Raw genomic sequence first — 1038605 nt, forward strand, 5'->3', positions numbered from 1 at the left:
GTTTAGGTCTTTGTCCTTCAGCTCCTCCTCTTCCCCCTCTCTACCTAGTGTCCCAGCTCCCCCACAGCAGTGCTGTATATGCTGAGCAGCTGATTGTGGAACAGGGAAGTTCTGCCTTGTCCTCTCCAACCGGTTTCACTTCCAAAGACCACCTACTTATCGTGAGGACTTCTGCTTCTTTTTCAAATTTGGTTGAAATTTGGATATCTGTTTCAGAAGTTTCTGTGGGGAGCAGGAAGGGAGTTTGTCTGACTGGGAGCTTGTCCTGCTTAGGAAACGGGGCTAAATGTTACAGCAGCCACACAGTCCCCTGTAGTAAACTGCAGTTATTTGAAGATGCCATTTTGACAATTGTGAAAGTACTTATTTACAATAATAATTACAGAAGGAAGGTGCTAAATTTTCTCAAAAGCTCTTAGTAGACTTCAATTCTTAGGCATTTCCATTCAAAATGTTTGGGTTTTTGTTTTTTTTTTTTTTCTGTCTAAACTAACTTCATGTTGATGAGAGAGAGTTGGATACATATTTGGAAGGAGCAGAGCAAGAGGCCTATTCTCAGATACCAATGTCAGTGAAAAGATTATTTCTGGACTGCTTAGGTGCTGATAAGTTACATCAGCAGTTGATAGCTTACAGGGTGATGATGGTGTACCATGGTTAGGAGTGCAAACTAGAGTATTTGCACTCTCAGCTTCTTCTGGGGCATCACCTCTGGCCTTCACGTGCAAGGTCTTAGAAGGGGCACAGCAAGATCAAGCCTACATCAGGGGAGTTCTTCCATGGCCAGGTATTACCTATTAATGCTCCTGCATGCTTAGATAGCCTTTTCTCGTTGCTTCTGTATCTTGATCTTCATATTAAATACGATTCTTAGAAACTTTCCTACATAAAGCAGGAATTGCTCCTAAAGCATGCTAAATGGTGCTGATCCAAGGGAGTAATGCCCAATCTGTTGCTGATTCCCCAAAGAGTAGAATTCCACTAGTTAGTTATTTCCCAGAAATACTTTCTACATATGAAATAAGATTTTGAAAACATTTCTTTCATCTAAATATGGAGACATATATAAATTGTTTGCTTACAAAAATGTGAATATTACTTTTAAAGTGCTATATATTTTCTCAAAGTCCATTCATGATCTTAAAGTAATTAAACTGTGTGCAATAGCAGCACTGGAATAGTTGTATAAGTAGGGGATTTGGTCCAGTGAAAAAAACAACCAACCAAAATGCAATCAAATTTTACTGCTTTCCCTATCTGTTGGAGTAGCAATTTTATTGTTAATGGCAGCTACAAAGATTGGTACCATTTCCATTTTATGTACTTCTTGAAGGTGTGGACCTTATGATACTACAGCTGAAATATCTTCTTGTTCTAAGAATTGAAAGCCGACCAGGCTGCGCTAGCCTTGTAGGTTGCCTGATGAAAAGCTCAGTTTCATAAAAGATATTTAAACCTATGGTTTCTACCAGAGGACTTTCTTCTGTCCAGATCTGTTCCTTACAAGCACATGCCGAATGGTAGATAAATCTGTCTGAGGCTGGAATATCAGTTTCATCGGGAAAATCAGGGAGTTTCACATTTCATCCTGCTCCTGCTGTCCTTGCATTTGGGCACAGCGGATCACCCCTGCAGAGTTCACCGCAGGACTGCCGACTATCTTTAGATCATTTAAAACATTCTTGATAGGGCATAGTCAAGGATGATCTACTGCACGATTTGCCTTCCCTCAACACCCCGGATTTAGTGGCATCCTACACATCCTATGCACTTAGAATCAGTATTGGGTCAGAAAATTATGCTATAAAGCAAAGCAGTAGTCGCTATTTATTTAATACTTAAAGAGTTAAATACATTTGAAGAAAATGCAGCTTCATCAAAAGCAGTTTTGCCTGAACTGCTGAATATATGACCGTTGGAACAGTAACAAGTGGCATACGTTTCTTATTCCTATAAGTAATTACTGGTGTTATTAACTAGTAAAATACACAATATAATAGTAAGCCTTGCCATTCTTTTTAAAACAGCACTGGTCAGGAAGCACACTGGATTACATTTTTAAGATTATTCTAATGTTAAGATATTAATTAAAAAAGTGGGGGCATTCCTTATAGATCTTTGTATGACAAAACCTGCTGTAAAAACTGCAGAAGTTTCTTTTAATACGGATCCATGGATGACAAAACCTGTTCTAATGGTTCCTAAATTGGTTGGTTGTTGGAAACCAAACAACATTGAAAAAAACCCCACGCATGTGCTTAGGGTTTGATTCTGCCAGATGACCACAGGATGCTATGGCAGTGTCCTTACACTACTCTCCGTAAAGCTGAGAGTGGACCCAGAATGAGAACCTTAGAAATGTTAACTTTCTGAAGATACTTTTCTCCACAGCACCCTCATTTGCTAAGTTACATTGCAAAAAAAATGCTCAGAGTTTATTCATTAGGCGCAGTTTTTCAGCAAGACGCATTCCATTGTTTATAAACACATTTTTTATTTCTCTTTATGCCATTATTCAGAGTTTGTGCATTACGAGGAACACTACTAGCATGTGAAGACATGCCCAAAATAAAAGCCCAAAGTCAATAGCTGATGACTGAAGAAATAACCATAATAAGGCGCTTTAGAAGCAAACTAGTCAGTATGAGAAACTGGGTTTTAAAGGTGATAAATACTCTGTGGACATCAGTTTGCTGGTCCTTAGAACTTTAAAGGGAACTTATATTCAGAGGTGTTTGAACATGCCTCATTCTCAAGGATCTTGGGTTGGTCACCCACAGCTGAGACCTCCCATATTACTTGCAAATCACAGACTAATCCTATTTTGTTTCAAGGAACAATTTGGTGAAGAGCATAGGCTTGGAAGTTGCATGCCAAAAAATATTTTAGTCCTTCTGACTCAAGTCAAACACGTAAGTTTCCAATGTATGCTCGCGTGCTTACTTTTTGGCTTACTGCTATCGGGCTACACTGCTGTAACTCTCCTGTACTGTTGCATTTTTGACACTGTGTAGTACATATGCTAAGAGAGTAAAAATGAACAGGAAATGAAAGTTCTTTGGGCCATCATTCATATAATTGTCCCCATGTTTCACCAAAGCAATGTCACAGGCGTTTGCGTAAATAAATACAAACATAAATAAATATACATAAACACATTTGCACAAACACACAATTTTTTTAAAGCAAGTTATATTTGTAAAACCTGATCCAGCTATTTTTTTCCAGCTACTTTTTAGAGGAGGTCTGAACTGGACTTCAGAAAGACTGTCTTTCAAGGCAGAATTTGGACTTAGGCAAACAAAATCTATTCACTTGTGCATTATTAATCTATAAGCAATAACAGAGTTCTGTCCTGTACTGTTCTGAATCTCACAGAAACTGGAGCTAGGCTTATACAGGCTTTTGTTAGATACATTTATGTGTTATTTTATGCCCCTTCCTTTGGCTTTAATTCATGCTTTTAAATTCTAGAGCCTCATTTTGCTGCAAACAGAGTGCTAAAAGAAGCCTTCCCGGCACTGGATAAAAAAAATCTGCTAACTCTAAATATATAGACCAGTTCTTTTTCTAAAAGAAAGTCTTAAATAGTTCTTTGGACTATTTTTACCCTTTCTTCAAGTTTCTTTATGGCCTACTACAATTTGTTGCTTCAATTTTTGATATTTAAAAACTTGAGTAAAAGAATAGATTAAATACAGGTGCACTTCCACTCCTAGGATCAGTGTTGCTTCCTTCACTTCTGTTTCTGTAATTGGATCAATGCACTTTGTCTCATTCTGCTTTCCAGGAGAATAAGGCTTATTTCTAAAAACACATCTGAGTATTAGAAAAATATTTTTACTTCTTGTTGCCAAACTTGATAATCTCGCCAAGCTATGTTTAAAATGTTGGGATTTAGAAAAACTCAAGTAGTTAAACTGGGATTTAATAGTAACGGCTTTTCAATGCAAATTTGTCGTATTATTATTATAAACATTTCAAGTAATGATTGCTGTTATTAGGCTGCATTTAACTGCTTGCACACAGTTAAAGCTTCACACGTTTGGGGAAAGGATGACAATTTCCTGTTGATATCTGTGCAGTGAGATTTTGTATTTACTCTAAAGTGAAAGATAATTTTCAGGGCCATAACACGACCGGCTGAAGCTTGAAACACTTTTAATGAGAGGGAATGATTATGCCAATAAAATGCCAAGAAGTTACAAGCACTTAGCGCACAGCCATGCACACCCCCCTGAGGAGCAACAGCCAGCATGGATTTGTGAAAAAGCAATATCAAACCAATTGAACTTATTTTGAATCAGAGCAGGAAGGCTTATGAATATGGGGAAAACAGCAAATACTATATATGTTGACTTCATTAAGGCTTTTTTGCAGTGTGTCATTGTGACGCATCCATAACTTGGGGTATCCTATAGCATACCCATAAGCTGTAGAAACACGATCCAGATTAAACTCCAGAATTGGTTAATGGCCCAGTAGTGAATGGTCAGCGAAGAAGAATGTATCAAAATGGGAGTGTTGACATGGCTTCTGTCCAATCCTTGTATTCACAACCCAGGTCAAGGGATACACACAGCACACACCAGATCTGAAGAGGACACCAAACTGAGAAGGGACTGTAAGCGCGCTGGGGGTCAAGATTAAAATTCAAAGTGAGCTTGCAAATTAAATTGTTCGAAAAAAACAGCATGTTACACAATAGCAAAAGCACAGTTTTCACACAGGACAAAAAAAGATTTGCACAAATACAGCTGAGGGGAAAAAAAGCCAACATAACCATTCTGCAGAAGCAGATCTGGGAGTTGTAACAAGTCACGCCACTATGAAACACGGAAACACCGCGCCTGGTTGTAGGAAAACAAGTACAACCCCAAGACTGCTCTTTTCCTTGAATAGAACTGTTATGCCCAGTGCCCAGTAAGGCAAAAGCACAGTGTCCAGTTTGGGGAATAGTTTGGGACATACAACTTTTTTTGTTGTGGCTGAACTGGAGACAGTTCAGAAAAGACCTTTGTTTATTCTCATTTCTCCAGAACACATCCTTTAAAGAAAGATTATATAAACGGGATGTGCTGAATATAAAGCAGAAAATACCAAGGAGAACACGTCTGCAAGTACACAGGAAGATACTGCAAAAGGTAGAGAAACACCTGCCCCTATTTTCATGAAGAGCACAAGTAGTGATTGCATTAGGCTTAAGAAATTCTTTCAAAGCATGGAGATAATTAAACATTGGGGTATAACATCTGGTGAGGTTGTGAATTCGTCATCATTAGAAACTTTTAAGAACCAGTTAGGCAAACATCTGTCAAAGCTGACACAGGTATAGTTGATCCTGCCTTCAGGCAGAGAAAGGACTGGATGATCTCCTGCAGCCCCTTCCAGCTATACTTTTTAAATATTTCTTTCTCTCTCTTCCTCTGTTTCATTAGTACACTTTCCCCAGCTTCTTAGTCTGCCTTCTTGCGCCTAATTTTAACAAGAATAACACAGGATGATTTTCAGAATGTCATGTAGACCTCATGGAAGCTTTCCTTAGTTTAGCCTCCTAATTAATTTTTACCGTGTAAGACAACAATATCACATGGACAAGTCTGTGCAGTTGATTTTAATGCATTACAGTTTTTCTTTGGTCAATATACGTATAATTCAAATGAGAAAAAAACCATTTGAGTCTATTTATAATATGGGTTGTAATTAGATTATTAAGGATGTAACAAACCCCCAAATTCCCAGGTCCTGCTTTTGAGGTATGAAAAAAGAGAGGGAAAAGGCAATTACTGGTTAAGTACTCTGGTTCTCAAGCTACGATGAACCGAACTAAAGCTCCTCGAGATAGATACTACTGCCTGTAGCTACCTGCCTCTTTTTTCCTCCAGGGTCTCTGCCTCTTTGTAACGTAGGGACAAAAGGAAAGACAGGTCATGGCTTTGTGGGCAGAGCTCACAGCCCCTTAGAGTCATGGCAGCTGTTGCTCAGGTCAGATATTCACGGCTCTGCTGAGGGCTGGGGCTGACAAGAGTTCTCTTATCCCTGCTGCCAACCACACTCTGTGACGAACATGAGAAAGACAACAGAAAACCACGGCCACCACTGAAACAGGACAACTTTTCTTCTTCTCCCACGATCCCAGCAAAGCCAAGAGCTGGAGCACAGAGGTCATCCAGCTAATGCATCTCCAGCCCCAAAGGTGGGGAAATGAAGCTGATACAGCAGTCCATAAAGCAGCTGTCGACTAATGGACATGACCCCATATAAATGCAATGTTCTCCCTGGTTTGTTCCTGTACCGCGTGTTTGTAAAAGGTCTCTTTTTCACTGTGAGAACCAGCACAAAAGGAGCTTGGTACCAAGCAGAATTCATCTCCAGAGTTTTTAAATTTCTGAATTTTTATATTCACTTCTTTTTGAAGGGCAGAGCAAGGGGAATATATAGTAAGTGTTTCTGAAGACATGCTTCACATTTTAAGGCTTTGGTGAGATTTTCAATTAGAACAGAATAAACCTTTTGGGATGAAAACAAATGTGCTTCTTAATTGGAATGGCACACTAAACACAAATAAACACATTGTATTGCCTACACTGCAAAAGTCAAGAGGATATTTACTAAGTATTCCCTAGCAAGTACTGTGCTGCCTTATTTTCTAACTCACTGCTATGCTGACAGCTCAGTTTTCAAATACTCATGAAGTGAGGTCATTAACATTTCTGTCACTTCTGTCTTAGTTTTATAAACCAATGAAGTTCAAATACATTCTCTCCTTTAAAAAAACTGAGAAAAAATAAAATACATATTCTTAGGTCTTTGTCTTTTCTATGGCTATTTGGTCAAACAATCTAATCATGGCAGAATTTTCTGCCAGAGCAAGTCGAGCTCCGTCACCTGAATGTCGAGAATTCCATTACTGCTCCGTTAATGCCTTGAGTGCCAGTCTGGAGTAATCTCTCGCCACTCCTGCCTATAGCAAAGAACGGCTTCTCTGCTAAATTTTGGCCCACTAGCAGTTTTCATTTCTGGCAGAAATCTGGTCGCCAAGCACCTAGGGAAGGAGAGTGGGCTCAGGGACCCTACGGACCTGGAAAACGAAGCGAGCTCGTCCCCACGGCCACCAGAGGGAGAACGCTGCCCCTGGGATTTGTAAAGCCATCAACATCAGTTTTGAAGACGCGCCGCCTTCTACTGCTAAGATTTTTCAGAGGCTTAGGTCCGTCAATTGTGACAGTAGTCATACTGAATTAGTTTTGAGAAAATGATGCATTTAAGTTTTTAGTTTCTAAAGTTCTGTAGAACGCCCATGTAATAAAATTTTACTTAATTCACACATATAAAATAATTTCATAATTACATGGATCATGCTGTCTCCTGCTCTTAATATTGCATATTACCTTATTTCAAAATTAATCCTACTATTTTCAATAGGACTAAATGCATAGTAAAATATAATTTAACACGAGTAAGTACAGAAAAATATTGCTTTAAGTGAAAGGAACTATTCAAAGCAACTATACAGCATAACATACTTACACCTTAGCCTCTAATAAACTCTGAGTAAGAATATGAAAGAAAAGAAAAAGAAACATAAATTACTTAAATGCTGATACTCAAAGAGAGGTACTCTGCGCTTCCATTATATTTAGAATGTAAGGAGAGAAGAAATTTAGCAGGGTTTGCATCTTGTTGGAAAAACTAATAAAAATATATTTGATATTTAATGACAATAATATGAGTTCTTGCCATAGTACCTTTTATGGATGTTGTATCTTGTATCTCTCATTCTGACCAAGTATTCAGGATGATTTCCTCATAAATCTTCTGACATTGTTTCTTTCTGCAGGTTTATATTCATTGTGAGGGGAAGAACCACAGAAAACAGGATGTATGGCGCAGAAGCAAGTTCCGTGGAGGAGCTATTTAAAACACAACTCAACTGCACCTTTTTAAGTGGCCGGTCAGATTTTAAGAGTCAGCATGAATTTTTAACCACAATTAGGACTAAAGCTCACTACACTTGCAGTCAGGCACATGAACTTAAGGCCAGGACCGGTTCGGGGGGGTTGCGTAGGTAGCCATCAGCTCTACTAGCCAAAAAGGTAGAAGAGATGCAACAGCTAAATGTCCACTAGATGCCAGGCTTCCTTTGCGGAGCGGAGCAGTCGTGCCGGCTTTCCGCAGGCTTTAGACAGATGGCCTCTGTGTTCACTCTCTCACTGATGAGGTGGACACAAGCTCTAGTGTTTAGCACCAGATCCTGCTCCCACGCAGGCTCAATGGCAAACCCTCCGGATTTATCCCTGGTATCTCCCAGAAATTTCTGAGAGAGGGAAAAACACTTTTCAGAAGGATTAAAAATAGGAGTTATCAGTGAGAAGAATTGGGGGGGGTTGTGTCCCTCTTTTCTGTATCAGCAGAAAGATCCTAGTGAAGAGAAGGGGATGAGTTTTTTGATTGACATAATCAGCAAACAAACCTAGTTGAACAGTGGCAAGGAAGATTGCTGACTCTGCCTCCTGTGCTACTGGTGCCATCATCGACAGGTAGGTGACCTCCAACCTCTGGCTGTCATCAAATAGGCCAGGCAGCAGCTCAAAATATTGACTTAAAACTGCATTGGGGCAATATTTGCTTTCTGATTATCTTGCTTCTGTAGTTGAGAGAGGCTTCCAGAATGCAAGCATCCCTCTGCGCGGCGGGGGGGAGCAGGGGATGATGGGCCAGTAGCTCTCCCACCACCCGCGGTGCCTGGGACAGGGCACGCTCCATCTCATGTGATGGACCAGTCAGAGCACTGGTGTGGGGCACACCGTACTCCAGCAAGACCAAGCACCTCTCCAGGAGGTCACATCCACTTGTGGTGCTAACTGCCTCACGCTGGCACAAATTCAAGCTTTTCTGTTGGGATTTGGGTTACCTCTAAGAAAACAGAATGGCGATCAGAAGCCACATTGGCTCCAATGTCTGAAGAGACCAGAGTGTTTGTTGTCTTATTAAGTGGAGGGTCCAGTGGTCTGATTACCTCATCACTAGTTCAGCTCAGTAATTGTTGGTGTGAGCAGGCACCTTAATTTCAAAGGGCTGCTTGCAGGAGAACTACCCAATTTGAGCAAGGGCCTCTGGCAACTTAGATGCTATAGTCGTTAAATTATCTGTTGCTAAACTAGAGCATTAACTACTCAAAAATGCCTACCTATATTATTCAGAAAGCCCTTTTTTGAATTCATAATAGGGTAACGGATATGAAATCTTTCTGGAAAGCAAAACAGACCAGTTACTTTGAGAAACATCACTACTGGAAAATAGTAACAACTGCTTTCTTCTTTCTAGGGTAACATAATACAAATTGCCATTCTGTAGCAAACACATTTTCTTTAGCTTAATTAAAAAAAAACCAAACAAACCTTCTTTAATTCCTTCATTCATTAAAATGCAGTTTGGCACTTTGGAGAGCGGACTGGTTTACCAGTATTTAGTATTTGTATCTGTGTTTCTCCCCTTGTCTCTCAGATTTTGCCTTTGGCTTTGCAGGCCCTGCACAGCTTTATGGCTTGATTTGCAGAGAGCATCCTGTGCAGCTCCTGCAAACTCCAAGCACAGATCCAGGTCCTCGAGGATTTTGAGAAAAATCACTCAGAGCAGAGCACTTCTCTGCTCACCTACCGGCTCTTCCCAATAATCCTGCCATACACTACACACTGGAAACAATCAGGGGGGACAGAATAGGGCTCTCTACCACTTTGCCTGTCATCAGCTTCCCTGTTGAGATCAAGTTGCATAAATGCTAATGGTCCGGCTCATCTCCTGCTCCTCATTGTCACATCCCTAAACCCAGCAAAACTCGGCAGGATTGAGTCAGAGTAATTAGCGTACGTGAAAGGGTTGCTGTGGTATTAAACTTTGTCAGCACCGTGAGCTGGAGATATATTTTAGAACTCGATTTTCCTTGTGAGTAAAAAGGAAAAATGATAAAATTGGCTACTAGTATCACATACTGGAGAAAATATTATTCTCTAAACACATTAGAGGTACCAGCCATTTTACACTGGGCAGATCCTCGTAGATAGAGACATTTCTTTATTCATGTATCTCAGTGAGTGGTAAATGAGGCATGCTCACAGAAGTTATTTGGGATGGAAATGAGTCTAATTAGTCTATCCAACTTAGGAATAGCACCGTGAGGCAAGTCTGGGGAAGACAGGAGTTAGCAACAGAAACAGCAGTGGAGAAACGGAGCTATGTGCTTTCCGCAGTTAAGTAGAATATTTATTTGAGGTTTCATTTGACAGAATAAACAATAGATAAGGGAACAGTTGAAGGAGGCAAACATTTCTAAGAAACTAGTTTAAAAACATTCTTATTTTAATTGCAGGGTCTGTAAGTAGCCTCCTACATATTCCTACATTAGTTTTCAACTTCATAAGTAGTTGTACAGTAAACAGTAAAAAGCTGCTCAGTTACTTCAGAGCTTTCTGAAGGGGGCAGGGGCAGATGTGCTCCAAACTTAAACGATACTAATAAAAATTAGTGTCTTTTAAGGTTAGCAAGGGTGTAACAATGATTTTAAAATAAGCTGCTAGAATATTGTACATGTATTTTATATACTGACAAATCTTTTAATCTGCGAGAATCACATCTAGTAATGAATCACATTCTTGGAGTGAATAATTCAGCCCTTGACGCCAACCTCTGAGGGAGAATATTGTGGTCATGGTGTCTGAACAGTGTGGTAGCTATGGCTACCTATATAATTCTTAGCAATGGAAAAAAAAGTGACAATGACATTAAATTTAATCAGGTTCCCCTTTTCTGTGGTTCCCACTGGGATGAGCCACTAGTGTCTTGCCTTAAATATTCAAAGCCTTCAAAGTTTGCATGTGTTCATATACTGGGACAATATCCTGCTAATACAGAACAATGGATCTGTCATGTATTTCTCCTGTGAGTAGCCGTAAGTCTGAATTTAGTTAGTATAGGGTATTATGATTGCTGCTTCTTTAGTGATTGTCTTTACATTAGTCTTCACTTAGAAGGAAGAAGAGCAGTAATGAAATGTAGGCAAAAATACAATGAACTTAGCTATTTTGGTTTGGAAATATGGAGCAAAGGACTGTGTCTTCTTAAAAAGATCCAGCTTTATTTCCAGTCACACTTCATCTGATATGAATGAGCTGGTACTACATATCACATGGCTGAATACATTTGGGAAACATGACCTAACATATATTTAGGGAAGAGAGCTTAGAATCAAACTAGAGCATGAACTATTTGAATTTGCATTTGGTAAAGTTCATAAATACTTTTTGTGGTTTGTTTACAGAGTGGTGAGAATGTAAATTTTATTAATAGTTACTAGTGCAGGAACTTTCATTTGGTTTTCCTTAATCTGCAGTAAAAGTCAGTATTGAAAAGGTTGAGACAGACTGTAAATATTTGTGAGTATTGATTTGAAGTACTTAAAACATAGTCCTTAAAAACCATTTGTTTTGCTTATTTTTAAGTGGGAAAGGAAAAAAAGAAAGGTATCTTTTGCTATGGATTTGGAGGTAAAAGTTTCACAGCAGGTAAACATGGCTTAGTGAAAAACTGGTGCCTGTAACTCTTACAGTTAAGCACATTTACCAGAAAATTTTTCTCTCAGTTTCTGATTAGAAAATGATTGGATTTGTGATGATTTTATATTCCTACTCTGACTTTTTGGTAGCTTAATGGTGCTTATCTCTGTTTGTCTGGCATAGTAAACAGCAGTCTGTTCTTAATACTTTCTCAGAGAATCAAAGCCACAATTTTAAAGTTTCCCTAGTAACGTGTACCTTCTCTCACACACATACTCACAAATGAATTCAAGCAAGAGAACACATAAGCACCTGCCACTATGGCCACATGCAAACCAAAGCACTTAAGAAGAGGTGACTACCTCTGCATGCCACGTTCTTACAATCTGTATCTCATTAAATGATGTGCAAATAGGATACCTATTTGCCCTATTGGAACTCAAACTGAAGAAAATGCCGCTGTCTCCTACAATACAGTACATTGTAAATTAAACAGGATGTTATCCACCTTTATTTATTTTTCCAGGTTATTATATGGTCATATATGCTACTCATGATCTTACTGCCTGAATGCTTTTCATAGTTATGATGTGCTCATGTGAAAAAAAATGTTTCTTTCTCTTGCCCTTTCTTTCCTCCGTTCAGAACAGATCAAGGGCTCAGTTTATTTTGTTTAGGTAATTTGACATTAGAAAGTTAGGTATGTATTGATTATGTAGCAAAGGCCACATGTCCTTCCTTTTATTTCTACATCTTGAAATCCATTCTCTAGGGAAAATAATTTCCAAAAAGCTTGTTTGAGCCAGTGCAGTTTCCAACCTAGCTAGAAAACCAAGCTCCATGCTATGATCAGGGACATCAGTCTCATCAGCTTCTGTCCCCAAAGCTGCAGCACCCTGGGCATAGTCTAATAGTATAAGCAGACGTTTAAGTTTAATTGAAAATAACAGCATCTTTTTAGGCACAGTCTATCCCTGTGGATAGGGCCACAGAAATGCTTGCCCAAACAGTAGCGAGGGTAGGACCGTCCGCATTTCCCAGACACACTTGCTTTCCCCACGTGGAGATTTTCTCCAGGTGGGATGCAAAGACTTTGGCCTTTTGTCTAGGTTTTTACAGGCTGCCCCACTTAGCGCGAGCCTCTTATTCTGAATGCAAATTTCACACCAGTGGCTTTTACACATGCACAGACTGATGACACAGCATGCGTGCAGTAGTTACAGTTCTTCGTCAATTTAACACACATATGAAGGTCGGATGTCTGGGGCTCCCTATGGATGTGTGCTGCACGGCACATGCTTCTATCCAAGAGATGCCAGATAAAAATGGCAAACCTGCTCAAGATTTCTGGTTACCTTTAAGGATGAAGAAAGGAATGAAATCAGCCTGCTCCTCTGTTCCTCCTTGCTCATTACCCAGATGTTCTTGATGAAGACTGCCCAGCCCTGCTGCATGTAGCACAGATTCTGGGTTGAGAGCCATCTACATTTTAATCCCATGTTTGGTGCTGTCGTATGGACACCAATTCAGATTTTGAACAGGACTAGATAAATTTATGTTTTCAAACATCTGTAGGACTAGTAATCAACTTATTTTAACATACATTTTACTTACAATTTGCCTTCAAACCCTGCCTTCCCCCCCAAAAAAGCCCACCAACCTACCGCTCTTACTGCCACTTCAAAAGCTTTACTTTGCAGGTTGTGTCACTGATATGATAATGCCAGAAAAAAGCCTTAGAGGAATAATCACCCCAAACCTGTTGACACCACAGAGTGATGGCTGGTCTAATTAAGACCGAATAATGAGCTATATCTTAAGATGCAGAACAATATGAAGCAAGTCAGGAAAACTGAAAGAGAGCTTTACCACTTGCCAAGTTAGAGCTGTTAACTGGCCAGTCAAGTGTAAGAGAGGACATCTGCTTTGACAAAACAGCTTTTACATCTCCAAAAATGTGACATCCAAATTTAATCTATTTAAAGGAATGCCAGATCTTTCTCTCAAACAGAGCAGTAGCAAATACCTGACTAGTAGCAGCAAGCTGAACAGATCAGAAGCAAATAAAGGGCTGGGCCAGTTGGTTAAAAATTACTGTGCCCCCAAAACTGGCCACACACTTCCTACCTCTCTGGTGGCACCTGGGTGTCCCTAGGAGCTCAGAGGTGTAAGGTGAGTCAGCTCAGTTTTACTGATCTAACTGAGACCAAAAATGGATGTGAGGGAGAAAACAGTCCCTTTTCAGATTTAATCTTAATGCAAGTATATGGTGTGGTTTCCTTCATCTGTATCTTTTATGAGTATTTGGAAATGTATCAGCTGTCATGGTGCTTTAGACAAATATTTTTATTAGTGTTTACCCCTGGAATAAGTAAAAGGTGAGTTTAAAGTATAGCAAATCTGTAAACTGGGATTCCTAGATATGATAACTCCTGCTAGCCAGTATGCTCTTAGATGAACCCAAACAATAAAAAGGTGTTTCCCCACAGAAATTGTATAAATTGGTTTTAGAGCAGATATCACAGATGTTGAGAGGAACAAGAGTCTTCCAAGGCAGTAGTGACAACAAAAGGGTTCACCAACAGCCAGCAAGGTGTGGGCACCACACCTGAACCACAGAAATGCATAATCATGAAAATATCTCATTAGAAAAAACACTGTTCTGTCTTTCCTGGACAGATCACATCACTGATGGCCAAAGCACCACTCCTAATTGCCTGATGATCACTACTTGGTTGGTACCTAGTTGACACAACTATACATCTTACAATGAATTTCTCATAAGAATTTTTTAGTAGGGTTTTTTTTTTCCTGCAGTAATGTATACTGATGTTATAATACAGGCGGATAGGCTTAGCTCTCATTTGAAATTGAAGGATATACCACTGAGACAAGGAAAACGGCAAACTGCAGAAAGAACAAATTTACTGTAAGAGAGAGTAGAAAAGCAGATTATGACAAAATGTTGTGCTCGATACAGAGAGATATAAATTCAAATATTGGGATATCAGTTTGAATTTTATCAAAGATTCCTACAGCTATGGTTACAAGAAAGCATAAGTTACCATTATCAGTTGTTTCTAAAAATTAGTAGTGGGCCAAAAGAGAAATGTTTTTTCTTCCTTCATGCTCAGTCCATGTCAGGATCTTAGCATTAGTACAGAAATTACTTCACAGCTAAAATTCCTTTGTGAAACAGTGGGAAACAATGATGTTACCATCATTTATTTTCCTTCCGGTTACACAGTCTGATCTTAGCGCAGGGCTGTTTAAAAAATGGCATGGTTAAATGAAACTTTTACAAGAATACAGATGTGAAAATGTTTAAATCATCCTTTAAAAAGTATGGATGCTGGGATTCATTCTGCTGTAGCATGATATCTAAACTCATGTTTGATGCACGTTCTATTTCCAGTGACTACAAAGAATACTGCACAGGGTTCACTTTTCCTCATTTGACTCTTAAGATTACTTCACCGCCCGTTTCATTTTCATCATTTTTAACGTCAAAGTCCTAATATGGGCCCAAGCCTGAAATGAACATAATTGACATACACGAACATACATATATTTGCACTGTGGCATCTGTGCATGTCTGCATAAGTATTCAGTCCCAGTATATCGGCTTCCCCCCCTGCATTTTCACAAGAGAGGCACAAAATGTTTTAGATAAAATAGCCAAAGTGCTAAACCAGCAAATGTGATCCCTGAAGAGGTAAAAGCAATTGAGATACACCCACAGGGACCAGTTCCAAAGCATAGTAACAGTCTTTAAAATAGTCACATCTTCAATAAACCCATTTAAACCAGAGGGAAGTCTGATCATCTCAAGATTTGTAGAAGAGCTGTGTTACTAAAATAACATTACCACTGGATTAAAACAAAATGCAAACAGGAAGAGCCTTTTGAATCAGGGCAGCTAATGAGTCAAGGGATTTCATCTTGACCTAATGGTCAGAGAAGATGTAGACTCAGGCAGAAATGAGGGGCTGGATCCCCCCCATCCCACAGCAGCAGAGACAAAGTATAATCTTATATTATGTATAATACAGATTTCAGACTATATGGTTAATGGGCCATAAATTAACACTTTTGCCTTCAACTGCTAGGTCCTCCAGCCCTGTTGTAAAAAGCATGTGTACCCCAGCTATCTTTTTGTATTTTAGACATATTCCTTTTTTCATGCAAACTCAGAAGTATGGTTAAATAGTGGTTGGCCAAAATTAAAAGCTCTTCCTTCGACTTTCTACATTAACCATGGGGAAACCACCTGACTCACTTTCTGGGGTATAAAAACACTAACCAAAAATGATGCTGCTACAAGCTGAGACTATGCAGGCTTAACAAAGTTGTGGGGGTTTTATTGCTCGATTCCCTGGATCCCTGTGATAGCTGTCCGGGGGGGAGCAATGTAATAAAAAGGGTAGAATAACAATCTTCTTAATTGCTTTACGCATCTCTTCTGTGGACTCGCCTCAGGGAGCACACCCTGTTGGCAAACAGCAGGTTCTGTAGTACAGGTATTAAACAGTGGTTCCAAAGTGCACCAACTTGCATGTGCCCAGCTGATCCTTTATCAGGGTGACAAGGTTATTTGTCAGCTTGTGGGCACAGCAAGGTTAGTTGTAGCTAATTCCAAAACATGTTCTTGCAAATCAGTGTAAGATTGAGTGTTAGGACCGTGTTAAGACTGGGGCACGAGCTACATGTCTGCAGCTCTGAGCGTTCTTCTGAGCTAACAAAACTTCTGACCTAGTGCCAAATGTGCCCCTATTTAATATCTCAAATCCCGTCAAAATGGGGAATAGCTTTCCTGGGATGCTGGGGACCACAGGGATACTATTGTTATCGCAAACTGAAATGTACAGCGTGACATCTTTGGTGCCCTCTTTTTGGGTAGGATTTGGTGACAAGCAAATATTATACCTTTGTCATTATGACAAAGACTCACTGTTCTTCCCATTGCACTAAAATAAACCAGGGAAGTCGGCACAGTTGGGTTTCAGGTTCCAGGGGACAGTGAGTCTCACTGGGGAGAAACTGTTTGTTATTTCACAGACTGACCGACATGGACAGTATCAGTTGGCCACATTGATTCTGCCTTGGTTTTTTTGGTGTTTGTGACCTGGCTTGTAAACTCTGCTTGCTTCAGAGGCCAGTCACTCCAGAGCTTGTGAGGGACATACCTTCCTCAGTCTCAGAAAGTGTCAAAGCCCCAAGCTCGCCATTATGATATTAGGAATTTTTAGCTGCAGTGTTTAAATTATGAGAATCTGCGAGAAATTCAAGAATACCTGAACCGTTTATGAACGATTAACACCATCAGATTAATCAAGGGTCAAAAGGGAGAGGTAACTATGATCTATAGCGATTAGAAGCAGTATTACAAACTAAGGATAAATTGATACAGTTGAAATGCTGGTTTATACAGTTTGCACAGATGCCGCAAACACAACAATTAACAAAAACCATCCTGTCAAATACAAATGTCACTGTCCTTCAGGAGAGTAACCACAAGAGTAAGGTCCTTTTGAAATAGGACACCGGCAAATTAAGAGTCTCACACATACTTTTTCCCAGTGTGACACTATGCTAAAAGCCAGGAAGTAAAACTCATAACTTCTCTTCTGGACTCAGCATAATAACTGACTGGATGACTAATGGCTGGAATACATTTGCACTGCTCACTCCTCCCTGTGACCCCGAGGGACTAAGGCAGCTCTGACAGGAGGAGCGGGGTCTGCACCGCGCCGGTGGGCAGCTGGCTGCAATCTCCAACTTCCTCCACCTTGCACCAAACGTGTTTTAAAGGGAAGGAGAAAACAGTCTTCCCTTCTCACGGTGGATCCCTTGTGGGGCTGAAGACAGCATTGCTTTTTTTTGCTTTGAGACTCAGAAAATATTTCATGGGTGCTTCTCTCAGGCTTTGGGAGAAAGTCTACTCAGCATGGCAGCTTACGATGACCTAATTGCGATCTGTGTCTGCATGGGTAGCAGGAAAAGCTATGCACACTGCTCTTAGAAGCCAGAAATAACCTGATAAACATTTTCACTTTCCAGTGAAGTGAGAGGGCAGAGCTGTGACTGAGTAGTGAAAGAATCCCTCCTTAATTCTTGCAAACAGACATTTTATGCCCCAGTGCGTACACCAGTTGAATTCTGAAGGATTCTTTCAGCTTTCAGAATTTGCTTCCTTGCACCATAGTTCAGTATCAAATGTTATGTACACTCTTTGCTCCTAAAAGTATTTTCCCTTTTTTTCATACCTAATATACTTACAAGAGCAAATTTAGTTGAGGAACAGGGAAAAATTCTCTCAGTAGGATAAATAGAGAAAAATAGCTTGCTAAGCGAGGTAGGCTGCCCTCACCAAGGGCTCACCAAACAACATAAGGATATTTTTTTCTTAACTTGTAATAGCTTGCTGGTTTGCAATTACATTCATCTTGGTTCCTTTATGTCACTATGCATTACCTAAAATATATGTTCGTATTTCCTATATGCAGAGTTAATATGAGCTGATCAAAATTTGTCCCATCAGGAATCTTTGGTCTGTTTCTGTATGGTGTTGATACTGTGATAGAGGAGACACCCATAGACAAACAGTGTGCCATCTCTCGTATTGTACTGATTACAGCCTTTGAACCTGCGACTTGGAAAAAGAGTGGCGTGTGGCAATGTGGGAGTACAGTGAATCTGGGTCAGTCAGGCAAAATTACCGGTCCGAAGGGTTTTGTTGTTTGTTAAAACACACTGACTCTCTCTGACCCAGCTCAGTGCTCTTTGCTTTTGTGCGATGTCAAGGAGATTCTTCGTGGTAAATAATAAATATTTAGTGAGCTTCCCAGAGTTTAGATATGTCAGCTTCTACGTGATTGAACATTTTGAAATGGAATACGCAAGAAGGGGTTTGGTTGTTCCCTTAATAAAGTTATGTGTTTTAGAAGACAGCTTGGATCACCAAAATCATAGAATCATAGAATCATAGAATGGCTAGAGTTGGAAAGGACCTTAAAGATCATCTGGTTCCAACCCCCCTGCCATGGGCAGGGACACCTCTCACTATAGCAGGTTGCTCAAAGCCGCATCCAGCCTGGCCTTGAACAAAAAAAAAAAAGAAAAAGCCTGTAACTGTTGCCTGAGCCATGGCAACACAGAGCCTGTAACTTCCTTGAAGTTTCTTCTGGTGACTTTCAACCTTTTTACCTCTGAAAGAGTCTCCCAAATTGTGCAGATTAATGTGAGAAATCCTGCAGCTGAGTTGCCCTGTTTGCGCAAACCCCGGAGAATCAGGGGCACCTGACTCCTGCCCGCCGCAGACATTGATGGATGTCCCCAACCAGCGCCGGGTTCAAGTGCTGGGATTCCTGGCGCACAGACCCTGCACCGCTCTTCTCTCAGATGCCGTATCAAGAGCTAATGTGGCGACAAGGCGCGCCAATCCCTAAGGTTCAGTGTCTGGTAGTTAGACTCATTACAATTAGTCAACTTGATATATTGTTTACAATTTACACCAAACAAGCTTGGGGCTAATTATGACTTAGCTAGTTTGTCTCTTTGATGTCAAGATCCTCTGCAGGAGGCCCAGCTAGTGAACAGCAACTGCGTTCAGTCTCAAGCTCAGGTACAGAGCTTAAGAATCAACAGAGCCTTCAAACAGAGAATCAACGTGGCCTTCAAATTCAATTGTAGCTATGCAAAGAATTATATTAGCGCAGCTGATAAACTTCCTTCAAATAGATTTCTACATCCTCTTAAAACAGCCATTCTCCAGGAAAGCAGTGATTAAGGAAAAAAAACCCACAGCTGTGACTTTCAGCCATTGCTTAGTACTTTCAGACACAGCAAGACTTCACGCACACAAAATGCAATGAGAGAGTCTCAAATACTGCTCCATTGCACTGAAATTTATGGATTACATTTCCGGTTACAGTTGCATTATTGTGAAAGCTATAGCATAAAAGGTAGATGATTTGATCCTTTCATGTAGAATTCTGGGTTTGTTCTACCATTGTGTTGCTAAAATAATATTGTATTAATGAAAGCTACAAGATCAGACATACCGATGTATTAATTCTACGGTTTTAAATCACAGAAATGATTAGTAAAGTTTTTTAAGGAAGAAGCTAGATCTAGTCAGAGGTGAAATAAGAAGGTAAAGTATTTCCAGCAAAAAGCAGTGCTCTTTTCCTCGATGAGAACAGTGAGTCACAAAAATCCCCTTTGCTGTGGACAGCACTGTCAGATCATTGACCTTGACTCTCACTCTCACCTTTGGCACTGGCTGCATAACTCACGCTAAAACCGATTATCCCATCGGCATGCCCACAGTGGCAAGAAAAGTTGCAGTGAGAAAAGTGTAGCATCATATATAAAACTCCTAGATTGAATTTGTATGCTTTGTAGCTACAAGGTTGGGGGTTTTACCCTTCATTTTTGCAGCTTGGCATAGGAAAAAAGTTTCATACTTCTTTTGACTTCGCAGCGGTAATAGAGAACCTGTGGCTAGGTTTTAGCCGACAACTATAGTGGTGAATCACAAGACAAAATAACGTTCCCTTTGTTCTTGCACACTCGGATGGAGCCTGCCCTGCCTCTCGCAGAAGTCAAAATGAACGTCTATTCCCACAGTAAGGCAACATGCTGGAGTGTGAGTTTATTTGCTCATTTGTGGGTCTCAGCAAAGCAGTTTTTAAGACTTGATGGAAATTCTGAGTTTCTCAGTCACTCTACAGGTTGGAGCACTTTTATTTTCATACCTAACTTTACAGAGTCAGTTTTGAACAAACCCAGAGAAGATCCCAGTGTTGGCCTAAAAGATTGTTACCGTTGGGCGACAACTTTCAGCAGCTGGTGGGGTGCAGGGAGGGAATTCAGTGGAAAAAGTCTCATATCTCTCCCCAAAAAGTTAAGTAAAAGCCAACAATAACTTAGGATTTCCCAGTAAACTCTACCCTCTTTCAGGACAGTAATTTTATCAATTAGTACATAAGTATTTTAAAAAATTGAAAGACAGGTGAAAACAGGTGTTAGAACCAAAACTCTGAATAATTTGAGCTTTACAGTAAATTCCTAGCCACTTTATATTCTTTCACCTCTCTGTATTTTTCTCTAATTACAGCAAAATTTGTTTAACTACTGAGGCAAAATGAGGTTATGGATGGGATAAAAACTATGGTCATGAAAACATAAAAATAATTAAATAATATGTTATTTTTAAAATAATAAAATTATTAAAATAAGTCAGACAAAATGATGCCTGTAAATGCCACTTTCCTCATTTGCCTCACCACTTGTGAATAGCACTGATGAGGGAGAATCCCAGGTAAAGTCCCTGGAAAAAATACCATGCCTAAAGTGAAATTAACCCAATTTTGCAAACCTTATTTTTAAAAGCTATTGCAGTTCCAGATTTATCCCTTCAAATATTAAAAGAAGAGATATGCCCCAAACTTGCAGTCCGAAATTGGATGAAAACTTTCACCAGCATTTTAGATAGCCAGTTTGCTTATCCACAGTGATGGGGATTAACTGTGACTTTCAGACCCACAGTTTGCATTAACCCACCCCTACTACACAGAGAAACCTGCAAATCAAAATACCAGTATCTCAGAAAGTCCTAACCAGCTTCCTCATGAGACTTTTGCATAAAAAAGGAGCTTTCAGCTGGATTCCTTTGGAGGATACCACACCATGCCAAATTCTTCACAGGGACCGAACTGAAGTCCTCCTGAAACCTCACATGCATATGTGCGAAGATAACTGCAATCACAGGAGTTATTTTCGATATTCAGTGAAATCTAATGGAAAGTTTACTGGTTACAGATGGGATTTTCTGTTTCTTTTGAAGCTGAGGGACCATTGTTTAGCAGCTATGGCTGCTGTTATCTGCTATGTTTATTCCACTTGAAAATCTCTGACCTCTGCATTCCCTGTGTCATAAAAAGAACAAAGCAGTGAAAATTGATTAATAAAAGTCTTCGACTCTACTGGCAAAGCAGTTACAAGCATCGGGAACTTGTATGAGTTGAAGGGTATGTCCTCTGAGACTAACCACCTCTTATTTCTAGTCTTTTTTGAACCACAGGAGCCTGCTCCTCTCTCCCTCCACTGAGTAAATTCACCTGGCCAGCTGGTAGCAAAATTGGATTTTCCATCCCTCCTGAGATAGAAGGATAAAGTTAAGGGAATGCTATAATGCCTTTATAACATGAAAACCAGTGGTGAATCTGAACCACCTGAGTTCTGTCTCTGCAGGACAATGATAAATGTCCGCTTGAAGTGCAAAGATCAAGTGCTGGGAGAGCAAGGTCAGATGCTTTACATGACATCTAATGTGACTGTGATTTCTCAGGCTCGGTAGCCGATGGAAATGCGGCGACAGGATGAACCAATCACTAAGGTACCATGTCTGGCATTTAAATAGAGTGCAGTAATTCCAGCAGTGCCAAATGATTAGAGATCTAATTGCCATTGTCTAATGAATTCCTTTCTGGAATTGTGTGTATGTTCAAAAAAGCGTTAAGCTGAGTCTGGCAAGGTACTGTCACTAAAAATACATTTTTAAAAGATTAAATTCTGGTTTTCTACTCCTAAATAGTCTCATGAATTAATATAAGGTTCCATACAGGCATATCTATAAATAATGGATGACTGTTTTGCTGTTTTATTGGGAATTACCTTTCTATACGTTCTGTTGTTTGGCTCTAGGGAAATACTGTCGTCTGTATTAAATGCCCCTGCGAGATCATGAGAATTATACAATTCAATTTTTTGTTTTAAAAATCATTATCAATTTCTTTTCTTTGAAGAGTGTATCACCTTATGATTGTTTCAATGTACTAGTGACAGACACAAGATATAAAGCTTTGATTAAAAGAGTAGAAAATATACTTTATTGGGAGACTGAAGACCTCTGCGTATGCCAGTTAAGGTGTCTTTATCTCTCTCTTGATCACCTCTGGGTGAACAGAAATTTGGTAATGGATTGCTCTTCAGTTGATTTAACTCAAGCCATTACACCATCCACAAAATTGGATGTCCCTTTTTAAAATGGGATAATAGTTAACCAGTCACACAGTTCCCAAAGAGTGTCATGACCTTTCTGTTCATGGCAATGTCTAAATACAGAGGGAGTTTTTACTTTTTTTTCTAGAAGTATGTTTTGTTTCAAAGAAATAAAAAGTCAGGCAGTCCAATGGCCTGTGTAACACCAAGTAATCCTGCAGGCTGCAGCACTGTGATTCCCATCTGCTTGTGTAACCTAAACGTTTCCACTTGGATTCAGATTTTGACACTCACCTGCGCCACCTCCCCTTACAAAAAAAAAAATATCCTTCTCTCTAGAATCCTGATTTTGATTCATTCCAATTCCTGAAAACTTTACAAATCATGCAGATAAATGAAAGTCTCATCAGCTGAACATCCACTGACGTGGGGTTTTATCTGCCACTGAACTCTGCCTCCTTCATAAATGGGAAGGTCTTCTAAATGCCTCTCCACTTTCTGATCTCCTCCTAAAGGTCAGATCAAAGTGAACAACTGTAGGCAGATAAAGTTGAATGCAAAAGGGTCTGAGCTTTTTTCAGATCTGGTGATTGACAGCTAAGGCCTTGCACAGTGACAGTGTCACTTGAGAGACCCTACACTTTTTTTCCCAGGTTTTCTGCAGTCTCTGGTGTCACGGGGGGACAGCCCCCTGTGGTAATGCCAGGCTCCTCACTGTCAGGGGGCTAAGACCTGGACTAATTCATTGCGGTGCAGTTTAATTAAACTGCACCGGAGTTGTTTCCCTGGTAAAATAAGTGTGGGAAGAGAATGTGTGTCAAAAGAGACATGCCTCTTACTGTGTGTGCTTTATTGTTACACCACAGCTAATATATTGTGGGAATTCCCATGGAGTCAATGATAAACTATATTATCAAGCTCCATAAAATAGGCATTCTACTGGTGAGGGTTACTGTAGCCCACAATTCCATTAATCCTCCTAATTTATTATATTATAGCTGTATGTGAGGTCTCATAAATTTATTATACCCCTTTCATCTTGATAAAAATGCTTGTTTCTCCTCTCAAATAAAAACCCTTATTATTTGTTGTGTCTGTCTCTAAAAAATAAATGTATCGGCCACTTGCAAGAAAATATGATTATTGGCTGAGAAATGTAAACTGCACTTGACATGTCTTCTGCCATAAAATTAAAGAATTTTATTAAACGTTGCTTTCTGAGTACAAATACCAGTATATGAAGGCCCATTGAATTTTTATTTGCTTTTGTTTTAGAGCATTGTATTCTCTTTTATTTATATATATAACTTTACAAGGTTTTTTAATTTAAAGCCATGAAACCTACATCTGTCAGCTTTGCCTTTTATGAAGAAGGCAATTTTTGAGACTCTACATTACATGTCTCTTGGAAATTGATCTTGGTGGCAAATAAAATCATTCCCTCTTTAGGGCATTTCACATCAGTAAAATATTTGATGATAGGTTACGTTGCAGTAATCTATACTAAAACATTTTATGTATGCTAATATATGTGCTATGTTAGGTAAGTCTATGTGATGAAAAGAGCAAACTTCCCTGGAGCTTGCATCCCTGAAGGGGATGCAAAGTGGCCTCTATCCTTCACTGGGACTTAATGGGTGGGATAGAATGCTTGCTTTGGGCACCGTCTAGGTTCAAATCAAAATATGAAGATGATTCCGATTTAGTGGAGTCTCACAACGAGCTATGTCAAAACACAGTAAAGGCCATGCTGATTCAGCCCAAGGGCCCCTCTGTAGCCCAGCATCTCTGATGGTGGCCAGGAGTAGGTGCCCAACTGAGAAAAAGGACAAAGTATATGACACTTTCCCCAGCTACTATCTCAGCCTCAGACTGCTCTCAGCTCAGAAGACTTCTTGGGAATTATGTGGTTTATCATATTTACTAATCCTCCATGGATCTGTCTTTCAAACATTTCTCTGTTCTCCCTTTGAATCCATGTAAACTTTTTAAATCCACAACATACTTTAGGAAGGAGTTCCATGCAGCTCCTTCATGCTGGGGGAAAGATATCATCTCCTTGCATTCATTTTGACCCTGATTCCTCCTTGTGAGAAACTGTGAATCATTGCAAACCCCTCCCGGACCAATTGGACCAGGACCTGACACTCCTCACATCGTCTGACAGCCCTAGATTTTGTATTAGATTAAACAAAAACCAGCACATCCCTGTCCATTCTCTCCATGCTGCTCCTTATTTTGTTGATCCCTACTGTCCTTTCACTAAGTTCCCTCCCTGTTGCAAGCTGAAGTTCCTTGTACAGAAACCGCTACTTGGACACTTAACATTTTAAGAATGTTATCCTTCTGTATCTTTCTTCTTTCTTGGATTCTACTCCCAATTATCAAGGTATATTATAAGCTTTGCTATGTGATGACCACCTACTAATCCAGCTCTCCTTGTGAGCGAGTGCAAGAAAATTGGTTATCTCGAGCAGCCAGAAATATGTCAGCTTTATCAGGGGATAAACCTCCTCTTGCTCCTTGCAATAAATAAGGCTACCAGGTTGGTCAATATTTGCGGACATATTACTGCAACGGTGTTTTTTCCCCTGCATATTCAATGCTTTGCACTGTCTTTGTTCTAAGACATTCACTGCGGTGGTTGAAGACTTTTGTCAATAGTTTACTAAAGGAATCTCTCTATTTGTCCTCACCAGACATTAGATTTACATTAAAATACAAATGAGGGACAATTAATAAGCCCACTTACTGCCTGTTAAAAGCTAAGAAACACTGCAGAAATGGGGTCACCTGTATCACGGAAGAGGTACTCAAAGCTGGAAGGTCTTTGTGAGGAGCTTGCAGGATCAGTGCATTAAACTGGCTCAGACTGCTCCAACAGGTCCCAGCCTTTCTGCCATAGTGGTCAGGAATAAACAGAAGCTCACATCACCTGAAACACGGGGAGTCAGTGGTCTTAATACCTCTTAACACTGGAAATGCCTACCACCCAACATGCAGCCCACAGCATTTACTGTCAGAAACATAGTACCAATGCCTGTTTCCAAACCCAGATGTATCAGGTTTGAAGCACAAGGAAATGATACTGAGGTCCTACTGAACAGAAGACTTCCAGTCTTCAAGACTGGATGGTCTAGATGAATCAACCAAATATAAGTCATCCTTAAGCCACATTAAGACAAACATCGAAAGTAGCATGTCACATGGATCTATAAATTGTAAAAAGTTGCTAGACCTAAAGATTAACTTTAAACATAAACAAAAAGGCTGACGGAAAAACTTTGAAATGTTGTGATATGGTCTTAAAAGAGGAATAGGGAGGAAGGGTAAGAAGGCTAAGAAATGCTCCAGGCAGGAACTCTAATGTGAAGGAGGATATGGTGTTACCTCAAAAGCCCCCCAGCTTTCTCTATTTCAACACAGTTTCCTGCTCCAAGCTAGAAAAAAATCACTTTTTGAAAGACTATTATCTCAAGAAAAGTGAAGCTGTTAGAAGTGTCTGACTTGGTGTAATTAACTGCACTTCAAGAAATGAACTTAAAGCAAACTATTTCATTGGGAACCTGGGAGGAAAAAAGTATTGTTTTCCTAGCAGCCTCAAAAATAACAGCTGGCAGGTATTTTCTATGCGTGCCTTTGCTGAGATCCTTGGGGAAGCGAAGGACATTTAAAACTGCATTGAGAGTGTAGCATCACAAGCCTGGGTAATTAGTAAAAACAGAAACAATGCTAAGAGAACAGTACCAAGCATCCATGCTGGCACTTACCCGGGATGTGTGTAAGGGGGGTAGGAGGTGAAAAAAGCTCCTATTCTCCAAAACAGTTGATATGCTTTTTCACTACCGGGGAAAAAAACCCAACACTTTTCTTCTCAAGCTCTTTAGAATAACCTGATGAGAGTTGCTTTCTATAAATCTTCATGAAAACCCGCAACATGCAACATGTGAGTCCAAGAGACAACTTGCTCATTTCTGTGCTGATCTGCATTACAGTGTGTGTTCGGACAATGCTACTAAAACTAACAGAATGACAGGATTTTCTTGGGAGTGACAGAGATAAGAATCTGCTCCATATCGTAAAATCTGCCTCTCTCCACAGCAACCTCTTAACTGGACCAGGATGGGATACTGGACTCTTAGCTGCTTTGAAATAACATCTTGTTTGATAGGGAATGGGCTCCCACTCCTGTTGCCTCCTGGTGTGGCCACTTTAAGACTGTTTTGTGTCTAAAACCTTTGAATCTCATAATAGAAGAAAGAAATTTCACATATTAAACCAAGTATGTGCCCTGAAAACCAAGAACAGGTTCAACAAACTCTTTGACCACATTTCTGTGACTACTTTTGAAACTACAGTGAGACATACCTTCCACAGCTGCATTAGGCACCACAAGATAGAGAAATAGTTGTGGAAACCATAGGCTGGCTGTACCATGAAATGTGATATTACTTTGGCTGTCTATCAACTGTGTTGTTTAAATTTCAACAAAAATTGTATAGGCTAAGTAAAAGTGAGGTCTTAACCACAGAGCTGGTATATCCTGGGACACCGCTTCTTAGAGACATTCATCATTCAAATGGCAACATTTCACACACTCTTCCCCCTCTTGACCATTTCCTTTTTGTCAGAATGAGGTCTTCATTCTTGAAATAAATACATTGCTTGTGATGACTTTATTGTGCATCACAACCCTGTGCTAATTTGTTTTCTCAGTTAAGAACATCCTCCTCCAATGTTAGGTGTGCGTTTCCACTGGTCAGCAGATTGTTTCCTGCCTAAAGATGACTTTTTTGAAAATACACGTATGCAAATCCTGTGTGTAATGACAAAAAAAAAAAAAAAAAACACTATGAGCTGCCATTGTTAGACAGCTTCTCATTCTGGATTGCAAAAATTGCTCTTTTATCACTGAACAGTGTTCAGTAGCTGTTCCTTAGGTTGCAATCTTAAATTTACAATCCTATTGTCAGTATTTCTCTTAGTCATATTTAGCTGTCAGGTTATGAAAACAGCTGAAGTTTTTAAACCTCTGTACAATTGGTAACCTCAAACAGGAACAGATTTGTTCCATGCTATATTAAAATGATCCATTTTCACATAGAAAATTGATCCATCAGCATTACCAACCTATAAAAAATATGCTTCAAAATCAGTTTTGTGCAATACCCGTTAAATACAACTATAGTTTATGACTATCACCTTAACTTTTAGCACAGAAGGATCTTTAAGCAGTAGATATTCAGCATCCAGTTGGAGGACACATCACTGCTCTCACAGAGGACATTTACTGACTGTCTTTTTTTCTTTTTTTTTTCTTTTTTTTTTTTTTAACTATGTGAAATTTAATTGTAGATTTTGGTTAGCCAAAATTCAGTATTTGAGACAGAAGTAACATGGTTCTGAATATGAGATTTTATCCATTTTATCCTTTTAGCATGATGCTAATAAGTTTGAGTAACACTCCCTGTTATTAATAGACATTGGTGGATTTGAGTGTAATTTGCATTGGTCAAATGTTTTGGGATACTTATATGACTCCTGCCATCACTGTCTAGGGGCAGAGGAAATGATCTTCACATAAACTGTAGAAAATACTTGGCTTTTAAAGACAAGCTGCCCAGATTGGAGGAGAGTATAAATACACTCACCGACTTGCAGGACAGTTTTATAGAGTTCTAACTGAGATGTATAGACTAGAGCGAGATTAGGACCAGGTGGAGATGAGAGCTTTATTTTTTCAAGAAGAAGGAAAGAAAATTCAGTAGAATTTATTGCGCACAGCTACAAAAGCACAGCTAGTGATTTTCACACAAGTCAGCAAGAGAAGGCAAACCCTGAATTTTTCACCAGTGTTTAACTCAACTCGCTGAAACTTGTAAATTCTTTTGCCTATTAGAACAAATCCTATTACTAGTTCATTAACTTGGGAAAATGCACGCTTAGGAAAAACGTTGCCATTTACATTTCGTAAGCACTCCTAACTGTGTAGGCTCATAGGATCCAGACTTAACTTGGGAAGAGAGATTTATGTAGCTCTAAAGATAAATAAGATATTCATAGAATTAATCCATTTTTATTTGTAGGATGATTTGATATATTTGATTAAGATTGGAATTAACCTGTCATACAAGACTATTTTCCTTAAACTCTAGCGGACAACTTTGAATCCATCACATACACTACACATCCTACCTTACTAACACATTGAGAAACTACATCTGCCCATCTTGTTCAAGATTAGAAATGCGCCAACATACTAATGGAGTTACCTCCAACCTGGACAACAATAAATCATCCGAATCTCAAAGCTCACCTCATATACAAAAGTATGGAAGAACTGATTTGAATCATGCCCAGAAGGTTGACACTGGAAGGCACTGTGAGAAAAGTGAATGCTAGCAAAAAGGACACTTCGCTGAAACAGGCACACCACAAGGTCCCTTGCTCTGGAAATCGAGAGGCTTCTGCTTCAAGTCTATAACTTGGCTGAACTCATTTGTGACACGAAGGACTGAGAAGGGGTGATGCAGGCTAACGGTACAACTTTTATGTTGCTTTCTATTTTGATCTGGAAATTTAGATCAGAGGCTTACATGACTTGGCAAGGAAATGGAGATTCATGGCAAAGAGGTGCGCAGGCAGGGAAAGGGTCCAAACGTGAATTACTCTAATAAAGTTGAGAAATATTCAGTTTGTACAAAGTTCTTCCATGTTTAGTGGCAGCAGTCCTGAATTGACAGCACATGGAGAGGCTTGAATTTAAATAGCCTCCAATGACAGCCGTTTTAAGAGGTTGTTCAGTCTTAAAACAAAAATAAAGCCATTACACACTTTGTCTGCAGGAAAGTTCAGGGGAAAGAAAAAATAGGAAGAAAAAGCTGTGTAGTTGGTCAAGGTCAGGGAGATGACCTAATAGAAATATATGACACAGTTTCTCACCATGGAGAATTTTCTTCAATATCTTTGCTTCTGTGAAGACTTTGTTGGACTTGGTTTTTTCGCAGTACTGCTGTAACTTGCAAGTGCTTCGTCATGACTAGTACCTAGTGAATAGATGACGTGAATGCAGTTTTGCCCCTGCCTTCCAAATCTGTATATTACTGTAGTGGCTTGACCTTGGATGGCTTCCAGCTGCCTACCCAGCTGCTCTCTAACTCACCCTCCTCAACAGGACAGGGTGAAAATCAGACGGAAAAATTCATGGGTCAAGGTAAAGACAGGGGGATCACTTACCAATTGCCCTCGTGGCCAAAACAGTTGACCTGGGGAAAATTAATTTAACTTACTGCCAATTAAAATAGACTTGAATGGTGAGAAACAAAGACAACGTTAAAACAACACGCTCTATCCCCTCCATTTTCCCTGGCTCAACTTCACTTCTTAATTCCCAGCTCCCCTCCCCGCTAAGCAGCACAGGGGGGATTGGATTTGAGGGACTGTGGTGAGTTGATAACAGCCCCTCTCTGCCACTCCTTCCTCCTCACACTTTTCCCCTGCTCTGGCGTGGGTCCTTCCCATGGGCTGCAGTCCTGCAGGATAAACCTGCTCCACCATGGGCCCTCCACGAGCTGCAGCAAGATCTCAGCCCCAGCGCCTAGAGCACCTGCTCCTCCTCCTCCTTTCACCTTGATACCTGCAGGGCTGTTTCTCACACTTTTTCTCCTCACTCCTCACTGCTGGGCAGCCTTTTGCCCTTCCTTAAATACATTTCTTAAGAAGCACAGCTGTACCTTGCAGTAGTTCCATAGGAGCCAGCTGGCACCACATGTCCAGCCCCTGACCTCTCCCCACAGAGATGCTGCCAGCACCTGGGCCCCTGCACCCAATACTGTTACTCATGAAATTTTAGTGATAAGGCCATAATTATTTTTTTTTTAAAAAAACAAAACAAAACAAAGCGCCAACAGTTAGAGAGAGCGAGGGTGAGCGTATGCCAAGGGACGGAAAACCAGATATGCATGTGATCTCCCTTCAGCATCTCCTACTTTTTGTATGCTTGACTGCTTACACCCTAAATTCCTCTTAATACGCTAAAACAGATATGTTAGCACGTTTGCCATTGATAACCAACTGAGGGAAAGCAACTACAAATTATACTGCAGGTGACAATCCTGCCTCTCGGCATTCCAGGAAACTTCTCCCAAAGACTTTTCACATCTCCCAGTGAACTGCAGTCTCAGTGGGAGAAGGAAGAACTCGCCACGAGCCGTTTCTGTGCTTGCCCTCAGGCAGGCTCGTTTCCCATACTCGGTGCAGGCACAGCCTGCCTTGCAATAACCCCAAATTCAAATATGCCCAATGAAAACCAAGTCCCACTAGACATAAATTTTACTTTCACATCTCCAGCCTGCCGCCGGGGCTGGTAGGAGCCTGGGTCTACACTGAAGATGTGATTCCAGGGGGTGGTGACAGCTCTCAGAAGAAAGCAGTGAGTGAAAGGGGAACATGACAGGGGGCTCTGTCTGACATGGACCTTAGCAGCATGGGAGAGGTTGCAGGGACGGCGGAGGGAGTCAGCGCAGCCTGGCAGGGGACAGGGCGGTCGGCATTAATTCTCACCCTCAGACAGAGCCTTCTACCAGCAGCTCAAATCAAAAAGAGAAGTTTGCTTTTAAATCAGAAGGAAAGTTTCAGGGTGTTAAAAAAAAAAAATAGTCCACCATAAATAATGTAAATTACAATAAGGCAACATTTAAAATAGACTAAGAGCAATATATATTTCTGATCAAAACAAAGACCGTTTACCTTAAACTACTCGCACACAAACAAGTATTCTTTGGTAACTAGATAACCTTCTGCCTTGACTGTTTATGTATTTTATTTATTTGTTTGAAACTCCTGTTGGGGACAATTAAGAATTTGGTGTAAAGCAGCATGTTGCAGAGACCAGAAATAACATGTGTGTATGAGTAACTGAGTGTGCCTTTTAAAACCTCGGGAACAGCTTAAGAAATAATGTGAACATTTTCAAATGTAAGATTTACATCAGTGGAATGGAGAGATGAAAATTAAAGTCAGGGATCATAGCAGATAGTTAAAAGCTGAAGTTCAGCGTTTATGCGTGGATTAATTTCAGCAGCTGTGATTGATTACCCGAGTCAGAGAGCAGTTTTGCTTCCACTCTAAGCTGGCTTTATCACTTACAGAATTCATCTCTGTTTAAGTGGGAAAAATGCCTGTTCACAGGTAATGATTTAGCCACCCCATACACATGCTGGAGAGAAAAGAGGCACTGAGTGTAAAGGGCAACTGCAGCCTTTGGACAGAAGGACTCAGATTCCCTGGATTTTGCATTCCTCTGCCTGGTCTCAGAGATGGAGAGGGGTGGTGGAGCAGAGGCTACAAAAGATACACGCTCCTGCATTTGTACCACAGACACACTTGCTTACAGAAGAGCAGCCAGCTTTATCAATCCAGCCTTGAATCGAGAAATCTGAACACTGTCCCTTTACTCTTCTTTTGCTGCTTTTTTTTTTTTTGAGGCTGGAAAAACACCAATGCAGATCTAACATTCTTAGATAAAAACTGTAGTACAAAACAGTAAGTAAGGGCTGTTGGTTTTCTCTGCTTTGGCCTGAGATGAAGGGGAGCTGGCAGTCATTTGAAGAATAATATCTTTCAAAGACGCCCTTGAAGAATACTATTATGAATTGTCCTCTGATGACTAGTGAAGTATTTTAAACACATGTTTGAATCTGCTTTAAAGAGAGTTGTCTAATCATAATTGCACAAAATTCACTAAGTTTTAAGGTCAGAGTAAGCTAGAAATATGCACTTATTCTATTACAAAGTTCAATCAGAAAAAAAATAATGGTCTGTCATGGAGCAAAATCACCAGTATTTTAACACAAATTCTTGGAAAACTAATTAAAAAATAACTTCCAAAAAACATTCACTTTCCTCATGTAAGCAAACAGTGAACATCTCTGTAAAGCGCAGAACACGTTCTTAATAGGGGGGCACTCTTAGTGCTACTGAATAAAAAAAAACACATTAAAACATATTTCAGAGACATACTGGAAACATCTATCAGCAGTAGATTGCCTTGACACACTCAGAAAGCCAAACTGAGTCCCAGCATTACCAGGCTGGTAAGATCTGTCAACAGTGCCAAGATAACGTCTTGAGTTTGTTAAGGAAAAAAGCACGTCACCTATCAGCTATCATCTTTGCCCAGCACCTGGAATAAAACAAAATAGCTCTGCAAGGGGTCTTCATGCAAATCTCCTCTGCCACAACGGTGCGAACACATGAGGAGTGGTGGCAGGAGAAGTGGTACAACGGTCTGGAAACCCATCTGGAAAATGAGCGACTAAGAATAAGCAGCAGCTGTCAGCGGCTGGCCATGCCATCAGTCCCTTTCTGAGCATGCTGTTCGGGCTGTGCGCTTCAGGTCTAATATTCCCAAGTCTTTTGCTTGGATAGAGTCTTTTAGGGGCAGAAATTCAGCTAGGACTCCCAGAAAGTCAGGGTCCACCCAATGAATGAGCAGAAATATTGTGTCACGGTGGCCATGCTCAGAGATTGGAACACGTGAATTCACATAAACATGATGCTTCACTGGAGAGGAACTAAAACACTTGCCAGCACAGATTGTCTCGAGAAGGGAAGGGTTAAGAGGAAAAAGTTCTTCCAAAAAAGAGACTTGACTTAGTCAAAAATCAACCCAGATTCACCAGCCTGGCCACTTACTAAGCATTTCCTAACGCAAGCCCAAACCAAAGGGAATTTTTAAAAAAGTTACCAGAAAAATTACAAGAGTGGTAATTCTGAGTGTTTGTCCTCCAAGAACATCTGGGGAGTAGGGAAAGGGCTAACTTGGTGCTCTGAGTAAGTAACTCCATGCTGACTACTGAATTTCTCCACATAATGTCAGCTGGACCCCAGTGACGAGACCACAATCCCTTTCCCAGGGAGCTCTGGGAAAGAAAGATCTGCCTGAATTAGTCTCGTGGGCAGAGTTTGTGAAACTCTATGAGCTCTTCCAGGTTCTCTAGCACATAAATTGCAATATAAGTACAAAATGGAGGACAAATGCTTATTTAGCAGTGAGTTGAAGACAAAAGAACAAGTAATTGCTTGTTTTCTTTATAGATTACTTAGACTATAAAATGGAACTTTAGGCAAAAAGTATCATTCACCATTAATTTCTAGCTCAGTAGATGCAAAATATTTGTAATACAAAGTGAATGTGGACCCCTGTTAAAGTGCAATATTTTCTCCTGAGAGAAGGAAAGTGCAAAGGAGAAATGCCCTTAGGAAAACTCAGCTAAATTCTGCTCGCCGTGAAAGAGCTGGGAATATAACGCGGTAGCAGCTCTCCAAACCCATCTTTGTGCGAGGAAGTAAATGTTAAGGCTTGAAATGGGAAACTGAAGGAGGTCACTCGGCTTTTATTGAGCTTTTCCTTCTTGTCAAACCAGCGGGTTGTGTGTTGTACTCCTTATGGGTCACTGATAGCCTATCACAAAGCCCCCTCTGTTTGGATACCGTCCTCGAAACCCCACCAGCCAGCAGAGCAGAAACACTGAGGTGGAGCAACCGTCCAAAAAGCTTCCCGGCACAATAGCTGCTGCTGTCAAGGTAGGACAATAAAGTGGATTTTATGCTGGTATATTTTTCTCATCATATGCATGACAGAAAGTCTAATGGGCCTTGCTAGTTTCTTAGTGGCTTTCAAGGCCATATAAAGTAGCCTACTATCAGTTTGATCTGTGTTCTCAAGATGTCTGCCTGAACATCAGAGAGCTCCAATGGGAGCTATGTTTTCATTCCCCCAACCTGCATGGAAGAGATAAGCTAATTAGCTGAGAAATTAGAGAGGGAAACTATTAGCATCACAGAAGTGAAAACGAAGGCACTATGAGAATTTATAGATGGAGAACACCTACCCATCTACTGCTCTCTAAGGTCTGGAGGGGTTTTGTTAACACACCTCTTATTTTCCAGGGAAAACTGCTTTCCCTGCCAACAGTCCAGATCTGTTGGCAGGGAATGTTTAATGTTGGTGGAGAAACACTTTATCCTTCAATAGTTTCCTTGCAGTTGAATCTCTGACTTTATGGAGTTTAAAAAGGAGCCTATTTCTAGAGGACAATAAGATTGGACTTCAAAATGCCTGATGACAGGAGCTACAGACAGAGTAAACAAGTAGAAGGGGAGATGCTCCTCTTCTGATCGGTACTACATGTCCAGCCACTGAAGTCACACCCCTCTCCCTCTCGGCAGACCTATGTCAATTCACTCGGTGCCAGCTCCTTTTGTGGGACTGGTACGCCCTCATCATTGCGCCATATCCATCACTATCCTCAATTCAGGAGAAAGCGCATAATTTTCTACTTTTCATTTCTCCCTGTCTTGGTTATACTGGGCTGGCCTATTGCAGCTGGGTCCACAGAGGCTGTACTCCAAGAATAAAAGACAGACAGAGCGCATAATATTTTTGCTGCATAACTTAACAGAAGAAAGAAAACAAAGAGAGAGACATTGATTCTGTTTTACATTTTACATGGATTCAGATTCTCTGTCTTGCTCCTACAATCACACCTGATAACTTACGAATGAAAAGGTGCGAGTCTGAATATACCTATTGCACAAACACATGCTGGTTTTGACCCAGATTCTGCCAGGCTCCCTCACAGTTAGGAATACCTACCTTTGAAACAAGTTCCCGCATTTAGCAAAGCTTTCAATGCACTAAGACTCATACAATTTGAACATCTTCAGCAGAGTCAGAATGGTGATCTGAGCAGTGCTGAAGTTGCACAGAGAACAGTTAAAACTTGTCTCTGAAAAAGCTCACATGCTACTTCAGAGTTTGAAAACTCTCAGGTTCAGGTTAATTTCCAGAGATTATTTCCATAACTGACATTCATTCTATCTGAAATGAAGGCTGCAGAAAATGTTACACTGGAACGACATTTATCTTGCAGCAACTTATATTTGGACGTAACAGACTGGTGGCAAAATATAACTCTATCGTGCAAGCAAGTGCATCTAGATGCTAAAGTTCTGCAGAGAAAATACAGTTACACGGGTTTTGATGATACAAAGCAGAGACAAATTGGAACCATGAAGATTTTGTCTTCTCTTAAAATATATTTTAAGTTATGTAGCCACCACATGAAAAAATAGGCAAAGCAAAAGCATACAATCAGGGGAAGTCCAACAGATACTTCACACATACTAATCATACATAGAGCAAGTCAGCTGCAAAATACTTCATTTTTTATTCCTTCACTAGGAGATATGAAAATAGATTTGTCTCTGCCAAATGCTGCAGAAATCAAGGTTGGTGGTAAAAAGGAACAGAGAGACAGGTGCAGACCTCATTCACATAAACTCATTTCTCTCAGAAGTTTTGTTCCTAGCTCTGGCCACTGTTGACTCTTCTTTCTGACTGACGAGGAGATCCCCTTTCCTGTCACATCTCCTACCACATCGATTTCCTGAGTTCCTTTCCAGGAGGCTCCAGACCCCTAACAGAGGAAGTGCTACCAGACCTGCTCCAGACTGCCCTAGCAGCACTTCTTCATGATCATTCCCATGTTCTCTTCTTGCTGCAGGAGCAGTTCTCTTTGTTCCTCTACCCTGTCTCACCGCAGATGCATTCCCATAAATAGATAATAAGGCTCAAACTCATTCGCTTAAAGGAATTTAAGGGAACTACACTTCTGAAAAACTCCTCTTTTTTTTTTTTTTTTTTACTTGGTTCCTTCTCAGAAAACTCCCCTACGCAGCAGCAAAATGAGTGCAACAATGAATGTAGTGCCCCTTTCCTCTTAACATTCCTTTAAATGCTCAAAATGCCTTCCTTCAAATACACCAAGCTTTCTCAGTGCCAGTTCCTGGAATTCCTGTTACCTTCATGTGATCCCACAAATGCAAAAGACCATCTAGGGAGGAACATGCTCCAAGAGCCAGCTCACAGAGGGAAACATGCTGCTTCGCTGCAATGGTAAATTTGACTGCAGGGCACCCAGACCACTTCTGCTTCAGTCTGGATGGGTGTACCACTGCACTAGCTTTCTCACTGTGCATGGGACTACACAGCTCAGGGATGTAATTACAAGTTAATTTTGCAGCAACACGCCCAGTACTTCCCATATTATTGTATGCAAAGATCCCTTGCAGCAGCTACCAGTGTGCTCTCAGGAGCGTCAGGAAATAAGGCACAGGAGAGACACCCCCACCTGTGGAAGTGGAGAGGCATCTCAGTTTCCCCGGAGTACACAGGTTTGAAGAGATGAGTTTGCACCACAGCCTGTTTTCCTGGTGTGACCAGGCCATTTTCAGGACAGAAAACACTTGTTGTATCACCTAAACATATGTATTACAGTGGTACCCAGCTCTTTCACAGACATCTGGGAACAACCTGGCTTCTTGCACTCCCCACTCCTCTCCTATGCATCACAGTGTAAAGACATGGGATTATGTGGCGCAGTGTCCTACAATAGTCCCTTTGAAGAGCATGGAAAAAAGCAGAAGTTAATAAATCTCTCTCAATACACTCTTGAAAGCGTGTATTTCAAGAATACACACTTGAAAAGGCAGGAAGTTTTTCATCAACTGTTGAGGTGTTTCTTCTCTTGACTAGTACTTGACAAACATATATATTTACATAAACATTTTGTATATTTACTGTTGGTTTTGAGAGACATGATACACATGTCACCGAGGTCAATAACATTTTAATTGCTAAAGATTTTTTTTTTTTTTTTTTCAAAGCCACCTGGGAATGGTTAAAACAGGATACGGGGCTTTTATTCCAGTGCCTTCACGAAGTGAGCTCTATTCTCTGCTGTACACACGATAGTTGCTATGCATACAGATAGAGCCTTAACAATACTATTCTGACATTTAAGTATTTCACCCTCTGGGCAGGACAGCCTGTTTGTATTTTTAAGCTTGGTTCTTGGGCCAAATGCAAAGAGACCACTGTGTGACTCTGAGCTTATCTTCTGTACTCCCATCTAACAAGTTAATGCTTGGGTGTGTCAGGTATCACCTGGGGATTTAAGCAGGAGGCTTTTGCAGTTAACCCAATCCTGTGACCTGCTCTGAATTACCTTTGATTTTAAGGCAGTTTAGGTAACTACCAAACTGCCCCTTCCATTAATTGGAGTCAAATTCTCCTGAAATGTGGGTGCACAATAATTCCTATTTTGCCTTCTTAATGGCTCTATACATACTCTGTTACACCTTAGAGCAAATGTACCGACGAGACACAGGTGAAGAAGGTTGATTTGTTGTGATCACCTTCTCAAATCTGGTTTTCTTTGCTGAACGTTTTCAAAGTAACAGAATCTAGTTGTCCTGGCAGTTGTCTATACAGAGGTTAGTACCTCCTTGGTAAAAGTGCTTTCTGGTCATTAAGAGAAATAGTTTATTCATCACCAGTTTCTGTCTCATACTATGACCAAGCTCACTTTTTTCCAGCTTTCAGCACCTGGAAAAGCAGAACAGGCGTGAGCTCTGTCTCATTTCCCCTCATTACTGATTGCAAGGTTTGTATTTGTGCCCTATGTGCAAAGGGTGGTGGTCCTGGTCACTAGATGAGCACTCTTCTTGTTTGTGGGCTAAATAAAACCCTATATATGCCCCTAGTCAAGAGCTGTAATAGGATTTTGTATTGATGCCACAAGGGAACTGAGCAGGTAATATGTCATAGGCAGGGGCTAAGTTGTCAGCTGGATTTTAGACTCAGGCAAGGAGCTCTCGAGAATTTTTCCAAAAGGATTATTGCTCTAGTGTCCCTGTGAGCCAGGCTCGTCATCCCACCCTGGGGGACTCCATGCTGTTGCTGTGTTAGCCCACAGATTATCAGAGACGTATAGCGCTTATCCCATCTCCTTCTACAGGCTGACTTGCCCACTTAAGGGACAGTGTATATGATAGATATTCCGTGTCTTACTTCCACAACTGATGCAGATACAGAGGCTTTACAACAGAATCACTTATGTAGAGCTAGGGGACACACGGACATGCTTGTACACAGCAGCTGTTATAATTTTGCTACCCTAATCATTCCTTGAGGACTGGTGCCTTTTGCTTACTGCCCTCCAGGTTTTTAGAAGAAGCCAGATTACCGATTATATTTAAGATATACATTAAATATAACTTTCGGTAAATGAACAACACCTCTTGAAAATCCTGCTAGGAATTGTCCCCAGGGTATTTCCTTTGGGAGAACCTAACTCAATTGTGGTGATTTAAAGGTTCTGTCTAGTTCTTTTAAATATTCCTTTGACGTTGTATTGCTCTGCTTGTAATAGATTGTTATTGCCTTATATTGAGTTTGCAGAGTGAAGGTAAATCTTTTGTGATGTGATTGTGCTACCCCAAACTCAATATTGTTCAGAGGTCCTTTATAACTCTCCAGTTTCTCTGCAACAAGCAGGACAAATTTTCATTTTTACTCTTTTAGATTTTTATTCTCTGTTCTGAAACTCTAAGGGACTATATTTACAGGCAATGTCTAGTGCACGTCTCACGAACTGAGAACTCAAATGCCATAATGGGACCACCGTTACAGCCTTTCCCCCAACCACTGACTTACAATACATACAGCAAGAGAGGAGAGAGAGCACATGTGCGTCCTGGCATCCTATAGTAGTATTCCTAATGCTATAGAAAATCAAAAAAGCTTCCAGTTCTGATATCAGGTATAGCATGGCAATTCTTGCTTTAGAAATATGTAATATATACATTTTGATATAATATTACCAGCCTAATTCCTTATATTGGCACTATAGGTATGGTAACTAGTTGCATACTACAAAAGATTTGTTGACATAGGTAATGAGCAAATGGTAATCAATATACTATATAATATATAGCTATACTGTTTATATACTGTATCTATACATGCAAATACATGCATAAACACACATACAGTGCAAAATTTGCCTATTTTTACCTCTGCCTAAAAGCGTGGTTTTTTGAGAACCCTTCCTAGATGGACGAGTGGAATTTCACAAGTGTGGTGTCAGGTACAAGCACACAACACTGACATCTACAGGTCAGGAAACCTTTCCTTTTTGATGTTATGGGCCCAAAATGTCCTGAAAGCATTTGCATCTGCAGTGCACAGGGTTCTGGCATAGGTCTTGAGTTTCTTCCCAGGTTGCATGCACAGAGCCAGTGAAAGTACCCACTTGGCTCCACAGCTCCTGTCTCAGATTGCCAAGAACCCTATGGGTCCAGGCAGGTAGCCCTAAACCCATTTTTGAAGTAGGCTTTGCAATTGCAGTTCAGTAAATGCACACGACAGTCCCCACTCAAGGGCAGCATCCCTACACTCACTCTCGTTCATCACACACCTTGTGTCCAAAAGGCTCTCCTGCTGCCTGATTTCCTAATAGAGTTTTAAATAATAAAAAACAAGCAAAATTTTAGAGGCAGATCACATTTCTTAAATGAGGCGATCCACATATTAAATTTCCTGTCCCCTCTTTTTAGAATATTTGGTAAGGAATATTTGGTAATATTTGTCAGGGAATTAGTGTATTTTTGTACAAGGATATTTTCATTTTGCATTCTGCCAAGTAACTTACTGGACAGAAAAAAAAGAATTAAAACCTCTCAGCTTATGGAGGGATCTCTTTAAACGGCAACTCTCCCCAAAGTCTTTGTGTTTCCCTAAATGCTTTGACCCCTTTTAATGTTCAGGTTTAACTTGGAAAGCCACACAGACTGCAAAGGCAGTGTTTCTTCTGAGGAAAAAAGGAGCATTCTTTTTTTCTCATCTTTGTATTAGCACAAAATATCTGTACTGCCTAAGGCTATTTAGGAAAGAGACTCAACATTTATGCAGGTTAATAAAGCAAAGAAAGAAAATAGTTTGTCACTATTGTGTAGATCTTGTTTCATTTCGGTTTTCAGTTGGGGTCTCTTTTTTTTTTTTTTTTTTTTTTTTTATGTGTGCACATACTTCTGGGGAGGTAGGATTTCATTAGAAATGCTAAAGAAAACCAACCTTAATTAGTCTGAAACACATCAGTAAACTCAAGCTTGCTGGCGCAGAGTCATGTAGTGTGAAAGGCAGATACACTGGGGTCAGTCATGGCGAGTTAGTGGTTTAGTAAGACTCCCATGAGTCTACCTCTCAAAACTACAAGCGGTCAGCAAGACAAAATAGCCTTGATCAGCATTCAAAGTCAGCCTTTCTGGACAGGATGGTTAGCTACAGTTTTCTGCCTACTAATGTTGCAATTATTCCTGGTGCCCTTTGTATTCTGGGTCTCTTATTCTAAAATGTTTGGCTCAAACCCTTTTCCCAGGTGAGTGTGCTTTGACTTTCTGTAAGTTAAAGGTCCTTTGTGAGATGTGGCTTTGAGTCAGAGAACACAATCTGTGAACATTTCATAAGGCATTTTGGGCTAAAATGTGCTTTGACACTCAGGCAGACACCCCTTGCAGTACAGACAGTGCTGGCCAGGCCAACAGACGTACCTGCAGTATAATAAAGACCTTGGGGTAAACTAGGTTGAATTTTTATAGCAACTCTCAAAACATTTAGAATTCAACAAAGAACTATATATTCTTTTTTAAACATGCCCAGCTGAAAAACCGAGACTTTAGACTTGTTGGACTTAGACTTGTTGCTTGTAGGAGAGTGGTGACTGACACTCATCAAAGCCCCGTGTTGGATGCAGTGACGGTGTCTGTGTTTGGTATTGGGCCACAGATGCTACAGAAGAGACCAGTAACTTGGCTAGATTCAGTCCATTTCAAATACTGGGCCTCCATTCCAACAAGAAAAAGGGATTTAAAAACAAAAGTCTCTTGAAGGTATAATTTCTTATTTGGTAGCTTTCCTCTGGTCACAAAGAAGCTATCTTAGGAGGGAGGATGAGAAGGTGTAGAGCAGAGGTTGTTGGGCATTCACAAGAATTTTGGAGCAGAGGCTTGGCAAAATGAATGGGGGAAAAAAAGAAAAAAAGGTTTCAATACTACTCTCAGAACTTTGGTTTCTCCAATAATGTGAATTGACGGAAATGCCTGGTATCAAATTGAAAAAATATTGACACTGGGAGGCTGTTCCTGTTGCATGGATCAGCACTGCAAAGTGTTGGCAGCTGGTACCTAAACAGACCCAACTAAGATAAGCATCCACAAACCCCCAAATGTGTTTCAATCTTACTTATGTATTTCCTGAACATAAAGCAATAGACTCACCAGAAACACCCCAAACATTCTTGCATCCTCAAAGCTTCTGCTTCCCCTAAGAAAACAGAGGAAAAAAAGGCATGTTCCAGCGTTCCCACTGATGTGACCAAGGAAACCACAGAAGTGATGCTGGAAAGACTTCAGAGGGAGGTTTATTGGATAATAAGAAACTGCCCCCAGCTGCAAGGGACATGGTAAAAGTGCAAGATGCTGTTGGTGACAACCCCCAGCATAGCCCAGTGGAGTCAGGCTCCTAGGGAGGCAGGGAGAAAAAGGGGCCCCAAGGCCAGTTTTGCCTATTTTGTTGGGTTTTTTTACATCCATATCTATGTAGAAATCTCTCTGGCTGATGTTTAGCTTTCTTTGTAGCGATTTTATCGCTGCTACATAACACACCCCAATGCATTAACAAAAGACTAAAGCTGCTGGGACAACCCAGCTGATCACCAGGTTCTGATACACCGAGCTGCCATCATCTGTCTTTTCACCGAGTGCCTTGACTGAAAGGGAGCTGGAAATAAGAGGCGAGGAGCCAGTGCCTAGTGACACTGCAGGGACCAAAAGAGGAAGATCACCTAACGCATTTTGCTTTCTTATTGTTAGCTTTGTCTGATCCTGAAGTACAGGTGCTGGTAGGTGAGTTTTCCTAGGGTCACTGCCCCTCTTCACACTCTGCATTAACTCATTCGCTGCCCCATGGTGACAGCTGTCACACACTCCACATATAGCATTTTGAGAAGTTATGTGGAAAATTGACAAAGAATTTACAAAAATCTTCCAATAGTGAAGGATTTGGGCTGGCAGAAGTACACTGAAAACAGGAAGGATTATACTTTCGGTCTTCCTGGAGCCTGCCTCCTTTGGGTCCCATACATGCAATAGAGCTTAATAATTTTTTTTCCTTAAGGAAAATTGTAGCTCAGTTTACACAAACTGGAATTTCTGAATTGTGAAATGATTTTTTCTGCAATGAGTAGCAGAGAAATAAAATCAAGCATCGCCTTTCCCTCCGTTACAAGTCCTTTCCTCCTCTTCCCCAGCCTTTGTGGGATCTGTTTTTCCAAAGAGTTAAATCCCTGAGAACCACCAGGTTTACAAGAGGCATAACTATTCCTGAAAAACAATCTGATACATTCAACTTAGCAAGGCCCTGCTCTTTCCCTCTAATCTTTCAGCAGGACCCAAGGGAGGCTAAAGCTGAGATCAGCCTATTCTCCCCTCGAACTTTGATTCACTATTAAATTCCGCCTAATGACGATGACTTTGCCATCTCACGTTCATCAGTGGGCTATGTGCAGAACAATGCAGGCCCAGCGGCGTATAGAGGGACATTGTTCCTGCCTCCCAGTTGCTCTGTTCGAGCAGCATCACGTGAAAATCCTCATACACGAGAGACATGTAAAACCAACAAGCAGTATTACTCTCCAGGGTGCTACGGTAACTCAAGTCATACCTTGTGCGTGGGCGTTTGTATTTATGTGATCTCCTGTTGAGTTTAGAAAACAAAAACAAAACCTACAACAGAATAATGTATAAAGAAATACCAGAGAACTTGGTGGAAAATGAAACACAACACTGTGATGGAGTCTCGTGCCCATCCACTGCCCAAGTGACTTAGTTATCTGTGCTAGAATACTGTATCTCAATTGGTATATCTATGCATGGCAGAAAACAATTTTTATAGCTTTTAAAATACCCAATTCCTTACTAGCTTATAAACAGCACAACCATTAGCAAGTCAGCATGTTCCACATCACTACTAACCACTGCACTAAGAATGCAGATTTCTATGCCATTTTACAGAAGTGCCCTAGCCAGGAGCAGCAACTTGTTACTCCAAAGAATAACTCAGTTTTCTTTACTCTTCTAAGAGTTCATCCATTTCTGCCTGACATTTCCCAAGCAGACATGTGTGTGTGTGCGTCTCGTGATGTCCACAGGGTGCTACAACCCAAGCTGCACAGACCGTGCTGTGGGACACTGTGCACCGGAGGTCGGCACGCACACAGCAGCGCTATCCCTGGGACTGCGGAACAGTCACAAGGTCAGGCAGGTGGCCAAAATCCTTTTCTCCACCTGCATTGTTCCACCAGGTAGCAGCCCTACCAAACTGTAATAAGGACCACAGTTCTCAGTATTTGTCCATTTGATTTCTACATCCTTATTCTGCACTTCCAAGATTATGGGTGCACATCGTGAGCAGCAAGAGCTGAATCTTCCATGTTACTTTAGTAGACACAAGGCAAGAAAACAACAAAAGCCTTACATTTGCTAGCCCCACTTCTCTCTTCACACCCTGTGTAACTCTTTCACTGCCCTGCTCCAACAAATGCTCAGAGCAAGGGCGTTTGTAAATTCTGGGGAAAATTGACAAAGACTGGAAAGCAGCAGTCCAGGCATGAAGTATTTCAATTCTAGCAATTTCTTGGAAACTACAAGGATTCTGCATCTTACCATCATTCCCTCAGCTCTGTCTCTGAAAGAAATCCCCTACCTTTAACAACAAATTCATTTTCATTATTTCAAATATTTTTCTAAACTACTTTTTCAACTTAACTAACTAGTTTAGCTTTCCATTCACCAAAGTGTATACAACAACTCAAACTAGGTGCTTTTTTGAGCTGGAGCCTGAATCTGTTAGCTCAACTGTTACCAATCCAGCTCAAAGTATCCACTGCAAACAGGAGTTGTGTGCCCTTTATTTCTCTTTCTGCTGTTTATATAGTAGTGAAGACATTTTTAAACATTTCATAAGATGTTCACCCTAAAGAAGTAACTCATTACCCAAAGGCAGCAGCAAAATGAAGTAGAAGGAAAGTAAAAGAAAAACCCTAATGCCACGTATCGAGACGTATTAGACATTTTTAAGTTGCTCTGCATGCACACACATCAGCTTGACTCAGGAACACAATGTGTAAAATCATGCTAGCATCAACATTGCTTAGGGACAAAGAAATCAATTCCCCCAAGCACAAAGCTTAATCTGATTTTTCTCACAAAGGCTATTATGAGGTTTTCACTTGAGTCACTAGAACAAACTGATGCGGACACCAAATCAGGTACTAGACCCAAATTTACTGAAAATCAAATTTTAACAGGTTTGTGGAAGTTTAATATACAGCAATTAATATCCCGCATAACTGATCAGAAATAACTGTTGAAAATAGAATTTTATCCACAGGAATACCAACATCACTAAAACAATCAAGGTTGAAGCTACTTATTCATTTATGAAACAACGTAACGTAGGCTCACGTTCAATGCCGGGACTGAAATTTGTCATGAAATACTGTAATGATATTACTTCACAAGTGAAGAGAAACTGAACTTCAGAAGCTGGCTTTTTTTTTTATTTTATTTTTTTATTTTATTTTTTTATTTTATTTTATTTTTATTATTGGCTAAAAGGTCTCTTAGTCCTTTTTCTGATTATACCAACAAAAGAACAAAGAAAGATCTAAGTACTGGCAAAGAATGTTTTAACCCGTGTTCCCATCAAAGGGAAACAAATTACTCTGCCCTTATCTCTGAAAGGAGATCCAGTCTCAGAGTAGCTTGGCCTCCTGCGAGGATGTGCCCACTACCCATAAAAGAAGAACTCCAGAGTAAAAAGGAAACCTTTTGGCTTTGTGATTATTTTTATTACGTGCTACATCCTTTTTCACGTCAGGCATTCACGTGTTAGCATTTATTGACCTAACTGGTTACAATTTCTCTCCCTTTTTAAGACGGTGACAGATAAACCTCAGCTCTCTTTGCGTGCATCTCCCAGCCATTTTGAAAGATAAGGCACGGCCGCTCCTGGGGGATTATGGCTCAGGTGTTTGTCAACCAAATGCCAGAAGAGAGAGAGCATGGGCTGGAGAGCAGGAGGAGGAGCAGTGAGAGCGGTGCCTCATCACGACCTGCCTTCAGAAGGAAAGTGCAGCGCCCCCGTGAAACTCCTCAGCGTCTGCGGTTGCCATTTCAGTCTTCTGTTGGCTTCTCTCAGTATTTTGTCCTGTCCCGTTTCTCAGCTGCTCGCTCTGCAAGCCTGTTTCGTACTTTGGAAAGTGACTGCAGTACATTGAGCAATCCAGCAGACCTGAAGTCTTCCAATTACAGCAATTCAAGCTGGGTAGCAGGCAGCTCTGACAAAGCAATGGTAGATGGATCCCTGCTTGTGACACGGGAAGATTCTACCCTACCTTCCCTGAGACAAACCTCGTTCCTGAAACACCCCAGGTTCAATCCCACACACATTACTCCCAGCAACCTTACTGGGTGGCCCCTAATGGATTTCAAAATGAAAACTAAATTCCAGTTTATCTTGCATTGAAACAGCACCCCTATTACCGCTTCTGCTCAGCTCAGACCATCTCATACCATGCTAACATCTTCACTCGTCATTGTGACAGGGGCAGAAAGTGGCATCTCTTTACTACATACAAATATATAGGCAAGAGCCACTTATAACAACTAAACAGACAGATGATTCCTCAGCATCTAAAGCCAGCCCACACTGCCAGTTACATTCATGCAATTGCACAGAAGCCAGGGTAAGCAACAGAAACGTGAAGCCACGTTGTGGGCTTTTAGGAAACAACGTACCTTTTAAATACAGGTCACTTATTTTAAAATGGTCTTCGAACAAAATATGACTGCTTGGATCAAGAGTATTTCAACTTTTTTTTTTTTCTTTTCATTTTCCTTGTTCGTTTTTTTGGCAGAAGTGTTTGTAATCAATAAGTATTTCATAAAGCAAAAGTTATTTCAGATAGGAGGGAAATTCCAAATCTCCAGCTGGCCTATTAATCATAAAAATCTGAAAAGCCTAAACTTTGGATCAATTGTTCACTGTGCAGGAGAAGCAAAAAGATTGCTGTAATATCATGTTTTCTTCCATCTTTCACTCATCTTTCAAAACTCGGATGTGAATGGATTTTTCTCCTCTCAAAGCCTCTCCCCTTTAAATGCTTGTTGTCTCTACCACTGATCAAGTTTCTGAGAAATGACTTTATGTAAGAGATTGAGCAAGATAAAGTTGCCACATTTCGTTTTATCTTTTTTGCTTGAATTATTAGGACTTAAAGTTGTGGTGACAAGACTGCTACCGTCTAATAGGCCTTGTTGCCATGGGAGTGGGCTTTTTGAAAGGAACAAGGCCCATGGCCACCAAGACCTTTTTTGCTATTATTTCCATCCTCGGCCAACACAGAAATCCTTAGTCACAGACAGGAAAATGCAGTGTAATATACACGGTAACACTTGCTGACAGTGAAAAACAAAAGGAGTGGAAGCTAATACTGCAGAAAGCTGAATTGCATCACAGCCTACGAGCAAAAGCATTTCTCTTCTGTAAAAGAAATGCTTTGTGAATCCAAACAATTCCCTTGCTCTGGGTCGCTTTGGAGATAAAAAGGAAAGAGGGCTGTCATCGTACAAAGTAGGCATTTTGGAACCAACAGGAATTTATTTTCCTCTGGGAAAAGAAAACACCATGTGGCAAAAACAGGCAAACGAGCAAAAGCATCTGCCAGTGATCCACCAGCTCTGGTGCCTGGCCACCACCTACACCTGGAGGAGGATTAGCCACCCAGAGAGGATTAATGGGGAAGGATTGCTGTTGGTATGGACAGGGAGACCTGCTTCTGCCCCCCCCCCCCCCCCCATACTGAGAAATGCCTTCAGTCAAATAAAGAGTGTTTAAAGCCCATCTGGTCGACTCCATCCAGAATCACCCACGGGAATGCAAAGATCAGGAGACAGGTTGGGAAAGTCTGGTGCATTTCTGTAGGCAAATGTTTCACGGGCTTAATGCCTGCATTCAGCTAGACCTTAACTGAAGAGGTCTACCAGATACAACTCTGCAAACTGATTTTTGCGACGTAACATGTTCTGCATGGGTGCAGACTGGGATTTGTCTGTAGTTCAGCAAAGGACATTACATCTCTCTTACCAGAAGCCCGCAAATATAGTGTGGTGGCTGATGAAATCTCTAAACAGTTTACCTGCATGACAGACGTTCACTACTATTTTCTACTCACAGCAATTAAAAAAAAAAACAGCTTTATTAATACCTAGAAATTCTTCTATTTGAGGAAGATATTTATTTAGCTATAGTCTAAGACAAAAAAAAAAAATAATCAGAAAGCTAGAAAGTGAGATCTCATTCAATCACACTGAAGACAGTTATCTGTGCATTCTATCCAGCTTTTTATGCTCCTCAGGAATTTCCCATATTAAAAATGGGCTTATAAAATCACAAAAATATTTTTGAAAGAATGCATCAGTAGCAAATTTCAACACACACACTGACATAAACATGCACATACTTTCCTAAGAAGCTATCTTTCCAGACAAAGGAGGGAACAAAAATACACAAGCAAATCAGCATGAAAGAGTACCTTAAATTATAAAACACATATCATTTGGAAATGCCAGGTTGCTATCAAAAAATATTCTACTTGTTTTATCCAGGCAAGTTTTAAATGATGGTGCACTTATTTTTCCTGTGTATTCTCAGTACAGCTCTGAATACAGCATTTTTATTTGAAATCAGGTATCATAGCAAGAAAAGACCTAATTTTGATTCCCCAGAGCTATAAGTTAAAATCAAAAAGTTTCCCAAAGAAACCATCATATTGCACACCTTTTGTAATTTTCAAACTCTTTTCAGCAAACTCCCAGGACAAGGGATTGGACACTACCTCCCCCGTAGTGCTCTCCTGAGCAAAATGAGCTTTGCTGTATTGGGGCCATTTAAAGCCCAGTGTTGAAGCAAAGGGTAGCAAATCACCTCTGTCTCCTGTGTCTTCAAGCAGGATTGCCTTGTTTGAAATTCAAGCCCCATACTTGTGACACAGACTACTCTGATTCTGCAGTGCATCTCCTGCGAGTAGCTCAGAGGGGTAAAGGCTCCACGAGGCAGTAACACACACGCTTTAGCTGGGCCTTACGGGTGGAAGGCAGGAAAGCTGCTAACTATTCAAAATTGACCAAAATATAAAGAAATTATTTTTTTTTCCCCCAATTCTGGTCCTCAGCCCTCACCTTTAAAGCTACAGCACCAAGAAGAAAACTTAACCAACATCCTCTACTTTATTATAGCTTTTTGGATGATGAAAATTGTTTCCCCTAGCTCAGATAATAATCTACCTGAAATTTGAAAATATCTTTTAAAATAACAAATAGCTCAAATAACATATTAGCTCAGTTAGGTTTATCCAGGTTTATCCAAAGAAGAAAGCTTGATTAGTATAAAAGAAAGAAGATACTCAGTATATGCCACCTATTTATTGCAGTGTGGCTCCTTAATTCATAGCTTTTCCCATTTTTCTGGTTAGCAATGCTGCTGCTCATCAATAGAATGGGATTATTTTTTTTTTCCTTCTGATGCCTACTACTAAAATTTACTACTACCAAGTCCTCTGAAGTTAAATCATATACAATGGCATTACTGCAGTGTGCACTGGAAGAAATTGTTTAGGAAGTCACCAAAGGGCGTAATCCTGGAGAACAGTTTAATCAGGCAAAATTACTGCTTACTGGTAGTTTTTTATAAGAACTGCAAGAATGTGTAAATCCATAGGTAAATGAAACTGTTCCCTTGATGCATCTGCAGATCTTTTTTAGTTGGATAAAACCTTAATACTCTGTCTTGAGCAGCATTTTATTTATGAACAAAAAGTTGCATTGAAATAAGAGTCCATTTTAAGTTGGAGAAGTGGCAGCTGATACTACAGGTCAAGCTGGATGGGTCAAGGCACCTCAGCAGCTCTGGAAAATGGGCCAGAGCAAGCCTGTTGGAGCAGAGTCAGGAGTTGGATGGGGGTGCTCCAGGGAAGGGTCCCTGGGATTGCAGGGTTCTGTAGACAAGGAGGTTTCTTTTCCTTTCTCTCTCCACCTCCCACTACTAATATATTCTGCTCCTGCAACTAGACCTTCCTCTTTCTCCTCTTATGTATGGGACACCCATCTTCAGTCAACACCTTTTGCTCAGAGGTGCCCGTATTTGCATTTACACCCCTACAAAATGCTCTCTTGATTCTCAGCCTCCACTGCATGCCCCGGTCACTTTCAGGCATCTGCCAAGATTTTGGGAAAAGGGTTATAAAAGGGATTGGGGCTAAGAGGAAAGGACCAGGTGTACTGTTAAGAGAAGGGTCAGAACCGTCAGAACCACAGGGCTTTCTACTGCAACCATCGGAAAGGACACCTGATAGCTGTCCGTGCTTGGGATAAAACAGGAAGTACTGGTATTACTATCAGCTACTATATATGTGACTAATTCATGCTTCGAGTGTAAATGGGTACTCCATAATGAAACAATAAGCTGTCTCTGAACCCCTGCTTACTGTTAAATGAAAGCAATGTTTAGTCAAAAAGCGTAAACAGAAAGAATAGGTGTTACAAGGTAAAATAATTCTGATGATTGTCATAATCTATTTTGAGAATATTTTAAAAATATTCAAGCAGAATAAAGTTTCTAAGTAACGACAAAGCAAATCAAATCAATGAGACTTGTCACACATAGATAAGTCACTCAAAACATACTAAAGAAGGATGCATATTTAAGGATTAAAAGATTGTATAGGGAATTGAGGGCTGGAAAGTACTCATAAGATATTCACTAGCTAAGGAACACCACAGTTCTCTGCTTACTTTTCTTCTAACTACAAAGAAAAACATTAATTGATTCCTAGAACATCTGTGCATACAATATTATTCCTCATATACACAATGTTGTTCTTCACACTAAAGGATGTATTTCATATTAGAAATACTTGCTAATATCAACAAAGTGATAGCAGTTTTCTTGAGAGGCTCTGGGAGGTGCCTCTAATTCTCTAATCCTAAATTACACAGACATCACTTCAATTTAATTTATGTAGGAGAAATGTCAAGTATCCATGAGAGTGGACCTCCTGGGAAGCATTCAGAAATGTAGATGTAAGGCCCACGCCTGTTCCTATTTAATCACATACATCCTTAGAAACGGAGACTTGAAACCAAGTAGGGATATTCTCTTGATCCTCACCTTTTTCCAGGCATTTATTTCAGAATTGCCTTCATTTTTAGTGCTCACATTTATTATCAGTCTTCTAAGGCAGTTTCATAGGGATCTGGATATAGCACTTTGTAAAGAAAATTGTCAGGCAGACATCTTTATAAATGTCAGTATAATAAGTTCCACTGATATTTCCAGCTATGCTCAGGTGGCTGAATGTTTATACCAGCCTCTTCCTCATGGACCCTGAGTGCCTCCCATGCAAGTAAACAGCTAAACAGATCCACATTTCCATCTTACCTCCTGCCTCCACACCCCTACAAGCACGTGTTTTTACACCGACTTTCTTCTTTTCTCTGAGGGGATGGTGTACTGGGGGGAAGCACAAATAAAAAGCCATGGTCTTTAAATTTGATTTGAAGGTGGCAAGTTTTGTGGTGGTTTTGATCTCCTCCAGGCATTCCATAATCGTGGGCCAAGTTGCCTAGAGATCTTTGTCTCCCTCACTTCCAAGTCTCTCTGTTGTGGCTGACAGATCCATTGTTTTGGAAGCATGTAGCTGTCATGGGAGGTCACGATCTCCCAGGCGTGAGGCAGTCCCTTCCCTACTTTGGGTTGGGCTTTGAAGATAAAAATGGTAAATTTGAACTTGGGTGCGAGTGTGTTTGATAGAAAGCCTGCACTTTTGCTCCTTGGAAGCTTGTGCCAGTGGGCAGTGGGTATCGCAACAGCAAACCACAGATTAGGATGATTATTATTAACATTATGGTTTAATAGCCAAATTCAGCTGGGTCAGAGCCCATAGTGCCTGGGATAGTGCAAGCATATAGTAAGGGGCAATTGCTTAGCCAAAGCACTTATATTTGACCTTTATATTTGTTCCGTTGCATCCCCTCACTTGTCACCAAAAATGCCTGCAGTGACATCAGTGTAATGTCAATATAGTGTCGCCTTGCAAATTTAATCTGAGGATGAAAACTCAAAATTCCTGAAAGTGAACCCTGTGCAAATCACTTAGAAATACAGATGTGAGGCTCATGCCTGCTTCTATATGGTAAAGTTGAATTTAAAAAAAAAAACAAACACCATACCAAATATTACAAGGATGGTGTGGACTCTGTGTCTTCCTATATTCTATCTGTAACGTGCCCTGAAATGGTATATATTACCTCCCTCTTCAAAGGGGAGATAAATATAAATATGGGCAACATTTGCTAGCACTAAACTAACAGGCACATGCTCAGTTGATGCTGATGGAGCCCTTCCTTATGATTTTCTCAGGAACCAACCCTGCTGCTTGTCGTGCAATTTCAAGTTTTTTATCTATTTTTTTTTTTTCTCCTTCCTGCACTGATGCTCTGTCATCTCTGGGTACCAGCAGAGTGGATTAGAGCTGCCTGTCAGCTTTCTCTGCCTGTGCGAGCTCACAGAATAGCCTGGACTCACGGCGTGCTGGCCCTGCTCCGGCTCCTCTTGGCAGAGAAATAAGCTCTGGTTTCTGGCACTGCACCCCCCTGGCACACGACAGATGTGGGGCTGCCCTTGCCCTGGTGCAGCTGGGTAGCCTAACAACGGGACCGGCCAAGTGCTCACCCAGCTTTTTCTGCTGTTACACTGGAAGAGGAATAAAGCATCTTTATAGCGGTATATCAGCACACGTACGAAGGGACCGAACCGGTGCAACCACACTGGAGTTAAACAAAGTAAAACAAATACAAAGAAATTCTACAAGGTTAAAAACAAACAAACCAACCCACCCCAAAAACAAAACCTAAAAAAATCCTAAAAGCCACCTTTAAAAGCAACAAAGTTATGTTGGCTCAAAAACTGGTTAATGCTGCCTGCACCCAGCATCACATGCCCGCCTGCTCCACAGCCCGCATCAGCAGCTCAGGCTTCACTGAATGCCGACCCTCAGTCAGACAAGGGGAGAGCCAGGACTGGAAAAAAAAGCAAGCTGCAAGCTGTGCTCCAGCCTGCTCTGAGCCACCCGAAGGGCGCTGCAAGATAATTCCTCTTCTGGCCACTGTCACACCTGAAAGCTGCTGCATCTCTGCTTTCAAAATAGACTCGCCCAATATGCATCCTCCTGTCTATACACACTAATCAACCAACGTTGCCTAAACATAGACACTGCTGGAGAGGCAACCTGTTGCTGGCCTGTTATCCCAACAGGCACATCTCATCCTTCAGGGAGAGCAGGGGTGCCACGCTCGGGCTGGGCAGGGGGCTGGCAGCCTCCTGGCACAGGACATTGCTGCCTGTTACTGCACTAGAAGGGGCTTTGGGAAGGAGCTGGACACTAAAAACCCTCTGTGTCCTCAACTGTGCCCTGAACTACAGGGTACAAAGGTCAAAATCTCCCTCAGCCAGGTAGCACTGCTGCATTATGAAGCCACATCATCTGCTCTTGCACCAGGCAGATGCAAACATTTAATTATGGTAGGTAAATGCAGTCATCTCAAGGGGCAGTTTGGGTGAATCAGGAGGAACGGAACCTTATTGGCATTCATCCCTTGTCCACCTGTAAAAAGTTATATTTAGCTAAGCTGCCAGCCACTACTTATTCACATAGTTTACAAAATCCATAGATAAGTTGTCATTTAGAGAGGGAAGTGTTGTTAATCATATTAAAACCGGAACAAGCAAGGCACTGTATCATTCAACCTCGCCAAGAAGATGTACATGGCAGACGCTGCAGATAGAGGTATTTCAAAGTGCTGAAGGAAGCCTTACCAAGTCAACTAAAGCCTCCAGGGAGGAGTACTTGCTAAGCTTTTTGAGGATGCACACTGGTTCTTGACAAGGGGGTACGTTTTGTGGTGCTTCCCCTTCCTCAAATGCATTTCTGCATAGAGGGAGTTACTCCCACCAAAGTCTGGAGCAGTGTTTTTCCCTCACCAGGCAGTGTTTGAAGGTCAGCCTGCTTGAGATGAGGCAGCAGCACCACAAGTGAAATTTAAAATGTGAAATTACTACAGAAGGTATGAATGAAAATATGAAACCTTAAAAAACAAACAAACAAAACAAAAAACAAAAGCAAAACCAAAACCAACCCAACCCACTGGGTTTTCTTCTCAAGAGAAGGGGAATAACATAGCTTGTGCCCAGCTTTGCCTGCATCATTGTCTCCCAGGCATAAATGGCACAATTTTTCTGCTTTTTCCTTCTGTCATTTTCTGCTTGTACAGAACAGAAATATTACTACCTACAAGTACAGTAAGAAAGAAATAAATGTTGGTGAAAAAATAATAGCTTACAAAGCTGAATTATATAGTGTAAAAGCTGTCATTCTTGCTATCAATTTTTATTTCAACCAGATCAGGTGATTTTTTTTTTTTTTTTTAGGTTAAAAAAGGGATTAGCACAGAGTTTTATATTTTAAAAATTAAAATTCATCCATTATTCAAGTGACTAATTACCTGATCAGTAACACTCCTTGGAAGCTACTTCATTGCATTATCATAGTTTCTATTTTGTAATCGTGTCTTCTCCTGCTCTTTCATTGTATGGGATCCTCTGAAAAGCTTTGGGTAGCCTGGGGTTCAGAGTTTTCCAGATACGGGAGAAGACAGGAATTATCACCCAGTAATGAACAGGACCCTGAACACCAGGGAAAGAGTCCACATATCAGTGGTTGAAGGGCATGGGCTAACTGTGGTGGAGAAGTGAGGAAAAGAAACCTTACACAGAGGAGATGACGCCTTTTGTGATATCCTCATGTGCAAACAAAGGGACCGGGGCAGCGGGGAGAGCTCTCAGCTACGGCTTCCAGTCACCCACTTGCTCTGGCAGGGCCTGAATTTGTTGACCTTCAGCATCTAATTCAAATGTTAACTAAACGCTTAGTCTGTGCACAAGGAGGATGTTTGGAGAACTTTGTCTTCTGAATTTTTATTTTGCCATTTTATTCAGTTCAGTCTCTTTGGGTTTATAGCGTGAGAACTTGCGAAGACCAAAACTGACTGGCTGCAGTGCAAAAATAGAACACGAAAAAGTAACTTCTTCAGAGCAGAGACAGGGAAAGGAGTCTTGAGTGCTCTGGGACAGGAAAATGAAGAAAAAGAGTAGCTCAAATCTGAACCACGATAGCTCGATTGTTACAGGAATAACTAACTCAGTCCCTGCCTTAGTTTAATTACATTAAATGCAAAAATAATTTTCATAGGTAAAGTCAAGCGATGCCAATTCTTTGAGAAGTAGGCTGGGATGAGAGGAAATGAGCTCACCTGACAAAGTACGGTGGAGAGAGTCAAAATAAGAAATGAAAGAGGGGAACCCTCCCAGTGGAGAGGGATCGGGAGACATCTGCCAGAAAGACCGATATTCTGAACATTTGGTTTTTCAGTTGTTGATATCTTTTCTGTATCTTTTTTTTTAAAAAAAAAAAAACTATTGCTTTTATAGCCAAGAGTACTTAAGGAGTTTTTCATCCCTAAAACTCAAGACAGACAAAATGCTTTCTCCCTTTTAAATGGAGGGGAAAGGGATGCACAGGTGCAGTCATTTGTTCAAGGTCCCCCAAGGAAGTCACTGACAAAGTCAATTAATGTCTTGTCCATTCAACCACAGTGCCCTGCAGAGAAGGTGCTTCTATGTGATGTGGGTTAAATTCAGTGCGTGAGCCATACCCACAGATATTTTAAGTATATTCCTCAAAAAGATGGGTAAAGCACAGATAACTATTTCCAAGTATTCCAAAACTTCACCCTAGCTCAGAGCTTCATCGTGTGTCAGTGTTTCATGATCATATGTTACATTTATGTAGACGTATATATCTCCCCATAAAATATACTGATGATGCGATATTTCCATTGTTAAGCTGTCAGCAAAACATTGACCTTTGCTCCTTCCAAGACAAACTTTGCTGTCAATCAAAATCTTGTTATACACAGATATGACATTAGACCTACGAATAACAATCTTGTTGATGGACAGCTCGTCTGCAATGACTCTCTTTTTAAACTGCCCAGAGTTTGAAGCCTTGAACAGCCAACTAACCACACTCCTCTATAACCTGAGAGCTACACTTGAAAAAATACAATTAATAGTCATATGGCCTGTAAGCTTCCCAAAGCAAAGAAGCAAGCTGGAGAGCTGTAAGCATCTGGGACTACACCTGAAAAGCGGGGGAAGCAGAGAAACAGTGCAAGAAAACAGCTGAAGGTTTGAGAGCACTTCCCCCAACACCTCGCCTAAGAGAGCTGAGACTTAAACTGGGAAATTTTCAGCACATTACTTTTAGCAACTATGAGTTTAGGAAAGAAAAAAAAAACCAAACCACAAACCACAACACCAAAATATAAAAGAAACAGTAAAATAATTTAGATCACAAAAAATAGTTTATTTCCAAACCAAGAGAGTCAGTGACAAAAATTAAAGTCATGTTGGGACTACTACACTTGTCTCCTGCTGTACCATTCATATGCTTTTACCCTTCTTATAACCAGAAGGGCTTCAGTTAACTTGCCAGCAGTCGTTCAGGCATCTTACTTTCAAAGCTCCAGTGAAGCGCAGCCACGTGGGAGTGCAGAACCACAGAGGTCCATGCAGCAGAATCCGTTCAGTTTTGGTCATGTCCTGGCCAACAGGACTCCTCTAAGGAGAGTAGTTCTCAAAAGACACAGTGTGGCAGAAAAAGCCCGACTTCTACACCTGTGGGGTGCCAAATGATGCAGGAGCACCATGTTTATCAAGGAGCCTCTCAGAGGCTCACACCAATGTCATTTACATGTGCCAAGACCATTTAGTCTCATGGTCTCCTTTGGAGAGCTGAGGATTTCCTTAGGGTGCACTGGGATTCGGAAGTGGATTATTTCTCAAGAGTCCACAGTGTAGCTTTCTCTACTCTTTTTTCTTTTTCTCACATATACCCTCTTAGCTCTAACTGTAGTCCAAGCCCCAAAGCTATGGGAAAGGGAAACCTTTAGAAAACAGAACACAGCTTGCTGATTTGCTTTTCTCCCACTTCTGCCAGCTTTGCAAAGGTAACCATTTTTTTCTGTGCTAATGAGACTTCTCTAAGTGCAGGGTAAAGACAACACTCCTTGGATTTACATAGGAAGAATGAGTGTTTTCGGGGTCTCCAGAGAATAAAGGATTTGGGTTTGGGGGAAGACTGTGAAGCTAAACCATCTCCTTGCACTGCAGGAGCTTCGTCATTGTACCAGGACACCACCACCCTTGGTCAAAATCTGGAGTGCAATGACTGGGGATTCTCTCAAGTTGCTCAGGTTTTAACTCGACACTCACTTTGCAAAGACTTTATGGAACTGCTAAGAAACTGGATTTGGGAACAGTCATTGTTATGTTAGTGCAGTTTTTGTTGTATAAAGTACTAGAAGTGGAAAAGTGCTGGGTGCTCTTTGACATTACGAGACCCATCCCTGCTTCTGTGCAAGGCAACAAAAAACACGTTTGATCATCTACAACAGGAACAGACTCAGGTAGGGCCAGGTGGCTTGCAGGACAGATTTCCACAAACCCACCCCAGATGCTTAGCCACAGGGCTCCTCCATTCACACTCCTTTCTGCAAACCTCTTCTCAAAAAAAAAAAATTTAAAAAAAAATCAAAGAAAATAGAGTCTACATTATTCATCAGGGCCACACCATAGGTCTGTATGATTTACAGATACCGTAATTTAGGAGAAGACAAGAGAGGGGGTATTGAAAATGGAATTAAGAAAGAAAGTAGTATTATGTTATTCTACATTTAGCAACCATAATACTATAGAAACACATTGTAAGCAACAGTGTTTCGGTGTAACACTGGAGAAGATTCCCTTTTACTAAACAAAATGTTTTGAATTAATGGAAGTTTCTGATAAGAATTAAGAATTATACCCACAAGGAATCAAAAAACAAAAAAAAAAGTTGAACCCACAGAACGCTGAACCTGAAATATTAGAGTCAGAGTCAAAGTGTTGTTGTTTTTATGGGTGTCGCTTTCAGATTTGGGAAATTACAGGCACCGTGATAAATATTTCAGGCAGTTGATTACAATGAAAAGTAATTAACCCAGCTACAACAACAGGTGTTGTATGGGGAAATGCTGGCTTTTATCATGAAGTTGTGGGTGCATGTGCTAAGTGCGTTCCTCATTTTCTCCTTTCTTTTATTCAGAGAATGCCCTGGGGAAAGTATTCCAGTGCCAGCATTTATAGGGTATAATGAAACCCCATTAAATATGTATCTGACTGCTAACAACTGCGTAGAGAAAGAATAACCTAACTATGGTTATGTAAGGCTGCCCATTCAGCTGGCTTTGGTGGTAGTAGTAGTCCCATCTGATCTCGTTTACCCTGTGCTTAACTGCTGGGTTTGAGTTGAGGGAGAGAACTCTTATTTTTTGTGTCACTCTATTTCATTTTCTAATTAACAGATGCACACAATAGGATTCAAAGAACTTTAACAGAAATAGTCCAAAATAGCCCTAAGTATGAACATGGCTGTCCGTAAATAATTAGGGAAAAATGTTAAAAGTGCAAAATAATAGATGTTCAGAGAGCTAGCGCATAGCGCACATGTGGGTTTGAATGTTGTTACACTTGTTCACTCGGAGCCCACTGCTGACAGCCACGCTCAGGCACAGACTCAAGCACCTGGAAGGGGAGGATGCTAGAGTCACTGTCAGAATCGGACTCAGGGTTTTTTCAATTCTCTTTTCCTGCAAAAAATAGAAAATGCCAAAGGGCTAATTGCAACCTTCCCTCCACCCCCTCCCCCAAAATAATGCAAAATACATGCAGAAGCTTCACTCTCCCCCTCCTATCTGTATTTGGAAGGAGGTGGAGGAGCTGCATGTCTGCTTTTCCTGGCTTCCTCTAACCTGATATAACCTTCTCCCGACTCTGAGGGTCTTGAACAGAAGATGAAGATCAGGTAAAAAACAGAGCAGACAAGGCAGGTAAGCTGCTCCTGCACAACAACAGGGGGAAGCGGGAAAACAACACTGGTTTTACTGATCTAAGCTTTCTTTTCTCTTCCAGATAACGAGACTCCCATCCTTTTTTTTTTTTTCAAGAAATGTCTTGAACTGCCTCAACTGGTGTGTGATAAGCAATGGGTCAGGCTCAGCAGTTTAGTATAGAGCATCATCTGTGCGTACAGACTCCTCACAGCCCACGGGAAGAGGCAAGGTCCCAACTCTTCAGGGAGGGGATGGAGGAGAGAAACACATATATTCAGCATTGGTGAGCTGCAAACTCTTTGAACTTGTAAACTTTGCATTTTCTTTCCCCTTCACAGGTTATTTCTCATTAGGACTACACAGCAACATGGAAAAAAAAAAACCCAAACATTGGTATAGATTTCTGTGGTTTTCTTCACCAATAATAAACTCAGCTGCATACGTTCTGTAAGGAAAGTGGCAAAGAAAATAACATTTATGACTGCACTTGTTATTTTTCTCCAGTAGGAATAGATATAGGGGATGTGTTTGCAAGGCGGGTTTGTTTGTCTAAAGATAAACAGAGTTGTCTCTCTTAAGCCAATTACATGATTTACGAGGGAAGACTTTTCAGCCTCTAAACAGCTTTAACAGCCTCTAAACATGCTCATAAAGTGTAATGTTCCTCCCATCTGAGGCTGCATGAGTTCAAAAGTCATCTCCCACTTGTGCAGAGATCACTGCTGCCTCATAAACTGTGAATTTACGGGGAATAGGTTACATCCACTGACCCTCAGAGACAAAAGCTGAACCTGACATTAATTATTTAATATCTTACTGACAAATGCAGCTCAGAACAAAAAAAAAATATTTTGCTCCAAGCATTTTTAAGTCTGAGCTTTCAGGTTTGGGTTGGACTTTTAAGATTGCAGGGAAATTTTTTTTTTGTGGTGCCTGCCATGTTACTTCCCATGATCAAATACTGACACAAGCATCTTACTGAAAGGAGAGAGACATTTTCCTTAGCACAGAAGTAAAGCAGTTTAAAAAAGCATCCAATCGCATGAGAAGAAAATGACTGCTTATATTGCAGAGCACTCTTAGGCAGGTTGAAAAAGAAAGGGCAGACAACGTAAGGCAGGTAGAAAAGATATTTCAAGGTAAAAAGCCCATTGCCACTAGCAGATTTGGGTTTCAGCATTAAGCACCTCTGCTAAACCTGCTACCTCGGCAGCGACAAACAGCTTGCAATCCAATTACAAACACATTTATCTGTCAGAAAAAGCCTTCTCGGGAAGACCGTGCCTCAACATCTCAAGATTGACTGATAATTTTAATAGAGTCTGTTATCTGGCAGAGGGTTGTTTACCCCGATATTCAGTAACGCCACATTGGTGTGTACGTGCACACGCACACCACACATGTGCCGAAAACACAGTCTTTTTCTGGCACCGGGAGTCTTTCCCTCACTGAAATATTGCTGCACTGACAGAGGCAGAATGACTCTGCCTGGGCGGCTCTGCCCTTCCCCAGCCCGTCAGTGCAGGTCCCACCAGCCCCATGTTCAGCACGTACCACCACCACGTCATTGGTGTCCCGGCGTGCCCGGGGCTGCCCCTGCTCGCCCGGCTCTCCGGGAAGCTGCTATCCCACAGGGAGCAGCAAGAAACTCAGCTGCAGGAAAGCAGCTCTCTTTGTTCAACCACATTCAAACGATCCCACTGGAAGGAAAGGATGGATGCTCCCTAGAAAGGACCCACCTGCCCAGCATCTCCCACAATTGAGACTGGTTTGTGCCACGAGAAGTATGGTCTCGTGGACGTTTCTGCCCAGAGGTTTCTGTGAGTGTGCAAGGGGAGCCTACTCATCCCCACATAATAACCGGTCGGGCTGGTGAATATACTTGCCATTTCTCTTTCAAAAAGACATACATAAAAATTAAACATCATCAAGAAAACTAATTTCACTTGGAAAGCAAAGTAGCTGGATCAATTGGCAAGTGCCAAGTAGCTGTTGAAGAAATTCCATGTTCTGAAGCTAGTAAAATCCAAACAAATTAATATCTTTGGGGAGATTTTTCTCCCCATTTCATAAAAGAAAAAGTTACAAAGATTTCACCTAGTGTCTGTTTTAGTATTATGCATTGCATAATTCTGTTTGTTTTTCCCAATTATCTTTGGAAAATCCACAGCCCTAAGTGTGGTATCTGGCAACAGCTTGAGAAATAACAAGGCTAAGCAACTTCAGTTGTAGCTTCTCCTGCCATACATACAGAAGTTCACCTGACTTGACCCAAGTTATAAGCCACTGAAAAACTCTGCTTGCAAAAATTCAAGTTGTTGACAGATGCACTCTCTGAGCTACTGAAAGGATGTTGCACCCCACGGCTCTAGGGACTAAATAATCCCGAAGAGGTTCCCCTGCAGCTGCAGACCCTGGGCAGAGGAGCTGAGGGCAAGGAGACCATGCTTGCTTACGCTGCTGCCTCTCAAAAAGCAGGGAGGATGGCAACGAAAATAGTTGGAGCCGCAATGGGATGGGAGAGGGGAAGCTGGTCAAGCACAGGAGGAGCTGGGCTGCTGCAAGGGTGAACAGCAGGTGTATGAAGTCCTGGCAGACAGCTTCACACCCATGAGTCTTAACACTTCCCTGGGGGCCACAATGACTTCTGAACCCTGAGAGCAGTATGGACTTTTAACCATCAGTAACAACAGTTTCCTTCCAGCTTGAGACCTAACTACTGTTGCCCATAACCCATTAGCTCAAGTCACAGAAGGATGGCCAACATCCTAGTGATGGCCAACACAAGTGTTAAAACGAAGACACACAACAGAAACTGTAGTTTACTTTACTAACAACTTAGAAAAACGAAATGCAGAAGTCACAATAAAGGCATTTGGGGGTACCACATCACAGCTTAAAAATTTAGGAAATACTAGAATAGAAATTGCTGTTACAAAACATACTGCAATACCTCCTTTAGTTATGTTAGCAAAGACATTTTTTTTTTTTCTCTCTCCAGGATAATTGCTTCACTCAATTAATTCAGGGAACAAATCATGACTGTGTATTGAGAAAGGAGGTTGCCTGTCTCAAGGGTTACAGAAGTTGCAGGTGGTCTAGAGAGCAGTCAAGGGGTGGCAGAGGGGCCTTGCACTTCAGAACAAGCACCGGAGAGAGTCCTTCCCAGACTATAGAAGAATCTTCTGCTATAAGCGTGCTTGACACTGGTGGGCAAGGAACATAGCCAGATTCTTCACAGGTGGGATGTGATTTCTGTTCCTCTTGGAGAACCCTGCTTCCGAAAAGCTGAGTAGTAACAGCTGGAGCTGAAGAGACAATAGCTGTGGTGGCTGCTACAGGACTACAAGCATCTTGGACTCACCACCCCGAGTTAGTCCAGACTTTAGGCATAGTCTCATTATTTTTCTTCCTGCCTCCACCTCCCCAAAAACCCCCAAACACCCCACCCTACTGCCTTATCCTAAAGAGTAATCCTGGAGCTAAACTGGTATCTCTAAAGCACTCAATATACTGAAAAAAAAAAACCCACAACCTTGCAGAAAAAAAAATAAATGGCAAATAAAATGCCTGGTGTACAGAGTAGGATATAAAGTGTGTACAATAAGTAAAGTAAGGGGCCAACTGGACCAAATATTCATATTCATTACAAACTCTCACAACAGTAATCACCCAGCAAATTAACTGATATTGGCATCTTGTTCAGAAGAATAATACTCCACGATAAAGTAGTTGACAAAAAATCATTAAAAAATCTGATGAGCATGTAAAGACACTAAAACCAGCCTTAGGAAGTGAGTTTTCATGGCAAAAATTAGTCTATCACCCTGCAACTTCTGAAATCTTTGTCTTTCCAACTTTTACATTGTTTATAAAATACTTTTGTTATGCACAAAAAGTAACCATCTATGAGTGTGCAGAACAACCTTCAGAGCGATGCATCTGCTCAGCTCCCGTACACAGGGAGGGTTATATTTCTTCTGGGAACCAACTGCTACAAGACTGCAGAACACAGTTCTGTTTTCAGAGTGGTTTTAGACATTGATTTATTTCTAAAGAGATCCCTTTTGGGTTGCCTTTAACTAATTGAATTTAAAAAAATTAAAATCAGATCACTTCCTTTTGCCCAGGCTTTATTTTTTATTATTTAGAAAAAATCAAAATCAATAAGCTGACAAGCAATTCTTTTGTGATATGGACTCTAAACCACAGTTCAGCCAGGCAGCCGGCACAGAATTTGTGGTACAAGCTGTCAAGAGATGCTGAAAGTGCAGCCTTGGCAAAATAAAGGTTTGAGGGAATCTATCGGTAGTATTATTTACAGACAGGACAGCTGTGCTGGTGACTGAAGTAAAACACCCTGACTAAATATAATCTGAAGCCAGAGATAAGTAAGTGTTTCAAAGCTACGTCCTTACAAGAGGCACATGTTTAGCTTTTTATGCATCACAATGGATGTCCCACATGAACTTTTTTCTTCTTCAGGTTTCCTTCAGCCCCCGACTGTCCCTGTCACCCTGTGCCAGATGGGAAGTGAGAGCTAAGCCGATCCACCTCTTTGTGGTGGAAACCCCCCGAGCTTCGGCTACAGGTTACTGAAGCCTTCATGAAAAATTCAGAGCTGGTATAACAAGCTTGCTGAAAGTAAAATGCGTGTCACATTATCCACCCTCTCTTTTTGCTAGTGCTGAACTACCATCGCTGAGAGATAGAAAACATGCCTGTAACAAACTCGTACAGAGATATAGACACAAAAACAAGCATCCTGCTTCCACCTTTTTATTTTAGTGGTAACATTGATATCAAGTAAAAACTAAGGAGCAATAAAGGAACAGAGAAAATTGATTTATAGAAATGCATAGGGGAAGGGGACACTGAAAACTGCTAAGCTGCTGGAAAGATTGGGATGTGGAAGTAAGTTGTCCTTTTTTCAGTAGCTAAGCCTTTAAGGTTGTTATACATCAGGAGTCATTTAAAAGTGGTAATATACCACCTAGTTTCAAAAACTTATTTCAGATGCTCGATTCAGTGCCTTTTAAAGGTGTGATTTGCTGAAAGAGGAAGAGACGAAGCAAAACGGTGGAAGGCAGAATGGCCCAAGTAGAAAACAGCTTTGCAATTTGGCCCAACCTTCCCACTTGTGCTTTCGCCCTACAAGTATGAAGGGACACAACACTCCCAGTGCTTACTGGCGGCAAGCAGGGCACGCAAAATACTTGAGGTGGGCTACGGAAGTAATATAAATACAACATGTGGCTCTGTTCATTAAAGACTGCAGGCTCAGGGAGGTGGGGAGCAGCATGCCCCTTTCAGCTGACTGCCTCCCACCTCACCCCTCTGAGGAGTCTGCTTCTCACTACATACTCTGTATTTGAGTATTTGTAAGGAAAAACACAAATGAGAGATGGATAAAGCAAAGAGGTTCTATAGAAATATACCCTGTTTGGGATAAACAAGGACTGTGTAGAACATTGCTTCTTTCCTTCACAAGGTTCCAACTTCCAAGACTTTGTCCCATATCCATTTGTCACTCAATGATATTTTTTCCCGAATTAAAATGGAGTCAAGCATGTCTCTAGGTGTCATCTCATACAGTGGAGAAGAAATCCAAAAATGTAACGGGAGCCTCATGTGCCGCCTCCAACTCTGCCAGCCAGGAGAGCCCCACAACAGGCAGGCACCCAGCTCGCTGTGGGGGAAGCAGAGTCCCAGCTCTGGTCCTCTGAAGAAAACACAGTTCCTTAAAGATGCAGTTTGTCCTTCACATGTGAAAATCCCATGCAAATGATGTGTGAGCAGGGAGATCTCCATGGTCATCTTAACACTCAACTAAAATCAGTGCTTCTTTCACCCCTGGTGCCAACAGGCATGGTTCCTTTGGGGTCATGTAGACTTATTCATAGGGCTCAGGCATATCTCGGAGCCCTTGGAGTGATCACAGGCTCCGTTCAGCTGTTGCAGAAGGATTATCAATCTAGCAAGTTTACAGGCAAAACAAAAACCTTACAGCAACTACATAATTTCAAAATTGACTCCTAGAAAGTAGCATTAGTAACAACTGATCATTTATTCTCTACTGTAATAATGTGACTTCTGTTTAATCTCAGTGGATCCTCAATGCTGGGCAGAGCTTGACCCAAGTATGTTGAAGATACAGGGAAAATTTAGCGTCAACACACAAGCAAACTCTGCAACTTCTTACAGCACCAGTGCTCTCTTCCCAAGTAAAGGGAAGCCTGTGCTGCATCCACAACCTACACAACTCACTACTACATATATGGGTGAGCATTGTTCTTTTTTCCCCTTTTGGCTTTTTAACATGCAAGTCTCCGTGACAGTGTGTCAATGCCTTCATTTTAATTTAGAAGTGCATTTACCTCAACAGTTTCAGCTCCGAGGAGTAAAGTTACCTTTATCTAAAGACAAAATTTAACAATAAAATTATTTCTTGCTATGCATATAAATTGTATTTCTAAACATTCAGTAAGCATCAAAAGTCTTCCCTATCCAGAGAAATAAATATGGGGATTCAAGGTAAATATTCATGCAAAAGCTTTAATGATCTTGGAGGGTCTATTGATAGAACTAATTAAAAAAAAATAAAGTAATTAAAGATCTATGCAGGGATCTTGTTATTTGCCACAGAAGGGCAGCTGTCTCTAAGGTGAAACAGCAATTGCCAGTGCTGCACTGCAGCCTTGCACAGCAGCTTGGGTCATGACTTACAGATGTTGTATTGATCTGAAATAGCATGAGTAATCAAAGAGGTTAAAAAAAAAAAAAAAAGATGGAAACATAACTGCAATACAGCAAGACCTTAGCATTGTTAAAAATACCAGGAGACCATTAAGTGTTTGATATAACCTGAACTCCAAGTCTAAACATTAGCTCCCACAACAGAGTCCTCTGGTGGCAGAAGGTGCATGATGAAGTTCAGGAGCAGGCTTCAACTCCTGAAGCCCTCTCCTTATGAAAGCATTATAGAAATCATCTCGCATCCCCCTACTATGAACTACCCCCCCACACTATGATGTTTTGTGCTTTTCTGCTCATCAGGTTAAAATATTATTACCTGCAGTCATAATGCAGACCAAATTAATGGAGACAAGAGTGTCACTAAGTCACCTAACGTAGCTTTTACAGCTCTTACGTGGTAGCACATACTATACTAAACTCCAGGGCTATCAGTGGATCCTAAAATTCCCATTTTATATTTCATTTGCAGTTTAGAAAAGTAAGAAAAGCCAAATCCTCTTGGGAGAACAGAGCAAATCTTCAAGGTATTTTATGTGCTGTTCTCAGCTGTGTCAAAATCTTCTGCCGGGTCGGGGCAGGACAAATGTTGTGCAGAGCCTTCTCTTGGGCATTTGGGGATGGTGGGAGCCAGGGTGGAGGAGACCCTTCTCCCACACCATCCCCATTAATTCTCTCCAGGGGCCAGCACAGCAGAGGGGAGGCACCCAGGAGGAAGCAGTTGCAGCTGCATGATGCCCCCAGCTTGTGCTGCCTGGGGAAGCAGAGTTCAGTAGGAAGGGGTCTCAGGGGCAGCTGGGCACACAGTGGCCAGTGGATTTCAGTAGCTCTATATAAAACATAGGACCTAAGCACTCTAAACGCTTCATATCCCAGGCTCCGCAGCAGGATAAACAGGATCCACCTCCCTTGCCCCAACCCCATTCTCCTGGTAAGAAAACATGGGTACAGGGGTGAGAAGGGCACATGATGCTCCCCAACCAGCTGGTCAGTTGGGGCCCAGGGCAGCAGGTCATGCCACAGAGCTCTTCTGCCTCCTGGGAGGGCAGCTGCACTGCCAGGCTGGGCAACCCTTCGCCCTGCCAGCTTGCCATAGCCAAGCCAGGACCCCATTATACAGCAGTAGCCCTGACAGACACTCTAAATATAAACTCCCTAATAGCTAAACTTGGCATGAGAAAACAGATTCCTGAAAGGCATCTCGCTTCTTGTGCATACAGGCAACAACTAGTGTCACTCCATGTCATTTATAGCAATTACTTTCTCCTGGAAAACCAGACCTTTGCCTTTATTAAACAGCATTTGGATTAAGGCATAATTACCTGCCAGAATTACACGCGTGCTTGGAGGGTTTAGATAAGATGTCTCAGACTAAAGAGTAGCTTGTGCAGATGATATGTTATTTCTACACGTGTTTCTTGCTTTTCTAGTTCCTTTTTGCCAAGAAAACTTCAACATAATCATTTTTGCATGAATACTTGCTGATAGGACATCACATGAGACTGATATGTACACAAGCTACTGAGAGCATGTATGTAGTCTCAGACACACTGGAGAGAATACCAGAAAGACTTAAAAAAAGTATAATAAAATAAAATCATACGACTATGTCTTTCTTTCTACTCACTACTCCTTCCTCTTGCCAAACTCAGAATTTAAAAAAAAAGGGGGGGGGGGGGGGGGAAGGTAAGTAAAAACCTAAGCATTTTTTGTCCTAATCGACTCAGATTTGTGACATGGTTTTACTCACAAACACCTCAAAATTTGAGGTAAAAATACTTGCAACTTCTTCCACAGATTACATCATTTCTTTTGACGTTTTGTAAAATTCTGGCTTTTGAAGTCATATCCATCATATCCAATGCTGTCATGAAATACTGGTGCAATTACCTTAATGAAAATGATTAATAATTCACTGATGTTTTCTTTTATGGTATAAGGAGGCTTGTGACAGTTATGAATAACATTCAGTTTTGTTTGCTAAGGATTTTTTCCTTATTTTCCCCTATCTCTATTATCTTACAACCTAATCCTCTGCCTACCTGCCCTGGCTGCTTTTACACTCCCTCATTGTTTACAAAATGAATAATTAATGGCTGATAACCTGTAGCCAAATGCCTCCCACCCTATTTCTCCCGCTTGGTCTATGCCATTTTCTAGTTTATTCCAGCAGCTTGGTTTACAGGCCTTGATATCACTTACATGTTTGAAAGAAAGAAATGGGAGCAAATAAAAGTGTACAAGGTGAAAGTTCACATTAACATGAGCTGTAATACTTATCTATTTGTAGGTTGGTTTTGCAGTGTGCATTACAGAGCAAAATTAAATGCATTTATTTATATTAAATCTTTATAAATTAATATGAAAAAATGCAAAGAACATCCAGATCAGCAAGAAAAATCACCGCAAATGCCTTGACCAGTTTCTAAAATGTTTCTTCTGTCTTCCACCACCAACCTGTCATCCCTGTCCATCAGGGCATCTCCCCAGCATCCACAAATGCTAATTGAGTCCTCCACCCCTTGTGGCTCAGCAAAACACCGGTGTCCACTTACCACTCGTATTATAGTATTTCGTCAGTCAATGCACAATCATCAAAAAATTATCTCCTCCCCAACAGGCAAGTGACAGCTTACAAAAGTCTATGAAGCAGAGCCATCTCACGGGCACGCATGGTGCTCCATGCAAGGGGGGCACTTTCCTGTGATGGCCCTAACTTCTGGAGACACATTTTTAGTTTAGTTTTTCAGCTCAGCATCTAAACTAAGACCTGGCCCTCTTCTTTCTTCCATTACTTTGCATTAGCAGCAGTTATGTTTGAATTGCTTGTGGGCATTGGAGACCAGGTGCTGGCTCTCAGTGTGTCCTAGGTGTGTTCCTCAACACCTGCACACGGAAGTTCAAGTTGTCCAAACTGCAGGTGAACAATAAAAAAAAAAATAGTATGTGTGATGCAGAGTAAGCATGCCGTGAATTCAAATATTGGGCATCCATTTTTCTTTTACAAACTGAAGTTGCATACGTTTCTTTTGGCATCAAAGAGGCTCCCAAACTTTGGCTACAGCTGTAACCAGGAGTGTTCAGATATCGCACTAGCAATGAATACACTTCAGCTTACTTTAAAACAACTGACACTAGCTTTTGTGTACAGAGTAGTGCTGATGAACTTCATATTGTTCACACGATATCCATTAGTTTGGGATTTTATGAACCAAAACAGTAAAGTATGTGTTCTTGGTGTTGCTGGTGGTTCAAAAAGCTAAGACAATGCACCTCTACAGTTGTCCCACTGATATAAATCACATAAACAACTACAAAGCCCATTCAAATTGTTAATCTATATATAATTAAATGCATCACATACTATAATCTTACCAACAAAGAGAACGTGATAAAACAAACAAGTAAAATGCAAAAAGGAAAGCCAAGAATTATTAAAATGCATGTAAAATTGTAAGAACTGGTAACTTTTCATGGGAAACCCAACCGCATGCCTGCTGACAAATAACAAAAAAAGAAGGCTCTCTTACTTAAAATTATTTTGCAGCCTGAACCTCTGTGATGCTCTTAGCAGAGGGCAGAATCAGATTTCTGAGTATTAATGGCATTTTCACCACCACAATGAGCTGGTGGTAAATCCTTTGCCTTTCAAGAGAAGGAAATTAGTCAAACTGGCTGGAACATCAATGCTTTGAGGCTTGATTTTGTTCTAGTGCCCATTCACTGGAAATTCAGAAGATGATGTGATTTTTAACATGCCACCTCAAAGTTTCTGAAGTGAAATCTATTTTACACGATGCCTGTGCAATGACAGAAATGGCAGTTTCTGGCAGTAGCTGCCCTGCACAGTTCCAGGCTCTGGGCAGATCATGCTAGGGCCAGAGATCACCACTGCTTCAGATCACTTTTCTTTCAGGATCATTCAAGTTAATTCAAGACCCCAAACCCATTCCTGTGGGATTTGAGGGACTTTTGCTGCTCCAGGTTAATTATGGCCCTGGCATTGGGGGCTTCCCCTGGAGCCATACACATTGGGAGGCCTGAGTCTCTCTCCATCACAGCTAAGTTCTGAAGGGCAGAAGACCTTCAAGGCTCAGTACCTTTGACAGAACTACAGATTTCCAGCAGCCTGCAAAACGTGCCTATATCTCAAGAAACATTACTTAAAACTGAGATATTTTCTAACGAACAGTTTGCAAAACACAGTACAAAGGAAGATCTTTTTCCCCCACAAAGTTATTTAATTAGAAAATCCCAACAAGTTTAATTGTTTAAAGTTAGAAATTAAACAGATGGGCACTTGAGAAGGTTACCAGGGCAAGAGGGTTGAAGAGATGAAAAGTGGCCAGTGGGACATGAACGCTTAACACTACATTTTGGATACCACCAGCCAAAATACCATTGCTGGGAGGCATCATCTAACTTCTGATCATTTCTGTTTTCACACACTAGCACAAAGTGGTAAGGATGTTCAACTGTGAGTCAGGAGCTGGTGGCTCATTCCTGACTGTATCACAGGGCTTAGACAAGCAGCTTTGAATTGGGTCCTCCACATCGAAAAAGGAGATATTAATTCCAAACATAATTCAGCATGATACTTAGGCTTACTTCATCCAAGCGCACTATAGGACTTAGGTTTGGATTGCAAATGCTATAAAATACAATAAAAGTTTAAAGAAAATAGAACAGGGCTCTGTGGTTGACTACGTCTAGTCCAAATCCCAGATGATAAGAAAAAAATTGAGAAGATGGAGAGAGAAATACACTTAGGAATGAGAAAGGAGTAACAAAGAATAAATCGATAAGTCATATCTTTCCTAACCTAGCAAACAGTCAAAGCACCTTTGTAGGAAAATCTTGTACTAAGAAAATACATAGTTGCTTAATTTCAAATTACATCCAACATCTAAACCTTTATATTCTTTGCATTAAAAAATTCAATACCGGCAACACAACTTCTGAGAAATTTAATATTCTAATCCTCTCAAGAGATTTTTATGAAAGGTTTTTTGGTTTTTGTTTTCTTTTTGAAAGACTCAGGAGTTAAGCAATTTCCACTAATAAGATCAGAAACATACAAAGACGTTTTGAAAAGTTATATCCACCTGCGTGTCACATTCAGGGTTTGGGGCTTTTTTTGCATTCACTCTATTGCCAAAATACCTGAGAAATAAAAGTAACCTACTTAGAAACTAAAAATTTTTTTCTTCTCTTTCTGTGACGCAAGTTTTACGCAAAGCTTCAAAAGGAAATTCTGTGTGTTTTATTTCAGCCATAAAATATATACTGAAATGCTACAAGACACGTTTATGCTGCGCTCGTATGGCCTTATGCCACCTGGCCAAGAGACGTTGGTAAGGCAGTCGGGCACACACCCTGTCGTGTGTGCTCAGTTTTTATTGCCCATTCAAAAAAACTAACATCATTTTGAAAAGGAACAGAACTAACACCAAGAAAACCCCAACCTGGATAAAATTAGAGCCAGCTAAATTTGCAGCCAAAATGCAAAGAAATCTGAATACCAGCCTTCTACACTGGAAAAAATATTTAGCTGACTTTTCCTTTTTCCATTGACTTTTAGGTGACTTTTTCACTGACTTTTCCGTTGTCGCACTGTACTTCCCTGTTACAAGTGAGACAATCTTTCAGTGCTATCAGTTTCAAATGATTTCAAGGGAAGCTACTCTTCAGTTGTCCGACTTAGCACCTCATTTCAGACTTAAAAAGGAGCATGCACACACACGTGCAGCTATTTGAATTTTCAAAACAGGCCCAGCAGCAGGCTGGGCTCAGCACTGCACGCCGGGCTCTGCCTGCCCTCCTGAATCCCCATCTGCTAACTGAATAGGTATTCATTCGTGCAGGGGGCTTTTGAAACACCCCTTATGGCTGCGTAGCAAAGGGCAGACACCCACTATAAACATCATTGTTTTGGAGCCCTCTAGTAGAAGATTCACACAGAGTTGTAGTAGCAGCTCTTTCAATGGGCAGTTCCCGTGCCAGAAGAAATTGCTGTGCTGGCAAATTAACAGTTGTGTCTGCTACAGAAATGGGAAGGAAGTAAATTTCTAAGCAAAGAAGACGAACTTTCCTATTTTGCTTTCTTCTTTTTTTAAGCAGGGATGTGTTCCACATGACCCAACCTACAGAAAAGCCCCTGGAAATAAGTACATTGATACTTAAATAAAAGTATGAATCCAGTAAGGGATCTATATCTTTTGTAAGGAGATAGATGTGTTTTATAACTTAGAAGATCATCCAGTTTTCAGCAACCTAAATGGCAAAAATTAACTTTTATGAGGTTCTCTCAAAACGCACCACAAGTTGGCATTTGTGTAGTGAGAGGGACCCTCAAGGCACTGATCTTCTCAGTTCATCTGCTCTAATTGTTTTCGGATACACACGTTCATTAAGCGCATAAACAATTACGAGGCATTGAAAGCCAGGACTTACCATCCTTCTCTGAGTGATCACATTAGAGCCCTAAGAGAGACACCCCTATGACTCCAGCTAAGACACACATATGTACATTTTTGCGAGTAGGACTTTGCACACCCACATAAAATCACCAAAGCTAAAAATATATAGTGAAACTTCAAGCACCAACATCAATATGAAACATGCTATGATTGTTTTAGTAATGTTTTATAACATCATCAACAAGGGATCCTTGTTTTAATTACGTTGGATAGATTGGTTTAGTTCAGTTTATGGACACATCTTGTGCACTCTCGCACAGTTGAGTAATCCCATTCAATTCCAAAGGCTTATTTATGAGCATAAAGATGACTTACAGCAATAAAGAGCTACACCCTTGCTGTTCCAGTGCTCACCTGCTTACAGAGAATGTTATCGTAATACAAACAATGAAAAAAAAATAATCTGGTTCCGTTTTCAGCTATGCCTGAGCAAAGCAAAACTACGCAGAGAAGGATAAACAAGGATCCTCTCACAGCCTCCAATTCCTGCACTGTTTCAAGGTGAGAGAAGGAAATTAGAACTACAGTTCTTAGAAGGGTGAAAAGTTCTTGTTTCTCTGAGGATCCAAGAAACACACTTCTGCCATTTTTTCTTTCATAGGAATGAAATACCTACTTTTAAATGCCATACTTACGGTTTTGGCAGGGTTGTTTTTTTTTTATGCTATGACCATTTATTTCTTTCTGATTTTATATAAAAACTAAGTTATTATGCAAAACAACCAAATTTTATCAACATGCTGCTTTGTAATATAATTGCAAATTTGAACGGAACTGGGCTTTTGTTACATTTTGGTTTACCTTTTTGACCTACTTATGTCAGAGGTTTTATTTCAACCAACAGTAAGCCTCCATGTCTCTGTCTTACTTTCTACCTGTTCGCCCCCCCCCCCCCCCCCAAAAAAAAAATACCCCTCTCCTACACAGTTTTTCATCTGTTTGCTTCTTGCCCCTCTCAGATGGAGACCCTGCTCCAGGAGAGGATGTGTTAGCATCCCAGGGGTAGAGCCAGCTCACAAGGAAACGAATCTTTCCTGGCAAGCCACAAACTATTGGGATTCTCCCTACACAGAGGCAATTCAGGAAAAGGCTCCTGCCAATATAAATCCATTTGGGCTGTGTAAACAGAGAGAAGGACCAGAGACTATGAGCTTCAGAAAGATATAGCTTCCTTGTGATAAACTAAGCTAATAATTAAGTTTTAAAAAGACCAAGACCTCAAATGTTGAGAGCTTCAAAGAAGGATCAGGTTACGCAAAAGTTGTGGGTGATATTTTGGGCAAAAACGTTACTTTGCATCAGCAAACTGCATCCAAACTGCATTTAGGCTTCAGAGACTGATGAGAAGGAAATCCAGTTAACGAAAGAAGGAAGAGAGCAAAGTCCTTGCCTAGAATTCCACAGCTTACCCCTGCCAGCACAACATGCTATGCTGGCATGCCAGAGCCAGACAGGGAGACACTGAAAGAGTCTGTCCCCTGATTTGTGCCACATACTAATGTCTCCTAACTGATGTTAGCTTACAGCAGAAAGCTGCTGTTTCATATCAGCTAGCAGGCTGAGGCACCCAGCAGAGCAAGGAGAGACTTTCAGTGATTTCAAACACCTGAGCTTCTTTTTTTCTCTGGGGTGTGTGTGTGCTGAATTTTATCTTGATGCTTTGGGTCTATCAGCTCTGTACTCTGAATATACGATCATACCACACACAAATAATTAATTACTCCAGTTACCAGTCCTGTCCAGTCCTTGTATCTCTCCCTCATGTATATGTCAAAAGTCACCCACTCGGCAGCCCAAAGGATTTACTTTGACATGGTACTTTTTTTTTTTTTTTGGATGAGAAATATTGCTAAATCAAATCACTAAACCATAGATCTCTCAATGGACAGCATTCCTGAAGATTCAACAGTCAAAAGATTGATTCTTAGCACAGTTATTGTAAGAACTTTATATCTTCATATTTCATTCAGGGCATTTGTTTTTCTTCAATATTTTGTTTTGTATTAAAGCTCAAAAATTGAAATACAAACTGGATCAATATCGTCTGTTTTCAGTTATAGCATAATGAAAATCATTGTGCACAGTTTATACAAAAGGCAACCTGTAGACCCCAAAGAAATAACTAGTGTCACCTGTGTAAAGAGCCAAGCGTCTACATTTCACATATTACTCGGGTCTTACTTGGGCTATAGATGCTATATAGACTAAAAATACACACTGCATGAAAACCTTTTCACCCTGCCTTGTTTAAATGTGGGATTTTTTTTTAATTTTTTTTTTCTTTTTTTTTTTAGGAGTCGGTATTAGCAGGAAGGGACTAAAGTGAGGAAACAAAACTGGAGCAAATCAGCGGGGATAAATAAATTAATATATATATATATATTAAAAAATAAAGGCAAAAGACACCACAGCCCCGCAAAGAGTCCCCAGAGCCCGCAGCAGGGCCGGTGGCCGCCCGGTGGCTACCATGGACAGAGCCCGCCGCCCCGCCCGGCCCCGGGGGGAGGCGACGGGAACGGGAACCGAGACGGAGCCGCCGGGAGCCGCCCCCGCGGTGACAAGGTACCGGCCCCGGGCAGAGCAATCCCTACAGGGAAATATTTCTTCCTGCAAAAGTTTTAGACTCGCCGCCACCAGCTCCGGTGCCGGAGAGCAGCGGCGGGAGCGGGCGGGGATCCCGGCGCTGCTGCGGAGTTGTTGCTTTTTTTTTTCATGGCGATTTCTGAATCAGGTCAGACTTCACTCTGTTGATTCAGGGCATCCTTCGGAACACCTGCCTCCGAGCAGTTACCGCGTTATTATTAGGCGAGCACAAAAGCCATGAAGTTCAGTTGCAATAAAATGCTAATAAAAAGAGTTTATTGCACGGTGTGTAAACCTAAAATTTTAAATTAATCAAGAGAGTAGCTTATAGGCAACTTCAAAGGTCGTTTTGTTAAACATAACTGCGTCCTGCTATTTACAACACAAAAGCTTTGTTAAATATATTTCGTTTGGGGCAAACTATTCTTCCTGCAGGTTGATCCTGTAGAAGGGGCAATCATGGATTTGCATTTTGGGTATACGGTACACTCGACACAGGAATTTCCTATTACCTATTTTGTAGCTTATTACTTCTGAAGGATGGTTGCCATTACCACCTATTTTTACGAGATCGTGTGATACTAAAGAGAAATCTGAAACTGCAAGAGAAAAGCTGAAATGGATCTGCTGACACTGCACTTCAAATATTTTTTCAAAAGTAGAGATGAGATCTTTAAACAGTTATGGAGTCAGATGCTGACACTGTTATTCAAACCAATATAGTATCATCAAAATCTGAAACCGAACTCAGAGGTAGAAATGAAAAAATATAAAATTGATATACATTGAAAAGATATAAAACTATCTAATGTTGCTTATTAGTAAAATAAGATGTTTCTGGCTCCGATTGAAAATTTTTCTGAGTGTATCAATTTGCTGTCCAAAAGATTAACACTCAAATAACCTCACCAGGAAGGCAGTGATCTTAAAAACAAATTAACAAAGATGCAAAAATGCATTTAATTATCAGAACCATTTTGCTTCATCTTACCATTGAGATTTGCAGGAAATATAAACTGAGACTTATATGCAAGTGGACCACAATTTTTGGTGGAGCATGGCATTGCTCAGAACTGCCTCTGTAATTTTCCCTTTCAGTCAAATAGACACCTTGATTTGATATTTTTCACTTACATTTCTCAAATTTTAGTTTATGAAAAACAAGAGGATCCATCAAAATTGATGCTTTTCATCAATTGAAAATATGAAATATGTTCTCAACTTTGATAGTCTGGTGGGTCTTCATTTGAATAAACAAATTAGAGGTCTGCCAAAGGAAGACAGCAAGCTATTTGTTCCAAATATTTACTGCAAACTTTGAAGAGTCTTATTCAGTCTCGCCTGCCGATCCTCTGCATAGACCCTGATCCTGCACCACCATATACTTCAGGAATCTGAGGGTCAGGTCCCTGCATCATCTCCACCAATGTTGCCAAGGCGTGCAAGTATAATACATACGACTGCAGAACACACCCACAGATATCACTTCAGTATTTAAGTAAGAGGCTGAATTTTCCTGCTCTGCTAATTGCCCAGCTGCCACAGAAACAACCAAACCCCTCCAAACATTCAGCAGCTTTGGAAACCCAGAAGCCTGGCTTTAGATGTTCATCTTTCATGTTTCTTACTTCTACTTTGGGGAATAACTTTTCTTGCTCCCTGTTTTAAGAATACTTGAAATTATGACCACAGAGACTCAGTGGTAAGTTTTGACCCACTGCTTTCAGTTGGGCCAGGATGATGCTCTTCTTTGATTACTTGGAAAACAAAAAGAAACCAAAGATAGAAGCATTCTTTCCAGCTGTCACCTCCCCCTAGGGTGGGAATGCTAGTGGAAAAACTATGAATCACTTTTTGAACTCTTGTTTAACCAGGCATATACAGAGGTTAGTGTCCCCTCCACACACCTCTACAGTTGAATAGCCAAACACACATGCACAGCCAGGGACCCTCCAGCACTAGAGATCATCAGAGGGATTGTCCTCTGGGGCTGCCGTCACAAGCTCCAGCTGTGGAAGTGCTGCAGGTGCAGGCCTAGGAATACCTGCCATGGGAGTGTCACCCAAGCATCACAGCAACCCCAGGTGGGTGCACGGCAGTACTAGGAACTTCCTAGCACACTGCCAGGCCCTCACAGCTGCTTAAATCACACTGAACCGTGTCCCAGCCTCTGCAGCAGCCCAAACCTGCAGGCCAAGTTTGTGAAATTAAAAACACTGCACAGGATCTTCACACCCACAAATCCTAAAGGAGCTGGGCTGAGAAATGGATTCATTGCAATGATACCTAGGAGCCTTTGCAGGACTAGGTAATGAAACCAATTAAAACTGCCTTTCCTCAAAACCCACATGGTTCCTGCAACCTCAGCTTTGAATACTACTCACTCTGGGTTCCCCTGGGGGGTGTCAGGGATGGCATCAGCAATCTCAGTACTTGCTAACGCCAAAGTTACAGCAAGCAATCCTTCCGAACTCTCATTATCTTTCTCAACAGGCAAACCCTGGGAACCTAATGGCAATTCAGAACCTTTCTGCCCTGGTTACCACCCTCACAGCACCAGACTTCAGTTTTTCAAGGCCTTTTAAACAAAAAACTTTCAGGATACAAGAAAAAGTCACCAAACTGCAGGGTAGGGAAGAAGATTATTTGGATGCTTTGCTAGCCGAGTAATAAAAGTATAGTTGATTTCATCCAGAAATCTTTCCATGACCAGAGAAGACCACGACAATTTGCCATAAGATTATTTTTGCAAGGCATTTTAGTAAGTGGGGCAACATAACAGGGTTAAGTCTGGCTGTATTTATCACAGCTTCACTACAAACATTGCAGCACTAGTAATTCCAGAAAAATACAGATATTCTTCCTACCTGAGAGGTGATCGAGGCTGGTGTGTGCTGCATGTTCTACACACCCGACCATGCCTTAACTTCTCATGTGCTCTGGAAAAATACCTCAGGCCCATACACTCACCCACACCAAAGAGGAAGCTCCATCAGGAGCAATTTATGCAGGCTGGTTTTGGCTCCCTCACCTCCAGGTACTCCTCATCAAACTTGACAAGGGAACAATCTATGCACCAAGGGAATGATTTCGCTCACAAAAGCCTGCATCCAGTTGCCATCCTTCCCAAGGTGTTGCTCAGCTTCACCCTGCAACAGAAAATCCCACCTCTCCCTCCCTCTCAACCCACCCTAAATAACAGGCTACAGCTAGGGCAAGGTATCTGCTCTGCAACCTGCTTCCCATGGGCTTTGGGAAAGGATGACCCTAGGAAGAGGTATGGTGAACTACCTCTCTGCTGGTGAAAAGCCAGCCTCGGACTGAATATCTTTTGCTTCGAACAAAGTCTTGTAACTCTTTTGAAATGACTGGAAGAAGAAAGTATGTGCTATGAGAAGAAGGGGGCGTGCAGCCTGCACTACCCTGGCTTTGGTCCTAGGCTCCTGTGGTCTACAGCAGGTCACTTAATATTGCTGGGCATCAGGTCCTTCTCCAACGACAGGACAATACCTCCCCAGGACATTGAGGAGCATCTATAGTACTGAGAACTATATAAGTAGCCCCTATATAGGCTTTAGCCAAGCTCTCAACTGTACTATTTCTCTAGGGTTTAGTACATAGTCATGAAAGTTATCCAAGAGTCAACATTTTGTAGCATCTTCATATAACACTGTCCCTTAGTTCAGCATTAGTTGAACAGGAAAAATACTTGCACAGGAAAAATAAAATAATAATGGTTTGTTTTTTTTTAAAAAAAGTACGTGGGTAAATACAAAACAAATACTAAAATGATACTTTTGACCACAGCAACTGAAATCCAAAGAAAACCAGCTGTACAGAAGTATTTAGCGCACTTTCCATTGTTTTTTAAAAAATGGAGTACAAGAGAGCCCAGTGCCCGCTCTGACGAGTCCCTGCTCCCCCTGGCTCCCAGCTTTGCTTTAACCCTGTGACAGCCTAATCCCCCACTCGCAGTAACCAGCAGCAAGCCTTCTCCCAGCCTCACCACCGGCAGTAACTCTCCCTGCAAAACACTTAGACAAAAGGACTAGCCTTTCTGTGTTTTAAAAAAATAAAATAATATAAAAAATGCACGCACGCATACCCTTTTTAAAAGGGGACTTTAGAGAAAAGATGTTGTAGGGGACGTTATTGTACACGGCTCTTTCAGAAGCCGGGCTGGTGTATTAATAAATAAGTAAAGAAAAAAGCCGAACCCCTCGCCGTGCTCCCAGGGAGAAGGGGGAGGTGGCCATGGGGGCCCGGTGCCCGCCCGGTGCCGGGGGAGCGGCGGGAGGCCGGGGCGTAGCTGCCGGTGGCGGATGCCACCCCGGAGCCGGAGGCGAGCAGGATTCCTCCTCGGGCACGATAAAAATATTGACTGTAGATAAGCGAGGTGCAGGTGGGGACTGAGAGCACGTCAGCCGCTCCGAGCGAGCGTTAGCAGCGCTTGCCCCTGCCCGCATCCCCGAGGATTGCTTTTGGGTTTTTATGGGAAGCAGGTGATGCCGCGAAACGGTCTCGGGCTTATTTTCAAAGTGCCCCGTGAACCAGAACACTTTACACCTGGGAGGAGGGGCGCGGAGTAGCCGTGCGCTTCGCCGGCGCATCTGTCTGCGAAGCCCTGGAGGAAGGAAGCAGAAAAAATAACGAAAAGTTCAGAAACTTGCGGAGTCAAACTCTTTCCCCCGGCGCGCCGCCGGAGCCCCGACAGCCCCGCTGGGTCCTTGACGGGACGCGGCCGATAGGCCCCAACACCGGGCGGGGGAGCCGGACTGGCCACCCCCCCACACCCCCTCGGCGTGTCCCGCCCCGGTGCCCTACCGGCACAGCTATCACCGCCAGCTGCGACGGGGTCCTGCCCTGCCCGGGCTCCCCCCACGCGTGCCGAGGTCCCGCACACCGGAGGGCCGATGTGCCCCCCGCACCTGCCGGGCAAGGGCTCGGTTACTCTCTTAGAAACAGGATTTCGTAGCCCAGTTTTGCACCACAACCCGTAGGTGATGTGCTGCTCGCTGCCCACCCTACGCACCTCTTGCTTCTCCCTCTGGATAAAACTGCGTGGCGAGGCGTTGGATGGGAACATAAAACCCCGAACCAAACATAAAAATGTAAATGGGCGGTTGGAGATTAAACGGTACGCGCTGACCCGGGGGGGTCGAGGGAATTGCTTGTCCCAAACAGGTCTTTTAACACCAATCCGACAAGAAGAGGGCCTTGCCGTGCCGGTGGGCTGGGTGTCCTGTTTCGGCAAGTCACGTACCGTTAAAAAGGCACTTCTACCGGTTTGCGGTGAAGGCGACGAGACGTTAAAACCGTCTCGCTCGGAAGGAAAATCCGCGGCGGCAGCGCTTGGGGAAAGGGTTAACCCGCTGGCCGCCCTGCCTATGAAATGATGGTAAATTACCCAGCGCGTTCTCCCGGGGAAGAAATTAGACTTCAAAAGGGCTGGAGCCCTCCTGAATATATATCAGGCAGATGGGCTGATGCGCTGTCTCGCTGATGTACAGTTGATTAACCGCCCCATAAAAGTGCAGCAGCCCCGGCTCGCCCGCGGCGGGTGCGCGCCGCCGCCCGCCGCTCTCCCGGGCACCCCGGGGGCGGCAGCGCGCCTCTGCCGGGGCTGCTGCCTCGGTATAGAGCAAGAGAGAGGGGAGAAGGGCTGTCCGCCGCGAAGGACCGGGAAACGGGGAGAAAAAGGGAGCAGAGGGGAAATAACGAGAGGGAAGAGCCGGAGGAAGGGGGGGTGGAGAAAAAGAGAGAACGGGAAAACAAATTGGGGTGAAATGCAAAAAAGAAATCTCTTCATTAGCGGAGGGGATTTTCTCTCCCACTCCCGAATCCCGCTTTCTCTGGCAGCGTTACAGAGAGCCCATTCCCCGCCACGGCACAAGCGCCCACCGCAAGTCCCGGCTACCCGCCGTGACGAAGCGGTTGAGGCGGGTCAGGACCCGCACACCGAGCATCCTCGGTTAAACCGAGCCGGGGGCAGAAAGCTGCAGGGAGCGGCGGAGGAGCTGCGCTCTCCCCGCTGGCGGCTGCAGGATGGGGCCGGTGGCGGCAGCGGGTTGGGGGGCCGGGGGATGTCGCAGCCATCCCTGCAGCAGCTCGGGGAAAACCGGCGTCTCCCTCCTCCCGGTCCTATGCGGGGAGGGAGAGAAGCACACGCCAGAAAGCCACCCATTGTAGCGTTTAAATGCCTCGCCGCTCAAACCGCCTTTGACACGCCTTGGCTGGGCTCCCAAAGGCATCCTTGTGCCATTTGATAGCGCTTCAGAAGAGGCCTCTCTGTCTTCCCCGCTCCGGGGCAGCCTGGAAATGGCTAAAGCCGAAGGAGGCAGGGCGTTCGCCCCACAAGAGAAGCGCGGTCAGCGGAGCCGCGCTCCCGCCGAGCTCTCCGCGGGAGTCAGCCTGAAGTTAAAGGCGGGGACGGCGGCAGGGCAGCATGTGGCTTTCCGGGGCCAGACCCCAGCTCCGGGAGGGCTGCCGGGTGCTCGCCCCGGCCCAGGCGGACGCTCAGCCCCGGGCAAAGCCCCTCGCGGCGTCGCAAGGACTTGGCCAGGTCAACACAACTTGTCCCCTTTGCCACCGGGGTGGGTGCGCCGGCGGCTTCTCGCCCCAGCCTGGGCGCTGCGGGTCTTCCCGCGGATGGTCCCCGCCTCACCCACACACAAGCCGCCCCCTCGCCCCCTTTCCCCTCTACACGTCCCGGGCAGATGCGACGGCGGGTAGCCGGACCCACGGTTGGCTCCCGCCGGGTGCCGGGGGGACGGTGCCCGGGTGTGGCAGTGTCGGGGACGCACGGCAGAGCCCAAGCCGGGAGGTGCCACACGCGGGGACGGGGCTGTGGGGGGGAGAGGGCCAGGGAGCTTCCCCTTGCTCCCGCACGGCAGGAAGGGAAGGGGAGGGGGGTGTGACTGTCTGTCTCCATCCCCGCTGCAGCGGCTCGGACCCCTGTTAGCGTGTGCACACGTGTGAGTGCCTCCACGCGTGTGCACGCCCGTGTGTACCGGCCTCCGCGCGGGCTCGCCCGTCCCTCTGTGGGCGCCTGCCTCTCCGTGCTGTCGGAGCAGCCACGCTGCGTATCCTTTTCTCCTCCTTTGTCTCCCTTTCTTTGGCTTTGACTCTTTCAGGTGCCCCGGCGGTGCCCTCGCGTGTTGCTGGTTGCTGGGAGGTGGCGTGGCTGCCACTGCGCTGCTGTTGTGCGAGGGGAGGGAGGAAAGGGGGGCTTGAATGCTGGCTGTTGTGCTCGGCTGGGGTTGGGGGGGCCGCCGGCGAGGAGGAGGCCGATGATGATGATGATGGAGGGGAGGGGGTGACGATGGAGCTCACCGCGGGCGCGCAGCTCCCTGGGGAGCCGCCTGAAAGGCCGCTGCGCTCACCAGCTGACAACGCGTGCTCCGCTCCAGACACGGCGCACCGCGGCCGGGAGCAGGGCCAGACCCCCCCCCCCTCCCGTCCCCCCTCCGTCCCCCAACCCCCTTGTCCCCCCCATTGTCCGCCCCATCGCATTGTCCGCCCCGCTCTAATTAAGAAACACTGGCCCCACGGCCAGCTCCCCCCCCCCCCGCCATCCCCCCATGGTCCTTGCGCTTTTCTGGTCTCCCCTCGCCGGGTTTAACCCTTTCCCCCCCCTTTCCCTCCCTCCCCCCTCCCCGGGGCCAGAGGTTGAGCAAACAGCAGCCGGGGAGCTGCAAGACAGCGATGCGCTCCGGCCGCCGCGCTGCAAGCTCGTTCCCCCCACCACCACCCGGCCACCGCCACCGCCTCGCCCCGCTCCAGCCCCCCGAAATCCCCGCGCCGAAACGGGCGGGCAGAGCCCCGCATCGGAGCCCGCGGCTGCGGTTCATCCGGCGACCCGGGCTCAAAAGGCAACGGAGCCACCGTGCGCCTCGCACAAAGGCGACCACCTCTTCCAAGCCTCCTCCTTTCTCCCCTCCCCCCCCCCCCCCCCGGGTCGTTTTGCACACCCCGGAGGATATTTAGCGTTCAGCCAAAATTTAACGCTCGGATAATGCGCTTCTGACTCGCCCTTTTCAAATAAAAACCCGTTTAAGATGATAAAACCCCACGAAGCAGCAAACGGGGCGACAATGCTTCCAGGGGCTGGTGCCCGTCCCGGCTCTTGTTAAAAAAACTTTGCGTTAGTCTACACAAAACAAACACTGTCGCAAGCTCAATAAAGCGATTTATCCATCTTCATTACTTAAAGAAATGTTGTCTCTTTGTTTGTTTGGGAGATATTAAGCATGCTTAGCTTGCAACACATAGTTGATTCCTTTGCTAGTATCTTGGATACTTGGATCTGACTTTGGAAGGTAGGAGCTAATTGCTAATAATGGAGAGAAAGGAACCAGCCAGCATAGCGGGAGTGGCCTGGCATATGGGGAATGAGCAGTCTGAAATACTCAATATTCAAGTTTCCAAAATATTAATGAGATTATAGCAACCTGCAGCTATACGTTACAGCTTGTTAACGGAGTGTAAGAGAGGGGGGGGCTGCCAAGCGGTTGTTATGCAAACTCTATAGCTGAACCTTAAAATGGAAATGCGGCTGGGTATCTCTTTCAAAGAAGTGTTAAAAAAAAAAAAAAAAAAAAAAAAGAAGAAGAAGAAAAAGCCCCTCAGACGGCGAGTGCTGCGCTGTAGCTGCGAGCACCAACTGCGCCCTGCGGTGCGCTCATCTGTCGGGGGATGGAAGGGACCCCCGTCCCAGGGAGCGAGAGCATTTTCATCCGCGCTTTTCAACCCTTCGCCTGTCCGCAGCCGCGGAGGCAGCGGACGGGGACAGCGGGGCCGGAGGAGGGTGCTCGCAGCCCCGCAACCCTACGGCCGCCCCGCAGGCACCCCCGGGACCCTCTCCGCAAATAAACAAAACAAATAAACAAAACACCACCCACCCCACCCTCCTAAATTGGTGATATTTTGCTCCCCCGCATCACTCCCGTGCTGGGAGCCCACGCGTGCTCACCAAGAAGCGAGACCGGCTCCTAGAGCCCAGAAATAAATGCCGTAAACCAAAGGTGACCCACCCCGGAAAAGCTGGCATTTTTTAGGAAGGGAAATGACCCTACCGATGAACTTTTCACCCTGCGGGACCGTACCCCGCCTCGGCAGGTACGGGGCGGCGGCCGCGGGTGTTCGCGGCGGGCAGGGCAGGGCACGGCGGCCGCCCGGGGTTACCGGGGGGGGCAGGTGCCCTGTTTCTGCCGGGAAAGCGACGCTCTCACGGGCCCCGCCGCCGCCGGGGATACTCGCTCCCGGCCGCGCCTGGTGAGCTGATGGCCCCTCGGACCCCCCCCGGGAGTCACCTGCTGAACCCGGCGGGACCCCGGCACCGGCACGGCTCCGGTTTAGCCCGGGTCTGGTGCCGCGGGCAGGCTGGGCAAAGCCTCAGCCCCCGCACACCTCCCGGGATTTAACCCGAGCCCAGGGGACACAAGCGCTCCTCGCTTGTCCCCAGACCCCCGCCGGCTTTCCCCGCTCGCTCCCAGCCCTTTTCACTTACATCTTCTTCCCCTCCTCCCCCCGAGACAGACGGGGCTCTGTGGGGGGACCCGCTCGTGTCCCCGACCAGGAGTACGTGGGGGGGTGGAGGGGAAGGGGGAAAGAAGGGGACCATGTCCCCTGCCGGGACAAGCCCCTCACCCTGCACTTGTTGCAGTTGCCCCGACTCACGGACGGCGATGGGTCCCGATCCCGGCGGCGCAGGCAGCGGGGGCAGCCCCACTCCGCGCGGGGCACAGAGCTCTCCCGCCCCCGGGCTCTGCGCCGTCCCGACCTTCTGCGGGGACCCCTGCACCGCCGCCGGGGGCTGCCCCGCTCACCCGCCGGTGCCGGGTTTTAACACCACCCCCGCCCCGGGCCAGCAAGGAGAAAAGCTAAACCCGACCGCGCTTTCAGGCTGATTTTGGATTTTTTTTTTTTCCCCACGTTTATTTGATCTCAAATTTGTTGTTTTTTTTTTTTTTTTTTTAAATTAAAATACATATAACAATGGCAGCTGGCTTTGCTAAAATTAAAATAAACGATTCTCGTCGTAGAAAAGTGTTTTTGTTTTTGTTTTTTTCTTAAAAAAAAAAAGAGAAGCAGAAATAGTAGCAAACACTCCATAATAAATACGTTTCCTATTACCACAAAAGCAAAATAAAACGGACATAAAAGTTTGACACAACAAAACTGTTTTCGTTTTTAAGAGAGCGTTAGGATTAAGTGGCTTAATTAAATATTGGTCTCCAATTGGCAGTTAGTTCGTAGTTTTCCTCTTGAAACCGCGTCTCCAGCCGCTGATAAAGTGCTTGCGCCAAGTTTCCCCCCAAAAGACGCCGACACGTTGCGCTGAGGGAAATCCACCTTTTCTCCGCTATTTACAGGACAAGACGGTGCGCTATTTAAGTATCTTTTTTTTTTTTTTCTTTCTGTATGTGTGTCTGTGTGTGTGTGTGTTTCCACAGCAATACGACCCAGGGCAGGATCGGTGTCTCGGAAGACGCGGGTGTCAGCGCGGGTGCGTGCCCGGGTGGGGAGGGCGCCGGAGGTCTCCCCCCCCCGCCCGCCCGCCGGGTAGCGGCAGCGGGGCCGGGTTTTCTCCCCCTTGTCCATCATCTGCAAGCCGGGCCCCGCGCTGCAAGGTGGCGTGTTGGCAGGAGGGAACGACAACGACTTCTAGGCAAAAGAAACTTTAAAAGTGGTAACTAAAAGTTAAAAAAAAACCAAAACAAAACAAAAAAAAACCAACCACAACCAACCCTGACAGATAGGGCGGGTACAGTCACTCGCTAACAGCCATCCCCCCGGCCAAACGGAGGAGCTGCCCGGGGGTGGGGGAAGAGGGGGGCGGATTTCAAAGCCACGCCGAGGAGCCCATGCCGTCGGAGGCGGCACCGCGGCCGGCTGCGCTCCCGGCGGCGGAGTCCGTGCTCCGAGGGGCGGCCGCGGCCCCGCTGGGGGATGTGCTGGGGACGGCGCCCCCGCCCTAGCTGGCCTCGTCCGAGTCGCTGTAGTGGGAGCGGGGCGAGAACTCCCCGTCGCTCCTGTGGGACCGGGGCGACGTTTTGCTCCTTTCCTGCGGCGGCGGCCCGGGCTGCGGCATGAGGAGGGCGGGGGAAGGGGCTCTCTGTCCCATCAGGGCGCCCTCCGCAAAGGAGGGGAAGTGCAGCGGGTCGAGCTGCACCGAGTAACCCCCCGCGGCCGCCGGCGGCGGGGGGAAGCGAGTCCTGCCGTGCCCGGGGGGGGAGGCTCTCGGCGGCGCCGGCGGCCCCGGCGGCGGCGGCCCCGGCGGCGGCCCGGCCCCGGCGGCGCAGGGAGTCTCGAAGGGAGCCCCGCGGTGCTCGGCCTTGCCGGGGCCGTCGGGGGTCGCGGCGGGGCTGTGGAGCAGCTCGGCCAGGGCGCTGATGTAGATCTGCGCCATCTGCAGCGTCTCGTACTTGGAGAGCTTCTTGTCGTTGTTGAAGGAGGGGATGACGTTCCGCAGCTGGTCGAAGGCGTGGTTCAGCCCGTGCATCCGCCGCCGCTCCCGCGCGTTGGCCGCCAGCCGCCGCTGCTTCTGCACGCCGCTCACCTGCGACCGCAGCCCGGGACCCCCGGAACCGCCGCCCCGCGGCCGCCCGCCGCCCGCTCCCGCGCCCCGCGCCCCGCTCCCCGCTCCGCCCTCCGCCGCCGCCTCCTCCTCCTCGGTGGGCAGCAGGTAGCGGGGCGAGGCGGCGGGCAGGCGGCCGGCGCAGCACACCCCGAGCCAGCCCGGACCGAACCCGCACCCGCCGCCGGACTCCGCGCCCGCCGCCGGCTCCCGCGCGCCCTCCGCCCAGCCGGCGCGCGACAGGCTCATGGCTCTCGCGGCGGGCGCCGCGCGCCCATGGGGCGGGAGGGGTAAGGGCAGGGCCCGGCTCGCGGCGCGCCCGCCCGCCTCGCGCGTGGCGGCCCGACGTCTCCGGTGTCGGCTGGGCGCCGCGCCCCCCTTTAAGGAGCGGCACGCGCCGGGGTCCCCCCCGACTCCCCCTCCCTTCCCCTCCCTCGCGCCCCACCCCTCCCACCCCCCGCCCTCCACTCGCGCCGGTCGCGTGTCGGCGCGGCCAATGGCGCGCGGGCGCAGGGGCCCGGCGCGTGCGGGGAGCCAATGGCGCGCGGGGCGCGGCCCGCCCGGCGCGCGGCGCGGGGGAGCGGAGGCTGGGGATGGCGGGGGTGAGGGGGGAGCCGGCGGCACGCGCGGTCTCGGCCCGCCCGGGGAGGCGCGCGCCTGGCGGCCGCCCCGGGCGCGGCGGTGCGGGGCGGTGCGGGGGGGGGAGGGAAGGAGGAGCGCCCTGAGAGCGCGACGGCCCGCACCGGGCAGCGGCCCCGCCGGCAGCGGGTACCGGCACTCGGCCCTCCCCGCTCTGCCACCGCTGTGCACGCTCCGTCCCGCCCGCCCAGGGAAACATCCCCGGCCGAACCCCGCCGGGCCAACCCCTCCGGCTTCGGTAAATGCCCGCCTCGGCGGTCACGGCGCACTGCCTCCCCGCGGCGGGCGGCCGTCGGTCCGGCCGGCCCTCGTTCCGGCCGCGACGACGCTGCTCGAGGCCGCGGTCGGGAGCGCTACCGGCCCCGGGACGCTGCCGCCGGGCGCCCCCGCGGGCGGGCCGTAAGCGCGGCGCTGCGCGGCCCGGCGGGGGTTTGGCTGCGGAGCTGCGCGCGACTGCAGGCCGTTACCCCGGGGGACAGGCGGGGAAACTCGGGCGGGGGTCCGGTGGGTGCGGAACGGCGACGCCCGCAGCCGGGACGGCCCATGTGCATCGCACAAGGGGCTGCCGCTTTTTTTTTTTTTTTTTTTTTTTCCGGCGGGGTCCCGGTTCCCAGCGAGGCAGGGCTTTTGTGGAGCCCACAATGGCTCCCCGAAGGTGGCGGCGGCCGAGGTAACTCCGCGCAGGCAGCTCCGCTCTCCTTCCGAGCGGCCTCCCTTCCCCTCCCGCCGCTGCCGCCCGCCCCGGGAGGAAAAGCGGAGGTTTACTCGTGTGAATAGGCGTGTTGAGAACAAAGTGATGGGCACAGTATGAGGTAGATATGTTTTTTCAGACGTGAATAACTCGCAAGCCAAGGAGGGAGCGAGGGAGCGCAGCGGCTCAAAGCCATGCGGCGGTGACATAAAATGAGCAACCTTATTAGTTTATTAGGCGCCTGGGGCCCACCTTCCACAAACAACTGGAGGGTTTTGAGCAAACGGGACGCTGATGGTTTACCTTTTTTGAAAAGAAACCGAGGCAAGATTTGGCTGATTTTTTTTCTGCTTGCAATTATGTTTCAAAGGCAAAGGTGCTGGATTTTTTTTTCAATTTTATTTTTTTCCCCACTAAACAAGTCGTCAATTTCTGATCAAAATGAAAATGTCTACTTGGTAAAAAGGAGCAGAAGTTTATTCCTTGTTTCTGGATATTATCCGTGAAGTTGGCAGGCCATCTGTTTGTATCGGGCGGCAACTTTTACAGGCTCCTATTGTATTACTGCACACACATAGATGCTTTTATCAGTTAAAAAAATAAAAAATCCTCTCTCCACCGTGCTGAACGGCACTGTTTGCCAGCTGAATACCCAACCCTCCTGCTTTTCGCTGCCTGTTCCCTCACTGGCTGCCGGTGGTACGAGCTTGCCCTGTGAGGAACCCCACTGTACTCTCCTCCCCGGGGTTAAAGACTGCGAATCTCCATTCCGAGCGCCGCGGCTGCGAGCTGCTCTGTGTGAAGACCATGGGCCAAGGCTGGGAGGTGAGTGGGAGCTTTGCCAAGCAGGAGCCGCTGACACGCATTTCCAGAAGCCAAGCAAGCTCCTGGGCACGGGGAGAGCAGTGGCAGTGCGGTATTGAAGCCTGAAACACCTCGTTCCCTGCCACTGGGCCATGGGGCTTCCCTATTGCTCCCTGACAGCAGGCCCAATCCTCCAGCCCACGGACCACCTGCTTTTCAAGGCCATCAGCCCAAGCCCCTGGGGAGCTGCATCCTATCAGCATCCTGTGAGGATATGGGGTGACTGGTGGCCAGGAGGGGCTCTGGGTACCCCATGCTTCCAGAAGGGCCAGGGCTGGGTGGCTTCCCCTAGCAGGACCACAGTGAAGTTATGGAGCACAGGGGAGGCCAGCCTAACACCCTGCCACGTTCCTCAGACCCTCAGCTAGGATGAGAAACACTACCAGCAGCTTATTTTTCAAGCCTGTGTTTTGTGAGCGCGTTTTGAAACTGGAGGCATTTGAGACTCACTCAATAGTTTGCCTTTGAAAGGGCACACACAAAAAGCCATTTTCCCCACCAATACCACCACTCAGAGGGGGAAAAATATTTCATTGAAAGCCATTGCTCTGGGTATGCCCATATCCGCTGTGCGCGCACATGCACTCAAAGTCAAAGGCAAAGGGTGGTTTATGTCAGTGCTGGGTTTAGCTCTGCTCTCCCAGAATAAGATAAATGTAAGTGATGAAGAACTCCTGGGGCTGGCTGAACTCATTTTGTATTCAACACTGCCCAGCCCTTTTCTCTTCCCTTTCTCCCTCTCTTTGTATGTTCAAGCCTACTTGAGTTTCTTTTTTTCTTTTGTAGAAGTTGGTTCTTTTGAAGCGGTTCGAGGCACGCCCTGCCGCAAAGGGAACTTCACGGGAGTCGGAAACACAGGCACACCGGTCTGAAACACTTACTGTACAATAGCAGGAATGTAGGAAGCCTTGAAAATGAATCTGTTCTCTCTAAGAAAGTGTCAAAGCTTTCAGAGGAAAACAAACTGAACTTATCCCCGTATCTTTATGCAGATTTCCCCCCGCTCCTCCATCCCCCCCAAGTCTGGTTAAGGGCCAAGGCAGCAACTCGGGGTCAGGCACATATTAGTGTTACAGGAAAATGAGTTACAAAAGGCAGGGGGGAGAACAGACTTGCAAAAAGCCTCCTCTGTCATTACAGCCAGACACATTTTTAAAGCGCACAAAGCACATGGGTTAGCCCTCAGCTTAATTCTACTCAATAGTCTAATTGCTCATTCAATACCATTTCAAGATCAGCCGGCTGCTCTTCCACCCTTTAGGAAGTATTTGATTCCTTCTCTTCCCTTGACCCACTTTCTCCACAAATTCTCCTGCTTCCTCCCTTCCTTTCGAAAAGCAGGGGGGAACCCTCTCCATGCCTCCCCTGGCTTGTGATCTGGTCTTCAGGCAGTTAAACGCACGAGTGGATAGAGACAAAGTTGTGAGTGTTGCTTACTGAGGTCAGGTAATCCCCACTGAATCCCACCCGCAACCTGCCCAGGCCTCCAGCGTGGGGAGGGAAGGGGGATTCCTGCCCACCTGGTGACCGACCTGTGCCCTGGAGTGGCAAACCACATCTAGAAGCTACTACAGTGAGCTACAACGAACACATGAAGATGATGCATAGCCTTGATAATTTTCAGTCTCATCTACTGCATCATCAGAATATTCACCCAAACAAAATGTTCATATTTACATTATTCAGAGCAAGTGAGCAGAGGAGGGTCCAGCAACAAGTCTTTCTTAGACTTCTCCTATGATCAGTGCCTGATGCTTTACTGTCCAATGTGTTTTAAATACACATTAGAAGTGATGACCACGAGGATCACAAAAGCCCAGGTACCTGGGGCATCACTACGGACCCCATCACTTGTGACACCTGCTTCTCTTTCCGCTCGTGAATGAATCATCAGGACCACGTTGCCGCTAAAGCAGATGTGCCCTCATTTCTGCAGAGCAGTATTCCTGGCCAGATCATTATAATCACCTGATGTCATTCGCTTTGACTCTTTGAAGGTCTATAAAACTAATTCTCTTTTCTTGGTGACATTTACTTCTGTAAAGATCTAGTGCAGACCTGTGCTTTGTGCCTAACTCTGCAGACACTTTCTGTTGTGTACAGTTAATTCTAGCGCAAGTACTCCCACTGCCTCCAAGAGAAATGCAAAGCATGGCTATAACAATACTTGCCTACCTCCTGGGGTCATTATAAAGCATAATGAATTCAGCTTTGTAATATATTTGGAAATCTTACATATAGAATTTATATCTACATACACTTTGCCCCCTTATTAAAATGGCTGTAGCTTTTACTGAGAATTTAATTTATGCTCATATTTTAAAAATAAAAAACTTCATATTCAAGGAAACATCACTAATAATAACAATTTTCCTTTGGTCACTTTGTTGTAAACACTTTCTTCCTTTTACAAGGAATTTCCACTAAAATTGCTTCAGTCCCACCAAAGTCTCTGAGAGTTGAGACACTTCTCAGCTGTGTGACACTTTCAACAACAGACCTCTAGAAAAACAAAACAAAATCCAAACCATTGAGAACCATCACGCAAGGGTTTGCAGGGCTGTTGCTGTGGTCTGATAAGTACTGCTGCCACCCTAGATGATCAGAGGATCTGGTTTAGAAGGCGGCAAGCAGTTTCCTCCTGCCCTAAGCTGGGGAAGTCTGACCTCAAAGACCTGCATTTGCTTGGTTACTGCTCGCAAATGTAACTGTTACCCAGAGAGCTGCAATAGCTCAGGCAGGCAGCTCTTCAATTAGCATCTGCGTTACCAAGTATATCCCAGAGCTAAGCCCTCAGAAGAAGGAGAGTTAATGACTTCAAAATAATTATACCCTGCACAGAACTGGAAGCTTTTCCTTGCAGTGCAAGACTGCTTTAACGCAATGGAAACACCAGTATCAGACCCAAGGCACCTGTTTGTGTCAGAGGTTTTATACCTTCCCCATCCTTGATCTCCTCATCTCTTTCATAGCGGTGTTATTCCAGGTGTAGTTTGTTTGCCCTTTGCAGCAGGAACAATACTGCTTGGCCTGTATATGCTCACACTCACCACCCACAGGTCCATCATTTTAGTTGCTCTTGAAATCAGCAGCAACAGAATGCTAATAACTGTCTCCTGCTTAAGACATTGTATGTTAGGAAGTGCTTTAAAAGCAAGTGTTGTCTAGCATGCTTTCATTAGGCTGTTACTTAATACATTTTACTGATATAAATCACTTAACCAAGAAAATGACCAGTGCCATCAAGAGTTTTACAGCATAAGAACAACACTTCATCTGCTTTAAGATTGGAGAATTAACATCCATCCATCCACAGAGACAATATATTCCCTTCAAATCACGTCTGGTCACCTCCACTTGCTCTCAATGGCTCTTGCACAAGAGCCCAGGGAGTCTAAGTACTCCAGATTTCTAGGCACGTAGAATTGCTGGTACTAGATTACTATTTTTTTTTTTAACTGATCGCTACATCATTACATCTTTCACTGTCGCTTCAGCCATTGCACAGAGTATAGTAACACAGGTTTGCTCTGGGAAAAGGTTCTAATCATAGGCTTGAAGTATAAACTAAAAATTTAGCTTGCAGACTCTCTGTGGCACAGTAGTAACATATCTCAGTGGACAAGTGGGAAAAAACAACAGTTGAAATGTAAGCATGAGGAAAAAAGGAAAAATCTGACATCTTAAACAGCCTGTGTTGCCTCTCAACCACAGTGTTACTAGAGCAGTAACCTGGGAGCATGAGTTTGCTTCAATCGTACTGGGCCTTTGATACAGCGTTCTCACATCCATCACCCACAAAGCTCTTGGCAATTAGGCAGCCGTGTGCCTGAAGGAGGTTTCTTAGTAGTGGAAATGCCAGCCTGGAATTTGAACCTTTGCAGGTCACCCGAGGAGAAAAGGTCTCCAAAATGCAAAGAGTAAATATTTACAACCACAGAAGCCAAAATAATGCAGAGAACAGAGGTCCCTCTAAGAGGAGAAAAGCAAGTGAATGCACCCAGGCTCGTGCTGATCAGCACCTCACATCAAGTCCCCAGAACAGAGAGTATTTCCTCACCAAAGAAACACTTGTCAGCCAAGAAAATACTACCTTGTCATCCATAGGAAATCCTCCTGTTTAATCCCTGAGAGCAAAGAGCATGGGGGCTTCTAGGAACAAACAATTTGAAACACAACACAGCACCAATGCAACTTTCAGGAACTACCCCTGTGAGAGGCTGTGAAAACAAACCCCTCTGAAGGCATCTTGATCTGGTCTCCTGCCTCGTAAATTAGGTTGTCTTAAGAATTTTCAAATACTTGTTAAAGAAGTAGAACAAGAACAACTCTCTTTTTTTTTTTTTTTTTTCCCCCAGGGGGTTAAGACACACATACATCCCCCAGCACAGGAAGATTTTAAACAAATCCTATGTATGACCAAAATGTAAACAATTTAAGAGGCTTAAGCTTTAGAGGCATCTCACAATGCCAAGCCATGCAGAAAACTCTTTCCAGTCTATAGGACAACGGACAGCTTCAGCAGAGCATTGTTTGCACTGCTTGTGACTTGTGTCCTCATCAGCTGTGCTCAGAGACAGCGATGCTCATCTGCACTTCTGTAGCTCATGGGAAGCGGTTCTCCTCTGGCAGCAGGCTTGCAAAATCCTGCCTGTGGCAAGATCCGTACCTCTGGCATACCCCTAAGCAGTAGATCTGATTGCTCCAGAGCTGGAGGGAGACTTGGTATAGTTTGTAAGAACTTCTATTTTCTAGGCAAGTAGGACCTTTTGAACTCTATAGAAGTTTTAGGAATTCCCACAGGGTCAAGCCTAATGTTCATCTGCAACGTGCAAGAGCTATGTTGAGACAGAAGACGAGGCTAGACACAGCTGAGGGCCTGCTGAGGCCAGGCACTTCAGAGCTTTCATCAGGAGCCCCCAGTTTTCACGAGCCTGGGTGCATAGCTCTCTCAGTCCATGTGATGTGCCCTGTGTGGGTGACACAAGAGTTCATTGTGAGAACCCCAGTGGCTTGGCTTTGACGGGAGGGATGGCAGGAGTAACGACCATCCCACTCTCCTCGTTTGTGAGCGCACACACCTCTTGCTTCAGTGGGACTGTTGCACCCCTGCCGCTAGAAATAATTTTTGCTGCAGTCCTGCGTCCATTTGCATCCCGGTGAGAGCGCAAGGAGATAACGTCTTGCCGGGAAGGCAGCACATAAGGAACATGCAGCAAGAGTTGCTTTGCTAAACAAAAGCCAGGTATCTCCATGGGTTCCCTTGTGCCCTGCCACAGCCTGTTGGGATGGGCACGGGGGCATTTCTCTCCTACCTCTCCCAGCAAAACGGGTCCCCCCGGCTCGGGGGAACCTGCTTTGGTGGAACTGCTGCTTGCTGGGCACTATTTGCCACTTGGGCTCGCAGAGCCCAGGCCACGCAACAAAAGAAGCGCCCCCCCCCACAAAGCCTCACCCTCATGAGACGGTGGCGAAACCCACCGACCCGTCCCCCCCCCGTCCTCCCTCCCGAGCCCCTCGGGTGGGGAGTGCGCCCCGGGGCTGCCCCTCTGCCGGCAACAGGTTGAATATTGTAGGTGTGGGCGATTAAAGTGTCGCCGGCACAATGGCGGTCTGTGTCCCATTCGCCACGCCCGGGCTCCTCTTTGCAAAGCGCACACAAGAGGTGACACGCCGCTGGCCCCCGCCATTATCCCGGCGGCATAGCGGCGCGGACGGCCCCGTCTCCCGGGAAATGGGGCTCCCCCGGCCGCCGCGGGACCACCGCGGCTGCGCTGGGCTCCGCGCTCCCCGCCCCAACGGCTTCTTCTCCCTCCTCAACGGCACCTCCCAACGGCTGTCCCCCCCCCCCCCCCCCGCAACAGCACACCCCAACGTCCCTCCTCATCGGTTGCCCCCCCCTCACCCCCAACGGCTGCTCCCCTCAACGGCCGCCCCCAACATCTCTCCCCTTCAACGGCTCCCCCCTGGGGAAAGGACGGGGGGGACGACGAGCGCCTGCCCGGGCGGTGAGGGAGGGGAGCCGAAAAGCCTACGGCGGCGCCCCCGAAACATTTCGCGGAGAGAAGGAGCCCCCGGGCCGCCCCCGCCTCCGCGGCCCCGGGGAGCCGGAGCGTTCCCCGACCGGCGCCGCCGCTGCGCGGGAGCCGGAGGCGGTGCCGCAGCGCCACCAGCCGGGCAGGGCCGGGCAGGGCGGCCGGTCCCCGCCGCAAAAATCCTCCCCCGTGCCTTCGCCGCTGCTTTCCCCCTCCTGGGTTCCCCACCTTCCCCCCTCCCCCGAGACGAGGGTAAAGGCTGAAGTGCCCCGGCTCCCCCACCACGGGGAGCGCAGCTCACCGCTGCGAGGCGGCGGGTAAAGCCATCCACCGGTAAACGCAACGGTTAGAGGAGCTAAAAGATGTACCCAAAATAGCTAGGTAACGGTAAATTCAAGCCAGGTGAAGAGACAAGGACAAATCGAGCCCCTTCAGCCTGTTTGTCATTAACAGAAGTGCTGCACCAAACACTTAAGCGAAACTCTCCATAAGGGAAAAAAAATCCAGCTAGGTGGTGTACCGAGGAAACAGTTTGCTGGGTTTGGGGGCTTCCCACGCTGGTAGGAGAGTAACCAGTGCTAACATTGGAGGGCGGCAGGGGGGGGGTTGCCATTTTTTCTCCCTTTTTTGGCCGTGCTTTTGGAAGTGGCCACCATTCACCCAGAAAGATGAAGCGTGGGCCAACAAATGAAGATGTATGCAAAATGTAGACTATGCAAAAGTACCGCACCTGCTAGTTCCTTATGTGGTTTCAGCCTATGAAACAGAAATTCGTGTTTGTATTTCAGGTTAACTTCTGTTTCTACTCCATGTTAACTTCAGCAAATGACTATATACCATGAATAATAACACAGGGGCTGTAAGTTTTAGAAAGACAGCTTGGATGTGTCAATATTTACGGAGTGTCTAGAACTATTTATGGAAATAAGTTTTCCTTTCTCAAGCAACTGATATAACAGGCCTAATATACATATGAATATGCCTACGTTTGTCAAATGCTACAGCAAGCCTTTAAAACTGAAAATCACGGTGGTATTTATTGAACACAATAAATATGTTTTTCAAAAGTCAGATTTCCAGGTGTATCAGTTCTACTTCTACCTATATCTCCTCTTGATGTAGGAGGAACAAAGCTCCCTGTGTCTCATATTAACTATACGTTCTGTATTGTATAGATAGTCTGACAGGATTTTATTTTTTTTTAATCATATAAAGTGTTTTAGGGAATTCTGTTTTGCTGGGGGGTGGTGGTGGAAGAAAACTTCATCTGCAGGCTCCCAAATCTGCCGAGATACAAAACTGACCCAATCAACAGCAGACATTATTCAGAACAGACTGTAAAAGTTAGAGCAAGACAAACCATTCCAGTGTTGCCTGAGCACTATATCGGAAAGCAACATGCTTTTCTGTTACACTAGATCAATTTCTTGCTGTGTTCGCTGTCATGCCGCAGAGACTATTCTTTAAAAATGTGTCAGATAGTAGGAGTAGCAAGTAACCGCATTATTAGCTTTGTTCACAGTATTTGCTTTCTTTCTCCCGTTCCCCCGTGTGTAAGCAAAAGAATTAATTAGTAACAACATGGGTCAGCTGTGATTACTCTTACTGTGGTCCACAGTGAATATTCATATACAGAGAATATTCAAAACCAAACAAGACCTCCCCACTGTGTGTGTGAAGAAGCATGTCCCTGGCCAGTGGGGGAGAAAGGCAAGCTTACCAGCGGTGGCAGGGCTACAATGCACTCACAGAGCTGCCCACTCCCCCCTTTTTATTTTTCCTGGCACTTGACAGGGACACGAGCTAGACTGGCAGAGCAAGGCAAATGTAACACAAACAACCCATGAGAAGGGTTGTTTCTTTTTTTTTTTTTTTTCCCCAGCTGTGCTTTTTTAATTTCTAGCAGTCATCTAACTTTTATCGCCTTCGTACCAGGCTGCCAGGCGAAATGCTTGCTACAGCATCTTCTGGCTACCTCTGGCTGTGCCGAGTGGGAAAGGAGGGTCCCTCTGCAGTCAAGTAAAGCACCCTTGCCCTTACAAGCGGCATCTCTGAGCCTTTCTTTGAGTGGTGACAGAAGCTAGATTCGGTTGGGGAAATTTCCTGTATGTAGAAGGATTTTTCCATTCATGAAGCTGGTTCCCCTGGATGTTTGCAGACAGGGCTTTGATCCAGCTGACAATAAATCCAGTACTTAGGGAGCTAGCGGGAAAGCCTGTGTAGTCAGAAGGGGCTGCTTTCTACCTTCCTGGCTTCCTACATTTTTTTCCAGTGATGTCCCATCTACAATCATGTGCCAGCACAGGGGACTGGGATTCTGTACCCTGTGTAGCAATGATGCTGGCACAGCCCCACAAGGAGGGCAAAGGCAGACAAAGCTTAGCTGTCCTGATGGGCAGCCAGGTGGGAACACTCCAGTTAGGGTGGGGGACATCTTTGCCCTCAAATAAACACTCCCTTTCTCCTCCTGCTTTCTGTAGCCTCCCCTGACTCCAGTGCTGGGGGGTCAAATGAAGGGGGCGGGGGGAGCGGAGCAAGCAAGTAGCTGAAACAGCTTGGGCGCTGGGGGAACCCAGCTGCAGAGCACTCACCCGGTGGGCTGTAATGCGAGGCACTCACGGGGCTGTGAAAACAAACCTGCGCGCTACCTCGGCAGAGGCTGTACCTGAGCTGCCAGCTTCCACGCCCTGTGAGGCCAAGTGATGATGCTGCCAGCTGCGGGGCCAGGATAGAAAATTAGGGAAGCACCTGCAGCTGTGTGGTTACTCAAGGAGCTCAACAGCTGTGTCAAGCAGATATGCATGTAACATCCCCCCACCCCCCTTTTATTAATTGATGGGTTTGCCTTAAACTCCTTATTTTGTTTAGGGGTGTGGCAGTCTTATAGAATCATAGAATTGTCTAGGTTGGAAGGGGCCTTTAAGGTCATCTAGTCCAACCATCAACCTAACTCTGATTTAAAAAAACCATTATAATGGATGACAGCTATATTTGCAAGTAAAGCCATTGATAAAATTTGTTTTGGCAGTCCATGGCAGTCCCTTATCCCACGCTGTGCTGGTGCATCACCTGCTTGGAAAAAGGAACGGGACATAAGCATTTTGGGTTATTTTTAGAAGAGGGAAAACAATATCCTGTATTGAAAGAAAGGTTGGCCTTACTAGTGCTGGTAGGAATAATTAGCTACAGGAGCACTGAGCTGTCATGTCATGGTGGAGGGATGTCCTGTGCTTGCTGGGCTGCAGGTAGCTTTCTTTTTCTACTGGTATGGCAATTATTGATCCCATGCATTTGTATTGGGACTCATATGGCTGCTGTGCCTGTTCACGTATGCCTTGCTTTGGGCAGCATGACCGGCGCCTCTGGGGAAAGCTCCCTGTTGTGGGATGCTAACCGGGTGTGCAAAGGCCTCCTGCCCTGATATGTGGCACTCTCCGGCTGCTGGTGGGCTCACCCACTACTTCTGGCCTGAGCTAGGGAGAAATGCGTGACCTACACAGCTGTCTGTAGCCCTGCTTATCAGCCTCAGCTCCTGCTGTTTTTAAAGGGCCAGAACGGCTTTGAAATGGCTGCTGGGGCTGAAGCAGTGGTGAATTTGTGGTTCTGGCCTGTGGCTGGGACAGCCACTGCTTTTTCTGAGTGCCAACCCACCTGGGTGGTACAAGCCACTCCTTGGCTCCCTGCTTTCCTCCAGTAGCCTCAGCTAAAAGTCCTTCTCTGAGCATTCAGGGAGGAAAGATTTATTTTTCCCCTTACAGCAGTGAACTGGTTCTGAGATGCTGAATTCTTGCTTCTGTCTCACATTTCCTGTGTGACCTGGAGCACAGTAGTTAATAACTTGATAGTTCAGTTTTCCGGCTGTAATATTTTCTTTCCTTCTGACAAATATTACAGAAATAAATTCTGTAGTACATGCAAAGCGTCATGCTACTGTGATGAATGGGGATGGGAGGCAGATTTTTTAAGTCTTGACAGATAATAAATTTATTTTTATAACTATACCTCTTGAAAGGTAATTTTTTTCCATGAAATTCATGGTTCCTGCAATTTTGGGGCATTGGTATAGATTTTTGGTTAGGAATTCATTAGGCCATGTATCCTTTTGCCTGCACCGACCTTCCTTTGGAGGCTTCTATTTCTGACCTCAGGAACGATGCCTTGTGTGAGACATGACAAGCTAATAGGTTGTGATGAGTTTGCAGTTGCCCACTGGTCTTGATGTGATGTGTGGATGAGCGTGTTCATGCCCCAGTGTTTATCAAAACCTTTGTCTATGACATACTTAGGAGCAGATACTTGATTTTGACATTTATTTCAAAACTGCTGCTCATAATGAAGAGGAAACATGGATAGTTGGACTGAGAGAAAAATAGGTAAAGCAGGGCTGTGTTTGTACAATGTCTTTGTTGGTTTTGAGACTATTTTTTTCATTAGCTACACCCACGAGCATGCACATGGAAAGCTGGTTTACTTTTTATGTCATCACCTTTGTGAAGATTTGAGATATTAAACTTATCTGGGGTATTAATCTCCGGTATGCTATATTGACCCAGCCATAGCGAGTGTTCAAGCTCGGAATGGCAGCTTTACATTCTCATCATGTCGTAGCATCTCACATGAGCGTGGAAGAAAGAGAAAAAGATAATTTTAAAATTCTGATCTATTTAGGGAAATGACAGTAGCACTTTGTGAAGACAGGAGGGAAACCCGGGAGACTTCGGCTCTGGTCATGCTGCGGCTGAATCAGTGACAGCTATAATCATTCGATTGACACACCAGAACTACTTTTTATCTGCAGGTATTTCACCATTGGTCAATAGAAACATCTCACTAAGTGATTCTTTAAAATTGGATAAATATATTCTCTTCCACTGCTAGCTTTTTGTTTGTAGCTTGTACATCAAAATGGTTCTATGACTGGAATCACCATGCAAACAACTCATCTTTATATGCAGCAGACACTTGACAGTCTTTAACACTATTACTTCATTGGCTTTTTATTTAAAGAAAGGGAGGAGAAGTTTCACATGCCTTAATTTAGCCTGTTATAAAGAGTACGTAGGTAGTACCTGTAAAAGTACCTAGCTCTAGAGACGTATGTTTGTGATCATCAGTGACAGGGACAATGCCTATATTAAAGTGAATGACTTATGATGCCAGCAGGATGGCACTTTCCAAGAGGTTATGATTAAGTTAGAGATCAGGAATAGCCTAAAACTAGGACCCTGATCATGCAAGCATCTTTGTGGCTAAGAGAACCCCTACTAGACACACTGTAATGTGCATAAGGGCTTGTAGGGTCTGTGCCTCAGTTTCCCTCAGTGATAATATGTAGAGTTTGTCTCTTGGCTCATTTTTATGAAATAATAAAAGCAGCCAGATTATAAAAGATTCTAGCATCCTGTTGCTAGGCATTTAGTGCCCACTGATGTACCGTATGCATTAGTGCATAGGTACCTTTAAATTTTAACCTCAAGTCACTTTCAATAATCTAACCTTCTTTAGACTTTTTTCTCTTATCTGGATTCATTTTATTTTAATGTAGCAATGAATTGAGGACTCCTTCCAATGTATTTTTGAAACCACAAAACGAAATCTCCTGAATGCCTAAGATTAATAGAAAATTGTAGGAGGTCAAAAATACTATTCAGTGAAAGAAATATACTGAATGTAAAAAGCCAGTAGGAAAAATTTGGATGCTGCAAGTTAAAGCATCATGACTGATATTCTTGCAGCACATCCTGCATGACTTACTAATGACTAGGCCATTAAGTTTAACATGTTAATGAAACTTGGGGATTGAGAAGGCCATAATGAAATACAGGCGAAATTCTCTCACACTAATACTTCTGTCAAATCTAAAGGTAGTATACGTCCAATACCAGAGCAACCTAACTTTTGTGCAAATAAAGATGGCAGAATGTGATTCTATAAAAATAATGACCATGTTCCAAGAAAATTCCTAGATGATACTAAAAATCATGGAAGTGGGATGCATGCAGTATTTCTACAAATCATATCCCTTAGACGTCAGTGCCAATGAACTCTAAAAATCATTCTCCAAAATTCTGTCTAGATATGTGTCATGGTTTTGCTTCAAACCAGGACAATATGTTTTCTGAAATCTAAGTCTGACACTGATAAACATAGTGAACCTTGGTGGTTTCCACGGATGCTCTACACTCAGCTGACTCACGGCAGCGTGATGAGCTCATCCCATCCGTGGGCTAAATCCCCTTCAGTAGTGGCGTGGCAAAAATGTTCACAAGTGGACACTTCGCTGCAGACCGAAAATCCCACAGCACTCACTCAGCAGTTAAACAAGAGGAAACGCAAGTTTAGAAAACAATTTTATTAGACAAATTATTTAGACAAATTATACACAGAAAGCTCTGCCACTTGTAACTGAGGCCTTCAAAAAGTGTTTTGTATATCTGTATAATAGGCAACACATCAAAATAGGCCTATTTTAAATATTGTACATGGTTAACAGGTTTTTTTAATAGCTAAAATCACTGCAACATCTGGTATGTCCCTACATAGCTTGTTTGAAAGAAATTTTCTTTTTTTTTTTTTTTTATTTTACTCAGAAGTGTGGATGAGCTCATGAATGTTACAAGGAGGCAGCAAGTTGTGCATGCTTTTAGACACTTGCTACCCTGGAAACAAAATGGCCTTTTGCACGATAAGAATTTGTTCTGCCTTACACAGTAGACAATATTTGAAGATTTAGTACAAAAAACAGTGACAGTACAAGATGCTCCCCCAGAACAGAATTAGCATCAAAATAGAATAGATCTGAAGAATATACCTTTTAATTTATCCTAAAGCAAATCACATAGGCTGATTCCTATTAATTCTAGCCAAAGAATGAGTTAGGTTAAAATAAGTGTATGGTTGCATTAAAAACAAAACCAAACCAAAAACCTCACAAGATAAACTGCTTGCTTTCTACTTAACCGCATTTTTAGTTTTAAGGATTACAAATTGAAAGCTCTTCCTACGTTTCTAATAGGTAACAGTGTTACTTTAAAAAGCTGGTGCCAAAGTGGGCACTGGTTTTGCTCTCACTGCTGTTCTTTCTCTTGTTCTATACAGTTGGCACTAATGTAAAAAATGCATAGCTCCTCTAAATCTAACTTAACATATAAAGGGTTAAAATGAGTGTCTGTTCATTTTTTTTTTTCCTTAGAATAACACATGATCATAATTAAGGCCACATCCGTATTTCTCGAGGGCTTTTTTTTCCTCTACTAACACCATTATTGTATTGATCAACTGTACTGATTTGGAAAATAATTTATTGACCTTTGATCTACGTTTAAACTTCTCTAGAGCTATATTAGTTGTTCATGAATGTGGTATACCTACGAGAGAGTTCCATTTGTCTAATTAATTAAAAGTAAAATTATCAAGGTTAGCCTTATAGAATGCTCAATAGCCAATGCAAAACCTAACCAAAGGAGTTACATCTAGGTACAAACATTAAATTGCCCTGGATGTTCTAATAAAAAAGTATAAAATATGCTCTGTTGGCAAACGATGCAAGTCAGAATAACATTAAAGCAACCTGTCTTTTCTAAATGAAAAGACCCCCTGCACTGTACATCTTTCCTGTATACAACACATTTTTACTAAAGCTTTATTAAATGGATTGCAATAGCAACGGCTGCCATTTTATAGCTATATATACATGTATATATATATACATACGTGTGTGTATATATGTATATATATATGTATGAGATACTAATTTATTTAACACAACAGAGGCTTCTGCCATATGATACAGTTTACTGTACATAAGAAAAACTTTTAACACTGTACAATCACATAAAGGTCATATGCACTGTTGCAGTGCAAAAGTAGATTTAACTGTAGTCTTTACTGGCATAGTAATGGCTTTTTGTAATCTTACAAAATTGCATTCTTGTATTACGGGGCCTGAATGATCTTTAAACTTCACTTGTTTTGCTTTCATTTTTTTCAGTTTTTTTTAATTTTTGCCTTTTTTTTTAATTTTTCAGTTTTTTAAACTGCAGGGTTTGCCTTTGGTCCACAGTTAAAAGGACACAGCAGTGGAGCACTGACTGGATGCAGCAGAATACATGAAAAGGACTTAAGTTATTGCAATTATAGTAAAAAAAGGCGGTGTGCGAGGAGGAGCAAATGCCCTTCTGTAAAGTAATCCTCAGGGTTTTTCTATGCATGAATTGCTGCACGTTTCCTATATTTAAAGTATATGAAAAGCCTCAAGTAACCAAAACCTAACATGGTGATAAACGAAGAATAAGTGATTCAAGTAGTAAAGAGAATAAGGGGAGACAGAGGAGACCAGACTGAGAAAGCAGAGAAGAGAAGGAGGAAGAGTTGTTACTAATAATCCTGATTCTTAAATAAAATTTAAAAAAAGGAAAAAAAATCCGAACAGAAAATAACTCCCAAACAAACTAAAACAAACCTCAGAACCAAAAGATACGGAAAAGAAAAGAGGTTACATCCATGTTAGTCCCACAATATTACAGCTGCTCCTTGCAAAGGGAGTCCTAAAAAAGAAACAGTGAAGAAACTTGGTCTGATGCTCAGATAGAGGTGCCTCGGTCTGGGTCGCTACCGATATTCAGCCCCAGAGTAGGAGTTGGTTGGTAAGGGATAGATGACATGGTTTTGATGGGGCTTCTGAAAAAGCCACCGTTGGGTGCCCTGTGCCTGAAAGGGCCAGTTCGGTGCTCGGGCACACTGCCGAAGGAGAAACCTGAAGCGGCTTTAGCAGACAGCGTGCGGCTCAGAGTCTGGATCTGTTCTGGTATGAAGGTGGTTGTGGTGATGTGAGTGTTTCTGAAGTCACTGATTTGCTCCAGTGCCTGACGTGTGGGTAAAGTGTCAATGTCCAGCGGGGTCAAGTCAATCGAAGAGGTGGAGAACTGTTTATGGGGACTGTCGTCGTCTGTGCAGAGGCTATTCACGCGCCTGTGGAGGTGCTCCAGGTCGATCTCCTTGTCATCCTGGGAAATGAGAAAAACAAGAGGCACTGCTCACCATCGCTGTTTGTGCTGTGTTGAAGCTTCACAGTGCGATCAGAACTGCTTGGGAAGCACAACGTGCAATTAACTACATCTGGCTGTTGGCTGATGGCATTTCTGAGTGTCACCACCAAACACCTCCCTCGCCTGAAGCTCGGTGGGGCAAGCCAAATGGAGGCAGATCCTTACACCACAGCTACCCTCAAACCCTGAATCCCAACAACAAATCTCCAAGTGCTACCGGTTGGTTTTTGTCAGGAAAAGCCAGGCTCGGAGCTAGGTGTGTTGGACTAGGAACAGCTGAATAGCAGTAAATTTTGTGCCATGAAAGCAAAGTGTAATCTCAAATGCCTGGGATGTTGCCAGTTCTTCAACTCTGCAATGAGGACTGAGTTTGAATGTCAACATGGGAGGCTCTGAGGGATCAGGCTGCCGTCTTTGTCATCCTCTCAGGGCTTAAGGAAGGGCTAAAAACACCTCAGGTAGCCTTTTGCTTTTATAATATAAATTCCGGCACAGAAAAGCTGAACTTCCAGACAAAAATCCAAGCACTGGTGACTCGCTGACATCACACAGAAAGGAGTGCACTGGGCAATTTCAAATTACGATGCCAAAAGAGGGATTCATCCTCCCCTTACCTACAAAGAAGCAATTCCATTGATTCTGATGGAATTACACTCTTGTGGGTGAGAACAGACAGGTGACCTGGGGTATTTATTATAATATATCATCCCTCCTCTTACCTCTGTCCCTTTTCCTTCTTAAATCTCTCCTCCCAAAGAACTCAGTTAAACAGGTTTGTTTGTTATAATCAAGAATTTAAATGCATGGAAGTTAAAAAAAGAGGAGAAAGTCCTGGGTGACACAATAAATCACCTGTATTGTACATAGATATTTCTACTGAACTGCAAAGCTTAATTCAAAGCAACATTAAATATACACGTACAGGGGTATTCCCTCAGTCTAGGTAGTGCAGCTCATTCAGAACAAAAATTGATTTCAACTAACCTTAAAATTTACCTTAATCTCTGTGAAATCTACTGGCTCTTCCAGGCCACTAGAAATATCTCACACTCTAGGACCTCACAGAGGATAATTAGGCAGCCGATAGATGTGCACTGATGACTTCCAGCCTTGATTACTGCAATTCAATGACTGGCTTGATCCAGAGCTCCCTGAATCAATGGCAAAACTCCTAGTATACCGAATGGGCTTGAGATCCCTCCTTTGTCTAGGAATGAAGTCAAGCACTCTGAAAAAGTCCACACCTAGAACAAACTGTAGGAGTTCATCTACTTAGCAAAACGGATCACTGAATATTTGCACTGGTACCACGCCGAACACAGAGCCTGACTGGAAGGAGGCTGAGACTAGCTCCCCTCCAGGATTTTACCCTCCGAGGGCAGGGACAGGGGGACGAACCGGGGGAAAAGGGGCAGGGAACAGGGCATCAGGGATCTCCCAGGGACTGGACGATCGCTGACCTCAGAGGCTTTGGTTCGGGCTCATCACGGGAGGGAAAAAATGCAGTGCTCATTTTTCGGACTTAGCTTTCTGTCTATAGTTTATTCACATGTGGACATAGACATGGATGCACATAACAACCACACAGGTGACACCAAAACCAAACGCATTCACCAAACGCTCTCTCCTAAAAACTTTGGAGCTGCATATGGATGCAGGAGAACTGGGGCCACATCAGAAGCTAAAGAAATATACAGAGGCTCTATTAGCGTGTGCAAGTCATGACTATGTCTCTGAGGGACAGTCCTAAACATTTTTCCTTTTTTTTTTGTTTGTTTTTTTTGTTTGTTTGTTTTGGGGGTTTTGTTTGTTTGTTTTTAATTTTGAAAAAAAAAACATACAAACACCTTTTAATTTAAAGTGCCAATCAAGAAAGGATTGGAATTTCATCACTTCTGAGCCTCTATAAGTTACTCAAAATACTCCTCTTTCTTCTCTTACAGAGATGCATTTGGGGCTAGGGTCAGACCAGTGAAAATATAGAAGTGGTGATATTGTCCCATGCTTAGCCCACAACCCAATCTCCACCCAATCGATACACCAAAATGAGACCCACTCACAGTAAGATTGTGCATATCTCCATAATATGATCTTTCCTCTTCTCTCTTGTGTGATCAGTAGTGAAATATTCAGCAGTTTTCACATTTAAATTATCATCAGGCTTCAGAGTCAACATCCCATTGAGATTACTGGGGCGGTTCATACTTCTCTCAGAGCTACCGTTTAAGGCTGTCTGCAGACTCAGGCAGACATCATTGAATGGATAACTTCTGGTACGCAACTGAAATGTTATCTTCGCAACCATAAGACAATTTTTTTTCAGTATAAATGCTTGCATTCTGGAGCACAAGATGGCAGCCACCAGGAAAAAGGGTTGGCTTGCTGACCACAAACTGGCCCAATCTGACCCCCGACTCTGGACTAGTGGCCTGGAAGAGCCAATGGATTTCATGGAAGCTAAAATGAATTTTAAGAAAGTTAGTTAAGATGTATTTCTTTGCTGAATGACCCCCACATCCAGAATAGTGGGGACATTCAGCACATACGTCCACGATAAACTCAATTTTGAGCCAAGCTTTTCAATTTAGTGTTGAGATGCAATTTTAAATGCTAAGCTAATGACCACGTAACAAAGATCAAGGAGGCCAAATTATACCATTTGTGGAAAGTATACACATGAATTTCTCTGCATTTGAAAATTGAAATTGGAAATTTTGTAGTTATACAAAAAAATCCATGTTATTTTTTTCTTTTCATTTGTTATTTATTTTTATGTTTTGCACCAGATAAATATGAAGTATGAAGTTCTGAAAGTTTGGGTAAACAACAATCAAGTAAATTTTAGTTTTTTAAAATAATTTACCCATTGAAACTATACAGTTTCCATTCCTGAGAAACCCAATTTAAAGACTAGAGATTCTTTTTTTTCTTTTAATAATGGTCCGGTCCAGATCTTGAACAAAAAAAAAAAGCTTGGGAATTAAAACAGGCAAGAAAAGATTAAACGTATTCTAACATCAGTGCCAATGCTGTCTAATTAGGTAGTGTAATAAATCCTGCCTGATTACACAGCATTAGATTAGCAGAAATAAACACAATGGAGAAACTGCAGAGAAGGTGAGACCACTGCACACAAATTAACAGCAATACCCCACAAGCTACACAGATGTGTCTAAGCTACACAGACAGAAAAGCTATAATTGATAGTGCTACATTAAAGCTCACATTTAGGTTCAGCTTTGGGCATCGTTGCCAAGTACATTTTAATAAATTCTTTTTTTTTTTTTTCCCTAATGTTTTTCTAGTATTTTGTAGAGCTAAAGAATTAATTATGAAGGCAAGAAATTTGTTATAGGACCGCATAAGGCTCAGATGGCTGGTAGAGGGACAGGTGGATTGCCACGGAAAAAAAAGCATTACACATGCGGGTGTAGAAGCAAACACCTGCTTCTGAAACAAGTCTGTAGTAGATTTCGGAAATAAGTCTGGCCTGAATCTGAAAGATCTAATGTAATTCCCTGGACTTTAGATTAAACAAGAACCAAAGTTCATGGATGTCTCAAGAGGTCAATGTTTCTGAAAACGGGAACAAGCTTATTTAAGAAGCTAACCGTTGATTAAGGGTCTAAAGTTTGCAAATCTATTTTGAAAGACTCAGCCACTGAGCTTAGGGGATATATTTTTCAAGAAGAAGCCAAGAAACCTTTGAACTTACTGGTGAGAATTAGCTCTCACCAGTGTGAATAATGAACTAAATATTGATGTATTAATAATGTACTATTCTACAAGTAACAGTTGTATTTTACTCAGAATAATCGCATATTTATACATCATCAATATATTGTTTTTTGTTTCATTCAAGCTTTCCTAGAAATAATAGATAAAGAGATTTTTTGAGGAACAACATTTACCTTAAAAAAATCAGCAAGATAAGGAAATTTTTCTGAATTTGATTCCCCACCCTCTCTAATCCTATAAGGTCAAGGCAGCAATCTTTAGGGTGCTTGAAAATTCCCCAGGAGAAATGGAGGGTCTAATACCTCTTTTGATGGAACCCGGGAGCCTTTCCTTTTATTCCACCACGTTTCCAACATTGCAATGAAACAGGATAGGACAATCCCAGCAGCGAGGATGCAGAAAACACCTGCAAAACTTTTTATGTCCAGGGCACCTCCTTTCTGTTTGGTATCCACAGATGAGTATAGATCACATTGACCATTCTTCGGCCACCACTTATGCTTCAGTATGTCCATGTCGCCATTCTGTTGCAGCTCCAAAATCCTTGAGGAGAAAGCAGAGAGTAAGGGGTTACAGTGGGGCAGCGGAGGTGGCACCTGAAAGCATGGGGCTGTAATCCGACTGTTTGCAATCTTCCCATGTATCTCGGAAAGCCAAGCAGCTGATGAGTCCAGACAGACTGATTTAGCTGGAAAAGACAAGCCAGAATAGGGGGTTGCCTGTAAGACTAAGCATATCCTCAGTCTATGCTGCACTCTAGATACAGGAAAGCACATACAAGTCTCTCTTTCCTTCTTTTAAGACCCTTAATGAAAATGCTTTACTTTTACATATTTTTTTAAAGGTGTATTAGGTATACAGTAAATACGGTATTTTCTTAACTGCTTTTACTACAGACTATGTCCATTGACTTTTGTAGTGCATTAGGTATTTGACAATATATATTTTGCATTTTAATAAAAAAAAAAAACCAAAACCACCAGCTCAGATGTACCACAGGATACACGTTACCTTACTGTAAACTGATCTTTATCAGTTTGCCTGGTCGCTGCTGTGGAGAGAGAGCAGAACTGTAGCAGTTACAGTCAGTAAAGACCTAAACTGGTCTTGCTCAACGGGAGTGTGTGACCAGCTGGTAAACGTTTTCCACAGGAAGGTTCTTTGCTGCAGAATTCACTTGTCCATGAACTTATGTACCCAGATCACTGCTAAAGATCTACCGGGCAGCTTGCAAGGCCAGCATATTTAGCTAGACTTCCTATGGGATAAACAGTTTGAGAAATGAGAATTTTGTTTGGAAGAAGATTTTCATATATAGTTAATTTATTTCTGAGGAGAGTGTTTTGTTTTTTCTGTTGTTGTTTTTTTTTTTTTTTTTTTTTTAGAAATATCCAGAAGTGACTAGAGTAGCAGCCGGGTGCATCTGGTTACCCAAAATAAAAAATTCAACGATTACACTTAAAAAGAATAAATGTTTTCCTTCATGTAATAAATTTGTTTTTCATTTCAGCACTGGAAGGCAAACAATTACTTGTGCAATCATTTGACACAGCATGCAAAAAAATCCAAGTGCACACAAACCCGTAGAGGTCTGGGATGTTGCTATCAGAGACTGTACTGCATTGAAGGGGGAAGAAAAGCTGTCCCACTGACTCAGGGCTACCATAACAACTACATGCAGTGGTCTACCGCAACCTCGGGAAAAATACAGTATTATGAAGGGAAATTTGAATGTACCTCAGAAGCATAGGGGAACTGCTCTATACAGCTGAAGGAGCTGGGGTTGTTCAGCCTGGAGAAAAGGAGGCTGAGGGGAGACCTTATCGCTCTCTGCAACTACCTGAGAGTGTAGCGAGGTGGGGGTCAGTTTCTTCTTCCCAGTCGCAAGTGATAGGACAAGAGAAAACGGCATCAAGTTGCACCAGGGGAGGTTTAGATTGGATTAGAAAAAATTTCTTCACCGAAAGGATTATCAAACAGGCTGCCCAGGGAAGTGGTGGAATCACCATCCCTGGATATATTTAAAAGATGGGTAGATGTGATGCTTAGGGACATGGTTTAGTGGTGGTTTTGACAGTGTTAGGTTAGTGGTTGGACTCGATGACCTTGAAGGTCCCTTCCAACCTAGACAATTCTATGATCTCTAATGCCACTTGAACACATAGCCATGTCAATGAAGCCACTAAATTTTCTATGACACATCCAAACAACCCTATACTTATGTTGCGGTCCTACCAGGAATAGGAGACTTCATGCAGCCATCAGTGGCTTAAACCCCAGCACAGTTCTGGAGTGAGTTTCTACTTCCTACCTGGTAGTACATCCCATGGCTGAGATCCTGACCTGTTCAGAAGGTAACTGCTTGTCCACCTCTGTGCTGTACCAAGGGAACAGCACCCTTGAGGAACAGATTGCAGGTGATACATGTACATTTGGAGATCCCAGAATCACCTTGTTTACATAGCTTTGTGTTTATAAGAAGTGGGACAAATTCTGTGCAATGCCTGCTGACAGTGCATCACTGAAGGTCTAGCCCTGGAGAATGGTGAACAAGGTGAGAGTTGCCTGGGTCATATTTTGAATTTTCCCAAACCGAATGCCACCTTAGAGAAGCTCCATCCCAAAGCTTCCTGAGGAGGCAGGGATAAGTCAAATATGGGAGTAGTCTCTGTTCTATTGCAAGAGACAGAATAGCTGTTATCAGATATCCCTGTTCAGAGGAGCTTTGGAGGCACAAGGATCACATGCACAATTGCTGTCATTGCTGCCTGCAGCTGCCTATTGGGAACACGTAGAGAAGCTGGAGCCAGACCCAGTGACAGGAAGAGATGCAGCTAGGACAAACTGGAACATGGGCAATTCCGACTAGGGAATTGCTAGAAGGAAAATGGGAGTGGTCAAACACTAGAACAAAGAATTTGCGTCATCTTCATCCCTGGCAATACTCAAAGGCCCACTGGGCAAGGCCCAGAGCAACTTGACCTAACTGAACCTGCTTTGAGGCTCCTCCTGCTGGGCTGGAGACCTCCGCAGGTCCTTTCCCACCATAATTACAGCTTTGATACTGCAAACACAGTCCATATGCTACTCTCTATCACGGCATACAGTGCTTACAGATATAACTCACCCTAATTCTGGCTCTTGCCAGCCTAGGATCCTGCATTAGGCCTTATGTGAGTCTTTTGGCCCAAATATTCCAGTCTGTCAGGTTAGCAGGAGCAGCAGATAGCCTAAACAGAACCCTTTTGTATAAGTTCTTGTGGAGTAATAGAAGATTAATTTTCAATGCCCCACCCAAACATTTGGCATATGTGTTTTTATATTTAGGAATTACCGTACAATCTACACAAGGCAGTAGCAGAACAGCATTGCAGGGCTTATTTCTTCTAGCAGCAGCTCTAATCCCTGAGTAGGGCTGTTTTCTCTCTTTTATTCAGTCAGTAATAGAATGAACCATCCAAATGATTGCTCTATCCTCATTAATTAAATGATTCTTCACTTGTCAGTGTAATTCCTGATTATACAAGACATCTTTTCAACAATAGGCATTTGCATAAAGGCACTCTGTTCCTTAACAGAGATTTATTCCTAATTGTACTACTGCTAATTATTGGCAATTTTCTTTATGGATGTAACATATAAGTTCAATTATTTAAAGGAAAACATAAGAAAGAAGCAGAAACCCGGGATAGTAATTGCATCATTACATGAAAAAGCTTGAGAAATGGAAAGCTTATAACGAAGCCTTGTAAAACTGTAGCTGAAAACAGCTGTTGAGAGATAAAATACGTATCAAGAGAAATTATAAGAGCATGAATATCTATCTATGTTAACTTCATACAGAGAAAAAGGGAGATGCCACTTCTATTAGACTTAGTAAACGCTTCATTTCTGAATTCACCTGTTTGTGGAATCAAAGTACTAGTTAGCATATGGAGAAGATTTAACACTACCAACCTGTCCCTAGCTATGAAAATTCCTATTTTTGTAGCACATTTTCAGAAATGAAAATTGTACTTTTATTGAAATTCCATGAGAAACATCATGAGGAAGGAAGGTTTCCTGCAAGCGTGCACGGCATGTAGGCACTGCGATACTTGTGTGCCGCAGGAGCTTCCCACACGATGGCACTCTTTCCATAAAAATATGTGCTTTTGCTGCAGTTCCTGCTGGGTGCCCTTATCCAATCTAATCATACCTGTTGGGTGGCAGATACTACAATCAGTTTTATATTTGATTTTCAAATTTAATAAATTACTAAAGTAATAATGCATTAACTAAATGCTCGGAATGGTAATGATGCACTAACTGCTATAATTCCAGCAAGTGCCTTTTCTCACAAGTCCCAGATTTTTACAACTGAACTTTTCCTCAACAGTCTCGGCTCCTTTGAGCCTGCTGTATTGGCATGGAGCAGTATTACAACACGTAAGCCAGTAGTAAGAGTGGTGGCAAGTAGGCTGCATGAGCTCCTACTGTTTTGAAATACCATAGTCTTAAAAAGCTTACAAAATATTGAAACATATAGTGAAATAATCTGATTTGTTTGAAAAACATGACCTTTAAAACTTGCTTATGGATAGAGCGTGGGTCTTAATAAATTCTTCTCTAGCAGGCAAACTGTTACAGTACCATTTTTCAAGGCAATGACCTGAAGTTAAGCTGCACAAAAGCAGATGTCTGCATGTACTTTAACTAATTTGGCCCTGAATTCACAGTGCCTAGTGATTTCTAGTGGATAAAAACACAGAAAACTAAACTGCCTGTGGTTTCCAAATCTGACAGTGATGTGAACAAATCCTGCTGGATCAATAGGAATAGGGCTGGATTCAACTCGGTAACTACATACTTTGCTGCTGGCTGTGAAATGTAATTACTCCTGCAAAATGCCCACAGATAAAACACCCCAATTTATTATGATAGCAAGGTGTCACAAATGTTACAAAATTGAGGCATCTGTGACAACACTGTTTTTATGGTATCAGTAGCAAGCAAGAGACATGACAGGGGGTTTACAATGAGACCAGAAGTGCCAATGCATGGTCCGAGATGTCAAAGGTTACTGACTATCAGCTTCCTGCGCCAGGAACAGGTTATCCAGAGGGATCATTTCACCACTGGCATTGACAAGGAAGAGGAGATGAGGTGCCAATCTGACTCTAAGTCTCCAGGGTCAGGCTGCTGCAGAGAGGAGGTGCTCACAGCCGTGCAGTGAGTGCTCACTATCAAAAGTGGGAGAAAAAAGTAATTTTTTTTTTTTTTTTAAAAAAAGCTATTTGTGTACCTCAGCAGGCTGTGCCTTGGGGGTCTTCAACCAAGGTCCCAGCCCTTGCACTGGCTCCTGGGAAGCTCTCAGAGGTTGTGTTTGGGAGTGCTCGGTGCCTGCAGACAGGGCAAAGTGGTTAAAAGAGCTCAAGAAGCTTCTCCAGTGGCTAACCAAGAGTCAAACTCCTTGGGCAAAAGCTCCACACGGGAGCTTTTCTAACAAAAATCTGGTGCCAAGTCTTCACAGAGTTCGGTTCCCCTCTTGTAAAACAAGGTATAAAACTAAGCTGATTTGTGACCATCCTTCAGTTATCAAAACAGGTAGGAAGGAACCCACAAAGACTTTTTATGTTTGAGTGAAGTGACTGCCTAAGTCTTTCTTATTCACGGCAATAACTGCAGTGATGCCAACTCCTGTGGCATCTCCCTGAGCAGGTTTTAGGTTTTGGCAAAGCAGGCCCACCTCTCAGCAGCAGAGCAGCTTTCACAGGTGCCACCTGTGAGGCTGACTCTGGGCTTTGGTCCCAAAGAGGGATGGCCGCTGCCTGGCCTGGCTCGCTGCCTCCTGCCTGGGGAAGAGACAGGCCACTCATGGGGAGGGAAACAAGGAATAAGGATGGAGACAGGCAAGTAGAAGGTTCTTAGGGGTCCTTTTCACCTTCTGCCCTGCCAGCAGCACCTCATTTTCTCACTGAGACTTGATGAGTTTTCATTATTTTGACCTTATCCTTGGAGCCTTGTGATAGATGCACGTTGATGCTCAAAGCCTTGACTTGGATGCTATTCCCAGTGCCAACAAATATTGTCATTCCCCAGCTGCCCAACAAATAGCATTTGCATCATACTACAGCCATGGGCCATTACAGAGCTGCTGATGAGAGTGATGGATTTATCTGTATTCACCTCCAGGAGGGAAATATCCTGTCTTGCCCAAATGCACAGAATATAGAGATAAGGAATGGTCAGAAATAAAACTTGGAAGTGTTTATAGAGCTGGTGGGAAGGTGTTCATCCAGAAATGGCTGCTTGCCCGGCACCAGCTGCACTACCCAGCTAGCCATCCCTAGACCTAAGCCTAGAATTAAAAGGGGCACCGGATCATTCAAAAATACAGCCCAGAGATGGAGGAGGCATGGGAAGGTGTAGGGCGGAAGCACCTGCCCCGACACGAAAGAAAGAGGGGAGCAGTGCCAGTGCCTGCCCGCGAGTGGACAGAGGCGATGCTGGGAGAGCTTGCAAGATGAGCAAAGCACCTGGAGGTAGAAAGATCATTGCTATTCCAGTCCTTCCTTCAGCTACAGGTCTTGATATCTGTAAATAAAAATGCTGGTTTTGAAGAGCCTATTTTCTGTTTTTCCGTGTGTGTGGTTTTCTGTGGTTTTTGTTGTTGTTGTGGTTTTTTTCTTTTTCCTTAAGCCAGCATTTTAATGAGCTGCCAATCACAAGCTCCACAAGAGGAAATTTTTCACACCAGCCAAATGCAGCTTGGGCTGCCAGATTAGGCGAAGCTGCGCTCCCTCTCCACCCTTTCCTACCACTTAACCCAGCAAAAGAGTGCCCTTGGGTCCAGCTGAGAAGCCTGTTTTCTGGCAGGGACTCCAAACAGATTTAAATCCAACTAACTTGTGCCCCATGAGGATGGGCAGGTGGTTGCCTTCCGATCTGCCCTTCAGCAGCGCTCGGCATCACGCTGCTGTCGCTAGGAAGTCAGTGTGCGGAAACAAGGATAAATATCTCACTTCCTAGATATGATAGAAGCGGCAATAGTAAACCAGACCTGCTGTTCAGCATTAAGGATCTGCATATCAAACAATATTAAAAAAGAGAAAGCAGCTGACCTTCTCTTTTGCACAGCAATAAACCATTAGTTTTAGAAGATGCAGCACTCATGACTTGGATCCCATAAATTAGTATCACTTCATTCAAATTAGTGAACTTTTTACTTAAAACTGTTAAACTTAATGGACATTCCCTCTCAAATACTGATGGCTAAGCTTAAATGAAACAGCATCTGCGGTAACAAGAAATGAGACATTAATTATATTTATTACACAATTGTGGTGGAATTTATAAGGATGGCTCTATAATAGTTTTATTCCAGCTGCAGAGGTTTATCGAACAGTGACAATTCAGAAACCTACATAAAGAAAAATAATAAAATTATTCAAGCTCTTCTGCTCATTTTTAATATAGAAAAAAGTTGAAGTGAGCTTAACTGGCCTCTTATCACTCAGATCTCTCCTGCTCAGGAGAAAGCAGTGATAGAAGTATTAGTACCTATTATACTTATTTATAGGTACCTATAGGTACCTATTTATTAGTACCTATTTATGAATCCTAAATGACAAGAGAACATCTACAGAGAGTTGCGTAAGTATCAAGGACACTTATTTGGGTCAATTACTATTTAACCCAGGTTCAGTCTCAGATTTTTTTTTTGAAGAAAGTGACAAATTAAACAACAAAAGTTTTCATTAAGAATACACCAAAATGAAATACTAAAATGTTTGTCCTTTAAGGAAAAATATTTTTTTAAAAAAATAGATCATAAGGATAGCTGTAACTAATCTATTTAGACCATCTGCTGGCGTCCTATGAGAAGGAAAAATAAACAAACAAGGAGTTCACTGAACCTGACCTAGCACTGAATGAATATGCAAGCCTCATCTTCAGCTAAGAAGCAATTACATGAGAAATCAAATTACTAACATGATTAATCTTAAGAGTTGTGGTGACTAGTGAACTTTAAGTTTTATATATTGTATATGTTTATGCTACCTTTAAAAGTCAAGCACTCATTACAGCTATGACAACATGGTTTTTGCTAATATCAAAATTGGGCTCCAAAAAATTGATAACAGGCAATATGAAAAGAAGCTAAAAAGATGCAAGAGAGCTGGAAAGGAAGAGACAGTAAGTCCCACAGAGACCCAGAGCATATCTGCAGTCAGAAAAGGAAAACCTTGGGTGGTCTTTGAAAATGTCAGCATCATCCTTAAGCACACTGTGGTATTTGGGTTACTGGGTGAAGGAAAAGCTCTTTCATTTCCAGTGTAAGAATCTGGAAATGGTCATCTTTGCTTGGAGTCATGCTTCAGTTAGTGCAAAGACTCATTCTTATACAAAGTACCTACATCCACATGTTGAAAAACAGAAGACAAATCAGTTGCATTGTCCTGTTAACTGACAGCCTAGAACAGCTCATTTTTAAAGTAAGAGATCTAGGTGGCACTTGCATATTTGACATTTATTTGCTATTTACATAAGCAAAGATGATAAAATACATAGCTGATGACTATTTGTTTGTTTGTTTTTTTTAACTGTTTGTCCAGTGCTTTTTTTTAAGCCTTTAAAAATGAAAACCAAAGCCTTCAGAACTTTCTTTTAGATGGTGTTTAAATGAATGATTTATATAGTTTGATTTAAATATTATAATTTGGAATGTAAAGAACCCAAATCAATAGTTTTAAACTATCTCCAAGGTAAGCAGAGTTGCTGATAGAATAGGAGAAGCTAGACGGATAAATACATAGTCTGAAGATCAAATCACAGTAATATGCTTTGTGTCTGAAATTTGACATTTAAAAATATCTCAAAGGTTCTTATCTCCTAGGTACTTGGTTACAGTAGTGAAAGCTTCCCAGATCCATTCCTATCCAAGGTTTTAAACATATTGGGGTTTGAAACTGGTACTTCTGAACATGAACACTGCACTAACCAACCTTATAGGTTAATGTTATACTGAGGAGAGCCCTCTCCAAACAATCCTTTGGATATTGAAAGTGAAAAAGTTTAAGTTATTCCATATGATAAATTAGTGCTTCAAAATTTAATTCATTACTTTGACTTGTTCTCCCAGGCAAAAGGGTTTCATAGAAGAACCATTTCTAGAGACACCTCCAAAATACAGTCTTTCTTTAAAGCCTTTCTCAAACCCGACTAATGAATACTCTTCAAATAGCCACTATACCGCTGTGTGTGTATCCGGGGAAGCCTAAGGAACTGCCACAATTCTGCCTAGGAAATTACAAGAGTACCTGCCAAATTTACAGGAGGCACTAAAGAGTGAATGCCACCATCCTTAAAAAAAAATAATTAAAATTTCTTAAACTAAATTTTGCAGTTTGAGAAATGCTACTCCTGCTGTTCAGGCTAAACATGTGCCAAATCACACTTTTGACACAAGCTTGGCCCAAGTTACAAATAGATCTGCCCGAGATGGGTGCCCCTGGAAATATTGCCTAGGGCACCCCAGCTGGTCCGGAGCCAGCTCTGCTTACTTTCCCTTCCAAAGTACATCAGGTAAGCCTCCCTCAAAGACATGGGAGATCATAAATTTCTCTACCTTTATAAGCATTCAGATCTTTTGACCTCCCCTGGGTGTAGAAGGAAATGATGAAGGGTGAAGTAGTACAACTTTGCAAAAAAAACAGCTGCCTGACTGCTGTGCTATGCTCAATCTGTGCACAGCCCTAACCGACACGTTACTGTTGCCTTCAGAACTGTGTTGCTTTTATGTATGGGGAGATAAACTAGGAATTGCTCTAGTCCCTCTTCTTCACCAGACTTAGCAATTACCTTTAATAACACACCAGTGTGCCAGAATGCCGACCCCATCTCCATAGGTTTCTGGCAACCACAGAGCTTACTGACAGATTTTGAAGACAGACCATCTTTCAGTGCCCTCGCAGGACTACCAGTGATACAAAGAGGTGAAGAAACCTGGCACAGAAACCCTGCTAGCTACTGGAGGTTATGAAAGTTAATAATTGATGTTTTATTGCCCTCCTTCCACTGCGTGTGTGTCCTGAGGGGCTGCAGTTACTTTGCATGATAGGAATCAGGGCTTTAAGCAGCACGGTGTTTACTCGAGGGGGTCACGCTACGGGAGATTTCCATATTATGGAGAAGTGCCTTGATAAGAACTGAGTGCCATTCAATCTGGATAACAATCTGTGGGAGGATTGAGTGTTTATTCTGTTAATAAAGGCATCTCCCTGGTAATGCTGCAGTTTTTCAAGAGCCGCAGCCAGCTAGCTTGCCTGTATTCTTGTCTCCCAAGCTTTGCCTAATCAGGTCCTCTGGTCCCTTCTGCATTGCAGTAAGTAAGTTCTGAACCTGTTCGCATGCATAATGTTTGTTGGTTTTTTTTTGGCCTCTGGGTTTTAGTGCTTTGGAACAAGGCAGCGCAATCCAGACCTACCATTGCTTCCACGGCTAGAGGAAGCAGAGCAGAAGGCAGATTGCAGGAGGATCTGAAGCTTTGCATTCCACCTGATACCTTTTTTCCCCCCTCAAATCTAAGCCCATATGATTCACACAAACTTGAGGGATGTCTGTTTCGTGCAAAACATAAATGCAGCAAAGTCACTACCATACCCAAGTCTTCTGTCAGAGATTTCCACTCAGGCAGAAGCAGGAGGAAATAACTGCTTTTCCTTGCAAATCACCCATCCAGCTCAGAACTGAGACTTTTCCATAGAGTAAGAAGAGTAAATAAGAGAGTAAGAGTAAGTACAGTAAGAGTAAGTTCTTGCCACCTGCAAGAACGTACCCCTCTTATGCCCTATATTTCTAATATCTCATATTGGAGTGTCCAATGGGTACATTCAACAGCAAACATACAGAACTGTAAGTTAGAAACAACATAAACAGAAAAAGTTTCAAGGAGTAATCTCAAGATTAATTTTTAAATTGAATGTTTAAAAACCCCATAAAATCAACTTCCTTTGAGCAACAGTACAATCTGAATTTTTTTTTTTTAAACTCCAGAATGATTTCAAAGCATTTGAAATTGTGATAAAATTTAGCAATTTTCATGAGGAATTCTGCATATCTTGATTATCAAAATCCACATGGTTAAACCAAGTAGTTATCTTACATTCTGTTCTTAAAAGTAAGCAATGGAATTTCAGTATTTAGTTTTTCAGTCTTAGAGCCCTTAATTGTTTCTCAGTGTTTGGGGGTTTCCTATTTTATTAGAGGAGTGGGGTTTCTCCCCCCGCCCTCACCAATCTATTGATCACTGACCTGAAGATTATATTCCATTCATCTCAGGGGAATAGGACACATACGAAACATTAGCTGGCATAGCAATGACAGCACACATCATTTGTATCCTAAAAGTGTTTTACAGTTTGACCAACCAAATCTGCAATTACAGGAGGTGCCTTGAAGCAAAAATCTTTCATAGTCGGCCAGACTGGATAATGCGCACACTTACCCTCCGTTATTGTACCTACTGACTTCTTTTGTAAAATGATTAATCCCACTTGCAATTATGCAATTTCTGCCATCCAAATCTCAGAGGAGGAAGGTTGGGAGCAAATAAGCAAACCTTACCCTCCTCCCTCTCCAGTAGACGAGGCCCACGGAGCAGCTTCCCACAGGGGCTGCTGGGCTGGGCTTGCTCATGCTGTCGTGACATGGTGCCGCAGCAGACTGGTGTCGTTCGCTGCTCCTGACAGAATGCAATGCCAAGGTTTGCCATGTAACATTACAAAATGTATCCCATCATTTTCCTGTGCTTTGTGCCTGATAAACTGTGGCCAAAAGAAATAACCCCAGAAATAAAATACAAGGCGCTCCCAGGTGCTATTCTATCAACTCCCCTCTGCAGAATGCCAATGGCTTTGTAGGGAATTTAACAATTTCATAGCATAGGTCAAAACCAAGCGACTTGGCACTGAGATTCAATTTGGATAAGCCGGTGAGCCCGCTCAAACGATCTGTGCATATCTTCTTCAAGATCAAGGGCATGCGGTCAAATTCTGCAGCCTCTTTTTGATAGCACAGGGAAGCGAGCTCCTTCTATCTGCCAGCAGAGGTAGATCTGAGAACTGGGCAAGGGGTTCTGTTGCTGTCCCACTGCATGTTGCTCAGCTCAGAGAACAGGGCAGGTGTGGTCACAACCAGGCCCCATCAGAGAGTCTTCCTAGCAAGATCTGCTGCAGTCAAAAGTAGAGTTTTTGGGAGGAAAAGTACAAGAGACAGGGAGCCATATAAAAAAATAGTCTCCCAAGTTTAGAGGATGAATCAGGATTACCATGACTTCTCTTGAAAAGTTATCTGGCAGGAGAAGAGATGGGAGCGTGAATGGTGGGATATTCCCAACCCTAATTTCCCTATTTCAGAAGTAAAAGTTTATTTGTGGGAAGGCAAAGGAGGATATTAACAGGTTCTAATTTTTACTCAGCCAGTTCACCTTTCTCTACCTCTGTGTCAGACTGAAAATTAGGATTCCACCAAACGTCCCTGTTGCCATGCTGCAAATTCACAGCTGCAGAAGATGACGCACAGTAAATCACTGTCCTCTCACTGAGAGCTGCCATAAATAATGCCACAGGAGTTCTCCCCCTGCAACTGGCAGCTGCCTGCAACTGCTGGGAACAGAGCTGTAATGCAGTCCCCAGGTAGGGAATGGAGAAAAGGTAAAACAGAACAGTCTGAAAAATAAGATCCTGGCATTTATCATCCCATTAACTTGTAAGCCTTTCAAAATATTTGTCTCTTCTCTCCCACAGGAGAATTTCTATAAGCAAGTTGTCATAACTTCACACAAATTTCAGGAACACGCTATGTTAATTTTCTAAAAGTACCTAATCTTAGAAGTATTTTCATTAACAGCAAGTATTATCACTCTGCTTTTACAGAGGAGAAAGCTGAGGTGAAGACTGTGAAGTAGGCATGGCAAGATCAGACCTCAGGTGAGCAGTGGAAGCAGTGGTTGAACCCGGTCCCTACTCTCTCCATTCCCTCCTGCACTGGGTATATTTATTTGTTTTCCTAAGAGAAGGGGAAAAAAAAGAGAAGGCAAGGAAAAAGAGCAGTTTGGCAGGCTACGTGACAGGTGGAAAAGGCCAAAGTCGTGAAAGTGTATTAGCCACGACTTCCCGCGCAAGCAGTTGGCTGGCTCTACCGCTCAGCCTCTACATCAACGACAGCTTTTGAAGGCTTGTGCTGCAGCACAGCCTCTCTCTTGCTGGTCAAGACGCTAGGCATTTCCCAGGCTTGGGCACGGCCCCGGGGTTACAGCTCAGCAGGGCTGAGCTCCAGGGCAGGCTCAGCCCAGAGGGGGACTCCCAAGGCGATGGTCTGTAGTGGGGCTGGAAGCAGCACAGCCCCCAGGCAGCACTGCAGCCTCTCTCCAGCTCTAGAGAGATTAGAGCGACACTGGTGACCACAGACAAAAGGAGGTGATGGAAGATCCTTTTTGACATTCCCAGTCCTTTCCAGCCCCACCTGGCACTAACCCTCCCCTGAAACCCTGCACCATTTAGGTCTTGCGTAATGTACTATCCTTAACTACAATTTTTTCACCTAATTCGATCCAGGCCTCACAAATACCTGCAGACAACCTCCAGGGGGTACTTCTCTTTCAGGGAGTGCTTGACTGAAGGGAGAGACCAAGCATACATATTGCAGTACATCTCAGGGGCACTGCCTGCAGCTGGGGGTAAAGAGCAAAAAACCAAAGGTAATTTCAGATTCATTCCTCTCATACTTGGCAAAAAGTAGGAGCAGAGGCTTTTTGCTGTGCTCTAAAATTGTACTGCTCTAAAATTCATGTAACTATGATCAACTATATAAAAAAGTTTTAATTAGAATTTTGCTAATCACCAAGCACCTGGCTAAAGTTTCCCTTGTATATTTTTCTAGCCAGCATGGAGGGAAAGTAGATTTATAGAATCCTAGAATAGTTTGGATTTGCCAGATCTGTAAATATCTTTTTAAAATACAGATGAACTCAACTGCTGAGAATTGGTTAAAAAAAAAAAAAAAGTCTTCAGGAACATTCAGATTGTGATTGACTGTGGAGATAGTGATGCTAGAGGGAGCTTTCCATGGAGACTGCTGTATAGATATTTAGAGCTGAGAAGATTCCAATGAGGGGTGGTTTTTTGTTTGTTTAGACTAGATTCTAATTCTGATTTCAATTATAAACTAAGAAGACTTTTTTTTCCTTCCAATCCGCCCTCTTTGGTTGGGCTCCAGGTCAAATGGGATATTCTGGCCAAATTTCTCAGAACGAAAGGTATACATGTGGAACGCAGGCAAACTGGGTTCATACCCTGTTTGCCCAATTCAAAGCAAGAACTGCAAACTAGATGTTCTTAATAACAGAGATTATCAGGTGGAGAAGTCACGCCAGAGACAGTGATAAGAGACTTGCCCCTATAAATAAATCTCTAGTTTAGGAAGCTACTGCAGGGTGCAGGAAAATCAGATATAGGAACCTGCCTGCATTAAGGAGAGCTGTAAGCCTCTGGAAAAAAAAAGATACCAAAGCTCAGATTTTTTTCTTATCCCGCCCCCCCCCCGAAATAGAATTTTGTTTTCCAGCCAGCTCTTCCAAAAACTGGGATTAAATAGCTAGCACAGCAATTCTCTGTTGGAAAGGGCTGCCCTCAGCTGTATTGCTGTTGGACCAGAGCCTGCACTAGCCACTCATCACCCTCCGGCACAGGGAGGTCATGGATGCAAAAAGGCAAAGCTCACCCACACTGCCTGCTCAAGAAAAGCTCTTTTTACCGCTTAGAAAGATTACTGAGGGCTGGCAGCAGCACTGACTACTTTTCAGAAGTCAGAGCAAACCCTGTGCCTCCTGACACCTACCTTCTCTCCATTCCCATCTCTTTGGATAAGCAGAGCTCTGCAGCCAGAGATCCCAACCAGCCACATGTTAAGCACAAGACCATGCCTGCACTGTGGGAATGAACCAGCACCCGTCACCCAAGGAGCCTATAATCATCGTCTGTGTCTTTTTATTGCGTAATTCCAATTACAGGTGAATGGGATCAAAGAAAATGGAACCAGCTGTAGAAGAGTGCAGCAGAGATTGTCCCCTGGCTGGAAACAGAAGCCAGCACAGCAAGGCAGCAACCAGCTTAACAGGGGTGGGAGGCACATTTTGTTTTAATGTCACTGTTGGCGGAGAGGAAAGGTAGGCCAGGCAGCCCAGCACAGAAAACTTTTGCAGGCAAAAAGGTACTTATACTGGCTAATTCTCTTCTTACACCCGTTTTTCTTTAGAGCAGTAATACTGACAAAACAGTTGGCTCCTGTTTACATCTACAAGAGAAGTCAGGTTTCAACTTCTTTTCCTGATAGATGAACTCTTTAAGACTACGCACATATTTGCAAATTAAATTAATATTTAACATAATACACTATAGATTTTTTTTAAACTTATTTTTACTGCAAGCTTTGAGTTTAACCAGATTTCAAGTAAAACCCTCTAAGAGTTAAGAATGAAGTTCAGAGTTACTGCTTGCTTTTTGTTTCTTTTCCTTAAATAAATAAAGCAAAGAATAAATTCCGTGTGAAACACCAGCTGATGGAGGGTTTCAGTAGCAAAAGAGATTTGCATTTCATTTTAAAATAATTTTTGGGATGCACTGTATTTTCAGGTTTCTCTTTTTTGTTCAGAGGACATGAATCTGATTTGCATTTTGTACTATTACAGAAGCACAGAATGGTAGCAGTTGGAAGGGACCTCTGGAGATCACCTAGTCCAACCCCTCTGCCAAAGCAGGTTCACCTAGAGCAGGTTGATCAGGAATGCATCCAGGCAGGTTTTGAATATCTCCAGAGAAGAAGACTACACAACATCTCTGGGCAGCCTGTTCCAGTGCTCTGTCACCTCAAAGTAAAGAAGTTTTTCCTCACTTCAGGTGAGGAAATTCAGATGCAATTTCCTGTGTTCTTGTTTGTGCCCATTGCTCCTTGTCCTGTCGCCGGGCACCACTGGAAACAGTCTGGCCTCATCCTCTTGACACCTGCCTTTTAGATATTGATAAGCATTGATGAGATAGATCCTCTCTCTGTCTTCTCTTCTCCAGGCTAAACAGACGCAGGCCTCTCCTCGTAAGACAGATGCTCCAGTCCACTGATGGTCTTCACAGCCCTCCACTGGGCTCTCCAGTAGTTCCTTGTCTTTCTTGAACTGGGGAGGCTGAAACTGGACACAGTACTGAAGATTACCTGTCTTCCCAGTCCTGCGCATGGCCATGGGGCTAGGAAGAGGCTTTACTGGATAAGTGGCCACATTACAGTGGCTTCTGGGATGCTTTGGCCCTGCTTACCTACTTAGATTTTGGAGTCCGGGGAAGGAAGTCTCTGCTTGCAAGGGAAAGATTTAAGTTCACAGGGTTGCTTGAAATCTAATGTCCAGAAAATGCATGGAGAAATTTCCATGCTCCTTGCACATGCTGATCCTTTGCATTGGCAGCATTTCTAGCTCTTGTAATGGAGCCTTTTCCCTAAAGTGCATACCTAGAAAGTCCAGTGAAAATTTCAAGTTTGCATTTTGTTAGCTGTTCATTGCTTGCAATCTGCCTTGCTACAGGGGAGAACTGCCACAGTGTCACTCTAAGATGCTTAAAAAAACAGAGAGGAAAGTGGAAGATGTATTTCCTTTTCTTTAAATGTATCCCTTTTGAAAAGCTAACGTCTGGTTTTGGGGGCTCTGATTCACAACTTCGGAGTGTGCAGTCCTTTAGACCTTCACTATTTCTCTTCAGCCTGCAAACAAGGGGATACTATACACTCCCATTTACCTCATAATTGTACTTGACTTCTGCATTATAGATCACAGATTAAAAAGGAGGCAAAATAGGTCACACGCAAAGCCAACAAAGATTAGAGGATAAAGGGCTATGAGCTACGGCTGAGAAAAGCAATTGTACATTTAGGAAAGAGAGGTGGAGATGGGATGTGAAGGGAGGCTGTAAATACCTGAGAGGTAGCAGCACAGCCAACGGGAGATGATTAGGCTGGTAAAAATAATTTTTACTGGTCGCTAAAACAGAGACAGGACATTTAACCAAGGCCACCTGCAACAGGGGAAGGAAATCCCGGTGGGGGACAGGGACCTGCAGCACTAACCCCAGCGAAGTCACCCTTAGCTGCAGGGATATGTCCCCAGGCTGGGAGGGCCAGCGCACTAAGGAGGCATGGTGCTGGCAGAGTCAATGGAAAATCTCTCCCTAACGAAGGCCCAAAGTCCCCTCGGCAATTAGTGCCTAATTCTCTGCCAAGGAGATTTTGACCTTCCATGCCTTGTTGGAGCTGCTCTCTGTAACTGAAGGCTTAGTGGAGGGAATGGGGTCATCAAGCTGATTGACCTCATTCGGCTGGAGAGGGGCAGGTGACAACATGGGTAAGTAGCCAAGGAAAGCAAACTGGCTGATTTTATAGTCTCCCTGCCTTTTATCTCAGTAAATCACATATGAGGGCTTTTATGACAGTCTGATAAAAAACAGAGTTACCTGGTAAGTGGCACTGGAGAGACAGATGCTTGTGTGCTCTGCAGAGACACGTGAAAATGGCACAAAGCTTATTAGTCATGGGGCCTTAAAATGTAATCAATTTAATTTCTTTTCGTACTGACACACAGTTTATAACATCAGTACATTATCTCCCAAGCTGAGAATTTCAGGCAACGTTTTCCAAAGCAGTTAAATAATATCAACATCTCAGGATTTTGCAAAAATAGACCATATGTTTGGGCAATATTACCTTTCTTCCCACATTATAAACAGTGGTGGTAAAGGTCCACCCAGTCCATCTCTAGCCACCAGGACAAGCCCTGCCCATGACTGAATTCCTATTGAATTTTCCCTTATATGACTGTGTCTTAGACATGACTACATTCATGACATATCTGACTCTATCTTGTTTGTCACTATATTGCAGCAATATCCCTGCGGAGTGCCAACAGGTTTGGGGAATGCTGGCACCTCAAAATGGGTGCAACTAGATCACAAGGAGCACATGAGGCAACATTTGCTCATGTGCAGATGCCGTTCAAAGAGTGATGAACATTTCTCTCGCTAGTGCTTTTTGCTTTGGTATGATACGAGATCTCGGTGCAGGCATTAAGATCACCAGACACATGCATGTGACAGTATTAGAGCACGGTAGCAAGCAAGTTCCATCATCTTTATGGGGCATGCAATACTGCGCATGGCAGTTAAGCAGCAAAGGTATTTTTCCACTTGTAATTACTTACAACAGCATTTCTTAATCTGTACAGCACTGCCCCCCTCCCCATCCTGCCCTGTTGAAATGCTATAGACAGCAAATGAGGTGTGAAGCCCCCACCTCACCTCAGGAGCCATCAAGTATGATAAGGTATAAAGAGCTCTTAATTAGGCTACCATGGTTTAGAGGAGCAATATATAGGAAGCACTCACCAAGCTTTTGAGAGGTGCTGGGAGAGGTCCCTGTCTCATAGTGCTCGTACAACATGAGCTCCAGGTCATTACTGACCTTGACAGAAAATACATGACGACTCCCCAGCTCCCTCTGGGTTACAAGGGGCAGGTGGGAAGAGCAGCCATATGAAGCTGTACTTACAGTGTCAGATTTTCCTCCAACATACAGTACCTGCTGTACAGAGATGAAAGTGATGCAGCCATAGCTCTGTTGCTTAGCTCGATGCTTTTGTGGTTTGCTTCTGATAAGACGCTGGTTCAGAAAAGGTCTCCAGCACTGCCGCTTCATTAAGAATGGAGACCACAGCCTTTAAAATGTGGAGTCTTTCCTATTCATTAGATTATTATCTGTACCCACTGGGCTAAGTTAAGCAAAAACACCTCTCAGTTGACTCATTTTGGCAGCCAGCAGTTGCTCAGGTTTTTTCATTAGCACCTTGTAAAAGATTTCTCAACATGTTTAATTTCAAAAACTTAATAGTTGAAAAGAAAAAAACTAGCTAGAAAAATAAGATAAAAGACAACTGTAGAGAAAATCATTATCTTAATTACAGAGCAGCTTTGTCCTCTAATGGGAACGTAATTCTTTCACAAGACAGCATTGCTCTAATAGAGGATCCACTTTAAATAGGACCGCAGTTCTGTGCACACTGCACGGAACTTGTATTTACTTGTATTTACTGCATTTCAGAATTGTACTAGTGGATGAAAAACACCCATTTTTTTTCCCCCCAAGATTGCAGATTTGTTTTGTAGAGCTCCCCTGCTATGGAACTAAATATCCCATGATATTCAAAAAAGTAAATCAATAGCAATGGGCATTTTGCTCAGTGGGTTTTTGATTGGTTGGATTTTTTTGGGTTTGTTTGTTTGTTTGTTTGTTTGCCATGGCAGGCATTGCTCTCTCTTCTCTCCAAATACAACAGACAAACTTGCAGAGGTGGAAAACATGTTCCTCTGTCTTCTGCCCCCAACGTGGCTGTCAGTCTGCTAAGTGATTCTAGAAAACTGTAGCTGAGCCAAAAATAGGTTGTTCATTCCCAAGGAAGTATTAGCTGCACCCACTCATCCTTCTGAGATTGGGTGTCTCAGCTGCAAGCTGAGGGAGTGCCCTGGAGCCCAAGCTCCTTCTTTGCACTTGAAAATGATGCCATTGCTCTGCCCTGCGGTGGCAGGATGTGCATTACTGGCTGCTCCTGCCCCCTATAGTCCTATTAATTTGTCTCACCAAACGTGGTGGAGTACCATGGATGCCTGCTCCCCAAGAGACTGCTGAAAAGGAGTTGTTGGCAAATAAGCTTTTTGTTCTGTGACTGCTATTCTGTCTTCTTGCCTCCAGCAAAACAGAAAAAAAAAAAGAAAGAAAGTAAAACCCCAAAACACTGCTTGATGTAGGCAGTACTGGCTATTGCACTGAACTATCCAGTTGGGAACCCGATCGTCTGAAATTCACAGCAGCTGAAACAACACAACTTAGAACAAAGTCATCACTTTGCATGTTTGGAAATTCATTAAGGGCATCCTAACATGCTGGATGCTCAAGTGGCTCTGGCCAAGGATCTCTGTAGCAGATTCCGAAGATATAGCACTATTTTACACAGCTCATATCCTAATTGAAACATCATTAAAAGCACTTCTCTGCTACATTTTCCCCTGCAATGTTGTAAATAGTTAAATTCTCTAATAAGGTTACCCTTTTAGAGGGGACTATAGAACCTGTCCTTTTCAGATTTTGCACAAAAGCATGCTTCTCCTGGGTGGGAGTAAAGACTCGGAGAGCATCAGGTTAACTGAGACTTAAGGCCATGTATCTGGGATGAGATCTCATGAGACTTACAGAGGACATACAGAGTGGAAGATTCATGCAAGCCTTAAGCTGAAGTCTTTACATGGAAGGTCCTTCTGATTGACAGTTGCTCCTGAAAAGTTCAAGGACAATTTATAAGAGGTATATTCTTTTATAAAGACTGAAATGCACAACCATAGCTTTGGGGAGCTCATTGTCAGTGGGGTAAGAAAACTCATATTCATGATTACAATGAGAAGATGTAACAGCTATAAGGATTCCTGAAGAACACTGAAGTGACTTAAAAATGGGAAGCTACTTGAAGATTCATAGCACTTCATATGTTGGAAAAGCTGGGTTTTGCCACTAGGTCATTCTGGTAATCAACATCACCACAGAGTTGTTTCAGAAGTCCTTTAGCTGGCAGAAAACACATGCTGTCTGCTTGGCTGGATGTAGGTGGGACAGAAAAGAACACCAATGCTAAAGGGCAGAGCCACAACTTCCCAGTAGTACCTGTAACACCTGTAATATCCCAAATAGGAAGTTGGAGCTGTTGTATGACATGACTCTTCCTTGCAGCTGGAAATTATTTCTTATTTGCCCAAATAGCTCCTGAAAACTGTCTGTCAAAGTGAAGACAGGGATGAAGCACAGATCTAATCTTCTAGGGGTATGCCAGTGGGAGGATGCTGGGTGGATGGTCCCAAGACTGATGCCAGAAGTGTTCTTGAAGCTTTCAAAAGTGTCATTGTAGAGTGCCACAGGAGCAACTGAAGGAGGCCAAAAATATATTTTCCAGCAGGCTTGTAGTCAGGTTTAGTAATCCAGACTACCATAACTTTCTTAAATATCCAAGGAACTAGGCTGAAGTATACCCCCTGGTGCACCACTAGAAGAAGAAAGGATTATTGGATTTGGTCACGAAGGTGACAAAAGCTATCATCAAAAAGGCTGCCCAAAGAACAGCGGGCCTCATGGAGACAACCTGGTAGCTTCCAGACCTGTGGAAAATCTGAAGTACGGTCTCCTAGCTCACAAAAGTGTTTCCCACCTGGCATGTGTGAGAGACACCACCACAGCACTGTCACAGGCAGAGATCCCATACCAGAATCTCAAGCCACTCACCTCTGGCAGACCCTCAGAGATAACAGAAACAGTATTTTCACCTTCATCAGGGATAGACACAATCTCAGGTGCGGCGCACTGTGTGGAGAAAGTGCACCTCCTGGACCTAACAAGAAGAGTTAGGCACAAAGGTCTTTTTCCACTCAATTTTCTTGAATTAGGTTTTTCTCTCAGTGGCCCACTTTGAGCTCACATGATGTGTTATGACAAAAGTATTTCCTTTTCTGTCAAGATGTGTCACCCACCAGGGACCAATTCTTGATATGGAAAAACCATAATGAGTTTTAGTTCTGATTCTAAGCACCACTTGGGAAAGTAGTTGCAATTCTCTTAATTTATCTATGTAAAAACCCCCAAATTCATTTACCTGCTCAACATCTATTCAACATTCTTTTTGGTAAAAGCTATATATAGCGCAACATAAATAGGAAATCTAAATATTCCGTGCAAATGTCAAGACACACTCTAAATATTATGATCCTATACAATGCACAGTGTCAAATGTGACAATGAAGGCAGGATTTACTGCTCACAGTCCAAATACATAAGCCACTATTAATTCAAGTGCTGCCAGTAGCTGATCTACTTTGTGTAGAAAAAATTACACTCAAATGTGAATCAAAATTTGAGCTATGTAATATAAGCTTTCAAAAAAATACTTGAAAATATAGTGCTGCAATGGTAAAACAAAACCTACAAATTGTATTTTCAGCATCCACATTGGCATATATAATTACTCACTTCCGAGAAGGCAGTTTGGCTCAATTTTTGATCATTTTAACTCAATATTTTATTCATCATGGTGGCTTGTGGAATATGAGTTAAAATGGGAATGCTCATGCTTGCAATTCCTCTTTTTGTTCAAATAGAACTGCTTGTACTTGTGATTCCTGTTTTTGTTCATGCACTTGCAGTCGTGGCTTTCTCGCAACATTTTTTCCTAGGGATAGGTGTAATATTTCTGAACATTATCATCTGTAAGAGAAGAGCCGTCTCTCTGTTAAAGATTCAGAAGTAATAGCCAAGCAATACAGATCCAGTTCTTTACCAGGGAACAGCCACCCTGTGCTCTCATATAGGAAAGTCTGATTTGCAACTTCTTTGAAGAGGAGGCAAAATAATGTACAAGTACAATTCGATCTTTTATTCTGAGCTGCCAGGGAAAAATACATTTCCTCTACAAAAATGTAATTCCTTTCAGAGTTTCTACACCCTCATTCAAATACAATGAATAACCAATAGGCTAGATCTACTCTCCTGTCGTGATCCATAAATATCATTATGGAAAGTGTTTCTGCAAAAGAACTTAGTCCAAGGGATGCTGCAAAGCTTGACTCTAAATTCTAGAAATCTGGGTTCAAACCTTGGAAATTAAAATTAGGTCTGTATAATGTTGACATAAATTACTTCCTTTCTTTCTGTACTAGAAAAACTTAAAAACACGTATCTCCCAAATTGAGAAGACAGTCTCTTAAATCATGAATCTAGCTTGGACATTCTTCCTTTAGGCAAAAATCTAAGTTTTGACGATAAGTAATGCTGATTGTAGAAAGTCAAATATGCCATCAAACTTTAAGGCTATTGAGGCTAGAAAGGATCATCATCACAGCGTGGTCTCCTGCAGAAGAGAGAGAGGGAGAGAGAGACAATTCTGCCCACAGCTCCCACCGCAAGCCCAGCTGGTACTACAGCAAAGACACATCTTTCTGAAAGATAATATTTAAAATCCCTAACTAATAGAAAATCTTTCATGCCTCCCTTCCCTGCCCTTGGAATTGTTCCAAAACTTAATTACCATTGTTCAAAAGAAAAACACAAACCAAAAAACACCAAACCCCAAGCTTTAACTCATTACTGAGTTCAATTTCCAACCTTTATACTTACTGTGCTTTTCTCTTCTATGGTAGAGCACTCTGTTATCAAAGTTTTCTTCCCACATAATCACACTACAATCACACCACAACTGATCACCTTTTCTCTCTCATTTTGATAAGCTGAATAGCTTGAGCTTCTAAAATCTTTCATAAGTCATGTTTCTCAGATCCCAGACTGCTTTTATAGCTCTGAATTTTTATGATATATCTGTACCAGAAATGAACTTAGTGTTAATGACCAATAAAAATCTCACCAATGTTGCACACAGAAACAAGAAGTCCTTTTTGCCTGCTCAGTAGCGTACAACTTGTGCATTCAGTTCCCATTATTTCTCCTTAGGACTCTCCCAACAACTAATTTTAGAGGCTGTTTGTAATGGAAAAAGATAATTTTATTTCTAACAAGATACTTCACCTGGCCTAGGGTAAAATGCTTCATTTCAGACTTAAGAGTCAAAGAACTTTCATTTTTTAAAGTGAAATGAAAGACAACTAGACATAAAATTATTTTTTAATAGAAAAAATCTTGTTAACATTTTTATGCCAATATTTTACATTCATTTTTGGGCCCAGTTTCTGAAAGAGGAAGAAATTTATGTCACCATCCCAACATATTTTGTCTCCTCTTGCATTTTTTTCCCTCCTGAAATCATATCAACAATTTCTGTGAGGGCTAATTTGGGTTAAGGCAGACTGCAAAACCGAGACACAGTGACTACAAAGGTCTCATTTCCATGCAGTTTATTCCACTTCAGAGTGAACCAAGTTAAGTAAGAACATAGTACTCATCTTTCTGAGAAATAATCTTTACATGCATTTACTTAGAATGAAGGTGGATTGTAAGAACCTGAATGCAGGGCCCCAATACTTGCCAAAAGAAAAGGAGAGTGCACTGAGTCACTCAATGCAAAATGCAGAGCTTGGAGAAACTTTATTAACTGTAATGCTAAGTTAACACTGAGCTGGCACAGCTGGCAGCTAGGGAAGCAAAGAAATATTCCTGTTTGAAACGTGAATACCACTGATTTGAAAATTTTTGAAACTATAAACACTGGACCCAGCGATGTCATTTTAAAGTCAATTTTCAGAGAGCTAATACAAGAGCAGTCAATGCTGGAAAAAACAGCACACCTCACTGAACTGTTTATTGTCAGAACAATAGCTATGATACACACCGCCACTGTTCTGGAAAACAGCCTTAGTATTACTTTTTAAAAAGGAAACGAATGCAATAAAAGGTTCTCAGCCACTGCAAGAGAAATAACAATATTAATGTCATTTGAAAAGATGGTCAAAGCACTTTGCTAATGCTCATGAATTATCAGCTTTTTTTGCAATGTAACTGCTGTGTTTGGAAATTGCATTTCCCCACTCATTCATATTATTCTAACCATTCTTGCAGGATGCCTGGTTTTTAAAGAGTCACCACATGCCCAAGGAGAAGTAAACATGAGCCTTGGATGTGCTTTTCTCCTGCTTTCATTACAGAAAGGGAAAATATGGTTGCAGGTGCCCCCTCTGAGCAAGAAGAGCTGTCCTTCCCGACAAGCAGCTCCACAATGTGACCACGAGCTGCCGATGGAGTTGCTATGGTTATAAAGAGGTCCTCTGTGGGAGACATCTTCACTTGTGATTAGGTTTTGACAGAGGCAGAGGGACGCTTGTTGTGGAAAGGAGGGAAGGATGAAAAGAGCTTCAGCCATTTTATCCACATGAAAGTGGAGTTACGCTACATCTGAAGTGGGTTTGGAGCAAGCCCTGTTTCTGCAGGAGCAGTGCACTAGGACAAATGTTGTTTCTGACATACAGGGGATTTCTGTACAGTTCAGAATTGATGACCATACACAGAAATAAAACAGTAGGGCTGGTCTTGATCTGTGGATTTTCCTGCAATCTTATGCAAGAGATCATTACACATTCCGAAGGGCAATGAGACTAGAAAAAAATAATACATGAATGAAGACCTGGATGTGACAGGTACTAAGTGAGGTTTTGTGCCCCTGCACCGGAAGCAGTAAAGAAAAACAGCATTTGGGCTTTTCATCCTAGCTGCTTCTACTTTTGTTCCTGAAACCGTGCCTCCTCGCTAACAAGAGAGGAAAGGCTGAGAGGAGCCGGGGAAGATGGAGGTGGCCTGCCCCAACCTGGGCAGAATTTAAAGGAATAAAATGTTGAGCATGGGACTGCAGCACTTACAGACTGCTGAGGAGATTGCTTAAATCATCAAACAATAAAAAAGCCCTCTGCCTTTATCTGCCTCTGCCTTTTCTCTGTTTTCAGGATTTAGCCCCTTGCACAACTGTCCTCCTCTCTTCCTGCACATTTCCTTCCATCCAACCTGCCAGCCCCAGTTGAGAGGGATGACCATCCGAGATAGAGCCGGACAGGAAGCTATGCTCCACTTTACTGTTTATTAAACTATTTGCCTCATCATATCAAATATGTGGGTTTTGTTCCCTCTCCCACATCCACACCTTAGATCTTCAGAGAAGTCTTTTCCACAGGAGGATGAAGTGGGAGAGCTACATCTGCTATAAGAGAGATCTACCCTCGTAAAAGGAAAATGAACTGAAATCTTTATTTCAAAATACCAGGAGAGCTCAAATACAGGCACGCAAAAACCCTTCCAAATGAAGTTTTAGTGAAATAAAGAAGGCTGACCAGAACGTTTCAGAGCGTGAAAAGCTGTGAATAATAAACAATATAAGTTCTGTTTTACTAGAAAATCTCATCACATAAAAAAAATCAGTCCTGTGAATCATCCTTGATGCTGGCTAGCAGACTCTGTGTTCAGAGCACAACGTCTGCACTGTCTATAAATATTACTACGGCCAGTAAACTCAAGGCAATGGCAAGGGAGCTGTAAAACTATTGAGGGTACCATACACTGCAGTGGTTATAAAAAATGCCATAAAAGAAAAATGATCTTTTATTAGATCTTTTGTTTGGGAGGAACTTTGCATTTTAACAGGGCATTTAGCAATCAGGATAGCTTTTCAAAAGCAGCAGTCTCACTGCCCACAGATCGGATTTGGAGCCCTGTGAAGTCCTAAAATTACTTCAGCCAAGAGATGAGGGCCCATCCCCATCTGAAGAAGTAGGATGTTCAGTTCAGCTCAGCTTGCCATCCCCTCTTCCCTGGTCTTTTATGGCTTTTATCACACAATGTAAGAGGGATGGCGAGATGCAGCAAAGAGCCTAAAGCAGCCTTTTCTGTTACAGTTTTGCTTTCAGCAAATGGAAACCCCAGTTTACAAACTTGCTCTCTACCCAGGTGATGCCCAGAGTCAGCGTGAAGTTTCACTGCAGGCGCAGAAGCAGGATCTGTCCCCATGGCATGGAGCACAGCGTGAAAAGCCACTGTTGCTTGTGAAGGAGCTACTTCTGAGCTGCTGCTACTTCTGAGCTGCTGCTCGCTCTCAGGACACATTTGACATCTCGGGCCTGTGGATGGCTGATGGGTCACATCTATATGCTGATACCAATCCATCCACGGTTAGTATGGCAGGGCAGCGTGTACCTTTCACTTGCCATGAATTCAAGTGAGAGTGTAGACTGCTAAGCCTGCCTGTAGTTTTGTATGTTCTCAGCTGAGACCAAACCTCTGTCATCTTACCCAAATATTCTGAATTTAAATATGCAGAGGTTCAGGAAAAAATATATTTTCTTCTAAATGCTCCATACACAACTGCAAAAGCTCAGCGTGGAATTACAAAGACTGATATCTAAATAGCTACACACAAGCCAGCTAGTACCAAACCCCATCCATTCTATCTCTCCCATGCAGCTAAAGACAGTGACGGCATAAGAAAGTTTCATGGGGCCTGATGGCCAACTGTTGTGCTGTGGCTTAGTACCACAGCTGATAACCAGGCTTTTATTATTCCTTTCCTGCAATGGGATATGTCTGAAAGCACTCTGGGGTATCCATAAAAACCAGAATGGTGGGGGTTTCTGAAGTGCATCTGTCTTATAAGAGAAAAAGTTGGTCTTGACCTCTAGACTATTTCCTGTAGACTGTTAAGACAAATACTAAAGGACCTTCAATGCCCTGGCCAGGGTGGAGACAGGTCACATGAAGACAAAGATATAAAACTCAGTCGAGCTGCCTTCAATTCAGGTGTCAGGACTGACAGGATTATGACCGAATTGAGGGAACTTTAATATTAGAAAGCCAGACACAGCATACTCTCAGACTAGATAGGCAAGTGTTGATTATTTCAATGGAATAAAAATGAATATATTGCTTACAAAGTAAACTAATATTTTAGAGGTTTGATAGCTTTTGTCAACATGTGCAATCATAACAAAATATGATGCACTCTAAAGATTAAGTAGGACTCTCGTGTAATGCCAAATGAGTACTTTGGGAGTTGTTTTTACATATCAGAGGTTTAGAACTTGGCCCTAAGAGCATTAGTATTTCCTTTAGGAATAGCACATTAACAGCAACTCCAGCAAAACCCTTCACAGTACACTATAAAATACTTCTAAAACAAACTCTGCCTCACCCACAGAGAGGTTCAGTCTTTGGATAATTCAACACTTCTCATCCCTATTAAAAAAAATCCTTCAGATTGACATAAATTCAATCTGTATCAACTTTTCTATTACAACACAGTCTCTCTATATATTAGGACATGCAGAGCCTAATTAAACACAAATGTTTACTTAAACTAGTCAAGCTCTGTGTATTTTGTACTAAAGCCAGCATATCATATCAAATTAACCCTTCTGCTTTTCTGGCCATGTTGCTTGGATTGCCTCTGACTGAATACTAAACCTGTTACAAAGGAATTTAAGTAAAGAGCTCGTGAGGGGAAACTTGCACTCTGTTCACCTTAGCCTTTTGTCGCATCAGCTAGTAATATTTTCAATATGGCCTGTATTCTACCAAAATGCATCCCACAAATACTTCTGCAACTGCGCTGAGGGGAAGAGGGCAGCACTGCTTCCATCCAAACAAGATTTGCAGAATTATAGTATAGGATATAAGAGCAGTATCTGCTCCTGCAGGCACAGTAACTGAATTTCCAGGCTATAATTGGATGATGTAGTTTGCAGCATCTCCAGAACCCCTTGATGGAATTACATCTGCCTGATAAATTATATAGGTTTCAGAACTGTATTTCACACAATGTGTGGAGCCCTGTGTCCTAAAGTCTCGATTGGTATCATCTACTTCTGCTCCTGACATACCAAGAGAGGCTTAAAATACAACGATCCACCCTTTGCTCAGACATGAGGCAGAAAGGGAATGCCCACGAGCTAATGGGAGCCTACTCCTTGCCTAAAGGACCTTTCCCTCCTCGGACTAATGAAGGAGACAGGAGGCAATGGGAAAATGGAACGTCTGCTGCTATCTACAATGTCCTTACTTCCCACAGAAAAGCAGTACAAACCCACAGAGCATCAGGCATCAGGTTTTCATACACTTGGTAATCTGCAAGCATGACCAGCATTGGGGACAGACTGCTAGATTTGGTTTGACCCTATACATCTTATTGTAAAGAATCCCAGCATTCTTTTATAGCTGAAATTTTAATATGCTGAAACAAAGTGGAAATGAAGCAGGATTAAATTTTGGGTTCCTCTGCCGCCTTTAAGTAGAGGACAGTATATGTCAAGGGAGTGGATTTCAACCTGAGAATGTACGAGGAATTGAAAAATAACTCATATATGACTGTAGTAGTTCTAATGGCAGCCTCAGCCCCTGAGAACCGATGAAAGAAGCAGGTCTGCCTTCCTCTATCTATCCCCTGATTAAAAGAGAATACACAATGAGGTTGGACAGAGAATAAACGAATGGGAAAATAGTCATTTAATACAGTTATTTAATTAGTTCTTTCTGCTCCTCATGGTAATGTGGCAGAATACGAGGCTGAACAGAACAAGGTAGCTGCCTATGGCATAATTAGGCCTTTTAAGGAGGGGGAGAAAGGCATCAGTCTGCACAGGCTGGCAGAGAAGGGAACTCCAGTGAGCACCCAATTTCCATAGCTGGAAACACACAGCTTCTTTAATTAATGCAGCTGATAAAGCATTTAGTTATCTTTTTTAAAAAATATTTTTTAAAAATAAAATATAATTATTATTTGTCACTTGAAAAGTACTTACTGCGTGTTCTCTACATTAGATGATAATGGAGTCCCCAGACAAACAGATACTCCCTGCCCCCGAATATGTAAAAGGCTACCTTAAGTTTTAACACCTGAAAGCTTTTTAAATGAGAGTGAGTGGGAATTGGACACGAGGAAAGGAGGCCACCAGCAGGGAGGACTCTCCCAAACCTCCCCTCCTCTTCCTCCTCTTTAGAGACAAAATGAATCACTCTGGATGCTGATTGAGTGTCCTGGAGCTGGGTGTGCTCACTTTTCTAACATACATAGCATGGGGCATCGTAACACACATTGTAACACACACACACTGCCACCCCTTGCCGTGAGGGAAAGCTGGGGAGAATGGACGTTTCATAAAATCACAGAATTGTCTGGGTTGGAAGGAAGTCCAACCATTAACCTAACACTGCCAAAACCACCACTAAACCATGTTCCTACATTTACCCGTCTCTTAAATACCTCCAGGGATGGTGATTCCATCCCTGGGCAGACTGTTCCAATGTTTTGATAACCCTTTCGGTGAAGAAAGTTTTTCTAATGTCCATCCTAAACCTCTCCTGGTGCAACTTGAGGCCATTTGAGAGGCTATTCAGCCTGCTCAAGACACTACTGCAAACACTCAGATAATTTGGTTACCAGCAGCTTGTAAAACAAAAGTAGAGTAGGATAAAAAGCTGACCTTGTAAAAGAGCTCTCATAGATCTGCACAACATGTTCGACACATGCACCCAGGAGCAAAGACGCTGTCAAAAATTCCAATTACAATAAAGAAGTAGCCTTAACTAAAAGTACCATTTCGGGGAAAACATCATAATTTTCATTGGGCCAAAATGCATATGCATACGTACATATACTCATCCCGAAGTGAAGTGTAACCCTATTATAACCCTACATCTGTAATATTAAAATCAAGAGACTCACATAAATTGATTTTTAATGAATGTTTGATCTCTTCAAAGAATCCTGCCCCAAATGTCTCTCTCTGCTGAGACTTCTAATGTGACAAACCTCCAAACAGTGTCCATCTGCAACATACATCGCAGCTTGGCAGAACTCTTTCCCTTAAAGTAATCAAAGTTTTGCTCCTGTGAGGTGTAGGACAAACATTATCTTAAGTGCATCTCTGCTCGTTTAACAGCCTAATTTAGAAAACAATAAATACACACAAGGACTGATCAGGATCATGTCTGGTAAGAAGCTGCTCTGACTGAAATTGATAAATGCCTAACCACTGATTTTAGTTGGAATTGGATTGAACCACGCAGTAGGTCAGTAAAATTAATATATATCTAAAAATTACTATAAGTACTCCAACTTGTCTCACAGAATTACATAAAAATAACACACAGGACCAAATGAGGAATTCATGCCAGGATACTGAAAGCAGCCTACAAAGTAGCATTGAACAAATGTGGTCTGATATTGATGACAATACTCTATTTATTCCTAATCCAGTGACATTAATTTTTATGTCTTTCTTGGTATTGATAAACTTGCATTTCCCTGCAACACACAGAGAGACACTTTACAGATCCTTTAGACTTATTTATCAGGTAGATAAGCATTTCATCTTTTTTTTTTTTTTTTGCTTAGCCATGCTTTGCACGGCATTGCCCTTTTATCTCTTGCAACAGTCTAATTACACAATTAGAAGGTTTTTTCCCACTTTTAAAATTCAACTCAGCCTGGTATTTCAGCACATTATCTTTATCTGGGGAGATGAGCAACACCTCTACTTAACTTTTACGGTTAAATTTTCAAGGTCTGGTGCTGCTGAGGCCATTCCTGGCACACGTTTGGCATCAGGTTGCTCCTGTAGAGCAGGCACCTGGGTTTATCAGCCCGCAGGATTGCAGCCAGCCTTCCCAGCTGCTCATGAAGCACTGTATCGGGTACCTCCACACTACTCTGCCCTTTTGTCCCACCACCCAGGACTTGGACTTGACATTTTCAGTCCAGTCCGTACAGAGGTGCGAACTGCTGTGACCACACGGTGTGTTACTTCCACCTCCCTGCAGACACAATAGGTGTTGGTTAGACACCTGGGGGTCTGACCGCACCCCAAAAATCACTCTCTCTGGGCATCATGATGATGTCTGCTGTGTCTCCACAGGAGTCAAGAGCCAGAATCGCACTGGTGGTAGTTTTCATTTTGGAAAGCACAAGGGAAAGTGGGGTCAGCCTGCGGCAGGCAGCTGGCAGGTATGCTGCCCTCACAAGCGGGTAGCAGTGCTTGTGGCAACAGACCGCTTCATTTTCAAGAACTCACCTTCATTTTTCTCTTGAAGGGAAAGAAAAAAATCAGCAAACAAGCTGATAGGTGATGGGGGACTAAGCCAATGTCTACCAAATTCCTGGGAGGGAATAATTGACTTTGGTGTGTTTTGGATCTCTCCCTCATTTTGCAGGATTATTATTTTATCTCATGTATGCATTGCTTTCTATAAGATTTGGTGCCACTTCTGCAAATACCCTGCTACACTTGATTTTGAAAATCCAGAGCAAAGTATAATATCTTTGAAGAAGAGAGAGTTGATAACAGCACTACAAAACAGACTGTGTATCTGGCAAAAAAATACTAGTATCTGAAGTCACTGCAACTCCTTTAGTCATACTAGTTAGGCTGGAATAGAGATTTTGCAATTTTCTGAGCAAGATCTGCTCACTGCTAGGAGCAAAAAGTGAGCACAGTTAACACTAGACTGGGCAGTGCACCTTCTGGTCATGTTTGTAAGCTTCTTACTGGAAGAAAACAGTCACATGCTTTTCCAATCGTGCTCCTTGGACAAGGAACAGCTCTTTCCCCTTTCAGATGGGTTTTACTTACAACAACATATTTACTGTTATATGTACCAAAGGGAACAAAATAATAAGTAGTTGGGGTTTTTTTGTTATTGGGTTTGGTTTTTTTTTGTCAGGCCCAAAGTATCAATTTAAAATTGCTGCACCCAGTATCACTTTAAAAAACAGAACAGGTGAACATAGCATTATTGTTTCCAGACCCCTATGCATTTATTTTGAAAATCAGAATTTTTTTTTTTTTTTTAATAAGCTGAATTTTAGCATGTCACTGTTCTATTAAAACTGGGATTTGCTAGATGAATTAATCATAGAATCATAGCATGGTTAGAGTTGGAAGGGACCTTAAAGATCATCGAGTTCCAACCCCCCTGCCATGGACAGGGACACCTCCCACTACAGCATGTTGCTCAAAGCCCCATCCAGCCTGGCCTTGGACACTTCCACGGATGGGGCATCCACAGCTTCCCTGGGCAACCTGTTCTAGTGTCACCACTCTCACAGTAAAGAATTTCTTCCTAATATCTAGTCTAAATCTCCCCTCTTTCAGTTTAAAACCATTACCCCTCGTCCTATCACTTTACTCCCTCATAAAGAGTCCCTCCCCATCTCTCCCGTAGGTCCCCTTTATGTACTGGATTTAGGTAATGGATTTTTGTTTACATTTTCAATTCCGTTTATTTATTCTAAATAAATCCTTAGGTGAGAATGACACAATATTAGCAAATTAAAGTGATTCATTTCATAGTCAGTGGTCATCATGTTACTTCTTTTTTACTTTTTACTTTATAAAAATTATATGTACTATATAGAACAACTGAATTTAATATATAACATGTAAATATTTTCTTAAATTTACATAACAATTATTATTTATTACCAGCAGAAATGGCTGCTTTCAGGGTTGGATTCATGGAAGTCAGTACAGAGCCCTGATCTAACCTGAATCTATAAGCCCAGATAAGTGGCAGCAGTTTTCTGAATATGAGTCACTGATACCAACCCAGTGTGATGGTACAGGAAGCCTAAAACTATTTTTCTTTGAAAGGAGTTTGGCCCATAGGTTTCACACAGAGTGTCTCCATTTTTTCTGTCCTTCCTTCCATTTCCTGCTCTTGCTGCCTGCTAGAGCCTGGCAGTGCGTGTGATGTGGCTGTTCAATAGACCAAAGTATGAAAAATACTTAATAATGACTTTTTTCTCACCACAGTTAGCATGCATGAAATGAATGAGGCTTCCTGCACAAGGGATAAATCTATAACTAAATGTCAAAAACTATAACTCTCTCTGAAGGTAGCTTATTAAGAATTTGCTATGGTTCATTTTACACTGACACTTCCATATTCAGGAGTGTCAGAGTACAGAGGAGCAGCCTGGGATCAATTCATTCTGACATAAAAAAAGAGGAGATTAAAAAAAAGGGAAAGGAGGGAGAACAGAACTGGTATCTAACAAAGCATCTGGACTCATTCAAAGATAAAGCAGATTCAAGATTCATTATTGAGCCCCCCAGTCCCAATCAGACAGGCCCAGCGACACAGTCGGGGTGATTATAGCTCACCAGAGGAACGCGTGGCAGTCCTAAAGCCCCATTTGCTTAAATAGCATGATATAGTTCTTCCTCCCAAATCACGTATTAAAGCTCTATAGAAAAATAGCATAAGAGTGAAATATGCAGTATGCCTATGTCAAAAAAGACCAACACCAAGGCTGTTGGGAGGAAAGTAAATTAATGACTATAGTAAACTCAGATTTCTGGTACAATCCATTTTTAAAAGCAATACTGGAAGCAATGCAAGGTTTTGCTTAAAGGCAATAGCAAAACACAGCTCTAATTCTGAAAACTGAGAGAGAGCAAGAACATAGGTTTGGGGTTAAGAATTTAAAAAAAAAAAAAAAAGCCAACAAAGTTCTAGGGGTTGGCTAAAAAACTGCAAGTAAGAACTTCTCTAGAAAATGACATCTCTATGGCAGTGTGCTACCTCACCAGAATACTCATGGGAAAAGCTTCAACAGCAGTGGAAAGGGAAATGTGTCTCCATATTGCCTCCCCCAACACACAAACTTAATTACTGTTTGTCATCATCCTCTAGTTGGAAAATGAAGAATAGGCGTTTTCCACCTTAGAGGAACTTTTAGACCCCTCTAAAACAGAAAAATTGCAATAGAAGTCATGTGCTGCTCAAGGAAGCATCGCTCAGCTCGTTTGCCACCTCCAAACTGCTGCAGAGGAAAAAGGTGAAAATCAAGAAGTATGAAAGGCCATAATGTGTCCCTGCCGGCTCAGCGAGACCCCCCCCCCCAGCAACACGTGTCAACAAATGCATGGTCCCAAAGGTATTTATTTATGAATTTACTTTCACAATAGTTGTCTGATAGCTGAGATGGGACAGTTACCAAACTGTCTGGGTGGTTATTGGCGAAGTACTCAATAAAAGCGATTAAGACATGTTCTAGCAGCTCTGTGATACAGCAGTATTCCCGAGAACTACCACCTCTTACTGCCAGAAGTTTGATACCACCTTGCTCACATTTAAGTGTAAACTCCTGGAGCAAGCCTGAACCAGAGACGTTTGCAATGTATTGGGGCCAGTTCTGTTTAATATCTTTATCAGTGATCTGGATGAGGGGATCGAGTGCACCCTCAGTCAGTTTGCAGACAACATGAAGTTGGGCGTGAGCGTTGATCTGCTTGAGGGTCGGAAGGCTCTACAGAGGAGTCTGGACAGGCTGGATCAATGGGCCAAGGCCAGTGGTGTGAGGTTCAGCAGGGACAAGTGCCAGCTCCTGCACTTGGGTCACAACAATGCCATGCAGCCCTACAGGCTTGGGGAAGAGTGGCTGGAGAGCTGCCTGGAGGAAAAGGACCTGGGGGTGTTGGTGGACAGCCGGCTTAGCATGAGCCAGCAGTGTGCCCAGGTGGCCAAGAAGGCCAACAGCATCCTGGCCTGTAAAAGGAATAGTGTGGCCAGCAGGACTAGGGAAGCAATCGTCCCCCTGTACTCGGCACTGGTGAGGCCTCACCTCAAACACTGTGTTCAGTTTTGGGAGAAAAAATTGGGATGTTCTTAAAAGTTCATAAGAGCAATGGTAATTGTAAACCACCCAGCATACCTTTATGGTCTTGGGTGGGGATAATGTTGTCAGTAAAAATGCACAGGTATCTCTAAGAAGCTAGCAATTTTCTCTTGAGGCCTCCCATCCCATATTGGCAGCGTGTCACCTCCACAGCTCTGGCTTTGGGCATCAGGGAGGCTGGACATGGCCTGGAAAGGAGAGAGAGTGCAGGGCTGTGGGAAGGCCTCAAAGAAACAAGTGTGGAAGGACAGTTAACACTGAGGCTTTCTTCTCGACTCCTTTTAAAAAGCTGCAAACAAAGCTGTAAATGCAAGGAAAGGCCCTTGACTTTCCAGAATATAAAGTCTGGTCAAGGCCGTGAGAAATTACTTGTGATTTCTGACAAGTGGCTTTTCACTCTGTCTATTGGAGAAGATGGCTCAAACTGATCACAGCAGCATTACCCGGGCAAGAACAGCTCAAATGTCACTTCTGCTGATTTTTCCCTCCTCATGAAAATGAACAAAAGCTGATGTTAACGAGTGACCTGACATTGCTGAGGCACTGCTGCTGCATCCAGCGCCAGTTTCTTGGATGCTTTATACTGTTTATTAAGGGAGAGAGAAAGTTAAACAGGCTTGACTATTTTAAACAATGCACAAGTCAACAACTCTCCGTTGCAAAACACAGAGATCAAGTGAAAACAAAAGGTAAAAAATTAAAAAAATCATTATTTTAAAAAGGATGTTTAAACGTGTTGCTAAGGAATCTCCTGATTCCCGGGGCGACTCCGCCTGCTCTCATGGAGGATGCTGGCAGCTCTAGCACCCGAGTACCTTGCTGCCTAGAGACTGTTGCTATGAGGACCATACTTAAATGCTCCCCATGTTTATTCTCGCGGGTGTAAGTACGTTAACCCTGGCTTCCCTTTCGGTGGCGCGCTGCCCTGCTTATTTGCTCTGTGCTCCTCGGCAGCTGGAGCTGAATAACGGGCCACAAAAAGCAATGTGAAGGGCAGTGCTGGTTAGGAGATTGCCTCAAGCCCTACGTTTCCTGCAAAACTCTTCCCAAGCACATCCCGGCACGGCAGCGGCTGTACCCACACTTGGGTCCCGAGCCTGATGTAAATGAAATGCTTGGAGAAGGACCACCATGGTTTAAACTGATGGGAGTGTGAGCACTTCTAATGTCCTAATGCGGGATGAAAGGCTGCTTTAGTAACTCCATTGGAGTTAAAGGATGATTCACATCAGCAAAGTTAATTACATGAGCACATGTTTCAGGACAAAGCTGAAAAGGATTAGACAAATACTTCATTACAAAACCCTTTCCACTCGTGTTTTTTAAGTTGCTATTGTCTATTATAGCAGTTTTGTGCATTTTTAATCAAGCAATTTTTCAGTAGAGAAACAGGATATATAAGTAGTATATCCCTAATGCAATAGAGGGTCTGTTCTATTCCCAAGAGGCAAGGCAGGAGGTTTCTCCTGGAAACTTCTGATCAGGAGACAGTCACATTTGCAAAGGAACAAACGGAGAAGCTCCCTTCTCCTCTCACCTGACATTTTCTGCCTGCTTTCTTCTGGCTGTTTTAGAAGAGCTACTTTCTCCCTCACATAGAAAAGAGATAATACCTCTTATCCAAAAAAGCTCCCATTTTAATCACATTAGCATTAATTAGCAGAAAAAAATTTATATTCTAATGATGATACTAATTACTTGCAGAGATTTCAATACCTTCAAAGCATTGCATGAGAATGAGTACAGTAATGCATAACTGTGCATGTCTTTTATCAACTCCAATATTATTTGATGCTCATTAAATATTTCTGGAATTAAAACACATGGTACTTTATAACTGAAAGCCTAATTGTTTAAAAGAAGAATAAAAGCCATAGAAGCAGTTTTCTCTGGTGGAAGAAAGTTTAATTTTCTCATCAGAAGAACAAAACATGTTTAGCTTAGCACGTTTACTGTTTATCTTATTATTCCAGGGAGCACTGTACATTGTAGTTGTGTGTCTGTTTTTCGGAGAGGCTGTGGATAAGTACAGTTTATTAAACCCTGCTGAGACAATCTGTTGTGTCTGTCTGTTTTAATGTTGTTATAAGTCAGTTAAGCATGTACCATACTTGTTAGCTGCATATATACTAATTTAATGTATTGATGGGCTGTCAGTACTAATACCTAATGAATATTAAAATACAAACTCAGATACAGAAATGCAAAGCAGAGCCAGCATGTGGTCAACATTTTGAGGGACAGGCAGAGAAAGAAAAAGACCAGAGTTCAGAGTAAATGACAGTAAACACTCATGAAATGAACCTGAAAACAAATCACTAGCAGCTTCCCAGGAAAGATGGAGGAAAATAATAATTAACGGTCTCAAAAACATGGGCTCTAAATATATACTGCGAGCTTTGTCTTCTGCCAACTGATTTTAATATAAATGAAACAAAGGACGGTTAGAAGACCAGTATGCTGGTAAGACAAAGAGAACTAGAGAAAACAGAATAAAGACACTGTACCAGGGGAGAGAGGGGAGGAGAGAAGGAGAAATCTCCCACTGTCTCTTCCGCGATGCTAATTTTCTGTTTAACAATGGCTCTAAAAATGGACAGCAGTCGATACTTTGCATGCTCCGCATAATATAGTCTTTCAGCAAAAGCATGTACGTACAAATCTCTCCTGCTTCAAGTGAATGTGGCAGGAGTTTGTTGGTCATGTTTTTCCCTATTAGATCATATTCAGAGCTGCAGCCAGCTGCTTGTTAGAGATTCAAAGCCTTGTGCACCATTCAGTCCGAGCTCAGAGGCATGCTGTCTCCTTCACGAGGTTTGAAGTGAAAAGCGAATTACAAAGAGAAAGCCCCTGGGCCAGAGGAGAAAATATCAAACCACTGTGAGTGGGGAGGCAGCAGGATAGAGACACGTGAGCAGCTGCAGGTCTAGTGAAACCAGGAGAATCAGCCCAAGTCGTGTGGGATCTGCCTGGAGTTCAGTCGTTGTTTCCTTCTCCCTTTCCCATCTCTTTGAAATCATAAAAGTGTCTCGAGGGTGATGGGGAACTGGTACATCTACCAGTTGCAGAAAAGGGGAAAAGAAAAGAGCAGTTAAATAGCAGGGAACTCATGGTGGGCTCCCACCTAGAAACATCCTGCCAGCTCAGACGGGACCCCAAAAAGGGCCCAGTCTAAAAAGCTACCCCCGGAGCTGGTGGCTCCTTCATGGGTGGAAAGCCTGCGTGGACTTCCTGCTCCCGCCCTGTGGGGTGGTGACTCACCACTGCCCATCCAGCAGGGACTGCAGGGATGTGCAGTGTCCCAGGGATGAAGGGACTGCAATGCAGATGCTGTGCGCTCATCAGCATGTGAGAACACATGGAGGTGTTGGGAAATTTTTGCCTCTGCAGGTGACAAAGGAGATGCAAAGCTGAAGTGGGCTCCATCTGCGGTCGTTCGGGAGAGTGGTCAGTTTTGATTTAGAGGTGAGTGATGTTTCTCAGTGGAAACCTTCATGCAGGAGATAACAGGGGAAAAACCTGCAGATTTTTCTATGGCAAAGCCTTCCTAGTTTGCAGCCAACAGCTGTGTTTGCTGATGGGGAAGAGAATATGTCTTCATGGATCAAACGCGCAAGGGCTTGTCAAAATTTCAAGCATTACATAAACACCCAGTGGAAAGACAGAACAGCAAGCCTTTGAAATGAAAGGGAAAATCAGTGAAATTGCAAAATTATGTTAAGAATCAGAATCCCACATTACATTAAATATATGCCTCCCTGGTCACAAAAAAGATTTATAAATAATATTATGATTTAAATACAACGTAATATGATCAAATACCTCACCTTATTGTTTGAGCTAGAAGAGAACATACAGTTTTCTTTAACATCTCTCTGCCCTTTTTGCTGCTCCTCTTCCCCAATTCCTCTTCAAATGACTTCAAATGGCCTCCTATAAAGCTGTGAGGTGTGAAAAGCTCTCTGCTTCCCCAATCATTTGGGCTCTTGCTGTTCCTTCTCAGCCTGGGAGAGCAGCTGCAGTGGTGGCCACCAGAAACCTGCTTGAGGAACTGCAGCTGGGTGGCAGGCTGGGATAGTAAAGCAAGGAGGAAAGACTAACCATAGCTTGGTACAAGGTATTTCATCACCTTGACTTTACAGGTAAGCAATCTCCCCAGGTGAAGCAGTATGGGCAGGGACATTCCTGGTAGAAGAGAAGAAGAACCTGCTGTGAAATTTCAGGAAGAAAGGAATTTTTGGTCCAATGGCAGAAATTGAGCAGATGATGGAAAACCCAGCTACAGAGACCAGATGAGGAGAAAGAGCACGGGTTTTGAATCCAAGGGGACCTACAGTTTTGGGATAGTGAAGAGCTGAAGTTTGCAGCCATCAAAGCTTTCTTATTCAAACCAAAATGTGTGCTGCAGAGAGCTCAGTGCAAAGCCACCACCAGACTTTTAGCAAAGCAAAGCAGGATCTGGACAAGCAATACCGCCTAGGTCCAACCAATTTGTAAGTCAGTGCTCTTCTCCTAATTTCCTGGGTTTTTTTATTTGCCTTCTGCCATCAGAATAAGGCCTGGTACACAAAGGTAGATGTCAAGCAAACATTCAGTTCAGTTTAATATGATAGAGTGTAAATAACGCAGACTCTCCATTTGACGCTCACTAAATAAGACTGCATTATTCCTGTCTCTTGTGGCTTTTTTCATTGTTTCTGGCAGGAAAACATAGAAAGAAAACCACTTACTCTGAGGTAGAGGCTTTGCTTCTGTAATAACTCACTAAAGGCTTAATCCTGTTGGGTTTGAAAAACTTCGATGGGACAAAGGATGTTTCATTTAATCAAGTATTAAGGTCATGCGCAAAACACAAAACTGAGGAAAATAAAGATGAAATAAAACAGAGCCCTTCCACCAAGAGGCTGAAGGCAAGAAAAGAAATAGTCTAACCAATGGCTTCATGGATGAATGGCTAGAAATATTTACTATGCCCAGGAAATAACTGAAACATCTGAAATCACCTTTTAAAACTGAAAACAGCTCCTATTCCTGACAACGGACAGGCCCGTAAAATGCTTCACTGCGCAGCAGCAGCAGCGCTGAACTGAGCAGTGGCACAACTGTGAAAACAAGGTTGCAGACACTAATTTCCCTGAAACTAGGGAGGACAGGAGGAACGCAGGCTCAGTGCCACGTACCTTCATCCGGGGAGGGATAGTGGCTGCAGGCAGCTAGCCCGGCTCCCAGAGAGTGGGGCAAGAGGGAGGGGAGGACAGGGTACCGCGAGGATGTGCTGAATCAGGCAGAATAAATCCCCGCTCAGCCGAAGCTGACCTGGTGAGCACGGGGAGGTGTAAGTGTGCCCACTGGGGCGAAACATTTCCAAACTCAAGCAGCCATCCATGCATCCATCATCCAGGCACCGGGGCAAGCAAAGCGACCTTGTAACGACTCATCCATTTCCCTTGCTCAGTCATCTTAACAGCAGCAACAACAAGAAGACACCACCTTGAAAGCCTGGCTTAGCTAATATATGCAACCTCAGGCTCCCATCAGCGTCACTCCTGCCTGCTGCCTTCTTCAGCCTGGACATGTCCCAGGCCCACGTGTCTTGCCTTGCTGTTACCTGGATGCTTGGTGTGCGGGTTAGCTACAGTACAACCCTGCTTCTTGAGCTGCAGACTCAAGCATCCTCTGCTAAGAGTGTTCAAAATACCTCTTTTTGCATTGCTCTGGTCTCTCAATTTCTTTGTTGTTAAAGGTCCAGAAAATAAACTGATCTCTGTCATTGTCTTTGGAGGCGTTTGAGGAAATGGAAATGTATCACAGCTAGATTTCACATCTGAAGCTATGTAAAGTTAGTTCCAATCAAGCCATCACTTGTCAAAAATTAAGAGAAGGCCATCATTAGGCCTCATTTCAGCTGGTTCGAAATCAGTAATTAACTTCTCAGAGAAAACAGATATTTTGCAGAGAATCAGAGATGATATTTTTGTGTGATGTATTTTTTGAGCCAAAGGAGGCTGCACATTGACAGTAAACATTATGCCAACAAACCTTGTTGTTGTAGGTTGGAAGAGTCGTCTTCTCCCCTAATTGGGCATGGTTTTCAACAGTGGGGAGATTAAAACTGAAGTAAGGCAACACATTTAAACTGCAGTAAGCAAAGCATTAGCAATGCGAGGTGGTCCTACTAACTGCTGGCAGAAACAACAGAGGAATAAACGCAGCAGTGATCAGCCATGTCCTGCTCTGCTGCTGGCTGAGGAGCCTCAATCCAAGAAGAAGAAAACTGGGAAGGAGGCAAAGTGACATTAGATCATCATGAACCCTAGATTACGGGGCCTCCAGCGTAGGAACACGGGTGCTTTGCTCTTGCTGGGACCTCACACTGACCAGACCGAGGAGGAGTTGCAGGCTACAAAACTGCTGGCAGACCTTGCTGGGCGAGTTGCACCAGTCACAGACGTGGACAGGCTGGGTTTGCCTGTAACCACAGTGCCCAGCTGCTTTTGCATCGGTTGGTTAGCTGTTCCTCGTTGGCTTTTAAAAAAAAAGCTGGGAATTTGGGAAATGATAGAAAGGCTTGTCTTATCTCACACCGGAAAACGCTGATACAGGCTAAAATCAGCAAGCTCTGTAAAATGTTGCAGCTCATTTAAACAAACACATGCGCACACACAAGCATCAGTGTTAAGAATACAGCTGACAATCACAAATCATGCCAACCCTCTGTGCATACAGGAAGAGAAAAGAAAGCTGTCACTTTGGTGCTCAGACACCACGATGATGGGCACCACAAAAGCAGATAGTGCTCATCTAATATAAATTAGATAGTGGTTGCTTAAAAGGCTACCATTAGGGAGTACAAAGCACTGAAACCTGGGTACACCAGTAATATAATATTTCCTGTAGCAAGAAAGACAGGAGTGCCACAGGAGAGTGAGTTTTTTCTTATTAAAGACTAGATAAAATACTTGATTCATTCCACTGAAAAAACCCAAGACAGCAGAAGCACAGGGAAATGCAGAGGATGGATGAAGCAACGGGAAAGGCAGAGGACAGATCTGCTTTGTCAGGGAAATGAACTGAGCGATCTAACAAGACTTTTCCATCTCCAGCTCCTGCTCCTGTGTTAAAGGCATGGTTTTCTCCAATTTGCAGAACTGTTTCTGCCTCAGTCAGGGCAGCATGGAGAAAGCATGCAAAGGGAAATTTCCTGGGCTCTTTCTTGCAGGGGTAAAAGCACGCAAACCTGCTAACCCACGCCCCCACCTCATCTCAGAGGGTCTCAGCTGCCCCGGCTCTAACCCAAGCACCAGTGCAGCTTTTGCTGCTCCCACTAAGAATCAAACCAGTAGCTTTTATGTCATAAAATAAATTTAATACAACCAGGAAAATCAATTTTATTTTGTTTTCTTCTAAACTGGGATCTACTTGGTGACACGGATCGTTAAGTAAAGTAGAACGAAAAGGACTGGGAATGAATGAAAGCCTATTTAACAGAGCAGGAGCAGTACTACCTGTAAGGAATAACAACAAAAACACAATGTAGAGCATTTAAAGTGGTGAATAACATTTCCTGTTCATCTCATCATGCCAGCATAGTCCAGCTACTCTGAAATTTGTTTATGGAAATCAAAAAGACAGACAACATACTGCAGCAATATGCAATTGGATGAGAGAAAATTAAATTCTGTACAATAGCGACACCCGCCACTGTTATGGATTTCAACCCTTGAAACATTTTTATTACAATCTCTGTTATGCAAGGCTTTGAAATATGGCCATAAAAAATTTGCTTCATAATAAGACTTGGCACACAGCACAAGAAGATCTTAGCCCAGAAAAGAGTTGTTGATTTCCTTTCTTCTCCCTGCACAGACCAAATCCTAAATGCACTTACAAAATGAAAACAAATAAATACATTTTCATTAAAGAGGAATTAGCGCATGACAGTTTTGCCTGTCTTACCCTTTTCAAACATAAAAGAGAGAAAAGAAGGTTGTTCCTCATTTGGAAATATATTGCCTTCAAGGGCCCCAATGGCAGCTGGGACCTAAACAACGAAACCGGGCAACTCCGTAGAGTGATATAATTTCTCATGGTATTTCAACAAGTTCCATTGCAAACAAGACAGCGATCATTAAAAACACAGTTTGCTTTCCTAAAGCTCCCTATTATGCTTCATCTAAATACCTTATCAGAACTGGCCTAAAGCTATTGAAGCCCATAAGCCACGAGTTTTGTATTTCCACTGGGTCATGTGGGCAACTCAGCTCAAACAGACCTTGCAAAAACAGGGTGAAGGAAGGAAGATCCAAGATGTTGCCAAGATAGAAGAGCTCCAGAGATCCCTTGAGATGGTACAGCCCTTGTTTGGTCTCCAATAATTTCCCAACAGGGACTTTTTGCAGAATCTGACTCTTTTCTCCCCACAGAGAGGATGCTTGGCATGCTGGAGCAGATCTGTACCAAATGCCAAGAAATCTTGAAGGAACAAACAAACCAGGGAACACTGTTTTTTTCAAACACCCTCTGTGCAGGCTGACATACACAAAAGTTCTTCTAGTTTTAAGGTGACCAAACCCTGCACACCACTAACTAAAAGAGAAATTTGAACATATTTATACTCACTAAGGAAGCAGTAATCAAAGGGGAGCATCAACTTCAGCAAATACTTAGTTGCTTCAGTAACAAATTGCACAAACAAAAAAGCCCAAAGTTTGCTGCAATGAGTTGATCCTCAGAGATCTAGTCAATGATTAAGAATAGGTGAGAAAATTATCTGAACTATCCTTGCTTTCATCCAGCCAGTCTGGAAGGTAATGCTTTAATGAATTATTTTTTAAAAAGGAACAGAAATTAAAGCTGATTTTGCAGGACATACAGAAAACTGTGAATTCTGAAAAATTAAAATAGAGCTCTAATTTTTACAAATGTGACAATGCACAAAGTTAAATTATTTCCATAGTTACTCATGCATGATTAAAAAAGATTTAAATAGCAACTTTATGAGTTTTAATGAAGGCAGAAGGCATCCAGCCTGTGAGTCTGCTGTGTTAACAATATCGGCAGGGACTGTACAAAAGCGAGCATTTTCTAGAAGGACTGGATTGCTCAGTATATGTAGCTCAGATTTTTGAAAAACAAGCTCTCCCCCCCTCCCCCTTCCTTTTGGTGAATTTGATTCCTAGCTATTGTCTCCCAACTTTGCCAATGGCTATTATATACAGGTATCCTTTATGTAAGAGATCCCTCTATTACATTTTATTTCCTTGGCTCCCACCAACAGTTTCTAGAAAGAATGCATTGTTATTCACTTAAATTGGACAATTCAACAATAGTGGAGGGAATAATGGAGAGGAACCACAATCCCTCAAAGTGATAATAACCTGCAGAGATATTTCACTGCTCATTTTTTAACCAAAACCTGACATTTCTCATTATTTCTGAGTGCAGACTGCCTAATCCAGAAGTATATCTATCACAAATAATTCAGGTACAGAACTGACATTGCAATTATTTTTACTAGTACTAGACAAAAATGAACTATGTCTCAATGACCACAGATCAAATCTCTCCTACAGATATAGCAGTATACCTGCCCTGAAAGCTTCCAATTATTGGAATGAAAACATGCAGTTGTTGATCCAAAGAAAATGTTTAGGGAAGAAAGTGCCTCTGTTTGACTCCATTTATTACTTTCCAATAGCCCATCCCTGTCAAATAGGAACAGTATTTTATATATTATTTAACATGTAAAAATCTATCAGAAAGCATAATGAATTTGTCTCTCAAGCAGAGATAACAGCAGTTCTACTGCAAAATGCTCACAGCAGAATTTCAATCCATGGGAAACACACTGGAGTCTGGCTTTTGCTTAGGACTCAAAAGCAAGCCTGGTTTTGCTAAAAGGTTCAGGACCCAGGTGAAGAGCACGGAGGTAATTTATGTTTTTCATCTTACAGCTCTTATATGAAACCAGGCTTTTGGTGGCAGTCACAAATACTACCTCTGCCTATAAGAAAAAAAGAAAAATAGACTTTGTTCTACTTTCACCAAGGCGGTTTTTTGCAGTGAAGTATAGTAAATCTCAATGGCACCATAGAAAAACTCAAGATTCCTGTAATTGTCCTACTACAATGAATAATCACAGACCAAACGTTGTGTTATTATCATCAGATACATCTCTGATGCAATCTGCATTTATTATTCTCCAGGTCTGCAAAGAATAGAGGCTTGCTTGGAAGAACTGCAAGCTTTAGTTTACAACAATGGCATTTTCTTCTCTGCTACCATTTCTTTATCACGAAGGAGTGTGGGTGAGAGAAAAGTGAATGGAATTGAGCTCTCAAAAAAAAATTTGAATAGCCAAATAAACTTTTTTTTTGGTGAACTACAGTAACACATTCACATCAGGCCCTTTTCTACACAAATGAAAAAACTGCTATTACTACATCGCTACTAAATGGCATGATTTTTCTACCAAAGGCCATTTTCAGTTTGAGAGTAAAATAAAATAATAATAAAAAAAAGTCTGTCATCCACACACTTCCCCCCCAAAAAAAAAGAAAAAAAAACCAACCAAGAAAGTCATCCCAAAAAGTCTATGTGGCCTGGCTGTAGTAATTACTTCTATGAATTTTACAGATACTGAAGTCACTTTACCATGGAGTGATACCTCCACCTGAAAATTACTGCCTTATTTATCATTCAAACTTAAAACTTGACAGGAGGTTTTTTTTTTCTTTCTTTCTTTGAAATACAACTTATAAATACATAAATAAAAATAACACACATTTCTTTCCTGATTAAAGGTCTGTTGTCTTTTGTCTTGTGGCTACTTCCTGTATTTATCACTTTTACTGAGGTTTCAGTAAAAATCATTTACCACATTGAGGGTTGGAGTGCAGAGCTGATGAAGAACACTAGCTATAGTGTTCTTCACTATATACTACACTAGCTGGGAATTCACCACTTGGACATGAATGAGGACAACAAAGATTGGGGTGTAATAGTGACTAACAACCACCAGCATGATGAAGTTGTGAATGAGGAGAATGCTGTACCAGAATACAGTAAGCAAGGTATTTCTGAATCAAATTGTGGAAGGTACAGGTGTGATCTCATCTGACACAGCCTGCACAACTGCCCTTGCCCTGCTTCAAGAAACCAGAACCGGTACAAATATGAGATGTAGGGATGAACAGGAGAACAGAGACCTTTTCTTAGGAGAATAAAAGCCCTTCTGATGTGCATGAAAAAGCGGAGAACTGAAAGTGAGTGAAGGCAGAAACAGTGACAGAAAAAAAACCATAGGAAGGAAAAGCCTATGTTAACAAAAGCAAACAGTTACACCCTGACTATGAAGAAATCTGGACTGTGAAGAGTGCCCTGGGAGCAACACGAAGGAGGAAAAGCTTCCCAACAGGAACAGCACCAGAAAAACAACAGACTTCCCAGGGGAAAACACTCAAGTGAACAAAAATCCCCCAGACTGGTATTGAGATGACGCTTGATGAAGTTATGAAAGGACTCATATGGTGTGCTTGCCTATCATAGCAGGATAATGGATTCGGTGACCCAGCAGATCCCTTTGATTCCTACAGTCATATAACAGCAATAAAAGAAATTGCCTGTAGCTTTGCCACTTGGGTCTTCTGTTTTATCAGAGAAATTAAGATCTTGGACTGCAGATCTAAAACAAGCACCACAGTGCAACAGTAATGGGTTTTGGCATGCCCCATTGGTGTTCCCCCAATGGCAAGGGGGACACATGGTGAATGAAGGACACCAGACTTCTCATCTCATCACTCCACTCCTTCTCTGCTCTGTCCTCCCACTGGCCAGTGCCTCTTGGTGTTCCCCCTCTGTGGGCCTGCCTGGGGAACCTGGTGTGGGGTACCCAGTTTGCCCAGCTGCAAACCCCAAACCTAGCTCCCTAGATAGCCAAAACGTGAGAGGCATCTCTGCCCAAAGACCACATTAGAGGCAGTGCAAAGAACCTAAGGTAAAGTAACCTCTGGAGACCCTTGTGCAGTGCGCAGCTTCCGATAGCTGGCTTTTGAAAACAGTTTAGCTTTCAATGGCCTACAGTAAGTGGTCTTTCTAAATAAAATCGGCTATATAATAGTAATGAACCATTAACTTTATTAATGCCAACCAAGCTTACTAAAAATATTATTATAAGTGAGCACATAAATAGCTAAGTAAATGCAAAGTTATTTCAGAGCTCCGCAGGGGATATTAATAATGATAACTTCACTCCGGTGAGATCCTGAAGACTCAAAGGCTAACAAAAGTTAAGGTTTCCTTATTAAAAATACACATAAGGCTTCCCAGTCCAGCAGAGATTTATTTACAGCACCCTACTTTGAGTACTGAGGGCTTATAACACTATTACTCTGGCTTTATTATTAGTGGGTAAAACACATATACTAGTGAGCTGAAGGTCAAATCCAAATGTTCGATGGATGGATGGTTCAGGGACCACCCCTCCTTTTCGTGAGGATTCTAGTCTTTACTCTGTGCTAACGTGTGATACTGAGGAGTACTTTCTTTTCTTTCACTCATTATGTGTCCACAAAGGAATATAAGACTAACTCTCACTTCACCAGCCCTCTAAATATCTGTAATCTCAAATCACTGTCTCTAGTGCCTTTTGCTGATAATAATCCTCGACATACAATGTCAGCACAACTATGAAATTAAAGCATGTTAAGGCAAAATACCTTCCAACACTGTTAAAAGTTTTAGCCTCCCACATGAAATGAATCATTACAGCATTAGTTTCCTTTTGGTTTTGCTGTCAAGTTCTCTGTAGCAAAAAACTATCAAGGGTTTTATAATGGCTTCTGTCACCTTGTGTCTGACTGCCTCAGAAACACATACAGTTGACTTCAGCCATCGTTTTATCCATAATTTCATCCTAAACAACCCCAAGACCATAAAAGCCACAGAAGAAAAATTCCCACTTTATTATCATATCGAACATGTCGTGTTCTTGAAATAAACCAGCATCATGAGGCTTTAATCCTCTTTCAACTTCCCCTAAATGCCATCAATCAGAGAACTGTCAGCTCAAGTGTGACAAGAAACCTGCTTCCATTCCCCTGAGACCCTGGTGAAATGAGTATTATTAGACCATTTTTTCCTTCAAAGGGGTTCATTACAAAAGAGTGGAGCATCGAGAAATGCAGTCTCCAGCAAAAGATCAATATTGATACATCCCTGTTGAGAGGTTTTAAAATGCTACCCAACGTGTGGCAAAAACCTTTGTTGTTTTCCGAGGTGTGTGGTTAAGAAAGGCGCTGGAAAACTGACTGTGTGCCTTCATTTGGCATGTGACAGAGCCTCCCTGCAGCAAAGCTGAAACACGCATGTGACAACCTGTGTGCAAAGACTCCTCTTTTCCCTCCATTATGAAAGCCAGACTCTCAGTAGAGAAGTAGATGACTCTTGCCCAGGCTTTTGCCAATCAATAAGCTCCTTCTTCTCCTCTTTGTCTAAACGTAAACTGACCATGGAGCAATATGGGAAATTTCAAAACATCTCTGTTTGTGTCAAGTTGTTCAGCAAAATAACAAATTCATACCAAGGTGTGCCAGAGACATAATTTTGTCCTAATAGGTGCATCTGACTTAAAGGCCCGTGAAGCATTTTCTCCAAATTTTGACAGAAATGAATTTGATCCTGTCCATGTAGCTATGGACTGAACAAATGTAATATGTGCTTCTCCTCCTTCCCAGACTTCTTTTGTGTGGAAAGAGTTGTTTCATTTTAAGAAAAGAAAATCCTGGAGGAGCATATTTGAATAGGTATATATTGTAATACTGCTTCAAGGTCCCAGTCTACAAATTTTCCATGTCATTGTCTTAGCAAAAAGAGCATTGATAGTTTACTCTTATGAGCATCAGACATGTTTACATAATTTTCTTTCTCTTGCATTTTGTCTATCAATTTATGTCTATTTACAAGGATTTCCTCAGTCAATACAGACAAAATTCCAGTGGGGGAAATTCAGTGGGTTGAGAGGTTTAGTAGCTGAGGGTATGAAGCCTTCTATTTTGTGTTTATCATCTGGTAAAAATAATCCATATTTCAGTTAGCGGTAATGGCATGCTGTTATCACTCACAAACCTTCTTCAAGCTTATGTGAAGTTTCCAGCCTTAGTTCTGCCTCTGCTTCAAAAAAAAATAACCAACCAAACCCACCCATGTTATAAGTGTCAATAAGGTTCAAAAGCACTGAGGTGGAAACACCAGCCCGTGGGCCCCCATCCACAACGTAACACAGCCTGATGACAGGAGACGTGGTTAGCTTCCACTTCTGCAGTCTTTCTTCCCTGGAGCATCAGGGAAGCTTGGGCTAAGCATCGTGGAGAGGCTAAGTGACATTAACAAGAGTCCATGTTTTTTCAGACATGTCTTGGAGTTCCTTTGTAAACTATTTCCTAGTATAAAATTGCCAAATCACATGCAGGATGAGCAGAGGTATGACTGCTATAGCAACTTGAAGAACTACTTCCTATAGAATTACCCATTTCTTTCATCAACCATTTCAAATGTCATCATGATTATTAAAAACCAAACCATTAATATTAATCTAGGAGCTAATGTAACACAGCTATTGATTGAAGTCAACTATCTACTAACCACTACAGCTCCAAACATTTCAGTCACCAAGCAGTATTAGTAACTGATATTTTATGCTTCTTTGAACTACTACTTTTTCTGACCACCAGCTTTCTTACCCTCCTCCAAGCATATAAGTTGCAACCATCTGACAGTAATTGCCATGACAACTGGTGCTGGTCCCAAGAGTACGAAAGACAATACCGCCAGCAAAATTCAATAAGCAGTGTAATGAAGTAGAACAGATCACGGGAAGTTAGTTGTGGGTTCGTGGTATGGACAGTGAGCAATCTGGATGATCCCCCGGGTGTCCTGGGGCTATCCACGTCCCAGGCTGGAGCATTCATATATGCTGCTGAGGCACCCTGAATAGGATGGAGAGATGCTGCAAAGGAGCAAACTATAACCTTGGAGGAGAAAGGCAGCAGGCTGACAGCAGGGAAAGAGCGATTTAAAATGAAGTGAACAGATTTGCAGATGGTAAGGCTGGAAAGGCCACCTAGCCCAGCATCCTGGTCCATAAAGGATCACCCAGTGATGCAGGAAAAGCTAGAGGAAAATTTTCAGAGCACAAATCAGGATTAGGCACCCTCCTCCCATGCATTTTCAACTTCCTAAGCTTTCAGTTTACTGGCCTTCCCATCTCCACCACAAAGTAAACATCTGAAGACAAAAATCTAACATGTTCTTACAAAACTAAAAAGAAAAGAAATAAGTACACAAGTTTTTATCTACTCAAATTCTAATAGCTAAGGAAATGCCTTAATTATAAGCATAGGTTAACTGCATGGCATCATTATAGAGCTGATTTGGAGTTGGCTAACTGAATTAATTGCATCCCTTACCTTCAAGTTTCTTTGATGTGGAACCTTAATTCAGACTTTACTCATTTTATGATGACTGATCCTGGAATTATTATAAGCATTCTTTTCTATTTCTTTCTATCAAATAATGGGTTTCTACTTTCAACTTTAACAAAGATTTCAGTTTAAGAGTTTCTAATGACATTAAAGTGACATATCTAGCTAATATTAGCTAATTTAGCTAACTACAGTGTTATCATGGAGTAGACATGATAACGCAGGAGAAATGACGTGCTAAGAGCAGCAGCAGTTCTGATTGACAAGGCCTTGAGCAATCGCCTTATAATTTTGTAATTTGTTCTCCATTTTGAGTTAAAAAATAATCCCTGAATCTCATACTATTCCCTTCTTCAACCACAAATTACTCCATTTCATTAAAACCGAGTCCAAAAATGTAGCTGAAATTTCTCTGAAAGAAAGCCTTTCAGTGGCTCAAGTTCAGAGTGGGTAATGAACCTCCAGCCAGGAAACAATTCTGTAGAAAAGCAAATGTTGCCAAGAAAGCTTCCTGCAACCCTGCTGTCAAAGCACTACGCCTCAAGGCAAGCACCACTATTGCCCCAAATGAGAGTGATATAGACTGCTGAAAAGAATAGCAGACAGAAATAAGGACCTTTCTCACCCAGATGCAATGTTTACATTAACATTGGCAGTATAGCAAGAGGCTCATGAAGTCCAGCATCAGGCCTACGGAGAAAAAGGCTTTGGTTTGTAGGCAGCACACCATATTGCCTGTCCAGGAAGAGCAAATCATCAGTTTTACCTGCAAGCATCACAAACTGAACTTTAAGAAGGCAGCTCCAGATAGGAATAAACTATTCTGTTTATCCAGATCAATATATCAGTTGAGACCTGCAGCATTTCTCCTGCTGCATAAAGATACCATGCTATTTACACAGAGATAACCTGCGCCATTACTATTAAGATTCAGCCTTGTGATAATTCCAGCTGTGAAGGATCGGCTAGATGTATATTAGTGATCTAAAGGGCTGTAACATTCAAAAATTTTAGCAAGGAGCTTATCTTTGCCTAGCCAAGATGAAGGGCCGACATCTCTGCTTTTTCCTCATTTTGAAAAAAGATACTGGTGTGTATGCAAGTGCCTGTGGGCGATGAGAAAACTTCTCTGTGAGCAAGCACATCTTCAGGATTGAATCTGAAATGCAGCACTGTGGGAATCATCTTCAATTGCAATAGGCTGTAAGGAGCACAGCATGGTCTGCTCCCAGTCCTGCCAGCCTGGGACAGAAGTCTCCTGGTGAGAGTTGGGTACTCAGGCTTTATTCCAAATACAAAAAAAAAAAAGAGATGACAACAGGTCAGCCCAATGAACAGACAAACCACTCACACTTCCTAGAAACTGGGGAAAAAAAATAAAGGAAAAAATCATCTCTCCTTCACAATGAGCAACAGTACTGATGCCAAACACCAGTTTTGTTTTTGAGGCTTCACCCCACAGGGCCCCACCATGTACCACTGTCCCTCTTTGGCAGCGCAAGGGACAACAGGTTTCTCTACAAGACACCAAAACAGCTAAAAGGGTCTATGTTAACCGAAGCAGCAGCAGGAAAGCGCTTTGTGCAGAAAAAAGGGAAACAGTCAGTGGTGCCAAAGCACCAGGTAATTTGCAATAAAGCTGGCAGTAGGGAGGGGAAGGATGCTGTGCCCGCGTGCAGCCCATGGCACCTTCCCTTCATCTCAACTATTGCAGCTCTTGGTGGAAGCAGAGAGGCCGTTCCTAACTTCAGCCCTTAAAAATACCCCCCAACGCCAAACCCAGCCCTGGATTTCTTCCACAAAAAAAAGGCCTCAGAGCAAGTAAACAGTTAAGCCCTGTGGCCTGCACTAGGAATAAAGAAGGAAAAGCTGGGAAAATGGGCAGAGAAGGGGTGGTGGGAGAAGCAATGGCTTTGCTAGCTGGGCGAGTGATTTGCAGAGTTACTTTGGATGTGTCGCTCATCCCCCCGGAACTGAGTTTCCCACTGCAAGTTGGAGAGACAACCCCTTTGCTTGTAAAGCAGAAGGAGAGGGTATTGCTACATGCTATTCCTTTGCTCTCTGCTGCCCGCCCAGCTACACACACAAATATTTCACTTTGGGGGTAAGAATAAAATATGAACGCTGCTGCCACCACAGCGACCTAGTTACCTATACAGCCATGGAGATATTTGTTCTTGGGTTAAACACTTGTCAGTGGTTCTTTCTAAAACCCCTTATTTTCAGGAGGAATTATATACTTAAACTTGAAGCAAGATTGCTACTCTTAAAAAAATTAAAAATGAGCACTGTAGGTGTTTCTAATTTAAGAGGGACACGAAGATCAACAAACTTTCACTTCCCCTTTCACTTCATTTTCAATTGCTTTTCTTCTACGCATTTTATGATTTTTTCCAGATTTATATAAAATAGAGGAAGAACACAGGAAAATTTGATGCTGTGGGTGAACTCCGGCGGCTGCACAAGCGTGACTCTCAGAGCTGACATGTTTCTGCAGCTTTGCATAGTGTTTCACAGGCAAAAAAAGATATGAACATAAATGTCCTGTTTCATGTGGATGTTAATCTTGAGCCTTACAGCTAAATTATGCAAAAGACATATTTATAGGCTTAAATTCTCCCATCAGCTAAACCAGTATAAATCTGGCATAATTCCATGATCTGAAGATCCATTGCTAATTAACTGAAGTCCCTACAAACCCAGGGAAATTAATACAACCAAACAATATTAAAAATAGGGTAGACACTTCTCAGCTAACTCAAGGCTCAGTTCTGCATGCTTCCTCTCACATGCTGCTCTAGCAAAGCACACCCCAAGCAAAGCCAAAAAATTCTGTCCTTGATCTAATCCCTGCTCTCGATGCTGCAAATCCATGTGTACTACTCTGCTGCTTTTCTCTTCCGATATGACTGGAATGGAGGTTGGTTTTTTTTTTTAATTAAAAAAAAATTGAATTTCTAATAAAAACACCAAAATCAAACCAACAGCTTATCTGTTTTATGGGCTTTCTGTAGGAATCTGATGTCTTTGTAGATACCAATGATGTCTTTGGTGATGTTTAGGCATCCCGCCAATTAAACTACATCCAGTAAAGTTATTTTGCCCTTTGCCCTTCTGTGCCTATTACTAGTTGAAACCTTTCTGCTTTGGTGGAAGATGCTTTAGTATGTAGTTATCTACAAAGCAAGGTAATTAAGTGGCAGCTTCTCTTTACTGTTTTGGAAATTCACTTACTCTTATACTATTCTTTCAGCTGAAGACAACAGTAGCAAATATAAGGGAAAAAAATGTTTTAATTACAGTAAGTATAAAAGGATTATTACCTTTCCAAACAAGTGTGCTTCTCCCCAGGTTTAGTCCTAAACTGGGCTTTTAGAATGAACTAGCAAAGCCCCTGCATGCTATTAAGCACACGTAAGAGAGAGACTTGCTCATGTGCCATGATAAATTACTACCACTAGGACTTAATCAGGAATGTAAGCACCCTCCCTGGCTAGGGCAACCCCTCGTTATATTGCCCTGTGACTATAATGGACTGATTATTAAAACCCTTCTATTGAGAGTGATCATTAGAAGAATATGATAAAGTATTTGATTAAGAGGAAGTCCAAGTAAGACATACTTTACTGACTCACTACCAGGCAGCAGCAAAGAGCAATTTTCAATACTTTGCATATGAACTTAAAAAAATTGATTTTTCCAGCTTTATTTTGTTGTGTGGGATTACAAAATCCTGCCTTGCCCTCCTGTCCTACTTTTTTTTTTTTTTTCCTGGCCATTTAAAACATCTATTTCTGTTCATTCAGTCTAATTTTATTCTGGTTTATCTATTTTTATTTTTTTGAGCAATTTCAATATTCTGGTTCTATATAAGACTTTTCCCTTAGTCAGGAACTGCAGTCTGTAATAACAGCAATCAAGGCAGTTCATTCTGACAAATGTATGTCAGAAAAAGACTGCTGTGACTTTGAAATATTGAAAGTGACTGATAACATAATGTGTGAAGCAGAATAAATGCATACAAATGGAAGTTTTAGCTGAGCAGTCCAAGTATGAACTAAATACAGTGTCAGAGCTCTGCACTGAAAGCTCTACGTGCAGGTGGTTACGATGGCAAATTACTATGCACTTTGCAAAATTTTTTTATGAATAAAGTGGCAAGCACAGTTTTTCCTCGGCCATATCATCCTTTTTTTCCACTTGCACTTAGTTATAAAGCAGAATGAAGCCATGTTTAAGTACAAAACCTGGGTCTGGAAAGCCACTTGGTTTTTATAAAAGATATCAGAGCTATGACAGCTGGGATCAGGGCCCTGCTTTGTTTTTGGGCTAACCTAACTCGATTGGCACTAACGCAGCAAATAAAATACATTGTGCAAATAAGGGACCCAAAGATATCCAACTGATTCATGTTAGTAAATGCTTCTATCTGTTTTGTCCCCTCAAAAAACTACAGAGCCAAAGTGAGCTTTTTTGGGGAGCCTGTTCTGAACCAGGGCAATGCTAGGGACTAGGTCTGTGAAATATTTAAAGGGAAATTTGGATCCGCCTGGCACAGCCTAGTTAAGCACACCCGCTGGCCCTGCCTGGGTTTTGATGTGCTGCAATCTCATGCTCCTGCCAGGACAAGCCACAGCTGTGGTACTTCTCTACCTGGCTTGGGCAGAGGCTTTGTAACTCGTGCAGCAGCAGGACAGCTGGATGTGCGCTCCAGGTGCCTACCTGCCCGCTTCCCATCACTCAGATCTTCGGGGGCTCCAGAATGCAGTGTAGCCCAGCTGGACTATATGCTAACTGAAACATACAGCACAGAAATTTTCCAAACACACTTACTGTTTACACCATGCCAAACAAAAATCTTGACACAAGCCTCTCTGCATCTTACTGCCTTGATTTCCTTGCCACCACCAATTCTTCTTTGGGATTAGGACAGAGGTCCTTTAAGACCTTGTGATACCTCATCTGTAGAGCATTTTTTCCTTGAGGCTGCTGAGGCCCCATGCATTCAGAGAGTAAGGGCTCCCCCCCTCCCCCCACCTTCTAACTAATCCAATCCTCTCTAACCACTGCACTCAGACGTACTAGTGACCCTGCTGGAGACACTATCCAATTCCTCCTCCCAGTTTCCACCTGATCGCTCTGGGGAGCAACCTACCTCTCAGGCTTGCTCTGAGACAGAGAAGAAAGCTTCTCTGGGTAGTTTTGTTAGATTTCTCACTTTTCTAATCTCCACCCTGCATCAAGCTGAGCAATAAGGAAGGCTCCATTTATTCAACCGCCATAATCATTCACAAGAACCCAGATCCTCCCTCTTCTCAGTGCCTCTCCTCTCACTCCCTCTGTCCCTGCAACCAGCTTTCTTCTTCCTCACATGTTGTTTCAGTGAGGGAAGACACCTCTGCAACAAACCCTTCCTTGGCTCTATGTTCTGGAGACTTTCCACAGACTCTTTTTTCCTATTCCTACCTCCGAACTTGACTTGACTCCACAAAGTCATCAAGCAAGGCTAGCACCTTCCTTTGCTACTACAGTTCAAGGATGGGTGACAAATAGCAGGTGGTTTATTGCAGGGGAAATCTCTGTGGACTGAGGCAGCCACTGATGCAACAGTTGCATGGACAGGAGCAAAATTCTTAGCTCGAGTATGGATAAATGCCCTCAGCTCTCACACCACTAAGTTCACTATTTACCAGAGCATATCTCAGCTTTGAAAACAAGCTTCATTTTCAGGGAAAAGCCTTTCACTTTTTATCTGGAAAACAGGACCAGCTGAAGACTAGCTTTATGGTCAAGCTAAAGGTTAATTACCTTTTAAGCCAACAGAATGGGTTAGGAAAGATCTATTATTCTCTACTGTTTTGCTACTCTTGCTCATTTTAACTGAAATAGGATGACCAGTGTTTTGAGCAACTTAGGTCAAGAGGCAGGAACCTTGGGCAGGTAGTGATGGTATGGGGTAGGTGAGCTAAACCCTTATTTGTGGTTATTACAGTTCTGTTGTCAAGAGAGCTGCATGGCTGGATCCTTCTTATTTGCAGGGAAAACTTTGCACTTGCTTTCCCCCCAGCTTTAAAAGTGAGGCTGCTGCCCAGCTGAGTTGCAGTGAGTACTTAAACGTGCTCCTCTTGAGACTGACGCACACAAACGTAAGAGAAGCTAACCAGAAAACAAAAAAATGTACTACAGGAAAGTGTGTATTAACTGTAAACCTGATCTCTTCTCTAGGAATTCATAAAAAGGCAAGTTCTTGGAGGGAAGCTACTCACTGAGACTTCTTTTAGCTTTACTATCACCAGATTTATAACCAGGCAGTTTCAAATTCTGCAGCCATGCACTTACTCACTCTATAAAACTTTAAAACACATGAACAACTCAGCTTACAAGAAGCATTCCTTCCACATAGTTGGATGAGCAACACTGCTTCCATGGACTGTACTGCACACATGTTGCTGGCTAATATCTGGTCATTTTACATGCCAGGTCTGTGGTGCCTAGGGCTATAGAAGTGGATTGAAAGTAGCAAGAAATAGCTTGCAAAGTGATATGTGCTGACAATTTAACACATTACAATTAGACTGTTTTCTTTGGGGTGGTTCATGGGTAACGATGGGGAATTAATACGCATAAAGAGCTTACCTGGCTTGCCTTTCTGAAACTTTGAATGCAGTGCCCTTTCTGAAAGTGAGCATTGATTAGGAAAAAGAGAAGGCATGAAGCTGTCTTTTTCATGGCACTTCTTTTCCACTGTGCAGCAATTCTTTCACCCCAGCATCGTTTGGATGCAGAGGAACCTTCCCATGATGAAGCCAGCAGGCAGTTCTCCGATTCTCATAGTTCTGTGTTTAAAGGCAAGAAGATCTAATGCCATTCCCTTATGATTTTCTTTCTTATGTTTCATTGTAGTGCTGCTACTTCACGATCCTTTAACTTACCCCATCAATTATTATTATGGTATATTTAAAAAGCCCACTAATCTGCTCACTGCCTTTATATGTTTTCATTAATTAATTTTCCATTATGTACATGTTACAAACTTTAGACCTGCTGCAGAATCTTTTAACCCACCTTATCAGTTAATATTACAGCATATTAAAAAGTTGCTAAAGTCTTTGTTTCTCTAGGCATCTCCAACTCTTTCAACTTCTGATCATGAGTCTACTGTGAGACCTGCAGGCATCAGAGGCACACCATCAGGAATCAATAAAACCATTTTTCCTGCTCTCACAACGTGATGTGTGGGAGCCACAGCTTCTCTGCAGTCCTACAGCCAACAGCCCCAGCTACCAAGTGAGATGCAAGTGGATAATAAAGCCAAGAAACACTTCTGATGACAGTGCAGGAATCTTCAAAACCTGCAGCTCTGCATTAGGCGGTTAGTGGAGTAGAATGCAAAGGGACAATGTCAGATCATCTGGTCCTTGGGAAAAGCTATTAGCAATGTGCTCATATGGGATTACAGAATGCTGTAAGCTTGGATCAGACAGTCGTTGCCTTGGTAGAAAGAAGAAGAGAGAATAGTGGTGGGACAAAAGCTGTCTGTTAGGGCTTTATATGAAGTAATGGATGGCTTTTTTAAAAACAGAATGAAGCTACATGTTTTCTTATAATCTATTTGAGGTTACAGGTCTTCAGCCTGGATTTGGAGGTCTGGGAGTGAGCTGTGCAGAATGCAACCACCCTGCAGGTCCGTTGAGGCAGGTGGCTGGCTGGCTGAGCAGCACTTCCAACAAGGTGAGTTTCCTGGCAAGAAGGCCAATTGCAGTTTATCTTGGAGGACTTGGGTCAGGAAAAAGGAAGGTGGAAATGTTTTAAGACCTAGGGCCTGATGCAATTCCCTGTTTCACTCCTACAAGTCTTATGTAGACAGCAAAAAATAAGGATAGACTGTTGTTTTGGATGGTCAAGAAATATTACATTGGTGTGTCACTAGAGGCGTCTTTTTATTTAGTATCCTTGCTATCTGAGAAACTGTCTTGTTATTATGTGCAACTCTGAAGTTAGGGCTTTTCTTAACAGTGACTATATCTGAATTGATTAAGACCGGAATCTCATGTCAGATAGCTCAGAAATCTGGAATTAATTTTTATTTTTTTTTCCTCTCACTAATGTAATTTCAGTTATATGAACTGGTGACATGATCTAAGGGCAAGCTCTAAGAATTAAAGTTTCTTATTTAAATTCAGGAGTTTGCTTCAAGTCAAATAATTCTCCCAATTTGCAAAGTTTTCTAATTTTCTTGTATAATTAGAAAAATGTTCTTTGGAGGGGGATTTTACTAGTTTCTCTGCTGTATTATTCAGAATTTTATGTATACAGCTCAGAACAGTATTTCAATTCTAAGCAAATAACAGAGGCAAAACAAAGTTCTTACTAAGGCATCCACTGTTCTTCAGATGATCACTGTATTTAATCATGAAAAATCCAATTAGATCATTATGGTCAGTCCTCTGCAGGGTTAGGATGTAATCCAAAACTCTTATTTTTCCCATAGGTGGTAAAAGATAAATCAGAGACTTAGGGACACTCAAGGGTTTTCATTAAAAAAACCCAACACCTAAACAAATGAAGCGGGGAATCTCCTCAAAGAAAGGGGTACATAGTCCCAAGGACTCAGAAAAAGAAATCAAGGTAGTTAGGAAGGAAGTAATTTTTCTTGTGCTGGAGACTGGACATCAGTGACCTCCAAGACACAGAATGAAAATCAGAGAGAGAATTAATAGCGAGGAGGCAGGAAGAAAACATATTTATGACTCAGGGCAGAAACTTTCTAACAATCAGGGTTTTGCTGACAAATAAAAAGAGAACAAGAGAAAGTCCATATCATTTATTTAAAACATAACCCTAATAATTTACTAAGGGGGAGTCTGAAATGCTACATGATGGCTCTCCTCCTCACCTCCAAAGTTTTGGACGTCTGAAAGTGCATCGCTTGCTGCTAGTGGGGTGTCTTTATGTTTGCCATGGGGAAATCATTATAAGTCTCCATTTCTTTTTTCCTCGGGACAGAAAGAAGTGACTGTTTTTTTCTAGCTGCAACACAAATTCTTTGAGACTTCTTGTGATTTATGCCAAATTCTGTCTGAGGTTTCTGCAGAAGCTATATGGTAGTTGCACCTTTCATACGATATGCTATCACACGCCCCACCTCTCACAGATGACCACCAGCAGGTTTGTGACTCCTGCTGCTTCTTTCAGCACACAGGCAACATTAAGTGTCCATAAACTTGTGCTCGTTCAGGGTGCGTGTTGTCGGGGGAAACACAGCTGATGAATAACAAGGAAGAGGCCCACACTAGAATTCTGAGGACAGCCTTGCCTCTTTTTCTTTTTTTTTTTTTTTATTGTCACTTTTTCCTTTTATTTAAAAGAGAAGTCTTTGGGGCAGAATGTACATGGATGCTCTTGGAATATGAGGAATAAAAAATCTATAGCTTGATTTTTTAGTGTACTGGGTGTGGGCAGCTTCTAGTTAAGTGAAAAGCTGGCTGCTAGCCTCTGATGAGTATGAAATTAATGTTTCCTCTGCCTCTAGTGAGCTGCATAGCCAGGACTGTAGCACAGAAGAAAAGAGTTAGCCAGCAGAGGAAGCGGGGACGTGAGTGGGATCCAAGCACTTTGCTGTCATGCTGTCACCCCCTCCTTGACCCTCACCAGAAACCAGCCACCAGCACAGCACCTGAGCCATTGCTGCTGAGCTTTAGGAAGCACAGACATCCTATGAAATACTCTGGGAAGAGTTTGCAATTATATTTATACCTCCCAGGGGTGCAATGGAAGTTTTAAAGTTTAGGGCTGAAAAGACTCCTTAACAGGTGTCAAATTTAGTGTCAGCATACAGTTCCTCATGAACCAAACGACACATTCTCTTCAAACTCTCCTAGGAAATTTGGCAGTTCCCATTATTAAAGACCCTGTCATTACTTTGAAAGAAAAAGAGAGAGAGAGAAAACCGACATGCTGCCTGGAGACTGCTGGTGCTCAGAAGTTTAAGTGTTAGTGGCAAAGAAAAGGGGTCAGCGATCTACCTGAGCACACCAATTGGCTGCCTAATGGCATGGCCAGACGAGACATTAAGATCTGCAACTCGTGAATGAAGTCATCAGGACGCTGCAACAGGTCCATCATTCAAATGTTACCCAGGTTATTTTCTATGTTATTCACGCTAAAGCTACACACCTATTTTCAGGATGGACTTGAAGCACCTGTTTTCAGAGAGAGCAGAGCGGTCACAGGTGCTGCGGAGACCCCAGCTGGCCACTTTGCCATCCCAATACAGCAGAAAGCCTATCTCATTCTGCAGTCAGACCACTCACTGCTGCTCATGCCCTTGTTTTGGCCTAGAAGAGATTTTCTGCATGTAGAAAAGAGAGGTCTCAAAGAGCAGTTTCTTTACAGTGCCTTCACTTGGTTACCCTTCTCCTCCACTAAACTGTACCTGCACAAAATGCTTTTTTTGAAGGCATATCGGTGTTGCACTTTAAATGGTATAACTTTTCTCATCAAAACCATTTTGTTCATCCCAAAAATGTCAGATTTCCTTGAGTCTGGAAAGAATAATCCTGAACAGGGTTTCATCTTCTGTGGTGTGGCTGGAATTAATTTTTTAAAAGCCCAGCTCAGCAAATGTGCATGGAGTTTCTAAGTGATGTGCATTTTGCCATACGCTCCACTAATATATCACTATACCCAAACTCGCATTTGTAAGAATAATTCTGATTTTAAACTGCATCAGTTCAAATATGTGGGAGCACTCACTCTTCTCTCTAAAGAGTATAGGCATCGCTTACACTTGTAGATTTATAAACGCAATATGAATCAACACAAGCAAGTGTAGCTCAATGGCAGTCCATTCCCATACAATACTTACTTAATTGCATCAACTTAAAATCAAGTATATAGTGAACATTTTGTGTTAATTTAGCCATAGCTGTATCCGTAACCATCTTCACCTTCTGATTCCTTTGTAACTAGAGGCTCATTCCACACTGGCAGGACCACGTCCTATGAAAACACAGGGGCACTAACTGGTAGCAGCAGCCGGAGGCTGGGAGCAGCGTGGCTGTCAGCACCAGCCCCACACTGTGCTTGGGGCACTGCAGCGTGTCTGCCTCATCAGTAAGGTGGGTACCGGATAACCAGGTGGTCATCAGCTGTGGTTCCACATTCCAAACACAGGTACACGACCACTAGGACTGTCACCATGGCTTTGGTTCTCACAAGGTTCCTGGTTGTTTCAGGCTTCCTTTTAGCACCTCACAAACTACCCATGGTATAAAGGGACACTCCATCATGATCACTTACGGGAGGAAATGACGTCAGGGGATTTAAGTTTTACAAGGCCCCAGCTGTGTTTTGCTGGCACCTCAGCATTTCAAACTGATTGCAGGTTTAATGCCTTTCTTAAGTAGCCTAATGGGTAAACTCCCGTAGAGACTGGAATACTTCACAGAGCAGGTGAATATCGTTGCAGTCCCCAAAGGCCACAGTATTTTGCATGTGTTAATCCCTTGGAGAACAACATAACAGACATCCCAGAGTGGTTTTGGAAATCCCAAATGCCTAAAATTTACCACAGTGTTATCTTGACTGCAATTCATGCCGTGTAGCATTGGAGAGAAGGGGTGGATGTTTACACCTCTCTATCTCTTTTCCTGTTTCTCTGGAAATAGCTTGAATGTTCAGAAAAGGTAATGAAAGCCTTAAACTCGTGCCCATGATTCCTGTACTGAGACCAAAATCTCCTGTAAGCTTGCCAGACCTTTTACAGCTGCACCCTAGGGATTTAACGCTGTGCAGCTTATGGGTTTGTATGAAATTTCATAAAAGAGAAGCTCTGCATTTTCACATAAATATATTTATTTGGGGAAAGATCAAGAAATGCCAATATATTTCAAACCAGTTCCCTACTGCATTAAAGAATGTGAAATATTCATGTGAAAATTTGCTAATCCTATCCAGTGAAATCTATTTCTCTCTCTATTTAGCATGCAGACTACAGCAGCTGAAGGTTGTTCAGCCTTTTCATTAGGAAGAAAAGTAAGGATGATTTGTGAAAACCACATGGAAGTAATCATAAAAAACAGTACTGAAGGGTTTCAGAACAAAACCTTGTAAGCTACCTTATAAGCATGCTTTCTCTTTCATGTATTTGTTTCTTATATGGTGTTTCACAGCTTCAAACTGTAAATTTATATTTATGGACATAATCAGAAGTGCAATATAATATATTTTCATAAGGAAGAAATAAAAATTTAAGGGGCAGCACACACATTTTAGAATATATATCTCAGGCTCTCTAAATTCTCCAGTAGGTAGCATCACTCCCAGCAAATTCTAATTTCTCTGTTCAACCATTACTCTTGATAGTGTAATGAGTTACTTTTTCATCAGGGCTAAGTTCTACATATCCATCCAGACCCTCCTGTGGCCCAATATCTCACAAATAATCCCTTTCTTCATCCACCTGAACTCTATTAACTATAGTAGGAAATGGAAAATGAGGAAATCTGAGTGGCTATGATCCCCGATTCCACCAGGGAAAAACATCTGACATTAGGAATTCATTTAAGTCTCCTTATGCTATGGATTCCCTAAGCATTAAATGTAAATAGCATTTACTTTCCACTGAGAGATGCAAATATTTATATATTACTTTGAAGATCTTCAGACAAAAAGAGCTATGTGCGTGCACATTTTTATGCTTCTTTCTGCTTTCCTACACCTTCAAGATCTAATAATACACTGAAATGCTGAAATTTTGTTATGAAATAAAATTGTACTTGGAAACGTCAGGCCTGCACAGACCAATGACCCAGAAGCTGCTAAAGGCAATGTATCAGAAGAAGATGTAACCTAGCCTCTCCAGGTACTGAATATTGTGACAAAGAATATAATCGCTTACCAGAACCAGCTGTGGCCATTTCCCCCATGTACTGAGAACTATAACAAGTATATAAATAATGTCAGAAACAGTCCTTAAGGAGCAGTTTGGATACATCCACCTTGATTTGGAGAGTGGTGGCGGTGGGGATGAAGAATGCTCAGCTGTGCAGGCATGAGCCAATGCCATGCCACTGGGCAGATTCACTGTATTTAGTACTAAAGACACAGACCATGAAGCTCCCCTATGCCTTCAAATTTTTGTACTTAACCCTCCTGGGTAACGCTCTGAAGAGGATGACTTAACACCTTGACTAGCACCTGAGATGTCTAGCACCTGAGATCTCTAACACATGGAAGCACTTCTTAGAAAGATTACAGGAAGAAGTTTTACTCTTTTGTTTTGCATGGAGAGCCCGAACATTACAGAGTCAGAGATTTTTAGCAGAGCCAGCCTGGTCATGGCTGAAATATTAAAGTATTAAAATATTCAGTGAATAATTGCCTATAATGCTAATTGTGATATATAAAGCAAATGCATACTTCATTGAAATTAAATTTTTCATTGGCCCTGTGAACTTTTGTATTATGTTACTGCTATGTCAGCACAAATTCAGCTCCCAACATAGAACAGATTCAAAGAATTCAAGCCTCCTCTGTTCATGTAGTATGTGTGAGCAGACAGTGATTCCTCTGACTCTGCATGTTGCTACTTACTACTTTTTACCTCTACCTCATTCTATGGGCTGAAGACAAAGGCAATAGCCTGAACGAAGCATATTTGTATAACATAATTGCTCGTGTTCACTAAAGCAACCACACAAAAGAAATTCCATCACAGCAACTGTAAAATTTTGTTACATACATCTAACACAAACCATTAGAAACTCAGTTGAGAGAATAGGTTCAGAATGGAAAAGGATCATGAGATTAGCCCACATCTTCTCCTAAGAGCCAGACCGTAGATATTACACCTTTTAAATCTTTGGTTGTTTTTCACATTTCACAGACATCCTGATTTAGGAATCAGTACTAGAGTGAAGCACAAATACTGCAAAGGCACAATACATACAATTAATTGAGTAGTTCTGATCCTAGTAGAAACACAGTACCAGAAGCATCTCTAGACATCTCACTTTTGTAACCCAAGAGATCAATTAGTATTGGGATAAGCATCTAAGCTTTTGGGTACAAATAGGCATCTTTTCACTGAAACATCAAATGTTCTTTTTCATCCCCTTCAGTTTTCCCATCAGTGTCCAAGTTTACCTTTTCATAGAATCATAGAATCATAGAATGGCTAGAGTTGGAAAGGACCTTAAAGATCATCTAGTTCCAACCCCCCTGCCATGGGCAGGGACACCTCTCACTAGAGCAGGTTGCTTAAAGCCCCATCCAGCCTGGCCTTGAACACTTCCAGGGATGGGGCATCCACAACTTCCCTGGGCAACCTGTTCCAGTGCCTCACCACCCTCACTGTAAAGAATTTCTTCCTTATATCTAATCTAAATCTCTTCTCTTCCAATTTAAAACCATTGTCCCTTTTCCTCTTTAAGAAAAGGCTCCTGTAACAGGAAGGGTTGTGTTATGCTGTCCCTCTATAACAAATGAATCAACTCTTTCCCCATTTTCCTGCTAATGATGTTCAGCCTATCTCATTAATGTTTTCCAAAAGAAACAAGAACAATTCAAATTAGAGCAACATGAAGTATTTTTAATGCAGTTTCTAGAAAAGTGAATAATCCTATGTCTCCGAGGAAATGAATGCCTATGTAAGAAATGAAGTGGATTGCAAGCACAAGATGTTTTCCCTTCGCAGAAAATTAACTTAAAAGAAGGGTCCAGAGCCGAGAGGGACACCTTTCCTTAGGAGCTGTTCTGCCTTCTCCAAACACTTACCTTTGTGAGAATACGTCTCTGTAGGGGCTGCCGTGCTGCAGTGCAATCCCATATCCTCTGTCTGCAACAGTGTTTCCGATGGTGTAAAAAGAGCAGTCTGCGTCGTTGATGGCCACATACTCCAGTACTGCTGCGTCCCATACAAAGGCGTAGTTCCCGTGTTTCACCTGCGATAAACACAGCAAGAGCTCAGACTACGGACTTGTCAAGTCCGAAAGGAGGACAGTGCACCTAAACACATGGCAGTTTCAGCAGAGTCTTCTTTAAAGAAAGTTTGGGTGCCCAACAGCTCTCGGCAAAGACAGCACACTGTGACCGGTGCCATGCGGTGTTTTGGCTGAGCACCTCAGCAGAAACAGAAGAAACGTGGTCTGAGAACAACATGCTGTCAGGCAAACGGCCCCATGCAGGAAACCTGTTCCTCTTCAGGGAACAAAGGAAACATCAGGCTCCCTCCATCATTACTAAATTCCACCCCAAGTCCCCCCCTTATTTTTTTTCTTTAAGCTGAAAAAAGAACCCTTTAAAGGGAAGGTAGGAATTCACATTGGGAGAAGCGTGGAAGGGCATGCATGGCTATCCAGATGGAAGACCACTGTTCAAGATGGTCCACATTTTAGTCATGCTTCAGGTTGCCCTAGAAGTCATGAACACTCATTTGTCTTTTGGGCTCTGTGCATGTTTGTAGGCAAGATTGCACCAACTAGATTTTTTGGGATTATTTTTCTCAGCATGAAGCGTTTCCACATATCTTCAAAGACTTTTGAACAGCATGATCATATAAGCCATTTTAACTGTTTGACTAAGATAAATCCAGAACAACTCATTATCTTGAAAACCTTTTAAAGTAACATTTTACTATCCATTTATATCTGAAACAAATTCAGATTTTTCTTTTCATTTAAATATATAGGATGTATATAAAATTTCAGCATTTATTCAGAAGCAAGCTTTTAAAAACAGAAATTCAGTCAAGCAAATCCTTCCTTATTTCAGTTAATTTCCACTTTCCAGTCAAAAAATGTTTTTTCTGGGAAAAAAAAATATAAAAAAGTCGCTAACTGCTCTACCAGATCTTTTACCAGTTTTCTGTTTCATTGGTCTCTATGTCAGACCTGAAGAATCACGTTGCTTTTTCCTGACCCTCTGCTTAGCTTCACTCAGCACTTTTCCTATGTCGTATTAGCCAACTAAGCTGTAAAACTACGCTGAACCCATTGACTTTGTACATCTAATGGGAATAAATACGTGACAGCTAAGTGAAAAGTAAACAAAATACAAAAAGGCCATCTGGGGCCAGGCAATCCAGAGAGAATTGAAAACCAAGTCAGCATATCAAAATACGCAATGTCAGTACATCATTTAGATTAGGCTTTGACAATGTAGATTATGTTTTTAAAGACTGTTTACATATAAAAGTTACTGAAGCAAGCCACACCGGCTGCTTGCTCACAAGATGTAGTGCACAAGGAACATTTGCATTTGGGACACATTCTTTTTCATGCATAATCAATCTGAATTAGGCACCGCAGGCCTGGAAAGGGAATACTTCCTATTTCCATTTGCAGGCACAGTACAGGGAGGATTTGTGAAGATTTTGGAGCAGAAAGGGAGCCATGTTGTCTGCGGACTCAGAATGACTGGCAGGAGAAAAAAAAAAAACTATTTTCAAAATTCACACACGCACAAACGCAGGACTGGATCAGTTTTAATCTTCAGGTTCTGAAAAGGGTCAAGAACAGAATTTTTTTGACTTCCAGTGGAGGTTTAGGTTTATCTACATGGCCAGGGAATAAGGGATAGAAATGACCTCACTGCTAACAAACAATACAACTTGTACGCTTGTCTTACAGGCACTGCAATTCACAGAGCTCTTCCTAGCTTGGGTTTGCACCAGGATACTCATTCTGATCTTCCTACAGGTACGACTTGGCTAAGAAATGGATAGAATGACTGAGAAATAAGCCCTTCCTAGGAGCATTTAAAAGGATTTAAAACTCAGCCTGAAAAAGAATCATGATGTGCAGGCAGCAAGGGAGGGAAATAGGAGACAAAAGCAGAAGATCAGAAGGGGGGAAACAAATCCTGAAAAGGATCAGATAGACTTTCCAAACAAAGGAATTAAGGAAAACTGGGGTTCAAAAAGACAAGTAATTTTACATGCAGGGAGATAACCTTCGAGGTGGTGGCAAGAGCAGAGGGTTATGTTTTGACACCCTCTTTTGTCCTAACCCACCCTTTTAACATCCTAGTGCATTGAATTCACTGAAGTGCTTGTAAAGAGACTTATCAGTTGGTCAGGAAAAATTCTCTTGATTTGGCTGCCTTGCTGTAAAACAACTCGCAGTGAGAATATATAAAAGTGGTAAAAGCACTTACTGTCAATAATATCTGTGATGAAGTGGTATATATAAGATCCTTAGAGCAGACTTGATAATATCACAGTTCAGGTTCCCACAAAGATATTACTTTTCATAGATAAGATCACAGTGAGCCTCAGTTAAAACGCACAGGGCAGGAAAGAGATTGAAGAGCCAGAAGGGATCATCCCAGCCATCTACCTTCAACACATGATTGCTCCATGCAATAAAATACATCCTTTTTAGCATTTTTGCCCTATCCATTTACAAATCTAGGGAATTCAAATCTATGGAGCAAACCTAAGTTGCAATTGTCATGCTTGCAATCACACTCTTCATGGAACTACTCCTCAGTCTAACAGTTTTCACTGCTATTCTACATATTTATTTTTACTACTTTTTTTTTTTAAATAATTTTCTTATGTCATTCCTAGTTATTTTTCCTTTTGCAGTTCTAAATACTCTCACTTTGGGGCTGACACCTTTCAACTATTGATGAACCTTTCCATTACTTAGCTGAGATAGATATAGATTTCTTTAATGTTTCCTTGCAAATCCAGCAGTTCAGTCCTCCCATTAGCAGTGACAATACTTTTGAACTGTCTCCAATTCTTTATTTTTATATATGAGAAAAACACCTGACTCGCTAAGAGACAATCAGTTATCTGGCAGCTCAGTAGGCACATGATTCCCTTTTTAGCATAACCTTCTTCTGAGATTCATAGTCTCAACAGTCTGCCCGTGGATCTTTCACACAGCTTAAGATTGGCTTTAACCTAAAGATCTAAGAATAAAATTTTCCTAGAGCACAGCACATCAGGAACGTTGCTGATATTTTGCAGATTTGCACCTACAAATAAGGGGCAGCTATAGTATGAAAAGGGGGGATGATGCTCTTTTGTGAAAGAAGCGAATTTCAGAACAAAATGTCAATTAAAAAACCTATATCCTTCTCTTCCTCCTACTATGAGAAGCACATATTTTGTAGCTTTCTAGTAGCTATGCTGAAGACTTCCACTTTGTGCCTCAAAACGAACAGCGAAAATTCCAGCTCTGCGTTATGAGAAAAAGTTAAGGAGCTTAGAGTTAGTCAATTATGAGGTCTAAATGAAAGCAAAATTTCCTTGGAAAAATAAACAGTTCTTTGTAATATATATGTTTCTACTCACAGAAGACCAGCATCCCTGATTCTACATTTCCACATCATTATATTGGCATTTTGTGTCGAGATAATAACATTTCAGGATGATGTCAAATCCGAATGCTGTTCATGCACGACCGCGCAGCCCAGGACTGCCAGGGAAGCGTTCGTAGGAGGGCAGCCTATTATCATTCAGCAGCAACCCCAGCTTTCCAGTCCGCCAGGGCATGCAGAACTGACACTTCAGTCTCCTTCCCCGTGACATTCCGTCTGTCAGTATGGCAGAGGCTAAAAAGAATTTTGGACTATCTGATGAGTATTGCCATGGGACAAAAAAAAAATTTCAGGCAAAATTGAATCTGTTAGTTGTTCATCAGGATGTTTTGAACTCCTGCGCTACACTGGTCATTAAGTGGAACTGGGAGGTACGGTACCAGACAGAAATGCTTGACTTGACTTCATGGTTTTGTGAGCAATCCCAAAGGAGTTACTGTAAAAAGAGTTGTTACAGAGAATAGGGGCCATCAGCACATAGATGGTGAAACTATTTCTATAAGGCTGTTATATTTCTATTTTCTATCACTGCAGATTTATGAGATTTTTATTTGCTGAAGCCTTGCTTGTAGATATTAATTAAAATTTATCTTTGATGACTCCACCAAAACCCAGTCGAGTTATCCGAGGAAAGCATTTAAAGCCATTACATTGTTGCATATCTACATATTTTACGACAACAAGGATGTGGATAGTATCTCTTCTTACAGCTAACCTGTTCATGCCGAGTAGGCTGAATAATGTATTTATGTACAACTCCAGCATTCTAAAACCACATTTCTAGGTCTAGAAAATTATAAATTTCAGAAGTAAACAACAACCAACTACTGCATTTTTTTCATACTTGAGTTCTTAGACAATATACAATATCATTTCTGTATTTTAAATTCCTCTTTAAAAGAAATACAAAGAATCCTCACAAAACAAAAAATATACACAATAAGGCACAGATTAAGCAGAACTGGTAGTTATTTTTCCTGCAGTTCTCTTTTAAATATTTCATCATACATAAAATATGTTGTCTGTTATAAAAACAACATAACTTTTAAGGCCAGGGAAATCATAAGTTAAGTTTGAACTGATTAAAATGATACTAATTCTTCAGAAGAAAATTGGAAAATTATTCAATAATGCCAATGAAGCACATTTTCTGAATGTCCTGGTCCTACACCCTGGTGACACAGTGGTGATGCTTTTTCTAATAATTTCCATTATGAGTCAGGCACCATCCTTTCCCTTTGACTGCTGTGCACCTTTCCCTGCCTATGAAGTTGTCAGTTGTATTTTAGCCAAGAACACATGAACAGAAGCAGACTCTTCCACAGCGCAGCAGCAGCAACTCCAGCTCTCATCGAAAAACAATCAAGGACACTGATCAAATCGTTTGCTCCGTACGGTGTTTTGAGTGTCACATTCTCCAATATGGACCATTCCACTGCACTGAGTACATAGGAAAGAAACACTATTCGATTCTGCCAGCCCTATGCTGATCAGTGGACCTGAGACTTTAGCATATATAAATATAGAAATGAAATTTTTGACATAATCTTTGCATATTCAGCAAGCATGCAGTAGCTGCAGATTGCAGAGGGCTCTACAAAACAGCCTCACCAAACTTACATGAGGAATGAAGAAGAGGGAATAAAAATGAATGAACATTTGCAAATACATGAGTAAGAGCTAATATACATAACGTGGATATTGTGCTCCAAAATGGGAAAAGGCAAAAATAAAATTTGTGGTAAAAGTTTAAAGCTAGATTTCTTGTTGTCAGATGTTGCAAAACAGCTTGATTCACAACGCTAAATCGAACAGCTTGATTTACAATGGAGTATTTTTTCAGCAGAAGAGATTGGAGACACATTGATCTCCATAATCCTCTTGCAATGAAGTTGCTGTTTATCAGACTGATGCAGAAGTCAGGTCTTCTGTCTTCAGAAAAAATCCCATTTGCTAATTTGTTTTCCTCTAGGGACAAAGGTTTCAAGTCTTGGTTTTACTCACAAAGGGCACAATTCTGGCTAACTTCTCTTTGGATCTCAGTGAAATAAAATCCCGCATTTCAGCTTTGTTGAATAAAACTAAACTCACTCATTTAGAATTCTCTCAAAACTAAACTTTCTGTAGTTCCGAAGTACAATTTTGGAGGTTCTTGCCCCACACTCCCTTGCAGGCCAGCTTGTGTGACTCATCTGCATCACTTAAGAGTGAAATGCAGGCATGAAACTGGGGAGGCAGAATACAAATCTGTCCGACAGCTCTCTGTGGTGCATGGTGGGAGTTGGATTCCCATGGTAGTATGAGAGCACAGAATAAAAATACCTATATACATAAAACCTTATTCAGTCATCAAGGCAAGCAACTAATTAAATAATAATAATAATAATGCTCTAAGATGTAATTTTTCAGGGTCTGTAGAAAGCTATTTAAATTCATGGGGCACTATTTGACAAACACCGAAACTTATTATTCCTACTTATTCAAACAGAAAAGTGCAGAATCATTTCTAAAAGCATTATTGAGCCGGTGTGCAGGAGTGAACAGCAGCAGGAAATGAAACACCAGGGAGCTTAGGGGAAGAAAGAAGAGGTTAGAAATCCCAGCCTCATCTCCTCTTCAGTATGAAGCTTATCTTTCTTTACATTGTCATATCAGCTTCAATGGCTCCAGATAAAACTTCATCAGGAAACGCATTAATTCCTCATATGCAACCTGCCACCAACTTCTTAAGAAAAGCCTCATGATCATCCATTTGCTTGTTATGCTGGGCAGACCTTGAATAATTCATCTGGAATTAGAAGAATTACTCAGGTATGAGAGCTCTGTAATGAGAGGGCGCTTTTGTGTTAGAATTTTTCCAGTGTTCAGCGCATTCATTGCCATTGTAATTAAACGCAACTTGTAAGTTACAAGAAAGAAAATATCAAGCAGAGCAAAGCAGAGCAGAGGTCAAACAAAGGAGCAATTTCTGGGGGCAGTGGGAGAACAGAGCCTGCTGCTTCTCCAGGTAGTCACAGCAAAGCACTAAAAAGGCAGCAGATCACGCTGGTCACTGACATGCAGCGGAACCACAGGTTCATTAAAGTTAAAATTAATTTCAGGTGGAAGAGAAAAGGAGAAAAAAACAACAGAAAAAAATTAAATTTCAGCAAAGCAGATCTTTGAGGTAAGGAACCAATTTTTTTTATGTCAGCTTTTCATTCATTTTATGACAAGGTAGTGCTGCAGATACTAATGAAGACTATTTTCGGGGTATCACCAGTGAAGGTCATATACAGAAATGATATGAAAGCACTTCAGGTTCCTCAAAAACTTAGATCTGTGGTAGCCAAGTGGTAGTCTCAATAATGAGGCAAATTTAAACCAAATGTCACTAACATGACTCCCCCAATTCTGATATATTTGTATTTCAGTGGCAACTAATTCCCAGTAAAAGAACATTTAAATGAGGAAAAGTACACAGACCAATTATCTTAATTTGGGTGAAAAAGTAAAATTCTGTAGATTGAAGTATCATGTAGAAGATGAGACCAGGTGAATATAGAGAAGCAGCATCCCTCTTTAAATTAAATCAGTGCAGCATGATCTAACTAAAGGGTTCCTGTCCCCATTCTTAGAATAGAAGCAGAGTCAATCTAACTGTAATCTTGGGCAGCATTCCATATTCAAAGAAATACTTATTGAATACCAACTGCAAGGACAGAAAAATCATCAAAAGTAAAAAGCTACTCATCCCAAACCACCCATCATCTGAAAAAGAACTTTCACCACGAGAAAATTCTTTGCAAAACTACTAATGTTGCAGAAAAATCCTCCAGTAAAAGCTCATTTGAAACAATACAGTTTCATTTTAGAAACTTATTGTAAAGAAACTGACTTAACTTTCAGCTTTTATATTCCTTGTATAAGAGTTCTGACCACTTTCATAGTGGTAATAGGATTCAAGATATCCCACTACTCATGCAAAGGAAGTTAACTATCTTTTGAACCATTTTATCGTTCTCTCTTTGACAAGCATCTCCTGCCCAGATTTGGATGAAGCCATCTTGGCACTGCAAATCCAGACATACTATCTTGAATCTCCAAAACAAATGCCGCCCAGCCCCTCTTTTTCCCCCTCTCTGAAATTACACTGCCCAACAATTTAGCATGTTTCCCCTCATTTTAGTACCCTGCAGGAGAAAAGAAGGACTAACTGCTGGCAGCCTGCCAGTTTTCTCTTGAAAATCTCCAGAGAAGGGAACTCCACAACCTCCCTGGGCAGCCTGTTCCAGTGCTCTCTCACCCTCACCGTAAAGATTTTTCTCATATTTGAATGGAACTTCCTATGTTCCAGCTTGTGCCCGTTGCTCCTCGTCCTGTCACTGGGAACCACTGAAGAGTCCGGCTCCATCCTCCATCAACCCACCCTTCAGATACTTGTAAACATAGATAAGGTCTCCCCTCAGCCTTCTCTTCTCCAGGCTAAAGAGTCCCAGCTCTCTCAGCCTTTCCTCATAAGGGAGATGCTCCAATCCCTTAATCATCTTTGTTGCCTTTCGCTGGACTCTCTCCAGTAGTTCCCTGTCTCTCTTGAACTGGGGAGCCCAGAACTGGATGCAGTATTCCAGTTGTGGCCTCACCAGTGCAGAGCAGAGGGGGAGAATGACCTCCCTCGACCTACTGGCCACACTCTTCCTTATGCAGCCCAGGATTCCATTGGCCCTCTTGGCGACAAGGGAACATTGCTGAATCATGGATAGTTTACTATCCACCAGGACTCCCAGATCCTTCTCTTCAGAACTGCTTTCCAGCAGGTCAACCCCTAACCTATATTGGTGTCTGGCATTCTTCCTCCCCAGGTGCAGTACCCTACACTTGCCCTTGTTGAACCTCATTAGGTTCTTCTCTGCCCATCTCTCCAGCCTGTCCAGGTCATGCTGGATGGTGGCACAGCCCTCTGGAGTGTCAGCCACCCCTCCCAGTTTGGTATCATCAGCGAACTTGCTGAGGGTACACTCTGTCCCCTCGTCCAGGTCATTGATGAATATGTAGAACAGGACTGGGCCGAGTATTGGCCCCTGGGGGACACCACTGGTTACAGGCCTCCAACTTGACCCTGTTCCATTAATCACAACCCTCTGAGGTCTGTCACACAGCCAACTCCCAATCCACCTCACTGTCCCCTCATCTAGCCCACACTTCCTTAGTTTCCTAATGAGGATGTTTTGGGAGACAGTGTCAAAAGCCTTGCTGAAGTCAAGGTAGATGACGAATGGTGCTCTCCCCTCATCCAACCAACCAGTTATAACATCATTGAAGGCTATCAGATTGGTGAAGCATGATTTAGCATGATTTACCCTTGATAAATCCATGTTGACCACTTCCAATAACTTCCTGTTCTTCAACGTGTTTGGAGATGACATCCAGAACAAGTTTCTCCATTATTTTCCCAGGGACAGAGGTGAGACTAATCGGCCTGTAGTTCCCTGGGTCCTCCTTCTTGCCCTTTTTGGAGACTGGAGTGATATTAGCCTTCCTCCAGTCCCCAGGCACCTCTCCTGTTCTCCATGACCTTTTAAAGATGATGGAGGGTGGCCCAGCAATAACATCTGCCAGTTCTCTCAGCACTCGTGGGTGCATCCCATCAGGGCCCATGGGCTTATGGATGTCCAGTTTGGCCAAGTGGTCTCTAACCCAGTCTTCCTCTACTGAGGGGAAATATTCCTCTCTCCAGACCTTCCCCCTTGTCCCCAGGGTCTGGGATTCATGACGGACAGCTTTAGCAGTGAAGACCAAAGCAAAGAAGGCATTCAGTAACTCCGCCTTCTCTGTGTCTTCCACCACTAGGGCGCCCACCTCATTCATCAGTGAGCCTAAATTTTCCCTAGTCTTCCTTTTTCTATTGATATACTGAAAGAATCTCTTCTTGTTATCTTTAACTATAGTGGCCAAGTTGAGTTCTGCTTGAGCTTTGGCCCTTAAAATTTTCCCCCTGCATAGCTTCACTACATCTTGGTATTCCTCATAAGTTGCCAACCACCTTTTCCAAAGACCATAAACTTTCCTTTTGTTCCTGAGGTCCAGCCAAAGCTCTCTATTTAGCCAGGCTGGTCTTCTTCCCCGTCGGCTCGTTTTTTGGGACCTGAGGATGGCCTTCTCCTGTGCTTTTAAGAGTTCCTCCTTGAAGTATAACCAGCCTTCCTGGCACCTTTGCCCTTCAGGACTGTCTCCCAAGGGACACTCTCAACCATGCTCCTAAACAGGCCAAAGTCTGCCCTTCTGAAGTCCAAGGTGGCAGTTCTGCTGGCTCCCCACCTTGCTTCTCCAAGAATTGAAAGCTCTATCATTTCATGATCACTCTGCCCAAGACAACCTCCAGCCTTTACATTCCCCACAAGACCTTCTCTGCTAACAAGCAGCAGGTCCAGTAGGGTGTTTTCCCTAGTTGGCTCCCTCACCAGCTGTGTTAGGAAGTTGTCTTCCACACACTCCAGAAACTTCTGGGACTGTTCTCTCTCTGCTGTGTTATATTTCCAGCAAACATCTGGGAAGTTGAACTCCCCCATGAGAACAAGGGCGAGTGATCGTGAGACCTCTGCCAGCTGCTTGTAGAATATTTCATCAGCCTTTACATCCTGGTTGGAGGGTCTATAACAAACTCCCACCATGATGTCCACCTTATTGGCCTTCTCTTTGATTCTTACCCATAAACACTCAACACTGCCATTCACATTGTTAAGTTCTAGGCATTCAAATCTGCCCCTAACATAGAGGGCCACCCCACCATCTCTCCTTCCTTGCCTATCCGTTCTGAAAAGTTGGTAGCCATCAATTGCAGCACCCCAGTTGTGCAAGTCTTCCCACCACGTTTCTGTGATGGCAACCATACCATAGTTTTCCTGCTGTACAATGGCCTCCAGCTCCTCCTGTTTGTTGCCCATGCTGCATGCATTTGTGTAGATGCGCTTCAGCTGGGCTAATTGTCCTGTCACTTTTTCAGGGGGACAAGTCCTAATTCCCACCTAACCATGCTCAGACACTTCTGTAGTCACCAACCTATCACTACCCCTCATGTCTTCGCTACCGCATGGATCACCATCCCCTACCGCCACTGAGACAACAGAACGCAAGACCTTGCTAGCACTTTTACCCACAAGCACTGGCATGCTGCTCCCAGTCTCCACTTTAGTAATCCTCGTTTCATCCCCACCCCTGTTCAAACCTAGTTTAAAGCCCTTCCAATGAGCCCTGCTAACTTGTCCCAGGATCCTTCTTCCCCTTTAGGTTGGGCTTTCCCCACCTGTTGCCAGCATGCCTGGAGTCCTGTAGATCATTCTATGGTCAAAGAAAACCAGAGTCCTGCCGGTTGCACCGGTCTCGGAGCCAGGAGTTAATCTGCTGGCTCTTCCTGTTTATCCCCTCATCAATCCCTGCAACTGGTGGGATAGAGGAGAACACTACTTGTGCTCCTGATCCCTTAACCAGCCGTCCCAGGGCCCTGAAGTCTCTCTTCATTGCCCTTAGACTTTTCATGTTCATGTGGCTGCAGAAAGAAGCAGACTGAAATTTGTTCCATCTTCTTAAGGTTTCTACCTTTCAGCGATACCTGGCCATCCCCCTTCCCTGAGAGTTCAATAAAGGCTACTATGGGGGGTCTCTAAGTAAGTATTTCTTTCAGGCTGCAAGCTCAGGCTGCTGCACAGACTGGCACCACAGGGGCCTTCTGGCAAAGCACTCCAGAAAAGCTCCACAGAGGAACTTCTGCCCTGTGGTATTTCCAGCTAAAGCTACCGTTTTACGGCCGGTCAGGTCTCCTGGAGGTGGGTCAGTCTCCTCTCATCATGCGGCCCAGACAGCAGATGCTGCACAAATAAATGTTCCTGTATCCCCAGGTCAGTGTGTTGTTAAGAGCTGTTATTCCTCCAATGTGTGGGTTCCTAATGTCACCACACCACCCCTCGTCACCAGCTGGTCATGTCTTTGGAGAACCTGATGCTGAATCCATTTTAATTCTCACAAGAGGGTAGTTTGAACCCACAGGAAAGGAAAACTGTACAGATGTGAGCTAAGAAGGTTTTCTCTTTCTTTTGCAGTTTAGGACCCATGGAAAACATTGGGAGCTGCAGGAGGAGGAAGAGCAGTGCAGCAGTGTTTTTTACTCAGACTGCCTGGCTTGCTATCACCATGCAGACAACTGAGAAAATGACACAACCTAACAAGTTGACAAATATTGTCCCCATAGTTGTCTTGAAAGCTAGCTCCTCTCTGTTGCTGCCCACCGTGCAGCAAGCTGTTAGGGAGAGCAGGGTGTCACGATAAAAAATACAGATAGCACGCCTGCAATCCAAAACACTCAGCATTTTGTGGTCACCAACTAGGAAGTCACATCCCTTGTACAAAACACCTACAAACCAGAATACAGTTACAGTCACTTAAAACGCACAACTGAGCCTCTGCCAGGCAAAGCAAGTCAAGGGAAAGGAGCAGGAACCCAGGTTCTTTAGGTACAAAGGTAAAGAAAGATGTAAGTGGTGTCCAAAAGGAGTTTCAAGCTTTTTCTTGATCAAAGAGAGAAATTGGGCAGGACAGAAACTACTTACCTTTCTGCACAAGGAGTTTCAAGATTTTCATTTAGAGAAAAGTATTGCAAATTTTGGGACCAAAACCAAACAAATCCGATCTGGAGAATATTTTATTCCAAAAAGTTGACTTCAACCTGAATTATTTTCCCTGCAATGGATTAACATTTCAAAATGAAAAACCATTTTGATCAATACTTAGTAGTTCAATATAGAAATATCCCATAATGACATGTTGATAGTTTTAGAGCTTTTAAAGATGAGCAATGCTTTATGAAAATACCTCCTTCCTTACACAGTTTCAGTTTTAATTACTGTAATATTCCAGGGGATAAATCCCTAAAGACAACTCATTCTGTTTTACTTGATCTATGTTTGTAGGCATCTTTAAAAAAATCTAAACACATTATAAATAGAATCATTAATACAATAAGCAATTGTGTTTCCTCTTTCACTCCAGATTTCCTATAAGTCTGGGAAATCATGGAAACTTATGTCTCCTTATGTTTTGCCCGAGCTGCTCAGATTCAAACTTAGACAATATATGCTGTGAAATCTTATCATATCATAAACAAGAAGAATAGTTCTTTGGTAAATATACAATACAATTAGTCATCCAGTCTTATTTATTTTCTGAATTTGAGTTTAGAATGTATACCTTGTGTCATTGGCGTTCTTTTGAAAAATAGAATACAATTTGCTTAAATTCAAGTACTTGTTCTAGTCCTACCACATTAATAAAAATGCCAAGGCATCTTTGAGATGAGTAATGAGTAAAGTGGAGTTACAATATTTATGAAATAGAAAAAATGATGGCACAGGGTTTTTTCAATTTTGATCATGATAATACAATCCAATCCCTTCTTAAAATGGAGTAGCATTTCACCTAGAATTAGGAATGTCAGTTCAGATTTTCTAAGTTACACAGTGCACTTGCAAATCAGGTATTTGCGCATGCAACATGGACAGCTAAGTGCTCAGCTAATCATGTACACTAGTAAATATCTCACTTGAATGAATGAAATAATTTCATTAGTTAGCACCAAACAACAGGAAAGGAAAGTGGAAAACACAAGTAATATCATCATGAAATCCTCAACTTGACATTCTACCACTTCATCCAATGTGTGGCAGGTACCACCAAGCATCTGTGTGGGGATGGCTTGAAAAACGCCACTACTTTGTTAGGAAATGTAACTCAGTGCCGTCTTACTTATTTTACTGAAAAAAAAATTGGACCTTGACTATAAGAAGACTATATAAGAAGAATGAATATCTAAACTGGTGGTTAATTGTTAGTTACATTTATATAAAAACTTAACTTAAAAATAACATTTTACAAAACTATGCCATGAGAGGGATAGTACACTGGACACATATATACTAAATGCACTAAAGAACTGCAGTTTTTCTCTGGCTTTGAAAGAGCTAGAGAGAAGCCACAGTACTTCACTGTACCTGGGAACATACGAGCTGCCAGCACAGTGGTGAGGGTGGAGAAAAGGCCTTAAATGACTGCCAAAGCAAAAAAAAAAAAAATAATTTACTTGCCCAGGTCTATTGCATTGGCATGCTCCTTGTTCCTTCAGTATGGATTCTTAAATGTGTTGTGGTTTTGGCCAGACTGGCCGATGACGGATGACAGATGTTCTCCCTCACCTCTCACTCCAAGGAGAGGAGGAGGAGGGATAAAGAGATTTACAAGTTTAGAAGGAACTGAACTACTTTAATGAAATATTAATAATAAAATAAAAAGGAAATAATGAAAATAGATACAATATATACAAAACCCTATCAAGCTCCCAGGATGATGTCACCGGCAGGCACTGGGGAAGTCCCAGACTGGACTCAGTGATGGGTGGGAACTGAATTCCAGATCTGCAGTCAGGAACCCATGGGTCGGGATCAAAGGCAGATGAACAGACAGGGTCCTCCTCGGACATTGGCCATTGAAGAAAGAGATACCCTTTGATACCTCAGCTTTTATACTGAGCATCGAGCCGATGGGATGAAATACCCTGCTGGTCAGTTTTGGGTCACCTGTCCTGTCTGCTCCTCCCTGCAAGTGTGACCCCTCTACGCTTTTCCATTTCCAACCTTCCAGTGGGGCAACTAACGAAGCTAGTTGACCTTGGTCTTTATAGCAATAAGAGCTTCTCTGCATACCATTCTTTGGCATGAACTATAAACATAGGTCTTATCACGCTGAGAACAGTTTTCTGCACAATATGCTGCTAATTCCAGAGAGTTAGAAGACGCTTATCTAAGAAGTAAAATTACTGAGTAGGAAGTTGGTTCTGTTTTACCTCAAATCAGGACAAAATGTAAAACAATGAACACGTTTTTCTTCTTCACTTGTTTAGGGAGATATTAAAGGATTCTACACAGCTTCTTACAATCCTTTTGGTGAAGAAATTTCACTAATATCCAACCTAAACCTCCCCTGGCACAACTTGTGGCCATTTCCTCTTTTCCTATTGCCTGTTATTTAAGAGACCGAGTGCTACTTCACTATAATCTCCTCTCAGGTAGTCATAGAGAGTGATAAGGTCTTCTCTCAGTATTCTTTTCTCCAGGCTAAACAATCCCAGTTCCCTCAGCTGCTCCTCACGAGACTTGGGCTCTAGACCCTTCACCAGCTCTGTTGCCTTCCTCTGAACGCACTTCAGTACCTCAATGTCCCTTCCATAGTGAGGGGGCCAAAACTGAACACAGTACTCGAGGTGCAGCCTCACCAGTGCCGAGTACAGAGGTACAATTTCCCTAGTCCTGCTCACTGCACTATTTCTAATACAAGCCATTTTATTGTAGCTGAAGAAGATAAACCCACAATAATATTTCCTCTTGTCTCTTTTGACTTTGTTTTAGCTGTATTTATTCTTTTTGTCATACTTCAAATTATTTAGAGCCCAATAATGTAAGTTCAACAGGAATCTAAGGCCCAGTACAGAGATCTACATTTGACAGCTACTGAATAAATAACAGTCAGTTCAATGGACTTTGTACCTACACGGAGCACACACTCAGAGCAGAACCTAGGCTGAACTTGATCTGAATGAACCAGGAGATAAAACACAGACCTGTAAGGGCATAAAATACGGACAGAGCATAATAAAAATAGAAGAATCTACAGATTGAGTATAATATGATAAAGATTAAATCAAAACTGCAGTCACATAAATGTACATAAAACTTGTCATAGCTTACAAATTTTATAGAATAGTAATAACTAAAACATACTGAAAGCCATATAGAATGTGTGCAATATAAATCATGAAAGGATACAATACAATTTGACACAATATCTGTCAAAAACGTACCATGTAAAACTCTATGGGGATTGAAGAAACTCCACCAGGCCTAGGACTACTATTAGAAAGGAGTTCATAACAAATGTTCTGCAAGTTTCTCTGTTATTTGAATGTAATTTGTCTTCATTCAGCTGAGAATGGATCTGGATGTTATATAATGTTATGTAAAGTAATTCTTACTCTTATGAGATTTTCCCTCCACATTACTCAGTTCATGAGGTCTGGAACAGTCAAACCAGCTTCCAAATTAGTGGATGCAAACACAAACTGAGCTAAGGTCTACCACTGACTGTTTTCAATGGATGCCAAATTTAAGCTAATCATTTCTCATGTTGGATGTAGGGAGCAATTAACTCTGAAGATATGCAAAAGGGTGTTAGAGAAAGATAGGGTAAACCTTTGATGGGATGTTCTAGGAAGTTGGAGAAATGAGTGGAGAAGCCTGTTGAAGAGAAGCTGAATTGGGCGATTCAAGATTTTGAAAAGTGGGACAATAACAGCAAGAAAGGTAGTAAATTTGAACAGATGCAAAGAATTTATGTGATCTTGGGTTACATGCTTGGCTGATATTTCCACTCCTTTCCACTAAACATTTTAATTTTGCAAAACTGCTGTCATGTCTGATAATGTGGGGAGACTCTCAACATCACAGCATGAAAGGACATATTCAGAAGTACAATGCTCTAAATCAAGATCGTTATTGGTATCCATGGAAGAACAAAATAATACCCTATTTTCCACACCTGTTGTCATACCCAAACATATGTTATATGTCATTATTTTAGCCAGAATTTTGGTATGAGCTCTTTTGATTTACTTTTGGGTTTATCTACTTTGATTCTCTTACTTGATCTCATATCATGATGTGTTCTTGTTGTTCCGCTTTGTTGTGTTCCATCTGCCACTCACTTCGTTAAATCGAAAAGGACTTGATCAAGCTAATAAAGAATAAGACACCCTTTAAAGAAAACCATCTCCTTTACTTAGTTTTCAGCACAACTATAGCATAAGCAAAGATGTTAAATTTAATAACAGCATCATCTGAAGGACTGAAAGTGTTTTGCAAACAGTCATTAACTGATGCTCAAATTTTCCTTCTGCAAGAAATAGTTCCTGCCTTTGCTGTTTACACCTGCCCGATCTGCACCTATGTTATTGTTTGTTATCTCCAGATTATACTGTAAACTGCAACATTTGGGACTCCAAGAGAGATTCATATAACAACTTGTGTGAAAAGACAAGACTTGAACAAAATTTTCGCACTTGAGACGAAGATTTTGATTCTGAGGATACTGCTGCTTATAAGCACCTAATTGTTTTCACGCTGAATTCTGCTTTTCAGCAAACAGTAGCTGTGTGACTCTCCTCTACAAGGAATGAGCAGACTGGTGTCCTCTCTCACACCAACGCTCAGTGAAGACCCGTGAATGAGGTGACAGGGTACCAGCGCCCATTGAGAGACCCACTCCATCAGCCTCCCAGTGCATACCTGAACTGTCATATAAAACACAACCATGCTCAGAACTCTTGCTATATGTGAAACAAAATTTAGAGGTTTTCAAATTTGGATTTGTCATCTTCTTCTGACCACCTGCAGTGTAGGAAGCTAGCTCACTATTTCTCCATGCTGCAGGATACAGGTTATTTTTTTCAGTGTCTCCCAGAGGTGACAAATTCAGGCTGTTTTGGACCAAGGTATGTTGCAGTACCTTGGATCAACCACAAGAAAGATGTCCTGGCCATCCATCTCTTATACAAAGGAATACAAAGGAAGATTCATGAGAAATTTTGAGGATGCCTGGGAATTTGTATCCCTGCTATGCACAAGACTCAATAATGAGAAGGTGCCATGTCATAGATTTGTTTACTCACAGGTTGAGAATTCTTGCTGGAAAGGTATTACAAGGAAATCCCATCCTGAGGTCAGAACAATAAAACCACCAAAGCTTCTGCTCTTTGATTGATGTTATGACCAGAACCCCTTGGTATTTACAGACTTTTATAATACAGCTGCTTATCTACTGGTTTTTTTCATTACAGATGCATTGCATTTTTCCACCCATCTTGATACAGCCCCTGGTATTTATATCGTTTCCTCTGCTATATTCAGCAGAGAATGGGGTCTGTTTTATTTGATTAACTAGCCATTCTGCAAACAGCCACAAACACCAATCAACCCTCGTGCAGTGGGAAAGCTTTAGAGTCGGGAATGGTAAACAACCCTCTCCTGCCATTGCAAGGGAGAGTGCAGCGAGGGAGTTGTGCAGTCTATCTAGATTGGGTATTTTATGCAAACTGGCAGAAGAATGAAATGTGATTACAGCCTGGTTAAAATGCTTCTTAAAATACTACATGTGACACTTTAATCCTCTCCTCCCATAGGTTGGCTATGAAAAAGAAACTGATTTATTGTAGTCACATTTTCAAACCAGAGAACTCTGCCAACTAACTCAAATTCAAAGAGACATAAACGGTTTGCTGGCAATTTAAGTAAAGAGAATAAAATGTTGGAAAACCCACAATTATCATTACTCTTCAGCCTAAGGAAATATTCTGCTTATTTGACAGAAGAATTTTAGCTTTATTTTGAGTTGACACACTTTAAGAAAGCCAGCTTACCTACCTGGCATACTTTCCTCAATGCCGTGCTGTTACTTCTAAATTTTTAACTTGATGGCTGGAAAGTTCACTCCATCTACACTTATTTCCAAGAAAAGCACTCAGAAAACATCTCAGTTGCTTGATTCAGGTCAGAAAAAGACAGTAGCAGGAGGCATTGTAGTATATAGTATGAAAAAAAAAAAGCAGTATTTTGCTCATATTCCTAAGGATTTTGTTGCATATGAAAGGTGCCAGACTAATGCCAGAGAATGAAAGGTCTTTTATCATTTTCATTTGTCGCTGCCTATGCAAGTACACCACTAACACATTCCAGTCTTGCAGGTTTGAGTAACGGGAGAGAGAGAGAAAACTCTTTTTCTACATCCATCTGATCCTCTACTCAGCTGGGACTGCCACGCTGGTAACTCTAACTATGCAAAACCTGCAGGACCTGAAAATGCCGTTTAGGTGATGTTTAGAAAAGCTCCTCTGCACACCCACAAAGGAGCTCAGGGAGACTATGTCAGGAGGGAGAGCCCAAATAATGCCCTGCTGGGCTACTCCCTGGTCCATCATCCCAGAAGCTGTCCACAACACATATGCACAGCCACGATGCACATGCAGAGTCCCATTTTAGTTCAAAGCACTCCTCTCCTACATTTCAGAGCCCTGCACAAATGTTAGGAAGCAAGCTGTGTGAAACTTTGGCTGAATGGGGTTTGAAACCCCCTGAAATACTTAGTGGGAGTTAGAGAGGAGTGTTTTCTTTTCACATTGCTCCAGAGGAGGCAGGTGAATAAGGCTACAGAGCAAAGCATCCACAAGAGCTGCTGATCATGTCCTGGCACCAGACTTTAGTGCAGCCTGACAGCCTCTGCACTGGAGACTTCTTACTATAATTGCCCTTTAAAAAAATAACTCCCTACATCCCAGCCTCAGGATTTTGCTGTCATGAGACAACAGATCTCACCAGATCTGGTGCTTCAAACCGTCTTCCTCCTCTCTCACTCCTTAAACACAGCATAAACATTATTTTTTTCTCCAAATGCTTGAGGTTCAATAAATTGATATATTCCAACAAAATGCAGTTTTACTAGAATGTTTCCTTGAGGATAATCTCAAAAAGCAGCCAGCAGCAGAAGTCTGCTCGGTTTCCAGTCTCCCAGTTCAGATGTTTTAAGATCAGACCTTAGAGGTCTCTCTGGCTCTACAACCTGTGCTTGCATTTGAATGCATGTAGGTATTTAGAAGCACAGACCTGGAGTCTGGAAACATAAAAGACCATTCTGGGCATGCATAGGTAAAATTTTGGGTTCCTCTTTTGTATTAGAAAAATTAGCCTTTTCTGTGTTTTATTTCTCTAGATGATATCTTAATCTCAGTGGTCAGTCCAGCCCAAAACATGACCACCACACTGGACTTTCTTCTCCCTCTTGTTTTGAGACTAGGATGACTTTAAGGGAAATCATCTGTTTTAATTAAAGATTCTGATACTTACATATTTGCTACTTACATATTTTAGAGACTAGAAAGGTTGATTTTCCTAAGTATCCTGCCAGTGCCTTTTAATTTACAATTTAATTTTCCTGTACCATCCTTATTACTTCACTATCATTTCATTGCCTACCTATATGCTTATTAATGTATTCATTATTTAAGGATTATAGTCTAAAAATTTGCTATCAGAATAGCTTGAGGTTTTGGGTTTTTTTTGCTTTTCTATTACTTACAGCTGTAAGATTATTAGAACTGAAAAATTATAAATAATTTCATGAGGAACGATTAAATGTCTTACAGTGGAGGCTTGCTACAGATCTACTCACTGCAATTGCATTTGCTGGTCTCTGGAATAGACTTTTGTTTGTTTGTTTGTTCAGTAACAAGTTATTTAATGGAGTTTATTTAAATCTGTCAAACTGTTTTATACACAATTGGTATAACAGCTCCAAAAATACAAAACAAGATCTCTTACCTCTTATACCTCTCTCACCATTTTAGACTTGCAGCCCCATAATCCAAGCCATGGTTTAGAGCTGGAATTTACAGCACATTTTACACATCCCTTTCTCATTAGTTCCGTTCATGTCTTTTTTCTGTCACATATATCTTTTAAACAACCTTACATTCGATCCCATTTGCATTTGTTAATGCATCACAATGTATTTGGGTATTATTAAAATATGTTAATACACAAAAATGATAGCTGGAAACATTTAAGCAGGAAAGTGAATACATTACTAAGTTTTGTGCCTCAAGCAAGAGCATGCTCTCCTGTCTCCATCTATTGATCATTAGACGGAGCCTGCATTTCCCCTGATCTGTGTGTGATACGTTCCCAGTGCAGCCCACCACACTGTGAGCCTGCAACTGGGCTTCAAAGTGACAGCCAGAGTTTTGGAAAACTTTATCTGATTGTGAATTAAAAGTCACAGAATTCATTGCATGGATAAACAGTGAGGCAATGTAAGCTGATGGAGACAGCAAAGGGGATGCATAGACGTAGAGAGGTAAAGGGTGGAAAGAAGAAAGGCTCAGAAAATGGAAAAAAGTTGGAGTAGTTGGTATCCAAATAGAAGGGACAGAGGGTTCAAAAAGCAGAAAAATCAAAAAGTTAGAGGGAGGGAACAAAGTGAAGTGAGAATTCAGAAGGAAAATAATGAGCTGAGGTTGCTGGAGCTGCGCGAGAGTGTGTAGTCCACAGACACCCTCGGTATGGTGGTGTTATTCATCTTCATGAACCTGGAAATGTTACAGAACCTCTGTAGGAAAAGCATGAAGTTAATGGAGATAAAATGGAGAAATAAGAGCTCACAGGACCAGAATAATAGTTGCCTAATACTTTTTGTGTGCCCTGTAGCCAAATGACAGTGCTCCAAATGCCAAACTACTCTTCTCTGTCAGGCGCTTTATAGAGATTTTCTTTCTTAGGATAATGAGAATCCAAAACGGCGAATCAAAGCACAGACACATCTCTCTGCCACGGAAAGGGACGTGAGCCACACAGACGGTTTGACAAGGGAGCTGTGGGCTTTACTACTGCTTTTGCATGAGCGAGTTAAAAAAAACAGGGGAAGGATAGAAGGAATCAAAAAAGGAGGAGATAACCCAAATTTCTATTTCTCCCTGAGGAAGCAACTTTTGACAGACTTTTCCCACTGATGGTTTTGAAAAAGGCATATGGAACTAGATCTGGGCACAAAAGAAAATGTGTGGTTGTTAAACTGGACAAATTAAAATCTTTTCATCAACCTCCCACAGGAAAATGGCGATAAGTAGTGACCTGAAGATGTAACAAAAAATGCCTCAAAGTATTTTACTCATCCCAAGCTTCGCTTCCCCATAGGTTGTACAGAAATGGTACACATCTTATGCGACCAGACTAGGAAACCATATTCACAGGAGTTTGTAATTTCCATCAGGAGTGTCTCTTGTTTAATAAAGAGTAATCTCAGAGTCCTAAAGGATTACAGGACTCATTATGTCATATTTGTTCCAATTCCTGCTAAATCAAAATAAATGACCACTTACTGAAGTGGAATGACATGCAAGCAGCACACCCAGTTTCTGAAGGTGCTAATAGGGCATATCAGAGAGTGCTGAGCTCAGAATTACCCCGCAGTAATAAAATCTGAGAAAACATACATGTTACTTAAAAATCCAAAGAACTGTAGGTCCCCTCCACAAGCTGCTGACAAACACAGGGAAGTTCACTGCTCTGCTAGCATCCCAGCACAGTTTGCTCATTCCTCTACAGTTTTTGGTCATTTAAAGCTGTTGCTCGTACTCTTTATTGGAGAGACGCCACAGATGGAAGAGCCTAGGAAGGTAGTACATACAATTTTAGCAACTGCATTAGAAGTAGATTTGTGGGTTGGAAAAAGTAGCAAAAGTTTATTTTCTAGCAAAAGTTTCCCTGTATTGCTCTTTCATCATGTATACCCAACACGCTTTCACTGTCAGATGCCACATCAGGACCAACATCACTCTGGCAGCAGTGCCCAAATGACAACTGCAAAACTGCCCCCCTCAGTACCTTTCCGCCCCAACGAGTCTTCCTCTCCCAAAACTCTTCCTGGCTTCTGCAGCTGATATACAGGAAGGAGAACATAATCTTGTTTTGTTTTAATTGAGAGAGAAGCATGCAGCAGAGCTTCCATTCTGCTGTGAATGTATCTGTAAAGACATCTCCTGTTTTGCACTCTTTCCTAAAGCCTGTATTTTACTCATGAGATGGTTTTGTAACAGCACCCATGAGAGCTGTTTCTCTTTCAAACCTCTCCTGTGCTAATGCATAATAAATGTACTCATCACATAGTAAAGACTCAGAAACTTCTTTTTATGGAATATGGCAGTAGCATTGCTATGTTAGACCGAAATACGCACAATTTAAGCTACTTGTTTGTAGGGGTGGGTTCAGCATCCTTTTCTGTTTATGCCACCCTTTCTAACAGGTGTCTCCCTAATACTGAGTGTGGCCAACTGAGAAAACTTCAGCAACAAATAATGCTAACAAAAAGATTCCCTTGGAGCATTGTCCTGACATACTCATGCTCAGCTTTTACACTCTTTTTCTTAAATTATTTCGTAATTGTCAGTTTTCTTACTCCCTGCTCCCTTCCAAAATTTCCTATTCCCTGATAATCCCAGCTTCAGGAAGAGAGCTCGGAATTTCTAGAATTAATCTCTTGCCAGTGCAAATGAAAGCAGCGTTCATGCTGCTAAGTTATTCAGAAATTTAAAGTCTCTCATATATAAAGCTCAGGATTATGGTATTCGGATGTGATATGGCCACAGAAACAAATGGGGACACATACTACTCTGGCAGCAATTCCCAGAGTTGCACAGTATCAGAAAAAGGCACAAAGAGATGTAAGAGGGATAAACTAAGCATTGCCAGCTACAAACTCCTCATACAGGTAGCTACAAGGAGTTACTCTGCATGTTGTGGTATAGCTACACTCACCTTCAGAGCGTGGTGATGTGGTCCTACCTCCCCCACCTATCAGAAGTACCCAAAGTTCTCCAGAAATAAATTAAAAAAAGGAAACTCCTATTTGTTATCTCTACAGGTAGAGACTGAAGGCTATTTAACACAAAATTAATTCTACTTTTTTTGTGTTCATGAGGGTTGTTTTAGACCAAATACCTGGCAATGCACCACGTACCTAAAGTGGCAGCTACCTGATACTCCTACAGAGCTGGTCTTCTGCCATCAGGACAGGTATGCACTCCAGGTGTTTCTCTCATGATGCCATCCTAATTAGTCCACTTCTACACAAGAGAAACCCCAAGTGAAACCTCCACCTACAAAGGAATCAGTTTTCCTCTCTGGACTGTTTTGCCATGTAAAAAGACAACCACAGGGTTAGAAACAGGCTAAGGCATGAAGTACTTAGCTTTGTATTTGGCCATCAGGATGAAGGGTGGGGACCTCCCTCGTTCCATGTTCACTCCTGAAAGGGCTGTCAGCCTTCCTTTCTCCAGATGAAAAACCTGAACTCAGCTCTCTGCAGAATACAATTCCACAGGATTCAAGCAAGTTTAGTTCCTCTGTCTATATTTTGCTATTTCTTATTTTTATTGCCATTTCTTGTCACATAATATGATCTTATTTTGATAGGTACTGTACAAAATAAGCCAGCAAGAAAAATAGATTCCCAGCTTAGGCACTCCCAATCACTCTCTAGAGAAGGAAATTGTCTGTCTACAATAGCTAGGAAAGAAACTTGGGCACTTAAATTAGGCACCTGAAGTTACACATCATGAGATCATAGTTGTAGCCATGGCAGTTTAAGGATCTAAGCGAAGCAAGATTTTCAGAGAGAAATACCTTTAAACAGAAGAAGGGATATAACTGTAGGAGGACCCCTAAATAACCAAGCTTTCAGGCAAAGAAACCTTCTCTGAAAACAAGCAGAAAACTTCAAGATTAGAAAAATATCTCTGTGACTAATGCAATTATGTTAATCAATGAGACAATTCATGAAAAATATGTAGCTGGCACCACTGAAGATGGAGGAAATGAGGGATAATAAGGACCAATTGCTCGATAAAATGTTATTTCCTTCCCTTTTTATGTTGTATCAGACTTTTACAAAGTGTAGCTCCCATGTTCATCTTTTGAAGTTAGGCTGTAGCTCTCCCTTGAGGATGAAGGCTGAAAGGTCAGACACGGAGAGATTGTTTTCTGAGAAATACTCTTCCTCTACTAACGGTCATCTTGATTAACTTAGTTCATTCTGGGGCATAGTAGTTCTTTGGTTTCACCCACATCACATCTGTGATGATATTTAGATGACTATAGCGGAAGTTCCTCTCTCCCCTCTTATTTCGTAGTTATAAAATAAGCCAAATGAAGGGAAAAAGCATAAAGCAACAACAAAACTGTGCTGCTCGGTTGATGGGTAGCGATAGTGGTACACCAGAGACCTACTTGTCAAGGTTTTTGTTAGTGTAATAACAAAGGAGAGTGTTAAGGAGTTTGAAGAAAAGACAAGACTACTGTCTTCAGGGAAAACTTCATACCTTACAAAGGAGTCCTTGGAGAAAGCATAAAGATACTTGCTTGAAAAAGGAGTTGCACTGGAAGCTCACACAAGTAATTTCCAATTCAGAAATGAGAAAGCTACAGGGAGACTCAGAATCGACCATGAAAGGCCTCAAAACTCAAGACAATGTTTTTTTTTCCTTTTTTTTAAAAATTTTTTTTTCTTTTTCCAGGAACATTTTCAATAGAACTAAATGCAGAAAAAAAGTGCTTTGTAAAGGCCAGAGAAAATAACACTGAAATGTACTGAAGTGATGGACTAGAAGTTGTATGGGAAAATCATAGACAAGTTATGGAAGGTAAACTGGCAAAACTTAAACAGACACAGGAGCTTAAGCAACAGAAAGCCACAGGAAAGAAAATGAAGACTATGAGGTCAGCTACGGTAGGTTTTAGGTTGAACTAAGTTAGTGGTCAGACAATCATGAAAAGAGAGTAGAGGAAAGCACGAATTTTATTTCAGGTGAAAGGAGATCAGTTCAGTGTAAGAGAAGTAGAACTGCAAGTTGTGTCCCTGGAGCCACTAGCTGAATTTCTTTGGACTCCAGAATATTCAGGGATGAATTACAGACAGAAAAGACTTTGGTTTTGCATGTAGGAAGGCCCGCAAAACTGGAAAACAGATCTGGAAAATTCTCCAAAATAATAGCAAGAAGAGAGGAAGAAAGCAAAGACAGTCATGGAAGGTAGAATGGCATGGCACCACAGCAGGACATCAGTCAGGGACATCCGAGCCTGTTGAAGTGACTGGCAGGCATATGCAGACTGACCTTTGAACAGAAGTCATGAGCAACTTGGATGGCATTTCAGTGAGAGCAAAAGGAGGAAGGTACATTTCGGAGCACGTAAGATGAAACAGGAGAAGATGAACTCAGAAAAAATTTTCAGGACACTTTGGAGACAAAAGGAATATGGCAGCAGCTGGCTTGCTTAGTTGTCAGATTATCTGTGTAGACCCATTTCTTGATATGTAGGCTGACTCAAATTTTGCCTTACATTTTCAACTGAATAAAATCAAACTCTGCAGAAAATAACTTTTACAGGTGTTCTACTCAAGATAAAACCTGTGAAAACTCTCTAGAAAGCCAAAGTTAGATCAAACTTTGGTATATGCTTAGGAGTGTTCATGAGGGAGAGCAAGCCTTTTGTAGAGCCTGCCTCGAATTCTGAGAAAATAAGGCAGCAGGAAAACAGTTTTACATTTCATTTTTAAAGCTATGCACATAATCTTCTTCACACTTTGTTAACTGTCACAGATCAGTTATTATACATCCAAAACACATTGACCCCCTAAGCTAATCCAGATAACTATTAGCCTTTTGATAATGCCTGAAAGTAACACCACACTGCGTTGTTAGTGCTTTCTGGTCAGCATTCTAAATTTTTTGCACTGCTGCAAGTTTGTTTAAACCCTAGGTATGGAAACAAAGACACACAGGACTATAGGGGTAAAAAAATAAATCTTTCTCCAGGCTGATTATTCTTTTGGCTCATGCAAACTGAAGCCAATTTGTGATAACACTATGAGAAATATGCTTTCCAATGAAATATACCCCAGTCTTCCACCCCCGTAAACTGACATGTTGACAAGCTATGAGACATTAAACACGGTAGTGTCAGTGGACCAGGCATTCCTCCTGTCATTATTAACAGCATTATTAACTGGTAAATCTGGCTCAGGTTTTATGTTGAGGCTTGCTTTCCAAGAAAAGGATGCTATATGACAAATAAGATGGAACCAGACCACCCGTGATAAAACAAAGTGAGGAGGGCAGGTGCATTTGGTACCCCCAGGCACCTGTCAGCTCCAAGTCGTGGACTGTGCAGGAGAGGGTAATTGCAAAATAGATAAATTGCACCTTCAGCTGTGGGCCTGAACACATCAAGGTCTTAAGGGTACTCCTGAACCTTAGTACTTATAGAACAACAACAGAACATCTCATCTGCCCAAGAAGCATCACCTCCAGAGGCATAGGGGAATCAGTGTCTGCGTTGATAATTAGTTTGCTAACTAACAGCTGCATAGTGTTGCTGATCCCCTTGTAGTGAATTAAGATATACGGGGGACTGGAGTACAGTCTCAGCATTTTTATATGCTCTTGCCTTTTTTGCTTCCTATCCCTTTCTTAGCCACCATCAAGCTGCTGAATCACAGTACAGAGCCAATACCCCAAAAGTTTGTCTCAGTTATCTCTTGTGTCTTTTTATTCAGTGTCTTTTTATTGGCCAACTCCATGGTCAGAAATGTTCACAACAAAGACATATGGACTGGCATATATTAACTAGATCTTTTTGTGGTATTATCAGTTTATCTGCCACCAGAATAGAAATTCTAATAGCAATTTTGTGAATAAATCAGGATAATTGGATAACTAGTTAATTCTGGAGTTTTTTGGCCCATCAATAGAAATCTTCATGCTATTGCTAATGCTGAAACCAAATTAAGAATAACCATGTCCAGTTATTAACAATTTGTTCTAGCACAGAGTCACAAAACATTATTACCCCTTTCTTCCCCAAGCAAATCATCTTAGCAAAGCTTTCTAATGGCCTGTTCAGAGATAGTTTAAACAATATTATTACTATTACATTTTTCCTAAGAAGGTAAAGGTGCAATCTGCAGTGTCGAGGGAAAACCAAAGGGCTCAGCAGTTGCTGGAATGTTTCCACTGGTAATGCAAATAGGATCATAAGAAAATAAAAAATCTCAAGATCAAATTCCTTTTGATACTGTGAGCAAGTTGAAGAGGAAATATTATAAGAGCCTAAGAAGAGTTTCTTTTACTGCGCCATCCAGAAGCATTATTTCACCTGACAGTCATTCACAAGTTTCCTACCGGCTAAATATTTTGCAGATAGAGTTAAATAGACAGAGGTCTCAAATGCATTCAGATTCTGCTTATGCAGCCTGGGAAAGGAATTTTCCACTTTGTACTGCTGAGAAAAACGTAGACGCTGCAGGCTATGGTATCATGTTCAGAGGAACAAGGTGGGTAGGATAGGGCATTAGGCACTATTATACTCTAGGGAAGAAAGAGCAGACAGGGGCACAATGGAAGTGCTTCATTATATTTTAAATGGGAATAGTTCCAAGGATAGGAAAGCCTGTGGTGCTTGTAAAGGATTAAGCAGGGTAATGTGCTTTTTAAGAAGACATAAAGAGGTATGTAATGTGATATGTTTAAGCCTAAATGATTTTTCTTGGAGTCCTCAATGAATGTTTAAGCAGGCATGACTTAGGCTGCTGTAAATCCTCTCCGAATAAATAGCTTCCATGAAAATAGAGATTCCTTTAACAGAATGAGATGTATATTTCATAACCTATGCAAAAAAAAGGAAAATCAATTTGAGATACCGAAACATTTAGGAGTAATAAAGAAAAAAAAAGAAGATAAAAGTGAATATTCTCCAGAACAATCCAAGCATATACAGGAATACAGCTACCTTCCCATCCATTTTAATTTGACAGAGCAGGAAGACAAACAACTGCATGCTTCCCTGCTTTCAATTCAGATCTTCAACTGCTTTTTGTTGCCTTTTGAGAAAGGAAGAGACAATATGTGGCAGAAAATATCTAAAGTGCCTGCACTTTTCAGGCTGTCTCCTGTTTGAGGTATTTAAAACTCTTTTCTCTCTTCAGAGCAAATTTGCCCAGCTGCTCTCTAACCAGACCTGATGGTGTATATAGCTTTTCACCATGGATGGAATAGGAGCACACACAGTGATACATATGCACCTGATTTATGAGAAGAACAGGACCAATAAATATCAAAACCTGAAAACTTACAACAGCGTGATCTTCCCATCTTGTTTCTCTTGCCTGCCCTGCCCTCCTGCCAGGAAAAGCAGGTCAAGGCGGTAGATTGCCTGATGCAAAATGGGACTATGCAATCATTGTCATTTGGCTGTATTATATTTTCACTCACACTGGTGCCATTCCCCGTGAAGTCTCTGGTACAGCAAGTGTGCAGTCCTGCTGAGCGAGCGGGATGATGCGATGAATAAACCAATGGTTGATTCCCCTCCCCTTCCCCCTGTTTATATATAGATTTGTATTAAACTGCTGCTTTCCTCAAAATAAAAAGAGTACCAGCTCCACTGTAATTTGCAGAATAAAAGCAAGACAAAACTAAAGGACTGCAAAGATGTAACAAAAAACGTTTGGCAACATCTTTTACACTGTGCCTACTTGGAAACACCGTTTAATCTCAGGGAGGGTGCAGCAGGGAGCCTTGTTAAAGAAAAGCATGTCCATTGCCTCCCATAACATCCTTCCTGCACACCTCTCTCCCATGGTGGTGCCTCCTATCACAGTACCATCATGGTCATTAGGCAGCCTAGTGGAAATCCCTTTCCCCATACCTATTTGGAAGCACTCTTTAAGTCTCAGCCCTCACTTGGCACTCCAGGAACATGTGCCAAGGTAATGGCCTAAAAGAGCTTGGACAAACTGCTCTTCAGTCGTCAGCTTTAGTGCTGATTAATGGTAGAAACAAAATGAAACACAGAGGGAGACCTGTTGGTTTAGCTTGTCCAGGGTTATAATCTGGTTAATAGCTCTGATGTTCAAGAACCCGAAGAACATTACAAAGTACATAAATAGGCCAAGGGGAACCACAAATTCTTTATTCTGAAATGTTTTCATTTTTTTCAAGTATTTTACAGTGATTATAATCTCTGTCTCTTATCAGTTACCTTTTTACATATTAATTTTTTTTACCTAAGACTAGCTTTTAACATCACATTCTTCATCTAGCTTTTTTCCTGAGCAGGCCCAATATAATCTCTCCAAAGATTCTGTGTGAACAGGAACTGGCAAATAATCTTTTTCTGTGTCATTTCTTCCTGTAAAGTGAAAGGAGGGAAACTGCACACACCTAGGTGGATATGTACGTTCATTAGAATCGGACCTGAGCCCTTTGATAATTTAAAATGGGAAGGTGGTTGGCTTGCTCACACGCTGCACCTTGGTTTTTCAACACTACCATTTGCAAGTGCTTGTTCCTGGGAAGCCGAGGCATGGGAAATTAAAGAACCCAGATATTTCTGGTTTTGTACATTTTCAGATAGCAACTGCCATGTTTCCAGGAATGAGAAATCAAAGACAGTAATCTGGAATTACCTGCCACCATGATACACTAGTTGTTTTTTTCAGCTAAACGTCATTAGTCAACATAGCTGTGTTTGACGTGCTCTGGTTTTTGATTCTTCTGAAACCTTTAGTGAAACTCAGGAAGGCAAACCAGAAGGAGGGCAGCTCGTGTTTTATACAAAAGGCAAAACCCAACTTTATCAGCCCCTTACAAACTGAGCTAAAATATGTTTTTTCAAAAAAAGCAATTTCCTTTAGCCAATAAATCTTCAGACTGTCTTTTTTTTCTTGCTTTTTTCAGCTTATGACTTTTTCTAAAGGGGTTTCAAAAGTGCAGGTCCCCAGGGCCTCTCTTGCCTCTTCTTTCATGCTGTTCAGTCCTTCAGAAGAGAAAATATGATCTCACTTATACAGAAATTAGTGATTTTTAAAACTCCAAAGAATCTTTGTTATTTGTGGTTCTTTTATTGTTAAGAGTTCATCAGTGATTTCATCATTCTTTTCAGTATACTCTTTTCTCTTACATATTTGTATCCAGTGTGAAAACTGGGTGAAACAGAAATTATGGGTTTTCCTGGCAAATCAATTTTGGTGGAGACAAAAGGCAGAGTTTGTCCAAGTCCTCAGAAGTCTCTAAACCAAGTTTAAAACAAGTGAACACGCAACTTAATAGATATTTTCTCCAATTAATATTCACATTTTGAAGTTTAAAATAAAAATCTACAAAACAGGATGTTTCTCAGATTTGATTTAAAACTGTGAATATGAAGATACAATGATAGGGATAAGGTTTATGTACAGTCATTCATTAACCCATATTCACTCTCATACTGAATCCTTTCACGTACTACTGTTATTATAAAAGCTGTAGCTGTCAACCAAAAACATGGGAGAGAACTATTGCATTCACAAATGTACCTACAAAAATTGATTCCTGCTCCCAAAGTATTTTCTCACTGCTAAACTCACTACAGAAGCTGGCTGAGAGATGCTTCTTTAAAGCCAAATCATCTTTTTCTGTCTGCCTCTCTCAAAACATATATGATTCAGAATTACAGCTGAAAGCCAAGGTTTTCAGTGTCAGGAGTCTACAAAAATAAGTTAATCAATGTCTTGTATTCAAAGTGCTTTAAGCTTTGTACAGTACATTGCTATGTCTTCTGGGGTTATAAATCCAATGATCCTATTCCCATTTTGAATCCTGACAAATACATTCATTTCTCATACCTATAAATCCTCTTCAGAGCAAACACTCTAGGTACTTACATTTTAAAAAGTGAATGAAAACAAGCTACATAGCTGAGAAATCCTAATCCTCCATGCTGATGCAATGGGCGTGCAGAAATAGGTACCAGGCATGATCATTATCTGGGTGCAAATGCATCCCTTATAGTTAAAAGCAACAACTAAGCAAATGTGGTGTTACAGCAGAGCATTTCCAATGGGAAGTGAAAAATAAGCCATACCAGTACCTTTTGAATGCCTGCGGTCGACTCCATGACATTGTTCTCCGAGCCGTTACTTCTGTTAATCATCCGCCACATTTGGGAATACATGCTGTCCCTCTCGAAAGGATTCATCCCTTTCACTCGGACGTGCTCATAGACTGCGGAGTCCAAGACAGTGCCATAAGGAATATCCGTCTGCCTTGAGAGATCCTGGAGAGACCTTAATTGTTGGTGAAGAAAAGAGACACAGGAGACTTGAAGCCACATTTTCAAGAGAAAGGAGATGCAGGCAAGCAAAGGGCAACACATAGGAAGATGGCTGTCAAGCCAGTTTCTTTTTTGGTTGTTTTCTTTTTTTTTCTTTTTTTCTTAAAAGACAAAGTGAGACTGAAAATTTGTTTTTATGGTTTAAGACACAAGGAGGAATATGAAGCGAGAGGAAGGGGTAGAAAAAACGAAAATGGAAGAAAAAAGAGCAACAAAAGGAGTAAGAGGATCCTGTCAAATACTGAGAGCTCTTTTGAGCAGAGGCAAGGGAGAGAAGGGAGTGTTGCAGTCCCTCCAGCCATACACAGCAAGTTTAACAGAAGTAACCACCTACAACAGTACAGTGCCACCGCACACCATGCTACTGGAGAGCTGGAGTGTTAGCACTAGAACTCACTGAATCTAGCCCAAAGCATCTGGGCTGAGTGCTTCTATGTGCTACTGGGTCACATGGTGAAGAGCAGCTTTTCCGTGGTACTTCTGCGCTGAACTGTGCACCCATGACACAAAGCAGGTCATATCCTACATTATTTTCAGCAAAAGGAAGAATTCTGTTGTGGTTTCATGAACTGTGTTTTTATTACGTTTCATGTCATTTAGTCCAATAAATTTGCTCTACCTTACATATTAGCTATTCTTATCCATTCCCTATAAGAAGGACAAATTAACCCATTTAGAAGTTTCTAAAGCATCCAAAATATGGCTTTGTCAACTCTACCCTTTAAAGTCTCCTTACCTCTTGTCCTTTATTTTCCTATCCTATAGAATTGCTCTCCCATACCTTTGTTTCTTTAATGGCATTCATTAAAGTTTCAAAATAACTACTGCAATATGTCTGGTGCCTAAAACCCATTACTGCTTTCCTGGCACAAATTAACTGTGTATAAACTGCACAAACCTAGCGGATGACATCTAAGGACAAATCAAGGCTGCAAGTGCTGTCCTAAAGTAGACAATAGCAATTTGTAAAAGCTCATCTCAGCCACAGAAAATGCAAACGCTAATGTAGGAAACTCATCAAATTCCAAGTTGTGTTTCTGAAACATGTACAGTGAAAATGGCCCTACAGGGAAAAAAAAAAAAAAAAAGAATACTTAGGTGTTCCAGGGATGGCACTGAAGAAAACACTAATCAGATCTCAAAGGATATGTGTGCCTCTGAACACAAAAGAAAGCAGGAAAAGACAAAATCAATAGAGCCCAATGGCAAGGGTTTAGAGGTTAGTTGAGTAAAAAAGAAAACCCTTTGAAATTCAGACATATAAGCTTAGAACGACATTGAACAAGAGCTAAATTCTAAGCAGATAATATATAGCAAATATAAGGAAGGGATAAATTTAATTTTGAAGAGTAAATAACTAATGGTATTAAAACCCCCACAATCCTCTCCTCTTTCTCCAACAAGATAGCATTCCCCTTCAAGAACATAAGCAGCAGGGAACCTGCAAAGAATCAGTACACATATGGGATCATCAAGGGTGAGCTGCTAGATGAAGCTTTTCCTGAAACCAAATATATTGGTCTCCTATGAAAGGGCTAAGCGAGACCTGCCCTTTTCTAGGAAGAAAAATGTGACGCTCTAGTAGACTAAGGTATCAGGAGAAAAAGTACTGCAGCTAATTTGGAATTGAAAAGTAAAAAAAAAGGGGGGGAAATATGAAAGCAAACAACTAAGACATTACACTTAGGTTTAATAAATAAGCTGAAATAAGAATTGATAAAATTTTAAAGATCAGTCCTGAAGATAGGACATAGCCACCAAGTGGGTTTCTCCAGGGAAAGCAATTCAATCATCTATTACACTTTGAAATTATTAAAAAACCCCAAGACTTTCAAAAGGCCTTTATCACATCAGACAATATACAGAAGGTGGAAGTATGGACAGGTTACAAAGGAGGAGTTTAGAAATATTTTCTGGTAACTCCAGATAGCATTAGGAAAGTCAACACTCAGCTTGAGTGGATGCTCTCAAGGGACCTCAAGGGTAATAAGAACAGCTTTTGCAGAACCAAAAGGTTGAACAAGGAAAGTGCGGACCTGTTGAGAGGGACAGCAGACACAGCTAAAGCTGAGGTGTTCTGTGCCTTCTTTGCTTCACTCTTCTCCAACAAGGTCTCCCAGGCCTCAGCAACTAGGAGCAGGGTTCAAAGAGGCAATGAACAACCAGCAGTAGGTGGTCAGGTAAATCCCAACCAGAAAGGCAGGGATTGATTGAGAGCACTAGACCCATATGAGTCTATGGGACCTGGCAGGCTGCATCAAAGTGTGCTGAGAGAGTTGGCCAATGTCCTTGCAAGGCTGCTTGCTTTAATTCTTGAAAGATGGAGGAGATTAGAGGAGATCCCTGATCACTGCAAAAAGAAAATGTCCAAACTATATTCAAAAAGATAAAAAAGATGATTCACGGAATTAGGTCTAGTCATCCAACATCATGGAGTGTGTCCTCTCAGAGCCAATTTCTGAGCACATGAAGGAGAAGCTGACTAGGAACAGTCAACATCAATTTACCAAAGGTAAGTCATGCCTGATCAATCTGGTTGCCTTCTACAGTAAAATGACTTGGTTTGTGGATGGACCAGAAAAATGGGTGCAGTTTACGTTTACTTTATCAAGGCTTTCAATACCATCTCCCACAATATTCTTGTATCCAAATCAGGTCTGGCTGGGTGGGAATACAGATGGATAAATCGTGAAGCTCGACGAGGCCCTGGGCAACCTGGTCTAGTAGGGGGTGTCCCTGCTGACTGCGGGGAGGTCGGACTAGATGACCTTTGGAGGTCCCTTCCGGCCTGGACCAATCTATGAATCTATGAATAAATTCCTGGTTGGATAATCAGACTCACCTGGAGTAAGCACCCTCTTGTCAAGTTTGCAGATGACATGACGTTGGGGAACCAGCCAATTGCTTAACGACAGACTGCCGTTCAAGCAGACCGAGAAAGGCTGGAGGAATGGGCTGACCAGAGTGGTGTGGGATTCAGCAAGGAAAAATCCCAAGACCTGCACCTGGGGAGGAATTGCCCCCTGCAACAACCCATTCTGGGGTGCAGCTCTGCAGAAAGCCACTCTGGTAGACACCGGTGAGCCTTGGTGGGAATTTCTCTCACCATTAGGCAAAGCATTGCGTAGAAGTAGGTGTGTGACTGTTTAATTGACAGTCCATCTGTCTGTCAAAAACATCACTGATAAAAGGCACTGGAGAAATACAAGATACTATACTCATCCATTCTGTGTTACTGCCTCTGCTGCTGTTGCCAATACACTTCTACATCTCCTGGCAATGCTCAGAAGTGTAACAAACTGTCACAGGATGCATATTGTAATGTCCTGTAATTGCTGTGTTATTTGTCATACATATTGCTAGATAAGTATACAAAAAGTATTTACTGAGTCTCCAATTTCTAGTGACAACACCTAGCAAAATTGCAATTGTTACTTTACAAGACCCTGTATAGCCATATAATTTCTAATATAACAAGCAACAAAGCATTTTTCTGAAATATCATTGCTAACTGGTATATAAATGATACGTGTAGCTGCTGCTACAAAACAGTACAGTTAGAAACAGCACAAAAGAAAAACAGCTCCTCTGTATTTCTTGTGGCTACAAAAGCAATCTTACTATTTTCAGAAAGGCAAACCAAAACAAGACATGAGCTGCTAGTCCAGAAGTGTACTACAGTCAGGTATGGGAAGCGTACTACAAACAGTCTGAGAAGCAAGCGAGAGTGCCATCACACACAAAGGCATCGCCAGCAGGGAAATAACAAGGAGGAGAATTATGTCGATGCCTCCAGGAAGGCATGTTGTAGCTGCCAATTCCGGCATTAACTACAGTCTGCAGTTCTCTGCTCTTTGGTGTGCTACCCTAAAACACAGGATGCCTCTCAGCTGCCCAGCTCTGTAACTTTGCACAGTTGTAGGTGCCGCTTTATGCTGAGAAAATGATGGCAGGAGGACAAGAGCAAGCCAAGTATGAGTGTAAACTCTATGGATGCGCTGAACACTGTTGTCAGCAGCAAAACCCCAAGCTTTGGTTTGCCTGACCCTATGCTGAGGAGCAAGAAAGTCTTGCAGCCTCTGAGGTGTCCACATGTATACGTTGCTGCATAGGCAAGCTGCAAAAATGGAAAAGACCTATCACATCAGTGACTTCATCCCCCCACACAAACATGCCAAATGGGATCATAATATATATGACCTCCTTCAGAAACTGTTTTTTATAACCTGGAACTCTGCAGACTACTGGCATGACATTCACAACCTGGCAGCCAAGGTACAGCAAAACAAGGAGAAACGACAAACCTTGTCAGAACTAATAGAATTATTAAACCGTTGAGGTTCCTTTCCAGAAGAAAGAATTTTTATAACTACTTTGCCTCCAGTCTGATTTGTAGGTTACATATTGCTCGATGCACCTTTATTTCTGGATTAAACAACTCATTCTCTGTTCAGACAAATACATTTAGTGGAGACATAAATCCCCAGCCTCACTATGTCACTCAGTCTCACCATACATCTGCCATACCAGATCTCAAAATAAGGAAAAAAGTATGTCAAACTGATTAATTCCTATGGGTTATACTCTGATGCCCAAATTCTGATACTGTTATCCACACTGGATGGGAATTTTGCAACTGTTTTACTGATCTCAGTAAAGCAAAGCACACAAAGAACATGAATAAAGGAATTACAATCTCACATTTTAAAACATTTATCTCTGTGAATTTCTAATTTTGAAGCAATAAGACAATGAATGCTAAAAGTCTTTTAAAATAAAAAAGCATATGTAGTTGAAATAATTGTTATAAAATAAAAACCTTTAACTGAGCTTGCATATGGAAAAAATCTGCTCATAGGGAAGTGACCATGCAGTACGGTCACAGTTCAGCTTATTTTTGGTTATCACTTATGAAGCATTGTGGGGAAAAATGTTATGTGTGTTCTTTATGGGAAATTTTTTTCTCATTGCAATTACTGGGATAATACGACTATTATCCCATACAAATTAACTACAATATAAGGCTATTCTGAGGATGAACTGAGTCATTTGAGGATGAATTATTAACCACTACATGTATTTTTCATCACTTGTTGATTTTGTTTAGTATTCTGCAGCTTAATCAGGCAGAAGTTGTCAGGTCACTTTGTAATTTAAAAAATTGTCTCTGATTTCAACTCAAAGAAAAAAAAAATTAGAATTTATATATGTTTCTTTCCCCAAAGCATACTCTCTTCTATAGCTTCAAATCCTTGACTTAGAATTGGTAACAAGTTGTTCGTATAAGTCAGTCAAAAGTGTTTAAAAGGTACACAGAAAATGTAGAAAAACAAAAGCTCAACTCCATAAAGGAATAACCAAATTTCTTTTTAGGTGATTAAATACCACTGGGGTCAGAGGCTTGGGCATCAAACTGTCTTTGTAACTCTGGGTTATACATGGATTTAGGCTAGCTGTGTTAGACTTGACTGTTGCACAAAACTGTCTGCAAGCTGTAATCACTAAATTTTAGGAGAAAACAACTGATTTCATGGCTTATGCTGAAGTCTTTATGACTAATTCAAATAAAGCTTTCCAGTGCCCTCTTTTTTTTTCTTTTTTCTTTTTTTTTTTTCCTAGGACATTAAGGATTAATTCACTGGCAGGTTTAGGGAACAGGGCACGGTAAGCCAAGAGATTTGACTGTTGGCAGTGACAACTGTGTCAGAAATTAGTAATACTGCGTGTTAGCCAGTTTGAAGATCTGGGTGAAACATGTTAAAGGAGAAGTTAAAGAACATTCTGGTTTTCAGCATAAGGAAATATCTACTTCAATTACTGCATTCTCCTGTAACTCCTCTTGCGGAAAACTTGTAGGCAGTTGTATTGAGCTGTTTAAAGCCTTGGGGATATCTTAGCTTCAAGTGACTCACGGTTTAGGAAAAATGTTGTGAAAAGAGTGACTAGGCAAAACAAGGATGACAAAGGCGTGCTTTAATGCTGTGCCTCTGTTATTCAGAGGCAAAGGTCTTTTACCTATCAAAGCAGACATACTACTGAGAACGTAAAGAGAACTTCTTATTTTACGGAAGACTGCAAGACGCAGGCTCTTCCCTATAATGCGTACAATGTAAAATCTTAATCAAGCTTCCACACTTTTAGAAGTGGATTAGATTTAAACTTGAAACCCCCTAACACCGGCCTTTCGTATGACAAATCCTTTGACTTTCCCTCTGCTCACCCCACCCCCTCAACTTTCCAGCAAAATTTCAGCGCCCGTGAGAAAGAGGTGACACCCTCCCCTTTACCCAGGAAAACAGTGCAGTGAAGTAGTCTGAGTAAAATCAGTGCCTCTACCAATGGACTCTAATTCTGTCCTAAAGGAATCATAAAACACAGTAATGGCAATACTGACTCAGTGATGAAATTCACAGTATCAGCACCTGTGAGAAATAGCTCGAGACTTCCAAATTTATTTGGCATTTACCAAGAAAAGCCACTCTTAATTACTATTCATTCACATTGCATTTGAGACAGTGATCTAAAGATTTAAGGAACATAGAAATTATGCTTTGCTGCCACAATGTTTTGGCATTTGAAATGCTGACTGTCTTGATTTAAATGTCATCTGCAATGTGGGTCAAGTGTGAATACAAGATATATCTAGGAACTACTTCCTGACTTGCGTGCCTCTACTCCTGATATTGCCAATTGGCAGAAGATGAAAAGCTGAGCTTCCAAAAGTATAAAGAGTAGCTGTTTGTTTGGGAAAGGAGATTAACATCCACTTGTATTCTTGTTCCTCTACATTCATTTAAATATTGTAACAATTTGATCCAAATTAATCAGTGGACCAGAGAACAAATGACATCAAATTGAAATGAAGATATATAGCAAAGATATACTTTGAGACTCTCTAGGGAAAGGGAACATTGCATGAGTCCTCCCTAGTGCATTGCCTAACAAAATTTTGTTATGTGTTTCTTCTCAAAACAGACTTCTGGAGACCATGAGGCACTGACTAGGAAGAGTGTCCCAACCTTCGTACCAGCTGAGAAAGGGAAGCTGCTAGAGCTCTGAACACACTGGCTACACACCCAGAAACTGAAATGCAGTAACTACCAAAATGTTTCTTGGAAATGAAATGTGCCGTGGGCTGCTTGAATCCTCCTATCTTTCGTAAAAGATATCATAAGTACCATGCCTTCAACAACACACTGTAATGTCTGATGCTAGCTGGAAATCTGAAATAAAAACCTATTAACTACTTGTTACATCTGTGCAAACCTACTGACTTAAATGTCTTTCATTTTTCTGACTTCTCTGAAGCTGGCTGGCTAGCACTACAACCAGAATCTGGTTTATTTTCTTTAAATACTTAAACTCATTTCCATTCTGGCCTTCAAAGCTCCCCGAGGTACAATTTGATATGTTAAAAAAAAAAAAAAAAAAAGAGCATCAGCTTTTTTCTTTATTGCTTATTCATGTTTCCCACTTTGCAGTAATTCAGCATGGTAAACAAACAGCCTCTCTCTTATGTGCTGGTTAAGTTCCAATTTTGGCAGTTTTGTAAACTAAAGTTTTACACTCCCACTGTAGTTAGGATAACTTCATTCCCTAATGGATACTTAACACATCTAATTACTCTATTTTTGAGCTGAAAGCGCTGTTGAAAAACGTCTCGGTTCTTTCATTCCAGGAGCTTCCAGCTGCAACATTTTCTACTGAATAAAACATTTTCAGTGACTTTGCCCATAAATAATACAGCACAAAGACCAATGTAGTCCCAACTGTACATAATAACCTCAGAATTCCACTGAGGGTTTTCTAGTGACATCATAATAAACTGCAAGAAAATGCTGAAGATGTATTAAACTATAGTTTGGGTATATTTTATTCTTTTTTACACATTATAAGAAAACTCAGACATTTGTCACAGTAATTTGAACATTTTTCTGGGCTGCTTCAAAACTAGAAAGGACATAATTTCAAAGCAGGATGCAGAGTCACATTTCATATTTGTAAGGGCAAACTGAATGATTGAATGTCATTATTATTTACTTTGCATGTACCAATTCCCATGCTGTTTCTTCACACTCCTAAGTCAAATGTAAGGCATTTAAAAAAAAATAAATAAACCAACCTCCCTTAAAACCTTAAGATCAATGTTGACAAACATTGATGCTGAATATAATTTTACTCCCCTATCAATTGTGAAGGGATTATAATTGCGACTACTGAGTCAAACAGTTGGGTTGTGTCAAAATAGCCCTGCAGCACCCCTGCAGTCATCTCACAGTCTGTTATTCAGATCTCAAAAAAAAAAAAAGATAACTCAATTTAACTGGTAATACAACTGTGACAGAGGAATGATTTACTCAGGTGATTTTAGTCTGTTTTACATGTCTCTGTCTTAGCCCTCTTATAGATGAAAGTGTTGAGGTTGTTAGCCCAGAAAGGAAGGATAACAACACTTCATTTCAAATTGGGAACAAATAAGGACTGTTAGTGCCCTGGGCATTTCAGGCCACAGGACATCAACTCCTCCTCCCCTCACCCAAGAAGCAGGGAGAAAAAGGAAGGGTTTATAAAGTGCAAGAGGATGCTCCTAAGGGAAACAGCCAGGGGATAACCACGCACTCAAAGTGAGGGGCTGCTTCTACTCTTGGGTCTGGGCTTTGGCTTCCAAAGGCAAATAAAACTTGGCTGCTATTGCAGACGCTTACTTGTCCATGTGGTGTAAAAGCCTGCATTGATTTAGTATGCAGAAAATCCTCACCTAGAGGATAAGTGCCTTAGTGAGAGCACAGTGATTGCCTGGCATGCAGTGACGCTTGAACCTAAGCTGTGGATTCACAGGAGGGCAGGGCTCCCCCTGCCTAGTCTACACTAGTGGCTTACTGTTTTAGGGACCTTTTCAAAGAGGTTTTGAAAGCAGCTGAACCAGAGGCAGCAAGATCTTAGGTGATGATACGCAGAAGACAGGGACTTGAATCAACAACTGGAGTGAGAAAACGGAATTTTCCCTAAGGTCAGCATTGAATCTGACTTGAAGGTTGGGTTCTTGCCTTTCTGGAGGAAGAAATACACCAGAACATGCCTCTTTTCTTTAAAACCACTCTATCATTCTTGCAAAGAAGGATTTATGGGAATGGCTAACTTCATCACTCTCACATACTTTCATGGACTTGTAGCCTCAAGATTAAAAACCTGCTATGGAAAAATAGCCAGCTGTCCCTTGGAGTGCTTGGCTAGATAATGCTTCACTGTATTTTCTAGTCTCTGCTTTGATCCAAGAGGAAGGGTTTGGGGGGTGGGGGAGGTCACTAGAGCAGTGCAAGCGAGAATAACTCAGCATGCAGCTTCCTAAAGGAGAGGAGACTGGAGAACAAAAGGGCAGAGTGAAAGAGTAGGAGACCTAGAAAGGTTCCTGTGGTATGGAGAGATGAGATGATCTGGAAAAAAGTACTTGAAGGTGTGACAGAAAAACAGTTCACCAAAAAAGGAACAGGAGGAGACAAGGACATTCACATTAGGGAGGCATGAAGCAAAAGAACCCATGGACGTTAAAATGAGAACAATGTAATCTGTTAAAGTATTAAGAGAACACTTGGGAGCAAAAGGAGCAAAGATGACCAGGAAGTGAATTTTTATTGTTTGTTGCTATTAACATATCTTTGCCTTGGCAAGAAAAGATGATTGCAGCTTTGAGCTCCCCGTACATTGAAGAAGCATTGGGCTCCTCCTGATCCAAGTGTTAGAGCATAAGTACCGTGGGATGCATTTGAATAGAAAGCATAGCCTGAAAACACACAGCAACAATTTACACTCCCATTTCAAACACTGATACACTGGTTATCTTAAACTCAATTACTTCTTTCAAAATATGTATGTGTGTATGCAAATGTATGTATATGTGCCACAGAAGAGTATGTGCCAGAGGCCAACGATTCTGATCCTGAAGACAAAGTATCTCCAGGGAGACTGGAAGTCTATGGTATATTGTTATTTTTTTAGCTTCCAAACTACTTCTCAGGATGATAAAAATTTATCCTTTTTCTCACATTTAACATACATAGAACATTCATACCCCCCTACACGTATGTATATGTTCACCCTCCTTTCCCTGAATTCATTCTTTATCAACTTACTGGATGGAGTTCTCAATGCGTGTGATGGTGAGGAAAGCTGCTAGGTTTGCTGTGTAGGAGGAGATTACAATCAAAGCAAAAAGCCACCAAGCCCCCATCATCAGTCGGGTTGCCAAGGTTGTGTATGGCACCTCTCCTCCTGTGGGGAAGAAGGAAAAGCAAGAATTTTCATTTGGCAGCAAGAAATACAGATCCTCTTTGCTCATGCATTACTCAGGAGAATTAGCCCCCAAGGTCAGCAGGGTTCTACCAAAGCAGGTTGCTTTAGCAAACCAAGCAGGACCTGGGCCCACACTTTCTGTGCAATGAAAAGTACTGAAGGAAGCCCACACTGTCAACCATTGTGACTGTATTTAATCTCTTTTTCTACTGTGTCTTTAATTGCTATTCATCTGCCAGTCATGTCCAGTAATGGAAATAGACTTCAAGATCTCAGAATGAAAGGAGCAAAAGTAAATTCTTATGATGTTCTTTCCTTAGAGATCTTATCTGCAAACCTTAATTAAGTTTTTCTTACATTCTTGGGAACATAAAGTTAAAAAAACCTCATCAAAACTTAATTATTTTTCACAGTTCTGTAGGCAGGCAGGTGCTCATGAGAGCCATAGGTATGTGTACAACGCTGCAAGTGAACTTGGCTATGCAAAAAAAAAAAAACAATTGAAGAGGACTGCAAAATTGTTTTGTATTCCCATAGTTGCTTTCCTTTACAATTCCACTGCCATGTAAACAAAACATTAGCAGCAACTAAACCTACCAGGATCTGAGCTGCACACCAGCGCTTGTGAGAACAGAGCCCAGTTTAGCAAGTCATGAAAAGCATTATTTTTCATTCAAATAGCTGACCTCGAAACACACTAGTCCAGATTCTGAAAGAACTCTTCCAGTTAAAAACGTATGAACCGCAGATTTTTAGATGAAGGAAAATTCATAGTTTTAAAAACACTCATTTTGCCTGCAGTAAAAGTCGTCTCACATCTACAAGTAGCTAGGGGGGACAGGTAAATGCAGCAAGCAACCACCCACAGTCAACAGCTCAAGATGTTCACCTGTTTCCTCTCCCTCTATACTCAGCAATTTGAAAAGTTGTCACTAGTTTTGAGGTAGCTTTCTCAGATGAAAAATCTTATGACGGTACAATAGCTGGGATTTTCAAAAGCAAAAGCAGTTTGTTACAGATTCAAGCATCTGTAAGTATTTCGTGCTGGATCTTCACTTACATAAAAAACCACGTCACGTTTCCCCAGCAAGTAGGTTTAATAGGAACACAAATTACAATTATTCCTATTTCAAATACAAATAATATTCAATTATGTACACAAGCTAGATATTTAATCAATTCTTGACTATGAAGGATCGCCTTACTATGTTGTTCAAAGTTTATCCTACCTATACAAAACATGGGAAACTCTGTATCACCATACAATAAACAACCTGGAAACTTTTTTTCCTACTTCATTGGTGTGGAGTTGTACCATATGTGAAATAATAACTGACTCCATTCATTTATATTTTTGGTATATAAGTATTGAAATAAGTAACTGCCTTTTAAGAATTGCAGTATTGAAAGACAAAATCTATATTAGACCTATGTAGTTGGAAATAAATTTCCTTTTATTTCCACGACGCTACGTAATTATCTGAAATAAGAATCTACTGATCAGATTGGGAGATATTATTTCAATATAAGGACTTTAAAAGATGAACATTAATTTCAACATTTGAAGATTTGGTTTTCTCTCCCACATAAATTTTAAATTATTTTTAATAGAATATTTCTACTTTACAAGTTTTTGCAATGTCTTTGGAATATTTCATTTTAAAATGATTTTTAATAAAATGAAAAGAGCAGACAGTGATATCAATTTATCAGAACAGACTGTTTGTCCTTTTAACTTTCAGGTGCCAATCCCTGCAGACAATCTTTGTATTGAATTAAAATGTGTAGAGTGAGAGAGAGAAAGCCAATGGTCTCGTGGACACCCTTGCATTTTCATTTTTGAGCTTAATGAGTAAAACCTTTTTATTGAAATGAAATGTCAGAAAAGAGAGGACCACTGAAAAGTCACACACCTGCCTTCTAGTTTTCAAGAGAGGATGCTGTGAAACAAGTGACCATGAAAGCCATCATAAACTCCTCAGCCACAGCATTCTCCTCCTGTCCATACAGTGCGCTTTTCCCACACGTTGGTAAGGTTGTTCCCACTGGTCACTGCTAATTTTCTTTTTTAACACCCATGTTAACAACAGACTTTAAAAACACTGTGAGTGTTGGTCATCCCAAGTGCTTTTAGTTCACCCAGATGTTTTCCTAATTCACAGTTATACCTTGTATATCAGCAGTCAATAATTGAAGCTTGAGGACAAAACTTGCATCCAAGTACACGTACAAGGAACACATATCAAAATAATTCATCACTCCTGCCCCTGCTCTAAAATCTTTGCAATGACGCTTCTTAGACCATCATTTCTAAAGCAGGACTGACACTGCAACTGCATAGGTACATTATTTTTAAGCAGTACAGGCAGGGGTACTCCACTTCTCTCAGTGGGAGAAAAGAAGAAACAAAAATCAAAGGAGATCTTTTAGTGCCATAGTATCATTTCTTTGGCATCTATTAGGAGCCTTAATGTGATACAGTCTTATTCTATTGTACTGTTGGCTGAAACACTTCCCGCACCCTGACAGCTCACCTTAAGAAACTTCTTCCCTCCCTTCCCCCAATTTTGTTTCTAGGGATAAAACTTCCCAGAGTTTTCTTTCAGTCCAAACTTACATGTTTTCTCAGAGCAGAAGAGTACCAAATAATTCAGGAGAGCAACAATCATCATTTTCTATTAACATTACCATGAAAAAGCGCTACAGACCTAACAGCCGCTGTTGTTGACTGTAATTTAGTATGCAGAAGGGACATGCATGGAAACCTCCCAGGGCTCTTCTCCCCGATATCTAGTATAAGTTTCAGGTGCACAGACGTCTTTATGGATGACAGCGTATTCTAGTTACAAGGGGCTATGCACAGGACACACAGTGCAAGGGAGGAGGGAGCCAAGAAGATAAAACAAGTCTTTCCCTGCTGTTGCCTTTCATATCATACCAGCAAAGCTTAATAACCCCTAATGGCAAAGGGGACTACCTGGTGCAATGTAAACAAATATTGGTGACCAGAGTAAAATCTATCACACCTCATTCCTGTAGCAAAATTCATCAATGGGAGTTAACATTCTGGTTGCGGTTACAATAAAAACACTGCTGATGAAGCATGCTAAGCACCACTTAAAAATACTGAGCTCCACTCATGAAACAAATAGAAATCAAAGAAGACACACAGCAGTCCTGGACCTGCTTTGTCATCTTAAGAGACAGACATCATATAAATACAGAGGCTGCATTATTCTTTAGACTTGGCCCTTCCAATATGCTGGCAGAAGGGTATAATGCAGCACAAAATGCTCCTACCTCTAGATCACCTATGTTGTGGCTACAGCTCCTGGTATAATTCAGCTGACACTTTTGATCTATACTAAATATCATTAAAAAATCTAATCTGCCTTTAAAATTTTCAGATTGCATGTGCAGGAAGGAAAAGATATTTTCCAGGGCAAAAAGCAATCTTATTGGGAGTTTTCTGAAAGAGCTGAATTACCGTAGAAGTGACAGTGAAAGAAATTACTTTTAGTCCTCCCACTCTCATCTAATGCAACTCTACTTCATCAATCCTAGACCAGTTTAATGCTGGCCTACTTCAGATGACAGGCTTAGACTGCAACGCATCTTATGAATTTTTGTTTATTCCCATTTCTTTCCAAGTGCTTCAAGCTAAATATCAGAGGGTAAGAAAAATAACGCATTGTCTTGACAATGCAAACAATATAATGTATAATTATGACAAACCTAAATATGAGTAAAAACCCACCTTAGGAGATAAAATGTGAACCTATACAATTCCCATACAGATTTCTAATGCCCTTTAAGTTATTCTCCCTTGTTCACGGTAAGTTTAAAAGTTTCTTCAAGTCAAAAATTGCAAGAGACGTTTACAGGCAAGGAGGAGGAATGAAATAATGAGAAAAATGGGCAAAACAGGGAAATTGAGAATGACATCCCAGTGAGACCTTGGTATTTTTTAATTCTAGACTACATTTGAATAATTCAAAATGCATATGTTGTTTCTCCAAACATCTTCTCAGGGATTTGTCAATGGTTTGCGTAAAGAAAAACTGTTCATCTGCATAGTCCAGAACTATGAAAGTGTTTCAGATAGAAATGGAAAAAAATCTTTTTTGTGGACAAAAAGAAAGGTCAAATGTTTCTTGGAGAAGTCTTAAGCACAGCCGGCATTTCTGAGATCAAGCCTGTGGCAGATATCTTACTGAAATGGGATGCAATTTTTGTTACTAGTCATCCAGGGATTAAATGTGCAAGGTAAGTTCTCTCTCTGATTTAATATCGATTTAACAACTTCACTGGGAATGCACAACATTTATAAATAAAATTAATTTTCTAAACAGCTCAAAAATAATTTTTTTTACGATTACTAAACCAAATACCTTGGCAGCATAGAGCCCACAATGCTAAGAAAACCCAGAATTGCTTATTGAGAACAATAACGACTTTTGAAGATTAATCACTGAAATGTACTTTATAAACAACTACACATAGAGAAAAAAGCCAGAAAACACCTTTATTCTATGTCCTGAATTTGATATCTCTACTAAATGATATTTCTGGGGGTAGTTGAGAGCTGGACTGGGAGTCTGTTGCAGTTGTTCCATATGTGAAGAGAGAGGCTTGGATGAGAAGACCCCGCCCTTCTCCTGCAAAAAGGACACTACAAGAATCATGGCTTGCAATTTCTATTTGTGATAACTACAGCTGCCAGGGAAATCCCAAAGACTAGGTTCTTATTACAGACAAAATTCAGTTCGTCACCAATACTTACCATCAAGGCTACCCTACCATCCTTACTTTAAGAACGTATCTCTGTTGTGAATAACTTTGTCCAATTTCAACCATTTAAGCTGCAATAGTCTCTGCTAGAGGTCTGCAGTGAGCTGGATTTCTACATAAGGAGTTTTAGCCATATTTTTTTCAGATAATTTTGACAACCATGAGAAAGATGCTAATTGTGACTGTTCTGTTTAGGAAGTCTAATACTGTCAAACTTGAAAACAAGAACCTTGATTGTGCTTGGAAAAGGAAGGTGAAGAAATAATAGGGTGGGTTATCTGGGGACAGATTTTGGTTTTGTTTTTTTTCTCGCAAAGATTCTGTCCACATTCAGTGAATTATTGGCCTTTGGAAAAAAACACAAAGGACTGGGAGTTGGCTGCAGTTTAGCCTTTAGCTTGTTAGAACAGTCACATCAATTATGCTGTGCATCTGCAATTTCCATTTGCACAAATATAAAGTGTAGAGTTCTGTTGCAAACAGTTTAGATCAATGTATGTCTTACGTTTTCTTTGTGAAAGGGACATTTAATAGAGAGTGGGTGTAAGGGGAGTAGTTTGTATTAACAAAGAGGCAAAGGCATTTTATATTTTAGCTATTTTTGCCATGAGAAACAAAACCTTAAGTTTGACTGAGCTCTGTTATCTTTACAAAACTCTGCAAAGCAGAGCTCTTCAAAGGCAGAATCATTCAGGGCATTAGCTCTTGCTATTGTTCTGTTAAAAACTTTCTTGATAATATAAAATCTCTCCCGTTTTCAATTGGAAATGTTCAATGCAGTATAGGACAAAAAAAATACTTTACAGTCAATGAGGCCCGTACCTATTTCTACCAGCTGTGAAATAAATGCAGCTTGGAAGTTGTTGGAAACTCTCTCATCGTGGATTTTTCTTCCTTTCTTTTCATTTTTCACCCATACTTTTCCATTCTTCCTTGAACTGTGCAGAGTGCACTCATTTCCATAACACATAAGTTGGCATGTCATAACCTAAGTTTGTAATATTACATTGTGACCTGAATTAAACACCCATTGACCACAGCAGGCATGACATGTATTCTTCAACAGGAGAATACAACTCCTGAATCGGTAATGCCTTCCAAATAAGCTTGTAAATCAGTGGCTAAGTTCCCTAGTCTTGCAAATATTGGCAGATTGCAGGAGGCTGAAAGTAGGGAAGGAACGGAGCATGAGGCAGGGCTGGTAGCCAGATTCTACAAGGTCTGGACAAATTCAAGAGCCAGCTACTGCTTTTATTCACCACACCACCTATTTCTCCCCTAAGAATTTTGTTTTTATTAAAATGCAGTGGTTTTTGGTTTTTTTTTTAGATTTATATATGAGAAGAGACATCCATATATTTTGTTTCACACACAAAATGTTTCTTCAGGCCTTACTTCCTAAAGAGAGAGCATTGCATTTAGGTATTATTACTATCATTACTATTAATACTGCAACAATATTCCAAATATATTAGGTAGTAAGTTATAGGAATTGGTCTCTTTGTTCACTGGAAAAAGCTACTTCCAAAGAGATATTTGAAACATTTAAAATGTTAAAATATTTAGAGATGTTCATATTTTCTTCTATTTACCATAAAAATAATTTAGTAGGAGCCATTGTAAATTCATGGAAATGTTGGTATTCATTAATCTTAAAATTTGAAATATTAGATAAATTTTTGATGTCTATCTGCCTAGCATACAATTGATAGAGGAGACATTTTTGTGTGCCTACTCCAACAGCATTAGAGCTCTTCTGAGTTAATAGCTAGCCTACACTTTTTGCTGAACACAAGTCCTTTATACGTCAAACACTGTGCGTAAGGGACAAACCAAACACACCCTATCTGTCTATACTAAAAACCTCCTTGAGTATCCTCTGTTACCAGCTTGCAGGAGCATTCCCTCTATTCAGGTACTATTCAGTGTCTGGCTCAGGTGTGGTTCGCAGCAACATATTATAAAGCATTTTTTCTGTACGCCACTGGTGTACTGAACACGAACATGCTTTGGCTTCTTTTTTCCTGTTACTCCTCCTTCTCTGTATGATTTTGAGGACTGTTGTTTTACTCTTTGAGAAATACTAATATTTTATATAAATATATATTTCAATACGAGACTTTTAATGGACATTCTGGGACTCTTAATTGTCTGTCTATATTTGTGAAGTCTTTCAATTTGTTACATCCATATATTAAGATGGAAGAAACACCTGAGTTGAAGGTTCAGTTTGATCTTTAGGTTTTACGCTAGATTTTTTTGACAGCTTTTTAAAACCTGCCCGACGCTCCAGGACTCAGATCAACAAATAGTGATTCTGGAAGTTCTTTAGCTATCTCTTTTAAAATGTTTGGGTGAAATTTGTTTGAATTTGCTGATTTGGAAATGTCTCTCTGGTAGCTGCCGTTTAATATCCTCTTGAATTGCTCTTGACATAGAAAGTATTTAATTTGCTTTTTTACAAACACAGAAGAGAAATATTTATTGCCTTTCTGGCATAACTATTTTGAATGGTATTACCTTCACCTAATGCACCATTATCATTAAGGTTTCTAATAAAGGTTCCTAATAAAATTTTCAAAGCCCTCCTTCCTCTTGTTCTCAACTCTGACTCAACTCTGTGTACAGTTGCTCCCCGTGTCATTTTTCCTGAAGTTTGTAGCTCTAATGCTTTGGTGTAATCAGCGTTCCTTTTTCTTTCCATCTGCTCTATATGTGAATTCCAGAAGCTTCAGTATGGGCAGCCTGAGACTTGAAACGTGTCATTCAGATTGAATGTCCCTATTATATCTCACATTTTCCCTTACACGTTACAGATATGCACTAGAGGAACAAATCATCCTCTACTCCAATGTGATTTGGTGGTCTACAGAAGACATTGACTCCTATCTCATTTAGTGCTCCAGCCATTAGCACACAGTCCCACGAGAAATCAAGACCTATTCTTTCCAAGTTCTCAATGTCTCTGAAATACCTTATGCCATTTTGGCAGTGACACTCTTCTCCTTTTGCCCACCTTGTTCACCTGTCTTTCAGTACTTTAATAGTGTCATATGTTGCTACTAGATTGCAGTAACACCATGAAGACCAAATCTATATTCATAAGTGAGAATTCCAACTGTTCTTTTTCTGGCACGGGCCTATAGGCAATTAAAAAATGTGTTCACTTTGTCATTTGGTGCCCTGATTAATTTTTCCCCCCTTAATGTCTTATGTCTGAACTAAACAATTACTTACTCTCTCCCATTTGTTGTTAGTGTAATGATCCCCTGACTAATCTCATTACGCTTGCACCCTGGAAGATTGTTTCCTTTCAGCTGGGCGGGAAGCACTGCCCTCATTGCCCTCCCAGAAGGGAAGCAATGATCCAAAAAGCTCTCCTCATTTATTTCTCCCGTTTATGTGACAGCGAGAATATCTGAGATGATATTTTTGCTCCTTCAGGCTTATTTCAAACCACTCCTAGTCATCTGAAATCTGTAAAGTAGTTTGAGAAGCTGTGTTTTATACATGTTTATAGATCCCTATCAATAACTCTGGAAGCCAGTAAACCTGAGGGTACATGCCCAACCTTGTGCAAGTAGGTGTAGGCTCTCTCCAACCTCCCGCCAAAGAGGCCAGGCATCAGTCAGCTCCAATCTGAAAGACAGATTACCGTGCTACCTTGTCACTCTTGGTTACTGCCGGCCAGCAATCACCTCCAAGTTATACTTCATATTTTGCAAACTCCCTCTGAAAATCCTCCATTTGCTACTGCTGTGCATCTGTTTGGATGTGCCTTTGGCATTTGACTTACATACTAAGGCTCATTGCTCAGCTCTGTTTCCTCATTAGTAGGAAGAGATTACCCATGCTGAGATTTCAAATGCTGGGGCTAATCAAGGACCAGTGGCACTGCCACTAACCCCTCATCAAGTTGCGGTCCAGTGTACCTGTCTCACAAATATTGTCGGAGAGCCTTGACACATAATGCGATGGACAAATAGAAACATCCAAAAGATGGCCCAACCGTCTACTTACAAATATTTCACTTGAAACGTAGGATCCTCAGTCATGTTCTTTGAAATCCTCCTCTCTGAAGCTAGAAAATGGTCTAGCACCAAGGAAAAGGCTAGTACTACCCAGTGCAAAGTGTTTCAGCCTACTACAGTGTTGGCTTACCACTGGGTTAGCAACCTACAGAGTGTTTGTAAGTTTGAGTCTCTGCTACTTCTATTGTCAAATTATTTTTCTATCTGTCTTCAAATACCAAGCCTGCCCAGCTTGCTGTCTCTACTGCAATGGCTTCATTCTAGTGACAGAGAGCTAATCATTTGACCACCAGACTCCCTTGTAAAACCCTGCCAAGATACAGCAGGAACTGTCATAGACATCCTTGATTAAAATTTTGTTTGAAAATTAATCTGCAAAAGTCTGTCAGACACAGCTATTCACTACATGCTTCCAATCACTTGTTTATGCAGAGCCCTCCTCTTCTTCCTGGATCTAATTTATACACAACAGTAGTTACAGGCTCTATAAAACTAAAAAAATAATTCATGGCAATAGCACTACTAAGGGCAAATCAAGGAGGGCAGCCAGATATAACATCCCTTTAGGTAAATGGGAGTTGTACATATAAAGGTCAGCTTTAACTCTGTCTTAATCTTTAAACTCAGAAAGCCTGAGTACAGGCTTTCTATAATGTTCACCATTTCCATTTTCAGAATGAATGGGTCAGAGTCTCTTAAATCACTCCAAAGCTGTGACTAGACCATGCAGGATTCAACCTCAGATTAATCTAGATAGAACTGCACTCTGTCTGCTGCTACTTTTAAAGCTGCTGCTTTTTTATAGCTGTAAAACCATTCCATAAACACCTTACTCATCCTAAACATGATGATCAGGTTTGCAGGGAAGAAAGCAGAGAACGAAAACAGAGAAAATTTGTTTCATAGGAGAAATAATAGCAAGACAAAACCAAAATCTAATGGACTTTAAAGGCTGTATTAAGGAGAAATTCAAGCCTCTGATTAAAAATGAGAACAGGACAGCGATGAACATTTTTACTTACTTTTTCCGTGCAGGAATTTTTAGATAAAACCCAAACATTTAAATATATACTGAAAATATAGAAAAGGATCTAATAACTGCATTCCAGAAGAGAGGTATCTAATGTGATAATGGAAACTCTAACCTCTTTTCAGCTGAGCTGAGATTCCAATTTTCTGCCTCAGTAGGAATGATAATGTTACACAAACAGTGTTCAATCATTAAATTAATTCCCATTAAATCAATGTCCTTAAAGGCCAAACAGTCGTTCAATAATTACCTGATTAAAATGATGTTAGCATAACTTATTAGTTATAGTATATTTATAACTCCTTTCCCAACAATAAATTGTTTCTTTCCACCCGTCTTGCTGAAATGGTGACACTGAGGCAAAAGTTGGGAAAGGAAGCATGTCATATCACCATGTAGCAAATGGCCGCGGTGTAGCTTCTCCTGGTATCGGTGATACTTCAACAACATACGGTAATCAGATTTGCATTTCTGTTATGTAGTATTTACAGTATGACTCTTCAAGAGTTGGAGGAACGAATTCCTGGCTTTTAAGCCTAGGCCCAAAAAATAAATATCTTCCTTCAGATACTAGCAAATTTGCATTGGTCATATTCCATCTTTCTGTGGAATCAGCAAAATATGATGTTTTCAATGGAAAATCTAAGCGCATGATAGATAAATGAAAGCGTTACAAATAATAATGTGCAGTAATTTAATGCCAATACATTGTAATGACCTGTGCAACACAATTACAGAGAGACACAAGATGGATAGGATTTACAGTGCTTCTAAAATTTCTGGAAAATGTATCATAAAAGTATATTTCATTTTTTTCTTCTGCTGTCATTACAAAACAAGAGTAATGACTGCAGCTAAAGTATGAAAATGGAGGCATCTGCTTGTATTTGCTGAAGTTACTGGGAGCTCTTAGATGAAGCATTACTAGACTTATACTACTCGTGTCCAGGTGCTGAAACGTCATGCAAGTCTTCGTATTTAAAGTACATCTTTTGGTTGCCATAACTATGACCAGAATGGAACTGTGAAGCTTGCTGCCCACCTCTAATGAGTAAGTTGGCCAAAGTCTCTTGTATTAATACTGCTGAAATGCATTGTTTTATCAGAAGACTTAGCAGGGTTTCAAATTTGATATTGGCGCTACCAAATACAGTACCATTCAATTACATGATCATAAAAGAAATGTGCAATAAGACTAGCAATTTTACCAACACCTGTTTGCTCAAAAGAAGCTCTGACCAGATAATCTTTTGTTGCCATTTTTACAGCATACGACAATAATTTTATGTGCTATAATTATAATCACACACACGCGCAGAGGCAAACAGACTAGAGCTCAACATGCAGGTGTAACAAACACAAGGAGCTTCTGGGGGTCCTCTTCTAGAGCGCTGTGATATGTGCTTTTAAGATTGCACCTGACTGCATGCCCGTATAAAGGCACTATTTGCAACTACTGCGAATGCATCAAAATATATGCTTGCTATTATTTTAGAGAATATTGGCACCTGATCTTAACAAATAACCTTACACACTGGCAACCTTCTGATTAGATTTCAAGAGATGCCGAGACCAAATCTCCCTATTCCTAATGGCTGGATATGGAGACTCTAAAGCCTCAATCAACCACAATTGTGATCTACAGTACATATTCATAAGTGGCTAAGAAGTTAACTGTCACATACAGTTTGCAAAGTGGCCTTTCCATAGACTAGTGACAATGTTACATGCAGTACCTTCCGGGAAGGCAAAAAGGACTGTGCACAATGGGCTGAAAACAGGCCATCTGTACACACAATTAACATTAAACTGAACAATGTCATTAATGAGGTATTAAAGTGCTGCTTTAGCTAAGAGCCTGTCAGGGAGGACATTATGAACATGAAGGAGAAAGAGTCCCCTTTGGCTGAAACCAAACAACTGTGAACAAAACAAAACAAAAGACAGTTCAGTGAGACCACAAGGACAAATAATAATTCTGGTAAAGCCTCTGTGTCTTTTGACAGGTACTTTTCCTCATCATCTGGTTTTTTAACCCCTACAGTCTCTGTGACTCCAGGTTTTGGGGCTGAAGAGAATTAAAAAAAAAAATATCGTATACTGAAAGACAGTTTGTTGCTTGAACTTTCAAAGTATTATGAAATCCTTTATAAATCTGTTCTTGCAAGATTTCCAAGCATCCATCATCACAGAGTGGCACCTGACTACTTCAGAGGCAAGTGAATCACAGACATTTCGGATACATTAACTCAGTTTTCATGTCAGTAATTCTAGTTATCCTTTAATTTTCAGAGTGCTTCCCTGCAATGAACTCCTAACCTTACAGAATTCATTCATCACTAATGCGGGAGCTCTAATTATGTTCCTAAATAACATATTTTAAAATTTAGACTGAAATTCCACTTCACGTACAACCTGTAACGTTATTATCAGAGTGATCTATAAAACTCAGATGACCTAAAGTAGTACTATGACAGTTCGTAGTGAACAGACAAAAGAAGAAACCCCTCATCTTTTCAAGTTTCATGAGAATAATGCTATAATGTCAATTATTGATGAAAATCATTAGTACAAATGCTTATGTTTGAAAGTCAAATAACTTGGTTTTTACTGCAAATAAGTTGTCACCTGGCTTACAATCACGACTCGGATTGGTTAGAAGTGAAAAGTGACTTCAGAGACGACTTTACTGGATAGTGAGGATTTTCACCTTTGAGGATAGATTTGGAAACAAAAGAAGCTATTGTAAGAATGGAATACATGTTTATACCTAAAAATGTTCTATTATCAAGTATATCCTGGGATAAGCAAGGAACACTCCCACTCAGCAGATTTATTATCACCGTTCCTCAACAGCCTGTTTGCAGAAGATCTTTCCCCTTCACTGTTATCTTTATCCTAGTGTGGGGTAAGCAGACTCTTCAGTCAAAATCATTCATCTCAGTTTTTGTCTGGTAGATGAGGTATCACACATTTTTAACCCAAGACTATCTCACTAATTTCAAAAGCACTGAAAAGGTAAAGTCCTACTTTATGATCCGTCCCTCCTCTACTGACAGAGGAATAATAAAAATTAAGCAGCAGGAGGTTTCTACACCAGGATGCTGCTGTAATGAAGGTAATCCCCTTAATTTGCATGCTGGAAAGCTGACTAAATAAAAAATACAAACGAAAAACGCAACAGCTCTCATTTTCCCGTATTTGCTGAGAGTGGACCTTCATCTCAGCAATTAGAGAAAGCAACAGGTTGGTTAACTTAATCAGAAGATTAATTTGGTATCATTATTTGCTGCCTTTCAATATTAATTTATGCCTACTCCTTTTATACACATTTTAATATTACAAGCGAAAAAAATCCTCAACAGCTGAAGAAGGGTGACCTTCCCGTCAGCAGCTTCAAAACCTCTGCACTACTCCCTCCTTTACAGTTTGCAGGCAATTTTCCTGGCACCTACCCACCAGTTGGTGTTATGAAGAAGAGCTGCATGGGTGGATACAGCTATGGCACAGCTGGTGCAGAGGAGGGACTCCCCACAGACCAGAAAAGCAATGGAAAATTACCATGGATTCCCCCTCTAAACCCATGTTCATCTGGTGCCTTGGATATCCTCCACTGAAAAAGGCTGATCAGTTTCTAGATGAAATTGCTGTCATCCAAGTAGAGGGGGAGTATTTTTAATAAAGCTAAAACTCATTTCTCACTCCCTTCCTACCTTAAACAGCCAAAATTGCCAACTTAAGTGTAAGCTGCTGGGCAGGAAAATCAAATAGCAGGACAAGCAAGGCTTGTCTCTTCAGCTTCTAAACATCTTTGCAGATAAAAATGTGTGTTACGGTCCTCCTCCATGCAGCAAACATTCCATTCCTGACTAAATCCTCATTTCTTCAATTAAATATATATTATACACAGGTGACCTCTGAAGAGACAAAACTGATTATTTAATCTGAATCTAACTTATCCACTCTTTACCCAAACATAGTTTAAAGACATATTAGAAATCATAACAATTAAAGAAACTGTTCTGAGTAAAATATTCACCTTAGGATGCTTTTGAAAGAACACAGAAAGATGGACAGATGCCACAGACATCCAATTCTACTTTGCCTTTTGCCTCTCTTGGTCTTGATCATCATTTATACTATAGCCAGACACACATTACGTCTCACAGTCAACTAATCAGGCTATTCCTAGGGGAATCAAGGTGTTTTTTGGGCTTTCACATTGCCATTCATTCTCTCCCTCCTCCCAGAGGGTGTGTCAGACACAACATCTCTAAATATACTGCTTCATGTACCCAGTGCTATTACTCAAGCAAGCAGGTGCACACAAGATAGAGAAATCCATTATTTTAGATGCCTCTGAGAACTGCCTGAGTCTTAACTTCAATTTCGGGGAAAATCCAAGCATATCCCCTGGCAGTTTAACACTAGTGATATCATATTGCTGCAAACAAGTGCCCGCACTATTGAACATTTTACTTGGAGCACGGCTATTCCTTGGAATTACATTTTCAAAAACAGACAATCAAATAAACCTCTGAAAGTGTTATGCACATAAAGCTACATCCAATGTTTGCAAATGTGTACTGTATACATGACAATAATTCTCAGTATATGTTGTCAGTTCCAGTGATCATTCGTAGTTTCCAAACACATTTGAGACACAGGGCATAACTGCCAAAATTTAGGGGTCTTTTGATGTGATCAAGAGGGCTGGCCAAACCATTGAGATATGCAGAAAAGGAGCATGGGTACCACAGGGCTGCAGTACCTTTCAGAGAGATGTCTTTATGAAGGTACATACCCATGCTAATACATAAACCTAGATTTAATGTAATTAAAGGAGAATTTGTGGGTTCCACGTTTAAAGGTGGAATTATAATGTCACAAATCTACCTGCTGGTGTACATGCTAGAAAACTGTGGAGGCTGGTTTGTTTCCTAATATATTTGGTACCGGACTTTCATTTTCCCAGCTTAGTGCTGTGCTTTTTAGGCTCAGCAAGCCTGTTCCCCTTGTTCCAGGAATATGTCAAGACCTGACATTAGTTTGAAGAGCAATTAAAACTGTTAATTAATGAGACTGGCATTTAACTTTTGCTTTCTATCAGAAGACATAAAGCAGGTTTTTATGAAAGAAGGTAGATAATATTTCCATTTTACAACTGAGAACTGATATACAAGATATTAAATGAAGTTTCTATGGTCAACCAGCAGATCAGGTGCAGTCTAATCAGGAACTAAGTCTTAGTTCTAAAGCCTTTATAGTGGATCTTTTTTGATTTGATAAACTTAAAAAAATAATTAGGTTTCACCACTAAATATTGCATGTGAAGTTATAATTGATTTCTAATACTTTTTTTTTCAAAATGCTTTCAGAGTTTTCCCCTGAATATTAAATACATAAAGATTGGTGTACAGTTAATTAAGAGAAAATGTCACTAAGAAAATACGTTGTTACAGCATAATGGTTTCCTGCTGATAGGGATATGCTGAGAGTGAGATAAGCAAGATGGAGTAATTTATTAAGCAACAGCACACTCCAGGCAGTGCATTTCAGGAGGATTATATCACGCCTTGGGTGGTAATACAAGGAACAAGACTGAGAAGTCTGAGTGGCTTTAACCATCCGAGAAGTATTATAATGACTTAGAAGTACCATGGCTTGGAGTCTATTATATTGCTCTTATGAAATGTAATTTAAACAAGATAAACAGTAAGGTTTGCTCATTTTACTGGGCATTATGACCATAATTGGCCATTACTGACACCACTGATGACCAATCAACACCTCCAGTTGTGACCAGCATTTTAAACTAACCAAAACATAAGGGAATAAAAAAAATGGCCTACTAGTGATGCTTTCACATCATTCATTTCACAACTTTGCAAGGTTAAGTAAGAGTATTAAGATCTCTGAAGAAAAAAATGCTTTTGCAGGTAATACTTTAAGAACCCATTTTCCTGTGGTCAAACCCTATTTATAAAACTATATTATAAAACTATAATGAATGCTTGTTTTGTTGCAATCACTGAGAAGTGATTAAATCTTGAATGATTCAGTCATTTGAAAGATATTTCCTTTTATACCAAAGGAATAATAATAATAAATCATCTGCCTGGTTCTCTAACAGACATTTCCAAATGAAACGGAACCTTGCATCTTTACCTAAATCCTTTTTATAATCTAAAATCCTGCCAGTCCAGTTCAGAAATACCTCCTCTTACAGAAAAATCCAAAGTAAAATGAACAGAGTGGGATAAGAGAGAGACAAAGTCTTTCTATTGCGTCTTTTCTATTAAATACAAAACATTGTAATTTTCTATATAATTTCATTATTTTGTCTAAATTCAGTTGAATTCTATTAAACTAAGTAAGTTTTTCACTGCATTTTAAAGCAAAATTTGAGAGGCTGCCCTCAAAATAAAAGCCTCTAGAACACTCCTCTGCAAGGTCTTGGTAAAAATTATGCAGCATTTCCCCCGTCTCAAAAATCGATCTATTATACAACAGGGGTTAGGAATAACTCTAAATCCTGAACTTCTGTTTCTTAAATCATTGGTTTTCTCCAGTAATGGTGAAAGCTGAGTGCTCTCTAGAGCATTTCGTAACAAGAGTCCATAAAGTAGTAGGAAGCTAATAGAAAACCTTCAGGAGATTAAACTCAGTTCTCAGCAAGTATAAATAGACATTATACCATTGCAGTGGGTTGATTCAGTTAATCTCCATGAAGTTTTTAGTAAAGTTTTTAGTAAAGTTTTTAGTAAACCCGATTTCCTCTCTGAGACAGTTTTTTGGTCACTGTTCATATGCAGGTTTCCAATATTGGTATGCTCTAATGAGGGCAAAATTTGAGGGAATAGCAACAATACCAGGGCTGAAGAGGAAGAAAAATGTAGTTGCATAGAATAGCACTAAAGTTGAGCAAAAACTATGTATTATAGCATTATGATATATCACTCAGACTGGTTGAGGTTAGGAAGACACCTCTGAAGGTCATCTTGTTCAAACACCCCCTGCCCAAGCAGGGCCACCTAGAGCCAGCTGTCTACGACCGTGTCCAGACAGCTTTTGAATATCTCCAAGGATAGAGATTCCACATCCTCCCTGGGCAACCTGTACCAGTGCTCAGTCAGCTGGGTGGCCCCCAGCATGCACTGGTACATGGAGCTGTTCCTCTCCATGGGCAGGACTTTGTACTTCTCTAGTTGAACTTTGTAGAATATCTAATAATTGAGGCCTGGGGAGGAACGAAGTCAACAGGGAAGAGCAGGAGCAGCAGGACCGGTGGGGTCATGAGTGATACCCAAAAAGAAAGCTACAGCAATGGTGACCACCAATTGCAGTGTGAGATAGCCAGAAAGCAAAACCTTTGAGGAGTGGTTTGAGAAGCCAAGGGGACGTGTGGAGGGAGGGAGAGGAAACCCACTGAAAAGGAAACCTTAACAACATTTTCTGTCTAACTGGAAAAAACTACTTTTGAAAAGAAGCAAAATATATAGCTTTTGCCACTTAGTTTTCTAAGATGAGCAATTGGAAAAGAACAAATTCAGAAGTCATGACACTAAATTTCAACATAACTGAAATCCTCCACAGTCTGAATCTACAAATTTGCTTCATCTTTAGACATAAATAAACAACTCGGAGATAACAGATGTGTGTTACAGAATCTCATGCATGGATGAGTTCAGAGTCAGAAGCATTTGTTTTTAATATAATCCATAGCACTGCATGGCCAAGATCACTGGAAAGTCTCTGCCTTCTTTCTCTTTTTTTTTTTTTTTTAAATGAAGGGCTTCAGTACAGAATAAAGAAAACACTTTTATATTAATTGAGCCTTCCCAGTCACACTGCAGCTATACCCTCAAAATTCTCTTCTAATAAAAAATCTCATGTATCTTAAAATTACAAAAATAACACGTATAAACACATACACAATGATCTCTGTAATGAATGAACATAAAAGGGCAACTGAGAGAAAATATACCTCTATATTATGAGAGTCTCAAAATGGTCACTCCAACATGGGGAAAAAGAAAATGAAAGCCAAGACCTAAGCTTAAAGGATATAATAAGCAGTGACATTAAGTTTCAGTCTACCTTTAAGGAAATAATGAAAAATACTTAAATTTTACTACTGAGTATGATGGTAATCATAGACCTGCCTTAAAAACTATTGGACTGGTCTATGCTGACTCTAGTCTACAGACAATTACACAGATTTTTCTCTGATGTTTCAAAAATTGCAAAAGGTTAAAACTTATTAATAGATTTTTATAAGAACATCAAAGTCAAAGCTTATAGAAAACACGAAGTGACACAGTGGACCAAAGCCACCTAACTAAAATCCGCAGAGTTTTTAACTATTTCAGACGAAACAAGCAAAAGAAGACCTTTCTATTTCAATCAAAATAGGTTATGAGTTTCCTTAAAAAGTGACTTCTATTTTTGAACCAAAGGCCTCTTCTGTCTTCAGAGCCATGGCAGGTCTGGAGCCAGCCCATGTGCTTGCAAAACTGTCCTCTAGCTAGAGGAAAGCAAGAGAAGACGACGCCGGAACACGCTCACTAGCCCCAAACAAAGAATCCAGCACTATCAAAGCACTAGCAATCCTCAATTCATGCCGCTTTGTTTCTCTCAGTGCAGGATATAAAAGCATCTTGGGCTGTATGTTTTGATAACAGAAATTAGTACCTTGTCATGTTTTAAATCTGCAGCTGAAAGACTTCTTAAGTGAACGTGACACTATTTGAAATGTCCCATGCTGCCATACTTAAGATATGCCAATCACAATTAATAGCAACAGATTTGATATTCCAAAACAAATAAAACCTGCAGAGTTTTTCTCCTGATTGAAGAGTTGATGAGTGAAAACAGAAGCAAAATTACCACAGTAGCCAGTTAGCCTGTCAATGGAAATTACTTTCATTTGTCTGTATTCACAAGGGTTAGTAAACAATATCACTTCAGCTAATATAGTTTTTGTTATATTCAAATTGAATGTGAAATACAGGCTGACATTATAAATGAATCTCTTATTCTCTTGCACTGGATTTTTGAGGCCTTCTGAGTCTTTATGCTTAAATTGGTCTGTAAGTTTCATATCTTTTAGTATCAATTCTATTCAATTTTTGCCATTTTTCCTTCTAGCAAATTAAGGACTGTCCTCTTATTTGTTGAAGATGTATCTATAACTTCCCCTCACTCAGCAAGATCCAAGTGAACATTTTATATTATTCTAGTGGATTCTAAAGAGTTGTGCTGAAAATCCACTTGGTAAGGTGGTAAGACCTCTCTATGTAAATAAATGCCTCTCACCTTCCTAGTTCTGTGAATTTCTTTTTCTAAAGTCTCACAACAGTTTTGGTGCTCCCAGCTGCCATGTCCCACCAGCAGGTTTTACTAATACTGTTGCACCTCATGACCCTCTTACTATGGGGAGTGGATGAAGAACTCCTTGAGCAAATGCCCTTTCATTGCTTTTTCCAGTAAATTCTGCTTTTTTTTTTTTTTTTTTTGTCATCTAGTCCCATTACTTTTCATCTATTTTCTTCCTCATCTTCATGCTTAATTCAAGGCTTCCCTCTAAGCCCTCCTCAAGAACTCATTTTTATTGACTAGTCAGAAAAACCTTTTCTTTGTAAGTTCACTGAGCATTTATTGAAGGGTTTCCTTGCGGACTACTACTATGGATCTATGAGTTTGGAAACTTTGGGACACTGGGAAACACAGGCTTACTTGGATGGACATAAGGCAAACAACTCGGATAATAATTCATGAGACTGAAGTGTGTGATAAAACTGGCTTTGCCTCCTTTAACCTTTGCTGGGCAGTCTCCTATAAAGCTTTTAGGGACTAATGATGTTGGGAGTACAGCAGGGATACTAAAGCTAATACCAAGCAATAAACCTATGTAAAATTACTTGCATTCACGCAGTAAAGAAACTAATTCACAAGTTTTAACCTAACAGGCAGACAGATGTAATGAGTCTAGTTCTGCAACGGACCAACTGCTCTCTCACAGTTGGATTCCCTAAACAGTTACATTGGGAATATTTTGGACAGAAATAAAACTTTATAAACCCACCCACATACATTCAAAAAACTTTTCTAGCTCTCAGCAGGCTCTGAAGTCTTTGGTTTTCTATAAAAAAAATCCACAACAAACATGAAACAATCTCTTCAGCTTTCCTCAGATGACCATGACTGCTCAATGCAAATGAGAATTTAAAAAGTAATGTCTCTAGGTTGATGTGTTCAAAATCATACCTCTTGTAGAAATTCTCAACTTCTTTTTTATTGGATGGTGGTGTTAATTTAGCTTTTTTCCCTTCTAGGAGTTTCATACTTGATTATCATGCATACCTTTAGCTTTTACGGATGTTATCTGATTGCTTGATAGGGAATAATGTAATTTCTAAATTACATGTTGCCAGTGTTACATTAATATGATGCTTTTAGCTACAGTGTTCCATCCAAATTCTGTTAAAAACCAAAAACTATCTGGGAGTTTTGAGGCTGAAGTGGCTGTGGCTCGTGGTAGAGCAGGAGCTCTGTGCACTTACAAATAGGTGTACCTGTGGTGCCAGTAGTGACTGATGATATGGATATGCCAGAAGGTATTAGTTCTGTTTTGTTGTCAAGCGTTATTATCTAAATCTTCTTTGTTCTCTTATGAAGTGTTTTCTTATTCCACTATGCATTACAACCCTAGTTTGTAGACCAGAATTTTAAGTAGTATACACCAAGCCAAGATCTGTAGTCCCTGATGTCTTTAGGATGTGTGGTTAAAGCTCTGCCAGAAGAAGTAGATTGTGGAGGATTTGAGAATATAAACAAAATTGGGGAATAGCCTGGGCTACACCAGATACTAGAGGGGATTGAGAAAGTATCCAGGAAGGTCAGAAATGGTTGAGCCTAAACATTATATAGGAAAATTGAGATAAAACAGAAGAGGGAGGAAAGAATATCAGGTACAGTAAAACCATTTAGCACTGGTAACTAGTCTAAATTTAGTTCAAAAGCCAAATCCCGACTTTTTCTGTCTGACTGCATAAGAACATAGCACTCACATTAACTATGAATAATTCTCCAGCAGATGATGTTGTTTGCTTGTTTTTTTTTTTTTTTCAAAGAAAAGTGATCTTTCTCTAATTAGACAACTACAAATCAAAGCAAGCTAGGATGTAGTGCTCTGAACTTCTCATGGTTCCCACATTGGGCAGCCAAATGTCTTAGAAACCTTATAGCACAGGGCTTTCCAGTGCTCCCAGTCCCTTGTGGGCTGTGGGAGGGAGGCAGGGAAGAGGAAGGTCTCTAGAGCAATGAGAAGGATATACAGGTTTTCTCTTTCTCCCTGTGTCTCTTACCTTGTTGCACAAAGGATCCATACACAAACCACATGGAGTTGTAGAGGGTTGTGGAGGTCATGGATCCCATCTGAAGGCGTGGCGGGTTGAGCCAGTTCAAGAGGTAGACCAGTAGACCTACTAACAGCACAGTGCCAGCTATGCATGCCCACAGGGAGAGGTCAAATGGTGCCAAACAGGCAAACATGTCCACTGTCTTCTCTGCCTTTCGAAGCAGCACGCCCACTGAGTAGTCCATGTAACGCGTTGTGAAGTCCACCACATTTTCCCTGTCAGGTGTGATGGTTAGGGCAGATATCCCTATATCAGCTCTCTGAGGAAAGAAGAGAGAACAGCATGCATAAGTAGGAGCTACAGAGAAGATCTTTGTACCTCTGTGATTTATAGCAGCTAAGCTTATGGAGAAGCAGATGCAAGGCCAATGTCTTAAGCATCACCTATGTGAACATAGAAATGTGATTAAGGCTTGAACAGAATAGCGGTAGCACGTCTTAGTTTCTGTAAGCAAACCTCACTTAGTGGACTTGAACACATTAGCACTCTACGTTTTTTTTCCAAGGAATCAAAATACTTCAAATACAGATAACAGCTGGAGAAAATCTACTGGTCATTTTTTTCAGCCTCACTTACTGAAGCCATCATTCTCATTGTGACAAAAGGTAGACCTTGTGTATAGTATTTCCAATCAGAGAAGAGTAGATATTCCATGCAGTTCCTTACTATTTATTCCTCTGTATCCTTCTGTTAAGCAATTCCTCTCTATGCCAACCTGTTTTGCAGCTACCTTGGACCTGCCTTATGCCATTTACATTTTTTTGTAATTTAAGAACCCATTTCAGATGAGAAGAGGATGAATAACATTCCTTGATCTAATCATTGTATTTCACAGCACGGCTGGGTATTAGGTCTCCAGAGACACCAGGCACAACTACAGCAGGTGCTATTTTACTTTTCACATGTACAACTAGAACCACAGTGAAAACAAGAAAGGGTATTTAAAGCAGACACATTAACAGCATTTAAAAAAGCCCAAATACTGAATAAAAATACTATAAATGTTAGATATTTTAATACGAAAAAGAATACTTAAAATACTCTAAGCTGCTACTAAGTTGATTTAATCCATTTCTGTTCTGCCTAAAGCAGCATGTGGTCCTTTGGAAGAGGCTGAGGAAAGCACAAAGGCTTGAAAGTCGCAGTACTGTGTCAAATTTTATCGACTCTCTTGGATTTCTTTCTTCTTGCCCAAAGAAGGCAGAGATTACTAGCTCCTTAGAAATGTGACATAAAATATTAAGTGAGAAGGTATGGCAGCTGAAACTGATTAGAATCAAATTTGCAAGTCATCTGGTCTCTTTTATTACCATCTGCAAAACACCCTGCAGCCCATACAAACATACTTTTAATTACAGTGCACTTAATGCTGGTTTAAATGATGTTATTTTAACTTCATATTAATTGTTCACTGGCTTGAGAAAGTGGTGGAAGATAGCTGGAGGCTGATGATTTGGACAAAAAAAGTGTTTGAAAATGTTGATTTTCTTAAATGCCATGAATTAGAGCTTCAGCTTTAATTTGTGGGTTAGATTCTCTAGTGTCTTAAGTGAAGCTGTGTTGATGTGCACAGCTGAAAGCATGGCTTCATGAATTCACCTCATGACCCTTCTAACAATTTTTTGTGACTGATGATTTAACTGGCCTTTGTCCATGAGCAGCAGCAAACTTAACCAGTAATGCAAGTGAAAGTTTCATCAGAATTGTCCATGGAAACATTCAGATCATCCGAGTCTCTGTCCTCTAATTATAATACTTCTGGTCAACAAGTGACTCTGCTAACAGTTAAGTCCTAGCTCCACTGAGCAAGTTGCAAAGCACTCATCATCTGAACTGTTTTCCACAATTGTGACTATGAATGTATTTTAAAAATAATTTACAAATGTGAAAGTCCAATGCACTATGCCAATAGTTGTTAAACAGGAAAATATGGTTATATTTAACGAATAAGGGTTTTGGTTTAGATTATTATTATTTTTTTCCTGAATGTATATCAAAAAGTGACATAGGAATTCAGAGTTCGAGGAAATCACATGGAAATAAAAAGTCCTAGGACTTAGTTCTTGCTGTTTAACTTTAGCTGTGTTCTCAATTATCAACTTGTTACTAAAATACTTCCCTACCACACTAGACTATTGTGAGGTGCTAATTCAAGTTGTTTGTCAGATCAAGCAGTACCATAAGTAAAGATACTTTTACCAAATAACAGATTACTCTAGGACTGAATGACTGACAGAATTTTTTCTGCCCCCCCCCCCCCCCCCCCTCCTTTTTTAAAGAGAAACAGACTTCTCTATTAAGTGCATTGAAGGGCATTTCATGAAAAAGCATGTGGTATTTGTGGAAATATTGCTTCTATTTTACACCTCTCCAAATTCCCCAGCATTACGGTTCCACTCTGGTTATCAGCCATCTATGACAGATGAACAATGTTGTCCTAATGGAAATGTTGCATTTCCTTTGTCATACTGCACCAGCAATTGTGATATAATTATGTCTTGTGATTAAAGAGTGGTGGTAAAGTAAAAATTAGAAAGGAGACAGGTAAGTCCTGACTTCACAGTACTCTAAGTTACACTGGAATATGACAACTCATACTCTTAACTTACTAAATCGAATCATAAATACCAGTTTACTAGAAAACTATATGTTTAGCACAAAATCAAGCTTAAGCTCAACTTAATAGTTGATTTACTGACGGGGAGCATTCTTAATTACATATAGATTCTGTCAACTTGTATCAAAATTTTAAAATGAAAAAAATTAAATGCTTGTCATTAACATGTCAAATTGGATCAGGGAAGACATCAGTTTGAAGAAGACAAGGTTCACTTAGTGCTTCTGAGATAGAAAGGCAAATGCATGCAATTATGTCAATATTTAGATGGAAAGCTGCCAATCTGAATTATAAACATGTAAAACTCTCCACTCACTAAGTTTTCACAGTGCTAAAATCAACCGACTATCGCATCTTAGATGTCTGTTTAACACTATTTCTGGTGAATGAAACTGTGACTCCTGAAACTGACTGACTGAAAAAAACAGCAGAGGGCATTATTTTTCTTTATGTGACCTGCTTAGGAATTTATCCTAATTTATCTTTAATTTATGCTAAGGTCATTGTAGAGCAACATTACCAGAATCAGAAAATCCAAAACAAATGGCCAAATGAGTATTTTTCCATTATTGCCTGATAGCTTTTGTTACTGGTGTCACAGAACCAGCTCATCAGCAAAGCCTAGAGACCCCTGAAATGCCCCTATGCTGTTACTTAAGAAAGCACATCTCATACACACAGAAAGCAATCTTATGATGATTCCTGTGGTTTGTGATCAAGAACAGGGAAAATAAATGAAGCTACTTTAAATTGCTCCCGTGTGGCCTTTCATTTTATTCCTTTTCAATGTTAAATCAAGTTTCAACGAATGCTAGAAGCAACAAACCACAGTCCCACATGTTACACAGTTATTAATATGGACATGCAAAAATTAATCAGAGACATATTTTTGCTTAAGTTAACACATATACGTCCAAACAGTTCTCCTTTTAGTCAGCTATTATTTTTAATTCTCACTTTGTCCTCCCTGTATGTTTTCTTTCTTCCTATGCTACTCCCCTTAGGAAGATGTGTTAAAAAGAAAGACCTTTATAAGATGCTTCTACTTGGCTTGCAGTTTCTCTTAGATAAGTTTAGGCATGTATTTAATTTTCCTTTTCTGATGGACCTAAGTGGAATCAGGCAGCTGTCTGTATGCTATTTGCTTCCTATTGCTCTTAATTGGAAAAAAATCCTAGCAATCGAGGTAGCACGGTAAAATGTGGAAAATAATAGTTGATGGGTGTGAATATCACTGGGAAGTCCAGAGCCATGCTGGAAAGACTAATGTCCTCTATCAGAAGTGGCATTAGCCACTTCTCTGGCCTGTCACACAGTCACACTTCTCGTGATATGGACTTCCGGGCAACTAAAGGAAGAGCTGTGAAAACACCCAGACAACTAACAGCTAGAGGAAGATTTGCTGTAAAGTGCTGCTCCCCTGAGTTGGTTTTAACTTCTCCATAGAAAGCTGCTGCTCTCTGAACTAACCTGTTTGTGAGCTCAAGCTCTGTGGGATGCCCTGAAAGCCCTGGTCATTCAACAGGAGCAAGAGCACCTCTCTCAAAGAGCATTTAACCTCCCAGATCTTCTCGTTCAGGCCCTCAGAAAACACTTTCCACAGCATGGTTACGTTCAGTTTATTTTGACAGGAGAAGGTATGTGGAGCAAAGGTGTACCCCTAATATAGGGTCTTGACAAGCAAAGGAGGGGAGGCTTGAATCAGTTTCCAAATTCAAATTAAAGACCAGTTGGTTTGACATGCTGATTCCAGCTCTTATTTTAGCAGCCAACAGAGACCTTGTCTTCAAAGCTGGAACAGAGTGAACTTGGCATAGTCTCACATCTGTGAGGCCAACTGTGGACCTAGGGCATGTATTTGGCACTGCAGGGCTTCTGCCCAGCACTGCAGCTCAAGCAGGACTGCTGCAAACGAGAGCACCCCACGACTGCTCTCACTGATACCAGGACCTGCATCAGAGCCCGCTGCACACTGAATCAGGTTAATGCAAACAGCATATTTTGACTCTTGAACACAAAAATTATGTGCTTGCCACAGCAACTGCCATTTCATATAGCACATCTTCTGCAGTGGCCACAGACATCCTCTCAACGAGATGTACTCAAAAAGAGAAGGCAGCTATTTTCCATTACCCTTGATGGGAACTGTCTTTTGTAGAAACACATTGTTCCCAACTAATTTCTGGCTCATGCACTAACAGGCAAAGAGCACTCCCTCTGTTTCTGGATTTCCTCCACACGTTGGCCAGACTATCATGTAAGGCTTGGTTGGGAAAACAGGGAAACATTCTGTTTAAAACAGGTTAGACCTTTAAATTAAAACTATTCCCTGCTCCTTTGCTTCCCCTGACAAAGTTGTCAAGCAGATAGATATTTGAGTTCTGGAAGCAGAACTCAGTTCACAGTAAATAAGAAAGCAGCCTTCCAAGAACAGCTTGCACTTGGTAAGGGGTAGATATTTATTGGCTGCTCGCCCAGAGGTTCTCTTTTACCTTAAGAGGGAGAGAAGGACACATATTTTTCAGTGAACCATTTGATTTCAGTTGTTATGAGTTCTGCTTTATGAATCATTCATTTCAAATAAATAAAAAATGTTCCAGACCCACTTCCATCTCCAGAGCCATCTAGGACTAAGAACCCTCCATCCTGTGTTATGCAGTGGCCTGCTGAGTACTGTAGGGAGCAGAGAATAGTATAATATCACATTTTAAAAGCAGAAAAAATGATAAAAATAAATCAATAGGCCATTGTTGTGTTACATCTCATAATTAGACAAGGGATTTTTGTTGGTAGGTTTAGAAGATGGAGGAAAATATGCTTTTCTAAGTGGCTCCAGCTTACCATCTATGATCACAGCATTCCACCTTCTAGCTTTAAAGGCATAGGGAGATAGCAAAGAAGGTTTATTACTACAGCGTAGATGTATGAACTGTGCCATGGGTATGGTGTGTGTGGTTGTTTTCCATTCCAGCAGGCTTCCAACTGCTCAGAAAGGCAGAGCGGGTAAACCTATCACTAATTAATTTTTTTTTTTTTTTTTTTTTTTTTTTTGCCATGGGGATTGTTTCTTCATTTTTATTTTTATTTATTTTTTTTGTCCCTTTACTGCAAGACATTTTCCAGCATTTTGCTCACTGGCTGAAGTACTGATGATTAGGTCCTGTATCTGGCTCCTTATTCTTTGCTGTGATTATCAATTAAAGTCCACCTGCAGATTTGGAAAAGCACTTCCATAAACAACCAGTAAGATATTTACATTAATATATACTGCAGTTATTTAAGGAAAAAAAAAAACAAATGTAGGTCTCTATAGCTGCAAAAGCTGCCTCTACAGGTTGACTAAGCAAATAAAATATATATGTTCACAGCATAAATGAGACATCAGCAGAATAGAGTCTGCATAGTTCTTTCTCTCTTAATGGGAGAAATTGCAAAAAGACAAGATGTGAAGAGTGGAAAAAAAGAAAAACATGGCACATTTATTTGGTTTAATTTATTTATGATACAATATTGAATGTTTAATGTAAAATTAAGTAGACTAAATGGTTTATTAATTACAGAATAGAGAACATACTACTCTTGATTCATACATCTACATAATGTAAGTGTTATTATATATCAATAAAACATTTTCTGTTGATTATATACTTCATGTATTCATCACACCAACATTTTTCTAAGTGCTATACATTATTTATGTAATGTATCACTAATTACTGCAAGACCAATTTTTCCTCTTTCAAACAGCCTCTTCAGCTCATCTGTGTCAGGTCTTGCCAAACTAATTAGGATGCTGTGCATCCCATTTATTTGACTGTATTCAGATTTCATACTGCTGTACTTTGGTTGGAAAAAAGAGATTGCCCTGCTTCTTAAACAGTTAGCAGCAAGCACTATTTCTAGCTTTTTCTTGACCGCCCAATGTGCCCAGGCATACTATCAGATGCTGGTGACACAGGCAATGAACAAAGTGCTATTGCTGACTCATTAAAAAAGGTTACTGGCTGATGTGAGCATAATATACCACATATTATTTAGCTTTATCACATGACCTTATTTAGTGAGTTATTAATAATCTTACCTTAAATACCAGTTCTCCTATCAGTCCATTCCATGACCCATCATCCTGAGGACTCCCGTATTTGTGGTCCGGTGCAACATAAATTTCGTATTTAAAGCCAAGGTAAGTGGCCAAGGCTTCCAACACGTCTATTGAGAAGCCCTGATACTTCTTCGGTTTTCCCAGAACATTTTCAGACACCATGACAAAGGGCTCTTCCTAAACAGAAAACAAAGGAGGCAACTGTTAGTAAAGAAATTACACACCGCATTTAGATGCTGGTGGTTTTTTTTTTTTAAAGTAAAGGAGGAACTATTTAAATACTGCGTATACCAAACTTTCCTACAACACGTTGTTAGCAGTGCCTCTTGAATTCTGCAGAATACTATTTTGTTATGTATTTACTTCAACAGAGAAATTTTCTTCACTACTGTCTATTTCAGCAGTAAATCATCTGTTGTAACATTACAACTGAAACGCTTTTCAGTAATGCCTTCTGTCTGTACTTATGCTCGGCAGGGCAGACATGCACTCATATGTCTGTCCATAAATACGGAGGATTCTACAGCGCTGCCAGTTTCCCCTGGCTGGGCAAACACTGTATCTGACAAACACAAGTACTAGTTCATGCTGTAAGGAATGAAAAACATGGCGAAATGAGCTGCACCACAGAACCATGCATTTCTTTTGTCCTTCTACTGTAATCTGAATATAAGCTGGTTGGCTTTAAATAGTTCTGTCCAAAGAGTATCCATTTGACTAGTTTCAGGAGAATCAATTATGGGACTTATGTTTGTCCATAAGAACATTTGGTGAATATTTATAAAAAGATGACCATAATACAGGATGCAAACAGATACTGAAAGTTGGAATTGATTGGTAAAATTTTCAAATAATATGTTTTTCTCTCTTTTCCTTTTCTCCAACATCTGTAATTGTTTTTATTTTGTTTATTAAAAAAAATAAATTTTTTTTATTAACATTTCTTCTTTTTTTTATTAACATTTGTAATAACATTCTCAGAAAGAGATTTTTTTTTTGGCTTTAATATCTTTTTTTCCCTCTGTGTTATTCTCCCTGTTGAGTATTTCATTTCTAGACATTCTCCTTCACATCTTTTTAAAATGAAACACAAAAAGAGATCATATTTCTGAGCACAAAAAATATATTTGCTATAGATGGATCTCACTTATGCTTGTTCTTTATTTTCTCTGAGAATATCTATCTGATCTACCTAAGTAGAGCAAAAGTATCAAATTCCCCCCAAAAGCATGAAGGCATTGTAACTTAGGTATTTTTTTTCAACTACTCTACATTTCTTCCTTTCAATTCTTTATATGGTGGTGTATTTTAATATGAGTTCATCAGAAACATCTATTCTGAGGTGTAAAAAGTTAGTTCTGGCTTGTTATGGCTTGGCCGTGACAGGCACCTGAAATCGCTTCCTGACCACTTCCTCCTAGTCTGCATAACCCACAAGAATACAGATGAAACTAGAATTGATTTTCCATAGTATTTGTGGCCCAAACTTTAATTGTATCTCCAGAGGCATTTTTGTTGGTGTTCAAATGATTTTTTAAAAATTATTATTCTACTACTCATCTCTCTCAATGATTTTGAAGCCAAAGAACTTTTCACAAATATTTCACGAATACTTCACTAACTAATTTTAGTTTCTTAATATGTCACTCTATATGAACAGGTATCACTAAATTGCAGCCAGGATGTTCTCAGAATAAGAAAACATTGTTTTTAAATGCTCGAGTTAACATTCATGAGGACAGCCACTTGCTGAGGATGCCGCCAAAGAAGCAAGGATGCAGCCAGAATGCGCTGGCATGATGTTGTTTTCTGACTGGAAATGCAGAAGAAAAAAAAACAACAAAAAGCCCCCAAACCAAACGAAAACCAAAACCCGACCAAACAAAAACCTCCCAGAAAAAAAAAAAAAAAAAAAGGAGGGTTGTCGGTCTCAAGTTATTATTTCCCACTTGTCAGATAGAATTTCTTTCTTCCAAATTTTCCAAGATCAGCCAAATGGAATAAAAATGGAGGACAACAAGTGCAAGTGATTTTTTTAAAGTAGTACTCCAGCACTTGGGTTCCAAGAAGGAATTGAACAACAACATTGAAGGAATTGAGACTAAGTTGATGAAAGCCTCTCCTAAATGAAAACACAGAGTGAATTCAGCTTTGCTATTCACTTGGATGAGAGATTACCTACGTACAGACTCTAAACTGCTGGAAAAAAATGTTTTAACAAAAAAAGAAATATTGTAATGTGTCAATCGAAGCACATTATGCACAAAATTCTAAAGAATTGTGTGTATAAAGGATGTTTTAGAAGTTGTTAATTTTCATATTAGAAAGGATTTATTCTTATCAATTCTAAGTCATTAAAAAATAGTTGCTCATAAACTGAATTTCTATTCAGTTAGTTAAAAAGCAATTGCTAATTGTACTGATTTAAAACACTTTAAAATGCAGTGTCATTACTAATTTCGGTCTGTTTGCTGTTGAGAGATATACAAGACCCCACAAATGTCCAGTGTGCTATACATTTAATGAAATACAAATAATCAAATAGCTTTATGAAAAGCAACTAACACTTCCCAATTTCTATTGAAGCCTGGAGCAGCAATATATTTAATCATATTCTAAACAAAACAAAACTATAGCTATGTTTTTTTGCAATTGTTTACATTTCTCAGAAGGCATTGAAAGAAGACAAGAATATTTGTCTTGATTTTTCCCCCCCCATAAACGCTGCAAGCTGAAACTATGCCAATTGTCTTTTTGTTCGCTGTGAGGGTGTTATGGGAGCTCTTATTGAAGGAGATATAAATCGCTACAATATTCCTGTTAAAATGATTGTCTCCATCCTTCAGAAAGCAGATCTCATAGAAAGAAAATTCGCAAAACAAAAACAGTCAATACATTTCTCACCTACTGAACAGAAAAGTAATTCGAACAAATTATAAGCTCATAGAAAGTCAGTGTCAAAGACTCACAAGCTAACTAATGAGTTTGGAGGTGACAAAATTCACCTGGATGATGAAGCTTCCATTCAACCCCAATAAATTCAAGAAAATCCTGACACATTTTCTCTCCAAAGCAAGTAGTAATTCAGACTAAATAAGCAGGTCTTTCTCAGAGAAGCCATACAATTACCATCCTTGGAGACACTCAGAACTCACCTGGACACAATCCTAGACAACCTGCTCTAACATTAGCCCTGCTTCACACAGATGCCATCCAAGAGTCCCTTCAAACATAAATTATTCCAGGATGCAGTGAAGTGACCAGAGGAGGGCCACTGTTCCTGCTTTTCCTGTTCTTCCACTTTTGGAGATTCTCTAGGGGACTCTAAGGGGCTGATGAACCCCTTTGGGGCAAGAGCAGACTTCACAGCTTGTAAAGTCAGGGAAGTCTGGAAAAGCAGTCAAAATATGCATGACTGAGGGGGGAAAAAAAAGCCATCAAATATATTTAGGAGATGGCTTTGCATCCGACCTCAATGAAGATCCTTTAAGATAGGAGCTACTTTCCTTTTACTTTACCCCCAATGTGCCTCCTTGTCGACTGAATACAACACTACCAAGCCTATGACAAGTGCTCCTCAAAATAGCTCCACAGTTATCACTGTCTGGTTTCTTCGTGGAATCCAAGCTGTGCTGCCCTGATACAGAGGAGAACGTGTTTAAGACTTGATGTGGATCAAAGGATTTTACAGTGTTATGGGTTAACCATGGTAGACAGCTAAGCACCACACATCCAATACTACCTGCAGCAAAATGAAAGTCAGCAGCAAACAGGTAAAGTTTATATTGGCTGAAGCAGAGCATATTGCTTTTTACAACTGTAAGGCGGCAAAGCCTTATTCCAGAGATCATAGAATCATAGAATTATCTAGGTTGGAAGGGACCTTTAAGATCATCTAGTCCAACCATCAACCTAACTGATAAAAAAAATAAATACAAAAAAACAAAAACCACCAACAACAAAAAAAAACCCACCCCCACCCCCCCCCCCCACATTACTAACCATGTCTCTAAGCACTATATCAGCCCGTCTTTTGAATACCTCCAGGGATGGTGCCTTGATCACCTCCCTGGGCAGCCCATTCCAATGCTTAATAACCCTCTCAGTGTAAAAATTTTTCCTAGTATCCAATCTGAACCTCACCCGGCACAACTTGAGGCCATTTCCTCTTGTCCTATCACCTGTGACTTGGGAGAAGAGACCTACCCCCACCTCTGTACACACTCCTTTCAGGTAGTTGTAGAGAGCGATAAGGTCTCCCCTCAGCCTCCTTTTCTCCAGGCTGAACAATCCCACCTCCCTCAGCCTTTCCTCATAAGACTTACTCTCCAGACCCCTCTCCAGCTTCGTTGTGCTTCTCTGGACCCGTTCCAGCACCTCAATGTCTTTTTTGTGGTAAGGGGCCCAAAACTGGACACAGCACTCGAGGTGAGGCCTCACCAGTGCTGAGTACAGGGGGATGATCACCTCCTGAGTCCTACTCACCACGCTATTCCTGACACAGGCCAGGATGCTGTTGGCCTTCTTGGCCACCTGGGCACACTGCTGGCTCATGTTCAGCTGACAGTCGACCAACACACCCAGGTCCTTTTCTGCCAGGCAGCTCCAGCCACTCTGCCCCAAGCCTGTAGCATTGCATGGGGTTGTTGTGACCCAGGTGCAGGACCCGGCACTTGGCCTTATTGAACTTCATCCCGTTGGCCTCAGCCGATGGGGCCAAGGTGATTGCCCCTGAACAAAAGAATCTGCAAAATGCTAGCAGACTAGCACATCTTTGGAAGGTTAAAGGCAGACCCAAGATTAGGCAACACGGCATAAAAAAAGGAAAGCATTGGGAAAGATGACATGACAGTACAAATACATTCAAGAAGCAGCTCATAAAAATGTTTTTCATTTACTTATTATCACTAGCTTTATAAAACTTCTTAAGGAAGAAGCTACACATTAAGACTGACATAGCTTATCAACATGCTACATATTAGGACTGATATAATTTAAAATCTTCCTCTCACCAGAGCAACTAGCTGCCTTCTTATGTGATAGCTCTGGTGTTGCTTGATTCCTTTATTTTAGAGAAATTCTACTACTGAGTCATCACATATCTACTCAATTTTTTTCAGGTGAATTGATTTGATTGCCAGGAGTCCAGACAAATGCATTCGCTAAGATAAGCGATGGGGTAAGACTGAACAAGCAGAAGCGAGAAAGTACCAAGAATGTGCCCTTTTTCATATCAGGGAATGGTTAAGCAGCTCAGGCACCTTACCCAAAACTATCTTCAGTGCAACACAATAGTATTTGAACACGTTTTACAAATTAGAGTTTATCTCTGAAATACTTGGTTGAGTGAAGAGGATCATCACCATTTTCAACGTGCAGAACTGGAATGCGCAGATTGCATGACTTGTACAGCTGAGAAGTGAATCTGAGTGTGCCGGGTCTGGGACAAGTGCCTTAACCAGAAACTGTTTTCCCTCTATCTTATTTTAATGCTTCAAAACGTTTTCACTTACATATGTACCTGTGTTCTGGTGAACCATGAGTGTAAGAGCAGAAAAAACACTAGAGGAAAGCACATATTAGATGAGAACAAAGGAAGGTGTGATCCAAAAATGAGATGTCTAGACTCAGAGAAAGAAAAGTCTTACTCTTGAAAGGACTGCTTGCCAGGGTAAAACTGCAAGTGGACAACAGAGACTGTAATGTACCCTAGTCCAGGGAGAACATATAGCAGGGCAATATAGGGATAAAAAAAAAGGTCACACATCCAAAACCCAGCCTTCAACCTCTGCCCTGAATTTTAAACAGTGGGAGTTAGTGGACAGAGAATTATTTTTCTTATTTTTTAAACATATCAGTGGAAATCAGAGGTTGATCGAGCTTGGAGCAGTCTAGATTCAAGCTTCGTTGAAAAAAATGCTGCACTTCATTATTATTTTCCAACAAGGTAAAGGGCTAAAAGGTTTGCTTATTCAGAACTTAGGTTCTGGTGCACACAAAAATGAAATAACATAAGGTTTAAGAGTCTAAGTACAAAATGTAGTTTTTATTTACTTTGATGAAATTCTCAGACACATGCCAATAATTTGGACGTAATAGTTGGTGTGAAGTAATCTTTTTATATCCTTTATTAGGCCACCTAATAAAAATTAAAAATAAGAAAGAGACAAGATTTTGGGCAGAGAAGGTCTTCACATTTGAAAACAGAAGGAGCAATACTCAAGCTAAATGGCAGAAAAGAACAATTACTCAGAGTTTAACTTAGTTATGTTAATCAATTAGACAATCAAAGAGAAGCATTGGTTTGTAACTGTGCTACAGAGATGCATGATAAAATCAAGCGATCAATTCAGTCCTTAGAGGAGGCAGGGAGGGAGAGCAAGAAAACAATTGTTTGTGTAGAGTTCAGGGACAACTTACATGTAGGGAAAAAGTATATCCCTAAACCCAGAGTCTCTATTCAGGATGATTTTTAGCAGCCAGTAGAATAGTGACTTTAAATCTCAAGCTCTGACAGTCATCTTTTAGTTCTTTAATGAAAATCAGGTTCTGGAGGTTCTGGTGTTCTTGTATAGATTCTCTCTTTTTGGACAAATTACAGAAAACTCTCTTGAAAGAAAAGAAAAAGTATCATTCAAATCTTCAACACAGCGCTCGAACTAAGTATGTGAGAAGAAGAAAAAGTTGCATTCAGTGGCCTGTTTACAACAAAGTGGTGGTTCCAGCCCAGCTGTTAATGATTTTATGTGCACACCACATCATCAGGACATCACTGAATGGGCAACAGGACAGATTTTCTCTTACAAGGGTAGACTCTGTAGCTTTAAATTGAGACATTTCAGGATAGAAGCTGTACGGAGCCATGATACATTTATGAGAGTCTTGTGCTTTCTCTAAAGATAAAAATGTTAGAAAAATGCTAGAATGGACTTTATAAATGGAAATGCAAAACAAAATGTTTAGGATTATTCTCCTGCTCAGCTGAATCTTCTTTTCCCCTTAGCACAGGCAGAAAAACTTCCTAGCCAAGTGGCTACACAGAAATTATTAAGTAAAGAAAAAGTTATTGGCTTGTGAGATCAGAGAAACTGGTAACTGCTGGGATTTATAACATATATCGGGGCTTGACTATAAAATTGCAGATAGATGGCCTTCTGTGCTTCTACTATGTTTGGAAGAGAGTTTTGAAATGAGGTAATTATATGGATGGTTAGAATTCACAAAGCATATGAAAATGACCTCTGTGTCTACTCATTAGAAAATTCTGAACACAATGGGATATAATACTTTAATATTGACACTCTATATTCATTAAATGGGGCACTCTATTAATTAAATCTTCCCCCCTCCTCTACTGAAAGTAGAAAGAGAGAGAGGAAAAAAGAGAAGCAAGAAATGAAGCTCAGTTGCAAGCAAGGCTGTCAATCTGTACTTAGCACTGATTCTAGAAACAGTGGACAGGCACATTAAATGATTCACATAGCCCAAGCAGAGCCTCAGCAATCACATGAAATAAATATTCACTGTGACACTTTGAAGCTCCCATTGCCTGCAAGTGCTAAGAAACTGCTTCCAAAACTGAAATTCGCTCTCATTGCTGGATCTCCCGACTCGCTTACAATGGTTGCTGCATGACCAAGCACCAAGCACATGCACTATAACCAAAAAGTCTCATAAACTGTAACCAAAACATTTTCAAGCACAGGATGCTTGTTGTGAGGTGTGATTACTTTTTTCTTGACTCATAAAATAATTAACCTCCCACTTTTAAATGTTAGCCATTTTGCATTTCTTTCACCAAAAGATTTCAGTGAAATATGCAGCCCCAAACACTTGATTTCCTTAAGTGCTTTATTGACCACAGTTTTGGGGATTTCATTTGGCTAGGAACAGCACAACAGCTTGTAATTTTTAATTGAACAGCAATGTACATTACTTTATGTTAGAATCAATGACTAAAACTTAATTGAAACATTCCATTCTCTCCTTACAGAAATTCTCCCACTAGCAACAGTTATAAAAGTTGCTGCAAAACATAACACAATCCCCACCCCTTAATAACACTAAAACAAAGATGAAGGCTTCAAACCTACAAAATATTAGATAATTAAAGTATTATACTCATTCAATATCCTATTGTGCCAACGAGCTGTGTAACAGTATTGGCATCAAAACCCACTGTTCTCACATCCCGTGCTTTTCAAATAGACTGATCAGAAAGTCAGTTGTACTAACAGAAGAGTTGCCTTGCCTGCAGCAAGAAGCTAGTTCATGTCCCAGAAGCTGAATACAATATTAAAGGAAGAGGATTTTACATTTGACCTTTATTTACCACTGTCCTGACACACGTGCTTAGTCTCTCGCTTTTTTTAATGACAGTTTTATTGTCATCTTCAACAAGACAAGAGTTTGTACCTTCAGTTACAGTACTTTAAACAATATTTTTTCTCCCAAATGAAATAATGGCTTCTTGATTTATTATGCTATTTTATTTAGTGCTACAGCAGTAGAAGAAACAAAGAGAAAATGTGAGCCCCTCTCCCCAGCACTTCCCATTACCCTGCAATGGGACTAAGACTTCTTTCAAAGTGATCTACAGCAATGGCCTATTAGGATGCAGCCAAGCTTTGCTTATTGATTTTAATTCACAATAGCTTAATGCATTTAATAGCTCTTTCTGAACCATTATAGTTATATGATAGGAGTATGGATAGAAATTGGAATCAATTGGAGTGTTTTAGAGTATGTCTAAAGAGCACAATGCTAGCTTAAATGTAGCTAGCTCAGATACTGGAATTAGCAGAAGTGCAGTATGGATATATTAACCTGCTGTGAGCTGCATTGTACTTCTTCCAGCAGCCACACAAGAGCTCCTATTCATAACGAATTCATATAATACTCCATGACATTGCACTGTCATGCAGTTCACCTCCTTTTCTATCTTGCATAGTATGGAAGGATTATTACAATCAGAGTAAGAACCTCTTTCTGTTTAAAAGCCAGATTTCCTGTGTGCTCTGTGAGCTATACAAATCACTCCGGAATGCAAATATGCCCACAGAGCAGCTGGGTAAGGGTCAGTGAGAAGATAAGAGCTGAGGAGCCTTGAGAGGTAGCCCTTGACATATGACATACAGACAAGTTAGGTAGGTGCAATGCAAAACCTGGTAGGACCAACCTTACTGTCAAACTGTGGGCCCAGCCAGTCCCAAAACATTTGAATTGCTCGATATTCACCTCATCTAGTATATAGCATCTACTACTTTGGAAAAATGGACTGGAAATATTAATTGAAAACAAAAGGGGCTGGGTTTCCCAGCATTAAAGCTTGTAAAACAAATGATCAAAGTAGGCATGTGCAGTATGAATAACTGTAAGGTTTATGACCTACCTGTTTTAGTACAAACCAGGTAGCTCAAAGGCACATAAACCAGCTATTTAACTTGTGCCCAGTCAGTAGCAATTTCAATTTGGCCCTTTTACAGGGGAGAAGAGGAATGAAAAGACAGGCTCTGCCTCTAACAAGGGATATTAGTTTCTGCCGTTATAACACTAATTTTAGTATTTTGAGGAAATCCCACCACAGTGCAGTGCTGCTTGAGAAAAAAAAAAAAAAATCAAAGTATTTTCCAAAGGAAACCCACATACATGTGCAAATGTTTGCAGCGGAAAATGGAATGCGAAGATTAGGGGGAGGAGACCACCAAATCTAAATCTCTGGCAAAGCAAGCAATACCTAATATCAAGGCACACTCTATCCCAGTGGGTGCTTGTGCCCCAGTTACAGTGGTCAGTTATCAACACTGATCAATTGCAAGGGAACAGCTGAAATAAGTCCTTTCCCCATTTTCTGCTTAGTAAAGTAACCCTAATCAGGACTGGAAACTAGTAGAAGAGAAGGAGGGCAGATGGTTGAGGGCAGGAGGCACTTTAGGAACCTTATTTTCTTCCACCTCTCTTTATGGGCCATCATTCTTAGTCCCCAGGAAAGAATTGCACAAATTCCACTCCTGTCTGCCTTGTTGCTTTTAATACTGCCACTTTCTCTGCAATGATATTAAAAATTCATTTTTTTCATCAAGCACCCAAGTGCATTAAATACACTGATGTGCATGTAACGATAGTATACTGTCTGTGTATATGGAGGGAAAGGGTAGTGTAGAAATATGGCCAATATAATGGCAAGATAAAATTACAGAGGTCTGGAAGGGATTAGCATCTCAGCTGACTAGTGCAGTGTAGAAAGTTTGGGCTTAATTCAGTGTGTGGCACTGATATGTATTCTGGAAGTTTATGCCTGTGCAGTAAGCTAGGATGTGTACAGTCAATGCCAGAAGGCACCAGAGCTTAAGGAGCAACTTTTATGGGCTAATAGCTTCTGAAATGCTGGATGGGAGTCCAAGCTAGAAAAATAGTAGGTGCTATTTGTTATGCAGGTTAAGTAAGGAAAAGAAATGAGGAGGGAGAAAGACATATCAAATATTCTCTTGAATGTTCATAATTATTATTACTGCCACGTGATGCAATTATTACCAACTTTCAGCCTTAAAGTTTCTATCTGCTTGAGAACATAAGCTAAAAACTAGGGAACTTTAGGAAAAAGCTGTCTCACTGAAGCTAGTATTTTCCAGCACTGTCTCCTTGCTTTCTAATTATACCTGGCTCAACTGAAGTCTAGATGTCTTTCCTTATTTTCAGAAACTAAAGTATCTATGTGAAGAACACGAGACAACATAATCAGGCTTAGGAATGCAATAAAAGTGACTGTTTTTTACAATTAAATTGTTTCTAAACAGTACCTTCATAAGATGAAATCTTTACTTAAGAAGCAGTATAAAATGCATTTTATAGAGTCTGGGGATAACAACATTATTACATATCCTGCATACTCTATATTTAAAAATATCTAAATTTCACATAATTCTGACTAAAGTTCCTGAGCATAGTTAAGTCAACATAAACTGCTCTTGCAAATCCCTCTCCTTAGTTTGTAATTCTTTATACGTGTTACTATGCTGCTTTATTCCAGTAATATCAACCCATTTTGTTTTATTTGCATGGAAATGAAAGGTAGAAAGAATCTCTAAAACCTTCTTTCCTTTCTCTGACTCATGATAAAGCTACCTAGACTAAGCAAGACAAAAAGAAACCTACTCTTCCTGGACACACCACTGACAAATTAGAGTCCATAGCCTCCGTAAAACTGAATGCCTAAGCATTCTTTGCATTAGCAAGTGTAATAGGAGCTCTGAGAGCTACTCTTACCTTGTGACAGGAAACATTTGCTGTTAACTATTAAAAGTTTGCTGATACTTAAAATCATTGTAAAAACTTTTGACCAACCAAAGAGTAATTAAGTTCCATTTTTAATTTTAAAGATATGATAATAACTTTTTAGGGGAGTAAAAAGCAATTCATATTGTCAGCACACATGCCAAGCCATTTTAAAAAATCCTCCTTACATTAGGAATAAGCAAACTATTCTTAAAACCTGTAAAAGTGAATAATATATTTATGTCAAAATTTCAGTTTCAATAAATGCTTGTCCAGAATCATGCCCTGAAATCTGAATTCTAGTTTCCAAATTGGAAAATCTGTCCCATGAAAAGATATTCCAATACCAACTGATGTTTCCATAGGTGAAACCAGTCTTGTCACGCATATCTCACACCAAATTTCCATGTCACCAACCAAGGTAACTATGAAGAATAATAAACAGTGAGCCTAATCCTGTTATGCATCATTACTCCTGATGATTTAATTCATTTACCAATGAAAAAACCAACTCTACCACGGTTGCTATAATTTACCAGCCACATTTGTTGCTGCCTAAGACATTATGCATTCTTTACAACTAGCAATGGAATATTCTAGAACTTCAAGTAGTTTTGAAATATTTTAACTGGAGCACACATGGCATATACCAAATACATTAATGAGTTATAGCACATAAAGATTTTTTGGCAGACTCCAGATAGAATAGACTATATCACTCACAGCTATTCTGCCATTCAAACTCAGCTGCATAAATGGCCATCAAAGAAGGATTTATCTCCTACAGGTAAAAGAGTAAAATGTGTTTGCGCAAAACACAAATACTAGAACTGATGAAGACAGACTAGTAATGTTTCTTAACCTTACAACCTCCTAAAGCATTTCTGCTGCCTTAGGAAATTCACTACAGTGCCCCAATATGCTGATAATGTTGAGACACACAGCAACACAAAATTTAGTATAACACATGCCTTAATTAAAATTATCTTTTAAAAATATTGTAGGCACTGGTGCATAGAAACTGCGGTCTGACAGAATGAAGAAGGATTCACAGAAGTGCACACCATTCAACTGTGAAAGTGGGGAAAGAGATCAGGACTACATGAGAAAAGTGAGAGCCAAAAAATGGGAAAAAATGGAAAAGGCATTATCTATGAGAATATTCTGATTGTACACTATTATAAGATATTTATTCAGTATTTCCTGAGGCATCCCACACATAATCTTTGCTGCAGTTGATCTTTATTTTAGAGTCATTCACTGATGCTTTTGTCCTGCCATTTTTTTATCCTTTATCACCTTTGACTGTTTGTTCCTCTGTGTGCGCTTAAACACTGTCTTATTTCATCTCTCTTATGCCTTTCCTTTTTCCTGTTGCTCTGAAAGCTACTCCAGCTTCTGGGAAAGGACTTTTGTTACTTTGTTTAAAACAGTGTTGGAAGTCAAATCCCAAAGACAGTTTCATCTTTTAAAATCAAGACTTAGCTTCATGTTAGCTTTTTTATCTTTTTTCTGTTCAATAGAAAAAGGGACTGAAGGTGCAGACCTCCTGCCAGCTCGTGTCCCTAAAGAAACTGTCTGCATTCAGGTTTGTTTCTCTCCTAATCTGGGCAACAAATGCTCATGTTTTTTTTTCACAGAAAGAGTGGTCGGGCATTGGAATAGGCTGCCCAGGGAGGTGGTTGAGTCACCATCCCTGGATGTGTTTAAGAGCCGTTTAGATGTGGTGTTGGGGGATATGATATAGGGGAGAACTTTGTAGTGTAGGGTAGATGGTTGGACTCGATGATCCCAAGGGTCTCTTCCAACCTGGATGATTCTATGATTCTATGTATTTAATGCCAACCATTGAGAATTAAACTAGTCCACACATGATAATATTTTTCCTGGTGTAAACGATGCTATTTTTTTTTTTTTTGCAATGCTTGTCTGCCCTTCTGCCAGCCTTCTCAGTACACCATGTCCCACAGTGGCCACCTAGCTCTGTCCAAGTAACCTAGGTAATAACTCTCAAGAAATAGTACATAGGGATATATGGCAAACTATAATTCAGTATCGCTTGCTTTTATTCTTCTTTCCTGCCTGCATTTTCAGAATCATCCAGATGTAAAAATACATGCCTACTCTTTGGAAGCTGTATCAAATTTTCATGTGAAGTCACAAATATATTTTGCACCATTAGGGAGTCGTAGCTTATGCACTTTCAGAACAGGCTCTGTACTTTTCAATCAAGGTGTTTATTTTTTAAAACAGGGAGTTTCAAACTTTTTCTTTTTTCAAACAACGAGGGCTTTTTTAGAAACGTGATTTTGCGAATATCTGCTGGTCTATTCATTGTCAAACCGGTCAAATCTCATACCATTTCTGATGGCTTAACATTCATATGAATAATTAATTAATTGCTACTACTACTAAAATGATATTATGAGAATATCTGCTGTATTCTAGCTTCCTTTCAATAAAACTGAGCTGCTGAAAAAGAAGAGGATAAACTCAAATAGCCAAAATGGATACGTAGCTAAATTTGTTCTTGGACAATTGTGAATTCAAGACATTCTGGACTTGTTTGGAGTTGTTAGGTTGACCTTTGATTGAGCTACATTTCGGAACCTCAGAATACATTTCAGAAATTCACCAGCAAGTCCCTTGAACTTAGAAGTAACTTGTCAAACACAAAGTTCAAACTTCAGCTGCATGAGGAGAAGCAGTCCAAGACAGAGACATATGATATTTAAGTACGACAAAATAAACCTTTTCTAGAAGTGTAGAAAGTGTGGTATTAAACCAAGTCAGTTTAAAACATTCAATCACATGTACACAGGCATGGCAACAGTTCCCCTCAAAATAAAACACAAAGAATTGTTTCTTATTCCTATTTATGCAAAAGAGAGAAATCCTATTAACTTCAGATGAGCTAGGATTCACTGCCAAATGCAACCAGAGATTTCCAATTTGGGGACATACTGTATTGTGTCATGTTCACGAAGAGATTTTGTTTTGGATCTGCAGATGCACAGCACACAATTATTAAATTTATCTAGGGAAAGACTGGTAGATGGATACAGATAATAGGAATTGTTCAGCACTTGCTTTTTGAAGGACTTCTTTGGGGAAATTAGTCTCAATCATTTATCATTTTTAGACTGCAGAATGTTTCATTTTATAATACGTGTAATGCAGTATAACCTAGGTGTTGCAATTTGCTCTCCTCTCAAAATCTACTGCAATTTTTAGAATCACTCCTTTTCAACCTGAAGGCATAACAAAATAAAATTGGAAGAGGAGAAGGGTTGCTATCTACAAAGACATAAGAGATTCAAAGTGTTAACAGAACAAATTAACAAAGTAACGTTAACTTCTCAAATCTTAATGAAAAAGTAACCCACTCATATTCAAAGGTATTATTTTGTTTAGAATAAGCCTTCTTGTTTCTCTGGATCAAGACCATACTGTTAGAAACCAGGAGCATTAATAACAATAACTAATCATTCATAGTCAATAATAGATTCTTTACTTTTAACAGAAAGGTACTGACTTAATTGAAGAACTCTGAGAAAGATGGAAAAGAAAGTATGACAAAGATCATTGCTAAAATAAAGTTGATGGGTGAAAATCCCTCCTGCACTCACATCAAAGGAGAGTTGCATATTTTCATCACATAGCTTAAATATAAATGTCCAGTTTTGTCCTATACAGCAGATATCAAACCAGATCAACACTGCAGTTCCACATATTACTATGGCCTTGATTTACCTGAAACAGTTCTGTTGATTTGTCCAAACTATAACTTGAAATTTTTACTCTATTTTACAAAATTAATAGACTTAACAGCAAATATCCTTTGATAATAGCTGTAAAACAAAAAGCGCTTAATGAAATTCTAGTCAATGTCTGTTGGCTAAGTTTTTCTAAGAACAAATTTTTCTAATTTGAATAATAACAAATAGAGGGACTATAAGTAATTTCAAAATGAGAGAAAACAAGTATTAATAATTTTTTTTATAGCTTTGCTTCATTTCCAATGTTATGGCATCTCAGCTAAGATTCCACTGAAATTCAGGTATTATATCTATGCATTCTGTTCCAGTAAAAATAACATAATTGCACCATTGTAATAAGCTGTCTGAGTAAAGATGGGAATCAAGCTATAATTAGCAACAATTAAAGGTCCTATAAATTTATTCTACAGCAATACATATGTTTGAAGTAATGATATGCTAGTGAGAGCTGTATTTTTAGTCTCAGATTAAACTAAGGCTTAGAAGCCAGCATATCCTTGTGAATACCCTTACTTATACACAGTAAGAGCAGTAAGAGAAACTGCTAGATGGTAAGCACCCTAAATAATGCTCTGTCACCCACAGGGGTGGCAGCAACATCTGTGGATAACCAAAGATTAGAAGAGGTTAGAAATAATTAGCAGTTTGCAACTCTGGCATCTGCACTGTCCAACTTCTCTTCAGGCTTTCGGTTAGTAGCTTGATTTTCTGTCAGTGTCTGTTTGCCTGCCTCTCTCTCAGCCAGTACAGTTTGCGGATGAGGGTGAAATGGTATTTTATCTTCCTGATTTCTGGCATGTGGAGGAAAGTACCATTAGTCCAGGGAACTGCTAGTGATAAATATTTTTTCTGGCTTAAACATTTGCTTCCTCCCTTTATTCATGTAGTTTACAAAATCCTTTCCTCTCATCGTTGCTGAGTAAAACTGAATGAACCTCAACTTGTAGCGTGGTTCACAGTTGGTTTTATCTAGATTGGACTAACCAGCCATGCAAAGCTCTACGATTTCAAGAGAATAAAGGAAGTTTTATGCTATAAAGCCAATATGAATCATTTGCATCTTCCCCATATACTGCCTTCAGCGCACACTCTACGTATAACGAGAGTCAGTTAATAAGTTAGCAGATTTTAACACAGCATAATTCAGACTAGTTGTGCATGGAAGTTGTCACCAGTTGTGCTTTACAGAATCACAGAATCACAGAATCTTAGTGGTTGGAAGGGACCTTTGAGATCATCGAGTCCAACCACATTAAAAAAAAAAACAAACAAAAACACACAAACAAACAAAAAAAACACAACACAAAACCAAACAAACAACAACCCCCCCCCCAAAAAAAAAAAAAAAAAAAAAAAAAAAAAAGCAGCATCCATCAACTAAACCCCACCACAAACCAACAATCCCGGGCACTAGAGCATGCCCTGAAGAGCCACGTCTACACGTTTCTTAAATACCTCCAGGGATGGTGACTCCACCACCTCCCTGGGCAGGCTGTTCCAGTGCTTGACCACTCTCTCAGTAAAGTAATTCTTCCTAATATCTAATCTAAACCTCCCTTGCCGCAACTTCATACCATTTCCTCTGGTCCTGTCATTATTCCCTTGGGAGAAGAGGCCAACCCCCGCCTCTCTACAGTTTCCTTTCAGGTAGTTGTAGAGGGCAATGAGGTCTCCCCTCAGCCTCCTCTTCTCCAAACTAAACATGCCCAGTTCCCTCAGCCTCTCCTCATAGGACTTGTTCTCCAGACCCCTCACCAGCTTGGTGGCTCTCCTCTGGACACGCTCCAGCACTTCAATGTCTTTCCTGTAGTGAGGGGCCCAAAACTGAACACAGTACTCGAGATGAGGCCTCACCAGTGCCGAGTACAGAGGCACCATCACTTCCCTGCTCCTGCTGGCCACGCTATTCCTGATACAGGCCAGGATGCCGTTGGCCTTCTTGGCCGCCTGGGCACACTGCTGGCTCATGTTAAGCCGGCTGTCCACTAACACTCCCAGGTCCTTTTCTGCCGGGCAGCTTTCCAGCCACTCTTCCCCAAGCCTGTAGCGTTGCTTGGGGTTGTTGTGACCGAAATGCAGAACCCGGCACTTGGCCTTATTAAACCTCATCCCATTGGCCTTGGCCCATTGGTCCAACCTGTCCAGGTCCCTCTGTAGAGCCTGCCGACCCTCAAGCAGATCAACACTCCCACCTAGCTTGGTGTCATCCGCAAACTTACTGAGGGTGCACTCAATCCCCTTATCTAGATCATCAATGAAGATATTGAACAAGACTGGCCCCAAAACTGAGCCCTGAGGGACACCACTGATGACCGGCCGCCAACCAGATTTTGCTCCATTAATCACAACTCGCTGAGCACGGCCATCCAGCCAGTTTTTTATCCAGCGGAGGGTACACTTATCTATGCCATGATTCTCCAGTTTCTCCAGGAGAATGCCGTGAGGGACGGTGTCAAAGGCCTTACCAAAGTCCAGGTAGACAACATCCACAGCCTTCCCCTCATCGAGAAAGCGGGTCACATGGTCATAGAAAGAGATCAAGTTGGTCAGGCAGGACCTCCCTCTCATAAACCCATGCTGGCTGGCCCTGATCCCTTGGCTGCCCTGCACGTGCCTTGAGAGCTCACTCAGGATGATCCTCTCCATGATCTTTCCCAGTACCGAGGTCAGGCTGACAGGCCTGTAGTTTCCAGGATCCTCCTTCCGGCCCTTCTTGTAGATGGGCGTCACATTGGCCACCCTCCAGTCATCTGGCACCTCTCCTGTTGACCAGGATTGTTGATAAATAATGGAGAGAGGCTTGGTGAGCTCTCTTGCCAGCTCCCTGAGAACCTTTGGGTGAATGCCATCCGGCCCCATAGACTTATGCGTGTCCAGGTGCATAAGCAAATCATTAACTACTTCCTCATGGATTACAGGGGAGTTGTTCTGTTCTCCATTCTTATCTTCCAGCCCAAGAAGCTGAACTCCCTGGGGGTAGCTGGTCTGACTATTAAAGACAGAGGTAAAGAAGGCATTAAGTATCTCAGCCTTCTCCTCATCCTTGGTTGCAAGGTTTCCCCCCGCATCCAGTAAGGGATGGACATTCTCTGTCACTCTCTTTTTGTTGATGTATTTATAGAAACTTTTTTTGTTGTCCCTTATATTAATGGCCAGGTTGAGTTCTAGCTGGGCTTTTGCCTTCCTGATTTTTTCTCTGTATGACCTAACACAATCTTTGTACTCCTCCCGAGTTGCCTGTCCCCTCTTCCAAAGGTGGTAAACCTTCCTTTTTTCCTTAAGTCCCATCAAGAGCTCTTTGTTCATCCAGGCCGGCCATTTTCCCCGCCCTTTAATTTTGCGCCTCATGGGGACAGCCTGCTCCTGGGCCTTTAGGATTTCCCTCTTGAAGAGCGTCCAGCCTTCCTGGGCTCCTTTGTCTCTCAGGACTACCTCCCACGGGACTCTCCCAACCAGGGTTCTGAACAGGTTAAAGTCTGCCCACCGGAAGTCCAAGATGGAGGTTTTGTTAATCCCCTTCCTTACCTCACTATGAATGGAAAACTTAACCATTTCATGATCACTAAGCCCAAGACTGTCTCCGACCTCCACGTCCCCAACTAGCCCTTCTTTATTTGTGAACAATAGGTCTAGCAAGGCACCTCCCCTGGTAGGCTTACCTACCATTTGTGTCAGGAAGTTATCCTCCATACACTCGAGGAACCTCCTAGCCTGCCTGCTCTCTGCTGTGTTATATTTCCAGCAGATGTCTGGTAAGTTGAAGTCCCCAACTAGAACAAGGGCTGGCGTTTGCGAGACTGCAGCCAGCCGCTTATAGAATACCTCATCAACCTGCTCATCCTGGTTGGGTGGTCTATAGCAGACTCCCAGCACAAAATCACCTTTGTTAGCCTTCCCTTTCACCCTTACCCATAAACACTCCACTTCTTCATCACTGGAGTCTATCTCTATAGAGTCAAACAACTCCCTAATGTACAGAGCCACACCCCCCCCCCTCCTTCCTTGCCTATTCCTTCTGAAGAGCTTATAGCCACTTATTGCAGCATTCCAGTCATGACCATCGTCCCACCACGTTTCCGTGATGGCAACTATGTCATAGTTGTCCTGCCGCACCATGGCTTCCAGCTCATCCTGTTTGTTGCCCATGCTACGTGCATTAGCGTAGATGCACTTGACCTGGGCTACTGATTTCACCCCCATCTTTGGCCCTTGACACTCAGGTTCATTACCAGCAGGCCTGGTTTTATCCCCATCCCCCTTAACTTTCGGCTTAAAGCTCTGTCCATGAGCTTTGTTAACTCTTAGCCTAGTACCCTTTTCCCCTTCTAGGAAAGGGTTTTCCCATTGTTCTCTAGCAGTAATTTCTAAACGTCAACAAAACCAAATGGCTTTTGTGTGCTCACTTGAGGCAGCGCGTGAGGACTGCAGTGAGGAGATTGAACAGCCACGTGCTGTGTGCTGAACTTTAAATATCTGCCTTCTGTTTTTTATAACTAATATAGAATCCTATCAGCATAACTAATGACTTTTTTTTTTTTTTGTATTTTTGCAAGTTGCTAAATATTCATGCTATAATGACTTGAAACAAGAATGCTCTCTGGCAAGCTAACTGAAAGATGAAATCAGAAGAAGAGAGTGAGGAGAGAGGGAAGAAGAAATAAGAGAAAAAAGTCCAAGACACTGATTTGAATTTATTTTGCTAGACAACATCCAGGTCATTTTTGTCAACAGCAAATTATACTGAATCAATTAATATGATTGTCAGGCAAACCAGATCAAAGATCAGCCACTGCCATCATGATGCTATTTTGATGAACATGCTATAGTAAAGTGTAAAAAAGCCCACCCTACTGCTTTGTCTTTTTCTGTGCATTCATCCTTCTTATTTGGTTGGGAGTTTTTTCTTTTGTTTTGTAGGTATTACCACAGGACGTTCTCTAGTGTACTAAGAGCTGGAACAGACCAGACACCCTGACAGATCATAGCTTTTAAAGACCTGTAAAATAATTGGAGGGGTACAAAACTGCTCTGTCTGTGGCACTGACATGCTTTGGTGATTTCACTTTCCACCCTTGACTGAGCCTTTTCCTGCATGATGCAATGTCAGCAATGCAAACCGTGGAAACCACTCTTGCCTTGTTCTTTATAAGCAAGCGGTAAGGCCCTCATACACTGAATCGATAATGAAAAACACGAGTAGATAGTAGAGAGAGGGAAGTAGCTCAATATAACCTTTACAGTTCTGCAGACCTAGGTCAACTTTGTATTTGGGCATCAGTCCAAAGAGGCCTATACATCTCATATTCGTTTCTCTTTCTTTCTTTCCTTCCTTCCTTCTTTCCTTCCTTCTTTTTTTCCACTCTAGAACTTCTGCTCAAACAGCCAAAGACTATGACAGGGAATACACTGGCCTCATATCACAAAATACCTTCCTATTCTGGTAGACATTTTCTGTTCGGCTTTAAACCAACAGCTTTGCAGCAGCTGCTTAATGCAAGGTGTCCACGCAGGAGAAGAATCTGGCTGAAGAAGAGCTATGATGGGACAGTAGATGTTTTACTTAACTAACATTACTGACCCTAAGTTGATTTTGAATATTTTCTGAGTGCAGCAATTTGTGTCGGACTGCACTCAATTTGGCAAAGTAATTGGAAGGCAGCTACATCTTATGAATCATTCAGAGTTTCAACAGATAACTTTAGCTAACAGGGCACTTGAAGTTGCCCTTTATGAGTTCATATGTTTGTAATATCTAATCTAGTATGTGCCTGTGGAAGAAACAGGTTTTAATGTGTTTGATTCACTCTTTAAAATGAACTGTACTGATAAATAATTTTATTTTGTGGAAATTGCTTCATTGCTCTGGTATTGACAAGCTGAAATCAGACACTCGAACACCAACTAAGTTCTCAGTAAAATGGTATACTTCGTAGAAAGGTGAGGCAAAAGGGAGAAAATACATCCCTCCAAGTGCAAAAGGATGAGGATGCTTACCAGCACAGTCACCACACGCAGAACCACTCCTCGCATGTTATTCTCCAGTTTTCTGTCTGTTAGTGACCCGTTCAGACCAGTGATGGGATTCCAGCAGCCAAGCTGAAAGAGAAAACAGAAGTCGTTTCCTCATTGCCCATTAAACTTTGCCAGTGATTCCTCTTATGCAGCTTTAAGCAGGAACATACGAAATAAACAGAACACCTTCTGGAATCAATGGGATGGAAAGTCAGGGAAGGGTTTGCGCGCAGATTCATCTTTAAATTGCAAATGAAGCAATTACGGATATCAGTTTGTGCTTTTAAATACAAGTGTGCAATTGATGACAGCATCCAGGGTATGGGGATAAACGCATTGCTTTAGAAGAGCTCAGGGAGGACTTCCATACTAATGAAAAACATTCAACAAGTAGTATGACACTAACAATACTCCTACCTTACTTTCAGTGATACACTAATTGAAGAAATAATAGGTAACATAATTTTAGTACGCTGTCTGCTCCAGCCTGTCTTTCTTATTGGAACTCTGATGAAAAAAATTACACTAGTTTTAAATAAAGCTTGTACTACTCATGGATAATGAAACAGCAGTGATTTTAGCCAGGTTAAAAATCATATTTAAAGGCGATTGAGGAAAAAAACATTGGATAGGCACATCACAGTATTAAGAAAGGACTGCAACAGATAATGCAGAAAAAAGAATTCAGCTACAAGATGCTTTGCATTGGTGCTATCATATTTCTTGGTCTTCTATAGACAGAAGCTTTTTCTCAGGGATCTCTCTAGGACTAATTGCCTTTCAATCTGAATTTAGTAGATACTGGACCATAATATAGCTTCTCTGAAGATAAAACTTTCCTACACTATTACATTATGGTAGATGCTTACCTTGGGAACAAAGGAACAGACCAACCAAGCACTCATTCCTTAGCACCACATACAAACATTGCTGGTTTCATTTTTGGAATTCATTGCCACATTCATCTGGTCTGTACAATTACCATTGTTAAATCCAAAATCCAACAGAAGGACAATGACTGCCTTCAGAGGACTGTGAAGCAGAGTCTCACTTACGGCATGTAAACTAATTGCCAATGTAAACCTGTTATACAGTCAAAAAGGTAGGTACCTTCAAGTACCAGTGAAGTACCATACCTCTGAATTGCCTTCTCCATGGACCGTGCATGAAATTATGGAAGGATGCTCATCTTCTGACTTGGGTAACTTAAGCCTTTAAACCTAGGTGGTTTTCATGTTTCTATTTAAAGGCACAAAAGATCTTGCTCTGACAAAAACAAGATCAACATCAGTAGATCACCACTGGGCCCAGTAGCCTCTACGAATACTAGTCTCTCAGAGAATTCAACCTTATAATCTGTGAGAAATATCAACTGTAAAACATCCGAAACACTACTGTATTTTAATGCACAGTCACAGAAATGATAAGGTGCCTGAACCAGCTGAAGAGGTCTGTGAAAGAAGAGAAGTACCGTTGCTGACCGTGATTGGACACAAATTTACAGAAAGCATTATTCTCAGTCCTTCATGGGAAAAACATTTGTATGTGTTTCATACATCTCTCAAAGGGAGACAGAAAACAAGGAACAAACTCTGAGTACACCCATTTAACAATTTGAGAAGCAGATCATTTGAAATATTGTTTTCTTATTTACACCCACTAGGCTATTTCAGAGCAACTTCTAAATTATTTAATTACAATATAGTCATATAAATTCTTTGAAGATGCCTCCTTAAGAGATGGGTGCCTCAAAGAGTAAAAAACCCAAACCTTTCTGTGATGATATGGAGGTTAGGTTTGACTTGATGATCTTAAAGGTCTTTTCCAACCTAAATGATTCTATGATTCTGTTTCCCAAAGAAGATGGGCTTAAACCAATGTAATAACTTCTGTCTCCCATTTTCAGAACTGTCCTAATTCTTCCTACTTTGAAATTAAGGTTATACTATTGTCAGGGAATGAGCAAGAACAACGCTGAGCATACCTTGTATCTCAAGTAATAACTAAATCAAGGATCTACTGGATTCAGAACTCCAGCAGAAATCATTGGAAGTAGCAATAGGATACAAGGAGGAACTAAAGTATGAGGCACCATATTCATCTCTTGCAATTACTCATCTTTCCAATAGCTATTTCTGAATAAAAGGACTGTGCCTGCTTGGTTTCCTATCCGACCACAAAGACCAACCATAGATTAGAGTAACCACCTCTGCTTCTTCTGTACCTCCATAGCGTGTGTAGCTGTTCACAGCAGTACGGATGAACTGCTGGCACATTCCAGGTCCTCATCACTCCTCTGGTAAAGCCCTCCAACTCTTTGAGCTGAATACCCTAATGGCTGAAGTGTGTTACCTGTAATAGTGCAGTGAAATGTAGTAAATGTATTTGAAGAGTGCACACTGTATACTGTATATGATAAACCACTGCCATCCTATAAAGCAAAGCATTTGATAGTCTACATTTTCTGGACTAAAAATATTGAAAATGGCACTAAGTTCAAAACAAAAGCATTAAATTAATTCAGTGATTGTCATTCTTAGCCACATAAAGAAACTAATTAGAACTTAGATCCAATTAGCATAACCAAATGTGTTGAAAGTATAATTACTGCAGAAACTGTATCACTTTTGCCAGATTTAAAACCCTAGGAAGTTACTGAAGAGCCTTTGTATCCTTCTGAGGTTAAAGTCCATTTTTAATTATGTACATTAATGTGTACATATTTATATAATTATTTTTTTAGCCTGCCTCATTCTACCTTTTTAAGGAAAAAAACCCCAGTGTAACTTATTCCTGGAAATTTAGCATAGTACTAATTTTCCTTTAAAAAGGCACATTTTATTTTCAATTATTGTTCATTTAATTTTCAATTCAATTGTTCCTTTATGCAGCACAGTCATAGTGAAGACAAATGTGCAGTGCCTTGCCAATAAAGTTGAAATTGATTTTGAGTGGGAGCTGCTTACTGTTATCAGGTGAAAATGAATCAACATTTATTGATGACAATTTGAGCTTGTCATTTCAGCAAAGAGCAAATGTAAGTATTGCTGAAACAGCAAGGTGAGTGTGGTATGAAGGTACCTCTTCAGCTCTACCTCTTGCTTAACCGCTTCTGCAAAACATTTGTTGCTTCTGCATTTACTTCCTTTTTTTTTTGTTCTATCTCTGATAGTTGAAATGAGAGAATAGATCAGGCAGTAACAGAATCTCACATTAATTCTGGTTGACTTGTGTAGAACAACATAGGTGATGGGAACTCTCTATTGAGCACAATACTTGTCTTCATACCATGTGAATTTTGTCACTTATAGTGCTTTGTACTCCCGGTGCAGTTTCTTTTAATTATTCTAATGACAGCATTGATTTTGCTACATTCAGTTATAAAATTATGAGGATAGAAAAGTTGTCAATGTTCTGCTTCCTTTGATATACAATTTACAATGCCTTGCTGATCAACCCACCTCCCAGCTTGCTATCTTGCATCATTATTAAAATGGGTTTCACTCTCCTGTTTCACTGGAAGAGCCAACGATTGACCTCAGCATTTACAAAATTTGCTAGGACACCAGTTTGTGCAAAACTATCTCTATGTTGTCCTGCTTGAATTTTGACTAGAGTATTCCTGATGCCTCTTGCTAGCTGTTGTTTAATATGTCCAACAGTGACTGGGAAAGCAGATAGATGAAAAACTATGTCTCACAGAAGAAACACCAGAAAAGACATGTTTCAGTTGTTATTCTGATACTGTCAGTTATGAAAAATGTAGTTGGACACTGTCACGTAGTTAAAGAGTCCTTTCAGTTCAGCTCCTTAGCCAGAACACAACAGTTAGTCAACCAAATCTGCAAAAATTCTGATTTAACCCCTCAGGGGTCAACTGAGGGCCTTTGCACTCTAAGGCTTGATTAAAGAAATAAGGATCAGTTTTGTTCTTCAAATTAATTTCCTAACACAATTGGTTAGCAGGAAAGCTTTCTGTGTTTGACTTCTCCCTCCACTGGAGCTTAGGTAATAGTCAGCAAATAATAAGTTGTTAAAATCAATAAAAAATACTGTGTTCAACAAATTGGATAATGTATAGCAGCACTTGTTTCTCCTACATTCTGTGTGGTGAAACCTATATAGTTCTGTGCATTCAGTTAATTATTTTGTACAGTATGTTTTATTACTTTAATTTGTCTCTGGACTAGAAGGAATGACCTGCCCCTGGACTCACTCTGTTATTTTCAAACTATGTTAGGAAAATGTGAATACCCAAGTTTAGTTTTATATCCAGTGGCTTAAGGATTATAATTGCAGCAGTCAAGGAGATCTATTTGTTTTATTAACCGATCATAGACACAAGTGCAAGTGACCTACGTACTAATTTCTTTCCTCAAAGCCAAAGCACATGGCAGAATAATGCTGCATACAGTTAATACAATGCTTTGCTTTGAGGATTGCACAAATTTCCTTTTCTTATTGAATTGAAATAAAGAAGCTAATGGAAAGTCACCTGCTGGTAACCTGCTGTTTGTTTGCCTACCAGCTCTTGATTCAATATTTTCTCAAGGACTTATGCACCCAGATTGGTGCCAGAAGTTATAACTGGATGGTTTAGACCACTGACAAACACTGAATATACGGAGAAAAAGCAGAGACTGCATAGCTGCTCTCACATTGTGCGCTCCACTCATGAAGCTCGTGCTTAGGCCAAGCTTCCAGAAGAACTCTAATGGTATGATTTTTGGAAAGTATAGTAAATCACCACATCTCAAAGATAATGAACCATCTCCCCAAGCCAGTGGTGTTATTCTAATGGCCCCTCACTTTTTCTCCCCCTTCATCTCTAGTTTACTTTCTCCATTACTACTTTCCCTTTCATTTGAAATTTGGTGGGTTTAATCTATAATTTCCCACTTCTAAGTGTCTTCTCTTTTATCTTTGGAAAACACCCTTTTTCCCTTCTCTAGTCCTCTCTGTGAATTCAGTACTCCCAGTGGTTCCCTAACCTGTGGTTATCTTGCTCTTTCCTATATCGCAATGCCTCTTTTCATTTCTCTGTCTACTCTCAGCATACTTTCTTTCCTCTTTGCTTTTCTTTCCCTTGATCTTCCCTGCTGTTTCCTGCACCTTTTTCCTGTCTTTCTCTTCTTGTTTAGGGCTTGGGTTGGTAAAGGGACCTCATTTTTCACTTCATCCAGCTTCCACACATTTCAAATCACTTTGGGTCATTTCTCCTTTCTCTTTAGCTCTTTGGATCTCCTTTTCTCTCAGGCAGTCCTCTCAGGAAACTTCATTCCCTCAAGTCCTCCCTCTCGTGTTATGAGGGAGATGTGACTTAAAAAATACATTACTGTGTGGCCCTACTTCTCCTGCTTTCACCTTTCATATGTTTTTCACTCCTGTACCCTGAAATACTTGCACAACTCTGAGGAAAAGACCCAGGCAAGGATATTAATAAGCCAGATGGTGATCTCTTTCCCACTGCCTCCACATTTCAGTTTAAGTCAAATACTCAGAAAATCCTGTTCTTTGACCCGATGCAGACATTCCCCCTTTGCCATTTGGTGACTGCACTGTAGATTACTGTGCAAAAGAGCTCCCATGCAAAATCTTGGCGGTGCTCAGGGATTGCCGTGGCAGCAACCATTCACAGGGAAAGTGTCTTTCCATCTTAATTCATCCTGTACCACAACCCAGAGCATGGAGGAAGCACATGCATACAGGCTATGGCACGTTCTGGAATTGCTTGAATGCCAAAATGATCTTTGTAAGAGGAGGCAGGTTTTGTTCTCCTTTTGCTGAAAATCGAGGTAAGAGTGTAACAGCTGACAAGAGTATGTTGCTGATAGCTGGTGGTTTTGGTCAACAGAGAGGCCAGAAACCACCTGAGATGAGTTACACACTTACTTTTCAGACTTTATGATTCAACTGGACTCAGCCATACATTACCTAGAATACACAGCGAACAACAGGAAGTTGTGAAGGGAAAAAAAGGTGTCACTGAAGACAGATATTAGTCATTAACTCTAACATCTACTTTTACGTGACTTTTTAAACAGCATATTTTACTGTCTAGAGTCCACGATATCACCTTGTTATAGTTTACCAGGTGACACAAATTGATTTAAAATGACACAAATATACTCTTCCTCCTCCAAAAAAAGAGAAAGTAATAATCTTTTCTCAAAACACACATACATGCACTTTCTTTTCTCTTCAAGAGGCAAACCCACCTTTAGACTATCAAGTTCTTCATACTGCCAGATTAAAACTCTTGAATATCACTTGTATTTTACACTGAAAGCTTGCTCACTGATGTCTGAATTATTCCAGGGAAATTGATAATACTAAGTAAGTTCAGGTTTGTGTGCAGTTTAAATACAGTCACTTTGATTTTTAATTGCAAATCCTCATCTGCTTTCTCATTAAGTGTTTTAAGAGCTTAAAAGGATGTCTTTTATCTAAATCATGTAAGGTCTGAAAAAAATTTAAAGAAATCAGGGTTTATAATTGAACTTGGTCCATTTTGTGCTTGGACACCACTGCATCTTTACAAAATCAAAGAGAAAAATTTTCAAAGTTACTACTCCAACTCATATTAAATCACAATATATAAGACTTTTGTATCAGAATAAAACCTTTGATCAAACCTGATTAGTGACAAACAATGAAAAATATTGTTTTCCACCAGGTTGTGTGAAGCTCCCTCTCTACAGGTAGCAGCAAAATATATGCAACACTTTACAGCTTCTCATCAGCTTCCTGGGAGTACATGAGCATTCTTCAATAGACTCCCAGCTTTCCCTTCAGCTTAGTAGGGTGCTTTTTGAGGATTTGATTTTTCAGAAAGGGTTTGACAAAGTAGAATATCAACAGAAACCACTTGTGCTGTTGCAGGGCTCAAAAATGCTGGGGACAGCATTCCAGAAATAAATCAAAATTGTAATAGTGCAGAACAAAACCAGCACTGTTTCACTTGGAGAGAAGTGGGTTCATGGAGCAGGATTCTGAACAAACCCAGTCCACTAAGCCGCATAACGTGAATCCTTCAGAGTGGAGTAAATTTCCCTATGCTGAACGCCTTGCTTCTGCAGCAGACTGCTGCCAGGGCTGAGTTACTTGGGTACCTCCACACTGCATTGCAGTCAGCTCTGTCAGTGAGCAGGCACGCTGAGAAGCACCTTGGCTTTTTTTCTGCAATGAAAATCTCCCCTTGAATATAACCACAGAATTAGCAGACTGGGAGTCAGTTCTGGAAGTAAATCCACTCGGAAAATCATGTATAAGCTTCATCACACTCCAAGCTGGGAGGAAAAAGAAAGGCTGTTGTCTAGCTCCAGCCCAGGAGCTGCAGTAGTAGAGCAGTAGTAGAGACCTGGGCTTGTACTGAAGAAATCGGTGCTTGTTTTAAAGGCAGCTGACAAGGAATGTTAGGTAGATGTGAGGCCCAATGAGGCTACAGAAAATCTGGACTAATCTCAGTGACACCTCTTTAGCCATATTTTTGAAGTGTAAGGAGAATTATCACACCACTGCTCACACGGAAATGCATCAATGAACTCTACATTTGGTTATCTTTTCATATGAAGCACAATGTCATAGAGTATACTTTTTTCAGGTATAGCAGGTATAGATTTTCAGGTATATATTTTCCGATATAGATATGGGAGTCTCCCTTTTTCTTTGGCAGGCTAAAGGATTTTAAATGATGCAATACTCCACCACTACTTATTCAACGGTAGATGATTTAGTTAGTTACAGAGTAGTACTGCTGCTATGGTTTTCCTGATGCATGAAAAACAAGAGTTGCATTCCCAGGACTTAGATAAAGAGTGGGAAACGTTCCTAAGATGCACATACCATGGCAATACATGTTCTGAAAACCTTTGAAGGAGGATGCTCTCATTTTTAAATACATACTTACACTTAGCATGTTTGGCATTGTTATATAATTCTTAACTTCAGCTTGAAATACAGAATAAGAAACAGACACAGAAAAACACATCCGTGCCTTACTCAAGGGTCTGATGTACAGTCATGAAAACACTCCTTCCAAATCCCAGATACAAAGTAAAAGAGGAACATGTGATAAGATACTATTTTTATCCCAGAGACTGTGGGTCCCTGTCTTCTCAGACATGTTCACACTTTCATCACCAACATAAGAGGCAAACGAATTAGTATGGAGGCTGTGAGAACATGCACCACTGCACAGTACAGATGATATACATATCTTAAAGCACCCCTGTACCTGTCTAGAAGCTGTTCAAAACTACACCACATCAAAGTAGCTTACGCTCTCTGTTGTTCAGCACAGAAGAATTTGCCAGCTCTTTCTTAAATGCAGTATAAAGAACGAAAGATCTGATGAGAGCATCTCCTACTCATACAGTGCAACAAGCTTCCCAGGCACAGGGACTATGAAACACCTGCTCAAAAGTATCAACACCACCAAAAAAAAAAAAACCCGCCACCAAAAAAACCCTCAAAAAAATTTGCATGCTGATGGAGCATGAGAAATTCACATGAAAGGCCAATTTAACCCATTTCCATTTTACATAAGCATATGCAAAGGGACTACTGAGAGTGCCTAAAGAATGGAAACCTTTAGTGAAAAGGGTCAAACCAAAACAAGTTGTTAATCTAATACGGCCTTCAAATTGCTCACCACAGAGAAGCTAACATGACAATGCAGCAAGCACTACATGATAAACAGCTTTCCGTTGATTCTCCAGATTCCTGTTACACTTAAATGGGAAATGCATAGATCAATATTTCATTCCTAAATCCAGGATTTGTTTCTCAATGTTGGCAGAAAAAAAAAATAGAGGCTTGCTAAATTGGATATGTCACAAACTTACTAGCTTGATGCTGGCTAGTAAATTAATGCAGCATTTTGTCACTTATATGTTTGAAAGTATTATTCCAGTATAAACCACGCTCACAGGATGTATGGCTAGAGTGTCATCAGTTTTCAGTGCATTATGGACCAGATATTACAAGTGATTTACTGGATCATATAGTTTTGAGAGCTTGATAGTGAAGCAAATAAGATTGTGGTGTGTTTTTTCCACTCCTCAGTACAGAACAGCTTTCTTAGGATTCAGAACTAACAGTGGAGAAATCAAAACACCTAGCACATCAGTGACCAAGCAGAGTACCAGCACCAAGCAACAACTGAGAAGAAGCAACAGCTTCTTCTGAAGGCTGAGGTTTGGCACAGTGGAAAACAGAAAGGTTAAAAGTGAATTTGAAAAGGTCATCATGGCCAAGAATCTGGATTATGAAAGGGAACTTCTTTCCACTAAATGCAACTGCAATGAGTGCAGATGTGTTCACCCAGAGTCCTAAAGATCAGCACAGGGGCCACGAGCTCTGAGCACTGGGAAATCTTTGAGGGCCTAAGTAATGATCTGTCTCATACCAGGGGTCTCTCCTTCCACTGAGTCCAGAAAATCCTTTCTAAGATTTTTGCATTCAGATGATCTAGCCTTAATTCCAAAGTGCAGGCCTTTTCAGCATCAATAAACTGTTACTGAAATTATTTCTGTTCCAGAGGCCCTGACAGAACTGCTACACTGATAACCAAACGTTATACCGATAACAATCAAAAGCAATTTCCTCTCTAACTACCAGCACTGTAAACTCACCTTCAGCATAAGCAACACATTCAGCTTCTTTCCTATGTACCATGGGACATCTGCTACATCATTATGTAGCAGAAAAGCTGTCCCTAAGGCAGACCTGTGTTCCTACAGACTTCTGATGATGTCCACCATGGTACCTCAGAGGCATCATCTGACTACCAGAAAAAACATAATTCTGATAGCACAGCGGTTTTTACACACAATCACAGAATCTTCTTGGTTGGAAGGGACCTTTGAGATCATCGAGTCCAATCAACAACAACAACAAAAAAAAACCAAACAAAAAAAACAAACAAAAAACCCCAAAAAACCAAACCCACACAACACCAAAACCAAACCAAACACCCACAACCCCACACCACACCCACCCACAAACAGATGCAAACCAACAATCTCAGGCATTGGAGCATGCCCTGCAGTGCCACATCTACATGTTCCTTAAATACCTCCAGGGATGGCGACTCCACCACAGAATCACAGAATCACCTAGGTTGGAAGGGACCTTTTAAGATCATCTAGTCCAACCGATGGAAAAAAAAAAAAACCACACAAACAAAACAAACAAACAAACAAAACAACAACAACAACAAAAAAAAAAACCCAAAAACCACACAACACCCACAAACAAACCACACACACCACCACACCACCCAACACTAATCCATATTCCCAAGCACCATGTCAACTCCTCTCTTGAATACCTCCAGGGATGGTGCCTCAACCACCTCCCTGGGCAGCCCATTCCAATGCCTGACAACCCTTTCAGTAAAGAAATATTTCCTAATATCTAACCTGAACTTCCCCTGGCGTAACTTGAGGCCATTGCCTCTTGTCCTATCATCTGTAACTTGGGAGAAGAGACCAACCCCCGCCTCTCTACAGCCTCCTTTCAGGTAGTTGTAGAGAGCGATAAGGTCTCCCCTCAGTCTCCTCTTCCCCAGACTGAACAACCCCAGCTCCCTCAGCCTCTCCTCGTAAGACTTGTGCTCCAGACCCCTCACCAGCTTCGTTGCCCTTCTCTGGACCTGCTCCAGCACCTCAATGTCTTTCCTGTGATAGGGGACCCAAAGCTGGACGCAGTACTCGAGGTGGGGTCTCACCAGTGCCGAGTACAGGGGGACGATCACCTCTCGGGTCCTACTCACTACACTGTTCTTGATACAGGCCAGGATGCTGTTGGCCTTTTTGGCCACCTGGGCACACTGCTGGCTCATGTTCAGCCGACAGTCGACCAACACACCCAGGTCCTTTTCTGCCAGGCAGCTCTCCAGCCATTCTTCCCCAAGCCTGTAGCGCTGCCTGGGGTTGTTGTGACCCAAGTGCAGGACCCGGCACTTGGCCTTATTGAACCTCATTCCGTTGGTCTCAGCCCATCCAGCCAGCCTGTCTAGGTCCCTCTGCAAAGCCTCTCTACCCTCCAGCAGATCAACACTCCCACCCAACTTGGTGTCGTCTGCAAACTTACTGAGGGTGCACTCGATCCCCTCGTCCAGATCATTGATAAAGATGTTGAAGAGAACCGGCCCCAGTACCGAGCCCTGCGGGACACCACTCGTGACCGGTCGCCAACTGGACTTCATTCCATTCACCACCACTCTCTGGGCCCGGCCCTCCAGCCAGTTTTTTACCCAGCAGAGAGTATACCCATCTAAGCCATGAGCATCCAGTTTCTCCAGCAGAATACTGTGGGACACTGTATTAAAGGCCTTGCTAAAGTCTAGGTAGATAACATCCACAGCCTTTCCTTCATCCACCAAGCGAGTCACTTTGTCATAGAAGGAGATCAGGTTTGTCAAGCAGGACCTGCCCCTCGTGAACCCGTGCTGGCTGGGCCTGATCACCTGGGCATCCTTCATGTGTTGCATAATGGCACTCAGGATGATCTGTTCCATCACCTTCCCAGGCACCGAGGTCAGGCTGACAGGCCTGTAGTTCCCTGGATCATCCTTCCGACCCTTCTTGTGGATGGGCGTCACATTTGCTAGGCGCCAGTCGGCTGGGACCTCCCCAGTTTGCCACGACTGTTGGTAGATGATGGAAAGTGGTTCTGCAAGCACTTCTGCCAGCTCCCTCAGAACCCTCGGGTGAATCCCATCTGGGCCCATAGACTTGTTTATGTCGAGGTTCTGGAGCAAGTCCCTCACCATCTCCCTTAGAATTACGGGGGCTTCGTCCTGCTCCCCGCCCCTAACTGCTAGCTCAGGGGTCTGGGTCCTCGGGGGACACCCTACTCCACTGCTAAAGACCGAGGCAAAGAAGGCATTCAGTACCTCAGCCTTCTCCTCATCCTTTGTCACTATGTTACCTTCCATATCCAGGAGAGAGTGGAGGTTCTCCCGAGTCCTCCTCTTGCTATTAATATATTTATAGAAATTCTTTTTATTGTTTTTAACATCCAGGGCCAGGTTAAGTTCTAGCTGAGCTTTGGCCTTTCTAATCTTTTCCCTGCATAACTTTACTACACCTTTGTAATCTTCCCAAGTAGCCTGTCCTCTTTTCCAAAGGACATAAACTTTCCTTTTTTCCCTGAGCTGTGACCTTAACTCTTTGTTCAGCCAGGCCGGTCTCTTCCCTCGACAGCTCGCTTTCCTGAGCACAGGGACGGCCTGCTCCTGTGCTTTTAAGACTTCCTCCTTGAAAAGTGTCCAGCCTTCCTGGACTCCTTTGCCCTTCAGGGCTGCCTCCCAAGGGACTCTGTCAAGCAGACTTTTGAAAAGACCAAAGTCTGCCCTCCGGAAGTCCATGATGGCAGTCCTGCTGGTTCCCTTTCTCGCTTCCCTGAGAATCAGAAACTCTATCATTTCATGATCACTGTACCCCAGACGGCCTCCAACTGTTACATCCCCCACAAGTTCCTCTCTGTTTACAAAGAGAAGGTCAAGTAGTGCTCCTTCCCTAGTTGGCTCACTCACCAGCTGTGTCAGGAAGTTATCCCCGACACACTCCAGGAATCTCCTAGACTGTTCCCTCTCAGCTGTATGGAGTGCCCAGCTGATATCTGGTAGGTTGAAGTCACCCACCAGGACAAATGCAAGTGATCTCGAGACACCTGCTAGCTGCTTATAGAACATTTCATCAACCTCTGCATCCTGGTTGGGTGGTCTGTAATAGACTCCCACCACAATATCAGCCTTGCTGGTCCTCCCCTTGATTCGTACCCACAGGCACTCAACTCTACTATTACCCTCATTTATCTCCACACATTCATATTCCTCCCTAACATACAGGGCCACTCCTCCTCCTCTCCTTCCTTGCCTGTCCCTTCTGAAGAGCTTGTAGCCATCCATTGCAGCACTCCAGTCATTTGATTCATCCCACCACGTTTCCGTGATGGCAACTACATCATAGCTTTCATGCTGTACAATGGCTTCCAGCTCCTCCTGTTTGTTGCCCATACTACGTGCATTTGTGTAAATGCACTTTAGCTGGGCTAGTTTTCTTGCCATTTTTATGGGGGGGTGAGGCCCGACACCTCCCTGACCATGCTCAGACCCTTCTGTGGTAGCCAGCCTATCACTGTCCCTCATGTCATTACCACATGGGTTACAATTCTCCACCTCTGCTGAGGCAACAGGCCACAAGACCTTGCTAGCACTTTTATCCATCGGCACTGGTAATCTGCTCCCAGGCTCCTCTTTAGTAATCCTGCTTTCATCCCCATCCCCCTTCAACCCTAGTTTAAAGCCCTTTCAATGAGCCCTGCTAATTCTTGTCCTAGTATTCCTCTTTCCCTTTGGGTAAGGCTTGCCCTACCAGTTGCCACCAGGTCTAATGTCCTATAGATCATCCCATGATGAAAGAAACCAAAGTTCTGACGGTGACACCAGCCTTGGAGCCAAGAGTTAATCTGCTGGCTCTTCCTGTTTATACCCTCATCAATTCCTGCAAGTAATGGGATGGAGAAGATCACAATTTGTGCTCCTGATCCCTTAACCAGCTGTCCAAGGGCCCTAAAGTCTTTCTTCAGGGCCCTTCGACTACTGTTAGCTACCTGATCCCTGCCTACTTGAAATACCAATAATGGACAGTAATCCGAGGGGCGGACCAGGGCAGGGAGATTTTTCTTTATACCCTTAATTATTCCTTTATATCCTTAATTATGGTCCTGTCATTATTCCCTTGGGAGAAGAGGCCAACACCCACCTCTCTACAACCTCCTTTCAGGTAGTTGTAGAGGGCAACGAGGTCTCCCCTCAGCCTCCTCTTCTCCAAACTAAACATGCCCGGTTCCCTCAGCCTCTCCTCGTATGATTTGTTCTCTAGACCCCTCACCAGCTTGGTGGCTCTCCTCTGGACACGCTCCAGCAGCTCAATGTCCTTCCTGTAGTGAGGGGCCTAGAACTCAACACAGTACTCAAGGTGAGGCCTCACCAGGGCCGAGTACAGAGGCACCATCACTTCCCTGCTCCTGCTGGCCACGCTATTCCTGATACAGGCCAGAATGCCATTGGCCTTCTTGGCCACATGGGCACACTGCTGGCTCATGTTAAGCCAGCTGTCCACCAACACCGCCAGGTCCTTTTCTGCCGGGCAGCTTTCCAGTCACTCTTCCCCAAGCCTGTAGCGTTGCCTGGGGTTGTTGTGACCGAAATGCAGGACCCGACACTTATTAAACCTCATCCCATTGGCCTTGGCCCATTGATCCAACCTGTCCAGGTCCCTCTGTAGAGCCTTCCGACCCTCAAGCAGATCAACACTCCCACCTAGTTTGGTGTCATCTGCAAACTTACTGAGGGTGCACTCAATCCCCTTATCCAGATCATTAATAAAGATATTAAACAAGACTGGCCCCAAAACTGAGCCCTGAGGGACACCACTGGTGACCGGCCGCCAACTGGATTTCACCCCAATTTTTTTTTTTTTTGCTGGTGGTGAAGCTGTACAGCAATCACAGCTGAGAGGCAGATTGTACAAAACTATTTAAAGTGTTTATGTTACACTTGTGTGCATTACACAACATCTATTGTTTAAGAAAAGTTTGGAGCCCACTGCATTTACTACTAACCAGTGCTCCACAGAAGAATATCTAAACCCTAACAGGATATGTGAGTAGATAGTTTGATGGAGTCATATAAAGGAGTGGATGCTTTGGTGTTAGAGGAACAGAAGCATGAGTGAGTGTAAACTTCATATGCCGAAGAAAGGGTGGGGAAGAAAGTTCCCTATTGAAGAAGGGGTCAGATGAGTAGTACAACTTTTCTATACACCTTTCATTTACTGTTGAAAATATAAAAAAGCACCACAATAAAATAGCATTACAGAGGCAGGCTTTGACTCTCTCTCTAATGCATAAAAAACTACTCTGACAATTAGACATAAAATTTCTAAGAAGTCTCTGAGAATTTCTAAAAAAAAAAATAGAAAATCTCTCCTGCTTTACCATCAGTTGAACAAAACTGGAAGGTTAAAGAATTTTGGGAAGGAAAAAGCTGAGTTTTGCCTACCAAGACAAAATATTTTTAGTAGATTGCTCTGAAGAACTGGAATGACTGACAGTATGAGTGATTTTACAAACTCATTGCTCCATACAGTGCAAGTATTTGCTCTTATTATGGTAAATAAGCTTGTCAGAACAATCTACATATCATAAACATCTAAATGGCAAATGATATGTAGTAGAATACCTGAAGGCTTAAATAAAGGATCCTTGTGGAAAATAGTAAACCATTAGTTTAAAAGATGAATTGGCACTTCTAATAAGCCCTCTCTAGAATAGCTGAATCAGTAAAATAAATTTTTATCACAAATGAAAATCACTGCTTTAATGACACTAGAATTTGCCACCAAAATAAATTAGCAATATATCTTAGTAATTAAAACTACAGAAACACATTATAAATCTATCTTGCAAAGGATGGGAATTATATTGCTAGTACACTATATTCCCACAATAGACCTGTTTAGCATACACAATGCTGAAATTGTGTAAAGAAACTAAGAACTTTAAACCACTGAGATTGTTTTAAGTTAGTTTAGTATTGCAAAGATCCTTCTGAGAACTTGTGGCATATATGGCAGTGATTATTTAACCAGCTAAGTAGTTATACTGTGCTCATCACTACACTACAATACATCACTACAGTGTTTCTAGCATTTAATTTTAAGGGATAATATCAATTTTAAAATCATTTTTCCATGTGAAAAGATCCACCATTTTTAAGAAGGGAGAAATATCTACCTTAATATTATATTAACAAAACAGTAATTGGGCTCAAATTACCTTCTTGAGCACATTATAGCTACTGTACTTGCCTTTTGGGCACATTACAGCTACTATACTTGCCTTAATTGCTTGTTGCTTCCCATTTTAAACAGCACCCACTTGATGTGACTGTAAACAATCTGAGGCAGAAACTACATTACTGTATGCACTAGTAACCTGTGTAATGGAACTTTTTACTGTAAGCGTAATTATCATTAGAGATATAGCCAAAATCAAGTATTTTGTCCTAATTTTTCCCTGAGTTTCAGCTATACCTTGGTTTATGTTATCTGCCTGATAGCTACCAGGCTATATCCTCTGTATAACCTATTACTGAGGGGTCAGAAACGTCCAAGAATTCTCTCTCTGTGTGATCTACCTGTGGATCTGCCAGAATCACAGTCTTGATGCTATGCTGATGAAAGTAAGTATATTAAGCTCCTTCTCAAGAGAAGAAAGAAATTTCCTCAGTTGGAAAGGTGACTTAAAAAATAATGATATTCCTCCAAATGTTAGACACAGCCCATGAACAGAATTCTGGAGTCCTGTTTCTCAACAGCCTGTGGGTACCACTGCATTATCTTCCAATGCACACTTGGAGATTTTCACTGGGGACCCTAATTATCTTTCAATCAGTAGGCCTTAAGTTTAACAGCCACGCTAGAGAAGGTGTAAATATCTTCAGGGCTAAGAGTGCTTGCTTGAAAGCTGACTCTTGTCTGTATTACTCGTCTGTATTACTCTTGTCTGAGTGTTCATCTCCATTATAGTTATGACAGAGAATTTTACTGGTTTACGTAAGCTTAGAAAGAAGATGTTATTACTAGAGTTTCAGGATTTACACAAACTTACCCTACTTATTATATTTTCTTTCCTTTTAAAATATAATGGATTTTTAAAATTTCACTGTCAGACTAACCTCCATCTATGCAATGCTAGGTAATATGCTGCAAATCCGCTACTTCAGGCTGAGGAAAAAAAAAAAGTCAAAAGAGCCTATTACCTGTTGTGGCATCTATCCATTGTCTAAAGTGGAGATGAAGGCTATTAGCCCATCAGCATTTGTTCCGATTTAAACACTTTACTCTAGACATTTTCATTAACTATGTTGACATAGCCATATATTATTCATTTAACCTGCACTTCATTGCACTCCTAATATGCAATCATGTTTTGGAAATGTGAACCTGAATATAATGCATTCAACTCTAGAGACTTGGTTGGTGTAAGTCAGAGTATTTTAGTGAAAATAAGCCTCATTAGTCTAGCTGAGGATCCAACCCTATCTCTACACCTGCAAATGCAACTATATTTCTTCCTAGAACAGGTCCTGAATAGGTCTCCATTTTTAGTACAACACCTAGGATTTATGCTCAGCTCACTTTTCATTGCATTAAAACACACATTAAAACGAGAATTTGTACTGTTATCATAAAGGTAAAATGCTTCTAGGCAAGATGCACTAAAGCTAAGTGAATAATTCATCTATTTTTCAAATATAAATGCATTCATGGAATAATATCCTCTAATAGCTCCTGCTATGGAGATTACAGGCAGTTTCTCCAGAGCATTCAATAATCAGAAAGCTATGCTGGTTTATTTGGCTGGACACATTGCCCTTACAGAATATCTTTGTCTCGTGATTGGACTGTCAGGTTTCTGGCATGAACAGTTGCACTTATCAATTCAATGCTTACCAGCTTTAGAACATATGAAAATACAGACCGCATACTTTCTAAAGTAATCATTAACAGTGACTTAGTGTAAGTGTTACAGAGCACATGATAGTCCTACTCTCAGTAATTCTGAGTTTTTAGCAAATTTAAAATCCTTGAGTAATCAAAACTAAGTCCTTAAGCAAATAAGCAGCGGTACGTCCAAGCCCCTAGCACCCAAACATCCCCAAACCAGTCTGTCTAATTGTTTTGTAGTTTCTTTTAAAGATAGATTTAAAAACTCAGAGTACTATTAAGAGTGTATTAAACTATAATATATTCACTAATGTCCTTCTCCCCCAGCTAATGGGATTCATAGTTATCTCACTTCAGTAGCTAAGAGAATTTCCTCAATATTTCTTTGCAGTTACTTTTTATATCCTATTTCCCTGATGAAAACAAGCTTTAAGCCACTCCACCAGGTCTATTCCTACCTTTAATGCACTGGCATCTTCTCTTCCAATCTCCAGATAGCTATTAGGATCATGTCTCTTTTGAAAAAAATTCTCTAATCAGCCCAGTCTATTTCTGTACTAATTATTGCTATGCTCAGACTGACTATTATGACCAGATAACCTTAACATACACACATTATTTTGAATTGTGTAGGCTTCTGTCTCCCTGCTCATATAGAAGTGTCATTGTAGCTCTGCTGGTGTAATTCTATGAGCAGGCTAGGCTTGTAGAGAGAAGTAATATCTTTTATTAGACCAAGAGATATAGTCAGGGAGAGAACAAGCTTTCGGCTCAGACAACTAATGAAAGTCCTCTGAGACAAAAAAGCTTTCTTGTTTTTACTCCAACTGTATTATTTGGCCTTATAAAAGATATAACCTTTTCCCTATAGGCCTGACTGTCCTTGGTTATAATAGATTACTTACAAGAGAGAGATATCAAAAAAGGAGTTGTAGAACAAAATAAAGTAAACCAAAAAGCCCAAAACACAGTTAGAGAAGGTAAAATCATGGCTTAGATAAATGGCAGCTCCTTACATAAAATTGCCTGCCTGACAGTCTTAGAGATGGTCTCTTCAACCTCAATACCATGATAGGATTGCTTGCCAAGACTGCTAACCTCTAGACCCAAACACAAGGATCTGTTTTTCGGAGAGAGCGCACAGGCCAGGCTGCTAATTAGCACACTGTCAGCTATATGTAGAACGCAGGCAGGAAATTGTATGGCACTCTGGTGAATTTATGTGCATCTAAGAGATTTAAGGATATGAAGGGACTGAAAGGAGGGCTCCCCGTGCATAGCCATAGCAAAAGGAAGGCTACGGAAAATACAGGCTTGCTGCTCAATGAGCAGGGGACCTAGAGATGACAAACAGAAACAGCTGAGGAACATGCTTTCTTTGCCTGAATCTTTACTAGCAAGATTTTTTCCTGGGCTTTCCAGCTCCTCTACCTAGTGTCAGAATCTGAGGGAATGAAGTACTACTCGTGACACAGGGAAATCAATGAGGAGATGCTTAAACAAGTAAGTGAGTCCATGGGACTGCACAGGATATATCCGATAGGGGCTCCTCTAGTTATCTGCAAATTTTACCAATAATGGTTGTCTAGTTTCTTGAAGAAGGTTGATAGAAACATTTAAAATAAAAACAAGCCATTTTCCTTGCATATAAATAGACCTCAGAACTAACAGCAGCTGGAATACAGAATCATAGCATAAATTGATGTATTACCAGACACATATAATAGATGGAGGTTTAATCAGTAATTATTAAGGTCACCCTATGATTTTGTTATGAAGCATCCTTTTTTTCAGTTGTTTGATATTGGCAATTTGAACTGCATAGGCTTAAGTTTTCCATACCAGATGTCAGTTCAGGGTAAAATAAACGCTGTCATAACTCATACACACATATCATTTGAATTATAAAAGATGGTGTTCAAATAAATTGGTAGTTTTCTAATTTCTGAGTAGTATTCAAAGATGGAAATGCTTTAAATCCTTTTTTTTTTTAAGTGATAGTACAGTAGGTAGTGTTTTAGCATAACTTCTATCAAGTTCCCCTCCTACTATTTTTCTACTTGTTTCACACTTTCAAGCTGGAAATGTTCCAGGTTTTGTCTTTGACTGACATTTGATTTGTTTGTTTGTTTGTTTTTTTAAACTAGGCCAAAAAAAATTCCAACTCTTTGCAAAAAGAGGTTCTCAGAAAAAAAGTATTCTCAAAATTAAAAAAACCCCTAAAGGTGTCATGACCTACTTTTAATGCTATTTCGGACAGGAAGCTCAATTCAGCAAGGAAACAAACAATCTGTGAAAAGTTTGCACATGCTAGCTGAAGCATTTCTGAGAGACAAAGAGTTCCATTTGCTATTTTCACTTTTAAACTGTCCTACAACTCAGGTGCTAGATCATCCTGGTAAAATCTTCTTTATACAAATTTTAAAAACCTGCTAATATGCCTTTTCGTGACAAAAGTCTCAATTCATAGCTCAGAACACTAGAATTAGAGCTTTAGACTTTAGCAGGCTTTTTAGAGAATGTTTTCAATCACACCACAAAAGGCAATTTTAACAGTATGTATTACTAGCATTGAAAACCTGAAATTTCCTGTGGACTTCATGAAGCTGTTTCTGACAGATTAGATAATGGCTTGCTACTATCAGTCATAAAGAAAAACCCAAAACACTATTTTATGGGTTTGGTTTCTGCTGTTTCTTCTTTGATGAAACAATTCTTTGAGCGTCAGGAACGGCTGTTTGTTCTATAAAGCAAAGAGCTCTTTTTTCTTTTTGTTTAGTAGAGTACAGGGTTCTCATCTAAAATACCTAAGGAAAAATGTCTCTTTGAATAGGATAAACTTGTCTGTTCTAAGGTAGGCTTGACTCAGTGATTTGTAATTTCTCAAGGCATCAGGTGGGCTATTTTATTTTCACCCAAACTCTCCCACTTTGAAATCAATCATAGGCACATATCATAATTTGAATTAATATCTTAAAAAAACCCATCAAAACACAATACAACAGTCCTGAAACGTAAAAGAACAAAAGACAAAGCAATTTCCGACACTCAAGAAATAATATCTTTTCTATTTTTTAGCTACTACAGAAATCATATTAAAAAAAAAAAATTGCAAATGGCTAAATCTTTCACTCAGGTCCTAAACCAAAGACCCAAGAAACTGATGAGTGTCTACTGACTTCAAACATCTCTGGACCAGAGCGCTCTGGCTTACGTGCTCAGCCTCATTTTTATTTTGCTTTTCTGAAATTCTTAAGGAATGTGGCTGGAAAATTCACTGTGAATAAATTATCTCATGGAATAAACTGCCCTAGTTCCTGGTGATTTGTTCATAGCTTTTAGGTATTGACAGAATTAATAAAAAACAGAATATGGCAAAGCCCCAGACTGTCACTTCAGCATTTCACTTTTTTGACTGGCTGCCTGAAACTCTTTATTGGATCATCTTATAGGAAAGGACTCTGTGGTGCAACCTTGGCACAAGTATTTAGCAGAGAATTCCTAGCCAAAGAGGGAAGATGAATTCAGATGGATGACTTCAAGCCATACCCACAAAACCCAGCTCTAGGCTGTGCCATGGGCCTGGCAACAGCACCAGCATTTCTAACAGCCCATGTAGGCTACAAAGCTGCATGGAATTAAATTAATATCTGCAAATATTAATTTTGGTTTTAATCCCTACATCTCTTAGTCCCAGCATTCCTAGACAAAACACACAAGCAAAACCTTCAGCGTACCATCAGAATTTAGGAAATGAGTTCATAAGCAAAGAGAGTGAAATTCCATAAGAAATAACAGGTGTGCAGTGGGACCACAAAGGGTGGGATTATTTGGAATACAGAAAAGCTCTCTCCTGAATTTTTTTTTTAACAATTTTGCAAAGCCTCTAATTATTACAGCACCAGACCTACAATTCTAAAATCTAGAGTTTAATATCAGGCTTCTCGGATTTGCTTTTGTTCTCATGCCAAGCAGATGCATTTGCTATGTATTTGCTATTCGCTTTCTCTGCATCAGGGAAACAGCACAACAAAAAAACCCACCACATCCAAAACCCCAGAAGATGACAGAAAAGATACTGTGTGTCATTAGAATAGTAAAACTCATTGCAGCTGCAGAAATCCGTGTAAGCTGAGTTCATCTGCAAGTGTAGAGAATATGCGGAGAGAAAAAACAACCACCAAAAAAACCTATTTTGGCTCAGATAAGTTGCACAACATGTAAATTAGCTAGTTGTCACAGACCTGTTCTTAAAACTTGCTGCTGCCGTATCAGGTTTATAATTTTTGGATAATGGATGCAGGTTAATGCAATTTTAATTTTTTTTCTTGCCCCATTCCAATTACACAAATCCACCAAAGCCCATAAGCACAAGGAAACTGGACTTAAAAAGAGTAAGTTAAAAGTGGAGTTAGGATTTTCCCTGTAATAAAGCTACTGTCATCTTCCTCGAAGACACAGCTAAGATCAACATGAAGCCTCTTCTGTCACACAGAAGACTCTGCACTTGCAATGCCTACAATCTTATGTGTGATATGTGGGAGAAACGTAGGGTGACAAAGAGCTTTCCACTGCCCTTATCCAATGTCTTGTCCAAATGAGCAGAATCAGACAAAACGGTGTGTTCTTGCAAAAGAGGAAAACACACACACAAAAAAAAAACCTCAAGGAAAGACAGAAAAATTAGATGAAGGTCCTGGCCAAGCATTTCTAGATTCAATTAACTCAATGAAAATTCAATATCTTTTCATAAATCATTATCTCCTTTGATCATGGTCTGCCTTTTTTATGACCCATTCTACACCTTAAAGGGTAGGTTATCATCAACGTCACATTAAAGAATCACTGTTCCCTTTCCACCTCACATTCCTACTGTTGAAACTGTAGGAATACAACGAACCTCTTTAAAAGTATATAGTCAAAGGTAAAATGTTGACAGCTGTGATGAGAAGAATGAATTTCCCTTTACCTAAAACTTGTGCTTTTAAAGCCATGAATATCTAAGAGGGATTTAAGTGCTGAATTTCTTACTTGATACAGTGTTCCTATAAAAACAGCAATTCAAATAGCCATGGTCAATGCTGGTTCCAACAATTCTTCCACAGGGCTCATATCACTCCAAGAGATCTTCAAACACAATTCAGTAGGAACATGTTGGTAGTGATAAGATTCAAAAGAAAAGAAAAAGGATAGGAAAAAAATACAACTTTAAAAAATAAAATTCTTCTTTTAACGCTTTCCAACACACAAGGAACTTATTGCCAAAGATAAACTGAGTGATCCCTATTGACTGTGGCCATTCTGAACGATTACATCATCTTGGTCTGTATTCCAGTCTTATCAAGAGATTCCAACAATTCGAATGGGCATTGAACTTAGTGCCTGAACTCCCGTTCTCTAAATCAAGACAGATTAGCTAACAGACCTCATTAGGATGCTGGGAGTATAGTTTCATAAATGCCTATCGCCATTTAAAAGCAAGAAACTTTTATGAATACTTGTGATACAAGTATTTGCTTAGATAACTACAGGCCCAAGTTTAAACTGGAACAGTTTAGAATGAAACTCCAATTGAAAACAACTTCTGTATCAAAATTTTGCACCTTTTTAGAAGTTTGTGATTTTGCAACAAAATCAGCCCTGAGCTGATTACCTAGAATCTGAGCACTCATTTGCATTGAAAACTGTAATACTGACCTCACTACATTCCAGTACAAACTATCTCCTGTGAAGCTGACTCAAGCAAATATTCACACAAATTCTATTCACATTCACTGCATATAGCACTCATGACAACACCAAACATCCTATTTTATGATATTTTGATTTCAACCCTGTGACTCTCAAAACTGCTGACAGGTAGTTGATGCTATGGAAAACACAAGTCAAATGCCAGATTACTTTTAAGAGAAGCTGGAAACTGGTAGATAACACAGACAGAATTCTATCAACACAAGATGTGAGCTGGCCTGCAGAGTTAATGCAAGAATAGATTTCTCTTCTAAAGTTTGTAAATTCAATTCCCTCTGCTGTTAATGGGAACAGTGCATTTAATTTTCTTTGCACCATGTCAACAATCTGATATCACTAACGTGACCAAGTTAAATGGTTCCTACTGTGAGTGCTGATTTATCAAATACACAAAAATACATCTGTAACATGAGACCAGCTTAAGTGCTAGGTTGAATAACACAACAATATTTTAAAACGGTAAGTCAAACAGGAATTTTAGTTCAGTGATGCAAACTGAAATATGATATAGATGTGCTTAACTTTCAAATTCCTGAGATACAGAATCTGATATCTATTATACCTGTACTTGAAAATAGATGTCATAAATTGCTGTGGAAGCCATGGAGATTTCTGAAACTTTTCAGAGACAGTTCTAATTTTGGCAAGATAACTTCCGTTGCAAGAGTATGATCCATCATCTTATACGAAATCCCAAATGGTATGCATTCTCAGAAATAATGATCCAATATTAAATATTTCATTTACATACTGAATTACCTGGGAGAATTCTATTTGATTGGCAAAGATTACTAATCATATCAAGTTGATTAATTTTAATGTGAAACCCAATAAATCTTAAGAATTTTCAACAGCGCTTCTATTTTAACACAGTGATATTGACTAAACTCTGTCCTCCACACTCTAAAAATTATAATATTGATGGAGAAGAACTCAGGGATCAATATGCATAAGACTGAAGAAATTAATGACCCAGTGCCAAAGGAGCAGTCATGCAAGAATTTTGATACCACAAATACCAAGGAGGTGTAGAATCATAGAAGTGAAACTCAAGTAAAAGGGAATGTGGCTTTACTTGCCTGAAAGAAAAGGTTTGGTTTGTTTGTTTTTTTGATATGGACACACTAAATCATTCAAGCAAGCCCTCAAACTTTATCTTGACTATATTTTTGAGACATAACTGATTTGTGTGATTAGACTCGATAGTCTTCCTTCAAAACTTGATGCAAAAAGCAACTAGGATTCACTGGGTTTATTTCTCTCTTTTTGGAGCTTCTAAAAGTGGGTGGAGAAGAGTATTAATGGCATGTTTGTTGAGACATTCCTCTGTTTCTCATTACTAGAGGTAATTGGTAATATTACTTTTTATGTAAATTACTACCTTTGCTATTTATTATGTGGTGGCATTATTATGATTATTACTGTTGTGTTTAGATACCTAATCAGTACTAATATTATAATCATAATGGTGACTGGGAGAAGAACTAAAGCTCCCGTTTGGTGAATTAAAACACAAGACGGAGCAACCTCTGTTCCCCAATCATTTTGAGATGTCTATGTCAATCAAGTGCTGCCTTACAGTTCAGCATCTGCTGGAAATATTTTCTTTTTCCACTCAAGCTCAGCTGCAGCTCAACTACACCATATGTGAATTTTTAGGTTTTTCCCATTTGCATTCAAGAAATACTTCATTTATAAAATTAAAATGATTAAGACTCTCTCCGGTTTCATAAGGGCTATTTAGGGATGACAGTCAGTCACTAGTGGCTTGGACGGGATTCGAATCAGTGACGTAAATAAGGGATATTCTGTAATTTGTTATCATTTCCTGAGCCAAGCACAATGATGTTTTACATGTTCACATCAAGGAAAAGCATGTAATTTGATCAAGCTGCAAGTGCAAACTTCTTGGCAGAGCCTGAGGGAAAGCAATGACAATCATGGAATGGATAGGCAGGTTGTCAAGAGAAGTGAGAGTACTTTCAACTGCACACTTTTAAAGAAAATCCTGCAGTGGAGGGACTGAAAATGTTGTCTACAACAGTGCCCACAGCTATCCCAGAGTTGAAGGATCAGTTTACAAACTGCAGATGTACTATTATTAAATGAACTCAGATAAGAGTTAAATTCATTCATTTACTTAACTCTATTGTTGGCAGTGGAGCAAATCCTCAGTGATGTAAATTGGAATTGGAGTTATGACAATTTCCAGCATGAGAGTGTCTGACGCTAGAAGTATTTATTTTGCTTGAAAAAGTAAAGACAGTTTATATGTAAATGAGATGCAGCTTTCCAGTTCTGTATAATTTGTCAATATGGATGTTAATTTCACAAAGACTGAGCAATCTCTATTCTAGAATAATAATAGGATTTGATCCCACCAACCCTTACTTGTAGCAGTAATCTTATTATGGTAGTGGGACTAGAGGAACAAAATAAAGGCTACCGTCATGAACATTTTCAGGTGAATGCATCTCATATCCTATGATACTTTCTTTTCTATAATTTCTTTGATGTGTTTCCTGGTCTCTTTCAAGATGTGATGCTAATAGTTAAATGAAATGCTGGGACATATATTAAAAGTCAGCTTTTTGATGGATTTTCAGGGAGTAGTATTTTTTGCAATTTGATCGGGATGTAGGTAAAAATAAGGTTTTATAGGGGAAATCTGATATCAAAACTACTGCAACCCTTTCTCCTCTTCATTATAAAAGGATTTATACCTGAATGCAGAAAACATTATGGAGCTTAATGCTGTCACATGAAGTGTTTCTTGGGAGAATTTCCCCTCCTGGGAGTTTCAGGTATAAATCCAGATTCTCTGATTTATTCCCACTCTTGATGGAACTGGCCTCAATCTGCAAACTCTACTTTTAAGGATTTGAAAAGAGCCTTAAAGCATCTTTAAAGGCGAGAGTGCTAAATCCACTTCAAGGTGTGTTCATAAGATCGTAATACAGGCTATAGACATATTTTTCAAAAAGGACACATTTAAAGTGTTTTCTCAGGCACAACACTGAATTAAACCACTTCACTTGAGAACTACCAAGAGAAAAATGCCAGGTGCAGAAAATGAATAACAGAATATTTCATTCCCATTTTCATTTCACCTTCTCCTTAAAACATTTGTATTTATTTTGTTTTCATTTTCTTCTTACCTAATTAGCACTGACTTCAGGATTTTCAGTTGACTAAAACACAGACCTGTCCTGATCGTAACATATACGCTGTGAGACTCTTTTGATAATGTTTTCTAATAATCTTTCTCCAAATCACTCTCTTTGTAATAGTTTTTCTAATAAAAACAATTCACATTTTTGTGTGATACATGCATCCTGTGATATAAGTTTAAATTACCTAGAACTCATCTCAAAATAAAGCTTAGAAGCATCTATTCTGTTTTAATAAGTATTCTAAGCCTCTGTGTTAAGGCGCACTAATTTAAGTGGTGAATTAGTTAACTTAAACACACAGTCATGTTTGAATTTTCCTTTGTTTTGTTTATTCCAAGTTCTTTTCTAATACACCAATATTATTTCTGTACTCTTTGGGTCCATGACTCTATCTTTCATTCATTCTTTATAACCCTTTCTCTTTCCCTTCTTATTTCCTGCTATCTGCTAGACACAATCTCTTCATCCCTGCAGAAAGCAAAGGATATTATTCAGAAACATAATAAAAGCACTTGGTGAGGCTTGGCTTCTATCTACCAAAATGCCACGGATGTCACTGGAATTTTAACCTGTACTTAAAAATAAGAAAGTGTCAAACAACTGGAGCGCTTTTCAGACTGGGATGATTAGAAAATGGTAAACTAGGAATCAAAGCAGTAATAACATTTTTCTGGACTCAAAAGTCAATTGTCATAATTAATAATAAAGGAGTTCATTGGTTGGCACTGGATGGAGAATGGTCAACTTGTATCATACCGACAATATTTAAAACAGACAACCAGCATCTTCCAGAAAAATTTCTTTTTCCTATTTGCAATTTCACTTAAGTGTGTGTAAGGTCATTTACCAATACTAAGACAGGTAGAGTAAATAAATAGATGTCAGCCCCATACTGTTACCTGAAATTTATACAAAAGCACAAAGCCAGAATCCAGGAAGACATATCACTTTTCTTTTTTTTTCTAATACTTTTTCCTGCCATTGTCAGAAAAAGGCTACAGGGTTAGGTCAATTTTTAGTCCAACTTCATACAGCAGTTCTTGTCTTACAAAACTGAAAGACCTAGATGCCATATCACAGAGCATTGCCAAAAGAACAACACTGATGTTCAAATCTCAACCATCACTTATTATTATTACGCGGGATACACATACCACATAAGCCTACTATTGGAACCAGAACTCATTTTAAACAACTAAACACATGCTTCATTGCTCTATTATTATTTTTAGTAAGGATGAATTTAATCATGGCCTTAACTATTTGCCTGGACCTGGCCTTGTGCATATTTATTTCTAACTTCTGTACTTGAAACTAAAATCCCCTATAAGCACCCTTGTGCAATCACTATAAAACTATAAAACATGAAGCAAATAATCAAACATCAGTTGCCTGCTTCACTAGGACAAACAATGTTAAATCATACTCAAAAGCCCAAAGGCAGTTTTAAATAAATATTTTTTAAAAAGCTTTATTTCTTTTCACTGAAAAAGGTCAGTTGTGCAGGGAAAATCTCCTTCTCTTTTCAGCCCCCCTCTCCTATTGCCATCCCTTCACAGATAAATAAGTAGCACACCTCTTCAGCAGACTCCTTTTACATATGGAGCCGTGGGGCTGCAGAATTTGGAACAGGGATTTATGAGCCATGTTCTCTTCAACTGAGAAAGCGTTAGTAGCTTTTAAAAAATTAGGGGACATAAGTATCTTATCAAAGAGGATGTAGCTAGAACTTGCATGAGCCCTGCTTGTGCAAAAATATTATAAAACCTGAATTCTAAAGATCATTAAATAAGGTTATTTTTTTCTTCTTAATTTATTGTTCAAGTGTATTTTTATTTCTTTAAAGACTTACTATAGTGTTGTTTTAGCAGGCAGCACGTACCAAATTTGTGGTCTTTTGTGTAGAAATAGGCCATGGGCCCACACAACATATATTTTGCAGTCACACTTACAATTTTCAAGTTGTCAGATCTCTGTATCATTTATTATTCCTGCTATCATCTCAGAATATTTTTATGCCCCAAGGCACTTTTTTTTTTTTAACACCAGGAAAAAGAGCCAGAAAATATACCAAAAGCAACATTCACATTTTCCAAGATAGAAGTTTCACAGAACGCAGATAAAGGTGCCCTTGATGTTTCCAAAATGCATATGTTCCCTTGATGCTCAAGGTTTAGTATCAACTGACTGGGAAATAAAAAGTGAAAAATCCAATGCTTCTAAAAAGACTTTTTTTAAAAAAAGATATTTGGTGGCCCAAGGTATATTTCAGAAAAAAAAAAATCTATTTTACTAAATTTTCCAGTGAACGAAAAAAAATTATATACCTTGCCTGCCCTGCCAGGTTATGAGGCAATTCAGTTATCCCATTCTCTGATAAGTGTAAATTACTCAGAAAGAAGAAAAATAGCAAAGGAAAAAATTTCTTGCTTTATAACACACATTTCACCAACATAAAGCTATTTCATCATCACGTAAGGAAGTGGAGCACAAGACCATGACACACAAAAAAATGAAAATAAAAGAAATATGGATACAATTTGATTGATGGTGCTGAGGTTTATACTTCTGTTAGATACCTTTACAAGAAAGTGGCTGACATCTATTTTTGGTAGCTGGGTATGGAAATGGCTGATCGGTCTAAGCATTATTACTTTTATATAGATGTCTCTCACCTTTTCCAAAAAAATCCCATCAAGTCAAATGTTGCCCAATTTGATTGCAGATGGTGAAAGGTAGTTAGTACCATCTTTCAGTTGATTTCTGAGGGGAGCCCTAACTAGATAGCATTTACCATATACACATAAGACTGGATGCCAGCACTGCAATCCTCTTTTCTCCCTTCTCTCAAAGTCAGTTTGCCTAAATTTCTTTAAGTACAAGTTTTTCCAGTTCACTCCATTGATATATCTTTTTTCTTAAGTAAACACTGACCTTTCCCTCTACTCCCATCTTTTCTCTTGAGGTGTTTTAACATAGCCCTGTCCTTGGAAAAAGTAAACCTGTTAATTTTATCCAGAACCAGACAACCTGGCATTTCCAAATTAATGATCTAATCAAACAGGCCTATAATGCTAAAACAGTGATGACAGGTAACTTGGTCATTAGTCTGGATGTTTGCATTTTGCTTAAATTTCTTCTGGCAGGCATTTCAGATCAAGTTAAGAGGCATGCAGCTCTCGCATTCTGAATAGTACCAGACTGTCCCCTACTTGGGTGGGGGATACATAAAGAAAATCTAAACTGCATGAGGAAATGGAAGGTTGGTCTTCAAATGATGTTGTTTGGAGGGAGTTAAAAATATAATTTCCAGCACTAATTTTGCATGAACAAACTTTAAGCAGCACTGTGCAATAACTGTGCACTTACACTGGCTTGTACTGTGTTGAGCAACTTTTCCACTGATGTTTGCATCTTACTTTTGAACACGTTGCTTCAGCGTATCAATGAGATTTTTTTCTTTTTTGCAAGTGGAAGGAGACTACCTTTCTAACAAGATGCAGAATAACGACCTAAGCACAGCAAGGGGGTTAGAGACAGGAGCAAAAATCTCATTTCCAGAACTTGGATATAGCTGGGTGCAAGCCCCTCTCACAGTACGTCTGTGCATCAGGCTCACGGCTCACTCTAATGAGATGACACAGCTTCTAACACCCTTCCTGAAAATAGTTGTCCACAAAAAGATAAGGAAGTAATTTCTCATGAAAAAGATTTTTTTTTTTCCCTGTATTTTAAGTGAGTGGAGAACATCTACCTGCACAGGCTGCTAGGAACCCATCAAATGGTTGTAAATTCTGCAGTAGGGTCTGAGCCAGGATTTAACTGTAGGCTAAAGGAAAAGCTCATGTTGACATTCCATCTCTAACATAAAATCCCAATGCACAAGGAAAATGTTTACATGTGTTTCTTGAATACAAGCTGCCTCTTATTTAATCAGTGTAAAAATTCATGATGTCTCTGGTAGAAAATACTCTAAATACTGTAAAAAGACAGTTTTTACATTTATAGTATCTATAAACCTAAGACAAGTTTACACAATTGCAGTTGTCTCACAATGAAGTGTTTTCACCCAAAACTATTTAAGGAAAACGTATACAATTCTTCATCTACAGTCAGACAAATAAAAGTGCTTTTACTGTAAACAGGCAACATAAGATATTTAACAGCAATGCAAAAAAAAGACTATAAACCCACTACTTTCAACTTTAATGGAGAAAGAAACACTGTGATTTCATGATTAGCCATAAATGCCATGCAGTGCAGAGAGTTTCCTTTATAAAAAAGGATGACTCAAAATGAAACACAAAGTAAATCAGACCACAGCTACGATGGGGAAAGATAGCATAAGAAGAAAATGAGAAGAATCTGATATGCAGAAAAAAAAAAAAAGAAGCCATTTAGAAAAGAAAATATAGATAGCACTTTGATCTCAAGGCATAACAATGAATTTGCCTGCACAACATCAGGATGCTTTAGTAAACTAAAGAAATCACAGCAAGTGTTGCTACAGGCAAGGCAGGCTGCTCCACTCCACCATGCCAGAAGCTGATAGGAGCCATAAAAAATGCTGCGAAAAGATGGGACCACCCCACTGCTTCACACTCCACAATAACCTCAAGAGCCTTGCCTGCAGCATTATAAAGCTAGGATGGCCACGTTTCTCCCATGTTGAACAACCCTCTCTTGCCAAGGAGGATTTTGCCTAATTCTGCTCTAGAGTAGCTGCCGGGCACCTGAGTTTTTTTCAGCTTATATATTATCTGGTTTTGGATGTCAGTTCAAGACCTATGGACAGAGCTAAGGTTGCACCTACTGGATTCCTACCCCTCTTCCTCAGACTCCTAACTAGTCACTGCTACACTGCCACCAGCAATCTTTCTTTTTTGGAGGCAGTAGCTATGAAACGTGCATCTGGTGGACCTCAAGAGTATTTGCCATTTAGCTAGTGCCCTTGCTTACCTTGCCCTTACTACAGCTTTGCTGTTCACAAACTGTACAAATCAGCATAGTACATGGACTGTCTTCTGAAGAGTTTACTAGTAAAAAATATATTACATAGTAATTATTCTTTTCACACATGGTTATCATTGCTCAGAATTAAACCCTGTTATTATTAGTGTATGACAATGATTGCTGAACACAAACGTGTTTGTACACACAGGTAAATGCATTGGTGAGGAGCAAAGAGGGAGAATAAGTGAAGATAAAACCATATAGTAAGAAATTAGGCCCTGTGGAACATAAAATTTTGCAACCCATCAGATACAATTGCAGAGGGATTAAGATCTTTGAAAAAGCAAAGTGACTATAGTTGATAACTATACTCCATCTTGCAGCAATATCAAGTTTTTAAGGGTGTGGTTCAGTCATTCACAGATATGGTGCTAAAAGCCTGAAGACAAATATTACATTTATTACTTATGTGAGTAGTTCACTGATTTCAACCACTGGAATAAATTAAGATAAACAAACAAATGAGGATATCGAAAAGGGATTACACTGTTACACACCTACTTCTCATCTTACTCTAGCATTTCTGATGTTCTACATTACAACCCAGTCTTAAAATAAATAATTGGGGAAAAAAATAAATCAATCTTTCAAAGTCATTTTAACTGAAGTTTACATGAACACACATGTCCATGCACATACACATACATTAATACACATTTGATGATCATGAGAAAGTCAAAGACCTGTGCTTACAAACATGGCCACAGATTTAGAGTGCGTACATTTCCAGATACTTAAATTTCCACAATCTGGGCCTGATTTTTACAGAAGTTCTATAAAGAGACAATATCAACTGAAATCAATGCCTCATTAGATCAATCCTCACCGGGTAAAACAATTCAATCACTTTACATCCAGAGGACAAAACATACAGCTTTTTGACCTGTAAAAAAACCCTGAAAATCTCTAGCGGTGTCCACAGATTTGTAGTCCTAATTTTATCTAGAATAAGCACGGAACAAGCAAGACACAGCGCATAGGTCAAGTGAACTTGGGAATATGGTATCCACAGAGACAAATTTCTCCTACCTTTCTTCTACCCATGTCAAATAGGCGGAACTCACATCCAGGAAATAGGGGAAAGGAAGAGGCCAGGTTGTCAGTGAACAGAAGAAAAAGAAAGAGATAGAAAGATTATTCCCTGCCTAAGCATTAAGGGAGGTAAAGAAGAAATAACTGAAGAAGAAAGAGGAAGGGACCTTGCAAGGCCATCTAACTTCAGCAGTTTTTATAAAGCAAAGGTAATTGTAACTATACAAACTTTAAAGACTGACCTTAGGCTCATATGAATGTATCAAATCATCATATTCCCATGCAGTGTTTGCTAAGCAAACTGCAGTTCACCATCAGAGTACCACATGATGCACTTTAATTTAAAGCTCTGTATGACCTCACTGAATGAAGAGGGTCTTAAAGGGGCTATTAAAGGTAGGCACATCTGTTTTAAATACAAGCCAAGGGAATCTAGAGCATTCTCTGACTGGATGCACTGAGCAGTAAGAACAGGAATTCTTTTTTTTTTTTTTCTACCTGGTTTCGTTTTTTCCAGGAACTTTTCACACTAAGCAACAGTCATCTGAAATGACTGTATTTGTTTCATCCTATCAATTAACCCACTAGGAAAATCACAATCAAAGCCATATTGGGCATAGTTTCTTCTTATATAGTGCAGTATTCAAGTCAGATGAATGGAAATGTCTACGTGAATCAGGCTTGTTTATTAAAATACTTCATTCAGTTAACAGGAACACATTACTTGATTTATTACAATCCCATGGCACATCAGTAGCCCATAAGTGCCACATTACAATATTTAGCAAAAGATATACTATTAAGTAAAGTATTTGTGAATAAATCAGCAGCAATTTGTCTGCAGTGTCTAAGTATGAGCAAAATATTTGGCTGATGACTTTTTTTCCTTTTGGTACAGGATGAAACTGCAAAATACATTTTAAATTCTTCAATTATGTTGCAAGTTGCAGTATTTGTCACTGGCATTATTAAGCTGACATTTATCCTTTTGTTCAAATAGCTCTGCCTAATAAAATGTCCATATCTTTTTTTAACTACATAGCTTTCCTATACACTTGAGGCTTTAAATGCATTTTAAATATTAACAAAGCTTTCATTACAATGCAGAAACAGGGGTGGGGGAGCTACTGGAAAAGGCTTTACTCTGTCTCCTTTAGTTTTATGTGGAAGTATTAATCAAAACTTTCATTAATATTGTATGAATTCAGAGTCTTTGCACAATTGGAATGCACATTACTTCTTATTTACATTACTCTTACTTTAGGGTACTCCATTTAACAAAAAATTTAGGAGTCTGAGGATATTTATGCATGTATAGAAAGTGCTATATTGCAGAACTCACATTCCAAACTTACAGATTTACAAAATGGAAAATTGAAATTCAGTAGGAATCTCAAGCAGCATTTCCAAAAATATGCATTTGATATGACAAGTCCAGATCTGGGAGAGACTGACTATTGAGTGCTCAAGATTTATGGTTAAGGTTTCATTCTTTTCTTCCAATACTTGGGGTGAAAAAACATGCACTGTTCACAGACAGAAACATCCACAGCCTCTAGGAAACTGGGAGAGGGTAAACAGAATTATCAGCTGTGCTGCTAAATACAGAATTATGGGAGGAAACAACATGCCTGTTATAGATTAAAGTCACATATAACAGAAGCTGTCACAGCATGTAAAGGAAAGTTCTTTCTTAGACAAACAGTGGTAAAGGACAAAAGTGATAAGAAGAAAGGAACAGTTTCATATTAGCCAGATATTACTAGTATCCTGGTATCTCTGCTGTTTGGCATATTCATACATGAACTAAAGAAGTGTGACGAAGCAGAGTGACGAGCAACTAGCAGAGTGACGAAGTTTGTTTAGTATGGTAAATAATTCAAAGGAGTAAACATGAAAACGTATGAGAACAAATTCAGATATATCTCATGGTACTGAGTGACCGTAATACAACAACAGATGACATTCAATGTTGATAAATTTGAAGTAAATTGGAAATAACTATTTTAACTATACAAGGACAAAGGAAGAAAGGGTGGAGGTGTCCCAGATTTTCATGAATACCAAAACCTTAGAGGACTTCAAAAAACATAAAGAAAAATCCATTAATCCAAGCTCATTAAACACAAAGGCACCATCTTAGTCTAAGAAGTCTTTAAAACTTGCACTGCTAGAAAACGTGATGGTTTATGGAGGGACTGAAATGTTTTTCGGTTCTTCCTTAAGCATTCTCCATGAGTTTTCAACAAAGTGTATTGGACTAGAGGACCTTCCCAACCCCTTCATATGTTATCTGAAATAGATTTGTTGCATCCAAAATCAGACCTCTTTTATTTATTATTAAATACTACCATTATCTTTTTGTGATAATAATATTACACTGCAAAACACTGAAACAATACGAACACATATGCACTCTCACCCCTTCTCCCATTGATGCAACTCTTCATTCCTCTATAGTACTGCCTCCCCTTCCATGCCTACAACCATTGCAACTCTTCATTCCTCTATGGTACTGCCTCCCCTTCCATGCCTACAATCCTTGCATACCCAGACAAAGGCTTCACAAATTGAATAGTATTTTTTTTTTGACAAAATTGGTTCTACTAGATTAGTCCAGCAAACGAATAGTTTTAAAAAATATAACCTGGAAAAGTGACATCTTGTGGGAATTCTGCTACTGAACTTCACTGAGGTCAAAGTTTGACTTGTGGATTCAAACAAGTAGTTAAGAATTTCACTAAAAGGCTTTTGGAATCCAAGGAAGTAGAGGACTTGGGATCAGGCTTTAAAGTGGGGACAAAGACTGCACAACGAACAATTTCTACAAGATAAGTAGAATGCAGCAAAACTTACATGACATTACATAGATTTTTTTTTTTTTTTTTTTTTTAGTCAATAAGACCTATTCATATCTTCTGGCTATGATATTTTTAATTCCAAACAGCAACACAAAAATGAATAGATAGATATGAAACTCAGAACAAATCTGTGAGCTCCAGTCAATATTATGACTGTACTGAGTGAGCCGAATGATATAAGTAAACGTATTAAATTCATATTCATGGTGCACTTGTATGGTCTAGACTTATTGTTATTCAGTATGTGAATTTTATAAACATGTCTCCAGTTATTTGCCTCTGCTAGAAACCCATTTGAGCATTTTCATTATAGGTATTACACCCAATGAAGTTAAAGGATTTTTAAAACTTATTTTAAGTGTCATCATATGGGGAATACAGAGCTTTTCATTTTCAGTATTTTTATTTCCTTTTGTCAAAACTCTAAATACATAAAATACAAAGCTGATCTATATTTACTCTGGATGATATAAGGTAGCTGCTTCACTCATGCTCTGAGATTTCAAGAAAAAAAAATAAAAAAGAATGCCTGTGTTAGGCCTTCTCCAGGATTTTTACTAAGAATCAGGTTTACTTAGTTTTGATTTGACTGCACTAATGTAGCACACAGATATTTTTCAGTTCAGAATGAGTTTATTTTTGCCTACAAGACCACACTGTAAACATAATGATAAAATTTCCAAAAAGGAAACTAACTTAATAGTGGTTCCTCTTGAAAAATTAAGCTATTGTGTGAGCGTGAATAAGATTATTAAAGGAAAAGTTAAAACTTAAAAAAATCTTTTAGATTTATATAATTTGCTTTATTTTACAAAAGATAAATGAAACTTTCCCATCCAAAAGAAGCACCATATTCCTTAATAACAGAAAAAAATACATTAAATCCACTTTGTAATTTCTTGATTATAGCTGTCTTTCTCTAATGCAGTCATCCCAGGACGTACATTTGCAGGCAGCAACTTTAAATTTTAGTGTAGGAATATATCCAAGTACCACGCGTGTTGAAAATGAAACTGAAAACATCTTATAAAGCATGTTTGATGATGTAAAATTTGCAGAATTTGTTGTTTAAGACTGGTTTTGTAATCTTCAAACCAGAGGTTATTCTAATTCAAGATATACCCAACTGCTGATGTTTATAGTGGAAGAGATATATTTCAAGAAGGGACAAGACATAAAGCAGCTTAAATTTATTCTAATAAAACTACTTACATTCTACGCATGCAAAATCAGAACGGGCTTGAGGGGGTCACTTGTTTGAAGAAGCTACAAACCTTGTGGGGAACAATTAGTGTCATGCTTTAGTTAGAGCACCTCCCTTTGCTTCGTTATACCCATCTAATTAGAGTTAACTATTGGGGAACCCATTTCCCGGTGTCTTTCTAATTACGCATCAGAGTCCCCACGGTTATGTGCATACCAATTATGCATTTAAAAGAACTTCTGCATTTAGTGACAGCCTAGCAGGGAGAGAAATGAAGTAAAAAAAGAAATGTGAAAAAGAGAGGTGCAACGTTAGGACTTAGGAAAGATGTATTACCATAAAATAGAGGCAATTTCTTCCTCCAGTCAGAATAAAAATACATAAAAGTATATTTACATGGTAAATAAACGTTAAGTGCTATAACCACTAAGGCCAAGGAATATGAAGAGATAACCTTATTTATTTGTGTGTGTATATATATATAAAACTGATAGCAAATATCTACAAGGCAGCCATGATACATATGGGTCTGGTGCACTGAAGTTCAGATTGTGAATTCTAGGAAGCACGAAGTCTACACCATCTAAGGAATTTCCAAGCTTCCTTTTTTTTTTTTTTTTGAATCAAAGTACATAAAGGAGATGTCTCTATTTCACGCTAGAGTACTGACTCACTCTGAGGATTGCTGAGGATGTCGCTTACACCATTTGATACCTCCTTGCCTCTGATACTGCTATGTAGGTACTAACCTCATATTGTAGACTTACAAATTTTCCAGTTCTCTTTCTATACAGCAGATGTCTTGCCCTGTCTTTACATCCCATGAATGGCGCAGTTGTATAACTGGCCGCCTTTGCCAGTTATTCAAGGTTTTACTATAAGTCACAATGGACTTAACAGGTAACAGCTAATTATCAGGCAAGATAGTTCAGGCAATCAGTGCAGTTCCTTAAAAAGAATAATAATAAGAAAAAAGACAGTTTCTATCAAGGTGTTAAGCTGCATAGAAATTGTAGTGCAATAGAAGGACAAGAATAGGATTGATTAGAAGCTATGATATGTTCACAGATCATGCTGGGAATCTCTGGTAAGTACAATGCATCTTTAATGCAAATCAATATAGACAGTCTGACGATGGCCCTTGAGAAGGGAAGTGCAATCAAGCTGCCGCTCTGAAAGACAGAGCCAGTCCAGCAGTGAGCACACAGGTTCTCTCTCTTCCCAGCATCAAGAGCAAAGAATTCATCTGATAATTATGACTGTTCAAATGATTTTCACTGTTAAGTAGGCTGTGAAATTCAGGAAGATATTCTGGGTTTGCCTTATAATGGCACAATTACTCATCGACAGAGCACAGTAGCACCATTGTGGGGAACCGCTAGCAAACATCAGCCTCACAAGCTGCAGATGACATATAATTTGAATAGAAGTTGTAAAGTTTTCCCCATATTGTCTTGGGAGCTTCAGAAAACCGCTCTCAAAGCCATGAAGTTTTGTAGTAGCTTTTTTAAAAAGAGAAGTTAACAACCTCCCCCAAATCTTATTTTCAGATGCCCAGCTGTAATTGTGTAGGCCCTGTTCACCAAAGAACAGTAGGTGGGTAGACATTTTTACAACATTTACTCATTTATTTCAACACAGTGTCTAGAGTTATACTTCTTTCTATGAAAAATCTTCAATAGTCTCACTAAGTGTCTCCAAAACATATGGTCCTACCTCTACTGTTTTTAGTGACAAAACGGAGTAGGGGTAAGCAGTGATATTCAGAAAGGGAAAAATCCCTTACATTAAAAACTCAGTAAACTTCTAAAACATGATTTACGTTCCTCATTAACTCAGGATCTTGAATTAAACATAGATTTTAAAAATAGGTTATTTTAATTTTATAAAAAAATAATAATATAATTATATTATAATATAATAATAAAAAATTTTATATATTTATAATTTCCCTTATGTCCTATTGTCCATAAACTCATATGTAATTGAACTTGCAGGATTTTGAAAGTAAAATTGGCAAGGGAAAAAAGCATACTGCTCCCCTAACAACCACACTTCTGTCTATAAAACTTTGATTTCTTAAAGGTATTTCACTGACATTTGAAATGCTAAAAACTATATATAGGTACACTGTTGGCAGCAAGCTCTGCTCCTGCAGACTAAATGCATACGGAGACGAGAGGGCTTGCACCAGCTCTTGTGGGAGATGGTCACAGTGACTAACTTTTCCCTTCCTTTTGTCCCCCTGCCTGAATAAGTGTGGTGGGGGACAGAGTCAGGAGGGGCACCTCTGAGATCGCTTCAGGCAGGACCAATGTGAATGGTTTGAATGAACTGCTTGTGCCCAGGCCCTGAGATCATGAAGAGCTGTGTGAAGAGCGGCACAATCCCCAGAGCAGCTGAAATGAGCAGAAAGCCTTCGAGGACTGCACTGCGCATAGGTTCTCTGCACATCATATATTTTCACTGGAGGAAACACGCAGGGGGAGAACAAAGTTAATTATTACCTCACGGAGTAAAACTCACTCCATGCAATCTTTGAGACTAGAGGCCAGAGTTTCCCTTTTTTTTTTTTTTTCTGACATACAACACCAGCTTTCATCTGGTGAGGCATCTGAAGATCTTGGATGATAGTAAGTTAGGCACTTGAATTCATAGCAAATAGTTTTACTACCAGAAAGAACATTTGCTTTTCACGGTAAAAAAAACAACAACAAACAAACAAAAAACCCAACCAAAACCAAACCAAAAGAGACAAGTAACCAAGAAATCACAAATTAATATATAGTGCTTAAAATTCACATGGATAAATTATCCTTGGAGCTTAATTGACCATACAGTTGTGAACATTTTGTTAAATGGATTAAACACTTGTAAAGCTGTAAAAATGCCTTAAATGTTATTACTTCTGCACCTAAACTTAGGAACCTAAATCTTTAATTGGCCATATAAATCCAAGTGCTTTCATTTTCCTAGATGGTTAAGACTCTCAGCTCCCATTAACTTTGTAAATTTAGATCTCTAACCCCTACTAAGCAAAAAACAACTCTCCATGCTTCTAGTGTTTTCATCAAGCATACTTTTAGTGTGGGATGATATTTCTGTCTCTGAGGAACAATTATGTAAATAAAATTAACATATATGTAGTTATTTACATTACTCACACTTAAAAACACAGCTAAAATTGCTTTTAAACAGTTTACTGTTTCATCTTACAATTGTACAGATTAATCATTAACATATACATTTTTTCTTTTTTTAATTACTGATGTATTAATTTTATAAATACTCTACCACAAGAAAGAATGGGAACTTTGGCTATGTGGGTTATTTTATCTACTGTATATTCCACCACACCATTTCTAAAGTACTCTAAAGGGTCATAAATGAAAATTAACACCTAAAGGGAGTCTAACATATCTAAAGGATTTCAAGCTCCTTTTCTGAATTTCCTGGAGATAATTTAGTCTTGTTGGAAGAAAAAAAAAAAGAAATCAAGCATTTCAGCAAAAAAGTATATATATGTATGTATGTATTTGTGTGTGAAGAATTCTATCTAGTCTACAGGAAGATAAAAACAGCTTACAGTGAGGAGGATCTATCACAAAGAATAACTCAGGCCAATAGAAAAATCAATCCAATACACCACAGATAGAGCATGTAGCCTAACAAATCCACTAATGATTCAAACATCAGGAACAAAATTTGAAGAGTAAATATTAAGGAGTACCACACCGCAGAAAAAACAAATCTGAAACAAGATAGAAATGATCACAATAAGGGACATCCAATCATGACCAGAGACCACATCATGACATAAGATAAAACCATAAAATTAAATAATCTCCTTCTTATAAATCTGTTGTCAGGACTCACGGTAGCTCTAATGAACTGCTCCATCAAACCCTAAACCGCAAAATAAATGGCAAGTGACCCTATACTAATTCCCCGTTCAAGTCACTTGGCTCATTAAACACTTACATTAGAGTGACAAAAGTCTGGTTAGTCAGTCATTCGGCAGAACAAGAAGAAAATATAACTTGATAGCTTCTCTCAATCTATCATTGTGTTAGGGAGGGGCAAAAAGAAGGAAAAAACTGATGACAAAAATATTAAGAGTTAAGAAGGTAAGGGAGGTTAAGGAGAAAAGAGAAACCAAGAAGTAAAATGGCTCCCTGTAAAGCTATTAATCTCAGAAGTTAAATGCCAGGCAAAATTTCCCATGACTGTCTCAGGCATAACTTATTCATTATTGCTATAAAGAATCTGAATTTACCATCAGCACTTGGGAAGAGAGGAGATGGGGTGACTTTCCATTCAAAGAGGGGTCAACGGAAAGAATAGGAATAAAAGTAAAGAGAGGCCAATAATAAGTGCTACTGTCCATTAGCAACCCATGAGTCTTTTGCAGGCTTGCAGCAAGTGATCCGTTTAAGGATCCTAGGCACCTTCTGAAATAGAGATTTCCAAAAGATGTGTGATCCCCAGGAGGCAAAAGCCTCAGGGCTTTAGAAAGAGACAGAAAGACCTGTAGTCAAAAGTCCATCTCACCTTTGGGTCATCCAGGATTTCTGAACATCCTGTATTTGAGGCTGGGGAATCTATTTTCACACAGAGAGCTCTGTGACCTAGGGCTTTATAGGAAAACTGTAGGCCACTAACTTTTGTGTACATGCATCTATATGTACATACGCATATGTGTGTACATATTGATGAGCTTCTGTATGAACTTAGAATAAAACTGATCTCAGCCAAAAATTTGTCTTAGCTATCCCAGGTCTTCCTAGTGCTCTGTGCTTTAAGGGAGTGATGCAATTTAAAGGCATTATCACTATTTCTACATAAATAACATATACAAATGGTAAATTATTCAAGTCTTAAAATTACAAGCAGGCACTGCATTGGGAATTATTTTCATTAGTTGAATTATGGGGAGAAGTCTGAGGGCAGTGGTAAAAGGCTAAAAATAAATGTTTCTTCCTGATTAGTTTTTCAACTTATTAGAAGTCAGTAGTAAAAGCCAGACGGTGATCTCCTAACTGTAAAGGGGGAGCAGAGGAGGTATCTGTATCCATCTCACACTGACTGCCTGTACTCAAAACCCTTGGACAGCAAAGACAAAGCAAAAGAAACAACACAGAAAGTCAGCATAGGAATCGGCCATATTCATTCTCTTCCCACACTTCTCCCAAAAGACTGTTTCTCAAAACTCTTCTGTTGCCACATTGGCAGGTGCACAGAAAAATGAACATCTTTGCTTTTGTATTACCCAACGATATCAGAAAATAAAAATAAAGAGGAAAAGTGATGTTTTGCCATTCCACAACACTATCAAAGTGCTTCTCCCTGCCACTCACCTTCATCTCCTATGTGCTTGTTCCATTCTCATGTCTCTAATTTGCACCAGTACTCAACCTAAAACTCACCTTCAAGCAGAGATTGTCCAGCCTAGTCAAATCCCATATGCAGGCTATGTGGAGAAACAACCAGCCACCCAGGTTTGTATTTCTAAGTTAAAATGATAGCCTTTCTACTAATACAGAAATAGGCAGTAGAGAATACCACCTAGTTTTTCTCCTTCAAAAATGCAGTAGGGGATGGGACATATCCCACAAGACTGACTTGAAATAACAACTGCACAAGAAAGAAGGCAGGGAATGGCGTGGCAGCCCTGAGGCACTCTGCAACACTGTGTACCAAGATTTGCTGCATCAAATATATTGCATTTTTAAAAAGCGTCATGATTCTTCTTTTTCTGTGTTGAAAGAGATATGATTGTCTCCTCTTTCAGCAAAGACACAGACAAAAAAATTAATAATCATCTCTCAACCTGGTTCTTGAATTGTTTTTGCTCCTTCTAATTTCCTACCAAAGTGTGCAGTCAGTTTGCAAGGTGACATTTGCAGAAGCTCCTTACAGATTGATTGGCTAAACTGCTGGGGAGCCAAGAGAATTCATATGAAGAATGACCTTCATTCATTATAAAGTCAGACCTGCTGATATTGCCACATGCCAGAAAAGTCCACCCACTCCCCACTTGATGCTCAGAGAAGGCTGCTGCTGGATGCAGACCACAAGCAGGACAGGGAACAATAGCCTGGATGATCTGCAGAGTTCCTGGTAACCCTCTGGTGAAAAATCAGGTCATGGTGCTGCCTAGTGAATGGCAGATAGGAAAGCAAAAAAGCAAACTTGTCTTGGAATACATCCTGCATAGTAACAAAGAATTACTTGGAGGGTAATAGCAACTTCAGGTAGTAAACATGCAAATCCCTCCTCTTTGTGAGCATCTGCAAGCTCTCCTTGTCTTCCCATCATGATTTGTCTCCCTTTCAGCCTTCTCCTTGGAAGTTGCTGCATTCTTGGTGTAGGTCAAACTTTCTGCCACTAACATGTCTACTCCTCTGTCCTTTTAAAGCAAGGAGCTCAGGACAGGAGCACTTGCCAAATTTGCATTTGGCAGAGAACAAGTCATTGCTCTGTATAAAAACAACTAACACAGATTAACAATTTTGCTATGCTACCAACAATGGCAAACTGTGTTTTAATATTTCTCAGTATGCCTGTGCTTCGGCACAGAATAGACTCTGAACTGCTTATGTGGCTCTGGGCACATACCAAATTTCTGTTTTCTCTTACTTCTTTGGCTTGAAAAACACGTTTGCAAAAGACAAGATGTGTTGGTTTATTTTCACTCATTCAATCCTTCATAAATATTGCCATAATATAAACCTTCTGAAATATATGGCAAAACATAACTTTCATCAAAAATGATCCCTTTGGGAGCTGCAAGCTATATATACAAAATCCATGGCATTTCTAAATTATAGTCCCTCCTGCAGTACAAATTCACAGCCCTTCTGAACCAATAATGCTACGACTGAAGAATTTGCTTGATTACTTTGAAGTAAAACACAGAGTTGACTGAACTTTAACTACAGCCCTTGATTTAATTTAATCTGATTTAAACATGGCACAGAAATCAAAGCTCATGTTTTTGTGATGTGCTTCAACAAAACCTTTCTAATAGCATGTGTTTAGGAAATCGGTCATCGTTTAAGGCTCCATGTAGAAGGGTCAGTGGTCCCAAATATCAGGCAAGAAGCACGAGTTCAGGGGTAACTCAGGGAGCTTGCAAAACTTGATCTTTACACAGAGATTTGGAGGAGGAAAGATATTTATAGGCTTTGAAACTAAGCTGTGAAATTAGCTAGATAATCTCCAGATACCTTTCACAGTTTTGAGCTGACTTCTAGGGCAGCACCTCCCTCTACGTGTTCTAGAGGTAGATTACTAGTTAAAATATGCACTTCAATTACCTGTCCAAAATTAATAGATTTTAATAAAATAGTGACTAGTTCATTATTCCAGCAAGCAATTAAAATGCCATTAGCTTTTTCACTGGTCACAAGACGCAGAGACTTTCTTAGCTGTTTTAAAAAAGATTTCTAACATTTCTATACAATTACAGAAAATTATACATTGTCATGACGTTTGTATAAGGTTGAACCACACAAATGAACAAATAAATAAATAAATAAATATTTCTATACACATGAGTCTACACATCATAGACCAAACCAGGGAGCTCACTTGCAAACTTCAAGCTGAAATAAACAGTACAACCATCACAACTTCATGGATACTTATTAATCCACAATATCCAACTTGCTATGATTTCCTAGAAAATAACATTTGCACCAAAGGAAAATTCCTTTTTGCTCTTGCGTTAAGGTTTGTGAATAGGAGACCAGTTTTAACTTTCACCAAGAGAGGGCAGTGAAATATCTCAAATTATTAGAAAGATCCCACACAAGAGCCATATACCTTTATAGCAAGCATGATAGCAAATAATCTCCACAGACATTTAATTTTAAATTCTGTGGAGCATTCAACCGATGCTGTATTATTTTTAACTAACATCCTCCCACCCCAAGTAACTGTACTGTAGTGTTTGCAACTGGAAAAAACAAAGATTATAGGTAAAACTATGAGTCCTTATGAAATAAGATTTTGCTCTTTTTTTTTATTTCAAACAGGTTTTTCAAAGCAGAATATTAAGAGACACCTGCCTTCTATAGCCAGGCTCATAGCAGTGTATAAGTTTTATTTTCAATTTTAGCTGACATGTCCAGAATGCAAGGATTTTACCATTTAGCTCTGTCCCATCGTTTCTCTTCTTTCAAAGTCCCAAATGGCAAGTTAGAGCGCTGCTTTTGTTCCCAGCTCTTAATGATCTTGCTACAGGTAAGCAGCTGAGCTATGCTGTTCAGGGTGATTGATTTTCTTGAAGAAGTCAGTATATCAATTTTTTTTTGCCTAAGGTGATCTGAAGACTTTTAGGTTGAGAAGTTTAAATTGTCTTACTCCAAAATCTTTCATTAAAATATCTGTCACAAGTCTGCCATTTGTGGTCTCCGAAGGACTGCAGCATCTTCAACTCAATGGTCTCTTGCAATTCTGAGTCTACTGCTATCACCGCAGTTCAAAAAATGCAGCTGGCAAAAAGCTAGTACCTTTCTCTTTTTCACACCCAGGTGAAGATTACTGTTTTGCCCAGTTGAGATAATAACCAACAACTGAAGGTGTAACCTTTCAACAGACAGATGTAATCCACAGGAAAACATTTTGTCTTCTACAGAAAGATTTTGGGGTTTAAGTTCAGCAGGATTTAAAAGAGATCACACTGATGCTAGAACCCTTCCAATCTGGCACATGATTATATATGATTATATTTGCACTTGCCAAGCCACCTAGCAAGAGGTACGGTAAAAGCGTGTTGTTTTGTTTTGTTTTTAAAAAAAAAGACAAGGAGAAAAAGAGAGAGAGAGAAAAATACACTTCCACTTCATTTTATCAATGGCCTTTGAAGGCTTCAAGCAATTTTAAGTCCTTTTTTTAAAATGAATTTAACTAGACCAGGCAATTCTATATGGGCTTTTCCTGTTTCTAAGGCAAGTGGAATGAACAGGAAAATACAAAATAAAATAATGATGAGGACATTTTTTTACCAAGGTATCATAACATTCTGTGTTTTCTTTGTTGATGTTTTCATTTTCTCTTGCAGAAATTATTTGCCTCAATGTGCTAAAAGTGGCACGACAAACTAGAAAGCAGCTTCTAATGAGTAATGAGACTGACTGACAATTTCGACGTTACAAAGCTGTTAGAAAAGAGCCTAATAAAACTTAGACGGAATATACAACTGGAACCAAAAAGAATTCAGAGGAAGCGGTCTGTAATAAATGTGGGTATGATGTTACATATTGAACACATTAAACAAATGGGGATGTGATACACTATCAGAGAAATAAGATCAGAATTTTTTATTAGTTTTCTATCATATTTGTCCTCATCCTCCCCAAACTGTAAAAGCAGCATGAAAATCTTTGCAATGAAATCTGTTTGATGTGAAATTCACTCCCCTTTGGAGTGAACGGAAATGCTTCAGTATGTAGGGATGCTAAAAACATTTGTATTCAGTTCATCAGTCCCTGTTTAATGCAATCTGTTGGTGGCCCACAGTCACAAAGCGACATAAAGACTGTATTCTTACGTGGGAAGATATCCATCATTTAGTTGGTCTTGTCATGTTTGCTTTCCTGCAGACACAATAAGTGGCAAAGCTAAAAGCAAGCAGGGCATAAGGTCTTCAGCAGTAAAGTTAGTAGCGAGAGAGGACAATAACTTCCATATGCTGTTCAGCGTACAACAAGCCCCAAGGCCAAACAGAAAAATCAATTTAACTATCCAGAATTAAGCGTATCAAGAGACTCATTATAACTTTACTGTAGACAAAACTAGCTGTGAATTATTCTCGTCTTTCAAACCTATTTGAAAAGGTAATTTGTGAACAAATAGGTCACAAAATATTGGGGAAATACAATTTACCTTAGTCTACACTAAGGCTGTACTTGAAAATCTTTCTGCCAGCAACCGGACGTGTTTACTACCCAAGTACTGTAGATTGGACGTCTGGATAAAATATTTCCGTATATCATTACCACTGTAGAACAGAAAGTCCACCTCATCTGTTTCTTCCTCTGCAACAGACTGTTACAGAGATAAAAATCCACCCATGTGGCACTTGTTTGTCCATGTTGTAGCCCCATTTTGGAAAAAACTCCATGGAATTACACCCATTGACTCCCATCACTACCTAAAATCCACTGTGTGGTCCGAAACACTCTGACAGTGAACCAGACCCCCCCCTCTAATTCAAAGCTTGGACTACCTTTCCCGTGACCTTTTTTGAGCAGGTTTTTCCAGTGTGTAAATGAAGCTCTCATGCATTTTATGCCATTTCCTACATTCCTGCAGCAGAGGATGGAAATTCTTAGACAATATTCTATGCTAAAGCGACATTACTCGGGACGTACTTTGCAAGACAAAGCAGGCTCATGCAGTCTCCAACATCACAAGGAGAACCTGTAATCTGAGGAAAAAAGATGAATGAAGTAGCAAGAAACATAGACCCAGCAGCAGGCCCAGATGGCTGGTCCAGGGATTGCAAGGCAAGGTAGTTGCTGCAGAGCAAAGATGAATAGGAAGATGAAGGTAACTCTTAAGGTATACAGGAATGGATGCCAGGAACTGAGTTTATAAAACTAACTGCTGTGACATGAGCGGGACTGATACTACCTTTAAGAAGTTCATAAATATTTTAACAAAGTTGCTTTAATTGACACTGTTCCAGTGAGTGATAAGTGTGGTTTAATCACGGATATATGCCATTTAACTAGATCCTAACTAAAATATTTATTTTCATACTTCGTATGTTTACGTCAAATATTTGTCTCAAGTAATATAATACACAGCTTAAAATAAACTGACTAATGAGATCTCAGACATGCACATTCAGTGGGGAAGTCACACATTTTATCAGTAGGTAATAAATTTAGAGAGCTAAGAGTACCTGAGTACTAATTCAGAATACTAATAAGTTTAAAGTACTGCTACATTATAGAGCCAAAACTGATGCAAAACACCAGTATCAAGGCTTTAAAATACAATCTATTATTTTTGAAAGCAATCAAGTTATAATGCAAAATCAGTAGAGGTGTATACAAACTGCACATTGCACAAAAATATTAATAGAAAACGTATGGCTCATTATTAAGGCTACATTAGAATACTTACTTTAAATCAGATTTTTTTGAGCTATAAGTACATTAATTATTATAAAAGTGCATTTAAAAAAACCTACAAACCCACAGAAAAACTGAATCCAGCTTTTCAGACTAATAGCTTTATGACTACATAAGGTACAGAAGCAGCCTAGTTCGGCATGGATCAGGAAAATGCAGCAAATATGAGGCTAGATCTGAGCTTCAAGGGACAAAATGAGGAAGCAAAGATGAGGTAGAAGAAATACAAAGAGGCAAAGCAGCATGTAAATTAACTGGAAGCATGCAGAAGTGCCAAAGGTAATACACAAAGAGGGTAGCACGATTAGCACAGGCAAGTGGGGTGTGGCAGGAATAGAGAAGAGATAACTCTGGCAATATCTGCAATAACACTGGTAACACTTGTGAAACAGCGAATGGTCCAGCCATAGCAAAACAACCCTTATTTCTTGCTCTAGCTGTGGTTTGGCTCCTAATCTCTGGTTTTACTTTGGCTTCTTAACCCATCTCTCCTGGACAGAACTGTTGGATAAGTACATGAAAAAACAAGGGGCTTTAACCAGGAGTTTAAGGGAGACACCATTTCCTGTACCATGCATTTTACTCTATACATATGTTTCTGCTGTCTGCAAATATGTTTAAGTTATTAGTTATAGTTAGTAAGTTATTAGTTTAAATCCAAATGTTATCAACTTCGTTTTTTTTAAACAAACACATCAGTTTCAATACATTACACTACATTTTTCTAATCCAAATAATAAAATGCTTTACATACGACCGAAATTAAAGTTAATTCTGCAATTATGCCATTAGTTAGTTCTGCAATTTATGCCATCCTACCCTTTTCTGTTTACACAAGAGAAATATTCTGCCATAATTGAGATAGAAACAGCCATAATAAGTTTCACAGGTTTTGAGAAATGGAGAGTGGTAGTATTAGAAGTAACTATTTTCTAACAGATACCTCCCACAAGTGCCAGACACACCTTGTCAAATTCCTTAAAACATTGTATTTCCCCCCTAAAGAGTATCAAAGCCTTATTCATGCTTACAATTTCCTGAAAAAGCTTTATTTTTCAGAAAAAGAGGTTCTATCAAATTGAAATAATTCTGTTTACAGAGATGAAAACGTAAAGTATTTGAGACAATACATATCACTTTTTCTTATTACTTCTGCTGTGTATTTTAAAGCAGAAATACACCATGACGAGTATTTATGGTTAATTCTTACTGTAACTTACCCTTTGATTAAGGCATTATATCATAACTTTAGAACAGGCAAAAAACTGAGCACTGTAATTTTAAGGCTGAATCATAAAAATCTTTCAAAACTATGAAAGAACTATAAATATTATGAAGTCATCAAAAGCTTCACCATCCTTGTCTTTATCATTTGTAAGGAACTCAAAAAGTGCAAGAAGGTGGCCCTTACCAATTACAAAGAAGTAACTTTTTATCTTTGGAAATCACCTTTAAGATTCTTTTAATTGCAGGATATAGTTATAGTCTCTTTATGGGAAATATATCTCAGCATTGTCATAAATGCAATATTGAGACAAAGTGACATATCACTTCTACTTCCAAAGTTCTTTTGGCAGATAAGAAAATGTAATTGAAAACTTTTACTTTACAAATGATGATTTATGCATAGTAAACTCTGCCATATTTTGAAATACATAAGCTGAGTAATTTAGCTGGAAACTACAATACATTATAAACAATGATACAGCATCCAAGTAGAAATCAGATGGATGCTTCTCTTTGTCTTCTCAAATATCGCTAGTAGTTTCTTATCTGTCTTAAAGCCAACTCAACAAAGATTTACTGTACTTTCAGCTGTGTTGTGCTAACTACAGCGGAAAGCAATTTCCACAGTTTAATGCATCATTTCTCCTCTTTTGCTTTAGCTAATCATTGTACCCATAGGCATTTTCTGGTCTAATCCAAACATGATACTCCCTGTTGACTCAAGCTGTTCTCCCTGGTGGGCACCACTCTCCTCTTATCACGGGACAGCTGACCCTTGACTCTTTGAGAACATAACTCTTTCCGACACTTGCCTATAAATGTCTACGTCCTTCTGATGAATTTGGGAGCCTTTAACAGCTTAATATCATAGAATCATAGAATGGTTTGGATTGGAAAGGACTTTAAAGATATCTAGTTTCACCCCCCCTGCCATGGGCTGGGACACCTCCCACTAGACCAGATTACTCAAAGCCCCATCCAGCCTGGCCTTGAACACTCCAGGGAAGGGGCATCCACAACTCTGTGTCTCAGAGAACCTGTTTCAGTGTCTCACCACCATCACAGTAAAGAATTTCTTCCTAATATCTAATCTAAATCTACCTTCTTTCAGTTTAAAACCATTCCCCCTCATCCTATCGCTCCACTCCCTGATAAAGACTCCCTTCCCATCTCTCCTGTAGGTCCCCTTTAAGTACTGGAAGGCTGCCATAAGGTCTCCCTGGAGCCTTCTCTTCTCCAGGCTGAACAGCCCCAACTCTCTCAGCCTCTCTTCATAGGAGAGGTGCTGCAGCCCTCTCATCACCTTTGTGGCCCTCCTCTGGACCCATTCCAACAGATCCATGTCCTTCTTATGTTGGGGGCTCCAGAGCTGGACTCAGTACTCCAGCTGAGGTCTCACCAGAGCAGAGCAGAAGGGGAGAATCACAACCCTTGACGTGCTGGTCACACTTCTTTTGATGCAGCCCAGGATGCAGTTGGCTTTCTTGGCTGCAAGCGCACATTGCTGGCTCATGTTGAGCTTCTTGTCAACCAACAAACCCAAGTCCTTCTCAGCGCTGCTCTCAATCCGTTCTCTGCCCAGCCTGCATTTCTTCATGGATGTTTTCACTTTCCTCCCTACTGTAAATCTACTGCCATGGCCGTGAACGTGGTAGACATTACATTTCTCTCTCTATATAGAGAGAGATAGATATAGAGAGGGAGCTCTCGGTGGAAATCTACAGGCTCTGCATTCTCATTGAATTCAATTACCAGTTTCCCAATCAGCTTACGACTTGGCTAGCTCCTCTAGGTCCTACAGCCTGTGGAGGGAGGACTGAAGGGATTAAATGTTTGGGTTTGAGTTCTCCCTGCTTTAGTAGAAAGTGATACTGAATGGCTAGAGACAAAGGTGATTTGGCTTATCAGGGCTTCTTACCCCACTGCAGCAATATACTGCCTACTAGTCAACAAATACTATTCAGCATTATAGTCAATGAAATGGATGAAGAGGTGGGCTCAAGTAAACCTCATGAGGTTCAACAAGAGCAAGTGCAGAGTTATGCACCTGGGCCGGAACAATCCTCGCTATCAATACAGATTAGGGGATGAGGTATTAGAAAGCAGCCCTGAGGAAAGGGACTTGGGGGTGCTGATGGATGAAAAGCTGGACATGAGCAGGCAATGTGCACTTGCAGCCCAGAAGGCCAATTGCATCCTGGGCTGCATCAAGAGATGTGCTGCCAGCAGATCCAGAGAAGTGATTCTGCCACTTTACACTGCTCTGGTGAGACCTCACCTGGAGTACTGTGTGAAAGTCTGGAGCCCTCAATATAAGAAGGACATGGACCTGATAGAGAGGGTCCAGAGGAGGGCCACGAAAATGATCAGGGGGTTGGAGCACCTCTGCTACGAGGACAGGCTGAGGGAGCTGGGGTTGTTCAGCCTGGAGAAGAGGAGGCTCCGGGGAGACCTAATAGCAACCTTCCAGTACCTGAGGAGGGCCTACAGGAAGGCTGGAGACAGTCTGTTTACAAAGGCCGGCAATGACAGAACAAGGGGTAATGGCTTTAAACTGGAAAAAAGCAGATTTAGATTAGACATTAGGAATAAGTTCTTTACCATGAGGGTGGTGGAACACTGGAATAGGTTGCCAAGGGAGGTGGTTGAGGCCCCTTCCCTGGAAACATTCAAGGTAAGGCTCGACGAGGCCCTGGGCAACCTGGTCTTGTTGGGGTTGTCCCCGCTGACTGCAGGGGGGGTCGGACTAGATGACCTTTGAAGGTCCCTTCCGGCCCAGATGATTCTATGATTCTAAATACTGTCTTAAAAAAAACCTCAGTTAAATAAACAAAAAAAAAAATCCCACAGTCCCCCCCCCCACCCCCCCCCCCCCCCGCCCTGCAAAAACTCAACCCAAATCAACTTGCTTTCATCTCTGCTATACATGAATATTCAGTGTCTAGTAAGACACATTTTCATATTTTCCTGCTATTAGGCTAGCTTGGAACAAAGAGATCTTACTGCAAAAGAAGACAGTTCTGCCTACTTTAAAACTTGTACCAGCAAAGTTTTGATCAATATGAGCCTTCTAGGCCTTTCAGATGTACCACAGGGGCTCATTCAACATTCATCAGCCTACAAGACAACACAACCTTCAAGGAGAAGTTCTTCACAAAATGTGCAAATTAGTAACAATCTATTGAAAGGTTGGACCGGATGACCTTTGAGGTGCAACTTGGGCTGTTCTACAATTCTATGATCCATTATTGTGGGGAGACATAGTTGGCAGGACATAGCAGGCCATCTAATTGTGTTAGTTTTCACTCGTGGTTTTTGAAGAAAAAAGCAATTTATCAAATTTTGTGAAATATGTTTAGATCTACTTCCACGTATTATGGACTAAGATCTGTGTTACCTTTAGATGTATCAGCCTTCCCAAGGCTGTGCATTGAGCTCATAATTCCGAGAAATGAACAATACTCCTCACCATACTCAAAAGATAAAGCTAAATGACCTATTTCCTACTACCATCTCTTCATGCCCCCTGTTAAAAGCAGCAGCTCAATTTTTTATCATCCCTCTCTCCTGTCTACATGGTTTTCCAATTACTATTAATTTTTGACTAGGACACCCAATTTACATCCAAATTTGAGTGAAAATATTTAACTTACTGAAGATATAGTTATCTCCCTCTTAAGATGATAAAGTAACTACAAGATTCCCTTATTTTGAATTAATGTAGAGTTAAATGAATTTGTTACTTCTTCCTACAACTGGAAAATGTATGTTTGTTCCCATTACAAGTATTCATGAAATAAAGCAATTTTCACCAGATGATAGCTTTGATCCAAACCAAACCAACTCTAAAGAGCAAAAGACAAACACTGAAAACTTTAACTCTGAAAGGTACCTATAATTCATTGAGAACCCTCACCTTAAAACAAGTAATTCCAAGTTGAGCTAAGTGTTTTATCCTATTAATTTCAAGGATGATGAACCACATTCTTGAAGCAGCACCTACTGAGTGCTCCCTTAAAGGTGAAGAGAAGTCCCTAATGGGATTTCCTAAATCGCATATAAGTATTAATGTCTGAGAGGTCAATGAAGCATTAAGTCCATTTTTAAATCATACACAGTTCCTTCTGACATTATTCAAAATGTCAGTTTTGAGGCACTTCAAAGTTCCCAAGCACTTCAGATCTCTGAAGTGACTTACAAAGCTAATTTGCTCAGCTGAAGTATTTGAGGATAAAAATTCACCACAACTTGCCAGCCAGTTCTGCAGATCCATGTTCACTGGGAGGATTTCACAGCTACTCAAGCAGAAGAAAAAGCCATACAACCACAGTAAAGTTATTTCAAAAGTGTCCCAGCCAATCATACTGAAAATTGTAAAGGGTTACTAACTGCAAAAATTGAGTTTGGAAAAACCAAAGTGATACAATCCTTTGGCCTGGTCGACCTGTGGCCAATTGCAAGCAGCTCAAGAGGAAGAGAGGAACCTAAAAATGAAGGAAAAATAACAGATACGAACGAAGTCTCACATGCTACATTAACCCGACCAACATTCAAATCCAAATTCCCTTTCTCACTGCAGTTATTTAAAAAATACCACCACGCTATTTCTGCGATTCAAAATATTTCAGAACAAAAAAAAATCTCTGCTGTGAAAAAGAAATGACTGAAGTTGTGTAACATTCTTTGCTCTTATGCCCATTTTGACGCACAGAATAATCACACAGGAGCCACTGCGGTTAGGCATTTGCCTAGCAGCATCAACAGAAAACAGGAGTTACTGATACAATTCCAAGGTTGGGTTTGGGTTTGTTTTTTTTTTAATTATTATTTTTTGACTGATCTTTCTCAAGTTTCCATTGTCATAACAAGATATTAAAGGAAATTAAAAACACAACTTTGGAAGTGGAAAATATTTCTCCTCCTCTTTGCTGTCAAGACAACTGCATTTTCGACAGGAGATGGGTAAAATGTAACCTCTTATCCCAGTGAACAAAAAAATGAATAAAACCCATGAAACTATAAAATTTAAAGCACATAAAAAAGATTTGTCTCTTTCTAATGAAAGCAATCAGTCAAAATAGGCAGTTCCCAATCCTCTGAAAGCAGTTTTCAGTAAGAACATTCATATCCATTTTGACAAGGATGGAAATTCTGAGCAAAAGAGAGACGGACTCATTCCTGCCAAAATTGCCAAGAGAAATACTACAGAGCACAGAGGTCCCAAGGGGAATTTCTGTTTGACATCAATCCTTCTCCCCAGGGTCCTATTGCTCTCTACCCTCCTACCACCCTGCATTTTCCCTTTTTCCCCACTGTTCCCAATGCGGGAGCAAACCCCTCTTCATTTCAGAGTGCTGCAGTTACTCAGAGGCTTGAAAGATTTTTTTGGGAGGTTCAAATCCCACTCCTCTGGCCCTATAAATGTCACTGCTTAAAACCATTCACCTTCATGCTGAAAAGTGGATAAACCTATATCTTAACTGAGTTGAATTTTAACACAGGCACTTAACCTTATTGTTCTAGATTGGGAAATCTGGACACATGCTTGTCTTACAGCCTAAAATCACCTTTCTGTTTTACAACAGGTCCTGCTATGTTCAAATGCCTGAGGACACCAGAGCTCGGATGACATGGCTGACTGTGCTGCTTCTAAGGAGAAATAGGTGGGATAACATGTCTCTCTTTTGCACTATGTGTGCCTTGGCTTTGTGGGAATTAGTTTGGAGGTTGAGCATTTGCGTTCTGGGGGATTTTGCTCATAAACGCGATCCTGGCTCTCATGTATTACTGGTGGATGCCCTGCTTCACAGGTGAATAATTCACATGGAACAGGTTGCTCATAACACTACCTGTAGTAGCAGCTCTGCTCTGCATTTATTCATGATCACTAGAAGGACTTGAACCTTGGTGTTCCATATTCCTGTGGCAGCATTCACCAAGCCACCGAATCCCTCTCTGACTTCTTTACTTTGCACTTGTTATGAACATTGAAATACTCACTCACCCAGACAAATAGCCCAGGTTCAGGCCCGGCATCTGGGCAGTCCAGCACCAAAAGTTAGACCCCCCACACACTCCCTGACCCCATCTGATTCAGTCTCCAAATCCTGAAAAATTCTACAGATCGTACACTATTGAGTCAGTCTGTCTCTCTTTCTGCAATCTAAGATTTTAAAAGAAAATGCTTTATTCAAAAGCAAAGAGAGGGAAATCTTTTACACTTTTAATTTTTTTTTTTTTTAAATTCAGGAATACCATTATGGATAGAGGCATTTTTTCCATTTTCCATTAGACTCAAATATGCATTTACTTTTACTTTTTATCTAAACAGAAGTGCACTTTCAAATAACTAAATAACAGTTCTCTACTAACACTAGTTTTGTTGTGATAACACGCAAATTCCCAACACTTTCCAGTCAAATTAAATTTCATTGAAGTTTCACAAAAGATTTGCAGAAGCTAGCAGAAAGTGAAGAATCAGTCACTGTATCTTCATCTGTTCAACAGCACTAAATAAAGGAAGGAGATCGTATTCTTCAGCAGGTTTACAGCAGATTTAAGTACTGTGCTGAGCTGGTACAGCAGGTCCCAGTTCACCAAGGTATTTAATTACCTATTTACCTTTAGTACTAGGTAGCATATTTCATTTCTAGTAGGCTGCTTATGTATTTAAAGTTGCTTTAGAGGGAGTATCACATTACTACTGTGCCAGGTCCATCTTTTCTATCAACACTAAAGGCAAGCAGACACAGCAACATTTATTTTCAACTCTCCAGAAAACACACCATCAACGGCTCTGTAAATTGCAAGTATATCTTTCAGTCACATCATAAATTGCATGTCAGCCTTTAGAAACAGCTGAAGCAGATCACAGCTTAAAGTACCAGGTGCTGATATATATACATTTTTTCAATCACATTACAGAGCTCTACCTTTGATTATGATCACAAAGGGAACAGGTGAACCCATCATTTACCTCAAGTAGCTAACCAAGAAGAAAATACTTTGTTTGCTCTTGGTTATTAAATAGTGTTAGTTAATAACTGTCAGCACAGCTGTATAACTTCTCTTTTTACCTAAAGAACCAAAAGGAAATAAGAGATAAAAGATGCAAAAAATAAGTTTTAACCTTATAAGAAGACACAGCAACTTCCTCAAGATCAAAATATACACCTGGAATATATGTTACTTCGTGATGCAAATGTAAGAAAAAATTATATACCAGATAACCGAGCAATGCCACCATTGTAATCAACAACTGTTCTCAGATGAAGTGGAAGTAGCAGTTATTTTACTACAATGAAAACAAAATGTGCAATACATTTTTCCCTCTCTGAACAAATAGCACATCTATAGAACATTCCATGTAACCCTTAATACTCTGAAATAAAAATGTTCATGCAATAACTCCACAGGGAAGGTTCTGCCATTCACACTGGCAGAAGGAGAGAGGAGCAACACATCTGTCAGGCATTATGGCCAAAGACCTTCAGTCACATTCACATGAAGCGCTTTGTGCTACAGATACCCCTCAGATTAAAATAAATAACATTAAGGGCATCAAATTAAAAACATTCAGGACAGAGCCCTACAATCCTACTGGACAAACATGGAGGGCTCAAAACATCCTGGGTTACCCAGGTGCCCCGCTCAAGGTATCTGTTTTCTTGCATGCTCATGGCTCTATCCTTCCCCCAAGGCAGCCCTAGGTGTCCTGAATGCAAAGAAAGGCTTGACATGGACAATCCTGGTGCGGAGAGGAAGAGACAAGAAAGCCTAGTGTGTCATCTCGTTCCCTGACAGGGAAGAAACGACAGAAACCATCTTCAGAAGGGAAGAGAACACACGGGAGGTAGGTGTATGCCAACAGTGATAGGGAAGCAGAGCAAAATGCACTATGATGTCCGAATTTCCACACGCGGTGAGAAAACCAGTGTGGGAACAAGAAGAAAGTCCACTAAACTTCAAAAAGTGTAGCACAGAGCCTTTGAGGACAAGCCCATTCTGAATTACAAGGAGCGCTGGAAGAAACATGAGAACCACTTTATTTCTGCAGTGCTGTTTTCTACACCACTAAGATATAACACAGTACTCTTCTGAGCCGTCAAATCCCTTTCGTTCATTTGTTTGTTGGATAATTATTCACAGGAATGGCAGCTTTTATTTCAACAGTATAGATAAAAGTACTGCAGTGAAATTTAAATGTCAAAGAATACATACTCAAATGTCAAATACCAACAGACAAATGCCAACAGAGAAATGTCAGAAATACACCCGTGTCTCCCACTGAATATAACTATATCTGCACGAACGCAAGACACAGCATGATGTGTAAAAGCAAGAGTTTTTCTGCAGTTCCTCTGGGATGGTAACGCCACTGGTGTCAATAAAATCGGTACCTGGCAGCAATCGGACTGCATTACTCCAAGTACCTGACTCTGGCTACACATATAGCCTAAACAATCCATGGTCGGCAAGGTGACGGATGGCATTTACAGACAAAATGGTACAAAACTTTTACTTCAGGCAAATCCCACTCCTGAATTTGCTAACTTGTCACTAGATGAAGGACCCGAACACAGTGAACTTCCACAGGAATGCTCCTACTGCTTTCCAAGTATGACAGTAGCCCATGAAAGCTGAAGAAGGGGACTTGCAGACAAAACCAAACACAAACAAGAATTCTTGGCATTTCCTAAATCGTTTGCTCTTTTTGAGTCTTAGAAATATTAACCTGTGAAAGTAAGTGATCTTTTCAGAAGTAACCAAATTACTTCTAGTCCCAATAACTTCAATGGGCCTTTTGTCATGATTTCACCCTTCATTATCTCCTATAAATGTACTTGGAAACACGTTAATTAGGGAAGATGTACTTGTTTAGAAATTTCAGTCAGTCTGCTAATTGCAGCTGCTTCCACTAGAGTTGAGAAATAAAAATGGTTAGGTAGTTCTGTAGTCAGACCACTAAATACATGAAAATCTGAAGTGCACTTTAATTAGTGTAGCTAACAAAAATATATGACTCCTGTAATTATTGTGATTTGCTTCCAACACTAGTGGCTCATACACTGTAAAGTAAAATCTCGTCAAAGATAAAATATGTGAACTTTTATCCAAAGAGTAAAACCAACATATGCTATCTTCCCCTCCAAAATTTTCTTCTCTAGCTCTTATGTAAAAATTTTTGGATCCCCAGCTTGTTTTTTTAACTTTGTGACATTGATTATAAATACTATATTTATTTCAAATCCTTTTACTTTTCAATTTAGTGTAAAAAATACAGTAATTGGAATTATTTTGAAATTTTTTAAAAAAGATGATTCCATTCCAGGAACAATTATCACATTCTCACAATATATACAGAAATTTCTTTCTAAGGAAAATTCATTTCTCTACACCAAGATTCTTTCTAAAGCTTTCTTTGGATCCATGAATGCTGTTTAGAAAAACAATTGAAACGGATTAAATCTGTTCTGCTCTGGACACTTTATTCTTTTTAACCAGCTGCAGCATATCACAAAACTCTAAGTATAGACATTTATAGTGCAACCTTCAACAGGAAAATTTTCTTATACTAAATACTCAGCAAACATAAAAAGTAAGATACTGAAAGTGTGTATTTTTTTTAACTTTGCTTTTCTCTTAAACCGGGTCTTGTGACACTGAGTTTCCTGGTCTAATTACATTCTGTGCAAAACTCTTGTTCTCTTTGACCAACTTCAAATCCTTTTCCTTTCAAAGACAGTGAATATCATTGTCCTTGAACTATGATAAAGAGTAAACAAGGAAGTACAAACAGCCTTTTTGAATCTACCTCATTGTTTTGCACAACTTATATGTGTGCCCATGGTCATTAATCTCTTCTTCAAAAGTAAACCGTACCAGTTTAAATTTGCAATATAAATCTAAATTACACCTTCAGAAAATAGTTAGAAAGGCTAAGAAGTCTTTTTGTATTTCTGTATTTCCAAGACCTTTCTGTGGGTCCCTCTCTCTCTTCTGTCTTTTTGTGAAATGGAAGAACACAATTTAATGCTTCACTCAGACATTCACCCAGACAGGCCTGAAGACAAAAACCAGCCAAAGTTGACCAATCAAATTAAATGAAGAGATAAAGATTTGTCTTAGGAAGGACTACCTGGAGTGTCTAAAGAATAAAGAGCTCCTCGATGCATAGCATGGAAAATAAGTCAAAATATGTTGAAACAGTTTGAATTTAGAGGTGAGAGAATAAGGACTCATTCAACTTTCTGGTCGCCTAAAGACTTTGCGAAACACATCTCCAAATATCAACAACATCCAGTTACGTTTAGTTTCTGAAGCATTTTTCAGAATCTCTGCTCAAGGTGGCATAGCTATAGGCACGTGTGTACATTAAGGTATTGACAACAGATGGAACAGCAGGAACAGAATAACAATTCCAATGAACAGCAAAGGACACATTTCAGGAGTTTAGAGCCACTTTTAACTTTTTATTTCTCTCTCCCTTCTTTCAGAGCACTTATCTGTTACTGCAGAAGGTAAGCAGACAAATGATGTGCTTCATCATATAATGACACTGACACATGGACCCAGTTCACATACATTAAGATAACTTTCTCCATCATTTGCTTTCAATCACTTCAGCTTTTTCACATATAAAAAACAGTGTGATCTGATACACTAAATGAAGGGATGTTGGTATTATCTTTCAGGAGGTCTGTCTTTGAAGGAGAGTTTTTCCTGGAAAAGCCTATTGGTCTTTTATTTTCCTAAGAGGTACCACATGATTTTTGCTACTTTTGCCATCCCAGATGGGCAGTTGTCCAAAGTGAAGGATATGCATTGCAAATAGAGACATGCTTCCACCAATTCTTACACAGGACTTAATTTTTTTATTTTTTTTTTTAGACTAGCAAAATTGAAATACTAATATAAAGTAATTTTGCTGGAGTTATACACCATTTCCTCAAACAATCTAAGTCCAAGTATTTGGACCGTGTCTGGCAGCTGAATACGTAACATTACACTTATTCTGTAAAAGTGAATTTCTACTAGAACATTTTGTCTTATTTCATGAAGGCAAGAGATTACATAAATTTTGCCCATGTTATAACAGATTTTCTGAAACTATGAATTTGAATCATCTAACAGTTGCAGCATCCCACTTTGACCATAAATATATAGTGTCAATCTGGGTGCTCTAAACATAATTCAACGTACAATTTGCTATTTTGGAAATGGCTTGTGAAGGTTACAAAACAACAGCTTTCACTGGTCTTCTGAGACAGCTGACCAGCAGCTTAACACATTTGGTATTACAAGCAACACCTTGATCAACATGACCTACAGCAAGGCTTCTTTGCAATAATACAACAGATGGGTATCTAGAAGTTCAAGACTCCTCTCCCATTTCTTATCCTCTTAATAATACACAACAACAGGTTATCTGCACTCAAACACTTTTCTATTATCATGGAACATAAGGAAGGTTAAAAAAAAAAAAAAATCAGTAATAATAGTCTTTTGTTTAAACATGTGTAGCCTTACCTTACGGATGCCTCTGCCAAGATCTTCTCCATAATTTGTCCCCAAAATTTCAAAATGCACATTGGGATTCCCCCCATTTTCTGCAAACTCCAGTTCTCCAGTCAAGCCATTCACTCCACCCTATTGGAAAAAAAGGAAAATGGAGTGAAAACTCAAAACTAGCCAATTATAACAACCTTTTGTTTCTCCAGGGGACTTGTTCACCAAACATGCAGAATACATACACAACTGCAGAATTAGGACAGTTTTCAAGAGACCACGTTTCCCTAAAAATTCTGAAACCTGAATTGTTCCTGTGTTCTTTAAGCTCTTCACAGGAGATTCAATAGATTCACAGGAGATGCAAAGCAGATGAGATAAAAGTAATAGTCTTACTCTTAGTGTATTTAGACTCCAATTGTTTTTCTTTGACCCATCAGCATATATGTACAGACATTTTAGTTCCATTAAAACAAAAAAAGTTTTGCGACTAATTTTAGTGAAAGCAAAACTAAAGATAAATATATAAAAGAAATCGCACAAAATTACTTTTGTTTGTTTATTTTTGCTTTCCCCCCCCAAATGTTTCTCACCCAAAAGAGATTTCCACATAAGATTAGGTTGAGTTTTGGATCAATTTGGGTGTTTTTTGAGCCCAAGATAACTCATCTGCACAAATGAAGAGGGGCTTGTCTAGTTGAATATGGTGTTTTTTCTGTTTTCCTACACAACTCTTCCCTACCACTGACAATGCATGTGATGAGGAACTATGCAGCATATTTTCAAACTTGATTTTACTTTTTACTATACGTACTATATATTTACTATAAAGAATCAGAGTTGAAAGGGCTGTACATGCCACAGCAATATTCAAAATATATTCAAGAGTTAATTCATCATGACACAGATTTCAACTTTGTATAAATACTGTGATGACTTAAAGCTGTAAAATCCACAGAGCCACATGAAATGCCTACAATGAAAACTTTTAGCCTTAAAAAATTTCTTAAGTTCTCACTCCCTCACAGAATCACACAGAAACACAGAATGGTTTGGGTTGGAAGGGACCTTAGAGATCATCGAGTTCCAACCCCCCTGCCATGGGCAGGGACACCTCCCACTAGAGCAGGTTGCTCAAAGCCCCATCCAGCCTGGCCTTAAACACTTCCAGGGATGGGGCAAGAAGAATTTCTTTCCCTCAAAAAAGCTTGAACGATATTTTAAGTATGTACAAGAAAAGAATCTGCCTCTGGTGTAAAATCTTATTAAATGCATGGCTTTTCTTCAAAATATAAGACAAGAGTTTTGCAGTTGTGATAGCTCTTTCAGTCAAGAGCTTTATTATTTGAACTGAAAAAATTGGGAAATAAACTCTTGCAATATAAACTACTGAGCTAAGCACACGAGCCTTGCTGAATCATGATTTTAAAAGCTCTATTCGCACATCTTAAGATTGGAGAAAATCCAGGAAGGAGTAAAAAATTTGCATCTCCATTACAGATTAGTATGAACTAACAAAATGTTTTCATCTTTTTATAAAACGATAGTATTATTATAATAAAAATAAGTAAGTGGACCATTGAGATAATAATTTTAAAACTTACTAGAGACTAGTATTGTCAGAAAGTAATATATAAATACTTAATAAAGCGCCATTTCAGTTAAAAACAAGATAATACTTTATGTATGTATATATTTAACTTTTTAAAATATTTTCTATAATATGTACTTTTTGGATGAGACACTAGAATGAAAATAAAAATTAAAAAAAAAAAAAGGAAAACCCAAAATCCTGATTAAGGGTACACATGCAAAAGTCTTTTGCAGGAAGATTCCAGGCCATTTCACCTTCAGTGAGAGCCAGCCAGGCAATTTTGATGCATGTCACTATGTTTAGCATGACACTGAGGTTACTTATTAGCTTGAGCACAGTACTGTAATAATCGCACCTTCATGGCTTTTAGATTGGCGTTAGCACACCGCTGGCTGGTTCATAGTAAAGACAGAGTAAGCTTGTGTTTACCTGCAAAATCACTTGAACATATCCTCAGGTTAATAACTGAGTTTCACAAATATAAACCTATTTGGCTAACTTAAATTTGACTACATCCTATTCACGAACCAGAAATAAAAACCTGTTCCACATACCTTTTTTCTAATACAGTCTTATCTGGTTTTTTGATTAATTAAGCCAGAATTTCATGGTACATGTGATGTAGAAATGCTTGCAAACCATCACACATTTACAAGGTTTGGGATCCCCCATCTGATCCCTGATAGCTTCCATCTGGCTGACTTGCCCTTCCTGACAGCATACACCTGTCTCTAGTCCTGCAACACTCTGACCCCTTACCATACAATGCTTTTATGTTATACTTCATATTTCCTATATTACGTTCTAAAACTTTTTCCCCTACAATGTGAATTAAATCTGTGGATTTGAAGTAGGTAAAGTATGAAAATTAATTAAACTGTTATAGACCACTTTAAGCTGTACCATGATTTCAAGTGAGCCACAGGCAAGTTCTGGAAAAAGAAGGGAAAACTCTGGAACAAAATGATAAAAGACAGGAAACATTCAACAAATAAAAAACCAGCCTGTTAACACAGATGATTTGTACAGCAGAAAGTGTTTTACTTTTTTCTTATTTTATGAAAAAGTAGTTTTAAATTGGAACTTTCAATATAGAAAATTAAAGTGACTTTATTTTTCAGATTGAGAGCTCCCAGTAATTTATGGGACATGAAGACAGAATCATGTCTAAAATGTAAATGATTTTTTGAGACTTGAGACAGCAATTTAAAGCTTTAATCAACTTTTAAAATTTTTTTTTATAAACTTTGTCCTTATTTGAGCAAATATGATTAAAAAAAAGATAATTTGAAGAAGTATTTCACCTCAGTTACATTTGAAGTAGTAAAATCCACTTTTTATGGAAACACAGGATTCTTTGGAAATACATGGCCCCTAACACACAGTACACGTTAACAGACTTACCTACTATATTTTGGAATTGAATCTCTATCCAAACCCAATGTATAAGTTTATTTACCTTGATTTTTAAATTCCTGCAACTGTTGGGGCAAGATACAAACTGTAAGTCTGTTAATTATTTTTATTTGTCTGAAATCCAGCAGTAACCATAACAACAATTTTTCTCATTCATCTATTTTGGTAATTTTATCATGCTTTGAAAACTTCTCATGTAAGAATGTCTTTAATTAGAGCTTTCTTTTCTAGACTGTGTACATCTGCAAATAGTGTAATGAGAGCTCAGATTAGATGGGAATGCTCCTGCCTTGGAAAGGGCAGAGGCAGAAAGATAAAACAATGAACTGCCCATATAATACCGACAACAATATTAAATCTGATAGGAAACTTCTTAGAGGTCCTGGTGCCTCCTCCCTACCCTTTTTGGACCTGCAGGCCAGGCAATCCTGTTTTGCTCTCTATCAGTCCTCATTGTCCCACACAGCCTTTTTACAAGGCTTACATGAGGCTGTTTTATTGCTTAGAGCCGATGGAGCGGAACAGCGTATTGCCAGGAAGAGTTTCAGGACGCTGCTCCAATTTTTCTGCATACTCTTTCACAGTGTGGATCCCTCTAAAACAGTTACTCGATTTACAGCATGTGTTTTATCCCTCCACTAATGCATAGTGGAAGGAGATCACAGAGGAAATGGCCATCTGTTTGACAGGTACTGATCCAGTAACTTCCTGATGAGATTTTTTCCAAGTTATTTTAGCGTTAATTATTGTAATGGGTAAGAGTCAAAGAAATTTTTCATTCCATTTAACTTACAGAAACAATGCTATTTGGGGGGAAATGAAGACACATTTATTATCTACTCTCTCAAATTTCTCTAAGCTTGAGCTGCAGCCATACAATTTCCTGACACGTTTAAAACTGAAGAGTGAAATGTCAGTTGTTAGGACAAAAATGTTTTACTTAGGGTTCTGATCACTGCTCTGGGCTTTGCAGAGCTGTTATAAAGCTTGGGAATATAGTTAAAGCCTACTTGAGTCCCGTCTAGACTGGCAAGATAAACTACAGTTTATATATGCTCAGGCACTACTATACTGCAAGTCCCTGAAGAAAACACTGTTTACCTAGCAGTCAGGACCTCACTTGGGAATGTCAGCTTGCCAATCATCGGTTATAAAATATTGTACTTGCTCTCACTGTTCCTGTTCAAACTTCCCCTTTTCTTCAAAATACGGTTATGCTCAAGACACTAGCTATTTTGCAATTAAGGAAAAGAAATTAAGGAAAATGGACACAAAGAGCAGGGAAGCCTGCCATATGAGGAAAGGCTGAGAGAATTGGGTTTGTTCAGCCTTGAGAAAAGAAGGCTTAGGAGACACCTTATCACCATGTTCCAGTATTGAAAGAGCGGCTACAAAGATGATGGAGACTCCCTTTTTACAAGGAGACACATGGAAAAGACAAGGGGTAATGGGTACAAGTTACTTCTGGGGAGATTCCAGTTGGACACAAGAGGCAAATTTTTCACAATGAGAACAATCAGCCATTGGAAAAATCTCCCCAGGGAAGCGGTGGATTCTCCATCGTTGGCCACTTTTAAGATTCAGCTGGACACAGTACTGGGCCATCTTGTCTAGACCGTGCTTTTGCCAAGAAAGGTTGGACCATATGATCCTTGAGGTCCCTTCCAACCTGTTTTTCTAAGATTCTGTGATTAAAAAACTGTGGTTACAGGCAGAAAACAATGCTATAAGCATTAAATGGGTCTTACATTTTATTCTTAAAAAAGATCTGATATTGAAACATTGTTGAGTTTTCAACTCAACACACTATTTTTAGCTACTAGAGAAGACAGTCCAATCTACTACCTGAAAAACAATTTGGCATCTTTTTCACGCATCACCACTGAACACCACTGACATTTCTGAGACCGGAACTAGTTGACAATTCCACCAATGATTCATGAACCAGCATGAGGTACAGCTCATTTTCCACAAAGGAATAGGCTCTACGTTGCTGCTAGCACTAAAAATTTGCTGTTTGTCAGTGAGCTAAACAAATGTGACTGGGAAAAGATCAGGTAAGCGTGAGAGAAGATATATGCAGTAACTTGATGTCATTTTTCTGAGCTGATCTTCCATATAATCCTACTTATATTTATTCTCAGGCTATTTGGGAAGATTAATTTTTCCAACAGTAGAATTATTTTCTAGTAATACTTATTTCTCTCACTGTGAAATAGCTTTACTGAGAAATAAACAAGTGAGCACGTGTTTGGGGGTAGTTTCTATTACAGAAGTGAATTTAGAACTAATTGTTGAGCTGGCCAAATTAATTAGAGAAATTGTATTTCCTGATGAATTTAACTATTTATTCAGTTCCAGAATGGGTAGAAACAGATATTAGATTTTAATAATTGTAGTGGCCTTAAAGTAGTTTTTTAGGCTTTGTCCAATCAGCTGAATTCACACAGAAAAATCAGCTTTTGGAGTTGTTTGTAGAAATAGCGATGCAGGAATCAAATGTTAAACAGTGAAAAGTAACAAATGACAATAGGGAATGATTCAGAGAGCTACTTTGCCATTCCAAGAAATGTTTGAAACTCTAATTCCCCCTCATTTCCTACTCTTCCTTATTAGCTCATTAATCATAAAGAAATTATTTTGTTTACCACGAGAGTTCTATCTTTAACGGGTGCTGCTGCAGGTAGAACATCAGCATCCCTTTCTCTTACCTTCTTCAGTGTGTAGTTTATAGAGATTTCCCCCCTCTTTTCTTATTTTCCCCTCCGGAAATCAAAGAGAGATTCCCTCTGCAGCTAAAACACCACCAGATACTCCTGTTTCTGGATCTCTGATTCTAGAGGATAGATTTTCTTCTAGAGAAGCTTCCTCTAGAATTAGTTTTTCCTGCCTTTTTAGCAACAAGAGCTCAGTTGTGCACAGCATTAGATGGCAACATCACCTCCACTTTGCTGCTGCTAGGACAACAGCTACTTCAGTTGCTAGTCCTTTTCTAAGGCAGGCAGGCTGGAATTAGGCATCTCCTCCTTAATTCTTTCTCCACCACCACCATACTTGTCTAGAATGTGACACCCACTGAAACTACATTGAGATGAGTGACAATCTGGGCCAAGACAGTGACTCCAGCTCTGCGATACAGGTCATTATGAAGGTAAAGATGTGCAGAAGATGGAAGCTTTTTTTTCCAGGAGCATTTAAGAAATCTCAGAATGTATCTTCACCCTGAACTATAACAATAGCCTCTTATGATATTCTATTATACACTACATCTTTGAAACTGTGGTGATTTCAAAATGAAAAAGCAGAACCTTTTGTTCAGAAACTATTTAAATACCGCATGGTAACTTTTTCCTGTTTGCTTTCTAAATTAAGGAAAACTGATAAGTTTTTGAGAAAACCTTTTTATTTCAGTTGGTTTTAGAGAATGTTACAGAATCACAGAATCTTCATGGTTGGAAGGGACCTTTGAGATCATCGAGTCCAACCACAAAAAAAATCCCCAAAAACCAAACCAAAACAAAAACAACCGAACAAACAGACACAAACCAACAGTCTCGAGCATTAGAGCATGCCCTGCAGTGCCATGTCTACACATTCCTTAAATACCTCCAGGGATGGTGACTCCACCACCTCCCTGGGCAGGCTGTTCCACTGCCTGACCACTCTCCCAGTAAAGTAATTCTTCTTAATATCTAACCTAAGCTTCCGCTGCCGCAACTTCAGACCATTTTTCCTCTGGTTCTGTCATTATTCCCTTGGGAGAAGAGGCCAACACCCACCTCTCTACAACCTCCTTTCAGGGCATTGTAGAGGGCAATGAGGTCTCCCCTCAGCCTCCTCTTCTCCAAACTAAACATGCCCAGTTCCCTCAGCCTCTCCTCGTATGACTTGTTCTCTAGACCCCTCACCAGCTTCGTGGCTCTCCTCTGGACACCAAGGTGACAGGAGAGAAAAGATCTTTAAAGAAAGAAAAAAAACAAGTTGGAAAATGGAAGAATTCTCAAGAAGACAGATGAAGCGGTTTTTATTTTTCCTTTCATTACTTTTCAGTTTTATGTTTTTTTCTGATACATCATCAGATATTTATCAATGTCAATTTTTTAATTTCAGAAGTACACAGCTGCCATCCTGAAGGTCTTATCTACATAAGAGCTTTACAAGAAACAAAAGGGAGACTACAAAACGGAAGCAGAATTCCTCTTGTACAATTCCAGCTCTCAGCTGCAATCTTTAGCTTTCCCTCTGGCCTGGGGACTGAAATGGTACGGACATAGACACATAGAGGAAATTTCAGTATTACATTTTTGGTAAAATATTGTTACTTTTAGAAATCCGTCTCTGTCAGCACAATGCAGTAGAAGCAGTATTTGGATTATTCAATTTACACCAATAAAATGGCTTCTTATTAAAGCTATCTCATTCAAATAGCAGAGAAACCCAAAAGAAACAGGACTCCTGCCTGGTTAGCTGCACATGAGGGATTTCCTTGGCATTTGATTCATTTTTTTAGCTAGCTGACCACAACCCTGGAATTTCCACTTGGTCCTGCCTTCTTGAATGCTTTCTTATTTCTCCTGTCCACTTCTCTTCATGTTTCAGAGGTAAGAACTACATAAATTGATCTTCAACACAGTGCAGCTCTTCTGTGAAGGATCACAGAAGGAGTTTGTTTTATTAACGACACCATTTTGGGTGGTGAGAACTGGATGATGATAAACTGGATAGCTAGAACGATGTGGCAAAGAATAGAATAAACTGTATTTGAGATCCAAAGAGATGAGATGCTGGTAAGAAACAGCACAAAGGATGTTTATGGAGGAGAACAGGATCAGTCTGATATCCACAAGCAACACAAGCAAGCAAGTAATCATAATGCAAAACAGTTAGCAGCCCTTTCCATGGTGGAGTACTTCTAAATATAGAGATGCTAGTAGGGCTACTAGACTTTGCCTGAAACTGCAGCTCAGTAATTGCTGATTCTAAAGTGGAAGTGGGTATTTTGACTTTTCTAGCTCAGGCATCCTATTTGGATTTGAGAAAGTAGAAATAGCTTTTAGTTTATTAATGAAAAAGTGTGCAATAGTACTTAGAAAATGCAATTTGAGACTAAAAGTGTCAGAAGCAGCCTTGCCTGAAACATAGCCTAAAATACATGGGACTGCCAAATGTGAATTTGAAATTGCTTTAATAGGTTATCAGCAATACAGTTTAGAGTCCCTTAAAGCCATATCTTGCCCCTAAAATAAGAAACATGTCCTGGATTATTCTTGCAGTCTCATGATTTCAAACTACTAGAATGGAAACTGGGGGCAGCCACCAAAGAAAGCCTTGACCTGTTATTTTGGAGTTAATGCAGATTGACCCAGGACTGGGGGAAAAAATAAGTAGTGTTCAAAGGAGTCTTACATTTTGCCTGCATCATCATAATTTCTGGTGTAGTTAAGACCTATTGCAGAACAGTAACTTCTTGAAAAAATGTTACATTTTAATTTTTTATGCCCTTTTAATAAAATTAATAAATAAAGCACCTTTCTTTTTTAAAATTTTTTAACTATTCTGGTGGGTTTTTGTATTTACAATGTAGGCACTGCCAGCACTTTAAACGTGAACTACACATTACCAGGAAGTACATGCAGACAAATGAGAGTTTGTTTTATAAACGACATCTGTAACACAAGGAGACTAAACTGAATAACTTACAGGGGAGAGTAAACTACCAACCTATGCATATTTTGACTAAATACTGACCCGGAAGGCTGTGATAATTGTCTCTAAGCATGTAGAGGCTGTAAATTCCACGAATAAAGGGAAGAAATAAGAAAAAATATCTTTGAAGACTGAAGAACAGGAAAAGCATCTTGGGCGAGAGAATAACTAAGGTATGAAATAATAATCACAGAGAAGAAGAGAGAGCTTAAAATTGGCTAAAGCACTGTAGAGACTGTTATAGGGAACAGTTCTGCAATGGCAGGATATAGACTAGATGAGCTAGGGTTTTCCTCATTCTCATTTCTATTATTGCATTATATTAATGTCAATAGCAGTGAAACAGAACATTACCCAAGTGTAATTCTGCAGCCATTTTTTTCTTTTACAAGTAAAAAAGTAAATTTATCTGTTTTACCTCCTAGCCTATGATACATTTTCAATAGGATATTATTTGTACTTGAAAATTCTACTAGTTTGGTAGTTTTGTTAAATTCATTGACTTAATTTCAAACATGCTAACTATAATATGTAAAAAAAACCCCAAACAATTAAAGACTATTTTCATTCAGAAACTGTAAATATATAAAAACTATTGCTTTGCAAAGACACTGCTGGTGCAGGCAAAAATAGTACGTACCTCAGGAGGAAGTACTGCCTAATGCAAGTATTTTAGGAATCAAAGACAAGGAAATAGAGGGAAAAGGTACCTTCTTAATGGTTTCCAACATGGATCGTCCTCCTTGCCAGGGTTTTGAGTTCTTCCTGATGCAGGTAAGGCTGGCCATGCTGTGCCACTTCCTATCCTCCAGCTTCTTATGAAAGGCATTTGCCAACAGAAGGACAGTGTCATATATATACAGGTTTGAAATCTGCAAAGACATTAAAAGGGGAGTATTAGCATTATTATTTGTGGTGTCCTGTCAGCAGCCAGAGTTTATAATTTCTTTGCCTCGCCCATAATCCTCTGGTAATTAAATGATTTATTTGGTATTAAGAAACTGTAAGAGTCAAAAAGTTGTATCTTTGGCTGTGGCAAAATCTGCAGATAGGGACTGTCATGCTACAAGTGATTTGCAGCAACAAACTACACACATGTGAAGTACAGGCAGCCCAACCACTGGCACAGCTCCACTTTGCAGGATTTAAACCCCCACTCATAATTGTAAACAGGCTTTCTTTTATTCTTAACCAGTTGCCTGCAACTTTCAATTTTTCAGTCACCAGATATTTGGACACCATCAAATTCTCTTCAAGATTGTTTAGTTCTTTTGAGAAACAGAAAGTCTGAAAATTTAAAATACATCATTTCATCATGCTTCATGTTCCTGATTTTTGCAGTCAGTCGATTGAGACAATTGCTGGAATGAAATCCCAATGAAATCTTTCTCAGTGTGCAATTGTGTGTCGATTCTGCAATTTATAGTGTTTCCTGTTAGAGTATTTGGCAATGGCTGTTAATTCCTTGATGGAAAAAACTTTTACTGAGTAAATGCTTCACTGCGAGCATAGCTACACACATACGGTCCAAGGAAATTCCAGTTTGGCATCAAAGAGAGAACAGCTGAACTCAAGAAAAAAAATTATTTGTGTGCCAGTTTCACTTACCCATGTACCTTTTCTATATATGTACTTTTAAATACGCACAGTACAAAGTCAGTTGTGAAAGACAGAATTCAATGCAAAAGAATTCATGAATACTTCTGAAACAAGTAATTTACAATATAGATTTATTTCAACCACATCTGTCCTCAAATGCCAGGCACATTTAAGTTGCTAACAGTATCATAAAGAGAAACCTCAGCTCTCCTGAACAGAGGTTCTTGGGAAGAAAAATGATGTTCAGAAATGAGAAGGACCTTTGGGAATATTATTTTTAGATAACCTATTGGTTATTTGAAGCTGTGGGTCCTGAAGTTAGTGAGGGAAACGCAGTTTCCTCAGCTGCACTATGAAGTGAGGCTGTACAGCATTCCTAGCACCTGAGAACAAATTAGCCAGCAGCAATTTGCTAACTGAGGGAAGGCTGCTGTTTTTTTTTCCCCTCCATCGGTCAGAGACAAACCAAAAGACATTTCCCAGATTTGTGGAATATGTTGACTGCTCTGTGTAAGAGTTTCTTCATACAGATTCTTCATACATTCTTCATACAGAGACACCATACAGATGGTCTGCTCCTCAGAAGAAGAGGGGAGCTTACAATAGGAAAGTATGCCAACTTTGTGGAGAATGTCCCTGTTCTGTCTCCCTCTTAAAAATATCCAAAGACTGGTAATGTCCTGCAGCTACTGGGAGGGTGTATATGTGAAGGAAGAACAATAATGCTGATGATCTGAGACACTGACTGGCAAATCCACACATCACCTTTAAAAAAAAAAAAAAGGAAAGGAAGGAGAAAAAAAAGGAAAAAAGAGGAAAAAAAAGGAAAAAAGAAACAAAACAAAACCCCACAAAAAAAGAGGATAGTGTCTCTTCCTGCCTAATTACTCCTTTCGATATAACTTATTTTTTATGTTTTTATTTTCTTACATAAATTCCATCTTTATGCTGGCTTTGCCTGTGTCATCTGCAATCTGCTCTGTACAGTTGTCACAGGAAGGTTTCGTAACAGACTTCTTCCCTGCCTAGACAACCTCTTTCCTGGATGCTTTCTCCTTACCTTTGTCAGAATTTCCTGGGGCATTTTGCCTTCCACATTTTATTTAAGGAGATCTAAAGGTCTGCTGCTTTCCCTCCTGATAAACTCCTGGGATCCTCTATTGCCTTTACAACTCTACATTGTTAGTACCACAAATGCACAGAACTTTTGATCTTTATCTCTCTTTTTCTTTAAATGACAAAGATCCTTCACTCCCTCTTTCTGGAAGACACTTCTTTATTCTTACTCGGGCTTTTCCCATGACTCCAGTGCCTGTGAATATTTCCATGTCAGTATTCACCCAGGAACTCATTTACCTTCCGCAGACGCACAGGCCAGGCATCACTGTGCACAACAGGATTAAAAGCATGGATTGAGGATCTGAGTTCAGATTAATCAAGCATTTTTAAAATAACTTGGATGATTTTCTGTACATTGTAAACCTACAAAGAATTCAAAGCATTTCAGCTAAAACCGTATTTCTCCAAAGAAGTCAGCACCACAGGGACATTTGTTTGGGGAGGAGAGAAGGAATAATTGCTATGCTGTGAGGCACATTTATTTTACATAAACCTTCTCAAAGGAAAAAAAACCACACAAACCTCTAGAGAGCAGAGACAATAAGGTCGCTAATGAGACTAAATTGGTACATGAAGGGCTACAGATGCCAAGTCATCATTTCCCAACAAAGTGACATTGCTTTCAAGGTAGCTTCCATAACCTATCATCATCATGGGAATAGAAGACTATTGCCACAGTTCATGAGGAAGGATGCACTCACTAATCTAAGAGTAAAATAGTGGGCCTTCATCAAGTATTAACAGGGCTCAGGAGTACAGAGTTCAGCAATTATTAAGCATTGTTATTCCTTCACTAATAGTTCAGCTTAAAATTTACAGTAATCAATCACTGATAATGCAATGATAAAGACACAATTAATTTCTGCTTCTCAAAATCACCCTTCCTCTGTCACTAGCAGAAGTATGCTTCATTAATAACCGTCCCAATGCACAAAGTGGGGATGTAATTTAAATTCACTTTACACTTTTATTAATTTCACATGTAAATTTACTGGGACACTTAACACATTGCTTGGTATCCGTTACTGATCCTTTATTTATTCCAAGTCTCTTAGACTAATGGCTGGACACTTGCATTAGCAATCTAACTGCATAACTTCCTGTTGATCCAATTCAAAATTAAGATCTGTTTTTTTGTTCCCAAATGTCAAAGAAAGGTATTTAGAAATCAGGTCAGGTATGAGTGATTAATCTGGATTAACGGTCTTCATTTTATGTATACCTAGACTATTGCACATAGTTTTTAGACAAATGGGTTATGATACTAAATACTTCTGTGAATCCAGTGTTTAACTTCCTGCCTCCAAAATGATACAAATTTATAGATGTGGTTGTTTCAACTAGGACAATCCCAGAGACACAGTGAGAGATCTTCACCAAAATATTTTTAAGTGTTTTAATAAAGATGATGAAAAATTATATTAATTACACACACAGACTTTAGGGGGAGTAATTCAGAAAAAATAAATCAAGAAATCCACCCCTATAATTTCCAGAGAATACTTTTGATTATTCACACTTTGATGGCATAAAGGAAAGCATTAGAAAATTCAATTTATAAACTGTTCCAACTCTCCACTGGAATAGAAGTTAATTTATAATATTGTTGGGGAGAACAAAGAAACAGTAAATGAACCCCACAGCGACTCAAAGGTCTGTGCATCATATGAAGATACAGGGGGAACTGTGTCAGAGTTTTTCTTCATTTCACTTTTTAGTGTTGTCTCACTCAGCTAATAATGAAGTGCAGCCATCTCAGGGAAAGCATGAAAAAAGCAACTCAACTGTGCAGAACATTTAAACCAGTCAATCTTCCATCGTTCCTTTGAACCCAAATCTTATGAAAGTTTTTAATAGGAACATTATAGCTCTCCAAGCTATAGGTTGGATCAAGAAGCACAGCTTAAGGTATAAGGTCCAATCTAAAACATTAAATGGAGTTTGCCAATTTGTACAGAATAAACTGATTTCCAGAACTTTTCTTTCCTAGAGTCGGTTCACTGGTGAAGTGAAAATGAAATGAAAGAGAAGTTGAAGAGAAAAATAAATCAAAATGTGAAGCCTCATTGATACATGATTCTTGTTTTCTACCTTGCTGTAGTTAATAACTTTGCTCATGAAAACTGCTCTTAGCAATCTCCAGTGGCTGCATGTAATCACACCCTCAGTTTTCACACATTATCCATAGACTACCAAAGTTCCCGCTAGGACCATGCTGCCATAAGAGAACAGCACAACCCAAAGAATTTTCACAGTTCCTAAGTAGCCTCTAGAGATATCCTATGCAGCTACTGACCTACACAACCCTGTTTATTTTAACAACTCTTAGAGGATCACTGTGCAGTGTGCTACGGCCAAAGTTTTTCATGTCATCCATAGTTGCTTACTGGCTGCTTTGTGAACAACTAGTGAGGCAAAGGCTCTTACAGCTAACCTGAAACAGGGCAAGACCAGCCACGCTTCTTCTCCTTTACCCCTCATGTATTTTCATGTTAAGCAAGGATACTCTTCAGCACCTCCCTATTTCTCTCCCATTGTTTTCTCTCACTCCTTTCTTTCAGCATCACAAGACAACTGCTCTTTGCTGCTAAGTCAGATATTCTTCTGCACCACTGCCAATGCAGTCATCTTTCCGTAGCTTCATAAATGACCACGCCAAAAACCTCAAAAGTAAAATCATCATCTTAAGCCAACTTCACACTCCTGATTTGCCATAGCTTTGTCATGACGAAGCCTAAACAAAGATATGAGAGAGACAGAGTACTTGCTCTTAGAAAAACTCTGTGAAGTCAGGAGAACAGTGACCATGATCCTGTTGCTGATTTCATGTGGTAGGAAGGCTCTTATATTTAATTGTGGTTTGCAATTAACAACTCTGAAAATAAGGCCTCTTTGGAACTTAGGCATAGATTTAGGTGTGTACACCAAGATACTTGAAACAAATGATACGGGTGGTCCCCAGGAAGGTTTTCCTATTGACAACACATTCGAGGCTTAGAGAAGCATATCAACTCAGGGGATATTGGCTAGGGGGAGGATGACAAAAAATACAATTTAGCAGGGCAACAAAACAACTACCCCACTACCTGGAGATCAGATGGGGGTTTTTGACCTTTTTTCTCAATTGCTGTGGAGTGGGTGAGTTGTTCTTGTTCATCAGTCACACTCCCGACCTCCACCCCACCCAAGTGTTTTCTTGTCATACCACGAGCCATTAAACTACATGTCAGAGAGGACATGAAAAATAAACATTAAATTACACTAAGCCCCTGGGTGAAAACCTTGAACTTATCTAGAAAGGCAGTTCCCAGGTGGGAATAGACTGGCATATGAGCTACCTCCATGCTTTGGGAGAAAGGGTCCTTCGGATCGCACAGTGATGAAGATATTCTGTGGTTGCCACGGAAACAGCGCTGACTTATGTTTTGGGGGACTGGAAATGTCTGTCGAATAATTGTTAACCTTCCAATTGACCTTCTCACCAACTCCTGCACATCCACATCATTTATTTCCTGGAAGATAAGGCAAGGGAGAGAATACGCATAAATGTTAAAATATAGGAATGTTACCAACAGCTTATAAACAAAAAAAAAAAATGAGAGAACCGAGAGATGTGTGATTGCTACACAGCTATTTCCAAGCTCTGCCATAGGCTCAAAAAGAATGTATGCACGCTTATTAAAACAACTGACATACCAACTTTACAATAATTGGAAAAATTTAAGATGTACTGTACCCAAATCTCACTGAATCTTTGTAGATCTAACTGGGCTTAGTTGTTTAATTTTTGGTTTCCTCTCCTCCTCCTTTTACCTTTGATCTTTTACTTAAAAGCACTTCACAGCATCCTTGGCAGATAATGTGTAAATCAGTAGGAAGTCATACCATGATGTATTTCTAAGTGTAGCATTACTTAGGAGCTGTGAAGGTACAGACAATTATTCAGGGCCCAAGTGTTCATTTCCTGGAAACAAAATATCAAGAACCTATAAACAATGTGCAAGTTCGCAAACATCATTTACCAAAAGGGCAAAGAAAATGCATTAGAGCATTCTAGGTGTGCATGTGCTAGTTTATAGCAAGATTTAATTTAAAACCAACTTTTTACTCCATGGGGTACCTATTGAGGCTTACTGCTGAACACTCAGCTCTACGGACACACTTTAAAGAGAAAAATAACTGAGTAAATACATCAATGTATGAAATATTAAGCTCAAAATATTAACTTTAAGGCAGATAAGGGGAACCAGAAAAACAGGTCTGTATATAGTATAAATTCCTGCAGTTTGGAAGCATGGTGTTTTACACCATTGAATGACGAGGTTCTCAGGGAACATGGAGCAAGAGGAATACGAGCTCACAAGCAACAGCAACTGACTCCAACCTTCACATAAGAACTTGAACTTTAGTTTTCTGATGATTCAAATAGGGTCATCTGGTAGCTTTCAAGGCAATTCTGTGTCTATATTTTTCTGTAGAGCAGGAGAAATAATCTACAAAATTGCTCAATATTCTTAATTAGTGTCTATTTTTCATCACGCTGAATTGTTTGTCCATAATCTGTCTTAATTACAGAGGCTGATGCCCCAAAATTTTCAGGCATTTAAATTTGTGGATAACTCCCTTACTGGGGTGGCTGCTTGAGGAGCTCCTATTAACTGTTTGCATTTGACATACCCCTCCATACAGCCACAGTTTATAGAAAATACGATTCTCATTTGTGTATTTCTAGCTTTTCATTTTTTAAAGAAGATGGCACATCTGCACTATTATATCTGTAACTAAACACCATCATCTTTTTTTTTTTTGCCTCTAGCTTCCTGATCTATACTAATTATCAAGAACTGAGGAGACACTAGGAGATAGACTTGGACTCAAATTACACAAACTTTCTTATGAAACGGAAGCAAAGCTTTGTCAAAAAGTAGCTCTTAAACTGTTAAGACAACTATCCTGGTAATTTAGGTGGAGTTTTTTTGGAGCTTCAGATAACATTCTTTAAATTAATTATCTTGAAGCAACTTATTTGGATATACTGGCATTTGTTTATTTCCTTTAAAGCTCGGAAGAAAAATACATGATGTGTAAATTTTAACTTCTACTGTCTTGACTACAGTAAAAATATTTTATTCTTCTTCACAGGTTTTCACAGTTTTTGAATTCAGCTGTTATTAATGTTCTTTATGAAATACAGATTTTTCTGCAAACAAAAATAACACATGGCATCAGCTGCGTCCAGTATAATATCTTGCATTTCTGGTCGATTAATCCTTAATGTACCATAGATAATGGTTTCTCTCAGCTTAAGATGCCGTCTTTTCATTTAGTCTGTATCATTTCACTAACTGCAAGGTAAAAAAAAAAAAAAAAAAAATTAAAAATTGCTAGTTTAGCAAAATGGATGTAATTTTTTTTATAATACTTTCAATAAAATCAGAAAGGAGAGCTCAAGAAACTTTTAATCTTGATTTTAAACTGTATCCTTTCTCAGAGGATTTAAAAAAAGGTTGCCTGGTTTCATTATACACTGTGCCCAAACTGTAACAGCAAGACTATTAGACTCGTTCTAATAATGTAAAAATGGATATGTACATGGCCATGTTATATTGTTAAATAATACTTGAAAAGAGATTTTGACTTTCAGCTGCTCAAACATTTATCTTTTCTGTCTCAATAATGTATTTATTTTTTCTGTATTCAGCATTTTTTGGTGCATTTTAATTAGAGTGTTCTCATTTGAACCCTTAGGTTACCACCTCATATTTTTATACATCATCTGGGAACTAATAACAGAATCCAAACACCAAATGAGATTTTTGTATGATTGCCAAGGAGGTACATACAGCAAGAGATTAATGACAGCTACTATTTTAAATGCTGTGAACTCGAGCAATTATATCATAAATTCAGATTTTAAGTTAACAACAAAGTAATGCCATTCAAACCCAAATTCAACTTTAGTCATTTGCTTTGTCATTTTTTTTTAATACTTGGCAATGACTGAGTGATGAGCCTTTTATATAATGACTCTTCAATATCATCTCTCATTCTTGAATTTTGGATCTGACTTAAGAAAACTATATAAAGCAACTATTGTGTGAGAGGAAACAATTTTCATTTGCACTTCAAAGGAGGATACAGTATAATGATATAAGGATGGCAGATGATCTGTTATACAAGAACCAAATGTCAAAAAAATTTACAAAGTTGGCCAAGTGGAACTGAGTTGGCACCTGTATAAATTTAGGCTAGGTTATGTGTGGGTTTTTTTTTTTAAAAAATCATAACTTCAATCTATAGTTCCAATCCTTTCTGGTTTTGGGCTGAACTTGGAATAAAGGAGAGGCTGTCCAATTTCAAATGAAACAAGGATAAGACTAGATGTACATTTAATCTGAGTAGGCAAATCAATAAGGAAAGAAATGCTGTTTTAAATTAATAGCTCTTTGCAGATGAATTAGGAAAAGGAAACTGAAGGGGATCATCTCAACATATCATGCAGAGACTCCAGTGGGAAGCAAGTCTATATACTGGACACCTAATACACGTTGCTATTCAGCTTCATCTTATCAGTTTAAGAGAAGCAACCTAGGCAGAGACTTAGCATTCACCACAGAACAACTGTACCAGTAGTGAGAGACATAGAAGGAAAGGATTTATTCACATGCTCCTCAAAAGCATCAAACAAAGGCAGCAATACCTTTTCTTATGGAAACATCTTAACTTTGGGCCAAGAAGATGATTCCAGTATTTATCATATACTGGACATGCCCTATTTTCCAGTGCATGCCATGTCTTCATCACTTCCTTCATGACGCTCAGAGAGGTGACTGTTTCTTCCTCCTTCAAAAGCCAGCAGCAGAGGGCAGAGCGGGAAAGGGTGGCCACTGCACAACCCCTTGAAGCCTCTGGGCTTCCACTGCCTGTGCCATAGCATACTTGGGCTATGCCCTTCCTGAATTTCTCAGTGCTTTCCAAAGAGGAGTAGCTGAGGGGAAGGCATAACTAGATGAAGCTCCAAGACAAGTAAAGGGAGATCTTGAACTGCATAATCATTTGCTCCATTATATCTCCCTTCGGTTTCTTAGGTTCTGGGGAGGATGATGAAAAAGAGAAAAATGATAGGAGAAGGAGAAATCAATTTTTAGCTTTCACAGAGGAAAAAATCCAAGAGTTTGGAGAACGCAGGGCTGAATCAGTCTGTCCATTGGCTCTCACCTGTCTGAAAAATAGAGCTGGCAGCTTGGTTGCCAGCCTGTACCGAAGAGGGTGGCATTTCACACCTGACCTGCTCTCCCCATTGGAAAATATAAGGGATCAAATGAACCTCTAATGCTACTATTAATCCACTACGCATATTAAAATGTAGAATTATGTGAGCTCCTGGGACTGAACTGTGTTTTTATGACCTGCTCTAGCTACTCTAGTTTAAAACACAGTCATGCTCTATGCTTTTCTTCACAGTGGAGCACACTGGGCTGAACCACAATGAAACAAGCTGAATGCATCAGCCAAGGCCCAGCCCTCTCATAGGAAAAACATATGTTCATCTGAAAGCAGCCTTTGAATGCAACCTTGTGGGTCCCCCTGTCCTCTCTTGTGCTATGATGGGCAAACCTGACGGATCTTTTTCCATAAACTGTTCTTTTAAAGAGTTTAAGGTTTTTTTACCTTCTCTCCTCAAAGAAGGAGTTTTTCCAGACTCTGATGTCTCTGGTAATTGAAACCTTCTACTAACTCTTGCCCTCAATTTATTCATGGGCAATTTGAACTCATTTATTCTTGTGCCAACCTTGTCCTCTAGCCCTTGACAACGATGCATTTATTCACACTCTGTATGTGTTTATAAACAGAGAGCATATCCTCTTTCAGTCTTTGTTTTCATAGGGTAATCAAGCCAACCTTTTCAGTCTCTTCTCACACAAATCAGCTTTTCTGTGCACCCGTTCCATTCTAATTTTGCCAGAGCTGGTCATAATTGTGCACATTATTGCAGATGAAATCCAACCAATCCTCTGTACAGTGGCATTAATATTTTCACCTCCTGCATGGTAATTGTAGACAGTGGAAAGTGTATTGGGCTGTCCTTGAGTAAACGATAGTAATAGAGAACTGGTGGCAGCCTTGGGCATAGTAAGGTGACCCTGAATGTTTTAACCAAGGAAAGTGCTTGAGGAAGACATGGATTTAAAATAAAAAAAGGATATTTCTTGCATTTAAAAAGAACAAAAGAAACAAAAGTGATGAAAATCATACCAATGCCCCTTCTTCAGTTCCACTAAATAAAATCTAAGCTTACTGTACGCTTGTGATTTAAGAGTCATAAAAGAAATATAATTTTTGAGGTTATATTTACTATTGTAAATAGTACTCTGTACTATTGTGCAGAGGAAAAGAAGCAAGCAGAGACAGACAGAGGGGGAGGGAGAAATCCATTCTCACATTTTGTTAAGGCATATTTTATCATGACTAAATTCAAATCTATGACTCCTGCAAATTTTAAATAAAGAATTGCACCATCTGCTTTAAGGCCCTGAAGAAATAGGAACATTTATTTGGAGAATGTTTCCTCAGCTGACTGCACTGATCAGAAGAGATTTGTATTATCTGCAAAGGACTAATACGATGTATTATGCTTTAGCAAGTTATGATTCCTTTCATTTTATGGGAACAAACCCCCTCTTCCTACACTTGCATTTCCATTATAATACACAGTCTTCAAGCAAATTTGCTGTATTACATAAAATAGCAACTAATGGGACAATAAAAATTAAGGAACTCTTTCCAGGCATTATAGCATTTAAAGCAAGCAATTAAAGTAACAGATGTTACCTCGCAAAGCCTAAGCAGATTCCTGATCACAAAACCGAAGGTGGTATTTCCTTTTGTATTACTATACTGGGTAAATGTGTTGTTCCCCTTGGCACAGTGATGGAAAAGGAAAGACAATTGCAGCTTATTTTAGTACCTCAATGCAAGGAATTATTTGAATCATATGTGGATTTTGCAAAACAATGCATTTTCACTGTAATAGATCATCTTAGAATTTCAAATTAGGAGGCCAGAGAAGCAGTGTTATAGTTACTTAGTTGACAGTCTGATTTAGCCAATACAGGCACACAAACACAGATGTCTAAGTTGTCTAAGATGTCACAAAAGATTTACGTAAGCAACAAAATCGGCAGAGCTCTCAGATCATTTCACAGTCATATGGGAGTACTGTGGTCATCAACAGCTAATGGACAACCATATCAAGTGGACTTGGATGTGACGATTGGTATTTTATATACCACACAGTGAGGGGCCCATAAATCACTGCATTTCCAAATCTCGCACTGCCAAAGTGGAGACATTGTGATCTTATTACTGAACTGGTAAAGTGTTGCAAGAAGCACGTAATGTTACGCAACATTCATCATTCAGGAAATATTTACATTTCTGTTGTAATTTTAACATGGTGATAAAGAAAAATAGGGGAAACCATGATTCTTTCCATACCATTATCTACAAATCTTATTTATTGCTAATTTCATTTTTGTGTTCTCAAAATATTGAGATTATTAGCATTTTGCAACACACTGAACTTGAAAATAAGTTACTTAAGTTGGAGCATGGATTTAGGTCCAGAGGCACATTAAGCTGAGATGGCATTAAACATGTTCACCTTCTTTAAAACTGACAGCAGTAATGACTGAACGAGATACAGAGATTTTAATGACTATGGTTTACAGCACAGTTTGTTAGTCAAAGTCAGAATTAACTTAACCACGGCTTTCACCCATTTCACAATCAAGACTATAAAACTAAGATGGAACAATGTACTTTTCTCTGCATATATCATTCAGCTCTCCTAGCTATTGGGACCCAACCCCAGAGGAAGATTTTTGGAGCAGAGAAGGCAGTTTAGAGTAGTAACCACTTTGATTGCTCTGCTGTTTAATCTGCTGCAATGTGCAAATAACAATGTTCTAAAAGCAGATTTTTTTTCCACAGAGACATTAATTTCTGAATAAAAAGCAAAGAGAAAGCATGTACACTAGGAATGGAACCTAGGTTTTATTTTGCTTTTTAAGGGTGGAGGAACTGACACAGCTAAAAGCAAGCACCTTCTTTTGAACTTTTCAATTCAAATAACATTTCAAATGACACACCAGTGGCAGTGTCTTTAATTTGAACAGCAAGCCAATATCTAGACTCTGCCTAAGAAATTGTTGTCTAGTCTACTGATAGAGAGGTTAATGGTGAACAGCTTTAGATTTAGCTAATGCTCTTTTTAAAATAGTCTTAACTCTAAACAGTAGAATTGAACACTCTGGTTCAAGATTCCATTCATTACAAGTGAATTCTCGTTTAATCTGACAGGAAAAAGAAAAACGTATGTTGCTCACATGACTGACTGTAGCTTAAAGCTGGGTTCTCAACCAGTGAGCTCCCATTTAGTGCTGGAGAACACACACATTACTGGTCAGGAGCAATGAAGGGCCCAGACAAATAATTTCTGCTGGACTTGGGCTGTCTTCACAGCACCTTCTGAGGCATAATTTTCTCCAAGGAAACCTGGCTAAAAATCCACTGGTTTAAATAAGTAGACCAAATTCCAATCCCACTGCAGTGTTACACCTTATTATAAACTTGAAAAAAATGCTTTGGATTAAATTACCTCACTATTAGAACACCATAATAATGAAAATCTAGTAAAATTAAGCATGAAAACAGAAGTGCACAGTAAATCCCAGAGAGTAGACCTGGAATTTCCAGGCAATATCTCCAAGCAATCTTTTGTCCTGAGAACATACAGGAGTCTCATGATCTATGTGTTAGGCGGGAGTTATGTCCCCAGGGAATCCGTCGTTCTGGACCTAAATTGCTTTTCATTAAACAAAAGAAAAATCTGAATGTTGTCAAATCTAAGAACTGCATTGTTCAATGTTTTATACGCAAAGCTACTTCACATATTGACCTGTCATATTTTAGCTGACAAGCATCCATGGAAGGACCTATTTCACAGTTTAAAAATAGGATCTCAATTTAACTTTCTTTTTTCTCTTCGTGAACTTTCATGTATGGCCTGATCCAGAAGTCCGCCAAAAAGCCTCCCACTAATATCCATAGGTTTGGGCATCAACCATGACTGAGTTCTAGGGGAATTCTTAAAGGAAAAGGAAAGATGGCATTTTATTATTATTAAGAAAAAACTTTAAAATATAAATGAAACACAAGCACACCATGACAAAAGATTATGTATGAAAAAAGACCTTAGAAAGATCCTCTAAAACAAGTCAGCTCAAGTCAAATGTGAACTCTCAAGATACTCAGAAGGAGAGGGGTTTTTTCATTTTATTTTCTATTTACTCATTCAAGGACTTCTGTTTAAAATAGGAAAGGAAAGACAAAACAGCAAAGTCCAAGAACTTGTGATTCTATTTTCATTAGGCAACATTCACTCCCCAAGCATGCCTGAACAGGAAGCAGTATGTACTGCTTCCTGCTGGCAAAGTCAAGATCAGCATGAATATTGTCAGTAAGCCTGAAAACAGGATTCTTGGTTCACAACAATGTTCACTTGACAGTTACCTCATTTATAATGATCCAGTGACAGTCAAAAGCAACCAAATTAGTCTCCACGACCTGAAATAGAGAACAAACCAGCTATCAGTCAGCTTGTTTGTGAAAGCTAGAAAAAAAAATTTAAATGTATGCTCTCTGCAAATGACAAAACCAAAGCACATGCTCTCAAAGACCTTTGTTATTCAACTGAGGATAGAGAACCTTTAGCAAAATTCTGCAGAAGCGTTTGTGTTATTGTTTGACTTGCTAATTAAGCTTGGAAAATACATTTCATTGCCAGCATTGCAGGAAAGAATATGTTTCAGTTGACTGAGGAGAAAATGAAATCGTTTTTGCCATAATATTGTGTATTGAGAGGATGTAACAGAGAGGAAGACAGAAAATGAATATCAAGTAACCCTTGTCAGACTTCTGTAGCTCCTGCCTCTAAGGCCTTTTCAGTGTACCCCTACTCTGAAAGCCTATGAATAAAAAAAATAAAATGAAACTAACTCAAACCAGAAAAACCCACACCATAAATGCTGGGGTTCATAGAAATGCAAAGACTGGCGAGGAAGGAGTTCTCTTGAGAAAGAGGGCTGTCACACAGATGATAAATGATGGTCTGTCCCAGGCTCCATGAACAGTGGGCCTCTCATCCTTCTCCCACACATCTTCTCCTTTACTTTGATGAAAGTTATTCAAGAGCTGCCTCTGTGTTAGGCTGAAAATGTACATCCTAACTCATCTTTCACTTAGCCCTATTCTTTCCCTCTTTCAATCCACTACACTTTTGTAGAGAGTCATATTTGACTCGCCTTTGCAGTGGAAACAAAGAAGGGAAAACAAATACATTTGATCTGCTTTCATTAGCTAGGAAAGAAATCATCAACAGGAAGGAGGCCAGAAACAAATTATAGAAAAGGCCGGACACCTTTACCTTTTTTTTTTCTAAATGAAATTGAATTAGGAAACTGAAATAAATAATGAAAAAAAAAAGTTTTCAAACCAAATTAATCCCATTTTATTTGTATAATTCACCATGCTTATCTTGATTCACGATTCAAAACTACCGGATGCTTAAAACTGCAATGAATCCCAGAAAAAAAATAAAATTTAAATCAAACTTGGAATTTACAATGTTTTAACATTCAGGTAAATGACTAGTGCTGGGCTGTTATTACTTGGACTATTGCACAGCAGTCATGTTTGCCTTTTAATGATGACCAACACAAATAGCGGTTGCCAAGGATGATTACAATTAATACTGTGAAATGTCCAAAGGAGAGCAATTTAACTGGCCACAAATCTTAAAAGAAGCAAAAGACCCCATACTGATAACCTTCATTATTAATTCAAAGGCCATTAGAATTGGGGTCACTGCTTATTTACTAGAATGATAGGCAAGATTGGAAATTATGATCTGGAGAGATAGGAAAAAAAAACCCAAACCAAGTGCAGCAGTGTGCAAACTGACTTCTTATTTGAAACTCTCACAGCACCAGTAAGAAATGAGGGGAAATGAAAGCCATAGCTGCTAATGTGGTCCCGGAAAATGTCAATATTATCAGCAGTAGGAATCAGGGTCCTCATTTTACATGGAATTTAGACTTACTACTCTTTCTCTGTGGTGACAACAGTATATTTTGTTGTGTTGTTTTGACATTTTCTTTCATTCTCTACAGTAGGTGTCCACACAGCACATATAAAGGAACAGGATAGGAACTGAATAACTAAGTGATAGGAGGCATCACAATGGGCCCAGTCAGGATGCTTGAACTGGAGTATGACTATTATCATATCAAACCAGTTGGAAGACAAACACATCCAGGAACAGAGAAAGGTTAAGAATCGACAGAATAGTAACGTAGTTCTCAAGGGAACGTTTAGTCCTTATGTAAAGTCCCCAAGCGTAGAAAGTTTATGCCATTTACAACATAAGCAATGCCACTTAAATTTTCCATAAGACAAAACTAATCAACACCTTACTGAAGCAGAAACAATTCTACTATTCAATCTACATACATTTCTGCTGAAAACAAGCAGAATTAAAAAAAAACAAAACCAAAACCAAAAACCAGCACATCTGACATTTTCTGGTTTCTTGTCAGGTTCCTGGAAACCTTGTCCCTCCCAGCTTCTGGCTTCAGGATGTCCTGCTGGGAGTGTCTGCCCTGACCTAACTACTCTGCTCAAGATGAGGTCTCCTGAGATTCCTGAAGCTCCGAGGCAGCCTGCCAGAGGGACTCTGGAGTCAAGGCTCCCAGTGGTGTTAGGGGAATAACAACAATAATTACGTTCCACAAAGGGTTCCTAAGCTCTTTCTCTGCTTCAAAATGGCAGTCAACTGAAACTTCAGAATGAAGGAATCCACAAAATGAAAATCCACATTTTCTGTTCAGTTTTTAATAACACAGTAAAAATGGAGTTGATCACTTTGCGCCTGAAGTTTTGGCTGATCAGCTTTTAATGCACTTCCATTAAAACTTTGGTTTCAGGTCATTTAGTTTCTTTAAAAGTACTTGGTTCTGTGTATCTACTTTTCCCAGGCTCTCAAATTTCAATTAGACAAGGTCTTTTCAACAGAGTATGGTTCTAAGTGTCAGTGTTTTTATTATTTACAGCTCACAGACCACTTAAGCCAGACTCTGGAAGAGGCTTACTGGTCTCACAAGTCACTCCTATTATTTCAAACAGCTCAGGCTGCTTCTGACAGATTTATTCACAACTTGCAAATAATAAGATGAAATGCATCCATTTTTTAGTTATAGTTGAAATTCCTCAGAGAAAGATCATGTTTTATCCATTAAAGTTTATGCATTCATGAATCTACTTAATATTAAAGCCATTTTCAAAAAGCTTATGTCAAAATGAAATGAACTTGTAATGTACTCAGAGACACTCAAACTAATATATTCTAAGTTTAGGTGGGCTATGAATAGCCCCTGATTTAAGAATTCACTTTCTTTTTCAGTCTGTTAGAGGCTGCTTTTTGGCATTTTTCTCAGCCCATGCACCCAAAGCTTGTTCTGGTATTGACAGTGGTTTCTTAAAAAGATGACTGATGATGCTTCAAGGAAGTTTTTAGATTTTTTTTTTTTTTACATTTTATTTGATGAAATATAGATTTACATCAAAACAGGGACTCAGCATTAGACTGGGATTTCAAGGCCATCTTCATCCTTGGGTCTTTCGGTCTTACTTGATGAAATCCACTGATAGCGCTCACAAAAGAGCTGTCCATTTCAGTAGGACGAGGATGCTGTATCTCAGTCCCTCACCTTGAACACCTCTTGTCCCAATATGGGCTATATTGTCCATTTAATTGACTTTAAAGTTGGGCAGTGCACATTCTGACTATGTCTGTATGAATTGCAGGGCACTATACTATTGTCATCATCATTAATAATCTTCTGATATTTTCCAATTATGTGCATCTCATGTTTTTCAGTGTAGAAGAATGCACAGGCACATCCACTGTTTTACAGAAAATAAATAAATAAATTACTATGCAAAACTTCAGTTTTGAAGCTTGAAGGAAAAGTTTTTTCAACCCTAAAGTTTTCTTCAAACACTAACAATAATCATATGCATGATCTGACAGTCAGAAGATTCTCTTGATCAGCAGTTAAGCACAAGTTTACAAGTTCAAGTTTATATTAAGTCAGTGCAAAAAAGTACATAAATAAAAATATCTAAAGCCAGAAGCAACACAACCTAGATCCAATTATCCATCAGTAAAAGTCATTACTTAGACACAGCAAGCCTTTACAGTCATGACACAGTGTTCCACAACGTCCTTGTCTATCTACTGACTTTGCTGTTTTGTTTACTTTAAAAAGCCACTGCGTTTTCACTTGGAAGGGATGATAACAAATAAGATTCAAGTAAAAAAAAAAACAATAAAAAAACCACAGGAGAATGGTTGTTTCTGCTTAAAATTGATCATAACCTAAAGGCACATATAACACAGCTTCAATAGAAGTATATCATGCAGTTGTGTAGACGGTTTCTATGACTAATATGTTCAGAAATTTAAAACGTATTTTTTATCTGAGTGATGATCTTTTTCTGGTTGAAATTCACATCTGCATGCATATCAAGTGAGCTGGCATGAACTTGTGCTCTGCGCCAGGGAATAACGAATGTACAAAATAATTCTTGCAAAAGCATAAGGGCAGTAACAAAAAAGAAATCTAGTATCCTGTATATTAGAAGGAATAAGACAATTTGATGGGGGCACGCAGGTGGTAGGTGCTTCAAGACCCTAAGCATTTGAATACAACACAAGTTTCAGGTTCAGCGGCTGGTTCTGCTGGCTCTGAGACAGGGAGCAGTGCTGTGTGCTCCTGAAAGGCAAGGGACAGATTGGAAATTTCCATATAAGATAGAAGGCAGGTGAACATATTGTTTATGCAGCTCACCTCTTAAGCTAAAACTGAGAAAAACTAGAGTGTGCATTCATAATGAGGGCTGAACACCAAAATCCTACACAGGTATTAAATGGAGGAGAGTTGACCCTTTCCAAAACAAAGAAAACTATGCACAGATTTGACAAATTCTCTTTTCACACTTCCTCTGTGGCAAATCGCATAAGAATTCAGCGGTGGGTTACTAAACACACAAAGCAGAAAACTCTCTAAAGCTAAACATAGCTGCTAGCAGGGAGAATATTAGCAGACAGTATCATATATGCCTACTCTTCTTACTGCTCCCTCAGGCATTTGCTTATGACCACCTTTGGAGATAGGACATTGGAACAATCTTTGGTCTAACCCAAGATGGCTGCTTTTTTGCTTCCAAATATATTTTGCTTTCTTAACTGTGATGAATCATACTAGCAGTAGGTAAAAGAAGCAGAAACGTATTAATTCTGTATCAGCTGTTGTGCAGTTCAGAGTCTTTTTATTTACTGAAATGGTAAATACTTGAAACAATACTAAAAAAAGCATTTTGCGGGGTTAAGATGGCATTTCTGCTGTGCCACTGAGTACTTCCACTGTGCAGGAATAAGCAGATGAATTCCAGTATGAACTGAGGAGCTCTGTCCTTGCAGCCTAATGCCCATTGAAACTCACACATTCCTGTCTCACCCAATTAAATCAGTGTCAGAAAACAAGCAGAGGACAGCCAATATAGCCAACTTCAAAGAATGATTTTTCTGAATTCAGCTTTTTTTTTCATCTATAGGCTGTTAGTATTTAGTTATTTTTAATGCCATTTCACATAATTCTCCAGTACTAAGAATCAAAGCAGCAAGTTGGGAGAGCCGGTCTGAAACAGACTTCATGAAACTGGGAAAAATGAAAAAGAAATTCACTCTCTACCCACTCCACTGCTGCTCAGACTGAGAGTTCACACCAGAGTATTTGAAAACATTGTTTCATTAGTTGCATAAATCCTGCAGGAAAGGATACAGCCCATTGAGTACGCAGTGCAATTCATACACAGTCATAGAAATCCACAGCAATAGATATAAAAGATCATTCTTAACATCTTTGTAACTTTAGAAATGTGTTCATGTCAAACTCCAGCAGCTCTCCTAACAACCTATTAAAATAAATCAAACTTCTGCTTCACGAGGAAGGCGTTCCACTTAGTCAAACATGGGTGTTACTGAACCGAGGACCAAGAACATGGATGAAGCAAAAAATAATTTTCTTTTTCTAAAGAATTCAACTACACACCAAGGGAGATTTTGCAGAGAGCAGAAAAGTGCTGTCAAGAAGACAAGTGATGAGCAAGGACAAACCATCTGTCATTGGCAGATATTCCAGAACTTCTGAATCTTTCAAAGAGCCTGACAATTTATCACAACTATTTCTATTGTTCACGATCAAACCTTCAAATCTGCTAAATGCAAGACAATCTAAAGCAAATAAAGTAGTAGTACTGCCAGCATGCAACCTTTCACGTGTGCAACAAGAAGCAAGAAGAACAAAATAGCTTCCCAACAAAAAGGGCACATAATTTAATGGAAAATGACACAAAAAGTACTCTACATCTCTTCTTCCTTATAGATATGGGCCCACAGGTGTGGGCCATAACTACAAGATACAGATGAGCACCCTTACAAAGGAAACCCAGGAAAACTGTTCTGGATCTTCAAAATTTACCTCCGCACATATGCAACAAGTAGGACAAATTTTGCAAACATCTAATGAGCAGTAAGGTTGTATGTATGAAAAGATTCATACAGAATACGGCCATCTCAGGCATCTCCTGTTTGAAATATAGGGGAGAACTCCTGGACTCCAGTTTTACCTATGTTACAGTTGGGACTCCTCTAATCATGGCATGTGGGTGGCTTGTTGTAATTTCTCAAAATGTTGAAGAGTGTTTCCAACTAGAGTTGGCCTTCCTGTTAATTTTCTGCTCCACCAGGAGCTGTTGTAGTGACTGTGAATCTCTTTCTGCTGGACCACTACTGAGTAAACCACATTTTCCACTTGATTTTTCACAAAAGACAACAGATGGCATTGCATAATCCCTTGTTTTGGAGCTGGCTGCTATTGAAATAAATTAGATGGTGCTTTAGAAAGTTAGTTTTCCCGAGAGTTAAGCTAGGACACAAACTCCTTGCTAATCTCTTCCAAACATCCTCTGTCTACAATATGTCCCATTTATGTGGTCTTGTAATCTGAACTGCACTCTTCCAGCTGGAAGACTGGTAAACTGCTTTTGTCCAATACCAGTAGATTCATTGCCTGTGTCTTTTCATAGACCAACCTCTTGAAGTCACCACTGCTGGTTTATAGGTGAATATATGCCTCAACCTAATTTTCTCTCCCAGGGACATAATGATTTTCCGATCAGTAGGATATGATAAAAAACAGGCTTTCTGTACACATATGTGAGACAAAAAGACACTCCCCCCTAAAAAAAACCCAAAAACCCAAATGAAGAAGCAACCACCAAACAAATTAACATTTTCTTTAACTGAAGATATATAATTTGACTAGTTTGGGCACCTAGAGCAGCCTCCCTGTAGTATAGATGGCTTCTCAAGTAGTGGTATGCAACAAAATACGAAAGTTAAAGACTATTAAATAGCTAATGTACAGGTAGTACTAACAAAGATCCCCTTAACTGATCTGAATTCTGGAACAGAAGATGTGTGGAGTTGTACTATTTAGTATCCTGTACTATGTTAAACACTGGAGGACTTGCGCGTGGAAATCCTGAGCTTGTCTCCAAATTCTCTCCCCCCACACCCTGCCCCTTTTTTTTAATTCTAGCTGCTAGTTCATTAAACTACCACCATTTTATCAGGCTATCTGTACCATTTCTTCCTGCTGGTGCAACAGCAAGACCTTTTCTGTGTCTCCGCTCTTAGCCTTTGAGCTTCTCAGTAGGGAAATCAGTTGCTGATTTATAAAGCTCATTCTTGCACACCAGAAACCAAAGCTCATAAAAATTGCTCTTCACCAAAGGCAATATATCTAATTTTAATCTCTGCCCATTTCCACTCTTGAGAAGGAAAAACCCACACATGGCAATACTTCTTTTTGTTCTTATGGAGCATTCTCTCTTTCTGGGATTCCTTTCCCTCAAGTTCCTTCTAAGCAAAAAAAAAAAAAAAAAGACATGGCTTCATTTGTTTGTCTCATGAGAGCACGTTTCTTTGAAAAAGAAAGTAGTACTTGATCAGTTTTCCCTTTTTTAAGATTTATTTCAAAAATGATACTTTTAAACTAAAAGAATTTGGTTATTACACTAAACAATTAGTTTTATATTGACTTGGCTTGCCATCCTAATTATATTTGAAACAAGTCAAGCTCCAGGGAAGATTTCATCTCCCTTGCCCTAAGACTTAAAGAGATGGAGGCAGTTCAAGTAGAGAAATCAACCCCATGCTAAGGAAAACAAGTCAACAGTTAAATCTTCAATAAAAGTAAATAAACACAGCATTAATACTTCAGTGAATATGACCATAGGCTTGTATTGAGAATAAAAAATAAAACCACATTCCATCTGGTAGAAATAGCCATTTTAAATTTTTCATTTCTTTCATCATTGAGAAAAGCTAATAATTTATTTATTTTATAGGAGTCTAAACCCATGCATACTGCTCTGAGGTCAGCCTGTAGACTGTAGGTTCAAAAGAATACTTATAACTAATTTAAGCATCTTTCATTTTAAGAATTATTTTATTCTTACAGTCCATTTTGCTATTTCTAAATTTATGTTTTTATTTATATTCTGATTATCCTTGCGAAAAGTGCTTGTAATATCCACTCTGGAAAAAAAAAAAAAAATAAATGAAAAAAACCCCAACAAACCAAAACCAATAAACACACCACAGTTCTGTTTTGAAACTATTTGGCTTTAACTCAGAACCATGAGCACATTATGCTACCTTCACTGGAAGACAGTTGCTAGAAGGTAGAATAGTATTCTCAATGAACAATAACGTACCTCCCACCTAGAAACTGCTTATTTCAAAGTACCAAAGTGATTCAAACCCTCATGTAAATTCAGAAATTCAGATTCACTACTGTTGTACAATTGCCTGTGCTTTCCTTTCTTGTTAAGAATTTCTTATAATCTCTTTTATACATAAATATATTTTGTTCTTGGTGATAGTACTAAATTGATGCCTGAAGATTCCTTGTTCTTTATCTGTTACTTTTTTTTTTTTAAGCTGAATTCCATTTGGAAGGCTGAAATCTAGGCAAAAAACCTTGAGTATTTGGGTTGAACATAGGCTTTGAATCAAAGTGCATATCATCACCTTTGTAAGCGAAGAATTAAACATAAGACGCCTAACTCTATGCTAAAGTCTCAAAATTTCCTCCTTTGTATGGGTTAAACACTGGATTCAGAGACTTCTCCTGTGATGTTTGTTTTAAACACCTCACCGTCTCCCACACTCAAACACATTCAGAAGCTCCCCTTTGAGTGAAGTCTCTCTAGATTGAAGGCTGTTGAAAAGTCCTTCAATAGAGGGAAAATAATTGCCTTGCTGATTTTGACATCTTTGTAACTGACTTCACCAAGGCCAGAATTTCTCCACAACAGGGGAAGGTGGGGATTAATGAAGATTTTTCATAGATTTATATTTATTCTATCCATGCACTTATTTTTCTAAGCAAAATGAAAAGTTCAATTCCTACTTTTAACCCTTTGCAGACTTTATAAGTGGCGGCAGGTTCATGCCAAACTTTCCTGATACGAAGAAACCTTTCGACCTGTTAATGTGGCATGAAAAGCTCAGACAAACAGCCACTAACTCTAGGCTTCAACTTGTAGAGGAAAAAGGAATGCCAGTTTGACAATGGATCATTCTTAATGTACGCTTTAGGTAATTAGGCTGCTAGTAAATAGAGTTTTGGAAGCTGCAGAGAAAAAATGCAGATGATAAAATGGTATCTGTCATAATTTCAACATATGCTCTTTTGGTAGCTCATAAAAATAGGCAAATTCATATTTACTATCTCTTTGAACCTGTTGCCAATATGGAAACATATATACATAATGTTTGTACTTGGAAATCATGATTAACCAGATAAAGTTATCACTTTATTAATGCAGTGAAGACTGAAGAAAAATACACTTGGGAGGCACAAGATTCCTCCCCAGTGTGCATTAGTACGTGTTGACTGCAGTCAGCAAAAAGACATTGATTCAAATAAAACTTGTAAAGGAATCATGTAAGGGTAGTATTTTTAAATAACCTTGCCTTTCTCATGCATATCTGATTTTATACCCGAGTAATTCTACAGATTGTAATGCAGTTACTCTTGCTTTACACAAGTTTAAATGAGAAGAAGAATAGTTAATTAGCATGGAAACCACTGTCAGAAAGAGAGGGAAAAACATGGGGTCTGAGGAAGAACTTGAAGAAGGAAGTGAAGAACAGCAGTACAAGAACAGGGTCACTGATTCAGAAAGCTATTTGGTAGTGTGAATACTTTTAGGCTGCCACTGTTTAAAAGCAAGCAAAGAAAAAACTCAAAGACAAACCACCAATTTTCTTAACAGCAGCTAATTTCCATAAGAAGCTTCCAGTCCACCCCAGGTACCAACAACCCAAATTAATAAAAACAACCCAACAATTAAAATACCAATTAAATTTAAAATAGTCAATTTGGCTGATTTTGGTTTATTGCTTTCTGATACTAGTTGTGGGTGCTGTTGTTTTTCAAGGTTTGATAGAATTTACGTAGAACTATTAAACATATTGATTGAATTTGTATCTTCAAAGGGAAAAGGCAAGGCTTAGTTCCCTTTCCTTTTCCGAGAGTATCAAGGGAATATTTTAGTGCCAGACCTTCTGAATTACTCAGCATTCTTAAGTTAGCTAGATTTTCCTCAACAGGGGCTGCAAGATGCTGAATGCTTTTGAAAACTTGCCCATTCCATTCAGGGTTTTAAATGTAAAAAGTTGAGTCCCTTGAAAATCCAGACCTGGTTATGCTGGCAGCATGTTGTGTATTTTATTAGCGATACGAAAATTTGGTTTCAACTCCTTTTGCATCTTTTAGAAAATTCAAGATCTAGTCTGACTTTGTAGCAGGGAAAATGTTAAACATCATACACTGCAGAATATAACAGTGCTGCTCTTTTTTTCTTCTTCACCGTCCACCTTAAAAGCATTTGTTGCCAAGCATCAGATGGACATTACTGAAACAGAAAGTATTTCATTTTCCTACCAGAAGTGTTATTAACAAAGGTCACCATTCAAGTGACAAAATATCAGCAAAGCCATCAGCTCTTTTTGCCTTTCAGCTTTACAGTGGTGCCTCTCCTGTCATTTCACATATCTGTAGAGAGTACCAGTGGCAGAAGTTCAAGTGAGATAACCGGCATTTCTGACTTGCACATAAACTTAGCATTCAACTCCTCTCCAAGTATGCAGGCTGAAAGTATTTTTTCTGGTAATGGGAGTTCAAGAATCAAAAGTAGTTAAATAGAGTTCTAACTAGCTGCAGGCTTGAAGCTCCCTATGAAAAAAAATCCTCTCAAAAGTATGTGTACCAAGATAAAATCTATTCTACACATACTGAAAATATTCTGACCACCAAACTGCAATATCAAATGTGAGGCTCACCAGCCATTTTGATTTCTGTGCTTCACAACAGATCAATAAAATGGATCACACTTACTAAAGGTCCAAAGGCATTACAAGCCCAGATGATCTGCACAAGGACTCATTGAGTCTTAGAGAAGGCATGGATCAAAACATCAGCCTTTTTTCAAAATGGTTCTAAATTTTCCTAATAAAGTACCTACACATTTTAGGAAATAGTGCTATTGTCCTACTTTCATCCAGTCAACTACATGAACTTAAGCCATAATTTAAAGATTTTTAATATTACGATAATATATTTATGATAAACAACGTCTGTCCTAGCATCGACCATGCAACACAATTCAGATTCAGCTTCTCCCCCAAAAACTGCTGGCAAGAAATCTGTTTGCATACTTTAGATCTGACACCCTTCATGTATATCATTGAAAGTTATTACCAAAATAAGGTTCAAGGTGAATACAAAGTACTCTCCGTATCGCCATGTTCCTATAGCTGCTAATGGTTAAGCTAAGAGGAAGTACAACTCAGCAGAAACAGATACAGGTTAAATTACATTCCATCCCTAAAAAGAAAGAAAATACATACATTTTTTTCATTGTTATTTGATGTTGATTTAAAAGTGTCCAAGCAGCATCTAGTCTTTTGAGGACAGACACTGGGGTTACAAACATGCCAGAACTGCAGGTTCAGGCACACCTGAAATACAGCTGCAGCGGGGACATCAGCTTAGCTCTGATATGGGACAGATACTAACAGATTGCAAAGTATTTTATCAGTGAAAGAATAGCACAAGTGGCCAACGCAGGTGCAGGAGATGAAACTTTCTAGCCATCACGTATGGATAGATATTCTGAGAATCTTCTATTTTAGGGTATTAAAAACAAAATGCAGAGGTATTATAGGACAGGAAAGGTTGCAATCTTAAATAAAACAGAAAACTATCAGCATTTAACATATGTGGTGTAATTTGAGCCATTCCATACAGTTCTTTAATAATTTACAGGGATTACGTCGCTAAGAAATGTTTCTTGAATTTTCATTGTGGAACAGTTGACCATTTCTTTTGGCTTACTGAATAAAGAGGCTTAAATTAGATCCTTGCTATTATCTTTTAAAAATAAATTGGAAAGCTTTGATGGAGAAAAGTGAAAAGAGTGGGAGAACTTTAAGAGGATTTGAGCATTCCAGAAAAGGAAAAACAGCATGCATTTTGTTAAAAATACAATTAGTTCTGCATTTTAAGTTTGTGAAAGCTATGATAGCCTTAGCAAAAGGAGTTATAAAGAAAAATGAAGACCTTTTTAACTTTTGCAACAAGAAGTATTGAAGACCATTCTAGTCTAAGCTCTGATTCCAACTGTATTTTTTCATGAAAAAGAAGTTAAACCATAATTTTAATTGCTTTTTTTTTTTTTTAGTTTGAATCAATAAACATCAGTAACTTGACTTATACTTATGGTAACAGTCCCTCTGAAGTCAGTGTAATTACTCAGTTGATGAAATTACTCATGTGAGGAAAATAATTCATACGTATAAGATATTACCGGCATAGGTACCTTGATGTAAATTATGAGAGGCACATTACAGAATGTCATAATTTTTCTAGAATCACATTTCTTTTTCCCACAGGTACTGTCAAACATCTTTTTACCTTTAAGCACTGCATTTTCATAGTGTTCTTTCAATCATCTTTTTTGACTAACCTGAACCAGAACAGTAATATATCTCTCCTGTTCCAACTATTAATATTATGGGCACATGGTCTTTGCTTTTGGACGGTGATAGAAGCAAACTGACAGACCCAATAGCCAGACAATCCTTGAAGTGATACATGAGCTTTACACAAGAATGATCAACAAGATAGAGCACTATTCTCTCCAGGCTGATTGATAGGAAAAACAAGTTGGCTATAAGGCTGTATTTTCAGCTGGGAGCAAGTACATCAGAAGTCCTCTGTGGGCCTTGATGTACACAGAGTGCAAAGCTGAGCCAGTCAGAAGAATGAAAACAAAGAAAAAGGAAGACAGAAAAAAAAAAAAAATAAATACCACAACGATCTAGGGAGGTCATTATTTGGTCTATTATGCAGGAGGTAAGATCCATCAGGAAGAATTAAATTAAAGTGAAGTTTGCTGTTCATCTAAGCAAAATTATGAATGTGTGAGCATAATTATGGCCCACCTCAAGTCCAACTAAATCCCAACTTATCTGAGGCAGACAGGTTGGCACAGCCCAGTAGAACTGTGTCAACTGTCAGGCAACTGCCTAAGCCATTTCCCAAAGCTAAGTCAGGGACAGGATGGGGGAAAACCCTTCCCATGTCCTCCATTCCTTCCCTGTCCAGGAACCTTACCTGCGAGCAAGAAGGCACCGTGATCACTGCACACTGTCGTGTAATTAAATATATCTGCTCAGACACTGCTAGCTAACTGCAACTGAACACGTTTCTATAGCTGCTTTTAGGGGCACACCATATTCCCTCTGTGTTTCATATATGGCACTGCCTACACTGATGGTGGGCAGTGATGCCCCTGTCAGCCCCAGACCTCTGCCTGAAGTCACCATGCTTTCTCATCTGCCAATGCCACATTTTATCTCCATCAATGGAGCACCATCAGGATGAGAAGAAAGACTTTGGAGGCAGAAGAAAACTGTACCAGTAGAGCCTTTGCTGACTAATTCATTGCTTTTTCTGGGTCTTCCCCTCTGTTTTTTCAGTCTTTTTGGCTGCTGGCCCACCACTGAGCAAGAGGCCTTCTCCCTGGCCATCACAGCAAGAGCAGCCAGGGAAGCTGTAGCTCATTTGCTCCCACTTCTTGCCACTCGGACAGGCAGTGCCTTTGTACTGCATCTTCTTGTGGTACTTTTTTGTACGTATGCACTAAGCATTTTTTCTAGAAGAGTCAAGAGAATTACTGACAACATAAAAAAGAAAAAAAAAAAAGTCTCTTCTGCAATCAGGTAGAAACTTGGAAAAGGGAAAGGGGGAGACTTTCTATAGATATATATTAAGGTTCCTGAGAGACAAATATGGATTAAAGCTCAGTGAGAAAGAAAAAAGCTCTAAGGAATCACGAGAAATTCAAGTTCAGATCATTTTCTGCACTGGCACCCTGGAAACATATTAAAAACCTTCATTACAGCAGTGTCTGATGCTTGCAACACAGGGAACAAAATACAGCTATCTGAAAACAGAATGTTGTGCTGACTGAACAAAAGAAGCTTTCCTCTTGTCTTACAACACACAATTCATGTATGTATATATGCACGTGCGACACATTTATTCCTATTTGTTTTATCTACCACGTCTTGTCCTATATCTTGTCAGCTTTTCTGAGAGATCAGAAATGTATCTTTGTACATGTGAAAATGTCCTTTACATGAGTTATGATCCAGCCCCTAAATTTATTACCCAAACACAGAAAATTTTCCTCATAAACGTCACAGAAAATTTCTTTGACTGAAAAGATTCAAACTTTGATCCATGACCCTCTGCACACCACAACATGTCTCCAAAATGGAAAAGACCATCAAAATTGCTTATTGTGTAACTATTTCACTCTCCCTTGGGCAAAAGATAAAAGCAGAGAAGTACCATATTTCTGTCAAAATATGAATCTTCCCGAATGTATGTTTCAGCAGCCAATGGACAACTTTATTTATATATTTATAGCAATAAAAGATATTTTTATCACTATTGTTCTGCACTTACATGATGTCTAACAATGGCATCCTGGCACGTGACTGAGCAATAACTGAAACAAATGAGATACCTTATCTAGCAAGAAGTTATCCCTGTTCTTATCATTATACTTTGACATTTTAAGAAAAGGACTATAATTTTTACCTTTACTTTGAGAAAAAATGCAAAGCTTGGAATTAAATATACAGTACTGTATCTCCCAACCCCAAAATCAGACTTGATCTGAGAGTAGCTAGGATTAGAGGTATCATGACAAGAACTCCTGCTTTCATTCCGTACGAGGAGGGATACATGAAAAGAAATGAAAAGTCATACTCCTTTACCTAATACAACTAAAATAAGGGTTGACGTCTTGTAATATTTCATGCTGTAAGCACAAAACCTCTTTCTGCAGGCAGCAGGCTTTTCATTACATTCCAGGACCCACTCCATTTGTGGTATACTCTTATACATGCACCACGGCTCCCCACAGCCACCCACAGATGCATTTCAATTATTTAAAGGGCATTTAAAGTACAAACGTACTTGGCACCACCTAGTTGAAAAAAAGTGCATGTACTGCCTCTTTGGAAGCCTCTGAGGCTTCGTCCAGTGTGTGAATGTATGCTTCTGGAAAGCCTACGGTGTTTTTTTGCATGTGCATACATATTCAGCGAGATGGAGGCACTAAAAGTATTATGCTAGTTTAATCAGACCTGTAAGTTAAAGTCCCCAACAAGTAAAAATATTGTGACTACATTTTTTTTTTCTGCTCTTCCTCTAGTCCTAGGGACAAGTGGAAAACACAGGAAGGTGTCACACCATGCTCTCACAGGCTGGACAGGCCTATATTTCATGTGCAACAAGTTCCCATTTGTTGTGCTTGAGACAGGGCAGTGCTTTGCAGATATACAGGTGTGGTCAACACGCACCACATCCCTGCATGTTATCTGTGGGTGCTCTTTCGCATTGGGGCATGGAGCCTAGGCCTTACACCTCTTACAACTGTCACAATTCGTTACTGAGACACTCCAAAAGGCTCTAAGAAGGGGTGTTAGTTCCCCCTCTGCTAGCTTCAGATTCTCTCACATTATCCCCCGACCAGGGCACTTATAAAGAGGAAAGAGGATGGAGGATGTATGGCTGGTACCTTCCTTTCCAGGGACAGATAATATTTAAAGGAACAACTGTGAAATGTGCTACAACAGTTACATAGAAGATAAAATAACAGGGAATGGGTTTTATTAATTTTTAATGTAATTTTGTCCTCAATGAGATTCTGGTCCTAGACTCTGCTGGAAAACATGTTACTACAAATAAATGATAATAATGGTGATACGGGAAAAAAAAAAAAAAAAAGACTGAATTTTCTGAAAGCAGTCTCCTGCTTTGAAAAGCAAGAAAGAAGGTATTGCCTACCAGTTACATGAGTGAAGCAGGAACATTCTCAGCTATATTCACACCAGCAAAAGTAGTATCCAGTTTCCCAGCACTGTTACAGCTGAGTCGATGGATGCTAGTGAGCAATTAAAGAGCATTCAAGCCTTATTAAAGCTGATTGAACACTGCTTGAGACCTGCCTACGTTAGAGTGCGTGTCGGTGCCAGTATGAATGCACCTACAGAAGTACTAAATCAGATAATAAAGTGACAAACATTGATGCAATTGTAACCGATTTTTCTATATTTTAGTCTGGAAAGCTTCCTTTATAATCTCAAACACATTAATTAACTGGTATTTTACCATATCTGCTGTGTAAGCATGGAGGAAACCATAAGAAAAAGACAAGAAAGAAAAAGAACAGTCATCACACCGCCTCTGGATTCAATGTACACACTAATAAACCCCCAATACCTCTTCTGTATAAATACTTTTGAAATATTATTACTCAGTAGCTACAATAAGTGCCACAAACTACAGATATGAAAGAATACATCCAAAAAAGCATATCTGATTTTAAAAATGTGACCTATAAAATAAAGCAAAAATGACACTTTCCTAAAGGGAAGGGAACATCAGGAAAATTCTGTGGATATTGAATCACAGAGCACTGAGCCTCAGACCACAAATAACCTCAGACAGAGAAGAACCATTTGCAGTTTCCACCTACTTGTCTTGCTTTGCATTGTGTTTCTGTCTCAGGAAGGGAACACAAATCTTAAAGTCTGCACCTTCTTTTTCAACCCTCTACCTTCCTCTTTGCTCAAAATGATGATATAAAAACAATAGAAAAGGGATAACTAGCCATATTAAATTTGGTCCCAAATTATATTCCTTACAAAGATAATTTAAGGAAGCTTTTACTCACACTAAAACAAATTATATTGTTTCCATGACAGCACAGAAAAACCTAGTAAAAAGAGCTTATAGTATGTTATGTGACTTATTTATGACAGTGTCCAAAACTTAAAGTGAAGGATCTATGTTGGCTAGTAAGATAATGAAGCCAATATTAATTGATTCAGCCTTTGTCCTTACATAACCTGGAAAACTGCTGTGTAATGTTCATTTAAACAAGTGAGTTCTTTTTACCACAGTTCTGTGCTGTAAAATAAGTCCAATAAGCTAATGTTTTACCATCTGAGCTTCTGGTTCCCAAAAAGACCTCTGCCAATTTATACTTGCTGATCTTAGATATCTAGATTATAATGTGCGTAGTTAAAATGAGATATGATTTTTTAAAAATATATATATATTTACGTTTTACATTGTGGAAACTAGGTGCAAGGAAATGCTTCCCTAAAGGTCTATTTGCTGCTTCAATCTTAAAGGTAAGAACAAACCTATAAAGGTTTGGTCCTACAGCCTCAGGAGCTTTGACCCTGCTTCATGCAGTAGAAGCTGACTGTTTTCAGCCAATTGCTGCTATTTGCCAGTGCTATCACTTTGTTCCCAGAATAATGGGATGATATTACGAACTTATTAGGGCCGAAGCACAACTTGCCCATGGGAATGAAGAGAAAGGGTCTCTGAAAATAATCATATACAGATACTTAAATGGACTTTTCCAAATAATTTTGAAAAAAATAGAGCTTCCACGTGAAGTGCTCTCATCTGCCCTTTCTTTTGTAACAGTGATATTTTCCCACACTGAGATATGGAAAACTCACCTTCCTTGTGTTGACTGTGTCTTTTCTTCATAGATGAGTACCAATGCAAATGACTAAGGACAGAGGGGACTACAATGAATTAATTTCTTAAAGCATCTCTAGCTCTGTAATTAAGGCAGATAAAACATGTAGCAAATACTGACAAAAAGAGTTAGCCTCTAATAAGCTTGTTTTAAATTAATAAATAAAAATCAGTACCAAGGCATGCACAAACCCATGTGGTCATGTATCATCATTAGGTTTGTGCTTTTTCATGATTTATCCAGTTTCATATTGAAAGCACCAAATTCCTGCAGTGCAATGCATTGAGACAGATGGTAGTACAACGTGTCCCCCCCCCAGCTGTAAATCGTGGACGCATTATCATATTTAAACCAGATCACCTATAAGTGCTACGACAAAAAAAGCAGCAATCCTACAGTGACATTTAGCCTGAAGTTAAGACACCAGATAGAATATGGTATTCCCTGTGAAGTATTTCTTCATGAGATTTGAAGCTGGATGTGAACTTTGAATTCAATAAGCAAACTCTTTAGCTCATGGATTGCGGGAAGCTGCACATCAGAGCCTAGAAGAGTATCAATATCCCCATTTATCTCACAAAATAAATCAAGAGAACACCTTCTCCTTCTGAGGACATTAATTACCGACATACCATGGCAATGCTTGAGAGACACAGGGAGAACAGAGGTTTGGGTACGAGCTGTTTAAGACCTGTTGATTTACTTGCAGTTATTTAATCCTTCCTATTCAATCAGTTACAGTGCTAAACAAAGTCCTTGGGGTGAAGCATTTACAGTTAATTACAGAACTGGTATAATCTGTCTTGCTTTCAAATTAACAATTTATCATAGCAACAAATTAATTCTCTCTTTTTTTTTTAACAGCATATTAGCACATCGACCATAGTGGCTAGCCTCATTTCACTCCCATTATTAAGACTGTTTTTCCTTTTAATTTAGACAAAGTATGAAATTTTACTGCCAGATCTACAACTCAGCTCTGAATAACTTATTGAGAAAGTTTCCATTTTAAATACTAAATGAGTTACAGACACAAATTTAACCAAAACTGAGCCACTGTACATAGTCCTAGTAATGAAACCATTAACTTTTTGGATAATAGGGAGCTTTTGTATTTACTTCTTGCTTACTTGCTACTTTCACACAGCACTCTAGTGATTCCAATAAACAGAAAATTAACAGTTCTCATAATAAAATGTTTCAGTATGGTTCTTTTCACAAATTCATTGCCTTCAAATTTGTAGTGCTCACTATTTATAAAAAGAAAAGAAAAAAGTAATTACATCAAGCAAGATGCTTTCATGTAACAAATTGGCAGTCTGGTTGAATCAAAGAGTGAATGGATCTAAATTCAAATTATTCCACGAAGTTTTGAGAAGAATTTTCTTCAACAGTAGTTGATTTTCTATTCCCAGGATTTGATTGAAGTCAGGTTTTAAAACATACCTTGAAAAAACAGTTATTCTTGTGAGAACCGAGGACTATTACAACAGTTATTGAAAACTGATTCTTAGGTGTTTTCCAGACTAAAGATTGTTTAGTTAGCTGGACACACCCTCTGATGCTTATTTTCACAAAATTTAGGGACTGTTTGTGGTTTACCCATTCATATTACCACATACTGAAAAACACTCTGAGTATCAGAGAAAACAGAGCTTTATCTCTAGGTTTTTCTCGCACCATGGTAACTGCTTCTCAGAGTATTGCAGGTGAACCAAGAGGGGCATACTGCTGAACACACAACAATGGCTTCAACATTAGAGGCTCTGAGCACTTATGAGGACCAATGGATAGTTGGCACTGAAAAAAAAAATAATCAGGCTATAGAGAAGTACCTAAGTTATCCCAACTAAATGCAAATATATTGATGCTAATTATGTTTGCTAATACAGGCATGTAAATATTTTGTCAGAAACTGATTCTTTAGCTCATAGGCATCATGTACACACATACTGCAAAACTATGTTTGAAGAAGTGTTTTGATATACAAACCAAAGTATTATGATTTTAGGTAATATTTAGAAGCTGAGCTTTTTCCAGGATAAATTAAAACTATTTTATCTTGATTTTCTAGCTATAAAATAGCTGTATAATTTTGAAGAAAGCCTTTCAGCTACAGGGCAAAAGTAGCTCTGCATATATGTATACGTAGTTGCATTTTATGCTAAGCAATCTATTTTCAGTAGTATCCTTGCAGCAGAAATAGAGAAGTCAAAAGGAAAGTAAAAGAAAAGTAATCGAATGAAGAACAAAAAACCAAAAATCTCACATGCATCCATACATCCTTCTATTCAGGAGTCTCTCTAGGGCCCTCAGACAAAATGAGTTATACCCAGAGTCCTATACATATTCTATAGCCTCACTGAATTCTCATGGCAGTTGGTTAATCCTCATATAAAAATGCCTGGGGAGTTTATTTTAACCTTTCTGACAACTGAAAACAGAAAGAGAAGAAAACAGACACTTCTCTTGGCTCAAAGCCTGAAACAAATCCCTATTAATTATGTATAATGACTTTTGCCTTGGCCCATTCGGTCTTTTATAATCACAAGGCTACCTGTTGCTAAGCCCGTCTTTTATTTGCTCCAACCAGCACACTGCACTTTCATGTCAAATTATATATATACAAAATGAAAGTTCCATAACACCTACGGAAATGAGTTCCCACAGCTTGAATCAAGGATAGCAATGCCAACATCTTCACATATAAGCTTTCAAAGGCCATCTTATATAAAGATACTTTCAAATTAAGAAATTAACTAGTATGAAATATATACTTAGGTGGTTCCACAACCACATGCAAGAATACACGCACTTGCCTTTTCGCGCATACAAAACACCTAAACTTTCAATAATAAACAACTGGAAAACACTGGATGCATGGCTAGTACACCCTCAAAAAGGCCAAGTCTCCCACCCTCTCAGCTAGCCTAAACAAAATCAAATAGGAAAACATAGGAAAGAGCAAAGGAAGCAATGACTGATAAGAAAGCAAGATATGGGGCATCTGTGACACTGACCAACTAAAAGGGAGGAGGACCAGCTCCCCCTTATATTATCTCCTCACATGTAATAATTCCCACACGTTTGTTATTAAAACAAATGCTGTTAGATAATCCACAGTGATACATATGAAAATACAAATTTCTGCATTTATGGTGATGCTTGCTAACTGCTAGATGCCTTTAGCCACTGCAGTGATGCTCTCCCCCTCTGCCTCAGAGCTGATGTTGTCAGAAACAGGCAATCAGGGAAAGCTCAACAGAGAAGATAAGCATAATTGTGTGGCACCTCAAAGCTCCCCCTTGTACCTTCCAACCTTTGCTCTTTTCCTTCCCATTTTCTATTAATTTCCCTTGCTGTGCTTTTCCTGAACTCCAGCTCACCATAAAATCCCATTACCAAAATGTCAAGGCAATAACCATATCTTTATCTCTCTCTTTCTTTTTTTTTTCCCCTGCAAAATATATACACACTGAAGGTGTTATTATGGCTTTATTATTTTAGGTAATTAATGGTTCCAGTTCAGGCTACAATCCATTATGCTCCATATTCTGTAGTGCATTCTGGAGAGCTCACAGTCTATATTAATATACAGTGTGCATTACCAATTATATGTAAAACATATAGTTGGTATTCAGTGGAGAAAATACGGAAACAACAGTAGGCAACTGTGAGGTTACTTAAGAATCCTAAATCTTATATAAATAATAGCAGGTACAACTCAAACGCTTAAGGATCTGTAAGTTTATTTATAGAACAGACAGTTACGAAAACAGATTTCTTGTGCTTTGCCTTAGACACTCAACAAAATTCTGTCACAAGTCCTTTTTTCTGCTGGAGAAAGGACACTTCTGATGATCAGTGGAAAGTTCTTGATCAGTCCTTACACACACACATATCCTGCTAACTGCAACTCCAAATAAATCCCTGATCTTTCTGTGATACCACTAATTGACAATTATGAAATGGGGGGGGACGACCCAACTGGCTGCTCTGTCATGGCAAAGACACTTGCCCACAGATCTACCCTGTTCACCTGTGAGAAAGCCCACTTCTGAAGTGCCTCCTCTCTTGTCCTGCTTTTTTTAGTGAACAGACAGAAGAGCTGATCCAGGTTTAAAAATATCACAGAACTCTGCATGCAATTTCTAAGCAATCACTCCTAGTTGTTGCTGTCAATTTTTTACATCTTTGCTCTGCCCAACAGGTGCTTGTGGGTCAGCAGGCAGAGACTGCATTGGTCAGGAGTACACGGAAGAGCAGACGAGGCCAGTTCAGTATATATAAATCTATATTATATACATATATACACAAAGTCCTGCTAACTTCTATTGTATCATGAACGCATAGCACCATTAGAAGTGGAGTATATGAAAAGAAGGAACTCAGCAATAGATATGACTGTCCATCAGGAATAAGTGAGAACTTCCAAGAATTTCTCTATACTGCAGCTTTCAGAGCTGAAATAAGACAGAATACAGCCAGTTTTCTTGGTCATTAGTCAGCTATCCAGACATAGGTAATGAAGACATTTCAGGTATAGGTTTTTTTTTCCTCTCTTGCTTTTTTTAAAGTAGTGGATATGTCCTTGAACTCCTCCAACACAGATTGCCTCACTCAGTGCAAGGAACCAGTATACAATTCTACTTGAAAAGACATGGGTGCACCACTGTCAGTGAAGCACCTCTGCTGCCTGATATGAACAAAAAGACAAAACACATAAAACAGCAGAAACAGACAAAGTGTTAATGAGGACCAGCGATAATATTTTTCTGGCTTGCTTTACATATTATAGACAGAGGGCAAGTCCCTTCACCCTTTGAAAATGACAGCATAAGTGGTACCTGGCAGAGCAGGGCAAAAAGCCAGAGTACCAGAGCTGTCATTCCTTCAAAATAAAATAAAATAAAATAAAATAAAATAAAATAAAATAAAATAAAATAAAATAAAATAAAATAAAATAAAATAAAATAAAATAAAATAAAATAAAAGTCAGGATTAAACTCATACCTGAAGAATTTTAGTTTTAAGACAAGCTTGTGGTGTCGAGATTGAAACACTGTTCTGTGCCAGTGTGAATTGACACCACCCCTCTCCCCAAATATCAATGCCAAGAAACGCTGCTCTTGAACGTCTAGCCAGCCAGCACTGCAACGTGGAAAAACAGCAAAATGCACCGGTGATCCACCTCTCCTTTCAAACCCATGGTTTCTTTTGCCCTGCCTGCCAAAAAACAAAAAGGAACCATTGCTATTCCTACAATGGAAAATCCTCCATGTGTAGCTTTGTCCCTCTGTGGGCTGCAAGGTCCCGCTGTCCCTGTGACACTCACTTGGAAATGCATCCCTCCCTCGGGAGGGTGAGGGGGAACAAGGTTCCCAGGGCAGCGAGAGCCTGCAGACTCCACTGCCTTCTCAGGGCACTGTTGGTATCTTCCAAGAATCGAATGCTGCATCAAATTTGTTGTGCAAAATGACAGCTGAGTGGCTCCTTTCCCTTCACTGAGTTAATAGCATCAGACATATATGCCACTGCAGAGCGCAGCCTGCTTGGTGACTGATTTAAGTCTCTTGCTTTACACATTACCTGGATTTTTAAGGTTAAAAGGCTGTCACAGTGCAGGGACTATGTCATTCTTTGCATCTTTTATAGAAGCTAAAGTTGGCAGTAAATTAAGCACAAGACAAGGACAGGGGCAGGATGTTGACAACTACCTGTTGTCAAAAACTTCACCATAATAGCAACCTTTCCTGCTAAAAAATGCCTTGCATATTTGTTTTAACACACTTTTTTCCATTTCCTATTATGGTCTTTTGAGGTCCTGGAGGCTCCCGAGGTCTTGGAGCCTCATTCTCTCAGCTAGCACGTTCCTAATAAGACTGCTGATGCAATCCATATTTAAACTAAATTGTTTTAGGATACCAGGAAAACAAACAGAACTGCAAGCTGGGGATAAAAATAGGCCATGCAACTTCAAGGGACCAGAGAAATTTCTGCCCCTAATGTATGTTTATGAAAATTCACCTCAATTCCCATTCTCTCCCACCTCTTTCTTAGTACACTGTTTGAATCATAAATGCCAGCAAGCAACAAAATTGCTATCCTGAGAAATAAGAAGGAATCCTCTGTAGCAATAGTGATTTCTTTCACTTCCCTGGCTCATTAATTAGCAAATATTTCCTTCTGAATGCCCGCAGACTATGTCCTGGAGAGTGTCTAAGAGGAGAGGGTTTAAAATACGCAATGGCAGAGCTGCTGCGACACCAGCTAATGAGGTGCCGTGAAGCCTATATGCAAACAATTCCCACTGTCTGCAGTTTGAATTTACTATGATTTGTAGGATCAGACCTTCTATTATTAGAAACCATAAGCATTAGCACTTTGAAGAAAGTAACAGCAAACAAAAACTTTTCAAGGGTTTATTCTCCTGTTTTATCATGCTGGTTTTTTAAACTTCATTTTAAGGACCGGACACCTCAGAAGCCCCGTTGCCTGGCCAATTTAAAGCAATTGTGAAAGTCTGTTCCCATATTCCCAAGAACTTAAGCTCACTAATTCCTAGGTGTTGCAGTAAAAGCAAGCTGGGAAGCGCTTTTCTAAAACGCTCAGAAAGCTGAGTGGAAAGAACTACAGGATTTCCAAAAGGAGGCCGATATTGGCCTCTACAATGCTCCATTTGAGTATCAGAATGAAAGAAGCAGTTTAACAGCACAAGTGTTGGCTAGTAAAGCTATAAATTATAAAAAGAGGAAGACAGGTATTTAGAAAACTGCTATTAAGGAAATTATAGGAAAAGTTTGGAACTGACATCAAATTTTCATATGGGATGAGATCACTTCATGTGCACTTACACTGATCAAGTCATCTCATACACAGGCATTAGTCTCTCTTAGAATATAAGACTCAAATTATGTTTCCACAGCCAAAGTCCTAAACTGACCCAAAATTGAAGTTCCTTTCATTTTAAGATAACTTGACTCAGCTCAGTGGAATGAAATAGCCATGAACAACAGTAAGGTCCAGGAAAAAAAAAAGTCAGTGTATTTATACCTGAAATTCAACTAATATTGTGTTCAATGTTTTTTAAAATACAAAACGGATATTGTGCCTCAGCATGGCTCTAAGAGTTAAGCCCAAGATATGTGTATCTTCATCTTTGGTTTCATCAAAAAACCAGGTGCGCAGCAAGCTGGCTACCCTGGACTTCAAAAGAGCAGACTTTGATCTCCTGAGAGATCTGATTGGTAAGGTAGCGTGGGAAAAAGAACTGGAAGGGAGAGGGGCCCAAAAAAGCTGGGTGGTATTTAAGGATTGCCTCCTCCAAGCTCAGGAGAGGTGCATCCCAAAAAAGAAGAAATCGGGCAAAATAGCCAGTAGGCCGGCGTGGATGAACAAGGAACTGCTGGACAAACTCAGGACCAAAAAGGAGGCCTATAGAGGGTGGAAGCAGGGAAAGGTAGACTGGGAAGAATACAGAGAAGCTGTCCGAGTCACCAGAAACCTGATCAGGCAAGCGAAAGCCCAGGCAGAACTAAATCTAGCCAGGGATGTGAAAAATAACAAGAAGAACTTCTATAGATATATCAGGGATAAAAATAAGACGAGGGAAGCTGTGGGTCCCCTCCGGAAGGAAACGGGAGACCTGGTCACCCAGGATGTGGATAAGGCTGAGCTACTGAATGACTTCTTTGCCTCAGTCTTCACTGGCAAGGGCCCTAACCACACTGCCCAAGTCACGGAGGGCAAGAACAGGGGCTCTGGGAATGAAGAACCACCCACAGTACAAGAAGACGAGGTTCGAGACCTCTTAAAGAACCTGAAGGTGCATAAGTCCATGGGACCTGATGAAATCCATCCACGGGTCCTGAGAGAACTGGCGGACGAAGTTGCTAAGCCCCTCTCCATCATATTTGAGAAATCGTGGCAGTCTGGTGAAGTTCCCACTGACTGGAAAAAAGGGAACATAACTCCAATATTCAAAAAAGGAAACAAAGAAGACCCGGGAAACTACAGGCCGGTCAGTCTCACCTCTGTGCCTGGCAAGATCATGGAGCAGATCCTCCTGAAATCCTTGCTAAGGCACATGGAGAATAAAGAAGTGATTGGAAACAGCCAACATGGCTTCACCAAGGGCAAATCGTGCCTGACAAATTTGGTGGCCTTTTACAATACTGCCACAGACTTGGTAGACAAGGGCAGAGCGACTGACGTCATTTACCTGGACTTATGCAAAGCATTTGACACTGTCCCGCACGACATCCTGGTCTCAAAATTGGAAACTCATGGATTCGATGGATGGACCACTCGGTGGATAGGTAACTGGCTGGATGGCCGCATCCAAAGGGTTACAATCAATGGCTCAATGTCCAGGTGGCGTCCAGTAACGAGTGGTGTTCCGCAGGGGTCGGTACTGGGACCAGTACTGTTTAACATCTTTGTCGGTGACATGGACAGTGGGATAGAGTGCACCCTCAGCAAGTTTGCTGATGACACCAAGCTCGGTGGCGCAGTTGACACGCTGGAGGGAAGGGATGCCATCCAGAGGGACCTAGACAGGCTGGAGAGGTGGGCTCGTGCAAATTGCATGAAGTTCAACCAAGCCAAGTGCAGGGTCCTGCACCTGGGACGTGGCAACCCCAGGCACAAATACAAGTTGGGTGGAGAATGGCTGGAGAGCAGCCCCGAGGAGAAGGACTTGGGAGTGCTTATGGATGAGAAGCTCAACATGAGCAGGCAGTGTGCACTGGCAGCCCAGAGAGCCAACCGTGTCCTGGGCTGCATCAGGAGAAGTGTGGCCAGCAGGTCTCGCGAGGTGATTCTGCCCCTCTACTCTGCGCTCGTGAGACCCCTCCTGGAGTACTGTGTCCAGCTTTGGAGTCCTCAACACAGAAAGGACATGGACCTGTTGGAACGGGTCCAGCGGAGGGCCACGAGGATGATCAGAGGGATGGTGCACCTCTCCTATGAAGACAGACTGAGAGAGCTGGGGTTGTTCAGCCTGGAGAAGAGAAGGCTCCGGGGAGACCTTATAACAGCCTATCAATACCTGAAGGGAGCCTACAGAAGAGCTGAAGAGGGACTCTTTGTCAGGAAGAGTGGTGACAGGACAAGGGGCAATGGTTTTAAATTGGAAGAGAAGAGATTTAGATTAGATATAAGGAAGAAATTCTTTACAGTGAGGGTGGTGAGGCACTGGAACAGGTTGCCCAGGGAAGTTGTGGATGCCCCATCCCTGGAAGTGTTCAAGGCCAGGCTGGATGGGGCTTTGAGCAACCTGCTCTAGTGAGAGGTGTCCCTGCCCATGGCAGGGGGGTTGGAACTAGATGATCTTTAAGGTCCTTTCCAACTCTAGCCATTCTATGATTCTATGATTCTATGATCAGAAACCTTTTCTTTCACAGAGAACTAATTTGTAACAGAATAAAACATTCTACTCCAACTGGAAAAGTGGATTGTAGAGAAATCATTCTCAAATAGCTTTTCTGGAACCACTGTATGGATTGAAAAGTCCTTATTCCTCTCTCATACAAACTACTCCACTACCTTCCCTTCTTACATTTTCAGCCACAACTGTGGAAAAAAAAAAAAAAAAAAGGAATATGAAAGTCAAACTAAGCAAAGTGGCTTCAGATGTAAATGAGAAGAGGTAAAAATACAGAGCTTGCCTCCTAAAAGTCTTTCTCAGCTTTAACTGTAGCTGTACAATTAGACAAGAAAGATGGGGGGAAACAAGAAGACAAGCAGGATGTGTAATTTCTGTAGGTTCTTGACAAACCCTGGCAATTCCTTTGTTAATCAGACAGAAACCCAGAATGGTGAAAAGGGCACTTCAGTTAACAAGAGAAGGTTCTTGCGTTCATGGGGTTTGGGGAAGAGACGTGCTAAACAGAATATCCCAGAACAGTATCACAGTTATGTCAGGCACAATATCATATTATAGCTCGTAGACACTTGACTACCTCTCGGGTAGATCTCTCACTTGTGCACTTTTTCTCAAAGCTGTATCCTGGATTTTTCTTTTAAAAAAAATCAATCAATCAATCAAATAAACAAACCAACCCCAAACCAAAAAACCACCACCCTGTTCTTTCCATTCTGATTGTAATATAGAATTTATGATGGGACAGTAAGAAATAAACCATGTATGACTAGGATGGTAGCCTGAGGATGATGATAAAGTCAGAGTGCTCATTTTCTAAAATAATAATCATTTGCATCGGTATTTATGAGGGTGGCCACATTTTCTAATTAGGTTGTAAATGTTTTGCATACAACTATTTCAAATGGTTTCATGCAGCAGCTCATTCTGTAGTCTAGGTACTTCTCATTAATTCCACTGGTCTAATATTTCAAAGTGATTCACTCCTACTCTCTCATGAGGTGATTATTATATATATTTTAATTTCTGCTGAGATTTTCTTGTAAAGTATTGCTAATTTCTGGATAATAATTTTAGCCATTTCTTAGCTGGGGTACTGCAAGTGAAGCCAGGAGATTTCAGAGGAAGATACATTCATTTTGGCATTTCTCTCCTGAGAATATGACAATCAAATATTTTTCAAATGCTATTCAAAACCATTGGGCTTCCAGAGGGTGAGTACTTTTTCTGTTTGGCGAATGTAGCAAACTGTTTGCATCACCTGAATTGCCCCTTCCTGAAATATAGAAACCTCATGAGAGCCCATCACTTAATTCCTAAGATCCCTGGATTTATACCACAATAATAGAATCATTCCCAGCTTACCAACAGTTTGAAAAGACAATTATATGAACCTGATGTTCTGATCTGAGTAAAAAACCATTATTCAAATCTATGCAAAATATTATTTTCCCCTTGATATGTGGAACAATTCTGCAGATAAAATGTTTTTTTTTAAATGCCTAAGGATGGGATTAATTCAAAGAACAATAGAAATCCCAACTTTTTGAATAGCCATTTGCATCTACATTGCTATCTTTACATCTTAGTCTCCAAAGTGATTTGAGTGGAATATGAGAAAATGAGAGGTAGCATCAGTCTCCTCAGGGCACCCGATTGCTGATTCAGTTCTTCCTTCTGCACTGCCTACTGCCCTGCCAATAATACACTGAGCTTAAATTGTAAATCATAATAAAGCCAAGCTGAAAACTTTTCCCAGGGGCAGAACACGTTGCTTCTGGTTTTTGGAGGGGTTTTTTTTTGGATTTATTTCAGTATAAATACAGTGTTTTCTGTAATTGCAACATATGGCTGACTGGTGTTCTTCAGAGACCATGTCAGTGTCAGCAGAAAGCTAGCTAGTTACATGTCCGACTTCTTTTAAGTTCATCTGATGTGCTATTGAGGAAAAATAGCTACATATACATCAATATTCCATGCAAAGGAAATGCTTGGGTTGGCAATATTTTGAAATTTTAATAGTATAGATTCTCTATAGTATAGTATCTTTTTTAGAATGCTTACTATAGGATGATTTCTGGGGTAAGATATAATCTATACTATAAAAATATAGGAAGAGTTTTGCTTTAAAAATGTCTATTATTATTAATAATATCTCTGTAGCTTTCCGTTTGCAAAAGCGTCTTACGTGACTACTGATAAGGGGATTCATTTCTTGCTTTGGATTTGCATGTTTCTGTTCTGTTTTCTCCAAGGAACCATTAGTGAAAGCTTCTTTAAATGAAATTCATTGCCAGTTTACAGGATTTATTCAGGGTATTTAATATGTGTATAATATCAGTATTGGTCAAAATTTAGATTATATGCAGAAACAAAATGCATAACTACTCAGCATTTTACTTTTACGTAACTACATTGTCTAAAAGGAATTGAAAACAACAGTTAACGACTGCTCAAATTACTAAGAAAAATATTTTTTATTACCGAACATGAACAGCTAGATAAGACAATCCATTGATGCAGAGGACGGAAAATGGAAGAAAGAAGCAAAGGACTCATTCTAAAGGGACTGTTTCACTTCATAGCCCTCTGTTGCTTGAACACAGCCAAAATAAGATAAAAGAAGAAAGAAGGACCTCTGCACTGCTCCTTTCTTCTCTACCTTTAGTGGGCACAGGTGCAAAGGCATGACCTTTCCTTTGATAGTACAAAAGGCAGGAAGAAATTCCAATAGCTTATACACAGTATTTGACATTAGTAAGAAACAAGTACTGTTTTAATTTCTAGTCCTACCTCTCCCTCTCCCCAAAACAATCCACAACACAAATAACAAAGAAAACTCTTTGAGAGTGATTATAACTTGTTAGGAGTGTCTTAGCACATTTTTTAGGACAGCAGGGACTCCTCTACCCATCACAGGATCATACTTCTGTTTCTTCGCCCACAGTGTCTGAGCATGTCATGACCATTCTTGTAGTTCACTGTGATAGCTACAATCAGGTTAAAAGAGAGGGAAGACCTAGAAGACCTTCTTCCTCTTCTTGCTTAGCTCTTCTCTCCACTGTAAGCAGCCACCTTTCAGATAAAGGCACAGCAGGGCTTTCCTTCACCTGGACCTTCCACTATTGCAGCTCAGCATTTTCTAAAGACGGGAACAGCATTATATGGAAAAACACTGAAGATACTAGCACTGTCTCTTCCAGGCACTCAGATTTCAAGTCTAAAATACTAAGCCTCTACCAAAAAGGCAGCTATCAATCTTCTGCTTCCTACCATTTCTGAGTACAACTGCTTACAGGAGCACGAGTCCGTGTCCTTGCTGTACAAAACCAGAAATACAAACACAACAGAAATGCCAGAACAGTGCCCAAGAACCCCTTCTTTTTTCCACTTTTTTTGCCTGCACCATAGTGTATAAGCCATGCTATTCAAAAGGAAAATAAGGGAAAGAAATGGAAGGGATCTTTCCGTGGAAGTGTTGGACTTCATTCTTCATTCTGTAGCCACTGAAAACACATTAGAGACTAGCAAAACACTTTCCCTTTTTGCAGCATTCTAGCCTGAACCACCAAGTAAATATTTCAAATGCTTTTTACGCTTTAGAAAATTACACTTTTCAGACACCAAGCTAATGAGACATTCCTCTGGGAGTTTGTTAAGATGCTAGAAAAGTTCCTGAATTACAGTGTTGACTTAAGCTTGTTAAAGCATCTATTCAGTAACTTCTGAAATAACAAATGACTGTGCTGTCTTCTAGCTAGAAGAAGCATTTGCTGATGCATTTGGGCTACACATACAGTTCTAACTATAAAGTTTAAACAGTTTTTTTCCTGACTGTTCCAAATACTGTTCAGGAATCTGAAACGATGAAGATGATATATCACTGAATTGCCTCATTTGAAGTGCAAATCTTGAAAACTACATGAGATAAAGGTGTCAGGTAAATTATCACACAACAAATTGTATTTCACGTTGGCATTATTCAGACACCTGAAAGTGTAAGACAAGGACAATTTTCTAGAATGTAAATCAGTTTTTGCATTAATTTTGGTCTAGATTTTTTTGCATGACAAAAATCGGGACTGAGATCCGTGAGTCACCTATGCCAATGTAGCTTATTCAGTGGGAGATAGAGCTGAGGGTCTGGTCTTCGACGGGGTTGGAATCAGTCCAATCTGAAATTACCCAAGCAAATGTAATTTAAGATCAATCTACTTTCCACACCTTCAATTACCCTTGAAAACAGAAACATGCGCCTGCATTTCGCAGCGCTGAACAGCTTTGTTATCAGGTCATTTTACCTGGACTAAACTAAGCCAAGTGGTTAAAATCTGTAGCAAAAGGATCCTTTCCCATGTACTTGAATTTCAAAAAGATGAAGGTGCGGTAACCACCAAGAAGTGAAGGGACTTGTCTACCTTTTACAGAGCAAGTTATTACCAGGCATAGAATTTTAGATTACCAACCCCTACAATTAATGTAAGAGGTCATTTTATATCTCCAAGGTTTCTTTTCTCCATTTTATTATAAAAACCCCCACTTCCATGATGACAGAAGTTTTCAGTTTTCCTTGGAAATAAATTTTAACTTCTGGTTTTACATAACCCTGAAAGCCAGGACTTGTAAATAGAAACATCAGCAGACCCTGAAATGCAGCAAAGCTATAATGCTTCTCTAATGACTTCATCTTGGCTAATGCAAGGTATTGCCAGTCACCAGAGGGTAAAATTTCATTTTGTTAGTTATGCAATATGGATAAAAAATAAATTAGTTTTTTGCTCAATGGCATAAAATGAAAGTGCTGAATTTTAAAGTCAGCAAATCTCATGCGGATTCCACCTCAATTCAGACATTATACTGGTGTTTGGGAACACAAGCCTTTCTGTAAAATTTCCATAAAAATCCAATTTACCTACTTTATAATTTTGAAGGTTTAAACTATAGGGTATGGTTTACATTCTCTGTAGCCTTGAAACTGATTTGGTGTTTTCCTAAGCTTCGTTGAATAGTTTGTGACCTTCCTTCTCTCCTCCAAATGTGTCTCTTTTAATATTAATACTCGGAACTCAAGGAAAAGAACATGCATGTATGTCTGACAAAGAGATGAGGACAGTAGACCATGGCTTCTAAGGTGAGAAAAAAAGGCTCCTGGGGACAGCTATAAAACATATTTAAAAGTAAAAAAGCTATCCAATGAGGAAATGTACTCCAAAAAAGGCTTCCCCTACTCTGTACATAATGTAATTGCCCAGTTTGGACTTGCAGTATCACTTCAAGATAGAGAAGTGATCTGGGTAGTGGGGGCGAATAATGGTACTTATTAGGTAGTAGAAAATACATTAAATGAAATTGTGGTACAGTCCATTAAGTAGAAAAACCTTTCAATTACACAATTGGATTTCCAAGCTCTTTTTTCTATTATACCATTACTTCCCAAGACTATAAACCAGCACTGTAAATACAGATGAATATGTATTACAAGAATCAAGACTTGTAAAGCGGTCTGTTCCTGAAAAATGCCATTGAAATTTCCATTATAAATGCACTATTTGTAACCAAGAAAACCTGGAGCAACTGTGATCAAGTTTTAGCTCTAAAATAATAAGACTACTCAAAGATTCATTTAATCTGATCATAACCTCAGTAACCCAAAGACATATGTACTCTAACAGTATTTCCAAATGGTATGTTGATTAATTTCAGGTTTTGCATCTGCACAATATATTATGAACAAATATGAGCTTGCTCCACCTACACTCTGACCTGAAAGTCAGAAGCACACACTCCATATTAATATACCCTTCCTGTTGGCACAGATAATTAAGTGATGTTCAACATTACACCATCTGAACTTGGTTAGCTTCCTACCCGTGCAGAAATAAACTTCATGTCTGCCTAAAATGTATTCCATAGGCACAATCCATCCGGAAATTCATCTGTTACCAACCCCCTGTCCCAAACACAAAGGCAATTACCTGCCTTATAAGCCTCCTAACGTGTGTGTGAACTCACAGGTTTGTAAGAACATGCTAGTTGTAACATGTTCTCTCTAGTGAAATATCAGAACAAATTAATTTGACTTTCTCTTTTCATCCACATCCAAACGTTTTGATACTGTTTTTGCTACCGATTTATGCTGGGATTCCAAGAGGTCAAATTTCCACTGAGGAAAACTGTGGGTAAAAATCAAAGGGAATTTTAAATGTGTAACCTCCCTACATGTCAGCAACTGATTTTCAGGTATCAATATAGATTTAATAGTAACATTTAAAACGCTTAATATATTGAAGAATTAAAATTGAATGTTGGCATGAATCTCAAGTCATTTTACCTTCAGATTTTGAAATTAGATGATTCAGTTTGATCTATATGGAGTATTTGATGGAGGTATTGCCATTTCATAGCATCTAAATCTAGATTCAAAGCGTGCTACTTTGCCTGCCTTTAGTAACAGTTACCTTAAGGACCAACAGTACTGATACTGGAACCCTCAGTTCTCTCTGAGGTAAATGAAGGAATCTATCTTGCCTGGTTTTGGTTCTGAAATTAAAAGCATGACTTGTCTTGATTTTCCTATTCCAATGTGAAAGCTTGTTGAATTAATTACGTCTGACATTTTTAATAAGTCTTTGCTTACACCCCTAAATCTTTTCTAAACTAATTTCAAATAAGGTACATAAAATCATATGAATGAGACATGTGACAGAAGCCCTGATCATTTCTGACTATGAAGGACAGATTCTTCTAGGAACCCCAAGTGCTGACTGGTAAACTCCCAGTTTTAATGGTAACTTGATGCCCAATTCTACTATGTTCTTTAAATTTCATGTCAAATTTCAGTTTGAGTCATCATATTTTCCCTCTACAACCTGAACTAATCAGAATGCTTCTGATTTTCTGCTACATGATACTACTGAAAACACTAGACCCCATCTCAGGGATACACACTTAAGTACTTTTTGAAGTGTCACATTTGACCCAGTAAATTTTAATTATTGTTGCTCTTCAACTATATGAAGGGCAAAACACAATTATTAGAATTACAATAAAGTTAAGGAGAGTACTAAACTACATTAATCAAAACAAAGACCATTTTACATTTCTCACTAGTTAGATTATATATGTTTGTATGTTAAGTCTAAGCATAAAAATAACACAAAAGCTTCAGCAACTTAGTGTCAAGAAATGCATTTTAGCAAAGGAAACGGCAGAAAAGTATATATGAAATATCATATACAGTCTGAAAAATACCATCAGAGTAACTGTCTCCATAACTATTTCAGACTTATGAACAAATTTCTCATTGATATTGTTCCATACTCGTAAAAGAAATCTGAAAAATTGAAATGAATTTTTCATTTAATAGTTCTCCAAATTCACTCTGCATTCTCCAAAAAAATTTGAAAGTCTAGGCTTCAGCCTAGATATTATATATATCTAATACTAGGTGATGGGCACAATTTACTGTTGTAATCATGAGATCTTTTACTGGTTCAAAGATTGAGACAGGGTAATTTGATGCAATTCTGAACTACCATATTGGAAACAATAGGAATCTCATATTTGCTGCTGTTATAATGAACTTCACATTTTCTAAGTATCTGTGTCACTTGTTCTTGCTCTCTTTATCCTGTTTTCCTAACACCTCCAAAAAGTTTCTACTATACAGCAAGAAAGCTGCTACAACAGCAGTGCAAAACCCTGGATTTTTTAGTTAAACTATTAATGCTTGTGAAGTACTTTAAAAATTTATAAAGCCATGGATATGGAAAGTAATTTTACTAAAAATAATTAAAAGGCAATGGATATTGGCACTCCTACTAAAATAGAATATTTTCTTATTGTACACCTACTTGTTTCAAAAAAGAAAGATGGACATCTTGAAATCGCAGTGTAAAATGAGAACCTTTGTCAAGCACATGCTTAGAGCTGCACGGGTAAGAAAACCACTTTCAGTGTCACAGGACACAATAAACTAAATTGTCTCTCGCCAAGAGATGGAGATTGTCTGAATAACCTCCTTAGCACAAGGGCTCCCAGTGTCAGATACTGACTAGCACAAACTAGTGCCAGAAATAGCAGTTGCCTCTTCAGTGTGAATGGCCATAGGTTAACACAGCTTCAGGTTTGCAACAGCAGAAGAAATGTGTGCTCTCTTGTCACTGAACATTACGGCAAGCATCTTTAGGGAAGTCAGTTCAATGCTATGCCCTTGAAAGAATTAGTTTTTATTAGGCCACACATGTGAGGCCACACATGCCACTTGAATGAACTTTGCTTGCTTACATTGTTTGCACTGGGTTTTTTTTTTTAAGTTATGTATGACTTGGCATCAGTAATTCCACATAGACATAAAATAAATGACCTCTTATTTATCAAATTTGTATTTTCTGTTATTTTCAATTTAGGCAACAAAGATTTATGTTTTAGGCCATCTTCCGTTCTCATTCTCTTTCACTACTGGCAAATAGTTCTTAACTGATATGTTAATCTCACAGTGCACTGTCCTGCTGAAATAAAGTAACTGTTTTAACATTTTATATATATAAAACATTAACTGATATAACTTGAAAACACTTCATTGTTACTGAAAACAAAGGTACATTCCTTGAAAATAATGTCATAAACTGTTTGGGAATTGTATACACATATAGGCAAATAATTTGTTCATACAAATGAAAGATACTCTACTGCACAAGGGGTAACTGTGGTGCGAGAGAAGATAGTTCTCTGGCATGTCATGTAGACTCAGGTGGGTCTGTGGTACTGACTTCCACTTCTGAGTAGACTAGTCCTGCTGTGTGCCAGCTTGCATTAGGTACTGTAAAAGCATAGGAGGGATGAAATACCTCTGTTCTAAGACTTAGTTCAAGACTTCAATCTAAATCGTCATTTCCCTTATTTGTACACATCAGAATATTATATCTGGATAGAAGCTGATCTTTTAAAGATTATTTGTTATGTTACAAAATATTTGAATGCATTAACTACAGGAACCGAAACCTCATTCTTCCTTCACAATGATACAAGAATTTAATCTGTTAGTTTTATTGGAATAACCTTTCACTTTTAACTGTAAGGGGTTTTGTCATATTTTGTGTTACCTGAGATGATTTTTGATTATTTATTTTAATTCCAAGGTTTTCCATAATAATTTAGTTTGCGAGTTCTACACACATTTTAATAATTCTTTGATCAACCGATTCATATTAGAGATGCATTAAATATTCTTCATTAATTCATGGCTTTATGACAACATCAAGATGCACACTTCACATTTCAAGTTTTAAGTGGTGGTACAGATGCAGTATAAAAAGGCATTTCATCTATTTGAATACTGTTAATAGAAAGTAACATTATAGTCATCTTACATGAAAAGTGGATAATTACCCAATAGGTTAGAACCGCAGAATATTTTGGAACTCTGGAACACCTAAGCACACAGTTGAACAGGTGAAAGAGTTGGCACAAAGGAGCTGCAACAGGCAACTAGGGACAGAGAGGAGGGTGGGACCACAGCAGCCAGGAAATTAGGCTCGTGTGGGGCCTCAGCACAATCATAATAGCATTGCATGAGGAAGACCTATCAGTCAAAACCCACCCGGGCGCATGCATAAAGATGAGAGAGAAAACTTGCCTTCTGAAAGTTAGCATCACAAATGTAAAAACAAGATAGATACCTCATGTAGGTAGACAGATAGGTAGACAGGTGGATGAGGAATACAAAGAAGCAAGGGAATATTAGTCACCACAGTAGGCAGTCGTCTCAGCGTAACAGCTGCCTGTACATTGTCAAGTTAATCACAGGTGAGGTGACAAAGATGTTCTGAGGAAAGGTTTGAAGCAGGGTAACAAATTGGTTTAGTGTGAATTAGTAGCGTGCTCTTTCCACGTGCAAGGGAAAGTCATGGCAGAAGCAAGATCACTGAGACAGAAAGCAACGAGCAGTAATAGATGGGCAAAGCAAACAAGAGCTGACATCTGAACACCATTTAAAATATAAAAGAAAACATTAAATACTTCAAAAAGTCTCTGAGAAAAAGCAAAAGCTTTGTATTCTACACCACTAAGAAGGCAGACCCAAGAGCGGGAAGATGATTAGAGCAACAGCTAGAAAAATAACCTTTCATCAGTATTTTGAATAGCTTCAAATAGCTGGGTGAGAATGTATTTATCAAGACCGGAGAAAGGGATTTTGCAATTGCAAGGAACAAATTGTAGCTGTGCACCTTTTATTGAGAGAATCTGCACCTTAAAGTTACATTCTAGAACGAATTAGCTATATTTAAACACTGGATGGATGTGAAGATCCTGAGAAAGGGCAGAATTGAGCAATAAGGGATGGGTGAGAATGTAGCAGCTTGCCCAGAACGATTAAAGTAAACAAATAAAGATTAAAACTTCCTTAAGCTTAGGTGATTAGGCATCAAACAGATGTCTGTAAGACAGGGAACATGTTTAAGTTGGACAAAGATCCAGAGAGAGGCTAAATCTGTTGAGTCATCAGCACAGAGCAGATCCTGAATTTATGTTCACAAACATAATTTTGCAGGCATTACATACATAGAGAAGATGGCAGGAAATATTTATGCCCAATTGCAAATCACCAGCATCCATACTGTGAGAGTCATGCATATGATGAAAACTTGGGCTACTGAGAACTATCTGATTATCAACCTCACCGTAGTAACCTTGATGTTGATAAATTCTGCCAACTAATAACTATTACCATCAAAATCTTAATGAGAAAAGAACTTCCCTTTCCATACAAAATGTGATTTCTCCTATTTTAAAATTATCACGTAGTGAAGGGATGACATGAATATATATTTATATCTTTGTTGCCTTTAATAAACAGAGAACTTCAATTCATGTAGAATTACCAGTATGGAAAAACATTATATATATCACTAATGTAGAAAAAAACACATCCTTGTGCAGAAATGTGACAGAAGAATCAAATTCTACACATTGAACAAAAGATACTAGCAGTAATGGGTTGTGTCGAACAAATCCACCCTACAGCTATCATGTGAGAGATCAGCTCCTTGAAAGAATAAGAACCACCAGAAAAATCAGCTACTAGTCATACAAAAGGATTCAGGAAAGAGTTTTTGTGAGAAACACAGCAATTGTGGAAAAGTAGAAAGATGTTATTTATTTGCACAGACATGCTTTGGTGTGAAATAAGCTCTTGTGGATCTAATATTCTATCTGTCTTAAATTCATCAACTGTCACCTGACACAGAATAAACTTTCACCACTAGTTGCTGCATTTTCTGGCAAAGTTATGAAGTTTTCCTTGTTGAAAATCTGGTATTTTTGTATGTCACATAACACTGAATCAAAATAGCAAAAACCATCAGGGCAAGAAGTGAAATCTTCAAGCAGATAGAGGCGTAGGACTAAGCAAACTGCAGAACGAACTCGAGTCAACATGGTAAAGGAGCCGCAGGCTGCAATGTAAGTTGAACTATGAGCTGTGAGGAGGTTATGGGCTTCTCCAACTGACTCTCAAGGAATACGAAAACAAGTATCAAATTTAAGAGGTGGATCAAACAAAGCAAACCAATAATCTTCAAGCAACAAGAAGCTTAAAGTCCCAGTTTAGTCTCACTGAGTGCAGTAGGTTTGATTGCCTCAGGCAAGCAAGAAATGTGCACAGACACAGGCAGACAGCTCATCATCTTCAAATCCCAAGTATGCTGTTTTGAGGTCAGATTGACTGAATTGGCTAAATTAAAAAAAAACAAAACAGCATATTGATAAAGTTTGCAGGGACATCATAAAGCAGTCATATCTCCACCCTAGCAGCTTGTGTGCTACTAAGGAGGAAGGGCATCTCAAGTCAGTAGGGAATTAACTTCTGGTTAAAAAAGGAAAGGTAAAAAAAACAAACCCAAACCAAACCAAAGCCAACAACCCATAAATGGAACTTTGCGTGAACACCACCAGATCATCACACAAAAGAGGATCTGACTCAGTCATCCCATGAAAAGCAGGATGTCATCTGATCAGAAAAAGACAAGCTATAGAAAACATTATTGTCAGACACAAAATTTGTGGGAGTTGCATGCTGATTTTCCCTCTAACAATATACAAAGAGTGAGCTGTTGACTGTGGTCCGAATGGGCACCAGCAACAAAGGGAGAGGAGGCAGAAACGTGCAGAAAGGAACCTATCCAAAGCAATCTGGAATCAAGCAGTAATCCCTTAAGACTGAGAGGCTGCAAATGATTCTGCAGTTAGAGATGAAGACAGACAAACTCTGTATTCCTAAGAAAAGGAGGTGGCAAAAATCTTCTTTAAAATTGGTATACAAAAGGAACGAGACTATAGCCATATTGTATTTATGCTTCCATGCAAATCTTATAAAGTCAGCAAGACAAGAAGGATAAAGTGATACTTTGATTTTAAGTAACAATTGATGTGCCGGGCATCTTGAAAATCTTGCTCAATGGAAGATTTACCAGACTAAACATCAAAGGAAATTCATTATATACTGTGGTAAAGGGAAAATTCACTATAGTAAGACTTACCTTAAAAAGAAGAAGTAAATATATACAAAAGAGCAGCCAAAAGAATAGAATGCTCTAAGGGGAAACTATAACAATCGAATTGTACTGAACTATATCAAGTGTTCAGAATGCAAGCAAACTATGGAAAAATGTTTATTTTTAATCTATTCACTTAAATTGATCATCAACAATCATTAATTCTCCTTGTCCTTCATTGGCCCTTTCCACTTTCCAAAGTCTTTCTGCAACAGAGTACCTCAAGTCAGAAAAGTAGCTTTTCACATCAAGCAATACTACTTCCCAGTCCTGTGAGGGGATGCACATTTGTACCAGGCTTAAAATTGTATTTCACACTCAATATATATGTGTGTATTTGAACTCAATAAATTTAATCCTGCCAAATTTATTTAAAAAACCAAACAAAGTATTTGTCAAAACTGAAAACAGCTCCAACTATTTCTCCCAGGGGAATTCTGTGCCTCTATTCCTCTTCTCCCAAGGGAAAGCATGATGCAATTGAGACATACCCCTTTTCCCTATTTTTTTGCAACATGCATTAGAAGCATCAAAACCCTTGAGTATATGTATCTTTTTAGTATTGTACAAACATAATAAAAAATTCCTTGGGCAAACACTAACACTTATACCTCAGGGAATATAATTGTACTGATAGAGAGACAGACATCATCATATTGTAAGGCCTCTGATTTGGCTGCTTGATATAACAAGGAGAGTGAACAGAAATGACAATGTGAGATTAAGTTTTGAGATTCAAGTAAATTTTCAGTTAATATCATATATTCTAAATACTGTTTTCTGAAAATAAATCTCAACTTGTCTCTCTCATACCTCCAGACTAGAAAAAAAAATTTAGCACAAATAAAAGCATCTGTACGTTATCAGAACTGACCCTATATTTCATTACTAGTTGTTTTGGTGAACTTCTGTGCTATTAGTACATATATTTATGTATATTACACGTTAAGTTTGCTTGAGGCAAAATAGCTGTAGAAATCAGATATTAATGTCCTTCCTTCTACCTATCAGTTTACCTTTGGACCTCAGACCTAAACGGCACTTTCATATTTCTTTCTTCGGTTGATTGTTTCCCTCTGATAACGGACAAAAGTCAGATGACGGCACTGATTTTTGGATCTCTCATCAGTCTTTGAGGTGGTTCAGCAAGTTTCCCGTGGTTCATCTCACAGAATCACAGAATATTTGGTTCACCAAGTTTCCCATGGTTCATTCTCCATGGGCAATGGAATATAGTCTGAGGTGATCGTCTTTTCACACACTTCAGGTGCGATCAGACAGCTGAGATGGGAAAGCGACAGTACATTATGGGATCTCTCACCCTGTTCAGCCATCTCTTGTGTTCAATGTGCATGTGGTGCATCCAGCTGCACTTTAGCCTGCACAAGTCTGTCAACTAGTTTGAAGACAGCACTTAGCTTTCTGCGTCCTCTTTGAACACTGGTTTGACAGTCTGCTTGGATTCACTGTTGCAAGCCTAATTAGGATCCTCAGTAATGGCAGGCTGGCAGCCACTATCTAAACAAGATTAAAATGAAGATTGATGAAATGGACAATGAAAAAAGTAGTTTCAGCCCAAACTTAGCAGTTGGCAATACAGACACTTAAATGCCCTAATATGGATGCCTTAACAGCAAAGACAGTGATGTTCTTTCTGTAATGAAAGACCCATGACTGTAATATACCAGGCTGAAATGTAAAGTGCTTGGCTTGGAAGTAAATTTAAAAGCTAATCAGGAGAAGAGTAGCATGAAAAAAGGTCATGTAACTCTGCAGAGGACGTAGATATTTGAAAATCTGGTTTTATTCCAGCTTGGAATGAAACCCAACAGTTTTGAAATTCTGTGAAAGAGATTTCAGAGCCCAGGCTCTCAGGTAGTCTGCCCGACTATCTTGGAACCACAGACCATAAGAAACTTGAAATTATTTGATGGAAAAAACTTCTTAGCTGGCTTCAGTTAGAATCTGAGCTCTTAAAGTCCATGGAGTTTTTCCAACTTTTAACTAATTTACAGAAGAGAAACCACAGGCTTTATTCCTTAAATATTGATTCCAACAGCAGTGTATTGCTGGCATGATTTCTGCACAAGCAGCATGCTTTTTGGAGTATGTGTTAGACGAATATATGTGAAACAGTATATAAATAAAACATGTATATTTTATAATTATTAATTTCCACTTCCTAAAATTAAGGCAAACTGTTTAAAAAAAAATTTTTAAAAAAATCAAGGAAACACAAATCAGATCCACATTTACATTGCTACCATGAGGATGCCCCAAAGAACTAACAGGGGATATGAAGTGTGGTGTAATTTACACATTTTAAGTGTCCGTTTTAACGATCTGAATGTATTTTGCAGGTTCGTTTCTGTGCCGATCTGCAGAATAGGTACAGGCTCTGTGACTTGGCTTTTCTAACACTACCTAATGCTTTTAGCTCCAAGATACACAGTTCAAACTGGGCTGAAGTTTATCACACGCTGGTTCTCAAAAGTTGCCCAATTTAGAGTCTGACAGACAGCCACATTGATAAAGAGCTGAGCATGCACCGCCTACCCTCTTGACTACCATCTAACTTCATCTGAGACCAAACCACCAGAGCATTCAAAGAAACAGATCTTCACTGAGAAAGCAAAATCGAATCAGATATTTTATAAACCACAGAGTAGTTTACAGCCAGACTGACAAATTGAATCACAATCTGAAGGGGACTAGGAGCTACCATACAGCTCAGGTTTGAAGAGTTCACACCAATTTGAACAGCTAAAGAGATTTAAAGTTCTATTTTGCCCTCGACAGAACATCAAAGCACCTGGAAAAGTTCTGACCCAAAGTACCCTGAGTCTTCCATGAGGTACCTCTCTACGATGTTTTCACCTGGGGATGCTGGAGATGCCATGAATCCCAGCTGCAGGGCTCTCCATGAAGCAGGAATTCTGTGGTTCCAACAGCCCCTCTCTCCTGAGAGAGGAAAATTTCAGTACTACAATGTTTATTTATGAAAAACGTACCTATCTCTGAAAGTTGTAAGAGCTCTCAGGACACATTATCTCTCTTTGTTCATACACATCCAGGCAAGTCAAACATGAACTCTGTTTTAAGGAGACCACACATGAAAAGCTTTCATTCCTCAGAGCATCTCAAAATGCCAAGTATGTTAGTTTTGAAAGTCTCTTTTTAAATTAGAGCTTATAGGAAGCTACTTTCATCATTGGTTGATTGAAAGGGGAGAAAGCTTGAATCATCCAATTCCTTTTCCCTCCCCTACTTCCCCCTCAGCATATCTCACTTCTTGTTCAATGCAAAAATGGAAAATAACGTATGTAATAACCTGTGGAATTTTTTTCGACTATCATCCCACAGAGAAATGCCCAGTCACATGATGAAATTCGGTCTACTTTCCTAGGTTAAGGTAAGCTGGCACTGCCTGAAGGCCTTCTTGTGGCCTTCCTCCAACTACCTGAGGAGTTAAAAAGAGCCCCTGCTCTGGTGCTTTTATACCTAAGGGTATGTCATATGTGAACCACTCTTTAAGGCTACTTCATTTACCTAATTCCTAAAAAGAAGTTGACAAAAATCAATGTCTTCATTTATTCTCTTCTGAATATGTGTCTAACTCCTCAGCATTGCTGGCTCAGAAGCCAGATAAAGTACAAAAGACCAAACAAAACAGATTTCTTTCCTCCTTTAACACAGCAGCCCAATAGTACGCTCTTGCAAATTTCCTCTTTTTTTGTTCTCCTTGTGTTTTCATGTTCAGCCACTGTTTCTTAAATTTATTTGTGCTGACAACATAAACTCCTACTGCTTCCCATTCCCATATATCCTCTCAAATACAGGAACTTTTGTAAGAAAAAAATATTTATCTAAAGATAAACTTTTATTCCCTTCCCCAGAAAATTTCATGTAGTTCTCAAGATTACATTTCAAGAAACCCTAACAGCCTGGAGCATGGTATCATTTTTAAGACTTTGTTTCAGAAAATCATAGAATGGTTTGGGCTGGAAGGGACCTTTAATGATCATCTAGTCCAACACCCACTGACCACCTCTTCAACGTTCAGGTTCATTGATTATCATGTATCACAACTACTGCCAGAGCTAACTGGAGGGTGACCAGTGAACATGCCAGGAGCAAAAGGATGCAGTCTAACTCCCAGAAAAGGACACTCAGCAACTTTGTGGCGAGTTCTGTCCTAGAGGATCCTGAAGAGGCAAGACCACGTGATGTGCTAGCTACTTTTTCATATTACCGTGGTTTTTTTGCATTCATCAGGTGACAAATTTTCTAGCAGCTTACACCAGAGAATCTGGTCTCAGAAAGCAGGTTAGCCTGACACACACACGTTAGTACCTGTGTAATTAGCTTTTTCATGAGCAATAATTACAGATGTCTATGGTTTTTTTCATTGCAGAATTTCGGTTTGTTGACAGCGTTAGTAGCACTGACTGCCTAGTCACTTGCAAGTAGAGATAAAATGACCGAACCCTCCAAGGAGGCATAGGACTTTTATTAAAAGATAAGGCCCTTAGTGTGGATGACATCGGAAACCAGTAGATAACATGTTTTTACAAAATCAAAGTAACATTTTTTACATCTATTCTCACAATCAGCAGAAGCAGCTGTTATTTTCATTTATGGAAATTCAGAGATGAATCACAACCATTAATTAATTTTCCATTCGAAATGAGAGCATCCAGGACAAAAAAAAACAACCCCAAAACCAAAAAAAAGAAAAAAAACCAAACCTTTTGAAACCATTTATAAATAAGCTAAATAATACAAATCCTAACAAGGGAAAAATTACGTGAGGAGGTGAGAAACTAAGACTGCCTAAAGCTAAAATCAGCTCTTGATATCAGCACTCCGCAACTCCTTATGCTCTGTGGAGACCGCGAAGTCAGCTACTGTCTGCTAAGTACTTCCAAAATAGAATAAATTATCTTACAACAGTCTTCAAAAATATCACTGTTGATTATGAAGTGTCCACAAGAGCAAGCTGGATATTACATCATTGTAGTAATTGTTTCTAATGGTGTACTAAACGTCTGTATTAATGTGCTGTTAATCTATTTGCAGATAATTATCCAATTTGATTGACGAAATGTCAGAAGAAAATTTAAATTGACACAAAGATTACTGAAACATACATGGCAAAAACATTACAGCCAGAATAAAACCACAACATATATACTGGAAAAAAAAAGCAGAAAAACATGGGAGATCCTGCTCAGCTAAGTTTCATAAGCAACTTCCCAGCAAACACCATGAAAGGGTGATAGGGTATAAACTTCTATCTATGATTTAGAGGAAACTAATGAGATAGCTTCATTAGTGCCACAGGGAATGTTTTTAAAATAGAACTAATGATTATTAGTTCTCCTTTAAGACTAACAGATGGATGAAATGATTTAGATATTCATTGATGAGTCAATTAATGGTGCTTCAGGGTTAGAAACATTAAACAATGAATTTTCATGGTAGCTAGGAAATCAGTTGTATTTTAGGGAAACCTAGGTAAGCTAATGCACTGGCTATACCTCTACTGGTGAGAAGGAAGGAGGCAGGACAGTTCTGCCAATCAGGCAACATGACTCTGGAGGAAGAATTGGCTTAGAAATAGTTTTGTCAGATCTTATCTCCACTCTAAGTTAATCCTCTCTAGCTGTCATTTTATTTCAAAAGGACACTCATCCTGTGGCAGTCAATTGCATATTAGTTTTGCAGATGTTCAGAGCCACCCTCAGTTCTGTGGAAAAAACTTACTTTAATACACTGTCTCCACCAATGTGTATAATATTGCTTTGTTTTATTAATGTGTTTATATATATATATATTTTAATAATTTATTCTGTTTGGCCGGTTGAAGCAATTTGCTCTCTATGGGAAGATACTTGTCTCTTGAGAGGAACACAACAGAAGTGTTTATAGTGAAGCTATAAAAGCAGGGAGGAAGGATAAGCAGCAACCAAGACTATCATAACCAAATAAAATCACTGGTATAACAATAGGAGAATATAATTATGACAGCAATTTAAGAAAGCAGGACAAAGAATAGTCAACACAACTAGAAGAAGAAAATAATTATTACACCTTTAAAGATCTTGGGACATCAGACCCTCAGTTATTTTAGTTCAGAAAACAGCATACCCAGCAAGATCCTGAAGAGAACGGCAATGACTGAGTCATTGAAAGCCATGTAGAGTAACAGAAAGAAATTTATAGGAAAGCATAACCAAAGAGTTGTTGGCATAACAGCAAATACCATGAGATTTTCATAAAGTACATACTACATCATCTACTCCATCACTAAAGCTCCTCTTCTGAGTTGTACTTAGACTCATGACTCTGCATTCCAAGTTACAGATTGGGACAGAAAGAGAACTAAGGATAGAAGAAGAGTTTTAAAAGCTCATTAGGTGGTTCCGAAATTTGGGGAAGGAAGTAGGTTCAAATCCAGACTACTGGTCAAAGCTTACATATAGCAGAGCATTTTTCTTGTTTTATTATACTCCAGGATTAAGAATTTCGTTGTATAACTACAAAAATTCTGATAGCGTAAACATTTGCACTGATAATAAGACACAAATTATAGTAACGTATACTGTCATGCATATATCTATATAATGAATGTATAGGCATTTTTTATTAACAAAATATGTTTTGTTTTTATAAACAAAAAATACTTTTGCTGTTGACACCAGAGAGGTAGACCTGGTTCACATCTCACAATTGTGCTACCCTCTGGCATAAGCTAGAAATCAGCACCATGTGAATATCCATGTATAATAAATGTTACATCACTAAACACTATAAATACAAAATTAAGAAAATCCAGAAAGAAGAAAAACACAGAAATATTTTGTGACTTTCTTAGATTTTAAAAGACACAAATGCTCCAATTCCTACTGCCTTTGGACAGAAACTTTAATGAGGGTCTCCTTATACCACAAAACCACAGTAAAGGATGTAAAAGCACGGACAGCCATGCCACTATCCTCAGGGTATATTGGTACCACCAGACTTGTAATATCAGGCAGGCTTTTATCTCATGTTTCACATCACAAGCATCTGAGGCATGGCTGATTGCAATATGAGCATGCCCGTACCCTGCTTCTCCTCAGCTGCTGCTATTAGCAACCTTAATTAAGAAACAAAACCAACATGCAGCCAACACAAGCGTACCAGCTGAGCTACAGCCTACTGATATGCAACCTTACTTTTCAGGAACATCAAGTTAAGCCCTAGTTCTAAACTTCGTATCAGTGCAAAGGACCTGCAGACAGCCACCAGCTCCTATTCTTCTAGATCTAGACACTGTGTGTTGGGATACTTTTCCCATGATGTTTCCTATTCATTTTAGATATTAAAATAAAACACCTTAGCTACAGCAAGCACTGCATTCCGCTCCAAGAACCTCATCACTACATTGTGAGTCTGAATTTCGCTCTCATCCTGATACTTTCCTGAAAGTACAGAAAGGATTATGACGACTTTAGGTTACAGTCACGGTAATGACATGGTATAATACAAATCTCTTTGAAGCTGACATTTCACCACTGAGACTTACTTTCCTCTTTCATTTTTTTTCTGTAATTAAAATATCTTATATTTGAACCCGTACCCTATGGTGAGCAAGTGTATATGAAATCTATACCAACATCACTCCATTCATCAAGCATGGGAAAATAACAGGAATTTTCACATCCATCAGCCGGATGGTCTATATTCAAGGCTGTAAGAGGATAAGAAGTCAAGGAATTGAACTAAAAGGTAAACCCAAAAGCTTTATCGGATTTTTACTGAAAGGTAAAATCTAGAATCCTCCAAGAACCCTGCTTCCTTTCTTGCAGGTTAAAAAAAGTCAGAGAGACTCTTCTGTTACATTTAAAGGAAGAAAGTTTCAACTTGTTCAGCATTCTGAACATCCCATTACTAGAGATCTGGAGGATCCTATGAAGTAAAGAATCCTTTAAGCCTCTAGCTCAGTTCGCAGCTATAAATTCTGTGGTTAAGGCTGGAGAAAGACAAAAAAAGAAGATATATTTACAACAAAACATTACAACAAAAAATTACAGTGGAGCATGCTGAATGGGATTTATTCCACCACAAGCTATAACATAGAGAATGGACTCAAAAAAGGCAAGTATGCTCTACAGGAGAGCTCAGGTCTAAAAAGCTCAAACTCTTAAAAAAAAAAAAATGGTGAGAAAGATGATCTTAAAGATCAGACCAGCTTACTTGTAAGAAAGACAGAGGAGCAGAGTGACTGACAGTGCAAGATCTGACTTTAACCTCTTTCCTAGATAAATTCCAGTATAATTCTTCATAATCAACATATACAATTATGATAAAAGGATAGGAAAATGAAATAAAAATATAGCAGTAACAAATTCATATGGCTGCTGCTAGTCCTTCACCTTCATCACTGCCACCTAAAAGAGAACAGCTTGAACAACTGTTGACTTTAGAGACTTTGGACTTGTATTTTATCTAAATAGGATTGATAAAAAATTCCCAGATATCATGAATAAACTTTCACAAAGAAAACACTGGAAATCTCTGAAGGAAATGATTCTTCATATCTGCAAGATGGAAAAATTACCTTTCTCATTATTAGCATCAACTAGCTACTACTACTACTACTACATTCAGTAGTGCCCAGAAAATTATGATGTACATACGAACGTGATAAACCATCAAGTCATTCCTCAGCCTAATGGGAAATCCAACAGGCTTCCCACGAGACCTTTTGGATGCTTTTCCAGTCATCACTGGATCAATTCATCACTGCTGAATTCAACTGACAAATCCTTTCTTATCCAATCTCTGTGTTGCCTTGACAAGAAGAAACTCTTCAAGCAGTAGAGTTCATTTAAAAACAAAATCCAGCGGTGGTTTTAGATGGCAGATGAATATGCTTTTACTTTTGCATATGGATGTACAAAAAATGTTACTACTTAGCTTTTATGCACTATTGACAGGTACACAGGCATTAGTTTTACTTTTTATCAAGCGAAGAAGTACTCAAGTGTGATTCAGTTACATGTTCAGAAGTCACATTGCACATGCATGGCAGAAGAGGGGAATCCAGCTTTCCTAAATCCCATTTTGGTGCTTGTTCCTCAATGTACGCAGGACTGGCCATCTATGACACACATGTAAAAGCAAATCAACATATTTTAAATGGCAGAAGATTAAAAGGTCAGATTTACAAGATTTTAAAGAGGCATCCTGTGGCAGATGGTAGCTAATAATTGAGATACAAATTCAGCTGTGCCGCAAATAGAGGCAAGGTACCACCTAGCACATGCAGTTAAGGGATGCTTTAGAGGATAATGCCTTTTCCAGAGCTCAGACTTGATATCTATCTGGAGTTTTCCACCTCTCCCTGCTATGTTATCTGTCCACAACTGAACAAAAATGACTGCCATCTGCTCCCACTGGAAACTATAGAATTTTTGCCACAGCTTTCAGTGGAAGCAGAACCCAGGTGCATCTGATACTCCTGTTTTCAGCTTCATTCACTTCACCTCATGTCTGTATATCACGCTTTTGACTAAAGACAGGATAATTTTCTTTATGAATACAAAGAAAGAGAAGAATAAACCAGCCCAAAGTCGTCATAACATTCCTTAGGATACATGCAAATCTCAATGAGCACAGCATCACAGAACAAGGTTTAAAAAAAAAAAAAAAAGAAAAGAAAAAGAAAAAAGACTCAGTTTCCATGAACTTTGGACACACAAAGGCTGAACAAACCTTGCGGAGAAGAAGTTGAATAGACTTTCCTAATTCACCGCAAAGAAACTGTTTAAAGAAATAAGCCTGTTTAGAGTACTTTGTAACACTAAAGCAAATCCCTGTGTTCAGATCCAAAGGATCTGTGATTTGCTGCATGATCAGATCTAAAGCTGAAACCTGGTAAAACAGTAACTATGTCACTATATGAAAAAAAAATGTATTTTTTCAAGTACTTAAGTTTAAAATGACCTATTATTTTCAACAGAGGAATAATAAGAAAATATAATGAAACCCAGGACACTTGCCATCAGGAATAATCTCATTTCATAGAATAAATGTTACTTATCCTTCTATTCACAGTAACCAGTAGAAAAAACATGGTGAACGTTCAATATCGTAAGGCATTTTTAAATTACATTGGCTCCCTAAACATTCACTTTTTTTCTTTCTGTTTTGCTTGCCCACTACACAGCAAGAACTCTTCGGTACTTCATTTATAGACTTTGTTCTATTTCCCCTGTCTATTTTAACATGTCATTTTATAAAGAGTTCTTTTATTTGTGGAAGTAGTAGCATAGCTTCTCTTCATCCAAGGTAATGTTATTTTAGTACTGTCCCACATCAGCCTGGGGTAGAAAAAAATACATTTTCATTTGAAAAAATCATCTGTAGTAGATCATACTAATACCTAAAAGCTATGTCATTTTAATTTTCTTTGAAAACAAATATAAGCAAATAAAAATACCTATAAACGTTGGTACAATAAGGATGTCTGCATGCACACAGGTCAACATACAGGACTTATTGCTACAACGCTCAGATTTGGCAGCTGCTAGTTTTGTTGAATATAAAGTTCAAATAATTACAACCCAGTTCTGTGATGCATGTGAGCTTAACTTTAAATAGATGTTTAACAGTAAACATTTCCAGTATCTCTAGTATAATCACTTGCATACTTGAACTCCTGACATTATGGGGCTCAGTACCTTCACGTTTATTGCAGAAGAGAGCATTTGAATAATAAAAAGTTAATATTTTTAATTACACAAAGCATATAGTGTAACAGTGAGCTGACAGGCAGTACTGTCTCCAGTTGGGAGCTGACAATGCTCACTGTACTGATGGCTTGAAATTGTCAAGATCCCACAACAGCTTTGTTGGCTCATACACATTACCAATGCTCTGAAATTTTTGCTAGATTAACTGCTGAATCTCACTGCTGCAGTTGAATAGTGTTCTCACCTCTTTCTGTAAGAGGTCACTACCCCTGCAACAGAACCAAGAGAAGGGGCCTAGCAAGGGGCAGCAAGGTATACAGTCACATCTGCCAAGTATGCTGCTGGAGAGATAATCCCTCTGTCCAGGTGGAGAACTGACAGCTGGAGGTGGCAATGTCATCAGCTCTCAGACCAACTCCCTCCCTGAGCTTGCCTGTCAGAACTTCAGCAAAATCCCTGGCTGATGCTAGGGCTCTTTCACCCATGGCTTATTGGATTTGATGTGTAAAGTCCTCCACTAGTTGACATAATTTTCCTCTATATCTAAAAAAAATGAATCAGCTGCATCGTCCCTCCTTTGTAGTTTTGTTATCAGCTCCTGGAGCCTTTGGACAGACAAACATATTCACATTTCTGCACACAATCAATAAGATAGTTTCCTTAGCTAAACAGAAATAAAGTTGGAAGCAGAGACGTACTGATGGCATTTCAGGTCCATTGAGGACACCTAGTTTGGTTCCTAAAATCTTGCTTCCCAAAGTTGCTTTGTTACCCTAGAACCTCTGTCACTACCTGAGTTTCCTGGCTTGCTCCTCCTCCTACCCAGCCTTCTCACACTTGGCTTTAAAAGTTCTCGCTTTGCAAGGCAGACTCAACACAGGGGTGTTTTCTCTCTTCCCTTTCCTAAACATTTCCTACTGTTATTTTGAAATGTCTTCCACCAAGGTTGACATGGTGATAGAGACTTTCTTTGCCCAAAGAGTCCCTGCCCTTTTGCTAAAGCACCAGCTGATTTTTTCTCTTTTTGTTTTCTGCCACTTGGCCCTGGATTTTTGCTTTTGTGCTGAGCTGGCAAGGACATCCTATTCCTTTTCCCCTATATTGCTTTTCATATCCTACAAGTTCATCACAGATCAGAAGAAAAACCCCACCCCAAAATAAAATGCAAACAAGTGGCACGCAGTTCACATCAGTCACCAGTGCTGTCTGACAACATGGCAATTTTTGTGCAAGATGGTTGTTTCTGAGACGCTTTTCAGTAATCGCAAATGTTTCATTGGGAATATTTTGCTACACCTGTGGAACCTGAGTGATAATTTAAGGGTACACAAAGACCTCACCCTAATGAAAAAACCTGAACAAGTCACCAGTATATCCCCGGCAAAGGATTTTGGTGCTACCACAAATGTAACTGGGGAGAGAACCTGATCTCCACTAGCTCTGTACCTCTACACTCCTTAGCCCCACTGAATGTCACTATTTCAGCAGATTTTTTTTCCTTCTGCCCCTTCATCCCCAGATTAAAGCAATGAAAATATTACAGAATTTGGCCGGCCCCTCCCCGCTCTACATGAATCCTTTCGCTGGTACAGAGAGATGCTGTGATACCTGCTCCCAAGTCTTCTTGCTTTTTCATGCCCTACAGAGGGAAAATTAATATATAACGGTTAAAGAGAAGATGGGTTTTTATCTCCACAGACAGAAAAGTCTATTTGCATCTTAACCTCCATTTTCTTGAGTATATAAGTATAGATCTCATCTCTGCAAGCTCTAGAGATACAAAAGTTGGAGAGAAAGAAGGGATCTAACACTACAAAGCAATGCTGCTTTAAAAAAAATTTAAATTAAAACCCAGAATGTTCTTTAAAATAATAATTCTTCTTAAAAATAAGAATTTCAAAGAGTCAGAATAAAGATAAATTCTACCACAAGGAATCTCCAATTTACAGACTGTCTATTTACATAGGCCACTGTCTGACTATTTACCCTGGAAAAGTTGTTACTTGCATAGTAATCAAGCCCACGCTTAGTACAGCTGTCGCAGAGTGAATGAACCCTCTTCTCAGGCAAACAATGAGGGGCTTCAGCCAAATCAGTCGTCTAAGAAGGGACCAAGTAGCAGAGACTATGTAAGGTTTGGGAAGAGACTGACAGCTGAATCCAACCAGGCAGCCAAAAGCATCGCCTGGGCAGAAAAAGCCATAAAAAACCCCAAGGGCTTGTCTACATATGCAGTTGATTCTTATTAACTTCATAAGGTTTACATACTAAATCCCCTAGGTTAAACCGAATTTCCAAATTAAACTGCTCATGCAAAAGGCACAGTCTTTGGAATAGGCATGTCCACACTGGAACTGTTTAGGAATATCTTAATCCATTGGCAGTCCATTGGATTTATAACTTGTTTGCCCATATTGTACAGCTGCTGGTTAAACTGCAAAATAACAGTTTTTAATGTCCATTGGCAAAGCTATCCCAGCAAATTTCTCCTTGCACAGACACTGAGTGCAGTTGTTTTCCCCCCAAAAACAGAAATAAAATATCGCACCAAATATACTTCTGTTTGAGTAACTCTTCCTATTGAGAGGTTCCTAACTGTCAGTTTTATCACTCACACATCATACCCCAAATAAATGCAGTTATGCTGGCAGAACCTGTAACGTAGTGCCTGATGTGAGGCGCTCTCCTTGAATCCCACTCACAAAAGAAGATAATGACCTTTGCTGGTAGTCTTACAGACTCCAAGAAAGGATAAATATTGGGAGTCTTTTGTCATTGGTTTGTGGTTTTTTTTTGTTTGTTTGTTTTTTGTTGGTTGGTTGGTTTGGGTTTTTTTGGGTGGAGGGAGGTGGATTGTGGGTTTGGTTTAGTTAATTTTTTTGTTGGGGTTTTTTTGGTGTTTTGAGTGGCCAATGCCAAAAGTGAGAACTCTAAAATTGTTTATTTTCTTGACAATTTTTAACTGTGAAAACACATATATGGCAGTCTCAAAAGACAGCAATAACTTTTTACTATGCTTGAGTGTGTGAAAATAAATGACAAAGAAAGTGTGGGGTTTTTTACAAAGAGCGTTCATCTTTAGGAACAATACGGGAGTTTTGTCTTACTGAGTTATTGTAGTTAGAGCCCTGAACCCTGCTGCTTTCAAGTTGAAACGTGAAATATCCTACAACGCCTGATAAATAAAACATTTGTGATTTGGGTGATAAAAACAGCGCAGAACAATCTAAAACATCCCCACAAATTGTTTACATCTTATAAGGCACTGCAGACATTTGGATAGAGCAACAAACCCTCATTACTCAGAATTAGAAAGCTTCAGTGTGTTATGAGAACAGCAGAATGCCTAGCCAAAAAAAAAAAAAAAAAAAATCAAAATCAAAAAGAAACAAAAAAGCCCTCTTCCAACTAACATTCCTAAAAGGCATTCACTTGAGACTACATATGCAGAGTTTTTAAGCCTCAATTTCTGAAAAGCTCGACAATAGGAAAGTACAAAAGAAAAGTAATGCAAGTTACAAATAGATCCAAAGAGAAATTATTGCACAGAGAAAGTACATTTCTATGGAACAGAAAACAAATATATTTTTAGCCATTGATTGATGCTGAAGAGTGTGAAAGCATGTAAAAAAACCACATTTGAAACAGCACAGTGCTGTGTGAAAAGAACCATGCCATTAATTTAAAAATATTACACAAGTCACAGTCAAATGTGATATGCAAGTCTTCCATCTCTAAATCCTGTAGAGCTTTTTGAAAGTTCTGTCCATATTGCTCACAGTTGGTTTTTTTTTTTTTTTTTTAAATACAGAAACATAACTTCAGCCTATTGTCTTAAATTCTTCATTCAGATCCAATCCTTCACAAATTTCATTACCTTACTACTCCTCAGTGGTACACAACAGATCATTATTGAACATTATTTTACATAAAAAATGAAATGTCAATCTGGTAAACACATTTTGTCCACAAATACATATTATATATCTCTAAGTAATATTACTTTTTTTTTTGTCAGTTGTAAAGATTTTTTTACTGAGGGACACAATGAACAAAGAAATAGCAATACAACATCCATGAGCTTCAAACAGAAGTTTGAGGGCTAATTCTTCTGCATGTTTCCTAAATGCTTTTGCTCATGCGGAATGTAGTTATACTGTTCTGTATGCACATTTATGGGCATGAAAAAACATCCTTGCATGATGATCTTGGATTAGAGAATATTTAAATATTTAGTTGGGGTTTTGGGGTGGGTTGGGGTTTTTTTTATTGTTTTTATGAAGTCAAAATAAACTGAATATTTTGACAAACAGCTGCAGTCTTGGTCAATAAAACAAGAACTTACCGGTGATAAACACATACCTCTGTTATGAATGATTTGGCTGTTGAAGGGTTCATTACAAGAATAGCCCGTCTCAGAGTATCTCTGTAGCGGTTCAGTTCTTCTATTCGCATAGTGGCAAAGAGCCCCGTGATCATTTTATTGATGTTGTTTTCTACTTTCTGCAATGCTACATCCATTCCCTGTTGAGATACTTTGTCCAAAAACTCTTGTATTCCACGGATATCTAGGAAAATCAGAAGCCAAACAGTTTGTTAACTGGTGAGTGGAAAAAAGACACAAATAACTGTTCAGTTCATGTCACAGAAGCATTTTGTTCAGTGTCAGGTTGAACCCTATCGGCTTTCACTTAATATTCATTGGAGCTCTTGAGCTATGCTCATGGCATTTCTCAAAGTACTAAAAGAGGAGAAAGAATGGCCACACATCAGCTACTGTTCAAAAGAACCATTAGAAAACAAACCTACAAATATTTCTAGCAACTTTCCTAATTTGGTCATTCAATCATCACACTGGTTCCTTATTTTTCTTAACGAATTTTCATGCTAAAATCCATAAAGCGCAGTGAAACTATGATAATTGTAACACACAGGGCTTCCTTTGAGTGAGGGTTGTCAAAGAGTAACCAAGGGGGAGGAAGATAGGAAGCAGATTGTTTTCTTTTGAGACACTCAAAATTATGTTATCCAGTGCAACACTATGTAGCTTAAAGTTTCTAAGTGAAGTTTGGGCTGTTCACTCATCAAAAAATCTTAATGTGGTTCTAAATTGCACAGCTATTTATTTCCTTCAAAAACAGAAGCCAGACAAATAGTTGCAATGGTACTGTCCGCTCTTGTCTGATACCCTCACTGGAGGCTGAACTTAACAAGTTCTTCCATTGCAAACTGCTCTAGCAGAGCTTTCTGGCTCACTGCAAGTAAATCCTTCTTTAGATATGACTTGGAAAGGAAGACTCGATCAGCAAAATGCCAACTGTGCTCACCACCTATCTCATAATATCTTTAATGTCTCTCTCAAAGAGAGAGAATAGGTGGGTACTCTCACATTGTGATGCTACCTCAAGCTGGTCCAAGCCTTTGAAAGGCCTTTTCCAGTAGTGAATTCCACAAGGGTTAGTAAAAAGCTTGTTCGGTTGTTGGTTTTGGTTTGGGATTTTTTTCCTGCCCTTTTGAATGGCTTTATCCAAACAAACAAACTTTGAGCTTAAAATTTAAAATCATTCGATGACTTCACAAGTCGGAGAAGGGCAGCACGTCAGGAAAATCCCTCCAGCCTCACTGAGTCCTCACTCTCTGACCCCTACTCACCACTGCAGCTTATCAATCTTCTTTCTGGAACTCAATCACCAGTTCCCCAATGTGACTCCTCTCCCCAGTGTGACTCCTCTCCCCAGCAGTCGCTCAGACCTGCTCTCCCAGAGGACATTCACACCAAGACAACCTTCCTTTCCTGCTGGAATTCCAGCCTCCCACCCATCCATCTGATCTCATTTAGAGGAACAACATGTAGCCTCAGAGCTGAAAAAACAAAGACTGTCTGACACCAGCATTAGTTGTTAAAAAAGAAAAAAAGAAAAGGAAATCAGTAATCCAACATAAAAAGGAATTACCGAAGAAGCATTTATTTGAAAATAAAGGTTCCTCAGGTTTAGGAGGGTATTTGTGGTTAAAACTCACCCCCCAAAAATTTCTCCCATTACAATACCACATTTGGGCTCTCCTAGGTGTGTGGTTTTCAATCCCATCCCTGTTGGATTGCAGTTTCTGCTCTGCTTCCCTCCTACATCCCTAGTGCTCTATTAGTTCCTTGTCTTGATCGCTCGTTTTCCAGGGGAATAGTCAGACCTGAGACCAAAGGCTAATCACGCATCTTGCTTCATGAAACATCTTACATTTGAGAATGCTTCCAATTAGATTTTCACAACTGTTTGGCTACTCTGAGATCTTTCATACTCACCTATCATCATCTCCTATTCCCTGCCATTATATGGTGGAAAGCAGGGTGTGGTGTGCAAACATGAGGCATATATGGCTGGAGGTCCAGGCTGCAGGGGGGGGACTAAGTGGCTCCCAATCCCCAGCAAAGCATCAGCAACATGACAGAGAAACCTGTGCGATACACCCTTGAGAAGATTATGAACATGTCACATGTGGATTTAACATGGGAACTATGATGGTGAAAGTATAAGATCAATGCAACTAAGGTCTGGCTAGGAGCCACGGCAGATGAACACTACATGGCCCAAAGGGAGCCTTAGGAGTACTCCAGTGTCCATATCTAATGGGCCTTCAGGAAAAAGCTGGAAATACCTAAGGTAGAAATCTTTATGCTGGAAAAACTATACCAAAATTAAATTCAAGCTTTCCTCTTTTCCAAGCCTAGTGAATACTCTTTTTACTGAGCTATACATTTCAGGATTTGGGGAGCCCCAAAATACAGGTTCTAATAAACATGGGTGATTTCGGCATTTGACTTCAGGTTATGGCTAAATAAGATATCTGAGAAGTTCCGAGTTTCACAGAAGTCCATCAGCCTATCAAGAAGATCTGAGGCTTAGACAACCACACCTTGATCTGCTTATTTTCAGCCACAAACAATAGCATACAAAAAACAAAGTTCAGCCTCCATAGCAGAGAAAACATTCTGCCTGTCTCCCCAGCAGAGATCAGTACTAACAAGAGAGTATTATTAATAACCATCCTCCTCTGGCACCGGATTACCGAGATATTTCAAATTATAAATAGCTATGTAATAGCTTATAATCAAACAGTCCACAAAAATAATTCGACAGGGTTAGTTTTGGAAGTCAGACTGTCACAATCAGCAAGTTGGGTCTAGAGCTCTAAAATACCATGAACTGGAAATAAACTGTATTTTAAGCCTTTAAGCTATTTTAGGCATTCAGCACTGCAACCCATTCTTCAGACATTGCTGAAATACCAGTATCACTAAACACTTGAAGAATAGTTTAAACACGAATAAAATACAGCCTTACCCTAAAAATAAAGTTCCATAAGAGAATCAGATACTAATTACAGCTTCTATTTAATATCTAAATCAGGAAAATTAAATTCAATCTAATCAAAGATGTTAGAATTTTTTTGGCACTTTAAATGCCAATTTAAGAAGCAACAAGATTATTTGAACTGCTACAAATATGCCTAGTTTTATGCAAATGATAAAATAACTTCTTTTTACTTTAACACTTTAGTTCTAAAGTTCCTGGGGCTCACCCACTCCGAGAGTTACTCACAACATCCAGACAAATGGAATAAAACCTGGATAAAACTGACCAGTTGGAGGCAGAATTACTGAAGTACAAGGAACACATGTAAATGGGATCTAGACACACCATCAAAATATGAGGGAGAAGAGTTACTCAGGCTATAAAAGCCTTTTAAAAAACTTAAATTCTATAAGCATAAATCCATATATTCTTCTCTGACACCAGAACAGGATAGGCAGAAACCACCAAAGTTTCGTTTGTCCTTTTCAAAACAAGAAAGTAATTTCACTTGACCTGAATTTATAAACACACTGGAGTTATTGGTTGATATTCTGTATAATCTGTGTTGTCCCAGGAGCCAGATTATAGGATCAAATGGCTTTGTTCACCACAGATACATTGAAATCTAGACAATTATATTGAATCTTCACCATATGAAGGTCCAAAAGGGACAGAGATCCAGTATTATTCTACAGTTCTATATTTATTAGGTGACCATGCCAACAGTATGGTATCTGTGTGACATTTAGGAAAACAGAACCATTTTAATGGAAAAGATACCAAACCAGGATTCATAAAAGTTCTTTACTACTTCTGCCTTTGGCATTGATACAACACAAAGCTGTGGGCCAGAAATAAATACCGACTTTGTTTATACCTCGGTTTACCCAGTAGAAGAAAGGAGATATTGGTGATGTTCACCTGCTGCTATGAAAGAGCGGAGAGCATATAAAAACACCCCTGCTATTTAAATGCTATTTAAATCATGATGGTGCTTCCAATATTTCAGCAGCAAGTCACTAGCAATGATCATATTCAAAGCTTATGCCAAAGAACAGATGCTGACACTGAATGGGCAGCATTATCTTTCCTGCGTGGATTGTCTGAAAGTGGCACATATCCACACAGCACTGTGGAATCGTCTTTCTAATAGATAAACTCCTTCTGCAGAAAAATCTGGCAAGCAACCTGTGGCACAGATGGCTCCGCTGCAGAGAGACAGGACTGTTCATGTCTGGAACACAGGTGTTTCTCGCCCTGAATTCGCTAGCCAACCTGTTGCCCAGCCAGAAGATGCATTTCTGTTTTCTATTTAAATCAGATGAGTCACAGTTATTTCCAGAAATGCAGAAAAGCTACCCGTTATCACCAGTATTAATTATTCCCCTTACTGATGAAAGCCAAAGTTACCACAGACACAGGCCAATGCTAGAGCCAAAGTTGCTATCTCCTCTCCCAACTCATGTCACTGTTAGGGTTATGTTTTGTTTTGTTTTTTTTTTCACTGTACAGCCATCACTTCCACTCTACACATGCATGCACGAGAACATATTACCATTCTGCAGTCAGATACTCAGCATCAGCTAGAGGGTTAAACCAGGCTGGAAATTTAAGCGAAACATTACCAAACATTCTCTTTTTAATCAAAATTGTGGCTGATTTAAGAGATTGTGAAGCTGGCTTGGAAAGTCTAATAAACAAAGAGCAAGGCAAGTAAGATTTATCAAGGACTGTTGGAAATGACCTTCCCTGACTACCCATACCACCACAAGGCAGAGGTCTATAGGAAGGTCTTATGCTCTGCACTGCTGGTGCACGGAAGGTCCAACACTGGTTACAGCAGACTGGCTGCAGCTGACACGCAAGTGCAGAACATCCTATGTGGGTGAGCGCAAGGTCCATGGCCTCCTAAGATCTGAAGATCTGACTGATGTAGCCAAATGCAGGTACTCAGCATGACACAACTCCAGCCGAGACCTAAATTCAGGTGCCAGCTTTACCACAGGCTTTTCATTACTGTGTCAGTTATTATGGACTTGACCTAAGAAAGAACTTAGGAAATGAAGCACAAGTCAAAACAAGTGTGAGCATCTAAACCCACACCATCTTTTCATTGAACTATCTTTTTGATACTGGAAAAACCACAAGAAACTGGTATCTTAAATGCTGTTGCAGAGCATGCTCGTGGCAGAGCTAAGCGTTCTTCACAGATTATGGGTCCTATACCTAAATCTCCTCAATTGACCAACCAGGCAAGAACACTCAGATCTCACCTAACACAAACAATAGCATCATTTAATGGGAAGCTCAGCAGATGCATGGCAGAAAATATGCACAGCTAAGTGATAGGGAAAAGAAGCCAATATTTTCGGGAGATCAGGAGGATTTAAAATCCACAGCTTTTCTCAACACCAGATTACAGGAGAAATTGTGTCTTTGCTCTCTTTTCATTGAGGTCTCTACGCCATATGTGTGATATACCTCGTAAAAGAATATTCCTGACTTCCACGACCTGATCTTAATATAAAAAATAAATTTAGTCCTTCCACAAAGAGTCTTTTTTTTATGACTGGATCAGATATTCCTCTCACTTCTTTGTTCTTTCTGGCCCTACATAACTTTCTTTTGCCATCTCTGTTTCTATGCAGAGGAATAATTTCAAAGGGGGCAAGTCCCCTAATTCATCCTGGGGAAGTCTCATGATCAGGACATCCTAGAACAAAATATGCTGGAGTTCAGGCATCTCATACAGGAAAAACAGTATGTACATGCAGTAAAGATTTTATAAGCCGTACAAAATGAACAGCAAATATTGTTACTCACATGCTAAGTACCTCATACCCTTATTAAAAATGAGAAATCTACAGTAGATGCAGATACAAAGTTTCTAAAAAATGTTCAGATCATACTATGACCAGAACAAGAGAAAGATGGCACTATTCACCAATAGTAATAAATTAATCTATCCACTTCTGTCGTATTCCACCTGAATTATAGGGCACTCACCATTACTCAGCACTTTGGTTATCTCAAACCTGGTTTACAGTCATTAGCTCATCCTCCCTTTGCTACCATTTCAGATCTGAGAACATTTTCCTCACAGTATTCAAATGATAAATACCAACTGATTCAGCTGTGGCAGTAAAGGTGAATGCACCTGTCATAAATATTCGCTGGCTGATTTACACAAAAGACCACTTTATTTGTACAGTTGATGAGAAAAGCCATTGTATAACAAATTACACTGTTCAAATTCTTATCAGGAAAGCTTTGTAAGTCTAGTGCAGTGATTCTTCCTTACACAGCGATGGCTAACATGACAGCAACTGTTAATTATGGAAAGGCACTGCACGCAAGGGAGATGTACAGCTCTGGCCGGACTCTGATGGTGCCACTGTTCTGCTTAAAGCCTCGAACAAAGCACATTCCTGCACACGTGTTGATATTTATTAACATGGTTAAGATCTAGACTGAGGAAAACAACAATTTAGCACGAGGATTCAGTAACAGTCCTTCATCCTACTTTCGCAGCAGTGGGATTTCCTCTCATTAGTCAGCTTATATGTAATTCAGTGAACCATCAAAGTAAAATAAACAAAAAAAAATCCATCTACAAAGCTCTTACATATTAGCATTTAGGAACTGAGAGGGAGCAGTTACCTGAGCTGTTTCATCTGCATGATCTAGCTTCAGAGAATATAGCAGTAGTTCAAACTCATTATAAGTAAATTTAAGCTCAAATGTTTAATTACATATGAAAATCTCATATTATCAAAATTTTTGGAACCTAGCAAATGGGGATGATATTTCTTGGGGTAAACTGAAAGTTTGTAAATGGTAAGAATGACTTTTTTACTGTTTTTTCCTCCCTTGCTTGCAATTTCCTGAAATTTCACATATCCAAAAAAAAAAAAAAAGAATTTTTCCCAAATTTTTAATATCATCCAGTTGAGAAAAAGGAAGAAAAATATACTTACGTATGTTTTGGGTTTTTGTTTTTTGCTTTTTAGGATTTTTTTTTTTTTGAAGATGTTTCCATTTCAAAACCAAGTAATTTCAATTTTGTCTTTTGGTGTGAACTATTCTGGCACTACGGAAATGTCTATATAATTCTTATTTTAAAGGATCATCCAAATGTCATTTACATTAGCTACTTTTGGTTTCATGCCATATATCAATTATTAGAGATTATCCTTTAAACAAGAAAAATCAATATAGATAGCCTCAAGTAGCTGAATCAATGTTGGGAGAAAGATAATAACTTTCCTAGTTTTGAAATCCTGCAAGATAAGTTTCCAACCTTACTGGCGATTGACACAAGATTTTTTTCCTTTGATTTTCTGAGTTTTTTACCTGGAAGAAAGAAAAAAAAAAAAAAAAGACAGAGGATAAAGATAAATAAAATTGAAGCTAGAACTAATCCTTAAGAGTATCGGCTGCTACTTTAGTTTCTCAAAAATAGAAAGGGAGTCAGATTATGATTACTCCTCACTCACGGAGGCTGATAGGCCAATAAATTCTATAATCACATACTTTTGACTGTGTAACCTGCTTTCTACCTCTTCATTCAATTTCTTTTTTACTACTGTTTGCATTAGAGATTTCCAAAAGTCTTCTAGGAGTTGTCCGAGTAAAACAGCCTCTTGCAAAGAAATAAATTTTCCCTGCCTAGTGCCTCCAAAGATGATAATGTCTTAGAGCCTAGCACTATTTATCTTCAGCATTTACTCTCCTGTTAAAAATCACACTAAATTTGAAAAATTATACCTAAATCCTATACATCTGTACAACAGAGTTCCATACCTCTGCCTAGATACATGCCTTGATTTAATAGCAAGTAATCTATACTTATGTCTGTATGACCAACTCTCTCTGTAGGTCCCTATTGCTCCCTGTTGTTCATAAGCATGAGGAATCATGATCCCTTTCCAAGCAGGTCATGGGGAACAGCAAATTGACTGTCCTTGCAGTCTTCTTGGTAATAAACCAAGTGTCACTACGTGTGTTATAATCGGACTTAAAATAAATTGTTCTCTGACTGTGCATCTATCTGCTCCTGAATAATTTTTTCTGTTGATTAAAAGTTTATACTATGGGAGCAGGAATATTTTATGAGTGGACTGGTGCTGCGAAGAACATAAGCTACGAAAGGGATGCCAATAAACTAAGATTTAGAAAGACCATAATAAATATTTTCTAGCTTATTCTTGTCTTTTTGTTTCCTATTTTTCTTGAGTGTTTAAAACTCTCAGAGAGAAGCTTTCTTTTCAGTTTATGATACCACCTGACATTTATGATGTTATTATGCCTAACTCATGCCTTTTTTCCTATAGTGGTATAATTTCTTCTATTCAACATGCAAAGTACTTTGCTCAATAGCTTCCTCTTTTGATAACTTCATTTATTTATCTGCCAAAATATCAGTTTACAAACTCAATTTTAATACTTCTGAGAAGATAATAAAACATTGTGTTGAGAGTTGAAAAATACTTAGCAAACAGCAACGGGGATCAACACAAGGTTCAGGTATTCAAATCTTCTTAAAATAAGTCACTTGTCTTCTGACACTTGCAGACTGTGCATATACAAAAGAAATCTCATACCTGTGCAAAACCTCGAGATAGCACCTCATTTACAGTCATTACCCATTGCACAGATATTAGGAGAACATCTACCATTTTATTTTGACCTCAGCACTGAAATTATAGATGTAATTAAAAAAATTTGATCTTCCTTCCTTACTAACACAACATAAATGGCTGTCAGGCCAAGCCAATACTTTCTCCATTCCATCCTTAAAGACAGCAACATCAGCGAATGACAAACCCTCTCTTACCTTTCTACATATTCAGTTATAGCTCCTGGAATGCATTTCCCGAACTATTACATGGTTAAAAAGCAGAAGCATGGCAATTGTTCCACTTGAGAAATCTTATAGAATAGTACAGTTATCTCAGAAGTTGAATAATTTTAGAGTCAATCAAAATAAATATATTCAATTTCCAGTGGCAATGTCAACCAGCAAAAGCAAGCTGTTACAAAAGTTCTCACAAGGAACTGCTAACTCGCAATATAATTAAGCGATGCATTAAAGTCACACAGATGAAGAATATATGTTCCTTTCCTTATCTGCATGACATAATAAATACTAATGGAAAAAAAAGATTCAATAATAAGCTTGAATTAATTATATGTTTACTGAGGCACAGTGAAGTAAATGAGTACGGGAAGTTGGCAAAGAGCCAGATGAGTAATAAACAGTTTTAAGACTGTCTGGAGGCAGACTTGAGAATATTACAGTCATCAGGCAGCTGAAAACAGCCTCAGGGTAATTATAAACATTTGCAATCAATTAAAGAGAGTATGATTCTTTTATGAATCTTTATTAAACTTGCATTAAAACTTTAAATTATTTGAAAATGTTATGTTTTCAAGCACATCTTTGTCAGTGGTCATTGAATATTTATTTCTGGAAAATGTGTATGTAGGAAAGTGTCAATGGAATACTTTATACGTTTCTTAAAAGAGATACTAGGAATCCAGGGCCCGTACGTACAGATGTGCATTATCTCAGAATATCACCCCTCTTACAACACAGGAGGCAGCCTCTCTGCAAGCAGGTCAACCTTTCAAGTTCCAGGTATAATCCCTTCTTTTCCAGGATCTTTAAAGAACAGTAATCCAATCCTATATCATTACACTCAATTTATTTTTGAAAACAAATACTTTTCTGGGGCAGGGATGGGGAGAATGCTCTCTTTTATCTTCACAGTTTCACAGACCTCTTTACTTAGTCTGGAATCCTCACTAATACAGATCTCACTGCTCTCCTCCTTGAGATTGTATTTCGTGTCTTTCTTCAATATCATAGAATCATAGAATGGTTTAGGTTCAAAGACCTTAAAGATCATCTAGTTCCAACCTCAATGCCATGGGCAGGGACACCTCCCACTAGACCAGGTTGCTCAAAGCCCCATCCAGCCTGGCCTTGGACACTTTCAGGGATGGGGCATCCACAACATCTTTTTAGTGATATGACCAGGTACCTCACACCACTGCCTTCATCCTTTCCTGGTGCACAAATAATCTGAAACCCCTGTGTATGCTGAGGAGCAAGAGGAGAGATCCACAAGGAAGGTTCTGTGAGACAAATGCCCTCTAAACTTTACTGCTGCTAACCTCCTCTCTTACCTGTCAGCAAAGTCTTCAATTACTTCTTGATTCTCCTTTTGCTATGGGAATGCCTCCTTTAGCCTCACAGAGCAAATTCCCTTCATAGCCTTAATGCTCATTTTGTTTTGTTTTTTCTTTAGAAAAGTCAAAATTAAATTATCACCTAAGGGAATGGAAAATATCCATTGCCAAATATACGTGGTATTAGTAGGAAGGTCAAAAAAACTGTAAGCAAAGATATCTTAGTCCTGGAATCAGTAAACATGACATAAATCAACAGTGATGGTTGCGTATCAAAGGCATGCTGGGTTGAAAAATACAAAGTTACGCCAGAAATTTGGATAAAGAAGTGGCGTGTCTTAAGTTTTTTTGTTTTTAATAATATAAATTACTGAAGAGTTTTAAAACATAGCTACTGCTACAAAAGAGAATAGGAAATAAGACAACATTAGTTCTCCAAAAACAATCTTATTACCCCAACCTTTCTAGATAAAATGAAGAATCTTTCTTTATGCTTTGGCACCAACAAAACATTAAAAATAAATATTTCCAAACAGCTAGACTTTCTCCCTCATCTTAGAAACGTAAAGACACCTACACAGTAAATTGCACAAAATTCACAATTATGTTCTTGCAATGATTGACTGATTTCTTCATAAAGAATTCACTACTACGGGAAAGTATCTATGTATTCCAGGAAAATGCAGTGAACTTTTAACTACCTGAAGAGTAAGATACAAATTACAAAAGCTTGCCCCATGTTGATACACCACAAAGGTAAAAACCAAAAATATGCTGGGATTCTAGGTCAATTACTCTGCTTATATAGCCTGAATTCACACATTCAGATCTCAAACGTCTATATAATTTGTCTCCTTCTGCATTTGAATGTGTAAGGGTCTTTTTCATGTTACTATCCGGGGACTGGCTACTGTCAGATGCCAGTCTGTGGGTGAGGCAGGATTTGCTGTTTCAAACATTTTGTTTGCTTTGAACTTGAAACCATAAAGATGTAATAACTTGGCAAACCTTGCTCAAAATGTTTACAGATGTCAGAGGCTCTTTTTACAAATCTAACCTTTGCAGTTTCCAAAGGTATAAGTTATACATTTATAGTATCCAGTCTGAAAATGCCTTCACTGAAAAGGGTGCTGACGGTCCTAAGGAAGAGTTCAGAGACTTAGTCTGATGAACTGCCCGGTCCGTACACCAGCTTGTAAGGAGGAGATGCACAGCTACCCTCTGCAGCTCAGTGGTCCTACGGTTTGAGCTGAGCAGTCAAGAATAAAAAGAGTAGGGAGACGATTTGGCTGCTTAAATGAAGTAAATTTGGCTTGCACGTACTGTGTGGATAGTAATTTTAATAGCAGGTTGAGAAAGGCATCAATCTACTGCATAATTTTGCTGCATTTCATGCCGCCTACTCTTTAACTGTGTAAGAAGACTGTCCTTAATGGTATTTGAAGAAGCGCAGAATTGTCCTTGAAGACTTTTAATATACTCATATGAAATTTTCTTAAACAAAATCAGATTTCATGTCCTGGGCAGGCCTTTATCTTGTTTTATCTCAAGGAACAAAATATATTAAATACAAGGGACTAACTGCACTATTTTCTCTGGGAGTTTGACCTAGATCACCCAGCAGAGAGCAAGGATTGGGGAAAAGACAACCCATATTCCAATTTCACTACTTCATCTGAGTTTATACACTAAAGGTAGAGATAAAATTGTAGTAAATGAAATACAAACACCATCTAAGTCTGCTCAAGTTAAAATGTTCTCTTTTCTTACCTCCTCACTCATTAACTGTTATTGTGTGTTAGCCTCACATTTGTTACTGGCAAGGCTCTGCCACTGACAAAAGACTACAGCTTTACTAAAATCTTTCACTAATTACTCATCTTAACTAAGCCAAGAGCAGAAAAATACTTTTTTGATTACTACCAAGGTGTCTTTTGTTTTGCTTTGTGTTAGAATAGTCAGCCTACCTACAATTTTACTTGGAAAAAACCCATCAGTTAAAAACTTCGATGTCAATTATTTCAGAAATGCATTTCTCCATCATTTCTTCAACACCCAGCTGGTTATGACTTAATGAAAGAATTGCTTCTTTCAGGGACTTTAACTTTGTTAGTGAAGAACCTTTAAGTAGACTTGAATATTCTAGCATTTAGATAGGAGAAGTGTTAAAATGTTAAAACTGAATATACTTATCTACTTATATTCAACAAAAGGATTTGGGAGTTTTAAAAAAAGGATAATATCGGGGAAATAACTCCCAGCTCTGCAGAAGACACATTTCCAATTATAAATAATTCCCTAACTCTCTGATAACGAAAAGGAATCTACCACAGACTGCGAGATAAAAATCAAAAGCAATTCAATTCATAGCATTAAGAAACTATGATATTGATAAATTGACACATAAATGGTTGCAGACTCTTTTAAAGATGCAAGTATTTACTTTGACGTGAGCCCAAATTTACTATAGGAAAAATTATTTTAAATTTGAAATGCACATTTTCTTTCACAGAGCAAAAATTATTACTGGAAATAATTTCAGTAATACAATTAAAGTATTTTGTTAGAAATCTTTACATTAAATCACTATGCAGAATTTCTCAGAAAGGAAAGTATTGGAACTCTGCCGAGTGCTGGAAGCAGTCTAACAATGTTTTCATGTTTTCTAACTTAGAAAAAGATGGCAACAATGGGAAAAAATAGAGGATTAACACACATCAGAATCTATATTCCCATTACTTCTCAAGTGCCATTTACTGCTATGGAGACTCACCTGATATTATGATACACATCTTGAGAAGGAAAGATCACCACATAGAAAAAAATCCCACCGGGGCAAGAAATTGCTCTGTTTGCACAAGTGTCAGTTCTGCAGAGGACTGTGCAGAACGCATCAATAATCTCTTTCCAATATGAATTTAATTCTAATGCAAGTGTTGATCTCCCACCTACTTTAATGTTTAATACTAAATGTTACATTAAAATGTCTAATATCAACTTCTGCGAACAGTTAAACTGAGCAAAGCTTCCAGTCAGAATTTGATTTTAGGTCTTTATCAGCTAAGAAAAGAAATTCATCTCATACTGCAGCAGATCCTCTCAGGCAAGCTAAGGAATGGGACTAGGATCTTCCAGAGGGAATTGAAGCCACTCTTGGCTGCACTGACACTTAGACCAATGGGATCGGTTACCCCTGGACCTCCATCCATGTGTGCGAGTCCAGCCTTGATTTCTTTCTAAAACAGGCACAGAAGCTAATGGCAACGTTCCCTTCCTCAATCTCTTCTGGGCTTCTTGGGACAGCTCTCTTGTATAAAAACCAGACTGATGCTGTGTTGGAGGGGGGGTGGGCTTTAAAGTATTTCACATCTATAGATCCATGTACATGAATGGCTTTATCAAACATCACAGAATCATAGAACAGTTAGAGTTGGATGGGACTTCAGGAGGTCACATAGTCCTACCCGCCCCCCCCGCCCCAGCCCCGCTCAAAGCGGGATGAATACAAAATTCAGACTTTTCCATTCTATGATCCATTAACAAGTGATTTCAGCTCCTCTTTTCACACCCTTTCACACCTCTTTTCTCTGCCCCTCCCTTTGTGCAAGCCCCTCTTCGTTCGATATAGAACCTGGGAAGAGAAAACGCGCGCTGCCAACATACTGAAAATGTTTTGAGTATACCAATAAAATAGCATGAAAAGGGGGAAAAGTGACATAATTTGTTAAGATTTATAAATAAGCTAATGGCAAGATTGCTCTCTAGGGACTGCTAAGAAAATAATGTTATCACGGGTACAAGGAAAGCTACTGCCATAGATCAAACACCAGCTAAGAGAATTAAGAACAGGCAAAGTACTGTGTCAAGCCTAATGATTTCACCTGAAACAGGGTAGTGAGGAATTAGAGAGGTATTCCAGCATGAGCAAGAAGAGGGATTGGAGAGACAGAGAACAACTCTCAGGGTAATGGAAATAACAAGAGAGGCCTCGGTAAGAGATGGTGATCTCAAACTTCTGCTCTCTTGTTCCTTATTAAAAGTGGAAGAGGAGAAAGTCAATGAAATCAGCAACATAAAATTTTATAAAGAAACTGTAGGAAGCATAAAGGGAATATAGAAACTGCTTGCTGCCCTAGGGATCACTGTTGAAATCAAGGATTTAGCACAATTTAAAGAAACATTGTACCTTTGTACAGATGATACCCTGCAACTCTGAATAGGGCTATCTTAAAACTCCAGTTGCATTAAAAATGTTTATATTCATGGTGTTAATCCCAATCTATGTACACACACACACAAAAAAACTAACGACACAAATCCCCCAAACCCCTACCCAAACCACACAAATGGCTAGAAAGGGGACAGACTTCACCTTCTCCTCAAGTACGTGATAGTGATCACTGATCAGAGTCAGGTTACCAATCTGTCTGCACGGCATTACTTGTAGACTCCTGTAGTCACAACACCATAGAAACTTGTGGAAAGGCTAAATATCTGCCACATGTCATGCCTGGGGATGATGTGTCACTGAAGGAGCTACTGCTCTGAAATTTATTCCTTGCAGGCAGGCATCTGTGTTACCTAAGTCACACCATAATGAGATTCTTACCCAGATATCAAGGACAAAATGACATGGTGTCTAAACTGCATTCTCAAATTAAATAATGAAATTTGAAAAATTTAAAACTAGTATTTATGAATGTAATTATTAAAAAAATATTAATTATAAAATTTGTTTGAGGCTTTTAAACCCCAAAATACATGCAAAAAGATAGGTTTTATCTGGCAAGATTATGGTCATCTTCATAGGTACACTGGTACTTAAATTCACAAACTCATAAAACATGAACAAAAATGTTCTTCGCTGCAAGGTTTTTGGATGGGTTTTTATATGTGTGTTCCTTATCCTATGGCTGGTGCTTTTAGGTGCTGCTTTGTTATAAATAGGAACTCTCCTATTCATCATTTTCTATCTTTCTAATTTAAGAATTTATTATGTAGCCAGGGAACAAAAATCAATAACACCTGACCTGAATGAACCAGATATTATGCACAGCAACCTGCTGAAGTGAGCATTTTTCCATAACTTGAAGATTTAACTTATTTTCAAAGTTTTAAAATGTTCATCCAAACCAGTCGTGATTATTTATGAATAATGGATGCATCTGAACAAAACAGGTCTCGTTTCAAAGCAATTTTCCATAGAAAAAAGATCATAACATTAGTTAGATAAGGCACCTATACTGCAGAAACCTGTCCAGTTCTCTTTTCAGCTGTAGAAAATATCTGTCCCAAACTCAGCTGAGTCACTGAGCTGAATGGCGCAGTCTTGTGATGCTGCCGTCTGTGTCGCACTTACTCTATTACACAACAACCGTCAATTCAGCACCTTTCAGGAACACCGAATGAACTCAAAAAAGAAGGAACATTGTCTTATCCAAGCCCTCCTCCTCAAGTTCTTCACTCTACAGAAGTTCTCTCAAACTTTTACATTTATGAATAGCAGTTCATTCTTGCCAAGGTCTCTGTTCTACATTCAGCACTGCTTCAGCTTCTGGCCATCAAATATATGCCAAACAGGAGATATTCACCACACAACAAACGATTCTACAGAATGTAAAATCATTGAAATTGCCTCTTGAATTGTCATTTTATATTTCTATAGTCCAAAAATCAAAGAGAGCTTGCTAAAAAATGGTATGCTTCATAAACACTGGCAGAATAGAAAGCCAGATAAGTTCTCCATTTATCAGTTAACTCTAACAAAGAAATTATCAAATAAACCTGTAAATGTTGATAGATTTTAGGGATAGATTTCTCTGAGGTGCTGTGAAATGCTGGCAGAACCATAAATGTTCACAAGCAAAACATAATCTATTTGAAGACAATAAAGATGTAATGTGACTGCTTTCAACAGAATTATGGATCTGACAAAAATCACCCTGGTAAATAAATACTTACCATAGTCATTATCATAAAAAATAATGAATTTCTGCCAGGCATATTCTGTGACCACCCTCAAGATGACATCATTTAAGTAGACAGGGGGGCGGACGGAGAGTGTGTAGTCATCATTGCGGTTGCTCCTGGTGAGCCCGCAGCCACTCCTCGGCGTTCCTGCTGTTGAGCGCTGGATGAAGAGGTGAGGGATGTGCATGGCATCTGCCAGAGACTGAAGGGATCCTGCTGACGTGCAGCCAATGGAGCTGACAAGGGCCAGGATGCCTTGGTTCATGAGGTCACAGGCTGTAAGAAAACACAGTGATATTCAAGATGAGAGTGGTTCAGTTCACAGGGCTTATTTTGTTGTTGAGACACAGACACTGGGAATTGAAACACAACAGGTTCAATCAAGAGAAATACGGATAAAATTGTGCACGTTGAGTAATTCAGACCTAAAATTCGTGAAAATCACAAGGCTTCTCTATTCACTTTGACCTGTCTTGTGGTGATAGCAGGAAGACAGCCCCATGCACCTTGCCCAAAAATGAATTACCCCTTGAAAATGAGACACACCCCTGGGCCTTCTGAAGAACACTAAGAACTGACTCCAGCTACCAAATTAACGTGATCACCCAAGCATATAAACACTCTCCATAGCCCCATGAATACGATCTTTGCATTATATAGAGAAAACTTGAAGAAACAAAAGCTCAGGCTTGCTGTCAACTTTTGAGGACTACTGAATAGAATTATGTACATTAACTTGTCAAAGCAAACACTAAGTTGCTTTGGGGTTTTAAGAAATATATGCAATAATCTTATGTAACTTATTATTTTCCTTTTTCTTAAACAAAAAAAAAAGCTACTTATAAATAGCAAAATGTTTTCAAAATTCAGTGAACACTTTGCCCTCCTTACTTCCATAAGAAAGCCATGGAGCTGTTTATGTAAAAAATACCACCTTGTAACTAACAGTCCTGTTAATGAGGGCTGAGTTACAGTACCAATGACATCCACATTAATATCAAAGGTGTTTATCATGATTAATGTTAATGAAATCAATAAATATAAAAAGAATTAATAATCATTAGGTCTTTAATTTTGAAGGATTACCCTGTGAAATAGAGCAGAGTCAAATGTTTATATTGGGTTTCTAACAGACTTGAGAGCTTGAATGAAGAAACAACATGGGCTTGTAGTGTAATTCCCCGGAGCACACCCAAGGCTAAATTTTGAAATACTCAATTTGCCACTGGCAAAGCTACACCTGCAGTTAACCTGCATTTACACATGTAAATTAGATAATGGGATGGTAAGGAGTAATATGTATTTACATATGCATATCTAATTCTAAACTGTGCAATTACTTATTTTGCAGGCATATTCTACACACACGACAGGTGCAGCCAAAAACAAGAAACCCACATATGAGAATATATTCCCCTAAAAATACGAAAACATATTTTAGCGCCAGACCTGTTGTCTCATATCATATGGCTCTTACTCACAGTGAGTAATGTTTTACTCCATAAACACTTATTAATGTCAATGGGAGTATTTACAGTGTGAGAAATAGAGTTCCGCATTCAGGCCCACGAGAAGCTTGACTTTGTAGCCAAAGGACAGCACTGGAGGTCATGAATGCAGAGAATCACCTTCTCCTACAGCCAGTGCATTATTCTCCTTAAGATACAGAGATCAGGAACACAGCAGAGCAGATTCCCAGGGTGTATTGACACCGCTGAGGCTCTGTCCAGCGTAAACGCTTCCGAATTCCTTCATACAGATAAATATAGGAAGGGCCAGTGTTCTCACAGAGAGGTTTAAAGCGTTTTGGCTTAGAATAAAGTGTTCCCTCTGTATATGCTTTGAATACTTCTCAGGCTTTTGGGTCAGCTTCTGGGCTTTGGGTTAAAGGTAATACATTTCCAATAATCATGAGTATCCTTTTTTCAGAAAAATGCCATATATCTTTGGTAATTGGACAAAAATTGTCAATATCTCACAAGTTTCTAATAATAAGAACATTTCAAAATAATCTTATTAGCTATTCATCTTTTATGCTGCTTGCTTACATTCTTCATCATCACTTTCAACAAAGATAAAAGGCTTGTCATAGGGAGATACTGAATCTCTTTCCGGATACGGTTCTCCTGCACCAAGTACTGCAATATCTGGGTTGCATATCCCACTGAGAATGCTATTACTTTAGAAACAAACTATTTTTATTGATATATTGACTTATCTATCAATAAATACCTGCAGCTATCTATATGCCACTAGATATCCTTATAGCTAGATATCAATAGACAAAAAAAAATGATGTTAGATTTTGCAAAAGTCTGCTTTTAATTCAGCGAAAATGTAAGTCTACGTGGTCCTGATGCCACCTGTTCAAATAAAATCTGTAGTGTGACCCTCCAGTCTCTCAAACATGACTTTTAAAAATATACCAGACTCAGGCTGCATTACAAAAATTGCTTGAAAATGTCTAAATTTGCAGGAACGCTTTCAGACTGAGAATAACCAGTACGCTCCCTGTAATGCTATGAAGAGGGAAACATGCTTTTTGTGAAAATTGTTATTGAAACATGAGGAGGAAGAAAACAACATGGAATATTAAGCTCCACAGGGCCAAATGCTAATAATGGTAATCACACTGAATAAAGGATTAAAACCATCTCTCTTGACACTGCACCACATTTGTTACAATAGCCTGAGGACTAAAGTTGCCCATGTGGCTCTTTCTTCCATGATACGCTTATGAGAATCATGTGTGCTGGATTGGGGCAATATGCACTTAATTATGCTCGCAAATGGACCTTATTCCTGTACACTTAGAGACTACTTAAATACACAGAGAATTAGCTGCTGGAGAAAGGGCTGTTATCTCAGTGGCAGCTTTTCTAGAAAATAAGGGTGTGAGTTGCAGAGTTTGCCTCTGAGTCAGTCTAACTGGATTATTCTTTGAATAGAAGTATAATTTGTACCACATATACACCTACAAAGTAAAGCCTATATGATATGTCAAACTGCCATGTATGATATTCACATATTCCTTAGCCAAGCAGAACTTCTGTTGGCTCCAGTGGAAGAGATGATTGGTAAAAAGCATAAAACTGAGGTCTACATGTTTTCTTAATCCTTTTTCCCCCTCACAAACAGAAGTTCTATTAAATTTTTTTCCTAGTGTTCCAAATCTTTCAACTGTTTCTTATCAATTGACCAAAAGCTCTAGTGCAAACATATTTGAAATCCTAGTTGCATTCCTTGTAAAGCCTGAAATATCCAAGTTCTATTTTGTCCCATGTGTGTTAAAAAAAATCCACACACACACATATATATTTATAAAAGGACTTAAATGCTACCTTGCCATTCAAAACCCTGTTGCAATTTAATTTACTATGACCACCTTAGAGATTGTGTTTCCAAGCTGGTATTTAGTCTACTGACAATATGACCAACGAATATTAGTTTACCGCTAACTAGAAAAAGAAAAATATTGCTGTGTCTTTTAAGACTTCAGGACAGTAGAAATGTCACATTCAAATGGATCTGTACACAGCTCCATTTCAAGTTTAACAAAGAAGGAACAGAAAATTAGTAATAGTGTTTATAAAGCTCTATTGTTTCATAGCATGTTATATTTACACATAAGTTGTCCAGACGTTAATTTGCCCTCATAACTGCCAGACAGTGGATGTTATTAAAAACTGGATCTTCTCCAGCTAAAGGAATAAAAAGTGATCATAGCATTTTACACATTGAGTAGAGAAAATATCAGGAATGTCTATAAAATAAGATAATTCAAAATGTTTCTCCATTGTAGATATACATAGAGACTATCTCATGCATAGCACGCACTGGCAGGCACCAAAAATTACATTTAACTCTTCAGCTTATCTTGTGTTTCTCAAAACACAAAGTTACTGAATTTCCAACACTGGCGGGCCGATCGTCAGTAACAAAAAAGTGATCTTTTAGAGTAAAAGCTTTTCTAAGTGAGTTTGGCATGACATCTAAAGAAAATTTAAAAAAACAACAAATTTCATGTTCAGTGTCCTATTTTTTAAAATAAAGAGCATTGCCAATGCAATTTGAAATAAATAATTTACATCGAGGCTATCAGCTTGTACAAGCACTTCCCGCAAAGCAGAATTTAAATGGCTATGGTTACAAATGTGTCTTAAAATGTGTTCTCTGCAAAATGGAAACAATGGTAGGTCCTTAAATAACTACTAGTTGCTGAAATTTAAAAAGAAATAATTCTATAGTTAAGACCAAGTTTAAAAACATGCAGGAATAAGAAGCACCAAAAAAAAAGAGACTACTGAGATTTAACTATTGCTACGAATGTGAGCATTTTCTTATTTACTCCTCCTTTATTCTTCCTGATAATAAATAATAACAAATCATCCTCATATACCACAAGCTGACAAGCCAGAAGAAAAAACAATATAAGATCTCTGGAGACTTCAATAACAGCTTAATTTTGTTCCCATTTAAAATGCTGGTTAAACAAAGTCACATCGACTTCTAACATTTTTCCAAAACACTAAATATTGTGCATAAAGTGTGGGTAGTATCCCTTGAAATAATCAGAGATGTATTCTAGGGTCCTTTTCACATTCTATAATTTAGAAACTACCAGGATCCTTCCAGAATAGTAGTGTTTGACTTAGTATATGTTGAGTGAACAGAAATTAGATCTAAACCCTGTGCCCAGACTTCTAGTCCCATGGGCTTGACTTGGACACCCCAATGTCATTCTTCTGGATGTCCTTTCCAAGCTGGCATCATTTCAGTCTCACTGCTCCTAGGTCTTTTTCACATATTACCCACACAAAGTAGTGCCTCAAAGGTATTTAGCCGAATGTGAAGCTGGGGAAAAAAACCTTTTCTTCACTGATATGTGTTTTGGGATAGAGAGTGAGGGGTTATAAACTGTATTTTCCTGTGTATAAACTCTGTGGTTTGCAAGTGCTTCAAAGACTCCGAAACCAGGAGGGCTCCATGGAATTGGGTCAAATTAGCTTCTCCTTGATTTTTCTATAGAAGGAAAGTACAGATTTTCCACAGAAACACTTTTTATCTTTTTTGAGGTCTGTACAGTTCACCACCAGATGTATCACAGGTTACCTGGAAGAATGGTCAGATTCCTTCCCCATTTCAACAGAATAGCCAGGAAACTACAATCCAGTCATAGGTCTGGGAGAAAAATCTAGTCCATATGAACCTCATATTTTTCCCATACATTAGCCACAAAGAGAGTATTTACAGATTTATTAATGCATTTGGGAAATTAATCATCCCTCCCACCACCCTATTTGTACTAACCCACTATCCAAATCAGGATAAGCAGCTGAATCAAGGGGCAAAATGCAACATCAGGTGACTTGAGCACCTAATAAATGGATATTAGGCAAACAGAACTTCTATGTAGATTTGAAAATATAAACTATTATTTCTTGATTTGCTCCTGAAACCCTTTTTTAGTTTCAGGGTGCCGATGAAGACTGAGGGACCATAGCATGCAAATTCCCTGTTGCAAAGGGTAAGGCATAAGGTTAAAGTCTGGATTTTTTCCACTGAAATTTTCTGTTCCCTCCACATCAAGTGACCACGCAAACCACAATGTAATTTTTCTGGGTCTCTATCTTTTCTGGTCTCTATCTCTGGGACCTTTAAACAACAGTCCCAAAACTTTCATTAATTCACTGCAGAAAAATAATGTATTCATGTGAGAAAAGCCATGAAAATTTACAAGAACTTTAAACAGACCATCTACAGGTCTTTTTGTTTGGTGTTCATAATCTCAGATGCAAGAAGTAAGGATAAAATGTGATGATGCGACCCATTATCAAGCGAGCCTAGCCTCAAATTTTCAATAAAACTTTTTAGTCACTTTTGGATAGCAGTTCTGCTCTTGCAAATTATTTTTCCTTCATAACACAATGGTTCATCCCAGACTTAGAACTGAATTATTTTGAGATGAGTGGCAGCATATTTTTAATATATACTGAAAAATATTCGGAAGGAAATAAGTGTAAGATGGGGGGGACACGGAAATTACTGACTGGATTTTAAAGAATATTCTCCTCTGCAGTGCAGATAACAGAGTCTATCCTATTCCTTTTCTTGATAAGGTTATAGAAAGCCACTTTATTTAGATCTTCTCTGTAAACATTAGCCAATCTCCCTCTCCTCTCCGCTACATTATATACAACTCAAACTGCTAACAGTATTTTAAATTCACTTGTAATTAACCTTTAAGGGATTTTAGTCTGTCCTGACTGTAAAACAAACTTGTGTTTGAGTCTTAACAGCTGTGCTTCCTAAGCCTTGGGATTTCTTTGTTTGGGAAAAATAATCCAAACTTCTGATATCTAAGAGTAAAAAGTATTACCAGAGAGCACATTTGCATCTCTGTTGTACAAAACACCGCAACCACTTTCGGATGTTTTTATTGAAAAACATTTTGTGAGAGTCTTTTTTGGGTCAGATTTCTTACCTTAAAAAAGCTTTGATGATTATGGTAATCTTAAAACCATCACATTAAAATTTAATAATTCTTTTGAGCCTTGAAAAATAAACTAGAAGTCTCCCAAGTTTGGAGGGAGGCAAGATTTACAGACAAATGATATTTTGACACCACCTCTTGCAGGATGCAATGGGAGAACTTGAAGGAAGCACAGCTTACAAAGGCTACCAAATGCAAGGCTCCACAAATTTTCTTTTTGGATAAAATTCCAGATTTATTCTTTTTTTCCTGCAAGCCAACCTGCAGCTCTTCAGTTCTATAGAGACACATAGGGGACACCTGTCTTGCCAGATTACCACACCACAAACAACACTACAGCTTCTTATATTTTTCAAATGTGGCTTCACCTGGTATTCAACAATTGCACCCAGGCCTTGTCTCAGAGGAGTGATGGCTCCTAGCCCTTCAAGAAGCTTGAACTGCTTTCAAAAACATTAAAAACCCTCCAACATTTTAAAGAAGTTACACAGACACAAGTCTTCAGCTGAAGAATGGTTTTAGCTGCCATGTAGCATGTGAACACGAGTATACTCCTGAAAAATGTGCCACAGCTTTTCATGGTGCCTATGGTTGAGAAGTAAAAAGAGGCTGTAGTGCTAACAGACCTGGAAAGGTGAGACTGTGCCAACCAGTCCTGTTGTGGAAAGGTTGGATCTGAGTGTTAATGGCTGAAGATGGGCAGGGAAAGAACGAGGTTAAATCAGTTAAAGCCAGACAGTGACGTTCATTGAAGAAAGGGCTAGAGACACATCACAAAATCAACCTTTAGGATCCTGGCATCCCAACAAGGATGTCTTACTACAAAGTTAACGTAGCCCCTTGGAAAATAAGGAATCCAGGGAAACATGGGCCTAGATTTCAAGAATGACTCCAAAATCCTTCCTTTTCTGTGCTGATCCCTCACTGACACAAGCCAAATCTCACCTACTGCCAGTATCCTTGCTCAAAGTGTTGCAAGAGCAATTTTCAGTCATCCATTCAGCAAAACAAAAACTTTTCATTTCATGTGTAACCATTGGTAGATTACACTTGATTACTTCCTTAATGATGAAGCATATGTTAATTTAGTCTACCATGCAACTTCTTCCATCCCTTACTTTGTTCGTTTTCACCCTTGCACTGTTGCTGAATCTTTTAATTTCCCTAACCAGCACTGTTTGAGAAGTTATTAAGCAGCACAGTGTCTGATACCCTTAATACCTAGCTTGCCTGCTGCAGAGCAGACAGTTACTGCATAGTAGAAATTACATGGAAACAAAAAGTCTGAGTCTTAAAGAAGCTTAATATAAAATTAAAGACACTTTTATCAAAAGATAGCGTCCCGATAAAATCACGGGAATTTACTCTAGTTCTGTTTTTTCTGAAAGTCTGTGTAGAAGCGTTGAGGAAAAAAAGTGAACAACAAAACCTGTTTTAACCTTGAGCATCAACAATTCTCATTTTATGGACTTGCTCAAAACAAGCCAGGGCAACATTCTTGTTAAGAGAATAAAACACTGAACTTGATGCCATTTGACAAAAATTACACTTTCCTTGCCACCTATCAGCCAGATTGTCAGGCAATTTTCCCTTCCAGCCTTCCTCTCTCGGATCTAACTTTACCTTCCTATCTGCTCTTTCTTCCCCTGAGCATTGCAGAGCATTGGCTTTCTTCCTCCCATTCTCACCTTAGGTTTTGCTCCAGCCAGGCAAAGCAACTTGCTCTCCCTTTTCATGTTTCCTCCTCCAACTCTTTTTTAAAATTTTTTTCCCCACCTATTTCACCCCATCTCCTCCAATGTCAAGAAACAACAAGGTATTGAGGACTTGGCACTGGATTGAGAATCTGAAGGCTCATATCTTGGTCCCACCTCTGCCAATACTTTGTTGCATGACTAATTTTGGATGAGTAATCTGATTTCTCCTAGGCTTTGGTAATTATGGTACTTTGATACCTTTGTAAAACACTTTTCCATGACCTAAACATGGAGGATTACATTTGTGTTCTGCCCCAATCATTTTTTCCAAGGTTAGAATGTCCATTTCTTAGCATAATTCACATTGCCAGAAGTTCTTTTACATCCTCCCTCTTTTCTGAATGCTCATGCTTCATAGCTCCCCTTTCTTGCCCAAACTATTAGTATGGAGACAACAGGCTCTGATGAAGAGATGCAGTGCAGAGCACAATACCACAACCTAGTCCAGGGCAGACAAAAGAACACACAGCTGGTAGCATTAGTTTAATTGGAAGCCCTACAATGGAAAGAGCTGCCTGTGCTGCCCTGGATGAGCTTGGCATTCTCCCAAGCATAGATATTACTAAACAATACTGCTCAAAATAAGACCAGCCCCCAAAGGAAATCTGTGACCAGCAAACCGAGAGCTTTCTTTCCTACAGTGCAACCAGCAAACATTCTGGGAACGTTCTGCTGAGGAGACAGTAGAGCAACTTTTTTTTTTTTTTTTTTTATGTGGCATTGTAGATAGTTAAATGTGTGCCTTTTTGGCCTATGAAAATACTTTTCTCTTTTTTTTTTTAAAGAAAAAGAAAAAAAAGAGGCAATTCTACTAGACAAGTGAATTGAACAGAGCAATTTGAAGAACAAACAATAGTAAGGCCAGATCTTGCATTCACCATGAAAGAGGGAAACAGACTCTACATCAAGATAAAAGAGCTTTGTACAAAAATAAAAAGAAAGCAGGGAAGACAGTACATCAGTTGCAAAAAATACATGGGTATGAAAAAAACTGAGAAGTCTGTATGAGCTCAGAACAACAGTTCCATTAGCAACTTAGCCATTCAAGAAAACCTTAGACGAGTCAAAACAACTATCACCATTATTTGCTAAGAATAGACATTGTGCTTATTTCGCTGACTGACACACAGAATAACAATCACAATAAGAATAAAAATATCAACTACCTTTTATAGAACACTTTTTTTATTTGTAGCACTGAAAATGCTTTGCAAAGAAGCTCAGCATCTTCATCTCTATTTCACAGAAGAAAAAAACCCAGATGTGCCAAGGGGAATTACTTGCCCAAGGTCAGAAAGCAAAGCAAGGAAATTGTTTTCCACGCCAAGCTAAAACATGCACAAAGACTGAAAACAAAGTCTTTTGTTGCAGCTTTTCATTATTTGTTTCGCGCATTAGTATGCCACTGAAAGCATTTTATGTTCTGAGCCCAATATAACTAAGCTTTATGAAGATGAAAGATTGGAAAGGCGAGGCAATGTGGCCTACAACAACAGAATTAAGCGACGAAGCGTTCCAGATGTATAGCGAACCCAGAGCAAGAGCACTGTTGATTATGAGAGATGGGGGGACGTGTGCCACAACACTGAGACACAGGCATATACATAATGGGGAGCAAATGACATACATAAGAGCAGAGCCGTAGGTGGGAGACAAAGTCTTGGTGGATAACACAAAATACCAGCAGACATAGGGAATATATTATACGTAGAAGTATTTAATAAAGGAGTAATCATTTCACAAGGAAAATTATAGATACAGTGTTCAACTGAACGGAAATTGTAAGGTATTGAGGTAAGAGGGCGGGGAAAAAACCATGCATGGAAAATTCAACTCCTGGGAAATACATGCTCATGATCAGGTGTTTTGGAGAAAGCAATATACTCGTATCAGACTGGGTATCCGGTTACCAGTGACAGAGGAATCCAGCATCTCGGCTTGTATTACTTACAAACATCCTCAACATGGTTTCCTACCTGACATGCAGCGTGATCAGTCCTAACAACCTCAGATAAGCTACATATTCACTAACAGCCACATAAGATGGCGAAACACAGAAGAACACATTTAAAAAGGGTAGAGGGTACAATGCTTACATAGTGAATATACAAATTCGGTAACATTAAAACAGTACTAATGGAAGACATGGGCACAGCAAAAAAAGGAGAACCCATAGGTTTTTACAAGGAACAACAATAAAGGAATATGAAGAGTAAAGGGATGTAATCACAGCTTTGAGGTCATGGAGAAAGATGTTTAATGTTAAGCGGTAAGTGATGAGGCAGTGAGATTTGCAGCTGGGAAGTAATAAATCGATTTAGACACAGAGGAGGAGGATGCGGGTTGCTGCAATGTGGGAGTAATGGAAGAGAGCAGAAGATACAACAAGGAGGTCAGCGACAGTGATACTGTAACAGCTGAAGTGGTAACCAGCCAATGCATTGACAAATGTGTCAGTTAAAAGGGCAGTGAGGAAAAAACAGCTTGGTGCGTGTTATAGGCAAAGCAGCAGCAGGGCTTGGCAGCGGCCTCAGCATGTGAAGAGAAGGAGAGAGAAGACAAAACGTGCCCAAGTCTGAGAGTCTATTTTTGCTCTCTTACTCCAGGAATAATAATGGTGCAGTGTTCCTTTGGTGCCAGTTGCAACCTTTTACTGAGATTGCTTTGACTTTAATGGTTGCGAGAGATGCCAGGAAAAGAATGTAATGCAGCTTTTCTTTTTCCTTGACTTTTTCCAATGTCACAGAAAAAGAAATTTTCATAACTCCGAAATGGAAAATACACATTTTCAACAAGAAGCATTTGGGTAACACTAAACACTTAACCTTAATTAGAAGCAGCAGCAGTTCTAAACAACGCACAATGTGGTAAAACAGGATTGCCAGGAAATTTAAAACCCATCTCTGACAATGAAGAGACGTGTTCAACAAAAGACATACCCAACCATCTATCAGAAATCAATTGACACAAATCCTATTTGAAATCAAAGCTTCCCTTTGCCTGTAAGTAGCCTTTTAGAACTGTGTCTCTACCTAACAAACACAAAACCATGTGGGGAGGAAAAAGCAAGTGATCTCAGCTTCCAAAACTGGAGCAGAAGTACTATTCTACAGCCTGCACAGTGCAAGGGAGCAGCACCACATGCAGAAATACCATGTGGAGTCATGCAGTTGAACTACTGAGTTGACTCACCTGCTTTTCCCTCAAATGAAAGGTACAATTTTCTTCCTAGCTCTCTTAAAGACTTTTAATTGCTGTTGGATCTAAGCGCCAGTTCTCACTGTGTTACTTCAGATACCAGCAACTTTATTCCTTCATTACAGTTTTCAGTCCTGTGGGTACAGTATTTCATGTAGTGACTGACATGATTTTTCACTGAATTTTTAGAGTTGGAAGGGACCATAAAGATCATCTAGTCCAACTCCCCTGCTGAAGCATTTTCTCCCCTTTCTCCAGGTCTTTCATGAAAAAAACTGCCACAATAACTTCATACAAGATTATTGACTCCACTACAGCATTCTGCCAAGAAGGCATTTACTCATTTTGCATTAGTATCACCTCACGAGTTTCAAGCTAGTTGATCTGTCACCACCAGAAGCGAACAAGAGAGGAACTAGGCACTGGGTGTGCCAAGAGCTCCAGATTGTGGATTGAAAATAGTATCATTCCATTCAGCTTGCTTTTAATATCACAGGGGAGGACAAAGCTCAGGGATGTTTGTTTCAGATGTGAAATGCCTCTGGGGCATCACACCTGTGTGTTTAGCTTCACTACTGAGTTCAGAAAAAAGGATCCACCACCATTTAGCTTTCAGGGTTGCCCTGAAATTGGCACTAAACCAGAGTACTACGTACTACCATCTGATCTGCAGTAATATAGATACGACGCAGTAGGAGAGCAAAGAGGCAAAAAAGAGAAAACAAATGACATAAACGGTATTCTTTTCATTCAGGCATATCGACTTCACAAAAGAAAGGACACATAGCTATTCCCATTTTACCACACTATATCACAGAATCTTCTTGGTTGGAAAGGACCTTTGAGATCATCCAGTCCAACCACAAAAAAAAAAAACCCACAAAAACAGAAACAAAAAAAAACCCAAAACAAACACACAAACAAACAACACACACACCAAACACCAAAACCAAAACAAAACCAAAACCCACACAAAACAAACACCCACAACCACACACCACACCCACCCACAGACAGACGCAAACCAACAGTCTCAGGCACTAGACCATATATGCATCATATACATATATAAAGTATATAACAGATTAAGCAGAACATCTGAGAAGCTGGAGTTACAAAACACAAGTCTGTGTTTCTGCCCAGTACTTAGGTAAATGGCTGGTCCATATATATATGTAAGTGTCACTCTAAATGCCAAAGTCTGCTGTTTGAATCCTGAGTGCACCATAGAAAAAGTGCTGAAGTTTCAAAACTGTTTCTTTAGGACTGAGCAAAGCACAATTTTTCTTAGTAACGTGAGCACTGCCAAGGGCATTGTAGCAATGCCTACGTGGTCTCTCTGCCATTGGGCTGGTCTGATCAAAGAACAGACACTGCCTAACTTTCCCACTGTATCTCACTGGTGTGCTGCAAGAGGCATCCTACGGAAAAAAAAGAAGGTGGTCAGTTTTCAGAAATTTAATTACAGCTGAATAGCTGTCAAGAGTAAATAATTTCAAAATGCATTGTAATGCATGAGTTTGCATAATTCTAGTACATTATTCCATTGCCTGTAAGTCCATTTCTACAGAACTTGTATAAAACAGGAGGCTTAAGCTTAGGCAAATAGCCCTCATCTCCTTTCACAAGTTTTGAAAGGTGTGAAGTATTCTGACTTTTCCAAGAGTTATGCCTGATCTTTTCCTATGAATTAGGGAGGGGAGAGCCAAGAACACTTTGCTATTTCTCATGTTCCATGCAATCAATTATTTTCCTTCGTTAGGAGGGGAATTTCAGAGTGCTCTATACTAAGACTGTGAGCCCGCGTTTTTCTCTCATTCTCTCCCCCTTGCTGCTTTTAATACCAGCTAATTTTTAACAGGAATGCAGTTGGTATACTAGAATTTTCTTTTAGGAATTAGATGCAAGCATTTTCTTATTTGGTATGTCTGCAGCACCCATACACACAAATACGTAAGTGTAAACAGAAAATAGCACACAACTGTCTCCAATTTCTTGTGCACAGCTTCTGGGACAAGTTGCATGGGCCAAATGCAAAACCAAGAGCAAAAAAGACAGGCTTCAACTTTAAGAACATAGTCTCCATCATTTATGGAAGCTGCCTCTATTTCTAGGCCTTTAAGTCATCCAACCACAGAAAAAAAGTCTAAGGTCAGTGCTTTGTAAAGCTTCAATTAACACAGGCACATATTTCGTATTAGTGCAAGAGATGACCCAGAATCCAGTGATTTTGTCCCCACAATAGAAAATAAAAGCCTTTTCTAACCTGAAATTGACATTCGAATTAATGCAGCTTTCATTCCTTGTTATTTTGTATGAAGGCAGATGAGCAATGTCAAATAGCACAGAACAAGATGATTTGCAAAGAAGTTTGAAATACATAAAAGGACTGTCAAATTACCACGTTTCCCAAAGTAAGAAATAAAAGCAAGACAAAGCAGGGAGGAAAACAAACAAACAAAAAAGAATCCTCTTAGTATTCTTAGTATCACTGCCATTTCTAGAGCCAAAACCAAACAGTGTTAAAATCCAGGGATGTTAAATAAAGAATGGCAAAGAATAAGCTTAGTATCTTCATGCATCTCTAAGACTTGCAAACATCAGAAACTAGTATAGTATTTAAAACAGGAAAAAAACCCACAACAAAAAAAACCTTAACAAAAAAAACTACTCAGCCCTGTTCTCAGTCTTTATTGATTTTAAAAATAAGGATACGGTTCTAGAAATGCAGTACAAAGCCCTGCTTAAAGCAATTTCCCCACTAATTTAACAGCCTCAACAGTTTCTTCCAAAAAGAAATGCTTTTTTCCCCTATGACCTTAAAGTTTTTGGACCACTTGGTGCCAATCAGCACTTAAGGCATTCCAAGATTCTGAGGTTTTGGTGGCATCTAAAACTGTGATTACAACTCCATTAAATGCCTTGGTAATGCCTCCCAGGTCTGGCACCACCACCATGTCTTATCCCAACTCCACCTTCAGACGTCTTGTTTTCCCAAAACTTCCTTTCTCTTCAAAGGAGCTCAGTTCCCTTGTATTTCCATGTACAGGTTTCTTGGGAAGGTCTCCAGGTCTACCACCAAAAGCCAGATTTGAAGATTTCGCTGGAGAACAATAATGAAATGTACCATAAGAGCTCATACATGAGGTGGGAGGAAGTTTCAGAGGGCTGCAGGCCTCAAGCCATCCTCATATTTCACCTTTTCTAGGATCTGATTCAGCTGTTTCTCAAAAACAACAGATGTGCTGTTCAGGCCATGGTTAGAGTTCTGAAATAGCTCTGGAGCTCTCAGCACGGGAAAGACAAGGACCTGTTGGAGTGGGTCCAGAGGACAGCCACAAAAATAATCAGAGGGCTGGAGCACCACTCCTATGAGGACAGGCTGAAACAGTTGGGGTTGTTCAGCCTGGAGAAGAGATGGCTCCAGGGACATCTTATAGTGGCCTTCCAGTACTTAAAGGGGGCCTATAGGAAATATGGGGACAAACTTTTTAGTAGGGCGTGTTGGAACAGGACAAGGAGTAATGGCTTTAAACTAAAAGAAGGTAGATTTAGACTACATATAAGGAAGAAATTTTTTACAATGAGGATGGTGAAACAATGGAACAGGTTGTCCAGAGAGGTAGTAGATGCCCCATCCCTGGAAACATTCAAGGTCAGGTTGGATGTGGCTCTGAGCAACCTGATCTAGTCGAAGGTGTCCCTGCTCACTGCAGGGGGGTTGGACTAGATGACCTTCCAACCTAAACTATTCTATGATTCTATACAATCCCCAACTGACCATCTTACTGCCTCGTAATCATGTATACTGAGTTGTCACAGTATCGCATATTTCTATCAGCTAAAGGACAGCTCTCTTCACATGCAAATTTTTTATACTTGGGAGTATAACAGAAATAGAAACTCCTCTGGCTGCAGAATACGTAAACTGCCCACTGCCTTCGGTTATCGTCTTTTTCCTGTTAATAGGAACTGTCACAGGCTCAGGGATTCAAGCTAGCACATCCTGCTGCAGAGCTAGGGACTGCTGTTATTTGTAAAGTGTTGTCTCCTTTCACAAAGGAAGATTATAGCACATAATACTGTTTCCGTGGACTGATACCATTGTTTTATTTTTAATAGATACAACTGCAAAGGGAATTGTTAACAGTACTGTTGTTATTAAAAATAGATTAGACAAAACAATACACTTTATAGAGAACGCTGCTCACGTGAAGAATGATAAAATTAGTAGGGCGACTGTTTTAAAATACACGCTACGACCACTTTCCTGCAGCTGAAATAAAGAGGATTAGCAATTCTGCAAATCAGAAACCTGACCACTTCAACTGGGGGGACTTTTAAATAGCTCATCCTTATGATGTTAAACAAGCCCGGACAAACCAGACCAGGGAAACCCTTACATAAAGGCAGACATCTGTGAGAGACAGAGAGAGGAACTTCTGGCTGGCAAAGATTCCTTTTTGTCTGCCTTTGCCATTAGTTACAGAAGGCAATGCTTCTTTCCACTTTCATTTAAAGCACCAGCCAAGGGGAACTCCACCTTTCTAGATTTTTTACACCCCGTAACTTCCACCTACAATACCGTTTTGTTTCCCCAGCTGGTATGAACAGGAAGGGTCACTGCCAGATATACTATAAATTATGGCAATTTAAACAAACCAAAGACCAGGTCTTACAAATTGAACTAAGATAGTATATACCCAAAGCAATCTAAATTACAGGGAAAAAAATTCCAACCAGTCCAATGTAGGCACACTGTAGTATTATGTTTACTTTGTATTCCACGCATTTGCTCTGTAATGTAATATTAAAAGAAGGACTATTACAGTTCATAACAATTACATTATGATTTTTACCAATTCAAGTCAATCACTACAGACGTATTTAAGGCTATATGACAGAAATTGGAGTTGAAAGTAAAAGCCTTGACTTCATGCTTTAAGGAAATCTATCACTACCACTAGAATTCTTGTAGGCAGGATTGGTAAAAACCCCAGCACAGACAAGCTGCTGCAGGATTTTAACTATCATGTTACAGACACAGTGTTTTAGAAAACTTAAGACGGGACTTCTACATAAGTCTTACCAGCAGTTGTCTCTGCAAGCAAAGGTCAGAGTTTTTCATCCAGAAGGCTGCTGATGTCTTCAAGATCCACAATTAAATTGGTTCACCTGAATCTGGGCTTATAAACACTTCTCTTGACCCACTTGTTCTGCCACACTGCTCAATTGCTTTTTCTTTATGCAATACAGCCCTTGCAACCCAAACGCAGATATTAGTTGAGGGCCTGCACTACCGGGAAAATTTTTTCATTAATTATAAGCTTGCTGGAAAACACAAAATTTTTTGCCTTGCTTATTTAGAGAGACTTACTGCTCATGAGTAATGCCTACACACATAATCAACACATAAGTGATTAAAGTGATCATTCAGGACATGGGAGAATTAGACCCAGTTTTCTTCTTGAGACTACCTCACGTGCCCCAGTCCAAGGGAGTCTGTTACTACTCGGACAGGAATATACTGGGTGCTGAAGCCCCAGACTGCCTCTCTGACCATTTCACTTTGCGTAGGCTGACAAACGTGATGGAACAAGGACTGTGATCCAAGGGTCCACCAGCCTGCCATTCTCCCATAAGATACTCTGTCCTTATAGTACAGTGATTATGAGAGATAAGTTGAAATCTTTTGTGGCATAACAGAATTTGTGCCTTCTATATGTGTGCACATATCTGCGTGCACAAATCACTCGGCTATCACGTAAAAGAAGAAAATATCCTCCCTTCGGAATTCTGTGAATCTAGACTCTCACCTCCCTTGCTATTTCTTACAAAAACTTCAGAGAAACCAGTTTGCTCCGGGTAGTGCAGATACTTCTTGTCTACTGGAATAAAGGTTTTTTTCTTATTTTTTTTTTTTCCTTTTAATCTCTTCTTTTCAGCAGACAAACCAAGAAGTCTAATTGCACACAGGCATGAAATCCCACATCATCCAAGCTGTCTTCAGTAGGCTGCTGAGAAGGTATATGGAACACATACTCAGCAAGCATCTTAAAGGAAAAGAATTACAATTGTCTTGCTCCTCTTAAGGACAAATGATATGGCACTCAAATGAGGTAGGGTAAATGCACATCCCTACCATTGTAATGCATTTATTTAATCTGACCATGCTGTTGTGACCTGTGAGAACACCAAGGTAACTTATCCCCTTTACCGCAGATGGTCACAGAGTATTTGACAAATCAGAAATTTACACTCTATTCTAGTGCCACATTCTTGCAATCTTCTTTTCAAATGTAAATGAAATGTCCTTCTGAAATCCAACCACAAAAAAAACTGATATAGAATCTTCATATCCAGCAATATAAAGAATCTTGTGGTGATACTTTACATAGATTTTGAAGACAAATGAGCATTATTTAATTTAATTTAGGGTAGCTGACATTATGAAATCAAAATAAGTATAAAACAGGATTTGATGTTTAACCGATATTTTGCCATTTTTTAGATTGCCAGAGAGAGTAATACTTATGAGGGCTCACTTCTTTGTGTTATTTACATTTAAGAACAACAAACCAAAACCCCACCCAAACCCCAACCCAACTAAAAACCTGCCAGGCAAACAGGAAATGCAAACAAGATAGTAAAATGTCTGAACATAAAAAAAGAAACTGAAAACATATGTTGCAAAGATTATATCTTAAAATATACTGCAAACCTTTTGCTCCCATCCCAAATATTATCTTACGGAAATTAGAGACACTTCTTGCCATACTAAAAACAAAAATAAAATACAAAAAGCCTCATTTTAGGCACAGGAATCTACCCTGTACTTCCTCTAACTCCATCTTGCTTTTATTCTTTTCCGAACTGAAATTTCTTGGCTGTTTATGAGACAGATACGCTGTTAATCAGGGACCACAAAAGAGGACATGCAGCTTTATTCATGAGACAGTGATAACAGATATTGGATTCAGAGTTACATGGCAGACAATTTACCTCACCCACATATTTTGAGACTTCAATAATCTCTGTTGCTTTGCATCCGAACAAAACCAATACATCTAAAACCTTTGTTATCAAACCCATCAAAACCACAAAAATGACAATGACCAACCTTCAAACCTTGTCTGTATTTAGTAAAAGAGTGCATGTGAAAAAGAGAAAAGTTAAAAGGATCAGAAAGAATTTATTTTTATAGACTGAAACTGTTGCAACAGGAAAGACTGAACCAGGGTTGATCCACAATAAGCTAGAAATAATGTTCATGCCATTCATCTGCGATAAGGGGGAAACCAAAAGTTCAAGGATGCTGATCCAAAAATCACTGAAAACAGAAATGAGAAGGCAAATATTCTACATCCTGTCACCACGTTAACCTGTCTGGTTACTTTGGCCAAAAAAAAATTAAAAAAAAAAAATCCATTGTGGACCTGCATAAATATTTCCAAATAAGTTCTGCTGGAGCATGCACAACAGCTCCATTTTTACATATAATGGAAAAAAGTGTCACTGTAATTCCCATTAGCAATAATTAATTTGTTCTGAGTGGAAAAACTGGGTCAAATTCAAAGCTAGTATAAGCAAATGGAACTTCATTCTGTTACAGAATTGTTTAAAAAAAAATCCACTATGCTTTCAGTTGCCCTCTATTTCTTTGGTACCATTTTTCCTAGGGGAAAGCTGCCTTATCCCATAACACTTACTAAAAAGATAAGAGAACTACTAAACCTACCTGATAGTACTGCTCTGTATGAATTGGGATGTACTGTTCAGAACTCTGAGGTTAAGAAAAGCACTCTGTAACATCAGGAGAATCATATTAGATTGCTGGAGGTAACACCATTTCTAATCCTTACGGAGGGGCTTCATCACCTCTGGGTATCCCTTACTTACTGTACACAGGCCATTTCAAGTTGCTGAGTCATTGGATAGGATCTAAGCCATCAGATCATCCTTAGAACATCACATTTAATTAAAACTTTCTTGTCCCCTTACTTGTCATCCTTCTTTCATCAAATGCAAGTCTGGACATTGAACCTCAGAATGGCATCTTTCTTTGCTGCCAAAACTAACCCTAGTACAAGGGTTATTTATATTTCTAAAGTGACTTGGGCACGTCCCTAGCCTGAATGTTCTTATAAAAAAAGCTTACAAAAAGAAGCAGCAAATCAATCTTGATTTTTCATTTCCTTAAACAATTGCAAGGACTGCCATATTTTATTGCTTGATAGCATCTCTCTCAAGGAGTTGTAAAGAGAATGTTGTTAGAGACCCACTTATCTAAACAACTTCAGCAGGTTGAGAGAAACATAGACCAGAAAAAAACTGGAGTGGGGAAGAAAATCTTTATTTTTTTTCACTCCCTTTGGCATTTGTAGAGAGGCTTTGGAGGAATCAATACTCTCATATTTATAAGAAAAGCAAGCAGGGGGGCCCAAATTTCATGGCCTTTACAGAAGCAGACTTCCTGTTAGCTCCACCAAGGAAATGTCAGATCACAATGACAGCCCACATCAGCAGCTACCCAAGAGCCATCACATTGACTAAATAGCCTGGAAATGGGGAACTGTGTGAGTCATCAGCTGGAAAGTGGTAAGAAGCTGTCAAAAAAAACAAAACCCAAACCCAAAACACATACACAAGATAGCACGTTGTTTTTAGCCAGAAGTGAGCACAGAAATAGGTCTTCTAGTTATAAATTATTTTTGATGCCACAGAGGTGTGATGTGCAAAGGTGATCTCACTAGATAACAATCCCCTGCAGAGCAAACAGAGACAGTAACTACTCTTGCTAGCTCACTGGCCATGGGGTGATTGGCCATGATGTGCCAAGTCCAACTCCAGGAGCAAAATCTTCTCTGTGTGAAACAGTGACTGACGTTTGACCACAAGCACTAAGGTAGCATTATCATAGCAAAAGCAAACAGCAGAGATATTGCATCCCTTCAAAAAGAATTCAGAGAGCTGCACTGATTTTTAGCTTACTTAAAAGAAATAAGGGGAAAAAGAAAAAAAAAATTGATGTTAAATGCATATTAGTTACGAATATTCTATTGGCTCATCTAGGCAAAACTGCAAAAATAGCAACTTGTGAGAATGGCTGTTGGCCTAAGCACAGGCCAATCAATCGATTATAATTTAAGTGCAAGCTGCTCTGACAGAGGCATTAGTTCCCTACTATAATGCATTTGCCAGTTTAAGGGGAGGAAAATAATCATAATAGAAAAAAAAATAAATGTTGGAACTGGAGACCTCGCCAATGTAGTCGCCAATGACTTGCAGATGTCAGAGAGAACCTTGTTCATCAGATGCAATGATTGGTGAAATTGTCCCATATTTACAGCACATGAGAAATGTTCACTTTTCAGAATAAGTGCTTTCCTAGGAGTAGGGGCATCTAGATTATATATTCTCATAACATCTAGGATGGAAGAAATTAAATTAAAAAACCTGTTGCCAAGCCAACATGTACTAACTCTCATCAGAATGCAACTTTCAAACAGCACACCACACCCACCATGATGTGAAATATGTAACAGGCTCCTTGCCAGAATGACAGACAAATATTTTTCTTTTAAAAACAGAATTTGGGAATGAGGGAGGGGAGTTGAGAGGAATATAACTAAGTAAACATATATATTATCCAAAAACTTCTCTAAAATCGAAGTACAGAAAGAAACATCCACATGTCCAGAAGAAGATGGCAATATATCCTGCATTCATTAACAGCCAGCTTACGGCTTGCCAACTACCTGAACTTCTTCCAAATGCTTTAGCTAGCTCAAATTTGACTGCAGTCCATTTTGGCCACAAATTTAAAAATATGTCCTTCCGTTCATGTATATTGCAATCATTTTGCAAGTGCTAAAGCTAGGCATTACAATTACAACATGCATTACTCAAGCATTTATGTGCTCTATTTGGTTATTTTTATCACATTCATGCATGCAAGCGTACATCTCGAATCATTCAGACCACATCAACTTCAATTCATTTAAAGCATAAAAAACCTCTATGTCCGCTTCAGAAATTAATACATCTAAGAGATTCCTTATTCAGGAATGGGAAACGTTTCTTTAAATGTCTTATTTTTAAAGCAATCTGTATTTATTCTTTAGCTTAACTCGCAGTCACATTAGTTTAGTACATGAAAGTTGTTTTCAACAATCAAAACACTTCACAAACACTATCAATCTAGGGTTATTTTCCTATATAATTTTGATTTAGGAGGGAAACACATGGAAAAACTCGGATTATTTTCATAAGACTATTTCATACTCCATGGAAACTTGTACAGCTGTACTAAACTTGCTTTCTTGACATGGAAGTTTCCCAGTATTCTTCAAGAGTAACAAGACAGTAAACCAAAAAAATAGCACCAGAAAGATATCTGTTGGCTTTTTAACACCTGAGAACTTCACCTTACAAATTTATTTTTTTGCATTGATCAAAGTTATATTGCCAGAATCTACCATTCTGCATGACTTGTGTGCACAGGGGGAAGGAGCTGTATATAAAAACACATACCTAGTCCCACAATTTAATTTAGCAACTACAGTGCAGAAAAGACAGTCCTGGACACTTCCCTGTTTGTCAATACTTTCTTATGAATGTGAAGAAGACCTAATACCATCGTTATAAGTGCAGAACACTGTATTTTCAGAGTGCCTTTTATAACTCTCCAACAGCATGCTATCTCCATCAGCAATACCAATATTGGTTGAAAAAACATGGAAGAGAGGAGAAGGGAACATGGAAAGGGGGAGGGGGTGATGAAAATAGCAGAAATTATGAAGGTTGGAGAAGTAGGATGAGGGAAAGGTGCTCCATGGCAAAGCAGACATTCCTGAGGGACTGTGGTCCATGCATTCACACAAGATGAACATCTGATACTTGACGTGATCAGATTGGGGAGACAATGGACGCTGCTCTGGGTATATTTGTAGACTGTTTCCTTGTAGCATTAGATTTACCACAGCACAGTAGCAGTAAATATTCATTTTCACCATATGTATTGTTACAAATCTCACTTAAACATGACTGACATTTTCTAGTAGAAATGCCCAGCTCTTCACAGATCTCTCCCACATCAGTAATGAGTTTCAGCAGTGACAAATGATACCCTCAGTGTTTTTTTCTCACTCATCTTCTGAATACCTATTTTCTTCAGTATTCCCTGCTGAGTACCCTTTAAAAGTTTGAATCATCTTTTGACATAATAGACAGGCTAGTGGTTCAATAAAAAAAATATTAAATCTTGCAGGATCAAAACTCCAAATGCTACTTGAGGAGGTAAAGAAGCATTCAATAGGTGGGATGTCTACGCCAGATCCAGTTATCTTAGCTGAAAAGCTCAGATAGCTTGTTGCTGACTCTTACCTTAAACAATTTTAAAAAGAAATTATTTCTAGAGGTGAATCACTTTAGAACTGTTTATTAAAAGACATAAATATCTCCTGTTAGACAGCTATACATTTTGTTTTGCTATGCTCAGTCCTTATAGGTACCTCTTTTTAGGTTTGAAGATTTAATATTAGGAACCGGTTTTTCATATTTATACACCTCTCATTCTAACAGCTAATATTGAAAAGCATCACTTTTAACTCTGAAACATGATAGCAATTTCAAAGTTTCCAAAAACCTCTATATAACTTATTTTGTATATATTTACCTAGAGGTTAGATACTTACACATGTTTATGTCTGTTAGCCTATGTCTTCTTTACCATACATCGTTCCAAAGAATATTTCCACCAGCTGACAAATAAGCTTAAAAAATTTGCTGCAATGTACCAGGCACAACGAATACCTCTTAACCATGATCACTTAACCAAAGCCACAACTCTCTTTACTCAGATGAAACTTGCTATCTAAAAAGAGCTCCTCCTTTTAACAGATAGTGCTTACCAAATACCAAGCAGGCTAGAAATACAGGCAAGACCGTAAACAGTATCCAAGGTCAAACTCCTCTCAACCTGGTGCAAAATATGGTACAAAGGCCCCAGTTTCCCTCCTTCTGTGTGAATATTTGCAGGCTGCCTCACTGCATGAACTCCTAATTCTCCATATATATTGGATTCAGAAAGAGTGGGGTCCCACTTCCTTGGTATCGCTTCAGTTCAGTCCATGGCATACACAGCCATGACAATAACTGCAATCCTGGAAAGTATTTGACTAGAGAGAGAGAGAGACTTTTATAGACAAAAGCAGATAGAAAAAAAAATTGGACAGCAAAGCTGTTTAGAGTCAGATTTCTGTATTTGGACATGACAAATCCCACAGCAGTTTAGTAATAGTAAATGTATTAACTGGCTGCATTATTATATATTACTGGAATGTTTGACATTAACCTGGTGTTATTTGTGATGTCATACAAACATATCAATTGTCATGAAAAATACAGTTTTTCATGATTAGGCTGCAGCACTTGGAAGATGAAGATCCATAGAAAAAACTTTGTCCTGAAGGCAATGGCTAAACTCTTCTCCTTTGTAAATCCTATTCCTATCAACAACTTCCCTTTTCCTGGAAACCAAGGGACTTTTTGCTTACTGTCAGACTCTTATAAAGTTTTATTTTATTAGAAGGAACGTAAAAAAAATCAGAATCCCCTACTCAAAAGTATATCTGAAATGCCAAATTCTGCTTTTTGTTTCAATGACATCAGAAATTTGACTGAGTTGCATACCAATTATTAAGGATAGAACAGAAGGCTTCTGTAAACTGCCATTGCTTCTGAATTTTGGTGGTAGCCTCTCCCTCTTTATATGGGTGTAGCAAATGCATACATATTATACACGCACATAAACACGTAGTATACACTTGACATGTATTTATCATATAGAAGTCTGATAAAAACAATGCAAGACAATGAAACAGACTAAAAAGGCAGACTGACACACATGATCAGAGCAGCCTTATGAAAAGTAGAGTCAGGTCTGAAAAACCCAAGGTGTTTTAACACAATGTAAATCCTTCACTTAAATACAGTTTTAGGTTTATTTTTTTTATACTGAAGCACAGCAGCACCCCCGATAATGAAGAAATGTTATACTTTTTCATAGTATAAAGCTATTAAAAAGAAGTTGTTCACGGTGATGCCAGAAATCCTTCCAATATATCTGGAAACAGTAATTCACCCACTAAATAAAAATTTCTAAAATTTTACCATCATTTTATATCTCTGTTTCTTTCCCTCCCCCTCCTTCTACTTTTTTAATTAAAGCTTCTGAGGAGCACTGATTGAAAGGTCTTTTATCCTCTTATTGCTTTTTTAATTCTTTACCTCAGTCCTTTTATACTCCTTCTTAATCATGAATGCAAATAAAATTCAAAGTGTAATCAGCAGCTGCCTAAGGAGAGCACTGAGCTCTGTTGCCATGGGAACAGTCAAGTCAGTCCTTGACCAGAGGAACAATCACACCTACCTTTTTGCTTTATTCCCTTCACCATCTTTCACCCCCTTCGGTTTCAAACCACACATGCTTCCCTGGAACATGCAATATCTGACAAGAAATATTTGCCACTGATCTAACGACAAACGATCACCAACATGAAGGTCTTTTACATACAAAATCAACCATCAGCAGCAGTGGCTTATGTGCTGGTCCTCCACATTGAGCATCACCCTAGGGCTCAGGGGTTCGGGGTAAGGGTCCTGGTTGCCCAGAGATAACCACTCACCCATACTCTGCATCTCTACAAACAGCACTTCCTCAATCAGAAGCACTACATCTTTTTCACTTCAACATCTAGAGGAATTACATTATTGCCTTTCTATTAAATGTCTCTAGAAAAGTCTAATTGACCTGTTGAAACAAACTTAAAGGTCCCAAGACAGAGGGATTTTCAGATACGTATAGGAAAATTCACATGAACTCATGACTCCATTTCTATTTTATCTGAGTTTATTTGTCAAAGTGTATCATCAATTACATCACAGCACCCACCACATTTTAGGTGCAGCTAGCAAGTAATGATGCCCCTGAAGTTACAGAGCAATAGATTTTAGTCCAATTATTAACAGGAGATGAAACTAAATAGACCTTCCTGCAATGTTATAGTGCAAATGTATTTTAATTTGGGAGAGATGCTTCCAACTACCTTTGTCTTGGTGTTACTCTATGGAAAAAGAGAAGCAAAGTATAACAAAACCGCACAGACAGGGCCATAGTGCTCTTCCCCCCCTGGTCAGAAGGTGCCCTCATGAGGTGGGTTGACCCTGGCTGGACACCAGGGGCCACCAAAGCTGCTCACTTCTGTCCTCAACTGGACAGGGGAGAGAAAATATAACAAAAGGCTTGTGGGTTTTAGGAGGAGAGGGAGAAATCACTCACCAATTACAGTCACAGGCAAAACAGACTCGACTTGGGGAAATTAGTTTAATTTATTACCAATCAAATCAGAGTAGGATAGTGAGAACTAAAACCAAATCTTGAAAACACCTTTCTTCCACTCCTCCCTTCTTCCTGGGCTTAGCTTTACTCCTGATTTCTCTGCCTCCTCCCTCCAGCAGTGCAAGGGGACAGAGGATGGGGGTTGCAGTCACAGTTCATCCCGCATCGTTTCTGCCACTCCATCCTCCTCAAGGGGAAGACTCCTCACACTCTTCCCCTGCTCCAGCGCGGGACAGTCCTCCACAAACTTCTCCAACGCAAGTACTTCCCACAGGCTGCAGTTCATCACGAACTGCTCTAGTGTGGGTCCCTTCCATGGAGTGCAGTCCTTCAGGAACAGACTGCTCCAGTGCAGGTCTACCATAAAGTCACAAGCCCTGCCAGCAAACCTGCTCCAACCTGGGCTCCTCTCTCCACGGGTCCTGCCAGGAGCCTGCTCCTGCGCAGGCTTCCCATGGGGTCACAGCCTCCTTTGGGCACATCCACCTGCTCCAGCATGGGGTCCTCCATGGGCTGCAGGTGGATATCTGCTCCACCGTTAACCTCCCTGGGCTGCAGGGGGACAGCCTGCCTCACCATGGTCTTCACCACACACTACAGGGGAATCTCTGCTCTGACGCCTGGAGCACCTCCTCCCCCTCCTTCTTCATTGACCTTTGTGTCTGCAGAGTTGTTTCTCTCACTCTTTTCTCCTGGCTGCAATTGCTGTTGCACAGCAACTTCTCCCCCTCCTTAAACCGGTTCTCACAGAGGCACTATCACTGTCACTGACTGGCTCAGCCCGGGCAAGCCGTGGGTCTGTCTTGGAGCTGGCTGGCATTGACTCTGTCAGACATGGGGGAAGCTTCCAGCAGCTTCTCACAGAAGCCACCCCTGTAGCTTCCCCACTACCAAAACCTTGCTGCACAAACCCAATACACCTCAACACCTAGATCTTCTGCAGAGTGGCTCTTTTTCACTAAACATCTCAAGGCCCTCAGCAGTGCTGGCACACTACAGGAAAAGTAATACATTCAAATACACTTACATTATATTAACTATTTATATGATTTCCAGGACATTTGTTCTAACATCCTACACTTCCACCTGCTCCCTTGCTTTGCTGAGCTTCTTCGTCATACTTTGAAACTTAGCGTACTTTGTCAGCGTAAATAGCTTAGCCCACTGTTTCCAAAAAAAGGGGGGGGTGGGGAATGACATTGGATTGTTTCTGAATATCCCCAAAACAGGGCTACAAAACTATAAACTACTATAAAATACAAAAACTCTGACGAAGAGGAAGTATCTGATAATGATGGCCAGTTTTGCCTTATTTCTACATGCTTAGCCACAGCTGGAGCTTTCGCTCAGCATTTGATAAATGACGGACTCTTCTGTTATTTCTTGGTAAGTGCACTGGGACTCAACAAATTGTAAATATGCTTGAGTCGTTCAGCACTAATTAAACTTTTCAATAAATAAATAAGAAACCCTGTAATCTCACAAACTCAGTCACAATCCTCAGAGGACAGCCATTGTTCTGACTGAGGCAACTAGATATTTGAAGCATTTACATACACATATATTCACACACATATATACATATACACACACTCAGGAAAGTAAATGAAAACAAAACAAAAATTACAAAAATAATCATTTATTTCCTTTAACCTTTATCTGGAAACTACAGTACATGGCCAAAATCTAGAATTTCATGGTTATTTAAGACTTGGTTAATCACAGTTTTACCCCTTGGCACTTGTTGAATGCATCTTCATTAAGTGGAATTCTTAGTTAAAATGTCCCAATTAGGCCGCAGTCATCTCCATTCACTCTCATTATGCCAAATAAGTCTCATCAGAGTTGTCCCACTGATGTCCCAACTCTAATAAGCCTGTTCTAATGAAACAGAAGTAAATCACACAGGATGCCACTGCACACATTTGGGAGAAGGCAAAGCTGAAATACACCACATTCCCCTGCCGAGTGAATTTCATTCTGAGACACTCCCAATTATATCTCCGGGAACAGAGAGAACCAGTTTGCTCCTCCTTCTTAAATTGAGATCTGACAATTAACTGTACATGTCTATTTTCCTATAATATCTTTATTCTTCTTTTAATCACTTGAAAGCCGAGTAGAGCACACAGCATACTTGCAAGGAAGACAAAAAGGCAAGTCCTTGAACAGAACTGTGTGCTTTCTAACGCTTCATATAATTAACTGTGTCATATTAAGAAACTAGTAGGCCCTTAGGTATAAGCAAAGTTTGACATTCAAAGAGCTTGTTAAACATTGGCTACATAAAGCCTATGAAGCGTAGGCATGAGGTCTATGTTGTGATTATAGACAAGTTTTTGCTGACAATCATAAACTCGGTTTGTTTTTTGAAACACCCACCATGGCAAGCAGCCTTAAAAAGTTTATTTTTAATGTTTATCTTATTTTCAGCAAAGGTGGCAACAGAAAAACCATCGCTAAAGGAAGAGAATCAAAATAGGAGATAAATGAAAGATAAACCCCAAGAAAATGAAAATCAATCTAAGAAGAAATTGCTCTGATGCCCTATTAGAATGACACTTGTTTGGGCACCGTGTCTGCCTGGCTTTATGCCAGATACTCAAAAATATTGTGCATTGGTATAAGACTTGATGTAAATATGAGAAAAAAACCATAACATAATCTAACAGATTTATCTAACATTGCAATCTCTTGTGGACAGCCATTGTCTTGATTAAGAAAGACATTAAAAAAATAAAGAAAATTAAGTAAAGGGAATGGCTATAAAAGGGGGCGGGGGGGGAAGGAGTAAATGGGAATTACATGGAGTATGTAACTTCATTCTTAGTTTCTCTGATTAGGTACGATTCTCCCATGAAGGAAGCACAGAATATCATTAATATAAAGGACCCCTTAATGTGGTCAGGTTTCATGTTTTCTGGGGGAGCGGTGAAGATGGGGAAAAAGGTGAAATGGGTTGAAAATACATTTTATCTTCTGTTTTTCATTAAAAAACCACCACACTGTAATGCACCAACCTCTCTATACGTATGTGGTTTGTTGAGGCAGCGCTACACTGGAAAGTCCAAACTCTATTAACATTTGCAAAAAAAACCCACCCAAAACAATTCCACCTATCTCAGACCAACTGGTAATCACAAAATAAAAGGGAGCACTCTGCCCTTCTCTTACAGCCCATGGTTCTTTTCTATCTAGAACACCAGCCATGACAAAATATGATGTCTGTACCTACCATTATGCCTACACTGCCTCTGGAGGGCCCACGTGTTCTTTTTCTCTCTTACGTTTACCATGTTGTATATTTATAATTCATGTCCTTAAATTACACTAATATATTTTAGCTGAAGGTTGGTATTGTTGCTCTTGTTTTTTACCTCTCACTCCTGCTTAATACACTCTTTCAAAACCAAACCCAGATGTTCATGTCTCTTTCCTAGATATCAAATTTTAGATCAGGTTTGCTTGAAGTTAGCTGCAAGCTACTGTTAGCACCGTACATTTTATGCTCTTGTGAACACGACATGTAGCACGCACCCGGCTCTTACAATGTCTTACCATTCTGTTGCTGTACATTCTCTAAAACCAGCCTTGTGGGAGCGCAGAGAAGTTACTTACACTAAAAGAAAGCTGTAAAGAATCACATCACATACTGCCTTCCGGAAGTCACCTGAAGCTTCAATTGGATGATAATGACTAGCGATTTACTCATTTCCCTTTGAAGATAATACCGAGAAACGGAACCCCTTACAGTGCCTTGCATCCCCATCCCATTGGTTTGAGGCATGGAAAAGCTCCTAAGTTATTTCATGGTCTGATAAAAGGAGGTGGAAACACTATTGTTTTCATTTGAAGCAATGAAGTCCCAAGACTTCAGTTGGTCTTCTTCAAGAAAACTAACTCATATGTCATTCAGCTACTGAAAGTTTTAAAAACTTAAGTCCTGTGTGTAGGATAATTTCCCTTGTATTTGTTAATTACTTGCACAATACAGATGTGAAAGAGGCATCATTCACTTCTATTGAATATTTTCTTGTGTTTTGAAAACTTGAAATCTATATGTGGGGCTGCTTTTGGAACAAATTTCTGTCTTTAATTTCTGCTAGTGCTGTGTTATGGCACATTTCCTCAAGAATGTCTCAAAACTATAATATTGCTGGAAGAAATGCTCATATGCAAAATGTCTATTCATTATTTGCTTTCTATGCATTGGGATAGTTATGAGGTAAATTGAGAAAAATTATTCTATACTTTGAAAAAATATATTTTAGGTTGAACCCTATTGTGCCCTTTTCAGGTAGCTTCAGCTCATTAAAATCTCACATAAATGTGTATTTATTCCCATTTAGTTTTTTTTAAAAGAACCTTCTATTTTTCTCTATAAAATCTGATCAGAAAAATTCTCCATCTTGCATCAGAATGTGAGGCAGGCTGTGAAGAAAATACAGCCTTCAAAATGAAGTCAGAATGTAATATTAATTACAACAAATGCATTTTAGTACACATTTGCCTGAATAAGATGTTAAGAGTCATCTCACCATTAATTCTTACCTATCTTCAATTTTGACGGTTTTGCTTTCCCTGACAGTACCAAAACAAGCCAGTTACTGCTTTAATCTAATAGCCTTCAATTTTTCTCTTGAAATAAAATGTCACTTTCAAAGCAAAGGCTAGTTTGATGAAAAATTATTTTGTTCTATTTTTCCTTTCTGATCAAGCATGTCTCTGTAATTTCAACATGAAATTATCTTCATCCTCCAGGACTAATCTGCAATAAATGAATTGTTTTAAAAATAATGTATCTATTGTTCTGACTGTGAAATGTAAAGAAGGATGGTACAGCAGTCAATTTTCCAGTGCAAAAGAATAATGTGTAGGGTACAGAAATGCTTTAGTTAATAAATAACTGTGATATTACTTCAGACAGCGTAAACCTGATTGCAAGGTCAAATTAAAAAAAAATGCCAACAAAAACCAAACAACCCAGACTCCAAACACTTCAAACCTGCATTTGGCATATACTTATCTGACTAATCCACAAAAAATTGCACCTTTCATTTCTCTCTTGTGGCTGAAAGCTGCTTTTGTGTCAGACATCATTGTCCCTTTCTCCTTCCCCAGAATTAAATGGGATGAAAACATATCACATACTTGGTAACTAAGACAGATGATAATCAACACAAGCCATAAGAATGTTAGAACTCCAAGTAAAGCAGTATGGGATTTTATTGCCATTTCTGGGAGTTCAGAGCTACAATAAGTACAGCCAATTGCAATGTAAATAGCTTTAAGTAATTCTAGTTTAACAAGTCTTGTTCATTGCAATTAAAATTTTTCTAGTCACCTTTTTAAGTCAGAGTTGGGTGGAATTATTTGATATGAAAGTAGGGTTTAGGGACACATCAGTATCATAAGACAAGTTTTGGGCATTTAAATGGCTTTTATATACTCCACAATTATTGCTAGTTTGTTCCATCTTGTGTTTGCATACCCTCAGAAGAGAAAGCTCTAATCTATGTGGGAGGAAAACAAAGCAATTTATTTGTATCTTGTTTAATGTGACTATAGAAACTGCTAATATTTTTCCACTGTGGTTGCTTTTCCAGGTTTCTTATTTATATGCTTCAACTGTTCTCTTTAATAACAAAGTTAGTCTCTTATTCAGGAAGCAATGCCTGAATATGAAGTATTATGGATCGGATAGTTCTTAATGTAGATAAAAGCATGGCACGGTAAAAAAAAAAAGTTGTAGTGTCTCCAAAAAAACTGAATTTATAACTCAAAATCACTCTTTGCAGATAACACTTCATTACAGGTATATTCACTTTGTTTAACTGGAGATTAAAGCAGTATTTAAGCAATAAAAATAAAACTTTCATTACAAGCTAAAGAAGTCAGAAAATGACGAATCAAAGATAATCAGAAAAAACACACTCTCCTTCACCACAGGAGACATTTTAACTGTCATCTGATTAGTAAGTTTTCCGTTGCCTGAAAAATTTCTTGTCATATATACATTCCCTAAAAGCTACATTCCAGAATATATAACTTTGTAATCAGTAGACTCCTGTTAACAGATATTTCCATAAAAGGCTGAATTTTGCATCTCTCCACTTAACCTGGAAGCACAGGAGGAAGTTACCAGGCATAAACATAAATAAATGCTATTTATAAGTAATTATGGCACACCGAAACAATCAAAGGACGTAGCAGTGAATAAAATCCCACAGTGCCATGGCCACTAACCAAAATGCAAAGAGCAAATACAATTGTTTCTCACCATAGTGTAAAAAGAAATAATGTCTGGTTCAAGGGACAGAACTGGCCCTGAGCATCAGGCACTGACTTCAGACAACCATTTTCAAACTATTTGAACTAAATGGAGTTGTAATTCTCTGTGCAATATTCCTGATGTTGCAAAGCTTACAGGTACCTGTTAGGATGCTCTGCTGAATCAGGCCCTTTCAGCACTTACAGCCACTTAGAGCACTGATCTATGAAAGGAAAGTAAGCATTTGAAATTATAAAGAGGTAAATGTTACCTGGTGTATTAAGAAAAAATAACCAACAACCAACCAATGGTAAATCTTTGAAAGCATTAAAAAGGTAATTTTCTTCCAGTGAAATTTCTTAACTGCTGCTGGAAGTTATGCAAATATTTAAGCACAACAAATTACTTGCCATGGAGTTCTTAACTGTAAACAATTCAATGCTTTACAACATTTCAAATACACCACTTTAGATTTCTTTTACACAGTATCTTATATACAAATGTATCTGTGCTCTTCTGCTATGGCATATCATGATGAAGACTCCATCTCAGAGAAACAGCTAAATGGTTTTTTTTTAAACGATTGATATGTCTGTATGCTTTGGTCTACTCTGCCTTCAGCAACTCCACAAACATTTATTCATTAAATCCCCAGTGCAGAAAAAGCTTAATACACTGATTTCACTTTTACTTACTAGTCTTCCAGCCTCTGAAGTTTACACATTCAACTAACCATCTCGGATGGCTCCCTTTTCACAATTTCCCACGCTGACTCTTGGCTCAGCTACCAACTAGCACCTGCCAGTCAAAATGATCATGCTAATTTAGAGCTATTATCAAGGGTGATGAGTGACAGTTTTACCTCTCTCTGTTGAAAAGTAGTAATTTTTTTTTTTTTTCTTTTTTTTTGGGTGGGGTAGGGTGGTGGGGTGGAAATACTAAGGTAGGTACTGCAGGCTTGTATTTCCCAATTTACGACTGAGTGATTTGCAGGTTTTATTTTAGTTAGTCAGTTAAGGCAAAAGATGTCACTTCTAACTTTACAAATGCTTAAGGTGTAACACCTCCTCAACCCCTTAGAAATAGATCCAGCCTCCATGGCTTTCTTCAAGGGTCTGAACTATGCACTAGAGAAAAGAAGAAGAGTTTTCTTCTCAAACAACAAAGCAAGCAGCAAACCTGCTTGACAGATATGACAACTTCTCTAAGTTGAAATACCTTCTCTTAGGGTTGACAGGGGGATTTCTCTGAGTACCTGTTGGCCATCCTAGATCGACAAAGAAGGGACACAACATAACTTCAGGTCAAAATGGTATTCACTTTCATATTCTGACAGAGAAAATGTAAGTCTGCACAAGCCCAGTAAAACATCTGTATGGCATCGACAGACAGTGAAGTGCTTGTGGTTGGAATGAATACCTTGGAAATTATGGGTTGGCTGGATATTTTGTAGAAGACAGGCTAAAACCAGAAGCCATTTCCCCTACATAGAGCATGGGGGAAACCCTTTGTAAACATTGAAGCCGTTATATGTACCGTACTTACTGCTTTCCTAGTTTATGTTTGATTTACAGATAAAAATGTTCTGCATATTTCTCCAGCTGTGCTCCCTTAGCAGATTGTGAGATGCAGCAATCTGCTTGAGAGCAGCTGTTAGTTCACATGTAGTTTTATTTGCATCAGTGTAAAATAGCAGCTTGCTACATGAATAAAACACGCTTTCTTTTTGCCCTGTTCTGGTAGAAAGATTTATCTATTTAATTTAGCTGTACATGACATCGAAGAGAGCTTTATTTTTAAATAAGATTATTTCATTTAAAAAAAAAGTAAAAAAATTCAATTATGTATTTTAAGATTCTGAGAAGTCCATGTACTCTTTTTGGAATCTGTAGGACTTCACTTTGGTCTGAACAGAGTTTTAAGTAACATCAGTTAAAGGAACCAGAAGCATAACATTTATACTGAAAGACCTACAAGATACCTTAGATTTAAATAGATTTAAAAAGGTGTTCGGTCTATACTTTATTTGAAAAGCCCACCTCCATGCCAATCATCAAAATGATCAAATGCACAATATGCTTTCAGAGTTAGAAACAGAAACGTGCCATCTTCAATAGCAATGGTAACTACCTAATATGGAAATTTTCAAACAGTTAGTGGCTAATTTTAAATATCTAGGGAGATATTAATGATGATCTGTTATCACAGTGCCACAGGTGCAAATCAGCATGTAATTTCAGTTGAAATAAGTAAGCAATAGGAGACCTCTGAGAGAGGCTTTAAAGTGTTTAAAGCCCACTTACATTGGATTTATGCCCATCACTTCCCAGTGAGATTGACCCTGATCTTCCACACTCAGTGATGGCTATTAATACAGAAAGGCCCTTGCTGCACAAAGCCACTGATCTCTCCTGTAAGTTCCCTCAGTTTTCAGTCTCTCCCATCAAACTCAGCTAGGAACCAGGCCCCAGCTATGAACCTAAGAGAAACACTCCAAACAGCCACTCTTGACAGCTGTGAGCCAATTTCTGTGCTCTCCCTGAATGCTTTCAAAATCATTCTGTTTTGTAGACAGCACCCACCCTACTGGTGCCTTAATTTACCTGTCTTCTTTCTGTCTTAGGTTTCTTTCTTAACCCTGCCTTTTTACTATTTGGGTAGAATCGTTTAAATATGCTGTTCTGTTGTTCCTTCCTCAGTTGAGGATATGTTTTTTGTCAGCAACATATAGCTTTTTCGTGATGAGAGGGATGGTGTTATGATTTTGGGGTTTTTTTTGATTGGTTGGGGTTTTAACATCCTTTTAGTGCTTAAGAGAGTTTGGTTAAATATAACCTGAGGCCACACTTCCGCTAACTGCTGCTGCATGAGCAGCTGCTGAGCAGCTGAACTCAGACCATCTCCTGTAATTTTAAAATTCAAGGACCATTTTTTTTCATAAAACATTTTAAAATGTATAAGCCACTACCTATTTGTATAAATGTTATTTCTCAAAAGAGCTGGAGAACTGAAGGTGAAATTAAAACATGACCTTTACTGCACCTGCATTTACCTTTTGTCTAAATGTTCTAAGAGCATAGTAAGGAGGACTGATCCTTTATGTTTAATTTCAGATACACTTCTCCAGAAACACCAGGCCCAAAGGAAAATAACAAAAATAATATCAGTGTTTGTTTGAAAAAGCTTCAGCAAACCTGCAGCCAAACACAAAGGTCAGTATCTTATTCTTTTCCATATGAAATAAATCATAGCTTTATCTGATTTCATCAGGCTTTCTCCAATGTTTCTTTTATTTTTAAGATCTCCGTTCTGGCCCTCAGATCGCAATTGCTCTGCCATTCATGAGATTACATCTTTACCAGCTACAGCCTCACCAGCCTTTACAAAGGCTCCCAGATAGTTTCCACAGATACAGGGCACCAACCATTTGTCACTTTTCTGCAACAGCTGAACTTTCAGATTGATTACAAAAGGAAGCAGTGATAAAGTAAACAAGATATGTCACCGGTTTGGATCTGAGGAACTAGATTTTGCCACTCTGACAAACAGCATTACTCTTCCCCCGGGGGGATAACCAGGCTATTCACAAAGCAAGGCACCATCTATGCTGAAAAAGGGGTAAGGACCAGGCTCTACGTCATGCATATATGTACCACAACACACACAAAGACCCCTCCAATTATTCAAATCCTATTCTTACTCCTTCAAATTCGTAGAAACCATGCAATATTAATTCAGTACACTAGCTGGTTGCAGAGCCCGCCATCTCTGTATGCCTCATTTGTCTCCAACTAGATTTTTGAATGGATTTTAAAGAGGCATTAGCACACTACTCTGAAAAATATGCTAGACAGTCTGGATCTGGTTATGGCATATAAACTGGATAAAAGCATTAACTTACTCCCCACTTCACGACCTAATGGGCAGATTTATCTGCTTTTTCCCTGTGCTTCTTTGCTCCCAGGCGGCATGGAGTATATCAAGATGAGTGTAAAAAAAGCCCCCTACTTGAACTTGTAGCCTACAAAAGTTCCTGGAGCAATGAGTCCCACCGCCTCAACAGACTGTTCTTTTGTTTCTTTAGACACTCTCCCACTTTTCCCCATTCAAGTACTGTGAGAAACGGTGAGTGAATAAATGAGCAATTCTTTATTAATCATGTTTATACCTCCCATGATTTTTGACAACATAATTCCGTCCCCCTCAAGAATCCTGTTTCATTTAAACTCTCTGTGCCTAAAAGTTGCAGAGTTTGGCTAATCTGAACTTCAGCTGACCATCTTTTTAATAGTGCTGTGTTTGAAAAGTAAGTCACAAAGCCTCAGCTGAACCCGACTGCGTTTGTATACTGCCACTGTGGATTATACATGCCATTGAAATATCTATAAAAAACCTTTTCCCATTTAATCGCAGTGAACCTTAGGCTAGTAGCAAGAAGCCAGTATATTCAGTACCCTGTCCCTTCACTGTTCCACAAAGGAAATACACTCCAAAATAAATGTATAAGGTAGAACTGCAAACATGATAGCAACAGCCTATTAACATCAATAAGAGTGATGGGAACAAAACACATTGGTAACTTTATCCAAATAGTGAGGGATAGGGATGAATTAAGCTAATTGGAAGTGGTCAATACATCACAATAATATGAGGTTAAATATGAATATACATACTGAGAAAAAAGACTGGAAGGCAGACAGAAAAACTAATACAAAAGTGAGCTGAGGTTTCTGTTACTGAGGACAAAGATAAGTCACATCTTTTTACCAAATCCCTCCCCTCGTACTGCTGATTATTTTTGCCATATTTCTCTACTTGCAGCATTCAGCCACCATGAGCTGTAGATAGCAATCTATAGCTCACTGAAGCAGACTAAATACCCAAAGACCGTTTTCAGTTTTCACAGCAGTTTTCCAAGCCATTTCTTATTGTTATTAAAGATATAGCTGCTAAAAGGGAATGAAAATTTGTTTTAAAAGATACTCTTCATTCAAAGTTCTCAAGAAACATAACATCATCAAGAGTCAGACTAAAAGAAGAGTTATCACACTCATTCCTGCTCCATTTTTCAAAGAACAGGCATTATATTTTAATTCCTGGCTCCAACTACATCTCCTGGTTTGGATCTTATGAATCCTTATGAGAAACAAGTAACAGGATTTGAAATCGGATAGAATTCAAAGTAACAAAGATCTTGTGGAACTAGTTCACTGCATAGACTGACATTTGAGTTGAAAGCCACCAGAACGGTTCAAGAGATTTTTTGATCCACTTCAGATTAGACCACTGACACTGACTTTCAAACAAATTTAAGTACAACTATTCATTTCTCATCTGCACTCACTTTTTCCCTATATTCTATTATTCATTAGGAGCCAGTCCTGTTTTGAAGTCAGATTCCTGCTAAAGATCAGCGCGACTCCCTAAACTTTGACGGACAGGCTTGCCCATTTAATAAAATAACACATTAAGAAGATATTCAAACAATCTCAGGGGGAAAATAAAAAAACAAACACCAAACCCAAGCCTTAATATCAGCCACATGCTTAAGTGACCTGAAACAACCCAGCTTGCCAGGCCTTTACTACAGCACTGGAGTTACAGGGTTTTCCCTCAGCCTTGTTAGATCTCAATATGGTGCCCCTTCAAATTTCCAGCTCCTTTATACCTGAAACAGCCTCTAAGCTACTGACATCCCATCCATGATATTCCCCAGATCTTGCAAGTGCCCAACTGCAGGATGCGTGGTTTGGAAAGGGTAATGCAAAGGCAAAGCAAGAACCAGGAAAATATGGTGCTAAAGCCAATCTTTGCTGCTTCCTGACTTCAGAAATTATCTAAAGCTCTTCCATCTTATGCACTCCACTGAAATTCAAAAAGAGCTATTCTGGCAGCTCAGTTTGGTAAGACATCTGTCTATTGTGGCTGTGAGACTGGAGGTGGAGTGGTTGGCGTTGACAGAAGGAAAGTAAAAGCCGTAGAGAATTACCTATTTTCAGGCTTCCTATAATCACCAGGCAATCTGAAATACATCAATAGACTCCCACAAATAATTATAACCAGAGAGAGAACTGGCCCTATATTCTACATGATACTGAGCACAAAAAATCAGACCGCTTCATTTGACCTAGTACTGGTAGAGCTGCTGCTGCTCCTCCCTCCCCTACTGGTTTTGGAAGAATATTTTTAGTTCAATGAAGCACCCAGCCACCACATCCTTGGGGCTGGGTGGGGGAAACAGAGCACCTCAGTTCTGAACTCGACTCTTAAACCCATGTCATAGGTCCAGGTTTGCTCTACAGCAGCCAAGGGACATTTCCCCCTGCCACAGCCTTTGCCATTTTATTGCTGCAGCTAAAGTGTAAAGATCAATGTCAAAGGGAATATCTCAGCAAGCAAAGAGGAGATGATGCTAGTTTCATTTCTAGTGGCGAGATTCTGCCACTCCACATCAGAAATAATTGTGCCTTTTTAGTGCAGAAGACCACAAGGCCATACACAAGCTCAGGCACAGCTTGTGGCATAACTCTGCTTTTTGGGAAGGTCAGAGAGAGATGTGCTACTTTAGTCCCACACAGATACATAGGCTCACAATATCCCCATTTACATTTTTTAAAAGGATTTCTTGCAGCTATACTCACAAATCGAGTAAATTTTATTTTTCTTTTTAGAAACCTTACATAGTAGTAATGCTGCAAAGCCATACATACTGCAGAGTAAAAATCATTAGAACCTGCAAACTATCCTAAAATCCCTGTTCTCCCTGAAAGTTAATTTAGTAAAGTTACCACAAATGTTCCTGTTCGATAATTAAATGGAGTATAAAAAAATAATAAAACCTTGCATAACTGCAGGGCTAAAATAATCCTGCATCTGCCCAATGAACTGCTTGGCAATCAGCCAGATGTTACATTTTATTTAAATGCCCATATCACAACACTGATAAGAACCCCATGTATCTTTTCTTTTTCCAATGGCACCCAAACTTTCAGAATACCTCCTGTGGTTGATCCCAATAGTTCAACATTAGCTTCTTGGTTGTGACTGACTACGTTAGGCCTGGATCTCAGCCAACTTGAAATTATGTACAAAAAGTGCCATACAGAGCAACAGGAAAATGAGGCAAACACATGCTTTTCACCTGAGGATATAAGGTTACATATGCACCACTACATTTTATTACAACACGAATGACTTTCTCAGCTATAGCACAGCCTCCTTCCCCTCAAAGGGTTGTAAAGACATAAGAAGGAGGTATCATCCAACAGCCCTGATATTGTAAATTAATTAATACGTTTTAACTGCATAATTGAATGAGGGGGGAAGGGTGGGGAAAAAGTGGTATTTGGAACTGACTAGAATCCATACATTTCCTCAGTTACCAAATGTATGCCGTGTGAGATCTTATGTCACATCATCCTATAAAACATATTTTTCCCTCTGTTTTTCTCATTACCGCAATGGCATTGTGCTTTTGTCTCAATATTTGTTTGAATAAACATTATTATGGTTTGCAAGTGCAAGCAACAAAATCAAGCCTGAAAAAGGCATCTATCTTCTCAAATAGCCTTTTCATTTTCATGTACATACAAGAATATTCTCCCAGAATTTTCTTAAAATAAAAACTATTGAAATACAGTTATCTGTGATTTAGAAAGCTACCTGTAATGAAATTATTATAGACAGCAATGATGTGTTCGTATCCCAGTAAAAACTCCAGAAGTTGAATTATTACAAAGCTTAAATCACACCAACCCTTTGACTAAGATCAAGTTGAGCAACAGTTTAATATCAGATACACCCTGTGTCTGAGAGAAAGCAGAAAAAGAGATTTTATGACCTAATGGGTTTTTTTTTTCCCCTTCTCCAAATATTTTATAATTCTAAAGGTTCTGATTCAATGAGGTTTTCACCAAGGTCAAATATCTGAATTGAACTATTGTGAAGCATTTCAGAAGAGTCAGTCTTCCTTATCATGTCAATAAACTGTGTATTAAAAAGGCTTCATATAAGAAAACACTTGCAGACTAAAGGGTCAAATCCTCATCTTGTAAGGGAAAAAGTCTCAAAATACTGTCAGACTATAACTGTGAACTTTCCTGGTTCTCAACTGTTAGAAAAATTATATACGCTCTCAACATTGTATCTGTGCTTGTTAAGATAACATTTTAACCAAGTGAGGTATTATATATATATTTCTCAAAAGTCAAGTGAAGCTGCTCTTTGCCTACTACTGGCTCGAGAATATTTTATCAAATATATTAAACTTTTTTATTTGCCCAACATGAGATTTCATGAAGCAGCTTTCTCTTTGGAAAGTGCCAGGTATTCCTTTTCTGAAAACACAGCTGTTAGGAGTTTCCCCACACTCCTGCCTCCAAGTGAAGCAATGAAAAACACTAGTTAACTTTTAGTTCCACACCACTTGGGGAGCCTCACACCTGTGCTATCACTAAAGCATGTGCTTTTACAGGTCTCATTATTGTCTGGGACTGCCACAAGTATTTCATTACAAAGCCAATACAAATGAAAACAGTGTTCTTTTTCCTCTCAAACTAGGATCCCAACTCTAAGAAATATTGAGCACAGCAAACCTTTATCAGCAAAAGCAAGCAAAACATTTCCTCTTTCCCCTCTGAGTTATTCTTCTAATAGCACAACTTAGAAAAGGTAAAGTACACAGCTCCTGACAAACAGTGTATTTTTATAGTTATCCCCTTCTGATCTTTTCCCCCCTCCTACTACTTATAATAACGTTAATTAATGCCCAGCCACCCACCAGCTGATTTGAGAGTGCCTGAGGGAATCATTGTACCTGTACTAGACTCTGTGCAACAGTTGAACAGTTGCGAGGGAGATGTCCAGCTGGTATTAAAACAACCTCACACAGTACTTTTAAAAACAAAACTGAACAAAAAAAAAGAAAAAAATCCTGTTTTATGTTCCTCACACTGCAGAGACAAGCACTGCAGCTGCACACATACCGCCATCATCACAACACAAATTTAGCAAAACACACGCCTTTGCACATTATACGATCATGCATTAGTATAGTGATGTAAACATTTGAATATATAGCACCCAGGACTTAAGTAACTGTACTCTTACTGCCAACCTCTTCACTTTCCTGGCCTGGAGGACAGAACAGCCACAGAAGGACTCTCCTCTGACATGCCTGCTCTGCTCTTACCCAGGTCTGCAGCTGTTGCATACTGGGAGAAGACTTCAGAAAACATAGGAAATGCCAAATGGCTAACTCTACGCGCAATACAGAATGGGTAACTGCCTAGGCTGCCTTTTTCTTTGCTACTCCCAACACCATATTTTGCACACTAAAACAGTACTTTTCTTCTTTCCAGAATACACAATGGCTTTACACAGCCCCAATGAATTAGTAGATTCTGGTCATGGTGAGACATAAAGGACGATAATTTATTTTTTTTCTCAACATTTATTGAAAATTATTTTCTCATCTCAGATACAAAGATCTAAGCTGTTTTTATCTAACTGGTCTCCTGCCATTTCTCATCTAAACCAACAACCCTAAGCTATTTCATTATCCGTTGTTTTTTTCCCCCCTCAGAATAAAGTTTTCTCTCCCCAGTAATTCCAGCAAGCAGAACACATTAACACTTTTAATCTATTTTAAAATACAATTTACAATGAACTGTATGTTTTACTTTTGATTACTCTAACAGATTATAACTATTTCTTTACCATGCCTCTGTATTGCAAACTTCACACTAATATATTTTTATTAAATATGTAAAGAGTTCAATTTCCCCACACTCAAATCTTCCTGGATTTTCTTAAACCCATTACATTACATACTACTTCATAATCCTATTTCTGTACAGCAGAAAATCCACAGTAAAGATTGATTATTGTAAAATTAATAACACTGTTACACTCACTTACCTTCTGAGAAATTTTTCATATACGAATGAATCAGAAGTCAAAAGTCCACTAGCTCCTCTTAGTCCCTTAGTTCAAAGTGGCAAAAGCAAACCAACCTGTGAGGAGCCAATTTATCTATTGCTTCATTTCCTGATACACCCAGCACCTGATAAACCCAGGTGATAATCTTTAGAGTCAGGTGTAGGGGCGTAGCAACACTAATGAGCTACAGGGAAAAAACATTAAAAAATCACAGGGGAGTAACTCTAATGACCCAATAACAAAAATCCCCCACACTCTACTTGCAACATTTAATCAAATGTTTTCTTAACAGCACGTGGCAAATAAGTGACATTAAATCATGTTTTTCCTTCATCACACTTCTTTATTGTTAGTATTTAGTAATAATTAGTGTTATTCATCCAACACCAAACATAACAATAAAACATAATATGACCAAATGTAATACATAGTCCATTGCATTTTTGAACACAAAGCGTTTTTTGATTGTGGCAACAAAGATAATACAGAAAACTTGGGTTTCAGTAAGCATCTTGAGAAGTCTGCACAATTCGTTCTATTTACAAAGAATCAAAAAAAGAGGGCTGAAATGGATCTTAAGAGGTCAGTTAAGTCCCCACAGCAGGATCAATTATATATAAACTATTCCTGTCAGATATTTGTCTAATGTAATCTTAAACACTTCCAAAAGATGGAAACACTGCAGTCTCCCCAGGCAATAATTTCAATGCTTCACAGTCTTTATGGTTTAAAAGTGTTTCTTAATATCTAACCTCAAACTCCCTTGCTGCAATCTACTTCCATTATTTCTTGACCTAAGTACATGTGGAGAATTCTTTGTTCCTGCACTCTCTCAGTCAGTTTTGACATCAGTAAACAGTGTTACTGTCTTCAGTTTTTTATGTTAAATAAACCCAATTCTGTCACCTTCCAAAATATATTCATATTTCTAATATGGACAATCCTTTATTCCTCTCTTCTTCATCCTCTACAGAATAGTTCAGTCATGGAAGAATAAGGAATCTTCAAACTTATACAAAATTGTTCAGTGATACAATTTACTAAACCACTAACTGACCTGCATTTCTGCAAAAGGACCAGAAAACCAGGGACAACATACTCAAGCAAGTCTTGTTGCTATTTCATACCTTATTTTCACTTCTCCTACTAAAAACTTGTGAAGGGGTTTCACTAGTCAAAGAAAGAAAAATTGTGCAAAACTACACCCATATGCTTCACTGAACGTGGTGCCCTTGCTATAAAATGCAGCTCCCCAGGCTTCTGTGAAATCCAGGCTCTACTTTGCTCTTACCCTGGAGCGGCCTCACAGCCTCAGTGCAAACGAGAGATCAGCAGTGGCAACTGGGTGCCTCATCTGGAGGACTAGCTTTGTGCTTTAAAGCTTAGAGGTGTAACTCTAACTTAGAGGTATGAATACCACAGACTCCTAAACCCAGGGATCTTCTTAACTGCTAAAAACTACTATCTTTTACACAAGGCTCCAAAGCATAAACATTACTGCATTACTGATCTCTTAAATGCCCTCTCCACTTATTGGTTGGTAACAAGCTACAGAGCATTTTTAGATTGAGAAAGCGAAGGGAATTGTGAATGATGTATACATATTCTCTGCATCAGTAGAGATATTTCTTTAAGGTTAACTAAAAGTTCATTTCCTCCACTTCTTCTGCTAGTTAATAAAACTAGCAAGTCCCACCCTTGAGACAGCTCTACAACGCTTCAGTTCAACATCCTTAACCTCTTTGTAAATCACCTATTAAAGACATTATGAAAGCTTAGATAGGGTAATTCATTAACTGTTCTTTAAGCAGGTTGATAAACAGTTATCTGAAAGCTATTACTTACAGGAATACTGTATACTTGCACATAGAAACGATCAGAAAATATATTAACACGTCAGGGTTATAAACAAACCAAACTAAACAGTTGCTATCATTCCCGCTACCATTCCCAATTTCTCTGAGTTGGCAAAAATGAAACAAATGACAGGTGGAAGAGATTGCAGTCACTAGAGACAGTTACTCCTCCTTCATAACCTACAGTCATGCTGATTTAGCCCCAAACCATCCCAGCCCCCTATTAGTCTGTAAGTCTCATTCATTGGTTATGTATTTAAGAATGGTTCTAGAAATTAATTATATACTCCCATCACTCACACCTATGCCAAAATAGATCAGCCTCAGGGCTATCTAATATCACCTTTATAATTATCCTGAGAAAAATGCAGCTCAGTTCTAATAACCACAGAAAAGCAGAAAATGTATGTTGGAAGGCACCTTTTAAGGTCACCTAGTCCAACCTCCTGCTCAAAGCAGGGCCAGCTTCAAAATTAGGTCTGGTTGGTCAGGGCATCGTCCTGCTGAGTTCGGAAAACCTCCAGGGATGGAAATCCCTTAGCCTCTCTGAACCTCTTTCCAGGGTCTGACCTCCCTCATAAGGAGGGTATAAGGAAAGATGTTCCTCAATATAAAACAAGACATAATGTGTGTGGGAAAATAGAACTCCAGCTCTTAAAACCATCTAAGTTATACAAAGGCAAAAGGAGAAAGAGAAAAATTTTCTCATGAGAAAATGCTACTAGCAGCAAAAGAAAACATAATACATAAATATTCCCATGTAAACAGTGTCCTTCCCTGTAGCCAGCCTGCAGAGGAAGGCAATGCCGTGCATTTTATAGTGCCCTAACATCATGTTTGAATTGTTTCTTTTCCACAGATATGGCAAATGAGTCTTAGAGACATTTATCATACTCTCAAACAAGGTCTCCTTCCCTGTTGGACATGCACTCCATTTTACACTAAATGTGATTTGGACAAGCCTGAGATGTTGGGTGAAAGAGCTGCCCTTGCTGCTAGATCTACGAAATGCCTGAGAAGCTTCACCCTGACTACGCCTTTGGGAGTTGCACCATAGCATTACTCAATAAATTGCTGAATCCAGAAGAAGCATGACCCTACAAATCGAGGGTGCTTCGTTAAAATAGCTTCGTTACACGTATTGATTGAGTAAACACAGAAGCAAAATCTGTCTGCTTTTACTTCTCTTTCTACAGCCTCATTTTACGTAGCACAAAAAAAAAGATGAAGCTTCATTGCTTTCTTCTTTCAGTAGAAGACTATAAAACAATCTCCAAGCATGAGAGTTACCACCCTGATGCAGACCAGCTAAACTGTACAAACATCATAATAGGAAGATAGTTTCCTGAATTGAGATGACAATTATGTCAGCTTTAGCTATGGAAATTATAGTACACATAATCGAATTCCTTTTATTTTTCAAAGGAATTCAAGCCACTGAAATTTATATAATTTATCCAACTGTTTTATTGAACAAGCTCCTATAGTTGTCTCTCTTGCACGTAACAAGGAGTCAACCAAAGTATTTCCATTTCCGTTTTTGAAATTAAAGTGACTGTAGGAATGATTTGCAGTACTCGCAGCTATTATTGCCTCCCCAGTCCTCACTATGGAGGAATTAAAAGCAAAAATCTGCTCACACAAAAAGTCAACCTTATGCTCAGATATGACACTGTAAAGCAAGCAGGCACCAACTTGCTTGACCAGAGGCAAAGCAGGCAATGTGTATATTCAAAAGCTGTGCTATCTTTTCACTGAGAGAACTGAAAGTATTTCATTTAAACAGAATATGAAATAATTCCAAATATTGTGTGGAAAATTAATACTGACAGGATAAGAGTGATCGCATTTACTTAGCCCCATTTGCTGATTTTTTCTAAACTGCAGACACTATATCAGAGACTAAAATGCAATTTAAAAATAAACTCTCTTTGAAATATGATCTTTGAAATGTTGAACATGACAGAGGCACATTAACCAGCAGCCTCAGTAGACTAGTCTGCATTTAAAGCTATTCAGTTCCATTAAAAAAGATAACAAGGCTCAGGATGAATCTAAATATATCTCCAAACTGTTTGGACAATTCAACAGATGTGTGGGTGTTCTAAGTATGCCCTTAGTTAGCTACATAATTACACTTAAATTTCAACTTTGTTATTGCTAAAGGATCAAAGCTGTAAGGAAGTTTACAACCAAATATTTTTACCACAAACTTTTCAATACTGTAGTTCTTCAAGGCTAGGATCATATGCAGATCTCAGCATAGCTTCTTTTGAAGTGAAAGATGAGATTATTCAAAGTAATAACTGCAGATATGGTCTTGAAAATATAAACTGGAAAACCAAAAGTCCAAATGTCAATGGAGAAGGAGAAATAAAAAATACTCCTTGTGCCCATCCTACAACTATAGTTGAATGTGTAGGACTGAAAGTACTAAGTCCATCTCTCTGATGCATCTTCCTAGAAGACTTGCCATCAGTTTGAACTTAACACAGAAAAAGATTTACTGTCTTTTGACCTTTTTCTTCCCCAAAGCCCTTACTTGTTTTAGCTGTCTTTCCACCAAGGATTGGTTGGATTGGTATTTAAGTTATACAGAAAGCAGGAGAAAAGGTGGGTTCAAAGAAGGTACTTATTAGAAGAAACAGCCAGTTTTGTACGTTTCTACTAAGTTTCCTCTGTGAACCCACCTTTTCTTCTGCTTTCCACATAGCTAAAATTCCTTCTTATGCCTTCATCAGTATAAACTGAGGTTATTGTAACTCCTCCCACCAGGACCTTCTCTATCATCTGCATTGCTCTGCCTGTTCAAACAAAATTTATCTGTGAACTTCAACTTTTCTGGAGCGTAAACAGCTCCAATCTTCAACACCTATCTTTGGCTGCTTTCCTTTAATCCATCTGGCCATCACTAGCCAAACTCACTACAGATCTTGCCTTCCTAGGCAGGATTTTGCCAGGAATTGCCTAATCTTGCCTAATAATGCTGCCTCATTTCCTTGTCCCCAGACTCCTTGCGATTTGGGCTATTGCTTCCAACATCTCAGCCAAGCCAGTATCTTCTAGTTTTGGCCAGCTGGTTACGCAATCATTTGGCTGGATTATGATAGCTGGAGAAGGCAAATTAAACTTTCTGTTTTCTTCAAACAAGCCAAGGAAAACTGAAATTTGCACAACAGCAGTATACAGCACTTGACTGTATCTTTCTGTCCTTAGGCTGAAAGGGTTTTTACAGCCACAAGCAAAACGTGTAACTCTTTGGGAAATGCTGCTGAAATTGGTTTTCTGTATACAGCCTTACAAAGAATCATAGTAACAACAGATAAAGTTCAGCCACTGTGGTAGGTAGCTGTCATTATTATTTGTTAAGACTAATAAAAAATTTTGTGTAATTAATCTGAGTCATGAATTTGTTACACTTGGTTTTGATTGTGTGTTTTTTCATGCAGGCAGACCTTTGTCCATGTAGAAAAGTCACAGTCTATGGCTGGAATTCCAATGCCATTTTCAGGTAGAATTTCAAAGATTGAGAACTGTGTATCATCACATTTCTATTTGGTCTTCGAATAAATATTGTAATACCACATCTCACTACACACACGGGGCCTGTGACCACAAATTAACATCAGAGTAGCAGCTAAATATTTTATGTTTTCTAACAGCTCATGCAACCTAAATCTATATTTAATGAGTGCATCAAATATAAACAGAAGCAAATGTTGGCCTCATTTGCCCAAAACAGCTGTTATTAACATCATTATTTTTTTCTTGAGGACAATTCTTTGTTTGCTGTAATCAGATTCAAGAAAGTTCTTATCTGATTGTTTCCCATTTTAAGTAATTTTCTAGATAATTTGCCATAAAATGATAAATGACAACAAAGAAAAAAAAGGAAATGTTTCTTAGGCCCTGCAAATTTGACAAATGTATTTAAAAATCTTTGCTTGATGACCAGACTCTAATAAGGAGTAAGCCCTGCTTTTACTTGGAGGAGGGAAAAGAAATAAAAAAATCCAACTCCTTCATTTTGGACATAGGCCTTGGAAGTTGGCATAGCAAACCTTCCACTAGGCCAGCATCCTCTTTTATGTCCACCCAAAACATTCTGAAGTCACAAAGAAGGAAGAGATGCAAGGGGAAAAAAAGCCATGGTGGAGAGGATGAACAGTGGGAAAAGGAGTAAAAAGGTATCAGGAAAGTGGGATTGAAACAAATGAAAAAATGAATTTAGGAAAGAAATGGGACAAAAAGATATACATACTTTGAATAGCAAGTAAGAGGAGACAGTATTGTAATACAGTGAAGAAAGAGATATATAGGGTATAGATTCAAGAAAAGTAGCTCATGTGAAATGATGGTAATTGAAAACCTACTAGCCAAAGCAACATCAGGAAGAAAGAATAAGACTAAGAGCTGGCATTCAGACAAAATTAAGAAGAAATAGAGGCTCTTACACTGAAAACAAAAGGCAATGAAGCTACTGGAAAGTGCTAAGAGAGGGGAAGAAGTAGCGTGGGAGAATTGAAGAGAGTGTAGAGACAATCTATACTTTCCCATTTAAAGCGGTTCAATTACTTTTGAAAAGGAAAGGCATGGGTTTATTACTTTCAGTAAGTGGAGGAGGAGTGGGGGAAGCACTTCAGAGTGGGATCAGTTCTGAATCTGAAGAACACCAGGTACAATATTCTAAGAACAATTAGTATATTAATCATTTACTGTATCACATAAGAAGTAAAACCAGACAATCCTGCAAAATGAAGAATCCGATCTGAGCAACTGGTGAATCTAAGAATTTGATATAACGCATTCAACATCAATTCATCGGGCACGATGGCTGTTTGTTAATGTAAAATAATGTATCAAAAGCTTTATTAATTTTGCTTTAGGGACTAGGAATGTTTGATACTTGAAATTTTAATGTTTGAGAGAAGAAAACTCTGCAATGAATAAAGCTGGTTTATCTTACAGGCATCTCATAAACTGTTTAAATAGAATTTAAAATATATTAGCTATCAGAACTGAAACTTTCAAAAATGGACATATGATGAGTTTAGGGGTTAATTTTCTCACAAGAATCTCAAATACATCACAAAAGCGTTGTATAATGTGTACAATGTGTCAGCTGCTTTTGTAGCTTTCACTAAGCTATTTCTTAGCCTTTTAGAGACCTTTGCTCCTGAAGCATGCACTCCACCTTTATCATAATGCTAACTCTGGATGCCAAGAATTTTTACTATGTGAGGAAGTGGTGATACATGCAAAATTATTATGCAGCTCAATAAGTTATGGCACAAGGTGCAGCAGCAATACACTCGGTGTTGGGCGGTGAATTTTAAAGCAAAGCCCAGACTTGAGAGCAGTTCAGAGCCTTGTCACCGCATCAAGGAGAGCTCTGAGTAGACGTGGGTGGAAGGAAGGTGGGGTACGCTATTTGGAGGTCAGGCACTGACCACTGGCAGTTGTTGACTTGAAGTAACGCTCACCAAAAGCACTGCCTACTGCTCCTTGACTCCAAAAAACAGTAGAAACAGCTCTTCCTTAGGAGGTGAGGAAGTGCACTGCATCTGGCTGGGGTGGAATTAACATTTGTCATAGCAGCCCGAATAGTGCTGCACTTTGGATTTGTGGCTAAAGCAGCATTGATAACACACCAGTGTTTTGGTTATTGCTGAGCAGTACTTGCATGGCTTCAAGGCTTTCTCTGCCTCCCTGGTTAGCAGGCTGCCACTCTGCCACCCTGGTTAGTAGGCTGGGGGTAGGCAAGAAGTTGGGAGGGGATTCAGTTGACCCAAATTGACCAAAGGGATATCCCATCCTGTATGATGTGGCCAGCAATAAAAGCTCAAGGAAAGGTGGAGGAATTCAGGATGTTTGTGGCTATGGTGTTCGTTTTCCCAAACAACTCATGCCTAGGTCTTGCTTTCCAGAAAGCAGCTGCACAACTGCCTGCCAGTGGGAAGGAGTGAATAAATTCCTTATTTCGCTTTGCTTTCACACACAGCTTTTGTTTCACTTACTAAACCGTCTTTATCTCAGTCCCTCATTCTTCTCACCTTACTTGTATTTTCTCCCTATCCTGTGGGAGAGGGAAGTAAATGAACAGCTGGGTGGGTGCTTGGCTGCTGTATGGGGCCAACACATCTGAGGAACAATTTTTTATTTCTCACAATATATCTTGAAAATACAATCAGGAACAATTTATTCCCCCCACAACTACCATAGAAAATGCAGAAGCCTCTCTTATACCCAGATGCTGCAGCACAAATATTGCAACAGGTTGATAATAATAATATAAAAGCTCTTCCCCATTCCAAAATTCTATACCCCAAGGCTCATGGTTCCACTTTGAAAAACAGCTTTAGGCCTTTATAAATATATTTAACTTTTCTGACTGACTTATTTGACAGATATTTGACTACAAGACCCAGAGCTAGAGGAACAAAATACGTGATTAGATACTTTACTAGGCTTACACAGCTCTGAAATATGATACTGTGTTGGTGAAATCTAAGGGCTCAGACTCCCAGTAATCTATCTGGAATGCTAATTAATGTTGAAAACATATGAAGCCAGTTTAACATTCCTCCTGGGTGGACTTCCTCAGAGATAAGGATTACTACATCATCAGTCTGATATATTTGTATTGTATTTCTCGAAAATATGACATCATCTCAAAAATAAATACCAGCTTGCTGAGCTTCTGTGAACCAGTGCAATTTTGCCTGCTGCTATTTTCCTAGGATAGGAACATGATGAAACGCTGATTGGAACGATAGATCAATGTAGTACTCAGATGAAACCCAGCTGAAAACAACAGTTTCTCACCTCCACAGTATCTGTGCATTGATCTTAAAATTTTAGATCCCAGATTCAAATCTGGAAAGCACTTTAATTTCCAAATACAGACATCTACCTGCCTTTCTATTGAAGACAGCTGGTGTGGGAGAGTTAATAACAAGGAAAAAATATAAAAGGAACAGAGTCCTTCATCATGATTGAGAGTCAAATATTAATATTTCCAACTACAAACAAGTCCAACAAGCTGTATTTTTAATATCTTATTGATCAACACAATCTTAATAAATCCTAGGTATGAAACAATGGGTAAAAGAGACAAGGAAGGCCATAATGCTACAGATTTAGCATAGGTGAAATATGTAAATTATGCTGCTATTTTTACTAGATCTTTTGTCATTGTTTCTTCAGTGAATATGAGGGACAGAAGTGAGAAACTTCAAAAGAATAGATAACATCTGAAGAATGGACAAGCTGACAAAAGAGATTAGTGATGAGATGTGAGAGATCAGCCCAGCTAGATAATCCTCAGCATCTGTGTAAGAAATGAAGGAGAACGTGAAGGTTATGTACAGGATTACTTTTACTAAAGAAGTGTCTGAAGGACAACAGAAAAAAAGTTAGCATTAAAGACAGTCACCATTAAAAGTTAAACAGCAATCACTGCTGCTTTGTGAAGTGGGAGCTGCATGCTCCATGAACAGCACTCATTACACGTGAGGCGAGGGGTCTATTCCAATGTGGAAAATGCCACGAGGAAGAGGAGAAAAAAATGAAATAGAAATGTACATGTCAGGAGGTTGCTAGTCTTCATTGTCCCTTAATATTAGGCATCTTTCCCATCCACTAAGTCTTGGCTGTATTTCATAGACTTTTCCTGTTTTTCTTCTTGCATGATTTTCTCAGTAGGCTCTGGTGCTGCCACTGACTTCTGGAATCAACACCTACTACTACGTATAGGAGATTTTACACTTCCCAAGGCAAGTATTTTGGGTTGTTTGCAGCATTGCCCAAACATCCTCAGTTAGGGCAAATGCCTTTTGGTTTATACTAAAATGATTATTGCACAGTTGTGTGAGATACAAGCCTATTAGAAATGTATCATTTCTGCTGTACGATGCTGCAGCTGCACAAAAAGTGATCAACGATTTTCTAAATTATATTCACAAACCAGAAAATTAATAGAACTTTTTTTTTTTTGCCACCACCACATATAACAGTCTGACATGCAGTATGTATTAACTAGAGAGAAAGAGACACGTAAAGAGAGCAAGACACTTGGAAAAGGAAATCTTGCGATTCTGCACATGCTTAGCACTTTCATGCGCATCAGTAATTTGAAGCAGGTGTGCAAATGAATTTGTGAATCAATTCAGGAATCACTCTTTAGAAAGGATGTGGGTCTTTCATACTTTACCCAGAACAGCAAAACTTTGATCTTAATGAAAGAAGCATTTACACCTGAAAACACAGATTCTCATCAGTCCCAGAACCCGCCGAGTGTTGCACATGCCCTGCTCAGAAACTTGGGTGATGTTGTGTTCTTAATCCATAAATTAAAATGCCTGTCTGCCTAATAGTTTTTTCTATGACTTAACACACCAGTGTTCTTAGCATCTGGGAAAGATACTCAGATACCTTGGTGGATGCTGCATTTTAAAAACCTGATTAGGTAAGCAGTTTGATTATTTAGCACTACCTCTCAGTAATACCCAAGTGCTTTGGAGTTTCAGGGAAAGTTTGCATGTGAAGAAACCTGTATGAGTGTTACATGCAATGCATTAACTTGAAAAATTACTTCTGGAAGAGTCTGTTCTGTAACAGCAATCAGATGCTGCTATATCATCTTATAGTTGTCATCTTTCACTTAATTGTTGTAGGAACAAGTTCATCAGACCATCAAAAAACCCCCTTTGAGAAGCACAACTGATATATATCAGCATAGCTCTAGTGATTTTAATAGAACCACAACAATTTATACTAGTTCAAAGCAATAATTTAGGTCTTTTGTTACTGTTGAAACTCATACTTGAAAAATAAATAATTTTACATGAATGCTGTAAACAACAAGGACTAGAATCATAACACATATGATAGACAGAACTGGGCTATAGTCAGGCCCCCAAAAATCTCTATTAAATCTCACAATACAACAAAGCATCTGAGTATGGCTTGCCAATAGTGTTTTTGTTGTTTGTTTATTTTCAAGTATATTTGAAATATGTTTGAGTTTACCATTAGTGTTGTTTACATGGCAGCCCATACAAAATGCTGTTAAGGGTTGTTTTTTTTTTTTCTAAACATCTGCAGAATTCCCCTGGCTGTAAGTAACTGCAAGTGCTACATTAACCTATTTCTGGTGAGGTTCCCTACATTCACACATTAGGTCAGTTACAGATAACTTCCACTATTGATTTTTTTCCTGTATCTGTGCCAATACCTGAAGAACAACTACAGATTCCTACTTTATGGAAATATATTTGCAACGTTTTCGTCGTTAGTTGGAGTTACCTTCCTTCTATCAGCTTTGGCTAGCAACACTTTGCAGCTCTTTCAATGTCTGACTACTGCTTTATGAAGGCAAAGTGGAGGAGGGAAATCTGGGATTTACAAAGAGTTTTGAATACTCTTCTGCTTCTTCTCTGAAGGACTATTAAAATATTTTAAAATTAATATCTAAAAAAAAAAGTCATTGATACACCTATAGCACAAGCATTAAGATAAAATACAGTGGCATCTAGAGTGTCCGCTGACTGTATTTTCAAGCCGATGCAAAGATTTACCCTGATGGATGAACAATCCCTGGCACAAGAATTCCTCTGCACAGGAAGAGTAGAGAATAATAGAGATTATCTGCTTTTTCTTTAATAACTAAAACTTGTGCCTTGTCATACTGTGGACCCAAAACACACCACAGAAACTGCATGTTTCCCTAAAGGATCTGATTTGCCACAACAGGTAAATATAAGCTGGATTCAAGTCTCTCCTACTGGTGTTTCCGTTTTTCTTAGATTTCTGAAACCATAAAGACTGAACATTATCCAGTAATACTGCACCAATTTGCTGGAGGAGCTACCTGTGGCTGGAATGGTTTGAAGATTTCTTAGTAACGGCTTCCAAGCTCATAAGTAAGGCAACAACAAAGGCCAGAAGTTTTTAGACAATGAGAAGCAAAGAGGGTTACTGTATATCGACAGTATATTGACACAGGCTTATACAGGTTTACTATGTAATTGTCTTCACTACAAGCTTTAATTCATAAATGCAAGCCTCTGTGTTTTCTACACACTAATCATTAATTTCTTTATGAGTTAAATGATCAGAATATATAAAAAAGTCTGTGCATAAGAAAACCGACTGGAAAAAAGGAAGTTAAGTTTGAAAATGACAGCTTTGCCTGAATCCCTGGACAAATTATTTCTGTGCTTTTCATTTCTATCCCACTGTACTTTTTATTTAGATTGCTTTCTTCAGAGAACTCGAATATTATCTCACAAGGGTTTTTCACAATCCCAGTGATCTTCATTGCTACTCCTCCATAAACTTTTTTTTAAAAAGTTACTATTATCCTTACTGTTTTAAAAAAATATTTTTCCCCAACAAATTCCCTCCAACCCTTACATATCCTTTCTGTGAACATTAGTGTTCAATTTATCATGAAAAAAAGAATTAAAGGAAAATAATTAGTAATATATTCTAGATGCTAGTTTTAGAGAGGGAAATTTCATTGTATTATATATACACTTATTGTATTTGGAAGAACATAAGGATATCACAGAGAGAGGACGAAAGTCTTTAGGCCTGTCAGTTTTGCTATACGTCTTGTCACGTGCTCTGGGAGTGCATCATGACCTCAATTCCCCCATGATACTTCCATCAATAATACTAAGGATGTGGGTAGCATTTTCAACCTCTTGAGCTCTTTCTGCCAATTTGTCACTCTCCAAGTCCTGGAGGTAGGAAACTCCGAGGTTTTATGTCTTCTGTTCATATTTTATAAAAAAGTTTATTACAAGACTTAGAAGTCAAAACCCTGAATGAAGCTCAGCTGATTTTAATGTAAGGACAATGAAAGATAGTTATCTAACATACAGCAAATTCAGTGGCATGTTCAGCAAAAGGAAAGGTTTTAAATATATATTTGAACGTAGACAATAGTTGACCAAATACTAATTTCTGAAAATGCTCATCTGATGCAAATTAATTACCCAGCCTATATATTTTCAGTATTTGGAAAATACATTTGCAATGAAGTAAAAATATATTTTAAAGCAGGCACCAAAAACTCACTACCCTCTTTACAATTAGGTAACCCTATACCAACATAGCATCCCTTTTTTTTTTTTTTTAAGAAACATTGTCTCTGATTTCTTTCATTGACTATATTGAGGTGCCACAGAGTCCTACATTTTTAATAATCTTTCTAGGTGTAATTTCAGATCTTCAAAGGTGTTTAGATACCTAATTCCTTTTGATCTAAATAACTAGGCAGTTAAACAATAAAATGTGCTTTAATATGAATAAAGAAATTGTCATCTTTTTCAGGAAATATTATTTAAATGTTTAAAACATGCCTTAAATAACTACAATCAAGCAAACAAAATGTTATCACAACTATATAGGAGGAAAATTTCAGCTGGTCAGGATGCTTTCTTTATGGAATTCAGTCCATTACTCAAATGGCCACTGACACCAGAAGGTCAATTCTGACCTTCAGAAAGTCGTCTTCCTTTCTAATCTGCCCTCATCTGAGATGGCTTCATCTTTCTCTCTTTCTCCAATCACGTTTTTATTACTCCTTCTTCCTCGGGTTACGCTCACGCTAGGATTTAAAACTGCCCCCACGCCAGCTAGCAGTTACTCCCAGTCATTGTGCAGAGGTTAAAAAGTTCCAGGGGCCATTCCCAATGGGTGTTTTTACTCAGCACCCTGATTTTTGGAGACAAAATGAACTCACTAAAATACACAGGGGCTATTCATGTCAGTTGATTCAGTGCCTGGGGACACAGTGTCAGCATCCTTTTCATCTTTGTCTATGTTGACACTATTTCTGACTACTCCGCTTCTTATTTCTCCCATTAAGTCAGCTTTTACACATCCATGTCTTTCTAGCATGGGAAAGGGAAGGGAAAAGATGAAGGTCTGCTCCTGGGCTGCAGGACGACAGGCAAGACAAGTAAATCAAAAAAGAGTGGAAAGAGGAGAACTGAGAAGTACTAGAAGTGAGACAAATAGGGCTTTCTCTTCCTGCTGACACTGGAAAAGAGCTGACTTTGATTTCCTCAGAAAAGCTGCCCTCCATTTCTGCACTGGACATTGCCCATTGCGAAGGGTTAGCCAGACAGCATTCAGGTTGGTTACTTACTTGAAACATCCAAAACTTTGGCTTCACCAATAAAGTCAGTCTGCTTCTGTCTTTAGTGCTACTGCCTATTTTGCCTGCTGTTTTTAACCAACCCTCCACATGTAAGGACAACAATGACAACAAAGATCTGAGGACTGCAGGAAGGCTAAAATGTCAACTTAGGATAAATGCTCTTTTTTTTTTTCCTTCCAGAAATGAGTAGTGCTAATGAAATCACCTTGATTAGTCTTAGAAAGAGTGTCAACATCTGAATGATATCATGAATGGATGTTATATAAGAAAATTCAAAATGTACATTTGCCATATTGTCTTTCAGTTACGTAAAAATGATACCAGTTTAACGTGAACCTTTTAATGTATGATGGGTAGGGGAAAACCACTGTTTGAAAAGTTCCAAAATACACATTAGCACTAATTAGTCTTCTGTAATAGGATTAAAGAGCCACAGTTAAGGACAATTGAAGCTTATTTCATAATGATTTATTCTTATATGGCATTTCTCCAACTGCCATTTCACCATCAACCTCTCAAGTTCAGTCAAACCAACCCAAAGTAAATCTTTACTAAAAATGAAATAAGTTCAGTCTCTTTCCTCCTGGCATACTAGTTATATGCCTGAAAGAACACATAAACTAACTGAAACTGCACTATTGGAATACGTGCAGGTGTAGCAACATAATGTTAGGAATGCACTTTTGCAGGGCAACAATGTACAGATGTTCTGGCTCAGCCCCAGTCAGCAACAAAAAAAACACCTGGCTGCTCACTCATTCTCCCTGCCCCTCCCAGGGGGAGAATCGGGAGAAAAAGGCAAAACTCATGGGTTGAGACAAAGGCAGTTTAACAGAACAGCAAAGCAAAGAGGAAAACAACAACAATAACACTGATAGAGGAATATACAAAGCACAATTAATGTACAACCACTCACAGAGCAGAACCCGAAACCCAGCCTACTCCAAGCAGCGATTCCTACCCCAGCACCCCCAGCTATATACTGGGCATGGAATCAGGTGGTATCTATTTTGGGTCAGCCAGCCCGGCTTTCACATCCCAGCTCCTTGTGAAAATTAACCCCATCCCTGCCAGAACCAGGACAATAGATTACACTGGTTTCAATTAAACTTCAAAGAAAGCCTAAGATTACAGAAGATACTTTAATTTTATAAACCAGGACTAACACTTTTTCATGGAGCAATATTCAGAAGTGAATCTAAGCAAGCCTAACTAAGCCCACATAAGGAATCTCAAAAGATACAATTTAGGTGGTTTTCCAGCCCTTACTCATATGTCAGTTTGGGCTTCAGGTTCACAAGTACTTGTTAATGGTGTAGGTCATCTGATCCCCTTGTCCAGACTGGTATACAGTATGGAAAGTAGTACAGGGTGAACCACAGAAGAATCCCTTGAAAAAAACAAACCAGGTAGAAGAAATGACTAAAATATGTAAATAAAGCACACACGAGAAGAGTGCAGAACTACCTTCTACTATAACTTTAGAGTTTCCTTTTTTTTATGAGTCAAGGGCATATAAATGACATTTTGATAAGTGGAACTCTTTGTAATGTTGGACTCCAAGTCTTGACCTACATTACTTTCCGTATCAATTCTAAATTTGGTCTCAAATGACTCCTATATTATCATTGTCTTCTATATAAAATACAGCAATTTTCAGAAAAATACTGTCCTAGAATAACTTACTCAATATTTATATACTGTTTGGGTCTTTCAGAAAAAATCTGCAACAAGTCTGAGATGTGAAACAAACATTCTCTTTTTAATCTGAACATACTCCCACAGCAATGCCTTTTTTAAAAGCAAATCTGGTAAATCATGTATTTAAAATGTGCCCAATCTATATAAATCCTTCTAGATTTTGAGTGACAAAACATGTAGAACAGTATATCACAGGAAGTTGTTGGGTTTTTTTAAAGATCCAGGGGAAGAGCTGCCTAGCTCTTCTGCTATGTTAAAATCACAAAAATATATCAATGGTTGAGGCAGCAATATACAAATCCCTTACATGTGCATGTAAAGTACTGGGGTTTGGATGTGCAAATGTCCTGAAGAAAATCTTGCTTGTTATATCATAAGTAGCCATTGCATTTTCTGAAACAGAAAGTATGATGCTTTCATGCTTGGCTATATTCCAGTTTGGGTAATTGCATCCTACCTGCATAAACTGCACTGGCAGTTTTCATTAGGCATGATATTATTCTTTATTTTCAACCTTACATTGTTACATATGCTATTAACACACAGCTTTGTGTGCTTGAGCCAAGAAGCAGCTGCATGTCTGTGAGGAAAAGCCCATGTATTCGTTGTCTCTTTTTTATTCATCCATTCCCCATTGTTCCCCCAAAATAATATTCTGCATAAAATTAAGAAGCAACTGTGAAATCAGTAATACATTGCAGAAAGTCTTTAATTTTACACACACACACAAACCCCTGCCTTTTTTAAGGTTGTAAGACAAACTTAATAAATAAATTTTTAAAATAATAAATTTTTGTTTTGTTTTGTTTTTCAAACAGTTGTTGAGGTAGTTATAAGTTTTTGTGTGTTTGGTTTTGTTCTGTTTGGAATGTTTAAGCATTTGATCAGCTTATGGCAAGAGGAATGAACAATCAAAATGTTATTCCATCAGAATTTTATCCAAAACTAAATATTAAGAAAGTTTGGGAAAAACCTAAAAGCAATCGTCCCCCTTACAAAACATACACCATACAGCCCAAGTCCTGATGCAGAATCTGAGAAAATCACCCACTGGGTTGATGGGCTGGAAAGAATGGCAGTGAGGCTGTCTCCAACGCAGAATCTGCCATGAGATCTTTCTGTATATTTTGATATGCCTCTGCAGACTTAGCTTCATTTGAAAAATGCCCCACCAAGCTCGTCTATTTCTTTACTGTTTTACCACAGTTGCTTTCGCCCATCTTTCGCAAGTAAGTGTTTATGAAATAATGATTTTCAACTTTTCAAAATCAATTAATTAAAAGAGTAATTAATTAGATATGCATTAGCATCTCTTCCAAGGTACTTGCTGAGAATAAAAGTCTGAGCAGATTTGGTTCAGAAAAATTGTCTGTTATTATGTAGGAAAATTCAGATTTCAGTAATAGTAAGGAAGGTAGCTTGGACTAAATTGTTGCAAAGAACAATCTCCCTAGCTTGTTTTATTTTGTTTTTAACTCTATGGTCTCTGTAATGGAAAATAAAGTATCAAGACAGAAGCATTAGCGCCATTTTGCAGGACCAGCACCATAAATAAAAAGATAACTTAAGGATGGTGCTCAGTTGTACATTCTTCACTGCCTTTGTTCTGCCTGAAGCAGAAGTTAGATAAGGTAAGGCAGTTTCATCTTCATTTATCCAAAGACCTTGTTGACATTCCATAAGCTAGACTCTTGGAAGACATTTTTTATAACATCAGCCTTGATGAGCTGAAGACAAGAATGAATGTGTTCTCCCGTGGCTGCAAAGTTTATCAGACCGTCTACCACAATTCCATCATAAATGATAACCAGGAGGAGGTAATTATTCTCTCTCTTTTGAGAAGTATGATTACACTAGAAGCTATACCCACAGCTACTTAGCCTAGAAAAGTATTTTCTTACATGTTAAAACATGAAACCAGTAATGGATTTGGGGAGGAAGGAAGGGGAAAAGGAGAGGGAAGGAAGAGGGTTGCAAAGGATAGATTATCCAGCATAGTCAATAATCAAGTCTTTAGACAATTGTGCTGGAAAAAAAAGAAAGAGTACTCTAAATGGACTTCCATCAGGTTGTGATTTTTTTTTTTTTTTTTTTCCCCCGGCAACTTTAGGGGATCTAACATAATGACTTAATATCCTGTGGAAGATGTGTTATTGATAAAAGAGCTCCATAATGACGTGACATCAATAAGGTAATTCCCAGGGTTGGAACTAACAGCAAGTGTACAACATGGATCCACACTGGCAAGACTGTGGCTGTCCATTGATTTCTTGATGGGTAACTGAAGAAATGTCTTTTCTCTTAGAGGCACGAGATTACCGGCACCACAAGAATGCCAAAGGCATTCTCTCATAGGTGCATTTTCCTAATTCACTATATCTGACAGCCAAGGCAGACAAAGAAGGTGTAAATCCTCCTAGACAAATTTTTATCTTTGACCATAACTCCTGAAGATTTCTACGAGAAGGAGTTGCCAGTGAAGAATGGCCATCGCCACACTTAAGGATTGCAATTAGCCTTTTTGGAGACACACCAAATATTCCTTGAAGTGATGAACCTAGAGAACTTAATTGTAATTAGTCTTATAAAGACTAGCTAAGATTTTTAAAGACTAGCAGAGAGATTGGGTATTACCGTGAAGGCTCTGCCCTCTGTTCTAAAACGAGATCAACCAGATTAACAATGATACAGTCAAAAGCAGAAATCACTTCCACCGATATTTGAATTAGCTTAGCACGCACATATAGTCAAAACTAAAGAAAAAAATGGCAGAAAATGTGCTTGCTGAGGAGTGCCATTTCATAAATAGGAAGTCAGGTGAATACTAAGAGTTGTGGTGATATGAAAAGATGACTGACAGCCTGAAAATCTTGTTGACTTGGTTAGCAATCAGTTGCAGTGCCATTTCATCTGCAAGTAATTTTTTCCTCCCAGTTCCAAGGAGGTGACCTTTCCTTTGGGGTTTGTCTCAAAGGTGATAATGAAAGAGGACTTCTCTCATATTCTAAAGGTTTGAAAACAGTTTAAAGGTGCTCAGTGCCTGACATTTTTGCTCTTTTAAATTAAGACTACAATTCTTATCAGCAGAGATCTAGCATTCATAATTACAGAGTTCTACTAAATAATCAAAGAGCTGTTGTTTTAGCAATGGAAATATATTTTCTGTTTTTCTAAATCTTAAACCCAAATATAATGAACCTATTCTACATTTAGACCCATGCTTTCCTAAGTTTTTATGGGAAAGAAAGTGAAACCTTATATCTTGTGTTTGTACAGACACTGCAAGTCTCCATAGCCTCTGCTGGACAAAGAATTGAGCATGGCCAGGGTAACCCACTCAGAGTACTGCTGAAATCTCTGTTGTTTGTAAATTTTAGCAGGTTTTGTTTGTTTGTTTTTTTGGGTTTTTTGTTGTTTTGATAAAGGTTTTAAAGTGAGCCGAAGTGTGAATATTACCCATCATCTTGCACAGGTGAATCCCCAAGGCTCAACTGCCTCCACTGCATCCAGACAGGATGTGCATTTCCAACATTGCTCCAGTGGATGTCAGTGGAACCTACAATTTGTCTTATTGTGTTTATTCTATTAAACAGTCTAACTCCCAGTTTTTCTATGATTTCCAAGCCATGACCTTGTGAGGTTACAGTAAATGGCAGAACCATTAAGGTATTTTCAAGTGCAACTCTGATAAGGGTTTATAGCAGCTTGAATATTATGTTTGAGAACTGATCATAGTCCATTGATTCATAAGGCCAGGAATCACATTTCTGAACAGAAAATGCTTTTACTAGAAAGCAGCCCTGAGGAAAGGGACTTGGGGGTGTCTGATGGACGAGAAGCTGGACATGAGCAGGCAATGTGCTCTCGCAGCCCAAAAGGCCAATCACATCCTGGGCTGCATCAAAAGAAGTGTTGCAAGCAGATCCAGAGAGGTGATTCTGCCACTTTACTCTGCTCTGGTGAGACCTCACCTGGAGTACTGTGTGCAGGTCTGGAGCCCTCAATATAGAAAGGACATGGACCTGATGGAGCGGGTCCAGAGGAGGGCCACCAAAATGATCAGGGGGCTGGAGCACCTCTCCTATGAGGACAGACTGAGGGAGCTGGGGTTGTTTAGCTTGGAGAAGAGGAGGCTCCGGGGAGACCTCATAGCGGCCTTCCAGTACCTGAGGGGGGCCTACAGGAAGGCTGGGGAGGGTCTGTTTACAAAGGCCTGCAGCGACAGGACGAGGGGCAATGGTTTTAAGCTGGAGAAGGGGAGATTTAGATTGGATATTAGGAAAAAGTTCTTTACCATGAGGGTGGTGGAACACTGGAACAGGTTGCCCAGGGAGGTGGTTGAGGCCTCTTCCCTTGAGATATTCAAGGTGAAGCTCGACAAGGCCCTGGGCAACCTGGTCTAGTTGGGGGTGTCCCTGCTGACTGCAGGGAGGTCAGACTAGATGACCTTTGGAGGTCCCTTCCGGCCTGGACCAATCTATGAATCTATGAATCTATGAATCTACTACAGATACACATACTACATCTAGGACTATATACATTCTTTATTGGTAACAAAAATGAATGCTAGTGAGTGCATAAAAGATGAATTACTATCAGCAGACAACATCTCTACATCAGTGAGATGAAGGAGCAACATTACAAAACATCAATATTTAGGAAATGTTTCAGCAGCAAAACTTGAAACAAAATCCCTCCCTATCAAAGAAATTCTAGTGCACTGAGCATGCAAATTAAATTTCACAAAGAAACTTATGATAAAAGCCTCTTAATGTTCATATGAACTCTTAAAGCAAATATAAAATGTTTCAAGGAGACGCCATTGTTTTCTTAGTGTTTACTTCACATCCCTACTATAAATTAATCAATTTCACTGTAACTCCCTGAGATTGCTCAATTTAGTGGCACAGTAGGCAATATTAAGGACTGTGTCTTGCTTCAGCACACAAAGAACTTGACCATTTTTACAAATTGGGAATAACATCCTTGTATCTTTCACTACAAATTCTCTCCGTCCCATTTGTGTTTTATTCCCATTTAAACCTCTAAGGCATACCATCTGCACCATCAGCCTACACTCTAGATTTATGTTTGGGTTGAGATGAAGTTAAAAAAAATATCAAAAAGATATCCCTAAATATTGAAATGTGATTAGTCTGATACAAATCCCTGTCTCTTCATCCTCCAAGTCTTGACATGATCTGAATGACTGCTCTTGAGGGTACTAGATTTTTAAAAAGTGGGTATTCGACCATTTCAGTGCACTTTTTTTGTGTCTTTTGTATGCATCAAGAAGGAATATCCATCCCAAATCAGTAGCACGTTTGGTTTCTGGCCAAATGCTAGAGCACTCATTATCTCCCACAGCTTGCAATCAGAGCATCTTTTTCCTCTCGGGGAAGCTAAACCCTTAGCAATGGATGGAACCAGAACACTTCTATGGCTTCCTGAAGCTAACTGACTGACCAGTCAACACATGTCTTTATAAATATCTTTCATCTTCAGAAGATTGTTGGTTTTACGAAGTTTTCCTCACCAATTGCTTCACTAATATTCAATAAAAATGAAGTTATACTAATCCTAAGTAAATGGCAAACAGAAAGTTTCTCTGCCTCTGTCAAAGTTTACAAAAATCTGAGCAATTCTGAACAATGTTTCAACAACTGAATATTTGAACAATAGTTTTGGTTTGAATCCTTGACATTTATTAATGCAACAAGTTTTCAGTAGCTGAATGATTGAAATGTTTTGCATCCTATGCATAGTGTTTATTTTAAAGATTGCAGATACTGTTTTTTTGTTTGGCCGTCATAACTGTCTGTGACCAGAGCACATGGATTTCAAAGAAGGTATGAATTCCTCAGATACATTTAAGCTATTATTGCTTCTTGAGGTGTACTGGGGATATTGTAAGATTTTTTGAGACAACTCTAAGGCAAAAGAAGAGATTCAGATCTGCTGAGCTGTCTAAGCCCATGTGTATCAGTTACCATATTTCTGTCAGCTGTCTCTGTCAGTGTCCTAATAAGGGGGCAATGGCTACTGGCCTGTGCTATCAGCATCACAACTAAGTGCTGCCCTATGACTGAACAAGAGACGTTGGAACTTGACTGCAGTTATACATGGATGTAGGAGCGGATGCTCTTCATGGATACAATTCCCTACCGATTGAGAATATCAAATAGTGCTCACTCACTAAAGTGTTCCAGCTATCCCTCTTATCCACCTTAAAAATGACATTATCTGGAAGACTGCCATAACAATGTTGCTCTCCTTGAATGCCCAGGAATAATGGAGAGAATCTCAATCCAGATAAGGGATATCTCTAATGTAGTCAAACACCACCTCTTTGGTTATGCAGCAGTACAAAAGTGCTTTTTCTTCTTATTTTTAAACTACCACACTGTATCTGACAGAAAATGATATCTAATATATTCTGGCAAGAAAAATTAATCAGTGTGATATAGAAATGATAAATATACATAAACCACACATTTTGTCTCACGCCTTCCACCATCAGATAAATAATGTTTACTAACCATATTGATGCGTATATATTTACTATTGGCTACCGCATAAGCTGAAAAGCACAGACCAACATATGCAAGCAGCCATACAAGTAATGACAAAAATAGACTAAAATATTTTTCAACATAAAATAGTAGGAGAGCTTTATGCACTCAATATACTACAGTTCCATTTAAATTCAAGAGTTCTATTCAGCATTGCTCTAATTGTACATCACTTATAGTTCTTGATCTGTGAAGGGAGATAATAGATGTCAAGTCATTGTGCTAGTAGCCATTCACTCCATTTATATTTTCAAAATAAAAATCATACATGACTCAAAAATCCTTATGAGTACACTAAAAGCTTCATCACAAAGCCATCTGTTTTAGGCCATGTAGAGCTCAGTAACAAAACAAATGTTGCATTTCATTTTCAGATCTGGGCTTATTGATTATTTTATCTCCTGTGCTGCAGAGTATGCCAGAAGGCCCTGCTCTGGAGGCAAGTTGCAATGAAAAGAGACAAGAATTTTATTAGTGCTAGAAGATGCATAGCTCTGCTTTGGGAAAAATTACACAGCTCTCCAATGAGAAAAAATGATACAAATGAATGAGGCCTGACAAAAAGCAGAAAAAAGCTTACAGCTGCCATAAAATTGATAAACGCTGAAAGGAATCTCAAAGATAAGTATAATGATGCCTAAGTCAATGACATTTCATTATTATCTCTATGTAGTTGTCTAGGAGAGCAGGTGAGTCCTCTACCATGCTGATCATTATTTTACCAACCAAATTAGAGATGAATCACCCACATAATCTGTAGAGCGGTGTAGTGTAGCTCCTTTTGAGACAAGACCTCCTTTTGACACAACACCACTTCCACTAGCAGCATTACTACCAATTTTATTACCTGCTAACAGCACCTAGAAAATTCATCGCTTTTATCACAGAATCACAGAATATTTTTGGTTGGATGGGACCTTTGAGATCGAGTCCAAACAACAACAACAAAAAAAACACACAAAAAAAAACCAAACCAAAAAACAAAACACAAACCCCAAAATCCCAGAACACCAAACACCAAAACAAACCAAAACAAACGCCCACAACCACACACCACCCCACCCACAAACAGACACAAACCAACAATCTCAGGTACTAGAGCATGCCCTGAAGTGCCACGTCTACATGTTTCTTAAACACCTCCAGGGATGGCGACTCCACCACCTCCATGGGCAGGCTGTTCCAGTGCCTGACCACTCTCTCAGTAAAGTAATTCTCCCTAATATCTAATCTAAACCTCCCCTGCCGCAACTTCAGACCATTTCCTCTGGTCCTGTCATTATTGACTTGGGAGAAGAGGCCAACACCCACCTCTCTACAACCTCCTTTCAGGTAGTTGTAGAGGGCAATGAGGTCTCCCCTCAGCCTCCTCTTCTCCAAACTAAACATGCCCAGTTCCCTCAGCCTCTCCTCGTATGATTTGTTCTCTAGACCCCTCACCAGCTTGGTGGCTCTCCTCTGGACACGCTCCAGCAGCTCAATGTCCTTCCTGTAGTGAGGGGCCCAGAACTGAACACAGTACTCAAGGTGAGGCCTCACCAGGGCCGAGTACAGAGGCACCACCACTGCCCTACTCCTGCTGGCCATGCTATTCCTGATAGAGGCCAGGATGCTGTTGGCCTTCTTGGCTACCTGGACACACTGCTGGCTCATGTTAAGCTGGCTGTCCGCCAACACCCCCAGGTCCTTTTCTGCCGGGCAGCTTTCCAGTCTCTCTTCCCCAAGCCTGTAGCGTTGCCTGGGGTTGTTGTGACTGAAATGCAGGACCCGGCACTTGGCCTTATTAAACCTCATCCCATTGGCCTTGGCCCATTGATCCAACCTGTCCAGGTCCCTCTGTAGAGCCTGCCAACCCTCAAGCAGATCAACACTCCCACCTAGTTTGGTGTCACCTGCAAACTTACTGAGGGTGCACTCAATCCCCTTATCCAGATCATCAATAAAGATACTAAACCAGACCGGCCCCAAAACTGAGCCCTGAGGGACACCACTGGTGACGGGCCACTAACACAGCCGAATGGCACAAGGAAACACTGAATACTCTGTGACTGGGTGCTGTTTACGGCACTGTGATCTTTAAGAAGACATGGCAGAGTCTCTCTCTACTTCACGTATTTTACGATAGAAGAAAATAATTTGTCTGGGGTTGTTTTGACCCATTGTTTTCCACTGACAGAAAGATGTCTTCAATAGACGTAGCTGGGAACAGCAAATGCACTAATGACCACTTCAGCCCATGCAGGCACTCCGTCCCCATCACCATTTGTGAAAGGGCAAAAATCAGTGCTGTCTCAGCGGGGAAAGAAAACGTATTTAGGTAAGTGGGTATATGCCCCTCACCCCCAAGTGCAAAGGTGATGGCTGGACATCAGCTCTATTTTTAAGAAATCTTGATAAGTAGCAAACACGACTGTACAAAAGCAAATTTGTTCATAAACTAATGTTTGCAAAATCTCACTCAGCTCCCTCTTGGACCAATTTACTGAATGCTGACTCAGAACATTGGGTCGGTTTTTCACCTAGTCTGTGCATAGTGATTCAATTTCTTATGAATTAATCTCTTCTCACTCCACAAATTCTTATATATCTTGGTGGTTTAAATTACTTATCTCTAATAATAGTACATCAGCATCAAGCCTGTTCCCTGTCTCACAGGGTTTTATACACCTTGATGATACTCCCCTCATTCTAGTCCCCCTAGAGCTTCACAGATCAAATTTGGCTAGTATTTCACATGTTGCAGTCTGTAAATTAGAGATCTCTGCTGCAACCTAATCTCAGCAATGTCCTTCTTATTATAAGGTCACTGGAAGTGCACAAATTACTCCAAATGCAATTTTATTATTTCTTCAATTTGTGCCAAAATAATTTAAAATGAATTATAAGCATAATTGTCTATTTAAAAGCCTTGTCTCTTTTTTTTTTTTCTGCTGCCATTTAGTATTCTGTGCAGACTGCATTACCTACAAATAATTTTCTTAAGTTAAAATCTGCATTTCTCTCCCTTTTCCTGTTGTAGTGTGTATTACTACTTTTGGGTCTCAGTTTCATTGCCCTTTAAAATTTTATGTCTCTAATCCATTAAAATAATCCATTTAATAATCAAAAAATATTTTAATGGATTAGAGACATACTGTATTTAAGGACAAAACACCAAGTCTGAGTTATCAGTATCAGCCAAAGTTTGGTTTCACTAGTGGCACAATCTTTTTGTAATATATTACAAGGTCATTTACATATGAGGTAAACATAAACTTTTCTAAAAGTGATTGATGCTGCGTAGAAATTCAGCCAAAATTTACTGGCATTAGCCCATTAAAAGAAACAACAACCAAACCCCACATTTTAAAGTACTTGAAATGTCCCAATTTATGTAGCTTGATTTCACTTTTTTATAGCAGTCCCTTTTGTATTATAGTAACAAACATTTACTTGAAATTTAGCTAATGAATACCATATGAAACAGTCCTATAATACCAGTATAGCAGCAAGGCTCTGTGGAGAAACAAAAAAAGGTTTTACAGATACCAGACCTGAATGATTAAATTGTGATAAACTTTCTACAGATTCTTTTTACAATTCTTTAGAATCTGACAGGAGGGATTTAATTCTCTATTAAATTCTACATAACAGTTAAAATATTCAGGCTGATGTACGAAGCATACTTTGAATTATAAGTGAAATGTCTTGCCATTCATCAGCAATTATCCCTTAATAAGTTCTGACTATTGTCAAAGCTTTCTAGCTTGTCAGTGAAGGTATGCAAGCGCTGATCTCTACAGGAAGATTCATGAATTCAAAAAACTCTCCAGAAAGCTCTCAGTAAAATCTGCCTTTAGCATCTACCAATAATTTTTTATGCACAGTTTCATGAGAATCACCCAGTCTGGGGTCAGAGTGAGTAATTCAAAGCAAATGCATATTATTCATCTCTTTAGCAAAATATTTGTAAGCAGATCACAGTTTCTTTGAATGCATTCATTACCACACAGAACTGCTGTAAGCACAAACCCTTCTATTAATTTTAGTGAGCTCTGGATTAGATCCTATTTTAATTTCCTCTAAATGCATTTTAAGTAGGATTTTACTTGCTGCGAAAGAAACTTCTATATAGAGCTCGTTTACAGAGGACTAAGTATTTGCTGCTTGGTTTATTTGGGTATCACATTATTGCTCATGTCAACATGAATGACATGACACCGTTGTTTCCCATTGGAGGAACATGACTCTAATCCTAATGAAAGGGAGCACGTAAAGGTAATGGGATATTTTAATCTCTCTAGAGAGGCTAGGGGATGAACTGGATTAGGGTGTTTCACAAAATTCCTACACCAAGCCAACATTGCTTATCCCTAGAAAAAAAAAAAAGTGTAAGTTGTACTTACATCACTATGTTATACTAACAGTGTGCAATCTTTATATTGAATTTATTCTATCTTGGGTAGAGATTTGGGGATCACAGAAGTAAAAATATAGAAGCAATGGTGAGACTATGTCATTTCTAGGATGACAGCATTAGAGCTCACAGAAAGAAAATTGGGTCCTGCTCCTTAAGTGATATCCCACATGGAAAAAAACCCCATCATATACTTACTGATTTTTGTCTTTCTCTGTGCCATGAGCCAAACAGTTTCTTACACAGATTATCAGTATGCTTGAAGTATCCTGGTTAGAGTTGACAGAGTACTGTACACAGTAATACTGTGCTCATTTATTAACTTGGTGATGTTTTCATGTTCCTGGCAAAATCTTTGGGTGTGCCTGCAGTACATGAAGTGTACCTCTACCCTTCTATAATCTTTGAAGGAAGAAGTTTATCATTCCAGTCTACGAGAACACCTGTTGGTGCCAGGATCCTGTGAACAAATACAGGGTATTTACCCACCGCCATATAGGATATACTACAAAAATTGCTTCTCACTTACACTAGTTCTGAATCAGAAAACTTCAGTGAGCAAGTGCTTAATTCAACAACTTGGTAAAACAATTCTTTCCTCTGTGCCACCTTGGCAAATGTACAAAGATGGAAGGAAGGGCAGCGCCAAGTCATATAAACAAATGGAGTCTTGGCTGTTCAATGCAAAGCTGTAAGCTGGTCATTTGTCCACTAAATAATTTGTAAGACCATGTACTTTTTCAAGAAACCCTCCTTCAATTTCATTTTAATCTCTTTGCTTATTCTTTGGTTCTCTTACAGGTGGAATTCCTCTTTAGATCTCAGAATTACCAACAGGTGTTGATTTTATCTCTTTTGTGAGCGTGTCACATTTCATCTTGTAGCAGGATATTTCTTGATCCTTTCATTCTAAATTTCTTCTCCCCTCACCAGTCATGATTTTGGATATACGTATGACAGACGATCAATACTCTGCAAGCACTGGTCAATGCAAACTAAACTGCATAAAGCTTCTGGAGTCACCATACTCCAAATCTCAAAGCACCTACAAAGAATCCAAATTCTTTCTCTTACTCCTTATCTATCAAAGCTGTGCATTTTGTTCATTTGAACTTTCCTGCAGTTGAAGGAAAACTGCAGAGGCTTTCAGCTAGCAGAAGCCCACTACTTACACTGTGTTCCCAGGATGTGATTACTGAAGTGGCTTGCAGGAGTAGAGTAGCTTTTGTTAGTTTTATTTCCATAATCACACCACCAGAGAACCATAGCTAATGTCCACTTGCATTTATAACTGAAGACTATGTTTCATATTGGAAGACAGTAACAGCAATAATAAGGGAAAGCATCATTAAATGGGTGCAGTATGGTTTTTCTCCAAAGGTACAGTCCAGCCCTATTTCATAGGTAGATTGACAAGATACAACCTGTTACAGTGCTCTGCGGCTGGGGCAGCAGCAGGTGGCACTTCTTGAGTTTATGATTTGTCTGGAATAACACTACACAGATTTTACCACAAAATTATGAAGTGTTTCAGAATTGCGCAAAATTCAAATGTGTGTATATGCAATATATGCACCCTTATGTCACAGGACTAAAACCATGTAAACATACACAGGGTAACAGTGGGGCAAAAGTGAGAGAGTGAGTGAAGCCCTTTGGAGATTTTGCTCTTGTTGTATGTATGAGAAGAGAGCACATGCTGAAAGTGATAATGGCAAAAGAAAACCATGAGATGGGCAAACTGCCCAAACAAATTATGTTTCAAATTCAGAAACTCCCACTACATTTTTTAAAATATTTTTTTAAATGCAGATTTACTTAAGAGTGTAAGAAATATCTTACTGAGCCTGCTCTTTTGATCAGTGATCGCTCTACCCCAAACGAAACCAAGTACGCTGATCTGCTCTGTCTCTCTGCAGTAGGAAAAACTATTTGGGAGTAGATATCTGCAGTCTGTCCTTCCCCACTTCCCCTTCCCAGGCAACTCCAGTCACTCACCCAGGAATGTTGGATGGAAAAGGCTTCCCTACCCTTTCCCTGTGATGTCTACTATGAACCTTCTGCCCTCAGGTTTGACTAATCCTCTGTGAACCACCCACTCTTGTCTGTCAGCATTTTCTTCTCTGGCAACAAATTCCAGAAGTTCAATACCACTGTTAAAGAAAACAAAGAAGTGCTTTCTCTTGTACATTGTAAAGGGATTTCCCATAGTTTTGGTGCATACAGCCCTGTTCTGCTTTATGATTTTGTTCATCTCCATCATATCCTCACTGCGGCATTTTCTTCTCCAAATCAAAGAGCCCTAGTCTTTTTAATCTCCCTTCCATAGCTCATTTCTTATGCCAAGACAGCTGTTACTTGGCTCTTCTAGAGCTACTAACAGCCTTGTCACATTCCGCCTACCATGGTCCTAGCCCCAGAAAGTGTGTTTGTGGGCAAAATAGAAAATACTATGGTCTGAGACTTCTATTGGAAAAAGGGGTTTTTTTGCAGAGTCTGATATTATTTAAGAAGAGAACAGCTCTGAACTAACAGATCTTTTCCTGATACCTCGGAAGACAGGACACAGCTTCATGGGGCAAATTAGAGTAATATTTTCTGCAGTCATGAAATCAAGCATTTAAAAGTGAAATAAGCAGAATCATATTTTCAAGAAATAATTGTTATCCCTGGAGTAACTCCAAATCCTCAAGAGCTTTGTACATCTCTCATGCATTCCAAAACAGGAAAAAAAGGTGGATCTTAGTAATCCTGATGAAGCTGAGGGCTACAGAGAATAACTTGGTAAATTGCATTATTGGTGTCAATGTTGATAAATACATTCAAATATTTTCTCATTTTTGCTGTCTCTGTAGATTTCACATTGCTATAGTAGAAGGCTAAGCAGACACTGTATCTGTAGAAAATAAAGATTATGAAAGGTACCTAAAGTGGATCATTATAACATAACAACTGTGGGTCCTCCAGGACAAGGATATATTACTGTGATAATACCTGAAATACTAACACTTCAATATTAATTTAGTATTTGTTGAATACAACAAAAAAACTGATCTCAGGAGACCTTTTCAAGACCTCAGCATTTAAACACAACCTATTTAATAAGTAAGAAATGAAAATAAATGCTAATTCTGTACAACTTTCAAAGCAAAGAATTATGGGACAGATCAAAAAAATAACTTAGGTGCTGACTCAAAATCAATGGATCCATGTAATGGCCTAAGTATTATAATTTGGCAGTTTATCAAATATATCAAATTTTGTTTAATGTGAAATAACATAGGTAGCGTTTAATTGGTTTCTAACAATCAATGCAATGTATTTGTGTAGCCAATTTGCCAGTTTGTGAATTGAAACAGAGAAAAACAAAAATGGTAATTTGGGAGACTTTGTTTTGCAGGTTGTCAAAACTGGACACAATTTTCCTTAATTAAATCTAATTATTAAATTATGTAGTTTTAATTAGTTACAGATTTCAGATAATCTTTCTCACCAATGTTGAAAGTACCCAAACTATGTCACTCATATATGTGTTCCTTAGTACAAAATTTGACAGCTCATAATAACATGAAAGATTTTCTTTCCCTATCCTTTTAATCTCTAAAAAAGAATAAAAATTAATTGCTCTTTCCAATTCAATACGGTGACTTCTGAAAGTAACCACCTGACTGACATGATGCAGTACAAAGGAGCTCATGCTGTTGGTTTTTTCATTCTCATCCTCCACACAAACTCTTAGGCTTTACTTAACGAAAAGGCCACTATCTCTCTCTTTGTCAAGGAGATCAGTCAACGGTGATCTTGAGTAAATTAATATGACAGAAACTTTCTATAAGTAAATAAATGAAACTACTGAAGGCTCCAGTACAAGATACAATTATATAGTTACCCAAAAAGGAAATGGTTTGTTCCATGCCAAGATTAAAAATGAAGAGTCTAGAAAGAGAACAATTTTAAACTAGAGACAAAAAACCCAAAATGACAAACTTCACAAAAAAATCCTCAGCTCAGATTTTCCTCATAAGGACAGAAGGTCTTTTTACTTGTGCATCAATAAAAAGTCACTGGTTCTGAATATATAGATAACAATATATTATTGTTACAGAGTTAAATACCTTCGTCATGCCCATGAAGTAAACAGGACTAATGGTGACATAGTAGATTTGAAACAGCAATCCATACGCTCTCTTGAGTATTTGGAAAGAGACATAAAGGAATACAAATAAGATTAAGGTAAATTTCTTCACTGATATCATTAAGAATTTACAGAAATCTGACTGATCTACTAGATGAGCAACAAAGAAAAATGAGGGGATGGACCATCAAAAAAGCAGAGGGCTCATAACCAAAACACAGACCGTGAAGTTGTTATATTTTTATACCATCTTTAATAAAAGAGCACTGTTTTCTGCTCCCATTCCATTCCTCCACCACCGGGCTCAGCTGTGGCTCAATTAAAGCTGAATATATGCTTTTTCAGTACCCACAAGTTTGGCCCCAGGCACACATTTCAAAGCACTGATTTTCATGTTTCATGTATTTCTAATTGAGTTTCAAGTTTCAAAATAACCTAAATAATATAACCTCTTTTAAAGTTGTTTTTGTTTTGCCAAATAATTTGTTCCTTTCAGCAAAATTGGTAATCCAGAAAAGAAAAGAAAAAAAAATGGAAAGGGACACTCTGGCCTTGATGATGTATATTTAGGAAATAAATGGCTGAGAGCAAGAACTATGCCACTGTGGTCTGCTTTCCTGAATCATCGTTTCTCACCAACTACATCTGTATGGGAACATGCGTCTGTTTTAGAGCTGCTTTTTTATACCTTTCAGTGCATGACAATCTAAGCTGATCAAGGTACTACACGAAGGTAGGATTTTAGCCAGGAAGACAACCTCATCTTAGCTTTCATTTAGCTAGCATAAGGACAAAAGCACAACCAGACGTGTGGCCTTCACTGCATCCGTCAACCTGCCAGGTACTTCTGGCTAGAGACCACCGAAATCTGTGCTCTTTCAGTGGTCCTGATCCCTTGGCAGGCTGAAAAAATGACCACGTAGTGAGGTGGAGAGGAGGTGAGGAGCAGATTCATTTACTAGCTAGTCACCATCCTCCTTGAAAAAATCTGCAGGAGAAATGGATGTCTTTGCCTCAGACACGCAGTGTCTTTGCAAATGTTGTAAAATGAGCTAAACACGCCCAGAACTAGTGGCAAATGGATGATCCTTTATCTGAAAAAAACTCCGTAGAATCTGAAGTTGTATGACTCTGTATTGTAAAAAAGGGAAGCACTTTTCAAATGTCATGTACGTGATGCATATCCTTTCCTTTATTCTTGAGGAATGAAAATCTGTGATTTTTACAATTCAAGCTAGTCGTTACATTCCCCAGTTCTGGGTAACCTACCTTCCAGATCTCTGCATCCAAATTTAGGTAAAGCCTCAATAAATTTCTGCAGACTAGATAGCCTAAAACTACTTATAATAGCAAAATAATAGTAAGTGTCTTTTCTTCATATAAAGCTATGTTTTTGCAATCAAATATGTAGCATGGAGTTATTATCCACACTGTTGCACGATGCTAGTGCAGCTGTACTGTCTCTCTGGTCAGTGTTAAACTTGTTGCCAAAGTTTTGCTCAAGATGCATACCACGGGACGACGCCATTTTTATACGATATCTTTCAGAGCACAACCACATGTTCTGACTATAGGTGCTTGCTGCGAAGAACAGAAGGTCACCAGGTCATTTTCTAGCAATTAAAGCATTTTAATGGAACAAAAGCTTGTTGACCCAACCAATCCTTTGATACTATAAAAAAAAATAATCCTCGAAGACTTAATGATGGGCTCTACACTGCTGTTCTGGATGTAAACAAGATATTTGACATATAAAAAGTCCTGAAAGTAGAGAGGTAATGGAAATAAGCCAAACGTCTCTTCAAACCTCTCATTTTTACCTTTATTTTGGTAGTTTCAAAGTATGAATTGAAAGTAAACTTGTATGAACAGTAGGTTTTAGTCAGCACCTGGTTTAATTTTATTATTTAGACATACAGTAAAATGTAACTATAACCTAGAAGTGAAATTCACATGCATGTTCACATGTAAATAAAGCTTCAGTGATCTCCTACAGACTAGCTGACTAATAAAATAATGAAATCCATTTCACATGTGGTACCACCTCTTCACACACAAATTGAGATCAGTTTGCCATTGTCACATAATAAATAGAAAGGAAGGCAGGAGGTGGAACTGCAAAGAAATAAAGACATTTAGCACTGAACTGTTTCATACAAAGCGGGAACAGTTTTTTGCTGGAAGAAATACTTTTGTGAAACACAGATCCCATGCTGTTTATCTAATGACAAAGCAGTTGAACCAGAAAGATAGATGGATTCTCACTGGCATTTCCTGCTGACCACGTTAAGTACCATAGCTGAGAGATTTTTAGGCTTTCCTGGAATTATATAAGACTTTTATAAGTCTTATTATAAGACTTATTATAAGTCTTCTATAAGACTCGATTGAACTAAATATGCTCTATGCAAATCTCTGAATATAATGAAAACCGGAACCAGCAACAAGGGTTTTCCTTACACTCATTCAAAGCAGAGCAAACAGAGCTATGTAGCCTAAAATGTACAAATAGTGCTTGCCCAAAGACTTCATTGTTGATAATCACCTTTCTGTGAATCATCAGAGGATTTGGGTGTTTTTAGATTTCACTCTGAATTACAGAGGAAATGAGGTTGAGTTTCCACATTACTCAGAGTGCAATCAATTATAATACTTTGAATTAAAGCAACTGTCTCTACAAACGCTCATTACTACCCTGCAACATGAACTAGACATGCTAATTTCATTAGGACGTTTTGAAGCCTCAGTTACACATCTTGCAATGCAGTCCTCCAAATGAGCCACTGTCAGATTTGCCTAAAATTGCTGAGAGAACAGTCAAAGGCAACTTTGCTACTATAAAGCTTAAACGGGATCAAAACATAAATTGGGACTACCACACTGCTAAAGTCTTCAGCCAGCCAGCAACCTCTTTTCCCCCAACAAAAACCAAAACCCCCCAGCTACAGTTTAGATTGACATAAGCATCACTCACCACTTTATGGCTAACTCAGAGGCTAAAGTAGTAACACAGAAAATTATCTTAAAGGACTTTCAGAGAGAAAGAATATGATGGCTGTCGTTGTTAGACTGTGGAGACTACTGTTCTCAGAATACTTTAGCCTAACTCAGATCTACCTTTCTGTGTTAATTTTTAAGTTGAATTGCTTTTCTTTTATAGCTCTATATCAGTTTGCACAAGCCTGTACAGCCCTTCTCAAAGCACTGGAACTGGGTAAATGAGCTGCACTGATTTACATCATCTCAGAATTGGACTCAAAGACTTTAAGTAGCATGCTGAGATCGGATATGTAACATCTATACCAGAGCATCTAGGATTTGATTGCACTATAATGAAGAGTCATTTAAGTAATTACTTTTGCATAAATTACTCTATGCTGGTATGTTCCAATCTATAATTGCTGCACATTACAAGCACCATGGTTACTAATCAAGGGGAGAAAGGAATTTGAGACCTGGAAAGAGCAAGAGAAATTAGGTAGAGCAAATATACGGTTAGAGTAAAGAATAAATTATTCATCTGCCATCTTGACACGTAGTATGCGTATAAGCAAGAGTGTACAAAAAAGGACCCAAAAGGACAGCTACCTAGCCCCACCAGGATAACATGCATTGCTGTGTGTCACAGAAAATATAAGCAAACTAACCAGGTTCGACCAATATAATAAATTGCCTCAACACAGTTTAAATAAAAAAGATAAATCAACATGCCACAGTCACCATGTTCCGTAATTCCATAAAACCCAATAACCTTAAAGGAAATTGTTCCATTCGTCAGAGAAAACCCTGTGTCCTAGATGTAGCAGCCTCCCGGCCTTCCTCTGTTTTAGGAAAGGGGTCTGTGGCCATAGCAGAAGTCATGTTGATTTCCAGTAGCAGACGAAACCACCAGGAAGGACCCATGGCAAATTCAAGGAGAGTAACATGAAGTAGAGCACTGGTAACTTGAGGGGAAGCCCACCCATTCCACAGACAATAGCAATAGCAGCTGCTGACTTTTGATGCATATTCGCAAGCTTTTTATGACCCTGGCCTGAATTGCAGGTTTTGCAGTGCAAGCCAAAGCAGTTTTGACTGGTACTCATTTTTCATTAAGAATACTTGGCACAGCTGCTCTTCTATGAAACTAAATGTCTTGTGACAGTAAGCGTAGCATGATGGAGGGGGTCTGGCAGAGACGCGGAATGATCTTTGGCCTTTATTTATATGTGACATTTCCAGAAAAAACATTTTATTAGATAAGCCACTAGGGAGCAATCCTTCAATAGATGGCTATGGCCACCTTCTTCTGGCAAAGACAGTCAAGCTTCTGAGAATGCAAACTACAGGTTAGAGGATATGTTCTGCAAAGAAAAGTAGAAATTGAAGAAAAGAAAGGGATAACCCTTAAAGGGAAGTCATATTTGGACTGAATGACTCCTGAGGCATCACCACATTAAGTGCTGCCCAGAGGCTTATCCTGGTAAAGCATTGCAACTACCCACCAAGCTCAGCTGTCCCACAGTTCATTGACCGATGTTAAATAAAACATCCATACATCACCATTATCACATATAATGATTATGTACCCTCAAACCTTACTAAAAGCAGAGTAGAATGTGGTGCAAATACAGGCAAACTGAGAACAAAAGACCACTAACATGACAGACAAATTTCCAAAACACCACAAATTCAGGATGGCTTGCTTTCACAAATTCCATTTGCAGTCCTGTCTCACATAAAAGTATGCAAGTTACAAAGGTATGTAATTTTACAAACTATGAAAAATAAGATGTGGAAGAACATATGATGTCATTGTTAATGGCTTCAACTGTCATCAGAAAATATCATAACCATATATCCAGGAAACTGTCAAAGCCTGAACTGCTTCCGTATTATCCGAAATGAAAAGAGATTCCAAGATTCTGCATAAAGCATGGAGAGACTAAATAGTAGTTAAAAGACATAATTAATGAATACAACGTAGAGTGAGGAATACAAAAAAGAACAGTACCCATTTCCACCCCCTTGGCCCTCTTGCAGGTTGTGTTGGTAGGATATGTTGTCTAGCAATTTGAAGTTAAAGCTAAAGAAGTTTTCTGTGTGGGAATAGATTTATATACACACATCACATATATAGCTACATAAACACATATGCCCAAACTAATCCTTTTAACGAATCCAGCCCACAACAGTCTAATCATTACAAATTTTCTTTATAACAGAAGCTATATTCAGATGCACAACCACAATGCAATCTCGCTTGTAAAGTAATACAAGCTTTATCCTTTCAGAACTTGAAAATAATAAGGTCTGGTTATTTTTTCCTCCTCAACTTTCAGGTCTCCTTGGGCCCAGATTTTAAATTTTCCTGATGTTAATTTCTGTAGCTTAATTATGCTATCATGATTCTTCTTCCCTACTAGACATATAGCGTACAAATCTACAGAGAAAACATCAGTTCCTGGCAAGAGCTCTTGGCAAAGTAGTGATCCTGCCCCCTTCTCAGAGTAATTTTGAATATTAAGACTATACACAGAAATACAAAAATTGGTTTCGAGATGGTTAGGATTTATTGAAGCACCCTTTGAAGCCCTGTTGAAATGTTTAAGTCAGGTTTTGAGCTTGGCCTTTTCTGGGAGATGAACAGAAGTGCAACAGAGAGGTGCAGAAGGAAAGAAACAGAGAAAACTACAGGAATGGAAATATATTTTAGCAGACTAATCTCTTCAAAACTCTACCCTTCTAAAAGTACTCTGAACAGATTGGTAAAGGTTTATCAAGCCAAATCTCTTATTTTAGATAAAACCTGCATTTATTGTAGGAGTTTCTGCTGCTCAGTAGCGCTACGAGTTGCACAAAGAAACAGCTTGCAATATATTTGTATATCGGAACACTGCTAGCTGATATTGGGAATGGCCAGCTATTAGAAGTTTCATGTTGGGATTAGACTAAAGATTTGATATCCCAGCTTATATTATAACGTACGATATGAAGGAATTTTCTCCCAGAAGGTAAATAAGTAAATAGAGTAAATGACATAGTGACAAAAACAAAACTTCATTAATTGAGTTATGCTTATCCAGTCATTACTCCATCTTGCAAAATTATCTTTCAATAAATACAGACTTCTGAAAATGAAGAAATTAATCAATATGGACAGTCATGTAACCTTAGCTCTTCCCTCCACTCTCTAAAATTAATGATAATCACTGTGATTTTAAAAATTTTTTGCAAGCCTCCCAGCTGCGTTCATTGTTACACATATTTGTATATGTATTGAATTGTGAGCAAATAGTTGCAACCAGCTTAAAAACCCAACAGACCTAGAAAGGAGACTATCAGGCTAGTCATTGTCAGTGAAAATCATCACTAAGATAAATATTTCTCTCCCAACGCCTCTGTCTACTATAAAGAAAATTCCTGAGAAATACAGCATTGCACGCATAGATTGTGCCAGTTGTCAAGTAGAGGAGGTTGTCAGCAGATGAAAGGGAAAAAAAACCAAAAATCCCAGCTTTTACTAGCAAAAAAAAAATCCTTTCTTTCATTCTTCTTTCAATTAAGAACACTGCATGACAATCCAACACTACAAACTGTTTTTACAAGTACCAAATTCACTTATTAGCATAAAAGCATTTAGATAGTCCAATCAGGTTACAACCAGTCATGGAAACTGTTAATTGTCCAAAAGGACAAATAACAAGGGCTGTAGGCCCTTGTATCATCTTTTTCATCTTGAAATATGGTATCTTCTGTAGACAAATAAATCAGACATTACGGGGACTAGATTTACTGCAGTTACAGGAAGAGCAGTATTTGCCTTATAAATTCTTGCAGCGCTCTTTTCTTCATACTTACTCACTAAGCACTGGCTGCACAAGATGAAATACTGATATAGCATGGCTACCTTTGTATTATTCAGGCATTAAAAATCTTGTTATTACTAAGACCTCAAAAGCAAGACAAAATTATTTTCAGTTGCCATTTATCTTGCAGTGGTGGCAGTAAAAGCTGTTGAATTTTCTCTGAAAAAAAATTCAGTTTTCAGATTATGCCACTACATATTGCTGCCTATACAACATATATTGTTTTCAACACCCACAACGACCCACAGATGCTTTTTAGCCACAATTGTTAAGGGTACCTAAGATTTCATTTTAAAAGAGCACAGAAAATAAGCTAAGGTTTTTCACCTCCACCTCCCTAGAGAACAACCAGACTGCATGTCATCTCTGCTCATCTCAGCTGTGAGCAGATTTTAATACACTGTCCATGTTACACCTGGGACACAGCTTCAGTGGCCATGAAAAATAAATTTCTGGGCTTCTCTGTTTTATATTACATTTTTATATTACATTTATATGCTCTATTACTAATGTAATAGTTTGGGCTGACCTACACAAGGATATATACACTGTCAGTGTCAGGTGAGCAGAACAGATCAGGGACCAGAGGCATTCCCCCATCTTGTCTTCATTATTCACTTGAATTCAGAATACGACTGCCAGAATAAATCACAAATTCCAGCTTATGTGAGATATTCTTTCTTTCAGCACTTATTATTAACAATTATGGCTATTTTAATAAAAATAAGCTCATGGAGTACTCAGGGAGGAGGGCATGAATTAGATTCAAAGTGCTTGGTTTCTCACTAAAATAGAGATTTGAATTTTTATCAGCGAACAAAAAGATTTATCACCTAACTCTAAGAAGGAGGATTGAAGTTTTACTTACACATTGAGACACACAGCCAAACCCCAGAGCTATCCTATGGGGATTTTAAAATGTACCACTGCTGGAAATTGTATCGTGATAAGTTAATATAAAACATATTCTTTAGAAATCTCAGCCGAGGAATAACTCAGTTCCTCAGGCTCTCCAGTCACCAGCTGAGGATCACCGCACAGTGAAAAGAGGCTTGGTGGAGATTTTGTTGGGCTGCTGACAGTCCAAGTTCTGGTGCAACAAAAGGTGCAATGATGTTCTTTACTACCAGGGAGACAAGGACAAGCTGCAGCACCTGATGCGATCATTAGCTGCCAACCTGTTTGTTTGCATTCCCCAGCAGCAAGCGAGGCCTGGGCATTTGACACGGAACGCAAGCTCCAGTCGCTGTTTAAGTGATGGACTTGTCAAAAGTTGAAACACATCTGCAAAATATACCTGCCTTATCTGTACAACTCCGCACCAACTAGAAAAAGAAGCTATACAAAAATGACATGGCAGCAAGGAAGGAAAGAGAAGGAAGAGAAAATGAAGAAAAAGAGTACGAAAAGATAAAGACTGTGATAAATATCACCACAAAGGGTATCTTCTAAACAGTGAAGTGAGCTGGATGTCCAGAATTGCCCAGCTAGGACCCTAATATGACCTGTATGTTTGAAATCTGTTTCAAATTGCTTGTGGCTTTAGATCTTTCTAGATCACTAATAGGGTGAAAACGTGGCTCTCACACCGCTTCTTTCCCCTCTGTGCATGCAGACATGTAGCAGGTGAGTGCAAAAAAGATGAGTGCAACTGAGTGACTAGGTTTTGCACAGGCAAACAGCTGCTGGAGATGCAACGAAACAGAAAGATGAGGACTTAGAGCCACAGGGAAAAAAACCAAAACCAAAACAAAAAACCAAAACCCAACAGATGACAATCAAAAGAGCAAAGTTCAGGTACCTATAATGATTTAATGTGTCAAAATAAAACCACCCTTATTAACCAGTCTAATCAGCTTTCAATCTAGAAATATTTCCTAAAAAATATTTATCAGTGTTAAGAGAAGTTTCTTATTCAAAATTGTAAGGACTTAACACCAGAGTCAGCATATGTTGTAAAGAGAGTAGAAATATCAATCTGGAAAATATTTATGATTCCCTATTGAAGATGATGTTTAATGAGGCCAGTAAAAATGCAAAATAATTTTCTGACTGCAAACTCTCGAAAACATTTCAATGAATTTATGTCGGTAACAGCCTGCTTTCAACAGTTACTAATACAAACCATTTCATTGCAGGCTTGGAAACAGGCATTTCAGACTTTTATGGCCATATTTTCCAAGTCATGTACACTTTATGCTACAAACACATCTGTTTGAAATTAACTCATGAACATGATTATTTAATGTGCACAACAAAGTCAAAGGGTCTAGCTGGCCATATGCTAACAACCGAATTGTACACCTGCCCTCAACTTCACTATAGATCAGTTTATGCATCAAAATACAAAAGCCTGGGGAATTTTGGCTTTTTTTCTGGTTTTATTTTTTCCCCTCTGTATTTGAACACTGACTTAGAAAATATATCAAACTTTGGGTCTGAGATAAATGTTTTCTTACATGGTCTTCAGCACTTCGAGAATACTACCAGGCAGGGTTTGCTCTTCAAAGCAACTCTGACAAATAATTGCCAGGTTGCACTTAAATGTGTCCCAAACATGACAAATCTTACAGTCTGTAAATATGTAGGGAAGAATTAACTGTCTAATTTTAGGTGACACTACTCAGGACTCAAAAGGAAAAAAAAAAAAAAAAAAAAAGCCAGAAAACCAATATCCTGTAAAGATCCGCTTCCCGGTTACAATGAATCAAATGTAACTATTAAGATTTATGCTGTGCTATCAAACTTTAATGTTGATGCTTCATGTCTTTACACTGCTCTTAATTAATTTATCAGCAATATGCTTTAGAAATGCCAGGACTATGCTCACGAGCTTTGTTCAGCTTTCACTGCTGAACTCTACATTCCTAAAAGCAGTAACAAGCAACAGTTTGATGTCTGACACAATACTTTTTAAAAGATTTGAAATTCCTCTGTTACTTGTCAAGGCAGCAAATGAACTGCAGGATCTTGGGCTTTTTATTAAAAAAGATTAAAGTATCACAGGAGTTACTTATCAATATTTACATTAAATTTATCAACTGAATCTGAAATATTTTTTCCTTGAAAGTACAAATGGAATCTTATTATTTCATGAGCATACAAGGCAATCAGGAATCATATCCAAGTGTCCGGTATTTTAGATAATGCATGATATCATACTGAAACAGATTTCTAAGTGGATTTTTTTGGTATAAACTGGGGCACCCCTCGCCTGACTTGGAAACTTACTCTAACATTATCATTCCAAAAAATGAGAGCCAGACAAAGCCCAGGACAAAGTATAATTAGAAAGTAAACACCCTGCTAGCATATTTTCCCAAACTTCAACTATTGTTGTCTAAAAAAAAGTTCTTGTCCCTTAGTTAATGGTCCCCCAGGGGTTGTTCTGTCCTTGAATATGTCTAATTGCTTTGGATGTTTTTAAACCTATACAAACTTTAAGTATCTACATAATTTGTCAAGAAGATGCACAACACAAATATTTGTTCTGCAAAGAAGTAACTACATTTTTTGTACAAAATGGACTTGTATGCAAGTTAAGTAAGTTCTTGGCTATTATTTAAAGGATTCTGAACGTGCAACTTGGCCATATAACAGATAGTTCAGATAACTTGGGTTAATTCCATTCTGGAGAATATCTTATTATAAAATGCAACTACTACTGGGAGACTATATTTAATACCTGGACCTGAACTGTGTGAAACTGTAAATTTTCTTTTCAAAACTAAGACTGAAAAAGATCTTTTGTTTGAAATGATAGCTATTACATGTGAAAGAAAAATTATAATGTTTAGCTTGCATGAAAACAAATCTAGAAGAGTCAATATATAGCAATCATAATTCACATGTGCTGGAAGACCTGACCTTTTCATATTAGAAAAAGCCATCAATCTACAAAGCCAATGTCTTGTGGATTATAGCTATGCACTCTTAGGTGTTATGCTGTAATGAGGACAGACTTATTTAATATTCATTACTCCTCTCCTTGTTTGCTCAGTAGAAAGGGTATTTGAACTCTAGTGTTCAAATGGACTTTACAGACTAATTTCCCTTGGGTTGTCTTTTTGTTGAAATTCCTATAAATTGATATCTAATCAAGGGAATAAAAGGGGATGGAGAGAAGTAAACAGTTTCAAAGCTTGCTAGGGGTCATCAACTGAAAAGTATTTTCTTTTCTGAGAGCAGACATCAGAAGACTATTTGAATTTTAGCCCTAAATTAATTCTATCAGATGGCGTTTTCTTCTTAGGTTTGCACAGGTGAGGAAAAAAACAATTTTGAAATTATCAGTTCCCTTAACATGAGAAAAATGCACATTTATAAATTAGTCATTCTGTTACAGAACATGGAAAATGCAGAAACAGAACACAGACCTGCCATTCTATCGATCTCAAAGAAAGGATTTGTGACAAAAGATCGTCTATTGCATGAAGTAATGCAATAGGTTGCCTCTAGCAGCGACCAATAGCTGATGCTTTATAACACAGTAAATAAAAACACAATGCATTTAGCCACCCATGCAGTGTTGTACATACAGGAGGGTTGGCTTTTATTTTTTAAAATGAATTTTTGCATCAATCAGCTTATATATTCTATTGTGTGATTTGTTTATTCTTACTTTCAGACAAGCAACAATCTTGGAGGTGGTGGCCTAGAACCCACTTACAAGACGCATTCTTCTGTAATACCAGAACAACTCAATGCAGAAAATTTAAAATCATAATCCATAATTAACAAGGCAACAAATGAACACAGCAATATACCACCCTGAATAGAGAAAATAATACTTTAAAGTCTTTCTTGGTTATCTTAGCCTGATGGTCTTGTTATTGTCTTCATCTTCCAAGTTTTTCTTCTGCTGTTCCATAATCCATCATTTGCCTTGAAAAAATTTCTCAGCGTTTATAATGCTCCTGTGAGCAGAACTGTTTTTAATTTACTGTCTAAGATTAATTTTTTACCCTACCAAGGTAATCAGTTTGGATGAAGCAAAATTCTCTTATCCATGGTGAGCCAACAAGAAGAGAAAAAGGCAAAATTGAAGACAGGGCTGAGGCCACCTGGTCAATGAATTACATGTGTTTATTTGTCACATGTCCAAGGTATTATACTGAAGAGACCCACCTAACTAAGTGATTAGAGTTCCAACCATTATTATTAGTACTGAAACACACTGAACAGATTAACACGGAAGCTTCTGCGCTAACTCGTATACAGTTCCTTTTTCCTAGATTTCCAAATGATATAATGGAGGATATTGGAGCATATTGAACTGAGCAACACTGTAACCTCCACAGTGTTTTAGACAGTTCTGTCTGCTCCTTTACCATTCAGACCTTGCATTAAAAACCAACCAAAGCATACAAATAAAACCCAACAGCAAGTAAGCAAAAAGGTCAGGTGGCTAGGGTTGTAGCCTTCAAGTGACAAGATGAGGCGGCTCTATTTTACTTTAACACTGGCTTTTTGTATGATATAAAACACCACGTTTTCCCTTGTATTTATGTCTTCTCCCATTTTCTGCTTGAGCTATACGTTACTGCAATGCGTTTGTGCAGTGTCTACCTAGAGCAATGCCGTTCCAGTAGGGATCTGCTACCTTCCATTAACCTTTTACTCATTCATCATGGTTTGGTAGTGACTCCAAAGTTTGTCTGTGATTAACAACAGGAAAATATCAAGAGTCTGGGAACTGAGCTTTAATTTGAATACAAAAGTTATTTACCAAGCTGCACTAACATGAAAAAACCCATGAGAGCTCGTCCTTGTGTAATATTAGGTCTTCTTTTTGCCCTACAGTCAGAACCCAGAGTCAGATCCACACTAACATTGTCAACTCACACTACTTCTTTAGAGGATCTTTGACCAAAATTCCTCACTTTCCCAGAAGGACCATGACTTTTTTGATTGGGTTTTTTTTCACCTTTTATTATTATGGTGAAGTTGGGAAAATAGTTCTGACCCTGGGCTGTTAATCTTTAACGAAAATGCTGCAAAATGGATTTCAGAGCTGTGTCAAACACTACCTGAAGTTAACAGAGTTTAATAATTTAAAGCCGTCATTCACTGAACATGATATTACAAGTACTTCTGCCTTCCACAAATCTGCATTGAGAGTCTTACATAAAATGCACTGGTAGCTCTCTGTTTATTTATCAATAATTGCTCATCCACTTTCATGTAGGCATTTCTCAAAACTGTTCTCATGACTGAGCTATCAGTGTCTCATTTTCAAAGAGACTTCAAGAGAAGTTCTCAAAATGTCACAGGATAATTTTGTCTCAAACCACTATTAAATTTAAAGCTGAGCTGGCTATTGACTGTCTTTCAGGCTGGTGAGAAAATTTCTGGCTTAGACATTTAGAAATTTACAGGTTCACCCATGCCCTACATGGTTAGCCATGATCTGACACATTTACAGTGTGGTCAGTACTACATATGACTGACCCTGGAAATCCTTATAGATGGTCAATGAAATAACACTGATAAGCCTTTACTAAGAAGGGCAGCTTAGGCACACTGACACTTTTCCCACAGCACAGTTTCCAGCACACAAGCTATCTCAGAGAACAGCTCATGTTAGCCAGCTGCAGGGCCCAATAAAGTGTCAGCCCAAGGATGGCATTCAATGGCACAATCAATGGCATTCACACTTCCCACATTTCAAGCAGGGCTTAAGTTGGAGCTGTCCTGGGCCTGTGGACTGCATGTACTGCAGTCAACAGTGTGGATCCGCCAGTTGAAACTCACTTGAACAAAACCTAGTCAGGGTGCTCCACGTTTTCTCTACGAGGTGGGTGGGGATGCTTAGAAGATGGGATTCAAAAGAAAATTCAACAGTGCACAGCTCCCTACTCTGTCCTCCACTGAACAATGTAACCATGCCTGTGGCCTCTTTTTAAAACAACAACTTTAGTTTTCCATATTCTGCAATGGATTTACAATTCACACTGATCTTGTGAAGTATAACCAATTACCAGCCAAGCTCAAGTACATCCACACAAGCTGTAGTTGTCATAGTATGGATCCTCTTAAGATTATGGTGGATGATTAAAGGCAGTTCCCTAAAAAATGTTGAAACTTGCATGTAAATAATGATTTGAAGCTGGCAGGACTACTAAAAACACACAAAGGTAATCACTTCGTTGTCTGTGGGACCAAGGATAGGGGTTAGACTTTTCAGTAAAATTTTAATATTTGACCCAATGAACTGGCGCAATTCTGCAAATGCTTCACTAGAATGAAGTGCTCCGGTGAGAAAAGTTGTGCTGTCTGAAAGCATTCATGAGACAGGGCTATGGGAGCAATGACCCATAAATTATATGTCACCGAGTTTATCCAGAAGGAATCCTTCAACGTATGAGTGTATCACTGCTGGAGCAATTACTTTTCAATGGTTTGTTGGGGATTTTTTTGGTCCTTTTAAATAATTTCCTAACCCAGCAGGGTTACATTAACTCCGAGTGCTGGTTCTGTTGGAGCTTGTCCAATTGTAAACTGAAATTCCCTGACCTTTGAGGCTCAGAGAAGACCTGTTAACATAACCTGCACTGATCACTTTTCCTAATTTAAACTGTTGGGTTTTTTTCCTTCATTTTCTGAAAAACGACCACAGTGTGTGTAACAGACACTTTTGGACTCTATAAATTAACCTGGCTTGACCTCCAAAAGAGAAAAATGTTTTAAAAGGGAAAAGGAGTAATTATTAAGCTTTTTGTCTCTGCTGCTTGTCAATTTGCATAGCATTATTTGTAATGCTTTGCAAAGCTTTTTTTGGAGGTCATCTAATCTTGTTAAATCTGTCACAGGGCTGCCACTGTATCAGACTTAGACAACACATTTGCACAACACAACAAGTCCCTAGCAATGGTGATAAATGTGTTTGTTTCTGGCACTCCGACCACGCAGATGCTTATTATGTATGTATGCATTTACATTATTTAATCAGCTTCAGAAAGGAGAAAAAGGTCTCTGGCACCCAAGATACAGTTTGCTTTTGTATGCACTTACAGCCTGCTCGTGATAGTTGTAAGCAAGCATTATTTGCTAGCTGATCCAGAAAGATCATGAACTTCTTAGGGATTCTACAGTATTAGTACAGTTACTGTTTATTTACATAGACCTAGTCATGCAGATGGAATAATAACCAAGAGCATCTTTACCGTGTCTGAAACCACCAACTGGAAACTAAAATAATAAGAGACATCAAGTTCATGGGAAGACAAATGTTGCTAACTGAACTATTTGTACCAGAAATTTCCTGTGGCTAACAAAATACATGGAACTAGTAAGTGAACTGTACAAAACTCAGCTGCTTTTATAAAGCATGAAGGATTGAATTCATTTTCACTTTAGGAATCCAGTCCATAGGCATGCCAGAATCACAAAGAGTTGAGAGGAAAATCTACAGGCAGAGGTCAATCCTGTAAACCCACACAGACAGGAAAAGAAGGTTTCAAGCACAAAAAGACATTTTTTAAAAAATGAAAGAAAGACACTATTCAAAAGTCAGCAGTTAAAAGATAAATTGCAACCAAGCCATTTATTCTCCTGAACATCAGAAAAAGTAGCATATCTGAGTCTCAGCATTTCATAAATCCAAAGCTAATAATCAACCAACCCGTTTCAAGAGCTACATGAGTCCATAAACTGCTACCAATCAAGGCAGAAAGCTTCAGTTTAATTATTGCCCTGAACTAGCATTTCTTACTGCTAAATTTGAATTACTTGATCATGCTTATTAGTACTGAATACAGTAGCTTTTATTTAGCTGAACTTATAAAACCAGAAAATGCTTATATACATGAAAAATTGCGTTCAGTATTCCCACATCACATGCATTTACAGGTGAGCAATCTCTCAAAACTTGTAAGTGCTTGGAGATAAAACTTAATATTCCCACTATCTTCCATTTCAGCTCAAATCAATACAATAAATAGAAAAATAGAACAACTACGCTAGCTATAGTATAGGAAAAATATCACATACGTGTAATGCCACTGACAATGAAAAATGTTTTGATGGGCAAGTAAACAATTTGTTAGTAATTAAAGTCATGATAAAGAGTAGATGGATTAAGGGGACACATTTTCATCTTGGTAAACTGCTGAATTAATGTAATTACCAAAAGTATTGTCTTAACATAGCCTATCGTTTAAATGGACTTTGCAATTTGAAAGGTAATTTATTCTTGTCAATTTAGTGACAGAACGTGAAAACTGAAAAAGACAAGCTCGGGTGGTCTGAATATTGACTCCTGTTCCTTCATTTCCTATGAGGAACTTGAGTGAATATACTGGTGGAACAACTGTTTTGAGATCAAATGTTGTTGCCTTCTGTAGAAACGTTTGTTTGCTGGACTTAATATGGAGTTAAATCTGTTTCAAACTTGATGTTAGATCTTCATTTTCTTTGTATGGGGTGGGTTGACCTTGGCTAGTTACCAGATGCTCACCCAGCTGCTCTCTCACTCTCCCTCCTCAACGGGGCAGGGGGAAATAGTAAGAGGAAAAGCTTGGGGGCTGAGATAAGGACAGGAAGATAATTTACCAATTACTATCATGGCCAAACCAGACAGAATGTGGGGAAAAGTAATTTCATGTATTGCCAATTAGAATAGATTGGGATAGTGAGAAAAAGGCAAAAACTAAAACAGCTTCTCTGACTCTCATGTTCTTCCCAGGCTCAACTTCACTCCTCCATCACAATCTTAACTATTTACAGTAGACACTAGACATGCTCATGTATACATTGACACTGTATTTTGCAGGGAAACATTGATATATTAATGCCAGTTTAAGCCAAACAATTTCCATACTCAGATTAGAAAATACCTCTGAATGACAAGCTGCAGCTTGAAGACTGACTTGACTCTGAAGACAGTTATAAGTTACCCAAGTCTGTACATTAACTCATTTGCCTTTTCAAATCAAGATGCACTGTCAAGTAAGAACTTATAAAAATTTAGAGGAAAGCGAAATTAAGAGCTCAGGGTTCCATATTACCACCTTAGAAATCCTATTAATAACAAAAGTGTACAGTGATGATTAACACAAACACTCCATACAGCAATATTCCCTGAAAATATTGCGTTCCCCTATAAATAGCAAATGACTGCTAAAAGCAGCATGAATGTTTATACAATTTACACTTAAAATTTGTGTAAACCAGGAATTTCAGTGGATTTGCCCATATTTTACAGAGGACACATCTAACAGTTGATTCAAACGAAACTTTTCAATCTGCATAATGGGTTCTGAAAGAATAAAAATCACAACTAATTATTAATTTTTATGGATCAAAATGACTTTCACTCTATTTCTTTCTAATACACAGTAAGCTATTTTATGTAATATAGTAATATAATAAAAAGAATTTTGACCTCTATTCAAAAAGTGAATTCTTAGTATTCAATAATTTGCCAAAATTTTTCAAATATAGCAGATTTTAAAAAAGCAAGTTCTGAGACAGAATCATGCAGTGTCACGCATGGATCACCATAAAGAGAGGATGGTAAAGTAAATGCATTCGCACTTCTTCTGGTGAGCTGACCTGCCAAAGGTTGCAACGGAAGTTGATTCACAGCCCTGTGATTATCCAGATAAAATATTAATTCATGTCACAAGCTAAGAATACTGTAGAACAAGACAGAGATGTGTTCTGGTTATTTTTATACAGCTTAAATAATCGATAAGTACAGACTGGAATCAGTCACTTTTCCACTGATACAGGCCACTATGTATATTTCTACTTGTACAGTACGAAGAGGTGAATTTTGGAAGGAGAACTGGGAGATAGAGATCATCAACAAATGCTGTTAAATGATAGGATTCGACATGCCTCTCGGCACTTTGAAAATTGCCCACATCAAGCATTTCTACCTCTAAACTAAGAAATGAAAATTATAGTGTTTCCAGTATGGCCTTCAGTCTTTCTCTCTTGGTTATGATTACAAATGTCTAAAATTTCTGGATGTATTTTCTCAAGTGGGAAACAAATATTCTTTGGCCTGAATATAGTGGTAAAGGGAGACATATAGCACTTATCATTTGCCAAGAAAAATATTTGTAATATATATTAAAATATGTGTGTGTGTATATATATACGTATCTCAGATGGTGGACATATCTCAGCATATTGTTTATATAATTGCTGCTTCTGTTTAACAAATAAATCAATGCATTCAATACTAAGTCATAAATTCCAAGTCCTCCTTGACAATCTTACTGATGGTTATTATACTGATATAAATTCAGATTATCTCCTAACAGAGCTTTTAAATCTTTGCAATATTCTAGAAAATAAACATCACAAGAGAACAAATTCTTGCTCAAGAGTCTGTATCTTTTGTCCTCAGTAAGGCCCAGAGTGGCAAAGGTAGGGAATGGAGGAATTAGGCAATCAAAGTCTGACTACTGTTTTGAAGAGAACAATTCCAGCTCGCTGTTGGTCAACTTTTGTCCAGTCTTGTTACAAAAATGCTGACCTGTCTTATTATCAAGATAAAGGAAGCGTGAAATCTTAAAAGTAATGGCAATATAATGATATTAAGCAGTCAGGATATTTTAAAGGAAATATCTAAGTACTTACCATCGATTTAATAAACTCCTTTTGAAATAGCTATTGAAGCAAAATTCAGGTGTTTGTTTTTTTTTTTTTCTTTTTTTTTTTTTTTTACAATTACATCGAAGTAATCACATCATTTTTGCATTTATGTTAAAATAAAGGGGAGGACTGTCATAATCGAGGAAGAATAATGTTTGTCTGATTGAGGGTCTCCTGTCTTGTACAAAGTGTCAACAATTTACTATTCAACTGAATTAACCTTCCATAAATTCACCTCAAAACAGACTTTTTTTGGGGGGGGGCTGGGGAATGGGGGAGTATGGAAGATTGTATATAAGTTTAAGGAGGCACGAAATACTTATATTTCAAATATCTCTATGCCTTTAAATAAGAGCTGATCAACAAAAGGCTTGATCCAAAACTTTGACCACATACAAAGATCATTTTTTGCTCTGATCTGCTCAGAAATACTTACAGGACAACTACCTTTCACTTTTACTTTGGAGCAATTTTGGAGCAATTTAGGATGTTGGTTAAAGACAGAAAAAAGTGTTCTCAGTTAATCCATGTGTATGAAAAATGTAAGTCAGCCATTCAACACTACTAACACTTTAAGTGGGCTGTGAACTAATGTAGCTATGAGCAAGGCAGAGCTGTGGACCTAGACGTGCTTTCCACACCACCACCCCTCCAACCCCCCCAAAAAACCAAGATCTCTGGTGAGGTGCGGGAATAGGTAGTGGAGATGGACAAACACTGAGCTGCAGAAAAGATGGAGTTGACTTTTGCTGGCAACAGTATCATTCTCTCACAAATTTAGTTATTCCTAAAGCTCTGCTTATATCCAATTCAATCCACCCCCCCCGTAATTAAACTTTATAATATTTCAATACTAAAAGGGTGGGGGGGAAAAAAAAACCCTAAATCTTCCATTTGTCAGACTGTTATTATAGAAATGTTTCCTAGAGTAGGCTTATGAGCCACCAGCAGAGTAAGGATAGATTTTAAAGTTTGCTTATGTTACAAGTTAAAATAAACAACATCTCAATTTCAAGGTCTCCAAGGAGACAGGAAAAAACATGTTCCACTTTCAATCCCACAGATATAAAAACATTTGAAAGTGTAAACTCTAAGAAAACTTTAAGGAGGTAATCTTTAGGAGATGATCTGAAAATCATTTTGAGAGAGACCTCAATTTTCTAACCTGCTACACTGAGGGTGATATAAGTTGACTAAGTATGTTCTTTTGTGATTTTGACAACACTGTATCTTCCTAAAGAGGTCAGGAAGCACAAGAGAAATGATAGACTCTGTTATTGATCAGCTCAGCAAAGATGCTACCAAAATGAAACTGAACCTGTGAAAGATTTATGAAGACTTTCCAGTAACTATTTTCTACTACAGACATGTTTCATGGGATTCACCTTACATGGGCTCAGGCAGGAAAAGCTACTTAGTAATTCCAGAAATATAGCACAGTCCATACATAAACCTGTAAGAGGATCATACAAAAATACTTGAATAATTGAATGAAAAGTAATTTTTTTTACCAGATGGCTTCACAATGACTAAACCAGAAACTGTAAGAAAGAAGCAAGAACCCATACATCCGTTTAAATATTACAAGAATCAACTCAAACCTTACTTCAAATTACTCTGAGATAAAAGAAGTCGTCTAGTTAACTTAGCAAATATTTGTGCTGAATCAGGTTAGCTGTGATCCTTCAGGGGAGGTCAGGCTGATGAAACTATTACTATCATCTGGGCTCACACGTGTTCAGTGAAAAGCGAAAGGTTGTGCTTTCAAGAGAGGGGCACGGCTCTGGCAGGGAGAAGGGGGACTCTTAGCAAAGATACCTGCTGATGATTGGCAAAGCGTGACAGAGCAAGGGCTGCAGAACTGGGAAATGCCCATACTGAACTCCGTGGAGCTGAATAGTGGCTATATGTACTTTATTTATTCAAGATATAAATACAGTGCAGCACAAAGTACGTATATCTCACTATGCAAAGTTGCCTTTGGACACAAGCCACTTTTGAGTGCTTGTGACAATACATTCCTGGGTACTAGGAAAAAGCCTTCATGCTGTAGACTCACATATAAGAGCATTTGTTTACATGTACCATGTGCATGTTCTTTCTTACTATGTATGTAAGTTCTATTACCCTAAGAGAATACATAATTCTGTACTCCTTCGCATTTTCTGTTTCCATCTGAAGCTCATAAATAAGGGGGGAGAAAGAAAAAAAAAAAATCTAGTCTTGGTTATTTCCACCCCAGAAAAAAAGCAGCAGCAGGATACTTTGCAAAACAAGCTGTCCCTGTGAAATTCCTGCCTACTGCAGATTCAGTTGGCAGCCTAAGCTTTGAATAAGCTTCTCAACTTCTAACATGCTTCTTTGGAAAGTGGTGGCACATCAGAGTTTCCAAACCTGTGTGAGACATGCAAACTGTGTATTTTTATTTTTCATGTCAAGACTATTGAATTATTCAAATCTGGAAATACATACCAGCGAAATACACTTGCCTCTTTGCTTTGCTGTTTAATCATTTACCAAAGACATTGGATGCTGGAAGTTCATGATGCCACCAACTAGTTGGTCATACAACTTTTGCTTTTATATATTAAATTATTTACCCCTAAGCCATTGCCTGAATTCCTCCTTTTCAGCAAACTCCCTCTGAGAACCCGACTGCCTGCATCTGTTCCAGAGACTTTTGGCACCCTCTCCCAACGCTAAGGCGCTCTAAGATGCCCAGCACATGATAAGAGGCCAAGGTCTCGGTTTAATATTTCTCCTGTAAATTATCAACAATTTTGTGCACCAGGAAAAGCATTGTTCCAGGGCTTTGTGTGGGTTTCTCCTCTTCCTTCTCCTATATTCTTAAATTTCCTTAAGTAACAGGATCCCTTGTTTACTCTTGTTACACGGGGCTTGGGGCCACTTAACATCACTCTTTTATGATAGCATTCCTAAATATTTTCTTTCTATATGAAGAGATACCGTTTAAATTTATATTTAATTATGCAAAGTTGAAAGCTAGCAATGATAATCTGGAAGTATCAGTGGTTTCCACTAGTTACATCTTGTTCTGTATCTACAGTCAATTATACAGGTGGTGGAACCTGCAGCTTCCCTGAACGAATGGCAGGTCCCAAGGATGACCCCTGGTTCATGTTAGGCTAAATGAATTTTTACAGACTTTCATATGTCAAGATAAGTAGAATTCTCTGAAGATGATTTCCAATTCACAAAACCAGAGATGTCTGGCTATAGATCGGATAGAGCCAAAAAACATCACAAATGGGAAACGCATATTTCCACAGTATAACACATTTGAGGATCTTCAGCGTCCAAATAAAACTATGCTGTTTGTTTCAGCAAAGCCCAGAAAACTCAGGGGAGTGTGTCTCTTTGGCAGCCCCCCATGACAAAACACAGAGCTTTACCAGTCTGTAAACTTTGAGGCTACCAGTCTGTAAGAGCACCCGCTGGACGATTCTTGTGAAGATTTTTCTCTACTGTCTATTAGTAGCTGCTATAACACATCTTCTATAGCATACATGTAACACAGAGTTGCAGCTTGTCGAATATTTGGAGATGCTTGACTGTTATCTTGTAGAAAGTGCTGCCATGGTGTAGCATGTCAAGAATCCATGTTACTCAGAGTGGAGCGTCAGTGGATTAAAACATTCTCCAATTATGCCATAAAGCACAATAGACTATAACAGCTGTGAACAAGCCATTGTGTCACTATTAAGTGTTTTGTCATGGTCTGTCAGAGAATAGTAAGGAGAATTCAAGTCTGTAGATTGCCAGTAAGATAAAATGCAATGTCTCATTCAAATACATATGAAATCTCCTTGTGGAAGATTTACAGGCAAAATCCGTCCTAGTGTTATGGGAATTAGATCTATGAATTCCCCACACACTTATGGCAGCAGGATAGACTCTTGTGACAGTGTGGCAACAAAGGATTTGGAAATTTGTTACTGAAAAAGCATTGAGAATTTACTGGTAGGTAGGCTTGTTGTCTTTCATTTGCTCTTCGAATATAGCAAGTTGGTTTTAATCCTTTTGTACTCAAACAGCCAAAGGCACTGGTATTTATCTTGCAAAACTTCAATTAAGTTTCCCCCCCCTCCGCTCAAGACCTCCTTTGAAAAGCATCTATACTCCTAAATGTCTCTTGCTCTTGCCCTGCCCCGCCCCCCCCCTTCTGAGTATAAAAGGAAACATTTGTAAATGCATATATACAAACTTATTTGTACCCTGTGAATTCTCGGGGCTTCCAGCAGCAACAGAGAGAATTTCCCGACACTTAACAGAAACGGGACTGATGGAGTCACCCTACATCAGCGAAGCATACTCGTGGTACCAGTGCAAGCAACTCTGCCAGCATCAGGTTTATGGAAATTCCAGGTTGACTGTGCTCATGGCAGGTTGTTACGAGCCTTTAACAGGTCCTGCTAAAGGAAGATATTGAAAGCTAGGGTGTATGAAACACATCAAAGCAGAACCCAAAATTGTTCCTGTGATGCCTGTGTATGCTCTAAGATTACCACTGCACCAGGGTACAGCAACCCCTATTGTCGGAGACAAATAACATTCTGGGGAAGAATTCAGCAATATTCAGAGATTTACCTTTTTGCCTTGTCTTTGCTGTCTTGAGATACAAGAAAAACAGCTATGTAAGCAAGTCTTTTATATGATAAAATATTGCATTAGTCCTTGAGGACCTCGTTCACACTCTCCTCCTTTCAATTTATTCCTTTATGTACTAATCTAATATGTCGTTTCATACCATCAGAAGCTTCCAATTAGACTTAAAAATACATATGACAACTCTAATATAATTTTCCCTCTTCCTTTAGACAGATGGTCACACGTTACAGCCCACTCTGTTTAGATTCACACAAAACCTAAATAAATCCTGTGCATCGTACTCACTTTAAATAGCACCCAGTCTTAAGACTAACTGAACTAAGGTAAGACATATTCAGGGTGATGTTGTATACCAGATACAACATGGCAGAGCACAGGCAACACTTTTACCATGTCTGCAACTCGCATTGGGTTAGAATTCAAACTGTGTGATTTGCTTTGGGCACCCATTATGAAAGTCTTGTGTTTCTTGTTAACAAAGTTTGTGTTAAGTCTTTCCGTTCAATTTTATGCAAACCACAAACAAATATGTCACCTCATTTTAACTTGCAGATTTTTGATTCATGAGAACAATGGAAAAAAGAAAGTTTGTTGCCAAAAGCAGTCTGACAACGCAAGACTGTCAGAAAACACATTAAATTAGAGGTTTGTATAGTTTCTGGCTTCACATAACGAAGCAGAGAACAGCTCTGGCTGCAGGGCCATTCTAATACAGAAAGATGTGTTTTAATAATGGATGCAAAGTATTTTATCAGCACAGCGAGGAGGGACGAGGGTGGGAAGATGATGAATGACTTAAAATTCTGCAGGGGGTTTCTACTGATGTAGTTGTTTAGAAAGATGCCATGCTCTGTCACACTGCTTTCCCTTTCTCCAGGCTATAATGAAATGAGTGCAGCTAGGGAATCATAACCTCATGCAAGAGCACGGCATGGTCTTATCTATCTTTAAGATCTAGTGCTTTACTATCTGCAGTCATGTGGTGTCAGCTCAGAAGATGAATTTCTTCAAAAGAACCAAGTCAGGCTCTAGTCCTGTTGCCTTCAAGAAATGCAGTTTGGATTAGCAATCACAACATGACCTTTTCACTGCAATCCGAGAGACAGAATCTGTTAGGATACACCAGATTGCTTTCAGACTCTTTACCAGCATTGCAAAACACTAGGACCTTTTTGTTAACTACTTCAATGCTAAATATTCATGGCAGTAATTATCTATAATTACCATTTCTGAGCTACATCAATTACACTAACCTTACATGTTTCCTTCCAAACAGTCTTCTTTTTTTTGACAAAACGTTAAGGTGTACTCTATCTCTTTCACAATTTATTTCATCGTACTGTTCCGCCTACTACCTAACCTAGATATTGATCCTTAAGATCAGCATTAAAAGCAGTTGAACTTATATATACACATACATATTCTCTTTAAGGCCAATTCACATGACTGCCAGTGATCCCAGAATGCACATTGACATTTTACTTTCTCTAGTAACAAACTAAAATGAACAAATTAAAAGATAAAACTTCAAAGAGAAATACCTACAAGTTGGACATGGAAATTTGAGCCTCACCATTTTTTTAAAAGCAGCCTGCTTCTAGAGAGAACATGCAATTACAGAATATGGGGATGCTCACATCATTTTAAAAATCAAAAATTTTGTATTTATTGTACAACAGAAGTCATAAGAGCTTGAAAATTTTTTTCCCTTTTTTGCCTTCTGCTAGCAGATAAAGATTTACACAAACCAGAATGTTGTGTTTCAGTAATATATATTTCTGTTTTAAATCACAGGCAGTAAGAGAGAAGACTTTCATACGGATTTCAAAAGAATCATTATAACTTTTTCACCTTGTTTTTGCTCATCATTTCTTAAGGAAATAATACTTTGCTAACTTTTAGTAAGTCTATTCCACAGGTGTTCCAAGGAAACAACTGAAAAGCTCCAAGACTTTGCAATATGTAACCAAATAGAGAGTTTCACATAGAGTAACTTGGACCACGTCACTATATTAAAAGACACATGCAACACTCCTAATAACAAATAACAAGCTGCAAATACTGTGGCTAAAGCGTGTAGGCATTAGACAACAAATTAAATCAAAGGAAAAAAGCGATACTTGGTCATTAGCAGGGAGTAAACCACAGGAACACTGTGTTGCATACGACATGTATCAGGTATTCCTGATTTCACACAGCGCACGCTGAATGTAAATACTGGTGTCATTATATGGTGTCCCATTCAGCTGCAAATTGAAGCAAACAAGCAGATCCCAAGTCACAAACCACAAACCCCCTAGCAAATTACACATAAAATATCCAGGAGGACACCGGCACAGAATACAATTTAACAATGCTGGAAAATACAGAGATTAAAATTAAGCTGGATTTTGAGTGCAAGAGCTGGAAACTACAGTAAAAGTGATGTTACGAAGAGGTTAGAGACAAACTGTAACACAAAGAGCCAGAGCTGGCTCCGCTGCTTGTGCAAATGAGTGTAGTTCCCAGTATTTCACCCAAGCTGGGAATCTGATTTCTGGCCCTCCTAAAGGCAGGAGATCCAGCCCATTATCTCATTTGTACATTTACCTCGCAGAAAGAGCATGAACAACGTGGAATCTCTAGTAACAAGTTATGCTTTTGAGGGTCTAAATGGCTACACAGCCAGTCATTTTCTGACTGAATACACTGTGTTTAACTGGCTTTGAATACAGTGGAAGAGGCAGCATCATTTGATCTATCGAACGGTTAAAGGTCGTTTATTGCAAATTTTAGGAAAATACATCCTTATATTAGATTCAAGAGAGTAAAAGGATGTGTTGACAAAGGGCACATTTATTAGAGGAGACCTAATTGCATACTTAACCTTAGGTCCATGCTGTCTTAATGGCAAATGAAAATATGTCAAGCATTTTATATTTTTCAGAACAAGGGCCAAAGGCAATGGAAGAATCAAGCTCTCAACACAGAGAAACCTTTTCTTTTTCCATTTCATCATGGCTAAATCAACCTTTGGATGTCCTCAGATAAAAATATCTGCATACTAATAAATAAGATGCTTCACAGAGGAAGATCTCTGTTCTCTGAAGTCCCAGTTGTCCCATCCACTGCTCTGCATATGTAGTGCATTCTTACGCATCTCAGTGCCAAAACAGTTGTCCTTAGGACTAGTGGACAATATTTGGTAAAAACGGTGTTATATTTAACTTTTTTGCACCTTCTTATCTCCATTTTGTTGAAATTCCTGTCAAACCTTGCTTTTCCTAGCAGTGCACAGCAAAACAATATGTCACACTGAGGGAAATTGCCTCCACTCATCTCCAATTAACTACTATGCCTCTCAGTAGCTGCTAAAATCACAGGGGCTACAGGGACCTAAATTGTCCTCGGAGGCTTTGGAGGGAGATGATGCATGATTATGCATTGAAAAATCCTTTCAGAGGGTAAGACGAAACAAAACAAAGCAGCACCCACACTCCCTCAAGGATGAAAAGCTGAATTGGGAGAAGAAACACAACACTGATCTCTCCTCTGCTTGAAGCTGATCACCATGATCATGTACCAGGTTATCGACTCCTCAGTCCCAGAGTCACTCTGTCAGTTTTAGAAGTATTTTATGAACTAGTCCCTGGGGAAATGAAGGGAACAAAACTCAGCCCACCGTCTTGTGCATCTCTGCCCAGCAAGTGGCAAGAGTGGGTATTTAAGAGGAAACCTGTCTGGAAGGTGCACAGAGAACCAAAATTTTCCTCCCAGGGTGAGATGGGAGGATGTGAACTGCTTATTTAGAGAAAAGACACTGTGTGCTCCTTGTTCTATGAGCAAGGATCATGTCAGTGACCAAAAATAAGTGAAAACAAAAATCCTGTGGAAAAAACACAGACAAAGCATCATCAGCTGGAATCCAAGACAAAACAGACAAAACCCATGTGGAGAAGCCTGCATGTCTCCCTGGTTTTACAAATCAATAGTTCCTTGGGGAGCAGAAACCTTGTTACCCACATTAGCTCTTGACAGCCTGGGTAAAAGAAGCCTGAGTAGGATTCAAAGCAGACCAGCACAGAGGATAGGGAACCGGCACAGGCAGATTTGGGTATTTACCACAGTACATTGATCTTCCAGTACCTCTGTTCCAGTCTTCTTATCACACGCTAAAGATTTATATGAAACCCGGGGTTTAGTCCTGGAAGATATTCTACTTGCTGAAGAATTCAGAAAAGAAGAAAAACTAACAAAACAATAAAGATATTTTTACTGTATTCCCTCTGTCTTCACTCTACACTTGTGCATGGGTTGTAGGGGCTCAACAGTAAGAGCTCTGTGCGAATGTGTGATCACAAACCCTCCTGAGACTGCCAGCCACTGAGCAGGTGTGTGCTGTGCAGGCTCCCTCCTCCGTTAACACAAGAAACCTAATGGCACAGCGATATATTTGCCACAGTCAAACATTAGAATATAAAATAAGCAGGCATTTGTATACTAACAAAATAACTTAAGATGCTGATAATTTATCTAAGCGAATATTAACTGTGCTTCTTCCTGTGACAATGGCAACCTGTACTAAAAATAATGCTTTCTCTGCTCTTGCAATGCTGTCAGCAGATATACAGAGCCTTAAATTTCAGTATGTGACAGAAGTTGTATTTTTGTATTCTCAGAGGTGTGAAAGTATGGAAAACAATAAGAATCACAAGATAATACGAAATACCAATAATATTTGAGTCTAAAATAGTGGTTTGTATTGTGAAAATACTGCACAAATATTACTTAATTCTAGGAGCATTTTAATAAGCAAGCACATATTTTCTTTCACAATTTCAGATGGGAAACATGGGAAGAAAATTGTGCTTTTGAAGTCAGACACAGACACCCAGGACCCCAACTCATGTCTTTTTAAATCTCCCAATCGGGTATGTATTAACCAATACCATGCATTTATTCTATTATCTTGTATTTTGAGACTTGACATGGAAGAAAAGGTTTGCTTGCTTTTAAGAGCCTTCTGATATAGTTGGTTGGACTTAAAGGATTATCACCATTTGCATTTATTCTTGTAGATTTTGTCAGTGGTGTTAGTCACCTCTTCTATTTTGTCCATATACCCTGCTAAATTTACCATGAATGGATGGGCAGATCATTTAATTTACAAAAAAAAAAAAAAAGTATGGACTATTCCCAAGATAGGGCAGGAGGGAAAGACTGAGAAGCCCTTTATTAATAATCCATGCATTATTTATCACTTTTATAAAACCAGTCCAAACCATTCATTAAGATCCAATGAAATACTAAGGTATTCTGAGAAATGTGAAAAACAGACTGCAGAGGAAAAACACTGTATATATTCTACAACTATGAAAGAATACATGAAGAATACAGAACAGCAAAAAGGAATTAAGAATTCACTTAAGAAAAATTAAAAAGTTGACATTTGCCAGGGCTGGAACAGCAGCTTATCTGAGCAGTCTTAGGCTCCTATAAATAAACAACCAAGCAAACAAGCAAAATCTACTTCTGACAAGTTCCTAATCCCCTAATTACCTGAAAGAAATCTGTTCACTCCCTGAAAGTTCACTTATGAGCAGAATATGTACTTTGTGGTATAAAATCTATTTTAAAAAATCTGGGAGTTACGAGAGTAACTCTGAACATGTCTGATGGAACACAATGCATCATATATAGTCTGAATGGAAGATGACACTAAACAACTCATTTCAGATACTGAAGGGATGGCTGAAGAAAAGGAAGTCTGGCATTTTTCACAACCTCAGGAGTCCCCAGAAAGGTTGTCGGCAACAGGAGGAAAGGTTCATTTCTCTGGTCATTTCTCCCTCCTTCACCTCCTTTAAAGCTTCCTTTAAAACAAAACTCAAAGCTAAAACAACCCCTCAGTGGGTTAAAAGCTGTTATGATTTTATCAGTCAAAATGGCAGAGCTCTGTTATCCCAACCTAGCAAACTGAGCTCATGATTTGAATCTGAGCACAACAGAACCCGTAACCATGTGGATAACAAGGGTTGCAGCCTAATTTAATAGCCAGTGTAGCACTCTTTCCAAGGGTCAGTCTGAACTGCAGCTCTGGTTTTGAGGAACTGCAGTATTTCATAGTCAACTGAACAGAAGCAATACTGTGAGATTAAAAAAAAACAAACAAAACAACTTTCAGGTTGACATGTCACCATTTGTGAAATACTACGCTGCATCCACTACACTATACCCACACTTTTCTTTCTACTGAAACTCAAGTACTAAAGAAGAAAAGTACCATCAATTTATCCCTACACTAAGTGCTACTTTGTAGGGTTTTTTGTTCTCTCAATGTTTTCCACTCGCTTACGTTCAGATTCTGATTCTAATACCTACATTTTACATTTTGTCACATAGTAGGATACAAACATCAGCAGCAACAGAAACAGGGGAACTAAACTGTTCTTACAACAAATGCTTTGCAGTACTGGATTTTAAAAACTTGTCTGCACCCTTACAAATTTCAAAATACACTTCAAAGGACTTCTACTTCTATCGCACATTTTTCTCCTGTTAAATATGTGTTCGGGCTAATTAGAGGTTCCTAAAAAACCAATCTGCTTCCATACAGTAAAAAAGTAGGTACAGAAAGCTTCCAGAAGAAACATTTTTCTCAGTGATGATTACAGAAATCAATACATCACACATGAGTTTCCACAAAAACAAATGAGGAACCTCTTTTTTTCCTTGTGGAAAACTTGTATTTAATTCTAACTTAGAGAATTCTAGGAATATTTTAATTAAAGCCTACTCTGTGTTGCACGCAGTCTGAACACATAAATTCAAGGATAACTGCTGAAAGTAGGAAAATATGCTGTAGAATATCTTTGATGCTTAAACAGTCAATAAGGGTACAAGCCTCTTTAAGCTATTTAATTGCAAATTGCAAAAACTGCTTAATATCATCACTATATATAGTAAGTTGTTTTATGCATAAATATGTCAAGGTCATTTGGTGCCATTACCAATATAAGACGCCATTTCAGTATAAATGTTATTAATTGGGGGATTAATCAGTCATACAGCAATGCTTAACCAACTTCTTCACAAACCTTGCAAATTCAAGGGTCACCTCTCCAAATATTTAAAAAGGACAATTACGTCTTTCTGCAGTTGATAAATCTCTCAAGGACACAAATCAGGTCCCTACTATCACCTTATGAGGAATTTGTGCCTCTACAGAGGAAATCCCTTCATACCTGTCAAGTAACAAATGAAACAGTGGCTGTTACTACCACTCTGTCCTCAATAGTTTTTTTCTTGCACATTACTAATCAAAAGCCCTTACTACGGTTTCATAAAATTAAACATATTCATTATTACCTACTTTAGCTTACCAATGACAAACTACAAAGGATCAAGTGTGGCAAGGCACCTTTAAACAGTGTACTGTTTGCAGGTGAACAGTCTCTATAAGTTTAATAAATAAATAAATAAAATCATAACTAATTCTAGAAAAGGCTTATCTCAGTTTAACTACCTTAGAAGAGTGTTGCTATGTGAGTCCTGTTTAATGGGGCAACCAGGATGACAAAAAAAAAAACCCAACCCACTGTGACTGAAATAATGAAGGATGCATTACTGAGAGATTTAAGAAATGACTGAAATTTGACCTACCCTTTATGTTTTGCCAGTATTTAACAGTTTGTAGCAAAAAAAATCCCCAAAACCCCAAGAGCATGATGTGAACAGAAGTCTCTAGACATTAATGAGAATCTTAGGACTTAGAAATTATTTTATTGCCATTTCTACCAGAAATAAAACAACCTGTTGTTTCTTTCTAAAGGCTACTAAAAGTAGAACAATAAAACCAGCACAGATGTTAATTCATGATGTTAACTTCCAAATCCTGTATACTGAGCTAACACACTCCAAAAGAAACTAGTTTAAAATGTAATCCAAAAGAAATTACTGTCCTGATTACTGGGGTTTGTGTGCATCTTTGTTTTAAGGCTTGATAAATTTTTCAGTTTTCACTTTACATTGGGACATCTGATACTGCTGTGGAAAGGGTGTGTTTGGATCAAAGATGTCAAAAACAATGAAAGAAATTTTTAAGCTGCTCATACTGCATTTTTAAGAGTAATAAGAGAAATTTTAATATATTGGAGTCATGGAACAGTTTCGGTTGGAGGGGACTTTTAAAGGTTATGGAAGTCCAACCTCCCCTGCAAGAATCAGGGACATCTTCAACTAGATCAGGTTGCTCAGAGCCACATCCAACCTGACCTTGAATGTTTCCAGGGATGGGGCACCTCTCTGGGCAACCTCTGCCAGTGTTTCATCACCCTCATTGTAAAAAATGTCTTCCTTATAGGTAGTTTAATTCTTCCCTCTTTTAGTTTAAAGCCATTACCACTTGTCCTAATGCAACAGGCCCCGTTAAAAAGTTTGTCTCCACCTTTCCTGTAGGCCCCCTTTAAGTACTGGAAGGCCACTATAAGATCTCCCTGGAGCCTTCTCTTCTCCAGGCTGAATAACCCCAACTCTCTCTATCTGTCCTCATAGGGGATGTATTCCAGCCCTCTGACCATTTTGTAGCCCTCCCCTGGACCTGCTCCAACAGGTCCATGTCCTTCTTATGTTGGGAGCCCAGAGCTGGATGTGGTAATTCAGGTGGGGTGTATTTGATAAATATGTTTTCATAACCACAGTCACTAAAGACTAATTAGAGCAAAATTAATAGCCTTTGAATTAACATCTAAAATGAGCAGGATGCAATTCAAGTAAAATCTGAAAAGACGAGTATTTTTACATTTTGGAAATTCATCAAAAGCCTGTTGTCTTTCGAGATTCCTACCACGTTTGCCACTAAGGCAAAATGGAGATTAACAAAAAAAATATTAGGCCAAATAACAAGAGGAGGAGCTCTAGTTTTTAAAACATTAAAAAAAAAAAAAAAGCAGATACTAGAAAGAAGTTATTTAAAATTATTCATTCTATTGCAAATACTGTTCATTGAAACATCATTCATCTGCTTTTTTTTTTCTCCAGCTAGAAAGCACAGACCTGATTTAATTGCTTAGAGATTGAGATGACACCCATATAGGTTCATGTTTTCTCATGGTGCCAGTAAGGCCTTGGGTTGACTCCTCTGGAAATGTTAAACCATAGGATTTCACTTTGCTTAGAAATTAGTCATTGGGTACTACACTCAGTTCATAAACATTGGCATCATCCACCATACAAAATAGAAAACCCCTTAAAAAATTTAATAGGCTTAGTATAACAGTAATACTTTTATACAGAATTTATATAACATTTTATATACATGCCTGTATGTATATATAAAAATTTATACACACTGTATGTACCATCATCCACTTACTGTTTCTTAAGAAGACTGTGCAGCTGAAAGTATCATTTAATTTGACTTCAGCTAGAAAAAAATGTCTGTCAAATACTCCATGACCATTTTTCTTCTGTTTACTCTTGCCTGTAACACCAGAACAGCTTCAATACACACATATTTACAAAGGCTATAGTTTCCAAAATGGCCTGTTCCTGTTCCTCTCTTTTCCATCCTGTGTCTATCGCAAATGCAAATCTATGACTCTTCTATAGGTGGCTTTAAATAACCACCTCCTTTCCTTTCATGCAGCTAAGGAGAAGGCAAAGGGTGGGAAAGCAAAGCGTGGACCCCCACCACCAGAGATACAGCTGGCGAGTCAATATCTTCACGTTAAGGTTTTGTGTGAAATGGGACATTTGGTCCAAACTTGCACTGTGACATTTTCTAGGCAGGAAGATACAGTACACATGTAAACTATTACCTAGATAGGACAAATGCTCTGAATGCTGTCTTTCTTGCTTTTATGACTGCAATCCTTTTTAAAGATCCACACCTGAACTCAACACGATAATCCATCTTTTTAAATGATGTAATTCAGCTATTTTAGACAGGAACTTCACCACATATAGCTTTACCTAAAAGAGAAGTGATACTGGCAGCGTGAGTCTGCTCTTTTTGGCCTGCTTTAATACACGACACCATGACATAAAGTGCCTTTTTACTCTGAGGTGGGCTTGCTGTTTTTTTTCCCCTGCCCATTTCACATCTACTTTTTATAGCACTTGATGAGTCACAGCAAGACAGACAACTTAGATAAATTGGATCATAGCCAATAAAACCCATCTCACAGCTGCTCCCTACCTCTGCAACAGAAACATCCTTCATCATAAGATCTGTTAAAATAAGCTGTCAATAAAAATTCCCCACATTTATCTGGAAAAGAGCTGCTGGCAGAAAAGGCCAGTAGCAATAAAATCAGAGATAAGGCACTGCAGCATCAGTCAGCATTCAGTGAGGAAACAGAATCAAACCACTGCTTTACATTTAATTAGGATTAGGCAGAAGAAAATACGGTGCCAAATATTCAGCATTTGTAAATCACTTGAGTTCCACTGAGCTTTACCTACTGACATGCACTAAAAATATGTCTCCTTCTCTGGAAATGAAATGCCATGTACATAGATCTGGAAGAGAGAGGAAGGTGTTTATACACTTATTAATATCCTGTACATCCTGTCCAGTGTTTCCCTTTCAGTGCAGTGCGACACGTACATATACCAGCCTACCTTGAGCAGGTCAGCAATTTCTACACAGAAGATGGCAGCCTCTGGACCTGGATGTGGTATTAAGCTTAAATGCAGGCAAGAAGCTGCACTGCCTGGGCTGCTCTAATGCTGGGTATGAAACAACACGCTATTTCTCTATGCACTGTATAGCCATCGGAATAATCTTAATAGTCATTCTTGTTGCAAAAATACTGATATAGTCATTTTACATGGGATGGAAGTAAGGCAGAGAGACAGTAAGTAAATTGTCCAACCACTGGCAGAGCCAGGAGTAAAAAAAAGATTTTCAAGTCCCAATCCGTTGCTGCCACTTCTTAGACCATATATTTCGTCTTCTTAATGGTCCACTATTGATCCCTGTATAGAGCTTCTTTCAGACTCCATATGTCTTAAGCAGGAAAGACAAAACCGGCTGATCTTTATTGGCATGAAGGCACTCCATTGTCTCAGACTGATCTACTAGGAACAAAACAATGCTCAAAACAATTCAGCGCAAGGCACTACAGCTGAAGGAAAAATAATTAATCTTCTATTCTTCCAAGGTTTCACAATATTTCTTTTGGCTTATAGAAAAATACTTATACAGCATATCTAGAATTGCCTCACTACTGTTTAGCTGAGAGCTAGGAAGAGGTAAAAAAAAAAAAATCCTCAAAATGCCAGTTACAAAAAGAGCCTGTTTCAGACCTTTGAAATACCTTGTTGCCCCACATAAGCTTCTGAGGTCTTAATATTCAAGTAACTTATCCACATCACACAAGTCCTGTCAAGGCCATTCAAACTGGGTGGACAGAGGAGGTCTGGTTCTTTAAAAGGAGCAGGCAGAGCTGCAACTCTCTATGTACAATGTAAGTCCCAGTGAAGTCCTCAAAATCAAATTTAAAGAATAGGGAAGTGCACAGATCTCCTGCAGGCTCCTTAGCAAGGGATACGTATCATTCAGCTACCACAGCCGATCAGCTGGATTAGCTTCCAACTTCATACCCAGCCTTTCTAAGAACCCAGACAAGAAGGGGCACAGCCTTAACTAGGAATGTCTACTCTCCTTCACTGAGGACTGTGGAACCTAGTGAAACACAAGTGCTTTTCATCAATTAGGTTATTTGGCCATATTCACATGACAGTCTGAAACCAGATTTTAATGTGCGAGGTTTGATTGCAATACCGTCACAGATTATATTGGTTGGTGCTATTTCCCAATGCCAATAGTTAGGGGGTTTTCACAGAATATGAAACAGATTCTCCCCTTTAGATCAGAGGGAGTTGAAGCTGTATCTCCCACTGTACCCACCTGGCTATTTCATAAGCTTGGGTAAGGCGCTCCCAGTTTCTCCCACTGACACTGTTCTTTAAAAAAAAATGGGCTTGAGTATTTTAAAGAAAAAGGACTGCAAGTCTGCCATTCATCTTCCATTCCTTTTAAAGTGACTATGGATTTGGTCTCTGCATTTGTCTTTGGGCGTCCTGCTCATCCAGAGATGAAACACTGCAACCCACTCATAGTTTGAAATGTCTGTGTATTCATTTCTGAAGATCTTTAGTGTAACTTGGTTTTCTTTACTGTTAATTCCTTTTTCTAATCATTGATCTGAATCCTTCCCTCTGTGCATACTCCTCACTCGAAGAGAAAAAAAAAGTTTTAGCACTTTCTTATCAAGCATTTTATTCTTGTTCTGTGAATCAATACATTTTGCTTTAAGGCGTTTTCCTTCACATTCCTTTAACCAGCAATGAGCTGAATGTTCATCAGTAACTGTGGGATACAGCAAACAGAGAGCAAAACGAACAGGGCTATGCACTGCTTCCTTTGGGAACAAGGGATCAAATCCAATAAAGGACTTGCACATCTTTAATCTAACTTTCCAATGACCGCGTTACAGAGCACAAACAGCATTCAGGGCACCTTACCCTGGAAATTGGCAGATTTCATGATTCCACTGACACTACAAACTGAGCAGGAAACAGCCTGAAGTCTGCAGATTGATCCTACAACTGCCAAAAGTTCACCAGCAGAAGCACGCTGAAATGGTGTCAATCCTTGTCACACTGCAGCTTCCACAATGTGAGGCATCTTGAAATGACATAGTCTACCAGTCACAGCTGTCTCCTTATAAGGCACCTACCCATTCCCTGTTTTCCCAAGACTGTATGTTGTTCATTTTTACAATTTCATAGCAAAACACAGCAAAGTATGGAAGAGGCAGCGGTGATGCTGTCCCTGCTCCCCTTGCATTAGCAATAATCTAGTGTTGGGAATTCACAGTAAGGAAAAGACAGCTCTTGGTTCGTTCTTGCTCCTTGCTAGAAGGGGGCTTAGCTCTATACCCCCCAAGCAAAAAATGCCCTGTGCAACACACTGAATAAGGAGTTAGTAGGTGCAGCACAGTGAAAATAAATCAAGGTTTACAAAGCAGAGAAAGGAGTGCAACTTCATACTTGAGAACTCACATGAAAGAAGTCACCCTAAACCCTTTTCCTTGGACTCTCCACATGCATCTTCCAACATGTGGTTACCTGGGAAGCCTAAAGCAAAACCGGAATAGCAGTCAGGCCTTCTAGGTGCTAAAAATCAAGTACCAGTAAGTGTATCAACACTTCTTTTCCTGCAGTGCCATTTCACCCTGCAGTCTCACTAAAGTCCAGTGTTAAGACATCAAGACACCGGAGATTTCCCTATGTTGTCTAGTGGCTTATGTCACTGCTGAATTAACACCTTATCATCATTAAACCTTTTGAATTTACCTGCCTTTAGGTCTCCACCCTTACTTTTTGTTACACTTTCCTCTTCTGATTAGAAAAACATACCCTGTATTTTCCTTCTTGAAAAAGTGTTTATGCTTTGTACTTCTCCTATATTTACCTATTTTCTTTTAAAGAAGAATAAAAAATTAAACTCTGGTGATACTCATTTTATCAACAAAAATATTTCTTATTCTTTCAACCTTTTTTTGGATCTCATTTTTGGAGTTAAAGATGAAGTCATCAGTAAACTTGATAGTTGCCAATGATTCAATGTAATGATTCAAAATATGGATCAGATGCCCAAACTGGTACACAAGAAATATTCGTATTTGGTATTTCAAAGGGCCAATTTCCCAAAGCTATTCAGTATTATTTTAAAGATCTCTGAACAGAAGGAAAACTTTAGGAAACTCTGACTTCTTTAGATTGGTTTACTAGATGACATCCTAAAATTTCTGATGACTTTCAAATAGCTCCATAATACCTTACTGATGGGAAACGTCACACAGGTAGGCGGACAGAAAAATGGCCCTGTATTTCACACAGTGATTTATTCAAACTACTTATGAATCCTTGAATCTTTTCACTTACTGTCTCCATTCTTTTTGCCGGAAAGACCTTATTTTCCCTTAATCTAGTTTCCCTGGGGAGTCCGCACTAGTGACAGATCAAAATACTCAGAAGGGATTTTTGAGGCTTTCCATGAGGATATGTGGCAAAGGGCACCACCTTCAGCACGGATGCCCATCCCTTCAGCACTATACTCATCAGTTGTATGAGGAAGGGACACGCGAAATGTCTTTGTGGTAAGGGGCTGGAAGTAGACTCCAGAGACTTCCCCAACAGGTTAAAGAACTGCTAATCATATTTTGACCACAAAGAAGGGGGAAAGGAAGGTGTGAAGAAAAGCATTTAAATTTCTGGGCATGCACCCACATCCCAGTGGGCAGGACATTTGCCAAGCCTTTGACAAAGAGTAATGCTACAATGAAGTGTGTCAGCAAGATCAGGAAATTTGCGATTCCACCAGTAGCTTATGGCTGTAACGACTACTTATGACCATACTGTGCCATTGTCTTCACATAATACATAATGAAGTGGCTGGTGTACTTCTGGGACTTTTTTAACCTGAGGACTCAGAGCAAACTATTTGAGCATGTTCAAACTTCTGCGTTTTCACAGGAAGGGATCTAAGCAACACCAGCCACCTGAGCAACTGCACTCCCCCCAGTGCCGAAAAAGCCTTCAAAAACAACACAGGTTTTTGGGCAAGAATTCTTATGGATTACCCTTTGATTTCTCTTAAAAATAGATGAGATACCTCAATAGTTGATATCTTAGCCTCTTCTAACCATCTCGCAGTGTAGTATACGGTGCAATAACTGGTTATTGACTTTGCAAAACTAGTAAACGCTGCTTCTTAAAATCTACCCAAAAAGCTAGCACTCGAATTACAAGCGGAAGAGCCTACTAGGAATAAACTATATTAAATACCTTCTACTTAGGCATAATGAATTATGCTTTCAGAAACAAACTATTCAATGGGCATCCTGTCATTGTTTTACTGATAAAAAAGGCTCCACTCATAAAATGGATGTCTAAACAGAGAACAAAGTAGCTTAAGGATTCAAATAAAAAAATCCTTTCCAAGAGATTCACTACCAACAAGCCATTACTATAATCTGCTATTTGTGATTTGTAAAATGGTGATTTTACTAATAGATCAATTTACTGATTTGAAACTAAGCCTTCTGCACTCTTGAAGTCAGAAACTCATTTTCAAATGAGCTAAACTTTATGTAAATTTCTCTAAAAAGCCTGTTTCAAAACAGACGTGGGAAAGAGTTGACTGGATAAATGAATTCCACTACCCAACAAACACAACACAAAGCTGTTTATATTATCTTGCCTACACAGCACAGTATAACATTTTCCTTCTATATAATAGCATATTCTGCATTTACAGAAAAGATATTATATGTTATGACAGAACTATTTTATCCTGTTCAAAAAATGACATGCATCAATGGGAAAATATCAAAAGAGCACAAGGAGGAGATTTTTTATTATTACAGACATGGTAGTCTGTCGTAAATTAGCAAGGCCATTATCAGCCAAAGCACCGATATATGCTCCCTGTCAGGAGCTCATTTTGGAAGCTGTGACATCCTGATTAATGCTATATACTAGCACTGCATTTTACATGCTATATATCTTTAGAAAAGTATATCACCTTGGACAGGATTTCATCCTAGTTCTTGGCAGCCAACATTCAGGAGCTAGGTATATGCCTCAGTTAAACATTTGATTATGACTACTGATTATTGCTCAAAATAAGAAAAGGAGCAAAAAGTCTAATAACTGCTTTTTGGAAGAAAGTCTTCCTAATTTTTATACTATGGAAAAAAAAGCACAAAGAACATCCAGTGAGCTTAAGGCATTAATAAGAGATAATATGTTTTCAGAAGTTAAAACAATTCAGTTGATTGCGTTAAGCACTGCTTGTGCTTGCAAATTTTCTTAGATGCTGTTTGCTGGAAACTCTTTTTTCATAAGTGATCTGTTTCTGTAACAGCTTCATTGTTTCATCTTTCATACATAAGCAAGTCAGGGTCTTATGGGAAAATTTGCATCGCAAATCTGAGGCGTAATGCGACTGGGTCGCAAACACACCGTGTTTGGTAATGCCTGCATTAAATTTGGTATTGCTATTCTGCTTTACAAACGTTCCTGAGCTTGAGCTGCAGAGATATTAATCAAAAACGGGTAGAAAACATGAGATAGCTGCCATTTTTTTAAGAATATAGAAAGAGATATTTAAAAAGAGATTTCCTATTTACCTGCTAGGAAAGGGTTCTTGCTGTATCTATTCCCACATTAGGAATAACTGACAAGGAATGAGAAACAACATGCCCAATGCTACATACAAACTGTAGCCTAACAAAGCCAGTCAGAAATAGAATTTCACAATTTATGTGCTTCCAACTTCCTAAACTATGTCCTTGATCCTCCCTTCATAGCAACAGCACTGCACCAACTTCATCTTCACAGCTGCCCTTCCCACCTCTTAGTCTGGATGCTAGAAAGGCAAGATCAAAAATATACAAGAGCTTTCATCATATTGGTAATCTGCCCAAATCCAGGAGAAAAATCTAATTTATTTTGCAGGAAACAAGAAGGGAGTTGTATGTTTTAAAATTATAAAGCTTTCGGATCCTTTCAGGCAACAGGCAGAGTAAGGAACTCTCAAGAAGCTGAGACACTTCTGTGGGCTGCTGATTCAACTGAAGCCAGTGAGACACATCACTGTACTACAGGTGCAACTTCAGCAGACCTGCATGATTTTCATTTGGCTTCTTTACTTTTAAGCAAATTGGTTGATCAGTTTTGAGAGACAAATTGCCTTTATGTAGTGTAATTTATTCAACTGGCAGGTACAGACCTCCAGTGGTATTTGAGACATGTGCAGTGCAGGTTATGTCCAGAGATGGCAAACAGAGTATGTTGTGGTCTGTAAACCTTGGAAATTCATGTTTCAATAAGAACCACCTGAAAAGAGAAACAATAGGTGAGAGAAAGGTGAGAGAAACTCACCTTCAAGAGTGATTCCCAACCATACCATGTGGACGGCTGTGAACATCTTACATAGTGCACACCTTTCCCTCACTGAGGACCAGAGCAAAAAAGTAGACACAAAGAAATGAATTTCAATCAATAAGGAAATCACTTTCTAGGGAAGGCTGATTTTAAAATATAAAGGCATGCACCCTTATGGTGCTTCTTTTAACCGCAGCTTTGTTTGAAATACTTTTGTTACTGCTTTGTGGGACCTCACAGTGGCTCAAGACTTCGGTTTCTTCACAGCTTCCCCTGACAATCTTGCCCTCAGGCACATACCGGCATTCTCCCTCCTTGCAACTTCTGTAAGTAGGTCAAATTCCTTATGTTGGGTCAGCCCAAGCCTGTGTATTTCTCTTTTTCCTGGGTGGATAGTGTCAGATGAGGGGAGACTAATGTATCATCACACAGCTTTTGATTGAAAATTAGCTTATCTATTGAATCTCTTTCAACTGGCCTTTTGAAAAGGATAATATATTCCAGCCACTGAGCAAAGACATCTCCTCTGGCATTGATTGAAATAAAAGAGCAGTTTTGCTTGAAGAGGATTCCCTTTCTGACCCTTCTTTCACTTGAGATTTTTGCTTGCAATTTCGGTAACCCGAAGCAAATCTCTAGCATATAGTCATTAACCTCATAAACCAAAGAAGAGTGAAACGTGGTGAAAGACATACCTCTTTCCACACTTTCCCTCCGCCGGCAAATTCCCCATTTTGCCCAATTTTCTAATCATTGTTCATTTATGCTGTACCAGCTAATCTTTCCAGTTACAAAATAAATAATTAAAAGATTGCATTCATGTACAATTAATGTTCAAATTTCTTGTGAGTGAAAGTCAGTTTTTGCTTTGACATAATTATGTAAATGAACACTAAAAAGAGTTAGACAGGTGAAGACCACAGGGTTTGATACGCGAGTGCGTTGGCTTAACCCAGCTGGGTTTCTTTTCTGCTTTGATGCACCCACACAGAGATTTGACAATTATTTTACAATGGAAAGTCCTTATTAATCCCATTACAACCTATACTGCCTGCCCATGTAGCCATGAATACTTTATATTGGGATTGAAAACTACACAAACAACTCAAGCTCTACCAAAATTAATCTATCACACCAGAAAGGATCAGTAATTAAATTTGCACAGAATCAAGTCAAAACTCTAACTGATCACATATGCCCACAACTGCATAGATGCTTTTATAAAATAAAAGGGAAAGCTCTCAAAAGTACAGCTCCTGTACTTTTGCTGTACAGTATTTGTTGATAATTTTAGAGATGAAGGTTTCCTACTGACAAGTGATCAAGGGCCGGAATTAACACTAGATGTGCTAAAGACATTTAATGAAAATAGGATTTTTAGAATGCCATTTTAAAAAAAAGGGGGCAAATGGTGACGAAGTGTGAGGTACAGCATTTTTATGATCTTACTGAAATTTTCTTCAGATTCCAGCTAATGTTCAAGAGCAAGTACATTTACCACTCCCTCAGTTGCCAGCATTATTGTAGCTGCTTCTCATTGAAGCTACAGAAATCAGAAAGTGCATTGTTAGGTGATATCAGAAGGAAATCTCCTTCCCACAGTGAAACTCTTCTATTTCCTTTGATAGACTGTGATTCAGAAAAAAGAAAGCGTGCCATCACTGACTCTTCAAATGCACAGCTCGAGTGAAGGTGTGCCGCTCGAAAAGCAAATCCCACATAACATTTTTTACCAAGTATATAGAGGATGCACCAAATGCTTACATACACTGTGAAACATTCATGCTTGCTTCAATCATAGTCAGCTAGCACAATTCAAAGGCCCTGGGGTCTTAAAAGACCATCAAAAGTACTGGCCAGTACTTTATTACTTGGAAAACAGACCACCCAGATTCACAAATTGCCCAACATAAGACAGCAAAAAAATTTATCCCCACTCCACAATATCTGCCATGTTTTTTCACAGAATCACAGAATCACAGAATCTTAGTGGTTGGAAGGGACCTTTGAGATCATCGAGTCCAACCACATTAAAAAAAAAAAAAAAACAAACAAACAAAAAAAACACACAAACAAACAAAAAAACACAACACAAAACCAAACAAACAACAACACTCCCCCCCCAAAAAAAAAAAAAAAAAAAAAAAAAAAAAAAAAAGCAGCATCCATCAACTAAACCCCACACACAACACCCCACCACAAACCAACAATCCCGGGCACTAGATCATGCCCTGAAGAGCCACGTCTACACGTTTCTTAAATACCTCCAGGGATGGTGACTCCACCACCTCCCTGGGCAGGCTGTTCCAGTGCTTGACCACTCTCTCAGTAAAGTAATTCTTCCTAATATCTAATCTAAACCTCCCCTGCCGCAACTTCAGACCATTTCCTCTGGTCCTGTCGTTATTCCCTTGGGAGAAGAGGCCAACCCCCGCCTCTCTACAGTTTCCTTTCAGGTAGTTGTAGAGGGCAATGAGGTCTCCCCTCAGCCTCCTCTTCTCCAAACTAAACATGCCCAGTTCCCTCAGCCTCTCCTCATAGGACTTGTTCTCCAGACCCCTCACCAGCTTGGTGGCTCTCCTCTGGACACGCTCCAGCACTTCAATGTCTTTCCTGTAGTGAGGGGCCCAAAACTGAACACAGTACTCGAGATGAGGCCTCACCAGTGCCGAGTACAGAGGCACGATGACTTCCCTGCTCCTGCTGGCCACGCTATTCCTGATACAGGCCAGGATGCCGTTGGCCTTCTTGGCTGCCTGGGCACACTGCTGGCTCATGTTAAGCCGGCTGTCCACTAACACTCCCAGGTCCTTTTCTGCCAGGCAGCTTTCCAGCCACTCTTCCCCAAGCCTGTAGCGTTGCTTGGGGTTGTTGTGGCCGAAATGCAGAACCCGGCACTTGGCCTTATTAAACCTCATCCCATTGGCCTTGGCCCATTGGTCCAACCTGTCCAGGTCCCTCTGTAGAGCCTGCCGACCCTCAAGCAGATCAACACTCCCACCTAGTTTGGTGTCATCCGCAAACTTACTGAGGGTGCACTCAATCCCCTTATCTAGATCATCAATGAAGATATTGAACAAGACTGGCCCCAAAACTGAGCCCTGAGGGACACCACTGATGACCGGCCGCCAACCAGATTTTGCTCCATTAATCACAACTCGCTGAGCACGGCCATCCAGCCAGTTTTTTATCCAGCGGAGGGTACACTTGTCTATGCCATGATTCTCCAGTTTCTCCAGGAGAATGCCGTGAGGGACGGTGTCGAAGGCCTTACCAAAGTCCAGGTAGACAACGTCCACAGCCTTCCCCTCATCGAGAAAGCGGGTCACATGGTCATAGAAAGAGATCAAGTTGGTCAGGCAGGACCTCCCTCTCATAAACCCATGCTGGCTGGCCCTGATCCCTTGGCTGCCCTGCACATGCCTTGAGAGCTCACTCAGGATGATCCTCTCCATGATCTTTCCTGGTACCGAGGTCAGGCTGACAGGCCTGTAGTTTCCAGGATCCTCCTTCCGGCCCTTCTTGTAGATGGGCGTCACATTGGCCACCCTCCAGTCATCTGGCACCTCTCCTGTTGACCAGGATTGTTGATAAATAATGGAGAGAGGCTTGGTGAGCTCTCTTGCCAGCTCCCTGAGAACCTTTGGGTGAATGCCATCCGGCCCCATAGACTTATGGGTGTCCAGGTGCATAAGCAAATCATTAACTACTTCCTCTTGGATTACAGGGGAGTTGTTCTGTTCTCCATTCTTATCTTCCAGCCCAAGAAGCTGAACTCCCTGGGGGTAGCTGGTCTGACTATTAAAGACAGAGGTAAAGAAGGCATTAAGTATCTCAGCCTTCTCCTCATCCTTGGTTGCAAGGTTTCCCCCCGCATCCAGTAAGGGATGGACATTCTCTGTCACTCTCTTTTTGTTGATGTATTTATAGAAACTTTTTTTGTTGTCCCTTATATTAATGGCCAGGTTGAGTTCTAGCTGGGCTTTTGCCTTCCTGATTTTTTCTCTGTATGACCTAACACAATCTCTGTACTCCTCCCGAGTTGCCTGTCCCCTCTTCCAAAGGTGGTAAACCTTCCTTTTTTCCTTAAGTCCCATCAAGAGCTCTTTGTTCATCCAGGCCGGCCATTTTCCCCGCCCTTTAATTTTGCGCTTCATGGGGACAGCCTGCTCCTGGGCCTTTAGGATTTCCCTCTTGAAGAGCGTCCAGCCTTCCTGGGCTCCTTTGTCTCTCAGGACTACCTCCCACGGGACTCTCCCAACCAGGGTTCTGAACAGGTTAAAGTCTGCCCACCGGAAGTCCAAGATGGAGGTTTTGTTAATCCCCTTCCTTACCTCACTATGAATGGAAAACTTAACCATTTCATGATCACTAAGCCCAAGACTGTCTCCGACCTCCACGTCCCCAACTAGCCCTTCTTTATTTGTGAACAGTAGGTCTAGCAAGGCACCTCCCCTGGTAGGCTCACCTACCATTTGTGTCAGGAAGTTATCCTCCATACACTCGAGGAACCTCCTAGCCTGCCTGCTCTCTGCTGTGTTATATTTCCAGCAGATGTCTGGTAAGTTGAAGTCCCCAACTAGAACAAGGGCTGGCGTTTGCGAGACTGCAGCCAGCCGCTTATAGAATACCTCATCAGCCTGCTCATCCTGGTTGGGTGGTCTATAGCAGACTCCCAGCACAAAATCACCTTTGTTAGCCTTCCCTTTCACCCTTACCCATAAACACTCCACTTCTTCATCACTGGAGTCTATCTCTATAGAGTCAAACAACTCCCTAATGTACAGAGCCACACCCCCCCCCCTCCTTCCTTGCCTATTCCTTCTGAAGAGCTTATAGCCACTTATTGCAGCATTCCAGTCATGACCATCGTCCCACCACGTTTCCGTGATGGCAACTATGTCATAGTTGTCCTGCCGCACCATGGCTTCCAGCTCATCCTGTTTGTTGCCCATGCTACGTGCATTAGTGTAGATGCACTTGACCTGGGCTACTGATTTCACCCCCATCTTTGGCCCTTGACACTCAGGTTCATTACCAGCAGGCCTGGTTTTATCCCCATCCCCCTTAGCTTTCGGCTTAAAGCTCTGTCCGTGAGCTTTGTTAACTCTTAGCCTAGTACCCTTTTCCCCTTCTAGGAAAGGGTTTTCCCATTGTTCTCTAGCAGTAATTTCTAAACGTCTATCACCTTTCTCTGATGAAATGTCAGAGTGTGAGTCCTCACTAATGTGGCCTCCTTCAAACCGTGGCATGCTTTCCTCAGGCTTAATCTTGACAGGCCCAGTTATCTCCCCTTCCCCCCTCATATCTAGTTTAAAGACCGGTCAATGAGCCCTGCTAACTCCTGCCCCAAAATTCTTTTCCCCCTCTGGGACAGCTGTGTCTCACCTGACAATGGCATGCCAGGTGTCTCATATAGCCACCTATGTTCGAAAAACCCAAAGCCCTGCCTGTAACACCAGTCCCGGAGCCACAAGTTGATCTGTTGCCTCTTCCTATCAATTTCTTTATTCACAGTTGCCACTGGTGGGATAGAAGAGAAGACTACTTGTGTTCCTGACCCCTTGAGCTGCTGCCCTAAGGCTCTAAAATCTCTTTTAATTGATTTCAGCCTCCTCCTACCCATTTCATCACTACCCACCTGAAATACTAACAGGGGGTAGTAATCAGAGGGGTTTACTAGGTCTGGGAGTTTGTTTGTCACATCCCTGACCCGAGCCCCAGGGAGGCAGCAGACTTCCCTGTGTAGCGGGTCAGGGCGGCATATTGGTCCCTCTGCCCCCCTCAACAGAGAGTCACCCACAACTATGACCTTTCTCCTTTTCCTTTTGGAGCTAGTGGTGAAGTTGGGTCCGCTGTGACGTGTACTTTCTGTCTTCTCTAGTCTTGGTGTGCCATCCTCCTCTCCATCGGCCAGTTCCTCCTGCAGGACTCCATACCTGTTCTGCAGGGGTAACTGGGAAGCTGGGAGAGGTTGGGAGGGGACTCGCCTGTTTCCCCGAGCAGTGACCTGTTTCCATTCCTCCTTTTCTCTGAGATCCTCTCCTGTCACTTGATGAGAAGAGGGGAGAGGGTCCTCCGATTTACACGGGGCCTCAACCTGTTCCCCTACTCTCAGGGAGTGCACCCACCAGTCAATTTCTCTTTCACACTCCCTGATGCTCCTCAGCCTCTCCACTTCATCCTTCAGCTGGGCCACCAGGTAGAGCAGATCATTCACCTGTTCACATCTTATACAGGTGTTGTCTCCGCTACCCTCCATTGCCAGCGCCAGGCTCCGGCACTCTCTGCACCCAGAGGCCTGCACACCCATATGTTTGCGTGGGGCCTCGCTCTGGGTACCCACAGCTTTCCTAAACATAGCCTTCGATCTGGTAGCAACCATAGCTGAGTCCCCAGGAGCGACTGACCTTACCGTGTACACCAGTAGAAGCACTGGGCCCGGCCGGTACACACACACCAGCTCCGGTTGCTCCCTCCGTGCTCTATGGGCAGGGACTAGTCCCTGCCCTCCCTGACACCTTTTATCACCTGGAGGTGGGATAAACCGGGGGTGGTGGTGGCTCCGCCCAGGCTTGCTCAGCAGCACCGCCCCCCCAGCTGACAGCCCCCAGGACAAGCAGGGGCCTTGTCCCGGCTTCAAAAAAAGCCCTAAAAAGAGCTTCTCGTCGGCCTTTTCCGCTACAGAACCCTTCCCCAGCGCAGTCTTACCTGCCCTGAAGCTGGTCTCCGTGGCAAGCTTTTATCCGTGGCTCCGTTTTATCTACTGGTTTCAGTAGATAAAACTGGTTTTGCTTCAAGCAGATATACTACTAACAAGTTTGAAGTCTGAGATGTTTTATCACATGGAATGAAGTAGGCTTTAGCATTTTTACTGAAACAGTTGATTTCAGATGGTATACAGTATTTCCTCTTTATCGTAGTCTGTAAGTTATAGGAAGCTCATCTTTAGTTTTAATACCTGCTTTACTGTGGTATTTTCCAATTATGTTTTTTTTTTAAAAAAAATCTTTCACTTCCAGCATTTTTGCAATTATGTGTTTTAAGATTAATGTGAATTACCATATGGTGTAAAATGCAATAGACTTTAATGAAAGTTTGCATGAAGCACACCTGGCTAAGTTTGGATAATGGCATTTTTGTCTGTATCGTATTCAGTGTTTAACTCATAATCAAAGCGTGGTACAGATCACACAGAACTCTTGATGAGCTGTAAATGAGTCTCCATCAATCCACAACCCTGAAAGCACACCCCACCTTGCTGCTTCAACATTTTCACATGTACCACCCTATGTGAGGGTGGTAGATGGGTGATGGACCCTATGAGGGTCAAGTTCTTCACGCTAACTACCTTTGGGACTCAGCAGCTGACTTGAGAAGACAGAAACCTAGCGGTTACGCACAAAAGCGTATGTGATACTGCTTTCTCAGTTTGCACCCCCAATTTGTATGAGCATGCACACATACTATTTCCTCAGGCAGAATGACTAAAGAGACCAAAAGATCCACTCAGATTTTAGCTGCCTTGGTAAGTCTTACATACTACGTTAAGAAACCTCCTGTCCAGATGCTTATATGCCAAAGCAGCTAAAAGTGCCTAAAACTATTATGAAAATCATACTGCGTTATGAGACATTTTGTTATTGCACACGACTGCAGGCACTGCAATATTGGTCAATCTGAACACCACGGCGCTTCTACTGCATAAGGAGAGTTAGGATTCATAAACTGAGTGTCCCTGCACTTCCATACTGTGAGCAGCTCAGCACACACCTGACACAAACTCACAACACCCAATTAAGTGCAATGTAGCGCAGCAGAAACACAGTAGGAGAAAAATACATATGCATCTTTGCAATAACAACCTATTGGTTGCAGGTGAAGGATTGCAGGCTGAACTTTTCCCTACCAGAAGCAGTTCAAACCTTCTGTTTATTCATTGTTGGTTGATACAAAAGTCTAAACTGAACCCCTCAGCACATTTTCTCTTGAAATGGAACAAGTGCCCGAGAAACACTGCAAAATTCAAAGGGACGGAAAGAAAGAGGCAACTTGGTAAATGAAGAAAAGGAAGAATCCAAGGTCCACACCATTCATCCCATCTCTGTGAAGGGCAAAACCAAAAAGAGACCTGCTGGACTCTTCCTGGGTACAAGGCTTTATCTAATGGACTACAGTCATGGATTTTCACAGCTTTTCCTGTGGAAGGCATGCTATTCATCCCTCTTAAATAATGATGAAATGAAGAAAAAACACTACTGTACAGCAAGACTATCATTCCTAAGGCCCTAATCACAGATGACCGAGTAAACATTGATTTTGCCAGAATAACCCCTGTATATCCCAAGATCACCTTATGAGTATAAAATCGTAACCTCACTCAACAAAATTTTATCAGGTCATCTATTTCCCTACCAACCATTTCTTTAAGCAGGAAGAGCAAAAGTGAAATTAAACATCAGAAGCCTTAACCTGATTGTTTGTACAAGAGTTGGAGACTCTGCCAAACTGATGTGCTGGCCTTTGAAATGCAAAATAGAAAGTGGGAAATACATGAAGAGCTATAGGAAATTGCAGTGCATTTATGTTGCCTCTACTGTGAATGAAGCAGCATCTAAACTCCTAGCCATATGCCAACCCACCCAAGTCAGATAACTGTTTTGCCAATATCAATCTCATGAGAAAATGTTTTGCAGGACTGGAGGTGCTCCAGCACAAACACCTCAGTAAAGATGAATAAGATCTCTGCAGGGAAGGCTCCTATTTGTAAAGGAAAAAGTTAGAGAGCTAAACCTTAATGCTAAATTTAAACTGCTATCAAGAAAGAATACTTTGCATTTTTATAACACCTAATTTATAGGAATTTCAAAACACACTGCAGATTTGAATAAATTCAGTTTCTTACCCCTCATGAAGTGTGAGAATGTTATCCCCATTTTAACAAACAGAAGCTTAAGGTATTGAGATTAAGCAATTTACCACAAGTTACAAAGGAAGTATAGAGAGAAGAGAGAACAAATACTACAACCTTCTCAGCTCCTCTTCCCTCCTGCTCCACAGAAATGCAGCTTTGAAGAGTAATTTAAAAATGTGTCTCTCTTTGTAAAAAATTAAACTGAAATTTATGCTTGTTTTCAATGTTAAAAGAAATATCTCTCTGACATAAAGGGGAACGTACAGCTTTAACTAATGGGAGGGTATATGTCAGCATGTTCTCAAGGTTCCTTTCAGTAGTCTTCTCCCAGCTGCACAGTTCATTTGTCTTCAAAATTTTCTTCTAGCATAACTGACTCCAAACCACCCCGTCTGCTAAACAACAAACTGTTCTGTTTCTTCTCAGTGGGAATTTTGAAGCATAAAAGTCAAAGGTTATGGAAAGGTACCCAAAGAGTCATTGTGTAACATGGGATTAGCTAGAGCTGAATAAATATATCTTTTTGTTTTGATTGTATAAATGAAAAATATTTAAACAATTTTGTGTGTGTGATTTTAGGTCACTCTGGGTTTCTTTTCTCCTTCTATTATTGAGCGGCAGGGCAGAGGGGGTGAGAAGGCAAAAAAAAGGCAAAAAGAAATAGTCCTCCTCACCTGAAACTAAATGATACTATATTTCAGTTATTAGAATTTTTTTTCAAATTTGACTTTTCCCAAAATAAAAAAAAAAAATTAAAGATGGAATACTATTGGGTTTTTTTAATAAACTAAAATCTATTTTGTAATTAAACAATGCATTTTAAAACCTTTCAGCCACCTTCACTCTATTTCACCATCTGTCTGCAACGATCCAACTTTCAGACATCACCGTCAAAGGCCATGCTGACCAAGGGAGTAAGAGGTTCACAGAGTAAAAAGGCTCCTATCATAGCTCAAAGGGCACCTGTGTTTACCCCACAGTTTCCTTCTTAGGGATAGCCACTGGAGTCCAAATGAACTAGCCCTGTCACGTGCTTTGATAACCTTCTGATATGTTTTTCTGACATGCTTTCTGCATCAGGGAACCAAGTCAGCTACGATAAAAGCCTACTTACAAACCTTCCTGTTGCATATAGCCAGCTGTGAAAAAAGGGAAACTGGTGACATATGAGCCTTCAGTTCCAAGGTTGTAGATGTTATTGTGTGGGCTAAAACTAATCTGGAAATCACCCCCACACATGCTCTACTTGGATACTTTTCATTTCTTCTGAAAAGAGAAAATCTATAGATAAGCAAAAGGACCTTAAGATAAGCCAAAGGGGTCACCCCCTTATCACATCAATTTTCTCTTGGAAGGAATTGCAGGAAGTATAGATTTCCAAGAATGAATCAAAAAAGGCAGAAATATGGCCGAGATGTGCAACAGCAACATAAGCCAGAAAAGTTGTTTAGTTACAAAACCAGTAAAACCAATTTGACGGATTTTGTAGCTATGGAAGTTGGCCTAGTCACAGGATTACAGGGATGCTTCCCAAAAATATTTTACTGGCCATTTCCTTTATACGTAAGCTGGGGCATGTAGTCTGTGTACCTCTTTATAACTTTGGTGAATACGCTTCAAAGATGTCAGCTAGATTCCACCCTGAGTTTATGTGCAATAATGATAATGAAAAAGCCCTCTTCTGAAGCAGCACATTAATTGTGAACATCTTTAAGAAGGCCATACCACGACTGAAAGGTCAAGTTTCAATGGTATTAATCAAACACCAAGGTGACAGGGAGTAAGAGAGAATGGTGAGGTTTTCTCCCGAATATCATCATACACACATTATTTTCTTAGGAAAAAGAGAAACCAGTAGGTTTCAGTATGTCAAGAGGTAATATTCAGATTGTCATTAGTGGCTGTGGATTGGGCTCAGAAATGAGACACTTAGGATTCATTAAGTATTTTTAAAATACCAAAACCATAGAGAGAATGTACATAGAGAATTATTTCCACGCATTTTAAATAACATCTCTATTCATCATCAAACAACAATTGTGCTGTGAATTTACTCAGGCTAGAATGACCTTTGCTCACTATTTGATCCTGGGCAGATGAAACAGAAAAGCATGGTTTATGTCTCCCGTACTGGAGCTTGATTTCCACTAGTTTGAAGTATTGCACTAATATGGTGTATTGTCCTGTGTTCACCACTACCCCTGTACTCCTGTGTTCCTGCCCAGAAAGAGAAGGCAGACAGAATTTAGCCTTGGGGAAGGTGTTCCTGCATGGGATATAGAGCTGATGAAACAACCACGCAAACTTTGTGGTCCCAGTAGGATATGGGATTTTGCAAGGGCGAGAGGCCTACGGCTACTGGAGGGACACAGGTCAGCTTCTGGCCAAGGCCCGTTGCTGCTGCAGCAATCCTGCAGCCTCCAGGGGAGCACAGCCCCCCTGTGCCCCAGCCAGGATGGCTCTGAGGGTGCCGTGATCTACACCCACCACTGCAAAGGCTCCCACTGCAGCCCACGCAAGCAAAATACGAAACACAACCTGAAAATCAGTTGTTTGTTCTTCTGCTCTGATGTCCTTTGCCTTCTTCCTACAGGGGACGCGTTAGCCCAGAAAGAGAATCCAGGGCAATATTTCTTAACAAAAGGTAGAAAAACTGCCCCTGAATTCTTCTGAAACTTGGATGCACTGGACCTTAAACCCCAAATTGATGATCACCGGCCAGCTGCTGGCCACAGCACTTCAAGCAACAGTGACAGCAGCTGAAATCCCAACACATGACAAGTGGACTTTGGTCTTTCAAGAAACTGCTCTTTCTCCACAGAGGCAGATACTTCAGTTCCGGTCTGAAAGACATTTATCTTCAAGCTAACACAAAGAATCCCAGACAACAAGAAAATTCAACAAGTGGAAGGAAGTATCATGGGTTTACAGAGACCCTAGCCCCGCAGAACCTACTTGTTTCACAAGACTTGAAGGAATATTTCTTATTTCCACTAGTCTTAACAACAGATGAATTCAGCTATTGCTCATTTAATATGTCTCACTTTAAAACCAGACTGCCCTTTGAGGTCAAAAGCAGTTGAAAAACCCTTTATTGCCCAGTCTATATCAGTGCTAAAGCTCCCCAAAACACAGCATTTCCTCCCTGAGATAAGTCCTGGAGTCAGTAACTGAACTGTATTCTATTAAAAACCAACTGGAAACAATATCATTAACTTTCTAGAGAAAATCCTTAAGATAGCAATACTACAGGTTATTAGAGATGAAGAAGTTTTAAAAGTTCAGTGAAGTTTTCATTAGTTTTGCTCTCAATCCACTTCGGTCCAAGCCTGCTTGAATGGTTAAGCTAGCTTAACTCTTTGTCACCTAGATAAAGATACCTTCAATTTGCTAGATCAAAGATCTAATAAAGATCATACTAATGCATCTATGTTTAATTTTTTCCTTTCTTTTTGAACACTGTTAAAAAGAATTTTGATATGTTATTTATTTAAAGAAACACTGTCAAAGTAGGCTTCATGTTTTAATGTGATTTATATTCAAAAACTTTGATAATGCAATAAAAACGAATGGACTGAAACAGCCCAGCTCTAACAAACATGCTTGAAAAACACCTTCTACAATTACACTGGTAACCGTATAATATCCATAACTTCCTAAATGTGAGGGGTTTGTTCTTTTCTTTAAACCTAGATGGGAAGCTATGTTTTTGCAAGCCTAACTTATTTCACTATGTACAGGAATAATTCTGGGAATGCTATAGCCAGTATTGTAGAGAATGAATGATATAGCAATCCCTTCTTCTTCCTCTTTCCCCCCTCCCCCACCACCAAATGAAAAGGAAAAATATGCATTTAAGTGTTTCCCGATTCAGGACTAATTTCACTAATGCAAGACAAAGTGTAGCACAGAAAAGCAAAGCACGATACGTGTGGATTTGCAGTTTTTAAATGGTCTCTGCTTCAAGATACATAGTGTCTAACATATTTCCTGTGTACCAAATTACAATACCTGAATTTCTCAAAACATGGCAGGGTAGTTGTTTCTTTTTTGCTTAAATACATTTCATGTCATTTTAAGTATTTAATGACAAGACATAATGGGCAGAACAAGAAAAAAATGCATAGATATTTTAACGGAGTACCATTTTTATTCACTTCAGTTTTGAAACTGCTTTTTTTAGCAGGTGGTAGGACATACCTTTTTTTTTTTCTCCTTCTTTTACCCCCACTCCTCATTTTAAGGGTAAATTATAATTAAATCTGTCATTTACGTATGAGAGTAAACCAAGGATATTTTGGTAGGGAAGATACTGTTCTGACAGCTAGGTGCTCCTTTAAACATCTCACTTGTTTTCACTCTCATAACCTACAGCCTAAAAACCAGAAACATGAGAAAAAAAAGAGTCATTGCTATAATTAGTGAGAAAGGATTTCATACTTATTGCACCTTAGACCTATTTGCAGGAGATGACATCAAGCGCCTCTCAAGAACTGCATCATGGCAGCAATCCTCACCAATGTCACGTGGACATTGCTACCACTCACCACCATTTGGGATGGCATCAGCACCTTTAAGGAGTGGGATCTTCATGCAAGTGGGAAGAAGATGATTTTCTGTGTAGCACCCACCTTCCAGGGGCAGTGGGAGGAGTGGAAAAGGAAACCAACATTACTACTGCATTCTGCTCTCCTGATAGTTCATGAAAAGATGAACAGCATTTTCTTTGCAAAATGGAAACAGCCAGTCAATTGTAGGAAACGGAATTAAGTCTCATGCAGCTGCCAACGACATTCTCTCTGGACAAACATTTCAGTTTAGTCATGTTTTGTAAATGGGCAATGATGGTTCGGAGGGATTTTGTTTTCTTCTAAAACCAAAAAAATCGATATAGAAAATCAGCTACAGAACTGTGCAACAGGCTTCCTAATACATGCTACCAACAACTCAAATGCAGTTAAGCAAAAAAAAAAATAGCCTGCCACATCTCATGAGATGTGAACACTTACTGGAAAAGGCTTTCATTTCAGATGCATTAAATGCTTTACGAAATAAATGCTTTGCAAAGTTATTTTGTGTGATCCCAGTTTGTAAGATGAAGCTATAGGGATGAGCAAAAGGGCTGCTGAACGGGTTAAGAGAGAAGCAAGAACATCCTTTGCTCAGCCTCCTGACTTGTCATAATATGTCATTGCTTTAGGAGGAAGAAGACAAAACAAATCATGTCCGGTTGCATAGTTGATATGATTTTAACCTCAGGACAAACATCTGGACCAACTCTCAACATCATCATTATTTGTTGCCACTATTATCCCAGAATCTGCAGCTCTGGAGCAAGACCACAGCAATGCTAAAGCAGTGTGTGTTGGCAAAATAAAAAGGCTGTCTCTTTCCCAAAAGCCCACAGATATCTAAACAAAAGGACAGGAATTATTAAAAAAAACCCACATCCAAACAACAACAAAAAACCCAATGGTGTAATGCAGATGAGAACGGTATATTCGCTTCCTTTCTATTTTCTTCTTTTAAATAATAATTTGCATCTTTTCATACCTCTTTCTAGTACACAGAAAGGCATTTGCGGTTGAGTAGGGTCTTTAGGAAGCCTTCTGAAATATCACAAATTTTGCTGTAACTTTCACCACACTGAAAGAGGTCATTAATCACATCTCTAGACAAAAAACTTTTGAAAAACACCCGAATCTTAAAAGCTTGAATGTGATTTGACTCGAACACCAACAAGGGAATGTGCCCGTTCCCTCTCCCAGAAACTGAAACCAAGATATCAACCCAAATTAGATACTCCAATACCATACATTTTCCTCAGTCTCTCTCAATGTTTGTTAGAAAAACCTTTGCTAAATTTTTCAAATTGAAAGCTGAACAGCCCTTCCGCAGAATTGCTTCTGCAGACCATAATTACTGAACGCGTTTACAATGCGTTTTAACGGTGATTTTAGCACATTACCTCCATTAGGTTCAAAATGTAATCTCATGTAATAGATAAAAATCTAAGAGCAAATTTTACTATGTGATTATTGCCAACAATAAAGAGAAACTGTAGCCAAAGTCCATGCAACTCCTTTAACATAACTTGAGACTGACCTCTGATGTAGTGAAGCCCACTGACATAACAGAGGCTCCATCATAACACCCAGACTAAAGAAGGGAGGGAGCGAAAGTTTGTGCCAGCCTCTGAATTAGGCAAATGGAAAGCTATTTGCCTCCTTATATTCAGGGAGAATGAATTCTCAAAAACGTTCAGGATTTTTGCATCAAGTTCTATTTTGAAATAATTGTTCCATTAAAAAAGTAGAGATTTATTCTTACAGATACAAGGTACATTATAGTAGCTCTTCCTCTCATGAAATGATCTTGATTTGTTTTGAGAGTTTTGGGGGGTTTTTTGTTCTGTTTTATTTTAAAATATTTTTTCTCAGCCTTAAAGATTTGTTCTTCCACCTTTTCAAGCTAAAGGACAATGAGTTTGTATTTTGTCTTTTGGAAGCCTGTACACCTTCCTTTGGAAAAGCATTCAGTTTATTCACAAGCATTGAGCACCAGCAATTGACAAATTTATGGTTAAAAACCTCATTTTACTCTCAGCAGGACCAGCATGGGAATGCAGCTACAATGCAGTACTTGTGTCAACTGGAATTCAACTGAATTGCAAGGGAACTTGGGAATCCATGTACAAGCATCACTGACTTCCCAATTAGCAATTTTTTTAGTGAAAAAAAAAAAAGCAAAAGGCATTCAATTCTTCCCTGTCCCTCATTTCACCTACACACAGGATAAGCGTCTTTTCTCTGGCAAAACAGGGAGCATGACAACTCAGTTTTGTCAAGTTTTTCTGTGAAAATGGGACTACTGTAATCATCAATCATAGGGCCAGCCACTGTCTCTGATATGTCTTCATCCATCAACATGCTTCAGAGTGCCAAGGAAAGTATTTAAATTACTGTTTTGTTTATATGCATGCACTTCTCATGCTATTTAAAATGAAGAATGATTGATTTCAGAACTTTCAAAAAATTTTCAATGGGGATGAAAAAGGAAAGAGAAATACTGCTCTTTGGGACACAGGCAACTAGAATCCATACCAGTGAAAGACACGTGAGTCGCAGCATGCCTTAAAAGAGAAGAACATGGGCTGTAGCCTTCCCTGACGAAGGACTGTTGTAAACACATAGGCACAGCAACATGACACCCAACACAATGATCTGGTGAGCATGCAGTGACAGATTTTCAAGTGGATTTTTGACAGATGACCTATTACACTCCCTCTTACCTAAGCACTACATCCCAAGCTCAAGAAAGGTTATATGTGTGCTCTAGCTGGCTTTATTTCTTATATAGCAGCTCCAAAAGGATGTTCTTGAAATTTACTTTTATTTCTTTCAAAAGTTCTCTAGCTTTTTCTTTTTTAATGTTCTTGTGACACTATTTGTGTGCTGACTCCATCAGTTTTGAACAACACCACCTGTGTGACACAGATTACAGAAGGTATGTCTACTTTAGGCAATATGTCTTCAAGCAAGACGGGTTTCCCCCATACGTTGCACCTCAGAAGCAGTCTTTCCCCATATACTCTATGCATGCCAACCACATTGCAAAGACCGCTTGCCAAGGCGACTGATATAGTCAAGGTACTGTGATCCCATACAGATATGTTATGTATGTAAATCTGCAGCAGCAAACAAAAAGGTCAGGATGAAGTTCCTTTGCTTCCTAATCTTGTTGACATTTGAATCATTGCTGCTGATGGTGCTTGTGTAGGTCACCGTGACAGCTCATGAGAAGTCATATCGCCTAACTCACAGAAACAGATCTCAGGTGCTTAGCTCCTACCTGAGCAGGACATCAGCATGGAAGGACATCCACTCTGAGTCATGGTTAGCACATCACAGAAAGTCTGGCATCAAACGAGCTTTCCCTAGTTACCCAGGAGGCAGTCTGCAAGGAAACATTGCTATTTGCCTCCTCTGTCCTGGATGGAAAGGACCTTGCCAGCGCTGCTGAAACGAGGTAACTATTATCACTGCACCATACAACGCAATCTCATTTCAAAACATATTATTTCTCCTGTTCAATGGCAAAGTCTAAAAGGGAAAACAGGAGAGCACCAACTAAGTAGTATTGACAGGTTCAATTTAATAAACAAAAGTTTTATTTACAAATCGGAGTCATTCAGATTTTGAAGACTTCTGACAAATATTTCAGCCCTCCAAAACGAAGACTTGAAGAGATTAGTCAGATGAAACATCTTTGTGAGTCCTGAATACAAACTGATCATTATATAGGGGGGGGGGGCTGTCTTCCTATGTCCATAAACACACACTTCTAGTGATATTACCAGACAGAAGACCAGATTCATTAGTGTTGTATATTTATCTATTTATTTTTTTAGTCTGGGGATTTCTTCGATAAATTTAATTAAACTGTGCCTGTGCTTTCACGCTTTGAGAGCTTGGCATGGGTGGTTGAAATGTATGTGCTTTCTTGATAGTCTGTTCCATTTGCTTAACAGACTTGGAGGGGAGAGAGGAAAAAAGGGAAAAAGAAGGCACATCCTCCAAGTCACTTGGACTAAAACCTGCATTTTTGCTTCCCTCAACATTTACGTAAAATCATTAAACTTGCTTGTCTGACTATGAAATGACAGAAAGTGATTTTAATTCCAATAACCTGGTCACTCCACATTAGCACTATATAGAGAGGACAAGACAACACCATTTTTCCCTTTCTTTGCATTTTGCAATGTAAAGTAGGTTACGTACCATTGCATGGGTCTGTAATTCATCAGTACTAACCTAGAAGCTGAAAGCATAATATGACCTTGGCAAGCAGGTAAGAATACACAACACAGTTTTTAATTCATCGTTATCCAATTGCTGGCTCTTTTTCTGGAACAGCCATTATTTCTCTGTTTTTCAGGTTTTTTCCACTGTGAACTCCAAAGTGGGTAATCGCATGTCTGAAGTGCTTATTTGGGCCTAAAAATTGAGGATAAAATCTAGGTCCTGCTTTAGTTGAAGGGAGTTTTGTCACTGACTTCAAAAGTGTTATAATTTCACCTTGTGAAATTTAAAATCCTTGCCTGGTGAATCTTGCATATGTTTTCCATGAATACCCAATTCTGTCAGCTCTGAAATACTAAGTGTAAGTATAAGGGGATACTGCAGGAAAAGCATAGGAGAAAAATGGAGCACTTGGTTTAGATGGAAACAGATCTGTATGGGAATTGAGTGAGAGGCCAAATTTGGAGAGGCTATGAAAGAAATAAGGGAGAAAATAGAAAGGCTGTAACATCGGCAATTTACTCAACTATCAACTTGATGTATGCATCGTAAGCACACTGCATATGAAGAGCTATACCATTTCACAAGCTGGTAAATTCTGCTACAAAAATCTTTAAATGTGGGCTTTGGTTAAGATCCTTTTCATCACTGAAAGCCACACAAAACATAGAAAAGCAGTTTTAATTACTACCACCTTTCTGTTCATCCTTATACTTTCCATGGAAAAAAATATTGCAATAATATTTTTTGATGTTTTACCTCACTTAATATGATGAGTAAATCTTTTCAATACATAAACAGTCTGCTGTAAATTTTCACCTAGAAAGACGTGAAAATATGGAAAAAACTCAAACCAACACATGAGCAAAAATTCACTAAGGAAGAAACACAACCCTGGTTTCATCCAAAAAACCAAAAGTACTCAACCCAGATGTGCAACAAAAGAGTTTAAACCATTCTTTGACTTTAGAGTATTTGCACCAGAGTCTCACATCTATTTTGGTTTGACTGTGGTAAAATCAAATGAATAGGCCTTACCAGACTATTCATTAATGTGCAGACTATAGATTCATACGGAGGGGGAGATACAAGAGTGGAAATCAAGCTAACCCCACGTTCATCAACACAAATCATTTACATTCAGGTGGACTGCAAAGCCAGTTACCTAGGTTTGCCTGATTTAGCAACTTTAGCACGAGGTCAACCAAGTTTTGCATGCAGGTATCATGCATGACAGGCTAAGGGACTCGTTTCCTTCCATCTCAAATTCAGCCAAACTATTATATTTAGACAGCAAGACCTTTTGTGAGCCAGCACACACTTCTGCCCATAAGGATAAATAAACACCTAGAGTACACTATATGCAAACACAGAATAAAAGTGTGCAAACAAACCTTTGCATTACGTTCTTATAGATGCAAATTATAATCATCTCCTCTTTTACCTTCTGGCAGGAACAAGGACATCCCTGTGGACTCTGCTCCTTTCCAGAAGAGAAATACGGATAATAAAGATCACCAGGCACGATGACAGCACAGATTAGCTTTTTCTGGGTATACTCTTCTCAAACTCAGATATTTTTCAGTTATCCATGTAACTTAACTATCCCTATCCCACCAGAACTATTTTCCCTGCAGAAAGGTGCTGCACCCAATATCCATTCATCTCTGCATTCCTATAATTAATGCTAAGCTCCAAATTGGATTAGCCATGTAAGGCAGCTCCATAAACAAGTTAATAGGATCTCTCTGCTAACAACACTGCTACCAATATCCAATTACTGTAACCAGGTATTAATCTAATGCTGTTAATCCATCAGATTCTAAAATTTAAAGCACACTGTTGTAACATTTTAATACAATTAAAAAGTAATTTTTCCCTTTGACTAAAATATGTGTACTAATTAAAATTTTATTTTGATTCACAGCAGTGGATATGTAGGAAACAAATAAAAAAAAAAACCTCAGCTCAAGGTCTGGGACTTCCGTTACTGCATTAGTCAAACAGTGATTTTGACCTTTTTTTTTTTTTTTCACCTGTTAGATAGAATAAGACAAATGTGTCCAACCCACTTCTTTGGATAAATGTCAGAAGTTTCTAACAATTCTTCTGAATTCCTTTAAAAATAATTAATAAAAATAATAATAATTATTACTACCAGAATCCACTGTGGATTATGGATAAGGAAAAAGCCTGTTCATTATTTAAAACTTTTCTCTTTTAGCTGCTTTTACCCAAATGTTAAATACAGCCTATCAAAGAAGAATTGGCAAATTACTAAAAAGAGAGCCAACAAGTCACTTAGAATAGACCACAGATTGTATCAGCCAACTGATTAGTTTTGATGTTCTGTATAAGAAAGGGAATAGCCCAATAATTACAATTTATGTTTGTTTGCTCACTTTTGGCACAGCAAGTTATGAGCTTGCTAAGCACTTACACCATCTTCGGTACAGGGAGCCATTGTAGTACATCAAGATACAGCAAGATGAGCACAAAATTAAAAAAAACACTGGGAATTGCATTCTGGACAGCACAGTTATCTCTCAAAAAATCATTGTTCTCTGAATATCCTTCCCAACATTAAAAAAAAAAAAAGTAACAATAGGTAACTTACCATGGATTTTCTGTTTCTGAATGAATATTAATTCCATTCCTGCTCCCAGTCAAATGTGCTCAGCTCAGGTCCAGGTAGCCAAGATGATGCACTTTGCCAGGGACAGTAGATGCGGGCACATCTCACACCTCCTATGGACACCATGCCCAGGACTTAACGGGGGGACCCATGTCTCCCCACTGCAGTGAGTAGCTATCTGTGTGTGTGCCCACCAGGCTGCTGGGGATGGCCAGGATCCTGTTTCCACCCCACTGCCCCCAGGGCAGTGGTGATGCTGCTGCTAGCTATTGCTGGGGATGCTGGAGAAGGTGTGCAGAGAAACTAGTCACAGCTGTAAGCAAGCCAGATCACAGCGCAAGGTTTACACGCCATCGTATGTGTAAAGGGATTCAGCTTGCCCTGAAGCAGAAAGAGCTTTTAACTTAGTGTAGGATCAAAATACTGATCTTCTCAAGAGTCTGAGGGATAAAGGAGACATTAATTAGGGGTACAGCAATAGATGCCACCTTAGCTACATCTTGAGCTTCCTGTTAACTTTAAGGATGAGAAAGAAGCATAACAGACAACAGAAACTAAACTGAAAGTGCTAAAGCCTAAATCAATAGTATGAGGCTGGTGTACAAGCCAGAAATACCAGGCACAAAATCAGATGCAAGTAGAAAGAGATATCAAGGGTAAAGAGAAACCACAAGAAGCAGAAGGAACTAACGTAAGTAACATCAGCTTCAAATGGTTAAGAGAAAGAAAAGAACATGTATGGGAACATGTAGAAAAGTTTCCAGTCCATTTGATCCAGATAACATAAAGACACCTTAGCTAGACACTTAAAGAATTGACAGAAGCACTCTCACGGAGAAACAAGGAAATAGCGGAAAACAAAAAATAATCTTTAAAAGCCAGGGTCTTACAGACCAGAAGCATGAAGGAGAACAATTGTATGACAAATGTATAAGCCCATAGATTCAGAAGTTGCAGAGTTACATTGTCAGTGTGGTGGGGCACAACTAATACTTCCTGGCTGCCAATTTACTTACCTAAGGCGGCTATAGTGCCTCTTGACCTGAGTAGGCGTATTCACTTTAGCACTTATTCTTCTAGTACAGACTTACTGACTCAGGTTGATCTGGAAGCATAAATCTGCTCCAACGCACAGCACTGCTATGTCCTGCAACTCTTGATATGGAAAACAACTCTACTCATGTCTACATTTTATTTTCCTTGTGAAAAATCAATAATTTTGAAAAAGACTTCAATATTGGTGATATAAAGATAATAAACATATCGTTCATCAGCTTAAGTACTATTAAAATGATAGATAATGGTATTTGCCAGTAAATTCCCAAAGAAGTAGTCCTAACTTTCTCTTCCATGGGAGATACTGGCTAAGATTAAAAAATTGTAAAAAAAAAATTATCACATTATTACAAGTCTGAGGTACAAATTATCAGAGGTCCAACAATTTCTCCTTGTACAACGCAAGTTGTAAAAAAGCACAATTGCAAGACTGTGACTTGTTAGTCCATCCTTTTCTGAAACCCCTCATAAACTTACTTTACGGTAATAGGAAAACCCCTTAAACTGCCAGAACTCCAGACCACTCACTGGTTCACTAACAATGCTCAAGTAAATCTTCCTGAGAGCTTCTGCATGTCTTTCTTCATATGCTATGGCTCACACTGCTTATATAGTACTATAATAAAAAAGCAGCTGTATATATTTTAAAGGCCTGATAAACAAATCCTTCCATCTCTTCAGAATACAGCCCAGAAGTCTGTTTCATGTTATACTTAGCTAACATAACTGATTAAAATTTCACCACATTTAAGAAAATAAGTATATAAACTTACAATATGTTCTAAATAATACCAGTGAATGGTTAATTAAATAGAATTACTACTTATTCAGGGTCAAGAGGGGAAGGATATTAGAAATTGTAATCAAAGTCAGGAGGGTCAGGACATGCAGGAACAGAAACCTAACTGCATGACACAGGAGAGATACCACAGGGAGATCACCATCTTTGGCCATCAAGCATAGATCTGCAATAGAAAAGAGACTTCATAAAACTTCCTCTCCAACACATCAATCGCTACTCGACAGCTTTTATCTTTGCCTCCATCACCTAGTAATGGGAGGGCTTATATTTTCTTTTAGATGGTCCCTCCAAAGCAGAGTCACTGAGACACCCACATTCAACATATCCATACACACAAGTATAAAATATTGATTCTTCTAGGATGAATGAATAAACTGTATAGCCAGCAGAAGTTTTCTGAATTTGAGATGACTTGCTGTCTGCAATGGAACAGGTCAATGGTTCAGAATTCTTTTCCTAACCTTTCTACAATCCCAAAGTGCTCTACGTAAGAACATAGAGGCAAGCTACAACATTTGCCAGTGCTTGAGGGGTTTATTTCATTTTTTTTCCATCTTCAAGCTAAAAGGCAAGGAAAGGGAGGAGAGATATGTAATGATTTTGCAACCTAAAAATCAAGACAAATGGTGTGTAAAGTTTCCCTTTCTAAATAAACCTCTATTATTTCCCCATCTATAACCAATTTTCATTAACTCTGATGGCGTGAAAAGTTATACGAGTCTTGACAAAGTTAATACATCAACTTTGTGTATACAGGGGAGGTATTATAGTGGCAATAGGTTAGACTGTCTTATACAGTATCCCAGCTGCACCACCCTAGAAATGTTCTGTACCTCACCTATTGTTAAAACTATGACCACCAAAGGATGCAAGTATTCACTGAATCCCACTTACCAACAGTTGGAACGTAATATCTAAGTAAATATTAAACATGTTATATGCACTTGCTAAAACCACAAAACAATGAAGCAGATGTAGGCGTGCATTTTTTACTGTTTTGCAAAGTGGATTTGAAAAGTAGCCTGTGGAGGTATGGAATACAAGACTACAAAACTAGAATACCTTCATCAAAACACATTTTTGTTATGTGGTAAAGAACAGGTGGGAACAGATTACCATTTCATATGCAAAATAAATTTCTCTCTAGGACCAGTTTCTCTCTAGGACCACAGTAAAAGTAATACAGTCTGTGGGCTAGGGCCATTAAGAGAAGACACTTCCACTCCATTCTAATCCTCAGACCCTCCCCAGCTAACAGGAGGATTCATGCACAACAATATCAGACAGGCAAGTGATGCACATAACATTGTCATCCCTCAGACCTTCACGTATTTCTCCCAGGACACACCAGGATGTAAGTAGGTATATCAGGCACCTATTCTTACTGCCACATTATTTTCAGGCCTCTCCTGATGGCCAGAATACCCAAGGAAACTTTAGCCAAGAGTGAGTTTCCTGCCGGTGCCCAAGCGATATATCATCAGATACTGAGAAACCCCCCAGCATTTCTTGACACCACCATTAGCCCCTGCTAGACTTCCCTGCCTGATCTATTAAGACCCTTCCTTCTCACACATCATAAATATGCAAAGTGAAGAGCATTTCTTCTCTTCTGGGCTACTTATTAGCCTGTCTATAACAGGGAAGAGGCCTGCTTGTAACCCTTCCCCCTTATATCCGTCCAAGCACACACAAAAATAATTTCTCCTAAAAACATAGGACACTCTGCAGTGCCTTAGCCCATATGAGCCTGTGTCAGGATAAATGCTCTTTTCTAACAGACTCACTTGTTGGACTTCCTAACAAGTCCCCACCTGGTGCACACATCTTCCCCAGGCTTCTCCCACTGTCAGATTTTTGACAGTCCTGGCACCACAACAAAGGTGCTGAAGGTGGAGGAATGGGAGATCAGGGGCACAGCCAGCAGCCTACCCACATACTCATTCACCACAGGGCCTGTGTACAGTGTTACCTATATACTGCCCAAATATTTCCCAACCCGTGCTGCCACCACACAGTCTGGACCCAGGTGCTATTGGCCCTCCCCAGCACTCATTCTTTGTTTTTTCTCCTGCATATTCCTCATCTCTATTGTCCCTGTCCTTCCTTTACCCGAGTAATAACTAGTCAGATACAACCTACATTCAGCTTAATTTTGTTGAGAGTAGGCGATCAAAGTAAGAAGCAGAAATGTGCAGAATTCAGGGGAAACACTCAGAGGCATGCACACACGCAGACCCGGCTGTTTAGCTGCCGGCCAAAAACACTTGGAAAGCTGGGGTACTTGAAGCCCGTGGTGTTTTGCAGCTTCAGCTTAACATGTGGCAAGACAATTCCTGTGGCAGCTCCTGCTCTTCAACCTTTTATAGCCCTCTGGCTGCCAGGCCAAGTACCTGCGGGAAGATCCTGCAGTTGCAAAGTCCCATTGGGAGCCACCCCACTTGCATACAAGGCAATAAATCCAGAAAACACATTATAAACTATAGAAACACTTTGTTATCAAGCTTAAAAAATATCTTGTTAAGTGTAAGCAAACTGTACTGGCCTTGCAAAGGGACTACTTAACCTTGAAAGAAATTCTACATTCAGCAGCACTGCATGGGTTTACCCATCCACTGAGAGAACAAACAAAAAAACAAATACAAAAGAGAACATTTATCAAAAGCTAAGTTCTTTTGCAGTGACACTGGGAAATTTTACTCAGAGCACAGTCAGATAACATAAATAAAATTATTTTTTATTCTTCTTACTGGACAAATACACAATTTTCGAAGCACAGGTACAAAGCACTTCTATACAGACCACTTTTATTTACTGTGGTCAATACAAACTGGTACTATTCTAAAAGAGAGCACTTAGACACAGAAAAAAGATCCCTCAAGATCTTTTCTGATTTACTTCTATACTAGAGGCTATTTCCATGGAAGAGGAGATAACTCAGAAAAGAAACAAAGACAAACCATGTCTGTCTTGACCCTTTTAGGAAGTTGAAAAATAAAGCATTCCTCTGAAAGACTGTCTAACTTTCCTAAACAAATATGAAGTAACTAGGCTCCCCCCCCTCCCTTTTTCAGTCCTTGCATCAAAACTATGAACGATTAACTCATGGACTTAGAACACGTCTGTTATCAGATTATCCTGCACTAGAGCAAAAAGAGATGACAAGGTCAGCTTAAACCCTCGTTCTCAATATGCAATACTTCGGAAAGAAAAAAAGATGAAAAAGGCTGTCACTCCTTAAACAGGTCACCAGTATTCCTCAGCGTTTTTATTTTTATCTTTTTTAAACCATATGCCAGCCTGGAAGACAAGAGAACTTATGTGAATTTTGGGTCAGGGAACAACCCTTGCATAGTCCCTGCCTCTTAGCTGTATCCTGCAGTCCTCTTTAAGGGTCCATCACCTAGTTTCAACTCATTCAAAATATAAGGTGATCCACAAACAGATTCATTGACATACTGCTCCTGCTCCCTAAGGGGCTGGTGTGAGTTCCCTAAGAGAAACTATTGATGCAGGCCTTCCCTTTTTATTCAGGGTGAAAAAGAAATGTCTAGTCCAGATGATCCCTTGTAGCTCACCGTAGATTCCTCCTGGCTGACTTACAGCTCTAGAGCAGAGCTGGTGAAGATATTTTGGCAGCTGCTGGTTCACAGACAGACTGAGGCACACTCTCCCCAGAAACAGGCTTTCCACTGGCCATATGACATTTCTAAGGTCGTCTAAGGACCTGGTTAAGGGAAGCTTGCAATTGTGCAGATGTGCAAGATGTTTGACCTCTTTTCTTACAAGACAGTCCTCCATTCCTGAAGTCTGGTGACCTTCTTTTTCCTTTCTTTTTTCCTCCCAAAGATATACTCATTCCACATCTCGGATTGCAGCATCTCTGTCAAAGCCCTTCTGGATCTTCTCTGCAAGAGGATTACCTCCATGAACACCTTGTTATTACTTCAGAATTGACCTTCCACATGGCTTTATGAATAGCTCTGTTAAAACTGCTTTGCATGTATACACTCTAAATTGAAAGGAAGGTACAGATCTTCTCCCAGAGCTTTGGGCAGAGCAACTCTCCAAAGAAGCAGGCTGTGGTGGAAACATGTTGGCAGCAGTGGAAGATGGATGGTGTGGGCCATGCCATATATCCTTTAGAGAGATGTGTTGGCAGAATTGGGTCATTCCGAGTAGGTCCCCGTAAGGTGCGAGTCATCCTAACTGTCTGCACACACTTTGGAGAGTAGGTGTTCCTGAGGTTTCACCCACACCCTACCAGCACTGGTAGGCACTAGCCAGGGAAACTGGATCCCTGGGGAAGCCAATCAGTGCAGTGCAGATGCGCTCACAAACACCTCAAGTAAAAGCAGACACACTTGATGGATGTGGTGGTGGTGATGACTGATAAGAATCCATAGGTGCTTTTACAGCATTTCATAATGTGATAACTACACAGCAGAAATATCCAAAGTGCTTTTCTTGGGCGTTTTCCAAAGACAGTGATGATGAGTATGGGATAGGCTATAATTTCAATAACAGCAGAGGTTCACCAGCTATACATGCTGGTTTTTTTAAACGATTCTTCAGTATCCAAAGGCTTTAGTCAATAAATGTTCTAAGCTGACAATGTAGCAGTTAAGATGAAAAATGCCCCTTTTCAATGCTCCTATATGCCCTTAAAATTTCAGCTAGTCTACATACCTTTCATAGAAAATACACCAAAAATCGTGATACACTATGCATCTACAGATGGCAAATGTGTAACTCTGATGTCCCATGCTTACGGTATGACAAAAAAAAAAAATTTTCTAATGGCTTGCTGTCCAACACAATGAATTAATCACTTCTGGGATAAATTATGGAAGTTCCCTTCTGTAACAAAGTAGTACTGTTCATACAGCACGATATGTAATGGGATCCACAGAAGAAACTGATCTATCCAAGCACCGAGTGGATATAGTGAGACTGAGTTACCAGTTTGAATTCACCCAAGCTCAAAAACATCCTGAGGCCTCACAATATATGAGAAATTACTTTTATTTGGCTCCAAAATAAAGAATTAATTTAGGTAATTTTTTTCTTGAGTTTTGTCAAAATAGTTTAATGACCTCATCAAGACTCAGATTAATTCAAAATTGAGTTAAAAAGAAATCCCTGAACACAGGTGCACTGTACAAGTCATATCAGAATTTCAGGAAAACAGTTTAAAGTACTCATACCGGAATTTGTTGAAGATGTTAAATTTAACATACTTTCCCTTGCAAAAGTACCACAAGGTTTACAATGGTCTTGGTTCTTTAGCTTGACCTCGCACTGTAAGCACAATAGCGCAAACAGCATAGTACTTTTAAGCCCTGTTACAGAATAAAATAAAAAGGAAGAGGACACCTCATTATTTCCAGCAGCGCCTATGAGGATACCAGAAGTCATGGCTAAACCTTATTAAGCTTATGAAATCCCATTGGAGCACTACACAGATTAGTAGTAGTAAATGTAGTTATTCTGTATACCAAACTACCCAGAAGTACTTTGATCTAGTCAGATAAATTCAGGTTTGATAACATCAAAATTTCAGGCCATTTTGCTGGTTATACGTGGTTTCTGCCTAAGGTTAAAAGAGCTATATTGAAGGTTTAACATACAAGCTGCAGTTCTTTTGCCATTTTCACTCTCTGGTAGCAGCTCCTGCGTATCCCTAGGTCACCAACAACTCCATGTCCGGATACGTACACAGAATTTAATTCATCAATTAACTACAGACTTTCACATAAGAAGAATAAACATTGTATTAATTGCAAACAAGAGCAAATCAATACTATTTTTTCCCCAGAGAGCTTTCTACTATTACTCTACTTATCTACCACTTGAGATGGCAATTACCTTCAGGAATTATGAGACAAAAAGGTAAGCCATTTCAGTTCAACAGACAATTCGTATTACACGCAACAGTAATTCATACTTCAGCACGTATGAAATCTCTTACCTCTGGGGTTTTCCTTCCCCATTTTTTCCAGCTAAACACAGGACACAGACTGTGAAAAATATAAGTCAAAACTGTTCTTTTAAACTCAAATACTCACAACCCAACTATAAAATTTACAGTACGGAGAATGTTCTCGTAAGGCATTTAATATTAACGATCCCAAGATGTGCAAGCTACGTACAACAACGCTGTGTACATCCTACACACCCATGGATTCTTCTAATGGTGTCTTTTGTTACGATTATGTAGTCTCTATAGACACAACATCTGCAGAAATGACCACATTGCTCCAGGAAGAAAGTTAATACAGCAACACCAGTTGAAACAGAAAGTCTCGAGTTAGGCCTCCTAAATTTTATCCCTAATTATAACACAGTGTGTTATCTCCGTTGAAGCATTCTCCTATGACTATAAGCCAGGAGTGTGCCCAGGTGGCCAAGGCGACCAACAGCATCCTGCTCTGTATCAGAAATAGCGTGCCCAGCAGGAGCAGGGAAGCGAGCGCCCCCCTCTACTTGGCACTGGGTGAGGCCACACATCAAATACTGTGTTCGGTTTTGGGCCCCTCACTACAATAAAGACATTGAGGTGCTGGAGCGTGTCCAGAGAAGGGCAACAAAACTGGTGAAGAGTCTAGAGCACAAGTCCTATGAGGAGCAGCTGAGGGAACGGGGATTGTTTAGCCTGGAGAAAAGGAGGCTGAGGGGAGACCTTATCACTCTCTGCAACTACCTGAAAGGAGGTGGGGCGGTCGGTCTCCTCTGCCAAGAAACAAGTGATAGGATGAGAGGAAATGGCCTCAAGTTGCACCAGGGGAGGTTTAGGCTGGATACTAGGAAAAAATTCTTCACAGAAAGGGTTATCAAACATTGGAACAGGAACTGGCTGAGTCACCATTCCTGGAGGTATTTAAAAGACGTGTAGATGTGGCACTTAGGGACATGGTTTAGTGGTGATTTTGGTAGTGCTAGGATAATGGTTGGACTCCATGATCTTAAAGGTCCCTTCCAACCCAGATGATTCTATGATTCTATGACTTTCATTACTAATTTAATTTTTATTTTTTTTTTAATAATAGTATCACAGTCCCAATGCTCTATCCTGTATTGGTAAAAATACACAGATATTTATGTGCTGTCACTATTTTTCTATTTATGTGGTGGCATTAAGCAGTAACTATAACTCTTGTTGCAGCTGTTTGCTCGACTTTATTAAATAAAAAATTGCCTACAGCAAACATCCTAGACAACGACCTATTCCTGCTGCCTTGGCTCTGGATAACTAAAAATAATAATAAAAGCAAATATTTGCACTTTGTTAGTGCAGTGATGAGTACATAGCAGGCCTCAGCAGATGACAAGGTGGTCACAGGACTTTGGTTCAGCTGCAAACCCAGCTGAAGCATGCTTGTGTTTACTTGGAATATACCATTTAATGCACCAAAAGTGGAGTGACCCACAGGGGGCCAGCAAGTGGCAACTCATCAGCAAGTGATGCTGTTTACACTGATGCTGGAGAACATCAAGAGCTGGCTTTGAATGGTTTCAGTGACAGAAATACCTGAGTGCGGAAGGGCTAAAGGCAGAAAGCAGAGTCTGCAGAATACAGTACTTGAGAGTGTTTTTGTACACAGAGAGACCCTGATGGTTTTGGTCTGGCTCTTGGCTTTTTGACCCACCCATCACTGACTCTGCCACGATCCCCATATTCTGAACTCAGTTGTATTCCTTGCACACCATGTCCACTTGCTGCTGCCCTCGAAGCCTCATCAACAGAGCTCACCAGCCACATCCTGTGGGTATCACATCCCACACAGACAGCTGGGTTTGGGGTTTTTGCTCAGTTTATCTAAGCAGTTAACTTATCTGAAAATCTTAAGCAATAGCCAGTCTAATAGATATGAACATCCTATTGACTGGAAAATCTACAGGGTTGTTTTCAAGCTCTACATCTTGATGAAAATGCATTTGGTGAACTGATTTAGATTAAGCAGTGATCTGAGCGTCTGAGATTCAAGCTGTTTTCCCGACATTTTCTTGACACAGAATCTATTGTTATCAGGTCCTGGGGGAAACCTGAAGGAGACCAAAAACTCCACATCTTTGTCTCTCATCTCTGGACCTTAATGCTCCTTGATGGGCAGTGCAACAGAGCAAACTGTCTCAATGTAGAAGAGTCAATCTGTGAAACCAAGGCGTGATTCATACAATAAACAACATGAAACTACTGACTTTCTATATTTAAGTTACCTCCGAGTTGTTTAGCAGAAGAATTCACTATTCAGCTCTGTTCTTGAAACATTTTTCCTTTGTACTATCATTTTGACGTTCTGTTTTGAATTAACTCCCAAGGCATATTGATTCCTTTTCTCTTTTTGGTCTGCATTTTCCAGACTAGGAACTGTTCATTTCTACTCTCAAGTCAAAGCTTAAAATATTACTTCTAATAAAGATAATGCCAACTTTTTCCCAAACTCTTCAGCCTTATAGCACATGATATTTCGAATGTGTGTCTAGGTTGCATAGGATTTTACAAACAGTTGCCATTATTGAAATTATTTAAATACACAAGCACATAAATGCACACACACATATTTATAAAAACTAAAATACTTCAGAGTCAAAAGACCTGCACTAAATGATCATTAAGGATGTAATGCCAAGTACTCAAAATCTAGGCAAAATGCCTGTATTCAGTACTCTATACACTAACAGTTTTTAATTTCATAAAGGTACTTTTTATTCCTGTCCTGTGGGATGAGTGCTTCATCCAGTGTGTAGTGTGGGACCATACAACATGAATGAATGAGGGTTGCTGTCCATGCCTCATTTGTTGCCAATACTGCAAGGAGTTAATAAATGGAGTTGGAAACAGACAGAAGAGAAATGAGGGTTTGATGGTGAAGACAATTGAATGCTACTCTGGAGAATTGGATTCCATCCCTATCTCTGACATCGAGCTCCAGTGTGATGCTGGGCAAACATTTCACAGATGGCTACTAATTGTGTCTTTCTCATTTCCTGCATGCACAGTGGGCAACACCTGAGGCCAGATTTACAGAAATGCTAAGCATTTAAAACGCAACTGTATTTCATTAAAGCAGTTTTCTGAATGGAAACACTGCTGTAAAGACTTGATGCTTCTGAAAATTCAGATCATGCCTCTTCAAACAAATGTTTGCTTGACAGTTTTGGTCATAATCTCCTGACGAGTCAATTGTGTATTTGTAAAATAGAGATAAGGCAATAACTTCCCTTTTGGTATGGCTGCTATAAATTCATTAAAGTTTATGCAGCACTTCAAGAACATGGCCCTTTAATACAAAAATCCCACTACAACACTGATAATGATCATGTAGAGTATTTACAATGATCTACAATGATTTACAATGAAAAGAAGTTGCAATGAAGTGCACTAAATACAACATTCAGACATACATCATGGAGAACTAAAAGTAGAAGTACATGCACTGAACAACTCAGAATGTCCTCACTATGTAGACTTCTGAGAAAATAATGTGTAACCGCTCTGAAAAAACTGTTTTGCAAAATAACTATATACAAAAGGTAATGGATTACTAATAAAAGGCAATTTTAATTCTGGTATCTCCTATCTGTCACTTTTTTTTTTGCCATTTTTTTGCAATCCTAATATTCCTATTTTCTGACACAATTTATACTTTTATCAATGCATATACATTATAAAAAAGATATCTGTTAAATTTCATAACAGTTTGCAACTCTTTCCTTGGCAATTAAATAGATCATCTGGCTACAATCTTGACCCTTTCTTTTTGAAGTTGTAATGAATTTAGCTTTTCAGTACTCCTCAATATCCTTTTCCTCTGAAAATGAAAATATACCACACAGTGCAATAGGTTTCCTATGAGATTGTAGGCAATTTCTGTCCATTGTTGTTGTACACTTCAAAAATCAGGCTGGCTGATAGTAGAAGTCGTGCAGGTTTCCTTTTTTCCACTTGGAGAATTATTTCTGCAATTAGCCGCACCCTCAACTTACACTAAGGAGCAGGTATGGAAGTTTTATCTCTATTTTTCAAACTTTGTAACCAAACTCTATTATTTTTGTCTTTACCATTTGTGCATGCCGTCTTTCTACACTGACATTCAATACATTCAAGATGAATGCTTCAGAGTAGGGCATATCCTGCTGCTGTTGATGCACTGGTGGCTATACCTTGGTCTTCCCCTTTTCCTTTTATCATCAAATCACAAATTGGAGCCACCTCAAAGCTGCTCTAAATTGTGCTCAAGTGTGAGAGAGTAAACAAAGCCCTTCTGGACTCTATGATTTACTCTAGCCAATTTTTTTTCTCTTCCCCTTCTCCCTAGGGTGTCCTCTGACATATTTTTCATATTGCAGGCTGCAACGAGGAGTGAAATAAGACAGCTCTCCTGGCACAATGCCACCAAGGGATTTTCTTCCCTTCAGAACACATCTTGGGCAGTAAGTTGTGCCAGCTGCCCTGCTGCTCCTATCTGCTAGAACAGCACAAAGCAGCATGAAAGAAGATGGAAGATCTAGGCCTTGATATCTTTTTAGAGAAAGCCAAAATTCCCATTCTGCATTTCGTATTCAGGATGTTTCAGATTAATGATTTTAAAACCATAGCTCTCAAGTCGAGGAAAAAAAAAAAGAAAAAAAAAGAGTTTTGTGTTCCTCCCGCTTTGCTTGCAATAGGCTAAAGTTAAGGGACTTAGAGCACACAAGTCAATGGGTAATTATTAGCAGATAATAAAAGCAGATTTGCAAGAGTTGGTTAAGCAGTTTTCAATCTGTCACCAGTAACAAGAAACATCATCAAGAGTTCCTACATCTAAAATATGTTTTCAATGTTTCTGTAAAGAGCTTTCTTCCTGTTGAAAGAGAACCAAGGTTATTTACACACTGCTTACGTGTAAATAATTACATTTGCAGGCTACTTTAAATAATATCAGGAAACTTCTATTAAAAACTCAACAACCTAAATTTCTGCTGATAATGGTATTCACCAAGTGACAGTTTCTGAAGAAGTACTGGGTGAAGAACTGACAGTTTTCATTTGAGTTTTGCATTAGAAGGATGCATTTGGAATGATAAACTGTAAATTACAGCAAACTGGAACAAAATTTCATAAATATTAGTTATATTAACCAAACCATGATTCTGACACACTTAATACAAGACAATCAATCAAGCTCAGCTCTAATTAAGCTCAGCTACTAATCAAATAGCTGCCATTGTCAGAAACTGATTGCTTTTGAAGTTCCGAGTTAGAAGTGGGAAAAAAGTTTTAGCCTGTGGTGTGTCATATGGAAGGGGAAATCCTTGTGGCTTCAATACACTGAAAGGGAAACCCATGTGGCTAAGAAACATGGAGCAGTGCTATTAAGATACAGTTTATGCATATTTAAACTTCAATCCAAATCACTTCCATGTGATTTCTTTTCCGTGGCTTGATGTACTTCCCATTACGCCCTTCTACATTTTGACCAAATTGTGCTCAGCTAAGTCATGCACTGAGTGAGACTTCGATACATGGTCATTCTGGCCTTGCAGGTCCACATTTGCCAGTAGCAATGCTGCAAAAAAAAAAAAACCCATCAGGCAGACAGATGTATTTCATTCTGAAAGGAAAAACTTCAGTAAAGGCAAACGAGAAATGTTGCATGCTGTTCTGAGTTTGCATTTGATATCTGTCTAACTCTCTACACACCTAGAGACCAAAAGACACGTAGAAGAAGAGAGCTGGCTTTAGAGATAGCCCTTTTTGTTAAAGGGCAAGACCTGCACACTTTGATTAAATCCCCAAAGTGAATAATAATAATAATAATAATAATAATTAGAAAAATAAAGATCAAGGGTTGTACTGTAGTATCAGCTATTTTAAGACAATTATCTCTGGAGGAAAATGGAATGATGGATGTACTGGCAACAAGTCAGATTTACACACACTTAGCAGCAAAAGTGGCAACAGATCCCCAGCTTCATGATTCCACCTGCAGCATTGCAAATTCTTGTTTATGCTCCCTACAAAGAGACACCCAGGGAAGTGCTGTGCTCATCTATCAACCCTAGTAGCCTGTACCATAAGCTTTGATAATACAGTGCCCAATATCTTTTTTACCACAGTTTAGTCCTGGAGTAAATTCTCTTTTTCCTTTTTTTTTTTTTTTCTAAATGATAAATACACTTAGGTTTGGCATAGTGTTCACCTTGACCCACTTCATGCATGTCTATGTTGCATCAATGAGCACAGGCAAAACTACCTGAGTCAGTACCTCCACATACATTAGCTTTAGTGTAGTAGAGTGTTGCTACAGCTGTAACGCCTCTAGTGCTAGCTTGTCTTCATTTACTTAGAGTTTTGAATTTTATTCCAATCCTATATTTTAAAATAAGAGCCTGAAATTTCCTCATAGCTTTCCCCATTTAGAAATGTAGTTCTGAATCACCTTTAAGCATTTCTGCCTGGCTGCATGAAGGATTTATCTACGTTCCTTCTGGCTGTCAAAATCTTACAGCAACAACTTTCCATGACATTATTTCCTTTTATGCTGAGCTTCCATCCTTCAAAGATAAATGGGGCATACAAGAAATGGAGGCCAGATACGCACACAATCAAATGATAATTGTCTTTGCATGTACTAGAGCCCCTATTTAAGTCACAGTTCTTTCCCTGATGAAAACAGCCCTTCTCAGGGCAAAGGTTATTTGCTTCACACCACGCTAGCACACTCCTACCATTTTTTTCTCTTGCTCCAGTCACTGGAAAAGGGAGCTGCTGGGCAAAAACAAGCTCAGACAAGTAGGCAGTATGAGCATATGAGCAGACTTTGCACCCAGCTACGTCCCCCAAATTCTGCAGCACTCCATATCATTCCCCCCCTAAGGTGTTTTGCTTTGTGACAGGAAGTCTAGAAGTCAGCAGTTCAATCTTGAAGTTTTTTGTTAAAGCAAAACAGAACCCCATGCTTTAAAAAAGCACACACGAACAAGCTACTTAAAGTTCACAAGAATGCAGCAATATTGCATACTTTAAATGCGATATAATGCCTGACCAGCAGACCTCCATAGTGCTAGATACTTCTTAGACATATTTTAATGTAACCTTTCTAGATCAACTTTCATTGACATGTTTATTCACCAAAACATTATTTCAAGCCAGTGAATTTTCACTACGAAATACCACCTTCCAATATGCTTTCTCCACCAAACCATAAATCATGAACTCATTACTAACCAGCACAAACTAAAAAGAAAGAAGCCAAAAAATGTGCTGCATGTGGAGTCTAAAAATAGACATTTTGGAGTTCTCACACACTTTTGGGTGGGAGTGTTGATCTGCTTGATGGTAGAAAGGCTCTAAGAGGAACCTGGACAGGCTCGATCTATGGGCCAAGGCCAGTTGTAGGAGACTCAATAAGGCCAAGTGCCGGGTCCTGCACTTGGGTCACAACAACCCAGTGCAACACTATAGGCTTGGGGAAGAGTGGCTGGAAAGCTGCCCAGTGGAAAAAGACCTGGGGGTGTTGGTTGACAGCTGGCTGAATGCGAGCCAGCAGTGCGCCCAGGTGGCACCAACAGCATCCTGCTCTATATCAGAAATAACACAGCAGAAATATCCAAAGTGGTTTTCTTGGGCGTTTTCCAAAGACAGTGATGATGAGTATGGGATAGGCTATAATTTCAATAACAGCAGAGGTTCACCAGCTATACATGCTGGTTTTTTTAAACGATTCTTCAGTATCCAAAGGCTTTAGTCAATAAATGTTCTAAGCTGACAATGTAGCAGTTAAGATGAAAAATGCCCCTTTTCAATGCTCCTATATGCCCTTAAAATTTCAGCTAGTCTACATACCTTTCATAGAAAATACACCAAAAATCGTGATACACTATGCATCTACAGATGGCAAATGTGTAACTCTGATGTCCCATGCTTACGGTATGACAAAAAAAAAAAATTTTCTAATGGCTTGCTGTCCAACACAATGAATTAATCACTTCTGGGATAAATTATGGAAGTTCCCTTCTGTAACAAAGTAGTACTGTTCATACAGCACGATATGTAATGGGATCCACAGAAGAAACTGATCTATCCAAGCACCGAGTGGATATAGTGAGACTGAGTTACCAGTTTGAATTCACCCAAGCTCAAAAACATCCTGAGGCCTCACAATATATGAGAAATTACTTTTATTTGGCTCCAAAATAAAGAATTAATTTAGGTAATTTTTTTCTTGAGTTTTGTCAAAATAGTTTAATGACCTCATCAAGACTCAGATTAATTCAAAATTGAGTTAAAAAGAAATCCCTGAACACAGGTGCACTGTACAAGTCATATCAGAATTTCAGGAAAACAGTTTAAAGTACTCATACCGGAATTTGTTGAAGATGTTAAATTTAACATACTTTCCCTTGCAAAAGTACCACAAGGTTTACAATGGTCTTGGTTCTTTAGCTTGACCTCGCACTGTAAGCACAATAGCGCAAACAGCATAGTACTTTTAAGCCCTGTTACAGAATAAAATAAAAAGGAAGAGGACACCTCATTATTTCCAGCAGCGCCTATGAGGATACCAGAAGTCATGGCTAAACCTTATTAAGCTTATGAAATCCCATTGGAGCACTACACAGATTAGTAGTAGTAAATGTAGTTATTCTGTATACCAAACTACCCAGAAGTACTTTGATCTAGTCAGATAAATTCAGGTTTGATAACATCAAAATTTCAGGCCATTTTGCTGGTTATACGTGGTTTCTGCCTAAGGTTAAAAGAGCTATATTGAAGGTTTAACATACAAGCTGCAGTTCTTTTGCCATTTTCACTCTCTGGTAGCAGCTCCTGCGTATCCCTAGGTCACCAACAACTCCATGTCCGGATACGTACACAGAATTTAATTCATCAATTAACTACAGACTTTCACATAAGAAGAATAAACATTGTATTAATTGCAAACAAGAGCAAATCAATACTATTTTTTCCCCAGAGAGCTTTCTACTATTACTCTACTTATCTACCACTTGAGATGGCAATTACCTTCAGGAATTATGAGACAAAAAGGTAAGCCATTTCAGTTCAACAGACAATTCGTATTACACGCAACAGTAATTCATACTTCAGCACGTATGAAATCTCTTACCTCTGGGGTTTTCCTTCCCCATTTTTTCCAGCTAAACACAGGACACAGACTGTGAAAAATATAAGTCAAAACTGTTCTTTTAAACTCAAATACTCACAACCCAACTATAAAATTTACAGTACGGAGAATGTTCTCGTAAGGCATTTAATATTAACGATCCCAAGATGTGCAAGCTACGTACAACAACGCTGTGTACATCCTACACACCCATGGATTCTTCTAATGGTGTCTTTTGTTACGATTATGTAGTCTCTATAGACACAACATCTGCAGAAATGACCACATTGCTCCAGGAAGAAAGTTAATACAGCAACACCAGTTGAAACAGAAAGTCTCGAGTTAGGCCTCCTAAATTTTATCCCTAATTATAACACAGTGTGTTATCTCCGTTGAAGCATTCTCCTATGACTATAAGCCAGGAGTGTGCCCAGGTGGCCAAGGCGACCAACAGCATCCTGCTCTGTATCAGAAATAGCGTGCCCAGCAGGAGCAGGGAAGCGAGCGCCCCCCTCTACTTGGCACTGGGTGAGGCCACACATCAAATACTGTGTTCGGTTTTGGGCCCCTCACTACAATAAAGACATTGAGGTGCTGGAGCGTGTCCAGAGAAGGGCAACAAAACTGGTGAAGAGTCTAGAGCACAAGTCCTATGAGGAGCAGCTGAGGGAACGGGGATTGTTTAGCCTGGAGAAAAGGAGGCTGAGGGGAGACCTTATCACTCTCTGCAACTACCTGAAAGGAGGTGGGGCGGTCGGTCTCCTCTGCCAAGAAACAAGTGATAGGATGAGAGGAAATGGCCTCAAGTTGCACCAGGGGAGGTTTAGGCTGGATACTAGGAAAAAATTCTTCACAGAAAGGGTTATCAAACATTGGAACAGGAACTGGCTGAGTCACCATTCCTGGAGGTATTTAAAAGACGTGTAGATGTGGCACTTAGGGACATGGTTTAGTGGTGGACTTGGAAGTGTCAGGTTAATGGTTGGATGATCTTAAAGGTCTTTTCCAACTAAAATGATTCTATGATTTTAACCATAGATGTCAAACCGCAGAATTTGTGCTGTGCTCTCTAGGCTCCCATGTTTGCACACAGAAACTATACAACACTTGAATATAAGCTTTGTCGACAAGAAGATCTCATCACGCTGAAATTAACAGAATTTCCAGAGCAGACAGAAACAATAAAACTTGGCAACTTTTTTAATTTATTTTGAACTTGCATCCTCAGGAAATGAAGCATAACAGTATTTACATCGACATTTCATATTCTATGTTCATTCAGATTGAAGAAATCAGGTTTCCCTGGCAACCTCCATTGCTTTACCTCCACAGGTTGCTTTAGTCTACCATCACCTTGGCACCTGCAACACAGTGCAACCAGTATGGCTTGGACAGAGCTGCGCTCATTTGTGCTACTATCTCCAATAGCTGCTGACCTTCAGCTGGCTGCCGAGCCCGTCACCAAAGGACCTGGGCTCCGAAACCTGACCTTGCCTTCTTGGTGAAAGCACAATTAATTTTCACAGATCTTTCCCACAGCTTCAGGTTGTCAAACCACACAGCACCAGACTGGGTTAAACTTCCTCCAAAGAGACAGCAGCTACAGCTACAGGCCAGCTCTCTCGTACAGCTGGCAGTCTATTTAAATGAACTGATATTCAAGAGCTGAAGGGAGGGAATTTGAGAGTGACAGACAGACACAGGGTGATGTCTTGGCTTCCAGAGGAATTGCCATAATGTGTCTGAGCAGGTGGTAACTAACAATGAGAAGAAAAACATATAAGAAGAATATGAACTTAATTTCTATCACAAGTCATTAATAGTATCTGAGGCAAAAGCCCTTTCACAGCTGAACTGGCGTTTGGATTGATCAGTATTGACAGCTTATTTACCAGGAAGATCTCAAAACTGTAAGTGTTCACCAAGTAACTTACGCTTCTCCCTTCCAATTCAGTGAAAATACAGTGAGGGGGAGGCTAGCTCCTCGCACCCTGCTGCTGCAAGTGGAAAAGAAAACCTTTTACTTTCTGGTTTTGCACTGAATTTAGAAAATTTGACTTGCTAATCTTTTATACGTTGGCATTCTTTCATCTTCTTGAGAGATAAATATTTTTAATCAAGCAATTCCCTTCAGGATAACAATGATTCAAATTATACTGATGAATGATATCAATCAGTTATTAGGCATGAAAAATGTGTATATAAAAGCCTAACAACATTTACACTAACATAAGTGCAAAGCTTTTTTCCACTTCTTAAAAAACCCACAATCTAATAGTTTTCCTGCACACTCAAGAGGGTTTTTTTTTCCTTCGAACATTAGAATAAATCTAGCAGTTAACTGGTGAGTTCTGTTTGCAGTAGAACATTATTAAATGTGGAATTAATCAAATTAATGGGAAATTAATGGGAGATACCATGCCACATCCCTGCAGATGTAGAGAGGAAGATGTTTTCAAAGGCTGCTTTTTAAAATGGAAACTTAACATTAAAATGGCACTGATGACTTTCAAGCCCTAGACAGGGTTGCCTTTACTTCCCCATTATTTTGCCAGATATCCATCTTGACTCAGACAGCATCTGACTTTTAAGGATTTTTAAATGATCAGCATGACAGGCCTTCTCCCCAGGGAGTTCAGGCACAGAGCTCCTCTTCTCTCTCTGTCCCTCATCCTAGGAGTTGGAGAGTGACCCTTGCTGAAGAGAAGGTGGCTTCAATAGAATAGGACATCTATCAAAGCTGCTCATCACTCAGCTTCTTCATGCAGCAAGGGAAACGTTTGGACCACACATGAGGTTTTTAGTGGCAAACATCATGCCTTGCAAATGGCTGCTTCAGGGCACCTTAGCTATATCTGGCCATTTCACAAACCAGCTAGGAATTCGTAGCGGGCTACTGCAAAAGATGTTGTAATGAGGAGACACTGATTTCAGGCAGAACCTAGGGAGTACACCCACAGGCCTTGCTTGTAACGACCCAGATGTTAGCATGAGTAACCACTACATAACCTGAGCATATATCATGATTGCCTTTAACTTGTCCTTATGGAGACACATAGGAACGCACTGCTCTCAGCAGACCTCAGTGGCTGCTGGACAAACTTAGCTCAGGAATTTGTAATGGAGGGACCTGTATGTGGTTCCCCCTAGTCCACGTGTGTATGACACAATCTACACACCTTGACTTACCTTTAGATAAAGCAGCATACCTATATGTAACATTCCTTTATCCAACAGCAGAAATGATGAATATGTTTGTTTACTTTTTAGAAAATCATATGAAAGACCACAATGCTGACAAAACTCATCATGGACAGGATCAGCTTGAAGGGGTTCATCTGATGTTGAGATAGCCAAGGTTCCCAGCATCAGCAGGGACTTAAGCTTGCTATCACTTTTCCCACTACTTCTCTTAACACCAGAAGGGACATAAGATTGCTGTGATCTTTTATATTATTTCTGTTAGCTTTTCTACTGCTTTCATTCTTTATGCAATGAACTCATTAATCAGCCTTGAGTGTCTGTGCCTTTCTTATTGAGATCCCAAAAGTACCTGCACACCCTCTGTGAAAAAAAAAAGAATTCTTGATGTGTATCAGGCTATTCACATGCTTCTGTCAGCTACCATACTTCCTTTCATTAGGAGACAAAAAAAAAACAAAAAAAACACCAAACCCAAAACCAAACCAAACAACAAAACCCAACACAACTCTCATTAGCCAAATGGTTTGTTTTGAGGATAACATAAGGACTAAGATCTGTAACACATGGCTGGAAAAAATTCACTACAAAATCAAGTACCAGACCTGTTCTTTCCAGCTGTGCTCAGCATAGTCTGCTTTCTGCATGGGACCAACATGATGAGTTTGATCTGAGAGGCCACTTGTGCTTCACCCACTGTTCACAGCAGACTTGTCCATCCCCACCTCCACAGTCATCAGTAAGAGTTAAGTGCTCCATGCAAACCAGCTTGATCATTACCATTATTTTAAGCTCCCTCTCAAGAGAAACAAAATTGAATGTTAGATCTCCGGCATCCAAGGAGAGGAAGGCATCTTTATTGGTGTTCACAAAAGGGTCTGAGTAGAAGATGAAAACAGTAAGAATTTACAAAAGAATGACATTCTGAAAGTAAGCCAGGAAGCACATTCAATATCCAAACAATTCCCTGTAGAAGGGCAAGAGAGGACAATAATGCTTATCTTGATTAAGTTGTAGTAAAATTAATTCATTTTATAAACAGAAAATTCAAATCTGTAATGAGCAGTATAAATACCTAAAGCAAAGCAAGATGCAGCTGCAAATTATGGCAAAACATCTTCTTTACAGCTACTTTCTCTGTCATTATGGAACTAAGCATGTTGTTTAGCTGCTTGTTGCAGGAGTAATTTTTACAAAACAGTGTTTTATGCATAATACATCTGGTGCCGAAGATAAAAATTCAATATACAAAACATATACATGAAGTTATTTTGCTTAAGTTGCACAGTCATTTGAAAAATCCCACCTTCATAAAGAAAACCAGAAGAACTTCCAAGTTTAATTGTCTATGCAAGACATACGTATGTTAACAGAGATTTCTCACAAACCATAAATCAGAAGGTGTTGTTCAAAGGAAGGTGTTTGGCATACAGAAGTTGTAAAGAAGACTATCAAAAAATCCTTCTCAGAAACATTTTAACGTAGGAGTGCAGAAATGCAGAAAATACCCTCACACAAAGTCCATTTCCCAGCAGTGGGTAAATGCCTAATCCAAATTGATTCTGGCCAATATTTCATGCTTTAATCAACAAATATATGTTTCAGAAAGCTATCTGGGGGAATTAAAAAAAAAAAAAAAAACCAAAACATAACAAAGCATGGGTCCTGATCTGATGCCATGAAGGATATTCATTAATGCAGCAACAGATGGTTAATCTGCAGACTTAAAATATGTCAACTTCATTTAATTAAAAGTCAACACTATTATAACATTGCCATCATAAAATCGGGTTCTGACAGCATGCCAGATTTTATTGCTGTTTTACTTCTAAACAGAAACTTTTTGATGAGGAGCAACACACTCACCGCTTCTCCTGTGAACATTGACATGTCACAGTAAACACACAGCAACTTCTCCTGTGGGCTCCCTCCTGCAGTGGCTCTCCCACGCACAGCAGGATTTTGATACCTCTACTCCTACACTCAGTAAAATTTCAGGCTGCAGCAGGTTCTGGAACTGATACAGCTACACTACTACCAGTACTCAAGTTAACTGGTTTTGTGTCAGATCGAACAGCTCAGCCGTCACCCTGTAATTTGCAGTGTAAATGCACAGCAGCAGGTCTAACTGTAAGTGGGGTGTAACTCATCGCAGGGGTATTGATAGCTGGCTTAAGTTATTTGTAAGGAACTCAACACAAGGATGCATCCAATATAAAGTAATACTTGTCCTTTAACATCACATGCCACCAAAGTAAACTGGCACTGAGGCATGAGGTCTAACTACTAGAGCTGGCTGTTAGCACCAGATAGAGCAATCATCACAAAACACCACACCACCAAAGTTATCCTGAGTTCATTACATGACTCATGTTTTGCCCAAGGCCTCTCAAATATTTCATTAAGGAACATCCCAATTCATCCCCTAACATTTCTGGAATTAAAATCCCAGATGGCAAGGATGGTACTCCTGAGGGACTTCAGCCTGTGCTGCACCTATAAGCTGTGCATGAGTTTGGTCTTGAAAACCCCTTCTCCTTGTGCAGAAGCCTCCAGATCTCAATGGCAGAAGAGCATGAGCCACAGGGCCCAGCACAGAGCAAGCACTTGGCACCCACCACTACCAGAGGAGAAAGGAATCAAATCTTGATGTGTGGACCCTGGTGACAGCTGGTTAGGGGTTGCAAACCCAGCGATAAAAGTTATAGAGAAAGAAAGAGGCAAAGTCCCATCTGGTTATGGACTACTTCTATGCTCTGAGGTTTGGCGCAGACCCAGTTCTGTTAATAATACAAAATACCACCTTGCTGGCTTGGATTATTTTGTCACTGTCCCAGGAATAAGAAAATAAATATAATACATTTATCTGGAGGGATTCCAAAGCTTGCTTTTTTTTAACTAACAAAAAGGACCCAATAGTTCTGAAGTATAACCCCTGATACGTCACTGACCCACAAATATAAAGTTTAAGTAACAGCAGCTCTGGGACACACTGGCTCAGGGGCCGGAATGCGGGAGCTTATTTTTGTGTTCCAAGAAAATACCTATAGGCAGTCTTTTAAAACCATTACAAGTGCGTAGTCTGTAGAGAGACTGTGAAGAAAAAAAAAAAAAATAAAAAAAAAAATCAGGATGCTGTTTTGCTGTATTTTCCCAGACATCAAACGGGGAGCTAAATTCCTGACAGTCGCATCTACATAATTACCCAGCAGTCGTCTAACCCTTCGCTAGCCCCTACGGACAGTTTCACAGCTGCTACAGTTCTGAGCAGCGGAGCTGGACAAGAGGTCAGAGAGGAGGACAGAGCCAATCACCCAGATGCCACAGTTGGAAACAAGTGGCCAAAGCCTATGTTTTGCAGCTCCTAAGCCCACTTCAGATTTTAATGCAGTGTCTGAATTAAATCAACACAGCAGGCAAATGCATGTGGACAAATTAATCACTGTTGCAGTAGGAAGGTGCACAATGACAACGAATAATATGGTATTTACACATCTCAGAGTATTAAAGGATGCTAAGCAGAACTTGGTAGATACTACCAAAACTTGATAGATACTAACTTCTTATTTACATTTTAATAACTTTGTCTTTTCCTCCAGAGTTTTCGAAGCTTATTCCTTGAATGCACACAACAGTGACAGACACACTCTTATTAAAAGTATAAAAACAAGAAATATACTAAATTCTTCAAAGCTGAAGGGAGAAATGGGCTCCAGGGCTGTCTTAGCAGTTTGTATTCATTCTTACTTTAATTAGAGACTAGAAAAGGCATTCCAGATGCCAATCCCAAATCTGGATGCCACAAGAAGAAAGTATGAGAGTTACATAAATAGGTGGTAAAAAGGCAGGAACCAGCAAATGCTGGTATTGCAAACCAAGTGGGAAGGCAGAAGGTGCAGGAAGCTGATGCATTCCTCACTCCTCTTTCCCATGTACCAAACTCACCGTGGGTGAGTTTGCTGTTAACAGCTGTAGAAAAGTGGCCATGCAATAGAAGCAGTCTCTTAGGTAACCACATCCTAATCCACTTGAAGCTGTAGTATCATGTAGAGATTTTCTATTATTGCCAGTGGACACATAAAAACCTCAGTGGAAACCCAATGTACAGTTCTAAAGATAGACTATAGGCCTAAACCAAACATGATTCTAACAACCCCACCCAGTGTTCCCTGAAGTCCTATAAAGGAGTGAAATTCAATTGGGTCCAACTGCGAGAGAAAAATGCTTTCTGGTAGAAAAATGTGCAGTGAAACCACAATCTCTCCATTGTAGGCTGTGTGCTAAATAGCACGGAATTTCAGCAAACATAATGCCTTGCTAAGTATAGAGATGTACTCAACTTTTCCTGATATTTAAAGTAGTAAACCTGGAGTGAACACTAATTATGATTAATATTGCTGTTTGCACAAAGAAAGCCTTTGGGGAAATAGGACTTTTTCCTTTTTTTGTAATTGAATTTTGAACATTGTGATTTACTTCAGTGTAAGAAAACATCAGCCAGTTTTAATGACTTAAAATCTTTTTTTTTTCCTTTATGGTCACTATAATGCACAAATGATAGTTTTCATATAGATAGCAAACATTTACACCAAAAACCTCACTCAGATCAATTACTTTAAAAACTCACATCTGTTGCATCTGGGTAATGCCCTGATGCTTACATACTTTTTCAAAGCAAAGAATGAGAGTCCAAGGACATCTCCAGTAAAGATAAATTTTTCAGAAGCAATACAATTCAGTTCCCAGAACACTTCAGGATACATCCCCATGTCACTATGTCAAAGAAAGAAGAGACAAATTACAAGAAAACATGAAATGCCTACAACCTGATCCAAAGGCCACAGGGATCAAAAGAGACATTCATAATGACCTTGGCAAACTTTGGGTCTTGATCATAGTCACTCATAAAAGGACATTTCAGAAATTTTACTATTTTCTTATGTTTTTTCCAATCTAAAAATCAAGAACAGGTTCAAAGAACTAACATTAAATACATACAAATAGTTGAAATAGTCAATACTGCTCAGGGGTAATACATTATCATTCTCACAGCATCTCTCACTAAAGTACTGCAAGTATTAAACTCAAAACTCCTCCTATACATTGTAAGTATGATAAAAAGAGATCAAAATCAAAGATAAAACATATGCTGATTACCTGATATTTTTGGATATCACAAACTTTCTAGTTCAAGTTACTTATTTTAATTCTAGCTAAAAATAGCTGACTTGCCAATTCCTCTGCTAGTCTGACAAGCAGTCTAGACATGGTTAGATAACAGCATTCACCTTTGACAGTCCCCTCTGAGGGGAGGTCTGAGGGGAGGTATTAAACATTTGTTAATAGTTTAACAAATTCCAGCCAAATAGTGCTTTATGACAGTCACATCTGTTAATTAATTCCAAGATGTTTATAACTACAAAGATCAGCTTTGTCCTGAGACACCTGAATTAGCATAAATTATGAACATACAGATGTTATTGACATATGGAATAGAAACATAATTGATTCAAAACATACTGCAAAATTCTCTTCATGCTCCCGCAAACACAGGCGAGTAAGTTAGATTTGTTATGACAGATACTCTAACAAACAAGTAAACATCAAGATATTTTGTGCCATTCCAGAAATCTTCAGTTTTGCAAAAACATATTTAAAATTTCCCTAGTATTATTCAGCATTCTGTTATCCTCACGTGTGAGCAGCTTTAATGAGAGGCAATTCTCAGTATCACTTAGAGCCACGAGTCCATCACACTTTCCTCTACATCTTGAAGTCTTTCCTGAAACAGTTTCTCTTTTCCTCAAATCCAGATAACCTTGCTTTTCTCAAACTGCACCCAGCATCTCTGAATAACATGCAGCATTTTTCAAAGTGAAGATACAGTATATTTTCTTACAAGTACACCAATCCACATAGCAAAGAAATTTTTCACATTATTAAAAGTATTTGAATCATGCATGCTATTTCTAGGATATGTATTTATCTAAGCCTTGTCCTTCAGTTTTCATACATAATTTCAAGACATCACTGCCCAGCAGAAGGTTTAACAACAAGGAAAGAAATAATGCCTCTATGTGACTCAGCAGCATCCTGTTAAAGCAATATCTACATATGTGCTGACCCTAAGCCTGCAAAGGGCAGCTGTATTAGTTGATAAGAGATCCATACAATCATTAGGTCACAGATCATTCTTTCTAAATATTTCAGTTTGTTGCTGTAAACCCTGACAGCTTCAGTGACCACAAATGCCTTCCTTCTCCTATAATAAAAGGCTTAATATTGCCAAATACATTTATTCCTTCCAGCCTTCTTTATTCCCCAACACGGCGCATGAAAAACAGCAGCCTGTACAGTATGTCTATAATCAATGAGCATATGGGCCTCCATTTAAGAAGGATAAATTTGTTCTTCACTGATTATTTCAAGAAATATAATTGGTGATTCTGCAGAACATGTGGGTTTCCCCTACCTCTCTTTTTCATAGACAGGAGAAGAATGAAAATTCCCTTTCTGTCTAATGACTCTGCAGAAAGGAGAACATTGCTGCTGTCTTCGTGGGGAAGGAGGAAATTCCATTTATTGAGGTTAACCTGGCAAGAGTTTTGGTTAGGATTGTTCCCATCTACTCCAGAAAGGCAAGTCAGGGAAATTAATCCACTATCAGTTAAACTGAGAACAGCAGTCATAAGTGATTTCCTATAAAATCAACAGATCTGATAGCAGCACTTTCTCTTTAGTGAGTTAGGGACAACTGAACTGGTACAGCATCTGTAGTGGGCAGTGGTTGGTCTTCAATGTGACAAAGGTTCACTTGTCTAAGAGCAAGCAGAGACGTCTTATCCTTTTCAGAAAGGCTCTTTCATAATGTTTGCAAGTGCTTCAGGATCTAAAATACCGACTCACAAATTGGTTCACAAATGAAAACATTCATGGTAGAAAAGATCCAGAGGTGGCCAGTCCCAAAGGTGTTATATTCCTCAAACTAGCACTGCATTGTTAATGACTGTTACTTTCCCTTTTCCACTTCGTTAATTCTTTCTCCAAGAGTACCAACATCAGTCAAAGCCTCTGAGGAGTCACATCACCTTGCAGGAACTCTGTAACATGGTGACTTGATATGAAGAGGAATAACAGTTTCACCGAGCTTGGCACATGCAGCCACGCTTAGGTCCTACCAAAATTCACTGGTATCAATGCCAGAAGAAAAGCCTGGCCTATGGTTTGGTGTCAAGCTGGCCACAGTTTCTAACAACAGACAGGCAGAATCCTCAGCAATGAAGAAAACAGGCAAGAGTTGTATCCGAAATACTGTACTGCAATTCTTTGCAAACAGTCAGGAAAGAAGCTCCATACACCTGAAATAATGATGAGTCTATTACCCTGGGAGCACTCAAAGACGCTTCCATACATCTGAATTTTTCTAAGCAGACCGTCAGACACCAAGAAAAGAGAATTCCTACCTTTTTGATGCCAGCGTGTAGCAGAAAGACAGCCTCTGGGGCATGACCACATTTGACAGATAAAGACTATCTGCATTGGAGAGCTGCTAGCCTAGGTCTACATACTAAGGGGATGGGGGCAAGAAGAAGTGCTGCAAGCCTGGAGATGTGTCTGAATGTGAGAGGTACACATCATCAGGGTGGAATAATTCAGGGCAATCTGCTGCAACCATAATATGAAAAAAGCACTGACATGCCTCCCCCTGCTGCAATCAAGCCTGCTTAGAGACCATCCAGACACCATACCAGCAGAGCAGGTTTTGCCTTTTCTCTGAAGGGCAAGTGACGCTGTGTAGATAACCTTCCCCCCGGCATATCCTCCGCCTGGAAGTGAAAAGACTATTTGCCCCCTTACTCAGTGCATGCTGCATGGCACCCTGAGGTCGGCATGCCAGCCATGCTCTGGATCTAAACAGTCTGATTTTTCCTGCCATGTCTTCCCACCCCCGCACGCTTCAGAAGTCTCAATAATAACAACAACAATGCTAAAATAGAATGCAAAATATCCTTCCAAAGATGGTTTAGACACATTTTAAATATTAATGGTGAGTGAGGCTGAGGGGAGACCTTATCGCTCTCTACAACTACCTGAAAAGAGGTTGTTGCAAGGTGGTTGTTGGTCTCTTCTCCCAAGTGACAAGTGATAGGACAGAGGAAGTGACCTCAAGTTGCACCAGGGCAGATTTAGATTGGATATTAAGAAAAAAATTTTCACCAAAAGGGTTATCAAGTACTGGAACAGGCTGCACAGGGAACTAGTTGAGTCACCAACCCTGGAGGTACTTAAAAGATGTGTAGATGTGCTGCTGAGGGACATGGCTTAGCAGTGGACTTAGCAGTGGTAGGTTTATGGTTGGACTCAATGATCTTAATGATCTTTTCCAACCTAAATGATTCTATGATTAACATCCTAAATTTACCTCTGTGGCTTCCAGTTTCCCTCCTTCTCACCAATGTGATCCTCTGTTTCTCACCACCGCCACCCCTGCTCTGTAACCAACCTACAGGCAGGTTTTCCCTTTCCATCAGGCCCCTATCCTTTTGCTCCTTCCTTGGGTGGATGCTCCTTTCCCCTCAGACTGCCACCTATTATCCTTCACCTCCTCCACTTCCCCTCGTTCTTGCTTTCTCCTTGCTCTTCTCCAGAGCTGCCTCAACACCACCCTTCTCATAGCACTCTAACAACTGCACCGATAAAACATAAGCAAATTATTCATCTTTTCTGAAACTGTGATATATCTAGGTTTCCAGCATCTCCCAGATGTAAACTAATGCCTTACTCTTTAGATTTTTTCCTCAGTAACTCCTGAGCTATAAAACCCACTATTTACTTGCGTGTATCTTTGTTCTTGCTTGCAAGTTAGCTACATGCAAACATGAACTCACAGACACTGGTGCATGATTCTGAATTTTGGGATTCTTTTTTCTTGGAACATATTTCTCCAGATGAACAAAACACTCAATTCAAACCCCTTCAGAATATTTATAGTTGAATAAATTGTGCAGTTTACTAGCAGCTACTCCCTATGGCATTTAGTAAATGTAAGCTAAGCAGCTTAATTTGCTTTACTGTAACCCTGTCTTGTTTGCCCTTTAATGGCTTTTTTGTGTGTGGCTTTTTTTCCCTCCACCAACACTCAACAAATAATTTCAAGACAGATAACAAAATCAACAACTCCTAAATGTCCCTGTTCCCAAATGGGAACTTCTCTTATTTTCATGAACACTTAACTGTCTCAAAAGCATGAGTCAATTTTTTGCTTTAGTTTACTAGAAAACCACATTAAATACATGATAAAGTTAAAAAAAAATTCTTTAAAAAGCATTAAACACTACCAAGATCCTCTGCTTAGGAAAAGGAGCAAGTCCTCTTTGGTACATGTTTTGGGAATGATCATGGGAAACTTAACAAAGAAAGAAGTGAGATCTTTTAGCAGGTGCATAACTGATGATTTGTCATAGACACTGAGTCACAGAAACACAGAGTGGTAGGGACTGAAGGGGTCTTCAGTGATCATCTAGTCCAACCCTCCTGCCAAAGCAGGGTTCACCCAGAGCAGGTTGGACAAGAATGTATCCAGGCGGGTTTTGAATATCTCCAGAGAAGGAGACTCCACCTCTCTGGGCAGCCTGTTCCAGTGCGCTGGCACCTCAAAGTAAAGATTTTCCTCATGTTGAGATGGAGTTTCTTGTGTTCCAGTTGCCCCTTGTCCTGCCTCTGGGCACCACTGAAAAGAGTCTGGCCTCATCCTCTTGACACTTGCCCTTTAGATATTTATAAGCCTTGATGAGATCCCCTCTCAGTCTTATCTTCTCCAGGCTAAACTGACCCAGGTCTCTCAGCCTTTCCTCATAAGAGGGGTGATCTTATGAGAGGTGCAATTTTCCAGAGACTATACACCTGAGTTCCCAGCTAGAACTAGCAATTGAATGCTTAACTGGAAACACACTTACACACTTAATGTCTTTCCCATACAGAGCGCAAAACATTTTCCTTTCCTTAAAGCAATCGCTGTTACTCACAAATAGGTCTGAGAATGTGTACAAGCATAGAGGTAACCATGCAAAGTCTTACATCTTATTTAGGCATTATGAGACTAATCTCAATTTCCTGATGAATGCTTTTTTCAGTAGAGAAAACTTGTAAGGGTCAGACCCAGGCATTATCAGATAATTCCTCTGGTTCAACGTTTAAGTGCACTCAACACCCATCACCTCTGCGTTGCAGACACCGAGCACTTCTGGGGTGGGGGGTGGGTTGGGGAAGTCTCCTGTAAGCATAGTAACGAGAGTAATGAAGGCAAATGCCTCCAAATCCACCTGGAGGAAGAGATATTTGCAATTATATATTTTCTTATATTCTGAAATGGTTTTTAGCTCTCCCAATCTATTACCTCTGTAGGTAAAAATTCAATATTAACCATCAACATATCTTCTACTCCCCCCGAATAGTTTCTCGAGAACAACAAAACAAGTTTAACAAGCAAGCAAAGAAACAAAATTAATGTGGAAAACACTACAACAGAACTGGAGAAATCAGTGATAACATAAATTGCAAGTTATTTGATTCTCCTGTATTATACCTCAGGTAAAAACACTGTGAATATATATTGTAGGTAATGCTTTTAGGGCTTCTCTACATAGTTTGCATATAGGCAAGGACATTAGGGAGTATCACACCATTTCCTCATAACTGTCTTCTTTCTTCTAAAGATTCTTACTGTAGTTAGAAAGTATCTCTCTGCAACGGAGTAAAGAACCGAGAGTGTCTACACTAAGTACCATCACAGAGTAGCCAATGAACTACAAGTGTACCCCTAATTTGCCTGGCTCTAATTATGCTTCCCCAACTAGAGAGAGGGGAAAGAAAGAAACAAAACTTATCTAAATCCCACCATCCCACAAAACAGGAAAAAGCTACCACACTTCTATTTCCAAATGAAAAAAACGTCACAGGGCTGAATATACGGAAAATAAATTGTTTTCATCAATATCACAGACTATGGAGAGTTTCTGGGATGGTACTTCTAAAAAACATCGTTGATATTTAGCAGATGTTCCATGTTATTTGGAAGAAAACTGATTGATACTTTTTGTGATCACTGTCAGTCAGAAGCATTGCAGTAACTAGAGTCAACATTTTCTGTTAATACAGTATTCAGGTGAAGATGGAAGAGAGGTTGTAGAAACAGGAGAAGAACTAAGACCATACTGAAAGCACAAATACTCTTATTCAAAATATGGTGGGTACCATATTTTGCAACTGAATTGGCTACAGAGGAACTAAACAACAGTTCAATCAGTTTTCTCTTTTCATCCAGTTCTTTGATTACTTGAAAAGTACACGTATTCATGTCAAACACGAAACTAGAGACTTCACTAAACGATTCCAAGTTCCTAAGTACACCACTTTGGTTACTTTTTCCGTGAGAAAACGCTCCGCTTTAAACATAATCCCAGAATAAATCCAGCAATGTAACAGAACGCTTTTTGATTTGCACCACTGTACCCAATTCTGACATGAAGCCCTTGTTGGGCTTCACGTTTGACAGACTTTCACTCTATCTGGAGATCTAATGCACAGTGAAACAAGAAGATAAGGACAACACACCAAAGATTGCCTAACACTTTTCCTTAAGAAGTATCAATGAAAAATAGTTAGATTTTCCTTATTGTGTCCATGCCTTTGTGCTCAATTCCAATCTCTTCGCTTACCTCTAAGAATCAAAAAAAAAATCAGGGACAAGATTCCCCCTCCCTGAGGTAATTTCTGAAAGTGATTTTATTTAATTCATTGCATTAACTGAGCAATAGATCCCATTTTTTAATAAAGTGCTGAGTCATTCCCATGAAAATCAAAAACGATTTCCTATACTAAGCCTATTATCTGCAGTGCATCTGGTCAGCGTCAGATATCTCTAAACAATATTTATCGTGTCAAACAGTAGGGTGTAGCTTCAGTTTTTGTTCTTAGTTTGTTCTTTGTCTGCCAGTCCACTAACAAAGTACAATTCCCAAAACCAGACTCTCTCTTTTTTCTTTCACAGCATCAAACATTTCCATAAGACATATTATGAAACACACCTGGAGTCTTTACAATAACATTGAGCTGTGTTATGTTTCTAAATCAAACTAAGGAAACTCATTAGAGGTATTCAAAGAGTGCAAGAACAGTTCTTCAAAGAAGCATCAGTAAATTCTAAATATACAGATGCTTACTTCAAAAGCTCTCAGTTTAACAGGAATTGGACCTTCAGAAATACTTCAGGATCTAAGCAATGTCAAGGAAAGATGAGAAAGACAAGAAAAGCAGAGAGGAGCTTTTTCTAAAAAGCAACAGGGAACCAGACCGAGCAATGCAGAATTTTCGGAACGAGGCCAAATACCCGGAGAAGAGAGAGCTGCTCTCCCAGAAGAGAGAAAAAGGCTAAGATTGCCTCTCAGGACTTAGGCATCGTAAACCCAGATTTTTAGTTTTCATTATACAGTACTGATGTAAAGATGATGAAGAGGCCTCCTACGAGAGATTTGCCACTCTCCTATCAAGTTCAGTAGTATCTATCCGTACAATCCTGATGTAAAATTGCATCGTCGGTGCTTCATCACTGTAATGCACTTAAAATATCTCTAAATAGACAACCTAAGGCATTGGGGTTTGGGTTAGCTTTTTTTTGTTTTGTTTTGTGTTCTTTGTTTTGGTGGGTTTTTTTTCCGGGGGAGAGGCGGGGCTGTGTGGGTGTGTGCTTTGCTTGTAGGATTTTTTTGTACACTGATTTCATTTAATCATACTCAGTATTGTGATTCCTCCTTAGCCCATTTGCAAATTTAATTAACATTGTCCCTGCAACATCCCAATCTTCCCTTTGCAGCAGCTTGTGCACTGCAACAGGAGCCATTTGCAGCTTCTAGTTCTTTTCATGCTTAGATTTCCAAACCATCATGCATCTTACTGTTCCCCAAAAAGCAAACCCTGTAGAGAAACTGTGTTTTGTAACAGAGGCTGCAAACCATGTTAGAACATGTTAACAATAGCCACCCACTTGAAAAAAAGGAGGAAAATAAAAAAATGCCTGCACAACTGCAGTAAATACAGATGTTTCCATGCAGTTGTTCAATTTAATCTCCAGATTAATCCTGCCCTCTTCCCATTTGCCATAGATTAACTGTAAACTGAATGGTTATTGGGGGAAGGAACCTATATTACATGTCCACATTACAAGTGGCTGCGTGCAAATACAACAGTGACCAGTCAATTTAGCTGCCACTACACTGAGGGAATCAGTTTCCAGGACTTTGATTAAATCCTGATGGGAAGAAAACCACCTGTAGAACAAGCTGTTTCAATGTATAAATGTGAAAGTAGTCAAATTTCATCTTACAGCAAAGTACAAGAAGAAAGATGCAAAAGGCCCTGTCGCAATGCTGCTTTTATCACTCTAGGAAAGTGGGCAAGTTTCAAAATTTCTATGTATCCAAATCAGAAAATTACATCAAGACCTAAAGCTGAATTTGAGCTGACTATTAATCACTCGTTATTTCCTATTATTATTTCATCCTGTCCTTTGCAAATAGCTTGATGAATCATATTATCCTGCTGTACAAAATAACATACCTGCCATGAATCATCACATGAATTATATTGAAAATTGAATGTCTTCCCATACAAGAAAGAAGGTGCGTGCATAAATACTGGTGCAAGTACTTAATCTCAATTAACTTTATACAATTTATAGTTTACATAATTTTCTTCCTTCCCTATTCATCAGCACTGATTCCTTTTCCTTTGACTTTATTTTGACTGATTTTTCATCCAATACCTCTAACATTCCCTGTAGGGACTACAGCATATATTGAAATACAATCTGGGCTCTGCAGCACCGTATTCTGAATCACACAAAGCCCCTGTATCTTTAAAACATTGAGAGCGAAGGACCATATACCAAAGAATCTGAAAGCTCAGTAATGTACAAACAAGTCCAGATGTTCTCTGCCAAAGACTTGGAATGCCTTCTAGAGGGTCAGTAAATATAAGTGATAGCTATATAAATGGAGAACTGATGGTCCTCCACACCTGGTCCAGCTTTCAAGTTCACCACATATGCACACAGGTTCTGTTAGGAAGCCATTTCAGGGACATGAGCCTAGCGTTCAACTCCCATCTTGTACTTGCCTGCATAAATATTTCCGCTTTTTGTGACCTCCAGCCACCGGGATTAACCAACAGTTTCAAAGATGGGACATTGTCCAAGCCCAAATAAAGTCAAAGAGGATCATTCCAGGCCCAGTGCAAGTACCATCTGCGAAGTCCTGAAGCAGCAAGCATGCTGTAAATACTAACAGGGTAGCCTCCAAAGTCAACAGCAGTTTTGCTACTCATTTCAGAGGTGCATGATAAAATCCCGCAGGTGCTATTGCAATCTGTCAAAATTAAAGAAGGGCATAACCTCTTGGTTTTTTATTATTACTATTATTAGTGATTGATCATCCAAAGCACATTGCAGTGAATAGGAAATCACTTGAGCAGGTTTTCATGCATATGCATTTACATATTTAAAATTTCTACCGAGCTACCAGTGTCATATTATATTATGCTATAATCCAAACTCAAATAATTTCAAACACTGGCACAGGGGATGCAATTATGCATTCCAGTAAAAAAACAAACAAACAAAAAAAAAACCTCTATTGTTGATCATGGGTACAGAGCTTCCTACTGAAGCTTATTTTACCTTTAAATACAAAATACAGGCTCAGCTACTATGAAGTTAAAAATAAAGCTTTCATTGCTAGCTACCACAAATGTATTCATGCAACTATTTTATATATCCACAAAATTCAAAGACACAAATCCTGACATTTTTGCTTAAGACAGTTACTCTAGTAATTCCATTTCTTGACTATGGCCAGCTGGGAAGTGCTGAATTCAGTCCAGACTCTGCTGTTAATGATGACTCTTTCCATGATACTCTCAGCAATTATGTGCTTGGTCTCAAATAGCTGCATGTAACAGTTTCAGGGTCTGCCCAGATTCTGTCTGAAAACTTTTACTCTTAAATGAAGATTTCCCATTAGTGAAAGATTTGGCCAGGCAGGAAGATGACTCACTAATGGCCACCCTCATCAGAGCCCCAGTAAGAAAGATGATTGCATTCTACGTGCACAAGAATAAGTAAGTCTGAACTCACCTGAGCTAGCAAATTGCCAAAAAGTAAATATAGCAGCTCCTTTGTTCAGCCTTAGCAGGCCATAACAGAAGCAGAGTCATCTGTGTTACAAACACACGGCCCTGTGATACAGCAGAGACCAAGATGACTGTTCTGTCCTGAGGGACAAGGACTAACCACATACTCCTTCACAGCACCAGGAAAAATCAGAAGCTGCCCTGAGCAGGTGTTCCTCTGCTGTGTCACAAACTTAGCAAACTATCAGAAGACCTAGCAGGTGAGCTTAATTATTAGCCCCTGCAATTAGCAGATCCAGAAACAACCTGGTGGCTCTTAATTGATGACTAAGGAAACCCATTACAGAACCCAAGCTGGCGTACCATGACCTTGGAAAGGAGAACAAAAACCACTTCAAATTAAACACTTCAAATTCAGTCAAACATATCTCTTTGTTGTTTTCCCCCTGAAGGATTTTTTTTTTTTTTTTTTTAATATCCTCACCACCTTGGGTGGTCACCTTATATCCATGTATTAAATGCAACCTATGCTCAAATACAGTTATGTCAATTACATTGTAAAAATAAAGCTAAACCTTAACACTTGTGTTTATGTTGTCCTATTCTGTATGTCTAAGCCAATGAAACCATGGATGTTGCAATCAGGAAGTCTCAATTTCAATTTTTCCCTAAATTAAGATGGAGAACCTCAATCTCTCTTTCACACACATACTTAACTTCACCATGTAAAACCCTCTTAGAAATGTTTGAGGGAATCTCCCATCACCTGCTTGTATACTTACAGGAAATCTGCAGCAAGTTTACCTAGGAGGCTCTCTATTACACTACCAAGTCTGGCTGTAACCAGCCAGATATACACATAAACACACCAACAGACTTACATATCAACTACAGTGCACTGGAAAAATCACTTCAGCCGCTTCATCTTTCAATACCACTTAATTTCTTCTGGTGAAGAAGACTGTATGAATCACTGTTGTAAGACCATTGACAGAATGCTTAGCTAACACTTGCTCAATTGAATAAAAATGTAGAGACCAATAGAAGTTGAAAGCAATTCGGAACATAATTGCCTAAGGTGTTTTTTTCTTAGTCCTCCTAAATCACAGCAGCACAAAGGTTTATGTTGCTCCAATTTGTCTATCAAACTATCAGATCTGTCTGAGACCATTTTAAGCTGTGCATTGTTATAGTTACTAACACTTCATAGACTGATGAAAAGTTGCTTGTAAGCTGCAGACAAACACTCATAAACTTTGATATGCATTTGTTGCAGTCATTTTATTTCAAGTTGCTTATCAGTTCTAGCATGAGGACTCTATATACTAAGCATTTTCCTACTCCTATAGGCATACTGTGCTCAGGACTCTCTGAAGCTTCCCAGATGGATGTTAAATGAAAGAAGCAAGCAAGCAAACAGAAGGAAAATGTATGGACTACAGTCTGCCCAACCACTTCTAAACCATCATGCTCTGAAAAGAGCAGCAGAAACCTTAGAGACATATATATTGCTTCTGGCAGTAGTGCTTCATTAAAAATAATCCCCTCAAAAGCAAAACAGGATCAATAATTTCTTACTGAAAAAGTAGGTCTTAAACATTAACTCTTCAAGCCCCTTACTGAAAACCTCGCCTTTAAAACTTCCACAGTGTACATAAAAGAAGCTTGGCTTCTGAGAGAAGTGTAAAACAAGGTAGTGTTACTTGAAAGTCCAGCCCTCCCAGCAGGTTTTTTTGTTTGTTTTCGTTGTATATCCTTAGGTCTGTCAGGTTGCTTCTTTTCTTCACTGAATATGTTTCCCTTATGGTGCCCTCCCAACACCACCACCACCACCACCTTTAACTCTACTCAAGGAAAAGTCCTTCACCTTTCATTTTCTCCTTCATCTTTGCATGTGTTATTTTTCTTTGTTCATTGTTCTTTCTAGTTTTATGTATTCATCCACAACCCTTTAAACAGGCTCCATTTTTTTAAGTTCAGCCACTGACTTAGTTCTGCTAACACAAGCATAAATCCTGCTTTAAAGATGTCCTACACCTTAACTGAACACAGCACTGGCTTGCAATTACAAAAGTCCAAGAAGCTTCGATATAGGACTTAAGAGAAAGAGTACCACTGCCCTACGGCATTTATCACATTTTTTCAGTACCCTTCTCTCCGTTCACGGCTCTGCCACAATCACTTGCCATTAGATTTGTAACCTTTATCCCATGTTTTTCATTCCTCACCTTCCTCCCTTAACATCCCGTTGACCCCTTTCTTGGCTCCAGTCTTCTCTATCCCACTATAATAAGTCTTTCACATTCTTTTATGGCAACAGTGTTACTGTTTCATCATGATTTTGTTCCAAAACACAGCTGTTAGAGGAACTTGGAAATTCATCTTGTAATTCACTAATATTTAAAAAAAAACAAAACAAAACACAAACACTTTGCTTCTGGAGCTAGTGTATTTTTCATGAACGCTCAGTGATATTTCTCTATTCATTCTTCTCTGCTTTTGCTTCCAGTTCTACAAAGATATCATGTGGAAGTTCCTAATTTCTACCTGGCTTTTTCTTTTTCTGAGCTGCAGCCAGTAGCAGTACTTATAAGATAATCTTGAATTTATAGACCAAACAAAATATTTCTCTGTTAGCATCTTAGAAGTCCAACAATCTGCCTGTTTCCAATAATACCATTCTTCGTATTAGTTAGATTAATGACATAAACTAATTTCAGTCTTTTAAAATAACAATTGGGTCCAGAGCATTCACCCCGTGTTGCTCACAAAGTATTGTAACATACCACGCTGTAAATAAAATATTGGCTCCCATATAATATGACTGTGGTCTCTAAAAAGATGTCATTATCTCCCTGTTTTGACTCGATTAATTCTTCTCAATCAATCTAATATTTTAAAATGTCACGTACATTTTAGCAATGATTTCTTGAAAAGGATTATTACTGCATAGGGTTTAATTTCAATGAGGACATTACATTAGAGAGAGAGAAAGAAAGGAGAAGGGGCTGGGTGAAGAAGGACATGAAAGAATCTATCGTCCAAAAGATATAATGCGGGTGGGTTGAACTCATATACTAGAAATTTAAAAGCAGAAGATATGATTTCAAGTGATACATATTTTATAAGTGTCCTCTTAGAATTTTCAGTCAAAAAAAACCTAAATCAAAGTGCAAAACAAAATTAAATGAGAGACAAGGAAATAAACTAAATAGAATGTCAGCTCTTCTCCTGAGCAGCTGCTGAAACAGTGGATTGAAGCTTTTTATATTGAAGGTCAGGATACAAATAAAGTGGGATTAACAGATATTAAAATTGGAAATAATTTTAAACTGAGAAATTACACAAAACACATATAATCCAAAATATCAAAATACATCTCCCACACACTTTATGCAACCCTGAATCACTGGAGAAATAATGATTAATTGTACTCCATCTACAATTGCTATTGAGACAATACCAAGAGAAACTGTAGACAACACAAAATACACTGAGAATCGTAAACAATGGTACACTTTGTCTTTGGAACCACATCCTTAACATCAATTAACAGGCAGAAAAATAAGAATTGAGAATGCAAGTGAGAAATTTTTTTCCCTTGTAGTTTGTCCTACCTGTATGTCACTGAGGAAGGAAAGAAAAGGATATGCTGTGCTGAAAAAGTGTTTTGGACCTTTGGTTTTGTTTGTGACTAGGTGGGTCTTTTTCTTTAAATACTTAAATATCTTATATCTTGTTAGAATCACCTTCTTGGTTGGGTTGCTGCGTGAGTGTGTTGCCAGCCCTCTTTTGTGTCAGTTTATTTGGGTATGTGCAAAGAGACTGCACCACCAGTATGTACACAGCTTAAAAATATAAAACAATTATTTACTGATGAGCACACACACCAGACAGCAAGTTTAAGAGTTGCCTGGCTACTCACTACCCTGATAAAGACTCAAAAAGGTTTTGCTGGCCAAGCGGACCCAAGCCCAGAGGAGAGGGGTCAGCCCCTGGAGCCCCCTGGAGCAGATTCCTTGTGCGGCCAAGCTGCCACCCTCCACCACCTCTGCTGACACCAAGGACATGACTGGCTCACAGCTACATCTGCTGACTTCCGACCAGCCTCTCCATTTTCTTTAGTTTTTATATACTTTTCTACGTCGTCTCTTTTCCTCTCGATTCTTTGAGGTACTAGCAATCCTTGTCTCTATAGTTCTGCCTCTGTCTGTAATTTTACCTTTTTTTACTATTATTATTATTTTTCTTACAAGCTTTCTCACAGCTTTTTCTCATAATCTCACAATTTTCTCAGACATCTGAGACCAGGTTATGTAGCTGGGCTGTGTTGGGGCAAGACCTTGGATCTCTGGAACAGACACAGCTGAACCGGGTAGTTCAGGAAGAAGTTACAGGGCAGATGCACGCAGAGGAGGTTACGGCGTACAGAGAAATCAATACTACAGGAATGAAATTCTTATTTTGACACAAGTGTCTAAGCCAGAAATAAAAATACCTTGAGTGCTGCACTGGGAAAAAAAGAAACAAACCAACAAAAAAAACCCAACAGTTAAAATATTTAAACATGGCCTAGGCCATATGTATTGCAGCACTTGATCTTCAAACTTCAGGATTTATTAAGGAACTTTCTTGCTAGAACAACTTGCCACAAAGGACTGATACTCTCCTCACCAGCACTGGAAGACTTTTGCCCTTCAGCAATTTCAGTAAAATATCAGAGCTTATAATGCTGTTTGTCATCTTGCTCTGATTGCTTACCACTTAAAAAGTCATCTCAGAAAATTTTTCTAGCAGTTAACTTACTAAACACAGATATTAGTTAATAACTTAAATATAAGGACTTTAGAAAAGCATTTTTGGCCCTTCCTTATGACCCCATCCTCTATTGAAAATTAGTTAAATTTTTACAGCATCTGGTTTGATTTGTTTAATATCATATTTCTCTTCTTTTGTGATTTAATCTTTACTTTAATCTTTACTATTCCACTGCCTTTCTGCCCCACAAACTCACCATTGCACACCAAAGCTCTTGGGGTACCCTCTCATGCTGTGCCATAAATCCTGTTTCTGGATAAGTACACAGGGTACTTTGATTCCTCTTATTGAAACAGAATAAGTCTAATTATGTGCATCAATATATCCTTATATTTAGGAAGTTATTGCTTAAGTATTTCATGTAGCGGTAACTAATTTCTTTATTTCCCGGAATGAAAGCCTGAATGATCTGTAGACTGATATGTACAAAATAAGTCCAAAGCTAGAAAATAAATATAATTCTGAATAAATACAAAATTACATTTTCTTCTTGAATTGGCATATCTTAGCTATTCATCAGTTTCTTGGATTTTTTTCAGAAAGCAGGAATAACTTTTTACACCATGAGAACAACTTCTAAGTTTCTTAACTGTACACACAGATACTCTGATGCAAAGTCAAACCAATTTACCCACTTAAAAATACTCAACCTGAGATGTGTAATCCCTTCAAACGCAGACAAACTGAAATCCAAGTACGTGCGTACTTCTGGCAGTGCTAAGAAATTACAAAAAAATGACCATATCTGAGACCTCAAACCACCATGTTTCCTCATACCAACACCCACATGGACACCGAGATGTGCCTTTTCCCCTGAAAATCCATCCCTCTAAATGCTGTGGACAGGTAACAAATTTGCCTACAAGGCTCTCTTTTCCCATTATGTATCTGGCTTTCAAAAGAAGAGTCATCAGCTGAAATAAACTTTATAATAAATGATGCTTTCTTCAGCCCCAGGCATTTGTGCAGTCTAAAACACATCTCAGAATTCTTCCAGAATCAATAATCCGTTAAGAAAGGATGTAAATATAACAAGAGTCAAAAAAATCTGCTTTCTGGCCAGAAATTAATACCTTCCCTTTATTTTCAACTTGGACTTCAGAACTTAAAAGCCTTAAGCAAGGACAAGTATTTTTTCTACAAGGCTAATTGACAGATACACAAGTTACATTGTCAAAAGTCACAGAAATACTTCAGAGAGTCAGAATAGCAATGTACCTTTTAGAGAGGTACCCTGTCCGTACACTTTAATACATAACTCATGAGATTGTTGTTTTTATGTTCAACACATGCTCATGAGTTTTACTCAATCTCAGCAGAAATTTATTTTAACCTCTGTCGTATTATTTGTCCAATAGCATGAGGGATTTCATTTTTTATCAGCAGCCCTTTTAGAACAAACATTTCAAAAATATACTTAATTATTATCCAAAATGCCAGTGATTTTGTTCTGATTCTCTTTCTGACCACTGTACAGCTGAATTGAAGTTAAATATCACAGCTATACTTGCAAACCTAGAATTAGTATTTCATTTTTTAAGATAGACTCGAGAGGTTTTTCAGAACTCAGATTTGTGATCATAGCTACAGAAAGATGGAAATTTCAAGCTCCCCTGGCCATTACTCTGTAACAAAGATCCCCAAATTACATGTCAAAGTAAACTTCCAATTCATTTTGGGGGTGATAGTTTCTCAGTTAGTAGAGGTTATCTGGACCTTACTTCAGTATAGTTTATGAACACAAAGGAGGAGAGAGTGTAAGGTCACATTTTCAGTTGCCCTGGAAGTTCAGAAACACTGAAGTTCAACTTAACATTGTGTCAGTTTTCAGGTGAAACTTCCCAAGCAGCAAAATCTGCCAGTTACCCTCACCGGCAGCACGTCAGTGGTCCCCTTGCTATAGCTATTGTCCCACACGTTTTGACAAGGGAAAGTCAGGCTTTGCATCTTATACTAAGACAGAATATAAGGTATTTTAAAGCAAGTCTTATTTCTTTCGTATGAGGGTCAGCAGAACTAAGCACTACTGGCAAGTAATACTTGTTTAGCTGTCCTTTCATCAAAAAAGCTCTTTGATAGCAAGACTTCAGTTGCTGAAAAGGATAAAAATTATTTCTAAACTACAAGAATATGAAAACAACTGCAAGACAAGTTTACACAATTACGCATTTTATGGATGTAGCAGATAACTTTAAAGTTTGAGAGCATATTACCATGAAAAGCGTCCCTCGTAGTACAAAGGAGTTAAAATTTCCCTAAGAAAGAAGTGATGACAGAAAATAATTATTGTTCCCCATTAACTGGCCTATCTCAATAAACACTGATCACTCCACTTCTGTAGATCCCTGAGGCTCACACAGCTGGAAATTTTGATGAGCATAGAGAACAGAAAACTGGGCCAATGAAGGGAATTTGAATTTGTGAAGGTATCAGCCATGGCCGTCTCCTACCTAGGCTCGAGGAAAGACTTAGGTAACTCCAAAACAGGATCAGCAACAGTCAATGTGTAACCAAGACACTGCCTATGGCAACCAAAAATAAATTGAGGAAAATAAAAACTAATTCCACCAAGACCAGGTTCACAAACAAATGTAGAGATTTAAATGTGATTTCAATAGACAATCTCAAGAGAAGTTAAATAATCAGTAGCATCTGAGCTCCACTAGAACGACGGGGAGAGATGCAGAGAATTTCAGGTTCAGAAAGCCAGTAACTTTCTGCCAGTGTCAAGTGTTTAAACTACTTTTTACTTAAAAAAGAAAAGAATGTCAATATTCTTCCTTTAAAATATCTAATAACTCAGCAGGAAGAAGACTCATACTAAACATGAGATGCTAAGATTCAGTTTACTCCTCAGGGTTTCAGTCTTCTCTGATCCATCTCAGGAATACATCACCATAGACTTAAACTTTTTAACTGACTCATTATCCAAAATAGAACTGCAGAGTTCAGAGGCCATTTGAAGTGTACTCCATCATCTAGACTTTGTCATTGTCTTTACCTTATCGGTAAGTATGCTGGGGTATGCATCCTGCACTGCATTTGTGTGTTAAATTGAAGAGGTAATGGCCTAAATACAGGTAAAGATCAAAACAGATGCACAGAAAATGGCTCAATGTCTGTTGATATAGATTCACATGTGATGGTTGCGTCTGTTTTAGCTTATCTAAAGAGACTGTTTCCTTCTCAAAGACATTTTTCTACTGAGATTAAATTGTTGACATACCAGACTTTCACAGCAGTTACTTACTGGGGAGCAGGTTTTTAAAGATTTTCTGTTTTCTACTGATAACATAATTGAAAACAAAATAACTTTCCTTTTTAATTTTACAGTCATTCAGACTTAAACAGTTTCTCCTTTGTTTCTGGGATGACATTGACGTGCTTCATTTTTACATGACTTCCAATTCGGTTTTATGACAAAGCCCTTAATACTGTTAATTTTCTCTCAATTTGTAAAAAAACAACGTTATTCAGACTGTTCCAGTTCTGAAGCTTTCAGTACAGCATTTTAAGGACATTTTCATAATTTTATGAGTGTCATAACGGGCAGCAAATCACACAAATGACATGGAAAACTGAGGAATTCTTGTCTGTCTGTCAGCTCAGTTTTAACCATCTTACCAGGAGATACAGGAAAGAACTTAAGTCTTCCATTGCAAATAGACCTACCTCTCACTTCAGTTCTTAAACCTGAATCTCATATTTAATCCTGCCAGAAACAAAATGCCAATAGCTCAGAGGGAGGTTCTTTTAATAGTGAACACATTCCATATCTCTACTGTTCATTTAAAAAAAACCAAGAGATTTAAGTGCACCTCTAAACACAGAATCTCAAGATGAGAATAAGTTCAGACACATCACTACAGTCAATAGGCTTTGGAATTTAATCAATGATATCTTCCATGAGAGGCGAAGTGAATAATTGCAGGTGCCCTACTGCATCATTTGCAGATTCATTTTAGCCTTCTCTGGAATAACACAGCAAGTAAGCCTCCATCAAGTCACCCAGCAATGCTTTCCAACATTTTTTAGCCCTTGCAGCCTCAAGTGAAAGAATTAATCTAACAACAAAGCACTCCATCAGACTGGGAAATCATTGCCTCATTGATTTTTTATCACTTCATAATATCACACCAATATTTTTTAAAGAAAATTTACTAACCCTTGGAATGGCAAAGTGCACCGGGCTCAGCCAGGTGTGCGATTCTATTGACGTCTTGCATGTTTGAGGTTCAGATTAGAGAGACTTATTTTTCTAAATAAGATAACCTCTCACAGAAAATAATTACTATCTCATTTTGCTAGTCTCACATCTTACATGTGTCATTTTAGTCTGTGATCCCTATATCCTTAATACTTTAATCACTGCCAGAAAAATTTCCACTGATAACAGGTTTTCCAGGCTTCTCAAGCCTGAAGTAGCAGCTTAAACAGGTACAGAAAAAAAATGTCAGCTTTACGTTGAAAAGAGAACCACCAGATCCTCTTATAGCTTTACCTTTCCCCTCTTTGGGCAGTCCAGCTCAGGACTCATACATGCCATATTTCACCTCCATGGGACATTGTTTTGAAAAGGCACAAAACACTTCTCATAGTAATGCCTACCAGATCTCCTCCTAATACAAATCTTGACCAGGAAGCCACTGAGCAATCAGCGCAGAGCACAGGAGAAAGTCAAGAAAATAGGATCTAAATATATCATAATCAACTTCAAGAGTGTCAATTCTCTTGCTGTCTAGTTATCAGAAAGGAAATAACATCTTATCTCCCATTTGTTAAATTATTAGAAAGCATTCATCTAAAGCTGCCTAACAGACTACTTCCAAGCACAGCTGTAACTTGTTGCTGCCCCACGCTGTCAAAGAAACTATCAAAAGTCTGCTTTCCAAGAAGCCTGAGTGACTCTCATTCATCTCAGCTCCTTTAACAGACTCATTAAGAACTCATTACTTCTATTACTTTGTTCTTAGTGAAGAGGATCTGTGCTACTGAAACAAGTTATTGCAGGAATTTTGGACCTACAACTGAACCATCTCACTCCTGGAAATCATTACATTCCAAGTAATTAATTTCCTCCGGTTCTAGGAATTTATTTCTTTCAGTGTAAATTTCTGATAAAGAAAAGAAATCCCAACGAAAGTACTACATGAAAAATTTTTCATGAAAATGTTCTATAGAAGATCCTTACTTAGTCACTCAGAAATACTTATAAAAATCCACAATGAATTTCAAAACTGTTTCACTTACTTATGAATATACACACATGTATATGTCTATATGTCTGTGTCTCTCTCCAAAGTTATTAACAGTCCTGATCCAGAACATGCACGTCAGCTAACAAGGTTGAAGCATTTGTACACAACTAAATTAATTTAAAATACACAAACACATAAAATAGTTAGGAAGATGCACCTTTGAGAAAGCAGAGGGAAGTTTTTCATTATTCATAAACAATACAAGTTGTATTAAAAACTTGACTGTATCAATTTAAGGAATGCATTCTGACAATAATAATTAATTTTTAGAGAGCTCCTAGTAAGTCAAACAAATTACGTTTTGGACACTTACCAGAACAGTTTCTACTAAAGATTACTGTCCCTTTAGAATAACCCATTCATAATTGTCATTATCATCCCACTAATACGAAATTGCCAGTCTCTTGACTGTTTTCCTCTTAAGTCTCCCAAGTTTTTCTGAAAATTCAACTTTATAATCCATTTACTTGACACAGATTTCTCTGTTTAGGGTCTGTCCAAAAGCTTGTGAAAATAAGATTGTAAATAAATGCTAAGCTCTCTAATAAAATCATACTTCCATTTGTTCTCATGATAGCCTACAGAAGCAATGTATTAAAATTTAACTTATCAAGTTTCTAGTATGGTTTACCAAAATAAACAGACATTATCTTCATGTGCTAACTGCAAACTACTCTTCCCTTCTTGTAAAATTAATGAGACAAAGGCTCAGTGGCTCTCCTCTCTCCCGTTGCCTTGACGGAAACCAATTTTCTTCATGTTTCTGGATCTGATAAGCATCTAATAATGAAAACACTCATTTGTTCTGAGCTGCTTTTTAGCTGGGAAGGAATACTTACAACCAGCCCAATTAAAATCAAAAAGCCTGTGTTAAAATCTCAATATGAGCGCAACATTAATAAGCATGGTCTCACAAAACGTAGAGTAGCAGTTCCCATGGCAACCATAAGTCTCACTGCACATCTATTAAAGTAGGGCCTTTCTTCACATAAGTGCCAAAAGCACAGATAACTTGCCAACAATTCATATGGTATGTATTTATATGGTTGTATATGCACTCTCTATTGCATTACTATGCATCTTACTAACTACAATTAATGCCAAAGTTGTTGTCTCCCCCACGATCACTGAAAAAAAGTCACTATGGAAAATTGTTTATCATGTTATACGCCATTTCTCAAATATTTTGACACCCCTGTCATGACTGTGTGACCTTCAAACCGCAGACGCTCTTTAAACATCCCCTGATGCCAGTTAAAAGGGTCAGAGTCAAGATTTCAGAGTAGCTGTTAATACCACATGCCCTGTCCTCTTCACAAATACAGCTTCATGGTTCATACTCCAACAATATTGGGTTTGGTTCCCAAGAACTTTCTTTTTCTCCTGTCAACCTATTTTCCCTTTGACAAAACAGTACTTCAATTAGTATTTAATTGAAAAACATACGTCTCTCAAGTCTCCCACCATCACTTTGACAGCCCAGACATCACTCTTGGAGCAAGAACTCTTCTGTTTTGCTGCTCTACCCTCATTTCACCACTAAAATTTGCTTTCTCTATTGCTGTCGCCTCCCCAATATCCTTTGCAGTCTGCTACAGAAAGTGGAAGAGATGTTCGTGCTACTGTCTGGAACAGACTTTGTGATCTCCATCATGCAGCAGAAAATGCTAGAAAAAGCTTCAAGAGGTAACAACACACATCTGGGTCAGATTCAAAACCCAAAGCGTAAGCCTGGACTAACTGTATTAAATGCTTTTCCACACCTGACTGTATATATATATATATCTTAATTCATCCAAGACAGAAATCTGTCTATGAGATTATCTAGATTAGGTATATCATATAGTATTATAATCTCAGTACTCTTATCCTAGTTTGCATCTTTTATAAATACTGATGCTCCAGGGAAACCTTGAGTTACATACCGCATGAGCAAGTTTTGAGAAGTTTTAGCATGCAGTTACATTTCAGTGCTTTCCCAAACAAAGTCTATTCAAAAAGATGGACCTTATCTAACTGAAATCTTACAACCCCTTTCCAAAAGTAAGAAGTAAAACAAAGAACACTATTCTTTAGGACATCTGGAAAGTCTCACTATGGGATTATTTTAAAGCACTAACAATAATGATGCATGACCAGAAAAAAATCACCCTTTTAAGTGTAAAGAAACAAACAAAACCCCTCCATTCAGAATGGCATATAGACCAAAGCTGTCTCACTAGACATTTCTAAGTGCTAAAAGACTCAAGCATTTAGTTCTAATGTTGAAAACACACTGGGATGTACACTGTAAATCTGACCCTGAAGTCAATTATCTGCATTACAGATATGAGTAAAGTCATGCTTTTGAGAGACGTGTGGTATACGTATTTCACTGGTTATGTCTTAAACTAAGAGTACGTAACTTGGGGATGCTCACATTACCTAAGCATTGCAACAATAGCTGATACACAGTGCACTAAAACTTCTTTAAACTAGTAAACACAGTTCATTTCAAGATAGCCATATGAAAAAAGTTCTTCAAAACAACTTTCATTCCTGGCTTGAAGTTTATCACAAGAGAAGCTCAATATTTAATATAAATAATCCAGAAACTCTAATTAGTTATAAAAGTTGAAACTTAATATGCAGGTCCTGTGGTACAGTAGTAGGATAATAAAACAGAAGTAACAAGGTTTACCTTCTGTGTTTCGCTTCCCTGAGTCTTAGTTTTCCTAACAGTGAAAGGGAGCAAATTTAAAAAAAGGTAGATGAAGTTACCTGCGAGAGGACTTTATGAACCCTAAGTGTGCAGTCGGTAACAAACTGAGTAGCCTGTCCAGTGCATCACCTGTCCAGTGCTCCCTTCACTTGCCATTTACCAGTTAAGTAGGCTCTTTCCTCACTGCCAAACCTCTTAGTTGTAGTATTTCTGAACTTGCCTTCATAGCTGTCTTTCCATCTACTGCCCCATACAGCTCCGTAGACCTTCACAGATCATCGTGTCACCTTACGGATTAAAATCAACAGAGCTAGCATGTTCAATACCTACTTTATCCCAGGCACCTCTGGGTACCATTTTCAGTTTCCATCCATCTCTGAGTTCTTTCTTTAGAAAAAGGAAATGATAATGTGCATATGTTCTCTTGAGCAACATGTAAGACATGTTGGTGCTTAGGAAAAGCTCTTTGAACATGTTTTAATGTCTGAAGCACCCTTACCAATCCAGTCTGCACTCACGGCCATACAGGGACTTACGCACTCTGGATGACCAGCAAATCCCAAGCACTGAAGAACTTCAGTCTAGATGTTCACTCACAAAAACACACTTTCATCACATTTATTATAAACTGTCCTGTCTACAAGCCCGACCTGGAATTTAGGAGTAAATTACTTTAGACCTGTCAAGAATAGAAAATGCAGAATCATCAGAAAATAAACAGCTGCATTTTCCTCTATAAGTATAAAGTCAAACAAGTTGGTTCCCATGGGCAACAACTCAAAACTTCTTCCATCCACTGGCCTGAAAATAAATAGCAATAACACTAGCACTTTGGATAACAGCACACTCTGGATCTTCACACCTCTGCACACTCATTAGTGCATTCTCAAAAAGCATTCAGATACAGAAGTCTGACTAACCTTCTTACTGGATTAGGAAACAAGTTATGTGATAAATTTCTGACTTTCCAAACTGTTTATTATTAGAACCAAAGCCTTAGTCAACAGAGATGGAAGGAGCCTTTTTTGAGACATTAGAAGACAGTTTTCTAGAAAAAACAGTGCAAGTCATCACTCCTAATATCTGTGCTTTTAAGAAGTTGAAAATGACAATCTATAAACCATACTATATCATACAAAGCTTACCAAAAAAAAAGAAGAAATAAAAATTGTCTTTGAGTAAGCTTCACTCAAAGAATTTCAAGCATGAATTGTGTGAGTTATCAACACAAAATACAAAGGATGAGAAAAATGTTACTGGTTTTCTAAAACGAATAACAAAGGAAGTGATTCCAAACAAGGAGGAGTAACAGAAATAGGAAAGTACACCTTGAGAAAAAAAAAAAAAAAAAATTAAAAAAAAATTCCGTTTACTGTTAAAGAGCTTCAGATATGGCAGATAAAAGATAATGGACATATAATGCAGTTGTGCTCATAATTAAGCTGTATTTCTAATATAGCAGAATATGTGCACTAGGCATATATTAAGAGATTTTGCCAAAGTACCTATTTGTGCATATGCTGCATAAAAGAACATTGATACAGATTTTTTCCTCATCATCTTTACTCTTTTTTGTAAGCTATTCTCCTGTTTTTTTTATCTCATCTACTTCTTCCTCACCATTCTTCTCTGTGTAATTTTCCCCATTAACTGACCATAATTTTTTTCCTTCTGTACATGTTATTTGTTTACCTTCTCCCCCATTAACCAGGTAAAAACATTTGGAAAATAAATGACACAAGATGTTCCTGTAGTGAATGTCATAGGAGGATTACAAAGCTGTTCATTAAATTTAATTAAACAACATTCTTCTGCCTGCTGGAGAGGATTACAATAACGAGTTTAAAGACGGGGAAAAAAAAAAACAACCAGAGAAAGTATGGTCTGTCCATAACTTCTGAAAAAGAAAAAATATTTGGTGTGTTGATTTGAGCTGCTGATGCCTCAGAGTTTCCATCGGTTTACAAATTCGCTGCTTGCTTCCCTCCTGTACACTGTGCTGAGCACTATTACTCTTGTAATGTAATGGGGATATACAGAAGGGGGCTATGCAAGACTAGACCACAAACCAAAGGCACATACTGCCAGAATTAATTCCGAGTTAGACTGTCCCAATTCACTAACAGAATTGACAAAGGTGTAGGGTACATCACACACTGAAGGCAATATTCTCTGACTAGGAGAGTTATAAGAGCATCATACCCTGAGGACTGCCAGTCAGGCTTTGCAGGGGTGGAGTACATGAGGCCAGAGCTCAATATAGAAACTTCTGCCACCTAATTCACACTTAGTCATACCTGCATAGTCACAACGACCTGAACAACAGCTTGGCTGGCACGTAACAATCTAGAAAGCTGAGAACCTATCATTACAGATAACATTAGAAGCGGAAATAAGATTCTTCTAAAGGTTCAAATGTGCTTGATCCAAGCATTTGATCTGGGAATTTCTCCATGTTCTATTTCAGTTTATGTCAATTCAACTAAAAAGAAATTTCCTTAAAAACTCGAGCTGCATCAACTTAGCATGCACTTTTGGGATTAACTGAGCTGTAAATTTTCAAACGGGAAAGCGAAGAGCCATTGAAGCTATGCAAACCGGTGAAGAGTTATGGAAATCATTGAGCTGCACCGTGAAACTTCAAATAATAATACATCTAATAGTCAGTGACATTAGCCTCATAAGTTACATCAACTAGATCTTATTAAAAGGGTGATGATCTTCACTTTATACATAATCAGTATTGACACTTGGTCAGAAGAAACTCACAGCAATTGGAGACTTCATCTAAAGAAGGATACAATCAGATAGACATTTCTCAAATGAAATCAGCTGACAAAAAAGGAAGAATCCATACTTTCTGAAAATGGATTTGAAAGGGAAAAAAAAAGGTAAAGTTTTCTACACTTTGCACAAAACATTATTTTCCTCTTTGAATATTCTAATATTTTTCTGCAAAATCAGGAATTAATTTTGACTTATCCAGAAAACACAAAAGATTCAAATAAGAACCAAAAATGAATCTATGGCTGATTTGAAAATCAAAATTGGGTTGTCTTCTTTCCCTGACCTTTGTATTCTGTTGCCATGTATTATAGCATCTTGATGAATATCATTCATAAATGAAGGAAGGAACCATGTCTATAAGCAAGAGTCATATCTTGTAAGGGCAGTATGTTTGACTTTCAAGCAACAGTGAAATGGAGCTTTGCTTTTTCTGTATAATTAGCCCATTGATTTTCCAGGAAATATCATTCATCTAGTTCCATCCTGTCCGTGTCCTCTTAGCCAGCAGTGTAATTAAAAAGACAGTTCCCTTAGGTACTGGTAAAATTAAATGCAATGTAGGATCTCACAACACAGGACATTTCCCAAAGCTAGTAGATAGCACAGAGAGGTTAAATCTTTTTATTGCTCTGAATATTATGGGCCAAATTAATTCTTAAGGTAGCTGTGTGGAAGTCAAGGTAATTTGCCCCAAGAGTAGACTTACAGAAGATATAGACCTGTCTTAATGTTTGTGATCTCCTGAATTGCAAACAAATGGCTGACATACTGCAGGTTTAAAATTCTGAAACTTTTGAGATGGGTATTTGTTGCTCTGGAAGAAGAAAAGAGCACTTGTGACTCCAATAAATATGCACTGCTATGGCTTCTAACAAGTCTCTAATTAATATATTTAGTATAACAATGCACAATCTGAAATACAGCTGCTTAGTCTTTAATGTGGTGCTTACAATTTCTTAACAGAAATGAGAACAGATAGGAGTACAAATAAAAAAGTGGCATTAGTACTATTAAAATTAAGGCAGACTACAGAGTGCTGACAGGGCAAAAAGCTGCCTAACTTGACGTCTTAAGTGTTCAGTCAACTTGAAAGTGATACGGTACCTGAAGTGAATGACACCAAGTTATAGTGAGAGTTTATGTAGCTTGTGTTCAGCATTGACTCTGTCAATTTCGTACGGTCCATGTTGTCTGCAATCCAATTGATATTTCATTGCAAGGCTTTCACCTTGGAAATTGGGATTTTGATGCTAAATATTAATGCATTCAGTTTCTCTCAAAGTTTGCAGTCAAGGGCAGAAAGCCTTAATAACCACTTTTAATAAGTCGTGATGTTTGCTAAGAGAAAAATAAGATCATTTAGTAGATTTCCACCACCTATAATCCATGTTCCTTACATGCTTACCCAATCTGACATAGGTTTGTCTGAAATGGGGCAGAAAAAGCAAAAATCATGTTCCACAAAATACTGCACCAGTGATGTACACCACAGCTTGATAATATTTGTTTCTATTCCTTTCTTAAGACAGCCCAATGTCTTTATGGTTCCTGAACACTAGGCAGATGTTTTTACTGGAGTAGTGACAATGATGTCTAACTTCTATCTAACTGATCCCTGACTAGTTACCTTTGATTAGAGCTTCTTAATGCTTCAGTTTTTGCATTATTATTTTGGAGCTATTTAAAATAAATCAGTGTAACAAGCTAATTTCCAGATATTAACTCTTTCCCCAAATTTTTGTCCATTTACCAGTATTCAAGCTACAGCCTCGATGAAGAAGATTGTTTTAAGTTTTGCCAGACATATACCTATCACTATATTTTGGAGAGCTGTTCAAAATCTCTTTTTCAGCTCTCAGAAGTTGAATAAGTACACAATCATTCAGTTATGAAGAGATAAAAAAGTTCCAGTTAAATATAATCCCAACAGATTTCCATGTAGATTTGGTGTAGTGTCTAACATGTCTCACTTTGACCACACTGCTCACTGATGCCTCTCTTTACAGGTCATTTTTAGTAATATGGTATGTACTGCAATTAGATGCCTGAGTTCATATGTCCACTTGTTTTCTGGTGCTCTGCCTTCCATTTCATGGGATTCTTCTCTCCATGGGTACAAGCTGCTCGCTCACGTAGAGACTAGATATATTTAATGCCACATCCTTTCTGGTTTGCACCAAGATTTCTGAGAGCGTGTTTTTGTACTGTCATGAGAGGATATGTTACATCAGTGCCAAATAGGAACTACATCCACGTTACACAGGTAATACCCTACAAAGCAGATGCTTCTGGCTGCTTCCTTGTGTGTTCTGCCATCAAAATTTCAATTAGTGTAACCTAGAGTAAGCTCACAGAAATATGGTCCTATTCAACATTCAGTTTGCTTTAGGCATCCCAAAGTAAGAATAGATTGACTTATCCGTAACAATTACAGTGAATTCTGTCAAACCGGCATCGATAGTCTAAGACAATCACATCTAAGTTTCAGATATGCAGTGCCACTGAAGATGACATAATATGAATGAATAGCAGACAAGGTAAGTATCCTCCTGTCAGCTGCAGGACATTTGTGCAGAATCTTTAGTATTTTATACAATACTTTAATACTTTGTATATAGGATGTATACAAAATTTGGTATACATGCTTACAGAGGCTTTTACAAGTCTACAAAAATAAAATTGGTAAACTCTGCCATTCCTAAAATGAATTAAAAGTATAGTGTTAGGTGCTACATCTGCTCTAAAACCTTTCTGCTAAACAAGAAAAACAACTGAGCAACACTACAGCCACTGGCTACCTGGTTTTTTTGATACACAATGCACTATGAAATCCAAAAAATACCTGTACAGAATCTGTATCTCTGTATTTACACTGGTTTTACTAAGTTAAGAGTTTGTCCTTAGTTATCCAATTTAGGACAAGTCCCTGTTTTAAAAGAAAGGGTTTGAATGTGGTACAAAGTGCCTGAATAAGTGACAGACATCCTTGGACTGCATCCAGGGGCAGCAGGTACATCTGGGAAGGCGGAAGTCAAAGAGCATTAGTTATATCAGAGGATTTTTAAAATAAACTGACTTACAAATCTAAGTGGATTTTTATTTCAGATTGCTATAAAGAAAAGTAGGAAAGTCTTTCACAACTGTGCAATTCATGTCAAATTCTATCTGGCTGACATACATTAATCAGGTATTAGTCAATTGAAGAGTAAACAATGGTTTAACCTAGTGTCAGTAATAGCCAAAGCAGGGTTCCTATGCTTTGCCAGCGAAAGCACCTGATAAGAAATAACTGCAAAGAACATTAATAATCTATGAACATACATCTCTTAAAGTACCTACCATGGGACAGAATAAAACCTTAGTGGAATGAAAGGGCAGGGAGGAGTACAGGTCCAGGGAAACCGCACACAGGTAAAATTCTGGTCCCAGTGGAGTTAATGTAAATTCTTTTCTGCCTCTAGTAGGATCAATTCTTTTCCCTCTAATAAGTTTGCAAGAGTGAAAAAGCTACCAATTTCTCTCTTCCTAGCTGCTCAGTCTGTTACATACACGTTTACTTCTCATTTCAGTGATTTTCAATCACAATACTTTTTTCTGTCTTCTGAAACTTTTTCTAAAATGTGGTATATAATATATAGCTTACAGCTAAATATTTTTCTATAATATGATTTGCTAACACAGTCTTTTCAACAGAGCTTTTTCATTGCTGTTGCTGAAGGAAGAACATTTGGCCTCAAAAATGCTTCTGTTATTTAGTCTACTGTTGGACTGACCGCCCTATGAAAGAAATCTGAAATTGAAGAAACTAGAAAACTTCCAACATGAAGAATATTAAGAAATACAGTTGAATATTTGGATATTCTATGAGAAGGCACATCTTAATGTCAGATTTACTTAATCTGTCTGAAGATAAAGGTAAGTAAAAGTCATCTTTTATCTGATCTTTTTATTGACCTTCAAGCAGTGATGTAGAAACAGTAAAATCTTCATGGTACTATTTAAATGAAGGTGAGCTGAATGCATAAAACCTTGCGATAACCAGTTACTGCAAAATCATTCAGTCTCAGGCTTTCAGGTAATGTTTACCTAAACTTTTCCCCCATCTTAATATATTAGCTTTTTGGGAGGAGTTTGCTGATGACTGAATGCCCTTCTGAATAGGGCCTTATTTATTGCTTGGTCCTTAAGGTCTTTAAGAATTGAGGTAAAGAATTATGCTTAAAGAAACTCAGTAAAAAAGTCCAATTTGAACAATTTGAACTATTTGAGCTTCGCTGTCTGAGGATCATGGATCGCTGCAGCCTAGGAGTAGAGTATTTTGTCACTGCACATGTATACAAAAAGGTTGAACCTGGGAAAGTGAGATACCCTGATTGCAAAGCTTCTCTAACTATCAGCATTCTGCACCACTCTTAAAGGTACACGTTAGTCTGTAGGATGTATGGCCATACATTTGTGTGCATAAATCTCATCGGTTCCAAAAGAAAAGTAAATCTCCCTAACAAATTCTTCATCAAGGACAGACTGAAGTTATGGGAAAGACAAATCTCTCTGCTGAATGGAATACAGTTTTTCTAGTGCAAACTTCATTTTATTTACATGTCTATAAAACCTGTCCTACAGGGAAACCCACCCAGCATGAGACTATTGCTCTTTTGAAAAAGAACTGTCACAAGCATGCATGTGTAAGAATCATCGGCTCTGATATACTATCAGTACTACTCCCAGAGCTAGGAATTATTTTATTGTAATCAAATAGTACCAGATAAATGAGAACATCAGTAGGACGCTATTTTGGGTGGGCAGGACACTGAGGCTTAATTCATTTGTGCTAAATTAGTGCAACAAATACATATTTTTGTTAAACATTTCTTGTTATGTCAAATCTTACCTCTTACAAAGAGTAAAACCCACAAAAACCATATTCTTTTTGTGCTTATAGCAGAGCAGGAATGGTAATCTTATCCTTCTTAGCCTTATCACGCTTTTGCTAGTAAAACATCTGCTAAACCTGCAACATAAATTACGTCCACTGATAATGCTTTGTAGAGCTCCCTAAGTTAATAAGCTTATTGTTTATAAATTGTCTAAAACAGTGTAAGCCATTAACTGATCACCGGTGAGCACTTAGTCTGCAAAACTACTACGGCTCTTCTTTATCTTATAGATGGTCACAGTGAAAATACCTGGACTAGTCAATATTGAATGGGTGTTCTAGTATTACCATTATCACCTAATTCAGAAACCACAGGAGGATGTTCTCAACACATGATGGTGCCAACACCTACACAGTCTCTTGGGCCGCTTTTGTATTCTTGTATGATGTACAACATGGATCCCTGATCACCTGGGGTGGCATCCATGCAAAGTGACGCTTGGGCCGTATACTTATGTTTTCTCTGAAAAGCAACCAGTGTTCAACAGCAACAGGGGAAAGAAGGGAAGGCTTGTGCACCTTGTAGAATCAGGGCACTGCTGGATGCACATCTGGACTCAGATCAGGTGGAATAATTTGTGAAATGCTCTGAAATACATAGTATGAAGGTCTGCCAACTTCTCTTTCTTTCAAGCAAGTACCACGGAAACATGTACTGGCTTAACAACAAAAATCATTTGACAACTATATTACATAACAAGTGCTTGTGAAGGGAGTACAGATATGTGAGGTTGACTGGAAAGATCAGGAAAAAACCATAAAAATAAGTAAGTGAAGGAACTTTGATATCCCATTATTGCTATATTTTATGAATACCATAGATATACAGATCAATAGAACCGCTTTTTTTCTTTAGCTAAACAATAACCTCTCTCTTAGCTAAATAGTTAGGCATTTGGACTGTACAGTAATACAGTCCAAATATAAATACAGTATCATAGAATCATAGAATGGTTAAAGTTGGAAGGGACCTTAAAGATCGTCGAGTTCCAACCCCCCTGCCATGGGCAGGGACACCTCCACTAGAGCAGGTTGCTCAAAGCCCCATCCAGCCTGGCCTTAAACACTTCCACAGATGGGGCATCCACAACTTCCCTGGGCAACCTGTTCCAGTGCTTCACCACTCTCATAGTAAAGAATTTCCCCCTAATATCTAATCTAAATCTCCCCTCTTCCGATTTAAAACCATTACCCCTTGTCCTGTCACTACATCTCCTGACAAAGAGTCCCTCTTCGGCTCTCCTGTAGGCTCCCTTCAGATATTGGAAGGATACCTATGGAGGTAAAATGCACATCCAGATGAGAACAACCACAGTAACTCAAGGTCATAAACTGCTAGGGTTTTAAACATAAACCTACTTTGAGGACTAAAAGATCTGTACACTAACTACAATAGTTAGCTGGCCTTGAATTAAACAGTGTATACGTTCAGCAACTGAGCTGATAAACTAGACATACTGATATTAAAACAGAGAGCTAAGTAGCTTCTGGCTCTAAAATAATACACAAAGAATGAAAGCAGAAAATGCATTAATTCTATTGTTTTTAATGAGCCTGTGGCAAAAGTTGAAAATGCAAAACTTGAAGTGTGATTGCACATAAGAGATGAAGAGACTGGTTCAGCTGAAATTAGGAACATCACAGACCACAAATTACCCATTTTTCTGAAATTTAAAAAGTTCAGCTTTAGACTTGGTTTTTCCTCCCTTGCCTGATTTCCCAAGCGAGTTAAAATTTAAAGGGAGAAAATTATAAACAAGATCAAAAAACTCAGCATTTTTCTGCTCCATTTATGATTTTAAGGAGCTATCAGAAAGCTTTTTCCCAGGAGATTTCTGATCATTTTTCCAAGAATCAAGAGTCTCAGAATGATAAAATTTGAAATTAAAAAAATCCCTTAGTATGTTATCAAGAGCCAAAAGCATTATTGTCATACATATAAAAGTTGCCTGTTTTTTAAGTGGAGAGGGATAAAGAATGAAGTTTAATGCTATACAGTCTGAAGCCAACTAAGAATAAAAACACACAAAAATTGTACCCGTATACCATTTTTCTCCTTGAAAGGGCTGAGGTGGCAGGTGCACTCTAAATGCTATTTGCACTAGCCAGCCTCTGGCACTCAGGACAGGGGAGTCATGTCAAAGGCATCCTTTAAGAAGGAGGAGGAGGGACTAAAGCCACCCCTTTGGTGCACACATCTTAACAAGACTTAAACACTTTTAGTCAGATGCCTGAGAGTTATTTGTTTAAATACAAGCCACTCACACATATACTCTTTTTAGTCAATGGAAGGAAAGAGGAAGCTCCAAAGGGCTCTTGAGTTCATCTATCTTAAAATAGGATTAACTACCCTTGGAAGGTGTCTACCTTTCCATTTATTTTAGAAGGGCTTCAACAACTCTCTTACATGCCGAATTTAACATTAAAAACTTTGTATCACCTGGTGAATGAAAACAGTCCCCCAGCTGCTGCTATACATTTCAGGTAAAAGTCAGTTTGCAAAAATTATCAACATCTGGTTTGTAGCATGTATCCTTCAACTCTGCAAAGTGCCAGAGCTCTACCTGTGGGCCACAAAATCCCCCTTATGCTGTTAAATGGTAGGAAGCCTTTTTTTCTGGTCCTCTTTATGAAGAAAAATTTTACTCCACAGAAAAAAAGAGTGTGGAAAAAAATCCACCAAGAAACGCTGGAATTTGGAATTGCAGATCTGACGGCCTGTAGCCATGATCCTACAATCCAATGCTGGGCAGATCAAAAATAGAAACTGAAAGCATCCAAACTGTGTTGACACTTTTAATTTGATCTGGTGCTGAGAATAGGCTGCTTTTGAAAGGGCTGTGTAATTTCCCACATAAAAGGATAGAGAAGGAGAAAAATGAGAAGCGTACAGTCTCTTTCCTCCCCAGCCTTTCAGATGTTGCAGCCCTCGCAGACATTTGGAAATACCCTGCTTAAAAGGAAAGTAGTAAACAACACGGATGTCTACCAACTGGGCAGTACCAAGAAAGAAACGAAGAAGCAGCTCAAAATGCACAGGGGAGAGAGAAAAATAAGGCTGAAAGGGTCATTGTGGACCAGAGTGTAGGTTATAAGCTAATCTTTGAAGACTAAAATGCATCCTAAAAAATGCAAATAGATTGACATTATCTATTCTAGATATTTACTTCTTATTGAGAAGTTCCATTCCTTCCAGCATATTACTTAATCTCTTCCAGCAGTGTCTCTTCATGCTTTCTTTTTCTTTAGTGAGAACTAATGTGCATTATGCATGACTTAAATGGGAGAAAAAAAAAAAAACAAAACCATAACTAAAATGCTCATGGCTACCACTTTTATGGGATGCTGCCAGCAATATGGATGGTTCTTTTTGCTTGTTTGTCTGAGGTCTCAGATTAACTTTCCACATTCTATTCGAACAAGGACAAAGAATCATAAAATCATAGAATTGTCTAGGTTGGAAGAGACCTTTAAGATCATCGAGTCCAACCATTAACCTAACACTGCCAAAACCACCACTAAAGCATGTCTAAGTCTTTTAAATACCTCCAGACACTCTGGCTACTAAAAAGAGGAAAAAAGCCCAATTTTCATTCACTATTTTATGATCTGTTAAGGATGTTGAAGTGCGGAAGGTTCTTCAGGTGAACTTTTGATAAAAGCTGACAGAGGGCACTTTCTGTTTAGATTGTGAAGTGATGCTACGTTAGCAGTGACCTTGCAAACCCACTTTACTAACAACTTATGCTGGGAAAGAGAATATGCTTGACTAGTTTTTCTTATTTGATTTCTATCATGTTTCTTTTAAACTTGAGTAAGCCATGTGCTGCAGCACCTTATTCCCATTTTCGCACTCACATTTTCCATGAGATCAAAATTTTTGGCAATACCAGGCTCCTCCCATTTCCTTCAAAGTCAGAGTTGCTGTTTACTGTGTGGGAAAGCACTAAGCATGACTCCTTAGCATCTCTGCAGTCGAGGTCCTGGCTGCTGGGAGATCCAGGTAAATCACACATGATCCCCCCTGTCTCACGCTCTCCATCCATACAATGGCAAAAATTCTCTGTACTTGCTTCAAGTACAGCAGAGATTAAGTAGGTTTTATTGGGGATGGCCTTTCAGTTCCCAGGACAGAATTAGCTCTGCATCTTACATTGGCATTTTGGTTGATTAGGGGGCTTTGTTGTACCACTGTGAGCTGCTATTAATTAGCGCTTTAATATGATTCTAATGTGAAGTATACCAAATTTCCTGTAATTTCATCAGCAAGAAGCAAGTAACAGCTTCAGCCACTGCCATCCTCCAGCCTGAAGGAGTAATTTGGCTAGCAGCAGTCTACGGGAAAGAAGGGACAATATTTTCACGTATGTTTGAAACAGCTACATTTTTCAATACTTCCCTGAGGGGATGGAGTATACGATTTCTTAGACATATACATGCTCCACTGACCCAACCAACAGCAGAGCAAAGTTATTTCTAAATTTAACTTTTGTTCAAAATGGTAATTCTACATTTTTCTATTACATGTAATAATAATTACATTTTTTACAGAACCTTAAGTATGGTTTTATTTTTCCTGAGCATAAAAATATTACAAAATGACTCTGCCAAGAATAGTGGCGAGACTATCAGCAGACATAGAAAAAAAAAAATTGAAGGAGAAAACACAAGGATAAACAACACCACAAAAGTGGTGCATAAATGCTTTGTTTCCTAAACAAGGAGAGATAAAGTTAGGCCAAAATGAGAGAAATTTTGCAGGCTTCTCTTCAAAAGATATGTATAGGGTTTCGTTTTTTCACCTGTGTAAGTAAAATTCAGGTGGACTCTGCTGACTAGTGATATTAATCCAGAGCATACAGGAGACAAATGGCTTGTATCCAAAACAAAACAAAATGTAACTTCTTGGCAAAACAATCACAATGCACTCTTAAAAAAAAAATAAAAAAAAAAATTCTAAATCATTCTCAGAATATGTCAGATTAAAATAGTTACTTTTTGGTATCATTATGATGAGACAGGAATCTAACGTCTCCATCATGCTATAGAAAAATGATAAGCTTTATTGGCAAAGCTTTTACTGTATTTACTGTAAAATTGTCAGTCTGCTCTTTTCTGGAGATAGCAAGACAGTCTGTGTATGATTCTAAGACAGACAACCTTTGCCTGATAATTTACTGTATTTGGTTTTGGTTTTTTCCTCTAAGGAACAGAAAGTGTCATACTCTATCAAGCTTTTCTCTCTCCCCTGCAATCAAAATAGTTTTCAGTGCGGGAGAAAAACTGATAAAGTCAAAACAACCTTTTAAATTACATTATGCAGTTCCAGATGCAATGCAGGGGAAGAAAGGTGTTAAATGGCCCGCAATTCACAATTACATTGATCCTATTTAAATTGCTTAAATCATTCTGCACTAAGCTATACTAGCTTACTTCATGATCCTTCAAGCCACAGTATGACTTATAAAAAACAGTAACAAGAAAAAAGAGCTTCAAGGTAAGCATTGTGTGGAATAATTAATTATATTATATATAATTTTACTTTCTTTGCATGACTGGCTCTATAAAGTTTGGCTAAAGCACTTACAGCTGTATTTCTCGAGTTAATTCTTAATTGCCAAATGGACCTCCTACCACTCTGTTACTTACTACAGCTAATAAATAAGATCACAAGCTTCTTGGAGCAGGACTCATTATTATTTGTGTAAAACCTAAGCACAGTGACAACACTACAGTAAGAAAACATATTATTACCTATTCATCATGGTCTGTTCCAATGAGCCAGTCAGATTTGTGGTCTTGTGCACAGTTTTATTTCCAAAGCTTCAAATATTCCAAAGGTTCAATATGTATTAAAAAATACAAGTGTAGCTGTTTGATAGTGGATGAAATGTGATTCAGTTATTCATCATGCTAAAAAAAAACAAGACTGTGTAAATTTCTTGTCAGAGAACTGGTGTCAGGCTCAAAAGCGGAATAGAGCAATGATGAACACTTGTGCAGAATGGCTAACCGCAACTTTAAGTAATTTCTAATGTTTACTGATAACCAGGATCCCCACCAAAATTACACATTACCACCGAGAAGTTTAATATGCCTAGATTCTGCTTGAGAGTTATTTCAATACACCTTTCCTTTTCAATCTCAAAATATATTAAAAATAACAGTGAGTTTCGAAATGTCATCATTATTCTTTTTAGCAGGTTTTAGCAGCAGGGCAACATCCAGTCAGAAACTAAGAGCCATCATTGTTTTATGTAAAGATGATAGCTATATATGGAATATGTCTGAAAACAGCCCATCACCATAAGGAATCCACCAACAGAGAGGCACATATACATACATATACAGGATGGGGATCCAAGCAAATCCTGGCTTTCCTCTCTCCAGCTTTCACCAACTTAGAGAATCCAGAGTAACGTAAGGACAGTGTAACACATCAACCGTTAACTCAAATGTTGGATTATGACTTATGCAGTAAGCAGCTATGCAAGTGTTGTACACAGTAGCAACTCTCCTCTGCCTCTCCTTTACAGGAGGAAACCTCTTCCTGTGCTCCCTCAGATGCTGCCAGACTATAAAAAAGGAAAGCGGCCCACCACAACACTGCATCTGGTGGGAAGTGGGCCATAACAAGGCAAATTTGGGCTCCAATTTCTCAACTCAGAAGTCTACTTCAAAGCTTTTGAAGCTCAGTGCTCCAAAACTGTGTCATAAAATTGAGCTAGCCTCACCACCGTACCCCCACAACTTCTGATGTAAATACTAGAAGGCAGTGGAGAACCTTTGGCCTCCCAAGCGGGAGTTTTGCCAAGGTCCACTACTTATATGCAACACAGTTCTCCTCCCCCATCAGAATGACACTAGTATTTCCCTCCTCCAAAACCATTATACTTGAATATTATTAATGGTTCCTTGGGCTACAAACAATTTTTATGAATATTTGAAATGATTAATAGCTGAAGGGACATAATGTAAATCCCCACAGATTAGCCAATTGATCCTTAAGTTGTCAGGCATGATGTCATTCTGAAGTGAGATAACACAAGTTGGGTATTTAGGTGGCAGCTGAACAATCACAAGATTAACATGATGTGCCGGTGTTTAAAGTCACAAGACAAATAGGACACAATTTTTCCTTTCTTTCAAAAATAAAAACATTAAAAGGACTCATGTTAATATCTGTGTGTGCAATTTATAAGAGCATATTATGAGTTGACAATGGGTTTCTTTTTGATAGAGAAGAGACGCAAATGTCAATGAGAGCTGGAGATTCTCTGCAGCTGAAAGTCGAGCCTTTAATTTTCAAATTATTGGCATTTGTTTTTGAACCATTTATTAATGTTTTAAAATCTAGAAAGTTTTTTTCAAGTACAGTCTTCTTGTTTAACTCCCTTTTCCAGTTGTCTTCTTCGCCCTCTCTCATCAACTCTATTTTCCTCTATTTTCCAATTTTACTGAGGAGACTACTTTGAGACCGCTTATGGACCTGGACCGCAAGGAGCTGCTTGGAGCTCCTGCTGTGAGGAGATTCGAACAAAGAGTCAGTTTAATCTGTGCATGTAAAATATGCCAGTACTATTTAAAGTGACAAATTTAGGCCTTGATTTTGTAAAAGAATTATGCATATGCCTAACTTGACACACATGAATAGTCCCTTTGCTTGACTTTATTGTAAGGCTAAGAACAGTTTTCAATGGCTTAGGGGTTTAAATTCCGTTTTCAAGTTTGTCTTACACACCTATAAGACTTCATGGTCTTGAAAACAGAATTTAGCCTTGGTTGTCATTTCAGTGCTTAATTTTTTATACTAACTGCATATATATTGTACAGTACCTTCTAGTCATTTTTCTTATCTAGAAATGTAAAGGAATGAATTCTCAATACAGCACCTCTTTGGAAAGGAGCTGCCTGCTGCCATAAATAACACCTAAAATCAATAACAGTTGTATGTTTCTTAAAAATTAGTTCCACTCTTTTTTCATCTCTGTTCATCACTTTCAGGCTTTGGACATTTGGTTAGGAAAAACTTGGGGGTTGCCTGATAGACGAGGCTGTGTACTTATGTTCATGATTCATATAAATTACATTAAATTAAACACACTGTACAAGTCCCAAAAGAAGTACGTGACTTAAATAAAGTAGGGGGAGAATAGAAATGCATATAAAATCTTAAGCTGTTGAAAACATCATATTGGCAAAGATCTAGGATGTCTCAGGCACTTCTGCGCCCAGTAAACAAAAGCTTAACAATTATATGTACTTGAATGCAATTTCAGTTCTCTAGGGCACTTTTTCTGTGGATTATATGTTTACAGATGAAACACATAAGATAATGCAAAAATTTAGGAATGCTTATAATGGCTTCAGCCAAGGCTCCATTTACTCAGTGTGTCGACTGTGATGTGTAAAGATGCAAGATACCAGGAAACTGATACCTTCCCTTTAGCACATCCCTTAGTTTCTGGAAATCAAAGATGTAGAGATATCGATAGCAAACATCATGCAAGTAATCTTCTACGCTTGGAGAGTTAAAAAATTTTGCATGACAAAGGATGAAGGGCTAGATTCCGCAGCATTTAGTCGAATATTTCTTTATCTCAATGAGCTCTTGTGGTGACCCCTAGTATTTTGGAGCACATCATATTTCAGTTGCCTGCTAGCTCAAAAATATATTCTAGTAGTAGCCAACATTAACTTGATTATGACATGTAAAATTGATTGTTTTTGTGAAAATAATGCCATAAAAAGTGGCTAATACTGTGAGAAAACTGCACTTGTGGACCTTGAGGTTGATCTCTTGCATTTTCAGCTGACAAAACACACAGGTTTTTCTCTTCTGTGAAGCATGGCACTTGACCTGAGCCTCCCAAAGAGTCACTGAGATGAAAATGATAACGGGCTTACTTAGCAAGTGGGTCACTGCTTCACTATGCCTTCAGTAGGCATGACATGCCTGTGTCAGGCAGTCAGTCAGTCCGTCACTGCCCACGACCTCAGCTACCCTCATCGACAGGCTAGTGAACGCCCAAACACAAGGTATAAAATTGTCCCTTTTTTTACTTTTGGTCATTACTAAAGTGTTTTCTTACCCTGGTGTCCATTTCCATCAGGGCCCGAGCATATCACACTTCTCCCACCCTTGCACATGAGGGACAAGGAACAGGAGCTACCAAGCTGGCTATTGAGACAATCCTCTACTGATTCTGCGGTGTAAACAGTTGGGTAAGCAACTGCAGTTTTTTCTCCTTTAGATGTGTTCCATGTGCTTGATCATTGACAGTGAAATCCATGTGAATTTTTGGAATTCCAGAAATTCTAGAAATTGAATTTGCTGAATTCAATGGAATTAAATTATTCAAAAACTCGATAAACTTCCAGAAACTTGATAAACCTGAAATACCACCTTCCAGACTGGATATGCGTTTTGGCACCCCTCATTCTAGAAGAAACAATTTTTAAAAAGCTTATACCATGAAGAGATGATACCATTTTGTTACACAGAAGATTAGCAATGATACCTCATTCTCACATAACAAGAATTAAATTCAGTTTAAAATATCAAAAACAGTAATGCTGCCATAGTGAGTCAAATTTTCCTTTCACTGGAAATTCTTTTCAACAAAATGTCATTTTGCTGCATTATGAAGGTTGAGGGATCTTCAATGCTGCAGCAAACCATACCGTAAAAATGACAATGTGAAGGCTAAAATGTACCAAGCATTTACCATGTCAACATGTCCCCAGTAAAACTTCCTTCCACTTCATGAACTGGACAAGCCGTATGCTTCATTAAGTCACAGACAGCACACTCATTAAAGATCAACGGCATCTTCCAAATGCATTTTGTTTTTCTTTAGTCCTAACATATGGTCATAATAATCCATCTAACAGTAAGCTTGGGCACTGATTTTTAATGAAAAATAATGTTCAGACTGGCCCATGTAATTTGCTTTTATGTTTCTGACCTTGTTCTGAAATGAATCCCCATAGTTCCAAAACATTTTCATTCCAGGTTCTCAGTTCTCTTGCCAAGAAAGGCAGATGTCATGTTTGTAACTTACAACGTCTCTATTTAAATCATACCTCTCCATATAATGCTGGTATTGGTTTTCCCTTCCTATGCACACATCAGCTCCCAAAGAAGAAAACAAAAAGGTCCAAAGCATCACCTGTAAACTAATGGTAGCGATAGCAATGCAGATATCCCTGATCTAGGCACGCTGTGCTTCTTTCTAGCATGAAAAATATCATAGTTTCAGAGACATACTACATCAGCCTATTTTACCATCTGTGTAGGAGCTCTGCGAGCCCAGAAATGATCACAGTGAAGAGTGATCAAAGGTCTGGCAACTATAGCAATATATTTCATTTTTGAATGGAAAAAAGAATCCCATTGCAGTTGCTACTAAGGCACTGCAAAGAACAACTTCATACATTGGCATCTTCTCCCAAGTATACTGGCCTAAAAGCACAAACTCTCAGCTTCCACTTTCATTTCTGTTTCTGTCACCTTTGCTAATTATATACACAGGCAATGTCAATCCTTTCTCCACTCATTTTCTTTTCTGGCATCCACTTGATGATGAATCTTAACATGTGTAGAGTCAAAGTAAGAGTGATGCAGCCACAAGACATTGTTTTAAGGTGTATCTGTAGTCTGTGCACAATACCGATGAGTTGAAGCTTATCTCTAAGTTGTTTCAAGTTGTCCAAGTGCTAGGCTTATAATCATATTTCTCTTAGGGTAGAAGCACATACATTTTCAGTTCAACCACCAGACTTAACTACCTACTGAGTTACCTAGCTTTTAATCAGTCTTTAGGTACTATTTAACCGTCTATTGAATAATTATTAGAATATAAACACTTACCTCCCCTTGCGGAGATGCTGGCTTCTAGAAGAAAAAATTAATGAGGACGTGTTTTATTCCACATCAGCTTAGTTCAACTATACTCTTTCCTGATTTACTCACTGAGTCCATAAATGTTTGCTCTTCTGAGCCTTAAGTGTAACTGTGGCTTTAACTAAAGTTCTCCAGCCCACGTCTTCACCACAGTGAACATTCCTCCAGGTTTTGCTCAATAAACTGACTTCCAAGATTTTTGATTTCCCATTCTCCAACCCTGATCCAGAAATACAAGATACTTGGTTCCTCCAATACAAGGACTAGGACCCAGTGCTTTGCATAGTCCTACAACAATAAGGCACTTCAATTGCTGATTTCCTGTGCTCTAATACTAACCATAATTCTGTATTTAATCCATAGTTCATTGGCCACACTTCTGCACCAAAATAAAGTTACGCAATCTGCTTTCATATCCATCTTCATTATGTGACTACTACATGACTATTTTAGCTCTTTTCTTCTCGTAACCCTAATTTCAAGCTTATCAAAATGGCAATGAACCAAAATGTCACCAAAATTAAGAGAGTTGTTTCTTCTGTCATTTGTGTAATACCCTGAAAAAACAATAAACTGATTTTTTCAATCCTTTATTCCCAAAACCTAACCTGACTTTTAATTTTAACCAGTCAGCATAACTAGCAGCAGGTAGTCCTATAGGTCTTCCTTTATTACTTAGTTGACAGTATCTTTAAGCTCTTACTTTCTAAACCCCTTACTTTACTGGAAATTTGAACCAGAGCAATGCCTCATACTTTTCTTACATAGTGAAAGCAGAAGTCAACTATTGCTCTTCCTCATACCAGCACTCATCCAAAACCTGGGGCACTGACACACCACAAAAAGAAGTACAGTTCTTCTACCCCTGATTGCTAGAATCTTACTCCTGTTTTTATAATAGTTGAAGGGATCTTAACTTTACAAAAGCACACATTGAAAAACTAACCATTTCATCAGTAGTGTTCCACCTGGTATCAAAAATAATTTTAGTTCTGTAAACCAAAAGAAAACTAATAACCAGAGGTCTTCAGTAGCCCCTTTCTTAAACCAGCCCTAACCTTTAATTATAATCTAATGATCCATGTGAACACATGAACCAAAGCATCCTTCAGATGCTAACCACCATCTTAATCCTTGTAGGTTTGCAAGACTCTTCAATAGATAGACCTGTCTAGTATCCGAATGCCCAAATTCAGATTCTAATCCTAGATTTAAGCATAGTTTAATGACCCATGATTTCATCAATACAAACATTAAAAAAAAACAGCGGTCATTTGCAGAAGGGCATATTCCTGTCTTCTTGAAATTTTAAATATATTAATGACAGGTGCAATGTGCAAAAAGTAGAGAGGCAACTCCATCATTCTTCTTCCAAAAGGAATTCTAAGAGTCCTTTCATAAGAAGATGGCAGTAAGAAAAGCATTAAAAGAAAAGTATAAAACCAGTATTAAACCTGCTCCAAATTTCCACCTAATTTTGATTACTTAAATGACCCTTCTTTTTTTCCTGAGTTTTTTTTTTCCTACAAGGTACATGCCTGTATTTAATTTTTTTAATACATGTCATTAACATTCAAAACTGGAAAATAAGTTTTTATCAGTCAAATGAATTAACAGTAATTCAAGGAAGAAAAATATTCAATTAAATTCCAATACTTCATTTTTACAGTTTGATTTCAAGCTTACATGTCACAATAGTATAAAATAGGAGAGACATTTAATCATGTTACGCTTTTATGCTGAAGCAATATTTGGGTAGAAAAATCCTTCAGCAGTACGTTTATCTCTAAACTCAGACTATTTGGAGTGTCTGTAGTTCACATATGGGAAATAGATATTTTGCTCAGTTTTCAATTTTGTTCGAAAACTATTTGCCTCTTCCACCTAACCACGTCTTAGGAAGCTGCCTCTTTTCACATACGGGTGTCTTTTTAGCAGCGTCGGCACTAGTTTGCAAAGCACTTCAGAACTGGGCATTTGGAAGGCACTATGCACATATAAGTTGTTATCATCACATTCTATAAAATTTATTCTTGACAAGGGTTCTTTTGTGGTTTTAATATCTTATTTTTTCTGCTCTCCCCTGATTTATACTTGCTTCCCTAATCCTTCAGCTGTGTAGAGGGTTTTCTAAGTGGTTGCAGCAGCTGGGTATTGTGACATTTCTTTACATTTTCCTACAGCTAATGCTCAGCTTCACTCACTTTGTTGCTCTTATAATTTTGTTAGCCTTATTTAAAGATACACTTGTTTTAGACTTTAGAGTGGTCTACCTGCTGAGTTAACAGTTATTATTACCAGTAAGGGGAAAATGTATTTTGAAAGAAATGAAAAACATGCATTAGTGGAGAAGCTTTTATATCAGCAATTAAATAACTTATCTGAATTACAGTGATACATTTGCAACTGAACTAAAATGTCACTTAAAAATGACACTTGTGAGAGCATCAATGTGGCACAATTACTTAACTTGCTGTAAAGGAATGTAATTCTTCTAAAAATGAACACTACTGTAACAACATAAAGTCCACATATCATTATTTTAATTGAGCTGGAAAGATACATTTACCCCTCACGTTTTCACATTCAGTTAACGAAAGACATAATTTGTAACTAGAAATCTGAGGTTTTTTTAACTGTTGGGTAAGATCTCGGTGAAGCCAGCCATGAAACCAATTCTTCAGTTTAACAAGAACCACAACTGATAAAACAGCAAAGACAACTATTGCTGACAAGTCCTCATTCTCAGAGAAAGAAGTTTTTAAGGACAGTGTCTTCAAGTAGTTTGCAAAGAACCAGAAGTACCAGCACATACACCTCCCCTTATGGCAGCTGGGTGTCAATGAGGTTTCTGATACAAACAAGATACCCAGCACTGGTTGCACACCGCTGGTACTGACATACCCAAATCCAGCCCAATTTTTCAGTTGTAAGTACATTGACTTCACTGAAACTATTTAAGTGCTTCAAGTTAAGCACGATTGCTGTCGCTATACTAGAGTCGTAATTTGTGAACTGTTCTGTACCCTCCTCGGATTAAGGATACAGCCTAATTGCAAAATATACCAATACCAGTGGTAAAAAGTATTTTTGGATTATTCGCATATTGCGTAAATAGCATATGTATAATTTCTCTGCAATCAATGGAAATCACAGATTTCCATATCACATGCTAAACGCTGAGGTTGATTACCATTATATTTAATTTGTACTAATCAGTGTGAGCCAAGTGGGGCTTTAATATCACATGGAGATTTACATCAATTATCTGTTTTTTCTTTTCTCTTTGAGAAAAAAACAAATGTACACAGGGCCAGAACTGGGTGTTCATACCCAGCGCACACAATAGGTGCTTAGAAAAAGATAAGATGTATTTTAAAACCAATTGAATATTGCTATTTGAAAATATTTCAATAGAAAGCTGTGTCTTTCCTCTTGGAGATTTCTCCTGAGCACTGACAAAAGAATTTAGTAACCTTTGAAACCCCATTTATTTCTAATGGTCTCTAGAATTAGTTTCTTATCTTTCTCAGAATTCAACAAAAATAAAAAAAACTTCCACATATTTTTTTTTATACTGAAGAAATTTACAAATTAAAATCATATGAGCACATGCCAGCATGTGGTAAGTACGTATGTTACCTCAGTATAGATTATTTCATTTTCTATACTGACAGTCCTAGGCTGCATGTGTCTTGTATTGTATGGACACAGAAGAAAAAAAGAAAACAGACTGAAATAAAAATAATTTTCTAACATACTAGCACAAGACTTCTGATCTTTCCAATGGTGCAGCTCAAAGAAAGGAAATTTCAATTGGCACAACAACGCCAAATCTCTGATTCTCAAAATACCGTCAAACAACGGACATCCCTCATACAATCAAGGCGACCCCTGGAACTAATTATCTAGAACACAGAATAGATCAACACTAGCTTTTCATATTTTATAATCTGTTTTGTTGTTGGTTTTTTTTTTGTTGTTGTTGGCTTGTTTGGTTTTTTTTCAGGGAGGGCGGAAGTTTGTACTACCTGTGTAGGGAGGACAATGAAACAATTGGTCTATACAACCTTTCATGCTACCTGCTACTTGTACAGTGCTTTGTTTCAAAATAAAGTGTTAGCCATAATGTCATACTAAATGAAAAACAACATGTCTCTTCCTTAATACATCTAGATTTTCTTTCTTATTGAACCAATTCCTATTTTTGACGACAGTGTTACAGGAAAGAAAAAATCATGTCCTGTTTTTTTTACACAAGCTTAAAATCTGCTCCCGTACGAAATAAGGTGAATGAATCCAATAAATTCTGAGGTCACAGCTATTAAACATTAATGCTAAAACCTCAATGGCTTAAGAAGCTAGAGGGTACTAGTGGAGTAGAAGCACAGACCAGAGCTGGAAGGCCAATCAAAAATAACAAGATTGTAGAATGGATTTCAAGTTAAGCAAGCTTACATGGCACATAAGGTTCTGTAGCCTATTTCAGGCCTGTGAGATAACATGAAAACCAAATCAATGGGTAACCTGTGGAGAAAGCAAACCAAGGCCATTGACATAGTGTCTACAGTTAACAGTATAAAAAGCATTTTATGCAGGGGAAAAATAAAACCTTACTCACTTAGAGAGGGTAAGGGTGACAATCCTGAACAGAAGCCTGTGGAAGGCACTCAAAGGAAAATACAGTATCTTCTCACCATGAGAACCTGACAACCTATACTGGGAAACTGAAAAATTGTATACATTCGTATCTTTCTACTGAAGCCAAAATTACCATTTACTTTCTTCACACACTGACCTGCAGAAAATATATTAGACTAAACACATATGAGATAAGGATTACCTAATTATCTCTTTGAAATTGAACTATGATGAAATTCTCAATTTAGATCCATAGTTCTGGATTAATTCTAACTTTAGAATTATTACTTCTTGAAATGCTCACTTAATTTAATCCTAGCAGTAGATGAATTAAGAAAATAAAAAAGAACAGAGAACATTAGTAGAAAATACTATTCAAGTTACGTCAAAAACTGTTTTACTTGGACAAAAGTAAAAAAAAAAAAAAATCCCATGAATAAATTACCTGAACATTTCAACCATTTGAACTGCAATAGCAAATGAAAAAAAAAAAAAGGCAGCCTTTCTTTGAAACTTTTTTTTTTTTTAAATTAATATTCCAAAGCTAACTTTACGTGACTGAGTTCATGCCATTCTGATTTAGAGATGAAGGACAGAGTCAAAGAAAAGGACAGCTGGCAGAGAAAGGGAAGAACTCAGATCAATCCACAAATGTTTCCTTCAAGAGGAAACTCGGAAGGCAAAGGCAGAATCAGCAGGTAAGGCATGATGAAAATCAGAAACACCTTTTGAAAAAAGATTTGCTTCATTAAACAACATGATGCTCAAACTCATCCATTTCAATTTCAAATGCCAAACCACTACAGTTCATCACAGCTTCCACACTCTGTCATGTCAGATATTGAAGGGGATTGCCAAGACCTAGAAGGCTGCAGAAGACATTTCAGAAGCAAAACATTTTCCACAAGGAAATAGCTTTTGGAGTATATAAAGAACAGGGTACTGCAAGATATTCCCCCAACCCCCATCCCCTTGCACTGCTCAGGGTGGGAAAGGAGGTAGAGGAGCTGAGGATAAAGGACTGAAATTGAACCTGTTTTAGTTTTCATTTTTGATTCTCACTAGCCAGATCTATTTTAATTGGCAATAAATTAAATCAATTTTCCCCAACTTGAGTCTGTTTTCTCCAAAAGTAATCAGTAAGCAATCTCACAGAATCACAGAATGATACAGGGTTGGAAGGAACCTCTGGAGATCATCTAGTCCAGCCCCCCTGCCAAAGCAGGTCCACCTAGAGCACGTTGCACAGGAACTTGTCCAGGCGGGTTTTGAATGACTCCAGAGACGGAGACTCCACCACCTCTCTGGGCAGCCTGTTCCAGTGCTCTGCCACCCTCAAAGTAAAGAAGTTCCTCCCCATGTTCAGATGGAACTTCCCATGTTCCAGTTTGTGCCCATTACCTCTTGTCCTGTCACTGGGCGCCACTGAAAAAAGACTGGCCCCATCCTCTTGACACCCTCCCTTTAAGTATTTATAGGTATTGATCAGATTCCCCCCTCGGTCCTCTCTTCTCCAGACTAAAAAGACCCAAGTCCCTCAGCTTTTCCTCATAGGAGAGATGCTCCAGTCCCCTAATCATCTTTGTGGTCCTCTGCAGTACCCTCTCCAGCAGTTCCCTGCCCTTCTTGAACTGGGGAGCCCAGAACTGGACGCAATACTCCACATGTGGCTTCACCAGGGCAGAGTAGAGGGGGAGGATGACCTCCCTCGGCCTGCTGGTCACACTCTTCTTGATGCACCCTCAGGATGCCATTGGCCTTCTTGGCCACAAGGGCACATTGCTGGCTCATTGTCATCCTGTAGTCCACCACCAGGACTCCGAGGTCTTTTTCCTCAGAGGTGCTCTCCAGCAGGTCAGCCCCCAACCTGTACTGGTGCATGGGGTTATTCCTCCCCAGGTGCAGCACTCTGCACTTGCCCTTGTTGAACTTCATTAGGTTCCTCTCTGCCCAACTCTCTAGCCTGTCCTTGTCTTTATCTCAACCCACAAGCTTTTCCATCTTATTTTCTTGCCCTGTCTGGGCCCTGTCTTCCCTTGAGAATGGGGAGAGAGAGCATGCCTGAATGGGCACCTGGCAACTGGCCAAAGTCAACCCACCACAGAGGCTGTAGTAATGGGGACAAGAAACGGACAGTCACCAACAAATTATTCAGCATGTACTTTAATGCGTTATCCTAAAAATACACATCACAGGAAAGTGAACTACATTGAGAGAAAAGATGCCTGCATTTTTAATGCCTTCCCCTATCCAGGTTACCTGGAAACTGAAGTGCCTCTGAATGTCAGGTGGCATCATATCATAGTATGTAGTTAGTGCTGAAGGATTGGGTGATGTTAATTTCTGCTTAACATTAATAGCTGTGTGGGTAAGGAGATGTCAGGTCAGGTTTGCAGGTCTACATATTACCTACACTAGAGCACATGGTTCTAAGGTTTCCTATGTGAAATCTCCATTTCTTTGTTGCTTAGAAAGATCGATTTCCCTACAGTGATTCAGTGTCTACCATCACAGAGTACGAATGGAAAAGCATAAAATGGTACCAATATGTAATTGTAAATTAGATAGTTATTTAGAGATTTAAATTTATATTGAGGAATGAGGAATAGCTTTACTCTTTTTAAGGGCAATATACCATATATATCTATATCTTCCTAGAAAGTAATAATATCACAACAGATTTATGATTCTGCAAAATAATGAATTAGGAAGGGTAGATTTTATCTTTTACAAAATGTAATCCCTTTTACATTTATCAATGTTAAAATGAATGCATAACATTCATTGGACTTTGCAATACCAAGCACAAATGCAGATCAGCGCTTTCATGAGTGTTGTTACATTGTATTGCCATAAAAGCTGTTTTCTTACAATATGCCTTTTGCTCTTTTTGTTACTGCTAGAAATTAAAGAAAAAATTACCTTCCTGAAACCCCTTACAAGAGACTGAATCCAATTATCACTCAGCCAGTGAAGTCTGAAATTTACACTCTTGCAGAGCGGACAGCATTTTGGAGTTCAGGTGCACTAAGTATGCTTGAAATCGGAATTCTCTCTCTATTTTCCGCTCCTCACTACAGTCTAGATAAGACTCTAACCAAACGTTCGCAGACATCTTTTTCAAAGATCGAGAAGAAAAACAGTAGGGAAGGGAAGTAGTTTTCCCTGGGTAGACTATAAGAGAACTCCAGACACCCTTGCTTTTAGGATGGGTATTGTATTCATCGCCTCAGAAATTAAAGATCCAATTCTTACTCTCATTGGAATAAGACAGAGAAACTGAGGATCTTACTTCAGATTCTGTCCAATGGAAATGAAAGATGTACATTGAGAAGAAACACAAGGCTGTCTTCTCAAGGATAGAAAAAGAGTGAGTTTACTGCTAAAATTAACTCAGTCTCAACAGAAACCAGCATCACTACTGCTTGGTCCTATTTCTGTCTGTTTGAATAGTTTGTTGATTTTGAAGGCAAATGTAAAAGAAAAGCAGTAATTAAGATTTATAACAACATTCTTTGTTGCTGTATCCAGTTGGATATTTGCCTTTCAGTTTACTTATCTTGATTTCATTTTAATCTCTAAGAATATTAACAAAGGCAACAACTAATGCACAAGCAATGAAGAGCTACAAGAAAGATCTAGAAGCGCACAGACAAAATTGGTATATGAGATAATAATTTTGAGTACATAATCTCAGAAATTAGTGTCTGGAATGACTAACCATAACTGAGACCAGAATTTTCCAGATGCTTTGAAAATTAATTCATATATATGAACCCTATTAGCAGTTCCACACAACACTAAATTTCCTTCCCCTCTGTTATTTATTCTGACATTATTTTCCTCTTTGAAATGTGTTTCACAATTGCATTTAACCAATAGAAAATTCCACTTGTAGGACTGATACTGAATATTGACACCTAATTCTCATTATTACACTGCTCAGTTGTATAAACACAGCACTTGTCATGGTAAGTTACAATACCTAAAAACAAAACTCAATTTTTGTTTAAAAATCCATCATCTGAAATCCAGCAAGAATATGAATCAAAAACAGAAGAAGATAGAAGAAAGTAGATCATAATGGTTCTTAATATACAAATGAGGCAGAAGTTTGGTGAAACTTGTCCAGAGCTTTCACATGATTCTGAGATTTTTGGAACTTTCATTGAAAGCAGAGATGTAGGAAGGGTATTAATGACGATTTCCAATACTATCAGAAAATACAGGGGATTATAATTATTTCACATTGCATGGGGAAAGTCAGGAGCATGATATCTGTATGACAGCTGTATTTGGCACTGGTGAGGCCCCATTTCAAGTATTGTGTTCATTTTTGGGCCCCTCACTACGATAAAGACATTGAGGTGCTGGAGCATGTCCAGAGAAGGGCAATGAAGCTGGTGAGGGGTCTATAGAACAAGTCTTATGAGGAGTGGCTGAGGGAACTGGGCTTGTGTAGTCTGGATAAAAGGGAGGCTGAGGGGAGACCTTATCGCTCTCTGCAACTACCTGAAAGGAGGTTGTAGCGAGATGGGGGTTGGCATCTTCTCCCAAGTAACAAGTGATAGGACAAGAGGAAATGGCCTCAAGTTGCATCAGGGGAGGTTTAGGATGGATATTAGAAAAAATATCTTCACCGAAAGGGTTACCAAACATTGGAATAGGCTGCCTAGAGAAGTGGTTGAATCACCATTCCTGGAGGTATTAAAAAGACAGGTAGATGTGGTGCTGAGGGACATGGCTTAGTGGTGGTTTTGGCAGTGTTAGGTTGATGGTTGAACTCGATGTTAAAGGTCCCTTCCAACCTAGATGATTCTATGATCTTGAGAAGAAATGCCTCTCCACGGTTATTCAGATATGTTACTTGAGATAACTGGGCTTGTGATGAACTGCTTTTCAAGCCCAACAACCAAACCATGGACTCAGTAGGAGACCAGAGACACAAAGATCACAAATGCCTCATCCAGATTATCTAGGAAAAGCAGACCAAAATTCCCACTGAATCTGGCTCCATCCATAAAACTGGAGGACAGTAGCAAGAACACAGCAGATACAGTCTGTTCCAAACAAATGACAAATACAGTTTGACTAACTGGTTTTTGCCACATGAATCCCGCTCAAGAAATCTCCAGAAATCTAGCACACAATAGTCAATGATAGCCCGCTGAGTTGGACATTTTCCTTTTTCCAGTGGTATAGCACCACTGTAAAAATCTAATACTCCTTGGCACATTCTTACTGCTTTAAACACTACAGGCAAGGAGAAAAGAAAAAAAATAAATAAATACAACAAACTGGTACCCAGCCAAATCCTATTACTTGGAAACGTAAATTTACATGCTGAGCATGTCTTTTCTTTCTTATCTCCATTTTCTCATTTTGCAGCACTAAAAGTAGCTTCAGGGTGCTTTAATATTTAATTCCATTGAGAACCTTCAATGCTTACATCTAGCTTTGTAAACTTAATAAAAAAAAAATTAAATAGAAATATTGCAAATACCATTGCTAGCACTTCAACATCTAGAAAGATCAAAAGAAAGAACATACACATCAATACATCATCCAATATGCATTTTGATGCTAATAGTTACCCCCCCCCCCCCCCCCAAAAAAAAAAAACCACACAAAAAACACCCCTGCTGCTCACAGTATTTTAGTAATTTATCTTATAAGACAATATATCTGCACGTATGAGAATCAGGTCACACAACAGAGCAATTGAGATGTAATTATATTACTTTCTTTTTTCCTTTTTTTTTTTTTTTTTTTATAAGACATTAGTTGAGGAAGCTGGGAAAGTTCCTGGGAATAACTTTTCTTTACATATTGAACTTTATGCCTAATTACTGATCTTGGTTAAGAAAAAAAAAGGACTTGTTCTGTGTTTATGCCACTATGCATAAAAAAAAGGATTCAATGCACTCTTTTAAAGGAAAGTGTTGCAAAAATATACGTTGATTATGTCAGCAGTTCTCAATATATTTAACCGCACAACTGTTTTACCTTCTTCAAAACAAGTTCAGACTATGCATTGTCTTCTCTACAAGTCTACACATTATTTTCCTTTAACTGTGTCACAGCTTTGTGGCCTAACATGTCAAATTAGTTTTAAAACAGCAATTCTGGAAGGTGCTCCTTTTGCAACAAGTTTTATGGGGTTGAATGCCTTTCAGCCTACAACCCTTTTCTTTTTCCCTTTGTCTTCCAAACTTAATGAAAGTATTCACACTTTCTTTTAGAAAAGCAGGCAGAAACATTGCAAAAAAAAAATGCAAGAGAAAAAAATATAATCTACCTTGCTTTGAAGACTATCTGTTAGGAAAATTACCTAATCCATTTATAAAAGAAAAAATAAATTGCATCGTACTGCACCCTCCTTCTTCACTGTGCTGTTAAAGAATCCTACTAATATTTGTCATTGAATATCTAAAAAAATAAAAAGAAGAAAAAATTTTACTTAACTTCTGAATACATTGACTGAACAAACTTCCCAATAAGTCAATGAATTAAAACATAGGACATCACACAAGCCGTATTGATTGAAGTCAACAAATATCACACACAATGCACTTATCTCTGAAGTCAACAGGAAGGCTAATGTTTTGTACATTGTTTTGGTAAGAATATATTTAATTGGTAATATATTTAATTTTTGAAGGTAATATATTTAATTTTTTTCCCACTTTTTTTTTCCCCCAGTAATCAAAGTAAAGACAAGCAAATTGTAATCATATTCCAAGAATGAAATCAGTAACTGTTTTCAATACTGGCAGCATTAGAAGGGACCTTGCTAGTCTGGCCTGGTTCAAAGAAGCTGTAATCACAGTCGTTTTCTTTTCATTGAGCTGGGGGTGGAAGGGTTCAATTTCTCAAACATATTCATGAAAATACAACAACTTTCTGTTTAGGAAAAAAAAATCATTTTTCAAGACTCAATTATAGTTAAAAGTACCTATTGAATTTGTAGCTACCAGTTCAGTCTGAAGACATAGAAAATTGTTTTCACAGCAGACCAGTAAACCTTTATTTGGTACCTATATCGAATGTTTTTTCTGAATTTTAAAATCTTGGTTTTGAGGATATATTCAATCAATTTTCCTGTGATTGAGAGTGCAACCATCAGCTGAGAAAACAAGTCAACAAATATATTCAGCAGCCTGCAGGCAAAACATTTTGAATAAAACAAAAATAAAGTTTGATAATACACAGACAAGCACTATACATCGTCCCCTATGAGCCTTCTCCAGCATTTTTCACAGAAACAGATAGCTGAAAGGATATTAGAAATGCTAAGGAAAACTTAATGCTAAAACAATTTCACCAACTTCTAATTAATTTTAATTTACTGCAACAAATTGCTGTCTTGCAATGTAAGACAACCTTACTGAGGACAATGCTAATGCTCTTCAAAAAAATAGCTTCCCTTTAAATCAGAGAAAAGACATACAAAACCTAGCAAAGATATATACGACATAGAAAAAGCTTGTAAGCTTCAAACGTGGACAAAGGTGCACCTAAGAAAGAGCTAAAAATTTAAACATCATCAATTTCATGTTTTCATCACAGACCTCGAACTTCTCCCTAATTTAGCAATCTAAAGGTTGTACACAACATAACTGATATGAAATAACATTGGCCTTTAATGCCAAACCATCTAAGATTTTCTAGTTTTAAATGGGGTTCATTTTTCAAATGTGAATGTCAAAGCAAAGCTGAGTTCGTTTGAAAGAATCAATTCAATAAGTGATACAACTTAAATGTTAACCTTAAGGATGAAATTTGAACAACATTTGTAAGAGTGTATACAATTTTATTAACTGGTATAATTTATGTATTCATTCCTTTTCCCACTCCATAGCACAGCAATGGTAAAATTAAAGCAAATATGTCCATACAAGTATTTGGAAGTATAAAAATAATCTTGCAATGGAGCTTATGTATCTCAAACTGTTTCTTCCAAGTCATAGCTGTAATTTTTCTCCTTAAATATGACAGCACATCAAAGCTTTTAACATAACATAAAAATTGCTAATAATTAGAACTGAAATGCCCCTGCTTTAGACCACTTCAGGCATGGGCAGATGTTTGGAGATACTTCCACGAGATACTTCCACTTCTGTCTCACTAGTAGACTTAAGCCCTCTTTAAGAATCTTACCCACAGACTAACAGGGAAATAACCAGCTTTTTTGACTCTCAAGTATTTTACAGATCGGAAAAAACAGTCCCAGTGAAAAATGACTTGGAGCCATTCATCCTGTCAAGCACATGGTTTTTCTTTACCAGGAAGGAAATGAACAAATAAGAAAAAAAAAAAAGGAGAAAAAAATAAAGGGCAGACAATATGGAATTTATTGAGATCTATGTTTGCCTAAGTGTTAGATCGCCAGCTGAGGATTCCAATTTTGCAAGAAACCCTCCAGCTCATATGACATTACTGGGCACTCTCACAAACACGGACTCCAAGAGCAGGGTGATCTGAGCTAGCACATGAAGGTCTAACTATGCAAGCCACAGGAATATGAAAGCTATGAAAAACAAATGATCAGTCAGCCAGTAGCCCATATAGACAATCTCCTGGGTGGCATTTTAACACTGGAATAACCAAAAGCAAAGCAGCAAGATGCTGTTTCTGCAGCTGAGCTTTCTGCCTGTGACATGCCATTGCGCTAAACTGCACTGAGCAAGTGCATTTAAATGCCAAACTGCTGAGCTTTCAATCCCATTTACAGGTCCCCAGGGGACCAGGGCTCCTAACCGAGCTGCACCCAGGGTAAACATTCTCTTCCATCAGCAATCCCCAACCAACTAATAAGGAAAAGGTATCTGTCTACTTTGAGTACACCCAGAGCGAGGTAGCTGCTCCACTGAGATGCATTTTAAGAGTGTCTTGAGCAGTCCTGATATTTCATGCTGGGATTCCTACAGCATCCCAGTTGTCTCAAAACATTCCCCCTCCCATAAATTGACAAGAAGGAATGAGAAGAGAGACATATAGAAAAGCCTTAGAAAATATAACAAGCATGTGAAATATTTTCCCCTTTCATCATTTCTCCAAGTGTGACTCTTCCTCTTGCCCTCTTTTCCCCTCCCTCGCATTTTATTAGACGACTTTCCTATTCCAAGACTTGAAGATGATAATAGATTGGAGCAGATAATGGAATGAGAATTGGTATTTCAGCTTCCTTAGGAATCTGATATTCTGACTTCCAGAAATAAGATATACTGTAGATGAGCTCCTAACTACATACTTAGCTGGCAAAAGAACAGGTCTGAGTTCAAGTATAGAGCGACTTAACCCATGAGCTGTTAACATTCAACTCTTTTCAATGTCAGTCTATTAACTTAAATATTTTTCTTTCAAAAATCTCAGTCTAACTATGTGCTTTCCTTCATTCCTCACAAATATCCACAGGATAACAAACACAGGTGCACCAAGTTTCCAGATTCCCGTTCATCCAAGGAGTCCAAATGGGAGGAGAAGGAAAAGCTGTGACCACGTCCCAGATTTCTTTCATGGATACAGAGTGTTAGAGAAGGCTTGGGGCTGGATTTTATCTTGAAATGGGGAAAAACACATCTGAAGACTAGAAAGCCCTCTTGGGTTCAAAATTACAGGCACAGTCAGAGAAAGAAAGGATACACTTCAAAGCTAATTGGAGTCATTACGGTACTTTGAAGACAATAAACTGTATTTAGCAAGATTTAAAAAATGATTAATGAATCAGTCAACACACTGACTTCCCCTGTGGTTTAGTGTTTGTTTATTAAACAGGAAGTGATTGCCATGGAAAATGAACTTTTCCAGGATAGCACACTTCAACTGAAAATTTATATTTCTATTTAACATCACCTACTCTGTCTCCTGTTTATTGCATGCTTTCAGTAGTAAATTCCTAATTGTAGCAATTCTATTATGGGTGATAAGGAATTAGATAAATTAATATAGCTTCAGTGCTGAGCACACCTGTGGTATCATTCCTAATATCTACTTCTGTAAGCTAAAAATACACATCACTGAATCACTGAAGCCTATATCGTCTTTTTTTTTTTTTAAAAAAAAAAAAAAAAAAAAAAGAGAGTCCATGCGTAGGCAGGAACAAAAAGATGACGTATAAGAAACCACTGTTCCAAAAGCTGCATTGAGTGTCTTTAGCTAGTCTGTGAATCTTTTGTAAATATTCTCATACAGACAAAGAATTTGAACTGGCTGATGTAATGGATTAATTTGCTTCAGCAACCGCGTGGTTCCAGACACAATCCATCTCAAACATAATTAAAATACATTTGGTAGATTTGAGGCTAAGCTTTTTGAGAACAACAGATTACATTAGAAAGATTTTAATGAGGACAGGGCTGATTAAATCCTTGCTTCCTCTTTTGGATAGGAGCTGGGGAATCCTCTGAATGAGGTTAACGTACCATTTACCAACTAGAAGTATATGGAAAATAAGAAGAAAGGAAGGTCTAAAATAATCATGAGGTCTTCTGAGGTTTTAGTAGCATAAAATGAACATGTTTAGCTCGTATTCACTTCACTAGAAGAAAAGGAAATGGCTGTTACATATCACTATCACCAGAGCACTACTATCTACATATTATTCCTATATCACTTCCACAAAATACTGCTGTTTTCACATTATGTCAGGTATGTTTTAGCATGCATCATCCTCCACAGCTGAACTAAATGCTAAGTACTTGGTGAAATAAAAACTGTTTGGGTAGAAATGTGCCACACTTGTGAAGTAATTTACATGAATTAGGATTCACATTAGCAATGTTAAACACCCTCTAATACCTCTAGATGAAAAGAAAAGTGTTGAGCCTTCTGTGGGATGACAGGATGCTTTTATAATTTTCAAAACTTATTGAGGAAGACAGAGGTAAAGTCCTCCCTAGAAGAACCCAAATGTTGTGGGTTCAATTCCCAGCCCTGTCACATATTTTCTATTTCTTTCACCTTAGGCAAATCACAGATAATTTCTGTACTGTCTTCAGCAAATTTGGGAATGTAGCAATACTCAATATTTACTCTCTGTTTGCAAACCAGAGATAATTTTTTTTTTAATTTTTTTTTTACTGCCATGCTGCATGGATGCATTCACTAGCATTTGGGAGACACACAGATGCTAGGGTGGCTGAGATCATATTAATAATTACAATGTTAGTGATCTAACACTTATAAATTTCAAAACAATCACCTGAATAACTGTTCAGATGTTGAAAACGATTTACCACCTCAGGGTTTCTGTTACAGACATTGTGCTGGCCTCTCAACCCTCCTCAGTACTAGAAACATAGGCCATTGATCCTGGCCTCTAACTATGAATTCAGAAGACCATATTATATTTTTTAAGATCCTATGCAAAGCCATCTACATTTCCCAGAAAGAGTAGGTGAAATAGAATATCTGGAATAGAAGATTTCCCTCTGTCTTCTTCTTTTAAAGCCCACAGGAACAGTGCAGGCAGTCACAAGCAGTGAGCTGGGATTTCATCTTCACAGATTCAGGGGTGTTTTAACAATGCCATGAGGTTATCAGGCAATAAATCTTCGCTGCCTCACTGTAATAGTTTGATTCCCTATTAGGATACTTACACAGCAAGATGAACATTGCCCAATCTTCACAGGACCATTTAAACTTCCCCACTGTCATCACACACAATTCCTCAAAACCTGCAGCTGCTATGACCTCTTCAGTATATGATCATAGATTTGTAAGGTACTACAGAATTACTGCTACTATGTTGCACCTAGTTACTATTTTATTTCAAAATTTTATTGCAAAAATACCTTTGTAGATCACTTAGGTAAATTGTCTAATACTATGTACAAAAAGCTTAATACTGTGTTCCATCTTAAATATTCACCATGACTCTGTTGTAAATCACCACAATGATATGCTCACTTTGCATTTTAAAATTAAAGCAATATTTCCAACAGTAAGATTCAGATGAACATGCAGACAATAGCTCTTATGGCTGATTGAAAGATGAAAGGTTTATTATGGCGGCTAAAAAATAATGCTAAAGACTTCTGAGCTTATCTGCAAGCAGATCATAACCAAGAGAATGTATTTCTCAAAGTTAATTTGTTAGATCACTGAAATTAGGCATAACTGAAATATGAGACACACATATACTGAAGAAGAAGAAATAAGCTTATACAGAGAGCCCAGTTAGAATTGTGATATTTTAACAGTATTTTTCAGACAAGCTAAAATATCTCACAATACTGTTAATGTATTCTGCTAGTATGAAAATTTAACTTGTAGCAACACTCAGAAATACGTCTCAAGGAATAAGATAATTTTTCAATAATACATTTGAAAAAACAAAATTAACAAAAACCACAACAGATTACATAGTTAGGAATAGCAAGAGCTTACGATGTGCATGTGAAGTGTCAGTGAACCCAGAATCACCCAGTATAAAACTAAAGACAAGGGAGAAAATTCAGAGTGACCCAGCATGTGACACAGTCACACAAAAAAATAGTATTTTGCAGATAGGCACACGCTTGCCTCAGGTGCACTCACAGTTGACCAAACGAGTGAGATTGCCGTTAGCAAAGCCTGAGCCTGAGGAAATAGTCTGTTCCAAGAGAAAGGGGTATTCTAGCCCAGGTTGAGGACTGTATTTACCACATTCACACAGCCCGGGGGTAGCTCAGGGCACAGGCTTGGAGAACTCGCATCTCTGCACAAAGATGTGCTAGCACAGACACACATAAAGAGGTGTCATAGAAAGAACTGAGCAAAACAAGGGAGTAACACACAGATCAGAGTGTGAAAGGAGGAAGGTCAAGAGAAAAAGAATCGATTACCTAGGACTCCATCAGCAAACCATCATGCGCATCCTTTGTTTTTCTACCATGAGCTTCTAAGATTCTCAATTCCAATAGATTATAACCTTAAAATATTCCCTACTTTTGGGCATGCCACACTACACAGGACTACCTCTATTTTTAAAAACTGCAAGAACAACTACTACAATGAGCATTTTCCCATAAAATATTAAAGTTTCTTTTTACTATAAATGTTTTATGTTTTAAAATGTTGCATAATACTTTTAGTACTGAAAATCCACAGCCACAAAGACTTAAAGTTATACTGTATACCTAGAGGATTCTTTCAATCCAAGTTGCCCAGAGAAATTCCATTTATCCTCTTTCATTTAATTAGTGAATCAAATACTAAACTTGTTTATTTTACTTCTGGGGAACCTCATGTGCAAAGGATTTCTAATGATATACATGTGTATTAAAATCTAATAAAAACAGGCAAGTTATTTTTTACTGGGACTAGTACATCTTTGAGCAAAACTAAGCCTGTCAAATGCATATGATTTAAAAGCTTAATGTGCATAAAGAATAATTCTCAAAATTTGGGGTTTTATTGATTCAAAAGCCATGCATCCTCCAATTTTGACTTCATTAGGCTATTTACTTTTCATAATTCCTTTCCCTTTTATGCTTTAATTTATTGATATCCAAACTTGCCGTGATTTCTGATAGCTCTTTATGAATGGCAAGATTCAGGCTGTGACTTATTTACTCTCTATTGTCAGAGTGAAACATGAAAAACTTGTCCTTTCATTCCACCGATCCAGTGTGCCCTTGTGCAAACCAAATCAAACCACACTAGTCCTTAATTTCAGTCTTTCATAGCAACTTGAGCATTTTACACTGTGTCACTCCAAGAGCAATATGGCAAGCGACTATGACACCTTTTTGAATATGCAAGATTTTTAATGTGGAACATTAAAATAATATTTAAATAAAGTAATATAAGCAACGTAAGTTATGAAAAGTTAAATGCTGGAGAAACTCTGGCATATATATGTAGTCCAGAGATGTTACAAAAATAGTACTCACTTCCACTTAATTTTCATTACCTATTTTCCCCTCTGTTTTGTTTGTTTTCTCTGTGAAAGTATGCTGTGACATATATTTACTTCCCTTCATTTCCAAGCTCTCTAATCAGTTTGAACTACGTACTTGTACCTCAGTGAGGCACTCAAGGAGAAGGAGCGAACATTTTTCATTTCAGAAACTTCCAAAGATCCTTTGTTTCAGGTCAAAATACAAAATTGCAGAATAGGAGATGGGCAGATTTCTGACATCCCAGAGAATAAAAACCAAAAGTTGTTTATTTTCACCTCAGGGATGCTTTCATATGTGACGCGTTCTCTTGTGCAATTTATGCAAGAGAGAAAGGCTAGTCTACACAAAGTAAATTAAAAAAAAAAAAAAATATGCTGAGATGATTATTTCAACAAGTACCAAGTACTATAACCAGTATTTTCAGTAGCAGTCCTGCTCAAGATGCCAGTCAGGATACCTCTGATTATGGCCACCTAGACTAGCACTCCCAGAATTATTAGCAATATTTAGCTAGATCCAAGAGATGGCTGTTTTTTAAAATAGTATTGGTGGCAAGGCATGTACACAGTGCAAGTGAAAAGGGGGCTGAAGTGGAGCACAGATTCTTCAGCAAATCTGATCTCTACAAAACAGAAGGGTTCCAAGAATTTCTTTCCAGAAATTGTACATAACGTTTCAAGTCTATTTCCTTTAAAAGTAGAGAATTATGTTTTGCAATTTCTGCTAATAATAGAACAAGAGAGATAAAGGAGAGCTATAAGGAACTGTTCGCAATTAAAGATTTTCATAAATAATCCCTCAGCTTGCTATGCAGCTGAACTTTCCAACAAAGCCTGAAAGGAATTCTCTCTCTTCAACTGAGCACTGTGGGATGGTTCAAGAAAGCTACATGGGGTGTTATTCTCTAGCCAACCTGAGAGACGTTCTGAATTGCTTCTTTAGACCCTTATTATATATATCTATAAATCCATTTATATATCTAGCATATCATATAGGCTTTTTATTCCTTGGAATTATTTGATGGAAAAATCTTAGTCTTTGAGACTATTAATATTTGTATGGCATTATTTTGACACTAGCAGTTTTTAAGTGTAAAGACTCTACTGAAAAATGAGGTTTAGCAGTTTGGGATGATGAGTTGAGCCCCACTGCTCCTGTGCTGTGACAATCTCCACTACTCAGCACAAAAGCTAAAAGCCTATGGAAGTTCCCACGCATGCATGAAGGTGTTTGGTTTTTCTTGAATAAAAGACTTTCCTTGATGAAATTCAGCAAGGGCAAGTGCAGGGTGCTGCACTTGGGGAGGAATAACCCCATGCACCAGTACAGGTTGGGGGCTGACCTGCTGGAGAGCACCTCTGAGGAAAAAGACCTCGGAGTCCTGGTGGTGGACTACAGGATGACAATGAGCCAGCAATGTGCCCTTGTGGCCAAGAAGGCCAATGGCATCCTGAGGGTGCATCAAGAAGAGTGTGACCAGCAGGCCGAGGGAGGTCATCCTCCCCCTCTACTCTGCCCTGGTGAAGCCACATGTGGAGTATTGCGTCCAGTTCTGGGCTCCCCAGTTCAAGAAGGGCAGGGAACTGCTGGAGAGGGTACTGCAGAGGACCACAAAGATGATTAGGGGACTGGAGCATCTCTCCTATGAGGAAAGGCTGAGGGACTTGGGTCTTTTTAGTCTGGAGAAGAGAGGACCGAGGGGGGAATCTGATCAATACCTATAAATACTTAAAGGGAGGGTGTCAAGAGGATGGGGCCAGTCTTTTTTCAGTGGCGCCCAGTGACAGGACAAGAGGTAATGGGCACAAACTGGAACATGGGAAGTTCCATCTGAACATGGGGAGGAACTTCTTTACTTTGAGGGTGGCAGAGCACTGGAACAGGCTGCCCAGAGAGGTGGTGGAGTCTCCGTCTCTGGAGTCATTCAAAACCCGCCTGGACAAGTTCCTGTGCAACGTGCTCTAGGTGGACCTGCTTTGGCAGGGGGGCTGGACTAGATGATCTCCAGAGGTTCCTTCCAATCCCATACCATCCTATGATTCTGTGAATAAAGCAAAAAGAGCAAAACCATACTGCTAAGCAGAACTGCCAACCATCCCACACTTATGTGGGAGAACCCAAGCCAGGATCCTGAATACACCAATTTAGGCTGCACTTGAACCTGTATCTCCTTCAACAGAGGACATTGTCCTAGGTGCTGCATTGCTGCAGGGACGGACTTCTTCTCTGCCTCGCATTATTACAGATAATTATTTAATGTCATAATGACATTATTTGATGTCACTCACCTACAGCACAGGACAGCAAGGTTCAAACTCCAGATCTAATGAGCAGTTAATTACTAATACCACGTGGTGCACTTACAAGTGAGAGGATTTCAAAGAACACAAAACAGGAATGTGGCATATTCGAATCAGATAGGGTGGGAATTTGCATCCTGGCTTTCTGTATCTGTAGTTCTGGGCCTTTACTGTTGATGAGAAGAAACTGCCAAAACTGGCAGGAGTATTCCTGCAGAAAGTTTTGGGTTGACAACCCTGTCTTATCTTAGAAGCAGAAACAACAATTTTTCTTTTCCCCAACTTATTCCAAATGTCAGTGGGAATTTGAACTGCAAGAATTAGATGCTTTCTGGGCTGACTGTCTGACAAAAAGGAGATACACACTTCAGATTGACAGAAACGGCTACCGGCGTGCCAAAATAATTTAAACAGAAAACAAATTGAACTGGGATGGATCTCTAATCTAAAATGAATAAAAAGCAAGTCCCATGCCCAGATCACACAAGCAATAAGTGGGTTTAGCCTGGAGACCAGAGAAATTGTATTTTTCTGAAGAATGCAAAAGATTTGAGACACAAGATCAGAGGGTGGTCCTGACTGAGAGGAACAGCAGATTTGTCAGCAGTCGATAACCAGATCTCACCAGTATTGACCTGGTAACTAATGGAAAGCAAAAAACAAAGACAAAAGAACACACACATGGTGCCAGCATAAGGTTTTGTATTTAAGGTTTTGGAAACCACATAGATCCTAGTACAGAGAAGGCCACTGGTAGGGCTGTTATGCTGATGGCACAAGACAGGACATTTCTGTAGCTTTTTTATATGTGCTTTCCACTATTTTTTTTTAAAGACCAGACTGAAGTTGCACATTCCCACATAATAAATACAGCCTGGTTAATTTCCTCCCACTTTGCTACCCCTTTTTAATTAAAATTGATACAATGTAGACTTGCAATAATAATCAAGGAGGAAAAGCATTCCCACCATCACTTCTGGTGATAAATACTCATCTTCTCTTAGAAAACACTACTTTCCCTCACATCTGATACATATTAGTCTCCCTGTGCAGAGGGAGGATCTGTCTTTGAATTGTACAGTACATATAACTGATTCCTCAAGAACGGATTCCAAATCAAAGGAAAAAAATGTTTAGAGCATTCAGCTGATTTTGTAGGAGATTCTGCTTCTTCTCATTGCATAATCTCTGTGCACACATTTAAGCTCTTTATGATATGAAAGGAGTACGTTCTGTCACTTTAAAAATCAGTCACTGGGAAATGGGTAATGTGAAAACACGATAGGCAAGCAGTGTGGTGAAATGGAATACGCAATACCCAGAGAATGTGCTACTTTGAATTCCCCAGCACTTTGCTAGCATCAATTCACAAGAGCTTATCTCTCACCCTGTGTTAATCAAGGCCTCTGACACTGACTCTGCAGAGCGTACTGATAACAACAATAATAATATAAAAGGTTCGGTATTTGGTCCCGTGTTTGCTGTTGTACTTTTGTGTCAGGTATGACACACTCTGCTTCCCATGATGGTTGGGGTTAAATAGCCAACAACAGATGAAGCTTCCAACGCACTGCTGGAACTGTTCAACCGTAAAAGAAACACTGCTTAGCACGTTTTAAATAAATACTAAAGAATTAGAGAGCACATGGTAGAAACATTAATCTCATAATCCTCCTAGCGTGTCCGCTGTTTATGTGAACACAGACAGGTGGTTTGGGCTGGGGCTGATGGCTGCTATCAGCTCTGGCCTTGAAATAAACACAGATCCTACATTTCAAAAACAGTGAATAATCACATTCTGCTTGAAGCTGTTGGATCTGGCCTGGTTGTTCAGGATAGCCTGCTAACTGATGAAGGCAAGATGTGCATAAGCCCAGCCTAGATATGTAACAAACAAAAGATGCAGTTCTTACGCCCAAAACCCCTTATAAAGAGAATAAGCATCTTCCTCCTTTCTGTTTGGTAAAGGTGCAAAACACGCAACAAACAGCTATGTCCAGATTTCAGCCTGTAAGACACATGACACAGTAGGATAGGACTTCATTAATCATTATTTTTTGCAGTCCACCAATGCTGCTGTTTTGCACTTCTCTCTAGAGAGCATATGCGGCTACTTGGTATGACATACCAAACCCACATATATGTCCCTAAAACTTGGCATGCAGTAGCTAAAGAAAACTGGTTTTCCCCAACTAAAAATCACCATGTCACAAAACAAATGTATGTATGGGTCTTTACTTTGACTATGAAGTTCATGACACAGCCTAATTTTGTTTCATTCCAAATAACGGCAAACTACGAATGCAGCACAGATCAGAGTTCTGTTGCAATTTAAAGGTCTTTTACAGTCTTTTCTGATCCATTAGCTATTGTCTATCAAAATACTGGATGTGCTGTGCACAAATGCATGCAGGAGGAAAAAATGCAGCTGATTTATGTTTTTATTACTCGACACTAGCAGAGTGTACTACAGCTCAGAAAATGCAATCTCTGAAATGATTTAGGTCTGGATGATTTTATGTTATTAACATATTATAACCAAAGCTCAGAGGTGATCTTTGAACTGGGGGTATTATTTCCAATTAAATGGAAACTGACGTCCATAAGTCTTGAAAATAAATTAATTCTTTCCATAATTAATCTAATTCCACATTTACGTGTAAACTCCACAATATTTCATTTCTTACAATTTCCAGCAAGATTTCTACAGTACGACTAGTTGATCTTTCTTAAAATTAAAAAATCCTTCACACACACACCCTTTTTTTTTTTTTTTTATAATTTATTTAACAAATCCCCGAAATAGATGCTAGGACACTGCAGAAAGATTATTACAAGTGCTAGCTCATTTTGGGAGCGGGTTTCCACTAGCTATGGCAAATACTGATGGTAGGAGCCTCTCAGAAGCAGAGTAACTAGTGAGAATGGGAGAAGAACTGGTCCTACAAGGAAACATAGTCACTGTCAAATCAAGGAGGAAATTTAAAATTAAACCTTTAGATTTTTTTACTGTTGTTTAAAAGGAATTTTTTTTCCTTACTCTTACACAATGGCACTTACATAATTCATTATCAGGGCTTCACTTAATTTATAAGGTTCTGACTTCATGACTCATCCCTCTAATCCCTTTCTGCTTTGTTTTGTTCTTTTTTTTTTTAATCTAATGGCACAGGATGAAAACAGGAATGGAAAGAGGAAAAAGAAACAGAGAACAACTTATAGAGGGCTCTCTTTCAAACTGAGTTTTAGGATGTGGGTGGATAGGGAGGAAGCAGAGAGAGCAGTGATAGCAGGGGAAGTCATGGAAATCAAGGAGTTGTCAATATAATAGTTCTCTTTAAAGCGATGAAATCCGCGATCTTTTCTCTTCTGTACAGAACCTAGCAATGCTTGCTCTTTCCATCAATACTGTTCTTTCAAATCCACACTGTCTCTCCTTCAACATGATTTTGCTCAAACCTTCCACTGTCTGGAAAATTTAGGTCAAGCTTTGCATTGCATTGCAATTTTTAAAAATCATGCAGCTTTCTCCATCCCTTGCCAACTCTCCAAAAGCACAGGAGAAAAAAGAAAAAAATATGAAACTCTATGTTATTTTGCAGAGGCAAAGAGCCCCTTTTCACATACAAAGAAAATAAGTATTAAGACATCAACAACAACATTTTAAAGCAGTTTTAAAATCTTTCTGAGGTAAGATTTGAATATGGTTTTCATAACGAATATATTGCTTTCTAGTTAACAAAATAGCAGAAGACCAAAACATGAACCAAGTCTTAAGGACTCAAGAATATTCTGTGTTTATCATTCCTTTATTTTGATAAAACTAACTACTGCAACATGCATTTTAGAATGAAACAGTGCATGAACTCAGCAATGGGTGAATTTGGTCACACAAGAATACTGAAGTTAATTGTTTGCATGCAGGAAAAAGGAAAATACATGCTCCAAGAGAGTATCTTTTTTTTCTCCTTAAGATTCATTAAGTGACTCTAAGACTGTTTACTTTGTAAAAAGCCTTCGATGTTTCACTGGGATTTTAAAAAATACCTACACGATATGGGAGCACCAACTCCCATTGATTTTTCCAAGAAACTGCTTCCAGGTTACTTGTATGCTTCTGAAAACCCAGCCTCCCCTGCTTAGCCCTCCATTCTGTTCCAGTCAAATATATACGAAAGCTTCTGTGCTGCAAATACAGTTATGTGCTGCCAAGGATGAGCAGTGATTGAAGAGAAGGGGAGGGATGGGCATGGTAGGGGTACCCCCAGAACTGAGAATCTGAGAAGTGCATCTCACAGGTGAAGGCTGTTCATGACTGAAGTTTTTAATTGCAAAGACCAACAGCACAGTTCCTGCATTCTTTTCTAAAAGGGTACTTTGTGACAAGAGATGCCCAAGAACTTCAAATACGCTTTCCCAAACACCATACAGATAAATAATCATGTCCTAGTCTCTCCCAGTCCTCTTCAGCCAAAGTGACTGACTTTTCCAGAAATACTTTGAGCAGTATTATGGCTGGCAAAAAAGGCTGAAATTTTATTGATGTGACAAATCAGTAAATACATGTGCGAGTGCATCTCTGTTTCTAGTTCAGGATCTGTGATTCTCAGTACTGCTTTGAACCAAATCCTCATTTCTGCAGTCTGAAAAATTCTGGAAAGCCTTGGTATTACTAATCTCCTATTTCTTAAATGTATCCCAAGGGACTCTGAAATAGTCTGAATCAAATTCACTGCTTCAAATTTAGCTACTAAACACTGTAGCTTATAGAAACGTAAATTTCAAAGAAAGTGAGCTTCATGCACATATACACGTGAGCCCTCACTAACTAATACAGAGCTCAGAATATTTCAGAAATGATGAGCTGTATCTTTTGCCCCATTTAAGATTGAGCTTTACTGTTCTAATAGCAAAATATGGAGTTAAGTATTTCAGGAAGATGGCAAAATGAGATGTGGGTGATATAGCAGCACTACGTCTCTCCAACACAGTTAATCTAGTGAAGTCCATACTGGTGCTCACCCTGAAATCACAGGTCACTTCAGCCACAGTATTAGGGGAAAAAAGAGAAAACTCCAGGCCATCTGCCTCCACATTGCACAAGGTGAGTACAGTTTTGATCTCAATATACAGCAGTTCCTCACCTCTCAGCTGAAGCATGACTATGGACATGCTGTATTAAAGAGTAGATGCCAGCAATTAGCAAAAGTGAGTCCTATTAATTGAAGTAATTTTAAAATTATCATTATCACTATAATGGAATGAAATAATGGGGATGAAAACGCTTAATAATTTAGATAATACATTGGAATAAATAATTTTCCTATGGTTTTGTCAGCCACATTTCAAATGGAAATATTATATATTGGAATGCTCTTTCCTGTATGTGTGGAAGAGAAGCTTACGCATTATACATGGGTATAATTACAAATCCATACCTGTTTACTACAATGATGACAAATACAACAGCTGGATTTTCATATGATCTACTACTACAAGTAGGACTGAAATAGGAATGCAACTTCATATTACCAAAAATAACACTGCAAACACAGTAACACAATCATCTTAATGACTTGAAGCTGTCTATTTCCCTGGTAGAGTAAAAGTAAAGGTAAATCACTAAGATAAAATACAAGTTTATTTTACAAGTACAATAACATAAGGTTTACTTCCCTTTTGATTGGTTTTCTGCAGAAAATATTTATATTGTGAGTTTGTAATTGGTAACGTATAAAAATAGAAGAGTTTTTTCCATTTAAAGCAAGAAAGCTGGAGTGAAGAGGCAATGTCACACTCTTAGGTGTTAGGACTTTACCACTGAGATCACAAAGGAATACTTCCTCTAGAAATAGCTTCAGATCTTCAGCAAGACACAGTGTATGTTTTCCTGCCCTGTTTACCTCTGACACACCAAGCATTAGCCATTGATGTAAGCAGGATCACAACCTCAACAGGCCAATTGCCTTATCTTGTTGAGTGCGTCACGTAGCTATTCCAGCGGTGAAGAGCAAAAAGAGCATTAAAAACAAAACAAAACAAAAAACCAAAAAATCCCAAAACCAAATAAACAAAACAACTCAGGAACCAAAATCCCCAGGAACCCTGAAAAGTGACATCATACTTGATAGGTTAGAAATATCACTATAGTTCTGTTTCCAAGAAGAAATAAAGCAGCAATGCTACAGCAAATTAATGGAACTTGAAAAAGTGGAAGGAAAAGAAAAAGATGACACTGCAAAAGAGAAAAAATCAGGGAGGTAAAAAAATAGTCTTGGGATTTAGCTCAAAAATGATGCTCATCAGTAAACCTCACAAGGTGGAGAACTGTATCATCAGTGCCTGGCTCCTAAGGCTCCAGGATGGCAAGGAGAGGTCTCGCTTTGAAAGGTTGGAATGTAAAAAGCTAAAAAAGCTCAGTTGCATTGATATTTACAATTAGAAAACAAATTTAATTTGTCTGAATCATACCCTGTTTTTTTCTATTCTAAGTGGATATTCTTAGAAGTAAAACATTTTATCAGGTTAGTCAGAATAGTGAGCTTTACGCAAATATTTCCCAAGTGTCTAATCAAAGAAGCTTTCAACAGGTTGTCTTAAGTTATATTTAATACAAAGCTAAAAGTTTGATACAGATTTTCATAATTCAAGGCAAAATTATGTGGAACTTCCTTTACAGTAATTTCTAAGCTTTGCAAGTTTTTTTCTTTACTTACAGAATTCACTTCCTTGGGCTAACCTCAAATTTTAGAAATCTATCCAACAGTGTTGTTTTTTTGTAATTCTTTCGTTTCTTTTTTCTGCAGAAAAAGTTCAGTCTGTAGATGTATATTTAAATAAGGCAAATAAACCATCCTCTTAGTAGATACAGGTAACAAAATTTCAAAGGAATGTAGTATGGTGAAAGGGTAAAAGACAAAGAGGAAAATTATCCATTCCTCAAAAGTAACAGACTTTAGAGACATAACTCTTCTCTTAAAAGCAGCCATTATATAACTACCAACTTGTATATTGGTCATTTCCAATATACAAAATTCCTGTATTTTTAGCATTTTTTTTATCCTCTTGGACTAACTGTGAACCTTCCCTTAGTCCCTGTCAGACTGCAAACACAGAACAAATAGGACAGTCTCTGCCCTAAAGACCTGCCACTCCAAGTACAACAAGGCACAAGACAACTGATGGAGAGAAGCCAGGGAGAATAAGAAAACAATGAGATATTGGTAGTCAGCATGACAGGCACACCACTTGCTTGACTGTTATCAAGATTCTTCTAGAGACAAAGGGTGTATTAAGGAAAGATATAATGGAGAAACAAGGTGGTGGGTGTTTTTGTGTGTCGCAAATGCTTCCCAAGCTAAATGGAGGAAGTATGCTAGCATGCTAACATGCACGTAACACAAAATCCTTACATCACAGGCTGTCTGAAACAGGACGTGATTGCATGATATCACACAAACAATACATGGGCTGGGAAAGACCTTCAGTGTCATTAACAGAAAAAATAAGCATCTTATTCTGACGTGACAGAGAAAGGAAGCGCCATAAGAGAGGTTAGCTGAGAGCAGGCAAAATGCCCTAAGTCACAGGTTGAGAAAAATATTTTGGCAGCAGCTCTGAATAGATGTGGATTAGAAAACAGGGTATCTGCCAAGACCAGAAAACAGAATATTGCATTATTGGGATATGAAATGTTATGACTTTTAGATTTGCACATGGCTAACAAAAGCTGTATGTTAGAGCTGTCATGTAAAAAGAAAATCACGTAAGAAGAAAGCAGATGCCAGGATATAAAAGGTAATCAAAGCTGAGAATAAGATCAAGGCTATAGGCCGAACAACAGAAAAGAGATGCTGCTGCCCACAGCGCCTAGGAAGGCTGTACCCTTCACTAATGGAGAGGAGATAAAGAGCTCTGCTTTAGCCCCTTTGAAATGACAAACAATGCCAGGTGAAAATTAAACTTTTCCTGAAGACACCACCACTGTTTAAAAGGAAGAAAGAAACAACACTGCTATCAAAGTGTTAATGGTTTCTCACAAAAATATCTTTCAAAGAAAGAAGCTGTTATAGATGCTACTGGTATTTCAGCCACTAGCTGGACCATTACTGATAAATGAGGGCAAGCTTCCTCTTGCATTACTATTTATGGAGACCGGGGGTGTGCAAAGCAGCTCCTATCCACTCCTACTTTAACTCAGATACACTGCCTTCATGTTTTTCAAAACACCACAATACCTCCAAGCTAACTCTTCTCAAGATGAAGAGGGCAAGGCATAGATAGCATCTTTATCATCCTTTCAAAAGACTCACAAGCTCCAACTACTGTGTGATATGAAGTTATTCTCAGGGACTGTGATCACGATCTCCAATAGCACTGCTACACTCCATTCCTGAGGAAAAGATTGCATTAATTCTGTGAATCCGAGTAAATTGAGAAGGAAACACCATAAACGTAATTTGTCAAACAAACAATTGTAAATACCTCATAAAAACCAGGAGACCTGAGGCAGCTAGATAACAGATTTTAAGAGCTGAATAAATTAAACAAATGGCATCCCCCGCAGACTGTTTTTCTTACACTTTGTAAGTACTTAGGCTTCATTTATACAAAACACTAGAGGAAAAAAAAAAAAAAATACAACAGAGAAGGAGACACTTCCTATGATGGCTTTCAGTTTAGTAAAGTAAAGGTTAGTTTAACCAAACTCACCTTTTGGTAAATATGTGGAGATTGCAGTGTGTGTAAGAATGGACTGAAAATGGAGAGCGATAAGACAGATAAATGATAGACAAGTGGGATTGATATGTCCACAAGGGGAAGTAAACAAGCACCGGTCTAATCTTATCTGTCTATCTACAGTTCTGACTCCAGATAACGTCTAATTCCCCTCCATGAGAGTCTAAAAGAAACCTCTGTTCACGAGCCACACAAATTCAAATATTCATGCAGATTCTTCTACCAGAAGTGCTCGTACTTGCCTAGTAAAAAACATTAAAAGCTTGGGAATTAAACATTAATTTTCAAACACCAAAAGAACAAATCACCATGCTTTTAAACCCACACAATTTTGTACATCTGTAAACACACACCCACACTGTTCTGTACATATAGGAAACTCTCATTAAATTAAATCCGAGCCCATTTGCAGAGCTTGCAATGGCACCACAAATGAAGTGAAAGATATTACAGAAAGTTCATGAAAAATTTAGGAACAACAGAACAAGTTGTCTTAAGTGTTGCCAAAATGCAATAACATTAATTTTGAAATTGGAAGAAATATTTAAAACAACGTGTTCTTAACTAACTACAGCATGAGCCACACTACCTCCCTGAAACAAGATTTGTAGGTGTTTCTGTCTGTATATAAGCACAAGATATCCTAAAGACTTGAATCTAAGCATTTGTCTTACCATCGGAGGTAATTATAGGTACACTTGTGACAACATTCGGGCATTATGTTCCCGCAGAAAGGGAACACAAAAAGGATCCTCCTCTTTTTCATCTTCATTGCAAGACATTTTCAAAGGTACCTTTTCACACCATGGGCCTAAAGCAGTGACTTTTGCAATATGCTCAGTTCTTTGGAAAGAATTTGAAAATCACAAGTGGGTTTTGAAAAAATCATTTCTTTAAAAAAGCATTTCATCAGAATACGAATAGGAAGAAAGGCTCTGCAGTTCAAATATTCATTACCCAGGTAGAGATTTATGCTCAAGCACCAGCACCACATGAGAGCTTGGACTGTTTTATTTTCTCATGTATGTTTTTGCTACGAGTTACTACATTTCTTCACCTTCACTTCATGCATGATCCAGCATTTTTTTCTTTCTTAAGTCATATTTGCTTCTTCTTAACAAGGACCTTTGATAACAAAGTAATCCAATGTAGTTGTTTAGCCAGCCAAAACCTTTTTGTGGTTACATTTGACTACTACGTGACTGCCCGCCCTCTCCTACACACTGTCTAACCACACAACCTCCATCAACACACCTGGCTACGTACAGAAGAAGGAAAATCACATCATCTTTATGTCAGGTAGCATATGTGATTATTTACAGCTTTCTGTTTCAACACAATTACTTTGTTAAGGCCACTGTAATTTCCACTATTAAGCCAGTTATCTGTATCTTCCAAGTTTTATTTGCTCTAGTATCTGTCAGGATATTATATTGAGAAAAGTTATTTAGCAGTCACTCAACGAATGGCAAAAAAAAATTAGATGCAAGATAAACAAATAGGAAAACCCTGAAGAAGACCAATAACTTTCCTAAGTGAAACTCACTTAGTACCACCAATTCTCTTAAGTTAATAAATAGAAATTATTATCATCACTGGCATTTAATATCTCTGAAAGAATAAACCATGTTTCAGATTGGAAAAAGTGCACTAAGTGGGAAAAATTCTCTATTTTGGAAATGAAGACAGACAGTTCTTAGTTGGAATGAAAGCTGCAGGAGTCACAAATTTCCTAAGATTGAAGAAGTCTCCCAAACTCCATACTCCTGAACCTTCCCAGACCAATATGTACATTTTTGGGACTAAGCAGACAAGCTCTTAATTCTTTCAGATACAAGACACAGATGTCAGAGATTCACAGAAAACAAAACAAAACAAAACAAAAACCTGTTAAAAGACAATAGCAAGTGGCCTGAGACTAAAATCTTAAACCCCAGATAAAAGTCCAAAAGGGGTAATTTTTATGTTCCCTCACATTCCTAAAATAAATTGATCCTGGAAGTATCTATGATGTCATCTACCTGGACTTGTGCAAAGCATTTGACACAGTTCCACATGACATCCTTGTCTCTAAATTGGATAGACATGGATTTGATGAATGGATCACTCGATGGATAAGAAATTGTCTGGACATACTGCACTCAGAGTTATGGTCAACGGATTGATGTTCAAGTGGAGACCAGTGACAAGTGGTGCTCCTCAGAGGTTGGTATTGGGACCGGTGCTGTTTAAGGTATTTGCCAGCGACATGGACAATGGGATTGAGTGCACCCTCAGCAAGTTTGTTGATGACACCAAGCTGTGGTGCAGTCAACATGCTGCAGGGAAGGGATGCCATCCAGAAGGACCTGGACAGGTTTGAGAGATGGGCCCATGCCAACCTCCTGAAGTTCAACAAGGCCAAGTGCAAAGTCCTGCACCTGGGTTGGGGCCATCCCAAGCACAAATACAGGCTGGGCAGAGAATGGATTGAGAGCAGCCCTGAGAAGGACTTGGGGTTGTTGAGTGATTTGAAGCTCAATGTGACCTGGCAATATGCACCTGCAGCCCAGAAAGCCAATTGCATCCTGGGATGCATCAAAAGAAGTATGGCCAGCAGGTCAAGGGAGGTGATTCTCCCCTTCTACTATGCTCTGAGACCCCAGGCTGGAGTACTGTGTACCCCAACACAAGAAGGACATGGACCTCCTGGAGCAGGTCCAGAGGAGGGCCACGAAGACCATCAGAGGGCTGGAGCACCTCTCCATGAAGACAGGCTGAGAGGGTCAGGGTTGTTCAGCCTAGAGAAGAGAAGGCTCCAGTGAGTTCTTATAGCAGCCTTCCAGTACCTAAAGGGGGCCTACAGGAAAGATGGGGAGGGGCTCTTTATCAGGCAGTGGAGCAATAGGACGAGGGGTAATGGTTTAAAACTAAAAGAAGGGAGATTTAGATTAGATTTCAGGAATAAATTCTTTACTGTGAGGGTGGTGAGACACTGGAACATGTTGCCCAGGGAAGTTCTGGGTGCCCCATCCCTGGAAGTGTTCAAGGCCAGGTTGGATAGGGCTTTGAGAAACCTGATCTAGTGGAAGGCTTCCCTGCCCGTGGCATGGGGGTTGGAACTAGATGATCTTTAAGGTTCCTTCAATCCAAACCATTCTATAATTCATTCTATGATTCATTTTTCCAGGGTGAGGCAGAGTGTTGTTTGGTTTTCTTTTTCTATAAAATACTGTGACAAGCGTAATGCTCAACTAGACAGCAACAAAACTGCTCCACGAGGATGCATAAACCAAGGCCATAGTTTGCAGGACAACAAAGGCAAGCTGGTGATTTTAGCTCTGCTCTTATGTACCAAATCAGCAGTTCCAAACAGTTACAACTATTCATATTGACTGAAAATAACAGGCTGCACAGGTGTAAGTGGAGGGCAATTATACAATGAAAAATATCATTTAAGCACAGCAACATCATTAAAGTTGCAGCACAGCCTGATTTTCAGCTCCCAGAGGTACCATGTTGGGCTGGCAGTTTAGAAAACACATACTGTTACTTGTAAATTGAGAATACTTTATATGAAAATCACCAAAACACAAAAATGAACTTCTAAAATGTCATGGTTACAAATCCACTTTTCAGTATTGGACTTTCACCCTCTGAATACAGTACTGACTCAAGGAAAGGCTTTCATGTAGGGATGCAAGAAGACAAGAGGAGAGCAGAAGGTTCCTGTAGAAATGATGCTAGGACTTGACAAGACTCAAGAGGCTTAAAGCAAATTTAACATTTGTTCCTAGATGTCTTTCAAGCGTGGGAGTATCAGAAATGCCAGTCCCCCCAGCAGCGCTGGTGTTCTTTGGTAACAAGAAGAAACCTGAGAGGAACAGCAGTGGATCATAAAACATGTCAAGATAACTTAAACATCATCAGTGTAACAGTTTTTGTCATTCTTTAATATGTCTCCAAAGACTGCAGAAGACGACAAAGCTTCCAGAAAACAAAACCAAAAACAATACCAAGGATAAATTAAATTTCAAATATATTGCTAGGCATAACCATAAAGCATTAACAATGTACAAAATTTCATTTAAAGTTACGAAGAACACGACCCATCTCCAGTGTTTTTTAAAGAAATTAAGCAATAATTTTATTCTAAGTGAATGTTCCAGAGGGTAAATGACTTCTGCAGTGCAATAAATGGTACAGCAAATTGAGGAGTATATTTTAAAAGTAGGAGCAATTTTCCTTCCATAACCTTCACTTGAAAGAACATTATTGCTATTTTATTAAATGGACTAAATGAAAAATAAATTAGAAGGCATTTTATGGGGTTTAAATACGCTTAATATCACAGTAAGATATGTGGATTTAAATGGCAACTTTCTAAATTATACTGCATTGGCAGCACAGAATATACAGAACATGTCAAAGAAATAATCAAGCAACATGACGGGACATTCACTATTGTTTCCTAGAGGACCCATGAACAGTACCAAAGATCCATTCCGTCTCTGCTTATGCAACTCATTATTCAAAATTTCACTTCATATAAATCCAAGATTTTGGCAGGTTATTGTTGCCCTGCTAAAAAAAAAAAAAAGCCGCAAAACCTAATATCCTCAGGACATATAGTCTGTACAACGTATGTATGGGTGAAACTGTTAGATAAATCTTGCATGGCAATCTGATGCATTTCCCAAGCAAGAGGTGGAACATACCAGTGATGTGACAAAAAAGTTGCTGAACAAGGTTATTTTCTTAACACTAGGAGAGAGATTCAGTTCACAGAAAATATGAAGGAGTTTTTGGTGTTACAAGAGTGTCTTACAACATAGCACAAAATAATTAGGAAAATAGATCTTACATTGAAGCTGCACAACACAGCAATAAATTGTGATTTTTTGCCAAGTTGCCCAGTGGGAATGCCAAAATTAAAGACTTCTTGTTTCATTACAGGAACAATGTTTGTCACATTTACCTAACTTGTAGGTAACTAGAGTACTCATGTATCCATTGATGTGGTTTATTTTCATAATGTAGTTACTAAACTTGTAGAAAATGGCCAAATAGTATGGATCTCTCCACTAAACCTAACCTAAAAAACTACAGGTAGTTGTTGCCTTATGCAGAAAAAGAAAACCCACTGGAAAAAACAAAACAAAAAAAACCAAACAAACAAAAAGGAAATGGAGTGCCACTGTACAGCATTATTTTTCACCAGCCTGTACTTGAGTCCTCGAGGATTTTCCAAGCTGTTACATGGCTGTAAGTTGACTGTGGAACTGTTGCTGAGGTTGATGGCAAAGCTAGGAGCCCTCAGGTGGAAAACTGCGTGGCCAGGCACAGTTTGCCTTCAGCATGTGCGAATATAGAGCACAGTGTCATGGCGTTTTACTTTCTCACATAACACTCACTGCATTTCTATACAAACCTACATTAAAACATATTCTGCTCCTTTTTTATATTCTGGCAGTTTGAGACTGCATCTTTGCCTCTGTTTTGTGTATTTTCTTGGCTAAAAGTTTTCACATGATGCTTTGTGAAGTTGCATAAATATGAATATTTACTGCTTGAGCTGCACACAGTGAAAAGGCATATGCAGAACCATGTGCAGAAATACTCACTGCTGATTAAAAGTCTGTAACACTGACTACTCTGAGCATTTTTCCATGATGGTGCTATTGTTAGCTCCCACCAGGATATCCAGCCTACTTTTGGCACAATCCCAATTTTGAAAGAGGACACGGATCTTCACCCTTTTATGCAGGCTGCAGGCCACACTTTTTGACATAGAAAATGTATTCTCAGTATCTGAGTACCAAAGAAAAATGTTCACACCTACAAACACAAATATATATTAAAAAAACCAATAGCGCAACATGTTTAGCCTGATTTTAAGGAAGAAGCATGGGTTGACTGTTACTCTTTTTGCTTTTCTCCATTATTTTTAATTCACTGGCCACTGAATTCTATTTAAAAAAAAAAAAAGTAAAAAAAAAAAATGTGCAAAACCTGATGAGGAGTAGAGGAGACCTGAGAAGCCACTCTGGGAAAGTTTCTCTAGCTTTTCATCACCTAGCTATCACTCTCCATCACTGAAAACAAAAAGTTATCGCCCACAGGCAGAGCTCCAGAGCTCCATGACCTGAAAGGGCTCTAGGCCTTTGCTGCAAAGTCAAACAGTACCTTTGGAGGGAGGGATGAGAGGAGAAAGTGAGACTGACTTTATTAAATACTTCTTTTAACCTAACACCTCTTGAGATACCATGATATTCAAACAGGCTCTGACTGAACCTGACAGAAATCTCTTCATAAGTCATGGGTCTATCCCAGGCCTTTTGAGTTAATACATTGGAGGCACAGATTTACCAGTGGTACAAAAATTAGTAACATCTAGGATCATTTTGAGACTTTCTCTGACTCCCGTTTCAGAAAAGTGAATTTCCAGTAATAGTTTCAGAACTCAAGCTTACTCCTCTAAATCTACGCCGGGCTAATTGAAGCACTTTCCAATTGCTCTGATAGAGCCTTCTTACAGCTCTTCCTTGAAAACCAAAAATTGTTCCAAACCTTTCAGAGTTCAGACATGACCTGTGCTCCACAAATGTATCTTAAACACGCCTTCAAGTCTGCACAGTACTTTCTAAGCTAGGGATAGAAACCATACACATGTCAGGAAGAAGCTTAATTCTGTGGAACAACTATATTTGTTAAATATAAGCATAAAGTTTTTAAAAGATAAGTGATTTTTTAAAATTTATATTTATAGTTTAAGCAAATATTTGCTTTTTAAAATTGCAAGAGAGAAGTCTGGGAGTAAAACAAGATGCCTTGAATATAGTCCTTTGCACATGAATGCAACAAGCTGTCCTCCATCCTGCAGAATCTCCACGATCTGCCGTGCCAAGGGCAGCTTTCCCTACTCTGAGACGGTTTACAGTGGCAGATGTCTCACCCTTGTAGTCCAAATTAATCTGGCATAGCGCGTAAAGGATGAAATTTGAGAAGACCAAAAAAAAAAAAAAAAAAAGTTGTTTCTAAGGTAGTTTCGTAATACACAAGTTGGTGAGGATTTTGTTTGGTTTTTTGTTGGTTTTTGTTTGTTTTGTTTTGTTTTGTTTTATTTGGGTACCTTGCTCTTCTGTGCACTCTGCCTTTTTCTCCAATAAATGTCTCTTCAGGATTAATTCTTGCCTATGATTCATGAAAACTATTAGCTAAGAAATTATGGCCAGAGTGGCACTTGCAGAAAACTTCTATAATTTACTTATTGACACATGTAAAGCAATACTGTGAAACTATAAACCCATCTTAAATCATGGTCATATTTTGTTATGCTGAACTTTGTCACTCCCCCCTTCTTCTCCTATTTTTTAGTCCTAATTACTGCATTTTCCTTTTAATGGGACTAAAAGGCTTTGCCATTCATAGGCAAAGGCAGCTAAGTACAGAACAGATAATGACAAGCTCATTTCTGACTGGGGACCTTCGGTGCTATTGCAAACAAACCCATAAATCACTACCAGCATAAAAGAAAAAAAAAAATACAAAAAAAATCTGGATCCTTCCAGATCAAAATGGTTACAGAAAAAATACAAGCTGTTTGTTGGAGTTATGTGAATAACACAGCTGGTGTATTTATTCAAACAGGTGGACGAATGTAAGTAAACAAATTGTCATTTTCTTTTTCACTGTTTTGTGTTATTTCAGTTTCTTGAAGCCGAAAACGAACATGCATTCCCATTCCAAGTGGGAATAATTAGATATCCCACCACAAAGGTACCTGTCCATTTACTCTTTGAATGGAACTGAAGAAATGCAGTACAAAACGCCTTCTTGATAAAAATCTTCACCTGAAATAGATATCCATGAAAATCGGGATATCAAAATTTAAAAAGTTGTCCAGAAACTGGAACATGGTCTATCAGGTATTTATTTACTTAAGAAATTTAGAGGCACAAAGCAGTAACAAGTATGGCTCTGTGCTACAACAGTAGCAGGTGGACTGAGTTGCATCAGAGAGGTGAATGTTTGAATTTCTAGTAGAAAGGAAATTTCTAGAAACAAACAATAACCAAGATATTATGTAGACAAGTCATTTGCTATATCCGTCAATAGTTATCTATTTTGAAAACAAAACTATATTAAAAGATTGCTTATACTCCAGCTTGATTGACGATTTGTCTCTTTTGCTACCCTTTTACGGAGCAGCAGACCAATAAATAGATAACGACTTTGAGTGACAGTAAACCTAGCAGTCAAGTAAATTAGAGGAAAATAATCTGTATGGATAGGAGTCAAAACAAATACCAAATCTGATTTTTTTCTCTTCTCATACAAAATTGGGATGTGATTTAATTTTGTAATGACAGCTCTGAGCTAAACCATCTGGGATTTTTTTCCCCTTATTTTTCTTTCTTTTCCATGTAGACAATGATACTCTCATGTTCCTAGGAATCAACAGTAAAGATTACATTTACTGAATAGCCTTACACTTCTGGGGAACAGTGTCTGAAGATGAAGATTTACAGGTCACAGCATCTAGTGAAGTGAACCTGAGCAACTCTCTGCAATGGTGTAGGTCAAAAAATGAGCTTGGGTGTGTATAGGTAAGCAAATACTGAGTAGGCTCAGAAAGGTCCTGGTACCTCTGCATCTATCACTCTATCAAAGTGCTACTAGACTGTTAGGTCCTGCCTGGCTGTTCAGACTTCAGAAAATTTACTGAAGACTGAAGCAGATTCAAAAGGCAACCTCAAGGCCAGAGCCTAAAGAACCAGGAAAGGTATGCCATAAAAAGGAGCCATAATCTGGTTCACTGATCTAAACGAACATGAAGGAGTGACTTGATTACAGTCTTTAAGTACTACATGAAGCAGAAATATTTGATAATGGAAGAATCACAAATGAATGGCCAATACCTGAAGTAAGATTAATTCAGTCTAAAACTAAGGAGGATATTTTTAACACTGGAGGCAATGAACCAGTGAAGCACCTTATCATGGGCTGACATCAGCTCTGCAGCCTTAGAAACACTAACATTAAGCTTGATGCTTTCCAAAAAGCACAGGTCTGTAGCTCAGTGATGGCTCCTGGAAAAAAGGTTTCAATGAACCTAGAGAAATGATCAGGCAGATGCAGGGGGAGAAAAAACTGCAGTGAATGGGTCTCAATTAGGTGACAGTCCCGCACACTGAAATCTCGTAGCTGAGCAGAGAAGAAGGAAAGATATGCTCAGTTTCCAGCAGATAATATAAACAAATTGTTATAGCATCCCCTTCTTAATTGTTCTATTTGAATATGCTTCAAATTCAGTGGCATCCCTGAACAAATACTATTCAGGAAGAAGAAAAAAAAAAAAAAAAAGCTTAATTAAATTCTATGAACTCAAGAATTTGAATTGACAAAGAAGGCCAAACCCAAGATGTGTTGTCAAGGCAACATGGGCCAAGAATTGCCTTTGATATCTGTTAGACCTGACAGTTGATAATATTAGGCATCATTTGTACGGAATACTGATGCATCTAGCTGTAATTTTAATTTCTAATGAGAGGCGAAAGCAATGCCTATAAGCAAAGATAAAATCTCATGTTTTAGAAATGTGATGTAATTTTTAGTTTGATTTTTACTTATGCCAATCAAGCGATACTGAATATAACCCCTGGATGTTGGTGTCAGATTCAACACAACACTGGTAAGGAAGTGTTATCTCTAAGGGCCCAATTTAATTTTTAGCAGTTTAGGGTTTGATAAATGTTGGAAGCTAAGCAAAAATGAAATTCCCTCCAGCTAACTCAGTCAGATAGTTTATTACAGCATTAATAACACCATCTTTGTCATGTAATTAGAAAGTAAAATGCAGAAAGGTATTTGAAAAACATACCCTCATGAGCTACCAAGTTTATGAAAAAAGCATTAGAAAAGATAATACAGAAAAAGCAAGAGGGGCATTATTCTAATTTGTGATAAGTACTTGAGCAAGCCAGAAATAAAAGCGAAGACACTTAACATACAGAACTGCAACCATTTCAAACGTGCTTCTATAAGCTGGAAGGCAAGATACAATCCAGACCATTACAGTTAGAAAAAAAAAAAAAAAAGACAAAATTAGTGTTTAGGGCAGAGTGTGAACATTTGCATCAGAATCCTGGGGCATTCACTAACTCTATTTCTCTTGCTCCATGGGACATATCACTAGCGCTGGACAGCAAATGTTTCTGCTTTTACTAATTATTCATTGTTAAAAGATCTAACTGGAATAAGTGCAAACCTGGAGCTATATAGTTGTCAGAGAATTTCTGCTTTTCCTCTCTCCCCATTCCCTCTTTACATTGGAAGAAAAGCATGACTAACAAAGCAACTGATATTAATATCTCTCTAGCTCTACTCTGTTCCAGTTGGTTTGGAAAACCAAAAAATCTTACAGGAATTCAAGAGCAGCTGAATAGAATAATTCCCAATATTACTATACAGATTCATCTGTATCCAGATGTTCTTGAACTCCCTCAAACTACAGTTGCTTCTTAAGAAAATACAGATTAAAAGTAGTTCCCTGAAGCTTTTCTACTGAAGTTTGTTTTGTTATTCTATCCTCTACAAGCAGAGACATTAGCAGCTGATATTCAGAGAAACACTTTGGAGCTTCCATTCTACTTCATTAGGAAATAAAGGTTTGCCAAATCGCTTTCTATCAAAGCAAATTCAGACCCTACCACATTTGTCCTGCAGATTTGAGACACATCTGTTGCAGTTCCCAGAGATCAGGTCCTCAGGTTGGGTGGGGAAGGTGCATTCCTCCGTGATCCCTGCATATTTTCCCAGCACCTTGTACTTCTCTACTCACTCAAAGAGTAAATTGTGCCATTCTAAAAATAACTAACTTTACAACCTGTGATGGATTTTACCTTGGACAGCTGACAAATGCCCACCCAACTGCTCTCTCACTCCCCCCTCCACAGGGCGGGGAGAGAAAATGAGATGAAAAAGCTTATTGGTTGAGATAAAGACAGGAGATCACTTACCAGTTACCATAATAAGTAAAAAAAGACTTGACCTGGGGAAGATTAATTTAATTTATGGCCAATTAAAAATACACTAGGATGGTGAGAAACAAAGACAAAAAACCCTACAAGAAACCTTCTAACACTCAACCTGAAGGCAAAACACCAAAGAAAGCATGGTCTACGCTTATCAGACATGCAGATAGCCATAGGTCCACAATTGTTAGTCACTGTCCAAATGTCACATTCGAAGTGTTACATCTCAGCTAAATGACAAAATCCAGAAACTATTTGCCAAAATCACAATAGACTAGGTCTTCAGTTTTTGTAAAATGGTTGCATACATCTGCATTGCAAGCAATGAACAGCAAAACACAATTTCTCTCCTGAGCAAGCTGGTGAAGAGACAAAGCCCTGGAAGCTGGAGTCTCTTGAATTGACAAAAAGAATATGTTCCACCCTGTTGGTGGAGCATTTGGTAACAGTGTAACCACCACCTATGCAGTGAGTGGAAAGTTACATCCATACAGCCCAAGGGTTGATATCTAAGTATTTCTATTTGAAAAAGTTCCATATAGGGTTTTGGAATGTGGACAGCAGCTTTGCATATACAGTACTGTGTGAAAAAATGTGTGGAAAATTAGACTGCATTATGGAACATAAGTAAGATACAACCCATTAGAGGAGAAAAAAACATATGAAAGTGAACTTGAGAGAGATGATTCATTTCTGTAAAGTAAATTGAACCTCTGGAAATTTATACATTTCTAATTAAAAGTCCAGAGGAAAGAATCAATTACGTTTCTAGCCTGGCCATTAGCTCTTCTCTGTGCTTTTCTTATTGGATCTGATTGCCAGTGCTATCCATGTAAGAAGCTTCATTATTTCATTGTTTTAATAAAGTAGTGTGAAGATGAATGGCCCATCCCATGCTACTGAAATAAGATTAAATGATCAAAATAAACCTTCAGTTGAAAGTTAAAAGCATGTAAACTTATAACAGACTAAACCAAGGATTATCACAATACATGAAAGAAAATTTCTTTCATTAACTATGCTTTCTTAAAGACAGGCAGCACCCCAGAATTGCATTTAATTAACTGAAAATGAGCACAGCTATCTACAGTGTCACTAACACTCCACTTTTGTAACTGTCTTTTAGGTGTAACGCCCAGAGAAAATAAGGGAAAATGAAAACAGAACTATCTACACAAGACCAAGGATTTGCTTGGGACATTTACATCTTTGGAACAACATCAGTCTGCTTAGCCTGCAATTAGTACACCTATATGTCATAAGATCTCACTTTCAACTACAAAATACATGCATGCAAATTTTCAAATTGATCCCTAAAGAACTTAAAGCTGAATTTCTAAACCTTCTTACTTCATGCAACTATGAAATACACACACACTTTTTACAGATGACATTTTAGGTAGAGAGAGGTTGTTTGGTACTTCCATCTAAGAGACAGTAAGTTTTGCTGGCTTGGAAATGCATGGCAGAGAAACTGAGATGAAAAAGGAATTATTGGAAATTAAGTATGTAATAAAAATGCAAACTTTGGTTTTTTTACTTTGTGGTGTTTTTTTTACAGGCTACATATGCGAGTACATGTGCATTCAAAAACAGATTAACCAACTTCATGGAAGCCCATCCAGGCCTTCAAAACACAAAGATGCAACTGTAGCATGAAAGTGTAGCACGAATAGACAAAGTACTTGTCTATTCTTTTCTTAAGGATCTGCCACTCCGACTGCCAGCATATGACTCTAGGGGACAGTCACGTTGTTGTATTTAATGAATTCTCTAAAGTGTTTTGGTTTCTTTTAGCATTGCTAAATTAGCTTGGGTAGCCAATTCCTCTTTTTTTAAATGGGAACATGTTTGAATCCTCAAATGTCAGCTCTTAAACTTCATAAAGCACTTAAGAATGTAAAGAAAAACTACAGTCATACGAAAAAACAGATCTGCAACAAAGATGAAGGTAAACAAAATACAGTAAAAGGTAAAGAAAATACTTTTCTTTGTATATTTTATCAAGAATATACAGGAAAGACATTATCTTCCTTAAAAGTCATTCTTTGCTAGTCACATGTGAATGCCTGAGCATTATATGGCAAACGTTCTGCAGTTTAAGAACTATGATAAAAGAAAACCCACCATATGCCTAGCCCAAACTTCTACTGCCTCCAGCTGTGACCATGAACTACAATTACAGGTTTTCCCTGCAAGTAGGAAAGACAAGTTATATTTCATATTCTTTTACAATTTATAATACTTAATGTGTGTAGAGAAAATAGAAAAAACTGAGATCATCTCTCAGCCTCTTATCTCTGATCTAAAAGTTTACCTTTGCACTGGTTTTTCACAAAATACGTTTCATTACCTGCATTGACCTGATCACTGTTCATGTATGGTCTTGCTTTTCTACTTGCTAATATAACGGGTGGTTGTAATAGTCAGCTAAAACCATACATAGCATTTCAAGTCTGAGGTTAAGAAGACCATAAATCATAATGCTAAATATGTTTCCACATCATTGATATTTTCTCTTTTGTATCCAACTGCACTATCCTTTTCACTGCAACTCTGATTATTTTTTTTATTCGTCAGGGTCTTTTAAGTAAAGCTAACTAAAGCCAAATCCAGTTCTAATGAAATGAGGGCAAGCTTTGCCATTGACCTTAGTATTAATGGTCTGTTATTAATACTGTTTGAATTGGCCGTTAGAGAATAAAAGCTGTGTACCTTTTTATCCTCTCTATATTATTCAGTCTCCACAGCACATCCGACACCTCTAGACTTTTGCTGACTTTCTAATGTATTTACATTCTCCTGCAAATGTGCAGTCTTGCTGTGATGACCACCATCTGTTTCATTTTTAATTTGCAATTTACTATATAATGTACATGTATATTGTATAAGGTATGTTATAACATAGCACGTTGGGGGTGCACATCAGGGAGAGAGCTGTTACTTGCTTTGTCTTGCTGCTGCACGTTGGGTCATGATGAAGCTCCTGGGGACAGCGAGTATTTCCTTAGGGCTGAGATGAAAGGGAGGAAGAAGGACTGAGAATGGGAGCTTATCAAAAGGACATGAGCCTTGACAGCAGAATAGGCTGAAAGAAGTAAGAAGCAGACACACAGTCAGGCCTTGGAGGTGACGGAGAAAAGCCTTTATCCAAAGACCTAGAGGAGGACCACATAAACATTGTTCTCTAGCCACAGAATTTCTGGGGTGAAACCAAGCCTGGAAAAAGTTGTGGTGGTACCAGGGAAGGAATGTGAAGACTACAAGTGGAGAGAAGTTGGGTAGAGTAAAATTTGTAAACTTCTAAAATCAGTTTCAGTTTACATGGTTATTTTGAGGGGTTTTTTCCTGCTTTAAAATATTAATTGCTATAATTTTTACTCAAGGTAAGTCTGGCTTTTGGATTTAAAGAGAATTTTACCTTTTAGGGACACTTGCTACAAAGAAGTGTTTAGGAAAATCCACCTAGAACACACTCAGTCTCATCATACCTACAGAATGCCAAATATTTGCTAGACTTTTCTACCAAGCAAAATATGAACTCATGAGCTCTCATCTGAAGACTAAGAAGCTTTGCTACCCACATAAACTTGCACTTCTGCTTGCACCCTCTCTCCCATAGATACCACAACTCTGCCAGGAAGCTTCCTAAATTCATGACTCTTGCATGTAGGAACTGCAGTCATATTTTTTAAATTTATTATGTATGCTCATTGGAGAGACAGTTTTCTAAAAATGGGTTTGTGTACAGTAAGTTTTAATTTCCAAGACATTTGCTCTGTTCTGCTCAGTGTCGGTCTCCTTGATGACTTATTGTTATTAAGTAGAACTCCCTGGATCTTTCCTGCAGGTAATGCTTGATCTCTCTCATAATTTCAGTAGTGGTACTGGCTTATTTTGCATAATTAAAAAACTGCTCTAGTTTATCAAGCACTTTGATGAAATTCACATTTATATGCATTTATAGTGAGTTGTTCTCTACAACTTTATTTTCACTTCAAAATACGCAGTCTGAAACATTATCTCCTTCGAATTTGGTAACTATTCTTCATTATTTGATAAATATACCAATACACATCAAATAGTTGTTCAGTATATGCAGTTGAGCTTTCTCTACTAAATAACTGAAGTTTTTTTTAATAAAGAAAAGGAGACACATAAACAAATGTGGAACTACCTAGTACATGATCTATTTTATAATCTCTCGGAAAGATTACATTAGTGTATTATCTAAATGCTGCCCAAATCCATTAATTTTCCAGAGAAATCGATGGCAGTTTTTGAGGAATCTTTGGTCTTTTACCTTTCCCTGCCTTTCAGGAGGCTTGCTGTTATGCTTACAGAGTTCCTGCAGAGTGAAAACTTTCAAAAGTTAAGTACTGTCAACTAAAAGCTCTCGTGGAAGCTTCTCTGATAGCTTCCTGCTGAACTAAAAGAACTTTCATTTTTCAGATTTCATAAAAATCACCCAGGGATTTGGAGCACCGTCTTCTCAGTGGTTCAAGAGATGGAGATAACAGTAACTAACATTTTGAGGTTCTACGTCATTGAAGGCTAAGAAAATTTGGGTGAAACACTAATCAGATATAAAATTTTAAACAGGGCAGAGACTATAAAATCTGTTCAGAACAGCTAATCCTACAAGGGGAACTGTCTGAGTACACCAGAGATATTGCCTTATTTTCAGATTCAGCCTCTGACCCATTCGGTTAGGCACTACAACACCAAAACTCAGTCCAGATACCCACTGCCCACCTAATCCTCTTTCAGTTGATCTGCTACGGAGTTGAAAATATCTGCCTAGAAAGGAATAAAATGTGGGCATCTATCTGTGAAAAGAATAGGAGGGAAAACATCTTGGCAGTAGTACTGGTCACTATATTTAGTAAGAGAAACTGAGGAAAACCATTACAAGAATGAACAGATTCCTGCAGACTCTAGACTGATAAGTCAAAATGGGACTGCTCCTCTGTAGTTTCTGCCAACTAAATATTCCCAAATGGTAATGCCACTTGCATGTACAGCATTTACAGAAGGAACTGATGAAAACCCTTATATTTCAAATATTAATCTAATCGAAAATTCCATTAACAAAGAATATTGGAGTGGTGGTATATAACAGATTAATCAGAATTCATTACAACTCTCTCCTGTGGTGCTAATGATTCATTGGTCTTTCAGCAGAAAATTGAGGGAATATCTACAGCAGCTTACAGGAGTTGTTGAAAAAAAAATGTATTAGCGCTAGCTCATACTAGCAAAATGCTAGCAAAGTATTCCTTCTTACCAGGGAAATACCATACTGAAGAATAAGTATGTTCATAGCACATATCAGTGTGGTCACACACACAAAGAAAAGAAGGTGCTTTAATGACTGAACTCTCTCAAAAATTAAGAACTCACTCAATTCCCTCAGTAGTCTCAGCATAGAAACAAAAATCATAATCATGTTAGGAATCAGCTATAAAAGAATGAGGACAGCAGGAAAGTAAATAAATCCAAGTTCAGTTTTTGAGTCCCAGTGTTTACTTAAATTCTGGAGTGAAGCAACATTAAGTATGTGTGGTTTGCATCTGAAAGGTTGTTTTGGGGTTTTTTTAGTTCTTTTTCTCTGAGGGAATGTACATTTGACTGTAGTGGCATGCCTTTTAATAACTGAAGCCATTTAACCTGAGTTGCAACCCAAACAATTTTCTGCAATCTAATTTACAGTTCCTCAAGACACAAGACCTTTGCACAGGAATAAGCAAGAGATGCATTGCGGGCTGCCGTGATTTTGTCATTTGTTTTTTTGTTTTTCTACTTCAGAAAGTGTCAACTATGCAGTAAAACTAGATAATATTTTGTGGCAGATTATACAGTCTGTGGTACATACAGGTACTGTTCCAGAGCTCTGGTGACAACATGAACAAAGGCAATTTGATCTTCCCTGGAACGTGTTACAACAAAAATGGGATGATAACATGAATCAACACTATATTCCATTTTCAACAGCAAGAATATAGACAACTGTATTTGTTACCTTCCTTTTTCCTTCTACATCCACAAATATTTATACTTTTAAATGCTACCTTCTGGTACATGCAAAAATAGTAAATAAATGGCACATCAGAGATAAGAAAAAGAACATTCTGTAGGCTTTACCCAAGGATAATACAAAACCCAGGTAAGTACCTACATTACTGTTCTACAAAAGACATAACAGGATATGTTTTTCATCTTTCATCAACATACATTTGCCAGTTGCACAGAATGATATGGAAGTTCAGTTTTATAGGCCATAGTCTGCAGCTACCATACCAAAGTCAAGGCAGTGCTGAAAATGTCACTGAATGAGAAAAGGCCAGATTTTATGTTCAGATGATATGTAACACACAGCATGTCTTGTCACATGTAATTCTTTTGTGCCTTCATAAACACAGTCTTTATTGTGACATCAATTACTGTACATGCCGAGGAATGAGGGAATGAAGAGATGTTAATGAGGCCTAGCAGAAGAACAGACTTAGATGGCCTGATATGTCTTTCCCAACTCTGAATTCTCCCAATCTTTGAATTATTTCACTGCACTTCAACTTGTACGTCAATAAGAGAAGAAAAGAACATAGGATATCTTAAACAAAGTGTTTAACCTTAAGCAAAGAAGCAGCTGCAAATAATCTACATCAATCTTGCATTTAAGAAACAGAATCATTCCCAATTAATTTTAATTAAGTTATTCCATTAGCACTGAATTTCTTTGACACTGCAGTACATGACCTCTACTCTATGGGTTAGCACCAAGGCAGAACTTCCATCATAACTACCTCACTTAAACTTCATTACGTTGTTGCACTAATGGAGTGGAAAGGATAAAGAGAGCGTATTACACTCTTTTGCCAATACCTCTGCCCTTGGAGAGGTATTCTGCTAGTTCACAAGCTCGTATATGCACTAGAAAGATGCTATTGTCTGCTACAGTAACTTCAGCATAAAATTCTATCTTCTGCATAATTTATCCCTATCATAATGTGGCAACAGGAGGCATAAGTTAGTATATAACTTTTTTCTTCCATTTCAGTAGCTTTATTCTGACCTACTCGTAGCAATTCCAATTCCCCGGCCACCCCATGTACCTCTCCTTCCCACCCCAAATCTCTTCTAGTCCTTGTCTGGAGTTAAAATTTAAACCTATTTTGAAGTTAGAATTTTAAATAATACAAATACACACAAACACCTAGTTGTCATCACGCAACATGTCCCCTGAGCAGAAAACAGTAGGCTTCACATTGTGCCCTACAGGCAAAAGAAACATTCACTTGCAGGAGAAAAAGCACATTTCTACCTCAAATTGCTATATCCTATTTAGTGACACCTGAGATGATAACCAAGAGGAAGAGAGAAAGAGAAAAGACCCTGGCCTCCTGTTTCTTTCAGATATATTTACTCAGAGCATTGGCAGCTAATCCAAGTGCCAAAAGGGTCCATAGATTTTAATAAGAACTCTTAGATGGAAACAGTTCTTCCTGAAATCTAGTAACTAATACAACATTTTACAGCTCAGTCTAAAGGTAGCTGAAGCCTATCATGAGAGATTGCTTTAGACCACTGTGGACCCCCTGACATAATTTCATTAGACCATTTGAATATTAGGCTTTAAATAGCAAAGAATGCAATTTTGAAGAGACTGCATTCTTAAAAACAGTAACCAAAAGTTAAATCATAGGCAGAACCTAATAATAAAGCCCTGAAGACTCTTTAAATCCATTTCTCCTAAGAAATGAGCTAAAACCTCTGGAATTATCAGAGGTGTCAAATCTGCATTCAGTAGAAACTATCCACAGATCATTTCATTAAATCATTCAATCGTTGGCTATTAAATAAAAAGGAAACAGTTTTGCAGGAAAACAGAGAGGGGAAAAATAGCTATAATTAAGTATAGCAATTTAAAGTTGCACTCTTCACACATCATTACTGTAATTAGAAACATACTAATATGCTAGCAAAGTCACATGCCACAACTAGTGAATAAGGAAAAGAGGATACAGAGCTTGTTTGAAGAAGTTCAGCAAAGTTCATTTATCTCCCCAAATATCTGAATTTCTTGCTCAGCTTTATATGTGGAGATATTGAAAGCAAAAATGTTAATCAAGTGGTACCTATGGCCAACTTTCTGTACTTTGCCATCACTATTTAGTCTGGGATTATTGGAAAAAGTGCAAAAAAATATTTTAGGATTTTAGTTCATCTTCTGCTTGTTACAAACTGTGTCCTACTCTCCTTTTTAAGAACTTGATCCAATTTCAAATAATTCATATTATTTGTACATATATTAACAAATTGAAATGGAATTCATACATTTGTGGCATGACCTTGCCTTTCATTATACAACTCCGGGTCTCAGAGGGCAGTGATAAAGCACCAATATGCCTGCTACATTTTCAGTAATAAAGACTGGAGAGACATGAGGAAGAATAAAAGGACAATTCAACCGTGTGTATGAAAGCAAAAAGAAAGGTGACTGTCATGCAGAGAAAAGGAGATTACAAATTTGTAAATGAATGAATAATTTACAGTTACACAAAAATGCATTCAAATACATTTTTCCTTAAGGGAATCTTAAAAACCATACAGAAACTGCATTGTTGAGATTTTTAACAACACAGATTTGGACAGAGTGTCTCAGGCTATCCGTCTATCAAACAAGTAAGCCAGTGACAAAGGCTTGAGGGGGATTGACCATGCAGTATCTACTCGATTGCTTTAGACAATAGTTGTTTTCTTTTAGTATTTATTATGCATCCTGAAAGATAGGTTTTGCTTTTTTTTTTCTTAGTATGCAGAACTGTAAATGTTATTGAACATAAAAAGGAGTCCTTGTATTACAGGTTGATTCTGTTTTGCCTATCTTAATTGCTGCAAAGCACAGGAAAATAAAGGAGACTGTACTAGATGCATGATGACAACTTCTGTCTTCACCAGACCTTTAGCAGGTAGTTCAGAAGAAAGCAAAAAACTCCATAACACATCCTATTGTACACCATTATAGTGCTACAGTAAACGTTTTCGCACATGTTGAGGCTATCAGTTCCTTCAAGTATGAAGACTGAAAGTCCAAGGCAGTTTTAAGAATCAATAGCACTGCAGATCTTCCCTATGCACACGTAAGGAAAACCTCTTAACTTCCTATTCCAAGAAGTATGGAACACACAGCAACTGAATTAATGTACACAATTTCCTGTGTCAGAGACATTTCACGGGACTGCAGTCACATCCAGATCTTAGTAACTCTCATCATATTGTGGAGATTATCTCAAATTCTTTTTTAAAAGCTAAGCAAGAATTAATAAAAATTAGTTTTATGTAAGCCTGGGCTGCGCTTCACTGCCAGCAGGAAAACCTCTGCTGAGCACTCGAGCCAGGGAATGCTGCAACTTTAACTCCTGAAACTGCTCTGTGCATGGAGTTTCACAAGAGAGCGTTAATCAACAAGCTGCTGTTTGTGAAAACAGATAGTTCTCAAATCCCAGTCTCCTGGCCTCCTACTCACAGTCATATTTCCACTGAATAGGAGACTCGCTTCTTTTTGGCTGAGTTTATTTTCTCCTAGATTGGTAAACTGAATTGACTTGCCAAGGGAATAAGTGACCAATGGAGATCATTCAGGGGAGGAGAAAAGGCATGTGGCCAGGAACAGAGGAAGGAAGTTATTAGATCGTGCAACCTAACTTGCATATTAAATGTCATAATTTAAGTCCTAGCACTTCCAGGCCAGACTGAGATAACATGGAACACCTTCTCAGGTAATAAGCACCTCCTCAAATACATCTAAAGAATGAAGACTGTGAGACCTGCTTATTTATTACCTGGCAGTTTCTGCATTCATTTACACTTGCATAAAGGGACTGCCACCAAGTTTAGGGGTATTTTATATCCCTTCTTCACAATTTTAATGATGGTACAAGCATATGATGCACTGCTCTGGTCTGTTCTGGTAGGTAATATGAAATATATATTTTTAACAAGTAAACTGATGGATTGTATGACAAAGCTGCAAAGCTTGAATACTAGAAATATGGAACTTAGAGATCCTGACCTAAGTGGCCTGGCTGATAATCAAACTGTCACCGATTCCTTCCTACGCACTGGAAGAGGACAAAACCACTCAGCAGCAACCAGTCAATATAAGCATTCTGCTCAGTTTGAGACATTTAAAATGCTTACCTTCAAAGCAATAAACAATCACATGATTAAAGAACCCATCTTGAGTCCTGGCAAAATCTTTTTCTATGGGGAGTTTATTCATCTGCTTAAAGCCCAATTATGCAACTTTCCGTCAGCAAAAGGTCTGGGAGGATGCTATTAGAGCCTCAGATTGCAACACATTCCATTTCACAGCCACTGGCTCAAGTCACAGGGCTGTAATTTCATTTTTGCATTTTTTTTTCACATTTTTCATGTTTCAAAGACTTCCTGGTCTGTGCCACCGTCACACCTATGCAAGATAACACAAATACCTTGACAGTCTACTGAGTGATTCCTCTTAGTCCTAGTCTATTTTACATCCAACAGAGAAAAAGGGGACATACTTGCAGTGACCTGGCCTTATTTAGTGATTTCTCACATTAAGTTTATAGTTTGTATTTAGTTTGTTAAGATAGACAGATGACAGGCAAAAGAGACAGATATTTTAGTGCCTCTCACTATGGTATCTAATCATGGATCTAAATAGTGTTTTGGGCAGAAAAATGAAATGAAGCTTGAGATGTGAGAAGGATGAGATTGAAACTTCTTGACCTCTGATCTTTTAATCTGAAGAGTGATGTGTCCTCTAAATTTCAAGCCAAGAAGCATAAAAGGAAAAAATGTGTGCTGCCACCATGGTCTAATCATGCATAGTTAGGTGTTCCTAGCCATCAGCACTTTAGCATACTTGACTAGTGATGTATGAAGTAGGCCACCCCTGGAAATTGGTTTTCTTGCCCTGTGTCCGGCACCAGTGTAACCAGAGGCCGTAAATACTTAGGCTGTTCAATATCCTCTTACTTTTATTTTTTTAGAATGATTTATTCACGTAACCAGGTTAAAATTGCAGCAGTAATTCAGATTGGGGATTGAAAAGCTGTCTGGCTTCAAGGCACTTGGGAGTTATTACCCATTTAGACTACAGTCAGAACAAGCCCTGTAAGCCTGATTTGCTGACATTTGTCCAAAAAGGTTTCACCACTGCTGTGTTAATCGACTGGCCTTGATTTGGGAAGGGGACAGAGCACAGATTTACTCCCCTCTTTCACCACAATCTCAATTCCTACTTCCATCCTCTTTTGGACCACTTAAAATCTGTCACCAGAAATAATAAGTGATACTGAAATGAAACGCTCATGTTGTTACCCAAATTGTTTCAAGAATTCTAGTTCACTGAAATTAGCTACAAACTACAGTAAAATAAAGTTTGCTGTGTACAGAGTGCTAGCTATTGGCCTCAAGTTGACCCTAGAAAAACAAAAGATATTGCGATAAAAAGGAGTTGCCTGCTTCAAGCTTTCATAAAACCACCCATCTTAATTTTCAGGCATATCGATGTAGAAAGCAATTGCTCTGAAATTTTCCTAATTTTCAGACTATATTCCAAAAAGTGACTTCCCTATCTCCCTGACACTATCCTGTCACCAAAAAGCCAATTTTGAAATCAGAATTACTCACACAACTCATGGCAACATAATGGCATAATATGTGGATTATTTCCCCCTCCAATTTCACCTACTGCATTTAGAGAGCTTTCCATGAGGCCACCTAGAAAACAAATAAAAATGTATGTTCTTTTCTAAACAGCAAGACAATTTTGATTCTTCACATCTGCAAAATAGCATTATTAGCCGAGTTGGGACAACAGTCCCAGGAACAGCACATTTAAGGGAGCTGGAAAATCAAAGGACATTCAAATTGATTATCTACCATTAGCTGCCTTCATTTCTGTTTTAAAATTGGATGAACAACAGTCTATCCCTTTCCTGCCAATGATAACACAGTAGCAACTCAGATGTAGTAAAATTATTTTAAAAATATGGGCCTATCAGTTCTGTTCATCGTTCTTGTTCTCCTCTCAACATGGGTCCCATATGTGATTAAACACTTTCCTCAGCAACATGTTAACGCAAGAGTGAATAAATGCAAAAAGAGGTTAATTCATCTAGGAGCAAAAGCCAATCTGATCACAAAAGTATGCTGAGAGACCCTTCACACCTGCTTGCCTGGATGCTGAGGTAGTCATCCTGAGGTGCACTTCAGATCTGTATCTTTTCTTCTTCTGTATTGCTGACAGATCCAATCAGTATTTGTACAAAGAGCAGATCATTTTTCAACTGGACACCATAGACTACACACAAATCGTGCAAAACTAGAAAGAATGGGGGCATAATCTCTTTTGTTTTGTAGAAATATTACTTCTATCTCAGTTTATCTCCTTGATGCTGAGCTGACTAACTGCACAAACTGTAACCAAGGAGGGGAAAAAGGATTCCATCCCAAAATTATTTCTAAGTATCCTGTTGATCTGGCCTAGGATAAGAAATTTATGCCAAGCTCTACCTGGTGACTGATACCTCGTTTACATTAGCACAACTTATGGAAAAGTACCTGGCAGAATTTTCTCTGCCTCCTCATAGCTCACTTAATTTACTTAGCATCATATCTTAAGCCATAATTGCAGATCTTATCTACAGGTATTCCAACACTACCCTCTGCTTGAAGTGCAGGTCTGTAGGTTTTTCCAAAGGTTACATTTTTCTCCCTTCATTCTGAATATATCTGATCAAAGAAGCTATTTTAAGTCTTTTTAATCAGATATTGGTCAAAGGCTTTTTTGCTAGCATGCAAGAATTAGGAAGCTGAACCACTGCAATTTGCCAGCAATGGAACTTGCTTTAAAATAACAAATCCAAATAACTGCAATGGCACAGAGCACAGTGAGCAAGACAGATGTGAATATTAATTCAGAACCAGACAGCTCTCAGAGGTTCTGCTCAGATTCATCCTCATGCAATCTTCAGTATTGGCAAGATCTGTGCACAGCAGGGTAATAGACTTTCACTGGGGGGAGAGCAGAGGAAAAAATTCAATAGCCCCCATCACCTGAAGGGTGCAATGATACAGAGTGGCAGGACATAAAGCAGCTTGTTGTGCCAGGGCAGTGGAAAAAAACTTCCCTCTGGAAGAGTATGTGTGAGTGCACAAAACTGCAATCTGGGCAAATCACAAAGAGAAACACAGAGTGCACCAAAGGTGCATCGGACCCTTTGTAAAAACCTGGGTGAACTCTGCAATACCTACAAATGCAAAAATACCAGCTCACGCCTGACCGCCTGCTCCTTGTTCCAGAGGTAGAAAATATTAACATAATTTACAAATCTCCTGCAAACATATAGGTATTTGTGCTAGACCTAAGGGGGCTTCAATTCATGCTGCGAGGAACACTTGGCTGGGCAGTGTGAGAGAAGCTAGACAGTTTGAGTACATGGAGATAAACAGAATATTAAACACTGCAGTAAACCAAAAACATTTCCAATCACTGGAATATACAATCAATTTTTAAAAAAAAAAACACCAAAAAGCCCCACTCCACCACCAATCTTGCCAACTCAAAGAAGGGCTTTCCCTGCAGATGATTGTGATAGCCAAGTTTACTTTTGCAAGAAAATAAAGGTACTGTAGGATTTTCAAGTGTTCAGCTCAAGGATGCTTAAGGAACCATGAACTAATGTTAATTATTTCTGTCAGCAGCCAAATTCAAAACTTCTTAGCTCCTCTATAACTTCAAGTTGTACCTATATTTCCTTTAGAGTTTTAGTCATGGACTGTACTTCATGGACATCCCGTACTTTTGGACTACATGGTCATTATGCTATATCAAAAAAATAATCCATGAGAAACACAGATTTATGGAATATATATATTCTTCCTTCTTCACTTGTAAACAAAGGTATTTTTCTGCATGGTGATGGGAGCAAAAGCCTGCTAGAAATTTACCTGTCAGTACTAGATTCGCTGTACATACAACTGCAGGAAGTGGAAACTAAAGAAGGAATAAACAGCCAGTGCCAGTTTTCTTCTGATCTGAAAATCTAGAACTGAGATTCTCACTCATCCTACACTTGATGGGCATGACTCTGGACAGGTCGAGTCATCCAGCTGCCTGTCATAGCCCACATCAAAAAGCTTTTTCAGGCAGAGCATATAAAAAATCTAAAATAAATGTGTTTTATTTACATATATACACAGGATATATATTATTATGTTATGTTATTACAGCAGCCTCTAATCGCTTCGTGCATCTTTCTAATGATAGAAACATATTCTGTATTGTACCTAATAGATAGGATAGATTAATAAGCCACTTTACTAATTTATTTGATAGCAACAGGCTCCTGTCTGTGCAAAGCAAACTATTCTAAAGTCTATGTACAGACAGCCAAATGGGATTGCTTCTGAGGATCTATGAGACACACAATAGACAAAGACAGTGTTTTACCTTGTGGGCTCTCACACCAGGTTGGGTTTTTTCCCCTTTGAGGAAACTGATTTTTTTGAGTGAGAAGGAAGGAGTCAAAATCACCACTTAACTAGATTTAATGAGCCTTTGCTTTTCCTATTCAGTAATTTCTTTCACTGTGGACAACTTGGTTAGCTGTACGTCTTACGTTCTACATGATTTTTGTTCTGTTCTAATTTAAACTTTTTTGGATGTAATACCTTTCTTATTTTCCCAACCTAAGCAACTAGTCAATAAAAGATATAACAAAAATAAGGGATATGAACACTACAAGAAAAAAAAATAAGAGTGTGAAATTCTCCACTTTTTTATACGGTACATGAACTATATCTTCTTGATTTGCCTGTATATCACATTAAAAAGATTCTTCTACTCAATATACAGTAGATATAATTTGTGCATAACTATCTCATAAGAAGCTTTGTCACTGATTTTCAAAGGTCTAACTCTCATTCTAATATCCTCAAAGAATATTAGCAGAAATTAGGAACCTAAATACCTTACCAGATCTGAGCCTTTGTCATTATGCTTGGCAAATATCTAATACTCATTTGTTATAGTACAATAGATATATTCTACAGTAAAACAAAGTTATCTGAACCTTGTTGCAGATTTTACACACTTTACTTAATGTGGCTGAAATCTGTTAAGGCTTATTCTGTTTCCAATAATAAAAGAATATATTTCCTATATAACTTACATTTCTTAAGGAAAATGGCCAAGAAAGAAACAATAATAATGAGCAGTGAAGACAATATAAACAAAAAATTAACATTTAAAAGTACCCTCTTGAATATTTCACTTTTTGCATTATATACCGAAGGAGAGAGATTAGTACTAATTGAGAGTAGTATTACTGCAGTAATTCCAGGAATAAATTACATGGCCCTGGTTCAAAACTGAGAAACACACCATACAGATTAGATACACTCTCAAAAAAGAGAATCTTTGAAACTCAGGCTTCTCTTATCTATAGTCTGGGGTCACGTCTACCTCTGCCAAACACTGTTCATTCCTGTTGTCATTTTTATATATCATTTCTATTTTGCCTCTGCTCTAACTGCACTTAATAAGTTTATTGAATGTATTACCACAGGTAAAATGAATTTGCTGAATTATTTTGACCTAGCCATTGGGCTCAACAGCGCTCATCCTGTCTTTCTCATGCCCCATCAGTGTTGATAACAATATCATTGCTCTCCTTTTGGAAGTCACAGACAGAAATGACATCAGATAAAAATTAAATCTTACTTGGCAGATATACCAAACATTTTTCCGCTGGATCTGTTCTCATCTTTGATATTTCCACCTTGGCTGACAGGGGCTGATTTTCTCCTAATTAGCACCTGTGTATGGTCCTTCACAAATTATGCCAATTGGATAGAAAAATACTGTCATTTTAATCTAGTAATGTTTCCCGTCCTGATTTTGCAAATAATTAATTTTGAAAGATTTCAGAAAGGCATTGATTTCTTTTTTTTTTTTTTTAATCTGGTATGCCTCAGTGATCTCACGTAAATAATTCCCTTGTTTCATTATGTGGAGATGCAAGGTAATGCAAGTCAGTGGACAATCCCAGCCATATGTATGGTAAAGGGAATAAATGGCTAAATAAGCTACAGACATCATATTTCTTTTCAAACACAGTACTTTAAATGGCATTTATAAGATTTTTGTTTGGGGTTTGTGTTATACAGCTCAGCTACACAAATCTGAACTTCCAAACTCGCATACTGCTCAAATGAACAAAATCTCCTATCTTGGAATAGGGCCATCTCTAGCTGGGATGCAGGCAACGCTGCTATTTATCATATATTTGGTTAGAATTTGTATAATGAAAAAATTCCCACATTAGTATGAAAGGTCCACATGGAATGACAGTAAATTATGATTTGTAAATCAAAAAAATATCCAAGTTGATGAAAAGGACTATGGGAGAAATAGCAGCTGTTACACTGGTTTGTGGGAAAAGACAGAAACACTTCAAAAAGAAAAAAAAAATATCTTACACCAGACTTCCATGAAAGGAACAGTGTGTGATCAAATGAGAAGCCAACATTGGAAATAATAGTGAATTTTCTCATTAATTTAATTTATAGTAAGTCCAGATTCACGTACACACATTTTAAAAAATGGTGATTTGGCTATAGTCTATTGATAGATTGGGTCACTGCATAATTCAAGAGGAAAAGAAGTTTCTGATAATTAACATCACCATATTCAGCAATTACCAATAGTCTGTAAAAACCTAAGGAACTATTTCTACTTACACGGTTATATTTTATCTCAAGGAAATCGTATTTAAGTGATATGACCGAGGTCACACAAGGAATAGAGGTAGACTACATCCTCCCTGTTTTGCTTCCATGTGAGGTTGAATGGACAAGATAAAACAGCAGGTATTCCATAACGAACACTCACTTCCTGAGTGGGTAACTTTGTACTTGCAAAACATTAAACAGAAAGCAAAACACTATTACAATATTTTTACAGCCAAAGCTTGCAATGTACTGCATTTCACTCTGTACTTTCCTGAATCTGATGGACATTTGTTTGTAAATAAGGACATTTTCCTAGCAAGGAGGCTGGATGTGGAACTTATCAAACAAAAGAAGAGAAAGAAGCAAACACAGTTTCTTCTTAGCATCTTTTCACGTAGGTCAAGGAAGCATGACCAAAATTTACACCTGTCTCCTCTCTCTCTCTCTCTGGTAAAAAAACATAAATAAAATCCAATAAACCCTAAAATTACTCAAAACCTAAGCACAGTATCTAGCCTTTCTGTACCAGAAGAACAATGGGAGAAATAGAGCTGCTAAGTGAGGAAACAATATAGGTCAGTGGAAGAAACTTCTGCCAAGGTAGCCACATACAAAAGGACAAATGACTTACAGAAGCATCCTTCTGCCGCTGTATTTTTCTTTGTGCCAGGAGCTCTCCCAGCAGAACAGGGGTGGACTCATTTTTCGTTCTCTGCATGGTTCACTGGCTACTGCAATGGAAGATTTCTAATACAGACTGGCTCTCAATTATTTCTGGGATACATCAGCCTACACTACAAATGGTGTTTCCCTTGCAAGAATCACACAAGATTTCATGTGAAATCAGAAACTTGCCTCTAGCTGTAGTGAAGGAAAGAAAAAAAGGCTTTATACTCTTAGGGTGTGGGACTTTGCAAAGGCACACACAACTGCCAGGATACTCATTATCCAGTGATGAAAAGAAGCTCTACAGAAACACAGGTGCATTTCCACTACCTCACTGTGAAATCTGGCACAAGCCTCAGCAAAATTGAAACTGCCAGTGCCGACACCTACAAAAATAAAATTCAGTATAAATCCTTCTACTAAACAGGTGTGAAGTTCTGCTAGTCCTGATACATTCCAAAAAAATCCCTTTTTACCATAAAAACACACAAGCAATAAATTGACATTAAACAATAAAAGCAGCTTTTTAACCATTTTGAAGAAGTGTCATCATTTTGCTTGTACACTAGTTTGATGAGCAGAAGTTGAGCTTCTCACTATACTCAAAGCGGCACCATTAACATAAAAATGTATGACATCTATAAAAGTTAATAGGCATAACGCTAAAAGCTGCCAAGTATAAGAGCAGAATAAAAATGAAAGCTCTTGTCTTCAGAATCCCCATAACTGTGAAATCCATACCCATCATAGCACTGTGCCCTAGGTTTTTCTGCTCCAAATATAACACTGCCAGAATGTTATTTAAGCAGTGCTGTGAGAACTCATTACATTTTAGAAACACAGCCACTCTTCAATAGACAAACTAACAAAAAAAAAAAACCCACCCCATATACAAAACAGACATATTTCACAAAGCAATTTCAAGTCACACATCAAACTGGGAGTGAATAAGTCTTCCTACTCTATTTTTACTACGGTTAGCTTGCTTAAATGAAGTCTAGCGTCGTGCATTATCTGTATTCATGCTTCTAGACTGACGGCAATACCCAATAAAGAACAAATCTAGTTAAGTCCATTAACAAAAGGTTTTCTTATTACCATGCTAAAGGGTGGAATGGCTGATGTCTGCAGTCTGTCAGCTCCTCCAGCAAGATCTGATGCCTCAGAAGAAGGTATAAATTGCTCTCCAATTGACCTACTCATCTGTATGTAAGTATAAATTATCTCGTTGAAGTATACGGGAGATCAATAACAATAGAAATTGGATTTTATGCATGTTTATCTCATTCCACAATTAAGCGACAATTGTTCCACATGCCTGTAACAGTGCTTGATGCTGTCTCTGACAACAAATATAAAACATAAGCTCAAGCCTAACTGTGTTTAATTAAGAAATCCCCACACTCCAAAATAGATGGTTGCTTAAATTAGACTTATAAAATCACCATGAAAACTTATCAGGGCAGATGCAAAGACTCATTGTTTCCACTTATAATGATTATGAGAGAAGAGGACGATCATCTTAACAACAAACCAGACAATGAGAATAAGCACATGCACATTAACATCACATCAAATAAGTTTGATGGGGTAGGCTGGCTGAGTAGAATATTATGAATCTCCTAATAAAATATTTCTTGAATTCCCCAATAGGTATTAGTGGAACAGGACATCAATGGACCAAGCAAGAAAGTTGGCCATTTGGTCAGGCAAAAAATGTTTCCTACTTCACGTCCCTGTTACTAATCCAGCAATATCATTCTCCTGGAACCATTAACAAATTCCCCTCAGGCTATTTCACTGCAAGCAGAAAAGGAAGAAACCGGTTTTTATACATCAGTAAAGCCCACACGATCTGCTTCTCTCTGCACAGCTTGTCTGATCAAATAGGATCTCAAATACAACCTAAACCTCATATGGTACCAAAAAAATTACTGTTCAGGGATCAGTTTGTCTAACTCAATACCCATCCGCCTGTGGATGAAAACAAAGACACTATTTGATAATATACAGTAACGCTTTACAGACTTCAGGAGGCATAATTCTTATTCTAGCTAACCACATATGGAGTTAGACAAGATGATCTCAGATCCAATTTGGCTTTTGCTCTTTAATTCCAGAGAGAGTGATAGGTAGACAGAAAAGGTGGACAAATAGAGTTACGTAAGTCAACAAACATGGAAAGTCCAGAGCAGACAAGGAAAACCAGAGTTTGGAGAAAAAAAGACATGGAGCAAGACAGCAGTTCATGGGGACTTGGCACTGAAAGCTCTGCTCAACAACCACAAAGAGAAGCTTGGAAAGCAAGCACAGGAAGTTATTTGCAGCAGATACAGGCATTGCCCAGCACTTCTCCTGCATGCACATTTGCTACTGAGATGCCTGTAGAGCTGAGACATTTATCTCTACAATGCTTTAGAATGAGCTCTTGATTTAGCACCACGTTGGCTTGATGGCATAAAAAAATTACCTCCTTCCCAGTAATGCCAATTTCAGCAGCATGACACGTGTCTATGTCAGGACATTCAACATTTGTTCCTTAGTGGAGGGAAGACAGACATTACTTGTAGATTTTGAAAGTGGAAATACAATAAATATTCTTAACACTGTCTCATCAGTCAACATTTTATACCTCCTTTTCCTTACATTGCTGGAATTCAGACATTTGATTGCCAGTACCTCTTCCCCCGTTGCTTCCACTTGTCTGCAAAAATGCGTACATCATAGCTCTTTTCTTCCCACCTCTTTGCCTATAGGGAGAATATTAGGGACTTCTTCCATTTCCAGAAGCTCTTTGTATCCTCAGATGCTTGCTCTGTACTACCAGATATATGTGCACCAAGTTGAATGTAAAGTCTTCCTACAACCACACAGAGCAATGAATGAAGTAATGAGATGAAAGGAAACAGCAGCTCCTTAAGCGTAGGAGTATCATGAGGCAAGAAGGTGTCGTAAAATATGTTCCTCTAGTCTAAAACTGTTGCACTGGAAGAGTGAGATAACAGTAAGTTGCCTGCAGTTACATTTAATGATATCCTGAATGTCAGTCATTCACAGAAAGTTGTTATACATCTCAAGCTTTGGGTTTGGTTCTTTCCCAGGGGTGCGGGGCTTCTTCAGTATGTGGATCTACAGTGAAAGCACAGGCAGAACTATTCCTTGGATCAGAATTTCTTATCTCTCACACTACAATTCCTTATGCAACTTCATAAATTCCTCTTCCTTTATGTTGAACTCACACAAATTAGTTTCAAATGTACCTAGGCAAATAACAGTGTTGGGCACTTCTGTAACTTTCCAGGTATGAAACCCCAGCCTGCTGAACCACACTGTTATGACCTGCATCAGTGGGGCAAATCGTACCACCATGGGAAGAAAAGAGTGAGAACATTTGGCCTCCCTCCTCTTGGAACCAACCCGTTATCACATGCTCTGCGTCAAAGCCAACAAGTCACATGCCAGTTTTCTTGCCTCCTTATCCCACCAGGCTTTTCTGTTTGCTGATTTGGGCTATTAACATAGTAAAAGTAAAAATGTTAGCTGGAAAAATGGTTTAAAGCACTACTGATGTATGACAGATAGATAAGTAATGTCTTAATATATGTACCAAGCATTACATAAGATTGCTAAGCCTCCCATTTGCTTCAACCTCATGTTTCATTTATATACATCATGGTATACAAATACAGGCTCATATCTTTAACAAAAACACTGAAAGAAAACATGCAATGAAAAGACAAGAAATTATTTGGTGCCAAAATTATTTGGACAGCTTCAAGGACAATTCTCAGTAACGGCTCTTTACATGGCTCTGTCTACATGTTATAGTTTTTTAATAACACATAATGTTAAAGCTTCCTGCTCCAAGAGCTTGAGGCCTTACAAATGTTTTATAAAACTGTATTTGCACCTAGACAATTTATCAGAGAGCTCGTTGGTTATAACTGAGCAGGGTAATCTCAGGGGAAAAATGAATACCACAAATGAAAGAGCCTGGCTGCCTTCTGCCAAAATACCATATAGGACTCTGCTGCTTGTTTTAAATATGACCGTGACATTCACTAATGCCCTTTTTTAAAGAAATGCTTCAGACCCATAATTATTCTTTCAATATCATGGAATACAAGGTTGAAAGGGTCCTCAAGGATCATCTGGCCGAACCTTTCTTGGCAAAAGCATGGTCTAGACAAGATGGCCCAGCACCCTGTCCAGCTGAATCTTAAAAGTGGCCAGCGATGGGGAATCCACCACTTCCCTCGGGAGACTATTCCAATGGCTAATTGTTCTCAGTGTGGAAAGTTTTCCTCGTGTCCCACCGGAATCTCCCAAGGAGTAACTTGTACCCACATTATCTCGTCTTTTCCATGTGACTCCATCTTCTTTGTAGCCACCCTTTAAATCCTAGAACGTAGCGTCATCACCAAACTTCATCAGGATACACTTGATCCCATCATCCAGATCACTTATGGAGCACTTATGGACCCCACATGTAGCAGGTTGCCAGTTTGAAAAGGAGCTATTTACCACCACCTTCTGGGTGTGGCCTGTCAGTTGGTTCCCCACCCACCACACCACCTCCCTAGACCAGAACGCATTGGTTTCTTTAGGAGGAGGCTGTGGGGAACCATGTTGAAAGCTTTGGAGAAATCCAGGAAGACAATGCCCAGTGGTCGCCCCCCATCAAACAAGCAGGTTACTCTGTCATAGAAGGTGATGAGGTTTGTCAAACACGATTTGTCCTTGGTGAATCCATGGCTGGGTTTTGCCAATCACGTGTTCATTTGACTTGTGATAGGCCCCAGGAGGATTTTTTCCATATAAATACACAAACCCCTTTGCACAATCATTTAACCATCTCTACACGGTGCCCTTCAGGCCTCTTGTTGTACAGTTAAATTAAAAATAAAAGGCACATTTAAAGTAGTACTGTGTCTGTCAACCCTGAAGTCAAATTCCCACAACTGTTTCTCTGGGGATTATGTGCTCGTTTAGCCAGTGGATGCTCTTCCCAGGGCTGCCAGTGATACGCAGGAGGTGGCTGGAGGAAGTTACCACTTGTGTTGTGGAGTTACTTGGTGGTGTCCTGCTTTTCCTTCACAACCCTACACTGCAGTACACACAAATAAATTACACACTCTCTGACTGCTCTTCATCTGAAGGCACTAGTTCATCACATAAAAAAATTACAATTGTCAAATAGCGTAAGTGTAATGAAAATAAATTTGCTCTCCCTTGATTTTCTCTTCATGTTTTTGAATAGGTTATTGCACTGTATATGCTGTAATAATACAATTTCCAGTGAGCCTTGGTAACTTCTTAGTAGAGAAAAATATATTACACTGTGTGGTAACATCTTGCAAAGACAAATATTCTTGGGGGAAAGAAAAGGAAAGAGTGATGGGTAGAAGAAATTATAACTGAAAAGACAATAAAAATTACATAACTTTCTAAAGAAACCAGTGACTTAGGAAAACAGCCACAACTGGAGACAACTTTGACTGGAGTTTATTATTAATGCACCTGTAAAAATAATTTTAACAACTGCTAATAGGTGGGATGACACAACAGTACTAATACAATTCCAAATCAATTTTTTCTCCTCCCTCTCTACGTAAATCCAGAGATTAAAAATGATGCAGCAAGATCTGCATTTTATTAATAGAAAGAATAATTGAAAGAATTTAAAAGCCTGGCAGACAAATGTCTTTGAAGTTTTCTGCTCTAAAGCCAAATACTCGTATTGACTCCAACTCACTACAATGGATAGATGGGTGAACAGGGAGGCCTCTGAGTGCCTTCTTGGCATTTTGCCATTTACTGAATGGCAGCTGGTAATTAATAACCTTTATCTAAACAATAATTCATACAGGATTAAACTGCTTTACAAATGCTATGGCTTGATGCTGCTGAAATTACTGTGACCTAATTTTAAATCAGTGTTTTCAAATGAAATCATCCCCTGACCCATTCTATGTGTATTCTATTCTATTTTGGCTTAAAAGGGTGTGGTAGGGGGTGCAACGATACTTGATCCAATGACTCAGAACACACCCACCTTTTCTTTGGTGATTTTTTTTGGTTGTTCAGTACTGGGACACCAGCTTTGCTGACATATATCTTTTTCAGCAAACAGAGGCTTACGTCTACCACCAATGTTATAAGTAGTATGAAAAAAGCAGGCACTCAGCTGTACTGAAGAAACACTGTAAAAACAGTACCTAACTTATTTTTTAAGTTATCTCTATTTTGGTAATGACAGCTTGATAAAACATGAGCAGTACAATTACACACTATAGGTAAATATCCTCTTTGGACAAACTTTAATTACTTTAATTTGATTAAAGAGATTTTTCTATCCAAGTTCGCACTTCAGAACATTTATTAGCTGATTCAAAGTATTATCACCTCAGCATCTAATTTGGAGAATGCAGATCCTTTTACTTGATGGAATCGTTCCCATCTCTTTAAGTCAGAAACAAGGTAGCAAAAGGCACATACTAGCATCAGAAGTCCCAGGGTGTATTCACCTCATCTTATTTATGGTGACTTTCATAACAGGCAACCCACACGGGTAAAAAAATGCTGTCTTAGAAGCCCAGATCCTACAGGCAGACACTGGATCAGGAGACATAACTTTCACTATCACAAACTTTATATACTCCCTTTTAACATGGTCCGTTTTGTGTTCCTCCATTTCTCAGATACACAAGCAATAACTTCAAAACGATAACCATTTCTAGTGATGGAAAAATTAAAGGAAGCATTCAGCAGTGTTTAGCATGCCTGAGCAGCCTCTATTCATCCCTTTGGATTTTGTTTCTCCTCCTGCAAACCTTTGAAATGAAACGAACAGGCAACACTGAGACAGCTGCACAGTTGTAAGTCCCTGCTACTTCATGGTGCGAGGGTGACAGTTTAATACAGGTGAGCTTTTGACTGGTGCGCTTGTTTAAGACTCTGCAAGATTTCCCAGTGAAGCCACTTATGAGAATCTTAGGATTGCCCTACAACCAATTAAATTACCATGTTCAGCGCTGCTGAAGTTGTTATCCTTCACCTTCAAAAACATTAAAAATGCAAATTAAATATACATTATATTAACTGAATAAAACATGAAGCTCTCTTGCCCTCTTACAATAATGCAGAGCAAGGAGCAAAAAGTGAATCAGACAATAAACTTGGGCTTGTCTATCCTGTATTCTGTTTTAGTTGGAATAAACAGATTTAATGTGTTAGTACAGCTATTCAAAACAACCAGAACATGGTGCCACAGAAAGTGGGTGAAGGGAATGAAACAGATTCATGATGCTCAGGGATGTCAAATTCTTGCTGCTCAGATATGGTGCCTTTCAAGTGGTAGCAATTATCATCCTGTGAAACACCTCCTCTACCCCATCCCTGGATTTCTCAGCCTCCAACAACATGCATTATGCTAAGTGGCACGCTCGGGATCCTCCAAAATTTGTGAATGGCAAGTGGTATTAGCTCCAGTCTGAGGAACATTTCTGTCTTCTACATGGACATCTGCATTGCATTGTCATAGCCTTGCTTTTTCTGACAGCACCATCACACAATGCTGACAGCCCTCAAGAACAGCCCCAAATACTGATGCTATAGATCAGGTAAGTTGCCTGGGCTGCTGGCTGCTGCAAAGAGAGACAGTGGGGAAAACCAGCACTACATTCATAAAAGGATGTATTTTCAGTATCTGTTTCCAGAAGATGTTGTAAACAAACTCGTTCATCAAGGAGAAATCTTTTCAAATCGGTAAAGCTAAATGTCCATAATCCAAGAATCCTAAGTTACCTGAGAAATAATTGCTAATATGCTGGTACTAAATTTTAAAATAAAACTTGAAATACTAAATGTTTGCTGTCAAACTAAAAATGTTATTATTGCAACACTGAAGAAGGGCGACCTGACGTTTATAGGCCTCTCACTGTGGTATCAACCATCACAAACAGAATAATGAAAAATTACAAAGATGATAAAGAATTAGAGGAAAGGTTATAATTGGTACTAATCAGTCTGATAACTGTATGACTGAGATACAGTGCACGTACACTTATGGGGAAACACACATTTTATAATATATTTTAGAAAATTCCAAAATTAGGTTTTGAATAAACTGCTATTTACCTGGAGAGGCAAAACTGCACGAAATGACACCTATCCCTAGAGCAGCTCCTAGTAAGATCACAAGACAGTTTGTCTGTAGTGAAATCTTTTAAAAGTTACATATTCTGCAAAAAACTAAGTGCTATCCAAAACCTCAAGTTGTATAGGGAGAGAGCCAAATAAAACATTAAAACAAAATATAAGAAAACTCTACCTGCAGCAGCACTAAGAAGTTTTCTTCTGCTCCCTCCTGACCCTCTTCTTCCATCTTCTCCAAGCCAGATAACTTGTTTACACACATGAAAATATTAGGCAGTAAGAAAACCAAAGCAAAGTGTCCTAAAGAGTAAAGGGGTGGGTTTTTTGTTCAGTTGGGTTTTTTTCCCTATACATATATATATACTATATATATTCTGAAATTTTAATACTCTAGATTCAACCTGCATGGAAATTTGTTCCAAAATAGCTATTCTTAAGCAAATATCTTCATGGACATTCATAGCCAATAGTGTTTGCAGACCACAAGAGGCCACAAAAAGATCTGATCAGAGTTAGCTATTCCCCTTTAATTCATAACCTGGCTTAACACAAACAAATTTCTCTGGGTACAAAATAACCTTCATCCCACTTTGGCCCACTGTAGATTTCTTGTTACTAGTTCATATGACCATAGCCCTGCAGATCTGTAATGAGGAGGCCTGCCATAGGGAACCCAGCCAAGGACCATGTGCTGCTTCCAAATTTAGTGAAGTCCAGAGCACAGTATACAGAAGGACAAACCTTGATTCAACTGTTTCAAGAGGCAGCCTGGAAACACCAAAGGCAAGCCTCGTAAAAGAGAACATTTAAATTTACACTTATATACTTATGCTATATATAATTCTCTAGCAACTGTCAAGATATGAAACCTTATTACTAAATTTAACTTACATGAATCCGGAGATAAAGACACAATTTAAGAAATAATCAGACTGCAGACTTTAAGTGTGCTCAAGGAGAGTTGACAGACAAGCTACCAAAAGCAGGTAAACAATTCAAAGTTCACTTTCATCCAAGTGTAACACACAACCTGGGAATCATATTTTACTTTTCCAAAAGTCTGATATTTCCAAAACTGCAATGTATTGTACCTAGATATATATTCCAGCTGCCAGATGTAATGACTCTGCATGACAGATACTTCTGCCAAGTAATTTTTATGCCAGTCAAAGCTTTAGGAAATGTCTATTTCAAATGCTCAAGTTGCTGCTACAATGATAAGTTTAATGGAAAAGATTATTGATGTATTTTAAGATGACATCATGTATGTTCTCATAGCCTTGGTAAATATAAGAATTTTATCACCAGTTAATATCCTGTACATAGCCACACGCATCTCTACCCAAAACTATTCTTTTGGGTTGTTTTTTTTTGGTTGGTTGGTTGGTGGGGGGGGGGGGTTTCCCCCCTAATTGCAGTAGTTTTTCCTCCATTAATGCACTACTAGGTATGAATACCAAGAATTTATCCAGATGACTGATTTGAAGAAATATCCTCAGATCCCTTATATTAGCTGAAAAATGTAAACCCATTTGCTTCTTGCAATGTCACTGTTCAGGCTTTCTGCAGAGTGCAACAGAGGTTACAGGCATGGGCTTCTACTCAATTCTGATTCTGAAAGTGGGAACTAGAGAACTGGGCTTAAACACTGCATATCTGTTTCTGTGATCTATGTACCAATTAAAAAGATATAACCTTCCCCATGGGAGATCGCTTTTCAACTCTATTAACAGAATTTGAGAGTCCTCAGTAGAAATTAAGGGAAAAAAAGAAATCCTGGGTTGGTCAGCAACACTGGACAAATTATTTAACTCATGGCAAGTAGGTGCATGTCATATTTTTCTAAATGTTTCTTTCATTTCCCATTACAAAAGAACCAAATACGTAAATGCATTTTAGATCTTGGGATGATATAATTTACTCTTGCTTGATAAATATTTGAAATAACAAACCATTTGTTCAATTTTGCACAAGTTCTTTTGAGCATCCCAACTGGGGCCCTCAGAGGTTGCAATCCTTTCCTTTTCAGGTTGCACGAAGAAACAGAAAGAAATACCACGGGACTTTTTTTGTACGCATAAGTGTTTCTTCAGATTTTGTGTAGTCTTTATAGAATACAGCTCTGTACGGAAAACATAACTATTTAGTACTAAAATCTTCTGACTTAATTGAAAAATCCCTTAACCCCTTCAGTAATCACACACACACATTCTAATACTTCTAAAGCTCTCCAACTCTGCAAAGTCTGAGTAGTAGTATGTGTATGAACACTTACACTTATCTTTTGAAATCAAAATGGCCAGCCTAATTCACTTCAAGAAACAGAACAATTTAAAAAGCTGGGGAAAGCGATAATTTCCTGGATAAGAGAACCTTTATTCACTCTGTAATCCTGCAGCTGAGTAGCATGCAGAGATTTTCCTGTGATGCAGAGATCTCGCCAAAAACTGCATTCAAAGTCTCTTGCTTCCAGCTGGGATGTTTGTTTCTCAAAAACATACAAGCCCCCTTATATAAGCAATATGAGCTTTGCAATGAATCCTGTACTGCTTCCCAAGTGGCTCCATATCACCAGTGATGTTCAAAATCTGAGGAGGTTGCAGGGAAAGAAGTCTTCAAGGCAGCTTTATTATGCTACAGTCAACGAACACCTACGATTTTGTTTATTTCGCTTCTGCATATTCTAGAAAGTATTAAAAAAGCCACCATGAACTTTTTGCATTTGCCCTTTGGATAGTTTATCAAAATCTCTAGCATTACCACCACTGCACTCTAACCTGCATGATATTAAGCATGTTTGGAAAGTCACTAACAAATCTTTAAATGCTACTTTCACATTTTTCACTTAGTAACATCCCTCGTTACTTTCCTACACATCAATGGCACAGTTCAGCTTGTCAATTTGTGAGAAAGAAATCTTCTCTGGAAAAATATGACAGCAGTCTGTCTCATTTGCTACATTGTTTCTGTTGTTTCTTGATGGACCTTTCCTAAATATCGTCTATTTCAGCTACTTCTACTAAGATCAAACACCCCTTCGCATCGTGAAAAATGAGTCGAACTTTGAAATAAATTCTATGGATGAGTCACAGCCCTCAAGATCTCATGCAGCAAGAAAACTTTGCAAAACACAAAATACTACAGTAAGGTGATAGATTATGTTGATTCCCTTTTGTTTCTATTATTTTCACCCTTAACTTCAAATAAAATCACTACAACAGACATTGCTAAGTCAATGGATTTTTTACATGTAATATTTTATTTTTACATAATATTTTATCAGAAAGATTTGCTGAGCCTGGTGCTTCCAAGCATGAGTAACCATGCTGATTATCAGAGGTAATTTAGGGTCTCGCATTTTGATTCTTTCATAATTCCAGCTAAAGCTGAGTATTTTTGTTCTAGATTCTTGTATATTTACGTCATAAAAATTGGCCAGATAAAAACAAGTACTGTCAGAAAAAAACAAGACGAATAAATTGGGCAAGCAGAGAGAAGTGGATATGTTATGGTCATCCGCTAAAGAAAAGTTCAAGAAGTTCTCTAGAATTTGTTTGTGGAGGAGAATGCTATAATTTAGCAATACAAAAAGCATTCACATAAAGAAAAACTACTCAATAATCTGCTTTTCATTATCAAATCAAATGTGCCGTCACTTATCCACAGACAGTTTTGAACTTTTTTTTTTTTGACGTTGTAAAACAAATTACTTCTTCAGTTTCAGATAAGAAAACAGCATCTACTGATTCATAACAGCTTCTAACTTTCCCATAAAGTTAGATTGCAGATGAAATGAATGTCTGAAGAGCAAAAAGACAGAAGATAGAAGAGAAAGATAGCAGCAAGATAGAAGAGAAACGTACGTGAACCGGCAAATCTATTACATGTATCAACCTAGTTTAGGGACTTGACACAGAAGTCAGAGTTAGAAACTACCCAAAATACACTCTTGGCATGGTCAAATACACTTAACAGGTACATTTCATTTAAAAAAAAAAAAAAGTGATCTGAGCTTTGGAACTAGTTCTGCTCAAATTCCAAGGAGGAGTCTTAGGATTACAGCACTTGCTAAAAACAAGTATCTTGACATACGGCCTTTCTTGCTAAGCTTATTGAAAGAAGAAGGAATGGAGACTAGCCATACCCAACCCCATTTGTTACATCTACAACTGCTTTTTATATGTGGAAACCAATTCTTAAGGAATATTGATGCTACATAACACATTGTAACCTGTCAAATCATTTTTGATGGCATTTTTTCTGTGAAGGATCAGAACCTACATCAAGTAAGCCTTACTGACCTAAAGGCTCAGCTAGCAGGAGGTTTAAGTAGCACTTTACAGGAACTATGATTGTTTATCCTCCCTTCTGACACAAAAACCCCATTCACAATAAATTTTAACAATACATTTTCAGGCGTGAATTGATAAGGGGTCAAAGTCTCTCTATGCAGAGAGAAAGACACAGAACAATGTTACAGAAATTCTTTATGCTGTTTTGCAATATAAACAACAAAATGCTGATTTCCTCCAAAGCTCTCCAAAAAAGAAGTTGACAAATATTGAAAAAGAAGTATGGTTTATGTTTATAAAACTGTGAATTGAGTGTAATTCATAGGGTCAAGCAATAACTTTGCACAAGGCTTCCCTGGATGACAACCTTCTTTTAAAAGGTTAATCCTCCAAATTGTGAAAGTCAATGAAAAAATTGTTCCAACTACAGAATTCCTGTGAACTATCAATATAATGCTGTTATCTGCTATTGAAAGATACAACTTGCCTATTAGGAAGGAAGTTGTTACTAGCAAAAATTACAAAGAAAAGTCTTGCTTACTGGAAATACAGGAAAAATGCTTTTCTGAATAGTTATAATTTTTTTTCAAGATAAAGATAAGGTAGAACGATACATCTTTTAATGCCATAGGTGAACTAACACAGCAAAAAACATTACTTAAAATGTTTTTCTTAAGCTAGTGTTTTCAAAGGTTTGTTTTACACTCGGTTATTACTATTTTAAATCAAGGTCACTGTGTTTGTCTAGCACAGCCAAGTTAGGCAAGGTGCTACTTGCTTTTATGCTGCACAGGTATCTCGGACTCTCTCCCCCTCTCATCAGAGGAAGCAATTTCTACCCCGTGATGTGTGGAACTGAATGAGCTGAGCACACAGAAGTGTATGATCATGGCTCAGCATTTGATCCATCAGTGCCAAATTAAGATGAAACTAAAAATAAGTAAGAAAGATAGAAACTGTTGGAAAGGCAAGAAAACCAAGTCAAAGATATCATCTGCCTTCGTCTATACCCATTTACTCCTTTTTCTTTTCTTCTATCAGAGAATTAGGATTAGCAAAGACTTCAGGAAGAAACTCAAATTTCTTCTGTTTCAAGTAGAATTACCTAGCCTTTTTACAAGTGTCTTGACACATCCATCTTTTTGCATCACTTCACACTTCAGATTGCATCCATTAGAGAGCACATTAGCTGTTACACCTAAGCAATTTCTTTTTTTTTTTTTTTACACCCCTCCTGGTAGTCGGAATGGATTTCATCTTCTCCAAACATTCCTCGTCCCTCTTCAGAAGACAAAGTTCTGGCACCCCATTTGACTGAAACTGCATCTCAGAAATGCTAAAGTCTCTTCTCTCAGGGAAGCTGGCTATTTCTGTATTTGACCAACTAACGATGGTTTGCTTTTGGCCTCTGGTGCCCAACATTACAGCAAAACTGGTACAAAATATGGCTACACCTGGAAGGGGAGACCATGCTCCCTTCCCCTGCTTTTGCAAGGGCTGGCTAGCACAAGGCTTGCCACTGAGCCACAACTTGATAATAAGGAGACATAACATAACTTCTCTTTTTTAAAAAAAGTAGCTTCTTGCCAGCCTCTTTCCTGCAGCAGGTCACAAAGGGATGGGATAAACATAAATTGTTTACCTGTAACATGAAACTGAAATTTCTGTGTACAGCTCTCTGGTACTTCGTGATGACCGAGCCCAGTACATCATAACCCTCTTGTCATAAAACATAGTGTTAGAAGCAAAACCTCTGTATGCTTTTACTTATTTAGCTGTGTTTTGTGGCCTGGCACTCTGGAAGATTTGTTGTGATTTCAAACTTTTCTCCAGATATCACGAGGCACAGCCATGACCTGCAGCCACATTTTCTGCTTCCAGCAACAGCAGAGGAGCTACAGCCACCTGGCATAGTCATTTGGGCAACCAGAGGTGCAGGGTGCAAAAACACTGCTAAGATCTCCAAGTTTATGAACAAAAGATGCCCTTAAAGGAAATAAAATAATGAACACCAGCTGCCAAAGAAAATTAAGTCACTGATTTGGGATTGCTTAGGTATATCCCTGCTCAGGAAAGCCTTTAAGCAGGTGCTTAATTTCCACATGAAGTTAAGTCTTGTGTGTTAGTGCTTTATTCCCTTACATAAACATCCCAAACCCAACCTCCCCCTTGAGTGTCAACAGCACATGAGAGGCTCTGAAAGGCTCCAGTGTCTACTCCAGACTGCATAAATTGTGCACAGGGATGTTTTCTGATTATATCAACACTACCTGTTGGCATCTCCTGGCACCCTGCGAGTGCTCTACTTAACGGCTGCGTCCTTCGGAGCGGCTTGGCTCACCTCAATAGTCTTTCAGACTACATAGCTAAGAATTGCATGATTGGATTTTAAGGAGAAAAAAAAAATTCAGAAAGGCCAGTAATCACAGAAGTGAAAGGCACACCGACAGTCGAATAGAATGAGCATTAAAATCCCACAGCAGACATCCTTTCAAGAAGATAACATGAAAGGTTATGGTTTTCTGATATGATTAGTGTTTTAATAAAACACTGCCTAGTTTCAAAATCTGTCCTTGTAACTGTGCTCTTTTGCTCAGATAATTTTTCATAAATTGATATTTAGTCAAAATTACTTGGTAGTATACAATATAAAGGGTCTAAGTAACAGGGAACCAGGCTAAAATATAATTAATTTCCCCATCTAAGAGAATGACCTTCATAATTCACTTCAGGCTTCACCTCCAGAGTGTCATGGCTCATTTCCTCATTATCAGAATTAGATTTTAAAACACTACTGTCCTCCATAAAGTACACTTTGTCTCTGATTATATACATGGAGAGGAGTATATTTAAAATTATTTGCATCACATAAATACCCAATTGCCTCAAATATAGATCAGCGTACTTACTAAGAATACAGCTTGTGCCCAAAAAGCTAACAGATTACAACAACAGAAAAAGCTTGTAAATGAAACAAAAGATATTTGAGAAGGGAAGGAAGAAGTGCAAGAAAGGCTCAAAGGGGATAATTAAATTAATTAAGCAATTAATTAATTAAAATTAATTACATTGATTTTTAGACAAACACAGATTTAGATGCATAGAGCAAATACTGATCTGTACACAATCAAGTACATATTTACACCTAAACTGTCAGGTGAAATAAAGACTTGGTGACTTTCACTTAATTCAGAGAATTTAGTCAGGAAAAGCAAAAGCAAAACCCCAAATTCACATTTTTTTAGGAAGGCTCTGTATAGCAGAAAACCATTGAATGCAGGACTTTATTGCCTGATAGTTGCCACAACCTGCCGCAAGCTTGCAGGCTGTGAGGCCTGTCTGGGAATACACATTTCTGGTTGGACAGTGATGATTGACTGCTGTAGTGATTTTAGTGGACATTGCTTCACAAAAAGACGGGAAGGAAATCTGGATAGGGTGTCCATTACTTATTTAAGCAGATTACTTTTGGGGACTGATAGCCTAGGGTACTAGCTAAATAATTGGCATCTAGGAAGATGAAGCATCTCTCATTTGCTTTGTCTCTATACTTCTATTTGTTAAAATACCCCAAAAGCCTTCAGGCACAGTGGCTTTAAACATTTAAATGTACTACTGATATTATTTAATCACATCACAATTTGTATAGCTCTCTTAAAAGTAAACCACCAGCAGTGTGTCAGAGTACATTAACACAGCAGACTGAAGCACTGTGTTTAATGTATGAAAACATATATTGGGCACCTGTGAACTGCAAGTGAAAATATGCATATGGCAAAATCAGAAATGATCCAATCTAGATTTAAAGTATAAGTACTGCAGAATATCAGCCTATCTAGCTACTCCTATAGTAATGTAATAAAATTCACTCTGCACTCCACCACCAAAGGGCATCACACTTGTCCAGTTATTTATGCAGTTGTTTGATTCACCTTTTTAAAAGAGGTAAAGAGGTTAATAACCTGCCTCACAGTCACATGCTTTTTAATCAAAAGCCTGGAAAGGAAATTCTTTCAAGCCTATTAAAATTCCTGTCTGTCACTTGAAAGTGGAAGCTCTGATAGAAATGTCAAAATCTACCATAAAAATTAATGTTGAACCAAACTATAGCAACTGGCAACGGCAAATGGCGTCAGAGTTAGAAAAATCACTCTTGATGTTTTAAAGTCATGAAAAAGCAGAATGAAAAAGAAGACTGCAGAAAAGTAGTGGGGTAGGTAATGCAAACTCTGAAACGCTAGTCTTTGGTTTGATGTGTGGTTTTACGTAAGTATCTCCAGCCATATCATTGCACCTGATCGCTGTGATGCGGCAGAGTATAACAGTGGGATGCTACTGGATTTCCTGGTCACCTGAAGAAAAGTGGTTTCCATAGAAACACTAATATTCTTTTCTTAAACCTCAACAAAGACAAGCAGTAGTTATAAAGTGTACGTTTGGTGGGTTTTAGGTACTCTGTGAGACAATGTGGAGATCAATAACTAAAAGAAGGCAAGATCTTGCCCTAGCCTGCACTGCCTCTTTTTCCCCCCTTTAGCTCAGTGATTTGGAAAGCATACTTCAGGAAAGGCTCTTCAGCCACACTAATATCTGTAACTTAATTTTTTTGGATCCGCCATCTGCTAATACGAAGGATTGCTGAGATTTGCACCTCTTTTCCTCAAACCGTGTTTCTCACATTACTTAAACTACACTGAAGAAAACCATTCTTGATCGACTGCTTTTTTTTTCTCTTTTGTTTTAATTTATTTGGATTTGGGGGGATTTTTTGGAGCTGAAGATAAAGAATTGGTTTTTATCTTCAAGTATCTCAAAGTCTAGTGCAGCTTACAGCTGCCAGAATTTGCTTTCAAACTGGAAACAAAGGTAATAGAAGTTGTCTTACGATTGGAGAAAACATTACTACAGAAAGAATTAGGAACTAGAAAACATTGGAGCCCAAAATTCAAAGACTGGAGAGAGGTGGAAGTCTTGCAATTACTGTAACTGCTGAAACAGTATGAGGCCTTACTCAAAATAAATCTGACCCCCTTTTACAGTTTGCAGCGTGCTGTGGGTAGATTACTTCCAGGCAAAGGAAGGTCACAATAGCTTTGAAATTGTTGCTGAAAATGTGTGAAATATGCATCCTGCTCCTCCTAAACTAAGCTTCTATTACACATCCCTTTTCTAGTTCAGTCTTCCCTTCTCCTTGATCTTCTCCTATGCAACCCCTGTCTTCCCAACTGTCATGATGTTATCACCAGCCTTGTAAAATCTTTTTTCTTAAGCTGCCAACACTTGGACTCCCGTGGCGCAATTATGCAAATTGGAGATCTGATTGATTTTGTGGGGTTAACAGGACTAAAATGAGAACAAAGCCTGTGTAAGAGTACCAGGCTCCTTACCTAGCACTTTGGGAACAGGGCACAGAGCCACCACTGCTGATACATTATGTGGATGCACAGAGGATAGGTAATTCAAAAGATTTTTTGCCATATTTTCTGAAGTACTGATGAAACAAGCAATTTGCAATTGCAAACATTTCCAACAGCTTCTGATTTTACAAGAGTTTTATATCACTATTGAAATGCTCATCCTCCTCCCTTAACATTTTATAGTTCAAAACCTAGTTGAGAATTATTTTTTTCCTCCTCAGTATTAGTTATATCATTTCACATCAAAATCCATTTTATTGGGAAATAAGAAAGCAAACCTGGAATGAAATGGAAGGGCAATGAAGAAGTGCAACCCTGTAAAGGTTTAATCTCAAACTGAACATGTACTGGTTAATAAACAGCACAAGGAAGGCCAAAAAATTTGAAGAAATAAGTGACACAAAGTGAAAGAAAGTTTAGCAGTCCATGAAATCTGTGGATTTAAACGGCTTTCTACAGCAATCAAAGAAACAGGGAAGGACAATCTTATTACATTCATCTAGTCCCAAAGGCCAAAGCAGATGTATCCATCAGGCCGTAATTTCTGACCATAAAACTTTGCTTGAAAAAAATCCTGCATGTGACCTTCATACATATCGCTGCCCTACAAACCTCGGTTACTCTGCAGCTGAATCCCATTTAGTTATGACTCACTGCCTTATTTACTTCACTGATCACAATAAGCTTTCAAAAGCCATTACGAAGGCTTGAGTTGGTGTCTGTAAGCATACTCTGGTGACTAACCTGAATGACAAAAAGGTTGGTTTAAAAAAAAAAAAAAGAAAATAAACCCCACATATATATGATTGCAATAGGAAAACTTGTCAAACAAAGCAGATTTCAAACAGCATCAGTCAAATCTATTTGTCACGCATTATAGGTAGCCTATAGAAGAAAATGTTGGATTAATAGAGATATTATTTAAGATAGCTAAAATGTGATACTGTCAAAAAAGGAGGTAGGAGAAAGAAGCAGGATAAAAAAAAAAATATTAGCACCAAATAAAAACAAAATGTTTGCCATGAAGTTTAAAATATTGGCAATGGATCCCCAAGGACCCTGCACATCTTTGGAGATGGATCCTGCTGAGCTCTGACAGCCTTCCAGATGCTGTGGATGCCTCAAGCACTGCAAACACCTACAGAGGTTGCTCCATAACTTAGTGTGCAAGTGGAAATGGCAGCAGGGGGACTCTAGAAACTGTGCTGCCTAAGGAGGCAGATCAGCATGAGTCAAAGTGTTACCACTGGTTCAAGTTACCCCACTCCCTCCACTTGCCTTGGGATAGGAATTACATTGGACAATATTACCTGCATCAAAGGAAAGCACCTTCCCCCAAATATAAGTAAATCAGTATTGCAAGAATATGATTTTGTGGAAGAAGTTTAGAAGACAAGGAGGGTTTAGAGTATGATTAGAGGTGGATTGAAACAGATATTTAGTATTGTCTACCAAGGTAACTCAGCAGAGAATCCCACAGAAATGCACAGGCTATTGCATATTTCACATCAGCCATTCAGCAACAATATGATCATATTATTAATGATAAATTAAGCATCGGAGAAAATAACAGGCTTTGAAGCATAAAATTTAGACTTTAATTATTAGTAGATAGAAGTAAACAAAAGAATAATAAAACTAAGAGAAAGACAAGAGAGCACAATGATTTTCTAACAAACAAGGAAAGCAATATATTGACCTTTGGAGGTCCCTTCCGGCCTGGACCAATCTATGAATTTCAACCAAACTTCCCAGTGAAAGGAAAAAACCCCAGTCCATTAAAAAGAAATATAGAAACATGCCTCTATTCAAAATAATTACAGTTTAAATATATTGTAGAGCTCAAAATCTTTTGAAGGCCTATCCCACCCCCTATTTAAATACTGCTGTAAATTGAAGCCTCATAAGAAAGGAAGTAAAGTTTACTATATAAAGTTATTACTTATTACTATATAAAGTAATATATATTATTATTATTGCTGCTAGTATCGATCTGGCATTGTAATTCCTTGTTTTGTAGTGCTAAAATACCGACTTGCTACCATACAAAAACCTAGCTTCCTTCATTGTCTATACAAAGAAAATTTAAATTCCTGATTCTCTTTCTAGCATCCGACATGGGCAAAGCATAAAAGGAGCCAGGCACAATACTCTTCCTCTCTCACACACATAAGCACACAAATATTTCAAGACATCGTATGAAAGAGTATTATAACTATTGTGAGGTATTTTGCATTGAAGAAAGAAAGGAAGAAAGGAAGGAACATGACTTGTTGGACATTTCCACAGGGGTGGTCACTGTGACACATCTCAGTGACCAGGCTGCAGCAAGGGTCTGGAATGCACCATCTACATACCTCAGCCATCTTTGGCTGCTCTCCTTCTCCGCAAACTCTCCACTGTGCCCATCGGGCTGGAGCTATGCACACCTGGCCATGCACCTCACTGGTCCTCACCCCAACCTACCAACCGGGCTTGCCCTGAACTTGCCTCCCCCTGAACCTCAACCCTACCCCATCCTGATGGGTGGCTCCACCACCCCACAATCTTGACACACAAACATGAGTTGTAAAGTAAACTGTACGCATCACGCTTGCTGTTGGCCCCCTCTGACAGAGCATACACCAAAGGGGAGAAAAATTTCCCTAACATAAAGAAACTCAATTTCACCTCCTATTTCCATGCCTATAAATTGTCCCCGAGGACACTTCCAGTGTTATTATGGGGCATGTCATTCACAGCCCTTCCAGGATAAAACCACTCAGCTTGGCCATACAGTCTCATCTCTCCAATCAGAACTGTTAATGAGTTGGCCTAAGGTACAAATATAAGACATTTCGGGGCACCATAAAAATTTATTAAAACAGATTCAGAAGGACGGACGGTAAGTACCACACAGCAGCTGATCCTCTCAAATTAATTATCTTTACATGCCAAAAATCAATATTAAGTATCTGAGTGTTCCTGGTTCCTTGTTTGGGAGTTACTTGCTAATTTTGGTAATATAATGAAATAAAAGCTAGAAATAATACATTCTGTCCATTAGCAAATCATTATGAAAAATAAATTTCTAAATGTCTCCTCTGTACATAATGTCTTGTTTTATCAGATCTTTGCTCATGATTTCTTGTTTTTTGAAATTCAAAATCCTAGGACTTTTTTAAGAATTTGCTCTATTCCACTATAAGGGGCATATTTTAGACAAACTTAGACCAATTTTAAGTCATTATTATGGCTCTAATGCCTTAAATTAACATTTTACTAAAAATTTAAAGCTTTTTAAAAGCTATTCTGTAGTTTAGATCAGATGAAAAAATGTCAAAATTATAAAAAAAACTAGATATTGTGAATTAAACCAAAGCAAACTTCAGGAAATTTACGGAGTAAATAATATAAATAAATAGAATAAAATAATAAATAAATAATTTTTGCACATTAGGCTCTACCTGATAGAAGAGGCCACGGTACCTCAGACTCAGATCAGTGTTGTGATGCTTCCAAGGAAAGGGTCACACTGGCAGGGAAATGGAAAGTTTGGGCATACTGGATGCCATACACATTTAAAACCATGACATTTTGCCTCATCCTATTGTTTCTTTTACAAACGGAATACAGAAATAGCCTGAGTGCTCCAATGATCTTTTTCCGGTGTTTACTATAGTGCATTTTGGCTAAGTGTTTTACCAAGGGATAAACCCTGAAATATGTGCCAACAGTGCAGAGGTACTCTTCTCTTCTATCAATGCTTGTAAAAAATCCAATTAAGAACAGGAAGCAAGTGATATAAAGATGTGGAGGAAAGAAGAAAGGGAGGAAAGTGGTGCAAAGTAATTGAAACATCACAGTGTAGCTTATATCTATATTCAGTTACAACAAATTGAAAGAAAACACATTAACTGTGGTAAAATAGTTTAACAAGCAAAATTTCATAGATATATGCATGCAAAAGATCCAACCCTTGTTCTTCACTCAAATTATGCCCGACAAAACACAGGGCACTAAAAACATTGTGAATATAAGGCTTTGCTAGCCATATAGCTGTATTTGATTATGCATTTACAAGAAACAGTTTTTACTGGCAAATACTTTCTTGAACTCAACAATATCACAACAAACCCTTCCCTCCCAACACATGGTAATAAAGTTTATGTCAAATCTACTCCATTCACATTTCCAATATTGACTATACCATGATATTTTCAAAAATGACAAATGTAACTTTTGCAAAAAATATATAATTGAATATTGAAATATCAGGTCATTAACTCCTTTGGAATGTTCTACTTTACCAGACACTCATACTTTCTTTAAATTAGAAATAAATAAGTTCCTTAAAACACCATTCTGTGAAATAATTTGCAACTGCTATTACATAATGATAAAGGAAATTAATTGCTAAGTGTCAGTGTTAATCAATGTTAATCACAGAGCATCACCTAATGCTATCCATCCTGGTTAAACTAGAAAAAAGCTTAAATAATAACAGTGCAGAAAGTAGCTAAAAAAGACTGACCTCACTTACCCGTTTTCCCCCCTCTGGATTCTAAAGGTATCCAACAGCTTCAGTTTTTATGTTAGTCTTTTAGATTGAAATAGATTGAATTGATTCTGATTGGAATACTTCCAAAATCGCTTCTTTTTTGCCTCAGTTTTATCAAGCCTATACTGTAACACTTCTCATTACACAGGTGTATCCACTTGCAAAATTGAACAACATAAAAAAAAAAATCCTAAATTCTCAAAAATTGAGAATGTCACTGAGAAGAAAGTGTCATATAAGCATTAAAGACCTTTTCATTAATGTTGCTTTGTTGCAATCCATTGAAGCCAAACAGGTACTTATTTATCTTTGACTTCACAAGTATTGGAGCAACTCTTAGCAAGTTTGCTGCTTAAACCTCAAGTTCTACATCATGTGAATATAGAGCAGGCAATATGGATACAGAAAGTCATCAAAATCTTGTTTTCTTGTTAAGAAAAGTTTAAAGTTTACCTACAATAAACATCATCTGCATCTCAGACAGAAGTTACTGTGCCAGAACAGCAACAAAAAATGAATGCTTAGGAATCAAATTTGAATCCATATTTCTATAAGCTGCATAGAGCTGTCTTTCCAGACAACTGCTCAGTCACACCAGCGATTTACTAATCCAGCTCAGAGGGATTTCAAATATTGAGTCCTGTTATCGTCCTACCACTATCACAGGAGCCCAAAGCAACATCCTCATCTCTTGTCCAATAATTGGGGAATGACAAAGGATGGACTGAGTACAAAATCATATTGGACACAGGTGCCTGAGTCATCAGGTTATCTCTAATCCCTCCTATAAAATAGGTAACTTTCTCAGGTGTATGTGCTGAAAAGGTTATCCACACAAAACCCTATGTTTTCCAACTAAGCGCATGCTGTTGGTTACATGAAATGAAACTGAGAAGTTGTATTAAGGGGTCAAAAAGTAAGGAATATTGGTTTGATAACTTCAAAACAGCCTGCAAAAGAGGGAAGATGTAAACAGACTTTGTCTGACTTTTCTGCCATTTTTCCACAGCCTTTACTTACAAAATGGATAAAAGCCCAGTTTATAGCTCAAAGTCACTAGACCAGCACAAACCCTAGCAGCTCAATCCCAAATTGAATGCAATATTTGATATTCTATGTAAAAAGAAGCCAACAAAGATTACAAATTTCTCATAAAGCTAGGAAGCAATCAGGGTAGTATTTTGCATGTCTCCGCAGAAACAACAGCAGGAAATCTATTTAGACATCTTACCTTCTTGAACTGCCTGAAACGGATTGTTGCCATCCACAAATGTCACTGAACACGTGATTTTCTCTGTTTGTAAGATTTCATCATTCTGGTTGAGATCAGCAACTGCCATTCGAAAAACTTCCTCATCTTTTTTGGCAGATTCATCAAAAATCGCCCCTGGGGAAAAAAAAAAAAAAAAAATCATGTTGCACCTTTCACCTGCAGTATCCCAAAGCATTAATCATAAGCACTTAAGACATATTTTATGCTATAACATCATCCCTTCACTCATTCCCAAAAAGCAACGTTCTCAATACAGAGCCCAGAAGTTACTTCACAGAATTTCTACATTTTGACACGATTTAAGACATCAATTGAAGAGAAACATTGATTCCAGCTAGAAATATTGGGGAAATCTAGTTAAGCTCAAAACAAATTATCTGTATAGGAATACGGCCAAGAAATGAGAACAAATTACCTTTCCAGAGGTGCCATTTAATACATTGAATGACTGCAACAGGCTAGGATATACATTTAACATGATGTCTAGTGACAATTAAAAAATACAAAGTTCAAATGAGGTGAGAATAAGCCTACAATAGTAGCAGCACTGGGAAAATGAGTTAGAATTGACAACCACGATCAATAGACAGGTCAGCAGCTGATATAAACTATTTCAGGTCTAATTCCTATTGGATTTGTAAAACAACCACTCCAGCTGTCTCAGTCTTGAAGTCAGTAAATTAAGTTTAAGCAGTTAATTAAAATAATTTCTGCCTTTATAAATCTGACAGAAAGTGACTATTCTGCCTTTTTCCTCAAAACATTCAAGCAGAGCATCATAAACAGGAAACCATTAAACTCAGGAGGAGCTGGCAGAGGATGTCCAACCCTTGCACAACCAATTCTTCAGGTGCACTGAAAAATAACGCCAAGGCTAATCCAGAGGTTTTAGCTTTTTTTACTTTCACTAAACTATAGTGTCACTTTTAGCACCACTAGTTTCCTATTATTTTACATTTGCTTCTTGTATGAACTGCTTATGCAGAGATGGCTTAAATTATACTGTTATAGACCTATGAAGAATGCTATATTGTTTAAAACCCTCAAATCAGGGCTGTCAGATTTTCAAGCCTTAAAGCTTTCATCTCCAGGCAGCAGACTAAAAAGACAGAAAGGATGCTTCAAAAACATACTTTTGAAAACTGTGTTTAATCATTATGAAATTTCTTCAGTCTTCAGGTTTATTTATTCTTGAGTGTCCACTGTCAATACAAAACTCAACTAAGGCAGCATATGTGGCAAGACAGCCAAAGATAATCGAAAATGCTGATCACTAATGATTTCAGGTAAATACCCGCAATCGGTGCTAAAAAGAACTGAAAAAGATCCATTTACAGGAAATGGCTACTTCAAGAGAAATAAATTTCATACACAGTGTTTATCGTGTTTTTTCCACTGACCTCCAATGCTCATCTCTCTGCCAGCACCACTCATCCTACATGAGCATCATCTCTTCCTACAATCTGACCGCTTTGACTCCAGCATTTTCCCTCCTGAAGCTGCTGCCATCTGGAACAGCTGTTCTTTACTTCTCCACCTCATTCACCTGTCATCTCTGTGCAAATCTCAGCTGAAAACATTCATTTTCTCTCTTGCTCCCATTTCTATTTCCCTTGTTTTATCTACCTCCATAAAGCAAAGCCACACATGGCTGAGAATACGCTTGGTATGCAAGATGCTGCAAACCGTGTCTTCTCTACAAAGACAACTATTTGTGTATCCAGGTAGCATTTAAGGATACAAAATACATGGTCCAATGACATATATTAAAACATGTTTGTGTCTAACCTCACAGAACAGCTCAAACCAAAACCACACATACTTCATTTTGGGGATACACCTATACCGATGATGATAACATAGCCCAGCAAAAACTGTTAATGAACATTTGAAAGTACAATTTTACATGACTACTAAGTAACAAGGCTAAAATTAAGAAGGAAAAGAAAAAAAGTTGGAAAATAATTATAGTAATTAGTCAAATTCTATCCCTGTACAGCAATTCTGTAACAAATGCCACACTGGAAGGAAGTGAACAAACACAGGTTTCCTGCACACACACAGGGCAGCTGTTGACTATGTTGCAGAACAGCATGGCAAAACAAAGACCTTCCAGCCAACACTGCAGAGTAACAGCTTCTTATTTTACAGCTGGGAAATGTCATATTAAACCTGGCTTTGTCCCCAGAATAATCCAGGTCATTTATTGAGTAGAGGATACAGGAAAGTCCAAGTTACCAGTGTCTCTTTTGCACGTGCCATCACAAAAATCCCCTTCAGCCCCACAGTCCTTCCATTGGGCAGCAGAGAACTGCTCCCAAGACAGTGTATTTGCCAGACCAGGATCAAGTTGACCAGAATCAGATGAACTTTCTTGAGAATCTTTCTTGTTTCTTTCACACACAGATATTTCTAATAAACTCCTATGCTTTTTCTCCCGTTTCTCAGCCTGACACAAATCCTACCCTCTGACGGCCTGTGTATGTATAATGAACCAGATTAGATGAAACTCCATGCAGCCTTCACAAATGACGCTCTTTCTCACTGTAGTACAATTGCTCCAGTTTTGCTCTGACCACTACTTATTTAATTTACGGCTCTATGTATCAGATGCAAATTTCAAAATTTCTCCTCTTACCAATACTACATCTGACATTTTAAACAAGCTACCTCACAGAAATGAGACATTACCCATACTCTAGTGTAGGACTATCTCCATAGGTAAAACAAATAAATATGTAGGTGAATTAAAAAAAAAAAAAGTTGTAACCATAGATCCTGTCTGAGCATCCTAGCAGGAATTCAATTGTTTTCCTTCAGAAACTGAGGCCTTATTCATTACAGTATCTAACTTGGCTACACAAAAAGCCTTTTCAGATATAACAAAGATGACACTGTTCCTTTCAAGAGATGGCAGTGCACAGCAGCACATGCATTACATTTCAACAGTGATAAGAAAATTTATTTCTTAATTAATTCTCAAAGTTTAATTTCACTTTTCAATTAAAACAGGAAAACTAAAACAAACAAACAAAAAAACCCAAAACCAAACCAAAAAACAAACCAAAAAACAAACCAACACCCAAAAAAGAAACCACAAAAACCCCGAATCATTTTGAAATTCCTTCAAATCTCATACATACCTTTTTAGGTCCCTGTGTTTTACTTCATCTATATTTCATGTGTCTATATATTTCTCTACATTACACAGGTGAGGGGCTTATTTTTCTTTGCTTATTTTTTAAAAGAAGTCTTTTCAATGAAAAGGTAAAAAGGCATTTTTTGGGTTGTGCTAACATTGCTGGAATATGTTGCTTTTTCTGTATTCAGAAATCATCCTTTGATTGACAGGAGTAAATTTTCTGGTTTGAAACAGGTCTATCGAAATTTTCACAGCTATCTCAAAAGGCAGCCCTTAACTACTTTTGTATTAGGTATGATTTTCTTTCCCTGCTGCAGCCTGAAATCACGCTAAAGTTTTGATGCATATTCTTTCAAACATAGTCTTTTAACCAAGTCAAACAAACAAAGGGTACCACACTTAAAAATTACTCCTATAGGGAGAGCTACATGCTTTCTCATTTCCTCATGTACGACAGCAAAATGAGAAAACTGGAATGACCGCAAACTTACTTGGAGTATGCATCAAAAATGAACCCTTTTGGCTATAGGAAAAACTGTTACAAAAAGTAATGTGCAGCTGAGGAGAAAAAGCAAATTATTCCTACAGACACTGTAAAACAATCTCTAGAAAATGATGCAACAAAATGATTTACAAAGAGAAAAAGTCTTCAAAATTATACAAAAGTAGATACTGTTCGTTGTTCTTCCACCTCTACTGCTCACCTCAGCTGAAACAGGCCTCGCATTAAACATGTCATTTCTAACTATACTCAAGGAGTATTGCCATGATTGCATCAGGAGCGAACATGCTGACACTGCAACTACTTTGCACCAGTTTCCCCCCCGCCCCCTTTTATTAGCATATCATTACTTTCGGCTTTATTTTGGAATCTGGATGAGGACAGCACAAATATAATTCTCTACTGGCTTTTTCAAAACCCTCAGCACATCAATAATGTCCTGTAGCTTAGCAGAGAATTATTTGTGTTTAACTACCTCATTTGGATTCGACCATGTCACCAGAAATTTGTCAATTTAAATGAACACAGACCAAAACATAGAAATGCTCAATAAGTTCATCATGTGCCAATGACATCATTAGAAAGGCTTTTCAAAGATCCTTCATACTACTGACCCATACATATAAAAATATAATTAAATTAGATATTATCAGCTATTTCTAGAGTAATTTGCAGAGTCTATTGGAATCAGCCCAGGAAAAATAAAAATGGGAGAGAAATGTGTCATTACTGCAAGGAGTAAGTACGAATAGATTTAAACCAATCACTGCTCATCTTTCTGTTGACTAAGGAAGGACAAAGTCCACTGCTTGCAGTATTTTCAAGTATTGTAATTTTATTAGCTATGAAAGTATTGCACTTCTGGACCCCAGTGCCCCATGTTAGTCTCAGGAAATTAAGTACTTTGTTTCAAAGAGGAGGGGGAGTACGTGGATTAAATGCCATTGTGAACTGAGGTCACAGTTCGATTTCAGCACATAAGACTGATTTTTACTTTATAACGATGCACACGCATACCTCACCAATATACACTTTGCCCAATAATTGACTAGTTCACAAGTCCAGGAAAGTTTGGAGAGAAAAAAAAGAAAAAGGAGAAGTGTAAAACACAGTAACATTTTTAGCGACTATCTAACGTTCTCAGCAGCTGCTAATTCTATGAGAATTGTTTGTCCCACAGATATTGCCAGCCTATTCCAGTGTCTGAATCCAATTCCACCGTATTTTCTCAATTGCTGATAATACATTATTATTCTGAAGAAGAAACTTAACACAGCTGCTAGGAGAAGGATCGTCATGCTGCTAACACTCAGAACTGGAAGCTGGTGGTTTTGCATCCTCATGGCAAACCTCATCTGAGATGTCCTGCAGGGCTATGAGCACATTGCCGCAGGTCTAGCATCCCCATGTGAAATAAGGTTAGGAGACATTTATTTCTTGGGGCTTAAATGAACAAGACTGACATTTGAGAACATGAAATACATTGTAGAATAAAACTCCATGTTATTTCTAGGCCAAATGAGTGTCTGGTTGGGAAAGTTTTTATAGAATCCATTCATTCTTAAGTGTAACGGCAAATGCCTGGCTATACCACATACTATCATGTCTGAATGAATATATACATACAGCTTTAGAAGGCCAATTATATTATAATAGAATTATTGTCAACAAGAACAAGAGGGACTTGACATGTTTGAGAGTCTGGCTGCACTCATGTAGGAATTTAGAAGGTCACATACAAAGACCTTCCCTTGCATACGCTGCTCTCGTTATCATGGCATTCAGCTCGCACTAGTACAGGCAGACCCTAAATTTCTCTTGTAGCACATTCAGAGCTGCTGTTAAGTTTCTCTATTGACTGACAGGCAGTCAAGTACATGCAATCACATCTTGATGTTGTCAATGAAGGGAAAACATCAGCATGTTTTGCCTTTCTCTTTTAAGTTGACTAAGCTTTAAAAACCCTTTAGGAAGTGTTTAGAAACTCTTTAGAAAGGGCACAGTAAGGTTGGTTTTGTCGTTTCAACACAAAGGGAGTGGTAATCCTCTGTCTCCTCTGTATCAGGAGGGACACATATCCAACAGATATGTCCTCAGCTACCTTGCACATCATACTGCGGATGCCAGGTGTGACACAGGCCTTGGCCGTCAAGGTCCCCAGCCCTCAGGGCCCGTGGCTGACATGGGGCCAATGTGGGGCTCTAGCTCAGGGCAAAGCCAGTCCCTTGCATCCGAAGTCATCAGACTTGTGCGTTTGCTCCTCAGAGGCTCCCTGCTCTGCACCACAGGGATCTTGGCCACAGAGTGCATCTACGCCAAGCCAAAACTTTTTAAAACACTACTTGTTTGTTCATTTTAAATGTTCAAGACTTTCACAGATCCCATGATGACAGTGAAAGAGACAGCATGGTAGGGCTGGGAGCACCTGTGTGATCTCCTTTTATGAAGAAAGTAACATTCCCCTGTCCACTAAACTGTAAAGGCAGGATTACTTTCTCTACTTTATATATCTTATATTTTTACAAGCACAGCTCAAGAAATCGAACAACACATCAGCACAAATCTTTCACTAGTTAGCATCAGACATATGTAAAAGAAAACTAAAATAATCAGCTTAACAGAATGTATTTGCCAACATTAAATCTACATATACGTATGGAAGGTCCACTTGTGACTCTAAGCAGCACACGTGAGACCAGAGAATCTGCAGTAAAGTTTCTGGATTACCACTGATGCAGGAACACTCAAGCAAAAGAAGCCTATGGTCTACTGCTATTTGGTTTTTTCAATGGACTTTCGGAAAGGTCAACTTCTGATAGAGAAGGGTTGATATTTTTCCAGGCCACACCATGAGCAATGCCAGTTTCCCTGAGATCACTGACAGTGGTTGGCTATACATTACATACACCTGCATACAGGTTGCTGCTATTTCCAAAACACATTCTTTAACCCACCACGATTGCATCCAGTTTTAATCTAACAAAAAGAATAGCAAAATTATTAAATACATAGCCTACACCTAGTCAGAGTACATGAAAATAAAAAAAAACAATCCAAAACCCCAAGGTTTTTCAAGGGAAGCCACCCTCCCTGCAAATCTTGCCATCTTGTCCTGCAATCTGGTGGACATATACAAGCAAATTGTACATTACTGGTATTTAAGGAATTATATAAGTTACCATTTTAGTTGGACGTCAAAATTAAATCAAAGATTAAAGAACTGGATTAGAGAATGAAGGAGTTTTCCACCATGCTTCCCCATTCACTCCCAACTTCAGCAAATGCTTTGTATGCATGAGTCTAACTTTAGGCATATGAATAATCTCTCTCAAGTCACACCTTCATAGAATCATAGAATGGTTAGAGTTGGAAGGGACCTTAAAGATCATCGAGTTCCAACCCCTCTGACATGGGCAGGGACACCTCCACTAGACCAGGTTGGCTCAAAGCCCCATCCAGCCTGGCCTTAAACACTTCCACGGATGGGGCATCCACAACTTCCCTGGGCAACCTGTTCCAGTGCTTCACCACTCTCACAGTAAAGAATTTCCTCCTAATATCTAATCTAAATCTCCCCTCTTCCAATTTAAAACCATTACCCCTTGTCCTGTCACTACGTCTCCTGACAAAGAGTCCCTCTCCGGCTCTCCTGTAGGCTCCCTTCAGATATTGGAAGGCTGCTATGAGGTCTCCCCGGAGCCTTCTCTTCTCCAGGCTGAACAACCCCAGCTCTCTCAACCTGTCTTCATAGGGGAGGTGCTCCATCCCTCTTCAAATGAGACAATCTGCTGAGCTTAATATGGCACTGCCAACTTTGTATGGCACCACTTTAACCACTGCAGAAAGCACCTCTATTCACTCTGGGAGCTATACCAAAAATTACACGTCCATTTCTGTTCTTTTTTTAAGTGATTAACCCCCTATTCTCAGTGCAGCCATATGGCTGGAATATCATGCAAACGATACAGCAATTCCTTCTCTTTCTTGCTGTTTCTTTTCCAACTTTAAATATTTGAAGCAAAGAGGTGAATGAGGAACTTTACAGGTTTTGCAATCTGGCAAACTGCTAGAGGCAGTCTCTTTCAAATACAGTGAAAGCAAGAACAGTGCAGTTATCATCTAAACACAGAAAGTCTCTCCATTCTTCTGTTGAAGCAAGGTTGGTTTTTTTAATGTCCCAGTCTCACAGTAAAACAACCAAGATAGCTCTGCTTGTTTCTGAAGTATGTTATTTGTTTTAAACAATTTGACTACAGGAGGGTATTCCACCGCATTACACCTTTTCTTTTTTAATTTACCTTTTTTTCTCTCTAGAGTATACTACCCAGTTTTGGAAACATTAAGGTGGCTTGACAGGTTGACAAAGAAAATAAAGACTCAGCTTTTTATGAGCTTTTCTGAACAGATTTACATACAGTGAGAGCCAATGCTTCAGGTATTGTATGTCAAACCTATTAATTATAAAGCAGTATAGAATTTCTAGGAAAGCTGAAACACAAGCCTGAAGGTATGGAATCAATTGTCTTTCCATTGCCTTTACAAAATTTAATTTTAATATGTTTAGAGGTAGTCTGGGGTCAATTCATTCGGCCATAACAGGTGCTGGAGATCTGTGAAGCTCTTAGGAAATATTGAGAATTACTGCTCTCACAGTTTTCAGTACTGGTATTCACACCGGATTTTAAATTTTTTTCTGTTTAATTCTATTGCAACATTGTGGATACACACCAGTGTCATTGGGAACTATGTTCACATTTGGAAAGAACAAATTCTAAGATCTTATCCTCCTTATCTACACTGTCCGTCGGGCATATATGCACACACACGAACACTTTCCAATCACCATTGATCTATTTTAAGCTCATCTTGACGGATATTTCAACTTGTTCTCAAGTTCTAAGCCACCATTTTACAACTTATATTTAATACAATAAATTGTACTATTTGCCAAAATCATCTGCTGAGTCTCATTAAAAAAACCAGCTGTCTTCTGCTTTTCCCTCTCTGGGAAGGGTTATTGTTAACTAGAGAGTACGAGGAGGGCAGAGGGAGAGGAAGGCAAAACATTAAGGTTCTACTAAAAAATTTATTTATTCAAGTGCATTTTTTTCTATGCAACATATAATCAAAGGCATCTTAAAAAGGCAATTCTATAAAATCTCCTGATAAATAATAAAGTCCCTTCTCAATTGCTCTACATTCTCATTAACTTAAGTGATCCTTCAGTAGAAAATGAGCGTAAGAACTACTATATCAAAGGAATAACAATTGACATACTTCTTGCATTTTTTATAGCCAACTAATTGATTGCACAAATTGCAGAGCCACAAAGAATTTGTTCCTGCAAATTGAAAAATACTGCAGAAACACCTGTTGTGGCATTGAAGACTGCTATCTACTTCTGTAGATGAAGCAGGGCACAATATTATCATCATATAAACAATATATTTTAAACACAAAGTACCTTTCACAGGATAAGAATTAAGATATCTTCTGTGCACTGTTCCACTATAAACTTGATATGGTGATTAACTACGGTGATAATATCTTCACATTCATTATGCAACAAATGAGCTGATAATAATGAGAGGCTTTTCATGTTTTCTATCATATCCATAACTATCAAGTTGAGGTCTAGCTGTGAAAAGCATCTGGTTTGATAGATATTATTGCCACATTATTAATATCCCATACAGAAAGTTAGCATGATAATCATAAATTTGCTGGATAGTATGTGCCTTCTTGAAAAAAAAAAAAAAAAAAAGAAAAAAGCTGACAATGTACATTCAGAGCTTACTTATATGTTGTTTTAGAACCAGAGCAAATACTGATTTGATATGTTATTTCATCATTTTTATTAGCCCCTACTTGTGAATGCAAGAACACCTCACAAAACAATGTCAACAAGGATGACTGCATCCTAAAAAACCCTAAATTGTTGTTAAGCATTTGTCATTGCTTAATGTCTTCTGCTCTCATACTCATTGCTCTGCCTCTACACGCAATTCTGCTTTGTAATTTTTGAAAGACAAACTAATGCTTTAGTTAACCAAATGATGTAGACTGCTAGGTAGACATGGAGGGAAGTCTACTGCCAAACCATTTCTTTATGACATGGAGCAGCTGCAGCATCTTACTTCACTAGCAGCTGAACTTTGTGAAGAATGAGATTACCTATATGCTATAGATGTTGTTAATACACAACCATATGCCTACGTACACACACACAGATGTAAAAGTGCAAAGATTACAGTGTGAGATTTTTCTGGAGGGCATTTTTCTGCTTTTTCCTTCCTATTTCACTTTAAAACTTACACAAGCCTTTTGCTCCAAATAGTTTAATCGTTTCATGCAGTAGAGCAGCCTGGCTTACCACACTGAAATACAGGTGTTGACACAAAAGATTGCCATTGGGAGGGTATTACAGGAATAAGAGGTTATTTCTTGAGCACCACAATATATAAATCCATTCATTGTACAAAGTAAGACAGAGAGGTGCTGAGTCAGCATATTATAGACTCACAGAATGGTTTGGGTTGGAAGGGACCTTTAAAGATTATCTAGTCCAACCCCCCTGCCATGGGCAAGGACATCTTTCACTAGATAAGGTTGCTCAAAACCCCAGTCAACATGACCTTGAACACTTCCAATGATGGGGTATCCAGACCTTCTCTGGGTATCCTAGAGAAGTATAGACAGACACCTCTTAAAGACAGTGATTTAAAAAAAAAGAAAAAAAAAATCTGATTCCACGTGTAGTGTTGTGAATTCCACATTCAAGGATTAAATAACAACAGGAAGGAGAGCAGCACTGAAAAACTGTTTTATGTGCCTGTCTGAAAACGCTAAGGCTGACTCTGAAATTAAGCCTTTTCTTAAACAGCTTTTCTTTTCTATTCTTTAGACCAGGTTTTTATTCTGCTGGAGGAGAGAGGCATTCAGCAAATCTACACACCAACATTCTCTTTGAATGGTAATGGGAGAAACCAAACAAACTAGTCTCATAGTCATCTAGCCCGTTTTCTTGCCAAGACAGGACTCTCCTGTAGAGTGCAATTCACATTCAGTTGAAAATTAACATATGTAACCTCTTTCACTCTCATGTCACCCAGAGGGTAACAAATCTAGAAGCAATCAGTTTCCAATTTCAACACAAAAAATACATACAAAAATGCCCTGAGAAATAGCCATTTCCCAAAAAGGGTATAAATGACCCTGTTTCTACTAACATGTTTCTTATTTTTTTCTCAGTACAGATTTTACTGAACTAGTGTTACTCCCCTTAATTGTAAACTTCATATTTTATCACTTTGGTAAAAGGGCTATCCATACTGGTCTAAAATTTGCTCTCCAAATATTCAGGCCTATGGGCTCAAAGTGACTTCATGACCCTGGACGCTGAAAACTTAAATATCTTGCCATTCGTTATAGAAGAGTGTCATATCATCTTTGTAGTTCTTACTCATCTTAGAACAATTCTTACTTTCAAAACTCATAATTTACATGTGTGTATAAAAAAAAAAGACACTCAGATTAAAAAAAACAGATGGCAAGATTTGCAGATAAGTTGAGTTAAACTTTTTATTTCAAAATATCACCCTATAAATTCTGGTAATGATGCTTCTATTTCATGAAGGGCAAATGAAGAAGCAGAGAATAAGGAAAGCTTAATGTCATTCTACATGAGACACACCAAATATGACCAAAAAGGTCTGCTTTAAGTTCCTTCAATTCTCTGCTGCAATTTGACTATATGATTTATTTTTAATAACCCTACAGTTCTTCACCAATATAAAGCTCTTTGAAAATCATAACACTGTCATATGAAATGCCTCTGAATTTACATTTCCCAAAGCCTCACTGCAAGTTAATTAAATGTAGTCAAGTTCTGCTAAAGAGTAGTTTCCAGGGTGCAATATGTCTGTAATTTATTTTTTTTTTTTAAATCAAGTCACAGTTTCTGATTTTAAGAACAGCTGTTTCTTCCACTGGATTCTACTATTTCTGTGCTCTTAGAAGGCAAAATTAAAAGGTAAAAGTGGAACAGCAGCTGAGCTACTTCCATAAACTGTGGGTATGTCAGACACCTCTTTCAATTCAAATATTCCCTTCCTCTTTAACACATTCATAGAAGACTTCCCAAAGTAGTGCTGTACAATGGGCTACTTACAAACCTGTGGCTGAAAACCTATTGCTCTGTCATTTAAAGAAATAACAATAGAAAAAAAAAATAAATGAAGCATAACGTCAATCTCTAGCTCCAGGTTCACAGTTCCTTTAAACTCAAATCACCCCAAGTTCACAAATATTTTTGAGAAACAAGCCTGAGCTTTTATTACTTTTTTTTATGAAATCTAGAAGCATACAACTGGTTTAAGTTTTCTCCTGTCAAGAACTGCTTATAAAAAGCCATTTGCAAATGAATAATTGCATTCCCATTTTAGAGATTAAGGAATATTAAGCAGATGTGCAGTGACTTGCTCAGACATTCAGTAATTAGTCACCTGTCAAAACCAGAAAAATCTAATAAAAAACTGATTATTCAAAGTACCCGTCTATATTTCTACCACTTAACACATATAATCTTGGAACACTGATATTAAAATAACACTAAGTATGCTATTATTGTAGATCACGCTTTATCTGATAACTCCATAGGAAAAGGGTTTTTGTGGGGTTTTTTGTTTGTTTGGAAAGGTTTAGGAGGGGAGGTTGTGCGTTTGGTTTTGTTTTCTGGGGTTTTTTTGGTTGGCTGGTTGAGGTTAAGTGAAGTGGCTGTAACTGAAGGTGACAAAAAACTTGCGTCTAATGTCCTGAAAATCATTGTAATTGGCATAGAGTTGATATCTAGCAACTGAGACAAAGACTTTTTTAAAATTTTAACATCTTATTGAAATTAGAAAAAAAATGCAAGCTAGAAAGTAGTTAAAGGAAGTATAAGTTAAAATTATACAGGAAGACCGAGAAAAAATATTGTATTACTAACCATATTCAAATCTAAAAATGTAGAGACTGGAAAATGAAAAAAATAATAATAAAAGATATCCAAAAGTGATATTTGCAGAGGAATAAAAATTGTTGTTAATGTTGTATGATCTCTACTGATCAAGTCAAGTTTGTAAGGAGCCAACCAAAGTGAGAAAGAAGCACTTTGACAGCAACCAGTTGTAAACAGCATATCATTTTGAGAAAAAAATTGTGTTAGTTTACAAAAGTGATAAAATAAAACAAGCAAAAGCCCCACTAGCATGAAAAAAAGGTTTTCTTTTTAGCAAAGCACTAATATAACCTAAAATAGTTCCTTTTACCAACATCCTGGGAACAAATCAAGGTTTTGTTTTCTTTGAGTCAGCAGAACAGTACCTGTAAGCAATGTGCATTTTATTTTCTGTCACATTTGATAAATACCCAAGTGATGAATGCACAGGGAAACCCATGCAAGAAGCATAACCTTCATACTATTCTTCTTGTAGTCATTTTTAGTATTAGCAACTCTCCCAACTCCTAGTTTAAGAAGAGATATTTCTTACAAACTACTTCTGCAACTTTGAGAAAACTACCCCAGTAATAACTGTATGTAGGAAATATGAATATTAAAAGAAATTGGGAAATTATTTTACAAAACAGAAGGACACATGTTACAATCAGCCCTGGAATCCAAATTCTGCCCTCCTTTGCATTTAATTACTTCAGTGGATATGTTTAGCTCCATTTTCCAGTTATTTCTGCCTTAAGTCCTTTTATGATTTGGGAAAAGATGAGTAAACTTAGCTCACGCTGAATTTGCCTGCAGGCCTGTCACCTGATTAGACAAAAAGCTTTAAAATTTGTCTACAGGTTTTGAATCTCATTATTACTATATCACTTAATTATTTCTCATTAACTATTACTGTATTACCACCAACTAATACAGAATACTTTGAGTATATTGTTGCACATTTTATCTGGGAGAATGTTGAATTAATTGCTCCACAAGACTATGCAAGAGTATAAATGCTAATATAAGACTATGCCTAATATGAATGCTTCTTGTGCCCAGAACCCCTGGTATTTGATTTCCTTACCAGAGGGTAGGAAAAACCCTGCAAAATACAGCACTGCTACAGGGAATCCCCAGCCGACTGTTTGAAATACAACTGGTTTCTTGGACCTTTTTTTTTTTCTAATGTATATATTTCTCTTGTTGGCCTGTTTCCAAGTAAAAAGAGGATACCTAAATATTCGATATTTAATAGTAATGGAACAGGCATTTATAGGAATTAGATCACAGCTGCAGACATGACTCCAAATCCTTAATTTTTAAAAGAGGGTACTTTTCTGAAGTCATGTTTCTCCATCATCACTGTACATTCATTTACTGTTTGTAACAAAGTGAAGTTTACTGTAGGATAAAATTCCAGAGGAAGAGAAAAACTGTACCGCCCAGGAATTAAGTGCTACATGCTGTATAACAACAGAGTATGTATACTAAACTGGCCCTTAATGAAGTGGAATATTTACTGAAGAAATAGGACTACAGCAAGTATTCACATCTAGATCTCCTCTTCCATAGCTCATGTTCTGGATACAATGCAATGAGAGTCTGTACTCAGATATGCAGCTCTAAAATCAAATTGTAGGTTGCAATCCACAGTGTCATGAAAAAAGTTCAACTTCCTCTTGAAAAGAAAAACATATCAAAACTCAAAAATAGTTAATGCTTTACAGAAAAAAAATTATTATTCATTGGATTGACAGGGCAAGCAAAAAGTATTTCCCTGATTCTTGAACTATAGAGGATTTTCTTTTAGTATTAGCCTTCTAGCCTCTAGTCATCCCAGTGAAACATCTCCTGATGGTTCCTTTTACAGGTTGAAGAAAAATAAGCCTTGCAAAGCATCTTATGTACCATTCATACATAAGCATTTCTGCTTTTCTCTCTTTTTTTTTCCCCACATACCGATAACATTCTTTTCTTCTTTGGTCTTAGAAATAAAATGCCTAAACAAGACTCCCTGGACCATAAGGTAAAATTTACAGCAGGCACTGAAGAAGGGACAAGAACACGGAGTCCCACCAGGTGAGTCATTTCCCTACAAAATCTTCCTACATTTCTCTTCTCATCACTCTTTCACTTTCATTGGCTTTGCATCAATAAACTTTCAATTATTTTCTGGACAGCTTCACCAATGCTGTAAGCCCATCTTCTGCAGGGTACCAGGACACCGTGATGGTGGCTGGGACGTTTTCATGGGACATAGTTGAAACTCCTGAAATAGACTAAAACTGAGCAGAGATCTTGAGTGCTTTTTACAAGCCGTTTGATAATGTCCCAGCATACAAGAGGAAATTGCAGGACCCCTCTCAGTTCCACTGTGCTTCATAGGTAAGGGAGTTCATGCATCTGACTCCTGTAGAAGATTCAAGGCTGTAAATCCCAAAGGACTTTCATACTATACTTCTCTGCATCTCACAACTCAGGAAAGAGCGAGGTGTGAAAGCACACCTTTGTCATCAGCTATGCTTACAGAAACCAAGATGTATTCTGGTTGAAGGCTCAGCTTTCCTCTTTGGTCATCTCAGAACAAACATAACCACAATACACACATACAGACTATGAGTGTTTCTGATCTATGCCCCCGTGGCTGATACAAATTTGATGCCTGGGTGACTTTTTACTCTGCTGAATATATAAAATGGGCTATTCCACCTCATATAAACTGGCTTTGGAATAATTACTTATCCTGAGAAGCTTTTTATTTCTGCTTATTTCTCTGTGTCTGAATACATATGTGCAGAAAATTAGGAAGAAAACTATTACTTAGGCTTGAAGATGAATGACTCACCATATTTTCCTTCTCTAATTACTTCAAAAAATTCTTTATATGAGGTGGCAGGGAAGTTCCCTTTCCTATCTATGCAGGGTATATGAATAAAAACATCACTCTAAAAGGTCACATTGTTATATTTACAGTCTGCAATAAGACACCCTGCAATATGAAATTCATGGAAACTGATTAAAAAATGAAAATGCATATACAAGCTCACAGAAGAGGAACACTGTATAGAATTATCATCTGTGAATACTCATGCATACACACTCTTTAAAAGAAAGTGAAGAAACAAAAGAACACATTTCCCCAAAGAGAAATGGCACACTGCATTTTCCAAGTGCAGGCAGAGCCTTCCAAAAGTGTAATAAAAATTGGACAGGTAGAAGTCATTTGGGATTTATAGGCTCTATCCTAGAACTTATAAGAACAACAAAGCTAATGAAGACTAACTATTCCATTACAATTCTTCAGTGTTAGCATACATAGTCCATTACATATGAGTTCACATCTCCAGCTTCATTTTTCAGAGATTGTGAGAACCCCAAAGAATAAGGACCTCAAAGTGAAAAAGCAACAAATCTGGAAAAAATATCTTGTAGGGTCAGTTCTGCTTCCTTTAAGTAAACACTTATGCTGCTGAGTCATTATAAAACCTTATATTTTTCACCAAAATTTCCACAAATAGGCTCTTTCATCTTCTTCTTCCATATGACTGTAGAAGAGTCCGTTTACCATACCACAAATATTTTTGCATATTACCTGCCTTTTTTGCACTTGCTCTTTTTGTTTTAGAATACTTTATTCTTAGAAGTACGCAGAAGAGTTAGAGGGAATTCCAGGAACAAAAATAATATCTGAATTCACGTTAAGAGGTGGGAAAATGTATGTGCGTTAAGATAATGATTAAGATAATGATTAAGAGTGATTGAGCAGCCACACTCACTGCTTAAATGCAAGAGAGGAAATATTTTCTAATAAACTCCCATAATGAGATTATTTTTCCTAAGAATCCAGCAGTAAACAGCAACCCATACACCTTTCATAGATACTATCTTTATTTTGTAATCTGTGTTTCCAAAAACATTTGAAGAATCAATTGCAATCTGCAATTCTCCACTCAAACTGCTTTTGAAAACATCTTCCAGTATCTCCCGGGCTGCTTTTTTGCTTTTTGCAGCCTTTTCACTATCAAATGCTGTATTCATTTTTTAGCAATGATATCAAAGTTTTGGTATCATTCTCTGAAAGTAAACACTAGTAGAACCAACTTTCAACGAGTGTGTGATGGCTCTACTGTAAAACATGCAAGCACACGGTTACCCTCAGATACTGGAAAGAGTTAACTGTGTTTTTAAAAAAATATTTATTATAAATTCAATAAAAAAAGACATCTTACAAAACAAGTGTTTTTTAGGCAGCAAGCAGGAAAGCTGTCATGTTAATCACTGCAGAGAGACTAACCTGCCTTTCACCTACTTACGCTGTTCATGTACTGAAACAGTCTTCGTAGGGGTATAATCAAGTGCTTCTTTGAGAAACTAGAACTAATTTTCAGGAAGATTCGTTATGACACATTTCCTGAGAAACCTGAAAAACTCTGTGGGTTTCAGGAAGAGCTTGCCACTTGGCCCACATTCTTCAATAGATTATCAACATACACAGGACTGCTCAGTATCTCCACATGGCTTGAGCACATATCATCATCTTTAAAACAAAACCATTCAAAACCAGACTCTCACGAAGCATTAGAGATTCAATGCTGATAAGGCATAGAAATTAAACAGACAGAAAGGTTTTTATCAATCACAGGAAACCCATGCTAAGAGCTTAGCTCTTACTTCAGGGAGCAGCAAACCACCAGAAGATACAGACTGATATGCTTCATCAGGAATTCCCATATATCCATCAGTTTAAGTTACACTATAAATGAATTGAATATATGTGTATATATATATATTTGAATATATATTGAATATATTTGCTTTTTTAATTGCAAATGCTACAAACAGGAATCCGTAATTGGAGGTTCATTTTTTTATGTCATTTTCAACCATCTCTCTTGTGACATTAAAGAGCTTGGCAGATGATTAAATAGTGGCCAGAGGTTGTCCTTAAAAGAAAATGCGGCTCAGGCTGCATGTCAGCTGCAAGGTAAACACGTTCTTGAAGAGCAGCTGATCATGTGCCACCCTAGGACTCAATGTAGTTGAGGTAACCTGAACCAGAAAATCAGCATTTATAGGGTGCAGTGTTTTTCCTACACATTTAGCAGGCTTAAATACTGTGCTGTGTAGCACAAGAGAAAAGCTTACCCAGTCAACATTCACTAGGTTGATTTATATAATAGGCCTTTCTTAGGCATACGTATTATTCTTCAGCATCATTTCTATTAATCACAGAATCACAGAATCTTAGTGGTTGGAAGGGACCTTTGAGATCATCGAGTCCAACCACATTAAAAAAAAAAAAAAAAACACACAAACAAACAAAAAAACACAACACACAAAACCAAACAAACAACACCCCCCCCCAAAAAAAAAAAAAAAAAAAAAAGCACCCACCAACTAAACCCCACACCCACAACCTCACACATAACACCCCACCACAAACCAACAATCCCAGGCACTAGAGCATGCCCTGAAGAGCCACGTCTACACGTTTCTTAAATACCTCCAGGGATGGTGACTCCACCACCTCCCTGGGCAGGCTGTTCCAGTGCTTGACCACTCTTTCAGTAAAGTAATTCTTCCTAATATCTAATCTAAACCTCCCTTGCCGCAGCTTCATACCATTTCCTCTGGTCCTGTCGTTATTCCCTTGGGAGAAGAGGCCAACCCCCGCCTCTCTACAGTTTCCTTTCAGGTAGTTGTAGAGGGCAATGAGGTCTCCCCTCAGCCTCCTCTTCTCCAAACTAAACATGCCCAGTTCCCTCAGCCTCTCCTCATAGGACTTGTTCTCCAGACCCCTCACCAGCTTGGTGGCTCTCCTCTGGACACGCTCCAGCACTTCAATGTCTTTCCTGTAGTGAGGGGCCCAAAACTGAACACAGTACTCGAGGTGAGGCCTCACCAGTGCCGAGTACAGAGGCACGATGACTTCCCTGCTCCTGCTGGCCACGCTATTCCTGATACAAGCCAGGATACCGTTGGCCTTCTTGGCTGCCTGGGCACACTGCTGGCTCATGTTAAGCCGGCTGTCCACTAACACTCCCAGGTCCTTTTCTGCCGGGCAGCTTTCCAGTCACTCTTCCCCAAGCCTGTAGCGTTGCTTGGGGTTGTTGTGGCCGAAATGCAGAACCCGGCACTTGGCCTTATTAAACCTCATCCCATTGGCCTTGGCCCATTGGTCCAGTCTGTCCAGGTCCCTCTGTAGAGCCTGCCGACCCTCAAGCAGATCAACACTCCCACCTAGCTTGGTGTCATCCACAAAGTTGTTAAATTAAGTTACCAGATCTTTTAAAGCTGCTCGCTAATCAAAAACCCAACAGGACCATCAGTCTGCAGCTGACGAATACAGCATGAAGGAAATCTCTCTCTATATTGTGTGACGAAGAGACACTTCCTGCAGCTTTGCTGCCTTAGAGAGGCAGGCATGCCAATTGCTGACAGGAGAGTGAATAGAGCCAGTCATGCTAAACATGCATCCTATTGTTTTGGGCTGTGTTGGTCAGATCCACTGTCAACACATTTTCTGTTTCTCTCTCTGCCTCGCCCCCACCACCACCACCTTTTGTTGCTGTTGTTGGCAACTTATACTCATCCCGTTGGATTCAAGAAGAATATGCTGCAAACCATGCCGCATCTGCTGGAGCTGCTCATTTAAAGAAACACGTGCACATTTACTGTTGGTTGGGTTTTTTTGAAAGGACTCCAAAAATAACCCCTTGGGAAGCAGGAAGTGGTTTTCCCCTTTTGAAACTAAACCAATATCTTGGGGAAATTCACTGTATTCCCTCCTCACTAAAAGGACGAGAGAGTTTCAAAAGAAGGTGCTGGCTGAGGGGGGACATATCTTTCCCATGTATGCATGTGAGCTGCCATACACATATATATGTATACACATAGGTGTGCATCTATTATTATTGCTTTTCAATGACTAAGTTCTGAAGGAAGTAGTCTTCCAAAATTTCATCATGCTGTTTTTAAAGACAGGCAGCCTGACCAGTCATTTCATCAATAACAGCCTGAGCCAGGTCTCTGTTTGTGGGTAGAAAGGGCCCACGTTGAGTTAGAAACCTCAACATGGGATATGCAAGTTGGTATTCAAACACAGGTGAAGTCCGAATGTGCTACAGGTATTTGAATTCCTATTCTACCGCTTTTAATAAAAAACTGCAGCTTTTCTACATTTTTTTTCACAACCATGTAAAGAAATAATTCTTTAAGCCAAAATAAAATTTTAAAAAATGAAAAGAAACTTAGCAAATGCTAATGAAAACTGTTTAATCTTGTAGAGAGATTTATAAGTGATAAGGTGAAAACGAGAAAAAAAGGTGTTATCCTCTGGGAAAATATTTTACCTGCAGTATCAGAAATAGACACATTTCCTGAAAAAACACCGTCCAGTACTTCAGTGAGGTCTGGACCTTATTCAGATGGGTTGTTTTTTTTCTATCAGTAAACAAACATGTGGGTGGACCATACCTCAAAAAAGCATGAGGGCTAATGTAGATTCAAGCTCAGAACTTCTGGAGCAAGGACAGTGATTTGCAAGACCTAAAAAGTCAATGACAAGCCAGAAGGCAGCTTTGGTTTTGTTTCATTTTCAAAACAGATTAAACCGGCAACTGGCCTTGAGCTTAAAGAACAACAAAATGTATGCACGCTGCAAACTGGTTCCTTTCAGGTTTCCCCTTAGGGAAAGCAACGTTTGTCAGCGTAGGAAATGTCATCTCTTGCCTTCCCTGTGGCCAAGTAAAGGAACTGCCTAAAGAGATGCTTATACTGCAGCCACTATGAATGAAATCAAAAGATGATAAAAAGATAAGTTGCCAGGGTTCTGGCCTACACACATTTGAAGGAAGACTGAAATTACAACCTACAGGGAGAGGCTGTCAAAGAAATGGATGGCAGAAAGTCACCCTTCTAGATAAAACAGGAAAGTCTGTGATATCTATTCTTTATCAATCACAGAGACTGCATCACATTATTCTTTTTAACCCTTAAGCTTCAGGAATAAAGAGAGGCTTCTAAGCACCCCTATGCTATTGCAAAGACAGAGAATCAAACGAGAAATGAATGATGGGGAGAGTGGTATCAAGAAACCCAGAGGCCTATCAAACTGGGAAAAAAAAGTTTGGGAACCCACAAAAAAGGGAGAATATTTTCTAAGCTTCAAGCTCCACACAGCTTGGTGTCATCAGCAACCTTGCTGAGGGTTTTGAGTGGTATTAAAAGACTGGACAGTGTGCTCTGCATTGATCATAGCTCCACTGCACATGATTTAAAAAAAAAAAAAAAAAAAACCAAAAAACACAAACACACACCACCAAACAACCACCAAAAACTCCATGTATTTTTAAGGGATTATTGAGCAAAATGGCATTTCTGAGATGCACCATATGCAGAGTTTGGAAACAAAAGAACAGATTCTCCTTGGCAATTATTCACACCTACATGCTTCAACTTTAACTTGTTAACTGGGTAATGAGATTGATTACCAAATAATACCGTTTTCATCCAGTGAGAAAGAAACTTGTTATATGACCTCAGTCTACAACACAGTCAAGCGTGGGTCCTCTTAAAAAAGTCTCATTAATTTCTTCTTTAATCTTGGTTTCCAGTGTTCTGCTCACTAACACCTGGATCCTTTTTTGCACTCTCTCTTCTCACCTCCCCTCTTTCCCTCTCAGCCTTAGCTCCAATTTTTTTCTCTGCTCCATTTACCACGCTATCTCCCATCTAGTCCTAACTTTATCCGCTCAGCCTTTGCATTCCCTCGCAGTCTCTCTCAGGAACATGTATTTCAATCATACTTCTAAATCCTAGTGAGCCTTTAGAATATAAATACAAAGCTTAAAAATGAAATAGGAAAAGGTAACAAAATAAGTCTAATCACTTATATTTTCTATTTTCCATCCCATACTTTTACTCTCAGTTAGACGTTTAGGGTGGCTTCTTCAAAACAAAACTATTTTAAAAAATTGTGACTTCAGTTTCCCTAGTTTCCAGCTGTAGTGTTACCTTCGAGTTGCATATCTATTTTCCATGATAAACCCTAATTGCTGTGCTCCTCCTACATCCACTTTCTTGCAAACTAAACACAAATAAGTAGGTGGAGAAGTAAATGCAGGTTACAAGAAGGGAGCACAGACATTAAGAGAAAACTCTCTCTATTTTTATAAATCAGCTGAATTCAGGAGCCTACATCAGATTTTAGTCAACATAATTAAATTATGATTGGCTGCTTGCAAATGGAAATAAGAGCAGAATAGGTCATAATTTATATTTTGGCCCTATTTTTTTGAAAGAAAAAATAACATTTTTCCAAAGGCTTCTGATAATAGTTACTTTCCAATCCCACAGAAATTGTATGAAGATAATTACATGAAGAAGTGTGCAATGTTTTGCTACCACGGTGGTTTGGGCTAAGTATCATCCATCACCATTAGAGCGCTGAGGTGGAATTTGCCTTGACCTCAGAAAATCAGTAAGTGTCCATAATCTAGGGGAATGCAAATGAATTTATCAAAGTGAGAATTCAGGAAGTCAGGAAACCTTAGCCTGAGTTCCTCGCTGCAGCATTTGTTTGCAGTTATCATCCAACAGCTAAAATCAAAAAAGCTTTACCATAGTTATCAGTTTCCTCTTTTAGAAGGACACTAGGCTAGCCTTGCCCCATATATGAACTTCTAGTGATTGCATACTCGCCATTTTATCAGGAGATTTTTTACCTGTAACAATTACTGTTATGACATCCTGCAGCATTACTAATCTGATTTTACAGGTTAGCTCAAGGATTTCAATATTAGGTATTAATAACGAAATAATTTAGAAAGATTTTTATATGAAGACTTAGTAATGTGGAGTATACGTTTTCACTTATTCTAGGAGGACTTCAAAATAACATTTTACATCATTAGACTTAGTCTGGCCTTATTTAATTTAAATAGAAATAATACATTAAGACTGAAATCAATCACACTTGGTGCAACAGCAAAAATTGCTATCATTTTGCAGATATGCCATTTCCAATTTCAGAGATGTCATTTCTCTTTTCTGAGAACAATGGTGCTAATTACAATATGCAATGAAGAGCATCTGGAATCTAAAAATCAACTTATGCCTGTGTAAAGACATCCATTAGCATCACTGGGCATTGAATCAGGCTGTTACTGCAGATCGGTCAATGTAATTCTCCTCGATGTGTCAGACATTAATGAAGTTAACATGGGAAAGAACAGCACACAGCAAACAGCTGATGACAAAATTGCCCAAAGCGCTCACCTACCGCTGAAGCCTGCACATCAGGCACAATTTCTTAACCTTCTGAAAAGCTTCCAGACGCCAGACAATATTCTGTTGCTGTCATTAGAAGCATACTCGGTGACTTTTCTTAATCCATTAAAGGTTAGTACTCACTGTTACTTCTGGTTACCAAGAGGCAGCATTCTGGCACTGCTTTACAAACATTTGTTCCAAGTGGGAATTTTTCAGCCCAAGTTTATGAGAAGTTTCATTCTCTGCTGTCTACGAAATCCAAGTAACAAAAGGACAGATTTTTTCCACCTCCCAACACCCCTCCAGTAGACACAAGAGGTTAAAAAGTCACATCTTTCTTTCCTTCTGGGGGTATGCTGCTCTAATAGAATTTATGTTATCAGCTTGGACACCCTGTATTGCATGAATTTCACCTTCACTCACTTGGGAACAGATGATATTGTTGAAAAAGTCAAATGCATACATATATATATATATATATAAAAAAATTAAAACCCAGGTACTGTTAACCTCACAAAAGTGAACTTGCCTTTGAAAACAAGCTTTCAAATTCCTAACTCAATACCTACTAACTTCATTGTAAGCCTAGTAATATTAGCCTTTGCAATCAAGAACCTAGAGTCTTCCAGACTACTCATAACGTACTAACACAGATGGAAACTAACTGCAAGTCAGGCAGCCTGTAGCCTCGGCACAGGTTACTAACTCAGAGTATACACTTCCCCAGCCAGATTAACCCAAATGAAATATTAAAACAGGTGTAAGGTTTCTAGTACTCAAATTACCTTGCTTATATACCAAATAATCTCTAGAGTACCACACCATGCTGTCTGGACACTGCATTTTTCCTTATAAAACATCTTCATCTGAAAATATTTTTGTTGCTGTTCTCTGAAATCCGTCATACTTGGAACAAGAAACATTTCTCTTGCTCTGCCCCATGTCTGACAGGCGTGAACACAGACTCACCATTTTATTTCCTAATAAGAAAGGATAACTTGTACTTAACTTCGTGTTATGGTCTTAGTAAAATCAGTAGTGTTCTGATTTCTAAATTGAGGCATACGTTTGTATGCAAGCAGTGTTTTTACAGCTGTGATCCATTCACCTTTTCTGTGAATTCTGGCTCAGCACCTCTAACCAAGGAATCAATACTGCTGGCTAAACAGTTTCTTTGTCAAAGGCTCCTCTGTGCTGGCACACTCAAGAAAGTTAAGATCAACATAAGTAATTCTAGTGCAAAAGATTTCTTGCAGAGTATACTTTTCAGAAACTTTCTTCTTCTACACAGTTACCTTCCAGTAAGGACTGCATTACAGAATTTAATCTCTTTCATTTGATTCCGGCTTATTTTTCACTCTCCTCTTCCTTTGATTCACCTTAACTCTGTTTCCAGCCAAGTCTGGGTAGCTATAAGAGATGTATTTCTGTTCAACAGCAGAGCGAGCTCACACTGCTGCTTTTATTTCCCTAAGTCAAGCCTTCAAAGACAAATTCTGGGGAATACCTCCACACTGCTAGATTCTTACGGGGTTTTATTTTTATCCTTCTTGCATCATTGTCCAGAGTAGGCGTGGCCATACTAAGACTACCTCATTCACCTTACTTGAAATTTACTTTGTCTTACAGAGGAAACCCAGAACACTGGAAACAAACTAGTAGGTCTTCAGATGGGAAGACTTGGGTAAAAACGTTACCAAACATGAAGACCAGAGATCTCTGGCACCTTTGGGGAACTTTTTTCTTGTCTAAGAAACACTGAGCCTAATGATTTCAAGATTTGTGCTCTGCATCAGTAGGGCATAGAGGGGTTTCAAGGAACTGAAAGCAAGGTTTCTCCACTCAGAAGAATGAGGGGTGAGGGCAACGAAAAGCAGACACCCACTAGTTCCAGAAAAGGGCTCATAGATTAGAGGAACGTGTAGGTGAAGGAGATTGGCCAGGAGTAGATTTGGATGGTGACAAAGAATAAACTCTGCAATCATTCAGGCCAGTTGCCAAGCATGCAGGAAAAGAATTGGCAAGAAACAAGGCAAGTTTCTGATGGTACCTCTTCTCCAATAGGAAGGTTTCTGCTGGAACCCTGCCCAGCTTCTATGTGCTTTTCATCAACATCAGTTTCTGATCAAAGCTGAAACATCTTGCAATTGGCTGGTTTCTGTAGAAAACGCTAACTCTGGTTATTTATTTTTTTTCTTTACTCTAAATGACAGCAAACTTGATGCTGACTGTAGTTTACCAAGACTCAAATGATTCAGACTCTGAATTGCTCCAAGTTAGAAATACCTTTCTGCCCTCGCTGCAAAACTATTTTGCCCCTGTACAGAACAGAATCAGGCTGAGACCTGCAAGGCTTCTGCATTAAGGTGAACAAATACAACTTCAACTGACACAGCACACCAATCTCTATTCAGTAAATCCCAAAGACGTGTTACGATTCTGAAACTGGAGTCTAAATTACCAGGCTTGCCTTCTAGCTCAAGAAATAAAGGTTTGTGTTTCCAGACAAAGGGTCAACAGTTCTCCCTTTTCAGATGACCAGTCCAATGAACGTTATTACAGTTTGAAGATGTATTAACCTTTAGTCACAGTTACTCATTTACAAACACACTGTATCAAGTGGATTTTCTTCAGTTAAAAAAGGCTGATGTTCATTTGAAGAGGTGAATGACACTTTATCGTTGTTACAAACACACTATATTAACTGTATCTAAAAATACTGACAGGAAAAAAAAAATAAACAGGTATTCTTTTATTCCTTACATTGACTTTATGAACTACAAATAGTTCCTTATTTACAATTACTACAAATAGTAAATGTCATACCTTTTTTTATGGTCAGGAAAGTCAGCTTTTATTTTCGTTGGTATATTACTATTTTAAACAACACAGCAAGGGAGATAAAGCACATGAAATTGCATTTATAAGAACACAACAAAATTGGCAGGGTGACCCAGAATCAGATGCAGCTTCTGAAACCACCATGAAATTGATCTTTTTGAAAACGACAGGATTTTGAATTGTCAACATCCCTTTAAAGTGCTACTTTCCACCAGCACTTATAAACACTTGTTATAACAACACAAAGAAAGCATTACATTGTAAATTAATGTCACGGTAAGGTTAAAAGGGGAATTGAAGTTAAAAGTAAGAGAAAAGAAAAAAAACAGAGCACAAGTAATCAGACATTCAACAGTTAGCCAGCCTCAGTAAAGAAAAATAGTGAAAGCTTCCATTCTGCTATTTTCATTACACCAGCAAACTGAATAATTTATGTCTGAGACAGGACAAGCTTTGCCACATAGTAGAATGTGTTTCTTCACAAGCTTCAGAGAAGGTAATTTTACCAGGTTATATAATTCCCCATTGCTGTTTTAACAATATAAAAAATTAAAATATAGTCAGACACAATTAGTCGACTATTGAGCTATCTGGATGTATGTATACTTGAGGATCTTAAATTGTAACTTGTGCAATCACCTGGGATATATTGTTGATGTTTTGTTTTTAATCCAAATAAAAATGAAACACACAAATTGATGTAAATTATTCAGGCCTGATTGTGGTCAAATTTTGAGGGACTTAACATGGTCTATGAAGCCCTGGTGGCATTTTTGTTTTAATCATCATAAACAGGGAAGAGTAGCTAAAGATCTGTCCTTTGAATTCAGTTTGTTATGCTGGTTCTGTGTAATAAACTGAAAATAATACACAATCTGATTTTTCTATTCTTCGACCACACAAAACTTATGGTTACCTTCTCCTGCAGAATGTTTCTAAAATATCAAGTTATCTTCATTCACTTAAAATAAACTAAGCATCTCATTTACGATATCTAACCATATAGGATTTCAATTTCTATTTGAAGGGTTAAAATAACCCTCAAACAGAAGGAGAAGTGCAGCCAGAAGACCTGCACTTCTCATTCGGATGTTAACCAACCCACAGCATTTCAGGACAGTTCACTCTCTGATAAAGAAGAGGTTTGCCAACAGATTACAGCATCAAAAAATTCATAGCATTTCACTTTTCTCTCATACACTTTATTAATGAAGTAAAAAGGCTTTTATTTTCCAGTTAACTGTGCAGTTCCGGCATGTGTCTTTCCCATTAAAATATAATTCAGACAAGAGTAAAGCAAACACCTGCTACCTGCCAAACACAAAATAACCAGCATAAAACTCAGCTAATGTCCCTTTCTGCATTGCAGAATGCACACAAACCCTAGGAGGTGAAAACTACAGGATTCACTCAGATAAAATTAGCTCTTCAAAGGGTGTACGTTAATAAAAAAAATGGCGGGGGGGGGGTGTTATAGAAAAACCTTATAATAAAAGGTTTATAGAATTCAGTTCAAAATATCACAAAGATATATTTTCTCTGATCCTACAGCCTAGATGAATGTGTAAATCCTCACCACAACATATAGAAACAGTTTAAGAATGCCTATGGTTAGGTTATCCAGATCATGCACAGCCTTCTCCCTAGAAATAGTCCCACATTCACTTCACTAGCAAGCCAATGTCAGAATTTGGTCTCTTATCACAACAAAAAAGAAAAAAAAAAAAAAAAAATCAACCATCAACTGTCAGTCATAAACCAGAAAGAACTTGGGTACTCAGCTTACCTGAGCACTGCCATGACTGCTAATGGACTTCTCAGTGCTATGTCTCTTGAATGCTTTTGCTCAGTTGGTCCAAGAATAGATCAAGAATGAAACCCTGTGTGAGTACTGCATTTATTATTACGGCCAATAGCCAACAACACTGACCTCTAGAGATGGGCCTGGAGGGCAGAAGTGCCTTTTTTAGAACAAAAAAAGAGCTATTTCATTGCATGCGCAAGCAGTCCTGCTGTCAGCTCTCTCTTCTAATTGCCTGCCACAGGGTGTCAGAACCAGAAGCCCTTACAACTGCACTGAATATATAAGTACTTATGTCTGGGGTATGTATAGCTTCAGGTAATATACAGCCATGGTCAGCTTTGACCCTAAGCCACCCATCTCTCTGATTCTTTTTCTCTACATTCTTGCCAACTAACAAAATAGATGTGGCATTAAGAGAAGACCATTGTATTGTAAGTATATATTAGCACATACCTGCTTAAAGTTAAGAATGCTTGTCTCTCCAAACTTTCTTCAGTTGGAAACAGAAATCTCATTTTTGGAAAGCCAAATCTCCAACTGGCTCTACCAGCTTGTTGTTAAGTTACTGCATTATCACTGGTACTAGATAATATGCTCTGAAAAAAACAACTCAAAAGGTGGGAAATTACAATGATAAAGACCATCTTACAGGTCTGCCTAGCAAATAGCAGACAACTCTCTCCCTTTTCTCTCTTCCTCAACAAAGCTGGCTCACTATCGACACCAGTAAGTGATTAAAGATGATAGCAGTCTACTAGAATAGGTAAAATTTTGGACATCTGTTCAGGTTAACAGTCGGGTGGCCTGGATGGGTCACAACGAAATTGGTTAAAAGGGTGGTTTGCATGCATGAATTAGAGAAGGAAATTTAGAGCAACTCAGCTTGAGAATTAGCTAATGATTTTTGCCTGAGAAGCCTGAAATGTAGGTAAACAAGAAAGGAAAAAAGAAAGACAATATAGACTTTAAATGACAGGAGATTCTGTAACACCAAACACAAAAAACTTAACAACTTACAAACAATAGTCTGCATGTATTTAATTCCTATCTTAGTGTTTGTATTAACATAAATCAAAGAAAACTCATTTGGTGTAAGGATATGCATCATCAAGCAGAGATACCTGTATCTAAACTTATGCGGGTTTGTAATTAACACTACAAACTCCAGCTTGTAGTAAATATTTCTATAATGAATTGTCACCTGCAAAGCTGAAAACTATAGCTTACAGTCTTTGGCAGCAAGGCAAACCGATGCCTGACCACTAGGCAAAATTTGGTCTTGATGTCTGAACATTCTAACCAGAAATAAATGACCCAAAATAAAAAATAAAGAAAAAAAAATTAGAACTAGGCTTTCCTTTGCATAGAAATTCTTTTATAGATCTGCATTAACTCTGCATGAATAATGTAAAATCTTTCCCTGTGGCTGTTTTCTGTGGAATAACCTTGTGCAAAAAACCAAAAGGGTAAAAAAGGGTAGATGGAACTCTGTGTAGCATGGGAGTGCTAAAAGACCAAAGCTGTCCATGGGGACCAGGAATAGAAAAATGCTTTTCTCTACTGTTCAGTGGTAAGCAATGGCCCTTGTACTTGTTTCCCGATCTAAACTATATGATGCTTGCCCCCATCATAATTAGAACTGTAAAGCCGAAAATACATTTTCTATTTAGCTGGCTTTCTGATGTCAACAGCGGTTCATGGGGATAAGAAAGATTGTTGCAAAAAGAAAAAAAACCAAATAAAATTGTAATATAGTGCACTGGACTTGCTTATTTCTGAAGAATCATTTGCACAGTTGTGCACCGGCATATTTTAACAGCAACAAATAAAAAAATCATATGCAAACTTTCAAGCGGGAAAAAAGGATACTGTTGGTGGGGCATGGAAACCTTGAATAACAGAGACCTTGATGATACTGCTTTTACACAGAAGGAAATAAAAGTCAGAGTTATAACTGAGATCTATTTTCCTAGCTCCACCAGTGAAATGTCAGCAAACTGATTCAAATGACAGTGATAGTTGCTAAACCTTTCTTCAAGGAGTAGTTCAAAGTGTCAGTGTGAAACAAACAGGACTCTCATGTTTTCCATACTAATGCTCATTGTCTTTCTACTGTATGGGGTTTTTGTTCTCTTATGCTTTTACTTGGGCTCCCCCCCGCCCTTCATTTTCAGTACAGCCACACTGACAGGCTACATTTTAGGTTGAGAGAAGTAGTAAGAAGGTTTCTGAGAGGTTTTGAAAAATACCAACAATAAATAAAACAGTATCTTCATAGAACTGTGTCTTGAAGCTCATTTCTTCTTGATCCAAGCACACCTGGGAGATGATCCACTATTTACTTGTGAAAATGGAAACACAAAATTTCCTGGAAGAGCATGAAAAACATTTGAAACCTTCACAAAGCTGGTGTTCGGGTAACGTTTGAGCATCAGACTAGAAAGCCCATAACCATCCCAGGGCTGATGTGAAGCTTCTGCTGCTGGCAGAGTGCCACAGAGGGTAGGCATACAGGGTTACTGGCACCTGCAGCTTCCACACCCAAGAGACAAACTTTATAGTTTGTCTGGATCTAAACCTGAACAGCCTTAACACCTCCTCTAGCAGTCCCACAGACATTACTGAGGGAAACTGGCTTCTGCCAAAATTTTATGCCAGCAATGTGCCCACCTCAAGGCCCCAGATGCTCTCTTTCACGAGAAAAGGCCAGGAGGGAGCTGGCATAACATCCAGAGTCTAACAGCAAAGCAAAGCACCCTGCCTTTCTGTGAGCCAAGATACAAGTGCTCCATGATTTTTAACGACCCAGGCTGCACTCTAACGTGGAAATCCAACACATGCTTTGAAACACCAACCAGATTTAATCTGCTGAGTGCACCTGAAAGCAACAGTTCCCTGGATTTAATAGTTGATGTGAGAAGCAACAACATACAAATACTATCATCTGCTCTGATTAGCTTAGTTCTAGCTATTGTACTCTCCTACCATGTCTCAAAGATTTTCATGAACATGTTTTCTCCAAACAGTGCCAGTCCTTCAGATTTAATGTCTTTGGACAATGAACAGTCAAGAAGCTTCTGAAGTACAGGACGAAAATTCTGGTTGAGACAAAGCTGAAGACTCAGTCCTGATTTGGAGCTGGATCCTTCACATCTCAAGTGAACATGATATTCCCCACTGGTTACCTCAAACTGTTTTTCCCTTTCGTTTATTATTTTCTTCCAATATGGACTGAAAAGAAATACTAAAATAGGAAAGTTTTTCAATTCATTAAAATGCCTGAATCTTGTTCACCCTATCTTTAAGAATTCTGGGGACCAAGTCTGCTTAGTGCAAGTTTAACCTTGGAAGTACTTGCAGGCTGAGAAAATCCCCTGGCAAAGATCTCCCTGTTGTTTGGGGGTTTTTTATAGGGATATCTGAGTGATATCCAGAAGTAGGAAGTAGTAAATGTTCTATATCTTTCTGTATTTTAAAGTGAGTCTATAATGAGCATCCCTGGAAAGACACAGAAAGGCCTCACAAAAAAAAAAAAAATATTCTGTAGAATTTTTTTTTTTCCTCAGATGAATATGTATTGGAAATCTCGTAAGAATTATGGCTTCAGAACCATGAAGAAGTGATATTTGACTTAAGCAAGAAAGTGACTTTTGTTCAGGTTTCTTAAATATTCTCTTTTAGTGAACACATATTTAACTCAGGCATCTGGCAAAGCAGTTGGAAGGAAATCCTTGTGATTAAGGTGCAAAGGAGCTATGAGCACTGGGAAGATCTCCAGCAAAAGAACTGATAAAACTGATAAGAAAAAAAAAAATTAAAAAGAATCTAAATCTTCTAGGCCTACATCATAAAGAAGCAGAATAAATAAATAAGGATACAGCATATAAACTCTACATTCCTCTCCTTTTGTTTCAACTTACTTTCAGCTCTTCCTCTCAGTTTGATCATCTAATTTATTTTTTTCCATTTTTATCACTAGTCTTTGGATTCAGATCAGGCTTAATGCCATCAAAGAACAGTGCAGCCCTAAGGACACAGTAGTACATACTGGTAACATACTTTTCCTTTTCCTTCAAAAGAATGGCAGGAAACAAAACCAGCTCAGCCTTTGAGTGTTTTTCTACATGCATCACTCAAGGGTTGTATGCCTCATAGGATGGGCTGTTAAAAGCCAGTAGACTCTGCTCTTATGTCTGTATTCCATTAAGGCATTTAGGGTTGTCAGAAATTAAATTCAGAGTCAACAGTCAAACACACTGTATGTAAATGTGAACCTGAACTCTTCAACTCAGCTGTATTTTAGACTGTGAAGAGAATGCTGCAGCAACTTAGTTGAATTACAGAATCACAGAATCTTCTTGGTTGGAAGGGACCTTTGAGATCATTGAGTCCAACCACAAAACAAACAAACAAACAAAAAAACCACCAAACACCAAAACCAAAACAAAAACAAAAACCACACAAAACAAACACCCACAACCACACCCCACACCCACCCACAAACAGACACAAACCAACAATCTCGGGCACTAGAGCATGCCCTGAAGTGCACCTCTACACATTCCTTAAATACCTCCAGGGATGGCGACTCCACCACCTCCCTGGGCAGGCTGTTCCAGTGCCTGACTACTCTCCCAGTAAAGTAATTCTTCTTAATATCTAATCTAATCCTCCCTTGCCGCAACTTTACACCATTTCCTCTGGTCCTGTCATTATTCACTTGGGAAAAGTGAATTACACTTAGCAAAACCTCAGGACTGTCTCTTGTTCAATTTAATTCTTAGTTACATATATTAATTAAAAAAAAAAAAGTTAAAATCAAAACCAAATAGTTGTAAGAAACCAGCAGGGAACGGTTTTTAACTGTTCGGTCCCCGAGTTGTATTTCACCTTCTAGAGCTGTCTTTAAAATTCTTTGACAGCTGAGTTCTAGAGTTAATAGGCTTCTAAGAGCTAACTGTTCAACTCATCCCTAAGATTTCAAACTGCTTATTAAAACAGGATAACTAGAGGCAACAACGAAACTAAAAGAGCATGTTACAATTTGGTTGCTTGCGAGAAACCAAGACATCTTTGAGAAAACTCAAATACACTAATACTTGAGAAAGAACATGATGATCTTGATCTCTAACTTTCAAAGTTTCTCCAGAAAGCACTATTTTCTTTCTCAACCTTTTTTTGCCCCATCCCATGCTTCTCACTGTATTTGCTTACCATAATTTTTTCTTCCTTGTACTTTAATTAGAAGGGAAATATCTCAGAGCAGTAACTACTTGCAGCTAGGAGAAACTGTAACCACTGCATATTTCATAAAGGGGCTTTGGAAATCTATTCCAGATGTCATGATGCCCATTTTATCATATTGAAAAGCTCATCTTTGATTTGGTCTGTTTTTCTGTTCTGAAAGGATAATGGCACAGGGTAGCAGCAGACAGGAAACATTTCACTCATTTGTCTGGAGTTATTTTTTTTTAATTACTGGACTAATACCCTATGTTGTAGAGGAGCCTTCATTATATTTTTTAAATTTAAAGAACTTCTTAGCATAAACAGTAATTACTGCAACGGATATAACGTTAAGTAAAATCTGTATCTGAGTGCAGAGACAGAGGCAGGTTAGGTGAGAAGGGAAACAAAGAGCCGTGCAACATATCAGTCAACTGTTTCAACAGACTTCAACCAATGGAGCGGGCTTGATTGAGGTGTTTTGCCCGTAACGCAATATACAGAATCACAGGATCAAAAAGACACAGCACTTGCTTTGAGGTTTCAGGCCTAGATATGTTTGAAGGCCTTGAAGCAAGAAGACTTTCCTCTGTACTTTTGGGTCAGATATCTCTCAACACTCATCCCAAAGCAGCTATGAATAAGAATTACACTAAACAGCAGTTGTCAGCTAATTTGCACCAAATTATGTAATAACATATAATCTGAGATGCTTAAACTCTTAATGGGCACTGTACAAAAAAATTGATACACCATTAATTAGTTCAGTACCAGGATATTTGAAAGAACTGAAGCAACTCCAGAGAACAAGGCTGGATCAGAGAAACAGAGTAAACAACACAAACTTTTCAAGCACTAACAAGTCTTCCATGCTACAAACAAGAACCCAACCATCCCTAATACCTGGTCAACAAGGAGCAAAATGAGAGGACATGAGATTTTGATAGGTAGAAGAAAAAAAAATTCTGAGGAAAAAATGGATGCAACTGTATCTGGGAAACAAGAAGGGTCTGTGACCCAGTTATCTCACTAGTTCCTCAAATTTGCACTAATATTTATATGCACTTCTTCCCTTAAAAGTGTATTAAAATGCCATAGATACTTTCATATGGAACTCGGGGGAGCTCTCATGAGAAAACTGCCAGAAAAATTTAATTCGAATGAATTTAACATTAATAAACAGTATAGCAATAAACATTGATTGTTAGATTAGCTACAATTATTTCCTCTGTAAATTTCAAATCAGTATGTTTTATTCCATATTTTTAAAGTACAGTATAAAAGTAAAGTATAAAACATATACTGTGAGCTACACTAGGCAAGAGTCATATAAACACTGAGCTTTTGCTTCAGTGTGGTTTGCCCAAATGGAACTAGCTCACAGCGCCTCAGATGTAGTATGTGACTGCATGAAAAGGCCTTTTTTAATTCCTTGTTTCTCTCTCAAGGCGACCTTATAAAAATCCATATTTACAAATTTATTTCACTTTTATATTTTTAATTGTAGATTATGCCAATGTTTGGAAATTAGCACATAATTTTGCAACAGTTGGGACCATTTTTCAACTTTAGTCCAAAATGTAGTATTTCTCAGGCCTTTGGGCTCTTCAGAACACCTGGAGAGGAATCAAAAACAATATCTACAGAAAGCTTATATAGAGAATGAAAAAAAGGACCAGAATGCCTAATACTTTTATATATTGTTGCTACTTTAAAGAGCCTCATCCTATATTTATCATTGCATTTGCATTGTCATTAAAAACCAACTTCTGCAGAGAATGTGCTACTAAGAAATGCAACCCATGGGGTAGCATTAAAATATAAAATAAAATAAAAGAGAAGAGAAGCAGATTTGCCTGGGGATTGAAAATAGCTCTCAAGTTTAAGCCAAGATTCTTCTCCTATAAAGTTGTATCTAAATTCCAACAGATTTCTCTATTAGATGGTTCCCCTAACAGTTTTATAATGCTTATTCAAAGAACAGTCTGCACAAGTTTCCATTTCCTTTCTCTACACAAGGCTCACTTCCCTTTGCAGCTGGCTGACTCCAGGGCCATAATATAACATACCAGAAAATCTTAATTGAAACCTATAAGCTCTGCAGCCTAGCTACTTCACTAGCTAAAAGAAACTCACCACCAAAAAAAACCCACCAAAACCAAAAAAAAAAACCCACAAAAAACCAACCAACCAGAAAATTCCAACATTATTTAACATGTTGGTCTATACAGCAAGTATCTAGTAACCACCAGCTTTTCAGGATGTTAATGAAGAAAAGGCAAAGCACAGTCTCAGCAAGACAATCATCTCCTGAGCAATTTATACTAGATAGAAATCACGCACATACTAACGTATGTTTGCTGCGGAGAGATTGCAGTATTGAGAAGAATGGGCAAAACACTATGGTGAACTGTAAACTATTTGTAGATGATTTATACTCCCTAGATTTATTCCTTGTGCAGTCCTGAAACCTGTAAGTAAAGTTATTATCTCGGAGTTTGTTGACAACATCTTGTATGTCAACTAAACGAGATTTGGGGCCAAAATTTTTACTTGCTTCCTCTTTTTAAAGCGGTCTGTGCTGCGAAAAGAATGTTATTCTGTGAAGAAAGTCATGAAGATATTTACACCCGCACATCATTTTTAATGAAATGCAGTTTTTAAATCCCCAAATCTTCCAGTGTTGAAAACCTGCAGCTGAAAAAGCAGGAGATAAACACACAGCTGAGTGTATGGTGCCTAAGCACGGAATCACAGAACCACGGAATTGTCAGAGTTGGAAGGGACATCTAGAGATCATCTAGTCCAACTCCCCTGCTGAAGCGGGATTGCCTATAGCACATTACTCAGGACTGCATCCAGGTGGGTCTTGAAAATCTCCAGAGAAGGGAACTCCACAACCTCCCTGGGCAGCCTGTTCCAGTGCTCTCTCACCCTCACCGTAAAGAAGTTCTTCCTCATATCTGAACGGAACTTCCTACGTTCCGGCTTCTGCCCATTGCCTCTCGTCCTGTCCCTGGGAACCACTGAGAAGAGTCTGGCTCCATCCTCCTTCAACCCACCCTTCAGATACTTGTAAACATAGATAAGGTCTCCCCTCAGCCTTCTCTTCTCCAGGCTAAGGAGTCCCAGCTCCCTCAGCCTTTCCTCATTAAGGGATTCGTGCACCTCCCTTATCATCTTTGTTACCCTATGCTGGACTCTCTCCAGCAGTTCCCTGTCCTTCTTGAACAGGGAGCCCAGAGCTGGACACAGCATTCCAGTTGTGCCCTCACCAGTGCAGAGTAGAGGGGGAGAATGACCTCCCTCGACCTACTGGCCACACTCTTCCCTATGCAGCCCAGGATTCCATTGGCCCTCTTGGCAACAAGGGCACGTTGCTGACTTATGGATAGTTTACTATCCACCAGGACTCCCAGATCCTTCTCTCCAGAACTGCTTTCCAGCAGACCAACCCCTAACCTATATTGGTGTCTGGGGTTCTTCCTCCCCAGGTGCAGGACCCTACATTTGCCCTTGTTGAACCTCATTAGGTTCTTCTCTGCCCATCTCTCCAGCCTGTCCAGGTCATGCTGGATGGTGGCACAGCCTCTGGAGTGTCAGCCACCCCTCCCAGCTTGGCATCATCAGCGAATGGTGATTTCCCTAAGGATGGCAGGGTGTGGCTCCACCAATCCATTTCCCTTTCACATTCCCAAATGGTCCTCAACCTTTCCACTCCCTACTTAAGCTCAGCCACCAGGCTGAGCAGATCATTCACCTGCTCACAGTGCACACAGGCGCTGTCTTTGCTGTCCTCCTGCCAGAGCGACAGGCTCAGACAATCCATGCAGCCTGGACAGTTGCACGTTTCTGTGGTAGGTCAGTTTGGGCCGCTTTATTCCTTTTGACTGTGGCTACAGACCGAGTGGAGACCACCTCTGGACGTTTTCTTTCTAGTCAGCCCAGCCTGCCCGCCCTCCCCTCGTTCCTCCCCTCACACTCACCCGTCACGCGCCGCACTCGACCACGGCCCCGCCGACGACCGAGCATCTGCTCTGACCGCCTTGAATCCCCGCGCGCCTCCTGCCCACGCCCCCCCCCTCCGCGCCTGATTGGTTGCCGCGGACTTCCTGGTTCCGTCTGGGGCTGGGGCTGTGAGGGGGGGGTCCCTGAGCTCGGAAGCCCCTTCGTGCAGCGCCGTCCCACCCCCGCCTCGGGCTCAGCTCAGGCCTCGCCGCCCCGCGATGGCAGCAGCACGAGAAACGTTATTATGCAGCATTTCTTAAGCTCTCTCCACAAAACATCGTCCAGAATGGCAAACATGAGGCTATCCATGCCTCAAAGCACACAGCACTTTTCATCAAACCAGAAGTCTTGGCAATAAGAGATACTTAAGAAGCGCTTTACTCTCTCTCGAGTTCGGTAACTGCAAAACAGGCTGCGTTCATCATCACCAGATTTTAACTTTCTATGAAACTCTGACTTCTGCGCTGGCCCTTACCTAAACCTGTAACGTTGGTTGGTACAAAACAAAAGAGGCGCTCCACGTTATTTTCAGTCACAAAACTAAGAAGATCCACTGTTGCTTGGATCCTTAATCGCATACATATTATAACGTGTAAGTGGACGTAAAAGCTGAAGACAATACAAGCTAATGTAATTGCATAAATGCGTGCACGCCAGAGAAACTGAGATGGTCACGGCTACCACCTCTGGATGCACAACTGGAAAAATCCAACAGGATTACTCGATGTATGCATTGCTTAATTACAGTCTTCACTAAGAAGAGAAACAGAAACAGTTAATGAACTGCATGTGTAACAGTTCATAAGAAAACTCATCACAAAATCTTGACAGAACGTTAATTATCAGAAGGCTTAATGCTATGCAAAAAGATAGTGAAGGTCACAAAAACAAGTAAAATTGAGAGTGTATAAACAGTAAAGACCTAATGAAAACCAGTAACATCTCACAGTATGTAAGAGTAAGTACTGTGACTAATTTTGCAGGCACTGTGCTATTAGCTTGACAAACTGTTCCTGTGAAAGTTAAAATGACTGTTAGCCTGTCGCTTGGCTGTTTCTAGAAGCATCTATAGTCCCAGCAAGATCATAAATTTAACCACAGATATTAAGTACTTGCATAATTCACAGATATTGGTTAGTTACCTAGACCACCTGATTCATGTTAAAATTAAAACTTCTTTTCCATCAGCAGAACTTTATCAAGTGGACAATAGGTCAGTTCCCTTGATTTAAAACAAAGTATTTTCCTTCACACAATGTGACAACAGGAAAGTTCAGGCCAATTACAAAATAGCTTCTACCTATAAAGTCTCCTCTGAGCCATAACCATTTTATCTGCAGAAAAAAACCCAAGGTGCTCTGCAAGATACTCCATGGTAGACGTGACGATGCATCTACAGAGTTAACCCATCAGTATCTGAATGCGTAAGGTGGCAGACAAATGCCAAGTTACCAGTTAACTGCATCCAACAAATTGATAGATTTCTCTTTCTCCCTCTCTCCTTAGACCTGGAAGTTGACCTGCGTGTTGAATTGTGCATACTAGACCTAGAAAGCTTATTTTACCTTGTAAAGGTCACACAACTACTCAATTTGGTATGAAAATTTAAAATACTACATTAGTGCATTTCATTTTCACAATTTATAATCTTCATGACTGATTTAGTACTATTTAAGAGTTACAAAGAATATATTCATGATACTGAAAATATCCATCAGGTTTGGATGACGGGCCATGGATCAGCAGTCATTATTTGATTTTTTCCCCTTCATGTTGGCCTTGTCTCAGACTTTTTAGTTTTGTACCTTGAAAATGCAGACTTAGCCCTAAGCATGACAGCATAGAATTGAGGACACTGTCCATGATGCATTAAAATTACGAATCAGTTAATTTTATGTGCATGCTACGTAGTTGTGTCTTAAAGAATCACCAGAAAACAAAAAAAAAAATTTATTAGCTACAATATCGGCTTGAGAAAAATCAGATGGCACGATCCTGAGTTTGAAATACATTACACTTGCTTGGACATCCCTGCTAAACCTCTCTATCCTCTCTCCATCAACAGGAGATAAATTTAAAAAAAAAGAAGACAGAAAAATTATATGATTTGCCAAAGGTTATGAAATACATAAGTGGCTCAGTGGGGAACAGATTTCAAGAGCTCCAATGTCACTCTAAAACCATGAGTCAGGAGTACCTTCTGGGTACGTGTTGACAAGGGAGTACATGGTGCACAAAAGAAGAAATACATAATTTGAGTACTTGATTTGTCCCTAATACTGAGAGTATACTATATGTATATATGTAGTTCACTTTATCAATGAAAATAAAATAAATACATATATACACCACAATCTAATGCAGATTTCAATTCAAATGATCCACAATGGCAGATGATCATTAGCTGCAGCTAAGATCGAATCCTTAAAGCACTTGCATTATGTAACAACACGTTTTCTGGTCCAGGTTTTTTGTGACAGAAATGTCAAGATGCTGCAACCTTGACTGAGCAGCTAAGAATACAGAATTGCACTGGCACAAAATGATATGGAAAGGTGCCACACAGCTTTAAGCCGGAAGCATCCTATTATCAAGGAAACTTAAAATGCAATGAATATGAACTCTCTCAAGGAGAACAAAAGTACATTAAGTAAAGCCTGGCAGCTTGTACCTTAGTGAAGCATGCTAAATTTATACAGAAGGTGGAGACACCTCTTCCATGGAGCAAAGCAGAACTCAAGTAGCATCAAGCTGGCATTATCAGTGTCACTTTGAATTCAAGGGCCGTGGTAACCAAAGGCTATGAAGAAGGAAGTAATAGTTCTAATTCAGGCTGTGAGTTATTTTACTTCAGTGTTAATTCTTTTAATATTTTATTGCTTTTGATACCTTCTTGGTCTTTCAAGTTATCAGTGTCTACTTTTGAATCCTTTAAGGTAGCTCAGTAAGAGTGTCAGGATCTGTAAATAAACTGTGAACCCCTCTATTTCTCTACTTTCTGGAGATTCCTTTTGTTTTAAAAAGTTGCAGTGATATAAAAGAAGAGATGATGGTGTAATTAATTTCAAGGAAGAGAGCATCACAATATACAAAATAGAGCTGGGAAAATTCACTGTAAGCCCTGAAAAAATATAGCATATCGTGTTACAGAAATAGAAAGTGGAATAATTTTAAATAGATTCAATTTATTTTACTTCAAGCTGATTGACTGGACAGCATCAGACTACCTCAGGTCATCATCTACAATTAAAAATATAAACCAATGTACAAGTGCCAGTCTAAAATTTCATTCAATAACGAACCCAACCCCTCAGGAATGAAGTAAAAGTTATCTGTCTGTGCAAACATGTCCTGCCTCTGGAATGAAATGATAGGTTAAGAGGGTTCTTTTGTTTGTTGGTTTTAAAGCTGACCATACAAAACCAAAATCCAGTGAAAAATACTTGATAGTAACTGAAGGTGACCAATCAAAGTATCCAGAGGCAAAAGCTATAACAGTGGCACTAGAAACTGAACCACAGTTCCTGAAGAAGCAATAACAGTTCCTCAGTGGTGGAAGACAAGTGAGAAACAAAAAACCAGGGCAAACGAAGTATACTTGCCAGATACATGTCAGTAATATAATGCAGGGTTATCCAGAAGCGTGGCCTCTTAGCCATTCATAAGTCTGTAAACTTCCTTTAAGTGATAAATATACAAAGAGTATAAAAAAAACTGAGTAGCTTGGCTACGCTTATCAACTAAAACCTCAGATGCTTGTTGGAATATATGCAGGCCCCATGTAACAGCTTATAATCATAATTTTCACTGACCCAAAGAGACAGGCTTTTACATGTAAATACAGAACCATGAGAAATCAACTATGACCTGCTCAAAAAAATTGCCCAACACCTCCAACATCTAAGAGAGTCATTCAGAGCCTGGACAAGATTCTACTCTGCTTTATATCTTCCCTGCTCTAGTTCACACAAAGCTAACGAGAAGGTTTTCAGAAGACCAGCATTATTATTTTTTAGAAGGCAAACAATGATTTGTTCCTCTCTTCACAAATGAAATTTTGTCCCACCCTAATCCATGGCAAGACTCCCATTGTTGTCAGTGGAATCAGGATCTGAAATCACACCTTTACTGCTCATCCTCTAGTTATTGATACTACAGTTACCAGCTATGGTAGAGGAAGAAAGTTGATTTAATTTTTATTTTTTAAGTCGTGTTGGTTGAGTTACCTAGCAATAGGTCTTAAAGTAAAAACCAAAATTACATTAAAAAACCCAGCTAGTCACCTATGTGAAATACTGAATAATAATCCAGATCCCCTACTCATTTTAGCAAAAGGTCTTCTGGGCGCTATCTTGGCTGAGGGCAAAAGCACAGGAAGAGGAAATTCCCTATGGTCATTTAAGTTGCAAGAGCCTTATTTTGACTTTTCAAATGAAAAATCCTAATCTTCAAAATGGGTTTGCCAGCAAAAGCTATCTTGAATTCTGTCTTCCAAAGGAGAAAGCCCTCAAAGTCATTTGAAAGCTTTAAAGGTTTATTCCTACTGGAAAATCCATTTAAACAAACATTCAGGCAGACTTTCGTTAGTGCAAAAGGAGCTTCTGAAAACTTTAAAAATAGCTATAGGGTTTTCAGCCTCCTGAGGTCAGTCTTCCTTGCACAGTGACTGCCAATCTCAGTACCAATCTTCTTTGTAACTGTCAAACCTATAGCACTGCTTGAGAAATGCTCTGCCAAGTGGAAAATATTTCTCTTGCAGCACTGATAAACATAAGCACAAAATAAAAATCTTTACTGCAACAATTTAAATATAAACAACTTAACCAAAGACAGACATCCATCCACTACATATCACAACTATTCATCATTGGTCTATGGCTAAAAGCCGCAAAATGTTACCACAGCCTTAAACACAGCCAAAACTTGCTATAGGATTTGAAGTATCCAGAAGGTGAAGTATTTCATTGCAGGACAAGACATAAGCTTTTGAATGACCACATGAATGAAGGTTGTTGTTTGCTGTGTTTCAAGTAACCCTTTCAGAAATGGATTACTGGGATGAGTGCCAAACTAAAACAAATTAATTTACCAAAGGATACGTTATTTCTGTAACATAAGAGTGCACCATACTTAAAAGTTACCAGAAGGCAACACAACTGCCTTGCTCTTCATAACTTTTCCAAAAAGCCTACATAGTAGCTTTACTTGATGTACAGAGGAAGATCCTTACAAACCACTGAACTGGACTTAAAAAAAAAAAAAAAAAATCTATAAGGGATTTCCTTTTTTTTCTTTTATAAAGGTTCACATAAAAATGACTTACAGCTACATATCTTCCACTATTAGGACATTTGTCTCAACTCAGTTGGAAAGAGACAAAAGTAGTAAGCACTTTCTTCCCGCTTTTCCAAATTTACAAGGTTCTGGGTTAGACTCGGTGGTTTTTTCAGCAGTGTCAAAGTATGTATATTCCCCTGGGCCCTTATACAAATTGGTTATTCGTTATTTTTGTTTGCCTGCTGTGCCAATCGTGCAAATGAGCATAATCATAAAGGATTATTCCAACTTCATTGCTTCCGCCTCAGTGATCCTTACTTCGGGAGCATAGTCATAAATACATCTCTCTCAAATTTATTCAATGCAATATCATGATTCTGCTGTCTTGGTGTTTTGGAGAATTAGAGTCTGTGGTGTAATTTGTGTTATTCTAATTTGGTTGCTTCCTGACCTCCTATTTTCTAACACTGAGTGGAAGGTTCAGGAAACTATAGTACCTATACGTTATCCATGTGGACCATAAATACTTCTATTATACTTTGCTTATTAAAATTAATGTTTCTGATATCTCTTTGCAATCATTCTATCATTTACAGAATCATAGAATAGTTTGGGTTGGAAGGGACCTTAAAAGGTCACTTAGTCCAATACCCCTGCAATGAGCAGGGACACCATCAACTAGATCAGGTCACTCAGAGCCACGTCCAACCTGGCCTTGAATGTTTCCAGGGATGGGGCATCTACCACCTCTCTGGGCAACCTGTGCCAGTGTTCTACCACCCTCATTGTAAAAAATTTCTTCCTTACATCTAGTCTAAATCTACCCTCTTTTAGTTTAAAGCCATTACTCCTTGTCCTATCACAACAGTCCCTGCTAAAAATTTTGTCCCCATCTTTCCTGTAGGCCCTCCTAAGTACTGGAAGGCTGCTGTTAGCTCTCCCCAGAACCTTCACTTCTCCAGGCTGAACAACCCCAATTCTCTGAGCCTATCCTCACAGGAGCGGTGCTCCAGCCCTCTGACCATTTTTGTGGCACTCCTCCAGACCCACTCCAGAAGGCTCACATCTTTCCTATGTTTCCTAGATTTATTTGAATTTCATGTAACATTTTCTATCTTTCTGATCTAGCCCTTTACTGAAGACTTAAGCTCTTTCTGGATGCTTTATTTTTACCTGCAGGATACTGCTGTTGAAGCACCATTAATATGTGTTTTCTCTTATTCTCTCTCACCCTCTGCACATGTGTAGATATAGATATATAAACACACACAAACAAGTGTGTGTGTATATATACACATATATGTATACATACCCACAGCCATGTATGAATATGTGTGTATACACATACATATTTGATTGTAGTAAACAAATTTCTGAAGTAGTGTGAAAACACACCTAAGTAATTTCGACATTTTATGCTTCCTAATTTTAGTCTTTAGACCAGATACACTTGACAGCTTATGAAGATGCGCTAGCAAGTTCCCATTATCTAGCAATGACTCCTTTTACCAAAGCTTCTTAGCCACAATGGTCCCTTTAGCATATCAATATTTGCACCTCCCCTGAGAGATAAGATAAACGCTATTATTCACTTTCATAAAACCAAAACAGAGATTGCATTTAAACTGGACTGTGAGTAGCAGGGGTGATGACCTGATTGCCTGGCTGCCTAGACTGAGGTCTTGGTCAGACTTTGGCATTCTGATTTGGTGATTTGTAGGAAATTCTTTCCATCTCCAGAAGCTCTCTCTCCTTTTTCATTTTTATCACATTCCAGAAATATGCAGTGTGTCCAGCACCTTCCCTGCTCTTGATCACAGATCCAGTTCCTTGGCTGTTTGGGTTCGGGGGAAGCTATGCAGGTCCTCAAAAAACACCAGCAAAATATTGCTTTCTAACTTTACATACAATGATCCTTGCTACTTCCCACTGCCACTCATAGTATACTCAAGTATATTATACACTCAAGTATAATGTCAAAACAAGAATGAAGAGAACTAAAATACAAGCTGAAGTTGGAAAAATGTGTTCTTCCAATGAGTTACAGGAAAAAAGCAGGTTTCTTTTCCTTGGGAAAGCATTCAGATTCTGCCTCTGCAATTGCTGCAGGGGCTAACAGAATTGCCATTAAAACAGGAAGTTATTTTGATACAAAAAGCCATGCTTTAACTGAATCTAAAGCTGATGGAAATTGGTTTACTTCTGTGCCTTTATAGTGATCTTTCCAAGGTACAACACAGTCGAAACCTATGGAGGTGCCGTTAGAGAAGAGAACAGGTCAAAGTTAAGATCTCCATTGGCTCTGCCTATGTGTACTCAGCAGGTCCTATTAAAATAGGGAGTGCTGACCATCAGCTGTTTAAAAAAAGAAAAAATCTACCTGGAAAACTGCTAACAGCAAAGGGTCTCTGCAACAGCATGTTCCTGACCCTGTGCCAGTTCCAGCTGCAGTCATCTACACTCAAGGATCAACTCACATTGTTCTCAAAGAAAAAGGGTTAACAGTCACAAAACCTCCAGGTTTTGCAGCCGGGTGGGTCAGTGTAGTTGGTGAATTGGAGGGATGGGAAGAGACAGCCCCAGGCCATCGGACCTTGGTGACACCAAACTGATCTGACACTAAGACAGTAGAAGTCTCAAGATAAGAGATAGGTAAATTTCTACTTTTTGTATGTAAAGTTAGGAGTGAAGAGCAATTGACCAATCATTTACTTTACTGTAGTTTCTTCCTTGTTGGTACTTGGTATATAAGACCTGGCTTATTTCTCAAAAGGTGTGCTAGCTTTGTGAATTATCACCTAGCACCCTTTTCTGCACAGAATTGGAATAGAACAAATATCTTGACTCTGTGTGTACTGCCTTTTGTACACCGGGTAAAGAACCCAGATTTGGGACAACATTTTTGGCGACTCAGATTGGAAAGCCATAAGGCTTTGCCTGGATCATTAGCAGAGGATTGAATCGGACAAGACTCCAGCACACACCAGCCTGTTTGTTGGGGACTTCCATAGAAATTGTGTCTCACACAAACTCTTGGTACCAGGTACCTATGCTAACAAATTGGGAGTCAGAGACAAGTGTTAGATGAGGTATAGGTTGTAATGGGATCAAAGCAATCCACAATTCCTCCCTGTAGCCCTCTGGGGTGTATTTTAATGAATTGGAACCGGTTTGGGGGAAACATGATGAATCGCGAGAAAATTAAAAGATACTGTAATCAATGATGGCCAAATTACAAACTAAATGATGGTGAACAGTGGCTGGAAAACAGGTCTTTACAATTTAATACTATATTACAATTGATGTTGTTTTGTCACTGATTTGAAAAGTGGGATGAAGTACTTTATGTCGATGCCTTTATGTCTTTCTATAAGGATCGTAATACTAGGAAAAATGTGGATTAGAAGGAGATATGTTAATGTCATGTATTGAGGAATTGAAGAAAACGGAAAAGAAACATATCTGTACGTTGTGAGGGTGATGAACAAGAGGTTGTACGGTTGTTAGTCCCTTTTTCCCCTCCCCCATGTAATCCTAGAGCCAAAGGGGAAGAAAGTCAGAGTGATTCAGAAAGAGATCAGAATGAAGTATAAATGAGCAGTAAGAGTTTTAGCCCTGTTTCAAGTAGAACTAGAGGGCACTCTCAGCCAGTGATACAGGCACCGCTGAGACAAGCTGTTGGGATGGACAGTATGCCAGTCTTTTTGCACACCCCTTTTACTACTTTGGATCTGTGAAATTGGAAGCAGTCTGTTGGTTCGTACCACAGGAATCCTGAAGGAATGTATCAGCATTTAGAAACTATTATGCTGATTCACAACCCCAACTAGGGAGACATGCAGACTGTTGAATACTTTTTTTTACTGCAGAGGAAAGGAGAATGGTGTTAGATAAAGCAAAAGAAGAGGGAGGGAAAACAAATAGGCAAGAGGATCCCAGTCAATATATGCCTTTGAGGGACGATCCAGAATAGGATTCTAATACCAACCTAGGAAAAACTAAACTGAAACAGTACCAGTAGTTGATATTACATGGAATACAGCATGGAGTTCCCAAACCAAAAAATCAGTCTAAACTATATAAACTATATGAAGTCAGGTAAGAACCTGAGGAAAGCCTGTCAGCTTTCTATGAGAGATTATGTGAAGTAACCAAAAAGTGGACTGACTTAAGTCCAGAGGAGGCGGCAAATCAAAACATGTTTAGCATGTTGTTTATGGACCAATCATCGCAAGATGGGCCCAAGGTATAAGAAGAGTTATCAAGGGCCAAGATATAAGAAAAAAAGATACAGAAAGTAGATGGAGCAGGGGGGATGTCTATTTCTTAGTTGATTGAAATTGCTTATAAGGTATACAAGAATAGAGAGGTAAAAAAGGAACAACAGGAACAGCAAAAAATGAAACTGTGGGATTCTCTCTTAGCTGCAGTGGTTGCAGAGAGATGAGGTGGGATGAGAAAGCGAGGGAAGGGAGGTTGTTGGGGAAGGTGCAGAGGGAGCCCCGGAGCAAGACTAGCATGAGGGGGCCCTCCTCTGGGTTTGAATCAGTGTGCTATTTGCAGACAGGAGGGACATTAGAAAGACAAATGTCCCTACAGAAAAGTGAAAGAGCAAAATCAATCAAGAAACGCTGACCTAATCATGCTGGAAGATTCAGATAGTGAGTGACGGGGACCAGGGGAGAATATCAAAGCATCCCCAGCAGATCCCCTGGTTCCAATAAAGCTGGGGAATTAAATCATAGATTTTTTTAAATTGATAGCAAGGCCACACATATTGTAGTGACTAGCTGTAAAGGACCTTTGAGTAAGGTCACTATACCAATTGTTGGAGCAATGGGAAAAAAAACACTAAGACCATTTTTACAACCAATGGAATGTACAATTGGAGGTACTAAACTGACTCAAGAGTTCCTATATATATCAGAATGCCCCCTTCCGTTATGAGGACGAGATTTATTATGTAAATTAAACGCTCAAGTAACCTTTTCCAAGAACTCAGTACCGCTCACATCCCATCTGAAATGGCCTGGAAAGCACAAATTTGGCTACTGACAGATAAAACTTCAGAAGAGCTTGAAGATAATATCCTGTGCGTAGTACTGGATGCAGTAATTCCTCTGGTATACCAGAGGCTTCAAAGGAACCAGGTTAAGCACAGAATGTAACCCCGATTAAAATAGAACTGAAACAAGGGGTAGGACCAGTAAGGGCAAATCAATACCCTATTGGATTGGAAGCATACAAGACTGGAGCCCCTGATAAATACTTTTGTACAATATGGACTGCTTAGAGAATGTCAATGTGAGCTCAATACACCAGTCCTGCCTGTAAAGAAACCTCATACTCAAGACTATCAACTAGTGCAGAATTTGAGAGTAATAAACCAAATAACTAAGGATATACAACCCACCATACCAAACCCTTACATGTTGCTGGCCTTGTTACCTAAGACAAATGCTTATTTTACTATACTAGTCTTGAAAGATGCTTTCTTTTGTATTCCAATTCAGTTTTCGCCTTTGAATGGGAAAGCCCTACTGTAGGAAGAAAGATACAGTTGTGTTGGACTGTGTTTCCCCAAGGATTTAAAACCAGCCCCACTCTACTTGGTGAGGCATTGTCTAAGGAATTAGAACAGTGGCAAAGTAACAACAACAATATTACTCTTTTACAGCCTGTGGATGATATTTTGATTGGAGCTGATACGGAGCAGACCTGTATGAGAGCAACAATAAGTTTGCTGAACTTTATGGGACTGGCAGGATACCAGATGTCCAAAATGAAAGCCCAGGTTGCCAAGGAGGAGGTTCGTTATCTTGGGTTTCAATGTATCTAAAGGACAACGAGCACTGGGAGAAGAAAGAAAAGAGGCTGTATGTCAGACTGTGGTGCCAAAGACTAAAAGACAATTAAAAGGATTCCTGGGAATGGCAGGGTTTTGTAACATATGGATTCCTGATTTTGGATTGATAGCCAAACCTTTATATAATGCAATCAAAGGTCCAGGAGAACTATTAGAACAGACCCCAGAATGCTGAAGCATTTTTGACAAAATAAAAAAGAAATTAACAGAAGCCCTAGCCTTAGGCCTCTCCAATATGACTAAAGCCTTTCAACTGTATGTACATGAGAGACAACATGTGGCCTCTGGGGTAACAACCCAAATGCTTGGAAGCTGGAAAAGACTGGTGACCTACTTTTCAAAGCAGCTTGATGAAGTGAGCAAAGGATGGCCTGCTTGTCTCTGAGCTGTGGCAGCCACTGCCTTGTTAATTCAGGAAACCCAGAAGCTCATTTTGAGACAACCTATAATGGTGTTGATCCCACATGCTGTGATGACCCTTCTGAACAACAAGGGACACAACTGGATTTCCCCAAGCCAATTGACGAAGTACCAAACCATTTTAACAGATCAAGAGGACATGACTCTAAGTGTGCTATCTACCTTGCATCCAGATACCCTGTTGACCATAGCCAAACAAGAACCCTTACAACATGACTGTCTGGCTACTATTGAGCAAGTTTATGCCAGCAGACTGAACTTAAAAGATGAAACAGTGGAAAACATGGACTTGGAACCGTATGCAGATGGTAGCAGCTTTGTGCAGAATGGGGAAAGCAAGCAAGATACGCAGTGGAAACCTTCTCGGAAGAAATAGAAGCTAAGCCCCTACCTCGAAACACCTCAGCACAGGAGGCAGAATTTATGGCTCTTAAAAGAGCCCTTGAAATTGGGAGGGGTCAAAAAGCTAATATTTATACTAATTCTGAATATGCCTTTGGAGTTGTACATGCTCATGCAGCTATTTGGAAAGAACAAGGACTACTAAACTCCTAGGGAAATGGTATAAAGTATGGGCAAGAGATCCTAAAATTACTCCATGCAGCATTAGAGTCAAAAGAAGTTGCAATAGTCTACTGCAGAGCCTATCGAAAAGGGTGGGGAGAAGTAATTCAAGGAAATAGAAGGGCTGACTTGGCGGCAAAAAGAGTTGCCCTGTATGAACAGGTAGTTGAAGCCCTGATAGCTGGCAGAAAAATCAATATGAAACCTCCCCAGTGTTCAAAGAAGAAGGATCAATTGGCAGCGAGGCTGAAGTGTTCAAAGTATACAGAAGAATGGTGGATAACTATGAACAAGCAAGTTCTTGCTATAGCCAAAATGATGGATGTCCTCCTTAAGAAGTTACATGAAGAAACTCATATGGAAGCCGCTGCCATCATAAGCAGTGTTGAAAGATATGCTATGGGGCCAAAAGTGTGATCAAGTGCAGATGTAGTAGTGAGAAGATGCCAGACCTGCTGTGCGAATAACCCTGAGATCCAAGGGAAGCCACCTGCAGGCAAAGTAAAAATGGGAATAACTCCAGGGGAATATTGGCAAATGGAATTCTCCGAGTTACCAAAACATGGGCAATACAAATATCTACTTGTTTTGGTGGATACCTTTTCAGGGTGGCCTGAAGCTTTCCTTTGTCACAACAATCAGGCTAGGGAATTTGTTAAAGTTCTATTGAAAGAAATAATCCCCAGGTTTGGAATCCCTGCAGGTTTATCCTCCAACAATGGACCTCGGTTTATTTCAGAAGTAGTCCAGGGACTGTCAAAGTTTCTCCAATTTAAATGGGATTTGCATATATCCTGGAGACCACAGTCTAGTGGAAAAATAGAAAGAACAAGCCAAATCCTTAAGAGGCGACTCTCAAAGTTGTATCAGTAAACTCAGCTTAAATGGATAGATGTTTTTCCAATTGCCTTGATGAGAATTAGAATCACTTCACAAGTCAGGGAAGGAGTGAGCCTTTTGAAATATTTTATGGGAAGCCATATCCAGCTAAAAGTTTAGAAACCCGGACTGACCAAACGCATATTAAGGGGGAGGGAATGCTAAGAAATTATTTGCTCTTGGGCGCTTTATCATCCTTACACAGGTATCTCAATCTGCAAGCTCCGTTGTCCCTGGATTCACCAGTGCACAACTTTCAACCTCGAGATTCAGTTTATATTTGTACCTGGAAAGACAAACCGCTGAGAGAAAAGTGGAAGGGACCCTACATTGTTCTGCTGACCATCTATACTGCCATGAAGGCAGAAGGAATCAACTCTTGGATCCACTCACTACACGCAGGTCAAACCAGCCCCTCCACTAGGACCCAAAGATGAGTGAAGAGCCATCCCGGCGGGACCATTGAAGACTGTACTGTTGCACAATAGTACAGTAAAATGAAGCGTTACACATTGTTTTTTCTTTTCTAGGTTGTAGGGTCAACTATGTTTTCCCAGAAGTGGAATCAGTCAGAGAATGTGTGGTAAAATCTGGCTAAGAATACAGTAAATACTACTTCTTTCTGTTTAGCTGGAGGAATCTCTGTAGAACTGTTCACCTTGTATTTCTTACTCAGGAGAGTAATGGCTTCCCTGCAGCTTTTAAAAAGACTATGCTATTCTTTGAACTTTTAGAACTAACATGAGTTATGGCCAAATATATAATTGGGGAAAGATTGTTAAAAAAGAGATAAAGGAATGCTGAGAATCAAAGTGAAGGGAAAGTTTCCTGCATAAAGGTGTGTGCAATTTGTGAACTGTGCCCTACTCACAAAATGTGAAGATTTCTCTCGCTTTGAAACTGCCTTAAAGCGTAGTAAGATAGAAGCAGTAAGTTATGTGTGGGGACATACTAAGCTCCCCTTAGGATGGTTTCTCCTTTGTGGGAAAATAGCTTATACTTATATTCCCACCAATATCACTAGACAGTCCTGTTCCATAGGAAGATTAACAGCCTTACTCCCTGATAAAGAAGATTTCCAAGTAGAGGAAAGCAAAAGACAGGTTCAAGCTCTACCACTGGACTGTGAATCACAAGTAACTCTCTGGAGTCCAGGTGAAATAGCAGCCGCTGCGTTTTTAGCTCCTGGGGTGGGAGTACCTATGAACTACCATACAAGGAAACGGATTGCATGTGCATCAGTGAAAAGCATAAATTATACATCTCAGACTTTAGCAGCCTTAAGTGAGGAGGTGGCACAAGTTAGAGAAGCCACATTAGAAAACCGAGCTGCTATTGATTACTTGCTCCTAAGACATAATCATGGGTGTGAAGAATTTAAAGGAATGTGCTGTTGTAACCTATCAGTCGAGAATTGTCTGAAAGATTAACCTCTTAGTTGCCTAATCTAAATTAGTTGAAGCAACTCCAGGCGATTAACATTTTGGCGGTGGCAATTTTGATATTCTGTTGCTGTATGATTCAATGCTTGCTATATGTACTGATTTATGCAAACAAATAGCAAGAAATAGGAACCATCAACAAATATAATGACCAGAGCAGAACACAAACCCTTTATCAAAGAAATACAGAGAAAGGAATCAGAGGGAAAATTCTTTTAGAAGGTGATAAAGAAGCATAAGAATGACACTTACAGAATGTGTAAAACATATCCATAAGTATCAAAAGGGGGATTTGTTGGCAAAAGAAAAGGGTTAACAGTCACAAAACCTCCACATTTTGCAGCCGGGTGGGTCAGTGTAGTTGGTGAATTGGAGGGATGGGAAGAGACAGCCCCAGGCCATCGGACCTTGGTGACACCAAACTGATCTGACACTAAGACAGTACTAAGACAATGATAAATTTCTACTTTTTGTATGTAAAGTTAGGAGTGAAGAGCGATTGACCAATCATTTACTTTACTGTAGTTTCTTCCTTGTTGGTACTTGGTATATAAGACCTGGCTTATTTCTCAAAAGGTGTGCTAGCTTTGTGAATTATCACCTAGCACCCTTTTCTGCACAGAATTGGAATAGAACAAATATCTTGACTCTGTGTGTGGACTGCCTTTTGTACACCGGGTAAAGAACCCAGACTTGGGACATCATCATCATCAGGGAGTAGGAATAAAAACTCAGAAAAAATGCATGACCCTTAGAATGAGATATTGCTAAATCGCATCTTCTACCTCATTTTTAAGTTAGAAACAAGAGACAAACATACTGATAGAAAGTACTTCAAAAAACTCACTTCACCTATTTTGCTCACAAAAAAAAAAAAGTCAGACAAACCTGTACTTCTTTTACTTGTTCTAACATCCCCTCCTAGCACAGAGAATTCATAGCCTAGTCCACTACTGAGCCACTCTTGCCCCAAGAAAGCCTCCTCTTCAGACCCAGTTTCTCCAAACGAGAAGTTTTCCTCCCTATGCCCTAACTAAATCTTGCTTTGGCTAAGGCAGCTGATTCCTCGAATACAAATTTGAATATTTCCATTTCTGTAAAGGGTTTTTACACACAAGACAAAAACGTCTCATCCCAATATTTTTTATTCCAAACTCTTCAAGTGCAGACATTCCAACAATCCACAGAAACCATGTTTTCTAGCATTGCTACTTCTGCTAACTTCTTAATAGAATTTGTCCAACTTTTGTTTGAATCCCAGAGGCCAGAATGAAACAGAAAACTCTGCATAAGACTTTTCACTGCTGACGAAGAAAGTGAAACAAATATTTGCAGCCTTGTATGTGCCACTGCAGACCTTAATTAAATCCTTTTTTTTGTTTTGTGGTTTTGTTGGGGTTTTTTTGTTGGGTTTTAGGGTTTTGGGTTTTTGTGTCCTTATTCTGTTAACTTGTCAGGCAGTTTCTGCTCCATTATTTCCTTTTAAACACCGGGCCCCAGACTATTCTGTATTTTACTGTTTTCAACCCAGCTACTCCATTTTCCAGTTTTGAATCCAGCTTTTTTTATTCCAAAGTAGGAATATAAATAAACCTTTTATATTTTTTCTTATTCAATTTCATCTGACTTATCTCAGATAATCTCCAAAAATTTATAACAATATAATTTTACATCGTTTGGGATTGTGATTTCTGTTTCTTAATGAAGTGACAGAGATCTAGTGATGATTACTGTAAACCGGGTTATCAATAAGGTGTAGCTATCTTAGAATCATCTTGCATTTGCATTATTTACAGTTTTCTTTTTTGAAAAGTCATGTATGAGACTACCAAAGAACTCATCAAATCACACGTGCTAGGCAAACTTTCTTACATGGGAGAAAGTCACATTGGTTTGATGTTATTTTTTCTTTGTAAATCATATTGGCTTATTCTTGTTTTCTAGGTTCTTAAGTACTGCTTGTTTGTTAATTCGCTCTAGCCTCTTTTCAGCTCTTGAAGTTAGGAAAGAAAGACTGTTAGATCAGTCACGCTCGCTTTTCCTCTTTTGAAAGATTAATTACTATGTTTGCCCTTCTTCAGCCCTCTGGGGCCAACCCATCCTCTGTGAGCTCTCAAAGATAAACACCGCTGGTTTCTGAGCCACTGGTTCGGTTAGTTCCTGAGGGATTGTAGGTAAACCTCATCAGACCTAGCTGACTTAAATACACTGAGCTGGGATAAATATTCTTTGACTTGTGCTTTTCCTGCTCTGGCCTATATTCTCATCCTACTGTTGATTTTAATTATGTTAAATTGTTATAAATAACTTTTTTTTAAAGTCCTGAAACACAGAAGAAAATGGAGCATATTAGCTTCCTTTCAGCTATCCATTATTTGCTCTTCCTCCCACTTAAGAAATGGATTTATGGTTTTCCTTTGTTTTCTTTTAACAGCTGATATGACAAACAGAAGACTTTTATGGCCTTTTAATGGCTTTTAGTCACAGGAACTTTCTACAACTTTGTAATTTTGCCCCAACATGTTTGTGTCACCCTTTTATATGTGCCATCAGCAAGATGATACTATTACCACTTAAAATATAGTTCTTTTTGAATTTAGAAAGCTCTGATTAAATTATATTTTTCTCTTAATACACTTCCTATCTATCTGTGTTTTACATCATTTTGTGTTGTGCTTTTAATATTGGCTCTTTAAGGAACCTTTCCCAAGACCTTTATCCCTTTAATGACTTCTTCTATCTAATTATTTTATAGATTGTCTGAAGTCTACCTTTCAGTGCTCACTGACGCTGATTTTATGCTATCATTCCTTCTTTTTCTTATAGTCAGAGAGATGGTACTTAGTGGTCCAAGTGGTCCTTTGAAGTATTATGTTTCTAAGGTGTTTTCAGAACACTTTCATCCTAATGGCCTTCTGCTTTCAGACTCTGATCTCTATCCTCGCTATTTGTTAGAATCAAGTCCAAAATAGTTGCTCCCTTGGGCATTTTCTCCACCTTAGCAGGTCACCTTTGTTTGCTGGAAATATGGAGAAAATAAAATTTATTTCAAGGTATTTTAGCAAACACTGATTCTTTCAGCAAATCAGGTACTTTTGTGTCAGCTGTACACATAAACTATTCTCCCATTTATAAATATATTATGATAAATTTCTACTTATTGTATCAATCATAGAATCATAGAATCATCTAGGTTGGAAGAGACCCTTGGGATCATCGAGTCCAACCATCTACCCTACTCTACAAAGTTCTCCCCTACACCATATCCCCCAACACCACATCTAAACGTCTCTTAAACACATCCAGGGATGGTGACTCAACCACCTCCCTGGGCAGCCTATTCCAATGCCCGACCAATATCTCTAAATTTTTTAATCGATCCCTAAAACTGATGTGGAGCCACCTTTAGAGTGAAACACTGTCTTTGCAGTATTTAGTATACTTCTGCAAATATGTTTACACAGTGAACGCATTTTTTCTGCTCATACCTTTCAGGTAGGAATTGACATAAAAAGTGCCACATATTTAAGGAAATCATAGAAAAATGTTTGGGGAAAAGCTATGTAACTTCCTACTTAAAACTGCATGAAACCTCCTAGCACACAACATTGTGGCAAGTTCTGTGAATACATCAGCTCAATAAATTCTTCAAACAGAAATTATTTTAATGTTCTGCAAATCCTTGGTGAAGCCACTTAATGAATACTGCATGCAGCTGTGATCACGGTATCTCAAAAAGCCTATCCTAGAACTGAGAAAAGAAAGATTCTTATATCATGAAGGGTTTGTTGGGGGACAGGAGGTGAGATTAGGTGACATGTCCACTGAAATAAAAATGCAAAATCAAGCATTTGATAACTACTACATACAACTTCTTTTTTATATAAAGTTGGAATGATGTACATGTGGATAACAGTTAAACACAACCAAAGAATCTGTCATAAAGTCTCTGATCTAACTTTCCCTTCAGTGCTTTTTAAAAATCACAAAATTCTGTATATGTTAGAGAAAATGGTCATATTTTTAAGAAGTATAGCATTAAAAAAGTATTTCAGAAAACTGGGAACTTAACAGCGTTCAACCAGGAAGTATATCTTTATCATCACAATATGCATCATCCCTAAAGAGGAAATGGGAACTCTTCAGCTAACATACAAAACTGTTAGCTGAAACATATTGCTCTTGTATTTTTTTGGTATTAGCTGATAAAAATGCTGTAAGGCTCCAATTGCAAGTGCTCAAAAGGTAACCCACCTTGCTTCAACACTGCCTTACACTGAAGGCCAATAAAATGAAGCACCTCTTTTGACAATTTTCCAAAGAATTCCCAAGGAAATAAAATTTCTGATAGTTGATAGCTGGGATCGAACATTTACTTCTTGCTTGAGTAATTTTCTCCCAGCATGTAGTATATGAAAAAGACAATTATGTAGAAACAAACATGCTGGTTTTTTTCTATTATACTGTAGACAGTGGTATCTTTCAGAATTAATCTGTGCATTATCAGTTGCAAGTAAAAGTGTACTGTCAAAGTTCAGATGTATAATATTTACTTTTTTGAATATTCCTAAGCATTTTACTGCTCAACTGATAACGTTTGAGCAAGCAGTAGATTCGTTCCCTTGCAATTTGATAATAATGAGCAACTATGAGAAGTATTTTGCTGTACTCATGGGCTGAGGCACCAGAGAACAATACATTCTTTCCAGCCAAGTCCTAAATGTCTGTGAGTGCAGGGCAGCACCCTCCCTAGCTATTTGAACAGGGTCTAGTGTAACGAAAAATGTAGATTACATGCAGGATTTATGCTATAAAATAACAATAGTAAAAACAAGTATTCAACATCAACAAAAATTAAGGCCTGAATTAAACATTACATAAGGAAAACTGAGAAAGTTAAAATACACCTCATGGGAAAACTTGATTACAAGTAAGTAGATGAGGTCTGAACAGGCATGCTTTTGTTACCACTTATATTTTGCTGGATTTATATCATCAGAACTTGCATTTTAAGCGTTTAAATTACAGTCCTGCCATTTCAGTGCCACAGCTTTCTAAATTAGAGAAAAGACTGAGATCAAAGTGTCCTACTTCACTGAGCAAGAAACACCTCTCTAGTGAATTTTGGGTCAAGTATTATTAAAATGTAATCTGTTGTTTCAATTCAACATTCCCTTCATTGCATGAAGCCCTGTTATGTTGATAAAAAAAAAAAAGCATTTGAAGAAATGCAGTGATGACTCCTAAGATTACATCTAGGAGATTTCACTCTCACTGTTCTCAACAGAAGAACCCACAGCTAAATCTCTGCAACATGTCAAGTCTTTTGCATCTTCTTTGGCTAGAAGTAAAGCACAATGCCAACAAAAAAAATAAAACAATGCAGGTTCAGTATTTATTGCCTTTTACACTACTCAAGCAGTTGAAACTTCTGTCATTGGTGAAGAAAGTCTAATGTCACAAATTCCAGATAAGACCCACTATAAATTCCATATTTTTGGGGTAGAGGGAGAGATTATAATAAGTAAGGATGGAAAAAGATTACAAGAAATTTCTTATCTCTGACAGAATAACAACATTTTGGTTTTACTAAATGAAGCCCAGTCCATGTAAATTATTTGGCACATTAGCTGTGATACTATGGTGGACCTTCATGCTTTGAAACTAAAAGAATCTTTAGGGGAAAAAAAAAAAAAAAAAAAGAGGAGAAAAAAAAAAAACCAACAGGAACAAAACCCCCTGCATAGTTCTCAAAAAAAAACAAACCACCAAACACAAAAAACAATCCACCCTCCAAGACAGTTTTTGAGAGCTGGGGTTTTTATTTGTTAATCCCATGTTTTCCTTGTTAAACCAAGTTCAGAAGGTGGATTCTGAAAACCAGACATTATTAATGATTGTTGTGATTAACAGTGCCAAAATAATAATTGCACAAGCCTCTGTAGTTGGATTTCAGCTGCTAGCCAAGCCCTTACAGAGGTATGATACTTTCAGCTAAGAAAGATTGTTTTCTGCAACTAATCTTGTTAGCTTCACTGGGAATAAAAATGATGTTAACTTTATAGATCACTGACTAATGCTAGACAACATACAGGAAATTGTTTGACCTGTTTGCACTCATAATAAAGAAATCATTTCCCCTAAAGGCCTAGAATCTCCATGAAAAAATTCAGGGCTGAGATTTCCTGGTTACTGCTTGTAGAATGTGTTGAGGTCTGGGATGAGAGCCACTACAGAAACACAATAATTTCCTATGATAAACGAAGAAGGAAACGCACAGAAAGCGAGCCTCTAATCTTGAAAGCAGAAGTAGCATAGAACCTCTTAATTGTTTAGCATAATTATAAACATAAGAATTCTTAAAAGAGTATTGCTCCATAGGGTGCAGCATATTTTTTATAATAGAAGAAGAAAAATGACAAGTTAGGTAATATTTTTGCAGAACAATTTACATATTATAATGAATCACAAACTCAACATAAGTGAACAGTTATGTTTTTACAGAGAAAGATGAACATCACACTAAGATGTACAAAGTGATGTTTAGCCTGTAAAGACACAAGTTAATTCTTTCACTCTCTGCAGTACTTTCAAGGAAGCTGTTGGAGTGCGTTCCACTTTACAAATTACTTAAAGAAAAATACAACTCCAGTGATGGGCCATAAGATGGTCCTCGGGGCGGTGGGGGAAAAACCCAAAAAAAACCCCAAGACAAAACCAGGACATCAGTGAGGACAGTGAGGACAATGAGACCTAGAAAACCTGAACTGCGAGAAAAGGCTGAAGGAAAGACAGTGAGGTGATAAAATAATTATTATTTAATATTTGAGACGGCTGGCTAATTTTTGTGTTAGGATTCAGGAGTAAAGAGATGAGTGCCTGACCTCTTCAGGTCCATTCCAATCCTATTAATTATGATTTTACAAAATAAAATCTGCTTAGGGGTGAGGATACAGAGTGGTAATGAAACATTAATTTGCTGGGCATTGACGGAATGGCCCGGGACCCTACGACTGACAATAACCACATTGTCCAGAAACAGAATGCCTTATAGGCTGCCTCCCTTGCCCTGAAATCACCCCCAGAGAAAAAACATCAGAGATTAATTTATTCACACAGTCCAAATACTGACAGCATACTTACAAAAGCTTTAGAGATCCCTTAAAACATCTAAGACTAACACTTGATCTGATTAAAGATGAAAAGGCTTTCACAATAGTCATGCAATAACGGTCTCAATGCTATGAAAAGATATCAAAGCAAGAAAAGAACTAATCTTAATTTTCACACAACCATTCAAAGCTTGCAATTACTGCATCTAGGATTTCTACTGGAGAAATCAAATACCTTCAATTGATAATACATCCAGTTCAAATCATAAATAATTTTCTTATGCCACTATTAAAAAAAACAGTAAAAAATAACCTAGACAATATCTCTTGCATTTACTTTTGACTGGGTAATGATTGAAAAGAAAATCCTCAGAAAATTTTATTTTAGAGAGGAAATGTTAAGGAAAACTATAGATGCGTGAAAAGTGGGAGTTACAAGGGAAAGTATTTTACAGCAGTTGCTATTAGCAATATTGTTTCACACACTGTATAAAGTTGCTCTGTTTTAGTTTTAGACATCTTTCTATGAACATTAACTTTTGTATTATCATCTTTACTACCCTTTCTATCTTCAAGAGGAAAATTAAGAAAGCAAAGAAACACCTCAGGAACTTACTTTAGAATTTGGAAATCACATAGTGCTATGTCACAAACAAGCAATACAAAAATGGAACAAAGGATTCGGGGTGAACAATTTACTGAACTCATTTAATAGGAACTAATTTCCTGTTTTGTTTAAAAAAAAAAAAAAAAATCTGCATTTTTGCAGCACAAGTAATTTTGTACTAACTTTTTACCCAGTTCCTCCAGTGCACACTGAACCATCTGGCCACAGTTCAAGGAATATGCTCCTTTTTGACCAAAACGCTGCACTAGCTCTTCTATTTGCATTGCAAAAATCCCTCCCCTCTTGTTTTAATTGAAAGGACAGAAACAGGGTTAGTGATTTCTACAGGACTGGTCAAATTCATCACTCTTGCTATGTTCAAGTCAACATCCCATTAGACTTCTTTTTTTCAGAGCCTTCCTTAATGCCACAGATAACATCACTTACTCATTTCCTTTCCGGTCAGTAGCCTTCTTACCCAACAGCCAACACAGAGCTTTTCTAATTATGCAGAATTTGAGATTTCAGATATTTCATTTCATTTACATATACTTTTAAAAAAAAGACAATCAAAACACCCCACAGTTGGCATAGAAACTGAAGTTAATGCAACCACAAAATGGGTATGGGGACATGGACATTGCTAGTTCTTCTCATCCTCCTTTCCCCCAGATTTTTCACAGAAAAAGGTTAATTGTTGCTGCTAAGAAGCTTTTTAGTTTTGAAACACTTATTCCTTCCAAAGCCGGAGCTGTCTTCTGTGGAAGTAGGAACATAGTATCACGGCCACAGATCATGGTGTGAGATACAAAAATGGGACTGCACAATGAGACAATCAAAAAGACTTGGCTCCCTCCCTTGCTTTTTCTTTTAGTCTGACACCCGGGTCTCACAGACTTTGCTGCACAGTCAGACACTACATCACTAGCCAGGAGATTTTGTGACAATTGGATAACAAGTGAAAGCAGTTGCTCCCAAAGGCTAAGAGACTAAGATCTCTTAAGAAGAAGAGAAGCTGAAAGAAGCTGAAAAATTTATTGTTTAAGTACAATTTTTGACATTTGTTTATCTCCGCTGCTGTTGCCCCTGCTGTCTTCAGGGTTCATTATCGAGTCTGTGCTCTCAGCCCTTTCACCAAAGAACACAGCAACATACAACGTAGTAGCATATGCACCAGTGTAACAAATAATGCACATTTTGCAACTCGCAGAGAAGCAGCCTTCCAGGGAGAAGAATAGTTAAAAGTATGAAGAAAAAGCAGCAAGGACAGAACGAAAACTAATTTCTTGTAAACAGTTTACTCCACATCACTCTGAAGACAACTATTTACACTGAAGGAAATTCAAACATGGAAAGAACTGAGCTGCAGATGGTTTTCGCTTGAGAAAGCGGTATAAGCTTGTCGTAAAACTAGCTTGAAAATATATGACAATGAAATTTCCGTATCTCAAGGAAGTTCCAAATCAGAAGAGCAAACAGACCAGTCCCCTTTCTGCTGCCTATGATATTCCATGAATATGCATAATAACATAATACACACTTAAAATAGATAATCCTACTGGGAAGTCATTACTATAGTTAGTTATTGGTAAAAAAGGAAAAAAATCCTAATCCCTGAAGTAAAGGTTTCTAACCAATCAACTGATTTTTAAAGGTTACCCAATGACAGTGAAATCAGTAGATCCTTGCCTCTGATTTCTTTCAGACTGTACTAAACTACTGGAGTCTTAGTCACTAAAATCTTTGTCTTTCTGAACTAACCTGTTTCTTCTGCTAACAGATTAAACTATGGTGTAGACCTGCTTTCTGAGACAAGCTGCGTTTTTGAATGAGTCACAGAACCAGTTCTACTTATTTAGCTTTGGTGAACAAATCGCACTGGAGTACTATGGTAATTAGTAAGGAGATGACTTATATTGACAGCCAAGTATCATTCTAATTACTAATGATGAGAGAAGAACTACAGAAAATACCCTTGTGGTTTAACCATCATTGATGAATAATATAAATCCTATTTAACTATATTTAACTATATGAAAGTTGTGCATGGAGTATTCTCCAGCTTCTTTTTTAATCAAAGCAATCACTAAAATCTCTTTTACAAACTAGGCTCTTCTATGATTTCCTCTTCTGTCTTCAAAACTACAGAAAAGCCTGAGTCACCCTGCTGCCCCTTTCAGTAACTGTGTGCCTTAATCTCTCCTCTGATGTTTCAGTGCTATCTACACATCACATTTTACCCACCCATTGAGCTTTTTCTAAATGGCTCTGAGCCCTGACTTTGCTCATTCCCCAATCCAGATTGGCTTTCCCCATATAAGAGGCTGGTTGTATCCAGTGCTGAGGTTTTTTTAAAAAATAAATGCTGCAACTGAAGAAATTTGTAGGGAGGAGGTAGAGAGGGTGACTAATGCAGGTATAAAATAACATAGCAAGTTACAAACCTGTATTTTACTCCAGTATAAACCCCACATATTTCCAGACAAATCTACAAAACTGCGTCCCACCACCCTCCCATTTGGCTAGAAATGATTCAATAGGTAGATTAATATGAATTTTATAAAATGCTTAGAAAACAGAAAATCAGATCAATCAGATTTTCCATATTCTGCTTTGCTTTTTGAAATTTCATGAATGATAAAAATAGATTGATCCATTTATCCATTAATTTTCTTTTTGGTTTCTCAAGCAGCTGGACACTACTGTATCATCCAGATCTCACAACACTCTCGTGAGTGTTATTTTAAGTGTTTTAAAAAGCTGAACAGTGATTCTGTACAGGAGACTGTAGTAGTGGTTGTTTGCTTCTTTAAAAAGTCATTACAGTACTTCGCTTAATATCATGTTATTTCAATTTTACATAATCTACATTTCAGGAAAAATCTGACCATAGCAGCCCCTCTGCAAGAAATGCTAAGACATAGTTACAGAGTTTCCTTGCTTGCTCTGCAGACACATTTGTTTGATTAGCCACTTCCACGCAGAATCTTAATGCCTCGCACTACCCGTCTAAAATAAAGAGGACATCCATCCAAGCACCAGTGAACACCTAGGAGCCAACTTCATATCAAGAATTTTCTGTTGTCAATGCAACAATAACTCTCCCCTGCTGCTATTACTGTTTTCCGTGAGTACCTCGAGACTTGTCCATTTGAGCGTGCTCAGCGCTTGTGCAGGAATTAAAAATTATCTTGCTAGAAATTCAGTATCATGTCAAAGACAGCTCCGGGGATGGTCACAACACCAAGGCGACTAGTTAAAACTGCAAGGTGCCACAGCAGGAAAAGCTAATTGGTGATATAGAGTTCTCAAGATAAGCAGTTACACTTAACAACCACTTACAGTGTTAAGCAAATACAATCCTGTTTAAGTGCAAGAGTTAGAATTAAAAAGTCAGGTATGAATTTTGGTGTATAGTACTATCCTCAAGAGAATAAAATTGCTTTGAACAAGAAAAAAGGGGCAGGCATCGGCATGAGACACTCTCCAATGATAACTTTCTAAAGCTCTTCAGTACTCCAGTAAATGTAAGTCAAAAATTACCTCGACAATAAGCAGACTAGTGGTGAAAGTGTGTCCAGTATTACAAGAAACTATTGAGAAGCTGCTAAAACTGTCTGGCACGTGTCTCACCTCTGACAGTCTTAACCTCCTTCTGCTAAATCAAATTTATGCTAAAGTCATGTTTTGCCTTAGAACTTTTTAAGTAAAGTTGTAGGGAAGGTTAGGCTGGTTGTTTGGAAAAATTAGGTGGAGTTGTTCATATTCCACAGATTATTTCTTTAATCCTTTAGAGTGAAATACAAAATTCAATACAATCAAAGAAAATAAGCTAATGACTGCCACTGTTAGTCCCTTTCTTCGGAATAAAAACCTAAATGGTTTCAAAGAGTTGTTGGGAATTTCATCATGCCAGAAAAGCAGTTCTGGAGAAATTTGGTTTCAAAGATGATCTATTTCATTCTCTTTCATGGTGAGTTGACTGGGGATAAGATAGTAAAACTCTTGCTTTCTCTTGGACAATGCCTAACCTCCAGAATTCATGGTTTTAGTCAAGTCTTTGAGGTGGCTACTTAATTTTTAGCTCTAGTGTCACATTTTCACCTACACAGACATCAGGAAGATTTAATTCCTTCTTTTATACTTAAATGAGTTCTTTGTCTCAGGAACCCTAACCGCACAACACTTCTGCTCCCCTAAACTACAGCAATCCGTTTATAACATAACCCTGTCATTCTTGGAAACATTGCTTCCTATTCACAGTGCAAAAATCACTCTTTTTCACCTGAAGATCTGAGTTAGTAGTCACTTCTTTCAGCATCCCTTCTTCCTTTTTAGCATGGAGTATAGCATTCTCAATGCACACAGATTAATATTGAATTAAATATTCAGGTGCAGACTGGAAAGGTCTACAAGGTAGAGGAGGATAGAGTAGACACAGATCTAATAAAAAACGTAGAAGGCAGAGGGCAGCCTTATTAACTGTGGATTACTCTGTTTCTAAATTCCTTTACTCTTTTGGCCTCCTTTCACACAGTGACATCTAGTCCTGAAGCTACAGATTGTTTTGTGATTACATTTGCCTGAAAAAATGCAAAGCTAAATGAAGTTGCACTTGTTTTTCCATGGTCAGTTAACACATCTCTAGTTTTCAGCACAACTCTAGTCTTCAGATAAAGACTACTTGCTATGCAGTGCAGGCTCTAGTTAGCAGCTACGCTCTCACACACCCACTATTGCTTATAAGCCCAGGAATGGAACGGGTCATTTGATTAGGCTTATATTACTTGATTGCTTCACAGTTTCCTAATGATCTGCACACTGAAGGGAGAATCCAGATATTGTGAGAGGAATAGCAATGACATTGTGTTTTATGACACTGTTCAGAAGTGCCTCTGATGTACATAGCTCAAAAGCCCCTAAATCTTTGACATTAGCTACGCTGCCTACTACTTTCTTAATAATAACGGAAGAATAATACCTTCTAACCCTTTTTTCAATCAATTGAATTAACCAATTATCTATTGCTGTATTTGAGATGGATATTACTGGCCTCACTGTTTTCCCCTGGAATTTGGGGCCTGGATGCCAGAATACGTTAACAGAGATGAAGCACAACTTTACACTGCTTTCCTGAAGTGACAGGTAAGAATCTAATATATTATCTGATAAAGGGGCTAATTATTCCCTGAACAGGTATCCTACACAGCACCTATACTTAGCCCTTGTGAGCTCTTGCGAGTAGCACGTGTCATCTATTCAGATTATATTTTTATCTATCCTTTAGCCAGCATGACTTGGCTAAAGGCATATTTCAATCAGTAAAAAGATTTTGGTTTTTATATACTGGTGTTTGATTTATATAGATATGTAATCACACGCAAAGGTGCGCACATGCTCACACACGTATATTCCTTTTGCCATGAAGGAGAAAAAGTGCTTAGAAAGCAAAGCAAAAACTACAATTAAATATGCAATTTTATTAACTCCTTTATTTGCTTTGTTCTTACATTTTTTAATTCATTCTTAGGAAAAAAATGTCATACCATTTCCATTGCCACTTAACCTAATGTGTTCCTGTCGTAGAATATAGAAGTTTTTTTCACATAAAAGAAAATAATCCTAAGAGCAGAGGCATCAAGAAAAAAACAAACAAACAAAAACCAAACAGAATTAACTTCTGGCAGATGTCTAGAATCAGCTCTGAGATCACTGAAATTAGGAGTCTGCAGCATGAATTAAATGAACTAAAGATCTACATTGCAACAAGTGCAATATATATATTCCAAGATATTGTCTCTGCTTTCAGTTGTCACTACACCACTACAAATAGGCTATGAAGTGTATCTATGTTGTAGCTGTACTAGACGCAATTATATTTGATATGTTGACAGGTCTTCAGTGCTCATTCAGGGAACTATTCACCACCAATTTACCATCTAACTTTCCTCTTTTAAAAAATAAGAAGGAAATAATAGGTTGAGTAAATAAACTGTTCTTGGCTATGATCTTGAACATTGCCACTGCAAACTAATGAGGATCTAAGCAAGGTGTAACACTTTATGTTTCATCTAATGGGAAAAGAAAAACCCACAGCAATAACAAAAACCAAATGAATCTGGTTGTGTGAAAGCTTTGGTGACAGCTACAAGCACAGCACCAAAACATTTACTTAGAAATGTGTGAGGGTTTTTTCCTTCCTATCTTTTTTTTTTTTTTTGAGAATTAGGTTAGCAAGTGAACTAAAAGTCAACCATGAAAGAAAAGCCAAGCGTGTGCAATGAGGCAGAGCCATTTCTACATCCGCTTTGTAGAATATCCACTTAATGTCCATAAGCAACTTGGTCACTTCTTTCCAATTTCTATAGGCAGGCAAGTGCCTTTAACTCATCTTCTTAGGATTGGCTCAAACTGGCAGCAACTCCATTACTGAAAATAAACTGCCAAGCAGGACATGGCTAAGAGGGTTTTTTTGTGCTGAGATTAAGCTAAGGAGAAACTTTTTGGATCCACTATTATACTGGATATCTAAACTTAACTCAATCTTAAGGTGTTATAGGCAAAATTGGTTAATAAAAATATCGATCATCTTTACAGTTCTGTGACTCTGTTCTTGACAAGGCTAAAGGCAATACTAAGAAAGGCTGACACTTCCCACAGTGGAAGCCTGATAAGACAACAATTGTACTGGATATCTAAAAAAATGGATTCTTTATCATGTCCCCAGATTGCTTTCACAGCTTTGAGAGGTCTGGAGACCATTAAAATTCTTGGTAAGATTTAGCAGATCTCCAGTGTTGATGCTTGCTGAACTGTGCGACAAAGCTGCACTTTCTTCTTACTAAAAGTGCTTGGGCAGCCAAACTTTAACTCACTTTGTTTTACTTCCCCTCTTGCCTCTTCCAGTTACTTTGATGTCAGAGAGGCGTCTCTGTTCAAACACATGCCAGGTTCTGAAAACACTCGTTAGAAATACATATTTCAGTTCTTCTTCCATCTCAGAAACCTGAATGGACAAACACACACATGAGAGCCAATGGCAGCATATCTGCTGCACACTTAGACGGACAACTTCCATTTGAAATCCCACCATGACTGTAGAGCTTGGCCTGAGATCTGAAAGCAATTATAACACTTTAATTCACTTCCAGTAGGAGGCCTGAGACACAACAGGCCACTTTACAGCTAGCTTAAAAGAATCTTCCATGAAATGGCTTCAATAAATGTCTGACTAAAACTATACCTTTGGATACACTGATGGTAAATAATCTATACTAAAACTTAGAGAAAACCAGCTTTCTCCTCCCTCTGGTTCTAAGCACTGAGAGAACTAGTGACTCCCACACTAGGAATCCTTTACATGTAAATGACACAACCAATTACCACTAGAAACCCCTGAAAGCATTGACTCAAGTACATTATTGATGTCTAAGAACCTTTCAACTATTCATCCTACAGTAGCAGCTTTTCAACTCGTGTCAAGTTCTCTCATTGCCAAGATGGCAAGCTCTTTTGCTACTGTTCCTCTTCTAGATCATCAACATAAAGACTGAGATTTAAATTCCCTTAGGCTTAAACACACAAAAGTTGCTCTTTCAGCCAGGCTGCCAGAACTCTCCTGCTCAACCACATTTATAATTAATGTTCCTCTCCCAGGCGGGTGATATGCAAAGGAAATCCAATCGGAGCTCCCTACTTGGAATTACCATTACAAACCACTATCATTACACAGTCAAGTTTACACCAAAAGCTATACCAATACCTTCCTGAGATTCCAAACAACTCTAAGGAATGCTGAATATACAGAATCTAACTTTTCACTGCTTGTGATGTTCTCTGACCTCATGTGAAAGGACAGTCCCTGCAGTCCCTTTGCACACACTTGTCATAGTAGAAAATCAGCGCTCAAGTCCATTTGAAGCACTGCTGCTTCCTTAGCCACGTCTCCAAGACCAAGCTGCTTCTAGGTTTTCCCCTACAAAGGGCTTTTGTGCTTCTTTTCTCTAGATCTCAGCATTCACTGCAACGCGCTGCTATTGGCCCTGCCCAGCATCCGTAAGTAACTAAGCATACCAGTATCAACAAATGATACAGGAATTATCCTGCCAGCACCATTTGCATCAAGGAGAGAAACATTAACGTAAAATGGTAAGGACCTATCCTTTCAGTTCCTTACCCTTGTCTTGAGAAGCCAAGAACAAAAATTACACTTACCAGCACTTTCATGTGTCACTTATGCTACATGGCTACTATTGCTAAAGAGCCCAGTAGCATAAAAATAAGCCTAGGAAACTTGCCTTCCTGTCTGATTGTATTATTTATAATAATTGCCAGGGGATGGGATGCTAGCAAGTTCTTTTCCCAGTTTGGCCACAGGCCCTGCCAGTTGATAACAGTGATAAAGTTGAGAGTGTTGGAAAAATTACATTGACTTTAAAACTGCTTCGAGATCTTTGTGCTTTGGTGAAAGATATCTGTCGTGGTTTTGGCTGAATTTACCAAAACCGAACCGGCAGATGGCCCTTCCCCCCCCTTCCCCCCCCTAAAAGAGGAGAGAGGAGGAGAAAGAGATAAGGAGATTCAGAAGTTTAGAATGAACTAAACTACTTTAATGAAGAATTAATATTAAAATAAAAATAAAGAAGAAAAATAATGAAATAGATACAATATATACAAAACCGTATCAAGTTCCCAGGATGACAGTCACATCACCGGCAGGCACTGGGGAAGTCCCAGACTGGACTCAGTGACGAATGGGAACTGGATTCCAGCTCTGGAGTCAGGAACACACGGATCAGGATCAAAGGCAGATGAACAGACAGAGTCCTCTCTGGACGTCGGCCATCGCAGGAAAGGGGCTGACCCTTTGATCCCTCAGCTTTTATACTGAGCATGGGGCAGATGGGATGGAATACCCCAGTTGGTCAGGTTTGGGTCACCTGTCCTGTCCACTCCTCCCCACTTATGTGACCCCTCTACGTTTTTTCCGTTTCCGACCCTCTAAGGGGGCAAATAACGAAATTGGCTGACCTTGGTTGTTATAGCAATAAGTATAAGCAAGGGCCTCCCTGCATACCATTCCTTGGCATGGAGCACAAACATTGGTCTTATCACTCTGAGAACGAGCAGTTTTCTCCACAATATGCCGTTAATTTCAGAGAGTTAGAGGAGGCCTAGCTAGGATGTAAAGTTACAGAACAGAAAATTGGTTCGGTTTTACTTCAAACCGGGACAATATCCAAGAAGAGCCAGTAGTTATACAAGGCACACATTAAAAAGTTGTGTTTAGCATTTTTACCTTGGCAATAAAGGTGTTTAGATCAATCCGCAATGGTAAAAACCTCCTCCTGAAAGCGTTCTACAAAATAGTACACTAAATTCAAATTCAGGAGCAGAAAGACAGATTAAGTCACTATTAAAATTCATTTTCTTTATCAAAGCAAAGTGATTTTAGGCAGCCTATAGCATATAGAAAGTAATATTAAAAAAAAAATCAGAAACTTTATGAAACAGAATCTCAGCAGGCCTCAGAAATTATAATCTGTAACTCACAATGAAATAATTCTAACCAGTTTGGGATGAAAAAAGACCTGATGTCCTGTCAGAGAACAAAAATACTCCTTATCCTTGATTATTTCCCCCCCTCACAATAGAAAATATTTATTATTATTGGTCATTTTTACAAAGTTTACTATCATACCTGTAGTACTTGAAAAAGTACACCATCACATGAAGTGCTCTTTATTTTTTGTGGGGGTTGTTTAATAGAGAATTGACTGCACAGGGTCCCCACCATGAAAAAGTGAACAAGAAACAAATGGAAGAGATGCAGCCTCTCTAATAACAGATACATCTGTTTTGAGGTACTCCTTCAACTGGATGCAGCACACTCTCACACCCATGCTTTTTTCTTTTATTTCCATGGCACAGACCAGTTGTGAATGAATATGAATAAAACAGGCTTCAACATCAGAACTACTCTTCTGTTTTCATAGTTATATCTTAAAATATGTATCATCATACATTCTCAGATTCTGTCCTGTACGTATCCTGTTGTGTATTTTATCACATTTCAGTAAATCAGGATCCCCTCTCACAGGATTGTTCTATGGCTATCTTTATACAAGTATATTGATAAGTAAGGATTCTTAATTGGATAAACTGATGATGCTCTAGACAGCTATATTAAAAAAAAAAAAAAGACACAGGCCCAAATTTGAATTTAGCCTTTGCAAGAGAAATGGCTAGCAACAGGGGGAAGGAAAAAAATAATGAGAAATCTGACTTTACATTTATTTTCTAGTGTCATTCAGACCAAGTTAGTATCAGGGGTGAACTGTACTAAATAAGCAGTAACAGTTCCTGTCACAGACTAGGGTCAAAAAACAGGACAACCAAACCATAATCAAACTTAGAGAAAGCTGAGAAGTTTAAAGTCCCAATCAATTTCAGTCTCTGCTAGGCTTTTCTAAGAAATAAAAAATGAAAGTCATAGGCAATCATTGTTTCCGCAGCAAAGCCAACACACAGAATAGGAATGGCCAGGTGGGGAGGAGAAAGAAAAAAATATTCACATACTGCTTTTATTTATTCCTCAGAGAGCACTGCAGCTGCAGGGAATTTTGAGTAGATGTTCACTTCCAGAATTAATGTTACGTAGAAAGAACAAACATGAAACTCTTCACTCTGTTTTGCTGCTAACATGCGTCCTTTACATACCTCACTGCATGCAGCCATCATTCCTTTAAGTACTTGACAAACTACTAAGCACAATACCTTATCCTTCGCTGAAAACAGCTCAATAAAAAACCAACAACGGTTGGTTTGTAAGTATAGTCATCAAATTAACCAAATGCCTTTTTGTTCAGGAAATCCATCATTTGAGGGGAGGCAAGCATAACCATACACAGCTACCTAATTGGGATAATTCTGCATTTGTATGAGTGACTCATTTCTATTCATACTTAAGTGCACATTGTACAGATGAAGTAATTCATTGATGTTCAAGCTTTGTGTGTTAACATCACGCATCCTTGCATCCTTTGAATCATAAGCAAGACAGGTAACTGGTAAAGGAGTAAAACTGTTTTTGTGGCTACTTATAATCACTCCCTGTCCTTCACAGAAAGCATTCCCATTAACAACAGTTAACTTTATCACAATAACCAGTTCACCTCCAAAAACAACCCAACCCAACCACAGACACCAGAAAAACTAGTAATGCATGGGCTAACATTGTGGAGCATGTGAGAGTAAAACCTTTATATTCTTACAAGGCCTCAATATCAGCCTGTTATCCATCTTTACAGCACAACTGCTCTCTGCCTTTTTTTTTTTGTTTTTTGTTTGTTTTGTTCGCCTTCAAGATTTGAATTCTTCCTGCTATAGACTGTCATCTTTTGTGTGAGCAGATTTTAATCTGCCACATTTTAGGCACTACTAGAAACTAGAAATCAATGGTGATGTCTCTGTAATATTAAAAAATACTCTTTTGGTGAGAGAATTTATTTCTATAAGACACTACTTTTGTCACATTTTACTTCTGAGTAGTGCTACTATATTAGTAGTTCAATAGATTTCTGCAAGATCATTACCTAGCTGTTAGACACTAGCTAGAATCAAGCCTTATATTTTTATTTTAAGGTTTGGTTCTGTCCAAAGCAGCTTTCTTGTATGAGACTATTAGGACTGATCCTATTTATACAAGGGGACCTGGACAGATTATATATATATTTTCTTTATGGTTAAACATAAAGCCCATAGCAGAACTGTAGATAGACAGAACAAGTTGTGTGACCCTGAATCCATGAGATAAACAGGATAAAACCTGCAGGACTAAAATAAATGGAAAAAAAAAAAAAGAAAGAGAGAAAAAGAGAACATACAGGGGGGAGACAGACTGTTCCCTATTCTCTTAACTATTTCTAATTCCTTACTTGAAGTTATAAAGCTGCACTCGCAACTGTGGTGTAACCCAGGTGGTGTACCAGGGAGGATATCCAGCACAAATAAAGGACTGAAAAAAGCTCAAAGAATCAAAAGCCTAATATTGTGTACCATAACAGAATAATAATTTTCAATCTAATTTAAAATAGCATTAAGACCCAGTTTGGAAGGAGATGCCCGAGACTATACAGAGCTAGACAACTATTGGTACCACAAACTAAGGCAAATGTGAATGAAACTGCCCGGAGACCTAAAGCATGAAGTACATGTGAAAGCAAGCAAGAAAGTAATCTCAGAAGAGAAGGAAAACAAAATGAAGAAGCAACAGAAAAAACTAGGAAAAAGTCTAGGAAGAGACTGCTGGTGTGTTTTAAGACAAATGCTTCTGAAAAATGCTGGCTGATGTCAGTGAAGAAGCTCCCTCTTATTTGATTTCACTAATGCCTGGAGAGATTGGACTTAATACATCCTTTGTACTTACTAGGATTGCATCAGAGAGATCTGCTTTCATCAACAATTTCTCCTCACTGAAACAATCCATAGATAATGTAACCAGGGTTTGTTGTTTTTTTTAATGGACATAGAAAACAATCACATGAAGGGGACAGTCTCCTTTTGTTAGGCTGCACTGATGCTAAGGCCCTTCATTCTTGCTTTAGTACTAGAAATAAGCAAACAGAGGAGATAGAAATGGTCTTATGTTCTAGGATGGGGTGTTTTTATCCATGTAAAAAATAGCATCTTAAAGGTGTCCTTTGAAATAGAAGGACATCTTTATACTCTAAGACTGTTTCAGACACCCCAGAGGTTCAGTTGCCTTCTCTCAGAACTGTAACACAGTGAAATAATGAAAGTTTCAATTTGTATAGCCATGATGTCTGGTACTGGAAACAGAATTTTCCAGTTATTTTCTGAGTTATGTTCGGTTATAGTTCCAGTTCTAGAAGAATTGAATTTTGTTACCTACTGAAAAAAGTATTCTTTCAGCCCAGTGTTGTGAAGAGCTTCTGACAGATGGCATGACAATGTGTTTTAGGATTTACTGTGTAATATGAAAAAAATATACCAGACACATGAAATTATTTTTGCTGGATAGCTTTTCTCCAAAAAACCGCTTAATGTTACCTCAAGAAACTCAGCTGGTACAAAGTACTCCATCAGGTTGTCAGCTAAGTCCACTTTCATAATTGCAGTCTGAGGACAATGACTGTGTACTCATGCATGATCAAGCATCCGTTTAGTTTTAGTGAACAAGACAATGACATCTAAGCATAGCTGTCAGAGGCAAGACTACAAAAACTGACCCTAAAATGGAAGGAGAAGATTTGGACAGAGATGACCAAATACAACTCTGGTGATGTAGCATGGAGCAGTATGTGAACTTGGAAGTCCATTTGGCTCATCATTTCTCTGGTCGCACAGAGCTATAAGGAGGGGTTTTAGAAGACAGTCATAGGTCTCTTAATTTCAGGTTTTCATGTATGGGATTTACCCAAACTTCAAAGTTCCAGAAGAAAATGTAAGACTTACTATTGCCTCAAAATGTTTCTCTGTCTCCTGGTTTCAACTCTAGTCAAAAGCAACCTTTTTTTTACTATTGATCTTAAAAAATAATTATCAAAATTCTGATGTTTTACACATATCTTGCTTGTGTTTTTCTCTTCAATATTTAAGTATTTTTCTTTAACTAGCCCCAGTACTATTTCCTTGAGGAAAAAAGGCATTGTAATTGACCAAAACCGTGTCACTTTAGGAAGCAAAAGTGTCTTCAGGCACTTGCTTTTTCCTTAACATCGCAGAGCCACGACTTCCACAACACACCTTTAATCTAATACATATAGATGTTTCCTTCTGAAATGACACTTAGTATCGGGCTGATTTTTTTCTTTTACAAAGACTACAATGGCAATCCTTAGAACATAGTAGTTCATTTTGTATTCTGCAAGGACTTTTCTTTTGAATTAGTTCTAGCTCATTTTGCTTTTTAAGTCCCCATAATCTCCACACAACTGCAAAATATTAGCATGTTTTTCAAATTTAAAGTTCTGCCAAACTCCATTAAAAGTATCACCTTTTTATTTCAGATCTTGGCATCTTCTCTTTTTTATCCTTTACCTGGGTCTTTATCACATTGTTTGTCTTTTCAGCATGAAAAGGTCCCTTGCCTCAACATTTCCTCACAGAACCCTACATTTTTTGCCGTGCAGCTGAGTTAATTCAACAGCAACAATATATTTTTGTTTCACATGGATTACAATTCATTCTTTCACTGGTTACAGTTATACCTTGAGATACTTTCTAAAATAACAGAGAAAAAGAAGCTGAGGACCCATTAAAACTTTATATTTAAATTCCTATTTAAAAGCAAAAAAATACTGCATCCTCCATTGAAGAATTGTTGTCAGTCACCACAGTTTCATTGGTATTCATTTTGGGTCACAAAAAAGGCAAGAATTGCAGACAGGAGAAGAGGAATATGGTTTGCATGCAAAGGCAAACTGCTCTCCCGCAAGGTTAAACTAAGATAATTTTAGAAGCCATTCCCAACATTTATGCAGGTTTTACTGACCTAAGTGAAAACTTTAAACCTAAAAACCCCACAATCTTTGAAACAGAGGGGGAAAAAAAGGGGTCTTGGGCACTGTTACTTTCAGGTAAAGAAAGAGGAATTACCTCTATACGCATATAAATGAAGCAGCCAAGAGCTTAAACATGCAATATAAGAGCTTTTTATATGATTAGTCCTTTTAAAATAGCATTCTATTATGGTCCACTTATTAATACAGACCAGATCATAAATACCAGTTCTTTTATACATTTAGATATAAAATTCATCCCACAAAAGACATTCTATCTCTCCTCCCCCCCCACTCTTTCAATTCTATTGATGTCTTATAAACCCCAAAATACTGCAAACCTGGACAGATATATATATGTGTGTGTGTGTATTACATAATATATATAACAAGCAATCCAGAGCAAGTCAACCTTTCTTTTTCTTTCTCAATATTGCCAAATTCTGCTTCCTAGTCATCCATAATCTATTTACATCCCTATATATATGTCATAGATATCTCCATGGAATGCAAGTTCCAAACCACTTGTTCCATCCTGGACTGGCATTTTGACAAACCACCAGATTTCCATCACACTGCTACTGTTGTCTTCCAAACTGTTATTTCTACTGAGAAAAAGGACTAGCACTTGTCACTGAACCTTACTATATATATATAATTTCCTGGAATGTATCTTCAGCAATGATAATGAGAATGATATCACTTCTAGGTAGTTCAGCCATTTCAAATGTAGATAATATGCAACACTTAAATTGCCTCTTACTGATGCTGCAAGTATAATGATAAATGTCACTGAAATCCTCAGATGAAATGCCATACACACACACACACAAGCTAGTATCCCTGAAATCACAGCTGGAAAAAAACATTTACAGAATTGCTAAAATGTTTAAATAAGGCATGCACTATCGCATGCATTCCTAGTGATCTTGGGTACCAGAAACCTCCAATTGTAAAAGTCTGTTCTGGAGCTTTCACTGACTACATTAATAGTGAAGCAGAGTAAGAAGCTCCATTTCAACACAGGAGGATGTGGTATTGCAGTTCTTTTGGCAAGAATGATGCAGAAATCAGCAGGAAGACCACAATGATCTTCATGGCACTTTATGCTGCCCACTGGCTCACAACATTGCCCTTAATAATACCTTGTTCTGTGACAAAGCAAACACCAATGTTCAAAGCCAAGACTCTAGCACTCTAATTTTTCACACAGTATTTCACCAGCTCCTTCTTCAAATTTGTTTTTTTTTTTTTTGGTTGTTTTTTTAGCAGTACCTTCAAAAGTGGTTGGACAGATCACAGTTTGGGGTCATCAACTTTCTCCACATTCACATAATGTGTTTGTGATAACTCAAGTTTTCACCAAAAAAAGTATTATGTGGTAAAGTATTTTATTTCATTTAACTAGTTATAAAATTGTGATGTGAAAAAGTGTAAACCAAACACTTTTGTATAAACTAAATCAAGGCTTTTATTATCAAAAAGGAACTAGTAAGGAGACTTTATATCTCAGTATTTTCACATTGAGAACTGTATTACAAAAACAACCCAGCAGTTCATTATCACATATGCATAGCATTCAAATAATTTTCACAAGAAACAAAACACAAGCCTATACTTCCCCCAGCGAGACCGAGAAGCCCATCATTAAAAGACGAGATCCTCCCTCATAATTTTGTAATTAAACACTGTAGCATTATACCAGCCTTATATACCATTTGGTTTAAAGAAGTTTTACAATAAAGTCATCACACCAGTATGCTGGATGCCTCAACATAGCCACAGAATACTGAGCAATAAGTAAGTAACAATCAAACCTTACAAAACTTTTTTTATTATTAAAATAAAAAAAAAACCCAAACAATAACAAAAACAAACAAACAAAAAGCTACAACATCAAAACTTGAAGGCCTGGATTTTTCTTTATCTTTAAAAGTACATTCAAAATAACTTTGACTCTCTTTAGTTACCCTGTTCCAACTCACAGTCCAAACACAACCTCAAAGCCTTGACTAAATGAAGGCTATAGCCAAAAAGAATAATTTTTCATGTTGTGTTCACCCTGTCTGTTATTTAGGAATGAGACACAGTCCTACTGTTTCCATAACACGGCTCTGTGATGTTAATATATATATAAAGAATGAAGGACAGAAAACTAGGCTCTGACATGAATTTGCTCCAGTTAACCAAAGTGTCACAGAGACCTACATGATTTGGAAGAACTTTTGATGGTTTAATCCCTCTATTTTAATGAAGCTTTGCCCTTGAGATGTTACTTAAAATCTGATTTGGCATCGGACCAAAAAGTACTCTGCTAATGTAGAAAAATAAGAAGTTCCATATACTGTAGTAGGAATTTCCCTGATATATTTTCCTTACATAAACTTGGCGTAGATTCATAGTGTTGACACTCTGCAGAGAATGAAAGTAAATGCATTTTTCATTTTCTTTGTCTTTTTTAAAAGGAATGAATCATCCCATTTTCACTGGATGCAAAGGGGTAATGGGTAAACAGGTCATGCCATTAAAAACTCATCAAAAAAATATCCTGAATGGTATATAACCACTAATTTAAGGCTGTTTTAAAAAAGGAACAGACTGCATATCTAGATTTGCTAAGAGGACCAGCATTCTTCAAGAGCTGTGATAGTATATGTGTGAATGAACAGGTCTTCGCTCTTGCAGGCAGATGTCTGCCTACTAGAAGTTGGATGCTGCTGTCTTATTTTCAGTTTGCCAATAGCAGATAATTCTATTTTTTGTTGGTGGCATTTCATTTCTTTAAGACCCAGAGTTGGGTGCTTTTTATATGATTTCTTTTTTGGAAAAGATGGAAGTTAATGGAACCTGAGCTTCTCATTCACACACCGATTTACATTTGAGAGAAACATTAACCAAGACACCACCCTGATGGGTTGGGGAAAACAAAACAAAAAACCAACCAAGAATTAAAAAAGTAATTCTTCAGACTGCACATTTGGAAAGGTAGTGTGTGTTAGTTTTGCAGCCGTACATGCATTCAGAAAAATCACAGGTGTCACCATAAAATAATTTTCAAAACCTTTAAAATTGGGATAGGCCAATAATCACAGTAGCAGACTGGTCCTTTCTATTTGTTTTAGGATGAACTATTCCTACCTATCAGTGAAAATACTAAAGCCAGAATCCAACAGCATCTTTGTTAGAAAGCTGTCTTTCACAGAATATCCCAACGTTTCAGTTTTTTCTTTGTTTTGACTCCAACAAAAGTAAAGATTTCCCATGAAATTCTATTTTGAAAATATTTATATTTTTTGACTACTGAAATGTGAATGTAAACTTAGTATTGTTCAATCATTCAATTCAGATTAAAATGTTATATTTCACTAAGTAAAATTGCTGTCTCTTCTATATATTTACAATCCATTTCAATTCATTTTTGCTAGAACATTTTTATTCCATTTTAATGTGGATATTCTATATTTAGTGGCATTAAAATATGAAATGTTTTATCAATAGTAACTATCTAAACTATCTATCCCTTTTCTCTAAATACAGCTTCTCAACTTATTTGAATTAATTTTTTTTTTGCTATTGAAAATTGTCAAAATTACATTCACACAAGTCCTGCAATTTTTTAGATGAACTAGCTCTGAAAATAAACTGTTCTGTTTGAAAGTCTGGATCAGTTTTAGGTGTCAGGTGTCTGCTATGAAAACAACATGGAAACTTTTACCCTGCTGTTGCTACACCCACCCAGTACCAAAGATAAGAACAGCAGCATCACCCTGTAGATTTCCAAGTGTAACAACAGCCTTCACTGGAGAGAAAAAGCAATCTAGCAGATGAAGAGTGCACAAGTTGAGATCGAAAGTAAATAAAGGGGAAAAAGAACATAAAGAAAAGGGCAATAAACACATGCCTGAAAAACCTACATTGCAGGTATCTCAAACTTCCTTAAGTTACTTTGATAATTTATTTAATACTGATTCTTCAGATAGGAACAAGAGAAGCTTAATGTCTTTATTTAGCGTATGATGCATGTAAGTTTAAGTAAGAATTTAAAGTATTTTTTTAAAAAGTCTACACATCTCTACACAACTTTTTATTTTCTGACAGAGGGAAGCAAATATCATTCTAATGGCCTTGCAAGCTGGACTTTTAAAGTGAAAGGACGTGTATTTAAGCTGTGATCATCAATTTATGTCTCTACAATATAATATCTTTTTGCGTTACTGGGAGAGAACATCTTTGCCTCCATAGAGGATGTACTAATTTGTAACTCCCAACCACAAAACAATGAAGTGGCAGAACAGAAGGAGCAGCAAAGACTGGTAAATTGGACTGTATGTTTAACTCAAGTCTCAGCCTACACACATAGAATAGTGGCAAGAGACCCGTATTGTTCCCTTCTGGTTCATTCATTCAGCTTCCTTTATAGGTTAGTTTTATTATTTTTCACAGCTGCATAAGTTCAAATATCCTAAGAGAAAAAGAATGTGAGATTCCTTGGAGGTTTTAAAATGGAATTTTGGGATGAGTCATCCTCAGAAAAAATTCCAATGGTCCACCCCAAAGGTGATCCACCAAAGCAAAAAGATGGATTAGACCTATTGGCTAAAAGAGAAGGAAAATTTTCTGATATACTCAAAATATTAACAAGTGGTCAGGTCTCTATTCAGTGCTGTTTCTCTTGAAGGGAAGCTAAAATGAAGTAACTTTACTCTATGAAGTAACTCTGTTGAGCTAACCTGAGCTAAGCAATGAATCCATTGGCTTTCTTTGACTTTCTACTGCCAGAATGGGAAAAGCAGTCACCCAACAATAACCATGTCACAGAACACTGTTCATTCCCAATCAGAGTGCTTTAAAAAAAAAAAAAATTTACAAAAAAGAAAAAAAAAACAACAAAAAAACCCCAACACACACACACACAAAACCCCCCCAAATTAATTGTGAACACTGAAAAATTCCCACCACAGGGTCAACAGCATCTCGAGCTGTTTGCTAAGCTCCAAAGACAGATGGAGCTTCGCTTTTGGTGAAGTTCCCGCTGACTGGAAAAGGGGAAACATAACCCCTGTTTTCAAAAAGGGAAATGAAGAAGACCTGGGGAACTACAGGCTGGTCAGTCTCACCTCTGTGCCTGGCAACATCATGGAGCAGATCCTCCTGGAATCTCTGCTAAGGCATGTGGAAAATAAGGAGGTGACTGGTGACAGCCAACATGGCTTCACCAAGGGCAAATCATGCCTGACAAACTTGGTGGCCTTTTACGATATTGCCACAGCATTGGTAGACAAGGGCAGAGCAACAGACATCATCTACCTGGACTTAGGCGAAGCGTTCAACACTGTCCCACACGACACCCTGGTCTCAGAATTGGATAGTCATGGATTTGATGGATGGACCACTCAGTAGATAAGGAACTGGCTGGATGGCTGCACTCAAAAGGTTGCAGTCAACGGCTCAATGTCCAAGTGGTACCCAGTGACGAGTGGTTTCCTCAGGGGTCGGTACTGGGACCAGTGCTGCTTAACTTCTTTGTTGGAGACCTGGACTGTGGGATAGGGGGCACCCTCAGCAAGTTCGCTGACGACACCAAGCTGTGTGGCACAGTCAACATGCTGGAGGGAAGGGATGCCATCCAGAGGGATCTGGACAGGCTTGAAAGGTGGGCCCATGCAAACCTAATGAAGTTCAACAAGGCCAAGTGCAGTCTCCTGCACGTGGGACATGGCAATCCCAGGCACAAATACAGGTTGGGTGGACAAAGGCTGGAGAGCAGCCCTGAGGAGAAGGACCTGGGAGTGCTCGTGGATGAGAAGCTTGACATGAGCCGGCAATGCACACTGGCAGCCCAGAAAGCCAACCCCATCCTGGGCTGCATCAAAAGAAGTGTGGCCAGCAGGTTGCGGGAGGTGATTCTCCTCTGCTACTCTGCTCTCATGAGACCCCACCTGGAGTACTGCGTCCAGCTTTGGAGTCCTCAACACAGGAAGGACACAAACCTGTTGGAACGGGTCCAGCAGAGGGCCACGAAAATGATCAGAGGGCTGGAGCACCTCTCCTACGAAGACAGGCTGAGAGAGTTGGGGTTTTTCAGCCTGGAGAAGAGAAGGCTCTGGGGAGAGCTTATAATGGCCTTCCAGTACCTGAAGGGGGCCTAGAGGAGAGATGAGGAGGGACTCTTTATAAGGGAGTGTAGCAATAGGACGAGAAGTAATGGTTTTAAACAGAAAGAGGGGAGATTTAGATTAGATATCAGGAAGAAATTCTTTACTGTGAGGGTGGTGAGGCACTGGAACAGGTTGCTCAGGGAAGTTGTGGATGCCCCATCCCAAAGTGTTTAAGGCCAGGCTGGATGGGGCTTTGAGCAACCTGGTCTAGTGGGAGGTGTCCCAGCCCATGGCAGGGGGGGTGGAACTCGATGATCTTTAAGGTCCCTTTCAATTCTAACCATTCTATTCTATGATTCTATGGCTGAAGAGGTTGTAAGAATGACTTCAGGAATACTCACTGCCAAGATTCCCTCTCTTAGGAAAGAATATCCATTACTACTGTTATTGTGCTAATAACGTATTAAAAACACAACAATGGAAAGAAGCAAGGTCACTCTGAATCACTAAACTCCCAAATGACTCCTATATAGTTTTCATGACTGAACTACTATGATTGCTTACTTGCTGTTAAATAGACATCTGCAAAATGACAGTAAGAATGAATAGATACGAGTTTTGTTAATGAAACTTTGTACCACGTACCACCATTATACACTCTCTTGTATGGTAATTTCTTTTAAAATACATGCATGTACTGCATGCACTTGCATATTTTGCACACATATTTACATAGTTACATTTTTTAAATATGAAATTTACATTTACACATAAACAAAACGTGGAAAGCTTTCTATATGAATAAGCAGAGTTAATGTGCTTGCTTTGAAAAGTAAAGAAGTTAGAAAACACCAAAATCAGGTATAAATGTAACTTCTGCATGCAAATAAAAGTAATTTTCATTCTGGGCAATTTTTGTAGTGCTTACCTCTGAAATACTGAAGTGTACCAGACATGCCAATCTGAAGCAACTCTGACTTAGGGAAGTGATGCCTCAACTCAGACTTCAGTCTCACTCTGACTGGAGACTTGCTCTTCTCTAGGTTTATACCACAAAGCTAAATGTGCAAACATTAACTAGTATTAGTGAACTAAACTGAAATATTAAACATAGTTTCACCCATGGAAAATGCCTCACAGAACTCAGGGGGACAAGGTTGACAGATTTTAAGTTTAGGCTCCGTGGCTGTTCTGAGAATTGCACAAGGAGCCAGTGCCACATAACGTTTGGCCCCTTTTTCTGACAGCCCATCTAAAAAAACTTTAAGAATCCTTCTTTTAGTAATTTGCCAGCTTACTTCAAATTTCTTACTGCCCCAAAACTGTGGGCATTTTAAAGTGATGCCATGACCACACAGCAATCTAAGAAAAAGATCTATAATATAGATATATAATATATAACTTTCTATAACTATAGAAAGTTAATCTATTTCCAGGGAAAAACTGAAATAGGATGGCTACTAAATTCATTAATTATAACCGGAATTTACAGATATTTTCCACAATTTAAGACTTTAGAAGACAATAACAGATTGAAGATCCAAACAACCTACAGAAATCTCTCAGTTATCACTTCCATTACAATTAGTATTACAGTACTCAACAAAAGTTTTTAAAGTGTGTAATATCTTCTAGTCTCTCCTGGCAACATACTTACAAATAAGTATTAAATTAAGGACAAATGAGTACTGAAGACCATTTTCTAAATTGTCAGTTTCACTGATGTGGATTTGTACTGTTTTATTTTACTCCTTCCATTTATTTCATTTCTTCTCCATTACAAAGTGGTTGATACAAGTAAAACCAGAATTTAATTTTTCTCCTTTTTTTAAAGTTATTATTATTTTCCACATATTTACAAGTTGCCTGTCTGCATTACTAACTGGGTAAATATCTCACATCTTTAACACACAAAATTTAGAGATTTAAAGCATCTCTTCATGGCTGATACAACATTGAGTTCAGCCTTTTATGAGTTAAAAGACTTCATTTAATTGCTGTGTTTCTAATGAAGTCTATTGACATGTGCCATCTATATTAGTCACCACACGTCACATCACACCCCCAATATACAAGAGTTCCTCTCTGTGCATTGGTATTCTCAACATCTGCTTTCCTATTTGTGCTGTGCTTCCTGCTACATCCAAGTTTCAAATACGATCTGCAAGTTTCCCTTTTTTAATCTACATTAGGAAATCCTCCAGCAGCAAATGATAATTAAAAAGAAAAAAAAAAAGTCAGCCTTAATTAAAATATCTTAAAATATTAGTTAATTTCAAAATTCTCCCCCCTCCCCTTCCCCAGAGAAATATTTAGCATGAACACTACAAGATTGTCCTATCATCTTCAGGCCCTGCAACAGAAGAAAAGATACCATTCTTCATCAAGCAGAGAAGGACCAATCAGATCTCTTCTCCTCCCTTCTCAGATACTTTCAGTATGCAGCATAATGCCCTCAAAAGGGCTCAGAGTGGAGAAAACTGGGTAAATTTAAGCAGTACGAATAATAAAATCAGTCAAATATTCTGAACTATGAATATGGAGGGCTACACCTAAGACCCACTGGCATCCCCAACTAGAAGCCCTATACAAATCCCATAAGTTTCTACAGCTGCCTGTGCACACCCTGATGGTCGCTTCACAGTGGCAGGAAAAACTTGTTCCAGAGTAGCAGGTCTGCAAGCCAGTGACCCCTTTCATGTCAAACTGGTAATAAAGCAGCTTAAAAGACTTGTAGCATTATATACAGAGATAGTGTGATGCATATATTAAGGTCTCAATAAAGTTCTTAGAGATCAAAACGAACACCCTATTCCTATACACAATCATGTTGACTAGGTACTACACTAGGAAGTAATACTTCTAATTTGGCATACCACGATTTCTGTACAGGTAAAGTTCCAGACTAATAAAAGGAATTACTGGGAAATAAACTACTCAAATTCCAGAAAGAACAAATGACAAAACTCTGCCTTCTCATCTAATAAAAATAGTGCTTTGACATATGACCTTTTTTCCTTTCTTTCCTTTTCCTCTAAATCTCTCTTTTCCTCTCCCAATAAGCTTCAGTAAACCATCTGGAAAATAACTTTCCTTTGAAATATCAATAGCTGCAAAATGATAATAATTTTATTGGGAAGGGATCCAATTTTATAGGACATGCCAGTTAAAAAAGAAAAAAAAACAAACAGAAAAACCCTAACCAGCAAAAAAAACCCAACCCACTCCACTTCCCAAAAAATCCCACAACCAAGCCTAGGAAATTGTAGAGACAGGCAAAAAATACCAAATTCCATTTTGTTGACACTGACCATCACTTTCCCTAGTAAAAAAATGAAATCTACAAGTTCTCCAAGTGCCCCTGAGGAAACTTATTTCACAGTTACCATAATTTGCCATCTGGAGTTTCCTTCCTTAATGAAGTCTTTAGAATAGACTTCATTGCAGATGAGTAGGAACTGTTAACTCTTCATTGTGGGGGTTCTGACAACTTGCACAAGCTCTTCCAAATTTGAATTTTTTGCTTATTAAAATGTAGGTTTATCCTTTCCTACATGAATCATTACACACTCTGTTAGTCTGTTAGTCAGGAAGAACATATCAGTTGCACTTTAAAAGCTGCAGATTTTATTACTATCTAATGATACATTCAAACAATCTGCTACAACTGAATATCCAGAACTTCACATTCAGGTATGCTATAATAATATAGGCATGACTGATGCTTCATATATTCTAGTGTTCACACTATTAGATAAGATAAATTTAAACAAATATGGAAAAGATTCTCTTAACTTAAAACTATTATAGGTTGCTTTTTTATTTTGGCAGTCAGGATTAAAATCATCACCTTTATGGAATTTATGGGGAAAAAACTCAAAACTATTGAAGTAGCACAAAGACCATTAGACAAGTAACATATATTACAAAAATGAATCACCTGCAATTATTTTAAAGCCTTATTTTCTTTCTAAATAAGCATCTGCATCAACGTGATGCTGAGCTGAGATCTACATTCATTGCTTTATTGTCATCTCAACCTTTCATTCTACATCTGTCTCATTCACCTCTTTCAGTCTGTCATGACCTGTACAAGGAGTTCTTTGAGGAATATCCTGCATCTAATATAGCAAACTAAAATGCATAATAATGTTTACAATCAAAATATGAATAGGTGATATTGAAAATGATGCAGCCTAATGTTTGTCATTTAACTCTTCGAGTCATGGTCACTTCCCTTTATTTTCACAATTATGATCATCAGCACATTTGTGTCAACCCTCATTTTGTACCTGTGTCTCATTTACCTACAGTGTCTTCCTTATCTGTAGGCTTAAGTCTGTTAAATCCAGAGGCTATACAAAAGTCATAAAATTACACATAAGTAGGAAAACTGCTTCCTACACAAAAGCATTGATTTACTATATAGTCAGCATGCCTCCAAGACATCAATTAAAGGAAGAAAAGAGATAAGCAGCTAAATCATTGAATACTCCACTTTCCACCCATCAGTTCCTCTTTCCAATCTCACCTATATCTTTTTCACCCCCTCACCCCCATCCATATGCTTCAACTCTTACCTCCTCCTGCAGTGGTGATCATGCTTTATGAAGGCTTAGACTAAAATCTGCACAGCTGTGTATATATTTATGGCCCAAGTTAAAGCTATATACTGACTGACTAGGAGGAAGAGCGGTTTGTCAGACTAGCATAATGGAGGTTTGGTAACGTAAACATGGAGTAATATAGGAAATGGAAAAAATCATCAGGTTGCACAATCTCAGTGTGCAAGATAGCCAATCATAGCCATACAGCTAATAAAACTTAAATGGAAATACACAAAAAATCACAGATTTTTAAATAGTATGGCTAACCCTTGGAAAGCCGAAGCCCTGTATTAAAAACACAACCATTTTTTTCCTTTAATGAAAGCTGTACATTTATGCAAACAGAAGATATCCTCCAACCGCTTTATATTTACAATTGCTGTAATATAATCTAATAGCCAGTCAAATATGAATCATAAAATATTCAATAAGTAAATAGTTCCTTTGCAATTTTTAAGCACCTGCATTTAATAATAGTTTTCTTGATTTATGATCGATAGTGAGACGTGCTCTCAGTGTTATCAGTACTACACTAATGCAAATGTAATTTAACAAAACAATTTAAATATACCGTCCAGCTTCAGAATAGTCTTGTAAAATGTCATAAGCAACCTTTTATCTGTGCCATTCTTTTTATATATTATGTATAATGAGACCATTCATAAAGTTCCCATTTTATAGCTGCTTTTCATACCAATATTTTCATTTACATTAGTAAGTAAACCTGAACTTTCAGCAAGATGCTACCTTTCTGACACCATATGCTTGAATTTCAGTTAATGCCATGTGAATGAGAACTTACTTATTTTTCTTTCTTTCCTCTTGCCAGCTACAATAAGAGAACACTAAAGAATAAAAGGCAGCATAGTGGGTGAAGCTTTATCCAAATTTCAGTTTCAGAATATTAATTTGATTGCCCAATTCCCTCTAATTTTCAGCTTCCTGAAGTTACAATCACTGTTTCAATATACACATGCTGTCCTAAAAGCATGGAGGTCAGATGACTGAACTCCATTGAACATGCCCAAGTTGTTCTCTTGCATGGAAATAACACTAACCCAGTAAAGGATGAAGGAAGGTTTATTTACAGTAAGACAGAAAAGGTGATTTCCTTCCTTTTTTTACTGGACTCAGACACTGAACGTGTTATCCCCAGGATTCCAGAACTAAAACACAAGCAAACTTCTAAATGAAATATAGGTTGAATACCGAAGTGTTAGACTTACAGAAAAGAGTGTCTGCTTAGTCTTCCTCACAGAGCCTAACATGGTCTCTGCACCGGGGAACAGTGGGAACAATTACACAGTTTGTACAGTCACAACCATGTCATGATATACTCCCTGATACCTTGTGATGCAAAGTGCTTGAGTAATCCAGAGCAAAATTCAATTTGACTTAAAAAGATCTTACTATGCTTCAGTAAAAAATACTGTAACTTCACATTGCACTAAGCATAACTGTCTCAGTGTTAATTTGATCCATATCTGCATAAGATAGCTTGAGAAAAAGGGCAGAAAAAAAATAATTTAGGTTAATTATCCTTTCAAAGTTCTAATTGTGAGAAAAAACTGCATTTTACAAAACAGCAACTGCCCAAAACCCTTACTGGTGCCTGGTTACCTTTCTATCGCACTTCCTGTAAAATCTTCAGCTTAGTATATAAAAAGCCTGTTGCTAATATGAAATTTATAGACATTTTGTGGACAGAATTTAGAACATTTATGGAAGCTACACATAGTATTGAAACAAGGATTATGTGATAAAATAATAAAATAGTTTTAAAAATCAAATATTAAAGTGTTTTAATAAAATTAAATCAATTAAATAAAATCGGGGGGAAATGGAAAACAATTTTCCTTAGTATTGTAACCATGTTCCAACAGTAAACCAAACCAAACAAACAAAAATTACATATTTTTTCTTATCATTTCCTTCCAAGTGAACAAACAGTAAGTTTTTCTCTAGGGAAAAGAGTATACATCATATATGCTCAAGCTAAAAAAGGTACTTCCATGGTATAATAAAGAGCAGTGAGAAATATTGTGACTTTTATAACAGGAAGCTCTATTATTATTTGTTCATTTCAATGCTAATCGATTTTCTTGTTCTAGAGTATTTTGGTTTCCGATACAGTCTTCCTTCACAAGCCCTCTCAATTCACAATTCACGTCAAACAATCATATTTCCCATTTTATGTAGCAAACTGTAAGTAGATCTATAAATCAGGATCTATGCAAATAAAATTAGAGCTTCTCACATTAGCATAAAATAGTTGTAAATTGAGCAAACCTCTATATTAGCTTTTCCCAAGCTCATTATTTATAATAACGGCAGCCAATTTAGAATCATGACAAAGTGGAAGTACATGTCAAATACAAGTACAGTGGTCTGTGAACTACATATGCATATTTGACAGGAATATGTTTTGAAGATTTTTAAAAGATTCAATTAACCTAAACCTGATCATCTCACAGTTCAAAAAGAATCAAGAACTACCTTCAACGCTTTGGGAGAGTTAAGTAAAAAGGACACCTTGAACAGCTAGATAGTTTCCGAAACAACCCAAGTTTTTATTAAGCCATCACTGTTAAAAAAAAAAAGTTGAAGCTTCTTTCCTATTATCACTTCTCTGTTAAAGTCTACTTGAAAAAAAAATAATAAGTCACCAGTCTGCCCTTAACCTCTCTATTGGCATAAGGAGAACCTCTAGCATACCTTAAGTATAAATAAAGAAATTTTCTCAACAGAGAATCCAGAGCAGAGTGTAAAAAGAAAATCAGGCAGCAACTGCTAGCGGTAGCTTATTGAGGCATTTTTGTTTGGTATGGCAGTCCTTTTCTAAGGACTCAATCATGCAAATTGTCAAGCACATCCTGCAGGGCTGAGCACCCCCAGTTCCCATTTGGATTTGGGCCTCTTAACTGCAATGCTGCTCTCTGCCTGATTCAAAAATACATGGCTGTGCAAGACCAGCATACAAGAACAGCATGTGAAACATGTAAGAACCCAAGAATAAAGACCCGAGAGTCGGGGTGGACAGTAAGATGAACACAAGCCAGTAGCGTGCCCTTGCAGCAAAGAATTTGGGGCTGCACTAAGTAGGACATTGCCAGCACATCAAGGGAGGTAAGAGCCTTTCTTCTCAGCACTGGTGAAGCCACACCTGGAGTGCTCAGTCCAGTTCTGCACTCCCCAGCACAACACAGACATGGGCATACTGAAGACAGTCCAGCAGAGGACCTCAACAGAAGGCTCAGGGGGATCTTTTGGGTACATATAAATACCTGATGTTGGGCAATATAAGGATGGGTCCAGAAAAAGGCGGCAACGTACAAACTGAAATACAACAAACCTAATTTTTAAAAAAGAAACCACTTATTCACTGTGAGAGTGGCTGAAACTTCAGGGCACAGATTGCACAGAGAGGTAGTGGAGTCCCCATCCCGGCGATATTCAAAACCCAACTAGGCACAGTCCTGAGCAACCAGCTCTAGCTGACCATGCTTTGACCAGGGGGTTGAACTAGATGACAAGGCACCTTATAACCACAACCATTCTTTGACTCTGTGTGTAATACTTTGAAATCAATAAAAAAAATTTAGGGACTTTAGATGCTATTCTTTACCACCCTGTATTTTCACACTTCTAGACTAGGCCTTAGAAGTGTAATTTTAAAAAAATCAAAGCCTCCAGGACTAATAGTCTACAAGCCTTGCTTGCAGATTTCTGCATGCGCTTCACTTTCTTAGGATACCGTGTACAATCCCCCCTCCCCCCCCAAACTTCCACATGCATCGAAAGTACTAAACACGATCATTTTAAGGTCTCAAAGTTCACAGCACTAAAATGACATCCCTTTCTTGCCTCAATAGGGAAATACATTATGTTACTCAATCACTCCTATTTCTATCTAAAGAGAAACAGTGAGTATTAACAGAAGAAAGTGCATCAGCTGGTTTTACCTTTGACACCAAATACTTTCTTGGACTTTAAAAGGCAAGCCTGGCTTTGAGCCATTTGACTGCTCTTGGCCTTTTTTACTGTCAACAGTGACACTGACCATTTCGTCCCAAGAAAGCAGCCGATTCTCCTACAAGCCAGAAACTAGATCAAAGCACAAGGTTAATTAAATACAACATGTATACAGGGATATAAACTATCATTTAAATGTCCCGTAACTGGGAAAATCCCTGGAATATTGAGAGGGAGGCGGAAATTGTGGCATAAAGAAAAAAATGTGTACCCAGCATTGCTATTTTTAGCTTTACACTCCCAGAAATGGAATTCCTACCTGCAGGCATGGAACAGAGAGACAGCATTTCTCCCTTCCCAAGCTCCCACATACTGGAATCAATTATATTTTGTTTTAGAGATCAATTGCTGTAGTGCATATTGCTATTTGTTACCCTTTTAAATACAACAGAGGACTACTTGCTTTAAAAAAAATAATAATATCTGCAGAGTCGGAGGAGGAGGAGCGGGGAGACAAAACTGCTAAGAAATTACACACATTTTCCAATCTGTCAGAAATAGACCTTTTAATTTGTAAATGCCACTATGCACAAAAATATCTAACTAGGAAGAAGAGCGTAAACACAAGCTTGTTATGGATAATGAGCTGAAATTGCCCACTGTGTAAATAGGGCAATACTGCTGAGTCAATACAACATTGGTAGAGTGAGTAACACATCCTCCTCACTTACTCAACATTTTAAAGCTCTCAGAAAAAGACTGCCCTGTAAACCAAAGAAAGTCAATTTAGACATACTGGCTTACAGGTGATGGCTATTGTGAGCTCTGTCTAAGGCTTCTGAATTAACTCCTGACCTCAAAATTGATTCAAACCATAATCCTTTACGAGTCCACTGGAAAGCACCTCCCATTCTCTTGAGTGGGTTTTAAAGTGCCTTATGATGAAAAAAGAAACATATTCAGATCAAGTAAGAACAAATAATCAGAAATCAGGATACAGTAAGAAAACCAAGCCCTACAGCCATTACAGGTAGGATTTTCTCTTTCAAAAAGAGTAGCACTCATTTTCCAAGTAAGCAAGTCTTTTCCATCTTCAGAGAGACTTACATGTTACCAGTGAGCAGTTCTGTGAACACTCATGCCTCCAAGACGATACGGCCACTTACGTGGAAGACTTAGATCTTTCTGTCTGCCAAACAACCATTCAGTTAAGTTTTCCTCGCTTACTCCCCCTCCCTCTTTTCTCTCTCCCTCTCCTTTGCAATGACAGCAAATATAAGGAGTTGAACATAGATTCATAGATTGGTCCAGGCCGGAAGGGACCTCCAAAGGTCATCTAGTCCGACCTCCCCGCAGTCAACAGGGACACTCCCAACTAGACCAGGTTGCCCAGGGCCTCGTTGAGCTTCACCTTGAATATCTCAAGGGAAGGGGCCTCAACCACCTCCCTGGGCAACCTGTTCCAGTGTTCCACCACCCTCATGGTAAAGAACTTTTTCCTAATATCCAATCTAAATCTCCCTTTCTCCAACTTAAAACCATTGCCCCTCGTCCTGTCACTGCAGGCCTTTGTAAACAGACCCTCCCCAGCCTTCCTGTAGGCTCCCCTCAGGTACTGGAAGGCCGCTATGAGGTCTCCCCGGAGCCTCCTTTTCTCCAAGCTGAACAACCCCAGCTCCCTCAGTCTGTCCTCACAGGAGAGGTGCTCCAGCCCCCTGATCATTTTGGTGGCCCTCCTCTGGACCCGCTCCATCAGGTCCATGTCCTTTCTATATTGAGGGCTCCAGACCTGCACACAGTACTCCAGGTGAGGTCTCACCAGAGCAAAGTGGCAGAATCACCTCTCTGGATCTGCTGGCAACACTTCTTTTGATGCAGCCCAGGATGTGATTGGCCTTTTGGGCTGCGAGAGCACATTGCCTGCTCATGTCCAGCTTCTCGTCCATCAGCACCCCCAAGTCCCTTTCCTCAGGGCTGCTTTCTAATACCTCATCCCCCAGTCTGTATTTATACTGAGGATTGTTTCTTCCCAGGTGCAGAATCCTGCACTTGCTTTTGTTGAATCTCATGAGGTTCAACTGGGCCCACCTCTCCAGCCTGTCCAGGTCCCTCTGAATGACATCCCGTCCCTCCAATGTATCGACAACACCACACAGCTTGGTGTCATCTGCAAACTTGCTGATGGTGCTCTCAATCCCTCTGTCTATGTCTTTGATAAAAATGTTAAACAGTACTGGTCCCAGGATGGACCCTTGAGGGACACCACTTGTCACTGCTCTCCATCTGGACTTAAAGCCATTGAGTACCACCCTCTGGGTGCGACCATTCAGCCAATTCCTTATCCACCAAACCATCCACCCATCAAATTCGTATCCCTCCAATTTGGCAAGTAGGTTGTTGTGAGGAACCGTGTCAAAGGCCTTACAGAAGTCCAGATAGATCACATCCATAGGTCGTCCCTTGTCTACTGACCTAGTCACTTCATCATAGAAGGCCACTAGGTTAGTCAGGCAGGACTTGCCCCTAGTGAAGCCATGTTGGCTGTCCTGAATCATCCCCCTGTCCTCCATGTGCCCAAGCATGGCGTCCAGAACATCTTCCTTTCAAAATATCCTCTTCCTCTCCATCAGAGGAACTCCTGGCTGAATAGGACATACCTGCAGTTAAAGCAATGCTAACACTCAGACTAAGCTCTGCATGAACTAACCTGTTTCTGAAGGGGTATTTTGACAATATTTGCCACCATTATAAACTAAAAGGTGACTCAACTAAGAGTCACTGCCCATGTTTTGCAAGACAGATCAGTTAATGCAAGTCTTACAAAAGGACAGAATCTGTCACAAGTACATTGTGCCATGTCTGTACAGTCTCCAATAAAGACAGAAGAGACAGAAGGCAAACAAGAATAGTTACACACAATTGTACTAAGATTTCCAAGTGTGCAAGGAAATGTGGACACATATTTCCATAAAATATCTAGCATTTCAAGGGATCACTATATTAATCACTATAGGGATGATATAGCTCCTCTGGTATTCTTTGAAATGAAAAAAAGAAAAGTCAAAGAAAAATGAAAAACAATTGGTTATGCTAATGGCTGCTGAAGTGGAAATTTGAGAAAAATTGTGTCCTTTGTAGAACGTGTCTAAAAATTGTACTCAGTATGAATGACCTAAAAGCACAGGCTCTACAAGAAATGAAGTTTTCATTCAGAATGACAACCACCTTTTCCAAATGTTGGCTAAGAGAGTGTCCCACAGTGCCAACTAGAAAAAGAAACTGCTGATATTTTCTGTTGGATTTCTAAATTTCAATATAACCATGACCTGAATAAAGATGTATTCTTTAATCTCAATTAAAACTGTTATTTATTTTTCTGTGTTACTTCATACCCCAACTTGTAACCCACTGAAGAACATAAATATTATGTTTAGAATCATGGTTCAATATTCTCCTGTTTTAAAGCAAGAAGATGCCATATTTCTACTACTTGTTTGCTAGAGGTGGCAGGAAGAATGTCATACCCCAACAACTTGATGGGGAAAAATGCGAGAAATACAAGCAGAATCTTTGTTAAAGGTAGACAACAGACATCTGTTGCAAGATACAAGTCTCTTAATTTGCAAGTGAATGTCATATCTACCAAGACATTGCTTCTCTCCCCTCAAAGTTATAATACTTAATATGCAGTATTGTAAAAAATATAAATGCTTTTACAGTTAATTCATGCTACTACATGAAATTCCTAAAAAATGGATGTGTGGTATGTCTTGGCATCCTCATACAATAGCATCATAATCCTGCCCCAAGCAGGCAGAAAGAATTAGATACCTTCCTGAGACCTTTCCTGGTCTATTTTTCTAGGTTTTTTTGCGAAAATAGTTTGTAAGACACCCTGAACAACCAAGTACAAATTAATTAAACAATACACTATGGATATAGTGTAATAAATATTGCACGAGGAGCCTCATGAAATTCAACAAGGGCAAAGCAAAGTCCTGCACCTGGGATGTACTGACCCTTTCCACTGGTACTGCTGGGCCCAAGTGCTATTTTTGGCTAAAGATGAGTCAGCAGTGGACTATGCAATAAATGAGGGCTGGTAGACGACTGGGTTATAACAGGAAAAATTACAGTAAACTTGAGCAAATCCACTGGAAGACCACCAAGATGGTCAGGGGCTGTTGAAAACAGCATTTATCCAATGTTGAAGACAAAAGGCTCCAGAGGCCTTCATAGTAGACCCTCAGTACCTACAACTATGCTATTGAGAAAACAGAGCCAGGTTATTCATGGTGGCGCACAGTGGAAGGTTCAGTGACATCCGCCACAAACAGGTGGTTCCAACTGGATAAAGGGGGGATAAAAAAGGTTTCACCATGATGATAACAAAGCATCAGAACCCAGAGTGGTTGTAGAAGGTCTGTCCTCAGAGACTATAGAGCCCTGGACAACACTGAATTTAATGCTGACTCTGCTTTGAGCAGGACCTTGGACTAAGGACCTCCTGAGATCTCTTCTCGCCTGAGTGATGCTGCTATTCTACATCATGAAACCAAAGACACACACCGAAACTCCTTAGAAAGCACAGCAAGAAAATCCTTTCTGCATGATTATTTATATAACCTTTGTACTGCTAATGAAGCTGTCTTTTCAAATGTCTGAACAATTGATTTGGGGACTAATGTATTTGACTACTCCATCAAAATAAGAGAAGAAAGTTGCTCATTTCTCTAGCATTATTTAGTTTGGAGAGGCAATTTAACAAAAAGCATCATTAATGTTGTATGAAGAATAGAAGCATCTGAATCACCAGGAAATAAAAGCAACAAGTTAAATTTCCTGCTAACTCTCACATGCTACGTAGCTTGGTCAGTCTCAGGAAATAAACAGCCTAACAAAAAAATACATCTCCTTACTTGAAAGGCCAGTAAAACAACAAGTAAAATGAATAAGAAAAAAAACGATTTATTTACTCTTATTTCACTCTAAACTATGACTTTTTTTTCTTGCGGCATGCAGGAAGGAACAGATAGGAATGAAAAGACAGGAAGTAAGCTTTGAAATGTTCATTTAAACTAAAACTGGTTTCCACCTCTTTCTAATATTTAGCTCCAACGGCTACAACAGTGATTTTTCTAGAGCTGCTTCCAATACCACACAAGTCAACACTATATCCACAGAATTCCCCAGAGCACGTATGTGGGCATTCTGTAGGAAGATAATACAGTCCCCGTTATTCAAATGCAAAAACACTAAGGTTGTTCTAAACATTAATTAGCACAGACATGAGCTATTCCCAAAATGTACTAAATCACTTGTTTTTTTTTTTCCAGTGCTTTAAGGTTAGCTAGATATGATATACATTAATTCATTAAATGACAAACAAAGAAAAAATATTCTCTATGCAGCTGGTAATTTATCACTGAAAACAAAAGAATAAGGGAATAAGGTTCACAGAAGTATAAAAGAATGCCTTGTCCTGACACTGGCTTCCCTGCAGTAAAACACAGAACATGCCTCTCCCCAAACACAGAAATGTACTGATTATACATGCTGCGATAGTCCTATTGACTTCAAATAATCCTCCTTACTCCTACTTTCCTGAAAGTCTCACATTTTTCAATGACTCATCCAAGGGATCTTCTCATCCCAGAAAAACAAAACAAAACACAACACACAACAAACCTAGAACCCAAAAATGTCTTCTCTGACACTCGATGAACACTATTCTCATCAGAGATCAAAAGACAGCATTTACCTGGCAGAACACTTGCATTAAAAGAAGACTGAAGTGGAGCAACTAAAAGATGTCACAATATCACCATGCTTGCTTCGTGAAAAGGAAAATTCAAAAAAGAGAAAGAAATAAACAATCATTCTTGAATTACTTCCATAAAATACCTCTAACATCAAAAACGACTTGCTGGTAATAACTCTCACTTCATGGCAACAAATGTAATTCTTATGAATGTTCTCCTGGAAGGAAGGCACCTGGTTCCTTAGAAGAGAAATCTAATTATTGTGCTGCCCCAAACACCAATGTTTCTTTGGTCAGAATAAAAGGTCAAGCATGTTGCCCTAGAGTTTAAGGCACTTCAGCATGTGAAATCAATTGGGCTGTTCATGCACTTAAAATTAGATAGTTGGTTAAACACTGCTGAACTAGATGCAAAAAGAGGTAAAAGCAAGAACAAAAGTCTCACTTTCACTCTAGGGCAACACGCTTGGTTATATTAGGCCTTGGTTAGGCCCACTTATTTTCTAGGCTGGGACGCTACTCAGAGAAAAGTTTCCGCAGAGATCTCTTGCGGTGACTATGAAAGCCACCTTTTTCTACACAGTATTTATATCTCATGCTTCTGCTGGGCAAGTAATGAAGAAAACTGATATCCAGTAAGCTTTATCAAAAAGCAGTCCAAAGCCCCCCACTGCTACCAAGAACAAAATTGTATTGATTAAACAGAAAAATCATTCTATTAATAGCCCAATACATACTTAATTTTGACTTCTTTCTTCTGCACAAAGCAGGGGGGGGAAGACAAGATCTGGTAGCAAGAAAAAACCCAAGAGATTTGTGCAAATATAGGCAAAACTAGAATTTAGTTCTGAAAGTGGCATTTGAAAGTCCCAGTCAGATCAGAATGCATTTTTTATTCTCAGAATACAGTAGGTGTTATGTTCAAGGTACCACCAAGTAAAACTAACCTCGCTGTATTAAGATCAACAATGACAGTATATAAAATCTCATTTAACTTAGCTTAACTTTGTTCTTAATCCAACTGGAACTCTGCTGGCAAGTTTCTTTACTTTGCAAATTTCATGTACAAAACTGAGAGCAGAGGAAGAGGTCTGAGCAAAGTGGTCTCTGAGGACAGATTGTAGCAGAGCAGAACTGAGCAACATTTCTCCTAACCAAAATGTTTCATTAAACTGAGGTAGCGTGCTAACCAAACAGCTCTAGGAACAGGTATTTGATAGCAAATACCGTCTACTGATATTTTTAAATCCCCTTTACTAAAAAAGGAAGCATTATATCACGCTATTTAAAAATACCATTGGAAGGGGAATAGGTTTTCTTCTCCATGTCTTTAGGGGACTGCAATCACTATGTGATGAATCATAAGAGCTAGGCAGAACGGGTGTTGTTTTAAACGCCAAAGCATATTCCTACCATTGCACTATCTGCCAATGCAGAGACATAAAACCAAGTCCAGATAAGACAACTAACTCAGAAACTTGAAACACTGGCCTGAGGATTGAAAGCAGTACCAAACTGACTCGATTGGGTGACTGTAGCTCATATAAAGAAAGATGAACAGAAAAGTCATTCTTGCCTTGAGGAAAAAAAAAAAAAATCTTGGAAAAAAAAATGCAGTTGAAGTAAGTGGACTCAATTCGAATGCCTGGACCAAAACAGGAGAGATTCTTTTTGAGGCCTTTAAAAAAGACAAAGAACTGAACTGAGCCAAAATAGCTTTGAGTAAGTGATTTAAACTCCTGTAAGAACTCAAACTTAATTCATCTGTAATCTAGGTAGTGATGTTAATTATACAGCTGAGGCAAAGCAGTCAGAAGAAGGGCACAAATGGCAAATCTGGCAACTGAACAATGTTTCTGGCACAGGCAGGGAAGGCAGGGGAAGCAGTAGCAGGAAAAAGAAAATAAGCTTGGCTCATATACCATTCCAATATGCCAGGGCCAAATACATCTTTTCTGAAAGCTCCTCCCTACTCCTATTAATTTAAACACCAGTTGTGCCATTTACCAAAGTGCTCAAATGCAATCCATGCTGTATTTTGGTCATGCAGATTATGGAGTGCTGGCTGGAGCGCTTTACATGCCTTTGGCATAAAGTCAAAAGTTGCTGTCCCACCAAGTCTTATTTTGCCTTCACAAATAATGGCACACTTAGAGATGAAATTATATAGCTAAGTTCACATTCCGCAGCAAAGAGATAGATATCAGCAAATTCATTTCAAGAAACTGTTTGGACTCAGACCCAAATACCTCTAAACATGTACAACAGAGTCAGGCATCTGCTTGATAAATACTAACATAATAGTCAGAACTTTCGGTAGGGCTAACTTTCATTTTTATTCATATGTACACAACATGTCTTTTTTTTCCAGGCCTTTTACTGGAAAAAAAGGGGGTTTCACATACTGAACTGAACCTCAAAGATATCTGATTGTTTTTCTCCCCAGGTCTTGCCTCCCTCTGCAGTCTTCACCAAAGGACTTATCTCTCAGACAGCGAAATAAATAGCATCTGGGAATGAAACTCACTTACCATAAATAAATTGTGACAATGCTCATATAAATGAGCTGACTCAGAGATGTATTCACATTACACCTTCCTTCTTCTGCACCAGCAGAAACTGTGTCCTCACAGAAAAGTCACCACAAAAAAAACCCCCAAAACCCTAAGCTTTATCCCAAAGGCTCCTCCTCCACTACTTCTACAAAACAGAAATTGCTTTACAACGACTTAATGAGGAACTGGTGTGTACCATTTGACCAGTTTGTTTCCATCACATTCCCTGTTCATGCAGCAACACCCACTTTTCAGATGATCTCTTACTTTCTGAATAGGAGTTGGAACTAAGTTCCAGCAGGGAGGTGCCCTCAGAGAGGCCATTCCACCACCTGCTATCCATCAGGTAGAACATGAAACTCAGCTGCTGCACCTGTAAGTTATTGAAAATTTGCACTTTATTACAAGTACTGTTCTCTTCTACAAGGAGCAAGTTATGCTTACTGTCTTTGATTGTAAAGTGGATAAATTCACACAGCAGTGATGCAAATAGGAATGGTACAAGGTAATTTTACACTAAGTAACGTTCATCATAAAACTGTTAACACAGATGACAGTATCCAAGTCTCCTGTTAATTACTTGACTGTAAAACTTTAAGAGCTTTAAGCTGACAAGTGTTCTCAGTGGGACAGACATAATTAATTCCCTAGGAAGGAAAAATAAATAACATTTTAAAAAATGCATACTTCTATGTAACAATGCAAATTATGTTTTTCAAATTTCTACCTCTTCCTTCCCATCCCCTCACAAAACAGAAAACATCTGCGAAAGCTATACAATTTTAACAGTGGAAATAAATGTAAAAGTTAACTTTCCAAGACTTAAACAGCAGCAAATATGAGATATGAAACAGTATTTAGAACTAAGAAAAATACTACTATAAGGAAAGGTCTTTCCTGTTGAAATAAATAGTGTATTTCATTGAAGTAAGACCAATTTCTATTACTACTAAAACGTTAGTCTTTACTAAAGTACTAAAAACCAGAACAAAACAGAAAAGAAAACCCAACAAAATAGGATCTTCCAGGTATGCCATGAATTCTCACATGGCTTTCAGCTTTAGTAAGCAAGAAGTGAGGAAAATATTAAAATCCATTATTTTTACTATCTTCTGGGTTTCTTTCCAAGACTTCTAAGCAACAAGACCCAACAATGTACATAAAGAAGTTAGTGGAAATGGAATTAATTAAAGCAGCGGTATTTTTAGAGATGCTGTGAGAAAAACAGAAGGCAATCCTTGCTGTTTACAAACTAGTGACACAGGATTTTCTTTTAAATAGCAAATGGATATTTGAAGAATACTAATGTGTTTTAAGTAAGGCATTAAGGACTAAGTTTCTCAAAATAGAAGCAAATCTCATTCTTTGCAGTGTGCATTTTTAAAGGGCAAATTACAAGATTACACTGCATTTGACCCCCCCATGCACACCCAGAACATTTTTTCCACCACTTTCCCAGTGAGCTCTGTGCCTTCACTCTCCTGCATCGTTATGCCAAGTCCCATGGTATGTAACACTTATTCTTGCTTCAAAAATACTTTAGCAGACTGCAACACAAGCTTTGCATTTTTTCAGTTAGTCTGTACCAAAACAAAATTAAAAAACCCCACCCAAAAAAGACCAGAAATAATAATTACAGAATCATGGAGTGGTAGGGGTTTGAAGTGACCTCTGGAGATCATGTAGTCCAAGCCCCCTGCCAAAGCAGGTTCACCTAGAGCCAGCTGGACAGGAATGCATCCCAGCAAGTTTTGAATATCTCCAGAGAAGGAGACTCTACAGCCTCTCCGGGCAGCCTGTTCCAGTGCTCTGCCACCCTCAAAGTAAAGAAGTTTTTCCTTATGTTCAGACGGAATTTCCTGTGTTCCAGTTTGTGCCTGCTGCCTCTTGTCCTGTCACTGTGCAACACTGAAAAGAGTCTGACCCCATCCTCTTGCCATCTGCCCTTTAGATATTTATAACCATTGATGAGGTCCCCTCATAGTCTTCTCTTCTCCAAGCTAAAGAGCCAAGTCTCTCAGCCTCTCCTCATAATAGAGGGGCTCCAGTCCCTTGATCATCTTTGTAGCCCTCTGCTGGACTCTCTCCAGTAGCTCCTTGTCCATCTTGAACTGGGCAGCCCAGAACTGGACACAGTACTTCAGATGCGGCCAAACCAGGGCAGAGTAGAGGGGAAGGATGACATCCCTCAATCTCCTGGCCACTTTCTTTTTAATGCATCCCAGGAAACCACTGGCTTTCCTGGCCACAAGGGCACATTGCTGGCTCATGGTCAACTTGTTGTCCACCAGGTCTCCCAGATCCCTCTCTGCAGAGCTGCTTTCCAGCAGGTCAGCCCCCAACCTGTACCGGTGCATGGGGTTATTCCTCCCTAGGTGCAGCACTCTACGCTTGCCCTTGTTGAACTTCGTTAGATTCCTCTCCGCCCAACTCTCCAGCCTGTCAGGTCTTGCTGAATGGCAGCACAGCCTTCTGGTGTGTCAGATAAAGGGATGCAGAGATCATCAAGGGCAAGCATTCCATAGCATTCGCTTTTCTGTAGGACCAGTGATGAAAAAGGCAACTTTGCATCTGGTTTGGGAGACAGCCATAGTGTGAACTTAGTCAAAGATGACAGTAACAGCTGAAAGTGCATTTAACTACAAACCAAGGTAAAAAATTACTAGCAGACTAGAAAATCCCTCTCTATCTCCCACAGTTAGCAAACTTTAACTTTTTCAGACTCAAATGGGAAAAAATTAAGGCTGAACCATAAGTAGTTATAAGGTGGCACAAAAGCTGTCTGGACTGCTAAACTATTCCTAAAAAGCTAATCCAATAGATGGGTTATCTAAAACTCATAGTAATTTGCAGGAGGTGATACTAGTTTTGGATAACAGCTTCACAAAAGCTTCATTTCATTTGACGGTATTTTACCCACAACTTTTGCTGGTAAATGGAACAAGACAAAGATGCTGATGAGTGCAAAGGGCAAACAGAGAATGATCTTCTTTTGCCTTTGCATCTCCTTCCTCATGCTGTTTTTGAGACATACCGTGTGTTTTAAGCACCAAAGTTTCTTTCTAGGCCTGCAATGACAATTTTGAGACAGAAAACACAAAACTAGCACAAGTAGAATTGTAAGGAGTATGTCTTTGCCCTTCTCCTGCATATCTTTTCCCAGAGCTTTCATGTATGCCAATGTTGCGTGTCATGAAGTACTATATTGAATGTCATCGTGCATGACAGAGTTATATAATTTTCACATTTGGAAAAGTTGCTGTGCCTGTGGCATGAAGTATTTTTAAAAAAAAAAAAAAATCAGTATACATCTAATACAAATTTTAAATAAATATGGTTATTTGCATGGAATGCTGTGAGCAGCATATATATCCTGATGCAGAGCAAATCAGCATGACGGTTGGTGCTGAGAAAGCGTAGTTAACTGATTATGGCTGGAAATTAAGTTTTTGGACTCATGGATTCTTTTCCTTGCCGTGTCACTGATTATTTTACAAGTGGAGTCTACAATACTTTACAATATTGTAAAGAATCCTAAGACATAATTAATATTTATAGCATTATTTAAGGCTCCAGGTGAAAGGCATATGCATCAGGACATAGTATGACAATTAGAATTTGCTAGCTAAAAAAAAAAAAAAAGTAGTCATTAGTGACACAAAAATTCAGGGTAAGTGTGAAGTGACCTGGGCTTATTGTTTCTGAAGGAAGTCTTCTGAATCATGCCAGCTGAAGATCCATGGCATTTGGAAATGTATGCTAATAGTTTTTCATAGAATCATCAAATAATTCAGGTTCAAAGGGACCTCAGCAGGTCCTCTGGTCTAACCTCCTGACCAAAGCAAATTTATCATTCCCTCCGAGTTAAGTTATCAAGAGCATCATGAATTGTTTCGTAACCTGATTACAATAACAAATTAATTAAGCCTGAATTTTGCTAATCCAATTAAAGTACCCTCAAAGAGTGCAACACGTTTGGATGCACAATGCAGTTACTACTGATACAGGGCAATTCATAACATTTTGAAAATAAAGACATTGTGGTTTATTTAGCACTGACTCTGCTAAGAGAGTGTAGACATAGGCATTCTCTGTTAAGGAGCCAAAGGATTTAACACTGTGTGTTAAGTATATATAATGGGAGGGAATGCTTACAACGGGTCTTCTATGGTGGATGGCGAGGCAGAGCTCAAGCAGTCATCAGGAAGGGGGAACATTACTATAGGTCTGAGAGTGTGGCTGCACTTGCCTAGCAGTTGCTCATGATTTATACACTGGGGTACATAAGACACAAACAGCACAACCAGCCACAACTGCCTTTTAATACAGAGCTGGTAGAGAGCAGCCTTGCCCTGAAAATATGAAGAATCACTCAGAATATATTCCTGCCATGCACTTCAGAATGGCTGTGAATGACAATCTCTTTCATTTAAGCTAAGGTATATATTTATTTTGGGGGAGAAGAACAACAACAGTAAGAAAACTGAAACTGTCATCTTGTCTGATTGATCACAGAATTCAATCCATGCACACCTTCTTCTTTACCTCAATATGTCATATATCCCACAAGATCAGTACAATTCTGGAATTTTAGGGAGACAAATGATATTATTAGCAGAGAGAAGTTATGAAAACACAGCTTCTGTAAAGACTTTTGCATCTACTTGCAAGTTAACATATGCTAAGTCTTTTCCTAGTCAGATTGCTCTGACAAGACTCTTCAGCTGCTATAAATTGCTACTGCCCTATTGCTGATTTCTGCATTTTAAATTATTCAGTCCACCGGAATTTAAGTCATATTTTCAACAATATTCTAATGTGCTGTTTATAGAAAATTGCATTTGTCCTTCAAAAGAAAAGAGAAAGAAGACACATGTAAACTAACGGATGATGAACAACCACTTATTTGAATTGGCATTTAAATTTACTCTCTAATCTTGCAACTGTTGGGGATTTATACGATTGTGATCTGATCACAAGTAGCCATCAATATATGGATCTCAACCTAATAGGAACACACCTGGCAGAAGCACACTTATTTACCATACATATTTCATAACAGCTGATTTTTTTTGTACAGATAGGAACTGAGACATTGTTTAAATTTTATTTACCAAAACCATGAGTAAAAGAACTCCAACTTTGAAATAAGATATAGAGTTGCAAGGTTTGATTTAATCTACAGTTACGTATAGGTGGAAAGTTCAACGCGTACTAGCCAAGACACAGAGCAGCTGACAGAGAAGCAAGCTAAAAGTCAAACTGTTGCATGTGGATGCAAGATAGGAAATTTGTGTGTGTTGGCAGAAAATAAAATCTATTACCTGACTTGAGGTACAAACAGAAAGGCAGAAAAGAAAGACTAGCAGAAGCACATCATACCCTTCAGCTCGTTTACAGAATCATAGATCAGTTAGAGCTGGAAGGCACCTTGAAGATCATCAAGTTCCAACTCCCCTGCCACGGGCAGTGACACCTCCCCCTTCAGGTACTGGAAAGCCACTATAAGGTTCCTCCGGAGCCTTCTGTTCTCCAGGCTGAACAGCCCCAAATCTCTCAGCCTGTCTTCATAGGAGAGGTGCTCCAGTCCTCTGATCATCTTCAGCCCTCTTACCATCATCATCACCTTCTCTGGACCTGCTCCAACAGTTCCATCTCCTTTTTATGTTGGGGGCTCTAGAACAGGACGCAGCACTCCACGTGGGGTCTCACAAAAGCGGAATAGAGGGGCAGAATCGCTGCCCTTGACCTGCTGGCCGTGTTTCTTTTAGTGCAGTCCAGATTGGCTTTCTGGGCTCTCAGCGCATATTGCTAACTTATGTTGAGCTTCTCATCAACTAACACCCCCACATCCTCCTCGGGGCTGCTCTCAATCCATTTTCCACCCAACCTGTATTTGTGCTTGGCCTGAGAATTCTTCCCGAAACCATACAGAGAGTCTCCAGCACATCTAGATAAAGGCTACTTTAAAAACTCTTACCATAGATATCTCTGGAGAATTTTTTTTCATTGTTAACATCTGTTATTTCTCTCTCCCTTCTTTCTCTCTCCTCCTCCCCACACACACACACTTTAACTATCTCCGCTCCCAAGGCTGCTCTTGTACTGAAGCCTCTCTGGGTTTCTGGACTTCAGTGACAATACACTGAATCTAAAATATCTTTATTTAAATAATGATTAAAATTATACTGTACTTCATAATAAAGCAACAGCACACTGCTGTTTTGCTTCTGAATTTCACTGAATTTTTTTTTAGAGTTGGAAGGGACCATATAGATCATCTAGTCCAACTCCCCTGCTGAAGCAGGATTGCTTAGAGAATGCTACTCAGGACTGCATCCAGGCGGGTCTTGAAAATCTCCAAAGAAGGGGACTCCACAACCTCCCTGGGCAGCCTGTTCCAGGGCTCTGTCACCCTCACCGTGAAGAAATTCTTTCTCATATTCGAGTGGAACCTCCTATGTTCTACTCCTGGGATGTTTACAATTAACCAGAGCAAAATGCTATAATGTCATCCCACACCTAAATTCAAGGATGTGTGAAAAGAGCAGACAGGAATACACACTGCACTCATATATATTATGTGCTCCCCAGCCCCCAATTTTAAGAAGGCTACATCCAAAATCCTCTGTAATACTAACATGATTAAAAGGCTTTGTTTAAAGGCTATAAGTTCATAAGCTGTACTGAAATAACTTGTGTAGAAATGATACCATTTTTCTTCCCAAGCACAAAACTTATCACACCCTATCAACAAAAAGCAGTATTTTCCATTCTGTAAACAAATGAAGCAATCTTTTTAACACTGTAAGCAGGTAAATGCTATACATTTCATGCATATTCAATACAGTTGAAGAGTGGAAACATGGCAAAAATATCAGTTTCTGGGTCTGTAGAATTCCACCAGGCAAACAATTTAGCAGTACTTTGACTGACTGGGGCACTTTGACCAAAATTTGCTCTTTTCCATCTAACATAATAAATCAAAGCATATTTTAGGTCATGCCCAGCTCCATTAATGTAAGTATTCTTGCAGCTTTATGCACCATACATAAAATATCCCCATAAAGCCAGCTGCAGCAGCGGTGATACTATGCTCCTTTGCATAGTCATTCTGCCCTTGCAGATTGGGTCTTGTACAGTCATAATTAAATTCAATCAGCACTAATTTATCTTGTATTTTAGCCAAAATTATTACACTGAGATGGGCTGAAAGTAGCTGTAGGGCTTTTTTTATTCAGTTATTACAGGAATTGCATTTGTTTCCGACAATGAATAAATGGTAGCCGATATAGCTAGAGGACAATACAGTGGCAATGATACCAAGCTATGTAGGTTAAAAAACATTTCCAGATAAAAGTAAGAAGAGCACTTAAGAGTGGCGGAAATACAAACTTTCAGTCTAAATGTACCTTTAGCAAATTCAACCTTTCATTAACTAGGGCCAAACCAGACTTCTAGGTTGTCTCTTATTACTAGAAAGGAAAGGATTGCTCAGCACAATATATAAGGGTCACACTGTATGAGCTTTGGATGTACCAGTCAGCCAAATATCTAAAATGGAATAAATAAGTGAAAACAAGCCAGTACCAAATGCTGAACAAGTACTTCAAAGTAACAAATAGTCTTGACTTCAGAATTAACTTGCCTGGCTCTTCTTTCCACCCATGCCAAAAGAAATCAATTAAAAAGTAAAGACAACTGCACAGCAAATAATAAAAAGGCACGTAACTAAATACTTCAAAATTTCATTATGTAAAAATAGGTCTGGTTGTATTAAATAATGTTATATTTTGATCATCTAATGCTATTGCTGTTCTGTTGTAAGAATACCTTCAAGGATACAGAATTGTTTTTCAGCATTTATATTACTGTTTTCTATGGAGCTATAACAATTTATAGTAGATGAGGGTCTGGCCCAGTTTCCTTTCCTTAAACAAATCCAACATTTCACATGAAATACGTTTTGCAGAACATCTGTTTACTCTTCATTATTAGTATACGATCATCACAAATCTCATTCTGTTATCTTCTATATAAAACTAGCACCATGAAAGAAACAGCTTATTTATGAGAATTTCAACATCTTAAGTACATTCTGTCCTTTCCAAGTCATAACATTTTTTTCTAACCAGATGACCAGTTTCCTGAATGAAATTATATTGTAATAATATCTGAGATAATTTTGCCTCTGAAATCGGTGTTTAGGCATTTTAAAGTATAAAACTTATAGTGAGATGCTGTCTTGGTCCAGGTGAAAAAAAACTTTCCCTAAATTTAGTACTGGGGGGTGGGGGAGTAGAGAATTCAACGAATGGTCTACTACCAATGCACAGCATTTACCTCATTACACTAACAATGCTTTTAAAAGAGTTCATAAACAAAAAATATACAAATAGATCAACTACTGAGAGAAGAGTAAGGACAAGAAGCTACAGAGAAGCATTTCCTATTCTCTACTAAAACCACCAAAAAAAAAAAAAGTTAAAATAAGCTGAGCAATCCTACACAGCATCATCGATATTATATATATATTCGGTGGCTTTATCTAAGTGATGCAAACGATAAGCTACAGCTGAACACAGGCAAAGAAATACTGTCTTTTGGAAATGTTCGCTTTTTTGAGATTTTTGCTGATACAGAAGATCCTGTAGCCAAAAATATCGCACAGTCTCAATCATTTAAGTAGACCCTATACATAGCAGTCAATGCTACTTGGCAGTAGTGTTACAAGTACTAGAAATTCTGGCTGAATGTTTGCCTCAACAGATGAAAAACCTTTCAAAAATTGCTCAGTTCAGTTTGACCTATTTTTTCCCTCCAAATTGTGGGGAAGGGCTTGTAGTTCAAAAATGAGAGTAGAAAGCCATAACTAGAAAGCCATAACTAATGGAAAGAATTCAAAGTTTCAGTCATGAATTTCATACCTTCATTAGAATAGGAAAAAAAATAATTCTGACACAGCCTCCAATATGTTGGATAAACATAACTATGAAAGCAGCCGCACATCATAGACATACCACAAAGTGCTTTTAGTGATTTATCCATAAACTTTTTAAAACTGTCTTAATTGTTTTGAAATCTTTTCTACAAACTAATTTTTCTGTTAATAAGGGAAACATAAATACCAATGCTTTACATTAATTACATATCCTGATAACAATAAGCAAATAACCATATCACTCCAGCTATCTTTTTTCTCTCAAAATTCTCACCTCCCCTAATGATGTTATAACTTACATGTAAATACATCTAGAAATGCATGACTAAAGTGCATTTAATGTATATATTAATTTGAAACATGTAACGCAGATGAGTTCTGATCAGCATAAAGATTAATATAGAATATGTACATAAAAATATGCATATAAAATGTATGTTGTTTATACTCTGCTTTACATCAGAGAATAATGATCACTGATAGAGTGGTTTGTTATATAGGATTACTTTTGCATCGCAATACTGATTTTTTTTTTTTTAATATACCAGTATAGGAAATGGAGTCATTCATCTACTGCACAATTTCACAAACAAATTAATATGGTTGGGGCTCAGTTCTCATTTTTTGCCTTTGGACGTAAAATGGACGAATAATGAATTTCAGGATTAAAACGGAAGGATTTTGTCTTCTGTCTAGAAATAAACATGCTAGAGCTCTCTGATGGTGATGGGAGAATGTTAACGACTTTACACACATTTTGAAATGCCAACACATTTTTGCACATGCTTTTCCATAGCACCATGTGCATCTGGCCAAAAGCATCGTCTTGTTTTCTATTATCCTTCAGCCCTTCCCACCCAAGACTGGGACATCAAGCAGTACCCTGACCTGTACCTTGCTGTACTCTGGGTACAGAAACTTCTGTCTATTCTAGGTCCAACTGTCCAAGGCTGGGGAGAGAAATCTCTCTACCTCCCATAAGAAATACATATTAAGGACTACTCAAAGAAGAAATGACAGGCTATAAGTCTTAATTTTTTACAACATTTGGGATACTAGAAATGATGTTATTATTTTGATAACTGCAGTTATTTTAAGGTAAAACTTTTTAAACCTTACTGTGTTTCAGTCAGTGCTATCAGTGTTCTCAGTGGAGGGAAAAAAGTCCATTTCTAGAGTTAATAATTCACTTACTGCTGATTACTTAGGAATTAGGTTAGTTCAGGAAATAACAATTTTGCTGTGTTCATAACTCTTGGTAGTTAATGTTTGCAAAATATAAAGGGTGGGTGGGTTGATTTTTTTTTTTTTTCACATAAACCCCTCAGCATCTTTTTCTTCTGGAGAAATAGCCAATATTGCCACAGCCCTGCTGAGGCCTGACAGGGGCCCAGAAGCAGCGTGATCTCTGGCATTTAGGCATTCAACTTCAAAATTTGACTGTGTCCTATTGACAACACCTATCTGTAGATTAATAGCAGTCTAATCTGCTAGCCATAAAGCAGTTGTTGTAGTGGCGGCTCCGATTTTTTCTGTAAATAAATATCAGCACAATACATCATCTCAGTCTTTTCTGAGCAAAGCACTGAACAGGCAAGAAGATTTGGAGGGTATCTTCACCTTTTTTTTTTTTTTTTTTTTTGCATCACACTAAGATAAAAGTAGACCTTCACGACAGTGTTTCGTTTGTGGAATACAGAGATCTTAATAGTTACCTCAAGTAGCCATGTGCGGTTATTACGGCTTGGGTCAGTTCACTGGTGAGGCTTCCCTCAGCACTGCAGCGCCCGTTGGGCTGAGGAGCCAGTGACGCTCCAGGGACACACCTTAATACTGCTCTTTCCCTTCCAGAAATGAGGAAAATCTTTCTACCCTAAGATGTTCTCCGGTTGCCTTCCTGATGTCCAAAACACCTCAAAAAAATGCTCCTCACCTTTTGTCAGTATGTGGTTATGCAAAAACAAATACACAGAGAGCATTACGTATTTTATTTTTACACACTATCAGCTTGCTTTCGCCGTTGTCAAACCATGGGCTGAAAGAAAGATTTGATTTTTGCTCCCCACTGTACACGAACCCTTAAAATGAGGCACACTTCATGAAAAACTCCATGACAGAACCCACAAAAGATAATAAACCACCCTCGGACGGCAGAGGGGGTCAGAGGCTACAGGGGCCAGGCGCTGGCAGCAGGAAGGGAGTGCGGGGCCGCCCCTGGGAGGAGCGGCTGGGGCTGTCCCGGGCCGGACACAGCCGGTTCCAGCTGGTTCCAACCGACCCCACCCCCCCCACCCCCCCGCCCAATAGGGCAGGGCTGAGCCCCTCGGCCAAGATGGCGGCGGTACGGGGAAAGTGTGTTTAAGAAGGGGTACCCTGAAGGACTACAGCTATGGAGAACCCACGCTGGAGCAGGGGGAAGGTGCGAGGAGAAAGAAGCAGAAGCGAGGAGCTGTTATGGTCTGACTGCAACCCCCACTCCCCATCCCCTTGGCACCACTCAGGGGAGCAGACCAAGGAGCTGGGAGTGAAAGGAGAGAAGCTGAGCTGAGGAAGAAGCCGTGGAGGGGGCGGGGGAGGTGGTTTTGTTTCTCACCATCCTACTCTGTTTTTAACTGGCAAAACATTAAAGTAATTCTCCCCAAGTCATGTCTTTGTTGCCCGTGACATAATAGGTAAGAGATCTCCCTGTCTTTATCTTGACCCACGAGCTTTGTCACCTTGTTTCCTCCCCCTGTCTTGAGGGGGAGTAGAGACAGTGGCTCAGTGGGCGTCTGGCAGCCATTCAACCCACCACAGACAGAACAGTAACATGAAGGCTGTATGCTACAGATACAAAAAGACAAAATTATCATTGACTGCAATACTCTTGAGTTAGGAGAACATTTCTCCTCACAGAACTGCTGATACCTTTTTCTCCTCCTGTGCTGCCCAGTGTGAGCACCTTAAAACTGAATATCAGACTACAGATTTCCTGTGTAAATTTGAAAGTTACCCAACGTTGCAGCTATGGTAAATTCTTTCATACTTATGTGACACATACATAATGGATATGAACTTTGCCTTTAAAAGTCAGAAGACTTCAGTGTTCTTTCAAATTTAGATCTCTCCATTACAAAGTGCATAAACACATGATTAATTTTAAGCACATAATCCCACTTACTTCAAAAGAACAACTCAATGATTCAAGTTAGGTACTCAAAATTTAAAGTAAGGCAGATGATTATGATTTGATTCTTAAGTTCTTACAGAGATACCTGGGAAATGTTCCGGGAATGGTTTACCCAAAAGTAAAAATAAGATACAGAACTTAACTGTTTAAAAAGCGCACATTTTATTCCAGTTGTAGGTCTATTTTCTTTGCTGACTATGGAAAGTAAATTTCTTCCACCTCACCAGGATGATTCTACGTGTGTCTTACCAATTTTCATTAGATTTTAGTCTTCTTATAAGCTCTACTAACCTTCCCATTAGGTAGAAAAAACTGTGAAAAGTGAATGCTAAATATGACTTGAAATTGAGTTTTACCAACTCTCTGACAGTGTACTGCAAAACATAAATTCCCATCTGTAAGAGAAACGAAGTGTCCTTATTCCAGGAAATGCAGTTTCGCTGTAACTTTTATGCCCTCAGAAATGTGTAATTTACATTCTTTCAATTTAAAAAGGCCACTGTAAAAGGTGTCACCTTTATAAAAGCTGTTTCAATAAAACTTTACTTCCATGCTATATTTTAAAATTAATTTGACCTTGAATTCTAAATTTCAGAAAGGTGAGTATATAACACTTCTTTTTGGATGACCATTTTAAAAATATATAGATATTTGACAGTATATCTACTGCATTTTAGACCACAAATTAGGACACTTGACAAAGAAAGATGTGTTCCATCCTAGCTTTTAGGAAAGTATATGCTATAGTTTGGAGTGTACTATATTGGTTCACTTAAAACAACTACAGTTTTTTAACAGTTAATTAAGAAGCTTAATAGACTTGCATTTCTGACTTCCCAAGATGGCAGAAGCAAAACCAATTACTTTATACAACTATGCCAGCAAGGGGGAGTATCTGAATCCCTTCAACAGGAGGAGTTTAACCCCAGTCTTGTAAGGAAATGCATAAGGTACACATCAACATAGAGTAACAAAGCTAAGATCATCAAATACTAGCTTAATTAAGCTAATAAATAAAAAATAAAAAATAAAACAAAACTACAAAAAAACCCAAAACAAACAAACAAACAAAACCCCAAGCAAAAACAAGCAACCCGAAAACCACCCTAGAGAAAATCAGCTTCTTGTATTACTTATAGCACGTATCTCTTGAGAAAGAGATCAATTGGCAACTCTTAAGTGAACATCTTCAAAGCATCACATTCCTTATTACCTCATAATGTCCAATACAGGTGCAGTGAAACAATACCTCTTGCAAAGGCGTAACTCACCACAAGACAAGCTGGTTTTATGCATAGCCTGACTCCTGCTGTAGTGTAATACTGTTCAGTTCTTAATGGTACTCACATTATAGGCCAACATCTTTTCTTCAAGTATCACCAGATTTGTACTCTGAAGTGTTTTTCTCTACGGAGACATTTAGCCTTACCGGTGTTATTTCACAGTTAGCACCTATCAGCTGCATTCGCATCATTTCTTTCTTACATTTCAGTACAGAAATTAGATATAATGTATCGCAAGTCTTCCCATGCCCTTTTCTCCTTGATACAGTCTTCCAAATCACTAAGTCATTCTTCATGGTTAATCTGTTATCTCCCTACCCACTAAATGTGACACTTAATACCCTTAGTTTAGTAATTGCTCTTGTGGCTTTGTCCTCAGCCAAAAGACATCTTGTCAGTAAGTTTTTCACATTTTGTTTCTCTCAAACTTTTGGTAGCACATGACATTATTTGTGAGAACCAGAGCTTGCAAAATGACTGAAGTGATTTTAAACTTCAATTTCTATGGCTCACTTCTAGGATATATCTGACAATATATCTCTCTTGGGAAGGGGAAGAGAAGCATTGTCCTTTAGATTTAGGATTTTTCTCTGCTTTCTGAAATATAGGCTGACAAAGCAACGGCATTTTGTCCTATACTGACAAGGAAAGCACTAATTGGAAAACCAGTCAATAGCGACAGACAACTGGTGAAAAATACCTGCCGGATGAACTCTTGTTAAGCTGTTTTTTAATTCCTATTAGAAAGAGCAGAGCATCTGTGAAGACAGGAAGATTTTTTTGGTTGAGTACAATACCTGTTTGCAAATATACTGCTCTTCTCATTAGCAGCTGTGTTTGTAGTTTGAATGTATTACTTGATGTTTTCATAAATTACTGATCTAAATGGTGCATGTGAAAAGCATGGGAAGATATTCCTGAGGGTTATGAAAGCACATAAATAAATTTGCTATAATACACACATTATTTTTCTTAAATATTTTGTTCATAGTGTTCTCAGGGTTATCTGTTTGCACTATATGAACAGAAGTAGTATCGTATGAGAGTACTTTCAAATGTAGGACAGATTCTAAAATGTACAAAGAGCTCTACATTGGTGGTATCAATTCAGGAAATACTTGATAGAATAATTTATTTTTATATTCTTTTTCTATACTATTATGCATTTACTTTATCTGTTGTAAAGTCTATTCAAAGTTGGGGGTAAGGGGGATAATCTTCTGGGGCAGTACTGGTGTACTTTCTCAAATGTACAGAAAGAAGTGAAAAGCTGAGATCAGCACACAGACTTAGAACATCTAAGTGCCCTAACTTCCCATTCTGGAAATACTTACAGATGTGCATAATTTTCTACACATGTGCAGATTTCTCTGTAGATACCTGAGCTGCTTGTACACTTGAACATCAGTATGATATGTGAGTCTCTGCAGGACTGGAATCTTTTCCAGATCCTACTGAATTCAATGGGAATTAGTTTATCCTTCAGCATATATTGTCTAAGAAAAAGCACGTTAACATAATTAGACTCAAGTTAAGAATACATCAGCTAGAAGTATTAATAAGTATTGGGGTTATTTCAAATGCCACAACACCTAAATTTTCCTATAAATCATTAAACTGAGAATTCCCAAGCTTTCCATGTCACTTTTTCCCCCTGGTTTTTGTACTTGCAAATGCAGGAAGATTTAACTTCTTCATTTTCAAGTAATGCATTTTGCACATCAGTACAAACACAATACCAAGATGGTAAAGAAAAGAAACATCACTACTTATAAAAAAAGGACACACCAGCAGTTCATTTTCCTCTGCTCTCTGAATTACCCAGGACAATTACAGAAATATGTTTCTCCTCTCTTAGAAAAAGATTATGGTACAAATTTGGACTGTGAAGACAGTCTCCAAATTGAGAGACAATCATCTTTATGACTCAATAGCAACAAGCTGAAAGAAATGCCAGGATTTTTAAATATTTTCTTGAGAGAGTTCAATATTATTTTTATGTTAGAATCAAGACAACTTTATTAATGGGCTAAAATAAATACTTTTTAAACACCATGCTTAAAGGCAATTGGGCTGAATCTGTCAGTCATTTCTTCATATCAGCAAAGAATCTTGCTGTCATCATTAAGACCATGTAGAAACAAAGCAGTCATACAGTCTGGACCAGGAATGATATTATTTCTTGCTGAATGAGCAAGGCTCTAAACAGAGATGGCACTTAGATTTACCATCTGGGTTTCTAGAAAAATTGAGGAGGAAATTGAGGTTAGGAGATTAAGATTTTTCAAAAATTTCTTCTCTAAAGTGATGGGATAATCCTAATGTTTATACAGTATAAATTATTCCTAAACAAACTAAAAAAAAAAAAAAAAAAAACCAAACAAAAAACCACCAAACAAAAAAAAACCCCACGGCATTTATTGAGCGAGCTTGCTTGATTTTATTATATTACTATGTATTACTACAAACTGTTCATGACTCAGAGTTCTAGCTGAGAAGTGGGAGGTAAGATCAATTGCAAGGTGATATTCAAAGCATTCAAGACTAGAAATTTCCGATAAATAACAGTCATCTGTACCCCATCCCCTATAATAAACATGTAGACTTGTCCTTCAGTGAGATCCCATCTGGACAAACACCTTTTGTCACAGAGTAGCAGTCCAAAATTTCTGAACCACATTGTTTCACTGCTGCAGTCCTTGGAGCACAGCCAGAATCTGTGAAGCAAACAGGCAGGCCTTCATGGCCAATACAGAACCGTGACCAATAAATTGTCCATCCCTGTCCAAAAGTCATTGTAGCAGGTTACTGTAATTGGGTATCTGCGTGAAAATGTCCAGCTATCCTGTTAGGTCTTTGACTTCAAGCCAGGGCTTTGTCTATATTGCCAAGTGCCACCCCTTTCCCACAGATTTCTTTGTGCGTGCATGCATGTATACACACACGCACGCAATTTAAAGTATTCTACTCACAGGTGTGGGAATGTCAATGTTAGTAGAAGCAAAATAGTTAAGCAGATGTAAAAAGCAAGTAGAACAGCTTCCTATTGTGGCAGAGAAAATTCTTTTTCTGAAAGGGACAAATTCTGAAAAGCTTTGCTGGTTTTAGCATTACTAGTTTCTTTCCAGCCTTTTCTCTGACACAAATTGGACATCACCAACTTAAAAAATAACCACACTTATTGTGTTATTTGCAAGAAAATCCACAGTTTTGCTAACTGAGATTAAAATAATTTCTTTATCCTCCAAGGAGTGTATTTTCTTTGTGCATGGTTAGAAAATGTTCTTTTAAGAGATGAACAAATTTGAAAATTCCAGAGCTCAGATATTTTATGTTATTCCCTTTCAATTGCAATGCATGGTCTTGCACATAATCGACAGGAGTATTACATTTGTATTTTCAAAAAGGCTTCTCTATACCGATTGTCCTCATGAGCAAGAGGCATAAATTATTTGGGAGAAAACAGAAAAACTGAGATAAGTTTTTCTGCAATCAATGTCTCTAATACATATGAGAATGGGACATCATTTCACCAAAACAATCCATCTGTGAAGTATGCTAAGGGATGACTGTGTTTGGATACAGCAATTAATCACCACATTATTTATAGCACTTCAGAAGCAGCTTACAGTACATTAATCAGGGCTAACTTCTGCTTAATTAACAGAGCTGCCAAAAACGTCAAACAAGACCATAAAAAAAATAGAATTGAGTAAGAAAGAACTAGCAAGGGCCTGGTAATGATGAAATATTCAAAGTTCCTCTTCAGCAAAGGTCTTCTCCCAGTTTCACTTCCTACAGCACCGCTAAGCAACAAATTCCATCTATAAGCAACTGCGCCGGGTGACTGTATTAGTACTACTAGATACTTGTGAGTAAAAAGAAAACAAAGCAACAAGCAGTTGACTGCATCAGTTTTAGTGCAGCACCATTCACACAGCCACGTGGCTGTGGGAGACACAGGAAACAAAGCAGCAACTTTTTAATTATTTTTTTTAAATCTTCCTTGGTATAATTAGAAGGACCACTGGAGAGAGAACGTGCATGGATTATGCCTAAATTCACTGTCTCTGCTACTGCAGGGGCTCTGTTGGAAGGAAAGAATAGGAGCAGCACAGGGCTTGCTATTTAATCTGCTTTTCAAATCATGATTCAATGGAAGTCTCTTTATTATGTAGAGGTTCATAAAATAAAATCCTATTTGCCAGAAGTGTGAAAGACAGTGTAAGTCTCCCATTCAAAGTACTTGAAAAGAAGTTTAGCAATTAAAACTAAGTAAAACATTAGTGAGATATGGGGAACATGAGTAATTTGCATGTTAGGCATATGCAAATTAGAAAACAAGATCTGGTTTAAAGGAATAAAGAACTTCATAAAATTACATGGCTATTAAAAGTAGCTTATATGCTAAGAAGTATTCTGATTTACATAAGCAAATTTATTTCAATTACTGCATGCAAATGGTAATTATATCAAGTAAAAACAAATTTTTATTGAAAGCACATATAATTAAAGAAAACATTAATGAATCTCAAGTTTAGATCTTCAGTAAGAAGGGATGGTGAATAAAATACAGAAAAAATGTTTTTACTATTCAGTGCACAGCTGAAAGTTTAAGTTTAACTATGAAGCAGCTGTAATTAGGTTTCATCAGTCTTTTTTAGCATGGTGTCTATAGATCTCCAAAGGAATTACGATTTCCACTGAAAATATCAGTGAAGTGTTTATTGTTACTTGACATACTTTAACATCCCATAATAAAAAATACTTTTCCCCTGTTGAAGCTGTGTCTGTCCTTACGTAAATAAAGATAAATCTAAATATATGATTACTTAACATTTTACATGTATAAAAATAGGTATGTTTAGGAACTTATCTTTAGTCTGCTAGCAGTCACAGAAGTCTTGATGACACTGACAGTTGAGACCAGAATATGCATGCACAAAAACCTCTTTAATGTGTGTGTTTGTATGTATATTGTGTTTATGAAATGGAAAAAATGAAATGGCAGATCAGTCTCTAAGGAATCTTACAATTCCTATCTAAAATGCAATTCAGTTCGCTGTTTCTTGACAAACCCTTTATGCCTGAAACTAAACACTATCCATCTGAAGCCACTATTTCAATAAAAATTGCATCAGGCCCCCAGAATCACAAATACAAAACCTACTCCTGAATATCTCTACAACTCATTGTAAAATATCCCTTTCCTTTCTTTTCTACAGAAGTCCTTTTATCACTGATAACTGCTCTTAGACAGGCAATGTTCTTTTACCACTGATAAGTACTCCTAGACAGACAGACTATCCCAGACAGATAAAACTGATGCAGATATGCAGTTGGAGCATTTCATAGAACTACAAATAAAAAGGTTTCTAGAAATGAATGATAACAGAAGTAACACTGCAAGCCCAGTGAAAAATCTCTAAACACAATGAGGGGTAGAGTAATTGCCTTCACTTTACACAGAAAATGTGAAAAATATGAATAAATACGACAGAGAGAAAAGGTTCTATCTGTAGAAAAAGAGCATTCTGCTTCAAATCAGAATGCATTCAAAATACAATGTAAAAAGACTCCATCAGGCAAAGACCCAAGTTCTCTGTAAGTGTACTGGAGTCAAATCAAAAAACTGACCAAATTTGGCCACAAAATCAGACCTAAAAGGTGGGACTATTATGAAGGCGATCTGAGGAAGTAACAGTCACCAAATGGTCTTGTGAAAGGTTCTGTATGACACAGAAATTAGATACCTGCAAACCAAATGACATGGCATCAGCTTTCATTGACAACTTCAGAGACACCTTAAAGTCATCAGGAGGATTCTCCTAGTCTCATCCCTAAAAAAAAGGACAGATTATCTCCGTATCACATGCCAGCTCTGAAACAAGAAACAATCTTCAGACAACCAGTGAAAGAGAAGAAGAAAAAGATGTTTTTGCATTTCTCAATGAAAACTCAAACTCCCTGAACCTCCCCAGGTCCTAGAATAGCTGCTGGCATTTATATAGGCAGATAACTACCAACTACCAGGCAACTTAGTCAAGTTGGCCCAAAATCACAATCACAGTCCATTTGAATGCCAGCTATGACCTAAGCCTCAGAGAGAACTCCCTTTAGTCTGAAAAACTATTGCAAAATGGTTATTCCTCATTCAAACCTTGAAAACTCAGGGTTACTTGCATTTTCACATGTAATTCAATTAGTAACATTGAGATGAAGCTAATTGCAGTAAAAGCAATCATCAGGTAAACCTTGTGGTTTCATGCTTTGCCTTTAAAATCTGTCCAACACATAATACAGGATTTTCATTCTGAACCAGCTTCCACTGCAGTGGGACAAATAAATAACAGAACTACTTAGGAGTCATGTGCAATGCATTCTGCATAGAATATGAGGTTGGAAATGAAACCGTGTATGCTAGTAATCAAAGGAGTCAGCTTTCAAAGGGAAGCTAATCCTTTTTAAAATCTAAATGAGAAATAAATCTAGCAAAACTGTACCCCACAAAATCTTTGTCTTTCACTAGCAGGTGTTAGAGAGCAATCAACACATTTTAGCAACATTCCTGAAACTGATGTTCTACTGGATAATTTCTGTTTCATATAAAATATGTAATTGGAAAGTATTTTGCATGTCTGAGTTAACTAGACTAACTATATTAAGGATTAACCAGTGATTGGGCAAAAAAAGTTACTCAGTAAGCAAGACGTCCTCTTCCCTGCCTTTTATTAGTTATGACTTTGAGCTCAACTTTAGAATGCCTTTGAAAGCACTGTGTTTATCAGCCTTAATTTTATGTCTCAGCCACTTACCTCATACTTGGTGCCCTTTCCTGAGTCTCTCTGTAATCAACTCTTTGGAAAGCTTATAATATAATTTCATTCACTGGGGATTTTTTTTTTTTTTTTTTTTCAAGAACATGCAGGAGTGGAGTTCATAGAAATTAATTTCTGTTTTCTTTTGCTTAGATACCTGTAAGATTTTCATGTTCTGTTGATCCTTGCTAACAAGCTAAACTGACTGTCCTCTGACAAAATAAAGAACTAATGAATAAGAGAACAAAAATAAGATATATACTACTGATATAAAAGAGGTCTATGACAAGAATAGGAATGAAATTACAGCATGGGCTCTGCAAATCTACTAAGCTAGCTGATGATCCCTGTTTCATTATGATACACGTGAGAAAATACATGCTAAAGAAAGTTTCACTGTACTTGAATTTACATCTCAACATAGTTCTGATTCTCAAACTTTCTTATGTTTCTTTCTTAAACACAATAGCCTGGAAACATATCTTAAATATAATTCTTGTACTTTAGAAATATTCAATCTAACTTTTCAAATCAACTAACCTACAGTGTACTATTAGATTAGGATCAACAGGCTTTCTAACACTCAATCCAAGAAAGAGATATTGCTATACATACAAAATATAAGCATTTTCAACTCTCTTCCTTTGCCATTCTCTTGTGGTTTTCACACCACCCCTTTTCTAAATGACATCAGCGCTACTCAGCATTGGTGCTAAATTCCCACTCTTGGTACTTTCAGCCACCTGCAGCTTCTACCAGCTCTGCTCACTCCTCTTCCTCTCTGCCTCCACCCTTTCTCATATAGCACATTCACACTTTCCCATTCCCCACCACTGCTATTATTTTGCTTCCTTTCATCATAAATCCACACTTTGTCTCTCTTTTCCCATACTTTTGCTATCATTCTAAAGCTCCTTACCTCCAGTGATTTGCTGCTTAGGAGCTTTCTCAATCAATCAGTGGTGGTATATTTATATTTAACAGTCCTCTGAAATCTTTTTCCCTGCTTTGTGCACTTGCTTTTTTAGATCCATAAAAACCAGTCAGCATTCCTAACACCCAACAGCACAGTTTTGCACAGCTTAATTATGTCTTCTCAGGAGCCTCTTCTCTTGCTCATTTTGAGACTGCCGCCTTCTAGCTTCGTTTGATGCCCTATTGTTCTTGTAGAGAAAGAAACTGTAAATAATAGTTCTCCATTCATCATCCCTCAGCCTAATAATGATTTCTAGATTCCTGTCATATAACCTTCAGTCATATCTTTTTCTAGTCTGAAGAGTCCTTGATTATTCAATTGCTACTTATGAGAAAGCAATCCTTTAATAAACTTTGTCATTATTCTTCTCACCTTTTCAAGTTCTAACACATCCTTCCAACATAGTCTTCAAGACATGGGCAAACTGAATTTATAGAAAGCCACAAAATTGTTTCTGGAGTTTTTCCACTGTTTTCCCAATAATTTCTAATGTCACTTTTTTGGGGGGAGTTTTGATTGCCACAGAGAGATGAGAGGACATCTGCCTAGAATTATTCATTGCAGCATCTACATCTCATTCTTGAAAAGCAGTAATTAATTGGTTAGCCATCATTGTGTATGGTTTCAATTGGGATTTTTTTTCTACCTCCATGTGCACCTCCTCACATGTGCTTAAACTGAATTTCATCTGCTTTTTTTCTGCTTTAGAAGTTCCTCCTTCTCTTCACTATCCTGACCAGCTTGGCAATCTCATGAGAATTTCATCCCTAGTCACTATAAACCCTCTTCTCCAGAATACTCAGACCACATCCTCTCCCGTAAGAAAATTAAACACAAATTCCCACCCTGTTCTTTTGTTGTTTTTTGTTTGGTTTTTGGTTTTGGTTTTGGTTTTTTTGGTTGTTTTGGTTTTGTTTTCGTTTTTTTTGCTGAGTACCTCTCATTTTCTCATATAGCTAGTTAGTTGTTTTCAATAGGGTTTTTTTTTTTGCTGAGAAACCTTTCCAAATACTTTCTGGAAACCTAAGCTGGATCCTAATTCTGGAATCCTGTTGATTATATCAACAGGACTACTTTAGCCTCCAAAAGTTAATTCTAACAGTGAGGAATGACTAAATAAGCCATGTTGAGTCTTCCCCAGCATATCAGATTTATTTATATGTCCAATAACTACTTGCTGTTATAGTTTCTATCAATTTGCTGAACGCAGGCTTTCTGGTTACTAGTTTCCTGGATACTCTCAAGAAACTGTTTTATAGCTTGAAATCACATTAATCTTATTCCAACTCTTTGGTAGCAAAGAAGTGTTAGGCAAAAGGCAACACAGTAAATACAGTTCAATTGAACTATTTCACCTTTAAGGGTCCTCTCGAACTCTTGGGCAAATGCCAGCGGGTTCAGATATTTTTAACCAATATTTACTGTTTGTCAGTTTGGTCTGCTGCCTCTTCTACTGAATTATGTTCTCTAATCAACTCCTGCAAAAAACAGATGTCACCATGTGGGAATCTGCCCAATTTGTTTTGCATTTACTATTACTGCAACAAATCCTTTGTGTGTGCACACACACTGTCCTTCGACTTCTTGTACTCTGATCTTACCCTGGCTTTACAGACCACCTGATGGGCACCCCACACCACATGAGTTAGAGAGAAGTCTTTGGAAATTCTTCCTCAATCTTGCTTGCTCTGCTTAACAGATTTTACATGCTTTTTTTGATATTTGAATGGGGATTCAATTTGTGAAGAACATTTGAGTATTTAGTAATCTCTCTAGCCTTGGTGTTTAACAGAGATCCTTTTTTAATTTGGTCTTCTAAAATGCTTTAATCAATTTTTTTTTTTTAACTTCCAATACAGTGGCTTGAAACAATATCCATGTCATCTGTAAAGATGCTTTTTTAGCTGCCTCTCAGTTTCATTTTAACAAACATCCATATTTTTCTAAAACTCCCATTTGTGGAATTTGATACTGTTTTAACGGTTCTTAGTTTCTTTTTAATAAACATCCTAATTTTTCTAAAACTCCTGTTTGTGGAATTAAGTACTGCTGTATTGGTTCTTCTGACTTACGTTGTTTCTGAAAGGATGTTGAATTTAAGCACATTGTTACAGAACGTACTTTGGTAATAACATTGTGTCAATAAACTGCTCCTCTATTGATTCTCTGATTAGCTTCCTCAATGAAAAGTCATTTATGGTGTCTAAAAGTTTAGTGTGAAATGACTTGACAGCTACCACCCAATTGACATGGGGAGGCAGCATTCATGGTTGGCTGAAATAACACATTTCTCTTGTGTTTCCTGACAAGTGTCTCTGACCTCTCCTGATATACCACATTCATTGTCTCCACTGATCAAGCATTTATCAACATGGTCTTATTACTTATACTAAATTTAGGCCTGGAAATTCAATAGGGATTCTTAATTACTCCTTGACATAGTTAGTTTGTTTATCTGATATAACCTTGCATTTCATTTACTACATAGTGCTATTTCTCCACGTGCATGACCTACTCTTTCATCTATTACCTTATTATTATGCCAGCACTTGTTTTCCTTCCAGAAAATTCCCAGTATGCTTTTTATACCAATAGACTAAATTAAAGCTATGCATCCTATAAAATGCAAGTACCATGAATTTTACAATCCCCCACAGAAACTCTTAGCATTCGAAGAATACTGCAGTGGTAAATTCAATACTTCTGATGTTGGAAGATTCCAGAAATAAGCCTGTCTAAACAAAACTCTCCCTGACATGCTTGTATGCATATGGCAGTTTCTCTATTTACATTCAAATACAGTGTTCTACAGGACATCTGTTTTGTTTAAGGCAAGGTATGGATAGAACTCAATTGGTAGTTATTCATCTTTTCTTTCCACATTCACTATGCAGAGTGTAATCCCGTAGTGTATTTACTGGACAGGATCCAAACCCTGTGCTGAATACAGAATTATTACTTACCTCATGGGCTTTCTATGGTTCTTTTATTGTATTATCTTAGTGTGCTCCTCGTTTAAACAAACATAATTAATCTAGCTTCTTAACTCTCCTGTAGAACAAGGTGGTCCATATTATACACAAGGAAGAGAGAGGCAGCAATTAAAGGTAAAATTGTCCATGAGTCAAATAATTGTAGCTAGCTAATTAGAAAGCAATATCTTAGAACCTACTATATATCTCTGTGAAACACATTTCCAATTATATGATTAATGCTATAACGACTGAGTACTTCCTCAAGTCAAATATCATGTATATCAAGTGGGGGAGCCAGAAAAGAATCATAGAATGGTTAAAGTTGGAAGGGACCTTAAAGATCACTTAGTTCCAACCTCCCTGCCATGGGCAGGGACACCTTCTGCTAGGTCAGGTTGCTCAAAGTCCCATCCAACCCAGCCTTGAACACTTCCAGGGATGGGGCATCCACAACCTGTCTGGGCAACCTGTTCCAGCATCACCACTCTCACAGTAAAGAATTTCTTCCTGTTACCTAATCTGAATCTCCCCTCTTTCAGTTTGAAGCCATTACCTCTCGTCCTATCATTACATGCCTTTGTAAAAAGTCCCTCTTCAGCTTTCTTGTAGGCCCCCTTTAGGTACTGTAAGGCCACTATAAGGTCTCTCCAGAGCTTTCTCTTCTCCAGGCTGAAAAACCCCAACTCTCTCAGCCTGTCTTCATAGGAGAGGTGCTCCAGTCCTCTGATTGTCTTCGAGGCCCTCCTCTGGACCCATTCCAACAGGTCCATGTCCTTCTTATGCTGGGGTCTCCAAAGCTGGACACGTTCTCCAGGTGGGGTCTCACAAGAACAAAGTAGAACGGGAGAATCACCTCCCTCAACCTGCTGGCCATGCTTCTTTTGAAGCCAGGATGCACTTGGCTTTCTGGGCTGTGAGCGCATATTGCTGGCTCATGTTGAGCTTCTCATTCACCAACACCCGCAAGTCGTTCTCCTCAGGGTTGCTCTCAATCCATTCTCTGCCCAGCCTGTATTTTTGCTTGGGATTGCCCTGACCCACATGCAGAACCTTGTACTTGGCCTTGTTGAACTTCAGGAATTTTGCACAGGCCCATCTCTCAAGCCTGCCAAGGACCCTCTGGATGGCATCCCTTCCCTTCCCTCCAGCATGTTGACCACACCACACAGCTTGGTGTCATCAGCAAACTTGCTGAAGGTGCACTCAATCCCACTGTCCATGTCGCCGAAAAGATGTTAAACAGCACTGGTCCTAATACTGACCCCTGAGGAACACCACTCGTCACTGGGCACCACTTGGACATCAAGCCGCTGATCACAACTCTGAGTGAGACCATCCAGCCAATTTGTTATCTACCCAGTGGTCCATCCATCAAATCTATGTCTCTCCAATTTAGAGACAAAGATGTGGTACGAGACAGTGTCAAATGCTTTACACAAGTTCAGGTCGTGATGTCAGTTGCTCTTCCCTCATGCACGAATGCTGAAATCCCATTGTAGAAGGCCACAAAACAATCGGCTGTCACCAATCACCTTATTTTCCATGTGCCTTAGCATAACTTCCAGGAGGATCTGCTCCATGATGCTCCAGAGTAACAAGTGTGAAAGTTTGTGTGACTCACTGCACATTCAGCAAATGCTGGTTCTCTATAGCAAAGTTTTCCAGACTGTTTTGCTGTCTTTTCCACTGCCTCTTTTTCCATGTGCCTTGCATCAAATAAAGAAAACAAAGGACAATCTATGCAACTTTTGCTTAATTCCCATAGCACAGGTTGTCATGTATACAGCCTTAAAAAAAAACCAAACCAAACCAAAACAAACACCAACAAACCAAAAAACACCTTATCATATAATTAGATTATTTGTATAAGCTTATGAAATAACTGTTAACAAGCACACTGTAATCCTCTGTGTAAAAAGTTTGCAGAAGAACACGAGACGTCTACCCTACAATCAGGTCTCACTGATCCTCACTGTCAACTGGTAATGAGAAAAATGGAGATGAGGAAGAAATAAACCCATTTGAACAATCCTCTTGCCATGCAAACAGGGCAACAAAATGTTTCGTTCAGCTCACAGGATGGGCAGCACTGAAAACAAGTGCAGCAGGTTCATTCTGCTGGGCAAAGCAACTGAATGGACAGTTATTCTTAGACACCAAAGCCACACATTAAAAATTAACCATGTTCTTAGTGTTCTCTCACATTACTCAAAGAATGTAAAGGAGCTAAACTGTTTTTATCCTTAGTGGTTTGTTTGCTAAATCATAACAAATTTGTCTAAGTTTCACACATAGAAATACACGTTTTCTTAACAACTGCTTTCAAATTTTATTTTTTTTTTTCAGAGAAAGATGTAGAGGTGTTCTGTCTAAGTAAAAAGTTTTCATTTAACTTAGTTCCCAGTTACTTCTAAAATGCACTGAATTCATTATGCAGTTACAGAAGCGGGAACACCTGGACAGTCTGAATTTAAGGCAGACAAAAAGTCACTGAAAAAATCTACAACACACAGTGGAAAAAAGTTTGTTAGGAACAAAGAGTTGGGTATGAGAAAAGTCAACAGAGATCTGAAATAAATTGAGAAATTTTCTTCCAGGTAAACAAGGAGGGCTTTTTTTCAGTCCTTTAAATCTACCCATCTGCCTGCCTGGATATAGTATCTGCCTTTTCAGAATTTCAGATAAGCACCAACAAATAGTATTTAAGAAGCTGGGATAAAATTATGTCATCCGAGATCTCAAGGATTAGCAAAATAATGTGTAGCAGCACTGGGGACAGGCTATAGATAAACTAGAGGAGATGCAGGATGATAATCCACAGGTACATAAGAGGCTGCTACAAAGAGGATGGGAATAGTCTCTTTTCCATGTTCATTAATGGATTCAACTTGCAGCAAGAACAATGCATATTAAACATAATGGAAACTTTCAAACAGTGAAAAGAGTAACAGACTGTGACAAATTGCTTGACGAGGATGTGGAAACTCTGTAATTGGAACAGGCAAGACAGATATCTGCTAGGAATGATATATATAAAATGACTTGGAGCAAGAGGATTACCTCTTGAGGCCCATTCCAGTCCTAGTTTTCCACTTTTCTTTATGTCCTATAACAGCACCTTAAATTAAAACTATTTCCCTAAAATTCTCTCTGTAAAGGAATATATATGTAAAAGAATTCATGTCTCCCAATAGCCAGTATAAAATTGCTGTGACTATTCAACAGAAGGAAAAATGAACATTTTGGGTTTCCCTGACACTATATCAACTGAGAAACAGAGAACCAAGGAAATGCTTCCACTTTTATGTGTACCAACAAATGGAATAGCTCTCTGTGCACACAGAAGTTGGGTAGCCCCATATATATAAAATGATGATGTGCTAAGTCAAAGAGCAGTGACACAACAGCATTCATCTTAAAGTTAATAACCTGTTGCAAACATGCCTCATTTATGTTTGGCTGTTGAAAAAAAAAAAGGGGGGGGGGGCGGGGGGCGCAAGAAGGAATCTATGAATCTGTAGGTACTAGTGTCAATTTTTCACTCAGACAAATGTATTCCAATATGACAATTATAAATTCCTTATCACTGTTATAACTACCTGAGCACCATTTTTTCCTCTAGTAAGTATCTGTTTGAGTCAAGATTTACCTTTTTTAAACAAAGGCAATTAAACTGGTGTTGTAGAAGAGATGGTGTTCCTCATGTTGCCATCTCAGCATCCTTTTCCAATCCCCCCAGGTTTCATTTCAAAGGTACACCACAGCCACCCTCACAGACCTGTGACACAGAAGGGTTCAAATGTACATTGACGCCCAATTCAGAAGTCTCTTCTGATCTGAATTCACTACCTACTCCACACTGGTGAGAACCAGCCCAATTGCCTGAGACTGACCCTTGAGCTGCAGCTTTAGTAAACCACATGGCAATTCAGGCCCAGGAACTGGAGCAGAGAGAAGGCAGCTCTTTTCTCCAGTAGTTTTCCCAGATTTATTCAAAGAGAAGGACAGAGCACAGCAAAAGAACCCTCATGAGAGCAATACAAAAGGGGGACAAGAAAGACATCAGGAGGAGTATGGGAGAATAAAGGGAAAAAGGGGGAGAGGGGGAAAGTGAGTGACAGTAAGAAAAGTGACTAAAGAAGGAAACTGGTAGTGGGAGGTTGAAGGGAAATGGAGGGGAAAGGGGGTTTCTAAAATTAAAGGAAAAGACGCTTGGGAGAAGCATCCAGAATGGCCCGGGGTGGGGGAGGAACTGAGACTTCATTAGAAGCACAGGAAGCAGGATTGAAATAAGACTTTGGATGAGGGTTGGGACAAACAGGATTACGAATGGCAAGATACAAGAAAACAGAAAATTTGTAGAGGAGGAGTCTCAATTTGCTTTTCAAGAAATCAGAGAAGGAGAAGCTAAGGGGAAGAAATGGAATTGGTATAAAGGAAAACAACCAACAAAGATTTTAACTAAACCTGGGACTGTTAGGTAGCTGGGATGGTGGTGGAATGTGACAATGAAGACTAGATTTGGATCCAGAGGGCAGGGAGAACAGAACAGGAATCTCATAATGAGACTTGGAAGAGGAGTTAAAAAAAACCAGAAGAGAAAGGCTGATTCATACAATGGTAGGAGGCAGAGAGACACTTGGTAGCAAGAAGCCTAAGTAGTGAAAACAAGGTCTCAGTAAGTAAAGAGAAGAAGCCTAGAACAAGAAAAGGAGAAAAGTGGAATCAGACATGGGATAATTTGGAGTCGATGGAGTATATTCCACACCAGAGCCTGGAATGCAACCAAAGAATCCCCAGTCTCAGCAACACTGCTGTCAGCAAGCATCTATAAATCCCATCTGAGAAAACCCCACATATAGTAGGCTTTCACAGACAGTCAGCAATTGCACGCTCTCATTTTCTGGTTGCCTGCCTGGAGGCCCTAGGGTCTGATTTGCAGAAGTGCTGAGCACTTGCAACAGTGTCTGAAGTCAACGGAAGTCACTGTTGTGAAAATAAATTCATTAATGTTTGTGATGCACTCAGATACTATGGCAATGAGTGCCACGGAAAAGCTCATGAGAAAATGAGTAATTTTTGCTTCAGAAAGAATTTAAATGGTGTGTAGTAAATAAGATATAGGGATATGCATTGAACATCAAGGTAAAAGCGAAGTATCAAGGTTGCTCACAGAGGGAATACATTCAGTCTACCCAATGCACTGTGAGATAGAAGCTGTATAGAGCAAAAAATAGAACATAATATAAATAAAGACTATTAGTGTAGATACACAAGGAGAATATTTGTCTAGCATCATGAATGCTTGACTTTTGAAGCTGTGTTAGCTGATTGATGTTATTTGTGTGAATGTTATCTAAATATTCCACTTGCATAGAGTGAAGTAACTCAACATACAAGCTACATCTAAAATGCAGTTCCTGTCTTGCAGACTTGTTAGTATGGGTCATACACACAAAAGTCAATGGGCAGTTTGGTGATGACTTCCGCCAACATGGCTTCAACTGCATGAGTAGTTCCACTTAAAGTAGTAATACAGAATGCTTTTCTCAAATTTGTAAATATCCTGAAAAGGATAGAGCTTATTGGCCCATTACAACCTAATACACATTAAAAGAAATGAAGTAAACAATTACTATAGATCCTAAAATAATTAAGTGGTTAACAGTGTTGGAGGGGTTTTATTCTGCTTAGTGCTACCCAATTCCTCTTTGCCCTGTTCTCAATTTGGCTAACTAACAAGGCCAACATCATACTCACTCTTCCTGGGGCTACTCAAATTCATAGAGTTTATCCCGTATTTGTTTGCTAGATTGGGCCTCAGGTCAGTTTAAATTTTGACCTTCTTCACTGCTAAATTTATTTTCTTTTTGTATTACAGTCAGTTTACCATTTTGTTTTTCTAATACTGGTACAATTACCATTACATGACAGTTTTCCAGTAAGTAAAAATTTAGCAGGCTTAAGAACTAAGTAAAAGATTAAAGTCAATGTTTCTGGAAGGGAACTAACGATTCTGCCCAAACCCAAAAGACAGATGGTTAGCACTCTCAAAAAGCAAGATGTATGGAGTTGGGCAACCCAAACATTTACCAGCTTAGGAAACAATCTCCATCTGATTGCTCAAATACAAAATAAGATGGAATATAAGTCACGTGTAAATCCAATTCCTTCACTTTCAAAAATCCAACCCTTTGATTTGGAATGGAGCCAAAGACACACAAAATTGTTCACTACTGATCCAACTGAATCATAAATGCTTTAGATCCTTATCAGGATCAGCATTTTTTCAAGCTACAGACAAGGCCTATTAGTTTTTCACATTATTGGATAATTTTTTATCTGTTTGACAAGACTTCTTGCATTGAATATAGCTGTAAAAGCAGTAAGTCCTGTGCTATTTGTACAGCACTGGCATTTTGTACTTACACACAGATGACACCTTAGGAAACAATTGGAACTCCCGTGATTATCAACGATACTGACCAAATGCAGTTTTCCTAAATGCTTATGCTATAGACAAACACAGACCTACAAGAGAAGTGTCTTCCTGCTACTTTCAAGAAGCAAGATTTCATGCTACTAGATAAAAGCTTTTGTTCAGAACTTTAAAGTGCGTTGTTCCCTAACAAAGAAGTCATTACATCCATACTTTATGGTTTGGTTTGTTTTTCATTAAGGACAACAAAGATGAAGGCTCTCATGGAAATGTTCTATGCAGTAATTTTTGCTCTGGATACGTGAGCAAGTTCAAATAAGATCTGAAAGAGACTACAGCTGAAAGTTTTTTGAAATTCCATTTTTTCAGCGCTTCCTGGTTCTCCTCAACAACACTCCTGCAGTAGTGCCCAGTGACTCCAGATGTGAAACAGGACCCAAATTAACATCAATATTACTTCAGAACTTTTAAATTTCATATAATAAAATATGTACTAATCTTGGTGTCTATCACAGGTGTCATCTAGCAATCCATGTCTTAAATGTCACACAGCTAAACAGAGAGACCAGCAGCCTTTGCAGCCATGAACAATATCCTTGCCCATTAGTTCCCTGTCATCTGCGACACATGCACTTCATAAATGTTCTAATTTTTGAGACTTTAGTCCAATTCTCTAAGCTGCTTGGGTTTTTCTCCTTGTTTAGATCAGGGATAAGAATGGACAGGATAAAGTTGGTAAAAGGGACGCTGTTCCGAAGACACTTAGCAGATCTAAACAGCAATATGCTGTTATTTGCATCTGACCTGCAGCTTTACCCCATCTGTTGAGAGCTGGAAAAAAACACAAAATACATTTTCTTCAGCTCTGGGGCCCCCAACATAAGGACATGGACCTGTTGGAACGGGTCCAGAGGAGGGCCACGAAGACAATCAGAGGACTGGAGCACCTCTCCTATGAAGACAGGCTGAGAGAGTTGGGGTTTTTCAGCCTGGAGAAGAAAAGGCTCTGGAGAGACCTTATAGTGGCCTTACAGTACCTAAAGGGGGCCTACAAGAAAGCTGAAGAGGGACTTTTTACAAGGGCGTGTAGTTATAGGATGAGATAAGATAATTTTTAAGGTCCCTTCCAACTTTAACCATTCTATGATTCTATGGCTAACCACGTCCCCAAAAATTTTCTAAAATCCCCACAGGAAATTCAACATGGAAGAAAACAATGAAGAAATCACAGAGTCATGCTTGAAAATAAAAGGTCTAAGGTCACCCCTAAAATCACAAAAAAAAATATGACCAAATAGAAAAAATTAGTAACATTAAAAATAAATAAATAAATAAATAAATTTTCAGTCCTGGTGGAGGAAGAACACCCTGACCGAAAACCGAGATAAAACTTAAAAAAAAATAAAATTTAAAAAGAACGAGATTCACCACAATTTGTTTGCTTCCCGTTTAAATCTGCTGCATTAAAAGGGATCAGGATTCAGAATTTCACACTTATTTATCACCTGGTTAAACAACATTTAGTAGCACAGCACCAGGGAGCTGCTGTGCCACTGAGCAGAACATAGACTAACTCTATTCTGATCAAGCAGCAGTCATTGCATCTCCATATCATTAGGTAACCCTTAGAGAGATATCCCAGTACTGTGGCTCTTCTAATTAAGTTTGTTATGAGTAAGTGAAGTGTGGTCCACAGTAATTCAAATGTTTCTATGGCAGATCTATAAAGCATTTCAACAGGTATGCAGAAAAACTTTTTTTTTTTAACCTGAAACCACTATAGCTTTGGTTTGCAGCTTTTGGAAAGAGAAACATTCCAGATTTGCATCTTCAAATCTGCCTTCTGAAAGCCAGGACTAAAGTCAGCTGATAAATTTTAAGGCTTAATTGAAAGGAAAGCCTGTCAGTGGATTTCAGTCTCATTTTGCTTCTGGGTAACAGTTTTAATTTGTTGTGCAAGATGAGCATGAAAACGTAAGACTGGGTCACATAGTGAGTCACCACACAAAATAAATGACGAATGGGTCTATCTGCATCTGACAGACGGAGGTTCAAATCCTGCTGCTCCTTCAGGAAAGGCAGATCTGCTGCTTCAAGGAAAAGGGGTTTATGGCATCGGTTATGCAGACAAGTATAAAAAAAAAAAAAAAAGCGCCACTTTCTACATTCTGTCTAAAGTTTCTGTTAAAATTGTTTATTAAGAAGAAAACAAGATTATTGTGTGTAATGATTTGCTTCTGCACAAACTCTTGCACTGACAGTTAATTCTGCTGAGGTTTATCCACGACTTTTATCTCCCCCCTCCATTGAACGTCCTTTGTACAGTTGAGAATAACTTTTTTCACATGCTTCCCTGCTTTCCTATACAATTCCATTTTCATATTTGGTTTTTTCCCCGCACTAAACCAGTCTTCAGTCTCTTTATCTTCCTCTCACTTACGCTTTTCTCTTAAATATTTAATTAATCAAAATACAGAGGTTTACCATACTTTCTCTAAATCCCCTCTCAGAAAGTTTTGCTTATCCTATATATAGACAGCTATTCGCTATAAGCAAAGTGGTTTTCTGAAGTTACCTACTTAATCTCCTCACAGCTTCTTTCCAGTACTGAACCATTACCACCAAGTTACACACAGAACATGGGGAAAAAAAAAAAAAGAAAAAAGCGCAATACACCAATAAACCACCCCCAAGACCACACCCTCCTCACCCCCCAAAAAACCCCAAACCACAAAACAAACACCAAAGAAAATGGCTTAGAAGATCTGCATCAGTCCAGAAAATGAATAATCAGATCTAGATTAACACCAGTTTCCAACCCTGCTGTTCAGACATGACTGTTTCTTAAAAGCTGCTCATTTTTAATAGAAGCAACTTGAACATACAGGTTAATGAAAGATCACAGAACGGCTGAGGCTTGGAGGTGCCTCTGGAGATCATCTGGTCCAACCCTCCTGCTCAAGCAGGGCTACCTAAAGCTGGCTGCCCAGAACCATGACCCTAGTGTAAAGTGGTCCTTACCAGGTTGACCACCTATCTGGCAGAAGTGTGTTTTTCTGGCTTTGTAAGGTGGAACCTATCTCTTCCAAGTAGCCATCAGAAAGGATCGCAATGTCATAAAACCCCAAAACTATCTGTTAGTTCTTTCCTTTAGAGTGAATGAGATGATACACAGAGAAAAAATCTCTTCCATAGGTCTAGTCATCCTGTAAGATGGCCAGCTTACTCAGACTCCTACTAGAAAGTTTTAGCTAGATAAAATAAATAAGCACCGAGCGTAGAAAACTACCAGAAAAGCGTGTCCTCTCTTCCTCATACAATTCTTTCAATTAGGGAGCTATGTGTAGTTCTTGTTGCTTCAGTGTTCAAGCCAGAACCCCCTAGTGTCAGTGTCTACCTCTTACATCAGGTCTGATTGAAAGTACTTTGGTATCGTTTGCTTTGAAGTTGGTAATATTTTCTTCTAGATTCCAGCCTCGCTGCAGCAGTTGAGGACACTGCTATGACAGGATCACAGACTTAAACATTTGAGATCAAGTGGAGCCTTTCATTTGTTCCAAAAAGAAGCAGAGCAATGCTGAATAACATTTCTAATAGAAATCATCCCCTGACTGCACCTGCATTAGTATCTTGTGGGGAGGAAGACAACTGGAATGAAGGGAGGAAAATTATAGCTAATAGCAAAGAGGAAGAAACAGATCGATTTGTGGTTGTTTCACTGCCTGCAAAGGTGGCCTGAGACACTGATTTATTCTAAAACAGTAAATGGTTTTGTTTCATTAGAGACTTAGATTTTCCTGATTACACAAATCTTTATGATTTGGTTTTATTTAATTTGCTGAATATTTCAGAGATGTGACCAAAATGCTGTTTCATTCCTCTAAATGGAGACAAAGTCACGAATTCATAACAGGACAGTTTCTTTTTTTTTTTTTTTCCCCAACCCTAGCACTTTAATTAAACAATAAGAAAAATTTCAAAAGACTAAAACTTGATTCCTTCTACAGTTATTCAAGTGTTACTTGAATAACATCTTTATGTCAGTGCTTTGTTAGCCAATTGTACTACTTACAGTGCAAATATGTAACAAAGACCTTTACTCCAAGAAGCTTATGAAGGATCAAACTATAGATAACAGTTGGGTATAATTAAAGTACAAAAATGAAACTGGTATCTCAGAGTTCCACAGTCAATCAGTTCCACAGTATGTCAAGGTCTGAATTTGTAGTTTAACAAAGAAAAAAAAAAAAGGAAAAACTTTCAAAAGGAACTCAGACCTTTCTTGCATATCACAGGTCCAAACAGTGCAGAAATTCATTGGTGGCAAGAAAAAATTAATTCTGTGGCATCAGAACATGCATAACACATATCAGCAGGAATATGCCAAAACTAAGAATGTAAATTCCCGCCTGCCAAGTCCACTGAGCTGAGTAGGCACCATAGTCCAGACCTTTAAAACACTGTGAGTATAGCTTTGCTTGTCTTTAGACTTCTGAAGTCTTTGAAGGCCAATAATTTCTTCATCCTACCTTGTAGAGTGGAGTTAGTTTGCTAGTTGATAATAAAGAAAAGACAATATGATACCAAATGCCACTGGAAAGGAGAAGCCAGGACTCAACTTTACAGGCTCCAGGATCTCCATCTGAGTAGGTCTGAAAGGCTCATCAGCCTCGGAGCACTGTGGAAACCAAGGCAGATTTGCCCGTGACAATTGGTAGAAATTCTGGCACTGCAGAGGACTGCCTGTGAAAATGTCACCAGCATCAAATTAGGAAAATGTGTTTCAGCTTGCTGGACATCAGCAATTGTGCTCCAAGATCCTACTATAAAGGCTTTTTGTATTGCTCAGGACTTGTAGTCCACTTCATTGAAGGGAAGTAGGACAAAATATTCAAATCAATGCTTTAGTACTACCCATTGACAGACTCCACGAGGACTATCAAACTAATGAACAATGAACAAAATACACTACTCTGCCATCTGAAATTCCTGTGCTTGTCCCTTCCTTCTTTCAACATGAAAAAATTATCATGAAGTGTTAAATCTACCCTCCATTCCCACTATTACTGTTTCACTTGAGCTCAGCCGCTGTATTGAAAAGAAAGTTATTGACACAGACTGCAGTATAAGCATCCTTTTTTTTTTTCCAGAAAATGATGCACTAAACTAACAGATTCATTGAAGCTTAAAGAATTGCTTAAAATCAGTCACTCCAGCCAACCCAGGTTTATCAAATTAAAAATCAAAAATACCAAAACAAAGAAACAGAACACTGTTAACAGTAATTACTTCCCAGCTTTTCACTGGCAAATGGTTTAGAAACTAAAATAGGAAAATCAAATTTAAAAAAAAATAATTAAAATAATCACATCTTGGTAGTCACACAACCTCTATTTCCTAAGTCCCTTCTTCCTTTTTATTCTTTTGTCATACTGGCTTGTAAAGCACTGCACTCTTCTTGGCCTGCCTCCAGGAGAACATCAGTTTGAAGGTAAAGTTTCCACGATTTGACTACCAAGGACATGATCCTTCCAGTCACAGCATCTCCAAGCTTCTGTCAAAATAATCTCTCTCTTTATTATTTGACGCTGACATTCTGGAAAATATTTCTTGAGAAGAAAAGGCAAACACATGCACATGTACACTGGGAGACGGATTTGGGTGGGTGGGCTAGCTGACGAAAACACAAGAGCACAATAACATTCCACAGCAATGCATTTGAGAGGAGCCTGAGACTCAGTATCATTATAAAACTGCTTCAGTTTCATTTGGGGAGCACTGATGTATGGTTTAAAATTACTTTAATCAATAAAATAAGTTGTTGGGAAAACAGCATCTCTGAAAGAGCAAGTGTCCAGTCCTCCGTCTGGGAAGATCTCTGTTCACACCAATGTCAGTTCAGGATACACTGCAATATTGTCTTTCTTTCACCTCTGACAATCCAGATAACAGCAAGAAGATGCAATGGCCATGCATCGCTGATTATAAAGGGTCATAAGGTCATTTGGAGTGGAACACATACCTCCATTTTTGTCTGCAAGATTACAAAACAGCATTTTGGTGTAATCTTTCCTACTTACTCAATTACCAATTATTCAAGTGGTACAACTAATGTCAGTTCCGATGCTTCATTGATGCTCAACTAATAAAAAAACCTCAGATTTCTTGATTTCTTTTTTTTTTTTTTTTTTTATCCCCAGAAATAAAGTCTGGACCTGTTTCTCCTCTCCCTTCTTACAGTAACATTTCTGGAACTGCCTACAAAGCTGACTAATCCAGTCCCACAGTATCTGTCCGGATGTAACTGCCTACATCCAGCTGTTGTCTCATCTTGTATTCACAGTGTAGGCGCTTTAGAATTTCAAGTTATCTTTGTTCTTTATCAGTTTAGTAGTAACACAGTAGAATATCTGGTAAGGACTCGAGTTTTCAAGTGCTACAGTACTACTACTATTAATGCCAGTACCTACAACTGCTCACTGGTTTAGTAGCATTCTATAGAGTTAGTCCAGATTTCTAACACTGCAAAAGTAAATAATCAGGTATACTCAATAGAAATACAATAGTTAAGTCCTGTTGTCTGGGCTCCTCTGAATGTACTATAAAATGGCTCTGTGATTCAGAAAAATGTGTCATTCATTGATTAACTTCTAGATAGATTTACCTCAAAAAAGTGAGCAGAAATGAAAATTTCAAATTAAGATTTAAAAAGTCTCCTTTTTCCACTAAGTGATATAATCACCTCACAGACTTTGACAAAGACGACTGGTGACTAGAAAGAAACAAATATTTTTGAGTTCTACTCTATAGAGTGTGAATGTGTTATTCTTCTTTGTAAGATGTAACTAAAATGGTAAAGCTACTGGTAAACAGAAATATCTAAACAGCATTTAGAATTGAGTATGAAAATGTATATCCTCCAGTTCTTTTCCCACTCTACCTTATAACTGAAGGAAAGTTTAATTACTAATTTCAGTCAGAGCAAAATTAAACCCTTGAAACTTCCTGAGTGTATATAAGGCACTGTTAGTAGTGGGAATGTATCTGGGTAACAAACCTGAACAAAACCAACTCCATTTTTGCCAGCACCATAAATGTTGCTGTAAATCCACGGCTTATGCTAAGTCCAAGGCAAAGGTGAGCTCTCCCATTTCCTAGAGTACCTCCTCATGACTTGGCTCAGAAAGAGACCAGGCAAGAGCTCTGAATGCTTGAGAGCAGACATGAACGTCCTGCTGTGCATAACCCAGACTTCAGCTGCTGAAAGTCTGTGATACCTAGCCTTGATCCTCCTCTTACGAACCAGGCTGCAAACAGAGCTGACACCTAACAAGCCCAATATCCATATTGTCGGACAAAGTCTGGGTCCCATTCAAGTCTACTCAGCTAGTTTTGGTATCACTATCTGCATGTGAGTATCCTGTTTTAAGAATAAACTGTTCATCTAAGTGTGATCACAGTGGAAGCCTAAGCTATAGAAAGCAACTTTAAGCTTACTCCACATCTGTCAAAAGCAGAACAAAACACAAGGAGATACTAGTAAGTCTAACTGAAAATTCCCAACTGTCCTGTTTCAGTGACTACAGCTTATACAAATTAGTTCAAAGTACTTCCTTGAATATCTAACTTTATTTATAACTTAATATCTAATTGCTGCTGCAAGAGCAGGTTACACGTACCAGGCAAACAGAAGAAAAACTAACTAGGATAGGATTAATGTGCCATGGTCGTGCTCTCTGAATTCAGAGGCTTAGGAGCATTCTGGAGATGATTTTATAAAGTGTGAGCATACAAAATGCTAATTTTGTCTCTCAGTAACTTTTGGTGGAGTATTTCCTAAGGCATACAGTCAATCATAAGCACAATACTTAAAGTATTTAAGAATACAAATAAAAAGATTGTACGTCCAGATTTTTGTTAGAGGCAAAAGAATAACAAAAGCTAAGATCATACTAGCATATTAAAGGCAGTCATACTTTCAGAAGTCCCTGGAAATGTCAATAGTCATTATTTATAGTCAGTTTTCAATGAAGAGGTAAGATCTTACAGGACAAAACATGCCTACTGATTCAGATTATTACCGAAGAAGGGCTTTGAACACAGCGTGCTTATTTTTCTCCTACAGTCACTGGAACTCTATCAATTTATAGGGGTGTTTGTTTATTCTAGACCCCAATTCTTTCTTATTACAGTCCATAATCTTCCTCTTTTAAATCAATGACTTATATTCTTAATTCTTCTTTTTAACTTCTTTCTTTTTCATGAATGATTTATATTCCCTGGTTTTCTTCTTAACTGGCAGATGCCCTCTGATAATACTCTCTTTCTTTTCTTTGCAAAAATCAAGACAGTGAAGAACTTTTGCTGTACAGATGATAAGCTCAAAGACTTTTTCAAACACCAACTTTGACTATCCATAAAATTATTTCAACATAAAACCTGAAATCCATCTATCAAAACAGCAACAGGCCTGAGATTTCACACAAACATGTACATGTAACACTATAAAAACCACACTAAACCTGTTTCTTTGAAAGATCCATCTTTGGAGTATTCCTCCTCTGTACAGCTGCCTGGAGGCTTTTATCATTCCTACAATTATCATAGGTTTCGTACTTGAATTAAGTAATCTGAAAGGTAAAATTTTGCCTAACAAAAATACGTTACACTCCTAAATTATTTAGTCTTGTGCTGCAAATATAAACTTATGTAAATACGGGGTTTATATCAGTAGTGACTCTAATGTTTTTAAGCCACTAAGGATCTCAAAAAAAAACCCCAACAAAACAAACCAAACCAAAACAAAAAAAACCACAAAAAAATACCTATTCCATGCGGCTTCATCATAAAAAGGAGAGCTGAAACACACACTTGGATTATAAATCACCGCTGCTTACCCCAGAAATGAAACCATAGGGCTGCTGGGGCCTTGTGAAATACCCTCATGCATCATGTTTTCTGCTCAGGTTAAGTTGTGGCATGCCAGTCTTTGAGGCTGTGGGAATAGCCAGGGAAAGCCTCATTGATGGCTGCTGATGGATCAAGGTGCCAGGTTTAGTGCTAGCATATGCACCATCCACAGTTAACAAAGGAGGGAAATAAGACTCAGAAAAATTATAAAGGGTTACAAAGCTCTGATGGCATTAGACAACACCGTTCTCAAGGTAGCAGCCTCCCTGGTTTCAATTCAGACCCATAAGCTCATCTTTGCCTATTCCTTTAAGCACAAAAAAGGTGATTGCATCCTATCCCTAGATTCCCACCCACAATCGCCATTTTGAATATATTCCTCCAAATGGTTGGAAAAGTTTCTTCTTTTGTGAGATCATCTATTTTATTAAGCAGATCTCAGCGGTTTAGCAGCAAACACATTCTATTAATGTAATAAACTGTAGCCTCCTCAACTGTAGGATTATAAGTTACCCAGTCCCTGATCTCATTAAGAAATGACTTTGTAGAAGAAGTGTTAATGAAACAAAGGAGAGATACCAGTTCCCTGATACGTGTTACAAAAACCAGGCAGTTAGTGTTTGTCCAGAAAGGGGTCAAACAAATTCAACAAGGGCAAACTGATTTCATCTGGGCAGCGTCCACTTAACTCAATGATTGCAGAAGAGGAAGTAAAATGAAGTTTGTTTTCATTATAGTATGAATCAGCAAGCAAGAAACAAAACAGGAACAAAAGTTAAGATTTCTGTTAATTTATGCATGTATCTTTGAAACTCCAATATAAAAGTCAAGGTGTAACTCAAAAGGAGGAAATTTTGGCATAGGGAAGATAGCTACATAAACAAATCAGATTAAAAGAACAGAATAGTGTGCATATAAGGTTTACAAGTGAAAAGTCTTGTTAAGATGAAACTAGAGAACATGCCTAGTTCTTATAAATACCTTTAGTAAAAACAACTTTATCCATTTTATTGTCCACTGACATGGAAGTCACTTTTAATTAAAACAAAATGTAGAGCTCTAAAATAAAGCTGGATGATACGTTTTTAAGCAGATGTTTTATGAGTACCCACACAAAAGCAAAAGATTCTGACTCTCATAAAGAGTAACTGATAGTATTTCCACAAAAGCCCATATGGCTCCCAATTTTGAAATTCAAATATAGACTATTCTATTCCTATTCAACAGAAACAATGAAACTGCACATTTACATGAGTACTTCTCAATATTCCTAATACTAATGGTACTAATACTAGAAATATCTGCAACTATGTGCTTACCCTAACAGTCCCTTACCGACTCAGAAGGCAAAACATAGCATTGTAAAGCATCATTACCCTGTTTTTTTGCAAACTGCCCTATAGCCAAGTCCCGGGGCAATGCTGCTAGGCTTTGGAGACCTGTTAAGGCGGATTTTTTGTGGGACATTTCATATCATTACAAGAAAATCCAACCAAACCAGGGGATGCTGTTGGAGGGACTGCCACACACCAACAGAATTGCATATGTGAATCAATATGCATTACTCTGGTTTGATATAAATTAATATGGCATGCAGGAAAGTTATATGCGTTATGTTTCCTAATCTAGAGAGACTCTTGTTTTAAGCGGCATCAAATAAATGTTATACTGCCATTTGATTTCCTTAGCTACCAATTGATTACATGTAACCAGCCCTCCACCAGCTCTTTGTTCACACAGAGAATCCTAAGTAGCAATTTACTATGGTGTTTCAGTGGGGACAGCTAAACCCTATATAAAGAAACAGGATGCTTAGTGAAATGTTTAAACTTTAATCACACTTGCTGCAAGCTGTCACACAGAGAAGAACACGCAATACAATGAAATAACAAGACAAAATTGTACAAGTGTGACCGTACATTCATCCCTGGACTTGAATCTTGTCAAAGCTCGAGTGTGTGCCCTTGGCCTTGAATGCTGCCCAAACCCACCCGGCCCTGAAAGCTCCTCTCCTTGAACAAGACAAGCTGAAACACTGAATCCTGTAAGAAATTGCCACTCGCTAGACAAAGAACACCAGCTCACGGTATGACTTGCATTGCCTGCCAAGAATCCAGCTATAAATAGGAGAGTTCTTCACTAACCCTTCGGGCTGCGAAGAGGCTGCTGGTGGCTGTGCCGGAGGGGCTCCCATTACCCCCATAGGCAGGGTCACCTCCTGTTGCTGGAAACACCTACTTCTTTCTGCAGCATTGAGAGGGCAGTGACCAAGACCAGAGGCTCAGGAATTTGTTACTACTGGTACGAAACAGTTCTCACTTGCTGATCACAGGTTATTGTTAATCCCGAGTGAGCATGTGTTTGCGAGATCTGGTCCTTTCACCAGGGAACCCATGAACCCAAGTCACAAATCATTAAAGATGGTGTGACAACAGGTCACTCCGAGCCTTGTCATTCTTACACCAAGCAGCGCTGGTGAGATTCAGATGCTTTCTAAGTGACTAAGTAGGGTTCAGACAGTTTCAGGTCTCTGGAGAGCTATTTTCACCCACAGTGTGCAATTGTCCTCTAGAAAGTGGTCATGTGTGTGGGGTAAGATACCAGTGTGACAATTAGAAACTTTACCATCACCATTCCTCTGAAGCTTCATTTACACCAACCACTTACCGAAATTCATAGAGTGTGGTTTATTCCCTTCAGACACGTAAGAAGTTCTTAAACAATCCTTGACCAGCAAAATTCTGAAAAAACAATTTAAAGTTGTCTTCTTCCATACCATTTCCCCACACCTAACACTTTCCTCTGCCAGGAATTTTAGTTTGCTGGGATTATTTTGTTTTTACTCTATGTCAGCAAATGTGGCACAAAAAGATAGAAGAGCTGCATGCTGCTTTTCCTCCTCTCTGATGGGGTGTATTTCCCACCTGGAATCAAACAGCACTGTGCAGAAACAAAGCAAAACACAGCCTTGCTGACTGAAAAATCAATCATCTTCATATGTTTTATGCTTTTCATACACAGTACATTTAATTTTCTGTTTAATTCAGCAGAATGTTTGCTTTCTTCTCAACCAGTTCAATTCATGACACTTAAAATGCACCTAAAACTAAAGTCGTCAGTTTAAAGACAAAAGTAACATGATGCATATAAAGCTTTTTTTCACAAAATGTATGCACAATTATAAAAAAAGTTATTTAATTTGCTTTTGTGTTTAAATTTATAATCACATTAAATTCAAATTGCATGTTAGCAAATTGAAAATCTTTGAAGTTCTCTGAAAAGTGTTATGCATAGGTATGCATGCCCAGCCTGTTCCAAAATCAATACAGCTGAACATTAAGTTGAGAGACAAAAATTCCACAGACAGGGACTGTTCAACAAGAGATAATTCATGGCCTTCTTGAGACCCTCTGATAAAACCTAGTGTCTAAAGCCAAATACAGGATGATCTGCATATTTCCTATGCTATAGTGACTTCATTTGTCTAACTCAGCTGCACTAGTGGTAGGGGACCTTTCTAAAGAACATCAGTAATGATGAATTACTGTATGAGAGGTTTGAGGAAGTGGAATAAAGATTTTTTTGTTCCCCCCAATATGGAGGTATATTACTTTTTATCCAAAGACTGCTACAGCTAAAATATATATTTGCAACTAAAACTAAAGTACAACTAAGATTCTGATAAGTGAAAGTATATATTAATTCTCTTTTAATTAACCCAAATTACTTCTGTGTGAATAATGAAATTTTCTTACAGTTTTATGTTATTGGAACCACAAGAAAAATTCTCACTTATGGATACTTTTCCATGAGTACTGTGAAAGATACAGCTTTAATAATCTTTTCCAAGGCTAGAAATGATCACAAAGAATCAGCCACAAACTCCTCACTATAAACTAAAGTTGGTTCTCAGGCCATTAGATCAACGCCAGCTCAATCAATAAGACACCAGTAAGGATCAACCTGACCAAGAATATCCATCAACAACAGGTAATTTAAACACAGTCCTTTTCTGTGTGGTTCCCCTGTATTTTTTGGTTAGTAAACACATTAGCTTAATAAAGTTACTGTAATTTTTTTTAACAATAAAGTTAATAATATTATTTATATTTCAATTGACTTCTTGTCACTTAATTTTACTGGAGCTGTGTTCACTTCTGTCTCTGCTAAACTGAACGACTGGGCTAGCTGGTCATTCGAGCTGAATTAATGCATATCCCTTCCCTACATGCCAGTGATACCAACACAACTTCTTGCATAAAGGTCAATAGTTAACAGTAGCAACTGGAAATATGATAGGGAACCTAGATTCACCTCAGATGTTTGGGGGCTAGTGGGATACCGAACTCTGCTGAGTAGCTGAGCCAGGTGTCTTCATCCTAAAGCACTGTAACTGTTCAGTGACTAATCCGGTCATTATTCAGTGACTTTGTACATATGCATAGACAGAGAGTTCGTAATTTGGCACATGCTGTGGACACTGAAGCCATTTCTTTACAGAAGTGTTCATGAAATATGCATGAAGAGTTTAATTTAATTTTCAAAAAGTCCATCCCACTGATTTTCTAGCAAGTTACCTCAAAGCCGTTGCCCTCAGAGGAACTAACTGAGCCAAGAAATTATTCTGAAGAAACTGCAGACTTTCTTTAGTCCAAGAACACAGTAAGATAGCCTGCTCTGTCTGTCCACAGCTACCATTTACTCCAAGAACAATAATCCTCCTTGGAAAACATCACAACAGAGTGAAAAGGCAGCAGTGGCCTGGCACCTGTCATTAAAAAGAATGTGATATTTTACAGCGTGCTGTACATAGGAGAGAAAGAACACCTCGAACCCTTATGGCTTTTCTTTGTTTCTTCTGCAGAGAAGTGTTTTGAAGGCTATCACTTGCCAGAGAGAAAAAAAAACAAAAAACTTTTCCTACTGGAAAAAAAACCAAACAAACCAAATTACTTAGGGCAGAAGTTGTTCAAGCCAGCAGTTGGAAGTCAAGGGGCCATGGAGTCTGAACTAGATGCTGTGAAGCCAGATTTTGCTCACATTTGACTGCAAGCAGCCCAGAAGCTATCACAGGCAGCAAACTGCTGAAAAAAGTGCTAGAATGCAATTATACTCATATTTTGAAAGTACAGATTGAATAAATGTACTACTTATCATGTATTCATCATTCATTTTCCACACCAATCTCATGTATGGTAAAACACACAAATCAAGCAAACATATCTGTCTTTTTGCTCTTCATAACCTTAAATTATTTTGCCTTTTCCGGACATCAGATAGCTCCACAATGGTATGGGGATTAGGTAAACCACAAAGTAGTACTCTGTAGCATGTAGAAATGTTTCTAAGCACAACAGCTATCACAAAAACAAATGTCCTACTGAAGGCAAGTGTCTGAATCATAATCTGAAGTCTCCAACTCCTTAAGTGTTTTTCAATTGCTACCGACGTACATGTTGATGGAAATACATCGCCTAATGAGTTTCCAGCTACTTTGACTGGTCCATCAGCCCTGCTAATAGAAGTGTGTTTCTTTCTCTTTTTCACATTGCTAATGTGCTAATGGCTGAAATTTATCATCCTCCAGCACAACTCTGACCAGCTAATCTAACAACTCACAGTATAATTCCAGAATGGCCTAAAATGTTAAAGTATATAGACTAATCTCATCTAGGACACTCATTTGCTTCCTCTTCAGAGTTCAGGGAATTAATTTCTCCTACTTTTTACACAGCAAAAAATACATCTTTTTTCCATTCAGAGCAAAGTCAATGGGAAAAGTTGACAGAGTCTTCTAGGAAGTGTTGAGAACTGTTGTGGTCCAGAAACGAAATTACCTGCTTCCTACACAACTGAATATTGCATTAGATCTCATTCAAAAATATCAGCAAACATTACTAAAGCCAGTAGAGTACACAAAAATAACACTATTTGGACACAGAAGGCCAAGTTACCTGCTAATGCTACCACCTATCTGCTAATATCACATACACTCCCCCTGCCCCCGCAAAATAAACACTCTGTTTAATTGATAAACAGAGTTTATAGCTGACTGTCCCTTTTAATGGGCAGTTATGGATTTAAAGAACAATCAACACACTACATTTTTCCCTCTTATCTTAATTATTGTTCTACATAGTTACAAATTATGAATAAGGAAGAGGAAAATTAGAAGACATTAATTTCTTAATCTAACAGAAAACACTGTAGGATTATACAAATTCAAAATTACCCATAGAAGAGGAGCTACATATGCATATTATAACAGAAGGAAAAATACTTGGTATGCAGGAAAAAAACATTGGTAACCAGAAGGAATTTTTTACCCTCTACAGTAACAACAGTCTTAACATTACCAATCTGAATGGCAGATAACCATATAGCCAAAGTTCTCAAGTCTCAGTCTGGGTTGAGTCATTAAGCTATAAAAATAACCAATGCCCACCAGTGTAATTTCTTTGTCTTTAATAAAAAGAAAAAAGTAAGATATGAGATTTTTTTCTTTACATATAACTCCCCTCACTTTTGATATTAGTATGTGGGTTAGCCATGGTTCTGTAACAAACCTTCTATCAGAAAAGGGCAAATTCTTCAAGTAATTATTTTCAATCAGTTGTGAAATAGAAGCAATATTCAATTTTCAGTAATGGTGCAAGTAAATTGTCTCTCTGAATATTGTTGGGGGAACAAGATAGTAAAAGTATGCAGTTGCATGCGACTATGTAAGTAAATATGTGTATGAACAGTCTACGAAGTATTCCCACTGCCACACTAAAACGTTTTTTATATATGCTGTCATCACCTTGTCAAGATCTGGCAATACTACGTTAGTTACATATACAGATCATATCATTCAGAGGGAACAGAACATTCTGAGTATGCCTCAAACTGACATGGAAAAGCTCAAGGCATGGGCTTCAGTTTGTTTGTTTTGAAGCTCCAGATACTGCTTATCTGTTCAGGATGCCTCAACTTTTCCATGTTCCCTTATAATTGCTAATAATTGCCACATAATATTACAAAGATAGTGACAGACCCAGTGCTACTCACTGTTATTCACACAATAAAACGAGTGACTTGTCCAATGTCACGTAAGAATTTGTGGAGATCAGAATCAGAATCAGAATCGTAGTGGTTGGAAGGGACCTCAGAGATCATCGAGTCCAACCAACAGTAAAAAAAAAAAAAAAAAAAAAAAAACACACCACAAACAAAACCACCACCCACCACCTGAACACACAACAACAACAACCAAACCAAAAACCATCACCCACCCACACAGCACCCCACCACAAACCAGTAATCTTGGACACTAGAGCATGCCCTGAAGAACCATGTCTACACGTTTCTTAAATACCTCCAGGGATGGTGACTCCACCACCTCCCTGGGCAGCCCATTCCAATGCCTGATAACCCTTTCAGTAAAGAAATGTTTCCTAATATCCAACCTGAACTTCCCCTGGCGCAACTTGAAGCCATTACCCCTTGTCCTATCATCTGTGACTTGGGAGAAGAGACCGACCCCCGTCTCTCTACAGCCTCCTTTCAGGTACTTGTACAGAACAATAAGGTCTCCCCTCAGTCTCCTCTTCCCCAGACTGAACAACCCCAGCTCCCTCAGCCTCTCCTCGTAAGACTTGTGCTCCAGACCCCTCACCAGCTTCGTTGCCCTTCTCTGGACCCGCTCCAGCACCTCAATGTCCCTCTTGTGGTAGGGGGCCCAAAACTGGACACAGTACTCGAGGTGGGGTCTCACCAGTGCAGAGTACAGGGGGACGATCACCTCTCGGTCCCTACTTGCCACACTGTTCTTGATACAGGCCAGGATGCTGTTGGCCTTCTTAGCCACCTGGGCACACTGCCGGCTCATGTTCAGCCGACAGTCGACCAACACCCCCAGGTCCTTTTCTGCCAGGCAGCTCTCCAGCCACTCTGCCCCCAGCCTATAGCGCTGCCTGGGGTTGTTGTGACCGAAGTGCAGGACCTGGCACTTGGCCTTGTTAAACCTCATCCCGTTGGTCTCGGCCCATCGATCCAGCCTGTCGAGATCTCTCTGCAGAGCCTCTCTACCCTCCAGCAGATCAACACTGCCACCCAGCTTGGTGTCGTCTGCGAACTTACTGAGGGTGCACTCGATCCCCTCGTCCAGATCATTGATAAAGATGTTGAAGAGAATTGGCCCCAGTACCGAGCCCTGCGGGACACCACTCGTGACTGGACGCCAGCTGGATTTAACTCCATTCACCACCACTCTCTGGGCCCGGCCCTCCAGCCAGTTTTTAACCCAGCAGAGGGTATTCCCATCCAAGCCATGGGCAGCCAGTTTCTCCAGGAGGATACTGTGGGAGACTGTATCAAAGGCTTTGCTGAAGTCCAGATAAACAACGTCCACTGCCTTTCCTTCATCCAGCAAGCGGGTCACTTTGTCATAGAAGGAGATCAGGTTTGTCAAGCAGGACCTGCCCCTCGTGAACCCGTGCTGGCTGGGCCAGATCGCATGGGTGTCCCTCATGCGTTGCATGATGGCACCCAGGATGATCTGCTCCATGATCTTCCCAGGCACCGAGGTCAGACTGACAGGCCTGTAGTTCTCTGGATCATCCTTCCGTCCCTTCTTGTGGATGGGCATCACATTTGCCAGACGCCAGTCGGCCGGGACCTCCCCAGTTTGCCAGGACTGCTGGTAAATGATGGAGAGTGGCTCCGCAAGCACTTCTGCCAGTTCCCTCAGTACCCTCGGGTGGATCTCATCTGGTCCCATAGACTTGTTTGCATCTAGGTGTTGGAGCAGGTCCCTCACCACCTCCCTTTGAATTGCAGGGGCTTCACTCTGCTCCCCGCCCCTGCCTGCTAGTTCAGGGGTCTGGATATTTAGGGAACCCCCTATCCTACTACTAAAGACAGAGGCAAAGAAGGCATTTAGGACTTCAGCCTTCTCCTCATCTTTGGTTACTATGTTACCTCCCTTATCCAGTAGAGGATGGAGGTTCTCCCGAGATCTCTTCTTGCTATTGATATATTTATAGAAATTCTTTTTATTGTTTTTAACATCCAAAGCCAGGTTGAGTTCTAGTTGGGCTTTGGCCTCCCTAATCTTTTCCCTACATAACTTTGCTATACCTTTGTAATCTTCCTGCGTGGCCTGCCCCTTTTTCCAAAGGTCATAAATTCTCCTTTTTTCTCTAAGCTGTGACCCTATCTCTTTGCTCAGCCAGGCCGGCCTTTTCCCCCGACGGCTCGCTTTACAGCGCGTAGGGATGGCCCGCGCCTGGGCTTTTAAGACTTCCTCCTTGAAAAACACCCAGCCTTCCTGAACACCTTTGCCCTTCAGGGATTCCCCCCATGGGACTTTTCCAACCAGTGATCTGAAAAGGCTGAAGTCCGCCCGCCGGAAGTCCAAGGTTGAGGTTTTGCTAGCCCCCTTTCTTACCTCTCTAATAATTGAAAACTTGACCATTTCATGGTCACTAAGCCCAAGACGGCCTCCGACCACCACATCTCCCACTAGTCCCTCTCTATTTGTGAGCAGCAGGTCTAGAGAGGCACCTCCCCTGGTTGGCTCACCTACCAGTTGTGTCAGGAAGTTATCTTCCATACACTCAAGGAACCTCCTAGCCTGCCTGCTCTCTGCTGTGTTGTATTCCCAGCAGATGTCCGGTAGGTTGAAGTCCCCAACCAGAACAAGGGCTGGCGATCGAGACACTTCAGCCAGCTGCTTATAGAATGCCTCGTCTACCTCCTCATCCTGGTTGGGTGGTCTATAGCAGACTCCCAGCACCAGATCTCCCTTGCTAGCCTTGCCCTTCATCTTTACCCATAAACACTCAACTCTATCATTGCTGCAATCAATTTCCATACAATCAAAACACTCCCTAACGTACAGAGCCACACCCCCACCTCTCCTTCCTTGCCTATCCCTCCTGAAGAGCTTATAGCCATCCATCACAGCATTCCAGCTATGACCATCATCCCACCATGTTTCTGTGATGGCGATTACATCATAGATGTCCTGCTGCACAATGGCTTCCAGCTCATCCTGTTTGTTGCCCATGCTACGTGCATTAGTGTAGATGCACTTAAGCCGGGCACCCGATTTCACCCCCATCCATGGTTCTTTCCCCTCAGGCTCGTTACCAATGGGCCTGGTATCCTCCCCTTCCCCTTTTGATTCTAGTTTACTCCTGGGTACCACTTCAGTGACCCTGGTTCCAACCCCGTCCCCCTTCAAATCTAGTTTAAAGCCCTCTTAATGAGCCATGCTAACTCCTGTCCCAATATCCTTATTCCCCTTTGGCTTAGGCTTTCCCCACCTGCCGCAACCACGCCTGGTGACCTATAAGTCTGCCTATGCTCAAAGAATCCAAAGTCCTGGCTTTTACTCCAGCCTTTCAGCCATAAGTTGAACCGTTGTTTTTTCCTATTTATCCTTTCATCCTGCCCTGTGACTAGTGGGATAGAAGAGAACACAACCTGTGCTCCTGATCCCTTGACTAGTTGCCCCAGACTTCTGAAATCCTTCCTCATTGCCTTGAGGCTTCTAGTATTTATCTCATCATGGCCCACCTGAAATATCAGAAGTGGGTAATAGTCCGAGGGCTGAACCAGGGTGCGAGTTTTATTTAGTATATCCCTAGTCCTGTCCCCAGGGAGGCAAGTTACTTCCCTGCGGGACGGGTCCGGCCTACAGATTGGGCCCTCTGTACCATGCAAAAGGGAGTCACCGATTACAATGACCCTTCTTTTTTTCTTAGTCATTGAAGTCTTGAGGCACGGGGGTTGGTGACTCATCCAGGGAGCCTCACTGGGGAGTTCATCATCTCCAGTATCATCCGCCTCATCCCCAAAATCCAGATCACCAAACAAGCGTATCTGGGAGTGTGGGGGAGGCCGTCGAGGGTTCCACTTCCGACTCTGAGGCAGGACCCTTGGTTTTTCTGGTGTTTCCAGCCGAGATGTTCCATCCTCCTCTCCATCAGCCAGCTCCTCCTCCAAGATTCCGTATCGGTTCTGGAGGGGTAGCTGGGGAGGTGGGAGGGGCAGGGAGATTTGCCTGCTTCGCCCAGCGGGGACCTGCTTCCATTCCCCCTCCTCTCCGAGATCCCCTTCTACCGCCGTGTGAGAAGCGGGGAGGGGGTCCTCTGGTGTATGTGGGGCCCCAACATGTTCCCTTACACTCAGGGAGTGGGCCCACCAGTCTATCTCCTTCTCACACTCCCTGATGGTCCTCAACCTTCCCACTTCCTCCTTCAGCTCAATCACCAGGCTGAGGAGATCATTCACTTGTTCGCATCTCACACAGGTGTTGTCTCCACTACCCTCCATGGCAAGGGCCAGGCCCCGACACTCCCTGCAGCCAGAGGCCTGGACACCCACATGTTTATGCGGGGCCTCTGTCTGAGTGCCCACGGCTTTCTTAACAACGGCCTGTGACCTAGTTCTAACCATAGCTTCTGGTCTGTTATCAAGAGACAGCGGGAGGCTCAGTACCAGTCGTGTGACTACTGAAAGAAACTGAACTTACCTTGTACAAAGGCAGAGGTTCAGGACGCTGTTGTCCGAGTCCCAGCCACGAGAGGCACTGACCAGGACACGCCCCCGAGCACTGCTTACTGGTCAGTGGGCCGAGGCTAGCCTCAGCCCTCCCCGGGGCTTCTTATCGGGTGTGACGAGCCGCGGGAGGTGCTGGCTCCGCCCAGGCCAGTCAGCAGCCCGCCCACGCCTGTCAGCCTCGACCACGAGGAGGAGGCTTTGCCCTGCGTCCAAAAAGCCCTCAAGAGAGCTTTTCGTCGGTCGGCCTTTTCAGCTACAGATCCCTCCCCCAACGCAGTCTTACCTGCCCTGGAGCCGGTCTCTGTCGCAAAAATGTTAAAGATGTCAATGCAAAGATGTCAATAAAAAACAAAAAAAGGAATCTCCCGAGTACAAGTCAAGTTCTTTAACCACAGCGTTATTCTTACTTCTAGAGTGCGCTACTAATCTGACCTTGTTTGCTCAGAAGATATTCCTAAAGTTCAAGTCCTACAGTCAGTACTAACATTTCTTCCTATGAGTATTTTAAATAGGATTTGACTAATCCAGCCAGCATAATAAACAATCCAAATCTTCCTAAAATGTGAATTCAAGCTTAACATTTAAGACTTACAATTGTTGGGTAACTTTAAAAAATCCTACTTTTACACTGCTTGGCCTGGGATGAAATATCATAAAAATATTCATTATTTTAATGAGACTCCCAGATGAAGACTGTGAGCTACTTTGCAATAAACCATGAAGTACATGAAGTTTTGAAAGCTTATTCAAACTTAATCCCTTCAAATATTTTAAATATACAATGCTGCAAACCCATGGACTTCAGTGTACAGACATCCCCATGAGGTAACAAATATGGGAATGTATATATAATATGCTTTATAACTTGTACACCTGTACAAGGCAAGCACAGATGGAACAGGGAAAGAAAGTTAAGGGGAGTTTGCTGCCCTTAAGAGACACAACTGGAGATACTGACACATGCACACTAAGATAGCCAGATGAGGAGGATGAATCCCAAATTACAGAAATTCCAGGCAAAAATGAGGACATCTTTCAGAACATAACAATGGATGTTATCTGAATCACAGAAAAGGTGAAGATGATCAAGTGACAGCACACAAGCAAGGATGTACAGAGAAAACACTCTTCTTGGATGCACCCTGTTCAGTGGAAGAATACATAATGTCGTCTTCTCTGCTCAGACGACATGGCTCACTTCTTTTTATGATACCTATGCCAACTTTGAACTGCTTTCCCTTCCCCCCCCCCAAAAAAAAAAAAAATCTGAAAAATTAACATAAGCATTGACCCTACAGATGATTTTTATCACTTGACAAAAGTCAACTGATCACTGATATTATTTTACATGTTGTATACATTTTGCAGGGTACACACCAATTTAGTGGTGCCCTCCCTTCAAAAACACATGATATTTGTAGCAAGCTATTCCTTTTAACTGTTACATCATCTTCTCTTAATATTTCCAATGGGAATGCAGTTCTCAAAAATACTTTTGCATTTAAAGACAGCACCTTGGTAAGAAGAAAGGTGTGAAATAAAAGAAGCTTATAAAGTCCACCTGAAATATAACCAGAAGTTCAAGAACATATGTACACTTCTCTGCACTAACACTTGCTTTGCATCGTAGAATATATGACAGGGTTTTAATTAGCTAGCTGTTTGATGGACTTACAATGCTGGAGTACTGTAAGTCAGATCCAAATAAACCAACAAATAACCCTCTGGTAATTCAGGAAATCATTTACAATTTTCAGTTTTAGGTTTTCAAACTGGATATTCTGGACTTTAACTGAAAATATTGCAGCAAATACAAAATTCCTTTTGGAATTCCTTCAGATAACACAAGTTTATCCAGAAAGGCAGATAAGAATATGTAAAAAATAAACAGGTAGTTTCCTATACCTGTGGAGATGCATTTACAGTTCCATTTGAAACACTGTCACAGCTACTTTTACACAAGCTAGAGCTTGACTGCTTTCATAAATACACATATATATTTGAAACTTGCACCTAAAGCCCCAATCTGTGCCCATAACAGTAGCAATCCACATCAGCACTTCCCACCCTCCAGTATAACTGAGCAAACAGTCCAGCTCCATCACTCACAAACAATCATCTTGGAAGCATATCATAGAGTAAGCTCATTGCTTGTATCCAAATTTTGCATTCCTGAAGCAGAATAACTTGTTCTAGTCACTGAGGCAAAAAATGCATTTTCACAACTAACAGTTGTACAGTAAACTTCAAAGCTCTCAGCTGAAATGGTATCACTGTGATTGGCCATGCAGATACAGTGCAGCGTGAGACAGAACTCTACCTGATCAGTGCAACACAGCAGACAAGAGAAAAAGCGTTCAGTAAGGGGGTATAACTATCCACATGGAAAACAGAGGTTCAACAAGTGAAGACGACAGCTGAACATGGTGCAACACTAGCTCATAAGGAGCCTTGATGGTTTCATTTTGACAGCTCATATGCTTCAATCATTGTATGTCTTCCTCAAGGTCAGAAAAGAGTCCAAAATTGAAGCCACCTTTCACAAATTCTAATCTTAACTATAAAACCATTTTTTGTCTCCTCTCCATTAGTGGAAATAAGAACAAAGCATGGAGTAGGATATATACAAGGGCTGCCCTGGACAGACACCAGTGTAGGCCAATGGTCCATCTTTTCCTGTCTTTAGTAGTTGATGGCGATCGATGCTTCAGAAAGGCATCAAGCCCATTGAAACTTAGTTACCTTCTGAATAAGGTTTTTGCCTCTTGAGACAAAAATACTTACAGCAAACCAAAAGACTATAACAATAATAGGAATAATGCATCAGTGGGATTTCCACCTATGTTTAAAACTGGAAATGTGAAGATTTCCCTAATCAGTTTTCCTCAATTCAAACACACACGCATGAATACTCCACATGCATTACTGAAAGGCTGCTTATGAGTATTGGCAGCTACTAATGACTTTGAATTAAAAAAGGCAAGGAAGTAGTTGAGGGGAGAGAGAAAGGAAGGATAAAAGGACAAGAAGGAATCACATAAACGCAGAAGATGTGATCCAAAGTCCAATAAAGCCAATGCAATGATTCATGCTGACTTCAGAAGTCATGCAAGACAGAGTCTGAAAAGGCAGAGAACAGATTTCAGGCCTAATGGTAGACATGTTATTTCTCCAAATGTTATACAACAGAGGACATGATGTTTACTCTAAAATAATGATATGTAAGAAGAGAGATATAGCCCGTTTTGTTTCCTTTTAAATGGCTCTCGCAGCTTTTTCTAACGTGTGATATGGGAAATCTTTTCTTTGCCCCCCCCATTATATCTCCTAAAAAAGATACTGTCCACACACATTCATGTCTATCAGACTGTGTTAGTGGCCACACAACCAGAGCCCTCAGGGATTATGAAAATAATGTGAGCTATGAACTGCATACCCTGCTGGAAAAAGCAGCAGTCAGTGACTAGTTTGAAAATCCTGTTAGCCTTTCGTCATATTCCAGTTAGAAACGAGAGAAAGAAGCGTGGCCAGTCTTTATCCTGGAGCTATTACCCAGAACAGAAATAATACAGGCCTAAAGTTCCATCTGAATCCAGCAACATGTTCCAATGCAGACTATGGTCTGGGTTACTCAACAGGCAAGATGAGACAACGACAAGTTCTTTCAGATCTTCACAGAATAGGAAAAACCTAAAGACTGAGAACATTTCAAGGCTGTATTCAGTCACTAGCCTCAGTGGTCAGCAGCTGAAGGCAAAAATACTGTTTTGCATGAGATAAAAACAAATGCATGCAAAACCCTTTGTTGTGCCACTGCATAAACTTCTTGGCTGCACAATTTATGATTATTGGTTAGAAAAAATAGAACTTATCTATCTGCTCTTCACAGTTGATTGCATATAAAAGCAGTTGAATACAGGCTGTATACTGAGGAGAAGACCAAGGAAAAGTGAGTTTGGTACTGTGCCCAGGCAAGTTAGCCCTAGGACCCAAACCAGTGCCATTTAAAGGCATTGTAGTATACTATGGAAATGACACCAGAAAGAACCTAAAAATCCTATTTTACAAGGAACAGATTGATAAATAAGCAATTTAAAGAGGATTTTAATAAGTATTTTGGCTCCAAAAATTATGTTGTGCTAATAAATAGAATCTGTCAGCACAGATGGGGAAAAATAAGAGGTAATAGAAGCAGAAACATTTCCCAAATAGTTTCAGGCTAAAACTATTATTGAAGCTTTCCCTTGCCTTTCTGGAAACATGAATACAAGAGCATTGTCCTGGGGCGTGAGACCAAGTAAATGAAGCTGACAAGAAACAAGACAACACGATTACAGAAACTTCACCACAAACTGCTTTTTACTATGTACACACACAGCACATAAAACAGGTCCATGATCTCAGGTTCTATTACCACAACATGTATACTAAGCAATGCTATTAGATGAATAGCACCAGGGAACACAAGGTACACTGCTCTTGCCGTTTAGCTACAAATTTCAATGACAGCTCTTGCCTGAAAAGCTGTTGCCCCAGAAACTTCTCAATTTCCTTCCTACCATTATGCCAGATCCCAACATAAATATACATACATGCCAATCCACAAACACATAGTCACATTATCTTAAATGTCTGGATCTCCATAAACCAAGGGTATGGTATGCAACATAGGTACTGTGATGACAAATGTCATTGCAGGTATCAAATTCAGTCTGGAGGGACTGGCCCAGGACACAGCGAGAGAGATGAAAACGGCTCATGATAAGCACCAGACAAGTGACAGAAAACTCTCCAATTGCTTGGCTTCACCCCTTGGTGTTTCATGAGTGCAAGAAACTGCTGCCATGCAAGCAAAGCCTTAACTCTTCCCTGAAAGTGGCTTCTGTGGTAGGAGGATAAGGGCAAACCTATGATGGGATGAGATAAAAGAAGCTCAACGAGAATGAGAAAGTTAGGCAGCAGTATACACAAAGTGGGGTGGTCAGGGGTGGCCAGGAGCTTGTCCTAGTTTATTTGGTGAAAAGGTATGAGAGGAGGGCAACATTACACCTGCCCTGTGTTACATGCATTCTGATACAAAGCTATGAGCTGGCTTACCTACCATGAGTGGCTCCTCAGCAAAATGTATCAGGATATTCCTGGGCTAACTCGCTCTCAGTTTCGTGTCATTTATGCTCCCAACACTTTCAGGCAGGCTGCTTTACCTTTTGGCAATCATACTTTTGAAAAGACACTTGCTTATCTATAAATAGAGGTAGGTATTGAGGAGGATTCACTGTAAGGACTATGTTTCTGAGCACTTCTAAAAATTTGTTTTAAAATCTCACAAATCATCTTTCTGTAGAATCTAAAAAAATGTTTAGACCCAATGATTCTAAAGGAAGAAACAGATAATCTGTACAGGGCACATGTTCATTTCACCATTTTTATACTCCATCATGGAGGTAAGAACTCCATGAAAAATCACCTCCTCCCTTCCCTTGCCCCTTACTCTTTGGTGCTACTAGAACAAGCACTTCCTTCCCTTGCTCCTGGTGAAATCCATCCCATTCCTTGTCAAAATGCTGGGAATGAGAGGGATCAGTAAGAAGATAGCTGCTAGATACAGCTGTGAGTCCTTCCAAAAAATAAGGGATTCATGAGATGGAAATTGCCCTCCCTAACCCTATCACAAGTGGCCTTGAAATAAAGTTCAGTTCCTGCTCATATATGCTTTGAATGTGGCAGTACTAAAACAGTTTTTAAGAGGGAAGATAAACATTTAAGTATGAGGAGACAAGCAGGAAAAATGATGTGGGAACATGTCTGACTTAGTTTTAACGCAGGGTCACTATTCGGTAGACCTGCTACAGATTACTCAGCACCCAGTCGTGATAAATGGAGATTATGCCTCGAAGGGGCAGGTTTACTGACTGGCATCTGTGGATGGGCCAATTCTATTTCATCAGCCTATTATTCACTGTAAACGTCTGGAAAATCCATCTGTTCTTACTTCTCTGTATACACCAGATATGAAATGAAACAAAAACCTGTCTAAGCAAAAAGCAAGAACATGACAAGAATACCCTTAAGACTTTATTCTCACAGCACAAACAGTCTCTGTTCCCCATGCCTCAGACAGACATTTGCTAACACAATAGAAGGTGTCTCTCTGTACTCCCTCTCTCACATCAGATAAACCAAAATACCTCTCAGTGATAGTACAAGACAACATAGTTGCTTGGATTGAGCAATAGACAGCCAAGAAATCTTTCATTTACCCTGACTCTACAGTGACTAGTCTCAAGCAAGTAACTGTATGGGTGATCAGCTCATCTACATGAAAAACAGGGAAAGCAGTATGGGCTCCTGAGAGGCAGTTTGGAAGAGGTGAAGATCTTTACACCTAAAATAACAGGTGAAAGAGATCTGAGTCTTCAAACAAGCAATCAGTTTCAGTTGTACTTCCAGCATGGAAAAATAATAAAAAAGAATTAAAAAGGTAGAACTGGTATATCATCCAGGAAAGTTAGTCTTAGTATGTCTTAGCTACATGGACCACATAGCCATTGCACCAACAGGTATATGTGGACACACACACACATTACCTGTACCTCAGCAATAAATATTGATGAAAATTATTGCAAGCTAAAGGCATATGAGAGATATGATCTACTTTTCTGCAGAGCTAGTTAAGAGCATTAGATATAGTCCATGCAAGACTATGAATAAATAAAACTCAGTGAATCCTTTTTAGGAGAGGGGAGAGAAAGGCACCAAAAATGCTTCTACTTGGCCACATTTTCCCTTTTCTTCTCCACTGGAATTTTTATAAAAATATACCTTTTAATATGGGTCTCCAAAATCCTTCCTAAGCTAGGTGATCAACATGTAGTCTGTCATTACTAGATTTCTCTTCTTGCTCCTCTCTTCAGGTATTGTGCAAGATTTAGCTGTTCATTAACATGAATAAAGCAGCCTTAATACTGTCACAGAAAACATTTTCTAACAGATACCAGTAAGTTGCACTGGCTTGTGGAACAGGTTTGGAATAGGTTCTTCTTACTAGACCTAGAAATTGAATTATTTCTTCATGTTCAGCTGAGAGAAGTTTGGGGATGGAGATGTTCTGCATTTCCAGCAGCAGATCATTCTCGAAGTGTAAACTGACTTTCACATGCGGAAAGAGCTGAGTGTTTAGGTGGTGTTCAAAACCCATAGGAATACTAAGCAAAGAACTGTTTCTCAGTCCAAGGGAGCTAAATGATAAGGAATGGCTCATCAACGAAGCTTTCTAAATACCCATGGTGAGAACATTCCCTTGTTATTTTGCCATATAAACAGTATTTTTAGTTATCGCAGAATTGTTATCATGCTGTGAATGAGAAGTGGTTGTAAATAGAAAGGATTCTACTGCAAAACTGGGGGCCAAGTTGGAAACTGTAGGAAACAGGCATCAGTAGTCACATACCTCAAATATTTACTCCTTTATGTGAGCTGAAAGTGTGATACAAAATCTCTAGTAGGCAGTGGTCCCCACAAAGATACTGTTATGCCTTGAACTAAAATACTAATTTAAGAGTTAGGCTTTTCTTCATGCTATGACTCCTCTGCTCTTTCTAGGAATTATGGAGATTTTTAAATAGTACTAATCCTCACTAGCAGATGGTAGTAGCACTTTGTCACAGTATTATTACATTTAAGTTAACACTTTGGAATTTTAATGCAACGGCTCCAAGACACACTCCTCAAACCCCCCCATAAAAGAGCCATTTCAAAGCTCACATCTACATCTGCTGCCGTCCACAGACTTCTTACCATCATGAGAAGTGGCCTTTGAAACAGCAGTATTAAAAATGATAAAACACCTTCAAATCCAAAATGGTCAGTGGGGATCTATGAAGCAAATCGCAACCAGTAACCTCTGTTGTATTGCTAAAGCAACACTAACATCAAAATACCTCTCCTTGGCACTTACTCCCGAACCTGCCTCGAAACCCAAATGCTGGTTATTCCCAATTAGCAGACATTTGATTACTCATTGCAGATGCCTGGAGGTGAAAGGGAAAGAAAACAGCACACACTCGTCCTATAAGGAGGATTAGGCAGAATGAAGGGATGGGTGTTACGGGAACAACCTTAAGAGCTTCCAAAGTACTGACACCGACAATTTCAATATTCTACTTGTTAATCCAAGCTAGTGGTACAAAATGATGCAAGGACATTGTTTATATAAAGTTAGCCTCTCTCTCCCTTTCATGTTCTGGATGGGAGTCTATAAACCTAGTATTTTCTGAAAACCGTTGTACTCCTTACTTGACACAAAACAAAGACCCAATTAATTCTAGCCTCAGGGATATTTGGCAGTCTTATAAAAAATGGGGGGAAAAAATGCATCCTTTTAAAAAAAATGCTAAAAAAAGCCCCACAGTACTTTAATGAACAGCTTTTTTTAAACTCCTAAATCCTGCAGAAGATGATTTTTAGTAATAGCAGTTTCCAAATGTTATTATTATCTACCTTCCCCTGAGGAAGTATTTACCTCCTCCCTCCCATATACCATTCAGCCCTGCTATTAGAGATCATTGATGTCAAACAGAAAAATATTTTTAAACTATTATCCCCAACTCTTATTATGCCTTGTGTAGAGGAAATACAAGTCCATGGCTATACCTTTACTGCTTTGAATGAGGGTTGGACAAGGCTAGCGTTGACAGAAAACCACATTTTAGCCTCAAGAGCCCAAATGAGGACATATGCCACCAGATAAGTGTGAATGCAGATCCACTCACCACTCTGGCGTTTCACTGAAGAGAGGTCTAACTTTTAATGCAAGCTACTCAAGAGAGGAGGAGAAAGTTAGAGGTCCCCCTCTCACTCCACAGAAGACACCGCAGGCTGTAAATCCAGAAGCATGCTGTATTATTTTCCCTTTTCTTCCTTCCTAAATTAGGTCAAAAGTCAATGGAGCAGGAGCTGTGGCTGTGTGCATCCCTTCCTCCCACTCAACAGCCACAGAAGCCGAACCTACATGGAGGCACACTACAGACTGGCAATAAACTGCTGCACAGAGGAAGCAAAGGAAGATTATTTAATCAGAGGGATAATACTAAGGCACGGGGAGGTACAGTACGCTCGGAGTTATCCTGGGAGCAGTGGGGTGGAAGATGATGCTGTAGTACTCATTGTTTGTATCTGTGTACAACGGTAGTAGGCAACACAAAGGCAAAATGAATCTCACTTTTCTGCAAAGTAACTAGGTACAATTATCAGCTAAAGAAAAAAAAGAGATCTACCACAAAAATCAAATATAAAACTATAGAGGCTGGACAGGGAGAAAAAATCCCATTTTCTAATCTGTAATTTAGTTTCTTTAAAACTTAATATTATCTTCGAGATATATTGTTCTCAAAACATTGTTTGCATTGTATTATTATTCTTTTTAGTAATATTTGGGTCATTCCAGTGCCTCACTCCTTTGGATTTCCCAACTTTCCTCATATGCATACACATACACCTCCTCTATATGGCCCGTCCCAAATATTGAAAGCCCAGTCTCCAGCCCAAGTAAGAGTAACATTACCTGCTATTCCCTAGAAGTATCTTGAATTTTACAAGGCTAGCCTAGCCCATCACTAAGGGTACCCCCCTCCAAATGTTTCTTGCATCCCTTCACCACCCAACCAACTGCTAACCACAAGCCTCCGCCCCCTTCCAAAACTCCTATGTCAAAGGCACTGCCAGAACCTTCCTCCCACTACTCCTGCCCCCAGCGCCTCTCTGCAGCAGAGAAAGCCCTGACAACACTTTGCTTCCTACCTACTCATGCTGTCCTTTACCTGCAAACTCCTCCTTTCCTTGCAGCTAGTCACAGCATCGATGAGGTCCCTAAGACACCACCCTCTCCCTCTGTGATGGTGATTGCCAAGTGCTGTTGATCATTCCCTGTCTAGCTTATATATTGTATATGGGCCATGGCTTTCTCTTGCTCACTCCCCTCACACATATCGTTTGACATAGTCCTTATACATTTTGCAGCACTGGCAAAAATGAGAGAACTTTTTCAAGTAGACGGGTGTTTCTCATGTTTCTCCAGGATACAATCCAATTCCATAACAGGAGAGATAGATACTCCAAAGAGCTGCAAAATCATTTCTCTAGTTAGTTTCAATAATATTTCCATAACGTTCTAGAAACTCCGTGAGGCTTGCTAACGAGGCTGCAGATGCTGTCAGAATCACAGATTATATTTAAACCTCTCTTTTAAACAAAGCAGGGCATTTTGCAACATATATTGTTCCACCTTACCAAAAAGAGCTCTTTTCTTTCTACCTAGACCTCTTCCAAAACCGTACTATGAAATATTTGTCCAAACAAGAGAAACCAAGAGACAGCGAGTGCATATGCATAACCATGCATTACTTCCCCTACTAGGTAAAGCTAGAGAGTAGTATGTTGGCAGCTGATGAGATAATAACTGTTTTTATTTTTGCCAATTTAACCAATGCCATTGGCAATAAAGTACTGTAGGTAATGATTATACACACATTGCTGGCCTTCAATTCACATCAACTCTCTTACTTCACAGCACTACAACTTTTGTTATCACGTGCCACAAGTCAGGGAAGTACTGACATCAGCCACGCTACATCTGCCCTGTCAGTACGTCCCTGTAGACATATCTATGTGCTTTCATTCCTTCGTACCTAGAGTGATCATTCACAAACATGAATGAATGAATCTGTCTCTCAAAAGATGTCAGAAGATTTGCAACTTTGTCTCCTGGTGTACAAACTGTCTGACTCGCAGAGAGATCCAAGCCCTCTCTTTTACTTCATCTTGAAATCTTCTGACAACCAACTTTTTGTTTCATATTTGTACAGCTTCTATCACAGTGGGGTGCCATTTCACGATTTGTATTCACGTTCTGGCTTCCTGCAAGTAAAAAGCCTCCCAAATCTCTGTGTTGTTACTTAAGGTAGAAACTAATGTCATCCCAAATTACAGAAAAATCCAGTCAATTATTTTCAAAAAGAATAATTCCTCTGATTACTGAAAAAGCGTGTGTTTATACATTGTATATACATACATAAATACATACTCCATTGCTAGTTAGTAACCTGTATCATGGAGCTGGAAATGTGAGTAGTACATTGTAAAAGATATTGATAACAAATTTATTAGTGGATATACTGCACTACTGCTTGGGTCTATAGGTTCACAAAGGGTAGAGCTGAAGAAAGACTGCCTTAGGCACAATAACTGACTTTTGGGGGTATATTTGTCTCAAAAGAGGTCAAATAAATGGAATTCCAGAGAAATAAAAAGCAGCTTTATCTGTCCAAATTACAGATATTTCTGTTATGATATGTTTAACTTTATTCTCCCTGGACAGAAAAACCCAGATATTTAAGAGTATAAAACACAGCAACCATCACAACTGCTTGTCATGAACTTGGAATACAAGAGAGAAAGAAACAAACAAAAATAGCGAAAGGGAAAGGTATGTGTATTTTAATACAACCAATAATATCTATCGTCTTTCATTTGCCATATAACACACAGCCCATACTGGACACGGGCTGTACATTGCCAGTACTCTACAGTGGCTTTGCCGAGTGAGAACCAGATCTTTTCTACTGTCTTTTTCCCTTTATCAACTCTCCGGTACATGAAATGATTTTAAAACATTCTCAAATGTTTAAGCTGCACACTATAAAGACTGCAAGAAGGCAAAGGGTATACAACAACAAATATCCTTGGTTAATAGCGTTTGGTCCAAAGATGTCCCCACTGTGTGCTTTCAAGCCCATGGTATACTGCCAGACAACTTTTAACACTGGTTGCAATCAGTGAGGTAACTCTGCAATACTCTTGTCACCTGAAAAAGACAACTGACATCTTCAAAACATCTCAATTGCTCAGGAGCTTAAGCTCAACTGGCAGTCAGTCACTTGAGATCCTGCACGCTTTAAAAACAAATCAAGTTACCATCTGTCATCAGGTCTGGGTCCCGAACACAGGTTTTGAGTTGGAGTCCCAAGGCAGGGAAGCCTGCCCTGTGCACATTTTCATTTCTCTATTTAAAAAGCATTTGCAAAAGGGGTCATTGTTATATCCATATATGTTAAAATGAGGCACAGTGAATCCGGGACTGGCATTCAGGTCTGCTGCTACGCCATCCTCTGCTCTCTCTTTAGGTCTCATCCAGAGCTACTTTCCACAGCACCAGAGTGGTGCTATTTGATTGTGATTTATCACAAGTGAATTATTATAATGAAATCACCAACTCAATTTAAGCCTCTGAGAAAGATATGGTTGGACTAACAAAAAATTGTTCTGCAAAACAAGCAATTATTGTTAGGTTCACTAGATATTGGCCTTGGCAATCCAACTGATTATAGAAAGTTAATGATTTAAAAAGCAATGAAGAAATAAGAGATTAAATCCTTTAAATCTGCATGAAAGGCTCCAAGAGGAATTTTACAGTGATTTTCACTGCATATTTTATTAGATATGTGATATTTTATTCATGGGTAAAGCAAATATAACAATTAGGAATAATTAGCATTTCAGCACAGAGTGTTATCTAATAGGTTAAAATACACATATAATTCTTCATTTAAATTCTGTGTCTTCACATTTTCCCCTTTCTGGTTCAGAACTTTTCCATTTAGCATAGCACTTACAGTAACATTATACAGCTCCCAAAGAAACAGAAACAGAGAGAACCAGTGGCTCTTGCCCTTGATATCTTATTTTTCTCCCCTCCTTGCATTTTTACTCATTTTCTTTTTCAATTTCCTCTTGAGCATAGCTTGTCAGATAAACCCAGCATAACTCCCAGGAAGCTTTTTCCCTTTAGTCTTTTTTCCCCACCCTACTCCCCACTCATTCAAGAACCAATGTTTCCCTGCTTTAAATCTAACTCTGCACATAAAAATCCATCAGTTTACAGGTGACTGAAACTACAGTATTTGTTTCTATACCACCTCCTCCACTACAACTTTAATGCTACAGAGAAATACTGTACTTACTATATTTTCCTTTCTCATTAAGCGTCACTTTTTATGTGGTGGTGGTTTTGGTTTTGTTTTTTAATGCAACACTTTGAGCTCACAGAATACCCCTTCCTTGAGCTGATGCAGTTATCCCAGACCAAAGCAGGAACAAGGCTCTCCAGCTGAAGTGCACTCTGTGGTACAATACAGAATACAAAATACCTCCTTCTCTGAATTAAGTGTATTATCACTGAAACTAGGATATAAATTTTGAACCTTACAAAATTACAGCACTACACAATTTCAAGCCTGTTCCTTTGCCAAGTTTCATAACTGCCATCCAAACGCCAGTACATTTCATCTACTAACCTTCACTTTCAGCCTGTGTCCTCCTTGTTACACAGATCAGTTATAACTCTCCAAGTCACATAAACCATTATTAATTATAGCGGTTGCAGACACAAGAGAATCTTTCCCTTACTCCATCATCCCTCACAACCGCTTGGCCAACAATATCCAGAAACCGAAGCCTGACTACTGTAATGAAGAATAGCAGAGGAAACTGCCCTGCTGGTCCTCATTGGAAGGGACTGAAGTACAGAAAGATGCGGCAAGACAGACACCTTTTCCTCACCCATTCTTCCACTAGGTGCTTCCATTTTAGTCTCTGTGTTTAAATTACTACATCAAGACTACACAACTAAATTCTACTTCGTAGTGGGAGACAACAGCACTTCCTCTTCTCCCTGTGCTGTTTCAAATGCACAAGCCAGCTAAAATCTGTGCCCAGAAAGTTTTGCCCAGGCCTTCCTTACCTGGTGCTGACAATGGTTTAAATGGCACAGCGCTTATTTAAATGCACTTATTTAACATGCATTTAGCACATATTCCATGCCAAGCATCACATTTCACCAGCTCAGTATTGCACCTTCTTCAATACAGTCTATTTAGCCCAGGTATGCAACAAAGCCATCGTCAACATTACTCAAAAAAGGCTAATATAGCCTTTGATAACTACTGCAAGCAACAGGTCAAATCCTACTTGCTAATGGCAATAGTAGATAATGCAGGAAGATAAAATAACATCACAGAAGGAAAGGAATCACATCTGTATCCAAGAAGCCCAGCAGGAAGCCAGTTGCTAGACAGTCAATTAGTCTAGGGTACAAAATGCCCCAGAGAAACATGAGCTTTCAGACCTAGATCCCAGCCATTACAACAGTTTGTCGGCAAACTGTGTTTTGCTTTACTGTTGGGCTGTGGCTGTCATACTTGCCTCTTGGCACTTCCAGATAGCACAAACAAATGGGCTCTCGGAGATGGGAAGCAGCATGACCGGAGCCATGAACGGGACTGTAAGGTCTATAGGATGCACAGGTGTGGAGCCATCCAGATTTTAACAGACATGCCAAGCCCTGCCTCTCAAATCAAAGTTTTCTTCCAATTTCACTAGCTTAAATAATAACTTATTACTTCTGGAATTCAAATCTAGTGTAAAAAAAATACAACAAAACAAAACCAAAACCCCATAAAGTGACATCTGAGTTTGCAGATGCAGAAAGGAATCCTATTTTCCATCACTACCAGTGTATCACCTGAAGTCAACATTTTGCACATACCAAGCTATCATGTATCGTAATTTACTTATGTAACATGTTTTCAGAGTTCGATTATTTTCTCATATTTGCTAAAAATATAGATCATTTTGTGAATACTGTTTGCTTTTCCTATTGGTCACTTTGAAGTCCAGCAACAGCAATTGTCTATGTCGAATAAGATTTTAAACACTGAAGATATAAAACACAAACTATGTTTGGAGAGCATGTAGATGAAGAGATGCTGTCATATTTACCATACAGCATTTTACCATGCTGTCATATGTAATTCAGGTAATTAAGAAAATTAACTAGAAACTAATAGCCAAATAGAACTACTCTTTCATATACTATTTTTAAAATCATTGTTAACATGCTGAAAAAAAACCAATCAAGCAATGGAGTAGCAGTGACAAAGAGTAAAAATACAAACCTCAAAAGGCAAAAGCCTCCAATAAATTTCAGCAAAAAACAGACTGTCATGGCAGATTATAGATAGCTATATATCAAATGGAAGAAAATGATGTGAGTTCAAGTCTATATCTAGGGAGTAACCTAATGGCTTACAAAAGTCATCTCCTGCCAATACCACTTGCTTTACAGGGCCAGGGAGTGGAAGAGAACCATACTTAATGCCTTTGTTCATTAAGTTAAATGAACCTTAGTTGGTAGGTTTATGTAGTCACAGTCTTAAAAGATTTTTCTCCAGTGTGTTTTTTCAAAGATGGCATTGTGAGAATAAAGACTCTGTGCATCCATAAGTACTCATCTGAAAGCACGCAGCAGCAGCGATTGCCATGTCAGACATTTGTTAGGACCACTTGAAAATGGATGGTTGGGTTTTTTTCTCTGTCTTTATCAAGGACAAAGAACTTGAAGTAATGCTAAGAATTATTTAAGAACATGAAAAGGAGCTGCCTGCTGTAGTCAGCAATCCACAGGCTCAGTTTAAAAAAATCTTCTGGAGTCAATTAAGCAACTCACCTGGATTATGACAAACTGATCAGGCCCTGGTGATCACTAAGAAACACTCCAGAAAGCAGTGACACCTAATGGCAAACATGCCTTTGGAGGACAGCAAGCCGTGATCTATGGCATGGAAAATTATTCCTCTTTAGCTGCAGAGTAACTAGCACTAAAACACATTACAGGGACTGAAATACTATCGCAAATGTAAGCACTTGGGAGAGAGTCTGAGAAACAGTGCACATATAGAAACACAGAGTATGTCACGCATGCTGTGCAGTTAAGTAGAACATAGTTACTAATAAAACCTGCTGGCTGCTAAGCCACAGCACAATGTTTCCGGGTCTTCATCCATATATATGTTTGAAAAAGTAACCTTGGCACATTCTAGAGCATGGAAAACAGACCTGAACACTCATCTGTAGACACTATAGGCACATAGACATTTATTTGGTTTTAAAATCTGTTTTGCTTCCTTGTCCTGACTTTACAAAATGTATGTGAGAATCCTGCAATCAACAGTTAGTGATACATACTACATACCTTCTAATGAGGCTTTACCAATAGTGCAGCAAATTAAATTCCCATTACCAATACACAACACAAAACAAGCCAAGCTGCATTGTAGTACAACAGCTTACGAGATGAAACATGGACGTGCATACCACCATGCTAGCTGACTCCCTTTCCCTTAAAAAAAAAAAAAATCCTACATTTTAAAGGCACTACCATATTAACAGACGTAAGCAACAGACCTCATGTTGGAATTGCCATGATATTATTGTTCATGGTACAAAAGAACTTAAAAGTATGAGCCAAAACTCAGGACCCAGCCACGCTGGGAACTTGCCTAACACAAGGAATGCAGCAGTCCTGGCCTGCAAAGTCTAAAAGCTAAGACGGGTAAGGAAAGAGCAGATCTAATTTTCTCTCTCAGAAAAAAAATATATAGTATATACATATAAATATATCTATTAAAACCATATATATAAATATATGTCAAAGCACATACAATATATATAACTATATTATATGTATTTCTGAACTTTCCATTGAAAATAAAAAAGTTAAGGGTAGTATGCAACTGTATGACAGAAGCCACTGATAAACATAAAAAAGCAACTTGAAGTAATCAGGGTGCCTGAACTATTGCTGCACACTGCTGCAATGAACTAGACTTTAAAAATATGTTAGTGTATGCTAAATACTAATACTCTTGTACCATACTATGTGACCACTGCCCTAGCTGATTCTGCTGCACCTAATATACACATACATGCATATATGTTTCTATAGGCACAATAGGAAATCCATATGTTTTTACATATCCATATGTATTACTATGTACATATCAAGGGAAAAAAATGAGCACAAAGTATAAAATATAAAAGCATGAGACCATCAGCTGTAGAAGATACAAAGCATACAGAAATTGTGCAGTTGACAAGGAATGCCACCTAATCCCTGCTTAATTAAAGCACTGTTCTAAACTCCTGTTGAGGGAGTGAGGAGTGTGGGACGACTGATGTATGAAGAAAATATCAGGCAGCGTGGCTAATCTCAAAGACTTTGGAGCTTTCGAGCTACATAAATCAGAGCGACTTTTTGAATAGCCTCATAAAACACAAAATCATTGCCATTCCACTCACGACTTTCAGATTCTTCCTACAGCATACAGATCATTAGGAAACTTCTAAGCAATCAAGTAATGTGGGGCTGATGAAATTACTCAATCAATGCATGGGCTGAGAGAAGCACCATAATACAGAACTGCACAGTTTTGACATGGTAACCCTGGCCCTTTCTTTTTTATGTAGGGGTAAGGGAAATTACAGTGAAGTCGATTCATTTCAACATTTTCACAAGAGTGCTTAATGTAGTCTTTCTGAACTGCCAGTTCCTGTTTATAATAGCAGGGCAGCAGAAATGTACAGACTAGAAGCAGCCCTACCAATGTTTAAAATATGATATAGGAAAATGTTTATTTTTAAATGCATGCATTTACATACACACAGACCTGCTCTAATGATCAAAACCAGCAGCTGTAACCATTCAGAAGACAGAAATATGAAAAAGTGTATCATAGACAAATACCAGTCACCGTACCCCTCCCACTGCCATCACCAAGTCATTAATCTCTACTCACTAAATTGTAACATTTTCTGTCATTGTCTAAGAAATGGCTGATAACATACTTCAATACAGAAAACATCCCTTTACAGGAAACACATCAAATAATGCGTAGGCAAGCAAGACAGTTAGTGCATTATACTGAAAAAGTACAAGCTACCAGAAAAAGGGTACGCACAGGTAACGTGTTATTTCTTATGATCACCTGCCCCTCCCAAACGTGGGAAAATGTTTTCCACTTGAATATTTTAACACTGCAGAATGAGCAAAAGATAATGCATTTATTTTGTTTGTTGCCTAAGGCATCAGTACTACCTCTGGTAGCATTTCTTTCCCCCTGAACTGAGCATTCTGTTTTTTCCTGTGGCTTTATGAATTCTTCTGCAGTTAATTTGTTCATAGAATACTCTGCTACTGCTTTTTCAAACTCATATAAATAAATACAGTTTACTATTTATGTCTAAATATTTTATACATAAGTTTACCCAGTACAAGTTGAAGAAAGCAAAAGGGGGTCAAAAGATCCAGGTCACAAAATACAGTGGTGTTACTAGGGGCCAAATTTTCATCTGCAAGCTGTAATATTTAGCTGTCTACCCATTTAGTGTTAAATAGTTCTAATTTCAGGTCATTTATTTTCACTGTATTCATTTTAGTAGATTTAAAGCTCTGTGTAATGATTATCAGTTTGCCATTTTCATGGCAACATAAACCAGCCCTCAAAAAGAGGCAATCCCCTTGTCAACTGTACTAATTGTCTCTCAAGACAAATTAATCATGTGAGAAACAACTACTTTGGTGGGTGGTTTTGGGGTAGTTTTTTTTTTTTTTGCTTTCAGTGAGGATTTACTGTGGTGATGCATCTAATCACTAACGGCATTATAAAAAACATTAATGGTAAAATGTATTGCACCCATCATATGTAAACAAGTGAAACAAACAAAATTGTCATTAAACGAAGACAGAAAAGGTAAAGGAATCTTCTCCCTTGATGCTAGTGCAAAGGCATACAGCTCTTCCAGCAATGCTCCTTTAGCCAGGAGGATGGGAGACAAGGGATTGCAAAGAAACTCCGCATCTGCTACACAGTCAAAATTTCCCCCCAAATCCTAAGATTTGATCGGTTTATTATAAGCTCCTAAGAAAGAAATCGTAAGATGGAACCATCTCCTAGTGTCGCTTTAACAGTCTACAACTGGGAAGAATTAAAAATAAAAAAAAAGTAATTCTCCCTTTAAAAGGAGGGGATAAAGCGCTGTCTCCCCTGTGCAATATTTGATGCCCAGTCGCACACAGCTATAAGGACTGACCCCTATAAAGTTGCGGTACCTAAGGGGAGCGGTAGCCCGTGGGCTCGGAGGTGGGGGGGTGCTACACGAAGGGCTGGCGCATCGCTGCCCAAATCTCGGTGTCCTGCAGGAAAGCTCTTGGCGGCGGGCTCTTCCCGCTTCCCCTTTCACAGAAACCCGCTACGGATCCCCACGACCGGCACCGGCAGACATGTTTATAAAGCCACCCCCGGGGAGAGCGGCAGCTGCCCCTCGGCGGGGACCGGCACCGCCCTGGGGACCTCCCCAAACCCCCTGCGGAACCCTGCCCCCCAAATGCACCTTCCCCGGGGCAGCGCGGCGCCGGCCGGCCGCCCGCCCCCGCGTTCCCAGGCTCCCGCTCCGCCTGCGTGCGGTGCCTGCAGATGGGCGAGCGGCCGCGGGGGAAGCGCCCTCCTCTCCTCTTCTCCCCCCCGCGCATCCCCGGCCGGCGCAGGGGGGCGACCCGCTCTCGCCAGTCGCGGGAACAAAAAACGCTGCTCGGCAGCGGGGCTCGGCGCTTCCCAGGGATGCGCCCGCCGAGAGGAAGGGGTTGCCGGGCCGGAGATGGCTCCGGAAAACGGAGAGAGAGGGGGGGAAAGCCCCGGCGACCTCTCCCAGCCTGGGAGCGCGGGCAACGCCGTTGCATGGGCATCACCCGAGCTGCCCCGCCGCGGCCGGGAGGGGGGGCCCGCCGCCGCTGCCAGCTGCCCCCCTCTGCAACCGCCGCCGGCGGGGGAGGCCGCTACCCTTCCCGGGCGCCGCGGCCCCGGGAGGCGCCCGGCCGGCCGGCGGGGTGGCGGCCCGGGAAGGGGGGGCGCGGGGCAGCCGGAGCACCTCCGCCCCTGCGGCCGCCCGCCCGCGGGAGGGGAAGCGCTCACGTTGCCAAACCACCTGTTCGGCCGCGGGAGAGGAAGGCGGGATGGTGGTGGGGGGTGAAGGAATTAAGAGGGGGGGGGCTTTGCGTGGCTGGCACGGTGGTGTGAGAAATATGGGGAGGCTTTAGGTCACCCCCCCGGTGAGCCGGGGCAGGAGGAAGGCAGGCTGGAGCTGAGAGGCTGCGGGGAGGGACGGGGGAAGTGCCTGAGCCCTGGCCCCCCTAGATCGTCAGCCGCACAAAATCTCAAGGTCTAAAGCACGCACGTACCCCGCCGACAAGAAGCCTTTACACAGAGCGGTAGGAGGAGAAAAGAGGACGCCTAAGATCCCAGTGGAAAGCTGTTATAAGAGGGGAACAAACAAAAAAAAAGCAAGCGAACAAGGGATAGAAAAGAGCCGGGGCTGCGGGGGGAGCGGAGGAAGCCTGCCAAGAGAGGGAAGGTTGCAGAGGAGAGCTAGAAAAGTGTCCAACAGCACCAGCAGACGCAGCACCCCCTTACCGATATGAATGATTGAATCTGCAATCGCGGCTTTCCAGGTTCGAGTCCAACAGACGGACACGACCAGGATGAGGGAAAAAACTTCCATCTCCTCCGGAGGTCCAGGCTTTGTAACAACAGATCTCTTCGCCCAACGGTGCCACCGCGGAGGGCAGCGCGGCGCAGGAAACCCAAGAGTTTGAGGTGCCGCCGGAGGAGCGCGTAAATCCCGGTGGCTGGCACACAGCCGCGGCTGGGCAGGGAGCGAGTCCGGGGCTCCGAGCGCCTCTCTCCTCGGCGAAACCCCGGTGTCACTTCGGGGGGCTCCTGGGCAGCACCAGAGTTGCTGGGAGCGCCGGCAGCAAATCCATCCAGCCCGGGCGCCGGCGCTGGCAGCGGACGCCTCTGCCGGTCAGACAATCCCCATCCTTCCGCCGGGTCCAGGGATCCGCTCGGTCCCGGCTGCTGAACAGCAACTTCCAACCCACACCACGCACACGCTCACACACACACACACGCAGACACGCACACAGGCACAGACACACACAACCCCTCTTGGCCAGAGAAGCCCCAGGAGCCCGCAGCAAATAGCTCGCCTTCAGCGAGGGAGGAGGAGCGGGCAACCCGGAGAGCAGGCGATCCCGCTTCCAGCAATCAGATTCCTGCAGGAAAAGCCCCCCCGGAGGCCAAAAAACAAAGTGAACTTCAAGGTAATGCAGATAGTAATGCAGAGATTTCCCCCCACCCTTCGCTTAAAAAAAAAAATTGCTTCCTACAACTGGAGGAAAAATTAAAAAAAAAAAAAAAAAAAAAAGAAAGAAATCTGCAAATGAAGCCCGGCGTGCTGTCTCTGTCGCGCAAGGTAGCGGTTGGACAGGGCAGGAGCGAGAGGAGGAGTGCCCGGAGCAAGGCAGAGGAAAGCAGATGATGGTCTGCAGGTTGGTTTTGGAGCTCGCTTTGCTGGTGGGATGCAGAGAGAGCTGGCAGATCCAGCACCAGCCAGCACGTTGCCTAGAAATGGATCACCTAGGAGAAGGAGAGAGAGCGAGAGATAAGTGCTATCAGCCAGAGAGGGAGAAACAGAGAGAGCGAGCGAGTGAGAGCGCTTCTCTCTAATAACCACCTCCTCCCCCTATCTGCAATACAAGGGAGAAACAAAATAGAGCTCTCATCTCCCTTGAAATCTTCAGCTGGGACTAAGGAAGAGACATAGGCAGGAATGCATACAGCCTAAAAATACATTAGGGGGAGGGAAGGGGGGGGGGGGGTAGTGAGAGGGGGAGAAGATCTTTTTGAAGTGTTACGCTGAGCTTAAAAAAAAAAAAAAAAAAAGAAAAAAGAAAAACACCCCATTTATTTAACCTTGTAACTCCACTGCAGGTATCAAGTTCAAAGCTAGATGGGTACTTTTGCTCCTCAGTCTTTGACAACTGAGTCAGGGACATTGCTTGAAGGGGAAAAGGAAAAAAAAAAAAAAAAAAAAGGGGGAAAAAAATCAGGGACACCTGGCCTCAAGGGGAAAATGAAGACCTAAAAATCTATTAATATTACTTTAATTATCTGTGTTCTTGATGGAATTCTCACAGTTCTTTAAAGCAATGAATTGGCTTTTTGCTTCTTCTCTCTTTAGGTAGTGGAGAAATTTCTGTGGGAAAACATTTAGAGCGCACTTTTCATGCTCGGAGTACTATGAATTTGTTAACCAATTAATCCGCAGACTTCTCATGCTGTAGTTAAATACATTATCCCCATTACACAGACAGAAAATTGCACAGAGGTTAAGTATGTTCCTATAAACTAGTCTAAATCCCCACTTTATGTCTTGTTACACTTTCTTTTTACTTTGATTTTTCTAGTCACACTAGAGACAGGAGGCAGAAGTCAAAGAATTGCTCCATCATAGTGGTTATATCCTAAACTCATGTAAGTAATTGATAAAGACCCAGTAGTCCTTATAGAAGTCTAAACAGAGGCTGATCAATCCCTTTTCTTCAGAAAGAAACTTTTTTTTTTTTGAAGGCATGTCCTTAGTTATAGCACTTATATGCAAGTGGGATATAATGAATTTCATCTTTCTCCTGACTTGCATATGTCTTTCAGCCAATTACTAGCTAATAAGCACACTTGTATATTAACAAAATATAAGGCTTTAGTTTCAGAGGGAGAAATAAGACTTTTAAGAAAAGACAAACTAAATTAGTGTTAAGGAGCAAAATAATTGGATCTATAAAAAAATCCACCATCAGCAATTTTTACTTTGCTTATGTCCACATTGGCAGGTGAGTACTTCCCTAAAAATGGTAATACTCAAAAGGCTTGAAGCCTTGCCATATCCAAAGCACAAGGCAGGGCTCATCTTCTCACTGGCTAGAATGGGCTTTCTCTCTTCTAAGAGCTGTAACAAATCACAACTAAAATTGACTTTAAGAGACAAAAGAAAAGGTACATAAAGAGAACAAAAAATGATGAGCAGTGTGAAGCAAAATTCTCACAAATTTCGTCACTCAGATGCTGCATTTGTCCATATCCTCTGTGCAAGTGACAGATCTGTTATCTATACCAGCAAAAAAGAAGCTTATATTTTTTCTATAAATTGCAGTTTATGCACAGTATCAATGAGTGTAATGGGCATTAATTTCACAAGTAATAAATTCTGATTCATATGAGAAGCTTTTGGAGCTGTTTGGGTCATTATTACTTCTCCACAAAAGAACGAAGTTCACAAGAAATGTTAATTTGCTTTTTTGGGGGGCATGTCAGAGCAGTACTCTTTAATAATGTACAATTCATAGTAGGCAGAATAGGAAATGTAATGGAAACTTTTGGAAAATTGTAAGTTTTTAATTCTCAGTTTAGATAATACTAAGAATTTTGAGGCCTTATCTAGAAAGCAGCTATCCTTACTGACTCTCTAAAGCATCCAGTACCCTGAATTGGCCACACTAAATGGAAATTTTCGCTTAAGTCTGTAGACATACTTAACAGGACAGGAGGCACAGCCAAGAGTTTGTAGTTCGCAAATACCCTCTAACTAATAAAAATGCTTTTGGAGTGTAGCTCTGAATAATAATTCCAGTGGAACAAGACCAAAGTAAAGTTAAAATGTAAATTCAAATAAACTTATCTTAAGTAACGAATGCATTATTGACTTCATATGCATCCGCCACAGAGATAAACAATTTGCACTTCCTCACTTTCATTCTCTTCAATTCTTATTCAATAAAACCAAAAATTGGTGTCTTCCATTTAAATAGACTGAAAAATCCGACGCTATATGGTTAGTTCAAGGTATTAGAGAAAAATGTTGAAAAAGGATAACGGTCTCTTCTACTTAATATACGGTAAGCTTTTGCAGAAAGTTAAAGTTAGGGGAAAAAAAAAGAATTCAAGAACAGGAGTTACTGATACTGTGAAAATACTGTACAAGAAAAAAAAGACTAGTAATCAGACCAGGGTAAACTCAAGCCTCTAATAAGCCATGAGCACCATTCTCAGGACTTCAGGGGTTGCTGCCTCAGGCACTTTGGAAACTTAAGTCCCACAGGTTTCAGCCATGCTACTCTTCCTTCATTACAATTTTCCTCCCAAAATGTCCTCAATTACATCAACATCACTTCAGCTCCACCATTAGCATCCATGGGAGAAGCACCACCATTGACCAACCAATCTAACAACATGGAGTAGTTGTCTTCTTTCTAGTAGTCTAACTAAAATGTGGTTAATGGTTGATGTACCTGATGTTTCCACTGATCAGCTATTACAGTGTTGCACATTAATGCAACCCCTAGAGCAGCAGCAAAGAAAGGATGTTGTTGTAAAACAGATGAAGCAGGGAGGGTGAAAGTGTCCATCTAATGTTTATTTCCTCACACCCACTTTAGCCCAGTCAGCCTGGGACCTGACATTCTATCTACAGAGGAAAGATAACTAAGTACAGAATTCTCACATACTTTGCACTCATCTGAAGTCTTAAATTTGACAATGCTATGCCCCTTTTCCTGTCTGGTTGACGATACAGATAGATCTAACCATGTAGAGGTCAACTTTTGATTTGTTTAATTCTAAGTCATAGAAAGTCCTTCAGGTGTTTGAAGAAATTAACACAGTGATAAAACAGTCTCACTTACAACCTTCAGTGTAGGGAGGTAAACAGAATAGCTAAGCCTTGCAAATGACAGTCTTAAATTACATACCAACTACATATGGAGGGGTGGCTGACACACCAGAAGGCTGTGCCACCGCCATACAGCGAGACCTGGACAGGCTGGAGAGTTGGGCAGAGAGGAACCTGATGAAGTTCAACAAGGGCAAGTGCAGGGTGCTGCACCTGGGGAGGAATAACGCTATGCACCAGTACAGGTTGGGGGCTGACCTGCTGGAGAGTACCTCTGAGGAAAAAGACCTGGGAATCCTGGTGGACTACAGGATGACCATGAGCCAGCAATGTGCCCTTGTGGCCAAGAAGGCCAATGGCATCCTGGGGTGCAACAAGAAGAGTGTGACCAGCAGGCCGAGGGAGGTCATCCTTCCCCTCTACTCTGCCCTGGTGAGGCCACATCTGGAGTACTGTGTCCAATTCAGGGCTCACCGGTTCAAGAAGGACAGGGAACTGCTGGAGAGGGTACAGCAGAGGACCACAAAGATGATTAGGGGACTGGAGCATCTCACTTATGAGGAAAGGCTGAGGGACTTGGGTCTTTTTAGTCTGGAGAAGACTGAGGGGGGATCTTATCAATGCTTATAGATACTTAAGGGGTAGGTGTCAAGAAGACAGGGCCAGTTTTTTTTCAGTGGTGCCCAGTGACAGGACAAGAGGTAATGGGCACAAACTGGAACATGGGAAGTTCCATCTGAACATAGGGAGGAACTTCTTTACTTTGAGGGTGGCAGAGCACTGGAACAGGCTGCCCAGAGAGGTGGCGGAGTCTCCGTCTCTGGAGTCATTCAAAACCCGCCTGGACACATTCCTGTGCAACCTGCTCTAGGTGGACCTGCTCTGGCAGGGATGTTGGACTAGATGACCTCCAGAGGTCCGTTCCAACCCCATATTATTCTGTGATTCTGTGATACCATTCCCACGCATGAGCATTAAACATGCCTTTTGCACATTAGAATTCGATATTTTATATTCCAATGTATTGCTTAAACTTACAAAAAGTTTAGATGAAATCAGATTACACCCCAGGCTAGTCCACTGGTTGATTTCCTCCAACATTTTTTTCATGAAGACCTCTAAGTTATTACTTCAGAGAAAAAAAAAAACAAACCAAAACCCAAACAATATGCACCCATCCTGCTGCTCTGTGCTGTGCACAGTGGGAACAAGAGACAGGAGAAATTCCTTCCTGACCCTACTAAGCCATCACCTCCTATCTTGAAGTTTGATATTCAATTAACCTTTTCATCTGAGCTTGCATACTTATAAATCTTGTTAACAGTCACACAGGTATCCTAAATATAAAATAAATAAAAAAGGAAAAAAAAACCAACAAACCAGCAGCATTAAACTCGGTGACCTTCTCTAACAGCGAATTCCAGCAGTGCCAACTGGCCGTGAAAAATAGCATTTCTTTTACTTGGTTCTAATTTACTCCCTTCTCTTTCATAAGATAGTTCAATATTTTTGCATTACAGGGTGGGATAAAAGAGAACTGATCACCTGTTACAGGAGAGAACCATCAATCACAAATACCTAACAGTCACACCCAAATTGGTATTGATGCCATCTGAATATGGAAGAAAGGCCAGGAAGACCCACCTACTATTGCTAAGATTGGTTTTTATTTCTGGACTTTTAATATCATTTGTTTTCATTTTCACCGCAGCTTCTTCTTCTTCAAGTCTTTGTGGGTCATTTTTTAAATAAATGCTCCTGACAGGAGAAAATTAACAGTAACTCTGTGAATCTCCATATTTCTTTGATGGCTATACAGAAGCAGGTGCTTTTTTTCTCTTCAGACGATATTTGGAAGTTCTGAATTGTCACCAAATAGTAACATTTTAGATGAAACGCAGGACCCTGTAACACCCTCAATACCACAACTTTCAAACAAGCAGATTCGGCAACTGGATCAGCATAGGCAGCTCCCTGCAGAAAGCCATTTCAGTAGGCACAGTATCTCCCCATAAGGATGTAATTCCCAGATCATATCCTAATTTACATGTGATGAGGCAAAAAAGAAAAATCTTATTGTTAATATTAATTTAATTTTTGTTACTTAAAATTACAATGTAGGCTGTGAGAAGATAGCCTAACTTTTAAACTTAGTGTATTCAATGCTGGCCAGATAAATATTTCATGACAGTAAGACAATCGACCATGGGCCTCCACCCCTTAATTTGTGTAGGACAAAACGTTCCATTTGAGAATGCTATTTCCATCTAAATAACACTGTTTCCTCCATTTTAAAAACACAAACTGACAAATATCCCTCACCTTGCATTGCTTTTTTTTTTTTTTTTTTTTTTTTTTAATAAATGCATTCTTAAAGTGTTAATATATGGCAACTGACTGACAAAACCCATCAAGACACCCTGTGCCACAAGCAAATGTTCCTTTGCCACTGAGCTGATGCCCAGACTCAGGGAAACATCAGTTTGCTGATGACACAAAACTGGGAGGAGTGGCTGACACACCAGAGGGCTGTCCCCCCATCCAGCAAGAGCTAGGCAGGCTGGAGAGTTAAGCAATGAGGAACCTGATGAAGTTCAGTAAGGGCAAGTGTTGGGTCCTACACCTAGGGAGGTGTTAGGGGTTGACCTGCTGGAAGCAGCTCTGCAAAGAGGGACCTGGGAGTCCTGGTGAGCAAGCTGACCATGAGCCAGCAATGTGCCCTTGTGGCCAGGAAAGCCAATGATTTCCTTGGATGCATTAAAGAGACCATGACCAGCAGATAGAGGGAGGTCATACTACCCCTCTACTCTGCCCTGGTGAGGCCACATCTGGAGTACTGCGTTCAGTTCTGGGATCCCCAGTTCAAGGACAAGGAGCTACAAGAGAGACTCCAGCAGAGGGCTACAAAGATGGTCAAGAGACTGGAGCACCTCTCTTAGGAGGAAAGGCTGAGACACCTGCGTCTGTTTAACCTGGAGAAGAGAAGACTGAGAGGGGACCCCATCAATGCTTATCAATATCTAAAGGGCAGGTGTCAAGAGGATGGGGTCAGACTCTTTTCAGTGGTGCACAGTGACAGGACAAGAGGCAGCAGGCACAAACTGGAACACAGGAAATTCCGTCTGAACATAAGGAAAAACTTCTTTACTTTGAGGGTGGCAGAGCACTGGAACAGGCTGCCCGGAGAGGCTGTAGAGTCTCCTTCTCTGGAGATATTCAAAACTTGCTGGGATGCATTCCTGTCCAGCTGGCTCTAGGTGAACCTGCTTTGGCAGGGGGCTTGGACTACATGATCTCCAGAGGTCATTTCAAACCCCTACCATTCTGTGATTCTGTGAAAGCTGCTAGCTCCAAGAGTTCAGTTGACTACTGAGTTGTCTACTCAGTCTTTTCTTTACCTGGCATAGCTTCAAACAAGAAGTCGTCTGGGAGGGCTTTAGTTAAGAGGACATCTGTCCATTAGGAAATAGACTTGCTTCAGTGACCGCCAAATAACCTTTAAGTGAAAGCTTTAGCCTACTGCCAACTTTAAGGTTGTTCTCTGTTTTATTAAAGAGGTCCAGGTTAATAGGACCATTTGAATTCTAAGTAGTGGTCCAGACATTGAGTCCATCTGTCCTGTCACACTTTGAGGAAAACATGCACTCTTGGACCTCTGTCACCACTTGAATAATGGGGATAATCTTGCCTTTACTTAATGGAATGGTTTGAGGACTAAATTTGTTCATTTTTTCAAATGCAAAGCATTATATCCTTTTCCCAGTTTTCTTCATTCTGTTTCTCAATAGCTTAAGCATGTGAATGTGTGTATATGTGCAAGAGTATGTGTATGTGCACATGCAGATAGATAAATAGATAGAAAGTAATTTCATCAGGCCATTATACAAATAAACAGAACATTAAATATTTACTGCATTTCAACGGACAATGCATGTTGTGGCCTTGAATATCTTATCACAAAGGAATAAATACCAAACCAGAATCAAGAGTTACTCTGCTAGTCAGAAGAAATAAAAAACATTTTGTGCAGTACATAGCAAGGGTTTCGAAGCTTTTTGGTTTTTTGTTGTTGTTGTTGTTATTGTTTGTTTTTAAAAACTATATCATTATTGAGTTTAGTTGAGAGCTTGTGTCTTATCCTTTAGCCTTACTACACAAAACTCAGAAAGTGGTTTTGAAGTTAAGTCAACCTTAGAGCAACCAATGTTATCAGAGTGAATTAGCAGGGACTGCTGCTGAGGTAGAATTATTTTGCTGCCATTAAACTCATGGTATAGATCATCTGTGTTGCCTGAGCCACCCTGTTACATACCTGTTATGCTACTGGAGGGGGGACACAGTGCCTAATAGCAGTAAAATTTCTTGGGTGTGATCTGAACAGAAAAAAAACTTGAGAAAACAAAAAAGAAATAAAAATGGTGTCAAGTCATTCATTTCATTGGCACAGAAGAGAATGCTGTACTCTGAGATGTCTATATATGTAACATCTTTTCAATCTTATCTAGGTTAAAAGGATACCAGAAAATAAATACTCCTTTCTCTTGCTTTGCCTGCCCAGTGAGTATTATCAAGCCAAATTCTTCTCCTATCAAATCCCTCTCTGTCTCTGGAAGCACCCAGCTAGTCACTCTCCATCTCTGAGAATCCCTCTCAAACTCCTTTTCATTCACCAGTTTGCAGAGTTGTTTTGTCCTCCAGGACTTTTCTGGTTCCTCCTGAAGGTGCCTTACAATACCTCAACACTGTATATACACAGTTTTGCTCCTCTCTCTTTCTGGCACTTAATGCCTTTCTAATATTCCTGCTACTATTCACCACATTTCACAATCACGGTTCATGCTGCTATCTTCCTTTTACCCCTTCTTTCCTTTCCCTTCAAGAGCTATAGAAGGGTGAAAGAGATGCAAGGCACTTTCTGGCAAAGCCACCTCACAATTCTGCTACATGAAAGCAAGTCACAAATGTTGGACTAAGCCAGTAGGGGAAGCAAGAGACGCAGGGGTTATGCCCACACCTGCAGCTAGAGCTACAGTTTCTACCTATGGATCTTCCATTGGCAGCAGGAGAGGAGTCACTTCAGCAAGTGCTCCATCAGGTCTTAGAGCTTGGACAGAGTAAGAACGACAAATGCGGAGACAGCCCTCTTAGTAATTGGTAAAAGACGTATATGTTTTCTGTCTGATGTCAGTCCATCTCATCCTAGCTCTTCTCCTGATACCCTTTAATGACTTTCAGGTCATTCTAGCCACTGGTTTGGGTTATAATATAACTGGAATGAGAGCTGATTATGTTCTGCGGAGAAGCCGCCAAGCCAAATACACCAGTCGCTAGGGAAGGTGTGCAAAGAGGAGAAGTCTTCAGGAAGGCTGGAAAACTAGCTTTGAGAATACGGTGCATTATAGTGGAGAGGAATCTGTAGAAAAGCTTTGATGAAAGAAAGGCAGCAGAGCGGTGGCAGACCATGGTGAAGTCACAGTTCAGATCCAAGTAGCTCTTCATGTAGCCTTTTAGTGTCATAGCTGAAGGACTCAGACTATCCTGGATAGTATATGGAGTCAAAGAGCCAACCAAGAGCAATCCATTTTTAACTCATCTCATTCTACATCTTCACTGCTGCTGAGAAGAGAAGAGGGAGTTTCAACTGTGACAGTAAAAGAAAGGCCAGTCAGAAGTCATCACTGAACCAGAAATGCCACATGCTGTCTGTTTGCTTCATATCATGCAAGACCAGAATCAGCTCAGTCTTTACTACTGCAGGTAGTGGAAGAGTTAGTCAGAAAAGCTTAGTATTGGAAAACAGAATTATTGTTGCTCTGTGAGCCCATGGTTCAAGCAGGAGAAAACCCTGCACATTAGATTTTTACTTGTTTGGAAAAGTTAGCAGGAAGCTTGTTAAATTTGGTGGTTTAACAAAAATATGACTCAATCATTTGTGAAAGACAAATACTGCAGGCATTGCTAGTTATTGAGCACTGTAGTTAAGCTGGCACCTGCAAAGCTGTACGTATTTTTCTATTGCATCTTTATTCGGTAGTAATCAGTAGCATTATATTGGGATTTCTAGCAAGACCAAGATTTCGTTGTGGCAGATACAGCACAAAATACATAGCAAAATAGTCCTCACCAGAAATACAGTACATTCTGATTACCCGAGAAAAACAAGAGTCAGGAAGGCAAACGAGAAAGTCAAGCATATTCCCAAGGTCGTTATGTCATAAAATCCAAAGCAGAATTTGGCTTTTCCAAGTTGCAGTAGGAAAACTTCCCCCGAAAGCTATCCACTCTCTTTCCTGGGCGTATTTGAACACCATCTGGTTTCTTTTGAGCAGAGGCAGCAACATGAGAAAAATTACTTTTACCTGTGAACTTGCACATGTTTTTAGTATCAGGATCCCAGAAACATTTGATAAGTTGTTGTAACACAAGATCTGAACTATGTTGTGTGTTACTTTCTGTGTCCTGGGTTTAAAAAAAAAATAATCTCAGTACAAAATGAATCTCATTTCTTGCCTAAGATTTGCTGTCCAATACAATTATTGGTGCTAGGTTTTTCCAACAAACAAGAAGTTAACTGAACAAAATGACGACCCAGGTAGAGAAAGATGACTGCCGAATTTGATAACTGTATAAATCACTACTCTTTATGTGAAGAGTCAAATAATTTTCCATGCCAGAAGGCACTAATTGGTCATTATATTGTGGGATATTAGTTCGTCTAGAAGTCGCTGAAAGAGTTCATATGTCCTTCATCTATGAGAGAAGTGTTTCCATATACAAGAGTCTTTAACTATTCTTTATGATGCATGTTTTCACACTGTTATTTTCAGTAAGAATTCCTCCTCTTTCCTTCATTCTTTTCTCCCCAAAAGAAATACTAAATCAAGGTAGCTGAAATAACCTATTTGAAATTTCGTTCTTTGATGCATTAAACATAATTTCCTTCTCTCTGTGTTTTCATCATAACAAACAGCATCATTATAGTTGACATTTACCTTATTCCACAGTATTTCTGTCATAAATTAAGAAAGAGCCATTAGATCTGATGACATGGCAAGGAAGAAAGTACCTAACTAACATGATAAATTATTTGTGGTGATTTTTAAGATAATTCAATTTTGTCTGTACAGTACCTAAAATTAAAATAAACAACCTATTTTTCTCAGTTGAACCTGGCTTCTGCAAGTACTTTTCACATAATATTTACCCTGTATAACCATCCCAACAGGACTGAAAAGGGTATACAACTCTGAAATGCTACTATTTCAACGAAAGACCACCAGAAAGACTTCATTTCAAGGAGCCTCTTGAAAACATACAATTCTAATAAAACCCTACAATAGGTGGAAAAAAAAGGAAACACAAAATAAAATTATCTTCATATTATGACCTACTTTTTATTGATGCCTACTTCATTTGCTTAGAATTACTAACAAGTGAATTTTTTGAAAAGAGAAAAGCTGCATTTTCTGTTTTGACTAGGTTAAACATTTTCTTCACATTAGTGAAGTCATGCTGATAAATTGAAACAATTCCTATTATCATAACTGTAAAATATGTTTTGGATGACTCCAGATATTATATGTTCCTGCATCATCCCCGTCACGCATACATAAAAATTCTACACTATCTATTTATATTACAAGCTTTCCAACTGTTACTGTTCTCCATGTTCTTTAATCTCTTTTCACCTTTCCTCTTTAATGTTTACTTTTCTGGTCTATCTCTTTTTCATCAGCTTAAGTCACAAAAAATAAGCATATGGTCAGTATACATTTAGGTGATCAATGAAGATATTTCCAAATACCTACCTTTTGAGTGAAAGGAGTGCAATTTCACCACTGGGGACAATGACAAAGTGTCCCATTCTTCAAGTTCATGATCTGTTCTGGAAAGGCAAGTGGTAACAATAATTTAGCTCTTTTAAGTGTTACTAGCACTGAATACTTTATATGTCCCAGTAATTAAGAGCATAACTACCCCCCCCCCCCCAAAAGGTACTCCATAAAGCCTCATTTTAATCTTCAGAAAAGAAGATATTGACAGTAATATTGTCAGTGTAGTAAACGGCTCAATAACATTCAGTACTTCTATTAGTCGTTTGGCTACAGAAAAAGGAGGACCTGTTCAATAAAAAGAATGCTTGCATATGTAACACTAACAGCAACATAATTTGAATGCTTAGCAAGGTCTGAAAGAAAAACTGAGCACTTTATGCACCTTAAGCCTTTAATTAATTACCTTTTAATTACTTGATTAGACAATTCTCCAGTTAGTATAACACTGCAAATGCATATAAGTTTTTATTTTAGATAAGCAATTACATGTTTTATGACCCTCCTTATATGCACAAATTTGTATGGACCTCTACTGACAATGTGAGCTACTTATTTGAAAAGCTGTAAACCATTTAGCCTGAATATCTGTGGCCTGATTGAATACTTCTCTTGGGTATCAAAAAGTTATTCAGGTTCAGTAAGTTCTACTTCACTGAAGGTCTGCTGTAAGTACTGTGTTATTATTTCCCATTTTTACTCTTTTTCACATATACAGAAATGGTGACACATTTACACAAATACATAGAGTTTTGGTCCTTTAATATACAATACTCCTCAAGTAGTTGCAGGGAAGCATAGTGGAATTGCTTAAGGAGCAAAGGACATCTGATAGTGGTATGCACATCAGACTGTGGCCCTTGACTTGTCCGAGTTAATTGATGAGCTACAGTTCCAGATTTTAAACTGCCACTCTCACAAAGTGAATTCCATACTGACACAAGAAGCACTCAGTGAGGGGGAAACAATAATTGTATTAAATCACATTTAAAACATTTTTGACAGGTGAATCTTGGCACAAACTGGAAAGCAGGAAATCACCTTAGGGGTTTAAAACTCTGAATGTTTCTGGAAACTGGTTAGCATCAAGACTTGGTTACCCGACTGCCGTTCAAATCAGTTAATGTCTCAACTAGATCAAGGCTAAACATATCTCCCTGCTCAGGGCAGAGAGGCTCAGTGAAATCAGAGGCTTTTTCCATATATAGAAAGCTGAACACACAAATACGGGTTTGAAAGACTGGAGTTTAATGGCATAAGATTTGCCTATCAGTTCTCCATAGTGTTTTTTTTACTGCTGTTCTTAACAAAATGAAGCATAAAAATCAATAATCCATAGGAACTGCCATGTCTCCTTTTTGGTTGTCAAAGTTAAATGGAGAAAAAAAAATACTTTAGCAGATGACAGCATAAGCAACTTTAATAAACACTGTCTGAGAGCTTCTTCTACCCCCAACTTTGGGCAAAACTACCAGGCACAATAAAAAGTAGAAGAAATTTGATTTCAATCTCACTACAAATAGAAAGCAAGCAGCTGCTCATTTGTAAAAGAAAAGAAAGCAACTTTGCAAGAGGCTATCAAACTTGGACTTGAACGTAAGTATAGGCATTAAAAGGGTTACACAGAAGAAGTCCAGCAGGCAAAAATGAATTAAAAAAAAACAAAAACCAAAAAACAACAAGTAACAAATTAAGCACTTTAATTAGCTGTGTCTTCTATCAAGCTAGGTATAAAATGAATTATTTCAATTAAAAAATCAGACTTTTAGTAGAATGAAGTGAGAACTGAGTTTTTGGGTCTTTTCAGGGGAACAGAAATAAGGGAACCACATCCCCGATTTGCTAGAAAGTCACCTTTAAAGAAAGAAAGAAGTTGTCTCTAGGGAATTATAAAAACGTCCAGAAAACTAGTTTCATATATGGCAATATGATATTTTTCCAGCATTTTTGACTAAGGGTGGGGGGAACCCCATAACATGTCCTCTTTCTTCTGGATGACCTTTTGTTATCCAGACCCGTGTTTAAAATAACACAGGGCTGTGGATAAGGACTGAAGCAGGAGGGGACTGTTACAAACCCTATGGGAAATAATACTAAACCAATTGATGGATGTGAATTTTGAATCCAAATCCCAGTTTCCTGTGGTATACAAAGAAATCCGAAGGGACACATCCAAGAATGGTGTATGGTGTACAGTTGAATAAATGGTTGGATTTTTGCCATCAATTTAATTTTTCTTAAATAAAAATAAAGCAAACCCTGCAAGTTGAACCAAAAACTTTGCAACTTTGCATGGTACATCGCTATCCAAAAAATCCCAAACAAAACAAAACAACAACAACAAAAAACAAACCACCACACCAGAAGAAACAGTATCATCACAAATTAAGCTCTAAGGTAGCACAGTGGCTGGAACCTGAATCTCTCTACATCAGGTGAATCCCTGAATTACTATGCTATTAATAAAGTCTGGATGAATTGTGGTCAGAGCTCTCAGGCCATGGTTCCCCGAGCGGCCACCTGGCCAGAACAGAAACATTTGCCTTCCCCGGATAACCAAATCACTGGCAGGACAGAAGTTCTCATACACACCTAGGACTTGTATGGTTGGACTCGGTGATCTCAGAGGTCCTTTCCAACCATGAAGATTCTGTGATTCTGTGACTAGAGCCCGACACAGCAAAGGTGAAAATGGAGCACTAGGACCTCATAAGTACTCCTAGGTACAGCAATTTAAACAAGGCACCTCAGCTTCTCCTGACAGAGCTGTCCCACTTTCTATAAATAATGCTCTAGCTAAGGGAGACTGACTCTCTACTTAGGCCAGTCTCACATACGATTTAATTTGGACCTTCTACTTTTGCAGTGAATGGCCCTGTCCATAGAAGTACTGGTTATTCTGAGATGTCATTCTTTTTCTTTTTTCTTTTTTTTTTTTTGAGGATGCACTTGGTAAGATTTAAGATTAATTACAGGAAGGACACAGATTTAAAAACTTTGAAAACATCTCTGAAAATGGTTGCTGGTATTACATACCAAATCCATATATATTACAAATGGCTCCACAATTAATTTTTTTTTTTAAGATGTTACACCAAGGTTGCTATAGCAGAGTGAGACAGTTGCACTGGAACTGTTTTTTATTTTCAGCTTTGGTTTTAAAAGTGCTGAGGAACATAAGGCAAAAGACAAAGATGTGCACTCATATTTGTTTTTTTTTAAAAAATTAAAAGAAGAGGAAATGAAAGAATCAAAGATACATTCAGCTAGTCTTTATAAGAGTTTGCAGTAAAAGTCAGTGCAAGTAGAGGAGCCCATCCCCAACTTGGCACATCCCCAGCAGGTCATAACCAATCAAAAGAAAGCCAGTATATAACGTACAGACTTCTTCCTGAACTCCAGCCCAATATCAAAGCAACTACCCTTTGTTTCAGCTCCTTTTAGTAGATCTAGAGGAGGGACAAGAGTACCTTGTGAGACGGAAATTGCAAGGGAGATAGAGAAACAGGGTCAGTGTTTAGCAACAAGTAACACTCCCCGTTGTTCTTGTCCATTCGTGCAATACCCACCCCTTGATAGAAGTTAGTCTGAAAAATCTTTAGAGAGAAAAAAGCTAAAGAACGGTGCCATGGGCAGAGCTAGCGCTGTGCTATGAATAAAAGTTAAAAACTTCTAGTAAAAGATTAAGTGCTAATGATACATGATAGCTGTCAGGCAACTTTGGGTTGTTTGATTTTTAAGCAAAATAATTTTTTGCATTATATATACTCATGCAACTGAACCTGCCCTCACACATTTCTAAAACATACATGTAAACCTTTTCCGCTCCTCAAAACATGCGAAAACATTTTCCTCCCTCAAATAAGAGGGGAAAAAAGCCCCCAACATTTCATCTGGTTAGTGACATTTATGATACCACTTAGACTATCCCTCAGGAGACCTTTAGCTCTCCAGTTTTCAGGAAACACTCTGCTTGATGATTTCTAGTCCACGTTGTCTCAGAGTTACTGATACATACTGTATGTGAAAACTGTTTGTGCCAAATAAGCCTCCATGATATTTTTAAAAGTGCCTGCTCAGCATAGTAAGCCATCATTTTATCATAACAGTACATAACAGACAACACAGATTTAAAAGACAGGGTAAATTTCTTCATTGGATTTTGTCTGTGTGACTAGGAAACTCCAAATATATTCACATGCATTTAGATACTTTGCTTTCCACGTATGTCATGTTTCATAATTCTATTGTAGAGCAGAGTTAAAAAGGAGACAAAAAAGTGCCCACAGTTGATAGGAAAATATCCACATATATATTTATCTCCAAATCAGTATTTACATGAACTTTGGATTTCAATTTACACGTATACTGATACTGCAATTTTGAGTTGATCTGAGGTTTTTTAAGAAGAAAACCTGTTCCCAAAGTAAAAAAGTACTCCAGCACTGAACCTTTGAAAACTTCTGAAGTTAAGATAATTTTACCTGCATTGTTTTCATATACATCGTATATAATATAATACAATACGCAGTTTGTTACTGGCTCTGATTTTACCTGCAGTAGTTCTGTTCACATTGAAGTAGCTTTCAGTTCTTGCTAAAAGTTACATTAATATTTGTTTTCTTTTTATGCTTGATGTCTTGGATTTATATATGAGAAAATGTTACACTGTCTTGCTAGGGAACTGGTTAAAGCCCATTTCCTCTATAGGGGAAAACCTGCAAGTTCCTTGAAAGGTGCAATATTTTTGAGACTCCACCAAAACCTCCCAAACAAAACTTCTAAAAGTCAAATATGTGCTTATATAATTTTGAACTACAGAAGCTACCAGAAGAGCAAAGCTGCAGCCTGTTATACCAGTAGTAAAGTCCTTTCTCAATGTTTCAGTAAGTTTCATTGACTTTCAATAAGGCATGTAAATATTAGTTTGATGGTCTGTCTTACATACCCCCAAAAATAGTAAAGAAACAAAGCAAAGAAAAATTTCATATACAGCTGGGAGCATTAATATTTCACAAGTGAATAAATATTCTTTAAATTTTAACTTTACACACACATATATACACACACAAATATGTATTTTATATACATACAAATAATATATATATGCACCCATTTCAGCAACCAAACACATTTTCTTTGAAGGCTGATTTGCTTTCACTGTATGAAACATGTCTTAATATGATCTGCCATGCTGGAAAGGCGTATAGGATATACTGAAAGGCGATAGAATACCCCTGAAACATTTCATTTCTCTAAACAAATATCTTATCTCATCTGTTCTTCCATATCATGGAAGTTAATGATCATGGAGCTAGTAAGTGTACAACATGAATCAAGCAGCATTTAGAACTAGTATGACTCCCACTTCTGTCTCTTTTTCTCATCCCAGGAATTTTCCTGAAGGCTTTTCCTCCCATTAAATGAAAATTTGCTGAGTTCGTCTTACACTTACTTTGGTGTTTATACTCATAATTTTGGCTGAAGCACAAATATAGTCTGGTCAACTGACCAGAAAATGACCATCAAGAATACAGATGAATCACAGGTCCACAAATCTTTGAGATCACTTTTAAGAGAAAGCTGGGAAAAAGAACAAGCTAATTTGATGAAAACAATCAAAAAGATTGTTACGTATCAATTGATTATTTTTCCTGAAAATTTAATGATGATAGGTACACATTGATCATCCCTTCCTATCATAAATAAAATCTGCTCAATACGATCCGACAGATCTATTTTTATATGTTCTTTTTGATACGTCTTTTACGTCTAGCAAGGCTACTTTGATCACCAAGAATAGTTATAAGTAGGTGTGAGACCCTGACAGTTATGAGGATCCATATTTTGCTAATGTAATACTCCACTGACATTTTAACAACTTACCTAAATACATCAGACTGTTTTCACATCATTTGTTCACTTCAGACATTCTGATTTCTTTCAGCTGATGTATTCATTTCACTCAAAGCTGTCAATTTGTGGTGTGCCTTGAGTGCATAAAATTTCTTTAGTAATTGGATCATGTATTTTCACTTTCCATTTTTAAAACACAAATTTTGAAAACTTACTCCTTCTCACCTGGCATTCACTTAATCTCAAAAAGGTGTATGTCTAAGCTTTGTGATATCTCCAAATATTAATTCCATGCCCAATTAAAACTACTCAAGTTGCCACAGTTAATCAACTTTTCAATAGAATCCCCAGCAAAGGCATTTCCTCCCTGTCTCATTCATATAGAGATTTGGAAATTACCTGATTTTTTCAGACAAATCTGAATAATCTAAAGTGTAAATATGCAGAGTCACTTATTGTAGGTTCATGATGTTCTCTGGTAGAACACTGAAGGTTGTGAAACTCTTGCTAGGGAAGCAGAACAAAATTTTGCTTTAAAAAGACATCCTAATCTTCCCTGAGCCATTTTTGTTTCTGCACATAGAACCCAAGCCTCATCTTAATTTTTGTTTGAAATGTTTCTTTGCAGAGTCTCTTCTAAATGTCCCGCAGGTGGTTCAGAAAGCCAAAGAGCATTCACAAGCTCAGATAGCCTCACTAGTTTCTCCAGTGCCTCATTCCCCTCAGTTACAGTTTCCTTTTTCGAATACGCAGATATCCCATACTGGCCCATCTTCTATGTCAATTTTTTAACTGTTCATCATATTTTTTTAGGTTAAAAAAAAAAAAAAGATGACCATTTCTTTAGAAAGTCTTGTGTTTCCATGTCTGCCTCTGAATACACACACATTTAGACATTTCTTAAATGCTTTGAAACTTACAGGAGAATACTGGTTTTGGAACATCTGAAGGACTTCTGTTAGCTAGGGCAAATTGTACTTGTGGACTAAACATGTGAAATTAAATTTCTACCTCCGATTTTTTTTATTACATAAAGACTTTGAAGAGCCTATTTGAAGATGCATTAAAAAATATGGTTTGTATTGGTCATTCTGAGATTAACTGGAGATTTCTGGGAAAGATCTATTAAAACTACTGATTCTGAACTCAACACAGGATCAATTCCATGAGCTCACGTGTATATCATGCAGTATTGTTACTGCAACAGTGAGCTCACATCATGGATCTGGATTTTACTTTCACTGATGCTATTTACTGAATTAGCATGGGAAGGAACAGTATAAACTCTGGTAAACCAGCACATTTTTAGCACATATTATAAATAAGAATGTAAAATAAAACTGGTTAGGCTGGTTCCTTTCCATTATCCTCTCTTAACAGTGGCCAAAAACAAGTGTTCGCTTTCTCTAAATAGTTTAAGTAGAAAATACAAGAAATGAGGCAACCAATATTTTCACAAGATTGTCTGTGAACTCACAAAAATCTAAGGTCCAGAGGTTTTCTACGCCTTTCCTTACCTCCTTGTACAACTATTCAGTTAAAAAATAAAGTTTGAAACAAAGCATGGGTTTTCCATGTTTCCCAGGTTTTATACAATAAAGTCAGATAGTCTTTGTAATTTGCACTCCATTATGTAAAACAATAGTGATTTTTTAATAGTTTTCCATATAGAGAGATTTCCTTAGTCAAAATTTACTATAAGTAGATTTTACAGCTCTCACTTATTTGGCCAGGCACTGGCAGCTGTTTGTTTCTCCTGAACTTCACCAATTTCTGCAATTTGCCTCTCCATCCACAGTCAATGTTTTTGTCATCTAGTGACAGAGACAGATTGAGCACTTTTAATTGTGTAGCATATCACATTTCAGATTGCCATGACACCAGGGAAGGACTCTGAACTATATATTCTCTTCTCTCTGAAAGCTGAGAACTCTTCTAATCAGCTACACTTTTCTCTGCTTTTTACTTCCACCCATCACATGACAAAGATGTCAAAGCACATTTTAGAAATTAAGGAATAAATGCACGCAAATTCTACACATTTTCCTTTCTTAAAATGTCAGTCTTTAAATTATTTTTTTATCCAAAATATGAGTAGTTTTTCTCCTTCCCCACAGTGTGTGTGTATATATCTACACACACTGTTTAAGTGTGAACAGTGACCATCACAGCAGTTCAAGATATATAACACATTTTAAGGGATCGTTACCTATGATTGATGGTTTTGGAAATAACGCTTACATCCTTTATCAACTAGTACAGAGTCAAATTAAGTTAGAATATGACCAATATACTGTCAAAGTACTTTCAGCACTCTATGTTTATTTATTGCACATTAAAAAACAAAACAAAACAAAATCTCCAACCAAATCCACTGTTCCTATGAAATTATAAAATTTTCCAGGGAAAAGAGAGAAAGAAGCAGAAACTGAAACTAATCTGACTAGTTTCCTAAAAACAGGAAAAAATAAGTACATCAACGAATTTGCTTCAGTTTTTCCACTTTAGACCAGGGTATGTAGGAACAGCCTAAGAATCTGATCTTGTGTGTGGTTCTTCAAAAAACACCTTTGTGGAAACAACACCAGGAATTCCACAGAGTTGTTCCACTGACTCCTCTATAAAATATTTATTATTTATAAAAATGTTAGCACTCCCTGTTATTGGGTGCTGCTTTCTATCAGTTTCTCCTCATTGAACATATTACCTTAAGTAAAAGAGAGACTGCAGGTCCATCTGTGAAACTCTCTCTGACTTAAGCTCATTCACTCAGTTACACATGTACATACCTATTACTCGTAAATGGGTTTGGATCAGCAGCCCAAGGGAATAATTCCAAAAGATTTGGGTTGTGCAGGAAAAGTTAGAGGAAGTGACAGGCCTGCAGGCTTTCTCTAACTACAGACAATACATGAAAAGGAAAAAAGTTGGTTTGACTTAAAATTAAGCTATGCTTGCAGGGCTGCAAGACAGATTTTATGTTACAAACAAGTATACATTCAACAGGGAGAATAAATGAAACAAGTGAAATATGATGAATACAAAATTCTACAAAACAAGTGTATGAATAGCCCATATTCAACCTGGAGTGACAATTTAAGAAGACATACTTCTGATATCTTTCTCATCTCCTGGCAAGACCTTGCTGTATAAATCTAACATTAAAATGCCTGCAGGATTTTATTTACAGTGAGCTGAAGACTATGCAAGTTCATCCAGCAGTTATCTCTCTCAACAATAAAATGATAGGTCAGCAAGTCCAAAGGTTTTTATTTATTTTCATGGTTTGTGAAGAGATATTTTAAGATTATTTTGCTCTCTGCGTTTCAGTAACAGAGTCTGCCTAATATCAGCTTACTGGGAAACCATGTGAAAAAAAAAATCTACTCTTTTTTCAAGCTACTGGTATTTTCAAATATGTCATTCTGTATTGGTAACAGACATAAGAATTTTCACTGGGATTTGTGCTCCTAAACAGTGGGACATTAAAAAAAAATCCCCGTGAAGAACCTCACAAGTGAATTCTATGCCTCAAAGTGTGCGGGCGGTGGGGAAAAGAAGCAGTCAAGCAACAGGCTATCAACCTATTGCTTTACTCCAAAAGCTGAAGGAATCTTACCACAGGGCATGCACCATTCCTTAATACTGAATTTCAAAACCACAGAAAAGCACATGACTTCAATTTCTTGGTGCCTCTCATGACTGATTTTGTGTCAACCTCACAAGATCTGCTAGTAAACCTATGCAGCGAATTCCTTCTTGGCATTACTCTATTTTTCCTTAGCTGTACAGAAAACCCTGTGAATAGAGCTACATCAAGAGACACATAATCTGACAGTTAGGATAGACCTTGGAAAAAGGACACCTCAATGTTCCCAAATCAACACAGGGACTTTAATTCCTTGCATAGGTATCTCAGAAAAACATTGTGGCCCACAAAATTTTAAGCAGATATTGCTTTCAGTATTTCTTGTTTATTTGCATTTATACAAGATAGGATCCATGCAATTAGAGCAATGACATTTGTCCTGCAGCTGAAAAGTGCATCTCTGAGGTAGTCCACCTTTTGTTGTGCTGTGCAATACAAATATCCATCGGTGGCACCTGCCGGAGGATTCCAGTCATTTTCATGGTAGCATTTGATAGCACCATGGGAAAAGCACCCATTTAACTCAAAAGCTGTAGCACCCAATCAATGGCTGCATAGCCATCCGAGGAGTAGGATCCTACTTGATATTCATTACCTCATACCTTACAACAGATTTGAAAAAATTACCTTTCAGCCATGTGTATAAACCATTGAATGGAGGGGACTGAATATCCCCCTTTTTCCTCCAATGGCAGCCATCTGGAGGACAGGAAGGAGCACAACCATGTCAGGTGTAAGGAACAAAAACAAGTACATGGGCATGCAAGCAGAGGCCAGCGTAGTATCCTGAGAAGGATCTATACAGCAGCAAGCCTCCACCTTTCTGCTGGCCTCTTTTCTCTTAGGATGTGCCCTGGGTTATCACCATAACCCCATTCCCTCTGCAGGCTTCCCTCAAAATTTTTACATCTTGTTGGCAATAGTAACTCAGGGTTTTTTTGCAAGTCACCAGTCCTGAAAAAATTGGGGGAAATAACCTTTGTAGCCCTCAGTACTCAAAACCTGAGGGTTCATGGATATGTTCATGGATAAAAATTTTGAGGAGTCTCTAAAACATATACTCAGGTTGCATACTTCTATGTACTTGAATTTACCACCTTGTGTGGTTATTTGCACACCCAATTTTTCCTTCAGAAGCTGATTAACAGCAAAGCAGCCATCATAGCCTTTGGCATTATGTGCCAGGAAAGTATAGTCCCATAACTTTGTGCCCATAAACAACCGAATAAAGTCACAGAATCATGGAATCTTCATGGTCAGAAGGGACCATTGAGATCATCGAGTCCAACCATACACACACACAAAACCAAACCAAAACAACAATCTTGGGCACTAGAGCATGCCCTGAAGTGCCACGTCTACACGTTTCTTAAATACCTCCAGGGATGGTGACTCCACCACCTCCCTGGGCAGGCTGTTCCAGTGCCTGACCACTCTCTCAGTAAAGTAATTCTCCCTAATATCTAATCTAAACCTCCCCTGCCGCAACTTCAGACCATTTCCTCTGGTCCTGTCATTATTCACTTGGGAGAAGAGGCCAACACCCACCTCTCTACAACCTCCTTTCAGGTAGTTGTAGAGGGCAATGAGGTCTCCCCTCAGCCTCCTCTTCTCCAAACTAAACATGCCCAGTTCCCTCAGCCTCTCCTCGTAGGACTTGTTCTCTAGACCCCTCACCAGCTTGGTAGCTGTCCTCTGGGCACGCTCCAGCAGCTCAATGTCCTTCCTGTAGTGAGGGGCCCAGAACTGAACACAGTCCTCGAGATGAGGCCTCACCAGGGCCGAGTACAATCACTTCCCTACTCCTGCTGGCCACACTATTCCTGATACAAGCCAGGATGCTGTTGGCCTTCTTGGCCACCTGGACACACTGCTGGCTCATGTTAAGCCGGCTGTCCACTAACACCCCCAGGTCCTTTTCTGCTGGGCCGCTCTCCAGTCACTCTTCCCCAAGCCTATAGCGTTGCCTGGGGTTGTTGTGACCGAAATGCAGGACCCGGCACTTGGCCTTATTAAACCTCATCCCATTGGCCTTGGCCCATTGATCCAACCTGTCCAGGTCCCTCTGTAGAGCCTTCCGACCCTCAAGCAGATCAACACTCCCACCTAGTTTGGTGTCATCTGCAAACTTACTGAGGGTGCACTCAATCCCCTTATCCAGATCATCAATAAATATATTAAACAAGACTGGCCCCAAAACTGAGCCCGGAGGGACACCACTGGTGACTGGCCGCCAACTGGATTTCACCCCATTAATCACAACTCTCTGGACACGGCCATCTAGCCAGTATTTTACCCAGTGAAGAGTACATTTGTCTATGCCATGATTCGCCAGCTTCTCCAGGAGAACGCTGTGGGGGACGGTGTCAAAGGCCTTACCAAAGTCCATGTAGACAACGTCCACAGCCTTCCCCGCATTGAGAAGGTGGGTCACATGGTCATAGAAAGAGATCAAGTTGGTTAAGCAGGACCTCCCTTTCATAAAGCCATGCTGGCTGGCCCCGATCCCTCAGCTGCCCTGCACTTGCCATGAGAGCTCACTCAAGATGATCCTCTCCATGATCTTTCCTGGTACCGAGGTCAGGCTGACAGGCCTGTAGTTCCCCGGATCCTCCTTCCGGCCCTTCTTGTAGATAGGCATCACATTGGCCACCCTGCAGTCATCTGGTACCTCCCCTGTTGACCAGGATTGTTGATAGATGATGGAGAGAAGCTTGGTGAGCTCTCCCGCTAGTTCTCTGAGTAGCCTTGGGTGAATCCCATCCAGTCCCATAGACTTATGCATGTCCAGGTGCATAAGCAGATCATTAACTACTTATTCCTGGATTAGGGGGAGCTGTTCTGCTCTCCATCCTTATCTTTCAGCTCAGGAGGCTGAACATCCTGGGTGTAGCTGGTCTGACTATTGAAGACGAAGGGAAAGAAGGCATTAAGTATCTCAGCCTTCTACTTGTCCTTAGTTGCAATGTTCCCCCCTGCATCCAGGAAGGGATGGAGATTCTCCCTGACTCTCTTTTTGTTGATGTATTTATAAAAACTTTTTTTGTTGCCCCTTATATTAATGGCCAGGTTGAGTTCCAGCTGGGCTTTTGCCTTCCTAATTTTTGCTCTGTATGACCTAACAAGATCTCTGTACTCCTCCTGAGTTGCCTGTCCCTTCTTCCAAAGGTGGTAAACCCTCCTTTTTTCCCCTAAGTTCCATCAAAAGCTCTTTGTTCAACCAGGCCAGCCATTTTCCTCACCCTTTAATTTTGCACCTCATGGGGACAGCCTGCTCCTGGGGCTTTAAGATTTCCTTCTTGAAGAGCATCCAGCCTTCCTGGACCCCTTTGCCCTTCAGGGCTACCTCCCAAGGGACCCTCCCAACCAGAGTTCTAAACAGGCTAAAGTCCACCCTCCGGAAGTCCAAGGTGGAGGTTTTGCTAACCCCCTTCCTTACCTCACTAAGAATTGAAAACTTGACCATTTCACAATCACTAAGCCCAAGACTGCCTCCGACCACCACACCTCCTACTAGTCCTTCTTTGTTTGTGAACAGTAGGTCTAGTGAGGCGCCTCCCCTGGTAGGCTCACCTACCATTTATGTCAGGAAGTTTACTTCCATACACTCAAGGAACCTCCTAGACTGCCTGCTCTCTGCTGTGTTATATTTCCAGCAGATATCCGGTAGGTTGAAGGCCCCAACCAGAACAATCACAGAATCACAGAATCTTCTTGGTTGGAAGGGACCTACAACAGCTGGCGATTGCGAGACTTCAGCCAGCCGCTTACAGAATACTTCATCTGCCTGCTCATCCTGGTTGGGTGGTCTATAGAAGACTCCCAGCACAAAATCTCCCTTGTTAGCCTTCCCCTTCACCCTTACCCATAAACACTCAACTTTATCATTACTGGAATCTAGCTCTGTACAATCAAAATACTCCCTAATGTACAGAGCCACATCCCTGCCTCTCCTTCCTTCCCTATTCCTTCTGAAGAGCTTATAGCCACTCATCGCAACATTCCAGTCATGACCGTCATCCCACCACGTTTCTGCGATGGCGACTACGTCATAGCTGTCCTGCTGCACAATAGCTTCCAGCTCATCCTGTTTGTTGCCCATGCTACGTGCATTAGCATAGATGCACTTGAGCTGAGCTCCCGATTTCACCCCCATTCTTGGCCCTTTACCCCCAGGCTCATTACCAGTGGGCCTGGTTTTATCCCCTTCCCCCTCCACCTCTAGTTTAAAGCTCTGTCCATGAGCCTTGTTAACTCTTGGCCTAGTACCCTTTTCCCCTTTCGGGATAGGGCTTTCCCATTCTTTGCGAGCAGACCTGGTGTCCTGTAAATCAAACTATGGTCAGAGAACCCAAAGCCCTGCTGGTAGCACCAGTTATGGAGCCAGGCATTGATCTGTCTGGTCTTCTTGTTCCCCCATTCATCAGTACCCAAAACTGGAGGGACAGAGGAGAACACTATTTGTGCTCCCAAACCCTTGACAAGTCGTCCCAAAGCCCTGAAATCTTTCTTCATTGCCCTCAGATTTCTCTCTAGCTCATCACTGTCTACCTGTAAGATCAAAAGAGGGTAATAATCTGAGGGCTGTATCAGGCCAGGAAGCTTCCTGGTTATATCCCTAACACAGGCCCCAGGGAGGCAGCAGACATCCCTGTGGAAAGGGTCCAGCCTGCATATGGGACCCTCAGAATGGAACCACCTATGACTATTGCCCTCCTCTTGCTCTTCACAGAAGCAGTCTTAATGTGTGGAGCTGGCTGCTTCGGCAACTCCCTGGATGGGGCTTTATCAGCATCCTCAATTCCCTCATCATCTATCTCCAAAGGCTCATATCTGTTCTGTGCGGGCACCTGGGAAGGCAGGGGAGGTCTGGAGGGGACTCTCCTGCTGCCCTGAGCCGGTACCTGCTTCCATTCGCCCCCATCCTCTCCTGGTTCCCCTTCTTCTGCCTGGTGACAAGAGGGCAGGGGACCCTCTGCCTCTCCTGGAGCCTCCACCTGCTCCGTTTTCCCTAAGGATGGCAGGGTGTGGCTCCACCAATACATTTCCCTTTCCACTCCCTCCTTAAGCTCAGCCACCAGGCTGAGCAGATCATTCACCTGCTCACAGGCACTGTCTTTGCTGTCCTCCTGCCAGAGCGACAGGCTCAGAAATTCCACGCAGCCCGTCACCTGGACAGCTGCACGTTTCTGTGGTAGGCCAGTTTGGGTCACTTTTTTCCTTTTGACTGTGGCTACAGACCGAGTGGAGACCATCTCTGGATGTTTTCTTTCTAGTCAGCCCAGCCTGCCCGCCCTCCCCTCACGCTCACCCGTCACGCGCCGCACTCGGCGTCTGCTCTGACCGCCTTTAAATCCCCGCGCACCTCCTGCCTACGCCCCCCCCTCCGCGCCTGATTGGTTGCCGCGGACTTCCTGGTTCCGGCTGGGGCTGGGGCTGTGAGTGGGGGGGTCCCTGAGCTCGGAAGCCCCTTTGTGCAGCGCCGTCCCACCGCCGCCTCGGGCTCACCTCAGGCCTCGCCGCTAATGCTTCTGCCTCGCCGACTGACTGAGGGTCCACAAGACCTGTCATGTCCCCTTTAAACTCCCATTCTTGTTCAGTTTTCCCTCCTGTCCCTTCATCATCCTAATAACTCCATGGCAAATACGGAGTTCGGGATATGTATCCTGGTCTCCTGCATACATTCCACATTGTAGATAATATAGTCCTGCCTTTCTTCTGGATTTTAGGCCACAGGCATGAACTACTGGTGCTTGTTCACATCACAGAACTGTTCATACCACATCTGCACTTCCAGCTTTCGCATTCATGAGGTTTTTCCACGTAGGTGCTGGACTTTTCACAGATAATCGCAGTCAAACAATTTCTTTTTTAACAGCCGGGGCCTTGTGCCTCTGTAAACACTCCCCAGGCCTGCACAACGGCCTGCAGCTGGAGCACCTTATCCTTGCCATGAGGCAAGCAGAGCTGGCAAATACTTTCTTCACGTTCTTAACACTATAATAATGTTAATCATCTAAAAGGAGGAAACGGGACCTGGAATACCTAAGACTCCTTGAGCTTAAAAATCCCCCAACTGTTTTACCCTTCAAATATGAGGATGATGCATATATTAACACGTAGCAGATCCTCAGACAAGAGGGTGTCACTCAGCATGACCTTCCTGTGCACAGATCAACCCTGTTTGTCACACAGACATAGGTCTTTTGCTCTGCATCTGTGAGATTCCTTAATGCCTAAGTGCTGCAAGACTCCCAGCAAAACAGATTGTCAGCACTGTTATTTTGATCAATTGAATTTTTGTCTGTAATTTTGGGATGGGTACAGACTGCACCGTTCTGCATACCCTGCCCCTGATGGCATTTATAATAACAATAGTCAGGCAGAAAGTCCATTCAAAACACAGTTCTCTTACTTTGCAGGAGAGTAGTGACCCAGTCTAAAAATTTCACTATGTTAATCGTGTTAAATTAATAGCAGGAGAATATAGTCAACGTAAGCTGACAATTTCAAAATGGAGCCGAGTGTAATCACCATGTTCAAACAGGTGGCATAAATGATAAAAAGTTTGCTCTACAGCCTGAAAAAATGTTTCATAAGCTTCACGTAGTCGTACCTAGTTTAAATGAACAAATCTGTATTCTTCTAGCCCAGAATCTCTGGATCAGCCATTCCCACCTCTGAACATGCTCTATGGAAGCCATGGAATGATCTGAACAGTAGCCTGTGTCTTGCATAGAGCAGCACTAAACAGCTGTCAAAAAAACCCCCAAACTAAATATATAGAAGTCTGAAATCTTGAGTAAAGAGAAGAAAAAAGATGAAAATCAGTTGTACAATGACTTTCCCAACAGAAGAACCAGAAATGCAGCTAATATCCCTGTTCTGCAGTCACAAGAGACAAAGTGTCTCTCTCCTTAGATTCAGCACCCAGATTTGTGCAATTACAATAGCTACAGGAAAATGCTTTATGCTTCTCGAACAGATAATTTTCAGCTACTCTGTAGACATGATTTGGGAAGAGTCTGGTGATTTCTGGGATCTGATAGAAGCCTAAATAGGTCATAATCTGAATAATTTAGCTGATGAACTCTATGCTGAAAATCCAGTAAAGATTTACTAGAGTTCAGCCTATAATGGGGGGGGAGGACACGGGACACACAGGGGACAGAAAGACAGGACAAAAACTAATGGTGTTTTCTGATAATATGCTATTGCATTTCAATATAGAGACCTTAATTAAGCTGTTCCTTGTTTTATCTCTTGCAGTGACTAACCAGAATGGTTTATTGGAAAGGACCTCTGCAAGTCATATGCCCCAACTTACCTCTTGAAACTAGGCTAATGGCTTATTATTTCTATATATTTTAAGCGTTACTTAGGCTTTAAATGAGTGAACAGTAGAAGGCAGTCCCAGAGACCTGCCTTTTCTTAAGAAACACATCCCACATTTTATCAGTATTCATAGATGAAATATTCTACTGAACTGGAACAACAGACCTTAGAGACACAGCGTTTCTGTTTCACAGAAATACACATTTCTCTTTATTCCCATTGAAATTACAAGCAATCCTTACGTCCTGCTTTACATATGAGAACAGAAACAGGCCAATGTGAAAGTAAGGTGATCTCTTAGTAGAAAGGTGGCCTCTACTTATAACCATCCCCATGTGGAATGGAAACAACCTTCTTTCCTTTCTGCTACATGTATTTTAGCTTACTTTGTCCAAAGCAGCAACAACAAAAAAGATAGGTTGCTAGTTTGCAGTCCAGTATATTTTCATCTCAATCTCCATCTCTTTCTTCTGTCATTTAAAGAGAAGAAACCAAGATCTGCTTCATCTTACACATCTTCCACCACTTTACATGGTGGAATATCTGGATATATCTTCACCATGTAGGAAAATAGGGTCTTGTGTCTGACATATGACAGTGTCTTAAGGAGTTCTACTCATGTCTGCTCAAACTATGATGATGGCTTAGTTAATTAGAGGTTTCATCCTCAGCTGATGGGGCTGAAGGACCCATCACTTAAAAAATGGGTAGACATTTCGCTGCAGTTTGATACAATTTCTTAGCAAGTCTCCCTGTGGCTCATTCTTTTTGTAAATGACAGAGAGAAAGTTACCACTGGTATTTTAGGTTAATATGGCTCATTACCCTGGGTACATGTGGAAAGAATTTTAGTAGTTTTAGTATTAAAAGATTTTCTAAATTATCATGTTAATAGAAAAAAACCTTGCATTTACCAACACCTTATATCTCAAGTTTCCTGTTTGCTGCCCTATTAATTGGAGGAATGACAATGTTTATTCAGGCAGATAGAGCACTGCTTATCCTTTGGCAGATCTGAGCCCTTTGACTTGGACATGCAAATAAATGAGAATCTTCCTTTTGACTCCAGTAGGCTTCAGTTCAAACACTTCATTTTCAAGGCATTTCAGACAAAGAATTGACATAATTTAAAAGACACGACTAGCTACCCTCTCAATGGCACACCACATTACATACTGCCTTTCACTATTTTAAAAACAACAACAAAATAATCAAGAAATACAACCACACACATGAACACTCAAACACAAAAAGGAAAAGGGCGGACAAAATACACCATGCGAATTTGTTCCATCACTGGTGACTTCGGTATAGGCAGTGAACAAAGCTAAGATCTGCTTTCTGCAGGACTTCTGTAGAGGGAATTTTTCTCACAAGGGAATTAAACAAAAACGAAGTCACAATGCCATGGGGTTTTATTGGTCATAATGGAGCAAAGATTACTTCACAGACTTACATAATAGAATAAATAGTCTTTTGAGAAAAAGACTGTCTACTGACATAAAAGACTGGCTGACATAATTACATAATTAGGATTCCACTAGAATAAGGGGAAAAAAAAACACATCTAAACTATCAGAATCTACTACCAAGTAGAGATTTTTTGTCCCTTTGTATAGTAAAATAATTATGTGAGTGAAGTCTTGCCTTAAGGATGATCCTGGGGTGCTCTTCAAATGAGCTTGCAAGTGAGTAATGCCCACAGCAAAATGACTTCAAAAGGTCAAGAACCACCCTGTCTCCTATCAGCGTAAATGCTAAAAGCTTAAAATGAGGAAAACCTAAGCTATTGTGGTCTCTTTGTAACATACCTGTCTATGTAAAGAAAATTGAGTAAGTGCTCCTCTAAAGTGCAAAGGAGAGGAGACAGCAGCTCCCATATCATACAGGAAAAATTGTTACTGTTGCATTCTGTGGCCAGGTTGTTGGCAGATGCTATCAATGTAAGTGTTTCACAAACAAAATTGTTCTCAGTGATTTCTCTCACTTAGTATTGTTAGATAAAAGTAGTAAGAAATGGAGGTGGATTTGTTGAGTATACTGGCCTACTACTTGGATAAACAATAGCTCTGTGTTTATTTCAATATGTCATAGAGCACCAAGAAAGATATTAAAAAGCTCTGAACATCAAACAAAGATTATTCATGTTTTCAAGAAAATTCTGTATATCAAAGGCCCGCATTGTTAACTGCTACAACCTCACTAAGGCAATAGTTCTACCTGCCAAATCAGAATCTGCACTTCCCTCTAGACCCTCTTCAAGTTTCTGAACACCTGTCTGCTACAGAAATTGCACTAAGTCTTTCTTCTATAGGATTTGCTTCCCTTGGAGGATTTTTTCCAGACCACATTACTTAGAATTAAAATTGCACGTATCGGACAGTCAAATCCATTGTGTTTGAAGGCTACAGTGTGTTGAGTTCAATGAAATTTGTGGCTGTTCATCTATTTGTGAAACCAGTTCTTGAAACACAAAGGTCATGTCTACTCCTAAAGCTACAATATTTTAATTATATTATGTATTGATATTATCGTTTAATGCAAAACACTAGTAAATTTGTTTGTGTAGGTTACAGGTATTAAATTTAATTCTTTATTAAGTTACTCCATTAACTATATTTTTCGGTGCTGCTTTCTTGAGAAATTATTTTATTCTGTACACTTTCAATGGGAGAAATCTTATTTTTACTTTTGTTCTCTGTCAGTAGTAATAATACTTACATTACATGATTAAGCATCCTTCATAGTATTTCAGCTATTATTTTCATTCTTTTCTGCTTTAGGTGCTTCCTCATAATTCTCCAATAGGCCTTTATGGATAGACGAATGCAGTAAACTATCTTCTGGCTAGAGAATATATTCCAGTTTAGTCAGTAATCATTGGTATAACTGTTCTCTTCAGCTTTCAAAATATATATATTTTAAATTGTAAAGCTAGCTCAACTTCGAATTCAGGTATCATGTGTCATAAGTTTCTCTCTCATTTTATATTGTTACAATTAACCGTTGGGCTTGTTGAATAGGAATTGCTTGTTGGGCTTTTTATACTAGAAACAATATGAAGATACTTTGTTACCATAAACTGTAGTTAATTACATGAGAAGATGAGTGTCTCTATTAGAAATAGCCGTATGGTACTATAAACGTAATTTGAAAAAACATACACCTCCTAATATACACATGCAATAGGTAAAGTTAACGCAGAGCACAGAATATTAACTTGATCATTTCCTGCCACCTAGATACTTTCCTTAACTGTATAATTTTTAGCTTAAGACAGCAGCATAAAATTAATATTATTTGTGTTTTGGAAACAAGATTTTTTTGGCACATTTCAGTTAAATGGATGATCACTGGAGCATTCACTTGACAGATTATAAACTACTCATTATAAGTTACGTTACTTCAGAGCTATAATTGCTGGAAAAGTTTTAAAGTATTTTCTTTTGTTTTGAAGTAGAGAAGTAATATTTCATTAGTTTCCTTGTATTCTAAGCCAACTTCATTCTAAATAGCTGATCAAAAGTTATCTATCCAAAGTGAAACTCTTCCGAAAGTTTTCAGTTCGGATTACAGGGAATTAAAACAGAAGCTCAGTTGTACTGATTGCCACAGTTCTCATCAGCTCGTTCTTTGGTAAAGACAACTGGAAGGCATTTCGATCGCTCCCATACCTTCTATATTCTGTAACAGAGAGGCAACTTACCTACTGCTGCACAATCCATGTAGAGCTCCAACTGCCAAGTTTTTCAAAGGCTTTTAAGGGATTTTTATTTATATATATATATATATATATGTGCATGTTATTTTTTAAGCTTTGTAAGAAAAAGAAAAAAGCAAACAAGGAAAACATGTTCAGAGTAACTAGGAGGGACCAGCATGAAATGTGGCCTTCTAAGTTTTTTAAAATGATGACGACATGGGGCTCATATATCATTAAGAATATTGTTCAGCTACCAAATCAGAAATAACAACATTGCTATTCTCCAACCACATGCATCACTATAACTCTTCAAGTTACAGTCTGCAACTTTGAAATGGAAATGAAACTTTGAAATGCACTTCTAAGACAAAGGCTGCAATGAATTATCCCTTTTTAACTTGACTAATTAGCTTCACTTCCCCTGAGTCCCTCTTTAGTAGTTTCTTTTAACTTCAATGTCACCCTTTCATGATGACAACACTGATCCACATACAAACCCATTATCACAAGTAGGGTCTTGTTTCAGTGATTCCTACAAAGAGAGAGAGGGAATAAACAATCAACAAGAGTATTAGCTTGACAGGTATAATAAATGAGAAGATTCTTAAAAAATAAGAATTATATCTGCCAACTGAGATCAGTCCCAAAACTTTTTAACATTAGGACTTGGAATATAAATATCTTTCACTTGCTGGTACATGAGAAGAACATATTTATATGAATGTATGTATTTATTATACTTTGCATTGAAAGTGACCGAAAATTACTCTTGTGCACTTTGGCTAGTACAGTATTGCATGTTGTCCTAATCTAGCAACACTTTACTTTCTATTATTACCTTTCCTAATGGTTAGTAGTTTCCTTCATATACTTTCATTGCATTCACTTGTCTATGCAGATCCTTTTCTACAAATAATATCTTGAATTTATATTTAGGGCTTTCCCTCTCAAAACGTATTTTGATGAAAGCAAGTGTCTGAAAGGTTCAGAAACTAACATGTTTTTGTAACCACTGGAGTTAATTCTTGTTATGAATTTATCTTCTAGTTGGTGAAATCAACGTACTTTCTAAACCTAAATGGGCTATGAAAAGACCATGGTAAACATTAATTTGTTATTTCCAAATATACAAACAAAATTCTACAAAAATAACAATTCCACTCAATCAGTAAGAAAAGGTAATTTATTTGCTTACTCCTTTGCTCTCCAACTAGTTTCTATTTGAGATCTATTATTAAAATGATACATCAAATTGGTTCATCATACATGATTCTGTATGTATTTTGTATGTATTTTTTGAGTGTGACCTAACTTAACACAAGGGCCTGGAATTTCTGTTTTAATGCAAACTGCCTTCTGAACAGAGAAAAAATCAGAATGCCTCAGTTTCTCTAACTCCATGTGTGCCCAAGAGGAGCAGAGCAGAAATAATTTCTTCTCATCCATAGAAAAACCTGCCTACCTCCTGTTGTGAGCAGGGACTGAAGTCAGATTTTTCTCCTGCTTTCCATTGCCCCCTCAACCTACTTATTCTCAGTCACGAAGCTGGAAAGTGAGAAGAGGCTTTCTACAATTTAGCTGGAGTGACAGCAGTGGCTGGGATAAGGCAATGTCTACTCCTTTATACTCTTCTTCAGCTCTGAACAGGAGTAGAGATAGTCTGTCCTTAGCCATTAAAGGTATTCTACCCACAACCTCAGTGTTCGCAGTTTAGAAGCGATCTCCCTGGCAAAATATTATCCTCACTAAAATTAGTAAAAAGCAAATGGCTATAATGCATGGGCAGAAAGCAAAGTATTTGGAAGCAGTTCAAACATCCAAAAATAAGGGGTTTGTTTCTTTTCCTTTGCTATTTCTCACATTCCAGCTAAAAATTCAGTTCAGTGCTGCTCATTCAGCTGAAGGCCTGATCCAAATTTCTAATCAGGCACTAAGACTATTTCAGCCGTACTGGAATTTGTATTGGTCACTGGTGACATAAAATGCTAAATCAGGATTATTGTGCTGAGTGGTGTCCAGACTCGAGCCGGGTGAAGCTGTTAATCAGATGCAGGGCTTTTAGGTTGGAAAGGAATTCACAACTCCTGTAGAACGCCAAGGAAAAGAGGAAGGTTTGAGGTTTTAGAATGAAACTGGATGCCCTTCTGTAAATTATGCAATGAAATTTTAAAAATGAAATAAAACATTGAGTGTTAAGCAGCTGTAAAAGGGCAAAACGAAGAAGCAGTTTGTAATACAGGAGATGAAACCTAATTGCAGATTGTGACTTGGAATGCTCTATGCTGCTGTTGTGCTAGGAGTATCTTCAGTCCCAGTTTCTCCCATCCTCCTCAGGCTTCTAGTTGTCCATTCTACCTGTCACCTCTGCCTCCTCCTCTGTGCTGGTTCAGGAGTTTGCATAGCTCAAGTCTGCAAGATGAGCTCCTATCTTCAACTGTGGGCCTGCTGCTCCTTAAGTAACCGAAATTATAAGTCCTTCTGGCATAACAGGAAATCGGAAAACAGGAGAAGCAATGGAGGACTGGCAAAAGGAGGATGTGCGAATCGATGATCGAAACATGGAAACAGGACACACAGCTCTGTTTTAGCAAGAGTAATAAGGCATATAGTAAGGAAGACGGTATGTGAACATGTGGGAGTAAACGTGTGAAAACCAATAAACAGCGTGGGTTTGGTGAAAATCTAGCGGGTCACGCCAGAAGACTCTAATAGCTGGCTTGTGCCATATGTTTATTTCTGATTTTACTTTAAAACAGTAGTAGTAGATACTGAAAACTAAGTTGGGTTTGGACTGGACAATGAGAGCATTACAGGGTAACAATATAGTTCCGTACCATAGTGACATTGCCTTATGACATGCAAAATAGGATTCAAGTGTAATACATGTAACGTTCTAACTACTATGTAGCATTGCATGTGTTTCAGTGAGCAATATACCTTTAAACAAAAGGGACAGCAAAACAACAAATAAATGTTATTTTGGCAAGTGCAAAACTTAAAAAAAAGCCCTAACAAAATCCACCCTTATTGCAACTGCCACCTTCTGCATGATCAATCAATTACCCAATGTAAAGCACAGGAGTTTGTTTGGCGTGGCTCCGTAGAAGTGTCATAAACTCATGGTATTTATCGTTTAGACAATTTTTCATTCTAAATTTTTACGTGCTGCCATGTACAGAAATGGCTTTAGTCACCCTGAAAGTACAATTACTCGCCCAGCGTACAGCTCATTTACATTGAGATGTGTGATAAAGAATACAGAAACAGCAAAAGAAGTTGAAAGCAGTTAGACTTTAAAGAATGTATCTAAAATCTCACATGACTGGAGCATTTTGATGAGAAATTCTTGACTCCTGTTTTTAGAAGCAGTGCACACCTCATGATTATCTCTCAGTAGAAAGGTTGCATGCTATTTGTGGAATTTTATCCCATACCACATGGTCAGAAAAAAAAAAAACAACCCAAACCACAAAAAACATCTTTAGGGGCAGATTTGTCTTAGTCTTTTTATTTATCTTTTTTAAAATACAAGAGTTAAACAGAACTACTCTGGTTTGCTTGGTTTTATCAAAAAAGGTATAGGAATTTAGATTTCCACAAGAAAGTGCACAGTCTCTTGCCTTCTAAAAATACTAAAATGATTCACAAAACTATACCCAACTAGACTGAGATAAAGAAAAACACTTAATAAGGTAAATACAACCAGAATGCTACTGTAGTGAAGTGTTAGTGTAGTGTTACAGGAGCAAAACCATTTATTTTTGGAATTATAAAGCAATTATATATACAAAGAGACTATTGGAGCTATTGCTTCAAGCCTTTACTGATTGTACTACATGGTCTCCTACACAGTCTCCAACAATATATTGGGTATTATTTGTGCTTTCTGGAAAAGGCTGAAAAGCATACAAAAAAGTTTTTCAAGATTGCCACCAAATACAGTATAACATAGTATATCCGATAGCTAAAAATGTAAATGTTAAGGCAAAAATGTCAATATAAGAATAATCAAGCACTGGGAATTATATGTAACTCTGAGGTTTAATCCACCTTCATAAGAAAAAAAAAAGAAATCTAGGAGAGTCCCACTGATATGTTGTTATAGATTTTTCCCCACATTCAAATGCATGCTGTATATAGTATATTTGTGAACATATAAATATCCTTCATGTCTCAGGTCTTTTAGAAGGAGCACTCTGAATAGTATGGAAGAGAGAACTGAAATGATATTTACCAATCCTATTAAAATGTATACTAAAGGTCCTATTAATTAACATGCAATTTAATCTTCAAGTATACGCCCCCAACACTGGTGAATTTCACTGGTACCATAGAGTTCTGCACCAAATTTTTTTCAGAAGTACAGGGTTTGATTATGTCAGAGAAAGCATATACTGTAATAAAATACACATTGTGATTAAGCTGGAACATTCCTACCTGCTATGACAACCATCAGTTCCTGATTTAACACTAGTTTGTAGTTGCATCAGACTTAATGGGTAGCAGCAATTTCTTCTGTAAAGAAAACCAGAAAGAGAATTTGACAAAGATTAGATGTCAAAGCTGATGGAGCAAACTGAACCCCTAAAAACAAATATGGGACAGAACTGTGGAACAAATAATCGTCATCTTCAGAATATTTCAAGTTAACTACCTATTTTTTAAAAAACAAAAATAGGCAAAGACTGCTAAAAATATTTCAGGTGACAATGTTATCCAAGTGAGTAAATACATCTCTTAGTTACTATTAACATGACACATGAGAAGGTGTGGAGCTAAGCTCTCTGTGCTTTTGCTTTATGTATAGCACAATAAAAGTAGTGCAGAACAGAAAGCAGACACTCTCTGCCTAAAATATGACCAATAAACAAAACTCCCAAAATTCAGTCACTTTATATGAGACACAAGCTTCACACCGTGGAACACTTTCAACTTATCTGTTTTGAATAATTCCTGAAAACAGAGAGAATAGACATTTTCTTGTGTCCTGTAGATTAATTCCTTCTACCAAGGAGAGAACCATGAGGACTAATCACCATGAGGACTAATCTCCATGAAAGAGCGCATGGCCAGGCTCCCTGACCTTCAAATGAAGGGAGCTGGAGTCTCAATTCTTTACTAACTCTGCTATTGACACAGTGGCTTTCCTGTTTTCAGCCTCTTCCAGGCTGAAAAACAGCCTCTGGAAGAACAAAATTCAATACCATTTAAGGTTCTCTTAACTCCTAGTGAATTCTTTTGCTTGTAGTTCAATGCCTACTTAGTGTAGATTCAGGATTACCAGTATGGCTTACATATGGTCTGAACACCACTCTCCAGATGGATGTTGGATGAAAGTTAGAAAAGTAAAAAATTAAACAAACAAAACAACCCCCCAAAACACACACACAACCAAACACCACACCCCAACCCCCCTTTCTTATGTGAATAGCAACCACTGTAGATAAAAAAGCACCAACTGTAACAGAAGACACTCCTTAATGTTAACTTAATGATAATTGAAATAAGACATATGAGTATCTTACTGTGACCTACAATTCCTCATTAACCCTCCCAGTCATTTTACAGAAACATTGAAGAAAATTGGGAAGAACATCAGCTAACCAAATATAAGATATTTCTTATGTCAATAAGTTTTTTTCCCCAAAGTTTTTCCCAATTTCCCCAGATTCTGAGTTAAACATCTTTGACAGCCAGTGTTATCTCCTCCTCCCTTTCTACTGATAAGTTAACTCTCTTTATGATCAACATATGTAAGTACCTCACACATGTATTTACACAAACATATGATCTCTTTTAATTGCAAGTGGAATATTCACCTGTCAGTTTCTGAACCACCCAAAGAATTGTCCTAAAACTGCTAAGTATTATCTTTGAAACAGAACTGCTCTAAATACATTTCATTGAACCTTTCTCTATAGGGTAAAAGGGAAAATATAGACGTCAGACAATTTACCACAGGCACACAGGAAAGCTCTTTGACAAGTTAAACGTCCTAAAGCATTCAGTGACATACACAACAAATAACAGAAATCATTACTTTTCTTAAAGGAGAATAAAAAAAAATGAAGCATTTAATAAAAACAAATTATCAGCTAGAAATGTGCAGCACATAAAACAGCTTTCAATCTGTCAACACTCAGAGGCATCACACAAAAATTCAAGGGCAGGTGCAAAAACCAAGACAGCTCTTAAACTTCCTTCCCTCCTTGCCCCTTTATAATTCTACCTGAAAGTGTTTGCTTTATGAGACATGAGAGTTGATACAACTGCTTTGTGATCATCACACAAAGATATTCCCTTATGAAGTGGAGAGATGTCTTTGAAGGGCGACTTACAGAAGAGGCATCTATCTTCATCAAATTTTGCTTCAGAAACTGTTTCTAAAAACACAGATCCTTCACCTCTGAGCTTTCATCAACCTTCATAAAATTTAAGCAACTGGGGGGCAAATTACCCCACAGAGTGTCTTATTTAATCTGACCTTTTAAATGGTTGAGCCTTTTCTAGCTGCATTTGGTATTTTTGTATCTTTATTTGAGTGACCTTTATTTTTTCTGAGCTAGCTTTTCTTTCTGGCACCTGTTAAACATTTTATGAAACTACATAAAATAGCATAGAGATAAGTGCAGGAAGGCAGGTGACAGAAATTCAAATCAACAGCATGAATTTAACCCCTGACATTTGACTAAGGATTCAGCTACCTTGTCTAACCGAGCAAAGAACCGTATCTCAACAAGGTTTGTAAGCCTGAACTGAAACATAACAGACAATTGTAGATTCATGTAATTGGATTCAAGTAATTGTGGATTTAGGATATGCTGGGAAAAAGATGGGAACAAAAGGCAACGTGTGGTATAGCATGAAAAGGTATTAATTTGAAAAGAGTGGTTAGAAACATAGTAGAACCTTAAAAATGAGTACAGTTTATTTCCATTAGGAATTGGAAGTTTGAAGAGATTAGCTTTTGTCTTTTTACTTCAATGGTCAGGACATGGATATTATATTTAAACGTTTGTGAGCTTGTTTGTATTAAGTAGGATTTATGCTTGAGAGAATATACCTACTGTACTACACCACCAGCACTTTCTTACGTAAAAACATTTTTACCTACACAACTAAAAGGAAAGATGACACAAAAGTAAGAAAATCAAAGTGGAAAGGGAGGGGGTCATGCTGGCCATTCTAATGCCCTATAATCCTTCAAATGTCTCTCATCCTAAAAGATTAATTATGTGTCCATACTGCACAAGTAAACAGCAGTAGACTTCCCCTACCTATCACAAGTGGGGAGCAGTTTATTTGATTAAAATTCTAGGGCGAAAGAAGAGACAAGCTTTTAATCAGATTTTGCAAGAATGACCAACTTGTCCATATGTTCCTCAAAGACAGGATAAGCACCTGGCACTTACAGATAAGACAGAACATTTCATTCAGTGGGAAAACACCTAATATTTGATTCAATATAGACACAGGTTGCTTTTAACTCTTGAGAAACAATATAATTGGACTTCATTACAGTCCTTAAAAAACATATTTAAGAGTTTGCATTATGGATCTCCAGAAAGTGTTACTTCTCTCCAGTAGCACTATCAGCAGTGGCACCTTCAGAAAGCTTCACCTTGCAAGTGAGACACTGGAGAGATTACAGGCCTGTACCTCTAAAATGCCTGTTTAACAGAGATATGGGATGCTGTGGGCCAAATGAAGTGTTTTGAAAGAAAACTTCCCCAAACTTTAAACTGAGTTGCTGCAAGAGAGGTTCTTATCACCGTTTGCAAAACTAAAGCTTTTCCTCTCTACCAGTTTCCTGACCCTGTGTTCTTTGGGGATACCTTAAAGTACATGGAAACCAAGGTGGGACGAATTAAAGAGGAGGGCGAGTGCCTTCTCTCCTCCTTCACTGGTAAACAAAGCTGGCTCTCCTCTCCAAACGAATGGTTCAAATGAAAGTGCCAGTGTCATTGTGAAGGCAACATGTATCTTCCAACCTTTTTTGCTATGGATAAAAATTGCAGGATTAGGCTCTCCAGCTGGTTACCTTAATCGCGTATCTGTGAGGGAGAGATTTCTCTCTAAGTTATTCACCCTACACCAAAAAAACCAAACCCCTTACTTAAATACTTAAATCATACAGTGCTTGAGCACCTCTCCTATGAGGGCAGACTGAGAGAGTTGGGGTTGTTCAGCCTGGAGAAGGGAATGCTCCCGGGAGGCCCTATAGTGGCCTTCCAGTACCTAAAGGGGGCCTACAGGAAAGATGGGAAGGGACTCGTTATCAGAGAATATAGCCAAGGGGTAATAGTTTTAAACTGAAAGAGAGGAAATTTATATTAGCTATTAGGAAGAAAATATTTACTGTGAGAGTGGTGAGACACTGGAACAGGTTGCTCAGAGAAGTTGTGGATGCCCCATCCCTGGAAGTGTTCGAGACCAGGCTGGATGGGGCTTTGAGCAACCTGATCTAGTGGGAGGTGTCCCTGCCCGTGTCAGAGGGGTTGGAACTAAATGATTTTTAACGTCCCTTCCAACCCAAACGATTCTATGATTCTGTGAATGTACTTACAAGGACAAACAAATGTATCAAGTTATACCTAGACATGATTCTTAATGTTTTGATATAAAAATCTGATAACGCCACCTGTTTCCATCTTCCCCCCTCTTTTTTCTTTCTTTTTTTTTTTTTTGCATAGACTCTTCAACATATACATTCTGTTCAACAAAAAGCCTCCAGAAAATAGATACTTTTTCTATAGCTACAATTATTCCAAGGTGGAAAACTCCATTTAAACTTTCTTAGAAAACACGTAAGAACCCAAGATGAATAAGAAACACCTATTAAAAAAATCATTGAAAGTGAGGAAGCAGCAGCAGAACTATTTGTTTTGCTGGCTAGATGGATACCAGCAACATCTAAGGGAATTAAGAATCCCATAAAAGAAGAGTTAAAACCTCAAGGAAAACAATTACCTGCATTATAGTAATTGGTAATTTTGTCAGTTAGTGGCTTGCATTTGGTGGATACAATAAGTGGTAATTTTGGTAACCCGCAATTCATTGCCATAAGCACGCAAGAGAAAAACTCAATTCCCAGACTCGTATAATAGAAATTACAGCAGAGATTTATAACAATCCTAGATTTATAATGGTCCCAGATGGTTAGCCAAGGTCTGAGAGAGAAAATAACCTAAGCATTGCATAATCTATCTTTGTGGAGAAAGATGTGGGCCCACTCTAGCATAATGAATCCAAACAGGCGGTAGTTGACGTAATGCCCGAGCACTTCACAAGTAGATGGGTGTTAGTAAGCAGTGCTGATTAGCTCATCCTCTAGATAATTTTAGTTCTTTAGTATAGTGGACAAAATTTTGTGACATCCATGCATTGAAATTCAGAAGCTAATTGTGTAGATATTATGGTCTATCATATTATGCATAGCAAAACCAGCAGCAAGAGAAAGCAAAGACACTTCTTCAAGATGGCTTACGCAGAGGTAGGAGAAGCAGCAATGTTTAGACCCAAAAATCATATCAAACCTCTCTAGGCAGCCTGAGTTATTATATGCTTGAAGAGCACAACTACATAAATCTGGTATTTCTCCCTATCTGTCAGTGGCGGGGGACAATGACACATGCCTTTTGTTCTGAAATGATGAACGCTTCTGAAAGGTTTTCTGAAGTTCACGTTCTTCCCCTGGAGTTTTCTCATAAAGGACAGAGAAGCACAAGTCTCTGTGGAGCAGTCTTCTCTGGGCCATTCCCTATCCTCCTTCCTCACATGCCATTTAATAATAAAGAGCTTTTCCTGATGCTCCCACCATTTCTTACGGATGGCATCCCAGTGTCAAATTCTCCAATTAGCCAGAATTGCTGCCCTGCTGCCTAAGACCTCTACTCTTCACCAAGTAGTAAGCAAGCCACACTTCGGGTACCCAGTCTGAAACAGAGGTGGGCAGGAGATAAATCACCTGTTACATCCAGATGATCCTGATATGTAAGGCCAGGAGACATAAGCACTGCCATGGTTTTCAGCATGGTCACCCTGTCTGCTCTGCAACATTCTTGTTCCCCTGAGCTTCATGTTATACGAGGTTATTTGGAACAGAATACCTCAAATGTCTTTCTGAAAAAAGGAGTTGGGACAGATACAGCAAACAGTAGACATCTTTGAAGAAACCAATGCAGAGAAAGTCTGAGAGCTATAAGAGTCAGAACAGGAGTTCAAAAGCCCTGAAGTGCACTGTGTCACATCAAGCTCCTAACTGTTCGAAGCAGAGTACATTAGATATACAGGGGAAGTGTCTGCCCAGGCCAGGGAGCTGAATCAATAGTAAAAGGGATCAAGTAGGAAATGTCTAACTGCACTTTGAATAGCTAATTTAAGGGAGATGAATCTTATCCTTAGGGCCACATTTTGCATCCTTTCTTCCTTCCAAGTAGTACATTGCTTAATCCAAAATGACTATTTGCAAAGTATATATCTTTGCAAAATGAGCAAGGGTATTACAAGCTGACACTTAAACTATGTAACTCCAGAGCCAGGGACTAGCTTTATTGTATGCAGAGCAAGCTTTGATTGTGCTGTTAGGCACTACTGAATATACAAATATTAACTAGGTAGTAAATAAGCTAAGCAAGCAAAGAATCCTGAACATAATATTTGTTGCTGTGCTCTCCTATTGACAAAATGTCGAGTAAGGAAAGAGATTCCTCTCCCTTCCCCCTCCAACTTTTTGGTTTCTTACCAAAAAAAAAAAAGGTTTCCTTCTTCTGGTAAACTTTGAACTGTAAAAATGCTGCTATAGCCTTATACATACAAAAGGACACAGGACAGTTCTAAGACGACCTTCGTTATCCTAAATCTTAATGACAGTCGGTTTACAGGAGTCTGGCAATGTGATTGTTGTATAATCCCAGGGGGCTGATTATAATCTGTGTACACTATAGTTGTGGTTAAAGCACCGAATTCAGTACTGCACAGAACATTGGATTTAATAACAAATAATGACATTTCACGTAAAATTTGTAGTGCAATTTCCAGGGGAACTTTACAGACCAATATCAAGATATCATAAAAGGAAAAAATACATGTTTTATTATCTTTTATTACTTAAGAAATTGACCTATAATAGCATTAAGTCAGGCAAGGTGCAAATTACTAATCAGTCATAATCACACCATTGTCATCTCTTAGTAGCTGGATATGAATTAATACATTCATAACCTTTAAGATATCAGTACATCATTTAATCTGATTTCCAGTATTTCACCAATTAAAATTTTGCCCATTTTCACTGTAGCATGCCAATAACCAAGACTTGACTGTAGTCAACAGGACAAGAAAGAAATTATGATCTAATGCTTATTTTGGACCTCCCATGTCCAAACCCTGAACCAGTGCTACCGCTTCCTATGACACGGGTTACATTTTCTACTTAAACCAGGGGCTAATTACAACTAGAACCCAAAAGGAAGGTCAGTAGGTGATGTGGTTGTAGCAAGGTGAATGGAAGAAGCCAAAATTGATCAGGAGAACTGTTAATAATGAAAATAAACCTAAACAAACAAACCAACCCTCAAAACCCAACCCAAAACAAACATCAATTCCACTTGTAGTAAAGATTAGATTATTTGTGGACTGTTACCAAGCCTAAGTTGAGCCTAACTGGCAGAAAGAACATTTGGTATTAATTTGAAATCTTCAGGAAGTTCACAATCCACACTTCCCCTTGGCAGTGTATTTCAAAGGTTAATCACTCTCGGCATAAAAATCTGTCTTATTTCTAATTTGAGTTTATGCATCTTCTGCTTCCAGCCATTAGTTCTTGTTATGATTCTTCTATTAGATTAAAATAGCCCATTAGTACATTTTCTCAAGCCTGTCAATCATTTTCTATGGCTCTTTTCCACATTATCTTCAGGTTGTTGTTCCATTAAATACCAACATGAGATTGTGCAGTGCAGCAAAATCAGCCTCAACGTTACATTTATTACAGAATAATGGAAGTGAAAATCACTTTACTGCAGACCTTCTGTCCTGCATAAAAAACATACAGAAAATGTCTGCAAGAGACCATCTCCTGGTGGCAAGGCAGTAGCTACTACTCCTGTATCATTTCTGCAAGCTCTTTCTTAAAATCTCTAGTGATATAGATTCCTTAAGCCTTCCTTCCAGCTGCTTCAAAACTTCTCCTAACTTGATGAAACACATCTTTAATTTGTTTTATGCCCATTATGGCGTGTTTGACGCATAGGAGAATATGGAAAATACTTAATTCCTTCTCTCATAGCAGCTAATTTGCATGCACTTGAAAATTAACACTTTGTCTCCTGTCTTCTTTATATCCCAGAGTCCATTGCCTTCAAGATTTCTCCAAATCTTAGTTTCCTAAGCTTCCTATCATTTTGTCAGCGAAATTTTCTGGACTTTATTCCCTTAGTCACAAATTCCATGAAGCATGGTGCAAAAAGTTGGAAACAGTAATTAAACTAAGGTTTCACCACTACTGATAAAGCAGTAGGCAAGTCTTGTTTCCTCATTTTGCTGTTGATCAGCAAAATGAGCAATGTTTGAAGAATGTCTGTCTACCTCTAAGCACAATCACAAATAACACCATGTTATTCCTCAGAGGGCTGCATGTATCATGTTAAACATAAGCCCAAACATGGTGCACATTTATAAATAAGGTTTATATAAAAGTTAGACGGCATTCAGCAATACCCATGACCAGCATGAAAATTCCGCTCAAACGCAGTTCTACATATTGGTGAAAAAGTATTTTTTACATTGGTTGAAGAAGTGATGGCAGATGTGAAAGGATAAATGGGTAATGGGTTCTCTACCCACTGTTGTCACATCTTACCTGGCACAAAAGCTTTATTTGCCCAAAGCAAGGGGAAAGTTCAGTCTCTTAGAACTTTAGTCTTTGTGTGATATACTACCTCTGCTTTATGTATTCTTTGATGAAGGATGTGCCTTTACGTAGTTTATTCCCTTCAATAACATTAAGCTTGGATCCTTGTCCATGTCTTAATATTACTACCTATATGATCAAATGTGGTATACTTATGAAAGTGTATGACCTATGTCATCAGAAGCACATCCAAATGGAATGCAGTGTTATCAAAATTCCACTGTAAAAGGTCTACATTAGAGATATAAATGTAGTGTTTTTAGGATAAAATTGCAGATTTTCTAAAGTCTGATTATAGATTTGCTATTTACAATATATACAACAGAAGTCTTATGCAGAGAATGTATTTCATGATTTAAACATACGCTGTGCTTTTCACTGCAAAATGCTGTAATTTTACTCTTTCCCTCAGTTCTAAATGTAATTGAGGGAGAGTTTTTCTGTGATGTATTTCCTCCATCATCTTCTGTCTTTAATATCACGTTAAGTACAAGGTCTTGTCTTTTAATCTTATGTCATTATGAATATTAATAGTAGAAAGACAGTTACTACTTTTCTTATAAAACTCCACTGCTATAATGAGCTCTCAACTGAAGTATAACATATTTTGTATGTTCAGATTTTCACTGAGTACCTGTTCTTTGACCGGAAACAGTTTGCACACGTGCTTTTTTTCACAAACACAACTATATCACATATGAAACCTTTTCTTACGTGTCCTGCAGTTTAGAGAGGCTAGTTAAAAAAACCAAACACACAACAAACCCAAACAACAGACAGATAGGTACAAATATCTAGGAAAGGAATGAAGAACAAAGAAGAAAACTTCATTACAACACTCTACAAACTCATAGTGAACTTGCATCTCAAGGACTGCGCAGCATGATCCTCTCTCTATACAGGTCTAGTAAAATTGGAAAGTCTTCAAAAGGGGAAGAGAAAAAATTAGAGGGATTCTGTACAAAGAAGTGGGGTTAGACTTGAAGACCTCCTGAAATGCTTCCAACCTGAATTATTCTGTGAATTAATAGGTACAGATTTATTAGTCTGGATAAAGAGAAAGATATGCACCAACTGTCTGCTAACTCATGGATGGCATTGAGGGAAAAGGTATAGAATGATCACCACTTCTTATACAAGAAGTGTCCCAAATAAAAATTACTGCGAGACAATTTTAAAATAACCAAAAGGAGGTGATTCACCACATAGCCCCTAACGAAGCTGTGGGATTCCTGGCCACAAGATGATGCAAGTTAGTACAAGTTCAAGGAGAGCTTCATGGAAGAGAAATTCTTTGAGGGTTAAAAAAATACACAGCCCTTCTAGCCTTCTACTGAACCCATCTGGCTCAGTAACTTCCAAGCTAAAAATGGTTTGAGGCTGGGAGGGTAATGAAGTATTACTACACACTTGTCTCAGTCTTATAATCTCTCTCAAGCATTTGCATTTCCCCCCCAGTCACTAACAAAGACAAGATAGCAGGCTAGATAAATGTTCGGCCTGTCCCAGTACAACCTTTTCATTATATTACCTTCCTTTGTCCTTAGCTAAACCGTTGACTTCCAACATTTTAACCTGAATTTTGCTCATCAATCTTTCTGCATGCCCCTTAATTTGCCCACTTTAAATCGTAGAATCATAGAATGGTTAGAGTTGGAAGGGACCTTAAAGATCATCTAGTTCCAACCCCTCTGACATGGGCAGGGACACCTCCACTAGACCAGGTTGGCTCAAAGCCCCATCCAGCCTGGCCTTAAACACTTCCACGGATGGGGCATCCACAACTTCCCTGGGCAACCTGTTCCAGTGCTTCACCACCCTCACAGTAAAGAATTTCCTCCTAATATCTAATCTAAATCTCCCCTCTTCCAATTTAAAACCATTATCCCTTATCCTGTCACTGCATCTCCTGACAAAGAGTCCCTCTCCGGCTCTCCTGTAGGCTCCCTTCAGATATTGGAAGGCTGCTCTGAGGTCTCCCCGGAGCCTTCTCTTCTCCAGGCTGAACAGCCCCAGCTCTCTCAGCCTGTCTTCATAGGGGAGGTGCTCCATCCCTCTGAAATGAAAACAGTTCCCCCACTAAATCTTGTCTCGACTTTGGTCTACAAATGAAATGTACTTTCTTGAACCAGGTTTTACAGATCATCAGTAAATTTTAATTACATTCCTGAATTTTCTTAGAGACTACTTATCTGTGAATATGAGGGCCTGACAGGTTTTCACAGTATGCTACCTAAAGAGTACGTCTACTAAACTCCCACAGTTGTCAAAGAAACACTGCTCTGGCAGAGCTCACTCTTGTTCTCAGTGGAGTTCATGTCAATCACTAACAGGAGCTGGATCAGGCCCTCAGTGAAATACTCCTCTCACTAATGACAGAAAAGTCAAGTTTTACCTGCAGTTCTGCCCAGGAAGAAAAGGCTGCTGATGACAAGGAAGCTGAACGTCTCTGGAGTACCACAGCACAGCTCCAGAATGGACAGTTTTGCTTTGACTGCCTTCAGTGTTTCTCCATCCTGTCTATTGGGTCTTTTAATTTACTTCTATTGACCACAATCTAATGGTGATACCACCTTCAGGCTTTTCCCTCCTTCCACAGTATGTCTTCTGCACATGAGAAAAGCTGCTATGGAAGACGTATTCAGAAAAACTCTCCTTTTAGATCTCACCTTAAATCATAACTTTATCAGGGTCATGATGCTTAGAAATTAATCCTGTCTAACACCAGTTAATTAACACACTATTTAAATGGAATCCATTATTTTTATGCCAAGCCCTATGCTTTGTAGAGCCCTACATTTGTGTGATTTATCTACACTGTCTTTCTGATGTGTCCTTTTGTCTCATTGGGAGAGCAACTATATTAGCATCTTCAGTAGAGTACGTAGTACAGAGGCGTCTTACTCGTTTCTGTAGTTTAGTTGCTACACTTAACATATACTTCAAAAATCAATTTAATCTTCAAGTTCTTGCTGGAATGGATACAGAAATCAGATATTTAATTCTATTTGAACGTGTCTACCAACAGTTCAGTCCATCTCAGTTTTGGGACCTCTTTCAAACGTCAACTACAGTTCAACTTTTTAGCTTTAAGGCTTTCAAGTTCAGTCCTCTTAAGACACATACAGTATTTAAATGCTACTTAGCAATGTTTGAAGGAGCAAAGCACACCTCAGAGGGTTTGATACACACATGAAGTTTCACCTTCTAGCAACATCTATACTAACCAGGCTCTTAATAATTGATCTTGACATGAATGCCTTAGTCTTGTCCTCATGTGGTTAAAGATTAGGGTAAAAGTGTGCAAACAGTAAGATTCTGTTCAATTTGAAGTCTAAGCTGGCTTTAAAATCTATCTCTCCATTAAAGTCAATTGACATTTCTAAGCAGTGAAAATAGGTTTTACTTAGTTTGCATTAACTAAAATGTCCCATTCTATTCCATTTTGCCCATTTTATGTTTTGCCTTTGATTTTCTAAGTCTGCCTGAGTTCTGGCAGAAGGAGACTTCCTATCCAATGAAGGAGGGGAAAAAAAGGAAAAAGGAAAAAAACCCAAACAAAACAGGAAAAGATGCACCCCTGTAATAATAACTCCAAAGTCCAATCAAGACTTGGTTTCTAATTTGAATCCATTCTTAGAGAGTGCAGATGACTCAACGCCTTTAAATATCTTTCAAGGAAGATGAAAAGAACTTGCTCTTTAAATTTACAGTGAACAAAAAAAAGTAAACTTTCTTTAGTCTGCGCCATAAATTACAGCCATTTTCTGCAGAAAGGTCTAATCTTTTTCCTGGGTCATGTAATTCCATCACCTTTCAGATATCTCTTGTTGATAAGCCTAAAAAGCCTCTGTAACTATCTACAGTTTCCATGATGCTAAGCTATAAATACAGAAAACTAAATAAAACTGAAGTACTGTAGCTGCAAGCGAGAAGACAATATCATCCACTTAGAAATTTCATATACTCAATTGCACAGAGGTCACATTAAATGCTCTGAGCACAATGATTCAGGTAAAGGCCTCCCATACAACTGCTCTAGCAGGTCAGCGATTATTGCAGGGTTTATCTTTTCAGTAAATTCTAGGGCACAAATGCCCAGATATTTAAAAACAAGTTGTCATTCTGAATACTGGGAAAACTACCACTTAAAAAGAAGCAATCTTTCTAGCAGCCTATCTCCTGTTGTGAAAGGTACCCTGGTACACAACAACATGTGTACATGGGCATGTTAACATGCAGGAAACACAAACTGTGCACCGTGTTCAACATCTAAAAACTCCACATATCAACTGTCAAATTATGAACCAATAATTTTCTTTGAAACCATGCCCTGGGATAGCAGTTTTTCCTGGTAGATATGCATTTACACTACTGGTGTATTCGATTTCAGCTTATAGAAAGATCCTTCAATGCTATAATCACTCTAATGAATACTGTGTCTTTATTAGTCTCTGATTTATTGACTTACGTTCCTGCTATCATGAAGGAAAGGTACCACAAAGTCACTTCAAATAGAATGAAATATGCATTATAGAGAAAAAGTGAATAACCAGATATAAAAAGTATAAAACCAGACATATTTATATTCTATTTTCCACTTCATAAGACAAAAGTAGTTCAATTTTCCTCTGCATGGTGATGCTTTGTAATCAAGTTTATATAAAATAAATACTTTTCCATTCACACAGACAAATCTATATTACAAAGCAAAAGGAAGTGCTCATGATTTTTGAGGGCAGGGAACTAGAAACAAGATTTTAACTAACAACAATTGCTGGCTTCAAGTGTCACATTGAGGCAAACCCAAGAACCACCAGTGATAGCCAGATTTTCAGTAGCCCTTCGCTTGTGGAAATGTGATCTGTGCGAGTCATAGCTAAATTAATGCTAAAAAAAAGTAATTTAGTTCCATGTTTTTATAAAACTATAAGTGCTAGACAGCTAGAATTTTCTTTTTTTTTATTTGCAACATCAGCAAAGTAGCCAAACCTTTAAATGCAAGCAATTCAATCATAGTCATACCCTTTTCACATCTTGGGGTCTGATAGAAGGAATATTTTAGCATAGTAGATTGCCAACAAGCACACTTAACAGAGACAGCAAATTACAAGTGAACACTGCAGAAAAATTATAAAAATTTTTTTAATCTAATATTTCTCAGTTTGGAATTACGTTTCCCATTGCAGTCATTGGACTAGTTTTGCGATATTACATTAATAAAACAAAACTGTTTGCAGGTTCTTGGCAGTTCTTTTTTGTCATGGGGCTTTAATAACACACATGGATTCAATTTAGATGAGAGTGCTAATACAGTCACTTGGAAGTCCATGGTTTTGAGACTTCAACAGAAGTATGTATTCTGAAAACAACTCATGATAGGTATAAAGATTAGGAAAAAAACCAAAGCTGATTTACATGAGGGATGGAAAAACCCTTTTTTATTGTTAACTATTTTATCAATGAGGAAAATTAGCTTCAGAGAATTAATATAACTCTTCTGTAGCCATTAAGAATAAGAAACACAGAAGGTAAGAGAAGCTACAGATAAAGTCTTAGACATCATGAATAAAGTACACATTCCAGTCATTTTAATATTATGTACTATATGAGATAGAACAAGAAAAGTCACAACTTTCACCAACTGAACAGTGAAGACATGATGGCATTACAGTTGATCATTACAACAACATTCTGTCTGTTGCCTGAAAATAAAAAAGTAACCACTGAAAATCCCATTTACCTTTGCAGCACCATTAAATGCTTCAGAGCAGTCAGGTAGAGAATATCAGTTTTAGGATCCCAGTACGTGCCTCTAAAGTTGTAAGTTAACTAGCTAGAGTAACACCTAGTTTCTTTCCTACAGTTTTGAATTGCATTGACTGAACTTTACAAGCTTCTACAGTTTTCACTGCTGATATTCCAGCTGCTGGGAAGAAGGGCACTGGTGTGATTACCTCCACTCGACAGCGTTCAAGCCACAGCTTTGTCTAAGAGCATCCGTATAACCGAAAGCAATCTGAGTCCTGGCAGAACACTGCTTCCTCCTCCATTGTGAACTATATAGATCATTATTTTACAGGGGCAGCCTCAAGCTCACCAGTGATAGCTGAGATGTTTACATGCTGCTGCATTATAAATAGTAATATTAAGTAATTTCATGTGGGACAGTACTTCTTACTGCTCAGCACAGGAGGCAAAATGCTGTGTTCTTATAACCTACACTGCCTTAAGTTACAATGGCTTAAAATGCTCTTGAATTCAGTAAGGGGAGATGATGTTGATGAAAAAAGTTGAAAATATGTGAGAAAAAAATAATCATCAGTTCTGAGATTAAGTTACTTAAAACAGTAATTAAAACAATTTCTCTTTCTTAGACAGTTCCAGCACTGGGTACCCTGGAGTGCTTGTAAATAATTGCCTGCTTCACTGGAAACACTCTCATATTTCTATTACAGCAGATAGTGACCAGTTATTATTATAAAACTCTTCCTTAGTTTCACAACACACACAAGCTTAATCACATTTTAATCTGTTTAAGCTGTAAGGTTCCTATACCATGAAAATTACTTGGATAAAATCTCTCTTAGATGACACAGCAGAGTATTTTTGCTCCAATAATTTTAACAGCCATTGACACAAATTTTCCTATAGTTTCTAATTGTTTTCTAATGTTTACAGCTGTCCTTTGGAGGAGGAGGAGGGGGCAGAGAGAACTCTATTTACTGGAGTAAGAGCACTACAAAATGGAGTAGCAAGTCCCAGTTAGTGAAGGCCTTACTCTGCAATTGCTTACACTGTAGCACAGAATGTTGTATACAATCATAGCAATTTGTGATTAAGGTTGCCCAAGGAGAAGACAACACGTCTGCAAGGACCGCTAAGGGACATTTATAGTGCAGGACTACAGCTCATTTTCAGAGACAGACGAAATCCTGCAAAGCACTTGCATTTTGCATATCAAGTTTTTAAAAGAGCAAACTCCACACCACTCTCCTGAAAGATAAATAACTAATCTACCCAAACCATTATTTTTTACAGCCTTGATAATTATCTTTTTTGTTCAGTTATGAAAAATATATTTGGTATTTGTAATTTATTACTTTTAAAGTCAGTCTGATGACTTAATAAGGTAGTTTCTCATACTGAGAACAGCAAATTAAGACATTTGTGATTTATTAATTGGTATGTCCTAAATTGCAAATATTTCTGAAGGTAACACATAGAACAGCACCTCATTATTTTGAATATATCTTGTTAAAGGGCCAAGGTCTTGCCTCTTTCCCATGAGGAAATTGTCACTTCATATCATGCACTTGAATTTATAGAAGCAGTAACTCAAGTGAGCCAATGTTTCAATTACAGGGCATCATATGAGTATCAAAGTACCTTTTCTCTTCTCTCAGTTATCAAGGTTTCAGTCTCAATGGATCTGTGACTTGCTCTACATCGCACTTCCTCTTCTCATATTATAAGTTATATTCTTCAAAGTCAAAGTGCCATGTGAGCAAACTATTTCTAGGTCACAGAAATAACTGGGATAAAACACATGTGGTATAGGACAGTTTTACTTGACATAATCGGTCCAAGTCAGGCAAGTCAACAGTGTCTGTTCAAAGGAAATCTATTCACTTATGTTCCCAGAGCTGATAAAGTTGACCTGGACCTAATCAATATTTATGTCAGTGCATTTCCATCACAGAACAGAAACATTGTGATAATTTACTAGCAGATACTGTATATGACACCTAGCCTTTACATTCTGCTCCAGGATCATACTCTAATCATCATCATTATCCTCCTCCTTATTCTTAAGGCTCCCTGCATGGAAGGACTCCCCTAAGTCTTTCCCTCCCTCTGTTTTATAATAGTCTTCCAATCTGTCCTATAGAAATAACACATTAATCTCTTCTCAGTATGTTTGGGCTGTATCCACTATGCTTTTCAAAATTTGCCATCTGTATCAGGATTCTATTTTCTCTGCCGCCGCCCCCCCCCCCCCCCCCCCCATGTTAAGTGTCTTCAAAAATAAAGAAAAACAACATGAGGAAAGTGATACCCGCTTTACCCAGATTTTGTTTTGTGGTAGTCGTGGTGCAGATACTGTACTCATGTCAGTCATATTTTGATGTAGGAAATTCACCTGCTTAGCCAAAAATGTTGGCTTCCATTCACGTTATCTCATCCTCACCCACCCATTATTCTTCTGCTCAAGATGGATCTCTCTCTCTTTTGCTTCAGAACAATGACTTAAAACTATGCAGCATAAAAGAAAAAACACTGGTTCCAAATCACTTAGGCAACTCTGAAAGTTTACCAGATATATAATCTTGCTTCTGATAGCCACTGTTCCCTCCCATTTACCTCTGTACAGGAACAGAATCCTTAATGTAATGCTGAATAAAAATGGAAGAGTAATTATTTGGGGATGTAGGTCAAGAAACTTAAAACAGAAGTCAGGGGAAGTTGTTATTCTAGCTATTCAGAGGGAAACCATTACTATTACAGAAATAGCAACCCTCTGTCCTAGGGTTAATTGATACTGGTATCTCCGGTATAAATAAAAGCACTTCAAACAAAGCTACCAGCACCTCTCACTTGTTTTCCATTTAACAGATCACCCATCCTAAAAGGCACTGCTAAGCATCCTAAGTCTTACTCTTACCCATACTGACCTGTCCTCTTCATATTGCTTTGAATATAGTATATAGGAAAAGCTATGTGCTGTCTGTGAAGCAGGAATAAGTTCTGGAAGTCTGAGGGGACTTTGCTCTTTTTGTCAATGTCACGTTTTCTCTTTTTTTTTTTGATCTGTTCACATGGAAATAAGAAGTCCTTTTGTCATTTTTCTCTTCAGATTTTGAGTTTTAATACATCTGGAGTTCAGCCTGCAGCTTCCATTTTGGAAAAGTAGAAGATTTCACTATGTGCTGATACTGTACAACCCCCAATAATATAGTATGCTTCTAAAAGACATTTTAAAGCTTCTATTAAATGGTAATGCTTATGTAAAAAAAGAAAATACTGATTTGGTGACCTGGATACTATAGTGTCTGTCATTTTGAAGTAGCCACAGAGGTTTCTAGTAGTGAAATATGTACCCAGAAAAACAGTAGATAGGATAGAGTGAAAAAGTAAGTACAGATCACACAAATCATTGAAGGTCAAACATTATATATAGGAGAGTAAGGTCAAGTGCTTTATAGCCAATTTTCTCTATTTCATCTCCTTTTGCTCTGATGTGTTTAGCTTTATGAATTTTTCAATACAGATGTGAAGAATTCTTATTTTAAAATTTATTACTACATAGCTAGATTAAATAGTATTGACTGAGTTTCTTTAAAATTTAGGTTTTAGTCAGAAATTCAGAGACTAAAAAAATTTTTCAAGATCACTGGTGTGGCTTGAAACAAAACAAAATGCTCAATAATAGCAAAACTAACCGAGATCCAAACCAAACACTAACACAACTGCTTTTTCCTTTTTTTTTTTTTCCAGAAAAGTCTGCTTACTGTTTTTGATCTCTATTTTTATTACCAATTGTTACATTAAGAAAGAAATCATGTAATTATCCTGATATCATCTGTAGACTGTAAAAATTTATAATGGACTATATAAATAATTGAAATGATGAAATAAAGAATAAATGCATATTATAATTTCCTTTATCTGAGCACAACTTTAAAATAACTGTTTCAGATCAAAACATTATACTAATTTTTTTCATTTTCATTCATGCATTAGGGACAATAGGATATAATTAGAGAGCTGCGACCATTTTTAAACCTTACAATTTTGTAACAAAACAGATTTATTTTCTTTAGCAATCCTATTTTTTCTTGCACTGTTAAGCACTTTTCATGCTCAATTTTCATTTTGTTCCCTTAATTTGAGTGTCAGGAAGCCTGCATTCATCTCCTATCGCACCATATAAACTGCAATGGATTGCAACTGCTTGTCCTATAAGTGTGTGTGGTACTGAGGTTCTGTGACATTTATGAAGTAAACTAATGCAGATCATCTAATAAAAAAAAAAAAAAAAACAAACAACCATGAAACCCCATTGTCATCTGAGATCTTTTCATATGAGTGTGCTGAATACATGTCAATACACTTTTAGGTACCAGCATTTTTTATATACGTAAGAGCAAAAGGAATGGTCTTGGTCAATCACCCATGCCAAATAATTTTCAAATACTAAAGAAGCTTAATTTCAAAGTCAGCTAGAATTTGACCTTTACCACACATACTGGACAATTGTTCTAAAAACCTTACTTTTCTGATCACAAATTTTTCATGTTTGTATCAGCTCTCATTCTCAGCAGACAGCACACCACCTCATTGGGCTCTGGTGTCAGGCTTCTTCATGCTTCAAAGTTATTTATGACACCTCATCTTCATACTGGTGTGAATCGCTTCTCTTCTCACACGTATTGTTTGCCTTTCCTCAACCCTTTCATTCCTCCTCTCTCTTCATCTATTGTCCTTAGTCTTTACCTAATTCATCTCCAAGTCCTCTCTTTTTCTGGTATTAATTAAATTCTACTTTGTGAGATCTTCTGTCAAGCCTCTACTTCTATTTGTTCCTTAGTGCAAGAAGCTTCTTTGACAACTCCTCTAGACAGTCTCTTTTGCCTTGTCCTTGACAGTATGAGCTTCTATGGATTGTTGCCCTTGTGCTCTAGACTTGTGCCCCATTATTATTTTGTTCAGCAAGTATTCGCAAGTCTAAAGATTATCGTCTATTTTTCCATTGCGTTCCTTAGCTGCAACCTGTCACTGCCTCAACCTGCATTTAAACATGGTATAAGGAACCAAACCATAAGGAATATCAGACATTCTGTTAGTGCAGGATTACAATGCATGTCTAATATTAATTATAATCACATCATGCTTTTCTTTTCACATTAAAGTAGTTACAGCTTTTTTACATGGCACAAGTGATGCTTCTGCTCTGCAATCACAATGGGCATTCAATGGCTTAATGGATGTGGCAAAGGGTAAAAGTCCATTTAGGACTTATAAGTACCAGACAATTTTTTTGAGTAGCTTCCCTGAAGTGTCTATTTACATGATAACTCTGCATCCTTTCAGAAGTGATGGGGAACCTAAGGAAGAAGACAACTTTATCAGCTGGTATAGTTGTGACCATGAAACTGGGACACTGCTGAACACAGTTAAACCATCTCCATACGTATTTGTCACAGAAACTACTATTTTGCCTCAAGATATCTTTCGTCATAGTTTGAACAGACTGTCTGAAACTGTCTCTCACTGCTCCACCATTGCTTTCTTTTTTTTTTCCTCCCTAAATTTAAAGGGGAAGAAAAAGAGAATTGCCTTTTCAGTTCAGCAGCAAAGTTGCTCTTTCCCTTTACCCTCCTGGGTCTTGTCATTGCTGATTCTCTGGCATTTTAGGCTTTTTTCAACCTTGTATGCCCAGAAGCCCATTGTTGTGACTAAAAGCAGGTAATCACCTTCACCACCAAATCACTGAGACATCTAGAGATGCCCAGGGCAGGAATCACTGTCAACCCATATTTTGAAAACATCTATAACCCCTGATTTCTACTCAACCTAAATGTGAATGTGAGCTTAATTAGCACAATCTGAACTATAAGGGGGTGGGGGAACAGACCCCAAAACATCATTCCCTCCTATTGTGGATGTTTCCACTAACCATCCCAATAAGAACTAAACGAAAAAAAATTATTCTACTTGACAATCCAAGCATGAGGTCTTTAAATTACAGTACTATTGGTTATGTTTTAGTGTGACAACCTACGGAAAATGTTTACGCCTTGATTGTTATATATGAATACATTAAATCATAGCGGGGGAAGCTCTAAATGATTTACATCCTTTGCACATCTATTGGATTACTGAATTTCTGTTGAGATACAGAGAAAAAAATGTCCCTTATGCCTTATAGTCTGGACAAAACAAATTATACAGTGCTCCAGTGTATAAGTTTCAATTTATTAATAATATTAATAACTCACTTTAGGAGATCAATTTCTCCCATTTCCAGAAATCAAGAACTTCAAATACAATAGTATTTGCACAAGATTAACAATCTAAGGTGATTCCAATACTCTTAATCATGTTGAACAACACCTTGCTTTGCAAATAGCCTGGATTACTATTTGCAGAGCAAATTACTACTCAACAGCAGAAAGAATGGCATAATTACAAAAAAAAAAAAACACCAAGAAAGTTATGTAGTGTAATCACTATTAGTGTTCCTTATACTTTTGTTAGATAGCAGCAATCTGACACACACAGAATTGTTGCATTTGCACAATAACAAAATTTGTTGAACCTTTATTGGTGAGAAATTACAGATATTTGTTTCCTACAACAAGAGTCCTTAAAAAGCAAAGAGAATTTATGTCCTGTAAGCCTGGATATAAAGTTACTACCAGAGGTGAAACAGAATTTTCTCTGCCATTGAGGCAACAGGAATAGGTTCAGCGTAGGAGGTTGGATGAAGTTTAATCTCTATGCTTTATTTTTCAAGCTATGGTTAAAAGTATTTATGTAAGGTGCAACTATCAAACTAGCTGGGTCTCCTTCTTCAGTTCTTTTGTTACTTCCAGAAGAACTAAATGATAGTTCTCAATGGTACTTGCATAACATGCCTTAATGAGACTGAAGAAATACTATTAGGCAAGAAGAGAATTATAACTGAAAACTGGTATGTCTTAATTGAAAAACAATCACTTAAAGTCACATTACAGAGCACATTCTTTGTTAAGGGCATAATGAAATATCATATCATTAGCTGATTGCCCTGCAGTGATCCTTAAGACTTCCGTTGAACAATATCATTTTCATAGGAATTGAGATGGCCACATTTGTGAACATAAGTATATCATAAAAAAATACAAAAAAAGGGAATTCAGCTATGTCAAAACAGAAAAGAATCAAGTTAAAATAATTATTCAGGAAGTTACAGCTTGCAAGTACATTATTTCCTGCAAATTACTATTTTAAAAATAGGTTATCATCCATATGTAAAGTTATATATGTTTAAAACTATTAGCAAGCCTAGGACTCGGTTGACAAGCTGGATGGAAGGGATGCCATCCAGAGGGATCTGGACAGGCTCAAGAGGAGGGCCTGTGCAAACCTTATGAAGTTCAACCAGGCCAAGTACGAGGTCCTACACATGGGACATGGCAATCCCAGGCACAAATACAGGTTGGGTAGAGAATAGCTTGAGAGCAGCCCTGAGTAGAAGGACTTGGAGGTGTTGGTCGATGAGAAACTCAACACGAGTCAGCAATATGTGCTGGCAGCCCAGAAAGCCAACCACATCATGGGCTGCACAAAAGAAGAGTGACCAGCAGGGCAAGGGAGGTGATTCTGCTCCTCCACTCTGCTCTGGTGAAACCCCACCTGGAGTGCTGTGTCCAGCTCTGGAGTCCCCAACATAAGAAGGACACGGACCTGTTGGAACAGGTCCGGATGAGGGCAATGAAGATGATTGGAGGGCTGGAGCACCTCTCCTGTGAAGGCAGACTGAGAGAGTTGGGGTTGTTCAGCCTGGAGAAGAGAAAGCTCTGGGAAGACCTTATAGTAGCCTTCCAGTACATAAAGGGGGCCTACAGGAAAGATGGGAAGGGACTTGTTATCAGGGAACGTAGAGATAGGACGAGGGGTAATGGTTTTAAACTGAAAGAGGGGATATTTAGATAAGATATCAGGAAGAAATTCTTTACTGCGAGGGTGGCGAGACACTGGAACAGGTTGCCCAGGGAAGTTGTGGATGCCCCATCCCTGGAAGTGTTTAAGGCCAGGCTGGATGGGGCTTTGAGCAACCTGGTCTAGTGGGAGGTGTCCCTGCCCATGTCAGAGGGGTTGGAACTAGATGATTTTTAAGGTCCCTTCCGACCGAAACCATTCTATGACTGTTTCTGATAATGCTGGAGAAGTTTAAAATCCTCCAGTTTTATGCAAGTAACTAAATAGCAAACAGAAAAACCTTCAGAAAACAGGTATGCCTTGCCATCCTCAAGAAACAAAGCTGAAAAATTTTATTTTTCCTTATACCAATGAAAATTTTAGAGGTTGTAAATCTGGGAAAGCTGTCATTTACAAAATTCTTTTTAAAAAGGTAAAAAGAAAAACATTAAATAATTCCCTCACATTGCATATTCTCATTGCCTTCAGAAAATGGATGCAAAAGGTAAAACTGGAAATGCCAACATGCAAAACAGATATATTTCTATTTTAATAGTTGAAGAAAGTGCTAATCTATACTATCATCTTTCCAAAAGAAATGGAAACCATGGAAATTGTGACAAGAGGACATTAAATTATAAGATCAAGCACTATAATAAATTCTATCTTAATCCTACCCCATTTAAGGAGATATTATGATACATACATCCATTAGTCAGTCATGACCTCTTTTTCTCTTTCTTACAAAAGCTGTCCTACCTCTGGCAAGCACAAAGAAATGTGGAGAAAAAAAAAAAAAGTGTCAACATGTAAAATTAGTATTCTTGCAGTCAGTACTCTTGCATTTTCTTACTTTAAAATACTTGGCTTTTGATATATTTTTTGAAGACAACGCAGGACATTAAGCTTTTTAACCAGAAAATCCAGCAAGAACTCACTTTAATCTAAGAGTTTAGAATTGATAACATCAGCTTTAAAGAGTCACCTTCCCTCAAAAAATCCTGTAGCTAAGAAACCAAACACTGGTATAAGGACAGTTAACAAAGAAGGCTCTTTACCTGATCCTACCTAGGTGAAAACTACACTAGCACTTTATGATGGTAATTGCAACTTCATAGTGAAATACAGTCATGCAAATGCAGATACCATGCCAATCACATGCTTAGTAGCAAAAATGTAAAATACCATGGTTACTACGTTGCCCTGTGTGTATTCTAGGGTTCAGAGAGGGAGGGGAACAAGCATCATTGCCTGCAATATCTCTTTGCCGACCTCGACCAGTCATGTCACCAGAGCGATGCCTCCAGGGCCTATTTAATGCACTCGCCCCATCTTTCTACAGCTAAAGCAAGCAGCAGAGAACCAAAGGATAGAAGCAGCACACCATGGCTTCAGTGCTATGGAAGTCCACAGAGCCCTGATTAACCAGCATGGTCCCAACAACACCAATGCCAGCTTGCTGGTGGCACACATTTGCTGTGTTATACTGAAAGCTCTTTACTGATCAGTTACAAGTAGGTAGAGCACACTCTGGTGGAAGGTGGTCTCAAACTGTGTGTGCGCAAGAAGAGGGAGGAGCTGAACTGGACCCACCAGTATAACTTGAAGTGTTACTTGTTATTAGTTCTGCAAGGATTATTTGGCTGTTTTTATCCTTTAGCAATGCTGCACTGGCAAGGCCAGGATCCTGCGGAACTCTGATATGCTCAAGCTTGTATTCTTTACTGATGGCAATTGTAATACGTTACTAAGTTAATCGATGCTGCCGTCAGTGAGATTCATTTCTATATTCTATATAGAATTCTAATTCTAATAATTCTATAATTCTTTCAAGGACCCCACTTATCTTCTATTGTTGTAGATGAAGCTGCACTCATACCATGGTTGGGCCAAGCACAAAACGCAGTTATATACTAAGCAGTTAGATGAGGGTGATTGAATGAGCACTTGAAAGGTCGAAGGCAAGACGGCACTAAGAGATCTTAGAATTCTTAAAGCTGATGTTATCAGTTCTAAGCACAGATATCTCCCAGTTTGGATGCAATGCCTCAAATGTTATTTATAACTATCCCTGGCTACCTATTGTTAGTACAGCTAAAAGTCAATGTTTTCATAAGGCACATGCCTTGCACACTGATAATTATTTCCAGTTGGACAAATCAGTAAAGAAAAACACAATTAACAATATCAGCCAGCTGCAAGAAAGGCAGTCAGTGATGGACACCATATGTGTGTGTTTCCAATAAAGTGATTTGCATCTTGTATGTACATCTTTTTTGGGGGTGCATTAAAAAGAGTTCGGCCAGCAGGTTGAAGGAGGTCATCCTCCCCCTCTACTCTGCCCTGGAGAGGCTGCAACTGGAGTACTGTCCAGTTCTGGGTCCCCCAGTTCAAGAAGGACAGGGAACTACTGGAGAGAGTCCAGTGGAGGGCTACAAAGATGATCAAGGGAATAGAGCACCTCTCTTATGAGGAGAGGCTGAGAGACCTGGCTCCACTTAGCCTGGAGAGGAGAAGACTGAGAGGGGATCTGCATCAATGCTGACAAATATCTAAAAGGTGGGTGGCAAGACGATGGGGTCAGGCTCTTCTCAGTGGTGCCTGTTGACAGGACAAGGAAAAACAGACACAAGCTGGAACACAGGAAGTTCCATCTGAACATAAGGAAAAACTTCTTTACTTTGTGGGTGGCAGAGCACTGGAACAGGCTGCCCAGAGAGGTTGTGAAGTCTCCTTCTCTGGAGATATTCAAAACTTTCCTGGATGCATTCCTGTCCAGCCTGCTCTAGGTAAACCTGCTTTGGGCCAGGGTGTGTGTGGACTAGAAGATCTCTGAAGGTCCCTTCCAGCCCCTACAATTCTGTGGTCTTATCTTGTGCATTACCATGGGATATACTATATCTGCATGGTACAAGAGTTTAAGGCCATACTTATTTTAAATTTATGGTATGCTGTGAAGTATAGTATTTGCAGAGAGTGTTGTGCCCATAAAGCTTTACAGGCTTCAGGCAAGTATAGATGTGCTGTTTAGCAAGTTTATATCACAATTTTCATAAAATTAATTTCTGCAGGTAATTTAATATTCTCCCAAAACTTTACTAAAAGCTTTTGGCTTAACCACATCTGTGAATTTCTTCATAGATATGCTAAAGACAGCCAGCCAATAAATGCAAAACTAAGCACTTATATATTAAGTATGATGGAAAAGGAATTCCAGACAGACCAGCTGGACAGACTAGCAATAACAGTACTTTCTCATGGTAATCACATTTAATTCTTAGTATGTGAATACTGTCTACAGGCAACTTTAACATCAGCAACTTTGTGTCTCTATCCTGGTGACAACAGTCTGCCTTCCCTTCTATTTCTTCCTTCACATGTGCCACAAGAAGGTGGAAGGATTGCCTGTCTCCATACACAGTTACCAATGTCTTAGATCCCACATTATCTGCCACCTAGAGCAAGGCAGGCAGAGAGTCTCACGCAGGCAGAGGTCCTCAAGCAGCAGCACAGGCCACACCAGGGCTCTGCATCCCAACCACCAGCTGCCCCACCGGTATTGCCAACTGTCACTGCCCTCCGGGTAATGACTGAAGTTTAAGGGCACTCCTCAAGCCAGCTACCAAATTGCATGTCATGAGTACCTGCACAGTTTGGCACAGTAGAAGTCATCTTGAAACCCAGGGTGACAGAAATAACATCTGCAGTCTAGCACTGCCTGCAAGGAAAATGAGACTGAACAAGGTAACATGGTGTGCCATCCAGCTGACAGAGAAGCAGGTGGAAAGGCTGGAAGATGCTGGCATGGAGTGGGAGAAATATCACCAAAGCTGTCTTTAAAGTAGAGCTGTGTTCTGCTGGGATCAAGACAAAACCATGCATCTCAAACTATCGTTGAAATAAACCAAACACTTCCTTTTTAATGCTGTGGCACAAACCAGAGAAATGAACACAAATACACAGGTAGTTTGGCGCTGTTCTTATGTGATAGATCAACAAACATAGAAAGAAACATTTTTCACAATAAAGCTTCACATTCCATTCCTTTTAAAAAAATAATTGGAAGATGGAAACACAACACTTATTTTCTAAAATTTTCTTATCGAGGAAATAAATAATCTTGATAAATTTCTCTGTTGTGGAGAAAAAAATAACTCTAGGGCCATCTGCAGCATTGTTTAGCAAGATACACTGAAATAGAACTACTTAAAAGCAAAAGCAAGTGGGGGAGTGGGGAAGGAGGAAAGTTGGCCCCTCAGAGAGATAAAGAACAAGTGACAAAAGACAAGATATGACATTTTCTTACTATGTTCAATTATAGGTGACCACTAGAGAGTGTCCAGAGCTGCAGAAGCATTTGACACAAACTGTTGGTTTACAAAGTGACCTTTAAGAAGTTTAGGGTTTTTTTTTCTTCCCCTAAAGGCAGTACCTGAAAAAGTTAGTTATTTATCTAGATACAGCCTTTGGTTTCTGAGAGCAGTGTAACTGCAGAAGGCTGTCTTCATTATAGTAGCTACAAATGCAGAAAACCCTAAAATATATGTATAAGCCTGAAAGAAATCAAGCAGTGGTTAAAATTAGGATCTTTTTAAATGCATCATAATGAATTCCAAGTATGATTTTACAAGAAAAATGCTTTGCACTAACATGCCTATTCTATGTACGACCTTACAGAGAAAAGAGTTCATCTCCATTGTAAAAAATAAAAATACCATTTATAAATAATTCATATAAATAATTCATATGTTTAATTTTGGACTACACTGAAGTGAATGCCACAGTCCACGTCAAGAGCTGGTGCACAACAATCTGACATGAACAAGCTGTGGATAATACCAAGAATCCACATTTACCTGCAAGCTCCATTTTTTTAAAAATGACGTTTGGGGTTGGTTTTTTTTGTGGACATTTCTTGATTATTTGGTTGTGTTTGGTTGTGGTTGTGGTTTTTTTTTTTAAATTAAGGAATTACATAGTGGTCACATAAAATGACAACCAGTGTAATCCAGTCTCTTAAGAGAAGGAAGAGAAAACTCATTGTTTTTAAGCAAGAAGGAAGCACAGAAAATTTCAGTCTGAAATGGGAAGATGTGAGGAGCTTTGAAAATCCTGGTGGGGTGGTGGGAGTCCAGGACATCACACTGCAGATTTGGTGCTAATAGCTCCAACAGGGCACCAGGATGAAAATAAAGTTATCTGCAGTCTGTATTACTACAATCTTCACATATACAATAGCATTCACTAATTAGCATTCTGATAAATGTCACACCCCTCTAATTGGGACTCCTGCCAGAGAGCAGATTCACCACAGTGTATTGGCATGGCTCTACACAATAGATAAACAGTACACCTGCCTACAAAAGACCTTAATTATAACCCTGTACTACGGACAGCACTGGATTGTCATTATTTACCCACAAGGGAAGCAAAGCCTGGTGATATGATCTAATAGGTAGGAACACTGTTTGAGGTAATGGATCTGGATTTAATTTTCCTGACACAGAGCGCTGAAGGTGAAGTGATTTACAAGATGAATAGCACCTGCTGAATAACTGTTCTTGTTTATCAAAAGTGTTAAGTAAGAAGCCTTGCATTAGAACAGGTTAGATACAGAAACATGAGTTTTTAAGGGGTCTGGCCTCTCAAGTGGTGTCACACCCAACATTAGTGGCCAAGGTTTTACATACTACGTTGGGGAAGAGCTGGGCACCTCAAAAACCTGTACAAATGGACAAAGTGTGGCAAGGACTTCAAACTAGTCAATGTAAATGCCATGCTAACAATGTCTGTGAACTACTTTCCTTTCCTGGGCCACAGAGCCCTGAACTGGGCTCACACTATGCCTGCCTCTGAGCTGCCCCAGCCCCAAATCTTCCCCTGGAGTCAAGAGGCAGAGCTGTTCACAAGGACCTGATCAATTTTTCCTTTCAACTGGGTACTGGTTCTGGTAATGCCAACAGTGGTTTCCTTTTGATGTGAGGGAAGAATTATTAGTACTCTTAATTCAGGAAACTGGAGACCAAGTTCAGTTTCTCTACTAGAGCTAGAAAGATCATGATGCTATTGATGCTCTTTCATACCAAGTAGCATGCTCAGCTTGAGGGAGGGGGAACATTCTGTTCTCTTTCCAAAATACTTTATATATACACAAAGTTATTTATAGCTACGTATATATACAATGTATATATATTGTGAATACTGAATGTCTGGTAAAGAGTAAAAACTGTTTATAAAGCAGTGTCCAGAACTCCCCACCTTCCATCTAATTGCCTTTGTCACTAGACTGCATACCCATTATTGCTTCCTTCTGAAGGGCTTAGCATGCAGCTGTGCAGTAGTATCATATGGTACAGCTCTGTATTAGGTGTACAACTTTTTCCTGTCAGGAAGCATTTAAGATGTTTTTGTATCCAGCTATCAAACAAAGTATTTTTCACTTCCTGGTCTCTATAGCTGTACCTTGCAGAGTGTGTTGAAAGCACCAGGAGAAATATTATGCATTTCTTCATAAGAATTAAGACTTTTTTCCAATTCTGTGACTTAACTATCCCTCAATATCTTTTTTGACTACCAAGAAAGATCTAAACCAACAATTTGCCCATATATTTTTGTTTTAATACATGCTACTGTCTTTCTGTATACCAAATATCTGCAAGTAGACTGTAGTAAAGACATTGATAATAATGCCAAGCTATAAAACAAACAGCTTTGGCAGCAAGTAGGAACATATGTAAATATAGAAAAGGACAGCAAGTTCCCAAAATAGTTATCAACCTATAAAAGCGAGTAACTAGCTCTTTCATCTACTTACTGCAGCTTCCCTTGTCCTGCCTGATACCATTATTTAGTGAGCCTCAAACAATATCTAAGGACTTGGGGCATGTAACTAACCTACAACTAGATCATAATAGAAATAAAATTAACACAAACAAAACCCACAACCCCATAGTGTCCATTAGAGTAAATAAACAGTTTCAGATTGTTTTATTTTAAAGATTTGAGGTTTAGTTCTCAGGTAGAACTGCACAATCGCAATGGTGTCTGATTTTCTGAATAAAAATGCTTGGGATCCAGATCACTTCCTAAAGGCTTAAACCTTTGAAATTTTTTTTTTTTCAGGACTCTTCAGTTGAAGACATTTATTCTCTGAACTTGAGCAGAGTTAGAGCCCTGCAGAACCAAGGAGAAGGGCTGGAGAAACACACATAGTGACATGCTCCTCAAGGCCCTCTGTGCTTCTGCATGGAGATGTAATAGGGAGACATTGAAATAACTGCAGAGGCCCTCAAAGACTTTTCACAGTCTCTGTCAAAGGCTGGAGATACTTCTGATTGACCAAAAGGCCACAGCTATCACAGCATGGAAGAAATACCTTGCAGCTATACAGACAGAAAGGCTTACCAAAAAGGTGAGAAAAATAATTCTGTTTAAAGGTGATTCCTCATCGATCTTTCATGAGATGGGAGAGGCTACTCTTCTTAAAAAAAGCTTTTCAGGCTAGATCATATGAAAGATTCTAGTAATATTCTGTGGCGACTCCTCTCTGGTAATTTTTCACAAATAAGATAGTTGAAAACTAAAAAAGAACTGCAGACTTTCCTACCCTGTTATATTCATGAATTAAAAATGGAAAATATTAATTTGTGGTGCTTGACAGAATGTGATTTTTCTAATCACTTTGTGGAGTTATTTTCTATCTACAAAGGCAGCAGATGACCTTGGTTTAAAATCAGAACTAGAAGGAAGTGACAGTGCTCCCACTCTCTCTCCCAACCTGATCTTTATCTCCTGTAATCCTGCCCAAGAGATAATGACCCGTCATGGTTATAATGGGTGCATCTAATTGTGATGGCTGCATCCAGCTCAAAGTGGATTGGGGAGGCAGATGACACCACAATTGCCAAGGGCTAACTTGAGAAATGTGCCCACCTAACCCCAATACCGGTACTGTGGTCAATATGCAAATATGATTATAAATCAATCATCTTACCTCTATAAATAGTGAACAGCCCAAGAGCCCTTTTGAGCTCTTCTGCAGGGCAGCAGGCTGCACACCAGGCTCTGCCCTTGAGTAGAGACATCTCTCAAGGTTATTTCTCAAGATTCAGTTTCCTTCCTGCAACAGATCCTCTGTTTGTGACTAATAGCATGCTAATTTTTGAAGCCTCACTAAGATTATATCTTAGAGTGACTGCTTTAGATGTAAACTGTTGACCAAATCTGGGGCTAGGATTGGATATGGCCACACTTCGACTCTTCTCTGTGAAGGAGTTTAGAAAGCAAGGGGGTCCTCTTTGAACCTCCACACAACGGGTGGGCCTCCCTGACGATTTTGTCTGACCCTGCCCTCTATGCAGTAAATAACCAAGCGTGCTTTGCCATCAAATCTTGTTAAATGACTGTCACATTTACTATCAAACTTTGTTAAATCACTATTTTATATCAATAAATATATTACTGCTTCTCTCTTATGAGTGAAGTGTATCACTCTCCATTTCCAAAGGAAGATACATTAGTTCTCACTGAAGAGTCCTGTATTTAGTCCAGGCTCAAACTAATAATTCAAATTTGATTAAGAATACACCTTGAAAACTTTATAGAAGTCTACTAAGAAAGGAATTCTCCTTTAAAAAGAACTGTTAATTTGCAGTCCTCTTCAGAAAAATGACAATGTGAAAATGACAACTTTCAACTCTCTTCACAAGCAGCCACTCTCACATCATTTGACTTCAGCTGAAATAAAAGGTGATACATTTTAGTCCTCTTTGTCCTACAGGATTGGCATAGGCTGAATAATCTGTGTGCTATTTCTATACCCAACTGACAGAACAGTCACTAAATACTAATCAATTACACTTTGCAAATGTATTGTGAAGAGGGTTAAAATTACCTTGCAGAGCTCCATTTCCAGTGATCAAATGGATGCTAGAAAGATGTAATCATAATTGTACACATAACTGTTTACAGAGCTGGGAGTTAGTTTGCAAGGTGAATTTTTTCTAAATTAACTGTACTTATTTAATAGGAATAGACATAGTTGATAGTTAAGTCAGTTAATAGCTAATTAATACAGTCAATAGACAGATCTATCTAGAATAGATACCTTTCTATCAAAGAAGACAATGGTATTTTAACTATGTCTTCTTTCAAAATAAAACTCCCCTTTACTGCCATTGTCAATATTTAGAAGCTGAATGAAACAGCAGCCTTCAAATACAGCTCTGTAGCCATTGATCCTGAAAGATACTGCACAGTCTCAATTCCATGGAGGAATAGCTGGTGTCAGAGTGAAATATAGGAGCAGCCAATAATATATAGGCAATCATACCTCATGGATTGGGGTTCACTCAGTAGATCACAAGATTTCTGAAAAATTTTGCATCAGATTGGTGCGACAGAAAAGCCAAGCAGCAGCCAAAGTTAAAATTAAAAAAATTTTGTAAAATCCCATAAACCTTCTTCTAAAGGGTTTTTCTTGCAAGAAAAAGCAACAGTTGATTTATTTCATTTAGAAAGCATGCTGGAACTGATTGAACAGTAGTGTTCTGAACATACAAGACATAACCACAGTGAGGTTTTTTCCTCCTTTTGAATAGGCCAGCAAAACATTATTTCGCAGGTTCATTCTTAGGGTTTACCTTCCTGTACAAGGTCACCTTTTATAGCTATTGATATCTGCAATTTTGCAAGTGCTTCATCTATGGGAGTATTCAGAACTGTACAGGCTTGGCCGAGATTTTGCTACCAAGTTTCTTGCTAAAGACAGACTTTCATATGCTGCCTTCCTCCAAGCTACATTTAACTGTGATCATTGACCTGATTCAAGGATGCAGAGGCTAGACAACCGTTTCATACAGAATTATGCCTTCAGCCAGTAAACTGAACATACTGGACACCACAGGTGTGATAAGATGGGTACCTACATTATCCATCCATGTCCTGACCCTCAGGCGCATTCACACTGTGTAGTCATATTACCTTCCAAATTGCCTTTCTGATGTAGAGGCCTCTGAATTCAGCAGATCGGGGCACATGCTTTCCTACAGCAGGTCCCACGTGTTCATGCTGAAGTGCCAAGAGTACTTCAAACCTACTGGAAAGTAAGACACAGGATTCAGAAGCAGCTCTAGCTGCCAGTGAGACAGGTTGCACTGCAGCAGAATCCAAGAAACCCTGAAGACCACTTGTGATACTGAACATGAAACAGAAGGAGACTGCTGCCTGCAAGCACTCTGAGTGGAAGAGCAATCATGAAAAACAATAGCTTGAGGAAAATACTTAATTACAAAATTGAGACTCTACCCCACGTTTTGCTTTCCTCATGGTAATAAGCATGTCTATCACATCTACGCGATTCTCAGGCCTTACGATGGCCGTGTACCGTGAATTCATCTGTATAGCTTTACTGTAGCTAACCTGACCTACAAGCTAACATTGAGCCACATTGCACAGAGCTCAGGATGAGATGAAAGACTTACCTGGGAAGCATCTTGCTGTGATTAGTCTACTTCTGGGACCCAACCTAACCAAGTGATATTTACTGAACTATGTCTATTGACCCAGAGTCATTACTTGGCCTGTAATATTAGCCTAGCTTTGAAGTGCTGCCTGCCTTTATGTTCAGAAGATGAAGGTATGGTGTCTGGTGCTTGATCACATCAATACTTTCACACAGCACCCAGATAAATTGGCTCAGAGAAACGTATACAGGATGTTGACATTTGTGGTCTAAACTAAAGCATAGAGATGTTACAGAAGTTGAGGGAGAAAGATACTAGAAGAATGTTAGAAAGATTATAATCAATGTATAGAAATATTATATAGGTTCATGATTCTTATAATACAGACAATTACTTTATTTACTTGCTCTGAATTGTGGTACTGGAGTCAGTCCCAACCTTGTGCCTCACTAGCACTGTCTCTCCTAACCTGGTACTAGATGCAGAATATAAACAGTTACAGGGGAAGGATTTAATTATTAGATGGATAACTCAAGGCTCCCCAGCAATCCACAGCAAAGTCAGCAAGTAACATGTGTTACTCTCACATCATATCCTCAGCCTGGTTAGTGATAGTATTGACCGTAAAGGAAAGTTATGCTGCCTTCATGCTAAGGTACCCTAAAGACTGTTTTGACCCCAAAACAGCCTAGGGCTGAGAGGGCACGAAAAGTCTGTAACGCTGAAGTCTACTTTGCCCTCCACTCTCTAAAATTTTATCATGCTGTTCTGGAAAAGGCAGGGCAAACTTCTAAGGTTTTTTTTTTGTTAGTTTTTTTTTTCTTCAGTGACTGGGATAAAACTGACATTGTGCAATACAAATAAGCGAGAACAGTGTTCCATACTTTTCTAGGAGCCCAAAATTCACATGGCTCCAAGCAACAGAGGTACAAAGACAGCACACCAAAATTAAGTACCAGATATAACCTGGCAGTCAAAGTTGACTTGAAAAAGCTTTTTACATCTGCCAATATATCATGCTCATTGCAAGTGAGCATAAAGAAAAGCTTTTAGATATTATAGTAGCACCTGCAGCAAAAAGTTATCCTCAAAGTATGACTCACCTTCACAGCTCCATTCATAACACAGCTAGCACCTACTTCTCAAGTGCACGGCTTTGAGAAAAGCACATGCAGCTACACACAGCTGAGCAGAACCAGATTCACTACATAGCCTGCAGTCAGCAGAGGGCAGTGGAAAGTATTTTCTTCTTAGAAACTCCGTTTCTAGATGTAATGCTTCTATTACCCGCTGCATTTAGAAACATTTTGTGATGCTCTGTCTGGATACTGATCTCCCATGGTTTTATCATGAACTGGGTAGAAAAGCTCTTTGTTTTCTCTTATGCCTTCAGGCTTTTGGAAGGTATTATTCCCTCACCCTTCCCTTGATTTTAATTCTGTATGAAATTCTGTTTTATAATTATAGATTCTGGATATTAAACCCACTCAAGTATTTATTCCACCATGTACTAAGTAATCTGATTTTAAAAGATACAAAGCTTTTGATATAAAGCAGTGCAAGGCTCCTCAGCAATCCATGGCAAGCAATTTCCCCAATTTAACATTATCATAGTACTTCTACATGCAGCAGCAGAGAGAGTACTAGTTTAGGCCGGGGGTTGTCATCAGCACAGGCATCACTTGATTTAGATCTGCTTGAGCTAAAGTCTCATCCCAGCTAGAACCACCACTGCTAATCAAAACAGACCAGTCCATCATACTAGGAAATACTTATAGAGCATTATTTCATGTTATTTGGCCAAATTAGCTAGCTGCATTTAGTAAATTAAATTAAAAAAAAAAAACCACCAAAAAACCAAATTAAAAATAGAGCACTAGTATTGCCAAATTCACGATTCCTGTCTCTACTGCACGATGGCACATAATAACCTGGAAACCATTTTTCTTCAGGCTTCCTCATCATACTCCATATTGACAGATCACTAAATAGAAGTTAAGAGATTTTTAAAATTATTTTTTTTAAACCAGAAAAATCATTAAAAAGCGAGAAAACAACTCACCTTGCAGCATCCTAATACCATATTGACCCCATTCCCGATAAGTATCCTTTCCTTACCAAAATGCTTTCTAAACATTTTGAGAAAACCAGAATATTCCTACAGCAAAAGTAAATTATTAAAGATTTGCAGCTAGTTTATGCTTCCTAAAGTAGAAACATACACAGACAGAATGACCAGAGCCGCCACAAAAAAATCTGCACCATAGGAAAGAACGGCAACAGCTAAATGGCACTTAGGTTTCTTAGACTTGGAGAACAGTAACTGTACAGCAAGGAGACTGTCTTAAATGCAGGCATCCACTTTCTGATAAGCCTTTATCATGTCTTTTATCAGAGGGCCATTAATCTTGACTCTATTCGTAAGCTGTAGAGGGGCCAAAGAAGGGAAGGCAGATGTACCTCGTTGGGAAATAAAGCTACCACCAGCAGCTTCTTAGCATTACTTTAAAGTCTTCAGTTTCTTTGTTAGCTTTTATCCCGCTTCTAGTTCCCAAATGTCTAAAGATTTATGAAAATGTGAAAAGACATTTTGCACCCAAATTCTCATGTTAATATTGACATATTTCTTTGTGCAAATGTTGTGTAGAACATGAACCAAAAAAAGCATTGTGACCAAAACCAGATACTATGTCCTATTAAACTTTATTTTTTAATATTTAGAGCCTGCACATATAAAGAAGTCATAATTAAGAGGAAAAAAACTATACTATGAGAAGCCTTCTCTTTTTTCTAATCATTCCTGAAGACAGGAAAGAGTCCAGTAGTTTCCAGCCAGGACTACATGATGCTAAAGCTTCTATAGTATGGACTATGGATTGACCCTAACTTATTATACTATCACCTGCTTGCTATAAGTCCCAAATACAAAGACAAGCTCTACAGTGTTTTTATCTTTCCTCTATCTTTTTTTCTTGATATCAAGATAGAAAAATTACACTGTGTCTTGCTAAAATATCATCTCTTTCTTTAAATTCCATGTGTTATTGGGAGTACATGGAGATCATTTTATATAAGTTATCTTATCTTGGGTTAGGGGCATCAGCAAAGACAAATGCAGTTTCATTTATAATTATCATAAACTCCCAATACCCTAATTTATCTGAATCCTAAAGCAACATCAAAAGCTTGCTTGCCTACTTTCCTCAGGTTTTGTGGGTTGTTGTTTGGGAGTTTGGGGTTCTTTAAAAATATTTGTATGTATATAAAATTGACATTTGTCAGAACAGCACAAATAGCATCTTACTAAAAAAAAAAACTTCTGTAAAGACATCACTTGATGACAGGTAAACACAGACTATGAATTCTAATCTTTACAGCAGTGTAATATCTCAGTGGGAACCACTGTTGTCTCCTCAGCAGCACAGCAAAAAGCCAGAAGTAACTCAGCCTAACCTTTTGAAGTTGAGCAGGTAGAGACAAACAGCTCAAAACTACCCCAATCCTGCCAAGTATCAATGTTTCCACTAGTCAACATCACAATTTGTTTTCTAGGCATACACACAAATGCCTATGACCTGATTACTCAGCACCCAGTTATGACATCTTTGAAAGGCTTTTCATTAGGAAAGTTAAAAAAAAGCTTTTGCATCCTAAGAGCAAAGTTAGAATTAATGAAATGCACCCAATAATGTTAAGGCTGCTTACAGTCACAAGGCATAGAAAATAAAGGCAAAGGGAGTGCAGACACTCCATTCCGTTCTCCATCTCCTTTGCAATGCTGAGTGTTTTTTGCTCCCTTTGAGCAGTTATCAGCAGCCTGATCAGCATTTAGCTTAGCTTTACCCAAATCTGACCTTGCTTATTTTATAGCAAGTCTCTATGACAGTCCTGCAGCTTGTGGAGCAGCTCCAGCCAAATGTCTTTGCTAGCTGAGGGCTTTGAAGGTGTACATCATACCCCATGAGTCTGCCCTATTCTGAAAAAAAGTGTAGGCACTTACCTGCAAAGGAGATTCAGAATTACAGCCCCAGAGTTGAGCTTGCAACCCCACAAAAGACCTTAGAAAGGTCCTCAGTCAGTGCTAATTTATCAAAGTTTGCTATTTCCCATGCGTAGAGATTTTGCCTTACTAAAGTTTAGAACATAGTGTCTTCGATGCCAGGGTTCCTACAGTCATATAGCAATATTCTAACTTTAATAGAGGAAGGGGAAAGGGGTACTGGTCCCTAAAAACAAGGTTCTAATGAATTCCAGCAGCTGGCAAGGCTATTTAAAGCCAGGTGTTGCAAAGTGTATATCTGTGGCACTGAATTAGTCCATGATGTCTGCAAAACTTAAAGACACTGACTTTTTTTCCTTTTCTCCTTAACTTTTCTTCAAGTTGTCAAAAAAAACCCCACTGAAGTTATTTAGGTTGTTCTGGGTGTTTAAATCTGCAGGAAAGTGCACCTGAACATTTTTCACTATTCTAAGCAATCCTGTGCTCAAAATAGTTATTTAGAATTAACTGCTTTCCAAGCTCATGGAGTTTACACAACCATTCACAACTGCACATCATATTTCTCATACTGAAAAAGGCACTTCTCCATACAAGTATTTTCCGCTCTCTAGCTTTAAATTTAAAAACTTCTTTTGCTAGGTGCTGTCACATTGCAGATGTAAAATTTTCTTCTTTTCCAAGCATCTATAGGGTCTTCACATGTCTAAGTAGGCAAAAGCATCTCTCAACAGATCTTCTTCATATTTCAGGTAAGGCTGAGGGACGAAAAGCCCAGCAAGTTTACCCTTCCCAAGTCGTTTAAGTCCTCTAGTTTTATGCCAGCAGCATTTTACATTGCCTTTTTGGGGGCATTCTTTGAGGACTCTGCTATATAGGAACCTAGCTTTCTTTCCCTCCAAGTAAGGGATAATCTCCTAATGCACAGTCTCTGCAAAATCATCCTATTTATCCTGGGAACAGTAGCAAAATTTAAGAGTTTAAATATGGCAACACGCAAGTGCATTGCTATAAACTCTAGAGAGTTTCAGAGCACAGCAACACAGCTCTCACTGGGAATATTCTTGCCTTTCAGGTTATGAACTGCCTGCTGTGGCCAAGCTGTACTGCTCTGAAAGGCTTTGTGTTACGGATTATGACAAGCCTAGGATATAACCTGTAGACAGCAATATGAGAATTCACTAGGGCTCAAGCTTATAGGTTTGGGTTTTTTTTTTTTGTTTCTTTGTTTTGATTATTCCCCAACTCTTCTTATTTAATAGGGAAAATACAGTATATAAAACCAATCTGACTCAATGTTATATCGTCTACTGAAGAGTGCCCGTACAGGGATACATAATATATGATTAGTCAGAATGGCTCTCATAACCTTGCCATAAAAATGCTAAAATATTAAGACTACTGTAACGCAAAGTATTTTGTGAGTTACAGAACTATTTGGCACTGGCTCTTTCTTTTGTTCTTGTTTTGCCTCATCTTTACCCTTGAGCGGTATCTGCTTCCCAACCTAAGCCAACAGCTGTAGCTATACCTTTGGCAATGAGCACAACCCAGATTTAGATGCCAAGCATATGAATACTTTGCATTTTACTCTACATTTCTACCACCCTCAAGAACAGACAGCGTCTGCAGATGATCTTTTCTGATTAGTTACTTTGCAAGGTACTTGGCAAAAATTGATTAATGACAGTAGAGCGGCACTGACTGTAAGAAGAGCTACAGAAGACTGGGAGAATTGGGTTTGATAGCACTTGCTTAGACTCTCTGCCCAACAGAAGATGTCCTACCATATAGCAAAATAAAACAGTCTCCTCAAGCTTTTATTATTAAAAGAAAGGCGTTTCATGATAAATCTCTTTTAAATTCTATGCCTGCTTCCAACACAGATGTTTCTCTTCAGTAGACTCAGTTGGCAAGAGTACACTCTAGCCACAATGTGCAGTCTTGCGCCCTTTACCCAGTGCTCACTGATTCCCTTCCTATAACATAACCCTATCCACAACACTCAGAGTTGATACTGTATGCAGCAGAATCCAGTTAATTCTATATATTTCCAGCCCCAAACCTATGAGAAAGACTGGATTGGAAATGTCAAAGAAAGAAGTAACCAGGAGTGCCTTTTTCCTCTCATTTTTGGGATTAACCTGTCTAACTAGGTCTGTACACTGCAAAGGCATGTGCAGAATGGGAGAGAAGCAGTCTTTGTATGTGGAAAGGGCTAGGTAGTAGCTGAAATAACTGTTTCTTCTTTTTTTCTCACAGTGACTGACAAGTAATTTGGTAGGCGACATTTTAAACAGCAGGCATTTTAAAGTAGTTGCTATCATTTAAGAGATCATTCAGTTAGACATAGCCAATATACAGCCATAACAGGTTCTGCACATGTAGTCATGTGAGAGGGCTGATATGCACATTCGTCAACCCATAGAGAATTACCTGGAAACACTGCATCCACAGCCACAGTTGCTTACAGTTGGTCCGCTGCAGCCATGGAGAGCCAGAGCCGCATTATGCCCTTGAGCATTAGATTCTCAAATAATTTTTAATACAGTGAAAGAAGATACATAGAACATTCCTCTTGTTCCACAAATTTAAGTGATTTGTGTGTGCTTATGGAGTCCATGCATGCATGCAGTTCATTAAACCACAAATTGCAGCAGCACTGACACAGGTTCTTTTTGCACACAGCATCATCAAGTCAGTTTTAAGTGGAGGAACTTAAAGACTCTGAAGGGATGGATTTATATTCAAGTATCTTCATCAGAACCTTTGAGGGGAAGGTTGTAAATAAAGCTTATTTTTCATTTCAGCAAGAAATCTATCATCCTATTGAGTCATAACAGTATGGAGTCACTTGTTATTTACACGCACAAACACTTCACACCAGAGCACATTAGTAACAAAGGAGGAGTCAAAGCCACAAGCAGCCTCTAATAAAGTAGCAAATGCTAAGAAAGAAGAGGTAAGCAAGCCAGCCTACCATGAGGTTGTCTGTAACACTACGACTCCAAAAACCAATAAAACACCTGCATTTTCAGCCAAATGGGAGCTCCTGCTGCACAGAAGCAGCCTCTGAATGACCCAGCCAGCCACATGGGGAAGGGGGGTGAGGGAATACAAGAATATTTCCGCTAATGATTATGCTTATTTTTATGAACTATATTAAAATAATTTTCAGGATAATTCTGCTATTTCAGAATTCTAAGAGGACAGAAACATACTAACTGTTCATAACCAAATGTTAAAGGGTAAAGATTCTTTGCATCCCACAAGTCATTTTGTGCTTGATACAAGAACTGTTTTATCTTAAACACCACAAATACAATGCTTCCTAACAGAACACAGATTGCACTCTGCTAAGCATCACCCAACAGCCACTTAATGGTGAAAACCACAGGCCTAGATAACAACAAGATGACGCCTGACCTGCTTTTTTACAACACAATATAACCCATTGCAAGACACGTTTGGGAAAAGCTCCTGTTAATTTCTAAGATGGTTTTACCTTCTCAAAGAAGATCAGCCCCTCTATTTGCCCAGGGAAACATACAGAAAAGGAGTCAGCTTTGTCACAACCAGAAATAAACACCACCTGCAGTATTAAAAAGGCATGAAGGAGAAATTTTTTTTAATGGTTCAACTTCAGATATTATTGGTTGAGAAATAGTTTAAAGCCAAGGGAAGATGGCAAGGAAAAACCAGAGCAAAAGGACAGACCAGTACACATAAAACCAAACTCACTTTAGCCAACAAGGTTTCTCTGTTCTCCTACTGCTATCAGCTCTTGGTCCAAAGAGGGGGCAAGCTCTTCCTATGTTTTACTTATTGATTAAGAAGGTCTCACAAACACTGATCAAGTGTTCTTCATCAAGGTCCAATTTGTGGGTGCACCAATCAGAGCACAGCAATGTTTACCTGTCTTAGGAATCTGACCTAGTCTCCTCTCTTGCTTTTCAGGTGTTTCTTTCTCAAGCATTGTGTTTCGTCCCCTGGAGATGCTCATAACCTAGCATCAACAGCACCTTTCCTGAAGAGTCCCCCTGCTTTCTTTCCCCGGAGGGAGTTCCTGTCACATAACACTCTCCACCTGTTTCCCAGCCCACAGGCCTCCCATCTTTCTGCCAGAAAAGTATCCACAGCTGTCAGACTGAAGCTAAACTACACATATGTTCAGTAACCTCAAAAGATTTTTCTGCATTTTATATATGTTGTAAACCTTTACACCTTTATAAATAAAGCCACTACAAACCTGGCCAGTGGGAAGTCTTCTGAAAAGCAGCAAGCCTCGTGCACACAGAATCATAGACTCATAGAATCATAGAATAGTTTGTGTTGGAAGGGATGTTTAAAGGTCATCTAGTCAACCACCCCTGTAATGAGCAGAGACACTTCAACTGTTTCCAGGGATGGGGCATCTACCACCTCTCTGGGCAACCTGTTGCAGTGTTTCACCACCTTTTTTGTAAAAAATTTCTTCCTTATATCTAGTCTAAATCTACCCTCTTTTAGTTTAAAGCCATTAACCCTTGTCCTATCACATCAGGCCTTGCTAAAAAGTTTGTTCCATCTTTCCTGTAGGCCCCCTTATCTGATAGCTATGTATGCAAGCACCTGAATATTAGCACAGATAAGGGGACACTTAGAGACGGGCAGAGAACCTAAACTACATTAAAGCAACCTACATTACCCTTTCTACAGTAATAGTAAGAACAAATAAAATATATATACATTTACAGTGGAAGTATAACATCAATACATACAGGCATACTTGAACAACATTTAGTCTCTCATAGATAAAAAACAGTTCTCAAACTGTTGACTGCCTAGAAGTTTATCCTGGAAAACGATCACTCAACCTCTTTCCTATCAGTAGTCTTTCTGGTGTATAAGCCTCTTCCTTATCAGCCAGAAACTGCAGTGATGCAGGCTGGAGCTCCTTGAAAAGATACAGAATGAAACGATACCAAGAAGGAACTATAAAAGACAAAAAGCCCCAAACAGATCAAGTCACTGTGACCAAAATAAAACCTATAAAGCAACAGATGAACTATAATAATAAATCATCTATCACTGAGACCAGTGAAGTATGCATATTTGTTGGAGGAAAATAAACTTTGTTATGATGGACAAAGCATCTGTGATGTCTTCCATAAGCCTCAAGAGGAACTCTACCTGAAGGGCTTCCCAGAAGAACTGCATGGAGCACCTTAGGGAAATGCTGACAGTGAGAGCTTTAGAGACAGAATTGCATGCAAGACTAAACCAACACATGGCAGTCATCAGCAAAAGCCTAGCCAGCTCCCAGCTAGGAAAACATGCCTTATCCACAGGTTATAGAATAAACACAGATGCAGCAAAATGAGTCACCAGAGGAAAACAAAAATTTAAATTGGAGGCAAATGAAGCTTTTTGCACATGCATGACAAGAAATCCATTGAGCAAAACTAATTTTATGTCTGTGCTGGAATAGCTCTCTTGCATGTTAAAAAATAAAAAGACTACAATGGTAAGAAGGGAAGTACCATATAGCCTCAATTTCTAGAAAAAAAAAATAATCAAAAAGCCCATCCAAATAAAAAGGCATGTATACCCCAGAAATGTATTTCATAAAGAAAAAATATTAAGAAAAAAATAAAAATAATTCAGCATTGTCAAAAATGAGAGGACAAATTATGGTGCACATAAAATAAACATTCATATTTCTTTTATTAATTTCTAAGAAAAAATTAAGTTCTTTTCACGGAGCCTTATATTTTACTTTCTATTTACTGAAGGCTAAGAAGATCTATGGTCATTCAATGTACCTCAGCTGATAGACAGTAGTTCATCAACCCAGAATAACTCATCTGTGGGCTTAGCGTGCATACTGCATCTTTTCACACCAAAAAATCTTACTTTGTTTCAAATGACAAATCATGACTAGTGTGACACCATATCCTGAGGCATACAGAAAATAAATGGTTTCCAAAACACATAAATACATGAGAAAAACATAAAAAGGAAGGAAGGAAGGAAGGAAGGAAGGAAGGAAGGAAGGAAGGAAGGAAGGAAGGAAGGAAGGAAGGAAGGAAGGAAGGAAGGAAAAAAAAACCCCTCACATTATGATGATTTTATTATCTTTTAATGAGTTGCAGAACTGGTCATGGAATCCATCCCTTATTCCACTTGGTGCCCTGCAAACACCAAGTGAAAAGCCAGGTTCAGTTCCAGCGAGCATAGCTCAAATATTAATCAGGCATCTTCTGAAATGTGTGTTAAAGATAACAAATATTTTCATAAGGGCTCAAGTATGAAGATTGTTTCAGAAGAATGTAGTGTGTGATGTAGATGCTTCATGCACAGTGGATCCTAACCCTGTACTCTATCAAGGGAAGTGAAAAATGCTTTCAATAATCTGTGAACATTTCCACTATAAAGTAAACAGGATTTATAAACTCTTTGAAAATGAAGGAAATAACCTACAGCTTCTAGAAGGTTATTTTACACTATTACGATTCTGCATCAATTTATCTCCCCATAATAGCCTTTCTAGCAAAAAAACCTATTCACAGTATAAGAGCCAACTCTTTCCCACGAGCCAGCTCTGCAAAAATAACTGCTGTCAGGGAGCAGAAGAACTGTTTTGAAGTCAGGAGTCACAAGTAAGTTACTCTGTGTTACTATATAGTTGTAAGAACTTGCTTAAGTGGAACTTTTGGCAGACATCTTGCCACTTATGTATGATGATTCTTGGTTATCCAACAACAGAAGGAGCTGAATAAATATTTTGAAGTGATCTGCTGTTCTCAGACAAAGGGGGACATGTGGCCAGATTTTCAGAAATATACCTGGGTATATACATACTTACATTTGCGTGCATTCATGCTTTATGTTTCAGAAGTTCAAATACTGCAGACTAAATAAAAGAAAAATACTTCGTTTGTATAAGAAGTGAAGGAAGCTCTTAACTCAAACATATCACTTATTTTGAGACATAAAATCACAACCAGTGAGTGAATATGAGAAGACAGAGTATTCAGTTAGGCGTGGATAGCTGGGCCTTGCAGAAAAGTCTGTCTTTTTATATGGTAATGCATAGTGGTGTATGCAAGGCTGCAGTCCTGATATTGGGCATGGACCCACAGGAATTGCAATGCCTTCTGTTATGAGGCAGCTCTGAGTTTTGGAGTCTTTCTCTTTTGTTTGTTTGTATTTTAAATGGGTTAAAAAAATAAAATCCAGACAGACTTGTTTGGAGATATACTTGCAACAACAAAAAAAAAAATAATTGAGAAGAACAGTAAATGCTAGTTGCTTAGCAATACACTTTTCATAGGCCAGATGGAGTCCCATCCTGCATGGAAGTCTTACTGTTTCCCTTTAAATACTGTATAATAACATCGGTTGAAACAGTACTCTCCAAATGGCATCCTGTGAGTCTGCAAAGTGGAGTGCTTGATTCAGCCTCACTGAAATCATGAGTGCTGCCTGAGGAAAGCCCGGCTGTCAGGCAATTCCCGCACCCAAGCCATTCAGCAGTTGTCCCATTAGGAGCTTGTTGCATTTATGGGGATAGACAACTGCATTTGCAACTGTTCTGGGCTTTTTGTCTCTCTGGCAGGTGTAGAGGGGAAAAAAATGAGAGAGATGGAAATTCCACTGGTTCATGCCTATGCACTGTTTGCTGGAATAGCCTTTCTTGCCACCTTATTTCCACTCAGGACAAAACTAGGAAAAAAACCAAACAAATCCTAAACACACACACACAGACACACACACACAAGCAATCTACACAAACAGGAAAAAAAAAAGGAGACAATCAGGAGAGGCAAACCAAGAATTCATCATGTCGCAGTGCAGGCAAGACTGCAGGGCATCGTACAAGCCCCAGGTTCAGCCAGCTCCACCAACTTGCTTCCCAAGTTGAGGATGCCTCCTAATTTGCTATTACAACTCAAGCAGAACAGAACAGACCATGCATATGTACTTGCACAAGCATGCAAGAAACTCTCTTCTAATCATCTTTGCTAGCTTAATATTCTGAAATATTGATCAGTATTATCAAGTTTCCAAGTAGATGTACCAATAAACAAGTTAAGCTGAACACTCAAACATTTATTTACTGACAACTTTCAAATTTCCTGAGTATCACTCATACAAAAATAACTATAAGATTTAAATATCACAGTGTGTTATTGCTGTGAGATGATGTGTAACAGCTGGCAATCTGCATTTTCTGGGTATTAAATATTACTGAACAATGTTAAAGAACAAACATACTGTTCTCATAGGGCCCGATTTGGGAAAATGAGAAGATCTGACTCCCACTCCCTTTGCAGGGAGCCAAGAGAATTCATCTCAGAGGAATACTTTGGAAGGACGAGCTTCAAATTAGATTATTTTTTTATTATTATTACATTCTGGATCTATAATAAGCACAGCTGTTTACTTATGTGCTAGCTATGTTTAAATAGACATTAGAGGTTAAAATCTAATTTTCTAATTTCAATAGCATGTGCAAATGGTCTTGCTGCTGCCAAAAAGTCATAACGTGCTATAAAAATCCATAACCATCTTCATCTCTGTTTTCATAGTGCACATGTATATTAGAAAGGATAAATGTGCTGACATTCAAAAGCAGCGATGAGCTTTTTGAAATGTCTGCTCAAAAATGGATACTGTAGCTGGATGCATATCGTAGCCAATGAAACACATTTGAAAAGATTATATGGTATTTTGCTTTCTTTCATGTTTATCAGATATTTTGCCAAGTGAGCCTGTGCTATACCAAAAGCAAACAAGGAGGAGTTTCAACTTCCTTCCAGTTTCCTTCCATTGCTACGCTCATTCAGAAAATGCTTTGCTACCACTTGTAGCCCCTGCAGCTAGATGTAGAGCAGTTCTTTACCGTATCACAGTAAAGGCATCAGAATAAGGCTCTTTTTTTCAGAAAGGGTATGTTGTGCCACAAAAAAAAAAAACGGAAGAAATAAATGTTTCTTAATTTCCCTTTAGCTTTATTCCATTTTCCTTATTCTGCCTGTTGTGCCTGAAAGTGTTACACTTTTCTCATTAAATAAGGTAATTTAGTGAATGTGTATTGTTTGTCTTTTTATCATTAGAAACAATCCAAGCAATTGGAAGAAAGAGAATTTATTCTGTCATTTCTGCTGCAATTGCTGGTCTTTGTCAAGTTATTGATTAAAAAAGATGTTTCTTCACTTATTACTTCACTGTTACAATCTGAAGAGCCTGTAAAGAGAGTTTGGATATGAGCTCCTTTTTTTTTTGTGAGCTGCAGGTGTATCTTGGTTGGATTTTCACCCTTTGATAGATGTGTCATTTTGTAAATATCATGATATGTGTTTATATTACTATGTATAGTATGTGTATTTTTTTATAGATATACAGTAGGTAAAGCCCTAAGTTTCTGTTATTAAAGAGTAACATATAACAAACATAAATGGCATTACGCAGCACTGATAGGAAAAGCCTTTGAACATTCTCTGTTTAACTATGGGAATAAGACTTTTTTAAGAATTAATTATGTTATCTTAGCTTCCTCAGTGTTGTGACACTTTCACTGTTTCAGGACTTGCTTTATTTTTGTGTAATGCCAAAAGCAACATCACAGAAAAGTAAAGAAATATGGAAGTAGAACAAGGGAGGGTGACCCGATGTGGGACCGAACATTATCAGAAAAGGGAGAGACATAAAGTGACCCTTCTTCCACATGCATGAGCGTGCTTAAACTACACCAATATTCTCACATATGTGCTCTGTAGGTAGAGCGATGGCTTCAGAGTGGGGCTGCGCAGCACCAGGAGTTAGCAGTCAGCGTGCAGCTCATAGCGGAGCACGTCAGGAAATCAAAAAGGGAGTGGCTCTAAGGCAAGAAGGAGAAGGGAAGGAAACTGCAAAGGGTGTTAACAGAGGACATACTTTCAGACAATATCAGTAATCCTTAATGCAATCAGAGGCCTGGTAAAATTGAAGTACATAACTACTATATAGTCATGGAGAACAAGGGCTGAGTTCAGATGGTCTTGGAACACTGTGCTTGGCAATCTGCTCTGCAAGACCCTTAGTGACTTCACTGAGGTTACCTGGGGGTCAGAATGCTTTTCGGTATGAGCCCAGGTTCATTCTCAGAGAAAGAGGCCCAGCAATAGTCAAATCAAATGGAAAGGTGAAAAGGAAACAGGAAAGGGGAAAGACAACCACATTAAGATGATCTTTGAGCGTATTAGTATTGCGTTTCACAGCTTAAAAACTTACGGAGTGCAGAACTCGGAAGCAAAACAGAGCACTGGCACACATAGCAGTCTGAAGAATTTAAAGATGGGTATTGGGAATTGAGAGATGGGAATTAATTCCCTTGTCACTGAAAGCTGAGTGCCATTCCACAGCAGCAAAAAAGGAGGCACTGAAAATACAACATCAAACACTTAAAAAAAACTTATATTATGCCATATTTCTACTCAAAAACATGGTGAATGTCTTAGTGTGACATCAAAGGGAAAAAGGAGGGTAATGTTATTACAAAGGTTGGTTTGAGGCTATCTTACATTAAAAGTCATGAAGTGAAGCTGAACACAGAAAAATCCTGGGCAGTAGAAAATATTTCCCAACAACTTTTATTTGTCTGTGGAAATTGTTGAGACAAGGCAGAGTGAAAATATCTTCATCTGAGTTCTTTCACCTGGATATCCACCAGGTGAAAAAACATACGCAGACACAATGTATTCCCTAACAGAGAAATATCTATCATATCAAACACATGCAATAAGCAATGAAGTTTAACTTTTGGTGCCTTTTCATGTGGAGACAAACACACATTCACGTGGAAAGTCCTTGTAGCTTCAGTCCCATGGTACAGTAAAGTATAACTGTGGATTTTGTTTAACATTTTTATCTGTCTGAAAGTTCCAGTCATCACCTGATCCTACTGGAGGGGGGAGATGGTCAGGCTGAACCGAATTCCTTTCTTAAAAACCCTCTCACTGTCTTGCTATCCTTCTTCAAAACACATAAAGAACACCTTTATAAGCTTTAAGATCTTCAGAAGGTTGAAGTTCTGTAAGCTCAATTGTACCGAGGCCTCTTTCTGCCAAACCAATCAATATTGCCTCTTTTTGCTTCACTCTGCAAATATTCCTCTGTTGTCCTCTGTTAATGTTTAGATCAGGAGCCATTTGGGCAGGAATTCCCTGTGTTGTAAATTTGTAAATACTTTTACAAATCTAGTACAATTTAGTCCTACCCCAGAGTACAGATTTTAGATATTTCCATAATTAATAGTAAGAATAAGAGTGGCCAGAATAAAGAAAGTGTTCTGCAATAGTGTCCTGTTACTCGGAGAAGACATTAGCAAAGCAGTAATTGGGGTTTCTGAATAATTTTCACTTTATCAGTAGAAAGAACACAGAACCATGCATTACTTTACATAGTAATACAGTCCTTGAGACAAGCCATAAAAAAAGATGAAGCATCTCATTGCTGGAAAATAGTTATAATTTCAGACTTACTTATGCCAGACAGAAATACGAACACTCATTTCTCTGCAAATGTAAGAAGATACTTGAGATTTAGAGATATTACTTGCAGTTGTTTTAACAAATTTCCAGAACTGGGAGGGGGGGGGAGGAGGAGGAGATAAAAATAACTGCAATTGCACTTGGTTTAAAAAGTATAAACTGGTATTTATTTTTTTTTCTTCCTAATTTATAACTGTGTAAGATATTGGCTCTTAACATGGAAAGTAAAACATTGTGCAAACTGGCATAGCTTAAATGAAAACAAATGCCAATTCATGTCAATGTGCAGGAAAGAGGTGTAACAGCTAGAAGAATGGAAGAATGTCGAAGATGTTCTGGTGAAAGAAAGTGACTAGAAGAGATAAAAATGACTGCTTACTAATGTTTTATACCATGCTACCCTCAAATTTAAAAAAAAAGAAAAGAAAAGAACAGAACTCACACTGAAGCTTAAAGTAGCAATAGCTTTCCAAGGGTTTAAGCTGTTTGAAAAGCTGGCTGTAGTGAACACTGTGAGTAGGCACAAGGTGCACTGGAGGGGTTTGCAGTAAAGCCAAAACCAAAGCAGCTTTCAAGATCAATCAGAAACTGCTGTTTCAGGAGCTGTGCTAGAATTAACGCCAAATAAAATGCATGCTGCTCCCCAGAGTTTTTAATGAACCTGCTTGAAGGCAACAGAACGAAGGTGCCATTGGCATGGAGCAAGATTTCAAAATATCCTGAAGCAGGTTGCTTAAAGACCAATGTTTATAACAAAACTGAATAAAACACAAAACAGGAGCATAAACTAGAAAGAGGTTAATGAAGTTCTGTAAGCAGTATAAATTGCTTCCTAAAACACACAGAGAAAACAAACTATTTTAAATTTTTTTTTAAAAGCACTGTGTGAGATAGATTAAAATCCTTTGCAAAGGAGGGAAGTTTGCTTAGCTCCTTTGAACATCTTTAAGCATTTACATTCAGTAAACAAGACATCTAGAGAAAAATTCTAGGCAAGCCCTCCTGTCCCTCCAAGCTAAGTTCTTTGGTATTTGTCTCTCTCTTTTTCTTCTCCATCCACTCCACACTCCTTTTCATCTGTGTTTCACTTTCAACATACCACTTGGGATCAGTACACAGCAACAGCCGCAGTGTTTCTGTGTAACTGTGCTGTGCCAGAGCTAGCGATGAGTTTATTCACCCGTGTGCCTGAGCAGCAATTCCAAGACATTCCTCATTTCAGTTTTTTTTGTGTTATGAGATTTTCTTCTACTCCTGGAATGTGAAACATGTTTCAGTCAACTATGTCATAATTAGAAATTACGCTCTAATAATCAGTACATTTTTCAAGCATCTCAGTGTTTGGAAAGTAGATATTATCAAAACCAGCACTGCAGAAAAAGGGGTGCTTCTCCCATCAGATACAATATAATATTATTTTTTTTTCTACTTACGCCGTGTGCATCCTGGCCCTAAGAAGAGACCCTAAGAAGAAATGGCCATCATCATCTGACACTTACAGAGCTGAGCCGCTGTTGCTAGGAGAGTGCTGCTTGTCTGACCTCTGAAGATTGGGCCAGGTTATTTCGCTGGTACTATTAATTAATGATGACGAGTTCCAGTTGTACCAGGCACAATGAGTGCTTGATCCTGGCATAGTCCTCAAGATAGCTTCTTTGCAATAGTGTCACCCAATGGTATGGGACTGCAGCTGAACTAGTGAAAGCATGGGAGAAAAATCTTAGAGGAAGAGAAAGCCCAGGCCATAAGTTCTAGCTTGTTAAGATACTGCAAACTTCTGGTGAAATCTTAGCTTCTTTCAATAGAAACCTTTTAGGAACTTATTTTTATTTTGAGGAGAGCCTCCTTTTTTTTTTTTTTTTTTTCAATTCTACTTTTTTTTTTCTACTTCAATTCTACATTTTATTCAACTTTTTTCCTGGTAATTTTGAGCCATGTGTTACAAGGAAAGAATGCATTAGAAAATTACAGTGAATCAGTGTTATCATCTAATCCAGGTGAACTGCAGAACTAAGTAACTCTCAAGTGGCAAAAAAGGTAAATTTAATATTTGAAAGTCCTTACTATTTAGTACTCACTTTAATAACAATGCTGTTGATAACCATTATGAATGTCACTTGTTGCTGGTTCTTACTGCACTCCTGTACCTGAACCTGGGCTAGCTGGAGTTAACACTCATCGTGAACAGTAAGAAATTACAATAATTGATCTGTGCAGCTATTCAAGCCTGGCTGAACATGGCAGGGATTAATGTATTTGGAGTAGGTGTTGAGCAGCTCACACATAGCTGTTTGATCAGACAAAGGGAACATGTTTTGTTAGTTTTATGCATTAGGAACACCTAAGTATAAACAAGGAAGTACTCCCGATAACAAACATCTGTGCTTTTGGTGGACCCCGATGTGGGGGGAGGGTGACGGTGGTGCGTTTGTGGGGTTCATTCTTTTCTTTCTCCTACCTTTTTAAGCTCTTAGAAGTGCTTTAACGAATTGCAGTTTGAAAAGTTTCTGGGGTATTTGCGTGGCCCCCAGCAAAGCTGTGGGAAACTGCCATTTCTGGCAAGCAGGTAAGTGTACCAAAGCTATGAATATCCTCAATAACTGTTTTCCAAGCAATACACACAAGCCTTAAGCGCAGCTGAAAATCATCATCCTCTTTGTGTTTAGACTCATGTCAAGAAATCTCTTTCTGTAGACAAGACCAGGAGGAATAAAAATGAGCATAATGCAGAAATGTTATGTGTGCGATGAAAGAATACATGACTGCCAGCAAAGCACATTTCCATGTCCCTCCTACTTTCTTTTAGACAGTATGTACGAACATAAGTCTTGCAGACCAGCAAAAGTCACAAACAGCGATGCTGAAGATGTACATGGTATAAAGAAAATCTTTCAAAAGAAACACTAGGCTGGATGATATCAAGTTTAGGATCTCAACAGTCTTTCACCACGAACCTCGGGGATTTCAGGACTAGGCTGCAAAGGCCTACTGAGAGAAACATTCATTATTTATGACCTTGAATAGGGATAAATATAAATAAAACACTGACAAACAAATGAAAAGCTCAGCAGAAATTATATCATGTGGGTTTACAACATTAGGAGTTTTGGTTAATAAAGGATGTGGGGGGTTTTAGCAGCAGTGTACCAATTTAAAGGAATAAAACCTAATGAAAAATTAACAATAACATGAAATGTTTCAGTAATGTTCCCTGTAATGGCTGTTGACACAGGAAATAAATCATCAAAAGGATTTCTGAAGAACAAATTTAACAAAGAAATATGCAATAAGAGTGCCTTAGATAGCTATATTCAGTACATAGACTTAAAATGTAATTCTACATTCTCCCACATTAAATATTTAAATTCTCATAAGGAACAAAGAATGTGGGACTAACTCTCTCTCTCTTCAGACATATTGCATTTCAAAGCAAGGATGTCCTCAGGCTCCAGCTAAACCCTGGATCTGTGACTGTATTCTATTGTTTGGCCTCAAACTAATTGTAGCAGAAAATTAATTATGTCCAACCTTTCAAACAAGTTTTTAAAAAGCAGCTTGATCCTGAAGGGCAGGAGCTGCTCAGCATGTTACGTATTGAAGTTCTAAGTGGCCTGATTTTTCAGAACTGCTTGACTTGTCTAACACATTAGCTTTTGATAGAACCAGATGGTGTTTAGGTCTCAGTATTTCAAGGCACCTTGACACAGATCCTTAAATGCATTTCTGTATAATTCAAACTGATTTTTAATACCTCTGAGGATCTTTCCCCTGGGTACATAATCACAACATTTGGAAACTGCAGTCTAAGCATTAAAACTGTGTGTATGACTGTGTCTGTGTAATACATGTGTGCAGGACAAACACAGTTTGATGAATAGAGAACAAAGGAAATAGGTTTTTTGTAGAAATCTAAAACACAAGGGAAAGGTTGTACTAAAGTTCTGGCCAAATTTTTTTTTTTTTTTTTTATTTTACAGTCTGTGACTTCTAAAAGGACTCCAAGGTTAAAAATCTGCGTAGTTATTTCTAGCTGAAGATTTGAAAAATCTTCAGGGATATTAGGATGTGTATAACAAAACAATTTATAACAAATAACTGGAATGGTGAAGGAAAAACCAGGAGAGAAATCCTATGTATATAATAAATTATGTTATGATTTTTATTACCCAAACTACACAAAATTCCCAAATTTTAATAATTAAAAACAAAGCAGCTTGAAATTAGGACTTGTTGACTTGCCACGGTAGAGTGCAAGTGTTCTGGAAGATTTTGCTTCCAAAAAGTGGGCAAATATTAGTGTCTCAGTTCTTTCCCAAAGGGTTGTCTCTGCAAGGTGGTTATGCCGAGTATTCTCTAAAACAACTGTATAGGGTATATAGTATAATATGAGTATCCTCTAAAAGGACTTATATCTAAATGTCCTATTCTTAACTCATATTGAAACTCTGGCACTTTCTGAAGTTTATCACAAGTGCAAATGTTGCTTATATCTTTTGGAGACTATGAGGATTTAATGAATATATTTATAAACGGTGAAATAAAAAATAATATCAATTACAGCACCTACTTTGTAATTGAACCCCTTCTTCTCTTATGTAACTGCTTACCTCAAGTATCAGTCTCTAGACCTCTTTGGTTTAATATTTATCAATAGCTCAACATGCTATTGTCTGAATTTATCTAAAGCTATCGGTGAAGTAATGCTAAGGTCAAAACCAGAGCGAATCTATGACGCCCACCACCCACCAAAAATACCCTATTCATCTTCATTTTCTTTTGAGTGCTACACTAGTCCAAATATCTTCAACAAAACACCCCCCCCCACCTCCTTCAACCTGCTGTGCAAGGAGCTGTATGACCTTTACAGCCTTACTGGGGATAACATGTAGAGGGAAAAAAGATAAATAGAAATAAAAAGTCCTACTCCATTTTAATTCTTCTATTGGCCTTTTGAATACTCCATCTTCAAGCATGGGGCATGAATGAGTGTCAAGGATGGTAATTTTGCCAGATAGTTGTATTATTCACAACATTGCAGATTGTGTAACCCTCTTACTTTTGTTACAAATGGATATAAACAGATATTGAGTTTTATTTTGTGGGTTTGTTGCTGACATTAAAAGCAAGAAGGAATGAGTAGGTTGCAGAAGCTTCAGGATGAAGCAGCAACGCGTGCAGAAAAACATGCTGAACTATAACCAATCCCACTTTCAGTGCAACATCTGAGGCAAGACTTGGCGTTCAATAAATGTCTCACAAGAGTAATTTTTGCTAGTAGGATCCTGGCAAAAATTTAGTGGCCCTGAGCGGGCAGAGCAAGGAGAGCTCACCTTGTTGGCTGCCCTGCTAGAGCAAATCCAAATGCAGAAAGGCTGCTTGGGTCTCTAACTGTCTCAAGCAGATTTCAAGGCTGACAGACTGGCAACATTCAAACTCTTTTTTTTCTTTAAGCTTTCTGGGTCTTTTTGGCTCTGTGAGCATCTTACTTCTCCTAAGAACTCTGCTAGAATAACTTTATCTTTTACTCTCAGACTAGTCAGAAAGTATTTTACATTTAAAAAAAACCCACGTCTTCAACTTGTTATTTACTCAATATCTTAGCGTGAGAGAATCTATTGCCTTATTTTGTTTTCATGAAGTCAATTTCTTTAACCATCTGTGTATTCACGTGGGGTCATTTCCTATCAGATCTGACTTTTTATTAAAGATACAGGAAATGTAAAGACATTTTACAATGTTTATCCATTTAAACTCACTGTCAAAGCATCACAGACATAAACAGTATTTTCTTCTGAAACCTAAGGATTAATGTTTATACAGAATGACCTGCAGAGCATGGAGGTTTTAAACTAACACCCACTTCGTTTTGAAAAAAAATTATGGAGGCACTTGGAGTCTCACTGTAGAGGAAATGAAGTAGTTGACCTTTTATATGCTGTTCAATGTGATCTTTACTGTGAAATAATAATGATAATGATGGCAACGATGACAACACTTGCTGATTTGAGCTACTCAGAATAATGAGGAAAAACATGTCCTTAAACCTGACTTATAAGTAAAAATGTGGTGTTAATTCTCACAGGATCCCTCTAGTATACAAACAATAAAATTACAACAGATTTTTTTCCTTCAAATCCTATTCGTCAAAATATGCAAAAGACAAGAAGGAAACAGAAGAGCTAATCATACTCTTAAGTACTTGCCTAAGAATGCCACATTTAAGCCAACTTTTGGAATTAATAAATTCAACAGTATTATTGAATTAAAGACAATTCAATCTTATTTTAAAAATATGGTGTATTTGAATTTTCCTGACTTTCCTCTCATGAACATTGATAAAAATAATTCAAAGCAAGGGGTTCATTGTAAAACTAGAGACAGGCCAGAATCAGGCCCTTGTCACTATTCTCCGCAGCCATGCAACTGATGATATGTATTAGACTCTGAAGTATTTTTTCAATAGAGCTTAGTGAGACACTAAAACCTGGCCTTTGCAAAGTGCTAAAAGTGCACAGTAAGGAGGAGCATTGAATGAGCAGAGAGATGGATGACATGAGCTGACAGGTCTTTTCAGCCTTTACCTTGTTATCTTATGGTCTATCAATAGGGAATGGATAGAAATCCAATGACTTTCCCAGCCTGAGAATGTTGTTAAATATCAGACTCCTTAAAAAAATCACCAGTCTTTAAGGTGTAATAAGCTAGAGTCACAAAAGGATTTAATTGTTGCAATTGTTTAAGCTAATTATTATACCAGTTTCCAATTGTTCTTTTATTTCCAAATAGTTCTTTTCTGACTAAATTAACTCCTCCTTCTTTTGCTAGGGAAAGAAAATGTATTGGGTAAAATTCTGCTTGCTGAAGTCCACTGCAAAATTAAACTTCCCTCCAACAGAACCCAGCAACAAGCTCCAATGAGCTCCCAGCAATGATGTCAAGAGGTCTTGCATTCCTTTTCAAAAATCTTAAGTTTTGGGGTTTTTTTTGTATTTTATATATTTATGGGTGAGGTATACTCTTTCAATACATATTCAGCTGAACTGCTTCATACAGATGAACATCAATTAGGTTATATGTAAGCTGAAAAATTATTTCTCATCTTTTAATAAGAAAACCAGTGATTATTTATATACATTGCAGGTTTTCCTTTACGTGTTGCTTAATATTGGTTGTACTGAGAGGTGAAATGAGCTGGATTTTGAGGGAAGACTGGGCATACAGGGAACTAGATCTCAGTTTAGGCTTCTACTGCCAATGTGTTCTCTGTACCAAAAGACTGTCCATAGGTATTTTGATTAAAGAGAGAATCTTGAATATAATCTATCCTATTCAAAACTTAATAAACCAATCAAGTTAAAATACTTAACAACTGCAAAGAAAGCAAAACAATATAAATATGATCAAAACAGTCAAGCTCAGGAGTGACCATTCCATTGTATTCTGAATAGGCAAAAGACTGATATAAGGGGTACGTAGCAATCAGAGTTAGAAGTTGGAGGAAATTATCTGCAATGCCTTGAATTGATACACAAATACATAATGTATGCAAATGACTTACCTAAATGTGTAAGCTAAGACAAGTACCTTTCTATGGACATTTTAATCAAAAATGACACTGAAGTCTTTTAACTGGAATGGCAGACTTGAAGAAATTCCCCTCCATCTACATGTTAGTCAAATTACTCACCTAACAAGAAACAATACGTGTTCAATATTGATTCCATCTGCTCTCAGACCTGGAAGAGCAGCTCTGAAGCATCTGGTAGCAATGTTACTCAGGTGTTCTTGTGGAGCCAGATCCAACCACCACAAGACTTTTGTATTGCAAACTGCAAACCAGTAGTCCTCAACGTATCAATGATCTATAGGCTTTGTGGCCATGTTCCCATCTGGATATATTGCACCACATAGGCAATGAAATGGACCGTTTTGAGATTCAGCTTCAACAGTTGGTATTTAGAAGTCTGGTATGATATATCATATTCAGGATAACTTACAACCTGACCGGGAACTGAATGTCATTTATATGTTATTAAAATGCCACATCATAGAAAATATTTTGGTATAACTCAGACATGGAAGGTTACATACCTACAGGAGCAAGCCTACATTAATATTTGTATAGTCTTACTCTTTTGTTTGTTCGTCCTTTCAAAGGCTGAATACCATATCACTCACTCACAATACTCATTAATTACTTATTTCCTTGATACTTGTTAGCATTTTGTTTTTTCTTTAGTAATTCATATAAAGACATCTTCATTTTTTTGCTTTATTGTCTTGCCTGGAAGACTAACAGAATAATATTACAGAAAGACTATCATGATTTAATGTAAAAAACCCAGATGGTTATTTAAAAATACTTAGTTATAATGTTTAGTGTTAAGAAAAATGCTTAATAACCATAAATGGGATCCTAATTAGGCATAATTTATTTATCTATCCCTCTGAATCATTGATGGCAATTTATTTGAGAAAACAAGGCTCCTCTGCATGTTAGTATATTTGTACATTAGTACACTATAAAACCAAGAAGATGTTTAAACTGTGTCTATTATGAAAGATTTATTTTTACTCTAATTCAGAAGAAAAGAATGACACTTCGGTCTTAGCTTGAAAAAATTTCTCCTGGTAAATGAATTTTTTAAACTGGTAAAAGAATTGGTGACTTCAAGCAAAACCTAATTTTTGACGACACAAGAAGAGAAATCAATGTACATCTCTATGTCCATAGGTATATAGAGCTGGTCTGAAAACTCTTTCAGCTAAATAAGGCTACATTCATGTGATCTTAATAAAGATAGCCAGACTAAAAATGTATTCACAGTTTAATTAGACATTTAAGAGCTATGTCCAGCACTGAATAGTATCTCTTTTTGGAAAACACCTGTACACGGCAACAGTTTAAATTATGTTCCTTGATGCGCATTTCTGTAAAAGCTTTTCCACAATTAACCACCCTGTGTGTAAGAAATGGAACGACAATTGGACCTGTTATCCTAGCTTATATGTATTTGATAGATATAATAAAGCAAAACCAAGCTTCATATTACCTCAGGTGTCTGGACAGGCTAATATCTGCAAACTTACATATTCAAGAAGTCTAGAAAACTCAATAGGAAATAAACATCTAAAACATCTGTTCTTCTTGGATTCTGCTTTCACACACAAATAAAGGGTTCTGAAAGTATATTTGAAACAACATGTTTTATAGCACATCTGTGTATTGCATGCACTGTATGTCATCCAATAGCCTTGAAGATCTTTGGTGACGTTACACTACACAGCAAGCATTTGTGTTAAGGCCAATTTTCTTCTGAACTATATATGTACATATTTCACATCTCCAGAAGATTTGTGACTGAAGAAAAGAATGGAAATGACTTCTTCTGCCAAAGCAAATAGTTTTATACGAACTTTGCTTTTACTGTGATGTAACCAAGGGCAAAACCACAGAAGCCTTTTCTCCTCAAAGGAATTGAAGTCCAGCAACACTCTGTATTGCTAGAACTGTGTTACTAGTATAACAAAATCTTTATGTATGACTCAGGGCTCTAGAGCACACTGAGATATCAGGGAGTCCAACTATGACTCAGGTTTAAAGTGTCAGTGGAGCCTCAAAGAGAGAAAATGACAATGGTGATGAAGTATAAAAACAAAGGAACAAAACAGCTAAAATTGCTAGTGTGTCATAAAGCATGTATAAGGCAAAGAGCATTATAAATCTGACCATTTTACCACAAAGTTTCCAAGTTAGCATCTTTTGGTTTTGAAAAAAATCCCCCCAAAAAACAACGACAACAAAACCAACAAACACAACCCAGGTTTTCTGTTCTTATGAACCCTAGCTATTTCTTGGCACCTGGAAAAAAAGAATCTAAAGTGTAATGAAAAAATCTTAAGAAAGAAGCTCAAAGCAACTATCTTTCTGAAAAACTACTATTGAGAAAGTCTAGGAATACAGCAAATGCACCAGGAGAGGGAAGAAACTTTTCATTGTCATAATTTATCTATCATTAGCAAAAAGCCATGCGTTGAGAGCAATATTTGCTTTAGATAGAGCATTCACAAGCTATCAACATCTGAAATGAGAAAGTATTATCATTATTACCATAGTAGCATTTGGTACAAACGTTATATAAAATTTATACACAAAGAACAAGGATAATGGGCCCTCCAAAATCCATGGTTTTCATACCCTTCTATAAAAGATCAAGCTAGGAAAAAAATTTTCCAAGGGTACCCATCATGCCATGGTAGAGGCAAACCTGTATTTGTTACAAGCCGGTGCAGCCACAAGATGGCACCCAGAGTGACAGTTTGCAAAAGGCACATCAGGACTATGGGGTGCCTACGCTCTTATTAATTGCAATTTCCACTGAACCATACACAATGCCTGTTTAGTCTTGGCAGTTGCACCCTCTGACATGTTAATGAAGGAAGACAGGAGCACAATCTTCAAACGTTTCAGAGAGACAGAATACCAAGTATGAAGGGAAGGGTTAAAAATAAACAATTGCAAGCAGATGGTAAGATGAATAAAGAGAAAGCAATGAGCAGTTAGAGAGAATATATTTAACCTTTCACCTCCGTAACACCAGTTTAAATCTTTAAATCTTGCATATTCTAGAGTAGCACCATTTCTGAGACAATAAAAATAAATATAAGACTGAGCCTTTGGCTGTATTATCTTTTGTCACAGCACTGGAGAAATTATGCCTTTGGGATTCTCAGCTCAGTGATAAAACTGTTTATTAGGAATTTAATAATTACCAAAATGGGAGGAAAGAATGGAATTTCACAGTACACATAATCCCAAAAGATAATTATTTCAGATATACATAAAGATAACACAACATGGATGATTTTAGTTTGAAAATACAATAATGTGATGTACCAGGACATGTATTGCCTTTGCACAGAAAGTGGAAATGAAAACCACACTTTCATGTACACCTTGTTATGGCTTTTAACTATTTGTACACACTGCCTCTGCAGCAAGAGACAGTTCCATTATGCTCCCTTCTTTGTTTGCAAAGTATCTGCCACACAAAGGATGCTGTAAAAATGAAAACAGCAACCATGGGGGAGGTAAAGAAATTCAGATTTCATTGTTAAGCTTGACCATTTGATAAGTTTCAAGAAAGAAATCCAGGTACCACAACTTATTTTTATCACCTCACATGAACTCTTCCCTTGCTGACTGTGCTGTACTCCACAAGATTTTGGCGCAGCTTTAATTTCCTCTCTATAAGCATCAATAAACCTGGCTAAGAAGCCTGTAAGGATTACTCCTGAATATTCTAATTACAGTAGCCTTTGTATCATCTCTTGTATTATCATTCCTCTTGCACACTGATGCAAGACAGCTGGGAGAGTCTAATCCCTGTTTGCTGAAATCATTCCTTACAGGCTGATTACAAATGGCCTGAAATCTAGAAAAGATAAAGGGTGGCTTAAAAATACTTAACTTCAGCATTGCTTTTCTGCTGAGCAGAGCTTGGACAGAAGCATAGTCTCCTAAGACACTTTCTTCATATTATGCTACATCAGTTGTTACACTAAGAAGTATAGCAACACTTTTCAAAACTGATTGCTATGTAAAGGACCTAGCATGCAATCTTCATTAGGAATGAGAAGGAAATTAAAATTAAAAAAAAAGAGAAAAAGAAAAAAGAAAAGAAGGCCTAGGTGATGAGTTCTTCAATAGAATAATTAAAAGAAAATTCATTGTCCTCTCAAAATCTGCAAGATTCATGTCAAATGAGCCAAGTCAAACTAAATGGGATGATGAAAGGCCTGGTTATTTCCCAACACAGTTGCAATCCTCTTCTGACACAAAAGCTGGAGCTAACTATATGAAAACATTCACTTTGTTTTGAGGTAATGAAGTAAATATCAGACCTTCTGAATGCTGTTGCACCTGTGGCATTATTGAAAAAAATATTTTAATTGAAAAAAAAAAATTATGCTGTCCTAAAGATTCATAAACTGGAGATATTTTTTTTGTCCTTACTTAAAAAATAGTATCTGATTCAAAGCTGTTTTTCTTACTGTTTCAAACTTTTGAGAGTAAATCATAGATGTACAACAGCAGGGCCAAGAAAATTCTTCTGAGTTAAGGCCCAGTTCATTTCAGAAGACAGAAGACTGAAAAAATTTACCCAACACTATTAAAATCAAAGAGCAATTTCCCACTGACTTTTATGCAAACCCGTTTCCTAAGCAAACCTAAATACTTGTCTATGCAAAAAGACAGTCACTGAATTTTTAAAAATAAAATTATCAGTATGACCATCTCAAGAAACATTTTGGTAGTGAACAGTCATCTAATGCCTGTAGAGAAATAGACTACTCTTTTTGCAGTAGCAACCACACATCTGCCTGAGATTAGAGCTGGATTTCTGTTTATGTGGCACTCAGAAAAAAAATAACATTGATAATGACTCATCCAAATTAACAGAGCAGTTCAGCGTTGGGCAAAAGTAAAGAACCGGAGGCCTTCCAGAATCTCTTCCAATGAATCAGGCTGTCCTTCAAAAGTATCTGCCACTTATAGTGTAACACCTTCCTTTGTGTTTTATTGTAGTAGTTCTTTCAAGCAATAAAAGCTTTCCAGGGAAGTACCTATCAATGTGAAAATCAAAGACGTGCTATGTTCAAAGGCATCCAATGGGATTACCTAGTTCATCTTCCTCCTTTGGGGCAAGATGAAGTGCATATCTAGGACCCCACACAGATGTTTGCATGAACTGTGCTTATAAACTCCTGATTTACCTCCTTACATAAACCCTCTGTCTACAGATCATTATGTCTTATCCCATGTGCAGAAATTACACAAATTCCTAATAACAGTTTTGATGTGCTGGAACATTTTCTGTTGCCCTATCAATGTTTTCTCATATCAATAAAGAACTTTCAGCTTTCTAAATCCAAATTAATTGTTATTATTTGAAACCTGTTACTCTGCTCTAAACACCATATAATTTTTAAAGGGGGGTATGTGGGAAGGGTCATGATACTTCTGACTACAATATATCTGTTATTATGTTTCATGTAAAAGGGAATGGAAACAGTGCCAGCATCAGGAGCAACAGAATCTGTTTGCCTTCCTCCTTCGGGAGCAATCCAACATGTGGAAACACGAGGGCTCTGCCATTTGCAGAAAGCATGTCAATTTTAATAAGACAGCATCCATCTGCTTCAAGATGAGCAGAAGATTGTGTGCATGATAATAACCTCTTTGCATGTTGCAGAAGATCTCTGGCACATTAGCAACACAGAGAAGATGCACAATACTACGTTAAGTTATTTTGCTGTGGGTCATAGATGTCAATATTATGGAGTTTTTTACACACAGTTGACTTCCATTTAAAGAAAGGATTACAGACAGAGTTACTTGGGGAGATCTGGGAATGGAAATAGATGAATGGAGCCTTATCTGGTGAAACATCTGCTTGGCGGTGGTGGTTCACCTATGAAGTTTGGCCACTTTTCACAAAACTCAAACTTTTAACAAATCTCACCTAACATTATTAATATGGACTGAATTTCAGATACACTTATCTCAGCAAAAGGACACTGGGTCAAACGTGGGTGCAGAAGACATATCTTTTATTTATAACAGAAATAAGAGCAAATGCCTATTTTCCAAGTTTATCTAGTTTACTGCTGACTTTTCATCTGTTACAATAATCTCATTTTCTCTCTTCATTAATTTATGCCCATCATTAACTCGTGCCTGGTAATTACATGAAATGGTATGAAATACCCATATTAAAACTAAGCTTGGTGTGGGTTCTGGTAATAGATGTTAAGCACGTCTGATTGATCAATTTGACTTGTAATATCAGGTAAAAGCCTGGAAAAAACAATTAAATAAGCTACTGAAGACTCAAATATGACACCGCCAAACAAGTCACCAAAACCAGGCGATCTTACCTGTGGCTAATTTATTTGAAAGTTCTTTCTGAGATTTTTCTCAGGAGTAATGTTATTTAAAATAATTTGTGTATGAGAAGGATGAATTGTAACTCTCTTCCACCAAAGTGTTAATGCAAATACAGTGATCAGCAATTATTAGAATAGAATAGATTTGGTGCTCAAAATATTGTCACTTTAAGGTGGTGTTCTCCCCCTCCCCCTTCCTTCTTTCCAGAAGTGTTTTGCACAGTGGTTCAGTGATCCTTCTAGACTGGAGAATTATGATAAAATAGTGAAGCAATATGATATGCCACAGTGCATAGAACAATAGAATGATATATCTACTGGTTGGGTGCGTTTTCCTTTTCTTTTTTTTTTTCTTTTTCTTTTTTTTTTTTTTTCCTACTTTCAGCAACTTTCTAACCCGTTTTTAACTACTGAAGTTTGGTTCATGAAGCATAGATTATATTCTTTGAAATACTTTGCATTAATCCTCTGCTGGAATATGGATGAAGAGCAAGCATACCCATCCCCCCTGCTACCAGGTTATCTAGTACTGTAAAATTAGAACGCCTTTGATATGACACACTACGCCACCATGGGAAGAGGCATAGTAATAAAAGCTCAGCCTATGTAATCCTAGTCCACAGTTTCACTATTCCCCTTTTGTTCCACTAGTAGTCTGCACAGATAAAAGTAGCTCTCAGGTTATAACAACAGGGACTGCCTCTATAATTTTCTGTTTTCCTCTGTCCTAGGAGAAGGCCCAATTAATTCTGCATTTTTACTTCTTTATTGCATTTTTTTTTAATTAATAGGACTGTGGAATAGCTGCAAGGCTTTCTTTTCAGAAAATTAGCTGCTTTTTCAGCATCTGTTTGTAACTCAATTCACTTTTCATTACTAACCAATGGATGAGAATTTCCTTGCACACAGAGTAGCAGTAGAAGCTTGCTTGCTTGTGGATACCTGAAAAAATACATTTGGAATATTAAACACCTGCTAATTAGAGGCAGATTTCCAAAATCAACATGTGTGCCTACTTATGTGGGCAAATTACAAATTCCTCTCCAGCTGGACAAGAGAAGTGATTCAAGGATTTTGTTTTCAGCAGAGATCATAGCTATATTTGTCTGGAACTGCTTTGTATGTAAGGATGCCTCTAAACAGGGTAACTGACCAGTGTACATGATTTAGGCTAGTTATTTTCTAACAGTTATGCCATTAGACTAGCCAAGCATAAGACAGGTTTTCTTCACAGCTTTATGGAATATCTTTATATAACCATTCATTTTCACTGTCAGACTGTATTTCTTTTATCTTAGTGTTCTTCCCAGAAGGAGACCTAATCTTAAAACATAACAGCAGAATGTCAGCTTGCACTGAGGTACCTAAGGCACTGTTCAGTGAGTGGAGATTTTGAGAAATAGCAATAACAATGTTGCCTTTTAATAAAGTATGAGACAAGCAGCAACAGCTTAAAATGTTGCCTTTAAATAATCTACTGTTGGCCACTAAATGTATATTAAATTAACACAATTATAAATGAAAAATACAAGGTTTTAAATACGTTTCTAGGACTAATATTGGCATAATGTTTGCCTTAGGAAAAATATTTTGTTATGAGTCAAAAATCAAATCACTTTTGAATTGAAAAATATTATAAAATTATTCTGTTTCAAAACTACAGGTATATCCTTGTCTGCGTTACTTCTTTTATTTCTTTCTCAGCTGCTGGTCATACATTCCTAAGTGCTATCACTAAACGTGGAAAAAAATATCTCTGGCTTTTTTTTTCCCTTTGAAATACATTCCAGGAGTATAACTTTCTTACAAGTAGACTTGTTATGAACTTTTTTATAGTGCTTTTTTTCCGCCAAGATGTAAATATACCCAAAGGAATACTGGTTTTATCTAAAGGCATTTTGTAGCATTTTTATAACATGTGCCAAGCTTTCTGCGTACTAGAATGAAATAAAGGTCTTTACAGAAGAAAAAAAAAAAAAAAAAAAAAAAAGGAGATCAAGCTAACAATGTTCTTCAGATATGTTCTTCAGAATGGGTCCAATTAAAAGAAATCAGGTATCATCAGTGGCGTGAATTTCCAGGAGCAAACATTTCTGATCCCCAAAAAGAAATGCCGGCAGAAGCAACTGTGGTCCTGTTGCCTGCAATTCCAACTTCAGATCACCAAGGAATGTTCTTCAGAAAACTAAAAATTTCTGGTCTTACCTGTGTCGTCCCTCCGATACCTCATACTGCCTATTCACCAGTAATTCAGTATGAATAGAAAAAAACAAAACAAAACAAAACACCCCAAAACAAACAAATAAACAACCCCTCCCTTCCCCCCCCCCCCCCAAAAAAAAAACCACCCTCAAAACTCACAACCCTAAAAATTGAAGATACTCGAGAAGATGAAGAGAATTTGAAATGGTGCCTTAACTGTTGGGAACAAAAAGTAAATGACAGACTATTGTGTGAAGACACAAAAGCAGGTGTATATAAATTGATGGATGAATTAAAATGTTAAAATTAGAAGAGAGGGGAGAAAGATGGATAATCTGTCATTTTCATAATACACCAAAATTTGCTCATGATCAGAGATTTTTTTAAAGCCCATTTTATCACAAACTTCAGACTTCTGTTTGACTTAGTAACAAAGCTTCTGAATAGAGGGAATATAGCACAAATGTCTGAACAGCCTTAAACATAGCATTACAATTGGATGTTACTATAATAAAACTGCAACACTGCTCTGAAGCTGAAACAGAACCTCATGGCTGTTACTCAATATATTTCTAAAAGATATGTTCAATAAAAATATATCCAGTTTCTGCCTTATAGAATCTCACAAGGTCACAAAAGCTTTATATATTTTATTGAATTATGCCTGAAGCATAGATTTGTAAATGAGAAATTATCTGTTCCTGAGACCTAGCAAGAAGATACAGTTTTATTCTCCAAAGTTGATTGTATCCCTCCCTGACCCACCCCCCGCTTTTTTTTTCCTGGACTCTAAGGAGCAGGCTAAAATAACAGAAGATATTGAAGAAGTTTTTGACTGTTTAAAATACTTGTCTGCATGTCACAAAAATGCAGATGATTTTTTAAAAGTGAACATTGCCATGGGATATTGTTTCACTACAATAGGACAGTCTTTTTAATGTTCTTGTTATGATCATGTCTATAAACTAAGTGGGCATACATGCACACTAGAAAGCAGTCCGGGTTCTCTCCATTTTGAAAAAAAGAACATTCAAATTATTCGTTTAGTCTTCAGTAACTCACTGCCTTGGAGTCAGCAGGTAACATTCACTTGGAAAAGCTATGATAAAGCTGCAAGAAACATTTGTCAGAAGTCTTTACATCTTAGCTACTAACATAAGACAACTTCGCCTTTCAAGAAAATCAGAGGAGGAAAAAATGATTTAATGAAATTTGGATGCATCTTTCCAACAAGTCCAGAGTTTCTAAAATAGTGTGGATTATGGTTTTTCATAAGCCCACAAAACAGTGCTACAGCCAGAGATTGCTGCATGTCCTCTGTAAGGTCACCCAGAGAGGGGCTGTATAATTTAGAAAAGTGAATCAGAAGACTGGTGCCTCCCTGTGGAAACATTACTGTATTTTCACAGACAAACGTCAGACTGATCCAGCCATCAAAGGCAATGCTGCTGACTGATGTCTGAGTCAAAGACAAACAAACAAAACTAAAGATAACTTTAATAGAGCAAATATAAAAGGATCAAAGACATAGAGGAAAGTAGGTGCATGCAACAGTAGCACACATTTGGAGTCAAGCTGAAAAACAAGGAAATTGAAAGAGAGGGAGGGGACATGATTTCCTACTTCCAAAATTTAGACATAAGCATGGCACCTAAAAAGAGACATCAAGACATAAATCTAGTTCACTTCTCCATCACCACAGTGAGCTTAAGGGCAGGAAAGTCAGCAACAACACCACTGAACACACTGACAGTGTTCAAGCTGACTGAAAAGCAAACACTGTGATCCTAAAAGCGTAAGAAAATCTCAGCTACTACCAACTGAAAGTTCCACTAGGTAGTCCTGCTGAGAAGTCACTCCCTCCAGTTTTCCACAACTGCCACTCGTTATCATGGGGTTACAAAGCTGCTCTGTTCTTGCCGAGTCAAGTGGTACAGTGCTTGATGTGTATGGACTATTTGTTGAAGACATGATGAAGATGGACAGTGTCTGGTTAGTGACCAGGTAGGTTTGAAAAGGTTTGTGGATAGGAACAGAAAAGGGTATAAATGGAGTCAAAGCACCGTTTAGGGGTTATCAAAGCATGAGTTGTTTAAGGACTGAATTCTTCTCCTGATTCAGGAGATTCACAGCAGCGGTGAACTGACTCCTGCTTTAGATGACCCTTGCACAGCCCCTGCTGATGAGGGCTCAGCTTTTGCTCCAGCTAATGTCATCCAAAGAATAATCTTTTAAAGTCCAAACAGATACCATAAAAGCAAACTAATCCCCTGATCTCTATCTAGCCTCAGACTAATAGCAATAGAGAGCAAACTTTAATATTGTGATATTAGCCTTATTATTATTTTTAACAGAAATTCTCTTAACTGCATGTCAACTGCACTCTTCCTAGCTTTGCACCTTAGATTTTCGTCACCTTACCAGTAACTAACTAGTTAGCTCTTTAAATAACTTACCCAGTTAAACTACAATAAAACCAATTTGCAAGTATTGTTATTCCAGCAGGCAATTGGAAATTGCTTCTTACAGATTTATTGTATTTTTTTAAAGTAAGAAGAGTTTTTGACAAGTCCTAGGATGATATCAGTTTGCCATAATCAGTAAATCGTGTCCCTGTCACTGAATTTTACATAATGACTTCAGCAGAGGTAACTACAACTATTAACTTGAGTAACTCTTCCATAGTTTAATGAATAGGAAACCTCTCATGTTGTCTCTGAAAATAAGCAGTTAAAGTTAGTAGCTTTCCAAAGCAATCTACAATGGAATAAACTGCAGCTTGATGCAGTGAACATCAGATAAAGGTAAGATTCTTCCTCAGAAGTATGAACAGGAAAAACCCACGACAACATAGGTGCCAACTACTCATTGACAACAAACGGAAAAAAGTAGAAATAGTATTATTTACCCTGAATGTGTTAATTCCTGCTGCTCTTTCCTTAGAAAGGGAACTTCAGTAGGACAGCTTATCCCTTTGTGACCTAAGGGACACTAATAGGCCACAAGTTGTAGTTGGATATTGGCCAACTCTGTAATCCACCTATCCCATCAGTTGAAAACTGGGAAAATCAGAAAATTGCTGTAGAATAAACCTTTTATCAAGACAGGGAGAGATCTCATAAATTCTTTTCTGCTGCGTCCTATCTAAACATTTTGAAGTTAGACTCTTTTTGAACAGGTCTACTAGGAACATTTACATATTTCAGTGACACCTTAGTAAAGTCTACCTCCCCTAAGACTGTAGCCAGAAATTAGCAGATTTTCAATACCTCCCCTTCTTGATGCTTTATAAATAAATTTTAAAACTGTATTTAGTAGGGAGAATAGCCAACATTAGATTTACGGAAAGCCACAAAACATCCAGTGAAAAAGGGAGTTAGAGCCTTGCACACAGAAGATGATTTTTATTTTTTTTTTTAACATATTTTCAGGAACATAGTACACAGAATGAAATTTAAGATAGTCTTTAAAAGAGTGTTGATTTCAAATTAAATAGTTAAGCTGTTATGAAGTAAATCATGAGGAAGTCAGTAAGAACAGAATTACCAATTACCTGAGAAGTGGAATCTGAAGAGAATATTAGTTCTCATTTTCATTTTTCATTTTCTGCACCTGCTATGTACTATGCAGAATCCAGTGGTTGTTTATCACTCTGCAGTTCCATAAACATTCAAATATTAGAAAAGGTATTTAAGCACAATTTTCATTACCTGTCTCTATATATTTACATATCCACATATATGTACTACTTACCTATCATGTATCTACGGTTTCATGAGCTTTTAAGGTTCAAACTTCCAAGCTTTCTTTAGAACCTTGTGGTCCAGAACCTTATGTAATGAGTTTCTTCTCCTTTAACTAGATATTAGGTTGAAATGGTTGAAAAAACAGAAGAATCAAAAGTGTCTTTCATGAAACTGGAACCAGCTCTAGGGAAAACAAACACAGCAGGATAAGGATTCTGACTGCTCCTTTGATTAATGCTTGTCTTTTGGGCTAGGTTTTCTTTTACTCAATATTTGAATAGATCCTGAAAAAGTCCATAAAGTGTATAGTTTATAATATAAAATAACTTGATTAAATGCAATATGTGTAGATGGAAGTAATGGGGGGGGGGGGGGGGGAGCGGAAGTGAGATTATCATAGGCACGTATCACTTCAGCAGCTGCCAATTTAGTATTACCAAACGTATGGTAATAATTGCATAAATAGATAATGCTAATTCTGGCCTCTCAGTTTAGTTCTCTGTTTCATGCTGATCTTCAAGTAATCTCCAATAGTGCCTTGCTAGGTCATATGAAGACATTACAATGACAAGTACAGTAGGTCCAAAATGTTGTCTGTATACAAGAGAGATTAATTAAAATGCTGTGGGAACTGTAACTTTTATTAAATATTGTACAGAATGACAATGTTAAGTAGTCCTGTGAGATATTTGATGCTGAATATTTAACACTAAATTTCCTTCTGTTACTTTGGCTAAAGCATTTCCATGGTTCTTTTTTCAATTAGATTTTGTAAATTTTGTGATACAAAGAAACAAGCTGAAGTTTTGATAATTGTTTTGCACTTTTTAATACACCCATAAGGAATGAATAGTATTTTTACAAGTCATATTTCTTTCTAAGTCCACATAGTGAAGCTGTCGTTGTTAATGTTGTACCATTGATAGTGAACAAAACCTTTTCATCTTAAAAAAAAAAAAGTTTTCTGCCCTTACATAAACATAGGAAATTGGAATTAAAATAAGATGCGAAATTAAAAATTCCAAATGTATTATCAACCTGTATTTTGATAATTGATACCAGATTTTTGAAACATTTCTGAACCTTAGTTGAGTTTTGCTGAAAGTTTGACTTCAGCTGTGTCTGTTATGTACTTGAAATCCTGGCTCATCCAGCTATCAAGCCACATGTTTACATGCTTTATAAAATTGAGATTACAATATATGTAATCATTATAGGATCTACCTAGAGCAAATCCCTACCTAATGTTGCTGGAAACTTCCCACAATAAGAATTTAATTTCAGTAAACTAAATTCAGGATATGTAGGAACATATAAAATTCTAGTGTTTTTCCTCTAAATTAATTTTCCACGCATGGTTTGCTTCCTTTGTGGTCTAAATTAGCCTAGAAACAACAGCAGACAAACTTAAGATGCTCAGACTGAAATTTTCTATGTTGCGTGTCTACCTCGGACTGGTTTCTTTTTCCTTCAGGTTTCATTTAAAATAGTTCAGCCTGCTTTTAGGGGACAAAAATACAGTGTTTTACACTATGCTGGAAAGCTTTCGTACTTTGAAGTGAAGGCTTGAAATCAGAATGTGAAATGTCTGGGTGTCAAGAATGTGCCTTTTGTAATCTCTATGAAAATCCAAGGGGAAAAAAATGTGGCAGGGCAATAATACACTCTGTTCGTGTGCTCAGCCAATTGAGCTGCTCAGTGTGGAACCTGGGGCAGGACAACATATGCGTGTGGGAGGGAAAAAAGATCCTAGTTCTAACATTCCTGTGGCAAAAATATGGCACGTTGATCCTGGGCAGGATAGGTTTTCATTCCTAGTAGTTTGTGTAAGAGTTTTTGACCTTTTCATCAATATCCAGGTCAGTGACTAGAAATTTGTGTTAATCGGTGACAGTTGAAGTAAAATTCCCTGACTTCCCTGAGATATGTTGCCCACAACACAATCCCCTAGAGAAGCAGACCTGCCCTGCCTCTACACCCTCCACTCCTGGATGCTGCCATGGATATTGCTGTGCCTACCCAAGGAAATGGGACAGAGAAACAACCTTTGGTCAAAGCTATGCCAGCCAGATTTATTTACTTATTTATGCAGACTTGACCTCCAAACAGAAACTGCTTCCTTTAGACAGAGGTACAGTTTATGCCAATTTCAACGTACATGAAACTATGGCCTTGGAATTGCCTTTCAAGGAAACAAAAATCACATTTTAAATGGTGTTTAACCAGGCATTAATTAGTTTTGAAACTCTGAGCTAGTCTATTAATAATGAAGTTGCTGGCTAAAAATTTAAAGAAGCAAAGATCAAATAGAGATGAAACAGACTAAGTCTCATTTTTATTCTTGCATCTTTATACAGTGGAGTACTTTATGTCATTTAGTCTTTTTACACTTAAAGGAAAAATGACCTCCTACTGTTTTGGGAAAGCTGTTAAGCTGGAGCAAAACTGTCCACCGAGATATTGCCAGTTAAGGAGATATTATGGAACTGCATCTTCAAATTGTTATTCTGACATGAAGTTGTATGTATGGGAATATTTTTCAAGGGAGGACCCAGTTCTCCATAGTTCACAGGAAATTTAATTCATTAATATAAGGATCTTCTATGAAAATGAAGATTCCTTATAGGGTTGTATTCCTGTTGCAAAGGTAGCAGTGATAATCAAGATAATACTTTATAATTCAAGGACAAGTGTGCTTTCCTTTTTGGCTTTCTATTTCTCCTATTTGGGGAAAGAACGATGACAAGTTCCTAACAAAGTACGTGCATAAGGGCATAGTTTATATGTTGCTTTGTAAGAGCACGAGCTGGTCAAAATTAATTGAAATAAGTCCCTCCCACCTTTTTCTGCAGTGAAGATGATGTGAAATAGATAGACAGAGAAAGGAATGATTTATGGTTTGTGATTAATTTTCCTCTCCAGACAGTAATTTCACTGCATTCTTGTCTTCTCTTTCAATCCCCTTTTATACACAAAGGCGGCAAATTCAAAACCAAAAGAATTATAAACATAATACATTATGTATCATGTATTATATTTAAACACATTTTATTAAAAAATATATTCAAAATAAGAAATTTTAGAACTAAAAAAAATTGTAACCATTTCAAAGAAAAAAAATAATTTTCTAGTTCTTTTCAAATTGTATATGGATATTATATTTGATTGGTCTTCAGTTATAAGATTTCAGTGTAAATGTACATATTAGTGACTTATTGTTTACATTTGCATTGCAAACATGCTCTTACAGTGTAGTCTAGTGCCTTGGTTTTATCTGTTTTGTAACATAATGTAGTTGGTGGTTCTAATAATCCCACTTTTTAAAATGGTAGTAAAATATTTTGTCATCATATAGCAGAAGACTGATTACAAGAAATAGAACAGGTTATATTATTCTTCCAGGGGCATTTTTGTAGTTTTCTTCGGTTTGTCTAAGTGAAAACTAAAATAAAATATGAAACTTTAAATGGTAAGTTTTACAAGCAATAGAAAGTCAATGAAAGTAACAGCCTCCATTTTAAGACATTGTGATGGTCTAACCTGTACAGGTTCAAGTATGATTTATTAACATGGGTGGTTTTAACCATTTAGTTGTCTAAAATATAATTAGATGCCTGAGTGCGTTTTTGAAAGTATGTGCTTGCTCCATGACCATTGAAATCACATGAAACACCAGCTTCTTTCCCAAGATCTAATATCACTGCCAGCAAAAGTACTGACTTGCATTCTGGGTGACTATGCTCTATTAACACCATTCAAACCCTTGAAGGAGAGCAACCTACATAAAAATGTCCCAAGTGATTATGACTTCCCCTTCTGGAGGGTTCAGTGGTGATAAATTTGAAGCTCATCTTTTCATGTGTTGTGACCAAGAGCTTTAGCAAAACAAGAGTTTGCTCAGAGGAAAATGTTACCGACCAAAGAGCCTACATCCAAGTTGCTTATTTATAGCTCTCAAAACATCTTTAAAGAGGGAAAGTATTGCTATACCCATCTTCCAGATGGGAAAACTGGAGAGTTTTGCCACAGAATAGTAAGACAGCAAGGCAAGTATTACATTTGTTTCATTTTCTTTTAAAGTGATGGGGTCCTTCTCTCCTTTAAGCTACCTGCCATATTCCTTTCTTTTTTTTCTGCTTAGAAATTGCCTCACTGGAAAACTGCATAATAATACTTTCAGAGGAATTAAAATCTAGCTTTTCCTGTGTCCTTGGCTTATGTCAGGGCCTCAGCAGCCTGCGAGGTGCTGTAGATGTGCACAGAAGCCGAGTAATTATGGCTCTGTTGAAATTCTAAAGAGAGTTCATCAGGGATGTTTAGAAATTAACTAATCCACAAAATAGGCTTGTGAATCTGTTTACCATCCAAACATGAATAAAAACATTAAACAGATGATGGTAAATTGCAGCAACTGTTAAATACTATTGTAAACACTGAAAGGAACAAGTAAAGGCAGGAGCACAGCCCAACATTCATGGGCAAAAGGCAATCTTGTATTTATGCCCTTTCAGCTGAAAGAAGATACTTAAAATTTACCAGACTAGAACTTGGTCTCCTCCATCAGCTCTCCTGTACCAGCCTGGAAAAGCAGCCAGAAAAATTTCTTTTCTTTCAGCTGTGCACTATTTATACAGTATTGCCATTTCCCTGCCCTGTATTCTCAGACCATTAAGACAGCTAACATGCTGTTGAACCCTCAGTCTCAGTAAAGAATCAAGGATTAAAGAAACATCCGCTACTATATACTGGAAGATCTAATCTCAGTTTTACAAGGCTCAACTTTTATTAGTACCTTCCCTTTCCATTATTTTAACCTATCTCTGTATAGAGGTACAAGAGAGGTGTCAATAACCTTTGAATATATTTTATCTCTCCAGTTATCTCTTTTTTAGCACTTTTCTTTAAATAATGACAATTGCTACTGCAGGAACATCAATATTACTGTTGCCCAAAGTAGATTTCTCCCAAATGTAAATGTTTAAATGCTAGCTCATTTCTATATGGTAAAATTAATGGCTGCATGCCATCTTACCACCACCCTGAGGCTTGCCCAAGGATGCTCTTGGATTTCCATCAGTGCCTGCTAGCAAAGCACTCTATCTCTGATCTTCCCTTCCCCTTCATGCCCCTGGTGATTGCTACTGGAAGAAAAGGCCATTAGGAGTTACCCAAGGAAAACAAAAAAATCACTGAATTGTCTGTACATGGCAAGGGTGGGGACAGGGCGGGCAGGGGTAGCCTCGCTGAAATGAGAGTCAGGGGATGAAATGCAAGCAACTTTTCTGCCTCATGTAGTACCCTTTAAAAGATTTTTATAATCAAAGTTGATGTGTTGAGGACATCTAAGAAGCAAGGAAACTTAGTTACAATCAATTTGACAGATTTCAAAATTTCCACAGACACCCAGCTAAATTACACAAGCTGCAAAACGTAGTGTATCTCTATCAAAATGCTTCATCTTCTAATAAACCCAAATTGCTTACCTTTAAAATGCTTTAGGTTCTTTCTATTCACAGAAAACATTGGTGATAAAAGCTCTGTATTTGGAGAAATGCTGTTGTTTACACAGAAAATACAAACTGTCCTTTTCCCTTAAACATAAAGTAACACATTAAGCAGTTTCCTTTCCCAGAAACCATTGCCCAAAGAGACATTACTGGCTCCCACTTCAGGGGTGGTGGCAGCATCTGATTCACAGCTGGGACCAGTTGACCACTCAGTCTCAGCTGCATCCACTGTCAGACCTGGGGCACTCCCTTACCTCTTGGGCTTTGCTGTTGATCCTGAATCTTGTGAGATACAGGACCGCAAAAGGCACTAAACCAGCCATCTAAATCCTGCTGATGGTCTTAAAAAATAAAGCAAAAGAAAACCCCAAAACTTAGAACCCTAAGCACAGCCTTCTGGTGGTGGTGCTATTTGGTGCTTGGAAAGAGAGGAAAGAACTGCCCTTTACTTGAGTACATGTACACCAGTAGTTTTCTTCTTCAGACAGGAAGGAGGAAAACAGCCCTGTTCTCTCAGAGGAATTCTTCCTGAAATTGGTAGACTGCTTCCACACAGGACAAATGAATTTTTGCTCTGGAACTGATCATTAATTTCAGGTTGCACTAAAGGATATAAGTAAAAAATTGCCAGCAACACTGATAAAAGCATCAAAAGAAAATCCATAAGTTATAAGCACAAAACAGAGCAAGATCATATATTTTATAGTGAGGTTAAAGGCCCATTAAAATAGGGCGGAGGGAGAGTAAGAGGGAGATGGTGATAATAATGAATCCCTTTTCTTACCTTGGCTGTATGAAAGAAGAACTCATATGATGTGTTTTATGATTAAAATCTTTACTGATAGAGGAAAATAGAAAAAAGTTCAAATTAGTGCAAGAGGAGAGCTGTTAAATGACTTTTTTAGAGTAAAATTTCTGAATAAGTCTTGGAGTAGTAAATGGAAGATAGGATTCCCCTGCACAGTTATGTGTCTGAGACTATGATATCATAGTCTCCCTTTTTTGTATTCATAGTTTTCCCCTTTTCTCTTAATATTAAAGAAATTATATACAAATTGCTACAATCCACCCAACAGGGGCATGTGAATTGCCTCTGGTAGAGAATGAAGCTGAACTGGGTCTCTTACAGACATGTACAAAGACATTAAGTGTGGCTATTGTGTGAGCAAAGAAAGCAGTGAGAGATATTCCTCTTTCTCTCTTAAATGACCTGTATCCTTTAGTAATGACTACTGTGTTAGGATCCATGAGGCAGAAAGTGGAATGGGAAGAAAATAACATTTTTCTGGATAGCAGTTCTTTTTGAGCGTGAACTAGAATACTCAATCCTATCAAAACTGAAGCCTTTTTAGGGATGAACAGAAGCAGTCTTCTATATGCTCGTGGAAAATTGAGTTTAAAAAGTATAACAGTATCAGAAGAGTGAGGCTGGAGCTGTTTGAAAATGTTTAGGGTTGCAATTTAGGTTTTTTTTTTTTCATTATTTCTGGCTTTAATGGGTTTGAAATATGTGATATGAGGTACTGACTCTAGCTTCCAAGTCTTGGTCCAGAGGTCTTTCAAACTTTTAGAGGTTAGTGTTAGTATCAAGTTTTGATTCTACCTGAACCCTAACTGGTATTCTCATAAAGCAACTGTAAAAGTGAGAACTTAAGTCCTACTTTCAAAGAGCATTTATTCTACTGACAAATGCATGCTTAATCACCGGGACAGGGAAGTAGACAGGACTGGGAGAGAAGGGCATTTAGTTACTAGACTACTGCTTTCAAAATAAGTTCTACACCACATCTGTGCTGTGCAAGGGACTACTGTTTGAAGACCTCTACCTTTCCGCTTACTCAGCTGTTATATACACATCATACTGTGGATATATATTCATCATACTGTGTCTGAGGAAAATATCAACTCATGACCTGGAATTATTCTCCCTGCACCCACACTGCTTCTCAGACCTAGAAGCACTACGGTTAGTGCTACACGCAGTAATCTCCAAGCAGAATAGACATCTGACCTCAATTTTAAAATCAGTTTAATTACCGAGGCTCTACATCCATTATGAAGTACCAGATAAACCGAAATAATGTAATCAGTGGGTAAAAATATGTCTCTCAAAAAATGGAGGGAAAACAAGAATGGCTGGGAGTAACAAGGTCATGTTTCTGCAGTTATACTCAATGATGCCAGAAGACTATTCTCCCCGACTGCTCTGGGGATTTTTCTTATACTTATCTACATAGTAATCCCTGGTTCTGGATGGGGAAGGACTCTGGAGAAAATGGAAAGTGTCCAAGTAAGAAAAAAAGTTGATTCTTCTTATGTAAGTTTGAGGATGTTGGGGATGGAGAAGGTGATTTCAGGACATTTATTCTTTTTGCAAGGCAAAGTTTGGGACATTTGGTAGACAGTTGTGAAACTTGCAGACTTCTTTAGGATGGTATCAGAGCTCTAAACCAAGGAGCAACAAAAAGCTTGCCTTGATGAAATGCAAAAAACCTCCCCATTTATGCAACTTTTAGCTAAACCATATTACCAAAAAAACCTTTTAAGTATTGCCATTCTAAACCAGCTAGACATACTAGACAAACACAACTAGCCTGTCTCTCCCAGGACAAGGACTCATTACAGCTGGACCACTACTCTGAAGTTGGATGAGATAATAAAGTTAGTTATTGGCACCCTGTATGTAAAAAATTAAAAGAAACTTTTCAAACCAAAAATCCCTTTTATTAGTAGTGCTCTTCAGGAGAGATCACTATTTGTGGTGTCCCTGCAGAATAGAGTCAATCTCTTCAATTTACATTTTATTAATAATCACCATGTTTTTGCCAAAATATTTGGTTTCTCTCATGTTTTAGGTTTAAATGTGTTTGTTTTTCTCAAGAGCTCTTTAATGGACATGGTTTGGAAAGAAAACAACTGTCAGTTACATTTTAGAACGTGGTTTTGGCAGAGACATTTATTTTCTGAACATTCCAGTCAAATCTGTCTAAGAACTGATAGGCCAAGGTCAAACCACAGTAATCTTTGAAAGTAAATAATGAATCTTTTCAAGTGTTTTGACAGGAAACAAACTTTTCCAGCTAAAGGGCCGTGGAGATATAGTGCATGGAGAGGTGTGCATAAAAATATATATGTATGTATGTGTACAACTGTGTGTATATGTATATATATATACATATAAGTATATACATATATATTTAAGTGCATTAAAAGCTAGAAACAAGTGTAGCTTTTGCTTGTAACGTCATAGTTCAGAGGATCCTTGCTGAAGTGTAGGCTTTATACTATTATATCCTCATTTCTATAGAAGTAGGGAAAATGTATCTGGGGTGCAGCTTTCAGGAAAGTACTTATTTTTACAAAACTTTGGGGAACAGTGCATTTCCTGCTAAAGAGAGGAGTAACACAAATAGTGGGATAAATAAATTTGTAAGGTTCACAGTTTACAGCATTTTAAGAAGTGATTGACGAATCAAAAGGATTGTGGGTTAAGTGCAGATATGAATGAAATCTTCCGAACTTACAGATCCCAAATATCTGTACTGTGGTTGAACACAAGGCATAACAACAAATCGATGGACAGGAAGTTCTGTCCCTCCAGTCTGTGATTCTTTGGGGAATTATGTTATCATATTATTGATAATTCTGCTGTCTTCCCAGAAGAACTGCAGAAGATAATGCTGCTTACTAATGAGACCAGGAAAAGGAAATGCATGGGAGATGAACTCCTATCCATCCATTCTTGCCTGGGGCTACACTTCAATGCAATCTATTAGTCTCCTTGCAAACTGTCATGTTGGACTGCCATTGTCCTGAGGACAAATATGATGAATAGGGTCCCAAACTTCTGTTACGAGATGTAAAGTTTAAATTTCATTTCTTCCTAACTCTCAAAAGCAAAAGTATAATTTTCCCAACAGAGGTTGATCAATTTAAATATCCAGATGGAAACAATGCTAGCAACTTTTCTGTTTTCCCCTATAACTAAAACATAATTGTCTTGGTTCGAGGTAAAACGGTATCAGTTTCCCTTTCCATACTTTTACTTTTCAGCTGAGCCTCTTCTAACTAACTGAACTCTCTGAAATTAACAACATATTTTTCAGACAGTAGTCTACTTCCAGAGTGATAAGGACTTGTTATGCAGAGAGGCTCCTGCTTATATTTGTTGCTGTAACAACCAAGGTCAGCCAACTTCATTATTTACCCCATTGGAGAGTCAGAAGCAGAAAAGCATAGAAGGGTCACACCTGCGGGGAGGAGTGGACAGGACAGGTGACCCAAAACTGACCAACAGGGTATTCCATCCCATCTGCATCATGCTCAGCATAAAAGCTGAGGAATCAAAGGGTCAGCACTCTTTCTTCAATCACTGTCATCCAAGGAGAACTCTATTCGTCTGCCTTTGATTCCAATCTGCTCATTCCTGAATCCAGTTCCTGAGTTCAGCTCCCATCTGTCACTGAGTCCATTCTGGGACTTTCCCAGTGCCTGCTGGTGACATGACCATTATCCTGGAAGCTCAATATGGGTTGTATATATTGTATAAATTTCATTATTTTATTATTAATATATATTCTTTTTATTATTTTATTATTGTATTTCATTAAAGGAGTGTAGTTTCTTTTAAACTCATAAGTTTCTCTTTCTCTTATTCTTCTCTCACTTGGGAGAGAAGTTAGAGAGCATCTGTCATTTGTTTTAATGGCCAGCCCAGCCCAAACCAAAACAATAACTGATTCCAGCTGGGGGAAAGGGGAAAAACAAGAAAATATCCTGGCAGTTAGTCAAATCTAGAAGAGAGGTCATTATTCTCAAGGCACAGTGAGATGTCTTTTTATTACAAGAAATATGCATTTGCAAGGGTTATATTCAAACAAAGAAATGTAGACATTTTCACCTGAGAAGTGAGCATGTTTTTTACCCTTTTTACCATGCCTGTATGTCAAATAAACTTTAATCAATTTTCATCTTGAAAGTTTGTCCCTGAGAGCTCATGCTTTATACAATTCTCAACGCATATTTGAAGAAAAAGTCAGAGGTGTTCATATGGATATTAAAATCAGCAAAGTGTTTTTGTAGTTATATTTTTAAGGATCTGTGAGGACTCTGGATATTGGAATGTTACGCATGTTTTCAACTCTATTTCACCTAGAATCACTGTCTGAAGATCTTGTAACTGCAAAGAGTTATTAGACATGAAGTTACAGTCAAGGATCACAACAGTATCTGTGTTTGTCCTTTTATTGTTCTGTTGTTCTCAAATTAGTCAACTCTAGAAATAATGGTTTTTAAAGAGCTCTCACCCCTGGCACCTGGTTTCAGTGTCTTCTGCAGCCCTCAACCTTGGCAGAGCTACTGCTTTTTAAAAAGGTAGATTTAAAAAAATAGCCAAGTTTCATTTAATATTTGTCTCAAAGTGTTACAAAGCCTTGGTCTGCCTTTGCATGAAAGAATGAGCAACGGGTGGTGGAATCCATTCCTCTAAGAAGTAGCACACTGATATAAAAGAAAGCCTTTAAGAGCAATACTGCCTGAAAGGGAAGACAAAACCACAGTTTGCCAATAATGTTGCTATGCTTACACTTACTGGAATTATTCTATCTATATGCAAAATGCACCCCAAGATGGAAAAATTCGGTTTTAGAATTTAGAAATTTAGAAATTCAGGTTTACAGGTGTTTTTTTTTTAATTCATATAACAGCAACGATGAATGCAGTAAGAGTATGTGGAGAATATATTGGATAAATTGCACATTTTGACATCCAGGTTTGAATATCTGTTTAGAAAAAGAAAAAGGGAATTAGATATAATTTCAGAAAATAAGATATAGATAGTAAAAGGAGCAACTTAATTATTGTGATGGAACAAATTATGTGGTTTTTTTTTCTTGATACTAATCCATATTGAAAAAGAATATTTGGGTGTATTTGCACTTATGAGAGCAGGGCAGCATTATGATTTCCAACTTATTTACATTACAAAATAGAGCAGCTCTTTCCTTCCACTAAAGAGGGAAATAGAGCACCTTAATGTTCAGCTATTGAACAGGTACTGCATTTGTGCAAAATGCAAAAAACATAACAGACAAACAGGAAGATAAAACAATCATTCCCAGAAAAGTGGATCTTTATTTAGTTCTCCCAGTAATTTAGGCATTCAGTCATATAAATATTTATGTATACCTTACTGAACTGAGGAGAAAGTTTTATTTGGGTTTTTCTGAGATGAAGCTTCACTGGAATGGCACAATTATGGGAGACAGTCGACTTGGGAAGAGTTACTGCCTTCAGTTTTCCCACTCTGCTGCTAGTTTATGTAAGTGTACCTCACTTATCCATGCATCAGTCATTCACTTCTGTGTTCAAACCATTAAGGATAAACATCTGCTAAACTTCTCAGCCTAAAAAATAGCCTAATAAATCAAATTATCACAACTCATGTATGCATTTCTCTCTAGATTCACATATGTATCTCATTACTACTTCTGGATATCACACTGCAAATGACTTTAATTATGAAAAGACGCTGTTAATTTCAACATTTCAACAGTAGAAGAAAAATTAATTTTCTGTTTAGAATTTTTGTTTCATCCATCTAAAATCTTAATAAGAGTATATCTGCAAATTTTCGATTTTTTTGCATTTGTAATTCAAGCAACCCTTTTTCCTTAATTATTAGGGCTGCAGAATCAAATATATTTCTATTGTATTATTTCCCAGGAAACAAGTAATTTGCTCTCAGATTTCAGCCTGTATTCAGAGAACGATACAAAAGAAGGTGGTACAGAGCTTGTTTTTAAAATGGAAGAAAGGGCTGAATGTGGCCCCTACACCGTACACCACTGAAAGATAGGCATTTTACATTCTTTTCCCTCTACAGTCCCCAATACTAAGGGGGACATAAAGAAATTTAAGTTGTTGTCTTTCCCCCTCCTTTTCTTTTCTTTGTTTTCTTTGCAGCTCAAGGTAACACATTTCATTGAATGGGAGGCTGAAGGAAAAAAACAAACAACCAACCAACCAAACTAGAAATAGCAGGAAAGAGAATACCATATAACTTTTTGGGTTTTTTTGTTCCCCCCACAACCTATTGAATAAAAAGAAGTCCTGCTGCCAAGCTCCCTGGATCTACTCTAATTCAAACTTGTTCTCTTTTGGTGTTAATCATTCATTTATAATCTCACTTAAAATATTAGAAATAACCAATACAGAACTCCCACAGAGAAAACAAGCTTTTAAGAAAAATCTAACAAAAGAGAACAGGTCCAGCATAAGGAAAGAAAGGGCAGGGAACAAACAAGGGTAAGGCTTTCTCAGATACTGTAGCCCTCAATTATTGCACACAACATGAAATAGGGTAGTGCAGGTCAACAATATGCCATACAAATTGATCATAAATCAAAGAATCTTCAATAATGCAGCTGCATTGCAGTTTTCTGTATGTAATTCCTTATAGAGCTTTCTTTTTACCAATGTCAGAATGAAAACACTAACTTTTGTCTCCTCTTAACTTCCTCCCCTACTAATGAGTAACATAGATAGTTAAAATGTTGATTTTTGGCACAAATGAGATTACATTTCAGGATTCTTACATCAGCCTGACCCCCAAAGGCTGCTCAATGAGCCCTGTATATTACATTTTTCTGTTTTCACTGACTCTGAGCAATAAGCAACCTTGTAGAGATTCTGCTTAAGCCAAATTTTCTTCCACAACTTTTTTCTACTTCATGTACTTCCCAGGTAAGTGACAAGTGAATTGAATCCAGCACTTTAGAGATCTGCTATATAGATGGCAATTGTGAATAACTGGTTTAATACCTGAGATAATAAAACAGGTCAAAACAAAGTATAAACAAGAATAGCTCCTCGAAAGGACAAGAGTTTGATGTAAACTCATAGATGCAATCTTTACTCTGGCTGTTATCATCACTCTTTGGCCTGCCCTTTTAGGCAAAACCATCAACACCATGTGTAAATCCTGTTTTGTTTTATTGGTTAGTAGTTCCTTAATATTTAAAAATATCTGTCTTATTCACAGTCTCAGAATGGTATAGTCTTATTTTGCATGGGCACATTGTAAACTATGTGAATATCACTTATTCTCAGTTTAGCTGTTATAGTTTACATGACATGCTGTCAGATGCTTTCCAGATTTTGAATATACACTGTCTACCATGCCAACTGTTAGGTCTGTGATACTTCGAAAGAGCTAAGTATTCTCACAACTGTTTCAGCCTCTGGCCTCAGTGATCAAATCTCAATATGCAGATTTGGAATGCCAGACATCTATACCCAAGATTTTTTCATTTGCTCTTTATAAAGAAAATCTCTGGTCTTTTTAAGTCTTGAGTGAATATATTTCTGACTTTTAAAAAATCCCCTATATTGCATGCCAAAACTTCACCATATAATTGAATATGACTGATCTTCTAACAAGGCCTGAATAGCAGGGAGAACTGCCTGCAGACGTTTCACAATTTCTGTTAGTAAAGCACGTCACTCAGAACAATTTCTTTTTGTGTGTTAAAACTTCATTCTGAAGTTGTGCAAAAAAAAAATAATCTGATGCTTATATTAATTACAAAGCAAACAATTTGGTCAAGACTGCAGCACAGTTCTGTCACCCACGTTACTACAGTCTCAAGTTTACACTGTTAACCATGGTTTGCTTTGGTGTTTTCTTACACTTTTTTCTTGCCAGTAAAACCACTGGTACTACTCTGACTCCAGGAGAAGCAGAATCTGTCTTCTGGATGGGTAGTTGTTTGTTCGACAGTGACAAAGCCAAGACCCTCACATTGGACGCTTACAGTTTCAGTTCACTTCTAATGTTTGCACAAAAATATTATTATTGCTCCCACCCTTACCCTGCCATACAGTAGTGCTGATGCCACAGGCTTCTTTTATTCAGAGCACACAGGATAAATACGGCATGCAGACCCTGGTATTTAATGGGCATCCATCTCTCACTGGTGCTGTCTGAGATCTTTAAATCCAAGAAAATCCTGCTACACTGTTATGTTCCAACCCTTACTTATTTCCTGGTAGCAGTAAATTATTGCTTACTTTTGAATGTTTCTAGCAACAGTTTTGTTTTGTGAAGCCAGAAGTCTGCGTTCAGCTACAGCAATATCACTGAGGATCCATACTTAGCAATTTCTGTAGAATCACAAATAACTTTGTCTTTTTTGCTCTTAAGCACTGATTCTTTGAAGAGACCATTTGGGCATGCTGGAGTGATTGATTTCTGGTAGACAGAAAACAAGCAAAGCCATCCTCTCTGTCACTACTGCGGTAGGCTTCTGAAACAAGACAAACTCTACTCAGGAGATAACCATCCCACTTACCACAATTATATAATCCTTATAATTCTCTGCATACATAAGAGGAAAGGAAACTAAGGAGGGAAAGCTGCACTGATCCTGCAAACAGAATTCTCCCAAGCTTAGTCTGTTTGATACGAATCAAACTTGTATCATAAAATTAAAACACAGTATTTTTCCCTGATACACCTGCTATATGACTGATACCTTTCTCCCAAGCACCGATGGACACCTCACTACTAGCATCCCAGAGGGAGACCTGTGCCCACATATCTAAGGTGAACAAATTCATGCTTCTGCAGATGGCGAAGATGATCCTGCCAGCATCCCTTTGTCTATGAGACAGGAGGAATGCTCAGTTTGGAAGCTCTGCTGATCTGGACAGCGACAGCACAGCAAATTGCTAACTCAGCCATACAAGTTTTAATAACAGGCATTTGCATATGCACCCTGTCATAATTCCAACTCTATGTTGTGGAGTAAAAAAAAAAAAAAAAGTCATGGGAAAACTTTATTTGGTAAAAGTTTGTATTATTGTATAGTCTCCTTCTGTCTCTAAGATCAGAAGATAATCATTTAATAGGCATGCCATGCACAGCATGGATGAATAGTGCCCAACAGAATGAGAACAATACAGTAACAGGCTTCAGTATTTCAGTGATGAATGCTATCAGGTCTGCCGAAGATGTTTAGAAACACACAAATAAAAGTGATTAATTTCAGAAACTTGAATTACTGAGTGTGTCTTAATAAAAGCATATTATAAATGCTAAATTGTGCTGCCAATACAGTTTCAGCCCACCTTGAGACTGATAAGGTAAAATATATGTTATGCTATACTGTATTCATTAAAATCAGTTCCATATAAAATTCTAGGTGGGTGTTTTATTAAACTGTAACATGAGATGACCAGTTTTATATCATACTGGCATAAATATTCTATAATGACTTACATTTCATGTTGCACAGCACCTAATAGCCTGTTAATAGTAATACTGGGATTCAGCTAGAAAAGAAAAGGCTTTCAGGAGATAAAAAAAAAAAAAACATTTAGTAGGCTTCTGCTGAATTCTATCTCTGTTATCTGTTCTGAGACACCTTTTGTAGACCAGAGAAAAAAAGTCCTATTTTCTGTACATAACCTTTGGCAAAATATGGCTATAATCAATTCCTCATCCCCTTGTTAAATCATTTGAATAAAGGGAGGTTTCAAATGCACAAATGCCAGCCAGCTGTTTGATTCACTTGAGAATAAGGAGTACATTGTCTGTTTTCTATTGTGTTTTTCAAAAAGTCCTACTTTGCCCATTAAGAAGTAGTTACAATAGAAGGTACAATTCCAAACAAGACCAGGCACAAAACCGGTCATTTGGGATCCAATGTGACAGATCACCAATATCAAAAAAGTAACAAAAGAAAGGGATGGAAATTAGATTTGTCCAAAATTTGAAAAGGTCAAATGGAGAAAAGGAGTAGGAAATGTTCAGTCATATTATGGGAACTTTACTTTGAACTGAAGAAATTTGTCTCCTTTCTCGTGAGAGTATGAGATGAACCAAAGTTTGGGAGGATTTTTGTCCTGGGAGCTAGAGGTATCACAAACAGTTCTTGCAACAAAGGAGCACGTTATAATACCAAAGCAAACTTGTATACCAGCACACCAGAAACCTGGTTGAATATTACAGGCATGAACAATTCCCCCCCAGCTCTCACTCCTGACCAGTGAATGCAGGCTGCTGACAATAAGCTAAGAGCCTCCCCTCTTTCCTGTTCTGTCAGATTGCCGGGTGGTGTGAAATGCTTCCTATTGTACATAGCACGTGCTCATCACCTGTGTGAAGATATAAGAAAAAGGAAGCCCATTGTCTTGCCTGCCCAAAAACCGGCTCAACCTGCAACACCTATGTACAAGGGGATCTCCAAGGAGCTTATGGCTAATGGTTTCTGTCACACACTGTCAAGTATATTCCTGTTCTAAGCGACACAAACAGAGCAACACAGGTTGTTTGGTTTTTTTGCAATAACTACATTACCATGTCGACGCAGGTTGAATGAGTGAATAGAGCCTCATTGCATTTGATGTTTCCTAGACACACTGCAAAGATACGCTCCATCTTAAAGGGATAATTAAAATAAAAGACAAGTAGATGAACAGAAATGAACATTCTGAAACTGAGCAAGAGAGAGAGGAAGAATCTTGGTTTTCTTAGTGTGTCAATACTGAACAGGTTCAGCATCATATAACACAAAATCTTTTCAATGTCTATTTTGCACATGGTCTCCTCAGTGCAATTGCTCTTTTTCACTTTTCCCAAGAATCCAGCCCTTGACCTACAACAATGTGATGATTTTTAAAGTTCTGCAGGAAGATTGACTTAGTTAACCCTGATGCACAATGAAGCAAACAAGGCATTCCTAATGGCCTCATGACGAATACCCCACCGAAGTGCATTTTAATCTCCAATCTCACAACAGTTCATTGCAAAGTTTTTCCTCAGATTTCTTACTTCTGACACCACTTATGCAGAGCTATTGTTACACTGCTCCTGAACACATTCCCATAGTCTTGTGATTTCCCTCTGTAACTGGAAAACCAGAAAACATAAACCTGTGTCTGTACCCCTACACAAAGGTAAACAATCTGAATAAGATATTCTTTGGCTAAAGGTTACCTATAAGTGACTAAGCCATAAACCTCTGAGCAATGTGATTTAGAAAAGAAATGCTACCACAGTAGAAATGAATCTCAGTAGTGTGAACAGGAACAGCTATTACAACGAATCAAGACAATAATCTGGATAGTTTGAGGGTAATATGTTTTACAGTTTTTGTATCATTTATCAAGACTTATTGTATCTTTTCTAGACTTGAAATTGAGAGAGAATTATTCCACAATTTACAAATGGGGATTTAACTATTTCTGAAAACTCACTGTTGAATGTAATTTTGTCACTCTCCAAATTTATATTGTAAAATATCCTATTGTCTGTGAGACTGTTGCTACTAATGTAACAGATGATGCTAGCTTTTGATTGCTATTATGGACAAGCACATAGGTGAAGCAGCAAAAAACAGTGGCATATTAGAAGCCAAGCAGATTTGTGAAACCTTGTTCTCATGAGAGGAAAAACTAAAGCACATTATTAGGATGATACATTGTACTTGAAGAGAAGCAAAATGACCCATTTTATTCACACATGAGAAGAGAGCATTTGGATCTCAGCAGATCTGTGTTCACTTGTTTGAAGGCTACATATCCCAAAGGAGCTCTAGGTTAGTGCAAATGGAACAGATTTTCATCAAGGACACATGTCAGAGAGGAACTGACATCAGAGTGACATACCTTTAGTTATCGTCGAGTAGCAAAACCAGTTCCTTTACAACAGGTCAGGAATTCCTGCTGTGAAATGGGGCTCTAAAAATCCCGCTCTTCAACACAGGAGCATGCTTCTAAGAAGCTGCTGTGTAAGTATTGTACCATCTTTCCGGAGTTAACCAGAAATATTTTTGAGAACATGAGAGTTAAATCTCTCATGTAATTTTTTTTTTTTCCCCCAATGAAATATCTTATAGGACCACTGGGAGGTCCCCACAAAGACAGGTTTTCCTGCTAATGTGAATATCAACTTTCTGTGTTGAGTTTGGCTGTACTGCTATGGTATTACTTATGTTTAATACATCACATTTTTTTTCTAGAATTGGGATGCTGAAGTTATAACCTGACAAGGACAGTATTGTTCTTGATTACTAATATTAACTGGAGCTGTATTGTGGTTAGAAATTGGTTTCTACTTTGAATCATTAAGGGCATGACCTTTATTTGTTCCATCACAGTTCTCCAATATATCTCTAAGGAATCATTGTAATTTACTTTGGGAATTACAAACCCCCAGATGTTTTATTTATATTTTTCATCTATATTTTAACTAATTTCTCTTGTTAACAGGATATGTTTGTGAGTTTAAAATGTGGGGGTTTTGAGCATAGAAATGTCTTTTGCTGTGTGAATTCTCTGCTGTGCAAAGTTGCTATTGAATTCCTGGCCATAAAATGTGTGTGCATACTAATCACCTGAGTATGATACTTAGCATAGCCTAGTTTTACATAGCTTTACTAATATAATTTTCTTTTGAGTATATTTTCTTGTCACTATTTGTGCTTCTATTTAAGATTACTCTGAAAAAGGTGGTGACTATTTAGTCTAAAGTGTTAACTTCCTTTAAAAAAAATTATATAGGATCCCCTTCCTTCCTTTTTTAACATCTCATGGTTCGTGGTCAGTGCATTTCATAGTATTACCGAAGTCAGTGGGTAGTTTACAACATTAAAAAACATGTGATTTATATATATAAAAATCTACTTCTTAGCCTTGAAAAAATAACTAAGACTTGTCCCAAAATTTATCCACTGCCAAAGGAAAACCTCAACAAGATTCGACTGTCCTCTATAGTAGCAAGGATATTTTTAATGTTATTTAATTGGGGATACAGTATAGTGGATGTATTAAAGTATTTCTGTTTCTAGTCTAACTGGTCTGCTCACTTCCAGTCCACTTCCACCCTTGCCTTCGTCCAAATACTTGTGCAACCAAACTGCAAATCACACCAGACGACGTAGACTAAAACCAATCTATGCAAAAATAAAAATCATAACCTAATCCCAGTTCAAAGTACAACTAAAACAACCTCAAATAGTTCAAAATCAGCTATGAAGTGCACTGACTTCAATGGTCCCCAAAACCGTGACCCAAAGAACCGGAAAGGTAAATTGCATACCTTTGGCTTTTCCCTTTCTCACTTTCTTCAGCTGCAGCTTCCTCTGCATATCTTGTGCCATCTCCAGTAGAATTTCCTGCATTTGAGACCTGAATTTGATAACAGCTTCCCAAATTGCATCCCTTATTTTTTATGTAGGTTACATTTTAGCAGTCTTCTGCTTTAGAATTTATTTTGCATTTGTCTCATCAATTCAAACAATTCATACCAAGTGTAAAATAAATTCTGCCTCAGGTATGATATTCACTGAAGTCACTAGGCACTAGGTCTTTTTGCTGATTGAGCTAAGTAAATACAGACTCTGGTCTATTCTGAAGTTCATATTATGGGCTTAATTAACTGCTGATGGAGAGTAGCAATCTAGGCAAGGACCTAACAGTTCAATTAAAAGGAGTTTATAATAAAAAGGAATAGATATATTTTGTTTTCTTGTTCCAGGACTATGTTTTGAATGAAATGATTTCACTTAGTATCTGAATCCCCCAAAAAGTATGCTTTATAGTATTACCATTATCATCTCTGAAGTCACAACACGTGCTAGTGTTTCACTAGGTACCGGTCCTCCTGTGTTGCTGATGGGAGACATTATTTTTCTGCATGAATAGAACAGAGTGACAAAGCAATAGAACAGAGTAACAAAGCACTTCCCACCCCTCTCCTCCACTCCCCCAAATTTTAAGAGTCATTGAGCATGTGTCTAAAAGATGTATACCTGTAGCATTCTGATGGAGAAGGTATACTTTGAATCATATAGCCCCAGTGGAAAAAAATCAGTGTGAGTTAATAAAAACAAAAGCATTAGGGATAATACTCAACAATTTCCTGAGTAACTTAGGAGTTGTGATAAGAAAGGAGTAAAAGGAGGAAGAAAAGCAGTCTGGTTAGAGTCTAAGATAAATGCTGCATTAAGAATAATCCAGAAGCAATATTGAAGAATCAGCAGTGGTAGTGGTGTTGAAATCTGCATACAAAAATTTTCACATATATATTCTGGGGGAGGCAGGGAAGATGACACCAAAAAAGGTGATTGACCAGAGATTTTTGCCAAACATAGCACAGGTCAGATCAGATATTATTGCATGTCTGCTCCTGGTGTCAATTTGTGTGCAGTTCAGGAATTTGCCCTGTAAGCAAAAATTGTTCATTGCACTGAGAACAGCAGGTCAAAGAGAAACAATCTTCTTCCTACAGCATGTCACATCATCTTGATCTGAATTTAATCCAGGTAACTGGAGAAATTCTTACATGGAACAATCAGAGTTCAGATACAGGGAGAGTGCATGAAATGTCATGAGCTAAACAACATAGAAAACCTCAAAAAAGTACATGTGGGAGGGAAAACAAACTCAAGCTTACTTTTTTTTATCAGTGACTGCAACTGTAGGGACTGTGGTTTAAGATGAGGTACTAAATAATCCAGAAGAAAAACAGTCAGATGAGAGCGTTTTTTCCTCATCCCTGTTGGTGCTCTTCTGCATTGTTGGTGTCCTATATTTCCTATCAGCAAGACCCTTACACAGGTTCAAGAGCTCAATGGTACATCTTTCTAATATAAACCGATGTAAATTGTATAATCATTATTACTACTCTTCTCACCTAGCACTTGCTGCTAGACCACCTGTTGACAAGCAACCTGGGAGGATTACTTAGCCTTCGCAACATTTGCCAAGCAAAGAAGCAAAGCAAAAAAATTAACTTGCCCAGACATGAAGAACATACCAAGGAGATCCAATTCCATTCCAGAGAGGCTATTGCCTCAAAACAGCAGAGTGAAAGAGCAAAGACAAAATCTTTTCTTCAGCAGGATGGAAAAATCCCATCCAGCAAATGGGAAAAAATGGGTAGCTGCTCATCTTTACACAGATCTGATGTCCCTTCTTACCCTGATAGCTGCCAACAGAGGAAGAGGTTGCCAATCAGCAACTGAGTAGGAAGCCAGAACTAGATCCTGTGTTTGCTTCTGTTCTCCAAACCCAGGCTTTTGCAGTTATTTTTGTTAAGCTGGGGGTAGGGCTGGGAAAAAGCAATATAATTTCTTAGAAATGCAGATTTCTTATAGGGCTTCATGTGATAGCCTCATGGAAAATATGTGGCGTTTTGTAGCCAATGGCTGCTAGTGACCCATTGAGGGCCATTAGTACAGTCTTATTTAGTCTCCAATGGAGAGAGACGAAAAAAAAAAAAAACAGGATTGGTAAAAAAAAGTAATCTTATGTGTTTGGAAATTTGTTTACTAGATTGATTTATTTCGGATGTTCCGTTATGTATCCAATAATAAGGTTTTATTTTCTTCCTTTTGAACATTTCTTTCTCAAATTCTTCTTTTTACTGCCACGCTAACAAACCACCAAAAAATCCAAACCAAGACAAACTAACAAGTAAGTTTTCTTGAGGTCTTCATGACTATCACATGCTAATTAGAGCAGAAAAGTAACTGATTTGTTACATTTCAGGATTTGGATTGCTGATTAATGGCTATTTAATTTAGGATAAATCTCATTTTATACAAATCATCTAGAATTATTTTCTAACCAGATATTCTACCAAATATATGATAGTCAACAAATGAAATCATATTTGTGTTAGGCTGACAGACAGGCTTTGAATACCTCAAGTTTCAGAAGAACAGTGACTCACATTTCCAATAACTCTTTGGTATAAAAAGTTATTTCATTTGACTACATTCAATACTTTATGGACCTTACAGTGTTTTCTTAGTTATTATGCTGTACTAATAAATTTGAAATACTTTAAAACATACGTTCATACCCAGCATTACAATGTATTACTTTTAAAAATTTACATGCTTTTATTTTCACAAATTCACTAGAGTTCAGGGTTGGAGTGGGGGCAATACCTTATTAGTGAAATCAGTGTCTGGGCTTTTATCTTTAGTTAGTAACCAAATGTTTTTCAGTTAAATTAGCAGTCTACTTATAGTAAGTAGCACCTGGCCTTTTGATTTCATGAAGTATACTTAAAAACCATATTTTTAAAAATGGTTTCTGGTTTAAAAATGGTCTTCTGATTTGGTCCAGAAGAAACAAAAATATTTTCTTTAAGAGATATCTTAGACTATAGACAACTACAGCTGTTTGTTTGTTTTGTTTTGTTTTTAATTTGTGTAGAGCTGCACACATATGCATCTCCATCCATAGTTGTATTCAAACACAGACCAGATCATGAAATTGAAATACTCCTACTGAAGCACCTATAACAAGTCCATGTACAAGTTTTAAACAAAGTGCACATGCACTCAAACAGCCCAATCAGTTCTATTGGTTTAAGTTACTCCCAAGTCAATAGAAGTGTGCCAATATGAAATAGGTAAAAAATTCAGATTTTGGCTTATATAAGACATCTCTAAGGATACCTTAAATCCATATGGATTGTGTTTAAAGGAAGTATGAGTGTGTGTGTATTCTAAAATAAATATTCATTTCTGGTAGAGCATGTCATTTGCTGATCTCAGAGATCTTTAAAATGAAATATCCAGCTCATTAAAGTGAACCCAATTTTTTTAAAATTAAAAAAAAAAAACCTGAAAAGTGCTAGAGGATTTTGTTCCACAAGGATATATAGACAGACAAGCAACAGGGAAAAGGATCACAAGGAATAAGGAGAATCTTAACAATCTGTTCATAAGCTGTCTTCTTTATAGATCATGAGGAAGGGTTGTCTAGAAAAAAATATAAACAAAGAAAATCAAGGGTCTCAAAAGGCATACGAAGACAATTGCATCTCATCACATAATGAACTTGTATTTAAATGATGAAAATGATAATGAATCCATTAGTAATGCTCTTCTCAGGATTAACAATGAAGATGGTGATTGTGAATGCAATGTAGAAGAAATATTTCCGTTCTAGATGGACGAAGATGGTATAAACAACAGGTAAACTAAAGTTAACTAGAAAGCAGAGAAGAGAAAGATATATGCTAATAACAAAGAAGCCATAGAAACTTCACTCAACAAATGAAAAATTTCAGAACAGAATGCAGTATTATTAGAACTGAAATTGCACACTATACTGAACAGATTAAATAACCCATGAAAGATATGAATGCAAACCTATCTTTTCTTATCTCATTTTGAATGTTATAATGCATTCTGCAAGTCATCTATATGCTTTTAAATAAATCATGAGCTTATAGTTTTCATCTTACAGTGTACGTTGTTCCCTATACTGTAAGTTTTGAAACATTTTCACCTATTGGATCCCAGAGAACATCTACAAAGTTACTTTCAAAGGAAAGATGCACAAAATATAATTTTTACTTCAGCATTGATAAGTATTGTCTTGAATAAACAGTTGGTATTTCCTAACGTTCAAAAATGCAGTCACACCAAATAACCTTATTTTGAAATATTTATTCTTGTAAGGAACAACTCATCACATGTGGAATTTAGATCTCTTTCTCTAGGCATTTGATGGGAAGGTTGGACTAAATAAAAATAATAAAAGGTTATTTTTTTAAAATGTGTACTCTGTACAGGAACAGGTTACCCATAGAAGTTGTGGATGCCCTGTCCCTGGAAGTGTTCAAGGCCAGGTTGGATGGGGCTTCGAGTAACCTGATCTAGCAGAAGGTGTCCCTGCCTGTGGCAGGGGTTGGAACTACACGATCTTTAAGGTCCCTTCCAACTCTAATCATTCTATGATTCTATGACTTAATGTCTCCCAGTTCAAGCAACTAGGTCCATCACCCAGAATTCACCATGAAAACATCTTCCAAGTCAAATTTCAAGCAGCTGCTCTGCACTGATTAAGATAAGAAATGTGAAAAAATTAATTTCTTTCAATATTTGGTAGATCAAAAAACTGTTGTTAGACTTACATTCCAATCAACAGGTATCTGCTGTACTCAAATATATCTTTGGTATTCATCAGTCTAGTAATGAAAATGTGAAATGGCAAGCTGCCACTGCAGTTAAATAAAAGGAAGTGATTATTAACTATTTGGTTTGGTTTTTCATTTTGTTTGGTTTGGGTTTGTTTGTTTTGTTTGGGGGCTTTGAAGGTTTTTTTTTGTTTGTTTGTTTAAATCTGAGAACAAAAACCAGGGCTCATTTTATGCTCACTGTTCAAAAATTGCATCCTTTTTTCAGAGGTAGTACAACAGAGCAAAAACATTCTGAAAAGAAAATATTTCCTAAATGGTGCTTTCATCTCTCCTTGCAGAAGGGACAAAGGAAGGAGCTACCTGAGGGCATTCTGTGCTGGGAATAAGAGGAGGGAAATGTTGTCTAAGTGTAGTAAATTGCTAACCATATTGGGACGAGGAGTATTTAGGGCCAGAAGAATGCAGACTGCTCTATTAGGTAGTTTCAGTCATCACCTCTTTAAAAATACCTTAGGAAGGAGTGATACAGGTGCTGCTGTCAATGTTTTTAGCAGTAGTGCGTACACTGCAATAGAGCTAGAGGAGAATTTCAGTCTGTTTTTTGTTTATAGCATTTAAAAAATATTAGAAAATGCTTTATATTATCTTTTTTTTTTGTCTTCATCATTCTTGTAACAGACAAGACAATTTGTCACTGCTGCAGTTTTCCATGGAAGCTAGAAGCTATCTATTCATACACAGCCAAAATCTGTTTACTGATTTGGATACAATTCTCCACAGTGTCATGCTGGAAAACATAAATTCATCACATGAAGTGTATTTTCTTGCAAGGTATAAGTCAGATAATTAGGGCCTTATTCATCAAGCAGGACTACTTCATTTCAATAGAATGACTTAAATCCATGAGCCACTACTTCATTCAATTTTCCTCTTCAAACACACTCAGCTCTATGCTGCTTTTTCTTTAAGTTCCTTTGTCTTGTCCATTTGACTGGTAGACGACCAGTTGCACAGTAAGAGTCAACTCCCTCCCCAAAAGTTCTCTAGCTTTTTCATTATTAGGTTTCATTGCAGTTAAAGTCTACCTGGTCAGCTCATATCATTTTGTGGGAAGTAAATTAGGGTGGGGGAGAGATTAAAGCATAGAATATGAAGTGATATGTTTATTTTAGATTTTTTAAAAAGTTTATTCCTGCAGTAGGAAATAGCAGTTGAATTTTACTGCAGACATCCATTTCTGTGAAGGGATACAGACTCCAATTTAATCACCTCAGAAAATGCATTAATATTTACTAATTAAAAAGGATTATGTGTATTAAATATGCATATAGTGATGTGAAATGTGGACTATCTGATGCATGATGGCTGCAAGAATTCACAACATGTTTCGTTCAGATTAAAACAATCAGGCAGCTGTATCTTATTCAGCCTCGACACATTCACAGCAGTCAACTGCTGGGCTTTCTGCTTTTTGATAAAAATCATCAAATGCTATTTTATAAAAAAGTGACAGCGAGTAAAATTAGCTGATGTTCCATATGTAGAAACACCTTCAGCAATGCATTATTCGTTGAACTATGTACTGAATTTATTGAAAGAACCTTTGCTACGGTTCATTTAAATTGACTCGCTGTTTCTTATACAAATCACGATACAATAAACCATTTGTAATGCTGTGAAGATACCTTATATACTGTATCCTACACACTAAAGTAATTGACTGAAGTATATCTTTAAGTGAATAATCTGAGTGTAATAGTCCAAATGATTTTAATGAGAGTGTCTCAAATCAACAACAGGATATTAAAGCAGAATCAATTAAAATTCAATATGAGGCTACAAAGTGTCAGGCTCAGCCTGGAAAAACACCTTTTAAAAGCCTTATTAATTTTTCATGGAATAGACATAAGAATGAAGATAGCTTTATCCATAGAAGCATCAAGTAAAGTGGCATTGTATCACAGTATATGGAGTAATTTCTACTTTTACTGTATCTTGGTGGTATTCGTAGGACACTTAGTTTCTGAAGTATTGTGGTAGGGTTTAGATTTTGTTTCCTGTCCTTATTCTGTTAGTTGGAAGTGTGACCACTAATGCCCGGCTCTGAAATCTGCATAGTATTCTGACACATTTCTACCAGTAATAAAGAACCAGCAGGCCCCTGTGTGACCCTCAAGGACACATATTTTTGCAATCCCCTTAGTCATCAACTCTTTTTTCATGGTCCAGGACTGAGAAAGGAAAAACGGAAAAGCAGTTTGTATCTGCAGTGGCTAAACAGAAATTGAAAAGTTCCCAGGACTCATAGAATATGGAGAAAGAGATGCAGAGGAATAAAAAAAAGTGTTTGCCAGCCCTACCATTTGCAGTAGATGCCCCAGATTTCCATCTGAAAACGAGGAATTTGGCCACAGATGAGAAGAAACGGTTAGCTGAAGAGTCCAGAAAGAGCCCAAGAAGGTAACTATTTTATTTTTTGTCAATACTTTCCCTTCATTCCTTCTTTAACTTTTCTCATTTCCAAACTCTGGGAGAAACCCAGTGTTATCTTCATCCAGTCTCTTTCACATAACTTGCAATATCTAGTTTCCTTCTCTTCCCCCCTACTCCACATTCATTTAGTGCTTATTCCTTTTACGTGAAACCTGGACATTTTAATGCACGTGGTATCGCTTTGTGGTTGAGACCGTAATCTCAGGAGTGAGTGCTCCAATTCCTTTTAGTCACCTTGTTTTTTAAGCAGGTCAACATCCCTTCTAAAATGTGCACGAGTTTTTGAAGGTGTCATGATTTAACCCCAGCCGGCATCTAAGACCACGCAGCTGCTCACACAGCTCTCCCCTGTCTCCTAGATGGGCAGGAAGAAGAGGGAGAAAAGGAAGGGAAAGGAAAGGGAAGAAAACTCTTGGGTTGAGACAAGGACAGTTTAATAGAACACTAGCAGAAAAGAATGATGATGATGATGATAATAATAATACAAGTCACTCTCACCCCCTGGTGAATTGGCCCCATCCTGAACAGTGATCACGGATTCTGTCCCCTGGCCAAGCCCCATTTATATACTGAGCATGACGTCTATGGTACTGAATATTCCATTGGCCATTCCGTTGTTCTGTCTATCCTCCTTCTCGGCTTCTGTGGGAAGTTGAAAAGAGTCCTTGAAAAGTATAAACATTGTCTAGCAATGGCTAAAACAATATGCATTATTGACATTCCTTTCACTGCAATCACTATAAAGAAAATTAATTCTTTCCCAGCTGAAACCAGGACAGAAAGATTTATGTGTGTTATATATGCACAATATGGAAATACCATTATTTAAACAGCATTTAGCCAATTTCAAATTCTGTGCATGTTTGAGGTGAAGTTATTGCACATTAGTTAAGTAAAACAATTAATTTATGATTACAGAAGTATCTAAAACCTTATGTCCTACTGTACTTATATTCTGAGCCTCTTACTTCTATCCTCATCCTTCCTTCCCACAAAAAATATGACAGGGTTTATTTCTTTTTATTTCTATGTCTGCTATTTGTGAACATTCAGTTCTTCATTTGAACATACCCTCTTAAGCTTCCTAGTAAATAACTGATATTTCTAGAACTAATTGAGCAGATTTATAATTATTGCAAATTACTTTTAGTTAAGCAAACTGTACTGCTAATTTAAACTGTGCCATACTAGTTAGCAAAATACACAGTAATAAATATTTCTTTTAAAATATTGTGTGATTGAACTCAATAATCAACTATCTACTGAGAATCAATTCATTCCAGCCCTGCAAACAGGGAAATCCTCTTAAAAGATTATCTTGGAATATAGAATTATTACTGCATAAAAAGTGTTCTTCATGCCTAGGAAACCGAACACAAACAATACTACCAGATTACTCAGAGAAGTAATAGTATCCCTCCAGAATACACATTACAAGGAACAAAATTAAACAACTTAACACAAAAAATGAAATATAGCAAGTTATTACTCTAAGGCCCCTGGGGATTCTGAAATTAATATGCCTCAAATTGCAACCCAAAACCCCACAAATACACCCAGGAACCCTCTCACCCTCCGAACTGTTGTCTCTTTCCTTACGCTTTTCTCTGAGTAAACTTTCTGTGTTTATTTTTTCCTTCTTCCCATTTGGCCTTCCTTCCTTCAATCAACCTCTTTTTCTGCCCCAAATATGTCTATTAGTTTCTTCATTGCTCCTCAATACTCGTTTGGTATGCTTTTTTAGCATTAAAAGCCTACTACTTTGAACAAAGAATGGGCAAAGCCTAGAGACAAGTTATATACCATTTAAGTTATGTATCATCTTCTGATTTACATTTGAGTTACATTAGGCCCTTTAGTCTTACTTTAGGCTTTTCAGAATAAGTGAGATGGGTTTTCTTTTTCATGGTTCTTCCTCTTCATTCAACTTTTAAATGAAGTTCAATTCTTTGCATGCTTTAATTTCTTTGTCATCTGTTTTTGTCCGTGTGGTGATACAAGTAAGCATAAAGCTAAACCAAAGAACTCAGCAAATACCATGACTGTACCTGCCACCATGGTACTTGTCCTTTTCACCTCTTAGAACTTCACATCTTCCTTTATGGGCTCTGTCTTGATTGTAAAGACATGGAACAAACATAAAAGAAAGAAAATCACCCTAAAAATTCTCAAAAATTGCTTAGCATGATGCAAAATTTAGGATTACTACAAAAAGATCATACAGTTTCCTCAAAAAAAAAAAAAAAAAACCCAAAACCACACACACCGGCAATGTTTTTGTCAATACAAGCAAAACTAACCTACTGCAAGAGCAAGGAATGCTTTGAAGACCATTTCAGTACAGGAGAGTACACTCAAATAGGCAAGATACAAGAAATGACAATGACCCAGTACCTCCATTATCCTTACAGAAAGGAGAAAGACTTCAGATACTTCATTAAAAGATTCAAAGCACTCATCTTAAGCAAATTGCTTTATTCTAAACAGGCTCCTACTAGCCAACAGAGAAACAGAAGTAAGGAGTAAACCTTCCCTGAATCCTCAGTGTCAGAACCTGGGCACTTATACAGTAAATGCCAGACCTACTGTGGATTTACACCCCCAAAATCAGTAATGAATTTTGATCTAGCTGAATATAGGTTAGTGTATTTTTAACTATTAAGATGTGTCTATATACAATGCCGTAGTTGTAAACACTGAAACTTGTCTTTCCATGTTAGGATGCCTGAGTTTCCTACGGACCCACTAACAAAAATTCTCAACGTTTTACATAGAAGATGTACTATAGCAAATCAACTTTCTTGTATTGTTTTCAGAAATGCAACTCACTGAAATAGTCTTTTATAGAGCAACAGTGAGATGCATTAGAAGGTTTGTTGATTATGTATTTCATATTGCAAATTTTTTTTTAAGTGCCAGCCATTGATAGATTACATAGCATGATGACACACTTTTATTCTGCTGCTCTGCAGGAAGAAAATTTTTGAACAGTTCATGAGACTCTAGCTTATGAGCCACCGCACATGATACCACTTACACCTACACAGCAGCTGGAGTGTGAATGAGTTAAAAGTGTCATTGTAACCACTGGCACATTTGCTTTAGCATAACTAATGTATGTATTACTTCAAATGGCAGAATTTATAACATTTTACTTTATTTGGAATAAAAGAATTAAAGATATTTACCTACCTTCCTGTTATACATAAGCTAAGCTAATAAATATGTCATTTCATTCACTGAGTCTGTACATTTGTCAATTGCTTAAATTTTCACCAACATACTAGAAATGAAGTTTCACTTAAAGCCAAATAGAAGAGTGCACAATGTTATCTTGTTCTGAAATTTCATCTTGACCAAGGTCAAGTTCTCTAAAATGCACTCTCAATTAGAAATTTTGAAGAGTTTTTAATCTGGCAAATAATTTTCTGATAACAAGTTTACAAGACCTAAAAGAATATTGATAAAACTGAAGAGTTCATCTGCTGTCTACATCCTCGCAGACCCTGACAGTCCTTCTCAGGATTAACCCATTTCAGGAATTTTAGAAGGCAAAATAGTAAATATGCATATACAGTCAAGAATGTATTGTCAAATTGAAAACAAAAAAAAAAAGCCCCACCAAAAATTATTAACCCAGAATCATTTTGGTCATTTAAAGTATGTGCATGGGCATATAAATAAGTTTTCTCCTGCTTTTTTGATGTACTTCTAATATGTTATTTCACTTCAGTATCACTATCCACACGGTAGCTCTCCAACTATGTTTTTCAAGTGTCCTTTGCCATTTCAAATTCCTTTAAAACTTCATGACTACTTTAAGTGCATTTTTCCCCATTCATAAAACAGCTTATTCTAACCCATTTTTGACAAATAGCAGCATCTGTTTCCACTGAGACAACCTCTATCTTACAGTTTCATTTCTTTCTACAATTCTGTAAGTACGTACTGCCCTAGGTATAAAACAAAACAAAAAGTCCACAGATAATTTTCATCTCCAAGAAATGTGATTCACATTGTACTCTATTCCATTTAGTCATCTGAAAAAATATTATAAACTCTATATACTATGTTTTTGACTTACTACATGTTCTAAGGAACAAGTAGGATGGAACAGGCGTCTGTATGTTTCTGTAATGGATTTGAGGGAGCAATGCCAAAAATAATAATTTCACTCTGTTTTATGGAATTACTCTGTATTTATATAGGGTTGTAACTGAGAATATGTTTGGGGTTTGTGTTTGTTTACTGTACTGTTTCCTTCAGATAACATATTATAATACTTAAGAATGGAAAAAGACTCTATTTTTCACTGTTCATAAACTGCCTACAGAATTATGTTCCTTTATTAAAAATAAAAGAAAAACCTTTTTTTTTTATAAATCAGTGATCTACAGCAACTTTTTAAAGTTTGAGATCTGACGTAAAATTTAAAAATCTATAAGAAGATAAAAAAAGGACTAGTTTGTAAATATCTATTTTTTAAGCCTTGGTAATAAATACTAAGGACTTTGCATTGCCTGGTTTTTGTTATTGATTAGGGTTGTTGTGGGGTTTTTCGTCTCTTTTTCTGCATTACCATTTCAGGTTTATCTTTAGAGACTTCAGCATTCAGAGCAACAGCAATGCAGCAAACAGAGAACTAATATAAATCCTAAGAGAGAGTTTAATCAGAGAGTGGGAATGAGAGCAAGAGTAGGCAGATTGAGGTGAGTGACTAAGAGGAGGGTTAAAAACAGCACATAGAAGAAAACGTAGTCAGAAGACAACAAACGTGAGAATTACAGAAGGTAGCTTACAGAAACAGGTGCACATTTTGTATTTTCTGTGGTGAATGAATGGGGGGTAGCACCGCTTTATCAAACAGTTTTTATAGCTGGTGAAGGATGAGCTAAGCAGGCTTTGTTTAACAGCTTTGTATAGGGTATGCGGTGTCCCATAGTAATTAAACTGAGTGGGAGGACTGAGCAATGGGGGCCCTGGAGTTGAACCTCAGTCGGCAAGTGGCTGAAACCAGTGAGAACAATGAGTAACATTCCTTAACGAGAGCACACAAGAAGGAAAGAGGCCATTATTAAGAGAGAATCAGTTCAAAAAAAAAACTACAGAATTGGTGTATGAGACCAACATTTTTATATTTTGCAGTTAAGACTTGTAGAACAACAGGCAATAATGCAAACTTTCATGTTTGGGAAGAAAAATTGCAAAAATAATTTACTAGAGCTATTCTTGTCTGTGCAAGAAACCAAGTGAACTAACAGGACACATATCAAAAGGTCATCCTTGTGAATTTGTGGGGCAGGAAAATGAAAATAGAGAAATAAGTCAACAGAGAATGAGACCTCTATTATTTCTTTAAAAGTTAATGCTTTATGTCACGGCAAATTTAAATATGATCATGAAGAGAAACTAATCTCAAATAGTGAGATACAAGTGCAGCTACAGTCCATATGAAAACAAGATGATCATGTTAGCCTTTTGTTTTCACAAGTCTTGTCCAACAATAAAACAGAAAAAAAAAAAACAGGATAGAGTGAAATGCTTGCACCTTTTTTCATCAATGGCAGATCTCTACCAAAGATGAACCACCAGTAGGGGAGAGAAATCTGTTGAAAATAAAGATGACTAGTAAGGTAACATTTAGACTGCAATTAATTTTGGTTCTCCTTCAAACATCACCTATAAAGAAGAAAAATATTGAAAACAATATTGAAATATTGAAACAATATTGAACAATATTGAAAGTATGTACATATCTCTGCATGACATAGGAATTGGAGTTTATATTTTTGATAAACACTGAGGGACATCCAAAGTGGAGTTTAAGGGAGAAAAAAAACCACAACAAAGTACCTGGTCTAAACTCTGACCCAAAATAAATTGGCCTAAATTGTCAGATTTCTATCATCGTCATCAATATTATTCTATTACTTTTTATTGTTACCTAGGACTATCTCTTGGTAGCATTATGGAACCTCTGACACCTCCACGTTATTTTATGAAATCACGGTTATTCACTATTCTCTATTATACTTTTTATACGCCAGAACATATACCTTAAACAATTTTATTTCCTAATGCTGCTTAGTTGCCAGTTGTAGTATAAGTGAACTTGAGGGTCATGTTCAATCTCCAAATTATCTTTACGGTAATGGATGTTACTAATTAAGATGTGGGGTACCACATCTTTAAATATTTTTCAGGGTTGCGTACCATCTCTTTCATTCTTTTTTCTGTAATACTATCTCCATCTGTTCTTTTAATTTTCCTCCTACTACTCTTGTGTACTTAAAAACGGTAAAGACTTTGTGCAGAGAAACTTTTTTTGTTTGGGCAGACAGATATTTGTTCTATATGTTTAATATGCAGCTACAACTTCTCACAAAAAACCTCCTTTCTCAAACCCTCCAGAGTTCCAGACTTCCAGAACCAATGCATTAGATTAGCATAAAATCACAGCTAAGCAAAAGCCACATTTTAAAATCCAACTTTCCAATGATCGTTTTCTTCAATGATCTGTGCAAAACTTCTGTCAGGTTTAATTTCAGCTCAGATGGACAGAGAAGAGATTTGAGGTTTTAGCAGATGATTGTCTCTAACTGCAGATTACAAATGAGATAAATATATCCATCCATTATGGCAGCATGTTGGCATGGAGCACAAAAATCTCTATTATTGACAAGTCAGGAACTGCCCTCTCCACGTGACACTAACAATTTAACCTTAAAGCTTGAGGATAGTTGGAATAAAGATTTTATTTTTTCTTAAGATTTTTAGCTTAGGAGATTGCACAGTGCTCCCTGGTGTTTGGATTTAAGCTTTCCGGCAAAGTGAAAGGTAAATATTGGCATGTTTTGTAAAAGACAGCTTTTGTAGAAGACCTACTATGGTGCAGGTAAAGAAAGAGAGAAGTGATACTGATAAATCATTTGTCACCCCTTTCCCTCTCCCCTCAAGATCAAGCACGCTATAGCCAGAAGAGAAGACCCTGGAACAATAAAATAAAATTTAGAACTGCTTAACCCAAAGGTGATGATAAAACAGCTGCGCCAAACTAAAGGCTCACTGCTGTCAAAAAAAAAAAAAAAAAAAAAGAAAAAGTCTTTTGATTCCACTATTTTCTCCTTCCATTAAGCTGTGCCCTTGCAATACTTCAGTTGTCCAAGTCTGACACTTTCTTCAGTATACCAGGTTGGTTTAACAAAGTGACAGAAAAATGCTTTAGAACAAAACAAATAGTTCATGTATTCTGCAGGTTTATTGGGCAGAGCTGGCTGGCCAAGAGGTCAGTCAAGCCCTAAAGCTGACACAGGAAAGAGTTTGGGACCTCTTATCTTGGAGTATAGGTTGGATCATGCCTTTGTGGCAGCACTGAGTTTGGCTCAGCCATCTCGAACAGCTCTCAGGATTAAATCTGATGGTTTGTTCTCTCCCTTTAGCCAGCTGACCTGCTATTGATGCATTCCTGGCACTCATTCTTCTCAAGATTTCTGCCTTTCTGGTAATAGGAACCTCTTCTTTGGTTGCATCCATTGGAGAAAACCAGCACTTAGCACATCACATTTCATAGGTTTTCTTAATTTCAAAATGCCTGTAGAGGCTATAAATAGACTTACTAACTCTCATCCCTCCACATCAGAAAATCGTTTACATTCAATTTACAAGAATCCTTCACATTGTCTAATGCAAACAGAATTGTTTCACTGCCTTGGAGGTGTGAATACCACTTTTTAAAACAGATGTTACCTCACATACTGGTCTGCCTAATCAACAATTTCCCCTTTCTGCCTTCCAAATGAAGACTCATTCTGAGAATTCAGTTCAATTTAGAGTGAAGCAACTCAATCTACTGAACCTTGCATAAATCTACACATCAAACATACTTGATACCGATATCTAAGTGAGATCACTCTGTTCATTATTGAAACTTCATCAAAATAATAAATTATGCTGAGCGCTGCAGTAGTAGAGAATTAAAAACAACTCACAGTAAAATAGCCTAAAAATACCAAAGTAGACGTATTTCACGGAATTCAGTTGTTGTTTACTTTCCAATAAAGTTTGTTGCCTCTGTGTGGCAGCTTCTTTCTACAATGAGAACATGACTAGAGATAGTACTTGATAGAACATCATACATTCTGCGTTTTGTTGCATGCTCTGATGTACATTTTGAACACTAGTAAGGGTTATGCTGTGAATGTGGTAGAAACATATTGGTAAAATCTCTAGCATTGGTTGCCCACTTTAACAGGCTTGTAAGTGATTTTCACAAGGATGAGCACCTCCAGTTACTATGATTGGCAAAAGAAATCTCAAGTGGTTGGCAGAGCAATAGTTACTGGCAATCACTGCTGCACGTAGGCTTGCTCTTGAGTGACAAGGCAGAATCAAATTATTAGCATTCTTAGACCATCCACAGAGTATTTTATGGTGATAGGTTCTTCTGTTCTTATCAGAAGACTTGTAATGGTGAACTCAGTGTTTTAGGGAAAAAAATGAATGCTCAATCCTCATCTCCTTGGGGCACCACAAAATTGTCTACTTATCTTTTCTTGTAGAGCTGCTTGCAATCTTTTTATAGACAATAGTTCTTTTGTTAGAGGAAGAACAGAAGTTCAATACAATTTCTTGTTAGGAGAACATGGAAATCTTATTAATAAATTTAATAAAACCTACAAAATCTGAGCTTGCTAAAAACAGTGTTTTACAAACAGCCTTGATGCCATCTAATATGTACATTTCAGTACATCTAATGTACATTTCAGTACATTTCTATACATCTATGTCATGTGAAATCGAGCAGTTCACTGTGCTATAATGCATGTTCACCTCATATAGTTTTGGCTTACAGTGTTGTAAAGATGGACACCAAACTCAACTGAAAATGTAAAGCTTCCTTTTCGTTTGGGTCTAAGCAGTTTTCCAGTCAGGAGAACACATGCACAGCCAATGGTCTTATTAAAGAGATAAGTCCTGCAAGGAGCAGGGAGTTGGACTTGATGATCCTTATGGGTCCCTTCCAACTTGAGATATTCTATGATTCTATGTACATGGGAGGGATGTATATCAGTTCTTTCAGTGGACCCCAAGAGAAAGTTCATGAAAACTTCCCTGTGTAAAAACACCTTTTTTGTCCTCTACTTGGAATACACACACACACAAGCACATCAGTTGAAAACAGGCTGCCAACAGCACAGGTTTGGAATAAACTTAGTATAGAATTGTTTAAGAAGTGGAATTTACTCTGATATATTTTCATTAATTTTAATTTGCATAAACCAAGCAATTGTCCAAACTCAGATTCCAACATTCACCTTCCTAAATTAGTTCTACTTGAATTTTCAGGAGCAAGGGGCACATCAATGTCAAATCAAGTACAATGATGATGTCACATGCTGCCATTGTTACTTTTTCAGTGTCTTATCACCTGACTATAAGAAAAAGCCATGGAAATGGCACTAATTATGTTCTTACAAAATATTACCTGAAATGACACTATGTAGATGAAGACAGTAGTTACTGCTGCAACAAGAGCAAACTCTCTGTTCACTGTAACATGATAAAAAAATAAGGTACTTCAATTACTTTTTTTGTTCGAAATGTGAGTCAGAGGCGAATAGGTTTAATTTTTATAGACCTCTTGAAAAATTTGCATTCATAAAGCACTTGTGGGCAATTTACAGCTTTTGTTGATTTAACTTCTTTACAGGCATTTTTAAGGTGGTGACTATGATTTGTGCTCTGTCTGATTTTCCCTCCTGAGGCAGCAAACTAAACTTTACAATGACAGAGTAAATCACATCACTTTTGCTAGCATAGCTTTTCAGCACAAGAGAAGGAGCACTCTGCTGTACCCCTGCTGCTGCTAAGATTTCCTGTCATTGCTTGAAAAGTTAAAAGTTGGAAACAATGCTTAAACATTTAGGGTCATAGATCTGTAGACGCAACCTTGGCATTCTAGTCCTCAAAGGACCATGCCACATGTAATTAGAGGTTTCCCATAGGCTCCTGACCTTGGCACACTTCTGATCTTTTGTAAGTGAAAGGAGCTTCTGGTGTTGAAAATTAGTTTGTTCAACATTTCAATAAAAACAATGCAACATTTTCTGTCTCTACTCATATAAAAATCTTTAAAATGATGTATTTAAACTATTGTCTTGTTTACGTGTTAACCCCCTGCCTGTAGAGTATCTCCTGGAAGTCCCTGAAACACTACTCTTACTGAAGGAGCTTATTAAATATGATTAGTCTCAAAGCACTGTGTGAGGTGTAGAGCCTTCATTGAAGTCAGGAGACAGTTAGCCTCTTCCAGGGTCTGGCTCTGAGTCTTTGTCCTCACCAGAGACCAAATAAAATAATCCCTGGAGGCATGGGAGATAATCAGCAAGCAGTTCCCTCTCCAGATCCCTTTGTGGTGCCACCACAATGTTAGAGTACTTCTGATGTCCCAGATGGCTAGATTTATGTTCAATTTGCGTGTTGAAAGTTGGATGTTTGGCGGGTTTTTTGTTTTTGTTGTGGTTTTGTTTTTTTTTTCCCCTGTCAAAAGGTGACCTTAAGTTCCTTACACAACTATGCGCTCATTATAACTGTCCTACTGAAGAGACTCTCTCTTACATTCAGGCACTTCTTGGACTCCTCGCTGATATTAAATTGTCTTTGAAATGAAACACATTACTTTATGTCCATGGAAAGAACACAATTGAGCTTTTAATACATAGTTGGGTACCTTTTTCTGTGCTGATCTGTGCACATTTCACAAAATTTGTGTTACATCTATATTGTTAAGAACTTAGGGATTTTTCTCATGTAATTTAAGCTTTCTATGACCCCATTAACAGCTTGCTTTCGTCACAGGAGAATAAATGCTTAATATTCTATACCTATATTTCCTATTTGTTTATTTATACCATTTTAAACAAAATTTATACCATTTTAAACAAGATTATCCACGAGTTTAGTCCTTTCCAAAAGTAATGCTCAGCTCTTGAAGGTTTGTAGTTAATGACATGTACCTATAAAAACCCTCAAATGTTAATAATGTCTATAATGTATGCACAGTTTTGGTTCCAAGAGGTGTTAAGCTTGTGTAACAGTTGAATCAGTCTAAACCAGACAAATTTCCTTCTTGGACACGAGACATGGGGATCTATTAGACTGTCATAGCAGCACATTTACTCTTATGATATGTTTGACCTAAATAACTAAGTTACTTTAAATCGTTATTATATATGCGGCTCTCCTACTCTCTCCTTGTTACTGTAACCTGGACAAATTAATAGTTTTGGAGACTGTCATCTCTGAATGACATGTTTTGCAGCTCAGATTCCTTTGTAATCCATACCAAATGCTGCGCATCTTTTAAATTGGCCATTTGTGCACATTTTTGCCCATTTGTGCACAATCCTCTCCTCCCTGCCACAATCTCATTGTATGATTTCAGTAATTATTTTTTTTACTAAAAACATCTGAAGACAGGACTTCAGAGTGCATCTTTCCAACTTCCAATTTGCTTTCCTCTGTTTTGCCTGAACTACTCTGCCACCTGAGGTTAGAAACTAAAGTTTGGTCAAAAATAAATTCAATTCCAACAAGTTCATATTTTTGTTTCATGTAAGAATGCACTGTGTTCCCCAACTTCCCTAACTTTTTCATCTTTTTTTTTTTTTGCCATCAGTTTCTCCTGATATTGTTTTCTGCAACTCCTGTAATCCAAATTTCAAATACTTGTAAATTATGTTCTGCAAAGCTAGCATTAAAGACAAGTTTCAGAAAAATTGCTGGAAGAAAGGAGAGACTGAATGGTTCTGGCTACTGTCACCAAAGAGTTTAGTTTCCTCGTGTTGGTCAAAAGTTAGAAGATGGAGTGTTCTAGCTTTTACCTATTTCTACAGTAAAGTGTGTAAATTCCTACCAAACCCAAATCTTGTACTATCATCTCCAGTCTGCTGCTTGTTTACCAAACTTATTAATATCAAACTAGCTCTATGTGTCTATGAATTCCTCACCAATAAGCTGCTAATTAGAAATTCTTAGTCTAGGCACTAACACAACAGACTTTGGACCGTCTCCAAATCTGTTACCCACTATTTGCACTTCAGAGAACCTGCTTAACCCTGCTCTGAGGCTTCCAAAACACATCTAAACCATGTACTCTTTAGAAGTATCTTGTAAACTAAATTGAATAATTGCACAAAAATATGCACGAAAATACTTGCACAGTGTCTACTGTGAAAGTAAAAGTTTTGGTATAGTAAGAGTGAAACATACAGCAGTAGTCTTTCTTAGACTTTCTGATCCCATCAAGAAGCCTAAAGACCAGACACTTTCCCAAATGCAAACTCTGTTCAAGGTATGTATTGAGGGGAAGGGGAAGGGGAGGGGAAAGGACAAACCAGGCTCATGTGCTTCATTCCTGGAAAATATGGTTTTTCCTGGAACTCAACACTTCACAGATAAGATTGTCATTTCAGTGCACTCCCTCAGGGAAGCATGAGGGGCCAGAGTAACTTAGAGGTGAGAGCCAGGAGGGCCAGGCTGCTCTGCAGAGCAAGAGATGTGCCATGTTTTTTCAGGACTCACACTGAACTCCAGGAATGAAGCAAAGGATTAAAGTTCAAAGTAACTATTAACTGAATCCAGGCTAAAACTTGGCTTAGATTTTGAAAGTGGAAAATTGGCTGAGTCCAGTTTAAGTCCGTGCTCATATTTGTTGAAAGTCAAAACAATAGAAAAATTTGTCTCAAAGGAAGCATGACTTTATTAACAGTAAAGAACAGTCCTTTTCCTTAGCAAATAACAAAGCTGTGAGTACATGCCCTCTGGGTACCATAGCTATCATGGGGAAAACTCATGACATGCTCCCAGTGGAATAAGACAACTGGTCATATACAAACAAGCAGGTGTTCAGCATTCAGCTGTGTTTCTGCAAATCAGTCCTACTCTCTGCATGTGTTGAGCTTGCTGGGAAATCTGTAAGCAAGTTCTGCTGACTTAGCAATAGGGGTGTTTCCTTACTTCATCTGGGAACCAAATAGCTGGAAATGACAAAGATCTAAAACACAACTTTACTTTATCCTTCCAGAGCTGCTTAAGATTAATCAGTCATAAGGAAAAGCTAATTCCTAGAACAGTCTGGGAAAATAAAAACAAACTAAAAAGTAAATTTTTCTTTCATCGTGATTCAGGTCAAAGTAAGGATTTATAAACTGTTTTTCTTGTTCACTTTTCTTCTTGGTTTGCAAAGTTATCACCTGTACAAATGGTAAAGGAAGGATGAACTTGCCTTTCTGAAGTACTAGGTAGCCAGCTACAGAAAGAGAAACAATGGACCTTATCTAATAAACTGGGACATGTGTGGGAATAAAGCAGTTGTACTCAATAGAGCCAAGCAAAGGAAAAAGCCTAACACCTAAACACAGCCAGCATCACAACCAACCCTGGAGAGAGGGATCCTTATTATCAGAGCACTTTGTCCGTGGTGTGCTTATTAATGGGTAAAGACCATACCCCTTACCACTAGGGCCGTTGTTGATGTCCTGTATAATTCTTAAAATGGCTATAGGATCATACAACTTTTTTTTCTGTTCAAGAACGTAAGCCATTAGCTAACTGAATGCCTACTAAATAGGCGTGTGTCTTACAAATATTTTCATAGTTTGAAGTGCTGCCAAAAAAACCCTAAGCCCTCTATCATGGAAATGTATCTTTTCCTTGGTTGTCCTACTGACAAAAATAAATCTCTGATCTTTGATGGCTTTTCTGAAAACATGCTAGTTTTTTTCTTCCTCCATTTCTAACAGCAAAGAAAAACAAGACAAAACTGGGTCAGAAATGAAATATATATATATATATATAATATGTACAGATTTTCCTAAATGCAAGAAAAAACTCTGCAGGCTTAGACATTTTAGGGTGTTTTTGTATGAATAATTTTGCAGTTATTTGAGCGCAAATGCGTGCATGAAAAAAAAGCTAACACTAACACACAAACATACTGAAAAAAGCTACTGGTATTCCTGGAATGAGAAATGAGGAAACCTGTTCCACAGTTACTAAAACGAACTTTCAGAGTTCAGCTTTTACCATGTCATAGAGCTTCACTTAACAGTGAAAAAAAATAGAAATGCCACTGTGCCAGAATGAGTAGACAGAGCAACTGAACAGAATTTTAAAACTTAATTTTTGTAACATCAAGGTACACAAGTAGCAGAAACCATTCAGCAAGACTTTTGACTTAAAACCTGTTGGGTGAAGGAAAGGGAGAAATAAAACTTCATGAAGCAAATTCCAATCACCTCTGTCCCCGAGAGCCTCTCAGATTTTTCCATTGCAGTAGAAACCTCCTCCCCCCCCCCTTTTTTTTTTAATTATAAACCTAAAACTGATTGTGGTACATTAGTATTCAAAACACCACCAAGGAAAAGAATGCTTCATAATAGAGTTAAATGTTTTTCTAACAATGGTTTAATTATTAAGAGATGTTAATAGATGTCTGTACCTTTATCTGTCTTGTATATTTGTCTACTGAAAGGTAGAACGCAATAGTAAGATCTTTATCCTTGGATTCTCCTTTGCTTCGCTTCATTGTGTGGGTTGGAGATTGAACGGTGGAAGGAAGAGGGGACAGACAAGTTATGTGTAAGGATTGTATGTAAGGATTAATACTTTATTGGAAGGCTGCCTCTAAACCCGTTAAAGCTTTTATGTAGGGGATTGGTTTTCTAGCCACTCTTCATTTGTACTGAACTTTTAATGAGTTTTTATTCAATTACAGTTTTGTTCTGGACTGAAAAGCAGAAAAAAAACCCTTAAAGTCTGATTTTTCAAGACAAAGTACAGGAATTGTAATTCATCTGAGTCCCCAGACACTGAAAGATGATCACTTAGACCTCACTTCAGTACTGCATGTACTTGCATCCATAGCTGATGCAAACCAAAGTATTAAAATTGGCTGTCATAGTTTTGGTCATTCAAATCAGAAACAAGCAAACAAGCTCCCAGTAACCTGAGCAGAACTAGAGTGGACTTATTACTCATGAAAAAAGTAATTTTACAAGGATCAAGTCAAAACCCTTAGCTACAATCTGGAATACTGGCACATCCAAGTTTCAGACATTATATGGATTGTAACGATTACAAAAACTTGCTGTGAACTGGTTCACGATCAAACAATAGTTCAGGTATAGGACCAAGTTAGAAAAAAACATGTATTTCCAAATATTTGAGAGATTAGCCTGTATCGAACTTGTATCATTTCTTACACAGCTCTCAGTATCCAAACTGTGATGCACTATGGTGCATCACTTACCATTTGAAACTTTGGAGACTCATCTTTTTCCTGCATAACGTAGCTTCGTTACCTGACTGAGGCAGAAGGATATGCTATTACAGTGCCATTAGTCCTGTGCTTGGAGGGGGACAACCCTTCCAGATGGCCTTTGCATGGAGTAGGACACCAAAAATAGTCAGTCACCTAGAACACACACCATCCTAGCTCGAAGCAGTCAGCTTGGAAGAGGTAACATGGTCCTAAGCTATAAAGTCACACAGAATAGGTTACAGTTTTTTGATAGTAATAGACTGGAGAAAATGATATGTATTACTCCTTACCCTGCAGTGCAGGCTGACGCGCTGTCACTATAATCACATATATGTACAGGCACAGAGCAGAAAGAGTATTTTTTATGGGGTTTATCAGTACCTACAAAGATTAAAGGAAAAGCATAACATGGTCCTGACACAAAGAGAAAGCACTTGTCAACACTATCGATAGGCTAATGAAGGGTCAGCTTTCAAAGATGCTTTATCTTCTCATCATCTTAAAGCACCCATTATTTCTAGAAGCCCTGCCTGGTATTTTGATACCTAGTGCTTTGCCCCTGTGTTCATCCGCTCTTTTTCTCAGTTTTCTTCTCTCAAGCTAGAAATTCAGCAGATGTCCTTGCAAATTAAGAAGGAAGCATATATTTCTCCTTCTCGTTTGGGCTTTCTGCCGGCTGGGAAGCAATAACCTTCAAAAGGTGACTGTCAGCCAGATTATTGGCAAGCAACATCTTTGTAATTCCAAACAACAAAAAATAAGAGACAAGGGCAAGTACTATTCTGGTTTTTTCCTCCCAGTATAGCATAGCAACCTGCTTTTATTTTTACACAATCACCATTATTTCCATTAGGGACATACTTTGAAAAGTTCTTTGCCATCAAAGATTAAAACTGACAAAGCAGGATCAAGAATTGCTCCAGACTGTATTTAGAAATTACAAGCCCAACTCAGCCATTAGATGTTGATTGTATTTTACATTAACACTGATATGGCCATACTTTGCTATATTCAGTTGGGAAAAGACTATTTTTCAAGTGCCGTCTTATCTTCATTTCTATAATTGCATTCATCAATATTATTTCTTGACCCCCCCACTGCAGTTTCTGTCACTGAATACAGTTTCAAGGCTCCCCTGAGAAAAGGATTTCTATATAGTCACATGATTCCATTGCCTATAGAACATCAGACTGTACTAGTATGAAGTTTCTACTTTCTCCAAAAAGAATAAATTATTTTCAGCTAAACACAGTGACTGTTGTGACAGAAATAGTGAGCAGGGATGCAGACATCATACTAAATTGGGGGTGCAGATAATTGCGAGTGTGAAACTGCCTCTACAGGTACCTTATTTTTTTTTTTTTTTACACTCACAGAAAACCACCTTTTTTCAGGCTCCCCAACCCTGACCCATATTACTCAATAGTCAAGGTGTCTCCATTTGGAAACAAAACAATACCAAAACCAGCTTCCATGGTTTTACAATCTGAAAGCAGAATTTATGATACATTTTTTACGATACATTTTTTTTTTCCATTTAAGTTACATTTCTTGATTTCTGCTGTTGAAAATTTAAAAAAAAAATTTTAAAAAAATCAGTTTTGGCAAATCTCTCTCTCCAGACATTTCAGGCTCTTAAAAACCAAGACAGCAAAGAAGATGACAAAGCTTTACCTTAAAAATAAATCTGTAAGAATTTAGACAGATCCTTTAGATTATCGTGAATAAATTAGGGGAATTTCCAGATTATAACTTCTGCCCAAACACATTGTGTAGTAGTCACCTTCACCAGTTTAAATTTGGTGCAGAGGTTTTAGATAGGAAAGTTGAGAGAATGCAACTTTAGAAGTATAGCACTTGGATTTAAGAGACGCAGTTTCAAATCCTGGTTTATGCTACAGCCACTGGGTAACCTCAGAAAAACCTGTTCAAGCTGGGCTACAAACTCTGTTTTTCAAAATGAAAGTCAGTGTCCAATAAGATTCACCAGAGTATATGAGTCCTTCGTGACATTAATTGTATTAGACTACTCACGTAAGTTAGGGACACATTTAAGCATTCTACTTAAACAGGAATTAACCTTATTGCTGTGTTCTTTATAAGAACAGAAGCAGGGGAAAATTCAACCTTAAAAGAAAATGTATTTGGTAGAACTGTTAAGGCACAATCCAAGGTTGCTTTCATGTTTATAGCGATACCCCACTTGCCCTCAAATTGGCTCAAGGAAAATAACTGATGTTTGTTTAAGACCATTTGAGCTGTTTGCTAGAATTATGTTTTTATGAGCTTAATGAAGTACAAGGTTAAATTGTGACAATAGCTGCTATGGTAATATGTGTGTAGCCAGTAATAATTTACTAATCAAATTCAGTCAGGAAAGCGACAGTTTTACATACCTAATGCATAGCAGCTACACTTAATGGGGTTGCTTTTTCTCTGTAGAGATATTTGTTATTCTGCTTCTGCCAAGTCGTACTGCTGCCAGCCATTGTAATGCTAAAGTCAAGAAAACTTGTCATTTTATTTCTGCTTAAATAAGCATGCGACGTTCTGCAGTTGTTTTTTTGGTGAATGGTGAGTAGCACAGCCAAAGAGGTAATTGTGACCCACCTAAACTTCTATTCCAATGATGAACAGCTAACAGGACCAGGAAAAGGAAAAGTTTTCCTAAGAAAACCAAGGAGGTAGAGCACTGCTTTGGTTTTCTCTTTGTTTGTTTTAAAGTTAAAACTTCTTCCAGTAAACTACATTTACAAAGCTGGTTGTGCCAGGACACCAAGATAAGCAGATTTCGGTCCCTCTCTACCCCTCCTCACTCTGAGCATTGTTACTATGAGGGTCAAGTGCTGCTTAGGAGAACTTAACTACCTTCAAAAGACTACAGGATGAGCAGATGAAGAGCTTTGCTTTTGCTAGTGCATTAAAGCATTAGAAGAAAGTTATTTGCCATTTTAATTTGGATATAAGCTTTTAAGAGAATGAGTATCTTATTTCTCCCACCAAGCTTATTTATGAAAGGAGAAACTGGTTAAGTTCACCTTGAACTCGTAAAGGCTGATTCTCACAGCCATGTTTAACTTTATAATCTTTTTATTATTATTTTCTTCTTCATTCTTATTATTTGAACCTGAGCAAAGCCACCAAAACACAGGCATTCCTACTTTGAGATCACAAGACACCCCTGACAAGGAAAGCTGAATTTCCTCTTGCAAGGAAATTTTCCTCTTGCAAGCCTTCAGAAGCTGTGGTGAAGTTCCCCTCGACTATGATAAATAGCATATCCCAGTTCTTCACAAGAGAGCCGGGCAAGAGGATTAAAAACCAACCAACCAAACCCCCACAAAACAAAAACCCTCTAACACATCACCACAAAAATCTTTGCCTGGGTTACCTTAAAAAAAAAAATAATTACTCCTTGATGGTCAGGAGGTGGGGGTGTGGTTCCCCTTGACAAACAGCACCAGGAGTTTTGATCAACTTGTCCTTAAAATAAATTTTATACTTCCCCTCCCCCCTGCCCCATCCTGTGTTGTAACTTAATTCACTCAGCTTATCCAGCCTGTTTTCTGGCCGACCCTAAGCTCTAGACAAAACCTGGAAAAGAGATGAGCTAAGTGGCACAGCAGGTATTTACAACAATTTTGCATCTAGAGTTTGCACTATAAGTGAAGCATAAGCATAAATACATGGTGAATTTGACTAAAAAGTTATATTTCGAGTGTTTCTTCTGTTTAGCATGCAGATAACTTTTGTTCATTTATTGAAATGAAGATTTTTTTTTTTCCCTTAGTTTACCAGAGAATGGGCATGTTTTCAAGCAAAAATTTCATTCAAAGGCTTAAGTATCAGCAGTTTGACTAGCCTATGATGTATCAAAAATCTCACTGTAATGTACTGTAAACAGAGTACTGTTGAAGGATGTTAGAGGTTGTTTCCAAGTCAAATTCTATAAATGGGAGAAGAACTTGCTTCAAAAAGTTTGTGTTTCAATTAATAAGGACAGTACCTTCACCGTGTTACTTAGTCCTCTGCATACCACAATAGAGTGTTAAATTCTAAAATCTGCCATCACACTGAAGAAAGGTCTCTAGACTGCCCAGAATAGCAACTATCTTTCCTAAAAATGCAGACGCAGCATACTAGGAGAGCAACAGCCACACCCTTAAGACTATAGAATCCACTTTGATGGTACTAATTTATCAAGGAAACTACACTTTTTGTTAGAAGACAAATGTGGGGCCAAAGTGTCCTAGGTATCTTCAGACCTCACATAAGTGATTGCCAGGTACTTGTTCTGAAGGATGATACCATTTTCTGCTATGAGTACTGAAAAGCAGCACAATTATGTAGCTAGACTAAATCCAGGCACAGATACAGCTGCCAGTCCTTCAGTATGCATTTACAGCGCAGTAACAACCACTGAGAGAGTGGCTGTAATGGGAACCCCCAGGGCATCTCATCTAGGGACTGCCGAAGTCCTCTGCTTCTCTGATACATACAAAACTGCTTAGAGAGTCCCAGTCTACCCCACACCACCCAATACCACTGATAATGGGGATGTTGACTCATAATGTGTGACAAGAAGTGGTGATGATCAAGCAATTCTGTAAAGCAGCTTTACACCATAGGGTAGTGTTTCAGACAAAGTCAAAATTACAGTTTTGCAGTCATTTGTCTACACACATCATACCCCTTCCTCAGAAAATTTGGCATTAATAGGCTCACCCAGGTTGTCTTGCAAATTGACTATTTTGACTCTAAGTTATCAAAATAAAAATGATGTGTTAGAAAGACTTACAGAGTTTAAGGTGGGGCTTGCTTTTTGGTTTTTTCCATTATTTAAAAATCAGAGATTGCTTTCCTAAGGCATCACAGATATCACTTTCTGGTTTTTGTTACATATGTACAATTGTATGCATAATTTTCTTAATCTACATAGGAGAGAAACAAATGGCTTCTCTTCTCATACCGCCTTTCTCAGAGTGCCAGACAGTTTCAAGTATTACAAATCTTGAGGAAACATCAGTGCCATTTTTAGGGTGACAGATGGAAATTGTCATTATTTCTATAAATATTTAAAGTAGCTTAAGCAATTTCTATGAATATTTTGCTGCTTTATAAATACCTTAAGTAATTCACTTTCTCAGTTGGCTGTAATGACCACAAAAACTAAAATAAGAAATCAGCATCCTTTATGACATGCCTTCCAAATAGGAAGCGATTGTAGCTCTTGTTTTCCTATGTGCTACATTTTAATTATACATGTGTAAAGCCCACACAGTGATATATTTATCACCAGAAGGTTTTACACTGGGAAAGATATCACAGTTTCAGTAATACAGCATAAAGTGAGTTTAGTCTTTTACAGGCTAAAGTCTTGGTGTCTGTGAAGTTATGCTACATGTAGAAGTGGGGTTTGGGAATGGCATAAAGTCTGCGATTATCTTTCGTTCTGTTGGAAGACAGAAGGCTAAAACCACCTGGACAAATTAAATACCCATATGGCAAGTCTGAATAATATGATGTGACCCAGTGGCCACATGCCTGTGCTGCTGTGGAACAAGCTGCAGCTATTTCAGAAGGCAGAATTAGAAAATTACCCGATACCACAGCACCAAGGTCAGAGCACACGTATATGGGTCAGGGCATAAGTTCCGTATGTGTTCCTGTGGGTTTACTACCTACTTATTCAGTAACACTTCTACAGCAATTGGTTAAGCTAGACTGTAAGAACATCTGTTAAAAAAAAGAAAAAGACCGTTAAAGATAGAGTGGAAAGCAATTTTTAAATCTGAAATGGTTTTGTGTCTAGTTTACAGCACAGTCGTCCAGTTTGTATGGAGGCAACTTTTAGAAGGGCTTTAGAACCATATTCAGGCATAGTTCTAGTATGAGCTAAGTAAAAGTTTGTCCTGAAGAAGCTTGCTCTAAAACACTGCATTTTTGATTTCTTAAGAAAGGAAGAACATTCCTCATTGGGGAAGTCTAACATTAAGGGCTGGTCAATTATGACCCCATAAACAGTTTAGATATAAAGTATAGATAAAGACAGTAGGCTTTGGTTTGCAACTGTTGCCATAAGTGTACAGCAATTTGAATGTTCTTTCTGGTACTTGATACAGAATATGTGGCACCCAAGATCTTCAAAAAACCCCAAAACCACAAAACTATTTTTGAGCTGGGGAAGGGTATATTATAGAATAGTTAGCTCAGCCCCACAAAGACAGAACATTTGACTTCTAGAAGTTCTGAAAAACGCTTGTTGCCTCTGCGCCTGATTTTCCTGGCCCATCCTTGTGAGGGATGAAAGAATTTAAGGTTGGAGAACTGGGAAATGCAAGACAGAGAGGGGATGTTCCAGCATGAAACAGGGAAGAGAGAAGAGGTCCGTGTCAGAAAGGCAACTCTTGGGTCTCATGTCTGTCAGCCTCCACTGTTCAAGTCCTTCACCAATTTTTATAAGCTAGCCGCTGTAGAAAGCAATCCAGCTGCAAGCTGGCCCCGGCAGGCTTACCTCCAAAGCAGCAGAAGTGAGATAAATGACAAGGGTCTTCAGCAGAGTAATTTCTAGAGAACAGGCTATAGAAACAGTCCCTCAAAGGATTTTTGTATGAGGAGTAGAAGATACTTTTAAGTTTAGGGTGATAACTGCAGAATGCAAGGAAGCAAGACATTGAAATATTTAAAGCAGGTAACACAGAGGGAGATATTTCTATGGTAAGTACTAAGATATATAACTCCTCCCCAAGTGAAAGACATTAATGGGTTATTTGAACGTACTTCTCCTCAAGCCAGCACAGGAAAGCTATTTTAGTACAAGCCATCGAGAAACTGCCAGCTGCGGCGGGGTGGGGGGTAGGGGTGGTGGGGGGAATACAAAAGTTCTTTAGATTTTTTTGGTTTCCTATTTATCACTGGATTATCTGGACCATGATGGCAGCTAGTTGCTACTGTGCCATACGTATTTTCCTGTAGATTACAAACCCGATGTTTGGAATAGATTAATTCTTTAACAAGCCAACAGAAACAAGCTAGCTGTTGACAGCAAACAGCAGCGTGTAAAAGAGCTGGGGACCCTTGTGTGCCATTGCTACCAGGGTAACTTAGACAAGTCAAGTGCTTTCTCTACCTTCCCGAGAACTGCCACAGCCAACAGCTTCTTTTCAATGTTTACCTTACCAACTCTACCAGTTTATATGATCACACCTAAATGTGAGTATGCAGGATTCAGGGGAGAGAAGGATACCTATTATTTGCTTTTTTTCTCTCACACATTGGTGTCCTTAAGACACTAGCTTTCTAGCTGCTTCTGATCCACTCTGCAAACATTTGCATTTTCTGAAGTCTTTAATGCATGTCATACACACACAGACTAGAAAGGAAGTTCTTTTGAAGTATCCTTCACAGCAAAGGTTGCTGACAGGAGAGATGATTCCCCAATTATTCGTCTATCAGACAGTTAGGCTTTCCAATACACTTATTTCCAATTTCTTATCAAGAGTCCGTGCTGGTAGTAGACTTTGGCTAAAACTTTTTAATGGGCCAAGGAATGCAGTTTCACAAAGAAGAATGCCAAAGAAGTGATCTGTGGGCATGCATGTTGGTGTAAAAACCCTTTTCTCCTCCCAGAGTTTCTTCTGTTCCTCCAATCAGAGCAGAAATAACAGTCACTAGGAAATAATCCCAAGCATTTCCAAAGGAAAAAAAAAAATCTCAGCAGGTTGCGGGGTCTGGGATATTCCTTTACTAAATGTACACAAATGCCTATTAATACCAGCCTCAAGTATCCACATTCTAATAGAATTAGAAGGTTAATTACATTTGAAGGGGTAGGATAAGGAAATTTATTTATAGTAATTTATAAATTCATTTCTAATTCATTTATAATCACTTTAGAAATAGAGTGCAATAATCAGTCACTCGAACAAAGCTGTTCACTGGTAGTTTAGATGCCCTAGTATACCATGTCCAGCTTCTAGCTGTTGCTCTGGAGGAGCATGGGTCTTTATTCTTATTTTGCACGTTAGCATATATACACCCAGGGCAGAGCTGTTAGTACCATTCAAGCACTTGGTACTTTAGAGCATTTGGCACTATATATCTGCCTAGGCAACAGACTCATGCCCAAACTTAAAGTTTACTTGCACTGTTCAATATTGCAGGAAAGGATTATTATTTCTACATATTCACCTATTTTAGAATATCTATTAATACAGGCCTCAAAATATTGATGTGAAAAATCCTTAACAGCGTCTTGTTCAAAAAGCTCTTTTTCTGTGGGAAGGTACCTGTCCCTAAATGGTCCTTCCAGTCTGTTGGAGCTGCTGAGTGTGGGTTCTTTTTTTTTTTTTCAGAACAGGGGTGAGAACTTTTGGACAAAAGATATTTTGCTACTTCAATCTATTTTAGAGCCTCAAAATATTTTGCTGCAAACAATTGTCAGAGCAGACAGGAAGAAAGGAAGAAATACTATCCAAAAACCCAGGCTGCTATTACTATAATTTTTCATTTTTTTAAGTACCATACCATTCCAGCTTCCTCTGCAATCTGACTTCCCAAATAAAAACAAGGAACACTAATATTATAGTCAGTCCTTTCTTTCCTAGCTGTATCCATTCCTTCCCATTCTCAAAGTTCTTGTACTGTGAAAGCATCTAGTGTGCACAAGCTCACAGATAAAACTTCTAGATCATAACAACACCAAGCTTGACAGTAGCGCAGAAATTAGATTTTGTTGTTAGAATTTATTATTTCTTTAAACCATAAAATTTGCCCTATGGTTTTATATTAAGATTCATGTCATATGGTATTATAATTCATATTACAATACAACATATTCACTGCTTCAGCTGCGATTTGAAACAAAGCTAGATATAACTATGCTATATGTTTCTGCTTGAGTTACTTTACTCAAGTTAGAGGGAAAAATGCAAGCTTGACTTTTGTGAGAAGTGTATAATATATACACTTTCTATATCAAGCCTCAACATATTAGCATAAGCACCCAAAGGAGAATCCATTATATTCTACGAAATTCAGATACCAGAAGTTGGAAGAGTGCTGTTCTGATTGTGAGATCTTTGACGTGTTAAATCGGAAATAACTGAAAAAAATCAGGTTTCATAGGAATTTCTTATACCACAATGAATTTTGGTCTGAAATTAGAACTGAAATCTTTAAAGAAGAGTTGTACAGAATAGTTATGTGTTTCATGAATGCTAATTTTTTTTTTTTTTTGAGCTTTAAATCCCTAAATTATAATCCGAATGTAACAGACATTAACTGTCTACATCTTTACTGTCACAAGATCTCATGGCCAGTGGGGATACAGTAAGATCCAAGATTCCTAACAGGACTCTAATTGTAGGATAACAGAGCATACATATTCCCCAGTTACTTATAGGCTTCCAACTTGTGCACCCCCTTCTCAACCCTTATAGCCTGATGTGCCCTATTTTTGCTCATTAGACTGTAACTGAATTGGCTGGCATATCTACCATCTGAAGATGGTTTAGATCTTTTTTCATTACTATATAGCCAGAGAATACTTAAGTGAAAAAAACCCAACCAACCAACAAAAAAAACCCAAACAAAGGGGTGGCAGGGGGCGGGGAGGAGAGCAAGTGAAAGTGACAGTGTAGTGCCTGTATAAACACTCATGGTGTGCATGGCCCTCTACAGTCTATATTGGCCAAACCATATATTAATTTTCTTTGAAGGCAGTCAGAGGTGAGCTCTGCTTTTCTAGATTTCCCCAAGGAATTTGAACAAAACAGATCTAGACACAGTATCAGTAAGCCTGGCTCCCCCAAGCATCTAATCAACAGCACAATAAGATTTCCATAATGATTAACACCAAAAAAAGGATTATTAGGGGGAATTACAAGCAAACAAGGCAGATAGTTAAAAGTGGAGATTGGGATGGGGAAAGAGAGCTGGGGTTCAATGAAACAACTTCAAGTTGAAGCAATTTGACAAAGCTGGCACTGGAATAAAACACCAAGGTTTTGAGACATCAAGACGAATATTGTGTAACAGCTAAGAAATAAAGGTGGGGTGTCAGCAATTTAAGGAAAATAATTCTGTATGTAAAAACCTATATCATTGCTAGAAAGGAGAAGGGCAAGGAGTCTCTTAGCAGACAGTCCAGCCTTAGAAGAAAGTGTCAAAAGTCACTTGGTCACTGAGCCAGCACTGCCTTTTGAGAACTACATGGGGAAGTTCTTTTTCAAGGCATAATCTGAGACGGTTTTTCAGGTTGTTTCAAACAGATACATCAGATACTAGTTAGCAATTTTATCCTTGGAGTCTGCCTTTCAACTCAGGAACCTCATAGCGAAGTCAGAGCTGCCAAAGTCCCGGTGGAATTAATTTGGGTGTGCAAAAACCGTTGCAAAAGGACCCCAGTTACTTCACGTTATTTGATGCCTTTACCATTCTATTAGTTTCTCCACCACTCATGAGTTGAAAGGTCTTTCACATCAAAAGAGGTTTTTTATTTTTCTTTCATTACTTCTGTAACGGAGCTTTTCGGGAAACGGTGTGGGTCAATATCTAGCACTGCCATCTCCCAGTCCATACAAACTGCATTGCCACAGCAATACAATTCAGTGTTATGGTTCCAAGATCCAAGCTTTTAATTTTACAGTTAGATTGCTCCCACTATATATTGCAGTTTTCTGACGCTTTTATGCGTCAGACAAACAGTGACAGCATTCACATGGTTGAACTAACACTGCTTTTTGTGGATGTACTTCTTTCTTGACTTTATGTAGTGGCGTGTTACCATAGAAACTAATAAAGAAAATTACTTACTCACATGCACCTTATCTGCTGCTTCTCTAGTGAATACTTCTTTAAGCCCTGGTGCAGCTAAGACACCAAAATGCCTTAGCTCCTCTTATTCTAATAAATGAAGTGGAGGGCATAGGGAATTCCACAGTTAGGTTTCTTTGTTGAAGCCAATGCTTTTCTGTTTACTTGTAAGTGTTAGTTTTAGCTGCTTTTCCTCCCTCTCCAAGATCCTATTGCAGTCTTTTGCTTCTCATCTAGTTTGGTCTACTTAAAAACTCAAACGGACCTGCAAGGAATTATCTTTACATCAAGAAAGCTGAAAGGCTTCAAGAAGGCATAGCAACCCTATAAAGTTTTAAATTAGATTTTGTGTATGTGTGTGTGTGCATGCCCATGGGTGTTAGAGCAGACCTCAAATTTGGACATTTTTCACATTTGACTCTTACAGATCAAGAATTTCTATCCTGAACCTATTGTAGTCTGAAAAAGAGCTAGGTCAAAACTGAGAGCAGCAACACAGCTGAAATGACTACTCCAGGATTACACACCTAGTTATCAACAGAATTAGGAACACAAATTCACACAGTCTTACTCTGTAGCCAGAGTTCTCTCCACTGAGCTATGGAAGTAAGAGCAGAAGTAGCCCATTGACTTTATGAGGTATTAGTCATGTTTCAAAACGAAAATCAGTTTCAAAGAAGGAGAAAGGCGACAGGCAAGTAATGATAGACCAGCATGAAAAACAGGTCAATAAGCATAACGAACTAAGGGATTTAAGAAAAACCCAAACCTCAACACAATCTTATTTAATGGGTACAAAAATACTAGACTCCAGAGCATAACCATCTCCCAACAATAAAAATTTCACAGTGCTAAAGTGTAGGAACATAATGACTTACTAAAGCGTTCTTTCCACTGGTTTATTGTAGCATTCTTTTGATAGTTGCTACATTTCCATCCTTTGTGCAGTCAAGTCTTGAACTTGTACCCTTGAATCAACTAATGAACCTAAACTATTTTAGTCTTAAAAAACAAAGATAACAGGTAATTCAGACTACACTGTTTCACAGAATCACAGAATATTTTTGGTTGGATGGGACCTTTGAGATCATCGAGTCCAACCAACAAAAAAAAAAAACAAACAAAAAACCCACACAAAACCAAACAAAAACAAACAAACAAAAAAAACAAAAAAAAAACCCCACCAAAAAATCCCAGAACACCAAACACCAAAACCAAACCAAAACAAACGCCCACAACCATACACCACCCCACCCACAAACAGACACAAACCAACAATCTCGGGCACTAGAGCATGCCCTGAAGTACCATGTCTACACATTTCTTAAATACCTCCAGGGACAGCTACTCCACCACCTCCCTGGGCAGGCTGTTCCAGTGCCTGACCACTCTCCCAGTAAAGTAATTCTTCCTAATATCTAATCTAAACCTCCCCTGCCGCAACTTCAGACCATTTCCTCTGGTCCTGCCATTATTCACTCGGGAGAAGAGGCCAACACCCACCTCTCTACAACCTCCTTTCAGGTAGTTGTAGAGGGCAATGAGGTCTCCCCTCAGCCTCCTCTTCTCCAAACTAAACATGCCCAGTTCCCTCAGCCTCTGCTCATATGACTTGTTCTCTAGAGCCCAAACCAGCTTGGTGGCTCTCCTCTGGACACGCTCCAGCAGCTCAATGTCCTTCCTGTAGTGAGGGGCCCAGAACTGAACACAGTACTCAAGGTGAGGCCTCACCAGGGCCGAGTACAGAGGCACCACTACTTCCCTACTCCTGCTGGCCATGCTATTCCTGATAGAGGCCAGGATGCTGTTGGCCTTCTTGGCCACCTGGGCACACTGCTGGCTCATGTTAAGCCGGCTGTCCACTAACACCCCCAGGTCCTTTTCTGCCGGGCAGCTTTCCAGCCACTATTCCCCAAGCCTGTAGCATTGCCTGGGGTTGTTGTGACCGAAATGCAGGACCCGGCACTTGGCCTTATTAAACCTCATCTCATTGGCCTTGGCCCATTGATACAACCTGTCCAGGTCCCTCTGTAGAGCCTTCCGACCCTCAAGCAGATCAACACTCCCACCTAGCTTGGTGTCACCTGCAAACTTACTGAGGGTGCACTCAATCCCCTTATCCAGATCATCAATAAAGATATTAAACAAGACTGGCCCCAAAACTGAGCCCGGAGGGACACCACTGGTGACTGGCTGCCAACTGGATTTCACCCCATTAATCACAACTCTCTGGACACGGCCATCCAGCCAATTTTTTTACCCAGTGAAGAGTACATTTGTCTATGCCATGATTCGCCAGCTTCTCCAGGAGAACACTGTGGGGGATGGTGTCAAAGGCCTTACCAAAGTCCATGTAGACAACGTCCGTAGCCTTCCCCGCATCGAGAAGGTGGGTCACATGGTCATAGAAAGAGATCAAGTTGGTTAAGCAGGACCTCCCTTTCATAAAGCCATGCTAGCTGGCCCTGATCCCTCAGCTGCCCTGCACTTGCCATGAGAGCTCACTCAAGATGATCCTCTCCATGATCTTTCCCGTTACCGATGTCAGGCTGACAAGCCTATAGTTCCCCAGATCCTCCTTCCGGCCCTTCTTGTAGATGGGTGTCACATTAGCCACCCTCCAGTCATCTGGTACCTCTCCTGTTGACCAGGATTGTTGATAGATGATGGAGAGAGGCTTGGTGAGCTCTTCCCGCCAGCTCTCTGAGTACCCTTGGGTGAATCCCATCCAGTCCCATAGACTTATGCATGTCCAGGTGCATAAGCAGATCATTAACTACTTATTCCTGGATTATATGGGGGTTGTTCTGCTCTCCATCCTTATCTTTCAGCTCAGGAGGCTGAATGTCCTGGGGGTAGCTGGTCCGACTATTGAAGACAGAGGCAAAGAAGGCATTAAGTATCTCAGCCTTCTACTTGTCCTTGGTCGCAATGTTTCCCCCTGCATCCAGGAAGGGATGGAGATTCTCCCTGAGTCTCTTTTTGTTGACGTATTTATAAAAACTTTTTTTGTTGTCCCTTATATTAATGGCCAGGTTGAGTTCCAGCTGGGCTTTTGCCTTCCTAATTTTTGCTCTGTATGACCTAACAAGATCTCTGTACTCTTCCTGAGTTGCTTGTCCCTTCTTCCAAAGGTGATAAACCTTCCTTTTTTCCCTAAGTCCCATCAAAAGCTCTTTGTTCATCCAGGCCAGTCATTTTCCCCACCCTTTAATTTTGCGCCTCATGGGGACAGCCTGCTCCTGGGCCTTTAGGATTTCCTTTTTGAAGAGCATCCAGCCTTCCTGGACCCCTTTGCACCACAGGATTATCTCCCAAGGGACCCTCCCAACCAGAGTTCTAAACAGGCTAAAGTCCACCCTCCGGAAGTCCAAGGTGGAGGTTTTGCTAACCCCCTTCCTTACCTCACTAAGAATTGAAAACTTGACCATTTCATGATCACTAAGCCCAAGACGGTCTCCAACCTCCACATCTCCTACTAGTCCTTCTTTGTTTGTGAACAGTAGGTCTAGCGAGGCACCTCCCCTGGTACGCTCTCCTACCTGTTGTGTCAGGAAGTTATCTTCCATACACTCAAGGAACCTCCTAGACTGCCTGCTCTCTGCTGTGTTATATTTCCAGCAGATATCCGGTAGGTTGAAGGTCCCAACCAGAAGAAGGGCTGGCAATTGCAAGACTTCAGCCAGCCTATTATAGAATACTTCATCAACCTGCTCATCCTGATTGGGTGGTCTATAGCAGACTCCCAACACAATATCCCCCTTGTTAGCCTTCCCCTTCACCCTTACCCATAAACACTCAACTTTATCATTACTGGAATCTAGCTCTGTACAATCAAAATACTCCCTAATGTACAGAGCCACACCCCTGCCTCTCCTTCCTTGCCTATTCCTTCTGAAGAGCTTATAGCCACTCATCGCAGTGTTCCAGTCATGACCGTCATCCCACCATGTTTCCGTGATGGCAACTACGTCATAGCTGTCCTGCTGCACCATGGTTTCCAGCTCATCCTGTTTGTTGCCCATGCTACATGCATTAGCATAGATGCAGTTGAGCTGGGCTCCCGATTTCACCCCCGTCCTCGGCCCTTTATCCCCAGGCTCATTACCAGTGGGCCTGGTTTTATCCCCTTCCCCCTCCACCTCTAGTTTAAAGCTCTGTCCATGAGCTTTGTTAACTCTTGGCCTAGTACCCTTTTCCCCTTTCGGGATAGGGTTTTCCCATTGTTTGTAATCAGAAATTTCTAAATGTCTATCCCTTTTCTCAAATGAAATGACAGAGCGAGAGTCCTCACTAACCCAGCATCCTTCAAGCCTTGGCATGCTTCCCTTGGGTTTAATCCTGACAGGCCCAGTTAGTTCCCCATCCCCCCTCATATCTAGTTTAAAGCCCTACCAATGAGCCCTGCTACCTCCTGCCCCAAAATTCTTTCCCCCCTCTGGGACAGGTGCATCCCACCTGCCCCCAGCAGGCCAGGTGTCTCGTATAGCTGCCTATGCTCAAAAAACCCAAAACCCTGCTGATAACACCAGTCCCGGAGCCACGAGTTGACCTGTTGCCTCTTCCTATTAATTTCCTCATTCATAGTTGCCACTGAAGGGATAGAGGAGAACACAACTTGCGTTCCTGATCCCTTAAGCAGCCGTCCCAAGGCTTTAAAATCTCTTTTAACTGATTTTGGCCTCCTTCTACCCACTGTATCACTACCCACCTGAAATACTAACAGGGGGTAATAATCAGAGTGGTTTACCAGGGCAGGAAGTTTTTCCAACATGTCCCTAACCCGTGCCCCAGGGAGGCAGCAGACTTCCCTGTGAAATGGGTCAGGGTGGCATATTGGTCCCTCTGCCCCCCTCAGTAGAGAGTCACCCACAACAATGACCTGTCTGCTTTTCTTTTGGAGCTAGTAGTGATGCCGGGTCTATGGTGACTTGTTCTATCTGACTTCTCCAGCCTGGGTGTACCGTCCTCCTCTCCAACAGCCAGTTCCTCCTGCAGGACTCCATACCTGTTCCGCAAGGGTAACTGGGGAGGTGGGAGGGGCTGGGAGGGGGCTCGCCTGCTTCCCCGAGCAGGGACCTGTTTCCATTCCCCCTCTTCTCTGAGATCTCTTCCTATTGCTTGGTGACAAGAGGGGAGGGGGTTCTCTGATTTATGTGGAGCCTCAACCTGTTCCCCTACTCTCAGGGAGCAGGCCCACCAGTCAATCTCTCTCTCACACTCCCTGATACTCCTCAACCTCTCCACTTCATCCTTCAGCTCAGCCACCAGGCTGAGCAGATCATTCACCTGTTCACATCTGATACAGCTGTTGTCTCCCCCCCCCTACCCTCCATCGCAAGAGCCAGGCCCCAGCACTCTCTGCAGCCAGAGGCCTGGACAGCCACATGTTTGCCTGAGGCCTCTGTCTGGGTGCCCACAGCTTTTCTAACAGTCTTGACCAGGTAGCAACCATGGCTGGATCTCTACAAGCAACTGACACCTTGCAACTCAAAGGTCAATTGGGATGAGCCCCCTAGTCCTCTGGCCACTTAGAGGGACTGAATTTACCTCATACACTGGTAGAAGCTCAGTGCCCTGCCGTACAGACTGCAGCCGCTGAGGCACCCGACTGGTCACACAAACAAGCACCGGTTGCTCGCTCTGTGGCCAGGGACTCTGGAGGGCAGTCCCTGACCTCCCCGAGGTTTCTTATAACCTGGAGGCTTGGTGAACCGGGGCGGGTGGTGGTGGCTCCGCCCAGGCTCCCTCAGCAGCACCTCCCACCAGCTGTCAGCCCCAGCACAAGCAGAGGGCTTGTCCCGGCTTCAAAAAGCCCCAAAAAGAGCTTCTCGTGGGCCTTTTTTGCTGCAGATCCCTCCCCAGCGCAGTCTTACCTGCCCTGAAGCTGGTCTCCGTGGCAATGACTGTTTTGCACGTTAATGGGTCATTTAAAGTTTCCACCCCTTTGTGTTGTCTCCCCACAAAATACACTTTCTCTGGCTTCTTCTGAGTGTTATTTGACCAGATCCCCTGGTACCAATGACAATAACAACAACTACCACACTTACCTGTTAAGGCCTGGTACCTGTCTCACAACCTGGTAATTAAATCAGGCACAGGTGAAACTCAGTTCTCAAAGTTCTCAGTGTCAGGGTCAGCATACCTTATACTACAGATAAAAATTTGTAACAAAGTATAAAAGAAAATAGGAAGGAAGGAAGGAGAGAATGATTAAAATGACTGAAGTAATTTAAAGCAGAACCTATATCTAGCTGGTGTTTCTAACAGGAGTGCATACCTGTGTTATGCAGCAGCGTAGAGGCAGATGCATACCAACTCCTCAAAAATAGTGCTCCGCATAACACCAGGTTGCTAGAAACACTGTTGCATGTAGATGTAATTATGCTTGCAAATAATTTGACTTGTACTGAGTCACTATATGAAGGATTTTTCTGAATGAAATTTAATTCTTAGAGAAGGTATTTCATGTTTGTCACAAAAAGAGGTCAACTCAAGGAACTATGGTGATTATTAGTGCATTTCCAACACTTGAAAAATCTTTGAGATCAATTTCCTTTCATTTCATATTAGTATTTTTTTCAATCTGTAAGTCATGAATTAAGACTTAGAAAAACTAAATGTAAGAAAATGAGCTAAAGCAACAACATTCATAATATTTTCAGAGTTATTACAACATAGAACATTATAAATAATAATACATACCAAACAACTAAGGAATTACTTTGCTGTCTGCTGAATATTGTTTCACTCTGAGTAACCAGTAGCTTTTAAGGTATTTATGTGATAGGGAATAAATTCCTGTCCTATTGTTTCCTAAAAGATGAGAAAAATTTACAGGGAAGTAAGGAAACATATATAACGTACCCATGAAAAAGTTCTCAGGGACTTTACAGACCATGACCCTACGAAGACTAAGCTGTCCATCATTTTGGACACAGTCAAACTTCATAGAAGTGTTGTCACTTAGCTTGCAAACACTTTGTATAACTTGTGTAAAATTCAAAGAAACTTCCTCTTTCTTTCACTTGCATCTAATTTGATATTCCCTTAGCTTCACTGAGTAAAAGGCCAATAATACAGTAATTTAAATTCACAGAAAAATATTAGTGTTCTGTATAAATATGGACTGGTATAACACTGTCATACATTAAAAATTATTCTTCTACTGATACAATAATAATGTATCTCAGTTTCATTTTTCCTTGGAAAATATATATATATATAAAAATATATATGAAGTAAAATAACCTATTAAGCTTCATATTCCTGCAAGGCACCCAAATGTTAGAAAGAGTTACTGTGTACACCACCAAAAGAGAGCAGCTATTGAACAGTGTATAATAACAGTAAGAAACAGCTGTTAACACTACATTTGACAATATTACCAACAGAGTAGTAGACATACAAGCACTGTGAAATGAACTACAGCCATTTCTAGATGCAGAATTGGAGGCCAAGCTGAAGCTTTCAAAACTGGGACTGAAAATTATATACTGCTGGTGATGCAAAAAAACCCCCGAAACAAACCCAAATAAATCTACTGGACTAAGAATGCAGCCCATAGGAATTATTTATGTGCAGGAATAAGCTGTAGTAGAACTTTACTGGCACTAGACTATCAGTTATGACAGCATCAGCAATCACTTTGGTCTCATACTTTTTTTATAATAGACCACTGTTAGTGATGACAAATATTTTATAGCCTTACAAAGGTGATAATTTGCTTATTTCTTCTATATTTGAATGAAAGTACTATTCATGATTTTGGCCATTGAAGGTTAAGACATTCATTTACATATGCTACAGGGAAAATGAAACAAAGTGGAGGAGTGTTTTATAACATCCTTACTTGAAATTCTATGATGGATGAATACACAAACATACACGTAATATAAACAAAAGAATATAACAGAACAAGAAGCTGAAGAGAATAAAAAAATAAAATTAGGCCTAATTTTAATTATGGAAATTACTATTTTCACGAAGAACAAGTGGAAAGTGGAGCAAGGAACTGAGACATGTTGTGGGTGCAAAATTACTTTGATACGCAGGAAAGTGTAATGACGAATTTGGAAAATACCAAGGCAGAATGGAAATATATTTTTTCCTGCAACACAGTAGAATGTATGTGCATACCCTTTTGATTGTGTAAGAAGTTGTGAGGAGTTGTTTTTACTTAATTATTAGCACAGTATCAAAAAGCTTCAATCTACAATTCTCATCAAGTGATTAAAGAACGTAGGAAAAAATAACATAAGTCTTTTGATTGTGACAGATTGCTAGCAGCATTAAGTCATAAAAGTATTTGTGTTTATTAAAGTGCCACACGTATTTCACCAACAAAAGTATGAAGAAAAGTCAAAGAAATGTAAGGTATTTAAAAAAAAAAACCAACAGAAGCTCATCATAGAATAACATAGGATTTTTATTAACCAATTCTCTTTTGGCAGAAAGGAAAGAAAAACTGTAACAGCCCTTTATGTTCACTTCAAATATGGAAATATCGGAATGTGCACATCTACAGTAAGCTTTAAAATTAAAATTCTGTATAAATATTCAAAAATAATATTTAATTTTTTCCATCAAATGTAAAAGTAAAAATAATGCCAACTAGAAATAGGAACAAATAAATGTCCATTAAATAATACCAACAGAATCCCATACTACTGTTTATGAACTGCCATAACTCTTCAAAGTAACCCAGTAACTCTTCAAATCATATCTCAGTAATCTGATTAAAAAACCAACAGAATGCTGCTTGATACTCTTTAGAGACAACAGTGTTTGTACCCAAAAGCTATGTATTTTTTTCAGTCAGTGCACAAAGATTGAATTTGAAACTATCAGGTTCTTATTGCACACAAGTCACAAAACCTCAAAACAATTAAAAAAAAATATATATATAAAAAAAATCAAGACATGGGACACTGTGATACTAAAAGCAAAAGTTAGGGTTGGGTCTTGAACATTTTAAAATATTAAATAATATTTGCCTGTTAAATAAGGATTTAACTCATTTATGGCTTTGTAGGGTCAAACCACTAAGATCACCAATGAACTTGTCCAATCAGAACTTAGATATATTTTACAGCTTTCTTTTCAGAATGTAACTGTAAGTTAGGTACCTTGGGGCAAATATCTTCACTGTAGTAAATTCTTCTCCAAGTTGATTTTTAAGTTGCCTTTTTAAGTGTGTTATCTCTTAGAAAAAACTATCTCATGTCTTTCTTTTTAAATTTAAGTTACCATCTAAATCATCAAAGTGAAATCCTGGACTAGAGTATGTTCAGTGAAAAAGCTTTCCATTGCCTCATGTAGAACTGTTCTCTTTTCAATACTCTTCAATGGTGCATTATTTATATTTAATCTTCAAGTGAATATTTTCCTCCTGTTCTCATCTTTGTTATTCTTTTAAAGGCTCCAATTCAAGTAATCTGTATGGTATTGCCAATTACATTTAAAAAAATGTTTTCAATAGTATATAACAACTGGCCTTGCAGTGTACGGTTACTGAAATGAAATGGATGTTTAGAAGCTTATAATACAAAAACCAATGTCTTATTAGTCCTTTAATTTTTATAGTGGTTCATAGTTTAAAAAAAATACCATCCTGAACAGCAATCATAAACAAGTACGCAATGAGAAAATCATCAGATATAATGTCCAATTTTAATATATAAAGCAGAACACTTCTGTTAAAAAAAAATAAAAATGCCTAAAGCTCTCTAGTGGCCATTGGCAGTACTAAAGAACATGTACAATTTTCAAAAATACTCAGAGTTAATTCTCCCCAAATCACTTTGAATTTCACATAGGCCCAAACTGTTTGTGGAGATATTTGTGTAAAAGCTTTCTCACAAGAATCGTGGCCCTTCATCAGAATGTAAAACCAAAACCGACACCCTATTACCTAAATGCAGCTTTTGTTGAAGGGTCCGGTCTCGACTCTTCTTCGTTTCCTTATTGTTTAGAGTATGCCGATACTTAGTGTTAAGGGCATTACCATGGCTGCATGAAATACAATTATACAAACCTACTTCAGATAGTTAGAAACGACTACCCAAAGTGCAAGGCTTTACAGATACAATCTTTTTTTTTTTTTTTGTCCGAATTGTTTCTGTTACAACACAGTTGTGTTGTTCTGCTTATCCTTCAGATAAAGATAACAACCTGGTAATAAAAAGATGTAAATTCACTCAGATGCTGTTTGATGAAAATACCGAAGTGCTCTTATCCAAACTTTGTGATGTTATGTGATCATTTTATCTCATTTCTTGTTATTCCAAGAGATTGATTTTATAAATATTACTTCAGTGTATTTCACAGAAAATGGCTACGCACCACCACCCCAGAACAGAAAAAAAGCTATCAATCTGTCACCCTTTACCCTTCCATTTGATTTTTCCCAGCTATAAAACTTCTGTTCTCCATTTACAGGGATTTTTATATACTGCTGATCCTCTTGTTTAAACAACATCAGATGCACCACTGATTAAGGACTTTGATTTCTTATATTTTCCTTGTAATATTGATCATCCCTACAGACAATCTGTAGAGTATGTACAAAAACATTTTAACTTTTTTTGCACTCTTAACCATGGGAAAGAAATAGATAGATTTTTTAAAAGAAATTCATGATTTGAAAAACAAAGCCTGATGGTATAGCTGGCCAAGAGACTTGAGTAGGAAGGCTGTTTCTTATCTTTTCTACTTATCTGGAGCTTTTGAAGAGTATTTACACGTAGATATAAGTAAAAATACTTTTTATACATCATACCTTTCAAACAATAAATATGAATGAAATTGTTTATGTTAGAAAAAAATATTATTTGTCTGTTACCTTTTCAAAGAAGCAGGACTTGATTGTTTAACTTTGATGGGATTGCTTGCATGCTTAAAATTAAGCAGAGACTTCCGAACCCTGTTGAAATCAATTATAGGTAAGAAAAAGAATACAAGCTAATCTGAAGTTCATATGAAGCCCTCATATAAAGTGCATTGACATAATGGAAAAATAAAAATAAATTAAAATTCTACTATTACTGTTGATATCTATATACATTTAAAAACAACCCTGTAAGGGCTTTTCCAATGTGATAAATGCAGGCTCAAATCAGGCAATGTATTTGTTTATACAAGTGCTTAAGTAAGTTTGAGAGTCTTTTGGGTAGATGTAAATCAGCTGTAACCACAACTCACCAACAGAGATGGAGCCTTCAGTTAGGAAGTGGATTTTTTTTTCTGTCAATGTACCACTTACTACTCTAGCAGCACCACAACAGTTCTGGGAGAAAATATTACACATTTAAAAAAAAATCCAGTGGAGCCTTCTTAAAGAAGAAATGACACTGGTGTAACCCGTCTACATAGTCAGCACAAGTCCATACCTAAACGGAACATTTCTGAAACCCAGAGAGACACAGCAAGGATCACAATACAAAATTTAAGAAGATATTATTTGTGTGCCAGAAAAATCTTCTCAGTGAAGTATTTTCTGGTCTATAACCTCTATATGAATTTGGAAAACCAACAGATATGACACCGGCCACATCCACCAGATTCTCACAAATCTTTCATAGTTAGGATCAATCAGAATAGGTTTTCCATCCCCAGGAATCATACAGAGACCTTCAGGTAAGTTTATTGTTGCCCTGCTTTCATAGAACCAGGGTTACTTCTTCAGAAATACTCAACAGCCCTCCCTGTGTGTTTTGAATACAGGATAGAGGGCAAAACCCCCCATAATTAGGGTAATGATTTGCTGGTAATGAAGGTAACAAAAAAAGGCAAGACCAAAAAAATTTCACAGCTGTATGAAATTTAAGTGACAGCTGTGGAAACTGAGAATCTCAGATTTATAGGAAATTTATGCTGATAAAATTTACATTTTCTTTTCTTTTTTTTTTACTTTTCTTTAGCTACGAAGAGGTATTTTAAGTATATTAAAAAAAAAAAAAAAAACAGAAAGCATTTTCAAAATATTTCAATAAATTCCTTTACCATTAACTTTGCAACAACAGAACATCCTTGAAAAAGATGATAATTAAATCTAGACAGTTTTCCTAGACTGAAAATGCACTGCAAAACTCAAGCCCCTCAGAGAGGACAGAGATCCAGTGTCTTTCATATCATAAGGGCTTGGTATCATATGCATAACATTGGATACACTCTCACAACCTGGATAGATAATCAGTGAGGAAGTAAGATCCAAACAGACACAGTTTAGTAGGTTAAAAATAGCACATGGCATTTTTATATTTAAAAAAAAAATAAATCAGCAAGATATGTTCTGCAGCTGCTGGAATTTCCAAATGATCTTAGAAGTGTCTTACACGGGACACGTTAGACTAAACTCCGTTTAAAGGCAGTCATGGCCTGCATGATTTCAGTATGTTCTTCTCATGAGGGATCTCTGCTAACTTCTTGCTGACTAGAGAACACTAAAATACATTCTGGAAATGATACTGCATGTTTCTCCAAGCTGGGAGAAGGCCTCCACCATTACTTTCAATGTACTTTCTCACTCTGTACTGCCCACTTCATCCGGAACAAGCTTCAGACAGCAAATTCTCCTCCAGAAAAAAATCATCAGTAGTGAGAGTAGAAGAAAAGAGGCCATTGGACGTATTTCATCAGTGCACTCTGATACAGAACTTATGCTTTTGAACCACTAGAAATGTCTGTAAGAGGACTCCCCTGGATTTTTTTTTGCTCCAGATATTTATTTCAAAGGTTTGTTAGAGGCGACTATTACTCTACTGGACTTCATTTATGAACTATGTAGATGTATGAGGAATTTTGCAGAGATTTTTTTTTTTTTTGCTTTGAACATGAAGGAAAAAGAAACAGATTCTCTCTAGATTGTGAACTGGCATTTTTACTAGGTCAAATTTTTTCTTATATTTTCTATAAACCAGGAAAGATTTCTGTATTCATAGATCTCCTATGCATTAACTGAGACTAGTTGGATTACAGGCTACAATCCCAGTCGTTAGGTGACTTAACTCAGTATAGCCTAATTGAAATGAACGTTATACCAATCAAACCAGTGGTGATTTGGCACAATCGTTATGGCATATAAACTACAGTATCGATTTGTAAATAGCCTATTTTTATTAGTTTGCAGAGTATACTGTGTATTTAACAGTACAAAGTGCATCAGCACAAACAGAAATCACTACTTCCAAACTGTCTTTTAGGAAAGCAA

General features: G+C 39.0%; 2 protein-coding genes across 3 annotated transcripts; both read right to left on the reverse strand.

Annotated features, from left to right (window-relative positions):
• Positions 1–85421: 85421 nt before the first annotated feature.
• Positions 85422–86273, reverse strand: ATOH1 (atonal bHLH transcription factor 1). The gene has a single exon (XM_074148185.1). The coding sequence runs from the start codon at positions 86271–86273 to the stop codon at positions 85422–85424; it is 852 nt and encodes a 283-aa protein (XP_074004286.1).
• Positions 86274–102835: 16562 nt separating this feature from the next.
• GRID2 (glutamate ionotropic receptor delta type subunit 2) lies at positions 102836–867459 on the reverse strand. Of its 2 annotated transcripts, XM_074147378.1 has the most exons (16): positions 867372–867459; positions 699455–699610; positions 417750–418034; positions 401605–401810; positions 346742–346795; positions 338506–338679; positions 333160–333321; positions 323755–323874; positions 263275–263376; positions 242207–242404; positions 235455–235767; positions 214074–214212; positions 203701–203896; positions 172562–172728; positions 107341–107581; positions 102836–103258 (listed from the first exon to the last, which is right to left on the reverse strand). In XM_074147378.1, exons 1-16 carry the CDS (start codon positions 867457–867459, stop codon positions 102836–102838), a joined length of 3024 nt encoding a protein of 1007 aa, XP_074003479.1. The 2 variants fall into 2 exon arrangements, with proteins under 2 accessions (XP_074003479.1, XP_074003481.1); XM_074147380.1 differs by lacking the exon at positions 417750–418034.
• Between the last annotated feature and the right edge of the window lie 171146 nt (positions 867460–1038605).

This window comes from Numenius arquata, chromosome 5 (assembly GCF_964106895.1).
Source record: "Numenius arquata chromosome 5, bNumArq3.hap1.1, whole genome shotgun sequence".
NCBI classification, from domain to species: Eukaryota; Metazoa; Chordata; class Aves; order Charadriiformes; family Scolopacidae; genus Numenius; species Numenius arquata.

Coding starts and splice junctions, on each gene's coding strand:
- ATOH1 (XM_074148185.1), bottom strand. CDS start 86,273: ATGAGCCTGTCGCGCGCCGGCTGGGCGGAGGGCGCGCGGGAGCCGGCG.
- GRID2 (XM_074147378.1), bottom strand. CDS start 867,459: ATGGAAGTTTTTTCCCTCATCCTGGTCGTGTCCGTCTGTTGGACTCGA. Junction 401,811..417,749: donor TTTTTATGATAATGACTATG/GTAAGTATTTAT, acceptor TGATTTTCCTAG/ATATCCGTGGAATACAAGAG. Junction 203,897..214,073: donor CGCATTGAGAACTCCATCCA/GTAAGTTGATAA, acceptor CCAACAATTAAG/GTCTCTCCAGGATCTCTCAA.